General features: G+C 37.9%; 1 protein-coding gene and 3 long non-coding RNA genes across 14 annotated transcripts; 2 read left to right on the forward strand and 2 right to left on the reverse strand.

The window, feature by feature from the left end:
• The first annotated feature begins 176,330 nt into the window (after positions 1 to 176,330).
• On the forward strand, positions 176,331 to 197,926 carry LOC129136780 (uncharacterized). The gene is made up of 3 exons (XR_010150513.1): positions 176,331 to 176,389; positions 197,386 to 197,492; positions 197,727 to 197,926. It is a non-coding gene; the product is annotated as an uncharacterized LOC129136780 (long non-coding RNA).
• Positions 197,927 to 295,567: 97,641 nt separating this feature from the next.
• On the reverse strand, positions 295,568 to 915,613 carry KLF12 (KLF transcription factor 12). 11 transcript variants are annotated; one of them, XM_063792199.1, is made up of 9 exons: positions 743,808 to 744,239; positions 604,790 to 604,853; positions 553,636 to 553,725; positions 548,742 to 548,915; positions 455,470 to 456,016; positions 422,739 to 422,874; positions 374,579 to 374,641; positions 324,920 to 325,077; positions 303,849 to 305,234 (listed from the first exon to the last, which is right to left on the reverse strand). In XM_063792199.1, exons 5-9 carry the CDS (start codon positions 455,987 to 455,989, stop codon positions 305,053 to 305,055), a joined length of 1,059 nt encoding a protein of 352 aa, XP_063648269.1. In that variant the 5' UTR covers positions 455,990 to 456,016; positions 548,742 to 548,915; positions 553,636 to 553,725; positions 604,790 to 604,853; positions 743,808 to 744,239; the 3' UTR covers positions 303,849 to 305,052. The 11 variants fall into 11 exon arrangements, with proteins under 11 accessions (XP_054521343.1, XP_054521345.1, XP_016780860.1 ...); XM_054665368.2 differs by lacking the exons at positions 548,742 to 548,915; positions 743,808 to 744,239 and adding an exon at positions 915,564 to 915,613 and having other exon boundaries at positions 295,568 to 305,234; XM_054665370.2 differs by lacking the exons at positions 548,742 to 548,915; positions 743,808 to 744,239 and adding an exon at positions 777,972 to 777,992 and having other exon boundaries at positions 295,568 to 305,234.
• Positions 490,044 to 495,757, reverse strand: LOC134808140 (uncharacterized). The gene is made up of 3 exons (XR_010150514.1): positions 495,701 to 495,757; positions 491,835 to 493,188; positions 490,044 to 490,303 (listed from the first exon to the last, which is right to left on the reverse strand). It is a non-coding gene; the product is annotated as an uncharacterized LOC134808140 (long non-coding RNA).
• Positions 915,614 to 965,826: 50,213 nt separating the features above from the next.
• LOC104001865 (uncharacterized) lies at positions 965,827 to 1,018,462 on the forward strand. The gene is made up of 3 exons (XR_001708949.4): positions 965,827 to 965,995; positions 1,009,646 to 1,009,818; positions 1,015,972 to 1,018,462. It is a non-coding gene; the product is annotated as an uncharacterized LOC104001865 (long non-coding RNA).
• Positions 1,018,463 to 1,153,433: the final 134,971 nt, after the last annotated feature.

A 1,153,433-nucleotide genomic window follows, 5' to 3' on the forward strand; every position in this document is an offset into this window, starting at 1 on the left:
CATGCTGGTTAAATATGATAACTTTTAGGAGTCCTTACTAAAGGGGTAATATATTAGCAGTTATTCATATCTTAAGTTACAACTTAAGTTACAATGAAAATGTTGACTGAGATTAAAGCTGCTCAGATAATGAATCCCTTTAAAGAGCTTCTTGTTTTGGCTGAATTAACAAAACAGTTTATAAACAACTCATGTCAGTCATGTAACTGATGTGATAATAATTTCCATGTAATTGATTGATAATTTGACTAGCTTAATCACCCTTCCCCCACCCCCTTTTGTTACAGTTACTCTTCACCTGAATGACTTAAGAAGAAAAAGTGGGCAAAATAACTGGCACACATTAATGTAACTACATATTCACAAAATATAATGTGGGAAGAAGCAAGAAGGAATAAGAATAGTAAGTGACAGAAGAATAAGAAGATCATATACTGTGGATTTCCTCAGTCACCTGACTGCTAAAAAAATATCTAGTGATTGGCTAGGCGCAGTGACTCATACCTGTAATCCCGGCACTTTGGGAGGCCAAGGTGGGCGGATCATGAGGTCAGGAGATGGAGACCATCCTGGCCGACACGGTGAAACCCCGTCTCTGCTAAAAATACAAAAAATTAGCTGGGTGTGGTGGCGGGCGCCTGTAGTCCCAGCTACTCGGGAGGCTGAGGCAGGAGAATGGCATGAACCCAGGAGGCGGAGCTTGCAGTGAGCCGAGATCACACCATTGTACTCCAGCCTGGGCGACAGAGTGAGAGTGCATGCCAAAAAAAAAAAAAAAAAAAAATCTAGTGATTTTCAGGAAACTATAGAATAAGACATTCATTGCTTAGTTTCCACCATAATTACCAATAGTCATTCATTTGTATGTTCAACAAGTACTTACTATGTGCAATTACTGTCTTAGGAGGTAGGAATATATTTATTCATTCAATAAATATTTGTTGAGTACCTATCATGTGTTAGCTACTGTTCTAGGAGAGGGGATATAGTAGTAAACAAATAGCCAATAAAATAAATATAGACTATGTCAGGTGAGGGAAGGAGAAAGAAGAGACATAAAAGACCACAAAAGAACAGACAGTGATGAGGAAGTTGGATAGGTTTAAAGAAGACTTGTCTAGTAAGGTGATATTTGAGCAGACTGCTGAAAGAAAGGAAGCAGGAAGCCATGCAGGAATCTGGGGATAGAATGATCTAAACATAAGAAACAGCAAGTATAAAAGTCCAGAGGCAAAATACCATTGCTGAGAAAAAGGAAAGAGGTATATATACTTGCATTACAGTGAAGGGGAGAGAGTGCTAGAAAATCTAATAGGTACGAGGAGGTGGAGGTGGACTAGATTACATATGCCCTTGAAGGCAATACTAAGACCTCTGAATTCTCTTCCTCTTGAAACTGGGTTGAGCTTAGTAACTTCTTTGACTAATCAACTGCATTAGTCAGATGGCATGCAGGGACTCCTGATGCTAGATCCAAAGAAACTTTGCAGATTATGCTTGCTCTGGAGAAGGTGAGCTGCCAAGTAAGACATCTGGATACTGTGAGACTACCATGTTGGATAGGCCACAAGTGGGTACTCTGGTCAAAAGTCCCAGCTGAGTAAGATATGGAGAGCTAGGCCTATAAGTGTACAAACTGTGTGATTGCATAGGGCTGTGCTAGTGCCTTCTTGAAAATCTTTAAAGAATCATCACAGGAGCAGGCTAGTTGTTGCAAGAGTGGATTGTTATAAGGCAAGCCCAGCTCCTGGAGCTCCTCTCTTAGGCACACCCTCACTTAACCTTTTGCTCTCCCACCATGGAATAGCACAGCATGATGGTCCTCACAAGATGCTGGTGCCATGCTCTTGGACTTCCCAGTCTCCAGAACTGTAGGAAACACATTTCTTTTGTTTGTAAATTACTCACTCTATGGTATTCTGTGATGGCAACAGAAGATGGACAAAGATAGTCCCATAGACCTGTCTATTCACTAAAGTACCCTTAAATGTTCTTGTGGGGAACAGAAGAATCACCCAGCTGAACCAAATTTGTGACTTATAATAAAATAGTTGTTGTTTTAAGTCACTACTCTTTGAACAATTTTTTGTGCAGCAGAAGGTAAAAAGATCAGACATCTTATCAGTTGTTTCTGTGATATCCAAGTGGAAATATCCAGTAGATACTTTTCTGGGTTAAAAATAAATACTTGAGAACCATCAGCATGTACATGATATGGAGGCCATGGGACTGAATAATGTGACCTGGGGAGTGAGTGTAAATTGAGGAGAGGCCAGAAGATTGAGTCTTACTTTTTGCCCTCCAAGGTTGTAAGGACCTAACAAAGGAAATTGAGAGTAGCTTTGAGGTTATAGGAAAACCAAGAGATAATAAAATCTAAGCGGCCAAGGAAAGTAACATGTTATGGAGGATGCAGTGATTAATGCTGTCAAATGCTACTGATCAAAAGAAGATGAGGACTGAGAATTGTCTATTGGATTTGGCAATATGGGGTCATTACTGAAAGTGATAAGGGACATTTCATAGAATAATGGCCATGGGAGAAAAGGAGAGCAGGAAATAGATCTAGCAAGCACAGAAAACCTTTCAATGAATTTTGCAGTAAAGGGAAGCAACAACCAAAGAGAAATATAGATAAGGTCAGGAGTTCTTGTTTTGTTGCTCAATGGGAATAAGAATGATGCAGTAGAGTAGAAAAATGGATTATTCAGGAGCCAATTGGCAACAGAGACACGAAGAACTAAGCAAAGTAATTTTGGATTGTGATAAATGCCGTGAAGAAACTACATAGGATGCAGGACCTAGAGAAATGTTGGGATTGTATTTTGGATAAAGTGGTGAAAGAAGACCTTTCTGGGATGTTTGAGTTAAGACCTAAAGATTTTCTTCAATCACCCAGGGAGAAGGATGAAGGGAGAAGAGAGAGAGAGAAGGAATAGAAAGATAGAAAGTTCAGGTGACCCAGCTGAGCTTGGCTGGGCATTTGAGGTATGGGGAAGGGGGCCAGTGCTGTTAAAGAAAAGTGAGCATGGCTGGGCGTGGTGGCCTATGCCTGTAATCCCAGCATTTTGGGAGGCCAAGGCAGGCGGAGCACGAGGTCAAGAGATCGAGACCATCCTGGTCAACATGGTGAAACCCCGTCTCTACTAAAAATACAAAAAATTAGCTAGGCATGGTGGCACACGCCTGTAGTCCCAGCTGCTTGGGAGGCTGAGGCAGAAGGATCGCTTGAACCCCGGAGGCGGGGGTTGCAGTGAGCCAAGATCACACCACTGCACTCCAGCCTGGAGACAGAGAAAGACTCTGTCTAAAAAAAAAAAAAAAAAAAAAAAAAAAAAAAGAAGAAGAAGAAAAAGAAAAGTGAGCAGAGATAACTGAGCTGAAGAGTAGACAGGTTCCAGATCTTGTCATTGTTTGTCAATCACAATAAGTTTAGATTTTATTGTAAGTGCAAAAGGAAGTCTCTGGAGGATTGTAAATAGGAGAATAGTTTAATATGATCGTTAATAATATGATTAACAGCAATTTTATCATCTTGCATTTTGAAGTGCTTTATGATTTATAAGCGCTGAATCTCATAAACAGAGACTCAGAGTTTGAATCATTTGCCTAAGGTGTGAGCACAGATCTGGACACCCAGCTCTGTGGTAAGTGCAGAGAATGGACTCAAACCCAGTTCCGTCACTTGGCAATGCCAGTGATTTTTTTCCACCACTCCAGTCTGCTATTCTCATTGCTTGTTTACACTCTCCGCACACTGGAGTTCATACTGATCACTCTGTGCCTCAACAGAAACTCTCTACTGCTGTCCCTTATGTCTTGTCTTTGATTCTTAAACACATCAGAATCAGTCCACACCTTTCACATTTTATGCCTCCTGCCACCCACCAAAAAGGTCAAGTGACCTTCTTCCTGCTCTCCTGCTTCTCCATCCCTTCTCACACTGAGCTCTATAGTTATTGTTGTCTGTTGCTCTTCATTTTATGAAATTATAATGACTTCTTAGAGGTCAAAGACTTTATCTTAATACTTCCTTCAATTAATCTTACTATGCACAGAATAGGCAATAATATATGCCTCAGATAAATGAAGCAATGTGTTTCAAGGGCCAAAGCTTGTTTTCATTTAGAACTATAGAATTTCTCACCTACGTATTCTGAACAAGGTCAATGAAACAATCACAGAGGATGTTATTTCAAAATGTCTGATGCAAGTAGCCCTGGAACTATTGGATGGCATTGTGTGTCATAGGATCAATGTTCTATAAGACACAGGACATTTATGTTTACTGAAAAGATAAGCTTTTCAAATTTGATAGATTGAGAAAGCAGAAATGTTTCTACTATCTACAATTGAAAATACTGATTTTTCTTGGTATTTTTAAAATTGATATATCACCATACTTATTTGGTGGTACATGTGATACTGTGATGCAAGTATACAATGTGTAATGATCAAATCAGGGTAATTGGGTCCATCATCTTGAAAATACTAATTTACAATAAGAAACTTGCCTTTATTGGCAAATGAAAATGATTTGGTATTTCAAGCAGAAGAGATTAAGAATTATGCCAGCTATGTAAGAGTAGGTTACCAGAGAGCAATATATTTTTTTAAAATCAATGAGATTTGTGACTGGAACATATTGATTGTATTATAAAAGCCTGTAATATAGCTCTTCACTTGCGACTATTTAATCTTCATGTTACACTTTTCAGGCATTTTGATCTTTAGTTTTTGGCATAAGTCAATGAGCAAAAGGATCCTCTTAAATCTTTGCAACACAGGAAGGATTCCCAAATTAGAGACTGTATTTTAGTCAACACAGAATTTACCTTACAACTGGAGTCAGGGAGATAGTGACTGAAAATGTTCCATTGGCTCCAGTTGTCCCAACTCATGAAAAAACCCCAAAGAGGAGAACTGCTAAGTCCAGGTCTCTACCATCTTCACCATCTCCACATGGTGAAGGACATGGACATGGATCAAGCTAAATAAAATTTCTATAATATTTCATTTATTTCCAATCAGCTGCTGCCACATAGAAACAACAGTATGGTGGCCAAATTTATTGCAGAAAAGTTTAAATTATTGAAGGTTCGGTATAAGATAGGAACATCTATATTAAATCATTATTTATATGCAAAGATTATTAAAATTTATTTTAACGTGGAACATAAAATAACATAAAATAACGTGGAACACTGCAGCACAAGATTCATCTGCAGTGTAATTATTTCACTTTGTGTGGGAATGAAGTTATTCCTTTTGAGTTTAAGTCATCAAGAGGCAAAAGGAAAAAAACCTCACCCTAAAACTGAACTTGCTTTACTTGTTAAGATAGAAGCATAATAGAGCTACAACCTTAGCTACATACAGATTACAAAACTAAGGAACTACTTTTACAGTAAGTCAAATTATGAGATAATATTTTATACCATGAAATCCTAGTAATATAAAAAAATCTGTCAAGAAATCTACAAATGATTCAACAGCAAGTTGAGACTTGGAAACGAAAAGAATTGCATAGTATTCACCTGTATCAGCTTAGCTATAATTATGTAGATAAAACTATATGTAATTTTTTTTCATTCAGTATTCATTTATTCAATTCAATTCAATAGATAATAATGGAGAACCTGCCACATATGAAGCACTGTGTTAGGCACCACTAGAGAAGCACAGATAAGTAAGATATGGTCTCCATTCTGAAGTTTATTGTCTGGTAGGGGAGGTGGACAAAAACTAGATGTAATACAGGTCTGGCTGTGACCAGAGCTACATGATATAATAGCACAAAAGAAAGTGTCGTTGATTCTACCCAGAGGAGTCAGGAAGGCCTCACCATTCACTAAGGTGAATGGTGAGTAGAACTTCTATAGGCAGAGAGGAAATAAAGGCTTTCCAAGTAGAGGGGTAATATAATGGAAAGTGTTTAATTGTGGCTGGAACATAGAGCCCTGATAGGGAGTGACTAGAGACAAATCTACATGGGGGATGGGTTGGAGGTGGAAGATACTGGACCTGGTGGAAGATAGGGATATATATTCAAACTAGGGTATTGACAGTCGGAATGGGAATGAAACAGGGGCTTTGGGCCATTTGTGATTCTGCCTTGATTGGGCTCTCTGTGCCTGAAATGATCTCTGGGAGATTTTCTGCTTATTTTTTAAAAATCAGCTCCAATAGACTCTTACAGAGGAAGCCTTCCTCCATCTTGTCAGGCAGCAAATGTCCCTCTACCCTTGGGGTCCCATAGCATTTGGATCACATCATTCATAGAATTCTTATAGGCTACAGCCCATATGAGCAGCGGGCTTGGAGGAAGGCTTCATTTTGGATCCACTGTTTGCAAGGTGGTTTTTGGTGGAGGTGACCAGCAGGCAGCTATAATCTCATCTGTAGCTCAGAAAAAAAATAAAGTTTAAGGTACAGATTTGGGAAGAATTTGCATAGAAATGGTCATAGAATTGAATAAAATTTAGGAAAGAAACTCTGTTTAGTATATATTGAGTTTCAGATGTCTGTAAGATATGCATACTTGACCGAGCACGGTGGCTCACACCTGTAATCCCAGCACTTTGGGAGGCCAAGGTGGGTGGATCACCTGAGGTCGGGAGTTTGAGACCAGCCTGACTAACATGGAGAAACCCCAACTCTACTAAAAGTACAAAATTAGCCAGGTGTGGTGGCACATAACTGTAATCCCAGCTACTCAGGAGGCTGAGGCAGGAGAATTGCTTGAACCCGGGAGGCGGAGGTTGCGGTGATCCAAGATTGAGCCATTGCACTCCAGCCTGGGCAACAAGAGCGAAACTCTGTCTCAAAAAAAAAAGAAAAAAAAAAGATGTGCATACTTTATTTTTTTAAATTCAGGACTGGCTGTGGACTTATGTCTTTGGTGAATTTATGATCTAGAAATGTGTGACCAAAAATAAAGTATGCTGTTTCGTGGTAAGCTCAACATTTTTATTGGAGAAATTTAAAACATGATAATATAAATTATTATTAATATAAAGCAAAGAAAACATTCTCTAAAAAATTGTAGTTGTCAGTATTTTAATACAAAAATGGAATGCCTAACTGGGCATATACTACTTAAGAGACTATCGGTTATATTTATCAGCAGAAGGATGCTGCTTATGTGAAAATCAACAGTTAGCTTCCAAATGTAAGTCAATTCTTGACTGAATAGTGTTATAAAAATAAATCCAAATGTGTATTGAAAACAGTCATTGGTCCTCCACCCAATGCCAAATCGTTAAGTCATCCCAGAAAAAAAGGGCAGATCTGTAAAATGATGATCTGGAAGATGTAGTTGGTGAGCCTATAGGAAAAAGTTGTGAAGTCGCAGACCTTACATGAAGTTGCAATCACAAGAGAAACTACACAATTATTTTGTCGCCAACAATATTGGGGATGTTATTAGGAAATGATTTTTTTTCTAAAGGAAAAAGAAGGTAGTCATAGCTTTGCTTTTTTGTCATCTCTTATTCCAAGTGTTGATAGAGTTGGAGTTAGGATGACTTTTTCCATGTTGCATTCCATATATTAGGAGAGAAGAGGAATGTGTTGGGGTAAAGGAATACGTAAGGTAGATCCTACAGGTGGGGAAGGGAGGATGAGAAGGAGTGAAAAAAGGGATTTGGGAATGAAGAACTCTTGGGAATAGGATTAGGACGTGGGAGGGAAGTGCTCATGGAGGGAAGATACTGAAGGAATAATCAGAAGGCTATCTAGGAAAGAAACTGAGCAAGAGTCGTTGACAGGGAACCAAAAGCAGGGGCAAGGTAGGGAACAACGTCGAAAGTTCCTGGTAGACAGGGTCAATATGTATTTATGGAATGCATTAATTGCTTGGGATGATGATAAAGATTGCCCAAAAAGGCACAGAGACAGAAACTTTGAATATGACATGGTTAGAGATCTCTAGGTTGTTTTTAAGAGCGATGGCACAGGATGAAGATGGGAGGGAGTCAAAGAACAAAGAGAGAACCTGGGGTGAGCAAGAGAAGAAAGGGATTCATTGGAAATAGAGTGATGAAGTTGACTAGTGGGTGTGTCTGGCTTTCTTTTGTTTCAGAATGGAGAAGATCAGGGAAAGTCTGAATGAAGGCCAGCAGGCAGTATCAGCCGAACCAAGAAGGGCCATAAAGCTGCAGACCAGGAAATCTGCCCTCTGAGAGCACAGAATTTAGAATGGACAGCAAATTTAGAAAAAGTAGGTGAGCATAGTATGGCTCAGCAATGACTCTCACATTTTCCCACTGTGCACACATGATCGAGAATGTTCAAATGTTCTATGTTATCACGGGAGTATATATTTTCTGGCAAATTAACTGTAATTACATCTCATTCTCACCCACTCGCAAAAAGCCCGTAAAGGTGCAAATGAGAAAGAGTGGCATTGAATCCTCTCTCATTTATACAAATCACTGGCATGCATGCACCCCCAAACAAGAGAAAGGGAAGCTCCAAAGCTATGGATTAAGAGGATAATAAATCAGGAAAGCAGACAGAGAGGATTTTGTGTCTGAGCCATTTCAGGTTAAAAGGGAAGGGCCCTGTGGAACCTGTGGCCCATAGGACTGTACGATGAAGAAGCTGTCAAATAAATGTGTATTGAGAAGTAAAAAAATATGTGAAAGAGAAAAACCTGAAGTGAGGGGCAAAAACTAAAGAGGACTAAGAAGATGGAGAGGATACGAACAAAAAACCAGTCAGTGTCACAGGGAAGAAATGGTGGGGAGACTGAGAATTTGGGAAGGAGTTCTAGGAGCAGAGATGGGGCAGTTTGGGTCTGCAGTGTTTCGCGGCTGACCAGAGAGCAGGCATTGCCCCAAGATCGAGAGCCCAGGCAGGGTGGTGAGGCCGATGAGCAGGGCGGCTCATAAAAGCAGTCTTTTTGTTGTGGAGACAAGAGACTGGTGGGTCAGATAGACCAGTTTTTTTCCCCTTTGTCCCCTTTCTTTGACTTTTGAAAGCTTCATGGGCAATGCGTATTTTGAAGTCTTTAAGTACCACTCAGTCATAGGGGATTTTCCACAAGGACTTACAAAAGTGCAGATTACACTGTAAAAATGCTTTTCAGTCAATAAAAGTCCGTTTTTACTAGGTAAATTTCTTTATGATGTTTAACTTTGGTTCAGGTCCTGATTCCGAGAAGTGAAATTTGGTGCAGTGAGGGGGAGAAACAACGTGGAAAGAAGAAAACCCTGCAATAGCCATTCAAAACCCCACAATCAGACCTTGTTTATGTGATATGGACTCTGAGCTTTCTCTTAAAAATGCATGTGATTAAGAAAATACTTTGGGGCCGGGCGTGGTGGCTCACGCCTGTAATCCCAGCACTTTGGGAGGCCGAGGCGGGCGGATCACGAGGTCAGGAGATCGAGACCATCCTGGCTAACACGGTGAAACCCCGTCTCTACTAAAAATACAAAAAATTAGCCGGGCGTGGTAGCGGGCGCCTGTAGTCCCAGCTACTCGGGAGGCTGAGGCAGGAGAATGGCGTGAACCCGGGAGGCGGAGCTTGCAGTGAGCCGAGATCGCGCCACTGCACTCCAGCCTGGGCGACAGAGCGAGACTCCGTCTCAAAAAAAAAAAAAAAAAAAAAAAAAAAGAAAATACTTTGAGAACTTAATAATAGTTCCCTGAAACCTGTGATCCACCTCTTATCTTTCTAACTCTTGGAAATGCAGCTAATAAGAATGTATGTTTTTACATTCATTCTGATTCATAAGAATCAGTAATACACTGATTCTTAGCAACAAAGTAGTTCTTTAATTAGTACAAAACTCAATAATTCATTGCCTATTGTTGTGCATGGCACATAACATTCGGTGACTTGTATTGGCATATTCGTTTACATGTGTCACTGCTGTACCTGTAATTTAGTTTAATGCCAGATCAATGTGCCAAGTGTGTGTGTGTGTGCGCGCGTGTGTGTGTGTATGTGTGTGTAAAACTCTTCCCAACAGTAGTTTCATGGAAATTCTCAGTAGTAACTAAAACAGTGTCCATTTTAAGAAATCACAATCAAAGTGCCTGTTTTTTGCAGGTATCCATAATATTCTTTACCCACACTAGGGCACTGAGTGGCTCATCAACGGTTTTCCTCGTAGGAAATTATTTAATATTATCTTTTAAGAAGGGAAACACTTGGCTGAAGGAGCAATTCATTGTCCATAATTCATTGTCCATAATTTTGCCAAGAAAGGTGTTGAATTTTGAGTTAGTTAAATCAAAATAAAAGCACAGGGCATGAAATCAGCTTGTGAGACCCAGTCAGATGGTTAATTCAGAGGAAAGACCAGATGCAGATGATCTGATTGAACTTTTCCAGTTTGAATTTTTCTCATTTCTCATGTTGAGACATATAGTTTCCTGATCCAGGGAATCATTTCTTGGCAGAGAAACTGAGTTTTTCCCACGTGACCTACTTGCCCAAAAGGAAGATGTCCGAAAAACAGTGCATGCCAGGTCCTTTCTGTATCAATATCAATCTCCATCAAAATCATCTTGTCTCTACAGGTGTTCCAGCTAGAAGCTTTGGGTGAAAAGGGATTCCAAAAAAATGAGGCAATCTCATCCCGAAACTATTTAAAACTACTCTCCTCTCTCTTGATAAACCGTCAGTAGGAAGTGTGTCGTTTATTCCCTCACTCCACACTGGATTCATATGGGCTGATAGCAGCAGGATTAAAAAATGTTTTCATCATGAGTTAAATCCCTAAGATTTAGAGTATTTTGTTTGTCTGAATGTCTAACCGGTACAAACCTTAGCAATCCATATTAAAATGGAGAATTCCTTCTTTTGGTATTCACAAGCATAACATACATAATCCTTTATCTCTGGCAAAGCTATTCACTTTTTGGCCTTTGGCTGTTCGATGTATACAGTATCTATAGTTATTGCATGCAAGAGTTCTCAACTGACTTGCAAACTCTTTGATCAAACCAGCTAAACTTGATTTTCCAGATTATTCAAGAGACAAGGCACACAACTCTCAGCTTTACAAGTCCTGGCAAGCAATCAAGACCCCATGCTCCCCACTCCCTTTATCAGAATCAAAGGTAAACAGGGAGCCAGTTCTCATTTAAATATTTAGCATCAGGATCTTGCCTAGACTTTCAGGGTTGTAGGAGCAGAAGAAAAACAACAGTTGCAGTGAGAAAAAGGTTTCTTTGGCATGGATGCCAAACTAAATAATGACACCCAAAGCAAAAACATGCTTCATTGAAACTTGACTTTAGTCGATTCAGCCTACTTAAAACAAAGCTTTTTTTGTCATTTCAAAAGTGAACATTGTACTTTGCTCTGGCAGCCATTTATATGTTTTTGAATGATTCGCTTATACATAAATCCCTGGCCTCCAGGCCTTTCAGCACCTCAAACCCGAGTGATTTGAAAACACAACTGAAAATTTCTGTATACAGCGCCTGCCCTTTTCTTCCTCTTAACCTTTTAAACCATCCATTCTGAGTGACAATGTTTTGACATACATTGTCATGGCGCATTTCTCCCCACTCCCGCTTTTATTCCTTTGGAAGTATTTACAAGAGATCAAGGACTGTATTTCCTTTTCCTGAGGAGCACGGTTCTTCATCACCCCCTCATGAATTTCTTTCTCCGTGGATGCCACCATGCTATCGACTTCACTAAGGCAGAATTATTGGAAGACATCATTTGTGACCACCTTTGTAATTTGTGCAATCTGTAGTAGGAAGGCAACTAACGAAAATCAGATTTCATTTTTTTTTTAAACTAAAGTAGCAATGTCAAAGCCTTTATTCAAACACTGATAAGTCTGCTTGGTTAGTGAGCAGCTGATGGGACTAGCAGAGTATAAATGGTACTAGTTTGAGAACGTGTGGTGGTTTGGAAGGGGTTGAGGAAGCAGAGGAATATTTTCTTAGCCCCTCTTTTCTTTGGAGGAGTTCAAAACTAGCACTGCTGGCATAGTCTTTGGTGAAAGTGCCCTTCTAGAGGCAGGAGTTCTTGGTACATCCTGAATTAGGTCTCAGCACATTTTCCAGTTGACTTCTTTTTTTTCTTCTTCTTCTAAAATTGGAGGTGGATGACCCTATCATTTTGGCTAAATTTCTAAATGTGCCATTGCCTTCTGCATCTCAGAAGTTTTCACAGATGTTAACAGAATACTTTCCTTACCTCGCTATGGCATCATCTGTTAGCTCTTGTTTGGCACTGCAGTGCAAGTTAATTGGGGGTTGCCTCTTGCATTACAACCATACAGGTGTGACTGACAAGCATGGTGAAGTCAGAAGTGACACTTTCTACTAGGGTAGATCCCCCTAGGGGACTGCAGAGATGGAGTCAAATTCTCTACAAGCTGCTCCAATGCCCCAATGTAGACATAAATTGATCTCTTAAAGTCAATTCTGGGATAGGGTAAGTCCACCAACCATTATGGGACTTCCTTGAAAAGTCATTATTGCTAAGACCTACCTTTTAGAATAGATAAATATATTTAAAGATAGAAAATTCTTGTGGCTCTCAGAAGCTGTTGACCCTGTTTCTTACTTTATCTATATATATGTGTGTGTGTAAAACTGCACTCTTTTTTTTTTATCCCGCCCCTCTGACAACTTCTTCCTAGTCTCCTTTGCTCTTTCCACTTGTTCTGGAAGTGCCAGCCAGATAACATTATTTACTAGTAGAGTTTCAATTGCCGGCTCTATGGTAATCATTCTTTAATCTTGAGGCAACACTGTTCTTTAGGATTTTAGAGTCCTTTATTCAACTAATAACTAGGTATCTGCACTCAGATGTCCCCCAGATACCTCAAACTCAACCTGTCCAACACTGTCATTGGGTACACAACTGCTTCTGTTCTGTGGCCTGTGACCTGCATCTCCACGAATAGCACCATATTTACCATGTTTGTTTAGGCCATAAACCCAAGAGCCCTTCTGATTTTTTCTCTTTACTGACCTCATACATCTAATCAAACCAGGTCCTACTGACTCTGTGTGTCTAAAATTTCTTAGATCTGCCCATTTCACTCCATCCCCTTTGGCACTTGCAGGGCATAGCTCTGTACCACCTCCTGCCTGGGTTACTATTTGGACTTCTTGTTCTTGGCCTTGGAGATAGACCTTTCTGGACTATAAGACAAACCTGCCCTTCTCTTTAAAGCCATCAATAGCTCCCCCTTTCTCTTCAGATAAAATCTAAGCCTCTTTACATAGCCTGTATAATCTTATACTTTTTATACCTCTCCCACCCTATCTCTTTACTCTTCACTTCTTGAATGCTAGCCTTCAGATACTGACTTTCAGTTCTTTCAAATGCTCTTTAACTTCTGTATCTTCCCTCATGCTGTTTGTAGCCTTTTGCCTGGTTCTATTTGCTCTTCCTTATACTGGGATGATGCCACTCAACTTTTAAGTCTCCTTTAGACATGGCTATTTTTAGGAATCCTTCTTCAACGTCCCAACTCTGGGTTATAGTGCCTCCTATTGCCCCGCTACACTCCTGCACATAACACTTACCTGTGGATTTGATTGTCTCTTTTTTTTTTTTTTTTTTTTTACTTATTTATTTTTTTATTTTTATTTTTTATTATACTTTAAGTTTTAGGGTACATGTGCACATTGTGCAGGTTAGTTACATATGTATACATGTGCCATGCTGGTGCGCTGCACCCATTAACTCGTCATCTAGCATTAGGTATATCTCCCAATGCTATCCCTCCCCCCTCCCCCCTCCCCACCACAGTCCCCAGAGTATGGTATTCCCCTTCCTGTGTCCATGTGATCTCATTGTTCAATTCCCACCTATGAGTGAGAATATGCGGTGTTTGGTTTTTTGTTCTTGCGATAGTTTACTGAGAATGATGGTTTCCAATTTCATCCATGTCCCTACAAAGGATATGAACTCATCATTTTTTATGGCTGCATAGTATTCCATGGTGTATATGTGCCACATTTTCTTAATCCAGTCTATCATTGTTGGACATTTGGGTTGGTTCCAAGTCTTTGCTATTGTGAATAATGCCTCAATAAACATACGTGTGCATGTGTCTTTATAGCAGCATGATTTATAGTCATTTGGGTATATACCCAGTAATGGGATGGCTGGGTCAAATGGTATTTCTAGTTCTAGATCCCTGAGGAATCGCCACACTGACTTCCACAATGGTTGAACTAGAGAGTTTCTATTTTTCACTCTCCCTTAAGTTCTGTAAGGCCAGTGACTTGGAAAATGTCCAGTATGTAATAGGCAGTTAATAAATAGTGGCCAGGTGCAGTGGCTTATGCCTGTAATCCCAGCACTTTGGGAGGACAAGGCGGGTGGATCACAAGGTCAAGAGATTGAGACCATCCTGGCCAACATGGTGAAAACCCATCTCTACTAAAAATACAAAAATTAGCTGGGCGTGGTGGCACGCACCTGTAGTCCCAGCTACTCAGGAGACTGAGGCAGGAGAATCGCTTGAACCCAGGAGGCAGAGGTTGCAGCGAGCTGAGATCATGCCACTGCACTCCAGCCTGGCAACAGAGCAAGACTCAGTCTCAATAAATACATACATAAATAAATAAAATAAAAATAAATACAAAATAAATAGTTTGTGGAAAAAAAAGAACAAATGAATGCATCAAAACAGAGTTTGTCAATACTAGCAGGCCCTCCTTGCTTGATGAGGCAGATAATGTGCCTCCTTCATTTTATATTCCCAAATCTGTTGCTGTTAGAATCATATTTAATTGAGTAGGGAGAGAAGGTCAAGGCAACGTGAGGGTTTGCAGGGTCCTTAGGTATTATATTCATTTTATAGTTGAAATAGGTAAGGCCCGGGGAGATTAAATCACTCATTATCATCCCATAGGATTACTCCTGTGACTCCCAGCCCAGCATCCTCTTTCCTTAGCCTTTTAAATTTCTGCCACCTTGATATGTATGAAATAGCAGCTCGCCTTGGGGTTTCTTTGTTTTAATTTGAATTACCCTGATTACTACTGAGTTGAACATATTACACACACACACACACACACACACACACACACATATATATATATTTAGATGGAGTCTTGCTCTGTCACCCAGGCTAGAGTGCAGTGGTGCGATCTCAGCTCACTGCAAATTCCGCCTCCCAGGTTCAAGCAATTCTCCTGCCTCAGCCCCCGGAGTAGCTGGGATTACAGGTGCATGCTACCACACCAGCTAATTTTTGTATTTTTAATAGAGATGGGGTTTCACCATCTTGGCCAGGCTGGTCCCAAACTCCTGACCTCAGGTGATCCGCCTCGGCCTTGGCCTCCCAAAGTGCTGGGATTACAGGCGTAAGCCACTGTGGCTGGCCCCATATTTCTAATATTTAACAGCAAATTGGGGTTTCTCTTTTTTCTGGTTGCCTGTTTATATCCTTTGTCCATTTTTTATTGGATCATTTATTTTTCTTACACATTTTAAGGCATTGTTTATATATATTCTGTATACTAATTCTTTGTTGTTTACATGACTTGCAAATATCTAGCAAATGTGCAGATTTTATAACCTGTGATCCAGCATTCTATGCTTAGGCATATACCCTGGAGAAAAACTCTCTCACACATGCCCAAGGAGCTATTTAGGAGGGTGTTTCCTGTGGTGCTATTTGTAAAAGCACAAAAAGTGAACTAGCCTAAATGTACATTCAGTGAGTGAATGACTCATCAAATTATGGTATATTCACATAATGGAAATAAGAGGTTAAATGAATAAACTGGCTCTACATGTTATTAACAGAGATGATGCCAGAAAATATTATATTGGCCAAAAATGCAAATAAAAAATCAATACATATGGTATTGGATATATACAAGTTTTAAACGTCCCACAAAATAATTCTAAATAATGTTTATGGGTAAATACATATAAGGCAAAAGCAAAAACCACACAGTGCAGAATAGTGTTTGCTTCTAGGGAAGAAGATGGAGTAAAGGTAGAATATTCAACTGGATCTGCAGCACTTCTTTAAAAGAGATTAGTGAAAAACACCAAAATATTCAAAATATTAGCATGTGTGAAAAGAGTTGTGAGTAAATGCATGCCTGTTATATTAGTCTCTGTAGTGTTTGTGTGTGTTTGAAATATTTTCTAATTAAAGGGAAAAAAGGCAAAGAACGTATGCCAGAACTTTCTTCCAGGCAGACATGGCAGAATATGCACATCTTTGAGGCCTGGGAGAACATGATCCATCTGAGAAATTATAGAAGGAGTGAAGGGTTCCAGTGATGGAGGAAGGTTCTGGTGAAGTAGGTGGTTGGAGAAAGGCAGATCATGAAATACCCTGCTAGCTGACCCAGGGTTGGGAACAGTTGTCAGACTATGAACATTATAATTCCTGGAAGGAGAAATACATCAGTGGAAATAACAAGCTTCCATTAAACCTTTAAATTTATTCATGTTAACCAATTATAGGAGCTTTAAATAACTCAAAATGTTTGTAGTCTGACGCCTTCTCTTAGTCATAAGGAAAACGAGGCCCAGAAAAATGAAAACATAAGGAAAAGGGAGAGCATTTTGCATAAGAACATTGAGATACAACTAACCCAGTGATTCTGTATATTTACATTGGCTGACCTGTTCACTGATATGACAGCTAACAATACTGTAGACATAGTAGGTTTTTGAGACAATGGTACAGAGGATAGATACATTTTGATTAGGAGGTACGGACATTGTTTTGACTAATAGGACATAACAATGCAGACTTCTGGGCATCAAACAGCTAACACAAAGTGGGCTATTCCTGTTATATGGAGATAATGCAGAGGCTCCTAGGGAGAGATTGGAGTTAAACTGCTGCCACCTCACAGTTGTGCCAGGATGGGCTGATCAATATCTTGCTGGGATCTCCCAGGCTTTTATGGCTTCTATAAAGACTGTCTTATTAGGTAGCCCAAGGCCAAGAGATAACTGTAAGGATCTTCTATGAAGGTTTACAACAGTGATCTAAGGTCACCACCACTAAGGTAGGTCCCTGTGAGTTTTTTCAAGGACTTTCTTCGGTTGTGGGCAAGATGTAAGGCCTAGAAAGCCCCAGGGCATCTGCCTGAGGATCACTGTCAGGTCTCACTTTGGTAAAGATAAAGGAGGCGGCAGAATGCAGTGTGAACCACTCTGTCCAAATTAGCTCATCTATCAGCTCTCCCATCATAGCTGATCTCACATTTCCCCAGTTAGAAATACTGATTTATGAGGCTGGGCATGGTGGCTCACACCTATAATCCCAACGCTTTGGGAGGCTGGGATGGGAGGATCCATTGAGCCCAGGAGTTCAAGATCACCCTGAGCAACATAGGGAAACCTTGTTTCTACAAAAAATAAGTTAGCTGGGCATTGTCGCATGCACCTGTAGTCTCAGCTATGCAAGAGGCTGAGGTGGGAGGTTAGCTTGAGCACAGGAGGTCAAGGTTCCAGTGAACCTTGATCATGCCACTGCACTCCAGCCTGGGCAATAGAGTGAGAACCTGTCTCAAAAAAAAAATACCAAAATACTGATTTATGGACACCAGAGGGGCTTGATGCCTCCTTTGACATGAACAAATGGGGCTGTTCAGAGAAGAGGTTCTTCCGAAGATATCACTAGAAGCTTTTATTCCACAGGCATATCAATACTACAATGAATTTATTAGATTAGCTAATTGCATCTTTAAAAAGAATAGGGAGCTTTGTCATCAAGAGGTGAGATGGAAGACTGGCAGGTTTCAGCCTGTTGATGATAGGCTAGACTAAATAAAAACATCAGAGCCTTAAACATCTCTTGGCTAACTCCCACTCAGACATTTTCAGGTTTCCTCTATCTTACAGGTCCTCATAAGTGTAACACTTATGAATATTTTAATAAAAACTCATTTGTGTGATTTGTGTTTAATGTTTGTCTTTCTAGATAGCCTGCAAACTTCACAAGTAGAGGGACCGCATCTTTTATTGTTTACGACAGAGTGTCCAATCTTTTGTCTTCCTGGGCCACACTGGAAGAAGAATTGTCTTGGGCCACACATAAAATACACCAACACTAACCATAGCTGATGAGTTAAAAAAATTGCAAAAAAAAATCTCATAATGTTTTAAGAAAGTTTAGGAATTTGTGTTGGGCCACATTCAAAGCTGTCCTGGGCCACATGTGGCACATGGTCTGTGGGTCGGACAAGTTTGGACAATATCCCAGAGCCTAGCCTGGTGTCTAGTTTATAGTAGGGGCTCAGCATATACATGTTGAATATATATGTGAGTAAATGAGTGAATAAACATAAGAAAATGAGTGAATTAAAAATGAGCAAATCAATGGATGGTACTGGTAGAGCAGCAAGAATACTAATGAGAAGGGTAGCCCACATAGGCCACCATGAGTGAGGTCCTGCCCTTCAAGCAATCAACATGAGATAGGGCCAGGAGTAGCAAATGTTTTAGGGTCAGTAAGGAAAAGTTCCCAAGGAATGGGGGAATCCAGAAGCTGTTTCTGGGAATAAAGAACGTAAGTTATCCCTGGAGGTGTTCCAAAGTTAAATTTGACCTGTTTGTTAATTTTCCCTGTGTTGACCACATCAGAATACACTGAACGATTACTGCAATGTCATCCCACAACCTCAAAAGACAGTATGTAGAGAAGGGCCATGACAGCATCTCTTTAAATATGTATTTAGTCATTATAGAGTTTGTAAGTTCTGGACTCTGATAATCCTCAAACTCTTCACACAATTGTTTGTTGTAACTGACGTCATCTTTTATGCTTAATTGAACTACTTGTTCTTAAGATGACTCAGGACACAAAGACATTGGATACATATGAAATATTGCCATACCATAACCATTTGATTCTTGATGACTTACCTTAAAGAATAGTGTATTACTTCCACTTTCCCATGACATTTAAATCTTGGCTTATGAGATTCCTAGGAAAGGAAGTACAAAAAGATCCAGAACAAATCAGAATTCAGTTGTCTGTGTGATCTAGCTGCCCCTCCCATTACCTTTAAGCTATACGTAGATGGGCCAAAAATGTAGAAGTCTTACAGGATATAAAATATTTTATCTTTTGTTCTGGGCTAATAAATAGAGATATCAATTTCATGGTGATCGTCACTGATCTTTACTTTAAAAACTGATAATTCATTTTTTGGTTCAAGGTAGACTAATAACTCTGTGATATCATTGCTCTTTTTGAGCATGTCGCTCATACACATAGGCTCAAGGAAGAGTCATAATTAGGCTGGAATTTTATATACTGCTTCTGCAATAAGGGGATATCATTAGTATTTTCAAAAATATAATCTCTTTAGCTTTTGTTCAAATATGATTCAAATTTTAAAAAGTAAGACTTTATTTTTAAGAGCAGTTTTAGGTTTCTGGGAAAATTAAGCAGAAAGAGAGTTTCCAGTACTTCCTCTATCCCCAACACCACACTTTCCCCATTATTAAAATTTTGTTTTAGGGTGGTACATTTTTACAGCTGATGAACCAATATTGATATCTTATTAAAGTTCATAGTTGACACTAGTTTTTCTCTCTGTGTTGTCTAATTTTATGGGTTTTGACAGTTATGTAATGCCATGTATCCACCATTATACATAATAAAAACTGTCCTAAAATTTATTGTGCTCCACCTATTTATCTCTCCCTCCTCTCAACCGCTCAATAATTTAATTTATAAAAAATTATAGACATGTGTAAACTACCATGGAGGTCTCTACGTGGGATTCAAGTCATGTTCCTTTAGTTATTATCATGTTTCTGGCATTATTCTATTTTGCTGTAAAATTAGCCAGGGCTTCCACTGGACCACTAGGAGATTTGTCAACTTTATGTTAAAAACATTTTGCTTCTTGCCAACCTAAAAGACCTGCCTTAGAGAGAGAAATAAGGTGTTAGGGACTTGGTACCCATGGCCCAGGAAGAGTTCTGGGGCAACATAAGAGCAAGTCCCATAAAAGGCTCCCAGCATCTCTCCTTCCGCAAATGTGGTGCTGAAACCAAAGTTGACTATATTTAAGTTATGTTCTTCATGCAGTAGGATGTTCTGCGGCTTCAGGTCCCAGTTCACGATTTTCTTTCTGTAGCTGTACTGGAGGGTGGACGGTGTCTGCTTAAACATGGCCTGGGCCTTCTTGTCATCTTTGACGTGGCTGTGATGGTATATTTGGTGGAAAAGCACTCCTTCGAGGGCATATTCCATCACTAAATAGGGTGTCCACCTGCCAATCACCTGGTTGAGTTTAATGATGTTCAGGTGATTCGGGACCTTCATGATTTCTACCTCTTTCTGTAGAGAGAGGCTAGGGAAGCCACTCATTTTATAGATGATTTTTGTAACCACCTGTGTCCCAGTCAGTATGTGCCCTGTTAGCTTCACCTTGACGAACACGCCCCTGCCAATGGTCTTGAGGAGCATGTACTTTTTGATCTCCTCCCTAGGTGAGTTGGAGGCCAAGCTCTGCTACATGGTGCCTCCTAACTACAAATCCTACCTATGCAAGCTATGCTAACTCATGAACAATGCCAACTGTACTAACTAGGCTAACACTGCTAATAGACTCCACCAATTGTATTAACTTTGCTAATACTACTAAGTATTATTAGTATGCTAATAATAACTATGCTAACAATACAAACCAACAGTACTAACTATACTAACTGCACTAGAAATCCTAACTAAAAAAGTTAAATGGGAAAAAAGAAAAAAGTGAGAAAAATTGCAAAGAAAATAGATGAAATGGGAAAAAGAAAAAATAATAAAGTGAGAAAATAAAAATAAACATGAGAAAAACAAAAATAAAGAAAAGAAATGAAAGAAATAAGAGAAAGGAAACAGAAAAGAAAAAATAAATTGAAAAATGAAGAAAAAAGGGGGAAAAAAAGAAAAAATGTAGAGAAAAGAGGAAAAGATAGGAAAAAAAAAAAAAAACCAGCAACAACAAGGAGAAAACAAGCTAGATACAATCAGAGTCCACAGGTTACCAAAAACAGCTTCCTGGTCTACGCGAACCAAAAACCTAGGCCCAGTTGGGGCCTTATATAGATGTGTGTAATTCCATCACAGTGACTGTTTTTTTTTAATTTAATTTGATTTAATTTTTTTTGTGATGGAGTCTCATTCTGTCACCAGGCTGGAGTGCAGTGGCGCGATCTTGGCTCACAACAACCTCCACCTCCCGGGTTCAAGCGATTCTCCAGCCTCAGCCTCCCAAGTAGCTGGGACTTCAGGCGCCCGCCACCATACTGGGATAATTTTTTGTATTTTTAGTAGAGACGGGGTTTCACCGTGTTAGCCAGGATGGTCTTGATCTCCTGACCTCGTGATCCACCTGCCTTGGCCTTCCAAAGTGCTGGGATTACAGGCGTGAGCACCTTGCGTGGCCCACAGTGGCTCTTTGTGATGTCAGGGTAAAACATGGACTAATCATGACTGGATATATTTCACTATGGTTTTTTCACTTTTGGCCCCAAGAACATTTTCTTTTTTTAATAAAAAGTGCTTTTTATCTAGGTGGGTCATAGAGATTGATGGTTTCTTAGCTACTTAAACCTGTACGATGCCTCAATGGCATTTTCGTTTGTAGTTTGAAAATCTGCAATGAATTTTGGCTTTCAAAGACCTCCTAATGTCTACATTGAAAATATTCCATTCCTTTTTTAAAAAAACTCTGAATGATTCGTCTCAGTAATGGTGGGGATGAGGGGGATATTTTTCTTCTCTTGTAGGGTTTTTCCTTTCTCATATGGTTGAGATCATGTCACAGATGCAGAAGGAAACAGACAGACCCTACCCTTATGGAGCTTATCCTCGTACGGTGATGAGCATCAGGTGAAGTGGGGACCAGAGAATAGTCTTCTGGGCCACAGGTTGGTGCTGGGTGAGGTGGAAGGAGGTGCTTCCTGGAAGCCAGAGTGCTGAGCCCCGCAGTACGAATAGGAGTCACCTAAGTGAGCACGGGACTGCTTAGGAGAGTAGCCTCTGTGAAGGCCTAGGGATGACAGAGTGTGGCACGCTGGAGGGATGATGCTAGTCTAAAGGTGGGACTGGGGCTGGGTTGGGAGAGCTCAAGTCCCAGGACAGAATCAGAGCCTGTGTTCTGAGAGCAGAGGGCTCTATGGAATAGTTTAATGTAAAGGGGACACTGTCAGGTCTGTGTCTCAGGAAGGGACATCTGGTAGCTCTTGGAGGGTAAGGTGGACGGGGCTGGCAGTGAACAGGCTGACAAGTGAGTACTTGGCAACCACCACAGTGGGATCCTCTGCAGTGGGAGAGGAGCCCAGCCTGGGCAGGGAGTCAAGGGGCAGAGCTGTAGGACCCCTCAGAGTGAACTCCTGCTCTCTGCACCCCAGCTGTGTCACCAGAGGGAGGGGACCTCCTATGGAGCCCCACATTTCCTGCAGGTTGGGTGGGAATGACGCCTTGTTCAACAGACCTAAGCACCACCATTTTACATGTGGAGGGACTGTAGGGCCCTTGACACCATGGTTATCCTAGGCCATGAGAGGAAGTGAGAGCTTTGTGTGAAATATTTTAATTCTTCCTTTGTTTACTGGAATTCTTACTTTGTTTAAAGACTCCATAGTTTTACTCATTGACCCACTTTCATTAAACAAATAATTTTTTTGAATCTTTTGAAAATTTCAATAACTTTTGGGGTACAAGTGGTTTTTGGTTACATGGCTGAATTGTATTGTGGTGAAGTCTGAGATTTTTAGTGCATTCATTCCTCAAGTAATGTGCACTGAACTCAATATGTAGATTTTTACTCCTCACCTGCCTCCCACCCTCCTCTCTTCTGACTGAGTCTCTAAAGCTCATTATACCACTCTGTATGTGTTTGCATACCAATAGCTTAGCTCTCACTTATAAGTGAGAACACCGTGGTTTTCCATTCCTGGGTTACTTCACTTGGAATGATGGCCTCCATCCTTCCTCTTTTTTTATTGGCGACAACAGTCAACTGTGGCTCATTTGAGAGTAAAATTATCTCTTGTTCCCAAGTCATCAAAATAATCACATGCTCCCATAACTAACACCATCTTAGGCATCATCAACATCATCAACAATCTTTACTAAACACCTAGATGTGCATGATACTGTTAGGTTTGACCTATCAGAAGGAACTATTTCCGGATCCCTGAAACTTGCCCAGAGCTTTCTTTAACACTCAGAGAGCATGCTTGAAATAGAAAAATCGTTCACTTGGCTTTGTCAAGCAATCAGGCTTAGATCCCTGGAGTAGATACCCTTTTCCCTGATGTTGCTGCCATGTGTTGTAGGAGTAAAGCAAATACAAAATATGGTAGAGGAGGCATCTCTCTACTGTTGACCAAAGGACCAGGAATTTCCCAACTCTGCAGTAACTGAACTCTCTAAAGAAGAGCATGACTAATTCGTATGAATATTACCTTCTTTAGCTTTCATAGAAGCCTCTAAAGCATGACACTTAATTGTTTTTCTTATTAGTTCAAAAATATAACATGTTGAAGATATTACCATGGCTACTCCTTTAATTAATAAAAAGGCTGTGTTGAGTTTAAAAACAACTAACTCTTTTCATATCCAAGTTACTTTTAGTAGCTATTATAAATTATTACCTTCCTTTACATCAGAAGTTTCTTATGACTAAAGGCCGAGCCAGCCCCCATGATGCTCTTTAACAATGACTCTTATGTTTCTTTTGGTAAACTCATAATGTTAATTACACTGTGCAACAGATGGAGCGCCTTCCATCAAGGACCTCAATGCACCTTAGAAACATCATGAGTCATCAAAGCCCTTCTGTAATGGAGGTAAATATCCATGGCCACAATTTTACAGTTAAAGAAGCACGAAGAAGGTAAGTGTCTTTGTTTTTTAAAGCCGAATACATTTCGATAAAACAATTTATCATTTAAGAAGGCAGAGAAACTCGAAGAATATTTACTGAACAAAGAAATGAATGAAATGGTTCATCAGCAAGATTTGGTTCCCTCTCAATAAATACCTGAACGATATTAATTATTTTGATGAGTGATGGGTAAATAGGTCAGAAGCTATCTACTGCCAGCTAATCAGTCTTTATAATGATTGGTGTAGAAAATGGCTACTTGACTACCATAGTGATAGAGCAAATCTAGATAATAAAAATGGCCTCTTTTGTAACATGATACAGAAACACTGAAATTTTGAGCTAAAAGATTCTAAAGGTTGTCCAGTTAAGCACTTTAACATTTTAGATGAGAAAATTGAGATCCAGAAATGTTAATAGGTGGCCTGCATGAAATCATTTAGCTTTTGAAACCTTAATTTAATTTAATACTTCTTCCTGTTTCAGAAAGTATTTACTTGGCTCGGTCTCTCAGCTGGTTAGTGGCATTGATAACTAGAATCCAGGCTCCTGACCTTAAGTAATCCATCTTCCCGCCAAATTTCATTTAAAAAAAAACTTTTACAAATGATTGTCTTCCTACACCCTAAGTATCATAAAAAACGTATAAAGTGAAATTTGTTAGGAGGTTCCTTTTGTTACACTTTTCTTTAATTGATGGGGAATCTGATATTCAGGAAATTGAAGGGAATCACTCAGGGTCCCATGGCTGGTTACCAGCATACAGAGGCCTAGAATCCCTACTTCCCCTCTTTTCCACTACTTCACAATCTGGAACTTTCATCTGTTAATCAAGATACCAATAACCAAAACCACCTATATAATTTCATTCTGATTTTTCTGCAATCTTTGTTTGCTAAAAACAAATGAGAAATAAACAAGGTAATATTAGGGATTTTAAAAATGAAAAAAAAAGAAAATAGAGTCCAGGACATATCATTAGATCAGTAATAACTGAAATTCCCATCATTTATTTGCTATCTTTCAAACCTGTGAATCCAGATAATGATTATAATTTATTCTAAGAACATTGAAGCATTATAAGATACCAAAGTGCTTACTGACTTTTCAGAGATTAAACTATTTCCATGAAGGTTTCAAGGCTGTACATTTTTTTTTATTTATGATGAAAACTGGAAACCACAGGCAAAATGTATAGTAATCCTCACTGAGCAAGAACATCTAAATAAAATAGCACATTGATTCTTTTTTTTTTTTTTTTTTTTTAGCGCGAGACAGGATCTAACTATGTTGCCCAGGCTGGTATTGAACTCTTATGCTTACGCAATCCTCCCACCTTGCTCTCCCAAATTGTTGGGATTACAGGTGTGAGCCACTGCACCCAGCCTACACATTGATTCTGAATCATCATTGATGACTAAGCGTTTCTAGCATTTTTATATATTTTGAGTTTGCATCATCCCATTCTACAATCACAATTCTTTAATTAAATGGAGATCACCCAATGACACAGAAGAATGCTTGAATTAGTTTTCAAGATGATAGTTTTTCCTCTAATTTTTACATAGCCTTTCCTCCTGTGGAAGTTAGCATGCAAATATACACTTTGGACCATCTAGTCTATTTTTTTTTTTAATTCTAAAGTGAAAGAGCCATGTCATACAAATATTACAATAGGATAACACTTTGAACTTATATGGCATTTTTAATTGAAGTTGGTAAGGACTATGGGCAATTCTTTGGAGAGCCCTGTGAACGAGTGAAACAGACTCCTCCTATTTCCGAGATGGAGAAGGTGAGGACTAGGGGTGGAGGTGAGGAGGAGAATTGTTAAAGACTTTCCTTGAACGCACTTCTCAAGTTGTCAAGTGCTCCTTGTATGTCTTCAACTTCAATGGCAGATACAGTAGACCTAGGGAGGAAGTATTGGACTGTGATTCTGAAAATATCACCTCTAGACATATTTCCTATTGCTAATATTTATTCTGCTGCCTTTACATCTCGTTTCCTTGACACACATAATCTTACCATATGAAAATGATTCCCTCTTACTATATGTATTGGAAATCATTCGTAGAGCTTTGCATTACTCTGTTTATCTCTCTGAGTGTACTAGGGTCTTTGAAAGGTTGTACTGTGGAATTTGTACTGTGAGTTGAATATTAATAAGATAAGGAGAAGAAACAAGTTTTCCCCTTCCTTTATAACCCCACAGTGGCCCTGTGAGCAGGAAAACCAGCTCACATGGGTAGGCCTAGACATCCCAGCTCTGCCCTCCGTATCCCGTTAATACCTCATGACAAATGGAGGGGCTGCTTTATGACAGTTTTGGATTTTCTAAGTAAAACATTCAAGAAGTCAGCATCCTCTGCTTTAGTTGAGTGCTTTATTTATTAGGGGAACTATGAAATTTTAGCCTGTTGCTCTCCTTTTTACCTTTTTTTTTTTTTAAGTATAGTTAAGGATTAGCAAAGACTTTTACCACAAGGAACAAAGCATTTCAAACTCCTTAAAGAGATAACACTAATATTCTACTTTATTTCTGTATTTGTACATACAAAAACTAATTTTTGTAGATATTTTTCCTCTTGCAGGCTCTTATCTTCCTCTCCTTGTCTAGGCCCTTAACCTCAGTGTAAAAGAGGCAAATGATCTATAGAAAAATATTTTAGGTGTATATATAAATGAAGCTTAGAATGAGAAAGTTAAGATGGGAAAGTTGAGACTAAAGTTTCTTTTTATTTTTTCCTATAGCTGATTGATAGGTAAACTCAGAGGCCATTTTTTAATCAGTGGTTATTGTACTTTATATTCTTACATCTATTACACCATCTGAGAATACCCAAGTGTTTAATGGCAATTGGAATGGAATCTTCATAACATCTTTTCAAATTAAATAGATGGCTTGCATTGTTAGTCTCATTCGTTAGAGAAAGAAAGGATATTAATTGTGAATTACGTGAACCAAAGAACATTGGTAGCCTAACTAGTAACTGAAGTCTAAGTTCAAGTTCTTGCTCTAAAAATTTGAATTCAGGTCAGTTCAACAAACTGGAAGGAGTCTCTACCATGCCATGCACAAGGCTGTAGTATAAGTCGGAAGGGAGAGTAAGGGTTAAATTAAGGTTAGTTTTCAGGCCACTGACTCCAGATTTTAAAATTATGACTGAAATTATATACTTTTCTGTATATTGTGTTCTGTAGTTGGAAAAAAAGTATAGAGAGTGATGAGGTGCCCAATAAATGCTCAGATATGAGAATGGAGTCAATAATTGGTAACTAAGTTATTTCAAAGTAAGATGAGAGTCAAATTTATTTCTAAGCAATGGGAATTTTGATATTTATTTACCAAAGCTTCTGAAAATTATTACAACTTCTAAAAGCCATTCTATCAATGATATTAACTGAATCTTTATCATATGCAAAGCATCGTCCCAGGTGCTATGGGGATCCAGAAATAAGAATCCGAAGGGCAGCATTGAGCACTAGAAGCTAACATGGAATAAGTGCTTGCACAGAGTCATGACCTCTGGTTTACCAATTACGAAGCCTTAGCTCATTTTTCTGCATTACTCCCTCAATTGCTTTGGTTTATATAGCTTCCCACTTTCAGTAGACTTTATATTATAGAATGTTCCCATTTACTATTTTATTGTATCTCTTTAGCATTCTTGAGATTGAAGCAATGCATTTTTTATGATCTCCATTACATAGACCCAACTGAAGTTAGTAAGAAGTTAAATGAATTTTTCAAGGTCAAGCAAAGAGCAAGGGTGAGACCTCTGTCTCCTGTCTACCCCACTCATTTTCTTTTCACTAAACTGCCTTGCCTGAAGGACTATTTGAGCTTCCTAGTAAAAAGTTGAAAGGCACTTCATAATATTTTCTTCAGTAAGCTTTCTCTTAAGATATTTTATTACACTATCATTACAATGAAAATAAGGAAATAAAAATATATCTCATCCCACTCACCCAATTTATTTTCCTCAATGATCTTCTATGCTGATATAAAGTTTTAAAAATGAGATCATATCACATTAATTGCTGCATCCAATAAATGTTGAGTGATTATTGTACTAACTGTAGGAATGACTATAAAAGAATCTCACCCCTTTCTTATGGTATATATCATCTGCCTTCGATATTTATATATCACATTTCTTGTCTTCTGAATTAGATTTTAGTTGTTGGGGGATAGAATCCATATCTGACCTACTTTTGTTTTAAATCTCCTCAGCACTTTGCACCACAAACTGAATGGAGAACAGAGAACCGTGCTCAATAAACGTTTGCTTAATGAATGAGTGATTACTTCTGCTGAGGAAAACAAAACATGAACACGTTGGTGACAGTGGATTAATTCTCTGCTTGCCTTCTCTCCCTCTTCCTTTTGTTTGAGATCCCTGAAGGCTCTTGCTGGGTGTTTTCTCTCTCCAGTAGCATAGCTGGTCCTTGAAAGCCTAACTTTAAGTCCTGGTCTCACATTCCTAGTGTCTCTCTTGTGGCTTCCTGGTTCCACACAAGTACTCCAAAAATGTTTGTAGAATGGAGGCAGCAAGGAAGGAGGGCGGGGAGAAAGAGTAGCTAATGATATGCTTAACAATTCTTGCATGCTCTCTAAGAGCTGGGAACTGCTTTAAATGCCTTATTGGATCAAGTCATTCACTCCCTTCAACAATCCTACTAAGTAGATCCAATCAGTAGCCCCAATTAAAACCAAACCACAGAGAGAGTAAGTAATTTGTCCAAGCTCACATAGCTAAGTGGTAAAGGCAGAATTCAGACCCAGTGTTTTGGTTTTTTGTTTGTTTGTTTTTGTTGTTTGTTTGTTTTGTCACTGAGTTAATTTGTGTCTTGATATAGCCACCTGGATTTTCAGTACAGCACAGGATAAAAAAGGTAAGGAAGGAAACAACAGTCACTAACAGAGCATCGGTAACAACCAACATATTACAGTGGAAGAAGCCTAGAAAGAGCCGAAAATCCTATGTCCCAATAAGAATGTTTTCGTATTCAGTTAACTTCATCTAATGTCTCTGGACTTACTATTCTAATCTGCTAAATGGGTATAATTATCCTAGACCTGCCTTGCTCAGAGTTGTAAATTTATGCAAACACAATTTGAAATTAAGTGTATAATGTGCTATGACTATGTAAGCTAAGTATTTTAACAGCTGTTATATACATGTCACAGCATATTTTACCTGTTACTCTCAACAAATCTTCATATAACAAATATTAACTTTATTCAACTGAATAGAGGCACAAAATGAGCATTATTAGACTTTATAGATTCTGCGCAAATGCAGCTTGATAAAAAGTTTTAATATTATCAAAGGCTTTTTATATAAAGTTTTATGATGGCGCTGAATGGAGTCTCAGTTGAATATTAAACATAGCGAGCATTACCCAATGAACTCACGATACAAGGGTGGAGGAAATGTTGTCGTTGGTGGTATTGGGGTAAATATATAATGAGAGAAAAGAGCTCCACCTGCTGATCAGCAGTGCCACTTCCTACCACACCCTTGGAAGTCAGCCTCATACACAGTGGATCATAGCCTGTTCACTTTGGAAAATAACGTTAGGAACATAATTACCATCACCACATACACGCAAATGCACAAAGCCTACCACTTACTGAGTACTTATTTTTTCCCAGGCGATGGAAAGTGATTTCTATTAATCCTGATACCCCGCCTCCCCCCTCGCCCAGGGGTAGTGATAGAGCAGAGCCTGAATCCGGGCCACTCTGCTCAAAGCCTGAATCTTCCATTTTCTAGGTGTGGCCTTGGGCAATAAATTTCCCTTGGCCTTCATCTCCATCTGTAAACAGAGATTATAATAACTTCTACCTCATCGGGTTGTTACAACGATTCAATGAATCAATGTTTGTGAAGAATTTACAAAAATTGGCCGGGGGCGGTGGCTCACGCCTGTTATCCCAGCACTTCGGGAGGCCGAGGTGGGAGGATCACGAGGTCAGGAGATCGAGACCATCCTAGCTAACATGGTGAAACCTCGTCTCTACTAAAAATACGAAAAATTTGCCGGGCGTTGTGGCGGGCGCCTGTAGTCCCAGCTTACTCGGGAGGCTGAGGCAAGAGAATGGCGTGAACCCGGGAGGCAGAGCTTGCAGTGAGCCGAGATCGCAACACTGCACTCTAGCCTGGGCGACAGAGCGAGACTCCGTCTCAAAACAACAACAACAACAACAACAAAAAAGAATTTACAAAAATTCTTAGTGTATGATAAGCATTTGTGAGATAGATTTTTAAAAAGGAAAACAAGCTGTAATTTACACAACTTTATTAGAGAACTCTTAAAGAGATAAACTCAGGAGTTGAACACAGACTGTCTGACCCCAGTGCCTATGCTCTTAAGTACCAGGCTATGTAGCTTCTCAATATGTGACTATGATGAAATAAAACCTAAAGGAACTAAGGACATGTTGAGTTATTTACAGGAATGATGATTTGCTATTTGAATTACATCAAGTTTAGCTCTTTCCGTTATTTTATTTCTTATGTTGGATTCCTAATCATTGCCTCCCCAACCCCTTAGCTTCAGCCAATTGTTGCTACAGGAATTTTCACAAAACATAGCCATAATGATCCCACATGATGGCAATCATGAAACACTTCTCTTTTTATTTTTCTTATCATTTTGATGGCATTTCCTAAGCACCTCCTTGCCACTGCTTGCAAATTTCTCATTTTAAGGTTCTGTCTCAACTGGATTGTTAAAATCACAATCCAACTCCTGATATAAAGGCATGTAGTAGTCATGATAATCGGTTCACTATGTTGAGGCTGCTTATGGGAATGTTCGTGGTCCAGAGAAATCATAAAGAAACGACTTCATGTTTAACACAGTGTCAAACTGGCTCCAACTGCTGAGGCAATGACTTTAGACTCGTTGGAGAAATTTGGAATTTGGGTTGAAGGGTGGGACATCCTGCTTCGAGTTGGCTGATGATTCCTATTTGAGAAAAGCGGAGAGTCTAAAGGTAAGAGGAAATATTGGAGGAAAGTTCTGAGCATCAGTAACCCCAAACTGAAGTTGAAGAAGAGACAAAGCCATAGAGGGCCATCCACATACAGCTTCTTTTCCCACCTAATGCCAACATATTACAAGATGTAGTCACAATTTAATGATATGGGAAGTGGAATAAAATATTTATTTGGAGAAACGATTGGAAACTTATTACACCATTTTAAGTATAATTGGATCTGTCTGAATTTTACAAGGCCTTTAAAAAATTTGTTAAGCACCCAAAAAGAAACAAAGATAATTAAAATATTGGGAAATAGAATAGATGAAGAAAAGTTAAAGGGCTGTGGGAAATGTAATTTGAAAAGAAAGCAATTAGGGAAAACTTCAGTGTTTTCAAGTCTATGGAATGTTATTTATTAAAGAAACAAGTATTCTTGGTTCTCTATTTCCATAGAGATCAGAAATAGAAATGGGCTTAAGTTGCCGCAAGAAAGCTTATGTTTACACACAAGAAAAAACTTCTTGATTAAACTCTAGAACTTACTAGGGAGGGAAATTGTGGGTCTTTGCTCCAGGAAATCTTTAAGAATTGAAGAGGTAAGCCCTGGGTAATCTGATGTGGTGTTGGGTTAAAGCAGAAGGCTTAACTGGAATTTCTTTAGGTCTCATCCAGTACTTAAATGCCATGATTGCATAAATAAGAATTTGTCCACAAAGCAGGAAGGAAGCAGACAGAACAACCAGGCATGGCTCATTTAGCAATGCAGTTGCTATTTCTGAGGGAAGATTTCTGGAAATCTCTGTTCTGAAGTAGAGTTACAATGTCATAGCCAAAACCTTGTGAACAACTTAGAAGGTCCTGGTCAGACATTCACTTTTTTTTTTTAGCCTTACTGATAGAGTCAACTTAAGTAACAAAGGACGTAGTTATAATTTTCCTTTTGTGTAGGAATTTATGACCATTTTGAGAGTGCCTGTGTATCTACAAAATAATTCATGTTAGAATAAATAGAATATTTTAGATGAATTTGTCTGACATGGCTACAATCTAGGCAGTTGCTTTTTGGTAGTTTTCTGATGGTTGTTCTCAAATGGGAATTAAAAGCTGATGTCAGTGTATGAGGGTGATAGTAAGGTATCCCCCAGAATTTTGAAAATAAGGTGCTCTTTTTTAAAACATTAACTTTCCATGAAGTTAGAATTGCAAAATTCTTACACAATGGATATGATTAGCCATCTGTATATGGTGAATTGAGAATTTGGGAAATACTATCATTTCAACTTAGGTAAACGGAGGAATATGAGAAAGAAAGACTGGAATATGAGAAAGAAAGACAATGTGGTTGTAACTTTGTACTCAGTTTGTGGAAACTCAAACATTTGTTTCCTTTCCTGACTTGGAGGAAACATCTCTGATAGCAAGGCTCATCAACTACGGAGGCCTAGAAAATGTTGAGAGTCACAGAAGCCAAATCTCAGGGGAGACTTGGCAAGACCCTCCTCTACTGGCTGAGGATCTCATGCTGTTTAAGGTCAGCTCAGTCCTCCATTCTGATTCCCTCCATGCTCCTCACCATGCAACCTTCAGATGATTTGCCTTTCCACCTGGCTGGATGGTGGGATAAAGTGTACTGATCTTCCAACCTTCCTGACAGTTGAATTTCTTTATATATATATTTTTTATTTCAACCACTTGTACCCCAAATTTTTTATTTGGGGTACAAGTGGTTTTTGGTTGCATGGATGAAATATATGGATGAATTCTGAGATTTTAGTGCACCCATCACCTGAGTAGTGTACATTGTATCTAATGTGTAGTTTTTCATGCCTGGCCCCTTCCCCACTCTCCCACTTCTGAGTCTCTAAAGTCCATTATATCACTCTGTATGCCTTTGCGTACTCATAGCTTAGCTCCCATTTATAAGTGAGAACATACGGTTTTTGGTTTTCCACTCCTGTGTTACTTCACTTAGAATAATGGCCTCTAGCTCCATCCAAGATGCTGCAAAAGACATTATTGCATTCCTTTTAATGAATGAGTAGTATTCCACAGTGTGTGTGTGTACATATATATATTTCTTATATATACATACAAGAAATAATATATACAAGAAATAAATACATACATATACATATATATTTCTTGTGTGTGTGTGTGTGTGTGTATATATATATATATATATACAAGAAAATGTGAGATATATATATATCATTGACTCATTAGTCAATGGGCACGTAAGTTGGTTCCACATCTTTGCAGTTGTGAATTACACTGTTATAAATATATGTGTGCAAGTGTCTTTTTCATATAATGACATCTTTTTCATATAATGACATATAATGACATCTTTTCCTTTGGGTAGATACCCAGTAGTGGGATTGCTGGATCGAATTGTAGATTTACCTTTAGCTCTTCAAGGAATCTTCATAACTGACAGTTGCATTTCTCATAGCAAAGGATTTATAGATCAGTTGCTATGAGCTGAGTTCACGTAAATCTACTCATAAGAGATGACTTGCCCATTGGCAGGCTTGTAAGAGGGGTCTGAATCTATAGGTTTCATATCATGGTATTTTTTTTTACAATGAATGCAAACAAGGATTGTCTAAGCAGTCTCTCTCTCTTTCTCTCTGTCTCATTGCTTGCCCTCCTCAAGCTGAAACAAAAATATTATTTTAAAATATTTTCCATTCAAGTAATGATTCTTCTCCAGCTCACACAGATGAGATCTCCCTCCTTACCCCTAGAAGGTGGAGATGATGAGTTTGGGTTATGCCTTCATAGAAGGAGGCACTGAGAGGCTCTCAAGCTGTGCAGCAAGAATAGTTCTCATGTGAGAACAGTGGTGGGGTTGATGACTCACAGGAGCACCGGCCACATTTAATAGACACTTTGTACCTCAATCATTTTGAAATGTTAAGAACTCCAATATTCATTTTGACACGTATTGGTAGTTTCCTGCATTGCTTTCCAGTGCGTCAATAGTAAGGCTTTGTCTAGATGACTGGTAACAATACGGTTCCATATATCATAAAACTGTGTAGATAAATGTGTATTGGTTTTAGATAGTCATGGATTTCCCAACTCTTACACCAGCACTGTAGTGAATCTCACTACCACACTACCTCTGGTTGTGACCTTATCAGGTTTCATAAGCTGAACAGGCTTTGGCTGGGACAATTTGTGAGTGGCAACAACCCAAAGAAAACCAGGTGCTACAGGAAGTGGAATGGGTGATTCAGTCAGGTTCATTCTTTCTTATGATTCAGGCTGACCCACTAACTAATCATTGTGAGTGGGCACTCTGCTTTCAGGGATGCTTGTGAATAAGACGTATAGTAAATGTCTTAATCACTTTTGCTGACTGAAAAGCTTTCACAGAGATTGTTTTTCAGAATTTCGAAATGGAGAAATCAATTCTATTGTGGTAATAAAAGTTGTTGGTAATCCCATGGTGGATATGGTATATGCTCTATTTCCTATCTTTACTCAATATTGCAATGTGCAATATGTTATTAAGTACCCAAGGCATTTTGATTCATAACTATGTTTGCATTCGGCAATGAATGTATTTATTCTTTTTTTGAGTTTATTAAGTCTTTGAACTTTAAAGTAATATATAAGTAAAGTTACTTGTTTACTTCATTTATTTATGTTCTCTCTCCAGGATTTAATAAGAACTAACAAATAGAAGCAATAAGTTAATAAATGAGAATACTGAGGCAAGAAGAAAATACAACTAAGAAATTAAGGCAAACATAAATGTTAAGGTTAGCATATATTATAGCTCAAATATAAAAGACAGTTATAACAAAACCATCTTGCCTAATTCAGAGGAGAAAGTGTCATAATTAAGCTCTCACTGTTTGCCATGAGACAGATCTGATTGGCCTCTCAACTCTGCCATTTACTAACCGTGTCACCTTAGGGACATGTGAAATGACGATAGGAGTTATATCTACTCTCAAGAGTTATTAGTGAGTATTAAAGGAGATTGCTCTGTGAAATATATAGTGTGATGCCTGGTACATAGGAAGGTTTATCAAATGGCAATTATTTATATTATGATAATGATTATTACATTAATTTCCATAAATTTGTGATTGAAGAGTTCCCAGTTGCCTTTGGGGAAAAAAAAAAGCTTTAATGTGACCTAGTTGCCTTTTAAAATATATATGTGTCCTTCTGAAGATCAGAGGGGGCATGACTTCAGCAGGTCTTGGAGCATATGACATTGTTCATGTCCATTGTCTTCCTAAGCCACAGAGCAAGATCCCTCAGTGATGGCTCGATCTGCTTCGGGGTCCTGCTATAGTTTAAACCTCCCTTGAATTCATCGCTTCCAGCTTTTCAAGGGTGATATGTATGCCTCCTAAAGGTTTGGATGGCCAATGCAGGAATCGATTAACAATGTATTTGTTCATTTTATGAGCCATGTGAGTATGTAGGGAAATTTTCTTGTTCAGCTTCACTCAGAGGTGAGTAGGAGATACACTTGTCTTGGCTGCTCCTCACTGCTCATGGCCTGGAGAAAATGGAATGTTCCCAGGGCTTTGACAAAGACCTTGTACAACCTGCAGCGTTCTTCACCTAATCCCTCAGTCTATTCTTCCTTAGGAGGAGCTACTCCTGATTCACTGCCACAGGCACAGCCACCTACAATGCTTACTTAGAGTGAAACTTTGATCCTACAATGCAAGAATCATCTTAATGACGCTGCAGCTGCCCTAGGCAGGATGGCTGCTCACTATGTATCTATATATTTGGGAAAATAAAGATCTGCCAAGGAAGGTACATCCAAGGAGGCCAGGGGCTGGCTATAGGGAAGGAAGAAGGGGCTTCACTGTCCTTTGTTTTTTGTTTTGTTTTCTTTTTTGAGATGGAGGCTTGCTGTATCACCCAGGCTGGAGTGCAGTGCCATGTTCTCAGCTCACTGCAACCTCTGCCTCCCAGGTTCAAGCAATTCTCCTGCCTCAGCCTCTCAAGTAGCTGGAACTACAGATACGCACGACCATGCTGGGCTAATTTATGTATTTTTAGTAGAGACGGGGTTTCACCATGTTGGCCAGGATGGTCTAGAAATACTGGATTAAAGTGATCCACCCACCTCGGCCTCCCAAAGTGCTGGGATTACAGGCATGAGCCACCGCACCTGGCTTTCACTGTCCTTTCTAAAAATATTTCATTACATTAAGAAAAAAATGAATTATAAGTAGTATTTATTTATTGAGAACATCTACTATAAGAAAAAGCAATTATTCTTCAAAAGGATCTTTTTAAGGTACCCCATATTTTTCCTTCTAACATTTCTTCTTAAAATAATTTAAGTAAATTCAAAACTAGTAGAACTTTCCATCTGAAAATAGGTCAGATGTATTTGGGGTAAGAAACTTAGTTCACATTTCTGAAATGAGCTCATCAAGTGGTCCTTTACATTTCCCCAGCATCTTTTATGAACCTTTGCCCCGGATAGATATTCAATTAGGTAGAGTAGCTGAATTGCTCAAATAACATTTCTGAACTGGATTTGTTTGTCCCAGTAAAGTCTTACCTGGGTAAATTCAGATCTTACATTTCAAACTTTTCTATAGTTTCTAAACTTGTGTTCTTCTCAAATTACTGACTATGATTACTTTTGGTGGGCTCTGGAGTCAGGCTAAGTTCAAATCCTGGCTCAAACGCTGACTAGTTGTATAACATTACGCAGGTCATCCCATCTTTTTAATCCAAAATTTTCTCACCTGTAAACTGAGTATTAATATTAAATAATAAGGTTGTGAAGAGTAACACATGTCAATTGCTTAATGCACTGCTTAGCATATAATTCATGTTAGCCACTACTGTTATTACAGTCATTATTTCAACACTAAATGAAAACTTCAGAAGTGATCAATTCAAAGGAGAGCAAGGTATAATTTCCAAAAGAAAAAAGTCAAGAGGCACATACATTTATGAAGAAATGCTTAAATGAACTAAAAGTGAGATAATGCAAATTAAACATTGATAGGTATTTTACTTATAGAATTGGAAAAAACTTTTGAAAATGATCATCTTCTATTTTGGCAAAAGTATATGTAGTTAAACAGGTGGGTACTCTGAGACCTAGGAGTGAACTCTAGATTGGTATAGGCTTTTGGTAATGCAATTCGATATGTATCGTGTTTTAAAAGACTTCACACTCTTCGACCTTGTAACTGGATGAGTCCTTTAAGGAGACAGTGAGGCTGTCAAAGATTTTTATTAAACCATAATATATTAATAATAATAAACTGAAACTAATGTATAAAAGTAGATGAATGTTAAGATATAGCAAGGGATATTATAAAGTTTTAAAATAATGTTCTCAAAGAACATTTAAGATTAGGAAAAAATACTTCTAACATATTACAAAACTGAATAAAGTATAGTGTATGATTCTTCTTTGTTATTTACATATGTATATAATATATACCTATCACTGATATCTTTTAGACATCTCCACATGGATAGCCAATAATCATCTCAAACTTTACGTGTCTACATTCAGATTTTTAAATTTCTAGCCATAAATTGTTCAATCTGTTTCTCCTCTAGTCTTCGCCATCTTGATAAAGGGAAACTTCATCCTTCCAATTGCTCAAGTCAAACATCTGGGGGTCTGTTTTGATTTCTTTCTTTCCCTCACACCCACATTCAATCCATTCACCTCTCCTTTCAAAGTGTCCAGAATCTGATCCCTTTCCACGATCTCCAACTTCTTCTCTGGCTCCCGCCTGTATCACCTCCTGCCTAGGTGACTGCAGGGATCTCTTAACTGGGGTCTTTGCACCAGCCCTTCCTCCCTCCATTCCCTTTTCTCAGCACAACAGCCAGAGACAGATTGAGCCTTTAACATGCATCAAGTCATATCACTTCTCTGTTCGGAAGCCTCCAAAAGCAAAGCCAGTTCTGTGTATTGGCCTGAAAAGGCCTTCCTGATTGACGTTCTGCTCTCTCTCTGAACTCATTGCCCACCACTTTTCTCAAACTTTCGGTTTTGCCAGCCCCAGTGGCTCACACCTATAATCCCAGCACTTTGGGAGGCTAGTCGGGCAGAACACCTGAGGCCAGGAGTTTGAGGCCAGCCTGGCCAACATGGTGAAACCCCATCTCTATTAAAAGTAAAAAATTAGCCAGGTGTGGTGGTGCATGCCTGTAATCCCAGCTACTTGGGAGGTTGAGGCAGGAGAATCACTTGAACCCCGGAGGCAGAGGTTGCAGTGAGCCCAGATCATGACACTGCACTCCAGCCTGGGCGACAGAGCAAGATTCTGTCTCAAAAATAAATAAATAAATACAAATAAAATAAAATAAAAAAACAACAACCCAAAACACTCAGGTTCAGACCCACTAGCCCCTTGTGTCGCTAATTCTCACCGAACACCTTCTTGTTCTTTTCATCTACACTTACCTCCGCCTGGAATGCTCCACATGGCTGGTGCTGTCACCTCCTGGAAGTCTTTGCATAAGAGCCATCTCCTTGTGTGCATACCCATTTTTAAAGACATTCCAGTCTCACCCCAGTATTTCCTCTCTCCCTTAGAAAGCTCCCCCAACCTTCTTTTTAAATAGCCCTTAGGAGCAAGTGACTTGTTTTCCTTTTTTCATCCTTTCTCTCTCCAGTAGAATGTAAGCCCTTTGAGCTGGGAACTTTTTCTTGTTGCTCACTGTTGGATCTCCATTACTTAGAACAGTGCCTGGCTTATGTGTTGAATGAAAAAATACATATTTGTTGAATAAATAAACAAATGGGTAAGCACATGCTATATGTCTAGATAAATTTAATGCTTTTTATTTTCTTGTTTAAACTCTTCTCTACTTAAATTTTCTAAATTGACATTATTTTTCCATCTTTATTATCAGAAAAAAACCCACAATCAATGTTATTCTTTTTTATTTTTAACTTGGTAATTACTGGTATTTATGGGCTAACTGAATGTATGAATCTTCCAGCCTTTTTGTATTTTGGATAGTTCACTATGAGGGACAAATCATCTTGATAAAGGATGAAGTTCTTTGCTTTTCTGTAACTCTCATTTCCTCTTTTTCATAACATTATTGAAAATATCATATTTTCTGCATTTTCTAACTCTGAATCAGTATTAGGCTGGTGGGCTAGCTCCTTGCCCATTCTTTCAACATATTATTACTACTACTATTGCCACTACTTCAATTATTTGCTATCAGTGGCCTTTTTTCTATCTTCTCTCTCCATTTCTTCCCAGTACATCAAATGCTGTTCTGAGGTCAGTGCATCTATGTACATTGGAAGAGCATTAATATCTATAGGGCAGCCCAGGTTCTGGGAACCTGGCCACATCATCTTACGTATACTGTATCTATTTATCCTCAGAATAGACCTCCTTAGCAGCTATTATTACTCCATATGACAATGGGGAAACTGAGCCTGGGAGCTTGAGGAACTTGTCAGAAGACACACAGCTAGGAAGTGGCAGAGAGCAAGTGTCTGACTCCAAAGTCCACGCTGTTTCTACTTTTCATAATGGTTGCATCCCAGCTCTAAAATTTGTTTATTTCTTCTTTCATATACTCCGTCTTTTCAGAAAGGATTTGAGAGAGATGATACATTTGTTATTGTTCCTAAGCTCTGGCTTCTGCCTCCATACTGCTTAAGCCCAGGAGATTGAGGAGGATGGCGTGGGCTGGAGGTGGACTGTGGGAGAAAGCTCTTCCTGTCACCAGAACCCTTGCTTGTCACCAAGTGGCCCACTTGCAACAGACTCCAGGATGTCCCAGCCAGGGGAGTGTTGGAGTTGTTTGTGATCGGGTGATCCCAGGCTTAGCTTGGTGAGTGTAGTTTGTTTGGTAACTACTATAATAGTAGGCGGTCTTTGATCTAGAGCTTTCATTAGTCCTTTTGTGATTCTTTTCTTTGGCAAATTATTTTTTCTTTTGAACTCTTTTGAAAAATGTCATATATATCCTTATTCAATCTATTTTTGTGGTGAAAAACTCCATGACTTTTTAAGAAGAGAAGAGGATGTTAACTAACATCTGCAGAATGGCACTTTAAATGCTGTTTTTTAATATTCACAAATGCTAGTGAGATAGATCTCATTATCCTTTTTTGATAAAATAGATGAAGGAATCTTGGCAGAAGAAAATCATGTAATTTACCTAACAGGGGCTATAAGATTTATTTTTTTTCTACCTATGAACTCATTCTACTATTACATATGCAAATATTGAGATAGATCGGACTGCAATTCTGACACTCATGGCCTTTAAGCAAAAATAACTCATAGTATAGTTTTAGAATTTGAGGCTGCGGAGGAAAATGGCAATATTTCAGCCAAGTAGAGAAAGGCAGCCCAGCTTCCTGGGCTTTAGGGGGGTGCTCTGAGCATTGGTATGTTATTGATACATCTATCTGTGACTTATTTTTTGTAATTTGAAACCTGTTTGTAAAGGAATATCAAGACATTGGTATTCCTTGCCAATATTAACATTACCAAGTCACCTTACTGTATAAACATCTGTCTAAAATGTTTAAATATTGATTTGTCGAGGGGCAACATGGGGGTTAACAAAGGGCTTTGTTAGTTCCTTTTCTGATTTTGACTGATACAATTCTATTGCTAAATTTCCACTGAGATTGTACATTATCCACGCTATCTCACTTACCTAGAATGTGATTTTCCAAAAGTTGCTTGTACTTAGGAAGAATCAAGTCAGTCTCTGATGGTATTTAAGGGGCTGCAGAAGTAAACTAGTTCCTCCAGTGTCGGGAAACTGTGAGTCATCTCAACTCTCATGCTTTCTGACTCTGAATCAAGAAGGGCAATGTTCACAGAGAAACCGTATAATTTGTCACGTTAAGAACAGACTGATCTTGTTCTAATGCTCTTGCAGAGCTCCAGATCTCCTTACATAAGAAGAAATTTTCAGAAATTAATAAAATGAAGTTCAGCCTTAAGGAATGTGACTAATACATCTGAGATAAGTGACTCAAACACTAGAAGAGGGAGATACTTGCAGTTTTAGCACTAAACAATTTTAAGTTACTTGAGATTTTTTTAAATCATCAGAACTCATTGTTTTCATATTTGAAACATGAGAAAATGTCTTCACTTTGCAGATTTAAAAGAAATTCATTGGATAGAAATAGACCAAAAATTTAATCCTTAGAAGATAATATTTTAGTAGTATTATCTCATAAAGAGTAAATACTTGATGCAATTATTTGCATATTGACCTCAATGCATGATTTTAAACCCATGATAATTTCCCAAGATAATTTTCTAATGTCCACATTTCCCTGAGTGCTTAGTGCCACTCCCAGACATATCTGTGTGTCATTAGGTCTGCAGGCCTGTGGGGACAAGTGTGTGCACAAGTGCATGCATAGGTAATAGGAGCCCTTCAGGGTTGTCAGATGTGCTGAACATTGGAAATGGGAAATGTTCTGTTTGATGACCTTTGCCAAATTGCAAAGTGCAAACTGGCAAAGTGAGTTTCATCACTCAGAATTTCAGTTTTGGAGATGGCAGAGATACATAATTATCTAGTTAAATCCCTCATCAAATCAAGAAATAAAATGAGGTGTCCGGGCTGTGACTCATGCCTGTAATCCCACCAGTTTGGGAGACCAAGGCAGGCGGATCACCTGAGGTCAGGAGTTTGAGACCAGCCTGACCAACATGGTGAAACCCTGTCTCTACTAAAAATACAAAAATTAGCTGGGTGTGGTGGCCTGTGCCTGTAGCTGGGAGCTACTTGAGAGGCTGAGACAGGAGAATTGCTTGAACCCAGGAGGTGGAGGTTGCAGTGAGCCGAGATCGCGCTATTGCACTCCGGCCTGGGTGAAATGACAGAGCAAGACTCTGTCTCAAAAAAAAAAAAAAAAAAAAAAAAGAAGTGAAATTGAAATGAGGGTTTTCTTATGGAATACATCTATCTTTTCATAATTACACACTCAAGACATTTCTATCCCTCCACAGTGTGTTCATTACTCATTGCTCAGTACATGATTTCTAACTAAATATTTGTAAATGACTGAATAGATGAATGAATGAATGAATGGGTGAGTAAATGATAGAATGAGTCTCAGAGAGATCATGCAAGCATGTGCCAGGAAAAGAAACCCAGGTGTTTCTTATTTTTCTGTTTTCTAGTCCCTGTGAGTTCTCTTTAGGTGAGCTAATAAACTCATTATCTTTTAATCCTTAAACCCTGTTTCTGGACACACCACCTATTCTTAGCTGAACTAGGCCCCTTTCTTCCCCTATTTTCACCTCTTCCCCAAAGCTTTGCTGGGTAACTGGAAAAAAGGTGATTTCTTCCTCAACCACTCTTTGTCTGAACATGCAGCAATGCATGAGTCACTCTTCATTCCTAAGACACAATAGAGCTTTCCATGGCTTGTATTTGCTACAAATATTTACTGCCCTGATCTCTGATTTACTTAATATCAACACAATTGTCTGGGTAGCCTTAGACCTTTGGTATATATACTGGTCTTACTATTTGTCTGAGATCCCAAACTACATTACGGTTCTAAATTTGGTAAATATGGAATCCATTCCAATTGAAGTTACTGGCAAAATTGAAAACACTATGTCATTTTTTTTCTGGAATAATAGGTATTGTTCTAGAGAATGTCTCTCTGTCTGTCTACTTAAACTCAAATCCATCTAAAAATCTTATGGGATAGTAGATGTTATTCACATTTTTTTTACCAGATGAGGAAGCTGGGACTTCAAGAAATGAAATGACTTTTAGAAAGTACTAAAGCCAGTATTTAAATTGAGATTGGTCTGTCTCTTCAGGCCAGTTTGTGCCCACCACATTACACACTCCCCTCTTCCTATCCCATTAATCATGGAGGACATTTAAAGGCATCAGAACCATTAGGTACAGACTACCGTGTCTAACAGGGCAGAAAATTTCTGCTCCATTACGCCTTCCAGCCTTTAGGTTCTGAGAAGGCATAGTGAACATGGGAAGACAATGATAGAGAAAGCTGTTCTTTGGCTATGTCTATCAGACCAGTTTATGGTGTCACCAAACGAAGAATAAAGGGAAATGACTTCTTCATATTTCTCAGAATCAAGGTTTATTAATTTCCCCTCCACAGCTATGAGGATGCTTTTTTTTTTTTCTTAATTCAGCCCAGAATATCAGGTTGAGGTGGAAAGTTCAGGGCCATTGGTCAGTTGTATCTTAAAGGCATCCACCTATTTTTTTGACACCTCCATTCTTTTTCCAGTGGAAGCAAAAGACATGTAACTCCTGCAGGTAAAACTGTGACCAACACCATAAATTGGTTTATTTATTCATCAACAAACATTTATTAAACTATACTATGAGGAAAACATGAAATATTAGAATAAAAGGTAGACAGTGATAATTAGTTTAAAGGACATGCAGAGATGGAGGTTTAGAAGAGACAGGAATTACAGTTGGGGAAGAGAATATGAAAGGCTTCCTGGAGAGCATGATGTTTGCACTGGATCTTGGTAGTTTGGGAAAGGAAAGCAATCTAAGTGGAAGTTAGTATGAATGGAAGGAGTGGGGACCAGGTTACAGAAAGGAAATAGTAAGTGAGCTAGTTTGAATGGAAAACTTTTGAAGAAAAGAAGTGGAGAATAAGCAAGAGAGGGTTAAGCTCCTTCTGGAAGATAGGGACCACATGTCTGACAAGATTGCTTTATGAGGGCTCGGTATATTCTTGGGGGCAAGCTCAATCTCACAAACCACAAGAGCAGATCAATATGCCAGAAAAATACATGCAGGGCTTGGTGGTAATGGTAGTGGTAGTGGTGACAGTGGTGAAGGTGGTGGTGATATCACAGAAGTGATGCAGAGTGTGATGATCTGGTGACAGGGATGATAGAAGGGGAAGAGGATACTCAGCAGGAAAAGCAGGTTATTTGAAAGGAAATGGAAAACTCGCTTTTTTTTTTTTCGAGACAGAGTTTTGCTCTTGTTGCCCATGCTGGAGTGCAATGGCATGATCTCAGCTCACTGCAACCTCTGCCTCCCAGGTTCGAGTAATTCTCCTGCCTCAGCCTCCCAAGTAGCTGGGATTACAGGCATGTGCCACCATGCCTGGCTAATTTTGTATTTTAGTAGAGACGGGGTTTCTCCATGTTGGTCAGGCTGGTCTCAAACTCTGACCTCAGGTGATCTGCCCACCTCAGCCTCCCGAAGTGCTGTGATTACAGGTGTGAGCCACTGCACCTGGTCGGAAAACTCACTTTTTAAAAAATAATATTACATCATTGCTGAAAATCTATCCTAAGTCTACATAAGGAATGCAGCATCAACTATGGTATTAGGTATAAGGAGGGAAACCATGAAATTGCTAATTCAGTAGATTTCATAGTTAGCTAAGCTAATTAAAGAAGGCATTCATTTAATTATTTAAATGATTAAATTAAATCACTCAATTTAATGAGGGTGATTAGGTCTTTTTCAAACAAAAGAAAACCCAGTTAAAAATAACTGAAATTGGTAACAAGAAAATAACCTAACATACATAATTAACCTGTAGAACTTAGCATCATAGGATTGAATTAATGATAGTATTTATTAAAGTAGAACTGTAAGATTATAAAAATACTTGGCACTTACATGAATAATCAATGTTATTAGTATCTAATATCCCCAGAGATAAATATCATTATCATTTGTTAATTTCACTTAAGTGCTAAAATATACATTCTATGGCTTGCCCAATGAATATGAGACTTTTATATTTTATAGTCTTGAGTTAATTAGGAGTCACATAAATTCTGCAGTACAACATCATTGAAATAAATGGAATCAACATGACGACTAATCAGTGTTTTTGCTGCCAAGATGAGTGTTTTTTTTCCAAAAATCCTCATTAATATTATATTAAGCAGGATTTCAGTGATCTTATGATAGCTTCCATTACTTCCCTAGGGAAACTGTTCTGTAAAATAACACTTGTTACTGTCTAACAACTTTTTTCTTTCTTTTTTTTTTTTTTTTGAGATGGAGTCTCGCTCTGTCACCCAAGCTGGAGTGCAGTGGCGGGATCTCGGCTCACTGCAACCTCTCCCTCCTGGGCTTAAGCAATTCTCCTGCCTCAGCCTCCCAAGTACTGGGATTACAGGCACGTGACACCGTGCCCAGCTAATTTTTGTATTTTTAGTAGAGACAGGGTTTCACCATGTTGCCCAGGCTGGACTTGAACTCCTGACCTCAGGTGATCCACTTGCCTCGGCCTCTCAAAATGCTGGGATTACAGGCGTGAGTCACCGTGCCCTGCTCCTACTTTTTGTTGCTTGTAGTCTTCTTCTTTCTCTCTCTATGCATCAACCATATCTCACTACCAGATACACATTTTCAGAAAATGCAAAATTCTCATCCAAGTCTTAGATACATTTCCTCCTCCTAATAGTTGCGTCCCATATTTTGGAGTCCATTTCTCCTGCACCTTCTTACGTTTATGTATTAGTTTGACAAGTATTTTTGGAACAGCTACTTACCACACCGGCAGGTAGTTTGAAATGGCAGAGAGGACAATGGCTTTGGAATCTGATAAATTAAGGTTTGAACCCTGGCTATGGTATGTAACAGCTAGTGACCTTGAGCAAGTTGTTTCACCACCTTGAGCCTCAGCCATTATCTGTAAAAGGGATAGAAGGATGAAAATGCTTCCCTAGCAGGATCTTTATGAGGATGTGAGAGAATGTCTAGTATCTGGAACATGGCGGGCACTCACTCTGTGGCAAGTGCACTGGGCTACTTTAGTTTTGCACTACTGTGTCATAGGAAAGAACACAGAGCAAAATGTCTTTTAGCTCTTCCCCATTTTTGATGATTCTCCTTGTTTTCTATCTGTTTTACTTCTGGAATCTCATTTCATGCCTAACTAAACTCCAACTTTCCTTGGTTCCTCCCACCACTCCTGCCTATTTTCCAGAATGTTGTGTACTTGCATTGACCAACTAGGATACATGGAGGACCATCAGTGAGTCTTCGGTGAGTTCAACATGATGCAGACTGTATTTTCTTGTCTTTTTCCCTCCAGGCTTAAAGGATATCATGACAGGAAAACAAAAACCTTATTTTATGCAATACTTTTGCTTATCTGATTTATAGGAAAGGAACTGTTTCATAAGAAGGGGCTTGCTTATAAGGGTACTAAAAGGCATGAATAGTATTTCTGGAATAGTAGAGACAATTTTTATCTGTTTGCTTTGTTGCTGACCACAAAATAGATAAAATATGATGAAACTACAACATTACATAAAATTTACCTGCTTGTTTTTCTCATTGCTAGCTTATATTTTTAGTACTTGGCTGTTGCTTTAGTCTTGGAAATATGTCAAATAGGTACTGTACCCAGATTTGAAAATGGAAGAAAAGGAGAGAATCTCCTTCTCCAGAACAGAGCAGGAGGGGGAGGAGAAGAGGGAGGGAGAGAGAGAAAGTGAAAGAAAGAGAGAGAGGACTCAGGTCATCAGGGAGCTAAGAATCAGCGAATCCACACATTTTACTGAGAAGTCAGAGTTTGCAAAGCACAGGTCGTGGCACAGGAACTGAAATGAGCTTGATATCCAATGCCTGGTGTAGGACATTTACTCAATACATATCTGGTGACCGGCTAACAGCAGCTACTTGTTCTCTTCCGGGCCTCTGTATAGAAGAGACCCTTTCCTCCTGTTCCCTTTATTCTAAACTTATAGGGCAAGAACATCTACCTTGTTGGAACTATTGGGAAGAAAGCTTCTCATTCTTTCACACATCCCTTTCTCCTGACTCCACCCATTTGCCCTTAAAGTAACAGGAACAATTTGCTGAGATAAGGCAGAGATAATGCACATCTTACTTAGCATGTCCAGTTTATATATTCTGGGCTCTCTCTTTTTCAGCCAAGCCTACCTGGAGGGTTGGGCATATACTTGTCCCCTCTTGTTCCTCCCATGTAAGGCACATCTTGGTCAGGGCCCAGCACCTACTACCTAAAGACAGGTTGGGGCCCGTCTGAGCCTTGGGCCTTGATGGTCTCACTCCTGGCTGCAAACCTGGCCATGCTGCTAACAGATTCTCCATACAAGGCATTCTAGGTCTAGACTGGAAAAAAACTTGAAGGAAGCCCCTTTTTGATGAAGAGCCAAATCTTATTTTTCAGTCCAGGTTTACAACTAAAGTATAAGATATTTGGATTTCTATTCGGCTTTTGAAGTTTTTGTTCAATAGGTGTTACTCTTAGAGGGGGTTGGGGAATAAAGTGTAGGTAATGCCCTCTTTGCAAAATATATACCTTCAGAACTCTTGATCCCATAGTGAATTCACTAGGAAAGCTTGAAATCCAGGCACAAGGGCTAGCTTGCATAAAAACAACAACAGCAACAACAAAAGCACTTGGAGAGATCAACGTTCAGCAGAGGTAGGAAGTCTGGGTGCTTATTAAAACACACTGTTGGACTCTTAAATGTAAAATTTCAATTTTATGAGGTTGTTTATTGAACACGATTATATACATGCATGACATTCAAAGTACGCTCTAGTTATACGAGGCTTGTTTAGATATATGGCAGCTCAGTGCTCCTCTACTCTCCTCTTTCTCTCCAATGGAAGCCACTTTTCAACTCATATAACTGGTTCTTTTGTTTTTTTGCCTCCAAATGACCAAAGAACATACTTACTTCACTACTTCCTGGCTTTGAAGTTGTAGATATCACTTATTTCTTTAGCCCTTATTTATTGACTTCCCGTTTTTGAGAATGAGGATTTAGGTCTCTTTCACACCCCATCTTCCAGCATACAACCTCCCCACACCCCACTCTCCAAATATATCATAATGTTGGTAAATTCAATCTTCAGGATTTTATCACTGTGATAGTGAAAACATGATTGGTAGCTGAGTTCTACAGTATAATGTAATTGATGTAATTGTTTCTTTTCTGTATTACTTTTTTGTATGTGTGGAGTCAATAATTGTCATTAGCTCAACGCCAAACTTATGCCTTCAGCACATCAATTATCCTATCAGTTTCTCTTTTTGAGGATGTCTTTCCTGGAGGTGGTTGACCTCTCCAGTATGAAGGAAGCCCCCTCATTTCTGGTGTTCTACTGTCATTATAATCCTCATCCCTCTTCACTATAAGCCCAGTGATTCTTTTTGCTGCTATCATGTCGGATCTCCTCCTTCCTGGACATGGTGCCGTCCTTGTTCTTCACATGAGGCACATCCTCCGTGAGATTCCCGCTTAGAACACTCAGTCTGGAGGAAGCTCAATTGCTCAGAATCTCAAGAAGGAAAAAGACTGATTTTTAAAATATGCTTTGGTTTTGATGTCTGAACAGGAGTAGAAAGAGACCAAAAGCTAACGGCACTCCAACCAGGCTGGAGTAAGAAAAGGATTTCTTTAGAAAAAAATCTGTTGTCTTGGAGATTAGGCCGGGCTAAACCTACCACCCATGTAAGCCTAAAGGAGGTACACTGCTTTTAAAGAAGCTTCATTGTCTGTCACTACATCAGAGAGTTTGACTGGTATCCAAGGAAATCTCATACAGGAGGGGAGGTAAGTTCTCAGATGATAAACGGAAATGATTTCCCCTGAGAGGATCTTATCCAGAGAACTATTCAGAGCCACTCTTTTGTTATTATTTTTTATTTGCATAAATTTAGGGGTACAGGTGTAGTTTTGATACATGAATATAGTGCATAGTGGTGAAGTCTGGGCTTTTAGTACAACCATTACCTGAATAGTGTACATTGTACCTGTTAAGTAATTTCCCATCCCTCACCCCCTCCCTCTCTCCCACCTTTCCAAATCTTCAGTGTCTATTATTCCACACTCTATGTCCATGTGTACACTTTATTTAGCTCCCACTCATAAGTGAGAACATTCAGTATTTGACATTTTGTTTCCGAGTTGTTTCACTTAGGATAATGGGCCTCCAGTTCCATCCATGTTGCCGCAACAGACATAATTTCATTCCTTTTATGGCTGAGTCATAGTCCATCATATACATATACCACATTTTCTTATCAAATCACCTGTTAATAGACACTTAGGTTGATTCCATATCTTTGCTATTGTGAAGAGTACAGAGCCACTTTTTCAAAGCTTTGTTTGGAGTAATCACCCCTTCAACACTGGGATGCTTATACCAAGTGGTTACATTTGAGGGAAGACTGGGATGATCAGGGGAGAACACACTAAGTATTATTAACACAGGAAAGCTTATAGGTGACAATTATTTTAGCTGACCAAACGAGTATGTCATATATGCAGAGAAAGCAAGTATGTTGTATACCCATGCCCAGGAAATTCACTGAGTTACAGAACTCTCAGAAAGAACATAGGGCAGATGAGACACAGCTATGGGGAAGCAGGGAGGACAGCAATATTTTGTTGAAACTATCTCCTGGAATTTCTCACTTTTCCCATAAAGGTGGAACCATTAAACAAACACTAAGAGCACTGGAGAGAAGCCTGCACTTTTCCTTCCATGGTCACTCATGACTCCTTCCTAAGGGAGGGATGACTTGTCCTTGTAAGAATGCATAGGCAGCATGTCTCCAAACCCTTTGAGTTGTCTTACTAAATAAGTGCAGCTTTTTATATGTGAGTCGTACCTTAATAAATTGTTTTTTTAAACAAAAAAGTTTGCATATACAGCTCAGCTACTTCTGGAAGACCTGTTTTCTAGACAAGCCTCCCCAGAAGGCAAATGTGTCCTCCCCTAACACTTGCCCCTGACTTGATAAGGCTTCCTGGGGCAGGGTCTTGGGTCTGGAGACCTGTCTCCCTCTTTCCTTTTTTTTTTTTTTTTTTTTGTAAGAGACAGGGTCTCACTGTTGTGCAGGCTGGCCTTAAACTCCTGGGTTCAAGCAATCCTCCTGCCCCAGCCTCCTGAGTAGGTGGGATTACAGGTACATATCACTGTACCTGGCTGTCCTCTTTCTTGAGTCTTGACATAAGAGAGGCTAACCAGGATTTGCTGGGCTGCAGACTGAGCAACTGTCTGATTTACAGACTCTCTCCTTAGCCAAGTCCCAAGGTCTAGATTGGGAGAAAGTTGAAGAAGGTTTGTTTTTATTGCAGACCCAAATCATATTCTTCAACCCTACTTTGGAGAGAAGAAAGCTTATATTTTAATCACTATCTGACTTTTTTGTCCATTACTCAAAGGGTTCAAAATCTGTGGGCACAAGAGGTGAGTAAGACTCCCACATCATGGAACATAGTCTAGCAGAGTTTAAGGCATTAATGTTGTGGTGGAAGAAATGGAAAATAGAAACAAAAATCACTTTTATAATATGGGTAGGAAATTCTTAAGTAAGAATGAAGAAAAATGGCTCAATTTCTTTCTATTCAACTTTGTTGAATTTATTGGGGTTGCGGTAGATTTAAATCCAGTTTTTCTTTTCCTTTATAATTTTTGGAAACCTGGAGACATTCCTACCCAGTAGTAATGTCATGAGTTACATTTTTACTAAGAATTTTAGAATTTTTAGATAAAACAAGCTGGAAGCTATTTGTTGAGCAACAATATTTTCAAGACAGTGTTAGACCCTGTAAGGAAATAAACATGTATGTAATAAAGACATTGCAATTTTTTCCATTTTGGGGTGGGGAACAGTGTCTCACTATGGTTGCCCAGGCTGACCTTGAACTCCTGGGGTCAAACTATCCTCTTGCCTCCGCATCCAAAAGTGCTGGGATTACAGAGATGAGCCTCTGTATCCCACAAGACATTGCATTTTTATCTACATGGCGAGCCTATTATTTGTTGAAAATTAGACATATTCCTATAATACAAGGAAGATATTATTTCAAAAGAGGTACATGGAGAGTTGAACAGACCTAACTAAAACAATAATAGATACCAATTTATCGAATACTTACTGTGTGCTAGGCATTGTGTTATGCAGTGAATGAATTCACTCACTTAGTCCTCATAATCATCTGATGAGCTAGGTACTAGGGCTGTTAGTATTTTAAAGATGAGCAAAATAAGGCCAAGAGAGTTCATATAAGTCAACCACGTTCATATAGATTCTAAGTGGCAGAATCAAGAGGGACCCAGGCAGCTTACCCCAGAGCTACCACAGTTATGAAGGAGCTGACAACCAAAAGCCTTTATTTTCCCCAGAGATGAGTCTCTAGTTATAGAGCTCCCCTCCAAGTTAATATAAGAGTTACCTTTTTTTGAGATGAAGTCTTGCTCTGTCACCAAGCTGGAGTGTAGTGACATGATCTCAACTCACTGCAACCTCTGCCTCCCAGGTTCAAGCAATTCTCCTGCCTCAGCCTCCCAAGTAGCTGGGACTACAGGTGCGTGCCAACATGCCCAGCTAATTTTTGTATTTTTAGTAGAGACGGGGTTTCACCGTGTTGGCCAGGATGGTCTCGATCTCTTGACTTCATGATCCACCTGCCTCAGCCTTCCAAAGTGCTGGGATTACAGGTGTGAGCCACTGCACCTGGCCAAGAATTACCTTTTAAGAGTTGAGATTTTCCAAGCAATTTTATACTGCTATATCTGGGTTATTCTCACTAAAAATAGCTATTTATGGCCGGGCACAGTGGTTCATGCCTGTAATCCCAGCTACTCGGGAGGCTATGGCAGGAGAATCGCTTGAGCCTGGGAGACGGAGGTTGTAGTGAGCTGAGATCGTGCCACTGCACTCCAGCCTGGCAGACAGAGCAAGACTCCTCTGTCAAAAAAAAAGGTATTTATGAAATCTTTATCTGAATTTAGAGAGTTTAGCCTGCCATCATGATTAAAAACTCAGAATAGCATTGCAAATAAACACACATGAAATATATGTGTGTGTGTATATACGTATTATATTATATGTTATATGTATAGTTATACATATAATATATTACATTATACATATAATGTGTATGCACATCTTCACCTTTGAAAATCCCAAATGACTGAATTAATTATACCATATATTTTCTTCTTATTGCTGCTGTAACAAATTACCACAAACATAGTGGCTTAAAAAAACATCAATTTCTCTTACAGTTCTGAAGGTCACATTTTGAAATGGCTTTCATTGGGTTGAAATGAAGGTGTAGGCATGGCTGCATGACTTTCTAAAGGCCCTGTGGGAGAATCCATTTTCACACCTTTCCCAGCTTCTAGAAGCTGCTTGCATTCTTTGGCTCACGGGTCCCTTCCATCTTCGAAGCCAGCAATTGCTGACAAATCTTTTTCCTCATGCTGTCTCCCTGGATCTGACTCTTTTGCTTCTCTGTCTCCCATTTAAAGCTCACTCAAATAATCCAGGATAATCTCAAAATTTTAAAGTCAGCTGATAAGCAACCTGAACTCCACCTGAACTAACCATGTACTATTGCATATTTCTGGGTATTAGAACATGAACATTATTCTACCACCACAAACAGGAACTTTTCCTGCCCCTGAAATGTACTCGTTTTTGGAAAAAGCATGATGGTCTTTAACTTTACACAATGAAATGACCAATTTTACCATTTAGGACAGAAAGTCAAGGATCACTATATTGGTCCATTCTTGCAATGCTATAAAGAAATACCCGAGACTGGGTAATAAAGAAAAGAGGTTTAATTGGTTCACAAAAGAGGTTTAAGAGTTCTGCAAGCTGTATAGGAAGCATTGAGACAACCAGGTTAGGGGGGACTCTGGAGAAACTCCAACCAGCCTGCCCACTGAGGTAGAGCCTCAGGAAGTTCACTCTCTGCACGGGGGAGGAGCCTGGCCTCTCCTCTTCCTATGCAGAAACTGGGATTCAAATGGCAGGTGGGAAGCACTCTAACAGGGGACCCTGGCCTTGCAGAAGAAACCTGTTTCCCCCTTTGTTTCCTTTTACCCAATAAAACCCTGCTTTACTCACCCTTTAAACTGTCTGTGAGCCTAAATTTCTGTGGCCATGGGATGGACAAGAACCCTGTCCTTGACTGAACTAAGGAAAAGTCCTGCAACATTTTTGGCGCCCAACATGGGGCTCAAGAAGCTGTGAGTGAAACGGGCATTCAAAATCTCTCACCGTTGCTCCTAAGCATTTTCATCCTTGGACTTCTGACAGTTGGGGAGACATGCCCCCAAACCCCATCACTCCTGGGAGTTAGGGGAAACGTCCTTTCCTTCCTTTTTTGATAAGGACAGGCAAGTAGGGGTTCCTTGCCACCCCTCCCCTCCAAGCGAGGGGTGGAACACATGGCCCAAGGGTCCTGTACAGTCAGCTGGCTGGTTCCCAGCCACAAGCTGCCGCAGCCTTCTCCTTCCCTGGCCAAGGGGTTCAGCTTTATTGGACAGTAACTAAAGTTTTCTCCTGATGGAGGAACCATTTGCCTAAGAATAAGAGGTTCTTCCCCAGGCATTTTTAAACTGTTCTTTTTTCTTTTCCCTTCTCTACCCCATCAGCAGTTAATCTTTAAAGTTTTTTTCCCCTTTAAAAGACGTTCGATATCTGCCTGTTCTCCTAGCCCTGTCTCGTAAAGAACCCCACCTGGGGACTGGGTTTTCTTTTGCCTGTGTATGTTTGTACTGTATGTGATGTCTGTAAAAAGAGTTCTAATTAATTTGGCCTAAAGAAAGACAAGCACTTGGATCTAATATTTTTTAAAGGGAAGTTAAAAGTGGTGGAAGCTTTCAGTTCACATGACTTTAATCTTTAAGAAATAAAAATAGCCTTAAAGACTATTGGTAAAATCCAGGTCAGATGCAAGGTTTGCTAACTGTCTTGAGGTTACAAACTGTCCTTTGGGGGTTTTGAGAACTATTTAACTTGCCAGCTTCACAGTTGGTAAGGCCTGGGGACATATGAAATTGGAACCATGCCCTTAACTAAGAACGCAAAGCTTGGCTGCAGTTAGCACAAAATTAAAGCAACTTACCAAGTTTTACCTTAAAGTTAAAAATTGCTAGGAGTTAATTGAAACTACTAGAAATAGATTTACACAGAAGATGTGTAACAACAGTAAAATGTGATGTTTTTAGTAAAAGGTTATAAGAATGCATGGAAATGTAAACTTTTGTTTAGGGTCAAAGGATTGTTTTAAATTAGGAAAAAGCTGAAGGTTCAAAGAAGTAATAGAAGCATTGTTGAAATAATCTTGCAGAAGAGGTTCTCTGTGTGAACATGTTGACTAAATTAAAAAAGGATATTATATGGTTTTTCTGTAAATTGAGCATTGAAATAAATGCATAACAAAGTTTTCCTAGGGTGCTAATATGATCTTTGGCAAAATTTGTAAAGGGTTATAAAAGCTTTATGCTTCTTTAAGATTTTTGAGTCATCATTTTGGCAAAATAAATAATTTATGGCAACCTGGAATTCTATTTCATAACTTTAAGTGTTTTAAACCTTGAACATTTAATGGCCTTCCCCAAATCAAATTTCAGTTTCAAAATTGTCTTTCCTGACACCTGGCTTTTCAGATAGTCCAGAGGGTCCCTGGAATGTCCAGAAAAGAGGTAAACAGGATTATTTGACTTGTTTAGGTACATGGAATTGCCCAAATGATGTTCAATCTTCTTTAGGTTATATCTTGGTAAACAATGCTAATATATGTTCCAAAGTTGTATGAGATTTCTAAAATTCAAATGTCTGAGTATATACTACCTATTATAATTAAGGTTGTTACGTTAAGTTATTGTGAACTACAGAGATAACCAAACTTCTTTGTCAGTCATGTTTCTTAACTGTAACTACCCTGGACATTTTGCTATTCACACACAATTATTTTGTTTTAATCCTTTTCAAAGATGGTTTATAATGAGCTATGGAAGTTTAACAGGTGCTTTCAAATACAGGCTTCTGATAACTTTAGAGATTGTACATTGGAATAAAGGAAAATGTACAGGACTCATGAAGAGCTGAAATGCTCTTGAATATCAAGCAAAACCAGAGTTTACTAAATGGACTGAATTCAGAAAGTTGAAGGAACTTTTTGACTTTCACTTGTAATATTGATGATTCTTGTTTTGTTTTTCAGAGTCAAGGAAACTTATTTCAACTATTTATGGTCTTTAATAATTAACTAAGATATGGCCGGGCACGGTGGCTCATGCCTGTAATCCCAGCACTTTGGGAGGCCGAGGCGGGAGGATCACGAGGTCAGGAGATTGATACCATCCTGGCTAACACAGTGAAACCCCGTCTCTACTAAAAAATACAAAAAATTAGCCGGGCGTGGTGGCAGGTGCCTGTAGTTCCAGCTACTCAGGAGGCTGAGGCAGGAGAATGGTGTGAACCTGGGAGGCAGAGCTTGCAGTGAGCCAAGATTGAGCCACTGCATTCCAGCCTGGGCAACAGAGCAAGACTCCATCTCAAAAAAAAAGAAAATTAAGATTTGGAGCATGTTTGTTTCCCTCTGCCTGATTCCTTTAGAATTTGGAAACTATCTGTGAGTATTCTAACCTGTGGCAATATAGTTGTTTGCATCAGTGTAATAAGATTCCATTTTTCTTTGCAACAGGACACAATTAGATAAAATGGTTATTTTACCAAGGCTTTGACTGGAAGAGTATGCTTCCCTTTAAGGAGTCAAGCTGAACTTACAGAGCTGATAAAAGCCCCATGGGAGACTGACCTCATACCTTTGTCTATACAGTCCCTGTACAGGGTTCCTGACCTGTGGTCAGCAAAGAATGTCACTTTTGGCAGGGCGTGGTGGCTCACACCTGTAATCCCAGCACTTTGGGAGGCTGAGGTGGGTGGATCATGAGGTCAGGAAATCAAGACCATCCTGGCCAACATGGTGAAACCCCATCTCCACTAAAAAAACAAAAATTAGCTGGGCATGGTGGTGTGTGCCTGTAGTCCCAGCTACTTGGGAGGCTGAGGCAGGAGAATCACTTGAACCCGGGAAGCGGAGGTTGCAGCCACTGAACTCCAGCTTGGAGATGGAGTGAGACTCCATCTCAAAAAAAAAAAAATGTCATCACTTTCTAACAGGTTAGGAGCTCCAGGTTTATCTTGGGACCTTAAGAGGAGAGGATCACCCAACTCATAGGTTTTTAAGGATGCAAACCCATGTCTGGGTTTGGTTTTAAAAGGTCTTATCTGAGATTCCTTGTGGAACAAACTTCCATCAAAGCCAGTCCAAAAGGCCTTCATAGAAAAAACCATTCTTGCTGCCCTTTATGCAAATAATCAGGCCAAATATAAAACTACAGTCTATTTTGCAAACAACTCAGTGCTATCATAATTTGTTGTTGTTGTTGTTGTTAACAAAAATAAGGACTGGAAAGAGAAAAATTATGTTCCAAAACTTATCATACATTGGTCATTAAATTCTAAACTCGTTAGTTTTTAAGTTTTTGCCTGCATTTTAGACTAACCCTACTTGTTCCTGTGAACCCACTAGAAATTTCTGGCTACAGCTCAGAAAGAACAAAAGGGATGGGTAATGTAGACATCTGAATCACTATTCTAGTTCTGACCAATTATCCTGCAAATCCTGCCAAGTGATGGGGAAAAAATAGGATGCCCACCACTTGGAGGTTTCCTTTTGGGAAAGTAAAACCAAGAGAATTAACTAAAGCCAAGCACCATGCACCCAAATCTTAGCAAGCATAACTACAGACACCAGTTATCTGGTTGTGTCACAAGACATCCTTTTGTCTTTCTTGTTGGAGGAGGACCCAGTTCCACAGTTTCACCATAGCATTTGGCTTATAATAAGGAGTCCATGCAACACCCCCCAAACATATTTTTGTCCCAGACTCAATTCCAAGCTTTGGGTCAAAGCCCTAGGAAGGAAAACTGGATCTGAGGGATCCAGAAGCAGGTAATAATGAAAGTTAAAAGGTACAGCGCAGGTGAGCATGGCTGATTCCTGCTAAATTAGACAAGCCCAAGCTTCCTATTTCATGGATAAAGGCCTTGTTAGTATCCATGGCATAAATGAAGTCTAGGGAACTCCAAGGCTACTGACAGTAGGTGGGAAAGAGACATAGGGGAGAGTGGATAATTCCTACTCTCTAGCCCCCGCTGCTTCATGGGTATGAGCCGCTTTGATGTCCATGGTGGCACCTGCCAAGGTCACCGGAACTCAGAAATACGAGGATGGAAGAGGGAAAGAGGACACTCTTCCCTCTCTCCCTCAAGTACCCTGGGTATCTGCTAGGAAGAGAAGAGAAGCAGGGATGCCTGCTCCCCTCTTTCTAGATGGCTAGCCATTCACCTTCAGTCTGTACCCTTTTCAAATGCATCCTAAACCCCTGGGACTCCTTTGAAGAAACACCTTCTTTTTTTCCGTTCTTCTTCTCTATCCTGTCTTCACTCATAGTAATTGCGTCTCTCTAGTATGGAACACTCCCCGCAAATGCATCCTCCAAACTGGAAAGAGTTAATTTCTCAAATCTTAAACTGGTTGGCTTAGGACTGGGCTCAGGGGAAGGGAACCCAGAAGACTGACATGCCGGCAAAAGAGTGAAGTTTTTTTTTTAACCAGTTGGGCTCTTGGCCTCCCTCTCCCTGGGCAAACTGGTAAAAGGCCTCAGAATTTTTGAGCTGTCCTTATTCCTCTCCTTGTTTCGTTTTGATACATGTTTTCTAACAACTTAGTTTGTTCTTGCCTTTAGGCCATCACACTCGTCATGCAACCGGAGCCTTTGACGATGGCCCCTTTTGCTGGGAACCCTTAGATAGGACTGTGAGGGAGCTCTGACTGCTGTTTCCCAAAAATGGCGCCCCCTGTCAGCAGGAAGCTGTTAAGATGGGTCTTTGTCCTTATCTTCAATCTAACAACGGTTAGAAGTACTTCTTTATAGCTGGGAATGAGACAACCAGGTGGGATGTGGACCCTGGAGAAACTCCAACCAGCCTGCCCACTGAAGTGGAGCCTCAGGTAGTCAGTACCCTTTGCAGCGGGGAGAAGCTTGGCCCCTCCTCTTCCTGTGTGGAAGCTGGGATTCAAATGGCAGGAGGTGAGTGCTCTAACAGGGCACTCTGGCCTTGCAGAGGATCCCTGTTTCCCCTTTTTTCTCCCTCTTTCACCCAATAAAACCATGCTTTACCCACCCGTTAAACCATCTGCAAGCCTAAATTTTTGTGGCTGTGGGACAGACAGGAACTCTGTCTTTAGCTGAACTAAGGAAAAGTCCTGCAACAGCATGATGCTGGTGTGTCCAGAATTGGTTCCTGCCGGTGGGATCGTGGTCTCACTGACTTCAAGAACGAAGCCGCAGACCTTGGCGGTGAGTGTTATAGCTCTTAAAGATGGCATGGACCCAAAGAGTGAGCGGTAGCAAGGTTTATTGTGAAGTGCGAAAGGACAAAACTTCCACGGCATGGAAGGGGACCCGAGCAGGTTGCTGCTGCTGGCTGGGGTGGCCAACTTTTATTCCCTTATTGTCCCCTTCCATGTTCCATTTCTGTCCTATCACAGTGCCCTTTTTTCAATCCTCCCCGCAATTGGCTACTTTTATAATCCTGCTTATTGGTGCATTTTACAGAGTGCTGATTGGTGTGTTTTACAATCCTCGTGTAAGACAGGAAAGTTCCCCAAATCCCCACGCAACCCAAGAAGTCCAGCTGGCCTCACCTCTCACTGACATATTCTCAGGAGCCCTCAAGAAACTTTCAATCATGGTGGAAGGCAAAGGGGAAGCCAGCACGTCTTCCACGGCCAGAGCCGGAGCAAGAGAGAGACAGAGGAGATGCCCCACACTATTTAAATGAACAGATCTCATGAGAACCCACTCACTATCACAAGAACATCAGCAAGGGGAAAATCTGCCCCATGAGCCAATCACCTCCCACCAGGCCCCACTTCCAATATTGAGGATTATAATTCAACATGTGATTTGGGCAGGGACACACATCCAAGCCATATCAATAACTCAACTAATCCAAACTGGAGGGGCAAACAAGCAGCTGGGGCCCTGCACTGATCCTCAGTTGCCCAACTTCTTTGGGCTTTGATAAAAACAGATGCATTTCTGACATCATATTTTTTTTTAATTAAGATTTTCTACAGAGACAGGGTCTCATGATATTGTTTAGACTGGTCTCTAGCTCCTGGCCTCAAGCAATTCTTCCGTGTTGGCCTCCCAAAGTGCTGGGATTACATACGTGAGCCACTGTGCCTGGCCTGTCATCATAATTTAAATGGAGAAAACATTATTTTAAATCACTTGGTCCTGAAAAATCTTAATGGTTTGGTTGATTATATACAAATATATGCTTGTGCATTCTTTGTGCTATTTCTAGTAGTTTTGCTTACAGGTTTATTTCATACAGCTGTTAGTGTCATTTTTCCAGTACTGAAAAATATCTTAACAGCAGTAATACACCACACAATTAAAATGACCACACACACACACACACACACACACACACACACACAGACACGCACAGGCACATATCTCTCTATTGTTAATGGTCTAGTAGTCAGATTCAAAATGGAGAAATTTGTTGTAAAGATATTAACACACAATGGTCTTTATAGATCATTGCTTCCAAAGATGCACTAAAAGTTGAAATTGCATTCATTTTTCTGGGAAAATTAATATGTAACATTCTGAAAGTCTGCATCTTTCATTGGTCCTTCTAATAGGCTCATGGTTTCATTTCCTTTGTTTTGCTCAAGTCAGTAATGCAAATGTTAAGCTCCCTCTATTAGTGCCCCTTAAAAGTAAGTTGATACTTTGGAGCTCTTAAGTGGACCTAAATGGTTTTTCAGGCATTATCATTTCTGTTTTCCACTAGCCAGGGAGACCCTAAGGGTGGGGAGACATGGCTTCTTTGTAACCCTCACAATGCCCATACAGTCCATTATGGGCTTAGTAGGATTTTTTGTTATTAACTTGGGAATGCAGTAGTTGTCTGTAGAAGTGAACAGGAAATAAACATTGTCTACATGTGGAAATGATGCAAATTTTAAACTCTTATAGTACACTTTTCAAGCCAATTTTAAGTTGAGACTCAGAGTGTAGAAAAGTAAGCCTTCTATAATGTATCTCTGAGCAGGGCCATTTTACTTAAAATTAGTGAAGTTGTCTCCTTGACCTGTTGAAGACTCAATGAAAATAAATTAGAGCTGAGCTTTAAACCATTCATTCCTTCCCACTTCCCATGTCTCTAATTGTTTTGGGTCCTGATTTAGAGAAAGCCAATAAAATATTATGGCTTTCTAAGCTATCAATTAATGGACAATTTAGAAAATGCTTATGGGTTGTCTTCCATCTCCAAACTTCGTGGAGCAAATTGAAATGGATGACTCATTTCTAGGGGATCAAGCATGTTAAATCAATGAGCATGTTTGCTTGAATCTCATCTCCTAATGAGCTGAAACAGATAGAACATTTCTCATGCATCCAGATGGAATTATTTTGGAAAGTAAACTAATGCACATGCCCACACAAAATTCCTCTGCTGTCTCTAGCCAGATTCTGTTAGCTGTTCACCAAGATGATTTACCAACAATATGAGGTCGGGCTGCTTCTTTATATTATTGGCTCCATAGGAATTCTTCCAGAAGACAATATTTTTTCTATTTTGTTTTGTTCAACTTAATAATATCATGTACAATATTTTCTAGATGCTGTGAGTTTGTATGTGTATCTTGAATGTGGGGGAGGTTTAGGTTTTATGACAGTAAGTGGAATTCACTTATTAAGGTTATTTGACTCAGAATTGATTATTTATGCCAATACTTGCTAATATTTAAAATTATTTCACTGTTCATTGCCCTTACTATGTAAAACTCTCTTGAAAGTCACTAAGAAAAAGCATAAACAACTCAAAATAAAAAAGTAAATTGGAATAACTTCTGGAGGTCAGTTTTCCAATGTGTATCAAAAGCCCTAAAAAATATACTTCCCGTGCAGCCAGCAGCAATTATACGTCTAAGATTACATACTAAAAAATTAATTAATAATAGCCATGTGTCATATCTTACAAGAAATTTCATTGCAATCCAATTTAATAAAAACAAACAAACAAAATGCATGATAGCCTGTGTCCAACAATAGGGAATTGGTTCGTGTTAGCCTGGGTCTTCCAAAAAACAAAAACTGAGATAAGATTAATAATGCAACAGGGCAAACACCCAAGAGGGGAGACGGAGAGAGATAGCCATCAAAATACCATGCAGTTCTCACCGTGGTGAAAGAGAGAGGGGAGGAAGGAAGTTTGAGTGGAAGAGTCTTAGACAGCAGCGCAGTTTTAACAAAGTTTTGGCAATGTTGATAAAGAGTCCTCCAGCCAAAGGCACCTATCAAAGGGGTCCTGTGTCTCTCGGGAATACCCACTAGAAATGTCTCTTTTGCACAGGTTCAGAGGTGGATTCCAAGAGTAGCAGCTGAAGCCATCAGTCAATAATGTTTCATGCAGTAGGAGATTTGAGAGGAGCATTTTTATGGCCACCACACATTAAATAAGTTATAACATGACCACACATGGATGTAACCACTAAAGTCAAGTAGATGAATAATTGTTGACAAGGAAAAATGTTTTTATCTTTATTAATAATTAAAATGTTAATCTACTTAAAATTTAATTAACTTTATACTTTTTACCATATCCACAGAGTAATCACAAATCATTTTTATACCTTTTATAATTTGGGAGAGGAAGGCAATACAGATTTAAAAAAACACCAACAGAATTGTCACTGGAAATACAATTCGTTTACTTCACATTCACTCTCGTTTTTGCTTTTTTATCCTGGGATGCCTAAGTTATAATTACAAGAAAGAGAAAGAAACTTATAAAATTCAATATTGAACATGAGTCAGTCATCCATGAATATTAGATTAGGGAAACTATTCTAGTTATAGCACAGGGCTCTAACTGGGGCTATTGCTTTAAAATGTTCTAAAAATAAATTTGATTTTATTTCCTGGAAAATAGTGGTAGAGATGTGATGAATAAATGCTGAGTAGAAAAACAGACCTTTTGATTATTTAGACTTTCTGTTGCTCCATACGGAAGGCGAGAAGAATAATAGAGTGCAATGAGTAATACCAGTAATGAGTAATACCAGTTTACACTATGGTGAGTCTGGGGCCTTATCTCTCCAAACAAGGCCACATAGGAGATCAGCCCCTCAAGGGTTAAGAGAATAAGAGGAGAATAGAAAAACCCTCCCACTGAAGTAGGATTTTATATATTCTTGCTCTGTTCCATGTTGCCACACATTCACCTGTGAAGCACATCATTCAATGATGATTAATAATTGCTGTGATGATGACCTTTGTGTACATGCCAATTTGCAATTAGCTCCTTCAGACTGAAAAATGGAATTTCAGAGCTGGAAGAAACCTTGGAGTGTACTATTCCCATGATGCTCCTGTGGTCAAATAAATTTAGGTATTGCTTCATAGTATAACCCCTCTCCCCAATTTATAATGATAATTAGTATATTAAAAGACATGAGCAATCCACTGGTGAAACTCCATTTAAGTTTGTTTCATACAGCATTTCTGAAACAAAAAAAAGTTAAACTCTTTTTGCACATAATACCTATTAACCCAGTGTACTCATGAAATGCACTGTGGGAAACGAGAATGTTATCCTATCTTTTTGTTTTCATCTAAAAACTCTGAGGGGTTAAGTTACTTAAGGTCACACAGATGGGTACTGGAAAACTGAATAATAAGACTAAGGCACCTAGCTCACTAATGATATTGACTATACCTCTAGCTTGCTATTTATTATTAAAGTTGGTATGGCTATTTCACCATCTTCTTTAGATAAAGGTAGCTGAACTTAGTAGACCTTTGGAAATTTAACTAAAACTATTCAAAACAGCTACTTCACAAAGTATCCAAATTATTTTGAAGTATACCAAAAGGACAAATGGAAAATAAGATTTGTTATCTTTTTCATCCTCCTCGGCTACTGTTTTCCGGATGTGTTTTAGATTATTGGGCTGAAGAACAAGCTTCCTTGAGGAACTGCTTCTGAGTAGCGATTTATTAATTGCTTCTGAAATGATTTTGAGTTATGTTTCTTTTATTGGATTCCATAGTGGAATGCGACAGAGTATGTTGCTTTTTCTTTGATGCCTTCAGAGTTGTTATGGAGGCATCCCTTCGGCCAAGTGGAAAGCAGATTTAAAAGCAAGCATGGAAACGTGTGCTTTGGGGTGATTGTGGATTCTTCATCTCCTGAGGGGGATGAGCAGCTGTACCCTCAGGTTGCCCCTTCTCCTGCCTTGAAGGCTGAACTAATTTCCCAGAAGACTAGAAATAGATTGATGTAAGGGTGTGCAGCCTGGGGGTCAAACCATAGGCTAACTGGCTCTTCCAGTTGTTGATGTTTTTGTTAAAGTTTCCAGTGATCTTGATGCCTCATGTTGAGTAAGAGATCCAAGAATGTAGCCAGGTCGCTGGACTGAAACCAACTATACAAATTCTGAAGCTCTGTTGGGCTCAAACCAAGAAACACAGGTGGTCTTACCGAGCCACTTCAATCTTAGCCCAGCCTTAGAATAGCAGCAAGTACCTGGGTGTGTTTATTATTCTCCAACAAATATTTTTCCATTTATTTCATTTTTAAAACAACCAAAGACAAAGCTTATTCAGCTGTAAAAATGAATTTATGTCTTGATTCAGTTGACTTTTCTTTTGTATTTTTCTCAGTTAAAGGGAAAAGGGAAAGTGGTAGGGAGCAGCAATAATTTATGCAAGGGCATCAATTAGGGAGTCCTTCAGTGTAACCTGACATTTTTTAGGGGTAAGGATCTCCTGACTTGCTCAATTATTTCTGGACTTTTCTACAAAGACCCTCTGAATGTTTGTTTCCACAGAGATCTTGACAAACACTAGAGACCCATCAGCCAGAGTGAATTCCCTCAGTGAAATCACTATTCTCTGCCAAAAATCAAAGGTCATCCCAGTGGAGTGCCGTCTTCGTGTTCAGCCGCTACGGAGTGTCTGGAACAGAGTGAGAACAAAAATTATCCTCATTTGGTGCCCCCTGACTCTTTTGGGAAGAATCCCAACAAAACTGCCACTGGGAATTCAGAAAGCACATTTGGAGACTGGGAAAGGGCCAGGCTAAACAGAAGAGAATGGCAATTTAGAGTCAATAAGATAAAGGAAATAAATGACTCAAAGAAGAGTTTTAAGCCAATATTTACACCCATATTGCCATATTTACAGCTTAAACACTATGCACTGAACATGCAGGAAGTAAGTTTTTATGGGTCTCTTAATGAATGTTAAGTCAATAGTATCCCAAACAATGGGCCCCAGTGAACTTTCTTATGAAGGCCATACAGTGACTTATTCAAGTGGAGTCAGAGTCAGGTTCAGCTCGGCAATGTACAGTTTTAGAAAAAAAGCAGTTTTCCACCAGGTGCAGTGGCTCACGCCTGTAATCCCAGCACTTTGGGAGGCTGAGGCGGGTGGAACACTTGAAGCCGGGAGTTCGAGACCAGCCTGGCCAACATGATAAAATCCTGTCTCTACTAAAACACACACACACACACACACAAAATTAGCCAGGCGTGGTGGCAAGTGCCTGTAATCCCAGCTACTTGGGAGGCTGAGGCAGGGGAATTGCTTGAACCTGGGAGGCAGAGGTTGCAGTGAGCCAAAATCACTCCACTGCACTCCAGCCTGGGTGACAGAGCAAGACTCCCTCTCAGAAAAAAACAAAAAAAAAAGCAGTTTTCAAAGTAGGCATTTCTAATATGATAGATGGCCTCTTAAATGTGTCTATTATTTAAAGGAACCATGACATAGAATTAGAAGTCTGCTATATTATCTGACTCTTAACTATCTGTACAGCAGATTTTATTGTAACAGACCCAATGGTTAAAGATGCTACCATCACCACTATCATAAGGGAACAATCATGCAGACAAAGCTAACTAAAGGGCTAACTAGCAAATTAATATGTGCAATTGTGAGTCCATGACAGCCAGGCAACTGAACAGTAAAATGGATTTTATCAATTGGTTGGTGCCATGGAGTCAGCAACTGCCTTTTTAAAACCAGTTTTTTCTTTTCCTTCTTTTTATGGGGGAGGTAAGAGGATCTTAAAGACATCAGACCCATATAGGCTGATTGGCAGGTCCAGATGAATGATCAATAAGGCAGAAACACTCTGATATGTAAAACACAAGCCCGAGGGAAATACCACAGAGCTCTTTGATCTTAACGAGATGCTCAGACAACTTTTTGGAAACTTTTATTAATTTTTTGGGTGTGCCCCATTGTTCAGAGTCCTCTGGTTGCATTTACAAGTGTAATAGAAAATGACAGCCCTGTTATCCTTTCTTAAAATGTCAAAGACCACATAAAACAAACCTCATTCACAGACATCCCCCACTTTTAAACATCATGCCAGGTAACCAGCATGACAGAGCAGACCTCATATTTTGAGAGTATTCATTTTTGGAAATTCTGACTTTGTAAAAAAAAAACAATCATTCTGATTAAAAAAAGACAGAGATAGTATTCTAATTGATGGCTCATATACAAATTAATAGACAATTATTGCATGAACTGACAGTCCAATAGAGCAGACATCCAGTTTTCTTTTTTTTTATTATTATACTTTAACTTTTAGGGTACATGTGCACAATGTGCAGGTTGGTTACATATATATACATGTGCCATGTTGGTGTGCTGCACCCATTAACTCATCATTTAACATTAGGTATATCTCCTAATGCTATCCCTCCCTCCTCCCTCCACCCCACAACAGGCCCCAGTGTGTGATGTTCCCCTTCCTGTGTCCATGTGTTCTCATTGTTCAATTCCCACCTATGAGTGAGAATATGCGGTGTTTGGTTTTTTGTCCTTGCGATAGTTTGCTGAGAATGATGGTTTCCAGCTTCATCCATGTCCCCACAAAGGACATGAACTCATCATTTTTTATGGCTGCATAGTATTCCATGGTGTATATGTGCCACATTTTCTTAATACAGTCTATCACTGTTGGACATTTGGGTTGGTTCCAAGTCTTTGCTATTGTGAATAGTGCCACAATAAACATATGTGTGCATGTGTCCTTATAGCAGCATGATTTATAATCCTTTGGGTATATACCCACTAATGGGATGGCTGGGTCAAATGGTATTTCTAGTTCTAGATCCCTGAGGAATTGCCACACTGACTTCCACAATGGTTGAACTAGTTTACAGTCCCACCAACAATGTAAAAGTGTTCCTATTTCACCACATCCTCTCCAGCACCTGTTGTTTCCTGACTGTTTAATGATTGCCATTCTAACTGGTGTGAGATGGTATCTCATTGTGGTTTTGATTTGCATTTCTCTGATGGCCAGTGATGATGAGCATTTTTTCATGTGTTTTTTGGCTGCATAAATGTCTTCTTTTGAGAAGTATCTGTTCATATCATTTGCCCACTTTTTGATGGGGTTGTTTGTTTTTTCTTGTAAATTTGTTTGAGTTCATTGTAGATTCTAGATATTAGCCCTTTGTCAGATGAGTAGATTGCAAAAATTTTCTCCCATTCTGTAGGTTGCCTGTTCACTCTGATGGTAGTTTCTTTTGCTGTGCAGAAGTTCTTTAGTTTAATTAGATCCCATTTGTCAATTTTGGCTTTTGTTGCCATTGCTTTTGGTGTTTTAGACATGAAGTCCTTGCCCATGCCTATGTCCTGAATGGTATTGCCTAGGTTTTCTTCTAGGGTTTTTATGGTTTTAGGCCTAACATTTAAATCTTTAATCCATCTTGAATTAATTTTAGTATAAGGTGTGAGGAAGGGATCCAGTTTCAGCTTTCTACATACGGCTAGCCAGTTTTCCCAGCACCATTTATTAAAAGGGAATCCTTTCCCCATTTCTTGTTTTTCTCAGGTTCGTCAAAGATCAGATAGTTGTAGATATGTGGCATTATTTCTGAGGGCTCTGTTCTGTTCCATTGGTCTCTATCTCTGTTTTGGTAGCAGTACCATGCTGTTTTGGTAGCAGTACCATGCTGTTTTGGTTACTGTAGCCTTGTAGTGTAGTTTGAAGTCAGGTAGCGTGATGCCTCCAGCTTTGTTCTTTTGGCTTAGGATTGACTTGGCAATGCGGGCTCTTTTTTGGTTCCATATGAACTTTAAAGTAGTTTTTTCCAATTCTGTGAAGAAAGTCATTGATAGCTTGATGGGGATGGCATTGAATCTATAAATTGCCTTGGGCAGTATGGACATTTTCACGATATTGATTCTTCCTACCCATGAGCATGGAATGTTCTTCCATTTGTTTGTATCCTGTTTTATTTCATTGAGCAGTGGTTTGTAGTTCTCCTTGAAGAGGTTCTTCACATCCCTTGTAAGTTGGATTCCTAGGTATTTTATTCTCTTTGAAGCAATTGTGAATGGGAGTTCACTCATGATTTGGTTCTCTCTTTGTCTGTTATTGGTGTATAAGAATGCTTGTGATTTTTGTACATTGACTTTGTATCCTGAGACTTTGCTGAAGTTGCTTATCAGCTTAAGGAGATTTTGGGCTGAGACAATGGGGTTTTCTAGATATACAATCATGTCGTCTGCAAACAGGGACAATTTGACTTCCTCTTTTCCTAATTGAATACCTTTTATTTCCTTCTCCTGCCTAATTGCCCTGGCCAGAACTTCCAACACTATGTTGAATAGGAGTGGTGAGAGAGGGCATCCCTGTCTTGTGCCAGTTTTCAAAGGGAATGCTTCCAGTTTTTGCCCATTCAGTATGATATTAATTGTGGGTTTGTCATAGATAACTCTTATTATTTTGAGATACATCCAATCAATACCTAATTTATTGAGAGTTTTTAGCATGAAGGGCTGTTGAATTTTGTCAAAGGCCTTTTCTGCATCTATTGAGATAATCATGTGGTTTTTGTCATTGGTTCTGTTTATATGCTGGATTACATTTATTGATTTGTGTATGTTGAACCAGGCTTGCATCCCAGGGATGAAGCCCACTTGATCATGGTGGATAAGCTTTTTGACGTGCTGCTGGATTCGGTTTGCCAGTATTTTATTGAGGATTTTTGCATCGATGTTCATCAGGGATTGGTCTAAAATTCTCTTTTTTTGTTGTGTTTCTGCCAGGCTTTGGTATCAGGATGATGCTGGCCTCATAAAATGAGTTAGGGAGGATTCCCTCTTTTTCTATTGATTGGAATATTTTCAGAAGGAATGGTACCAGCAACTCCTTGTACCTCTGGTAGAATTCGGCTGTGAATCCGTCTGGTCCTGGACTTTTTTTGGTTGGTAAACTATTAATTATTGCTTCAATTTCAGAGCTTGTTATTGGTCTATTCAGAGATTCAACTTCTTCCTGGTTTAGTCTTGGGAGAGTGTATGTGTCAAGGAATTTATGCATTTCTTCTAGATTTTCTAATTTATTTGCATAGAGGTGTTTATAGTATTCTCTGATGGTAGTTTGTATTTCTGTGGGATCGGTGGTGATATCCCCTTTATCATTTTTTATTGTGTCTATTTGATTCTTCTCTCTTGTCATTATTAGTCTTGCTAGCGGTCTATCAATTTTGTTGATCTTTTCAGAAAACCAGCTCCTGGATTCATTGATTTTTTGAAGGGTTTTTTGTGTCTCTATTTCCTTCAGTTCTGCTCTGATTTTAGTTATTTCTTGCCTTCTGCTAGCTTTTGAATGTGTTTGCTCTTGCTTCTCTAGTTCTTTAATTGTGATGTTAGGGTGTCAATTTTAGATGTTTCCTGCTTTCTCTTGTGGGCATTTTGTGCTATAAATTTCCCTCTACACACAGCTTTGAATGTGTCCCAGAGATTCTGGTACGTTATGTCTTTGTTCTCGTTGGTTTCAAAGAACATCTTTATTTCTGCCTTCATTTTGTTATGTACCCAGTCGTCATTCAGGAGCAGGCTGTTCAGTTTCCATGTAGTTGAGCGGTTTTGAGTGAGTTTCTTAATCCTGAGTTCTAGTTTGATTGCACTGTGGTCTGAGAGACAGTTTGTTATAATTTCTGTTCTTTTACATTTGCTGAGGAGAGCTTTACTTCCAACTATGTGGTCAATTGTGGAATAGGTGTGGTGTGGTGCTAAAAAGAATGTATATTCTGTTGATTTGGGGTGGAGAGTTCTGTAGATGTCTACTAGGTCTGCTTGGTGCAGAGCTGAGTTCAATTCCTGGATATCCTTGTTAACTTTCTGTCTCGTTTATCTGTTTAATGTTGACAGTGGGGTGTTAAAATCTGCCATTATTATTGTGTGGGAGTCTAAGTCTTTTTGTAGGTCTCTAAGGACTTGCTTTATGAATCTGGGTGCTCCTGTATTGGGTGCATATATATTTAGGATAGTTAGCTCTTCTTGTTGAATTGATCCCTTTACCATTATGTAATGGCCTTCTTTGTCTCTTTTGATCTTTGTTGGTTTAAAGTCTGTTTTATCAGAGACTAGGATTGCAACCCCTGCCTTTTTTATTTTCCATTTGCTTGGTAGATCTTCCTCCATCCCTTTATTTTGAGCCTATGTGTGTCTTTGCATGTGAGATGGGTTTCCTGAATACAGCACACTGATGGGTCTTGACCCTTTATCCAATTTGCCAGGCAGACATCCAATCTTCTATCTGTAAAGACACAAAACTCATTATCACACAATTTAGATGGAAATATAAGTAAAGAGAAAACTTTTTTTTTTATAGCCGCTAGCACTTTCTTAAAAGGAAAATCACATAATTATTCAGACAGATGTTACTGTAAAGTTGTAGAGGTCAAACCATTGGAGATAAACTTGGGTTCCAATTCTGGCTATTGGGGCTATGCAGGCCACAGATGTAGAAATTAACTTCTTTGAACCTCAATGTACTCTAGCAAAATGGGCATAGTACTGGTCTCCCAAGGTTGTGGTAACAATGAAATACTTGTACATACGAACTTAGATAGCACCTTGCCTGGCCACTTACATGAACTACATCTGAATAACTGATCTCAGCTCACTGCAATCTCCACCTCCGGGGTTCAAGTGATTCTCCTGCCTCGGCCTCCCGAGTAGCTGCATCTTAGAGATTTCTATTGCTAGAAACCTGTGGTGGATTTCCAAACATGCCCACTTATCAGAGGACACAAGTGAAAAAAAATGATTAATAATAAATATCATAATACAATTATGAAACTAGTTTTGACCTCACAGGCTCCCTGAAAGAGTCTCAGCATCCCTGTTTCAGGGTTCCCCAGACCACCTTTTGAAAATTACTGGACTAGGGAAAGCATTTGAACCTGTTGGCCAAGGAGAAGCCCTGACAGAAGTAATATGATGAAAAAAGGAAGAGGAAGTTGAGTCCTCCTTCATTGAGTATTTTCCCCAAAATCTTCAGACAAAATGTGTCATGGTATGCAGATGCCAAATAAGACATGGTTGCTCAGGAAAGACAAAATAAAATGCATGTTGATGATTCCCAGGAAAATCAGACAAGTTGGCAGGCAAGAATAGGTATTTTTCGCCTTTAGGCTCTAGCTCCTTATTATTATTATTATCTTACTTTATATTCCAGGATACATGTGCAGAACATGCAGGTTTGTTACATAGGTATGCAAGTGACATGGTGGTTTGCTGCACCTATTGACCCATCCTCTAAGTTTCCTTTCCTTGCCCCCCACTCCCCAACAGGCCCAGGTGTGTGTTTTTCCCCTCCCTGTGTCCATGTGTTCTTATTGTTCAACTCCCACTTATGAGTGAGTATATGCAGTGTTTGGTTTTCTGTTCCTGTGTTAGTTTGCTGAGGATGATGGTGTCCAGCTTCATCCATGTCCCTGCAAAGGACATGATCTCATTCCTTTTTATGGCTGCATAGTATTCCATGGTGTATATGTGCCACATTTTCTTTATCCAGTATATCACTGATGGGCATTTGGGTTGGTTCCATGACATTGCAATTGTAAATAGTGCTGCAATAAACATACATGTGCATGTGTCTTCATAGTAGAATAATTTATATCCCATTGGGTATATACTCAGTTATGGGATTGCTGGGTCAAATGGTATTTCTGGTTCCAGATCCTTGAGGAATTACCATACTGTCTTCCACAATGGTTGAGCTAATTTATATCCCCACCAACAGTGTAAAAGCATTCCTATTTCTCCACAGCCTTGCCAGCATCTATTGCTTCTTGACTTTTTAATAATTGCCATTCTGACTGTCATGAGATGGTATCTCATTATGGCTTTGATTTGCATTTCTCTAATGATCAGTGACGTTGAGCTTCTTTTTCACATTTGTTGGCCACATAAATGTCTTCTTTTGAGAAGTGTCTGTTCATATCCTTTGCCCACTTTTTGATGGAGTTGTTTTTTTTCTTGTAAATTTGTTTAAGTTCCTTGTAAATTCTGGATATTAGACCTTTGTCAAATGGGTAGATTGCAAAAATTTTCTCCCATTCTATAGGTTGCCTGTTCACTCTGATGATAGTTTCTTTTGCTGTGCAGAAGCTCTTTAGTTTAATGAGATCCCATTTGTCAATTTTGGCTTTTGTTGCAATTGCTTTTGGTGTTTTCCTCATGAAGTCTTTGTAGCTCCTTTTTTTTTTTTTTTTTTTTTTTTTTTCTCTTTTTTGAGATGGAGTCTCACTCACTCTGTTGCCCAGGCTGGAGTGCAGTGGCGCAATCTCGGCTCACTGCAAGCTCCACTTCCCGGGTTCATGCCATTCTCCTGCCTCAGCCTCCCGAGTAGCTGGGACTACAGGTGCCCGCCACCAAGCCCAGCTAATTTCTTGTATTTTTCGTAGAGACGGGGTTTCACCATGTTATCCAGGATGGTCTCAATCTCCTGACCTTGTGATCTGCCTGCCTTAGCCTCCCATAGTGCTGGGATTACAGGCGTGAGCCACCACCCCTGGTCTGAGCCCCTTATTTTTTTATTTAAATTTTTATTTTTAGCTTTTTATATCACCTTTCAAAAATCAATGCTCTTTGCAAATTCACTCCTGTTAAAATTACTAATTGAATGATATACTTGTGATCCTAGCTGACCTGATTTAGGGAAAGCTATTTACTCCCCACACTGTAGGTGAAAGAAGTTGAATGAGAGGTGAGCTCTGACATGGAGATGATGAGCTGACCAGGGTGATCTGTAAAGGGCTTGTGTGAGCTGTGCTGAGAGTGGAGGCTGGAGCCAGGGGTGGGGGCCTCTGAGGGACAAAGGGGATGCAAGAAGAGTGCACGCCAGGGAAAGAAGCCCGGATTAGCACAGCAGCATGTAAAAGAAGCAGGAGTCTCTTCTATATGTGTAATAGACCAGAAATGATTAGAGGGGCTTATCCTGGGAAAGCAGAAGTGTCCATCACAAGGATAAAGTTAAACATGGATCCAACATTGTGTTGTAGGTGCACAGATCCTCAGTTCTCCATTAAGGGCTGCAAATTATTTATTCAAATGTGTTTATTCCAGATTAAGCAAGCATGTTGCTATGGTGGAGATACTATGACAATTTGAAACTCCAAAAATGTAAGGAAAAGTCTTAATTCTTTATTTGAATCCTTATTTCAATCATCCTTATTTCACTCCTGAGAACGTCTTTATTTCAATTATGAGAATTTAGGAATAAATGACTTTTAGAAATCTCAACTATTTTAACAGGTCACAGAATGAAAATCAATGGAAAAATTCTGGCTTGGCATATGCAGAAGATTGAAACTGGACCCCTTTCCTACATCATATAGAAAAATTAACTGAAGATAGCCAGGTGTGGTGGCTCACACCTGTTAATCCCAGCACTCTGGGAGGCCAAGGCAGGTGGATTGCTTGAGTCCAGGAGTTTGAGACCAGTCTGGGCAACATAGTGAAACCTTGTCTCTACTAAAAATACAAAAATTAGTCGGGCATGATGGTGTGCACCTATAGTCCCATCTCTTTTGGAGACTGAGGTGGGAGAATCACCTGATCCTGGGAGGCTGAGCCTGCAATGAGCTGAGATTGTGCCACTGCACTCCAGCCTGTGAAACCAGAGTAAGACTGTCTCAAAATAAAAAAAATTAACTGAAGATGGATTGAAGACTCAAATGTAAAATTCAAAACTATAAAAGCTCTGGAAGACAACCTAGGCAACACCATTCTGGACATATGTATTAGTCCGTTTTTGTGCTGCTGATAAAGACATACACAAGACTGGGAAGAAGAAGAGGTTTAATTGGACTTACAGTTCCACAGGGCTGGGGAGGCGAATCATGGCAGGAGATGAAAGGCACTTCTTACATCGCGGCAGCAAGAGAAAATGATGAAGAAGCAAAAGCAAAAACCCCAGATAAACTCATCAGATTTTGTGAGACTTATTCACTGTCACGAGAATAGCATAGGAAAGACCGACCCGCATGTTTCCATTATCTCCCCCTGGGTCCCTCCTACAACACGTGGGAATTCTGGGAGATATAATTCAAGTTGAGATTTGAGTGGGGACACAGCCAAACCACATCAACATAGGCACAGGCAAAGATTTCATGAGGAAAATGTCAAAAGCAAAAATTGACACATGAGATCTAATTAAACTAAAGAGCTTCTGCCTAGCAAAGGAAACTATCAACAGGGTGAATAGACAGCCTACAGCATGAAAGAAATTTTTTGCAAACTATGCATCTGACAAAGGTCTAATATCCAAAACCTATAAGGAATTCAAACAAATGCATAAGCAAAAAACAAACAACCCCGTTAAAAAGTGGGCAAAGGACATGAAAACTTTTCAAAAGAAGACATACACTTGGTCAATAAGCATATGAAAAAATATTCAACATCACTCATCATTAGAGGAATGCAAATCAAAACTACAATGAGATACCATCTCACACCAGTCAGAATCGCTATGATTAAAACGTCAAAAAAATAATAGATGCTGAAGAGATTGTGAAGAAAAGGAACACATACTCTGCTGGTGGGAATGTAACTTAGTTCAGCCATACTGGAAAGAAGTTTGGCAATTTCTCAAAGAACTTAAAACAGAATTACCATTTAACCCAGCAACACCATTGTTGGCTATATACCCAAAGGATATAAATCAATCTACCATAAAGACACATGCATGTGGATGTTCATCACAACACTATTCACAATAGCGAAGACGTGGAATCAACCTAAATGCCCATCAATGTAGACTGGATAAAGAAAATGTGGTACATATATACCATGGAATACTATGCAGCTATAAAAGGAATGAGATCATGTCTTTTGAGGACCATGAATGGAGCTGAAGGCCATTCTCCTTAGCAAACTAACACAGGAACAGAAAGCCAAATACAGCATATTCTTACTCATATGTAGTAACTAAATGATGAGAACACATGGACACATAGAGGGGAACAACACATACTGGGGCCTATTGGAGGGTGGAGGATGGGAGCAGGGAGAGGATCAGGAAAAATAACTAATGGGTACTAAGCTAAATACCTGGGTGATGAAATAATCTGTACAACAAACCCCCATGACACAAGTTTACCTATGTAACAAACCTGCACATATACCTTTGAACTTAAAATGAAAGTTAAAACAAATCTGGCTTGGTATATAATTCACAGCCTCATAAATTACATTCAACATTATAGTTTCTTAATTTTTAAGTACAATTCATACTCAATATGTTAAATCCAAATAGTGTTTCTTAAAAAAGGAAAACTATTACTATCATATTATCATTCTAAGAAGAATGTAAATGAGTAACCAATAAAAATAAAGTATATGAAGATATATAATCAATTTTCATGTAAGACTATAGCCATAATATTGCTTGATCTTCTACTCTTCTACTAACTTGCAAAGTTAGTTTTCAATACAAAGTATTGAAGTATTATTAAAATCTTGTACTTTTTGTTTGGATTTTTTTCCTCTTACATACAGATAATAGTTTTCCCACTCTTATTTTTATTTAAACAACAGAAGATTCCAAAAATATGTTTTGTCAATATAAGTTCTACAAGATGCTTGTAGATATTCCTCAAAAAGATTTCATTGTTAAAGAATTTTGGAAAACCATGAGTACAACAAAGAAGTTTCTTTATGATAATACTTTCACAAGCCTTTCATATGACACTGTTCATCAAGAAATTCCGAGAAGGTCATACAGAAGGAATTCCTTCCGAGATGACTTAGCTTGAAAAACTTAATGTCATAGGGGCTCGACCAACAGCTCTTAGAACTAATATTCTGAACGAAAGCACTGGAAAGAAATGCTTCTTTGAACTAATGAGCAAAATGTCTGGATTTGTATATAATATTTTTGCAAAGCTATTAGGTTCAAATTTCTGGAGGAGGCTCCTTTAGGATTAAAGAAAATCAAGATGAAACATAAATAAGGCAGATTTGTCACCTTCATATTTTATTGCTTATCAAAATGAAGCTCAACAAGGCTTAAGTTAGAATAACTGAAGTAGGAGTATGTCATAGGAGAAATTACATTCCTTCTGCTCTTCCATGCCCAGGGTGAAAAAGAATTGCTAAGAGAGAGCTTCTGCTTCTGTAAAAGAGAACGCTCTTGTTATGGTGTGTATGTGTAACTCTTATTATCCTATATATATGGATAAGTAATGTTTTGTTCGTGATTGCCTACACCATTTTCTCATTTGGTTTTGCTCAGGCTAATTTTTAAAATTATAAAAATATTTATTTAAGATTGACCTATAATAATTGTACGTATTTATGGGGAATAGCATGATGTTCTGATATATGTATATGCTGTGTAATAAGCAAATCAGGATAATTGCCATATCCATCACCTTAAATATTTATCATTTCTTCGTGATAAGAACATTTTAAAACCTCTCTTCTAGCTATTTTAAAATACATAACAACATTACTGTTAATTCTAGTCATCATCCTACTATACAATAGAACAGCAAAACTTATATCTGACCTGAGTTTTGCACCCAATCTTTCTCTATCCGGCTTTTCCACTTCCCTCCCCATCCTTTGGTAACCATTATTTTACTCTTACTTCTATAAGAACACCTTTTTAGATTCCACATATGAGTGAGATCATGTGGTATTTGTCTTTCTCTGCCTGGCTTATTTCACTTGGCATAATATGGCTCCAGGTTCATCTATGTTGCCATAAAAGACAGGATTCCATTCTTTTTATGGCTAAATAGTATTCCATTGTGTATATGTGCCATGTTTTCATTATCCATGCTGTGCAGTGTTGACTGTCAACACTGTCAGTTTTTTGCACAAAGTGAGGAGTGGGGAGGAGTTGTGCAGTTAATGGAATGGGGGAGATGGCTTGTCCTCCACCTTCTCCAGAATTAGGGCTTCATTAATTTGTTTAAAAGATTTCAAATCTCCAGGATTGAGGCATATCTACAGTAAAATGTAAATACAGAAACACTTTTCAGGAGAAATATTCAGGATTCATTGATTGTTTTTCTTTTCCATCAGTATGCTACCATTTTCCTTTATTGACACAGATACTCAAGAATTGGCTATACTGTCATCCCTTAGTGCCTGTAGGGAATTTGTTCCCGGGCACTCCCCACCCCACCATAGATACCAAAATCTGTGGATGCTCAAGTCACATATATAAAATGGAGTGCAGTATTTGCATATAAGCTATGCACATCCTCCCATATACTTTAAATCATCTCTAGATTACTTATGATACTTGATTACTTATGATTACTTATAATACAATGTAGATGCTAAGTAAATAGTTTTTATACTGTATGTTTTCATTTGCATTGTTTTTATTATTGTTATTTTTCTTTTTTTTTTTTTCTGAATATTCTTAATCCACAGCAAACTGAATCCATAGATGTGGAACCCATGGATACAGAGGGCCAAGTGCACTTTGTTTATTCAAATATTAAATGGGAAATCTATTAAAAATCAATCTTTCCTAAATTAAACAGTTCTTAATTTTTTTTTTTTTTGAGAAGGAGTTTCGCTCTTGTTGCCCAGGCTGGAGTGCAGTGGCGCGCAACTTTGTCTCACTGCAACCTCCGCCTCCCGGGTTCAAGCGATTCTCCTGCCTCAGCCTTCCTGAGAAGCTGGGATTATAGGCACGTGCCACCACTCCTGGCTATTTTCATATTTTTAGTAGAGACGGGGTTTCTCCATGTTGGTCAGGCTGGTCTTGAACTCCCAACCTCAGAAGATCCACCTGCCTTGGACTCCCAAAGTGCTGGGATTACAGGTGTGAGCCACCACGCCTGGCTATTTTCATATTTTTAGTAGAGACGGGGTTTCTCCATGTTGGTCAGGCTGGTCTTGAACTCCCAACCTCAGAAGATCCACCTGCCTTGGACTCCCAAAGTGCTGGGATTACAGGTGTGAGCCACCACGCCTGGCCTCTAATTTTTTTTAAGTGCCTCCCAATGCAAAAACACATTGCCACCCATAAACTTATTTCGGAAAAAAAAAGAATAAACCTAAATAGAATCAAGCCTCAGAAAATTAGAGACCAGGAAAAAAAAAGCTGGAATTACCTTAGAGGGATTACATCACCAAAATCCAGTCTACAGGAAACTTCACAGGCCAAATCACTCGATTTCTTCAAATTGCAAAAAGCAAAAAAGGGGGAGGGGGGAAGCTGTAATTTGAGAGCCCTCAAAGACATTTATTTTTAAATATTTTAAATAAATACTGAACTATTGTATATAAGGATGTACATTTAGGGCATAAACCATGAAGAAAAGGGAGGAAGTGATGACTGTCAACGTCTGGACTGTTTTTGCTTTTAGGGAGGAGGTAAGGGCTGTCATTGGCACAGCACACAGAGGCAGTACTACCAAAGCGTTTGGCAAATGTCTATTGTTCCTAATTTTAAATGGGCTTAGCTAGAAAGGAACATATATTAAACATAAAAAGCACTACAGGGAGTTTATAATTTCATTGTCATTGTATCTCCTGGTAGTTTCTGAACTATCACACAACCCCAGGTTCTCTGGAGTCCTTTATGCCTACTCTAGAAGGGCATAAATCCCTTATCACACTTCAACAGCTGTCTGTACACATTTGGCCAAAAGTATCAGAGAACACCAACTCCTCAAAAAGTAGGAGTGTGGGAGAGAGAGGAAGGTTTAAGTCTAAACCTAATTTCCCGGTTCAGACAGTTGCCCGCACTAAAGGCCTCCTATTTTCTTTCAACAGAGATAGCATTTGGTTTTCCATATTTATATCCTATATACTTGTGTGTACAATGCAAGCTTTGTTATGCTGTATCTGGCCAGTGTTTTCATCCCTTTACAACAGGCAGTAACTGTAGCTGTGCATAATGTACCTGACAGTGAAGGTGGCTGGCTATTGAAGTCTCTTGTTGGGCAACGTTTGTGCTGGCACAGCCATGGTATTTTTCTTTCTTCCTGTCCCTCCAAACTTTCTTGGTTTAATGACAGTCTTATGTTTCATTTGTTTTCTCTGATCCAACGTGTTTATGTGAGGGCAGTTCTAGGGTACATAAAAGTCAGTTTCAGGGTGGTAATTATTGACCATGGTTTTACACAGCACCTCATGTGGTAAGAAGATAAATGCATAATCACCCAGTAATAAGAAAAACTCTGACTGAAGGACCAAAGGACGTTGTCATTTTACTCCACCCTCTGTGAGTCAGCGAAATGGATTGAATTATAAACCAGAAACCAGCACTTCAATTTGATGAAACTCATCCTATAGAGGAAAGTGTCACTACATGTTGGCAGTTTGTAAAATGTGATGATCTGCCCTAATCCATTGGAACTGACATGTCCTTAATAATAGCAACATTCTTTGTAAATTAAATAGCTATTATTTTTTCAAACCTGTCAGGATATGCTTACGCAGTTGACGCACACGTGATCATAGGCATGTTCACTGTGTCTAAAAGTCAGAAAAATAGAATCCATTTTGGAATGTGTAAAATTAAGCCAGTATCTTGGTCTCTCAAGGCATGAACCAAAACTGAGCTAAAAACCCTGGACTGATTTTCCACATATAAATAAACTGAGTCTGGATGGTGGCATATGTCCCAAGGTCATTGTGCAATGGTAATTGATGATTTAATTAATCATGTAGTAAACATTCATTGAGCACCTATTCTGTCCTAGGCACAGTGCTAGGCAAGGATGCAGCAAAGAAATGACAAGAATCGTTCTTATCTGTTTCCATTTCTCCACTGCTTGTTTAACCCTTTCTAGTCAGCAACCTGGTACTCTTTTCTCTCCTGTGAGGAGAGAGACCTTCTGTGTTCCCTGTGCCTTCAAGGCTGCCCTTGCAAAGGACACTTCTTCCACAGAGAAACGAGTGACATATGGTTTATGTTGGTGGCTTAGCTAAAAGGGAACATATTTTCAGCATAGTGCTGCCACCCTTTTTAAAAAATTTCTTGTAACCTCGACGAACCTCAGGAGAAATTCTCTAGAATTGTGTTACAGTACATGAACAATTCTTTTGCAAAGTTATTTCATGACTTGAAGATTATAACAGGTAAGGATTGCAACATGAAGTCATGCAAGACAGGCTTAAAATAATTTGAAATTTTCTGACGTGTCTTACAAATAAACCACTATGAGAGTCATCTTAAAGTCAGGCTTTATCTTGGACACATCAGCTTATAACCTGGGTAATGATGTGTCTGAAGCAGACAGGATATGGCAAACTGGGAAGCCAAAGGTTTAATCAGGGGGCTTACTATCAGCAGATCTCACTTAATGGACTGTTATCAAGGTGTTGCTGAAGATTGCAAATATTAAGCCCCAAACACCCGATGGTTGCTGTTTTGTTTATAATATTTGAATGAGAACAGCAAATGAAGAGTATAAGTCAGAGCTATTGTACGTGTAGGCTGTGCCTCGCACAAGGGCACCCAGTGGAGAAGGTAGCAGGCTGGGGCTAAAATCCCGTGTGCACCATGCTCACTGGGCCATACACCCTGAGGTGAGGCTACACTGGCCCAGAGGGGTGCCTTTTGTGTGTTTGTATAAAGGTGCTATATGGGTAGCTGTGGCACTAGCACTATTGTCTTCCCAAGACAGATTTTTGGAAACAGCTGAGGTGGCTAAGATAGGGGAAGGGCTGTCTTACTGCTAGTGGAAGAACTAACTCCAGCTAGGATATATGTTCTTTCCCAGAACAAGCTGGGCACTCTCCAATGATTCCAAGTTACCAGGCATTTCTGGAGGCGGAAGAGCATTGTTGCTCCACCCACCTCCTTTTCCTGGAGAATTGTCAAGATCTAGGATTTCCCCAGAGCTAGAATAATTACTGAGTAGAGTCCAGCCCTGCTGAGAAATTACAGAGTAAATTTCCCCTGAAGGCCATGTCTCCTGCATCCTGCCACCTGCATCTTGGTTGTAATTTAAAAGTCTTGTCCAAGAGGATTGCTAAAATATAAATGCCCAGACTGACAGCTGCTCTCTGCACAGTGTGAAATATTAGCTTATAAGAAATCCTAGGTTTCCAGTGTTTACCATCACACACCACTTCCATGGAATTAAGTTGGGTCTCATTAATGTGTGGAATGCTCCATATCTTAATGAAATCCTCTTTTGCATGTGTGCATGATATGACAGTGTAACAGCTCAGAAATTACCACAATGCTCCACTCCACATTTCCTAGCCCAAGCACACACACACACACACACACACACACACACCCCAACCACTATTAGGAACAGTAACATTAAGTGGAGGAAGCTATCAAGGTATAAATAAGGAGGGCCAGGCACGGTGGCTCACGCCTGTAATCCCAGCACTTTGGGAGGCCAAGGTGGGTGGATCATGAGGTCAAGAGATCGAGACCGTTCTGGCCAACATGGTGGAACCCAGTCTCTACTAAAAATACAAAAATTAGCTGTGTGTGGTGGTGCACGCCTGTAGTCCCAGCTACTCAGGAGGCTTAGGCAGGACAATCACTTGAACCTGGGAGGCGGAGTTCCCAGTGGTTGCAGTGAGCTGAAATCACGCCACTGCACTCCAGCCTGGCAGCAGAGCAAGACTCCATCTCCAAAAAAAAAAAAAAAAAAAAAAAAAAGATATACATAAAGAAACATACAGTGAAGACTTTTTTTTTTTTTTTGGAGAGAAAAAGCCCAAGCAAATGGGTTTTAAAATTCTACTTCTATCACAGCACTCCATTTAAAAGCTGAAGGCATCAAGAGTTGACATTGCTCATGGCACATCAAGGGAAAATTCAGAAAAGGAAGTATCTATTCGCTCATTACCCAGATGTAAATTATATGTGCTCTTGAAGTATGCCCTTTATTTAATTTTAATGCATTTTAAATTTTAATATGAATTACTCTACATGAATCACCCTTTTTGTTTTCAATGCCATTAGCACACAAAAATTGAGGAAGGGATTCTATTTTCTGGTAATTCAAACTATTTTATGAGGTGTAGCACATGATATTGTGTCTTCCATAGAGAAGGAACTCAGTGTTTGTTGAAAGCAATTTCAATGTGATATGTTAGCTATGATCTAATGTGAGTAGGTAATGACTTCCCATATTCTTTTTTTTTTTTTTGCAGCTAAAAAGGATTCTTCTATTCCCATTCATATTTTAAAAAGTCTTTGGTTCTTAATAAAACCAAGGCATAGTTTTTTAAAGAGTATCTTGGCATCACTCTCAGATGTATGCAATCAAAGAGATTCAAAGGCAATATTGTGAAAATGACCATATTGCCAAAAGCAATCTACAGATTCAATGCAATTCCCATCAAAATATCATCACAATTCTTCACAGAACTAGAAAAAACAATCCTAAAATTCATATGGAATCAAAAAAGAGCCCTCACAGCCAAAGCAAAACTAAGCAAAAACAAATCTGGAGGCATCACATTACCCGACCTCAAACTATACGACAAGGCTGTAGTTACCAAACAGTGTGGTACTGGTATAAAAAATAGGCACATAGACCAATGGAATAGAACAGAGAACCCTTAAATAAAGCCAAATACTTACAGTCAACTGACCTTCGGCAAAGCAAACAAAAACATAAAGTGGAGAAAAGACATTTATTCAACAAATGCTGCTGAGATAATTGGCAAGCCACATGTCAAAGAATGAAACTGGTTCCTCATCTCTCACCTTATACAAAAATCAACTCAAGATGGATCAAAGACTTAAATGTAAGGCCTGAAACCATAACAATTCTAGAAGATAACATCAGAAAAATTCTTCTAGATATTGGCTTAGGCAAAAAGTCTATGACCAAGAACCCAAAAGCAAATACAACAAAACAGATACATAGATGGTACCTAGTTAAACTTAAAAGCTTTTGCACAGCAAAAGGAATAATCAGCAGAGTTCACAGATAACCCACAGAGTGGGAGAAAATATTTGCAAACTCTGCACCTGACAAAAGATTAATATCCAGAATCTACAAGGAGCTCAAACAAATTAGCAAGAAAAAAACAAATACTCCCATCAAAAGTGGGCTAAGGACATGAATAGACAATTCTCAAAAGAAGATATACAAATGGCCAGCAAACATGTGAAAAAAATGCTAAAAATCACTAGGTATCAGGGAAATACAAATTAAAACCACAATGAGCTACCACCTCCAAGAATGACCATAATTTAAAAATTAAAAAATAATAGATGTTGGCATGGTTGTGGTGAAAAGGGGACACTTTTACACTGCTGGTGGGAATGTAAACTAGTACAACCACTATGGAAAACAGTATAAAGATTCCTTAAAGAACTGAAAGTAGAACTACCATTTGATCCGGCAATCCCACTACTGGGTATCCACCCAGAGGAAAATAAGTCATTATATGAAAAATACACTTGCACACACATGTTTATAGCAGCACAATTAGCAATTGCAAAAATATGGAACCAGCCTAAATGCCTATCAACCAACAAGTGGATAAAGAGAACGTGGTATATATAGACCATGGAATGCACTCAGACATAAAAAAGAATGAAATAATGGCATTCACAGCAACATGGATGGAGTTGAAGACCATTATTCTAAGTGAAGTAACTCAGGAATGGAAAACCAAACATTATATGTCCTCACTTATAAGTGAGAGCTAAGCTATGAGGATGCAAAGGCATAAGAATGATATAATGAACTGTGGAGACTCAGTGGGAAGAGTGGGAGGGGGCAAGGGATAAAACACTACATATTGAGTACAGTGTACACTGCTTGGGTAATAAGTGCACCAAAATCTCAGAAATCACCACTAAAACACTTATCCATGTAACCAAAAACCACCTGTTCCCCAAAACTATTGAATTAAAAATAAAAAATTAAAAAAAACTAAATTATTTTCCTTTTTTTTTTTTTTTTTTTAAAGACAGAGTCTTGCTCTGTCCCCCAGGCTAGAGTGCAATGGTGCCATCTCAGCTCACTGTAACCTCTGCCTCCCAGGTTCAAGTGATTCTCCTGCCTCAGCCTCCTGAGTAGCTGGGATTACAGCCACACGCCACCACACCTGGCTAATTTTTTGTATTTTTAGTAGAGACAGGGTTTCACCATGTTGATCAGGCTGGTCTCGAACTCCTGACCTCATGATTTGCCCACTTCGGCCTCCCAAAGTGCTGAGAGTACAGGCATGAGCCAATGTACTGGGTCTAAATCATTTTCGTATCCTGTAAAGGCACTCTATCAGGTCGGACTTTTTTTCATTTGAATAAATTCAGTGATTCGAAAAACCTGTCTTTTGAAAAACCTGATGTGTGAACGCGTTAAGTTAGTGGCCTAGAGATAGTAGGAGACAAACATTATATTTTTAAAAAACTAGCCAGGCACTGGCGGCTCATGCTTATAATCCCAGGACATCGGGAGGCTGAGGTGGTAGGATGCCTTGAGGCCAGAAGTTTGAGACCGCCCTGAAAACATAGCAAGATTCCATCTCTACAAAAAAATTAAAAAATTAGCTAGGCATTGGTGGCATGTGCCTGTAGTCCCAGCTATTTGGGAGACTGAGATGGGAAGATTGCTTGAGCTCAGGAATTTGAGGTTGCAGTGAGCTATGAATGTGCTGCTGCACTTAAGCCTAGGTGATGGAGTGAGACTCTATCTCAATAAATAAATAAATAAATACATATTTTTAAAAAACCAGACAGACACAAATATTTGGGTCATGATTTGATGTACTTTTGACTTTGAGAAGGAGAAACAACAAACATACACCTAACTCTGATGCAAGTTGGAATGTAATAAACATCAGACAAGAAGTTCCAAAATTGAAACAGAAAGTCAGAAAGCAAGGCTGGGGCTAGAAGGAAGATATTATGGAGAAGACTGAAGAAGATGGCATGAACAAAGGCAGAGTGGTGGGATGGCTTATAGTCATTGAAATAGGTCCAGCATGCTTGATGGCTTATAGATATTGGAATAGGTACAGTGTGGCCGATGGCTTATAGTCATTGGGATAGGTACAGTGTGGTCTCCTTTGATTAGAGGAGAAGACACATGAAGGGAGAAGTTTGATGATCAAGCTTCAGGATCGGCTGGAACTAGGGTGTAAAAGGCCTTGAATACCAGTATGGGCAGTGGCATCATATAAAATGTTAAATTACCAGTTATTGGGGTGAGGGAGAAGGGGAGTTGGATTTGCAGAGTTCACTGATTTTCTTTCTTTTTTTCATTTTTTTATTTTTTTGAGACGGAGTTTCACTCTTGTTGCCCAGGCTAGAGTGCAGTGGCACGATCTCAGCTCACTGCAACCTCTGCCTCCTGGGTTCAAGCAATTCTCCTGCCTCAGCCTCCCAAGTAGCTGGGATTACAGGCACCCACCACCACGCCAGACTAATTTTTTGTATTTTTAGTAGAGATGGGGTTTCACCATGTCGGGCAGGCTGGTCTTGAACTCCTGACCTCTGGTGATCCACCCACCTCGGCCTCCCAATGTGTTGGGATTACAGGTGTGAACCACCGCACCCAGCTGAGTTCACCGATTTTCTACTCCCACATGAGCCCACTGAACGTGAAATTGGGAAGAGATGCTAACAAGCAGCACTTGGGAGCTGATACGAGTCAGCTCCAGCACACCAGCGCATAGGTGTGGAAGCTATGAGAAGGATGAGAGTACAGAGGGAGAGGACAGTACAAATAAAACAAACAAACAACAGACAATAAGACCAAGCCAGAGCCTGTGGATTGCCAGTATTTAAGGATAGTGAAGGCAACGTGGAGTCAGACAAGGGTAGAGGAGCTAGAAATTAGGAAAGCAATCAGTATAAGCAAGTGTCATGGAAGCTAAAGGAGAGATAACACCAAGATTGAAAACATATTGCTCGATTTGGAAGATAAAAGAAAGTTGGGGATTTTAGGAGAACAGCTTTAGGAAAATGGTAGGGATAGATGTTAGGACATAAAGGATTAAGAATTGGGTCAGTGGTCTATGAGTTGACATTTATTAACAACCACCATTGGGCCATATTCAAACAATTTCACTATCTAAAGGAAAAACTGTACAGGGAATTTAAATAAATATACAAATTAGTCCAAAAGAAAGTGAAATTAAAAAGTCCACAGCAAAGATTTTTGGCACACACTCTCTACGACTTAGCTGGTTTGGGATGCTGCAGTGTCTTTCACATTCTCTTCCATTTCTTGACTTTGTCCATTCAACGAAAGCTTCCTCAAAACTTATCTGTGAGCCATTAGGTGGGACATGTGATGCCAATTTTTGGTGTAATCTCACATTGAAAATAATTTTAAAATTATAAAATCCAGGAAGTTCATCTAACTCTCATAAGACCCTCATATTTAACCGCCCACCCCTCTCTTGCTACCATTCTGAGACTTTCGCAGCTGCTCTTCTCTCTAAAAGCAAGAGTGCAAGAAGTTCGCTTTCAAGAGTTCTCCAAGTACTTTGGGCCACAGATAATCCATATACATCCAGCTTCTTTTTAAGCCTTTTGTATAGAAACCATGAAGTTGATTGACAAACTAAGATACTTTGGAAAGCAGAATAGTGTGTATTAGTCATTACCCTGGGACCAGATGCTCTCCCTTTGAGAAGGCTGACCAGATCACATACAGAACAGCCAGTTATACTTGAATTTCAGATAAAGAATGGATGACATTTTGGCATACATATGGCCCATGCAGTATTGGGATATGATTATAAATATTCCCGTGGAGTATTTGATACCTATCCTGAAACTGGGTGTCCTGTATGTTTGTTTGCTAAATCTGTCAACCCTGCCCATTTACATGAGCAACACGCTGTCTATGCACAGGGCAAAAAACTGTTCTGACTCAAAACTTGCTACATAATTTGCAGGGTCCAGTGCAAAATTAAAATGTGGGATTTTCTTGTTCAAAAATTATTACAGATTTGAAGATGATGACAGCAGAGTGCTAAATCAAGAATGGGGCCTTTCTAGGTTGGGGGCACAGGTCACAAGCCCATAAGGCTGGCCCTTTTCTTACCATTGATATGCTATATTTTACTGAAGTAAAAATTTAAAATGTCTCATTTTCCATGTATTAAATAAATAGGTAGAAACCAGCATGCTTTAGACTTAAGATTTCACTGAAACATTTTGAGTGCTAACCTCATTTGGAGTGGAGTTTTTTTTGTTTTTTTTTTTTTTTTGAGACAGAGTCTCACTCTGTTGCCAAGCTGGAGTGCAGTGGCGTGATCTCCGCTCACTGCAACCTCTGCCTCCCGGGTTCAAGCGATTCTCCTGCCTCAGCCTCCCAAGTAGCTGGGATTACAGGTGCCCGCCACCAGGCCCAGCTAATTTTTGTATTTTCAGTAGAGATGGGGTTTCACCATGTTGGCCAGGAAGGTCTCGATCTCTTGACCTTGTGTTCCACCTGCCTTGGCCTCCGAAAGTGCTGGGATTACAGGTGTGAGCCACCGTGTCTGGCCTTAGAGTGGATCTTGGTTATAGGATACACAAGGTTAGGGATCACATCTGACTTACCCACTGCCTTGTATAGTGCCCGACACACTAAATCATTTAATAAATATGTTAAATGACTGTATTTCCGATATGCATATAGTATAACACATATAGTATCTATTTACCCTAAAGTGGCATTTAAAATTAAATGAAGGACATGCTTTAAGGGCAATTATAACTTTCATTTGAGTACTAACAGATCAGATGGCAAAATTGCACCTTAATATTCTGTATACTACATGACATGCATGTCTATATGCTATGTAACGTGTGTAAATATATTGTGTAATGTTATGTGTGCTCCTGGCTTCTCCAGTTGATGAATGTGTTCTTTTTTTTTTTAGATGAAATCTCACTCTGTCACTCAGGCTGGAGTGTAATGGCGTGATCTCAGCTCACTGCAACCTCTGCCTCCCGGGTTCCAGCAATACTCCTGCCTCGGCCTCCTGAGTAGCTGGGATTATAGGCCCGCACCACCATGCCCGGCTAATTTTTGTGTTTTTAGTAGAGACGGCGTTTCACCATGTTGGCCAGGCTGGTCTTGAACTCCTGACTTCATGATCTGCCCACCTCAGCCTCCCAAAGTGCTGGGATTACAGGCGTGAGCCACTGTGCCAGGCCAATATATTCTCTTTCTACTACATCTTGATGCTCTGAGCCTGCCTACTAGTCATAGATAGGTCCTGACTTCCTGCAGCTTCTCCTCACTCAATATCTCTGAGAAGACTTAGACGTGCTTACTCAGGAATCGAGTGTCCCCTAGGCCACCCTGTTTGTTGGTGTAAGTCAAGTCTACTTGCCCTAGGAGTCCCAGAAGGGAAGCTTATGATGGAAGCTCCAGTGCCAGAGGCCATGTGTGGCCATCACTCCACCACCATCCTGTGGTCACACTGCTGTTTCTGACTATGGTGTCACTGCTGCCATTCTCCTCTGGCCCAAAGGTTCTCACATTGTCTGTGACCAGGTCTTTCACAGCAGGCTCCCACACCACAGTTGTTTGGGTCCGAGTGGCACAAACTCATTGACATCTAGCAGAGCACTCAGGGGCTCCAGGGATGAGGGGTATTGGGTCAAAGATGACCACACACAGGGCTGGGACCCTCTGACATTAAGTATGAGAGTCAGGCAATGCTCTCTGTTTACTCCCAGTGTTCCATGTTTCCCTCCCTGGAAGGCAAGGGGCATTGTTTCACACACATCAGTCTAAACCTGAACCCTATGACAGTTCAAGACCTTTCCCAGGGGATCTTGGGCCCCAGGCAAATCAAAGATACATTGGGCTTCTGCTTCTGTGGCCCTGAGTAACCTGTGGTGGTTAGTTACTGAGGCTTAGTTGCCCAGTTCACATGAGGGACATCTAGATGTGGTGGTGTCCTTTTTTCTAATGCTGCAGGGACAGTGAAAGGAGTTCTCAGCTGGTGTTGTAGCTAAGATGAGCTAATATCTGCATTAAATATGTAACTTCCAGAAGCTTCTTTTTTTGGTACCATGCTAACTTGCCCTTGTTTATATTACATAAATTTCCTTAATTTTTTTTTACTAAATAACTTTTTCATTTTCAAATATTTTCACATGAAAATAATGATCTCAGGTGAAACTAGGTGGGCATGATCTCTTGTTCTCCAATCCAGCCAAATCAGGGAGTTACTCAGGCATGAACTCAAGTACTGGCATTTTGTCTTCTGAAATATGATTTATAAACCGTTCAAACACTATAAACCCATTGTAATGAATTGTTTCTTATATATACAATGCATTTAAAAATTTATCATTAACATTCCATGGAGTCAACACCATCTCAAGATGGCACCCAAATCACCCTTTTCTGGTATAAATACACCGTATGTTAAATTTTATATTGCACAGTTTTAGGTTTTCTTGAGTCTATATATTAATACTATATACAGTTTTCTTTTTTCTAAATATGGACTAAATGGAATGACAGCAATAATAAGTAACTGATTGCTCACCCATAATGTCAATGGTAAAGAGTGATTTTCATGGTACACTAGGGTGTATATTTTCTGGTGAGAAACTTGTATCTAAGAAATGACCTAGAGCTTAGTTGCTTATTTCCAAACTGGGTATACCTCAGCAGATGATACACAAGATGACATAGTGGGTCACTTTTCAAGACTGCATCATGAATTTCAAATCTACCACATGAGTTTAAGACCATACATTTATCTTAGCGAGATGCTTCATGTCATTTTGTAAAAGAAAAAAAGGGCTTTGGCATTCTCAAGCTTAAGGCAGCAGAACATGGTAGAAATAATACTGGTTTGGAAGTTGAGTATTCCTGAGAACTAATCCCCAGCAACTACTAACTGTGTGAACTCACTGATCTCCCTGAATCTCTGTTTACTCTTGTGTAAAGTCAAATGTTATTAGGATCAAAGGAGCTAATGCAGAACCCATGGCTCTGGGAACAAGAACATGTGTTAATGGCTGAATAATCAACTTTTCTTCAAACGTACTTAAAAGTGTTTTCTTCCTATAAGTGTTACTCCACCCTTCCTTATTGGCTGCTAATTATTTCTTCCTAGCCAAGCCATAAACTTCTGGGGCCAGCTCAAGAATACACATGGAGGACCATATACCATATGTCTAGATGTTTACAAGCTATAAATCAGACTAATACACTGCTAAATTAAATATATACTGTCTTCTAATTTGACAAATCTACATTTGCAATGGCCTGGAAGGCCTGTATGAATTTGGCATTCTCAGACACTTTGCATGATGTGGTGGGTGGGGAGAGCTGGCTGCAGCCTCTGGCCCTTGGTCTGTCAGTTTTCTTCTCCAATTCCCAGCTCCCACCCACGCCATGAAGATCCGCAGACATTTCTGTGAGGATACCCCAGTTCACTCTTCCTTGCTTCTTCCACATGTCCCATCAACAGCTACCTCTTGACCATGGATTGAGCCTACCAAGATGAAAACCAGAGAATGGGCACAGCCTCCCCTCAGGAGAACAGAGTAGGGAAAAGGCCACACAGGCGCTGGGTGCAGAGAGGGCCACGAAGACAGAAAATTACAGGATCCCAGATACCCAGAGTATGGTCTGGATGTGAGGCTGGGGTGGGCCAGGCTCCTAGTGGATGTGTTCTTCTGGTTCTATGGACTTTTCATTCTATGGGAAAAGGAAAAGTTAGAGAAAGGCCAAGGTCAGTTCCTTCGAAGCACAGAGCTCAGGGCTGGGATTGTCTTTTCCAGATTGAAAGGCAGTGCTTTCCAGATCTTATCTAAACACATACACGTCATATTTGTCAAAAATGAACTCCAAAGATGTTACTAGCCTTTAATATGGTAATACATATTGGGAATGTCCAAGACTTTTGACTGTGGGCCTGAACGTGTGTGTGTGTGTGTGCATGTATGCTTGTGTGTTGAACACCTCCAAAGGACAGGGTATAACAAAAGCTATTCTAATCTCTAACATCAAGTAATATTTATTCTTCTTCCTCCAGCTGCCTCTTAAATGCAGGGGAATTCTATCATCACCTGCTTTTATTATCTTGTTCTATATTCTCGCTGGATGATTTCATCTATATCCAAGGCTTTAATCATTATCCATACTCCAGTGATTCCAAACTCTCCACCTCTCACCTCTTTCCTGAGCTTTATACTTACTACTGGACACCTTCACCTGGATACACAAACGGCCCAGGAAACTACATGTTGAAAACTCAACTCGTCCTCTCCCTCCAGTCTTTCCTATCCCAATCTGCTCCTCCAATGCTTCCTTTCTCTCAGCCAGTGCTCCATCACCTAACCCTCCTTCACAAATTGCCCTGGCCATAACCCTAGAGTCATTTTTGATTATTTTCTTGACCGCATCTCCTCTCCGATTTATCCCCCAATTTTGTGGATTCTAGCTTCTTAGTATTCCTCCAGGGTCTCAGCTCTATTGTTTTTTTCAGGGGTCTTATCATTTTTTGCCTAGATTCCCACAGCTTTCCCTTTCCCCAATCTTTCTTTTACATTCCAATGAGAGTATTCATTTATAAATGCTAGGTAGTTATAAAAGATTGAGGAAGCTTTCTATGTACTGACAGGGAAAAATCTCCAAGATCTATTATTAAGTAGAGAAAAAAGCAAGGTGTAGAACTTGTAATAGAGTATGTTATGTTTTATGTAAGAAAAAAGGGAAATGAGAAATATATTTATATTTTTGCATTTTTAAGCAACTAATGAAAGTGACTATCTGTTCATTAGGGGCATTTGAGATGGATGTTTTGGGGCAGGAATGAATATGAGATAATTTATCATATGCCTTTTTGATTGTTTTGATTTTTGAAAATGTGAGTACTAAATTCAAAAACTGAAATTTCAAAAATTATTCAAAAATTTAAAACATATATAAAAACTACTATATATTAATCATTATTACAAAATTATTACACATTATAGTATATAATATATAACCATAAAACACTTAAGAGTGAAGATACATATCTAGTCACGCCATCGCTTTGCTTAAAATGTTTCTGGAGTCCACTATTACCTTCAGTACCAAGTGAACACTGTTTAGAATGACAGAAATCTTTCCAGGATATGGCCTTTCTCCACTTCTGCAGCCACATCTCCCCACATGTTAATATATTTCATGTTATTAGAATCAAAGGAGCCTATAGCCATATTGAATGATATGATTATTCACATCAGATATTATGGTCTGAAATGCCCAAGTGTTTCCACTATTTGGAATTCTCATTTTGCCCAACTCGGTCTGCCTGTTCACACCAACTCAGTCTTTAAGACTTGGTTCGAATCTTCTTTCCTCTAAGTTGAATTAAGCAATTCTCTTCTCTACTACTTTATCACTCTGTAGCTTTCTTTCTAATTGCACTCACCTCTCTGTACCATAATTATTGACTTACATAACTTGATCTAGACTGTGAATTCATTAAAGATGAAAACTGTCATATATTTCTCTCTGTGTCTGCAGTATACAATGTATAGTCTGCATACGACTGGATAAATGAATCTATAGACGGAAAAATATATGAAAGAATAAATGAGTGAGTGAGTGAGTGAATGAATGGGGAAGAATATTTACGATGCATTCATCTCCCTTACAGGTGCCTGCCATGGCCCAGATCAAGCACATGAGAGAGTGTTATTGTTTTGCACCTGGTTGTTCAGTGCACCTGACTCACAGAGTCTTGATTTTGCTGCAGCTTCTCCACCTAATCTATGTTGTTGCCAATTCCTCATATCTAAATCAGAATTATCCTTTGAAAGTGAGTTCCAAATGTTTTCTTCCCTGACCTGAATAGTTTAGCTTTATATTTTCATTCCACTTCAGCTTTCTGAGAAAGGGTCAATTTCTCAAATGATCTTTCCAAATATTATCTGGAGCAATTTCTGTTGAGAGAGATTACAAAACTCCAACCTTGGTGTTAAGGTTCAGCCTTGGAATGAGAAGACAGAAGAAAGAAAAAAAATACAGTGCGGGTTTTCTTCATAAATAAAGCTCATGTGTAATGATCAAACACAGTATCTCATTCTCTACCTAAAGCTGCCAAAAAGAAGAGGAGGGCAAATCATCATTTTGGGAATTGAGAGTTAGATTACTCCATAGTTCACAGAACAAGTATCCATCTAAAATTGAGAATTATTTTTTAAGTTTTAAGAATGTATGTTTAAAACTTACTTTTGGAACAAACTTTTTTGGAAACACATGATCTCTCCAAATAATACCAAAAGACTAATTTTGATTCACAAAATCTAAAGTAAAAGAGATCAATAACTAATCGTTTAGGCCAGGTTATAAGTATCCTAGATTCACAAGGAATAGGCAGGTTAATTTGGAACTTCAAGCAGAATCCAGCCGTCTCATTTGCTTCACAGACAGCAGATCCCTGATGTGGGGCTGCCCAGAGGACCCTGTGAAGATGGTTGCTGCTCTGGTCTTGGGGTGGAAAGAGCCCAAAACCCTGGGCCACTGGCTTCTTTCTCCAAGGATCTGGTTTTATGGGATGAAATTTTCTATGTTGATGTTTTTTCCCTTAAGTGGCCTCTGGGCCCTTTGATATCACAAGTTCATAAAGATTTTAATATTAAAAGGAATTCTGCTCATGGACTGCACTGAGAAAAATTATCCTCTTGGACCCAACTATTTGAACTCAACTGCTTATTTTTAGCATTTTAGGTGAAGTCTCATGCTTTGTCTATTATTGTTCTGTTGAGAAGTAAAGACATTTGATTAGGCCATATTTCCAGTACTGTTTAAAACTGAATTAGAGAAGGTGCACTCTGAAAGATGTGTTAGTTTTAGGATTTCCAACTTGTGGCTAAAGCACCCTAAAATTAAATAACTTGCCCAAGGCCAGTAAGTGTTATAACCTTAGAGTTTTGGACTGAGATTTCTGCACTTATTAATGTTGCATCACACACACACACACACACACACACACACACACACACACTCTCTCTCTCTCTATTGTACACAGTAGGGATGTAGTTTGTTACCTATTATAAGTTGAGCAAAAAATGCTAACTATGTTTTTAAATATCATAGTCCTCAGGAATGTGAAACCCATAGAGTGTTTAAGCTTCTATTTTTCTAAAGACTAAAGGATGATTTTAATAAAGATGTCGGTACCCATGAAAGGTATCAGATAAACAGATAAATAGATGCTCCATTTATTCCATTTATGCACAGAATAGCTACTCAGTTCCTGTTAGCACATGTCTTTCTGGTAAAGTCAGGGCACTTGAAGCATTTCAGTACTCTGTTGGGAGGATAATTTGTGTTTCAATAAAGGAGCTTCCTTTGGGGGGATTTGAACTAAGAAATTAATTCATTTTCAGTAGGATTACTAAGTAGATCTTCCTGGAGCACAGAAGTTGTAATGACAGTTATGACAATACCTTACATATGATAAGCCTGCTTGTTGCATAACCTTCATGCTTTGCCAACATGGCCTCACCCCTCTCATCTTACATCCTTGGACAGGCACTGGGGTATATCTGTCTGTGTGATTTTTTCTGTGTATACCTTCTTCTGTACTTCAATAAAGTTGGTCTAAGTATTAAACATGGATTTCAATCAGTGATTTATTGATAATTCATCCAGTAGTCCATTGTAAACCTCATCTGTAATACTATTTTGGGCCTTCTCTTGAGTGGATCCCATAAGAAAACATTTGTTAGCTTTTAACTCTCCAGCAACTTCTGTCAGGTTTGGGCTCCCTGTCCTTGGCTGTGAGGTTGCTGCTGCAGGCCAGGATAGCATGGATCAGAAGAGGTGTAAATCTGACAGCCAGAAGTCAAGAGAAAAGGGAAATATACAACCATAATAGGTTTGTTTTGAGGAAAAACAGGAATAGTCATAATGAGTCCCCAAAAGGACATTTACTTAGAAGCAGATTTGAAACCTGGCATGTAGGGTGAGTTCTAGAGTTAAATATAACTCCATCGCATGATCCAAATATGGATTTATGAGTCAGTTTTGAGAATTACATGAAAAGCTTTTCATAAAACACGTATTAAAATATAGAATTATTAGTGTTCTGTATGCATTCCATCGAATTATTTAGTTCACATACTGTGGTTCTGCAGCATTCTCATACATAAATACAAAATAAACATCCATCTACGCACATTAAAAAGGCATTATTGGTGCTTTATCATAGAAATTTTCTAGTCTTGTTAATATCCAAAACCTTTCTTTTCAAACTTGTGATTATGGTATGATCTTCCATTTAAACTAAAATTGCATCTATGAGGTTCAAGCTATTCTTAAAAATATAATACTGTTTGCATAATGTGAGAAGTCTTGATTTAGGGCTGAGGACAAAAAACAAGCGGATAATTTCTTGTAGCAAAAAAATCAAGCAATGTAGCAATCGAAGGTAACCTTTTCTCAGTGGTTATCACCATGAGCGTTGGTCAGCCCAAGTCCCGAACATTCTAAAATGAGGAGAAAGGTTGCCAGTTCTCCTAAATGGGAACCTTGCAGAGAAGAGAGTTGGACTAGGAATTGTGAAAACCAACCAGCTTTTTGGTGAGCAGCCAATAGCCTTCTTGTTGGAAATGCCCAAGTCTTTCCCAAATCATTTGGCTCACCTCCTGACGTAATTGCTTCTGTAAAAGAAATATTTAAATGGGCTGGAGTGATGGTAATGGATGGATTTCAATTACCAGGGCACATACTGGATTACTTTTAAGTGGCACAAATTGGCCGTGAGGCAAACTCACGAATCAGGCTCAGCATAGCTTTCCAGTGCAGTATGTCTCTCTGAAGGTAACACTATGTGCTCTTAGGTAATGTAAAACAAAGGTTAGGAGTCAGGATGTAATTGGAGCAGTTATTCTATTGGGAAACATACATTATAATTTCAAATGTGGAGTAACGCCAAAATGGTTGAGCATGCTGAAATAATGATCAAGGGGCTCTAGGTAAGTTAGAAATGATGTAAATAATTTTAAAAATTCATGGAAATATATATTGAGAAATATTTGGAGAAACCAATTAAAAGTGGTTGGAAAGTTTTAGAGCAAAATATAATATCTTGCATATCCAGCCAATAAAAAGAATTAGAAAGTTTGCATTTAAATACTTAAGCAAAATAGAATAGAGCTTAGCACTAAATGTAGTGATACATGTTTTACTGAATAGCTCTCACATCATTGGCTGTGTGTAAGCAAAGCCTCCTTATTTGAGTGCTAAGGGATTTAGCTGGATCTGTTTCCAGTCACAAGGCTAGCTGGCGCTGTGTAGGTTATACGACACACTTCTCTTTCCTGGGACTTTGCACACTGTCCTCTCCTTTGCATCTTGCCTCTTTGCTTTCTTCTTGCACAGATACTCTCCTATTGCATCTCCTAAACTCACCAGTCCTCCTCCTTCTCCTCCTCCTCCTTTCTAAAACCCTACCTCTGTCCCAAGACTGGCTTCCTCTATGAAAACACTGCTTTCATTTGGCTTACCAGCCAAGGCCTCCCCGACTGGACTGGCATCTTCCAGACTTCCTTATTTCCTTTTTCAAGTTGCCTTATATTCTACCTACTAAGCTCTTTTGCTACTTGGTCAAGTCAGCCAGGTAACACATACATATTTTATATATGATTTTTTTTAAAGTGTGAGTCAAGATGACTGTAACCACCTATACCAGGAAAATAACAATAATTAAAATAAAATATGATAATGGTACAAAAGTAGGCATATGTGTTGATAGTAAAAGAGACCAGAAAGGGAACCTAATGAATTTTGAACTATAGTATAGCTAAAATTTACAGATCACTTACTGTGTGCCTAACACTAAACTTATTCCTTCCATCCTCCCTGTGACCTGAAGGGAGCATCATTAGAGATGAAAGTGCTGAAAGTTGAAGTAATTTTCCCAAGCTAGCTTCATCATCTAGAGCTGGAACTAATATTAGATCCAAGCCACTGGGCTCTAGAGCTACATCTTAACCTTTGCACTCTACTGCATCTGAAAAATGAAGTTTAATAAAACAGTTGGGAAAGTCATTATTGACTAATAAGCATTTTAGGTATAATTAGCTTTTTGGTATTTTATACCCTAAACCTAAATGAACTAGGAAAAGTGTTACATACTTTTTAAGCCATGGAAAAACACTGGAAACCACAATATAGAATTCATTTCAACTCTGTTAGGAATGATAATTTTCTAACTATTGAACAATAGAAAATGCCATTATCCTCAGCAAACTAACCCAGGAACAGAAAACCAAATACAGCCTGTTCTCACTTATATGTAGTAGCTAAATGATAAGAACACATGGACACATAGAGGGGAACAACACACACTGGGGCCTATGGGAGGGTGGAGGGTGGGAAGAGGGAGAGGATCAGGAAAAATAACTAATGGGTACTAGGCTTAATACCTGGGTGATGAAATAATCTGTACAACAAACCCCCATGACACAAGCTTACCTATGTAACAAACCTGCACATGTACCCCTAAACTCTAAATAAAAGTTAAAACAAAGAAAAAAATGTTACAAAGTCACACATTTGTCTATAATTTATCCTTTATACTATTGACTTTTAAACTTTATTACTATTAAATACAATAAAACACAACTTTAAAAAGCCAACAGAACAGGAAAATATTTGTGATAAATGTGATTAATGAATTTATACTTCTACTATATAAAATGCTGGAATATTTATAAAAATACAAAGGTCTCGATCAGCCAAACTGGCAAAGAAGATTCACACCAGGGAAAAAACAAATAACAATAAATAAATTTGTATTGGTCAAGCCACATTCAGAGTGTTAAAATTATTTGAACTAATTTTATTATAAAAGCAATATAGAACAGTTAAATATGCTACAAAAACCAATTACAATGAAGAGACTTGAAAATTTTTCAGAGGAGGAATGAGTGGTGAGGTTACTGAGCAAAGAGGAGCTGGGGGTCTTGGAGAGAAGCAAGCAATGATGCTGAATGATGTGTCCAGGTGACCATGTCTGGCTCATGGGGCTGCCTGACCTGGAGCTTGGAAGAAGGCTCGGAAACTAGAATGAGGCTTATGGCAATGGACCTCAAACTTTGAGGTGTATCAAAATCGTCTGGGAGGTGCATCAAAATGACCTGAGAGCTTGTTAACACCTGGATTGCTAGGCCCCACTCCCACAGTTTCTTATTCAGTCAGTTCGCAGCAGGGGCGATTGCCCATATTTCCAAGAGGTTCTCCAATGATGCCAATGTTGCCAGTCTGGGGCTCGCACTTTGAAAACTGCTGGCTTATAGAATCACCTGCAGACATAACAACCAAAGTGTAATGAAATCAACAGTGGAGCAAAGGAAGGGTGGCGGGAGAGATGAGGCAGGGATAAGGAAAGATGAAAGGATTGAGAGACAGACAGGCAGAGAGAAATAGTAGGTACATAAGGAGCCTGCAAAAAAAAAAAAAAAAAAAAAAGTGGGGGGGGAATTTCTTCACAGCAGAGAATATCTAGCTAGGGAAGCTGAGAGGTGCTAGAGACAATTCCAAGATAGGGCGAGTGCTATTCCTCAAAATTTATCATCGCCATTACCACACCCCTGGCCCTGTCTTGTTCTCTTCCCTTCACTGGCAATCATTTTGAATGACTAGAAATCTGCTACAGCTTCTCTCTCCTCCACCTTCTCCTCTAACTAGTCCACATTCCTTATTTCCTGCCTTCACCTCTTCATTGCAATTACTCTTTGAAGTCACCAAATCTGCAGATCTGCTGTCAGCTCTGTATCCTTGACACAACAGCAGTGTTTGATAGTTCTGTCCACTTTCTTCTTCCTTAATTTTCATGACACACACTAACCTGGTTATGTTTCTGAATAGTGAGCACTGAACTGCATCTTTAGTTTTCTCTTTGTTTGCAAAAGGCAAAGTAGACTTTACTGTATCAAGTAGAGTGAATGATCCTCATTACCAACAGGAGAAAAGGTCCATTTCTATATCATAGGTGCAAAAAGGAATATGTTTGGAACTCAGGGTATTCTCAGAGGCAATAATTAGCACTTTTTATCACTCAGGGGTAAAAGTTAATAGAAGAGAACAGCCACCCAGCAGAGGCAGGAGCACCAATAGCTCAGACTCCAGGAAAGAAGGAAAGATCATCCTACCAAGTAAAGAACCAAAGAACCAAGAGGCGCTGAAGTGCTGGCCGATGACAATGGGAGCCTGAACTGGGTCACAAAAGATGCAACTGAATGGCTTCATGACCGGTTGCACAAACAAGGACTAGAGTTGCTATGCACAGGTTCTTCTGTGCTTTATGTACATATTTGCATATATTAGTTTATTTCCACCACTATGCCACACCCACTGTATTATATAAGATGTGTTTTGTGGAACTATTAAGTTTTGTCTTTGAGTTACAAGAAGTCAAAGGCAAGTGAGACTAGACCCAAGACAAGTGAATATCTCCCAGAAATGGAGAATGTGACTGGTGAGATTCTTTTTTTTTAGACAGAGTTGCCCAGGCTGGAGTGCAATGGCATGATCTCGGCTCACTGCAACCTCCATCTCCTAGGTTCAAGCAATTCTCCTGCCTCAGCCTCCCAAGTACTTGGGATTACAGGTGCCCACCACCACGCCTGGCTAATTTTTTGTATTTTTAGTAGAGATGGGGTTTCACCATGTTGGCCAGGCTGGGCTCGAACTCCTGACCTCATATGATCCACCCACCTCGGCCTCCCAAAGTACTGGGATTACAGGCATCAGCCACCAGGCCCAGCCCTCTTTTTCTTCATTTATTGGAACAAATTTTAGTTTCTTCTCAAAGAGCCCTTCCTTGACTACTCTATCTAAAGTAGATCCCTATGTATAATACCTATCTGAATTGCCCATTTGTTTTTGTCCATTCTAAGCCTCATCAAAACTTGTAATGATTTTCCTTCTTTAGCTGTTTATTATTCTTTATTTGCCTATCCCACCAATAGGGAAGCTTCAGAAATAGTGCCTGTGTCCAATGTACATATTCACATTTAGCACAGTGCCTGACACACAGTAGGTAATTAATACGGTGGATCGAATGAATACATTGGCACTAGTAGGAATGGTGGGCAAGAAGCTAGTTCAGTAGGGTTTCGGATCCCTCAGTTCTCTACACAGCAGCCTCTTAAATATGATTGGAAAATCAAATGCTTCAAAGTCACAATATGTTGCAGTTTGGAGTAAAGCTTTTAGAATAAATTCTTCTAAGATTCTCCAGAATCTATTTGTGTTGTACCAGAGGACATAGTATATTCTGCCCCATTTGATCAATGAAGATAGTAACATTCTGTATTTGTCATTTAATACATATTTATTGGGTATCTGTGGTTTGCTATGCACTGGGCACACTGCAGTGAGCAGGCTTGACAAAGCCTTTGTGCTGATGAAGCCAACATTCTAGTGGGGAGGACGCAGGCAAAATATTGATCAACAAAGAAATAAATGGGATAATTACAGCTAGTGAAATGTGTTCTTAAAAAATTAAAACAAATTGCTATAGTGGACAGTGCCCAAAGGGGACACTTCTTTGTGTTAGGGAAATCAGGAAGGTTTCTCTGAGGAGGTGATTTTTGAGCTGAGATCTGAATAATACAAAGAAACAAATCAGGTGAAAACAAGACTTCCAGCAACAAGGAGGCCACTGTGGCCAGTGAAGGGGACATGGAAAGTGATGGGGACAGAAAGATATACAGAACCATGTCACATGGGGCTTTGGAGGCTGATATAGTCTGGATGTTTTGTCTTCTCCAAATCCCATGTTGAAATTTGATCCCCAGTATTGGAGTTGGGGCCTAATGGGAGGTGTTTGGGTCATGGCGGCAGATCCCTCATGAATGGCTTGATGCTGTTCTTTCAGTAATGAGTTCTAACTCTATGTGTTCATGTAAGAGCTGGTTGTTTAAAAGAGCCTCATACCCCCTCCCTTTCTCTCTTGCTCCCTCTCTTGCCATGTGCCATACTGGCTCCCCTTCACCGTCTGCCATGACTGGAAGCTCCCTGAGGCCTCAGCAGATGCAGATTCCAGCACCACACTTCCTGTACAACCTGCAGAACTGTGAGCCAAAATAAAACTCTTTTTTTTTAATAAATTACCCAATCTCAGGTATTCCTTTTTAGCAATGCAAATGAACTAACACAGAGGCCATGGTAACATGTTTGGAATTTAGTCTTAATATGATTTTTAAACTGGAGAATTTTAAACAGTAAGTGATATGGTCTATTTTACATTTTAGAATAATTGTTCCATAAAGATGTTAAAGATGGTTGATTGCTCACATGTGTTTTTTTTTTTTCCTCTTGTTCCAAAGACTTTGCTGAAATAACAGCAAAGGAATAAAAAAAAGGCATAAACCTTTAAGAACAATGAGGAGAGGTGAGGAGACAGTAGGAACTATAACAGTAACATATATTTTTTGGAAAATGGAAATAGATGGACAGAGGAATGAAGAGTGAGCCAATTCTTACTGTCCAAGACTTGAAGGCACAAGGTATCATGCAGAGCAGGGTGGGTAAGCTTCTGAAAACAGGGATTGGATGAAAATTTGTACATGAAACTGTTAGTCTCCAGACGCCTGTGCCCATCAGGCATTGAGAAGATGCCCTCTATGGCAAGAAAATGAGCATGTATTCTATGGAGCATTTGGCTTTAAGTGGCTAAGGAACCAGGGCACATGGCTGAATGAAGGGTGGGTGTGTGCAGCTTGGGGATGAAAACAGAAGATTAATCAAGAGCCTTCACACGGATTAGGGGAATTCTGAGACCCCCTTTACCTGCCTGTTGTGTGAATGTTGGCCCATACTCCACAGGAAAGAGACTTGGGGAAATTCTGCTTAGATGAAACTGAAAAGTCCCAGAGAGCACATTTTAACATAATTCCCAGACTGCATGGCCTACAGTGAAGCCACCACTTGGCCAGTCTTGATTGTGGACTAGATCTGGTTTCCAAGCACCATTCAATGTAAACAAGGAGATAAGAATCATCAGACATTTGAGAGAAACCTCCAATATAAAAAAGAGAGCTCAAAGCAAATAGAAAAAATAATTCTAAGGGAAACAGAAATAAATCAAAGAACAGCATAACAATTTTTAAAAAGTGTTAATATCATTAGAAAGATAGGATATTGCATACCTAATACAAGATCAGGGAACTGTAAGAAAGGAACCAACATAGAAAGAAAGTATTGATGAAATAAGAAATACAAGAAAGGTGATAGAAAATAATGTTGAAGAAATCTTTCAAAAAGTTGAACAAAAACAAAATGATCAAAAAAAAAGAAGAAAAGACAAGACTTGGCGGACCAGAGTGTTTAACATTTAACTCAGAGTATTACAGAGAACTAAGAAAGGAGAGAAAAAGATAGTATGAAAAAAATTATACAAGACCATTTCCCCGTTAGAGGATGTGAATCTTTAGATAGAATAGTTTTACAGAATTTCCAAGAGAATGAATACAAAAGACCCACTGCAAGACACACCATAATGAAATATAAGAGCATCACGAGAGGCTTTTAGAAACTTTCAGATAGGAAAAGACAGGTTACAAAGGAATAAGATTTAACATACCTTTCAACTTGCCAATGCTAATGTCACTGAGAGAAGGAAATGAGGAATGCTTACAAAGTACCAAGGAAAATATTTTCAGCCTAGGATTTTATGCCCAGCCAAATTATCATCAAGTTTGAAGGTAAATTAAAATTATTTTCAGACATTTGAGTCATCGTATGAGGTCCCAAAAACTTACGTCCACAAACGAAACACAAAAATATGTACAAAAAGGAAACTACTTAGCTCTAGAGTGAAAAACTAACAATTTAAATGAATAAAATAAGTCACTGATAAATTATTTAGTAATAAAATAGTAACATTATTCTGAAATAAATAGAGAAGGGGGGAAGGGTGGTATAAGAGAGCTAAGTCTTCACCAACCATAAAAGGCGGCCAGTGAATAATACTGAAAATTCGTAAATCAAGAAATAGTAGATTATTCATGTTATTTAGCAAGGTGTAAATAAACACCAGAAGAAACATGAAGATAAAGGGTAGGGAGTTGTTTTTCAATACTTCACATAATGTACATTCATGTATCATAGTTTTTCAATACATTATATATTTTCAAATTTTGCATACATATTACTTTCACCAAAAAGAAACAAAATTTAAGACAAAAGTTTCTTGTGGCAGGGTCGACACTAGATTGCAGGGATACAAGAATAGAAATAGGTGGTGATTTTTGCGGTTCAGCTGAGAGATGACAGTGGCTTGGATCAAGTGGTAGTGGTAGAGAGAGAAAGAAGTGGACAGATTCACAGCATGGTATGGAGTTGACATAATTTACTGAAGTATTGGCTGTGAGTATGAGGGAAAGAGAATCTTCAAGAGTGACATATAGGAAATTAGATATGAACATAAATATGCCTAAATAAAATCTTAGTTGGGAAATTATCAATCAAGATTTCTATTTTGTACATGTTAAGTTTGACATTCCTGTCGAAGAGGGGTGCCAGGGAAGCAGTTTGATGGTGTTGTGGGTTGAACTGTACCCCTCTTGCCTGTCCCAAAAGATGTTGCAGACCTAATCTCCTGAAATAGGGTCTTTGCAGTTGATGAAGTTAAGACACGGTTTTTAGGGTGGTCCCTAATATATGAATATGTCCTTGTACAAAGGTAACATTTGGGCAGAGATAGACACACAAAGAAGGAATTGGAAGTGAAGACATAGGGAAAACACCATCTGCAAGCCACGGAACGCCCGAAGCTATGAGAAGACAGCAGAGAGGAATGGGCTAGATTCTGCCTCACAGCCCTCGGAAGGAACCAACCTTGCCAACACCTTAATTTCAGACTCCTGGCCTCCAGAATTGTGAAACAATAAATTTTACGTCGTTTAAGCTACTTGGTTTGTGGTACTTTGCCATGGCAGCCCCATGAAACCAGTACAGGATAGAGATACATGAGGAGATGTCGGAAGTGGAAACAGTGGAGATACACATTTTGGAATCCCGTGCATGTAAGTTGCATTTAGAGCCATGTGACTGGAGGAAATCACCTCGGTAGTGAGAAAAGAGGAAGAAGGGGATAAGATTCAGGAATCAGAACGGAGACTAGAAAACGCCTATATTTAGAGACTAAGTAGAGGGTGCAAACTCACCAAAGGAGAATGGGAGAATGATGGCCAGAGGGGGTGGAAAGAAACCAGGAGAGTATGGCATCATGGTGATCAACAAAGTAAAGCTTTTTTTTTTCTTTTTAAAGTGGATAGCTGCCAAGATGATGAGCAAGATGAAGTCAAGAGGGATGGCTGCTTTTGGAAACTTGAGACTCCTTATTAACTTGAGAACCCCACATTCTTTTGTTCTAAGGGGGCTCAAGATAGAATTGCAGGGGAAGGAAGTGAGGACCATAATATATAGAAAGCTCATAAGATTATTTGTTCTGAAGGAGATAAGAAAACCAAGTGAGAGCTAGAAGAAGATACAAGTCCAAGAGGCAGTTTTAAAAGATGGAGGACACTGATGTTGGATGTGTTACCAAAACACCAGGAGTTTGGTCTAGGTCTTGCTGCTCGCTGCATGGAAAACCAGTCACTGAGACGACCAAGGAAGAAGGCTTTAATCGGGTGCTGCCGCCAAAGAAATGGGAACTCAGTCTCAAGTCCATCTCCCTGACTGACTAAAACTATAGCAGGCAAGAAATATAGCAATGTGTAAGAAAACAGGAACTAGGAAGGGGCAAGGAGGCACCTGGTGCCCTGACCTGGTGAGTTTCAGTTCTTTAATACTTTTTTTGAGAGGCCTGAAGGTCCTTTCCTGAGAAAGAACTCAGATAAAACAAATGCAGTCCTAAGTGAGCTAAAATCCTCAGTAGAAGAAGGTAAGTGATCAGGGGAGGTTAGTAATAACATCAAAAACAAAAGGTGGGTGTGTGGTCTGGTGTCATGAAAGTCAGAAGGGTGAGGGCTTTTGAAGGAAGAAGGAAAATAAATGACTTAAAACCAGCACTCTGGTCCAATTTCAGGCTGTTGGGTACCGAGATGAATGAGAACAAACAGCCTCCTACTTAGAAGGCTGCAGAGATCACTGTGACCTGTGCACAGAACCCCTCAGTTGTACTGGCCCCTCCCAGGGTGGCTGTGGGCCTTCTACATTTCTCATTTTTACTGCCATTGCCCCAGGTATTTTGTAGTTTATTTATTTTCTTTTCATTAAGGGTGCTCTCCAAATTGTATGTTTCAGGACTCCAAAAACCCTGGATTCACCCTTGCTTGAAGGGATGGGTGGGGTGGGAGTGCTGATAGTTTCAGTAACTTACACTTACAGTCACGAGAGCTTTCAGAGAAAAGGTTGACAAGTAGGGAATTTGCCAATTGTGCATAGTGAGATTTAGAGTCTACTAAAAAGACAGAATCAACTTCCCAGGGGACATATATTCTGCAGAAAAAAATTGGAACCCAGATCTTTGAGACTCCCCTTTGGAAGTTCTATTTTGAAGCAAGGCATTCCACCTCTGTCACTTGCCCTTGAGAATGGCACTTCCGTGGCCCACTGGTTGAATGGCTTGATTCAAAAACATAAAAATAAAAATAAACCATTGATAGTTTCCTGTCTCGGTGTATGCAAAGATTTTTTTTTTACATAGGGCAAAGTGCTAATTTAAAGGGGAACAATAATAAATTGATCTACATTAAAATTAATAACTGCTCATCAAAAGGCACCATTTAGGAGAGTAAAAAAGCGTGCTACAGACTGGGAGAAGATACTCCTTGCAACATTATGCTGACAAAGGACTTGTATGAAGAACAGAAAAACTGCAATCAAAATATGATTTTTGTTGAGTTTCATTCCAGTCCTTGCCTGATACATATGTTTTCATTTTATTACTGTGTTTCTGCTTTGTTTCACAGAAATAGGATCACTCTGTACATGTTGGTTTGTACCCTTTCTCTCCCCCACCTCTGTTTAGTTGTGTATTACAAATAATTGAATCTTAGCACTGTAAGACACAGATGATATCCTTTAGTCTAAACATTTCTTGCAGGGTCCTGGAGCAGCAAAGTGACTTGTCCAGGCTTGTGTAATTGAATGATAACGGGGGAGCACTGTGTCCTGGCCCTCGTCCACTCCCTTCATCCAGGGAGAGAAAGTCTTATAGAGGGCCCCGAGTTCATCCTTTGCTCTCCCTGTGGGCTGTACCCAGTTGGGTGCCTACCTTTAGAAAAAAATATTTGTGAAGGTAGGTTTCATGATTTCCTTTACTAGCTCATTTTTTGGGGATGTCCAGATTCCTGCAGGGATGAAATTTTGATGAATTATTGTATTCCTGTGTCCCCAGGATAAAAAGGAAAAACTCTTCAGGAGCAAGAAGGAAAAGAAACATTCACTGGGAAGAAAGGCTCAGGTTGCAAACTTCTCTTGCTTATTTATTGAGGTTAAAAGTTAAACTGGATGAGGACAATCATATTTTTCTGACACATTGAATTGCTTCTTAAGAAAACATATTTAGCTTTTTTTTTTCCATGAATCATTTCAGCCGAAGAGCCAGGAGTTATGTTCTTATGCTGGGTAGAAACACTGAAGGCCCCTTTGTGAAGGACTTAGCTAGCTACATGTATTTATTTGGCTCATTTTGTTTTTCTCCCTGGGTTAAATTTTGACTTAAATATTTGTATGTGGGGCAGGAGGTAAGGCAGTCAGGCTCATTTTTGTGATTTTCCACAGATAAAATTAGCACTAAATTTATGGGCACAGTGGCATTGTTCTGCAAGCTGTGGCCTGGAAGGTTTTCTTGTGGTTGTCACCATTTCCTTCTCTCCCAGTTTCCTCCAACTATGCTTTCTCTGGGTTCCCAAGAACTGGCTCACTTTGTGCTGGTGAGTGAGATGAAAGAGGGCTGAAAAGCAAACTAAGAGGTGCCCACCTTCAGAATAGCAACATCATGATACTAAGAAATCTCCCCCTCAAGTAGACTGCCATTCTGCAAAGCCTCTTTATGCCATGACATATGTGAACCTTCATTCCAAGTGATCTTTCTGTCTGCAGAGGTCCACACAGCCACTGGATGTAGGGATTTCCCACTGACTTTGTCAATGTCTTGAAGTTTCAAGTACAGAGCACATTTTCCATTTAGATTTTCATTAGAATGTAAATAAGGCTGGTTTTTGAACTGTGGATTAAATTTCACATCCACCTACCGAAAATGGCCAGACATTACTTACCATGAGATCTTCTCCTTTATAATGGGAAAATGAAGGTGGGCAGGAAAATTCCTTTATTGTTTTCATCCTGATTATAATAATTTAGAAAATTAGACAAATATAAAGGAGAAAGTAAAAATTTTTGTAATCTCACCACTGAAAAATAATGTTGACATAATTTTGGTTTGTATTCTTTTAAAAAATGGGATCCTACCATAAATATTCTTTCTGTGACTAGCTTTTTCAGTTACATATATATTGGCCTTTTTGTATGTCAATAAAAATAAATTTGCATTCTTACCAAATGAAGAACATTCCATATATAAATGTACCATTTGTATTTAATTAACTCAGTATTGATTGACAGTTGGACTCTTCCCAGTTTTCACCAAGTGGTCAATCCCTGTGGTGAAAATCTTTATCATATCCTGTGCTCTTTTCCAATCCATTGCTAAGAAGTAATTCTTAGAAGGGGAATTTCCATGTCAAATGATTTGTACACCACTAAGGCTTTTAATACATGTTACTGTATTTCTTTATAGGAAATTTTTACTGACTTAGACTGTTACCAACAAATGCACAAAAGTGACTTGTTGCCATCATCTTCATCAGTTGTAGGCATGATCACTCTAAAAACCCTTTCTTAGTCTACTGGTGAAAGTGCTCTATCCCATTATTACATGTTAATTTGAATTTATTTGTCAGTGAGATAGAATATCTTATTTTCTATTTGACTGTGTTATGATGTAAATTCTCTTTTCAAGTCTTTGCCATTTTTTCTATGGGAGACGATTTTAAAAATTGATTTGTGAGAACTCATGTATTAATTGTAGTAATCTTTTGTCTATCAAGTATTTTACATATTCTGTTTCTAATTTTGTGTATAGTATAGTGGGTTTTGCTCTACAGAAAATTTCATTCTCATGTAGTTAAATCTAAAATGTTTTTCATAATGATTTCTGCCTTTGGGTGCCATGCTCAGAAATTCTTCTAAACTAGTTTTTTAAAGTAAATACACAAATAGGCACAAGCCTTCTTGTGCACATGAGTAGATTAGTAATAGAAGGGTCTTCAGATTACTAGAAGGCCTCAGGCTGAATATTTTTTAAATATAGAATTTACAGAAATTTTTACTCATGGAAATTTACTGATGGTAAGTCTATGAAAGACAAAAAAATCTGTGATTCACAATTATGGATTTGTAGCTGTGATTATAATTATAATTTGTAATTTGTGACTATAATTTCTTAGGAATTATCGGATTTAAAATAATCTTTGCTCTGGCATTTGGCATTGAAAGCCATCTATTCTATCAGTCTTTATTCCATGCCAAGATATCCATTTTGTTTTTCCTGTGAGTAATAAGTTCAATAGAAGTAAGGCCGAGTAAATAAATAATATTGAGAAGCACAATGCTTACAGTTCTACTTAAAGTGGTATAGTGTCATCATAACAAAAATCAGTACATTTACACTTCATAAACTAATGATGTTTAAATTATCTTAAGTATTATTTTCATAACTTACTTGGGTTACAAAAAGTAATAGATTTGAATTTCCTCACAAGCTTCAATTAATCCAGAAATCTCAGTTTTTAACCAACAGAAGGCATAATCACAGTTTCTCTCTTTCTTGAAAATATTATAAATGTTGTAGCTAATTGAGGAAAAGAAGGGAGAATAGAGGAAGGGAGAGACATAATAAAACAGACAGGAAGAACAGTATAGACATTGGTATTTTCCGTATGGCCTCATTCTTTAATTCTGTGCAATGAACTCATCTCCAGGGTACAGGACATCAGAATTCAAAATGTTCAAAAGGAGCTAGGTGTTAAAATCTGACAGCAATTCTGAAAAAAATTGCATAATATTTAGATTTTTAAAAAATCATTTTTGGCTGGGCGCGGTGACTCACGCCTGTAATCTCAGCACTTTGCGAGGCCGAGGCGGGCGGATCACCTGAGGTCAGGAGTTCGAGACCAGCCTGGCAAACATGGTGAAACCCCGTCTCTACTAAAAATACAAAAATTAGCCGGGTGCAGTGGCAGGTGCCTGTAATCCCAGCTACTCAGAAGGCTGAGGTAGGAGAATTATTTGAACCCGGGAGGCGGAGGTTGCAGTGAGCCGAGATTGCACCATTGCAGTCCAGCCTGGGCAACAGAGTGAGAGTCCATCTCAAAAAAAAAAAAAAAAAATCATTTTCTAGTCAATCAAAATAAGATCCTTTTATCTTCCTTATCAGATTTGGAAGGAGCTTCCAAACCATTGAGGGCACAGCATAAGCACACGTGATGTCAGAGTTATCCATCCTGCCCTGGCCATCCATGACTGCCCACCAGTGACCCTGCCCATCACTGACTGCCTGCCAGTGACCCCGCCCAGCAGTGACTGCCCAGCAGATACTGCCCAGCAGATACTGCCCACCAGTGACCCTGCCCACCAGTGGCCCAGCACAGGTTTCCATTTGCTTTGGTCATCTTTCGGTCTTGCAAATCTTTCTTCCTTTCTCTCTTTTGCTATATTATGATCCATTAATAAAATGCCACTAGAAAATTTCCTGTGAAAACATTTCATAGTTTAGATGCCAATCTGTGTAATTTATTCAGATTGCAGATAAAATATTCAGTATCTTCTGCTGCATTGCATATAACCTGGGTTCCAAGTCAAAGACATATTAAAATTGTCATTATAATTATAATTTGTAATTTGTGATTATAATTTCTTAGGAATTATTAGATTTAAAATAATCTTTGCTCTAGGAAAAATTAAGTGTAAAATACTATATGTAGGATGAATGTATTTATTATCCAAACCAGGAGATCTTTGAAAGTGAAGGGATGGAAAGGACTATCAATAAGTAAGCCAGAATAACAGAAATAAACTGGAAGTGTCCCAGGCAAGCTAGGGCGTAGGATCCCCTTGTTTGGAAAGAGATTTTAAAATACCATGTGTGGATATTGTCATCATTGAATACAAACTGCTCTTGAGATTTTCTGTTTAAATGGATCCCTTTTAAAGGCTCTGATATCTTAAGGAAGGAGGAGATAATAGATGCTATATGCAACTCTATTATCTGGCCATCTTTCATTGAATTGTAGGCTTCCTAAGACGTAATTTGTTTTACTTTTTTTTCAAAAGGTTAAGGAATAAACAGCTTAAAAAATGGCAGATTTATAGAAAGATACCACCACTGTAAAGGCTTTTAAAGCCTGTGTTTATGCTTTCTTCAATTGTGTGTTTGCTTATTTTTGATGATTCTGAAATATTTGTAGGTATTTGGTTATTGACTCACTGGATCAGAATGTAGTTTGTATATGGTAAATACAAAAAGCAGTTATAACTACGGGACACTATTAATAAGCAGAAATAATAATAGTTATTCCACACATATTATCTTTAATCTTTATAAAAACCTTGTAATGTACCATTAGCCCCATTGTATAGAGAAGAAAATGAGGTTCCCTAGCTTGATGAAGGCCACAAAGTTAAGACTAAACAGGCCGACTGTCTGAATCTAAAACCCACGATCTTCACTACACGTTGTCTTTTTCTTAAGAAATATCTTGAGATTGCCCTTGTCTAATGTCCATCTTCATCTCCAATTTTTTCTGGGATGATTAAAGACCCATAATTACAGTATAATATTATTCCTAGCTTTAGCTTCTACAACTGACGGTTGTATGCCAGAGACAGGAGTGACGTTATTTACTCAATCGCAGTAGTTTTGGAGGTTATAATGGACTAAAATGAATAATTTTTTCCTAAACACACTGCATCTCTGCTCATTCCATTTCCCATAATGGCTACCTGACTTGGTAGCCAGTGTCAACCACTTCTTACATATTCTGGTCTACTGTATCCCACAGCCACAGCATCTTCCCGAGCCCTATTTAGATAACAAGTAGTAACAGGCCCCTGATTACTGTGGAAATTGTTCATAGGAACACAGGTCTAACGAGTGGTAATGACACACGGGTGAGCATAAACATCGTGCCATTGATTTTACGTAACAACAATAACCTCACTCACGAAACCTGCCTCGGTGTGTTTGTATCCAGGAGGCAAGCCAAATCAGTCTCCTACAGGACCTGAGATCCAGGAATATTGGGAACAGTGGTGCTGAAAAATCCTAGCAACTGTTATCTGTATTCCCATAAAGACGGACCTATAATCCACCTGCTACTACATTCTAGAGCCACTCTGAAGTAAAAGGGTATGTTCTTGGCTTTAAGGCATTTGCAATCTACCTGAACACAAAATTGACCTTTTTCAAGTTGCTTTCTTTCCACATCCCATGAAATTTAGCATGCTGGATTGAAGCATTTCTTAGAATGCGTTCCAGTTGTATTTCTCTTTCTAACTTGATCTTCTCGTCTGTCTATCACATCAAACATATCAACATTCTCCTGATCCTAAAAAACAACAAAAATTACAATAAAAATTTCATATTCCTTTAACAATGCCTCCACTCAAATTCTTGCCTTGTATCCAGCTTTCTATTTTTATTTTTACAGACAGTGCTCTAACCTTGAATGCCTGGGCTCAAGCGATCCTCCCACCTTAGCCTCCGGAGTAGTTGGAACTATAGGCATGCGCCACCACACGTGGCCTTTAGCTTTTTATTGATGTTGTCATACATTTTTTATACTTCTTCTTTTATTTAAAAATAGTTTTAAGGAATTTTTATTTTATTTTTGAACAATCCCCGCCTTTTAGAAATTGTGCAAGTATGGTATAGAGTACTTTTTCTTCCAGAACTACTTGAGAGTAAATTACCAACATTACCCTTAAATATTTATTATTTGGGAAAGAGACCTCAATGATGTTTCATCTTCGTCTTTCCCAGAGCAAGAAACCACACTGCTATATTCATAGCTCTGCATTTGGAACTGCCGAGCCCTAGGTGTGTATATCTTAACTTTACTAGGCAATGCCCAAGTGTTCTCCAAAGTGACTCTCAGACTTTCTGAAATAGTCTTGTGGCCTCCACTTTTCTCATCAACAAATCTCTCTTAAACTCCAAATAGTGGGCTCTGTTCCTGCCCCTCTACAGGAAGGGTCCCTGTGAAAATCATATCAGACCCCTTACTGTCCACAATAAAATATTCTTATTGTCCATCGTCATCCTCTTTTTTTTTTGAAACTCTATTCTTATAATTAGTTTCATTCACTTGTGTTCAATTAATGAACACAAATGTTATTGGTTGAACAACTGTCATGATTCGAGCATTGTATATTCAATGGTGAATAAAACAGAGAAACTCTTTGCCTTTTGGAACTAACATCAAACTGAATTAATTTACCTAAACCACAGATCAGATCATGTTATCAAATACTTTTAATACCTTCTCCTAACTTCATGTTATCAAATACTTTTAATACCTTCTTCTAACTTAAGAAAAAACCTTTATAATCCTTCATTCTGCATCCTCCTAAAATGATAATATCCTACCAGCCTTGCCCTCTGTTACCATCATACCTGACATCAATGAATTCCAAACAGTGGGCCAAGACCTCTGCCTGGGAGAACCAAGTTAGTATGCCAATGGAGCCATGAATCAATGTATATTTCAGTAGTAGACTGAATAAGTAATATGCCTTGTACATCTAATCTTGATATTGTTCAAATTTATATAGATGTTGTTGTAAATTTATTCCAAAGTGAATTCAGAGTAACTTGGAAGTCATACATTGATTTCTATGAAATGCTGCTAAAAGTATGATATCATTTCGGGGGTGGGGTGGAATGCAAACCCTTTTGATATTTACAAGTGGACGTAAGTTATAAAGTCTTAATTCTAACAAATCTGGACTTCCTCCTTCTTTCTTTCTTTCTCTTTTTAACAGTGTTGCTCTGTCACCCACGCTGGAGTGCAGTGGTGCGATCTCGGCTCACTGCAAACTCTGCCTCACGGGTTCAAGCAATTCTCCTACCTCAGCCTCCCGGGTAGCTGGGATTACAAGCGCCTGCCACCACACCCAGCTAATTTTTGTATTTTTAGTAGAGACGGGGTTTCACCATGTTGGCCAAGCTGGTCTCGAATTCCTGACCTGAAGTGATCCCCCTGCCTTGGCCTCCCAAAGTGCTGGGATTACAGGCGTGAGCCACTGCACCTGGCCCAAATATGGACATGTTTTCCCCCTCACTACTCTGCCTCTAAGACTCTGTTAAAGCTGATTGTCCTGTGGTGTTAGCTTCACCTGCAAGAATCCTGTCCAAGGTTCAGTTTTGATTTCAGAAATCTCCTCCTCCAAAGTGTCCATTCATGTTGTAATCTATTCCTGTGCTATCCTTTCCCATGGTTGTCCCAGTCCTATGTATAAAAGACTGTGTTTTCCTTGTCTTTCTATCCCCTGAAACACCTAGCATAGTGCTGGCACATATGAGCAGAAAAATTATTGTACAATTGACATAAAGATTGTCCATGAATAATCATCATCAAATATATAACATAATTACAGTCACCTACATTAGAGCCAATAGAAGTTAAGTAATGTATTTCAAGTAATGTTTATTTTATTGGAAAAAATAATGCATAAATTCATTATTAGGCTACTTTAGGGCTTTTAGAACTCTAGAATTCACTGCTTTTAAATTCTTTTTAGCCCTTACACCTAATGCAAAAGAAGGTAAATTATGTCATGCTTATTTCAGATGCAAAATAAATTTCCCCTTCCAGATGATTAATATAATAATACTCTTCCCTCAAACAATGTTGCCTGATTAATGTATTTCTATGAAGGATTAATCTGTGAAAGTTGAGGCAGGAGCTCAGACTTGGCACTGTGCTGTAACAGAAATCTTATTGTTACTTACTGTACAACTTTGATGGATCTTTAAGTTATTATCAGGGACAAAGACCCTATCGTGTTCCTCTCTGTATTCTCTACTCCTAGAGAAGCCATACAGCTTTGCAGAGAATATGTGTTTAAAGCATCTATTAGGTGAATACACATATGAATCGGCGAGAGGAAAAGCTCTTCCTGACCTGGATGTTGGGCCTAGTTAAGTAAAACAGACCCCTGTGAGATAATGACTTAGAATCAAGGCCTAATAGGTAAGACAGGACTTCATTTCTATTTATCTAAGAGAGAAGCATTTGGCTTTTTTCTATCTTGTTAAAAGTATCTGATAAATCTTTTCTCTATTCACAGAGAATTGTAACAAATTTTTATCAAACAAAGATATATGCCTTCTTTGCGTAACCAGCATTCATTCAAATTATCCAGCACTTTCAGATCTGTTACATTTAGGAAGGTGTTCATCTGAGAATAGGAAACTGCAAAGCGATCCTTGGAAAGTGCTATGGTCTGAATGCTTGTGTACCCCCCAAAATTCATATGTTGAAACCTATTCACCAATGTGATGGCATTAGGAGGTGGGTAGAGCCTCATGAATGGGATGAGTACCCTGCTAAGGGGCTGAAAGCACTGGAGTTCTCCCTTTTCCACCTTGCGAGGACACAGTGAGAGGGCACCATCTATAAACTGGGAAACGGTGGCTCTCCAGACCCAAATCTGCTAGGGATTTGTCTTGGACTTCTCAGTTTTTAGAACTGTGAGACATACATTTCTGTTGTTTATAAACTACTCAGTCCATGGTATTTTGTGATAGCAACCCAAACGGACTAAGACAGAGACCTTCCAGAATTTCTGAATATTATTTTGGTCCGTATATATCGATCAAGGCAAACCAGTAAAGGGAAGTTCAGAAATTGATTTTTTTCTTGCTCTTTATGATTCATATGTTAGAAGACAGTTTCTTATCAGTTAACATTCAGCAGATCACTTCTCTGTCAATTTAGAGAATAGTAATTGTGACTTTAACTGGCAAATCATCTCAAAATTGTAAGCCATACTTCTTCAGAAAGAATAAGCTCTTCTTGTCGCAGTGCTAATAGCGTACTGAAGCAACATCATGAGGCCCAAATAAAAGACAGTTTTTATGGCAGGGTGTAGAAAGGCAAGGGCTGATGTTCCTGACGCAACTGTGATCCTGTTTCAAAGCAGCTTGGTGGACACATGGAAACTAGCCCCCCTCCCACAGCAGAGCTAGGAGCAGGATTTAGGAAACCTAGAAGAGAGAAATGGGCCTACTGTCAGAATGATGGCCATACAAATTTGGAAACGAACACCTCATGGCAGTAGGATTAGGAAATATTCCTTAAGGTCAATTGATTCTATCATCAGACAAGCTATTTTTAAAAGTGTTTTTTAAAACTTCCATATAGTCTTACTGGGGCGCGGTGCTTATTTCTTCCTTCCTTTATCTTGGCAGAACATCCCTATAATAGATTTCCCACAAGGAAATGCCAAATTCTAACATCAAACAGTTATACTCGGAGCAAATAAAATTATTCCACATTCTCCTTTGCAGACCAATCATTGTTACTATTACCCATTATATTTGTAAGAATGTACCCAATTTCTTGATACACTCCTAGGCATTTGAACACACACACACACACACACACACACACACACACACACATATATATTTTGAGACATGGTCTCATTTTGTTGCCCAGGCTGGAGTGCAGTGGCATGATCATGGCTCATTGTAGCCTCTGCCTCCCAGGCTCAGGTGATCCTCCCACCTCAACCCCCCAAGTAGCTGAAACTACAGGCATATGCCACCACACCTAACCATGTTTTTTATATTTTGTAGAGACGGGGTCACCCTGTGTTGCCCAGGCTGGTCTTGAACTCTTGGAGCTGAAACAGTCCTCCCTCCTCAGTCTCTCAAAGTGCTGAAATTACAGGCATGAGCCATCGCACCCGGCCTAAACATATATTTTGAAAGATCTTCACTTAGTAAAAATCCAACCAAAGCAGTGAGTAAAGCTTGATGGTAAATGAGACAACAAATTACACACACTTCGAAGGTCACTAGGCCTTAACAGAAATGAGAATATTTCAAGACAGAGCTCTCTTCCTGCAGCTCCTAAACCTAAGTGTGGGCTGGGAGGGGCAGGAGAGGCAGGAGGCCGCAAGGTCTCCCTGTCCTGGAGTAGAGAGGGTCCATTTTAGGGTTAATTACAATGGCTGAGAAGATGCCCTGAGAGGAAGGTGATCTTTTCAGTCATCAGAATTTAAAGTCCAGCTTAACACTTGCTCTTATACCAAGAAACAAACATGGAGCATGGGCCGTCCTCAGCCACAGGTGTGAGCTGTCAGCATCCTGAACTGGTCATTATCCATCTACCAGATCTTCAGATCTCTCTGAAATTGTTACCTATTACTGAACTCTAATTCTAGGAGGTTGCTTGATTTTTCTTTATTAGTTGGGGGGAAAAAAGCAAGGATGACCTATTCTTTAGTTTCACCCTAAAATTCACCTCACACTGAATAATCCAGAGAGTTAAATGGCATTTGCTGTCTTCAGTTTTCTAGTTTTTGTTCACAGCACAATTAACAAAGTAGAACATTCAGACTTGCATGTGATATCAATTCTCAATATCAATGCTTTCCAGCACCTTTGGAAGGACAAAAATACTGACTACAAGGATGCTGCTTTCTCTCTTCTCATCCTTTTTTAAAACAATACACTCAGAATGTCCATGGCATTTATTACTATTACTGCTATTTTGTGAGAAATGAACCATACTCACTAAAGATCCAATGATGTGCTGAAGTGGTAAGATAATTCTCTAGATTTTATCCTACGTCACCAAAGCCCCAAAACTCCAAAGCATGATAGTGACAATATTAGTGGTTTCAAAGAATTGGCAAGTTTTAACAGATTGGTGTAAGAATCATGGGTATTTTAATGACAAATCATCATTCATTTAAAAGTAAATATCATCTACTAAGCTGTATCAGAACAAGACATTAGCACTTTATTTGATTCTTTAGGCAAAATCACATTAAACTTAAGTAATCCCTCCCAGGGATTGTGCTGAAACACCTGTTTTCTTAAGCAGCATGTCCTCTGTGAGAAATAAATTCAAAGTAAATAAATAGGACACGAGGCCATTTTATAATTTCTGCCAAGGTAAAACCAAAAAATACCTCCAAAGTTAAGCCAAATGAAAACAGAAATATGTGACAGGTTTGTCAACTGATAACCCTATGTTGTTAATTCAGGTTATCTCTATTTATCTAAAGTTGTTTGATTTAGTCTCATCTTATAAAATGTATGTAACTGAGTTGATGCCAAAACTACTTCATAATGTACTCGACTTTCTTTTAATCTTGCTAGGAATTCAGACAGAAAATATACTTTAAACGTGTCAATATTATGTTTATTTTTAGCTTATTCATTTATAGAATGTCAGAGCAAATTAATATGGACCCAGAAAAGCCTAAATTTTAAGATGAGCATTTTTTAAGACCTAATATAACATTTTACTTTCAAAACAGTACCCCATGCGTGTGCCTTGAGTATCTTAATGTGTTTAGACTGTATTTCTTAACCATTTTTGAACAAAGATTTGATGAACTTCCCTACATATGTCAATACTCGATTCACAGCAAAGGCATTTTAGAATTCTTCTCGATCCTCCTATTTCCTTTTGCCCTAATCTTTAAGCCACAGCAGGTGTCATGCCAAATACATATTATTACTTGCAGATTCTCTAACTCCTCTCCAGATTGTCATATCTGGATGTCTATACTTTTGTGTATGTCCCTGTATTAGTCTGTTCTCACCCTGCTAATAAAGACATACCCAAGACTGGGTAATTTATAAAGGAAAGAGGTTTAATTGACTCACAGCTCTTCATGGCTGGGGAGGCCTCAGGAAACTTACAGTCATGGAGGAAGGGTATGCAAACACATCCTTCTTCACATGATGGCAGGAAGGAAAAGTGGCAAGCAAAAGGGGAAAAGCCCCTTATAAAACCATCAGATCTCATGAGAACTCACTTACTATCATGAGAACAGCATGGAGGTAACCGCCCCCGTGATTCATTCACCGGTCTCTCCCATGACACATGGGGATTATGGCAACTACAATTCAAGATGAGATTTGGGTGGGGACACAGCCAAATATCAGTCAGTCCCATAATGCCTTTCAGTGGACACATGAATAAACAAATTAATACCTTCATTAATATAGGGGCCTCATTATATAAGGGCCTAGAATTGAATCATTTAAAAATCACATGAATAGCAATCATTTTAAAATCACATGAATTTTAAATCATTTGATTTTAAATTGAATCATTTTAAAATCACATGAATAGCAAAACAAATATAAAATTTTTGTAACATCTACTAAAATTTGGTGACTATTAAATAGAGATATGCATTTTCATAGACAAGAAGCTTCCTTGCTGCTTACAACCCTTTCAAAAAGCCAAGAAAAGAAAGCAAAATAATAACAGAAATTTTATGGGGTCATCAGATTGATTGATTTGGCTTAAAATGTAAAAAAAACACACACGCAACAAAACTAGCCAGAACAAGAAAAATACTTTTGTCCTAACAATTTCAAATGCTTGATATCATTCACGTTCTGAGATGCACATCTTTGGTGATGGCTTGTTTTTGTTTTTGTTTTTGTTTTTCGGTAGAGAAAATGTGTTGCTGTAACAAAACCATAAAAAGCTGTGTGAGATGGAATCTGGAGTATCTAAAGGTATTTAAAATAAATATTTCCGCCCTTATTTCCACCCCTGAGTTTAGGAATTTTGAAAACAGATGTCTTCTATCAAAGATAGTAGCAGATTTTTTTTTTCTTCTTTAACTTGGCAGGGACATTTGCATTTTCTATACTCTCAATTCCCTAATAGGGAAGGAGTTTGTTTTTGTTTTTTTCTCTTGCATTTTTCCTGATTTAGAGCTGTACCCTGAGGGATAGAGATAGTATGGTGCACTGGTTAAGTTTGGTCATGGGTTTTATTATCCGACAGTTCTAAGTTCAAATCCCAGATCACATAATAATAAAAGCTAATTTCTGTGGAGAGCTTACGAGGTGTCCAGCTTTGGTATAATGTTTTTTGCATGAATTATTTCAATATCATTTGATTTTTCACAACTTAATCGATATTATTATGCATATTTTTAGACAAGAAAACTGATATTTAAAGTATTAAGAAAATTTATCGAAGACATTCAGCTAGTAAGTGGAAAGATGAGATTTGAATGCAGGTCTGTTTAATTCCAGAACCATGTTTTACCCACTAAACTCTAACCACCTACTAATTGTGACCTTGGACATGCTCCTGCACATCTTTGCATCTTGTTATATTATTGTAGGGATGAATTAATATTTGTAAAACATTTAGGACACAGTGCCTGATATAAAGTAAGCTTCAATAAATCATAACCTCAAAATGGTTGTGTTTGCCTTGTCTGTTAGACAATTAGAAAAAATTGTATTTTATATGTATCCACATATTTATATTTCATATATCCTTCATTCCATCCTGTAATTCTAAATTTCCATCTAGTGTTATTTCTCTTTAGCCTGAAATGCTCATTCCTTTACCCTTTCTTATAGGATGGATTTGCTCACAACAGATTATGTCCACTTTTGCTTATCTGAGATTTTCTTTATTTTCTCTTCACTTTTGAAGGTTATCTTTACTGAATATAGAATCTAAGTTCACAGGTTTCTTTTTTTTTTAATTTTAGAAGTTTGGCGATGCCATTCCATTACTTTCCACCCTCTTTTTTCTGATAACAGGTCAAATGTGTTATTGTTCCTCTATATGTAATGTTGTCTCTGGCTGTTTTTAAAACTACATTATTTGGCTGGGTACAGTGGCTCATACCTGTAATCCCAGCACTTTGGGAGGCCAAGGAAGGAGGATCACTAGAGCCCAGGAGTTTGAAGATTATCTTGGGAAGCACAGGGAGACGTCATGTCTACAAAAAATAAAAAATTAGCTGGGTGTGATCGCATATGCCTATAGTCCCAGCTGCTTGAAAGGGGGAGGTGGGAAGCTCACTTGAGCTCAGGAGGTGGAGGCTGCAGTAAGCTATGATCATGTCACCGCACTCCAGCCTGGGTGACTGAGTGAGACCTTATCTCAAAAAAAAAAAAAAAAAGAAAAAAGAAAAAAAAAGACTATCTTTGGTTTTCAGTAAATGTGTCTAGTTGTGTAATTTATCCTATTTAGGATTTGCTATGCTTTTTGGATCTATGTGTTGATATTATTCATCAAATTTGGCAAAATTTTGTCCAGTATTCCCTCATATTTTTTCTCTTCTCTTTTCTCTCCTGAGACTTCAAGTATATGTGTGTTTGACCACTTGATACTTTAGCTTAATTTATTAAAGTTCTGTTCAATTTTTCTCAATCGTTTTGCTTTCTGTGCTTCAGTTTTAATAATTCCTACTGACCCGTCTTCACCTTTACTGATCCTCTACTTTGCACTGTCCAACCTGCTACTGATCTTAACAATGCTTTTGAAACTTCAAATACTGTATTTTTAAATTCTAGGTTTATCATCTGTTTCTCTTTTGGAGTTTCCATCTGTCTCCTGAAATTGCCTGTCTCTTCATTCATTTTTCCTGAAGATCCTTTAACGTATTTATTATAGTCATTTTAAAGCCTGTGGCTACCAATTTCACCTGAGAGATCTGTAGGTCTGTTTCTATGGTTGAGCTTTTTCTTGGCTATAGGTCACATTTTTATATTTTGTTTTGGTTTTTTGGGGTTTTTGCATGTTTAATGATTTGTTTGTTTGTTTGTTTGTTTTGGAGACAGAGTCTCACTTTGTCATCCAGGCTAGAGTGCAGTGGCATGATCTCAGCTCACTGCAACCTCCGCCTTTCCAGTTCAAGTGATTCTTCTGCCTCAGTCTCCCTAGTAGCTGGGATTACAGGTGTGCATCACCACGCCCAGCTAATTTTTTGTATTTTTAGTAGAGACAGGGTTTCACCATGTTGACCAGGCTGGTCTCGAACTCCTGACCTCAAGTGATCTGCCCGCGTCAGCCTCCCAAACTGCTGGGATTACAGGTGTGAGCCATTGTGCCCAGCCCATGTTTAATGATATTTTTTAAAGAAATTTACACTGGGCATTGTGCATGATGATAAATTACAGGGATTCTGTGTTCTGCAGTTTCCTCAGAAGAGTAAGGAGGCTTTATTTTTAGCAGGCAGTTAAATCACTAGTGGATTACCTTGATTCTTTCACTGTTTGGTTTTAGTTTGGGGCTTTGTTCAGGTGAGTCTATTTCAGTTTCGATCTTTGTTTTGGGATGCGATTCTTATTCCTAAGGTGTTGCCATTCTGAGTTTAAATGGAAAGTCCAAGATGTTCACCAAGCCCTGTTAACTTAGTAAGACTTCAATGCCAAATTCTGTTAACCCAGACTAGGCAGATGTTGAAAGCTCTGCCCAGCTCCTTCAGCCTTTGAGCTTTTGATTCCCACTTAAGACATTCTTTTCAATTGTGTATTTCAGAATATAGCTAAAAATATGAAAGTCGTTTGGTGCAGATTTGAGGATCTGCTCCCTTTGGTGACTGCTTCATTTATAGAATTTCTTCCCTCAATTTTCAGGTACTCTGGCAGCCATGAACTCTGACTTCTGAGCTCCTCAGCGCAGAAGGATTTCTATTCTCTGACAGAGCTCTAGACCCCATATGCTGCGTGGACTGGAGATTCCCCTAAAAAGAAATGCCAGAACAAATATATATGTATTACTCACCTTGATTCAGTTATTTCAAGGATCGTATCACCTTCATTTTCTGCCTGCTTGTGGTTGCTCTTTGGTAACTCAAGCTGTTGCGTTTTATATTTTGTACAGAGTTGACCATTGCTAATGGCAGGACATTATTTTAGTATATGCTATTTGCTATAACCCAAAGCCAGGAACATGAGTTTTTAATAAGTTATGTTATAAATGTTAATTATCTTTTTATCAATGAGACACTATGAATGTTAAATTTTTGGCATGGGACCACATCTGGCATAGAAAGTGCTTTCAAATTATAAGCCCATCATCATTAGAGGAATGAGTTAGAGTTTGTCAGAAGGACAACTAAAGAAGAGACAACCACAGAAGAGAACATTGCAGTCCACACAAAGCCCTACAGCAGCCTGAACTCATGATAACCTGCTGTCACTTGCACAGCATCCACGGCAGCTATCTGTGAAGTCCTTATAGCCAGCTGTTGCCTCTGAAAAAGTCATTGTAAAGTTCACGAACTCAGAGCAAAGACTTCTAGTCTCTATTTGGGGTAGCTAACAGACTAAGGCTTAGCCAGATACAGAAATCAAAGAAATAGATAATGTTAGATAGATAATGTGAGTCTCGACCTGCTGTGGCTAACAGACTAATACCTCAGCAGATAGAGAAATCAAAGAAAAATATGAGACTTATGACATTTCAAAATGATTTTCTACATTGGAATAAACAAGTCTCATTGGCTACAGATCATGTTCATAAGCTTCTACTTCAGAAGTACGTAGAAAATTTTGTTGCATAATGTGCCCATGTAAAATGTGTGGTACAGCACCTACTCATGGCATCCTGTCCAGTGTTTTAGACACTGGATGCTTTTATTTTTATTTTATTTTATTTTATTTTATTTTATTTTATTTTATTTCATTTTATTTTATTGAGAAGGAATCTCACTCTGTTGCCCAGGCTGGAGTGCAATGGCTCGATCTCAGCTCACTACAACCTCTGCCTCCTGGGTTCAAGCAATTATCCTGTCTTAGCCTCCTGAGTATCTAGGATTGCAGGAGCACACGACCATGCCCAGCTAATTTTTCTATTTTTAGTAGAGACGGGGTTTCACCGTATTGGTCAGGCTGGTCTGAAACTCCTGACCTCAGGTGATCCACCCACCTCGGCCTCCCAAAGTGCTGGGATTACAGGCCTGAGCCACCGCGCCTGGCCTCTGGTAGCTTTTAAATACAATTATGGGCCGGGTGCAGTGGCTCACTTCTGTAATCCCAGCACTTTGGGAGACCAAGGTGAGCAGATCACTTGAGCCCAGGAGCTCGAAACCAGCCTGGGCAACATGGTGAAACCCCATTTCCACAAAAAATTTAAAAATTAGCCAGGTGTGGTGGCATGTGTCTGAGGTCGCAGCTACTTGGGGGGCTGAGGTGGGAGGATTGTTTGAGCCTGGGAGGTGAAGGCTGCAGTGAGCCTAGATCACACTACTGCTCTCCAGCCTGGGTGACAAAGTGAGACCGTGTCTCAAAAAAATAAACAAATTATAAATAAATAAATAAATAAATAAATAAATAAATAAATAAATAAAACTATGAAAATACATACAAAAGCACAGCTGGAAAAAAGTCAACAAATATTTATTGTTTAAATATTTGAAAGAAATATGAAATATTCAAGAAATATTTGAAATATCATGAAAGAACCTCTGTAGAGTACCTAAATATTGGCTTTGTTCCAAAAATGATAAATGCAATAGAAACTCTGTGAAGAATCCTGGACAGATAAACATTCTAAATATTCACAGCAAATTAAACTAGAACTTGAAAAGTGAAAGTAGAAACTATAGAAAAGGTGGATAGCATCCAAACACGGGGCAAACATAACCAAAAAAATCTAGGAAATAAAACATATGATGGAGATGAGAGCAGGTCAGTTTAATTATGGTGGTGAATACATGGTAGAATATGAGATTGAGTTAATAGGATTGGGTAAGGTAAGCATAGAGCAAGTCAAATGCTATGGGGGAGGAGTTTGATGCTGCCAACATGACATTTTCCAAGTCTAGAAAATAGTAAATGGAAAATGGAACACTTTAAGAAATATCTTTAATGGGAAGGCATATTTGCTATTATGATATCACACATTGAATTTTACTTGGTATTGCTTCTGAAATTTTTTTAATAAAAAAGAGAAAACACAAGACACACTCAAGCAGCAGAGGAAAATGTCCGAGACAGATTTTGCACTCAATGGAAGTTCAGTTACTGTGATAATTATGGAGATAATTATTATAACGAAATATGAAGGGAAAGCCCTTTTGCACAGCCCGGCTTCATGCATTCACCCCTTTAGAAGCATATTTCTACTCTAGTATAGTCAGATAGTTTTAAAAGCAATTTTATGCCATACATGCTGAAGTTGACATAAAAGAGACATTTATTTTGTGCTCTGAATCATACAAATTCTCCTTTCATTCATTCAGGTATTCAGTCAACCATTTATTATTAGTTGACCATCTACAATGCGCCAGACATCATTTTAGACACTGGGGCTACCATGGCAAACAATTTGATGATTTTCTTCCTCCACGGAGCCTACTTTTTGGGCTTGATCCTCACCTACTCTCTCTGCTTCTTTGGGGTCACAGCCTTCCTGCCCGCTCTCCTTCCTTCAGATTGATGCACAGTCTACCCTATTTTAGTTTGAAACCTCAGTTTCCCTGTCTTCTCTCTCCTTTCCTTCTTAGTTTCATGTGATCTTGGAGAACTTCTAGTGTAAAATCTAGCTCTGAGAATTGCTTCTTTTATATCCTAGCCTGCATACAGAACAATCCCAAGTCAGCCTCAGTCTCCTAATTGGGACCCAAGCCCAAGACCTTGGTAGGTGTTTGGGAGCATAGCTGGAAATTAACCTATTTCACTTTGAACAAACTAGTGAAGATGTTGCTGAATAGACTCAGTTTCAAGATGTAATAAGGGTTTTTTATTGGCATGCATGATATAAAGCCTCACATACTTTTCCTCAGTCTATTAATCAAGTGTCTCCTCTTTTGTGTTCTTTCTTTTGTTGAAATAAAGCAACAACCATAGCTCCATCATGTAATTTTTTTATTTTGTTACCCTTTCACAGGAGGACACATAATGTTAAATCCTAATGTTCTCTGTCACAAGAAGAATTAAATTATATCTTGTGGCTGAGTTATTTTTTATGTGGTATGAATGACACTAACTCAATATAGATCCCAAAGCAGTAGAATCCATCATCAGTGCTTTGGTCTCCTAGTATTGGGGTACATCAGTGACCTATATGCATGGAGTGGAGAGAAGCTATGAGTCAGTTGAGGCCAGTGCTGAAAGCAAAGCCAGTGACCCAGAGCTTATAAACCCTGTGCATTGATATTAATAGCTTGATTTCTAGAAATCAGTTTTATCTGAGGCTGGCTGTACTAATAGCCATAGCTCTAAACATCTTAGTACCTGTCCTATGGCCTTCCAGGCATATTTATAAAATGAATTCATGTGGTGTTCATTGACAGGTATTTAGCCTATTTAGCAGATTTTATATTACTAGTAGCGAAGTTCTCATGGCAAAAAGACACCTGCATATAACTATGCCAATTTGGTCCAGAAAATCTTAATAAGATCTATAAAAATATTCTCAGTAATAGTGGACATGCCAACAAAAAGATTTATGAGAATGAGCAATTACACTTTACTTTCATTCTCTCTCTCTTTTTTTTTTTTTTTCCAAAAAACGGATGGCTTCTACTATAAATCAAGAACAAATTCCAGAATAAGATGTCTATGAGTGGAACAATTAACACAATGGCTCTTTAATTTCTTTATTCTTTTTTTTTTTTTTTTTTTTTTTTCTTGAGACAGGGTCTTGCTCTGTCACCCAGGCTGGAGTGCAGTGGCACGATCTTGGCTCACTGCAATCTCAACCTCCCAGGCTCAAGCAATCCTTCCCACCTCAGCCTCCAAGGAGTTGGGACTACAGGCACATACACCATGCCAGGCTAATTTTTGTATTTTTTTTTAGAGATGGGGTTTTTCCATGTTGCCCAGTGATATGGTTTGGCTGTGTTCGCACCCAAATCTCACCTTGCATTGTAATAATCTCCACGTTTCAAGGTCAGCACCAAGCGGAGATGATTGAAGCATGGAGGCGGTTTCTTCCATGCTGTTCTTGTGATAGTGAGTGAGTTCTCACGAGATCTGATGGTTTTATAAGGGGCTTCCCCCTTCACTTGGCACCCATTCTCTCTCCTGCTGCCCTGTGAAGAGGTGCCTTCTGCCATGATTGTAAGTTTCCTGAGTCCTCCCCAGCCATGTGGAACTGTGACTCAATTAAACCTCTTTTCTTTATAAATTACCCAGTCTCAGGTGTTTCTTCATGGCAGCGTGAGAACAGAATAATACACCCAGGCTGGTTGATTTAAGTCCAGTTGGTGAAGTGGTAAATTTATTATTCAGAAAAGACAGTAGAAGATGACTGAAGAGCCCCCACTATGAAAAGTTACCAGAACTTTCAACCCCTTATTTTCCAATTCCAGAGCCCAAGCTACCTCAACTGTGCCTTACTGCCATGACTGAGGCCACAAGACGTGGCATCCTCAAACTGGGGACTATATTTCCAGGCTTCCGAAGAACTCACTAGAACAATCTAATTCATAAAATATTCCATAGCTGTGATAAGTGTGAATCTGGTGGAATTACAATGAGAATTTAGATATATAAGTATAGTAGACATACTGGGTTATCTGAGGTGTCCTTCTTTGGGATTCCCTTATCCCCACCACTAGTCACAGAAGCAGGTTCCTAACAGTCATCTTTAGACATTGTGACAATGCCTAATAGGCTCCAGTCTTATCTGTCCAGGGTTAATCAGCTAAGCTGAGCAGCGTCCCTTTCTTGGCAATTTTGAGGGTGGCCCAAGAAAGTCCAACCTCGGTCTGTGCTGGTGAAAGAAAATATAAACACTGAGGCCATATTTTCTGCCACATAGATCAGGGGGCTGAGGAAATAGCCTGGAAAGATGGAGAGGAGAAAGAAAGAGAAATACATGGAAAAGGAGAAGCAGAGGAATGGTAGAGAGTAGGGGGGTTGGAGGAGGTTTCCCCTGATGCCTGTTTCTGGTGAATGACTACTCTGTTAGACTGATGCTCGTATGTGTTTTTCTAATTCCCTCAGACCCCTTAGGGTGTCATGGGTTTCCTAGTATCCATATAATAAATCCTCTTTTTTAAACTTCAACTCTCTCAAGTTGACTTACATTATTTGAGCCCCAAATTCTACCTAATACAAAAAGAAAAATTAATCCTAAAACATAATTTCTAAGACATTTAAAGCAGACGTTCATTAGCTGTGTCCATTTTTCCTATTCATATCCTCCCCATGCATGGGGATTTCATGTCCTGGACTTGTTAATGCAAGGATTTCATGTCCTGGACTTGCATTAACAAGTCCTGGCTTCTGCCCTTTGTGTCTAACCATCAAAATCCAGGTCAAAACGCAGGTATTCCAGGAAACCATCACATCTTCACCCAGCCCATTATGGTTTCTTTTTAATTCTCTTCCTAGCATCTCTCCACAGCCCTGAGAACACACTACATTATTCTTCACGTGTTTAAGCATTGCCTTGCAATCATTCTTAAAATGCTTTGTTTGCTTATATTTTTTTCTCCAAAGAGATGATGAATTATTTGACAAAAGGAGTAAAATATTTTATTTAAAAAGAGTCAGAAAGGAAATATTTTACTGATTTACTTTAAATAGCCCCTGTACTAAGAATTGCATACCACAGGTGCCCCATAAATATGTTAATGGCCTCTAGCACATTGTGAATTTGTCATCAAAATCCCAATTTTCTGACACTCGAAGTGAACATTTGAAAACTGCTGACTTAAAGAAAATAAGATAGTGATGACATCTGGAAAGGGCAAAATGTTTACCATCCAAAGTTTACCTATGATGCATTACTTCGCTTATAGTTTTCCATTTTTCAAAGAGAAGCAGTGTCAGAGTTCTAATGCAAATTCTTTTACGTATAATGTATCTGGGTGACTAACCCCAGAGGTCCTTCCTTCTAAATGAGGCCAAGCAAAGGGCAGTTCTCCTGTAAGTCCAATGCCTTGGGTTAGATTTCCCAGGTCTAACTCATCAATAGATGCAGGAGATGATAAACATTTTAGAAAGAGCACATGCTTGCAGGGAAAACACCACACTATCAAGAAAATGACACATTAAAACCTTTGAAAAAGTGTTTGTAAAAAGTGCAGGGGGAAAATTTTTAGATTCTAATTTAAAATCTATAATGCGTCATTTTAAAAAATTCATCCTCTTCTAATGAGACTATTTTTTAATGGTAGAGGTGCCCCAAAACATTTTTAAATTCATTGGCAATTGGAGAATAATGCAAACTATATGTACAAGAAATTTTAATATTTTCAGAGGGCCAGGAGGAAGCTATTGTACAAAGCTGAAATACATAGAAATTTTCTTGAATGAGTCTCAAATTTTATACTGTCACATGCCCTGAAGCTGCTGGGATGGGAACATTTTTGTAAATCTAAAATAAATAACCGGAGTAGATTTGTTACTCACAGAAAAACACAGCATGTTTACATGAATACCTCTTCTACTTGATTCCTTTGACCTGAGAACTTGAGTAAAACTCTGAAAAAGCTGCCAAGTTCCAAAACTGGGAACAGGCCCAGCCAGGCATGATTTTTATTCTCTTCCTCTAGCTGGACACAGTATCTCAAGTAGACAGGGTTAAAAAATACACAATTCAATCTGTTTATTATTTTACTTTAAGTTCTGGGATACATGTGCAGAACGTGGAGGTTCGTTACATAGGTATACATGTGCCATGGTGGTTTGCTGCACTTACCAACCTATCATCCAGGTTTGAAGCCCCGCTTGCCTTAGGTATTTGTCCTAATGCTCTCTCTCCCCTTGCCTCCCACCCCCCAACAGGCCCCGGTGTGTGATGTACCCCTCCCTGTGTCCATGTGTTCTCATGTTCAACTCCCACTTATGAGTGAGAACATGTGTACACAATTCAATTTTTACCAATCAATGTTTGTGCTACTTTTGAGACTGCATATATACAAAGGATAACAAATAATTTTGTTTTAGTCATTGGCTAGATGTGAAAAGATTTTCACAACAGTTTTCTTGTTTTGTTTTGTTTTGTTTTGTTTTCCTATTTCCCTATCTCTGCCTTCTCAAATCTAGTACTCCTTGGATTTTTATCCTGTGGTGCTCTTTGCCCCAACGTATTTTGTTCTCAAATCAGCTTCTGCTTAAACCTGCAGACCAGCAGTCTTCTCCCAGCCATGGCCCTGATAGATGACATCTCTGGTTATCTCCCAGGTCAAAGGACCTTTGGGTGATTTGTCAAGTTGGGAAAAGCCAGTAGGAAGCAGGAAAGAGTATCACCAGAGAAAGGGCAGAAGGAAAACCAGCAGAGGAGCCGTGCTCTTGGGGCGTTTATCTCTCAGGGTAATAGCTATACCTACCCATTTACTGTTGCCGCCGTGACACCCTCCAGGCTTTTCTTCTCTTTTTTGGAGTCTGACCCAAGTACTGGTCATTTTATCCACTGATGTTTCATTGGCTCCTTCTTCTAGTCTTATCTCAAGGCATTTGGTTTCAGGACCACAGAAATTGGACATGGTTGCTGTCTGGCTCAGAGGGTATGTGACCATTTTTTAAAAATCTCAATTCATTACTCTTCTCAAATTCTAGACCTCTTGGCTAACTGGATATTCATCAGAAAGCTTGCTTGGTTCTTGCTAGACTGACCATAAACTGGGATTTCTCCAGTCAGAGTTTCATATAAGTAGCCATCAAACTTTAGGCAAAACCACTCTACTAGAGTCTACCCACTCTTAGCCAACTTGTGGAAAAATCTCTCAGAGACATTGATGGCCTTTCAAGAATAAAGCCCTAAAATAGTCATTACTCAACTCTCCTCTCCCTTTCTTTCTGACTTTCCTTATTTTAACCTGTCTTATCAGAAAGTTGTGAGAAATTACACATTTCTTGTAACATTCCTTTGGCTTAGGGTCACAGAAAGATACAGCAGTGAGCATATAAACATTAGAACTTAAAATAACCAAAAAAGGCAAATTATAATTTTAGCTAAACATCTATTTTCCTTTTTTATTTCTCCTTAGAGTGACCCACATCACAGCATTATCTTATTTGAAGTATTTTTTTCCTCATTGGTTTTATGGTTTCTACATTAGGTGAATGACCTGCCATTTTTTTGTGTGTGTTAAAAAATGAAAATTTTATCTAAAAATTTACTCTTTTAATACATTTTTGACCTTATCATGCCTTTAAGTATTTTTTTCCCACATGGCTCATTATACTTTTTGTAACAGGAAGAAATAACTTTCAGATGTAGGGAGCTCTTGGAATGAAAGTTTGAGTCTCTTAGAAATTCAAATAATCTTGACTTTTGGATGCAAACAAAACATAGGGACTTGCAAATGTTTGTCACTGCTAATAGACATGCGCCCTTTCATCTAAAGGATTTTACAGTATTTAAAAAAAGCTGGTGAGAATGCAAAATGGTACAGCCACTTTGGAAGAAAGTTTGGCAGTTTTTCAGAAAACTAAGCACACTCAAATCATCTGGCAATTTTGCTTTTTAATATTTACCCAAATGAATTGAAAACTTATGTCCCCACAAAAACCTGCACACAAATATTGATAGCAAGTTTATTCATTATTGCCAAAATGTGGAAACAGCTAAGATGTCCTTCAATAGGTGAATGAATAAAAAAATCTGTGGTACCTCCAGACAACGAAATATTATTCCTGAAATGAGAAATAAGAATCAAAATAAATGATCTATCAAGCCACAAAAAGACATGGAGGAAAAAAATACATAGTGCTAAGTGAAAGAAGGCCAGTCTAAAACCCTACATACTATGTGATTCCACCTATAGGATATTGTGGAAAAGGCAAAATTATAGAGACATAGATAAGCAGCTGCCAAGAATTCTGGGAGAAGAAAGGCGGGGTAAATAGGTGGAGCACAGGGGAGTTTCAGGGCAGTGAAACCATTCTGATTGACACTGTAATGGTGGATGTATGTCATATGTTAGTTGAAACACATAGAATTTACACTCAAAAGAGTGAACCTTAATGTAAACTACAGATTTAGTAAGAATGACATATCAACTTTGGCTCATCAATGCAACAAATGTACCACACTTATGCAAAAATATTAATACTAGTGTTGCAGGGCAAACCACCAAATTGGGGCTCAGCCCAGGAGACCAAGTGCGTTTTTGGCTTCATGTAGGAAAAAATTCAAGAGCGAGCAGATGGAGTTAAGTGAAAGCAAGTTTATTAGGAAAGTAAAGGAATTAAAGGGTGGCTACCCATAGGCAGAGTAGCCCTAAGAGCTGCTGGTTTGGTATTTTTATGGTTATTCTTTGATCATATGCTAAACAAGGAGTAGATTATTCACAAGTTTTCTGGGAAAGGAGTGGGGTATTTCCATTGCCGAGGATTCCTTTCCTTTTTAGACCATAGAGGGTAACTTCTGGGAGTTGCTGTGGCATTTGTAAACTGTCATGGTGCTGGTGGGAGTTTCTTTTAGCATTCTTATATATTATAATTAGCATATGACAGCAGCAAGGGTAACCAGAGGTTGCTTCTGTCACCATCTTGGTTTTGGCAGGTTTTGTTTGGCTTCTGTGTAGCGTTCTGGTTTATCAGTGAGATCTTGTGACATGTGTCTTGGGAAACTGGTCTTGCAATCTCCTATCTCATCAGGAGAAACTGTTGGGGGTGACGATGGATGGAAGGCAGGGGGTATGTGGGATCTCTTCATACTTTCTGCTCAATTTTTCTGTAAACCCTAAACTGCTCTTTAAAAAAGTCTATTAATTTAAAGCAAAAATGAACTTGCTTCTTCTTAATTATTACAGAGTAAGGAAGTCTCGAGGGCTTTCAAAGCCACTTTTGGTAACTTCATGGCCCTTTAGTAGGCTGGCAGGCAGAATGAACATGTAGCACTAGGTGCATTTCCTGTGCCAGCCTCTATGCCAGGTACTTTCCATGCATGATCTCAGTGGAGCACTGGAAGGTGGGTATTATACGAAGCATTGAGGCTTAGAAAGATTAAATCATTTGTCCAAGGCCACAGTGCCTGGAAATGGTGAACCAAGTCTCAAATCAGGTCTTTCCGGTTGAAGGAAGAAAGGAGGCAGGTCCCCTTTCACTCTTGAGACTGGGGCAGGGTGCAATGAAGTGGTAAAGAGAGGCTTTTCACTACCCTTCAAGGAGCCCACTCTAGTTGTTACAGGAAAGGGGTCCTAATGCAGACCCTAAGAGAGGGTTCTTGGATATCATGCAAAAAAGAATTCAGGGTGAGTCCATAACTGAAAGCAAGTTTATTAGGAGAGTAAAAGAATACAAGAATGCCTACTCCATAGACAGAGCAGCCTTGAGGGCTGCTGGTTGCCCATCTTTATGGTTATTTCTCGATGATATGCTAAACAAGGGGTGGATTATTCATGCCTCCCCTTTTTAGACTATGTAGGGTAACTTCCTGACGTTGCCATAGCATTTGTAAACTGTCATGGCACTGGTGCGAGCGTAGCAGTGAGGACGACCGGAGGTCACTCCCGTGGCCATCTTGGTTTTGGTGGGTTTTGGCTGGCTTCTTTATTGCAACCTGTTTTATCAGCAAGGCCTTTATGACCTGTATCCTGTGCCGACCTCCTATGACATCCTGTGACTTAGAATGCCTTAACCGTCTGGGAATACAGCCCAGTAGGTTTCAGCCTCATTTTACCCAGCCCCATTCAAGATGGAGTTGCTCTGGTTCACATGCCTCTGACATAGTTAGAACTCTGTGGGCTCCAGAAACCATGCCAAAGCAAAGCCCATGACTACCCTGTGTCCATCCCAAGATTTTCCTGCTGTTGGGGGCACAGCAGGGAGTCTCTCCCTGAGGCGGCCGGGAGTTCCTCAGTCAGAGGGAAAATACAACAGGAGAAGAATGGCTGTGCAGACGGCCTGCATAGATGATCTGGTACTAATATATCATTCAGAAAAGACTTGCAATGTCCTTTATGATCCTCTCAGGATATTTTTATTACAATTACGGGCAACAGCCCATGAAAGATACGCCACAGTTCTCAATTTACCCAAGCAACTACCATACTCTTTTCTTCACTTCTGCTCTTACATTTAAAAAAAAAGTTTCAGGGCTTACATATTACCTTTGCTAATTTTGAAAGAGAAGGAAAACCTGCAGAATCAAAAGCTCAAATAGCTCACTTTAAAAGCACTTGAGAACAAGAGAAAGTTTTATGTGATTACATTAATAGCAGTGACAAATGCATGTAAAACACTTAACTGTGGTCTGTGATGCAAAGAAAACCCATTTAGGTGTCATTCATCTTTTTCACATTAGTACAATGAGTACTCTCTGCTTTCTCTTCTCAGACAACACTTGAATTAGAATGCTGCATTTTCCAGAAGCAAGCCTTCTAACTTTTCTTTCTAGCACACCCTTCTATAGAAATGATTTAACCTCTAAAGCCCAAAAATATAAAACAAGATCTTTTTTTTTTTTCATCTAATTCCATCTTCCTAAAATTTTTTTTTGGAAACACTTTGTCTTTGAAGGGACATAATTTCTATTTACTGATTGGCTAGTTCTCATATTTTTCTCCTAAAGAAAATAAAGTATGCAAAAGACCAGGCATGGTGACTTACACTTGTAATCCCAGCACTTTGGGAGGCTGAGGTGGGAGGATCACTTAAGCCCAGGAGTTTGAGACCAGCCTGGGCAACATAGTGAGACCCCATCTCTACGAAAAAGTTGGGAGATGTGTGATGTGTGATGGCATGTGCCTGTAGTCCCAGCTACTTGGAAGGCTAAGATGGGAAGATCATTTGAGTCCAGGAGCTCAAGGCTGCAGAGATCCGTGATTGCAGCCACACATTCCACCACATTCCAGCCTGGGCAATAGAGTGAGACCTTCTCTTAAAAGAAAAGAAAAGAAAAGAAAAGAAAAAAAAGCAAAAAGCACAATAAACTATACCTGCTGGTAAGGTATTTCCTAACTCAGAATCATGAAGAATAGAAAAGAAACAGGGAGATGATAAAGAAGAAAACAGTGATGAGGTGTGGAGAAAAGGTGGAAGGGAGGGGGAAAGAGATGGGGAGGAGACAAGTGAGGAGGAAATGGAGGCATTAGAAGTGGCTGCTCTGAACATGCATCAACCTAGCTTCCCACAGCCGTGGATGCTGCACAGCATGAAAACTTCAAGAAACTTTCACAACTGTTCCCCTCCTCTCCTCCTAACTGCCATCTTCTCTCCACTCCCCAGTCAAGTTTTACATGTGAGAGAAACTGTATGATGTGGTGGAAAAAAAAGTTTTATGGAGAGTCAGATGACCTACCTCTAACTAACCGTGACCTTGCCAGGTCATTCGGCTCCTCCAATCTTCTATTTCCACACTAGAAATAGCGGGGAGTTGGGCCTGAAGATCCCATAGTCCCTTTCATCTCTGACTTACCTGAAAACTCAGACCTGGAGAAGTTACTTGTGCAAAGCCACATAGCTAGTTAGGGGCAGGGCCAGGCTGGATCTAGGGCCTCCTGGGGAATCATAAGGTTTTTATAGCTTCCTTTAGGTGGAGTGGATTGTGCAGAAATTTATTCCGTGGACTAATACAGGCAAACGTCTTATTGAACCACCCTGTGTTCCCCCAACCTCTCTACAATTTTGGTTTTTGTTTTTACATTTTTCCTGGAAGGTCAAGTCAGCCTGTACAAGAAACCCAGCAGTAGTGGCTGTCTCCTGTTCACTGTGAAAGTGGAAGCTTGGAGAAGAGCAGCCTGTTTACTAATGAGAGCAGTGAGGTCGTACCTCACTAGAGAGGAAAGAGGATGTCAGGCAGGTAAGGGCTTCAGAGGGTCTGGGTGGAGAATCAGTGCCAGTCTCCTCACTCCAACCTCATCCCTCCTCCCGCAGATGCACACAGGGACTGGGTGGACAGGAGGTCCAGTGTTGGCAGTCCCTCCTGTCTGCCCTTCAAATAAACATTTAAAGACTCCCAAAGGGATTTCTTGCAAACTTGAGTTTCTGATGTGGAAGGAAATGTTTCCAGATATTTTTTAAAAATCACAACAAGCTCCAGCATCACACAAAGGAAAAGAAAATACTTAGGTTTAAAGCTTTGAAGGAATATTAAATAAGAGACAGAATTTTGGTTATGCCAGATATGAATGCCAGCACTATAGGAAAGAACCTCATAAAACATATCAAGCCCAGGAAAAAATAAAACAAGCAAAAATAGACTATCATTTGAACTATAGCAGGCCCATAAATTCAGCTCCAAAATTACAGCCAACACACATACCATATTGTACAACTGAGCCCGCAAAAGGGGAAATTAACAATAAACCAAAAAGTTTTTTAAAATAACATGTTGAAGTAAAGAAAAAATGCAAAGCTACAAAAGTCATAATAAGTAACTTTCTGGGAAAAAAGAAACACCAATGAAGTATCTGATTTTCCTTTTTAAAGATTCTGGATTTCAGAGAGCATCTGAGATAGTGGATGAGTCAATATGGGTGGGTAGGTTCAGCGTGTTTGACAAATAAGTTTTGCTCCTCACCAGGACATTTGGATGATACATAAATAGAAACCTTCTTTTCATCTTGAGAAGCATAAGGAAGTGCTTTCTCAGAGTGAATATTTTCCTCAAATCACTTGGAAAAGAGAAAGAACATTTATTTCCATGTTTCTCGTATCTAGCAAACTCTATTGACCTGAGGTTGAACTTGAAAACATTGTTCTAGTACAGCCTCTCTGTCAATTCCCAACTTGTCTTTCTTTACCATCTCTCCATGCTCTTAGAAACACCATCTCCTGCAGTACCTCTCACTTTATTTATTTATTTGAGGCAGAGTTTCACAATTGTTGCCCAGGCTGGAGTGCAATGGTGCGATCTCAGCTCACTGCAACCTCCGCCTCCCAGGTTCAAATGATTCTCTTGCCTCAGCCTCCCAAGTAGCTGAGATTACAGGCATGCGCCACCACCCCTGGCTAATTTTATATTTTTAGTAGAGATGTAGTTTCACCATGTTGGTCAGGCTGGTCTGGAACTCCTGACCTCAGGTGATCCACCCGCCTTGGCCTCCCAAAGTGCTGGGATTACAGGTGTGAGCCACCGCGCCCGGGCCCTCCCATAAAGAATGCTTTTTTGTTTGCTGGAAGGTTGAGTAGAATCCCCTCCAGTGCTAATGCCAGTGTGTGAAGTTGAGCACAGGCCACCAGCATCTGCCCCAGCCTCCCAGCAAACCTCCCTCTCTGCAGGGGCTTTCCTGCAGGCCGATAGGCTATGGTGCCGCATGCTGGGACAACAAACTGAAGGTCACCGTTGGCATACCCTTGTGAAATCAAGGTGTTCTTTTTACTTGCTTGCACCTCTATCTCACACCTGCCAGGACCCAGGGAGAACAGAGAATCTTTCCTGCAACTTGCGCGAGAACCAGGCCCCACTCCAGCATTCACTGTGCCAGGCTGCTGTGTTTCTGGAATGCTGAGCTACATTCACATCCATTTCCATCCTCTCTAGAAAGCAGCAGCAGGGCAGCTCCCGGGCTGGGCTGCTATGCTGCCGCCTCCTGTTGCCAAGGCCCGAAGTTTGTGGCCTAAGAGGTGGGTTATGTTTTCGGAAGGTGATACTCTGCTCCCCTTTTGCTGCCTGCTTCTTACCTGTAGTGTTCGAAATTTAAAATTCAAATTTGCCGTTCACATCCGGTGTTATTAGACTTGTTTATTTCAATAGGGAGTGGGAGAGATGACTATACATAGGCCCTACAGAGTGAAAGGAATCGTCTGAAGGAAACAGATCAGGTGCTTGTGTTTTCGGTTTATTCGTTCCTTGGCTGCAGTTCTCTTTGAGTTTCTCTTATTTAGTCTCCGACCCACAGTCGGAGCTAGAATACAGATCGCTATCCTTAGAAGGAAACTGAATAATTAAAGGTCATCCAATATACCGTCATTCTTTTATATAACCTCCAAGGGAAAGCTACTTAGGGCTAACAATGCCGTATGGTTCAGTTTTGTAAAAGTAGAATTATCATCGTAATCCTAGAATGTCATGCTTTCTACTCAGCATAGGCCTGATGCTCATTCTTAAATAGTTGCCGTTAAGTTCATTTGCCAGGGTATGTACTAGGGTGAACATTCTAAGGCATTCTATTCCTTCAAAGAGCTGATGTTTAAAAATCCCAACTGTTTGTACTTATCTTAATTGCCAAATATTTAATTGCCAAATATGTATTTAATTGCTATATATGTATTTCCCCTTATAAAACATTCTGCCTTCAAAAAACTCAGATTTCTCTCTGTGTTTTCTTTTAGATCAAATCTCAAATATAAGAAGCAATAGCATTTCATTGTTACTCACTTATCAAATGTAATTCCATGAATATGGTATGGAACATAGGAATTCACAGGATTCTGTGTGGCAGTCCTTTCTTGCCTGCCTGTGGAAATACTGGGAAAAGGCAGAGATATGCAAATGCATATTTCTCCTATTGGGGAATGTCTGGTTGAATCGAGTGGTAGCATTTCTCCACTTTTGGGCAGGGAGCATGGGCTGAACAAGGGGAAAGCTGGGAATTTAAGCTGCCCTAACAAATATAGATACATTCACTCTGGCTTGGGCTATCCGAAGTAGAAATGCTTGATTTTAGATTATCTAATGCTTTGTGTCTAAAGAGTTTCCCAACATTTTTCACATGATGTCACTCAGAAAATAAAAATATTTATACCACAAACTGGGGTCAACTTAATAGCATTTGGAAGATAGTTGAGGATCTTCTGTGCTGCAAGTGGACTTGCTGAAGGGCTTGGCCCATCTCTGGTCTCACCTGGCTGCCCAAGGATGGGAAACATCCTTATCTTGCGGTGCACCAGTTGGAATCCAAACCCCAGTTTAGTAGCCCTGGAAAGTGGGATTGCAAAGCAGACAGGATTTGTCTTTTCTCCCCCATCTTGATCAATTTCATTCAATGCATAAGTATTTAATAAAACTCTAAAGCATGCTGTCACTGGGCTCTTAATTGTCCTACATGAAATGATCAGAGCTCTTCAAGATATGAAACACAAATCTGCCAGTTTCATATCTGAGACTGTTATTATTATTTTAAAAAACCTCAAAGAAAAAATGGATGATTCTTTATCTTTACCTTCAATTACTTTACCTGTATTCTGGCTATCTGCATATCTTGTCCAATCTTGCCACCATCTAGAAATCACTCCTTTCTTGGCCCCAGCTGAAACTTTTATTCTCTATCAATTAAAAATAGTTCAGGTTAGGAGGTGTTTAACTCCATCGATTTAAAAAAGTTTGTGATCATAAGTCAATCTTTAATTATTTGAACACACAGTAACATAGCAGGCATTTTTGATTTCCTCACAAAATCTCTGGGACTTTCTCTCCTTAATTATGTCATTTTTCAAGGAGCAGATATAGGGAAGCCATTTTTTTCTATGCCAAAGAATCCCATGAGCTACCCTCCTCTTCCTTCTTGGAATCCTTCCCTTTCTTCCCAAGTTCAGAGAGAAAAGAGCCACCAATTTGGAAGAGTGCATACTAGCAAAGGTAGCTGAATTTTGGAAACTTAAATCTGAATTCGATGAGAAGTGCTTCTTTTATCTTGTACTCAATTGTCTTGAGAGATTTACTTTTGGTCTGTAAACATCAAGCTCAGGCATGGTGGCTCACGCCTGTAATCCCAGAACTTTGGGAAGCTGGGGCAGGAGGAAGGCCTGAAGCCAGGAGTTCAAGACTAGCCTGGGCAACATAGTGAGATCCCGTCTCTACAATAATAAAAAAATTAAAAAAAAAGAAATAAAAACATTAAATTGCCTGAAACTTCAGCTCCATGTTCCAGAAGAGAAACAATGATCATAATATTCATGAAGACAAAACCAGTTTACCTCCTGCTTCAGCTTGATTGATTTCAGCTTGATGCTTGATTGCCCACTGATATCATAGTAGCCTAGAAGCAGTGTGGTGAGGGGAGCTGTACTACCTGACAGAAAAACCAGACTTAGAATCTGGAAGAAGAGTTTGAATCCCGATTTGGCCGCTTCCTAGATGGGTGATTTTGTTTTGATTACTGAAGCTTTGACTTATCTCTGCTTCTTCATTTGTAAAATAGGCACTTTTTTGGTGTGAATGTTTATAGCAACTTCATTCTTAAAACCAGCAACAACCCAAATGTCCTTCCATTGATAAAAAGAGAAGCTTGAGTACATCCATACAAAGAACTACTACTCAGCAACAAACATGAAAGAACTACTGATATAATAACATAGATGGATCTCAGTTGCATTATATGAAAGAAGCCAGACTCAAAACCTACATATTCTGCTGATTCCACTCAAACGATATCCTGGGATAAGCAAAAGCGTAGGGTATCAAGAACATACCAGTGAGTCCCATGGATTGGAAGCATGGGGAGGGTTTGATACCAAAGGGACAATATGATGGAATGTTTTGGGGTGATGGAATATTTATACATTCTGATTGTGATGGTTACACAACTGTGTGCAATTATAAAAGACCATAAAGCTACATGACAAAAGAAGTGAATTTTACTGTACGAAAATTTAAAAATATATTTGAAAGCAATAAATCAATTGGATTTTAAAATCATCTGTGTGTTGCTTCTTTTAAGGAAACTTTGTGTCAATTAGAATGTACAGTCATCCCTTGGTATCCATGGGGAGTTGGTTTCAGGACCCTCCATGCATACTAAAATCCACAAATGCTCAAGTTTCTTAAATAGTATTTGGTATATATGATAGTATATATACTAAAATACTATACTATTTAGAGTACTATATATATTTCATGTATATATATATATATATATAAAATGTTATAGTATTTGCACATAACCTAAACATATCACCCTATATATTTTACATCATCTCTAGATTACTTGTAACACCTAATATAATGCTTACACATCATTTCATTCATGTAACTTCACACAGTACTTGGCATGTGACAAATTCAAGTTTTGCTTCTTGGAACTTTGTGGGACTTTTAAAAAATCCCACTGCTTGATATTTACTCAAAGGAATGGAAATTGGTACGTTGAAGAGATAGTTGCACTCCCATGTTTATTGCAGTACTATTCACAATAGAATAGTTTATATGGAATCAATTTACATGTCCTACAGCAGGTGAATGGATAAATAAAATGTGTCACATATATACAATGGAACACTATTCAGCCATAAAAAAGAAAAAAATGTCATTTGAGGCAATGTAGGTGAGCTTGGAGGACACACGTTAAGTGGAATAAGTGAGGCACAGAAAGATAAGTACCACATGGTCTCACTTATATGTGGGAGCTAAAAAATTTGAGCTCATAGAAGGAGAGAGTAAAATTAAGGTTATTAGAAGCTGGGAAGAATAGGGGCATGGAGAGAATGGGGAAAAGTTGGTTAGCTGATACAAAATTACAGCTAGATAGGAGGAATAAGCCTTAGTGTTCTATAGCACTATAGGGTGACTATAGTTAATAATATATTGAATATTTTCAAATAGCTAGAAGAGACAATTTCAAATGTTTTTAACACAAAGAAATGATAAACTTATGAGGCAATAGATATGCTAATTACTCTGATTTGATCATCACACATTGTATATGTGTTTTGAAATATTATTCTGTACCTCTAAATTAAATGGGCTAAATTAACCCTAGCTCAAAGAGGTTGACATGCAAATGAAATGAGATATGAAAGTGTCTGAGCACACAGAATTCCATCTATAAGTGGTAGTCTGAAATTAAATGGATGATGCTATACTGTAGTTTATCTAAGGTATCTCTTAAGCCACCACTCTGCTATAGGGTTTTGGATTTTAATTAAGTGAATCAAGGGTAACTATTACTTTCCACCTCAGCCTTAGGGGTAGAAAAAGGATAAAGTAGGACTCACTTCTACATTTAGTCTTGCCCCAAATTTGTAATATCAAGCCAAGCTTCACGGGGGAGCCAGGAACTCAACCCCTACAGGGCTAATTCCACCACACTGGAGACCTGCTGTCTCAGAAGCAAAGCCTGGGTCAAGATGGATCTTGAGGATATCTTTGTTCCTCTGTATCAGGACCCAATCTCCATACCTGCTGCACATTAGAATTTCATATGAAACTTGAAAAATACTGATAGCAAGGCTGTAGCCCCAGAGATTTTGATTTAATGGTCTAGGTAAGGGCCTTGACAATAGCAATTTTTTTAACTGCCTCCAGATACAGCCAGAGCTGAAAACTACTGCTCTAGACATTGCAGATCTAGGTGACCTGGAGATGTTACAGGTCAAGGTTGTAGTTGGAGGCATCTGATGGCCTGATACTGAAGAACCCTCCCTTTCTCAGATGCTTCAAGCATTGAGTCAAGAGCAAGAGAAAAGGGATTGGAATGATAATCTCACTTCCAAAAAGAAGAAAATAAGCAAAGTAAGCTTCACCCAGAGCAAATCCTGGGCAATGCTAAAGAGCCCTTTTCTTGCCTGCCTGTGGGTTCCAATTTTCCAAGTAGCACTTGAATAACAGAACACTGCAGATTTTTTACAACGTAATTCCAGAAGCCTCATTTAAGCTGATACCATTATGGACTTTTAAATCTCCTGCCTGCATTTAGTTCCTTGGTTTCTAAATTAAGAAGTACTTAGAATGTAATGAGTTACTTAGATTGCTTGTTCTCTAATGGCGGTTATGGAGCTGTGCTCTTAAACCACTGCACGCAGAGGATATTTTGATCAAGTCACAGCCAATTGTCTTAAAAAGCCAGAGTCAGAAAGAGCAATGTGAAAGCATTCAAATGATGGGAATAGAACAAAGATTTCTTAATTTCCAGTCCTCTTTATCAATTGAATCACATAATAAAACTCAGACAAGGCTACTTCTCTCTTTGAAATAGTGATATGTACGTGTTTTTCCCCTTTCTCTTACAGATGAAGATCTCTGACCAGTTGTAAAGACCATATTCCTTTTCTGCCTCACCCAATTGCTTAACAAAATCCAATTTCTTTTTTTTTTTTTTTTTTTGAGATGGAGTCCCGCTCTGTCACCAGGCTGGAGTGCAGTGGCGCAATCTCAGCTCACTGCAAACTCCGACTCCCTGATTAAAGCGATTCTCCTGCCTCAGCCTCCTGAGTAGCTGGGATTACAGGCACGCTCCACCATGCCCAGCTTGTTTTTGTATTTTTAGTAGAGTCGGGGTTTCACCATGTTGGCCAGGATGGTCTCGATCTCCTGACCTCATGATCCCCCTGCCTTGGCCTCCCAAAGTGCTGGGATTACAGGTGTGAGCCACTGCGCCCAGCCAAATCCAATTTCTACTTTCTTGTCTGTTCGCACCTCCAAATAAACTGAGGATCCTTTTGCTAGATGTCATGAGAATGGTCCCCACATTCCTTTCTAATGAGCAGAGCCTCAAACTGAGTAAATGGTAATGTTAAGCATCTTAACAGAGCAGAAGCAATGTCTACCCTGTCATTGTTAAATAATTAGTAGCTACATTAAGAATTATATAAAAACTAAAATTTTATGGAAAAATAATTATTTCTGACAGACATCTGCACAAGCAGGGGATTCGTTTAACCACCTGATCCCAAATCAAAGTCAAAGGACTTCACTGTCCTCATACTACTTCCCCATCAAAAGATGTTAATATTTATCATCAGGGAGAAAATTGATAACTCATTGATATGGTTTGGCTCTGTGTTCCCACCCAAATCTCATCTGAAATTGTAATCCCCACATGTCAAGGCAGGGAGGTGACTGGATCATGGGGGAAGTTTCCCCCATGCTGTTCTTATGACAATGAGTGGGTTCTCACAAAGTCTGATGGTTTTATAAGTGACAGTTCCTCCTTCACACACTCTCTTTCCTGCCATCTTGCGAAGAAGGTGCCTGCTTCCCCTTCCGCCATGACTGTAAGTCTCCCGAGGCCTCCCCAGCCATGCAGAACTGTGAGTCAATTAAACCTTTTTCCTTTATAAATTACCCAGTCTTGGGTATTTCTTTATAGCAGTGTGAAAACAGACTAATACACCCATGGTGGTCCGATATAAGCAGGATGAATTTGATTACCTTCAATTAATTTGGACAGGAAAGCATAAGGATAGTCGTGAAAATAACCTCCTACTAAATCAGAATCTGTTTCTAATCCTACTGACAGGAGGGCTAAAGAAAAAATAAATTTTTAGCATCTAGCTTGCAGATGAAGCCTGTCATAGGAGCCGCAGGTGATAGTCCCATAGAGGAGACTGCTTCAGAAAGTGAGCTCCCAAGATTAACGACTGGTTCACTTTGCATAGTGGATTCCTTCATTCCACGAATATTTATTGAGTGCTAGGCACTTCTTAGACACAGAACAATGAGTTTATTGGAGGTGTAATATCTCGTTAGGCAAGTATGGTGACTCTGGTAAGCGGATCAGCCAGATCTGCTTGGCCTTAGTGTATCCTGAATTTCAAATGACCTCTGCATCCTTGGTCCCATGGCAATCTTAAAATTTATTTGAAAATTTATTGGAAAAATTATCCATTTATTACAAGTCTTTTAACTTTCTATCTGTAGTTACCAGTTACTTCAGGAATATTGTTTCTTCCTTTGATATTAACTCTCTTCTTAATTATATTTGCTACAGGCTTGTCAATATGTGTAGTGCCTATCAGTATAAAAACTAGCTGTTTATACAGATTATTGTTATGTATCGTAAAGCATCTATTATTCAGTGAAAAAGCAAGGTGTACAACAATATGTATATTGTATTATTATTTGGGTAAACAGTATATTTATGGGAATGTGGGTGAATTGAGGGACTAAAGAAGGAAGTTCACTTTTATTCCCACTTTCTTTGCCATTAACATTCTTTGTCACGATTAACTTTAGTAATAATTTTAAAATTCCTGTTTTTTAATTAATTAGAGTGACTCAAGACCAATATCCAGACAGGACTCAGCACACTGAGGGCCTGTTTTTACTTTTATTTACTTATTTATTTATTATATTTTATTATTATTTTTTTGAGACAGTCTCACTCTGTCGCCCAGGTTGGAGTGCAGTGGTGTGATCTTGGCTCACTGCAACCTCCGCCTCATGGGTTCAAGTGATTCTCCTGCCTCAGCCTCCCGAGTAGCTGGGATTACAGGCATGCGTCACCACATCCGGCTAATTTTTGTATTTTTTAGTAGACACGGGGTTTCACCATATTGGCCAGGCTGGTCTCAAACTCCTGACCTCGCGATCTACCTGCCTTGGCCTCCCACAGTGCTGGGATTATAGGGGTGAGCCACCACGCCTGGCCTTATTTTATTTATTTATTATTTTTTTTTTCTGAGATGTACTCTTGCTCTGTCGCCCAGGCTGGAGTGCAGTGGTGCGATCTCGTCTCACAACAACCTCCGCCTCCTGGGTTCAAGCGATTCCCCTGCCTCAGCCTCCCAAGTAGCTGGGACTACAGGCATGCGCCGCCACTCCCGGCTAATTTTTTGTATTTTAGTAAAGACGAGGCTTCACCATGTTGGAGGGCCTGTTTTTAAAGCGCAGCGGTCTCAACCCTGCAGGCTTAGGCTTCAGTTCTACTGAACTTGATTGTGCTTTTGATAACTGGCAGTGTGTCATCAGGGTGGATTGCCAGAACACTTAGGGGAATTCACTTGATCAACTTGTCCTTGGCATAATGGCCATTCTGAAAATAGACATACTGAAGTGAAATGAGTTATACTAAAAACTTTTTCCAAACGTTCAGTTAACTGGAGTGTTGTATGTTGTGTTTGAAAAACATTTTTTTAAATGTGGAATTGTTTTACCTTAAAGTGATAACTCCTGCCTGAATGAAAGTATTTAGTGTTGAGTCATGTATATGATCAGTGAAAAAGCAAGGAGTGCCCTTCTGGACTGAAATCCCTTTTCCCCTTCCATTTGGGGATTTCTATGTGCTCAGGGCGTAGGCCAAAGCAAGATAGATCCCTGTGTCTGGAAGAGAAAAGATGACCCGGGAACATGGAGACAAATTTGCTCACAAAAATATACCCCCCACGCAAAACTAGAAAAAACATTTTGTGGCAAATGTGACACAGATAGCATTATCCTTGTTCATTATACGATAAGCTTTTGCAGACTCACTCAGCACACACAAAGATAAATAGGCAAGGTCTATAAACCAACAATTCTCAAATGAGGAAATATGGTTCATTCATTCACTAATTTAATGCAATTTTTATTAAGTCCTTGATACAGGAGTATAGCACATTTGTCACAAGTTCCCTAACTGAGACTAATCAATGTTGGAAACCAGCAGGAGAGAGAGAAACCTCACCTACTACACATTAGGAGCCTCCACCATGACTCCTAGTCTTGTGACTCCAAAGAGCATTATTTGATAGAAGACAAATGGATTTGCTAGGAGCACTGGCAATACTTTCCCACCACACAGGAATAGCACGTGTTATGCTTGCTTGGTGTGTAGCCTTCAGACACCGCTAGACTCACCGTAACTACCAACAATATGCAACACCAAGTTATGCCTGGTACTATAGTTGAACCTCTGGGCCTCACTTCTGGTGTGCACCATTTCCATGAGCCTCACATTCCTGTTTATCCCCTTCTTACCTTCTGCCAGCTGGTTACTATTCAGTAATTTAGGACACAGTTTTATAATTTAGGACATAATTCAGGACTGGACCTGGCAAGTTATTGGATAGGGGCTAGGGGTGGGAAAAGGGGAATAGTGAATGACTCCTAGGTTTTCGGTGTGAGCACCTGGGGGATTGTAGTGCCCGTAACAAAAACAGGAAAACTAGAGGAGAAACAGTATGAGAAGGAGGGTTCAGTTCTGAACATGTTGAGTTTGAGTTATCTGTGAGATACCAAAGAAGGGATGTCCAGAAGGGTTTGGTTTCTACTCATCTGGTGTTTTTAGATGCAATCGACATAAAGATGGGAATCAAGCCATTCATGGGTGTGGATGAGACTGTTTAAGACTTGTTTGTAGTATGAGATGATTTAGTGGGTCCAGGCGAGAGTCCCGCGTAACCCCAATTTTTTAGGAATGGGTCAAGGAGGAAGAGCTAATAAAATGGCTACAAAGGCAGAAGGAAAACTGGGACAGTGCCTTTGTATGAAGCTGATCCCTTTCCCTGGAGTAACCTCCCTCTCTCCTTTGCACGGTGAAATACAGCTAATCCTTCAGCATATCTCAAATGTCTCTTTGGTGCAGCAAACATTTTTGATTCACTCTCTACTTCCCCAAGAGCCATAAAAACCCCATTGCTCTCTTTTCTCTGCTTCTATAGGACTTCAAAAAAGGCAAAAATGAAATTGTGAATGTGGCTGCTGAAGACATCTCCCACCCCCACCCCTATAATTTTCTGAGCTGCTATATAGCAAGGAAATGGCAGGTGATTCTAATTTATTTCCGTTTCCTAGCACCAAGAAGCACATACAAAACGGCCAGTAAGTGTTGAGTTAATATTGCTTGCCTGACTTTGAAAACTTTGTTCCTCATTCTGACAAAGATTTAGGCCTAGTAGGACACATTATTCAGAAAAGGCTTTAAAATGGAATCATTTCTTGTACAACATTGCAAGTTAATTAGTTTATTATTCATGCCACACCTACTTCCAAAAAGAATTTGAGATAGCTTGCAATGAGTCACAAGAATAATTACATCTTTAAAAACATAATGAAAGCATCGTGCCATGGAAAAAGGTGATAACATTATCTGATAAGGGAAGCCAAAGAAAGTTGCTGCAATTGAGATTACAATATAGTCTTATACTTCTTAGCAGAGAAGTTGATATGTTCTTTTTGAATAGCTCATGTACTTTTGAGGGACTTTGTGTAGGTGGAGAACAATGCATAGGCATATTACCTAGACTAGCTAAAATTCTGCTGGGCTTAATTACAATCCTCAAACTCTTTATTTGCCATGTTGTGTATAATTTACTTAAAAGTGGCCTGTGAATTAAAACAACAAAAAAACAGTTCTCTCACTTGCAAGACAAACTAAACAGATCTTCTTCTCTGCAGAATTGAGGATTCTTTTTTAAGGTAAAAATATTTCAAGCTATCTTATAATTGTACTTTTAGAATATGTTGCTTGAGAACATATGACCAAAAAAAAACCTACCATAAATTTAATAATCCTTAAATGTTTTCTATTTATTAAAATGTAAAACTAACTGAATATGTTTTTAGGAGATGGCACAGGTATTTGCATAAGATTACTTGTTTAGTACAGAGACATTGCTTGGTAAACACATGGATTTGAAATGTTTTTTGTATTGGCTCCAAGAATCTTCTGACCAGAGAATGAGAGCACCCGGTCTAGCGTAGTGCTTTTCAAAGTTATTATTGTAATTAGTTGGTTTGTTTAGTTGTAATTAGCTGTGTAGCTTTTTGTTCAAAGAACTCATGCTCTGACGATCGACAAATCACAGCTCTGATAAGGTTGGAACTGGAGTCTACATGAATGGGTGTCCAGAAAAGACCTTATTTAAAAACTTATTATCATCCAACCAAAATTATACTAAAGAGAAAATATCATTAAAAATCATCAGTTTTCCTGCACGATGATGAGTAGCTTGGCAATTAATGTTAGCTTCAGCATACTCATTTGAAGATCCATGACTTTAAAATATGCACTGTCTTTATTTTTATGTCTCCAAAATTGCAAATTTCCTCTAAGAAGTTTCCCAAAGTCCTAGAAGATTCTTTAGATTATAGCTTAGTCAAATATGCAGACTTTGAGGGGAAAATGATAGTCTGTAATTGCTTTATCAAATCAGATGGAGTTCAGATTTTTCAAACTCCTCCCAAAAGGAAGAGAACTTTGAGGTGAATTTGTTCTTTAAGTGTTTGAATTCCACCTGTTACTACTGCATCACAAAGCATACACTGTAATTTTACTCTACGATAGAATTTCCATCTTCTTAATGTTTCTGGAATTCAAAAAGATAATTTTGATTAATAATTTATTTAAATAACCTTCATTTCACAATATTCATAAAATGAATATAAAAATATCTCTCTTTTCTTAATTTTTAATTTTAGTTCTGGGGTACATGTGCAGGATGTGCAGGTTTGTTACATAGGTAGATAGGTGTGCCATGGTGGTTTGCTGCACCTACCAACCCATCACCTACATATTAAGCTCAGCATGCATTAGCTATTTTTCTTAATGCTCTCCTTCCCACAACCCCACTGCCCTGACAGGCCTCATTGTGTGTTGTTCTCCTCCCTGTGTCTATGTGTTCTCCTTGCTCAGCTCCTGCTTATATGTGAGAAGATGCAGTGTTTGGTTTTCTGTTAGTTTGCTGAGGATAATGGCTTCCAGCGTCATCCATGTCCCTTCAAAGGATGTGATCTCATTCCTTTTTATGGCTGCATAGTACTCCACGGTGTATATGTACCACATTTTCTTTATCCAGTCTATCATCGATGGGCATTTGGGTTGATTCCATGTCTTTGCTATTGTGAATAATGCTGCAATGAACATACGTGTGCATGTGTCTTTGTAATAGAATGATTTGAATTCCTTTGGGTATATATCCCAGTGAATTCTGTCTCATTATAGTGATAAATAATATTCACCTGTAGACTGATAAACTGATTGGGAAAAAAGCCATCTTTATCCATTTCAATAGGAGATATGTTTTCAACAAAATTTATGCTTCATATTAAAAAAAGAATATCTCTCAGTGTGTCTTAAACATATACATATACATACCCCCATATCACAGTTAAAATCACCTACGTGAAAGAACGAGATTACCCTCCCTTCACAAGCCAGCATTTCTGAATCAGCACTCGGTATCATTGTGGGATATCTCCCATCTCATGGATTATCTGTTCTGTGATTTGACATAGATCCTGGGACCTGGGAATTTGCTACTGACTCAAACTCCTTGAGGGCAAAGACAGCTTCCTGCTAATCCTGTTATGTCTGGCAGCATATAGCACAGTCCAAGTTTGCAGAATTTAATTCAATTAAATGTAGATCCCTACGTACGTATGAAAGAGGGTGGGTGACTTCTTGTTGTCCTCTCCACCCTTCTAAACCTATCCCGCCCATCTCCCCTCCACCCACCCAACTCTACCCTCAGTCACCATGAACTCAGATTAGTTCCCAGCATGCTTCTCCCTGAACTTGCCTTTAGCATTTTACAAATGCTGTTCCCTTTGATTGGAATGTCCTTCCTCACCTTTCACCTAGCTAGGTCATACTCATTTTTCAGGTCTATGCTTTTTTGCCTTTTCTTTGGGGATGCTTCATAACTCCCTACATTTGGATTAAATATCCTTCAAAATGTGCTCCCGTAGCAATGGTGGCATAGCTTTCATCAAACACTGTTGCAACTGAATTATCCCCACTAAATTGTAAATTTGAGGTGGCAGGCAGTGTGTTGTTTTATTCACCTGTATATCCTCAGGATCTTGGTACACTGAGTGAGACTTAGTAAATGCTTAATAAATACTTGAATAGGTAAAGAAATGAATAAATACATGCAATAGCCAGGAACCCTATCTCAGGAATCCTTTCTCCCAGCAACTCCTCAGCAATTAAGACTTCATTGACACAGAGGCACTGTTTCAGGTAAAGCCCTGTTCCTATGTTTATAAGACAAACAGCTGAAGTTGCTCATGAAGCTGGAAGTGCCACAGAATCAAATTTTGCATCTGTGTTCACATTACACTAGCCTGTGTAGACAAGGATGGCACTTAAGCTTCTTGCCTTCAGCTGAAGTAAGCCAACCTGGCTTTTCTCCTTTAGTTTCTACTTTGTCAACTGCTATCACTTTGGATAAGGGAATGTGATCTCTTTATTTTCATTCATCCAGCAAGTATTGATTAAGGGTCTCCTATAAAAAAAAAAATCTGTGGACTTGCCACTTAGCCACTCAGCCACTCAAGAACCAGGATTCTGCTGAAGCATGCCAACATCTCAGCAATTATGAACCAACAAATGCCAGGCAGAGAATGGGTAAAGGGAAAACCCTTACAAACCATTCTGAGAGTGCTCTTCAAGTTATAAATATGTATTGGCAAAACGCTTTGATCGAATCTCAACATGTGTCTTTCCTCATAGTAAGAAATCATCTTCGCCCTCTCTTAAAAAACAGATGAAGGCACACTTAGAGCCATCTGGAAGAAGATGCTGGTTGATTAGGGTTCAATCTCTCTCCTTAGAGAATAGCTTACACAAAATTACACTGAATAGAGTTTCAGAATCAAGCTGCTTTTCCCTTTTCCTTTTACAACATGTACTTTACCAAATGCATAGTGATCTCTCTTAAGACATTTTTCTCTTTTATTTCCTAGTCCCTTTCTGACAGAAATTCTTTTCTTTGCAGAGAAATAAGGCTTTTCTTTCATTGCCTCTATTCCCTTGATGACATGAAATATTCAATCACAACCAATTTACAGATAATGTGCTAGTTTCTTGTGTGTGTTTGTCAGTTTCATCACCTGTGCCAGATTGTCAAATGCATGCCCTAGATAACGTCGCTACCTTAGTCAACAAGTCTGATCGTGCTTCTAAATGGAAATGTTCTGGAAATTTTCCTCTCGGCTCCTTTTTTTTTATTCCCCTGCCTGTAACCTACTGGATGACTCTGAAGTGGATTTTCTTTGCCTGGCCAGTGCCTCCTGCTCTGTAGTCACTTTAGTTAGAGAGTTAACTCTGTTGTTAGCTATTCATTCAATAAGTTTGTGAACAAGTTGTCAAATTAACTTCCCAAGTCACTATAGGTCATCAGCCAGGAAATGCAGAAGGGATGAAACAAATCTTTCATCTGCAGGGCAGAAAAGAATGTGGAGGGTCTTCAACTCAGTGGCTTGCTTCTGATTTTCACAGTGGCAGGCCAATGAGCCAAAGCTCTTAAGATGGCTCCTGCTTCCCCCTATAAAGGCAAGAAAAAGTCCAAATCATATGAAATGCTGCAAAGAGTCTAGCCATCCAGTTTTGCAGTGCTGTTTGGGTAAAACAGCTTAATAAAATTTTACTTGGTTGGAATAATTTTGGTTTTGGTGAGAGGAGAGATTGGCAAAGAGAAAGAATTTAATCCTGGTTTTGTTGATCTCATCAATATTAGTGACCTAAATTACCTTGCTAATAATAAAGTGAAAGATAAGAGGCAAGGTAGCTGCAGATGAAAGATTTCTAATCTCCAGATCTCTACCCATACATGTACACAGCCAGACTCTCATTTTTTCTCTTAGTCAACAGCAGGAGCTATGTGGGTGTGCTTGTTGCCTTTCCCCTGATAGATTGACAACCACAACAAAACAGTTGGTATGTGCCTAGATTGTGGCACGAAGGTGGCTTGTAATTTCTATGATCAACTAATGATCAGTCAATGAGAAACAGATGCAGCTGTGACCAGAGTTAGAGGCAAAAGTTCTGGGTTCTGGGATCTCCATGAAGGGCTGACTTCATAAGCATGCAACCATGGGCAGTTGCACAGGGCATGCGATTAAAAGGCCCCTGTGCTTGGTTTGATCCTCTGCTATTGCCCTCTTGATATTTTTAATAATTTTTGAACAAGGGGCCTCACATTTTCATTTTGTGCTGGGTCTAGAAAATTATGTATTCAGTCCTGTCTCCAAGATGTATTGTTGAGCAGTAAAAAACAGTGCAGAAAAATGTGCATAGGATGTGTAAAAAAATAGAGTTCTATGCTTGAGTTACCACCCCCCCTGCACACACACACTCCACACACACACCTATGGATGCATGGAAAGGCAATTTTGTGTAGTAGTTAAGAATAGACTCTGGGCTGGGCACCATGGCTCATGCCATCCCAACACTTTGGGAGGTCAAGGTGGGAGGATCGCTTGAGCCCAGAAGTTCAGGACTAGCTTGGGCAATATAGCAAGACCCCATCTATTAAAAAATTAAAAATTAGCTGGGCATGGTGGTGTGTGCCTGTAGTCCTAGGTGCTCGGGGATTGCTTGAGCTCAGGAGCTTCAGGCTGCAGTGAGCTGTGATTGAGCAACTTGTACTCCAGTCTGGGCAACAGAGTAAGACCCTATGTCTAAAAAAAAAAATGATAGAGTCTGCAGCTGGATTGCCTGGGTTTGAAACTTACCTTAGGAAAATTACTATACCTTTTGATGCCTCAGTGTCCTCATCTGAAAACTGGGATGAAAATAATACCTATAAAAAACTTAAACAATAAAAAAAAAGTACCTCTTTCATAGGGTTGCTGTGAATTACCTACCATGTTATTATTAATTTTGGTTTTGTTAGTGTTATTTAATTAGATTATCTCTGGAAGGCTATATGACAAACTAGTAAAAGTGGTTCTCTGGAGAAAGGGACTAGGCTAGAGAACAGGAGTATAATAAACAAAAGTTGATTTTTATAAGATGCAAATTCACACGATTTTAAGGACCCCCTTTTAAAAAATACAAATTATATATAAAAATAAGGCAAACATTTATTTAGAAAGAAAACATTTTAGTGCTGACAAATACTACCAAATAGCCCAGAAAAAATGAAATGTTATTATTTATTAATGCACTAACTAACCTCTAAAACTCCTTTCCCTCACATTTTTGCGGCATAATCTTTGATGGCCCATCATGTGACATTAATTTTATAATATCCTTTTCTATTGTGAGAATAGAAAGTTAATGCAGTTTTTTGGCCAAGTGCAGTGGCTCACGCCTGTAATCCCAGCATTTTGGGGGGCTGAGGCTGGCAGATCACTTAGTCAGGAGTTCGAGACCAGCCTGGCCAACATGATGAAACTGTGTCTCTACTAAAAATGCAAAAATTAGCTGGGTAGGGTGGTGGGCACCTGTAATCCCCAGCTACTCAGAAGGCAGAGACAGGAGAATTGCTTGAACCTGGGAGGCAGAGGTTGCAGTGAGCCGAGATTGTGCCATTGCACTCCAGCCTCAGCAACAGAGTGAGACTCCACCTTAAAAATAAAAGAGAGAAAGAAAGAAAGACAACTGAGTTTTTCTCTGTCCATATACAGAGCTCTGTATGTTCAGGTATTCAGTATTCAGTATTATTGAGGTGTAATCAACATATTATAAAATTATCAAAGGGCATAGTTTGGTGATTGTCAGTAAGTTTACGTAGTTGTGCAACAAGCTTCAAAGCATTTCTATCAACCCAGAAAATTTGCTCACGGCCATTGGCACCTGTTTTGTTAAATTTATTCTTAAGTGTCTTACTATTTTTTATGTTATTTGGAATGAAATCATTTTCTTAAGTTATTTTCTATTGTTTGCTAATATTTAGACATACGACTGATTTTTTGTTTATCAATCTTGTATTCTGTAACCTCGCTGAACTTGCTTATTAGTTCTATTAGCTTTTTGCTCTGTTTTTGTGTATTTCTTATGATTTTCTACATTTGGGATCATGTTGCCTGCTAATAAAGACAGCTTTACTTTCTCCTTTCCAATTTGCATGCCTTTAATTTTTTATTTCTGCCTTGTTACCTCGGCTAGAGGCTCCTATACAGTGTTATGTAGAAGTTGTGCGAGTGGACATCCTTACTTGTTCTTTATCTTAAGAGGAAAGCAGTCAGTATTTCAGCATTGGGTATGATGTTAGCGCTGGTATTTGTTTGTTTGTTTGTTTGTTTATAAAATATTCAGAACAGGTGGAGGAAGTTCCCTTCTATTCCTTGTTTGTTCAGCGTTTGTATTGTGAATGGGTATTTGTCTTATCAAATGCTTTGGCTGAAGCTACTGAGACGATCATGTAGATTTTTCCTTTGTTCTACTAACATGATGTATTACATGGATTCATTTTCAGGTGGTATACCAACTTTGTCTTCTTTGGTAAAGCTAGATTTCCGCTAGCTGGATTTTAAGCTGGTAGAATTACTGCCATGGTTTATGGCATTTTTATATGTATTACTTTTTTATATGTTGCTGGATTTGGTTTGCTAATATTTTGTTAAAGATTTTTCTATCTATATTCACGAGGAACACCATTCTGTAGTTTTTGTTTCATGATGTCTTTGGATAACACTAACCTCATAGAATGAGTTGGGAAGTGTTCCCACGTCCTCTATTTTCTGAGTAAATTTGAAAAGGAACGTTATTATTTCTTCCCTAAATATTTGAGAAAATTCACCATTCTGGGTGATTTTGTTGTAGGGGTTCTTAGGTTAAGCACAGAGGATTAAGCACAGAGGGGCTGGCTCTTGGGGGCAGGAAGCTACAAGCCTACCTGGTATTTTTTTTTTTCTGTGTGTTTGTACCCCACCTCAAAAAGAGAGAGAATGAAAGAAAAATTTGTTTACTGCGCCTCCACCCCACACTTGCTGATGTCTCTAGGACTTTGACATATATTATTTGTATTTTACTGTGAGCGAATTTTAGATGTTGTCTTATAGGGGCAGGTTTTGATAGGAAGAAAGTATGAGCACATTAGGCCACTGCAACTGAGATGTTACCAGGAAAGAAGGGGCATAGGACTGCGAGGACAAATTACAATTTCTTCATTTTACTCATAAACAGTCACGTCAGACAGAGTCAGAAAGCAACCTGCTACCTTTTGTGAAACTATGGGCAACTCGTGGCAGTAATTTAGCCAGCTTAAAATCCAGCTAGTGGATCAGCAAGATCTGAAGTTTGGGACCAATTATTAAGACTGAACCTAAAAAACAGGTTGAAAGCCACCATTGGATAAGGACTCTTTTCAGATTTCACCAGGTCAGGGATATTAATATTTTCTGTCAAATCTGTCCACAGATATTACTATGAACAGAAATCGCTGAGGTCTACTGACCTTTGAGATGTAAATAAAATGCAACTTGACCATAATCCAGGTGAATTTAGTAAGTATGGAGCCTCCGAATTTTCTGTCTTTCTTTCTAGAGCAAGGGTAAACAAAGTTTTTCTGTAAAGGGCCAAATATTTTCAGCTTTGCAGCCCATACAGTCTCTGTCACAACCACTCCATTCTGCCATTGCAGTGCAAAGCAGCTAGAGGAAACATATAAAGAGATGAGTGTGTTTGTATTCTAGTAACACTTTCTTTCTAGAAGTAGATGGTGGGCCAGATTTGGCCCCTGGGTATAGTTTTCAGATACCTGTTTCAGAAGATGAAGATGGTTCACTACTACCTGCTGTCTTAGTCCATTCAGGCTGCTATAACAAAATACCACATACTGGGTATTTCTTTCAACAATAAATTTCTATAGGCAATATAAATTTATTTCTCACAGTTCTGGAGGCTGGGAAGCCCAATATCAAGGCACCTTTAGAATCAATGTCTGGTGAGGCCCTGTTTCTTGGTTCATAGATGGTATCTTCTTGCTGCATTCTTACCTAGAAGAAGGGATGAGGCAACCCTCTGGGACCTCTTTTTTTTTTTTTTTTTTTGACAGAGTCTTGCTCTGTTGCCCAGGCTAGAGTACAGTGGTGCAATCTCGGCTCACTGCAAACTCTGCCTCCTGGGTTCAAGTGATTCTTCTGCCTCAGCCTCCCGGGTGTCTGGGATTACAGGCGTGCACCACCACGCCTGGCTAATTTTTGTCTTTTTAATAGAGATGGGGTTTCACAATATTGGCCAGGCTGGTCTCGAACTCCTGACCTCATGATCCACCTGCCTTGGCCTCCCAAAGTGCTGGGATTACAGACATGAGCCACCACACCTGGCCAGGACCTCTTTTATAAGAGCACTAATCCCACTCAGTGAGAGCTCTGCTCTCATGATCTAATCACCTCCCAATGGCCCCATCACCTAATATCATCACACTGGTGATTAGATTTCAACATATGAAATTTGGGGGAATGCAAGCATTCAGACCATAGCACCTGCATGTCTCTGGTTCTTAGCCCTTTCTTCTGCTGAATTATTTCAGTTTATTGGACATTTTATCATCCCATGAATCTCTCTCTGTTCCATGGGTTTTAAGGCTAAAAATGGAGCCCAGGCAGCCTGCTTGGAAGTTTATTTACACTGAGATCCACTCAGGCACCTATGCCTAACCATGAGATGTATCCCTTTTTGGTAACTTGCTTGGCATACTCCAAACTGTTATATAATTCTCAGCTGACTCACCCTTTGCAGTGTGGAAAACAGGTTGTACCACCTTGTGCTAAAGGAAGCAGGAATGAAACTGATGTCTTCTCAGCAAATTCTTGGAGTAGGGGGTAGACAGATTGGGTTCCACATATTGCTCTATAAACTAACAGTTGTCAAGCTAGTACTTCAGATTAGGCCGGTCTGCTATCAAGTTGTCTTCTTTAACTGAAAAAGTATGGGTTACTCTAACACTTGGAATGCAAAAAATGTCACATTTCCCCATTTTGCTAAATTATATTAAATATAGATTGAGCTTTTTATTTTTCAAGATTGATGAGAACTTCAAACTTAGTGATTTTCAGAACCCTCATTATCTACCTTGGGCTAAGGACCTCAAGATTTGGGGGTACAGGATGATGGAGGACAACAGCATCATTCCTCAATCTCTGTTTACTTGTGGCTGCCACAGCCCATGTTTCAATGGCTTGTTCACAGATGGACCGCTCTCTGGCAGTTCCAATTTTTCCAGCCACACGTGACTTGGAGACCCTCATCAGAGCTTCCTAGGTCACAGGACACAGTTCTTAGTCCTCTCAGCAATAAGGGGCTGCATTTTAATGGCGCTGACCTATGTCACTTGTGCACCCTAAGCCTCTTTTTCTCCTCAGTTGAAGAGTCAAACCAATTTACCAGTAACCTAGTTGTTCCCTTACCAAATATTAAATCAGCAAGCCTCCAAAGCCTTTCTTTTTCAGGTGATCCAGTTTATTTCTTTATTTTTAATTTATTTTTAGAGATGGGGTCTTTCTCTGTCACCCAGGCTGGAGTGCAGTGGCAAGATCATAACTCGCTGTAACCTCCAACTCCTGGGCTCAAGCAATCCTCCCACCTTAGCCTCCTGAGTAGCTAGGACTATAGGTGTTCACCACCATGCCCAGCTGATTTTTAAATATTTTGTAGAGGCAGGGTCTTACTATGTTGCCCAGAATGGCCTCAAACTCCTGGCCTCAAACCATGCTCCTGCCTCAGCCTCCCAAAGTGTTCACACCACTGCACCTGGCCTCAGGCAATCCAGTCTAATATTCTTGTTGGGCCCAGAATTTTAAAGGCAGAAATTGTTTGTCTCACATAGTGATTTGTTTTGTTTTAATTAAACTTCAATACCTTTAGACTGGACACGTAATCTCCAGTTGACAATCTCCACCACTCTCTATTATCTTACTCCAACTAGTTTTCTTTCTTTATTGCCCTTACTCTCTAGTCTTGGAAGGGAGGTGGAAGAATTACTTGAGTTTCTTCCTTAAGAGTTTATAGTAAGAAATGATACAATTTGATTTCTCTATAGAGTATTTTACTACATAAATTTTTGAACAAACCACTGTGTTATAGAGTCTATTTATTCTAGCCCACTTGTTCTCAAGGTGTGGCCCATGAATAAGAAGTCTCAGTATCTCTTGGGAACTTGTTAGACATGCCAGCCCCCACCTCAAATCTACTGAAATAAAATCCTGGGTGTGGGCTCTGCAATCTGCACTTCAAAGAGCCCTCTAGGAGATTCTGATGCATGTGCAAGTTGAAGAACTCCTGTTCTAGAATGTCATATGCTTTGGGTACAATCATCCATAGAGAAAGATCTGTCATTTAGAACTATTGATAACTCCTCAGGTAAGTCCTTAGTTCTCTGTTTTTTTCCTTCCATACTCTCTTGGAGTGCATATTCTCTCAAAATTTTAATTGATGCCCTCTTGTGGCTATGAGAATTCCCACGTATATCACTATATCCCAGATCTATTATTTTCTTTCTTTCTTTTTTTTTTTTAAATCATTGTTTCATTCCAGGAAAACTCAAATTTAATATTCTGACATTATTGGAAACTACATTCGTCATTTGTCCCCCATAGCAATTTATCTTCCCTCTTTTCCTCTTTATCACCAGTGGGGAAAGGTAAGCTGAATGAGTCACTTATCTCAGGTGAAAAACTTAAGTGGGCAATAAAAAATGTCAATAATCAAGACAAGTAATATTTTAACGAAACTTTTTTAAAGTTAAGATTAATGCAAGAAAATCCGCGATGAGCAAAACTAATTTTTTTTTAAATAGAACTAGTAACCTTGCTATGCTCAGTCATATTGGAGCTTAAGGCAAAAGGAAAAAAAATCAGTAGTATTGATCCTGTCTTTATTTAAAACTTTGATATTTTTTATCATGAATATTTTTGCATATATTTTATCTTAAAAATATTGCATTATAATACTATCTATCCTGATTATTGTGTTATTTGGTGCTGACTTAAGTTTTATGCCCAAGACAAGTCCTCACCAAATCACTGAAGGTTAGAGCATCAGTTTTTCCTGTGCCTTGCATACAAACACAGCTCTTTCAGGAAGGTGCCCCTTACTCTTCTCTGTACAAGAAATCTCTGCTGATTACAGATGGAGCCAGCAGGCAGGAAAGAAAATTGATTGCATTCAATGATTTGAGAGACACTCAAAGATCACCTGACCCATTAAACTAATTTCCCTCTCCATTAGGTTATAATGGCAAAGTTGATAGTTTGGTTCAAGAAGAAACAAAACACATATTGGTTTCAAAGGGAATACAAGGGAAAATCTTGGGTGTCATAGGTCTCTCTTATATTTGTTCATAAAGTGATTGAGCTCCTGGAGAGCAAGTTCCCAAGGAAGAGGAATGTTGAAATATTAATAGAAGGTAGGAGTTCAGGAGAAGACAGGGACCACCGCTTGCCCAGAGCTGATGCTTATCTGCACATCGTCTGTTTAGCAACTGCACACTTAGTGTATACTAAACAATCTTAGACTTGCTCACAGGCTGCTTTGTAATTAGTCTCTGGATGAATCACGTGGGTACATTTATCTTCTCCAATTAGACAGTGATTTTAATTTCAGAAATCATGTGTCCTCTCTTTTTTTGGATCCTATTCTTTGAAGAGGATTTTATTAAGGAGCCATTCCAGAAACTTTGTCTAAGTTACATCTGACTTCATTCATTCAGTCTTTTGTTTATTCTGTTCACACACAATACACTTGAGACCAAATAGAATGGAGTAGATATTGAATTAAGTAACTAAGCATTAAAAAGAATTAAAAGCCCAGTTGCCTTCAGTGTTTATTAATTGCTGAGAGCTACATGGAGACAATTTCTAGTCTCCAGGAGCTTCTAAAGCAGTGAGTGGATGCCTCCAATACAGATATACATGAATAGCATATATAAAATAACTCAAAACTTTAAACCTACGTATCAAAGCAAATTGACAGTTAAATCACATTCTTAAGGCATAGCAATATTTATTTCATGTATTTCCAAACCTAATGTTGCATGCCCCTACAGCCAAGCTCATGGATCTTTGAAGATGCAAACAGTCTGAGTACAAATTCACTTTTCATGCAAAAATTCCAAAACACAGCCCGCAAATGTGCCCTTCATAAATCACCAAATAGTTTCTTCAGTTGTAATACTATATGAATTAAAATTGTCAAGACTGTTTTCCTTTTATAGCAGTTGATTCAGTATCTTTTAAAGTCCTCAAAGCTGTCAGATTTCTACAGCTTGAACTTCAATAAATAAACTTAGGCTTTTCTTGGTATTTAGAGGTTTACAAGAGACTTTCAAGCTCTGACATGTTTAGAAAGTTACCTTAGTAGGTTGAGATTTTATTACTATGATAACTTAACAAGACAGAGGTCTTAAGAGTAATTTCCTCTGTGACTTTCAGAAGAATTTACCATTTATGACTGGAGAGCACTGTTTTACATAAAAACTTATATTTTTGGAGATTATCTTTCAACAGAACATTTATCTCTCTCTATTTTTTATATTCTAGAATGCACTTACAAGTGTATTGGACAGAGAGAGTATCTTTTGGAACATTTTTGCACTGGCGAAAAGTTGTTCCGCTTTTGTAGGCCTTCGTGCCATGAAGTCAGTGAATATGCCAATCCATGCTGCCTGGTTTAGCAGCAGGTAAGCAGGAAACTCCAACTCCGTGAAGACTTGTTTGTATTGCGCTGATGAATGGCCGTGTGAGACGCCAACAATTGAGGGAAGAAAGTAATTCCCATGTCAACAGGAGTCCCAGGGACTTACCAAAAAAGTCACCTCTATAAACATCTTCCAGAGGATAATGCCCATTTCCTGAGTTCACCGGGACTTGGGGACTCACCACTCTGTGGTATAGAGACCTCACTGCAGTTGACCTCCAAACCTGTGGGGCACAGAAGAAGAGACAGGTGTAGGAAGAACAGGATATCTGTTTTTATGTCTCTCCTGGCTACAGAAGACTCAGCAAAAGTGTACCTGGATGTCCAACACAAGGGAGGGCTCATAATGGTATTATGCCTCCACCTTTTGTTACTGTGAAGGCCATGACCAGATGGGAGGAAGGTACCTTCCGATGACATTACTGTCCTAGAGAACATTTGAGTAGGTAAGAGGAAGATGCCATGGTCTTCAGAATTGTTTTGTACCATAGTATATATAACAAATCATGAAGCAAGTTAGAGTGGTATGAAGGTAACAGGAACTTTTTATTTTGAAAGTTTTAAAATGATCACCAAGAATTATCACAGTAGAAATGGGAGAGAAAAATTAATATATGTATATTAATTTTATAATCTACTATGTAATGTAATAATCTGTATGTGTGTGCATGTTTGTGGGTGTTTTGCTTTGTTCTCAGCTATTTCTTTGACTGTTGTCCTTTTGGGGTTTATCTGCTCCCACAATACCTGCTGAGGATGAGTCAATCCTCTTTCAGTTGGATATAATTTGTAGCCACATTATCCTGTCTAATAGGAGCAAAAAGCAACCAGAAAGATTTCCTGAGGAATTGCTGGCACATGCAAATGGGAAACTGCTCATTTTAATTTTGGTTGTCATGACGTTTCTTCAATTACCTCATTGACCTGAATCATCACACTTCTTTACACTGTTTTCAGCCTTATTGTCTGGAAAATACAGACTTGTTTTCTTATTTGGATAGCCTAAGGAAAAACCATGAGCAAGTCTGGGTGTTATGGTTCTCCCAAGTGTTACATATATGCAGAAAATGTCATTTGAAGTTTTAACCTAAAAGAGTATAACTGAATGCTAGTCAAACATTCACTGGGTTTATTTCTTTGCCAAAGAGTCAATCCTGGCTGATATCTTCATTTTGTAAATTGAGAAAGATATACCTATAAATGACAAATGTGGAGGGTACCAAGCACATAAGGCTAAGAGAAATAAAATATAAATATATTCATGTGAAACCTTCTGGAAGGCATGGAGACAAACACAGGTATGTTCTATAAAGTAATCTGTCCTCATTTCTCCAGGTAGAGGCTTAAAAATGCTATTCATCATCTTCACTATAGCTGAGATAATTTGATTAATAATAGCTATAATTATGTATCAAAACATAAAGAAGAAAAAGAATAGTCAAATATTTGCCATCACTATACAGTAATTTGTCCTTAGGAAGACATTCAGTATATATTCTAGCTCTTTTTTGATAAATAGAAAAGATTTTGGTAGACATTAGACTAATACATGAACCAATTACTGACACATAAATATATGAGAAACAAATTGAAAATATAAAACCTGTTCTCGCAGGAAGAGACAAGGCATGGTTTTTAGTAATGAAGAAAGAAATAATTAGTCCTGATTGATATCTACGAGCTCAATTCATTTCATAAAAATTATCCTGTGGGGTGGTACTAATAGGAAAATAAATGAAATCAATAATTACAGTAATAATTATCTGCTTACATTAAAATGCATATGAAAAAAATATTTAAATTTCTTTTCTCATCAGCTGGTCTCCAGCATGCATGGGTAATGAATGGCGTTTACCAAACTCGTTGCTGGTGAAAATGTGGACAAATACAAGCAGAACCTTGATTTCTTTTCATTATGTCCAACCTATAAAAAAATTCAAGGCTGGTCTTTCCCAGAAGTGATGAAGGTACATTGTGTGTTTGAGATCAGATGGTCAGGTGTGCAGCCTTTGTGAATAGGCCTATTCTGCTAACATTTACCAAGGATCACAAGTTCCTGTAGCTAGCTAGAAGATCTAGGAGCTAGTCTATTGTTTGAACAAACTGAAGCTTTCTTTGGAAAATCTTGGCAATGGGAAGTGCATTTGCGTATTTATGCATGACAACTGTCACACATTTTTCTCTCTGAAGGAAATAAGTCTTTAATTTCCTATTGAACTTGTTCAATTGACAGAATTTTTTTTTTTTTTTTTTTTGGTAGCAGCTTCGTGTATAAAACATGAGGCAGAAACAGACTACCAGTACTATGTGGAAATCTTCTGAAAGGAAGATCTTTTTGGTTAGAGTCATTTACACTGGAAACAAAAAAATGATCTTACCGAAAGCGGTGCTATATGAAGTGGATGGCTAAAATAATTTTCAAGTTTCCTCTCTTTATAGAGTCCAGATAATGTGGTAGTAAGTTGAAACTGGCACGTGCTGATAATTTTAGAAATAGGTTTGCAACCCAATTTTGACAACAGTTTTTTCATAGCATTTCCTTGAGTGATGTTTTCCAAATATTGGAGGATACTAGATAACTCATCATAGAGATATACAACCTACTTTATCTTATTTGCATGACTTTTAGTAGCTTATATATAGCTCCCAGGATATATAATTCCCTACCCTGTGTTGTTACTTCAACGATACCTTAAAGCATATCCTTGTTCATATGGCGATGCCATCTGAGGAAGGCACCTAGCTTATCAGAGCATTCTATCCTCAGTATGGAATCTGGAGAGCTATGAACCCCTTTTATTTTTACAAATTCCTCTCCATTTGAAATTACTGGCCACAGCCTGGTTTCTAGATTCCAAAATTACTCTCTTAAAGCTTTGAGACTGAGTCAAATCAGAAAGCCCACAGTAACATAGCGGGTGCTCTTAGCCTAATACATTTGTCAGAAATTCTGAATGCCACTTACTTCCCTTGCTCCTCATTCCCATAGTTGTTTTGAGCCTAGCCTGAAATCACATTTTGAGAGTGATCTGGAGATCTTCAAATAAACCTATATCTTCCAAACGGACCTAAGTTTTCTGAACAGGTCTTGGCTAACAACAGTACAAGAACTCTCTGGAAGCAAAACAAAACAAACAAAATAAATGCAATACTTTGCCAGCTAATTAGCTTTCTGATTGCCAATAGGGAATTATTCATTTCCATGCATTCGTTTTCTCTAACACACTACGCTAGTCTGGTGTTAGTTCAGTCATAGCATAGCAAGAGATATATGTGTGTTCTTAGCTTATCTGTGTATATATTTTCTTTCTGCCTGAGTCAATCAAGCATTTATTTTTAGTACCTTCTATTGCTAAGAACTCTGTAAGGTGCTATGGGTTACATAAAGAAGCAGAAGAGTCCATTCTTAGTTTCAGGTTTACAGTTCAGTTGGAAAGAACAAATTAATGGAAGCCAAAAAAGCAATGTATTGTTAAATTATCAAGTACGGAGCTTAGCATGATAGAAGTTCACAGAATAATCAAAAGATAAGATAGAGTTGAGTTGGGGAACATTCAATGAATAAAGTAATGCCAGAGCTGTTTATTGAAGGATGGTTGTGGGTTTTTTTGTTTTTTTTTTTGTTTTTTTGTTTTTTGTTTTTTGTTTTTTTTAGATGGAGTCTTACTCTGTTGCCCAGGCTGGAGTGCAGCAGCGCAATCTCGGCTCACTGCAAACTCTGCCTCCCGGGTTCAAGCGATTCTTCTGCCTCAGCCTCCTGAGTAGCTGGGACTATAGGTGCATGCCACCATGGCTGGCTAATTTTTCTATTTTTAGTAGAGATGGGGTTTCACTATATTGGGCAGGCTGGTCTCGATCTCCTGACCTCATGATCAGCCTGCCTTGGCCTCCCAAAGTGCTGGCAGTGCTGGGATTACAGGCATGAGCCACCGCGCCCAGCCAAAGGATGGTCTTGATAGAGAGGCATATTTATAAATATGAAAGACAAGTCATATTTTCCCCCAGACATAATTGTCTGTCTTAACCATGTAATTTCCTTCCAATGCAACACATTATTCCAGATATAAAATGGTCACTTGAAAGAGAATCAGTCTTTTCCTCAGTTTTTCTGGAATATAAGTGCAGTTCTTTTTCTTTAAGGCTAGAGACTTGGTATATTAAATGTACTAAACTTTCTTTTTAATGTTAAGTAGAGTGAGATTTTGAGGATGTAATCGTAACTAAACAGTAACCAATACCAAGTAACTTATTGAACCAAGCTTTAAATACCATGATAAAAAACTATATTTCTTATTAATTATGCCAAAATAAACTGCCTTTAAAAGTATATTAAGCTTCCCAGGAATCTAAAGATGCAGGAAGATAGTTACAATATGGTTCAAATTTAGTTTGCCCCACAGGGTCCATCATGTAGGCACACTATGCCTCCGTGTTAATGCATTCTAAGTTTGGTAAAACCATGGCCACCTTCCTATGGCCAGAAACCAATCTTTTGCAGAGGAATGGTCCCCAGACAAGCCCAAATACCTGGCTTCCCAAAGCTTTTTCATGACTATACAGTCCCATAAAATGTTGCTAAGGATATTATAGTGTCACAGAGTTTTAGAGTTTGGAGGAGCCATAGAGATCATCGTTCAACTCTCAAAATTACAGTGAAGAAAGCACAGCTGCGTAGAAGTGCCATCTGTTTTCACTTTGCTGTAGACTAATTATACTGGACTCTCTTCTGGACCTCCTTCTCGACTGTAGACATCCTAACACGTGGACTGCTTCTGAATCCTTCCACGGTATGGCAGGACTCCTGGAATCTTGGGAGCCTTTTTTGTGCCATGAAGACACTGAATAGAATGTACACCACAGGGTTTCCAGATGGTCAACCAGCAAGGGAGCTGTTTAAGCAAATGCATGAATGAAGGTGGCCATGGTTGGTGTGAGGCCAGGGGAAGACCCTGCTTTAGTCTCATTCTATGTGAAATTCAGTCCTTTGATGAAAATTTTAAAATCTTACTGAATATAGATGTGGGGAAAACTATTATTTAAGAGTTGCAAGCCGGGTTCTACCTCTAGCTCAAATTTATGTAGCAAACTGGGAGAAATCCCGTAATATGCATTTTTTTGTTATGTAAAAGGTAAGGCAGAAGTTTAACCATAGTTCTTAAGGGGAAACTTAAATATAGTGAGATAAATTAGATCCAAATGTTTTAAACTAAGAAGTAAAATTCTCTGTTTGTTCATGTAAATGTAGGTATGTTTAGCAGTTGCTACCTAGGGGCCAATGTTTCCTTTCTCTGCATGGAATTAGACTCTCCTGGCATGTTTATTATTCAGCGGCCTTGAAGAGTGATTTTTTGTTTGAGGTTCTCTTCCCCATCCCTGGGAAAGTTGGAGCCATTTCAGTGAGAACTTGATGTTTACCTTATCCTGGAAGAGAAAAAAAAATATTGTGGTATGCAACCTATACAGAAAGATTGCTGTCTATTTAAGGCTAAATAAGGCAGATTTGGGAAAGTATATTAAAGTTTTTAGTGCCATATATGGGTGAGGCCATAGGACCAGACCACATCTCTGAAGATGGAAGTTGTGGTTTCCTCTGAAAGTAGAGTAATCCACTGCCCATCACCCTGGGAAGAGGTGAATCTTGGGACTGCAAGTAAAAACTTGTGATTGTGGGGTTTTGACGGTTAGGTTTGGGGGAGAGTGTGGGGAGTCTTTTCTCCTCTCTCTGAAGCCTCATGGAAACCAAATAAAGCAGATGTGCTAGAGGGCACACCTGTTGAAGAGCGGTTGCCATCCTCTTCCAGACACCAGGCTGGGAGAAAGACAGAGAAGTATCATTTAGGGACTCTGAAGAATGTTGTCCTGAACTTGGGGCTGGGAGGACTCTCCAGAGTAACTTGAGAGAACATCCACTGTAGCTCCTAATGTATTCTGCATGTGGATAGTCCCTTTTGTTTTCTATTAACTTTCAGCAAAGCCTGATTAGAACTTACCACTTGGTCTCTTCTTTGCTTGAGGGAAAGAACAGTGTCCCCTCTTAGAGGCCACGGGGCTAGTGGCATTGGTGTTCATCAGGAGAGGATAGCTGTGTCTGGTCCAGAAGACACGTGACGGGGGTTCTCAGTATAAAGGCAGCAAAGTGCAGTGTGATGAGCAAATGCATGAGCAAGACTGAACAAATGTGTGAGCACCACTATTTCCTCCCAGAAAATAGCTCAAAGATGCTTGGAAGTTCCCTAATTCATGGAAAACCAGTAGGTGGGACTTGAGCTATTATTGTGGGAGCTTTACAAGGAAATATAACCTTATTTTATATTCATATATAGCTGGTGCTTGAACATTTAATTATATGCATTTGTGTAATAGGTACCAGAGACTGTTCCCTTCTGTTTTACTGAACATAGTAAATCATCATATAACAGATCATTTTCCAGAATCTCTTGAAGTTTTACATTAAATAAGGATACGGTGACTACTGGGCAGTCTTTACCAAGGGCAAGAGTATAATGGGAATCTTTTGTGACCTGACCAAAGCTAACTCCTCACCATACCTCTTAATCAGCATAGCTGGTCACCAGAGAGGAGTCTGATAAACTCTGGACTTTCTGACTAAAGTCTGAAATTATGGACTTCTGTTCACCTCTTCAGATGGCCTGGCACAGGTAGACCAAAGTGGGCAAAAAGGATATCAATAGCTTCAAAAAGAAACATAGAAAAAAGAATGGGCTATGTGGGGTGGTGGCCCTTGGTCTATGACAGAGGAAGGCTGTTTTGGAAAACAAAAATGTGGCTGAGATTGAAAATTGCCTTAGGATCCAGCTATCCTGGCATATTGTTGTGGTTCGGGAACAAAGCTGAGCATTTGAACATGGGACACTCTTTGGTTTAGGTATGAGGGTGTCCTTGCAGGATGGACATGCTTTCGTGGCATGGTGCAAAGCTAGTTTTAACAATGATTTCCAGTGAGTGCAAAAAACAGAGCTATAGTAAAGGATTAAACTCATTTCCCTAGGGTACTGAGTAAGCCTTGAGATTCTTAAACTGAAATTAAACTGTAACAAGGGTCTGTATGTGTGTGGGAGAGGAATGCTTTCTAGGGCAGGTTTCAAAAGTGAGATACTAGACTTCCCACTAATATGTCATGTGGGTGCTCACTGGAAATATAAAGGAATATGACTGCTCTGTACCCTTGCATTAATGAATCAGTATGTGCCTATTGCGTTTGTAAAATTATAGAGAAATTACAACGTTACATTGTTTAGGGTAATCCCAAATCATAATACATACTGTGATTTTTTTTCTTTATGTTTATTAATTTAAATGAGAGGTCCAGGGAACATATCCTAAAAACCACAAAGAAGATTTGGTCTCTTCTGGGAGGTCTATGACAGTAAGTCACAGCACACAAATTTTCTTGCATAGCTGACTGCAGGCTAATTCTGAAATATCCCTTTTAAGTGATGTCAGTGGAAGTCTGAAAGCATATAATATAAACGCTGGGTAGTCTATCAACCTGTGGCTTCTCATTATATATGTTATTCACTATGTTAACTTGGTGCATTATATAACTTCACAGTTTACAAAGCACTTTCACATATGTTATTTGTGCCTCACAATAACACCGATCCAGTATGTAGAGCTATGATTATTAACCACATTTAATACTTGAGGACACTGGGCCCAAAGGTAATAAATTATATAACTATAAATAAGTACAAGAGGGTTTAAATTTAAAGAATAGATACTAATTGAGAAAAGGAAAGGAGTAACTTTGCAGTGATCAAAGTTAACAGCACCAATAAGGACACATATCAACATCATGTACCTCCTGATCTTATGCTCTAAGAAGACAACAACATCACTTCCATATGATTCTTGCCAGAAATACATAACCTGAATCATAAGAAAACATTAAACAAACCCAAATTGTGAGGCATTCTATCAAATAATTGGCCAGTACTGTCTAGGTCCATTTTGTGCTGCTATAACAGAATTCTTGAGATTGGGTAATTTATAATGAACAGAAATTTATTTCTCATGATTCTGGAGGCTGGGAAGTCCAAGATTGAAGGGACAGCATCTGGTGAGGGCCTTCTTGCTACATTACCCTGTGGCAGAAGGCAGAAGGGAAAGAGAGCTCCTCAGTGAGAGAGCAAGAGGGGGCCAAATTTGCTTTTATAATTGATCCACTCCCAGAATAAAAACACTAATCCATTCATGAGGGCAGAGTCCTTGTGATCTAATCACCTCTTATTAGTCTCCCACCTCCCAACACTGTTGCATTAGGGATTAAGTTTCCACACAGGAACTTTGGAGGACACATTCAAATCATAGCAAGTACTATTAAAAAACATCAAAGCCATAAGAGACAAAGAAAGAATGAAGAACAGTTGCTGATTGTAGGAGACAAGGAACCATGATCACTAAATGCAATTTGGGAATTTGGATCCTGGACCTGAAAAAGAACATTAGTGGCACAACTGGTAAAATTTGAATAAGAATTATAAATTAGTTACTAATATTATTGTCAAGGTTAATTTCATGATTTTGTTAATTGTGCTATGGCTATGTAAGATGTTAAAACTTGAGAAAGTTATGAGAACGGTATACAGGAATTCTCTGTACTGTTTATACAACTTTTTTGTAAGTCTGAAATTATTTCAAAACAAAAGTTAAAATAAATTATAAATAAACAGGCTTTCTAGTATAGCCAGGCCAATTTTTATCTCCAATGACAATGTACATAAGCTTCAAAACTCAATGTTAATCAAAATAAATAGTCCATTAATCTAAAAACTGGACTCATGAATGTCCCTATGGGGCTCTTCTATGTTTTACCATGGAATACTATGGAATTCTGGGGAGGAATAGAACACAGTGGTAAAAACTTTAGGCCTCGGATTTGGATAGATCGGTTTTAAATACCAGTCCTGCCGTTTTGTACCTATGTGAACCTCAATTTCTCTATGTGAAAAATTGGAATGCATAGCAATATCATAAGATTGTTGAGGGATTAAAGGTGTCAATGTATGCTAAGGCCTGAACACAATGCTAGGTACAGGTCCCAGCTTTTGAACTATAATTGAATTTAAATAAAAGGGTGAGAAGAGAGTGGTAACCATGGGCCAGTTACCACTTTTTGTCAGAATGGCTACTTGGTTTGATATTTCACCAGCTTAAATGGGCACGTTTACTAAAAAGCTGCTTATGCATGCTTACTACTGATAATACAGAAGGGAAACAATGTCATTTAGACACATTTTCCAGGGATATTTTGAAAATAACTGAATTGCAGCTAAAAGCTTGCCATGGAAAAGATCTCAGCTGTCACCACTGCTGCATCTGGAGTCACTTGGGTACTGTCACCAGGAGAAAGTGGAAAAAAGGATCTCTGCTCAAAGCTTCAGTGCCCATGACAGAGAGCTAGGAAGAAACCATGATTGCTCCCAGAGTACAGCAAAGCCTGCTTTGAGTGGGTGGACAAGGCTTTATAAAACTTGGAAAGGCTCTTCAAAGAACAATTAAAAACAATCTCCTGTAGTGGGAGGTGAATCTGGCTGGGAAGCTCCTGCTTTCTTTCCCCAGGGTAGAATTCCCAGGCTTCTGGATCCTGGTGGAGTGCCCTTGGCAGTGGACAGCAAAGCATGTTCTCTTTTCACTTTCCTGGGGTTCAGAGTGGTGGTTTTGAGTACACGGAGTGAAGAACATCTGGCTCTCCTGAAGCTGAAAGAGATCTGAAGTCAGCAGGTGGGGGTTGGAGGTTTATGAAAATAGTAGGGTGAAGTTCATTTTGTGGACAACTCTTGGCCCCGGCTGTTATTTATTTCAAATTTTATACTGCTGAGCTCCTGTGGGCTTATTACAGATCAATTCATAAACAAGCACACACTAAGTTGTGTCCTGGGGATAAATGATGAGTTTATGTGACTTTGGGGTTGCGTGTTAGAGGTGAGAGGGGAGCCACAGCTGAGGACTCAGTGTAATAAACTGGAATTCCAGGCTACACCCCTATGTGGGCAAAAGACATGAAGAAGAAATGTCCATGAACTATGCACAAGTTTTAAGGCACTGAACTCATATCTTTCACATTTCTAAAAGGAATTACTGTGAATTAAAGGCAAAAACGCATCCCACGGAGCAGCCAGCTCTCTTTAAGAGTACATGAAGAGGTGTGATAAATATTTTTGGAGAACTGATCTGATCTATAAAATCACTTTAATATGTATTTAATATTTCTAGTAATAACAATCCAAAATCATTTATGCAATCATCTCACAAATACCTATGTGTCAGAATGACATATAAGCCAAGATTTTAAATAATTTATGCTAAATATATTTTGATGATTTTATAGTTTTTCCTTCATAAGAAAGATTCTTATGATGTAATGAGCACCAAGAGACGTCTCCCTTTCCCAACTCAAAACAGATCCCTTTATGGCAGTACTCTGTGCACATAGACTGTTAATCTTTGTGCATTTGAAGTGGTGGAAACTCAGTAAATGAAAGGATGAGTAATCACGACGGTTATGTGTGGCAGCCCTGTCTGAGCAGAGCAGTAACAAGGGAGGCTTCACAGTTCCAAATTACACATGAAACAAAAGGATGTTCATTTCTCACGATGAAGTCAATTTCCATGAGATCCTGGGAAGAAAAGTCCTCATCCAAGAGAAAGAATCTTAGCAATTCCAAGAGATCATTTAGCCTAGAAGTCCAGAGTCTTTTTGCAACACAAAATGTCACAGGTAGGCAAAGATAAAATTGAAAGAGAAGAATGAGGGGAAAATGAAGGAACAATTTTATCAGAGACGGAGAGACTCATACAGAAGAAAACAGAGATTAAAATTGAGAGAATTCCCACGGAAGGACACAGAGCTCCCCCCGCCTCAGCCTTTCTCTGAATGTGACTCAGTAGTGTTCACGGCATAAGCCGTCCTCCTTGCTTCATGCCACCCTCATCCTCAACACAGGTTCTTGCACAGGCAGAATGGCTGGAAGCTCTGGATAGAGCACAATTCCAAGATGTCCCTATCCTAAAGTCAGGGAAAGACCACTCTGTGAAACAGACTCTAAAAGAACAGCAATTGGATGCCTTTGTTGTTTGTAAAGTAACCCATGGGCAATGGATTATAACTGAGTTGCTGATGGGATCATCCTGTTTCTCAGTCCAGTCAATAGAACTCTTCATTGTATTGTGATCTACTCACTATAGGATAGTTGTGATTTTGGTAACTAATAAAAACAGTAATTGGATAGTTCAGAATGTGTTTGTGTAATTGGCTAGCATTTATTCAGCCTAGTCCATGTGAAAAGGGGCACTGTATCTGAAAAAAACACAGTATTTCAATCATTACAAGGGTGAATTTGGTACTTAGGACAAAGACTCTCTCACTCTCTCTCTCTCTCTCTATCTCTCCATCCATCCATCCATCCATCCATCCATCCATCCATCCATCCATGCATCCATCATCTTCACATCCTATATATTAATTGTGTTCAATTTCCTCTTGCCACTACAAATTTTGGGCTCCAACATAAACTCAGTGATGCCTGATAATCTTTTTCTTCCCCTTTCTTGTTCATCACAAATTATTACTCTCACCACCTTTGCTCTTATGCCAATCATGCTTTCTGTTTAAGAACACTTCTGGGTAGACATAGTGGCTCATGCCTGTAATCCCAGCACTTTGGGAGGCTGAGGTGGGAGGGTAGCTTGAGACTGGGAATTTAAGACCAGCCCATGCAACATAGTGAGACCTCATCTCTCAAAAAAAAAAAAAAAATTAGCAGGACATGGTTGGTTGCATGCACCTCTGGTCCCAGCTACTTGGGAGGCTGAGGGAGGGAGGACCCTAAGCCCAGGAGCCCAGGAGTTCAAGGCAGCAGTAAGCCGTGATGATGCCACTGCACTCCAGCCTGGATAACAGAGCAAGACCCTGTCTCAGAAAAAAAACAAAAACAAAAAAAACAAGACAAAACAAAAAACACTAACACTCCCTCTAATTCCTTAGCTCAGAATATGAGGCCTCAGTCTTTAGTATCCATTTTGCTTGACTTCTCTGGGGTGTTTAATACTACTGTTTTTGAAACTCTCTCATTATTTGGTTTCTAGAATACCACTCTCTTTTGCTCCCTTTACCTCTCTGACTTTCCAGCTTCCTGTAGTGGGCTTCATTTCCCTACCTTCCTCTTCAGTGCTATTGTGCTAGAGTTCTGTCCTGGCCCTCTTTCCTCAGCACACACCAAGAAATCTCATTTCTTCCCCCATTTCACCCACTTGCATGCTCAGCCCTCTCAAATGCATACCACCAGATCAGTTTCTTCTCCATCATTGCAGACCAAAGTAAGTGAAATTCAACATGCCTAAAAACAAATCCTTAGTTTTCCTCCCAGACATGCTTCTACCGCCTTTCTTAGCTTGGTTAATAACATGTCAATCCACAAAGTAACCCAGTGCCAAATTCATCTTTCTTACTCATCCCTTCTTTCATCTTCCATGTTCAAAGCTTTACCTCCTTAACATTTCCCAAACCTATCTTCTCAATTCTGTCCTCATTTCTGTGTTTTAGTTCAGAACTTATTCATCTTTTTATTTTGGAGAATCTTAGTAGTTTTCTCAATGGTTTTCCTGCCTCTATTCTTGCATACCACTAACTGATTATCCACACTTCAGCCAGAGTGATTGTTTTAAAATTCAAATCTAACTAAACTACTTCTCTTCTTAAAACTCATTAGTGACTTCTCATTGCTTCATGGCCCTTGGATGCTCTTGGTGTCTAAGGCCTGATGGAACCGGCCTCTGCCTGCCATGTTCTTCTGCCTACCACCGCAGTCTATGGTCAGCCATAGCTCAGCATAAGAGTAGTGAATGAAGAGCTTGAATAAAGATCCCCACAGGCTTTTCTCATGTCTAAAAAGATAGTCTCAAATGGTTTTAGCCTTGATATTTCCCTTGCTTCATCAGCATACACTCTGATTGTGTTGAATTTTGTGATTATTGGATGTTCCCTTGATAGCCTTCTATCTTGTGTCTACCGGCTGTTGAGGGCTCATGTGTTGATCTCACATCATATCTGATGTTTGCTCCCATTGAGTAAAGAAGCCTGCTTCATGTTCTAACAAAAAAATGGAAAGATTTAACATCACATTGCCAGAATCTGAGGATCTCTAGCAATAGCATATGTCATTAATTTCAGCGTTTGATAATTTAAAAAATATGGAAAATTCCCACTCCCTACTTTTTTGCAGGATTCACAACTCTGCCAAGTTTGTAGCTCATCAGGATGTTGACAAGCTAAATTTTGAGCTGTGAGGGAAAAAAAAAATCTTCACATCTTTAGTTAGAAGCTTTATAAAGAGCAGAGCATTCAAATAAGCCAGTGTGGCGAGACGGGCAAAACACCAGATTCCATTTCCAGCTTTTCCAGGAACAAGCGGTATGATCAGGGGCAAATTCCTCAACCTTTTTGGGACTCAGTTTCCTCATTTGTTAATCAAAAGCCTTGGCTGATGACTAAAATTATTCCCAGCACTAAAACGAAACACAACAAACAAAAACTTTCACAATTTTATTTCAAATTCCTACTCAAATTGGTGACTATAGAATATTTCCTTCATGGGGAGGGGAAATAAAAATAGGCATTTACATTTTTCAAAACTAAGTGATTTTTCTTTAGAGCCATTAGCCCTTCATTTCCTACAAATCAAGTTATGACCATTTTAAAGTAGTTACTGAAAAATTACAGGAACTTTTTTTCTTCTTACCAACTGACGCTACAGGTAACACAATTTCACTAATGCTGACCGTATGAAGTACAGCCTGGGAGAAAGTCTTCAGCTTGCTTAAAAAGGAAAAACATCTTTCCATTGGAGTAAGAAATATTCTAGAGCATTTACTACTCTGAAGTTAGTGTACAGAGATGAATGTTTTAAAAAGTGTAACCAGCTAGTGGCTGACTCTGATGAACAAGGAGTCAAGACCAGCATGAGAGAGGAAGGAGAGAGAGTTTGTGTCGAAGGTGATCTAAAGCAGTGATTTCTCTATGGAGGGCCTTATCATGTCACTTCCACATTCTAGATCCTCAACACCTCCCAGAAAAATGCAGGATTCTTCTGTTTCCTTCAGATATATAACAGATGTATAATGTTTAGACTATAACCAAACAGAAACCATAGTCAGCATGTCAGCTTCAACCAATTGGGAAATTATGACATGATCTGGGTGACTGTATTTTCTGATTAAAACACAAATAATAAGTTGATAATGGAAATATATCTGGGAAAAAACCCGTATTTGGAAATTGGCACATATATATATATATATATATATGTATACACACATACACACACACACATATGTGTGTGTCTATTATACATACATATAATTATAAATTAGAAAATACTCAGAACTGAAATATTTGAAAATATGATATCAAGTATATGATATAAAAAATATATCAAAACATAATACCACATATGAACATTTGTGGGTAGCAAAGCAGTAATGTAAGTTTTCACTTTAAATGTTATTTTAGAATAGAAATTAATGAATTACATGGACAACACAAGAAAGCAGAAAAAATACAGCTGAAAAAAAAGAAAAAAAGAGAAGAGACCAAAGGCCTAAAATTACAGAGAAGATATTTAATGCCTTAGAGAGAAACACAAAATCAATAGCTTATTCTTTGAAAAGCTAATAAAATAGACAAATCTTTGGTAAGATTTCTCAAGGGAAAGAAACAACAATATTAGAAATAAAATGGGAGGGCATATCTGCAGATGTAGCCTAAATAGAAAGCAATAAGAAAATACTATCAATAATTTTGTGCTAATAAATCTACATACTTGAGGGAATGTATAATTTTCTAGAAAAAAATAACTTATCAAAACTGACTCTTGAATATAATACACCTGAATAGTAACCTCTTAACACACATTTATATACATATAAATCCCAAGCACTGCTCAGACTATTTCACAAATTCTACCAAACATTCATGAATCAGATCATTCCTATCATCTCCAACTGCTCTGGGAACACTAAAAGAGAGAAAGCTCCCTAATCCTTTGTTATATATTCATGTAAAGCTTGATCCCTAAATCAGAAAAGTATAATATGAGACAGGAAAATTATACATCCATCTCCTTTGTCCTCATAAATGTAAACTTCCTTTTAGACAGAGTAAGCAAAACCTAACAATGCATTTATTTAAATACATTTACCACATTACGGATTAAAAGAAGAAAAATCATATGATTACTCGAATGGATTCAGAAAAAAACGGGTAAAATTCAGCAACTTCTGATTTGATAAATACTCTTAGCAAACTAGGAATAAGAGTGATTTCCTTATCTTCATAATGAGTGTCTTTCAAAAAACCTATAACGAGCTACACATTACAAGAGAAATTTAAAGCAATCCCTTAAAATATGAAAATACAAGGGAAGAAGATGTCCACTACCCTGACTTAAACTGGAGTCTCACTCAGTACAAGACAAAAATAAAATAGAAAAATAAAAAGAGGAAAATCTGTCATTATTATTGATGATGATTATAAACATAGAGAATGCAAGAGAATCTGCAGAAAACTAGAAAAAATAAGGGCCCTCAGAGAGGTTGTGTGATAACTGATAATTATTCAAAAAGCAATAATTTGCCTCTACACTATCCAAAAAGAGAAAATGTAATTTTAAAAATGTAATATTAACTACAGCAAAAAATATAACATACTTGAGAATAAATCTAACAGTGCACAAGAACTTTTTAGAAAGAAATATTAAAATATTGAAAGATATTAAAGAGGCTCTGACTACATGGAAAGACATTACTGTATCCAGAGGTAAGAAGAATCAATAATAAAATGATGTCAATTCTCTCATAATGCAGGCACAACATTATGCAAAGCATGACCCGTGATATGATTCATTACATTACAGTGCACCAAACACTTAGACATTGTTCTATTTTATATTTAAAATAATATAAATAATAGCCAAGTTAAGTTGTGTTTGTTTTTAGTTACCAAAAAATTGAGGGCCTTTTTTTTCTCACTAATTGATGCTGCTAGTGACATCATTTCACAAACATTGACAATATGATGTATAGCCTGAAGATAATATGCAATATTTTTAGGAAGTTTTCATTGGCGGATTTTTTTTTTTGAGGCAGGGAAGAGTATTATTGTTCAAATAGCATTATAAAGCATTCTTTCCTTTCACTCATTCTCCTACTCTAATCTGTTTGTTGAGTGCTCACTGTGCCTCTGCTCTCAGTGAGGCAGAAAAAACACGTTTTATTTTGCTATGTTGCATAGTCACTAAAGTTTATTCACTAAAATGAATAAAGTGAATAAAGCTTATTCACTAAAGTCACTAAAGATTATTCACTCTTCTACATGAGGCTGGATTTCTACCTGGTAAGGAGCAGAAGAGGTGCTAGCCAAGCATGGTCCATCTTAGCCTCAACTCCATTAGTCTAGAGAACTCTGTCCCATTCCCGAAGCTTCACAAAGAAAGCCATGGCTCAAGGCTAAGATGACAACAAGGCATAGGCAGGTTTCCTTGACTGCTGGAATCGAGCTTTTCTGCTTGGCACATAGACATAGCCGAGAAGCAGTACTCTTGCACAGAATTGGAACTTGTCTCCTTGTTAGATAGGCCCATAACTAGTGCTGTTAATTGGCTGTGGCAACAACAGACTTGGGATCTTAGAATCCAACACTAGTGAGTGTTGTGAGCATTTTACTCTGTCTCATTGAAGCCTCTGTCTTCCACTTCTAAACATTTTTTGTCCTTTTCTTCCTCCATTAACTTCCCTTTTCCCCTCATTCTCATCTGTGTAGTCTCTTTCCTGTCATTTTCACTCTATTTCATTATTTTCTTTTTTTCTCACTTCTCTCTCCTTCTTATCCTTATGTACTCTTTTTCTCTACTTCCTCGCCCACCCCATATACCCCAGTTTCTGGGTATATTCCCCTGCCTCCACCAATTTCCCTAGGTTCTCCCTCTCTCTGACTCTATTCCATAGTCTTCTAATATTCATTCTTCTAAAACTTTTCTATTGATCATCTCATGGAAACATGTAGGCCATCACTCTAACAAAAAGAAATAGCAACATTCCCAGTGCGGCAGATGCATGTTAATGGAACAGAAACATTATCCAGATGAAGAGTCTGTGCTCCATTTACCTCCAAGCCTCCTCTTCTCTTGGCAAATGTGTTTCTTTATTTTCTTTTTTTGTGTAGGCAGAAAACATTTTGGATAATACCCCAGAGATTATTTATCATGAATTAGCCCAATTCAGTTTTTACTGCTGTGTTTTTTATTGTCTTATAGTTAAATATTGGCTTAGCCATGAATCCAGAAACTCTCACTGGAGCTCTATATCCAAGTTACTTTATCAATAAGACTATTACACAAATAACTGAATATTCATATGTGCTTATGAAAATCAGAATTACTTATGTGAACCTCAAGAAATTTAAAAAATGATTAATCTATTGATTTCAGAGGGAAACAACGTCCAGGCTGATCAATTTGGAGAGTCATTATCATCTTTGTGTCCTTAGTACCTACCACGGTTCTTCGCACCTAATGGAATTTCAGTAAGTGCTTGTTAGAGTGAATATTGGTTTTCATCCAATGTATCCTCCTGGGATCCCTAAATACATAACCAAAGGGGTTTCATATGACTACATATTTTACACTTCTATAACAAGAAACAAAATTTGCATGTAAAAGATTAACATGACTGAATTATTTCTTGGTATTTGCAAGGCACTTGACAGTTTTTATGAACTGGCTATTCATCTTGAAAGCTCTACGGAAAAGGGATCTTTAGAAATTTACCGATGCAAAACCCAAGGAAGAAAAATGTGCATCGATCCTAACAAGGAACAGTTTTCCCCGGAGTTTAAAATAGATATGGGAGTTTAAAACGTAGGGAAAATCATCCATTGCGACATAGAATACAAACCTAGCTTTTCTAAGAAAGAGTATGAACAAATGGTATGAGGAGGAAAAAAAAAAAAAGTACTGAAGTAAACTCAAGTGACCTCAAGAGGTCTTTGGGCTTCACAGTTCACTTGGCCACCCAGCTTTCTCCCAGTTTTCCTCTAGAAACCCAAAGACTTAGCAACTTAATAGCGAAGCCCAGTGCCAGATTACCCGGTGGACACTGTTAACCCATGTTGGCAGCACCGGCAAATCAGAAACACAAAAATTATTTGTTAAAAAGTGATATTTCAAAAAGAATTTTAAAATAGGCACCCCAGAAATCAAAATCCTCTTAGTCACCTTTTTCTCTTACAGTTTAGAAATTTTTTTAAATTCTGAATTGTAGATAGCAGGGTTTGAGGAAGCCTCAGTAGGTGATGATATAGGGTCTCTAAAAGACCAACCCAGGCAGGATTTAGTTATAAAGTTTGGCAATTTGCTTGATTCTTGGCTAAAGTTTTTACACCTTTTGAGTAATCATACACGTAGGCAAAAATAATAACTCTATAAAGAGAGCAATCAAAACAGCCATAAGTATTCATCTAACCCATATTGAATACCACACATAATCATTACAGCACAGTTAAAAGTATTTCGTGCTCATAATGATGCTCAGGACTATTTCTGACCCTTAGCTCTCTCCTCCCCACCCTGCCACTATCAAGCTAAGACTGGAGGTTTGTTAGCTAATGCTTATCTGAGTTTCTCACTGGACCAAGATGGTAAGGAGGAAGGGAGCAGCACAGAGTCAGGAAGAACAATGGACTTAGGTGTGAGACAGATCTCACTTTAAGTCCTGGCTCTCTTATTAGCTGTGTAATCCTAGGGAAGTTTCTTAAAGCCCCTGATCTTAAAATAGAGACAGTAATACCAACCTCATAGAATTGGTGGGAAGATTAAAGAGATAAAATATGTGAAGACCTAGAAAATATGGGAAAGCTGCCTCAGTACAATAAGTAGGTATTCAATCAATGGTAGCTGCTGCCACACAGTCATTACAGCTCAGTTTCCTAGATCAGAAATTATTCATTTATTCATTTAATACCTATTGTGCACATATCATTAGCCAAGTACTCTGTTAGGTGCTGAAATGGGTTATAGATTTTTCCTGATGTGGGGGAAAAGGTGATATGGAAACTGGAATTGAGAAAAAGATATGTAATGTAATAGGAAGTTGCTCTGAGTTCCTTGACAGAGAAGGCTAGATATTCCTGCTTCTCTAGTCTTAGCTTGATAGTGGCAGGGTGAGGAGGAGAGAACTAAGGGTCAGAAATGGTCATGAGCATATGAAAAAGATCAAAGGGTCTGTAAAGTTGATGAACCTATGACAAGGCAGAGTTAAAAGAGGTATTTCTATTTCATGCACAGTTTCTCTATTTTGAACTTCTCTCACAAGGAGTTTGCTCTATTCATTTACATGCTAAAACCTGGCCTTTACTAAGGTTGTTTGGACCTCATCTCCAAACAAAATATGTTGGGGAGAGAAATCAAAGTAGTTCTCGCCTCTCCCTACAGCAGAGGAGAGTCTGCAAGTTTTATTTTTTCCCTCCTCTGTCCCCATTATGAGATAATTCTACTCAAAAGAGAACAGTCCAGTTGAAACCAAGAAGTATATGCCTACCTGTAATATAGCCAGAAATATGACCCATTGAAGTTTTTTTTAACATTTGTAATCAAATGCCACAAGAAACTATAGACTGTGCCAGCTATTACAACCTTACTGTGAATGTGTTTATTTCTCTACTTTCTCCATAATTCTTAGCCAATAGTTGAGGGAATGAAAGTTTTTCCAGAGATGATAGGCTTTAATTCTCCCATGAGAAACCTGAAAGCTCTAGTTATCTCAGTGTGGAAGGTGGAATAATGGCCCTCAAATATATCCACATCCTTATCCTTGGAAACTGTGAATATGTTAGCTTACATGATAAGAGTGATTGTGCAATGTGATTAAATTAAAGATCTTGAAATGATGAGATGATCCTGGATTATGCAGGAGGGCTCAGTCTAATCACTTGAGTCTTAAAAACTGAAGAACTTTTCTTAGCTGTGATAAAAGGAAGAGATTCGACTATGGAAGGAGGGTCAAGGAGATACTAGACTGCTGGCCTTGAACATGGAGGAAGGGAGCCATGAGCCAAGGAACAGGTGGAGCCTCTAAAAGCTGGAAAAGGTGAAGAAACAGATTCTCCCCTACAGCCTCCAGAATGTCTGCAGCTATGTCAACACCTTGATTCTACCCCAGTAAGACCTGCATTGGAATTCTGGAACTGTGAAGTAATACATTTGTGTTATTTTAAGCCAATAAATTTATGGTAAATTGTTAGAGTAGCAATAGAAAACTAAGTCACAGCAGGGCAAGAAAGTGAGAACTTTAGGTAAGGAGGGAGGAAAGAAATTCAAGGCAGACCAGTGGGAAGGTGAGAGGAGACAACCTCCGTCCCTCGTCCAGAGACTGTACAGTAAAACACCATGCTGCTGCTATGGACAAAATTAGAAGCCGGGTATTAAAATATAATAAGTCGTGTTCACATGCTTGCTTACTTTGAAAAAACTTGATATTGCATTCCAGGGCATTTCTTCGCTAAAGATCTCTCTTCTTAATGTATATCACTATTTCTGTTTTATTACTTTCCTAGAACTTCTCATGAGGTATCACCATTTTAATTCTCTTCTGGATTATTTTTGATACTTTCTTTTATATTAGAATATAAGCTCCCTTATTCTGCATTAGACTGTAAGGTCCAAGACTCAAAGGACTATGCGTGTCCCTTCATCACTGTATTTCTAATACGGCAGAAGGAATGGGGCAGAAGACAGACTTCACATCTGTCTTCTGAGCCTGCTGTCTGGACACTCCAGGCGGCTACTGTCCTCTTAGCCCACGCAGACTACCATGGTAGTCTAAGGAAGATGGGTGTGGACAAAAAAGGAAGTTTGTCCTTAAGTATTTCATGATCAAGAAATTGATTTAGTTATGGCAGCTAAATCATTTATTAAAGTTCATTTTGTTTTATTCTTTGGGCTAAACTTAGTTTTCAGATATGTGTACCACCAAGTGTTAACTTTTAATATGACTGTGGAACAATTTTGAGAATCAAAAAACCAAAATAGTCACCATACAAGGGTAAGACTATATCTGGTTTTATTCAGTGAATCAACTTGATATACAAAGTTCTTGAAAATTTTAAGGAAATTGATCCTAAGGGGAACATGAAGGCCAGTAGATTGGACTAGCCAAAGGTCATATATAAAAAGACTGGGTGGAGTTGGAAAACAATCTAGGACTCATGATTTTTAGTTTAGAAGTTTTTTTTTTTTTTTTTTTTTTTTTTTTTTTTTTGCCTTGTTTTCCTTAAGTATCTTCTTTCCCAGCAGGCCCATTTGAAAGTGGGCGTGACCCAGATAAATCCTATTTTTTCCAACCCTCTCCATCGACTCCTCCAAAAAATATGTCTATATTCATGAAATCAGGTGAAAATATTTGTGCGCCTCAGTTCTTATAATCACCACTTAGTCAAGTGGAGAGGTGGGAAGAGGTCCTTCCTCATTTGCTGCCCATCCCAGCAACCTGGAGCACGTGCCAGAAGGCGCCGCTCAGTGTTGCCCAAGAGGCCCATGTTTAGTCCTTTAAAAGATGTCCAAGAGTCAGACCCACCCACAGGAACTAGGTTTATTGCCCTTTCCTTCTTCATCTCTTCTCTCCATTTCCTCCCTGTCTTCTTACTGAAATCTCATGATAGCCCTTAGACTATGGTTGTGGTCTCACCCCTAATTCAGCTCTTGGCCTTGCTCTGTTCTAATATCCAGAAACTGATTCTGGCCTTCCTGCATTACTTCCCCTCTTGCATCCTAGACAAGGCTTGATATTCATCTCTGGCTTCCCAGCCAAGGACGAGTTTGCTCCAAGTTTTAGTCTTATTAACTCAGCATGTGACAGGCTCTGTGTGCTAGGGACATCTCTCTGTTTTCTTATTTTTCTTTGTTTTTTCACCTCCAGTGATAATTAATGGATGGGGTACTCATAATAGAATTCTCCTCTTTTTTTTTTTTCCTTTTAAAAATGTTTTCTTCTTAGAAACCTGAAATAGAATGGAGGTGACTGAGGGCTGCAGGGAGGGTGAAAAAGGGAGTTGTTGTTTAATGAGTATGGAGTCCAGATTTGTAAGATCTGGAGAACTACAGAACTATAGTTGACCCTTGAACAACATGGAGGTTAGGGATGCCAATTTCCCCTCCCCACTCCGTGCAGTCAAAAATCCACATATGACTCTCCCAAAACTTAACTACTCTCCAAAAACTTAACTACTAATCGCCTACTGTTGACTGGAAGCCATACTGATAAACTGTCAGTTAACACATATTTTGCATGCTATATGTATTAGATACTGTATTCTTACAATAGAAAGTAGAGACAGAAAATATTATTAAGAAAATCATAAGAAAGAGAAAATATTTTTACTATTCATTAATTGGAAGTGGATCATCCTAAAGGTGTCATCCTCATCATCTTCATGTTGAGTAGGTGAAGTAGGAGGAGGAAGAGGAAGAGGAAGGGTTGGTCTTGTTGTCTCAAGAATGGCAGAGGCGGAAGAGGTGGAGGAGGTGAAAGGAGAGACAGGAGAGGTAAGCACACTTGGTGTAAACTTTTTTTTTTTTTTTTTTTTGAGACAGAGTCTCACTCTGTCACCCGGGCTGGAGTGCAGTGGCATGATCTCGACTCACTGCAACCTCTGCCTCCTGGGTTCAAGTGATTCTCCTGCCTCAGCCTCCCAAGTAGCTGGGACTACAGGCACGTATCACCATGCCCAGCTAAGTTTTCTTGTATTTTTAGTAGAGACAGGTTTTCCCCGTGTTAGCCAGGATGGTCTCAATCTCCTGACCTTGTGATCTGCCTGCCTCAGCCTCCCAAAGTACTGGGATTACAGGGGTGAGCCACCGTGCTCAGCCCACTTGGTATAACTTTTATTGAAAAAAACTCATGTATAAGTGGACCCACACAGTTCAAATCTGTGTTGTTCAAGGGTAAATTATATATTCACAACAATGTGAATATACTTAACACTACTGAACTGTACAGTTAGAAATAGTTGAATTTTATGTTGTGTGTATTTTTATCACAATTTTCTTTAAAAAGACATTTTTAAAGACGTTTTCTTCTGGAGCGCTGCTCTTTATGCTTTTGAGTGTTGAATTGGGCACCAAATTTAATTAAAAGCACCTGGATTATTTCAGAAATAAAACCTACCAAATAGACCTATCTTTGGTATTTCTGAAATCATTATTTCTCACTTTACAAACTCTCCCCAAAATATGGAAGTATACATCCCATGAATAATAGTTAAGAATCAACTAAAGACTGCTAAACCCTGGCAGAAATTCAAAGATAAATTGCACACAAGCCTTACTTACAGAAGTTTATACTCTTAAAAAATAATAGCAACAATAGAGCTGCCATTTATTATGATTACTCTGTGCCAGGAACTAAACTATATGCTTTGTATACATTATTTTAAAAACTCTTCTAACAGCCAAATTAAGTAGGTAATTTTTCTCCAATTCTACAGTCTTTTAGTAGAGATGATATATACCTACTTGGAAAGCAAACACAGGACTAAGCACTATTGAAAATGAGACTAATGTATATTAATGTCTGTGTGCCAAGTAGAATGCTGAAAAATCTTACAGATGACATTTTATCTCCATTTTACAGATAAGAAAATTGAGGCTCAGCCAGGTTAAGAGAATTGCCAAAGGCCACTTAGCTAATAAGACACAGAGATGGAATATGAAACTGGCGTCTGGCTGATCCTCAAGGCTGCATGAATCTTTCTGCCCCACCATGCAGCCTTCCTGTACAGCGATAATACAAGTTAGAAAATGGTTAAGTGTGTTAGGAATTCTATATGAAATAAGGAGGAGATAAGAGAAGAAGCGATTTACCTCTAGCTGGAGTTGGTGAAGAAAGAAAAGTAATCTAAAAAAAGAAAAAATATAAGCAAAGAAGCAGAATGAGGAATGTAGAGTTTGTGTATGGTAAGCAAGCAGTCGAGCTGGTTGGAATCTTCCAGGCAAGAAGCAGAGCAATAGGAGATCAGACTGAAAAGCCACACAGGCTGGGCACGGTGGCTCACGCCTGTAATCCCAGCACATTGGGAGGCCGAGGAGGGCAGATCACGAGGTCAAGAGATCGAGACCATCCTGGCCAACATGATGAAACCCATTCTCTACTAAAAATACAAAAATCAGCTGGGTGTGGTGGTGGGCGCCTGCAATCTCAGTTACTCGGAAGGCTGATGCAGGAGAATCGCTTGAACCTGGGAGGCGGAGGTTGCAGTGAGCTGAGATCATGCCACTGCACTCCAGCCTGGGCGACAAAGGGAGACTCCATCTCAAAAAAAAAAAAAAAAAGCCACACAAAAGCCTGGGCCTGTGGGACCCTGATGTTAGTCTAAGGGGTCTGGACTTCAATACCTACATGGTGGAGAACCATTAAGATTTTGCATGCAGAGAAATTACAAGACTGACTAAACCCTGTGCTTTAGGTATATTCATCTACCAAAAGTGTCTAAAATGAACTGGGGAGGGTTTAAGAGAATGTGGAAAAAAAATAATGAACTGGAGAGGGGTTAAGAGAATGTGGAAAAAAGAATAGCTAAACTCATTCTCTCTCCTTAATTTTATCTTGTTTTAGGTTAACATTGGCCTTACATTGAAAACATGTCCTCAACAAAATCGAGGATTGAATAGCTCATTTGCCTGAAGCCATTTGTTTTTACATAAATAAATATAATTTTTTTAAACCTTTCCTCCCAAAAGTCTGTAGGTTTAAAACACAATTTGAAATTCCTTTTCCAGAGAGCAATCCAATTTGGCTTTTGTTGTTTCTAGTCACATATTATATGATTTTATTTTTTATTGAAAGCCTTTAGAATGGCTCACAGATGTTGCAGCTAAAATAGATCCTCCTGGAACTATTTGGTTTGAGAAAATCTCTGTTGCCATGGATTAAATTAACAGGAGATCTCTTGTTTAAAATTTAAGGATATTTTCATATGTAGGAAATAATATTCCCTTAAATTTATATAAGGCAGTCATGGGGGCAAGTTACATTGGGAAGGCTAATCAGGAGTCTACATCATTGCACTTAAAGTTGAGCTATGTCTGTGTTCATATTAGAGACCATCTCCCCCAAGAGAAAAGAGATCAACCAGGCTAATTTTTTTTTTTAATAGAGTCTTGCTCTGTCGCCCAGGCTGGAGTGCAGTGGCATGATCTCGGCTCACTGCACCCTCCACCTCCCGGGTTCAAGTAATTCTCCTGCCTCAGCCTCCCGAGTAGCTGGGATAACAGGCACCTGCCACCACGCCCAGCTAATTTTTGTATTTTTAGTAGAGACGGGGTTTTGTCGTGTTGGTCAGGCTGGTCTTGAACTCCTGACCTCAGGTTATCCACATGCCTCGGCCTCCCAAAGTGCTGGGATTACAGGTGTAAGCCACTGCACCTGGCCTAATATTTTAATAAATTAAGAAATTTGTGTTCCTACTTGGTCAATTATACTGGAGAAATACAGTTATTAAAAACATCTATGGCTTAAATTATACATGTGTATATGCTGAAACTTAACAGACAATTCACCATTAGAAATAACTGAACAAAATGTTATCAATTTTAAATATCAGTTAAACATCAGCCAAGCCCTGCCCAAACTGACTTTGGAAGTAGGCAACACCCAAAAAGAACTCCTTGGTCTTCCCTTTCTCTCTTCCCCTTAGTGAGCTTGCAACTAAGCTCGAGTCTTCATTGTCACCCACCTATGAGGGACTTACACATCTACCTCTCCAATTCTGGTGCATTCTTAAGACCCAAATCGACAATATTCTATTATGAATCTTCCCATGAGGCACTTGACACTCAAGATATCCAAACCAAATTTACTATTTTATCCACAGCACTGTTGCTCCATATCTTGTGCCCAAAGCAGGATCTCCACATCAACAGTTTCTGGATTGTATTCCAGAACACTATACCCCAAAAGATTAAATTATAAAAGAGATTTATGGTCAAATAAGTCTGGGAAATTCTACATATTATATAACACTTGTTTGGAGGTTTTCAATGAAAATTAAACTTCTAAAAGCTCTTAGATCTCCAGCAGTAGAAAGCATGTTTATTTTGTTTATCCCAGTATTTTATTTGATGTTTATCCCCTTTCTTGCATCACATCCATTAACATTCTGAAAAACTAGTGTTTGCAAAAGATACTTTTAGACAGCCACTGTAGATCATTTTCACTCCTTCTATCCCCTAGCCACTAATAAAATTCATCTCCTTGTGTAATTGGACATAAGAGCATGTCTCGAGTCAGGCTGCCCGAATTCATTTCCTAACTTCACCACTTACTATTCATGAGATGTGAGCAAGTTACACAATCTCTCCACTCAGTTTTTAGATCTTTGAAATGGTTCCTTCTTCTTAAAGCATAGTAAGGATTACATGAAATAATCCATGGAATGCACTTAAAACAGTGCCTGAAACATAGCACCCACTTAATAAATGTCCATTGTTATTACTATTATTGTTACCTCTAAAATGTCCCTCAAACATTTGCTATTTCCTAATGCCTTTGACACTTCCATAGTTTAGGTACTTATCACTTCTTTCCTGGACCATAAATAATAGAAATTTACACTTAGCTTTGTTCTTGATAAATTTATCAAATGTTTTCTTGTATATTATCCAATTAACCTGAAAAGTATTTAATTTATTCTAATCACAGACTCTCTACTTTGCAATTCATTCACCACACTGCCATTTAATGCTTTTAAAACACAAATCTAATGATGCCATTCCTATGCTCAAAAACCCTTAATGATCCTCCATTATGTATGCAATAAAGGAAAGTAACAACTCCACCTCATGGTAGATACACCCCTGACTTCACACTTCACCACAGAGTTTTATAATCTGGCCACACTGCACCAGTCTTCAAGTTTAGAATAAACAATGAACTTTCAGATCACCTGCCTTGACTGTTTTGTTTTGCCTTGAATACACTTCTTTCCTTCTTCTACTTGTTAGAAATCCTATTTGTTCTTTAAGTTTTGCTTAAAATTTCATCTACTCTATGATATGTTTCTCAATTCTATATTGCTCATTCTTTTCTTGATTCTACTGTATATGTATATATACTGCATATATACATATAGTCATATATTTATGCTACATCTCACAGAACTAATTATCCAGAGACTCTTATCTATGTTAAAATGTGAGCTCAATGAGAGGAAATGTCTTATTTGTTCTTTTATACTTTACAAACCAAACACAATATCCTTACAAATATTAGGTGCCCATATAAACATTTATTGACTAAATTTTCCTATGTAGAAGGCTTCTTACCATTCATTGGTGTATATCACATCTTAAGCAAATATTACACCTAAAGGAGTCATATGGTTGATAATTCTCCTGCCAAAAGTTTCCACTCTTTACAAAAGAAATAAAAATGGGATGCCTTTAACAGGGATGTGAGCCAGTATCTTTAAGCAAAAACAGTCACATGGAACTTTTGCAAAACACGCCTACAACACACACCTGTGTCCACCAACCTACCCAGGATTCTGACTTCTTGAGATATTACCATGTTTTCCTTGGGATTATCTTGGAATAAATATAAAGGCCAATTAATATACTGGTGCTATAAGCATATTATATCTTCATTTTTCCGATGAAGGCTACCTGGTTGGCTCTTGGAGAGGTGATCTAATCTATAGTCTCACTCCCTAATCTAAGTTCACTTTCAGGTCAGATGTCCCCAGTTTGTTTCTGATTCAATGATCTCATCTCCTTCAAGGGAGCTACTCATCCTTCAAAGGACTGCTATTAAAAAATCACGCTGGCGACTTACCTTACCTACTCCAGAGGAAATTTTCCAGCTCTGAAGTACAGTATTCCCTCTGTGTATTATTCTCCACAATTTCTTCCCTGGCTCTTGATTGGTCTTGGAAATACTGGCTAGGAGTAGCAGGAATAACTCTTTCCTAAACCTTCCATTTTCCTACAAGTGCATTTAATTAATCTGTTTCCCAAAGAAGTTTAAATGCTTATGCTTGAAAGCATATTTTCAATGTTTTTCTTACTTTATGACTGCCACGGGACTTACGTATCAGATTTAATTAGGAGACATCTATGGGGCATAAAAAGCTCGGGGCCAGTGTTGTCCATCACACTGTCTTTGTTTATCCTAACCTTTACCAAATCACATTTATTATGCACAATCTAATGCACTGGACTTCTTAGCCATTACTGCTTCCCATGACTTGGATAGTTGGATTCCATCTTGTCGGTTAATAATGAACGATTATCTATCCCTATTATACCTCTGCCAAGAGCTTTTCTCCAGAAATTACTTTATAGTTATTATCTAATCTTTATAAAACCATGGAGGAAGTTTTCCCATCTAACAGACGGTAAATGATTAAGGAGCAGACAGTTACAGAGCAAGGTGACATGGCAATTAAGTGATGGAATAATACTGAGTGTTCCCAGTGTTAATTTTCCATGGTTTAATCTGCAAACCTCATAATATTATCTGAGTTTAAGTTTGTGTAGAATGGCCTCACTTTCCATACAAATCATTAACTGGGATTAAAAAAAAATGAAAAGATGCATAGGAATGTATGGAAGAGAGTTAAAAAGTAGTCTTTAGAGGGCTATGTGCTGATTTCATTATTGTTGTTCACCAAGTCTGGCTAGGATTCACATATTTATTGAAACAATCACTTGATTACAAAAGCAGTTACAACCACAGGAATAATTACGTACATAAAGTTATTATGACATTATTTAGAAATTTTGTATATTACCAAAATAATTTTGAAGGACCTATTTTACCTTTTTTAAGTTAAGAAATGTTTTAACAATATTTTCCTACAATGTTTGTATTCATTTCAGTAGTATACTCTATCTTTTATTAATAATTTGTTATTGAGTAGCAATTAGATGGAAGAAGTGAGAAAAATGCTTGATCTCAGGATATTTTCAGATTTCTGATGGCTAGTAATCATATTAATACTTTTTGCATAAGTAATAAGTGCATAGATAGTAAGCACTCAAATTTTTTACGTTTTAAATAATTTTTTTCAGATTCAACATGTTGTTTTTTTCTAAAAGCTTAAAGAGCCTAAAATTACCTTGTATCTTAGAGTTTATAATAACTTATCCCTTCACATTCTACAAGTATTTTTAAACTTTGAATACTTCATTAGGTATTGGAGCATATGCCCACCAGAATGTAAGTCCCACAATAGAATGTAGCCCCTATGAACAAAGGGATTCGGTCATTGGTGATGGATACCCAGTATCTAAAAATGTGCCTAGACGATAGTAGGTGCTCAACAAATATTTGCTTTCTGGAGGGAGACAGGGTTATAAAGGTGAATATAATTATTTCTCTAGCTTCTAGGGTGCCTGAGGACTTTGGAGATGGATCTACTGTTGCTGTTCAAGAGCAAACCAATTTTCAAAATAAATATTTCAGTTCTTTCAAACCAACAAAATTTTGGTGTATGCAGTCATCTGATAATCATGCATATGATTTTATTATGTAAACATACATGATGAAGATAGGAAAAGGTTCTGTCTTCTCAGATGCATTTTCACCCCCTGTCAGTCTTGCGGCTCTGGAGCTTTCCACTCAGCGTGGCAAACAGCCACAGTACAATAAGGTCATTCATTGCTCATCTCTGACTGTCCAAATAGATTTTTTTTTTTAAGAAAACTCACTGTGAGGAAAATAGATTTGAAAGTCAGTCATTGCCAAGAAAGATAAACTTTTCTAAACTTTCTTAGTTCCTGCATATCATAACAACGGCTAGCCTGGCTGACCTGACTACAGAGTGTGCTGTGACCTCTGCTCACCAAGAACCCTGTTGTCTTCTTTTTTCTGGATCCACAGTGAAGCTCCATTCTCAGCCTCCCTTGAGGTCAGGTGTGACCCTGTAGCCGAGTTCTAGTCAATGGACTGTAAGTTGAAGTGCTATGTGCCCCTTTCAGGCCATGTTCAAAAATATGCCGCATATGTTCCCCCCTTCTTCCACATGTCTGGATGTCTGGGATGAAGGAAACCCCCGGGATGACCTTAGAAGTTACAGGTTGAGTCCCTGAATGACTACCTGGAGCTTAATAAAAAATATGGCAGCTTATTTTCCAAAACGGCTGCCATCAGTTCCTTTCTTACCTATGGGAACATGCCATTCCCCATCAGAATATGGAGTCTACTCCTCCCCTCCCTTTAAATTTAAGCTGACCTCATTGACCTGACTGTTCAATAAATAAAGTACCATCGTGATGCTACCTTAAAACTCCCATCTAGGCTTCCTGGAACCTAGGCACTCTACTGTTTGGATCTAAGGAGCCCTGTTAAGAGGCTCCCGAAAACCAGTATCAACTTGCTCACCCCCATGGGTAAATTGTCCTGGAAGGACATCCTCCAGTCCCAGTTGAGCTTCCTCATCTGAGATCATGCAGAGCAGAGAAGAACTGTGCAATAGAGCCTTTTCTGAATACTAAATCCACAAAATTCTGAAATATCATAAAACTAAGTATTATTTTGAGCTGCTAAGTTTGGGGTAACTTATTATGTATTGGTAGAAAACTGAAACACTACCTTACCTCCATCCTAAGACCACTCTGGAATGTATATGTGTTTAAGAAATTATCTATTATTTTGAGCCTAGATATTTAGGTGTAATTGCCATTACAGAAAGAGGAGAGGTATGCATTTCTTTTCTAGTACAAGTATTCTGAGAAGAGAAAAATGGACAGAGTGAGAAGAAACAGTGAGATGCAAACTATTCCGGCCTTTCCTCTCTGGATTGAAAGTTCAAGAAGTGATGAAAAGCATTTGAAATACACTGAGGAAAACAAGAGGGCAGGAGAGCTTCTGCCAAACTTCCCATTAGGATCTGAGAGGAAATCCCCTTGTAGACTATCTATTGCAATCTTGGGGTGCAGCGTAGTATTGCCTGTAAGAAGAGGGTTTGCACACACACACCACAGCATTGAGTCGTAAGTGGAATTTATAGAGCCCTGGAGTTCTCCTCTGTCCTTGGAGTAGGGTGGCACACAGTTGGCTGAGAGTTGGGATGAAGAACTTTGGCTGGAGTGGCCCTGATGGGGCAAAGAGTTGATAATGTCATGAGCTGGAGAGTTGACAAGGACAAATTTGGAGTGATAACCATATCCATAAAGCAAGTAAGAGGAGCCACATCTTGATAGAGTGTGGCTAGGCCCTGTCAAGCTGAGGAACCAGCCCACAAGTTACACAAGCATCAGACCCCAACAGCAGACACCAAGACTATGCAGCGACATGAGGCCAGGACTAGTTAGGCAACATTTGTCTCCACTCCAGACATAGCCCAAAGCAATCGGGGACCCAGGCTCCCCTCCACCACCACGAAGTTGCTGGAGCCACACTTCCCTCTGTGTCCCAACACTGTCCTTAAGAGGAGCAGAAGAGAGGTCAGAAAAAAAAGTCAATGCTCTCATCCAAATGAGATTGAGAATTTGTCTAAAGAGACTTTAAGTTATTTGATCTGAAAACACTGAATTGGGCTGTGCATTGTGGGGACTTAGGAAGGAAATCAGATCCGTTAAAGGAAAAAATAAAGAGAGCCCATTTTTCTTCCTACACATTGGAGTATAGTTCGAGTGTATTTGTGACCCCACTGAACTATTAGGTTGGTGCAAAAGGAATTGTGATTTTTGCCATTAAGAAATCGCAATTACTTTTGCACCAACCTAATATATAGTCATTTTTACTTTCTAAATAAGTAAATCAAACCGTGAACATCAGAATTATATCCATGACACAGCAGACATTAAACCTTTATTCAAGCTCAGGTCAGTGAGTTTTCTGTAGACTCTGCTGCCTCCTATCCCATATTCTATATTTATTATCATGCTTGTGACTTAGACCTCAGATGTAAACCTTGAACTTAGTTTTGAGATCTAGCTATAACTGTAATAGGGGAGGGAGACAAAGAGTAAATGGTGCTTTCAAAGGATTTACCACACACACACACACACACACACACACACACACACAGAGTCACATAAATCTGAACAGCAAATATTTTCTATGTATTTACACACACAGAGGCAAACCCTGCAGAGTACACGTGTGCGGGTGCATTAGATGTATCATTAGATGTAAAGAATTTATTTTGCATACCTGTCCTGTGGAATGATGGGTACCTGGAGATTTTTGTTAGGCCTAGGGTACTTGTTGTCCCTGTGCTTTATGGAGGAATGTCTGAAGAGGATTGTGATTTGTTTGCCAAATACTCACCTGGCGTCCACCACTTCTAGGAGGAAGTGAAGGGCTCTACACTGCTTTGCCCTTGCTGGGACACCTTTGGGGAATCTGAAAGCTCACGCTGAGCTAAAAGAGCATTTACAGGATCTATGATTTGCCTATGAGACTAACGAATGAGTGTTAAATAGCTGTTAAAAGTGTGATATCTTGCAGTATCATGTAGATTAGTTTCCCCGTCTAACTTTATAGGACTTGTTGACATTCTGTCTAAAACTTATATGGTGCTGGTGGGCTCAACAGAGTAAGAGTGATTCTGTTTATGTGGGGCTGAAACAAAGAGGGTTCCAGCAGTTCTTGGCTGTATATGAGAAAGTGATAACAGTAGCAACCCTCAGAAGATTTGGCTATAGGGAAGCACTATTGCCAACCATTAATTGAAGGAGCCCACACGGAGGGGAGCAGTGATCACAGGTGCTGTAAGGGGGCACCAGTGAAGTGACTAAAGAGAATCACAGAAAGGCAACCCCTACAGAGGATTCTTCCCTACAGTTCTCTTTCAGAGTGAGTTACTCTTAATAAAAAGAAAGTTGGGCCAGGCATGTTGGCTCACACCTGTAATCCCAACACTTTGGGAGGCTGAGGCGGGTGGATCGCCTGAGGTCCAGAGTTCGAGACAAGCCTGGACAACATGGTGAAACCCTGTCTCTACTAAAAATACAAACATTACCTGGGCGTGGTGGTGGATGCCTGTAATCCCAGCTACTCAGGAGGCTGAGGCAGGAGAATCACTTGAACCCGGGAGGTGGAGGTTGCAGTGAGCGAAGATAGTGCCACTGCACTCCAGCCTGGGCGACAGAGCAAGACTCTATCTAAAAAAATAAAAAAGAAAATCAATCCACTTTTTCTACTTAACATAAGTATGGGGGGAAAGGGGAAATTTCTTATCAAAAAAAATAGTGGACATAGATGCTTAGAAACTCCAAACTGAAGTTTCCGTCAACACAGAGACTGTGCCCACAGCTTCACAGACTTAGGAGTGAACTTAAGGAAAGAGTGTTACAGAAATATAAGGGGATGAGCAGTAAATGACTGCTCTCACAATCTTATATTAAAATCAGCAGAACTTCAGTTGATAGTCCTTTTCTTCTCCATTTGAGGTACAGACTGGAAAACTGTTGAGTTTGAAGGCCTTATTTTGAACAAATTGCTTGCATCTGTGAAAAGATTTTGTAACATTATCACTCCTGGGAGAAGCAGACACCCAATCTTTTAAGAAGCCCCAACAATCATGAAAAAAGAGACCAGGATATAAGGGAGGCATGTTTAGGTGATCGGTTGGGTCTTGCTGTATTTCTTAGGTTTAAAAAGGTATGAAATTCATCTGCTAGAAGTACTCTCTGTGTCTCTGATCTTTGTTCTTAGATATAACCATAACTCTTCAGTTACACTGAATTGCTGCTCTCTCATTTATTCATTTTGCTATTCTTTCCCATAAACATTTTAAATGTTAAGTCAGTCAGGCCCCCAAATTCGTCTTGTCAGATACATGTTTTTCCCATGCTAATTCACTTATAACTCTCTAAGAAGATGGCATCTCCATACTAAGCACAAATGTACTTTTGTTACTTGATATAGGCAGACAAACCACTTGGCAAATCTGTCTCAATTTTTCTTCGTATTTAATATTTTTTGATCCAGTAGATCAGTTTTAGAATGACAACTTGACTTAAGAAGGGATCTAGGAACAAAAGCAAAGTTACTTTTGGAGTGTTTTAATCTCACAGTAAGCAAAGAATCAAAATCAGATCTGAAAGATTTCTTTATTTCTATTTCAGCAGCTCTTTTATCAAACAAATCCCTATCCATATTTTTTACAAAGAATAAAGAAATTGGAAACAGCAGCTCTTTTGGAGTATGATGCTGGGATTTATTGAGTGGCTGGATTCTAGGATTATATTGGTTCTTAAGCTCCAGAGGACAGTGACCTTCAGAGTTCATTGCCGAAGGCAAATGTTCTCTAGAAGGGTCCTTTAAAAAAAGAGCAAGTAAGCAGATTCAATCATTTTTTATGCAACTTCCTTTTGACCTTTCCCTTGGCAAACACATCAGCAAATTACATGTAGAATGGAAATGTGCTTGATCTGGTCAAATGACTTCCATTGATATTTTACTCCTCAATGTTTAAGGGAGAAATTGAGAGCATTGCTTATTTATTCTGATTACATATGGTAACAAGACTGTATAATATGGTTGTACTATAGAGAAGGACAGGTTTGATAACTAACTAGAAAGGCAATTTTAGGATCCATTGAAAACAAAAAGGGGCTTTCTGGCCCAGACAGGGAAGTAGATGGAAAAATAGAGAGCAAAAATATGGAGAGTGATTGCAAAAAGACTTGTTTTCTTGCACTCTGGGAACTTTACAGACTTTGGTCTTTCATGGGACATAGACTGTGTAGGCAAGAGCAATCTATCCCTTCCTAAAAGATAAAAAATGAAGCTACCACTGGATTAAACTGACAAGACAGGAGAAAGGACCAGACCAGTGAAGAAAAGAAAGCTGACAAAACGGGAGCTTAAAGGAGATTCCCAGCCACTTCTAAGACTTAACGAATGCAGTTTGATCTTAGGAAACTAAGGTCATGTGCTTGTTTGAAAAAACAAAGTAAATATCTTCAAGAAGAGTGAATACATTTTACAGACAGATTTCTCAGGAATTCCCAGTGTCTGTATGTAAACCTGTCCGTGAGTGTGGATATATCAAAAAGAGATGGATGACTAATGAGAATACGTACATCAAAAAAGAGATTAATGACAGAAATAGTCAACAAAGCAAAATTTTAAATAAATTTATTTGCTGCAAAATTTATTGATTCCCTATTATTTGCTCATTAAAAACACTTGGGACTCAAAACAAATTTGCTCTTTCAGGTAGTTTACATTCTTATGGGGAAAGATAGACAATTGACCACAGTAAATAAAATATATAATATGTAAGTTGATGAGAAGTGCTATGGAGAAAAGCAAAGTAGTTAGAAAAGTTCTCACTGATAAAATTATATTTGAGCTCAGACTGGAAGGAGGTAAGGGAACAAAGCCTGGGGATAAAAGGAGGTAAAATATTCGAGGCAGACAAAAGAAGCAGCATAAAGGCCCTGAGGTAGGGAAAGGTTTGGCACATTCAAACATGTTCAGAGTAAAATAGATGAGATAAGATGTAGAAGAAGTGAGATTTTCAAAAGGTATCTAGGAATCATATTATGCAGGATCTTGCAGGTTATGTATGTCAGTTACCTATTTCTTCATCACAAACTACCCCCAAGCCTAGTGGCAATAACAACCGTTTATTTTGCTTACAAAATCTCTGCAATTTAAGCAGGGATTGGTGGAAAGAGCTTATCTTTGCTCTACATGGCATCACATGGAGCAGCTTGACTAGGGGCTGGAGCATCTGCTTAAATGATAGCTTAGTCACATCCTGGCAAGGTAGTGCTGGCTGTAATCTGTGATCTCGGCCAAAACTATGGGTTATAGACCTCATTCCTACTCTCTATTATCTCTTTCTGGGTATCTTGGGCTTCCTCACAGATTGGTGGCTAGTTTCCAAGTGTGAGCTTCCCAAGAGAGCAAGGAAGAAATGCATGGCACCTGTGACCTAGCCTTGGAAGTCACAGAGCATCACTTTTGATATACTCTACTGATCAAGTCTGCCTAAAGGTCTGTGCAGGCTCAATGGGAAGAGACATAGACCCCATTTCTTGAAGAGGAAATGACAAAGCTCTAGAAAATATATGAGGCAAAAGATATTATGTGTCTATCTTTGGAAAATACAATCTGTAAGACCACAATAACAGCTTTGAAATTTACTGAGTGAAATGGGTGCCCACTGTAGTGTTGTCAGCAGAGGAGTGACTTAAATTTTCAACAGGTTGTTCAATCTTTTTGTTGAAAATAGATTGTAGAGAGCAAGGGTTGAAACAGTTTCAACAGTAAAGAGGCTATTGTTATAATGAGGTGAGATGTGAAAGTGACTTGGACCAGAGTTGTAACAGTGGGGATGGTGAGAAGTGGGGAGACTTTGAATATATTTTGAAGGTAGAGTCAACAGGATTTGCTGAGAGATTAGGAGTGGGGTGTGTGAGAAAGAGAGGAGTCACGTATAACTCCTTGACTCCCCTTCAGAGAGGATATCCCCTCCCTGCTATAAATGACTAGTTTTTATTAGACGTTGTCACCATTAAAACAATTCAAAAATGAATAAAATACCAAAATAAAACCTGTTTGAATGCAGCAGAAAGTTCCCAATGCAGCCAGGATCTGGGGATCCAACATGTCAAAGGGAAGGGAAACATGTGAAAGCAAGCCCAACATCTCACGCTACTTTTTCCTTTGAGTCATTTGCCAGTTTATGAATAGGGCATGTCTGAGAGCTCAGAAGCTGAGCAGAAACATGAGCCTAACTGTCAGAGAAGCTGGTCAAAGTTGTCAGGAATCTCAAGGGGCTAAAGAGACAAAAACTGGAGTTCAAGGCTGTCAATGTAGTCACGAGAAGAGGGAACAAGATCCCAGACAGCAGAAAAGTGCAAAAAAAGGTACACCAAAAAAGTGAGCTAAACATTTGGTGATGCTTTTCCTTTTAGGAAGATAGTTTCCAAAAGGCCTAGAGGCTGAGAAGAAAAAAACAAAAGTGACTGAGAGGCTAAGAAGTTAAGGAGAGCTCTTAAAAGTCTCATAATATTCATGAAGTCCAGAGCTTGCTAAGGATGATAGACCTTGATAAACAACCTAGACTTGCAGTAAATACCTGGTAGGGCTACACCTAGGAGTAAGAGAAACAGACTAGGATTCCCAAAAATTACAACTCAGCATAGAATCACCTTGATACCAGACTAAATTAGGATGATCTGCTTCTATTCTAACTGCCTGCCAGAAGCAGAAATACATTCTCCACATATCATGCAGAGCCTCTACAATTTTTCATAAACAATATTTATAATGTAATCAATAGTTGTCAGGTCCAGGTATACTAAAGGACAGGAGTAAGAAAAAAACAGACAATATAAATAGATCTATAGGTGATCAAGATTAAATTGATCAAAATAGACTTAAAAACACCTGGGTTTAGTGCATTCAAGATAATTGATGATAAAGTAAAAATTTCAGCAGAGGACTGAAAGCCATTGAAAAAAAGTAGAAAATCTGGAATTAAAATACAACAGATTTAACAAAGAACTTCAAAGATACATTTAATCAAATACTAAAAAGAGCTAAACAAGAATTAGTGAACTACAAGACAAATCAGAGAAAAATGACCAGAGAGAGAGAGAGAGAAAGAGAGAGAGAGAAGATATAGCAAAGAATGTAAGAGACATAGTGTACATGGTCAAAGGGTCTAAACTGTATGTCATTAGATTCCTAATGAGAAGAATGAGAAAAAGAGAGATTATAGCAAAAATAATGGTGTTAAGTTTTCTAAAACTGATGAAAACCCTCAAGCCACTGATTCAAGAAATACTATGAATTCAAAAGGAATATAAAGAAAACTACAGAGTCACAACATAGTAAAACTACTGAAATAAAACCAAACAACAGTAAGAAAATGTTGAAAAAATAGCCAGAGATGGCCGGGAGTGGTGGCTCACGCCTGTAATCCTAGCACTTTGGGAGGCCAAGGCAGGCAGATCACCTGAGGCCAGGAGTTCCAGACCAGCCTGACCAACATGGTGAAACCCCATCACTACTAAAAATACAAAAAAAATTAGCTGGGCATGGTGGTGTGCACCTGTAGTCCCAGCTACTCAGGAGGCTGAGGCAGAAGAATCACTTGAACCTGGGAGACAGAGGTTGCAGTGAGCCAAGATTGTGCCACTGCACTCCAGTCTGGGCAACAGAGTGAGTCTCCATCTCAAAAAAAAGAAAAAAGCCAGAGATAAAGAAAACAATAGCTATAAATAAGTTACCTTAGACAATAAAACCATATCTGATTTTTCAATAGAAACAATGTAAGCCAGAAGACAACGGAATCACATCTTTGCTAAAACAAAATAACTGCCTACCTAGAATTCTATACTTAGGGAAACAATTCTTTACAAATAACAAAGGTGAAATAAAGATAGTTTCAGACAAACTAAAGTGATGTCATATTAGCTATTAAACCCATATTTCCCCAAATCAAAATTCCTCAGTGTTATAATAGTAATTGTAACCACTGTACAATATTTATGGGAGATTGAGAAGTAGATTATTTGTGTTGAGAATATGTCTATTTTCATTCTTTTGTTTCATAAGGTCCTGTGCCATGGAAGCCTTGAATTCCAGTCCCCGTTACTTCTTCTGCTGCCAGTGGCTCCCATTTGTGTTCTCTCCTGTGGCATCGGATTCGATGCAGAAATGGGGTAAATGGCCATGTCCAAATATTTGTTCTTTACTTTGTCACCTGAGCCTTTAAGTAGCAATGCTAGTGTCCAGACTTGGAAGAGGTTTTACAAAAATAGCTCCCTCAAAATCTAACTCTATTCTTCCTTCCAGTGGAGCTTAGGGATAGTCTAAAAGAGCCAGGATAGGGTCAGATGCCACTAATTCTACTCATTTTACTCTCTTGCTTACAGATTTTACTCTCTTGCCTACAGATACCTGTGTACTCATCAGCTCCTATTCCTCCAGCTCAACCAAAGTTCTTTCAACAGTAAAAACCAACATGCAAAGAAGAGGAGGGAGAGATGGAGCCATCAAGCCCTCCTGGGCTCAGAATATGTGTGTGTGTGCGCACATACACAGGTGCATGCAGCTTTGCAATATAAGATTAAACTGTACAATGTTCTATAATCTCCATTTTTCCATTCACTATGTTATGAACATCTTCCAAATCACCATATAGTTTTGTATAACACACATTTTGATGACTGAACAGTAATGTATTCTCCACAATTTGTATTACCAAATCTTTACTGATGGACACAAGTTATTTAGAGTTTTGATCATTAAAAACATAGCTTTAATAAACATTCATATATCTTTGCACCCTTTTCTAGTTATTCCTTAGGACAGGTTTCTAGAAGGCTATTTCTGTCACAAATATGTTCATTTTATAGATTTTAAAGTAAATTTCAGAAACACAAGGACATGAACAGACATTTCTCAAAAGAATAAAAACAAGTGGCCAAGAAATACATGAGAAAATGCTCAACATTACTAATCATCAGATAAGTGCAAATTTAAACCATAGTGAGACACCATGTTACACCAGTCAGAATAACTATTATTAAAAAGTGAAAAGACAACAGGTGTTGGTGAGGATGCAGAGAAAAGGGAACACTTATACACTGTTAGTAGGAATGTAAATTAGTTCAACCTCTATGGAAAACAGCACGGAGATTTCTCAAAGAAATAAAAATAGAACTGCCATTCAACCGAGCAATCCCATTACTGGTTATCTACCCAAAGAAAAAGAAATCAAATTTAAAAAGACACCTGCACTTGTATGCTCATTGCAGCACTATTCACAACAGCGGTCATGGAACCAACCTAAATGTCCATCATCAGTTGACTGGATAAAGATAATGTGGTGTATATACACCATAGAATACTACAAAGCTATAAAAAGAATGAAATCATGTCTTTTGCAGCAAGATGGATGTAGCTTGAGGCCATTAACCTAAGTGAATCAACACAGAAACAGAAAACCAAATACTGTACATTCTCACTTATAAGTGGGAGCTAAACAATGAGTACACAAAGCCATAAAGATGAAAATAATAAACACTAGGGACTCCAAAAGGGGGAAGGGTGGGAGGAGGGTGGGGATTGAAAATTTCCGTATTGGTACAATGTTCACTATTTGGGTGATGGGTACACTAGAAACCCAGTCCCCAGCAGTATGCAGTATACTCATGTAGCAAACATGCACATATACCCCCTGAATCTAAAATAAAATAAAACTTAAATATATATAGATGAAAAAAGAAATATCCACAAGTAAAATTATATTTATTTACATTTCTGTAAATGATATATGAGAGTGCTTTGTTTTGTTCTATTCGCCAGCACAGGTTATTATGATATTCTGATCTTTGCTAATTTAGATACAAAATACTATTTAATTGCCATCTCAATTTATATCTCTTTGATTACTAATATAGCCATTCTTTTCATACTATATTTGGCTACCTTACTCAAGTTTCCCTATAACTAGAAAATCTTAGATGATCCCAAAGTTTTGTGGATTACCCACTGATTATTACTGGCGCAAAAGGAAGCTCTTCGCCGGGCGCGGTGGCTCACGCCTGTAGTCCCAGCACTTCGGAAGTCCGAGGCGGGCGGATCACGAGGTCAGGAGATCCAGACCATCCTGACTAATATGGTGAAGCCCTATCTCTACTAAAAATACAAAAAATTAGCCGGGCATGGTGGCGGGCGCCTGTAGTCCCAGCTACTTGGGCGGCTGAGGCAGGGGAATCGCTTGAACCCGGGAGGTGGAGGTTGCAGTGAGCCGAGATCGCACCACTGCACTCCAGCCTGGGCGACAGAGTGAGACTCGTCTTAAAAAAAAAAAAAGGAAGTTCTTCATTGTGTCATTGTCTTTATTTTGTATCTGACCTCTTTTCTGAGCTCAGTTATTAGATCTAGTTATTGTCGGTTGACTCTCTTGGGTTTTCCAGGTAGTGAATTTTACCCTCTGCAAGTAATGATAGTTTAGTATCACTAAGAGATATACCTTTTATTTCTTTTGCTTACTTTTTTTCATTGGGTGTTCCTCCAGAAAAATATTGAAAAATGATAAGCAGGATTATATTGCAAGTTTCTGTATTTTTTAACATTCAAATAATAATGTTGGCTTTGATTTGTGATAAAAATGCTTTGTCAGATAATATAAACATCTTTCTATCTCTAGTTTACTGAAAGATTTATAATAAAGTGTTTAATTTTTATCAAAGGCACTTTTAACATTTATTATAATAAAATATGTTTTATTATTTTGTTTCTTTTGTTCTATCAATGTGGTAAATTACATACTAGATTTCCTAGTGTTAAGCTATCACTGCAATTCTAAACTAAATGGTGTTTTTCCAAAACCTAATATTCTTTTCAATGCTTTGGTGGACTTGCTAATTTTTCTTATGATTTTGTATCCTAGAATCTTATTTCTTCTTGTTACCTTTGTCACGTTCTAGTAACATGTTATGCTAGCCACAAGTAATAAATATACTTTAATGTCCAGAGTTTTATATGCTATATAATAGCTTCATTAGCATAAACATAGTTTATTATAAAAAGATTTTCTAAAAAATTATCATAAGACCTATGAGGGGATGCACAAAAAGGGAGTAATACTTTGACAACTTCGTTTATTTCTTTTGTGACTATTTGTTCCTTCATTGTTGTTCTAACTTCTTCCTTTTTCTCTATTTTTAAAATGTATATATTTCCTAGAAAAATTATATCTTTCATCAAGTTTTTCCAAGTAGATTGGCAAAGAATTATGAATAATATTCTCTGATAATTTTTAATTTCTTATTGGCCTATAGTTATAACATTTAAATTTTTACTATGTTTTTCTCGACTAAAACAGCCAGATTTTGTCTGTACTTTTCACTGAAACTGATCTTAGATTATTTATAAATCCTATTTATTTCTATTTTTTCATTTATTATTTTCTACTTTGACATTTATGAATTCTCCCTGCTTTCTTTGGTTTATTTTGTTGCTACTTTTCTAGCTTCTTGAGTTAAGATTTTAATTTACTTGATTTTATTCTTTCTTGTTTATCAAATAAGGTCTTTAAATTTCTGGATGTGTATGTCTTGGCTGTGCCCTCTAAGCATCCATCTTTTATACAGGAATTTATAGACACACAAGCACAAGTTCTAGTTTCAGTTTTTGGGAAATGTATCTAAAAGCCCATATTCAAAAGAGATAAATGTGCAAGTGTGAGAAATTTGAGAAGTATGGTGAAATGTCCATTAGCTATAACTAACTGGAATCATTTGGTTGGATTTGTGTGCATTTTTTTCCCTTTTAAAAGCAAATTGTATGGGAAAGAAACCCTCACATAGCTTATGCATTACAATTTTGGAATCTTCAAGGGGATTACTTGGGTCAATGCATACTGATTCTAAACTTCCATGCTTTTTTCAATTTTTTATAATGATCAGTCATGTTCAGAAGGATATTCTGAGGCACTGCAAGATGATCTTCAGAAGTTACATTACTACACTAGTGTTAGGAAATATTACACTATTTACTATACTAGTGTTAGGAAATATTATAAATATATTCATATAAGGATTGGATGAATATGTACAAGGATTTTGACAATGAGAAGTTTCTATTCAATTCTTGACAAAATACTTCATTCTCTGACATTTAAATTAAACCTAGTTATGTAGTGATTATTATATATCACTAATAATAATGCTTACATTTACTGCATACTTACAATGAGTCAGTTAGTATTCTACCACTTTTTGTGTATTTTCTTATTCTTTAAGGCAACCTCATGAAAAAGGCAGTGATGAAGAGATGAGGCACAGTGATTAGGTCACATGGCCACTCGGGGACTCAGACCCAAACTGCCCCAAGAGCCCATGTTCTTAATTGTTTTCTTTCTCTTTTTTTTTTTTTTTTAAGTTGGAGTCTCACCCTGTCGCCCAAGCTGGCACAGTGGCATGATCTCGGCTCACTGCAACCTCTGCCTCCTGGTTCAAGCAATTCTCCTGCCTCAGCCTCCTGAGTAGCTGGGACTACAGGCATGCGCCACCAGGCCCAGCTAATTTTTCTTTTTTTTTTTTTGCATTTTTAGTAGAGATGGGGTTTCACCATGTTGGTCAGGCTGGTCTCGAACTCCTGACCTCAAATGATCCGCCCGCCTTGGCCTCCCAAAGTACTGATATTATAGGCATGAGCCACTGTGCCTGGCCTCTTAATTCTTTATGACACTACCTAGTAATGGGTTGAAAAATGTGAGGCCACAAAACCACAAGAGAAATGCCCTGTGTGAATTTACCTTTGGCAGGGATGAGGCAGGATAATGTGACCCAGCAATGTGGCAACATAACTCTTTGTAAAGCTAACCCACCAATGTGGGTGACACAATGACTCCCCAGCTCAGAGACACAATCCCTTAAAGAAGATCTGTGACAGCCCCTGCCATCGCAGGAAGGGATGATGTCCGTTCTAGCATTCACATGAACACCTGGACTGTTTCTAGATTATCTTCCAAATCATGTATAAATTTTCCATCAATGGAATCTAATTTAAAGGAGGTACAATGCCCCAGTATGATGCCACACCCAAAAGGAGTATGTGGTTTTGTTTGTGACATCAGTGTTGGGAACCAGGTGCAACGTCCCTCGCAGATCACAAGACGTGCCCTCAAAATAGGCCACCCTGAAAGTATGTTTTCTTTTACTTCCATACATTCTTTCCGATTTGGCATGGGATGGGAACTTTGGGTTTGCTTCTGGGGCGTCCTTTGTTTTTAAAAAAGCTAATATTCATTTCCTCATTTTCCTTGGCAAAAAATAAAACAACAATAATAGTAATAACACTTGGCACTAACAATGAGAACCCCGGGAAAGATTAAAAGGGGCAACTACAGTAACGAAGCTACTCCACTGGGTAGCTTCATTCAAGGGAACACTCAGAAAATTCACTTAAAAACACCAATATGTCTATGTATCACATTTTCTTTATTCATTCATCTTGTGGGGGAGGTGGGCAGGTGGGAATGGCTAATAGTTAAAAAAATAGAAAGAATGAACAAGACCTCATATTTGATAACATAACAGGGTAACTATAGTCAGTATCTTAATTGCACATTTTAAAACAACTAGCAAAGGATAAATTCTTGAGGAGGTGGATACCCCATTCTCCATGATGTGATTATTAATACCTAGTATTTGATAACATAACAGGGTGACTACAGTCAAAATAATTTAATTATACATTTAAAAATAACTAAAAGAGTGTAATCAGATTGTAACACAAAGGATAAATACTTGAGGGGTTGGATACCCCCCATTTCCCATGCTGTGATTATTACGCATTGCATGCCTGCTTCAAAACATGCCATGTACCCCATAAATATACACACCTACTATATGCCCACAAAAATGTTTAAAAATTTAACCAAAACCAAAACCAAACACCAATATGTATATAACCTTAAATTTTCTATTGTCATACATTTATTAAGAGTTTGCCATACCTTGGTAAAAATTAGACAAAAGATGGTAACCTTATTTTGACTCTTATTCTGGATGAGCTGTTAGGTATTTCACAGCACAGGCCTTTCTTTGCAGGAACCAGTGTCTGTCACTTTTAGTGCACTTTGAACCTTCTCTGCCAAGTGCTTATGAGTTTCTCTTAGTTCTTGTACTTGCACAGTCACGCAATGTCTTCTTTAAAAAGGAAAAATAAAAGACCTTGAATAAAACAAACAGTTGATATTGATCTAAGCTAACTACAAAGGAAAGTAATTAAAGGACGGATCATTATTTCTCTGATGCAATTTTTAATCGCCCCCGCAATATATTCTCCACCCTGATTAAACCGCTACATTCAGAGATTTCAACTATTGTGTTCGAGGTTTCACGCAGTATAGTCCACTTGAATCACCTCATGAAAGTGAGCAAGGCAGGCTCATTGGGTTGTCATGAGCCTTTTTGTTTTTTTTAAGTCCCTGGCAAATAACTTCAATAACAAGAAAGAGTTTACAGACATGTAGTTGTATCAACAAGAAATGAGTTTCCATTGACTGTTGGTCCAATTGTGTCTTATATTTACTTCATTGAATTCAAATGAGAGGAAACAAAGTCTTCAAATTTAAACTGTATCTTTATAGAAGCTTTCCTACATTCTCTTTTCTTTTTCTTTTTCTTTCTTTCTTTTTTTTTTTTTTTTATTGAGACAGAGTCTTGCTCTGTCACCCAGGCTGGAGTGCAGTGGTACGATCTAGGCTCACTGCAAGCTCTGCTTCCCAGGTTCACACCATTCTCCTGCCTCAGCCTCCCAAGTAGCTGGGACTACAGGCACCCACCACCACGCCTGGCTAATTTTTTTGTATTTTTTAGTAGAGATGGGGTTTCACTGTGTTAGCCAGGATGGTCTCGATCTCCTGACCTCATGATCCACCCGCCTTGGCCTCCCAAAGTTCTGGGATTACAGGCATGAGCCACCATGCCCAGCCACATTCTCTCTCTGTCTATAAAACACCTGGTATATCGAACATGCTACATATGAACAAAACAGAATAATTTGAGTTCTTGTGGAAAGGAAGTTAATTTTGTTCCAGCATGGTCAGTCTTCGGAACATATTCCTCATTTAAGAAAAGCAGAATAAAATATATATAAATTACTGTTTTTGTTACATTAATTTGCTATTTATTGCTTTTTCCTCTAAATATTGAGCTACTCATAATTTTATAACAACACTAGATGTTGTAACAGAGCATCTTGTCTTTAGCATGATTTCACCTCTCTTTCATGTGAAATTCTTTTCTATTTTTATTACCAAATTATTTCATTCCGATTCTATTCTCTGTACTATTTATTGTTTTTTTGTATATGTTATGCCTCCCACTTAGATTGCAATCTCCTTGCAAAAAGGGGAATATATCTTTCCTTCTTTGTATTTTTACCATCTGACTCAGTCCTGTAAATGCAGTAGATAAAGAAGAAATGTTTCTTGATTACGATTTGGAGTTTGTTTAATGAAAGTTATTTTTTAAGTGAGAAAATATTAATGTGATACATGTAAAATAGTAGTAAAACCAAGAGGATCAATAATATTTATGAAGCATGTATGACATACCACCCACTATATATACTTTACATAATATAACCCTTGAGGTAGTTATTTATTATTTCCACTTTTCAAATATGGAAATGAAGACTCAGTGAGGTGAGGTTCAGGAACTTGACCAGTGCCAAACAGTTTAAGAGCTGCAGAGCCAGGTGTTAGGTCTGGCTGACTCTAAAGCATGACCTCCCTCCATTATGCTGTAATGCCTTTCATGAAAACATTAAAACACCACCTTTAATTAAAAACAGATCTTGGCTGGGCACAGTGGCTCACACCACTGTGGGAGGCCAAGGCACTTTGGGAGGCCAAGGCAGGAGGACAGTTTAAGCCCAGGAGTTTGAGGCCAGCCCTGGCAACATAGTGAGACCCTGTCTCTACAAAAAATAAAAAAAAGTAGCCAAGTGTGGTGGTGTGCACCTGTAGTCCCAACTACTTGGGAGGCTAAGGTGGAAGGGTCGCTTGAGCCTGGGAGGTCGAGGCTGCAGTGAGCCATGATTACACCACTGCATTCCAGCCTGGATGACTGAGCAAGACCCTGTCTCAAAAACAAACAACAACAACAAACAGATCTTACATTCGGTCTGTAAAATGTTGCTTGCTGCCAAAGGTGGTGATTTCTTCTCTTCTTCCATTGATGATCACAGGGGAAAGGAACCCATCATCATATTGTGCAAAGTTAAGTGTACAAAATGGACTGTTAAAGAATAGATTTTAAAACCCGAGAGAAAATAAATGTCTGAACCCAAATCAGAGAATGTAAATGAGTGACAACTCAATGAGGAGAGGAAATTCCCAGCAAAGAGATTGTGACAGCATGAGAAAAAAAAAGATGAGGTTAAGTAAAGGAACCGATAGGATGTCACTATGTGGGTAAAAAGGTAGGGAGAGGAGAAAAGATATATATGGATATGCATAAAATATTTCTGGAAGCATCCATAAGAAATATTGTTTGCTCCCAAATAGTGACATTGAGTTGAGGGAGATTGAGAAATAGGAAGGAGATTTTTCACTACATGCTCTTTTTTGTGTGTTGAATTTTATAAAATCTAAGTTAAAAATAAAATTAAAATGCTGGGCCAGCTATGGTTGCTCACACCTATAATCCCAGCACTTTGGAAGGCTGAGATGGGAGGATTGCATAAGGCCAGGAATTCAAGACCGGTCTGGTCAACCAAGTGAGACCCCATCTCAAAAAAAATAATAAAATGCAAATGAAGAGACTAACGTGGCTCTATAAGTATCCCCTGAACACAGAACTAAAAGATATAACAGTAATAGTAATAACGAAGTTTTGTATATGTCTGAAATACATAATTTATAAGGTGTTCTTGCATGTATTATGTAATTTAATCATAATTTCATAATGGTGTTCCTTATAAGATGGGATATGATTTAGCTTTATTTGACAAAGAAGCTTAGGTTAAGCAACTTGACCCAGGTCGTATGGGTAATAGATGGCACTCGAATGCTTTGACTCCAACCAAGTTCAATACTTCCATCATACAAAAGAGGGCAGGAGAGAAAAATCATCCAGAAACACATGAAGAGCACCCTCAACCTGTTAGAATAGGGTAGACAGAGTAAAGCCCAGATTAAGATAAAGCTAACAAAAATGCAAAACACTGCAAATTTAAATATAGTCAGAACAAGAACAAGAATTTCCTAAAGCCCACTTCCTGTGAAAGATGACAGAGAGAAGATGAACTTGGCCACATTCTAATTTGCTTTTATCATCTCTGTTGACATGATTGGCTGGAAAGAAGGAAGACACTTGAGAAAAACAACTGAAGTCTGAGATTAGTTAAGGGATAAAAAGAGAGTACATAATTACTCTAATGAGCTTGAATCTCATTACCCATTGAGATTACACTCTGGATACAAAATGAGCTTGTGTTAGTGATCTGTGGAGGACAAGAGAGGTGCTGAAAGGCTGAATATATGTACATCTCCAATTTTTAAAGGGATGAAGAAAACAGATCTTGCAAACCACATGCCATAAACTGGGTTTACTATTGACTCTAGAGACAATTCTAGATAGGATTAACAAAGAAATCACTTAGAAACCCTTTAAAATGCCCTAGTCACAGAATGGAATCAATGTTTTAATTAGATTATATATTAGTTTGCTTGGGCTGCCAAAATAAAATACCACACATTTGGTGATTTAAGCCACAAAAACTTATTTTGTTGTAATTCTGGAGTCTAGAAGTTTGAAACCAAGGTGTTAGCAGGGTTGGCTTTTTCTGAGGCCTCTCTCTTGGCCTACAGATGGCTGTCTTTTCCCCATGTCTTCACATGGCCTTCCCTTTGTACCTGTGTTTAAATTTCCTCTTGTTGTTAGGACACCCATTATATTGGATTAACCTACCTTGATGACCTCATTTTAACTTAATTACCTCTTTAAACACTATCTCCAAGGTCAGTTACATTCTGAGCCACTGGGGAGCTAGGACTCTAATATAGGAATTTTGGAAGGCTACAATTCAGCCCATAACAGATTTCTTTTTATTTTTAATGATGATATAGCTGAAAACAGAAAAACAAAATACATTTTTTTTTTAACTAAGATGGATGGTTGGTGTGTTAGAATCAAATGGAGTATTCTTCCAAATTATATTCCCTGCTCCTACGCCACACATAGAGATTCTGGTTATTCAGTATTCTCCTCCAAAATTCTTGATACAAACATATATGATCACCTTTGATCACATAGTAAAGGAGAGGTGAGGATATGATTTCTTGATCCTCAAACTTCAGGGCAGGGATAGTGGTGGCAGAGACCAAATGTCTGAGATGTACCTGCAGGCAAGAAAGGAAGGTCCCTGAACCATCTAGGGCTGGGAAGAGGCCACAGGACATAATAACAGAAAGTCCTGAAAGGGCCTCTAATGACTGGAGCTGTACAGTAAATGGACAGGAGTCTTCTTAAGATAATGAGTTCACTACAGAGGATGGATAGAGTTGTAGGTGGGATTTGTATTGAGGATAAAGTGTTGATTTAGATTCTACTACCAATCTATTGATTCTATCATTTATGATGCTCTTATCATTGAGATAATAAAATTAAATATAGAGAGATTAGTTATCTTAAAGGATAGGTCCAAGTTCAGAGGCTACACCTGAGATTGTACATTGATAGAAGCCTATTTTATACAGTCACATACTGAAGAAGGATGTTTTAGTTAAAAATGGACTGCACATATTAATACAATGGTGATCCCATAAGATTATAATAGAGCTGAAAAATTCCTATTGCCTAGTGGCATCATAGCAGTTAAATCATTGCACAATTATTTTTTGTAGATTTAGTGTAGCCTAAGTGTACAGTGTTTATAAAGTCTGCAGTAGTGGACAGTAATGTCCTAAGCCTTCACATTCACTCACCACTTACTCACTGACTCACCCAGAGCAACTCCCAGTCTCACAAGCTCCATTCATGGTAAGGGCCCTATATGGGTGTACCACTTTTTATCTTTAATACTATTTTTTTGCTATACCTTTTCTATGTTTAGAAACAAAAACACTCCACACTGCACCACAGTTTTCTACAGTATTCAGTATAGTTATATACTATGCAAGTTTGTAGCCTAGGGGCCATAGGCTATGTCACATAACCTAGGTATGTAGTATGCTATATCATCTAGGTTTTTGTAAGAACACTCTCCAATGTTTGCACAATGACAAAATCTCCTGACGACACATTTCTCAGAAGGTATCTCCATCATTGAGTGACTCATGGCTGTATTTGCATGACTCTTTACTGTATCCAAAGTGCTTCACAAACCGTATATCCACTATTAACATTATCTCCTTTAGTTATTCACTGGTCAGATCATTCCAATCTAGTTTCCCTTTCCACTACTCTACTGAACTGTTTTTTAAAAGTAACCCTCTATTTTTTACATAAAATAATGATTTTCATTTTTATCTCACCAGACTCAAACTCTTTCCATTCCTGTCTTCCACAACAGCACACATTTCTAGTGATATTCCCATTTCTCTGACCATTCCTTTTGATTTCCTGTTGCCATTGCAGGATTTTGAGCCTTAAAAAGTTGAGGCTTCTTGGGGTTTTGTCCTTTTTCCTGTTCAATTCTTAAGCTCCATATTCTCTTTGAACAATCACATCTAAATCCACAGCCTCAACCAACAACTGCTTACCAACATTTCCCAAATATCTCCAGCCAAGTCATTGCTTTTGACCTCCAAACCAGTTTTTCCAACTGTATGTGGAATGTCTTTCACTTGGACATCCCAGAGGATTTTTGCATCTGCATGGACAAAATGGAGTAAATCTAGCCTCCTAATTTCCCTTTTGCTCCTCTTGGTGTTCATAGTGTTGTTGGATTACAACGTTGTTTTCAAACTGCCAAGCCATTCACATGGAGATTATTCCAGATTTTCTCTATTTCACACTCATAGTCAGTCATCAAGTCCTGTCATTTCCTAATCATCTCTTGAACCTGTTCCCTTTTGCTACTTCCTCTGTTATTTCCCTATCTCCAGTATTTATCATCTTTTGCCGGACTAGCGCAATAACCCAATGCAGTCATAGATTTCATCAGTCCAACCTCCACATCACAGCCCAAGGTGTCTTTCAGAAACACAAACCTTATGGCGCCACTACCCTGGAACTATTGCTCATCATTTTCTTTGGGATTAACAAAGAAGCTTTACACTGGCATGGAGTATATTCTGGCACATTTCTACCTTGCTAGCTTTATCACTCACCCCTCCTACCTCGACACCACATTTTATCTAGCAAGTCAGCCTATGCTCTGGATAGCTCTGGTCTTACATCATACTCTACCACATCTCTGGGCACTTACTGCCCCTTCTCTTGACCATTTTTCTCATTTTCTCTTCTACTCAGCTCAGACAACACTTCTTTTCTGACATCTTTACTAGCTGTTTTTCCCACCTGAAAAATTAGGAATCTCTTCCATACTTCATGAAGCTCCCACAGATTTCTGTATTTGTCCTTTCATTCTGTATTTTAATAGTCCCTGTATTTATTCCTTTCAAAGGTATAGGCTCCTTAGGGAGGTACCACATACCAATCCTCTTTATAACTCAGAAACTTAAACAATGCCTGAGTTATGGTGGATTGCAAATATTTGTTGAATGATTAAAATATGTTCTGCATAGAAAAACATACTATCCACAATTTTTTTTTTTTTTTCGAGATGGAGTCTCGCTCTTGTTGCCCAGGCTGGAGTGCAACGGCGTAGTCTCGACTCACCACAACCTTGGCCTCCTGGGTTCAAGCAATTCTTCTGCCTCAGCCTCTCGAGTAGCTGGGATTACAGGCATGCACCACCATGACTGGCTAATTTTTTGTATTTTTAGTAGAGATGGGGTTTCTCCATGTTGGTCAGGCTGGTCTTGAACTCCCGACCTCAGGTGATCTGCCCTTCTTGGCCTCCCAGAACTGGCCCACAGTTTTGTTTTTTTTTTTTTTTTTAACTGTACTCTCGCTCTGTCGCACAGACTGGAGTGCAGTGGCTCAATTTCTGCTCACCGCAACCTTCGCCTTCCGAGTTAAAGCAATTTTCCTGCCTCAGCCTCCCAATTAGCTGGGATCATAGGCACATGCCACCACACTGACCTAATTTTTGTATTGTTAGTAGAGATGTGGTTTCACCATGTCAGCCAGGCTGGTCTCGAACTCCTGACCTCAAGTGATTCACCCATCTCAGCCTCCCAAAGTGCTGGGATGTATAAAAACTGATTGATTCCCATTCAAGAGTGTGAATGCAGCTCATATATCTTTGACAGGCATGCCTGGATTTCCTGAGATGAGTGGCCTCTTAACATTCTGGTATTGCTCTTGCCCGCTACTACCATGGCTTTAGTAGCAAAAAAAACAGGCAAGGCTTTGGGAGGCACCCTGATGTTTAATCATCACCTGGGTTATACTCAATGCCTGACTACATAGATACCCCAAACTCCACTCTCACTGACTTTCACAAGAGATAATGAAGAGGATTTTTTTTAAAGGGGGTATGGTGGGTGGGGAACAAATTTATAAAAGGAGGTAGAGAGATCTCTGTGGAGAGGTTCAAGATCAGCAAACAGGCAGCAGAAGTTCAGCTGTCTAGAGAAGAAGGGAAGCATCACACACCATGCCTCCCAGCTGCAAGGGGAGCTCAAAAAACATCTCACAAAACCCCTGTCACAAATCCAGAAATGTACCAGAAGGGAGACACTGCACCTCAACCTAGCTGGGCAAGAAATTCAGACAGACTGTGGCACATCTCACCCAAAAGTGGGTTATTTGTGACATTAAAGGATATTGCCAAACAGGTAACCCAAGGCAGGCTGAATGCCTGCAGGAAAGCAGCAGGAACAAGTTCATGCTGCAGCAGAGTCGGGTGCATGGGCACTCTGAACACCACGATGGTTGGCAGTCCAAAATCATGGCTGGCAAACTAAGGCCTGTGGGACAAATATAGCCCAAGGCCTATTGCTGAATAGCCTGGGAGTGAAAATGATTTTTGTCTTAAAAATATTATATGTATTTAAACGATGAGCATGGAATAGAGACCATATGACTGCAAAGCCACATTTGCTATCTGGCCTTTTACAGAAAATCTTTGCCAACCCCTGTACAGACTCTCTCTGTACAGCTAAGTCTTATATCATACCCAGATCCAGAATAGTTTACAGAAATGCACTCACTGGGATGAGATAGTTTTTTAAAATGTTGAAATTATTATGGCCAACTTGGAGTTCTCCATATGAAAGATTAAAGAGTAGACTTTATTATCTTGCTTCTAAGGATACTCTTGCTCTGAAGCGAGTTTCTAGTGTGGAGAAAGCATAGGACAAGAAATCAGGAGATCTGGCTTCCAGTGACAACATCAAGATTGGTTGAGGATCTTAGGCAGCTCACTTAACATCACTGTATTCTAATTTCCTAATCTACCAAACAGGGATAATGTCTACCTTACTCTCCTCACATGGTGGTTGTGAGGATACCATGAGATGACAGATACAGTATGCTTTGCAAAGTTGAAAGGGAAATACAAATAGACGTATTATGAATAATGACATCATCAACCCTTAATTATGGCTACTTTGGGGGAAGATGAAAGACATGGATAAATTAAGTCATTAGTTATTAGTAGAACTTTCTACTTATTTTTTATCTCTTTCCTCATTAAATCTTTAATAACACAAGTGTCAGGATGGATTGAGTTTAAAGTTTTCATCCTTTAATTTGATAAGTGTATGTTTTGTTGATTGTGTATTTTGTGCTCAGTACCTATTGGAGGAGTGAAAATTAACAATGAATGGCTCCAATACAGTAATTAAACTTAGAGGAGGGAGGAAGTGAGAAGCCTAGAAAATTTAAAAGAAAAAACTAAACAAAACCCCAAAAAGCCCACTTTATTATCAATCTCACTATCAAAACCTATTTCTTTAAAGTTGGTTAAAACAGTTTCTATTTAGAATTGAAATCAAAGTTAACCTCCTTGGCAGCACCACAAACTCAGATATACTTACTTTTTTCTATATCAGAGGCAACACTGTTTTTCTCTGTTTCTTTCCCTTTCCTTTTTCTGAGCATACAGAAAGACTGCATTTCCCAGTGTTCCTTACAGTTAGGTAGGGACATGTGACTAAGCCTGGATAATGAGCTTAAACCTGAGGGACCTGAGTCACTTCCGGGCCAGAGGATAAAAGAAAGATGTAAGTTTTTTTCTCTCACCCTGCTCTGCTTATCATAGAAGCTCCATATCAAGATGACAGAGCTCAGCCTGGTACTGGTACAAAAACAGACTCATAGACCAATGGAACAGAATAGAGAACCCAGAAATAAGGTTACGCACCTACAAGTATCTGATCTTCAATGAGTCTGACAAAAACAGGTGATGGGGAAAATACTCCCTTTTCAATAAATGGTGCTGGGAGAACGGGCTAGCCACATGCAGAAGATTGAAACTGGACCCCTTCCTTACACCATATATAAAAATTAACTCAAGATGGATTAAAGACAGTAAAATTCAAAATTATTAAAACCCTGGAAGACAATCTAGGCAATACTATTCAAGACATTTTCAAGGAGGCACATTTATCTAAACAAAAGATAAGAAAAGTGGAATGAAAGGACATATGTTTAAATATAATCAAAAGTTGCTATCAATAGACAGGGAAAATAATGGGAAGGGGATGAAGGGAGAAAATAATAATAAATAATAAAATGATAAAATAAAATAAAACTGCTGAGTTTTTATGCCCTTACAAAATGCACGTCCTTCCTGGAACCTCAGAATGTGACATCATCGCCATACCTCAGTATCCAGGGGGGATTGGTTCCAGGACTCCCTTGGATACCAAAATCCATGGATGCTCAAGTCCCTTATCTAAAATAATGCATCATTTGCATATAACCTGCACACATCCTCCCACATACTTTAAATCAACTCTAGATTACTTATAATACAAAATACCATGTAAATGCTATGTAAGTAGTTGTTATACTACATTTTTACTTGTAGTATTTTTTATTAAATTGTTATTTTTTGCTGATTTTGTTTTTTTCAAATACAGTATTTCAGCCTGCAGTTGGTTGAACTTGCAGATGCAGAACCCCCAGATATGGAGCCTGACTGTATTTGGACATAGTGTTATTACAGATGTAGTTAGTTAAGATGAGGCCATCCTGGAGTAGGGAGGGCCCTTAACCCAGTATGCCCAGTGTTCTTATAAGAAAAAGAGAGGGGATGTAGAGACAGCCACACACAGGGAGGATGATAAAGATGCAGGGAGAACAACACGTGACAACATGGAATGGTCTTGTAGAGTGACCACTCCATTTGTGTCAAGCAATGAGTTAGGTACTATGGATCAAATAACAACATCCTATTCATTCCCTCAAAGAGTTTATAATATGGTGGTGGAAAAGGACAAACAGCTAGGCAGTTACATTGTAGTGTGATATATAAAAGCTCTAGTTTAATAATCCTGGACAAGACAAGGAATGCCCAGGATTGCTAGCAACTGCCAGAAACTAGGAGAAGGCAGAGAAAAAACTTCACCTAGAGTCTTCAGAGAGAGTTTTGCCGTGCTGACACCTTACTATCCAGTTTCCAGCCTCTGGAATATATTCATTATATATTTTTTCATTATTTAAGCCACTCAATTTGTGGTATTTGTTATGGCAGCCCCGGAAGACTCATCCTAAACCAAAAAGATCTTGTTTAAATTCATGGTCATGAGCTGATGAATATGTGCCTTAGTTCCTAGAATAAATGAAGAAAGGGTAATGGAATTCTTTTTTATTTTGAAAACGGGAGATGTCTTAGTTCAGGCTGCTCTAACAATGTACCATTGACTAGGTGGCTTAAGCCACAACCATTTATTTTTCACAGTTCTGGAGGCTGGGAGTTGAAGATAAGGATACCAGCTGGGTACGATTCATGCCCAGTTTTCCATGCAGACTGTTGACTTTCTTATATATCCTCGCACTGTGAAAAGAAGGTGAGCTAGCTCATTGGCCTTTTCTTATGAGGGCACTAATCCCATTCGGGAGGGCTCCATCCTCATGACCTAATTACCCTCCAAAAACCCCTCCTTCAAAAACCGTCACACTGGGCATTAGATTTCAATATATGAATTTGGGGGGACTAACACAGTCAGTCCATAACAAGGGATGATCTTCACACCCATAGGAGAAGCCTTGTAAGACTTGTACTGTATAGCATTGTTCTTTGCAAATTACATTATGCAGGCTATGGCTTGATTTATGCTACCTCTGTGGTTGTGTTGGGGCAGCTGTCATAGAAGAGGACTCCTCCTGTATTTATGCTGAACTTGCTCAGATTATGAGTAGAAAAAATATTTAGACAAGCTTGTGTCAATCATTTCTACAAAAGGTTCTTAGGTCCTTATCAATAACATATAGCAAGAATGGATATTTTAAATTAGGATGTGGAACAAAAACACTGCAACTGGTCCCAAAACATCAGTTAACTGTTGGCACCTAAGGAAAGGTAAGTGAACATCTCAGATTATTCCCTTACATCTGATTTATTCCTAAAAAGAACGGGAACAAATGGCCCCAGGGCAGATGGTCTGAGCATCTTCTTTAAAGTGAGTATTAATTTGAATTAGGAAGCAGAGGGTGCCACTCCATGGCTGAGTTGCCTGTACCTGTTAATACCTGCAGCGGCCCTCTCTGACCTGCTTACAACCCCTCGCACAGCCTTTCAGATCCAAGGCCTTAGCCACATTAGAAAGAACCTTAAGACACTCTCTAGAATAGCTGTTCTCAACTTAGATGCTCCTAAGACTCACCTGGGTGACGGCTAAACTGCTGATTCCCCAGGCTCATCTCCTACCCTCACCCCCAGAGATTCTCATTCAGGAGCTAAGTTGGGGCCCAAAATATTTGTAATTTTTAAATTAAAATCAGGTGATTCTCATGTAGGTTCTCTAACAATACTTCAAGAAAGAGTTATCCAGACACTGCAACTCTACAGTACCTACAATTCATGCCCAGTGTCTTGTTAAAATGCAGGTTTTGATTCTCTGTAGGTCTAGGGTGGGACTTGAGTTCTAGCATGTCTAAGGGGTTCCCAGGTGATGCGGACGCCCGTGGTCCACTCACAACACTTCAGGTGGGAAGCTTTTAAAATCCAGGTGCCCCCATGGCACTGCAGACCAGTTGATTCAGAAACCATGGGAGTGGCACCCAGCATCAGTATTAGTGTAAACTTCCACAAGTGACTCTAATCCATACCTCGGCATGAGGCCTCCAGCGCCAGTGGCCACTTTCAGGTGGTGATGGTAACTTCTAACTCACGGACTCCCTCTAGGCACAGATAAGCAGTAACTAATATCTCAAAAGAAGAGATGACTGACTTCAAAGAAGTGAAATTTAAGGAAAATAAAGCCTTGGTATGACTATGATATTTTCAGTTTAACAAAATCATTGTTGCAATTGTTTACTTTTATCTGCCTCCAAGGACACTTAAATTACCCTTAAATGTATTATTTCCCACTAATTAAAAACTATTGTGGGTAGGCCTTATTATGTTTTTGTCATTGTGAATCAGAATTTATTCTGATATATTTTTCCTTTGAGTCTGGATTTACTCTTGGTTTCTACACTGCTGGGTAGTGGTTCAGTGACATAGCTGGACAGTCCTCTGTGTCCTGTAGGTTAATGATGATTAGAGTGTGAAGAACATTCACCTGGACACTCGCACACGCAGCACAATTACCCTCCAATTTCCTTCAAATTTCTCCAACCGAGTGCTGCTGTATGGTCAGGAATGACCTCACATATTCTGAGTATTTGCTCTGTCCCAACCTGAAATCCAGGTTCCAAATCTTTTTGGAATCCTTTTACCAAATGCTTGATTAACAAGGAAATAATTTATGTTATTAAATCCTGATTTCTATAGCCCTCACTTGCTTTTGTGGCAGCTTCAAAGAAGGATTCTTCTGAGACATTTGCTTACAGGAACCAAACTTCTTCTATTCCTGATTATTAAAGGGGATAAAATATATGAACAGTACTTTGGAAACTGTATTGTGCTTGGTTCTCTTACTGTTGACAGTAGTAGTATTTAGGAGAAGTCTTCTGAGATAATCAGGAGTAGCATTTGGTCAGATAAACAAAACACTTAACTGAAACAAGGAATCATTTTAAAATGATGAAAACTATCAAAATTTTATACTTTAATGTAAAATAGTTGTAGGCAGAGCTGACATTTGGCCAGCATGCACTGACATGGCTATATAATTACTTAAATTTGAGCATCTTTTCTGATGGGGCAGACATTTGTTCTGCTTGGTCAATGTCAAAACCTTACCAGTTAATAGAGTATTTGGATATAATCCCACTATATTCATCAATCTCTTGACATAGGATCAAGGTCCTTTTTTTTCAGAATGGATCTTCTGGTAGCAATTCTGAATCTTTCTTCTGTAAACCATAGCCGTAATATATTATCCTTAATTTCCAGTGTCAGTTTTTTTATTGCTCAGTGAGAATTAAAAATAACTTACTATACATAATGAAGACTTCCACACGTTTATGATTCCCCCATTATATATATATCTAAATTTTTTTTTTTCTTTTGAGACAAAGTCTCGCTCTGTCACCCAGACTGGAGTACACTGGAGCCATCTCAGCTCACTGCAACCTCTGCCTCCTTGGTTCAAGTAATTCTTGGGCCTCAGCCTCCTGAGCAGCTGAGATTACAGGCGCCCGCCACTACATCCGGCTAATTTTTTGTGTTTTTAGCAGAGACGGGGTTTCACCATGTTGGCCAGGCTGGTCTCGAACCCTGACCTCAGGTGATCCACTCACCTCAGCCTCCCAAAGTGCTAAGATTACAGGCATGAGCCACCGTGCCCATCCCCACTTAACCTTTTAGAGTATTTCACCTACACCTCATTTAATGGCAATTTTTAAATCTCACCGAAATGAGTCTTGATAAGCATTCAATCTAATTGTGATAGAATCAACAACAGCATACTCATATTTACATTCTATGGGCTTATGTAATATCTAATTAAATTATGTAATTATAAGAACTAGCACAACTGTCATGAAATATATGGAAACAAACACAACTGATCCTGATAAGCATAATTCAAGTGGTGGGAGCGGAAGTTTGCTGGCATTTATACTAGAATTTAACCTGCTAGCCCTAAGGGCTTAATCTACCTGGGACACTTTTTTATCAAGTAGAAATACATGAAAATGCCGGTTATTCTAGCATTTCTTGACCCACAAAACCAGCAATCTAATATGATTCAACCAGTATGTTTTACAGGGTGATGACAAGCTGGTCTGGTGAGTTAGTTCAGTGCAGGTCAGCTAAGGCTGCTCCTATTATAATATTCGAAGAACAGAGCTGTTTTTCAACATTGGGCTTCCTCTTTAAGTGTTTTGAACTGCACTTATTAATGGTGCTTATTCTTCTGCCAAGCATTTCACAAAAAATTTTCCTGTAACCTCAAAAAAAAAGTCCCCTCAACCCCACCAAAAATGCTATGGTTGAATAAGTTTGGGAAACACTAGATACCATAGCCATCTAGGAGATTCATAATGATCATTAGCATGTTAAAGGCTCTGAGAAGTCCTGTAGCAAAGGCCTTTGTTTAACTTTGTTTACCTTAGGGTTTCATAATTTATTTCACAAAAGTAGGCCGTTTCATGTAACATCTAATCCTGAAGAGCTAATGTTTAATGAAACAACCACACTTTGGTAAACACTACTCAACCAGCATTAAGGAAAGTATTATTCAGACTTTGTAGTAGATTAAACAAATATCATCTTAATATCTGTTAGAAACAGCACAATTTGTGCAGGTGTCCCAAAGCACTATACAAATTTCATTTAGTGGTAATGTTCCCCCCTTGTACAAATAGAAAAACAAAGGTATAAAGAGGCATTAGGTTGCTTGCCAGAATACACACAAGACTGAGACAAACTGGAACCAAGGCCCACATGTCCTAACAACGATTTCTAATCTGTGTTTACAAACAGAACCAAATTGCAAATTGTAGCCGCTGGCCACTTCTAACTATTGAAGAGCTAAGGTAAAAAGTATACTCCTTGAGCCAGAAATAGCGAATAAGATTGGGGAACTCTAGGAGAAGGTAACATTGACCTATCTATTTGATTGCTGGTGACTTTCATCAATTATTGAGAGCAGGGACTCTGTAAAATTTCCAACAGCTACAGGGATTCAAGGATCAACTGTCTTAGCTCAAAAGCTTCTTGCAAAAAAAAACACGACATGAATATATGGCTCTCTGTTGGAGAGATTCCGACCTTGAGAGAATGAATCTCAGTCATTTATAAGGTTAAACAGATTTATGTGTTCTGAAGCTTGTTAGAGTAATGGGTGTTTCCCAGCATTTTAGAATTGCATGCTACGTGACATGCTAATAACTTTTAGAGCATGCCTGCCCATTCTCTCTGCCGGGGTGGGGGGTGTGGAGCGGTGATGTGAGACTTAAGAATCAGATTTATAGACATCTTTGCTCCATAAGTGTTATCTTTGAATACGCTCCCACACCACAGGGCCTCATTGCCTGTGTCACAAACAGTATCTGTTATTTCAGAACACTGCAGTGCTTACCTCAAGGCCAAGCGAGAGTTGTCAAATAAAGATGAAGAGCCTTTTGGCAAAAAAAAAAAAAAAAAAAAAAAAAGTGCTCTTAAAATGTTTACCTTCTCATACCTAATGGTTTTAGATCATATCTTATTAGCCTAGGAGACCATTACATAAAGTACAATTAAGATCTCCTTGACATTTTCTAGGAGTTCCAATTCAGCTTTGCTAATAGCTATAACTTCATTACTTTCTTTTTTTAAAATTGTAATGCCACACATTGTTGGAAATACAGTTTACAATAATGTGGACTACCCAGGGTGTACTTGCAATAATTACACAGAATGTCAACAGCCTCTCAAGCTGGGTCCTGCGTTGATTGCTTTTGTGACATTCTCATTTGGGCAACTTGCTGGAATTACTCTTCTACCTGCAGACTCCTTCTTCTCCAAGGCTGTGCAGAAAGTGTTCTCAAAACTTTTGGTTTGATCCCTTCTATTGAGTTTTATAGTACCCAGATTATAGGAAGAAATTTGAGCTAGGCATAAGAATAGAATAATTGTTCCCATAGCTAGTATCCCACCCAGTCAGCAAGTTTTATTTTTTGTTTTGGTTTGTTTTTTTTTTTTGAGACAGAGGCTCACTCCATCACCCAGGCTGGAGTGCAGCTTCGTGATCCTGGTTTACTGCAACCTCCGCCTTCCCAGTTCAAACTATTCTCGTGCCTCAGTCTCCCAAGTAGCTGGAATTACAGGCACATGCCACCATGACTGGCTAATTTTTTGTATTTTTAGTAGAGATGGGGTTTCACCATGTTGACCAGGCTGGTCTCGAACTCCTGACCTCAAGTGATCCACCTGCCTTGGCCTCCCAAAGTGCTGGGATTACAGGCGGCAACTTTCGTTCAAGAAACATCCATTGAGCGTCTGTTATATTCAGACCTGTTCCAGGCACTAAAGACACCAAGCCGAATAAGGCTCTCTCTTGCTGTCGTTTGCATGTGTTGAAGTAGGAGGATTCAGAAACATCTTTCCACACGTGGAAGGATTTCTGCATAGAAAAGACGTCCCATAAGAGTTAAAACTTGAACCATAAAGTTCTATGCCACACCCTTTTTCCTTCACATCTTTTCCTCTGTGGCCTCATGCTATCCAGACCTCCCATTGTCAATAGGCTCAATGTGGTTCACTATTTGGCAAATAAGCAATAGCTAATATTTATGGAGTTTCCTCTCTCTACCAGCTCTGTTATAGCATTTTATATGCCAATTCATTTGATCCTCATGATAAATCTATATGGCAGATATTATTATTATCTCCATTTTTAGATGTGAGGAAACTGAGGCACAGAGAGATTAAATGTCATGCACCTAATGAGTAGAGAATCTGAAGTCTGAACCTTGATTATTTGCAGTCAAAGACCCTGCCACTGCTCTGCCATTAGGAGAGAAGTCCCGATAAGGAATCGTGATGGTAAATTAAACAACATAGTCCCCAGAATGCGATTAATGCATGTCATAAAACCAGGATAGCTGAAAATAAACAGGGTCTGGACAGAAATAGAATAAAGACTTTTCTCTAAGCTACGCCTGCTTGAGTACTTACGGCACCAGTTCCTCTGAATTGAGGAATAGGGGCTAAAACAAGAACAGCCCTGTTTGTGATCTGCAAATTGTTTTAAACATACTAACGCTTAGGTTAGCTGCTTAGTGTAGCTATGTTGATACCATAGGAATGGGGCATTCAGTTGAACTAACTGATTTTGTTCTATTTATAAAGTCCTGAAATAAAGGGATGTTTTTCCAGTATTACGAAAGTAGAAGCCTGAGCAGGTAAGGTGTGCCCCACCTAACATCTGCTGCCAGGGCTCTGCTGTGTGAAGTGGGCAGATGAGGAAAGTCACACGTCTTACAGAATCCAATTAAATGAGACTCCTCCATTTTATATGTATGACATATTATTTTGATAATAAATTAAAAGCAGGAAGCCAAAAGAGGGTTCAAATTACATTATGCTCCCAGCATACTAAGGGAGGATCCACCTTTGGGAATGCCTCAAGCAGTTATTTCTGAGACACTCATTATATTTCCGGCAATTTGGAATCTGGAAAGAAGGAGTCAATAAGCAAACAGGTTAACTGCTAGATCTAGGTTAGCACTATATCTCAAAAAGTGCTAAACCAGACATGGGGAAGTGTTATACCATTGATCACAGAGATGCCCTTCCTGTTACTCAAGAAGCACAGTCATTCTCAAAGCCAGGATTGCTGGGGTGAGGTTTTTCTCTTTACAGTATCGATCATATTTTTCACTTGCTTGACTGGTTAAAGAACAGGCTTGGTCCTGTCACTAGATGTCTTCAGGGTTAAATGGAAAAGAATTGTAAAACGGTTGTGCTTATTTGAACGGGTTTCTATTTCATTTGTATTGTCTGTGAATAAAATTTATCGTATGACATTTATGTTCCTTTCAAGCTACTTAATTATCTTTTTTTTTTTTTCTGACTGCAAGTCCATTTGAGACTGGCTGAAATAAGCTCTGACTTTTATTTCTGATTTTCTTGACCACTGAATTAGTTTTGGTCCTGCTTTCAATATTGTCATGCTGCAAGTTATTGGTTATAAAACTTTTGCATATTGCTATAATTGTGTTGACTAAACAGCTTAGGAATGCTCTATTAATACATTTGAAAGAGTATGGTATACAGAGAGCAGATGAAATACATTTGAGATGTTTATTTTTTGCCATATATTTATATAAGAGGCTTTTTTCTATGTTTCATTATACTACCTATAGCTGGCTCTACAATCTTAAAGCTATGCTGAACACTGAGCTTATAAAGTTTTAGTGCAACCTCCTAAACTTTCTGTAAATTAATAGTATGTGGATATATTTGTGGTATTAAAAAGAATGAAAATGTGGGGTCTTATGGATGAAAAAAAATACTGTCCTCAAGTATTCATTCAGATGAGAGGGATTAACTTAGACTAAGTTGTTACCTTTTACCCTTGAGTAAACTATAGAGTATGAAGGACAAATAAACAGACAAAATAATGATAAGAAAATATGTCACAGCATAAATAAGATGTGCTATAATAGTGTTCATGGTGAGAGTATGACAAAAAATAGGTACAAGTTTCTCAAAAGAAACAGATTGTATGTCAAAAGTTAGACATTTGTTGTTTGTCAAAACTTGTTGACCTGTACAATTAAGAGCTGTGCATTTTACTATATGCCAAGTATTTTTCAAAAAATGTATGCATGATTTAGAAACTTGTGAAGTGGTGGCTAGAAGCACATTGGTGAGCATTTTAGTGACACTTTAAAATTTTTATTTATTTAAAGTAATATCTAGTAAAATGGACTATTGGATGCACAGTTGTTTGACTCTTAACACATGGTCAGATGTATCACTCCCCTAAAACTTCCTCATGCTATCCATCCCTTGTCACACTTCCCCCATACCTTTAATCCTTGTAAATCATAAATCTCTTCTCTGTTTACATAGTTTTGTCTTTTGGAAAATATTATATAAATGAAATCACACCATACGTAACCTTTTGAGACTCATTTCTTTCACCCAGCGTAAGATTAATGCATGCTTCTCTGTGTTTCTATAATTTATTCCTTTTCTAAACTTTTAAGTTCAGGGGTACAAGTGTACTTTTGTTACATGGGTAAACTTGTGTCATGGGGGTTTGTTGTATAGATTATTTAATCACCCAGGTATTGAGTCTAGTACCTGTTAGTAGTTTTTCTTCCTCTCCCTTTTCCCACCCTCTACCCATCAAAAGGCCCCCCTCCCCCGGTGTGTTTTATTCCCCTCTATGTGCCCATGTGTTCTCATTGTTTAGCTCCCACTTATAAGTAAGAACATGCAATATTTGGTTTTCTCTTCCTGTGTTAGTTTGCTAAGGATAATGGCCTCCGGCTCCATCTATGTCCCTGCAAAGGACACGATCTCATTCTTTTTTATGGCTGCATAGTGTTCCATGGTGTATATGTACCACATTTTCTGTATCCAGTCTATCAGTGATGGGCATTTAGGTTGATTCCATGCCTCTGCTGTTGTGAATAGTGCATGTTCCTTTATATTGCCATGTAGTAGACCATTGTATAGATGTACAATTCATTTATCTATTCAGTCATTTAAGGACATTTCAATTTTTTATAGTTTGGGGCAAGTGTGAATAGAGAAACTACTCTCATTAGTTTACAGATATTTGTGTGACCATGAGATCTTTATTTCTTTAGGTTAAATACCTGGGAGTGAGATTGCTGTGTCATATGTAAGTGCATGTTTAACTTTATAAGAAACTTCAAACTGTTTTCCAGAGTGGCTGTGCCATTTTGCATTCCCACTAGTTCAGTTGCTCTTTATCCTTGCCAGCATTTGATATTATCAGGGTTTTTTAAAAAGTTATTTTAGTCATTCTAATAGATATGTAGAGGTAGCTCATGATGCTTCAATTAGTGTTTCTCTAATGATAATGATGTTGAACATTATAAAGAATTCTGAAGGTTAGCATTCTCACATGGTAATAAGTTAGCCTAGCACAGTTTCATAAATGCTGACAAAAGATATGAGACTCCTGGGTCAGAGATGAAGGAAGGTGATTATGCACAATAGTACCGGTAGCTAGAATCACCGCATTTGTCTCGGTTCTCTAAGCCTCATTTCTACAGGGTGCCATGAAGAGGGCCAGGTGACACCTGTGTATGCAGTTGATTGAATTATAAAAGAGGAACACTGAACTTAGAGAACTCAAATATTTATAATGAGCAATAAGCCTGCTTACCGCTATTCTGAAGGGGGACACCATATCTGTCTTCCAAGGCTGTTTGCTACACAAACATCCTGAGAAAATTGAAACAAAGGCTACCAGTGCCTCTGGTTCAATGCTGGGGGATAGCAGAGAACAAGATTTTTTTTTTTTTTTTTGAGACAGTCTCGCTCTGTCACCCAGGCTGGAGTTCATGGTGCCATCTCAGCTCACTGCAAGCTCCGCCTCCCGGGTTCACACCATTCTCCTGCCTCAGCCTCCCGAGTAGCTGGGGCTACAGGCACCCGCCACCACGCCTGGCTAATTTTTTTGTATTTTCAGTAGGGACAGGGTTTCACTGCATTAGCCAGGATGGTCTCGATCTCCTGACCTCGTGATCCGCCCTCCTTGGCCTCCCAAAGTGCTGGGATTACAGGCATGAGCCACTGCGCCTGGCCAAGATTCTTGTTCTCATGGGAAAAGATTATAATATAAAAGAAGAACTGGGGAGGAGAGGTCCTGGAGACAGTTTGCCAATAGGATGTTGTTAAAACAACCAAGTGTGAAGTGATGCAGAGTGGCCAGGGTTAGGGCAGTCAAGACGGCAAAGACCAGATGTGTGTGACATGGAGGCATTGAAACAGAGAAACAGGATTCACGACATTAACTAAAGAGGAGAGAAAAGAAAGCACCATTCCCAAGCTGCAAGTTTGTTTTAAATACAGTTTTATTTATAAAGTTATTTTAAATTTTATTTTTTAATTAAGTTTTTTTCATTTGATTTTTTTTTTTTTTTTTGAGACTGAGTTTTACTTTTGTCGCCCAGGCTGGAGTGGAGTGGCGTGATCTCCGCTCACTGCAAACTCTGCCTCCCAAGTTCAAGTGATTCTCGTGCCTCAGCCTCCCTAGCAGCTGGGATTACAGGCATGAGCCACTATATCCAACTAATTTTTGTATTTTAGTAGAGATGGGGTTTCACCATGTTAGCCAGGCTTGTCTCAAACTCCTGACTTTAGGTGATCCACTTGCCTGGGTCTTCCAAATTGCTGGGATTATAGGTGTGAGCCACCACACCTGGCCTAAGTTTTTATTTTTAAATAAAATAATTTTTACAAAATAAAGGTTTTCAGTCATGCTATGCATTCCAAATTGGTACTAAATAAAGTCATAAAAATTTGATATTAGCTGTGTATTCAAACCAAAGGTATTTTGCAGTTCTATCTCAAATGTTAAACTGTTCAATCTGTGACTTTGAAGAAATCACTTCTTTTTTTCAGTTGTATTTCCACATGCAAAATTGAGGCAAAAATATGTGTTTCTATTCCTTTCACAGGACGACTGTAGTTCATTCAGGTAAGGGCAGCGAACTTTTAGTGCTAAGTGAAAGTTTCTCTTTTGGCATTATGAGAATCTTTAAAATGAGAAGTATTTTCTTTTTGTAAAAATGTAAATGTTTCCAGCTGGAATTAATTCTCAAAAGTACAGCACATGGTGCTGGGGCATTGGCTCCAAAAATCTGGTGGAAAAAGGAGTGAGTTTATGAAGGATGGGAAGAAACCTTCTGCTCTTTAAAAACAGTGGTAATGACAATGCTTTTTCCCTTGAAAAATAAAAACATTGTTTTACATGATTCTCAAAGCAATATTCTGCTTAGCTACGGGTTTTTGTTCATCTCATTTTAGGAAATTGAGTCTCAAAAGGCTAAGGGCTGCCCAAGGTTACACAGACTGGCAACCTACGGAGCTAGATTTTTAACTAAGTTTTCCTTTCAAAAGGCTTTCTTTCTTTTATTTTTATTTTTATTTATTTATTATTTTTTTGAGACGGAGTCTCATTCTATCACCCAGGCTGGAGTGCAATGGCGCGATCTCGGCTCACTGCAGCCTCTGCAGCCCCTGCAGCCCGAGTTCAAGCAATTCTCCTGCCTCAGCCTCCCGAGTAGCTGGGACTACAGGCACACGCCGCCACGCCTGGCTAATTTTTTTGTATTTTAGTAGAGACGGGGTTTCACTGTGTTGCCCAGACCAGTCGTGAACTTCTGAACTCAGGCAATCCGCCCTCCTTGGCCTCCCAAAGTGCTGGGATTACAGGCATGAGCCACTGCGCCTGGTCCAAAAGCCTTTCTAGGCCACCATAAATGCCTCCCTTCACGCAAAAGGGGCCACGTTGTCCCTTGTAGAGCTTAAAGGAGAGCCGAGGTGTCTGCCTCCTGAAGTGTACACGTTACTGTTCCGTCGTATTTTGTAGTCTCTGTTCTGCTCTTTGGAACACCTCTTCGGTGTTCCTGTGGGATCTCTCTACTGCATTCTACTTTATGTAATAATCTGTTCAATAAATAATTTTTAAAAGGAGACAACAACGCCGCAGGTGATCTGGAGGCTCCTGGAGGACCTCAGCGACTCAGGTCCAGTCCAAGGAGGGCCGCAGATCAGGCTGAAGAAGGATGGATCCACATGCTTAGAGGAGATCAAGAAATGCAGGTTCGTTTGGGCCCATCTTACCCTTCTGTTCCAATGAGTTTAAAGAACCAGGATCCCTGAGAAATCTTGTCCGCTTGGCTAACCTCTATTTGAGAATAATTTTCCAGGGAAGGGATCATCACACTGCTTCTTTGCATAGAATGTCACGCTAGAAAACAATTCTTCTCATGACTGCAAGTCTGTTTAAATTCTTACTTTGGGCCAGGTACTTTGCATTGTTTGTTACCTTATTTCACCCTCCCAAACACTCAGCAAGACAGATATTATTTTTCTCCTTCTGTAGAGGAGAAAATGGAGACTCAGAGAGGTAAAGCATTCTTGCCAAGCTGCTAAGTGTTCTTGCCAAAATATGAGCATGGATCCACCTGGTTCCAGAGCCTACATTCCTTCCGCCATACCATATTGTCTCACTTCAGCTGTTACAGGATGGGCCTTCCGGGTTAGCAGCGTCAAGATAAAGGATAATTCTCTCTTTTGCTCATGACATTTCCAGCATGAGCTTCCTGGCTTCCCTGTTCTTAAGTGCCCAACTTATTCTCCTGGGCTCTAGAAGAACCTGATCCTGAAAGGCATGAACATCTTAGACAAGTCTCAGCAAGCCGGCACCCCAGGATGCTCTGCGGGTGAACAACCCTGCTCACTGGACAGGAATAGGACCCTGGGACTGTGCTAAAATGGAATCTGATTTTCACTGGTGGATGCTCGGGGTTTCAAAGGCTTGTCCAAACTCTGGTGAAATGCCTTTTCTAGAGTTCATTGTAGCAATAAGTACAGAAAATTCTGAATCCCCACAGTGGTTTCCCCTGTGCTCAGTCAGTTGTTCCTCTATTTTGCTACCTGATAACCATTATTTCCTTCTTTCATGCTTTGGGTCCCTGCAGAAACAGCCATTGACCACATCAGTTACGTTGCCAATGCCTCCAGAAGACTCCCTCACCGCTGCCTGATGATTATGCCCACACCGCAGCTGCTGCTGCCCAAAATGACTGTCCAAAAGCTACTAATGTACAGGGCACTAATTTGTCTGGAAGGCTGGCTCCATGTTGCAGAGCTCCCAGCAAAGTCTTTCACCCTTGCCAATGCTGCTAGAACAGAGCTGCCACTTTGCACTCTTAATATCCAGGCAAATTTTAGTGAATTTCCCCCACTTTCTTTTTTTTTTCTTCTGTTATTTATATTCCGACACCATGCCTTTTGGGCAAGGACTTCTTAGGAGCTAAGCCAAATATCCAAGTGGCAGACATGGTGTGGTTCTCACAATCCCTTCTCCCTCTCCAACCCTGGACCTGTGTCCTCAAGTCATACTCTGGCACTTAGGATGAGTCTTTTCATAGGATTCCCCTTGATCCTTCACTCAACCTTAAAGGACTCACCTCTGTTATCCTGCAGACATGTCCAGATCAGCTGATTCCTAAGTGCACACAACATCTCTGGATATATACATATATATGTATATCCTCACAAAGTTAATTACATTTCATATTTCTGTTAGACAGTCAATAACATTCTCAATAGGCTTGTTTCCAATATCTTTGAATAATAATAGTTAATATGTATTTATCTCCTCCTATATACCAGGCACCGTATTGTTTTACGACATCATCTCATTCAATACTGTCAATATTCCCAGGTGGGAGGTGCTTCTGTTGTCTTCATTTTACAGATGAAGAAACAGATGCCTCAAGACACTAAATACCTACCCAAGATCACACACCGAGCATTATAGAGCTGTTTCTAACTCCAGCTGTCTGTCTCCAAAGCCTATAGGGTGCAGCACGTTCCTCTTTCATGACACTGGAAAGATGCCTATTATTATGGCTATGCATCAAGTCTGCAAGAGGATCTTCTAGATTGTTTAATTTTTTTTAATATTGCTTTTAAATGGGCATCATTGTGTCTAATTACGTTTTTTTCTAGGTTCAACTTAGTCTGTCTTGACTTAATGTTCTTTTTCTGAACAACATTTTGTTAAAGAAAATATTTCATAAGGAAACTCACACAGTAACATTCTAAAAGATGTGGTCTTTCCAGGCTTTTCTATCCAACTTGCCCCCATTTTGATTAAATATGCTGGAAAAACTTCTTTGGACTAAAATTGCCCTTTTAAAAATCACAGACAAATCTGGGCAAATAGTAAAGCATTATTTCTCTTTCGATTGCAGTAGAAACCCCGAGACAACTAGAACTGATTTGCTCAGGAGCCCTGTGGGGGACATTCATTGTGGGATTCAAAGGGGACTGCTGCCCCTCTTTAACCTGAGCAGGGAACAGGAAGTGCCGCCACAGCTCCACTGCCCAGTTCTGCAAATCTTCTGGCTTGTTGTTTGGCGCTGGGTGTGTGTTAATCATTCACCTCAAGGATTTCTTAAAGAGTATTTATTCCCAAAATAGAGATGTGGAAGTCAGCCTATACCACTGGGCAATAATTCCATCTCCTGCAACTTTCCCATAGGAGTAAATCTAATCAATGTCACTGTTGTTGAAATTATAAAAGTGAACCAACTACAGAGTGGAATTTCCCCCCAACCGCTCCCTCCCTCTTGTTTTCGTGTACTTTGTAACCTGAGGAGAAGTTTCCATGAGGAAGCAGAGTTTATGTTGAAGTTACTGAGTGATGTATGGGAGATCTCAAACACAGAAACTGCCTTTAGACGTTAAAAAAGAATAAAACTCTGTTGTGCCCACGATGGACTTGTGCAAGTAGAATGCTCAATGTTTTCCTTTGCAGAAACATTGATCCCCTTACAGGAGGATCTTACAAGATACCCACTGTGCTCCATTCTCATGTAAATAACATTGCCCAGGAGAGATTTTTATCCCTTGGCAATGATGCTCATTCATGATTGTGTGGGCAGCACACTTAGCTTTACTTGGGAAAAGATTTCCTAATGTAGTGATGCCTGGCTAAATATAAGCTGTCTTTGCACACATGAAACTAAGTGGAGAATTGACTTAATGATCTAGTAACTCTGGTTAGTGCTTCAATTTAGAAAGAAAAGTGAGTGGGCTTTTCTTTAGTTTTTCAACAGTAATTTCTTAAAAGCCAAGAAACTTCACATTTGTAGTTATGCCTAGGATGAAAGTTGTTGAAGCTTCTATTCTTGATTCCACCTTTGTTCATGATTGCTTATTTTTAATCTTTTCCATCTAAACTGTATTCTGAAAATTAGTATAATCGTGTGAACATTTCTGAACCACAACATTTAATAGAATTGAATCAAGAACAAAAAAGTTTCACCTAGCAGTTTTTTGACACTTGACAGATGATGTTTACATTTATTTACTGTCTGACAAAATTATCTGAAACCTAACTCAAGGTTTAATTTTCACTGGGGGCTTCACAATGAAGGGGTTGACAGCAGTGTCCTCATTCAATCCTCAGGCTCAGCCCTTTCCTCTCAGTGGACCTCAGTGGCACTGAATCAGGTTAATCAGAATCCTTGAGGCAGAACATAGCGCCTCTTTGGTCATTCATTCATTTATGTAGGTATGTTTTTTTATTTTTATTTTTTTTGAGACAGAGTTTCGCTCTTGTTGCCCAGGCTGAAGTTCAGTGGCGGATCTTGGCTCACTGCAACCTCCGCCTCCCAGGATCAAGCGATTCTCCTGCCTCAGCCTCCCAAGTAACTGGGATTACAGGCATGTGCCACCACCCCAGGCTAATTTTGTATTTTTAGTAGAGACGGAGTTTCTCCATGTTAATCAGGCTGGTCTCGAACTCCTGACCTCAGGTGATCCACCCACCTCAGCCTTCCAAAGTGCTGGGATTACAGACATGAGCTACTGCACCTGGCCATAGGTATCTACTTTTCAAAATTCAGTAAGCACCTGTAAATTCACCATCCAACCTGAAGGCTAGGACTTTGACAATTTCCATCTAGCTACATGGCTGTTCCCCTTCTAATCTTTCTGTTTCCCCATCCAAAGCAGCCACTATCCTGATTCACAGGTCTCTGGTTCCCTTACTTCCTTTGAATATAGTTAGCTCATCTATATGTATTCCTCAAAGTAAATATTTTTAGTTTAGATGCTTTTACTTAGGAACACCTATTATTTTACCAAAAGAGTACCCATAATAAAAAGGGCCTGTGCTATATGAATATTCTGAGTCTTTTCTTCCTCCATTTAATAAAACTTTTAAAGATTAATCTTTTTTAAAAAAAGATTTAATTTTGAGGGTCTTGCTTCGGGTACTGGCTCTGAAACTTGCAGGGTGCATTGAATTCCACTTAATCTTTATCTTTGGAGCCAAATTGGTTACAAATTGAGAAGAAATTTTGATCATAAACACAGTCTACTTCTCTAGAGATCCCCACATCCATTACACCTGGGACATTTTCTTTCTCTTATGTACAATGTAGATTTGCGTAAAGGGGATTGGGGGCCTGCTAAGGTGGGATATTGAGTCCCTTGTTTGTCTTGAGTAGGCATCATATGCTGGGTTCAGTCTCTGACACAGGAAAATAAAGATTGCCTGAACAAATAGGTAAAGGCTAAAATCATCTAGAGCAATAATGACTAATTTGTTTAATTTGTTAGATTTTGCCTACTGGCATTTTTATTCTCAGGTGAATGGTTGTGTTATTAAGCGGTGGCTGTTGTTCCCTTTGGGAGCTATTAATTTTGTGGCAATGCTAGAAATACTGCTAGCTAACAGTTACGGGTGCTCCAATGTTTCTGGCCTGGTGCTATGTGCTGTATGTGTAATCGCTCATTGCATCCTTCCCACAACCATACAAAGCTGAAGTAAGTGCTATGGTTACCCTCATTTACAGATGAGGAGTTTGAGTCACAGAGAGGCACTGAAAGTTTTGAACGCATGCTGAATTTGGTCAATGGAGAGGGTGGAACAGAAGAAAACGGAAACTAACATGTATTCAGGTCCTAGAACATGCTTGGCACATTATATAGTGTTTAAACCAAAAGAATACCTAGAGGAAGGAACTCTAACTCTAGACAGGACCAATAGGGTCCTGAGAAATCAAATTATGTGCTAAATATACTGAGCTAAAAAATGAAAGTAACAGAGAGAAATCCAGGATTCCTCAGAATCCGTCCATCTGAAATCAATGAGGGACCCAATTAACAGCCCCCCAGTACCCTGTGTGTAATTTCACCTTAACCATAAAGAGAAGAATGAAGTATCTGGTGTAATGGATTTCATCTTCATCCAAAATTGCTCTTTTTTTATCTTTTCCATTTCCATTGTATTATGAAAATTAGTATAATCATGTGAACATTTCTGAACCACATCATTCAATAGAATTGAATCAAGAAAAATATTTCACCTAGCAGTTTTTGACATTTGACAGACGATGTTTACATTTATTAACTTTCTGAGAGAATTAACTGAAATAAATAAATCTAACTTAAGATGTAATTTTGAGGGTCTTGCTTTGGGTTTGCGGGGGTGGGCGTCCAGGAGTTGTTCTTGATTTTTACAGCAGACAATGCCTATAATTGTAAATTTCTCTTCTGTTTGAACCAAATTGTCTATAAAGTTTAACTGAGATTCATATTCGTTTCCTAGGCTGCTGTAATAAAGTACCACAAGCTAGATGGCTTGAACGACAGAAGTTTACAATCTCACAATTCTGGAGTCTGGAAGTCCAAAATCAAGGTGTCAAGAGTTAGTTTCCCTGTGAGGGAAAGATCTCTTAAAGGCCTTTCCCTTGGCTTGTAGATGGCCATCTTCTCCTTATTGTTTCTCCCGATGCATGTCTATTTCTGTGTCCGAGTTTCCCCTTTTTATAAGAACACCAGTTATATTGGACCAGAGCTCATCCTAATGGCCTCATTTTAACTTGATTCCATCTATAAAAACCCTATCTGTAAATAAAGTCACATTTCCAGGTACTGGGTGTTAAGACTCCAACATGTCTTTTTGGGGGCAGGGTCACAATTCAACCCATAACAGAATTTAATCTCAGACTCCTCAGAAATGAGATGTCGTGGGGCCCGTCGTGGGGCCATAAAGTATTTTGCTTGGCATTTAGTCTTGATCATCATGCTTGGTTGAGAACCAACCTTGGGTTGATGAATGAAAACAAGAAAAATCAGCACAGAATGAGGCTGACTCTAGATAGTGTAGCTTGTAATACTGACTGTTTCTTCTAGCTGAGAGATACGCTGTATCCCTCCTACACGTGAGACCCCAGGAAGGACAGCTTGCCAGGTGTCCCCCTCCCGAGTTTCTAGCCCCATTGACTGTGGGCGACATCCCTGCACACTCTGGAGCAGTGCTGAAGTGAGTTTGTATTGTAATCGAAGGACTTCTGCTGGTCTGCTGCTTAAGTAGGAAGGTCTGAATTGGTTTCTCTCCTTCTATTCCTCAGATCCCACACTGTAACTACTAGTTTCCAAACTGCTTATGTTTATCTTTTGAACAGGATATGCTGCACTTCCTCTTTTCTTAGAATGTTTTGCCTTCACATTTTACCTAGTTGGCATGTAAGAGAAAAGTAATTTTTAAATATTGTTTCTAATTTCTAAACAACTGCAAAAAAATTACAATGAATATTTTTACATATGTCTAGTGCATACATGTGAAACTTTAGAAGTGTGAGGTGTGTGCACGTGTGGGATCATTGGGTGGGAGATTATGTGCATATTCAGTAATACATGTGTCAAAAAGCTCTTCAAAGTAACTTGTGCCAATTTAAACTTCCCAAAGAACTATCTGAGAGTACCACTGTTCTACATCTTCAGTAATACTTAATAATTTTTAAATGTTACCAAATGTTAAATGTTTAAATTCACGTGAGTATTAATTATGTATCTTAATATGTATTTCCTTAAGTATTCATAAAGTTGAGAACGTTTTCATGCTATTAGCCTGTGGTTTTCATCTTTTGTAAAGTGTTTATTCATACTCTTCACTCATATACACATGGTATTGTTTGCTTTTTGGTGTTATTCTATAGATGTTATTTGTAAGTTCTGAATACTAATTCTATAGCTATTAAATATCTAACATATATATTTTTACAGTGTAGTTTGTACACTCTGTTGTGATTTCTATTATATTGTGTTAATAAAATAGAGAAAAATAATTTTGATATTCATCTGATCTGCTGATGTGGGACATGAAGACAGAGGCAGACTCTAGGAGACACCTTTAGTACAGAGATATTCAGGTGCAGATTTATCTGAAATTATTTTCAGTGTTCAAGGACATGTGTTTTGTGTAATAAGATTCTGAAAGCTCACAAGGAAAAAGATAAGTAAGAAAGATCTTTGACGCCAAGGTGGTGGTAAATGTTGCATTGTTATCTCAGCTGATAACACTCTTGATGCTTATTATGGGATGTAGGCTATAATGGCAACGGAGTGAGTGAGCAACTGAGTAAATCAGAAAATGCTAAAATGATTTGGAGATTATTTTTTGCACACATACGTATGCCCACTTGTGCTTTTAGCAAGGAGAGAGGAGGAGACCAGGACAGTGACAGTGATAACAGAAACCCTTTAAACGTATTTCCAGGAGATTCATGGCCTGCTGTTAGAATGCACAAAGGTATAATTAAGTCAAAAAAATCTGCTGAGAATCTGCAACCCGGGAGGATCTCTGTTTATTTTTCCTCCAGGACCCAAGGAGCCATAGTTTTTTGTTTGTAAAACCACAGGATTCAATTGATCAGGTGTTAGTGTCCCTATTACTCTCATTCTTTCATCTTCCAACCATCCATGGCTGTCAGTCGTTACCCGAAGATACAACCCAGTAAATCCCGACTGGCCAAGAACCAGCCCATGCTTCTTTTTTCTCTCCAGACCTTTCCACTTTTATTAAGGCGGCTCATTTTAGAGTCTAGCTTTTCAGAATTGTCTTACAGAAGGCAATGTGCAGGTTTTAGTCTTCCAGTTGTTTGTTTTAATGCAATTAGCTAAAATAAGTACTTCTTTTTCATATAAAATACATATCAACACATAGTCTCCTGTTCAAAAAATGGTTTCTGTATCTATATAGGTATAGTTATAATTATTATTGCTTTCTAATAATAATGTAACCATCCTATAAAATATTTGAAAACACTCTGTAGAGTGTGAACTGATTCAGAAAGAGGCATATTGTTCTACTTTCTTTATCAACAAGGTAAAAATGTTTTGCTATTTACCCAATTTTCCAGCTTTTGATAGCTTTTTCTATCTTCCTATCTATCGAATTTCCCCAGAATCTCTGATAAGGCATAAGAGTATATAAAAGAGCCATGAGGTATAGAAAAAAATGCAGCGATGAGAAATAGTGATGTGTAACTAGCAGTATGCTAAATCGTGAGGATTTTTGTGATGTATTTCTGTAACTGTAATATGTTTATCCATCTTGTTTCCTTACACACATTCTAAGGAAGTTAAGAACTGTAATTTATTATGCATTAAGAAAATTGCCCATTGTGGGTACAAAAAGAGTGTACATGCATTTTCTTGTGTACGTTTTTATCTAACCAATAGAAAAGAACCTAATTTTGAAGGGGATTATATAATTTACAAATAAACTGTATATTAGATTTCCCTAAGGGGTACTTTTGAAAGCAAACTCTGCTCCACTACAGATCCAGACACATAGCCCTGAAGATGCATTTAAAAAAATTCAGTCTTAGCATAATTTGTGATGAGCTGTAAATATTGAATAAAAGTAAAATTTCCAAATATACTAAACGTAGGAAAAGCGTCACTAAATTCATAGAAGGAAAATACGTAAGGAGTTAGGAAAAGAATTAATATGCTCTTTTGAATGTCTTTGAATCAGGGATTGAAGTGGATTATGAATAATCCAGAATATTTACCTAGTAAAGGCAAAAAAAGTTTTAGACCCACAGATTTCCTTGTATTTGGGATCAAATAATGCCCTGCTGATTATACAATGATACCCAGTGCATCTCGTTGCTCAAAGGATCAATGCAAGGTTCAAAGAAGTCATATCAAGTGTATGTTTTTAGAAATTGTGAAATCTAATAAAGCCTGAATTCATTACATAACAGCCTGAATTAGTTACATAATAAAAGTGAGAACAAATTTATAAAACAATTTATGTCTGTTTATATTCTAGATGTAATTCACACTTATATATTCACAACCAATACAGTGATAGGATCTTAAGGTTGTAGATGCATACTGTGAAGCCCGTCTCCCCTGACCCCTGCACATGATTCCTAAATCAGGTTACAATAAAATTGATTTGTAAACTATTTCCATAGTCCACTAACGGCAAATCTGGCATCGTTTGCTTTTTAGTGCTGTCTTTAAAGATACATAGGAGCAAGACACCTCTATGAAATGAGGTGCTACAAGAAGGAAATTTGGAGCTTGAAGAAAAGAAAGGTCTCCAGAAACTATAGCACGGACAAGACCGAAATTGTTTTAAAAATAGCTAATTCTTAAAAACTGAATCTAAACTCTGCTTGTGAAATGCTCCTTGGAGCAGTATAACAAGTAAAAGTCCAGTAAGACCACAAAGCTTCCAACGAACACCACCAGGAAACTCCAGTGATAACCCCAAGCTTGTTGAACCTTGGCAGCTCCTGTGAAGGAGATCCCAGTCTACAGGAAGCTCTGCACATAGAATGAGACGGGCTTCACTGCATCTCTTACTCTTCTTGGGGTCCACTGTGGCTTCTAAACTAAAGGTGCACCTGAAGTAAGTTCTATGTGTATTTTGATAGGGATTAATTTAAAATAAACTCCAGAAGCATTAAAACAACCAGCACAGACAGTTTGTCAATATCCCCGTTAATATCTGATTTTAAAGATTCAATTTCTTTTCTATGTTTACAGGCCAATTTTTAAATCTCTCTCTTTTTTTTTTTGAAAAGCAGGTTTCCTACCTTTGGCATGCAGCGTGTTTCTGATTGCCTTTTAGTGGGCATGTGCTTAGACCTCAAAACTCATTCTATGTGCAGAGCTTCCTGTAGATTGGCATCTCCTTCACAGAAATGCTGTGTCTCTCCGCGGATGCAGCACACAGGAAGAAGTCACCCACTCGCTACATACATCGCTAATCAGGACTTCAATAAAATACTGTGCTCACCTTGAGGTCCTAAATAAGATGTAGCTTCAAAGAATGTATAGTCAGCCATTTAAGAAAAAGAATCCCAGCGAATAAAACCTAACTTTGTAGCTATTATCTACTGTGGAAGCCTGAAGAAAAATTAAGGATATAAATTATTTTTTATGTTATTCTCTATTCACTGAGATAAATATGAGAGGATAATTAAGTCAGTGAAATTTAAATAGTAACGGGAGGAAGAACAAGTAAGACTTGGAAAGAATATATTTGGCTTAATAGTCATGAAACTCAGGGCTTTCAGTCAAAAAGCCATATTTTTGGAGACTATTTAAGAAATAGCTACGCCAGGCGCGGTGGCTCACGCCTGTAATCCCAGCACTTTGGGGGGCTAAGACGGGCGGATCACAAGGTCAGGAGATCGAGACCATCCTGGCTAACACAGTGAAACCCGTCTTTACTAAAAATACAAAAAAAAAAAAAAAAAAAAAAAATTAGCCGGGCGTGGTGGCGGGCACTTGTAGTCCCAGCTACTCGAGAGGCTGAGGCAGGAGAATGGCGTGAAGCCGGGAGGCGGAGCTTGCAGTGAGCCGAGATCGCGCCACTGCACTCCAGCCTGGGTGACAGAGCGAGACTCCATCTCAAAAAATAAAAATAAAAAATAAATAGCGGCTCAGCTGACTTTATGGATGTTTTTCATACACTTATGATCTAAGGAAGAGGATGGACGAGATGACTGGAAGTTATTTCCAACCCTGTATGACAAGTAAGGTTTAGGTAGAGGTAAAATTTATAAGAAAACATTGAGGAAAATATAAACATATGCAAATGTCCAGCTGGCCCTGGTAACACTCATTAGTATGTTAAATATAAAACAAAATCATGCCTTACTATTGCTGATTTATTTTAATGGGACCACTCATGGATGATACATTACCATAGAAGGTTACAATGGCTTGCTTTGCATGCAAAATTTAATACACTGTACATTGCCTAGGGAAAATCCAACCACAGTCAATCCCAACTGATTTTGATGTTGACATTATCATGTGAGTGGGTACACTGCACCTGCATATTTGAAATTAAGAGGGTTTGCCAAAAGAATCAGTGGATAACTGAACATGCTTTGAACTTTGAGATTGAAAAAGTTTTGAATTGTAGCGTTGCTTCTTTTTTTGAAGACTCACATATTCAAGCCAAATGTTAACATCATTATTCATTCAACAAGTATTTATTGATATATACTGTGTAGCAAACACATTTGTAGTGCTGGAGATTCAATGGTGAACAAACCAGGAAAAAAAAAAATCCTTATTTTAGACTTACAGCTTAATTGGGAACTTGAATAACTGTGTGAGAAAATACATCCAATAAATAAGTAAACTAATAATATTTAATAACATTTTAGAATGAAGGAAATGAACAAGGAGATTTGATAGAGAGCAGTTGGGTGGGATTGAGGTAGGTGGAGTCAGAGATTACCAGATACTATGGTTATGTCTGGCCTAGACCAGAAATCAGAAGGGCTAGATTTTCACCCAACTTCTGCCACCAATCCAGCTGACTGGCCTTCGAAAAGGGACATCTGTAGACCGAGCTGGTCATTTAGACTACATAATTCCAGGAGCTTTTTACAGCCCATGGTAGGCAGAATGGACCCTCTAAAGCAGCAGTCCCCAACCTTTTTGGCACCAAGCACTGGTTTCATGGAAGACAGTTTTTCCACAGACCAGGAGAGCAGGATGGTTTCAAGATGATTCAAGCACATCCCATTTATTGTGCACTTTATTTCTATTATTATTACACTGTAACACATAATGAAATAATTATACAACTTGTCACAATGTAGAATCAGTAGTAGCCCTGAGCTTATTTTCTTTTCTTTCTTTTTTCTTTATTATACTATAAGTTCTAGGGTATATGTGCACAACATGCAAGTTTGTTACATATGTATACGTGTGCCATGTTGGTGTGCTGCACCCATTAACTCATCATTTACATTAGATATATCTTCTAATGCTATCCCTCCCACCTCCCCCCACCCCAAAACAGGCCCCAGTGTGTGATGTTCCCCTTCCTGTGTCCAAGTGTTTTCATTGTTCAATTCCCACCTCTGAGGGAGAACATGCAGTGTTTGGTTTTCTGTCCTTGCGATAGTTTGCTGAGAATGATGGTTTCCAGCTTCATCCATGTCCCTACAAAGGACATGAACTCATCCTTTTTTATGGCTGCATAGTATTCCATGGTGTATATGTGACACGTTTTCTTAATCCAGTCTATCATTGATGGACATTTGGGTTGGTTCCAAGTCTTTGCTATTGTGAATAGTGCCGCAATAAACATACGTGTGCATGTGTCTTTATAGCAGCATGATTTATAATCCTTTGGGTATATACCCAGTAATGGGGTGGCTGGGTCAAATGGTATTTCTAGTTCTAGATCCTTGAGGAATCACCACACTGTCTTCCACAATGGTTGAACTAGTTTACAGTCCCACCAGCAGTATAAAAGTGTTCCTATTTCTCCACATCCTCTCCAGCACCTGTTGTTTCCTGACTTTTTAGTGATCGCCATTCTAACTGGTGTGAGATGGTATCTCATTGTGGTTTTGATTTGCATTTCTCTGATGGCCAGATGGTGAGCATTTTTTCATGTGTCTGTTGGTTGCATAAATGTCTTCTTTTAAGAAGTATCTGTTCATATCCTTTGCCCACTTTTTGATGGGGTTGTTTTTTTCTTGTAAATTTGTTTGAGTTCTTTGTAGATTTTGGATATTAGCCCTTTGTCAGATGAGTAGATTGCAAAAATTTTCTCCCATTCTGTAGGTTGCCTGTTCACTCTGATGGTAGTTTCTTTTGCTGTGCAGAAGCTCTTTAGTTTAATTAGATCCCATTTGTCAATTTTGGCTTTTGCTGCCATTGCTTTTGGTGTTTTAGACATGAAGTCCTTGCCCATGCCTATGTCCTGAATGGTAATGCCTAGGTTTTCTTCTAGGGTTTTTATGGTTTTAGGTCTAACATTTAAGTCTTTAATCCATCTTGAATTAATTTTTGTATAAGGTGTAAGGAATGGATCCAGTTTCAGCTTTCTACATATGGCTAGTCAGTTTTCCCAGCACCATTTATTAAATAGGGAATCCTTTCCCCATTTCTTGTTTTTGTCAGGTTTGTCAAAGAACAGATGGTTGTAGATGTGTAGTATTATTTCTGAGGGCTCTGTTCTGTTCCATTGGTCTATATCTCTGTTTTGGTAGCCGTACCATGCTGTTTTGGTTACTGCAGCCTTGTAGTATAGTTTGAAGTCAGGTAGTGTGATGTCTCCAGCTTTGTTCTTTTGGCTTAGGATTGACTTGGCGATGCAGGCTCTTTTTTGGTTCCATATGAACTTTAAAGTAGTTTTTTCCAATTCTGTGAAGAAAGTCATTGGTAGCTTGATGAGGATGGCATTGAATCTATAAATTACCTTGGGCAGTATGGACATTTTCACGATGTTGATTCTTCCTGTCTGTGAGCATGGAATGTTCTTCCATTTGTTTGTGTCCTGTTTTATTTCGTTGAGCAGTGGTTTGTAGTTCTCCTTGAGAGGTCCTTCACATCCCTTGTAAGTTGGATTCCTAGGTATTTTATTCTCTTTGAAGCAATTGTGAATGGGAGTTCACTCATGATTTGGTTCTCTGTTTGTCTGTTATTGGTGTATAAGAATGCTTGTGATGTTTGCACATTGATTTTGTATCCTGAGACTTTGCTGAAGTTGCTTATCAGCTTAAGATTTTGGGCTGAGACAATGGGGTTTTCTAGATATACAATCATGTCATCTGCAAGCAGGGACAATTTGACTTCCTCTTTTCCTAATTGAATACCCTTTATTTCTTTCTCCTGCCTGCTTGTCCTGGCCAGAACTTCCAACACTATGTTGAATAGGAGTGGTGAGAGAGGGCATCCCTGTCTTGTGCCAGTTTTCAAAGGGAATGCTTCCAGTTTTTGCCCATTCAGTGTGATATTAATTGTGGGTTTGTCATAAATCACTCTTATTATTTTGAGATACATCCCATCAATACCTAATTTACTGAGAGTTTTTAGCGTGAAGGGCTGTTGAATTTTGTCAAAGGCCTTTTCTGCATCTATTGAGATAATCATATGGTTTTTGTCTTTGGTTCTGTTTATATACTGGATTACGTTTATTGATTTGCGTATGTTGAACCAGGCTTGCATCCCAGGGATGAAGCCCACTTGATCATGGTGGATAAGCTTTTTGATGTGTTGCTGGATTCGGTTTGCCAGTATTTTATTGAGGATTTTTGCATGAATGTTCATCAGGGATATTGGTCTAAAATTCTCTTTTTTTGTTGTGTCTCTGCCAGGCTTTGGTATCAGGATGATGCTGGCCTCATAAAATGAGTTAGGGAGGATTCCTTCTTTTTCTATCAATTGGAATAGTTTCAGAAGGAATGGTACCAGCTCCTCCTTGTACCTCTGATAGAAATCGGCTGTGAATCCGTCTGGTCCTGGACTTTTTTTGGTTGGTAGGCTATTAATTATTGCTGAGCTTATTTTCCTGCAACTAGATGGTCGCCTCTGTGGGTGATGGGAGACAGTGACAGATCATCAGGCATTAGATTCTCATAAGGAGCATGCAACTTAGATGCCTCGCATGCATAGTTCACAATAGGGTTCACGCTCCTGTGAGAATCTAATGCCAGGGCAGATCTGACAGGAGGTGGAGCTCAGGCAGTAACACTCATTTACCTGCCACCTACTGTGTGGCTAAGTTCCTGTTTTTTTTTTTTTTTTTGGAGGCAGGGTCTTGCTCTGTCACCCAGGCTGCACAATCTCGGCTGGCTGCAACCTCTGATCCTCTGGGCTCAAGCGGTCCTCCCACCTCAGCCTCCTGAGTAGCTGAGACCACAGGGACGTGCCACCACCCAGCTGTAAATAAAGTGCACAATAAATGCAATGTGCTTTTTTGTATTTTTAGTAGAGACAAGGTTTGGCCATGTTGCCCAAGCTGATCTCAAACTGCTGAGCTTAAGCGATCTACCTGCCTTGGTCTCCCAAAGTGCTGGGATTACAGGCATGAGCCACTGTGCCTGGCTGCTGCCCGGTTTCTAGCTGCCTGGTACCAGTCTTTGGCCCAAGGGTTGGAGACCCTTCCTCTAAAGACTTCACATTCCAATCCTCAAAACCTGTGAATGTATTGTTAAATGGCAGAAAGAACTTTGCAGATCTGAGAATGGAGCGATTGTTCTGGATTAGCTAATTTAATCATGTGTCCTTAAAAGCAGAAAATGTTCTCTTCTGATTGCAGAAGAGAGATGCAGCAGAGAAATGCCACAGAAAGGGGAGCTGGAGAGAATCAAAGCATGAGAGGAATTCAACCTGCTGTCACTGGAAGGGGTCCAGATGGAACGCTTGAGAAGAAACGTGTGTAGCATCTAGGAGTAAAGACTCGCCCTGGCTGACAGCTAGTAAGGAAATGGGAACCTCAGTGCTGCAGCCTCAAAGAATTGACTTTAACCCACAGCCTGAGGGCACTTAGAAGCGGATGCATTCACAAATCTTCCAGAAGGGAATGGAGCCCCATTGACACCTTGATTTTAACCTTCTGAGATTCTAAGCAGGGAATCTAGATGAGACACGCTGTGAGATAATACATGGGTATTGTTTTAAGCTGCTAAATTTGTGGTAATTTCTTATGACAGCAATTTAAAAAACTGATACAAAGCCAGTAACCCAAATCCTGTAGTCTTCCATCCTTCACAATTTCCTACTGGCACCTCCACTCTGCAATTCCAATCCATTTTACCTCCAAAGCATGGATTGACCCCATCTTCTCATCTCCCCAGAATTCTACTTCATCTATCATCTGGACCATCCCAAACTGTACCCCTGTTTTGTTTTGACTTTTGACTCTCAATCTGTTCTCCAAACCGTAGCCAATTATTTACTTTAAAAAGTATGTAATCATGACATTTCTTTGCACACAGTCTTTCAGTGTTTCCACATAAGCAAAGGATTCCAGTTCAGCCCCACTTTAACGCAAAGACATCCATGACAGATCCTATCTCCCCCTCCAGCCTTTTATAGCACTCTCTCTGCCTTCCTCTTTATGTGCCTATATGGAGAATTGTAACTTCCCTTCAGTACCACTCCTAGACCCAGGCGGGCAGGGTATCTGTGCTGAGCTTAGATCTTCAGAGGCCTCAGCTCTGGTGCTGCCTGGTCTTCCCACAGGTGAGGAATCTAGGTAGCTGAGCAGAAATCACCTGTAGCCCAAGTTTCCTTCTTGTGGACCATGCCTCAGATGTTTAGTATCCCGACTTCCCTGGACAAAGGACCCAAAACCCTTTCCAAAGCTGGCATGGGTTAATTTTCTGAATTTATGCTCTGAAGGATAGCACATGCCTCTGGGCAAGTGTGAGGTAGGCTGGCCAAGAGGCAAATGTTAGCAGTGTTGACAAAAAGAAGGAGGTGGGCTGTGGAACCAGGGGTAAGAAAACAGGAAGATGGATGTCAGTCTGTTTAGGGGGTCCTATCACAAAATACCACAGACCGGGTGACTTAAATCACAGAAATTTATTTCTAACAGTTCTGGATGCTGCTAAGACAAAGATCAAGGTGCCAGCAGATCCGGTGTCTGGTGAGAACTTTCTTCCTGGTTTCCTCACATGGTGTTGTGGGTCGGGGAGGTGGGCAGAAAACTAAAATAAGGGTGTTAATCCCATCATGAGGGTTCCACCCTCATGACCCACTTACCTCCCAGAGACCCCATCCCAGATATCATTATACTGAGGATTAGAGTTTCTGCATGTGAATTTTGGAGGGACTCAAACTTTCAGCCCATAGCAGTAGACCATCGGTTAAGGGCTGTCTTTCCTTACCATCATATTTCTAGCCTGGAATTCCAATAAATTCTAAAATTCCAAATTAGAACCCAGCCTTCCAAGATGTTATGAAGATATATTTGTCAAGGTAGGAGCATAAAACTTGTTTTACATAGCAGGTGGTTAGCTTGATTTATAGCGTCTAACTATTTAGATGTAAGATATGCTACCTCCATTTGCACTTTTACCCCAGTCTCCACAGACGGTGGGGGTATGTTTCCTCCACATACCATGTCTTCATGTTGTTTCTTCCTGTGTTCCATGTTCTTCTCAATGCCTGGAAAGGTCTGCCTACCATTCTTCACCTGGCTAACTCTCACACATGGCTCAGGACTCAGGTTAGTGGTGGCCTCCCCCAGAAAGCCTTCAATGATTCTCCAGTGCCCCCTCCACTCAACATGCACGTATGTGAAATTATTAAAACACTCCCACACTGTAAGACAAAGAACAGAGACTACATTTTATCCATTTTGTTTCACTACCATGGTGTCTGGTGCATGGTGTGGGTTTAATTAAAGTTTATTGAACTGAATACTGAAAGCAAATGGTAAATGCTTCATTCAGAATATATTCAACAAGCATTTAAGGAATAATAGTACAAAGTGAAGAAGAAAATTACTGGGGGTGGGAGAGGACAGATGTGGCAGATCCCTTGTTCCAGGTCACACAATAGTAATAATCATTGCCATTTCTTGAACACTAACCATTTGCCAGAAACAGCACGAAGTATTTCACACGGGTTACATTTAATCCTCCCAACCCCAAGAGGTAGAAACTATTATATCTTCATTTTACAAATGAGAAAACTGAGGCTTACATAGGTTAAGTGATTTGCCTAAAGACTCAAAGGCAGAAAGGGCTCCAAAGCCTCTGCTTTAACTATGGGAGCATGCTGCTTCCTGACACCTCCCATGCACAGAAAAGGGAGCTAGACCCTTGTCCTTTTTTTTTTTTTTTTTTTAAAGAGAAGATACAAATGGTAATTCCCAAGGGCATGAGTAAATGTTAGTTGAAAGTTAATTGCATGTGCTTCAGAAATAAATGTGGGAACATCTGAAATGTGTAAATAACAATAAGATTGCAAAGTAAGAAGGACCATTTGGATTACAATAAGGAAATGATCATGTTCTCTGCAGACAGTGAGCTGGGGGTGTGTCCCAAAGGAAGTTGGGAGGTCTTGTCTGGAGGCCCTCGCTGCAGTTGACTGGAAAGTTCTTAACACAGGATGTGAGAAGGGAATGTATGGGGGCTGAATTGGTCTTCAAATCCAAAATGTAATACCAACACAAGTTTTACATTAAAATATTTAAAGATAGAAATTGTTCTTCCCAACAGTTTTTCATTTAAAAGAGGAGTTGCAGCATTTCCTCAAATGTTATTTAAGGCCATTTAAATGCCACCTAATTGGACTAAATTATTGTTTCTTAAGTTGAATTCAGGAAAGCAACTGTTTGCCATTTGTAAAAACTACATTCAAGCCAAATAAGCAGTAAGATTGTAGCAGGAAAAAAAGAAACAAACCTCACCCACAAACTCTTGTACCAGAAATTTCTCTATTTTCTTATGACTGAACTTAATATTTATTTTCATTTCCTATTTGGCCAAATGGTTGGAAATTTGATCTCAGTCAAGACAATGTGGTCTCCTGCCCCCACTTTCAGCTACTCCTTCCTTTCCTCGGGATTAGGTCTAAATATAGGGTGGCTTACATAGTGTAGAGGCATGGGCAGGGGCTGAAAGAAGGGCTGGCATCCACGCCTGCAGGACCTACAGTGATTGTTGTAGGTCTCAGCTACCTCCCTCCTCAGCCACAGCCTCAGCCTCCTTCTGGCTCCTCCGCTTTTGTGCCATGTCCATCCTTCTTGGGTGCATGTCATCATTCCATTGCTTCTGTGCCAAGGAGTAGAACTGAGAACCTGATGAAACTGTCTGAGGCTCATTCACCCAGCCCTGCTTCTGCTCCCTGCCATGAAGGCTGGGGATGCTGAAGGCTCCCTCTGTCTCCAAGGGATGGGGACTCAGATCCTCTTTGCTCCTGGACCTTCCAACTGCATCCAGAGTTCTATGGCAACCTCTCCCCCTGAGTGTTTGGCTAAGAAGAAGCAGGTCACTGGCTCCCTTCTCAGAAACCAACAGTGTCTAAATTCTGCGTCTGCCTTTTGAACTTCTCCTTCCTCATCCCAGATAATCTTTCTCCAGCTTGAGGCAGGAATGCTTGCTCTTATCTCATCATGCATTGTTTCAAATCTCTTGTTTCATTCCAAGATCTAGGCTTATGCAACACCAAAGCCAGGAATAGACTCCTTTGACTTTGCAATTTTTTCTCTCCCTTGACAGCAGGTATAAGAAATTCCTTACCTTGGCTGAAGGGGCACCCATGGGGTGGAAGAAAGGGGATACGATAAAACTTATAAAACACTGCCACTACCATAGCTCAGAGAAAAGCACCAGATGAGGAATCAGGAGATTGGGAGTTTGCCATGTGATCATGTTACAGTAGGCAACTAGTCAGACATGAGCAGGGCAGAAGAGCCTCCCCCAACCCCACCAGGAATGTCAGGCAACCATCAGGTGATGGCCAGGAGGTTTTTAAACTATCTCTCTAAAGTAATAATGGGTTGCAGCCAGCGCCATGAAAAGACAGTCTCCCAACAGATAGAAAACACCTGAAGCTGGTGATCAGCGGCTTCCCGATAAGATCTCAGGAGCTGGGCAAGTGGGCTCAAGCATGCACACTAAGAGGTGTCCACTCACCCAACTGAGGCAAAATGGCCTCAGAGTTTAACTGGTATATGACCTTCCTTTAGGAACACTGGACTGGTAAGGGAAAACGCCTCAGGTGAGCATGCACACAACTTCAGTAAACACACTGCACACGCAGGCCCTCCCAAGCACTAGCAGGCCACTGCACATGCAGACAGCCAAAGGGAAGAATCAGGAGAGAAGGGCTGCAACCTCCCAAGAAGCATGCCAATGTGTAAAACCCCAGGTCAAAGGTCAAACTGTGCCCTTGATCTCTCAAGTCTCCCACTTGGCCCTCTTCCAAGTATATTTTGTATTTTTTTCTCTCTTGTTCTAAAGCTTTTTAATAAACTTCTACTCCTGCCCTAAAGCTTGCCTCAGTCTCTCACTCTGCTTTATGCACTTTGGTCAAATTATTTCTTCTGAGGAGGCAAGAACTGAGGTTGGTCTAGACCCATACAGATTTGCCACCGATAGCAATCATGGCCAAGTCATTTCCTCTCAGGAACTTGGTTTCTTCATCCATACGATCGGAGGTAAGAGTAGGCATTTTCCATCTTTTTTTTTTTTTTTTTTTGACTCTAGAAATACTACTTTATCTGATTTTTAAAGAAGATTTCCATCTGGCTCTGGTGACTTTGAAACTCTGTGATCATATACGCGTGAGAAATAATGTGGGGCGCCATGATTTACTCTCCACTCCACACATTTACAGATCACAAAAATGAGATCCCTTGTAACCAGGTTCAGAATTATTTAATTGAGGTTAAGATCTAATTTTCATAGCTCAAAAAGTCATGTATGTAATGGATATGTCTCATGTCATTTAAAAGTTTTTCTCTAAAATTTGTGACTTGAAATATACAAGATTCTCATCACTCTCTTTTAATGTGTTCTAATTAGTAATAATATTTCTTATTTACTTTATGGATTTTTTAGTTTTGTTGTTATTAGAACCGAGAAAAAAATTGACAAGGTTAATGAGTACCTGATAGAGAGGTGTTTTACAAAATAATTAAAATTATATTTTTACAAAAATTTGTAAAGTAGCTTATTTTCAGAAATTGTGGACTGTTTTAAATAAGGTTTTCAATTTTAAAAATAAATGACTTATAGTAAAACTTCATCAGATAAGGTCAAGTGTTCTTTTGACAATTTATTCCAAAATTCAGAAAGAAAAACACTCACTAAATAACATAATAAAAAAATAATGTCTGACTTCCAGGCCACCAAGAGAAGTAGAAATGAAGTTATAAATATCACACAATGCTCTAAATCAGTGTGGCAGAAAGTCTATTTTTGTCACCTGCTGGCTCCCTTGTTATTATTTTTTTCTTGCTAACATAGTTGATATGTTATATATAGCATACATGCTATAAAACACCAAGCCCATGTTTTCAGTTTTCAGACAGTATGAAGAGAAAATTCAAATGAGAATCTAATTTCAGCTTTGATGCCAGTTACTCTTGTGACTTTGAGGAAGTTCTTTAACTCTGTTTGTATTGAGTTTAAGAGAGGTGACTTCTAAGATTTCTGCCAGCCTTAAAATTATTTGATTCTGTACATTTTTCCTTAGCTCTAAAATAGGGACAATAATATTTGTACTATCTCACAGTGTTGATAGGAGAATTAAGTTCTTTTACTCAATAGAATCTGTAATTTTGCATTTGTGTAATTATTTGCTTAATGCCTATCACCCCAGCAGGCTGTCAGCTCCGTGGGGATAGGGAGAGTGTCTGTCTGACGCACTGCTCTATTTCTAGTACCTAGCACAGTGCCAGGCACATCACAGAGGCTCAGTTTACATGTCTGGTGAATGAGAAGAATCAACCTAAGTATTCATTTATACGGCATTGAAAACCGGCGAGCCTCGACCCTGCTTCCTCAGAAAAAAGTTATAGAAACGTGGCCATGTTTTGTATCAACCATTGATAAAAACTCAAACTCTTTTTCTCAAAGAGAAATAGCATAACTTAGTACTGCTCCAAGCATGGCCCACAGACAAGCCCCAACAGCGTCAACTGAGTTCTGCCTAGAAATGCAGGTTGGGCGCCCTGGTTCATACCTGTCATCCTAGCACATTGGGAGGCTGAGGCAGGAGGATCTCTTGAGCTGAGGAGTTTAAGACCAGCCTAGCCAACATAGTGAGACCTCATCTCTACTAAAAATCAAAAGAAAATTAGCTGGATGCGGTGGCGCATGCTTGTATTCCCAGCTACTCAGAAGGCCGAGGAGGAAGGATCACTTGAGGCTGGGAGGTCAAGGCTGCAGTGAGCCATGATCACTCCATTGCACTCCAGTCTGGGCGACAGAGTAAGACCCTGTCTCAAAAAACAAAAACAAAAATAAATGCAAATTCTCTTTTCCTATCTCAGAAGTACTAAAAGAAACTCCAGGGGTGGGGCTAGCACTCTGTGTAAATGTTTACAAGCCCTCTCTGTGATTATGATGTACCCTCAAGTTTTTGAACCACTGTCTCGAACAATCTACTTATCTTCTTTACATACATATTATTTTACTTCTCTCAGTCCTAAATTAAGTTCTCTAGCTTCAGCTTGGAAAATAATAACAATTACATCATCAACAACAATAATAATAGCTAATACTTTTTGAGTACCTTCCTAGGCTCCAGACCTTGATTGTAATGCATAAGTCCCACACAAACTTATTGGGGTAACAAACATTATTCTATCTATTTTATATACTACAAAACCAAGATTTTATTAAATTTTCCCATGGTCAATAAACTAGTGCTTCACATCTCAGTAGCCTGGTACTAGAGCTGGGCTTTTAACTACTATATGATACAGATTCTATGCTCAGCTCCTGGCTGAAGTTCTACCCGCTCCCTTATATTTTGGATCCCAGCTATATAATGAGGAGCACATATGAGCAAGTCTGTAAAGCTGACTTGACTCCGCATTCATGTGAAGAGTGAAACACCTTCCCAGGAGATGAGCCATGGGATACCTGACATCAAAGTCAGATTTTTCCTTAAGAATTATCTTTGGATCTTTTCTCATGAAAAGATGAAATTGTTTAGTGTTGTCTGCATAAACTCCAGTGAGTGCCAAAAACTGATTATTTTCAATTTGGCAGACTTAATACTAATCAGTCATTTCTGGAAAAACTCAGACAATGGTATCCATTGTTTCTCGAGGTTTATTTTCTCCTTCATCAACCTCAAAAGAGAACTTAGAAAATGGAAGAAAGGAGTAAGTTGAGATGGGATGCAGGAGGAGAGGGGGAAGAGAAGAATGTGTGAGAGGAGAAGAAAAAAAGTCAGAGATTGATTTTTTATCCTGCCTTCCATCATTGGTGTAGGAAGTGTCACTGTGAGGAATCAGGAGTGGGGAGGTAGGCTGAGACCTACCTGGTCAGGGTGTCATGGCAATGAGTGAAGCAGAGATGTGAAGGTTGCCTGAAACTGTATGTGTGGACCTAGGGACAACTTAGGACTTACCTACTATACCTGGTGTAGGAAATCAGAGGCTAAATGTTGCATGTGCCTAGCATGACTGATATTGAAAAAGAATCAATGAAGGCAGCAGATAGATTGTGGTCAGAGGCAACCGCTAATAGAGCTCCCAAAGAGAAACTGTGCTAATGGAGTTGGCTCCCATGGACTTTCAAGGAAGACTGTCCTGGGGACTTGCCTTTTCAGCACCAGTCAAGCTGGTTTCTTTTAGGGGCCCAGTCAACAGCAGTGAGAAAGCAACTACTATTGACTGAGTGCCTACCATGCCAGGCAGTTTGCTACTCATTTTATGGACACTAATCCAGTTGAACTTCCCAAAACATCTGGAAAGTGGCATTATAGTCCCCATTTTACACCAGAGGACACCAACGTTCCACAATATTAATTAACTTGTCTAAGAGCATCAATTGGTAAGTAGTAGAGCCATTCAACTTTTTCTGGTTGTTGTTTTTTTTTTTCCTATCGGACTCTACCTCTTAGAATGGTGGGAGGGAGAGAGGAGAAGAGGGAATTTTAGGAAACAGTGCCAGCTACTAAGGCTAAATGGGAAACGCTCGAGTGAGACTGGACTCCTCCTCAGTTATTTGAGTTATTGCTCTTTCAAGTTATATTTTTGGGATCTTGATTAGGTCCCTGGTTGAAGTTATCAAAAAAGTAGCCCATGAATTCAAAACATTAGGCTTCATCAGTGTATATGAGGGAATCCTCTTTTGTTTATAAAACTGATCAGTGTTTCCCAAGATCATCAGTCTTGGGGTAAAAATGAGACTATACTGTTAGTATAAATAACTCTTGGCTGGGTGCAGTGGCTCACACCTGTAATCCCAGCACTTTGGGAGGCTGAGGCAGGCATATCACTTGAGGTCAGGAGTTCAAGACCAGCCTGGCCAAATTAGCAAAATCCCATCTCTACTAAAAATACAAAAATTAGCTGGGCATGGTGGCACGTACCTGTAATCCCAGCTACTCGGGAGGCTGAGGTAGGAGAATCACTTGAACCTGGGGGGCGGAGGTTGCAGTAGCACCACTGCACTCTAGCCTGGGTGACAGAGCAAGACTCTGTCTCAAAACAACAACAACAAAAAAACTTTTGACTGTCATACTATTCATGTACTGTTATAAGCCTTACTATAGTTTGAATGTTTGTCCTCCAAATCTCATGTTGAAATTTGATCCCCAAGAAAGGGGAGCCAAGATGGCCGAATAGGAACAGCTCTGGTCTACAGCTCCCAGCCTGAGCGACACAGAAGACGGTGATTTCTGCATTTCCATCTGAGGTACCGGGTTCATCTCACTAGGGAGTGCCAGACAGTGGGCGCAGGTCAGTGGGCGCGCGCACCGTGCACGAGCCGAAGCAGGGCGAGGCATTGCCTCACTTGGGAAGCTCAAGGGGTCAGGGAGTTCCCTTTCCGAGTCAAAGAAAGGGGTGACGGACGGCACCTGGAAAATCGGGTCACTCCCAGCTGAATACTGCGCTTTTCCGACGGGCTTAAAAAACGGCGCACCACGAGATTATATCCTACACCTGGCTGGGCGGGTCCTACGCCCACGGAGTCTCGCTGATTGCTAGCACAGCAGTCTGAGATCAAACTGCAAGGCGGCAGCGAGGCTGGGGGAGGGGCGCCCGCCATTGCCCAGGCTTGATTAGGTAAACAAAGCAGCCGGGAAGCTCCAACTGGGCGGAGCCCACCACAGCTCAAGGAGGCCTGGCTGCCTCTGTAGGCTCCACCTCTGGGGGCAGGGCACAGACAAACAAAAAGACAGCAGTAACCTCTGCAGACTTCAATGTCCCTGTCTGACAGCTTTGAAGAGAGCAGTGGTTCTCCCAGCACGCAGCTGGAGATCTGAGAACGGGCAGACTGCCTCCTCAAGTGGGTCCCTGACCCCTGACCCCTGAGCAGCCTAACTGGGAGGCACCCCCCAGCAGGGGCACACTGACACCTCACACGGCAGGGTATTCCAACAGACCTGCAGCTGAGGGTCCTGTTAGAAGGAAAACTAACAAACAGAAAGGACATCCACACCAAAAACCCATCTGTACATCACCATCATCAAAGACCAAAAGTAGATAAAACCACAAAGATGGGGAAAAAACAGAACAGAAAAACTGGAAACTCTAAAAAGCAGAGCGCCTCTCCTCCTCCAAAGGAACGCAGTTCCTCACCAGCAACGGAACAAAGCTGGATGGAGAATGACTTTGACGAGCTAAGAGAAGAAGGCTTCAGACGATCAAATTACTCTGAGCTACGGGAGGACATTCAAACCAAAGGCAAAGAAGTTGAAAACTTTGAAAAAAATGTAGAAGAATGTATAACTAGAATAACCAATACAGAGAAGTGCTTAAAGGAGCTGATGGAGCTGAAAACCAAGGCTCGAGAACTACGTGAAGAATGCAGAAGCCTCAGGAGCTGATGCGATCAACTGGAAGAAAGGGTATCAGCGATGGAAGATGAAATGAATGAAATGAAGCGAGAAGGGAAGTTTAGAGAAAAAAGAATACAAAGAAATGAGCAAAGCCTCCAAGAAATATGAGACTATGTGAAAAGACCAAATCTACGTCTGATTGGTGTACCTGAAAGTGATGGGGAGAATGGAACCAAGTTGGAAAACAATCTGCAGGATATTATCCAGGAGAACTTCCACAATCTAGCAAGGCAGACCAACGTTCAGATTCAGGAAATACAGAGAACGCCACAAAGATACTCCTCGAGAAGAGCAACTCCAAGACACATAATTGTCAGATTCACCAAAGTTGAAATGAAGGAAAAAATGTTAAGGGCAGCCAGAGAGAAAGGTCGGGTTACCCTCAAAGGGAAGCCCATCAGACTAACAGTGGATCTCTCGGCAGAAACCCTACAAGCCAGAAGAGAGTGGGGGCCAATATTCAACACTCTTAAAGAAAAGAATTTTCAGCCCACAATTTCATATCCAGCCAAACTAAGCTTCACAAGCGAAGGAGAAATAAAATACTTTACAGACAAGCAAATGCTGAGAGATTTTGTCACCACCAGGCCTGCCCTAAAAGAGCTCCTGAAGGAAGCGCTAAACATGGAAAGGAACAACCAGTACCAGCTGCTGCAAAATCATGCCAAAATGTAAAGACCATCAAGACTAGGAAGAAACTGCATCAACTAACGAGCAAAATCACCAGCTAACATCATAATGACAGGATCAAATTCACACATAACAATATTAACTTTAAATGTAAATGGACTAAATGCTCCAATTAAAAGACACAGACTGGCAAATTGGATAAAGAGTCAAGACCCATCAGTGTGCTGTATTCAGGAAACCCATCTCATGTGCAGAGACACACATAGGCTCAAAATAAAAGGATGGAGGAAGATCTACCAAGCAAATGGAAAACAAAAAAAGGCAGGGGTTGCAATCCTAGTCTCTGATAAAACAGACTTTAAACCAACAAAGATCAAAAGAGACAAAGAAGGCCATTACATAATGGTAAAGGGATCGATGCAACAAGAAGAGCTAACTATCCTAAATATATATGCACCCAATACAGGAGCACCAAGATTCATAAAGCAAGTCCTGAGTGACCTACAAAGAGACTTAGACTCCCACACATTAATAATGGAAGACTTTAACACCCCACTGTCAACATTAGACAGATCATCGAGACAGAAAGTCAACAAGGATACCCAGGAATTGAACTCAGCTCTGCACCAAGCGGACCTAATAGACATCTACAGAGCTCTCCACCCCAAATCAACAGAATATACATTTTTTTCAGCACCACACCACACCTATTCCAAAATTGACCACATACTGGGAAGTAAAGCTCTCCTCAGCAAATGTAAAAGAACAGAAATTATAACAAACTATCTCTCAGACCACAGTGCAATCAAACTAGAACTCAGAATTAAGAATCTCACTCAAAACCGCTCAACTACATGGAAACTGAACAACCTGCTCCTGAATGACTACTGGGTACATAACGAAATCAAGGCATAAATAAAGATGTTCTTTGAAACCAACGAGAACAAAGACACAACATACCTGAATCTCTGGGACACATTCAAAGCAGTGTGTAGAGGGAAATTTATAGCACTAAATGCCCACAAGAGAAAGCAGGAAAGATCCAAAATTGACACCCTAACATCACAATTAAAAGAACTAGAAAAGCAAGAGCAAACACATTCAAAAGCTAGCAGAAGGCAAGAAATAACTAAAATCAGAGCAGAACTGAAGGAAATAGAGACACAAAAAACCCTTCAAAAAATTAATGAATCCAGGAGCTGGTTTTTTGAAAGGATCAACAAAATTGATAGACCACTAGCAGGACTAATAAAGAAAAAAAGAGAGAAGAATCTAATAGACGCAATAAAAAATGATAAAGGGGATATCACCACCGATCCCACAGAAATACAAACTACCATCAGAGAATACTACAAACACCTCTACGCAAATAAACTAGAAAATCTAGAAGAAATGGATAAATTCCTGGACACATACACTCTCCCAAGACTAAACAAGGAAGCAGTTGAATATCTGAATAGACCAATAACAGGATCTGAAATCGTGGCAATAATCAATAGCTTACCAACCAAAAAGAGTCCAGGACCAGATGGATTCACAGCTGAATTCTACCATAGGTACAAGGAGGAACTGGTACCATTCCTTCTGAAACTATTCCAATCAATAGAAAAAGAGGGAATCCACCCTAACTCATTTTATGAGGCCAGCATCATTCTGATACCAAAGCCAGGCAGAGACACAACAAAAAAAGAGAATTTTAGACCAATATCCTTGATGAACATTGATGCAAAAATCCTCAATAAAATACTGGCAAACCGAATCCAGCAGCACATCAAAAAGCTTATCCACCATGATCAAGTGGGCTTCATCCTTGGGATGCAAGGCTGCTTCAATATACACAAATCAATAAATGTAATCCAGCATATAAACAGAGCCAAAGACAAAAACCACATGATTATCTCAATAGATGCAGAAAAAGCCTTTGACAAAATTCAACAGCCCTTCATGCTAAAAACTCTCAATAAATTAGGTATTGATGGGACGTATCTCAAAATAATAAGAGCTACCTATGACAAACCCACAGCCAATATCATACCGAATGGGCAAAAACTGGAAGCATTCCCTTTGAAAACTGGCACAAGACAGGGATGCCCTCTCTCACCACTCCTATTCAACATAGTGTTGGAAATTCTGGCCAGGGCAAGCAGGCAGGAGAAGGAAATAAAGGGTATTCAATTAGGAAAAGAGGAAGTCAAATTGTCCCTGTTTGCAGACGACATGATTGTATATCTAGAAAACCCCATTGTCTCAGCCCAAAATCTCCTTAAGCTGATAAGCAACTTCAGCAAAGTCTCAGGATACAAAATCAATGTGCAAAAATCACAAGCATTCTTATACACCAGCAACAGACAAACAGAGAACCAAATCATGAGTGAACTCCCATTCACAATGGCTTCAAAGAGAATAAAATACCTAGGAATCCACCTTACAACGGATGTGAAGGACCTCTTCAAGGAGAACTACAAACCACTGCTCAAGGAAATAAAAGAGGATATAAACAAATGGAAGAACATTCCATGCTCATGGGTAGGAAGAATCAATATCGTGAAAATGGCCATACTGCCCAAGGTAATTTACAGATTCAATGCCATCCCCATCAAGCTACCAATGCCTTTCTTCACAGAATTGGAAAAAACTACTTTAAAGTTCATATGGAACCAAAAAAGAGCTCGCATCGCCAAGTCAATCCTAAGCCAAAAGAACAAAGCTGGAGGCATCACACTACCTGATTTCAAACTATACTACAAGGCTACAGTAACCAAAACAGCATGGTACTGGTACCAAAACAGAGATATAGACCAATGGAACAGAATAGAGCCCTCAGAAATAACGCCACATATCTACAACTATCTGATCTTTGACAAACCTGAGAAAAACAAGCAATGGGGAAAGGATTCCCTATTTAATAAATGGTGCTGGGAAAACTGGCTAGCCATATGTAGAAAGCTGAAACTGGATCCCTTCCTTACACCTTATACAAAAATTAATTCAAGATGGGTTAAAGACTTAAACGTTAGACCTAAAACCATAAAAACCCTAGAAGAAAACCTAGGCATTACCATTCACGACATAGGCATGGGCAAGGACTTCATGTCTAAAACACCAAAAGCAATGGCAACAAAAGCCAAAATTGACAAATAGGATCTAATTAAACTAAACAGCTTCTGCACAGCAAAAGAAACTACCATCAGAGTGAACAGGCAACCTACAAAATGGGAGAAAATTTTCACAACCTACTCATCTGACAAAGGGCTACTATCCAGAATCTACAATGAACTCGAACAAATTTACAAGAAAAAAACAAACAACCCCATCAAAAAGTGGGCGAAGGACATGAACAGACACTTCTCAAAAGAAGACATTCATGCAGCCAAAAAACACATGAAAAAAATGCTCATCATCACTGGCCATCAGAGAAATGCAAATCAAAACCACAATGAGATACCATCTCACACCAGTTAGAATGGCAATCATTAAAAAGTCAGGAAACAACAGGTGCTGGAGAGGATGTGGAGAAATAGGAACACTTTGACACTGTTGGTGGGACTGTAAACTAGTTCAACCATTGTGGAAGTCAGTGTGGCAATTCCTCAGGGATCTAGAACTGGAAATACCATTTGACCCAGCCATCCCATTACTGGGTATATACCCAAAGGACTATAAATCATGCTGCTATAAAGACACATGCACACGTATGTTTATTGCGGCATTATTCACAATAGCAAAGACTTGGAACCAACCCAAATGTCCAACAATGATAGACTGGATTAAGAAAATGTGGCACATATACACCATGGAATACTATGCAGCCATAAAAAATGATGAGTTCATGTCCTTTGTAGGGACATGGATGAAATTGGAAAACATCATTCTCAGTAAACTATGGCAAGAACAAAAAACCAAACACCGCATGTTCTCACTCATAGGTGGGAATTGAACAATGAGATCACATGGACACAGGAAGGGGAATATCACACTCTGGGGACTGTTGTGGGGTGGGGGGAGTGGGGAGGGATAGCATTGGGAGATATACCTAATGCTAGATGACGAGTTAGTGGGTGCAGTGCACCAGCATGGCACATGTATACATATGTAACTAACCTGCACAATGTGCACATGTACCCTAAAACTTAAAGTATAATAAAAAAAAAAAAAAAAAAAGAAATTTGATCCCCAATATTGGAGGTGGGGCCTGGTGGGAGGTGTTTGGGTCATGAGGGTGGATCCCTCATGAATGTCTTGGTGACGTTCTCATGGCAATGAGTTCTCACTTTATTGGTTCTCATGAGCTGGTTGTTTAAAAGGGTCTGGCAACTTCCTCCTCTCTCTCTTCCTCTCTCATCATGTGACCTCTGTACACACCAGTTTCCCTTTGCCTTCTCCCATGAATGGAAGCAGCCTGAGGGCCTCACAAGAAGCCAAGCAGATGCCGGCACCATGCTTCTTATACAGCCTGTGGAACTGTGAGCCAAACAAACTTCTTTTTAAATAAATTGCCCAGCCACAGGTATTCTTTATAGCAACACAAACGGACTAAGACAAGCTCCCTCAAAGCCACCTCCAATAATTTTAAGGAGCCTACAAGGGTGTCTCATAGGGATTAACAAGTCTTCTCAACTAGGATACGGCATCTCCCATTTTCTCCCTTTCGTGCTTCTGACAATGTCAGCTGCTGGGTCCTCTCAGCGCTACTACTAGCAGAGTTGTTTGAATTTGATTCAAGACTGTCACTGGTATTTAGACCCACATGGAAACCACAGCTTACCAAATGGTCCTCTCACTGTTCCTGACTGTGGAGTGGGTTGACCCACTGCCAGGAAGCATGACCGTGCCTGAAGCTGGCCACTAGAAGTGTTCGTATTAGACCAAGTTTGCAATGGCCAATGAGTAAAGGAAAGGTACAGTACTGCATGTTGATATGCTGAGTCTTGGGCTCTGAACTCTAATGCTGACCTCTAATGAACTGGACAGGACAATGCAGAAGATTCCTTTTCCTTAAACTAGGAAGGCATAAACATTATGCTAAGTGAAAGAAGCCAGACATAAAAGGCCATATATTATAGGATTCCATTTATATGAAATGTCCAGAATAGGCAAATCCATAGAGGCATAAAGTAGATTAGTTGTTGCCAGGACCTGGGGATAGGGAGAATTGAGAGGTGACTGCTTGTGGGTAAGGGGCTTCTTTTTGGAGCGATGGAAATGTTCTAGAATTACATAGTGACAATGATTGCACAATACAGTGAATATACTAAAAACCACAACATTGTATACTTTTAAATGGTAAATTTTGTTACGTGAATTATATGTCAATAAAAAGAGTTTAAAATTAAATAAATAAAAAGCTTTGGTTTGGCGAGGCATAATAGCTCACACCTGTAATCTCAGCACTTTGGGAGGCCGGGGTGGGCAGATCACTTGAGGTCAGGAGTTTGAGACCAGCCTGGCCAACATGGCGAAACTCCGTCTCTACTAAAAATACAAACATTAGCCAGGCATGATGGCATGCACCTGTAGTCTTAGCTACTCAGGAGGCTGAGGTATGAGAATCGCTTGAACCCAGGAGGGAGAGGTTGCAGTGAGCCAAGATTGCGCCACTGCACTTCAACCTGGGTGACAGAGCGAGACCCTGTCTCAGAAAAAAAAAAAAAAACTTTGGTTCAGAGCAAGCCATCAAAGGTATTTTGTTGTTCTTCACTTTGCCCGCTACCCCTAAACTCAGCAAAGACTCAGCTTTACCCCAATAATAGAAGGAAAGGCTAGAATCACGTCCTTCTGTCAGAATCAGGGAACAATGAAATCAAAGAAAATAAACAGTAACAACTAACAGGAAGCAGAATTAAAAAGCACAGGTTTGCTTCCAGTGTCCAAGACCAAGCTGGTCCGGGCTGGGCAGGAGCAGAAGTCTTGACTTGACTTCCAAATGGGAGGAAGAGAAGACCCCAACAGAGAGGAAGCCAGAATGAAAGCCAGATCATAAGAGCCTGCACCCTCACACAAGTGAGCAGGCCTGGCCCTCACCTGGAAGGAATAGAGACAAGGATGTCTGGATGTGTTTGGCAATGCTTGTCCCTTAGAAGATATATTCTACTCAATGCCTTGTGATTAGGCAGATCCAAACCAAAATTTCTCCTCATGGAGGCAGAATATAGGAAGGAAGAAGGCAGAGATGACTTACATTTCTCAGAGTCAAAATACATGTTCTCAACTTCGAGTAAGATCAATGAAGAACACCTATGGAAAAACAAAAGGTAAAGTAATTGGGACAAACATAAAACTTACCTCTGGTATTTTCTATTATCCTCTAACCATTCTCTGTATTCAAAAAACTACTATGCCTGACTCCTGTATCAGGAAAAGTTGTTAGCTAAGAAAGCTCTGGTTCTGAGTAAAAATCTATGCCCTGAGGGAAACTGATGGGATTCAGGATATATACAATGTACAAGAAAAAATATATAACAAGTCTCCAGCTCACTCCACCCCATTACTCTTCCACTAAATACTGAGTTGGAGGGAAGGAGTACAAATGGAAAGGAAAGGAGAAAAATGTAGATGCTGGCTGGTCCCTGAAAAGGACCCTAAGTTCTATCCCATTCCACTTATGAGGCACACGAGGAATGACAGAGACTTCAGAAGGATTTTGGAAAACCTAGAAAAGAGAACTGAGCTCCATTTTATAGGTTTTCTCCAGAAGATGTCTCCGAACTCTAGAAATGGCTTCCTCCTGTGTCTGGGCAGTTAGGTTCTTAGCTTCACTGTATCCCACACCCCACCATGTCTTGGAAGAAGTTGCTTGGTTCCAGGAACAGCACACGTGTGCCTCTCAGGGCCAGTAGAAGAGAGGACCCTGCAGAAAGGGGCCTGTGTAGGCCAATGATAAGAGAACCAGAGGGGACAACTGATATCTAAGGGAATATAACCTTCAATAGACGATCAATACTCAGTCCTCATTTTACTCAAATTGCCAACATCATTGATTACAGCTTGGCATTCCTTTCCTCTTCTTCTTCTTTTTTTTTTTTTTTTTTTTTTTTTTTAGATGGAGTCTTGCTCTGTCGCCCAGGCTGGAGTGCAGTGGTGTGGTCTCAGCTCACTGCAACTTCCGCCTCCTGGGTTCAAGCAATTCTCCCACCTCAGCCTCCTGAATAGTTGGGAGTACAGGTGTGCACCACCATACCTGGCTAATTTTTTGTATTTTTGGTAGAGATGGAGTTTCACTATGTTGGCCAAGCTGGTCTCGAACTCCTGACCTCAGGTGATCTGCCCTCCTCGGCCTCTCAAAGTGCTGGGATTATAGGCGTGAGACACCACGCCTGGCCCCTTTCTTCTTTGAGGTACTTTCTTCACCGGGTTTCTAGTTCTCCACATGTTCTGGTTCTCCTCATACTTCCCTAATCTCATCTTCTCAGTCTGAAAAGGTTCTCAGTCATGAAAACTTCCTCTTCTATTCTATCTAGAAAGCCCCAGGACTCAGTCTTCCCCTTCCTTCTCTTGTCTAGCTGGATATCTACACTTATTCCTATGTACTAAGCTATTCGTATGGCTCAAATGTCACCATATCAGAGAGGCTTCTGTAAACTGACCTATCTGAAATAGTAGCCCCCACCTGAATTCCCCTGTCTCCATACACTCTGAGCTATTTTTCTTTTCATTCACACATACATATTTAATTTTGTGGGCACATGGTAGGTATATATATTTATGGGTTACATGAGATATTTTGATACATGCATGCAATGCATAATCATCACATTAGGGTAAACAGGGTATCCATCCTCTCAAGCGTTTATCCTTCGTTACATATAATCCAGTTATACTATTTTAGTTGTTTTAAAATGTACAATTATTTTTGACTGCAGTCACCCTGTTGTGCTAGCAAACACTAGGTCTTATTCTTTCTAACTACTTTTAGTACCCACTAACCATCGCCACATCCCCCACACTCCTACTATTTCTCCCAGCCTCTGATAATCATCCTTCTACTCTGTATCTCCATGAGTTCAATTGTTTTGATTCTTAGATTCCTCAAATAAGTAAGAATATGCAACGTTTGTCTTTCTGTGCCTGGCTTATTTCACTTAACATAATAACCTCCAGCTCCATCCATGTTGTTGCAGATGGCAGGATCTCATTCTTTTTTATGGCTGAATAGTACTCCATTGTGTATATAGTGAGTTATTTTTCTTCATAGCATTTATTACCATCTAATAGCATGTACATATATATTTACACATGTAAATATATATGTGTGTGTGTGTATATATATATATATATTTGTTTCTGTGAAAGCACAAATTTTGTGTTTATTGCTGTAGATCAGGACCTAAAGTGGTGCCTGTCACATTATAAGTGCTTAATGAATATTTCTTGAGTGAGTAAATGAAGGAATCATGTCAGAGGACCCAAACCCTTCTCCTCTGAATTCTGGAAAAAAAAAAAAAGGAATACAACTGATTTCCCACTATTCCTGGTAAAAAGGAACTTACATTAGAATTAAAACCAAGAAAGATCTCTGGCAAATGTGAGATTGTGGCTTTCTAATCACAAAGAAAATTAAAGCTTAGTTGAAAGACATTTCTATAATACCAAATACTTCCCAACTTTTTACTTTTAAAGTTCTAATATACCTATTCCCAAAAGCTTTCATCTGAATAGTGGCTAATTCTAAAATAAAATTGGGTAGTGGGAGGAGGGAGGAATCCCGTACAGACTTGGCAATTTTCTGATGAAGATGTGTAGTTTGAAAAACGCTTAATGATTTTTGAGACATCTTGCTACACTGCCTGAGGACAGTGGTTTCAGTGTTGTAAGATATCAAGTAAAAATAAAGGCACAATTAAAATATTTCAAAGTGTACAAGAAAAAAGAGAAAAAGAAATAGATGCTGGCTTAAAAAAAATAAAATTAGCCTGTAATCCCAGCACTTTGGGAGGCTGAGGCAGAAGGACTGCTTGAGCCCAGGAGTTCAAGACCAGCCTGAGCAACATAGAGGGATACCATCTCTCCAAAAATAAAATAAAAAAAAAGCCGGACATAGCGGCACACATTTGTAATCTAGGTACTTGGGAGGACAAGGCTGAGGCAGGAGAACCACTTGAGCCTGGGAGGCTGCAATGAGCTGTGATCTCACCAAAGCACTCCAGACTGGGCAATAGAGTGAGACCCTATTTCAGAAAAAAAAAGAAGAAAATTATTATGGCACTGAACAAGAAATTTCGTATAATGGAGAATTAATTCCTTTATGAAATGATTTTAAGAGGAAAAAAAGGAAAACAGCATTGGTATTAGTCTGTTATTGCACTACTATAAAGAAATACCTGAGACTGGGTAATTTATAAAGAGGTTTAATTGGCCTATGGTTCTGTAGGCTGTACAGGAAGCACAAATGCTGGCATCTGCTTGGCTTCTGGGGAAGCCTCAGGAAACTTACAATCATGGTGGAGGGCGAAGTGGGAGTTACCACTTCACATGGCCACAGCAGGAAGAAGAGAGGGAGGGGACAAGTGCTACACACTTTTAAACAAACCAGATATCATGAGAATTCACTCACCATCATGAGAACAGCACCAAGGGGATGGTGCTAAACCACTCATGAAGGATCCACCCCCTATGATTCAATCACCTCCCACTAAGACCCAACTCCAACATGCAGGATTGCAATTGAACATGAGATTTGGGTGAGGACACAGATCCAAACCATATCAGCATCAAAAGAAGGTGGAAGTAAGAATAAATAAAGTCCACATATGGGTAAAGTTTTAATTTTAGCATGATGATGAAAGAATAAAGAAGAAATGTACATATTCATTTAATAAGTGTTTATACATCGTCTACTCAGGCTCAACAGTGGGGCCAGTGCTGAGGAAACTGAGGTGCCCTCAGAGGGGTAACAATCTCACTGGGAAGGCAGACAGGTCCACAGATAATGACAATATAATATTGGGTATATATATATATATATATGTATTTGTGTGTGTGTGTGTGTGTGTGTGTGTATGCACACTGTCAGTAGTATCCATCCCAGCCTTGGGAAGAAATGGATCTTGAACTTACCAGCAGAAGCTTCCCTGAAGTTAGAATACCTAGGGACAAGGAGAAGTAGCCCAACAAAAAAGGGGTGGTTAACATAGGCTGTGGATGGAGAAAAGTGGTTCACAGTACTCAACTTGGCACAAAGACCCTTTGACAAGAGAAAGTAAATTATTTGGTAGCAGAAATTTCAGTAGAGGAGCAGGCTCCTGGCCAGTCTGACACCACGGCTGAATTTCTCCTGCTGGCTGCCTGACTGCCTCCCACACCCTCAGCTGCTCTGTTTGATGGCAAATGGGAAAAAGATGAATATGCCCAGTCTTCTGACTTGAGGAGTGTTGTTGGGGTTGGCGGGGTGAGGGGTTACAAAAAGACAGAAGGAAGTATTAGGAACAGATAGATATTGGCTGTACAATCTATTTGGGATTCCTGGGGACTGGATGTGACACGTGACTTCAAGGGATGGAGGTTTAGGGGAAATCACGGGGCCCACCTAAATAAGAAAGGTAGTGTGGATACTTATCATGGTTCAAGCCAGGAAATGCTTTTGTTAGGCAAACTGAGGTTTTCCATGTAGAGGGCCTAAAGCTACAGTAGTGTGGGGAATATTCGATACTCTCAGAGGGTGTGGCATCCCCCCTCTCAGAGTGGGAAATGTAGGAGTGGACACAGTTGCCCACTCAGCTCCCGACTCTGGGCTTCCTGGATCCTCCTCCAAGCCATTCTGAGAATAATGCCTGGGAAAGGTACAGAAAGGGACCCTTTCATGGACATCCCCCTCTTTGTTTCTTGGGCAGGTGATGTCACTACGCAATAATGTTTAAATACACATGGATGTGTATTTGAATGGCTGCGACTTACAAGATTAAGAATCAATTAAATCTAAGCAAGTTCATCAAAATGAGGGACAATAATATTGCAACTGGAATAATGGAGGAAGTGTATAGTTCCTGGGAGTCCACTTTAAAGGGGAGGAAGGCACAAAGAGAATCGAGAAAATAGAAATAAACCAATGGAAGCCTAATGGGGGGGACTTGGAAGTTACTATAGAAAATAGGGCATGTGTCTGGGCCCTATTACACATAATCACACTTGTAATGCCAGCACTTTAGGAGGCTGAAGGAGAGGGAATGCTTGAGTCCAGAAGTTCGAGACCACCCTAGGCAACATAGCAAGACCCCATCTCTACAAAAATTAGCCAGGCATGGTGGTGCACTCCTGTAGTCCTAACTACTCAGGAGGATTGCTTGAGCCCAGGAATTTGAGGCTGCAGTGAGCTATGATCATACCACTGCAATCCAGACTGGGTAACAGAGTGAGACCTTATCTATAAAAAAAGAAAGAAAAGAAAAGAAAGTAGGGCAAGTCCATCAAGCCTTTTCTGCCACCAGATGTCCACCAGGACATGTTTTATGGCCCTATAGAGTGAGAGGCAAACAGAAGCAGGTTTTTGTGCTTACAATAGAAGAACGAGGATTTGGAATGATGTATATAGGATTGTTTTATAGTTTAATGAGCCTCTCTTTCAGCTTTGAGGAAATAATGACAATTGTGTAGCGATAGTGGAGAAAAGATTTTTTCATGCATAAGAGCAAGATGTGAAAAAAGATACTAACTATGCTACTTCTCTGCCTTTGCTCTCTGAAACCCATCTCTCCAGGCAAAACCCCTCTCCTGAATCCATACCCACAGAACCAGCCATGACCAGAGACTTCCACCTGGAGGTCACACAGCGTGATAGAATCCATAATCATCTCACTATTTTCTTGCTCACCCTTATGGCTCTTTTCCTGTGTTTCCTCCCAGAAAATACCACGATTACCTAGTTGTGTAGGCTGGAAACATAAAAACCATTGCTGTCTGACCTGTTCAATCACCACAGCCAGTCAACACCCAAGTGCTTTTCAACAGTCACTTAATGCTTATATCAGACTTAGAGAGTTTATCATTTTATAACTATTTTAAACATGAAAAAATTGAGGTTGGGAAAGTTTCAAGGTTCAAGTTACGTATGTAAGGATGGCCAAGCTAGTTATGATAAATGAATCACGGCACATGCAAAAAAGCTTCCATCATACTAAGATTAAAAGCCAAAAAAAAAAAAAAAAAAAGTCCTGTAAATGACTTGCAAAGCCCTCTAAGAACCAGCCCTGGTTCTTAGAGGGCTTGTCTCCTCTTCTCATATGAGCTTCTCATAGCTCCTCTTCTCAAGCTATGAGGAGTCTTCTCACAGCTTGTCTCCTATGTCTTTCACCCTCCTCCTCCCTGTTCTAGAGTCTAACCATTTTGCTGGTCCAGTGAATTACTCTGAAGCTTATGGCTTGGCACCTGCCAGCTCCTCTTCCCAGAAATGTCTCCTTGCTATGTCCCCGAGGCTGCTCACTCACCATTTCTTGTTTGTGTCACCACATTAGAAATACACACTCTAAATGTCCTCCTAAGAGAGAGGCTCCTACCTGGTGCTCCTAAATGTATTACTCTCCAGAGCACTCATTACCACCTAACGTCGATGCTGAGCACAGAATCATGTCTACTTTGTATCTCTAGCACCTAGAACATTCATTGCTATGGAGTTGACATTTTATAAATATTTGATAAACGTGTATTCATGCTAGCAAATGCCTCCTAGCTCCAACCCGTCTTCTCCATTCCCACTGTTCTGCCTTGGCTCAGGTCATCTCAGTTTACCAGTCTCTGGTTACTCAAATTCAATATTCATTGTTATCTAATCTTTACACTATGCCAAAGTTACCTTCCTATTATACACATGTCATGCATTTGCCTCTTCAGAGACCTTCAAAAGCCTCCACTGCCTGTGGTAAAATCTGCATTTCATACTGTAGAATTCTTAGTCCTTTTTCACTTTACCCTTCATTGCCTTTACAAAAAATTCCCACCAGCATTATTTTGTGATAGACACATCAAGCAGCTCACCAGTCTGCAAATATCACCGATGTTCAGATTTTTCACATTCTCTACCTACTGAAATTCTTCAAAAACCAGGACAAATGTTACCACCAGAAGAAGGACTTACGGGATAGTACTTGAAGAAAAGGAAGGAAAGAAAAAGAGTAAGTGTCCTGATCTCAGGGCAACTAAAAACTAGCCTGATGATGTGAGGATTGGAAAAAAAATATGGAAGAGGAAATAGGAAGCAGCCTAGGAACACAGTGACCATGAGAGTAGTGATGTTGAAAGAAAGCAGTGTTTAGCCAGGCGCGGTGGCTCACGCCTGTAATCTCAGCACTTTGGGAGGCTGAGGAGGGCAGATCACCTGAGGTTGGGAGTTTGTGAGCATCCTGACCAACATGGAGAGAACCCATCTACTAAAAATACAAAATTAGCCAGGCGTGGTGGTGCATGCCTATAATCCCAGCTACTTGGGAGGCTGAGGCAGGAGAATTGCTTGAACCCGGGAGGCGGAGGTTGCGGTAAGCCAAGATTGCACCGTGGCATTCCAGCCTGGGATGAAGAGAGACTCTGTCTAAAAATAAAAATAAAAAAGAAAGAAAGCAGTGTTCATTGGCTGGAAACTTTGTAGTTGCATTTGGTATTAGAATAATTGCTTATTTTTTCCACCTTGTTTCAAAAGGTTTAACGTTTATAATAATAGCTGTAGTTTCTCGAGTGGAACATATTCTGGTCCACGTACTAAGCTAAAATGCTTTGCATGCATTAACTTATTTAATATTCACAACTCAATGGGGAAGGTCATACCATCTTTCAGTAGAGAAGAGTGAAGTTTCAATGACTCACTCAACAGTACAGCATGTAATGAAAAAATTAGTTTTTGGACCCAAGAAAATCTGAATTCATGTCTCGTGCTCTTTTCTTTCGTACCACGTGACACTCTTGAAATTTGGAGGAGTGTCCTGAATAGTTCCTTTTCCTTCCCTTTCTTTTCTGGCAAGGCCATCACATCTACGGCTACACACGCTTAAATTATTATACTATACTACTAGTGTACTAGTACTATAGTAACATAAACATACTAGTAGCATGTTTTAAATTACTATACTATACTATATTACAAAGGATAGAGCCTTAAAGCCAGGCAGGTACCAGTTTTTACAATGACTGCCTATGATTTTCTCCTTTTAAACACTCCTTTCTTCACTCAGAGTTGGTTTTAGTTCTCCTCTGTTAGCAAAAAAAAGAAATATCTGCTCTTCAGCACTGTATTCATAATACCTAACCTTTAAAGCAAAAACTCTGAAATATATACCTAGTAAAATGATTTACACGTAGGGGATGGAATATAATGAGGCCATTAGGTGAATGAGCTTTGGTGTCAGTATGCCTGTGTTCAAATCCCAGCTGTGCTATGTACTTGCTTTGAGATACAGACCAATTTTCTTCACCTTTCTAAGCCTCAGTTTCCCCATCTACAAATTAGGGACCATAATAGCACTTGTCTTACAGGGCTGTATGGATAAGTGGCAGCTGTTGGTACAGGTAGTAATAATAGTAATACTAGCAATACTACTTGTAAAACAAATGAAGTAGGGAGTTCATCTGGAAACTCCTTTCCTTCACTAAGATTCAGTCATTTCTGACTATGCTTGGTGAACTGATGATGTTATCTTAAGGAATTTATAGAGAGAAAAAGCTCACAATAAAGGAATGAGTCAGGTGGATGAGTGTATTCGTCCATTAATGTTGCTGTAAAGAAATATCTGAGGCTGGGTAATTTATAAAGAGAAGAGGTTTCTTTTGGCTCACATTTCTGCAGGCTGTATGAGAAGCATGGTGCCAGCATCTGCTTGTGTTGAGGGCCTCAGGAAGCTTACAATCATGATGGAAGGCAAAGGGGGAGCCGATGTGTCACATGGTGAGAGGGAACAAGGGAGAGAGGGAGGAGGTGGCAGGCTCTTTTAAACAACGAGACCATGTGTGAACTGGTAGAGTGAGAGCTCACTCATTATCATGAGGAGGGCACCACACCATTCATAAGGGATCCACCCCCATGACCCAAACACCTCCCAATAGGTCCCATCTCCAACTTTGGGGATCACATTGTGACAAACTATAAACCTCCAAACTATATCAACAGGCCTTAATCATTGGATGGGGCAACCTGAAGATGAGTTTCTTATAAACTTAGATTTATCTTGAGTCAGTATTCCTCACAACTTTCAATCTATAGCCAATGAACTTGTGATTGGTGGGAGTGGTAGGCTATATGAAAAATCTAAAAAGAGAGTGTGTTTTCAAAATACTATGAGACACTGAGGCATGAGCAGTACTAGTAGCCAAGAGTAATGGGAAAAGGGAAGAATGGTTTTCTCCCAGCAGTGCTATAACACCCTATGTAACTTTAGTGCCTCAAAGACTCCACTGCATCAGTGGTAAAGGAGCTAGTGTTAGCAAAAAAATCAAATACTCATGAGGAGAGCAGCATCTGGCAGATCTAGGGCACCCACTGAGCAGAGAGGAGGCTGGTGCAAAAAGAAAATATCTTTAAGTAGGAGGCAACTGAGAACAATGAGGTACTCTTTGGAGACTCTTAGAGATGGACTCTGAGGACTTTGCAGGAAGCTGGAGATCCTCAAATAGTGGGAGTATGAGTGGTGAAATGTTATTGGATAATAGCCAGGGAAACCTAGTCTAGCAAACTCCATGTGAAAGAACCTAAGCTAGCCCAGATGGTGGCGACTGTGAAAAAAAAAAAAAAAAAAAAAGCCACAAATTCCTTCTCATCCGTTTGTAACACGACTTGCAGCTCCTCCCATCTGAGATGGAGTTTATTTTTTTCACTGCTTAAGCCTGGACTTGGCCATGTTACCCGCTTTGGCCAGTGGCACATTAGCAAACGTAATGAAGGGACTTGAAAAGTGCTTACAATGGAAATAGCCCTCTTCTGTTAATCTTGGAAACCCTGCAACAACCACCATGTGAAACAGCCTAGACTAGCTCAGTTGCTAGCCCCTGCCAATAACCAACAGGGAACCAAATTGTGAGTGAGGATGCTGGCTGCCAGCTGGCTACAAAAGCATTACTGAGCCCAGCCGCCACTAACTGCAACAGAGATGAGCTGTCATAGCTGAACTCAGCCCAGCACAAATTGCAGACCCACCGAATTGTGAGCTAAATAAGGGTTGTTGTTTCAAATCACTAACTTTGGGGTAATATTGACATCTATCTACCCATCCATTTCTTCTTTACCTTTTTCTCCAAAAGAATATGGAGTGGTTTACAGCAAAGGACTGAACACTCAGTAAAGTTAATATCACAGAAATAGTAAAAGATAGAGAAAGCATATATGTCAGTCCCAAGGTCTATGTGATTTTGGTTGATTGGTATTATATTCAACTCTGAACTTCCTGGAACCTAAAAAAAAAAAAAGTGAACCATTTTTATATGAGTTACATAAAGATAAGTCAACCATAAAGTTCTAGTTACTATGCTGTGTTAGCTTAGTAGGCTGCTATAACCATGTACTATAGGCTGGTGCTTAAATAATTTATTTCTCACAGTTCTGGGGGCTGGAAGTCTGAGAAGGGGTGCCAGCATGGTCAGTTTCTGGTGAGGGCCCTCTTCCTGGTTGTAGAGCACCAAGTTCTCACATTCTCACATGGTGGAAAGCGAGATTAGCTTCCAAAGGCTCCACACCTCTTACTACCATCATATGGGGTGGTCTCACTCTGTCACCCAGGCTGAAGTGCAGTGGTGCCATCATGGCTCACTGCAGCCTGGACAACCTGGGCTCAAGTGATCCTCACACCTCAGCCTCCCAAGTAGTAGGGACTATAGATGTGCACACCACACCCAGCTAATTTTTGAAATATTTTGTAGAGATGAGGTCTCACTAAGTTGCCCAGGCTGTTCTTAAACTCCTAGCCTCAAGTAATTCTCTCACCTCAGCCTCCCAAAGTGCTGGGATTAAAGGGGTGAGCCACCATGCCCAGCCAACATATGATTTCTAAGAGACACAAATATTCAGTCCATAACATAGTGGTAAGCACTTTATACACATTGCTCATTATTAACAGCTCTGTGAGTTAGACATTATTATTCCTATTTTGTGGATAAGGAAACTGAAGACAAGATATTTCTCTACTCAGCTAATACTTGGGGAACTAAAATTTGATTTGAGGACTGTTTAAATTTCTGATTCTAAAATCCATGCCCTTTCCAACTCACGACAACGATTCTCTAAAATTTTATATAGCGGACAATAAGAATACCCTGAATATCTGAAATGTCTCTTCTCTTCATACAATTCCCTACTGCACTGTATGAAGCTCAGGATTTCAACATTTCCTACATAAACTGTTGGGCTCACCCTATAACCAGTTTATCTCAGTCCAGTGTTATCCCTTCCTACCTATCTTCTAAACTTCTTCAGAAATGACCTTTGTATAATTAAAATACATATAATTGTGCCTAGCTCCTGAATAAAATTTTTCAATGACTCCCTATTATCTCGAAGATCACATACCTCTATCCATGTTTGGAATCTCATTTCCCACTACTCACCACTCGGCTTTCTCTGTTCTCCAGCCACACTGATCTACTTAACCATCCTTGAGTAGTCAACATTAGTGTGCCTTCATGCTCTGCATTCCAAATTTCTTTTATCATTCCTCATTGTCTGCGCCCTCTCAAGTCTTCCCACTTAATACTGCTTCTTCAAGACAGTTCAAACATGCCTGAACTTCCCAGGCAGATTTAGGCCACCCATGGCACCCTTAATGGGCGTCTATTAAAACTCTTACTATATATCACAGCATACTTTCTTGCATAAGAGTGTGTTTTATTCATCAGTTTGTCCCTAGCACTTAACTCAGTGCCTGGCATAGAGTACTCAATAGATATTTGTTAAGAGAAAAAGTAACTGTCTTCAACAACAGTATTCCCACAAATGTGCAGTCTCCACACAGCTGATTCGAAGAACCTCAATCCCTCTGAAAAGTCTGGGCCTAATTACATTAAATATAGAAGTGATCCTATGATCTCAAATGTATAGCCTTTCAAGATCAAATACAAAAAGAATAGACTTTAGAACACCTGGGTGGATAGAAGGAAGGATTGATTTATTCCTCAAAAGCTTTCAAAAGAAGGAAAAGAGGGTAGGAGGGAGAAAGGGAGGGAAGATGGATTCCTTTCAGCTTTGAGCACTTCCTCTGAACTGGTAAAGCCACCTTCGCCCCTTCAAGATCATCATGCTCCTCCACCCTACCCCGCAACGCTGCAGACCTGCCTCTTCTGCTAGGGCCACTCTCCCAGGCAATTCTAATGCCACACTTTCCATTTAGAGTCACAACCCCTAGTGAGGTGCCACAGAGAATTGTGGAAGACATACAATTAAAGGGAAGAACAAAGAATTCAGGGAGAGATAGGGAATTGTGGGAAAGAATGGAGCCTTGTTGGAGAAAGCAGAGAATTCTGGGAAGAGCAAAGAGAACTGTGGGAGACCATAGAGGTTCACTGGATTATGGAGGATTGTGAGAGGGCACAGAAATTGTGGGAGGACATGGAGGACTGCAAGAGCAGGGAGGGTTGTCGAAGGGGAGAGAAGGCTGTGGGAGAGCACTGAGGATGGTGGGAGAAAACTGGATTATGGAAGAGAACGAGATTGTGGGAGAGCACAGGATTGTGGGAGAAAACAGAATTGTGGGTGAGAACAGAACACTGTGAGATAGTGAATTGTAGGAAAGAAAGTACGATGAGATAGAGAATTCACCCTGTGCTCTTCCACCCGCTTTTCTATTGGGTCCGCCCCTGTCAGGTCTGGCGGCGCCCTCACGGTCTGGCAGAGCCCTGCCCCTCTCTCCGAGGCCACACCATGTTTGCTCCTTCGTGACCACGTCCCCTCCTGCCCCACAACGCCTCTCCTGCTGGAGCCACATTTGCAGTTATTGACGGGCCTGCTGCTGTACTCCATCACAGTCACTAAGAACTGTGGGAGAGTCATGCAATTATGAGAGGGAACAGGGGCTTCTGGGAGACTGTGGAAGAAGCAGGGACTTTTTGGAGAGACAAAGGAATGTGGTAGACACATAAGTCAGTGGCCTTCTGTGTTTCGTGTGGTTCCTCCTGCGGAAGCCATATCTGGTTCGTTATGACTACGCCCCTGTGCTCCGTCTGGGTCACCATCCCTCAAAGCCACCCACCCCTCTGCAATCTGGCTTGGGCCATGACTTCACTAAGCCCCTGCGCTTCTTCATGGCAACGCCCTGAAACCAGGCCCTTTGGCTCCACAGAGCCACGCTTTTCCTGGCAGGGCCACAACTACCCACACCACCATGACCCTCTTTTCCAGGCTAAACCTCTGCGCTCTGCCTTGGCCCTACCATCACCACCAGGACAAAGCTGCTTTTGTTCTCCTTGTCACTCCTTACCTCCCATTGCATTCTAGTGGCCAGACTGGAGCCTCTGAGCTCAGCTGTGTGCAGCGTCCTGCTCCTAGGGCCGTACTCTCTGTGCTGTCGTAACAACGCCTTCTCTGATAGGCCACACCTCTGTGCTCCGCCTCCACCACTCCCCTACCCGCTGGGAGGGGGCAAATGTGCCTTGGCTTTAGCACATCCCCCTCAGGCACCCTCCATTTCTCTCCCTTCAAGGTCTCCTCCCTGACTGGCCCCTATGCTCTTTCCATGTCACGCCTGTCCCCACAGCTACGCCCTGTTCACTCTGATTACTTCTCTAAATCGGCCACGCCCCCTGCCTAATTTCTGCCTCGCTTTTCTTCACCTGGGCCATTCACTTCCCTTTGCCCAGACCCCGCCCAGGCACTTCACCTGCCACTTGCAATGGGCCATGACCACGCCCATCCTGTCCCAGCCAAGCTGGGGGCTGTATTTCTCTGCACCTCTGCTACATGTGGGCCACGCCCCATTTTCGGAAACCCAGGATGTGGGATTTGGGAGATTGGGTTTAAACCCACCCTGCCCCTAGAGTTTGGCTCCAGTGGCATTTGTAAAAAATGAGGCTTATGGAGCCATGATCCTCATCGAAAAAAAACTTTCTTTAGGGTTTCTCCCAGCTCCAAACGCCCCTACTTGAAGGATGACCCAGTGATTCAGTGAGGAAACAACTGGTGGATGAGTCGTTGAAACATATTCCTTCCAGCCAATTTTCATGTCTGATTTTCTTCCAGCCAGGTTTCCTGTCCTCGAACCCAACCTTTGGGCTGTGTTTCTTCTCAGCCGACCTTAAATCTATGCACCTGAATGGAGAAAGAACACTCCCCCACTTCCTAATGTCTCCTCCCAGTGACCTTTCCTAGGCACCCAGTTCCCTCTTGTTATCTAGGGACTGGCAAGACACCACCACACTTAGAGCAATTCTCTGGTTGGCAGCCCTCTGCTCTGAAAGTACTCTGCTATTCTTATTCCTTCCATTGACAACTCTTGAGTTCACAAGAAAAAGGTGAAGAGGTTATAACTAGCTCTCTTCCGTGTTCAGAAATCTCTGAACAGACCTTCCTGGGGAGAGGACACTTTCCATTAGCCAGTCAGTTATTCATTCAAAACCATATTTATCAAGTACTGTGCATGTTCTGGGGACTAATAAGAGAAGCTTCAAGAAGCTTATAGCCTAAAGTTGCTGACTTGCGTTTTTGGTTTTGTTTTGTTTTCTTTCTTTTCTTTTCTTTCTTTTTTTTTTTTTTTGACAGAGTCTCGCTCTGTTACCCAGGCTGGAATGCATGGCGCAATCTCAGCTCACTGCACCTCCACCTCCCGGGTTCAAGCGATTTTCGTGCCTCAGCCTCCCGAGTAGCTGGGATTACAGGTGCGAGCCACCACGCCCCGCTAATTTTTGTATTTTTAGTAGAGAGGGGGGTTTCACCATGTTGGTCAGGATGGTCTCAATCTCCTGAGCTCAAGTGATCTGCCCGCCTTGGCCTCCCTAACTGCTAGGATTATAGGCATGAGCCACCGCTCCTGGCTGCCCACTTGCATTTTGATAGAACAAGAAATGCCTAGAAAGTTAAGAAAGGTGTGGTAAGGGGTTTATAGGTGGGAAAGGACTTGGTAATCACAGGTTTTCTTGATCCAATTAGTAGGGCTTTTTGGATAACAAACATAGGAAGTCACTTTTGCAGTACTTACTATAGTCCTTTACACAAAAACTTCTCAATCTTCATTGAATGTAAAAAAGAAAAAGAGGTAGAAGCAGCTTTCAGCTTTGATGAAGAAATGATTAGTTGTGAAGTCTGTCACAAGCGTATTGGCAACAAAAGTTCCAAAAATTGAAAACAAATTACTTTAAAAATAAATCAAAGTGGATTCAAGATTATTACCACTATTATAATGATGCTTTCAATCATTTGATTTGTTAATCAGAGACAGGAAGGGGTATAATTTCAGGCTATGGGTGGAAATTGAACTGTATACTGTCATGGGAGAATATCAGGAAGGCGAATGAATCCCATCCATCACGTGCATTCAGGTCGGAAAAAACTTGAGAATTCTGTCTTAGACGATCTTCTCCATCATTTCTCTCATTCAGGTATTTAACAGGACTATATGGATGACCACTGGAAGTTACTGTCTCTGAAAAGAGTGTTTCATACTGAGGCTGGCTCCACATGCTGTGGGAACTGGAAGACCATGTAAAAAGTTAATATTCTACCTTCAAGCTAAGAAGGTAGATTTGCACTCACTTTGCATATTAGTTTTCTAGGGCTACATAACAAAATCTTGCAAACTTCGTGGCTTAGAATGACACAAATTTATTATTTCACAGTGTCTGTGGGTCTGCAGTCCGGATATGGTTTACCCAGGTCCTCTGCTCAGGGGCTCCCCAGGCTGAAATGAAGGTGTCAGCCAGGGCTGTGATATTATTAGAGGCTCAGGGTCCTCTTCCAAACTCACTGGCAGAATTCAGGACCTTATGGTTTTAGTACTGAGGCATTTAGCAACTAGAACCCCCATCCCACACTGTTCCCTGCCACGTGTCCTTCTCCACAACATGATAGTTTGCTTCGTTAAGGCCAGTAGAAAAATCTCTCTGGCTTATTTTAAGAGCTCACCTAGTAAGATCATGCCCTGCCAGGCTAATCTCTCTAATTTACAGTCAACTGATTGAATTATATCTGAAAAATTCCTTCACGGTAGTGCCTAGATTATTGTTTGACTGTATAACTGGGATAATGTGTATATACCAGTGGTAAGAAGTCCTTAGGGCCATTTTGAGAATTCTGCCTTCCACATTTGAGACGGAAAACGTTTTCCTGTTTTAATATTTGTCACTACTGTGTTGCTACTGAAATTCTTGAGAATCTAAGAACTGCCTTTCGCAATCTTTATTTTGGGGTAAAAATTATCTTTACAAAACTAGTACAGAGAATAGCTACCTCTTCTTGGCCACTTGGATATATTTAACATCAAAGGAACTTTTCTTTCTTTAATAGATGTTCTATCATAGTAAGACTGTGGAGAGTCGTGTGGGAAAATAAGACCAGTTAGATGCAAAAAATGTAGATCATGAAAGAGACTCCACAAGTAGAGGTCAAGGTACCACTAATTAAGAAAAGATTTTGTTGAATAGCCAGTCACCTGGATTAAATTAAGTCCATTTCCTTGGATACAGGCGCCTGGACTCTGACAACCAATTTGTTGTAGAATCCCTCTGTGCCTTTTCAGTAACCCACAGAAAATTTGGTATTCAATACTTTGAGTCCATAAATCCATTAAAAAAATAAGAACGCACATTACTCTCTGGGAGGTCTGTTTGTTCTAATGCGCAAAGAATAAAATAATTATCTCACACAATGCTGCAGGTGTAGCATGTAAGAGCAACTTCAATAACTGTGTGTGCAACTGATAATAGGTCTCCAGTGAAAGAACAGTTTTAGATCTCCCTTTGCTCACAGTTTCTTTTCTTATAAAGTAGCTGATGCCAAAATGAGCTCAACTGCTCATTTTGGGGGCCTTCAAACGCTGCAGTCATATTATTGGGCCTTTTGTTTAATATATTCTATCCATAAGCTCCTGGCTGGTCTATTCAGAGAGCTCAAACCTTTGTGTCTGCCCTCGGGAATAGATGCATAGCCTCAGTTTTGAGTCAGGAAGTGCAGTTTCTCATCTTGACTCTGCCTCTGACTTACACTCAATTGCTTTGGTTCCATTTCTAAATGCCAATAAAGCTGAAAATGTCAGTACTATTCCAAAAATAAATTTGTTTTTGTCCACGAGTAATTGTGAAGTCATTGTGTAAGGAACTATGAAGTCTAGTTCAGTAGTGTTATTCAAAGATGCATCTGTGTGTCTGATGTTGTGAGACATACAGAAATGGATTCCTTTGCAAACGATTATCTTGTCAATAGTTTACAAAATGCCAGCTGTTCAAGTAAAAAACAAAACAAAACAAACTTGGCTCTGGACTTGAAAAAAATTAAAAACAGAAGGTTAATTTTAAAAATGAAAACACTTTTATTGGGTTAACCAACACGTAAATTGAAAAACAATAAAATTAATTAAAAACACTTGAGTTCCAGAAACACTGTTGCTAACTGTCTTACTGCTTCTCCCCACCCCTCAGCAGATGACCTGCTGAGAAAATGGACTACCCCAGGCAGAATCTCTTCATTCTCACTTCCCAAACCTTTACTGCACACTTACCTCCAGGTGCCCCATGAATGGCTATTTGAATGAATGAATGCAGTTCCCTATTTTTTTGATTCTTTGACCCTTGTCAAGCAGAAGAAATGCTCTCCTCTTGCTGAACTAAATCTTCTGGAGACTAAATCTTCCACCTGTGCTTTGGCTGCGTTCTCCAAAGCAGTTCTTGTGTCCTCCCACATTAGGAACCTGGCTTCATCAGTCAGTCCTTCTCTTGTATAACTTCTATCTCTCTTGGATCTCTCCATTTTTCTATTAACATGTAACATGTTTCAGCTCTCTTTTCTCTGATTTATGTGTGTGTGTCTGTGTACACACATACACATACTTAGTACACATCCACACACGTCACAATTTATTTAGACATTTCCTTGTTATAAGCATTTTGTTTGCTTGCTCTTACAAACATGTCCTTGTCTTCTTGCACACATGCGTGACAGTTTCTTAGGACATCAGTCCTCAAGGATTCTAGCCCAGACCTATTAAAATAGAATTTCCAGAGCTGTTTCTTAAAGCCTCACAGGTAATTCTAATGAGCAGCTTCAGCTGAGAGCTACAGCTCTGGGGTAAATGAGAAGTAGAATATATGGGTAAGAGGCTGTATATATTTTGAACTTTGTTAGATGTCACACAATTACTCCCCAATAGTTATACCTATTTTCTTTTCCATAGTAAGAAGGATTTTTGTTTTTGGCTTACTTGATACCATGTGGTATTGTCAGACTTTTTTTTTTTACTCTTCCCAATCCAGGTGTAAACTTGTGTTTTATATTTTTATTCTGATTTACCCCCAATTACTGGTGAAGAACAATGTCTTTTAATGTATGTTTTTTCATTCTGTTTTTTCCTCTGTAAATTGCCTGTTCACACATCTTGTCTATTTTTCTGTTGGTGTGTTTGTCTTTTTCTTATTGATTTATAGGTGATGTTTAAAATATGTCTGTATAATAATTTCTGTCTATATGTAGAAAATATATTTTCCCAGTCTATTGTTAGTCTTTTAAATTTGTGGATTCTTCAGTGAAATTATTTGTATTCAGTTTCCATGTCTACTATTTGTGATAAATTTTTCATTTTTTTAGAACTGGAATTGACTATTATTCGGCTTTTTTTTTTTTCCTTCATGTGGATTTCAGTACAAATTTATGAAGTCTAGTGAGAATATTATGTTGGGACTCTGTAACTGCATTGAGTTGGTAGACTAATTGGCATCTTTAAGCTATTGAGTCTTCCCTTTTTTGAAAATGGGGTATCTTTCCATTTATGTAAGTCTTCTTTCATATCTTTCAGTAACGTTCTTAAACATCTTCATAATGATCCTTCACATCATTTTAATATCCTTTTAAAATTTATTCCTTGATATCTATTTAGAGCTTTTATTGCTATTGTAAATTGGATCTTTCCATTATGATTTTTACTTGGTTATTACTGATGTCAAACAAGAATATTGATTTTTACATGTTGGTACTTATCAAGTAATCTTATAAAGTTGTAGTGACTCTAGAATGTCTTGGCTTTTTATGTATACAATTTTATTGACTGCAAATGAGAATTTTGTTTCTTTACTTTTCTAATCCTTATATCTCATGTCTTTTTCTTGTTTGTTTGTTAACTGTTTAACTGTTTGGAATGTTGACTAGAACAGTGTGTAAGGACACTGTGATGTGTCACCCAGATCCCCCTTTAAGGACAGGCTTGTTTCCCCAGCTGCTGGGAGCACTGTCAGCAGACAGTCTTCAGCTTGTATCCCCCTTCAGGGATTGCCTTTGCTGCAGAGAGCCACTTTGTGCACGGTCACACCTTTCCTGGGCTGGCCCATATCAATGATGAAAGATCTTGGCCCAGCTTTGGGACAACTCCAAAGAGCCATTCTAGCTCCATATCTCCCCTGGGTTGGCTGAAGCTATTGTTGGACCTGCTTTACAGTTCAACTTTTCCCTTGCCCAATCCTGCTTCCTTCTTTATCTTCTGATTGGTGTTGATCCAAGGACACTTCTTAATAAATCCTCTGCAAGCTAAACTCCATTTCAGAGCCTGCTTCCTAAAGCACCAACTATGATGTAACAGCTCCGGGCATCTTTGAGCTTTGTAGAGAATGCCTTGCTAGCAATCAGAGTTTGAGATCCAAGCAAGAGAGAATTTCTCTGGGTTGTTTGAGCGGAATGTAACCCCCATGGATGTGAGGATGTTCATCTGTTTTATTTACTAATGTACTACATGTACGTATAAAGGAAAAAAAATACACTGAAGGGATATAGGATCACTTAGAAATGACAGGGAATGTCAGAGACATAGGCTTGGAAGAGGAGAAAAAAATCAAGGGAGACTTGAAAGTCATGACCATAGCCAAACTCAAATATCTGACACGGACTCTGCTGCTGCAATGAGTATCTCCTTGTACCACTGCCACTGAACACCACGTGGTGCTACCTCCCCTGCTGAAAGGAATCCTCTACTGTCCTTTTTGATTCATCTCATTTTCTTCAGAATCAAAATCCAGAAGGGAATGGCATGGCGGTCCTAATCCTGACAGCCAGGGCATGGATCGCTTCAACTTTGGAAGTGGAAGAGGGGCTCTGTCCCTCCCCAGGATTTTTGAAATCAAGAGCTTCTCAAATAGCAAGAAAAGTTGAAATGCTGGGCAGCAAAAAACATGAAAAATATCCGTTGCAGCTTCTAACATTGTACTTTTAGGCAGCTTTGTGCTGGTAAACACTTAACAATTGGCACTCCAGAAGAAAGAAGCATTGATGTGTAGCATTTGCCAATTTCTGGGGTGAAAATACTCCTACCGTGGCTAATTTCAAGCTACCAATGTGATGTTTCTTCACACAGAATTGGTAAGATATGGAATCTGTCCTCTCATAAGCCATCATGAACTGGCTCCTGGACACCACTGCAATAGTATAATGATTGTAAGAAATTCTAGTTCTTTTTTTGCTAAAAAAAATGAAAAAAATAAAAAAGAAATCCCACATTCCCCTTAAGTCACTGCCTGTCACAGCTGATGGACATGGAAAGATTCTCTATACCTGCAAGCTGCACGACCTCAAATCATTCATCTCTCACCTCTACTTTAAATCTATCCACTTCAATATGTATTATCCAATTAGGATATGGTGGCCAAATTTCCTGAACAATTTCCTGCACTTAAATTGTGTTCTGCAACATTCTCTATCATGAACTTCTGTTGTCCTTCATGAAACTCCTCCGTTAGCACCTGCCACACCACATTCTCCTGTGTTCTGATTCTCTACCTGGTCCTTCTTGGTCTCTTTTATGAATAGCCCATTTTCTGGACCTCCCCATGAATGCTGGGATTCTCCACAGATCTTTCTTGGCCTCTTTTCACACTCAACATCACTATCTATAAAGTAGACTCTTCATTCTAAATTTCCAGCCCTGTTCTTTACATTGAGGTTAGATTTATATAAGTAGTTCAAACTGCTTTTGGAAAATTTTGCCTGAAAGTCTCCCAGACATTTCAAACTTGACATGCTTAAAATGGAACCCATTGTCTTCCACCCAGCTTACTCCCTTGCTCCATCCCCACCTTTTCCTCTCACCCCAGCCAAAACCTTTCACTCCTTCTGTGTTTCTTATAAAAGCTAGAAACATATGAGCAATCTTCGAGTCCTATCTTTCTTTAACTCACATAAAATTATTACCTAGTCTTATAGATCCTTCCATTTGCAATGTCATGGCTTAAGATGAAACCACCATTCACTTAAAAAATGTAGTATCTTCCTCATTGGCTTTCTTGCCCCACTACAAGTTATTGACTCCAAGACCCAAGTGTTCTTTTCAAAGTCACTTCTGATATTACCACCTTTCAACTAAACATCTTTCAATGATACCCAACAGTTCTTAGGAAGAAAAAATGCTTTACCAAGACATTCATGGTCTACGTTGCTCTTTATGATTTACTCCTGAGCATTCATTGCCAATCCTAGCTTCCTACTGTATAGCAGTAAAGTGGTTTTAGGAATTGGCCCTTGTTTCAGAGGCAGCTCCTGCTTAGTCCAGAAAATCATGTTATGCCCCTTGTCAATGATTGGGAAACCTGGGCTGAGACAATTAATGCTGAGCATTTGACTGGTGACATTTACTGGTGGAGCTGTGGATGTGGTATCTAAGTTGAGCCAAACTAAGACTGAGGTGAGGAAGTTTATTCCATGAATAAGAGCGTTCTCTCTTTTCATGTTGAGGTAAACAACAGCAACAAAAATGTGGCCTTGAGTATTCCTGGCCACCACCTTAATAAGCTAAAATTGATGCTGTGGAAGGCAAAGCCGAATGACAAACCAACCAAGACTGAACATGTCATGACTTACCTTATTTTTTAAAACTGATTTGAAATTATTCTGAACATTATCAGGCTCTTCATGATACAGTTTCATCTTCCTCTCTCCTTATTTGGCCTCTTGCTCTCAAAGTGTTGTCTGCGGAGCAGCAGCATGGATCATCAAAGAATTGGTTAGAAACACAAACCTCAGGCCCACCCTAGACCTACTGAATCAGAATCTGCATATTAATAAGATCCCTAGGTGATCATATGCACATTAGAATTTGAGAAGCATTTGACTGGGGGGTTCTTAAAATTGTGGTTCCCAGACCAGCAGCATCAGCATCACCTGGAAATTTATTAGGAATACAAATGCTTAGGCCCCACCCCAGACCTGCTAAATCAGAACCTCTGGGAGTAGGGTCCAGCAATCTATGTTTTGATGGCTCTGTGATTTTTCCTCCAATACTGTGGATAGGATTTGCATTTTTAGTTGATGCTGATATTACCTGTTCCTAGGCTATTCTTTGGTATCTACTGCCCTACACTACTGGTTCCTAAAGTTGGCTGCATATTAAAGTCAGCCAGAGAGCTTTAGAAATGACTGATATCTGCATCACACCTCTAGATAATTCTGACTTGATATGGAGTACGACCTGGGCATTGGAGAGTTTTCAGAGCGCCTCAGTTTATTCTAATTTTCTCCAATTTAAGGCCATTGATCTATGCTCTAATCATTACTAGATTACTTTTGCTGTTTCTCTATAGCCATACAGCTTTCAGTCTTTTTCTAGACCAATCCATTTGTTTTTCCCCTCTCACCTTTCCCATCCCTTGACTGATCCGTATTTGCCTTTGAAGAGTCAGTGCAGGAGTCACCTATTGCCAATACTTTCCCCTGTTGGCCAAATTCAGATTAAGTACCCATCACCTCCATCATCTACTTATGTGATATACAAGGCTGTTCTCATGTTGTATTCTGCTTTATTTCTTAGGAACTGCCTTCCTCATAGGATTACAGTTTTTTTTTTTCTTTTTAGTGTGGTAAGTCAGTCATATACACTATTTCATTTCTTGTGTCTAAACAAGGCCTGCTTTAAAAAAATGGGTGCTCAATAAGTATTTGTTGAATAAATGCATTATGACAGAAATTATGTTTTTTACTTCTTGATTGTCCTTCTGTCTGATAAATATATTAGCTTCTAAAAAAAATACTTGCCTGGTGCCATGAAGTACATCTATAGTTCCAGGTAATCAGGAGGCTGAGGCAGGAGGATCCTTGAACCCAGGAGTTCAAGGCCCACTTGGGCAACATTGTGAGACCTATCTCTATTTTTAAAAAAATAAACATCTAACCTTTCATAATTGTTCTTAAAGGAATTCCTTTAATTTTAAACCCCCCAATAAAACTGGAAAATGCCATATATGTAGGAAATTAAAGCTAGGTAAACTTAGTTAATGCCACTGATTTACTACTGAGTAAGAACAGCACGTTGTATAAATTGAGCTATTTTTCAATGGGGCCAGAATGTGGATTTGACTAAGATTGGATTGCTAGGATGACTATATATAGCATCAATGTGATTAAGAGCCTGGTCTTCGGAGTAGACAATTCAGCTTTGCCACTTACTCATCGTGCGTCTCTAGGTAGCTGCTCGACTTCTTTGAACCTCAATATTGTTACCTCTAAGATCCATATTGTAATGTCTTCCTCACAGAGATATGTAAGGCTTAGATGAGACAATGCTTATCGGGCAAGTAGCACCATATGTGGGATGTGTAAGTGCCCCATGTCTGGGAACCAGGAGCTATTAGGGTATTTCCAAATTCCACTTAGACTTTACCTCCATCTTTGGTAAAGTTTAAGTAGGTACAGTTTACCGCCACCTTTGCTGATCTAATTCTTTTAAAAAATATAAGCATGGGAGCCTTTGCATTTTATATTTAACTCCTGATTATCCAGGGGCAAAAACAGGAAGAAACTGTCTCCAGACCTACTCCCTCCCTGCCACCCACACAAACCTCTGCTTTTACAGCTATTAGTTTCATTTCTTTCTCCAGAACAATAGCTACTTTCCAAAGTAATGAAAACCCCACAAAGATGGCCGAAAGGAACAGAAGGTTCAGAGGGCTAATCTGTGGATAACTGGCTCATAGGCAGCAAATTATTCATTCTAATCGAGAGTTTCGGGAATGCAGGCCTCCATAGCAGATGCCAAGCTGAGCAAGAGGAAAGAAATCACACAATTTCCCTGGAGGTTGAGTTGAGGCCCACAGCTATAAAATATAGCCCTTTGTGTGCTGAATGCTGAACCGGGACACATTAAGACAAGAGATGTTTATTTATGGGCATCAATAAAGTGAAAGCATAAGCCATATGAACAGAATTGGGCTGGTCAAGGACAGTTAATTCCTGCAAATACCTTGTTACTCATTGAATGTAAATGATCTACTTCTGCATTTTATCATGTTTACACAGTGATATTCTGTGGTGGCTGCTTCCAGGTTTATGTGTGTTTTTAATCTGGGAAAGTCCAGGGTTTATTCAACTCTTATGATGAATGAAAGGTCATTGGTAAAAATCAGGAACCAATCTAAACTGAAAAGATAGCAAGTTTGGCCAAAAGTGTATTAACTTATTTCAATAGTTTCTTTAGAAATCTATCATCTTGACATAAGAAATGGCTTCTCACATTGCAAATAAAAGATCAGAATTGTTTTGGCTATTCAAGGTCTCTCATGGTTTTATATGAATTTAGGATTGTTTTTTTCCATTTATGTGAAAAATTTGATTGGAATTTTGATAGGGATTGCACTGAATCTATAGATCACTTTGGGTAGTATGGACATTTTCACAATATTAATTCTTCCAATCCATGAACACAAAACATCTTTCCATTTGTGTTTTATTCAGTTTCTTTCATCAGTGTTTTAGAGTTTTCAGTATATCACTTCCTTGTTAAATTTGTCGATTAAAAATAGCAGATATTTTGATTAAATAAGCATCAACAACACCCCCAAATGGTGCCTTCTGCTTTCATTTGAGTCACAAAGGGTACTTTTGCACAGATGTGCCAGGTGAAAGGGAGTAAAGTGAGAGAGAAATAAGCAGAACTCCAAACTGTGGGTACCATATTTTATTTAAATGATCTATTGACCAATGAAGTAGTTACTGTGCATTAGCCACATTTTACAGATAAAGAACCAGAGAATCAACAAGCTTGACTTATTTACCTAAGATCAACAAAGTTAGTAAGCCACAGGTTGGGGCACCAAACCTTGGTGTATTAGCCTAGTTGAATCCTGAGCCTCCCTCTACAATAATATTTTTATGTTTCTTAGAAGAAAAAATGTTGTGTGTGTGAGAGTGTGTGTTTTCTTTCTTAATTATTATTTTTTTTTTGAGACAGACTTTTGCTCTTGTTGCCCAGGCTGGAGTGCAGTGGCAAGATCTCAGCTCACTGCAAACTCCGCCTCCCGGTTTTAAGCGATTCTCCTGCCTCAGCCTCTGGAGTAGCTGGGTTTACAGGCATGTGCCACCACACTCAGCTGATTTTGTATTTTTAATAGAGACAGGGTTTCTCCATGTTGGTCAGGCTGGTCTCGAACTCCCGACCTCAGGTGATCTGCCCGCCTCGGCCTCCCAAAATGCTGGGATTACAGGCGTGAGCCACCATGCCCAGCCATGTTTTCTTTATTTATTGTACAACTCAACAACTGTAATAGATGAGTTCTTTAGCATATAGTGGTTAAAACATGGGCGAAGTGCTGGGCCCACCTGCTCGTCATGTGACCTTTGACATATTTGTTTAACTTTGTGGACACCGGCTTCCTTATCTGTAAGCGGGAATAATATTGGTAGCAGGATTGTTGAGCAGATAAAAGTAATTATAATAAGGTAAAGCTCAAAGCATAGTGCTTGGTATATGATAAATGCCTCCAAAATGTTGGCTCTTGTTTGTAAGTGCGTTTGTCACTTAAGGCTTGGGGTAAGGTGCATATAAAGGATACAAAGATGAAAAAGACAAGATTATTATTCTTGAGGAAACTGGCAAGAAAAGAGAAGGGCATAGAGATTTTAGATATGGCATAGGGGTTTTATTTAATATAGGAAGAGATATTTGGGGGGGACTGAATTTTTGTATACCAAATAAATTTGTGCTTTACATACCTGAAAAGTAATCATTTGCTATGAATTTCTACACTGTGAAAATTCACCCTACTGAATTCCAGCTCAATAATATTATTACACCTAATATTATGTTCAACGACAGGGAGAAAAAGGTCTCTTCCAAAATGATAGAGTGGTTTAGGAAGTTGCAAAGGATACAGAGTGAATTTATTCAGATATATAATCTGTTTTTACATGCAACATATCTAATGTAAATATTCCTGGCAAGGCATTAGCAATTTTTAAAAGGTTTTATTTATTCTTCTGCTGCCTTGATCTGTTCTCAACCACACCCCAGAGGGACAATGAATCCTTCTAGAGGAAAGAACAGTTTGCAGAAAAAAACTAAAAACATAACAAAAAAAAAACCCAAGTATTTTACAATTCTCGTAACTTGTGCTTTTGCATTTCTAGTCTTTTCCCCATTGATTCTTTTTTTTTTTTCAATTGGCATTTGATAGTGGTTTCCTGATAGCAAACTGAGTAGTGAAAACTAAATAGGTTGATTTGCCCAGAACCCTGAAACAAGATACATACTTTTATTAATGCAATTTATAGCAAATTTCTTTAATAAACATTTTTTATCCAGCTATTTCATCTGGATATTAGATGGAATAGTCCATCTGAGTATTAGATTGTGTAGACTCTTGTGAAAACATGTGTGTTTTGAAAATTCTTCCTACTCTACTGGGAATTGCTTGTTGAACAACAAGCCCTTTACTTCTCAGGCAGAATATTCCAGGGCAAAACCATATATTAGGTAAAGATTAGTTTCCAAGACTCTTATCCCTCTTTTATATACCTTCACCAACTTCTCCCTCTACCTCTTGCCACTTCTATAATGCCCAATTTCCACAACTAACCACAAACAGGAGGTCAGTGTTTTTCACTGTCTTCGTTCTCTTAATCCAAACTTGCTCTTCCAAATACATCTACAGATACCTTCATACTAAGGTGTGATGTTTGCCCTTTGAGGCTTATTAATACATGATAAGAAGCCTTAGGCAAATGCATGAAGTCTAACATGTAATTTCAAACACCAACTGAACAAATAGGAATATATATTTACTGAGGAGATGGGCTACAGGGGCATTTTTAGCTGCCTCCCAAATAAACTAGCTGTTAATCTGTGTTGCTGAAGCCAGGTACTGCCTCATACTTAAGTAGGTCTGATCTTTGTCCTAGCATCGTAGAGACCATGCTAACAAGCACAAATATCACGTTCACTTTCCAGGAGATGGAAGAGGAGATGGCCCGAAATGCCTTGCATAGCAATGATATTTATACAAGGGTCTTTGCTTTAGGTCTGATGGAGAACTTAGGAGTCAAGGTCAGTTGTTCTGAGAGAGGTAGAGGGACTGAGTCACCATACACTTGCTCCTTCACTCCAGCGCATGAAACAAAGTTACTCCTGCAGTCTTGGGGAGGAAGCACAGAGGGGCAGAGAGTGGCAGGAATGAATCCTCCTGAATTTATCCTCCTGCGGAGTAAAGTTCTTTCTCTCTATGACCAAGAGGAGGCAGGAATGATAACAAGCCCTTCCTGAAGGCTGCCTTTGTGCCAGGCTCCACACTGAGCCCCTCTGTGAGCTTCATGCATGTTACACTGTGCACGTCTCACAACACCTGGGGAAGCAGTGTTTTTACCCCATGTGTTAAGATACATCTTCTCCAGCAAGGCATTTACAGGAATCACTCTGCTAGCCAACTGAATAACCAATATCTAAAACCACTTCCACCTGGTCTTAGAGTGAATGATCTTTCCACCGCACTAACACTTTAAATATCAGACTTCAACCTTCTGTCAACAAAGACGAAGGCTGTAGCTCTACCAACATATTTCAGCAGCAGTTTCTCTCTTAAACTCTCCATCCTAAAAATGCTCACAGTTACAACATTCTGCCTAGTTCATTTGGTACACCTGGAGAAGAATCCATTTTCAATTTTGGTGGAAAGTCTTATTTTTTTTTTCTCCCTCATGGAGTCAAAAATGCCATCATCACGTTATTTATCATTAGCTGACTGAGGCCACTCTCAATCTTCTATACATTTGCCTCAAACATGCATATCTGTGAACTGATGCCAATAGGCCAGTGACATTTTCTAAAATCTAAGGCAGAGAAAGCTTACATCCATTGCATTCTAGAGAAGGGGAACTATAAGAAATCTAATGGGGGAGCCCTTCTTTAGTTGATAAGGTAGTGAAGAGATGCCAAACACTAGGGCCTGTGTGGAGCTTTATGGAGCAGTTAACCTTGAGACTTACCTGTATGTAAAGATAAAACTGCAACTTCTAGTTAACAGATTTATTGAGCTTTACAAATACTTTGGTTTCACTCTTTGTGCTTTTATCTACTTCTGGACTTTATTACTGTTTTCTGTCCAGCTATAGTCTTTATATACACAGACTGCCAGAGATTAAACAGTGAAAAGAAGTCAAAAGATTTCCTTTGTCATCTTGCACGTCCTTAAGGTTTTAATAGACAGGCATACCTTCCACTGATTAGAAATTCACAGAAGATACCACCCCCTCCCCCACATGGATGACAAGCATTTTATGAATCACAATCCTCAGATAAGGGACAAGAAAACGTCACCAGAGTGGCTCCCCAAGGTTTTGGTGAAAAATAACTTGCCCACATTTAGCAGTTCATTACGCATACACAACATCTAAGTAAATACTTCATGTGACACAGCCAGTATATTTGTGGATAAATACGTCACAGTTAAACATCATATAAAAGAGACTATTGTTTTGGATGTATGTGAATAAAGACACAGCCACATCCGTGTAGAAGATGAAGCAAAAATAAAAATAAAAAAGGAAATGCCAACATTTTTTCAGGCCCCATCTGTGCTGAGTGATTCTAATATTACGGAATCCTTCACAAAAGACAGGAAATGACAATCTTAAAGTAAAAATACATGAATATTGGAAGCAGAAAGAAAACACCAATGAATGGTGTGAGGAGGTGGCCTGTTCACACTTGCCCTAGCTATGAGGAAGTATTGCATAAAGTCATTCCTTCTTGCTCCTCTAGTGCTGACTGTCACAGGGGCAAGCTACCAATCCACATGAATGCTATGACTTCAGAAAAAACATTTCTGACTAGAAAATTAAGTTTCTCATTTACAGTTCTACTTACTCAGCAAGAGCGATAGGCAACTTTTGTTTTTTGTTTTTTTTACTGGAAGAAAACAATTTATTTCCTGATTGCGGTGAATTCTGTATAGCAGAAGCCATTGCGAGTTTCAAAATTCTTTATCATGTTTCAAAAATCCAATCCATAATCAAATAATCAAATGAAAGCCATTTAAAATAGAGACTTATATGGGAGGTATGGTATCAATTCAGCACTTTCCTAATGTAAATTTTTCCTAAGGATTTTCCAGAATTTAGCCTTTAGATCTCTGTAATCCAATTAGAAAGTACACTTCCAACTTTATTGTTTCTATTCTCCTTATTAAATCTTATCTATTATTTGAATCATTTATGTAGCTATCAAATATTTTTTGAGTGCTTAATACATGCCAGGATCTGTGGATTCGAAGATGAACAAGGCACAATTTCTACTTTCTTTTTTTTTTTTTTTTTTTTGAGACGGAGTCTCGCTCTGTCGCCCAGGCTAGAGTGCAGTGGCGCGATCTCGGCTCACTGCAAGCTCCGCCTCCCGGGTTCACGCCATTCTCCTGCCTCAGCCTCCCGAGTAGCTGGGACTACAGGCGCCCGCTACCACGCCCGGCTAATTTTTTGTATTTTTAGTAGAGACGGGGTTTCACCGTGTTAGCCAGGATGGTCTCGATCTCCTGACCTCGTGATCCGCCCGCCTCGGCCTCCCAAAGTGCTGGGATTACAGGCGTGAGCCACCGCGCCCGGCCCAATTTCTACTTTCAAACAGCTCACAATCTAGCAAAGAAGATAACTACTTAGCGTCTTACAAGGGCAATATTTGTGGTGTGTTTAAGGTCCAAGAGGAAATGCTGATCACTTCTTGGCTAGATGGATGATGGATTCAGGCAGGATTTCACAGGGAAGGTAAAGATTAATTTAGAATTCACCAGGTAGACACATAGAAAAGGGTGTTCAAGGCAGGGGAACAGTATGGGCTGAGGCATAAGAGTTTGAGACAGGAATGTGGGTTTGTTCAAATACGGATGTTTGACTATTGCTGGAACACAGAGGACAGGGATTTGCCATCTTCCAAATGCTGTTCATCCATTCATTCCTTTTTCATGGCTTATTCTGCTGTTTCTCCAGATCAAAGTGGACAATGTTGGTTGCTTATGGGAACCTAATGTTTTTGACAGGACCTGGGACCTGATTTCTCAACCTTGGCACCACTGACACCCTGGGCAAAGGAATTCTTTGTTGTGGGGGACCGTCTTGAGCATTGCACGGTGTTTAGAAGCAGTATGGGATTCTGCTCACTTCATTATATTAGTATCTCAATTGAGAACTCTGATATTATACAACTTCAACCACCTGAGAAAGTAATCCCTATATGAAATTTCATAATTGTTTCCTTTAATCACAAGACTACCTCTAATTAAGTACAGAAATATTTGTGAATAAAAATCATAGGGTTAACATCTGTGTGTAAGGAATTTATGCAGATACTTTATACACTTGAAATAACTAAGAGAACTTGGCCTGTTAGAAGCCAATCTTGTGAATTTAATTTAAAATACGTAATTACGCAATGATTTATGTTTTCAAAATTTTAGGTTGAAATCTTACAAAATGTACATGGAAAATTGGAACACTTAGGAGAATTTAAGAATCACCATATTTAAAATTTAATAGATTTATACAATGATTTAATTACTGGGGCTGCTTGTTGTTAATTTGTTAAAGTTCTTAAAAGAGAAAGCAAATAGATAATATTTACAAATTCAGTTTTTAATGTTGATGGGAATCTAATTGTTATGAGCCCTTATAAACAAATATTAGATTTGCTAGATTTATAAATATAATAATATTTGTAAGTTGAAGTAAAAGGTTAAGGAAGAACTAGACTTTGTTTGTTTTACTTCAATAATTATATATTTTATATATAATTATATATATTATATATATATATAATATATAATATATATATATTATATATTTATCTTTTTTTCTTGAGACAGTCTTGCTCTGTCGCCCAGGCTGGAGTGCTGGGCATGAGTTTCCCAAAGTGCTGGGATTACAGGCATGAGCCACCACGCCTGGCCTTTTTTTTTTTTTTTCCACTTTTTAAACAGACAGAGTCTTGCTTTATCAACCATGCTGGAGTGCAGTGGCACCATCATAGCTCACTGAAGCTTCAAACCCTTGGGCTCAAGCGATCCTCCCACCTCAGTCTTCTGAGTAGCTGGGACTACAGTCACGTGCCACCACGCCCAGCTAATTTTAAAATTTGTACAGACAGGGTCTTGCTATATTCCCCAGGCTGGTCTTGAACTCTTGGCCTTAAGCAGTTCTCTTGCCTCAGCCTCCCAAAGTGCTGGGGTTACAGGCGTGAGCCACCAAGCCTGGCCTTATATTTATCTTAAAAAGAAAACAAAAAAACAAACAAAAAACAAAAAACACAACTTCCACAAAGTCTTCTTGGATGAAGGATGTAATAAAACCTTAAGGACAAAACAAAACCCACATAGAAGGACAAGGTACTTTTAATAGGAATCAAACTTGACATTACCAGTAATAGGACAAACTTGTATCATGTCTCTCCTGATGCAATCCACTAAGGAAAGCCCATCTTCTATGTCATGTTCCTGTTAAAAAATAAATGCTTAATCTGTATCTAAGCATGAGGATACAAACAAATCTAAATTGAAAAATACCTTCAAAGCAACTGGCCTGGATTATTTAAAATTGTCATTATTACGAAAGGCCACCATTGCACAAAAACTAAAAAATTAAAAGATAAACAGAGAGAATAGGAAGAAAGCGAGGGAGGCTAATGACTGTGATTCTTGTTTGGATCTAGATCCAAAAACAAAACGTCTATAAAGGACATTATTGAGACATTTTCACAACGTTGATGAGAAAAATGTCATTGTTTTTAGATGACAGATATCGAACTATTCAGGGGAGAAGTCTAAAGATGTCCACAATTTGCACATGAACAAAAATGTGTATATACATTGCACTGTGAATCTAGCTGGTGGCTATAGGGACGTTCACTGTCCTATGTTTGAACTTTTCTGTAGGTGTTTCATTTTTCAAAAGAAAAAATAGAAAACAAAAACCCCAACTCACATTGGACCCCACTTTTCTCCCTTATGAAGCTCATGAGTCTCAGAAGTTGACCCCGATTTTCAGCACAAGGGAACTGGCCTGGTCTAAGGGTTTTCTAGCCAAGGACTGGCTAAGGAATGTGCTTATTTCTGAATTTGGATCAACAAAATTAGAAGAGAGGTTAGCTACGGGTTTTCTTCCTGTCTCCACTCCTGGGAGAGTTTTTGGGAGCAAGTCTCTCTCTTCCTTTTTCATGCTTGTACCCAAGTGTGAGACCTGATAATTCAGGAAGCTGCCAGAGGAAAATGGTTGACAAAATTCAGGGATGCAGAGTGGGAACCACTGAACCCATTAGTCCTGAAGAGACTGTGCTACTGTTGGCCTTCCAGTTATGGGAACCAATCAATTCCCTTATTGTTTAAGCCAGTTGAAGTACTTGCAGCCAAACACATAATCTAATCTGAGCCCCAAACTGAAGCTGCCTTCACACTCAAGTGTTATATCCCTCATGAAGCCGACCTTAATATCTCCATTCCAAACTGTAGTTTTTATGAGGAGCTGCTTTTGTCTGGCAAAATATTTTGGTGGGACATGTAGAGAAGAAGACAAGACTATGAGGTCAGGAAGATGGACAGTAGCCTCAGTAACCATGGACAGATGGAGATATTAGCCAGGGTTCTCCAGAGAAATTAAACCAACAGAGTATATGTTTACACTTACATACCTAGAGATTACTGGCTCATGTGGCTGTGGAAGCTTGTCAAGTCCAAAATCGGATGGGGTAGGCTGACAGGCTGGAGACTCAGGGAAGAGTTGCAAGTTCAAGTCCAAGGGCAGTCTGCTGACAGAATTCCTTGTTGCCCAAGGGAGGTCAGTCTTTGTTCTGATAAGGCCTTCACCTGATTGGATGAGGCCCACCCACATTATGGGGGGTCATCTGCTTTATTCAAAGTTCACCTATTTAAATGTTAATCTCATTCAAAAAACACCTTTACAGAAACGTCCAGAATAATGTCCAACCAAATATCTTGGCACTGTGGCCCAGTCAATATGACACATAAAATTAACCATTTCAATAGAGGTTCTGCTCAATGTGAGATGGAGCACACCTGGACTTGCCTTGGGAGCAGGTGGGCAGGAGGAGAGGAGAGAGACCACCCCACCGGAGGCTTTCAAAGTTTATTTTTTACATTGCGCCCTGTCACATGCATGCTAACGGACAATGAACTGAAACAAAAGCTCTTCTTCATCTTCGCTTCCTTCCTGCTTCATTCCATTCTATTTCATCCCATCTTATAACATCTCATTCCTTTCTTTAATTTTTGAAAATGCTCACTTTCATCCACTACATGGATTTCATTGCCATGAATGGGTCACAAAACTGCAGTTTGCAAACTGAATATACAATTTACATGTGTGTTGGCACATGTGCAAATCAAAGAAGAGGCTGACAGGATGGACAACAGAGATAGCACACGTCACACCTTGAAATGATCCATAAACCAAGAGAACGAGGTGATTGTGATCAGGCAGACACCTCTGCCTCTCTTTCTCCAGTGTTGCACACACACTCAAAATTCACAGAAATCTTCCAGAGGGCATGTTATTAGGGATCTGAATATCTACATACAATGTGTATTTCAGGGGACACAGGGGCTGACTGATTACCTGTGTTACGGAGCTATTCTCTCTACCCTTAAAATTCCATCACGTTTTAGCCAGTTCTGGTGGTGCTTATCCATTTACAGTTCATACTAGAGAAATTGTGTATGTATCTATCTACGCTAATCGGATACAATAACTTACTTTAGGTGAGGGACTATGTCTTAAGTACAAAGCTTTATGCCACACATCAATTAGCATAATCTTTTTACAGAGTAATAACTCAAACATGTGCTTTTCCTTATTTTATGCACATAAAAATTGCTATCAGTAACCATAAGAACATAGATTTATGAGTGGTTGAATATAGACTTTATGTAATTTCTTAACCATTTCCTCCATGTTTTAGATACATCAAATATAATTTGAATGCTCACTTGGATAATGCATAATATTGATACATATAATACAAAAGGGTCAATATCAGTGCTCAAATGACTGGATTCATTTATGCTGAACAAATTACAAAGAAATGGCTCCAAATCAGCCAGGAAAGGTGAAGTAGTGTACACAGGCCCTAATTCAGCAACAGAATGCATTGGCCACACTGACATAAGCTTTCAGGACCCTGGGGATGATCAATAACGTTTAACCCTCCAGGGCGTCTACTTCATGACCTGGCCATGGCCAAGTTTAAGAGGGCATAGCAACCAGAGGCAGCGGCAAGGCCACCCTTGAGATGTTGGAACCAACTTGGGTCTTTGGAATAGACTGAAAGCTCTGAGGGACCAGGGTATAACAGTAGCTCATGGCACAGACCTTCTGTGCTTTGCAATCCTCTTCAAGATAATGGATTACAATCTGTGCAATACAATACTTACTGCAGCTACAATAAGAGAAAAGGGGGCTATTCTGATGACTATATGCCTATTTAAACAATTCTGGGGCTCTCCTGAGTAAATGTTTTTTAGCACATATTGCCGATGTCATCATGGCCTCATAAAACTGGGTTTCTCTTTCATACACATACACACACACAAGCACACTCTTAACATGGTGAAACTATAAAAGAAAAAAGATCATGTAAAAGTTGTTCCTGTACAAGGAAAATGTAATTTATTTCAGAAATAGACAATCACTCAAGTGTATGAGCCGTGTAGGCGTTCATTGGTGAATTTAGACTAAACAGGAAGTGATGTAAATTATAGTTATTACACTGCTGGGAGAGAAATATATTAAATCCAGACAGCACACGAACAAAGCACAAGGAGCTCATTGTGTTGAAGGAAACCACGCACTTTGGTGGGAAGACAATGCACTATATAGTATGAAAACCCTCCATGGCCATTGGGACTAAAATAATTTTTTAGGGAGCATGATTTTGATCTAGCACTGAAATATTTTTTTCTTTTCTGATAAAGCCCCAAGGCATTCTAAGCTGAAGTACATTGCTGCTCCTGTACTTTTAACTATTTCATGTGGTTTTTTTGTAGACTTTAAATCGGGGAGAATAAGAAACAATGAAACCATTAGGTTAGAAATCATGGCTATGGCAAAACAGCTAGAGTAAAGGTAAAACATGAGATAATGAATTATCTATCACCTGTGTAATTCCAGCTATCATTGAAGTATCCAAGAATCACCCTGGTAGAGGAAATATCAACAAATAAATTACCCTGAGGGAAAAATAACATCATGTGATCTAGTCCATGAAATCTGTCTCATTGGTCTATTTGTACGACAAAGCCTCCCGGGGTGAGCTGAAAAATAAATAAAAAACAAAGCTGGAGAGCTGGTTTGGCTGCTTGTATGGCCTACAAAGAACAGTCAGAAAATCAGGCCAAAGACATAATACCTAATGTCCAATTCATTTGCTTACAAAGTCATATCCAAAATGAAGTAAATGAATGGATTCATTTTAGCCTTGCAAGTATTATTACATTTCAAAAGAGAGTAGAACAAGATAGACTTTTTATTGGCCCTTGCCTTAACTGAATATTTCTAAAATGGCATAACTAAAATCTTTACAAGAAAATTAGTAAACATGTACTTAATGATTTATGGCCTCGATTTTCAAAGAATCTTATAATCTTCTAGAGAGTGATTTCTTCCGTAAGGCTGGTGTTGAGCTCACCCAGGAGGTGAAGCTCTCACCGAGAGGAAATGACTCCCACAAGATCCTTTCCTAGTGCTCAAAGCAGGGCCGGGTTGGGGAGCGTCAACACAGCGGTACGCTTAGCCTCCCAACTGATGGCAAAAGAGGAGGCTTCAGTGGGAATGGAGTGGGCCTGGCGGCCCCATGGCTCCCTCTAGTTCCCCTGAATACAGCAGAACAATTTCACAGAACTCAGCGTTCATTTGGAAATGGGTTCGAGTCAGTGATAAAGTGAACCAAAATCGATTTTCATCTCTGATTTGTATGAGTTATTAAACTACAGTTATTAAACTACACTCTGGTTTGCTGAGTATTAAATGAAGGATAGTATTCTGTTGGGTTTATTTATATTGGTACATTTATAATCAAAGGTATTTGTTGAATGTTTTATGATAGTCATTGCTATTCTCTCTTCCACCTTAATCTCTGCGCCCCCACCTCCCATCCTTTCTCCATCTCTATAATACACTCATATCCCTTTAGTGACTAAGGACACTGATCCTGGAACCAGACTGACTGGGAAAGTCACCAACACTCAGTGCCTCACCTTTTCATTGGTAATAGAACTCAGGATTTTTGCAATGAATAAAAGGGAACAAATAGAATGCTTAGAACATTGCCTTGCATCTGGGAAGTACTTAAATATTATTTTAAAATTACTATCTATCATCTATCACCATTCTATATAATTATTAGTACTATTTAATAACATTCCCTTTGTAGAATGGAGTTTTCTAGTTCTCTGATTAAAAGACACTAGAAAGATACTTAAAACAGATTTTCAAGTGATTATTTGAGCAATTACTTAAAGATAATCTACTCATTAATGGTCTTATTTTCAAAAGCCTTTATAACTCAGTTTTCTTAAAAATCTATAGAAATCAGCTAACTGTAGCAGGTGTTAGATGAATCATTCCATACTTAAAGGATACGTAAAGTGGGAAGAAATTATAATCCCCAAGGATTCAATTCTGGACTCTGAAAGATGCATTTTTCATATTACTTGACATCTCCGGACTACTTTTTAATTTTATATTCATTAAAATATTAAGCTAGCAATCCCTCCTTAGGTGCTGGCTGTTATGAAATAAAAACGTTGCTTTTTTAGAATAGACTCTATTTTGTTCCGTGTTTTAAATTACTATACACAAATGGTAAAACTTTTCATAACAAAGGTTTAATTAGAATGGTTAATAACTATGATTTCCAAAGTGTCTGAGTCAGTTAGGGAGTTTTGTTCCATACAAAATGCTTTATTTAACCTTCATGCCTTCATTCAGATAATTATACAAATGCATACAGTTAAAGGTTTAAACTCTATTTCAGTTCACAGCTCAATTCATAGGAAAGTTGAATACAGAAAAGCAATGCACCAACAGAATATGTCTGAGACACCATTAAAAACAATAACACTTGTTCATTTAAATCTCTGAGAATAGACTGGAATAATCATCCTCTGAGAGAATCTCATTAGGAGGGTCTCCCTTTACATTATCATAGGGCAAAAAAATCACCATTTTACAGTAAAAGGAAAAAAGCTCTGAGTATATTTACAATACATACACTATACATAAATACAAGAACAACACTTACATAATATTAATAAACTTATAACAGGGTTGCCTAAACACTACAGAGCATATAAATGCAGAGGAAACTATTGGGAAATTAGGTCTTTAGATAAACTGGAGAAATAAATTCATTTGCAATTAAAATCCTGAACAGAAAACCAAATGAAGATTTAAGAACTCAACACATTTGCTTGCCAGCATCATTGGGGGGCTTTATCCTTTAATGTGTAGGACTTCCTCTGGGCACTCTTAACTCCCTGGGGTCAGAGACCCAAGAGTGTTTTGTAAAATTACATCCATAAAGCAAATCAGATGCAGCCCATCTATTCAATTTGCTGTTCAGAGGCTTCAAGCCTAGAATAACTGTTTTGTAAACTAAAGGATGTTTCTGTATTTTTACACGGACAGATCTTGTGATCCAATCACCACGTATAATGAGCTAAACGTCAAGGAAAAGAAAAAAGATGCCTGCTTGATTTGGCCAAAGATGATATTTTTCTTTATTCCCATGTATTTTTTTTTCAAATATGACTGAGAGATTTATTCAAAAGAACATGACGTTAGAATTGACCCCCACACACCAAGAACAACGTCTAGACTACTACTAATTATAACTAAGTCATTTTAAGTGGCAGGTGGGTATCTTAAAGGTGGTCTGTTCTCATCGTTTCACAACACAAAGTTCTGAGTACATTCTTCTATGGACAAACATGAATTTGCTGGTTTCTCTTTTTTTAAATGAGCATGTTATGATACACATAATTGCATTATGATGCAGGATGACATAATACATAAGACGATGTTTTCAAGCTGGTTTTATAAGTACTTATCTCACATCCACAGAGAGTTGGTTTGCCATGTGATGCAATGTGTCCCACATAGACATGAACAAAACAATACAGTCACTACCCCACAGGGGGACAGTGATTTTTCAAAATGAAGCTTTAAACACAACAAATCGTGGACAGACACGTTGATAGGAAAGAGCCTTGAATATAGGCACCAGTGCCCCAGTTCAACAATATCCATCCAATGTAATAAAGTTTGAGGAACAAAATATACACTATATTCTGGATGTAATTACAAAATTCTGCCATGGGAAAACTAGAACACAAGTAGGGCAAAAGCATTTTCTATGATTTTTTTTTTGCCATATCTTTGGAGCATGAAATTAGCAGAAAGGGAAGATGTTGGTATGTCCCTAAAATATCTTACTTTTTGATTGCTTGGACACTTTTATCACTAGATTTGGATCCAAATTCCACCCTCCTATTAACCCTTACTTCTCAACAAAAATGAATCTCTGTGAAAGTCTTGATGAACCTGCTTTGGAAGAAGATGCAATAATTCACACAAGGAGTCCATTCATTGGTTCTCGCCTTGCACAAAGGGTGGACTCTGTCTCAAACACTTCAAATTTCTAGAGATGAAATCCAGAAAGAAAAAGTACTGAGGCGACTGTTTCCACTATTCATCTCTTTTCAACTCACTTCAAGTTGTGGTTTTTGTTGTGGAGAAATTATTGCTTGTGAAACCCAATTAACTGAGAAGGGCCCCAGTCTGCAGCAGGTTGTGCACATGGAACACTTGCTTTGAGCATGGAAGAGAATTTGTTTATACAGCTTTTATCTCTTTCCCCAGCCAAGTAACAGGGAGAAAGATCATAATTCAGGAGATTCATTTTCAGAAACAGAAACACTATGAGAAATGACATTCTCTTAATGTTTTCTAAGTCCATTAGTACTTCCATGAATCAATACTGTCAGAGACCTTGTTCTACACAGAAAAGTGGGAGGAATTTCATTTCTCTGATGTTGGAGAGCTTCTTACATAAAATTCAATTAAACTAACAACAATACTATAAACAAATTATTTATAAGACTATTTAAAACATTCCAACACAGAGCTGTTAAGTGAGAACTCTGAAAAAGAATTATCCATTATCTCTCCTTTATCATCATCTGAACGTTTGATTGCCACCCCATTACCAACTGCAAGAGTGGGCTCTGATATTAATCACTAGTTCCATGGGGGTGAAAATTTCAAATGCATCTGAAGCAGATTCTAGAATGTCTATATTGGTGGAAAGGCATACAAAGAGTTGAGGAACTGAGAAAGTCTACTCAGGCTAAAATGCTACTAAGTATTTGGATGATTTTGGAGCTCCAGGCCAGACATTTATGAGAAAAGTGACAAGTTCGGGGAGACAACTGGTTGCTATTGTTTGTTTATAATGATCCTTCATGCATGATTTTCCAGGAAAGGCCTGATTTCAAATATTCAGTACCATTGTTAAGTCATGTGTTACATCATGTCCCGATATTTCACTTGAAAAATATGATGACTACTCATGCATGTTGTCCATAATAAAATTACTGAGAGTCAGGAATCTGGGAAGGTGGTTTCGGGACACCCACGTGCAGTGTGGTGGAGTGGGAAAGATACAGGCAGACCTCCAGGTCAGAGATAGGCGGTTTCGCTTTCCTACTCTGCCGTTTACTATTTCTACATCCATGAACAACTCAGCCACACTTCCCATGCCTCCGTTTCCCATCCATAAAGTGTAGAAATGTTGTACAGGTTGCAGGTAATGTATCTAAAAATTGCCTAGTCTATTGCTTGGCACACAGTGTTTAATAAAGAATAGCTATTATCTTCATGGTTTGCTGAATGTGTAACCTTTCAAGGTACTTTAGTTTTTTCAGACAACACATGGAAAGAAGCCCAGTCAGAAGACTTGACTTCAGTGAGATTAAGGAACCCAGCAGCTTTCCTTTGACACTTAATTGGTTATTTTACCCCCTTATCCTGGTACATTTCCTTCTCCCTTTTCTTCTTTCTAACATTGGGAGGAGAAAACAGTGGATGTTTTTTTGAGGCCTGTGGTCTGAGTCCATCATGGAAGTCTAAAGCCTGAATGTTTAATCACAGTCCTACTTTTAAAATTGCCCTTACCCGATGTGTGACTCTCCATGAGTATAATTTTACTGATAGCCTCAGTAGCTTGTTTGGGTGAATTTGTGCTCTGAGATGGCAGGGTTGGAGAATTTCCAGGGTTCGTGTCTATTCATATAGTCTCATTGTATATTTCTATCCATGACTCCACTTTTAGCAGTACAGTAATTACAGGAAAAAACCTGTGAGCTTCTGAATGTGTATCTGGTAATTTTTAGGACTAACTGCAAAAATGGTTAAAGGCTAGGCTTACTAAGTGTCAGTGGTACTTCAACAGACTTTTTGGGGAGAAATGATTCTGTCAATATTCATTCCAAAATGATCTTAAGATGATAATAGGAAATATTAGGGGAAAGGGGAATGAAGAAATGTAAAGATGAATTTGTGCGTTTGATATGAGTGGATAAAATGAACAAGCAAACAAATATCCTTCAGTCTTTTGCGCGAAATAAATTGGTGTTTTTAACTGAGCAAAACTTTTTGAATCATACATACTGTTTCATAAGTTTGGGGCAAATGACAGTCAACTTTTTATCCGGAAATTATAATTACCATATGCAATAGTGTTCACTGAAGATAAACTTAATGTTCAGATTTGTGTTCTTAACGTTCTGCAAGTTAGAAAGATCAAATTAAGAAATGTTAATGTAAACAAGATTAGGTATATTTGAAAGCTATAAAAGCGTTTTTTGTGGGCATGTGAACAGATTTGATTTACTATGTGCATGTATTTACTCTCTTTGTGTGTATGTGTGTGTGTGTTCACATGTGCAGGAAAAAACCCAGTCTTATTAAGAATTATTGCTGTGTAAAAGTATAGGAATATCTCATTGGTCATAAGGTTTACTGACAGGCACTTTCAGCATTTAATTTATTTCTGAAAATGGGCATTAGCTTATTCCTATTGCGAGTATAGATTCCTTTAACACGTGGCCATATCCACAGCACTTAATCTTGTCAACATGTAGTTATACCTAAAAGCAGTCTCCCTGGAATAAAACAAGAATAAACACCTGTATGGTTGTTCACACTCTGTTGAGGAGGGAGATAACTGAGAAAAGAGAACAATTGTAAGATGCTCCTCTTTAGTACAAGCAAAATCCTGTGCAGCTGTTTTGCCCTTTTCAGGAAAAGACATTACTAGTTTGGAATCAGTTGTCTGCAACTTAAAATGACTTCATTATATTTTAAACCATCCTGGCTAAACCATGACAAGTGGCCACTCTATTTTGAACAGAACACGAAGAACATGCTCTGACAAAGTTGGACAGAGTTCCCATGGCAATTTCACTCATTGTGTGTAAGATATACAAGGCATATCTGAACAAGTTTTTTCTTTTTATTGTGATGAAAACTAGAAGCTCTCTTTCCCAACATACTTCATCAAACTATTTACAACCTCTGTAAAATTTGTGAGTTTGAAAATACTTTTTCCACTATCACATATGTTACGAATACAGTAAAATATCTTCACTCTATTTTTTAAAGATGCAGTATCCTTCTATTTCATTTTCTTATGAAAATCTGGATTTCTATTGCAATTGCTCAGTAATTAGCATATTTAAAGTATCAATGGACATGGGTTACTAAACAGACATTACTCTATAATGAAACTGTGAAAATATAGCAATTTTTATGTACATTTCTTAACTATAAAATGCAGGCAGAGTCATATATAGTATTATAAGCCGGTTTCCTAATAAGGTAAGTAACTCACATTTCTAGACAGCATGGATTATTACAAATTCTTTTTAAAAAAGTTCTTTGCTGATATTTGTTAGCCCACTGGCTGCTGCATATACAGTTGTGTACACACATGTGCATGTGTTGGGGCTGTCTGTACAGGTTAAGTGGAAGGCAGTGTGGGGATGAGTAGAAATGTCATATGGAAGACATGACTTACCAAACCCCTTTCTAAACTAAAGCCAAATCTAATTGAAGAGACTTTTTTAATGGGATGCACTACCTCAGAAAAACTAAAGGAAGAGATTTGGTCAATGATGTTTTATACTAGAATACATTTACCTGCTAAGTTTACAGGCAACACTGAAGAGCAAAATCTGAGACTGGATTATGAACTATGAATATTAAGGCTTTCTGGGCCTATTATGATTCATAAGAGTTACCTCACATTCAGTCCCTTATACGCAGACTGTAACATGGATGCTGGTATTCTTAACACTGCTTAATTTCTGTCAATCCTCACTATAAATGTTAAGACATCTTTAGAACAACATCATGGCTACATTTCTAAGCAGTCATAACAACATAACAAAGGCGTATTAATACATTTTGAAGGCCTCACCTCACCAGATTTATTCAGTTGCAGCTTTGGTAAGTATAATAAATCAAGTACAGAATAAGGAATACTGCATCTTTATCCATATAAATGTTATCATTCTAATGAACTGATTCCAAAGTGCAGAATTATGTTTAAAACACAAATGACAATTTAAAGTTAAAAAGAATTGTATAAAAATGAACACAATCTTTGCATAAGCTATTCCAAATTTGAACCATAATGAAAACGGCCTTTCTAATCACCTGGAACTGGCATTTGTAAACACTGTAGCATTTTGTAAGTTTTTCCCCTGACAATCATCTTTCTTTTTCCCACTTAAGCTTTCAAGGGAATGAAAAGTGCTCATTTTTTAAAAAAATGTGGTTTATGTTGCTGTTACTCAACTGCTTTTGAAAACAAATGTCCTATAGTGTTTTATAGAAACGACGCCAGGCAGAAGTATAATCTTTACGGTAAAGTCATTAGAAATCTCAGTCTAACTGCCTTAATAGAACTTAAGACAAGTTATCAAGCAGGCTTCTCAGAGTCCACACACAATTGACAGAATGAGGGCAGAGGTGGATGCAGAAGCGTGAATCTTTTTTCAAACAACTTAAGATCAGACCATGAAAAGGGATTCTTAAAACCTCAAAGGCTGAAAGTCATAACTTTTCAAATAATGTAACTCCCTTGAAATCAATCTCTATACTGCAAACAGAAAATCAGGTCTACTGCAGCTGCTTAAGTAGTTAATGGCTCTATGTGTATAAGTTCCCAACCATGCACATATCCCCAGCTGCAAACTGAACAGCTTCAAATTTAAAATCAAAGAATGCTTCTAGTTACGGAACAACTGTTATGTCCTTTAGGATTCTACTGCTTTTCTGTTGCTCATGATGCACTGTGCTTTTTGAAAGAGGCTAGAAATGGACATGAGATGAAATGGAGGCTCTTCCATGACTGAAGACATTCCATTTCTTTCTGTCCCAAACCACTTTTTCCTTTCCATGGGGAAATACTTTTAGAAAACTCACCAAGGAGAATTTGCCACGTCTCAAGACAAGCCCCAAAGAAGTTTCAGTTCCTGAGGCTAGACCAGGGACTCAATTCACTTAATTGTGCTTAGATCCCTTCTTAGAAGTACTGATACGTCAAAAGGGGAAAATGATGGAATGCTGACAGGTTTTATCAGTTAACTTACCATCTCAGTCTGGTTTCCACTTTCAGAGGATGAGGGAAAATGTTCCCTTCCCCAAATCCATCCTATGTTATTAGAAAAGTGCAACTCATTTAGTTCTGTGCTAAATTTAAACCAAGCTGTCACTCAGGAAGCTTCCCCTGCCTGTCAGTTTTATGAATTCTAAAAACCAAGTCTACCTGTAATACTCTCAAGACATCTTTCAGCAGAGAAAAGAACTGGCTCTTTTTATGAGAGCAAGCAGGACTAAATACAAATCTACACTTCACTTGAGGGATGCACCCACTACTTGCCAACTAGGTACTGGTACTAGTGCCAGGGGGTTCATGGCTGTGTTTGTCCCTCTCTGTGTTCTCTGTCACTGACTAGTAACCAACACTGGCATGCATCAACAGACCTTTTTCTATTCTGAATGGTCACAGGCAATGTGAAGTAGGAGTTGCATATAGTACAAAAAAACTTTCCAGGTGGTAAAAAAAACCCACTGGTTGATGAGTAGTAGACTGTGTAGCTAAAGATGCTATTTATCACTAGAACTGCAGCCCTTGTTGGAGGGAAATTGCTTGATGAATTTTTGAGACCTGGCAGACAATATAGAGCACATATTTGTGAAGCCATAATTTGTCCTGAAAATCATTACACTGTTGCTTAATGTTTCAAAAAACTCCTTTTGAATACCATCCAACACAAATTGTCCTTGTTTCAACGTTCATAGTTCTCGCTTCATCAGAACAAGATTATCTGAATTAGAAGATGATCCTAAAAAGGGTAATTCTGTAACCGGAAATTATTTCAGAATGTCCAGACATTTAAAAATGAGCTAGTAATATTGTGAGGTTAATATGTGCAATTCCCAAAATCAAGTGTTTGTAATTAAAATATATTGCAAAGGTCTTTGTTGGAGACCTTTTATATCTAAGCTATAAAAAATTCTAGCAACAACAACAATAACAACAACAAAAAATCTCACCAAGCCCCTCAGCCACAGAAAGCTGGAAAAAAACCCAGCTTGTAGTGGGGACAAAAATATGGTAATTTTTCTGAAAGAATGCTCGTTGGTGATGTATTGCTTGTTTACTGTATATTTTCCTAGTTGCAAAAAGGTTCATAATTTTAGGGGGCTGATGGAACTAACACCTTCCTCTCATCCTCTGCACAGGATGAGTGGGTTCAATATCCCTGCAGATGCCAATGCAGGACACCTGGGTCCTGATACAGTTTAGAAAATGAAATCGGTATAGAAGAACCTATTGGAGAGTCACTTATCCTTGGCTCTCCAAGAGAGGAAACTAGCACCATGTCGGGCTTTCTATGGGAAGCATTCTCTTTCCACTGATTCAGTTCCAAGGAGAACTGACCCATTAACCGAAGAGTTAATTCCCGGCTATGCCTCCCTTGCCTTTCTAGTCACCAAATAACTGTTTTCAAACAAGAAAAGGGGAGCATAATCTTTAATTGTGGTACTCAACCAAGCAGGACAACAAACAGCAGAAAGATTACCTCAGTGCTGTAAATGGAACCAAGACATCTAAAATGCTGGGGTGTTTTTTACAATCCCTTTAGTAAGTATGAAAATTGGTAACGTGAGTCCTCAGTGAAGTTATTGTAGGAAAGTCCTTTTATTCATTATTGCTTTTCTCCTCAAGAGGCGCATTATTTCCATCTCTGCTTTGTCTGATTTTTCATGTTCACTGACTTTGCCTGGGCAGCCCCACCTCTTACCTTGGTGCCAGTGTGTCTAAGAAAGTTTTTTTCCCCTGGTTCCTTGTAATCAAATACTAGGGGCAGGAAGAGATGATGCCTAGGTGACAGAACACTGCAATTTGAAGTGGGGCAGTAGTTTTTTAGACAGGCTCTTCCTATTCAACTACAGAACACCTCTGTGCCAGTCCATGCCAGGGCAGAGACCAGGACGAGACTTCAACTGCCCCTCTGCTCGAACAGATGAACAAAACAGAATCGAAACAAAACAAAAACAATCAACGACAAACAAATGAAAGATTCAATGTTGGTTTTCTTCAGGGCATGGCAGAATGACAAGTTGCGAGTGATATCTAGTGGCTGCCATCGCGATTGCAAAGGGCTGCCTGAGTGCCCTTTCTTTGCAGGTAATGGGACCTCTCCATCTGCTTCTTCGTTTCTACTTTCATGCTGCTTGCTGGTAACAGATTGGATGTGTGTTCTAGCTTACTCAGATTGTAACTAAAATTTCTGTAAAAAGGGGTTAAGGGATGGGGATGATGGGAGATTCATCCAAATTTAAAAGGTCTTGCTCTAGCCATCAATTTGTGGTAGGTGACCTTTAAGGTATCAATAACAAAATGTCTGACAGCTCAGAAAATGTACAAGCTACAAACATCTTTAAATGGCAGAGGACACAGCACGGAAAACAATGCCTGTCTCTTCAGCATTTATGTCACTGAGCTCCCAGGCCCGCGTAAAGACGGTTCTCGTCTAGTCATGATGGGGGTTACCTTCAGACCAAAAGAAGTGTGCCTTCTTTTTCCTGCTCTGGTTTCAGACATCGTGGGATGGTGATGCCCTTTTGTGTTAACACTGTGAAGGGGATTCAGCCCTGCTGAATTGGGTGCCGCTAAGAGATCCAGCTCTTACGCTCAGCTGGACAGGTAGCATTCCTCACACCAACATATGCCTCCGGCGGTGCAGGGCCAAATGATCTGACCGGGAAAAGCTGCGATCACAGTCCGCGCACTTGAATGGCTTCACTCCCGTATGTTTGCGGTAATGCCTCGTCAGTTCATCTGAACGAGCGAACTTCCAGGTGCAGCCTTCCCAGGTACACTTGTAAGGTTTCTCTCCTGGAAGAAACAAAGGAACACAAGCTTTGGTGCTCCATCCATCACTTTGCCATAACCAGGCCAGTACTCTATTTTGGGAAACTGGTGTTCTCAATGAATTTTCCCGTTGGTAAATCTTTGTCGGGAAACCTTACCATCCCACCAGCGGTCTGGGTCAGACAGGTGACGGTTTCAATCTCGTCTTGCCTGCTGTGACATCTGGCAAGCTAGTTAACACTGGTGTCCTCCATTATGACTTTGCCATCAACATATAAAGGCATGGATTGACTGCCACTGGATATATCACCACTAGTAGACTAAAAAGAAATTATTAAAGCTTTACCCAGTTTGATCTGATTTTAAGGCTGAAAGTCACAAAGAATTCTTACGGTCAAGCAGTTATGCTTTGTTTCAACACCTCCCCACCCTTCCCCCTACCAACTGTGCATCACTTAGATGGCTTAAGGCTATTTTAAAACATAATGTCCAAGAATATACACAAAATTTTACTGAACGATAATGTACTCTACTACCTCCAGATATCAGGTATTAAGTACATATTGTTCATAGATACCTACTTTTTGCTTGTTCTTTGGGGGAAAATCCTAGATGCCTTAATAGTGTAAAGTTTAAGTACATTTTTCAGGACTTAAGAATCAGGGTAAGCCCTGAGAAATCATCACGTTGGTCCTAGAGCTAAAATTCACAGAGAAAAGCTGTCTGAAGAAGTATGTAATTTGACCGGGTCTCTCAGTCAACTTGTAAGGACAGTAAAATATGCAAAGGCTGTGCTGGGAAAAGATACACTAGCCATTGTCCAAATGAGCTCCCAGGGGGAGTGGGACAATAGTTGACCCAGGTGTGCCGTTTTCCTGGATCTCATTCAGAATGGGAGGCTTGTCCCCATGCAACCCCACAAAAACTGATCTCTCTTCTGCCCCTTACACCCAACAATCTACAATGTGCTTCTTGGCCACATATGGCCTCTGGTGAAAAGAGCCTAAGATAGGGAAGGGACCTATCTGCTGTTCCTCATGCACGAAGCTACAAAGTGAGTATTGTTGACACCACTTCACAGATGAGAAAACTGAGGCTTCAGGTAGTAACATTACTCAAAGCCAGTAAAAAGATCTGCATGGCTCTCAATCCAGTGCTTTTCACTATTTTACAGTAGAATGGATAATTCTTACCCCATCTAAATTTTGTCACAACTTCAGACAGAGTTAGTGTCACTTTCTTAGGTATGCTCAAATTATTCACTTCCTATTTCTATGACATCACCTATCACAATATACCATAAAGATTTCGTTTAGACGCCCTTCTGTACCAGTTTCCGAATACTTGGAGATCTGGGACTATTCTGCCTCTACTATTTCAGTGTCACTGGAGCCTAGAATAGCTGCCAAGCAAGTACTTGACTGTATTAATATAACTGCAACACACACACACACACAAATACACACACATAGGAACATATATGGTAAACTACAGGACCCTATAAATGAGATGTGCAGGTAATGCCTACGTGGGAAAACTAGTCCAAACTGGACCCAACATTTTTCATTCAACTGTTAAATCAATGCTGTCTATGTGGATTCTTACAGGATCAAGCAGCCCTTTCAGAAGAGAGTGAATAGTTCAGGCCTGTTAAATCTAGAAATACTGATGCACTAATTGTGGCCCCAGGTTGCTCTAGGTTTTTCTGAAAGGGCTCCTTTTAAGAAAAAGCCTACTGCCTGGATTGACACCAAACCTCAACTTCTGATTCACTGTGGTTGTCCCATGGAGACAAAACTGTATTTGCATGTGTCTACTGACCAAAGTTTGACAGAAATGAAACAAAAATCAGCAAAACCCCTAACTTAGAAAGATTGGAGGTCTACTATATAGTATTATCTACATGCTTTTACGTGTTACATGTCATCTCTACATGTTTTTGAAATTTATACTATGAGCATGGGTTCTAGTAAGTTGAGCTTGATATAATTCAACTTTTCAAAAATGCATCCATCTTTGGTATATTGAGCTGAGCTAGTTGGATGTTGGTCACCGAGAGCCATTTCTTAGCTATTTCCTGTGTTGCTATGGAACCAGCTAGAGAGAGTGTAAGGCCTAAAAAGAAAACAATAAAATTTCATTTTCACTGGAGATGAGCATTGCTCAGTTGTGTAGTAGAAGGACGTGTCTTGGTGAGGGAGTAAACATGAGATTAGATAAACTGGCTGGGTGTGGTTGCTTACGGCAGTAATCCCAGCACTTTGGGAGGCCGAGGTGGGAGAATCACTTCAGGCCAGGAGTTCAAGATCAGCCTGGGCAACAAAGTGACATCCTGTCTCTCCAGAAAAATTTTTTTTTAATTAGCCAGGTGCAGTGGCATGCACCTGTAGTTCCAGCTACTGGGGAGGCTGAGGCAGAAGAATTGCTTGAGTCCAGGAGTTTAAGGCCGCAGTGAGCTATGATTGTGTTACTGCACTCCAGCCTGGGTGGCAGAGAGTATGACCCCGAAAGAAAGCAAGAAAAGAGAGAAAAGAGAGAGGAAAGGGGGAGGGGAAAGGGAAGGAGGAGGGGAGGGGGAAAGAAAAGAAAAGATAAGCTGCTGGATCCTGCCCCTTTACATTCCAGATAGTGAAGGAAGGGGTTCCATAACAGGAGTGCACCTGGGGAGGAGAGGTAGACAAGAACTTCCAGGCTCATCTTAACAAGGATGTGAGAGGCTGGTAGCAAGGTAGAGATGATTTATACCTCAGGTGCTGTCTAGCTTTTTTTGTACTTCCAATTGAGTCACTTAAAATTCTCTAATTTCTTCCTTAAAATGATACCAGTCATACTTTCATTTTTATGTTGGCTATTTAATAATGGTAGTTATGTCCTTTCCACTTGAAAATCTGGAGCAGGGGGTAGTAAACTGCAGTCCCCACTTTTACAATTTTAAAGGTTGAAAAAACAAGAGGAATATTTTATGCATAAACATTATATACAATTTAAATTTTAGTGTCCATAAATAAGTTTTTACTGGAGCACAGCCACACTTATTTATTTACACATCATTCTGGCTGTTTTCCAGAGATGGAAGAGTTGAATAGTTGCAACATATAATGTATGGCCTTCAATGCCTAAGACCTTTACTATCTAGTCTTCTATGGAGGGGGTTTGCCAAACCCCTGATTTTTATAAGAGATGGCCATCTCTGCTTTTTGTAAGCTTCGTGAATATGTTAGCTTATTGAATTGGGATTATATATTACACATTGGGTGTTTGAAATGGGTGGGTGAGGGAATGTTTTAGTTACAGTTCAATCACTTAGTCTCAAATTAGGATCCTCGATTCAAATTCTAACAGTCCTCTCAGTAATAAACACACATGATATTTCAAATACTTCAAATTGATTTCTGGGCAACAGGAAATGAGTCACTCTCTTAAAAGACTCACCCACTGAGGACAGTGGCTCAGGCTTATAATCCCAGCTACTTGGGAAGCTGAGGCAGGAAGATCCCACTTGAGGCCAGGAGTTTGAGATCATCCTGGGCAATACAGTGAGCCCCCCCACCCCCCCACTGCAATCTCTAAAAAAAAATAAAAATAAAAAAACGTAGCCAGGTGCAGTGGCTCACATCTGCAGCCCCAGCGATTCGGGAAGCTGAGGTGAAAGGATTGCTTGAGACCAAGACTTCTGGTCTACAGATGTGCTATGATCATGCAGCTGCATTCCAGCCTGTGTGACCAGGCAAGACCCCACCTCCAAAATATAAAAATAAATAATTTTTAAAAATGAAAATTAAAAAAAATTGAAAAAGGCTCACCCAACTCAATCAGACCTAAAAATATCCTCAGAATCTTCTGCTCATTAAAAAAGTACAATAACCTCACCTATGAGGGTGAACTTCATGGTATGAAGTTCAGGAGTGCCTCTCCATACTTCACCTGGTAACCAAAAGTAAGGATTCTACATTATGATGGTGCCCCGCCTCACCTCCAGCTCCTTTAAATACCGTTGTATTAAAATAGCCACTGTGAACACTGATGAGTTACCTTCCTATTGAGTCTGGGAGGTGGGGTTACAACATGAGAAGGATCAGAAAGTAGAAGCTGAGATGTTTGGAACTGTTTCTAAAATGGCTATTTTAAAGGCAGAAGCAGCAGGAAAAACAGCACCTGGTAGAGCAAGGGTTTGTCTGAGCCCATAAATGTAGAGTGGGGAAACAGTGCAAGTGAAGTGTGATCACGTGTACTAAACAATCATGAAAAACAAGGGAAGAGGCCTCAGAAATACAAGAGGCAGATACTTCCCTACTCCATGAATAAAATCAATAAAAATGATATATAAATTATAAGCTAGGCCAGATGCAGTGGTTCATGGCAGTAATCCCAGCACTTAGGGAGGCTGAGGTGAGAGGATCAATCACTTGAGGCCAGGAGTTCAAGACCAGCTTGGGCAATATAGCAAAACCTTATCTCTATCAAATAAATAAATCAGCTGGTGTGGTGGCGCGCATCTGTAGTCCCAGCTACTTGGGAGGCTGAGGCATGAGAATCACTTGAACCCAGGAGGTGGAGGTTGCAGTGAGCTGGGATGGTGCTACTGCACTCCAGCCTGGGTGACAGCACAAGACTCTGTCTCAAAAAAAAATAATAAATAAATAAATAAATTAATTAATTAAAAAGAAAAAAATAAAAAAAATTTATAAGCTATTTGGGGCTAAGTAACTAATGAAGGCATATAATAAGGAATGAAAACCTTTCCTATGTGGGGGAGGGGGAAGAAAGTATATCAGAAAACAGTAATTTAATTATCTAAGTGATAAAATGAATTTTCCTTGAAATTTTCCTTATAAAAACATACACTTTTACGATCCCCCCAAAAATCCTATGCATAATATTCTTCGCTCCCATTGCCCCATTAATAAAACTAGAATTTAAGCATTCTCTCACCATGCTTAAAAAAAAAAGAAAACAATATCTTCAATTCTCTCCTCAAAATTAGAGGCTGAGCTATGGGGGTAGGGGAAGAGAAGATGGCTACTGTGTCCAGCCAGAGAGCTCAAGAGAGACCTGTTTTCATTATACACGCCCAGTGCCTAGTATTTCATTAAAAAAAACAAAACAAAACAGGAAAGAAAGTCTATAAGTGCTCTCTTTAGACTAGTGAAATTTTAGAAATGGATACCAAAAATTTGAGTAGCTACTGCATTGTGTTTTAACAGGACACTGTATCTTATGTTTGTGCTTTGAAGCAATTTAAAGCACACAATCTTATAAACACATTAAGATAGCAGAAACTAACTTCATGATGAGAGTAAAAAAACTAATTAGAAAGATAATTAAGTTTGTAAGATATCCAGTAGTATGTGTAAATGAGCCCTGAAAGGCTATCATAAAGAACAGAATTGTCCTTTTTGTCTTCTTTCCTTTAAAAACTTGCTAGAAAATAGAAAGCTAAATATAATTTTTAAGAAGTCAGCAGCAGGGACAGAATGGTGAATTTTCCATGAAAATGTTCGTATGTAAAGAGTTGGCTGGGACAATAAATGGAGTCAGACCCCTCCCAGGGCCTGGGCTGCTGCTGCACCTGGGCAACTCTGCATCAGGTTGAACAATGGTGATCAGAAACTTGATTTCTATTAATTTCTTTAGAAATAATGCATTTCCCTTAAATTCATTTGAATTAGAATTCTTCAAATTACTTGAATTCTGTAACACACATAAGAGGAATGTGCAAATGTGTTATTCAAAACTATTTTCTCTGGAAATAAGCTAAAAATAAAGACAGCCTACCTACCTTCTTTGCTTCTTTTGTCTAACTCACAAGTACACAGTTAACCCCTTTTGACAATAGTCTTTAAAAATGTGTTTTATATTTTTCTGAATAATCTAAAGTTTTGACTTTACTTTGATTTGATAATCTTTGATTTTGGTTTCTTATATTAAATCTATGAAAGAGCAAACTTACAGAAAAAGGTATTGTGCATTTCTTTGCCAACAAATCTTAATAAGTTTTTTTTTTTTTTTAAGTTGAGACATTACATTTTTGATGTAAAGAGAAAAATCAAAGGACACTAGTTGGGTAACGGGTGGCTAGCTGGGTGATACCATGCCAGTGCTTGGTGTATAGTTTATTAACTTCTAGGTCTTCAATTCTGAAGGGATGGTCTCTATGTCCCATGATAAATCCTTAGGCCACTTCCAGGTTTTGTATTTAAAAAAAAAAGAATATGACCATTTTCACCACAACCTGTGCTTCTCCAGTTCTGTGAAAAACCTGGACTAAACTAGGAAAACTTCTGAAAAAGAAACGTGTTAACCAACACTAATAAGAAGAGCATCTGTTTTTTAAAGTGAAATAGTCCTCTAAATGTTAAAAAAGACAACATACCACACACACACACACACACAAAGGGTGGGGGAGGTGTGGTTGTTATTGTTCATCCTGAAAACTCTGTAACTCCATTTCGGAGTTCATGTTAAATACAACTTTCTATGTATATGCAGCATATAAAAATGTAGGTATTATTTAAATAGACTAAGTGTTCTGGGAAAACAAAAACTCACATCAGGGTTTTGTTTTGTTTTTTCTTGAAATAACCAACTGATGGATTATGAAAACGGCTGTCTCTTTCAATTTTGGTTAAAGAAAAGGATTAAGAGTCACTAAGTGCATTTCCATGACATTTACCCAGCAGAAGGCAGAATAAAGTCTAAAGAAAACACCAGGTATTGAATGGATTCCCAAAACCCACCAAACAAAAATAACTTTTTCACGTACCTCCCATTTCGCCATCTGAAATGCTGAAAGGTACATGTGCACTGAGACAAAAGACAGGTGCCCTTTCATATTAAAATGACGTGTGAGCAACGCACATAAGAGGAATGTGCAGTTTGAAAAAGCCTGTGTTAAACAAAACACCCAGGTTCTCATCAGCTTCTCTATTATTTTCTCAAGCAACTGAAAAGGAACACTTTTTGCAACAGGAAGCACACGCATTTTCTTAGGTTCAGAAGTGCATTTCTGAAACGTGTCCCTGTTTAACTTTTATAAAGTTACGGGGCCCCAGACACTGACAAATGAGCTTCATTACATTCAAGGCTCAACGTATTTGCTGTGACAATCTGTTTCACTTGAGGAATGGTATTTGCATATGAGGAAAAAAACGAGAATCAAGATTCCTATCTTGTCTTCTGGTTTCTGTTACATTAGTTCATGAAAGTTCACAGAATCTAGATCTGGAAGGAAATTAGGTACCTTCAAGATGAGGAAACTGAAACCTAGAGGCCAGGAAAGAGCTGAGATTACAAGGCCCCTGACTTGTCTACAGACAGACCAGGCGGCTATACCTCTTCATAGGTTACGGCAGCATACAATACCACAGGTTTTGAAATCTGAAAGAGCACACAGCCATATACAGGCTTAGTCACCTATATGAGATCGATCCAAGGCCAAAAAGTTAAGCTTTCTGAAAGCTTCCCAGTTTGAAAGCTTCCCAGTTTCCTCATCTGTAAAACAGGAATGCCATTTACTCCTGCAGCACTGTTGGGAAACTCAAAAATACACACACTACATACCTGGCAAATAATACCCACTCAATAAAGGATATTTTATATTTACAAAATTCAGGGTATTTCTGTTTTTATAAAGAAATAAAAATAATATAAAGTTAAAAATGGATCCTGTTTGCTATTTTTTCAGCAATTAATTATAGTTTTGGGGTAAGCGGATGCCAATCCTGATGCTGATTTTCTTAACATTTTAAAGTATAAAGCTACTTTATAGGCCAAGCAGACCAATCTATTCCATAATGTCCATTTGTTCCTGTCAATTCAATCAAATAAGTAATCAATATGCCAGTCTCCATCCTACTGAATTGCCTGGACTGAATTAATTGACTATCTTTTTCATTAGGTATTATGAAGACCAAGTGGGTTCCTTCTTTCCTACTCTAAATAATACTGCATATTCTCTAATAAGTATTGTTGATAAAAATTATATTTGCTAAAGCATATAGTACTTTCCATGTACCATACTTTGCTCTAAGAGCTTTATGGATATTACCTCATTTAATTTTGACAACTTCCCAAAGAAGTCATTGCAATAACTAACCCCACTTCACCCAGTGTCGTCACCCAGTTAGCATGTGTCTCAATTACCACTCACCCTGCCTCTCAACATTTTAAATTAGTGCTGTCATAAACCAGGATATCTGGTCAGAACTGGGCACGGAGACTGCAAATGTGAGCTACTACTCACAGGACAGACAATAGTGTTAACAAACACAGGCTAGCCCTTCTCACCCAGAAATCCAATATAAGTGAACTAAAATATCCCATAATAAAAGTGAACTTTAGTGTAAGTAAAAAGTTCAAGGTCAAAAGACAATATTTTATTTGGCTGTTCTGAGTTTTCATTTCTACGTAGTGACCTTTCTTTTCCTATGTGACTGGTTACTTTTTCCTTGGTTTCTTTTGCAGAGACCTCTTCCTTTACCTGTTGCATAAACGTTTCCAAAGATTTTGACTTAACTTCTCACGTGGCAGGTGTTCCTCTTGGCTCATGTCTTCCACTACAACCTATAAGGGAAAAGACTCCTAAGCAGCTATACCTCAGTCTCTCTCCTAAGCGCCAGAGAGGGAGACAGGACATTTCCAACTGGTGGTCTGAAAGCATCTTCAATACGACCAAAACTTGCTCAGCATTTACCACCTAAACATGTTCCTCTTCCGGTTTTTCTGGAAAAACAGTAATTCCATCTACTCAGGTACCAAATCATCAATGTCTCCAGTTGGAGAGATTTCTTGGACTCTTCCCTCTGTGTGACTCCCTGCCTGCCCCACTCTGATAATTACATCTGCCAGTTCTGCCTTCTAAAATCTATCCAGCAATCCTCCCAGTTTATCCCCACAGTGGTGGTCTACCTTGCTTTAGGTCCTTTCCACCTTTTACCAGGACCAGTTTCTAATGATTCTGTTTCTCCGTCTTGCCTCCTATGCACACCAATTTATTGTCCATGCTGTAGAGAAAGAAAACTTTTTGAAAGATAATCTGATCATGCCACTTGTTGGCCCCATAGTACCCTGAGACACTCTCTTCACACCACGCTGTGATTGAAGGTTTTCCTCTCTGTCCGACTCAGCAGTGCCGTACTGAGGATGACTTTGAGCCTTCTTACCACTGTATCCCCAGGGCCTAACACATTAGTGCTGTGTGCTAATAAAGACTTGTTGATCAAAGGAGTGAAACTACTTTAATTTAAATACTTTGTTCTTTTAAAAATAGAACATAGGAGGGTCAACATAAGAGTAATCTATTTTGTGAGACAAAGAGAGTACACTGTTTACATTCTATCTATTCTATAATGTTTTCTTGTCTAATGAATTAGAATACATACTTTTGAAAATAAAAATATATTTGTGAGGTATCATTTAATACTAGTGCCACTTACAGTTCTAGTCTGCAAACAAATATTTTGTTTTAAACCTCTGAAATTAGTAACGTGTGACTGAGCCTTGTATTTTGTTGCTCAAATGAGCATTATTTTAACATTTAAAATATATCTCTTACAATTCTATTATTCTTAGTTATGGAGATTTTTAATTGAATTATCATAAGCATTATGAATCAACATTTTATTTACTTATTTATTTTGAGATGGAGTCTTTCTCTGTCGCCCAGGCTGGAGTGCAGTGGCATGGTCTCAGCTCACTGCAACCTCTGCCTCCCAGGTTCAAGCGATGCTCTTGCCTCAGACTCCTGCGTAGCTGGTACTACAGGTGTACACCACCATGCCCAGCTAATTTTTGTAATTTTAGTAGAGATGGCTTTTGCCATGTTGGCCAGGCTGTTCTAGAAGTCCTGACCTCAGACAATCCTCCCACGTCAGCCTCCCAAAGAGCTAGGATTACAGGTGTAAGCCAATGCGCCCAATCCTATTTTTATATATTCTTTAATGATGAATCTATGTTCTATCAAAATACAATTCCTTATTGTCTTTAATAATTCCATTAAAACCACAAATTTTATATTAGTAGTTAATTTTACCATTTAGGATATGACCAACACTCAAATCTAGTTATTCTTAGGCAGAATGAGAGAAAGTAGAAAGACTGAAGATATTATTATTCCATACCTTTTATATAACCCAGCTTTGATGGATGTATGGATAAAATGAAGCCAGAAGCAAAGGAAGGAGAATGATGTCACAAAGACACTATAAAGATCCCATGGCGGACGGGTGCAGTGGCTCACGCCTGTAATCCCAGCACTTTGGGAAGCAGAGGTGGGTGGATCACGAGGTCATGAGATCGAGACCATCCTGTCCAACATGGTGAAACCCCGTCTCTATTAAAAATACAAAAATTAGCTGGGCGTGGTGGCACACACTTGTAGTCCCAGCCACTTGGGAGGCTGAGGCAGGAGAGTCACTTGAACCTGGGAGGCAGAGGTTGCAGTGAGCCGAGATCGTGCCACTGTACTCCTCTAGCCTGGCGACAGAGTGAGACTCCATCTCAAAACAAACAAACAAACAAAAAAACCTATGGCATCTTTAACTTTGCACTGTCATTGATAATTTATGTGCTAATGCAAACAGAATTATGAAACACAACTCATTTAGTTATTTATTTAAATGAGGTAATAATGGATAGGTTTAGAAGTCTTTTCTAAATATAGGAAAAAAGATCAACTTATTTTTAATTGATAGGTTTAGAAGTCTTTTCTAAATATAGGAAAAAAGATCAACTGGTTTTTAAATAAAAATAAGGTAAAACTTTTAAAACAAAATTTGATCAACTATGTACAGAATGGTTGCCTACATTCCAATCATTGTAAATCTTAAGCATGTGTGTCTAAACAGTAACTCTCCATGATAGGTTAAAATGACTCTCTTCCCCACTGATGAAAATAAGTGCTACACCTGCAAAACATTTTGTTACCAATCCAAATTTTTTGTTTTCCTTGTTGGAGGTGGCACTGAAACATGCTTGTCTGCATAGGCAGGTGATGCTCGCTGCATCCCCCCAGTCAGGACCAATGACCCCTTCAGTGCTGCTGTAGCAACCTGCATAGAGCTCGCTCAGGGCTTTCCTATTACGTATTATTTTATATGCTGGATATGTGTGAATGAGGCCGTCTCTCCCACCAGATTTAGGACTCCTTGCTGTCTTCATTTCTACACGGCACCCATTACAGTCAAAGAGCTGTGTGCCAAACAAGCACTCAAGAGCAGCCTATTTAATTTTATTTAATGATTAATGCTTTTGGTCCACATCTTCTCACTGGCTTCTAATAAAATTTTAGTAGACTACGGAGAAAGACCACTCTATGTTAATTAAAGCCTTAAAAACAGATTAAAGTCTCTTGCTCTCTCATTACTTTACCGTCCCTGAAGGGCTGATGCTGAACAGGTAGGTACTGCTGGGTAGACATGCATAGGAGCACGGTTCCAGTGAAGAGAGAAGACTCGTAGGTTATCAGCAAACTAGTCTGAAACCAGATATAAGGAAAAGCATAGGCTCGAGAGAAACCAGAGTTTCAATCCTGGCTCTACTGCTTTCCTCATACCTGCCCATGTCCACGTGCCCTAACCTTGCTCCTTTCCAGGGATTTACATGTGTGATGAGAATATGTAAAGCACTCGAAGAGGTATGTTTGTGTTCAAAGGTAAAAAAGAAAACCTGAGATTCACACAAGTAGTTTGTCTAAGTTCACCAACAAGTTAGGGGCCAAAGAGATTGAAACTTTTGTCTCTGGACTTCAAGTTTGGTGATATTTCTATTATATTTTCTAATGTCTCAGCAGTTACCAATATAGCTCATATTCATGAGCTATTTGATCAGGACTTACAAACAACTTACGGGGAGAGGATTTTTCCTTGAAAAATGTCAGTGTGCCCTTAAATGATTTATTATCTTGGCATCACTAAGCACTATGCTTCATCTAACAAGGAACCTAGATGGGGGGGTCTGAAATGGAGCTTTATGTGGAATGAGCTATTTAATTAATGAATACAGATGTGAAGTCATGAACAGCAGCACTCGCTCGTCTGAAGATCTAGCAACCACAAGCACCTGCGAACAAAAGGCCACCAGGATGCACAGCTGTCACAAAGCCCCTGATTTTCTTTGTAGGAATATCCTCAAACCACTTCAGAATCTCATCCAGTAAATGAAGATGAAGATTCAAATTAGAAGCAAGAAATACAGGAATAGCAGCAAGAAATGATGAGGCAAGTAAGAAAGTGAGAAAAGACAGAATCTGCAATCATTTAGGATCGCTATGTGTGGAGGGGCGTGTGTACATATGTGTGTGTGCATTCCAAATATGTAATCAAATATAATTAATGGAATAAACATGTAATAGTATTTGATATTAATTACAGAGACTTCATTCATCAAGAGAAAAAATTATTAAATAATGTGTGGTTTCATAAAGGTAGGGAAGATCATACTCTGGAAACCATTAAATCAGAATTGCTTAATATTTTTAAGTGTCTATATGAATAAACTTCCTTAATGTACAAAATTCAGATGTGAATAATTCCTAAGAAATGTGACTACCTTAAGTTTACTAATTTTTAAGGTTAGAGGTGTATGGCTTTCATATGAATTAAAATGAATATTATACAGGATTACCTACTGGGCCTCACAAATTTATCAGAGAACAGTATGTCAATTGGGGATAGAAAATATTTCCAGATTCATTTGAACAGACTATTTTTACATATTGCAATTCCTTTGCAAAAAAAATTTGATTTTATCTTTATTTTGCCTTTTTAAAAATTCATCATTAAATTGTAACATTCTGCAGAACACTGATAATGTCAGTGTCATTGTTCCATTTTAATGTCATGTCATACATACTGTTAGAGTTCTAGTTTCTTTTCAGACCCTCTTCTAGACTAGACCCAACATCTGGTTCTGGTGCACCATCTAGTGGCTGTAGGAATCACTGATGCCTGAATGTTACTTGCTTTTACTGCATTGTAGAAATTACTAGAGCATTTATTTTTTAGAAAATAGTGAGAATTCTAAAGAGCAAAACCAAATTCACAAAATTATTTTCTTCTAAAATTCAAATGCAAATCAGTTAATAAGCAATAGAATTCTTAACGTGAGGGAATCCATAGTGCATAATTGTTTTGTATAGCACATATTTAAATGACCATATTAATTTAAATGGCAATGTATACTCATTTAAGTACTAATATTTATTTGTGAATATGCATATTTATTTAAATACTCTGTAAACTGCTTCATGTACATAGACCCACAATTTAGACAGTGGATATAAATAATTAACCTGCTGACAATAATGTGTATGTGATGGCTGAGATATATTTTTTCCTTTTTTTGACATGCCTTAAATGATTAAGCACAAGCAGGCATTAATAAACTCATTCAAAAATACTTGGTCACATCTTCGTGTTATTATCTAAACTGTACACTCATGAAAATATACTTATTTTTAATTTAGAAAGGCACTCCTCAGCATTTCTTTTTCTATTCTAAATTCTTTGCTAATATCTAGAAAATGTACCTCTTTCAAATACCTACAAATATGTTTAAGTTACTAAGTTGTAAATAAAAAGATGACTGATCAGGTACTTATATGGTACAAAAAGATCAAGCATTAAAGGCAAAATTAACTTTCTCAAAGCAAGTTTCTCACTGATACTTACTCCCCTCCCATAGCGTGCATGGCTCTCGTAAGTCAACTGGTATAATCCCAAACTCCAAATTAATTGTTGGTCACACACACGTAACTTACTCAATACGCCTGAAGCAAAGGTAAGGCTAAGAAGATGTTTACTAAGAGCATGCAAACCAACCTGATTCCCTATAGAACTAGTTTTGATTTCATTTTGAACACTGTTACAAAATCTTATACATAATTATAAATCAGAAGTCAGGATGGGCTCATTTTGAACTAGTTACAGAAAATCAACCAAATTTCACTTTTTTTCTTTCTAAAAATAATGTTATTTGACTGATAATAGTTCAAGGAAGCCATGACTGCACATAGTAACTATCTCTCTGCTAAGTGGATGAATGGATTTGACATATCTTGGTTTTGGGCAGGTATTTCACAAGGACATTTAGATTTAACTGTGAGGCAGAGAAATGTGAGCTGGAAACAGGAGAGCTAGTGGATTCTGGCTACTGTTTAAAGAATTAAGACCTATCTGAATGGAGGCCTCTCGGATCATGTCTTAGGGTTTTTTCCTTGAACGCATCCCATTCAATACATTCATCAATTACCTGGCACAGATGAAGAAGCTGAAACAGACAGCAAAAATAATAAAAGCAAAGTGGGTAGGGAGAACTTTCAAGTCATTTCAATTTATTAGAATAATGGGCCCAAATCAAGAAAATGAATATAGAATAATTATTTCTTAGACTTGAAAAAGTATGTGCAACCTCAGAATAATGATTCTGTCCTGTATTTACAGCCTGTGCCTCAACACTTTCAGTGATAGGGAACACACTGCTTCCAAGCAAAGCCATCATTAAGGGACAGCTCCAACCACACATACAACATGGCATGTTTAGGTTTAAAAGAAATCTATTATAGGTACAAGGGATAGACAAGATACAGTTGTTAGCAGTTTTTGATTTAGATAACCTAATAAACTGCTAAAAAAAACTTAACACCATTTTTGCATATACAAGCATATCTTATTTTCCTGCACTTCACTTTATTGCATTTCGAAGATATTGTCTGTGTGTGTGTGTGTGTGTGTGTGTGTGTGTGTGTGTGTGTTTACAAATTCAAGTTTTGTGGCAATCCTATGTCAAGCAAGTTTACTGGTGCCATTTTCCCAAGAGCATGTGCTCACTTTGCATCTTTGTGTGATACTTGGGTAATTGTCACAATATTTCAAACTTTTAAATTATTATTATATTTTGTATGGTGATCTGTGATCAGTGACCTTTGATGTTTCTACTTTAATTGTTTTGGGTTCGATGAACTGTACCCAAGACGGCAAACTTAATGGATAAATGTTGTGTGTGTGGTGACTGCATCACTGACCAGCTGCTACCCCATCTTACTCCCTCTTCTTGAGCCCCCCTATTCCTTGAGACACAACAATATTGAAATTAGGCCAGTTAGTAACCCTAAGTGTTCAAGTGAAAGGAAAAGTCATACATCTTTCACTTTAAATCAAAAGCTATAAATGATTATGCTTAGCGAATCAGGCACTTCGAAAGCTGAGATGGGCTGGAAGCTAGGCCTCTTGAGCCAGTTAGCCAAGCTATGAAAGCAAAGGAAAAGTTCCAGAAGGAAATTAAAATGTTATTCCAGTTAACACACAAATGATAAGAAAGCAAAACAGCCTTATCGCTGATTTGGAGAAAGTTTGAGTGGTCTGGATAGAAGATCAAACCAGTTACAATATCCCCCAAAGCTAAAGCCTAATCCAGAGCAAGGGCCACTCTTCAATTCTTCACGGCTGAGAGAGGTAAGAAAGCTGCAGAAGGAAAGTTGGAAGCTAGCGGAGGTTGGTTCATGAGGTTTAAGGACAGAAGCTGTCTCCATAACATATAAGTGCAAGTTGTAGCAGCAAGTGCTGATGTAGAAGCTGCAGCAAGGTATCCAGAAGATCTAGCTAAGATCACTGATGAAGGCAGCCATACTAAACTACAGATTTTCAATGTAGATGATATACCCTCCTATTGAAAGATGTCATGTAGCACTTTCTGAGCTAGAGAGGAGAAGTCAATGCCTAGCTTTAAAGCTTCAAAGGACAGATGGACTCTTGTTAGGGACTAATGGAGACAGTAACCTTCAGCTGAAGCCAAGGCTCATATACTATTCTGAAAATCCTAGGGCCCTTAAAGAATTATGCTAAATCTAATGCTAAATCTGCTTGTGCTGTAAAAATGTAACAACAAAGCTTGGATTTTACAGCATGGTTTACTGAATGTTTTAAGCCCACTGTTGAGGCCTACTGCTCAGAAAAAAAGATTCCTTGAGAAATATTACTGCTCACTGACAATGCACCTGATCACCCTAGAGCTCTGATGAGATGTACAAGGAGATGGATGTTGTTTTTCTGCCTGCTAACACAGCATGCATTCTTCAGCCCACGGATCAAGGAGTCATTTTGACTTTTAAGTCTTATCATTTAAGAAATACATTTCGTAAGACTATAGCTCCATAGCTAGTGATTCCTCTTGTGAATCCAGGCAAATTAAATTTAAAAACCCCTGGAGAGGATTCACCATTCTAGATGCCATTAGGAACATTTGTGATTCATGATAAGTCAAAAATCAACATGAACAGGAATGTGGAAGTAGTTCATTCAATCCTCATCGATGACTTTGAGGGATTCAGGGCTTCCATGGAGAAAGGAATTGCAGATGTGGTGGAAACAGCAGGAAAATTACAATTAGAAGTGGAGCCAGGCGCGGTGGCTCACGCCTGTAATCCCAGCACTTTGGGAGGCTGAGGTGGGCAGATCACCTGAGGTCGGGAGTTCGAGACCAGCCTGACCAACATGAAGAAACCCTGTCTCTACTAAAAATACAAAACTAGCCAGGCGTGGTGGCACATGCCTGTAATCCCAGCTACTTGGGAGGCTGAGGCAGGAGACTCACTTGAAACTGGGAGGCGGAGGCTGAGGTAAGCCGAGATTGCGCCATTGCACTCCAGCCTGGGTAACAAGAGCGAAACTCCATGTCAAAAAAAAAAAAAAAAAAAAAAAAAAAGGAATTAGAAGTGGAGCCTGAAGATGTGACTGAATTCCTGCAATCTCATGATAAAACTTGAATGAATGAGGAACTGCTTCTTACGGATGCGCAAAAAAAGTGATTCTTGAAATGGAATGTATTCCCAGTGAAGATGCTGTCAACACTGTCCAAATTACAATGAAGGATTTAGAAGATTTTATAAACTTAGTTGATAAAGCAGCATCAGAAGATTGACTGCAATTTAGAAAGAAGTTCTATGGTGGGTAAAATGTTATGAAACAGCACCACAGGCTACAGGGAAATCTTCTATGAAATAAGAGTCCACTGATGTGGCAAACTTTATTGCTGTCTTAAGAAATTTCCACATCCACTCCAACCTTTAGCAACTATCACCCTGATCAGTCAGCAGCCATCAACACAGAGGCAAGACCCTCCACTAGTCAAAAGATTACGACTCTAAAGGCTCAGATGACTGTTAGTACTTGTGAGCAATGAAGTGCTTTTTAATTATGTACTTTTTTTAGACAATGCTATTGCACACTTGAGTATAGTGTAAACACAACTTTTAAATGTAATAGGGAAACAAAAAAATTGTGTGACTTGCTTTCTTGTGATATTTACTTTATTGGGATGGTGGGGAACTGAACCCACAGGATCTTTGAGGTACGCCTGTATTAAGAGAAGTCCATTCACAGGATGTGTTCCCTCAATTTGTGGTATGAAAACTTAAAAAGACACAGTGATCAGTTGGAGTGTATCTACAAAGACACGGCTGAGAAAACTGGAGGTGTTTGATTTGGAGAATTAAGATGTTAGTTGGTTCATGACAGTGTTGAGAGGAACACTGGGGCCAGTGAGTGAAAATTATAGCATTATCATTAGAGCCATTCTGTTCAACCAGAAGGTTCCAAGACCTAAACAGCACCATAAGAGGCTACTGGACATTGTAAGAGAGGAGAACTCTGTCTTCAGATTGTGTTGCAGAAGAATATGCGGCCACTCAGAGCATTTAAGGAGAGTTGGTTAAACTACTAATGTGGGAACAATAGTCAGCCAGAAGTGCCAAAGAGATAATAACAGCTACAACCATCTGGTTGTTAATAACAAATTTTTAAAAATACACATAAGTATGCAGAAAACTGCACAGCAGTGACTTCCTCTCTGCGAAATATGACACGCAAGGGGTTCCCCGAATTAGGAAACACTAGACTGTAACATATAAAGTCCATTCTGACCCTTAGAGTCTGTGATTTCATTGTATTAATAGCCAAGCTAATCAATTCTGCTTCAGCATAGCATTCAAGGTTCAGATTGTTTTGAATTACAATGCATAAATGATGTCTCCTCTGCTCTCATGGTGTATGTTAGAATCTGTAAGATGCAATCCTATACTGCCATGGAGTTAAATCCTTTAATAGTACCTGATTAAAAATTTTCCTCTCTTTCACTGTTCATCACTTGGGTAAGAGGAGTAGAGGTGTCTGTGTGAAAATGAGGCTAATATGTATTCCAGAAAACTCAAAGAGAATAGGAATAACTCAAAATATGTGATGATTCATTGTAGAAAGTCATTTTTTTAAAAACAGAAATGCTCCTATAAAGTCAGTAATATGGTCTAATCATACTTCCTGCCATGATCTGTGTTCACTATCTACTGGTAAGATGGAATATACTTACTCAATTTCCATGTCTTCACACTCATTCTTTGCCTTAATGATAAAGAAACTGACTTAAAAATAGAGCCTAAGAAACAGATAAAAACCTCTCATTGGGAAGCTCAGAATCGTAGAAAAGGAAGAATCTAGAATAAGTAGAAAAGAGAGGCTGGGTGCAGTGGCTCACACCTGTAATCCCAGAACTCTGAAAGGCCAAGGTGGAAGGACCACTTGAGCACAGGAGTTCAAGACCAGCCTGGTCAACATAGTGAGACCCTGTCTCTAATTAAGTAGGAAAGGGAAAAGAACAGGGAGCAGAGAGGGAACATGGGCTAAATGGAAAATGATGCTAATTTCAATTATTTTGATACCTAAGCTGGGAGGCAGTTTACAGAGTACAGTTCTTTTCACATGTCTGAGATGGGAATCTGTTACATGTGAAGCTTCCAGTCAGTGGCAGACGCTGTCAAGGAAAGACGCTGGACTGGACTTGCTTGCTGTGAGCCATGTTTTACCGGGAATGTGTGAATGAATTTCCCTGCTCTATCGGCTTCTTTGGGCTTCACGCAGTCCAGTCACCACTCTTCTTAGAAGAGGTGGTGGAACTGTGGGGCCCTCTTCCTATCTTCAGTCTCTTGCCAGGGCCTTGCACTGGAGGCATCCTGGAGGAACTGGAAGCTCAGGAAGCCAGAGGATGCCAGCTGAGGGACACAGAAGGCAGAGGATGGGGTGGGCAGGGGCTAAGTGCAGAGTCACCAGTTCATTTCCTAGATGGATGGGGGAACAGTGGCAAAGGCAGTGAGTCAATTGTGGTATCAATTTCCTTTTCTGTAAACTGTCAATACTAAAACTCCTCTCCCTATATTAAAAAAATACCAGTGTGAATCAAATGGAGTTATGCCTGAATGTTTGTAAAAACTTCCCACAATGCTACGTATCTGTCATTTTTTATTTTTCAGTTGTTTACCTATTTGCTATTTGGGAGAGAGTTTTGAGGAGAGCAAAAAGCATCATCTAAAGGAATGGATAAAATACTAACTTTAAGAGAGAGAATAATTTTGTTCAGCTTCTTCTTTGATGTGCCACGTGGACATTTTTTAAAACTGATAGACTATATAATGATTAAGTGGTGATGCTGACTGTGAGAAAGACTACTAGATCACTGTGTTCCCAACATTTTAAAAGCTCAAATACTTCACTGGTTTCTCAAGTTTCTCTCTTTCTCAAGAGAGAGAGAATACATTCCGCCTAGAAGGAGGGAACTGGACTTGAGAGGTACACAGGATGAATGAGTACGAAAGGCTCCCGAGGTAAGTGGCCGGCGCTTTATGGACTCTCACTGGCTCACAGGTGAGAAGCCCTGCAGAGCGGTACCTGTATGTGTCCTCCGGTGAGCCTTCAGGTGAGAACTTTTTGTGTACACTTTGTTGCATCCCTCAAAATCACATCTGTGGATACGCCGTTTTCTGGAGTCTGGGGATTCAGACCGTCTCTGGCGTCTTGTGCTCTCAATACTAAATGGTGAAATTGAACTGGAAAAAGAAAAAGTGGAGTTACATGGTGAGATGCACACCACCCCATTTTGGTTCTGGTGGCATGGGAACATTGTCTCAGACACTACAGCTTCACAGACTCAAGGCCACCATGACCACAGTTCTTGTACCACTTTCTTGGGCAGATCTCACTTTTCGAATCCTGAAAGGCAGGCAGCATGAGTTATTTCTGGCAAAACACTCCAAGGGAGAGAAAGACATGCTTCAAACAACAATAACAAAAACTGAAAGTAAATGAAAGCAGTGGTAGGTGAGTATTTCCTCATTATTAGAAGAAACAATCTGGTAGGGGTAAATTACCATCTCACAGTTTTCCATTTCTGAATATCCTGATAGAGAAGATTTTAAGAAGGCTTGCTATAGACAAATAACAAAATGATACATTTAGTAAGTAACAAGAGGGTCTGCACTGCATGTGACAACATAGAAACTCCTGTAAAATCACAAGGTACATTTCTAAACAAGTGAGGTCAGGCTGAAAGAAATGACATCAGTAACATGAATCATGACAAGCTATTTCTGTTTGGTGAAACGCACCTGACATTTAACTTTTCTAGTTGGAGTTTCTTTGTGGTGAGGAATAACGTGCATTGTCTTTAAAGATTAGCTGTACCACCATTATAAAAAAAAGTTTTAACTAAGAAATTTGGCCCTAACTTGCATATTGTTTAATCTGAATGCCCCAGTAGAAAAACAGGATTAGTTTATAATGTCAGGTAATTGACTAACATGTACTTAAAAAAATCTTAATCTCTTTTGATTGAGACAGAAATAATATGACTCATCTTTTTTAGTACCATGACATTCTTTAAAACTACAGTGAGATATGATAAAAAAGCAGTCACTCATATTTCTACTCTACAAAATGTACTACAGTTAATATTTTGACATATTTTCTTCCAGCTTGTTCACATTTTGATGCTTTTAAAAATTAGTTTTTATTGGTAAATCACCTCTTTTAAAAGTTGAACATTACTGATAAAGATCAATTCCCCCCTTGTTTTCCACCATTATCCTGGTCCTTTCTCCTCCTTCCAGGGAAGAGTCTCTATCCTGAGTTTTCTTTACCTCTTTCCAATTCTTTTAAATTATGTTTACCTATACAAATCTGCATTTACAGACATTGATTTTTTGTGGGTGTTTTTTAAGTCATATGAATAATATCATGCTGTTTATATCATTCTGCAAATTGTTTTATTCCTTTTTTTAATTCAACATTTAACATTTGAGATTCATCCATGTCGATATAAATGCCATAATTCATTTATTTGAAGTGCTATATACTTATAACTTACCAATTTTAAGATCTATTTTTAAAATATTTTAACCATCTCCAAAATCAGAATGCTTCTTAAAATTGATGGCTTATTACAGTTTTACTGGCATAACTTTTTTTATTAGTGGTACATAAAGTAACGGTGCATTTTACAATTGATGACATTTTAACTTAGATCGGGGGTCAGTGAACTTTTGCTGTAAAGGACTAGATAGTAAATATTTTATTTCAACACTGAGGGCCACACAGTCTTATGTTGTAGCTAATCAATTCTGCAACTGTATCATGAAAGCAGCTATAGATTATATATAAACAAAGGAATATGGTTATGTTCCAATGAAACTTTGTTTACAGAAACAGTGGGCTGGCCAGGCACAGTGGCTCAAGCCTGTAATCCCAGCACTTTGGGAAGCTGAGGCAGGAGAACTGCTTGAGCCCAAGAATCTGAGACCAACCTAGGCAAGAAGGAGAGACCCTATCTCTACAAAACAAATAAACAAACCAAAACACAGTGGGCTGTATTCTGTCCTTGAGCCGTAGCTTGCCGACTATGGAATTAGATGAAACATGGCAGGAGTCCAGTGAATATTCACTGCCATTTCCCAAGTGATGGACATATAGACTACTTGTAATTTGCACTTTCATATTGCTCCAGTGAATTTTTTCTGAAAGTCTCTTTCTGCACACGTGTCTTCAGATTTCAGTGTACCTTCTCCCTTTTACTAATAAATTAGGCAAACAAAGCTTTCTGTTAGGTAAGGTCAAATATAAACAACATTTATCTACCTGTGTCTCAAACAGTTTTATGCAAGATCTACCACAGTAGAATGAAAGAACATATGTTATGTATGGCCAAGCCACTTTTTTCAGCTTTCTTATCAATGTGGATTTGTGGTTTTCCACATAATTGACTCACAGTTGCAGGGATCGGAGTCTATCGTGAAAGGAGTCAAAATAGTGTGACTGGCCTGCCTCACGTAAGAACAGCTGTAGTTACTCCTGACAAGGTATATTTTTATCACTGGGTTTGATTCCCATGAACAAGTAAGACTGTGTGGTGATAACAGAGCAACAGTAATTCATTTCTGGAATATGTAGTTATGAAAATAAATATTGATCTTGGCGCTTCCTTTTTTTTCCTGAAAAAAAGGAAGTCATTCATAGTGTTGTACAATGTTTAACATCTTTTAAAAGTGAGAAAATGATAGAGTATTTGTTTTCTGCAAGTTATAACTTAAAGTCTGTAAGAACACTTTGTTTTGTGTAATATTTTCCACACATGAATATAAAGAAGTCTAAATGTAACTATGCATAAACACACACATACAGGTTTTTGCTGAGTTCCATTGATTTTAGCTATTTATCTTGCTATCTGCATATAAGGAGAAAAGTAAAAAAAAGAAAAGCCAACCAAAAAAACCCTGAAATCAGAATTCAGTCAATAATGAATGCTTCTTTAGGGACCAATGAAGTAATCCTGCAACACAGCCCATCCACCACTTAAATATAGGGCAGGCAGAGAAACAAAAACAAAGGCTACAGAAGGCCATGAAATTGCTTCACTGTGAGTTCTGAATTTACATCAAAATGAAGACAAGTGGATTGTCTATAGGACCTCAGCCCTGGTTTTCCTCATTCTACAGTGAAACGTGGGCCAGGTGTGGTGGCTCATGCCTGTAATCCCAGCACGTAGGGAAGCCGACACAGGTGGATCACTTAGCTCAGGAGCTCAAGACCAGCCTGGGCAACATGGTGAAACTCCGTCTCTACCAAAACATACAAAAATTAGCTGGACGTGGTGGCTCACGCCAGTAATCCCAGCACTTTGTGAAGCTGACGTAGGTAGATCCCTTGAGCTCAGGAGTTCAAGACCAGCCAGGGCAACATGGTGAAACCCTGTCTCTACAAAAACATACAAAAATTAGCTGGGCGTGGTGGCATGTGCCTGTAGTCCCAGCTACTTGGGAGGCTGAGGTGAGAGGATTGCTTAGGCCGGGGAGGTGGAGGTTGCAGTGAGCCAAGATCACACCACTGCACTCCAATCTGGGTGAAAGAGCGAGACCTGTCTCAAAAAAAGAGTTAACTGAAATGTTTTAGAACATTATAAAGAACAAATACCTAAAGGTATCTGTACAATAAAAACAATTTTTTAAAAGGATATACGCAATGAATAGTTGTACCCAGTAAAGCTGGCTTTGAAATGACATTCAATGGGTAGATTTTCTCCTTGGTTCCCCTTTCTAAATGGCAGAGATATCTTCAGATGTCAAAGAATCCTTGGCTAAGCTATGCCTTTCAGAACTGCTGATTTGATCTTTTTGTGGAAAGGTAGGAAGGTAAGTGAAGCTGAGGTAACAGGGAACCAGAAGTGCAGAAGAACCTGAAGAACACAGGAAGTTGATAGGACAGTCCAAGCTCCAAGAGCGCTGCGTTGTGTTGGGATCCCCAGCATATATCCACAGTCGGCGGGCACTGCAAGTGGACGACAACCGTGGACTGGGGGTTTGTCTGAACCAAGTCCATGGCTGGAAAGGTGACAGTCCAGTTACTGGTACCAAGTAATTTTGTATTTCCAGAACCTAGGACATTGTGGGCATTCAAAAAAAAAAAAAAGTTTGCTAAATAGAATAAATGAATGCATTAAGCCCGGTATTCCTAATTTTTAATTTTATAAGTAATTTATCAATTCTTAATTGGTTAATTAATTCTTACTAGGATACTTTGATTCCAAGTCTTCAGACAATGGGCACTCAATTCCACACTCCTACGCCCATTTCCCCGAGTTTCTTTTTTTTTTGAGATAGGGTCTTGCTCTGTCATCTAGACTGGTGGCCTAGGTGGCACGATCATAGCTCACTGTAATCTTGAACTCCTGGACTCTAGTGATCCTCCCCCTCAGCCTCCTGAGTAGCTAGGATTACAGGTACATGCCACCATGCCTGGCTAACGTTTTAATTTTTTGTGGAGACGGGGTTTTGTTATGTCGCCCAGGCTTATCTTGAACTCCTGGCTTCAAGTGATCCTGCCTCAGTCTCCCAAAGTGCTGGGATTACAGACATAAACCACCATGCCCAGCCAAGTTTCATATTTTCAATGCTACACAAAGTGGCTAGTGAATATCTGGGAATCTGGGTAACCATTAAAAACGCACAGATATAAATGTCTCAATTATTTCCTCTAAGTTCAAGAGCAGTGTGTTCTAAAGTATTGCTTACAATTAAATTTCTCAGTGGGAGGCCACTGATAAATGTGTAGGATGCTGGTGAATGAAATAACAAGTCTTTCTTTTGACCCTAATAGGCATTTAGATAAGTTGGAAAAAGTGAGAGAAAGACCCTTACTCCTGGCAATATTATCTTGCCCCATCTCACTCGAGGGCTGTCCATAAGAAGGGGTGTTAGGTAACAGAACAGCTGGGTGTTTTCACTCTGCCTTACCTACGCTTTCTGAGCAACATGCCCTTTGTTCAGAAGGCACTTGAAGAAACCTCACAGGCATATGCAACCTGACTTCTGTGCTTCAAAAACTGGCCTTTTTATAAAGAATGGGAATGTGCAAGTAACTACTGCATACACCAGTAGAGCATTCTTTGCATAATCATTAGTAATAAGCTTGGTATGATGAAAATGGTTGAGGTAAAACACTTGTAACTGTGTTCCCAAATTCCATACTAAATACATCTGTACAGCCCCAAAGAATAATAACTAAAGGCCCACTTCTTTCCCCAGAAGGTTAGACCATTTAGAGTAGTGAATGAACGCCTGAGGGGACCTCACAGGTACCACGTTGTAATAATTAGATCTAGAGAGAACAAATGAGTGAATCATGACTTTGGTTGCACAATAGTCCCACTTGGAATGGCAAGTTAAATTAGAATTAAACCCAGAGAGGCTCAAAAAGTCACATCCAAGAACAGCTCTATTTAAATGGAAGGCGCCGCATGGCTGCCATGAAAGAAATTAGGGATAACTGTAATCAGCCGGTAATAAAAGACCACTCGTCATGTGTGACCTTAGCATGATGAGATGTCCTTCACTGAAATTGGAGTTTTTACAGGAGTTAAAAAAAAATTAAAAAGGCCAGGACAATCTTTCAAGCCTGGAAAGAAGACATACACATCCCAGATTTAAAAACCAGGGCAGAAAACACTGGAATTGAAGGAGCTTTAGTAAATTCACACACGCAATCACAACAGAATTCCAAGGGCCACAGCTGAGGATAACAATGATATTTACAGAATGCTTACTGGGTGTCAGGCACTGACCTAAATGCCTTAAGCTTCAGAGCAACCCTCTGAGATTGACACTACTATCCCCGTACACTGTATCCCTCTTTTACAGATGAGGAAACTGAGGCACAGAGAGGTTAAGGCCAAGGCCAAGACAAAGTCTGCGGCTACACCACAACTCAGACCTGAGTGGCTGATTCCAGAACTCAATTTTAATTACAATGTTATGCTTATTCAGATGAAGATACAGGTATTACAAACCAACATATGATAGAAGGGGAAAAAGCAACAAAATATCTATAGCATTTAAATTTCCCCTTTAACCCAATTATATAAAACAACAGCACATATAAGTGTTATTGAATATAGCCTGCAATGATAAGACATAAACTTTTCTCTGGAGAATTTTAAAAAGGTAAACCGTTCTGTAAGTACTGTCAGATGGGCATTCAGTACACTTACTATTAATCTACCAAAGAAAGTATTTTCTTTTCTCTCTTTTCATCTTTTTTTTAAAAAGAGACAAGAACTCATTCTGTTGCCCAAGCTGCAGTGCAGTGGTAGAATCATAGCTCACCGGAGCCTCAAACTCCTGGACTCAAACAATCCTTCTGCCTCAGCCTCCTGGGAACTAGGACTACAGGTGCATGCCACCATGCCTAGTTAATTTTTTTTTTTTTTTTTGGTAGAGAAAGGGTCTTGCTGTGTTGTCCTAGCCTGTCTTGAACTCCTGGCCTCAAGTGATCCTCCCACTTCGGCGTCCCAGAGTGTTGGGATTACAGGTATGAGCCACTATGCCTACCCAGTACATATTTTCTTAAAGTTGTTATAAACCATGTATTTCCAAGGGAAATGTTTTTTAAAGGCTGTTTGGCAGTGGTATATGCTAATGTCTTCCTTGACCATTAATGCCACAAAATCAGTCCTTTCCCTGTCATTCCACTTTATTTACCATTGTACCAAAAAGAATTGAGTTGGTTGCACGATAGAATTACCTTAAGGGAAGTGGGAGCATTCAGTTTACAAAGTATATTTTGTACTGTTTCTAAGGTTTCATATTATTTAAAATAAGACATTGAACATCACCTACAGAATTCTGAATTAACTTCTGCCACAGAATACCTGTAGGTAGAATGACTTCTTTGTTAGTGAATCAAACACCACCCTGAGAATGAATCATCAAGACCACAAGCAGAGCAAGAGTGGATGAGACTTTCAGTTAACCAGGATTTACATAAATCTCAGTAAGACAGATTCTATTCACATGAACAAGCCAGATATCTGCATTTCTTTGTAGGCTTTCCCTTAACCAGCAGATGGCTCTCAGAGGCAGGAATCTTCACATTTATCTTCCATACTACAACAGACTCTAGTGCCTGTCAAACCATGTCAATGTCTCTCCTATGATATTCATTAGGGAAAAAGCGCTGTTTAGATACATTTACTACCAAATCCCCAGCAGCTACATTCGGAGATGGGGCAGATTCACAGGCATCAAGTTCCTCTCTCACTCCTGTCTGTAGCATTTCACAGAAAACTACTTTTGAACAGATTGAAATTGTAAGATTAGTAGTTGCCACCCTTTTCAGAAGCTGTGACTGAGACATTATATCATGTTCTAATTTGGATTCAATAAAAACATTTTCACAAAATGTATAAATCAAGAGAAATACGTTTGCTAAAATGCGTCAAAAAGCTCAATCTTAACATCTATTCAAACTAGCGTTCGGCAAGTTTTCCATATGAACAGAATGCGTCTAAAATGCATATTTAATTATTGTTTTACTTTAATAAACAAAGTTTCCTACTAAACTAATTAAAAGATAATGGTTTACAAATGAGCCTTTTGGGCACCCAAGGGGTGCCCTGGGGATGGATTCACAGTATTTCATGATTTTACTTAAATATAACAGCAGCCACTATTTTTCCACATCACTTTCTAGACCATTAAAAAACTTAAAAGTATGACAAGCTTTCTGTTCTTTTTGTTTCAACATATTTCAGCAAGCAAGATCATAAGCTGTATTAGGCAAAATGTTTAAAGAGAATCAAAATAGAAAAAAACGAATCATTAACAGTTTGTTCTGGTTGGCTATATTATCAAACTTTTATGATGAAATTAGACTACAAGTTGAAAGAGGATTGTTGGCTAACAAAAAAATGCCTATTTCAGATATAGACTATCTATTCAAAATAGCTACTCTGTGGGGAATGTCTTATGCATTGCGAAGACTTTACCCCATGAGATCAATTAATAATGTAGGATGAAACGAGGGTTCTGAAACAGGTATGGATTTCTGGATTATTCTAGACATACCCACTGAATGGAAGACACATAACATACTTAAATATTTAGAGGGATTTTCCCACAGAATTTCTTCAGAAAATACCGGGGTTTAAATTATGTTTTATGCCAGAAGTGATAGCTTGGTGGATTACATAAACCTTAAAAAAAAAACTTTCTAGGTCAGAATAGGATTAATTATTTTAATCGGAATGCCTTAAGGGTAAGCCCTGCCCTCCTCATTCTGGCATGGGCCCAACCCATGCCCTATTGCTTTATGAGAACAGCACTTTATCTTATCCATGTGGCTCTTGAACACATCTGATTTTGGGACTCTCTAGAATCATGCTAAATTTTAAAAATAAGTTATCCTTATTTGACTACAGTTAAACTTTAAGCTACTCAAGAGTGAAGAGTCTTATACATGTCTATTTATGTGACCGACAAACATGAAAAAAAGCTCATCATCACTGGTCATTAGAGAAATGCAAATCAAAACCACAATGAGATACCATCTCATGCCAGTTGGAATAGCGATCATTAAAAAGTCAGGAAACAGATGCTGGAGAGGATGCAGAGAAATAGGAACACTTTACACTGTTGGTGGGAGTGCAAATTAGTTCAACCATCGTGGAAGACAGTGTGGTGATTACTCAAGGATCTAGAACCAGAATTACCATTTGACCCAGCAATACCATTTTTGGGTATATACCCAAAGGATTATAAATCATTCTACTATAAAGACACATGCACACGTATGTTTACTGCAGCACTATTTACAATAGCAGAGACTTGGAACCAACCCAAATGCCCACCAATGATAGACTGGAAAAAGAAAATGTAGCACATATACACCATGGAATACCATGCAGCCATAAAAAAATGGGTTAATGTCCTTTGCAGGGACATGGGTGAAGCTATAAACCATCATTCTCAGCAAACTAACACAGGAACAGAAAACTGAACACTGCATGTTCTCAGTCATAAGTGGGAGTTGAACAATGAGAACACATGGACACAGGGAGGGGAACATCACACCTGGGGCCTGATGTAGTACTTAAGCTAACATGAATTATTGAAAGTTTTTATTGCTTGGGTAGGATTATATAAATCAGACCAAGTAGAACTCATTGGTAGTTTTCCACTTGAGTCTGTGTTACCAAAATGACTGTCTGAGGCCACATGTAGGGATTTTTCTCATCATAAGATGTCCAGGTATTTGAATTCTGGAGGAAAAGAAAAATCTTCCCACCTGAGACAGATAATATTTTACCCGCTTTTGATTTTGTTCCTGAAAATTTTCCTTACTCTTTGAATATTCTGTGAAATTAACACTGGAAAAGTAGAGAGGTATACCAATATGACTCAAATTCATATCTTAAAGACATTTAGAAGATGAGAAAACTAAGGCTCAGAAACATTAGACTAATTACTGCTCGAAGCTCACACAGCTAAACAGGGGCAGTTAGAGCTAAACAGTGGGTTTCTTGACCCCTAGAGCTGAGATTTTTCCGCTTTCCAATGATGTTGTAGAAAGATCTGTGTGGTACTTTTACTTAGTAGGAAGGAAAATCTGCTTGGCAACACTGATATTCTTTCTTTTTACATCAGATAGTTAGAACTACACACTTACCCTATTTCCTTTTTTTTGCTTTGGCTGCTAGAAAACTCAGATACAATAGCCTAGGATTTGTTGTGCTTATTTGCCACTCTAATTATAAGATTTGAAACACAAAACTACAAGGTTTTAATTTTATATAGTATTTTATATTTTTTTGAGACGGAGTCTTGCTCTGTTGCCAAGCTGGAGTACAGTGGTGCAATCTCAGCTCACTGCAACCTCCACCTCCTGGGTTCAAGCTATTCTCCTGACTCAGTCTCCTGAGTAGCTGGAACTACAGGCGCCCGCCACCACGCCCAGCTAATTTTTGTATGTTTAGTAGAGATGGGGTTTCACCATGTTCGCCAGGATGGTCTTGATCTCTTGACCTCGTGATCTGCCTGCCTTGGCCTCCCAAAGTGCTGGGATTACAGGCGTAAGCCATCACCATCACGCCGGGCCAGTAATTTTTTAAATGTAGGTATTATGAAATATTTTCTGAACTAAGGAAACTTTTAATGATAAACAAGAAAACAAAAACAAAAAAATAGAATATGCTTCTCTTTAAAATGGAGAAAACTATGTGATAGTCAAACCTGGGTTTTAATTTGAAGACTTCTAAAGTTCTGTGATCAATAAGCTCATAATATCTTTAAGGAAAAAAAAAAGACAAAATAAGGATTTTCATTTTTGTGGTGGAAGCTCCTTGTACTAATAGCCTCATTCTCTTGGTCAAATATCACTATTCCATTTATAGGACTTAACATGCTAATTAAAATAACATAGGACTTGTAGTCTGAAAATACAGACATGAATTACAGCTATTATAACTTGTTAGCTATGGTAACTTGGGCATTTAAACTCTTGGATTTTCAGATTCCCATATTTCAAAATTAATTAATTAATTAATTTATTTATTTATTTATCGAGATGGAGTTTCACTCTTGTTACCCAGGCTGGAGTGCAATGGTGCTATCTCGGCTCACTGCAACCTCCACCTCCCAGGTCCAAGCGATTCTCCTGCCTCAGCCTCCCAAGTAGCTGGGGTTACAGGCATGCGCCACCATGCCCAGCTAATTTTGTATTGTTTTTAGTAAAGACGGGGTTTCTCCATGACCTCCCAACCTCAGGTGATCCGCCCGCCTCGGCCTCCCAAAGTGCTGGGATTATAGGCGTGAAGTGCCCAGCTTCAAGTGGGTTTTTAATAGTAATTACTGAATGGAGTTTTCATGAAGATTAGTTTAGAGTAAGGTAAAGCTGACCCAATGTCCAATACATCCCCAGCACTTCTTAATATTATGTTCCTTCTTTCTTTTGTGGCTAATAACTTTACTCACACATCATGAAGTCATCCTTATAAAGTGTACAATTCAGTGGCATTCAGTACACTCATATTGTTATACAATCACTACTTCTATCTGACTCCAAAACATTTTCATCACCCCCCCAAAAGAAAACCCCATACTCATTAGCATCCATTCTGCCTTCCTCCTAGTCCTTGGCAAGGACTAATCTACTTTCTATGAATTTGTCTATTCTGGACATTTAATAGAAATGGCATCCTATAATGCATGGCCTTTTGTGTCTGCCTTCTTTCACTGAGCATAAAGTCATCAGGGCTCATCCACATTGTAGCATGCATCAATACTTCACTCATTTTATAGTCAAATAATATTCCATTTATGGATAGATCACATTTACTTTATGGACATCACATTTAGTTTATTTAGTTGATGGACATTTGGGTTGATTCCACTTTTTGGCTATTATGAATAACACTGCTATAAACATTGTGAACAGTTTTTGTGTAGACATATGTTTTCAGATCTCTTGGTTACATACCTAAGAGTAGAATTATTAGGTCATAGGATAATTCTATGCTTAGCATTTTGAGGAATTGCCAGACTGTTTTCTAAAGTGGTTGTACCATTTTATAATTTAACCAGTATTGTGAGAAAGATCCAATTTTTCCACATCCTCACCAACGCATAATGTCAGTCTTTTTAATTTCAGCAATCCTAGAGGTTGTAAAGTTGTACTTCATTGTAGTTGTGATGAGCATTTCCCTAATGACTAATGATGTTGAGAATTTTTTCCTGTGCTCATGGGCCATTTGTATACCTTCTCTGGAGAAATGTTTGACCATTTGTAAACTGTTTTGTTTTTTTATTGTTGAGTCGTAAGATTTCTTTATATATTCTGGATACAAGTCCCTTATCAGATATATACTTCTCAAATATTTTGAAGTTTGATTTAGTTCACTTTATTATTTTTTGTGATAAATATTTGGTGCTGTAAGATGGCTTGGACTAACATAAAGTCTCAAAGATTTACTCCTATGTTTTAAGACTTTTATAGCTTTGACTCTTACATTTAGATACATGATCAATTGTGAGTTCATTTTTGTGTATGGTATAAGAAAGGAAGGAGTCCAATTTCATTCTTTTGCATGGGGATATCCAGTTATCCCAGCAACATTTGTTGAAAAGATTATTCTTTCCTCAGTGAATTGTCTTGACACCACTGACAAAACCAATTTACCATAAATGTAAGGGTTGATTCCTGGACTCTTACTCCTATTCCATGGATTTGTCTATGTATAATTATCTCAGTACCACAATGTCTTAATTTTATAGCTTTAGGATCAGTTTTTAAATTGGAAAACATTATTCCTCCCAATTTATTCTCCCCCCTCAGATTGTTTTCACATAAAATTAAGAATCATCTCATCAATTTCTTTCTTTCTTTTTTTTTTTTTTTTGAGATGGAGTCTCACTCTGTGGCCCAGGCTGCAGTGCAGTGGCGTGATCTTGGCTCACTGCAACCTCCGTCTCCCAGGTTCAAGTGATTCTCCTGCCTCGGTCTCCTGAGTACCTGGGATTACAGACGTGCAACACCATGCCTGGCTAATTTTTGTATTTTAGTAGAGACAAGGTTTCACCATGTTGGCCAGGCTGGTTTCGTACTCCTGACCTCAGGTGATCCACCCGCCTCGGCCTCCCAAAGTGCTGGGATTACAGGTGTGTGCCACCGTGGCCAGCCATCATCAATTTCTGTAAAAGAAAATGCAGCTGAAATTTGGATGAAAACCAAATTGTAGACTGCTGCCATCTTACCAACATTATGTCTTTCAAACCATGAATATAGGACATCTTTCCGTTTAATTAAAAAAAATTTTTTTAACCATGTTTTGTAGTTTTCAACGTTCAAGTCTTACATATCTTTTGTTAAATATGTTCATAGGTATTTTCTTCTTTTTCATGCTATTGTAAATGAAATAGTTTTCTTTAATTTTTAGATTGTCCACTGTTAGTATATAGAAATACAATTAATGTTTGTTTATTCATCTTGTGTCCTGTAACCTTGTTAAACTCATTTATTAGTTCTAATACTTTTTGGGAGGTGCCCTTTAGATTTCCCATATACAAGATCATGTCAACTGCAAATAGAGATAGCTTTACGTCTTCCTTTCCAATCTACATTTCTTTTTCTTAATTGCCTCAGCTAGAATGTTGACTGAAAGTCTTGTATGGACAACCTTGTCTTATTACTGATCTTAGGGTCAGGTGCTCAGTCTTCTACCATTAAGTATGTTAGACATGAGTTTTTCATAGATGCACTTTATCTGAGGATACTGCCACCTATTCCTAGTGTACTGAGTGTTTTCATTACAAAAGGATGTTGGATTTTGTCAAATGCCTTTTCTGTGTCTATCAAGATAAACGTGGTTTTCTCTATTAATGTGGTGTATTACACTGATTTCCACATGTCAAATCAGCCTCGTTTCTGGGGTAAGTCCTCCTTCTCATGGTATGTAATCCTTTTTATATGTTGCTGGACTCAGTTTGCTTATAATTTGTTGAAGGCTTTTGAGTCTCCACCCATAAGGGATATTGGCATGTAGTTTTCTTGTGAGGTCTTTGTCTGGTTTTGGTATTAGGATAATGCTGGTATCAAAGAATAAGTTAGCAAGAGTTCTGGGCTTCTCATTAACCTTGGGCTTCATGGCACCATGTTTACACTAAGATCCATTCCTTACTATGTCAACTGTTCCCATTTGCTGATATTTGTAACCTCAGTTCTGCTTTTAGTCCACTTTGGCAGAGTTGCTCTTTATTATATTTTTATGCTATCAGCCCTGCTCTTACCTAGAACTTTTCATATCACTGAAGTTTCACGGCCATGATGTCCACTGAATACACAGACCTGGCCCATTCCTATTTACCTATGAAGAAAGATCAAACAAGAACTTTGCAAGTTTTAAAGTATCATGTGTTATTTACTTTCCCAGATTCACTCTTCTGCATTATTGGCAACACACTGTCTAAAGTTCTCAGGATCTGAGCATATTGCTAGGTATTTCTGTTCAAATCTCAAAGTGAACTGTACTGTTTACAATACTCTCAGTGTATACTGTAAAATACTGCATGGTATAATAATGGCTTCTATAGCACCAAACATAAGCTTAGAAGATTGTCAGAAAAAGTACTTGACAGCAGGCAGGGTAGATACTGTTACTGGCAATCTTACAGCTGAGAAATAGGTGAGGAAAGCATAGCCTGGAGTGGTTAATTGCTAAGGAATGATAAACCTGAGAGCTCTTGTCTCTACTCCTCTTCCTACATTTCATCTTTCCAAAATCTTAAACATGTCAAGATGATAATGTTAAATCTCCTGTACCATATTTATTGATGATTAAATATTATATGCACTGTTGGTTTTTTTTTTTTAACTTGGCTTTTTCCTGCTGAGAAAATCAGTAAGATGAGAGTAGTAGATTAGTAGCAGTCAGCTGTGTAGGTATTTTTCATCTTAACAGTAGTGACTCAATAAAATAAAATAACAATTATTTTCTGTAAGTTCACCATAGGGAAGCAAGTGAACACGCAAAGGCATCCTTAGCAACTTGATAATCTAGTAAAGTGTAGAACGTGGACAGCTCTCCACCTCAAATGCATGAAAAATGACTCAAATTTTTGCTCAAATCTACGACATGTGGAAGTGTAAAGCCTCCTTCCCAGCCCCCTCCAGGATGTATGGACATTTCTGGGACTTTAGTTCTCAGAACGACCTTGGCCTCTAGCATCAAGTTAGCACCTTCTTCAAGAGCACCTTCTTCAAAAACTACATAAACCCATCTGAGGGTCTAGTAAGCCCTCTCTCCAAAGACAGATGCCGAGGGACGCCTGGAGCTTCACTATCTTTGCCGGTGCTCCTTCTATCTGTAAAATGCTCTTGACTGCCTCTGTGCTGCTCACTGGTCTCACCCAGCCTCAGGCTCTTTGCATCTTGCTGGGGAGCTCTCAGCTCTCTTCTCTGATTTCTTACTCCACCCCCATCTCAACTGTACGCAAAAGAAAAACAACAGCTTCATTCCCTTGGCAAAAGTATAACAGCTTTGCCCTCCAAAAACCTTGGTGGCAGGTTATATCCAAGTCCCTGGCTAGGAAGTACGGGCAGGGCTCAGCTCATAGTTTACCTCCAAGCCTTTCAGAGGGCACGTTTTCCACACCAAGAATTTTGTTCTGGAGGAATCTGGTGCCAGCTACTAAGATGACAAAAACTCCCCCCAACTTATTATATATGTAAATCATAATTATACCAGGCAAAAAATGATATGTGATAAAGAGAGGTGTAATGAAGTGTTATGGGAGTCAAGGGAGGGGGTGTCTGATTCTGTTTGGAAAGTCAGGGCAAGCTTAATAGAGGACACCAACAAATAAGTCTTGAAGAATACTGGTATGTGGATGTGTCGGTGGTAAAGAGAAGGCGGAAGAGAGAATTTATAATTATGGAGATAAAATAGCTCACAGTTAATCTTAATACCAAATTGTCTAACAAACAGGGTTCCTAATGGGTGGGTGGGCAGAAGAGGATGATATAGGGCAGACAGGATGACCAGGGCCACGTATGACAGACTGAATGTTTCCTTACAAGAACTTCAATGTGTAGGTCCTGGAAGTGCCATGATTTTGTTTTGTTCTGTTTCGTTTTTTCAGTTTTAGAAGGAAAATTCCGGCTTATGACAGTAAGCTTCCACGGTGAGAAGGTGATTAAAGTCAAGGCCTTTATCAATCACTGAGCTATCTATTGCCATCACTCAAGTAAGTGGAGTCTACCTGAACCAAAGTAGTGTCTTTAAATATGAATCAGAGGGGACCAATTCCAAGGAATTTCAGAAGTAGAACAGTCAGTTCTTGGTAACTGATTGGATAACGGGGGATAAGGGAGAGAGAGGAGTGAATGGTGTCCCCAGCAGCTGAGCATGGATGGCCAGGATAACATCATTAGCCAACTTGGAGTCCACAGGAAAAGTGCCAAGATAAAAGCTAATGATTAAAATTAATCTAAATGTAAACAACACATTTATGTTTAAATGACAACAGAGTAGCACTTTCATTTGCTTGACAAGTAATAATTAAAAAAATAGTAGAAACTAGGTAATAAGGAAGTACTTCCAGAAATAACTTAAATGGATTTTATAAAAGAAAGCTCATAAAATAAACTTAATGGTAATGGAATTTCATTAAACATTGTCCAATGTGTAATTCTAAAGGCCGGGTCCATGGTAGAGGAAATTAGACCAAAAAAAAAAAAAAAAAAAAAAAAAAAGCATAGTTTTTGTTTATTCAGTCAATTAACATTCATTAAATTCTTTTAGGGATATTACTAAGTTTATAGTTGGCAGTTTACATACTTGATGACCTAGGTGATTGCTTTTTTGATTGTTTTTAATTATAGGAGTTTTTTTTCAGGACCTCAAAGAGATGCACTTAAGTGGAGGGAAGGACAAATGGATTAAAGAAACAAGTTCTAAAGCACAGACTGTGGCCTTAGGCAGCCTGCTGAGTGTTTTACATACTAGAATAGCTTGAAAGAGTGAAGGGACTGAAAGATGTGAGTTCAGGACTATCAGAGGAAGAATCTTACCAATGCATTTTTAGCTATGTCTTAGAGAAATTTAACACCTTTCCTAAGCTTTGGTTTCTTTTCCTATAAAACAATAGCATCTATACTTTGTGGGGTTATAAAAGGAATTAGGGTTATGAAAATAAAATACTTTGCGTAAGGAGGTAAATATTTGGGAAATGACTGCAGTAACTGCTGTTTCACTTTGTGTTAACTGTAATTATTAACCCTATTTTTTTTTTTTTTTTGAGGGAGTTTTGCTCTTGTTGCCCAGGTTGGAGTGCAGTGGCGTGATCTCGACTCACTGCAACCTCCACCTCCCGGGTTCAAGTGATTCTCCTGTCTTAGCCTCCTGAGTAGCAAGGATTACAGGCACCCACCACCACACCTGGCTAATTTTTTTTTTTTTTGTATTTTTAGTAGAGACGGGGTTTTACCACGTTGGCTATGCTGGTCGCAAACTCCTGACCTCAGGTGATCCATCCGCCTCGGCCCCCCAAAGTGCTGGGATTACAGGCATGAGCCACGGTGCCTGGCTGTTTAACCCCATTTTATAGACGAGAAATCTGGGGTTCAGTCAAGTTAAGTAACTCACCCAAGAACATACATAATAAGCAGTAAGAGCTGCCTTTTTGGTACTTGTTATTCCAAGCACTTGAAACAGTGGCTGGCAGAGGAGTTGCTCAATAGATAGTTGCCTAATATTAAGGAAAAACATCTCACATCACACATCTACATACCCACCTCCCTCTTGACCTCTCAATGTTGGAGGTTCCCTGAGCTCAGTCCTCCAGCCGTTTCTCCTTTCTGTTTCAACTCTTCCTTGAGTGATCTTGCTCGTTCCCATGTTTCGCATGGTGTGTTTCATATACCTTTTTGTATGTCACTCAAATCTATTTCAAACTCCCCCTTCCCTGAGCTCCAGACTCGTATATCTTTTAGGCCTTCCACTTGTGTGTCAAGCAGATAACTCTAACTTAACATGCCCAAAGCTGAACTAGTGATGCTTTTCCCCAAACCCACTCCTTTCCCAGTTTTCCCTGTCTCAGGAAATAACCACTTCTCTCCTGGCAGTCCAGAACAAAAACAGGGGTCCCTCATGATTATTCTCTTCTATAGCTTATAAAGGACCTACAGGCTCAACTTCTAAAACGTATGTCAAATTTGAATACTTCCATCTTCACTGCCATACTCATCTCTTATCTGGCTACCTGCTATAGGATCTAACTGGAATCCCTGCTCCCACATCCTTACTCCTTCCCCCCAGTCTTTTATTTGTTAATTGTAATGAAATATACATAGCATGAAATTTACCCCTTTAACTGTTTTTAAGTGTACAATTCAGTGGCACCAAGTACATTCACACTGTTGTGTAACCATCACCAATATTTATATGTAGAACTTCTTCATCATCCTAACAGAAACTCTGTTTCCACTATATATTAACTCCCTGTCCCCTCCCTTCCTTTAGCCCTGGTAACCTCTACTATATTTTTTGCCTCTATGAATTTGCCTACTTTAGGTGCCTCATATAAGTAGAATCATATAATATTCGTCTTTTTATGTCTGTCTGTCTTATTTCACTTAGCATAAAGTTTTCAAGATTCATCCACATTGTAGCATGTATCAGAATTTCATTGCTTTCTAATGCTGACACACACACACACAATCATATACACACATGCACACTCACACACACACTTTATCCTTATTCATGGATGACAGATGGGCATCTAGGTTGTTTCTACCTTTTGGCTGTTGTAAATAATGCTGTTATGACCAGTATCTGTTTGAGTCCCTGCTTCCAATTTTTTTATACCCAGAAATGGAATTGCTGGATTACTTGCAATTGTATGTTTAACTTTTTAAGGAATCACCAAACTGCTGTGCATGGCTGCTGCACCCTTTTACATTCCCACAAGCAAAGCACAAGGGTTCCAATTTTTCTATACCCTCACTAACACCTGTTAGTTTCCTCTTTATTAATAGCCATCCTAACAGCTGTGAAGTGGTCGCTCACAGTCTTCTCAATAAAACAAATAATGTCCTTTCAAAACCCCAGTGGTCTCCTATTTCACTTAGAACAAAGCTTAAAGTCTTTATCATCACCTATAAGGCGCTCTAGGAACCCTGAGACCTCTTCATTCTGTTGAGCGTCCTCTGCTCCAGCCACAGTGGCCTCCTAACTGTTCTGGAACATGTCAAATCCATTTCAACTCAGTGCCTTCACTCTTGCTATTCTTCTGCTTAGAATAGTTTCTCACCATTATCACATGGCTTTGGCCTAATTCATGTCTCTGATCAAATGTCACTTCTTCAGACATGTTCACATCTTTAGATGTCACATCTGAAGATGTTCTTCAGAGAGGACATTCCTAGCACCCAATCTAGATAGCCTCTCCTGACCCCTGCACCACAGCTTCTCACTGTCTATTGCTTGCTTTGCTTCATATACCTTATCATTCTTAACATTATATGGTATATTTATTTGTTCATAATCCATCTCCCTCAGCAGAATGTAAGTTTTATGTGGCTGGGGGACTTTTTATTCATTTTTGTGTCCCAAATACCTCAAACAGTGCCAAGCAAATTTAAGTACTAATTCTTAAAGGCAGGCAAGGTAATCTGTTGATAGAGGCTTAATAGTTTGAGATTTTTATGGTAAAGAATCTTAATCTATTTATTTTTATAACTTTCATAATAGATGGCAAAAGATTCTTTGATATCTGAAAATATTTTTAAAATGTCTTTTCTTCCTTTTTTGGGGGGGGTGGGGGAAACATGATTTTGCTATTATCTATTGGTCAGTTAAGGAAAGAAACATCCACTGATATTCTGAATAATAGCAATAATATCATTAAGCATTTACTTGTGCCCTGCACTGTGCTATGAAGTTAATATACATTATGTCTGATTTTCACAAAATTATATCGAGTGTTTTCATTTTGTAGATAAGAAGACTAAGGCTCACGAAAGGTACACTGCCCGAGATGACATAGCAAGTAAGTGGCAGGTCAGGAATTCCAGTCAGGCAGTGTCTGACTCCAAAGGTTATTGCTTATTCCACACACCATTCTGCAAGAGGTAATACTCAACAGTTTGGAGGCCACAGAGAATTATATCCCACAATCTCTCCCTTAAGGACCATGCTGGCTGGGCATAGTGACTTACACCTGTAATCTCAGCATTTTGGGAGGCCAAGGCGGGAGGATCACTTGAGCCTAGTAGTTCAAGACCAGCCTGGGCAACATAGCAAGTTCTCACCTCTACTATTAAAAAAAAAAAAAAAAAAAAAAAAAAGCCAGGTATTGTGACACATGCCTGTGGTCCCAGTAACTTGGGAGGCTGAGGCAGGAAGGTCATTTGAGCCCAGGGAGTTCGAGGCTGCAGTGAGCTATGATTGTGCCACTGCACTCCAGTCTGGGTGAAAGGGCAAAACCCTGTCTCAAAAGAAAGGGAACATGCTGTTTAGTTAGTAGTATGACAAAGCACTTATCTACATGTAATTTAAAAGATATCAATCAATACAATGGACAACAAAAGTTGGTGCCTCCATTATGTTCATGGTAATTAGAGGGATTTTGAGGAAGATGTCACCCCTAGGGGCTCTGGTGGCCAGGAAGTCATCCTGGAGGGAATGGGACTTGAGCCAGGTCGTGTCAAGTGGGAATGGGCTGAGCGAGGCACACAGGAAGTGAAGAGGGTCACTCCAGCTGTGGGAACCACCTGAGCATTGGCCTAAAAACAAAAAGGAGTGAGCAGCATTTGGTCAAAAAAGGGTAAAGTGATCTACTTGGAATTCACAGCTTACTTCTGGAGGAGTTGAGGAAAAGGAAGAATGGTAGCTCATCTTCATCAAGCACTTAGTAAATGATATCAAGCACTGTCTATGTGCTATGTAAGTATTATGTATCTAATCTGCAGAACAACTCTATGAGATTGATACTACTGAGTTACCCACGTCACATAAAAACTGAGTCTAAGGGAGAGTCAAGGGTGCACAGTGAGAGATAAGGATGCATAGGCCAACTGGGTCAAGATTTTGAATGCTGCGACCAAGTACTTGTCTTTGCCCTGTATGCACTGATTTTCTTTCTTTCTTTCTTTCTTTTTTTTTTTTTTTACCTGCTTGAAGTTTTACCATGTTTTAATAATAACCAGTTGTACTACCCAGGTATGACATTAAAATTCTACCAGCTCCTCTCTCACCTATGCTATCCTGAGTAACATGGATCTAAGTATGCTTGCATCAAGATGAATCTCCTAGTCTCCACTCATTCTAGACTGTCACTCCTAAACCCTAGTAACTGAAATTCCTTAGTTTATGCCTCTAACTCACCTCTTGGTTCCTCCATTCAAGGACTTATCTCCCAGCCATCAAAATCCACATAATGTAATTCATTTGTAGAGAAAATGACTGTGGAGTTTGAGAACTGTTTCATAGATGAATGACATTAATTAAGGATATCATCTCTAGAAAGCCTGGAGTTTCTGTAAATTATAAACTATTCATCTCAATTCAGAGAGTTAATTATCAACATAATAAATATTTGATTCTTCCAGCTACCTATATAAACTATAGTATTTTAAAACTGTCTGACTCCAAGAGTCAGTACAATAATTCCTATACTAGAAAAGTCACCATTTTATACTTTCTCCCCCATTACTTCTCATAATTTCCATACGATTACCTAGTATCAGGTGATATGTGTCTGCATATTAAAGATCATATTGTCAAGCAGGAACTTTATGTATCACCAAGCATTTGCTGTGCTTATGTAACAGGTAATGAGCAAATGCACTCATGATGCATATTTCGGCTTCCAAATAACAACCCAGAGTTTGGTTGTCAGATGGGTTGCTTCCATGCAGGGTTAATGGGGTATGCTGTGGTCAAGTGTTCAAACATGTTTAACATCATCAGTGCAAGTTCAGGTTTATTCAAAGGGCAAGTAAGGTAGAAAAATGGAGTATTGATGCGCACTCTGAAAGAGAATGACCAAAACAAAACCCAGGGGAAAATTACATACTAATAAATACACTCCAACATATATTATGGTTTCTAGTTTTTATTCAAAAAATTTAGAGCCATAAATGAAACATTTTCTTAATTTGCAGCTCTCTTCATTATATACCAACTTCAAAAATACATTGTGGTTCTGATGAAAAAGAGTACGTACCAGTGGATTTCTGAGATTTCTCTCCCTACTTTCCAATCTATGCAATTTATTTTTTTCTTCTTTCTTCTTACTAGATTACCTGAGGGCAACTTCTGAGGCCTTGATTCAAAAAGCTAATGTGCTCAGAAGCCTAACAAGTCACTATGGAGCTTAATGTATTAAATGTGTTATTGGCAATGCAGGGGAATTCTATTAATTTTATATTTTATATCCTGCCCTTTCTTCAGCTACAACTGTAGCCTTTCTTTGAGTCACAAATTAAAAAGAATTTTATCTGGAATCAGATTTATTTATTCTTCAAATTTACTTCACTAGTTACTAAGAGGCCTTTTCTCAACATTCTTCAAGGGTCCTTACAAATGAGTGTCAACAATGGGAAAGTGTTATTTTCGTGTAACCCTGGATAAGTCATTTAGCAGCCCCGGATTCCAGTCTCTTCATCTGTAAAATAAGACAGTGGAACTAAATACTCTTTCCTGCCCTTTCAGATCCTATGATGCTGTGATTCTAGTATACTAAAATGTTTTAGACAAACACTGAAGTTAGATTTATCATAAAATACCTGTGAATCAGATATGAGGTTCATATTAATTAGAATTTAATTTTCCTTGATTACTGGGCAATTAAAATATACTTTAATATAGAACAGCAAGGCTCTGACATTTTCTAATCCCATGCATGAATATTATGGATATGTGGAAATATATGAAACTGTCTCATTTAGGTATATCTAAAAGCTGATTTTCACAGCAAGAAGATTAGCTAAAGAGTATGTACACTATCAATAAGAACTAATTAAGCATTTTCTTTAGAAAAAAATTCTCTCAGAGCCTTTCTGAAGAAGACAAGATTGGCCAATTGCACTTTGGCACTAATACGTGACTGTAAACCAACAACATCAAAATATGTGAAGATTACATTCTGGCAGATGTGAGAAACAGCTTAATAATTAAAATCAACATTGTTTAACTTCCTTAAATACACTTCATTCAACACACACATACACACACACACGTATGTGTGTGTATATATATATATACATACACACATATATGTATGTATACATATATATATATATATATATATACACACACATTTTTTTGAGACAGAGTCTTGCTCTGTCACCCAGGCTGGAGTGCAGTGGCCTGATCTCAGCTCACTGCAACCTCCACCTCCAGGGTTCAAGCGATTCTCCTGCCTCAGCCTCCCAAGTAGCTGGGATTACAGGTGCCCACCACCACGCCTGGCTAATTTTTTTTTTTGTATTTTTAGTAGAGAGGGTTTCATAAAGTTGGTCAGGCTGGTCTCGAACTCCTGACCTCAGGTGATCCACCCGCCTCAGCCTCCCAAACTGTTTGGATTACAGGCATGAGCCACCATACCTGGCCCATCACATATTTTTAAGTTCTTATTCTACTGTTTTTCCATGTATTTTGTGAAAAATCGACAAGCAGTAAAAGACACTGTCTCTGATCTTTCGAATCTCAAATCTGGGTAAGTAAATATGTATTATGTTTGGGGAAAAACAACAATAACAAAAGTCAGGCAAAACCCAAATATGAGTGACTATGGAGAAATTCAGATAGAATCTATGGGTGCTGAGGGATGTAACATGAATGGTAAGACTACCCTAAAAAGGCAATGTAGGTGAAATGTTATAAAGAACAAAGACCATGATAAACATAGCCACAGTGATTTTCATACAACTTCCACTGATGACTGTTACTTCTGAAGTGTGGACTGCCGGCCATCTGTTGGGGTTTACAGTTAAATGCCTGGTATTGCAGTCAGATTACCAGGCCCCACCCATCTAACTGTGCCACTATGGACAAGTAACTTAGGGCCTCAATGCCTCAGTTTCCTTTCTATAAAACGGAATAAATAACGTACTTGGCTGGGCGTAGTGGCTCATGCCTGTATTTCCAACACTTTGGAAGGCCGAGGTGGGTGGATCACTTGAAGTCAGCAGTTTAAGACCAGCCTGGACAACACGATGAAACCCTGTCTCTACTAAAAATACAAAAATTAGCCAGATGTGTTGGTGCATGCCTGTAATCCCACTACTTGGGAGGCTGAGGCAGGAGAATTGCTTGAACCCACGAGGTGGAGGCTGCAGTGAGCCGAGACTGTGCCACTACACTCCAGACTGGGTGACAGAGTGAGACTCTGTCTCAAATTAATAATTATAATAATAATAATAATAAATGTACTTGTCTTAAAGGGTGTGGAAAGGATTAAATGAGTTAACATGCAAAGCATCTGAAGCAGTGCCTGGTAAATACCTTAGCAAATGTTTTCTTAATAAATGATTTCTCACTGTTCCCCAATTCTGGGCTGGGAATATATTAAGGTATTGTTGTTTACCTCAAGGGAAATTGCAAAAGGGCTCAATTCAGTTTTTAAAAAATGTATGTCATATAGCTCATGTAAGATGTAGAAGTGAAGGCATAAAATCAATAAAAAAATTAATGAGTATTATATCTCCATAAAGGTTGGGAGTCATTGCTCTGGGGCAGAGGCTGGAGAAATGAGCATGCCCATGTATGTCCTTTATTCCACTGCTGTTATCTGACATTCTCTAGAGACTCTATGCAGCACTAGAGTCTCCTTTTTTTTTCCTTCTAATTCTAGGGTAAGTTCACAACTGTTGGCCATTAATAGCTTCTGAATCGTTCTTGCATTTACATAGACATGATGATAAATAATCAGAGAAAACATTAAGCTAGCTTTGCCAATGATAAAAACATTTGTAAATTTATCTGGGTTTAGCACATTCTTGGATAATTTTATCTTTTAAACAAATTGTGTAATTTCCAATTCCAAATCACAATTTTTCCTTTTAGCACAAACATATTACCTTCTGAGGTGTGTTAATTAAAAGAAAAAATGAAAAACTAGTAACATGCACAGGAATACACAGTCAATTATTTTGTCCAGAGCTGATATGCTGGGCTATAAGGGCAGAGCTCTTGGAGAATTATTCAATTTTGTAGACTGTGTGACCAAAAACCTGTGACCTATTCACATGTTCTCAAAGTGTAACAAGAAGCCTTCCTAGAAAGCCATGAGAAGAAACTGGACCACTGTAGACAGTTGTGGGGTGCTATGGTCTGATGTTTATGTCCTCCCAAAATTTCATACATTGAAACTGTCTCATTTAGGTATGTCTGAAAGCTGGTTTTTAAAATTTTCACAGCAAGAACATAAGTTAAAAAATAAAGTGAAGGTATTAGGAGGTGAAGCCTCTGGGAGATGATTAGGTCATAGGGGTGGAGCCCTCATGAGTATTAGTGCCCTTATAAAAGAGGCTCCAGAGAGCTGCCTTGCTCCTTCTACCATGTGAAGACACAGTAGGAGGGTGAGGTCCATGAACCAGAAAAGCAGGCCCTTACCAGACACTGAATCTTTAGGTACCCTGATCTTGGACTTTGCAGCCTCCAGAACCACGACAAATAAATTTCTGTTATATGTAAGCCACTCAGTCTATGGCATTTTGTTATAGTAGTTGAAAAGGACTAAGACACAAGGTAAACCTGCTTAAGCATTATCACAGAAGATGATTTAGGAATAGGCATGTCATGGATCCTTTAGTTTATTTTTATTTTTATTTTTAAATAGAGATGGGGTCTCACTATGTTGACCAGGCTGGTCTTGAACCCCTAGCCTCAAATGATCCTTCCATCTTGGCCTCTCGAGGTGCTGGGGTTACAGTTGTGAGCCACTGCACCTGGCCTAGTTTTTAAAAGAGTTCAATTCTTGATTTATTTTTTCAAAGCAACTATTTAGACTTTCTTTGCCAAATGTTCTTTTATCTCAAGAAGCAGGAATCAGGGAAAGCATCCTTCCGACACCCTCTAGGAGTCCTGCGGGGAAAGCATTTTGTGCTCTAACATATGTCTCAGTTTTGGAGCCTCTGTAGCATGTCAGTGTGTGGGCAGACTTGGGAAAGTGCAGCAAGAACAGCAGAGCAGTCTGCTCTGGCAGACAGTATCACTTACAGATGCAAAGCCCGCCCAGTGCTAACGCAGTTTACACACCCTGAAGACAGTCCTAAAAATTCCAGGAGCAAAAGCAAAACAGAAGACACAAAATGGGACACAGTCTCAAAGTGCTAACGGCATTTTCACATAATACTTTAAGTTTATAATAATGACTTTCATTTCTATAACATCGTTCTGCTGAAGAGTTAAATATCCTCTAAAGACGTTTTATTCATTTTTAAAGTTCCAATTCATCCTGACAATGTTCCCATGGAACAGAAGGAAATTTGACTGCATCTTATAGGAGAGAAAACCCAAAACCCAATTAGATGAAACATGTCGATGTGATGAGGAAGCACGACTGGAAAGCTCACATAAGCTCTGCCGTGGCAACCCACGATGCCGCCCCCATACAAGGGAGCCTGCCAGGGTTGTTCCCTGACCCCGGGAGAGCTACACCAACAATGCTGTGAAGACCTACAAAAGCTTTAGGTTGGTAAGGTATTGCTGTGGTTTCAAAGGCTTAGATGCTGGTTTCCTTGCTAGGTAAGAAACCTTGCTTTCAGATTTACAAAGAATTATGGCAAAGATTTCTACTGCAATCTGCCAGATCCCAACTATTTTTACAGTTCTTAGGCCAATAACACATTCTCTCTGGATTCTATAACAGTGTTTTTGAAACCACATATCATGGAACCTTCAGAGCTTCAGGGTCACTCATTTGAATTATTTCAGTTTCAAGTATGTTAAGGCTAATCTAAGAGGATTACAACCCTCATCTCTGACTTCCCATCATGTTTATCAATAGCTCCTTTTGGAGCTATTGTTTTTGGAGGTTGACTTTACACTAACAAGTTACTGCTCTTATCTTTTTAAATATTCTATCTACAGTTAAGTTTAAAAAAATGTTGTTTTCAAAAAATCTCCAGAAAATTGTGAGACTGGTTGCTCATTTATCATTTCACAAATATTTATTGAGCACTTATGTGCAGAGTGTAGCACTAAGCTCGGGGGATGCAGTCATGAGTGAGGTGGGGACTATCTCTACTGTCATCTGCTATGCATACAACAAAGATCACCAACTGACAAGAGACTTCACATTCCTGCAGTCACTCACGTTGACCTTTTACAAGAGGCTGGAAAGCCTACGGATATGGTGAGTTTTAAGCCCAACCTGCTGAGGAGTCTCTTGTTTTATGGTTGTTGAGCAGAGTCAACAAAGTCAATTTAATAAAATGCAGAGTATTTAGAGATATAAGCAAAGGGAAAAAAAATAAAAGCAAAGGGCAGCGCTTATTTACATTTTAGATTCTTGTATTAGATTTGGAGAAGATTCTTGAATATTTAAGGTGTCCTGTAGAACATACACATTTTTTTTACTTAGGAAAGCAGAAAATTGTAAGAACTGAACCAAGTCTCTGAAATTACTTCCTAGTTTTACTTCAGTCAAACCTGAGCTCAAAATATAGAGTGTATATAAATTTCAGTCTATAGCTAGAGGATTACAAATAGTAATTTTCCTTTCATTGAACTTTTTGGTATTCAAATCTTAATAGTTAACAATAGTTAACAGTTATAGAGCAATTTAATGTTGGCTAGATACTACGCTAAATACTTTACATGCGTCATTTTATTTAATTCTTCCAACATCTAAGATGATGGCATTATCATTCCCATTTTACATTCCCCTTCCGCCCTGGCCCCTCCCAAATCTCATGTCCTTCTCACATTTCAAATGTATCATTTTATTTAATTCTTCTAACATCTAAGGTGGTGGCATTATCATCCCCATTTTACAGATGAGTAAAATAGAGTTTAGGCAGATTAAGTAGATTAAGTTTGACCTTCTCTTTAAGATAGAGGTCACACAGTAGAAATGTTACTACGTCAACCGCACAGTGCTGAGAAGATGAAATGGTGGGACATATACTTTTCAAATGAGAGCTCAGGATTACAACTTGCTCCTTCTTTTAAGAAAATATTACAGCCACAAGAGAAAATAATAAACTATCCCATGAAGGACTTGATATGGCTCAGCCTCCCACTGCTCAAAGGAAAGGCTGTTCCTCAGTTCTTTAATGTCACCCTCTCATTAAGTCAGGAAGAGCCATAGGTTTGTGTTCTCTTCGGGATTAAAAAAAAAAAAGGGAGCCTTTAGTCTCATCCCTTTCATAGTCTTTTCTCTTACATAAGAAAATCCTGTTTCTGTTAGTTCCTCCACTTAAAGCAAGAGTTGCTGCAAAGGCAGCTGAAAGCAGCATGTAACATATCAGATGGACTGAAGACATCATGTTTATTTAACGGTAGATCCTTTCTTCAGCTCTGGGCTGCGCTCTATTTCCAAACTTAGGCTTGGCATATAAGAAAATTGGGAGTGAGGAGTCAGGCATATTCATCTATGAATAACATAACCATTACATGTGCTAGGTGGTGGTGTTATTACTCACTTTTACAGAATATTGACAGAGGGGTTTAACATTACTTCTCTCAGGATCAACTCTTCTTGTATAGAGAGTCTAAAATTCTGCTGTCTGATCAGTGCTATCTTATATAAAATAACTACTGATCTGAGATCCTGAAAGCACCGTAGAATATGGCTTTGCCTTAAGACTCACTATACAATTACATAACAAGTTGAATGTACTAGAAATTAAGGCAGGGTTGGGGGAGTACTAGAAAAAAATGTTCTCCCATTCATTAAAGTTACAAGGAAACTTCTTTCAAAATGGCTCCTAGAAAACCTCCGAAAAGATATAGCATGCATATTACATTATATGTGTGGGTTTATGTGTATTTATGTAGAGTTGGAAAAAGCTGATCCAAGAAGTAGATTTTAACTCCGCTTTGGTATCAGCATGCTTCAGAACTATTTCAGAATAATCACCTTATTTTTAAAAGTTCTGCTCATCAGTGAGAAGAACCAAAGTTGTGGTTTCTAAGAAAGTTACGCTTCCAGGAAAGAGAGAAAAATAAAATGACTAGGAAGTACATGGAGGGCTCTTATGATTTACTAATTCCTTGAGGCAGGATTCTATTTCAAGCAGTCCAGGTAGAAGAAACTAATGTATACCTTTAAAAAAGTTTTGAAAAGTACTTGCAAGAACTTTAGTGACCTCTCCTATTTATTTGGAAACTCTTCTTATATAAGAAAAGTTCTACATCTACAAATATTTTTCCATACCTCAAACAGACCCAAAGGCCAAGACCTATGGCATCTTTGAACTAAAGTTAAATACCACTGTTAAGTCTGCTTTCAAATTCTCCATCTACAAATAAGAATTCAAGTCTGACTTTGGGTAGCATGGATTGGATTAGGAGATTCACTGCTAAATTTGGAATGTGAAGATCTAGATGTGCCAGGGCTGTTGCAAAGTGGCTTTGTTCCATAGGACAAATAACTGAATTTCTATTTTGGAACTTCAATTTCATCACTGACAAAATGGGGTCAATACTACCTATTGTGAATGTCCCAAGGGTTGGTTGTGAATTTCTCATGAGGGCATGGATGAAAGGGCGTTTTGAAAGGGTGAGTGTAGGTCTCCTGCAGGAGGGGTCTTTTCAAGATAGGCCTTTATAAACCCTTTTGGCACGCTGGTGGTAGGAGCAAAAAGCAGGTGACTGGGGCCTGTGTGATGGACATCCTGGAGCCTGGGTCAGCTACCCAGGGGGTGGTCTAGTAATGGGGGGTTCTGGGGGGTGGCAGCAACAGCAAATGAAGCCAGAAAAAGCAACACAGGAAGAACTGCTATGGAGCCCCAGGGCTTCAGGAGCAGGTAGGTAGACACTGAGGAGCAACGCAGGGAAGGAAAGCCTGCTGCCTAGGACGAGCATGACAAAACGATGCTGAGCACTTGCCAAACCTGCATCAGGACATGAAAAAATAAAACTGCAAGGTGACGTATGCATGTCTACGCATAGGTGAGCATATGCGTGTCTCTACATTATTAGGGTTCATTAATTTCTGAGGGTGGCTAGTTGAGTTTACCTTTGATGAAGGCTAGTGTGTCAGAAAAGAACTCAACATTCATGCATCCTGGTGTTAAATTCTGAGGCCATGGTTGCACTTTCTAGTTCTACAGAGCCCTCTAGTTTTAGCCAGCTGCACTCTTTAGACCAAGGCCTGCTAATGTAATCAGTCACTTTTTTGAGTACCTAAAATTATAGCTGCTAGGTACCCATTAAAATAACTTATTTATTCATTTATTGTTTATAAGAATTTGTGGTTAATGCATCCGTATTCATTGTTTAAGCCACGGTTCATTACCACACATAACTGCAGGATGGGGTTCTGTTTTGCACATGTGCTCTTTGACCACCTGGGGACATAAGAGAACACATATTACAAATGCACATACATTTAAAGCATATGTTTTAGGTAGGAAAGAGGGGATGCTACACTTATCCAATTGTAACTAAAATCATGACGTTGTGAAAGAGCTCACTATGAATGGAGTTGTGTCAGTAGCTCAGAAGTAGGCTCTGGTTTTCCTCCTCCAGTGTATTAAATCATTTGACATTTAGGTCACCTAGGATGAGGACTGAAGGGCATGCTCTAACCAGTACAATTGTAACCATACATATTTATAAATATTAAAGGTAATTATTATCCTTAAAATATATCTAACAAATGTCAACCCAGATTGTGACAAGGACTGAATTTATATTTTGTAAAAGTATCACATGTGATAATTACTGTTTTTCACATACTAGGTCAAAATACTAAGTGTAAAAAGAAAAAGAAAATGCTCCTTTGTTAACACTTGTCATTGTTCTGCACGTATGTAATTTCTAGAATCAAAGGCCTCCAAATCTATTAATAATCACAAATTTGCAAAAGCTATGCATTATTTCAGATAACACCAAGCAAAAATAGCACCAAGATGCTAATTTCACTTAATGATATTTTCAAGATACCCACCAGTTTGAAAGCATGCAAGTCAAGGGTATGCCACTAAATAACTGAATCAATAACTGTGGAAAAAGTTAAATGATGTATCATTTTTACATTTCAAGGATAGTAATGTCCTGCAAAATACGTAGTACACACCATCTGCATCAGGCAAAACGCTGTCAGATGCTTTCAAAATAGGTCTCTGGACCCAGAGAGAAATCAGCATTCTAATGACATTTCACAATGGTGTGGCACCTGGCTGGTAAAGATCTACAAATGAAACCATCAAAAAAAAAAAAAATTGTGCATTGCCACAATTAGAAGTGTGTATATGTACATGTGGGCAAACAACGCAGGGACTATATTAATTCAATTATATTTTGGTTGCTTCATGTGATAAAACACACTAAGAGAAGTATTAAAGAGGTAAAGCAATAGATATCGATGTATTTAAAACTTACAAATGAAATGAAACAAATATGAATTTTATTATCTCAAACAAGGCTAACTCCCAGGGCCAACATATGATGTAATATCTCAATATGTTAAATTGGTGAGGAATAGAAAGACCAACCTGTGACAAAGAGGCAATGCTGTCTTTATAAAAGTCTGTTAACACACAGCCGCAACATAACTTTACTAACTCATTCACCATAGCTTGAATTCTCTTCCAAAGACAGAGCTCCTTTAGATACCTTTATATTCTTTATATATTTATATTTATATATGCCATTATATTCTCCTTTAGATACCTTTATATTCTTTATATTCTTCCAAAGACAGAGCTCCTTTTAGATACCTTTATATTAATTCTGAGCATTACTATACTGCCTGACGCCTAGTAGGTGCTCAAAATATGTCAGACTTTCAATTAGCTCATTATTTTAATTAAGTGAAGTTTGATAAGAGTCTTAAAACATTCTATTTAAATTTTGTGTATCTTTCTAAAAAAATTAAGAGTGATTTAATTATGGAATTGAAAGTAGAAGAATTAGCATATTTCAGTTTAAAGCCATGCCCCTCCCTCCTTCCTTTTTTTTTTTTTTTTTTTTTTTGAGATGGAGTCTCTTGCTCTGTCGCCCAGGCTGGAGTGCAATGGCACAATCTTGGCTCACTGCAACCTCTGCCTCCCTGGTTCAGGTGATTCTCCTGCCTCAGCCTCCCAATTAGCTGAGATTACAGGTGTGTACCACCACACCTGGCTAATTTTTTTGTATTTTTAGTAGAGATGGGGTTTCACCATGTTGGTCAGGCTGGTCTCGAACTCCTGACCTCAAGTGATCCACCCGCCTCAGCCTCCTAAAGTATTGGGATTACAGGTATGAGCCACTACTCCTGGCCTTTTCTTTCTTTCTTCAAATATTTACTGAGTGTCTACTATGGGCCAGACCTTACGGTAGGTGCTGGAGACTTACAGTCTAAGAGAGGCACACATACTTCCTTACATGCACACAATTGAGGGCCATGACAAAAAGACATGGCAGGGATCCAGAGGAGGAATGAAGAACCCAGGCTGCCATCAGCAAAGAGGTGAGTGTTTTAGCTATGGAGAAGGCTGTTATTAAGGGAGAGTATGCAAAAGGAAATGAAACTTTGAAGCACATGAACATTTAAAAGGTAGGTAAAGGAAAAGGACTGAATGAGAAGGATGCAGTAGATATGTCAAGGTTAGCTTAGTTATATCATATTGGGGAATTGAGTTAACCTAGCTCTCAAATTGTATTATCTATTAAAGGGTCAAAATACATTTTAGCTAGTAGATTACATAATTAATGTTAGCTATGTATTAGTCATGGCCCTACAGAAATGAGTCTTGCATCCCCTTGTAATAATAGTCAACACTTATTTATTGAGTTTGGTAAATACTGTCCTTTGAGCTTTATATGTAATATAGTGCATTTAATCCTCATGATAACCATGAAAGAGGTATTATTAGCAAGCCCCATTTTACAGATTAGGAACCAGAGACTCAGAGATATAAAATAACTTGCTTGAAGTTACAGAGTTAATATATAGTAACTGAAATATGGAAATAGGCAGTCTGATTTATTGATCCCTACTCTATTCTTTCTCTTTTCATTTTAAAGATTAAAATAAAACTGTTTTTCAAGACATGTCACAGAATGGGTCTAAGAAATAAATAAAATGGTATCTATGAACTGTGTGAAAACTGTGAAAAGCTTAAGAATGTAAAATATCATTGAAAGGTGGTTCTAACAAAGTACAATGTCCATTTCTGGCAAAAACTGACTTCATTGTTTCCCCTGGAGGGAAGTGTTGAAAACGATGAATTTGTGGAGAATCACTTTGGAGACTCGCCTCTATCACCAGAGGATGAATTATTTACCACCAATATAACCAGGCACGCCTGGGAGCAAATTACTGATTCCAGGGCCCATTTGTAATCCCATATGAGATTCCTTTGTCACACAGAAGACAAAGTCGGACTGAAGTGATGTTTAAGTTTTAAGGGAGCTGATATCAGAAGTTGGTATTTTAATAAAAATAATATTATATATGATCCTTGTCTGTCCAGACCTTTAATCTGAATTAACAGTTATGGACTTAATGTCTGTGTCCCCCAAAATTCACACGTTGAAGCCATAATCCTCAATGCAATGGTATCAGGAGATGGAGCCTTTGGGGATTATTTAGATCAGGTCATGAGGGTGGTGGGGCCCTTAGGATAGGATTAGTATACTTTTATAAGAAGAGGAAGAAAGATCAAAGTTCTCTTCTCTCTCCACTTTTTGAGGACATAGAGAAAAGGTGCACTCTGCTAGCTAGCAAGAAAGCCTTCCCCGGGAACTGAATCACCAGATGGCTTGCTGTTGGACTTCCCAGCCTCCAGAACTGTGAGAAATAGTCCTGTGGTTTTAGCCACACAATCTATGGTATTTTTTTAATGGCAGGCCAAGTTAATGCCAAATACATTTAAATTTTAATATGTGGAGCTCTGGGAGATATATTTTTGTTGTATATTACCCCAGAGGAAATGATAGTGAAGAGTTTGATGATTTGCTTAATGCCAAAAGCCAACAGCAGGTAGAATTTGAATCTGCATCCTTTGATTCCAAAGCTGTGCTCTTTCCATTGAGTTGTTTGGACTCCTGTTCTTTATATTTATTCACCCCATGTCAGTTTTAAAGGCCTTAGAAAAGTTACTAGAGAATAAAAGCCTATACATTCAGTACTTCAGAGGCCACATCTCCCTCTGTGGCCAATTAACACTAAATTTACTTTGATGGTCATTTCCTATAGAGTACCTATGTTCAGTTTTTTATCATTAGAAGGCCCTTTTCAGTGTGTGTTCTAAGACCACGGGCCCTCAGCTTGCTACAATCCTAGGGGAGGCCCAGCTTCTCAGCCCTCAGGAAGATAAATGGTTTACCTCTTTATACCAACATGGATTGACACTTTGCACAGTGCCACTTAAAATTCAGTACCTGCTGATTCAGCTAAGAGATTAAAAAGAAAAAAAGATATTTATTCTTTGTTCATATGAAAATGTTGTATGCATTAATCCCATTAAACAACAGAGCCTGCATTTAAATCTCATTCTAAATCCTATTTCCAGAGTTTTAATGTTTGAAGGTGTTTGTGTCTTCAAAGTGTGACAATAAAAACTAAAAGACTGATCTTCAAATTCATTAATATACACAAGAGACAAAAAGCCAACAAATTAGCACAGCCAAAGGAAAAAGATTTTTAAAAAAATAGCCACACAAAGCCCATCCAGGGGGTGATGCTTTTTTATTGGACTAATTGCAAGGAAATATAAAAGGGTAAGCTTTTACTAATCAAGCTCTTTTCACTCAGCCATGAAGAACTGCTAGGCAGAGCAAGCAAAGAGACAGGGTGTTAATGTAAGCCTGATAATTAAATTCAGGATCAAGTGGATCAGAGGGAAGGCCAAAAACGTAAAAATCAGGTGGAGGTAAGAATTAGAATCCCAGTCTTTTATAATACTATATGGATTGTCGAAAGAAGAAGAGAAAGGAAACTTACGAAAGTTTGTTTTTTCTTTCTAAAGCATCAATAAAAGTGGTTGTATTTAAAAGAAAAGTGAACAGTGACAATACTGCAGAGGTATTTTGTAGCATCCTGCCTTCTGTGACATAAAGCTCTTTCCTACATACTCATCTCCATTTATTTTCACATAATCCCTGTGGAAAGAAATAGGCAAGATCAGGCATAAGGGACTCAATCTTGCCCCAGATCACATAATTAGAGAGTGACAGAACAGGTCTAAAATCTTAGCTTCTGAAATTCAGGTCAGTAGTCACCATTATTCTTCAAACATTTTGTCAGGCATAACAACGATAAACAGAGAAAGGGCAGAAATGATGTAACCAATGTTTAAAGATGTCTCTAATGTGAAAATATGTCTTGCTATCCTCTGAATTTGAGTATTTCTACTTTTCTGAAAATATTGACTAAGGAATGGGAAACAGCCATCAAAATGTGGAAAGGGAACCACCAAAGTCAGGCGGCAGAAGTTCTAAGTTCTAATCCTAGCTCCTGTGCAAATTTGGACAAAATCATTCAAACTCCGGGCTTCAGTTTTCCTACCAATAGATGAGGATAGTGGAAGAGATGTCTTCATTTCACTGATCAATATGCCTTGAGCCTGCTGCCACACGTGCTGTGCTTGGAGCCGGGCAAGGACAGCCTTCATACTGGAGGGCCTCAGGCTTGAGGAGAAGGTGGAAAGAACATTACACACGGGCCAACAAATACAGTAAATCATGATAAAAGTGATGCTATGCTCCATATGGTGGCATCGGATCAGAGAGGAAGAAGAGGCTGATGGGTGGGGGGACTGCAGGGAAGTCTTCACAGAAAAGCATTTTTCAATTTAATTTTAAGTTCTGGGGTACATGTGCAGGACATGCAGGTTTGTTACATAGGTAAATGTGTACCATGGTGATTAGCTGCACCTATCAACCCATCACCTAGGTATTACGCCCAGAATGCATTAGCTATTTTTTTCCTGATGCAGAAGAACATTTTTAAACTGAGTTTTTGAGAATTAGTTTCCTTGGTGATCAAGGTGTTCTGGGAAATGTAACAAGTTCAGTGTGGCTGAAATTTAGGGTCCACGGGAAGATGGAAACAATTTGTGAGAAGTGAGATGGAAAGAGTTATGTGATGCAAAGGGCCTCATACGTAGTGTTAAGGGCTTTGGACTTCTAAATCATGGCACACTACCACAGAGTTGTAAAGACAGGAGCAATCCCATTTGCATTTTATAATAATCACTGTAGGCATGGCGATGATTGGATTCAGAGGAGGAGTAGAAAGAAGTGAATCTAGAATTCCATGGTGTATATGTGATACATTTTCTTTATCCAGTCATCCACTGATAGACACTTAGGTCGATTCCAGGACTTTACTATTGTGAATAGTGCTGTGATAAACAAATGAGTGCAAGTATCTTTTTGATATAATGATTTCTTTTCCTTTGGGTAGATACCCATTAATGAGACCGCCGGATCAAATGGTAGTTATATTTTTAGCTCTTTGAGAAATGTTCGTACTGTTTTCCATAGAGGCTGTATTAATTTACATTCCCACCAACAGTGTATAGGTGTTCCTTTTTCTCTGCATCCCTGCCAACATCTGTTGACTTTTTAATAATAGCCATTCTGACTGGTGTAAGATGGAATCTAAACAGACCTGTTCGGAGCTTAGGGTAATGTTTCAGGCAAGAGATGATGAGGGCATGTGGGGTGAGGAAGAGCCAACACTGCCAAGAAATATTTAGGAGGAGGAATGCTGGACTCATTTGATCAAATAAATGTGGGTTATGACAGAGTTGGAGTTACCATGAGGTTTCTAGCTTGGGTGATTTTGTAGACGAGGAATGAGAAGACTGAGGTTAGGGAATATGAACAGATAGAATAAATGGCTCTTCCAATGCTAAAGTCTTCTTGTGGAAGAAAGACATCAGGGTACTTGGTGTTTTGGGAAAATGGGCCCTCATATATTAAGATCTATTTATTCAGTTGAAGTCAGATATCTCACAGAGCAGTCCAGGGCTGGACATCTACTGGGGGTAAGTGGCATCATTTTACAATGGGCTGCTGACAGCATGTGCACATGGGGTGAAGAAATTGGCTGAAACTTACAGGGTCCTTTGTACCCTGAGGACACACACAGGCAGCCTTAGATACATTCATACAGCTTCTGTCCAGTTTACCTATGGATTTATTTTATTTTTTATTTTTTACTTTTTGAGACAGAGTGTCACTCTGTTGCCCAGGCTGGAGTGCTCACTGCAAACTCTGCCTCCTGGGTTCAAGTGATTCTCCTGCCTCGGCCTCCTAAGTAGCTGGGAGTGCAGGCAAATGCCACTGCACTCAGCTAATTTTTGTATTTTTTGTAGCGATGGGGTTTTGTCATGCTGGCCAGGCTGGTCTTGAACTCCTGAGCTCAAGAGATCCATCTGCATTGGCCTCCCAAAGTGCTGGGATTACAGGCATGAGCCATCATGCCCAGCCACCTATTAATATTTGTGGCTCATCCACTGTACATTTTTACAGCCTCTAGTTAATGGTTTGCAGGCATTTTTACCTTCAGATTTTCTTCATCTCAAGAACTGTTCTGTCCGTTAACATCAAATAGACACACCCACACCACACACATGCACCCTGTGGTAACTATCATTTATATGCCAATGGCACCTACATTTACATCTACAGACTTGCCTTCTGCTCTAAATTCCCAACCACAACCACCAGTTGCTCACACTAAAACTAGGTGTCATCCTTGATTCTTCTCTTCATTTCCTTCCATAAGCAACTGCTGTTTACAGTTTTCAGAACGTATCCTAGTTGCACCCACTTCTCTCCTTCCGTGGATACCATTCTAGTCGTGGCTAGCATGTCTTTCTCCTCAGCCACAGCCTTGGCCTCCTCACTTATTCCCCTGCTCCCTTCCACATATTTTTTTTTTGTTTTTGAGACAGAGTCTTGCTCTGTCACCCAGGTGTGGCACGATCTCAGCTCACTGTAACCTCTGCCTCCCGGGTTCAAGCAATTCTCCTGCCTCAGCCTCCTAAGTAGCTGGGATTACAGGTGCCCGCCACCATCATTATGTATTTTTTTGTAAAAAATACAAAAATTAGTACTGGCTAATTTTTGTATTTTTTAGTAGAGATGGGGTTTCACTGTATTGACCAGGTTGGTCTCTTACTCCTGACCTTGTGATCGACCCGCCTTGGCCTCCCAAAGTGCTGGGATTACAGGTGTGAGCCACCATGCCCAGCCTCCTTCCACACTCTTACAGCCCTTTCTCCAACAAGCTGCCAGACTAAGGCTGAAACATACAACTCCACCACTTCACTCTCCTGCTCAAAGTCATCCGCGGTCCCCGTCCCACCCAGACTGCGGACTACATGTTTCTGCTCCCACCGACCTCTCTGAGCTGAGGTTGTTTCACGCTTCCCCTCATTCACTTGTCGTTCCTTGAATGTCCATGTTTGTTCCCATCTGAAGGCCTTTGTGTGAGCTGTTTCTAGCACCTGGAATAATGTGCCCAGACCCTCACCCAGATGGTTCCTTCCTGTCATTCAGCTCCCAGATGCCAAGTCACCTCCTTTCAAGAGGCATTTTCTGGCCAAACCCCTTGGATTGCTTTCTAGTCATCTCCAATCATATCCTCATTACATTTTCATCAAGGCACTTATCACTACCAGATGCTAGCCAGTTGTCACTCTTGCTCCACTACATGGTATGAAGTGGGGGCCGCGTTTGTCTTATTAAATACTGTGCCCCTAGAGCACAGAAAGTGGCTGGATCATTGCAGGCACAATAATTTTACTGAAGAGGGAACAGATGAATGAACACAAATATTCTGGAAAAGTGATAATGCTACCAAGTGTAAAAAAAAAAAAAAGTCAATCTCTGGCAATTTCAAAAGATAATCAGGTTTGTAAGTGACATAGAACTTAAATACTTAAATTGAGGATTAAAATTAAATACAGGCTAGGAGAAAATAAAAAAGACAAGCAAGTAAAGGCCCACATGGAAGCTAGGCAGAGAAGGGGCTCGACTAATGCATTCTAAGGAAGCAGAAGGGTGTAAGCTAGACAAGGAACACTCTGCGATCCTCCCTTTCTAAAAGGTGTTGCTTGGATCTTCTTGTATTTTTTTGGAGCCCTTTTCTCCTTGAAAGCCATCATCAATAGCATTCAATCAAGCCTCCCACTCAGGAGAGGAGAGAGAGGCAGACATGGAAACTCACACACATATTCTCTTCATATTTTCTCACCTTTCTATGCCAATATGTTTTCCTTTAATGCTCCTGGAGGTACCCTTCACATAGAATACGATGTGAATAGTGCCCCCTGGGGTTGTGCAATATGGGTGTCCTGAAAAGAGAGAATAGCAAGCCAAATGTGGCAGCACCAAATTTCTGGCTACCCAGGCTTCTTTCCATTTAAAAAAATGCTCTGACAATTTTTTAAAATGTTAGGGCTACGTCTAATCAATTCCTAACACTCAAAATGAAAACAGGCTCAATTGCATATTGTTCTGGAGACTGGTGCTGCTACGTTTGTTTTTAGGTCTTGGCATAACTTAGGAGAGTCCCAGGGTCCTTTCCTCTGACTGGTGTGCCCGGGACCCTTGCCTCTCATCACGCAGGCCTCTCCTGCTGCTGGCCCTCTCCTGGGAGAAAGGAAAAGAGCATCAGCCACACAATTTGATGAGATCTGTAGTTTAGTGGTGCTTCTGAGAGTATATCTGAAAAAAGATAGCCAAGACTGTGGAAAACACATTCTCTATTAGCCATGGTAATGATGACTTCCAAATAACTGAGATTATATTGTACAGGATGAAGACTTTCAATAACTTAAGTTATTATGACCAGTAACAAGGCTACTGCTGGCAAAAAATGCAAAAACCCACCCAGGTCACCAAAATCTCATGAGGAATATGGAGACACTACTAATGGGGAGTGAAGGGAGATGGAATAAATCTCGTCTCACCTAGAGGCAGAAACTAAGTCACTTGGCTGCATTTCAGTTTAGGATTACATTACATCAATGTCTACTCAATAATTTTTGAGTATTCACAGCACATTCTCAAAATTTACCAACTTTTACCTCTAGGTGGCAGCAACTTTCCTCTGTTCTTCACATGGTTGCCTTTAGCCTTTGTCTCCTACCTTTAATACAATTCCATACTTCCTTGTCTTTCACAAATAAATGCCTTAAGGACTGTGCAGTTTGGGGAAGATTACTGTAAGTCACTTTCACTGTAAGAAATCAGTCCATTCTTCAGTTAAGCTACAAGGTTCTTCAAAGAGTACAATATAATTCAGATCTTCTTTCTCCATACCTATAAACTGCAAACTCTCAGAAAAGCAGCGTTTCTTTTCCCTTTCAGACCTCTGAGGAAAAAAGGCAATGAGTACAGGAATGGAAAAAGAGAGGGAATTGGAGAGATTTCTATTTTACAAAAATATCAATTTAATCCTATGATATATCCATTTATGAGGGTGTTCCAAATACATTATAGGATGGAAGAGAAGATTTAAAGAATCACAAAAACATGGTAACATACAAGTACATATTTATGTAATGTATTGAACTGTAGTCCTACCTAAATATACCCTCTAGCTCAGAATTCTCAACTGTTAGGTTTAGGAAAGGCTCGAGAGACCTGAAGGAAATTATAGCCTTGTTTACCCAATGCTGGGTATGTCAATGAATGTCCTAGGTGGTAGTAAGAGATTCCTTTTACATAAAGTTGAAATTTGATTGTGGGCTAATACTTAGGGTTGATAAAGCCCTTTCTCTTTTTTTTTTTTTTTATTTCAATGGGTTTTTGGAGAACAGGGTAGTGTTTGGCTACATAAATAAGTTATTTGGTGGTGATTTCTGAGATTTTGGTGCACCCATCACCTGAGCAGTGTACACTGTACCCTCACCACCCCCCTGACCCTTTCCCCCAAGTCCCCAAAGTCCATTCTATGATTCTTATGCTTTTGCGTCCTCATAGCTTAGCTGCCACTTATGAGTGAGAACATACGATGTTTGGTTTTCCATTCCTGAGTTACTTCACTTAGAATAATGGTCTCCTTTTACATTCAGATTGCTGCAAATGCTATTGTTTCATTCCTTTTTATGGCTGAGTAGCCTTCCATACTGTATATATACACCACATTTTCTTTATCCACTTGTTGACTGATGGGCATTTGGGCTGGTTGCATATTTTTGCAATTGCAAACTGTGAAGCACTTTCTTTCAAGGTGATGCTATGAAGAGTCTTACCTCTTGGGGATTCTTTCAAAACCTAATTTGAATAGTTTGGGTCAGATATCATTTATTTATTGATTTAAGATAAATATAAATATTATTTATCTTAAAGAGCCATAAAGACTAATTTAGCATAAGTGAGAAATTTATACCAGAACCCAGCTTGTAGATCAAAGCTTTATGCATTTCATAGGCAGTTCCTCTGTTTTCTGCCTATCGTATATGTGATATCACAATAACTACATATGTTTGGTTTTAAAGGCTGCATTTTTAAATATGTGATGCCAAGTAGGGTTTTAGAGAAATGAAGGTTCAAAGTGATTAAGATCAACACTCTTAGGTTTCAAGGAGAATGGTGTCTATTTTGACTGAACATCCTTCACACATTTTGGCTATTCGATAACTAAGAGTAAGACCAAAGAGAAAGGATCTAGTAACTAATGATAGAGTGCTCTCACTTTCTAAAACATAAGGCATTATGGCCTTATGGAAAGCGTTAAAGCTTGTCATGGAAAAGCTACTACGCTTACGAGAGCTTTCAGGTAATTTAAAGGTAGGGCAAATTGATGGTTCTAATTTATAAAGAGTAGCCTTTCCCATCATTTTTTGGTACTAACACTTTTCCTTTGGGAAACTACTCCCACCTCATCTCATCTTTGTAGGATTGTAACCAAGGGCTGGGCACCTAACCCATGACCAATCATACTCTAGCTTCCTTTACTGTGATTATTGAGGAGGTGACACAGAGGAGCTAGAGCTGACCCCTCCCAGGCCTGTACCTGCTGATTAAATGTTGCTCCCTGGACCCTGGGTGCTGTCCTGCTGGCTCCTGTGTTTCCTGAGGCCCAGATCCTCTTCTTTACTTTTGTCTCCATATAACCTACCTTATGTCCTGAAAAATCACCTTTTGCTTAAGGCAGCCATATTCAGTTAGTTTCCATTACTTCCAACAAAAGAACCCCATCTATACAGCATACATTATTTGGGTGATGGATACTCTAAAAGCCCTGACTTCACCTACACAATCCTATGCATGTAACAAAATTACACTTGCATCTCATAAATTTACACAAAAAAAGAACTTCATCTGATAAAAGGGACTAAACTAAATGAATATTTAGACAGATAACGGCCACAAGTAGACAGTGGATTTCAGCAGGGTCCTCGGCCCCTTAGCTATTAGTTAGCTGAGGGCTTATGTAAAATAGCTGTGACAAAACCTGTGTGATTCTGAGTTGGTTTAAATCTTTTTTATAAATACGCTGCACGCTATCTATTGCTCTCTTAAAACTAATTTAAAGAAATATATTATTAGGATACTGGTCTTACCTTAGGCAAATCTTGTACTATGCCAAGAAATGTAATAAATAGCTAGTTTCAGGGAAATCACTAAGAAACTTTATGAAAATCTGATGGTCAACTGAGAAAAATTATATTGAGGTAAGAATATGTTTGATTTTAAAATTGCTAGTTCACTGTCCATGTGTATATGGAGAAATCTCTGTAGCTAGAAAGATGACATTGCAAATGTGACCAGCAGATGAAAACCAGAACAAAACTGCTGGCACATGGAGCATTCCTGCAGGGAACCCCTTAAGATTTATTATCCTGAGCAGTATTTCCAGCATATGCATGAACACATTCAGATTTTTGATTGGGTTCCAATTTTAGTCATTATTCTTTCAAATGCATATTTAGAAGACAGCCATGGATTATAATTGATAGCCAATTTTTTCAGCCCAAATATATCCACTGAAAAATACTATGAAAGATGCAGAAAGGATGTGGCTTCTTTCTATATATATGAAATAAAATCCTTCTTCATTTTAAGTTGATATGTTAATTAAACATGGTTGGTACTGGTCCTATCACAGATACATATATTTTTTCATATTGAGACACAGTCTTTTTTTCTGTATCAGTCATTTATGACTCCCCACATTCCCTTCTTCATGTTTCATTATGACATGACCATTGTTTTGAGTTTTAATTTTTCTTTTTTTTAGAGACAGGGGTTGGTCTTGCTATGTTGCCTGGGCTGGTCTTGAACTCCTGGGCTCAAGGGATCCTCCTGCCTCAGTCTCTCAAGTCTCTGGGATTACAGGAACCGGTCTACTGCACCCAGCTATTTTAAAGTTCTACATCTGAACAACTTTAAAAGGAAGAGGTTTGGGATGGAGAATAACCCACATCATACAATTTAAACCCCTATAAGAAGCAGTAGTTTAAGCAGCTTTGCTAGAGTAAATCATGATTTCAGACTGTGTGAATTTTAAATTTCCTCTGCTGTATAAAACCACCGTAAAAACAAAAATAGACAACAATAGACTACAAACCCCAGAATTACAAAGTTGTTTGGAATTGTTAACAATATTGCCTGTTCATGCTGTAATTAGTTAGTATGATGGAGATGTTTTATTACATGATAGCACCACACCTGGGTACAGTGTTGGGAAGATACCAGGAATCAACAAAGAGTACAATGACATGTCTTATGGGTTCACATGTTAGGTTTCCAATACAATATTAATATGGTTCTGAGCCGCAGGTTGATAAACTATTCCTGGGTTTTTAATATGAAAATGTCTCAGAAGTGGTTACCTTTATGGCCTCAGCATGATCTTACAGCCTTAATTCTCCTATAATTAGGGAAATAATTACAGAAAATTATCTACTTTAATTTTTTTCCCTTATATCATCTTTACTGTTACTAAATAAATACTAGAGACAAAATCAGCTGATACCAGCAGGAATATAGAAACTACTTTTATCATGAATCTCTCTTGCTGAAATTCTGGGTGATAGAGAAGTTAAGAAAATTAGGCCAAAGTTCTTTCATACGGTCACTTTGGAAGACAGAACATAAGTCTGAAGTGTAAGTAACTGTCCCCAAGCTAAATTTGAGGAGGTAAAGTCATTAAAGAAATTAATAGGTGATACTGCATTATAGCAAAGAAAAGATGTGAATTTGGAGGGATTTAAAATGTAACACCACCCTGCAGGCACTTCTTTTTATTGTAATTCAGCACATATACAGAGAACTTGCAAGCAGGTTAACGATGACATCAACTATGGCCCATATTCCAAACCTCCTATCAAACTTTGGAGACAGCATGCTTCCAAACCAAACCTAAAGGTAACCTTCTGCGACTTATTTGCCAACACGCATGGCTTAAAAAGACCATGAAGGCTTTGCATTCTTGGAACTGGAATTTCCACATATTAAAGTCCATGCATAATATAATTTTTTCTCTGTAAGTCAAGAAGCAAGGCAGTGAAATACTCTAGTAATTAAAATAAAAAAATCAATATTATCTATAAATAATGAGCATGCAAGGATCTGTAAGATGATGAGTAAACATTTTGGCAGGGAGTAAGTGCCACATACTGGTGTGAGGAGCAATGTCTTCATTAAGCTTCTCCTATTTCTCCTTGCTCTCCCATCCCATCAATCTAATGGGAATTTCCTAGGCAAAAGCCTTCTGCTTAGCTTGTAATGAATTAAACATTCACATTTCTCTTACTCTCTGCACAGGTGGACAACCGCCACGTCATGGAAAGACTACTGGATACGCATGCAGAGGCCTGGATGAACAGGCACAGAGAGGCTTGGATTTATGCCTAGGTTTGGCATGTAACGTTTTTGTCTGGGGGCCTCCATTTGTAAGGTAAGGAGGTTGAACTGCGCTTGATGATGCTTGCATTTCCTTTATAGCCTTGAAGTTGGTAATTTGGAAATGCTCTGTCCCTCCTCAAAAGACTGTTCTACATTAGATTTCTGAGAGATTTCCAATATCTACAACTTCAGTGCCTTCCTCTGTTAAGGAAAAAGGTTTAAGCAAGAAAGAATGTTCTCATTTTTATGACAAAACTCTCCAAGTTATATCCCTCAAAAAGATTCCATGAAGTCATGTCTAACATTTGCAACTGTATGAATATAAATATTTAAGTTCACTGTAGCACCATACATCCACACTAAAACATTAAAGTGTGAAAAGGCTCTTCCTGCCCTCCACAAAAATTTGTGACACAGAACTTTTTCACACCCAAATGTGAAAAATGATTCACACCCAGAATGCATCATAATTTGCATAGAGACCTCATTAACACTGGAGACTTTTTGTGTATATAGCTACATAAAATCTTAGGCACATTAGTAATAAATAAATAATAATAGAGACTGGTAGTGGCAGCATCCAATTGGTTAGAGAAAACTACAAAATTACTTCTATTTTACTAATGACAATTCCTACATATATAGTTTTTTCAGAGAGTCTTGCTCTGTTGCCCAGGCTGGAATGAGGTGGCACAATCATACCTCACACTGTAGCCTTGAATTCCTGGGCTCAAGGCTCCTGCTTCAGCCTCCTGAGTAGCTAGGACTACAGGTGCATACCATCACGCCTGGCTAATTTTAAAAGGAAATAAAAAATAGTGAGCTGGAGTCTCACTATGTTGCCCAGCTGGTCTTAAACTCCTGGGCTCAGGCAATTCTTTAGCTTCAGCCTCCCAAAGTGCTGGGATCACAGGTATGAGCCACCACATTTGGCCAATGATTACTATTAATAACGCTGTATTTCCTATGTTATCATATAAATAGCCCATAAAGTTTGTATTATGTGACTCCCACTACCACTGTTACACAACAGCCCTTGATACTGGTTTTAGGTACAAAGCACAATCACTACCACCACCATTATCAAGCAACGACACATGCCCAAGTCCTTTAAAACCTTAAAAATGGAGCAGGATAGAGCAAGAAGTGGAGAGGAAAAAAGAAAGTGAAAATCTAAAGATGGAGCATATATAAATGTGCACGTCTTTAGAATACGAACATGGATTCTGGAAATTTCTGGAGCCTTAAGTCAAGTGCAATAATTGGTTCACAGATATTTCCCACTAAACACCACCCTGTCCTATGCCAGCCTACACAGACACACCAAAATGTAGCTTAAAGATTTCTCTTATATCTTTAGGACTAAAACAGCTGAATATGACCTGGAAACAGCTGCTCTCCTGTGGGTCTGATATTAGGATATAATCATTTCAATTAAAAAGATCTGCCAAGAATAAAAGTCTATCTTCACATTCAACTCTCTAATAAGAATTTTCCACATTTGGCTCAAATGCAGAAAAATAGATTTTTTCTGGCATTACTGTATGCAAGAAAGAGTGGCAAATATTCTAAAAATGGTTTATAACGTGAAGGGTAGTAGAATATGTCACTTCAAAATTTGCCACTTCAGCATAAGAATTATTATGAGCTACAGGCAATGAAAAAGGAGGAGACACAAGAAAAAGTCTCTGCTCTCCTTCTTTCTACCAGGAAGGGCAAGGCAATTCTTAATCACTGGAGACAACTCTCCTATATCAACCCAGAGATGGCATCAGAGGAATCTGCACAACACATCTCATTATCCCTTATTTCCCATTAGTTTCTCCCGTTTATTTACCTTCCTACAATTGCACGCCCTCGAGGCTCAAAATCCTTTTCCTTTGTCTTTTTCACTTCTCTAAAAAACTGTGTTTTTGTTGTTGTTGTTGCTAAGATGCTCTAAAGGTCCAAGCTCTAACCACCCCTCTGGGTTACTCATGCCCATGTGTGTATGTAAATACACATGTTAATAAACTTCTGCTCATTTTTCTTTGTTAATCTGTCTTTTGTCAGTTTAATTTACAGGGCCCCAGCCAATAAACCTAAGATGGGTAGAAGGAAAAGAGGTTTTTACTTCCCTACCACAGTCACTGGAGAAAGGAAGGCATGCTCACTTCCATTTAGGGACAAGGGTGAAGGTAAAGAGGAGCGGTCTGATGAAATAGAGAATGAAATTCACACGACCAAACCCCAAAGGCTTCATCAATCTTCAAATCAGTAAATGTTCCTAGTGCATGGTGGTACTGAGGGGACAAACTTTCTGATGAACAGAGTTTATGTCTGGCCTGGCTTGCTACCTTTAATTAATTCAATACTAAATGAGTTGTACAATGATCTGGTATTTGTTATTGGGGTGCTAATATACCCGCAAGAAGTTCTTATTGCCATTCTTTAATCCCTTGGAGTTAGCAGACAGTTATAGCAAGCCTGAATCCACTCCAACATATGTCGTTGGGCCTCTTAGGCCCTGGCACTCTCGTTTCCTCCCTGGGTATGTACAATATTACCACACTTTCAATTCCAGTGGATTTTGTTTGCCTTATACAGATATTCTTTTTCTTCAGCTCCAGAGGAAATGTTCCCAGATGAATAAGGCCAGCAGATGCTGCCTCTCGTAACAATATTATGCAAAGAAAAATGCTAGTTAAAAGTTTAAACTATCTTAACTCAATAATAAACACTGGTTTGGGAACTCAACAACAGCCATAGGCTTTCCCAACCTACTGATTTTCATACCTTACCTATACATACCTTAATAGTGTTAAGTTGGAGGCTTTTCTTCTTTTCCTGAACTTTAATTACTTATTTGATGAACACAATTTTTTAATTGATTGGGGTATTTGCTAAGCTACCTCCACAAAAATCACTGTTCCTAATTCTCAAATACAGTGTTTGCAGGTTGAACCCAAGCCAGAGCCAAGCTAGTGTTGAACTTGACATGTAATCCTACAAATTACCCAGTTGATAGATGGGGGACAGCAACTATCACTTTCCCTTCCTCTTCATTGCCAGCGTGAGTCTTTAAACTTTCTGAATTTTCAGGGCCAATATTTCACTAAGAAATAATAAGTGTTTATCACTTTACTAGAAGTACAGGCTGGGTGATTCATGGGGCTTCTTCCTAGCCAGGTGATTTATTTCCATATACTAGACTCACAGTATTTACCTAAGGAAGATTCAAGGTAGTATATATCATAGAAATCTTAGCTAGCTTATGACCAAATAACGTACACGTATTAAGTCCATGTATGCTCCTACTAGAGTCAATTTGGAAATATCTCCAGGTCTTTCTATGCGTGCATCAATCTATAAAGGAAACACTAGCTCAACTCTGCTTTTCTTACTAATTCTAGGTCTTTGCTCAAAAGCTTTCTTCTTTGGGATGGATTTTCTGACAGCCTTGTTCCTTCCTTTATATTTCACCCCCTCCCAAGTATGAACTCTCAAATTAGTCTTAAATAAAGCTGCTAACTTCTCCTTCTAAACATTGTATTATAAATATATCTCCTTAGAGCTTTACCCACATTGTATATTATGTGCTTGTGTGATGTCGTGTATGTGCCTGTGTATGTGACATTACACACACATACACACACACGTCTGCCCTGCAAGACAGGTAGGCCCTTGAGGATAGAAACCATGTTTTATTTATCTTTCTAATCTAGTGCTTCTTACAGTGCCTGGGACTGTAAATAAATGTTGCTGAATAAATAAAAGTTGAATTTTCTCAAGGCTAGTAGTAAACATCACTTTTGTTTTCCATGGATTACTTCTCTGGAGATACAAGTGGTTTACAATTACTAAACAAATAACATGCTATGAATTATGCAGGAACATCATTACTTCAATACTTCAGAGAGGAAAAGTCAAGAAAAGAAACTCTGTTATTTACTCCATGTTTTACATTTAGCCATTGAGAACCAAGTTATGGAAACTGGATCTCATACGTGACAACTCTGTACTCTACCCATTAGCTTGTGGCGTGTGATAAGTCAAGAACAGATCTGATTTGTCCCTTTCCTTTCACATAATGATCATCATATTATTACTCCCTTAGCTTTTCAGGCCAGACAGGGGATAACATGCTTTAGCAATGGTAAGAGATGAGGAAGGATGCCCCGGCTCTGAGGCAAGGTGTAAGCAAATGCCTCTGTGCCCCATTTCCCCCTCTGTGAAAAAGAAAAGCACAATATTTAACAACATCGCCAAGCTATTGTGAGAATTAATTAGATTTAGTGGGGGAAGGGAGGTGAGATGATTAGGCATGATTCAAATTCAAAGTGTCATTATTTTGTGTCTAAAAATAATCTTGATTTAGGAATAAAATTAATTTGGAAGCTCAATCTTTGGTAATCATCTTCCCATACTTAAAAAAAGGCATAGTTTTAATCAAAATCTCATTCTAACTATAATTCAATGAAGTAAAAATGGAATTTCCATTCATCTTTGAAGTAATACAGCCACAGTTCATTTTTTTCTTTTTAGTTTTTCTTTTTTTTCCTTAATAACACATTATGTGTTAAAAGGTTAACTTTGTGGAATGGAGTAATATAAACAAATACAGATATTGAGCCTACTTTTTTTGTTGTTTCGCATGAAATATTTGTGAAACACTTTAAATCGCTTCTCTAAAGAATCGATAAGCTATGTTTTCTGGTTGAAATAACTTTTCAGGTTGTTTCTGCAAAATTCCATCTATATTTTTGTTCAAGAACTCATCAGTTAAAGAAGATCTTAGTACTCCCCAAATTAAAAAAAAAAAAATCCTGGATATTTAAGGCTATGGCAAGGAAAAAAAAAATCACTGAGTTCGTTGTAATCCCCAAAACTAATGTAACAGATTCATTAACTGTGGAAATCTTCATGAGAAGTTGAAGTTGGTATCTGAGAAATATCTGGGTCTATGTACCTTCGAAAAAAAGGAAAACATTCTTTAAAATAGGTAAGAGTTTATAATCTTGGGAACTTAGATCATATCTGTTAAAAAAAAAAAAAGTTACACTCAGGGTTTTTGGTGAATGAAGAGTTTGGGCTGGAAAGGAACTCTATCAATATTTATTTCGAACTGTCCAGAGGAAAGGAAGACCGCATAGTCCAGTTAGCAGGTATGTACTTTGTATAGAGAAGTAGGACTAATTCTCTTAATTTTAACATAAGCCCTATTAAAGTTTCCCGTAAGACCTACAAATACTCATATTAGACTGTATACTCACCAAGGAAACTTTTGATTATTCATTCGATTTCCCCGGACCCTTGATACTGGGGACGGATGTACCCTGTAGACAGATAAGAATAATCCAGTCATTGAAAAAGCATATTCCCAATTGCAAATTTTAAAAAATGGCATGTTTTATAAATAATTTCTTTTAGAATTGCTTAATACAAAATCCCCAGAACTTGAACCCCTCTTAGTAAATGATGCAATTAAATGCCTACGCCTGCAAATCTGTGGTCCTTTTTTCCTTCTTAACCACTCTCAAGACAACAGGTCTGTCATAATGTTCACTCTGAAGACTCCCGGAGGCAGGACTGATGCATTCATTCAGTCCAACAAAAGTGACTGAATACCTAACCCTTGCCAGGTACAAGGGTGGGTAAAAGTTATCTAAGGTATGGTGCCTGAGTTCAGTGAGCCCTCTTTGTACCTGTTCCCATGAGGGTGGGCACAAAGAGGTGTCTAAGTGCCCTCTCCTTCATTCTACCACATTTAAAACTCTAGGAAGCAAACACCGTTATTCAAATGTGCTGTGACAGAATCTGCGGGCACAGGGAAGGAAGGAAGGGTGAACAGGTACTCCTAGGAGGAGTACATTCTGGAAGTGATGTGCTACACTGGACTTTGAAGAAAGTAAAGTCAATTCAAAATTTTAGCCAAATAAAGGAGAAGTGAAGAATATATTGCTTTCCAAGCTTCCAGGATTGGACTTATCCACTGGAAACAGCTTAAAGTTTCCGGGAACTGCTGTTATCTTCTAATCAAAGCCTAGCTAGTAAACCTCCGCCTCTTTGTGGGTCACTAACCGGCAAAACAATACGCCCTACTTCCGGCTGCCAGCTTCCTGTTACGGTCTGTCTTTAGCCAGGATTTGTGAGATCCAAGCAGTCTTAGCTTGTATTACCTTCACCCTTTATGCTTCATACATTGCTCTTATTTACAAGAAAAAAAATGGGGATATAAAACTGGTCTTAAAGTCCAGTTAGAACCAAGGTTTGTAAGAAACCCAGTTCTCTGTAGTTGTTTAATAAGTGAAAATCATTCCAAAACAGATAATGCAGTTCCAGCCCCGCCTAAGGGCCAACTGCAGTCTTTCCCTAAACCCAGAGCCAGACTGCACTTTGCACTCGGAAGGCTTATTTCTTCCAACATCCCTTATTAACATTCTTTTCCTCACAGCGCTTCTCAATGGCTGCTGCAGCTGAGCTGCTCAGCACAGATTTTCTGCCCGGCATGGGGGAGGGGGTGTTAATTGTGCAGAAAGATGGAGAGAGGCCAGACAGCCCCTCTGGTGAACTGTCTCATTCAAGCACGGCCCACTTCCTGCTGTTTTGCAGCTACAAGGATCACCTGTTGGTCTCGGCGTCCAGCCAAACTGGGGCCTAGTGGAAATGACAGACTCAGCTAGAAATGAAAGCCAGTTCATAATCCAGTATCCTAAATTGGACAAAGAGGGGGAAAATGCAATAAAAGTAGTACATAAAAATTATACGAAAGGTAGCAAGCGTAATTTTTTCCTCTTTTATTCTTTTACTTTTTTACTTTCTGTCTGCTTGAAATACAATCCTTAAAATGGATATTTGAGCCAAAAAAGTTCTCCCCAGTTAAAGCCCCCTGACCTAAGAGGAAGTGCAGAAAATTCTCCTGAACTTTCCCTATACCCTCACTGGGGTATCAGAATCCTAACTATTTAAATAAAGTTTAATCAGCCCCAAATACTCACAGTTCTTTAATTTGTCCTCTATGTTTTACACATTTACTTTTTATATTGTCCCCTCCTTAACCCTAGGAGTACAAAGAAACTATTTCATCATGAAAATTCCACTGGGTGAAGTTTAATGACAGAAGTATTCTCTTATTGATGCTGTTTATTGCATATATTAGTGAAGAAAAAGAGGGTCTGTTTAATCCATAATTACAACATTCTCTAGGTATTTGTATCTTTTAGGAAAATTTCACTGATCCATAGATCAAATACTACAAATGGAGAATTTCTATAATGGTTTAGCAGTCTCAGGAAAAGAATTCCTTAGGAAAGTCTTTGGAAAAGAAGTCCTGATTGTGTATATGAACAAATAATTACAAGGTTTCCTAAATTAAAAAGGTAAATCAACAAAGCTTTATTTCTGTCCTCAAAGGGAATAAGTACACTGATAACTTGGCACATACTTCATCTGATAAAGTAGACCATAAGCCTTGCACTTCACCAACCCCCTATATTTTATTTCTTCAAAAGGATATGGCATGTTTTTTTGAGCTCAGTCTTTAACCTGTGACACTTTTTGCCATCTTCTGCCTTCTTTCCACATATAGAAGCCAGGCAGGTAGCAACGTCAAAACCTCTGTAGGAGAAACCACCACCTAATCTGCATGTCATGCATTATTCATGACCTCCTGATTCTTGCACCTGCATCTAGGCAGGAAGCTTGCAGGGAATGTTCATTATTCTTCCCTTAGCCTCACACAGGCTCGATTACTGCTAAGCCACTTTGTTCTGTAACTAAGGGGTTCAGGCCTTAGTACTAACTGCTGGATGTGGAAAGAAAAAACACCACGCTGAACAAAAGGGCAATCTTGGTTGTTGTGTAACATGTATTGAATGTACTCTTCTGAGACTGACAAGTTTGTCAGGTAGAAATGCTCACATTTGGTGATTTACATTACATAGAAAACAGGGAAGCTATACCATTAGGGCCATGTGTACCAATTGTTCTATTTATATACACTTACTCATCTGGAGCAGAGAGCATGTTTATAATTTTACCCAGTGCAGAGCTTAATTTAGCTTTCTTGCTAAGCATATGAGAACTTTTTAGATGACTTAATACAAAAATGGCTCTTTCTTCTTTGGGTATAAGCACCAAAGAACCTCTCAAAACCTTGCATCTTAATGACTGCCATTTATAGTTAATCAAGAGAATACCATCACTCTGGTTTTCAATGTTTTCATAAACCTACCTGAATGGCACCCCCTGGTGACTGGAGGTGGGATGCAACATCTTGATCCCCAACACAAATCATCAGCACTCATGAATTGCTGGGGGAAGGATACTGGTCCCACTTTACTATCTGCACCACAGAAAAGCTGTGATAACTTAATGCAATCTTATCATCCCAAATGGAATTAGGATGAAGTGGTTAAGAGTGAAAATTGTGTGACCAGCCTGCCTGACTGAATCCCAGCTTCACCGTTTACCAACGGTGTCATCTTTGGGCAAGTTATTTAACCTCTCTGTGCCTCAGTTTCCTCATCAGGGCAAATGGAGGTAATAATGGTGCCTATTACCTAGGGCTGCGAGGTTTAAATCAGTTAACAGCTATAAAATCTTTAGAATCGTGCTCAGTACTTAGGAAGCAGTCAATACATGTTAGCTATTATCACTAGCAGTGCTGATTAGACATGAAAGGATGGGAAGTCAGAGGATAGAGATGGACTATCCAGGTAATTCCAGGGGATTAAGATTACAAATCTGCTCTACAGAGCCTGCAGTCTTACCTACTGTGCTTATACAACTTTACTAAAGGCGAGAAAACAAACCAAGAAATAAACATGGGCAGAATAATACAAACCAAAAACTATGGCTTATAAGGTATGGCTTACTCTCAGGCAGCTCATTTTTCTGCTCTTTATTAGAAGACCTATCTTCTGTGTACTAAACTGCACAGTATTTAAGTTATGACCCATTCAAGAACAAGACAGTAATCACGGCAATGCAAATTTGCACCCATTTACAGAGCCCTTACTATTTGCTTGGTATCATGCTAAATAATTAAGACATATTATCTTAATTTATCCTCATGTCATTACTGTCCACATTTTATCTTTGAGAAAACAGGCTTAGAAGATTAGGTAACTTGCTGGGGTCACGTAGGTAGTAAAGAGAAAAGTCAGGATTTAAACACAGGTACGTCTGACCTGTCTGACCTGTCTTACATCATGGATGATATAAGATTATCATCTGATACTTATATATATTCCCTCCACCCAGCCCAGAGGATGTAATAAGATGAATTAGCACCAGGGTCTTAAATAGGAAATTTTCCATGTATTTAAGCCCAATTGAACATTTTATAATATAAGTAGATATAAAGTGGAAGTAATGGTTTTTTCGGACTAAATATGAAGCATGTGGGTACTTATAAGAAGTACAGTCATAATAATATACTTTATCTCTTTAATTGTTTATGAATGTTCCTTGTTATATTAGCATTGCTATTTAAATACATAATGTACAACACATGTAAATTTTAGAGGGCAGAAATTAATTCTAGCTATAGCCAGGCTTCCTCACATTCCATTTTCTCTAGAATCCAATGTAGTTGGTATCCGCACCGCTCTGATGAAACCGCCCTCATCACAGCCATCAATAGTCTCCATATTTTCAAATCTAATGGTGAATTCTCAGTCCTCAACTTCTCAGCAGCAACTGACATAAATTATCACTCCATCCTTGAACAGCTTCTTTACTCAGCAGCCAAGACATTCTTCTGGCTTTCCTCCTTTCTTTCTCCTTTGCTTGAACCTCCTCCTCTCATTCTTTCAAACTCTAAATGTTGGCATGGGCTAGTTGTCACTGTCCTATAACCTTTCCTCTCCACTATTTAAACTCACTCTGTAGCTAAAAGAGGCTCCAACTGAGCTACCATCATGACCTTCCCATCCACATCATCACGACTCCCAAATGTCTACCTCCAGCCTTAGATCTTCTCTGAAAACCAGACCCAGGTTTCTTAATATCAACTTTTCTCTGAAAGAAACAAACAAAAAAAAGATGTTCCTTCCGGTATCTTCTCAATTTCAAAAATGGCGGAATTATTCACTCAGTTGCTCAGGCCAAAAACCCTTAGAATAACATGTGAGTCCACTTGTGCTCACACCCCATAAGTTAGAGAGGCTGTTTCATACTGAGAAGAATGAGAATAAATGATTATTCCACAGACCAATGAAATCTTTCTTGTAGGACATTACTCATCTAGCAAGATGAGGTATTTTATACCAAGATTATAAGAAATTATTATGTACAAATACGTTCTTTTTCTAAAACCATTTAGGTTATATAATCATTAACCTATATTTTAATTAGGTTAATGATTAAATGATTATCTATACATTGTGCAAAGCATTAAACATAATACATACTTTAACAACTCAGTTTACTACATTTGCTGAAGAAACGATTAACCTAAAAATAATTCCACAATTACTAAATATCAGAATTTTCCTATGCAGAATTATATAAAAGATAATTTAAAAATAATTCTTGGTATTGCTTTCTTCTTACACTCGGTTGTACTGAATACAAGTTCTTCTGATTATTTAGGTTACTCTAGATGTTATTTTAATATAAACACACTACCCATGACCAAATAAAAATATGAGTGTGACCAGTATTTAAATTCAGTGGGCCTATTTTATTCTCAGGTTTTCCTCAGGCCAGTGATTAAATGACTATTAGAAATGCCATATATTTTTAAAAGGTTCTCCATCTGCCTTTATACTAAAATTTCTCTCATGAAAAGCCATTTATGTTACTTTTAGAAAAGTGGGCTGAACTTAAATATTATATACAATTAATATGTGAACTTTTTTGTTTTTTTTGAGATGGAGTCTTCCTCTGTCACCCAGGCTGGAGTGCAGTGGTGCCATCTTGGCTCACTGAAACCTCTGCCTCTCTGGCTCAAGCAATTCTCCTGCCTCAGCCTCCTGAGTAGCTGGGATTACAGGCATGCGCCACCTGTAATGGCTAATTTTTGTATTTTTAGTAGAGATGGCGTTTCACCATGTTGGCCAGGATGGTCTCCAACTCCTGAACTCAAATGATCCTCCTGCCTCAGCCTCCCAAAGTGCTGGGATTACAGGCGTGAACCACCATGCCCAGCCAATATGTGAAATTTTTTTTAACTGCTTACTATAACTCTTATTCTAATGTCATAGACACTGAAAGAGAGAAGTTAAACTGTGCTAAAAATATTACATTTTGAAGGAAACATTAATTTCTGATATACACCAACAGAATGAGGAATTCTAAAAAGAGCATTTGGTGTGCAATTATAATGTATTAATTAATCCTGGCCCTATCTCCCACCATCCCCACTTGCTCTCTCTGGGGCAGTGACACTAGATGTTCTCCTCTCTCCCTGCTAAGCTGATTGGCTGATGCTCAACTGTAAGAGGCCCTCCCTAACCTCCAGGTCTTGGTGAACTTGCTCTTAGTTCTCATGGCAGGGGGTACTTAGCATGGGTTAACTCAAGATTATATTTGTTAGTGTGTTTAGTTTATTTAACCTGTCTCTCCAACTAGACAGCATATTCCAGGGGACAAGGGAACTTTTCTCTTTTTGCTTACTGTCATATCTCCAGTACCTGGTACTAAAGTAGGCACTCAATAAATAGCTGTTGTATTATTGGCCTGATTTTCCTACTAAACTACAACTTCCAGGATGGATGCAATGACCATGTCTGTCTAATAAACTATTGCATCCTCAGAGCTTATCATAACACATTGTTCACATATAATAAACATGTAGCATAGATGCATAAACATTTGCTAAACAATGAGTATAGAAAAATATAAAAATGTTTTATGTTTAGAAATCTGAGCAATCTCAGTGAATTACTTACTGAAAACCTCCAGAGCACCTAAAGCATCAGTAATTGAACATTATTAATTCAATCCAACAAACTTCACTCAACAGTTACTATATGCGAGGTCTTGCATTGTAAGCAAAATAGGATCCCTGCCCTCAGGCAGCTTACAGTCCAGTTGAGATAAACAGGTAGTAACTATTACAAAATAAGATAGGAAAATTAGAAGAGATTTCAAATTTCATAAAAGTTAAAACAGGGTTAGAATGAATTCAAACTGTGAAATACCAGAGAAGGTTTCCAGGAGGAAGAGACTTTTAGGCTAGGATAAAAAGAATAGGTACAATTTTCATAGGCAAAATTGAACAACGGTAGGAAAGCACTCCAAGAAGAGGAGCTAAGTTACTCACCTAAGTATGAAAGTGAATTCAAGGTATGAAGTGAATAATATGGCATGGCCAGAGGGGAGAGATTCTTGCAAGTATTTGCGGGAGACAAGCTTGATGTTAAGATGGGATTAAGATGCACATATCAATACATAAATGTCTAAGGAGTCAGGAACTGGGTCACAGAGCTGTGCAGCCACGTCAGCCTTTCTTCTATTGCTCAGAGCCATATATACAACCTATCTTTTACTTAACCAACATTTATTGTGCACCTATTACTTACTCATTAATTCAAATATTAGTTGAATCTCTACTGTGCCAGGCACTGTTCTAAGTTCTTAAGTGTGTTCCAGGCTCCTATGTGCTATGAAGTGTGTGAGGGGAGGGGATGCTACAAGGATTCAAACACAGTTCCTGACTTGAAGAAGCCAGCACTGCAAGGTGAGCTTAGACAAATAATTGACCATGATGGTGCCATGTGATAAATAGCTGCAGGGGCAGATAAACGGCCATGGGGCATCTGAATTAAGCTTTGGAGTGAACATGGGAGTTTCCGTAGGTCAATGAAGGAGGTACAATTTAAAGGATACATTTCTCAGATGTGGAAAAGGAAAGGGGAATTCTGGAGATATGAAAAAGCACCAAAGGGTAGGAACATGTCCAATAGCAAAACCACAAATTGGTGTAGACAACCAGAGGGAAAGGTTTAGCGAGCCTGGAGGGGCAGGAGATTACAGGTGTTGTGTGTTGTGGTAAATGGTTAACTCAAACAGAATTAAAGGACAGCCACCAAAGGATTTTAAGATTGGAACTGGCACAGTCGGATTCGTATACCAGAAAAATCACCTTGGCAGCAGTACAGAGGGTGGTCTGAGGGGAATGCAAGGCACAGGAGGCCATGGGAGGACACCTGCAATAATGTCACAAAGCGGGATTCAGATGGACACAGCAGGAATGACGGTGGGTCAAGGGAGGAGTGAGAAGAAGATGGACACAGATCAGGCGTATCTGCAGGATCTGGTCTAAGTACATGTGAGGTGTGGGTAAGTGAGGCAGAAGTGAGGTAACAATTTTTGGATGACATCCAGGGTTCTGATGTGGGTAATCAAAGAAGCCAGTATAGGGAATAAAGGAGGAGGATCATGTTTCTGGATTAAAAAAGAATACAAGTTTTTAACTGTCAGATGCACATACACATCTGGGGTTCAGCAGACAATTCTGAGAAGAGCTAGAGACCTGAGTATCCTTAGCATATAAATCATAGGTGAGCCCTGAGCTTCATGGAGGCAGAATTTAAGTGAGAAGACCACCAGACCAGGGCCAGGACCCCAGAGAACAGGACATCTTCTCGATTGACTTTAAACCTCTCTTCCCACTCATTCAGAGAATACCAGGGATCTCACTGGATGGAAGGCTGGAGTTTCATGACTCATTTCAGGCTCATATGATCTCATGACCAACGTCAGGACAGAAAAGAGAGTGTCTCCACCCTTTCTTCGATGTCAGAAAGGCAAAAAACAATCTGCTTTTCCTTCAGTGTTGCTTTGAGCAGTCATTAACACCAATATCAATTCTGTTAAACAACCCAGAAACCCAGGAGTTACCCTGGTTTGAACTCTTTCCATATCCACAAACAGGGATGGCTATGACACTATGTCCATTCTATCTGTGTTCCATTTCCACAGTTACCCACCTATTTTAACCCATTCCTCTTTTTTAAGACCTCCCCTAATCCCTTGGCTGCACTATAGCATAGTGATATTTTTCAGCTCCACTGTCCCTTTAATGGCTTTCCATTGCTTTTGAAGTTGACCCAAATCTCAACACGGCCCGAATGCCTATCAGCCAGCCACTCACCTCTCCAAGCTTCATCATGCTACAACATCCCCTTCTGTTTTCTGTTTCTTGCTCTCAGCTCAGTGTCTGTGCACATGCTGGTCCTTTTATTCACAGCCCCCCTTACCAGCCCCACCTAGTTTACTCCTACCCCTTCCTCAGCTCCGCAGTTCAAATGTCACTTCTCTCCCTCCAACTCACCCAACTGGATCATGTCTCCACCTTACAGATTCTCATCATTCCCTGCATTGCCCTTCATAGCACTTAGAAGGCTTATAATCATATGGAGAGTGATTATTTGATAAAAAGTAAGAACTATTTCTCCCTAGCTCACCACTTTATGCCTAGTACCAGGCCGTATGTCCAATACAAAGTAGGCACACATTACATACTGCTCTATAAATAAAAAGAGATGATGAGAACTCACAATAGTAGTCTTATTTTTCCTAAAGATGTGTTGCTGCAATAATCTGGAACAATAAGTAAGTCAATATATGTGTGTGTATACATATACAAACTATATACACACACACACACACACACATACATACATATATATATATATAGATTATACATTAAAAAGATACAGTACAAAATGTAAGAGAAGGTGACTGAAAAATGATGTACCTTAAAGAAAAGCTTTGGCCCTACAGGAGATGTGGGTTGTTTGGACCTGCATCGGCCCACACCTGGAACCATCCCAAGCCAGAATGTCAGGGCAGATCCATCCGTCACTTCCTCACCACCAGATAAATTAGTGGACACAGTGGGAAAACTGGTGAAATCCAAATGAGGTCAGTAGTTTTGTTAATTGTTCGAGCAACGATAATTTATTGGTTTGAATAATTACACTATGAGGATGTAAGATATTAACATTAGAAAAATTGGGTGAAAGGTATATGTGAACTCTCTATAATAATTTTGCAACTTTTACATTCTCAAGTTATTTCAAAATAAAATAATTTTCAAGTGCCAGGGCTTTGCTGGGATAATAATATAAGCAATACAGATCTATTAGAAATTATTTTTTCTGTATTTTATTTTGTGATAGAGTTTTTCATTCAACAGTTATTATCAATAACAATCTATACATGTTTACAAATATAAAGTATATGTGTGTGTGTCTGTGTGTGCATATATATGTACCTTCTCTCGCATTCTTTTTTTTTTTTTTTTTTTAAGATGGAGTCTTGCTCTGTAGCCCAGGCTGGATTACAATGGCACGATCTCAGCTCACTGCAACCTCTGCCTCCTGGGTTCAGGTGATTCTCCTGCCTGGGCCTCCTGAGTAGCTGGGATTACAGGTATGTGCCACCATGCCTGGCTAATTTTTGTATTTTTAGTAGAGACAGGCTTTTGCCATATTGGCCAGGCTGGGCTCGAACTCCTGACCTCAGGTGATCCACCCACCTCGGCCTCCCAAAGTGTTAGGATTACAGGCATGAGCCACTGTGCCCGGCCTATCACTCTTTTTTCAAAGTAAAAACTGATTAATTCCACCTTTATTTTCATGGTTTTCTGCATGAACTGAGTACAGAATTACTAATAAATGGAATGCTGAAGAGTGGTAGAAAGAAAAGAGTAAAAGAAAAAGAGATGAAGGCATTTTCAAAGGTTGATAAAATAATGCTATGGTAAGTTTTGGGGAAATTTAGATTATGTGTACAGAGAAATACAACCTATATCATGGAACTGACATTTATCTAGGTTATACAGATCCCAAATTTTGCTTTGACCTGAGATATCCTGATAATTGCTTCAATTTTCCACTTTCCTTTTCATGGATATAAATATATTATTTTTCAGTGTTCAGAAAATGGTACATTAAGGTTCTAGTTCTTTATTACATGAACTGAACTACTTTATTTAGTTGTTAGAGTGGATTGAGTTGGAGACACTTCATGAACTGGCAGACATTCTGATTGGCAGTTATGCTATTAGTCCCACTGGTAACACCATTTATTTGGTGAGCTCTGTTGAGAAAAAGTAATAAGTAGTTGAGGAATTACTTCAAATGCCTTTGCTATCTCTGGCTGCATTAATTTTGAGATGCCTCATTTAGGCTATAAAAAGAGGCAAAGTTAAAGTATATAATACAGACATTCTGTCACCTCAAATTGGACCTATTACAATTTAGCATTCTCTCAAGAAGGTGTTATAGCTCACTAAGCTGTACCATTTTTCCTTTGAACAGAACAAAATTTTACGTCGTTTGGTTCACAGGCATAATGAAAATGGCATAAACTAGATTCTAAAGATGATAAGCCATCTCTAAGGAAAAAATGTAGCTTACATTTCACTTCCAATAAAATTTCAAATGCTAGAAAACTTTCAATCTATAAATTAAATGTGACTATTATTATTATTTAAAATAATGTGTTAAAAAGAAATGGATTTATGTAGGTGTGTGTGTATTTAAGTCTCAGTTTGTTTTTCTTTAAGTGGACACCAAATAAATCAAAAGGAATGGTATCCAAGAGATGGATTCAGCACTGAATCACAGAGCGGTCTGATCCGTAAACAGCTGTAGTAGCAGTTTCCTCACTGCCAATACTGACAGCCAAGAAGCTTGGAGAACTTCAAGGCAAAGAAGCCAGGACCTGACCTACCAGCTTATACAGAGACACTTTATTTCAGGCCTTGGCATCTGAGTGTAAGAGCTGCCAAACACATAAATCAGTACCCACAAGGCTAAAGGTACTTGTGGAGATTGGCAAGAAGCTTATGAAGTATCACATGCCAGCCCACCAATAGGATTGGACAAATAGCAATGCACCCACCATACAAGCACTTTCAAAATGCACCGGGACTCTCACATTTGACCAACATCATTTATAGTAGTCACATTCAAATTCACTGTTCTCCCCTCTGCCCCACTTCCAGCCACTGGTGTTTGGTTTCCACTGCTTCATGTAGGACAAGCCAAAGAGGGTACAGAGTTTACCCTGCAGAAACACATATTGGTTATTATTAACAAAATAGCCAAATTAAAGCACATCTGGTTGTTATTTTGGTTATTTTTGGTATGAATCACTACATCATTGTTCTGGTTGCTTATGAAGCACTCTACCATTGTGATTTTAAAAAAATACATGAACAGGAAGGAACTGATTAAAATGCACCTGCCAATCAATTTAGGTAATACTAAAGAAAAACTAAGACATAGCCTCTGATCTTAAAAAAAGACAACAGTCCAATTGGGGAAGTATACAATAGTCTCAGAAAGGCTGAACAACAACAACATAAGATTAAGAACACCCAATTCTGCAAATAGAAGAAGAGTTGGAAGGCAGCAGACAACTAAACAGTAAAGAAATCATGGAAATATGATTACTTCGAGAGGTCAGAAGAGAGAAAAATTCCTTCCAGTGAATGGTGTGAGATTTGGGCTGGGTGTCCTAAGATACAGCTTTTGTGCAGGCATGGAGAGGCAGCCAGGTATATGAGTGAAGAAAGACGTATGTGCAAAAAGGAAGAGGGGATGATTGGTTGAGTGCATGACTACCTTAATGGGAAGAAGGAGTTCATGCTAAGGGGGTACATCCCAGAAGGTACAATGTCCTTGATGATGCAATCGATGTTTTGAGATTTTTCTCTCTTGAAAGTGGAAGATTTTGCTTCAGATGAATAACATACAAGATAGTGTCATATAAGAATTCAGTGGCGGCTGGGCATGGTGGCTCACGCCTGTAATCCCAGAACTTTGGGAGGCGGAAGCAGGCAGATCACCTGAGGTTGGGAGTTCAAGACCAGCCTGACCAACATGGAGAAACCCTGTCTCTACTAAAAATACAAAATTAGCCGGGCGCGGTGGCACATGCCAGTAATCCCAGCTACACAGGAGGATGAGGCAGGAGAATCGCTTGAACCCAGTAGGCAGAGGTTGCGGTGAGCCAAGATTGCGCCATTGCACTCCAGCCTGGGCAACAAGAATGAAACTCCATTTCAAAAAAAAAGAAAAAAAAAAGAATTCAATGGCAAACGGGTGTGCAAATGGACTAGAAATGAAAAAGACTAATATCTAGGTAATCTTTCCCTTCCTCCTCTTTCCCTCCCTTACTCTGTCTTTTTTTAAAAGAAAACAGAAGCCTGGGCACGGTGGCTCATGCATGTAATCCCAGCACCTTGGGAGGCCGAGGCGGGCAGATCACCTGAGATCAGGAGTTCGAGACCAGCCTGGCCAACATGGTGAAATGCCATCTCTACCAAAAATACAAAACAATCAGCTGGGCATGGTGGCGCATGCCTGTAGTCCCAGCTACTTGGGAGGCTGAGGCAGGAGAATCGCTTGAACTCGGGAGGCAGAGGTTTCAGTGAGCTGAGATCATGCCACTGCACTCCAGCCTGGGTGACAAGACGGAAACTCTGTCCAAAAAAAAAAAAAAAAAAAAAAAGAAAACAAAACAAAAGCCATAATTTTGTATGTTAAGTCAAAGGAGCCAATGGAAAAGGAGCTCCTGAAAATGCTTGAGGGAAAAATTGAGTGACATAGAAAAGGCATGACAGTGTTCCATGACACTTGGCAGTTACACAAACACAAGTGTTTTCCTAAAGCAAGAGCTTCCATGAACTTTGTACTGTGCTAAGAGTTTCTTTTTTGTTATTCTTGAGACAGGGTCTCCCTCTGTATGACTCCGGTCATAGAGGCTGGAGTGCAGTGGTGCAATCACGGCTCTGCAGCCTTGACCTCTTAGGCTCAAGCGATCCCTCTGCCTCAGCCTCCCAAGTAGCTGGGACTACAAGCGCCTGCCACCACGCCCTGCTAGTTATTTTATTTTTTGTAGAGATGAGGTGAGGACTCCCTGTGTTGCCTAGGCTAGTCTCGAACACCTGGGCTCAAGTGGTCTGCCTGTCTCGGCCTCCCAAAGTGCTGGGATTACAAGCGTGAGCCACTGCGCCTGGCCTGTGCTAAGAGTTTCACTAGAGAGCCTCACCAAACAACAGCCTGTCATGCAGGTATTATTCTCACTTTGCAAACGAGAAACGCAAGCTTAGAGAGGTTATGTACCTAATCCAAGGTCACATACCATGGTTGAAACTCAAGTCCAGGCCTGAGGGACTCCCATGCCACACTCTTAAACAACACCTTACTTTGTTTATTTTAAGAGCAAAGAAGCAGCTCTTTTAAAAAATGTTAAGTAGACATAAGCTAGAATGATAGAATGTGTGGCAAATATTATAGTTTCATATTTACCAAACAGTGATGCTGTTTGCAGTTGAGGATTATGTTTAGAAGTCATAAACTAGTCTGGGCTATTTAAATGACCATCTAATTTATCAATACACAGCATATAATATACATATTAGTCTGCCTATGTGTTGTTTAATAAAAAATTAATTATCTGGTCTTTGCCCTGCTTCCTGACACAGAGCTCCTAAAACCTTTGGTATTTTTTAAGTGACTGGAGTATCTTTTTTTATTCATAATAAACCTCCTTTGACCATGCCTTGGTTTATGTTAATGAGATGACATATGGCAGAACCCCCTAGAGAGTTTCAGGTTTTTAGCTCCTCACCAGAAACAGGGTTAGAAATTTCAGTCCCAACCTCCAACTTCTAGAAAGGGGAGAGAGGCCTGGAGAGTGAGCACAATCACCAGTGGCCAATGATTTGATCCCTCATGCCTATGGAATGAAACCTCAATAAAACTCCCTACAGGGCAGGGTTTGGAGAGCTGTCAGGTTGGTGAATACATCCATGTGCTGGGAGGATGGAGCGCCTGGAGAGGACATGGAAACTCAGGGTTCCCCCCGATACCTTACCCTATCCATTTCTTCCATCTGGCTGCCCGAGTTGCATCCTTTATCAAAAACTGGTAATCATAAGTGAAACGCCTTCCTAAGTTCTGCAAGGCGTTCTCACCAATTACTGAACTAGAGACAGGATCATGGGAATTTCCCAAGTTCTAGTTAGACAGACAAAAGTGTGGGTAGCTTGGGGATCCCATTTGGAGCTGGCATCTGAAGTGCTAGCAGTCTTGAGGGACAGAGCCCTTGAGCTGTGGCATCTGTGCTAACTGCATAGCTAGCATTAGAATTTAATTGAATTGTTGGACACCTTCTTGGCATCAGGGAATTGGAGAATACATTTCATAAGGCTATGGCTGCCATAGATAAATTCTGATGGATCTGAGCAAAATTAATTGAAAACCTTCTGAGAAGGATTCACCATTCTAGATGCCATTAAGAACATACATAATTCATGAGAAAAGATCAAAATATCAACATTAACTGGAGTTTGGAAGTTGGTTCCAACCCTCATGGGTGACTCAAGAGTTCAGTGGAGGAAGTAACTGTAGATGTGGTAGAAATAGCAAGAGAACTAGAGTTAAAAGTGGGGCCTGAAGATGTGACCGAATGGCTACAATTTCAGACTCCCACACCACACTCTTAAACAATATCCTACTTTGTTTATTTTATGAGCAAAGAAGCAACTCTTTTAAAAAATGTTAACTTGGACAGATGAAGTCATTTCTTTTTTCTTTTTTAAAAATTTCAGCAGTTTTTGGGAAACAGGTGGTGTTTGGTTGCACGGAAAAGTTCCTTAATGGCGATTTCTGAGATTTTGGTGCACCTGTCACCTGAGCAGCGTACACTGTACCCAGTGTGTAGTCTTTTATCCCTTGTCACCCATCAACCTTCCCCCGAGTCCCCAAGTCTGTTATATCATTCTTATGCCTTTGCGTCCTCATAGCTTAGCACCCAAGGAATGGTGTTTTTTTTTTTTTTTTCTTTGAGACGGAGTTTCGCTCTTGTTGCCCAGGCTGGAGTGCAATGGTGCGATCTTGGCTCACCGCAACCTCCGCCTCCCAAGTTCAAGCGATTCTCCTGCCTCAGCCTCTGGCATGTGCCACCACGCCTGGCTAATTTTTGTATTTTCAGTAGAGACAGTGTTTCTCCATGTTGGTCAGGCTGGTCTCGACCTCCCGACCTCTGGTGATCTGCCTGCCTCGGTCTCCCAAAGTGCTGGGATTACAGGCGTGAGCCACCGCGCCCAGCCAGAATGGCTTCTTATGGATGAATTAAAGAAGCAGTTTGAGATGGAATGCACTCCTAGTGAAGCTGCTGTTTACATTGCTGAAATGACAACAAAGGATTTAGAAGATTACATAAACTTAGTGGATAAAGCTGTATCAGAGGATTGACTCCAATTTCAAAAGAAGTTCTATAGTGGGTAAAATGCTATCAAACAGCACTGCATGCTACAGAGAAATCTTTCATGAAAGGCAGTCTCCATGGACGCAGCAACCCTCACTGTTGTCTTATTTTGAGAAATTGCCACAGCCACTCCAACCTTCAGCAACCACCACACTGATCAGTCAGTCTTCAGAGGGTCATAATGTTTTTGCCAGTGGAGGGTCTTGCCTCCAGCAAAAAGAAATACGACTTGCTGAAACCTCAGATGATCATTAGCATTTTTTGACAATAATGTATTTTTATTAAAGTACATACACTGTTTAAGATACAATGTTATTGCACACTTCCTGTAGTATAGTTTAAACAACTTTTATATGCACTGGGAAACCAAAAATTTGTGTGGCTTGCCTTGTGATATTCACTTTATTGCAACGTTTACTTCATTGCAGTGGTCTGGAACTGAACCCACAATATCTCTGAGGTACACCACTATTTATTTTTTTGTAACTTTTCTGTTAGAGCTAATCTTTCTCCATCATTGTTATTACAAAATGTAGATCGATGAATGGCTATAAAATAGATTTAACCTATATTTAAATCTACCAATCTTGATACCCTCTTTTAAATAATCAAGACAAACTCAATTTACAAAATATGATTAGAGCAGTTTGCTTAAATTTGTAGTCCCTGATTGAATACAGATGTTATGCAAAATAGGCTGGGTCTGTAAATTACCCACAATTGCATCCTTATTATTTAGCTTTATTTTTGCTTTGACAAAAGAGAAAGCAAGTGTCTTGACAGAGTTCCTGAGATAGTTGCAGAAATAAGAATAAACCTAGAGCCAAATAAAATAATTTCATACATGTAATCAACAACACACAAAGCACAGGCCTAAAAAACTGCCTATTACCAAGCAGTAAAATAGAAATGCCACAATTAAAAAAAAGAAATAAAATTAATATATTAATAGAATAAATTGATGTTTTCACTCTTTCATTCTTGCCCTGGGAATTTAAGAAACAAGGCAATACAATTTAATCATACAAAGGATTAACATTTCAATGTTTAAAAATAATAATTAATGAATCAGAACATGTTCTTAGTTTCTACTGTTTTCTAAGCCAGGTAACAGACAGTAGTGTGGTATAAATGTATAAATCAGCATAGAAACTTCATGGAAGGGCTATGTAGTAACATGGTTAAGAGTCTAGACTCTAGACCAGACTGCCGGGGTTCAAATCCAGGTTCTGCACTTATTGATTGTGTGGTTTACAGATGAGAAGTCTAATCTTCTATGCCTCAGGTGTCCTATCTTCATAATGGGGATAGTTCAAAACAATGCCTGGAGCACAGTGTGTTCTATCCAAGTCTCAGCTTGATGATCTTGTCCTTACTTACTGGAGTCTCATGCTGCAGTGTTGACATGTGTCCCTGGCTGTTCCATGTCTTGTGCCTAACTTTCTCTTAAAGTAAGAACAATAGCTACTAGACTGTTTCTCTGGGTGCTGGCATTGACAGGCTAAATGCTAAGTGACCACGATGAAGACTTGAAATATTCTTCATTTGAAATAAACAGCTAACTCCCAAATTGTACATAACTAGGGGAGTTTATCATGAAGAAATGTTTAAATGCTTAATTTTAAAATAAGAAGTAACCAGAGTGTTGCAACATGCTGTTAAATAACCCGACAAACTTCAATCACTATAGCTGTAGTAGAGTGCATTCTGCAAGGATCCCAGAGTAACCAGTATTTTGGAAATGCAATGTTGAACCGACCATACTAATTATCTGCTGATTAGGAAGTATGACCCAGTGGTTGCCAAGTGACTTTAGTTTCTTTTTAGTTTTGAGTCTGTGCATTTCAAAATTTGGTGTTGATTGTGTGTCAGATGAGTGGCTGCTTTAGAAGTCAAAAGAGTTCTCTACTGTGTCTGGGGCTCTAATTTGTCAAGCTGTGTCCTAATTGTGGCTTGTGTTTACAAAGTGTCATCAATCTGAATGGGGCAAAACAGGACAGGCAGTTGGATTGATTTAGCGTATTCTGTACGCAGAGCAGTGTTAAAGAGCAGAGACCTTGAAATTCCCATCCTCTTACATATGTATCATCAGGCTACACACAGGCCTGCTCCCCTGCTGGAATCATTCCACACCACACAAAACAAATCATGGATGGATTACATTATGGCTTTTTCAGGTAATGACCAATATAAGGGTTGAAGGGCTTAAATACAGGCTTAAAAAAAGTATAAAATCCTGTCATTTGCAGCAACATGCATGGAACTGAGGTCATTATGTTAAGTGAAATAAGCTAAGCAGAGAAAGACAAATATCACATGTTCTCACTCATATGTGGGAGTTAAAAAGGTTGATCTCATGGAGGTCCACAGTACAATGATGGTTACCAGAGGCTGGGAAGGGTGTGGGTAGAGGGCAGGATGAAGAGATGTTCATTAATGGATACAAACAAACATAAATTAAATAGAATAAGTTCTAGTGTTTGATATAGCACAGTAGGGTGACTAGAATAAAGAATAATTGTATATTTCAGAATAACTAAAAGAAAAGATTTAGAATGTTCCTGACACCAAGAAATGATAAATGTTTGAGATGATGGATATCCTAAATACCCTGATTTGATCATTATGCCCTGTATGAATGTATCAAAATATCCCATGTACCCTATAAATATGTACAAGTATTATGCATGAATTAAAAAATTTTTAAAGCAATTTTCTATTTTACTAATGTGAATTGCTGTGAAATGCCAGTGTAGTCTCATGATGGCCTGTATAACCCCTTTCTACCTTGACCATGAATGACCCCCAGAGTATGCAATTTGGAAATATCTTTGCACAATATTAAATTCAAATTATGCCTTCCTGTTCTTCCTAGTACCTTTTATAAATCGTACCATCTTTGTGAACTTTAACATGACTGTAATGACTGGCAAACCGGACACAGTTCTAACACAAACGCATCCTTAGAATGGGCTATCATGTTATATTTCCACAGGTACACATATGCTCATGTCAAAACACCTCCAATGTCACAAGTCCACAGAACGCTGCTGAATGTACTTAAGACTCCCAAGAGCATTTTATAAACACAAATTGTGTTTATTTCTGATAAGAAATGCCTGACTTCTATCACCTCTGTTTATTAAGTCTCTTTCCCTGGCCCTCAGCTATGTACAGAACAGACTCCCTTTAAATTAAAAGAAGGAAAAGAAGTCACAATCTCTGTTGCTTCTTTCAGAGCTTACCATCTGCAGTGGGTGGCCTATATCTTACTGTAATTCTTATGCATCGCTTTCTTTTCATTCTATCAACCATTGTATCAACTGTTTCTCTCATTATATCAACCCTAGTTCAAAAACCATCAAAGGGGTTCTCAATATCTATAAAATTAACCCTTAACTCCTTAACATGACATTAAAGACTCTCATGTTCTGTCCCTAACCCACTATTTCACATCACTTCTCTATAAACCTTTCTCTCCAGACTTGTATTTTTGTCGTCGTTTTCTCTCTGTGATCTGGCTTCTACTTCCATAACTCTAATACTGATTTTAATTCAGTGCAAACTTACTTCAGTAACGAGCCCTGCTGACCCCCACTCTGCACACACCAGACCTGAAACCTGCACTTCTCTTGGCCTCCATGTCACTGTACTATCCCATCTCCTCCTCCACTCCAGCATCTCTGACATACTTCCTCATCTCCTTTTTTTTTTTTTTTTTTTTTTTTTTTTTTTTTTGAGAAGGAGTCTCGCTCTGTTGCCCAGGCTGGAGTGCAGTGGCACGATCTAGGCTCACTGCAAGCTCCGCCTCCTGAGTTCACGCCATTCTCCTGCCTCATCCTCCCGAGTAGCTGGAACTACAGACACCCCCCACCATGCCCGGCTAATTTTCTGTTTTTGCATTTTTTGTAGAGACGGGGTTTCACCGTGTTAGCCAGGATGGTCTCAATCTCCTGACCTCGTGACCCGCCCGCCTTGGCCTCCCAAAGTGCTGAGATTACAGGTGTGAGCCACTGCGCCCGGCCTCATCTCCTTCTTTAGCTCTTTCTTTACCTCCTCTACCCTGTCTGCACAGGCATTCATGAAGGTACATCATGCTGGTGTCTCCCAAAGACATTTTCATAGTAGGGCTACTCCAGAGAAATTAGTCTTTTTTCCTCCCTTGGTTATCTTTATTTTCGTTCAATAAATGATGTAATTATCTAATTTTTTTTTTTTTAAGACAGGATCTTGCTTTGTCACCCAGGCTGGAGTACAGTGGCACAATCACAGCTCACTGAAGCCTCAGCCTCCCAGGCTCAAGTGATCCTCCCGCCTCAGACACCAAGTAGCTGGAACTACAGGTGGTGCCATCACACCATGCTAATTTTTGTATTTTTTGTAGAGACAGGGTCTCCCTATGTTATCCAGGCTGGTCTTGAACTTCTGGACTCAAGTGATCTGCTCACCTCAGTCTCCTGAAGTGCTGGGATTACAGAAATGGGCCACAAAGCCTGGCCCATTTTATTTTCTAATGAAATGTCTTTTTATCTCACTGCAGGTAGCCTTCTACCCAAAGTTACATCTTCAGCTTTAATCTTGCCCAATTTTAATTGTGCATTTCCAACTCCTTATTGGCTATGTTCACTTGGATATCCACTATTAATACAAACTCAACATATCTAAAACCAAACTTATATACCAAATCTCTGCCCATGTTTTTTTTTTTTTTTTTTAGTAAAGTAAGTATTTTGCAAGATAGATTTCAGAGCCATGTAATCATTGTTGACTTCTCTCTCATTCTTTATAGTCAATAACACTTAGAGAGTCATGCTCTGAGGTCTCTTCACTATCCCTTATTTTTGACTGCTATCGCAATCCCTCTAAAGGAGGTGGTTGGCATCTCGTGTATAGCACACTATTATCTGCTGGATGCCATGCATCCATCTCTGTTCCTGCCTATCCATTTGACACACTACTAACAGATGAGCCTTCTGGGCAGATAGTGGAAGCCAGCTCAGCATTCCTTCCAGCCCCTTGTCTTTTGACATCTTAAAGAAAAGAGCCTAGGAAGCTAAAACCTACATTTCCCAGAGGCCTTTGCAACTAAGCTTCTGTGTGCAAGCTAGCTTCCACCAAGCCAAAGCAAGACAGAGGTGAGCAGTGTTAGGGAGCTGCCCTGTGCAAAGAGGCTGGGTCTTCGGGCAAGCATGACAGCTGAGACGTAAGTCATTCTGGGGCAGCTGGGGAGAGATTCTGGCATCCAGCTCCAATTAGAGGTGCAACTGGTGAGCAGTGAGTGGCAGAGGTGTTTTGCTAGAAGCGTCCTCTGGCTGCTCTGCTGTGATAATGACATTTAACTCCCTTTCATCATAAATTGTTAACGTGGTGGATTCTATTATCAGCAACCAAGAACCCTAAAAACACTTCTCTAAACTCCTGCTTTCATTATCTCAACCCTAGTTCAATAACCATCAAGGGGGTTCTCAGTGTCTGCAGAATTAACCCTTAACTCCTTAACATGACATTAAAAACTCTCATGTTCTACCCCTAACCCACTGGTACTATTTCACATCACTTCTCTATAAACCTTTTCCCCTAGGCTTGTATTTGTTGTTGTTATAGGGCTTCAGCTTACACTATCCCACTCATCAGAAATGCCTTTCTCTGACACTGACATATAAATCCTGCCTATCTTTCAAAGCACAGAACAAGGCCAGGTGTGGTGGCTCATGCCTGTAATTCCAACACTTTGGGAGGCCGAGGTGGGAGGATTGCTTGAGCCCAGGAGTTCAAGACCAGCCTGGGCAACATGGAAAAACCCCACCTCTACTATGCAAAAAATACGAAAAAAATAAAAATTACAAATACCAAAAAAAAAAAAAAAAAATTAGCTGGGCATGGTGGCGTGCACCTATAGTCCCAGTGACTTGGGAGGCTGAGGTGCGAGGAATGCTTGAGCCCAGGAGGTCAAGGCTGCAGTGAGCTCTGATCACACCGCTGCACTCTAGCTTGGGCGACGGAGTGAGGCCCTGTCTCAAAACAAACACAAACAAAAAAACAAAACAAAGCAAGAACAAGCCCCATCTCTGCCATGAAGCCCTCCTGGACCACCTCAGGCAGAAGTGATTTTTCTCTCTCACCTCCTCTAAACAGACTGGATACATGGTATTGTTAGAGTACATGTTTTTCATTTATAGCTTTGTTTTCTTGATCATTTCTTCTTTATATGATGGTAAGTTTTCTCTCTCTACTTTTCATTCTTGAAGAACCTAAATTGTAACATCTGTAACAACTATATATAGTTAATTTATGGAGCACCTGCTTTTTTGCCAGGGACTGTTCCAGATACTCTGCAAGTCTCTCCCTGAAACAACCATGTGACAACATTAAAAACAACCCATCTTATGAATGATGGAACAAGTTCTAAGATGTTATATAGCTTGTCCCAGGTCATGTAATTAGTCAGAGAGGCAAATTTGTACTCAAACCTAGCCAAGCTGTATTCTCTCTGGGGTAAAATATAGTCCCTTTCACAAAACAGGTCCTCAATAGATACTTTATCCAATTATTGATTGAATAATCAGTAAATTAATTTTTCAAATGACAATTTCTTGAGTTCTTGCTCTGTGCCATGTTCTCTGCTAAGCACATTACAAACGTTTCATTTAATCTTTACATGATGTAGATAGGTACGTTGCTTGTGGAAACCAAGCAAATAAACTGCAATTTAGAGAACCTAAGTAACTTGAAAGATCACAAAGCTGGTACATGGAAGTTTGGGGATGGGAACGCAAGCATTTGGCTCCACAGTATATGTAGTGGGCAGTGGAGCATCCACTTCTGTTCTCGAAGATACAATGATTTGACTTGGAGACTATTTAACAAAATGATTCATAGAAAATATTTTATTTTTAAACAAAAAAAGTACATAGTACTTTTTTTGTATTACAAGAGCCATCATGACTACTGTGACAACTTTAAAATTTCTAGTTTGCAGGAGGTAGAAATAACCAAATCTAAAAGGAAGTCAGGGAAAAGAGAGGGACAGGAAGGGTAAGAGGAACCTTGGGGACAATAATCGTAATAGACTGTATTTAATAAAAGTATTTTAGGCAATAAAAACACACTTTATTTAATAAAAATAACTACTGATGAAATCTCTCAGGGTTCTCTTATAATATAAAGTCTCATTGCTCAATAAGACACTTTTCTTTGATGACTTCTTTCCCTATTTGACTTACTTTTCATATGCAAAATTGTAGTTTGTTCATTATGTATTGGGTTTTGTTATATATTTTCCCTGGTAAAATTATCATTATGGAAAATTTGGCAAATGCAGACAATTATATTTCTTTTTGGAATTCACATAAGTTTATTTTAAATCCGTTTCAAAGCAACTGATCTGGAAGTTACAGTAGGGAATCTGAGGAGTTTGCTCTAGCTCAAGCCAAATGCATCATTCCTTTATAAGGATCTTTTTGTTCCTTTCTTGATAATATTTTTGTCATTCAGAAAATCAATGAAGATACAAAATGATGGCCTATAGAAAACAATAAATATACCTACATCTCAAATGCATGTAGGCAGCTATATTTTAAGACCAAACATTCAGTTCAACAATACAGGGTGGTTCATGGTGACTGCCAAGGGCTGTTCTGTAAAGGATGGGTCAGCCCTGGGCATGTGGAACACCTTTGTGCTCGTATATCAAGCACACATCATGTTCCCTTTATCTAAATGCCTGCTAATTTTTTTTTATTTTTAAAGATTTTTGTTCCCTCCATTAAACTGCTTTTATCTCAGTTTTCATTTTTGTTTCAGAACATTTCAATTTTGTACATTAAATTTCAAATTAAGTAAGTAGCTAGACAAATGGGACTCCTCTGCAATTAATTTTCTTATAAAGTATGAAACTTGCACCTACCCATTCTGCTAATTATGATACAAATAAAAATCATACTCTAGTGAAAAGTGATGAGTTTTAATGCCTTTCTGGTCCACAGTATGGTAAGTCTCAGCAAATTCTGCTGAGTTCATTCTAAAGAAAATTTCACACTTTGTGTACATTTCAAAATAGTTTGTTGCTATTTCTGAAAGCTATTCAGACTGCATTTTCTGCAAGTTGTAACAGTTTGAGTCATTAATAAAACTACTGAGAATGACTTTTTTTTCATTTTCCTTTGATGAGTTAAGGGCACAAATGCTCTTGATAACATAGAACAGTTTCATAAATCATATTGCATAAATGGAAGGTTGGCAGACCTTTGTTTTTCTACAAATACTTTCGATTGTTGGTCCTGAAGTGAGGGTATGACTGCTGGACCATGGTGATACTCTACATCTCTGAAGTACTTTAGAGTCACAAAATACCTTCTCCATGTTATCTGGACTTCACAAAAGTCCTGCAGCAGGAACAGAGGCATTAATTACTACATCTTCTTTCTGTAAATGAGCACCCTAAGGATTTTTGGGACTTGTTGGGTGTCACAGTAGTGCTAGTCAGAGAGAAATAAGCACCAATTCTACATATACTTCTTTTTTCACCACCCTGAGAGAACTGGGAGCCAGAAAACGTTTTGGACATCATCTAGTCTGTTCCCACCTAAGCCCTAACCTGACCCAGGTAAGACTACACAAAATTTACTCCAGCTCACAGAGTGAGATTCTTGCCACACAGGGACTAATATCTTCTGTGTTCTTCCCAAGTGTAATGGAAATAAAAGTTTCCCAGTTAGGGCTAGGTTTGGACTCTAGTCCCAAATACACTATCTCTAATCTCTTTTTTTTTTTTTTTTTCTTTGAGACAGAGTCTGGCTCTGTCGCCCAGGCTGGAGTGCAGTGGTGCATCTCGGCTCACTGCAAGCTCCACCTCCCGGGTTCATGCCATTCTCCTGCCTCAGCCTCCCGAGTAGCTGGGACTACAGGCGCCTGCCACCACGCCCGGCTTATTTTTTGTATTTTTAGTAGAGACGGGGTTTCACCGTGTTAGCCAGGATGGTCTCGATCTCCTGACCTTGTGATCCGCCTGCCTCGGCCTCCCAAAGTGCTGGGATTACAGGTGTGAGCCACCATGCCTGGCCTCTAATTTTGTACAATTCTAGGTTCCTCATCTCTGAGGTGGAACTATTAATACCTACTTTGTGCAGTTGTAGGGATGAAAAACAGGTAAGGAATGTGGTGTGCCTGGTGCATAATCACCACTGAGTACACAATATTTTATTCCCTTTTCCAATTCGCTGTTCACATAACAGTACTTAGCTTTCAAATTTCAGGCCATAAATGAAAAACAATTCAGCAATTCATAGTAGCTTCCAAAAACAGGTTGCAAATGTCTGTGTCTGACTTTTATAGCTAATCCTTAACTTACAAATGATGTTTGAATGGTCAAACTTTTCATTTTTTATTTTTATTAAAATATTAAACCAAATAGCAAAACTTATTATTCTTATAATAATTCAAGGTTTTAAAATATAAGTCCAAATCTACATCAGTCTGCTTTGGCCAATATATTTGTTATAATTTTATTTTTGTGCTTCCTTTAAAAAAATTGTACTGTTTGGTGATTAGAATGCAAGTGATCCTTCTATTATCAAGTATTTTGTGAAGTGACTCCTGGTAACATGATTTTACAGCAATGAAAACCCAATACTTTCTAGGGTGATATTCAAAATAAAGTTATGCATATAATTTTATGTTGCATTCTATCTGCTGCATGCAGTGTTGCGCATGGTCCTGGGGGCTGACACTGCATAGAAAGCATTATCTTAGAAAGCCACAGTGCATCATTTAGTACCAATTTCGCTAAGAAACCAAATAAGTCTCCAGCTAATACTAATGTTTCCCTCCTTACAGTCTAATGGGCAAGGAAGGAGCAGATATCCTTAGCTCCATGTTGCAGATGTCGGTACTGAGCCTGGTTGACTTGCACACAGGGCCAGCCCAGCAGAAAGGTGGGATTCAAATTCAGGAGTAAGGGCTCTCAGCCTGGGCTTTCACTAAACCATGCTCTCTCTTCCATGAAAGTCTCCCCTGTTCCTTCAGACAATAAAAATAACACATTGCCTTGGATGAAAATTTTTCTAGTCTGATCTTGACATTTTTGAGAAAAAGGGGGAGCTGTCTCTTGAAAGACATGTTCTGCATTTCGAATTCACCAGAAATAAATTTTAAAAGAATTCATTTTTATTATTTCCCAGATCCTAAACAGCTCTCTTCACTTCGTGTTTAAGCTATGTGAAAATTAAATGGATATAAACAAAATATGATAGAAATTAAAGTATATGTAATTCATAATTTGTATAGGCAGAGTAAAAATCTTTACTAGAGTTTACTAATACAAGTGTATATTCATGTGCCTATTCATATGTAGTGAAAGCTACAATTTATTGCTACATTATTATCTAATGATGTATTTGAAATTAGAGCATTTTTATAAAAATAAGTGATTCTGCAGCAGAATTTCAATGCAATTTGTCACATTTCCTCTTTAAACTGTCATTCTTTTTTTTTCCTGCCACATGAGCTGTTTGTCATTTGAAATAAGCTGTCAGGTTAAAAAATATATATTGTCTTCTTTAGGGGGACATTTTGTGGCTGTTCTCCTAGGGTAAAACCTTAGAAATGTGACTTTTAGGCATGTGTGAATGGCAGTAGGATCCGGTCTCTTTTTATTATACAGAACCTTATGCTCTGCATATCTAGGTAGTAACATTTCCTTAGCTTTATCCAACTGTTCTTGCATTATTTTTTCCTGTAGTATGATTTGTTTGATTTGTTTGCTTGGTTGTTACTTTTTCAATTACATTACAGCAAATACCATTTATATAAATTACCCCCAAATTTCTTCTGAAATGGAAAAGGAATAAGGAAAGAAATACAATATTCAGTCCTATTGTCAGATCAAATGTCATGGCTATTGGTCTGGAATTATGAGCCTTGTGGACCAGAGAATACAATCATCAAAACAGGAATCTAGTTCATCGGCATCATGCTGTAGTACTCTCAAAAATGATTTCTCACAACATGCTATTTGGTTGGCAGAATGTACTAAACATGGCAAAACCACTGACCTAAATCAGCTATTTTCAACTGCTTTTACCTCCATGTTTATAGACATGTAGTTCCTATGTTTATATACATAGTCATATAGACACAGGCCAAGAGACACAAACCCAGATTAATGAAGGTCACTCACCATGGCTATGGCACAGACAGTAGGTTGACATCTTCAGTAAATTAACTGCAACTCTACTCTCCTCTCATCCAACCCAACATACCAGTGAGTCCTAACCCACCAATGTATACTCACGTCTTACAGGAAAGCTGCTAGTTCTAGAAGGAGATTTTTTACAATGAAATTGTGCACAGAATCTCAAAGTATAAAAAGGTTAATATTGATCTCTAGTTATAATAAATGTATTTTATAAATTAAAATCTTTTTTATGAAGCCAACATAAAAAAAGTTTGATAAATCCTAAAATCTTATTTTTTGTGGTATCGATGGCAGCATCCAATTTATCTTGCATTTTGTTTCAGTTAGAGAGTGTAAAAGCATCAAGATTTACTGAAATTCACAGTTAAAAAGTAAGAGTCTTTAGCAGGCCATTTTGCAATCTCAGAATCCTCTTCACTAGAATAATCTAGATTATCACAGGGTAGAAAAGTACTAAAATAATATAAATTATTACTAGTTAGAAGGGAATAAGGGAAGCTTCTGACTGCTCAAAACAGTCTATATCATGATCTGTATGAAGGTCGCATGGGTGTATACAAATGTAAAAATTCACTGAGCTGTACACCTAAGATCTGTAAACTGAACAATGTACGTGTCATGCCTTAATAATAACACAATTACCTAGAAGCATGAAAAAAGTAATAAAAGTTTTTGCTTCAAAGTTAATAAAAATTTCTAATGAAAGTTTATATTTTTTATCATTATGAACACTAAAAATTAGAACCAAAATGATTTGCTCTACATTACTGCGGCTGTACATGCAAAACATTCACTTATTATACAAGTGATTGCCAGGCTGTGGAGAGGGCACATGCTGAACACGGGTCTCACTCTGCCTGACGTTTAATTGAGTCTGGCACATGTGTGCTCTAGTAACGTACTCAACTGTGCAATTTTATGTGAGTGGACATCTGCAGACATGAATTTGAAAACAACTAGTACAAAGTGACAACCTTTCTACCCAATGGTATATAATAAAAAGAGTGATAACAGGAAGCTGCAGCAACTACCATCTCTTGAGGTTTTATTATATTACAGGCACTGTGCTAAGTTCTTGCATTCACCATCTCAAGGATCTCATTTATAGGAATTTTAAACACATCAGCAGAGATGGTAAGATGTGTGTGCGGTCTGCCCCCAAATAAGATAATCTGATAGAACAAATTGACACAGTTATAGGCTCCAAGTTTGTAAAAATATTAGTAGGAAACTCTTTTATATGTGATTTTGATATAACTGCAATTTAAAAAAAATTAAAATTCATTAAAATGATCCCCAAACACTTCTATAAGACCTAGACATCTATAGGTACCATTTTAAAAAGCACATTGAGGCTAATTTTCCGACACCAACTCTAATTCTCATTCTGAGAGTTTATAGTTGACAAAGTCCTTTGTTAGGCCACAATAAGAGTTAATAAGCTTGGAGCTATGAATGAATTTCCTGGATTAAGACTCCCTTCCAGTACAACTATTGTCTTCATGACTAGTATTTCTCACATGTAAATTTCTTGATACTTTTTATTGTGCCTCTTATAAATCCTATTATATTAAATCTTCTTTAATAGTTTGATTACTGAAACTCTAAATTCCAAACTCTTATTTAAATTGAAATAACTGATTATTAAAGAACCAACAGATACATGTGAATCTAACTGTGCTAAATCACAACATCCATACTCTCCTACTTAAGGTGAATCTGTCATTTCAGACACAGCCACGGTGCATCATGATAGTGAAAACACAAACCACATGACCAAATGACAAAGGACAACTGGTGGTCCCAAGAAGTTATATTTACACAGGAGGGCTCAGGTTTTTCAAGTATGTTGATAAATCGCTAACTCATTCCATCACAGATTGAATAAGACCTAAGACATAATTTAGTCCAAACTCCTTGTTTTCTGGTTGCAGGAAAAAAAAATCCACAAAGGTGAGGCAACACTTCCAGGTCCACTACTTGGCAGCGAGGGGGTTATCAGCTCCTCAAGCCACCTTTGAAAATCTGCTTCTTCAACACATATTGGGATAGCCTTTTTAAAAAGGTGACAGGCCGGGTGTGATGGCTCACGCCTGTAATCCCGGCACTTTGGGAGGCCGAGGCAGGCGGATCATCTGAGGTCGGGAGTTCGAGACCAGCCTGGCCAACATGGCAAAACCCTGTCTCTATTAAAAACACAAAAATTAGCCAGGCGTGATGGTATGTGCTTGTAGTCTTAGCTACTCAGGAGGCTGAGGTATGAGAATCGCTTGAACCCAGGAGGCAGAGGTTGCAGTGAGCAAGATTGCGCCACTGCACTCCAGCCTGGGCGACAGAGCAAGACCCTGTCTCAAAAGATACAAATAAAATAATAAGGTTACGAATACATAATTATACATACCTGTGGGTATAGTTTAGTACAGAAAACATTTAACTTTTCTATGTGGAATCCTGACTTTATATATATTACAGTTGAAACACAGTTCAACCCTGCCTGTTATCTGACAATATTCAATATATTTAAAGGATGACTTTGAAAGTAGCCTTAAGTTCCCCTTCTCCTGATGAAGTAATTTCAAAAACTTAACGCTTCCCAGCTGTCAGTGTGTCATTCTGATCTTTTCACCATCTTCAATTCCCCCATATTCTTTCTTTAAAGAATATTTTCCAGAGTGCAAAGATCATGAAGGGATGTTTAAATTAACCTGTCCCTATGCAAGGTTCAACTTCTTTGTAAATAGCCCACAAAATAAAGAAGCCATTACATTAACAAATGGATCAGATTGCTTATGTTCTCTGTGCTCTGCACCACATGGGATATCTGACCCTAGCCTTAAAATGAAACAAGGAGTACAGATGCGTCTTTGTGCTCCTGTCTCCTAGATAAAGCCGGGTTATTACTGTTCCACTCTATCTCTTACGACTGGTTTCAAAATCAACAAAGTCTGGATTTTACAAGCATGAGATTTGCTAAAAAGAAAGTTTTCATGATTTTTTCTGCACAGAATTGGGACGACATATGAGACAATCTTGAATCTTATTTTTCCCCATGATAAAGATGGCTCTGCCTGATCCATGCAGACCTTCCACACTGACTGTTGATTTTTGGCATGTATTGAATGCTCAATAAATGTAAGCTTCTCCCGTGAAAGAGAGCAGAAATTACTGTAATGCACAAAAAAAATTTAAATTCACTGGAAATTCTCTTTGAATACAAACACCCTAGGTATAATGGACACCAAAGGAAATGCCTCTTGTCATGTTAAGGATGATATTCTCTACCTGTCTCCTCCACAAACCTAGCTTGGTATCTTACATATGGCAAATGTTCAATACACACTGAATACATGAAATATGAGAATGAAGTATGAGAATTTCCTTCTGGTGTCAGTGATGCCATTTTATAGAAAATGCAAATGCATTCACTGGAAGTTATATGGTAGGAATCTGGATAAATCAGTAATGTTTATCTGCAATTTTGATTTTACGATCCTAGTTTTATGCAATATAAACAATTAAATAATACCTGGGCACTTTACAAGTACAGAAATTTGAAAAGCACTTAAGAAACTCTTGTTTTTCCAAATGATAAGAGACGGAAGGTTAGAAAGCTATAAAATATGGAGGCAGGACTGTTACAAAAGAAAAGCTCCTTGTTTTCTACTCGGGACAAACCAAGACTCAACATAAACTTTGGATTTACAATTTACAAGTATTTATTCATAAATATTTTTAGAAGCTAACAGATCAGATGAAGGAAGGAGAATTTTTTAAAGTTCATATGGATAAGAAGATAAAGATGATGTACCTAGAATAAACAGTAAACAGAGAGGAGGAGATAAAAATAACTCTGGCATATACTGGGCTTTTAATAAGTATATTTTGAATGGGTCAAACTTCATAAATTGATGCCTACATCAATCTATCCAGATAATTATCAGATAAGCAAGCTTATTTTACAGACATACACAAAAACATGTTGTAATTAGGGAGTCTTCTCAAACGCAATTATTGGAGGAACTGTCTAAAATTTTCTCTTCATTCCAATCGATCTCTAGTGTACAGAAATGACCTTCACTCCTCTGTCATTCTTATTTTTCTCATCTCCCTTACACGTTTCTACATTTGCCTCCCCATGAATCTTAGGTTCCTACTCCGTTAGCACTGACAATTCCTTCCTATTAACCTGCTATATATCTTGGCTTGTATGTCCTTTTCATAACTAAACTAGATCTGTACTATCTCTAGTTCACTTTTTTTCCCTCAACTAAACGGGCTTCTCACATTTTATTCTTCTGGAACCTCAGAAGGATGGAACCCATTTTCTTGGTGCTTCTCTAAGCTTTCTCCCTCTCTCCCTGTCTGTCTCTCTCTCCCTGCCCCTGTGCTCTGTGTGTGTGTGTGTGTGTGTGTGTGTGTGTGTGTGTGCGCGCGCGCGCGCGCGCGTTATTAAATCTTCTTCCTTCATCTGTCTCCTTACTGCAGGCCTTCCTCCCAAACTGGGTCCTTGATATCTGTTCCTGTGAATTGAACAAATCTTATAGAAAACTCTTTGGTAGTTTATTCTAAAGATAAACACGCATCTACCTTTGAGCTAGCAATCCCCCTCTTCAGTATTTACCTAAGAGAAATAAAAACATATGTCCACAGAAAAGTTGCACACACAGATCTTCATTTCGCCTTATAATAGTCTCAAACTAAAAACAATCCAAATGTCCATCAAGAAGTGAATAGGTAAATTATGTTATATCCACACAATGGAATACTATTTAGCAATGCAACAACATGCAAGAATCTCAAAAACATTATGCAATGAAAGAAGGCTGAAACAAAAGAACACGATTCCATACATGAAGATCTAGAACTAACTGGTGGTAACAGGCATCAGAAAGTGGCTGTCTAGGGGTTTGGAGGAAGCAGTGCATTTATTGGACAGGGACACAAGGTCTTTCTGGGTGATGGAAATGTTCAGATCTTACATGAGAGTACACAATTGTTAAATTCTTTGAACTGCACCTTTAAAATAAGTGTTTTATTGTATGTAAAAAATACCTCAAAAAATAAAAATAAAATAACCTCAGTCCTTCTGCCACTGACTTCCTGTCTATATTTCCCATCCTTCCTGATCAGTTCCAGTTCTAGATCTCCAAATACCAACAGAAGAGCTCCACTTGGATGTTTCATTATTGTATCAAACTCCCTCACTCACCTCTCTTAGCTACATTATTCAGTTCAAAGGCATAGCCATTCCTTCTTTCTTCATCTTATTCTTTAGAGTTTAGTTATCACCAAAACTATCAATTCTTCCTTTAAATACAAATCATAAATCTTTTCCCTTCAAGACAGAATGCAGTAAGGAGCAATCTTAACATGTAGGGGAGGCCGGGTGCAGTGGCTCACGCCTATAATCCCAGCATTTTGGGAGGCTGAGACAGGAGAATCACTTGAGGCCACGATTTCGAGACCAGCCTGGACAACACAGCAAAACCCCATTTCTACAAAAATTTAAAAAATTGCCTGGGCATGGTGACATGCACCTGTAATTCTAGCTACTAGTGAGGCTCAGGCAGGATGATCCCTTGAGCCCAGGAGTTTGAGGCTTTAATGAGCTATGATCATGCCACTGCACTCCAGCCTGGGCAAGAGAGCAAGATCCTGTCTCAAAAAAAAAAAAAAAAAAAAGCATTACATTTTTTAATCCTAACCTTAGAGTTAATGTTATCGTTACTTGCTCAAAACCCGCCACTAGAGGCCTGGTCCAGGCCCAGAGTCAATCACATCTGAACTACTTCAATAACTTCTGATACATTCTTCTTCCTGATTGTTTTTTGGCATTTAACCAATTTATTACTCATTTTCATGACTAATAATTTACCATATAATCCCTTTAAACCATTAATATTGATTTCTAATATGCAGCAAGATTTATGAAACCCCAAATTTGTTTCAAAGCAGAAGCCAACCAGAAAGCTTGGGTAAAAATGTGGGGCTAAAACAACCAATGCTACATCTCTTACCAAAGAAATTATTTTCGAGCTGACAGAAACGAGCAATGGGGAAAAGACACCCTATTCAATGAATGGTGCTGGGAAAACTGGCTAGCCATATGTAGAAGAGTGAAGCTTGACCCCTTCCTTACACCATATACAAAAATTAACTGAAGATGGATTAAAGACTTAAATGTAAAGCCCCAAACTATAAAAACCTTGAAAGACAACCTAGGCAATACCATCCTGGACATAGGAATAAGCAAAGATTTAATGACAAAGACACCAAAAGCAATTGCAACAAAAGCAAAAATTGACAAGTGGGATTTAATTAAACCTAAGACCTTCTGCACAGCAAAAGACTATCGATGGAGTAAAAAAACAACCTACAGAATGGGAGAAAATATTTGCAAACTATGCATCTGATGAAAGTCTAATGTCCAACATCTATAAGGAACTTAAATTTACAAGAGAAAACCAAAAAATCCCATTAAAATGTGGGCAAAGGACATGAACAGACACTTCTCAAAAGAATAGATAATGTCACCAGCAAACATATTGAAAAAAAGTTCAATATCACTGATCATTAGAGAAATGGAAATCAAAACCACAATGAGGAGCATCTCCCACCAGTCAGAATGGCAATCATTAAAAAGTCAAAAAACAGATGCTGGTGAGTTTGCAGAGAAAAGGAACGTTTTTTACACTGTTGGCAGGAGTGTAAAATGGCTCAACCATTGTGGAAAGCAGTGTGGCCATTCCTCAAAGAGTTAAAAGCAGAACTACCATTGGATCCAGTAATCCCATTACTGGGTGTATACCGAGAGGAATATAAATCATTCTACCATAAAGACACCTGCATGTGAATGTTCACTGTAGCACTATTCACAATAGCAAAGACATGGACTCAACCTAAATGTCCATCAGTGACAGACTGGATAAAGAAAACGTGGCACATATACCCCATGGAATACTATGCAGCCATAAAAAGAGCAAGATCCCGTCTTTTGCAGCACATGGATGGAGTTGGAGGTCATTATTCCCAGAAAACTAATATGGGAACAGAATACCAAATAATGCATGTTCTCACTTATATGTGGGAGCAAAATGAAGAGAACTTATGAACACAAAGAAGGAAACAATAGACACTGGGGTCTACCTGAAGGTGATGAAAGGGAGGAGGGAGAAGAGCAAAAAAGATAACTATTGGGTACTGGGCTTAATTCCTGGGTGATGAAATAATCTGCACAACGAACCACCATGGCATGAGTTTACCTATGTAACAAACCTTCACATGTACCCTGGAACCTAAAATAAAAAGAAATGAAAAAATATATATATATTTTTAAAAATCAGACTAATTTTTGTATGTAAAAGGATTACATATAATATTTTAATCCAATAACTATGTAGGCTTTCACAAACAATTTCCAATTTTACTGGCTACTCTCTCATTATAAAATCTTCACTGGTTTGCTGACTTAACTTGGATAATAAGTCTCATAAAACATTTAGTGAAAAATTAGTATTTTCACCCTACAATGTAATGTACCCAATAAAAGATGACAGAAGGATATTTTAACCTTTTGATTAAAGAAGAAGTCATTTGTTTTTCCCAATCAATTTTCTGATTTGCATTTTCCTATTATATATTAGAAAAAGTGTCTCTTACTGTGCAATTTAAAATTAGTTTTATATTTGCCTCAGAAAATGGGTACTTCAACTACAAGATCAATTTCATCTTCTGTGTCACTTGTAATAGTGCTTACATATACAAAACACAATAGAGAACGGATGCAGAATTGAAGACCGCAACACTTTCTGCTGAAAGGTCATGAAATTTTAGCTCAAAGATTTTATTTTCAATTATTTAGATAATAGTTTCAATTTTATATTTTATTTGTGTTTTGTCACTATCGTAGCCCATAGCTATGTAATTCCAGAAATCAGGGGGAAAGACACAATAGCTGATTATATTTTTTGTCATTTTCTACAACATGAGAGGTTAATCAATGTTAATTTGAGTTTATAGACTGAACATAACTATGTTTCACAGATTTTGTTTATTCTCCTAGAATAAGCCTTTTGTCAAGCTCTGTATTTCAGAAACACTACTCTATTATACTTGGAAAACAAAACAGCATTCCTGAGAGTGAAACCCTAGTAATAAGGATTTACATTATGAAATTAAGACAAAACAAATGTAGCTGTTACGGATTTTAAAATTTAGGTCACTACATGAGTCTAGTGGGAAGAAGTTATGAGAACCACCCGAATCATCTAGAAATTTTTATAAGAGAACATGACTAAAATTAGCTAAAACTTAGGAATTAGATTAGAAAAACAGATACATCCATTCATTTGAATTGCTTCTATAAGCAACAGTGTTTCTTTTCTAAAATATTAATAGAGTAATCATCACTCTCCTAAAGCTCTCCTTCTGCTAGGAGGAAAATATTTCCTCACCCTACTGATGTTGGGCTTAGTCATGTGATTTCATTCACATTAATGAAGATGCAGAATTTTATCTAGAAATATTACATGACTTAGTCTAACATTAAAAAATAGGTTGACAAAATAATCATTTTAGCTAAGAATATCTAGTTACTTTTAAATTAGAGTTAAAGCATTAAAATAATGCATCCAGTTTTCTGTATTAGATTTGTTTTTCCATAAGTACAGATAAAATAATATTAATGATATATCAGATAGTTTTAAAACTAAACACTGGCAGGATTCTATTTTATTATATAAGTAAAAGTTTAGAATTCCTTTCTCCACACCAGTAATTTTGCAGAAAACTAATCAGGAATATTCTGAAAATACGTTGGCACTCTTATTTCTATTAACTGCATATGGTTTGGGATTCAACTTTTAGAATAAGCCACGATGCATGATGCATTAGATTTTAACCAGCTGATGACCCTTGGCTATGTGATTGTAAAGGAGATGGCAAAATATCATTGAAGATGGCCATGTAAAACATCAATGAGATAAGATTCACTCTTACCCAAGCTTTTTCTATCTATATCAGATTTTTCTATACAGCAGCAGGCTATTCCTGAGAATGTGTCCTTCACTTTTGTACTTTCATTTGATGCGGGTAAGTAAATGTATTCAATGAGTTTCAAGTGTGTTAAGAAAGTGATATAAAGTAAGGGAAAATTATGGCACAATGGCTGTAACTCCTGGAAAGTAATGAAAAGACAGAATGTCTCAAGCATTTGACTGGAAATAGAAGAGACTGTATCCTGGTGAATTGAGTGAATTTCAAATATATTACTCTATGGTTTTCTATCATGTGTACTCTCACTGGCTATATTAATAAATGAAATAGTGATGAATGGTTCTGGGAACTTGTAGTGAAACTTATTAATATTTCAATATTATCACTGAGTATCTATGTCAACACACATCAAAAATGCATGAGAAATGACTACCTACACTCACTAGTTACACCCATTAGAAAAATATCTATGAGAAGTATAAATGACACACATAAATTTGCAATGTGATTATAGGTAGAACATACAGCAAGAAAAAAGCTACAGGAAGATATCACGTGGTGAAGTATGTGAAACAAATGAAAGCAAATTAATTCTTGCAATTGGTTTGGAATCACTGTATGACCACATTAAATACCATTAGATTTTAAATTATGAGTTCTTAGAAATTACTAACACTAAAAAAATTTCAACATAATTTAAAAGTAGGAAAAATAAATAGCCACTATCAAACTGTAAGTGGCTCATCAGTTCTATCCATGGTGTAATTTTGGAATCCCCTACTTAAAAAACAAAAGTAAAAACAAAACCTTTAGTTTTCAAAAGTTTGTTCTATTTTTTAAATTGATGACCAAGAGGTAATAAATTCACATTAGAATGAGGCATGGCCATTTAAACAATAAATCAACACTTAACCCAATAGTTTCCAAGTTGTTAGGTAGGCTTAAAAAAAAGTCTGTTTATACCTATATCAGAAGACATTCGATTTAGTTGGGGGGTGTCTAAACAATGCTAAATTGATTGTTTAGCATTATGCGTAGAGTATAAAATGTCAACCACAGAAATGGAGACATAAATCACTTTCAAAATAGCAACATCTGTGTAGTAGCTTTCATACACATCTTTTAATGATCAAGAAGATTCATGCACAAAAAATTATCAGGATCAATTGTCACTTGGAACTAAAGTTGCATCAATTTTTAGGGAAAAAAGTACTTAATGGCTGCTAGAAGATATTAGTCATATATTAAAACTTTCCAGTGTAATAGTTATTTTTGACTCATCAGGAGATATTTAATACATTACTGAAGAGAAAAATAAGACGTTCTTCAAAAAATCACCTTTTAATTTTAATTTTTATTATCTTATTTTTATAATTTCCATCTTTATTTCAGATTTAGGGGCAACAATGTGCAGATTTGTTACCTGGGTATACTGTGTGATGCTGAGGTTTGGGGTACAATTGATCCCATCGTCACCCAAGTACTAAGCATAGTACCCAAGAGTTAATTTTCCAACCCTTGCCCTCCCTCCCCCTCTAGTAGTTCCCAGTGTCTATTGTTGCCATCTTTATGTCCATGAGTACCCACTATGTAGCACCCACTTATAAGTGAGAACATGTGGTATTTGGTTTTCTGTTCCTGGGTTAATTGGCTTAGGATAATGGCCTCCAGCTGCATCCATGTTGCTGCAGCAGACACAATTTCATTCTTTTTTATGGCTCCATAATATTCCATGGGATATACAGGTATGTACCAGGATAAAAATCACTTTGAAAGAATAAACTGATTCAAACACAAATTGGTATGATAACCAATAGTAACGTGTACACTAATATGGACATTTTATCATTTTTGGTAAACAATTAAACAGAACAAATACCTATATATGTACATAACTAGATTTCAAGAACCTATGCCTAAAAGAAGTACAAAGCAGACAAAGGTTTTGAAAGAAAAATTTGCTCTGCATGGTTTTTTGTTTGTTTGTTTTTGGTTAGACAAGTATTTACAGATTCCCTTAGAAAAACAGAATTTTTATAACAGCAAGAGGAAAAAGCATGAGTAGATAAAGAGATTCAGTTCTGACTTCTCCCTAGGGATTTGATGCTAGACTATTCAGTTGGCCTCTATGAAGTTCAGTTTCTTCTGTAAGTTTAAGGAATTATAATGAACCTTCTTCAGTTGGTCAGTGAAATTGTTCATTTACTCTTTGCGAGAAGCCCCTGCCTCAGGGCCTCTGCACTTGTTATTCCTTCTGCCTGGAATGCTCTTCCTTTAGCTGTCCATGTGGTTTGACCTCCTACCCTTTCAAGTCTCCTAAAATGTAATCTTATCAGAGTTCTTCCCCAAACACCTCACATGAAATAGTAAACCCTGCCTACCACCTTCCACACTGCCCAGTCCCCACATCCTTCTTGCTTCACCACCACAGCACTTACCTTCTCCAGGGACAGAAGAATCATATGCTTACTATAGAATCATATGCTTATTGTCTCTCTCCTCCCACCCCCTCCACTAGAATATTAAGCACCACGAGATCAGTGATTTTTGTCTATTTTATCCAATGCTTTTCTAGTGTTTAAAACAGTGTCTGATGGATACAGTGCTAGCTCTGGAGACACAAAGAAGGCTAGGACACGTTATCTGCCCTCTGAGCAGCACAACATACTGCAGAGTCACACACACACACACACACACACACACACACACACACTTTGTACCATAAATTCCTGTGCCCAATTGTGGAGGTTGTGGACACCTAAGTAACACTAGTCATATCCATGATGATGTAAATGGCACACTTTGGGGTGTACAGTCCTCAATCTGTATAACCATACCCAGTTTCCTTAAGACGAATATCTGTAGGACACGAAGTTGATCATGCCATTTCCACTTAAAACCCACCGGTGGGTTGGGTTCATATTGTCTAAAGAATAAACTCATCCTTCCTGATCCAATCCTGACCTACCTCTCCAAGTAGCTGCATCTCCCATCTCACCTCCTCACTCACTTGTGCACCAGTCATTATGACCTTATACACTCCTCCACATGCCAATGCTCTTACCTGTTCCACTCGGAGTTACATGTCATCCTCTCTGTTCTCATGGTAGCACTTAATGTTTTTATCCCATTAGACTTTAGTTCATCCCATAAAGTTTGACTCTGAGCTCCTCAGGGTCAGAACTATGAGTCATTCATTCTGTATCTCCAGCATGTAACAAGGAGTTGAATAAATGAATTAATCACTCTTTGAAAGAATATATGACTTAATGTTGGCAATTCATGAAACAATTCAAGTATTAAATAATCAGCCAAACTTCATTATGCTTTTTTTTTTAATTGAAGAGGGACCATCACTGTCCCACCACAGCAGATAAAAAGGAATATGTATGGGCATATGGTCTCCATCTGGCTCCTAAATACCCACGGACTGAGTTACTAAGGGATCACTATTTTTAATTTTTTGAAGCTTAGAAGGCTGGTGGGCTGATAATGGCAAAGCATATACTTTAGGTTTTATCTACAGTCATTCACAGTCAATCAAAGCTTTTTCTGACCTCCTTCAAAAAAGAGCAATCTAACAGCATTTATCTCCCCTGGCAAGAATGAATGGCTCCCTGATTTGCCCATCAGCAGCACCACAACAGGCATGATATTTAGTCACTAACAGAGAGCTGACTTCTACCTAAATATCTGAGTCAAAGAATATTTCTTTGGTAGTCTCTGAAGTGAGGATTTAAAGGTGTCCCAAACCTACTAGTCTTGTTAAATAAAAACGAAGCATCTTTTAATGTGCCAGGATTATGGGAAGCATCTAAGAGCAAAATTGAAATAATTTAACACTGAAATTAGAAACCAATACATGAGCTTTCTTGGGCTTTTTCTCAGAACACAATCAATGCAGCTGACTTAATTCTTGTCAGCAGAGAAGAGACATGGCCCAAACATTCTCAAGTTTTTCCATCAAAGGGTGCAAAATAAGTTGACTCAGTGCCCTTTTAACTCTCAGACAACTTTTTCCCAAGATTTTCTTTGAATATTAGTAATAGTAAAGTTTATCCAAAAACACTCTACTATTTTACATCTTATTTATTTACATTTCAACGTAATGTTGAGATTAATAGCTGAATTTTTTTTTATGTAACAGAGAATGTATTTAATATAATTATTTCTCCCTAAACCAAATTATATTAAAATAACAATGGATTTGAAGATTAGAAGTTTTAAAATTAATGCTGGATGTGGTGGCTCATGCCTACAATCCCAACATTTTGGGACACCGAGGCAGGGGGGTCACTTGAGCCCAGGAGTTCAACATCAGCCTGAGCAATATGGCAAAATTCTGTCTCTACTAAATATACAAAAATTAGCTGGCCTCACAGCACACACTTGTAGTCTCAGCTACTTGAAGTCTAAGGTGGGAGAAATGCTTGAGCCCAAGAGGTTGCAGTGATCTGAGATCATGCCACTGCACTCTAACCTGGGCAACAGAGGCACTGTCGGAAGGGAGGGAGGAAGGGAGGGAGGGAGGGAGGGAGGGAGGGAGGAAGGAAGGAAGGAAGGAAGGAAGGAAGGAAGGGGAAAGGATTGCAATTGTTTCACACAAGTTTTATGCGTATTGGAGTCCAAAGCTAAAAAATTCTGCTAATTTAATATAGCTGAGGCATAAAGTTTTTTTTCTTCTTTTTGAGATGGAGTTTTGCTCTGTTGTTCAGGCTGGAGTGCAGGGGCACGATCTTGGCTCACTGCAACCTCCACCTCCTGGGTTCAAGTGATTCTTGTGCCTTGGCCTCCCAGGCAGCCGGGATTACAGGTGCCCACCACCAAGCCCAACTAATTTTCATATTTTTGTAGAGATGAGGTTTCACCAGAGGAAGGCCGGTCTTCAACTACTGATCTCAAGTGATACACCGCCTTGGCCTCTCAAAATGTTGGGATTACAGGTGTCACCCACTGTGCCCTGCCAGTTTTTTTTTTCTTTCTTTTTTTTTTGAGATAGAGTCTCGCTCTTATTGCCCAGGCTGGAGTGCATGATGTTGGCTCACTGAAACCTCCGCCTCCCGGGTCCAAGCAATTCTGCCTCAGCCCCCTGAGTTGCTGGGATTACAGGCACCTGCCACCATGCTCGGCTAATTTTTCTATATTTAGTAGAGATGGGATTTCACCACGTTGGCCAGGCTGGTTTCAAACTCCTGACCTCAGATCCACCCGCCTCGGCCTCCCAAAGTGCTGGGATTACAGGCGTGAGCCACCGTGCCCAACCTTTCTTCTTTTTTTGAAGAGAGGTCCCACTATGTTGCATAGGCTGGTCTTGAACTCCTGGGCTCAATTGATTCTCCTGTCTCAGCCTCGAGTAGCTGGAAATACAGGTGTGCACCACAGCACCCAGCTGCTTTAGAGATTTTAAAGCCACAACATGAAAACATTCCTTCATAAAGGAATGTAGGTTTGCAGTCAGACAACCTTGGGATTGAATATGAACTTGCAAAAAAACAAACAAAAAAGAAAAAAAAGAAAACCTCTGAGACCTCTGGGGAGAGAATAAACGTCTCCAGGCCTCCATTTCTTTATCTGTAGGATACAGACAGTATCATGGGGCAAATTAAATGAAAATTACATGAGTTTTCATAGAATCTGCCAAAAAGTTGCCTCTTAGTAACAGTTCTTGTTTTCCCTTTATTACTCATCTCTTCTACTATTCTCTAGTGTGATTTAAAAGACCTTAACACCATCATACATGAGGAGATTAACAAAAACAGGAGGGTTGCAAGGAGTTTAAAACAAGAAAAATAAATAACAAAAAAACCCCTTAGATTCTAACTTTCTTTGATTGTTAAATACAGTTTTCTAAATTAAGAATTATGGCCGGGCACGGTGGCTCACACCTGTAAATCCCAACGCTTTGGAAGGCCGAGGTGGGTGGATCACCTGAGGCCAGGAGTTCGAGACTAGCCTGGCCAACATGGTAAAACCCCGTCTCTACTAAAAATACAAAAATTAGCTGGGCGTGGTGGCTCATGCTTGTTAATCCCAGCTACTCAGGATGCTGAGGCAGGAGAATCGCTTGAACCCAGGAGGCGGAGGTTGCAGTGAGCCGAGATCGTGCCATTGCACTACAGCCTGGGTGACAAGAGTGAAATTCCATCTCAAAAAAAAAAAAAAAATCATAACATTCAAACTAGCAATAAGAGAAGTCTGAGGAAGCAATAGGGTATCTAACTTGCTACCATATCTGTTCTTTCAAAGAGCATTTATGTAAAAAAGTACCAAAGATAAGACTACACATTTCCAGAAATTCACTAGTTGTTTTTCTTTAAGATGATGAGCACTTCATATAAGCCATATAATAATAAAAACAGGGAGAGAACGACAGTGAAGTGCTTTAATTAGCTTAAATGTAATTGACAATGAACCATTTAAAAAGAATATCCTTTTCATAGGTGCAGTTATCAGGGATGCTAACATCCCTGATTACTAACACTATCAATTGAGCATCATAATCAAAATCAGAGAGAGTAGACTACTACTAAGCTATGGAGTAAGTTAAACAGTAACATGTAATTCATTAGTTCTGAAAGGACTAATTCTGGAAAACAAGCATATCTCCTTAGCATCTTGTATCTTTTCCTCCACCTTTCACCCCACTCTTCCCCTCTTCAGTCTTACTGAATTATATCCACATCCTTTAGCTTGTTCCTAGTAAAACAGAAATTCCTCCAGGGAGTGCTCTCTTTCAGATGTTATTAGGTCGAGTTTGGTGGAACTTGATTCTTCTACTTGCATTAATAAATGAGCATTATGAATGTTTGGAATGAGAAAGAAGAAAAAGGGTTGCAAAAATTAGAGGCTTTAGATAACAAAGCTAAACTTCACCTATTGAAAAGACATCATTATTTTGTCTAGGATTAGAGTTAATTATAATCATTTGCTCTTATCATGTGCCTTTACCTCTCTTTCTCCAAACACTTATTTCATAACTATGTTTGTCAAGTTGTTAAGGGTAATGACCCTATTTTATCATCAAGGGGGTGGGGGATCAAGACCAAAACAAAACAGATGTTCTAAAAACTGCAGGAAATTGTCTTTGTCAGAATCACTGAATACATGATTTTTGACTTGGACAGTACCTATTACAATTGAAATAGAAAAAACGCAGAGCCCGACTGTGGGTCTCTTGGTGGCTGCTTCTTCCAATTTATCTAAATTTACTGATCCTGAGTGGATAAATGAGAGTCAAGTTAATTAATGAAAATGGTTGAAACGATCAGTTCAAGCACACAGTTTAGGAGACTCATTACATAAATCTATGTAAACAGAGGTCGATTCAGATTGCTGTTGTAGCCACTAAGCAGCGGTCTTTTTAATTTGAATGCAGGCATATTTGAATATTTGCAGTGGTGGGTGGGGTGGGTAGATGTATCTTGGTTAACAATTTCTGCATATGAAATCAAAAGGAACATTTTTTAAAGTTCATTTTTAAAACCAGCAAAATACCTAGCACCAGACATTTAGGAAAAATAATTTACTAGCTCAGGAATGTTCATGCTATATAAATATACTAATGTCAACAAAGTAAGGCACCAAATTAAAAATCCAAACTTGAACAGTTATTGCATGAGGCAAGACTACGAGCAAGAATGGGGAAGGAGACAAGAAGAGCTTCAGTTAGAGATACTTACCTGTGGTTTAGCATCTTGTCAGAGGCCTACAGCAGAAAGGCTGGCCCAGGGCAAGGCAATTTCACCCCCTCTGGTGTCAGTCTTCCTTCATGTCCCTTTCCTTTCTCATTTTCCCCCTTCCCTTCCCTGACACTCTACTGGTGGCCAAGGAAATAAGAGGCAAATGTCTGAATCCTTTTTAGACCATGGCTCCTTTGATCTTTAATTGTAAAGACAAATGTGAATTAGTTGCCCAGGGTTCCTAAAACGTGTTGCCTGTAATATATAGAAAACTTCTGATTTTATCACCTCCCTACCTGCAGCCATCCTTCTCAACCTAACTCTCTTAGAAAAGTTCTTCAAGTACAGGAAACAGAGAGATCCACAGAGGTCCTTTGAAACGTTTTCATTTTTTTACATGCTAATCTGATATTTTATCCTTTTGTTATTTAATACATTAAGTTTATTGATCATATTACAATGAAATGTTTGGGGGTTTTTTTGTTGTTGACAGCCTTTAAGTTTACAGAAGTCATCAAGATACGAAAGACAAACAGACAAAGAAGAAAGAGAAATTAATGGTGAAATAGTCATATCCATTAATTAATAAAGGATAAACTAACAGAAAAGCAGAAAGTTCGCAATTGTGCACACTGAAAGTTAACTTTGAGTAAACCTATGTACAGAATTTTAAAAATTTTTATATTTAATAAAATGTTAAGATTTATTGACTTCTCTCACCACTTCTGTCATTTGATCTATGTATAGAATTTTTTAAAATTCTATAACAATTATATACTTATTTCAGAATAAAATTTTAATATAGTACTATTAGTTTTCAAAGATCTATATATCTACATTTAAGAGGTCTCTGCAGAACATTCTTTTTGTTTCATCGCACACTTCCCAGTGTTTACACATGCACATTCAGTCTTGAATGATGACTCATTAACTATTGATGGGTCCTGGCATTCTAGGGCTTCCCAGTTGTTAGCTCAGTGTATTCTTAACTAAATCGTTTAATGAAAACACTGACATGTATAATGAATCTGGCATCTCCCATGATACACATGCAACTTTTGTAATAATAATAAAGACAGGCATTTGCACTATTACATAAAATCCTGTGACTTGAAAAGGTATAGGCTGGGCGCGGTGGCTCACACCTGTACTCTCAGCACTTTGGGAGGCCAAGGCAGGCGGATCACTTAAGGTGAGGAGTTCGAGACCAACTGGCCAACATGGCGAAACTCTGTCTCTACAAAAAATACAAAAACTAGCTGGGCATGGTGGCAGGCACCTTTAATCCTAGCTACTAGGGAGGCTGAGGCAGGAGAATCACTTGAACCTGGGAAGGAGAGGTTGTAGTGATCTGAGATGGTGTCACTGCACTCCAGCATGGGTGACAGAGCGAGACGCCATCTCAAAAAAAAAAAAAAAAAAAGCAAATCAGAAAGGTTATGTTGAAAATTAAGCTCCAGTTCCTGAGGTTTCTATTAAACAGTTACACATTAAAATATACTAATACATAATATGCACATATTAAAAGCACAAAAATAGTTATGTTTAAGAAGTCAATATAATTATTTGTTATATAAGCCCCAAATGGAGTAAGCATACTTTTTTATTTTATTTTATTTTATTTATTTGTTTATTTAGGCCAGGATGCTCTTGATCTCCCGACCTTTTGATCCACCCACCTCAGGCCTCCCAAAGTGCTGGGATTACAGGTGTGAGCCACCACGCCCGGCTGTAAGCATACTTTAGATTTTAGTCACTACAGTTCCAAACTTTAAAGTTTAATTTAAAAGAAATGCATATATTTATAAAGACACACACACACACACACACACACACACACAAATTAAATACACATTAGAATGATGCAGGAAAACAATGTGATTAAAATGTCTATGAAATGTATTCATCTCAGAATTGAAACTTATCATCATTTAGTCTAAACATACAGATGAGAACACAGACTCCTCAATTTTAGGATTTAGCTCACACAAAATCAGAATCACTGTGCTGACCGTGGTGAGTCAGGGATTAGGAAGATCTCAGCAATCTCTTGGATTCAGTGTCTATGCTGGCTCAAGTTAACATTTGCTTTGGAGAAACTAAGTTATTTGAATAAAACAAGTAAGAGATAAACAATTTTTTTTTTAATTTTTCTTTCTTTTCTTTTTTCTTTTTTTTAGGAGTCTCACTCTGTTGCCCAGGCTGGAGTACAGTGATGTGATCTCAGCTCACTGCAACCTCTACCTCCTGGGTTCAAGCAATTCTCCTGCCTCAGCCTCCCGAGTAACTGGGATTACAGGTGCCCACCACCACGCCCAGCTAATTTTTGTATTTTTAGTAGAGATGGGGTTTCACTATGTTGGCCAGGCTGGCCTTGAACTCCTGACATCATGATCTGCCCACCTTGGTCTCCCAAAGTGCTAGGATTACAGGCATGCAAACAATGTTTTTATAAGTGCTCAAGCAGAATAATACTACTGATAACAGATTTATAGGCTAGAAAAAGATGTTTTTGGAGCTCAAAGTTCTAAACTTTGTCTTGTTACCATTTATTATGTGACTGGAAAAGTCATCAACCTCTGATCCTCAGTATCTTCATTTATAAAATCAGAATAATGACACTTGCTGTATTTATATTTCCTCGTGGTTATAAACTTAAACTACTGCACTAGTACTATTACTATTAGTACTATTATTACTAATTACTACTATAATACTAATTCCACCAATAATTGAAGTTTTCTATATGCCAAAACTTTGTGAGCTACTTTTCACACCTCGTAGCTATATCAAAACCTTCTCAATAGTCCTGTCAGATAACTATTCTGATTTTCTTCTCATCTCAGAGTGATTAAATAACTTGCCAGAAGTCACACAGCTATTAAGAGCTTGCATGGAAATTTGTATCCAGATCTGACTCCACATTTCATTTTAGATCAATTATATCTTGTTTTCTCTGATGTATTATATGTATATTCATATACAATATCAACATATAATACAAATTATCTCTATAACATAGACATATCATTCATTTTATATACACACAGACATACACTTATGCTGTGAATTCTGAAATGCAATACCAAGGCTCTCTTCTCTTTGTTTTTTAATTTCAAAGCCTAATGAATAAAACAAAGTAGGTATTTAATCAACATTTGGGGAAAATAAATGGATATAACAGAGGTAAAGGTAACTAAGATAATTTTGAGTGAACTGTTCATTAACAAGTATGTCAGCAATAACAGTGGCTATTTAAACCCTCCTCATCTTCAAGATTATGTTACTAAAAATTACTCTAGAAGACACATATTGTATGACACTACTTATATGTGGAAGATTTTTTAAAAAGTTGACTTCATAGGAACAGAGAGGAATGGTGGCTGCCAGAGGCTGGGGTGTCAGAGAAAAGAGGAGACACTGGTCAAAGGGCACAAATTTGCAGATAGAAGAAGAAGAAATTCTTAGGACCTAATATACAGCATGGTGACTAAAGTTAATAATACTGTACTGTATACTTGAAATTTTCTAAGAGTGTAGAACTTATGCATTCTCACAAAAAAAAGACAACTATGTAAGGTGATGAATGTATTAATTAACTTAATTGTGGTAAACATTTCACTACGTACATGTATGTTAAATCAGCACATATACTTTAAGTATATAAAGTTTAATGAGTCAATTAGACCTCAATAAAGCTGAAAAAATTATTCTACAAAAAAAAATACATGGATTTTTTTTTCAATCATTTAGGTTCAATTCTAGGTACAAGGTTGACTGACAGAAAAGCAGCTATTTTCAATAAACGAGGGCTGAAATCTAACCCTGCGGTCCAGGTAAAAGGAGAGAGAAAAGATTCATTTAAAAATCACATATGAGTCCTACTTTTCAAAGGATGAACATATTATTTTCCAAATTTAAATCTTCCAAAAAGCTATTCTGTAATTTCCTATCAAAACAAGATAACAATACTTTGCCATATTTCCCTTGACTTTGTGTAATAATAATGATGATGATAATCAAATAGTGACATTCAAAAATAACAATTTTTTTTTTTTTTGCACAGTTCAGGAGAAGGGTGCAGGAGGTATTAGAAAAGATGCACAGAGGTCGTATATCTCATCAAAGCGTGAATTTCCAACTCATTAAAACACTCCATTCTCTGCCCTAATCTCCCAAAGAGCATTCAGCTGAATGAAAAGCTGCTGACATTCGTGCCAGTTCACAGCTAGAATGACATGGCTAGGGGACAGGAGATGCTGCAGTTTCCATTATCCATTGAACACCTTGGCAATTCTTATTTCATCCTGTGAATGTGATACTTACTCTTGTACTGCTCTGGCTATGGAAAGGGCCGTAGATCCAGTTTCATTAACGCTATCTAAGGTCACATTTGGCAGGTCATCATCATCACTGTCACTTTTACTTTGTCTGGGAGATAGGCCTCGGGGGTCCATTTGTGCTGGGGAGAAAAGGCATATATAATGAATTAAAATCAGTGCGCAGAAAGTTAACCTTGTCCTGGACCAACATCAAGTATGGAACTTCTGTGCATATCATGCAAATGGAATTCTCTAGACATCACAGGAATCAGTGAAAGCTCCACATTTTATGTTCTGAGTACTTACTGATTCTTTTTCCCTTCACTGGATTTACAAAACCTAAACCAGCTCTCAAGAATTTCAGGGTATGATTATAGAATAGAAACTACGAAATCCACAATATTACCAACTCCTGAGTGGTCAAAAGCTGATAACGTAGCTCCTGAGCTACTGTTCAACCCTCTCGTTTCTCCTCCTCCTTGCTTCTGCTGCCAGAGCTCTGGCCATTTCACTGCTCATTAGCACTCTCCCTGGAAGGTAGAGAGCATGCGGAAAGGAGATATTAGTTGCTTATAGCTCTCATAATAAGTTAAAAGAAGAACAGGGTTTGCGTGACTAAAAGAAAGTATACGTATTTTTCTTACTTCAGTGAATCACTGTTTCCAAGTTCATTACTACTATAAGGTGGGATTTAAAGGCATAAAAATGGCAGAAGTGGTAGCATTTTAGAAATCTTGTTTATATGTGCTAACAGTGCTCTTGAACTCTATCCTGATTCTATTTTTCCAGATATGATTCTTCTCCAACCGTGAATTTGCCAAAGCAGGGAACGGCACAATGTTCTGACCCCTGTTGACCAAGACTATCAGATCCTTTCAAATGAGAGGGTTACTGTCAACATATGTTAACACATGTTTTTAAAAATTACATTTCATTTCCATCTCCTTCTCCCTGTGAAGAGATTTAGCAACCACTGCCCAGAATTTCTATCAGCCCTCGCTTCACGCACAAACTAGGCATAGCTTTTCAATGAAAAGTACCACGTGAGCTACACACCCACACTGTTAAATTGTATGGCTGCCTAAGATTTCTAAAACCACCACTGCTTGCGGGGGAAGGCAAAATGCAGGTGAAATCATGGTCATAATGACATTTGGGTACATTTCATAATTTCATTTTTTTTGTCTCAAATCACTTTTTTTGGTTACTGTGTATCATACATTACATTGAACCACGTGGAATTGCTGAGAATGCACCATTTTTACCCACGAAATGGCAACTTCGGATGATTGTGTCTAATATTTACAGTCTGGCTAGAAAAACTATACCTAGACGGTTTCAACATATTTCATCACATTTCTAACTACACTTGGTTAGGAAAGAATTTACATCTAGTGAACCTCGTGTGCACCCGTGTATTTGATACACATCCTGACTTTAAATATAAATATACCAAAACGTGCTTTGCACAATGGAAGTGTTTGGTAAATACTAAATTTAAAAGAAGATAATTCAAATAATATAAAGTAATGGTCCTCAACCAAGGGCAAATTTGCCTCCCAAGAGACATCTGGCAACATCCAGAGACATTACTGATTGTCACAACTTGGGGCGGGGGATAGGGAGGGTGCTACTGGCATCTAGTGGGCAGACGCTAAGGATATTGTAGACATTCCACCATGCACAGGACAGTCAGCCTCTCACAGCAAAGACTGAACCAGTCCAAAATGGCAGAAGTACCCAGGTTGAGGAACTGATCTAGGGATTTAAGAGTCTGGACATAAAAAGGTGTCACAGTTTATGACTTTCAGTTCCTATGCAACTATGCTCTCATTTCAACATGGCTAACAAGGAAATTGTCACACACCAGATTATCCATATTTTCTGGCCTTGTCTTAAAAAAAAAAAACAATTCACTGTCACGTGACTCTGTACCTCCTCAAATGTTAGGAATTAGGCAATAATATTCATTAAGAGCTTTTGAATATTTTCTTTGTACCACCAGCTATGAGACAACAAGACTGTTTGTTTTCCATCTGATCTCTGGAGGAGATCCACTAGAAGAGGGATGTTGGAGAAACTGTAGGGCAAAGCAACCAGTTCCATCACTATCTGGTAACAGAGAGCTTAACTACTCAGTCACTCGAAGGGCACTTGAAGGAACCATTATCATTTAAGATTTATTTTCGCTGTAGGCAACAGAAATTGGCTCAGGCTAACTTATATTAAAAGGAATGTACTGGAAAGATAATGAGCAGCTCACAGAATGGAAGGTCAAGATGAACAACCAACACTAAAGGAACGTAGGATCCAGGAATGACTTTGTGTAATAATATGAGTTCAGCTAGGAACTCACAGATAGCTTCTTTTGGGGCAATCCTGTTCTAGAATGATTCATTTAACAGCCATTCACAACTATTCAAAGCCAGCCAAGAAAATGAATATCAGATCTATCTAAGCTTCCAAATCACATATTGTGTGGTGTTGCATACACCTGTAAATGTCAAAAATTTAACATTTAAAGTAGTTGAAACATCATGCACTACGATGCCTTTGCCAAGATACCAAATTTGCAAACAGCCAAGAAAAAAGAAAATATTCTGATAGTACCATTTTGTCCAAGACAACTAGAGCTCTTATAGTAAGTAATACAACTCAAGGAAGACAGAGGCAGTTAACCATGAGCAATCTGGCTCTGAAAGTTGAAGTCTAATTGTATGAAAGATTCCAAAACCTTGTGTGAGAGTTGTTACATGATCATCTAATTATGTTATGTTTGTATCTTAATGAAAGTTTAAAATATGTTAAATATGATATCTTTTTGATGTACTTTTCAGGAGCATAATTGAGGATTTCTTTCCAATATTTTCAATAAATATTATGAAATACATCTGCTACCATCATGCTGGGAAAATCTTTTTACCCATACCTTCAGCCAAGCTGAGGAAGTAATTAGAAAGGCTTTTCAAAATCTGCATTGCTGATTAGGTCAGATGATTAGCTTATCTACATACTTGCATAATTCCACTCTATTTTTATTAAATGTAGAATAGGGACATCAACCCTAGTTAACCTCCATCAGTCTTTGAGCATCTCAGCCCATTTAGGAAGGACTGATTCTCTGGCATGCCCATTTAAAGACCAAAGAAAGTTATCTGGACACCAGAAACAAAAAAATATCAACCTCTGTAAGTAAGAGAACAGGAGATGACCTATAAACACCTGAAAAAAATTTACACTTAAGATTTTATTGCTCTTTAATGAAAAAGGGATCAGACAGTTTTGGGTAACCCAGCTCACTGCTGGTAGAGGTGTCATTCCTCGGAGTTGGAGGTGTTCTGGAATCCTACGTGAGTTTCATTCCATGTGTCAAAATCCTGGGGAGAAAATTTCAGAACCCAACACCTGAAGTTGAACTGATTTACTCTGATTTTCAAATAGTCTCCTATGGTAGATTGTTACTATAACGATCCCTCCAATAAATCATGTCTGTCTGTATCCATGCCCTGATGTGGCCACTTCTCAACAATGACTCTGGGCTTGGCTCTAAGACTTGAAGTGACCAATGGGACATTAGCAAATGTGACACAAGTAGAGGCTTGAAAAGCACTTGCACCTTGGGTTTCCCCTTTTCTCTTGCTCTTTTTAGAACCTAGTCAACTTGTGAAGAAGCCCAGGAGAGCCTATAGGAGACATGCTGCTCAGCAGGCGGCCAATCCCACTGTGAGCCATGTCAGTGAGCCATTTTAGACTCACCAGCTACATTACAGTCACCAGATGACTACACCATGAGTGACCCCAGGTGAGACCTGCTTGAAAACCTCTTGGCTAAACCCATGCCACATTTCTGACTCACAGAATTTGAGCAAATAAAATACCTGCTGTTTTAGGCTGGGTGCAGTGGCTCACACCACTGTAATCCCAGCACCTTAGGAGGCTGAGGCAGGAGGACTGCTTGAGCCCAGGAGTTTGAGACCAGCCCAGACAACGTAGTGAGACCCAACCTCTACAAGAAATTTAAAAAATCAGCAGAGTGTGGTGGCATATGCCTGTAGTCCCAGCTACTTGGGAGGCTGAGGTGGGAGGATCACTTGAGCCCAGGAGGTTGAGGCTGCAGTGAGCTACGATTGCACCACTGCACTCCAGGCCTGAGCAACAGAGTGAGATCCTGTTTCAAAAAAAAAAAAAAAAAAAAAAAGAAAAGAAAATAAAGCAAAACAAAAAACAAAAAAAAAAGAAAGAAAAAGACAAGACTTGCTATTTTATTCCACTAAATTTTAGGGTTAGTTGTAGGGCAGCAATAAAAAGTTAGTGCACCAGGTTATTCTCCCAGCTCCTTCTAGAGATTTCCTAGCAATGATGGAGACGAACTAAAACTACAATTACAGTCAGCCTACAACAATATTAAATTGAATTAAGTTTGGCCTAAAGCTGCCTCTATACATGTTTTAAGTTTGGCCTAAAGTTTCTTCTGTACATAGTGAACTGTAACCTAACTTGATGTGGAAACAGACCGTAACCTCCTCTTGCAACAAGTAGCTGAGTTTCGGTCAATCAAAGACGGCCAACTGTTGAAACCAGATTCAATTAAGGCATATGCTGCATTTTAACCAACTGAGCTGTCTCTGTACCTCACTTCCATTTTCTGCATGTCACCTCCTTTTCTTTGGCTATAAATATAATCTGCATATGCCGCAGGGTGAAGCATTCTGAACATTTTTGGTCTAGACTGTTGTCTGATTCTGGAATCAAATTAAAGCCAATTAAGATGTGCAAAATTAGATTTGTTTACTTTTAACAACATTCTTCTTTATCCTCCTCCCAAGAACCAACCTTGTTTTAGTGACATAAAAGCTACCTACTGCATTCTACATCATTTACTTTTCAATTCAAAATATTCAAATGTATTTACAGGTGTTTTGGCTTTTGAAGTATCTTCTTTGATCCTTCAGTATTGTGCAGCTAAGGTTCTTCTTGGGCCCTAAGGGGCCATTTAGTTATGATGAACAACACTTATTTATTTATTTATTTATTTATTTTCAGATGGAGTCTTACTCTGTCACCTAGGCTGGAGTGCAATGGCGCGATCTCGGCTCACTGCAACCTCCGCCTCCCAGATTTAAGTAATTCTCCTGCCTTGGCCTCCCAAGTAGCTGGGATTACAGGCGACAGCCACTGCGCCGGCCCAACACTTTTTCAGCTCTTCTCCTTAGCTGAGACTTGATAGGATGCTCATATGGGTGGGTTCTCACTGGTGTATGGTCACCCAAAGGTATATTTCATGTTTTTTCTCTTCAGCTCACATGAGACATTTAAACTTTGCTTGTTTCCTCCCCTCATGTAACAGTAGACTGACACAGATGCAGGGGACACTAATTCATTCTCACCTCCCCTCACCCCAGCCTGCCTGCTGTCTAAAGACCAAACACTCTTCTAACTTCTGTTGAAGTAAACTTGCCTATGCACCCACTCTTAAGGAAAAGGACATTCTATTTCTATAGGTTGCAATATTAAATGTGTACAACACAACAATCTAAGAACATATACGAAAACTTACAGACTAACATTTCCTAACAGGAATGAATCCCAGAAGCAGATACTGAATCCCTTCACCTCCACACGCCAGGGCTGGAGAGGAGAGGGCCATACACAGATGGAAGGTGTGAGGTGGCTGCCCAGGTAGGGGCCACAGGGCTGATGGACCTCTTTTCTCCCTCTTTTAGCTACGGACAGGCTCCCTGCTACCTGCAGGTGCCCTAATTGTTCGCCCTGCCAAGGCTGAAACATGTCCCAGTTAGAGAAACCCCGGCTTCCAGGAGAGCTGCTGCTTTATTCTAGAAAGGAGGGCAGAGGGGGAGTGCAGGAACAAAGGGAAAAATGAATGTTTGGGGAGGAATGTTTGGGAAAATTCATAGTATCAGTGGGTAGAAGAATCCTCCTCCAACACATTCTATGCAGAAATTGTTCCAAAAAAGGAGGGTCAGGAAGGTTCTTTAGGATAAAAACATGGCTCTGGCTTCAGGGAACATGGGATGACTTCTGGCCCTGTCATTTGCAACATCTGACCTTGGGCAATGATTTTGCACCGGGAATCTTCAGTTTCTTCTCCTGCTACTGCTGCTCTAAGGAGTAAAGAAGATAATACATGCAAAGCACTTAGTCCCTGCCTGGCTCTTAGTAGTCAATCATCATTCCATTTTACCCTGACAGTATATTTACTGCTTCTTCACTCACTCCCTTCTATAACACTCCTTCTAAATCTCTCACCATCTCCTGGACTATTCAAATTAGGCAGTTTTCTTTTCACATGTACCTAAACTGAAAATACCATTACAGAGGCAGAACACATATTGGATAATATATAAAACTACTACTTATTTACATCATTTATGTATTTAGTCAACAGATATTTATTGAACACCTACGAGGTAGCAAGCAGTCCTCTGGCTGCTGGAGAAAGAAGAGTGAACAAGAGTGAACAGATTAAAATTCCTGCTCTCATGCTGCAGAGATACAGATCATTAACAAAAAAGAAAAATATATACTATGTCAGATAGTAAGTGCCATATAGAAAAATGAAGCAGGGAAAGCAGATGGGGTTGCATAGTGGCAGTGGACAATTTTTGAGATGGTGGCCAGGAAAGGCCACATGGAGAAGAAGATACTTGAGCAAGGATTTGAAGGAATTGAGTAAGAGAAGCTTGCAGGTGAGGGTTTTTGGGTTTTGTTTGTGGGGTGAGGGGCATTCCAGGCAGAGAAGATAACAGGTGCACAGGTGATAAAGTAGGAATGTGTTTCATGTGCCTGAGGACCTGCAAGGAAGCTGTGGCTGGAACCAATACAGGGAACTGGATGAGGACAGAGAGAGGAGGCAGAGGAGGGCATGCAGAGTACAGAGGGCCTTGGAGGGTGACATAGGCTTTTGAATTTTGCTCTGGGTGAGAAGGGAAGCCACTGGAGGGTACTGAGCAGAAGGATGACATGATACAAAATTTTATCATTTGATAAGGATCCCTCTGGCTATCTCTGCCTGGAGCATAGTGGGGGATTCAGCTGGAGCCACACACATAGGAATCATCTATGACATTAACATTCTCTAAAAACAACACTAGCTTTTTTTCTCCTTGGTCACCTCCTGCTGGCTGCACACAGAGTCAGTTAAAACTCAGGACTTGGTTACATCAAGGTCTATGTGGCACGTCCTTCCTAATATATTTGTACAAGTGATATTCTGACTTCATTTGGTTTCAGAATATCAGTTGTTCAAACAGACTATTTTCCTAGCACATCAAGACAGATAGTGAGAGAAACATTCATGAGTAAATAAAGCTTGACTCAAAGGACGGTGAACTCCAAGATTAGAAATAGCTCTCCAGGGTCCTGTTTTGTTTACTAATGTTTCGACAATGCCTTGTTTCTTGTTTCCTTTACTTTTGCTAATGCTAATGCCTCTACAGAGCAGCAACTGTGATGGCCATAACCCCAGATGACTATTTAAAAGTTCAATCAGTTATGTAAATCTTGGGATGTTGGTACTGTGTAGATATAATATGCAATTTACTCATTTTTCCCCCAATTTTTGTCTGTTCACTTGACAGTGTAATGGCTTCTGCTACCATTATATTAAAAAATAACCTCATAATGTTCTTATAATTCCCTAGTGCAAGGTCCACTTCTCAGTTGTAACGCTGTTGGACCTCTCTACAGTTTTCAAGATTGTTGGTTATTCCTTTTCACTTTCATTTCTGGCTTCTTCTTAAAACTTTCTTCTCCCTTGGCCTCGGGGATAGGCAAACTAAGCCCTGTGGGCCCTGCCACCTGTCTCTGTAATTAAAGTTTTATTCAGCCATGGTCATTTACTTCATATCTGGCATCTTTAGTGCTACAAAACAGGATTGAGTCGTTGTCACAGAAACTGTAGGTCTGGTTATAAAATACTATCTGGCTTTAGAAAAAGTATTCGCTGACTGAAATACATTATTCTCTTGGGCCTTTGTCTCTCTCTGGTTATCTATCCTTCTAACTTCTTCATCTCCTTTCTGTATACCCCTAAGTGTTAGTTGCTGCCCTAGGTTTCGCTACCTATTCTTTTCTGTCTGCCTCTTTATTGGTGAGCTTCTCAGCAATTCCAAAGAATTCCATAATTTCCCCAATTTCAATTGCTATCTCAGAAGGGATGAATACCAAATCAACATTCTCAGCTCTGACCTCTCCCCTAAACACCAGTCTCATTTCTAGCATCCTACTGACTAGTATTCCTCAAAAATCATTTCAAACACAAGTCCTATTCTTTCTCCTGGTTTCTGAGTTTCAGCTGAGAGATCCTTTTCCCAGTGACCCACGTTCCAAACTTTGATTCATTTCATTTGTGCCCCTCATTAAATCGGATGCTAAGTGCTCTTGCTTTTACCCAATGATTATTTTCTTTTCCCACTGCTTTTCGTCGACTTCCTTGAAGTCCTATTGTACAAATTGTCCCATGGAGCATTTCTCTGGTAACTGAATGTATGCAGGGCTTTCCTTAAGACATTCCTTACTTAGAAATCCTTGACTTTTTCCCACCGTCTACCGAATATGGTTCAGCAGCCCTCCGCATCCTACAACTCATTTTCCATTGGGAGCAATGATGAGTCTTATCCCCGAAGCCCCTGAATCCAGCTTTATCTGGCCATTTCCTTCCATTTCACAATTCTGCCACCACAATCTACCCTTCCTACAGAATAATACCTTCATGACCCTTCTTTTCATTCTCTAACTACATGCATCTCTCCTTTTTAAAGAATACCTATACTTTGTATTTATATATTTTCATGGCATTTTTGCATTTTCCATTTTGAATTATAGTTAGGCATATACTTATTTTGTTTCTCCAATTATCCTGTTTACTCCTTGAGAGGGGAGACCACGTCAATTATACTCCCTTGTACACAGTAAAATGTAAAGTTTAATGCAGATCTCTACTGAAAATGATCACAGTAATTCCCAGCTGGTGAGAGATTCTGCAATATAATGATGCAAGTGTCTAGCTCACATTTCATTTAAAAAATTACATTCTGACTTACATTCTAATATTAACATTTGTGAGAGAAAAGTCACAATCATTAAATTTCTATTATTCTCTGAAGTCTTAGATTATATTTTTGGTTTGGGATGACATGGGAATGAAAACGTTCATAATTTTTATTCACTTTTCAGCTAAATTCCATTTAATGGGCTTTCCTTTCAGGAAATCATTTTAAACACTACCAAATACCTCTCATTTCTATCACATGAATTACCGCTTGGAAACTAAAATGAAGGAATTTCATCCTTCATCCTAGTTTAGGCTGGGTGTGGTGGCTCATGCCTGTAATTCCACCACTTTGGGAGGCCCAGGCTAGAGGATCATTTGAGCCTAGGAATTCAAGACCAGACTGGATTACAAAGTGAGACTCCATCTCTATTAAAAAATAATAATAAAATATAACTTAAAAATTCATGTTTTTTTGAAATCACAACAGCTACTAGAGTTTCATTTTTCTAAAGAATCATGACTAAGACTACTTTTCTTGTTTATAAAAAGAAAACGAATAGAGATTTACAATTGTCTTGTTTCCTGAAAGTACGTCTTAGAGCATAAAAGACTTTTGTGATTTCTAAAAGTTCATAAAATTTTCCATTAATAAGTAGGTTTTTCCACTGTGTGTGCTTCCACTAACTCTAGAGCTGGCCAAGAGCCCTGAACTCTAGGAGCCCTTTGAGATATCACCACACCACTATTCCCCATAACCTTTGCCTTTTGTTCATTCATTATAACTGCTCCAAACCAAGCCAATCAGCTCAAACCGATTTATTCAAAACTGAAACTACTATAGGCAGAGATGTAAAATAATAATAAAGTGATTTTGTGGTACACACATATGGAGAACAATGAGATCACCAAACTCATTTTCATCTGCAATGTACAGAGAAGGTTTTAGGCATTAATCCATGGCCATTTTATTCACTTTTATTTCCCTTAGTTGGTCTGTTGCCCCTATCTGTGTTTTCTAGTTTGTGTACTGAGTAAAATGGAATCTTTTAAGGCAGATTAAAATCTGTTATAATAATTTTAAGTATCACCAAATCACAGCCCTAGTCTTAGGTACTTTAAATGTAAGAAATACTTAAAAAAAAAAAGAGAAAAAAATCCACCTCGAACTTAAGTCTGCTTTTATATCAACTATGCTATATACAGCTAGATGGTATGTAAATGATTTACCACAGAAGGGTTCTCTGCTAGTTTCAAAGTTGAAAAGTTAAAAAAGCAAGGGGTGGGCGGAGGCATGAAGAACTATCGTGCCACATAGAGAATCAGTGTTGCTGTCTTCCTCCAATTTGTATGCTCTCCGTGCCTCATTTTAGAATATATTTAAACCTGCAAGGTTAAAGATAAGTCTTGATACATAATCATGATTGAATTCCTTTTAGAAGCAGAGTAGACGTTCTTGAAGATATGGTCTAAGACTATCAAAAATCCTCAAAATTGAGAATTATTTATATGCATACTGTTGGACCTTTCTATAGTTTTCAAGATTTGGTTATCTCTCTTCATTTGTAGTTCTGGCCTCTTCTTCTTTTTTTTGAGACAGAGTTTCGCTCTTGTTGCCCAGGCTGGAGTGCAATGGTGTGATCTTGGCTCACTGCAACCTCTGCCTCCTGGGTTCAAGCTATTCTCCTGTCTCAGCCTCCCGAGTAGCTGGGATTGCAGGTGCATGCCACCATGCCCGGATTTTTTAGTATTTTTAGTAGAGACAGGGTTTCATCTTACTGGAAAGGCTGATCTCAAACTCCTGACCTCAGGTGATCCACCCGCCTTGGACTCCCAAAGTGCTGGGGTTACAGGCATGAGCCACCGCACTTGGCCTGGCCTCTTCTTAAAAACTCTCCTCCTCTGGCTTCAGGGATGGACACATTTGTCCCTACACCCTGAACACGTTTCCATCAAGAATTACATATTTCTCATGTACATCTTCACATCACATTAAAAAAAAAACCCTATGAAAGTTTTCTTTCTCATTTGATCGGTTGATAAACACGTATACACAGAGGAACATTTCCACCCACACTTCACAAGAGTTACTGTGCGGGCCACAGGCAGAGAACACAAAGTGCCATTGAGATGAGCCCCGTAGTTGTGCAGTCTCACTCATAAACTGACCCCCGGTGCATAGGATTCTAACTTGGAACTTAAATATAAGCGCTATATAACAGACTTCTGGGACACTGGAAAGCAGATATCTTAGATGTTATATCTGTGAATGTCAGGGTCTCCTCTGCTAAAATCATGAAATATAATTTTTCTTTTTGAGAACAAAATTAAGTGCTGACTCTTCACTTCCCCAGTGCATTCCTCAGGATTGTCCCATCCTATGGTGAATGCTGTCACTATTCAAAAATGACTGGGAATATCTTCGAGCCAAAAGAACAGTATTACTGTATTTTTTTTCCTGTGTTTCAATCTCGGTTGAAGGACGTATTTGTTCATGTCCTCATCTTATACAAACTCCAAAGAGAAAAATTTACTCTGTAAAATTGGATGAAAGGTCTTTTCCACATTAATTCTGTTTGGTATGCTTTTATAAGAAAGAACAATTCCATTAGTTCACATCAATCTATTAGAAATATAGATTTCTAATTTCAGGTTGGGCGCGGTGGCTCACACCTGTAATCCCAGCACTTTGAGAGGCTGAGGCAGGTAGATCATCTGAGGTCAGGAGCTCGAGACCAGCCTGGCCAACATGGTGAAAACCCATCTCTACTAAAAATACAAAAAATTAGCCAGGCGTGGTGGCGTGCACTTGTAATCCCCGCTATTTGGGAGGCTGAAGTAGGAGAATCGCTTGAACCCAGGAGGCAGAGGTTGCAGTGCGCTGAGATTGCACCATTGCATTCCAGTCTGGGCAACAAGAGCAAAACTCCGCCTCAAAAAAAAAAAAAAAAGAAATATGCATTCTCTGCGTTTTGGAGTTTGTTAAAGAGATGTTATTTCCATATTTTGTAACAGTGCCCCCCTTCTCCTGCCCCTGTTATGATAAATTGGCTAGTCTCTGTGAAGGCTGGTGAGGTTTCCACGAACTAGAATGGTATGACTTCCTTGGGCTTCAGGTATGGCCACTGCATTGGAGTTTGTTTGGTCAGACCACTTCCTGAGCCCAGGAACTCAAGGCTCTGGCTTGTTTAGGGAGGTGGCAGTGGCAGTATCTCCGGAAATGTCTCTTGAAGAACAAGATCAAAGTTAAAATTCTGTCTCGAGACAGTCCAGGTGCAGCAAGTGAGAACCCTGCTATAGTATATACTATAACACCAAGAGAGCATAGGAGGTACACACTAGTCTTTTCTGCTTTCCCAACTTTAAACTGGGCTTACACTAACTTCTTTAGAAAGCCCATTTTGGTTTTGTGAAAAGAGACATTTTCTAAAGACGATAAGAGCTATGACAGAGGATGAGGTCTCGGCCTTTGCCAGGCAAATTTCTGATAAATTGCATGGTGCTTGAGGTTGCTGTGTGCAGTTGTTTAATAAATAGAAAGGTTGGATACGTCTTTTGTAATATAAGGAAAACAGATTTTCTACTGAAAAAAAGAGAAATTCATACCGCTCTAATAATATGTATTCTAAACATCATCTGGCCTTGATTTCCTTGACCAAAGATGCCAGGTTACCTCCACTCTAAGCACCTGCTGTCCCTGAGGCTAGCTGAGATCTGAGAGCCAGGGTGTCTCATTACACCCCAACCAAACCCATCCGCTAATAAGAGAGTAGCTAAGCTTTCTACATGCCTGCCACATTTAAGCTATCAAATAAGATGTCAGGGGCAAATCAATCATTCAACATTTTTTTTTTTTTTTGAGATGGAGTCTCGCTCTGTTGCCCAGGCTGGAGTGCATTGGGACGATCTCGGCTCACTGCAAGCTCCGCCTCCTGGGTTCATGCTATTCTCCTGCCTCATCCTCCCGAGTAGCTGGGACTACAGGCGCCCGTCACCACGCCTGGCTAATTTTTTTGTATCTTTAGTAGAGACGGGGTTTCACCGTGTTAGTCAGGATTGTCTCTATCTCCTGACCTTGTGATCTGCCCGCCTCGGCCTCCCAAAGTGCTGGGATTACAGGCATGAGCCACCACGCCTGGCCCTTCAGCATTTTTATTTATCTCATTTCTGAAAGGAGAACTCCCTAAATCTTGAAAATCATTTCTTCCCACTGTTTCTCACATCCAACTATTCTTCATATAAAAGAAAATATAAACAACCATTTAACATAGGGTCTAGTACTTGCTCCCTCATTAACTCGCTTATAAACTTGTTACTTACAGATTTTCTTTCATGTCAAGTCATTTCTTAGTTAAGAAATTCCAGGCTTGCATAAAATGGCTATTTATTTTCCCAAAAGATTCAAAATATCTAAACATTTCATGGTATTTCCTTTAGATCATTAAGTTAAATATCACAGAAAGAGCTGAAAGCTCCTTTGTATTTTTTTAATTCCTATTTTGTTTCCTTCTTCCACAGTATTCTGGTGTATATCCTTCCTATTCATATTTTTGGCCCTTAACTACATATATGTCCATGAACAATACCTACAGTTTTGCTCTTTTTAAAATGGCATATAACAATATCATATCTACACACACACACACACACACATATATATTTTTGAGACAGGGTCTCACTCTGTCACCCAAGCTGCAGTGCAGTGGCACGATCTCGGCTCACTGTAGACTTGACCTCCCAGGCTCAAGTGATCCTCCCATCTCAGCCTCCAGAATAGCTGGGACTACAGGTGTGGGCCATCATGCCTGGTTAACTTTTGTATTTTTTGTACAGATGGGTTTCACCACATTGCCCAGACTGATCTTGAACTCCTGGGCTTAAGTGATCCGCCCACCTTGGCCCCCCAAAGCACAAGGATTACAGGCATGAGCCTCCGCAACTGGCCAACAATATGATATTTCTATTTGATTTTTTCATTTAACATTGTATTTTTGAGATTTATTCATACTCTTTCATTTAATAGTAAAAGATACCATTTTCTAAATGGAGCAGTATTAGTTATCTATTCTTTTTGTGATGAAAAATTAATTTGTTAAAAATATTCACTATTACAAATGCTGCTGTAACTTTCTTCATAGTATACATCTGAGAATTATGGGGTGCCCATATCAATTTTACCAAATATTGCCAAATTGATCTCCAAAGTTGTTGAATCAATTTACACTCCCATTAGTATGTGAATACCCATGTTTCCCCATACTGTTGTAAGACTTAATATTTCCAGATATTAAAATTTTTCTGAAGTCTAAAATTATTCCATGTTGTCAATTTTCCTCCCAAATACAAGACTGAGCATGCTGTAACTATCCAAAGAACACTCCCACCTTCCCCATTTATCATTTGGTCCAGAATTTTTTATTTCTATTTTTATTTTTTATTTTGAGACAGAGTCTCTGTCACCCAGGCTGTATGTAGTGCAATGGCGCAATCTTGGCTCACTGCCACCCCTGCCTCCCAGGTTCAAGTGATTCTCCTGCCTCAGCCTCCCAAGGAGCTGGGATTACAGGCGCCCATCACCATGCTCAGCTAATTTTTGTATTTTCATTAGAGACAGGGTTCCACCATGCTGGCCAGGCTGGTCTCAAACTCCTGACCTAAAGTGATCCGCCTGCCTCAGCACCCCAAAGTGCTGGGATTACAAGTGTGAGCCACTGTGTCCGGCCCATCCAGAATTTTGGTGCATGTTTTACTATCAAGAGTTAATTAAAAGTTATCTTCATGTATATATTTACCTATATTTTTCAAACCAGTTCTAAGCTCTCCTTTCCTTTTGGGTTTTTCTGTTTGTAAAGGTATATTCTTTATGAATCTTATCAGCATAAGACTCATGTGTGGGCACTAAGCTCTCTAGTCAATGTATGTCTGAATTTTGTTTTTTTTTAATTTCACTCTTAATGGAATTTTATTTCAGCCCAGTACAGAATTTCAGGATCTTTCAGCCCTTTGAGGAGCCTATTGCATTGCTTTCTGGCATCTGTTGTTGCCCAAAGTCTTTTCATTCTTAAATTCCTTTGCAGACAAGCTTTTAAGATTTTGTTTAGGGAACTCATGCTTGACAATTTCACTGTACTATATCTAGATGTGAGTTGATTTTTACTGAGTTTGTCTAAAATCTAAGATTCATAATCTCCCTTAATTTCTCCAAATTTCAAGACATCTCTCTGAAAGTTGCGTTCTATCTATTCTGATAAATGTCATTTTAGATATACGTCTTTTAGATATAATGTCTCTTAACTTTTCTTTCATGTTTTTGTCAGCTTTTCTACTTGTGCCAGAACAAGAACCTGGGCATTATCCTAGATTTATCTTTTCCTTTATCCTTGACATGCAACTGGCCAACAAATTCTGTCACATTTCCATTCACACCGCCCTGCTCAGGCTCTCAGGAATTCTCACCTGGCTTCCTGAAATAGTCTCCCTCCCTCTATTTTCAATACATTCAACCCTTCATGCCCCAAATTTTAATGTTACCATGTTAAATCCCATCTACTTCCAAGTTTCCTATGCTTCCCTGTAGAGTTCAGTAAATAAATCGTTAGCTTGGCACAGAAGGTCTGTGATAACTACATACATGAATACTGCCCTTAAGCTTCATTTCCGCTTCTTTTAAGTACTTTTCATTTGAACCAACTTATCTACTTGTCGAATCTATCTACCAGGATACAGTATGCCCTTTTGTATTTCCAAGACTGTGCATTTTTTAAAAACTGCCCTTCCTTTCCTCCATTGTTACACAGAGAATGTAACTAATACTTTCTTCTGAGAAACAGCCTTCTCCTGAAGTGATAGCCACACCTCACCGCCACCCAACACCACCACCGAGTATACTGCCCCTCTTCCTTTGCAATCCACCTTTGTGAGCCTGGGTTCACTGGATTACAGAGCTTGTCTCACTGTGGCTTTTTTGTCTGCTTTATCCATTTGACTGTGAGTGTATTGTGGGTACTGTACGTTGTGCATGTGGTTAAATCATGAATGTGTATTAATCACATAAATAAGTGAATAGAAAGAAATACACTGCACAATTCCCGGGTAAAGCAAAAGGCTGAAAAATTGGAGATTAAAATTTAAAAAAGAAATCTTAATTTTTGAATGTGGCAGGCCAAATTTCATTTAGTTTTGACAGATGAGTCAGAGAGCAACAAACAAAATAAATCAGTACTGTAATCAACGTATCTGTTTAAATAATAAGGATATTTTTCTCAGATGTTACAAGATAGAGGATAAAATTCAAGAGTTTTATAACAAGTCAACTAGTTTCATTTGGTTTATAAAGTTCTAGGTGGTATCATTTTTTAATAAAAATATATACATGTCTACATATATCTGTCTCTGTATATGTGCATTTACATTTATACATAGATGCATAAATAAGGTCTAGTACCAAGTTCTTCTCTGAGCATATTCTAACATGCCCGGGTATCAGATGGACACTGCATTCTGAAACTTACAAATATGCAAGGCCTCTGCAAATTCTGACTGCCTGAACAATAACAACTGGCTGAATTACTGACTGAATCGTAATAATATGGCTGAGCTCCGCAGTATCTTTTCTGGAATAAGGTATGGAATGAATAAATAATGCTAAAAAAGTCTGTGGTGGCTTACTCTTGCTATTAAGGATGATTGCATTCTCAACGTTCATCATAATTATAAATATAGAACACAATACTGAAAAATAGTTATAAACCATTCAGTGGCTTATTTAGACTTGTAAATGGACAAAACTGTAATCCTCTGTTTACATCAGATCACACAAAATTATATAGTTAAAACTAGTGTAAATTATGATTGAAAGGAGGTTTATTTTAAGTATGAAGGACTTATCATGGTGACTATTAAAGTAATCACAATTGGCCAAGACAGGCAAGAAATGTGCTTGTTAATAGTTGCATTAGTTGCAAGGTGGATAATGAGATAATAAAACACATAATTGGAGGTTATACTATCTTGATTACTGTAGATTATACCAATGGGCACAATAATGCCACTAAGTAGTGCATCACCAGTGAGCACTCATTTGTTAGATGATAAATGGGTAATGATCTACTATAACCATGACTTCCAGAACGTGATAGAAAATACTTCCTATGACATATCATGATACCAACACATTTTGGACAGCAGGCAAGATCTTTCACTCTTTGATAAACTTAATAAATAATAGAGAACTACAAAAACAGAAAAGATACTATATGGCTCTGAAAAGACACTGAAACAAAAACTGGAAAATGCCAGATTTTACTATGAAGCTATTCTCCATAACCAAACACACACTTTATTGAATTCATTTTCCAATTTTGAAGAAGGCATTTCTGAACATCTGCTATATAAGCTTGGATAATTCTAAAACTGTAATGTTATAATGATTATTAGCTATTGGCTAGTGCTCAGAATTTTATTGAACTCATTAATCTAAGAAAAATAAATATAATTATAACAGTAATAATAAATGTTGGCCGTGTCTTTATTTTTGTAGTTTCCCCTTGTGTTTTCCAGAAAATTACTACTACCACAACGAGGCAAGATAGAACAGGCGTGTCTGTGTTGTATATGTCTTTCTAACCAATTCCCTGCTCAAAAGAGCTCTAGGCAGGGGCCAGATATGTCTAAAAATGACATGGATGTCGATCTCTGAAACGCAGTGAACCACACTTTGACAAAATTTCCCTGCACCTAGAAATGTTAACCTACAGCTTAAGGCTGTTGTTTTTCAGGCTGCAGGATGCTAAAGAAATGAAAATACATGATACAGTACTATAATATCAATATTTAGCAACATGGAATTACCTCACGCAATTCATACACACACACACACACACACACACACGTACTTATTTTACATACAGAATAGATTTCATATATAATAAATTTTAATCCTTGTCAAAAAACTGAATGATTTAAAAACATAATGCCACCTAATTTGAGGAATTATGGAATTGGATATTTAAAACTGACACATTCTCTAGATAATTAAGGCATACTTTTTAAAGCATCAAGCCTAAGTACAGCAAAATGGCTATGGAGTATTTAGAAATTCTGACTTAATTCAAGGCTCTACCACTCTTAAGCTGTGCCCTTATAAGTGGTACAGAAAGTGATGTGAGTCTTAGTTTTCTCACTGCAAAACACTGACAATAATATCTACATGTTGGTTATTGTCAGGCTTAAAGATAACATATGTAAAGCAGAAAGAACATATAAGCACTCTATAAAGGTTATTTAATATTATTTAAATGATTTTTAATAAATATATTTACAAGATTTATTACATACTTTGCTACCTTTTTCAAATGGACTGATGATAATTTAACCTTTCTTTCATTACTAATGGACATTATTTCAAAAGCAATTATTACGCTGTAATAAAGTATTCTCTCCAAGGACTAAAGCGCCGTGTTAGCCTGTTTGCTCCCATCCAGAAAGACCTTGCTGCAATTATTCAAGTTCTTGTTTTAATAATAATTTTGACGTCTTCTTTGCTGGCTGCCACTTTTTTACCCTCAGTGCCCCTACAGATAAAGGGAGTTTCCTAATTTGGGAAGGGAATTGGCAGATGAGAATCTCAGGAGGTATTCAGCATCTATAAACTGGTAAAGCAAAATCAGTAGATCTATTTTCTTTCAGTAACAAAATCTACAGAAAGAGAAGTGCTACAAAATTTTGTGACTATTGGGCATCCATAAAAATCTACTGAGAAGACATTTTGGGGAACCCAAGTTATAAAAATAACGATTGAGAAATATTCCTATCACTTATTTTTCTTTGCATTTTTATTTGCTATTCTGTACTTACGTGGTTAGAAAATTATATTCACAAAGAACATAACAAATATATCCAAGCCAAGAGTTAAAATGCTTTGAAAGACGGAGGATCTTGAGTCCTTTCCTATAAGTAACATAGAGTACATGTAATGTAGACAACATATTTTGTATCATATGCAGTGTCTGTGTGGGAGGCGACCTCATGGGCTACTTTCCAGTACAAGCACAGTATTCCTCATTCTTTGTGTGGCCCTCCATTCTCTACTCGCATTATTTACTCTTTTCCTGGTCTGAAACACTCCTACCTACTTTGAGTACCAAAGCTTTACGCTTCTCCAACTTTCGCCTCAAATGCCACCTACTCTCCCCTTCTTATAATGTAAGACTTCCTCCAGAGTCTAGTTCATGTTCTCTGGAGATTTACAACCTAGGCCTCTATAAGGTTTCCTCTGTTTAAAAGGTCTCTGTGTTTATAGAGGACTGATTTACAGCATTCACGTCTGACAAAGGCCACACCGGAGATGATTAGGGGGAGCCCTTGGATTTAGCACAGAAGAGACAAAAAAGCAATCAAGAAATTGAAAATGCCTTCTAAACACAGAATACTGGAAACAATTCAGACAAAGCTATTTTAGATTCGTGCTGCGGTTTACTTAATACATTTTTAAGACCAGAGAACTGAGGAGGAAAACCAAATCTTTGTTTTATGGATGCAACAAATGGGCCCACCATGCTAAATACATCATTTATTCTTTCTCACAGAGAGATATTTAACTCTGTGGTACAAATAAAAGTAGCAAAGTAGCATTTCCCTTCTACTTAAGGTTTGTTAAAGGAAATTTATGCTTTTAAAATGCTCTACAAACACCAAAAACTGATTGTACCATTATCAGCTTTTAAATCAAAACAGCTTGCTATCTGCTAAGGACAGGAAAAATGGTCGATTTATTTCATAAAACTTTATGTACAAAGAGACACTGTCTATGAACTTAATGGAGAGAATATAGAGTCCGGAGAGGTAATTTTTATTACAATTTATAGTGGGATTACCCATACTCCACAGTTTTCAGATTTTATGGCATCATGATGCTGATGCAGTTAACTGCAGTGTGGTAGGAGGCATAATTTGTTTCGCCCTGAGTGGGAAATGAAATTGGCGTTACTATTACATAAGAAACTTAGCAGATTCTATTAATTGCCTGGATCCAATCAAAGCTATTAGTTATCCTAGTTTCACAGGTAAAATATTTTACCTGAGAGTAAAAGAATAAATAAGAACTGACTACAATTTTCATACAGCAATATCTACGTATTAAGACTGTTTGGAAGCCCAAAGAATATTTCTTACCCACAGGAGTTCATCTCCAGAAACTACTAAAACCTAAATCACATCAAGTATCTATAAGGTACCACCAAACATTATTCTTTAATATTAAGTGCTACAAAATAAAACAACTAGGGAAACAGCAGAAACAATGTATTCAAGAACACCAGGCAACTACAGATTGACATACCACAGCAACAGCTTTGGGGATGGTATTCACTCATTCTGCACTTAAGAGTGTTTATTGTGTGCCAGATGTTGGATAAGGCAGTAAGGCAATGAGAAAAGATGACGCGTGTGTGTTTGTGGGGGTGGTGGTGGTATATGAATTGCCTTACAATTTGGTATGTACTGTTTCAGAAAAGAAGGCATTTGAACCAGATCTTTTGTCAGAGAAAGAAAAGGCTTCCCTTTGCTTTCTACACGGATAAAGGTAGAATGTCACCTGAAGGGCCATGCAACATGGCTGGGACGTGAGATGTATTTGGTGGAATGGCAACAGACTGAGAGGGAGGGGTAGTATGTGAGGTAGATGTGAGGATGTGCGGAGGCTTGCTGGTTACATGTTATGTTTTGGCAGCCTTCTATTTCACCATGGGAAGGTTTATTCTACTGTCAGGGTTCAGACTGCACGTCTACACTGGCCACACAGCATTCCTAAGCATCTCACACAAAACACTGTTCCTGCAGTGTTTCCCACATTAATGCATTCATTTCTTCATCCATCTCTTCAGTAAATATTTATTGAGCATTTATTAGTGTCAAACACGATGTTGGGGAAATATTAGCTAATGAGGCTTAAATGGTACTTTCATGGAGCTTAAATTGTAGTGTAGAATTCGGGGAGAACACCTCCTCCCCCAACCACAACCTCTTTATTTTAGAAATGAGGATTTATAACAATATAAACCACATTATATAAGCACCACAGTTCTCAGCAGAGGAGCTTATTCTTACTATACGTTACCCAAGTCCTGCTATATCTTTCTCTCCCCAAAGAACTGAGAAACCCATATACCTAGCAAAGAATTACCCTTCTTCTAATTCTACCATGCTCCTACTGAACTCCTAAGACCCTAGTATTTGAAAAGGCAGTTTATCTGATGAATTCTCCAAGGGCTATTCCTAGTTCTCTCAGTTTTACTAAGTTTTCCTACATTCTGTTTTCCTGAACTCTTTCTGTCCCAAGACATAACTGTCCATTGCATTTATTTTCATTTTATCTTATTTTATTTTACTTTTATGAGACACAGTCTCATTCTGTTTCCTACGCTAGGGTGCAGTGGTATGATCTCGGCTCACTGCAACCTTTGCCTTTCAGGTTCAAGCAATTCCTGTGCCTCAGCCTCCCAAGTAGCTGGGATTACAAGGCGTATGCCACCATGCCCGGCTAATTTTTGTATTCTTCGTAGAGACGAGGTTGCGCCATGGTGGCTAGGCTGGTCTCGAACTTCTGACCTCAAGTGATCCACCCGCCACAGCCTCCCAAAGTGCTGAAATTACAGGCGTGAGCCACTGTGCCTGGTCCGTTTTAATTTTATTTTCTCTCTCTGACATTCTAGGGCACTGGTATCCTTGGCTCAGTGGGTTCACCTCTCAGCAAAACTTCCTAGTAGCACACAAGTTGCCATATATACACTTCCATTTAGCCAACAAACCTAATCCATAGTTTTAAAAAACACTAAGCACAGATACACAGAATGCAGCATTTTTATTTCCACTGAATAGAGTCACATGCAAATGTATAGGATGGGAAGTGGGATAAGCGGGTAGAAGTTAAACCTTTTTTTTTTTTTTTTGGCCCAAATCAAATATAGTCCTAAAAAATTTTCATACGCTCGAAGTCTAAAAACAAAGTAGATAACTTAGGTCTCGAATTCAGGTTTGAGTTTTACTTAAAAGGGTCATATTCACCACGCTGTCTTGCAACACTAAACTAGCTGGGAAAATCCAGGGGCATGGAAGAAAAAATAATTAGGGGCATGGAAGAAAAAATAATTAGGGGCATGGTAGAAAAAATAATTAGATTACCTAGAGTTCTTTCAGTTCATGTCATTCTAAAATTCTGCCACTAGATGGCAATAAAAAGACTGTCCTTTTCATTACAGGTCTCATGGTTCCATATTACATGACTTCTGGAAAAGGTGATTTGGTTGATACGAAAGAGAAAAATCAAGACTCAGAAAAAGGTAGAATGGTGAGGAGTGGAGGGAGACAGAGAAAAACAACTGAGAAAAGGAAGAAGACAGAAAAATGGAGGGAAGGTGAGAGAAAAAAGGTGTTAGAACTGAGGGGGTTACTTTGAAAGGGAGGTGCAGAAAGGGCAAGGAAAAGGGAAGGGGCTGAGTGAAAGCAAGGACAGATGCAGTGGGGTCTCTCTGAAACTTTTTGGACAGGAACCACTGTAAGAAATACGTATTTCAGCATGACCAGTATATATACATACCCCCTGCCCGCAGTACCACATTTGCATATATGTAAACAAGTTAATGCACAAAAGTTTCAAGGAATAATATTTATTTGGGTGACACTCTCAGATACTTTTCAACCTACTCCATTCTATTTCATTTCTTTAAAATCACTCATTGTGAGCTACTAAACTGATATCCAACCAGAAATGACCCCCAGTGTGATAATCATTTTAGTCTACTGTGAACCAGAGCTTGCTTTTAAAAAGAATTTCTCTTTTAAGTGCCACAGCTAGGACTGGGAGATATTCCTGGCTTTGTAAATTGCCCATAAAACATTTGTTGAATAAATGAACTAATTATTAAAAGAAAAAAAAAAAGGTGAAGTTGCTTGGTCTTGAAAAACACATACAATTGGCCAATGATCAAAGTAGCATTTCCCCTACATAAAGGTGGCTGGAGAAAGAATTGAGTATGTGATTATCACCCAGTAAATTGGTAGCTCTTTTTTATTTATTGGATAGAAAGACAAATATCAATTAGTTGTTTTCTAAAGAATACAAAGCAGAATACCCAGTTAATCAAATTCCCCATTAGCAAAGGAAAACAGGCAGAGTGAAAGAGCTGAGAAAATAGTAACATAGTCTGGAACAGAAAAAGAATTATTAAGGGAGTAAGAAAAAAACAGGAAACAGAAACCACAGCCACAGAGTTGTAAATTATTAAAAAGCCAATTTAAAACAGTGCTGGTAATGATTCTAAGACTAAGTTTCCCTCTTGAATCTTATAGTCTTCCTTCTTTCATTTGTTCCTACTAATGAAAAGGTGTCTATTTACTAAATATGTTTTCACATATGTATGTATTTCTTACAGTGAGTATAGATGCCAAAATAATTCTACAAATACTTGCAATCTACTATGTAGAATAAGAATTCCCTTGTAGCATAACAGCACTTGTACTATATGAAATCAGAAGCATATTTAATAAGAACATAATTCCAGGATAGAAAAAATTAGTTTTTTTTAAATAGAACTATTCACAAGGGAAATAAAAGATATTACACATCAAAATCCAATATGTAACATTCAATGTACTAAATATTATCAGAGAAAACTTTTCAGGTTTGGTGAAAAAGTAAATATGTAGATTACATTAGAATACTTTACCAGTAAAATGTAATTTAATCATAGAAGTATTTCTTTAAACATAAACTAGGTCTTTTTATTATAGGAGAAACTTGACCTAATAAATAAAATAGTGTGCCAGGTTACCTTATTCCGTAGTACCTAATATCACTTTACAATGAAATGAAAACTAAGCCCATTTTTTAAACATCTTCTTGCTTTAGCTGCTTTACCTAACAAATGGATTTGACTGTCCTGTTTATCTTCACTTCCTTAAGTAACATCTACCTTTTAAAATGATCCGTCCTGGGTATCCATACCTTCTCCTCTTCCTCCTCTTTTCTCCTTTAAACTTTTATTTACTATTTAATGCAGGGAGGTGGGAGGAGCTAATTAAACTCATTTCTGGGCATTTTACAGTCTATGAGGAGCTTAGAGTTTTCTCCTTTCTGCTAGCTCTCTTAGAACAATACAGACAGTTTCTGTCTCCTCCCTGCGCCAGTTATTATCATCGAATCTTAGAACTATCCCAGTCTATGCCAGATGAAGCAGCGAAATTGACAGATTGTAGGCATTTCAGATAAACAAGAGCGTTAAGAAGCCAATTTTTTTGATGGAATCTATTCAACCTCTTGTGCATGCCCAGAAGTGAAAAAATGCAGATAAGTTTCTACCATGTTGAAAATCAGGTAAAAATAAACCACAAATCACCAATGTATCTGTAGGAAAAAAAAGGGTTCTGAACTCACAGTGAAAATTCAATATTTCATAAACATGGGCTGCCTGCCTTTCTCTCACTATTTAACAAGCTCCTATCTTTGTTTTGCCATAAGAGTGAAACACTCAAGTCTTATCAAAGCCTATATTTAATAACCATAAACCAAATAACAGCAATATTCCAGTCCCATTTCCCAATAAACAACATGAAAAAAGTAAAGACCATAAGTAACTTGCTAGTTTGTCGATAAAAATCAAATTCTAAATTGAAGAATTAACCTATGGCTAGTAGTCACCATACTTAAGAGTAAACAGAATCAATTCATCAAGGGAAGCAAAGATAACTTCACACATAATCACAGATCAGCTATCTAGGACTATTCTGTCATATGGATGGGTGACGCCAGGATTCCACCAAATGGTGAACAAAAGAGGACAGTCACATGTAAGGTAGACAGAAGTGAGTCTGTAACATGAACGAAATCTCTAGCAACTGAGTACAGGAAGGATTCATGACCTGAAACAAAGACACCAACAAGTGAGAAAGCTGGCGACAAAAGAAAATTAGTGAAACAAAGAGATCTGAAATGGGAAGTTCCATGGGAATAAACTCCAGTTGCATCAACGGGACAGAACCTAAGGTCACAATGCACAATGAGTTTTGCAGCAATCTCTGTGATGACTATATTTTCTTTCACAAATATAACCAGCATGAGACTAAAAATACACTTGTGGCTTCTTTCTATAGGCTGCTGAGAAAAGCAACAGCCTGTAGGAAGAAAATGGGGTGTATTTCAAATTAGTCTACAGCCACATCCCTTTGAAACTCCTGAATGGATGCTATGAAAATAACATATTTTTGGAGGATTCTTCACCGTGTGTCTGTGTCTAAATATAGTAAGAAAGCAACATTCTTTAAAAGGAGAAGACCAAAGAAATTGCACACCCAAATTGGATTAGTTTCTTAACAGCAGTATCAACATGTTCTACTCAGGTATTTTGGGAAAAGTACTTCATACTCAAGGATCTAAACACATGATTATTTTAATAAGAAATAATGCATTTGGACCTATAATAAGTTATTTTTTCAATTATGACACTATTTCAATAAAAGTCTTAATGTAATAAATATGTTTTGCTAAATGCTGGTAGACTCTGCTGCTGCTGGTGTTAAATTTGCATGAAAGAAAATGTGGGATGGTAGGAAACCAGAGCTGGGCTCTTTTTCTTCAAGCAATCTATTTTATTACCGTCATCTGGACATTTGATTGCTTTTGCGTGGCTAAGGAAAAGACAGAAATGTAGCAAAATGGGAGAAATAGCAGAGCATCTACATAAGTTAATAAAGAACAAAAGGATAGTGGTTAGGAAAGAAAATTGGGCAAAGTAAAATACCCACCTGGCTGCACCAGGCTTCTGCAGGCCCTGATGGTTTGAAAGCCACTGATCAATCACATCCTTGCTCAAGACTCACTCCCAGGCATCAAGGTTACCATCAAGGTTACTGGCTCAGGTATAGAAGAGAGGAGATGCGTCCTTTTGTTTTTTACTCCCCAGATCTTTATTTGGCTATGACATTAACTTTTTTTTTTTTTTTTTTTTTTTTTTTAAGATGGGATTTGGCTCTGTCACCCAGGCTGGAGTGCAGTGGTGTGATCTCAGCTCACTGCAACCTCTATCTCCTGGGCTCAAGTGATCCTCCCATCTCAGGCTCCTAAGTACCTGGGACCACAGGTGCTTACCACCATACCTGGTTATTATTATTTTTTTTTGTATTTTTGGTAGAGACAAGGTTTCACCATGTTTCCCAGGCTCATCTCGAGCTCCTGAGCTCAAGCAATCTGCCTTCATTGGCCTCCCAAAGTGCTGGGAATACGGGCATGAGCCACCACACCTGTCTGACATTACCTTCTATGTATCTTGAATTTCTAAAATGTAATACCTATTAATGTTTAAATGTAAAAAAATGCCTTTAAAGGACAAAGTAATAATTTTGGACTCATGGTTTATTTTCAGTTATCCTGCACATTCCACTAAACAATGAAGAAAAAATGTTGATCTTATATTTATATAATTTCTGGTATCATTTTTATAATTATCAATGGAACTCAAATTTTACTTTTATTTTTATTTGTTTGCTAATAATCCAGTAAAGAGTTGAAAATGGACAATCCTAAACAGGAAGAATTATAGAAGCAAAGTCCTTAATTGCACGTTATTGCTTATATTGTACTGTGAACACACCTGCATCTTGCAGTAATTAATCTGAATTCTAAAGTCTATTTATTATGTTGACAAAATTGTTAGGAAAAAGATACATAATGGAAAATGAAAGGAAATACAAAAAACAGAAGATAATGATGTAGGATTATTCCTGATGGCATATAAACTTGCTATACTATCTCCTTCTTTTAAAACCCCTCCCTTGAGAACCTAATGCCTCTCCAGCTCTCATTCCATTTCTCTACAACTCTTTAAAGCAAAACTACTCCAAAGAACTATCTAGACTTTCAGTCTCCTCTTCCTCACCTCTCATCTGAACACCAACTTACTTCAGGCAGTCTTTTGTCCCCACCATTCCACTGACACACTGCAGGTCAGTGTCAACGATGAACACTCCCTCGCCAAATGCACAATTCTCGGTCCTCATTTTATTTGGTCCCTGAGCAGCATTTGATACCATTGACAAGCTGCTCTTGAAAACACGCTCCACCTGCATTCTCTTTAACATTACTCCACTTTCCTCATGAACAGATGGGTTTCCATGCTGACTCTTGCATCCCTCTTCACTTTCTAACCTCACAATGCTCAGGTGTCCAGTCTTCCATGCTTCTCCTTCTCCATTTGGCTCTCCTGAGATGATCCCTAGTGGTTCCCAAATTTTATTTCTCCAAATCTGTCTCCTCTTTCCTCTGAGCTCCAGGCTCACCCACCCAACTCCCATCTCAAGCTCTATTAAAATGTGGAACAGGCATATCAAATTTAACACGTCCCAAAGGGAATTCCTCTCTCAACCCCACTGTGCTCATCTTAGTAGAGAACAATAGGTCACCCAAAAACCTAGAAGTCACCCTTACTTCCTCTCCTTCCCTCATATCCCACCATCCGACCCATACTGCAATAGTCCCCCTTACTAGTTCTTCCTAGTTCTGCTCCTTCCCCGTATTCTTTACAGCATGCAGTGGTTCAACGATTTTTGTAAAAGGTAAAACAGATCATGTCACCCTCCTGTTCATTCTCAACCCAGTGGCTTCCCAACATATTTAAAACAAAACCAAAGACTGTACAGCATTGCCTTGAGAACCTACCAGATCCTTCATTTACCCTCCCCTTCCCTCCCCCTACTTAAGCCTCTCTAGTTCCACCAGCCTTCTAGCAGCTCCTCTTCACAAAGGCCATACTCACTCATGCCTCAGAGTCTTTGAACCTGCAGTTCTCTTTTTGCAAAGGTCTTCCACAGCTATTACTGACACAGCTTACTTCTCAGAGAGGCCTTCCTTGATTATACCTAAAGCTGTGCCCCTCTCCTATTAACTTTCCAACTCCCTTATCATGCCTTATTTGTCTTCATAGCACTTGTAGCATCTGATACACATGAACTGTCACTGCTACTAGAATGTAAGGTCCCTGACAGTAGGGAATTGCTCATTTTGGGACACCAATTCCTAGAAATGTGGTTGGTATAAGGTAAATGCACACTGCATATCGGAAGGAAGGAGAATCCTAAACGTGCCTGCTCTTCCATCAAGGCAATAATGAACCAAGAATAACTTTGCCTGAGATCTGTCTTGACCCTGTATGCCAGGGGTGTCCAGTCTTTTGGCTTCCCTGGGCCACAACGGAAGAAGAAAAATTAACTTGAGCCACACATAAAATACACTAACACTAATGATAGCTGATGAGTTTTTTAAAATTGCAAAAAAAGTCTCATAATGTTTTAAGAAAGTTTACAAATTTGTGTTGGGCCTTATTCAAAGCAGTCCTGGGTTGCATACAGCCCACAGCTGCGGGTTGGGCAAGCTTGCTCAATGCTTTCCTTCTATTAAATATTGGTGAAAGCTAATGAGTGTCTCCCAGGAAATGTGCCACAAACTTACCCAAAAAGGACTTAAATTCCTTTGTGAGGTCAAATAATTCCTTTAGGGTTCGGTTTATAAATATCATGTCTTAGATTCCACAGTATAGGCTGGTGCAAGAGTAAATGCAGTTTATGCCATTCCGTTGACAAAAACCGCAATTACTTTTGCACCAACGTAATAACAAAACTCTTCTCTCTATGTGGGAACCCCGCACCTCCCAGTACCACCGCTGTGGGGGGCTAACTGCTACTTGTCCTTATGTATCAAGTGGAAAAATGTCTTCCTTTGGAGACATTTCCTGACATCCTCCCTCTCATAGCTCAATTCTAAATTATGTTCGTTTACTGTACCTTCTAGGACATCATTCCGTTTTTCTTCATATCACATATTATATCCAAGGCCCAATAGAGATGTCGGGGTGTTCTGTGCTAGCTGACAACCTGCCACTGCTTTAGATCACTATTCTTTACACACTTGGAAAGGCTGAGGTTCTAGCCTCACTTGAAGGCATTTTCATACTTCTCAGGAAGGAGTTTTAAAAAAATCTTTTCATGCCATTCTGTCCTTAGTCAAGCATCCCTTGCAGAAGTTTCACCCCACCCCTTCCCAAACCCTCACCACTCCCTGAGCATCACAGTAAATACATGTCTTCCTAGAACATGACATCCTACATGAAAATACTTTGGTCAAATACAGCTTTCTCTATTTGCGATTATAATTAAACTCATTCCACTGGGCAACTCCCTGGCTGGTCTATTTTAGTCCAACTCTGTCCACAATTATCAGTTATTTGTTTCTATGATTATTTCGTGGAAAGTCAGTAGCTCTCATTAGACTGTAAGCACTATGAGACAGAAACAACATCTGCTTTGCCCAACACTGTATCTTTGGTGTCAATAAAATGCCCGATAATGATAGATGCACAATAGACAGCTGAAAGGACAAATGGTTCAACTGACAGGACACGTGAGCTTAGACGGATGTGCGCATTCACAGTCCTTCACGTAATGTGACATGTAGGGTAACCTATTTCTCTATCAGAGACCAGATACGTTATACCAACTTTAAAAGTAGCCAGTACAATCATCTACATTTATGCATTACACTTTGTATTTTTATCATTAGCATTTTGAAAATCCAACTTCCCTATCGTATTTTCCTTTGCTCATGCATACCAGAAATACACATCTGAAGTAGGAAGGGAAATGGGGGCTCCCTTTATTCTCTCAGCCTTCACTGCTGGCTCACCGCCCAGCTGCATATATGCTAAACAAAGAACTGAGGAATTACTGAAATGCCCTTTCCTTTATTCATTCTGTGAGGTAGGGAGGCTTCTTCCACTAGACGGTTTTACTATTACCTAATTAATCAGTTAAGCAATAAAAAAGTATAAAATGCTATAGCAACATTTGTAGAATATGGTTATTATAAAAACTTAGTATGAACTAATAAAAATAGAAAATATGGGATGTCCTCAAATAATTTCTCATACTAAACTCTCATCCCTTAAAATTTGTTATTGTAAAAACTTTGAGAAGCAGTTCCATACCAATGTCTTGAGGTAGTTTTTCTGTTTAAAATTCAACAAGTTTTTGTTCCTCCATACTTGTTTTTATAAAAAAGAGAAAAGGTTTTTGAATATTATTGATTTTGGTATTTTTTGGGAGAGATAATAAGTAATTTCAATCATTTATTGATAATTGATGGATGCTAGACATTTATACATTATGTTCTTTTTTTTTTTTTAGATAAGAGTCTCACCCTGTTGCCCAGGCTGAAGTGCAATGGCTCAATCTTGGCTCACTGCAACCTCCACCTCCCGGGTTTAAGTGATGATTCTCCTGCCTCAGCCTCCTCAGTAGCTGGGATTACAGGCGTGCGCCACCACCCCTGGCTAATTTTTTGTATCTTTAGTAGAGATCGGGTTTCAAAATGTTGGCCAGGCTGGTCTCGAACTCCTGACCTCGTGATCTGCCCACATCGGCCTCCCAAAGGGCTGGGATTACAGGCGTGAGTCATCACACCTGGCCTATACATTATGTTCCTAATCTTCCCAATAATCTTCTTATTATGTTATTATCCCTATTTTATCACTAATAAAAATGAAGATTAGTGAGATTAAATAACTTTCCCATTTACATAGGTATAAGTGACAGAGCTAGGGTTCTAATTCATACATCCTTGATCCCAAATCTCATATTCCTAATGATCATAGCACAATCTGCAGGGTTTATACTTAAATTTTTATTCTTGATACGAGAAAACTACTGAGTAAAAAATAATGCATGAAACAAATATATTCATGTAGAGAGCAAATTATAGCATGAGTCTTAAAAGTTCTACTACAATAATTCATTTTCCAGAAAATTAAATTTTAGCAATATTACTTTATATATTATACTTTCAAAATAAAAATCTCTCTCACAAAATGATCATGGCAAACAAAAAAAATCACTTTTGTTTCTTTCATTAGTGAATCAAAATGGTATGAAAGGCCATGAGCAACATTAATATCTTTATTAATTAACTTTATAATAAAATAATTTTTATCTTATTTTACAAAGATTAGGTTCTATCATGTACACATGTATACATATATAAGATAATATGCAACTTTGCATGTTTTGCTACTTGTTAATTTTGAATTCTTAAAACATTTGCAATATCATTTCTAAATTGTAAAAGAAAATAAATATCTGATTTGGCCTGCAGTTATGTTGTTATTATTCAAATCTGATTTGTTCAGTTCAATCAGAAGTGTCAGCAATATCAAAGAGGGTTTGGCTCAGGTAAAATCCATGAAAAGTTTCCCTAATTCCTCTTTTTCCTCTACGTTTTCACTAGAGAATAGTGGGACTAGCTCCTGGCCCATTAGAGAACAAAAGAAAGAGATTATCAAGTAAGCAACGAGTGTCTGCATCTCAAGTTTGCAGTCTAAAAAGCCTGTATGCTCTGAATCATCAGATTTTAGTTTGGTTAAACTAGGAAGGTGAAACTTATTTCACGTGTGATAAAGAAACTCACTCCAAATAAAACAATACCTTGCTAATGGTGAATGCACAATTCTGTAATTCATATCTGCAAAAATTTCTGTAAGTTCACAATCAATCAAATGTATTTATTCCCACCTCATACAAGAACCAAAACAACCATATTTACTAGCATTTTATGAGAAGGCAGTGTTTTATGTACTCATCGATCATATTTTAATTACAGGCCTCAGTAGTAACATAGTGTCAAAGCAAAAAGTAATACAACATAAATCTTAATCCATCATTATTTCTAGGCTCTGAAGACAAAGTACATACATATGTATTTACTTTAAAAGGGAATAAGTCAATGATTATGGGCATTCTGCATTTCTGTTGAAGGGTGGCTTGGTTTTTAGATTCATGGGTAGTGAAGAAAGAGAAAAGGCAGCATGATGCCATCACAATTTCCTCTAGTAAAATTCAGGGAAAAAAAAGAACTTAAAAGTACAAAATAACTTCATGACCAGCTGCATAACTATCAAATTTAATTAAATAACTAGTGATGATTACACATAGTCATGTAGCAAAGTTATCTTCCTGCCTTCTACCCTAAAAGGGAATATTAATATTGCATCTTGAAATATTTCCAGTATATTGAGTCATCCTGTTCCTTAAAATAATAACTTAGCCTTATAAGAAGTTAGTAACACAAGCTACATGATACTACTATAGTCAAACACCTAATTCTAGAATTATTTTAATGGCAACTTAATTTATAGGTTACTCAAAAGTGAATGATTAGATTCCAGGCATTGCAACTTCACAACATTTTATATTATTATCACCTAAATAAATTCCAACTGAACAACTCAACAAAGAAACATCCGGATTTACTTAAAAAAATTTACAATTCATAATCAGTAATTTATACTTCATAAGCAATTATGTTCACCATAGATTGCCCTTTCCAACTGAGGACTTAAGAGCATTTCAAAGCAAGTATTATTTTGCAAACTTAGATATCTGAATTCTAACATTACGTGACCTATGGTAAGTAAAAATACACTAAGCAAAACTGGAGCATATACCTACATAAACATAGGGTGAGTTCCCTCTAAACTGTGTTCTACTTAAGGCTGAACAGCTGGTGTCTCCATGTTGCTCTACATAGAACTTCTTTAGATGTAGTGTTTGTATACAATTTAGGTTTTGTTCACTGCAAAAATGAAGTCACCTCTAGTGCTGAAATAAATCAAGGCTTGTTTATGTCTCTTACCTTTGCCATGGCCTCTCCCATCCTCCAAAAGCGGCACGACAATAGTGTTGTTCACATTTCCAGGTGACCTTACAGCTGTGTAGACAACAGGCACCGACTGTACCACCACGGGGATGCGGTGAACATGACTCAGTTTGTTAGACTGTAAATTCATGGGACTTGAAGGCGGTACAGGATGGATAATGTGCAAAAACTGCTGGCCTCCAACACCAGATGCAGAGGCAACAAGGGGCCCTGGAGTTAATACTGTTGACGAAGATGACGCTGAAGATACTGATGTGATAACAGTTGGGGATGAGGCTAGACGACTAGAAGACGATGAAGAGGTTGAAGTTGAAGAAGGTGAGGAGGCAGACGCTGTCATGGAAACTGGGGAGGATGAAACGGCAGTAGGGGACGTCCTGGCTTTGTTTATTGACAAGTCCACTGGCTCAGTTTGTGTTTGGAAGTGATCTACAGATAACGAGTCCTCCGGGGGCTCCCCTTTCACATTATTTAGCAACAGGGGAACGGCTTCCATATCGGGATAGTTGTGGACGTTTGGAGACTGTGGGGAGAAAAATGGAACATATATTTATCTTTGTTTATCACACATTTTATCGATGCATGGCTTACCACTTGAATGTTTATTAATTTTTCTCTTATTGCTATGGGACATTTATTCGTTCTCCAAATATCTGAAGGATTGCTCAGAGACAGTCACTGTGATTAAAACTGAGGGCATAAGAGTACAAAACAGAATAAGGCCTCTACCATATTTTCATTCCATTGGGACAGATAGACAATTATTAAAATACTATGAAATCAGTGCTCTATGAAGGAGAAAAGAGGCCATATGAATCTCTAGGATTCTAACCCTTACTCAACACTATCACAATACGGAAACATATTACCTGGCAACGATAGTGGGAAAACTCACTATGACACTTCTACTTTCATACTTGTTGCAAGAGTTACCATACCATACTCAGTATATTCTGAGCATTAAAAAAGGGCATAAAGTTCTTCAACCTCCCACACCTGATCACTAATTTATTAAATGGAAGTCATTTCTAATAATTAGCTAACTCTTCTCAAAATAATGTGCACAACTACAAGTGACATTTTAGGAAATAATAATTTAAGAAAAACTTATCCTGAAAATTATAATTTGTCTATGAATTTTCATTTAATCTGAAATAATGATGATAATGTTGTTCAAGTTCACCTGCACTCTTTTAAGTTTTAATGAGCAAAATTTGATAATAATAGACTCCAAGATTTTACCCAGACTAATGTGATCAGCATGCTATTATTTGCATGAATATAATTTTACTCATATATCTATTCATTCATAAATTCAACAAACATTTATGAAATGTCTGCTTGCAAGTCCCCAAATGGCATAAGAGTACTATTAGTGGTGTCAGTCTAGACTAAAAAGAGAGAATTAGACTATACTGATTATTTTGGTTACATCTGTTTGGCCAGGTTAACATAGACATTATTTTTCCATTTATGAGGAACAAAAACTTTTTTTCACTTTTTATGGATCAGAACAATACCTTAAATTATATTAAATTAGTTCATTTTGTTCCTCATTTAATAAAAGATTTTGGTGTGCTATTCCCCCTAAAACTTCAGCATACATTTAAAGGAATGAAACATGTTTCCTAAAGCCTTTTTAAAATAGAATATAAATTACAGCTCCATTCAAAACATACAATAGGCAGTAGCGCAAGGGCATTTTACTCAGCAACTGAGAAAAGAAAGAAAATAAATCAGTAATGGTACCAGATCAACTAAAATAGGAAATGGGTTGATGTTTTAATGCTGTTTTTCCTTTTTCTTAGCTAACATGGTTACTTACCTATAAAAACAAATGACTTAGAAACAATTAAACTGAGTCATCTAAAATATGTACTGTATGAAATTCTAAATGACAAGATTTTCAGTTTATGTGCTGAAATTGAGAAATAATTTTTAATCTTTTCAAAGACATTTAAAAAACAAAGAAAAAACAAACACCATAAATTGAACTGCTTTGATAAAAGCTATTAGCATTATCTACTCTTGTAACTAGAACAGTATTTCAATTTCATCATTATCATTTCATTTCTTTGTAGAATAATGCAAAATGTTTCTTATTACTATATTATACCCACATAGAAATTCTTTGTTTAGGCTGCTTTCATAAAAGACATCAACTAGTTTGTCATTAAAAGATAAAACATATCAGTAAGCACATATTATTAAACACCACTAGTTTGACTTTAAATATAGTCTAGGTAAGTTTTTCTCCTTTTACCGTATCAACATATCAAAAATTCTTATTTTAGAAAGAGTGATTACTTCCACCACAAATTTTTCTCCTCCTGTCTACTTAGACACAAGATTCCTCCATACATTTACAAATCAAGGAGTAAAGAGTACATCACTGCAGAAATGTTCTATAATGTAAACGAAAGGTGACTGGGTAGACAGACAATACAGGAGGGGGAGCTGATAAATGCGGACCTTATCTGTAAGGAGATTGCTTGTGAGGCACCAAGTTTTACTGAGCTTTGCAGACTGCTTAGACTTCTCTAAATTATCTTTATTTATCACACAAGTCTACCTCTTGTGGGTATCTTCTTAATCTCTTACTGAGGAAAATATTTACCTCTTAAGAAGTTTCATAACAACATCTTGTTGCTATGAACAACAGGGTTATACCTAATAAATAATATTAGCTATATATTATATATAATATATATAACATATATATCATATTATACATAATACATATAGCATATATAATATATAGCTATATATTTTAGCTAATGCATATTAGCTTTCATTAGAAACTTGTGAAGCCAAATATTAAGAGCCCCTAGGTACTTTGAGACACCTAAGAATTACATGGCTTTTGCATGAGCTCAAACCAGAATATAGAAAAGGCTCACAAAAATAAGGAAGAATAAACCAAACTTTGGGACCAAAGAATCTTATTCAGAACCTTCTACAAATTATGCATGAATTTGTAAAATCACAGAGACAGACGCTGGTCCTTTTTCATATGTGGCAGCTGAAATGCAGCTACCACTCAAAAATAATGCTTCATCAGTATAAACAGGACAAAATCCTTCTTGTACCATTCATCTGTTTACAGCGTTGACACAGCAGCATATCCTGACAGCCGACACTAATCTCTCATGCAATGATTATGGTGCAGGTAAAGTCATCCATAATTGCAGCTTCAGATTACACAGACATATCTGTAAAGCCAGAAGTACTGCAAAAATATGGTCTCAAAACAGCTATGGCACATACTTGTGTTCCTCCTTTTAGGGAAGAAAAACGACCCAAAAGTCTTAGTCCTGAAATCATCATTAGAAATTCATTTCTTTACTTTTAGGAAATGGAAAATCAAAAGCATTGGTTTTGTGGTGCACACCTGTAATCCAAGCTACTCAGGAAGGTGAGGCAGAAGAATCGCTTGAACCCAGGAGGCGGAGGTTGCAGTGAGCCAAGATCGCGCCACTGCTCTCCAGCTTGGGCAACAGAGGGAGACTCCATATTAAAAAAAAAAAAAAAAGGCATTGGTTCTGAGATTTGCATCTGTAAATGTGTGGTTGTGCTGACAGGAAGGGAGCACTACAAATGGCCACAAGGGGGAACAAAGGCTGAGGAGATACAAAGGAAAAAATCCCAAGTGAGAAATACTTAGAATAGTGAAAATTAATTGAAAAGATTACAAGTATTAGAGAAAGTGAGAGGAGATACGGGGTATGCCACTCAGGAACCGGCCTCAACGGGGATAAGAACACTGAAAAGAGGAGAAACAACAAAGAAAGGTCATAAGTTTTAAGCACAAGGAAGAGACACTTCTGCAAAAAGGACAAATAATTCCATACTAACATTTTGCCCTTGTTTAGTAACTCCTCAATTCTGGATTCATTAATGAATTCTCATGGCAGTGTCAACTAAGTGGGGTTTTTTTGTTTGTTTTTAAATAAAAGCCCATCATGATCTTTGCCTGGGAGTGGTGACTATAGCTGAATTTTTGCTGTTGATGTCCCTGATATGAAAGATAGAAGACTTACTGTATTCATATTCATGCTAAAACCCTCCTTCTAACAACATGAAGATTGTATAAGAACACTGGATTTTTGTCAAAGAGGAGAGTAATTTCATTTTCCAAAAGATTATATAATATTCCTTGAAAAGGTCCACTGTAAAACTTAAATTTTTATAATACATATTAAATAACTGCACAAATACACACAAAAGGCCAGAAAAGTAAATGGAACAATATACTTCATTAAAAACAATGTGTGTGAAAACCTAAAGATAAACATAAGAAGGATTATACTGCCACATTGTCTTTTCTCCAAAACTCTCAAAGCCAGTTTTACTCACATTAACCCACTTGATAAAATATTACATATAACATTCCAGTGAACATGGTTTTTTTGAGTGATCTGGAAATTACATTTGAGGTTTTCTAATCAGATAATTTTTTTTCCTGAATAAACATCTTAAAATGTAATTTCAGCTTTAGGCATTTTGTTGAATGAATGTCAAATGAATCTGAAACCTCCTACTTGTTAGTTCCCAGAGTACTAGATGTGTTTCCTACAGTTATCTATTGCTATCAACTGAATTTTATTACAGTCTGTCTGTGAACAAAAAACATTTTAAATGATGGTCGTATATTTTAATCACCTGGAATTTAAAAAGAAAGAAAAATACGTCTGGATACTACTCTATCTTTGGAAACCCCTCCAGGGATTTTTCTGTGTAGTCAGAGCTGAGGAGCAATGCATAATATTCTACTAAATGTCATTCAAGATTCACATGCTCTTTCCTCTTTAGTAACACCGGCGATGTTTAGAGATGGGGCTGACATACATGGGCATTCACACGTACACACAAGATGGTCCCAGCTATCTATCTATCCTTTCAGTCATCTGTCATTTAAATAAATTATGTTCCATTTTACTTTTACAAATGTGTTGAGAAATAATTTCATGGCAATTTTTAGAAAAGATTATAAAGTAACTTGCCTAACATTACATAGCTCACGGCTTAACTGTCACAAGAATCTTTGTTTTGTAGCCTGTTGTGTGATATTATACAAAGAAAATCTGATTTGGACACAAAAGACTTAGATTCATCACCAATCCTTGTTGCTTATTAGCTGTGCGATCTTGGTATCATCACGAAAATTCTCTAGGTCTTAGCTTATCCATCTATAAAAGTGTGATGTTAATTCCAAACTCATACAACTGTTGTGAAGATTGGGTTAATGGCATTAAGTGCTTTTTAAGTAATACTGAGAAATGAGAGAGACAAGCAAATGAGCAGAACCTCCTCCGGTTAGAACTAAAAATTCCAAACAGAACTTACTCTATTACTAAAACTATCTCAGGAGGAACTTGACTCACTGAATGTAGCATAAGATACATTCTGACACAGAATCTCATAAACACAGTCATTGCGGAGGCATAGTGTTTACTGAACCAAATAAATACATGTTACAAAAAAGCTGAACAAGTCATCTTTAGGGATCTCTTATGATTATTTAGAAACAATTTTCTCTTAAAATATAGACAACTGTCATTTGATACTTTTTTTTCCTCTACTTTCTAGCTGAGTTAGATTGGCCCACAGGAAGATCATGTAACAGTTGATGGAATACATTTTAACTGACTGGCCTGATTTCTTAATTCCACAGTATAAATAACTTAAATCAATCCACACTTCAGTGTGCATCCATTATGACAATAATATAACAAATAGATTCAAATAATTGCTTTGGGATGTTGGTCATTCTTTAGCAGTCTTATTATGAGACAATACAGGAGCATATTTGTTTCTTGTGTCTTGGTAGAAAATTAGTTTACATAAATTTCACTGTGTGACTTAGTGATTAATTGAACATGTACGTTTCATAGGAGGTGCTTAAAGAAATTTACTCTGTACTTCACATTAAAAAGGAATTAAACTAAATCTATGACTCCACATCCTTAGAGCTTTTAGGTTACACTGCATTATTTTAAAGACTAGTGTATTTTAGGTGAAGAGCCAAATTCCTTTTGAACATGAAGTGCACAGTAGGTACATGGCTTAGTTTTGGTGCCTGGGTTTCCCTTAGTAAATACAATTTTTTATTAGTAGTAAATGAAATGGCTTTAAGAGATGAGCACCATTCTTAAAAGAAGCATCCCGCAACTCTGGCTATTTCTGCTACAAGTATAAAAGTCACCACACATCCATTTGTGAATGGAGTATGCATTTCACTTTCCTCTATTCTTTTGTATTACTAAAAAGGGAAGCCTATTTTTCAATATTTGTCTTGCATGAGCCCCCATGGTCATAATTTACCTTGCTTTCAGCTCAGTGATTCTTCTTTACATGTTCAAGGGCAAACTCTTAAACATAAATGCCGTAAAAGTGTGAATTTATAAAACTGACAAAAACGTAAAGCAAAGTATACTAAAGAAAGATAAATTGTACTTCCTCTAAAAGTACAGATGACAGAGTAAAAGGAAACAAGTAGAAATATCCTACACTGATAACCTGGAATTTGGTTTGAATGAGTTATCTACTGCATGTAAGGGGAAGATATTTGAATAAATATTTAATTCAACTGCCTTATATCAATGTCAATTGTCAGTTTAAGAAATGATTGATTCCGGCCAGGCACGGTGACTCACGCCTGTAATCCCAACATTTTGGGAGGCTGAGGCGGCGGATCACTTGAGGTTAGGAGTTCAAGACCAGCCCAACATAGTGAAACCCGGTCTCTACTAAAAATACAAAAATTAGCCAGGCGTGGTGGCGCGTGCCTGTAATCTCAGCTACTGGGGAAGCTGAGGCAGGAGAATCACTTGAACCCAGGAGGCAGAGGTTGTGGTGAGCCGAGATCGCGCCACTGCACTCCAGCCTGGGTGACAGAGCGAGACTCCATCTCAAAGCAAAACAAAACAAAACAGAAATGATTGATTCCTTAAGAAAATTTGAAGTCTATACATCAAATAATGTACTCTCTGTGCTTTTACATTTATGTTTTTTTTTTTTTTTTGAGACGGAGTCTTGGTCTGTCGCTCAGGCTGGAGTGCAGTGGCGCGATCTCGGCTCATTGCAAGCTCCGCCTGCCGGGTTCACGCCATTCTCCTGCCTCAGCCTCCCAAGTAGCTGGGACTACAGGCGCCCGCCACCATGCGTCTAATTTTTTGTATTATTAGTAGAGATAGGGTTTCACCGTGTTAGCCAGGATGGTCTCGATCTCCTGACCTCGTGATCCGCCTGCCTCAACCTCCCAAAGTGCTGGGATTACAGGCGTGAGCCTACATTTTTAATGCTTTTTTACATATGAATTGAATTGAAAATGCTAACCTTTAAAATGTGTTCAATACACACATTTAAATTTATCCTAAAGTTCTCTTACTTCCTAATAGTTATATTTTTTCATGACCTATTTACCAGGACTTTCATAAATCATATTATTTACCTGAAGCAAATCAGAATCTATGTTTACGGCTGACTGCTACTCTGAAACTCTGGTTTGGCCCATGTGTGTGATGACTTTAGGTTGGTGTGAGTGAGTGAGTGAGGAGGAGACAGGGAATTTTGTTCATGCATTCTAAAATTGGTAAGCAGGACAGGCGTGGTGGTTTACACCTGTAATCCTAGCCAAGGCTGAGGCCAGCAGATCATCTGAGGTCAGGAGTTCAAGACCAGCCTGACCAACATGGTGAAACCCTGTCTCTACTAAAAAAATACAAAAATTAGCAGAGTGTGGTGGTGGGCGCCTGTAATCCCAGCTACTAGGGAAGCTGAGGCAGGAGAATCGCTTGAACCTGGGAGGTGAAGGTTGCAGTGAGCTGAGATTGTGCCACTGCACTCCAGCCTGGTCGACAGAGTGAGACCCTGTCTAAAAAAAAAAAAATGGTAAGCAGACATTCCCAAGGACTGAAAAAATGGACAAACATTTTTAAACAGGAACATAAATGTGTTCCAGATAAATACACGAACCTTTAGCAAATAGAAGATATTTTCTTTTACCATATAACTAGGGAATATACATCACACTTGTTAGCTTGGAATATGGTGCTCAAGATGTTTTGAATTTTAAATCCTACTTATATGGCCAGAAGAAGTAGTAGTATCACTATAACAGGTCAAAAACGGAAGCTGGATTAAGTCCTATTATCTTGCAATTGTTTTTAAACAACATTTCACAAAGCACACAAAAATGTCTTAAAAATAAAGACGTAACTATTATAGGGTTATCTTTTCCTCATGATTAGAATTTTGTCCTTTTGGTTTTAAATTAATGTTATTATTCATTGCATGACTTAAAATATTAATTAAAATTTCACTATACTGCCAGAAAAACCTGTTGTATAGACTTTTAGGGGATAAATCTTTATCCTAAACCACAATCTCACTCCAGTGCCTGAGGCAAATGTTCTGTGCTAGATACATATTTTAAAATATGCAATAATGTTTACCATCCTCGAACAGATTAATCTCTGCTACCAGATGGGCCCTGCTTTTGATTCTATAAAATGTTCACCATAAACAGTTATTTCTTACAACAGTATCTCATAGTATTGAAGTATATCAAATTTCAGAGGAAGAAAACTTGACCTCAGAGTGGCTGTAACAGTCAAATGACACATTTAAAAACTCCTACACAGGATAAACATGTAAAGCAAAACTGTAACCTTGTTATGTAAACAAAGGTATATTAGCAAAACAATGGCTTTGCTTTTTGGATAACCCAGTGGTTCCTTTGGTAGTATCCATGGGGGATTGGTTCCAGGACCCCCCTCCACCAAGGATACCAAAACTACAGATGCTCAAGTCCGTGATATAAAATGGCACAGTATTTGCATACGGCCTACACAAATCTCCCCATATACTTTAAATTATCTCCACATTACTTATAACATCTAACACAATGTAAATACAATGTGAACAGTTGTCATTTCCTATGTTTTCATTATGTCTCCAATCCTAAAACTTTCAATCTGCAGTTGGTTGAATCCGCAGATGTGGAATCCAGGGATATCGAGGGACAACTGTATATACTTGTCTTCTAATAGAAAACACTTTTAAAGAGAGATACACCACCAGGCCAAGGCAAGACTAATGGCGAAGTTGAGAGAAATCTCTCTTTTCCTACCTCTCCTGGAAACAGAGGCAGCTGCAATGGGAAAGTGTCACAAATAGAAAAGCCAGAGTTTTGAAAGGCCCCAGAACTTTTCCATGAGCAGTGGGTTTATTTATTTTTCAAATTTTATTTTAGAATCACAGAGTATATGTGCTGGTTTGTTATATGGGTATATTATGTGACACTGAGATTTGCGTTACGATTCATCCCATCATCAGGTAGTGAGCACAGTACCCAACAGGCAGTTTTCCAATCCTTGCCTCCCACCCCCAATAGTACCCAGAGTCTATAGTTGCCATCTTTGTGTCCATGTGTACTCAGTGTTTAGCTCCCATGTATAAGTGAGTACACGTGGTATTTGGTTTTCTGTTTCTGTGTTAGTTCGCTTAGGATAATGACCTCCAGCTTCATCCATGTTGCTACAAAGGCCATGATTTCATTTTTGTGTGTGTGTGTGGCTGCACAGTATTCCACCGTGTATATGTACCACATTTCCTTTATCCAGTCCACTGCTGGTGGGCATCTTGGTTGATTCCATGTCTTTGTTATTGTGACTAGTGCTGCAATGAATATATGGATGCATGTGTCTTTTTGATGGAATGACTTATATTCCTTTGGGTATATACCAGTAATGGGATTGCTGGGCCGAATGGTAGTCCAGCTCTTACTTGAGAAATCTCCTAACTGCTCTCCCCGGTGCTTGGACTAATTTACATTTCCAACCAAGAGCATATAAGCATCTCATTTTCTCTGGGGGTCCCTCCAAAATATGTTACTTTTGTTTACTTAACAAAAGCCATTCTGACTGGTATGACATGGCATCTCATTGTGACATGGCATCTCATTGTGATTTGATTGAGCAGTGAATTTAATTGCATCTCAACTCGCTATGAAATTAATAAAATACATTCACATAAACCAACACTTTAGCCTTGGCTTTTGTCTTCCAGGTAAAGGAGTATACAGTCATACAGGTGTTTCTGAGGATCCCAGAGGGTGACACTATCTAAGGCTGTTGTAATGGGCCCTTTTTGGACTACAACTGCCACCAGGCACACACAGGTATATGTAATTAATGCACTTAAGTAGGAGAATAAATTGTACAAATCAAGCCCCCATTGCCTATACTGGTCAAGACAGCAGCATAAGCAAAATGGGAAAAGAGCCAGGCTGGGGACTTAGAGATGACGGCAGGCACAGGGAGGCAGAAAGCAGGACAACTGATGTTCCTGAAAAGGGGGCCATGCCCGCCAGCCACAGCTTCTGCTAATCAGGTGTGAGTTACAGTGACACGAAGACCCTCAGCTCAATGTTCCTCTTGGCTGGGATGCTTATCCATCAGAAACAAGAATTTTAAAATATGATCACAGTAATGCTGACAAGGATGTAGGAAAACTGACACCAATATTATGCTACAAGACAGGAAGGTACGCGTTTTAAGGAATCCTGTTGAACTGTCTCAAAAGTCTTAAAATACCTTAGAACTAATAACTACACATTTAAGAATCTAGGAACTGCCATCCTCCTCTCTTCCTCCCACCCTCCCTCCTCCATACACGCACCCAGCCACCCACCTACTTGCACAGTCACCTCTTAAGCAGGGGAGTGACCCTATATTCACAATCCATTCAACATCTATCCCTAACTACTCAACTTTAAAAAATAAGGTAATGTTTGGAAGTGGCACCCTCAAGCAAATACTATTTAAACCAAACAAAAAAAGGGCCTGGAGCAGTGGCTCATGCTTGTAATCCCAACAATTTGGGAGGCGGAGGTGGGCAGATTGCTTGAGCTCAGGAGTTTGAGACCAGCCTGGTCAACATGGTGAAACCGTCTCTACTAAAAACACAAAAATTAGCTGGGTGTGGTGGCGTTTGCCTGTAGTCCCAGCTACTCCAGAGGCTAAGGCATGAGAATCACTTGAACCCAGGAGGAGGAGGTTGCAGTGAGCCGAGATCACGCCATCACACTCCCAACATGGGTGAGAGAGTGAAACCCTGTCTCAAAAAATAAAATAAAATAAAATATAATAAGCTAAAATTAAAATTAAATAAATTTTAAAACAAAACAAAATAAAAAAGGCGTCAAGGAAAGTTAAGGCAGATTTAGTCATGATTCCCATGGAATGATCTCACAATTTCAAGTGTTGGAACACCAGAAGCAGCTTTCTAAAGACAGTCTTTATGTTTGAAAGATTACATATATAGCAACCATTTCAATTTCATGCAAATAAGCACTTCAGATTGTTTTGAGAGAACATCCCAGGGGCAACATCACTGATTTAAATAGCACTGTATCTAGAGCAAACTGGACAAGAATCAAGATGACGTGTTCTAGAAAACTTTGTTAGATGACTTAAAAAGGGGCCTGGTGAGGACACAGAAAATGATGTTGAAATTGCTTGTAAAGATACTGAATGAAATAATGACATAAAATTTGAGAGTCTAGGGAAACTTCATATGCTAAAATTTATATATTTTTGTATAAAATGTGACGGAATTTGTTTTTTAACTAATTTAATACATTCAAATATTAACACTCTTAAGGTGAAATTATCTACACATTTATACATTCTAGTTGGTTACAAAATTTCCTTCCTGGGGAAATAGGGCTAACTTACTGCAGGGACTTACATTTAGACACAGATGGCAATTTTGAATTTTGAGAAAGATGTCTATATGGATGCGTAACTTTGTCTTATTTTGGGGAGTAAAAATTAGAAACCAAAACATGGACATAAAAGCAATCAAGTTTGAAACCAAGATTTTAACCTTAACTATTCACTGCAACCATTTATGAAACATTTTACAGGTGCAAAGAACAGAGACCTATGGCAGTAGGTATGGTGTAGACATCAACAGTTTACAAAGCATTATATGTAATTCTAATAATCAGACAAGTTTGAGAAACAATATTCAATGGCAGGGAAACCTTTTGTGTAACGTTAAGTGAAAAAATGTTAGTATACAAAACTACACAAAAAGTATGAGCTTAATTTTGTCCCCCCAAAGCATTCTCATTTATACATGAAAATAATACATGGAAAAAAATGTTCTGGAATGTTAACAATAGTTTTTCCATTAAGTGAATTTGTGGGTGAACTACATTTTCTTATTTATCTTTTTTCCTATATTTTCTACAGCAAATCTTTGCTACTTTTAAAATTTTAAAAGTCATATTTTTAGAAAGAAAAGTATTTTGAGAAAGAAATCTAAAAGGGGAGCAGAGGCTTTTAAAATCTGGTTTTCATATTTCTAGATCCTAGTGAACAATAATGTCATTAGAAGAAAATATTCTATACTGTTAAAAGCTCAATTTGCTAAGTGTGTCACTAGTATAAGTTTTATACTGGTGGCATGATTTTTCTATAAAAATTAACACATCCACTTATAATTTGAAATTAACTAAGGAAAACAGCTAAATATAACTGATAACTGAAGGTATGTGATTCTAGTTTCCCCAGTGGATTAAAACAATGGTGTTCCCTGGGAATCCCAAACTGCTGCATTACCGGGTGATTTACTGGGCGAAGAATTTCATGTTCTAGAAACTACCATAAACAATTACCTATCAGCATCTGGGTATTACAAGGCCTTTTCTGTTTTTGATGAAAAGCTTTCCATCAGTAACTATTTAGTGATCATTACTATATAATCAACACAACATTGTGATAAATCTGAGGATGCTACAAAAGGATTTTTAACCCTTGCTCTGGTAACAGCATTTTCCCCCCTAGAGATTGAATGATATTTCCACCACTTTAAAAGTGAACTGCATTTGGAAAACATGAAAAGCAAAAGTAATGGGGAAAGTTTCAACCCTATATTCTATAAAAATGGAGAGCATTAAGAACTAATTTGAGGAAAACAGAATTGTGCTCTTTAAATCAGTGTCTTCAGAATGCATAAACTGAAAAAGCGAATGTTCAAATAAGTGTTATAAAGACTGTGAAATCAATTTTAACTGATGATTTCAAAATGCAGGAAAAAAAGCAACATTTACCATTAATATTTACTACAACATTATCTGGCAGATGGTGTACGGGACAAACATTTTTGCTCTCATTAGCTGGTGGGGTAAAACCCAGAAAACTGGGTTCACTTTGCTGGAGTATGGGAGGAGCCTCTCTGTCATTAGGTCTTTTTTGGGGCAAATGACAGCAACTCCCTCATCTACAGAAACTGGTGCCAATGCACTTCAGTATTCAGCAGCTTTCCAGGTGCACAAAAGTCTGTGGGGTAGGGAGGCCTTCTAAGGACCACATGCAAAGCAGGGAGCAGGGGCAGGCAAGAGCTTTCTCTTCTGGTAAAGTTTTCCTCTCTAGTTTTACAAGTGAAGAAATTCGGTCTCACGGAGGTTGAAGACATTGCCCACAGCCCCAGTGGAACATAGACCTGTAATCTAAACCTACGGGTAATTCCTAAGACTGAATCCACCTCCCCATGCTGCCTGCATCAGCCCTGGAGAGGAAGAGAAAGACCTCCCGTCCTTATTGGTGAAATTTCCTCATGGAATTCATGTGCAATTAGTACGTGGAAATACCAACTGAAGAGAATATAAAATAATGGGCACTGCTAGGATAGTTGTAAGCTGCAACTCACTTCCCCAATATACCTTGCATATAATAAATTTAATGGCATGATGGAGATGTCAGTTACCAACATCATAATGTCTATTTCTTTAGTTCCCGTTTGTTCTCAAGTCAGCCTTTAGAAAAATAAGGACAACAAAAATCCTTCCTCATTTAGGAATAGAATCCTGCATTTTGTGCAGTGGTCATGCTGTATGGGATATGTGTTTGAAAGAAATGAGAAAAGACGGTAGGATAAAATGGAAAAAAAAAAATCCAAAACCAAAAACCTCATTAGATTTGAAAGCGAGTACAATTAGCATTGTAAGCAGAAAAATCAGCTCACCATAAATGTAATTTCTTTTCTTCCTTTCCTTTCAAGCTAAAGACTCATAACTTTTTTTAAAAAAAGTTTTATTTTTGACCAATGATGAGTGCTCTTTGATAAAACCAATGTAATAAAGCGGAACTTTTGCAAATAGGACAATAAGTGAGAAGAAATGCAGTGTGGTTTTGTGAAAAGGATACATGCCTGAGTTCCGGTCTGGGTTGTGTTTTATATGATCAGTTCACTCATTGTCTCTCTTCAATTTCTGATTGAAGATGATGTTGATCATGCTTTTGCACAGTTCAGGTGTCTGTTATCTCCTCCAGCTGTACCAGATTCCACCTGTTCTAAATTAGATGCCACTCTTCTGTGCTTCCAAAGCACTCTGAACTTTGTGCTTCTTTCTCTTACGAGGCGGCCATGGGCCCACCAAAGATATCATTTTTATCTTGTTCTTTTGTAGACAAGCACCTATCACAGTCCCCAGTACAAAGTAAGCACTTAATTAAAGCTCATTAGTAAAGCTCCAGTTGCTCCCCAAAGGCCTTCCTGGGTTTCAGATTGAATATATCTACGGGCCACATGCAGTGGCTCACGCTTGTAATCACAGCACTTTAGGAGGCCAAGACCGAAGCTTGCTCGAGCTCAGGAGTTTGAGACCAGCCTGGGCAACACAGAGAGACCTTGTCTCTACTAAAAATAAAAAATAAAAATAAATAAGCTGGGTGTGGTGGTGCACACCTGTAGTCTTAGCCATGCCAAAGACTGAGGAAGAAGGATCACTTGAGCCCAGAAAATCGAGGCTGCACTGAGCTATGATTGCATCACTGCATTCCAGCCTGGGTGACAGAGTGAAAAAAAATCTATGAACTAATTACCCCGTGACTAAAACTTAAACGGTAAATATATTAACTTATTATAACATATAAAAATGAAAGTTGAAAGTTTCCAGTGCCTCATTCTTTTGTTAAAGAATTTAAATTTATCAATTGATATTTAATTCCTCCCACTACAGAACTTTAAGTGACTAGTTTCCATGTATTACAAGATGATTTTTACAAGAAGAGATGAAAGACACACTTCCAAGGGGCTAAAAATCAAATGTATGAGTCATATTTTGTATTTTTGCTAATTTGAAATACATTTTTTATAACTAGAAAATTTATATTTAGCATCTCTCAATATGTCACAGTAATAGGAAGTTAAAAAATAACACTCTTTCTGGTTCCAAAACTTCGTCTTCATGTCTATCAAATTTTTCAAAGTTAGTTAGGATTCTGCATTTTTTTCTGTCAATCGGGGTGTAATACATGGCATGAAGGTTATAAATCCTGTAACTAGATACAATGATAAATGCATGTACCCCATTCTTGTTAATTTTCCATTCCACAATAAAAAACCCCTGCTAACTCTGATCCTTTCAGTGTGGGGATTACCTGTACCAGCAACCCACAAACTCTGCTGCTGCTTCCTGCGCAGTGAACTCTACAACTGCCTTTCTCCTCCCTTTGGCTTATCTTGCTCTGCTCCTTCATGTTAATTCCATTCTTCTAGAACTTCTGCATTGGCATTCTTATTTGGCATTCTTATTTACACTAAAGGAGTAGTTATTAATGGCAGGTAATGTGTCCCCCAGAAGACACTGAGCAACATCTGAAGACATTTTTGATTGAAGCAGTGACAAGACAGTTCCCATGACAAAGACAAAAGACCAAGAGTGTCGAAGTTTAAAGAAACCCTGGATTAAGCTATCATCTTTTTCCTACTTTTTCCCCTAACATCTTATATATTACTTTTTTTTAATTTGTGGAATTATTCCGTTTTCCTCATTTTTCCTTCTCTAACTCTTCCATATGTGTTAATCATGTAAATATATCTACAGAGTCCAAACATATATACATGTACCTCCGTGGGTATGTGAATACGGCTTAGGTACTGGTATGAATGCTGATGGGCATGTGTGTATTCTTGTGACATCTTAGCATGTAGTGCACTTAAAAGTCATGGAAGGAGTGTGTGTGACAGAATATGTAGAAAAATTAACTTGAAGTGTTTATTACCTATATATACAAATGTGTGTGTCTACGTGTTCCTAGCCCTTCATATTATAAGTATTAATTGAATAGTTTTCATAGATTTGCTTAAGTGTACAAACAGAAGAGTGCAGATATAGTTGGGTTTTTTTTTTTTTGAAAAATCAAAGGGTATTGAGGTTAAGTTAAAAACCTTAACACATAAATGCAGTTGTGATCTCTAAATTCACTAAGCATCTGTCTTTCCAGTAAGGATTCCAGACATCAGCCCATGTGATGCTACTGTTAGCTAAATCTAGGCCCCAAACTTGAATTAGTTTTACAACATGTAAAGGGGAAAAGACATGTCTAAAAATTATAAACCTGCTGCACATACATTACAGTGTATTGTTTATTCCTCACAACATCTCAATATAAAAAACTATTATGAATCACATTTTACAGATAGGAAACAGACGTGGAGAGGTTAAGAAATGTGCCAATGGTTCTAAGGCATTAAGTGACAATGTCAAGATACAATCTTTAGTGATCTCTGGCAATAAAATCCATGGCCTCAACTATTAATGCAATACTAACTCCCACATCTGAATCTTTAATGTATGCCCACAGCAGATCAGGAAAGACTGAAATCACTGTAATCAATTCTATAAAACATTTGTCTCTTATTTTGTGCAATTTTAAGACGACTATGTTTCGTAAAGAAAAAAGAGTCAAAAGGTTAAGTAAAAACTTTCACAGATTTCAACAACATATCTTAGCAGAATTATTTTTTCCTTTATTGGTTTTCCTTATAAAATCTCTAAGAAAACAACAACTGTACGTTATTCAATTATTTATTACTGAATAAATAAGAAAAAGAAAAGAGTCAGGCACATTAATCACTTCTTTGATCCAAATAGAATTCTGGTTCCCATGAGATAAAGTTACTCTGTGTTTTTGGTTTTAAATAATTCCTGTGATAAAATCCCAAATTAATTATTAAGTAAATTAGCAAACTCACATTATATGATTCATTTTCTTCTTAGCATCAGAACTTTCAGTCACAGTTAAGATAGCCAACATTCAGTTATCTACTCATAGACAGGATCACAGTACAAGTAATCCCAAGTGACAGATAATCCAAAAAGGCATTTATGTTGGGTTTAAAATTCATTATATGATTCCAGCAGATTTACCACCATAATTATATTTATTAGACTCATATTAAAATTCATTTGTATTTCTTAAACACATGCCAACTGAGGGAGGATCTCAGAAACATGCTGGATCAAGAAAGGAAGCTGATTTGCTATTAGCAATTTTCCTGTGAATAACTGACAAGAAGTCATGGGGATAGTAAAACTAAATTTCATATTTATTAAGAGTCTTATGTGATAAATTAGAGATTATATTATAGCAGTATTGTAGAGGTGTTACGGCATGGGCTGTGGATTCCAACAGACAGGTTTGTGTACTGGTTCTGCTCTTGTTCCGTGACCATAAGCAAATTTCTTATCCTTCTAAACTTCAGTTATTTACTTACAACAGTGCTAATATTAGCACTCCCTACATATTAAGGGAGTTCTAAAAATCCAATTATTAAATGCACACTGCTTGACACAAAATAGTTAAAATTAGTTGTGGTTGTTATTTTTTGTTTCAGTTATTATTTTATCTATTTTACTGTAGTGCTAAAACTAGAATATCCGATAGTTTGTATTATTCCTGCCTCCCATAAAATGATGCCATCTTTGATTATTCAATAAATTACATAGTATACTGTAGGGTCAAATACTAGAATATGTTCATCTGGTGCAGACAGGCAAATACTAGAGATGCACAGTTTTCTAGTTTTAAACTTCTGGGGCCATACGTATTCAGCAATTCAAACTTTGGTAGGTTTTTTAGAAGGTAATAGCACCCCGCCAGGAGGGCTTGGGGTGGATCTGGATACTCCAACACATTAATATCTCTGCAGTAAAACACATGAACATTTACACTGAGTGTTATAAAGACTATAAATACTTGTATGTCAGTTTAGTACAGTTTTTAATTCTAAATAAGTATTTTTTCAGAATTTTTAAGGATTTTAGATTATAGATAAGAAGTTGTGGAAATGGATTAAATAGAATGATACAACTAACCTTGATTCTACAGTTTTCCATTAATAATATACTACATATCATAGCATTATAGGGTAAGATAACTGGGGAATTAAAAATTCCTCTTGTTTTACATAAAATATCCCTGAATAATTTGTAGTAAATGGAATTCTAAATAGCAATTCAAGTTTAAGTAATTACTCCCTAATTTTTAAAAGGGTATGGCAGATATCCTGATTTGTATAAAGTGACATACAGATAGCATTACCCATTTTATACTTGGTTTCAATTAGGAATTAATTTCTCTCATAGTTGTACTTTACCAGTGAGTGGGATTAAATTATCAGATTTAAGGATTTAACAAACTATTAAATTCCTCAGTGCTGATCAGTAGATGAAGCAGAACATAAGCAATATGATTGGAAATGGAGCTGAGTTCTCTAGGGAAAAAACACTGGTCTATAACTATAATCTTCCCACAGATACACAACAATTATATCGGATTGTAAATAGTCCCCAGTATGAGGTAGAAAAAAATCTGATGCATATTTATAAAAGACTGAAGGAAATCGTTTATATCATTCACTGATCAGAGTAAGGAAAATATTATTGACTATAAATCCAAAATATTCAATCCAAAAGATTTTAAATTACAAAGGAGTTCAAAAGTTAGTCTAACTGCCTGGGTAAAATGTGCTGAAAGTTCTGTTCAACAGAAACATCAATCAACACAAAATTCATCATTCAGGAAGTGCTAAATTTTCAGTAATCACTGACATGAGACGATCACAGTAGAATGAAGGAATATATATGCGTTAAAAGTGGTACATAAAAGACCATAAAAATAAGAATTTTGAAGAGGACTTAATGTTGTCAAGTCTGAATAAGGTTAGAGTAATAGTTTTCAATCCAATATAAAATTAAGGAGTAAATAACAAGTAAACAGGTTTAAAAGCTTCAATTGTCCAAGTACAGGTATAAGGAAGTCTGACAGAAAATATATGATGAAAGACATATATAGTTATATAATAAAAACAACAAATAAAAAATCAAGGCCCCTTCCACTAAACAAAAAAGGAGTCTATAATAAGTCAAATGTTAAGGTCAATTTGATTGCCTGAATTCCAAACATAACTTTGTGCTTTCTGTTAGGATAAAAAGAAATAACATGAGTAGCTCTATAATCACATTATCTCAGTAGTGAGCTGTATACATTTCTTACCATTGTTTCAAAAACCACATTAAACTGCAAATCTTTTTCATGAGGAGCTTTATGAAAGGGACCCAAAGTGATGACATGCAAAATAATCTGGACAATTTATAGCAAGTAAAATGTGGAAAAAGAAAAGCCCAAATTTCATTTCAGCCAAGGCAGAGTAGTTTGTATTAAATCAACTCTTGTATTAGAAACAGTAACAAAACTAGATTAAATTTGTAAAAGTGCGTTTTAAGACACTGGAGAGCAACTAAAACAATCAGAACTTTAAGGTCCAAGATCCAAGAAGGAAAGAAACACAAGAAAAGGAACTATCAATGTATATCATTTTTTCCTTGAGGCATAATCACAACGTCTGCTATTCACTTAAATTACAAAATATTTCAGAATACTATCCCAAATTACTTAAAACTAAAAGTGGAGGAATAGATAAGAACAAACTAAAAGGAGATAAATAGATAAGAAAAATAAGAACAAATTAAAAATTTTTAGAGTTATCCAACATGTACTTTAAAATAACAATCATAAAATGCTTAATAGATAAGAAAATTGTACTCCAAAACTGCAGTCTACAAAACCAAACAAAAACCTAGTCAAATATAGATTCCAAAAGCGAAAAATACAGTATTTGAATTGAAAACCTGACACTTGTGTTTGACAGCAGAAGGACATAGAAATGATTAATGAACTGAAAAACGAACGAGCAAAAATGAGAATGTAGTTCGAGTGGAAGTAGTAAGATACTTTAAAAAGCATAAAACAGGCCCGACACAGTGGCTCACGCCTATAATCCCAAAACTTTGGGAGGCGGAGGTGGGTGGATCCCTTGAGGCCAGGAGTTTGAGACCAGCCTGGCCAACAGGGTGAAACTCCATCACTACTAAAAATACAAAAATTATCCGGGAGTGGTGGTGGGCGCCTGTAATCCAGCTACTCGGGAGGCTGAGGTGCGAGAATCTCTTGAACCCGGAAGGCAGAGGTTGCGGTGAGCTGAGATCACGCCACTGCACTCCAGCCTGGGTGACAGAGCAAGACTGCCTCAAAAAACAAAAGAAAACAAAACAAAAACACACAAGACACACAGGAAAGGTATTACATGTATGTAATTGGAGGCCCAGAGGAGTGGAGAGAAAGAATAGGGAAACAGGGCACAGCAACATTGAAAATACTGGCCAGATATTTTCTGAAAGACATTTTGCTGTACAATTCAAGAATCTGTAAATCCCAAGCAATATAAATTCAAAAGAAACTACTCAAAAGTAGTCAGTGAAAAGATGACCTCCCAAAGAGTAACTATTTGAAGAGTTACTTCTCAACAAAATGACAGAACCAGAAGACAACAGGATAGGTTTACATTCTGAAATAAAAAAAATAAAACAATTGACAACTTTGATACTTTTCTATCAAAAATGAAGACAAAATACAAACATTTTAAATAAAAACAGAGCATTCATGGCTAACAGACCATGTAAAAAGAAGTACTAAAAAATTTCTTCAGGCCCAAGGAAAATCATCCCTAATATAGAAATATGGAAATACAAGAAAGAAAAAAGAGCAAAGGAAAAGGTAAATATGCACATAAATCTAACTGAGTAATGAAGACATCTTGCTAGGCTAATAATATACTGTCTTAACAATAATTATATTTTGGGGTTTAAAATGTGGGGCAAAAAGGGGGGGGGGGAATTTATAGAGTTAAAATGTCCCAAGATCTCTGCATTGTCTAGAAATTAAGTAAAAGGATTAAACTATGGTGAGCATGAAAAAGCCACAGGGGCAATGCAATTTATAGGATAAACCACTGAAAATAATATTTACACTAAAGAGAAGGTAGGGAAAGGAAATTTTAAAATATCAGGAAAAAGGGAATAAAAAGCATACAGTGTGATGGTATAATGTACAGTACTACATTCTGCAATTAAGTAGTCTAGTTTTTATGGTTTTAAAATTATAGCTTCGATTTTTAAGAAAAACTTAAATGTAGTAACTCTTAAATATAAGAAAATAAAAGTCGAAAGTAAATGAATGAAAAAAACACTAGGCAAATACAAAGCAAAAGAAGGTTGGTACAGTTATAGTCATACTAGGGAAAAAAGATGGTAAGCTAGAATAATTACTAGAAACTAAAAAGGACAGTTTACTGACAAAAGAACCACTCCAACAGGAATATATACATACATACATACATACATATATGTGTGTGTATATATATATACACATACATATGACATATATATGTCAATTTATAAAAATAGTCTTAAAAAGCAAAGGCATAAAGAACTAAAATGAGTAATAGACAAGCCTACAAATATAGTGTGAGATTTTAGCATAACTCACTCAGTAACAGATAGACAAAAAGTTAGCAGGGCTATAGAAGACAGGGAAAAAAAAAAACAAATTAACAAACTTATCTTACTTATTTAGAACAACGTACCTGATATCTATCCAATACACAGTGTTTTTCAAGTACTTATGAACTATTTACCACAATGCGACCCCACAGTGGGCTACAAAGCAAGTCTTAACAAATCTAAAGGGATACAATCATTCAGCACGCCCTCTAGTAACATGGAATTTCACCATGTTGGTCAGGCTGGTCTTGAATTCCTGACCTCAGGCGATCCAACCCTGTCTCTACTAAAAATACAAAAATTAGTCGGGCATGGTGGCGGGTGCCCGTAATCCCAGCTACTTGAGAGGTTGAGGCAGGAGAATTGCTTGAACCTGGGAGGCAGAGGTTGCAGTGAGCCAAGATTGCGCCATTGCACTCCAGCCTGGGCAACAAACAAGAGCAAAACTCCTTCTCAAAAAAAAAAAAGAAAAAAAAATGCTGGGTGTAGTGGCTCATGCCTATAATCCCAGCACTTTGGGAGGCCTGAGGTCGGGAGTTCAAGACCAGCCTGACCAACATGGATAAACCCCGTCTCTACTAAAAATATAAAATCAGCCGGGCATGGTGGCATGTGCCTGTAATCCTAGCTACTCGGGAGATTGAGGCAAGAGAATCACTTGAACCCAGGAGGTGCAGGTTGTGGTGAGCCGAGATGGTACTCCAGCCTGGGCAACAAGAGCAAAACTCCATCTCAAAAGAAAAAAGGCGGGGGCGGGGGGGGGGGATGATTTCAGTACAAAGCCTACAGACATTATAAAAATATTAAGATTTTTGTTCGTTTGTTTTTTGTTTTTGAGACAGAGTCTCACTGTGTCACCCAGGCTGGAGTCCAGTGGCACAATCTCAGCTCACCACAACCTCTGCCTCCCGGGTTCAAGTGATTCTTCTGCCTCAGCCTCCCGAGTAGCTGGGACTACAGGTGCGCACCAACATGCCCAGCTAATTTTTGTATTTTTAGTAGAGATGGGGTTTCACCATATTGGCCAGGCTGGTCTCTCGAACTCCTGACCTCATGATTTGCCCACCTTGGCCTCCCAAAGTGCTGGGATTACAGGCGTGAGCTACTACGCCTTGCCTAAAAACAATAAGATTGTTATAAAAAGGTTTATTCTGATAAATTTTTAAATTCTAAAAAACAGAACTGTTTAATAAGTTTGCTTCAAGAATTGTTTCAAACACTTATCAAATAAATCACCCAAATCTGACACAAACTCTTCCACGGAACAAAAAAAGAAGAAACACATAGTGAATGGTTTTATGAAGCTGGCATACTTGTTATCAAAACCTGCCTAAATTTACAAACTGGCAAAACAAATCCATATTTTTTAAAGTCATATTTTTTAAAGGATAATCATTACTCTTGAAAATGGGTAGTGACTAGGATGAGACATCAGCGGGCATATAAATTATTATTTCTTTATCTGATTGTTAGTTACATATATCTGTGTTTACTTTGTGAAAAATTTGCAAACTGTACTTATAATTTGTACATCTCTCCATGTGTTATACAATTTTAAAAAAACTTACAGAAACAAAAAAGTCCTTAATTTAGACCTTTCTGCAGGTAAACTTTAATTCATTAAACATTATGTATGTATTTTGTGAAGAATAAAGCTATTATATAGATGCACCATTATTCAGAGTAAGTTTTCTCTTTTGTTCATCAAAAACAACTATAAGAAAAAGAGAAATATCTTGCTAAAATCATGCCAAATTATACTGATGGTACTTTTTCAATGTCCACAAACTAAAAAATACATTTGTTGTGATTTCTTCTCAGGAAACACATGTAAGTTTATATGATTGTTAGTTTTTCCTACCTACCTAAACTATTGTATTTAATAATACATTGTAAATTCCAACAAGTATAGCAATATATATTTTTCAGGGTTTAATTTTACATTTTCAAAATTGTAGACATATCTGGCTCAGTCCCCTTATCTTTGATTTCTCCTAGATTTTCTATAATTATTCTGCAAGTACATAGATAAATTATATCTATATCCATATCTATAACAGTTATATGCTGAGTATATATAATATACTCAGCATATAACATAGTTCCTGGTAACTTGTAATTACTCTTTAATAGTTGTTAAATGAAGAAATGGACTCAATGACAAAGTGATAAATCAGATGGTCTCTGATCAATTTCTCTTTTATTGAAGGCTTTAATTTCCTCTTAAGTAAATTTGTCTCCCTTTCTAAATGTTAGGAGGTTGCTTTCTCCTTTGACAAAACAAGTACTGAACAGTTCCGTGGCCCTGGCTAACTTGTCCTTGTAGTTCAAAATCAGAAGGCTCCGAGTAGAGCCACACTGATTCCTTCTCGACATGGTTTTCATGTCTAGCTTGTTTATACAATGTACGATTACCCAGTTAGAACATTCTTTGAATCTCTCATTTATGTTGAACTAAAAGAACTTTTCTGCCATTTAAGGCATTGTAAGTCAGCTTTCCTGAGGTTCACCTCTCCATTCTATATCTAACATTGCTTTTCTTACTTTTACAAACTCCCAATATAAATTCTCATTTTCCCCAGGTTGCCATCACTGTGACGTCATCAAGCAGTTCTTCCTTCTTATTCAGAACATAATCAGAGCACAGCGTCAGTTTTCCCTGATTGCTTCATTTCTCATTTGGCAAACGCAACAAAACCAAACCTGTCAGCAAGTTGAAGATTTACCAGATGCCCATATACTATGCTGCAATAACATTTTACTTATATGATTTGGGCAATGTACACAGTATCTAACTGATTTTAACAGTAACATTTAAAAATACATGCCAACACAACTTTGGTTGGTTTCTACGGTTAGCACTTTTCAAACATTTCCTTCTTTGAAGTCCATGCCTTGGTATTTATTCTGACATAGAGATAAAAAAATCTTAAAAGTACTTAAAGGTAACTGCCAGACGGATGTGCATGTGTGTGTGTTTACATGGCTGTTTTAAATACATTCTTAAAGCAATACTTGTGTCCTCACGCCTAGACAGTCATTCAGCTTTATGATATCCATAATGCTAGAACATTTGCCTTCAGAGACCTGATGAGGCTGAAGTCAAGAAAAACGGAAGGTTAAAGTGGAAATTGGGGTGGAGGGATAATCACTGAGAACAAACTCAAATTAGCTACAATAAAGATTTCCCTCTAAGCCTTGTCATCTCTTTTGTCTTTCAAATATATTTCTTTCTTCTCTGGACCAGCCAGGGGCCTTCTACTCTCCAGATTTCTTTTTAATCCCTTGTTGACTTCCTTGGACTTTTTTTCTGGTCACCAGATAGTTTCTTTGGGGAAACTGGGATCAGTGGGGGGCAGGAATCAAATTTAACATTTTTACTTATGCAACATACAAATAATTACAAAGTATGAGATATGACTGATTAGTTTTTGCCTGTCATCCATTGCCACTGCTTTCTAATCATCTCCCTGAAGCATCGAGCTCCTCAACATTAAGGTTCTGTATTCTGCCAGTGAGATGTTCTCATTTAAGAGTCAGAAGGAGGAAATGAGAGGGAGGTCATCTTGCTGGTTTGGTTGCCAGCAACAACATTCAACGTTGCAGAGTCGAGTTACTAGTCTGTTGGGGAGGCAGTTGTGTCAGCTGTAGTACTCGCAACAGCAGCAGCAGCTTCTCTGTCTCTGCTTCACAGCTATGGTGGCGTGTCCTGAAATCAATGGTGGGGAGGCAGACCTGACTTCCATCCCTCCTTCTCTTCAATGAATAAGCGAGCATTCGCTATACTAAATTCCTGTTCTCCTGAAATACCTAGAGTGGTTCATGTTTCCTGTACCATACACTAACTGACAATTGTTAAGAGACTGGAAAAGAGAATATGAAAGAGAAAAAGGAATGTAAACTGAGCGGGGAGAAAATGCAGGATAAGTCATCACCAGGAATGCACATTCTAAGTTCCTGAACACAGTACAAACGGAGTCCAGTCCCACTCCACTTGCCTCCAAAGTATACATAGTTTCCCCATGTTCCTGACACCTCTGGGCCCTTCACACATTTGCTATCTCTGAACACAATTTTCTCCCGACCGCTTTTCCTTCACACCCAACTATTTCCTAATTCCTAACACATCTTTAGGATACAGTTCAGACATTCCCTGTCTTCCATGACACATCCTGATGCTCACTCTAGGCTGGTTAGCTTTCCTCCAGAATCCCATAATACATTTTATCCATCCAAATTTTTCCACTTCCCATGCTGTATTAAAGTTATCTGCCTGCAGATATCCCTCTTATAAGACGGCGAGCTCCTTGTAGTTTCGAATGACATTCAATAAATCTTGCCAAATGAATAAGAAAATAATTCTATATTTTTTATTGGTCCACTTGCCTGAAAAGATTAGAATGTTGTTTTTGTGGAGTTCGTGGAAGTGATCATATTAAGGCTTGAATCAAAGCGGGATTTCCTAGAGAAACTTCTAATTCTCCTTGTAAGCTATTTCCTGGAGGATGGAAGACGGCCACGTGCTTGGGTCCTGTACCTCATATAAAAGGGAAGGGATTCTGACACATCCTGTTCATGGTCAATGATTTGATTTTTAGTTTGGATTTTTCTGTGTGTCTGGCCATTTGCACTGCAAATATATTTCAGAATTTAATCTACACACCTACATGTCAGCACCACCCACTTTCACCCTGGGTAAGCCGATTTAGGGGCCAAAATTCTTCCTTTAGTTTTTCAAATCCCTTTCAATATGAATATATATTTTTAAAAGGAATGAAAAAACAATCAAAACTATTAGTTTCATTCAGTATTTTGAATGCTCAGGATTTTAAAGATGGTTAGACAGTATACGGATTACTAAAACTCCTCAGTGCCGTATCTGAGGGCAGAATGTAAGGTGGGTGACCCCTCACATGAGAACTGGCAATGGGAAGACAGTAAGATAGAAACCCAGCAGGAAACTGTGACCACTGCTCAACACAGAACAGGGAACTTGGGTAAGACTCCACTAATGAGAAGGAAGGAGAGTAAATCTGGGAGCACCTAGGAAGCCACTGGCCATCATGAATCACAAGCTCTTGATGAGTGCAGAATCCAGTTCTTTGGTGCCAGAATCTATTCTAACTGATCGGTCCTTGCTCCATCTGCTCTTAAAATTTTTTAATACCTCACTTAGCTAAGACAGGCTCATACGTGTTGTATGTTAGTGGTAAGCAATGGAAGGCTAAAGTACTCTCTGACATATTTTAAGAATATTCTCAAAAAGAGCCAAGCTTTTAGGAGTGGAAGTCTTTAGGCTCAGCTATGCAAACCAGAAGTATCAGACACAGAAGACATGAGTGAACCTTTGTGAGAGCAGAGACCTTATTTTGACCACTGCTACCTTCCAAACACCTGGAATATTTGTGGTATAAATGAGTGAAATGAGGCTGGTGCTGTTAGGTGCCTCTCTTTCTCCTATTTGCTCATCTTTCTCGGTTACATCATTTGGTTAGTGCATTGACCATTTCACCTTCCACATTTTTATGGGTTTAAAGCCTAAAGAAAGAATCTTTATTTTATATATATATAAAAACAACATAATCGATGATCTATTTGACCAGTTTTGCTCTCACCTCTGCTCCCATTAAATGAGGACTTCAATAAGAATTCAGAGAAATCACTTATAGTAAACTCAACCTTTATTTTTAATAAACAAAAGGGTGAATAACCATAAACATGAAATGAACCATGAATATCATCTGCCAGACAACTGAAAAGAGACAAAGCTTTCTTAAATATGGCTTGAGATTTCAATCATTTCATCACTAGACTGATTTTAAAGAGACAGTAATTCTCAAAATCTGGTTCATCAATTTTTTGTTTAGTTTTGGTATGGTTGTTGTGTCTTTATTGTTTAGAAACCACAGCTTAAAAGCAACTTAGATAGTAATGCTCTAAATGACCAAAACTACATTTTATAATCAAAGCACTCAGAAATGAGTTATTAAAACCCAATTTTATTATTCTTTCTCTGTGTTTATATTGGTTTTTGTGGATTTTTTTCTGAAAACTATATAAACCTTTGCTCAGCCTTAACTCTTTAGTGAACTATTTTATTTAAAAAATAACAACACATGAACTTGACTGTGTTTAACTTCTGTTCCAGGTAAAAAAGACATGCTATAAAAAGATTTAATACTGTTCTCAGGGAAAAGAAAACGTCAAGCTACAAAATATCTGTAATATGTATTAATATGTTTTAAAATATCTAAAAATAATTAATGCTGATAATGTATTCAAAAGCCCTATAATAGTGTTTAAATTAAGAAGGCACTCAGAATTTACAATTTAAATAGTAAACATATGGCACTACTCAAAAAAAAGCATTGAAGCGAATAACTCATTAAAAATGCAAATGAATACAAGTGAACTTGCTTAAAAAAAGCAAGTAAGGGAACCAAAGGCTATAATGGCAATGGAAAAGGCAAGGTCGAGGACTGTTCACGGGGGAGAATTCTGATGAGGTCAAACGCAGCCTTCCGAGCTGTGGACTACTTATTAAGGAAGTAGCAGTTCTGAATTTTTATTACAGAGCTTTGCTCATACTGTGATGATTTCAGATAAGGTATTTATAGATTGTCTGAATATTTGACCTTGGAACTATTTTATGGACACTAGATATATTGCTTTTTATGGAGAAAATAGACAGTTCTACATAGGTAAATCATTTGCATTATCAGAAGAGAAAGCTGGGCTGAGGTAGGGAAGGTGGTGGTGACACTTCCCCTGTGAAACATTTCATGCCTGTTCAATACGTTTAAGCAATTACGCACTACCATAAATTAGAAAAGATTATAAATCAATTAGTGAATCTTACTAGCAGCCATAGACCCATGTAAAATAAATCACATGATGCCCTTTTTACAATAAATTCAGTCTTGATAAACTCAGTTATTCAGGAAAATGTCACTGCAGTGATGTCTGTCTATTCTAAATTGGAATCAATCCAATAATTGACTTCTGTTTTCTTCAGCAAAGGGCACTTAACACTAATGTGTGGTACATAGTCATATAGGCCTGAAGATCACACAAGTACGCCCTATTATACCACCCTCCACCTTGGCAGATGGCTTACCTTGAGTGAAACCATTAACTACTCCCAATTCAAGTGACTGAAACTAAGAAACATGGGCCAACTGATCATCACCTTGAAAATAATATTTTCTTCAGAACTGACACTTTCCTTGATACTGAAATTTTCACTTACAGGTTTTAAGTAAATCTCACTAATATGTTTTTTGGATTAGATATTAACCAAAGAGAAATTTTAAGAATTATAGCTCTTTGCCCTTACAAAGTTTCAAAGATCTACAGTCATTACTAAATACCATATTTTAAATAGGTATTTTAATTATGAGATATAAAAATATAATCAGGAATAATTTGAGTATGGTTTACAATTATGTTTCAACACCGGTCATCTTAGGTTTTCATATATCATGTGCAAAAGAATACTTAAGTGAAAAGAACGTAGTAGTTATTGCCAAATTAGGAAGATCACTCGCCAATAAATACTAAAAAAAAAAGAACTTGAACAGATTTACTTTTGTAATATTTGAAATATACAAAAGAATACAATTAATATAAGTTAGGAAGCATAATAACATGAACTCCCATGGTGAGCTTTTTGTCTTTTCTAATATATACATTTATTCTCTTTTAAGGTTACAAAGACCAGTTTGACAGCTTCCTGCAAATTTATTTTCATTACGATATAGTTCTAATATTTTTGAAAATTTCCACCATGATTTTTTGACTGACTCATGGGTAACTTAGAAAAATGTCAAATCTCAAAATGTATTTTTAAATTTTACTGTCTTCTAATTAAGTGTAGTGGTTAGAAAACATGGTTTTTGTGACAGAAATTTTCAGAAATTTGATGAAGCTTGCTTTGTTGTACATTGTGTGATACATTTTTGCAATTACTACATGTCCTTGAAAGAATGCCTATTTTCTAAACTGTTAGATACAGGAATCTATATATGTTTATTCCATTTACCCTATTAAATGTGTTGTATAAATCATTAATCTTTACTAGCTTTTCCTGCTTGACAAAAGTAATTGATAAAGGTGTATTAAAATCTACCTCTGTAGTAGATGACTTTTTAACGTTTTACATTTGATGAATTGTGCTTTATATATTTTCATGCTATTTTTAAAAAATGCTTACAGGTTTAGTATTTTTATACTGTCCTGATAAACTAGTAAAACTATCTTCACCCAATTGTTTTCTGTGCTAAAATCTGAATGATCTGAAATAAAATGGCTGTATTTCCAGGGCAAATTTGTCATTATTCCTTTATTTTCAACCTTTGTTTTCATGTTTAGGTGTGTAAACCACATATGACTATACTTTTAAATTCAAACTCAGAGTCTCTGTCTTTTGGCTTTTGGAATTAGATTCTTGTATTAATTTTCTATTGCTACATGATAAATTACTGCAAACATACTGACTTAAAACAAGACAATGTATTATTCTCAGTTTTTGTGAGTCAGGAATCCAGCACATTTTAGCTGGGTGCTATACTCAGCTAAAATTAAAAAAAAAAAAAAAAAAAAGGTTTTAGCTTGCTGAGTCCTAATCTGGAGGTTCAACTAGCAAAGACTCACCTTCACACTACCACAGATTATTGGCTGAATTCAGTTCCTTGTGGCTGTAGGACAGATGCCTTTCGGCTTTTAGCTGGGACTGTTTTCAGCTTTTAGTGGCTACTCTCAGGTCCTTGCAATGTGGCAATCTCTCAGACCTCCCTTTCTAGAACCAGCTTGAGAAAACTCTCTTCCCTTAAAAGACTCCTGTGATAAGATCAGGTCCATTGGGACAATCTCCCTTTCTTAAAGACAATTGTGCCACAGGATACAACCTAATCACAGAAGTAAAATCCATCAAATTCACAATTCCAGGGATTATGCAAAACATGTACTCTAGGCTGAAGCAGACAGGAACTCTTGGGGGCCAGCCAGAATTGTGCATTCCACATTCATTTACGTGGCTTATAATTAGTGATACTTGGCTTTATTTTTACCTTATTCCTTTTCTTATTTTTTATGTTTCTATTTGTCCTTTTTGTTTAATTTTTTCAATTCTGATTTCTAAAAAATGACACAGAAATACTTTTCTGTGGCTGGGCGCGGTGGCTTATGCCTGTAATCCCAGCACTTTGGGAGGCAGAGGTGGGCAGATCATCTGGGGTCAGGAGTTTGAGACCAGCCTGGCCAACATGGGGAAACCCTGTCTCCACTAAAAATACAAAAATTAGCCAGGCATGGTGGCACACGCCTGTAATCCCAGCTACTCGGGAGGCTGAGGCAGGAGAATCACTTGAATCCAGGAGGCAAACATTGCAGTGAGCAGAGATCGTGCCACTGCACTCTAGCCTGGGTGACAGTGAGACTCCGTCTCAAAAAAAAAAAAAAGAAAAGAAAAGAAATACTTTTTTGTTTGCTTGCTGTCTTACACATTCTATTCCCATTCAATTTCTTTGGGAAATTATACATTGAACCTCTGTTCTTTCAGCAGTTATTCTCAATTTTTTTTAAACAAGTATAATTAACAAACTATATAAGGACATTAGAAACTAACTCCCAATGTCCTCTCCAAATTTAAACGTTATTACAGTCTAATACTTCAGCTCTATCATTGTATAAAAATCCTATCAATCAGACCGTATTAATAGTATTTTAAGAAGAAAATGTGTGCACGCTTTTATAAAATGCCTTTTTTTAGTCATTATTCCATGTTACAGCTCAGATCATCATTTTGGGTTCTATTTTTAACTCAGCAATAATAAGTTGGAATCTTTTAGCTGAATGCTTTAGAATTTCCTTTTAGTCTCTCAGTTTTTGTTCAAAACTGTCCTTATTTTTGTCAATATTTTGAAGGTATTTCACAGAATTATAGTGAGTGACCACACAGCTTTATGTGGACATTGTCTGTCAGCATTTTGAAAATATTATCCCATTGTCTTCTAGCTGCCACTGTTGATATTGACAGGTTGGCTGTCAGTCTACTGGTGTTTTCTTTGTAAACTGATGTCACCTTCTTGCTAGTACCTACTCCTCCATACTGCTGGAAGTAGCATTTCTATGAAAAATAAGTGATCAAATGATTGTCATTAACTATTGGCTTTGTAAAAGTTGTTTTCTTCATTTCTATGAAGATCTTATTATTATTGATATGGACAGGAGGCAAGGAAATACTGGGTAGAACAGGGTGGTTCCCCAGCAAAGGCCTCAGCCTCAAGCCTGGAAACTGGCAGCTCTAAAGAGAACAGGTATTCCCTGTTTTCACGCCCAAATGTTGCCTTTTCCAAGACTACTCTGGCCTGCCACGACTCTATCCTGTGCTCATATAAACCCCTGACCCCCACAGCCACCCCCTCACCAAACAGATGTTTATATAGTTAATACATCCTTATCATATATAATCTAGTTGCTACTTTTCTTAGTATTTTAGCTGTCATAAAGGACTTCATGATAAAATAGCAGTAACTCCATTGGCATCTTCCCTTGACCTTCAAATCTGAAACGGCATTAATGGATGTCTCTCATGAATCTTAGACTCTTAATGGGTCATAAGAGTTACACAGACTTTATACCTAGTTTTGGAAAAGCATGAACTCAAAGTAAATTTAATTAAATTATCGATTCCACAACCTCTCTTCACAACAGAAAACTATATTCTCTATGGATAATCACATAAAATTATACAAAGGCTAATAAAAAGGGAAAAACCTTTTTCCCCTTCTTACATGGGCCAAAAAGACATAAAATCTAACCTTAAAAATTCAATGTTTCTTACATAAAACTAGACTTTCTCATTTGAATGTGGCATGGAGTGGTTCCAGGTAGGCAAAACTAAAAGGAAATAAGATAAAAATGCAAAGAAGGTACAAACTTTCTATTACTTATTTTAAACTATTTTTGACGTGGGAATTTGTTCTGCGTTGTGCACTGCTCAGCATGCCTCTGCCTTGGCTCCGGTTATCTTCTCATGGTCCTCATCTATTTTGCAGTCTAACTTCTCTAGTGACATAAGATATAATTTCCTAAAAAAGAGATTTTTCTAACAAGAAAAGGCAGGGTAAAGGGCAAGAGAGTGCCATGGGAGGAGGTGCTACTGAGATTGGGTGTTCATAGAAGGCCTGCCTGATAAAGTGAGATGTGATCTGAAACCTGAATAAAGTAAGGATGGTGTCCTTGTGGACAGTGCTCCAGAGACAGGAGCTGAGAGAGCTGTGAGTAGGCCGGGGCACCCAAGGAATCCCTGGGAGGCCAGGGGAGGTGTGGCAGGAAACATGGGAGGAGCTAAGATCAGAAATGGGGGTGAGGAGCAAGGCTATGGAGGCCCTGTGAGGAGATGACAGGATTTTGAATTTTATTTTGAGAAGGAAAATTTTTGAATAGAGGGCTGATATGATCTGATTTATGTTTTAAAAGGATCATTTTGGCTGTGATGGGGATAACAGACTGGAGAAAAACAAGAACTTTCCACAGCCCACAAGAAAAATTCAAACTACTGAGACTATCAATGAAGACACTTTAAAATAAAGGACAGACCTAGAGACTCTTCAAGTTTACTGATGTTCAGAATAATCTGCTGTTCAGTGAGTATTACACTGTCTTTCACATGGTTTTATTTCTGCTTATGCTATTTCTGAAGCCCAAAGTGCCGGTTCTTCTTTTCACAGACTGGCAAAATCCTACTCATTCCAAATGGGCCAGCTCAAATGTCACTGTTTGGTGAAGCCTTCCTTTATGACCCTGGGATAGTTGAATTTTTTTCTGCTTCTCTTCCACCCCAACATTAGGAATGTGACATAAAATTTGAGTCACAAAAAGAAAACATAACAAAAGGTAAGTAGGTAATTATACACTGTAGACAACTGCTTTATATAACTCTAAGAAAAGTTAGACTCTCCATAATAGGAAACATAGATAAGATATCAAAACACACAGTAAAACCACAATAATTAAAACACAGAACAAAAATGTCCTGAAGACAAGGGGAGGTATATAAACACACATAATTCTATCTACATCATGCCTTGCAGATCTATCCTATGAAGATATCAACAAAAACAATGACTTAATTACTCAAAGCAGTAGAGGGCCTTGGTGCCAACACAATCTCTACAACAGAAGTTCACAAACTGGGGACTGCAGGCCAAATCCCACCAGATGGTGTTTATAAATAGTGGACATGGAACACCACGCCCACTCATTTGCATATCCCCCTCCAGCTGCTTTTGCACTACCTACTCAGCAGAGCAAGAGTCTTTGTGATGAGCCATATGGTTCACAGAGCCTAAATAAAATACTTACTCTTTATAAAACAAGTTTGCTGACCCTTGCTCTGCCCCACTCCTCCACAAGCTCCTTAACTACTTGAGGTTCTCAAATAAGTCCTGATCCTTCAGTTGTCTCAGTGACTGCTCATGCTAGCCGTTCTGCCTGGAGCATGGTTCTCTACCTCCTCTGCCTGGATAATCCCACTGCTCCTTTGAGACTCAGCTCAAGCCACCTCTAATAAGATGCTCCTCACTCTCCACTGTGCACAAAGACCCCTCCTCTCTGGTCCACACCTGCTCATGAATACTTGGAATGGTCCACACCTGCTCATGAATACTTGGAAACTGACACTCAGCCCACCTGATTTTAACTATTTATATACTTGCCACCCCACTTAAATATCACTGAAACAGGAAATGTTTTCTGGACTTCACTTTTCCTTTCCAAATGAACAAACACCAAACTGTTCAGCTTCTTTGTTTAGCATCAGACCCAGACTAACAAAGAGTTAAATGAATGAGAAGGGAGTTCAATTAGTTTATTGCCTCATACTACACATCAGCATGGTAAAGTGATCACAGGCCATTAAGCGTAGGGGTGAAAATTGTATAAGGAATTATTCCTCTTAAACGTCTATGTAGAGTCTTGGGTCCTGATGAGGAATTGCCTCCAACCTGTGACGGAGGTTCCTCTGCTACTTCCTGCTGCTTCCAGATGCCTCTAGCCATGACTCAACCATTCGCTTCCTAATTTGTTGCTTCCAAACCACTTTAGGAGCTGGAAAGCAAAACAAACATGTGGTAAAACTGGTACCTAAAATTAGAATAAATAGGCTTTTAAGGACCTATGGGATTTTTCTTTCACAGGTGCATGAACAGGGCTGGTCTCCCAAAGATAATTTTTCTAAATCCCAGATTCTTGGCTATGTTCTAAATAGATTTGTTTTTTAAATAAATAACCTAGCAGCATAACTAACCAAACTGTTATTAAATGGAAAGTTATACTTTGACCTGCTTAAAGAAAAAAACTATCAAAACTTTTGCTTTTAAAAAGACTAGACAATGTTATTAGCAAACAGAAGTTATTATTGCATTAGAAAATAAAACATACACCTACTTTTAAGTAAGTCTGATATCTGAAAGTGTTAACGTCTAAACAAATTAGAATTTTTAAATGCACCTATTCACAATCATTAATGCCCAAACATGCTCTCTAGAGATAACAAAAGTCAAATTTCAGGAGTCTTTGCCAAGTGAAAATTAAAAAGAAATTAAGCTTGTTATGGAAATGAAAGGTAAATTAGGGGAAACTTACTCCATTTTTATAAGTCATATATATATAAACCATTATTTATAAAAACATAGATTTCACTTTTATTTCTGTATTTTTGCATTCTGCTAGAATCATTAAAGCCTATTTTCTGTAAAAGATAAAAATATTTGAAGTAACATTTTTTCTTTTAAATTTCTGAGAAGCTTAAAGCAATAAAATAATTGCTTTCATTTCTTTAGCAAGGTATGTTTTTTCTTGTAATTAATATAAAGGAGCTAAAAATTTTCAACTTATTTGCTCAAAAGCAATTAAAACCTAGTCAAAGATCTCCTAACTTATAAATATTAAGAAAACCATTCATTTTTTTTTTCAAATGGCATGATTTAGTTATAGATTTGCCAGAGTCAGGAGAATTTCATTTTCTAATCTTTTATGTCCCATATGAAAAGTTTCTCAAATAATATTTCTTCTGCCTGTGTTTTTTCAAAATGCTTTCACTCTCATTTTGCATCTCCTCTGTACAGACAGGCAATTTTTGCACAACATGATTTTTTTTTTCCTAAATAAACTCAGTTGTTTATCAGATAGAGCTAAAAAGTACCCGCTGTATGCAAAGCCTAATTTACACTGACAAACTTAAAACAATTCTCCACTTTGGCCTTCCCATTCCAATGTACTGATAACTTTACACATCTAATCCTGGTCCTAGCACAAGATCATGAAAGCTCTTCCTCAATTTTTTACTTAGAGTGTTAATGGAGGAAGAAAGTGGCATTATGTTCTCTATATAACGTTAACAAAACTTATTATAAAATTAAATAAACAGGTAACTGGGTCTTTTTCATCCATACAACCCAAAATAAACAGCCTGATTTGTGGCTTTGTCTACGAAATGAACAGAAATTAAAAACTAAGGGCTTGTAAAACGGAATGTTCTATTAGCTCGCTTAATATTGCCTTCCCCACATTTGAAAATACAAAGTGAGGAGGGGTGGCTATGCTTGATTAGAACAGCTTAGCTACTCTTATCTTTTACCTGGTGGGCTTCTCTGATTTAAGCTGGTTTACATCCATGACTGGCACTTGAAATACTAACTTCTGCATACAAACAAATCCTGAAGTTTAAAAACTCCTCTTCTGTAACATTTGAAGAAGATACTCTTTTTGGAATTTTCAGAACTGCATCTTCCTAAATCATTCTCATTCTGATCATTTTTGACTTTCATACAAATGATAGTCACAGCATATACTGAAAGAGACAGACGTGGAATATACAAAAACAGAGGAACATATTTGTACTTAGATTTTAATTTATTACACAAAGTGTATACAGATTTAAGGAAGTAGATAATTCTGAATTTAAAAGCAAGTCAATGTATTTAGTGAATAAACATGTAAAGAGTTTTAAAATCACTGATATGTAACACTTCCGTTTCAAAAACAGGCTGCATGAGAAATGTCAACTACAGAATTTGATTTTTATAGACTTTGGATTTTTGTATTACCAACAAAAGAACACATAAGTAATCATATGCCATGATTAAATGGTGATTTAAATAAAAATTATAATATTTGATCCATAAGAGCCAATGATAAAATCCAAAATGAATGCTTCTAATGTTTTGATATCATCTTAAAAACATTACAAAAGAATTAGGAATATTTCAAACCAGAAGCAATACAATGTATTGTACACTAACAGAATTTATCATTAACATATTGTAAAGCAAATCATGGAAGGAAATAAACAGCAGCCTCATGTATAGGGCGATTTAGGGAACCATCTCATGTTCAGGCAAAAGGGTCTTACTCAGGAGTCATACTCTTTCTTCATTTTCCTGTTCATTGTATTGTTATAGTACTGTCTTTGTAAATTGTCTTCTGTTAAATTTAAATAATCATCCCCAAATGCAAAATGTACTAATCTAATCATTGTGAGGAGGACTGCTAAATTCAGAATTTCTTCTCCAAATAATTACTATCATTAAAATCAATATTATATTGTCCCCCTCTTTTTAAAATACATTCTGAAGTTTGTTGGTGGCTATTAAATAAAAGATCATGCATTACTGTACATCCTTTTATTAAAAAGCAACTTCAATGAGAATAGCAATAAACTCTTTAAAAACAAAAACAGTTATTTGCATGAGAAAAAAATGAGTGATTGAATCAGCCTCACAAGTTTCTCTTTGTTGAAGTACCAGTTATCATACAAGCCTTAGGAATGCGTGGCACAGTACTGCAGAAGTCAGACGATAAATTTAAATGTCCTTGCCAAATTGGTAACCTGCCTTACATAAACGACACAACATCCAATCAAGGTAGCACGTGGTTAGGGATTTTTCTTTTTCTCTTTGGTAAACTGAAGAGATGTGACAGGGAAGAACACCCTAAGATCAAGCACAAAAGGAAAATAGATGGGGGATACTGCTGACCTGAAACAGATTTCAGCAGCAGTTAACATGGTAGTTAATTCAATCCAAGCTATTTCTATTACATGTCTAATTATTTGCAAAGCTTTGGGCAGAGCACTCCACGGTAAAGCAAAGATACATCCATCTTTGCTTCAAGGAGCTTATAACCCAGTGTGACAAACAGGCATGTACATAGTTTAACTGTAAAGAACAACATGACAAAAGGTAGGGCATTTGCCTCTAGTAGATAGTTGATAAAATAATTAACTCATATTTTAAAAAAGCATTAACTTTTGTTGGAAGTTAAATTTAGGGTGATATGACATTGTGTGAGATAAACCATATTTCTGTTCCACACTGAGTAGCTATTCTGCCATGAACTCTGATAAAATGGAGTGGCAGTCAACTTAATTATAGATAGAAGTTATCTGGAGAAAGCATCAGCCTGCCTTTCTGAGGTACCTTCTCCGAATTTAACGCAGTTGGGAAAAACAGAAACATTTTTTTTGACCACTATGTGAAAACTTTAACTCCCCTACTTAGTTTCCAAAAAGCTAACAGAATAAAACCTCAGTTTACCTATCAATATTATAGGTCTCGAAATAAGATGGAACTCTTTCTCATCTGGAAGAGGAAGATATTAACAGTACCTGCCCTCCTAAAGTTGTTCTGAGGATTGAATGTGTTGTTTGTCTAAAATGCAACTGTACCTATATTCTTCTCTTTTCTCAGCTGAAGGACATATCAATACCCTGTTGTGGATCTGAATCTTATTCATCTTTAGGCTAGCGCAAATACGGCCTACAAAATACCATTTTCCCAGACAACCCAAGCCCTCACAATCACATTCTCCAGTGTCCTGAATCTCCCATAGGTGTCACTACAGAAAAAAAACACTTACATTCAATAAAAGAAAAGACTTTTGATAATCATCCTCTTTAAATCAGGAACACTGGACCCAATGCCATCGAGGGCCCTGCTCTGGTCTGCCTCTGGCCATACCCCTCTCCACAGAATGAGGAGTCTGTCAGGACAGAGGAGGATGTGCCCATTCAGGGCCTGTACTTCCCATCCACAGTACTCCCCAACAGAACTTTCTGCATGATGGAAATGCCCTCTTTCTGTGCTGTCCCATATGGCAGCCACTACGCCCATGTGGCTACTGAGCATTTGAAATATGCCTAATATGACTGAAGAGTTTTTAATTTTATTTAATCTGAATTAATGTAAATTTAAACTTAAAGAGCCACAGGAGATTAGTGTTCACAATACTGGCCACAGAGAATTATATGGTCGAGGCCATCTTGATTGCCAATCCATTATTCACTTCTTTGTTTTCATCTTCCCTGATGTTCATCACAGCTGGGCAACCACTTCTTCATGAAGTACTTGCTTCTTCTGACCTCTCGGGCACCATACTTCCCTGTTTTTCTGCCTGTATCTCTCCGGCAGTCTTCATAATCTTCTTTGTTGGCTCTACCCATTGTGCTCAAACTCTCAGTACTGAGATGCTTTAGGACTCAGTCCTGTACTCTCTACTCTAATTACTTTCCTAGGTAATCTCACATGTCAATATGTCATTCACTATGAAATCTCTATGTCCAAAGACAGATTCCCATAGCCAACAGTGTATTTGAAATCTTCACTTAGCATTTAAATGTAACAAATCCAGAGCAGCAGTCTTAATTTCTCACCTCTGCAAAAAGCCATCTCCTCTTACAATCTTCCCCCTGTCATTTTTGCATCAACACCTACCTAGTAATTCAAGACAAAACTAAGGGGCTAATCTTTGATTCATTTCTCTTTCCTCACTCCAAATCCAATTCGTAAGTGAGAACTTTTAATTAAACTTCCAAATACACCCCATATTGGTTTACATTACTTCATCCCTAATATCACAAACCTAGTCCCAGTCACCATGATCTCTAGTCTTGATTTTTGCAGTGGCCTCCAGACCCATCTTCTGCATTCACACTTGCCCTCATCACCACCCAGTCTCTGCAACTGCTGATCAATGATGCAGATGTACTTTAAAACAGGTGGTCACACAAAAGTTTAGTGACAAGTGGTCATCTGAATCAAGATTTGAAATAAGAGAGGAAGGATCAAGCTTTGCTGATATCTAGGAAAAGAGAATTCTAGGAACAGAGAAAAGCAAGGACCACAAGCTATAAATGAAGAATAGCGCTAATTCAAAGGGAAATGGAAAGGTGCTGAAAGGTTTTTAAGCTTGGGAGAAAAACCTGGTACACAGAGAATACGTTGAAGGGAGCGACAGCAGAAGTTAGAGAAACCGTTTAGGAGACAATTTGTGAAGTCTGAGCGAACAGTTAGGGAGATGGAGACTAATCCAGATAAAAGGCATTTTTAGAAGTTATGAACTGGATGTGGAATGTGAAGGAATGAGGAAGATCAAGGATAACTCCTATGATTTTGGCTTACAAAACTCGAGGAAGGTTGGTGTTACTTATTGAGTTATTTCACGTACATTAAGGGATAGTTTTGATGGATGGTGGTGTTGGTGGTGGTGGTAGAGGTCAGAATCAAGGGACATGACAAGGGCAGGTACATCACAAAGGCAGTTTTCAAGAAGGGACAAAGGTCACCAGGTACCAGTCTATGGAAGTGTCACAAAGATGAAGGTCTGAAATTCTAGCCTTCACATGCCATGTATCCTGAATGGGAAATGGGAGGTTTGCCATTCTGACTATATAGTTAAATAGAAGAGCCAAACGGTTTCGTACATGAGCATGGAGTACAGATAATTTCTCTTAATTCTCTCCACTTACCTTTCAGGATATCCATTAATTCTGCATGAATCTGTGCTCAGTGATAGAAAATCTGTGCTCAGTAGAAACCAAATGACAAAATTAACTAGCAGCAATATGGCACACAGCTACAGCAGCTATTTTTGTGTAAGGTGAACAGCCATATCAGAAGATGGAAAAACAGGGGGGTAGGGTGAGGGAGAGCATCAGGAAGAGTAGCTAGTGGATGTTGGGCCTAATACCTAGGTGATGGGCTGATCCGTGCAGCAAACCACCATGGTACACGTTAACCTATGTCACAAACCTGCACATCCTGCACATGCACCCCAGAACTTAAAAGTTGATGAAAAGAAAAAAGACAGGAAAACAAATCCATTGGATACTTCAAAATGCCAAAATGTAAAGAAAATAAAAGTATAGGCCAGGCACGGTGGCTCACGCCTGTAATCCCAGCACTTTCGGAGGCCGAGGCGAGCGGATCACCTGAGGTCCGGAGTTCAAGACCAGCCTGACCAACATGGAGAAACCCAGTCTCTACTAAAAATACAAACATTAGCTGGGCATGGTGGCGCATGCCTGTAATCCCAGCTACTCCAGAGGCTGAGGCAGGAGAATGGCTTGGACCCGGGAGGCGGAGGTTGCTGTGAGCTGAGATCCCGCCATTGTACTCCAGCCTGGGCAACAAGAGCGAAAATCCGTCTCAAAAAAAAAAAAAAGAAAGAAAAGAGAAGTATAACTTTTTTAGCATATCCAGCCAGAGCAAAACCACTCACTCACTAATTCAGATCTTGCACACTCATATGGTTCATCATCATCAGGGGCACCAAAAATCTTCAAAAATAGAAATTGGTGATACATGTGCTACTGAACAAATATAACTGCCTAATTTTAATCTAGATAGTCTAATCTAAATAAATTGTCTAAAGTCATTCATAATAATAAAATTAATGTAGTAAAGATGGCAAAGAGAATTAAAAGATGATATGGTTTAGATATTTGTCCTGCCCAAATCTCATATTGAAATGCGATCCTCAATGTTAGAGGTAGGGCCTGGTGGGAGCTAACTGGATCATGGGGACAGATCCCTCATGGATGGCTTACTACCATGGTAACGAGTGTGTTCTTGCCATGAGTTCACAGGAGATCTGGTTACATAAAAGAGCTTGGCCCTTCCTCGTCTCTCTTGCTCCTGCTCACCCCATGTTAAACGGCTACTTCCCTTTGCCTTCCGCCATTACTGTAAGGTTCCCAAGGCCCTCACCAGAAGCTGAGCAGATGTTGGTGCCATGCTTCTACCATGAGCCAATTAAACCTCTTTTCTTTATATTAATAGATTGCCCAGTCTCAGGTATTTCTTAATAGCAATGCAAAAAAAGCCTAATATAAAAGGTATCTTCATTTTTAAAAAGGTTTATTTTGTTCACATGGTTTTACAAAAAAACACACAAATTATTCCTGTTCATCTGAAAGTACTTTAAAATCTTTGTAATTCCAGAATAAGCATTTGTCTGATATTGGTCAAGTATTACCTCCATGAATTTAAAAAATGATTTCTGAAAACAGCTCTCTTAGGAAAACCAGTATAAAGGATTACATGACAGGAAGTGATTGAATACATAATAATATGATGCTCTTTTGTAAATCTGTTTTATTTATACAAAAGAAACACTGAATATTGATCATTGTATTTATGCGTCTGATTAAAAATTTCAGAATTTTTTTTTTTTTTTGAAATGGAGTCTCACTCTGTTGCCCAGGCTGGAATGCAGTGGTACGATCTTGGCTTACTGCAACTTTTGCACCCTAGACTCAAGCGATCCTCCCACCTCAGCCTCCCAAGTAGCTGGGACCACAGACGTGAGTCACCAAGGCTAGCTAATCTTCTGTATTTTTTGCAGAGACAGGGTTTCGCCATGTTGTCCAGGCTGGTCATGAACTCCTGAGCTCAAGTGATCTGCCTGCCCTAGCCTCCCAAATTGTTGCAATTACAGTCCTGAGCCACCGTGCCCGGCCACAAAAACTTTCTAATTTCTAAACAAAAATACTTCAGACTGAAATAACTTTAGGTTACTTCTAATATTTTTATTACAATAGTCCAGCTAAGTCATTAAGACTGTGTTTTGATTATGAATGCTTTTGGTGAAGAAATTAGATATTGCTGCTATTTAGAGCACTAAAGACAACTTGTAGCATGTATAATTCTGCCATTCATTGTTTCATAAAAACTTTTATCAGCAAAACAATATATTTTCTTCATCTTTCATCTGTGTTAGTTAAAAAGAGAAGGTTATTGTGCTTCAGTTTCTTACAAACAATATGGTAAGTAATCATCCAAAAAAATAAGAAAAAGATATATGCACATATCTTATTGGGACTGTCACAAAAGAAACAACAATTTTACAGAAAATAAATGTTTTTATGCTTTATAAACCTTTCTTACAAGAATGTCATTTGAAAAGGAAGAAATCTCATCAGATTTTAAGGGAGCTGTGAAGACTCAAAACTTGATTCTTTGCTCTATCTGCCGTGCTTCATGCTCTTCCTTTATTGTCAAAAAGCTTACCTATGGAGGCTCCACTGCATTTGGGAAAGTCACTTAAGTCACTCCACTGCATTTGGGAAAGTATGGTCAACAACTGAAATAGCAATAAAAATGCTAGAACTGTGTTCCTATAAATCTCCTACAGGATAGTAACCACACTGATTTTGTAAGCTAATGGGATTTTACAGATTATTTTAGATCCAGACTGATTTATGTAGACTTGCCAACATCTCTTGACATCTTTAGTCTTCTTCTGTTATAATTTCTAGTAGAATCCACGGGAGTGTATGTGCCCCTCTCCTTTTAGAAGGGGATTGGAGAGTTGGGTAGAGACACAGAAAGCCAGAAAACATAGGCAGAAGATATATGTACATATAAGATATTTAACATTTATATACAAAATGTCTATATAAAATATGCATGCATGTATGTATATGTGTATGTGCATACATAGCACCAATCTCCATTTTATCTATGTATATATTCCCTTTGCAGTGACTTATAGCACTAGGGTCTAAGTTCAAATTACACTAAGTAGTATTCATCATACTGTCTTTGAACACCTGGAGTAGGCACTTGCAGTAGTGTGTAATGTCTACAATGTGGGAATTATTACGTTCACTTTGCACATCAAGAAATGGGAAATCTAAGAGGTTAACTTTCTTTTAAAATATCTCACATAAATTTAGAATCTAGCCAATTATTCTTTTTCTCAATTACCAAGTACTGTGACTTTAATACCTGACTGCTAAGAAAACTCAATGATAAATGTGTGATGTAAACTAAAAAACTCATATTTTGAAGGACTACTTTTTACCCAAAAGGACCCAAGAGTATCATTACATTTTTGGCACATTTTATATATTTTTAAAGTAAAAGCAAAGATAATGCAAAATAAAGGGCTAACAGAGTAAAAAATTTAGAAAAGTTGAACAAGCACAAAATAAAATTTTAAAATATTTAAGCAAAATGCCATTTGTTTAGAATATTACAAAATAAAAGGAACTAAATATAACCATGCTTTTCCAAACAGTAGGTTGTGAAGGTGTCTTTCTAATACAAAGTAGTTCTGCATTTTTAAATAAAAAAAGAACCTTAAAGCTGAATTTTGAAGCCTACTCTTCACAAAATGTCCTCTAAGTAATTATATGACTAAATTACAAATATTATAAAGCTACGATAATTTGATTTATGAGGCATATATTGACCTTAATCATATGTGAAAATAGAGAACACACAAGAACACCGTCTTTAAACATGCCCATAGTAGGAGCATATCTGGTCTTATTTGTAGTTTATTATTATCAGAGCAATAATTACTGATTTCCTCTGATTTTCTCCCACCCAACACTGTATTCCTTATTTTCTGCCTGACATAAATATCAAGGAGCATGGACTTTACAAGCTTTATTTTGGGCTATATTTCAAAAAATTATTACCAAAAATACCTCTTTCTTTCAAGTAATGAAAGTCAGCCTTAAAAAGTTTCTGTGTGTTTGTTTAAACTTTCTGACTAGAAACCCCACTCTTCCCATAAAAACAGCCAAAAAAACAGACATTGATATCAGGATTATCCCACGAAAGAAATAATCCTTTTTATCTCACTGTTATTTTAAAAAATCACCTTACATACTTGTAAGTGGAGTTATTTTCATATAATTTTAAACGATAATGATTGGGGGAAATCATTTTAATTTTCTAGTGAAAGCTTTAAAAAATTAACAGACACTTAATTTAATTGATTTTACTATGTTGTTAAAGTTTATGCAAGGCCATTGGTTTAGACCAGCCTCCTGCACTAGGCCCCAGCAGACTAGACCAAATCAGAATGCAGTCACCTACGCTAAGTAACATAATCAAACCTATCTTGAAAGAGATCAGTTTAAAAAAATAAAATAAAAGATTCCAGTCAATCTGAGTCTGGGTAATAAGTCTCCTCTCTTTTAACCCTATAAGGAAAGTAAATTTGAAACGACCAACCCACTCTTGGTTCTGTTTCTGCTTTCCTTAGTCCTTTTCTGCCTAGAAAGCCAACTACCTCTCTTAGTTCATTGGAGCCCTTGTGGTATTTTAAAGAATAAGGTATTGGCATTCTAAAATTGCAAATAAAAGACAAATTGATCTTCAAATTTTGCCTTTTGAAAATGGTTTCTCCTTAAAGAACAAATGTAGAAGAAACCAGTCATTTTACACCTTTAAATACTATGTAATGTTGAAGATTAAAAAAAATACAACTTCTTTTCACCTTAATAAGACTAAAGACACAAAGGATAAAAATAAATATTTTCAAAAGGAAGCAGAAAGCAGAAAATATTGTTCTGGAAGACTCTAACATTAGAAGTAATGCACATATACATATTTTTTCATGAGTATGGGTAAGTCAGCAAAGATTTTAAAAATAAACTTCAGCCAGAAAACATTTTTATATTAAAGGTCTAATGTTATTTAAAATATATTTTCACATATTTTAGAAAATGTAGATTTCTACTCATACCATTGCTATGCAGATAAAAATTCCACTTGTTTAGAATGACCCAGATTAAGAACCATCTCCTCTCCTCTCAACAAGTTGAATACATTAACATTGGGACAAATGAAGGTCACTATTCAGTGTTTTAATATTGATATATTTAGTAACTCAAACACCTCTGCCTTAAAAAGAATGTTAAAAATGAAATGAAGGTCCAGAAATACAGTTTTCAAGAATCATGGAAAACAACAAGTTCTGGACAAGCACACTTTCAAAATAATTGTAAATCAAAACTGGTTTGGGAAGAAAACATTGCTAAGCTAATTGTGCATTTTCTTGCCTTCTTAACAAAAATGGAGATACTATCATCTCTTTCCGGGTAGGTATACTGTTTATATACCTCAATTTTTGTCTTCTTCTAAAGATATAGTTGGTGCTGCATATGCAGATGACAAGAACAGAAATTGGTAAACTACAGTTTTCCTATAACTTTTATTTCTAAAGAAGTTTCTGTTGACAGTTTGCATCTTTGGATGACTTATCTTTATGAGTAAAGCAGAAAAATGTACAAACTTGTAAATAATATAATTATCTCCGAACAAAAAGTAACATTGTATCAAAAGCCAAAGTAATAATTTCCCAAGAGGTCACCAACCTTCCAGAAAACTGCTTCATCACTACTGCTGTAAATGATTGACTTGTCTATAGCATTCATTGACAATATTTTTTTTTTCTGTGTTACTACAAGTAGCTCCTTCACAGCAAGTATTTATCCTGGGGCCCAGTTTGTTGTTTTAATGGTATTAACTTATGAATTTCAAGACTCTAGATTTGGGCATTTTAAGAAGGCCTTTTTAAAAATCTACAAATTCTTCTTCAACATCAGAAATCTCTCCTGAACTATTGTATAATCTGAATGGTACTCTGGAATAACAAATGAAAATAATGGGACAACAATGGAAGGCAAAGAGAGTAAAACTAATAAGAAATAGTGATCTCACTTTTTTAGGATGAATTCTAAACTCCTAGAGCAGTAGAACAGCATTCCTGTTCTCAAGAAATAAAACTGACGTTGAAAAGAACTTTTAGTAAAGATTTTTAAAAACGCTAGAATCAAATGTCCACATATATATTCATTTGTATTTGAAAGGTATAGACATTTTACCACCACTAAGACTTTATCTACTCTAGCAGGTATTTAAGTAAAATAGGAACGTATAAAAACCATGGCCAAAACAAACAAACAAGAAACAGTTAAACTCTTATTTTGCTTAAGGTTGACATCTGCTAGTATAGAAATCTAATGGCCATCAATAAGGAATCTGACAAACTAGTATCCATACAACAGAGTACTATACAGCTATTAAAAAGAATGGCGTAGAGTTATGGATTGCTAGAGAAAGACATCTAAGTTATTCTTTTTAGTAAATAAAGAAACTGAAAGACAGTTTTTGCACAGCAACATGCAATTTGTGTATTCGTAGTATATGCACAGACCACTGTCTCAGTTACAATAAACCATTTACTTTGCTTATATTTGTGGGAACAGAGGTGGGTAGGGTGAAGCTACTACTCTTTAACCATAACTTACTTAAAATTTTTCTTACCACAATAATACATTGCTTTTGTTATAATAAAAAGAAATAACATAAATCAGCACTCTTATGGAAATGTAAATGTGTTCAGATAATACACTATGTTCAGACGCAAGAGCTTTGAAAGAGAGAAAAAAAAAAAACCCTTCTCTTATTTCCTATTCTGCTGACTGCTTATCAGCCCCCAAAGCAGGCTTTCTAACATCTTATTTTGAAAAGGCACTCTTTCAAAAAAATCCTTGCCCCACACCTCCGCAATGCTTTTCCAATTAGCACTGGGTCAGAGAGAGGGGCACCTTCAAATCTCTTTTCTAATGACTAAATAAACACAATCCATGTGATCTAATTTAATTATGTGTATGGTGTGGCTCTTCTCATTAGGTTTAGTTGACTCAATTTCTGCCAGTAATTTGATCAGTTCATTTTTTTTTTCAGTCTCATTGTTTTAGAATGCACTCAATCAACAATATTGACTTTTTTTTTTTTTTTTTTTTTTTTGAGACAGAGCCTCAGCCTCACTCTTTCGCCCAGGCTAGAGTGCAGTGGCGCGATCTCCACTTACCACAACCTCCGCCTCCCAGGTTCAAGTGATTCTCCTGCCTCAGCCTCCCAAGTAGCTAGGACTATAGGAGTGCGCTGCTACACCTGGCTAATTTTTGTATTTTTGGTAGAGAAGGGGTTTCACCATGTTGGCCAGGCTGGTCTTAAACTCCTGACCTCAGGTGATCTGCCCGAGTTGGCCTCCCAAAGTGCTGGGATTACAGGCGTGAGCCACCATGCCCAGCCCAATATTGATTGTTTACTGTGTGCCAGATATTGTTCTATATAGATTTTTTAAATAAATAAAAACATAAATGTGCTTGTATAATTCACCATCCAGTCAAGAAACAGGTGCTGTGCTGGGTAGGTAAGTAGAGGAAATTTAATGCAGACAGCAATAGAGCACAGCAGTCAAAACAGAAACAGGGAAGAAGCCAAGATTAGCAAGAGCAAATCCAAAAAGCCACTTTCATCCCTAGAACTAGAAAGACCAAAGGAAGAGACAATGTTATCAGAATTCAGGGCTGGCTCCATCAGAAGGGAACTAGAACAACAAGGGCTCTTAGGAGCTGGCTAACAAGCAAGTAACTACTGCCAAAAAAGGCTGCCCGAGTTAGTGAGAGACAGGGGAAGATGGGTCCTGGATGCCTCACTCCTCTAGCCTTTATAGTTGTCTGTCAATGCCTTCCATTGGCTGAACCTACTTGGAGGCAAGTGAGCAAGCAGACGGGACACAGTTTGCAGAGGGGAAGGAAACAGATAAAGCAAGGAGATGTTTAGACTTCAGTAATGATTAGCATTTAAGCTACTCAAAATCTATAAAACTTTTCGCTCTCAAGATGTCTACAAACCATGCACACCAATGTATATGGGTACATATACTTAGGACACCACATTCACAATGAAATGATGCCCTGTAAGTAAGATACAGAGTGTCATCTTTTGAGCCTGCAGGGATCAAGAGAGTCTCCTAATCTCCCACCAATATCATCTACTTTTTTATTCTTTTAAAAATTTCTCTCCAGATAATTCATAATAGGTTGTCACCATGAATGCCATTATATTTTTAATTTAGTTACTGATGGAGCATAGATAATATTATTTACTTTAGCACGCCCACTCTACTAAACTCGTCATTTAACTTAATCACTTTTTTCTCTCATTTGAGTTATTCAATCAATTTCTCTTAAGCTAATAAAATGTTCATCTCATTTTATTTAGTACTTTTTGTATCGCATATACACACTGAATAGGTTTTTCTAAAACAAAACAATAATAATGATTGTGCTAGGAGGTTGTTGGCTTATCTTCTGATTTTAATGAAAATTCTTCTGACTTTTTCCATTAAATATACTGTTGACTATGGGAAAAAATACTGAATCCGCTTTTAAATAAGTTCTATTTTTTAGTATTTTTATAAGGAATAGCTGTTGAATTTTATCAAATGTCAAAATTTAGTGAGAGGATTATAGAGTAATAGTTCTTATTTATCAACGGATTTCCTTTTGATTCCTTCTTCTATCTCTGTTTTCTCTTAATCCTCCTATATTTCTTGGCTTATGTGGAAAATGTCTTGGCATTATATAATAAAGCCAGCCAACAAACGTATTTCTTTCTTTCTTGCTGGGTATCTCCATTTATGAACCACATAATTACAATCTGACTTGAATCTGTGGTTTCCCCAACACACCCCCTGTAGATTCATCATTGCTGGATAAATAAGTTGCTTTTTTGCTGCCAAATCTATGTTTTTAATTCAGTTTCTAGATTCAGAGCTGTTCTAGGTGGCTGAGGTTATTGTCTAACTTCTGAGTGACAGAAGATTTGTACAGATACATGAGATCCTAGAACGGCTCCCTTGGAACACTTTTGCTCTCACATGGTGAAACCACAGTTAAGTAGTTTTTCCAATGGTGTGCTTTAGTCTCTAGTCGTCTTAAGGATAAGATCTCACCCTGACAACCAGGCAACACTGTTCACATCACATAATTCTCTTGTGTACTTGGTTTGGGTGATGGAATTTTTCATATATGAAATTATATTTAAGACCTGAAACATTAGAAAAGTAAAATAGGTGCTCTGATCTATGCCAGTCCTCGTATCTTTATAGTGGGTGGTTAGTAATGTTGACATTGAAGACAAGGGTTACAGGGTGAATTATGAACCATATATAAAATAAAGAGTGGGCGGCACTACACAGGGCACAGGAGGAAGGTCAAGGATACATCAGGGAGAAATGAGTGACAGGGAGCAATAAAAGGCTGACCTGACTGAGATGGAGGGAATGGACAATAGGTAGTTTGATATTAGATTAACAAGTTTTGCAGACCTAAATCAGAATTTTGATTATAACCAATATTGCAATGAGAAATCACCATGGAATTCTTTTTCTTTTTTTTTTTTTTTTTTGAGACAGAATCTCGCTCTGTCACACAGGCTGGAGTGCAGTGGAGTGATCTGGGCTCACCGCAACCTTCGCCTTCTGGATTCAAGTGATTCTCCTACCTCAGCCTCCCTTGTAGCTGGGACTACAGCCGCGTGCCACCACGCCCGACTAATTTTTGTATTTTTTAGTAGGGAGAGGGTTTCACCATGTTGGCCAGGCTGGTCTTGAACTCTGACCTCAGGAGATCCACCCACCTTGGCCTCCTAAAGTTCTGGGATAGAAATCACCACAGAATTCTATAAATGGGAAGAATACAAAGTGATGTAACAGAAGATGGGGTTTTGAGAAATCAGGTCCCAAGTATACTTCACATTCGAAAGAAGATACTAAAATCAAAAATAGTTGCTATAAGGCAAAACATGCTGGCTCTTTCATGTTCATGATGACTCAGATAGTAGATGATATTGAACAATTAGTTGCCAATTAACTAGCTTTAAAATTTTGGATGAGAAACAGTTTCTAATGAAATTAAACTGTCACACTGAGAATGAGATTTTTTCCAAAAGCAATGGAAATGTAGGGGACTTTCTGAATGTCTATGTGCCAAGCAATACGCATTCTGAGGATGATGGATGAACCCTGCTACAGTGTCAGGGAGCCTCCAAGTCTCTGACTGAGACATTACAAAAAGCTGACAGTAAAAATGTGGTATATTCAGCTTTATCTATGAAGGAATTGTTAATAGAGAAATCATTAGAGCGGCATAGCGAGGTGTGATAAGAGTTTACATCCCCATCTAATTCATTTCTTCTTTGAAGCATTTTTAATATGTAATAAAATTTCTCTGAATCTAGGCTCTCTTCAGAATTAGCAATTCTCTTCACATTTTGTTATTTAACCTAAAACCTAAAAACTCTTTTTGCCCATGGAGATTCATTAAATCCATACATTTGGGCCCTAAATGATAGACTCACTTTTTTCTTTTCTATACTACAAAGCCATATAATACAATGGCTTTCTTGGTTCTCTCCAAGAAAATGATAGAGATGAGTATTTGGAACGTTGAAGACTTTACTTTTATTAGTTCTGTGTTTTATTATCCTAAAATTCTAAACTCATAAAAGGTTCCTTTCCTGGGCAAAGTCTTTGTCATATTTTATATCTGGTTTCAAGAGGCAACAGGCCGGCAAAACTAATGGTGACTTTCAGATCTAGCAAGTCTATCTTTGGTTTGGTGGTCACATTTACATACACCCATACTTAAGCTCTAAATTTGTTTCCCATGGCAAAAATGACCTTATCATTTCTGAGTTATAGTGGAAGGAGGGAATATCAAATTTACAGCATATTGAAAACAGTTAATAAATCCCTCTGTTGAAAAATTAAAAAAAAAAACCTGCCTCAAATGAAAACAGTTCACTTTGCTAACCAAAACACACTACAGCTCAGTATGAGTGGTGTCTCCTTATTTTTATTTTGAATGAACTAACAGCTTTGGTAATAAATTCAGCTTCCCAAGCGCAACATGCATCTACAGGCCAGACATCTTCTGATTTGTCAAATCTCTATTTGACGTATCCATGTTTACGACCCTTGGGCCCTTTGGATCCCACTCAGGTGGAACTAAATCCATCAGCTCCCCCATCCAAATCAGGTATTCCTCCAGGGCTCTCTATTCCAGTATAAACCAATACCAAACGACCTGGCATTCCAGAACAGAAACTCCTGCCTCATTCATGTCTCCTCCTTTTTCAACCCCCAAATTCTGTCAGTCTTTAAATGTTGGCTATTTCATACCCCAAATTGCTCTCTAATTTATCTATTTCTCTTCACACCTGTTACACATCCCTATTCTAAGCCACCATCATATATCACACCTGGATTAATGCAATAGCTTCTTAACTGATCTTCCAGGATTCCTCCTGCTTCTTCAATCTATTATCTCCCAATAACTATCTACTTATCAGCAATCTTTCTAAAATACAAATCTCATGATGCAATGCCTCTAGTAAAAAATGTTTTGGTTGTTCTCCAATTATTTTAGCATCACTTTCAAACTTGTCTCATAATCTGGTTTCTGTTTATTCCTCTAAAATCAATAAGCCCACTCCTATGAGCCCCTACTTGCCCTATTAGTTTCAGATATTCTGAACTTTAAGTTCTTCAAGATTCTACATTCTCTGTTCATGCAGGGGTCCTTGTAAAGATAGTTCCTGCCAGGGTATGCTCTTCTCCCTCACTACACTCACCTGCCTAACTCCTGCTTCTCCTTCAGGCATCTACATAGATTTCACTTCCTCTAGGAGAGATTACTTACCTCCAAAACCTGAAGTATTCAGCCCTTCTTAATATATATTTCCTATGACAGCATTTCTTTTCATCTTACCAAAAATCTTTCTCCCTTTTGTATGATCTGTGCCTGTGACAAAGTAAACTCCTAACAAAAAATTCAAGGGTAATTAACCGATGTTAAACAATGATTATCAGGTCAATAATCTTCAGATACAAAGGACAACATTCTCTCTCTCATTTTCTTAAAGAAAACCTTATTACAGGATACTTGTAGAATGTTTCCTATTAAATTTGCCCACTAATCCAAAGCTGAAGACAGAGATAAACCACTTCCTATTTAATGACAGTCATAAATATCTAGGGCCAGACAATTCCCTCAGGGCTTTTTAAGATGTGGCTGAAAAAGCTCTCCTACTTACAACCTTCATCCAAGCCTGGCCCACTTATTAAGTCCATAATGAAAAAACTGGAGAGAAAAAAGAGTGAATCATGGAGTCATGTGTCCTCTGTCTGGGATGACAGGGTGGGGAAAGGAGGTGGACAAGGAGGGGCTTACCCTAACCAAAGGTAAATGGATAGGTCCCAATAGAATCTCTCATAAAAATGACAGTACGCCCAAGAAAGGGTAACTTACTATCTCAGTCCTTGACTGGACACACATTTACACAATACTCCTTATTGATTATCCTTCCATTTATCCAAAAATGAGAAAAAAGAAATTACAGACCAACAGGTAATGAAGGATGGACGGGTGAGGACACAGCCCACACTCCCTCCTTACGGCATTACAATGGTGTGAGAGTCCCATGGATTAAGGGACACTGCAGAGGAAGCTGGCTTGTACCCTACAAAAGTTATCCAGCCATGCCAGGCAACTGCAGCAGAAAGAGGCAATGAAGTGTGATTCTGGTGGCAACAGTGGAGGAAGATGGGGTAAAAAAAAGTCATGCCATCACCAGATGTCTGACATTAGGGAATGGATGCTGCCCAGGAGGCCCCCCAGTTGGGGCCACCCCCCAGGAAGGGGGCTGGAGTCATGGCCACTGGGAGACTGAACACAAACACAGCTGCCCTACTTTAATAAGAGGTCCTCTAAGAAGGTGGAATAAAAGCAAGCATGATCTATATGGGAAACACCACATCACTAAGGCCACCAGCAGCAAGAACGAGACCAAGCCGGACCAGACTATGAAGTGTATCTCATTGCTGCCTTCTCTCCCCATATCCCTCTGTTTCCACCTAATGGAAGGAGGGGAAGTAAGTGACCTGGAGGACAATAATCTCTCAACCCCAAAAAGCACACCCCAAGATGAGAAACAGAAAGCTGAATCTGAAAAAACAGAATATATATTCCCTCCCCTGAGCTATGTGGAAAAGCTTAAAGTTGGATATGAGGCTTGTGATGGTTAAATTTAGGTGTCAACTTGACTGGCTTAAGGAATATGCAGACAGCTGGTAAAAACATTTTTCTGGGTATAGCTATAGGGGTGTTTCCATGAAAGACTGACATTTGAATCAGTGGACTGAGAAGGAAGATCCGCACTTATCCAATGTAGGCAGGCACCATCCAATCAGCTGAGGGCCCAGACAGAACCAAAAGAGAGAGGAAAGGTAAATTTGCTCTGTCTTCTGAAACTGGGGCACCCTTCTTCTCCTGCTCCCAGATATCAGCACTCCAGGTTCTCTGGCCTTTGGAACTTGTACCCCAAACCCCCAAATTCCTTGGTTCTTGGGCTTTGGGACTTGGACTGACAGTTATACCATTAACTTACCTGGTTCTCCAGCTTGCAGACAGCCTACTATGAGACTTCACAGCCTCCATCATCACATGAGCCAATTCCCCTAATAAAGTCTCCTCTCATATATGTTGTATCCTATCGGTTTTGATTCTTTAGAGAGCCCTAATGCAAACCTGAAGAGTGAAACTAAACTGAAAGTTTTTCGTTAAATAGACAAAAGTCACTAGTAAGTTATAGGAAATACTTGAGATGTCAATAAAGAAAAGGAAGATAGCCCTATCAGACTCATGAAAAGTATAAAATCATTTCACGTTTATATTAATACTTTAGCAAGTTCAGGTTATTCAATAATCTGACTGGAGATCCGGTCACCATAAGTGATTTAGCATACATGAAAATTAAATTATCCAAGGAAGACAATGATTTGCTAGAGTAGATGAGAGTTGGTATCTAATTAGACCTCCACATGTTAAAGAGAAAATTCATTTAAGCCATTTCATAATACTCAATATACAAAATCATTTTGTTGCAAACTACTTCCTTTAAAATAAATTTATTAATTGCTAGTCACAATAACTAGCAGTCACAAAACAGGTGTCCATAAAACATGAGAATACATCCTGAATCTTTTAATACATTTTTTCAGTACATTATAGCATAATTTTAAACATCAGTGAAATTAATTTATTCAGGACTCTACATATTATGGAATGATTACATGGTTTCCAAATATGCAATTTCATTATTTCTCATGAAAAATCCCATTAAGTACATAGAATAACTGTGAAACTCCTGTATTTTCTCATTAAAAAAAAAAAAACTAATCATGCATAGTAAAAAAATTGTTTCTCCAACACCACAATTGAAATTGCATTCTTGAAAGAAAGTGAACTCATTCTGCTGCCAAAATTAGTCAAATGTCTACATGTTTTTCCTTTAACAATAACACTGTATTGGCTCACTAGATGTATTCCTCATGACTATAAATGGAGGAAAACAATATACTCCTCCACACACATTCTCGTCAGGGTTACATTTTTGTGGGCCCATCTGCTTTAAATTTTAGACCAAGAAAAATCTTGAAAGTTCTGAGTTCTAGTTTTAAAACCAGAAGATAAATTCTGAATCATAGACTGTTAGCCTTTGGAAACCACTTCCAGGGTAACTTAATTTCAAGACGATTTGATAGGAGTGTCTTTTTCTTTAAGAGAAATAGACCTCTGTAAACAGTCAGTGCATATACACTAAACTCATTTAACATACATGGGTCACTCTTAATTGTGTTTTTGTGTTGCTGTTTATGTTGTTTGTTCAAAAACTTCATCCACATTCAGCAAACATCCTACAATTAGCTACGACTTCACCTACAGAGACAAGTAGCACAATGTCAGGTTCCTAATATTCCTTTGAAATTTACTTCAAAGCTGGGCTAAACAAATCAGTCAGAAAGCTTCAGCCAAGTAGTCCACCCACATTCAACAACCTTTTTCTACCTAATGATAATTACAGTCTGTAGAACAGGCAGTCTCTAATAAACAGCATCAACTTTAGAACACAGATGTCTGGAGGGGCCTTTTTGTTGCCATAGAAATATCTTCAGTCCACCTTGTCCTCAGCACTAAACATTATCTTTACATTAGCCTCCTATTAAGGGTGTGTGTGTATGTGTGTTGGGCTAGATTGGAGGTATATATTAGCCCAAATTATAGGATTGCTCACTCTGTCCTGATGGTTATAAATGATTGTGGTCCTTCATTCTAAGAAAAAAAATCCCCAAAATGGAGCACACAAATCTTCCTGGTGACAGCAGCCCCTGACTAATAGGTTCTTGCTCCCTTGGCTCAACTGAAAACTTCCCTAATGCAGCAAAGCAATAAAGATCAGCAAAGAATTCTCTATGTTCCTTCTCTCCATTCTAAGCTCCGGGGGTCAGTGGCTTTCTAAAGTAAAGGTATCATCCACAGTTGTAAAACAGGAAAATAAATCTCATTATATCAACCCAAACATGAATGTAATTTGAGAGTCATTAATTGAGGGTAGGGATCTAAGGGACTGTAATCCTGTTTTATGATTATCTTAAAGGTTGTTTTTAAAAGAATCAGATGAACTTCCCTGAAGCATACAAATGGCTTAAAACTACAAATTCATTTTACATAGCCATAAATACTTTTAGTGGAAATATTATACAGTTTGAGACTATAGGTACAAAATAGAACTGATTCACCTATAATGCTTATAGTTTAATGTGCTGATTTTAAAGGCCATTTAAACAGAAAATCTTAACATGCATAAAGATAATTTAAAAAGGAAAAGAACAAAAGTGTAATTACTTGGACTTTTATTATCCCAAAATACATACGGTGTGTCAGAGATTAAGTAAGGACAGAAAGACTGAAGAACAGTTTTAGAAGGGTAAGAGATTCAGAAACTGTACAGGAGAGTATAAAAAATGTGTTAATGCTCAACTATTTTGAGGCAGGCATTATATTTCTCAGTCATTTTACACACCTAATTTGTTTAATTCAAAATTGCCAGACATTGCAATTGGCCTTTTGACATAGGTTATCTCAACTATTTTTTAAAAACCATCATGGGAGGAAGTGGCATTAGAATATCATTTCCATTTTTATAGAAGCGGATACCAAGCTTAGGAAGATTAAGTGACTTACCCAAGTTCACAGACGTGCTTACTGGGCTGCCAGGAAGTGAAAATGATTCTAATTCAATAGCTCTTTCCAGAACTGCATTACAGCATGACTTTAGGTGTTACTTTATTTAGGAGAATGGTCGCACTTACACAAAACATTCTAAAGTGTTCTTTAGACAAACTTTCTCAGCACACAGTAATAATTCACTGTTAAATCACAAATCTTTAATGTTCCCTCTATTCTTTTAATTTTCAAAGATAATCCCTAATTGTGTAAGTACTAAATATCCCACTTCACTTTCAATGAGGTAACTCACCTGAGGTGACTTTCAATGCAATGATTTAAAGTTCCGTGTTACTTTCAATAAGATGATTGTAACTAGGATTGCTGAAAGTTTAACACAAGGAGAAACCTAAAAAAAATTCTGTCCAGCAACACGACCCTGAGTTATTTGGTTAATGCCATTTCTTTTGGAGAACTGCTGAGACATCTATCTGTATATTCTCCATTAGTTTATCTAATAGGACACAGCTGGTTTATTCAGATCAGTTCTCCTGTATGTGGCACTGACAAATTATCTTTATAATTATTTTGACAAAAATGTTGGCCCACAAATCAAGACATTATATTTTTTCATCTGGGTTACCCCAAGTTTTCATGTAATATGATCTAACAAAAGATATCTTCTCACTTGGCTGATGTCTAACTGATACATTAATTTTTTAAGCAATGCTGGTTTTTTTTAAAGGTCTGTTGTCTGTGTGGCATTTGTGTGTGCCAGAACATGCTGTGATAGTGATGAAGTGATCTTCATATCAAGAGATGGGCAATAAACACTAAAATTAACCACTGAGTCTAAAGTCTTATTAATTATGGCATTCCACAAACACATAAGGCTGTAAGTAAAACAGTACAAGGGAAATAAAAGGGAATGACAAATTTGATATAATATTTGGAAATATATTAAAAAGACAAAAACCTGGCTATCTTTTCAGGATATTCATTTTACTATGAAATTTAGTAGGATTTGTACCTAAAGCTGAATTCAAGAATAGAATTGTATACTTACTGGTAAATGTTTATTCACAAATCAAGTCATACAATTCTCAAAAGGTAGATCGCCTAAATTATAACAATTGGGTGTGTGGGAAGGTTCATGCCCTAGAAGTATCACAATCTTCGACTGCTCTTCAACTCAATCTACAACAGAATCAAGCTAAAGATACACTACTGCAGGGGTCCCCAATGGCCCATGGCCTGTTAGGAACCTCGTCGCACAGCAGGAGGCGAGTAGTGGGCCAGTGAGCCTTTCTGCCTGAGCTCCACCACCTGCCAGCTCAGCTGTGGCACTGGATTCTCATAGGAGCGGGAGCCCTACTGTAACTGTGCATGTGAGGGATCTAGGTTGCATGGTCCTTCCGATGATGTGAGGTGGAATAGTTTCATCCTGAAACCATCTTCCATTCCCACACCTTTGGTTCCATTCATGGAAAAATTTCTTCCATAAAACTGGGCCCTGGTGCCAAAAAAGGTGGTGACTGCTGCACTAGTGAACATGAGGCAGCAGTTGGCATCAAGGATGACCATAATCAGACATTTTTAAAGACAAATACAACATGGGCAATCAACAACCTTTGGGCAAACCTCTGGAAGGCAAGGCTAGCAATGGAGATATAACAGCTCAGAAATAGGCAATCGTGACTTTCAGATTTTAAAAAGTCACATTTAAAGGATTTACCTGTTAATCATAGCTATTAAGGATCCCCTAATAAAATCCACTACCCGACATGTCCTAGCACAAGTGCAACAAATCTGTTTTCTGGGATGTATAGGTTGATTCATGTAACAATCATTGCCCAAAAATCTTTTAAGTTCTGTTCCTTGGATGGTTTAATCTATCGTAAATGCAATTTTCACTGGAGAAGAGAAAATAATGTGCTATTTCTTATTTACCTACTTCACTAAGAGATGGAAAGACAGTTTCTCATGTTTTCTTTCTTTCCTTTTTTTTTTTTTTTTACTAATTCAGTTCATTTAACTTTGCCTCCAGCAGCTCACCATAAAATTTGGGTCCAAAAAGGCCAAGGAATGTATTATCAGAAATGTTAGCTATCTCTAGGAAAATCTGTCATTCATTTAAGTGATAATCTTTAAAATTAGCATAACTATATTCTGGATCATTTTATTACGAGACTATCATGTGATTTCAATGTCTGAGTTTATTACCATTGTACGAGCAACATGCTAAGTTACAACTGTAACTCCCAGGGTTGGTTTAGCAGGAAAGTGATGGAGGCAGACTTAACAGTGATGCGTGTAGTACAGCAAAGGCCAAATGACAGCACTGGGAGCCATAATGGTGGTTTCCTAGTAATTCAAACAGAGGAAAGTAGCAAGAATACACTGATCTCAGAATACCAGGCTTGTCAGACTAAAAAATCCTGTGCTTTAACAGTCAGTGGTTGACAGCAACTTATACTAAGCAAAAAAAAAAAAAAACATCTAAAACAGATGTCATGGTAATTTCAATTTTATAGCTTTCTGAAGTGTTGATTCTATTTAATTTGCATGTTTGTTTTGTTTTCATGGCTGTATAAAGACCTATTACACAAGAGTTCAAAGCCTGTTTTTAACATATACTTAATCTCATGCAATATTATAAGCCAAAAAATTAAATATAATTTTAGAGGTATTCTATTCAAGACTATTTTTCCCCTTTAGAAGGACCTATTCATTACTTAAATTTAACCTGCAGTTTACCATTGCTTCTCTGTTATTCAGTCACCTCTGACTTTCAAATTATTGTTTTACTTGTAAAAGGCTTTTAATCTTTCCTGCCGAGCTAAAATCTGAGACAGCGCTAACCTTTTTTATGTTCATGGGGCTCTGTTGAAATATGATATCATCATGGATAATCACTGCTAAATTAATAACCTAGGCAAGTAATAGTACAATAACTTTACAAACACAATTCAGAGTGAAACCAACATATCTTAACCTAAGCCCAAGAATCTCCATGAACATTATTTCTTGTTCTCTTGCCATTGTTAATTTACGTTTAAAAAAAATCAATTCCAGAATTTAATTCCCAATTACTTTAGTAACTTGAATTAATTTAGTAACTTCAGTAATCTGGATTTGTACTGTATTGTTCCCCTTATATCATTGCAGTACACACATAAAAGCAGATAACATGGTGAAATACTGCACTGAAAATAATCCTTTAACTCTGGATATATAATAAAATTTTGTTAATGTGCAATACATTTTTTTTTCACATGAAATATCCATCAGAAGTTTTTAAATGTTCATGAGGATGGCTTCTCTACTTGAAAGTTTCATTTCAAAATGCTATTATTCCTCCAAACTTAATTAACCTATCTAAAACCAAACAGATATCTTTTCCTCAAATTACTTCATTTCACCTTCCCAACTCTTCTCCATGCCTGTGTTGTAATCATAAAAACCTAGAATGCAAATGGCTGTTCGATTTCTTTTCCTTAATATCACATCATTCATTTGATTACACGGGAGTTTGGTTTAATATGTGTATTGATTGCCTTTTCATCATTACTCCTGTATCATTCATCCAAGTCATCAACTCTCACCACAACAATTGTGACCAACTCTTAGCTGATGTCACCAACTCCAATTTTTTTAGTCCCCCAAATGCTCTAAAAGGAAAAAAATACTAAAATAGATTTTTTTGACAGATACTCTAATATTCATATTTTTGTTTATCCTACTTGGAATACTTTGTACAACCTGAATCTTGGAATTTGCATGTTTTATTAGTTCATAAAATACTTAGACAATATGCTTTCAAATATTGACTCTCCTTTTTCTCCTGTGGGAAGTCTGTTAAGACAATCTATCGTTTTACATTTCCATTTTCCTTTGTGTGCTGCCTTCTGGGTAATTCTTACATATATTTCCCAGTTTACTAATTCTCTTTAGCTGTGACTCACCTGCCTCTTAATCTATTCCATTTTTTTATTTCTACAATATTTCCCACTTTTAGAGGTTCCATGTGGTTCATGTTCAGATCTTCCTGATTACTGTCAACAGTTTTTCATTACTTGCTCACTTTTGTGGTTCATCTTTTATTTCTTTAAATAAGTACATACAGCCACTCTATCTTCTATGTTTAATAACTCCAATATCTGTAACTCCTTAAGTGTTTAAATTCTCAGTTTCATTGCTTTGCCTAATTCTCACATATAATGTCCTACCTCCTCATCAAGTTGGTGAAAAATGATTGTGACCTGCCTGATCTTAGTCTGTTAAAATCCTGGAAACCTACAATGTGGATTCTAGCGAGGGGATTTCTGTCTGCTTCTTCTGAAAGTCAGGGTGCTACTGACTTGAAAACTGTTTAGCCCATCTCAAAAGGTCCTACTTTAATCTGGGTATCTCAGGTTCAAAACTTTCCTCCTTATTACTTGCCCAAATCTAGGTATTCAAATAGTGATGTTTATATACATTGGTCCTCAGAGCAATCACCATTACAGTTACCAGCTCTGATTAGGGCTCATCTGTTCTATTTTGGTAAGGGGGACAGTAGAAGCACATTTCTTCTAAGAGATTTTCCACTACTTAATCCCTGCCAGTATAACCCAAATTGTGTTTATCAAAGATATGGTTGTGAAAAGATACATCATTGAATGCAAAGTCCATATTATTTTCTCAGCCAACATCAACCTGTTAGTCTCCATTATAAAATATATGATGGCTCTTTATTCATTGGAGCATATTAACCTCCCCTGCCTGTTGGTCAATAATCTGTTAATGTCTTATGTCTACCTATGGTGCCTCCAGAAGCCCCCTCCTACCCTCACTGAGCCGGCCTCTTGACGGTTCCTCATGTTCAATACATATTCTGCCTCCATTCATACAGCATTCTCCACATTTAGACTATCCTATCCTCTTTGCTCTACTGATCTAAATTCTGCCTACTTTCAAAACCCAGCTCAGACCCACTTTCCTTCATGTAACTTTCCTAATTCCAACATTTATTTGTCCACTCTCCTCAGCTCTCAGTCTTCTAAGCTTAACACAAAATGATACTTAATTAAGAAATTCAAAAAACATGAAAGATCCTTATAGGCCATCTATTAATATTTCAGTCCCCAAATTCAAAATTAATCAAGACCCAGAGTAGTTAAGTAACTTGAAGAAGGTCATCCAGGTGTTAGAGGGCACAGTTCATCCTGGCATCTGGTTCCACAATGTCAGTGCAGGGCTCATTTTAATTGATACTTCACTGGTCTTTCGACACTTCTGTTATCCCCTCTGAACATGATCTCTGCATTCAAGGCTTCCCCTCACAGTGAAAGCCTAAGTCATTACAACGACCCACATGATCGACCCTCTCCCTTCCTTCTAGCAAACACCAACCTCTCTGGCCACATCATCTCCCACATCTCCCCTGGCTTTTCTGCCTCAGACACAATGCCTCTTTATTATTCCTCAAACACAGAAACACACTCCTCCTTCAGGTCTTTGTACTGGCTGCCCACTTGCCTGGAATGAGAATAGTCTAGATTAACTGCCTGACTTAGTCTACTGCATCTTTCAGGTCTTGGTTCAATGTCTACCTATTAGAAATAGGCCTGAGCATCTAATTAAAATATTAATGCTTCCGGCCAGGCGCAGTGACTCAGGCCTGTAATCCCAGCACTCTGGGAGGCCGAGGTGGGCGGATCACGAGTTCAGGAGATCGAGACCATCCTGGCTAACACGGTGAAACCCCGTTTCTACTAAAAATACAAAAATTAGCTGGGCATGGTAGTGCATGCCTGTAGTCCAAGCTACTCGGGAGGCTGAGGCGGGAGAATCGCTTGAACCCAGGAGGTGGAGGTTGCAGTGAGCCGAGACTGAACCACTGCACTCCAGCCTGGGTGACAGAGCGAGACTCTGTCTCAAAACAAACAAACAAACAAACAAAAAAATTAACCTTTCTGATTAATCTTTAACCCTCCTAAAGGTTTTCATTTTCTTTTTTTCTTTTGTTTTTTTTGAGATGGAGTTTCGCTCCGTTGCCCAGGCTGGAGTGTGATGGCATGATCTCGGCTCACTGCAACCTCCACCTCCTGGGTTCAAGCGATTCTCCCACCTCAGCCTTCAGAGTAGCTGGGATTACAGGCACCCACCATCATGCCCGGTTAATATTTGTATTTTCGTAGAGACAGGGCTTCACCATATTGGCCAGGCTCGTATTGAACTCCTGACCTCAGGTGATCTGCCCGCCTAGGCCTCCCAAAGTGCTGGGATTACAGGCGTGAGCTACCGCGCCTGGCCGGTTTTCATTTTTCTTTACAGCACTCACCACTGATATTTAGTTGTTGATCTCTATGCTATCTGCCCCACTCCTCAAAGAAATAAGTTCATGATTGTCTATTTTATCCCTACTCCCTAAAACAGTGCCCAGTACATGGTAGAAGCACAATAAAATATTTGATGAATGAACAAATCAATGAATGACAACACGAGGTACAGTTACGTAATGCACAGTTGGCATTGTGGCAATGGCCAGAGTATAAAGACCATACAGAGATGGCCCTTCTCCAGTAGTGCTCACGGTACAGGAGAAAATGGACAACAATACGTACTTGCTGATCAACAGATGCAAGATTTATACATAAGATCTTTCAGATAATTACAAAACCTTTTGAAGGTGCACCTAAAAGATCACCTTCTAACCCTCCCAGCCCAAGGTATCCAAAGTAAAATTTGCAAAGTCTTCAACTAGGTTCCGTTTCCATACTACCAGTGGCCGAGCATAAAGCACTTGTCAGAAAGAGGACCTCATTTTTCAAACAATTTGATTAGTTAATAAGTTTTTGCTTCCTCATATATTCCAGTTTTGCCTCCGTATAACTTCCAAAGTTTGTACTAACTCTGCCTCCTGAAGTACACATGATGAAGCATACAACATCAACAATAATCTTTCAAAAATCTGAAAATCTGTTGTCTTTTCACATATAGGCCTGTTCCTCTGTGGACTAAATGCTTTTTGTTACTTCAATGATGCTTAATATGGGATGATTTTCAAATCCCTCACCATCCTGGCCACATATACCTAAACAGATTGCTCATTTTCAGAGTAAAGTATGTTGCCCTCACAGGACAGACATAGCATTTCCAGCACAAAGTCAAGGGAATTTTAATAACTGTGACATCCAGACAGCCATTCATCAATCTACATATACCAGGCATCCACTAGGTCCCAACAAACTTACGTTTGTTTAAAAACAAAATTTTTATAGGCGCATTTAAATATCTATTAATCTTCTTGGTGTTAACTTCATTCAGTCCACACTTTTCCATTTTGTCCAAATAGCTTAAGGGAAACATCTTTAAATTCTTTGGTTTTTCTTGATCTACTATTCCAAGAATCCTCTCAATTTGGTTATTTTGTATATAATCACCCTGTACTTGTACATTTCTATATAATTTATAAATTTTCTAATTTTATACTTTCAAACATTATTTTCTTTGGACACATTTAATGGCTCAGCAATGTGAGCAGAACAGAATTATTAGCCTCATTGATAAATTGATAAGCAGGAGCTCATAGAGATTACAGCAAGTTAAATGTAGAGCTGGAAATAAATTCCAAGCCTTTTGATTCTTCATTTGTACTAAGTCTCCTCCCCTGGCCCACCTTCTGAACAGGCTTTATTTTTTCAGAAATATTCATATTTGCTCCAAATTAACACAATCTATTTAATATTATTTTCCCCAGAAAAAGTCTGGAAATTTTAAAATTCTGTAGTGTTTGAAAGTCACATCTTTGCCCTATTTTGAAGGTATAATATTTGATAGAACTAAAAGCAGGCTTAATCCTGCTTTTAGAACTCACGTGTTCTAGTACTCAAATGCCTAAATATATTTGGCAAAATTTTGTAATCAAGTCATAAATGTAACACTATATAATAATCTTAAACTACAGATTGTTCTGCAATTTGTCTTTATTAAAGCAACTTGAATCTTAGCCACAACATTTTTAGGTAGTGGAAATTGTGAACTATATAGCAATGAATTCAAACTCTTGACCCTTAAATAAAAAACTTTATAAGATAAATAGTTAAGAGGGGTAGGAGAGAGAGAATGGTTGTTATCATAGGATACAAAGTTTTAGATAACAGGAATAGGTTTTGAGATCTATGGCACAACAGGCTGACAATCATTAATAATAATGCACTGTATATTACCAAATAACCAGGGGTGCTATGGTTTGAATATTTGTCCCCTCCAAAACTCATGTTGAAATTTAATGCCCAATGTGGCTGTATTGAGAGGTAAGGGCTTTAAGAAGTGGAATGGGTTAATCCATTCATAGATTAATTGAATAATTAATGAGTTATTAATGGGTTATCATGGAAGTGAAACTGGTAGCTTCATTAGAAGAGGAAGAGACAAATGAGCTAGCAAACTCAGCCCCTTCACCATGTAACACTCTATGTCACCTGGGAACTCTGCAGAAAGTCCCCACCAGCAAGAAAGCCCTCAACAGATGTGGCCCCTTGACCTTGGACTTCTCAGCCTCCAAAACTGTAATAAATAAATTCCTTTTCTTTATAAATTAAGCAACAAAAAACAGACTAAGAGATTTATTATCAAATTTTTACCATGAAAAAAGATAAGCTAGGTGATTGATATATTAGTTTGACTTAGTCATTCTATACTGTGTGCACATCAGGACATCTCACTGGGCCCCATAAATGTATACAATTATTTGTCAAAAATATTAATAAAATTTTTAAAATAAATGAATAAAAATAAATAGTTAATAAGAGGCAAGAGCATAAGGTATGGTGTCAGATGAATGAAAATATTTATTCAAATTTCATGGCTATTAAAATTAAAAAGTTTCATTAGGAAGCTATTTCAACTTTGGTTCAGAAAATCAATATAAAATGACAAAGAAAGACCCAAGTCTAACAATATAAATTTAGTGGATATGCAGGATAATCTTTGAAGATGCTATTTAGCAAAATTCATGGCTTCAGTACTGCCCATGTACTCTGTAGATTAACAGATTAACAGCCAGACACATTCCTACAGTCAGGGACAGAGAAACAGAACAGTGGTTTAGAAGTTCACAGAAATGTTCTTGAATAAATGCATATGCAGTGAATTTCTATGAACTTGAGAGTATTTATTTCCCTATTCTAATTGAAGAATTACAGATTTTTGAAGAGTACCTAGAATGTAATAAACACTATGTCAGAAGTTATAGAAATAAGCAAAATGTTCAGATAATAAGACAGTACAAACTAAAAGTTGCATTCTTTATGTCCTGAATTATGGAAATGGATTTTGTCTTTGTGCCTTCATTCTACGTCTTTATTCCAAAGCAAATACCATATAACCTTTTCAATAAAACTCTGTCATGTAGGCCAGAGACTCTGCCATCAGCTCGTGTTTCTGTTCCTTTTATGTTTCTGTAGGATACAATGATTTAGAATAGGATGTGTCCAGGGCTTGCTTTTTTTGTTTTGTTGCAATAAGGACATTGCTGATGGTTTAACTACTGACTTCTCCTTCACAATAACTCCCAAAAGGTAGTTTCTAAAATAGTTTCCAGCTTCTCAGGAAAATGCTGCCCATTGTTTACTTAATGAGGGCTACTAGAGCTATAAATATTTAGTGTTCTTTTTCTCAGTTCATTATGTTCAAGTTTGCCTTTTCTTCTTCAATAGGCCATTAAAAAAATCACCACAGTTTATCAGCCCACAAGTGTGGGTTCCCACTGCGTGGCCTTCCTTTAAGCAACTCCCAGGGAAAAACATAAACTTAAACACTCTTTTGTGGATACTGTTTTGGGTTGAATTGTGTTCTCCAAAATGATATGTTGAAGTCCTAACCCTCAGTACCTCTGAATGTGATCTTATTTGGAATAAGGTCATTGCAAAGGTAATTGGTTAAGAAGAGGTCATACTGGAAGACGGTGGGCCCTGAATCCAATAAGACAGGTGTCCATATAAGAACAGGAGAAGAAACACAGAGATACACAAGGAGAAGCAGAGACAGAGATTGGAGTGACACATCTACAAACTAAGGGACACCAAAAATTGCTGGCGAACACCAGAAGCTAGAAGAGGCATGGAAGCTTCTCTCCTACAGGTTTCAGAGAGCCCATGGCCCTGTTGACATGATAACTGTGGACTTCCAGCCTTCAGAACTGTGAAAGAATAAATTTCTGTTCCTTTAAGACACCACGTTTGTGGTCATTTGTTAAGGCAGCTCTTAGGAAGCTTATACCTAGGCTAACTCACACACCAGAGTTCTTTGTTAACTCTTTAAGCAACAACTTGGCTTTTTATCTCTCTTCAGGTTTTACATTCCTTCTACAATGTTAAGCTCCTTCTTTTCCCCTCACTCACAGCATGAAGCTTTAGGCTTCATCCTCTGGCTTCTCCCTCCCTCTCTCTCTCATATCCTTCCCCTACTTCTCCATGTTATTATCTTTCATAACTTATCTCATGCGTTACCTTCTCCAAGAAACCTTCCCTTATTTCTGGCCAAGCTGAGCGCTGTGCTGAGCTGTTTTCCCCAAGCAGGGCACACATTTCTCCGACACGTATCTGTCTTCCCCACTAGAACACTAGCTCCTGAGGCACAGTGTTTCTGTTTCTCATCACTGTACCCTCAGGACTGAGCTCAGTATCAGGCACACAGTGTTTGTTGCATAGACTACTTTTGTTTTGCATTTTCACACACTTTCTTCTTCCCATAGTCTAGTCTCGCCTCTCCTTACACGTCACTTAGTCATCAGTTTGGTAGTCAGCAAGTCATTTTAGGGTTTCCTTCCTTGGAGAAAATCCTTCCACATGTAAATCTAGCAAAAACCAGCTGATGCAGCACTTGGGAGCCACAGTCCAGCTACAGGAACGAGGGCTAGGCCTCGGGTTTGCCATAATTTTAACCATCAACTGTAAATCACAGTGCACATTTCATTCAGCTTGATGGTGTGTGACAAGGCCAGAAGGAGAAGCATTTAGTGGATCTAAGCATGAATAAGAAAACTCTTTCCTTCCTACCAATACAATGACCAAGAGACTCCTTAGTCCTCTGTTACTCACAGAGTATACTGCTCCTCTCACATAGTGAGAAAGGGAGAACTGGACTGGATGGGCTAATAAATAAAATAAAGCTTTCAGGTTGGCAATGACCAAAATAACAAATTTAAACTTGGCAAAAAGACAGAAACCTTTTAATACCTTTAAAATAAAAAGATTTTTATTTTTAGAAAGCACTTTTTAAATATAAATTAATATCACCTTCATTATATTTTTATTTCAGCTTTTATTATTTGAAGTATAACACTTTTAAAACTGTACAAGTAGCATGTGCCAAATTTCTAAACATGGTGATACAAACATATTATAATTGCATCTGGAACAGCTTTATAAACATTTTTCTATTAAAAGAAAAGTTTTTTTTAAAAAGGAGGAGCAGAGTCAACTGTTTTATAAGAAATCATTTATACTGCATATCCATGAATTAAACAAATTTATTTTTAATCTTTGCTGGTCGCTGGCCAGCCCAGCTCTGAGTCTTTAAGCTGACTGGCTTATTCCTGCCAACATCAATAAACGTTCCCTGGCACCTTTGCCTTTCCATCCTATACCCCAAACCACTTTGCTCTGACCTACCTTAAACCCTATTTTCTGACTTATTTCTGATATCTGCTCCTGATCCCTTGAATTTCCTTTCCCAGGTCCTTCTCTGGCACCCGGGTTTACCACCTCTGAGAGACCCACTCTCCCTATGTGGCTCACTCTGCTGTGAGTCTGAGCAGACATAAGAAGACCAACCCACTCATCCCCTGGGACCCTAGGCTTGCTGCAGGCGTTCATCAGCAGGGGGTGGTTGTGCTTATTAAAGCCCCAAGAATTTCACCAAAGTGAAGCATTTTCACTAACTCCTACCTTGACTGTTCTGAGAATAGTACACATAGCAGGCACTCAAATAGATGTGGAGAGAGCCAAATAACTTTTTTTTCATTAAGAAACAAACATCTATAAAGTTACAGAAAAAAACAAATTCTCTGGCTGGCTTTTGATAATCAGTATGAGTTGCACGGGTGAAGCAAATTTAAACAAGGTTGGAGAACGCCTCTGTGAAGGACCTTCTTCCCCACAATCATTCTTCAACAGGAAAAAATGCAAGAGACAGCACACAGGGCTATTCTAGCACAGTCTCTTCCTTCAAGAGAGCTCTCATCTGTTACGTTAGCAAAAATATAGTTTCTTTAGTAAATGGTCTGGGTGGGGTTGATGGGCAGGGGAACTATGTGTTTTCCATTTATGTTTTCATCTTTTTTTTTCCTTCTGGGATCCTACATTTCCCCTCTTGCTCGTTTTTGCTTTCATTGAAGAATTCCCAAAAGTAAGTTTTCCATTTTACATTCTGTATTAGTTTCCTAATGCTTATATAACAAATTACCACAAATGGAATGGCTTAAAACAACAGAAACTTATCCTATTTTAATTCTGGAAGTCTGAAGTCCAAAATAAGTCTTCTGGGGCTAGCAGGGAGGCATCTGCAGGGCTGGCTCTCTCTGTAGGCTCCAGGTGAAAATCCATTCTTAGCCTCTCCCAGCTTCCAGTGGCTGCTGGTATTCCTTGGCTCCTGTCTGCGTCACTCCAATTTCTGTTCCATCCTCACACTGTCTTCTCTTCTGTAGCCAAATCTTTTCCTGCTTCCCTCTTACAAAGGCCCTTGGGATTTCACTTAGGGCCCGCCCAGATAATTCAGGATAATTTCTCTATCTCAAAATCCTCAACATAATTGCATCTGAAAAATTTCTTTTGCGGATGATAAGGTGACATGCACAGGTTCCAGAGATTAGGACATGGATATCTTTAGAGGTCACTATTCAGCCTCCCACAGCCTCATTTCCATAGAAGTGTTGCCTTTCCAAGATTGCCTGCCTGCCTGCCTGAGCCCCACACACAAGACGTTACACCCTTTCCCTGCAGTCGCTGCTCTGATATACCCAGGCCTCTTTTTCAGTTTTGTTTCTTTTTTTTTTTTTTTTTTTCTGAGATGGAGTCTCGCTCTGTCGCCCAGGCTGGAGTGCAGTGGCACGATCTTGGCTCACTGCAAGCTCCACCTCCCAGGTTCATGCCATTCTCCTGCCTCAGCCTCCCAAGTAGCTGGGACTACAGGCACCTGCCACCACGCCCAGCTAATTTTTTTTTTTTTTTTTAGTAGAGACTAGGTTTCACCGTGTTAGCCAGGATGGTCTTGATCTCCTGACCTCGTGATCCACCCGTCTTGGCCTCCTAAAGTGCTGGGATTACAGGCGTGAGCCACGGCGCCTGGCCTTTTTCAGTATTTTTGAATTTAGGATTGACTTTCTCTCTTGATGGTGGATTTCAGCTCAATTACATCTTCTCTTTCCCATGCAATTTTTCTAAAAACTCAGCTCTCCACAAAGACTTGAGAAGGAAACTTGAGAAATCTCTTTTCCAGAAGTTAGTGTTTACCTTTCTACTTATGGAGAGTTTAAAATTTGTAGTGTTCTCTGTCTTCCTCTCATGCCAAAAACATGGAGTTTTATGATTTTATCTGTTCTGTTCTTATTGATCTTGCATAGATTTTTAGAGGATTGGAATAATTTGGCTTTCATAATTAAAAAGCATAAATCCTGTATGAAACAGGCAAATAAACAGTACTCCAACTTGGGGAAGAGCTAATACTTACACACACACACACACACACACACACACACACGCACACACACACACAGCTTTAAAGTGTTAATAATTTTACATAATCGCTGACACTTTGAATAGTTATTCATAGAAATAACAATTAATTAAAAGATACAGCTTTATTGAATTCCAGAACTGGGATAGAGCACAAGAACCAGAGCTATCAAACATCTAGTAAATATCTCTGCCTCACTATAGCAGAGGAGCCACGAGGTTATTTCTTCTGCAAGTATCTACCCCACAACACCCCAGAATCCTCAAAAGTAAAAAACTGAATGAAATTAATGTCATTATGTTGAATGTAGCACTTTTGGTACAATGCTTTATATAGCCAATATAAATAAACACTGTCAATGTCTTTGCCTCCTATTCTCTGCCTGTAAAACAGCAATCATAATATTTAAGTAAGAACCATCTGAGAAATGTTATGATGAATTAGCCAGAGTCTGTAAGTTACTTTGCAGTGAGGGCTTAAGTATGATCATTTAGGTTTGATGTATGGAGTGAGAAGGTAGAAGCTTTAGTGACAGACTGTAGTCACATAAATTAATATATTAATATTTAACAAAGAAATGGGAGATGAGGAATTGGGATGTCTGCATCTTCTACACTGTAAGTGCAAGGACTGACTTTGAGCTCCTGTAGTTATATAATTGTCCTTATTTGTTAACTTCATCTGTCCCCAATTAACAGGTAAAAAACATATTCAAAGCAGTAAATGGTGTCAGCGGTTATTTTGAAGGTAGGGACATGCACACTAATATTCCGTAGGCCACTCTTGTGCTCAACTAGGTCACAGAATGGCCATCTCTTTAAATCAAACTTTGCAGCTACTGTCCAAATTTGGACGAGCATCACCAAAAATTCACTATCCAAGGTTCAGCATGGATTATATACCAAGTGTCTGATTGGCCCTGCCTTAAAAGGAAACATTCCATTTTCTTAGTGTCCATTTTATCTGCTACAAAAATGATTACTTTATAAATGCTATAAAAAACTAAATACATAGCATTTGTACTAGGAGACAGGCACTTATTATACTAATAAATCTCAACACCTTTCCTGGTACTACCCCCTCTGCCTAGAATGATTCCTCTCATATTTACACTAACCTTTCCAATGCCTAGATCAGTGGTCACCATCTTGGAGCCCTTCTACACCTTGTAAATCAGATATAATCACCCTATGCTTAGAAATCTATTACTTTTAACTACCTATGTTTTTGTACCTGCCCATACTGCTTATGACATACATATAGGATGGCAACATAGAAGTATATTTAAGAGCCCAGCTTTTAGTTTATACTATGTACCAAGTTGGACTCTACCATTTATTTGTAGTTATCACCCTGACTGACAGATCATTCTTAAGACTCAGTTTCTTCAAGGAAGAGAAAGATAGTAATAGTTAACCTCATAAGTTTGTCAGAAGAATTAAATACATGAAGTACTAAATCTGGCAAACAGGCAATAAACAAACACTAGCTAATCTTTTTATTCCTGCTACAAGTATCCTGCTTTGTATTGGAGATTACAGATTATGTATTTGGTGACCCCACAGCATCTAGGCCAATGTCTTGTACATAATAGGTACTCAGAAGGCATTTTAAAAATCAAACTAAGTAAAAAATACTAAACAATATTTGTTGGGCTTTTCTACTGTGAAGACACAGTGAGAAATGAAAAAAAAAAATAATTCCTGACCTTTAGGTCATTAAATGTTTAATCTAGTTAAAAAGCTTAGTCTAGCTAAGGGGTAGTCTTTAAATGCTTAGTCTGGTTATATACACACGTACACATATATACAAACAAATATATACACCAACATCTACACACACACACACCATATACACACACACATATCTATGTATACAGAGAAAGAGAGAGAGAGATGTATTTTCCTGCCCACACTCACAAAACTAAGTGAAAAGAACCAAGGAACCAGCTCAAAAGGGAATGCAGACTTGGCAAACACAATTATAAGTAAAACTTAAAACATACTTTTTCTTTTTTTCCCCAAATATTCCTCCTTTTGTAACTCCTCTTCTTACTCCTACTCAAATCTTTGTTTCCATGGCAATATTTCTACCTTGAAGTTCCACCACTGAAATGTCTACAACTATGTCTACTGCTCTCTCTTTTAAATTGCTACTAGAAAATTCAATCCTCCAGTCCATGATGTAGATGGACTACATAAATGCCTACTAACTTAAGGCACATTTCTCACCTCATCCCCCAGTACTATACAAGATGTTTTTTTACACAGAACTATTTTAGGCCCATTTTTATACTTGATAAAAAATAAACTCCAAGAATTTCAGACTCTGTGATGTGAGCTAGATATAACCCAAACTCATTGAGACTCAAGCTCTTTACCCAATACAAAGACAACATTTAGAGAGCTACTTAACAATCAAAACTAGAAAATAAGAAAGGATGCCAGTAAAAGAATTATCCAACAAGGACTTATTTCTTACCACCTGATCTTGAGTTTGGCTAGACACTGGATTTCTCCTGCCAGAACTCCAGAAGTGTTAAGAGAACCCTAACTGCTATTGTGAGGTTTGAACTGATGAACTCTAAACCGTGCTGCTATTAGACTCTTTAATGTTGCTCGGTTTACTCTTAATTCCTGTTTTGAGTTGTGCTGCCAAAGTTCTGAAGACCTGAAACATGTCATTACCTCTGAATTGAGTTAGTTTGACTACTCTAAAAACCAGTCTGATTCTGGAGAATCCCTGCCAAATGCCACAAGCTAAACGGGTACCCTGGAATCAAACTGTTGGTACTAACTCAAACAGCACATCTGCTCCTGAGCTTCTGCGAACAAATGGGAGAACTTGTAACTACCCAGGAGCACTGTCCACATCCACAGAGGTCCCTAGATATGTAAAGATTATTTTTAGGAAATCTTGAAGTTCACAGAAAATTAATTGATTTAGTTCAGCTGTTCCTTCAAGAATTCTAACAAGGCAGCTTCTAAAGTGTCACCCAGGATTTACCATGAAAATTCCTAGAATGGTTATCCATAAGTTGAATCAATGCCCTAGAAAATTTGCTAACCCCATGACAGAGGAGTTCTGACTCCTATAACAAAACCTAACAGTAACTAATCCAAAACAACTGCCTTTTATGATGCTGCTAGACTGCACAGAGACAACCTGGATTTTCTCCATTAATCCTGCTGCTGATCTTGATACAGTAAAGAACACTGTCTTTCTCTAAATCCTAAATCTAGAATAGATAGAAAACAAAATGAATCCACAGTAATTTTTTTAAAAAAGGTCTAAATTCTCTCAACAATTAAGTCCAAATTAAAATTGGCTACATCACTGTACAGTCTGCCCTAACGGGTAAATAATGCTGTTTATTGTTGCATTTCACTCGTCTCCAATTCCCAACTATATCATTAACATTGCACGCCATACTGTTGTGAATCAATCCTCTAATTTCATTTGAATGCATCCAGAAATCTGGATATTGTAATCAATATATTACAAAAAGCAACATAACTTCATAAGGATTTGCAACATGTTCATTCCTCATGTAAGGTGTTCTAGTACATCAGGGTTGCCCTGCAACCCACTTGGAGATTATATCCTTAGATTCTGAACCCTTAACTGAGAAATATCAAAGCTTATTGCTACTATTATTTCTTTATTATAAATTTTTCTCCCCTGAATTTTCTCAACTTATAGAAAGGAAGTCCGGCCAGCAGCATTAGTTACCCCGCATTCCACTGAGAGAATTTGCTGTCGGGACATCCACTCCCTCTCCTTTCGGGTGCTCTATTGTTAGCATCTTTTCTCCTTCAAATTCAGAAAGATGCAAAGCAGCTTGAAAAGCCTGTTCTAAACAATACTGCACAGCAGTGCCAATACTATGAGAGGTAACTGGTGCTTGTGCATACAAATTAATTTAAGTATAAACATACTTCATGTATAAATTACATGAATATGCACAAATATTACACATAAATATTTGTATTGTTGTGTGTATATAAGTTTATATCTGCATAAACATACACATATGTATAACTATGTACATATATGCCTATGTGTGTGAAGCTTGGGTGTGTCTTCATACATTTTTTTTTAATGTATGTAAGCTAAGTGGAGATAAGTCATCTTATGGGCCAGGTACAAGGTCTTGTTCAAGAAAATACCAGCCCAGTATTTAAAAAATGATTTAACTGCTTAGTCAAGTCTTTATCCAAAATTTAAAAACTAAAATGTGATTGTAACATACAAACTTTCAAAATCCCCTTTCTCTATTTTCCAAATCTGAAACACTTAGCAAATCCAAACCTCCTGTCCACAGAATTCTCTATCCAAACTTGCCAAACTTTTTGAGGCTCTTAGTTCCCCCATTCCCATCCCTAGGCACCCTTTCAAAGTTAATTTTTCTCCCATTTGGCAACAGTTCTCTGTCCTTTCCTAAAAGTTAAGTCAAACACAATGGATTTCCTGCTTTTCACTTCTACCCCCTCCCTCAAGAGTCATCTCTCTCTCCTGTTGGGGTTCAGAAAATAATACCCCGAAGTATGGCTCTTTGACTTGCTGAGTATTTTGAACTAAAGCAGCAAGCCTCAGAACCAAGAGGTCTTTCTGCCCTGCTCCCACTACCAGGCTCTTACCCCTCTGCCTTCTCCAGAAGCACAGCGAGGGGCTTTCTTTGAGGTTCCCTTATCTGAGGAAAAGCAGTTCCTCCAGAATTAATGCAACATCTTGGGTCTCCTTCTAAAATCTCATCAAACAGAGATTAACTGATAGGAAAGGAGAGAGAGCAGACACCACACCCATAACTCAGACTTTGTCCCAAGCTACTTACTGTCTGTTTTTCAGGCCCACTCGTCTCCCCTAAAAATCATTCACTCTTCCTCTAAAATTGCCTACATCCCCCCACTTCCCTCCCTTCTATGAAGAGGGTATTTAAACTTCAACCACCTGGCCCCTCTTGATGTTTCACACTTGTTGTGATTCCTGTGTACTGACCCATAATCAACTTGTACACTTTTTCTCCTGTTAATCTGTTTACTGTCAGATTCTTTCATGTACTCAAGTTGCTGAACTTTCAGAAGGTGGAAGTAGAGTTCCTTTCACCCTTACACTCCCATTATCCAGATTCTATATAACAAGGGCCTCCAACACAAAAGCTGGCAGAAAGAAGAGGCTATAAATACTTATGTATTAATATTTTTTCTTGTCTTGTGCCTAACTCAATATTTTTTCATTATCTGTGTATACTGGAAAGTATACTCCTAAGCTTTGAGTTCAGATAGGCACTTACATATTCCACAACTTAATCTCCCCAGCTGAAAATTCAGTTGTAAGAATCAAACGTAATGGTAAAATATGCAATAATACATATTAATGCAAAAATGTAATAATACATGTGTATATATGAGATATATATAAGATATATAATACATGTTAAATCTAATAATACATGTTGATAGTAATTCAAGTATGTTAAGAAGTGCCTCCCCTGGGGAATAAATAACACACATATTAAAACCCATGCTTAACCCATATCTTTCTGGATACGTGTCTTTTGCAGTTATTTGCAGCTAACCCCTATACAGTGCCCTGAGGATGGAGGAAGTGTCCTCTTGGTTTGTTAAAGTTTAAAAGAAATACTAAACCACTATTATCACACCTAGAGATTACAAAGGAAAGAGGAGCTTTAGAATCTGTGGTCTTTCTATTATGTGGTTGCAGAATCAATAAATAGCATTATGTTTTTTAATTGTACACAATCTTTTAATTAAAAAAAGTCATGCTTTTCACAGTATGAAGAATCAGGATTTTCTACTATTGCATACAATTGTTTTGGTATCTAGTTTGCATTTAACTGAATTAATTTATTGTCTAGTTTCAATGAAACTATCTTCTATTTACACTGATATTACCTTCAAGGAGTAAAACCTTCATATTTTCTTTACACTGAAAATTACTTTATTCTTGCCCTTTGCCTTAAACATTTTACATATGAAGTGCAGACCAAAGTTGCGTTTGCTTTTTCCCCCTTCAGTTGTCTATGTTAGACATTCTACAGATACTCCTGGTCATAAACAGATCATTCCTGTATTTCAGGTACAGCACAGGACTGAAGATGAGCTTAACATCTCAGCACCCATGGAAAAGACTGGCAAAATCAAGAAGCTGCACTGCCAAAGAGAAATTAGGAATTTGACTTTGGACTGGAGGAACAGCTGAGGGAGAACAGTGTGACATGAATCTTATGTGTAAGATTTTATACAATTTGTTTATTAATTTTGTTTTGTTGGGGGTGGGGAGGTATAATCTGTCTCTTCTTACAACCAGGAGAGAGGCAGATTCCTCTGATCATCCATGTCAGAGATAATGGAATGAGAATTCCCTGTACACTGTATCCCAGAAACACAGCATCTCTGACTTCTTGTCAGGCTCAATAAATTAAAAGACAGTCAACACTGACTGGGAGCATACTTTCTGCACTGTCCTAGGTATTGTGCAAGTCTTCAGCTAATCCAAAACCCTACATTCAAACTTGTAAAAACGAGACATTTCTTTTCAGATAATCAGAAAAATATATGCCAGAAAAATCATGCACTAGGGCTCCTGATTGGCCAGGTTAGCACAGACTGAATATTAACCCCCAGGCCTCCTCTGTGGGGTGGCTTTATGTGGTACTCAGCCAGGCACAGCAGCCCTGCCATCAGGCCTTCCGACACAAATTCGAAATCCAACATCTCAGGTTCACTCCAATAGTGACTCTTATTCTGTACAAAAGATGTGGAATCTTTGGAGATGTCATTTAAATGCCAATTTTCATGCTTCCTCTTCAAAGTTATGGCACTTATAACATCAATATTTTAAACAGTTCAAGTATTTTTTTATCTTCTAAATGAGTCATTCACTCTCTTAGCAGAGAAGAGGTAAAATAAAATGTCAATGACTAAAATGTGAACTACTGCTTCAAAGATAGAGTGAGTACATTTCTCATGATTCAATGGTAATTGGCTTGGAACTTGGAAATACAATGCCGCCTATGACAATGGAAATTCACTGGACTCTGCAGGAATTCAAAGGCTGCTGGAGAAAGTGTCCCAGTATTACCCATATCTCACTTACTATACTTCTTATAACTCAATTTCCTCCCAACTCTCACGGAGTTTTAAAGGAATCATTTGTGCCACTCAGAATGTATATGTATCTACTAAGCAATTTCAGCTACTAAAAATTTCTCAGATGTCTCCAGGCTGCAGCACCCACTGGCTCCTCTAACAGGCTGTGCCCATCAGACAGGGCAGACATTCTGAGGGTCAGGGCAGTCACTTTTTAATTGTTCCATCACAGAAGGGTGGGTCCTGTGATTTAGAAAGCAGCACCTTAGAAATCACAGTCCCCAGAAGCCCAATGAACCAGGGACCTTATTACCCTCATCTGTGTCAGCTGTTCTCAGATTGCTGTTAAGAATGAGAACCACCTGGGGAATCTGGTGAACACCCAGGGTGTTTTTCTTCTTCCCACAGATCCTGATTTGGTAGGTCTGGCGTGGGAACCCAGGATATTTTACAGTCATAGTCTGCAGACTACACTTTGAAGATAGTTGTATTCCATACACCAGGCTTCCGAGTTGTGAGGCAGACATATCTCAGACACTGATCATCAATACCATGCAGGTACACCTGCATTTTCTGGCTATCCACTGGAAATAATTACCAAATGATACTACATGTGGGTAAAACATGAATTTTTCACTTTTCTCATGGGAAAAATGATGATCACAATACTTTTATTCCATCTTCTCAATGAACTGACACAAACATCATATGAAAAGGCAAAAGAAAGCACTCTGAAGCATGCAAAGCATATACACAGGTGTAAAGTAGGACTCAGGTAGAGCACGGCCAACTCTTTAAATTACAAAGTACATAACAAAGTATATTATCCTAAAATATGAATTATACAAGGCATTTTAAGTACAGGTAGATTTCATTTTATTGTGCTTTGCTTTATTGTGCTTCACATATACTGCCTTTTTAAAAAATTTTAGGTTTAGGGCAACCCTGCATTTAGAAATCTATTGGTGCCACTTTTCCAACAGCATGTGCTCACTTTGTGTCTCTGTGTTACATTTTGGTTTAGTATTTCTCCCAATATTTCAAATGTTTTCATTATTATGTTTGTTATGGCGAGTTGTGATCAGTGATCTTTGATGTAACTACAGGGATTTTTTGGGGTGCCATGAACCCTGCCCATAGAAGACTATGAACTTAATAAATGTGTGTGTTTTGACTGCCCCACCCACCAGCCATTCCCCTATCTCTTTCCATCTCCTCCAGCCCCCTATTCCCTGAGACATTAAGTATTGAAATTAGGCCAAGTAACAACCCTACAATGGCTATAAGTGTTCAACTGAGAGGAAGGGTTCCATGTCTCTCACTTTAAATAGAAAGCTAGAAATGACTAAGTTTGGTGAGAAAGGCATGTTGAAAGCCAAAACAGGCTGAAACCTAGGCCTCTTAAACCAAATAGCCACACTGTGAATGAAAAGGTAAAGTTCCTGAAAGAAATTAAAAGTGCTACTCCAGTGAATATACAAATAAGAAAGTGAAACAACTTTATTGCTGATATGGAGACAGTTTGAGTGGTCTCGACAGGTGATCAAACCAGCCACAACATTCCCTTAAGCCAAGGCCTAATCCAGAGCAAGTCAACTTTCTTCCATTCTATGAGGCTGAGAGAGATGATAAGGCTACTGAAGAAAAGTCTGAAGCTAGCTCTAGAGTTTGGTTCATGAGGTTTAAGGACAGAAACTGTCTCTGTAACATAATAATACAAGATAAAGCAACAGCTGATGTAAAAGCTGTGGCAAGTTATCTGGAAGATTTAGTTAAGATCATTGATGAAGTTGAGAATATACATTAAACAACAGACTTTCAGTGTATACAGAACAACCTTGTATTGGAAAAAGATGGCATCTAGGACTTGCATAGCAAGAGAGGAGTCAATGCCTGGCTTCAAAGCACAGGCTGACTCTCTTGTTACAGGCTAATGTAGCTGGTGACTCTAAATTGAAGCCAGTGCACATTTACAACTCTGAAAATCCTAGGGTCCTTAAGAATGATGCTAAATCTACTGTCTGCTCTAGAAATGGAACAACAAAGCCTGGATGACAGTACATCTGTTAACAGCATGGTTTACGGAGTATTTTAAGCTCACTATTAAGACCTACTATTCAGAACACAAGATTCCTTGCAAAATATTACTTTGACAATGTACCTGGTCACCCAAAAGCACTAACAGAGGTGTACAAGTAGATTAATATTATTTTCATATTTGCTAACACATCCATTCTGCAGCCCTTGGATAAGTAGTCATTTTGACTTTCAATTATTATTATTAAAGAAATATATTTCATAAAGTTATAGCTGCCATAGATAATGATTACTTTGATGGACCTACACAAAGTAAATTGATAACTTTCTGGCAAGGATTCACTATTCTAGATACCCTAAGAACATCCTGTGATTCATGGGAGGAGGTCAAAGTATCAACATTAACACGAGTTTGGAATAAGTTGATTTCACCCACATGGATGACTTGGAGGTGTTTAAGACTTCAGTGGAGGAAGGAACTGCAGATGTGGTGGAAATAGCAAGAGAACTAGAACTAGAAGTAAAGCTTGAAGACATGATGGAATTGCTTCAATCTCAGATAAAATTTTCACGGATGAGGAGTCGCTTTTTCCAGATAAGCAAATGGTTTCTTTAGATGGAATCTACTCCAGGTAAAGATGCTGTCGACATTGTTGAAACAACAACAAAAGATTTAGAATACTTTATGAACGTAGTTGAGCATGCAGAGGCAGGGTTTGAGAGGACTGACTCCAATCATGAAAGCAGTTCCACCGTGGGTAAAACACTATCGAATAGCATTGCATGCTACAGAGAAATCTTTTATGAAAGAAGAGTCAACTGATGCAGTAAACTTCATTGTTTTATTTTAGGAAATTGCCACAGCCACCCCAACCTCAGCAACCACCACCTTGATCAGTCAGTGGCCATCAACACACAAGGCAGACACTCCAGCAGCAAAAAGATGAAGATTTGCTGAAAGTCCAGATGATCGTTAGCATTTTTTAGCAATAAAGTCCTGTAAAATTAAGGTATATACATTGTTTTTAGATGTAATGGTCTTGCACACTTAATAGAATACAGTAGAGCATAAACATAACTTTAATATGTACTAGGAAACAAAAAAAAATTGTGTGACTTGCTTAATTGCAATATTTGCTTTATTGTGGTGCTCTGGAACCAACTCTGCAATATCTCTGAGGTGTGTCTGTATCTTCAGGATATTTCTTCAATGCTCCTTTTCTCTCTCTCTCTCTCTCTTTTTTTTTTTTTTAACATAAATAAAGGAGAACCAAAGGTAGAACTTACTTTTCAGAACTAATCAAACTATATCACTCTAACACATGGTTTTTAGACACAGAATAAATGGTTCGGTTTTAAGCACACGTAGTTTCTCTGTGTGAATTACTCAAGTAATTGTGTCTCTGCAGATCAGGGCACATTCAGTGCATATCTGTAGAACTGTATCATTTCAGTAAAATGGAGAGTCTGCATAATCACATTCACCCCATTTTAGAAGACAACTGAGAACATGACAGAACAGCACTCAACTCCGTGTCTCCTTTGAAAAAAAAAAAAAAAAGTGCCAAGTTATCCCATGAATTCTTCCCAAAGTGTTAACATGGAATTGAAATAAAGTCATACGAAATAGCATAAAAAATGTGAAAGGGTGTAATGTATGAAACTCAAATGTCTAACCACTTAAAATGTAACACAGCTTTTATGTGAACAAATACCAATAATTTCCATTTTATCTAAATGAACTCCAGAACAGTTGAACAGGCTTGAAAATCCAGTACCACAGAAAGAAGTAAGGAGTTGCACCAGTGAGAAGGTGAGAAAGGGAAGAAGACTAAGCAGCCAGCTAAAAGTGGGAGAGCCCAGAGGCTTCTCCCCTTGATCACTCCTCTCCTCCCCAAATCAATACTAACTCAGGATTCTTATTTTATATTACAAGTAACAGTTTTCTTGTACAAAGCAATGAGGAACGTACCCTCTCTTACTGGAAAATATCAGCTGTGGGACAGTACCTTGGTACAGGATAAGCCCCATTCCCATCCGTGTTTTCCACACTATCTCCATCCAGCCCATAACACCCTTTCATCTTTTACCTCTTCTCCAAACCTTTACTAACAAGAGTCAGCTCTGTTTCCACCTCTAACATTAGGCCAGAACTTCCTTATACTAATATTAACATCTACCTCTTTATTTTATTTTTTATTTTTTGAGATCGAGTCTTGCTCTGTTGCCCAGGCTGGAGTGCAGTGGCGCGATCTCGGCTCACTGCAACCTCCACCTCCTGGGGTTCAAGCAATTCTCCTGCCTCAGCTTCCTGAGTAGCTGGGACTACAGGTGCGTGCCACCACACCTGACTAAATTTTTTTTTTTTGTATTTTTTTTAGTAAAGACAGGATTTCACCGTTTTAGCCAGGATGGTCTTGATCTCCTGACCTCGTGATCCGCCTGCCTCGGCCTCCCGAAGTGCTGGGATCTCTTTTTTTTTCAGACAGAGTCTCACTCTGTCACCAGGCTGGAGTGCAGTGGCATGATCTCGGCTCACTGCAACCTCCGCCTCCCGGGTTCAAGTGATTCTCCTGCCTCAGCCTCTTCAGTAGCTGAGATTACAGGCACACACCACCACACCCAACTAATTTTTGTATTTTTAGTAGAGACGGGGTTCCCCCATGTTGGCCAGGATGGTCTTGATCTCTTGACCTCATGATCTGCTCGCCTCAGCCTCCCAAAATGCTGGGATTACAGGCGTGAGCCACCGCACCTGGCCAACATCTACCCCTTAAGTCCACGATGATTTCTGGGGATCTTGTCCATCCACAGTTTTTACTGAAAACCGTAAACTATATACAGGCACTTGAAATATGCAGGCAGTTAAACCCTTTAGCTAAAGGTTAAGTGTTAGAAGTTCTGGGCGATAATCTCACAATGGTTACAATTATCTCTGAGATTTAAGCAAGTGATCATTATGTTTTCATGTGATATATGGTGACCACAATACTCTATTCCATCTTCTCAATGAATTGAGAAAATACCAAATGATAACACACAAGTAAGTGCTCTCAATTATGCAAGGGGTATATACAAATGGAAAGCAGTACTTGTTGCTATTTTTCTTTATACCACAAACACTGAATAAGTCAGAGGAAGTACATTTCCAACACTAAGGAAATGCAAGCCTAAATTAACCAAATCAGTTTCTATCTACTAATCAATAGATGGCATTATTTCAATATGCATTTTTCATGAAACATGATAAAATAATGAGAATAATTCTTCAAGACCTGCAAAAATCAATGATTTCCCATGACTGTCTTACCTAACATGCTTTTGGCAATTAAGGTGCCACTTTGTATCATAAAAAAAGCAACGTTAAACGTAGCTGATTCTGACACTGAGAAGCTGGGTGACCCTCAAGTTCCTTAACCATTATTAATTACAGCTGTCCTCATTGGTAAAGTTGCAATGATCACCACAAGATTACTAGGGTGTCAGATAATATAAGCGCCCAAGCACATAAAAGCATTCATAAATAGTACCCCCGATAGACATTCTTATTGAAAATTCAATATTAGGATCACTCTCCAAGTAAACTGTGGGGCTCCTTCAAGTCAGATTCTTGTCTACCTTCATCCCTCATAACTCACACCATTTTGTGACTAAAAATGAATGTGTTTGAAATCAAACTGAGAAGAGAATTAATCCACATGATAAAATTTAAGCTCAATTAAGTGCTAAATTGGGTGGGTAGTGATTGTAAGTAGATTCAATAAAAGTGCAAATACAAGAGTGATCAATGGAAATGCTTTCTGGAAGAGGGATTTTGTGCTGGGACTTGCAAGACAACTATGACTGAAATAAACTAAAGGAACAGAGGAGGGTGCTTCAGGTTGAAGTCACTGCTATTAGCTAAGAAATATTACATATATTAACTTCTTTACTTTCCCAGAAACTCCATGAGGCAGATATTATAATCCCCATTTTACAGATAAAGAAACTGAGACAGATTAAGTAGCTTGCCCAGGTTACACAAAGTGTCAGAGTAGGACATAAATATAGAAAATTTGGCTTCAAAATCCACACATCGTAACGAATGGTCATCAAAATAAGATCTACTGATCAGAAAAGAGACTACATCTCACCGTATCAGCTGCAAACAACAGAATCCCCTCCGTATAGTTTAAGTGGATAGAGACACTTTTTCAAATATCAGCTCAGAAATCTCAGTACATCAGAGAATCAGCCAGGAACAACATGGGTGGGGCAAAGCGCAAGCACACTAGGTCTGCTCCAGTAAAAATACCACTGCTGCCACCTCCAAGTGTGTGGTGCCAGAAATGTCACAGCCTCTGCCACAACGCCGTTAAGTCCTAACCATTGCACTTGCCCAAACAGCTGTTCTGTGTGCAGGCAGCCTTACATTGCTCCCTTCTGCATCCCTTTTATGCATGGTACAGCAGATGGGCAACATGTCCATATCCTAGCAGCAAGAGAGTCTAGGAGATGCAGATGAAAAAATAAAGATTCTATCTTGGGAGGACTGGAATCACAACACAAGAAAGTAACGAAATGTCAAGATGATAAATAAAAGATGTCAGGCAATCACAAAAGGCCACTACACACCCTGATCACAAGCAGGCTGACAGGTTCTGAGAAATAAAGTCAGCTATATAAAGTAGGGTCAGATTATATAGGTGCAACTGCATTTGAAAACAATTTACTCTGTCCAATAAAGGCCATAGGTCTCTTACAATAGCAAGACATTGTTTAGGGAATAATGTAAAGATGATTGGTTCAAAAATTGCAAGTGCCAGAAACTTGAATTTTTTCCCCACCATTTAGAAATGTTATATCATAAAAGCATAGTCATATGCATCATTTTTTTAAAAAATGCAAATATCTATTAAATAAACTCTATTAAATAAACTGGCCACATCATATGTCATACATTATTTTTGCCTCTTACAGTTTTCTTGTATTTCTTCAAGGATCATTTTTTAAGACAATGGAGACACTGAATGCTAATAATGTTTTATGTTTTTGGAAACAATTTGAATTAAAATACTACATATTAACTAGAAAAGTTTTTTATTCAATTTGGGAAATAGAAAGTTTTTAAAAAACCATCATTCATTTAACTGTCACAACCATATATGTTTCTGAATAACGTTTGAAATGCTTTCTACAGTAACAATTGTTTTTAGTAGTTCATGTTTAAGGAAAGACACATATGATAAGACATAGTATTTCTGAGTAAAATCCAGAATACAGAATTAAACTCATCTATTTTAAAATGGCAATTATTGGTAAAAGGCAAGTATATAACGGCACCATATCAATGTTTTGATTTTACAGTATAAACAAACAGACTGATAGTACCAATTTTTTCCTGATAAAGTAATAAAGCACAGCATTACTTTGGAGCATCATTAATGTTAAATCTTTTTTCAACATCTATGTGAATAACTGGAAACATTTTTTTTTTTTTTTTTTTTTTTTGAGACGGAGTTTCGCTCATTGCCCAGGCTGGAGTGCAATGGCGCGATCTCGGCTCACAACATCCTTCAGGTTAAAGCAATTCTCCTACCTCAGACTCCTGAGTAGCTAGGATTACAGGCATGTGCCACCATGTCTCGCTAACTTTTTGTATTTTTAGTAGAGATGGTGTTTCTCCATGTTGGTCAGGCTGGTCTCAAACTCCCAACCTCAGGTGATCCACCCGCCTCGGCCTCCCAAAGTGCTCGCATTACAGGCATGAGCCACTGCCCTAGCCCCATATTTTAATTTTCAAATCTGAAATATTTTACATCACAAAACTCAGGAGAAATGCAGATTAACAACAAATGCAATGGCAGTTACTTTTTGATTACTTGACGTATTGTGTACTATGCTAAGTATTATGTATACAATTTCACTTATTCTTGCTGAATTCATACATTTTATTATACCTGAATTTAAACAGAAAAATGTTTTACATAGCTCTCAGACACATTTCTACAGCTCAAAAACACTGCATAGAAATGTGAATATACCCAAGGGCAATAATCCAAAGAAGATTAAGGCAAAATCTCTATTTATATATATTTATGTTAGTATAGAAGTCAGAAGCTACTATGGCAAATAAAATTTGAGGAGAAGAGCAAATTTAGCATAGACATGCAATGTCAATGGAAAGACATAACTGTCTCTATATCTATCTTCTAACTTGATAAAACGACATCCATTAAGGGTTTTGATGATGATGTCTATGAAAATAATGTTACTTTGCAAAATTGCTGATGGTGAAAGAATGTTAAATTTTCAACACTATGTAAGTTTTCATGAGTATAATGCTGATTGGGGAAAAATATAATCTTGAAAATATATCTATGATCAGAACCAGCAGCCCCTGCACTGTTTATAGAAAATGCTTCACCTCAAATACTTTGCTTTTTTTTTTTTTTTTACCATTTACAATACATTGACTATTTTTAAGTAGTCTGAATACTCATCTTTTATATGAAATTTATAACAAAACTTCAAGCAACCCAGAAGGCTCATTCTACTACCTTGTTAGAGCTGACTTAGCTAAGGGAGGCTCAAGGTTTTAAATGCACAGTTGCATTAATTTATTTCAAGTTAAAAATAAAGTGTATAACCACAGTTAAAAAAAAAAGAAATTCCTTCTTTATCTGAATTTTAAAGAAACAAGACTGCCTTATTTAGCAGATAAAGGCTTTAAAGAGTGAATAATCTCAATTATTATCTTCATGAATTTACTGAAAAAGATATAATTAGTTATGACAAGAATATGGCAATGAAATTGGAGTTTGAGAGTTAAAATCAGTCATAGAGACTATGAGTCACCTTGAACATTACAGTTCATTTAAGATAGATGAGAAGAAGTTCATATTTCCTTATGACACTTTCTTGGCATTTTCTTAAGACAACAGAAAGGACTGACCAATGACACTGAACACAGTTTCCTTCTTCTGTAGCCACAGATATGATCACCTAGTAAGACATGAAACAGATCAAAATTGTCACCAGGTCGAATGCCTTCAGAGCACAGCATTTTCCTCAGTGATGATTCTCTGACATAATTTGTAAAGAAAACAAAACAAAACAAAAACCTGTTGACATCTTTATTGTTACATTGGTTTCTCAAAACACTAGGGGAGTTTTCTAGAAGGTGAATCTAATATGTGGTGTCAGTTCTGCTCAATCTATTGATTTCAAAAATTGATAGACACACAGTGAAATAGAATTTTGCCCATGTGGTGACCAGGGATTACGTTTGCCCATTAAGTAAATACAAACATTATTTTATATAAAACAAACATATCTTATGTAGTAAAATATTTTTTAATCCTATGAAATTAAGGTGAAAGAGTGATTCAAAAGAGTTCACATTTACTGTAGGATACTGCATAAAAGGCTCTGTGACTCTAGGCAAATTTGCATTTACTGGGGTACTGAACAAAAACTTTTCACAAGATCTATATTAGATTCTTCTTACACATCAGTATTTTAGTAGGAATTATGTCTGATATCAGATCATGTCCAATGTGATAACTAGTTACAATGATCAAAACCAAGTTACAAAGACAAATACCCTGCAATAATGAAAAGACTGATTCACAAGACAACTACAGTTCAGTGCCTGTTACTTACTTGTTGTGTGATCTTACATGCATATCATCTCTGCAACTTTATTTACTAATAAAAACAATATTACATCTACTCAAAGGATTACTAAGGCAGACAAGCACATGAAACTATTATGTTCTCTTAATGAATTGACATCCTTATTATGAGATGCTCAATTTTATCTCTGGTTATATTATTGTTCTGAGGCCTACTTTGATATGAATACAGGGCACCAACATTTTGGTTTTGCTGTTATTTAGTGTTTGCATAACGTATCTTTTTCTATCCTTTTACTTTTTATCTTAAAACAATGTTCACCACAGAATTATTATGTTCCAGGAAGAAAGTTTTCTAAACTATTAATAGCTTTTATTTCAAGATGTGATCATGTCTTCTAATTTCTCTTGATAGGTTTTTTTATAGATATTTAAACTTTTCTAAAATAAAATGTTATCAGACATAAGAATTCCAGTTTCTGATCTGAGGACAGGCCTTGTACACAGGCAATCAACAGGACTGGCATGGCTAAACACGAATAGTCTCACCTTTCATATGAAACTTCTTCCTCTAGAGTTACAAGAAGGATGCTGTCAAAGCCAAAATTCATCTAAGTTTTCATTCTAAGTATAAGGAAGGCCATATACTCACACATGGTTGCTGCTATAACAAACAGATTTCTTAAAAATCACTGCCCCTTTGAACTATACAAAGCAATCTGCTCAAGTCTCCCCTTAGCCAGTTTAGTAATCCATATTTGCTCTCCTATACAGTTATAAATCCGAAGCCCTCTGGTTCAAAAAATGTTTTTTTTTTAATTCTTAATTGTGGTAAAGAACATATAACATAAAATTTACCCTCTTAACCATTTTTAAGTGTACAACTCAGTAGTGTTAACTATATTCACAACGCTGTATAACAGATGTCTAGAGCTTTTTTCATCTTACAAAACTGAAACTCTATACTCACAGGACAACTCCCTATTTCCCTCTCCCCCAACACCTGGCAACTTCATTCTACTGTCGAAGATTTTGACTACTCTAGATTCTATCCTTTGATTACTCTAGAATGTACCATCTTGCTATCTGTACTCTGTTCCTTTTGCCTTTTCTTCTTTTAGATAAATTGAGGGGTTTTTTTGCAGTGTTTCTGGTTCATCTCCACTATTGGTCCTGACAACTGTATCTGGTTGTTTTGTGTGGGTGGTTGCTCTAGAATTTACAACATAAGGCTTTATCACAAGTTATCACTTACGACTTACTGACCTACCTTCAAATAATACCATACCACTTCACAAGTGGTGGGAGAACTCTACCTATACTTCCTTCCATAACCCTGCCCTGTGCTGTCGTTACTACTCATTTTCATTCAATATGTCACGAACTCCACCATGCATTGTTATATTTGCTTTCAGCAGTCAACTGTCTTTTAAAAAGATTTTTAAATTCTTTTACATTGACCCATATGTTTACCATTACTCATTTCCTGTATAAATCTAAATTCCTACCTATTATCCGTTTCTTTCTGCCTGCAATTTCTTTCTTCTTTCCTGACTGATTTCAGATAAGAAGACTGATTTATCTTCCTTCATGTGTAAGGTGTATTTTTTGCCCCCGGCTGCTTTTAAGACTATGTCCTTCATTACTTGTTTCCAGCAATTTGATTATTATGTGTTTTAGTGCCATTTATTCTGCTTGGGGCTCATTAAACTTCCTGGGATTTGTGAGTTTATAGTTTCCATCCCATCTGAACAATGTTTAGCTTTTTTTCTTCAAATATTTTTTTCTGATCTCCCTCTTCTTAAAAGTCCAATTGTATGTATAAGCAACTTGCTATTGTTCCACAGCTGCTTACTGAAGCTCTGTTTTTATCTTAAGCCTCTATTTCTTTTCTCTCTCTGCTTTGTGCTTTATTTTGGATAGGTTTTTATTATTTATTTATTTATTTATTTATCTATTTATTTTGAGACAGATGCAGTCTTGCTTTGTCGTCCAGGCTGTAGAGCAGTGGCACGATCTCAGCTTATTGCACCCTCCACCTCCCGGGCTCGAGTGAGTCTCCTGCCTCAGCCTCTTGAGTAGCTGGGATTATAGGCATGAGCCACAACGCCTGGCTAATTTTTGTATTTTTTTATTTTTTAGTAGAGACAGGGTTTTGCCATGTTGGCCAAGCTGGTCTCGAACTCCTGACCTCAAGTGACCCACATACCTCGGCCTCCCAAAGTGCTGGGATTACAGGCATGAGCCATCGTGCCCGGCCTACTTTGGATAGTTTTTATTGCTACGTATTCAGACATTGATCTTTTCTTCTGCAGTATCTATTAATGTCATCCACTGTATTTTAAAAATTTTAAATACAGTATGATATGGTTTGGAAGTTTTTTTCCCCTTCAAATCTCATGTTGAAATGCGACCTCCAATGTTAGAGGTGGGCCTAGGGAGAGGTGTTTGGGTCATGGGGGCGGATCCCTCATTAATAGCTTGGTGTTGTCTTCATGGTAATGAATGCGTTCTCACTCTGAGTTCACAAGTTGTTATCCTGGCACCAGCTCCCTCTCACCACATGATGCACAAGCTCCCACTTTGCTTTCTGCCATGATTTATTTATTTATTTATTTTTGAGACAGAGTCTCGTGTTGCTCAGGCTGGTGTGCAGTGATGGGATCTTGGCTTACTGCAACCTCCACCTCCCGAGCTCAAGCAATCCTCCCACCTCAACCTCCGGAGTAGCTGGGACTACAGGCAAGTGTCACCATGCCTGGCTAATTTTTGTATTTTTTGTAGAAATGGGGTTTCACCACATTGTCCAGGTTAGTCTTGAACTCCTGCGCTCAAGTGATCCACCTCCCTTGGGATCACAGGCGTGAGCACTTGGCCTCAGGTATTTCTTTACAGCAATGCAAAAACAGACATACGTGGTGTATGTTTCATCTGTTTAATTTTTTATCTTTTTGTACCTTCCATTTCTCTTCTCATCATTTTCATGTTTTCCTTCACATTTGTGAGCATATAAGATACAAAATAGATGTTTTAAGATCTTTGCCAATTATTTGTCATTTCTGGATGTGTTTCTATTGATTCATTTTTAAAACTTGGTTATAAGTTCTATTTTCCTGCTTCTTTGTACATCTAGTAATTTTGATCGGATGCCAGACATTGTGATTTTTACATCATTCAGCACTAGATCGTGTATTCTTTGGAGTGCATTTTTGTTCTGGTATACAGCTGAGTGACTTGCAGATCAGTTCGGTCCTTTCAATGCTTGTTTCTAAGGCTTGTTAGGGTAGGTCCAGAGCAGTCTATTCCAGGACTAAGGGCCACTAAGCTGTGACCCTTCCAAGCCCTCTTCCCAATGCCTCACATATGAAGAGGTCTCTCCACCCTGATTTCTGTCAGCTTTATGTGAGCTCCAAGAATTGTTCAACCTACTGCTGTATGGCCGACCTTTCCTTGCCTTCCTCAATACACAGGAAGATAAGTACTCACCAAACCCTTTAGTGGGCCCCTCTGGAGATCTCCAGAGCTCTCTCTTTGTGCAATTCCCTCCTCTACAGTATTCTTCTCACAAACTAGTTGTCCTAACTTCTCCAAATACCAAACCCTGTCTGCTTAGCTCAGTGAGACAGCGAGGCCCTGTTTGGGTTCTTCCTCCCTGCTTTGCCACCTGGAAGTTACCTCCAAGCAGTAAGCTGAGGCCACTGTAGAGTTCATCACGTTTTCTGCTCTCCTCTCAAGGACCATCGCTTGTTGTCCAATATGTGAAAAAACATCTCTTATTTCGTCTAAGTTTCTAGTTGTTCATGGCGGGAGTCAATTCCCACAAGAGTTAATCCTTCGTGGTCAGAAGCAAAACTCCTCTAAAGGTTAAACAGGATATTTTGGCCGGGTGCAGTGGCTCAGGCCTATAATCCCAACCCTTTGGGAGGCAAAGGCAGGCGGATCACGAGGTCAGAAGATCGAGACCATCCTGGTCAACATGGTGAAACCCCATCTCTACTAAAAATACAAAAATTAGCCAGGCATGGTGGCGTGTACTTATAATCCCAGTTACTTGGGAGGCTGAGGCAGGAGAATCGCTTGAACCCGGGAGGTGGAGCTTGCAGTGAGCTGAGATCGTGCCACTGTACTCCAGCCTGGCGACAGAGCGAGACTCCATCTCAAAAAAAAAATAAAAAATAAAAAAGGATATTTTTTGTGATGCACTTTATAAACTCTGAACCGGTATGCAAACATTAGCTCAAGAAAACACATCTACAGAGAAAACACGCTTGATGGTCCAGATTTTTTTAAAAAAATTCTTCCACAAAGACAAGGAGACAATGCAGACCATGATCTTGTAGAAGCTGAAATATTCTGGAAAGGTTAATTTGCCTGAAATCAAAATGCTCAAATTACTCAGAGCATTTAATTTCCTTAAGAAATATTCCTTTTTACAAAGCACTGACCCTATAAAAATGCAAATAACTCTTGGAAAGGACACTTTACATTCTCTTCAACTAATGAGACTGTGGTTAGAACTGGTCATCTGTTGGTACCTTGAACCATTACAGCACCATCAGAGCGCAGGGACATCTGGATTGTGGGTGGCAGGAGAATGAAGTTGAAAGAGAAAGTACATGGCTAAAGGGAAGAAGGGCAGAATTCTCAACTTCATAGCTTTGCCCAGGGCAGGCCCTGAGGGAAAGGATTTGTCTGCCTGCTACATTTCCCTTGGGTGCTATCTGTAATTACTATCACAGCTCATTGATTTTCAATTCCTTGTATTAATATATTTATTGGCCATTCTGACATATTAAAATCAGTCTAACTCTGCATCTTTAGTGGAGGATACCTCTTCTTAAAATAGGAGTTTTGCAAGAGCAGATATTTCTTTCTGCTTAAAAAAAAAAATGGTCTTCTCACATTAGCCATAACACAGCAACTGCAAATGTTTTTCTTTGAAGCCAGGTAGTGACATGCAAAGATTTCACTACAGATCAAAAGATCTCAAGCAGCAGGTCATCAGAGAATATTAAATGATAAGCAAACTCGTATTTCCAAGATAATTCTACCAATTTAGTCAAACGCTGGCCCCTGTTCCACAGCAGGAGAGGGAATAATGAGCCCCTGGTTAAAGGGTAATGCAAGTGGCATTTTTAATAATGCCCTTTTTTCACTTCTGATAAAGTCATTAAAGTAACACTGTCTTACTACGCCTTTACGCACAGATGTACACTAGATCATTAGTGTAAAATTAAATAGGTTTACTGAGGAAAAAAGTTAGGCTAATTGTTGGGTTTTTTCCCTCTAATGCTACTGAATTTTAATGTAATTTATTTCCTGCGTTAAGTAAACATTCCATAGCACATTTCCAGGTTCAGCTACAATACCTGCACCCGTCTATATTTCTTTATTAAGCCTAACGACTGGAGTCTTTTTCAAAAAAGCACCCATCTCCAAATCCTCTCAATTCCAGTGTGGCAAACAGCCTCTCACTTACAACAAATAGCACATGAATGAATCACCATTTATTGAGCCCTGCCGATTCATAAGCTCCTGTGCTGAGATGATGAGGAATAACAAGAAACATAAAGCATAAGCTCTGCTCTTAAGGAAGTTACATTACAGCTGACTTCATGATGCTAGTCAGCTCTTTGCGATATAGGAATAGCTTCAACACCTTGTTATTAATGTCCTGCAGAATGGTTTCTAAGAGTTACCGCAAGCTGCCTCTAGGGAAAAGACCGAGTCTCCCTTATCCTCTTTTGTTCTGCCTCTAAAATGAGGGAGTGCATAGGAATCTCTGGTCTGGCCAAGGTGGATATTTCCTGGTAGTTAAGGCATGGAGTATTGACGTGATTCTACACTTGTCTGCGGCAATGCCTGCACCCTTTCTAGCTACATGGCTATGGCAAAGAGGCATTAGGCTCGCTTCCCCAAGGGTAACAGAAAGGAATCTGTCTTCCACTCAATTACTGACTGCTTAGAGGACTTAAAATGAGCAAAACACCCAATCTCTTTCCCTGTTTCTGCCACACTATTGCCGCTCTTCTCTGCCGGCCCACGGATCAGAACTGTACCTGGTTCTACAGGAGAGAAGAGAGGCAGGATAACCAATGGCTTCAACACCCTTGCAGTTAGTGTAGACACTCAGGTCAGCTCCTTCCCCGCGGCAGATTCCTCAGACTTAGGAAATAAACAGTGAGGGTGACTAAGAAATGTTGCTTTCAGGTCTCCCTCTGAGTCCTCTGCACCTATGTAGTTTTCAAAAATATTTTTATTTAGAGAGCTCATCTTTTCTTTTTAAAACATTTTAATTTAAAGAATTTCAAATACACAAAATTGGGCAGAATAAACTATTTTCATTTTTTTGGTTCCATGATTCTGTTTTTATTCTGTTATTGACATTATTTTTTGTGTTCCATTATTTCACATAATAAACTCTAATCAGAATTTGAAACATTCTTCCAGATATGCTTAAATAAAAATTCAAATTAAAAAAAGGGTTCTAATTTCAGATCTACCTACCCTATGCCTACTTGGAGAATTATGAATTAACATAGATGTTGAAATCTCTACTAGATACTTCATGAGGATTGCAGCAACATAAACGAAAGTAATAGGGCCTTTTTCTCCTGTTTTTCTTCAAAAGGAGAACACTGACTCAGCACCCACCAAAGGCAGGCAGGCTCCTGTGAAGATGGGTGGTTAATTCCATCTTCCAGGTGAGTAGGATTAGAGGAGAGAGACTAAGCATGACCCACACAGCTGGTACCAGGCTGAATACCATCTGAACTCAGGTCTTTCTCACTTTGAAGTCTGTGAATTTACACTTCCATACACAGGAAGCTTCACTGCAGTAAGACTCTTAAATGCATAAATAGAAAGGCTCTGTCTCACCCCTTGTTCCTCACCAGGATCATAGAATGGCAGACTTCACCCGGGAGAGAAGCCCTCATCTCCAGCACCCCCACTGTATGGTTGAGGGCATAGAGGCCTGGAGATAGAAAATAACTTCCCAATGTCATTCCAGCTGGTGAACTGCAGGGCCAGGAATAAAATCACATAGTATATCTCTGGGGCAGTATCCTCTATATACTACCTTATCTCTGGGTGTGATAGTTCTAATACTCTTCTTGTTTCAGTCCTTTGCTTAGTAACATGTTAGAACATCCAAAGGCTAACAGCATTTGGGAAGCTCTTGTAACAGCAGGACGCACGCACCAAAGTCACAGACAAAGTCATTCAAGCACTCCTTGCTGTGCCCCTGAAGCGTATCACAAGAGCACATGCCCTTCCTAGAGGCTGCCAGCAGCATGTGCTGTGTTACCGACAAGCAAGAAAACCGAAGTCACATTTCAGGTGACTGCAATAATTATCTACCTAGCTTTCACTTAACTAAAAATGCAAGAGTCAGAGAACTCCAAACAGAAGGCACACAGAGGTGGTGCCCATATGCTACCACACCTATCCAGTTCACATAGCTACGAGATGAGGACTCCTGTCACCAATGAGAATGCGTATTTCCAATATTTACAATTTTGATTTTTATGTTCACAATAACCCTATGACATAGAGCAGGTTGACAATTATCTATTGACTGGTTTTATATTTTTCACCATGCTAATTATAATGCCCAGACAAGCTGAATAAATAATGTATTCACCACGTGCCAGAAACTATAAGAGATACAAACCAGAAATATAAGAAATAGTCCTTGTCCTCTAGGAGTTTACACTCTGATTGAAGACACATGACCACATACACACAGCATAAATCTCATTAAGAGAATGAGGCAAGGCAGCCAGAACTTTTCACAGAAGAGATGCAGGCCTGTTCCCAGTCTGTCTTTAACCTCTGAAATGTGCTCCTCAGGTCCTGAATTCCTTGGAGGGGTGGGGAGACATGCAGAGCCCACCTGACAGCAGAAGACCTAAAGGACTCTTTATAACACGCAGCAGAGAACAACTACATGCCTTTCTGGTGCACTGAAACACAAGGGCATGTAGAGTAGCATATCTTTAAAATGCTGTGTGCAGCCTGAGATAAATACCAACTTTTCTTCACCAAAAGATTGAGATTAGTATCTATTTCTTAAAGACAGAGTACCAAAACTAGGTTTTTCAGAGTGATTATACATTCCAACCAATGTACCACCTTCAGGCTTTCTTCAAGCTTTCTCATTCATTGTTGTGACACAGACAAGTTTCTATCACTTTTTGTTCATTGTTAACTAACATGTCTCATCTTTTTCAAAAGTCCATAATCAGCTGGGCATGGTGGCACATGTCTATAACCCCAGCTACTTGAGAGGCTTATGCAGGAGGATCACTTGAACCCAAGACTTTGAGTCCAGCCCGGGCAACATAGCAAGCAAAACTCTATGTCGTAAAAAATAGATAAATAAATGCCCATAATTATACATGTGACTGTAATTATTTATTGAAATTTCACTAATGTGTTTTTCTTACAAAGAATTAAACTTCAACCAGCCTTTAAGTCATAAATGAGGAAGTCATGAAATATTCAAAATTCTGGCTCTCCTTATCTAAAAATAGTTCTAAGATTCTGAACATTATATGGTATATAACACCCAACGCATCTTCTCAATGAAAAACCCAGCAAAGTGGCCAAAAATGGAAGTCACCAAAATTCTAGACTTTGTTTCAAACAAGAGTTGATTTAAAGCATTACAAAATTGTTAAAATTATCGTATTCTAATAGAGTTAAATCATTATACATTTCATTAAACACTACAGGCTGATTCTCTTGAAGCTTTGCTACAAAAGAGAATGAAATTGTATCTGTCATATATTTAAGAGGTACACATAAACCCAAAGGAAAAAAAAAAGTTCTATTTCCCTCCAACATGCACAATCTAAATAAGAGTTAAAATACCAACATCAGCTCCATTCACAAGGAGGAAAATCGATTTTCATGAACAGGCATTAGGCAATACCTATGAACCCACAACTTTTCATGTCCCTATCTAAGGACAAAAAAAATGCTTTCTATAAATAATGTGACATGGGGTTCTTATTTACACTGCAAAACTGCTGGGAACAGTGGCTTTTGTTTTTTGTGCACCTAAATATTTCAGGTAGACCTTACCTTGAAACCAAAAAATAAAGGGGAAAGAACTATATGGATATTGTTAAAGATTACCAAGACTGGTGACAGCAACCCACTATCCTGGCTTTGACCATTGGTCTGGGGCTAGGTTTCTGACTGGTTTGCTGTAGTTTTTGCCTTCCTCCAACATGCACAGTTTGAACAGATTGTTATTTCAAGTTGAAGAAATTATTGTGAAATACAGACTGCTTTTTCACTTTTTTTTCCCATGAGCAGTGGGAAAAGGCTATCCTTTCTGAATGAGACGCCAGGCTCTATATGAGTTGAGCAGAAGTTTATTTTACTAAACTCATGATAATGCAACTAGATTAAGAAATGAATTAAGAAAACAGAACTCTAAAGAACTAAGACAAATCCTCCCCATGGTTAGGTTAATCAATAAAGGTTAAAACTATCTATAAGGTTTGGAAGATATATACAATTTAACTTAGCGAATCCAGCTAGAAAATCCAGTTGAACACATGACTTTTTCTGAAAGGTTGTCTATACTGAACCAATGTTAGTAATTGCCATGGTCTTCTCCTTCATGATCCTCTACTGCCTGTGTCTTGGGCTGAATCTATTATGAATTGGTCATTATATCACGTATAGGACTGTGGAGTCATGTTATTGGTTGACATACTCCACAAAGTTCATTTCAGAGCTACAAAACTCAACCCAGAACACAGAGGTGAAATGACATCCTCTACCACGATGAGGCTCTGTTCAAACACAGGCTTACACTGAAAAACAGAAATTATATTGAGATGCCACACAGCCCGCTATGTGATGCTCAGGTACACAGAAGTTATTGAAGAGACCCTTTAAATACTACCATCTGGATCCATAACCTTGAATGTTCTCATTATGAAATCCTTTTGGGACATCAATATCCTAACCCTTTGAGTGGGATCCCGGATGTACTCATCCACATTGATTTTTATACTCTAACAGTGAGATTTTATTCACATTTAAAATTTCTTTTGAATGTTCAAGTACAAAACATTGCTAATTTTTAGTTATGATTTTTTAATAAGAGAGACACTGATAAGGTAAAGATTATATATGTATTTATGTCCTTCTATCAGTCACCTGTGCTGCCTCAGTGGTGGTGGTTTAATAAAATAAGTAGCCAACGGGCACTCAGCCACATGAGCAGCACTTTATCTCTTAAAGTTGCCAATGCTGCAACCAATTATCCTGCACTTATGCTCTTAACTAAACCAGTGAAGCCATAAATGTTCATTATAAAATCTATGTCATTAAAAAAATATGCACTCGTAGTCCTTGTATTTTCAGTACCCATAAATGAATTCATTGGTTTGGCTATGTACTGTTAAATAATCTTTCTTTTGCTTTTAGAAATTTTTCAAATTCAGTGACCTCATCAACTATCCCCTAGTACTGCTACAGTAAGAAAGGGCAAGTACAAATGTCAAAAGAGAAACCCATCCAACAAACAGTAATATTCTCATAGCTGTACTTTGTCATTTCCTGATTAGAATCAACCAAACTATGATGACACTGAGGTTATATTCCCACCTTATTTTTTAATACTTCCTCTTTGCTTTGGATTTTTATTAGCTTTTCAAATCATTTACCAATTTAGATATAGCCATATGGTTCTTATAATGTCACTATGCCTTCCAAATTTTAGGACACTATCCCTTCCAAGGAAATAATAGTTGAAGTTGCAAATGGGTACAGATCAACCACAATCTCAGATTTTTGTTTGTTTTAACCTGAGAGAGAAAAGCTTAAGCAAGGGAAACCGTAGAAGTGCTCTGCAAACCTCAGGATGCTCTGCAGAAGAATGCCACTCTCATCAAAAGGAGTGGGGCATTGCTGGAAACTTGTGCTTACCCCTTGTTCAGATTCCAAAAGCTCTGTTTTGACTCTGACTGCCGGCATCCCATCAAGCATTAACATTCTGTTCTCAAAGGTGTTGATATTCTGAGAATAGAAGGGAGAGAGAAAGATTCAGCTCTAAAGCATTCAAAAGAGGACCTCTGGGAGAGTCTTCCCACACTGTAGTACATTTAGTACTGCTAACCTAATTTTTTAAACAATAAAGAATAATTAAATGAGAATATCAGCATAACAAATTATCCCCCTACTCTGAACTTTCATTTGAAATAATGACCAAGCAGTTGAATTAAGCAGTCTGATTCTCTGACCTCTGGGTTGGAGGTCAGACTGTAATAAACTGGAGTATGGAAACCTTACGTTAATTTATATGGGGCTGCAACAATTCATCACACTTTCACAATAGTGGAAGGAAACAGAAGGCAAGTTTTTCTCTTCCCTTAGTTCTGGAAATTGCATTGTGCAAAGATATCCATAAAGGAGAAAATCACATAAAAATTTATAAACTCTCATATTAGTCAAAGCCTAAATCATTTAAAATCAATATAATTCCATACATTTAATTTTTATGTCATGGCAATTCTGGTCAAATGAAAATTTCTACCTATCAACCTCCAAATATCTACTTTAAAAACAACCAACATAAATCTTAGATTAAGAGTGAATTTTTAGGCTGAACTAAATAACAAACAATTATTTGGTCTTTATTCTGGTATATGTTTTGCTCAATTTACCACCTCTTGAAAAGAAAATCTTATTTATATTGTAGCTCAATAACATTTCAAAACACCATTTATAAAAGATTAAATCAAGGTTATTTTCTATGTAATTGTCACCGCCTTGGGGATTTTCTACAGTCAGCAACCCAGGAAGGGAGTCAGAATCACACTTCAGTGCTCGCGTAAGGCCCAAATCAGGCTCATATTTTTAAACATGTTTAGAATGCTAATTTCTCTGTTACATATTGACTCAACTACAAATCTGATAGAACTAAATTTGATTGAGATTTTAGAATGGTTATTTTTACTTAATTACAGAATGTAACCACAGGACACTAAAGTAGTCTTATTAAGAGAAAAAAAAAATCAGTTTCTAAATATTTTGCCTACCTGGTGAAAAAGATAAGTATAATTTCTAAACCTTCAGGTGTTCACCTTTAATATGGTTGCTTTCCTACAAAATAGCAGGTTAAATAAAAACAACTGGGCCAGGCACAGTGGCTCACACCTGTAACCCCAGCACTTTGGGAGGCTGAGGCGGGTGGATCACCTGAGGTCAGGAGTTCGAGACCAGCCTGGCCAACACGGTGAAACCCCGTCTCTACTAAAAATACAAAAATTAGCTGGGCGTGGTGGCAGGCACCTGTAATCCAAGCTACTCGGGAGGCTGAGGCAAGAGAATTACTTGAACCTGGGAGGTGGAGGTTGCAGTGAGCCGAGATCACGCCATTGCACTCCAGCCTGGGGAACAAGAGTGAAACTCCATCTCAAAAATAAATAAATAAAAACGACTCTCCTTTCAACAAATCATAAATTACATGTTCTTATTACCAAATAATACCAACAGAGTGCAGTATAGTGAAACTCTATTTCTCATATTTCTTGACTCTTCTTTTTGTTAAGAAAAATGTTCCAAGAAATAAAACATACAGAGCCTCTTATAAATATTTGCTCCAAGGAATCAACAAAAAAAAAGCAAATTTACTCTGGAGTTAATGAGCATTTAAAAAGTCTACACCACCTAGTCTATTAGGCGATAAAAAGAAGAAAACAAATTACTGTCAATATTATTTCCCTATAAATGTTCAATATTTTCAAAACTGGCAGGATACTTTTTAAAAATGTTTGCTTTTGACTTGTCCCTTTTTTTCAGAATTTTATATCTTAATAGATAATTTAGAGCAGAAGGAACTGTGGTATATTACTGGTGAGCTTGGGTGAGTTGTTCTAAACTTGAAACCCTTTCATGGAGGCCTGTGGGTTGTTTTCACATGGGGCAGGGATCTCAAATCCTAATGTGTCACTGGCTTCCGAGGTTGGCAGCAGCCAGCTTGGCTTACCACCATCCAGTCTCAGGAAAGCCTTCCTGCAGCCGGCCAGCCCTCGACTCTCCGGAGTCTGGCAGCAGCTCTAGGAATCCACCTTAACAAAGCACCCTGTAGGCTGTTTGGCTGGTAGACAATGAAGGATGAGCTGATATTGCTTCCTACCCTGGAGGAGTTCTTGCCCAGATGAGAAGGCAAGAAGATGCCTTATAAGGAAGGCCCAAGCAAAAGAGGAGAAAAGACAAAGAGCGATTCTGGAAAAGCAGATTTAATGAACTGTTAGAATCTGATTAGAGGCTAATGTCCCTTTTAGTGCTTTGTACCAATTTACAGCTGATATACTTTAACTATTTTCCCCACTGGCTGTGATAAACTCATTAGTTTAAAAAATGCAAGCTAACCAGAGTCTTTGAAGTTAAAAACTGATAAATCATAAAAACCTGACTGGGTCTGTGTTCCACTTAACACATTTAAGTATCACTATATATTCATGATGGTTTTTCTTTAAATTTATATTGTTCTTGAATAATTCTACATGCAATAAAGTCAAGATGTACAGTTCAGTTTCACGTACAAGTGAAAAAAATAAAACATTCTCGATTTTTTTAAGAAATCAAGATTTCCTGGAAATCTTTCTATGATTTTCTAGAATCATTCACAGCCACAACTATAATAAACACCATAAATAACAATGTTCACAGCTGGGGAACTAAGCTTCAACTGTTAAACTCTTTCAACTAGTGCAGATTCAATCTGTATATATGCCTGTTGCAAACACATGTGAAGCATATTCAACTCTGCATTCATGGATCTAACCTCAATCCTCATAAACAAAAGCGTTCAGTATCACAGCATGCTCCAAACTATCTAGGAAGGTGTGTGATTTTTATACAACACATGGTAATTACACAGCATTGACAATACAGTCCTTGAAGCAAAATATTGATAGATGTATCTCACTGAGCTAAGATCAGATACATATAATCTCAGATGAATGTAGACTTTAAATATGTACTAGATTCTAATAATCTGGAACTGCTGTCAAACATATCTTGCCATGATCTTAATCAAAACACATTTGCTGTGGAATCAATAGCTCAACTGATTCCTAAGAGATGAATAAAATTACAGTTATCAATTTTAGTAATGTAGTATTCTTTGTATATTTATAACAAACATTTTGATGTTACACAACCCTCAAGAAATACTTTATGTATGCTTATACACTTGTTTCATGAGTGAATTGTTTGAATTAATGAAAAATCATCCATAGAATTTGTTAGTTGGCTGTTAACCAATTCCATGTGCATGGGATGAGAAGGATAATCTTGATATCCCATTTACCAAATATGAATTGGCAACGGCCGGGCGTGGTGGCTCACTCTTGTAATCACAACACTTTGGGAGGCTGAGGTGGGCAGGTAACTTGAGCTCAGGAGTTTGAGACCAGCCTGGCCAACATAGTCAAACTCTGTCTCTACAAAAAATACAAAAATTAGCCAGGCATTGTGGTGGGCGCCTGTAGTATCAGCTACTGAGGAGGCTGAGGCAGAAGAATCGCTTGAACCCGGGAGGCAGAGGTTGCTGTGAGCCAAGATGGTGCCACTGCACTCCAGCCTGAGCGACAGAGGGAGACGGTCTCAAAAAAAAAAAAAAAAAAAAGAGTTGGCAACACAGTCGTCGAGCTGACATTCGCTCTCCCTGTCAAAAACCATATAACCACAACAGTCATTGATCCCAACATCTCAAAATATTCTGAATGTAATGTGCAGCAAGGAAACGGACTGATCTTCAATGACCAGAACTCATAAAAACATACAATGGGGTGACTTTCCAGGTCAACTCCTACAATGTGCCCTCCTAACCTCCCAAGGCAGGTCTTTTCCTTTCTCTCCTCCTGACCTTGACTCATTTTGCACAAATGGAGTAATAAGGAGCTAGCTAGTCAATACTCAACAGTTCTAAGCTTTTAAACAAGGGTTCCTGCCATAAGTCAAAAATAACTGCTGGTATTTGTTTTGCTCTTTGTAAATACAGGAAATATGATATTTTATTGAAATACACATCCACTTTAAATCTTCATGTTCAGCTACAGGTGATGAGAAATAAGAATATGTCGCCCCTGCCCCACATCTACATTATGCTAGACAGTGATGTAAGGGACATAGGAACAGTCAAGATTCACTGCACCAAGTTGGTTGGGACGCTTTCATAGCAGATTCTTTTTTTTTTTTGAGACAGAGTCTCACTCTATCACCCAGGCTGGAGTGCAGTGACACGATCTCAGCTTACTGCAATCTCTGCCTCCCAGGTTCAAGCAATTCTTGTGCCTCAGCATCCCAAGCAGTTGGGATTACAGGCATGCGCCACCACACCTAATTTTTTCTATTTTTTGTAGAGACGGGGTTTCACCTTGTTGGCTAGGCTGGTCTCGAACTCCTGGCCTCAAGTGATCCATCTGCCTTGGCCTCCCAAAGTGCTGGGAATACAGGCATGAGCCACCAGGATGGCATTGCAGATTCTTAAAGGTTTGCAATGCAAGAGTGCCAACTGGTTAAAAGTAACATCCTGTGGGTACCTCTTCCTATAGAAAAAGTATCAGAATCAGATTACAGGTCAATTAGGGGTTTGCATAAAAAAGATTTCTTAGAGAATTCAACTTCTCTCACTTCTACCCTAACAACAACAAACACCAATAACAGCAATTTTTTTCAAGTCCTATTGCAGATGTGCCAGTTCCACTAACAGGTTAACAACTAATTGCAAAACCTTTGCTTATATACAAGCACATCAGTGAATTCCTCCCTCTCTCTGGGTAAGGGTTAACAAACCTAATAGATTGAAATCATGTTTAGGTAATTATTTCAGTTGTCTACTGCCATGCAACAAATCACACAGTGGCATGAAGCAACAGTCATTTTGTCATTATCTTGGTAAAAAAATAATACAGATATTTGCATATTTACTGTGAGCCAGATCATGTGCTAAGAGTTGCGCATATAGCTGCTCATCTAATCCTCACTGCAACCCAAGAGGTTGATGCTGTATTATCTGATGTTGAGGCATCCGAGACATAAGGAGGTTAAATTGCCCAAGCCCACACAATTAGTAAGCAATACAGCTGTACTGAAAACCAGTGAGTGTGACCCCAAGCCAGCACTCTTAATCACCATACTCTATGTACCTACCTGTCCACTCACTCACCTTTCTCTATATCAATATGCACTCCTAATACAATAGAAAAAAAATATGAACACCTTATTGAAGGTCCCAACAGAGACATTGTGGAATCTCAGTAACAGCTCCTCCCTGAGCTGGGCTAATTTAGCTATGGAACTAAATGTGAAACTTGTGGTCACTGGTGAGTAGCAACGATTTGGAGAATCAGTCTCTGGTTTCAAAGCTATTTCAAAGCTATTAATATTTTTTTCCCTTTAAGTCAAGTTTTCCACATATTTTCTTAACTTGATGAGATTATATGTTTCTATCCTAGGAAGATCTCATAATTAATTTAGCAAGTAACTTCATTTGCAGGTTACCCAGCTTTTAAAAAATATTCTTGTCTTTGGTGGCTCACTCAGTATTTTCAAAATGGTTTCATGGCCTTCAATGAAACGCTAACTTCACCTTCTACATTTTATACTCAGGACAGATGCCTCTCAGCATTACATTTAATTTATAATGGCTAAGTGTAAAAACATCCTTTTCTCTACTCACGTATCCTCATGCTGATAACTCAGTTTCATAGAGGGCATATAACTAATCAAAGTACCAGAAGTGGGACAAAATAAACATCCCTTCAAACACAGACTTTGCCATTCTAGCCCAGCCTTTCATCTTACATTCTTTTGCATCTTAGGAGAATGGATATCAATGTCAATAACTGTATTTTATTAACAGAAATAAGAGCCAAAACCATAGGCCTACTGGGACTCTCAACTAAAATCCCCCATATGTTTCAATGATCCAAATTACATTATTCTGAAATATTTGTCTTCAGTTTCAAAAACAGAATCCTTCCATTAAAATCCTCACATTGAAGCACATGGAACAGTATCTCTCCTAAAGACTAGTAAAACTGTCTATGTAATGCAGCAATTTTTAATTTCCTGATAGCAATTATCAGTCTGTTTCCTATGTTGGTAAAGTGCCAAGCTATCACAACAATGTGCAGTTTATACTAATATTTTAAAAAATATTTCCTATTAGTGATAGTTGCTGAACTAGCCATGAAAAGCAGATGTTCTTATTCAAGTTGCAAATGGATGCTTTTCAAAAGGGCAACCAATCCAATCCAAACTGGGAGCCAAAATTTACTACTGGCATTTCCAAAGGCCTCAATACATTTTTAAGGATTACAACAGATGCATGCCTACTTTCCTTTGTTCATTGGGCAGAGGATGGTTAAAATGACATCTGAGCTTCCGAATAACACTTTTCACCCCAGCATTTACACAAATTGTACTAGAAAAGTATTTCTGTCATTCATACTCTGAAAAACTGCACACACTTGGGGGTTGTGAGTTGGCTAAACCTTTCCTTAAATATGCAGTGAAGGCCTCTACTTGCCCGTCATTCCATTCCATCTGCACCACAGTCATGAACCACGGATAAGAGGAGTGTTCAGAAAGCAAGAAAACATCATGGCAAGAGAAGTATTAACCTACCACCAACCAATCCCTAGAGAAGGAGGACAAAACTTCAGTTCAGCTGAACAGGTATTAACATTATGAGGAGAGATCTGACATGTGGAGGCAGGTATTAGGGTAGAGATGGACTTACAAGTGGGTTTGATGTCAGGTAAAGAAAAGAATTGACTTCAGTCCTGGAAAAGGAAGCCAGAAACAAGATCCTTTCTGGGAGATGAGGCTAGCAGAAACTAATGCTCAGGACCTACCCACAACAGTCCAGAGCTAGGAAACAGGAGTAGAGAGAAACCAGAAAGCTGGCTGGGTGCTCCAGTCCATGATGCCAGGCCTCCTTCCCTGGGCACACGCTTGGACACAGAAGCCAGGCACCATGAGCCTGGGCAGAAGTGCCAATGCAGCAGGCAGGCCTCATAGACGATCAAGAAGTACATTTGCAATACAACCACAATATCCTCACAAGTTTCCCTAATTTTACAAATTATGTTAACAGTTATAATAACAATAACATTTATTCAACACATTTACCAGGGGTTGTTTCATGTGCTTTACATTCATTGCATCATTCATACATTGATTCATTCCCAATATACTTATTGAGGGCCAGTCACTGTTCCAGTTATTTATGATAAATCAGTGGGCAAAAAAGAGAAAGTTCTGTGGAGTTTCATTCCAGTCATTTAATCGCACATCAACTTTTTTTAACTACGGCTATTTTAGATGAGAAAATTATTAAAGTTTGGAGAGATTATATAATCTGTCCAAGATTATGAAAATGATAATGAGTCTAAATTCAGGATGACAATCTATTGTTCATTGCTTCCAGAGATAGAGATCCTCAAAGCACAGGGTACTCTGGCACTGCTACAAAGCTGTGTAAGCCTAGAACTGTGCAAGCAACTCTGGCTAGTGGGTTTCAGGCTCCTGATATATCAAGAGACCAAGTACCACGGCTGAGGTGGAAGCAGCAAGGCAAAGGCAAACTGATCCCATATACAATGGAGAGGAGAGCTCTAAGCTCATTCTAAAGTTCTTGCCCTGACCTACAGCAGGTGCCTCTAACCACTTCCCCGACCCCATTGTCCACCATTCTGCTCAGGCTACATCTTGACCATATCAAAAATGCTCCTCCCTCCAGGACTATGTGCATTCTATTCCATCACAGTATTCACCACTACCTGACAGACTCTTTATATGCCATTACACTAGAACATAAGTTCCAGGAGGACAGAGAGTTCTCTTTTTGTTCGTAACAGTAATCCTATCCTAGCCTTGAAACTTACGCCATTAAGTAAATAAATATCTGTTGGACTAATAAAAAAATATAAGATCCAATCATTCTCCAGGATCTAGGAGATAAGCTTGTTGTTGACAGATGGGATGAGCATAGGCAAAATCTTAAAGAGATATGAAATTCCCCATATTGGTGAACAATAAAACAGAATTTGGCATGGCTAAAACATAATGTTCATTGGAGAAGTAACTAGAGAAAAGACCAGAAAAGTAACTTGGAGTCAGGTCATGAAGGGTTGTATCAGTCCCTTCTTGCATTGCTCTAAAGAACTACCGGATACCAGGTAATTTATAAAGAAATGAGGTTTAACTGACTCACAGTTCCACAGGCTTGTACACGAAGCATGGCTGAGGAGGCCTCAGGAAACTTACAATCATGGCAGAAGGCGAAGAGGAAGGAGGCACATCTTACATGGCTGGAGCAGAGGAAGAGAGCGAAGGGGGAGTTGCTACACACTTTCAAACAACCAGATCTCCTGAGAACTCACTCACAAGACAGCAGTAGGGCAGTGGTGCTAAATCATTAGAAACTGCCCCCATGATCCAATCACCTCCCATCAGGCCCCACCTTCAACAATAAGGTTAAAATTTGACATGAGATTTGAGTGGAGACACAGAGCCGAGCCATATCAAGCTTCTTATATGTTATGGTAATTCATTTCTTCAAAAATGTTTCTGTAATGCCTGTTGGGTGCTACTTGCTAGGGGTGCAAGTGAACAAGACGGAAAGGCTCCCTGCCTTAAGACAGCTTGACGTAAAAGGGCAAGAAAAGTGTACGGGCATCACATAACAGGTGGTGACGAGTCATGAAGGCTTATTAAGCAAAAGCTAAGTTTAAGCCTTGTTTACAGAAAGACAGGACTAGAAGCAATTTGGAAGCTGACTTACAAAGATGTCTGATGTGATACAAGAGAAACTGCAGCCAGCTCACAGCCCACCACAACAGGACATGGGAAGAGGTGGTGAGGTCGCAGTGGCAGTGGGAAGAAAGAGGAGGAAAAATATTTGAGAGACAGTTCATAGCTGTACAGCCTTTGATGACTGAGATGAAGGAAGTGCTGGTGGTAAGAAAGAGCTGGGAGAAGAGTGTCAAGAATGACAAAGATTTTTCTAGATTTTCCACTAAGGTTAAGACAGGAAACCAAATAGGAAAAGAAAACCATGTCACAATCCTCCTATATCCCTCAAAGGACCTACTACATTCTGGGATACATGAATATCTGGGTATAGTATTTAATTTCAATATATTTTGCTTACCTAAAATCTGTTACACAGAGGGAAAGATTTCTCTTAAGCTGCGCAGGTTCAAATCATATAAAAAAGACTAATAAAGTCAAATTTATCCAAACATGGAAATACAAGTTTGGTTAAAATTAAAAAAAAAAATGCTATCAACCAATCCTCTGATTAGCCACATTTTCAAAAAAAATTTACTACCATTTTATTCTACAGACTCATGGTTATCAAAACCAAAAAACAAAATACAAATTGCTATTTGCCAAAGTAGAAGTTTGAGTACTGTACATTAACATATTCATTGGTCATTTCCCTTTATGAAAAGTTGTTTGAATAGTAATGAAAAAAACATTCACAACACTGAAGGGAGTATGTAATGAAATAACATCACTGGTCTTTTGTGTCAAGAGAAAATGAAGATTACTATTAAGTATTAAGTCATATATTTTCTGTGGGAAACAAAGGAAATAATTATTGACCTAAATTTCCACCTTTTCTTGTGTACAATGATTTCAAGTTGCTCCTTATCAAACCCAAAATGGATTAACTTTCTACAACATGGATCAGTGAGTGTTTAGCTCCTGCATAGCCTGGAAAAAAATAGTGCTGAAGAGTTGGGAAAAATAAAAGAATGTATAGGAATAATAAAAATCCAAGTTAAGTTTTTAAAGTGTGACCATTCCAATGAAAACAAGAAAGAGCAAGCAACCTTAATTTTTTCTTTGGCAGCCAGAAAAATGTGCACACTGCTAAACAAGTAAACTAAGTAACCAGGTTTTGTTTTTTCTTTCTTTCTTTTTTTTTTTTTTTTTTTTTTTTGAGACGGAGTCTCACTCTGTTGCCCAGGCTAGAGTGCAGTGGCGTGATCTCGGCTCACTGCAAGCTCCACCTCCCGTGTTCACACCATTCTCCTGCTTCAGCCTCCGGAGCAGCTGGGACTACAGGCACCCACCACCACGCCTGGCTAATTTTTTGTATTTTTAGTAGAGGCGGGGTTTCACCATGTTAGCCAGGATGGTCTCGGTCTCCTGACTTTGTGATCCGCCCACCTGGGCCTCCCAAAGTGCTGGGATTACAGACGAAACCCACCGCACCCAGCCCGGTTTTGTCTTTTTCTAAGAATCTACATTCATTCTCTTCATATATTTGTAATTTAAATATTTAGTTAAAACTTTGTGCTTTTATGTAATTTTATCTTCCTCTGAAAACCTTGAGCATGGTATTGGTTTCTAGTGGAATGTATGTTTCCAAAAAAAAGTGAGGCAGAAAAAATGATCTTTAGATTTTTACTTCATCCAAGAAAGGTTATCAAAGCACATAAAAGCATGACGTAGTGTTTGCCTTGTTATTAAAAGGTATAACAAAAGTAGTTAGGACTAAAAGATTATTTCAATACTAACTAAGTTGTAGCAGTTTGCATTGTCTGGACAGTCATGTCAGACACCTAACAAGAATGGCTATGCCTTTCCTCTTTTTCCCACCAACACTCTGGATGCTCACAATGCAAAGAAAGATATCTTGCATTTGTATGGCCAAATGCATACACTTGACCCAATATATAATCTATCAATTTTTCAAGAATATCCACTTCCAAGTTAAGATTTTTCCAGATTTCCCAAATGATGTCTTTAGTTATATTAAATTTTACGTATAATCCAATTACTGTACTAATTTGACATTCTTATTGGCAATGCTGTTAAATATCTAATTCATTTCACCCAAATATCCCCAAGAATTCTGTACACTTTCATTATTGCATAGAGTACAAGTTAGAATAGGACATTGCCTTGGAGCATGGGCCTGATGATCAGACTTCCTGGTTTAGTCTCTATCATGTATATAAGTCCAGGTGTATGAGACTTTCTTCTGGTTTCAGTTTTCTTATCTGTAAAGTGCTGATAAATTTCTGCTTCATATAATTTTTTTAAGACTTCAAAGAGGCAATGTATATAAACTGCTTAGCACATAATGTCTTTTACAAATGTTAATAGGTAATATTTAAATAATTATAATTAGTAATAGCAGTAATAGTGGTATTTCACTTATTCTTCTGCTGATAAATTTCTGCTTCATATAATTTTTTTAAGACTTCAAAGAGGCAATGTATATAAACTGCTTAGCACATAATAAGTCTTTTACAAATGTTAATAGGTAATATTTAAATAATTATGATTAGTAATAGCAGTAATAGTGGTATTTCACTTATTCTTCCCAAACTGATTTTTAGAATGGGTGTACTAACCTGATTTTCTTTGACTCTTTGCAGAAACCACTAAGTTTTGTGTGTTATATTCTTTATAAAACTATTACATAACTAAAACAGAAATGTTAAGAGTTGTTTTTTATAAATGATGACAGGAATTGACAGAAAACTAACCCACACAATTAATACATAATTGTGGAATACATTAATATATAATTATGGTAAATGGCAGCAATGAATTATTTTATCTGTTTAAAACTGTGACGATGTACACACCGATTACACAGAAATACAAGTCACTTCATCCTAATGAGGACATCTAATGTTTTCTGACTACTAAAGACAACCATGAAGTGTCTGATAGTGCTTCCTAGCAAGCAAATTCTATATTTGACATAGTGCTAAATAAAAAGCTTTACTGTTTCTCCTTTATGTGATTATCCAGAAATATGTTTAAGAGAAAGACATTTATTACTGAACGTATTTAACAAACAGATTACTGGAGAAGTTATCCACAAAGTGGCCTGTAATTTGAGCCCTGGAAAACTTTCAAAATTACTTGAGGAAATCAAAAGAACTACACAGGAAATCAGTTGTTAAATTTCAAAATTAGCCTGCATTTAGGGCAATATGAAGTCAGCAATACCAACACCTCTGTGCCATTACACATGTTCCTGTCATCACCCTGACGATGTTCTTTCCCCACCTCCGCTTTTCCACATTTTACCAACCATGCTTGTCTCTTCTTGGAATTTCTGTAGCATGTACATGCATGTACATAAATAAATTAAATCCAGCATTCTTTTTTCCTTTCTGGAGTATTTCTCCAATTCTAAAACGTACCACAATAAAGTCATAAAGGAAACAAAATTCATTCAACAGAAATTTGGAATACATTTTTAAATTAAGGAATTATATAACTGCACAGCATTTACTCAGGCCTTGTTACTTCCTGCCAGCCTCTTAATAAGCATGACCCATAAAAATAGAAACAGTATAATTTTGAATAACTGAATAACTTATCATACCCAGAAAGTTTCTATTACCCTCTTTTGCTATTTGATGCTGAATATGGCTAAAATAAATGTTGCCAATAGAGAGAGTATATTTGAGGAAGTCCATTGTTGTAACTCACATATTCTTTGAGACCAGGGTTTCTTGACATCTGCACTACGGACATTTACACCAGATAAGTCTTTCTTGTCCGGGCTGTCCTGTACATTGTAGGATGCTTAGCAGCATCCTTGGCTTCTGCCACTATATCCCAGTAACATCCCCTCAGTTGTAACCATCAAAAATGCCTTCAGAAATAGCCAAATGTTGCAGAGGAGAGGTAGTAAAGCAGCCCATTTCAGAACCACTGTTTTATAATTGCTGATTCTATGAACTCATTAGAAAAGAACCTTAATTTTGTCCAGGCATGCTGGGTCACACCTGTAATCCCAGCACCTTGGGAGGCCAAGGCAGGAGGACTGCTTGAGCCTAGGAGTTTGAGACCAGCCCTGGCAACATAGCAAGACCCCATGTCTACAAAAAATAACAATAAAAAAAACTAGACGGTCATGGTGGTGTGCACCTATAGTCCCAGCTAATCAGGCTTAAGTGAAATGATCACTTGAGCCTGGGAGGTCGAGGCTATGACCCGTAATTGTTCCACTGCACTCCAGTCTGGGCAACAGAGTAAGGCCCTGTGAAAGAAAGGAAGGAAAGAAAGGGAGGGAAGGGAAAGAAAAAAGGGAAAGGAAAGGAGGGAAAGGAAAGGAGGGAAAGGAAAGGAGGGAAAGGAAAGGAGGGAAAGGAAAGGAGGGAAAGGAAAGGAAAGGAAAGGAAAAGACAGGAAAGGAAAGGAAAGGAAAGAAAGGAAAAGAAAGAAAAGGAAAGGAGGAAGGAAGGAACCTTAATTTTATGTTGAATTATACTTCCCAATAAAATAATACCTCAATATTGAAAGAAAATAACACCTGATATAAAATCATACTTATAATTTGCTTCAGAATATATCTGCTGGGAAATTAGCAATACTTTAAAAGATAATTTTATTATTTTCCTTAAATTCCTTCTATCCTTTCTGCATATCCAAGTTTCTCCAACAAACAAGTGCAAAGATCCCAGAAAAGGGCTGCAAATTTGCTTATTAGTTCAAGCAATGGAAACTGAAAGAAACCTGAAGATTTCAATATTAATATAGCAACTAAGGAAATCTCTCTGGCCCCATTCTTAGACATGGCCAATGAGGATCTACTAAATTAGCCTCAGAAGTCTCCAAAGTAAGAAACTACAATTACTCAAATTAATATGATGACTTAACTTTCAACAGGGAACTAGAAGACAGAGTTTTATCCTTGGCTCTACATCAGATTGGCTGGATGAGATCTTTAGATTTTGCATTCCTTCACAAAAACAAAGAATGACCCCTGTATCAAGAACAAAATATTTCACAATATGAACTGAAATATAAACCTGTTTATATTTTATTAATTTTGTTAGAAAAAAGTAACATAAAATTTAATATATCCTTGTGGTTGTTCCATCTAGTTTCTGTGAAGAACAATAAAAATGATCACAAGTTATGTAAATAAATTGCTAAAGAAACGAGGGAAGGGTGCTCTTTTTAAAAAATTAAAAGATACGCTGGGCAGTAGGGCAAGAAACACAGGTTTAAACGTTGGATCCTTTCTAGAAGATCGTACTGTTGATTCATAGGAATAAAAGAGGGAATTGGTTTTAGAAGACAGGAGATATGCAGAAAAGCAAACCACAAATTTACTTCTTTTCGCACATGCAGTTTTGTTGCACCGTCTATATCTGTGCTGTCTGGGTAGCCACTTGTTGCAACTACTGAGCAGCTGAGACATGACTAGTCCAAATTTAGATGCATGCAAAAAGCATATTGGATTTTGAAGACTTAGTATAAAAAATAGAATTTAGCATGTCTCATAATTTTTGAATTAATTACATGTTGAATGGTATTTTGATTACACTGGGTTAATTTTTTTTAACTTTTTTTTTTTCTTTTGAGACACTGTCTCACTCTGTCGCCCAGGCTGGAGTGCAGTGGTGCGATCTCGGCTCACTGCAGCCTCCGCCTCCTGGGTTCAAGTGATTCTACTGCCTCAACCTCCCGAGTAGCTGGGATACAGGCACACACCACCATGCCTGGCTAATTTTTGTATATTTAGTAGAGACAGGGTTTCACCATGTTGACCAGGCTGGACTTGAACTCCTGACCTAAGGTGATCTGCCCGCCTCAGCCTCCCAAAGTGCTGGAATTACAGGCGTGAGCCACTGTGCCCAGCCAATTTTTTTTTTAACTTGTAAAATGTCTACTAGAAAACAAAAATCATAACTTCTTTTAGTGTCTACTAGAATACTGAAGATTACATATGTGGATTATATTCTATATCTCTTGGACAAAGCTGTTCTACACTATCATGTCAGTGGCTCTCACACTGAATTGGTACCATGATCTTCCCTGTAGTTTCCACCCAATCTTTCTGGAAATTGAAAGGTGGCGGGGAGTGGGAAGTCTTGAATGTCATAAAATTGGAAGAATGCCACTTTCCTTTATCACCCAGAAGCTAGAGATGTTAAAAGTCCTTAGCGTATGAGTCAGTCCCAAACAACGAACTGCTCTATCCACAATCTCAGGTGTGCCCCAGCTGGAAAACACAAAGGTGATCTCATCTGCTAGGCAGACTTCAGCAACTAATTGCTGAAACCTAACTTTGTATCTTTAGCACTGGCCTCTTTATCCCCGAAGATCCAGAACTATATTCCAACTGACCCCTTAACATCTCCAACTGGACATTCCATGGGGATGGCACAATTAACAAATCCAAACCAAGTTCAGTATCTCTGACCTCCACACCCCCCTTCCAAAAAAAAAAAAAAAAAAAAAAAACGCAGGCAACAAAGACACATCTTGCTCTGCATCATGAATTTTCCATCAAGGAATGACATCATCATTGACACAACCCTATTTCTCAGGCTAGCAACTGTTCCCTTGCTACCCCACATAAAACTTGTTATCACAATTCTTGGCCAGTCACAGCCGGCCTTTTCTCTCTATTCCAATTGTCATTGTCCCATATATGATGGTATTTTCTTCCATCCGACCACCAAAGACATTTTGGGACAGAGGGAAATTGTTCCTCTATGTCTACAGCTTAACTAATTTAACCAGCATCAGAGGAAAATCTTGGCAATTGTTGATGCTAGATAAAATGTAAGGTCATAAGGAAGCCTTAGAAAATATGTCTGCATTTTATATAAAATATATATTATTTATATTAGATATATTAAAGGAGAAATCGTGAAGTCTACTAGTAGATAAGTATAAGTGACTTACATAGCAGTTAAAAGTATTATATATAATTAGATGTGTTTAAATATAGTACATGTATATGGTAATGTACTACATATGTATAATTATATATCTCATGTAATATATTTACATATGAAGTGATTCCCATTATGGTTATTTCAGGCAAATATAAAGAGACATTTTAGGAACCTTATTTCTCAACACATTATCAGGTAAATGCTGTATAAAAACAAAGATATTGCTTCTAGATTTTAAACGGGCAATGCATAATAAAACTTTATTTTGCTCCTAATAGTTTAGTCTGAAAGATCAGACGATGGCAAACCACCACCACCTTTTGAAAGTTAAAATTGCGGGATCAACAGCCTCAAATACCACAAAATGCAAGCTTTTTTTTGTTTTACCATTAACTTGAAACCCTATTAAACTCCCTGAAAAAAACTGGAGATATATAAATGGATGAGAAACATCAGGCCTACTGGCATCCTGGAAAAATAACAATATTCACAGCCAATGTGAGTCTCAAAAAGTGACTGAACAATCGACCTGCTTCCAGTATTAAAAATAATAATTGAAATCAATCTAATGTCAAACAATTGAGAACTAGATGAATAGATTATGAGACATTCAAACCACCGAATATTTATATATTAAATATGTAGCTCTTTGTCTTGATATAAATGACGAATCACAAAGAAGTGAAAAAAACAGTATGTTCCTATGACTTTAAAAATAATGCATATGAGACAGAAAAAGCATGCTAAAATGATAAACACTCAAAATTGGAGCTGATAGAACATGGAGTGAGATTTTTCACTTGCTTTGACATGTTTTCTCACTTTTTAAAATAATTTTAAATGTTATCTATACAATTAAAATAAATGCTTGACAGTTCAAAATGTGAGGCAAAAAAAGAGTCAAGTGGGCTAAAAAAAAAGAAGAGCCAATGGTTGGGATAAAAAAAACAAAGTTCCTATACAGGTTAGCAATCATAAAGTGTAAAAGAGTCATTTTGGTTCTCTAACCAGCAATGTGCACATACATACAAACACATACACACTGTCCCATATATACTCATGTTACAGTTACAATTTAACTAATACAAAACTTAAAAATATGCAGCTGAAACTGAAACAATGTATTGTCTAAGTTATATTTGTAATTGATATGCTGAATCTGTTATACAGCTTGAACTGCACTATCAAAACGTTTGCAAATATTTTCATTATGCAGAGATCTATGTTATACTGTTAACTCATCTGAGAATGATATGTTTTTTATGTTCTAGGGAGTTCCTTGACAATAGACAAATGGACACATTATACTATTATCTTGTGCTAAGTATTTAGCATCCTTAAAAAAGAAATTATTGGCCAAATACTTTAATTTTATTTATTTATTTATTTATTTATTTATTTTTTAACTACAGGGAGTAGCCAGTGAGTGTACTTTTAAAGATCTTACTCATAGGGGAAATAAATCTTTCCTGGTTCTGTCTGGGGAAAGTACACAAGAACAAAAAGATTTACACTTGTCAGATTTTTGAATAAAACATACTATCTTATAATTACAACAATTAGATTCTGCCCTCCTTTGAGCCTTTAATCATGATAGCCACATTCTCAGATTATATAACAATATTGGAAATGTTTTTTGAGAAAATTCCTAGAGAGTTATTATGAAGAGGACTGTGTTCTCACTAACAATGCATTTTTGGAAGAACTAAAAATATCCTCTGGGTATTTTCTTAAAAAAATCTTTCCGGTTTCCTGCCTAGCATGTAAGAAGCTTAGAAGTAGCCACTCCATCCTAACAAGTGAGAAGCTGAACAAACCGAAAAAATCAACAACTCTTCTCAGATCTGTTAGAGAAGTCACAGGCAAATACAGTCCCGAAATTGGAGACAAAGATGGAAGACACAGAGAAACAGAACTTACCAGGGAAGAAAACTCTGTGAGAACCAGTATTCAGGCAGGAAACCCCAAACTGTAATTGATGGATTGCTAGGGACTCAGAGTGGACAACTCTAGGAGTTAAAAACTCCAGGGGGACCAAGTCACAGGGGGCTCCTGACATGTGTACAGTAAAATCTGCAATCTTACCTAAATTTAATAAAACTTAAGGAGTGTGTGTTATAATGAGACTTTAGGGCAACAGACACCTTACCAAACAAGACAAAGATGGCAAGTTAGCCTATGAAAAGATGTTCAACACCATACATCATTAGGGAATTGCAAATTAAAACAACAAGATGCCATTACACAACTATTAGAATGGCCAAAATCCAAAACACTAACATCAGCAAATGTTGGGGAGGATGTGGAGCAACAGGAACTCTCATTTCTGGTAGAAATGCAAAATGGGCAGCCATTTTGGATGACAGTTTATTAGCTTCTTACAAAACTAAATATATTCTTACCATAAGATCACACTGTCACTATCTTTGGAATTTACTCAAATGAACTGAAATTATGTCCATGCAACCTTTATAGCAGCATTATTCATAATCCCCAACGCTTGGAAGCAATCAAAATGTCCTTCATTAGGTGAATGGATAAACTGTGGTACATCCAGACAATGGAATATTAATCAGCACTAGAAAGAAATTAGTTATCAAGCCATGAAAAGACATGCAGGAACCTTACATGCATATTACTGAGTGAAAAATAAATTTAAAAAGCCAGTCTGAAAAGGTAATATCCTATATGATTTCAACTCTATGACATTTTGGAAAAGGCAAAACTACTGACACAGTAAAATGATCAAGAGATGCCAGGTCTTAAGGGGAAGGAAAAGATAAACAGGAAGGGCATAGAGGATTTCTAGAACAATAAAACTATTTTTATGAGACTATGATAGTGAATACACATCAATATGCACTTGTCAAAACCCACAGAATGTACACAAAGAGTAAGCCCTATTGCAGACTATGGACTTTGAATCACAATGATGTGTCAACGTAGGTTCATCCATTGTAACAAATGTACCACTGTCGTGCAGGATGCTGAAATTTTTAAGGAGATTGCGTATGTGTAGGGATGAGGGGTAGATGGGAACTCTCTGTACTTTCTGCTCAATTTTGCTGTGCATTCAAAATTCTAAAAATAAAGTGTATTTTAAAAATCTCTTCGCAAGTTTAATCACAAATTCTACTTTTTAAAATTCAAAAACAAAAAGAATATACTCTGTACCATGGTCTCCAAAAAAAGCAGTTAAAAATAAATGGACAATTCGATAATACATTTCCTAATTCACTTCGGGGGTACTATAATTAATATTTAGACATATGTAAAAACACTAGTGCCTAAAAGTAACCACGATTGCCAAGTCTATAAAATTATAAAAAGTAGCAAGGTGCTATCTCAAGAGTTTTGAAGAAACAGACCATTCTCTCACACAATTTTATATTACTTAAGCATACTTGTAACAGAGATTCAAACATAATTCTATCACCCCACATTACTTTTTAGCATTTTGTCAACACCAAATAGAAGAGATTGGTTAATAATTTGAAATACCAGGCAACATGGGCAAATATATCATTCTGCATTTAATCATTTTTCCCCTAGCAGTAAAGAAAATTGCTATCTGGTGTACTTATTAAATAAAAGATTAAAATACAATTAAATAAAGCATAGTCATTTTGTGCCAGAAGATGTAAGAATATGTGTGTTCTATTGGGATAGAAAAATCAAAGTTTCTATACAGGTTAACAATCATAAAGTATAAGAGAGTCATTTATATATATATACACACACACACACACACACACACGTATATATACTGAAGTATAGTACTTCAGTATGCACACACATGCACGCGCACACACACACACACACACACTCGGAATTATTTGTATGTCCCTGAAAAACATCCAGTGGGAAAAACCATCGCAGGCATTGAGACACAGCACTCTGCCTCAACTAACCTTAACTTTTCTATTTATTTTCAATTTTAGAATGGATTATATAAACGTTAAAAAATGGTTTTAGGTTTTACTACTTCCAACAATTAGGACAAGTCATTCAACAACGTTTTTGGAACATCTGTTTATATCAACTACCTTTTAAGTTAAAAAGTTTTTGGAAAAATAATTCCAATTTTCTATATGGAAAAGTTTCGTATATAATTTAGTACTCGTATGACGCTAATAATGCCAATGGATAAATCTTTCATTTTCAATACTAACTTCAGAACATCTTAATATTTTGACATAGAAAATAAGTTGTCAAGGAGAAGCAGAAATATTTATCTAAATGTAATTACTTGAAAAAACATTGTTTATATTTATGCAAGCTACTAATTTTAAATAAGAAATCATGTACAGCTTGGATGCTAAAGTCTGATTGATTGGTTCAGAAATGCAAACACCCAAAAGAACTGGCAAAAAGATTGTGCCCCTCAATAATAGATGGGAAGAAAACCTAGCACTGTGGGATTATGAAGTGGAACTTAAGCAAGAACAGTCTCTGAGGTTCAACTCATGCGTTTGTTTCTACAATTTATTACCAGTGAAATCAACAAATGGGGAAGCTAGCTTGAAAGTACTGACAGATTCCTTCTGAAGTATTGTGACAAATGTCTAATTTTATACCATTCATGATCTTCCATCCAAATAGTGGGCAATGGAAAAGTAATATGTGTGACAATATAACTAGTAAGAGAAAACCCAGGTACCCTGTACTTTCACACACCCACACCAACTACAGCCATGGATGCAGAGACATAAAGAGTCCACAAGAAAACACAAATATTAATAATTAGGTCCATGCAACAGTGAGCATCTTACTGGCTCCTACCCACAATTCATTGATCTTTGCATCTCCCATTGTTTACAGAATAGCTCACAGAACACAGAAGCTCAAAACAGCCTGCCCAGGTCTTTTTTCCAGGTTATTGGACATTGACAATGGCAAAACCACCGCTCAATTTCAGAAACACTCTATAAGAATCTTAGGTCAGCCGAGCACGGTGGTTCATGCCTGTAATCCCAGCACTTTGGGAGGCCAAGGCGGGTGGATCACGAGGTCAGGAGATCAAGACCATCCTGGCTAACATGGTGAAACTCCGTCTCTACTTAAAAAAAAAAAAAAAAAAAATCTGAGGTCACTCTAGTTTTAGTGTATACCCAAAAGCTTTTTGGACCCCCCAATTCTCTCAAAAAGGTATCAGAGGCTGGACATGGTGGCTCATGCCTATAAATCCCAGCACTTTGGGAGGTTGAGGTGGGAGGATCACTTGAGCCCAAGTGTTCGAGACTGGCGTGGGTAACATAGTGAGACCTCATCTTTACTTCAAAAACAAAAAACATGATCAGAATAAATGGCAGGAGGCACATTAAAGAGAATCTGACACATTAAGGTTGATATGAACCTAGCCTATGACATTCCAAGGAAGCCAAAGACGAAACAGCACTGTAAGCAGTGCTTCCCAATTATTTTCACACTATGGAACATGCAAAAAAGGTAGCAGCTCTATTGCATACCGGGGTAAGCAGTTTAGCTTGGCCTTGGCAGGCAGTCCCAAGGGGTAGGGATGCACATCTCAGGTATACTTGTAACCCATCTGTGAGGGATCAGTGTGACTCCAGATACCAAAGTCAAAAGCCTTTACCTTAGGATCCAATGCCCTCAACATGGCTACTTCACAAACAAAGCTACCATCAACAGCAAAAAAAAATAGTGCTGAGAACTTTATACTTTAATAGGTCAATGCTGCCACCATTAAAAATACATTATCCCATGACAATAATACATATTTCAGACGAATAATACATATTTCAGACTAAAGACTTTGGGGCAAAATATTTTAATGTCAAGTCTCCATAAGAAATATTTTATTCTAAAAGCACTTTATTTTGATGGCTCATTTCTTCATTCTTCCATCGGACCTAACTAATATATACAAGGATTCCAGCCTCTAATTACCTCTGTACAGTCCTCTACAGTGATAGGATGTGTAGGCCAAGCAGATACGATGGGTGGGGAATCTGGCTGTCACCAAGCCAAAGATCTTGCGCTTGTATCTACATGGCTGTTTACGATCCATCCCCTTCTGCGTGGTCCATGCAGTGATAACGTGGAGGCTGACTTAGCATCCCAAGGGCAGATGCAGACAACATTCACGCACATAACTGCACACTGCTCCAAAACTTCTGCTCCCCTTTCCACCTTTCATCTTTCCCTTTCCAGAAGTAAATAAATATATTAAAATTTCCCACTCTCACCAAAAGGCATAAGATGACTGGAACCTCTGTAGAGGTTAAGCCCCTATTATAACATGCTCTTCAAGCTACGAAATGACAATTTTATACCAATGAGCTTTCTTTTCCAAGTTCTTCTGATGTAGCTGCTATGTAAATTAAATTAAGAGCAGGCCACTCTAATACTCTAGTAGGCGGGGCTGTAAACTGCAGGGCAATTTGGCAGAAAATATCAAAAGCCATAAAAATGCATGTACCTTTCAATCTAGCAATTGTTAACTCTTGGAATTTATCCTAAGGTAATAATTAAGGATGTGCAAAAGAGTATTAATTTCCCTGCTGTTTGTAATTACTAAATCTTGGAAGCAAGCTAACTGCCCCCAAATTGGATAGTGGTTAAATAAGTTATCACAGAAACATAAAAATCACAAATGATAATTCTGAAAGATGTAGAAATGTGCCCAATATATAATACAAGCTTGTGCATGTCATTCTTACGTATCAAAATCAAAATACAGATAAATTATATGAAGCTACCTCATTATTCCAAGAGCAGTTAAAATTATGGTAGCTTTACTTTTCTCTCCTCTGTTTTCTGATGTTTCTCTAATGAGTCTATAATGAACATGAATAGTTTTGATAAAGAGAACTAAAAGAAAAAAAAGTAAAAGTTTAGAGAAAAAAAATGCCAAATAAAAAGTATCTGAAAGAGGAAGGATGAGGAACAAGTGTGATTGTGAGGCCCTGAAATGTGCAGCCAACATTGGTCATGAAATCTCTGTTCCTTGGGGATTTGTAAGAAAAGGGTAGCCAAGTCTCATTTGAGGACAGCTTGAATGCAGTCCTGACCTCTGTGGCCTCTTGTAGCTCCATGTGCAAAAAGACTCAGCCAAAATTCAATTTTCACTCACTGACACACAAAGTAGTCAATTCCTTACATTTGCCCCTAATCTTCCACAATCCTTTCTCCTGTTCAAGAGACAGCAACCTTAAAGTCTTCTACCCAGCAATGAAACCCAATGACACTGAATTTATATGCCCAGTAATGTGCCGGCACTTTACTCAGGAAACACTGTCAAATGTTAGTTAATATTCCAAAACATGCAGCTGACTTCTAGCTAACTGACTTGTCCATGTTAAAGAAAAATTACAACTAATTTCAGCCACTTAAATATCCCAGACTGAGAAAAAGAAAATGTAAAATGACATGCATTGCATATTGACCTGTAAGTTTTATAACTAAAAATCTTATAAATAGTAACCAAAATAACTTCCAGGATATGCGTAAGGACAATTAAAAATACTCACTTCTGACAAGTTCCTTTGCTTTAAAAAGGCCTCTAATTTTGTTTTCTAATACCTTCCTATGAATGCAAATGTAACACTTTCCAAATCCATAATTAAATGCATCTTTGACTTGGGAATCTGTTTTCCTGGCCCATGAGAAAGAGTTCACAGAAGATGGAGAGTCTGAGCATCAGAGGGGTTTAACCAAGAATGATCCGTTAAAATAGGTTTGCACCAGTTACCAAAACTGAGAAAAATGAGTTTGAATCTGTGCAGAGAGGCACAGAAATGCCAAGGTGAAGGAGCCTGCCCAGGCTGGAATACATGGTCACTAAACAAATAACGCATGGTGTATTCAACGCCAGAATAATACAGTGGATGATGTGTAAATGAGAGTCTAAGGGACCCAGCTCCAAGACAAAGTCAAGATTTTAAAAAATACCACTCCTGCTGAGACTCTCATCCTTCTGCCAAGGAGGAGTCCATGCCATCACCTTTGTAAGCAAGGCATCTGATATAGATAACCCCATACAACCCTTAAGGTGTATTATTCTTGGTACCAAACATCTGTCATTTTTACAAAACAGTCATCCGGTCATAAGGCAGGTCTGACTCTTCATCAATAAGCCTCACTTATACAGCATTCTTAGGAATATTGTGTTCTGATGAGTTTCGTTTTCTGGATGGGTGAGGGGTTCCCTCTTTTAATTGCAAATTTAAAAGAGAAAATACTAAGTACTTGGGATGGAAATAATCCTAATATCTTCTACATAGAAGGCAAGGGACATAAGTTAACTTTTTCCTGATGACTCAGACTAATAATTATGAGCATCAGTGATGATGAAATGCTGCATACTGAGATAACTTCAGGGCCCACTGAAGTGTATCGAGGCTCAGTGACCTGAAACTGCTGTGCTTCTTGAGTTCTTGTATCTGCATATTAGAGTCTGTCAGGCTACTACTACTCAATATGGTCATGTTCTTTTTATAGATGCTCCTTCTGCCCTATGGTGAAACAGAAAGAACACTGAACTTAGAGTGAAGTCAATTTAGGTTATTATTTCTAGCTGAATGATCCTGGATAAGTCACTTAACATCTTTGGGCCCAAGTCAAATGAGGAACTTCAACTATCTCTCAAGGTCCTTTTCTTTGCTCAGATGCTTAATTTACATTTGCTGCTTCTCATCTGTTGTAGACTTTGAAATGAGAAAAATAAGTCAGCTAAATTTGCATAGGAAGTAACATAAAATAGAAATATAAGCACACAACATGCTCTCTTGTAAGTGAAGCAGAAATACCTTATGACATCTATTTGTCTTCTCAGAGGCCTTACTTGTGTAATTTGTAGTCACTGGTGGGGTCTCAGACAGCTATGATTTCTGGATAATTATGATTCTATGCATGATATTTCACTATATTTCCATATGCTTCTATTTTACGTAATATTCTCAAGGCAAATCATTATTTGATAATAGCTTTATTTCAAGCCACCGAAGAAGAGAATCTGTGTATCTTTCATCGTCATCTATGCTTGTCAGCAAACTGCAAAATGAATACTCTCATCTTGGGACTTTAACTTATTCAATGGTTTCAATGACACTGACCACTTAAGAAAGTTTTCTAAAAGATGATGCTTTTGAAAACATAAGACACAGTAGAAATGTAAAGAATATTTTTGCAAACTCCACAAGGAAAGATAATTTATTTGTCTTTTATTTTCTAGAGTCCCTAACACATGATTTGTCTATTACTATCATCATCAGGAACTTTAAAAACCACATCCAAGTCCACATCTCTTCTCCCTCGACACGTTGATCCCTGAAGTCCAAGTCATGCTCACAGCTGTACTTCCAGCTCTGCACAGATCATCCATCTCCAGCTCCCACCTCTCCCCTGAGTTCTGGATCTCTATTCTCTATCATAACCTCTGTTTGGATTTCCCATAAAGTGTCTAAGAAAGTTTATATTGCCTCCTCATCTCACATCTCTCTCCCTTACCCCATACTTTAAAAAAAAAAAAAAAACTACAGCAATTATTCGAAAATTCTTCTACTATATTGGAGTGGGAGGAATACTAATCCAAGAGCATGCTGGGTGGGTGCTGCATCAGGAGGGAAGAATATCCAAGAAATATGAATCCATAATTACTGACGGGCCAGAATACAAAAGCTACCTTTTTGGAGGTTCTAAAGCAGCCAATCCTAGGCAATGACTGGATAATCAAAGTTTATACTGCCTGAAGTGAAGTGAACATGTGACTATATAAAAGTAGAGAAAGGGGTTATAAAGCCCATGGGGCTGGGTGTTATCTACAATCCCCTACCATTTATCCCACATCCAAAAGGACTGCTGGCAAACAGGCCCCAGGTAAGCTTCTAAGTTATCCTCTACTGCCTTCAACAGTGTATACCACTGGGATTTTTTACACTTCTTTCCTTCTTCACTTTAGGACATGCCTACAATGAGCTTACCTTGGAAAGGATAAACTCCTTCTTTAGTGACAGAACTCCTTAACATCCTTCAAGCCCTCATTCAAGTGTGGGTCTGCAAAGATTCCTCTACTTCTGCCATGGTAAAAGAGTCATTTCCTCTTACCATGTTCAGATTTCCCACTAGATTAAGAACTCCTCAGGGATGAGCCCTATATAACACTTACCTCTGTCTCCCCAGTCCCTGGGATACTGCTTGGCACCATGCACAACTACAATAAGTATTCAAGACATACATGGAAGAAGTAGTACTTTCACAGCTCTCACTTAACAATAGGCCAAGGCCATTCTCAAAATCTTCTTCATAGGGCTACCATCAAACCTTCCTCTTAATGCAGTACAGAGAGAGAGAAAATGTTTTATGTTTACCTGTTAGATATATACAAACAAGCCTCTTGACCTACCCATCTTTTGTTCTTAACATAGAGACCTCCTTATAATTTTAGACTTCATCTAACCAAAACCTGACAAATCCCACAGTGCTTAGCTAGGTTCAACAAATGCTTGTTGTTTGACCTCCTCATGCCAGTGGTACAAGCAGAGTTATAGGTCCTTAATTTGATATATAGCTGGTGCAATTTTGTATCAAACTAGGTCAATCCATCTTACACAGTTCATGCTTTATTTCCAGTGTGGCAGAGTGAGAAAACACAGAGGGTAGAATCTGATAAGATGGAGGATTTAAACCATAGCACCAACACTTCCTCCTTGTGTGACCAATTTCTTATCTCTAAAAATGGAGATACTATAATCTACTTAAGTTTTTTATTTATTATTAACCTAATGACAAGACACACAGCAATGCACTTTATAAATCATAAAGCATTGTACAAGAACTGGTGCTGGTTTTTTTTTTTTTTTAATCACAATATGTCTTAGTGCAATGATGGCATACTCAAGTTCAGATGTACTGTCTTCATTACCTCAGATCCGACATAGCTGAGAAAACTGCTCTAAGAGTTCTGACTTCCTGGGATCAGTGTCACAGAGGATCTGAGTGAGCTTCCTCGTGCCATTTTGGGCAGGCTGAAGAAGCTTGTTAGTATCTATATGCTTCCAGGTTGGCGGGGCCAGCTTCTGCCAGTTCTACCATATGCCAACTGGCGACATACAGGAGCATGCTAGTGCTACCAGCTCCACATATACACACCCACTTCCACCCCCAAGAGGTACCAGACTGTCGGACAACTTGGCCGCTAGCCTATGAAAATGTGGAAATGCTGAAGAAACATTAGCCAGCAAAGCACATACTGGCAGCTGAATCAAATGTTTAGGTTCTTCAATGTACCCAAATAAATCGTTTGTGTGTTCTAACAAATGTTTTCTTTGGAAAGCATTTTTCAGTGCAGATGCTTCAAAAGTACCCATTTTTAATGGGTTAAATCAAGGGCTCAAAGCAGCAGAAGGGTGGGGAATGTTTTTAAACAAAATTGCATCAGCTGCAAAGAAAAAAAAATCTTAACATTGACTGAGAGAAGGCATCTTTGAAAAACAGAAAAGTTGTCAGTAGTTTTCAAAGTTAAATTTTTATGGATTTTTAAGTGTTAAAATATTGTAAGCACCCAAAAATGAGAAAGTTACTCGAACCTGGCAAGGGACAAAAAACTGTGCTAATTTTAAAAATACATATTGATAAACATGGTTCCGCCAAAAAAATGCAATCAAACAAGGAGTCAAGAAGTTAGGAATTATAAATTAAACTCTTCTTGCCAGAGACTTTTAATAAGCAATTGCAAACACATTTAAGGATTTTTATAATGAGGATAATGGTTTGGGCGACAATCATAATGCAATCCAAAAACATTAACTTCCTTCACAAAATAGACTACATAACCAAACCCCAGACAGAGCTCCTGACATACTGCCAGCCTCTAATGCAGGCACAGTAATACACTATAAGAGACAGAACAAATGATCCCTGTTCTTAGGCAACAATGAAATGTATATATAATTTATTTCGGCTATATCACTCTTTTCCAGTTTAAGTCCACCTCCATGACAGTATCTTTTAAGACAGGAAAAGGTACTAAACCATAAACTATAAAGTTGATACTATGGAGGCCCCTGATTTTAAAAAAGCATGGTGGGTATTTCTCCTGAGGCTCCAAACAAGGAAACTCCATCTTAATAGTGACTAGTTTCATCACCATCAAGAGACCTTATGTAAAACTACTGACGTCAATGAAAATACTACATTCACAATGGTGATATGAACTATGAATAAACAGAGCTAACAGGCCCGGCACAATGGCTCCTGACTATAATACTACCACTTTGGGAGGCTAAGGCAGAAGGATCATTTGTGACCAGAAGTTCAAGACCACCCTGGGCAACACAGCAAGACCCCATTTCATTTATCAAGAAAGCTAATAGATTTTTTTAAGTGAATTGATCAGATGACTCATAAGGTAAGGGCTTTAAATAGTATTGTTTTCTACTCACAAATTAACCAGTTGTACAATTACACTGATCAAATCAGACTTTGGGTGCTACCGAATCATTAAGTGTTCATTAAATCAAACCAAATGATATGAAATGATGCTCAGGAAAAGAAATGCCAACCTGTAACAAATGCCAAAGAAAACCTTAAAATTCTGAAATGCTTTGAGTAAAGGGAGGAAAAAACATAATATACATGAGTATGTAAAATCACAGCAACCTGTTTAAAGATTTAAACCACAGACGAAGAATTTAAAGACTAACATTATGAGTTTTGATTCATCAGAATAAAGAAACACTGACAATAACAAACATCAACAACTGAAACTTCCCCATTATCCTAATACATTTTCACTGTAAGTGTTCCATTAAAGAACGTCTTTAAAACAATCTTCAAAGTTCGACTCCCTATAATTAATTCAATTAATAAAATTATCAATACAATTGAATAATAGTTTATAACAGCGTGGTGGTTCCTCAGGCACATATAGCCCATCTTTAATACATATTATGAATAATTTCCTTATGAGACATCTCAGTAATATTGAGTATAACACCAATTGCATTTAAACATAAATGTCATAAGCTAGATGTGAAGGTTGATTCTGGGTTTCTTATAAACCACAAATTTCAGTTTATTTTTATCATCTAGTATGCCTCAGATGGAATTCACAGTAATCACAGCTACAGTGGAGCAACTTCAAACATAAATGAAACAAATAACCGGCAGATCGATACGAGGTGACAGACTCCTGGCTGAAATCTTGCCCCAGCGTGACCCACTACTGCCCTTCTGCACTCTAAAGACTTAATGAATCACCAGAAGCACACTCAAGATTGTGTGTGTTTTGCCCGTGTGAGAGCTGGATTTATATCAGTACCAAAAAAGGATCATCCCCTGCCATGAGACAAATACAATAAAGAACACGTTTCTACAAGGTACTGGGCATGATGGTTTCATGCAGCATATGTATCTATCGTATAAACACTTCATCATTTTAAACTGAAACACCAAGAATGACAGAAATCAGAAAGCCTAATGAGGGGATAATTTTAAATGATAAGCAATTTGTAGTAAGTTGTTTCTATATTGGCAAAAGGAAATGGTGCAACAGCAATATACAAAAAGCAGAAATGTAAAACCCATTTAGCTTTCTGAATATGTTTTGCCCCAGGAAATGCATAAAATAACTTTGTTATTTAACACTGCAGATGCACCTGTGGGCACCAAAGTACTCTTAGTTACTTAAAATAATTACCTTGTGGAGAAATCTTAAGTTCTTTAATAAATAAAAATCTGTGCAATAGGGCTCTTACCAATAAAAAGGAAAGCCACAGTGTGAAACAAAATGCCACCAATCTCCCTTAGCGGTAGCTTCCTGCCATTTAGCTCAAAGGTACAGAAATAGTCTGCATGCCTTTATACTAAGTTCAGTATCTGAGTGGCTCTTTGAAAAGGCATCATTGTCCATACATCACCAAAAGAGACAGAGAGGGCAAGGACATTTTGACATACTTGCACAGAATCCAGCCCAGCCCTTTTCCAGAATAAGTCCCATTCCACTCTTCCCCTTGAATTACAGCAAAACGGAAGATATAATAACCAATTCTCAAAGTGTAGCTCCCTAGAGAAAATGGATAGGTCTCAACTATAGTATGAAAAGGCAGAAAGAAAGATTAACCAACACAATATCACAGGACATAGAACATCTGCCCAGCAAGACAAGGTAAAACAAAGTAATAGGGAAAATAGGTAAACATAGCACAGGACAAAAAGGAAGTAAAGAAAGAAAAAATGAAAGAGAAGGAAGAAAACAAGCATGCAAAGGAGGAAAAAGCACTCACTCCTAACATTTACACAGCTTAAAAGCAGAAGGCTTCATGTTACAGGACTTCCAAAAAGTGATTATCAACGAATGGGAGCTCAAAGATGAAATGATAAGACAACAGAAAGATGTCACCAAGCCAATAAAACATACCGGAGACCAAAAATTTATCAACTCGGTACTCATAAACACAATAAAAACAGCATGGAAAGGAAGAGACATGACTAAAAATAAAGGAATATGACTAAAAATTGAATCAATAATGTAGAAGAAAGGCTTAATTCCAAAGAATACAGAGGAGGAAGACAAATATTCTTTTTTAATGGAGAAAAGATAAGAGGCACAAAGAACAAAGAGAGCCTGAAAATTGCTGATCCTGAAGAACCCAAAAATTGGATAGAAAAATATTTCAAGTAAAAATAGTATAAACTTTCCCTAACACGAAGAACAGATTGAAATAACAGACAGTGTTCCAGGAAAAATTGTTACAGAATGATCCAAAAAAAGTTATATCCTTAAGTCACTGAACTTCAAGACAAAAAAAAAAAAAAAGAATTCTGCAGGTGTTCAGGCAGAAAAGAGCAATTCACTTATGTGGGGGAACAAAAAAGTCAAACTGGTCTCACCCTTCCATTAGGAACACTCAATGCCAGAAGACAAAGGAGCATCGTCTACAGATTTCTAAGTGCAACCCAAGAATTTCACAAGGCCAAATACCTTTTGACTATGAAAGAAAATATATTTAAAGATGCAAGAAGTCAGGAAATGCAGCATCCACAAGACCTTCGTAAAATAAACTCTTTAATAATAAAATCCAGTCAAATGAGTCATTAACAGAGACGCTATGGCAAAAGGATTACTTTGACACTAAAATTCTGAGAAAAAGTGTGATCCGATTACTTTATTAAGTCAATTGGAACATAGAGTAGAAAAGTAGCTGTTTAACATACTCAAATATAAAATTTCTCAGGGAAAGAAGAATTTGTGATATTTTCTTAAAATTATTTGACAATGAAACCTAGTTGACAAATAACTGAAAATGAAAAGTGATGATAAAGAACCAGGGATTAACATCAAACAGATTTAAATGCAACACTATTATTTGCTGTTTGTTTAGTAGATAAACTCTTTTTAAGAGCACAGTACAGGTTTCTTAATTTTCCAGAGGATCAGGTAGAAAGTTCTACATGAGCAGTTAGCTTGTAAATTTATTAATCCTCAATAAATCAGTAAAAGGAAATCTTGAAACTCAAGAGCAACTTTTATTGTAGCTTTATCACTGTACGTTCCTATTTTTAAAAACTATTATTCCATTAGTAAAAGATGTATGTTCATCTAAAAATCTAACTAAATATTGAGTATGTAATTCAAAAGTAACTTTTTTTGTTGTGCTTCTGCTTTTTTCAGCTCTTTTCTGCCTATAAGGCCAATCTCTGCTCAGCTCGAGAACACTCGTTCTACTGTATAGAATGAGGTATTGTCCAATTCTATAATTACAAATAAAATCCAGTTAGATCTTTAAACTATATTTGTTGTAATTTTGTTTTGTTACAGGCTTAAAAAGATCTCATTTTCCACACCTGATTTTCTTGGTATAATTTCTAACTTCCTTCTTATGTTCAACCCCGCATACACTCAATAATGAAATCTTCATTTTATCTGCCTCCTAAACATGCTCCAAATCTACTCATTTTTTTCCATGTCTACAGCCAAGCTTAGGCACAGCTAAAGACACCATCACCATCAGCCCCTTAATTCTCTTGTCCTACTTTATTTCTCGATCCAGTGCTTTTTATATGCACTCAGAGTTCCTTAAAATGCAAATCTCATCATCTCCATTTCTTTCCGAAAGCTCCTCACAAACACACCTTCTTAGGTTATAAGTCTCATTATACTTTGGGCTCCTCCTCCCTTCAACAGATATATTTCTCTGAGCACTTTACACTCAAATCCAATCAGTCTTTCCTCAGTTCTTCAACTGTGCCATACCTCCTCCTGGCCTATGTTCTTTCTCCACCACTCCTAACCCTCCTTTGGTTTACCTCTAATCATCTGTAGGTCTGTCTCTTTTAGCTTAAGTTTCCTTTGCACTGAAAAATCTTCACAATAGAACCCCAACCCCAACCAAATTTAGGTTGGGCGATCCCGCTATGTGCAGTCACAGAACCACATACTTCCAATCAAAGCTTTCCCACACTGTATGGAGAAGTGCCTTTCTGCCGGTCTGCATTTACTAGTAAACCCCATGCAGGCACACATTACACCCACCATATTCATGGTTGGAAGCTCAGAAACTGGCATGTGCCTGGCACATAATAAGTCATTAAAAAAAAAATGTTGAGGAATTAATGAATGGGCCATGACAGAAAGTGTTTTTGTTTTGGGGTTTGTTTTATTTTTTCCCCCACAGCTGGCCCAAACATTATAAACCTTATTTTAATCCTCTCTAAAGCAACAAGTATGAAAGTTGTTCTTCACAGCAACTCTCAATACACTCTGGAAAAATAAATAAGTGAAACAGATACAAAAATGGATTTAGGAGCACGCCCCTCTGGAGCACCTCGAAGTTGACAAATGGTCATTCCAAGGAACCGGTTGCTCAAGATAGAAATTGAAGTTTCATCATCCTCACACTCTCTCTTTCAGATCACCCTCAACAACAATCATCAGTATCTCTCAGTTCTACCTCAGAAACATGATGAACTTCCCTTTATCTCTATGTCAGGTGTTAACACTCCAAGCCAAGCCAACACCATCTCATGCTGCCCCACAACAGCCTCCCTACTCCAGTTGTTTGCAATTTTCTAATCCATTTTCTATATAGAAGCCCATGTCATCTTTGCAGAACTCTTGATCATGTAACTCTCCTGCTTATAATTTTTTAATGACTACATTTAGAGTGAAGTGAAATAATATCCTCATCATGCTGAAAGAAACTAAGTAGCTGGAGGATGTATGTTAAAGTCAGACTAACAGGCATTTAGGTAAGATGCATTACAAGGAGGATCACTAAGCAATGAGACAGAGTCAATTTTCTAGGAGTAATTTTAAAAATTCTAAATGAGTACACCTACTTAGCATAGTTCAAAACGTTATGAAGTCAAAATTTTTAGAAACACAAGGAGAAAGTGACAGAACCATCATTAGAATCAGAGATTTCAAACAAATCTCTGATGGGAGACTGGCCAAGTAAAAATCAGTAAGGTCGCAGAAATTTTAAGAAAAGTAAGTGAAAGCTTTATCTATTAGGCAAATATACAAGGATGTATACAATAAGAAGACAACATACTTTTTTTTTTTTTTGAGACAGGATCTTACTCTGTCACCCAGATTGGAGTCCGGTGGCATGATCTCGACTCACTGCAATCTCCGCTTCCCAGGCTGAAGCACCTCAGCCTCCTGAATAGCTGGGACTACAGGCATGAGCCACCAACACCCGGCTAGCTTTTGTATTTTTTTTGTAGAGATGGGGTTTCACCATGTTGACCAAGCTGGTCTCGAACTCCTGAGCTCAAAGTGGTCTGCTCACCTCAGCCTCCCAGAGCTGGGTTTACAGGAATGAGCCACCGTGCCCAGCTAGATAACATACATTCTTTTCAAACACATACAAAGCATTTACAAAAATTACCCTTGAACTACCCCATATAGCAAAGCCACAAAAAATTAGTATCAAACAGACTACACGCTATAAATATAACACAATGAAATTAGAACTGGTAATTTAGTATAGTGGTTTAACACAGAACTCTCAGAAAAAGTTATAATGAAATATATAAAAATGAATAGGATTGAATGAAAATACTTCACAACTCATGGGATTCTAGCAAGTTATTTTGTAATATTGACAAATTAATTCTAATGTTTATGTGGAGAGAGGCTAAAGACCTAGAATAGTTAATATAATATTGAAGAAGAACAATGTTGAAGAAATGACATTACCTGACTCCAGGAATTACTATAAAGCTACAGTAATAATCAGGACAGTCTGGTCTTGGCAAAAGAACAAACAAATAGATTAGTGGAACAGAATGGAGTTCAGAAATAGACCCACATAAATATAGTCAACTAATCTTTAACAAAGGTGCGAAGGCAATAAAATGGAGCAAAGATAGTCTTTCCAACAAATGGTGCTGGAACAACTTGACATCCATGTGCAAAAAACTAAATCTAGCCACAGAGCTTATACCCTTTTATACAAATTAACTCCAAACAGATCACAGACCTAAAAGTAAAATGTAAAACTCTAAAACCCTAGAAAACAACTTAAGAGAAAATCTAGATGATCCTCAGTTCAAAGATGATTTTTTTTAGACACAAAACCAAAGACACAATCCATGAAAGACATAACTGATAAGCTGAACTTCATTAAAATGAAAAATTTTTGCTATGTGAAAGACACTGTCAAGAGAATGAAAAGATAAGTAACAGACTGGGAAAAAATATTTGCAAAAGACATATCTGTAAAGACCGTTATCCAAAATATGCAAAGAACGCAAAGTTCAGAAAAAAAAGAGTGTAAAAAAATGTCCCAAAGACCTTAACAGAGACCTCACTGAAAAAGATATAAAGATGGCAAATAAGCATATGAAAAAAATATTCCACATTATATGATATCAGGGAAATGCAAATTAAAGCAACAACGATACAACACCACGCTCAGAATAACCAAAATCCAGAACACTGACAACTCCAAATGTTGGCGAGCATGTGGAGCAACAAGGACTCTCACTCATTGCTGGTGGGAAAGCAAAATGAAACAGCCACTTTGGAAGACAGTTTGTTAGACTCCTAGTTAGTAAACTAACTCTTACCTTAGGATCCACCAATCATTTCTTTTTTTATTTTTTAACCTCCCAAAGTCCAGGTTCCAGGCTTAAGGATCTAGTAATCTTACTCTTTGGTATTTAGCCAAATGAGTTGAAAACTTGTATCTACACAAAAATACGCATACCGATGTTAATAGCAGTGTTATTTACAGTTGCCAAAAGTAGGGACCAACCAAGGTATCCTTCAGTAGGTGAACAGATAAACTGAGACATCCAGACCATGAAATATTCATTACTAAAAGGAAATGTGTGCTATCAGTCATGAAAAGACATGAAGGAAACTTACATACATATTGCTAAGTGAAAGAAGCAAATCTGAAAAGGCTACACACTATTATAATTCCAACTATGCAATATCCTTGAAAAGTAAAACTATGAAGACAATAAAACAATCAGTGGTTGCCAAGGGTTGGGGAGACAGAGGGATGAACAGGAAGAGCACTGAGGATTTTCATGGCAGTGAAACTGCTTTGTATGAAACTATAACAGAGGATATGTACCATCGTACATTTGTTAAAACCCGTAGAATATACAACACTCAGAGGAAACACTAATATAAACTAGGAACTTTGGGTGATAATGATACCTCAAGGTAGGTTACTCAACTGTAATAAACGTATCATCCTGGTGGGGTATGTTGATAATGGGAGAGGCTACATGTGTGTCGGAGCAGAGGCAATTATGGGAAATTTCTACTTACTCTGCTCAAGTTTGCTATGAACCTAAAATTTCTTTTAAAAACAGTCTGCTTTTAAACACACACACACACACACACACACACACACACACACACACACAAATCATGGAATACAGCTAATGCTGTCTGGAGAGAAATTTTTTAATTAAAGATTAATTTTCTCAGCAACTAAATTTAGAAGACAAAGAATATGAGAATAAACTCAGAAATTTTAAGAAAAAGACAAAGCTAACAAAATAGAGAAGAAAGATACAATGGAAATAAACAAAAGGAAATGCTTTGGAAAGACTATGAAATTGTCAAATCCTTGGTAATATTTACCAAATGAAAAAATAATGTAAAAGCAATCAATCATTATGAAATAAACTAAATAAAGCACAAGGGGAGACATAAGTACAGATACAGCGAGGTTAAACATATAATAGACTACTGTGAACATTTTTGTTATGGGCTGAATTTTGTCCCTTCAGAAATTCATATGTTGAAGTCCTAACCTGTAGAGCCTCAGAATATTGAGGCTCTATTTAGAGATAGGGACTTCAGAAGAGGTAATTATGATAAAATAAGGTCATATGGGTAGATCCTACTTCAATGGCTGGTGTTCTTATAAGAAGAGGAGATTAGGACACAAAGACACACAGAAAAAAAAGACCATGTGAAGGCACAGGGTGAAGACAGCCATTTCCAAGCCAGAGAGGGGGCCTCAGAAAAAAATCCACCCTGCTGAGACCTTATCTTGGACTTCTAGCCCTCAGAAATGTGAGAAAATAAATTTCGGTTGTTTAAGTCATGAAATCTGTGGTACTGTGTTATGCAGCCCTAGCAAACTAGTACAATCTTACCCTAATGCATTTGAAAGCTTACAATAAACCAAATACAATTTATCAAATCTGACTCAAGAAGAAACTGAAAACCTGGTCTTATTACCATTAAAAATTGAATTTTAAGTTCAAATTTTACCCACAAAAAGCCACTCATCCCAGATAAATGGGTTCTACCAAATCCTTAAAGAGTAGATAATTGTTTATGCACATTCTTCCAAAAGATAGAAAAAGATTCTAACATAGCTACCAAAACCCAGTCAGAATATTTTTTTTAAAAGTTACAGCCAATCTCACTTATGAAAATAGATGCAAATATCCTATATAAAATATTACTAAACATATCCCAGTGGGATATAAAATTATCATGATGAAGTTGAATAGAAAAAGCATTAAACATATTTATAAATTCAACAAAACTAAATATTAAATCAAAATAAAAAGTAAAAATCTACCATCTCAGAGAAAATAATTTCTATACATTTAATCAATCCTGAATATCTACCCCATCATCCCTACCAAAAAAGATGACCATTCAATAGAAAAATGGTCAAAAGACAAAAATAATTCCAAAGAAGCTGAAGTCCAAATAATCAATAAACATATGAACCATTAATAAAAAAAATGCAATTAAAACTACAGTGAGACACTATTTAACGCACACCAGATTGACAAATCTTCAAATGTCAGCAGACACCCACAGTTAGTATGGACGTGGTAAAATGGGACTATTAAACAGTACTATTTAGGAACTGTTGCAGGCTGGGCACAGTGGCTCACACCTGTAATTCCAGCACTCTGAGAGGCCAAGACAGGAGGATCACTTGAGGCCAGAAGTTCGAAACCAGCCTGGGCAACGTGGCAAAACCTTGTCTCTATAAAAAATACAAAAATTAGCCGGGCGTGGTGATGCCTGCCTGAAGTCCCAGCTACTTGGGATATGGAGGCAGGAGGATTGCTTGAGCCGGGGCAGTTGAGGCTACAGTGAGCTGTGTTTGTGTCACTGCACTCCAGCCTGGGAGACAAAGACCCTGTCTCAGAAACAAACAAACAAACAAACAAAAAACTGTTGCAACTACATGGGAAAACAATTGGACATTATCCAGGAGAGTTGAAAATTTCTCTACAATCCAGCAATTCTATTTCTGGGTATATATTCCAGAGAAAATCTTCTATATTTGTACCAGGACACATTTAAACGACTCTTCATAGCAGGTTTAATATAGCAAAAAGCTTAAAAGAATAGGAATGTCCATTGCTGAAAAATGGATAAATTATGGTGTAGTCATAAAATAGAATTCTATTCATTTGTGGAAATAAATAATCTTACCTATACGCATCAATGTGAATGAATATCAAAAACAACAATGTCAAGTAAAAAAAGCAGATCATAAAAATATAAACAGTATGGTACTATTCATATGTCTCAAAACAAACAAAAGTAAATGATACATAGTTTGAACATGTACTTATATATGATGAAAAGAAAGGAAATTATAATACAAAATTCAGGATAAATGGTTATGTGTGAGACTGCTACTGTCTGAATGTGTCCCTCCAAAATTCGTGTTGAATCCTAATCTCCACTGCAGTGGTAATAAGAGGCGGTGCCTTTTAGGAGGTGATTTACGAAGCTGCCTTGTCCCTTCTGCCAAGAGAAAATGCAGCTAAGAGTAACCCCTGGCCAGACACTGAATCTGCTGGAGAGTTCATCTCGGACTTCCCAGCTTCTGAACTCTAAGCAATACATTTCTAGTATTTATAAATTACTCAGTCTAAGGTATTTTGTTACAGCAGCCCAGACAGGCTAAGAAAGGGACTAAAAGGGGTCTTGAAAAAAAATACTGGAAACAATCTATTTTTTTAAGTTAGGTTTCTCTGTTATCATGGCTTACAACTTACACAGTCAATACATATATATTCTTTTTTATCTTTCAAATACTTAATAACTTAAATTATCTCCCCTGTGCTTTGTCAACTGGAGTGATTAATTCTTTTAATTGGTTAAACAAGAACTTTCAAAGTCTGATTTTGAAAAATATTAACTTCATTGACTAGGATTTGCTTTATTAAGGTGATATGCTCATCACACAACAGAAGCAGTTATTTTATTTTTAACGCATGAATAGAAACTTAATTTGCAATACAAAAAGCACATGGAAAAGTGGTTAAGAAAATCCTCAGAACACTCAACAAACTAAAAGAAATGGAGGAGGAGGAGGTTCCATTTTGGGGGTTTTCTTGGTCCCATATGCATTGAAAGGTAAATGTACACTTAGGCAAAGACAACTGTCAGAAAGGATATCTTCCATCATTGAAAGGTAAAGGTACACTTAGGCAAAGACAACTGTCAGAAAGGGTATCTTCCATTAAAAAATAAAAAAGAAATCTTGTTGCTAGATGCCTCATTATAAAATTGTTGGGTTATCACAAATGTGTAGATTTATAATCATAAATACACTTGGTATAGGAAAAAAACACTCTTCATATTTGTTACTATATTTAACAATAGCCTAAGCAGTACATTCAGAGCATTTTTACCAAGATATCAGCCTAGCCATGGAGAGTAACTGCTTAGGAAAATCCCTCTCTTGCCATTTTTCTCATAGTTAACTCCTGTAAACCAGACCCTTTCCCTCATCTACCACATACTGGAAAACTCTATCTTAATAAAAGAAATGTTCAGTATTTCAGGTTTTCTGTCACCCACTTTTCATTTATTTCAGGATTTCATTTTTCTTTCTTCTGTCACATATAATCATACTCTTTAACATTTTTTTCCAAAAAAAAAAGAAAAAAAAGTAAAATTCATTCTCATTTTTCTCTCATTCTCCTTCTTTTGCTCATACTCACATTTCATTCATTCTCTTGTTCAAATATTCATTGAAAAGATCTCTATAAGGCAGCTTAATACTTATCCAGTATGAGGCTCACACCCTGTCCCTGTCTACCATCACTCCTCTCACCAAGGAATCCCTTTATCTTTGTTCCTGGAAGTTCAAGTGTACAGGGTTTCCTAGTCCTGTACTATGGCTCAACCAGAACGCCAGGCAACCAACCCTGGCACAGTCTAAGACTTAACATGCAATTAAAAAGCCACTTGCTTTCCAGCCCTGCTGTACAGAAGCTGCTCTATGCCACCACCTTTCTTGGTGCCAGCATGATTCAACTTAGTGATGTCAGCATGGACCTTTCACTACCCATCCCATTCTTCTCTCCAGTATCAGTGCCTTCTGGTTCATGAACCTCTGTCTGAATTAACTACATTCCTGCTTATCAGGCGTTCTACAGCACCGTGTCCTCCCAGTTACTGCCTGCCAATCTTGCCTCTAACTTACTCCCAGCCTTTATATTATTCATTCATATTCTGAATATAAACTATTGCTATCATTCTTGCTCATAACTTTGCTCTAAACTTTACTATCTGGACAAGTCCCTGGTGTCCCAATTATTCACATATTTCCATCATGTACAAAATCAGAATCCTCATTTTCCTCATATTATGTTTTCTCTTTCCTAAACTCTCAATCACGAATCCCTGAGGCCACAAAGCCCTGGCCCCAGCCTGACTGGTCTATGGCATTACAGACAGGAAGTCAAGATCCAAAATCCAGGGAGCAGAGTGGCCTCAACCACAACAGACAGCAGTAACTGAGTCAAGTACCATATGAAAAAGCAAGAAGAGGCCACAAATAATCTTGCAGGTTCTCAGAGTCGTGCAGAATTCATAAGCAGTGAATCCAGGCAGGTGGTATTCTAGGGCAGATGAGCCTTCCTCATGTGGAGACGTCCATTCATGTGACAGCACTGTCCTCTCCACTACAAGGGTGGGTCCCAGGAGCAGTGCTTCAGACAGAAATGGGAAAATCAAGGAAAGAACAGGAACCAACAGAGGTCTATAATCTAAGATCCTCGGGTGGGGAGGACAGCAAGCAGGTAGAGCTGCAAGTGAAATGGCAGAGAAGAGGCAAGGAAAGACTTGGTGGTGGATTTGAACTATCTCAACTACATGTCTACATTTTCAACTACATGTCTACATTTTCAGAACTGTCTTCCCTGCAGCGTGCCGTCATTTTTGGGTTATAAGAGCCATCCTGGCGGGACTTGGGGCAGAAGTGAAGCACCTGCCGCATGCATCTCACACTGGGAAGGTGCAGCTCACACACACTGTCGCCTATGTGCCTGCTCTCCTCGCTGGCACAGGGAAGCGGCTGGTCCACGGGATTGCCTTCATCTGCTTATTTTATTCATAGGCCATGATGCGTCTTGCTCAGGGAAGGGTGCCAGCTTCTCCCACAGTTCCCTGGCCTCTCTGAAGTTAGAGGCTTATGATCAGTGAGGGTCTATGTGGACTGGCATGTGCCCTTGTACATCCAGTGTGGCCTTCCTCTCCTGCGCTCCACTCTCATCCTTCCTTCCCGACTGCTAGCCCTGCTAGCCCTGGTGATTTCAGCTCTGGCACCAAATATATAGAAGCAACAGCCATACATAATGTGCTTAACTAGTTCCTACCATCATAGGAGGTCAAGTCCTTTTAAGTCCCATATTCGGCACCTTTCCCCTCATTCTGTTTCTCTTTTCACACCCCAACTGATACAGAATTTGGCACCAGAACTAGTTCCAGAAAAACAAAACGTTATGGATTCCTCCAGTCTGAAGATGAACTGTAGCTGATGCTGTTTTCCAGAAATGTTCACTACAGTATCTCCAGTCACATGTGCTCTTCCAGAATGTTTCCACTCTCCCATCAAGGGGTGGGGGATATGTCCCCTCCTTTTGAATTAATGAGCCTGTCTTTATAATCACCTGGATGAACAGAATATGGGGGAAATCACATGGCATCACTTCCAAGGGTGACACAGCTTCTGCCTGGTGTTCTCCCCACCCACCTTCCCTAGTGCGCAGCTTTACTGTTAAGGAAGCCTTGGCCACATGAAGGCGTTGCAGCCAACAGACTGGCTGAGAGCCAGCACTAACTGGAAAACATGTCGACGAGAGTCTTCATGATTGCAGTCATCAGGCTTTGAACCTCAGCAGCCACTGAGTAGAGCAAGGAGAAGCCGACTCCACCAAGTCCTACCCAAGTAGCCACTTCAAGAGCAAAATACATACTGCTTTTGCTTTAAGCCACTAACCTGGGATGCTCTGTTTTGCAGCAATGGATGATGAAATCGTGGATGTCACAAGGTGCCCAGATTCCAACTCTCAGTTAAAAAGGAACACCTACCCTTCAATTTGAGTGCACATGATTGAAAACAGGGAAAGGGATTACTCACGGCAGAAGGGTGCAAGGCCGACAACCAGTGATTATCACAGTGTGCAACATTAGAAGGAGGCTTTAAACCAGGCTCAGGGTCCCAAACCCCAGACTCTGTGTAACTACCATCCCCTTTTTACTTACAGTCCTGGCTCTAACGACTCTCCATGTGTTTGCTCTCAATCTTCCAGCTTCTCATTGTCAAGTGGCCTTTCATTTTCCCCTAGATGCCAGCTATTAGCACTCTAAATTAAAGGAGTCATCCCTGAGATGTGAAGCTATTAAAACTGCAAAAGGCCCCTCTCACAGATTTTGCTCCCCTTAGACTCTCTGCTGTGTGAAGACGGATGAAAAGAAAAAGCTATACAGAACTTTTCCTCACTTTGATAACAAAAACAATCAAAAAAATTCCCCCAGAAAAAGTTCTTTGAAATCTAAAGGATCTCACTACCCTGAAAGAGGCAACAGCCTTAGCCTATCTGTTAGTTTCAATAGATAGCTGCTGGCTAGGTATTAACTAAACTTTAAATACAGCTCCGGAGCCACAGCTGCAAGAGATACAGGATGTCTTAGTAAGTGTATGGGTTGTAAGTAAGTGCATGCTATCACCTCAAGAGCTTTTAACGAGATAACCAAACATGTTTCCTGAAACTAGATTTCAGTTTTATCAGATACGCTACAAATAACAACATACAAAAATAAAGGAAAATTTGTTAGGCCAAAAGGTCTGATGAATTCTAAAAGTAGTTCATCTAGCTTTGAAGGCACATAAAACCATAGTATCACCATGTGAAACTGTGGTAAACAATCTACTGTTTGCAAAAAATTAGATATTTATTAGATTTTTTATAATGGGAAATTTTAATATTATCACTTGCTTCATTTAGCTGCAAAAGTGATTTGAATGGACTTTTTTCTTCCAATCACAAGAAGGAAGAAAATTATATTTTGATTGACATAAATCATAATTTGCTTGACTATTAATGGAATTAGCAAAATGAGAATTCTTTCAAAATTCCCAACCACGTGTTTATGACAAAGGTAACATGTACCTGCAATCACAGTCACTTACATTTTTGAAAACCTGTGGCTGGCAGAGTAATGGCCCCCTAAAGATGTCCATGTCCTAATCCCTGAAATCTGTTAGGTTACATGGCAAAGGGGAATGAAAGTCACAGATGGAATTAAAGTTGCTAATCACCTGACCTTAAAATAAGGAGATCATCCTGGATTATCTAGGATAGGCCAAAGTAATCACAATAGTCCTTAAATGTGAAGGAGGGAGGTAGAAGGGGAGAACCAGAGAGATGGCAGTACCAGAAGGACTTGGCCCAAAGCTGCTGGAGTTGAATGGACCAAGGAACCTGAGTAGGCTCTAGAGGCCGGTAGGGAAATGGAATCAGTCCTAGGACTTCCAGAAGGGAATATAATCCTCCCAATACTTTGAGTTTAGCCCAGTGAGACCACTGGACTTCTGACCACCAGAACTGTAAGATAAATTTGTGTTTTTTTTCAAAACCACTAAGTTTGTGGTAATTTGTTACAGTGGCCATATAAAACAAATTAAAAGCCTTTAATAAAAATAAATTCACTTTCATATTAAGTGTCTTGCTCTAAAAGCACAAATAGTTGAAGCAGCATGTTAAATATGAATAATCAATTGATTCTTAAATTGGAATTTTGAGAAACTTACACTCCATTAGACTATAAGATACACTGAAAAACTGATTACGTGTAAGACACAAAAAATCACATTTCTTGAGTCAATAATTATTAATATTATTAAATAAAATTCTTTAGAAAAAGTAAGAAATTCTCACCTAACATCAGCTTGAGAAAAGGGAAGAAGCTGCCTTATTAAAATAATATACAACTGTTGATACATAAAACTATGTAGATATTATACTTCAATAAATGATTTTAATAATCAATTACTATGCTGCTTTAACACTATAATGTTCTCAGTAAGTAAAAAAATTTTAACTAAAATGATATTTGAAAGACACTTGTATCATTTTTATGATCACTCTTGAAAATTTCTGGTAAAATATAATAATTACTTTGGTAAGGTACTCTAAATAGCTTAGCTGAAGAACCACTATAATCAAGTGGCCAGAGAATGAAAATGTATAAACAGGGAAGAGAAAAAGAAGAAGGGAGGGAGGGAGCAGACGTGGCAGAGGGGAGAGGGGAGAGGGAGAGGCAGAGAGAAAGTGGGGGGAGAGGAAGTGAGGGGAAGAGAGGAAATTGGAGAGAGGAGAGAAGAAGTGGGAGAGGAGAGAGAAAGTTGGGGGGTAGAGGAAGTGGGAGGAAAGAGGAAGTGAGGGGAAGAGAGGAAATTGGAGAGGGGAGAGAAGAAGTGGGAGAGGAGAGAGAAAGTGGGGGGGTAGATGAAGTGGGAGGAAAGAGGAAGTGGGGGAAGAGGAAAGAGGAACTGCAGGGAGAGGGAGGGTAGAGAGGGAAAGAGTGAGAGTGAGACAAGGAAGGAGAGGAAGGGAGAAAAAGAAATAAGCCTCAACAGATCCTGGCTAAAATGTAAATCTTTGACTTGTGTTTGTCATTTCAAATACAGTCTAAATAAAGATGTCATTTCCAGAGTCTCCCCTCTGCTTCCATGGCACAGCAGTGCCCCTTAGGAGAAGGGCTCCTGTCTTCCTTCATTCTGCCACTTCCAGTAGATCCCCTGGAATCATTGATTATCACACATTTATCTTTAAGAAGAAATTTTTCAAGGCACTTTTGTGCCCAAAGAAAAAATATACCCTTTTGCATTTGCTAAGAATTTTTTCTAAACTAACTTTTCTTGGTTGCTCCCATTTCTTCCAGTCAGTGTCATACGGGCAACTCAAGGTCTAGCTCAAATGTCACTTTAAATGTGAAGTCTTCCAGAACCCACATCCCAATTCCCTGGCTCTAATAAATATATTATGGCACCAATCACATACAACTGTAGAAACTTATCTGCCCATCTCTGAGATAATGAAGTCTTCAAGGCAGAGTCTAAATACAATTTGTCTTTCTAGCCCAGTGTCTAACAAATAATAAATGCTAAATATATGTTTGAATTGTAGTGTTTGCAACACTACAGGACAGAAGTTGCCAACATTCTGTAAGTGAACCAATAACATATGCCCCAACTACCACAGCATATCCAATGTTATTTCCTCCAAGAGAATTGGCGATGATTCTATTCTTTATCAACACAGAGTAGAACAATTTGGAAGTCCCCAGTCAGACCCCAACACCAGAAGCTGCCATATAAGAAGAACACCTGGTACCCATCCCAGCATGCTCTTCAGTCAAAGGAAATAAAATATACAAATGCTGGTCTAAGTAGCCAATTTTCCTAAAGCTAAACTGACTATACTGTAAACATGACTAACACAGCTTAAAATGATAAAAACAGCTATTTTAATGAGCACTAGTAACTACCAGGCAATATGCAAATGCTTTAGAATTTTTTTCTCATTTAACCTTCACAATAATTTTATGGAGTAGGAACTATTACTGTTATTGCCATATCACAGACATGGCAACTGAAATATACAAGCAAAGCTGAACACTGGCAGAACCAGGATGGAAACCAGACAATCTGAGTACAAAGTCATTTTTTTAAACACCACAGCAAGTTCAATATTCTCCATGTGCCCCTTAAATCCATTTAAAAGGTTAGTTATTCAAAATGGCAATGTAAAGGCATTTTTACAGCCTTCTTTTAAAACCCACTGTAAAAGGGCAAAGCAAATAAAAAAATAAAAAATAAACCCTCCACCTTTAGTGAAAGTTAAAAGTCACAAACTCAAATTCCCAATCAAAGCACATCTGTCAAATACTGTGAAATGTGAGAGGCAACTGGGAGCTGACAAACAGCTCCTCAAACCTCACACAAAACACAGAATTTCCTAAAAGTAAAAATCACAGTTACACAAGACCTATTCAATGACCCTTTGATTAGAATAGACATCAGACTAAGTGAATACAGATCAATTTCTCAGAAAGCAGAGAAAGTGTTGTTGAAAGAACAAACACACAGGCACTGCCTTTTGTGGAGCCTAGCTCCCTCATGAAGGGGTTCATGCGCTCCCTCATGACGTGGCAGAAGGAAGGAAGACAGGAGCCCTTCACTTAAGGGGCACTGCTGTCCAATGGAAGCAGAGCAGACTCTGGAAATGACACCCTTATTTACACAGTATTTGAAATAACAAAATCAAGTCAAAGATTTGCACTCACTAGCTCATACCCAAATCACCAGTGCTCCTGCTGATACTGTGCTCTGGCAAACACTAGCCCCATATAAAGATAGGCGATACTCAGGGAGAGTCCATGAGAACTGCAGGTAAAAGCAGCAAATACCAAAAGCCAGAGAGAGAAATGTAAGCAAGAGGCCAATGAAGAACAATCACAGGAGAAATAACCCAAGCAAACAGATGAGGAATTTAGACAAATATCTCTTCATAGACTCCAAAAAATTAAAATAATTACACATAAAAGTTTCTTTAAAAAAAAGTTCAAGGCAGAGGTACAAGTGTAAGTTCAGGAAGTACAAGGGTTCACGTGATACAATAACAGAAAACTAAAAGAAACGAAAATAAGTCGACATAGCTATGAAATATAGCCACCTTGGGAACAAAAAAGTAAATAATTTAACTGAAAATATAGTTTTTTAAAAAGTTCAACTTGAAAGCACACTGAGTGAAATTAAAAAGTTAAAGATGAAGGCCACAGATATGGAAAATCAAGGAGAAACATCACACATATTATCAGGGTTACTAAAGAGAAGAACAAAATAGTGTACTTTAAATAAAATTTTAAAACCTCCTGTCATAAAAACAGACTCTACTTCTCAGAGATTAAGAGCAAGATCCAAGAAAAAATGGAGCAGAATGACAAAAAGTAAAACAATTGATGAAGTTCCTGAACTTTCAGGTTTAAAATAAATTGTTCATTAGCATCCTGGACAAAAAAAACAAAACAAGAACAAGTGAAAAGATCAGTTTGCTTCAAACTTCACAGTGACACCAAACGCCAGATGACAGGGAAGCCATGTCTCCATATTTCTGAGGGAAGTAATAATACTACATAGCTTTGATAATTACCATTAAGAATCATAAAATAAATGTGAATAACCTTAATTTTAAAAGAATAGTAAAACAAAAAGAGGAAAAAGGGAGTCAGGAAGAAACTTTGTTAATTTTCCCATCTTTCTAATAAAAAGTCAAAAGATTCTGTTTCAAGTTAAATTCAGTCATTTCAAAAAACAGAATTCAAAGTTTGGGTTTTTTTAATTAACTGTTAAGTAATAATATCATTTTGGTAAAAGGATATTAATATGAAATTAATCTATTAGGCTTAAAGTCAATTATTATTTTTTTCATTCCATTGGAAGCAAACTAAAAAAATATTCTTTGTAAGAGATGCAACGTATAAATATGATCTTATTTTTAAAAAACCGTTTCCAATTATTTGTATGTATGTACACAGAGAAGCTATAAATAATGTTCACCGAATATGAACAGAAGATATGAGGCACGGAGATGATGGGGCTTTGCATGCTTTAATGGTTTTAAAATGAGCAACGCATCATCTTTTCAAATAATGAAGCTATTTCTCTCCTTCAATAATTCCATAATCTTTCCCAAATCTCTGCATATCATTTTGTTCCCATTTCCCAGATAAATAAGATACCCAAAACTGAAGTGACTTGACAGTAAAAGGAGTGACCCAATTCAAGACAGTATTTTAATAAATACTATGATACACACACTAGTTGGTATCATTATCAAGTCTATTGATGTGGCTCAATAAAAAAAAACTTTTAGTACGATTATATATGCCTGGAAATAGGATGAATGTAACACGAACTAAGAAATTCCAAGGCGTGCTCAACATAACACTAATGCAGCCAACCAAGTCTTACGGATAGTAGCCATGCACCAAGTGCATGTTAGAATTAATGACCTTTGAGGGCACTTCGATTTCTGAAAATGTCTGACTTTGTGAAGTGAAATCATACAATGTCATGAAGCTCTCTTACACTAAAAAACAAATAATATCAATACCATGCACACTTTTAGAACTTGACAGTTTTAAATCTTTTTCACAAGAATGTCCTTTTTTCACACCCATAGCAACTCTTGAAATAGGCAGGACAGGTGTTATTAGTTCCTCTTTGCAGATGAGAAAGTTAAAATTCCCAAAGGAGAGGGCACTGGGGTTCCAGATCAAACAGACAGATAATTGCAGAGCTAAGGCCTGCCTCTTTTTGATTCCACTTTTATTGTCCAGGCAACTACCCTACATACACTTACAGCAGCCAATGCTAACAATCCATTTCATTTACATTAATTGCAGCTTTTGGAGCAGCTATGGCTACTTAGTTCAAAATGGAAGAAAAGCTGGATTGCTGCTATTACAATCCTTCTATCCTGTGCGAAGAAAGAGCCTTGGAACTTGGAAAAGAAATTTAAAGCAACCACAAGCTACACAACCATCACTATGAAATAAACCCTTTTTGTGTGGCATGAAATCGCTCACAGAAAGGCTTGCTCTTGTTCTCTTGATTTCCAAATGCATAAAGTAAAAGTCACCCCACTGCTAATGCTAGGTGGTTAGGCAGCTGTTCATCAGAGGTAGTCACAAAGCAAAGTTTTAATGTGAACTCTGATAAGCTGGACTAATGTATATGTGGGATGGGTATGTTCTGAACACCTGCTCTAAGCCAGCTGCTGAGAAGCACTGGGTAAACATATTGAAATGGCTGGGGGAAAGAAAAATGAAGCAAAGCCAGGAGCCAGGTCCACAACAAGCCACCATATTCACAGAGAGGACAACTGCTGAAATACGCTGAAGTGTGTATCCACCAGATTTTATGCTGGTATTTGTGAGCAGGAAATAATGGACAACAGGAATCTTTTTAGAATTTATTTGTCGTTTTCTAAAGGCAGATGGTAAAGGGACAAATCCAAGTGCAATGAAGCTGAGTAAAGGAAGTAACTTAATGAAGTAAAGAAAAACTTAATGCAAAAGTTGTGTTGTTTGTTTTTGTTTTTATTTTTAAGGAAAGGGTGGATGAAGACTGCTTCTGAAAGTAAAACTCTCAGTATGGACACAACAGAAATTTTATAAATCCCAAGTAGGCTATTTAAATTTTAGAACCTAAGCAGAAAGGCACAGCGTGATATTCTGTGGCTCTTGGCAGGATTTTGTCACCACTGGCAAACTGGAAACGTACAAAACAGTTGTAAAAGCCATATTCAAATCCCTTTTCAACTATGGCAATGCAGCTTCCACCGCTGACATTTTAAAAACTTCATCTTAATATTGACTTTGTCAATGTATTTGAAATGTAAAAAAAGATAAATTTTCAAACTCTGCAATTTTCTCCCTGAATCAGACTTTGTTAAAACTAACAGCATCTGATTCAAGCAGACTTAAAAACAAGCATCAATGTATTCTCTGTTCAAACGCATCTACAATGGATAAAATGTATGAAAAATCATTTTTTAAACACACAGCAGTGAGGCTGGGCACAGTCACTCACGCCTGTAATCCCAACACATTGGGAGGCCAAGGTGGGAGGATCACTTGAGGTCAGATGTTCAAGACCAGCCTGGCCAACGCGGTGAAATCCTGTCTCTACTAAAAATACAAAAAATTAGCTAGGCAACATGGCACGCACCTGTAATCCCAGCTACTTGGGAAGCTGAGGCAGGAGAATGTTTGAACCCAGAAGGCAGAGGTTGCAGTAAGCCGAGATCACGCCACTGCATTCCAACTTGGGTGACACAGCGAGACTCCATCTCAATGGGACAAACACATTAAATTAAATACTCACTGCTCCTTTCTCCTTAAAGACTTTTGAATTCATGAATTATGAGCTATAAGGCACAATTGTTCAGAATGAATCACATAAATTACAGTCAATCATAATATTTTCAGGGTCTATCCTCAGGGTAACTAGTAACACAATGATTCTTTTTGCCATCATCTTCATTTGTCATAATAAAAATTAGTTACAGAACAATGACACTGCCAAAATTTATGAACTTACAAAGCTAACATTGATCTTTTCAAATATAAAAATTTAATGACAACTGAACAAAAACATAAAGAAATACTATCTCAACATCATTTCTAAAGGAAAGGGATAAATACATTTTGCATGATAGGTAAAGAACATTTCCATGTTTACATAGAGAAAAGTAAATTTACTACCTTTGCCACTCTAGTCTTAAGGAATACATAACATTTTTAACTTTACTGTATAAATGGGATTATCAATGGTATGCTGGTGCTAGCTCATCCCCTGCTCATGAGAGCCAATTGTTGAATTTTAAGGAATCTTGCAAGCCAGGTGGTAAAGCCTTGAAACCATCCATAATGGGAATAATTACACCACAGGAATTGACAAACACTACAATCAGGCCTCTCCTCTCCCCTCCTTCTCCCAGAGAACCACTTTACTAACACACCACTGATCCACATGCAAATAAGTCCACAGTACAGTTAATCCTCACAAAGTGAATGCACCCACACAGGCAACACTGAGGTCATGAAAAAGAACATTACTGATACCTGCAGAAGTCTCCCTTGAACAATATCTGAATCAATATCCCTCCACAGGTCTAAACACTTTACAAATACTAGAAAGGAGCAATTTTAGCAATGAGGATGGAAGAAGGCAATTTAAGTGAAAGATACAACCTTGAAAATCACTTGTAAGTAGCTGTGAAGGTAGGCTGGCAGAAAAAGACATAGCAAGTTGTGCATTGATTTGGAAGCAGCAAGAGTAATATGGGAAGGAAAATATGAAATTGTATTGCTGAGCAGCTACATGAGGAATTATGAGGCACATGCTTCTGTATGAGACCTGTTCAGTGTAAAACCCTACTTATGAAATAGAGATGGTTTAACATATTGTAATTCTCTTAGTGTCACCTATGATTTTTACATTGTAACCAGTAGAAACTACAAGAAAATCTCAACTACCACAAATAAGGTAATACCCATCATTTGAGGACTGTTGAAATTCACAGTGCCCCCCCCCACCACACTTTAATTCATACTGTATTTGTAAGAAACCAAATATTAAAGTTTTCCATGATGATCCTACTTCTAGGAGAAAAGCAGAGACTTCAGGGGCATAGGACTGCATTTGACAGCAATCATGCACCATATGGCACTGGTATTAGAATTATGTTTGTAGAAAACTGATGTATATTAAACAAAATCTGGCTTCTTTTTTTGTACCAGTGATCAGTTGCATCAAGCAGTTTTCCATTTTTTAATATTCATCTGAAAGTTGATTCTTAAAATACCAGCTTAAGTTCTGGAAAAGAATTACAGCTAGACTTGCAGGAAAAAAATTAGGAGTTGCTTCCATATAATTTTTTAAGGGGCTAAAAGGAAAAATTACATTTTACAGATAGATATGCACATGTAAGTACTGACCTCTGTCTCGTATTCACACAAGAAAGTACTCTAATGAGAATAAACTGCCCAAAAGTAATGCTCAAAGTAGCAATATTTTCAATGCAATTTTAACATCTGACTAACCAACCTTTATTGTTTTTCTCTTCATATGGATATTCATTCATCCATTTGTTCTTAGAGTCACATTGATCCTGCAAGAAAAACACAAAGACAAATGATGAGAGAAAGTTCTACAACTTGATGTTATTGCTCCTTTGGGGAAAAAAATACATCTTAATTCTACAGTTCCTTAAGCTCGTGATCATAGAGCTGAGGAATATCTTTTCTTCAGCTATGTGTTGTTGGCTTGCTCTTCAGCAGCCATCAAAGGGCAAAATGCAGTAGAGGGAAAAACACCAGTTATGACACTAGGACAAGATCCTGGGCACTAAATAATTAAGACCTAGACAAAAATGAGGGAGGAAGGGAGGAGGAGAATAAAAAGAAAGGGATGCAACAGAGAGAGACAGCTGAGGAGAAAATGGCCAAGAAAAAAAAAGGTTTATAAGTAAATTTCCTGTATAAAAGAGAAGTCCCAAATACTCAAACTGGAACCCTTGGCTTCATTATTCTTAGCAACTGAGAGAATTTAAAGTAATGTCGTTTCATTGGGGGAAATGATTATTTCTTTACAGTTGATACAAATGTGCAAAATAATGAATACAAATAAATTCGGTGGTTCCATGTCAGCCATACCCAAGTAACTTTAAAAAAAAGATCTAAATTAATATATGTCCCTTCTTTTAAAAATTAAATATAAATTAAATATTTATGTGGTTTCTAAAAGGTCCAAAATCTCCAGGACCATTAGGATCTCACCAAATCATTAAATATTATTGGGCTGGGGAGTTCTGATTATAATAGACCATTTGCCCTATTTGGATATATCTTACAAGTCTTCCTATGTATTCTCTCTCAGCATTATGTTACTTGCTTCAGAATTTCCATTTCATGAGGCAAATTTTCTTTGGCATTCAGTTGAGCCAGCTTATTAGGCACAGTCGACTTTATTTTTCGTTTGGAATTACACTCCAGAGGGGACACACCCTGGAGTTCTCAGCAGCGCCCATTCTGTGCCAATGTCTATGGGCTGTAGCACTGGGCCTGGTTTCCTGTGTATGTTTCCATACATTTGAAAAGAACTCACTCACTCATAAAGGCCTTAAATGAAATGCAGCAGAGTTCACAAGCTCCATAGGCTTGACCAGTGAAGGAAACTGGCCTTTAATTTTATTCCAGTTTTAAATATATATGTCTCTCTTGCTATAACAATGTCTCAAAACATGTCCCCTAATATGCACTACAGCTTTTACCAGGCATGCTACTAAAAAGGGAATCCAACATTTTAATATTATAGTGGCAGACTAAAAACATTCTCTTGAAATTCAGAGTATAATTCCTCTATTTAACATGATTAAACCATAACATGGTATCCTTTGAAATACTTAAAAAGTCACCTAACACACAGTGTTCTCAAAGATGTTTTGTCCTTTCTAGTCTTCAAAATATATCTAATCCAATCGGTTCCAACTTCTTAGCCGAATGTTCAATCAAGGTACATCAAAACCTGGCTCATTATTTTTCACAGGGTAGTTCTATAATTTTTTTCATTTAATGTGCCATAGGCATGTTCTCATATAAACTTAATAATGCTTAATCCAAAAATTCATAATACTCCACTGAGGGAATATATCATTATTTACTTCTTAACTTTTGCCTTATAATTTGTGACTTTTATTACGAATCACACATAAACACCCTTCCGTGTAAATCTGGTGTGCACCAGAGTCTCTGCTGGTCTGAATGATGCCTTTAAGCAAATGGAAAGGATGCCTTCTCTGGACAGACACAAAGAGCCTCCAATCAGGAAGAAGGCAAGGCCTGCAAGCAGAGCCCACCGCAAACTACAACCACCACTCCCCCAGGTAACCTCATCCTACGCTACCGCACTTAGCTGTACCAATTTATATTCCCACTAGGAGAAGACATAAGGATGAAACTGATCAGAGGTAAATTTTATAACCAAGGAAAAAGTTAGATAATGTCAAGGTTCTTACGAACCCCTGTCTTAGTCCCAAATCTTATGGCATGGCTCTTCGTGGTTTGTCATACCATCTACATTTGCAACCTTCTACAATTTAAATTTATATTTCTGTAGTTTTTAAAGCACTGGACGGCCTGATACAAAACTAGTTTTTGCTTTCCATCCAATTCAGGCTCCCAAGAGAGTGTTCAAGATTCATCTCTTGCCTTTCAGCCCCTCATACTTTAAGTAGCACAAATGAAGGTAACAGATGAGGACACAGATTAGAGTTGAGAAGACCTGTCTGTCCCTAGTCTCACCTCTATTATCTTCCGGCTGTGTGAACTTAAGCAACTCGTTCAACCTCTTTGATGCCCAGTTTTCTTCTCCAAGAAGCAAGGATAATAATAATAATAATACCTGCTTTATATACTTGCCTACTCTAATTGCAGTAATGTTTATACAGCAATCTGTAAAATGTTAAATGTCATACGTGTAAGAATTACCACTTTTTAATCAACAGCCTAGATATCGAATAGGAAATAAAAAAGATTTCTCTAAATGGAGGCCACATGATAGAACAGATACATCTCTAATTTTATTCATGCTAAGGGGCCTTTAGTTTTTTCCCCCCAATCCCTATCAAAAGCAAGCCATGATATAAAATAGGAAAATGGCACATTTCCAATAACAGTTAATAGCTCATCAATTTCCGAATTAAATTTACTTAGCTCTGCCAAATAGGTTTCTGAAATTATCCAGTAAATCTTCCCAAAGCACAGAAGTTTTAAAGGCCAGTGGCCTCATCAAAATGCTCATGACGCATGGTTTTGGTCCTCATTTTCCTGGCTTCAAAAATGTTTCTCAATTGTCATTAGGTGAAGAAAAGCAAAGGATTGGTCGCTTATTTCAATATGAAAAACATGAAAAGTAGCAAGGCATAAAATATTACACTTTTGAAAGTATTTTAAGATTACTTTTAAACCAAAATATTGCTGCCTGGAACCATGGGTAAATACTCATGGTTTTAGAGGAGAGACTGGAGAAATTCCAGTTACACCTGTTTCTCTTTAGTAGCTGCAAGCAATAGAGAATGATTTTTAAATTCTTTCCTTTCTCTTTTTCTGTCTTGAAATTTCCACATATGATCACTCAAGTTCCTTTATAACTCAAAGACAGTACACCCTGGACAACAGAAGTGACCCTGGCCATAGTGAAAGTGAATGCTATCCACTTTAACAAATAAGCAGCTACTCTGTCACAATTACCTCAGAGTACAGGCATTATAATATACTACAGTACAAGATTGCTTGCTCTTCATCACATCTTAAATGATCTATTATGTTCTCAGTCTTTAAAGGTTAGTGTTTAATACATTTTAAATGTATTAAAATGGACCCATAAGTATACTTGTTGCTAGATCCTCTGAGAATCCCTTTATGTATCTTTAAATAGAGACAGAGAAACACTCTAGACATCTAACTAGCCAGGGATTTCACTCTCTGCTCAAAGGTAATTTAGTTGCTCTGTTTCGAGTGAATTGAATGGTGGTGCTGATATAGTAATCTTATTTGGAATTCTGTCTTCTAGATTCAAGTTTACAAATCACTGCTTCATTAGTTATGATCTTGTGTTTTCCAGCACCGATTTTAAAAATCAACTAATAAAGGTTTACATACATATTCAATTCAGTTACTGTAATTTTTAAAGCCAACTAGGGATGTTGACAGGCAGGCTTTGTGCATGTCAGTCTGTGATGTTATGTAACAGGTCCAAGTTTGCCTTGCTCTGCGCATCAAGGTTTCTACCACATAAGTTGCTTTTCTTCTACTTAAAGCTATTTCTGTTTCATCTGTCACAGTGAGTTATCTTGGGAACTAAAAATATTTGAAGGTTAATCTAAATATTTCTGGAGATAAATGCAAATCTAAGTGCTACGTTTTCATAGCTATTTTGACTAAAAATGAAAAGTAGCTAAAGACACAAAGAAGAATGCTTGTTGCTAGGTGACAGGTGACACCTACTGTATCTCTTCTGAACTTGTACAGCATGACACATCTTACTACCAAGAAGAGGCACTTGGATTTCCACTGGACACACATAATTCTCTACAGAGAAGCAAACTAGAGTTTTTTAACACAGGACACAGTTAGCAAATCATGGCTATAGGAAAAGAGATGCCTCTCACAATAGGAGAGAATAGTACTTCACTTTCCATTTCAGGTACACATTTTCAAGTAAAGTCCACACATGAAACACATTTAACTTTCATAATTCATGACTAAGCATTAAAAAGTGATAACAGACATCACTTCAATTAGGGTAGGTGGAGTCCATAAAGAAAGCATTATTCTCCTATAAGTATCCAATGCTCACTAAATTTAGTAACACAAGGCCATCATAGTAAAGATCTCATAAGTTAAAAAAAGAAAGCACAAAAAGCTTCTAAGATTTCCTGGACATATTTTATAATTACACACCTACTTTCTAGCATATATCCCTTCCTTCAGACAAAAACCCAGGCATAGGCCGGGCACAGTGGCTCACGCCTGTAATCCTAGTACTTTGGGAGACCCAGGTGGGCAGATCACAAGGTCAGGAGATCAAGACCATCCTGGCTAACATGGTGAAACCCCATCTCTACTAAAAATACAAAAAAAAAAAAATTAGCCAGGCGTGGTGGCGGGCGCCTGTAGTCCCAGCTACTCTGGAGGCTGAGGCAGGAGAATGGTGTGAACCCGTGAGGCAGAGCTTGCAGTGAGCCGAGATCACTCCGCTGCACTCCAGCCTGGGCAACAGAGGGAGACTCCATCTCAAAAAAACAAAAACAAAAACAAAAACCCCAGGCACAAAGTTCCACCCTCTCTCCTTTGACTCATCAGGCAATCCAGGTGACAATACGGAAGTTTCAGGAACTCCATCATATCCAGCATGTCAGGATCTCACATGAACGAATGGCATATTCCACTCCATGTGAGAAAGGCTGTGATGCCATCATGGAAAAGATCTAGCTTTGAAAGCCAGAAAGAAGGAACATCAGCCTTAACACTTGGGAGTAATGTGACCTGGGGTAAGTTGTTTCCATTTTATATGCTCCTTTTGCCCCCTTGTTAAACTGGTATCATAAGCCCTCCTCCCCACTTTTTTTAAAGCTAAGAATATTAAAAAAGAGAATGTGTATACCAGAATGTCTGGTATATAACGGGTATTCAAGAAATGTCACTCCTATTTCTACCCCCCCTACATTTATAATCAAGTGCCCAAACTCCTTTTCCACTTCAGCTTTCTTGAAAACTAGGAAAAGCTATGTCCGAAACCTGATATAAAGTTATACTTCCTCAATATCACCTTCAACCATACTTGCTTATACGAAGGTCCTGGGATCCACAGAAAATGGAATCTCCACTCTAGGATCTCAGAGTATAGTGTTCATAATTCCTCCATTAAGAAAATTCAAAGATGCAACAGCCAATGGCAATAGGAGAAAGAGATTTCAGAGGTCAATAATAACCCATATTCAATAAAGATCCCCTTGGAATTCTGTTCGTTGCATAAGTCAACTTAAAATACTTCATTTATAAAACTGTCCCCCATTTCCAGTTTTATGTTTCCTTGAAATTACGCTTCCACCCAAGGATTCTTCACTACTTAAAATAGCAGATACTACTACAGAAAGTAAAATTTAATAATTAAAGTCCCACTTGGAGTAAGGTGTGCCCCAAAGCTTGAGCAGTCACTTAAGAACAGAGCTCACTGAATAAACAGCCCATTTTCAGAAGGAGAAGGTAAAGCAAAAGCACACTGACATGGAAATTACTCTTTTAATCTGTTTTCAGCTTCCGTTTCATTACACCCCATCATTCTGTGCACCCAGAGAACAAATAAGTCTTTAAAAGAAAGTAACCATAGCAAATGAATTAAGCATTTCTTTTACATATATTGTACTCAATATAATGGTTTGAAAAGTAATTTATGCTATGCTCAGATTCAAATGTAATTGCCATTTTATCAGGACTGCATGGTCAAAAATCTGATTTGTACTGCAAAGGATTGACAAGATGATTAAATTTTGTCTTTGTATGTCTAATTTATGTGATTTAAATTGTAACAAAATATAAACATGTGCCATTTGGACGTGCACGTAAGTACCATAAGTACTACCACATGTAGTACTGCATTCTGCCAAAAGTAACTTGGCCACACACACATTTGCATTGCCAGATGAAGAACACTCACATCTTTCTCTTAATCCCATCTATCAGGAGGCATTTTTAACTATCATGCTGAAGATGTTAAAATCTTTGGGGTTTTGAGAGGCTGGTGGAAGAAAGGGAAGAATAGGGTGCCCATTTACCCAGTAATCTCCAGCACTACTTGTAAAATGTAGCTGTGTGATGTATACATAGAAAGCCAAATTAAAAATATTGAAAGCAACTGAAAATAAAATCAAACACATATTTGGTACCAATTACAAATGCATAGTTCACACAGCCTAAGAATTTCTCTACTACTTCACTTCAACAGGTGTTGTTGGAACACAGCTAGGTACAGGACATTATGGGGTAAATAGTTAAAAGTTTTAGATACTAGAGATCTATGACACAATCAAGAAAAAATAAGTTGCTTTGCTCAGTATGCAGTATACATATTTGGCTTTCCTATTAATTGTTGCCTGTATGCTTAGGCTGCCAATGCTAAGCAAGATAAATCCTATTCAAATGCATAGTAAACAGTTTGCTTAGTGAATAAATTTATTTTCTAGCCCATCACAACAATAGTTGATTAAAATATGTTGCTCTTATCCACACTTTTGAATTAATTCATGTGAAATAAAACAAATATTTATTAAATTGTGGGGAAAACATTCCATCAAACTGTGAAACTTGAGTAGAAAAACAAATGGTACATGCTTAATTATGGTTGACATTTAAATGAAATTTGCATTCTCAAAATATTTTGCGATAATTAGAAAATATTAGAAGACAAAGTATTTTAGGAAACTTTACGTTCAATCTCTTTGCACATCTGAGCCAAAGGAACTTTTAACAAAGGTAGATTTTATAATATAATTTGAAAGATTAATCAAAGGACTTAATAGATTTGTTTTACTGACATGTTGACATAGTGGTCCAGAAATGAGACACTTTATTTGATATTTTTAATGATTATCTTACAGGTTGCCTAGTGCCTTACTGAACAATAGCTCTGACTGGCTGAATTCATCAACCCAAGTTTGTGTATTTAGATATCAGAATCTGCTCCTCAACACACAGCTAGCTGTCATAATACATAATCAATTAGTATTTCTCAACAAGCAAATTAGTAGACTGTCAAAGGGATTGCTTAACCATATGCTTCTCTCATTACTACATAATCCCAGAAAATAAAAGTAACATTTGTTTAGAATGACAAATTATTTTCTTATTTATTTACTTTTTTATCTTTATTTATGTTTTCGAGACAGGGTCTCACTCTGTCATCCAGACTACAGTGCAGTAGCACCATCATGGCTCACTGCAGCCTCGACCACCCCAGACTCAGGTGATCCTCCTGCCTCAGCCTCTTGAGTAGCTGGGACTACAGGCTAGCGCCACCACATTCGGCTAATGTTTTGTAGAGACGGAGTTCTGCCATGTTGCTTAGGCTGGTCTTAAATTCCCAGGCTCAAGCAACATTCTTGTCTCAGGCTCCCAAAGTGCTGGGATTACAGGCATGAGCCACTGTACCTGGTCTGACTCTTACTATAAGAATCAAAAACGACTCCTTTAAAAATGGAAAAATACTAAAATTGAAGAAGGTCAACTCAACCATATTCTAGCAACTGCTGGCAGGTAATAAAAGTCACTGATTTATAATAGTGATGCACATTACATGGCAAACACATTCTGTTTTCAATTCACACATGAACTGCCTATATGCAAAGAACTGAGAACATCAACAATAATACTCCATGGAACCTGACACACAGAAGCTCAGAGTCAACAAAGGTGGGCTGAATATGGATAAATGACATAATTATAACACTAATATCTACCATCTCTTGAATGTTTTACCATATGGTTAACAATGACTAGGTACTTTTACATATATTATTTAATTGAATTCATGGAAGAACCATAGTTATTCCAGGCAAGTTGAACTGATGTCCACATTTTATAATGAAAGTAAGTGATTAAAGTTAACATTCTGTAATTCAGATCAAGATGCCATCCTTAGTAACATCATAGGGAGCTCTGGTGAAAGAACAGAGTATAGTGGGAAGTGGAAGGAAATCAGTTTAGTTTCACAGAAGTGCTTACACAAAGCTGAGTCTTGAAAAATGGGGAAGACAAGACATTTCAGGGAAAAGAGATGGACTGGGTAGTAGATTTAAGTCTGAATTTGAGAATAATCATACATGTATGTGAAAATATGCATAACTTACAAAGAATATATGTGTCTATTAGAGTGAGTACCCCATGAGTTAACATATTAGTCAGCCTATCCAACTGAAAGAGGGACTCTAATGTGGAAAAGAAGCCTGTGATATGAAAGGGGGATTCATTTCAAGGAAATAATAAAAGCAATTCTGAAAGTCTCACTTCTGTGTCTCAGGCGTGTATCTGTCTTACAATGCAAAGGGATTTATTAGGCATGCTAAATCAGGACCACTAAAATATAATTTCAAGAATTTTATGAAAAAATGACTAAGAATTATGTCATGTTCCACACGATTCTTGATATTTCTGACACTGCTGGCCAAAGATCAAATATTGCACAGTATTTACTATTCAAATATGAATCAATGAAAATATGCTTACAGATGGTGTTTCTGCACATGTACACATACACAGCTAAGCTTTACTGAAAATACAGACAGAAGATAAAATCCTGAAGAATAAGTTATGTAAGTTTCACAAATACTCCAAAAAATTAAATAATTTTGAAAAATATTGTAGCAGCCAAGGAATGTCAATGGCATTTTCAAAAGTAATCCCAAAACAAAAACTGCCCCACTGCAGGCTTAAAAACCTATTTGGAGACACACACAAAACTAATACGTTCACAAGTGAAATGACATGATCAAATAATTATTGAGAGTAAGCAGGTTAAGGGCTCACACGTATCCCCCAATAAGAATAGGGAATGTATTTTTATATTTTAATTTAAATATAGTATCATTCAAAAAACACCAGGTTTTTTAAAGAATCCTTTCAGTTCTCTAACTTTATTCCCAAAGGTGGCTAAACACATCTTGTGAGATACAGGAAAGGAAAGCCACTAGCCAACAAACTGAATTAAAATTGTTCAGGGTGGAATGGTATCAAATTCCAGTAGTAAAAGTAGTAGTGGTGACAGCAGTCCTGGCATCAGCAAATATTTAATATGAATTTACTATGCGCTAGCAACTGTTCTAACTACTCTATTGTCTATTAACTTGCATTAATCCTCACAACCTTGTGAAGCGGGTGGAATTATCAGTCTCATTTTACAGATGTGGAAACACAGAGAAGTAACTTGCCTAACAAGCGGCAAAGGCAGAATTTTGAAACCTGTAGTTTGGCTCCAGTCTTCATGATTTTAAGTACTGTAACTTAAATGATTCTTATAAATAATCTTGGTATAACTTCATCATGCAATGCACAACAGTGTGGTATCTTTTTTTGTAGAAAATATGCAGAAAGCCAACAGCAACAAGAGAGTTTTGGTGTTTTCCCCTCAAGCAGTTTAAAATAAGATATTTCTAAACTAATGACATAAACTCAGATGCTTTTCCAATGAAGGAAAAGAAAAACATATTCCAAATCTGAGATTATCTGAAATCGTGCCCAATATTACAATAAAGCCAGTATTTTAAGTTTCTCCACTAATTAGAAATTAATCCTTTCCTTAAATCATTTAAGGTTTGGGGGATTTTTCAAAGATTTTAAAATTTGTTTGTAAAGTCTCCTACATGAAACTTAGGATTAATGAATGAAAATTCTCTTTCTCCTTTCCTCACCAATGATATCCAAACCTGTGCACAGACAAAAAAAAAAGGGAATTTAACTTTCACTTCACAAATCAACTGCATTCTTTGATAACGTCTTTAAAATAAAAGCCAATTCTGAAAATACATTTCAAAAAAGTATTTCTAACCTGTGCTTGAGGCTGTTACCCTAAACAACTATAAATTACATAATTTGAAAAAGTAATTTATGCATAGTTTTGGCAAAATATTTCCCTCAACTCTTAGATTCTTTGCTGATTCTGAAGGTACTGCTATGAACATAATATTAAACAATCTCAATAAGGTAACCAAATAATAAAGAGCCTACATCTCATTTTAAAAGCTAAGCAAATAAACTTCAATGCTGTCAAATAGTTAACTTCCTAAAATGATTGAAATATAGAAAAATAAAAAGGAACTATAAAATCTCTATAATCATATGTAGTAATTCTCCTTTACAAAATTATACATAAATAAATATCCCTGCCTATCAGTGAGGATTCAAAGGTGAAAAAAGACATCGTATAACATATATTTCAAAATTTAAAAAGGCTGGCAGCGGTATGCTGCACTTTGGGGAAGCACCAATAAATCAAATCTGTGAACAGTAGGCACCAGTGTGGTTTGACACAGTTCATCTCTCCATGAAGCCAGGATGGAGGATTAAAATAACTGCATTTCAGTTAAGGAAAACCAAGTAGATGACAACTTACTAGAAATCGGGAATACAGCTATGAAGTATACACATGACTCTGTTCAACTTTAACATGAAAAGCGCAGCCATACAGCATCTAAATGAATACAAGAGCCACACAAAGGGCATGGCACATACTATTTGGAGATCTTTATAAATGGCAATCTTTGTCCAAAACATACAAATTTCCTTCATCACGGACGGTTGCTGGTTGCTAACCTCTATAATGGTGTTTTTGTATTTACCCATAAGCTTCAAATTACAACACGCTTCAGTCTTATAAGATGCTTTATACTACATACTACTACTTCAAGTATTCTTTTTAAATGCTTTTGATCTGGCTCAGGGTGCTTCCCTTCCTGTCACCACATCTGGGTTCTCATTCTATACTCTCCTCCAGCATAGAAGTCATCTCTCCTGCCTTAAAAATATTCAGATGTTTACTATACAACACTTTAGTTTTGGCTAGTTCTACTGCTTCATGTAGTTGCAGAACAATTTCTGTCATTGCTCAGACATGTAATCACAACCTATTAACTATTTTATCCACTCCCTCTCCGCCATGGTCTCTTTGATCACTGATGTCTATTTGGCATTATAGATAACCTGCACCTGGAAAATTCTCCTCCATATTTCAGTGATTTCTCTGATTCTTACCTCTGTTCTCTCTAACCATTACCATCAGATGTCTTTTGAAGATTCTCTCTCCCTACAGAGGTATCTTCCAAGAGCCTCCCTAACTTTAACACATGCTTTCTCTCTGTGTTTGATCTCCTAAAAGTTCAACTCTTAAGAGTGTCAATTACCACCACCCCAGGTAACTCCCAAAGGAACATCTTTGGGCAAAATTTCCCACTTAAATCTCTACTTTTTGTCCACATATATGTATCAGTGAACAAATCAAAATACATTTATCATCTTATTGTATGTCTGGAATTACGACAGCCATGGAGATTTACAGCCAAGACTGCTCCCCTATACATGATGGCTTACCATCTAGGGAAGGAGACAGCAGTACTTCCAAGAACTCAAAACTGAAGTCACTATTTTTCCCTCAATGAACTGCTTTCCCCTTTCAGTCAGAAGTCATCAGCAACCAGTTGCTTCAACCTTATCTTTGAGTCAATGTTAACACCCTTTTCTACCATTGTATAACAAAAATCCATCCTTCTCTCCAAAGACTCTTTAGATTGACTTTTGCAATTTTCCTTTGCCACCTCATCTCCTTTAGGCCCTCATTTAACAAGTCTGAACGATTGCTCATCTCTAGTCTCTGCTCTTTCCAATGCACATGACAAACATACCTGGCTAATGTTTAAGATATTTCATCACGATAATCCCAGTCTCAAGAATTTACATTATTTTTTTCCAGTACCTCTCAATTTACATTTACTTTCACAGCCCTTCTGAAGAGGAAGGGGTTTCCTCCTCTTCCTCTGGGAGGGGTTCCATCTCTGCCTGCAGCCAAATCTCTCCTGCATTATCATCTCCTCACGTAGACACAAGTACTGAATAAAATCAACACAGCCAACTATTTTTTAATTAACCTTAGAATTTGTAAATAGGACTGCCTTTAAAAATCTACTGTAGGCATCATATTTTGTGGTGAAATACTGAAAGCTTTACCCACTGAAATCAGAAAAAGACAGAAATCAGAAAAAGACAAGGATATTTTTCTTTCTTTTTTTTTTTTTTGAGACAGAGTCTCGCTGCCTCCCAGGTTGGAGTGCAGTGGCGCGATCTGGGCTCACTGCAAGCTCCATCCCCCCCGGGTTCACGTCATTCTCCTGCCTCAGTCTCAGCTGGGACCACAGGCGCCCGCCACCACGCCCGGTAATTTTTTTTTTGTATTTTTAGTAGAGACAGGGTTTCACCGTGTTTGCCAGGATGGTCCCGATCTCCTGACCTCATGATCCGCCCGCCTTGGCCTCCCAGTGTGCTGGGATTACAGGCGTGAGCCACCGCGGCCGGCCAAGACAAGGGTATTTTTCATTACCCCAATACAGCTAATGTCGGAGGTTCTAGCAAGTACCATAAAGCCTAGATATAAAGATATAAAATAAACATTAGTTTAAAACAAAATTGTTATTATTCATGGAAAACATAATTCTGTAGCAGAAAATATGAAGAATAGTCACAATATTAGAATTAACATGAATTTAGTATCATCACTGATTTTCGTATGCAGACATACACAAATCAATATACCAAAACAAAAAACATTTATACCTGGAAATTTAAAAAACAATGAAATGCTATACAACAATGAGAACAAACAACTGGTACATGGAAAAAAAAAAAAACGCAATGTGAAATAAAATTAAACCAGTTACAAAAGTGCACACAATTTGAGTCCATTCAAAAGACTCAAAAACAGTTAACATCAATTGATATGAAATCAAAGTAATAGTTACATTGAGAGAGTGACAATGACCAGCTGGAAAGGGATACAAGGGGCTGACTTTGGGGATGGTAATGTTTTAATATTTTATCTGGGTGGTAGTTACACGGATGTGTTCAATTCTGAACATTTACTGAGGCATATACTTATGATTTATATAATTTTTGCACTTTTTATTTCACTAAAACAAAAACTTTCCTGTAAGATAAATTTTGATCAGACCAATTCCTAATTTTGAGTCATAATGCCCAAATTATAGAGCAATGTCCAGTATATGCATGAGTCACTCCAAAATCAGCTACCACCAAGGACCAATCAATTAATAAGAGAGGGTACATGAGCCACTCTTGTTTGGAGGAGGCCAAGCAACTGGAAACACATCTGGTATTCCATCCATCTCATAAAGTCCTTTACATCAGCAACAGCTTTTAATGCAAACAAGTTATACAATGCATTTTGTTTGGGGTTTCTGTTGTTCTTTGCAATATGATGAATTCTTATGGCTGACGACTAAATATTATTTGATTCGCTAATGAAGATTCACACCAAATTAGATGGAGAAAACAATTTGGTCATTTTTCCTTAATTAAACTGCAATACTACCATTAACTACTGTATGTGCCAATTGGCAAGTCAGTTAAACTTTCTGGTCTCAGCATCCTCATTTATGAAATTAAGGGGTTGAAGATCTTTGAGTCTCCTTTCATTAATAAAGTTGTGGATCCTATAAATCCTATATTTTGTACATGCACAAGTCTGCAAGACATCTGTAATGAGCTGGAATAAATTAATATTGTTAACAGAATTTGCGTTCTGACTCTGCATTGATGAATTCATAAAATTTAACCAATCTTCTCATTCCCAGTAGCTCCCAACCTGCTTCAGGCAGGAATAAAATCGATAACTTATGTCCATTGTAACCAGCACTCCTCTTCTATTTACTAGATACCACTCTGAAAGGAGATTCTTATGAGATACAAATGAGGACCATGGAGTGAAATATTTTCACTATTTCCCAGCTGAGCCTGTGAATGCAACAGTAGCTGAAGGATTCTCCAAAGCTGGCGGAGGATGGATTTGTGGCCTTGAGGAATTCTGAAGGTGAGTAGAGAGGATTTCTTTTCTAAGCACAGTTCAATAAAGCACTGCATTGTAACAGTTTATCTGCGACTGTAAATAATCTGTTTCCCTACTGTTTTACCACAGCCACTTGGAATGCTCAGGAATCTATCTGTCACTATCTTGAAAATTTTAAAGGAGTATATTACTTACAATAGTATTTCAGCAGTACAAATGCAATTCATAAATCAGGTTATGTGTCAGGCAGTGTGGTAAGTACTTTATACACATTATGTTAAGTAATCTTCACGGTAACCTTGAGAAGAAAGGATAGTAACCTCCACTTACAAGTGAAGACAGTTCAACAGCTATTCAACCAAACAGCTGGAATTTGAACCCATTTTGTCAGATCCCAAAGTCCACACTCTTTTCCTCATGCCATTTTGCCTCTCCCTGAAGCTTCTGGTCTGTGAGCTAGATGGAAGTGCTATGCCGGATTGTTCTGTAGGCAGCAGTCGGAATAGGTTTTAGGGGAACAAGAGAGAAGGAGAGAAACGTGGTAATTTTTGAAGAACTCCAGAAACAGCATACTTCTAAATGACTTGATTTGCTGGCATGTATGGTCCTTTAAGTAGTCAATAAATGTATATAGTTAAATATGGCCAGATCTCAGAAGTGCTACATGAATTGTCACTGCAGCATTTACTTTGTGGATCCAAGCAAACACAGGAGAATCTCGTGCTCTCATTCTCAAGTTTTAACCAGGAGCCACTGGCAGACTGACTCTAGCTACCATTTGGGAAGCATTTCTCCACAAGTAGTCTGTGACTGAAGGAGTTTAAATTAAACAAACTATAACGAAGATCTTGTTTGCCAGTGTATTTTACTTTTATTTGCTTTTACTTTTATTTTGAGACAGGGTCTCACTCTATCACCCAGGCTGGAGTACACTGGTGAGATCTCGGCTCACTGCAACCTCCACCTCCTGGGCTCAAGCAAGCCTCCCACTTGAGCCTCCCGAGTAGCTAGGACTACAGGCATGCACCACCACACCTGGCTGATTTTTTGGTAGAGACTGGGTTTTGTCACATGGCCCAGGCTGGTCTCAAACTCCTGACCTCAGGTGATCCACCCTCTTCAACCACCCAAAGCACCAGGATTACAGGCAAGCACCACCACGCCCAGATGTTTTAATGTAGGTTTTCTCAAAGACATTATGCAAGAACACCACCCTACACACATACCCCAAAAGTCCCAGGGGCCTCAGAAGTTACTGGAAAGGAACTCCCCCACCTATTTTGGTAAGACCACGAACAATAATTGCAGAGTTCAGAGGCAATAATGTTTCCTTAAATGACTATTCCCCTCCTGATGCTGGATGAGATGTGGCATGCTACGCCCTACATTCAACACCCAGCTTTTCTGTTTCCAAGTTATGGCCTAGCCATAATTTCTCTAAAATCCAGTTTTTTCACATCCACAAATGGCTTAATGCCTACTTTGCATCATTTTGTCATATTTGGAGAATCTAAAACATGTAATTTGTAGAAGGCGTTTGTAGTTATTATTTTTTCTTATTTATAAGTACTATTTTGGTTTTTAAAACACAGACCTAATCAATACTACTAGATCTTAGAAGCTGCTCGTGTCTAACAAAATCAAAAAAAGCTGCGTGAACCTCTCTGGGTAGTCTATAATCTTAAATTATGCTAATTTAAGAAAGCAGAAATTTAGTTAATAAATACAACCAGATTTCTAGAAACATGCATTAATGTCACAGTCTCCTTTTACAGAGAGGCAATAGAAGACTGGTTCATGGTTTTTCAAAGTAATATCATCCAAGTAAACTAAAACATACAAAGGAACAGATCATTCTGAAAATCCATCATCCAGCATTCCTACTTATGTAGATTTTTTGGCTTTAGGTTTAAAAATTTAATCTATTCCAGAATTAGACTTTGATTTTCAGTAACTTCTACTCTCTCCTTTTTATTGCCTCTTTAATATCAGTGATCTTATTCCCTTAATTATTGGGAAATCTATACCTTGATCCTTCACTATGAACTTTAATCATTCATCCACTGAATCAACAAATACTTAAACTCCTTCCTCCCCTTTCCAACTAAATCTCTAGTGTAGTTAAAAATAAAGGAGGACTCTAGATTTCAGAAAGCACAAGTCAGAGCAAAAAAAAAAAAAAAAAAGCCATGGAATTATGAATTGGAACAGTATAAAATTTCTGTTCACAGTACTGCAGAGGCAAAACGCTAGAACTGCTAGTGGTGACTTCACTGACCACCAGGCCCATGTGTCCACAGAGCATCTACATGTAGCTAGTGCAATTTAAGTTGTTCTACAAGTGTGCAATACAAAAATAACTTTAAAAAGTTCACTAATCATTTACTAATCATTTTCTATTGATACACATTGAAATGATAATATTTTGGATATACAGTCGGCCCTCTTTCTCTGTGGGTTCTGCATCCATGGATTCAATTAACTGCAGATCAAAAATATTCAAGAAAAAAAGAATTCCACAAAGATCCAAAAAGCAAAACTCAAATTTGCCGCAGACTAAGTACTACATTAAATCCATGTGAATGAAACGATGTGTGGGCATTGTGTTGTGAATTTTAAGTAATCTAGAGAATGTAAAGTGTATGGGAGGATACACATAGGTTATATACAAACAGTATGCCATTTTATATCAGGGATTTGAGCATCTGTGGATTCTGGCATCAGAAGAGTGTCTTTTCTCCCATGAATACCAAGGGACAAACAGTACTGGGTTAAATAAGTATTAATATATTATTTTAAATTTCAACTATGTCTTTTCACTATGGTGATTAGGAACTCTAAAATTCCTGAAACTGATTCAGTTATGTTTCTATTGAACAGTACTGGTCAAGGTTCCACATTTCAAACCCTTGTACGACACACTGGGAATTTTCCTGGCCTTTAACTGTATTTTATATAGACCTTAAAACATCCACTAAACTCCCCAAAGACATGTTTTCTTGTTTAATCTAGCATTTAATGCAACTGGATGTAAATGTATCACATGTACTGTTAATTTAGCACAATCTTCAGCCCCTTGGAGAGCTATAATTGTGCAGAATGTATTTGATGCTTCTTGGTACCTAATTTTTATCTCACCAGATTATCAACCTTTAGTTATTAGAAAATTCTACAAAGTGATCCCAAAAGTGTTGGATGTGTCTTCCAAAGCACAGTCATTCGTGCACAGCCATGTCTGAATGGAAGTGTCAAGAGCTTTCCATAATCCTCATAGACTATTAAAACGAAAAGAGTCCCAGAGGACCAGAAATATAACCCAATATCTATTCCTGAGTACACTGTTTCATGTCCTGAAGCAGGGCTGCTTTTTTAAATTGATAAAATAAAATGTCACCTATTTTATATCACATACCTGCTACACTGCTGATGGGAAATCCATCTGACAATATACATGATTAAAATGAGTACAACTAAGTATATTATGTTACAGTATCATCTGGAAACTCAGGCCAAGCCATCCTCCAAAATTCTTAAATGTCAAACCTCTGACAACATTTTCATTCATTCTGTTGTTATCTTACTGTTGCTTCTAGTTATGTTTTTCCTTAAGCATTCTTCTGAGTAAACAAACTTGCTTAGCAGTTCATAATTTTCATAACAGGTAAAAGTGTTGAAAGAAATCACTGTACACTTAAGCTATTTTGCAGTACTTCAGTTCCTTTACAACTAGCAGTACTTAAAAAACAATCACATATTATATCTAACCACTCATCATTTTTTTCATGTAGTTATACATAAAGACAGTGTTTTCAAATATATGATCTCTACTAACTATCCCTGCCTTACTTCGATAGAGCCCGTTATGGGTGAGCAAATTGCCAAACTGGACCATTTTTATGAGGAAACATAAGCAGCTAATTCAAATCTGTGACATAGAAAGAATACCCGCCTAGTAAAGAACATGTAGATTTCTTTCTTCTATGTCTGTGGAAGGCCTTTATGGCAGTCTTCAACAGCTGGGTACGAACACAAGAAAGGCCCCTCATGGGAACGGATTCCCTGAACCCCTAACCTTGGGACATCCTGGGGAATGCCAGGCTGTGCCTGAAGTTACCAAAAGGCTAACTGGGCATCTCCCAACTTTATTCCCATCATTCTCCAAGTGTCAGAGAAAATCACTATCTCAGCATACCTATAACAACCCACAGCACTTGAATTTACTTAGGCAGCTACAAGTCTAAATGCTAAAAAGAGCCAGGGTTGAGACCGAGGTGGCTAGCCAGACAGAATAAGGCTGAAAGTGGCACGGACAAGAAATGCACTCTCTGGAGAGAACCACTGCTACTCCACTCCTGACAAGTTTGCCCTACAGTTATATTCAAGTGACATGCATAATCTCTGTTTCTAAAATTTGCTAATTTTAAAATATTTCTGTATTAAACTCCTATAGTAACAACAACAACACAAAAACACCATCTACATATCAGCCAGTTCATGATATGTGTTGTACCATTCTTACCTTCAGATTCAAAATATCTAGGGGGGCAAAGAAATTCTAAACTATAAAGATCCTAGATTTATCTGGGCTCTTGCCAGGAGGAATATGAACTCACATAAAAAACATGCAGCTTCTACTGAAGCATCTATTTTACTTGTAGGGTTTTCTGATAATTTATATTAAAATGAACAGTATATTATGACTATAGTTCAAAAGTCACATAAAATAAAGCAAAAAGACTCAAATTCACTGCTTGCATTAGGCTACTTTCTTCTTTTTTTCTTTTCTTTTTTTTTTTTTTTTAAGAGATGAGGTCTCACTATGTTGCCCAGGCTAGTCTTGAACTCCTGGGCTCAAGGTATCCTCCCATTTCAGCCTTCAGAGTAGTTGGGACTACAAGCATGTGTCCCCACAGCTGGCCAACAGCAGGCTACTTTCAAACACTCACCTGGAATTATTTTCTATTTCTGAGGAAGAGTTTGAGAAATAGGCTATTGAGCATACCTTGCAGGGGGCAGGAACCTTTTAAACTAACTCTGAAAAAATAACATTTTAAAAGATTCTTCCACAATTTGGAGTTCTTGTCAGCACAAGGCCATTTGGATTGATGATTCAAATATAACTTGTACTGTGAAAACGTTCTAGAAGGGCCCTGGAACACTGTATTTCAGCAGTTCAGGCACACCAGCCCAGTGGATAGAGGACACCCCACTACCAGAATGATAGATTTGCTTATTCCATGCTAATGAAGTTTTCTTCTTCCTATGTCCTGCGTTTGTTTACTGGTAATGAATAAAACATTAAAACTGCCATTTAGAATATAAAGCACAGTAGTTCCTGCAAATGGTAAAGTTATGCTGGCTGTAGTTTAGGGTACTAAGGCTGTTATTTATAGAATAAAACCCATTATCACTACTCAAATATTGAACATGCGTAGTTTGTATTCAAAGATAAAGTTGCCACAGGGGACTATTGATATAGGAAATATGGCTGCAGAGATATGGAATGCATATTAAAATTTATATACTGAAAAGAAAGAATGTATTTAACAGGTATATTTAATATTCCAGTAGCATCGACCGCAATTGTTAAAGTTATATATGCTGACATTTCAATTATAACCTTCTATTTTCAGTGCCTTCGCAGTTCAATCCAAAAATTTTCTGCAGGCCCAAAAGTATGTACTTTCCAAGGTCTCCGTCTGTAAATGGCTTTTTTTGTTAATGTTCAGCAGATTGAAACTTTGAAAACCAAAGGCAAATTTGAATGTGTTTTTCCTCACAGGACCACCAAATTTTGAAATTAATAAGTAAGGATTTAACACAATGTTTTCCTAAGTAAAGCTGTGAGGTTAAGAGTTTGCCATGGTTAATTCAATAGCAAATGGTGAAGTCAGGAATCAAATCCAAGGATTGTGAATCCAAAGTCTGTGCTCATAACTACTACAGTTTATTACCTTTTCATGATCATAGCTGGATAGAGGCACATTTATATATAATAAATTATATACTATTAGTATACAGTAGTATATAATATAAACAGTAGATTATATACATCTAATTGTAAAACAATGCTAGAAAATGTTTACTCTTCTAATCTTTCTAGTATCCTGCAACTCTTACTATTACCATAGACTGACCCATGTCTAATTTATTGCTATCGTAATCCCTAGTAAACTTAAAAGGTGTATGTGTAATTCTTTGTGCAATTTCTGAAGTCTCCACTAGGTTATAAATTTGGTGAGCATAGGGCACCATAAGGCTCACTGAACTTTCTAAGACCTATTTTCTTCTAATATAAATGAGGAGTAATAACAGTGCCTGTATCATAAACTGGCTAAAGGAATTAAACGAAATAATGCGAGTGCTTATCACAGTGCCCAGCACATAGGAAACACTCAGTAAATGATGATTGTTATCATTGTTACTATTACTTTTATCCACCCTAGTGCGCCCATGAGTTTCACAGGGTTGGGTGCATGAGAGAATCTCAGTAAATAATAAAAAGTCTTAAAATATTCATTAATTTAAGCAACACCCCCTAGATATACTTACATACACCCTCTCTTTCCACAGGCATAGCAATCTCTCCAACATGAGTATTTGTACACTGTTCCCTCTATCTTTATAAAACACTATTACCCAACCTAATTTTAATCTGGCTAACTCCTACTCTGCCTCTAGGTTCTGACTCCCTTTCTTCCCAAGGTAGGTCTTAAACTCTGAGACTATTACGGGACTCACTTATGCTGTCATCGGACTCTCTTCTTGCCCCTAATCATCAAAGCATTTAACAACAAGCATTCTTAATATCATTGTATTTGCCTTAATACACCACCAGACTGCAAAATTCCTTAGCCAGATACTATCCTTTTATCATGGTAAAGACATTAGAGATATGGACATAAAAGATGGACATAACAGATGTTTAATAAACATTGGTTTAAAAAAAAAGAGCAAATAAATATGTCTATTGGAATAACTTTTCCATTATTCTCATCCTCCCTAGCAAATGTCTCACTGGATTTAGGCTTTGGTTCAATTTCTAAAATGAACCAAAAGGAAAATGACAGATAAGCCCATTAAAAAAGAAAAATGGACCAAAAACAAACAAAAAATTTGGATAAGTTCCTCCCAAGAGATAGCCAAATGGCCATTTACATGCGAAAGAGATTCATTAATATGAATCATTAGGAAAATGCACATTAAAACCACCAAGAGACACCAATACACAGCCATTAGAATGGCAAAAAGACAATGTGAAGAATAAAAAGAATATGGAGTATCTGGAATTCCAGATTTGGTTTGTTTGTTTTTTAAGAGACAAGGTCTTGCTCTGTCACCCAGGCTGGAGTGCAATGGCATGTGATCATAGCTCAGTGAAGCCTCAAACTCCTGGGCTCAAGCCATCCTCCCACCTCAGCCTCCTAAGTAGCTAGGACTACAGGCATGTGCCACCATGCCCAGCTAATTTTTTAAATTTTTGGTAGAGACGAGGTCTTACTCTGTTGCCCAGACTGGTCTTGACCTCCTGACCTCAAGTGTTCCTCCTGCCCTAGCCTCCCACAGTGCTGGGATTACAGGTGTAAGCCACCATGCCCTGCCTCTCATGTAGCATTGACAAATGTCTAAATGACACAGTTACTTATGCAAACTGTTCGGCAGTGTCTACTAAGATGAAAATATACTCCTTAAGACTCAGCAATTCTACTTTTAGAAACATGCCCTACACTTTTTTGTGTACATGGTGCACCAAAAGGCACTTCTAGAAAATTCACAGTGCAGATTCCCAACTGCTGTAAACTGGAAACAATCCAAATGTCTATCATCAGTAAAATGGATGAATAAATCTGTGGAAGCTTTTTGATAAACTCATAATGGAATATTATACATCAATTTTAAAATTCATATGGACCCCCAAAATAATGTTGAGCAGAAAAGGCCGGACTCAAAACAGCACATGTACTCGTGGCATTCAGGGACAGTCGTCTATAGTGATAGGAGACAGCACAGTAGTTGACACTTGTGCAAGAGGCTGCTGGTAATGTTTTATGACTATCTGGATAAATACTGTGTGTATATCTTCATTTTGTGGGAACTCATCCATTTGTACATTTGTAATATATGCACTTCCTTGAGTGAACTACACTTTGATCAAAAAGTGAACTAAAAATGAGTGAATAAATAAGTGCCCTCAACCTAAAAAAACAAAAAAAAGTCAACACATAAGGTAGTTATGTGAATATGTTATGTGAACTTATAAGTTATGTGAATTATCTCACAAAAACTTTATGAAGTCTGAAATCCTCAGAACCAGACAAGTCATTTGATTCTATTTGAGATCTTATCTTAATCATATATCTAACTCTTCTGTTCATTGGGAAATTCTATTTTCATCTAGTTGCTGAATACAGACTACATATATACAGGATTAACATTGCCATAAAAAGCTATAGTATGTTGGTACCAACTTTATCAAAAGAGGCCCTCCTTCCCGTCCCCCCACCCCCGCAAAAAAAAACCTTTTTAAGTGATGGTACACAGCAATAACAGGATCATTATCTTTTTCGTTACAAATAGAAGAATACGAAGGAAAGATTTTCCTGAGATAAGTTGGCGACTGTCAAAAAAGACAGAAATGATACACACACATCTATACATGTATATGTATAATAATATTTATACATATATCTAAAGCAAACGGTCTGAGTTGAAAGAAATTGGCCAAGCTGCAGTGAAAGGCACAGAGAAGCAGGGGCCCTGGCATATCAATGATTGTCTACCCTCCAGGGATGAACTAAAGAAAGGGGAAGAAAGCATTAGAGCAGACAGTTCCAGAGCTGTCACCAAGGAGCACTGTCATCTCTGCTAGGCTGGGAGGGTACACAGGGCATGAGATTATTCAGTGGTGCACGCCAGCTCCACTCTACCTTCCTCAATAATATCACGGAAGAATGTGATAAATTAGGATTGGAACAACCAAGGCCAGGAGAAAACTTTTGAAAATTCTTATAATTACTGCTTTTTTTTTTTTTTACTTAAAAAAATATACACACGATTCAGCCATAATAAAGAGGGAAATCCTGCCATTTGTGACAACACAGATGAATCTGTGTGACATTATTCTAAGTGAAATAAGCCAGGCACAGAAAGGCAAATACTGCATGATCTCACTCATATGTGGAATCTTAAAAAGTCGATTTCATTAGAAGTAGAGAGGAGAATGGTGGTTACCAGAAGCTGGAGTAGTTGGGGAGATGTTGGTCAAAGAATACATATTTGCAGTTAGACAGGAGAAATACATTCAAGACATCTATTGCACAGCATACTGACTTTAATTATTGATATACTGTATTCTTGAAAAATACTAAGTGACATTAAAGTGTTCTCTCCAAAAAACAGTTAACTATGTGAGGTAACGCATTTGTTAATTAGCTAGATTTAACCATTCTATGGTGTATATGTACTTCAAAACATCATGTTGTAAATAATACATACAATTTTATATCAGTTAAAAAAATAAACTTGAAAAATATATACATATATAGGTAACATCTTCAATAAATGAAACTTCAATGGTATTTTACCAATTTAAATTAGTAATAATGTTTCTGCACAATGAATTATTCACTAAGGGGGTGCTCACTACTGTTGAAAAAGTATACAAAATAAATCTATATATATATAATTTCCACAAGGCAAATTAACCTTTGGAAATGGGCCACTGTTCAGATCATTCGCAAATGTAGTTTTTACCGAACATTTCTGTCTCAATGGAAATGGTGTTTCACTCCATAACGTTCAAATATTTAGGTATCATCCTAGCCTTATCATAGATGATTCAGCAAGGCCTATTACACTGAAAAGAATCCATGTTTTATCTTTTACTGATGAAAACAATCGATATCAGGCATGCTTTATTCAGCTAACAGGAATTACAAAAAACTGTGTAAGTATTTTTTTAAAGCTTGGAGGGGAAAAAATTTGTTTTAATTTATAATAACATATTAGAGGTCTACATTTCTGGATCAAGGGTCTTCAAATGGGGACTCACAATTGAGGCAAACTAAGTCTTATTTTAGGAACATTTACTTACATATACATATGTAAATAAATCAAAATGTTAACTTATTATGTTTTAAATACAAATATGCAGAAATTAGGATTGGTCTTGTCTACTGAAGTTCAAGTTTTTAAGTGGTTTTACCAAAGAGGATTAACACTCAAACTTTCATTACAAAACTATATCTCTACTCCCATACTATCAACTATCCATATGAAAACTTCAAACTGAAAAGAGTTTAAGTAATTGAATGTAATTCCATTTCACTGTAACTCTCTTTGGATAAGCATATTCATTATAAATCAATACAAAATTATAGAATTATCACAGAGAAAGCAGTTTCCATTTATGCTGTTCATGCTGAAAATCAGATTTCTCTGTCAAGAAGCTTACTCATAATAGGTCTTTTTAACTTACAAGTCCCTTGCAACAAAAACTCTAACATCGTATGTTTAAATAAAAGTAGGTAGCAGATCAATATAATGTTACATCTCTTCTAATTAGATTAAAATACAGTTTCTCCTTTTCCTGGAAACATCTTTTTCTTGTGGAAAATGCTCCCAATTTTAACGTTTTTAAGATAATAAAAATGTACTCCTTTATTTCCTCAGCAAAAGCAAAATAAATTGTGCAGACCCCAAACTGCATTGAAGCCCCCTGGTCTTTTCTTTCAGGAACCTCTGTAACAGTAACATAAACTCAAGTCCATGGTCCCCGTGATCACATGCTCTCATCGCTCAGGGTCATGGCCTGGACATTAAATATAAGTGTCAGGCAGTCATAAAATCTTAACAATTTCAAAATCTTTAGGGATCAAATATAAAATGACATTATGTTGTGAGGGGACTGAAATCCCATGGCCTGTGGCCATGTCTTAAAGGTGCTTGACAAGCTGGGAAAGAAAAGAAGAAAAACCCAGTCTGCCTTAAAACGAGATCATTCCTACATGGAATTTGGTTATAAAAAAGACTTTACATGTCTCATATTTATATTCACTAACGTATCTTTTCATGCAATATATACTTCAAAAAGCAATTTCAGAAATTGTTTAATAACATTTGGGTTTTTTTCCAATTACACAATGCTCGTAAATGAAAGCAACTCCCATATAACCAAAGCATCTTAGAAAAAGCACGCAGTCCATGCCAAGGATAGAATCAAGCTCTCTCAACTCTACTCAGCCTATCACAGCTGTGCTGAAGAAAGAAAACGGTACCCTAATCACTACAGGGCAAACCCTACAAAGATGGCAGCAACACATTAATGATGCCTAACACATCTCACTCAAGGTCTTAGCACGAATAGGAAGCTTGACAAAAGGCAATGATTTAGAATGCACTCTAATTTTTAAGGAAGTCAGTGTTATAGCCAGGATCAGGAAAAATGAACCCAAGACACATGTTTTCTGAGATTTACAATCAGGCAGAAATAGAGAAGGGCAAGGAAATAATTGTTTAGACTTTTCCATAAAAATATGGAATGGAAGGCTGGGCGCAGTGGCTCACGTCTGCAATCCCAGCATTTTGGGAGGCCGAGGCGGGCGGATCACGAGGTCAGGAGATCGAGACCGTTCTGGCTAACACAGTGAAACCCCGTCTCTACTAAAAATACAAAAAAATTAGCCGGGCATGATGGCGTGCCCCTGTAGTCCCAGCTACTCGGGAGGCTGAGGCAGGAGAATGGCGTGAACCCGGGAGGCGGAGCTTGCAGTGAGCGATGATCGAGCCACTGCACTCCAGCCTGGGCGACAGAGCCAGACTCCGTCTCAAAAAAAAAAAGAAAAAGATGGAATGGGAAGGAGACACTACTGCTGACCACTTCATTCACAATTCTGAAAAAAGGACTGACAAGTCTCATGGTTTTCCATTACCATCAAGATCCAGACCCCTCGACGTCTGCTACTACACAGCTGTGCCAAAAGCAAATTCTATCTTGGAGAAAAGGTGGTTTCATGTAAAGACGGTGAAAAGGTGGTTTCACCTAAAGACCATGCCAAGAAAAAGGAGATGTCGAAAGAAAAGAAAAAAGCATTTTGAATTAAACCAAAAAGAATGATTGGTGTCATGAGAAAAATCAGTTTGATGTGTTATTAATAAGTTCATAAAACTGCTACTCACATCAGGAATGATCAGGCATTTGACTCAATAGCATTACTCACACTTTTCTCATCAAGAAAAAAAAAAAAGATGCCTTACTATAATAAATCCTATTTCATTAATTCTATGTTAGTCTAGGGCAGTAAGGGTCCTGGAAGTTGACAGTTGATTGTAATTCCATGTTTTTGAGAAACTTTCAGTAGAAGAGGCTACAAATAGGACATGATGTTCGTTTGTGATGCAGGGGATTCTGTAAAATAACTGCTGTGGAAGGGGGAACAGGGAAAAGTTTGGCAGCATAGCATAATAGATCCAGAGGAGGGTTGCATCTGGCTAGTACAGGCATGGGAGAGCTGACTGCACACATCTCTTTACAACCCCATGACTACACTTCAGTAGCTTGAAATCCATCATAGTCTGTGTATTTACATCAAGGAAGTCAGCAAATGCTACAAATAAGGGCCTTTTATTCAGTAAGTCGCTTGCCAGTATGCCACTGGTTAGTTCCAAAGGACAAATCTCACTGATAGTCTCCTATCAAGAAAATAGAAGTGCTATAATCTACCTCAAAGGATTGATATGCAAATTAAATAAAGCAAGAGTGCTTATCAGTAGATACACAAGAACTTCGGATAGCAATGACTATGAGCACTTTTAAGAACTGCCATCAAGCATAGATCTCAGAACCAATCTTAAAGAATTTCACCAATGATGAGGTCTCCCTAATGTGGTCTCAAAACATAGTGATGGTCATCAGGAGGGTAGTAAAGCATGTGGACAAAGCAAGGAAATGAGTGCAGGATGAAGGTGGCTTTCATTCCAAGTCATCTACATGCAAAAGACCTGCTTTAAATCTGATCTTTTTGTGTCTTAGATATTCTAAATATACTGTCATTATGAAGGAAATGGCAACAATACTAGATATTAGTCACTAGTACAGCATCAGAGGTATTAACAACATATCTCTTAGTCAATAACACCATAGGCACAACCCAAATGACAAGTCTACAAAGTACAAGGCAGACTGCAAGATAGAGAAATAGGAGCTTCTTGGAAATAATCAAATACGGGGGCAACATTCACTGCAAACAGAATTTCAGAAAAAAACATAATTATACAGACATTTTTATGTCCTGCACAAAAATTATCTGTACTTACGTCTATATACACACATTAAGTCCCCTCTGTACAGGCACAATGGATTATACACAACTGAAACAGCCACCAGTGGCCACAGTCTCCCACTTCTGCCACATGGCATTTTTCAAATTTTTTCCTCTCACTGGGTATCCCCTCACATCTATACTTTTGCAACCCTACACTTTCATTCTCATTTCCTTCATGTGGGCCCAAGACAGGTTTTCCCACAGAACATGCAATGGTGCAGAAAATAGGAGGGAAAAGGGTAAATCCAAAAAAAAAAAAATTGACCCCCTCTCACCCCACCTGCAGCCACCTGCACCCACCTGCAGTGACCACTCCAATCCCCCCAACATATAACTCATTGGCCGCCCCCTTTGAAGATGTCTGGGAAGGCCTTGAATTATGAAAAAGAAAGAACACAGTACAGAAGAAGATATTTTGTCATGCTGAGATCTCATCCATCCATCCACTGTGGAAAAAAAAAAAAAATCACCGGGAGCTTCAAAACTCTCTTTGACCTAACTCTCTGCATCCCTAACCAAATGGCAGGCTGCATCCCTAACCTCTGGTGTTGGGGCTCACGCATCAGTAAGTTTCAGAAGCCAACAAGCTGATTCTAATGTGCACCTGGCTAGTTCTTACTCTTCTCTCTGCACTAGTGATTCTCTGCTCTAGCTGCATATACCAAGATTCCCTTGGGAAGGTTTAAAACATACAGATGCCCAGGCCCTACCCTTAACCCACCAGATTAGAACCTCTGGGGATGGGATCCTAGTATGGAATAGCTTTCCCATAAAATGCCAAACTGAAGTGATGGTTGAAAATGAATGTTCTTCACCTACAGATGTTTGGTTTTGTTTTTGAGAATTTTAGAGAACGTTAAAAATTACTTACATGTTTGCTAAAAAACAGACTTACAGGGGAGAAACTCAGAGACTGTGTTCTTCTCTACTTATTGGCAGGTGTATTAGTTTCCTAGGGCTGCAGTAAAGAAGTAGCACATGCCAGGTGGCTTTTAAGAACAGAAATCTACTCTCTCACAGTTATGGAGGCTGAAATTCCAAAATCAAGTTGTTGGTAGGGCCACGTTCTCTCTGAAGCCTGTAGAGCAGAATCTGTTCCATGCCTTTCTCTGAGTTTCTGGTGTTTCCAATAATCGCTGGTATTCCTTGGCCTGTAAATATATCACTCCAATCTCTGCCTCTGTGACATGGTGCTCTCCCTATGTGTGTGTCTTCTTAGAAGGACACAGCCATATTGGATTAAAGGCCACTCTACTCTAGGATGACCTCATCTTAATTCATTACATTGGCAACAACTCTAATTCCAAATGAGATCACATTCTGAGGTCCCAAAAAGGACATGAATTTTGTGGGGACACTAACCCAGGAACTAACTAGCAGGAAAGGGGGCTGATAGCTACTATGGCCAGAGCATCAGCTGTTCATTGTGGAGAGGTAGCAGATTAAGCAAGTTTCTGGTGATCTTGAAGAAAAGGGGCATGTGAAATACAGCTAGGGTTAAGACAGTTCCTAAGAGATCAAAGTGCAAAGAGATTCCAACCCCTAACAGTTTTATCACCACCAGTGCACTGGAGCCCCACTGCAACTCCTAGCCTCTGAAATATCAAGTTGTGTATGGCCTATAACTTTCAAATCCATATTTATACTGTCAGAGCTACAGCAATGCCCCTAAAAATTCATACGAAAACTCAAAACATTTTCCAATAGATACACTGTCATATGCAGGGTTATCACATAATGGCAGTACCATATTCTAATTTGGGGGATACTGTAGAAGAAATAAGCTTTGTGGAATTAACCACACCTCACAGACAGATACATAATCATCAACTATATTTCAGGAGAAAATACATTCTCAATTCCAACTTCATGTTCTAACAGATATCCAACAAAATACTAAATTATCCATGGCTTACCAGCTTAGTTGCCCATCTAATGGTTTATGTATTTGATTGTACTCACTATATAGTTAGTACAGAACATTTGTTTCCAATTTAAAAAATGAGTATATGCATCACTCTGTCATGCTCAAGAACTTATATTTGATACACTAAGAGCCCTTAACAGTAACAGCAGCAATCAGCTGGACCACTGCCGAGAGAGGGCAGGCATGCACACACAATGAACACATGGAGTGAAAATATTTTTCACCAAAATAGTAATTCCATAGGTACAAATTAGTTAGGCCCCTGATATTTGTGTCTTCTTCAGCTTCAAGTATCCTATAAAATAATTGACAATATTAACGAGTCTGTATTATTCATTTAAATATTACTTTAAGAGAGATAGGCAACATCATTTGTGGAAGCCACATTTTGTTTCTATATATGCAAATGCACTTGAGGGGGAAAAAGTCTCTCTAAAACATAGGAAATTAGGAGAAACTCCAAGTAATCTAACAGATTTTCACTTATTTCAGCTTTAATATACTTCAAATATTTGATACTCTACAGAAACCACCCACCTCTTCCCTGACACTTTTCAAACTTTAACAACCCACTGTTTTCCTAACTATGTTAAGTTCTCAACATAAATAAGCCAATGGAATCTCCCTTTATAACCAGCTCAGAGAGAAAAAAAATCTCTTCTATTTACTAAGCTGACAGGTACTTTGATCTCTTACAGACTCATTCAGGTAACAATGTACATATGACAGAGTTTAAAGAAAGCAAACTCCTTTGGAAATTTAAAGTGTCTTAGAAGTCATGAACAAATGCAAATAAACTGAAAATGCAAAGGGGCTGTATCTCTATCACTTGCCTTTGCTTACTTTGTTTGACAGCTATGTTTCAAAGTGCAAGCAAGGAAATAAATCCTTCAATTTGGCTGTGATACTTGGAAAGAAGCTTAAAGCAGTTTGATAACAGCAGTAAGATTAAACCATAATTCTACAAAAAAAAAAAAATCCAAAAGGTGGCAAAAGGAAGTGCCTTTATGCAAATGTCATTGCTTCCCAACTACTTCTATTTTCTAAGGGAAGAAGTCTCTGTTGCTAATCGACTCATGAAGTGTCTGAATATATCTGATGCTCACTACTGCTATAGCTTCAAGGTCATTTTAAGGTTCTTAGTTTCGCTACAAGTGGGTTGTGAACATTAGTGAGTTACACATGTTGGACACTTTGGTTTGTTCAGAGTTAAAAAAAAAAAAAAAGAAAATCAGTGAGTAGTCTAAACAGATGCAAGAGTTCTGGCACTCCACTGCATAGGACATAATCATCATTTACTAACATATACTGAGGTAAGAAAGGTACCCAAGGGAATTTAGAACTGTCCAGGTTTATATACTGCCTTTTTATAAACAGCCACTGTCGTAAATATAATGTAGATTATATTGATGAATAAAGTAAATGAAACACATTTGACTGACTGGATGACATTACCAAATGACTGCAGATATAGCTAAATGATGAGCCCAGGTAGATACGAAGGCATCTTAACTTCCTCCGACTTGACAACTGTCAGATAACCACCTCTCTAGAGTCCCCATAACAGGCTGAAAACATTATTTGGTAAAATGCAAACAATTAAATAATTTGGATTTGCTAAGATTTCTCTAGTGAAACAGTTGAGTTTTGGGTACCCTAACTCACAAACTTGACATTATTAATCATCATAATTTATGCCAATTATGGATACAATGTGAAATGTCAATTTCATATTTTTATTATAAAGATCGATTGCACATGGATTGCAAATTCATTACATGAAAAAATTAACTCAAGATTTTGGGAAAAAAAAAAAAAAACCTTTACCTTGGAGGAAAACTGGGTTCAAAAACTTAGCAATACTTCAAGTACCAAAATACATGTGTAGAAAAATAAAGAGGGATGGAAGAGGAAAAAAATCAGTTATTTCATTTCCAAAAAAGTGAAATATCTGCAAATCAACCTCTTTTTAGTTGCATGCTTCTCTAATAGAACTGTATGTAATTCCTTTATGTAAAGCCAAACTTATATAGTGAAAAAACATCACCTTGTATTATACATTTAAAAATGGTTAAAATAAAATTTTAAGTTGTATTTCACAATTTAAAAAGAAAATTAAAATAGTGATATTTAAGGTTCTTCTATTACAAAATAAGGAAGGAACAGTTTTCATCTTTGTAAGTTACATATGCATGCACATATTTCCATGTTAGATACAGTTACATGACAATATATAATGTTTTAAAAAGGGTTAAAATAGTACATTTCTGTTACATGTATTTTACTATAATTAAAAACAACAAATACCTGATTTGGATTCAAATATCAGTATCATTCACCTTGATTTCTATCCAGGGTAATCTGAAAAACATCGATTCTAACCTTCTGTAATTTGTGTTCTAGAATCTACTTACATCAATCTTTAAATTTTTTGACCACTCTACCTCAGACCCACAGGAGACCAAAAGGTAGGAAAAAGATTCCAGGGCCCCATTTGTGCTTCAAGTCGATCAGCTAGTCCCACGGTGAAGTCAGGTGCCCTGATACAGCTTTTCAGGTCTTTTCCTGTGTGAATCACCACCTAGAAAAGTCAGGGGCCTGCCTTTGGTTTCTAACAGGAAATGGTGCCACTGAAGTGCAAATTCACACGGTGGGGAAGCTGCAGGGCTGGAGCAACAGCAGAGCAGAAAGAGCCAGCAAGTTACACAGTGTTTCTCTTAAAAATAGAGTAGAATAAAGAAGCAGAATAGAAAAGAACAATGGGAAAGAGATGCAGAATTAGTTTGACCTAAAATACGAATCAACTGCTTATCAATAAGCCTTAAAAAACAACCTACCTTACAGCTTGCCTGAGAATTTGTGAAGAAATACGAAGGCAATGAGAACTCAAAGTGTAAAGCTACTTCTTTCATATCTCCATGTCTTCTTCTCTAATGGTCTTCTTTTCTCTGTAGTTCTCACACTTCCCCCTCTCCCTTTTTTCATCATCTAATTCTACAGCTCAAAGAAATCCCCCCACTTCGCAATGTCTGTTCATTCAACATGCATACATTTTGTCTTGGGAGCGGGGGGAGAGGGGTAGGTATGAGTGGCATATATAATTGTTTTTAAAATACTAGGGTCTGTTCTATAAATGAAGCAAAAGCAAGCTAAGGAGGAAGACAGAGTATAGTCAGCTTTAATAGTAAAACTCAATTAGGCTTTAACAGTAAAACTGAAGATAAAGATTCCACTAAGGCTATTTATAAATACCCATACCCTTAAAACCAAAAACAGTGGTTTCTAATTCTACATGTAGTGACTTGGGCTTCAGATACTTAAGAGTTTAAAGTAGATGGCATATTAAGAAATCAGCAATTGAATCTACAAGATGGAAATACATTTTAAAGTTTTTTGGCCTCTTTTTTCTTTTTTACTTCAAAAACTTTAAAATTTTCCCATAAGAGTTTCAATTGTGACCATACACATTCTTCACATAAAAAGTCAACAAGGTGCATTAAAGAGTCTTTTTAATTTAGTTTCAACAACGTGTGCTTTATTATAACTGTACTACCAATTCCAAATTATTTCATCACATGATTACCCACTTTAATCCAAAACAGTATGTCAACAATTATTTCTGTCCCTTGTAAAGAAAGAAGAAGAAAAAAATGAGATATCACTTAACATTGATTGAATTTCAGGCCAATTTAATAGCCATTATATCCATTGCTAGAAAGTGGCAGGAAGGACCTTATTTATAGGTTGCCTCTGGCAATACCAACTATCAGAACTCCTTTGAAAGGCACTTTCCTTTCAAGAGTCAAAAGCACGTTGATAGTCTTTGACCCAGTGATAACATTCCTAGATTAATCCTACAACAACAAAAAAAGGAAAAACTGTAAGTATAAAAAGTGCATGGAAACACGATTTATAATCTAAAAACTGGAAATAATTTATTACGAGGAAATAGCTGATTTAATTATGGTTGAAAACTGTGATGGACTAGCATGCTGCTATTATAAACTACATTTAAGAAAAATGGAAAAAAGAGCTTATTTTGCAATATTAAGTTAAAATGACCTGCGTATGCAGAATAATTAGTAAAGTATACAAAAACTTCTATCAAGTAAATGTGGTGGTTTCACTAGAAATATTTATCTTAATTTGTATTACCGTCATAATTTCATAACGTTTTTCTAAGTACTTATAGCTACAATATATATACATATTTTATAGTCCCTAATATTTTTAAACATTAAAATAGATTCCAAATGGCAATATTTATTGAAAGACTATAAGGATTAGTAAGGTCATATCTAGAAGTTCTTTTACTATGATAAATATAAGAAACATGGCTCTTATGTGGAAAATGCTTCAAGTTTTAAAATATTTACATGAGTAAGATTTTACAATGCATCTAGGTGCAGCAGAGAGTTACAATGTGTAAGAGAAGGAAGACAAGGGAATCACATCATTTTATAAGTTTAAATTAATATAAGAAAAAGAGAAAGAATTTTCAATTTTTTATAAAGGGGCATACCTTATATGATCAATTAAAAAGATCTAGAGAAATAGCAGTAAAAACATATGATATTAAAAAAGGTTTGCAGTTATCACTATTAATAGTTAATATTTACCATTGAGTACTAACTTCCAGATGCCCTGCCAGATAGTTTACATAGTTCCCTTTTACATAATTCTCAGTACCACATTACCAAGTAGGTAATTTTGGTAACCGTATTTTATAAATGAGGAAAGTGAATCTCAAGTCAAAAACATAACTTGCCCAAAAGATTACATGGAGGATATCTAATCAATAATAAACAGTGGGACTAAGACCAACCAAGTACTGATCCTCTATTGCCTACCATTCCCAAATACCAGTCTTTAAAAAGAAAGGGATTTATAAATCATATAAAACCAGCACTTTTATTTCTATTTCTTCATATAAATGTTCTAGATCTGCTTTTCCTCAGTTGTTTTTTTATCTGTTGTTGAAATGCAGGATTTGTTAAAGTATATGTCAAGAAAATTTCACCATGATTGGTCAACTACTTAGTTTTCAACGTTTCCCATTAAATGTTTCCAAGTAAATTAAAATTTTAACTTTAAGATCATAAAATTGGTACAGGCATGTTATCTGGTCATATTTCTATTTAAGTCAGACTTAACTACACCAGGAATAATTTGGTAGAATATACTGGATCACATAAATCTTTACGGTTCTCTGTAGTGTTTAAGTAACCAGTGATTTCTAAGGTAAGTATTTAGGAACCCTATTAACGGGTTTAGGCATCCAGAGTACCTAGTATCACTCTTACAGTTTGTTTCCAGGCATTTCTCAACAAGTCTCATTCTATACATCAGGATAAGTCTGGCCCCTAGAAAGGACCTTGCTTTCTAGCATAAATAACACCTAAGGACCTCCTAGGCAGTTAGCTCCCTTCCTAAATCAAATGTTTGGTTCCCTATGAGTTAAGTTTCATAACTTAATCTCCTAAGAACACTGCTTATCAAATCTTACCTCTGACCTATAGTTAAGTGCATATCCAGAGCCAGGCACAAGGAAGCTGAAGTGAAAAAGTATGGAAAGGAAGGAGAGTTGAGGCCACAGGAAGAGCCTGATTCACTCCACAGATGCCTCTAAATTACTTAAAGTTCTGTATTTTCTTATAAGTATATATGAATTTCCTCCATAAAACTCCACAGTAGATCATTTTATAGCACATTAAAAAATTTTTAAGTGACTATTTGTCTTGAATTATCTGAGAACACTGATAGCCAAATATAAAAGTCAAAATGTCCTTAGAGATTTGAACCTCCAGGCTAAAATAAAAGTCATGGATAGGAATGGAGTGGGAGCATATTTTGTTTTAGCCAGTATGGTAGCCAGGACTCACTAGAAGAAAACAAATGAGAAGATTACCAAAAATAGAGCCCACTGACAATAGAGAGACTACCTCTTTCGGACAAAGCAAAGAACAGTCAGGAAAGAAGCTGTTAGAGAAGAGCAGAGCGGGAGCACACACTCTGCCCAATGTTACACGTTATTGCCTCTCTTTTCCTATTCCTGATTCAGACTCTGTGTCTATTACTGCCAATATATGGTCATTAGACATCAACTTCTTTCATTAGAAAAGAGGATATTTCACCCTACCTTAAGATGGGCCTTAATTAAATTTCTAAATACCTAGATGAAGATGTCTGAACACCTCTACTGTTTCAGAAAAAAACCTTCCTGTCCTTTCCTCGCACACTCTCTCTCATTTTGGCCCCCATCCAAGAGAAAATAATTATATGGTACAGATAATATTTAAGCCAATTAGTATCACTTCTTAGAAGCCTATAGCAAACAATAAAGGATGCATTTATATGTTAATACAAGCCACAAAAGTAGCATTCTGCCATGTTCCTATTTCATTTCAGGGTGACATTTAAGATAGCATCTTACTTCACAAGATTTAGCTCATTACAATCACAAATTTTGACTCTTGATGTACCACCTTGACATGAGGAAACTGTCAAGGTAAAGATCTTGACTAATATCAGAGGTAGAAACAAGTGGTTAAACTAAGACTCAAGCTATAATTTCTCTAATCCTAAACTTCATTTTGAACGGCTGCACTATACTGAAGATTATTAAAGTCTACTTCCTACTCTTTATAATATCTACAAGGCACTATATATTTTTAAAATACAAATATGCACAAGGCACTGTGCTATATCTCGAACTACAAAGATTATATAAACAGTCCAAGACTCAGTGGATTCACAGACTCAGCCATTTGCTATTTCTTCTAGATGGAAACCTTCCTTGGACCATCAAAGCCCATCTTTTTGCTCTTTGGAAATTTGGAAATTCTCCATAATGTCTTCCTTGACTAAGTCTCCTCTAGCAATACTATTGACTTTATATGTGATTTAAAATTCATTCATGCAATTTCTTGTGATTGGATGGCTTCATAAATTAGATTTACACTCAACAAACAGACTGTGTCTTCTGCTTTGTTCTGAATTACCAGTTCTACCAACAATATGCTATATGTTGAGTGAAGCAGATAAAATCAGTTTGATAAGGGGGCAATCTCAGGTACATAGAACTAGATAAATCTTAACTCTAGGTTTATGAGAAATTATCATCATGTCTCTTTTATTTTATTTAGAGGAGGTGTATGTTACTGGTAATAACTTAACTCTTTGGTAGGGCACTACTTCAAATTTTAAAAAGATGTGATTTAAATCATTACTATTAAAGAGATGTAATCTTGTACCAAACCAGACTTTTTTTATATGTACCGTTAACATACCGCCTTCTTCCATCTACAAGGAGTACATTATAAAACAACTCAAATAACTAAAATAGTTAATATCATGATAGATATTCCATGTTGCATAGATTAAAAGATAAAGTTACTTGAAAGATTAAATTAACTTATGATTTAGTGTTCCACGTGATTCTTTTCCAACAAATACAAATCTGAAAAAAAAGTGTGCTTCTCAATTTTCATTCAGTTATAAATATGTATTTCAAAGATGCAATAGGCTACTCTAAATGTCCGGCTAAGCAACTAATTAGGTCTTCATCTTCCTCTCTCTATTAATTATTTTAGGTAAATAGGAATAATCTCATTTGGGAATTATTATAAGAGAAATTCCTTCACTGAGGTGGGAAGCTAGGCTACACCATGTCCAAAGCACCACCCAAGGCAGAGTTTCTTAATTAAGGACTCTGTTCACAAGCGTACAGAGGCCTCCTCACACTAATCAAGTTCATCATTTTTCACGTAAAAATCCATGGAATGTTGTTGGTGCACTATAAAAATACAGTTTGGAAAGTGAAAATAAAACCTACGATATGTAGTAGGAGCTTCCAAATCTGTTAGGCACAGACTTGATCATAGGACTCTCCTTAACATTTCTAACAGAAACTGAAGAAGAACTTGTAGTAAACCAATATAATAACTAAGCCTTGTGGAAGGCCTTCAAATACTTTCTTATATGTATCTAGATAATTGCATCTAGATACATTTATGTACCCGCATAAATGCTTCACAGTGGAAGCTCTCCATAGTCTGGTCTCACTTTACTTTAATTCCTATGTCTTCAGGAAAACCAGCCAAAACCTTACTGAACTGTACATTTCCAAGCTGCTCATTCTTGTATCTGCTACTTGCTCAGGCTATTTTGCCTACAGAACGTGTTCTACTTTCAGTCACTACCTACCCAGCGTTCAGTGTCAACTCAACGCTTGCTTTCTCCATGTATCTTCTCTATGACACATGAGTATTATTCAACCTTACCCATCTTATATACAACCCCATTCTCATGACCCAGGCCTCTCTCTATATTTTCATCTGAACTTTGTAATTTACCACCTGATCATATAACTATCTTAAATACAGATTACCTCTTCCTGAAGTTTTGTATCTACAACTACAGCATTAATTCTACATCTTATACTTCTTCTTTGCTGCTGGCAATGCTTGGTATTCAGTAAATACTTGATGGCTGACCAATAAAAAGAAAATCACCTCTATACTAATATTTTAATTTTCCAAAAAGTATTTAAAATTTTAAACAGAAATATGTGTTTAATGTTCAATTGCTTTTATTCTTTAAAACTCCATTTCTCTGTATCTACCCTAACAGCTACCTCCACAAACGTCACTTACTAATTTCCTAATAATGCCCCATGGGTGTTATAAAAAATGCCAATTAAATATGCTATTTCTTTTTCTCCATCTTTTCCTCTTGAAATAAAACGTGACATGTACTGTATACAAATTAAAACCAGTGCTGCCTGCCCTTCTTATATAATAAAAACATTAAGAAATAAAAACACCATTGCTTTTATTTCCTCTTAAGAAAAGTACAGGCTAAAACTCTCAGACTCTGCAAAAAGTATAAATAAGAAAGTTGAGATCCCTTGAAGTTCTACAACTAACAGGATACATTGTTACTCTATTTGGTGTATGCCCTTTTATTATATATGCACATACACAAATGTACAAATTCTGAAGCTGATCCTTAAAACCTGGCTCCACACTTCCAACTGGTGTGACCTGGAGTTATTTAGCCCCGTTATTTCTGTTAACTAATCTATAAGATAGGGCTAATAATATTTACTCAAAGGAATGTTATAATTAAATGAGATAATCAACATAAAGCACTTAGCCTAGTATCTAACACACAAGTGTTCAACATGTTACTATAGATCCTTGACACAAATGCTATTTTGTAATCTACTTCCTAGATTACTTAATATTTCATGGACAAACTTCCATAGCAAAGAATTCAAAAAGACTTTTGTTTTGAATGGCAGCTTAGTGTTCCTTCTATCAATGTGCCACATTTATGTAACTATCTCCCTATTACACATTTTGATTGCTTCGCAACTTTTAATTATAATAATCTGATGAGCATAATTGTAGCTAAATCTTTACACATACTCATAATTATATTTTTGGAATATATTCCTAGAAGTAAAATTTCTGGGTCATAGGGTAATCAGATTATAAATGGTTAGGCATACAGAAAGTATACATTCACACGTTTCATCAGTGCATATATATGTGTCGTTATTACAGTTTCTTCCATATGGCCATCTTTTTAATCTTACCCAAGCTGAAAGCCAAAAAAAAAAAAAAAAAAGGCACTGTTTTAATTTATATTTCTTGGACTACCAGTGACATTAAACATCAACTCATCTGTTTACTGGTCATTTACGCCTTCTCTTTTTTTGTTTTGTTTTGTTTTGTTTTTGTTTTTTGAGACAGAGTCTCGCTCTGTCACCCAGGCTTTAGTGCAATGACAGGATCTCAGCTCACTGCAACCTCTGCCTCCCAGGTTCAAGCAATTCTCCTGCCTCAGCCTCCCAAGTAGCTGGGATTAGAGGCACCCACCACCATGCCTGGCGAATTTTTTGTATTTTTTTTTAGTAGAGATGGGTTTTCGCCATGTTGGCCAGGCTGGTCTTGAACTCCTTACCTCAGGTGATTCACCTGCCTTGGCCTCCCAAAGTGCTGGGATTACAGGCATGAGCCACCACACCCGGACCATTTATGCATTCTCTTGTGAAATCCCAGTTCAAATATTTTCCCATCTTTATATTGGGCAGCTGCTGCCTTACTTTATTTAAGAGGTTTCTTCATGAAAAATATTTTCACTGTCATATATATTGTAAATGGTTTTTACCACTTTATAGTTCGCCATTTAAACTGACAAAACTTTTATTATAAAGGTGTTTGAAGTAGTCAAATTCCAACTTACAATTTCTAGATTTGGAGTCACCATTCAGAAAGTCCTTCTCTATTCCAGATTTACAAAGATATTCACTTAAATCCTATTTTAGTACCTTTTGTGTATTACTCTGATTCGGGTTTTATGAAGCAAAGTATTAGGGAGATACATCTGAAATCTTAGAGCATTATTTCTGAAAATATCTCAGGTTGGACAAAGCATAATGCCTAGGCAAACTGCTGTATTAAGATGCTATAGAAGAGGATTTGTCTAAGCTTCCAAGGTAGAATACTATAAAAATGCCCATCATATACACTGGCTTAATAGCTGTCACTATTTTTAGCAATTAATTTTTATCCCAACCCATATACCTCTGTTCTGATTTCCAGGCCTTTTTATCCCATAGCTTACCTCACATCTGTAGTCAAATATTACTTCCTCAAGGGAACACAGCCTCACCAGTTTCCTGTTATATGCTAGCCTAGAATTTTTCCCTTTATTCAACAGCAGCTCTCGGGTGGAAGTGATACATATATACAGTAATCCCTCAGTATTTGCAGTTATTGGTTCTAGGACTCCCGCCACAAATCAAAATCCAAAGATGCTTGAGCCCATTATGTAAAACAGTAGCATGTAGTATTTGCATATAACCTATGCATATCCTCCCATATACTTTAAATCATCTCTAGATTACATATAATGCCTAATACAATGCAGATGCTACATACATAGTTGTGCTGTATTTTTAAATTTATGTTGTCTTTCTTTTAATATTTCCAATTTCGGTTGGTGGAATTTGTGGATGAGAAACCCTTGGAAACAGAGGGTTGACTCGATTTATATTAATGTGGTTATCTGCACCACTGCAAGAATGATGATTATTTTTGATCCCCATTGCAGGAGCTGGCATCCAAATAGGTGCTCGATAAATATGTCTCAAAAGAAAGGAGGAAGAAAAATTCATAGTACATTTTTTTGTTTTGTTCTCATTTGTTTGTTTTTAAATGTGATGTCTGAATGAAGCCAAACAAAAAGCTGGTACTACCCAGTTCTTTAGAAGTAATCTTTCTCACAAAGTTTTAGAAAAGCTGAAGAGAATCATAATCATTCTAAAAATTCATTTCTGAGGGGTTGAAAGGGGAATGAATTTTTCATCCTAAAATGATCTGCTGTCATTTCATATCCTTAAAAATGGGTAAGTATCAGCATCTTTTCAGACGCTCTTCAGTTTTAAATTGTACACAAATTTTTAAAATTTTGATTTCTAAGACTGGTAATTTGAGAGTAACAATTCAAATCTCTATAGGATTTTGCAATTTAGAAAGCTTTTTTACTTTTTTATAAACATTTTATTTACTATTCATAACTTTAATGTGACATGGGAGTTAATAGGGAAGAACCTCACCTTAAATTAACAGGTCTAGTGGTAGAAGGACTTGAACCCAGGATGTCTGACCGGTCCAGTGCACTCATTAACCAGCCAGCCACGGCCACATCCCCAGCTCCTGCCTCAGAATGCTCCTATACACTCCTATCCGCAAGGCCTAGCATTCATCACCTCCTTGTGAACCATCTGACACCATCCACTCTCTAAGTCTTCACAGATTTTCCTCAGACCATTTCCATACTTTTAACAATGTATCCTCTCCATACTTAAATATTCCATGGCCTATTTTGCATTGCTGATAAATCTCCTTTTCTCCCACTTGCAGATAAATCCTCTGAAGAGACTCTTAGTTCTTCAAAGAAAGAACTTAACTTCCCACGGTACCTAATATAAGAGTTAAAAATTGATTGTTAATAAACTGGAACAGGGAGGCTATGTACCAAAAAAATGAAAAACAAGCTATTTTTAAAGGCCTTGCCTGACACTCACCCAGACTCATTGTCCCCACGCCCACCCACAGGCTCCCAGATCCCCACACAGTGCACGCACAAACACATGAACGCCACCAGCAGGAACACAGCGTTCCCAAGAAGGTTTTTCAACCTGAGGATGTGGCAAGATTTTTCTATCCAGATGACAGAGGAGTTGGCCTGGAGGCTTTTCTTTGCAAAACAGGTTTTTCTTGCTGGCTTCTGCCCTAACAGACATTCACTTTGCATATCCCTGTGGTGGGACAGGAGGCAGGGTAGAAAAAGAAGTCAGCAGAAGATGGTGATGAAATTCCCAAGGAAGTTCCATTAACCTGATCTTCCAGCACAATGAAATGTGAAAGAATAAGACAGGGAAGAGGATGTAGAAAAAGTGCCTTCTGTTTTATGCCAACAAGACAGCTCTCATTTTGATAAATTTATAAACCAAGTGTAAACTTGACCATGTTGTCTGTTTTTATCTTGGTGACATAAGCGTAAAAGATTTTCTTTTGGGCCAGGAGCCGTGGCTCACGCCTGTAATCCCAGCACTTTGGGAGGCCGAGGCAGGTGGATCACGAGGTCAGGAGTTCAAGACCAGCCTGGCCAAGATGGTGAAACCCCGTCTCTACTAAAAATAAAAAAATTAGCCAGGCATGGTGGTGGGCGCCTGTAATCTCAGCTACTCGGGAGGCTGAGGCAGAGAATTGCTTGAACCTGGGAGGCGGAGGTTGCAGTGAGCCGAGATCACGCCATTGCACTCCAGCCTAGGCAACAGAGCAAAACTCCGTCTCCAAAAAAAAAAAAAAAAAAAAAAAAAAAACTTTTCTTTCTGGAAAATGTGAACTATTTCCTGAAAGAAAAACATACAAAAGCACCTGTTTTTTCCCTTCTAGATCAGAAGTTTCCACCTTGCTTACATAAACATGGATCACTGTATCTGCAACCCAGCCTGCAGTATGTTGGAAGGGACGGATTCCCTTACAATACACACTCACCCATTTAGACCCCCCATGCCTACCACATGCATCCATCTTTACAACCTCAATTTTGCACAAGACATCCACAGCCGCCAATTAAACCGTGTTGAACACTCCAATTCACTGCATATGAGCCTGCAAATTTTTTTTGCTCACAGAAGCATTTTCTAAGATGCACTTGTCAATTTTTAGCTCATTAATACTGTGGATCCCAATTTTTAGCATTCTACTTAAGTTTTGCAACTTGATACATTTTCTGGATAATGAACACAACATGTGGTCTCTAAGTTCTGATTAATAGGAGTGGACTCCCATTATGATAATGTTGACAATTCATTACTCTAGGAAAGCCAACTTTAAGATAATTTTTTTAAACAGAAAATGTGTAAATTGATCATGGATGAGGGATGATCTGTGGACTGGGGAATGAATACAGATAAAATCACTGCTGCTGTCTCTTAATAAACAGAAACATCTTATAGTTCTTCATGCCATAGTTAATGCAGAAGCTAATGTAAAGCACAAGGTCAGGATGATTAAAATCCTGTTATGAGGGGTCAGGGTTAGCTACAAAACAGTAGCACAGGAAGCCTTGTGGGCATGGAACCCCATATACACAAGATCTGTTATCTTGATTCTGGTGGTAGCCATGCAAATCAATACATGTGATAAAACTGCCTAGAACTGATACAAAGGACACACAAATGAGTGCATGTAAAGTCAGTGATCCTGAAGATCTGTGGATTATACCAATGTCAATTTCTTAGTTTTGGCACTGTATTACGTCATGTAAGATGCTACCAGTGGGGAAAACTGGTAGGGAGGAGACAAGGAATCTCCTGTGTCTGAGGGATGGGAGGGGGAATTCCTGTGAACTTATAACTATTCAAAATAATTTTTTCAAAAAGGCTGTCAGCTGCAAACACTGTTAGACATACATGCATTCAGTCAATCATGTATTCATTCAACCAACATTTATTAACCACATACTGCTGCCTAGCATTGCTCTACATGCTGGGGCTACAGACACAACATGATATGATCTTTGATCTGGAAGAATTCACAGCCTCGTCATCCACGACAAAAAGCAGTGCAGGAGGGAAGAGAAGGTACAATCGTACTCCACATGGAGAAAAGACAGACATGAACACCTGAAGTTGATCCATATATATTATAGTCCAGCTCCACATTAAAGCAAATGTATTTGTCAATCACCATTCCATTCACAAATGATTATAAATGACTAGTATAAAATGAACATATTAACCTAAGGTTCCCATCATTAAAATATCAACCCTGTGGAGAAATTTTTGCTGAAGTTATTTCTAACTTCAGAACAAAGAAATGTTCAGTTAAAGTAAGTTGACTGCTTTTGTAAGAAAGGGGGTTGTGTTTCACTTCAAAAGCTCAGTATTTCTTTTAAATTCCTTTTTAAGATACATCTTTGGAAATGTTATTAAAATTGTTCAAGCTAAATTTACAGCTTAGTTTAAAACATGTAAAACTTAGGGACGATAACATCCCAGGGGAAAAAAAAATGCTTTATGCTATTAGAATTTGAATATCTATAACTAGCAAAAAAAAATTAACCTCGAATAGCCATTACTATTTTTTAATACAGCTATGGATTCACTTTGCACAATATGTGTGTTCCTGGAAAGGTTTTGTAAAAGCAGAAGATTTCATTTTAAATTAATATTTTATTTACGCATTTTTTTCCTTTGCTTCTAATTAATTTCAATTAACAGTATCCTGGTATTTTAATTTATTAGTCTCTCTGCCAAGTTGGTCTAATCAGATCTTTGGGTTCCCTATCCTAACATTATATCTGAAAAATGCTACATTAAGACAACATAATTCTCAGCTGGGCACAGTGGCTCTTACCTGTAATCTTAGTACTTTGAGAGGCTGAAGCAGGAGGAGTGCTTGAGTTCAGTTTGAGACCAGCCTGGGCAACACAGCAAGACCCCATCTCTACCAAAAGCAAAAATAGCCAGGCATGTTGGCATATGCCTGTAGTCCCAGCTACTTGGGAAGCTGAGATGGAAGGACTGCTTGAGCCAGGTGAAGCCAGTGAGCTTTTCAGTCTCACACCACCATACTCCAGCCTAAGCAACACAACGAGACCCCATCTCAAAAGAAATAAAAAATAAAAATACATAAAAAGTTTAAAAACTAAAAAGAAAAACATAATTCTGTAAAAAAATTATAAAATATTTTTTATTTAATGATATTGTGCTTTGGCCTTAAAGATTTATTACAAAATGGACAGTACTTCTGGAAATAGGGGGAAATAAAAAATGAAATATCAATGTTAGATTTCAAAAGCGTAATACAATTAGGATAAAGATAGAAATTCTTCACACATCTTTAGCCTCAGCTTGGATGAGTGCTGCATTCAAGATGATAGACACAAAGATGGTAACGCTGACTCCACTAAACTGTTGTCTGACACATAACACTGTCCTGTCATGCCTCAATTTTCACACATGAGCTATTGCTCAAAATTCAGTATAAAATAGTGACTTACGGCTGTCAATGTAAAAAGTATGGCTTGCTCGAACACCAACTCATGGATGTCAAAGACCAAGTGTGGTGTTAGTAGACAATCTAGATGAAAGTATTCAACTGTGGGTTTAATGCATTAAAATACATAAATGGTAAATCACATATATAGGACCCTTTCTTCAAATTTTCCCTAATAAATGGCCACCACATTATCTTTCAAAACTTATCTGTTAATTCAAAATCTGTATATCACAGGGTTATTAATAAACAGGACAGATGTGATAGCCACAGACTAAGGGAAGAACACATTATCAACTCATTTATATTTTTTTAGTCTAACATGTATCAGGCATAATGCCAGGTGCTAGGGATTCAACAGTCACAGACAGACAGGATTCATGCCATCAAGGAGGGCATCTATGAGGAAGAGAAAAAGTGTGCTCGTGCTGCTGGTCTATGGAATACGGTACTGTGCTATGCAGACCAGGCACCACTCCTGAAGACTGACACCCCTAGTGGATGCACTGGCCATCTGCAACCCTGGCCTGGGACATTGGGATTCCAGAAGACCTGGGGAGCCTCCATTGTACCAAGAACAGTTTCAGGAATGAAAAAGACTTCCAGTATAAAAAACTCAGTGCCAACATCAGAATGCCTACAAATTCTCACCTTTTCCATTTTCAAACAACTTGAGACTGACTAAAAGGTTCTTGGAAAAACTCACTTAGACACAATGAATGCATTACACAGGAAAGCTGTTAACAGGCATTTTCTCCATGATTCCTTTAGGGAGTCATCCCCTCTGCTTAAATACACACCCTACATATAATATAGTCATACAAAACAGTATTCCCGAAGCTGAGGAAGTCAAAAATGTTCATAACAACTCTCACAATAATCCTTGCCTCTGCAAAGCAGGCCAGAATGAAAACCAGCTTTTCTGATTTCCATCTGCCCTCTCCAAAGCTCAACTTAAAAGCTTGACATCATCTTTGACCCCTCCTTCACCCAGACCTTTCCCATTCTATTAGTTGCCAAGTCCTACAAGTTCTATCTGAGAAAACCTCTCAAACTGATCCCTTCTTGTCCATTTGCATTGCCGCAACAGTTGTCTAGGGTGACAATAAATAAACCCACAATACAACCCCAAATAACATCTCCAAAATTCTTTCTCCCCACAAAGATACCTTAGCTGACAACCACACTAGACTACTTATACACACCTTTCCTCCTTAGCACTCCACTCACATCACTCCTTCCACCTCAAATACCTCACAGAAATCCCACCTCCTTCACATCCTAGCTTTAAAGCAACTTCTTCAGAAAAAGCATGCCCATATTATCTACCATCTCTGAATCCCCACAATATTTTGCACCATTCATGTGCCCTGTAGTATAGTTTCTCATGTAGGTATTTATTATGGAAGTATTTATATATCAAAAGACTGGCCTTGTCCCACACAGTTCAGGGATGAGTTTTATTTCTCTTTTTGTGATTACTGTCCTTCAGATAAGACATGGCTCACAGGATGTGATTAATAAATATTTATCAAATGAAACTGGCTTCCAACATTCATGTTAAGATGCTGACTTACTCTCAAATTCAAGCATTGTGTAAGTAGAGCTAAAATTTTGATGAGTGGGAGGATGGGGGGCTTTTAAGAGTTCAATTTGCTGCAGCAACTCTTCCTTCTTAAAACTCATCAAAATCACCAGCATCCACGGCTCAACGTAATGAAAGAGAAATTAAAAATCAAAGATATAGCTATGAAATTCCCCAGATCACTGATTTACACACACACACACACACACACCCCTTCAAAACAGAAAAGAAAACACTCAGGGCAGAATAGCAAAGTTTTCAGAGCAATCTCCTGAGTCAGAATGCTTTGGTCTAATATTTCCTCTACTACATTATTGTGTGAAGGTATTCAAGCTATATAAATACCCTGCTCCTTAATTTCATCTACAAAATGAAGATCATAATTCATATAAACATCTAAAAAATACAAGTGCTAAATAAGTGCTATACAAGTGTTTGCTATTAACATTTTCTGTAATGTATAGTTTAGTCATAACTTCAGTATGAAGAAGGGGTTATTGGCTGGGTGTAGTGGCTCACGCCTGTAATCCCAGCACTTTGGGAGGCTGAGGTGGGTGGATCACTTTAGGTGAGGAGTTCAAGACCAGCCTGCCCAACATGGTAAAACCCCATCTCTACTAAAAATACAAAAGTTAGCTGGGCATAGTGGCAGGCACCTGTAATCCCAGCTACTCAGGAGGCTGAGGCAAGAGAATCACTTGGACCCAGGAGGTGGATGTTGCAGTGAGCTGAGATAGCACCACTGCACTCCAGCCTGGGTGACAAAGCGAGACTCCATCTCAAAAAAAAAAAAAAAAAAAATGAGGTTATCTACTGGCCACTGGCTACTGGCCAATACTGAATAGATAAGGTCACACGTGCATTCAGCGTTAAGGACCCAATCTTGAAAATGTATCTGACCTGGTAGCATTTCACCCTGCCAGGTAACACTCCATGTTTTTACTGTAACAAAGACATTAAAAGGTCAGAGTGTCCCAAAGATTGCTTTTTAGCTTCTTTTTAGAAGCAAAACCAGAAGAGTATCTGCCTTGATTGAGCTGTGTTGAAAATCACTGGAGTTAGGACTATAAGAATCCTAGGTACAGTCTGAATGTGAATTGACTCAACGACTTAATGGATTGCCGAGTCTTAACATCAATTAAGACAGATCCGATAAGTATGTCCAAAAGGGTAATAAAATAATTCAGCAGGTCTTCATAAATATGAAATATTAAATATTTGCAATGTGTCATTCAATCAGACAGATAAGATCTATGCTTCAGAGAACAGGAACTCATAAAGCTTTTAAATGAATATGAAAAAAGCATTAACTGAGGCACAAATTAAAACAGCACAGTGAATCTCTATGGGCAAGAAGCCTTTCTAGTACCTCAATATCCCAGGAGACACAGCAAAGTAGGAAGAAACCTAGGAAAATAGGAATAAGGATTCAAGAAAGTAGCAAAGTTTAGTGGGGATCTTTCACAAGATTATTCCAATATTAATACAAAAAAGAAAGGGCAAAAAGATTCCACACATGATAAATAAGATCGGACAGACTGAAAAATCTCTCCATGAAGTTAAACGTAGATTCCCTTCATGAGATACTATGTTTTCATTAATTCTGTAAATTTGAAAGGCTGAATGAAATAAGGGTCTAGCACTGCTGAAGCTTGCGTAAGTATCCCACTCATGGTCAGAGGAAAATAAAGACAGTAATCCTTTGACAGATTAAATGTTTCAAACCTCAAAAATTAATGCATTCAAATGCTTCAAAGGAATATGTTTATTGATGAGTAAATATGGTTATGGGGATAGAGGACAAAGATAATTCATAATAGCTTGATCTAAGGCCATTCTGTGCTAAAACAGGAGTAACGAAACTAAGACAAGTATAAAACTCATTCCAACTTCCCTACAAACATGTAACAGGCCCCAGTGGGAAAATGGAATTTAACATGTGTGCGTGCATGTTTCTGTGTGTGTGTGTACACTCTGCTTTTGTAATGGTTTGACTGATTTTTGATATTTCGCTAAAATGTAATGAATCAGGATTATACAAATATCTTGGTCCTTGACTACGACAACCCATAAAAGCTACCAAGCTCCCATTTCTTAAAAGCACAAATTGATTAATTAATACAAAGGGATAACAGCAGTATGTGACTGAATTTAAGTTTTTCCCTTAGAATTCCTTGAGGAAAGCATACATTTCTCTACTCAACATAATATTTATGTGTTCAATCAAGACTAAAATTGTAAAAATTGGGCAATGGATCTAGTTTTGGCAAATTAGGCAGGTCCTCACAGCAATTGCTGTGTGGGTTGAAAGAAGAGTGGGAGAGCATTCAATTCATTAAACACTCCTACAGCGTTCTATCTTTACTAACAATCTTGCAGAGAATTCTGCATCTATTCTTATTGCTACCAACAATATACAATATTCTTTAACACATAATGTTTCATTTCTATGCCTGCTGGCAAAGCTGCAAAAAACAAAAAGAATGATATGGTCAATCAATAAATAATTTCTCCAGTCAGAATATTAATAAAAACTTTCTTATACCTTGCCCTTAGATGAATGACTCAATGCCCAGGAACATAAACTACCTTGTAAAAGTATCAGTGAGAGAGAAAAACTCTGCACACTGAAGAGGAATGAAAAGGAAGCTACCCAGAAACAAGACCCCTACTCCACACACTGACCACAACCGCCCCACCCTCTTCCTTCACTAGCACTGTCATTTGAGATGTCCCATTCCTCATCTGTAAAATGGGATAATAAAAATGCCTGCCTTGCAACACCCCAGTGGCAACAAACACACCCCACACCCAGATCTTGGTTTCTAATACCATTTGTCAGTAAGAGGAACGAGGGCTCTGTGATGAAATGAATGATTCCAGGACTGAGGCAGGAGATATATAAGATGGTGTATGGGTATGAGTATGGCACATCTTGAAAGTACCAGAAAGTAGAGAAGTACAATTAAAAAAAAATGTTTGACATACAATAAGGGAGATATGTCAGAGAAATACAAAAGTCAACTAAAAGAGTTACCAATGGCAAGCTGGGCATGGTGGCTCACGTCTGTAATCCCAGCACTTTGGGAGGCCAAGGCAGGTGAATCACGAGGTCAGGAGATCGAGACCATCCTGACCAACATGGTGAAACCCCGTCTCTACTAAAATACAAAAAATCTGCCAGATGTAGTGGCGGGCGCCTGTAGTCCCAGCTGCTCGGGAGGCTGAAGCAAGGGATTCGCTTGAACCCGGGAGGCAGAGGTTGCGGTAAGCCAAGATCACGCCACTGCACTCCAGCCTGGGTGACAAAGTGAAACTCCATCTCAAAAACAGAAAGTCTCAAAAACAAAAAAAAAGTTACCAATGGCCAAAGCTAAAACAAATTGGGCAACAAAATAAAGTTGTACTGGATTATAATCCACAATATAAAATAAATATCCATGAATCCACACTAATATAAAAATGATGTGATAGGTAGGTAGATAGATAAGGGGGATGAGACAAATCTCATAAGCAGAATAATTCCAAATAATTTATGTGTATACTTCACACCCAAGGAGGTGGAGTATAATTCCTTACTTCTGAAGTGTGGGGTCCACACAGTGGCTTCCTTCCAAGAGAACAGTAATAAAGACCATAATCCTTTATTATGGAAAAGAACAGCTTTACAGTGGAGAAAGCTGACAACCCCTATTTCAGCCAGGTAATCAATGTCAGTATGGAGATGATAAGTCATTTTGACAGTATGTACCCTTGATGTGATGTAATGAGAACGGCACTTTACCTATGTGGTCCTCCTCCCAAAACTCATCACCCTAGACTTAACATGAGAGGGCATCAGACGAATCTCGACTGAGAGACACTCTACAAAATACCCAATGAGCACACCTCAAACTGCCAAGGTCATTGAACACAAGGAAAGTCTGAACAATTGTCACAGCCAAGAGGAGTCAGATGTGATCACAAAACCTAATGTGGTATGCTAGACAGGATCCTGGAACTCAAAAGGGACTGCAGATGAAAACTGAGGAGATCTGAATAAAGTACAGTAGGTTCTCAGATAACATCATTTTGTTCAGCATCATTTGATTACAGCATTGACGAGAATGAAAAAAAAAAAAAATAGATCCCCAGCCCAAGCCACTGTCTGTGTGGAGTTTGCATGTTCTCCCACGTATTTGCATGGGTTTCTCCAGGTAGTCCAGCGAGCTCCCACACTCCAAAGCTGTGCCCATTAGGGAAGCTGGCATGTCTGCATGGTCCCAGGTTGAGTGTGTGTGTGTGTCACCTGCAATGGGAGGGCATCCTGTCCAGGGCTGTTCCTGCCCTGCGCTCCAAGCTGCCAGGATGGGCTCTGGCCACCGCCCTGAACTGGAATAACTGAGTAATTATCTTATTGATTTTTATTAATCTTTCTGAAATGTATGTATAGCTCCTATTTATTTCAGTGGTTAATATTAGAAGTGTTTTGTTCTTTATTTAGAAGCTGGGTGATATTTCTGTAACCAGAAATTTGCCATAGGAACTTAACTCTTGTTCCTATCAATCAGTCTATAGTAAATTTGGCATGTTTAGACGTTGTTTCACTTAAACTCTGGGTTTCTAAGAACTATCTGTGACTTAAATGAGGATTACTATATGAACTTTTATTTAATGTATCAATATTGGTACACTAATAGAAACAAAGAGCCCATACCAACCTACGATATTAGCAACACGGGAAACTGGGCATCAGGTATACAGGAACTTTCTTTGCCATCTTCTCAATTTTCCTGCAAATCCACAGCTCCAAAAAATAAAGTTTATTTTTAAAAATTCCTGCCTTGCCTTCCATACAAGGTTAAATTTTTCAGAAGTTTATGGAAACACATAGTTTGTTAAAAGGCTACACAACTTAAAAAGTTAAAATAAATTTAAAAATATTATAGGCTTTCATTTTTTTCACTTTTTTGAAAAAGGAAAGCATTCCATTTCACTTCAGAGGGCTCTTTCCAAAGAATTTTTCCATCCAGGAAAAAAGAAGAAAGGAAAAGAAAAAAGACTGAACAACTATGTCACTGGGTGGGACCCTTGGAGAGGATACTAGAAAAAAGAGAGTTACTGTAAGAGATTACAATCAGAAGTGAATCATATAAGATTATTAGTTTCTTAACTGTAGTTGTGACAGTTTGCATAAATACACTGCAACCACTCTAATTAGGAATGTTTCATAACTAACATAAATGATCATTACTTAGACAAATGTTATGATTTTTTTAACCACAGATACTTTCATTTGATATTACTACTGTGTCCTATAAAGGCAAAGAATATTTTGCATTTTCCTTACTATACCATATAAGACTTAAAATACCAAATTATATGTCTTAAATTTTATTTTTTATCTCTTCACTATCATTGATTCTCCTATAAATTATTGACTTTAATATTCATTGTTTTCTTAGGAAAGAACTACTGAAAAACAGCAAAAAAAATCAAGAAATTAACATATATATTGGTTTTTAAACCACAGCATTATGAAATCTAAATGGTATATAATGCAACTGGATGTATATTTATCTTCCGAGAATCCTCTCCAACCAGTCCTCCTCTATGCCAGAGAAATGCCACTTAGTCTACATGCTTGGGTAAGGATGTCCCCTCCCCTCCACATCAGCAGTGGCCATATGACCCAAGCCTAACAGCTGTGAGGATTTGCCCCTTAGTCACCTTGATTGATTTAGGAAATAGGTGACCAGGCCAAGTGTTAAATTATCAGAAAAGTGCTTGCTTTAAAAAGCCAGGCCAGGCGCGGTGGCTCACCCCTATAATCCCAGCACTTTGGGAGGCCAAGGCAGGCGGATCACGAGGTCAGGAGATGGAGAGCATCCTGGCTAACACGGTGAAACCCCGTCTCTACTAAAAATACAAAAAAAAAAAAAATTAGCCAGGCGTGGTGGCGGGGGCTTGTAGTCCCAGCTACTCGGGAGGCTGAGGTAGGAGAATGGAGTGAACGCAGGAGGCAGAGCTTGCAGTGAGCCGAGATCCAGCCACTGCATTCCAGCCTGGGCGACATAATGAGACTCCAACTCAAATAAAAAAAAAAAAAAAAAAAAAACTTTATGATGGAAATTTGAGGCAACCAGCAGCTGTATTGCTGCCACATTTTGATAGCCTAAGATAAAGCAAACAGAGGCAAAAATAAAGTAACCAAGAAGTGAATAGAGAGAGTACTAAGGATACTAGTCAAATTGCCACATGCAGCAGTTCTTAAACACGGCTTCACCTCTTAGGTGCCCCATTCCATAAACGCTTTTTTGATTAAACAAGTTTCAGTTAGTGTATCATTTAAGATTAGGTTTGGCTGCAAGTGTCAGCAAACTTAAAAGGACAGTGGCTTAGACATTACTGAAGTTTCTATTTCTCGCATTCCAAGTGCAAAGTCAGGCAGTCAAGGGTATGGAAGCTGTGCTTCCCCAAGCCTCACAGAACTCATGTACATTCCAGCTCATAGCTCCACCATGCCCAGGGTGGGACACACCCAAATGGTTCAATATAGCACTGAGACAGACGTCCAGCTGTCACACCCACATTCCAGGCAACAGAACTGAAGAAAGAAGGACAATGTGGAGTAAAAGGAATGTACTGGGGGACTTTACAGGTGGAGCAGCTTTACAAACTGCTCACTATACATCAGCTTACATCTCACTGGCTAGAACTTGCTGGCCACATGTAGAGGCTGGAATACGTCATCTTTATTCTAAGCAGCCACACACACAATGAAAATTCTATTGTCACAGAAGAAGAAAGGAAGGAATAGACTGGGCGACACTCAGCCTCTCTCACAGCTGGGTTTCTGTAACTTCCAATAAGACAACTATCACAAATCATATGCTACATAATTGCTGTTCTCTCAAGGACTGTTTTTTTTTTTTTTCCCAAAATGAGAACTTTTAGGCATTAAATCACTGTAGTATTTATGTTTTGGGAATCCCATACAGCAATGACACATACTTAGAGAACAGAATATTAACACCTAATTTCACATTTTAGACCATTGAGAGTAGAGCTTTATCATGTGGCCCAAAGTTGCTAACATAAGAATGTGAATTTAATAAGGAATTAAATTCTGGAATAGATAAGGAAATTCAGAAACACAATTTTTAAAAGTCAAGAAACCCAACAAAAACCCTGGTAAAACATAAATAACTGACAGAAAGGGAAACTTGAATGGCCAACTAGAATATGACTTCTGAGTAAAGAAAACAGACTGATTATGAACCTTGACTTTCACTCTCTCCCCAATTCAAATAAAGTAAGATGGAATATATTTTTCTTTAGATATAGAATGTGAGATAAGTCAATAAGAACAAGATTTCTGAAAAGGTTAAAAAGTAAGTGGAAGAAAGCTAAATGATTTAGCAGACCCTAGAAAGCTGAATGAGGGAGGCTAGCCAATTGTGAAGAAAAATAAAAAGCAACCTGACACAGCCAACAAAACCTCCCAGAATCTGGGACACTCTCAGCTCCCTATGACCAGAAATGGCGGTAAAAGTTTAGCTAAAATGAGGAAGACTGATTGACAGTCCACTTGAGAATTAGTTAGATTTCCACATATCCTCGTGAACACAGCTAGAGGACTGTCCTTCTCAGCCCCAGAAGTCTAGCAGTTTATTGCTAGTGCAGAGTCAAACAAAGGGCCTCCACTGAGAGACTCCATAGCCATCTTGTACAAGAGAAAATCATACCAAGAACAGAGTGAGGGAACAAAGAGTGATAAGATGTCCAGTTTCTTCTCATTCAAATTGCAAACTGCTGGCAGCCTGGTCTACAATGGTAGGCAGAAGCTTGAAAGGTTTTTCTATGGAAGACCTAATTAGCCCTAGACTCAAGCCTAAAGACAGTTCCTGCCATCAAGGGTGCAACACATAATAGCCCAGCCAGGTGACTCTGCTGAGAAGAGCACAGACTAGCTCAGAGCTTTCAGGAAGCTGCTTAGTGCCCCACACAGAGATTACAGACATTATTAATGCACTCACCAAATAAGAGGACGTCATTAAAAAAGCGTTATTCTCAGAACAACAAGAAAATGTTCTTAGAAACTAAAAATATGATAGTAAAAATTAAAGAATAAATAAGAAGACAAAAAGACGATGATGTGGTCTTTCAGAAAGCAGAACAAGACTGAAAACAGGAGCAAAATAATAATAAAATTGGAATTCCAGCGTGGGATAATCCAACATTTGAGAATGAGAGCTAAAGAGAGAAGAGAGAAAATGGAGATAAGAACAGCATCAACCAAATAGGGGATCCCTTGCTCTTCAAATTCTCATTCTCTGAACTCAGGAACCAAAATGAAGAGGAAAGTAATTTCTGCAATAGTATCTTTGGAAGAAACAGTACCCCAATCCTCTGACATGTCCTAACACTGTTGCTTGCCATCTGAACTCAGTAAATGAATCAATTTGGATACCATGAGATTTCTGGTGATGGTGGTTTTGTTGTTGTTGTTGTTGTTGTTTTTAATTCCCTAAAGGAAGGACTTACGTTTACAGAATGATAGGGCCCACTGAGTATCCTGCAAAACTTGACAAAAACAGGCCACATAAAGGCATGTCATTGAGAAATTCAGAACATCTGGAACAAGACACTTCTACAAGATTTCAGAGAGAAAGAAAAAAAAAGAGTGGGGCGAGAAAAGTAACTGACAAATGTATTGGGAATCTTAATGGCATCCCAATGGAATCTAGAGTGGAAGGATGCTTTGAAATCCCAAAGGAAAATTATTTCCAATCTTCAGTTATAGACCATACTACATTATCAGTCTTGTATAAATGTTAAGATATTTTACACATGCTGGATTTGAAAAAATTCACCTCTCCTGCAATCTCCCTCCTCAGAAAGGATGATATGCTTAGCAAAGAAGAGAGTACACAAAGAAGGAAAAAATCTTGATATAAGGAGACAAAGGACACACAGGGAGGGAAGGATGGTTACGGGTAAGCCTGAGGATGAGGGCTGTGTACAAGGCAAAGCACACCTGATGGCCCCAAGAAGATGTACTTGACAGACACCTCTGGAATCTGAACGCATTGAGAGGACAATCAGACAATTCTGGGTTTGAAGCAGCGATAACAACATCAGAAACTGAAAACACAGAAAAAATTACTGTTATTGGTCTGGTCAATGATTTCTTCAATATGACCCCAAAAGCACAGGCAACAAAAGCAAACATCAACAAATGAGATTCTATCAACCTAAAAAGCTACACCACAAAGGAAACTGTCAACAGAGTGAAAAGACAACCTACAGAATGAGAGATAATATCTGCTAAACATTCATTTGATAAGGAGTTAATATCCAAAATATAAAAGGAACTCAATAGCAAGAAAACAGGCAAAAAAAATCTAAACAGACATTTCTCAAAAGATGTAGAAATGGCTCATAGTTACATGAAAAGGTGCTCAACACAACTAATGATCAGGGAAGTGCAAACTAAAACAACAAGACATCATCTCACAGCTGTTAGAATGGCCATTATCAAAAACACAAATAACAAGTGTTGGTGAGACTGCGGAGAAAAGGGAACCGTTTTACACTGCTGGTGGGAACAGAAATTACAACAGCCATTACGGAAAAGTGTGTAAGTTCTTCAAAAGTTAAAAACAGGACTACCATATGATCTACCAATCCCACTACCGAGTATGTAACCAAAGTAAATGAAATCAGATCAGTATGTTAACTAGATTATCTGCACTCCCATGTTTATTGCAGCAGTAATCACAATATTTGTAACCAAGCTAATTGTCCATCAATGGATGAATGGATAAAGAAAATGTGGTGTGTGTATACATACACACACAAACACACACACACACACACACACACACACAGTGGAATTCCGCTACCAACTCTGTAAGAACTCTGCACATTTAGGGACATATTTCAGGCAAACTGGAAAGTATGCTTGGGTGGTGGTGCGAGGAGGGGCATGAAACAGGAAGAAGAGTAGAACTGGGGAATGAAGATAAAGAAAGTAAAATGAGTGAAACAGCAGAGGTGTCTTGTCTTCCTGGTACTAGTAAGAGTGGTGGGGCATGAACTGAGGAATAGAACAGACTCAACCATGTACATCAGATGATCAAACATACCATCACCACTCGCCATCACACCCCGCCCCTAAAAAAAGAGAAAGGGGGAGAAAGAATTGGGATCAAGTTAGAAAGAAACAGAAGTAGGATCAAGTAAAAAGGAAAGGGAACTTGGAATTGTAAGATAAAAATCCCATAAAGTTAGAGTTATACAGGAAGAATAAGTTCTAACATTCCTTTGCACAGTAGGGTGACTATAGTTAACAATAATATAGTGTGTATTTCAAAACAGCTAGAGGAATGCATTTTGAATGTTCTCCACAAAGAAATTATACATGTTTGAAGTGATGGACTTGCCAACTACCCTAATTTGATCATTACACATTGTATAAAACTATCAAAACATCATAGTATACCCCACAAATATGTACAATTATTATGTATCAATAAACATAAAATGAAACTTAAAGAAAAAAAAAGAAGATAAAGATTCCAAAGTCTGGCTCCAAAACCTTCAAGGTGTATGACTTAAATTTTACCTTTCTATGCCTCAGTTTCCTTATATATAAAAAAGAAAGACAGAACTAACTTCTTAGAGTGATTCTGAGAATTAAACCATAGTCTACAAATACCAGGGTTTTAAAGCTCAGAAAACAGAAAACAGCTCCATGTGCCCATCATTTGGCATCAGAAACATTGTGCACATTGTGTAGGTCTCTCCAAAAAAACTGGGCCACAGACAGGAATTGTCACGCTGTCTGGGTTTACCTGCTACTCATTAGATAATTCTGAGAATTACATTTTAAAATAATTGTTGGAAGCGTCTACTCTTTTTTTTAAGTTTTCTATTACTCCCATTCTTGAAATGACTATTTTCTACTGAAAATAAGTTTTCGGACACTACAGAAAGGAAATAACAATGAGCCAACTTATTAAAGCTGAGAATCAAGTTACTAGGCAGGGAGGCACATTATTTACCCAGCCCAGCGCCACACTCCACCATCATGTGGTGGCCAGATCACATGACACACGATTCAAAGGGAGAATTCTTAAGCAAGTTTCCACTCTAGCTTCCTAAGTTTTAAAGTCAATGTGCCAGAGTCAACATTTGCACATCACGGCCATAAGTAAAGAATCAAGTGAAATCAAACGTCATTGCCTCTACAAAAGGACATCCTTACTGGTGTCTGTCCTTCCCTCCCATTACTACAGCTGAGATGAAAAGTTGAAGGGCAACTGGCTCTCTCTCCCCTGTGTATCGTCTCCTCATTTCTGCCTCATAAACTTCTAAAATACTCCACTCCCTGGCTAGTAGGGTTTTTCCTCATCATCTCTGCCAATGAAATATCTTGTTTTCCCTCTAAAACATCAGTCTTCCCTGGCTACCACATGCTCTATCCACCACCGTCATACAAGAAGTCATTAAGAATGCACATGTGTACTTATTCCGCACCAGGAGGGCCCTTGTGTCAATCAGGAAACTATATTATCTAGATTTTATTTTCAATCTGGTTGTATGTTGATAATGAACATCTTCCAATACTTGCTGTAATAAATGAAAATACCTAAAATAATTAAGAATAAATTATGTTCAAAGTATACTTAATACTGCACATAAGCAATTCTACTGAATACAGCATTGATAGTGAAAAATTCCATTTGCCATTTATGGTGAAAAACTGACTATATCCTACACATACTTTATTTATACTAAATATACATTCCTTGTAAGAGAGAGATCTCTCACCTTTCATTAAACTATAAAAATCATGCTAACAAGAAATACCATATATTTTCTTTGTCTTTCCTTCCATTACCACTAACAACAAGGATGATCATGTGTCAGGCACTGTCCTAAGTCCTTCCCATGTATTAATTAATTTAATGCTCTTAACAACCTAATGAGCTAGGGTTAACATCGCTGTTTCATAGATGAGGAAACTAAAGTATAGAGAAGTTAAAAGCCCGCTCAAAGACACACATTAAGCAAGCACTGGAACAGGAAACAAACCCAAGCAGTCAGACCCTGAAACAGTTAACCACTGGCTTCCATAATAGCCAGAATAATGCTTTGCAAAGGTGGAAGTTACATGCCTGGAAAATTGGACTCAGCACAAGCAGATGTGTAATAAGTATAGAATGAATGGTTGCAAGCTTGAATTATTGCATGAATATTCTTGGACTAGAAATGTTTTTAAAATATTGCCTAAAATTATATCAGTACATTGTTAAGAGGGAGAATGAGGTGGAGGGAAAGCAGAAAACTTTGTGGCATGTCTGCATTTTAGTCACAATGAATGGTAAAATGGGACCTAGAGACACATAGTCATTAAAAGAACTAAGGATAAATTCATTCTGTGGGATTAATGGGTACAGAATATTACTATGAACATTTAGAGACATATTTCTTAGTCGTAATTAAGAAAGTATTTGTGTCATATCTTAATGAAATCCCACTCTCAAGAAACATTTGCATGTATTTCATCACATAAAAATAATCTTAGGGCACTTTAAATTTTAAATTGCTCCAGAATATCTTCAATAGGTATTTCATACTACTCACAGTATGAAAATTCTTAGACCAAAGAAAGAAAACAACAAAACATATAAGGTCTGCTCCTAACTCCAAAGACTGACAACTGACAGGCTTGTGAAGGCCACTGGAACAATTCATAAAGAGAAATCAAAGCAACTGACTTCAGAATGATCATTTAAATTTTCAGATGCTTTGGCCAAAAATTTGGTATCATTTATACATGATACAGAATATAAAAAAGCCATTAGGGTAGCTGTAGTCAGAAGCTGGAGTTTTTCCATCAGCATAAAAATCCCAAGGAGAGTCAGCTCACCATGACCTGTATCAATTCCCTTGTAGAGGACCAAGCCCGAGACCTGATGGGAGAGGCTGGCAAGGAAGAGCAAGGAAGTGAATACTTGGTTTTAGAAAGACAGAACAAAAGAGAACTTCAAGATTATCAAGTTCAAATGATTCATTTTACAAATGAAAAAACAACTCAAGGCTTAATGCAGGAGCACATAAGCTTCTAAGATCAGAATCCAGGGCCATTCTCACAACTGTGCTGCCTCCTTTGTTAATGCAATTTTTTGGTGTTCCTAATATATCAAGGTTCCTATACATTTTGCTAACTACATTAACACCATTGGCTTTTATTCACTGGACCGTGTACTTTCCATTCTTGATAGAATTGCTTGTACCTCATTTTCCAAAATAAAAACAATGTCTACGATCTTAAGAAAAATTACTCATAAGCTTAAACATCTTCAGTGCACATATACACTAATTTGAAATTAGCAAAGACTTAATACTAAAGAAAATAAAAGTTCATTGTGTTATACTTTGTATGGACACATGACATTTATTCCAAAACATGATAATACAGCATCACACACATCAGAACATCGCGATGAAGAAGGTAAGAAATTATAATAACAGGGCAAAGAAATTAAGACAAAGAGACGTCAAATATCTTGCTCAAGAGCACCTAGCAGAATATGCAATTGTACAGCAGCCACTGACATTACCAAATATTTTTAAAGCATCAGAAAAATCATGTTAAGAAAAACTGCCATAAGAAAGCTAACAAAGTTGTAACAAGTCAAATTCTGCCCTTTACTCTCTCACCAAAATATCGTGTAGTGTTGGCATCAAGTAGTTGGAAGTTTAGACTTCTATTTCTCAAATCCATTCCATTTACTTACATGTCTTTAAAAGGCAAAACCCTAGCTGTAAAGCAATTTATTAGAAGAAAAAAAATGTTTGTGCTGATGGAACACAACAACAAATCAATACAAAGCATTTATTTACTTTGCCATCAGATTATCTGAGGATGTCTGGAAACTGTATTTTCTTGGTTCTTTACAAGATGCAACAGAAAGCTGCAAAGCGTGCTCCAGTAGGTCTGATCTCGTATCACCAGCCACGCAAGAATATGGAAACAAACTATAGGCACAGTCAACCTTCCACAGTGTTTTTACAAAGCTCTTCTGTTTTCACCTGGGCTTAGCTTCTCTGCAGCCAGAGCTCACCATGGCTCTTACCACGGACAGTCAAGATACGTCCAAAGGAAATTTTCCCTGTAACACTGGAAGGTAGGATAAGCAACGGTGGCAGAGGGAAAAAAAACAACCAACAACAATTTACCCTAAACACTGAGTTGTTCTAGCAGCAGGTGGACAATAAGCAGTGTATATAAAACCTCAAGTCTGGGGCCAGGATAAATGGAGGCATGTAAGGCCCAGGAAGGACAAACAGCAGGCTTGGATAATGATATCAAAACAACCCCAAGAACAGTGGTGGATGTGCACAGGTGGGTAACAGAGGCAGAAGAAACAGAAAGAAGCATTGAGCATGAGCTGTGCCAACACCTTCTGAGGCTATCCTCAACCCAGTTCAGGAAAACATGGGTGTACCTGAGAACTCAGATGCAGACACCTGCAGATACTTGCCAGAAGAGGAAAGCAGAAGGAGGTAAGAGTCCAGCAGCTCCCAACCACAAATGTTTTTAAAATAGGATATAGGAATGGAGGAGGTCTGAGGGAGGAAGAAAGGGAGAGCAAGAGGGAGGGAAAGAGGGAGAGAAGCAGGCAATAATGGAGCCCACACTGTGATTTAAAGAGAAAGAAAACCAAGAACCATATTGGGTGTACACAGCAGCCCATCAGTTATGCAACATACATGTAACCCAAATTTCACTGACTGTCACTTCTTTCTAAAGCATCTGTTAGGGGATTTGTTCCTGTATGTTCGTTGGTAGTTTTTTAAGGCCTGGCTTTTATTGCTCACTTGTCATTCTACTTACAGTAAAGATTAATAACACTTCATATGGTGTGTGATGAATAAGAAATTCAACTTACACGGCACTAGGTGTAAAATTATGCAGTACATCCATCGCTTTGAGTGCATTAGAATTCGATTTAACATGAAGAGCTCCCTGCACAGAGGGGAGAAGTGAAACTTATCTAAGTATTTGCCATGCTTATTCTACAAATAGGCTCAGAAAAGTAATCTGTGAAAATAAAAATTGTGTTACCCATCTATATTGTTGAACTAAAAAATGTTATTTCGAAGTTACAGTAAACCCCAACTCATCTAAAATCTACTAGACCAAAAAAGCCGAGATTACCATAATTATTTTTGGCTTTAATTCTATGTGTAAAAGAGGAATGGAAAAATATTTAAGAGCCATGTCTGCCTTTTTTGGGAGGGGAGAGAAGGATGAAATTCATCTCAGTGGAAAAATAAATCTGCATACCTACACACCTCCCTTGTGGGGCCTGGTAAAGGAGTGAAAAGACCTGGAGAAAGTATTAATGGGTCTCTAGATGAGCAAAAGGAGGCCCAGAAGTGGGTGTGGGCACAGGAGCCAGAGAAAGTTGCAGTGCTCTGTGTAACTCAGACTCAACATTATTTTTGTACTCTGCAGTGAGAGACAGAGAGACCAGCCATGATGAGCTGCCAGATACAAGCTGCTGAATCCTGAAGAGGCACTTTTAAAAAACATGGTCTAATATTCGATTTCAGGCTTTTTTGTTTCTGAACTTCTGAACTTTTGTTGCCCTTATCTTCATTATCTTCATAAAGTTTACCCAACATGATCTTAATTTTAAAAAAACAGAAAGGCAAGGGAAAAGGGCTGTGTTCCTGTGTGGGTGGAGACAAAGTACAACAGGGACAGCCAGTTCATAATGGCGAGACAGACACAAAGCTGGAAATCCAGCTGCCTGAAACCTCCACCCCATCCCCAGGGACCGAGAGGGAACTGTGACCTCCTCCCATCCCTAATCTCACTGGGCTCCCAAAGAACAGGTTACAGCATGTACTACACTCTGAGAAGACAAAAGCAATCGAAACGATGGCTACAATGGTAACTGTTAAGACTAAAGCACTCAGCTAGTATAAGACAAAATATCTATAAATAAAAAAGACAATTTTGACCATATCAATCAGTCACTTCCACCTCCTAAACTGGAATAACAAGTTGCTTTTCTTATCCCTAGTCATTGATATACAGAAGAGACAAGTCAATTCAATGGCCAGAAATTGCCAATGATGAAATTATTCAACTATTTTAAAAGAGAATATATTATCAGCTCTTAAAATTGAGCACAAAAATTCAAAAATGAGAGACAGTAACATCCTGAAAGTTATTTTTGTTATACATAAGGGAAATGAGGAAAAATAAGGGAATGGTAACATTCAAAGGGAGAAGAGAAAGATGAAGAGTAAGAAGGAAGGAGGTCAAGCATGTACAGTGAAGGGAAGAATCAGATGAAAACAGAGATAGAGACTTGCAAACAGGGAAAAACAAAAACTGAAAGAGTTCATGCAGCCACTTTATAGCTATGTAATTTTTTTTTTTTTTTTTTTTGAGATGGAGTCTCACTCTGTCACCCAGGCTGCAGTGCAGTGGCATGATCTCGGCTCACTGCAACCTCCATCTCCCAGGTTCAAGCAATTCTCCTACCGCAGCCTCCCGGGTAGCTGGGAGTACAGGCATGCACCATCACGCCCAGCTGATTTTTGTATTTTTAGTAGAGATGGGTTTTTGCCATGTTGGCCAGGCTGGTCTCAAACTCCTGACCTCAACTGATCCACCCGCCTCGGACTCCCAAAGTGCTGGGATTACAGGCATGAGCCACGGTGCCCGGCCAGCTATATAATCTTTGATAAGTTTCTCAGAACCTTAGTTTCCTCATCTGCAAAATGGGTGTGAAGGAATTTATCTCATAATTTTATCTTTTTTTTTTTTTTTTTTTTTGAGACAGAGTCTCACTCTGTCACCCAGGCTGGAGTGCAGCGGCATCATCTCGGCTCACTGCAAGCTCCACCTCCGGGTTCACGCCATTCTCCTGCCTCAGCCTCCCGAGTAGCTGGGACTACAGGCGCCCGCCACCATGCCCGGCTAATTTTTTTGTATTTTTAGTAGAGACGGGGTTTCACTGTGTTAGCCAGGATGGTCTTGATCTCCTGACCTCATGATCCGCCCACCTCGGCCTCCCAAAGTGCTGGGATTACAGGCTCATAATTTTATCATTTAAATAATATATGCAAAAGTAACACACATATAAAAATGCATAGCCATACACAGCAGAGTGTAGAAGAAGGAAAGACATTTTAAAGTATAAGATGATCATGAATGAGACCTGCTACTATGAACTTGGATTGTTGTTCTTATTTTCTACTTATTTGATTTGATTTTAGATTCAGGGTACACATGTGCAGGACTGTTACACGGATATATTGCATAATGCTGGGGTTTGGGCTTCTAATGAGCCCATCACCCATAAATGATCATTGTACCCAAAAGGTAATTTTTCAGCCCTATTCCCCTCCCAATCTCCTGCCTTTTGGAGTCCCCCAGTGTCTATTGTTTATGACTATGTGGACCCACTGTTTAGTTCCCACTTATAAGAACATGCAGTATTTTATTTTCTGTTTCTGACTTATTTCACTTAGGATAGTGGCCTTCAGGTTTCATCCATGTTGCTGCAAAGGACAACAGTTTCATATTTTTATGGCTGCATAGTATTTCAGTGTGTATGCACCACATTCTCTTTATCCAGACAACTGCTGACAGACATTTAGGTTGAATCCATGACTTTGCTATTGTGAATAGTGCTGCGATAAACATACAAGAGCAAGCATTTTCATAGAATTATTTATCTTCCTTTGGGTAGACACCCAGCAGTGGGATTGCTGGGTTGAATGGCAGTTCTATTTTTAGTTTCTTGAGAAATCTCCAAACTGCTTTCCACAGGGGTTGAACTAGTTGTTCCCACGAGCAGTATACATGCATTCTCTTTTTTCTGCATCCACACCAACAACTGTTGTTTCTTGACTTTTTAATAATTGCTATTCTGACAATTATTATCATGTGTAAGATGATATCTCATTGTGGTTTTGATTTGCATTTCTCTGATTAATGATGTTGAGCATTTCTTCATGTTTGTTGGCCACTTACATGTCTTCTTTTCAGAAGTGTCTGTTCATGACCTTGGTCCACTTTTTAATGGAGTTGTTTTTTCTTGTTGAATTCTGTGTGGATTCTGGATATTAGCCCTTTATTATCAGAGGCATAATTTGCAAATGTTTTCTCCCATTCTGTAGATTGCCTGTTTATTTTGTTGATTATTTCTTTTGCTGTGCAGAGGCTTTTTAACTTAAGTTCCATTTGTCTATTTTTGATTTTGTTGCATTTGCTTTTGGGGAATTAGCCATAAACTCTTTGTCTAGGCCAATATCCAAAAGAGTTTTACCTTCCAGGGCTTTCATAGTTTCAGGTCTTATATTTAAGTCTTTAATCCATCTTAATTTTTGTATATGTTGAGAGACAGGGGTCCAACGTCATTCTTCTGCACAAAGCCAGCCATTTTCCTAGCACCATTTGTTGAATAGAGTGCCACTTCCCCATTGTTTATTTTTGTCCACTTTGTCAAAGATCAGTTGGTTGCAGTATGTGGCTTGATTTCTGGGTTCTCTATTTTTCTCTATTGATCTATGCATCTATTTTTGTACCAGTACCATGATGTTTTAGTTACTATAGCTTTGTAGTATAATTTGAATTCAAGTAACGTGATGCCTCTAGCTTTGCTCTTTTTGGTTAGGATTGTTTTGGTTGCTCGTGGTCTTTTTTGTTTTCATATAAACTTAAGGATTTTTTTTAATTCTGTGAGGAATAACTTTGGTATTTTCATAGAAATTGTGTCGAATCTGTAGATTACTTTGGACAGTTTGGTCATACTAACAATATTGATGCTTCCAATCCATTTGTTTGTATCAATTAAAATTTCTTTCATTAGTGTTTTGTAGAACTTGTTCTTAAGAAGACATCTTTCGCCTCCGTGGTTAAATGTATACCTAGGTTTTTTGTGTGTGTGTGTGTGTGTGTGTGTGTGTGTGTGTGTGTGTGTGTGTGTGTGTTGTAAATGGGGTTGAGTTCCTGATTTGGTTCTCAGCTTGAACATTACTGGTGTACAGAAATGCAACTGAATTTTGTACACTGGTTTTGTATCCTACAACTTTACTGAAGTTGTTTATCAAGTCTAGGAGCCTTTCCAAAAAGTCTTTTGGGTTTTCTAGGTATAAGATCATGTCATCAGTGAACAGAGATAATTTTACTTCCTCTTTTCCAATTTGGATGTCTTTTATTTCTCTCTTACCTGATTGCTCTGGCTAGGCCTTCCAGTACTCTGTTGAATAGGAGTGGTCGTTTTCTATTTTCTAAAATGTTCACTGATCTCTATTCACAGGTTTTAACTTCTTGAACTTTACTCCTGAAAAAGCACTTCACTCTTGATAGAGCACTTATTTCCTACCAGAAGAGAAATTATTTTCTAGTAGACAAGGGTGAGGGGAATAGTACCATCTCATGGGCTAAGTCTAGACCTTGGTCCCTGGGTTACCATGTGTGGTCCAATACTTTCAACACAAACAAAAATGCAGCTATCGAATCAAGGCCTTGAGGCATTGTACAATAAAGTAACATTCATCATAGTAAGAGTTCACATTTACTTTGGTCTTTTTATGTAGGAGGTACCAAATGAGGCATTTCAGATATATTCTCTCAAAACATCACAACAATCCTTTAAGGTTAAGTTCTATCAATAAGGTCATCTTATAAATGAGGAAACTGAGGCCCTGATATGTTAGGTAACTTAGCCTAGGTCATATAACACTGAGGGAGGAACTAGGTTTCAAACACAGATAGGTGGGTTCTGGAGCCTAGCTTTTAATCACTAAGACAAATTTCATGATCCTTAAGAAACTTCTAAGTTCCAAAGACAGATGAAATCAAGGTCCAGAAAAATTTAATATAAGCATACTACAGTTTTTCCTAATTTCCCTCTAAAGTGGCACGCCAGTTATTGCACACAGTGACTTTCAATTAGACTCATCCATCTAATTTCCATGATACTTCCTAGACTGTGAGACCACAGATAAAAAAAACACTCTGGGGTCTCAGTTTCTTCACCTGTGATTAAAAACAATCCCAATGATGCCCCAAGTTCTATCAAATAATGAAAAATTACTCTGCAACCTCTGCCATAACTTCCAAGTATCCCGAGGCTAATCTGATCCTTTTCCCACTGAAACATGGTGGCACTCTCTGAGCAAAAGTCTTTAATTTGAAGGAAGCATCCCCCTAAATAAAGGTTCAATTACTTTGAATACGTAAAGTATTGTAGAAATCAAGGTCACACATGATTTTTATACCTTGACGTTATATGATAGCTTTCTGAAACTTTTAACTGGAAAAAATATAAAAGTTGTGCCTTTCTAACCATAAATTTTAAGAAGTAAACAAAAGAATATATGAATATATAAGCCTTAGTCACATATAAACACCTATACTACATACTTTGGTGGGGTTTTTTTGCACTAGTGCTTGCTTTCAGAAGAAAAGTGCCAGCAGAGTCTTCCTCAGTTGTCTTGAGACTGTGGTTACCCTATTTCTAATAAACAAGGCAGCTTCCTGTCTCTGGCTTCTCATTGCTAAATCAGGGTTGAATTCTGGCAGCTTTCATAGCCCTGACCCCTGAGTGCACCCATGTTAAAGAGTGTCTGCTTTGCTTCATTCCTTATTGTAAAAAACAACTCATCATGGAGCACCTCTTGTTTTAAAATCTTGCTTTTCATCAGTGAAGCTCAAAATGAGTTAATTTCTTACACTCAAAACTTAGTCTCTCATTTTCTCTATATTTGTCTCTATTTGGTTGATGTATCTGGACTTTTTCTAAGTCTCTAAAGGGATGAAGCTGTGTACACTTTTAGATCGTTTCGGAAGTGGTTAAAACAGCATCCTGTAGATGATTTTATGATCAATCAAGTATTCATTTATGCTTTTCTCTTAAGCGTCTTTAGTGACTGAGCCCATAAGGCAAGAGTTCATAGTCAGACAATTAAAATGCACTTCATGTTACAAAACAATTTTTTTAAACAAGTGATAGAACTTGTTCTTAAGGGTTTAAAAATGCAATTTACAAGTATTTTCTTCCACTTTTGGGTTGTTCTGAAGTAATTTACTGTGCAGCATGATATTCAATTTGTCTTCAATATGCTGATAAATTATCTATAAATCTGTCTTTGTTTTGCTTGTAATCTCTTACAGAGCTGTGTCAGCAAAGGGCATCCTTTGCATTTCTGACCCTTTTGTGTTAAAAAAGAAAAATGAAAAAATCCATCTAGCTCTAGAAACAAAAGATTTCATCTCCAGCTTTTCACCATCACCATTTTCCTAACCCACAGGAACCTATTTTGTTGGATGGTTGGTCCCTTGACAATGAGACCCCACTTGAAATAACCTGAAAAGGCTAGAGATCCTCTTCACCCACTTTCTGTGTGGGCCATTACACAAGCCCTCATGCTTCCCAGAGATGTCAGAGCCCCAGCCGGTGTGAAATGGTGATGCTGTCAGTCAGCAGGAAAATTTTTTGCTTCGGAAAACCTCTCTCTCCGAGCTTCCTCTGTGCCGCACCTCCAGCTGCCTCGGTGCACCATGTCAGGGTGCTAAAATAGCTCAGGCTGGATGACTTCACTAGTTCTCACAAACAGGCCAGTTGGCAGAACTCTAATGCAGTCTGCTCCTGAGTGGAAGACATTTTTTTTTCTCCCCACCATCCTCTAATATGAATACTTAGTTTCATTTTGACTCTGGAAGAAGTCTCCTTTCTGGGAGTCAATTCAGCACAAACTTAATGCAAACATTTCAAAATGCTTTAAGGAGGCTTGAACTAAAGAGCTACCCTAAAGCCAATACCACGCATTCAGACTGCACTATTATTTCCTATGCTAACCTTCAAGGACATCAAAACTGCTAGGTAAATTAACCTTATTTAACAACCTTCATATTTCATTTATCTTAGGGCCAAATATCTTCCTCAAGAATAGTATTAATAACTGATAATCAGCCAAGATTTTAAAGTCTTATTTCTCAGGTTTACTCCTTTCCCACAAGTAAGGAGGTCAACAGAAAATATCAAAGTAAAAATTAACTACCACTACATGTACTCAGCATAAAATGACAGGGGGCCTTTAAAGGCAATGTCCTGTAATCACAGCAAACTTTAGTGATTAATACTCAAATAGATTTGAAATTTTTTATAGTATAAGGTATTCATGCACTAAAAAAGGTGTTCTGTATTAGACTACCAAATTTTATTTTAGTATTTATAATTTTCCCTTATAGTTTTTCACTTCCTTTTGTAATTACCACATGCTAGCAAAAAAATACTACAAGAAAACTAGAACCTTCTGATGTTCCAGTATCCTAATTCAGTGCTGTGCCCAAGCTGCCCTTTGATTCCAAAAGACAGCATTTAGATTAACTGCTTCAGTGCCCTGTGGACACAAAATTTACGCCCAAAGAGAAAGCTTCCATATGATTCTATAGACATGAGCTAATAAAATAATTTGGTTCACTGGTTTAAGATGGTTCCTCTAAAAGGGGTGCAATCCCTGTCCCCAAAAGAGGAAAAAAATCACAAACATTCTATTCCCAGCACCCCTCAGTTCCTCTCACTATCTGTCCATTACAAACAGCATCTAAATACCACTGCCATCTTGCAACGGTGATGGTGGAAAACCACCCCTCTCCATCACCAAGAAAAACATCACAGGGATTCTCAGAGAACACATAGGCTCATATATAACTGTATATTTTTAAAATGCATTTTACCATACAATGATTTGTTCATTCCATAAACATTTGCCTAGTACCTTGCAGGTAGCAGGTATTACATATGATTTTCTACAGGCATGAACAGTGCCTTCGTGGATTTCACTCACTCAATATTTAGTTAAGTATTATAAAGTCACATAACTTTAGCAAAATGAGACATGGGTGGCTGCAATCATTTTGTTTATGTTAATCCAGTGACTTACAAAATTTGGTGTTGATGATACATCCAAAGAAGCACTGGAGTCCACAATTATAATAACCAGGGACATTTTGGACATAGTCCAGAGACATGACCCTGAAATTAAGAGTTATCATGTCTCTCTGCTGTAGAGGCTAATAAACAAAGACACAATGGAGATTCTGAATGCTGAAAGGTCAATTATAAATGTCATTACAGACACAATAATTCACAGAGGAATGAAATAGGCTGAGTAGTTTGTGATGCTGACTGTACTAACCATCAAATTTTAGACCATAAAGGACCTTAGATCTAAAAATCTCACACTGTACTAATGATGTCTAGAAAGTTTGCGTGATTTGTACAAAGTCACAAAGTCACACAGGTACTAAGTTATCTCAGAATCAATGTTAGTTTTATTCATCCTGCATTCTTCCCATCATACTACTCTAAGTCTGATTCACACACACTCATGTATACATTATTCTACTGTTTTTGACTCATACACAAATATACATGTACACACATACACATACTTGTCTGCCCAATTCAAACAAAAACACACACTTCAGTACTCTGCTTCTGATTCATATATACATAGACACAAACATTATACTCCCATATCCTGATTCATATACACATACATTCCACTATCCTCCATCTGCTTCATACACACATTTTACTGATTCATACATACAATCTGCATACATGTATCATATTACTCTGTATCTGATTCTTCCACACACACACACACACACACATGTATATATATATATACACACTGTATACTACTCTGTATCTAATTCATATGCACATACATATTGGCATGTATATACACACTGAAATTTAAAACAGCAAATCATGGTCATATTCAAAACACATATATTTTAAAGTGGGAAATTCAGGTGTGAGCCAGACACTTGTGTAACTATGTCAAAGTTACTATAACTTATACAATGAAGTAATTTATCTGGATCTTCATTTACCTCTATAAGAGTCCCCAAAGAATTGAAAGAAATAAGACCTATCATGATGCAGAAATTCAGTGAACCCATAGGCATCCATCTGCATGAAAATTTTTGTCAGGTCAAGGATGAGAATATGAGTGTTTGTGTGTTGTACTGTTTTCTGTAATATGGGATAGAGAAGTGGATATACACAGAATCCAGGGACAGATGATCATATTCTGTGTCCTTGTTCCAGGATAAATTCCCAGTTTCTGAGCCCATGAAGCAGTGTAGGAGTGATGTGAGGGAAGTGCATGAGCAACGTGGCTTGGGACCGCAACTACAAAGTGTGACCTGAGGAACATCCTCCCCTCTCCTCAAGGGCTGGCAACGTAGAGGGCTCTGAACGATCTCTCTAGACATGTGACATGAGGATTCTAACTGGAGTTAGAATCTCAATGATAAGCCCCTCACAGAGGTTTTATGAAGAAGGGGAGCAAGCAGTAGACAGAGATGGAGAAGACTCTTCAGGATAACTAGCTGATGCAGTAATTCACATGTACATAGAAGACATTCCTGGGGACGTGGACACAAAAAGATTAGGGAGACTTTATGGAGGCTAGAGGTCCTGCAGGAGCAGGGAGGTGCATAAACAGAAAATGTGGATTGTTGTGGATTATATGCTCCATCCACATCCACAGGTCAGTAAGGCCCGTGGACCTGCAGGCAACACTGAGAAGACAAGACTATGAAGAGGAAATATGGAACCCAACATCTGTGGGTTTCAGACTGTAGGATGTTATTCTCAAAAAGTCGACTGAAGCAGATGGTGAATATTATGAACACTTGTTTTCTTAAGCTACTTGCTCTAAAAGTCCAGCACACTTTTCTTTATCCATAGTTTTTCTTCATTATTAAATATATCCATTACCAACTCGTAAATACATTATATTGAAAGAGCCTCTGTAGGCTGGGCCTGGTGACTCAGGCCTATAATCCCAACACTTTGGGAGGCTGAGGTGGGAGGATCGCTTGAGCTCAGGAGTTCAAGACTAGCCTGGGCAACATAGCGAGACCTTGTTTCTACCAGAAATCAAAAAAATTAGCCAGCATGCACCTGTAGTCCCAGTTACTCAGGAGGCTAAGGTGGGAGAACCACTTGGGCCTGCCTAGAAGGTTGATGCTGCAGCAAGCCATGATCCAAACAATGAGGAACTGCTTTTATGAGCCCTTTAGATAAATTATAGTTTTAATTAAAATATAAAAATAAAACACCAAGAATAATCATGGTGATGTTGTATGTGAATACATATCTCTTCCTGGATTTTGCTTAACATTTAAATATCAAAGATAGCTGTCTTTGATAGTCCTCCCAAACTGGGCAGCACCATCACTCTGGCCTTCGAAGGGAGCTATAAAGCTCGCTAGTAGTCAACTCTTAAAAATGGGGCATTATTCCTAAAAAGGAAATATACAGCTTTAAGCAAATAAACAATAGGTACTTTGAAGACCATTTTAAAGAACTTATCCATAGCCCAAGATAAACATCTGCTAAGGATCAAAAAGATCAGGCCCTGGGCAGGGGCTTGGGGACAGTGTGGACAGGGACACACATAGCTAACTGCTTTTCAAAAATTGGAAAATTAAAGCCCTCCTACCAAGGATTACAAGAAAACCCTCAAAGTTTAGCAGGTCAAGTACAAACTAATAATCAGGCCTGCCAAGAAAGAATTTGAACAACCTTGCAAAGTATTCCAAAGAAAATAAAAAATGTTGCTTAACAAGATAAAACCCTTGAAAATGAAGTGAGATTTTCTGCAAAGCATGTACATCAGATGAAAAAGAGTCTGTATATGAAATTGAATACCTTTGTCCTTGGTCTCTATGAAGTATTAAAAATATTGTAAATACTAAGTTATCTTTGGAAACAGGTTGCAGGAACTAAATCAAACAATTACCAACTTAAGGAAGAGTCTAAACCTAATTATTACATTAGATATAACAAAAGCAAAGACCTGTTTGGCATTATCACAGTGTTAAAAACTCAAGAGGAAATGTGTAAATTGTTGGCACAGATGTAAAACCTGAATTACAACTAATCACTATATAGAAGGATGCAGTTGCTAATCGGGTACCTATCCACAAAATGTTCAAAATAAAGGCCTTTCAAGTATTGAAGAAACTACATATTGAAGAAAAAAACCACAGGAATTAATGATGTGATATGATTGAGCACTCACTCTACTTGATAGCAATCAACAGACAGTAACCAACCAAAGAATAGTTTTAAAAATTACATTTTGCCAGTGAAAGCAGTGGATAAATGACAGAGAAACAGATATATAAGCATGCACACTTCCAGGAGACAGGTGCTCAAAATGGTCTTATTTAACATTTTTATAAATGATGTCAGGGAAAGGGTATACAGGAAAGTAGGCAAGTTTGTATTAAGCTCTTCTAGTTACCAAAATGCCATGTAACAGAGATAAAACATCCTTTTAGCAGCAATCTGATAAATATGGTAGAATCCTTTTAACCAACTTCCGCTTAACCAACTGTCCAGATTAACCAATGAGCTCCATTCCCCTTGTAAATCATACTGACTGATGCACCTGGAATGTGACCAGACAGCTGGCTCCTCTCTGAGCAGACCGAGTACCTCAGCTCCCATCAGCCAAGGCACATTTTTAATAAGAGGTTTTTATCCTAAACATGTTTATGCAGTAATGCCTTATTTTTAAAATGTGATTTAATTAAATGATACATTACTTAAGGAAGTGAAATAAGAAGATGAAATGCAGCACAGTGTCTATTTCTATGAAAAATAAGTTGTATGTTTTGAAAAATTTTAAAGATTCAGCTACTATAACAATTTTTTAAAACAATTTTTAATACTGAATAAGGAAGCTATCCTAATTGTACTACAATGGAAAAAATAAGAAATATCTTCAAAAGTGTTTACTTCTCTTTAAAGAAATATCAGAAATAATGGACAATCCATCATGGCTGTAATCCTGGTAAGAAGGATTAACACTAAACTCCATCTAGGGATTCATGCTGGAAGAAAGTGTGGATCCTACATCCAAAGTTTGATAGAAGATGTATTTTTTACGTGTTATGTTCAAATAAAATTTTTTTCTTTTTTTTTTTTTTTTTTTTTTGAGACTGAGCTCTGCTCTCTTGCCCAGGCTGGGGTGCAGTGGTGCAATCTCAGCACACTGCAGCCTACACCTCCCAGGTTCAAACGATTCTCCTGCTTCAGCCACGTCAGTAGCTGGGACCACAGGCATGCGTCATAACACTCGGCTAATTTTCGTATTTTTAGTAGAGACTGGGTTTCACCATGTTGGCTAGACTGGTGTCGAACTCCTGGCCTCAAGTGATCTGCCCACTTTGACCTCCCAAAGTGCTGGGATTACAGGCATGAGCCACTGCACACGGCCTATTTGAATAAAATAATGAAGGTATGTATACATCATCTTTATACTCCTCTACCTTTTAACTAACTTTTTGACAAACTGACCAACTATTGATTCTTACTTCTGTCAAGGCTCCTGTGTATTTATTGTCATGTCTTCTATGTGCCAGGGACTATGACAGCTGCTGTGAATACAAAAGAGACTAAGGTTTTAGCCCTCCAAGTGGTCAAATGTAATGGGATAGACAGACATGCTAACAAACAGTAGCTATTCATCATACTAAGCATTGTAAGCAAAGGTGACCCCTGAATAACACAGGTTTGAACTGCCTGAGTCAACTTACATGTGGCTCTTTTTCTCCAACCAAACACAAATGAAAAATATAGTACTAGAGGGAAGTGAAGCTCTATATATGGAGGGCTGACTTTTCCTATAGGTGGTTCCACAGGGCAGGACTTGACTATGCACGGATCCTGGAACAAATCCCCCGCGAATATGAATGGACACTGGAAAAGCATTCTGTTAAGCATGGAAAAGAAAATAAGTCTGGAGAGAGTAGAGTTGATGGTGGTGAGGCCTGCAGAGTGAGTTATGGTGACACAGATGAGGTACGAAGGCACATTCTGACAGATCATACGTGCAAAAGCATGGAGCAACACCACAGGTCCAGGTACTAAACATCCCAAATAGTGGAGAGGTTGGAAAGGCTGGGTAGAAACAAGACCAGGAGGACAAAGTTATTTGAGTTTTAGACCATAAATTATGGGGAATCATATATTTTAAACAAAAGAGTGACACAATCAGACATATTTTAGCATAGTATCTTTTCCAACAGTTTAGAAAATGAACACAGGTAACAGAGGCAGAAAATAGGAGATTACAAAAATAGTCCAATAAAAAAATAGAAGAAGAATATTAAGAAAGGTGTATCAGCATGACTTGGTGACTGATGAGATGTGAAAAGAGTGAAGGATAATACTGACTTAAAAATGGTTCCTAGGTTTAGGAATGTCACATCTGGTGGTCAAAGATTCATTAATAAAAATAGGAAATGAAGGCATTTTAAAGCAACAGATAAAGAACAAAGTTGTGAACATGATGAGTTTGAAATGCTATATATCCAAGAAAGAGATGACAAATATGAAGCTGGCCCTCACCAGCTAGTGCTCAAGAGAGGTGAAGAGATCTATTTAAGGACTCATTACTCTATGGGTAGAATTTGAAGCCGCAGAAATAAATGGGCACATGATTTAAGGGCAAATAGAGAAACGAGGAAGACAGATGAAACTCTTTCAAATGCCAAATTTAGAGACAAGAAGGAGAGGAGACCCATCCACAAGACTACAAAGTGACAGGAAGCAGCAGCAGCATAGGAATGACATGAGAGCCAAGAGAAGAAAATTAAAGCAGGAAGTAATCAACCACATCAAATGCAAAAGCAAAGTCAAAGAAGATAACTCATGAAACCACTGTGCTTAGCAGGTAAACGACCACTAGCCAAGACAGAGCTTCGCAGCAGGTGTGTACACTCAGGCACCTTGAGTTGGAGACAGAATGGACTATGAAGTGGGGACAAGCTCTTAAGAAGCTCTCCTTCAGCCAAGGGCCAAAGAGGGCAAGAGTCTTTTCTAGAGGATGAAAACAGAGGAATATGGGGTTTTGTTTGTTTGTTTGTTTTTTCAAGATACAACTTTAGAGACTGGACCCTGCCAGCAACAGCCACCATCCAAAACAACTCACCTTCCGCAGAGTGAGGGGAAGGATGGAAGAGGACTAGGCAGGGATAGGCCCACTAATTGGTCATGAAGAAGCTGACGGAGTTCTTGACTTACAGAGATCTACTGTCTTGGTGAAGCAGATACTAATCTATGAGAGTGAGAATGGCATCGTTAAGGCAGCAGGAATGAGAAGGGCAATGAAGTTTTAAAGCTCCCTGGGTGGGCAATGCAGCAGACCTGAGACTCTGGGGTTGGGTCTGTAACATTTCCCTTATAGATAAGTAAAAGATATTTCATGAGGGAAAAAAAATAATTGATTGAAGTTTGTGGGAACATGGATGGCAGTTGTGAATAAACAGGAAGTGGGTCCAACAGTCACTATGAACAACTTATAGAAGACAGCTCTCTAATACTGTTAACACAACACAAATATCAACAAAATATAAGCATTACCAAATAGAACTCAAAACAAAAATTACCTTTACAGAACTGTGATGCTCTTCATGTTAACCACCACACCCTAATAAGTAATGCATGTTAAAGATGACAACTACTTACACTTTATTCATCATGAGAATGGAGAGTACTATATAAAAATAATATGGAGTTTCAGTCTAGAAACATAAACTAAATAATCTATGGAATCCTAGTTGCCAAGAATTTTATAACACCGTTTGTCCATCTCATCCTGGCAACAGTACACCCAGGAGTATTTTATTAAATCCTGAGACAAATACAAATAATATAAAGAAAATGAATCAATTGCTATTTCATATGGCAGGTGTTAAACCTATAATCCGCAAGACTAAAATTTTTTAAAACTTCATAAAGTTTTAAGAAATGACTGGGGCCGGGCGCAGTGGCTTCCACCTGTCATCCCAGCACTTTGGGAGGGTGAGGTGGGCGGATCACAAGGTCAGGAGATCGAGACCATCCTGGCTAACACAGTGAAACCCCGTCTCTACTAAAAAAAAAAATACAAAAAAATTAGCCGGGCGTGGTGGCGGGCGCCTGTAGTCCCAGCTACTCGGGAGGCTGAGGCAGGAGAATGGCGTGAACTCGGGAGGTGGAGCTTGCAGTGAGCCAAGATCGCACCACTGCACTCCAGCCTGGGCGACAGAGCGAGACGCCGTCTCAAAAAAGAAAAAAAAGAAATGACTGAATGGCAAACCGAAATGGATTCAAAGAAACAAGTAGTAGCTTAAAGAAATTAAGATACGAGTGAACTATGTTAAAGGGGCAACCCCATCATGAAGCTACAGGGGAGAAAACTGATTGGTCATGGGTCTGATTGTGTATGGTGATTTCTTATTTTAAATCAATACCAATGGGAAAGAATGAACAATTCTCCATGTATTAACAGAAGAGTGTTAGTGTAATGTAATGAATAGCATCTTCTAAATCTTCCTCCCCGACCCCCGCACCTGAACAACTGGACAATCTACCGCAGAAACTTACATCATACAATATAGAATACTGGGGTAGTATCCAAACCTCCTTATGAACCTCCAAGTTCTCTCTACAAAAGAAATTTTAACTAGAAATGCAAATTTACCTGGAAATAGATGAAGGCAGATCAATGCCATTTGGCTTCACTTCAAATTATATTCTACCTTTATTACAACTCAAGTGATTATATATTATCATACATTTCTTTTGTACCTATTAGCACTTAATGGAGTGTCTGGAATATGGTACATGCTCATTAAAAAGAAATATGAAAATATGATAATGAAAAATGCATGAATTCTTATCAACTCCTAAATGTCTACTATTTCCAAGATCTTTTTAAGAATTAAGAAATACAAAAAAATATATATATATATATATAAGATTATCTACAAGAAACTAAACAACATTAAAAATAGCATACAATCTGCCAGGTACAGTGGCTCACGCCTATAATCCCAGTACTTTGGGAGACCAAGGCAGGAGGATTGCTTGAGGCCAGGAGTTCAAGACCAGCCAAAGCAACATAGCAAGATCCTCTACAAAAGATTTAAAAAGTTAGCCAGGTGTGGTGGCACATGCCTATGGTCCCAGCTACCTGGGAGGCTGAGGCAGAAGGATCCTGAGCTGCAAGCTGTGATGGCTCCACTGCACGCCACCCGGGTGACAGAGCAAGACCCCATTTCTGTGTGTATAAATACATACATACATACAAAAAATAGCACACAATGACTACAATGTAAGCTACAATTTTTGAAACTCTCCTTTCTTAAATAACCCAGCATCTGTGTTGTCACACTCCTCAGACACTGCTGAAGGTTGTCAAGAAGTAGCTAATATGACCATTGATATGGTTTTGCTGTGTCCCCACCCAAATCTCATCTTGCACTATAGTTCCCATGATCCCCACATGTCATGGGAGGAACCCGGTGGGATGTAATTGAATCATGGGGGTGGGTTCTTCCCATGCTGTTCTCATGATTGTGAGTGTCTCATGAGATTTAATGGTTTTATAAGGGCAGTTCCCCTGCAGATGCTCTCCTGCCTGCTGCCACGTTAAGACGTGTCTTTGCTCCTCCTTTGCCTTCTGCCATGATCGTGAGGCCGCCCGAGCCATGTAGAACTGTGAGTCCACTAAACCTCTTTTTCTTTACAGATTACCAAGTCCTGGGTACTTCTTCATAGCAGTATTAAAATGGACTAATACAGCCATCTATTTGACTAATTTTTTTTTCTTTTTTGCTCAGGAATTCTGATCACATGATTTTAAAATACAAGATTTTTTTAAAAATCAGTTATTTGCCATAGATTGAGGGTAGGACAGTGGAATCACATGCAGTAATGTTGACCTTTGTACTTCCGTAAATCTCTCTAAGACTTTTTTGAGGCATAGGAAGTTCTAAATCCTGCTCAATGCTGCTTAAGGAAATGCTTTGTTCAGGCTGTTTTTAAAGAAAACAGTCAATAACTATGCTTGTTTCTTTGAGTTCAGCTGCACCAGCTGCTGACTTTAATGACACTGAAATTAGGAAGTTTCGTTCTAATGGTGGCCACACAGAAGCTCCATTGGTATACCCAAAGGGTTACCAAACAAAATATTTTGTAAACAGGCACACACCAACACACACGTCCACAAAATACACTATTTGCAAAATGGAATAAGGAGTCAAATGGCCCAAATACAAAGTATAAGGATTGAGGGGGGAATGCAGTGTGAGGGAAGAACCCCAAAGACTAAACTCCAATCACTTCATTTACAAAACAAAAGCTGAATTTACTTTTGAAAATATTTTCCTAAGAGCATGGGGCATGCTATGTCTCTAGTTATCATTATGCATGGTCGCATACATAAATTTAATAATGCCAGTAGTAACAGCAAAGACTCAAACAGAAGGAATGCCTTGTTAATAAGCTTTGCAATCTTTCTTGCCCCATTTTATATTTTCAATAGAAGCACTGCAGAAATATACATAACCCAGCAATCTATACCTGTTTACTCTTATTTAGAAGACATTTTCTATAGGCTGAGAGGCTGGAAAGCTAGAAATAACCAAGTAAAAGAATCACTGATTAAAAAGCAATGTAAAACACTGTCCCTTCTGCTACTGTTTTCTCACTCGAGAGAGAGAGTGTGTGTGTGTGTGTGTACGCATGCACAGATGCATGTGCACATTTTGCTACTTTGAAGCACTCTTTTTCGGTATGTCAAGTCAACTCTAAAACATCCAAGCAACTCCAGGGAAGTACAGGAGAGATGAACAAACCCAGTGAGCTCTGATAAACTGGTACAGGAAGACAGCATGTGTCCTCTTGCTCCCAGAGAAGGAAATCTGCCAAGAGGCCAAACAGGGTTCTAAGACCTGCAGAAGGTCTCCTGGGACAGCCTTCTCTAACTTAAAACCCACCAAAATATCCATTTTCCCTATCATCTAACTGGACTCTGATCTTACCCAAAACTCCATAATTCAGTGGATCCCAGGTACCAGGTACCATTCCAATGCTTGGAATGTTCCTGGATATCAATGATTAGGCCCTCATGGCCTAATCACCTCTTAAAGGCCCCACCTCTTAATACCATCACATTGGCCATGAATTTCCTTTTTATTTTTTAACTTTTATCTTAGGTTTGGGGGTACATGTGAAAGTTTGTTATATAGGTAAACTCATGTCATGGGGGTTTGTTGTACAGATTATGTACAGATTATGGAGGATTCATGGAGAAGGGATACCAAAGTTACCTGTCTTAACCAACTACATCCTGATGGCTTAAGCCTGGCTAAAGCTGGCATGTTCCTGACTAGAAAGGGGAAAAAGACAGACAAATGAGGAAGTGACAGATAATGCTTGGAATGTTCCTGGATATCAAAAAGGCATAATTTCTACAAAGGAACTGAAGCACACAGCACAGCAGTATGCCAAGAGGGCTCAGCTGTGATTCTATTCAATTCAACAAATATTTATTAGGCATCTTCTGCCAACTCAAATGTAAGAAGGATTCCAAATTGTATTTATATCCTCAGGATATAAAACAGTGCTGGAACAGACAGTAGGCACTTAATGTTGAAGGAAGGAATAAAAGGAAAGGAAGAAAAGGACAAGAAGGAAGGGAAGGAAGGAACGTCTACAGAGCAGGAATTTACTAAGCACTGAGGATGTGAAGATAAAAAATATGGCAAATTAGCTTCAAAGGTTCTGGCCAGTGATTTAGTCAGGGTCTTTTTCTCCATTTTCTAATCTAGCTTTGGTTTAATCAGTCCTTCTTCTTAAAGGATCAGACAGATAAAAGGTAAGCTAGGTTAAAAAAAATAATAATAAGCTGCAGGTTTCTGTTACTAAAATTTGATAGCAAGAATGTAAAGCAATGGCTCTCAATCCTGCCACACATCAGAATCATACAGGAAACTTAAATTGGCCAACTATTGACATGTAGGTCCCATGCCAGATTAAATTACCAATTAAATTACAATCTCTGGGGAGTAGGTAAAGGTACTAGTATTTTTAAATACTCATGTGATTCTAATCTGCATCAAACATTGAGAACCACTGATCATTAAACAATGCTACGTAAAGTCTTCTGCCTATATTCCACTGTGAACTTAATAAGCAAAAACATAAATCTACATTTAATAACCACATGTATGTTTATAGCTCCTCCCACAATATAGGAAACTCATACGTTTAAACAAACATCAATGTACTTTGTTTCTCTGACTACACACAAAAAAGTGGAAAAACAGTAAGACACTGATATAACAACAACAAAAAGCCATACACACAAGACAGGCATTTTAAACATCTAGTAAAATTTTCCCAGCCCAGCACACCAGCAGAAAGTGTCTCTAAATGGCTGAGAAATAATTACAGTATAATTAAAGGTTTTCAAACACAATTCTGACATTAACTTGAAGATTAATTATTTTGTTATAATTACCTATACTTTCTTAAAAGCAGCTCTGCTCTTTACAGCCAAAAACTGAAAACAAGCCGGATATCTCTGAATACCACTGCTTTAAAAGTAGGTTTTCTTATGTTCTAAAATTAATTGTGGTGATGGTTGCACAACTCTGAATATATTAAGAACTAAAGAACTGTACATTTTAAATAGGGGAATGGTATGGTACATAAATTATATCTTGATAAAGCTATTATATTTTTTAAAAGAAAATTTTAAAAGGTAGATTTACTTTCTTCACTATATTTAAAATATGACTGTTTTCATAATTGCACATCCTAGTGCATTTGTGCTGCTATGATAAAATAACCTAGATTATAAAAACAAAATAACCTAGGTAATTTATAAAGTAGAGAAATTTTTTTCCTCACAATTCTGGAGGCTGGAAAGTCCAAGATCAAGGGGCTGGAAGGTTCGTCAGACAGGTGAGGGGTATTCTCTGCCTCCAAGACGGTGCCTTGACCCTGCATTCTTTGGAGGAAAGGAACACTGAGGTGTTCCCCACACAGTGGAAGGTGGAAGGGCAAAGGAGCTGAAGGCTATGTGAAGCCTCTTTTATAAGGGCCTTAATCCCATTCATGAGAGGAGAAGCCCTCATGGCCTAATTACCTCTTAGAGATCCCACCTCTTAATACCATCACATTGGCCATGAATTTCCTTTTTATTTTTTAACTTTTATCTTAGGTTTGGGGGTACATGTGAAAGTTTGTTATATACGTAAACTCATGTCATGGGGGTTTGTTGTACAGATTATTTCATCACCCAGGTATTAAGCCCAGTACCCAATAGTTATTCTTTCTGCCCCTCTCCCACCTCCCACCCTCCACCCTCAAGTCGACCCCAGTGTCTGTTGTTCCCTTCTTTGTGTTCATGTGTTTTCATCATTTAGCTCCCACTTATAATTGAGAACCTGTGGTATTTGGTTTTCTGTTCCTGTTAGTTTGCTGAGGATCACAGCCTCCAGCTTCATCCATGTTCCCACAAAAGACATGATCTCATTCTTTATTATGGCTGCATGATATTCTGTGGTGTATATGTACCACATTTTCCTTATCCAGTCTGTCATTGATGGACATTTAGGTTGATTCCATGTCTTTGCTATTGTGAACAGTGCTGCAATGAACATAAGTATGCATGTGTCTTTATGGCAGAATAATTTGTATTCCTCTGGGTATATATAACCAGTAATCAGATTGCTGGATCGAATGGTAGTTCTGCTTTAGCTCTCTGAAAAATTGCCACACTGCTTTCCCCAATGGTTGAACTAATTTACACTTCCACCAACAAGGGGACACATTCAAACTACAGCACTGCATTTGGACTATGAGTACCCCACAAAATATTAAATCATGTTTTAATATCAAATCTCGCTTCTTTTTCATGTTCTTCTATACTCAAGGGTATATTCTATACTAAAAGAATTATGGCTTCAACCTGTAGCAAAATTTTGAAACTATAAAAGTTAACATTAAAAACTTATAATTAACAGTATAATAATTAAGGGGCGGGGGATGAAATGTGATTAAGTTAGTGAATCACTCAGCGTGATGCACCGAAAATGAAGCAGGCCTAAGAGCAAGAAGTCCCAAATCCTAGTTCTGACCCCCATCATTTGTGAGATGAGTATCCTTGGACAATTGACTCAAAATGGTGATAAAAATTGTAAATCACAAATTCATTCTGAGAATAAACTGAAGCAGTGTTTAAGAAATCATTTGAAAATTGTTTGGTGGCTTTAAAAAGTGTTGAAATTATTTTGGCTTTGTTGCAAAAAGAGAAAGAACAAGGTCTCAGACATGGTTACTTTGTCCAGGAATCTCCAAAATTTTGTTCTCTGCCCAATTTTCCTTGTAGCATCAGTTAAACTGCCTTAATTTTTCTTGTCTATGTATTTTCTCATCTATAAGAGGGAGACGTGTTTGTCTTTTAAGAAGTTATTAAACTTCTAAATTAGGTCCTCCGCTTCACTCTGGAGAATAAATGCAGCTGATGTAACAAACTGGTGGCCTGGCTTCCTTCATCTGCCTTTTAGACCAAGGAAGATACAGTGTGTTTTTGTAATATTGCAGCGACTGCATGTGAAGTTTGTTTGTTTAGTGGCTTTCTGACAAGAGTCCCAGCCAGCCAAAGTGAAGGAAAGCAGTTACTGAGGGGCATGGGAGTTCTGGAACCTACAAGAGCAGATTTACACAGTGGATCTTAATCAGGAGGAGTGCGCATTTACAGTCAAGGAGAAAAGCCAAAATTCCATGCATAGAAGTATAACTTGTTACAATTAGTCTCCTCTTTCATAAACTGTCACAGTGAAGCTCTGCAAATTACTTGATCCCATTTTTAAAAATTGTACTTTTCTCCAAAGCACATAACTGTTACCCCAAAAGACAAAAACCATATTACTAAAAATGTTTTCATCTAGAAACAGAAGACACGTGCTTGTGGAAATGTTTCACCAACCTTTTTCAAGCATTAGTTAAAACTGTTACAAGGCATAATTATAAATGGCCATACATTTAACACTGTTATTTAATTAAATATTTGACTGTTTTGTAAAGATTACTTGTTATATTAAATTTCAAATTTCCATAATTGTGTGATGATATAGAAATATATGTATATACCCACATATGTGTGAGCTGCTCAACTGTAATTAATGATGCACTTTTATTCTCTATTATTGTGTGGAAAACATTCTGACACAAAATAAATGAAGCATAATCATTCAGAGTAATGATTCGAATGTACTGATTAATGATACCAAATAACTTCTCTGTTCCTGAGTTAAATTAAAACATTTATAGCCTGGGAATTATAGGGGTGTCCCTAAATGAGCGTTTTCTAGACAATCATTTTCCCTCACAGGAACCACCTACCCCCGTCACTGGAAATGAGTTCCTAGAGATTATAAAATGTACCATATTATTTTAAGTGCAAATAAGAAACAAAAACTCTGTCCATTAAACTATCAGACAATGCCAAATCGCCTTCAGAGACGTTTAAAAGCAGGTCAGGAGAGAGTGGGAGAGAATATGCCTGCATCCCAGACTTGATATATGGTATTCTGTTCCCACAGTAGGCACTCAGTAAATGTCTATCAAAGAGACATTTTTCAAATGTTGCACAAGGTATTTTCAAACTTCTTTAAAATTTGAAATAAGCCAGTCACCAGAAGAAATCACTTATATGAGGTACCTAAAGCAGTCAAATTCGTAGAGACACAAAATAGAACGGTGGGTACCAGGGGCTGAAGGGAATGAGAAGTTATTGTCAAATGGGTAAAGAGATTCCATTTTGTAAGACGAAAAAAGCTCTGGACATGTATGGTGCTGATGGTTGCAAAACAATGTGAATATACTTGATGATAGTGAATTGTACACTGGAAAATGGTTGTGCTGGTAAATTTATGTTATGCATATTTTATGACAATTAAAAATAACAAAAAGATTTCCATAGGAAAAGAACAGTATGTAAGATGGACTCGCAAAACTATAAAACTCTCAATCTAGAAAGGACCTAAATTCAACCCAACTTATCGAGATAACTTGATAAGGTAACTTTCCATTGAAAACTACTTTTGCAGAAATACTGAGTCCTTTTTCAACGGACTGGTGAGAAACTTGCAGTTTCCAAACAAAAAGTCTTGCTGAGACAGCGCTTCACACAACTAGCTTACCATCAGACTCACCATGTGCTTTTAAAAGACTTCCAGACAACTCACACCTATTAGGATGGCTACTATCAAAAGAAAGAAATAAGTGTTAGCAAGAAAGTGAAAAATCGAAACTCTTGTGTACTGTTGGTAGGATTATAAAATGGTACAACTGCTAAGAAAAACAGTATGGCGGTTCCTCAAAAAGTTAAAAACAGAATTACCATATGATCCAACAACTCCACTTCTGGATATATATCTGAAAGGATTAAAAGCAGGGTCCCTTGCTACCCACATTCACATCAGCATTATTCCCATTAGCCAAGAGGTGGAAGCAAACCCAAAAGTCCATCAAAAGATGAATGGATACACAAAACGTGGTATACACATACTATGTACTATTATTCAGCCTTATAAAGGAAGGAAATTGTCACATGCTACAACATGGAGGAACCTTGAAGACATTATGCTAAGTGAAATAAGCCACTCATAAAAAGTCAAATACTGACTGATTCCACTTAAAGTTCCAAGCCAGGTGTGGTGGCTCATGCCTGTTATCCCAATTCTTTGGGAGGCCAAGGCTGGAGGATCACTTGGGCCTAGGAGTTCAAGACCAGCCTGGGCAACATAGTGGGACTCCATTTCTACAAAAAAAAAAGTTGTTTTTTTTTTAAATTAGCGGGACATGGTGGTGCACACCTGTAGTTACAGCTACAATAGAGGCTGAGGTGGGAGGATCTCCTGAGCCTGAAAGTTCGAGGCTGCAGTGAGCTGTCATCACACCACCACACTCAAGTCTGGGTGACAAACTGAGTTCTGGATGCCTATTGCACAACACTGTGAATATATAATACTTAACACAATTTAACTGTACGTTTAAAAATGGTTAAGATGGTCCAAAAGAAAAAAAAAAGCAATGTATATGTTAGATAAGTAAATAAAAGATTTCCTGACTCCCATCCCAAGCCTACTGGCTTAGAATTTCCAGAGATTAGGGTAAAATAACTGGTATTTCTAAAAAGCTTCCCAGGAAATGGCTCCACAATCAACAAAGATCTATCAATTCCATTAGTTTCCAACTTGTAAGTAACTAAAACACAATGGCAGCCATGTTTAACATTTCATTTTGTTTTTAAGACTGTTTATAGGTACACATAAAGTATTTCTATAAGCAATGGAAATTGATCAGTTTGACAACATCACTAAAAAAGGTAAGGTGTGGATTTTAATACTGATACTGATGAGGAAAGAGACAAAGGAAGCCCTTTAAGTCTCTATCTCTACAACATGCCATCTTCCTATCACTGAACTGATAACAGTGGGAGGAGCCCTAGTCCACTGACAGCAGCTCTACCTGCATCATGCCTGTGGTTTACACAGAGCCCCAAGTCTTCCTCCATTGGGTGTGCAAACATTCAGAAAGCCTCTGGTACGAAATGACCAACCAGTACCAACCCTGGTCCAGAGAGTTCTAGAAAACTAGTCAAACAATTAAACAGCAGTGTAGTAAAAGAGGCAAATAAAATAGGTCTCATAATCTAGCTCTGCCACATAACTGCCAGGTGATCTTAAGCAAGATACTGACTTTGATTACATTACAGAAAAATAACAGGGATGGTACTCGCAGATTTGTCGTGAAACTTCCACTGAGATAATACACATGTAAAACATTTAGCACAATAAATGGTGTAAAATAGGTATTCAGTAATCAAAAGATGACATTTTCACTGCTGATGCTTCTTCATCTCCTCTTTTATAAAAATTACCTTAAGTACTATAGATTTCAGGACTAATCATTCCCTAAACATGTACTGATTTTTGTTTCTACTCCTAATTTACCTCAAGGACCATGCTTAATAGTATTACATTTTTTTCTACGTCCTTTGAAGCTCATCACATGGTACTAAGCAACCAGTAGACATGTTATTTATCAACTTAACCATTCACTCAACAGACAATGGATCTGCCATGAGCAAGGCATCATCCTAGGCACTAGAATACACTGATCCCTACCCCTGAGTTTATGATCCATGCTCAATAAAATCTATTGTTTTATTGAATTATTTATTGCAACAGCAGAAACACATATATATCTTTGCATACAGGCATGGAACGCCTCCTTCCATAGATTTACAATAACGTATTCTCCTATATTACTCGTGCCAGAGAATGTCAGAAAATAAGTCACCTTATTTAATTATTAAAACTATCAATTTCAACTACGTAGACAACTATAGTGTCTCATGTTCCAGCCCCCTCAAACAATGGGTTGGTCTAAAAATGAAAAATGTCTGTACATGCCCATTAGCTTGTAAAAGAGCCAATGTAAAACCAAAGAATTGTTACCTAATTAAAAGTAATTTGCTGAAAAATTATTGATTCAAGAACAAAAGAAATTCACATAAAGAAAAATATTTTCAGCCAGGCAAGCTGGCTCACACCTGTAATCCCAGCACTTTGGGAGGCCGAGGCAGGAGGACTGCTCGAGCCCAGGAATTCAAGACAAACCTGGGCAACATAGCAAGACCCTGTCTCTTAAAAAAACAAAAAAAACAAAAAAAAAAAACAAAGCCAGGTGTGGTGGTGCGTACCTGTAATCCCAGCTACTTGGGAGGCTGAGGCAAGAGGATCACCTGAGCCCAGGAGTTCCAACTGCCATCCAGCCTTCACAATTTCTCTCCAATCCACACATGTCCTTTTCACATGTAAAATTTCTTCCAGTTAGGAAAAAATAAGAGTGAGCTAAAAAACATAGCTTGAGCTTTCATAGCTACTCCACTATACTATACTACTTATACTATAGGTAGCTAAGAGATTATGCGATATTAAACTAAAGATTCTATCAACAGTCTATCAATTTTCTCCATTCATTTAGCACCACACTTCGTTCTCCCCAACCCTTTTTTTTCCCAACCCCTCTGACACCCTCACCTCCACTGTTCCCCAGATTTTACACTGTGTGCTGACTTAAACATCTGCTCTGCTAAGAAAGACCAAATACAAGTTGTTTTTAGTGAAGATGAACATGTACATATTTTTGTATAAAATGAGTATCTAGTTTGCTATTTCTGGCAAAAGGGCAGGGAACATCCAAGGTTGTCAGTATAACTTTTATCTCTTGTGATTTAACTGGACCTTTAGCAAGCACAGAATATAACTTCAAAAGAAAGAAAGGATTTTTTCCATGATTAAACAAAGCCAGGGAGCATTTTCCCGGGGCAGGGAAGGGGAGGCACACTGACAGACCTTCCGGCAAGAGTTAGGTTAGTTAAAAATTCTGAGGGAGGAAAAGAAGAAAATACAAGAATTACTGTTTTTACTTTAAGCAAAGCAAAACAAGTACAGGCAAAATAAAGAAAAATGTTTCAACAAAGGTGACAATATGAAATTTAAAAATAAGGAAGAGTGACTTGACAAAGTTTACCTTGGGTTATATCTGACAACATTGAAATGGGTTGGACAAAGTACACAGTAAGCTCAAACATCCTGGCTTTAAAAGCGTGGGGCCCACAGTCAGGCATCATCTCTAGATCATCCATTATTATCTGTCTTATAAGGAGTAATGGTAATTTAGACAAATCCAATCCAATTTATTTCATCAAACATGTATTGAGGCCGGGCGCAGTGGCTCACGCCTGCAATCCCAACACTTTAGGATGCCAAGGCAGGCGGATCACTTGAGCCCAGAGACCAGACTGGGTAACATGGCAAAACACCGTCTCTAAAAAGTACAGAAAAATTAGCCCAGGTATGGTGACGCATGCCTGTAGTCCCCGCTACTCAACAGGCTGAGGTGGGAGGATCACCTGAGCCCCGGAAGTCAAGGCTGCATTGAACCGTGATTGTGCCATTGCACTCCAGCCTGGGCGATAGGAGTGAGACACACACACACACACACACACACACACACATAAAAAAACAAACATTTAACACATTCTCATGTACAAAAACTCTAAGTACTCTAGGAGAGATACATAAATCCAAGTCTAAGATGTGTTTAAGTAACTCATACCACAGCTAATTTTCAAAAGTTTGTCCAGTTAATATTGAATTGAGAATTTGGCTCAACAATATGAACTTGACATGTTTTATAGCTCAAACATAATTGAGTAATGGCAATTTCATAGGTTCAACGGTTTGTATAATACTGATATTAAAATGTAATGAAGTAACTGTGAAATAGAAGTCTAGGCAAAAAGTCTCTTAGGGTACAGAAATTAAAATGCAAAATAAAAAGTAATTCATTTTGTCTTTGGAAAGCAGGTTGGCTTCTTGGAGCAGGTGGCATATGAACTAGGCAGAAGTTTTTGAGATTTGGAATTATTAGAAGAGAGAATACAGTGAGATAGGGAATGGCAGATGGGGATTTTAGACTGGAAAAGCAAGATTTCTTATAGCATAGAATCATAAAGTGTAACAGAATAATTTAAATAATAAAATCATCTATTTTAATGTTATAGAACAAGTACGTGAGGTTCACTATTAAAAATAATTTAGACCAAATTCACTTGGAGACTTGGATATTATGTCTCATAACCGAATAAATAGGGTGATGTAACAAATATAAAGGTTTTCTGATCAATGATAAAAGAAAAATTAAATAAGAGCATTGAATCAAACATTCCCTATGAAAGGGCTACCAACTTTCTCCATTTCAAAGAAGTGTCAACATAAAACACTAAAAGCTCCTCACTCTATTACAAATGCAGCATAATCCCACAGATCATCCTATTCTGTTCCGTGATGGGCAACAGACTTCCCCTTGACCATTGTTCTCATGGTTGTCTCTGCCCCAAACACCAGGGTTTTTATAAAGTCCCCATTAGATTTTAAAGGTCAAGTTCTTCCTACCACTCTGCTTACAGATCACTAGAAGTCACCACGAAACATTTACCATGATAGCGGCAAATTTTAATAATCACTAGAATGTATTGAGTAGTTTGTGGGAACACTGGCTTCTGCATGACTTTGAGGATGGTAATGAAGTCTAATCTACTGCTCCATTACACATATTATTCTTAGCCACAATAACAGTGTTCCGTTTGAGCTTTAGGGCTGTATTTAAATAGATGGTTTAGGAAACAATAAAGCCTAAAAGAATACTGTAGGTGTATTCCAAATTTAGTGTGAGTAGGAAACATCAGGGGAATTTTATCTACTCCATCAAACAATAAAACACTCTGAGCCAGCAACACAAAGGAGCCAAAAAAAAAAAGGGATGGGAACATTTTTTCCGCTTATTTGAAAGCCAGTGTGCTAATAAAAATATCCATTAAAAAGCATATCAAGTCTTTTCATTATAGTTTGCAGGAGGTTTTGTTGGTTTTTTTAAAAGAGAAATGCTATATATTATGCTAGTTATATTACATAAACAGTAGAGCTTATTAATACCCTACAGGTCTATATCATGATCCATTAAACAAGCAAGCCAAGGGAAAGAATGGAGTTAGATGTCCACGTGAAAGAAGAATGAGACAGTCCTGCAGAGAAAGACACAAACATCCAAGAACACATGAAAAGTACCAGCAATCAAACCCACGTGACAAAAAAAAGCATTCTAGTTGCTCAATCTTTCAAAACATCTTTACTGAAGACCTTTAGATATTGGCTGTGTTTTCATGAACATATGCAAAAACGGGGATACCTCATCACCTGCCCCAAGGGTCATATAAAATAATGTTAATGGCTGAATATAAAATCCACAGTTCGGAGGTTCTTTCCCAGGTAAAGTCCATGACAATGTCAAAGCCTAACACAAGAAAGACATAGCTCATATTACAACAAGCACCACCATAAATGCCCTGCTACCAATCATATGCCTTGAGCACTTGTTATGTATGAGACACTACACTAATGAGCTTACACATAATTCACTGAATTCTCACACTTCCTTGAGGTAGCTGCTGTTATTGTCCTCATTTCCAGATACAAATGTCAAAGTTTAGAGAGACCTAAAAATTTTTCTAAAGTTTAGCAGCCTTAAATAATGGAGCAGGGACTCAACCAGACATTTGTAATACTGGTCCTGAACTGTGATCCACTAGCCAGCGGGTTTCTAACTTTAAAGCTCGCCACAATCAACGGACAACTTGATTGTGCACCAATTCCTGGGCACCACCTTCAAAGGTTCTGATTTAGCCATCTGGGGTTAAGCCCAGGACTCTGCATTTCAACAAACACTTGTGGTAATTCTGGTACAACTGTCTGTGGAGCAAATACCAACTTCTGAGCATAATGGCTATTATCTGCACTGGAATAGAGATTGCTGGTACCTGCTAAAATGCTAATTAAAGCAAAGGATTACCTGCAATGATGAAAAACTGCAGTAAATTTTAAAATAAATTTTACTTTTAACCTGCTTTATATTTTTGATATATATTATATATAAAATTATGAAAGATATATTGAGTTTTTAATATTTCATATATTTTAAAAGTGGTTTAAACTTTAAAAATCAATTTTTGTTTTAACAATTAACTAAAGGAATCACTAATTTTTATTATTATTATTATTATACTTTAAGTTTTAGGGTACACGTGCACAATGTGCAGGTTAGTTACATATGTATACATGTGCCATGCTGGTGTGCTGCACCCATTAACTCGTCATTTAGCATTAGGTATATCTCCTAATGCTATCCCTCCCCCTCCCCCCACCCCACAACAGTCCCCAGAGTGTGATGTTCCCCTTCCTGTGTCCATGTGTTCTCATTGTTCAGTTCCCATCTATGAGTGAGAACATGCGGTGTTTGGTTTTTTGTCCTTGCGATAGTTTGCTGAGAATGATGATTTCCAATTTCATCCATGTCCCTACAAAGGACATGAACTCATCATTTTTATGGCTGCATAGTATTCCACGGTGTATATGTGCCACATTTTCTTAATCCAGTCTATCATTGTTGGACATTTGGGTTGGAGGAATCACTAATATTTTAAGCATGGGTAGGAGTTGATGATCACTTGCTAGCATTTTTGTTTAAAGGCTTAAAACTATTATATTGCTCTTTGTATATTCCAAAATACATACTGTTGACCCTTGAACATCATGGAGGTTAGGGGTACTGACCCCTAGCTCGGGCACAGTGAAAAATCTTTGTGTAATGTTTGACTCCCCAAAAACTTAACTACTAATAGCATGCTGTTGGCCAGAAGCCTCACAGATAACACAAACAGTAGATTAAAACATATTTTATATATGTAGTATGTCCTCTGTTCTTACATTAAAGTAAGCTAGAGAAAAGAAAATGTTATTAAGAAAATCATAAGGAAAAGAAAATATATGTACTCTTCAAGTGGAAGCACATCATCATAAAGACCTCCATCCTTGTCGTCTTCAAGCTGAGTAGGGTGAGGAACAGGAGGAGTTGGTCTTGCTGTCTTGGGGTGGCAGAGGTGGAAATATATCCACATATAAGTGGACCCATGCAGTTCACACCTGTGTTGTTCAAGGGTCAACTGTGCTGTCTGGAACATTTTGTTTATGTGCCCTTGAGGATGATGACAAACTGTGACATTATTTAGCAGTAATGTGATTTGGGGTTAATTCTGACAATAATGTGAACAGGAAATAGAAAGCATGGCCCAAGAAATGAGTCTCAGATAGAAAGCAGCAGCTAAATGAATTCTGCCAGCAGAAGCACAAGGGACAAGAAGCTCAGGCACCAGCAAAAGTATGTGACCGAACGTCGACACAGGTCCTCTGTCAGAAGTTATATAGGTCAGAGACAAGACAGGAGAAGGGTTTAAAAAAAAATTTTTTTTTTTTTTTAGAGAATTTTCTCACCCATTAAAGTAGCTGATGCCCCTGGGCTCTAAGAGGAGAGGCTCAGTTTCACTGCAAGAGTCCAGAATCTTCTGCCGAAGCAATCTCACAATAGCTCAGAGTCAAGGACAGCTGCACGATATGGAGGAGGGGCTCAACGTCTGCTGAATACCTCTCTGGGCTTCAACTATGTGCCAAGATGTGTGTCAGTCAAGTGCTTGGCTAAATCAGTGATGAAGATGCACTCCCTGCTCTCGAAGAGTTAATAATCTGATTGAGATCAGGTTTCTAGCCCCAGCTTGTGTCAGCTTCTAGCCATATGATTCCAAGCATGTCACTTAAAAGTTCCTGAGCCCCAGGTTTTGTTATTTGGAAACCAGAGATAACATTTCTTCAGTGTGTTGGCATCAAATGAGAATATCTGTTAAGTATAATATACTATTATCTGTAATGTATAATATACTATTAATTGGTGTTTCTCGGTGTATTGTGTAAAAGAAGCCAGAACTGGGCTATCAAAGAAGCCCAACTGATGTACACACAGTTAATAAGCAGAAAAGAAGGAACTGCCCATTTCCTGCACTCAAGTGCATTCTTAACAAAGAGAACACTGATGAGGGGCATGACCCAGGTTAGTTCTACCAATATACTCTTATTCCTAGAAACTTCACAGGGACAAGTGATTGGAGGAGGGAGTGGTATCCTACAGACTGGAAAACAAAAGCATGGTCTTGCTCTCTTTCAGCATCATGGGGCACAAAGAGATACAAACTCCACAAACCATGGTGAGCTTGGCCCAAAGACACAGCAATTCTTACTATTTAGCAAACTTGCTCAGAAATTCCAGCAAGCATAAATACTCTATTTCAGAGGAATTTAACCCACCATAGAAACTATTACACTGATAAAAAGTGTGGCTATAGCTTTTTTTTTTTTTTTTTTTTGAGACAGTCTTGCGCTGTTGCCCAGGCTGGAATCTCCCGAGTTCACGCAATTCTCCCACCACAGCCTCCCAAGTCTCTGAGATTACAGACATATGCCACTATGCCTGGCTAGTTTTTGTATTTTTAGTAAAGACGGCATTTCACCATGTTGGCCAGGCTAGTCTCAAACTACTGATCTTAAGCGATCCGCCCACCACAGCTTCCCAAAGTGCTGGGATTTCAGGCATAAGCCACCGTGCCGAGCCCTAGATCTTTCAACTCTAGCATAGCAAAGGACAAAAAGAGAAAGATGAGGGCTATTCAGAAATCAATATATGGTCATCACATGGTACTCTGATGTGCATAATCTGACCTACAAGAAAGAGCACAGTGCTGGGGTTCTGAACATCTGGGTTACTATCTGCCCTCTGCCATTACACAGATCTGCAGCCTTAAGGTCATTCAATGCCTAAACTTGTACTTCTGAAAAGTGAGAATGGTCATATTAACTCTACACCTTTTTTACAGGGCTTTCATGATGACCAGATAGGGTCTTGAATGTGAAAGCACTTTGAACTGTTAAAAATCACTCACAAAGAATCATGACTAAAGATATAAACTTCACTTGTATGCATAACAGGATGTTTCTTCAAGACAATAAGATTTAATTTTCTGGATTGTACTGTAAACCACTTTATATCCAAGCTCTTAAAAAATAAAATGCCTGTGTAGTAAATTAGTACCTCTAGACAATTCTGCTATCTCTGTGACAATTATTTCTAGAATTCTGATGCGTAATTATCAAAAAAAGTAGTAAAACCCTAAATACAAATCCAAGCTTAACCTCCATAAAGTTTATTTTACTTTATTAACACTATATGATATTCATTGCTTTTCAAGTAAATGATAGGGTAAATGAGTCCTATAAACACATGCACACAGAGTCAAGGAAAACTTCCACCCGCCCCCTACAAAAAAAGGTGGAGAATCAAAGACACACAGGCTCAGGTTCATGAATATAGTAGATTCATTCCATTTTTAAAACAGGTATTACTGTGTTCTCTTTTTAACCCTAAAAGGACCAAAAATCTTCAAAATAATGATGGTGGTGACTCTTCATTCCTAGGCCATTTTATCAAATGTAAGTGTATATTTAGATAGGCCCATGAAAAAATAACAAGTTGAAAATTCCACAGATAACCTAATTATCTAGGTATTTAAAAATTGTGACAAAGATATTACTATAAAACCACAAACAGATATTTCTTATTATATGGATGCAAAAATCCTCAAAATAGCAAACCAAACCTAGCAACATGAAAAAATAATTATATACCATGGCCAACTGGGATTCATCCCAGGTACGCAAGGTTGGTTTAACATATGAAAATCAATTAATGTAATGCACCATAGCAAAACCACAGGATCATATGAAAAGATGCAATAAAAGCAATTGACAAAACATCATTTATTGAAAAAAAAAACACAAATCAAACTAGGAATAGAAAGGAATTTCCTTGACACGACATAACATGCAGGAGAAAAAAAAAAACAACAACAACCATGGCTAGTATCATACTTAAAGATGAAAGATGCTTTACACCTAAGATGAGGAAGAAAATACTCATGTCTGCTCTCACCACTCCAATTTAACATTGTGCTAGAAGTTCTAGCCAGGATAGTAAGGCAAGAAAAAGAAATAAAAGGCATCCAGATTGGAAAGGAAGAATAAAACTCTATTTGTAGATGTCTTGATCTTGTATATAGAAAATTCTAAGGAATACACTGAAAATACATTACAACTAATAAATGAGTTCAGCAAAGTTGCAGAATACTAACTCAATATACAAAAATCAATACACCTTTTATATACTTGTATTGAACGATCCAAAAACAAAATTAAAACAATTCTATTTATAATAGTATAAAAAGTAGAGATACTTAATAATAAATTTAACAAAGAAGTATAAAACCTATACTCTGGAAACTACAAAAAAATTATTCAAAGAAATTAAAGATCTGAATGAAAGAAAAAACATCCTGTATTCCCAGATTGGAAGACTCAAGATTGTTAAAATGTCACACATATCCTCTGCCTCCACACATGCATAACCTCTTTCATTATCAACATCCCATATCAGAGTGGTACATATGTTACAACTGAGGAATCTACTCCCAAATTAATCTACAGATTCAATGTAATCCCTACCAGAATCATAACTGACTTCTCTATAAAAATCCACAAGCTGATTCTAAAATGCATGTAGAGTCTAATAAATGTATACTGGTAGGTCACTGTGGTTTTAATTTGCATTTCCCTGATGACTAATGATGATGAACAATTTTCCATGTGCTTAGTTGCCATCCATGTATCCTCTTTGATAAAGTATCTCTTGAGGTCTGTCGCCTGTTTTTTGATTGGGCTTTTCTGCTACTGTTGAGTTTTGAGAGTTCTTCGTATATTCTGGATAGAGCCCTTTGTTAGATACCTCATTTGCGTATTCTTCTCATTCTGTAGGTTCTCCTTTATTCTCTTAACAATGTCATTCACAGAACAAAACTTTTAATTTTGATATAGCCCAATTCATTAAAAAACATAAAAATAAAAATAAAATTTGTATAGAAATTGCAAGAGATCCAGAATAGCCAAAACTACCTTGAAAAAAAAAAAAAAGAAAGTAAGAAAGCTCATACTCTTCCATTTCGAAACTTACTACAAAGCATCAAGAAACAAGACCAGTGTGGTTTTAGCATAAGGATGTAGGTCAATGGAACAGAATTCAGAGTTCAAAAATGAGCTCATGTGTCTATGGCCAATAGATTTTTGACGGGAGTACCAAGATCACTGTATGAAAAATCAAGAGTCTTTTTAACAAATGGAGCTCAGATAACTGGAAATCCACATGCAAAAGAATGACTCTGGACCCTTGCCTCATACCATATTCAAAAATTAAAAATGGATCAAAGAACAAACATTCGAACTAAAACAATAAATTTCTTAGAAGAAAATACAAGGGTAAATTTTAAAGACCTATGACTTGGCAATGATTTTTAGATATGACACCAAAACCACAAGTAACAAAAAGTTAAACTGATCTTTTTATAATACCTCCGTAGTTTTGACTCTCCTAGAATGTTATACAGTTGGAATCATAGAGTATGAAGACATTTCAGATGGGCTTCTTTCACTCAGTGATATGCATGTAAGTTTCCTCTACGTCTTGTCATGGCTTAATATTTCATTTCTTTTTAGTGGTAATAACATTCCATTGTCTCAAGACACCACAGTTTATTCATCCATTTACCTACTGAAGAACATCTTGGTTACTTCTAAACTTTTAGCAATTACGACTATAAATGTAAAAGGAGTAGTGGTTGCCAGGATTAGGGAGAGGGAGAGATCAATAGGAAGAGCAGAGGGGATTTTAAGGCAGTAAAAAAAACCTCTGTATGATAGTGTATTAGTGGTTATGTATCATTGTGAATTCGTCAAAAAGCTATGAAAAGCCAACACCAAGAGTGAATCCTAATGTACACTATTTATTTTGGGTGATAATACATCAATGTAGATTACTTAATTGTAACATATGTACCACTCTAATAGGGGATGTTGATAATGAAAGAGGTTATGCATGTGTGGAGGCAGAGGGTACGTGTGACACTTTTTTGCCTTCCTCTTAATTTTGCTGTGGGCATAAAACTGCTCTAAAACAAAGCAACCTTTAAAAAAAAAAAAAAAAAAGCCAGACGTGGTGGCTCACACCTGTAATCCCAGCACTTTGGGAGGCTGAGGCGGGCGGATCACAAGGTCAGGAGATCGAGACCATCCTGGCTAACACGGTGAAACCCCGTCTCTACTAAAAATACCAAAAAAGAAAAAATTAGCTGGGTGTGGTGGCGGGTGCCTGTAGTCCCAGCTACCCGGGAGGCTGAGGCAGGAGAATCACTTGAACCCGGGAGGTGGAGCTTGCAGTGAGCCGAGATCACACCACTGCACTCTAGCCTGGGATACAGAGTGAGACTCCATCTCAAAAAAAAAAAAAGAAGAGTTGGACTTCATCAAAATCAAAAACTTCTGTGCAAAGGATACTATCAAGGAAAATGAAAGTCACATTTTGGGAGGCCGAGGCGGGCAGATCACTTGGGGTCAGGAGTTTATAACCAGCCGGGCCAACATGGTGAAACCCCGTCTCTACTAAAAAAAAAAAAAAAAAAATTAGCCAGGTGTGGTGGCACTTGCCTGCAATCCCAACTACTTGGGAGGCTGAGGCAGGAGAAATGCTTGAATCCTGGAGGCAGAGGTTGCAGTGAGCTGAGATTGCGCCACTGCACCCCAGCCTCGGCAACAGAGACTCCAACTCAAAAAAAAAAAACAAAAAACAAAAAACAAAAAACAAAAAAAAGAAAAAAGAAAAAGACAGCCTATAAAATCGGAAAGAATATTTGCAAATTATACAAGATCCTAGTATTCAGAATATGAAAAGAACTAAAACTCATCAAGAAGACAAACCCAATGAAAAAATGGGCAAATAACTTAGACATTTTTCCTAAGGAGATATGCAAATAGCCAACAAGGACATAAAAGATGCTCAACATCGTTAGTTATCAGGGAAATGCAAATTGTCAAAAGTGGCACCTGAGAAAGAAGCTTCCTCGCACACTCTCCTGAAAGAGGTTTCAGAAGCCCACTTCCTTTTCACTGTACAAACAAAAAATCCAGACAACTTCCTTCTCACAACTATGCACTTGAGGGGAACCAGGTGGAATTTAAAGTGGATCAGAGAGACAGAAAGAAACTGGATCCATCCTTGATGGCACTGCTGAGAAGTTAAACCAAACTAATCCTGGAGACCTACCTACATCTGAACTTTCTATCATTAGACAACCAAAGTCCCTTTTATTACTTAAGCCTGCCTGAGTTCATTTTCTTTACTCAAAATCAAAAATCTTAACTGACTAAATCACATAGTTAAGAAATCCTACAGCGGGCGGATAACTGGAGCAGAAATATAATCTTGGAGGCAACAGTGTTGAAATGGCTATTTTTGAAGAAAGGCAAATTATGTTTTCCTCTACTGTACTGAATCATGTTTCAAAGCTTCACCCAGAACTTTATGTTAGACAGATCTTTTTCCAGTCAAATGTCTTACCTGATCTCCGTTCCATATTTCCAACACTGTGAGCACATCCACTCAAAATAATATGGCATAAAGAATAAGAAAATTAAAATACAGAGCTCATAGAATTGGGCAAAGCTGGAATTCCTTTTAATGAAAAAGAACATTGTAAACTATAAATAACCATAAGATGGTCATTATCATTTGCCTGTGAATAACTTGAAGGAATCAGACTAAAAGAATTTTTAAGGAACATTCCAGCTCTAAATGTCTGATTCTGAAGTTTTCCAAAATATATAATCACATTTAAAAAGAAAATAGTTAAGAATTGACTCCAAAAAGAAAAAAAAAAAAATATATATATATATATAATATGTATATAGTGAGAGAGCCTGTATTCAACACATTAAACCTCAGATCATTTCTCTAGGTAAGTAAAATAAACAAAAATATAAACTAATGTAAATGAGCATTACTTTGGTTTAAATAGCAATCAACTACTCTGACTTCAACATGTTACTCACCACAAACATTTGAAAGTCATTCCTTCTTAGGAAAGGGCTATTTTTCCCAACTATTTCAGAGTTCATTAGGAGTATCAGTAAAATGCAAAAAAAAAAAAAAAATACAATAGCTAGTTCATATTTACACGACACAAACATGTATTCAACACTTTAAATTAGTATATTTGATACATGCTAAGTATATCATTTTAAAGCCATTTCAGATGGGCAAAAGTAGCTAGGACTACAGGTGCCCACCTCTATCTTATATATAGACTAAGCTCATAAATATCTGTCATATACATGCACAAATATATACAGACACAGTAGAAAAGGCTTAAAATCTCATTTATCTATTTGAATTAGCTATACTTTCGTCCCTTGGTGACCGAGAAAGCAAAGAACGATGGTTTTTATTAATAATAACTATAACATTTACATTCTGCAGGAATTTAGAAAATAGTTCTTGGCTTTAAAAAGTATATGAATATGCATTTGTGGAGGGGAAGAAATGATCCATGGTATAATGGACTTCCATAGCACTGTGCATTTTCCTTTACATATCATGATTTTCTTGATATGTAACCTGCCATGGATTACTACTTGGCTTATCAACTCTCACTAGATCATGAGTTTCAAATGCAAAAGGACTGGGCCAGGAATCTCTAGGATCAATCACAATGCCTGGCACATAGGAGGCAGTAAATGCCTTTCCACCCCACAACCAGAAAAGCTTTTCTATCTTTTTTTTTTTTTTTTTTTTTTTTTGAGATGGAGTATCACTCTGTTGCCCAGACTGGAGGGCAGCGGCGCCACCTCGGCTCACTGCAACCTCCGCCTTCCAGGTCCAAGTGATTCTCCTGCCTCAACCCCCCAGGTAGCTAGAACTACAGGTGCCCACCACCACGCCCGGCTAATTTTTGTATTTTTAGTAGAAACAGGGTTTCGCCATGTTGGCCAGGCTGGTTATGAACTCCTGACCTCAAGTGATCCACCCACCTCAGCCTCCCAAAGTGCTGAGATTACAGGCGTGAGCCACCACGCCTGGCCTCTTTTATATCCATCTTTCATTTGTAAAGCATTTTTGAAACTACATATTTCCAGTATAAAATGCCTCGTGTAAGTAATATATTTTACAGTTATCCTACACATTGTATGTAGTATTATTTCCTTTCACTTGTTTTATAGTTAATGTATTTCAATTTTCATGGGAAAACTCAGTTCTAATAAAGATTTCTGAGTTTTGATATAATAAAGTCTGCATTTTATGGACTCTGATCATATATCCTCCAGACTGAAAAGTTTACATTTTTCAAGTCTCCAGACAAAACAAAGATCAGTCATCTTTTTTTCAGATCATGTCTTTTTCAAGATATGATTAAAACCCCCACATGGGATTTTGGATATAAAATTTCAAAAGTTTATAGCAATATAATTATATTCAGTGAAACCTCATCTTTTTTAGAATCCTCGAGGAATAAAACCTCTGAGACAGTACAGTTTTTGTTACAGTGAATACTTGTAGTGCCTTTTTTATCGTATTTTTTTTTCCTTTGGAGACAGGATCTCACTCTGTCATCCAGGCTGGAGTGCAGTGGTGTGATAATAGCTCACTGCAGCCTCAAACTCCTGGGCTCAAGCGATCCTCCCACCTCAGCCTCCCGAATAGTTGGGACTACAGGCATGCACCACCATGCCCAGCTTATTTTGTGTGTGTACATAGAGATAAGGTCTTGCTGCATAGCTGAGGCTGGTCTCAAACTCCTGGACTCAAGTGATCCTCCCACCTCAGCCTCCCAAATTGTTGGAATTATAGGCATGAGCTACTGTGCTCCACCTTTCATTGTAACTTTTAAGAGAAATGTTTATGTGTGGCATTACATATTTCAATTCCTTACAAAGACTAGACTGAATTAAAACAATTTAAACCCTTCTTAGTGATTTGGGTTACTATTTTGAATACTGAGGAGCTACCTCTCCCTAGCCCCAAATTTGTTGAGCCCAGAATTGTTGGGGTGTGTAGGGTTGTCTTCACTGAGGTATTTCAATAACATCAAGGACCCAACAGTTCCACATAGAAACACACATCCTATATCTCTCACCCCTTTGTAGAATCGTCTGACAGAAGCAGTGGTCTCTCCACCTAGATCCCCACCATTTTCCATCATTTCATAAGTTAGCTGGTTTGGTCTGAAAAGCCTCAACTTAAGTACACCTAGAACAGTTGTTCTCCATCACATTATTTGCTGGTGAGTGCACATAGGCTCTTTCTGAAGATTCTCCTCTTTCCCTTTTAGTTAGAAAGCTCAGAAAACTTCCATTTGAATTGCTGATACTGAAAAGTACCAAGTTCAAGCAATTCCAAAAGCTTTCCACAAAATGGACTACAAGAGTTCATCATTCTAACTAAACTCTAAGCTTCATCGTAAATTATCTTTACCTTCTTTTGTACCCACTGCCCCTTTCACTGATATTCAGCATGGTGCCCAGAAAATCTAAAAGTGAACTAGACCACATATAACTACAGGAAGAAATCCCCTCTCTCTCCAGCACAGAAAACAAAGACAGGGACCAAAGATTACAATCACAATGAACTTCAATTCAAACCTCACAGAATCATCTACTATGCAAGATGTACACTAAATAAAATGTGGTCGAGATTCAATTACATAAGTTGATCTCTTCAGAGAAACTATTTTAATGGCAGAAACAATAACCTAGGGTTTCTTTTAAGCTTTTGAAAATCAATATTCATAAATCATGTTTCTGTTTCCTAGGAAACTAGGTAATACCTATGACGAGAAAACTCTACCAGTGTCATTTTCCTTTTATCCTTGGTTCACAACGTGGTTACTGCTTACTAGAAGAAAAAAATTACCTTCTAGTATCATTGAATATCACAATGAAATGAGAAGGGAGATACATAGACTGCCAATTTCTCAGACTGCATCTCCTTCTCAGGTGTGACAGAGAATTAACAGAATAAATGCCTGCACAGAGAGCTCCAAAAAGCTGGAAAACAGTTTATAATCTAGTTTATTATGTGCTCAACACAGAGCATGACATTTTGAAACAAAGGAGTTAAAAGCCTGGATTTGTTAGAAACATCAGGTCAGACACTTCCAAGTTCAAATTCCAAATTTTTTTCCCCTTGGGTAAATTAAAATTACTTCACCTCTCTGAACTACAGTTTCCAAGTCTTAATAAGGAGAAAAGACCTAGCTCACGTTGCAGTATATGAATACAATTTAAAAAGAAATACAAAATACCAAGTTCAGGATTAATTTTGTCTCTAAAGAATCTCCAAGAACTACATTTAAAGATAACAAAACAGGTAGTTTCTCAAGGACTTTATGACCAGTGTATAAGGTTTCTTTTTTGAGTTCCCATCTTAGAGGGGTTACAAAGGGACATAGCATCCTTAGAAAGTTTAATGAGTGTCATTTCTACAAACATCTGTGCATGACCTTTCAACTCTGAAAATGTGATCATTTTATACTGTACATCTGTGCTGGGACCACATTACCTAAGCTTGCTCTGACTTTCATATCAACAATCAAATACAGAAAGAAAACTGATGCACAAATCACAACATGGTTGAATTACACACTTGACTACAGAGTTTATTAAAACAGTCTTGAATTTCTAAAATCCATTATTAAATCACAGTAAATTGTAGGGTATACAACCCTGGCCCAAAGATCCAAAGACTTCATATGCTGCTGAGATTCACTGTTTTACCAAATTCAGACACTGGAGACCATCATCTCAACATTTTAAACACACGTTTAGGTATCCTCCCAAACATTTAACTGCACAGAATACTTGAAAATACAATTTTATATACATATATATATATATGTATTTGTATTTGTGTGTGTGTGTGTGTGTGTGTGTGTGTATGTTCATGTGCTTTTATTAGTTAAATGTCTGCAATGGCATAGCAACTTTTTCCTAAAGCAGCAACACATAATTTCCCCACACTTCAGACCCCAACTCCACAAACTGCTCCTCCAAATATATATATTTTTAAATATTCCTTTTGACTTATAGGTACATCTGCTGACCCACCATGCAGATATTCAGAATTCAATTTTCTACTCTGTGAAAGAATATTTATGTATCAAACAAGAGAGATTAAAAAATGGCAACAACCAACTGGCTAATCTTATTTTTACAGGCTACTACTAGCCTCGACTATCAAATAGATATTTAGAAACTGCAGCTTTAATTTCCATATGCTGACCCTTCTGTATCATTAACCTCCTCACAAAATCCCAGAAATCCTGACCCCAGGAATGTAACCATTTCGGCCATAATACTAAAGGCAATTCAGATTTTCTGTTTATCATACACAGCTGATGCTGAGCTCACTGCTTAGAATCTTGAATTACACATTGAGGTGAGAACATTGCATGCACTTTTATTAAGTGCTAAAAATGGTCCAGGTAATTATTAACTATCAATACTGCTTACCTCCTGACAAAAGCCTGGTACTGCAAAATGTTAGGCTAGGCTAATCAAATACAATAATGAAGATAATTTTAACCACCACCACCACATTCAGAAGCACTAAGACTTTTGGTACAGATTTTGACTTAGAGCCTTGTGGAGAGCTAAATTCTCATTCAGGTTCCTACCTCTACAGAATTCAAGCTCTATGATCTAATGAAGGTCACTTTACCTTTATCTGTAGAAGATGATTTCTAAAGTTCTTTCAATTCTCTATGACTCTGTAGGCCTAATACCCTAGAGCCCTAGAGATATGTATATTGAATATTGAATGGCTATATCAAACCTCATAGATGGGTTTTGCAACAAAGCAGGAATGCATACTTCCCAAATATTTAGCCAATACGACAAGAAAGAACCATTATACAAATCAGACTTTGGTAAGCTTTGTTTTCAAATTTTTGTACAAAGAGTTCATAATAGGCTTAACATTTTTTAGAAAATATTTTGCTAACTAGTTTATGTAGCATTTAACCATTATTAAGCAATTACATTCAAAATATAAACAGGTTTATATTTTGGCAAACAAATTCACATGGAACACAGTATTTTCAAATGCTTCCCATGCTAGTATGTTACATGTCATGGGTCTTATTTTATAACACAAACTCCGCTTACTTTTGTAAGGTTAGAAGGAGCTATTTTATGACTCATTTTTGCTACTGGACATATATACATCATTATCATTGTATAAATGGGGTTAGAAAAATCACTTTGGACCAGGTGGGGTGGCTCACATCTGCAACTTCAACACTTCGGGAGGCCAAGGCAGGAGGATCGCTTGAGGCCAGTAGTTCAAGACCAGTCTGGGCAACATAGTGAGACCTCAAAGAATAAAAAATTTAAAAATTATCTGGGCATGGTAGTGCACTCCTGTGATCCCATCTACTAGGGAGGCTGAGGTGGGAAGATCACCTGAGCCCAGCAATTGAGGCTGCAGTGAGCTACGATCAAGGCCACTGCACTCTAGCCTGGGCAACAGAGTGAGACCCTGTCTCTAAAAAGAAGAAAAGAAAAATCACTTTGCACTTTGCCCTACATCAACCTTCACAAGCATATGAACCCTTTACCATATAAATCTCATTTTGCTCAGAAACATGAGCTATCACCCTCCAACCACGAGAAGAACACTATGTAAAATCATCAAATCAAAGTGCTTCTCTTAGATTCTGCAACTCTCAGGGCCATTCCTTTAGCTAGGCTTGTCCCTAGACACATACATATAATCAAACTGAAATACCAATTAATTCATGCAGTAAATCCTAAGAGCAAAGATGCTCCTAGGCATGGGAAGAAAACCTACATGCAGGGTACCAAGGAAGCACTTCCACAGCACCCTGCTATTTCCATTTCATAAAATTCCTCACACATAATTCAGCTATTTCACCCACTAGTCATGGCTCTGTAGAGGTGAAGACCATGTCTATCTCCACTTCTGTAGTATACCTAGCATGATGCTTCAACACAGGATAAACATTCTTTTTATTTTAAAAAAAGTGTTGATTTAAACTGAAAATAGAAATACATACTAAACAGTACTGAAGTATAAAATGGTGTAAGTTTTTCAAATTGAACCACAAAACATTCCTGTATTTTGTGCCCAGCAGCACCCAGAGCCATGGAGTGCTGATGGGAAAGAAGGGCACACACACAGGGAAGCAGGTCCACTGACACCAAGTACACAGAGTGTGGAGGGGAGAGAGAGCACGCAGCATGGAGGCACACTGGCAGCTGGCAGCTGGAGACCACGGACAGAGGGGTTGTGGGGGTGAAGGAAGAGGAGATGACAACAGGCAGATGAGACACAGTGGATAGGGAAAACAAGTAAAATGATTAAGCAAATAAATATGTTGAGGATAACAAGAGCCAGGCTTCTTACTACAGTAGCAGGTATTTACCAACAGAATAGGTGGAGGCTACAGAGAACCCTGAACTGCTACACTGGAATTGGAAAAATAAGTATGAACTTGCAGTTTTAAAAAATATAATCACAGAAGCTGGGTGCGGTGTTTCATGCCTGTAATCCTAGCACACTGGGAGGCCAAGGTGGGTGGATCACTTGAGGTCAAGCATTCAAGGCAAGCCTGGCCAACATGGCAAAACCCCATTTCCACTAAAAATACAAAAATCAGCTAGGTGTGGTGGCAGGCTCCTGTAATCCCAGCTACTTGGGAGGCTGAGACAAGAGAATCAGTTGAACCCAGGAGACAGAGTTGCAGTGAGCCAAGATCATGCCACTGCACTCCAGCCAGGGTGACAGAGCAAGAGTCCATCTCAAATATATATATATATATGTATAAACATAGATATAAACATCTCAAATATATGTATATAAACATAGACATAAACACTGCTATAAGTGTATGTATTTATGGAGTGTGTACATAAAAATGTATGTGTACATGCCATTGAATCATTAAATGATACTCCAAAGTATAGCACTTGCACATGCTAAGCACTGTGAATTAAGGGAAATTGGGAGACCTTAGAAACTGCCTCAGAATCAAGGTCCGACCTTCCCTTGCTTTTCAACCTAGCCCATGGAGGGGATCTCTCTGAAGTTTCCTCATCTGAGAAAAGTTCTTTCAAAAGAAAAAAATTGCCTTCAGCTCCCTGTCAGAAATCTCATCAACCAGGGAAAATTAATCACCAAAGAAGAATCGAAGGTCATCACCACGCCCACCCAGAGAGAATTTTCATCTATTCTGAGTGCTATTACTGACAGGCTTCATCTGCATATAAGACAACCTTTGTTCCCAGAATATGTCTTCCCCTTACCTTCCTATAGTCTGTTGCCACCTCCCTGCAAGCCACAAGGAGCTCTGTACCAGACTACTGTCCATTTTCTGGACCTATTCACCTCCCCTAAAGATGATTTACTCTTCCTCCAAAATTGCCTACATCCCTCACTTTCTCCTCTCCCCTGTGAAGAGGGTATTCAAGCCCTTCTTTGAGTTTCCTACTTTGTGTAATTCCCATGCGCTTGCACATGAATAACTTGTATGCCTTTTCTCCTGTTAATCTGTCTTCTGTCATCTTATTCCAGCAGACTCAATGATCAACTCTTCAGAGGGAAAGTTTAAACTTCCCCACATAGACATACACATATTTCCCTGCTGTCCACCAAGAGGACTCAGGATCAATGAGCACTCAGAAAGCTAAGATTATAGTTTCCAAATACCACTCTCCACTGAAGGAACCAGGGTTAACTGGAGAAATGGCTTATCAGGAGGACGGGGCAGAGAAAATACAAGATGAGCCTGGAACTGCTTATTGTGCCATAAAATAAGGAAGTGCTGAAAGACTAATCAGGATGTGTCTAAGAGACACAAGAGCCACCGTGGCTTGCATTCACCAAATATAGGACAATATGAGCATCAAAATAGAGACAGTAATGGGTTAAAACCCACCAAGTAAACTAGGAATCTGTGACATAATATATGAAAAACATCAGTAAATGGGGAAAAAGGGAGAACTCTTCCATAAAGCAGATTACCAGTAGAAAGAATAGCAGAAAATGAAAATCACTATTTGGCAACCATCACTGTGGTGGCTGGTTTAGGCAGGGTAACTCAATAAAGAATATGCCTGATGGAGGCCAGGCACAGTGGCTCACACCTGTAATCCCAGCACTTTGGGAGGCCGAGACGGGCGGATCACAAGGTCAGGAGTTCGGGACCAGCCTGGCCAAGATGGTGAAACCCTGTCTCTACTAAAAATACAAACAGTAGCCAGGCATGGTGGCAGATGCCTGTAATTCCAGCTACTCGGGAAGCTGAGGCAGGAGAATCACTTGAACCCAGGAGGCAGAGGTAGCAGTGAGCCGAGATTGCACCACTGCACTCTAACCTGGGTGACAGAGCAAGACTCCATCTCAAAAAAAAGAAAAAAAAAAATATGCCTGATGGATGGAGCTTTCATGAGGGAAAGATGGATATTGGTGTAATCTTAACACTAAGTGCTTAACTCCTGATAGCACTAAACAATTACAAAGGGGAAAATGGTGCCTTTGTGGAAGGGAAAGCTATCAGACACTAACAGAAACAGATGATCAAAAATTAACATCATTGGCCGGGCGCAGTGGCTCATACCTGTAATCCCAGCACTTTGGGAGGCTGAGGCGAGCGGATCACCTGAGGGTAGGAGTTTGTGACCAGCCTGGCCAACCTGGAGAAACCCTGTCTCTACTAAAAATACAAAATTAGCCAGGCATTTTGGCAGGTGCCTGTAATCCCAGCTACTCAGGAGGCTGAGGCAGGAGAATCGCTTGCACCTGGGAGGTGGGGGTTGCAGTGAGCTGAGATCGCACCACTGCACTCCAGCCTGGGCAACATAGTGAAACTCTGTCTCAAAAAAAAAAAACTCTAACATCATCACTGGCTGAGGGTCATCCTACAGCAGGATCTCAGACCTGCACACTTAAAAACTGTGGAGGACATGACAGGGAATGACTGAGGAAATGTTCCAGATTGGTGAGTATGAAAAGACGTCACCACTGACTGTGATATAATTATTGCATGAGTTCACCACCATAAGGGCAAAGAGACAGCTTTAGGACAGTTGTTGAAATCTAAGTAAGTTTTATGGATTGGATGGTTGTGTCATATCAACATGGACTTCCTCCCTTGGAACTCTATTCACCTGTTTTTTTGAGGGGGGCAGTAACATACACTAAAGTATTTATGGATGACAGGCATCATGGCTAAAGCCTGTTCTCAAATGTTTCATTAAAAGACCAATGATAATGGGAGAGAGGGGTATGTGATGGAGCACACATGATGAAATGCGAAACGTGTGCTGCTCACACAACTTGCTATACATTTAAAATTATTTATAAGTAATTTTAAACATTATTTCTAAAATTTGTATCCCGAAACTAACTGTAGGACACTTTACAATTTCATCCCAGCTGTTGAAAAATTTCCATAATTAAAACATTTCTTAAAATAGGAGTATCCTTGTAGCTGATCATTTGAAGCTGTCTCATGGTGGCAAATTAAAACAATGATTTGATCTTCAAAAATGTGTGTGTTCAAAGATGTTAGTCCAGCTGCCAAGAAATATCATCAGCAGTGCAGCACGGAAAATGCCCTCAAAGGTACTCTAAATCTAACACAGCAGAGCGGGTCACGGGAGCAGGGATATGTTGCCCACTGGCAGTCACTAATATTCTTCTAAAAGTAGCCTAAGCACACCCCCCCCCCCCCAGCGAATTCTGAAGCGCAAACTCCACATCTTCGGTTGGAGCTGTTTGGCTATACAACAATGTGCTATTTGTATTTAACTATATTGATCTTTTTGAGGGAAAAACATAAACAACCAAAATTAAGGAAATGTTTCATTTTCTTTGAGATGATCCCAAACTAAAAAGACAACTTCCAGGTCACTATGAATATGTACTGATGAGACGTAATTCAACTATGCCTAATTTCAAATGGCTTGATCTATTACAATACTATCAAATGAAGTACAAAGATTATATATAAAAACTTGTCATGACAACATGGGACCTACTTTATTATAGCATCAGTTTACAAAGTAATTGAGAAACAAATGATAAGTTTTGTTAGCAGTCTATGGGGTTAAGTAAAGCCTGATATTGTAATAGATCCTGAAAAGCAAATGTAATACTAGAAAGATAAGAATAATTTTTCCCATGGAAATAATTACCCTTAATTTTTCCACTGGGAATAATGGGTTATAAAATTTTATCCTGTATTAAAATACACACACAAACACACATCCCATGCAACAATAGAGAAGCATGTACAGATTAGGAAGTATCCCAGATAAGTGTTTTGGGGACTTGTGAGTCATCACATTTGAACATATTTTTAGTATATTGTTTCAATGATTTGTATATTTTATTTCTAGACAGTTTTGAGTAGTGCACCATTATTCCTCTGTGGAAACAGACAGATTTAGTGAATGATTAAACTCATGCACTGTGTTATCTGACATTTATTCAACCGTAACTGTACAGCTCGACATTTCTGCACATTCACATAAACTGAGATTCATAAAGATGCATAAGGCAGTAAAACTTAACTTGCATGTTCTATGAATCATTAAAGATTGTCCTTCAAAACACAGAGTTTCAGTCAAAAACCAAAGTTTTGAATAACCTGGACCCACTTTCTTGATCAATTCAGATGTGACTATTCACTGTATTTTTCTCCTGCTCCCTCACATTTCTCTCAGCTTTCTTATTTTCTGTTAATGGTACTCCCATTGCCCAATGTAACAGACTGAAAATATAATATCGCTTGAGATAGTATACAATTTTCTGAGTCAATAATGTTCTATCAAGAAAACTTTTTCCTAGTTTAGTATATGACTTCATAAATATACATATAGTGCTCCAAATTAAATCTGACAACTTCTAAATTCATTAAGAAGCAACAGAACAGCAGGGGAAAAGAGAATCACAATAGCAAACCAATAAAGAGTGGTGACCAGGAGATAAAATATGGAGGGCATAGGCTCTCATACTTGAAACTTACACTAGTAATCATTACCAAAATTGGGTTAGGTTCCCCCCCGCCCCGCGATGTATAAGTGGGCCTGTACACTTCTCCTCTACAGCTTTTTACCCACCTATATTAACTTCAAAAATTATTTGTTGGCATCTCTTTTTTTAAGATCATAAGCTGCAGAGTCCACAGGGAGTTGGGTCACCATTACATTCAGTACATCCCCAGGGCCAAGTACAGCAGAAGTCAATGACTGTTTCACAGCTGGTAAGAAAGATCTGTTCTTTTAGTAAATAAAACAAGGTTTATTGGATGACTATTTATAAACCTCTTAAGTTGGAAACAATTATGCAGACATGACGGTCTATAAGAAAGATCTGGAGACACACTGTCAAAGGAAATATTGACTTAGCAATTTCAGAATTCTTAAAATAGCAATATTTTCTAGCAATACAAATATATGAGTTTTATATCTTCAAAACAGACTGGGTTTTGTCCCTAAATATCCCTAACTTGATTGTAGACTATTTCTTTAAATAAATTTTTAAAAAATATTAATCTGTATAGTGAAGGAAAATGGAAAATCAAAGAAAAATAACTATTATCATATTTTAAATAGTATAATTAAAAGCATCATACACAGAATAATTTGACATTATTGTAGGTTTTTCCAAAAAGCAAACAACAACAATAATAATAATAATCCTGAAAAGGTAAGCAAGGGCATAGACGGGTAGAGAAGAGGGGAAAAGATCTTTGTTAAAAGTGTAAATTCATAGGTAATGGGATGCACAGGCTGAATTCTTGGATTCACTGAACATGTAGGAGAAATGGCATTATTTGGCTTCCAACCTGGATGTGTTAACCTAAGCAGAACATCTGATGGAGGACCTTTCCCATGAAAGGATAAAGTGCTTGTTCAAATAATTCAACATTCAAGCACTTAAAATAAAAGAAAAAATTAATATGTACTATGCCTAATTATCTCCAAAGGAGAAGAAGAAAATGGCTTTTGTAAAGTGAGTGGAAAAAGATGCCTTTCACACCATGATAGTATCGGGAGGAGACTTCAGCATGGCCACTGATATTCTTAGTGTCACCTCTTATTGTAATGAAATTAAGGTAGCAATGAGATGGCAATTTCTTGTCAGCTTTAAAAAGAAATGGTGTAATTGAATTTCACCAACTTAATTGAGCCCTTCCCCTATATAGCTTATACCACAGTAAGTGGGAATTCAAGGCTATTTATAAAGCACTGTGACTGTCCTCAAGACACTCACAGTCAATTATATTTCATAATCACATTTGATGCCTACTATCTATTAAAGGCTCCATGTATATTTTACCTGTAAATAGGAAATGCTTGGAGAGCCTTAAACAGGTACCCATCCAAATTGGTATTTGAGATCATTTTGATAACACAGGTAATTCAACAGCTGTCTGTACCAATTTTTTAACTGGATATCTTAGACACTAAAAGTGGTGTCAAATATTTAAAATTTAATTATCTAAAAACATCATTTATTACTTTAAATATTGGTGAAATTGTGATTAATATACTTCACTACAAGAGGAAATTAATAGTTTCTACCATAATAAAATTCAGACCAATCTGGGGAACTTTATAACTGAATTCCCACTTCTTTTACTCAACACTATACTTCAAGGTATAAATTTTCTTGGAATGTTTTCAAAATATTCATCTTATTGCTAAGCAATAATGCTATTTTCTGGAGATAAAAATCAGTGCATACTTAAAACAACTGTGTTCACAGGAATTCTGCATTTTCACTGGATTATCAAGACCATGAATTAATAATATTCAACAAAACGTAACTGCCTAGAAAACAGATGACTGCACTGGGCTAAACAGATGATCATTGGACACCTGCTCCAACACAACTATTGTTAGGTATTTTACTCTATTTGCAAAGACAGTAAGGTGTGTAGTAACTCAAATCTATCTTCCCACAGCCAAGCCAAACAATTCATTAAAGACTTTCTTATGCTTCCTCTATATTATGATGGTAAAATCTTGGCAAGAAAGTCAGGTCCAATTCAAAAGAGCTCAAAGGAAAAAAAAAAAAAACTAAAGATGCTGTCTTACATTTTTTGGGCTGCTATGACAAAACACCTTAGACTGGTTAATTTATAAACAACAGAAGTTTATTTATCACAGTTCTGGAAGCTCAGAAGTCCAAGATCAAGGCACCAGCAGATCTGGTGTCTGAGGAAGGCCCATTCCCCACTGATGGCGCTTGTCTTCACATGGTGGAAGGGATGTGGGGGGCTAGGGTGCTCCTTTGAATTATTTTATAAGGGCCCTAATCCCATTCACAAGGGTGGAGCACCCATAACCCAATAAGCTCCCAAATGCCCCACTTTTTAATACTATTGCATTGGAGATTAAGTTTCAACATAATGAATTTTGGTGGGACATCAACAGACCATAGCAGATGCCTTTAGGAGGCACACATGTATTCCCAGTTTGGTTTCTACCTATTCTAGGGTAGGGTCCCTATGCAATCAATTCTTCTCCAAACTCTCCAACCAAAATTTGAAACAGCAATGTCACTAAGTTAAAATAAAGAAATAGGTTGAATTTCAAGGTAACAATATCTCTACAGAAATAAAAGTAAAAAGGAAAGTTAACTCTTCACTTTCTTAGATCATTGTATGTTGGACTTACTTAAATGTGAGGTCTCTCTCACCGTGTGTGTATTTGTGCACATGCGCACACAAGTGAACCAATATAAAGACTAAAAGGCAGAGAAATAAACTACATATTAGAAACTAGAAATCAGGGAAAGCCAAGACAAACCATTAAGGGTGGCTCTATCCTTGAAATAAAAGGCAGAGAAATAAACCACATAGCAGAAAGTAAAAATCAGGGAAAGCCAAGACAAATCATTAAGGGTTGCCCTATCCTGGAAAAAATGTGCACCTCAACTGGGTCAGAGCAGGAATCGATGAAGAGCAAAGAGAAGAAACACAAAGTGGAAAATGACCTTTAGATTCCAGTGCCAACAACTGATCGAGACAATTGATCTTTACAAAGTTTTAAGCAACTGTGAAAGCAAAAATATTTAGTCTTGAGGTACGACATTAGACAATTTGTCTTGGTAACAAAGATTAGGCTTATATACTGTACATATGGTCCTTTAATTTCCATTCCATGCAAATGCTGGCTAAGTTTTCAATGTACTATTAAGTCACATTATTTTTACTACTTTACTTCTTCACTGTGGCATTATTCATCTTCCACACAAGGAAGTGAATGTATTATAACTCACAATAGAGATCATTAAAAGGCTCTTTCAAATTTATTTTAACATATGTCCCTCATCTCTTTGAGTATATGACTATGTTCTCTGCAATAGCAATAATAATAATAATAATTTGTCTAAATAAACCATATATCATTCTTGTTTACTTAGAGTCTCTTTGGATAAACTTTTTCAATACTATTAGCAATTCAGATGACCACTTCATTCTCACTCCAATTTCTGTATAACTCTTTCAAAAACTCTAAATATGTTCATTTACATATTATTTTTCTTCAAGAATCTAAATGGAACTCTTTAAGAGCAAGAAATAAAAGTTAACATATTTATATCAAATTTTATATGAAGAGCAAATACCCTGTATTTTCAAACATACAGTTGACCTTTGAATGTGGGGGGTGAGGGTCATAGGAGTTGGGGTGCTGACCTCCCATGGAGTCAAAAATCCATGTATAACTTTTGACTCACCAAAACCTTAAATACTAGTAGCTGGCTATTGACCTAAGCCTTACTGATGACATAAACACTTGATTAACACCACTGCTATATGTATGTTACGTGTATTAAACACTATATTCTTATAATAAAGTAAACTAGAGAAAAGTTATTTAAAAAATCATAAGAAAAACATATTTACTATTGATTAAGTGGAAGCGAATCATCACAAAGATCTTCATCTTCATTGCCTTCAAACTCAGTAGGCTAAGGAGGAGGGGGAGGAGGAAGAAGAGGAAAAGGAAGAATTTGTCTTGTCTCAAGGTAGCATAGGTGGAAGAAAATCCATGTATAAGTGGACCTCTACAGTTCAAATCCATATTGTTCAAGGGTCAAGTATATGTGGAAATTTATGTAAATTAATCATTCATTTTATGAGAAAGAATTTTCAATAAAATCCAAAACACAGAAATGGCATGTTAGATTTTCTAACTAGAAATTAATGTGTAAAATCCAATCACTTCAAAAAAAGAAACAGAAAATGCAATCGAAAACAAAAATGTAATAAACACAAATATTTGAAAAAAAGTTGATAAAACAGATAAATCATAAAATAGTTTTTGAAGATATAAAAATACAAATATGAAATTAAGAATCACTTTTAACTACCACATGGAAATTTTTAACATATATTATCTTTAAATTTCTGCTACTAAATTTAAAAGTAGCTAGAAAATTATTGAAGGTAAATGTTAATGTCAATTTTTTTTTTTTTTAAATAAGAGACCTAACTGGATCAATCACTGCAAAACAGCTTTGCTGGAGTGCAGGGAGCACTGGGGGGAGTAAGTAATTGATTATTTTTAAAAGCTAACAGATATATAAGGTTTCCCAACATTTGAAGAATAGATAATATATTTTGTAATAATTTTTAAAAGAACAGATTATTTGAATGCTGTAAGAAGTACTCTAGAACACAGGAAAAGATGGGAAACTTCCTAATGTATTAGTTAAAAGCAACATACCATGATGTCAAATCATCAATATTTCAAAGAAGAAAATTGTAAGATGTCCAAAAGCATTTGATAAAATTGTAAATCTATACTTGATTGTAATTCTTAGTAAAATAAAAATAAAAAGACAGTTCTTTAACATGATAAAATGTTAGTTCAAGCCAATGGAAATTTCCTACAAGAACACACCAACAATGACCACTTAAGAAATATAGAGAGCAAGGGGAACATTCGCAACAGCAACTACTATCAAGTATCTATAGAACTGAAATTATGAAAACCGATCCGTTTTTACTAAAAAGCAACATAGAAGCTTTTAATAAACTGGCAGTATATATCACATTTCTAGAAAAACAAAATAATTAGGAAAGTCAAATGGAAGAATAAAGTGAGAATCATAGCTAAGACTTTTGGGGAAAAAAAACAGGAAAAAGTATAATATTGAAATGATGTGGGACTAAGAGAGGATAGTAAACTTTAGCCAATGCTTACAAGATTTTCAAATTTTTCAAGAAAATTTGGAAATCTAGATTTTTCTTAAGTGAAATGTCACACGTTTCTCTGTAGGCTTAAGTCTTTGAAAGCACTATTTCCAAAGAAAGCATTTCTGTATGCTAAATTGGCCAGAGTGGACCTCTGCCCTATACACACCCAACACTTCCTGCCTCGCCCAGAGCTCAAGTTGCTTCCTATGTTGGACAGCCCCTTCCTCTTTCTCCACCCAGTCAAATGCAACCCACCCATCAAGGTGTGGCTTACAGGCCAGTCCTCAACAGATCATTCTTAGAACCTCTGGTATGGCTTTATCATTACTCTCCCTCTGCTACAAGAATTACAGTTCTAACAATAGATTGTAATAACAAATAGTAACCCAATGTATTCTGTCTCTTCCTCTAGAATTGAGAGTAGGAACAGTGTCTAATAACAATACCATCTACTATCTTACTGGCCTTTCTTTATACCCAACACTGAAATGATGCTTTCTACAGAGTTGTTCTGTAACCCTCCCAACAAATGCAAAACAGGTATTTTTCCTACTTTACAGGTAATACAGTGCTCAGAGGGGTAAGCAACTAAACAGGTCCTGGAAATAAATAGATTCTAAATTCTTTTTTGCCAACTTCACCAATCATATCACAGCTGGTTGGTCTCGGTTGAGTTAAATTTACTTGGGACCCTGTTCTCAAATGAGGGCACTGAGGTGAGAGATACAGCAAAGATAAGAACAACGCTAAACATAAGAACTCAAGGGTTTGTAATCTGCAAATAGGATATGAGTACTACATGAAGCCCAAGAAGACGTGATGTATTCTAGTTGTGTATTTGAAATTGACTTCAATAATATAAGTTACATTGGAAGGCTGAGGTGGGCAGATCACCTGAGGTCAGGAGTACGAGACCAGCCTGACTAACATGGTGAAACCCCGTCTCCACTAAAAATACAAAAATTAGCCAGGCATGGTGGTGGGCGCCTGTAATCCTAACTACTCAGGAGGCTGAGGCAGGAGAACTGCTTGAACCCAGGAGGCAGGGGTTGCAGTGAGCCAAGATCCCACCACTGCACTCCAGCCTGGGCGACAGAGCAAGACTATGTCTCAAAAAAAAAAAAAAAGTAAGAATAATATAAGTTATATCAAAAATTAACCTTTTGCATTAGCAAATTTTATTGATTCACTTGAACTTGATGTACTCAGTGAAGGAAAAACAGAACAGATGGTATTGTACTGTAGCCTGAAAGAAAATTTGAATCATAAGACAACTTTTGAAATATTCTTAATATTCTTGTCATTTAAGGTACCAATAAAGTTCTTATAATACCTAATTTGTATGTTTTGTTGACATCAAAAATAAATCACCTTATAAGAGGCTTCTTTTAAAAAATTAAATAAATCTTTAAAATATCTATAATCAATTTACCTTCAGAGAATTTAAAGTAATTCTAATGTAACCTGCTGAAAAATTCTAAAGCTACAAGCATTTGGGGATGTTTCATGAGCTGTGACTGAAAAAAGAGAACACAACCTAGTAACAAAACTCTTTCACAAGATAATCTGAAAAGTCCAATTAATCATTCACCCTAAAGAACACATTTTTGTTTAAGTGTCTTTAAAAATTCAATAGAACATCTCACATTGAAAAACATTTGTGCCAATGGGGAAAAAAGGTCTTTTAAAGTACTATGAGTTACTAAACCAGAAATGTATTATTTTAAAGAAGTTACAGAAATCCTCAAGATGATGTTTTCCTCTTTATTTTTAGACCTGTGAAAGATATGTTTTTAAAAGTTCCACTTATAAAAAAGGCAAATATATTACAGAAAACTAGATCATTTTTTGGCTATTTCTAAATTTGTTCAGTATTTGTTTAAGGCTAGAAAGTCATAAGCTTCAACCAATCATATTTTGGCTCAGATTTTAAGTTATTCATATTTAATATCTGTTCTTTATAGCAAAAATACATGACTCTTCTGCAAAAAGAAAAAAGGAACACCCAACTTATTACCATAGAACAGGGGTCAGTGGACTACGACCTATGGACCAAACAGAGCCATGGCCTGTTTTTGAAAGGCATGCTCCCAAAGAATAGTTTTTACATTTTTAAAGGGCTGTTAAATAAATGTTTATGTGTGTGTGCGCGTCTGTGTGTGTGTGTGTATGATATGTATGCATGACAGTGACCTTATGTGGCTAGAAAAGCCTAAAATATTACTGTCTGGCCCTTACGCAAAAGTTTACTGACCCTGTCAGAATATAAAAAGTTCTTTATACAGGCATGCCTTATTTTGTTACACTCCATTTTACTGCACTTTGCAGATATTGTGTGTGTTTTGTTTTGATTTGTTTTTTTTACAAATTAAAAGTTTTTGGCAATGTTGAGTCAAGCATGTCTGTTAGTGCCATTTTTCCAACAGCATGTGTCACATTTTGGTAATTCTTGCAATGTTTCAGACTTTTCTATTATTGCATCTGTATTGGTGACCTGTGATCTTTGATGTTACTATTGGGACCGGCTTCGGGGCAACACAAACCCTGACCTTCTAAGACAGTGAACTTGATAAATAGATGTTGTGTGTGTTCTTACTGCTCCACCAACTGGCAATTCCTTCATCTCTCTCCCGGAGACTTAACAACACTAAAATTGGGCCAATTAATAAACCTCAAAGGCCTCTAAGTGTTCAAGTAAAAGAAAGCATCACCTGTCTCTTACTTTAAATCAACACTAGAAATGAGTAAGTTTAATGAGGGAGGCAGGATGAAAGCAGACAGACCGAAAGCCAGGCCTCTTGTGCCAAAGAGCCAAGTTGTGAATGCCAAGCAAAAGTTCCAGAAGAAAATTGAAAGTGTTACTCCATCAAAAACATGAATAAGAAAACGAAACAGCTTTAATGCTGATGACGGAGAAAGTCTGAGTGGTCTGGATAGAAGCTCAAACCAGCCACAACATTCCCTTAAGCCAAAGCCTAATCCAGGTCAAGCTCCTAACTCTCTTTAATTTTGCAAAGACCAAGGGAGGTGAGAAAGTTGCATTGGAAGCCAGAAGAGTTTGGTTCATGAGGTTTAAGAAAAGAAGCCATCTCCATAACATAAAGGTAGAAGGTGAGGCAGCAAATGCTGATGGGGAAGCTGCAACAAGTTATCCAGAAGATCTAGCTAAAATCACTGATGAAGGTGAATATACTAAAAAACAAAAACAAACAAACAGATTTTCAATGTAGACAAAACAGCAACCTATCGCAAGAAGACGCCATGGAGGACTTTCATATAGTTAGAGAGGAGAAGTCAATGACTGGCTTTACAATCTCAAAGCACGGGCTGACTGTTAGGGAATAATGTATCTGGTGACTTTAAATTGAAGCCAATGCTCACTCACTATTCTGAAAAATTATGCTAAATCTACCCTGCCTGTGCTTTATAAATGGAACAACAAAGCCTGGATAATGGCACATCTACTTACAGCATGGTTTATTAAATACTTCAAACTTACTATTGAGATGTACTGCTCAGAAAAGATTCCTTTCAAAATATTACTGCTCATTGACAATGCACCTAGTCACCCAAGAGCTCTGACACAGACGTATGTAGAACTAGATTAAAGCTGTTTTCATGCCTAACACGACATCCTTTCTGCAGCCCAAGGATCAAGGAGTTACCTCAACTATCCTTATTATTTAAGACACATTATGTAAAGATATACTTGCCATAGATAGTGGCTCCTCTGATGGATCTGGGCAAAGTAAATTGAAAACCTTCTGGAACTGATTCATCATTCTAGATGTCCTAAGAATATTTGTGATTTATGCAAGGAGGTCAAAATATCAACATTAGAAGGAGTTTTAGAAGAAGCTGATTCCAACCCTCACGGATGACTTGGAGAAGTTCAAGAGTTCAGTGGAGTAAGTAACTGAAGATGTGGTGGAAACAGCAAGAGAAATAGAATTAGAAGTAGAGCCTGAAAATGTGACTTAATTGCTGCAACCTCACGATAAAACTTTCATGGATGAGGAGTTGCTTCTTACAAACAAAGTAAGTGGTTTCTTGAGTTGGAATCTACTCCTGGTGAAGATGCTGTGAACATTGATGAACTGCCATGGCCACCCCAACCTTCAGAACCACCACCCCGATCAGTCAGCAGCCATCAACATCCAAGCAAGACCCTCCACCAGCAAAAAGATTATGACTCATTTAAAGTTCAAAAGAATGTTAGCATTTTTTAGCAATGAAGTATTATTAATTTAAGGCATGTAGGTTTTTTTTTCATCACAATGCTATTTTGTGCTTAATAGGTCATTATAATGTAAACATAACTATTATGCTTTGGGGAAATAAACAAAATTCTAGTGACTTGCTTTATTGAGATATTTGCTTTATTGTAGTGGTCTAGAACCAAACCTACAGTATCTCTGAGGTATGCCTATAATTAAGGTCTTACATGTGGGTCACTGACATCATACTATACTCTAAGCTGCCAAAGAGATTGAGTCAGAAGATTAAGGGATGAAGTATGAATGAAAGGCAATTTTTAAAATATCTTTAATAATATTTACAGCAGAGACACACTATTAAAATCTGAGATATGGCAGCATCAAGTTGTCAACGTGGGTTCAAGAAATTGATCTACCCTCAATACTTGAAAATACTGAAGTTTTAGATGGGTGTTCATCTCACAGATGGGGTTTAAAGGAGCATAACGTGCTATTTCATACACATGCCCCCCTCCCTCTAATCCTCCACTCCCTTTTTGCCAGGAATAGTCTTACGTGTCATTCAAACACAGAAGAAATGCTTCTTTCTCAATGAATACTCTAAATCATGGGGCCCCAACCCCCGGGGCCATGGACCAGTACCTGTGAACTGTGCATGAGAAGGATCTAGGTTGCATGTTCCTTATAAGAATCTAATGCCTGACGATCTAAGGTAGAAACCATTCCCACTCTTTCCCAGTCTGTGGGAAAATTGCCTTCCATGAAACCAGCCCTGGTGCCAAAAGGGTTTGGGGACCACTGTTCTAAATCCTCCAAATTAACAAAGTTAGTTATCCCTTTCAAAGCTTTCAGAACTTTCTGTACAATTATTTTTTATAGAACTTGTAATACTGTATTATATTTTTGTTTACTTTTCAAAGATTTTTGAATTCCTGGTAGCAAAGACCTTATAACCACTAACATTTCACATAATACATTGCCCATAGTGAGCTGATTAATTTCCCGTGGCTGCCCTAACAATTTTCCACAAACCTGATGACTAACAACAGAAATTATTCTCTCACAGTTGTAGAGAAGGGGAAAAGCAAGGCCATAACTCCTTCAAAGGCTCTAGAAAAGAATCTTTTCCACCGAGCATGGTGGTTCACTCCTGTAATCCCAGCCCTTTGGGAGGCTGAAGCAGGTGGATCACCTGAAGTCAGGAGTTCGAGACCAGCCTGGTCAACAGGGTGAAACCCTGTCTCTACTAAAAATACAAAAATTAGCCAGGCGTGATGGCAGGTACCTATAATCCCAGCTATTCGGGAGGCTGAGGAAGGAGAATCACTTGAACCTGGGGGACAGAGGTTGCAGTGAGTCAAGATCATGCCACTGTACTCCAGCCTGGGCAACAGAGTAAAACTCTGACCAAAAAAAAAAAAAAATCTTTTCCTTGCCTCTTACAACCTCTGGTGGCTGCTGGCACTAGTTGGTATTCCTTGGCTTGTAGCCACATCCTTACAACTCCTGCCTCTGTATTCTTATTGCCTTCTCCTCCTCTGACGCTTGTAAGGACACCTGTCATTGAATTTAGAGCTTACCTGAGAAATCCAGGATGTTCTCATCTCACATCTTTAACATAATTACACGTGCAAAAACCACCTTCCAAACAAGGCAATATTCACATATTCCCAGGATTCACACGTGGGTATATCTTACTGAGATTTACCATTCCACACACTATCGCTGCCATACAGTAAACATGTGCTCAGTTTTCTTACCTTACACCCACATGAAATAAACTTATAGATAAACCCAAAAATGAGGAAAAGTGGAAACAGGAAAACTTAATTTCTTCCCTTCTCTGCTAATGTCCTCTTTGAAAAGGAACCACTGAGGCATAGCCAGAAAGCTTCACCAGCATTTTTTTAACTAAGAAATTACTAAGGATTACTTAACACAATGCCCAATGACAGATCACTGGAGACCATTTCTTTGCTCCTAGGGAAAAAAGGCCAGAGATATATTTTCTTCCTCACAAAGCAACACTCTTATTCACATCGAGTGGGAACCTGCTTTAAGTGAAGTTTCAATTTCTTTAAATTCTTTATACATGGCCATGAACGTTTTACAGCACGTGTAGTTTTACATGAAGGGTAGAAAGCCAAACTACTAAGAATTTATCCTTACAGGAAATTTAAGTGTTTAAAGCCTTACCTCTCAAGATTTTAGGCTTTCATTTGAAACACAATCCCTTGCACATCATGAACATTCACTGAGAATAAGTTGATTCCCATGGCTATGATTGTTTCCTAGACACAGTTTAAGATGTCATAGCAGAACTTTTCAGAAAGTATTTTAATCTTACAAAGATCAAAGACTGCTATGATCTTCAAATTAAGGTTGGAAACTAGGATAGAAATTTCAAAACTTCTATAAACTATAATTAGGCCTGAAATAATTGTTCTATTCAAGGTTTACATTATTAACTGAAGGGACCAATTAACTAACTATTAATATAGTACTATCTAGCAGATTATAAAAAAATGCTGGCAATATAATGTATCCATAGACTCAAACTCTTCAAATAAAACAACCTTAATATCCCACCTTACCAGGGAACCAAGATAATGAAAAGTTAGCCAAGAGCAAACGTAAGAAAAATGTCAATCAACTTGCTGCAAGATTTGGTAAAAAATCTATTTTCTCTACTCTTATCGCAACATAAGTTATGAAAATTCCAGTCAATTAGCCAAAATAATGTAATCATTTCAAACAGAATTATTGGTATTTCCTCTATTTATCAGTTTATTAAAAAAATAAGGTTTAAAGAAAGACTGATTCTGATCAACTTGATTCACAATTAGAACAGCATCTACCCTGGTAGCAAAAAGAACACTCAGCACCCAGTCCATGGTTTCTAGATATCATTCTACAATGAAATGAGAGACCCTTGGAGGATTGGCTGATTTGGTAGCTGTGGCAGGGAAAATATGAGATGAGCCTGGAGTATCCTGTAATACCAGAAAGTTAACAAAGTATTCAAAAACAAAAGGACAAGGGGATGTCACTGGGCCACAAGAGCAAATCTGAAAGTGGTCTTTGGTCAAAACCAGAAAAATCTAATTAAGAGACTAACACAGTATTAGCTTATGACTCCACATGTAAGATATATACGCATGTACCCATGCCAATATAAATTTAAAAATAAATGGGGGAGAACAAAATAATCTATAGAATTCTAAACATGATATGTAGTTATTTCTTAAGAGTAGGCAAGACTTAGTAACTCACTTCCACAGAACAGAGTAAGGAAATGGAAAAAAATTACAGTAGAGAAGCTTGGCAAATACCACTTTAACCAAGTAATTAAGGTTAAGATCATCAGTGGTATCTTGTGGATATCATGATATGATACAATGATACCCCGATGTGATACACTGAGAAGGGTACGTCACCTATGTGATATTGTTTTCCAATACCGCCTAAGCCAGTCTAACCATGAGAAAAGCATCAGATGAACCAAAACTGAAGGACGTCCTATAAAATACCTGACCAGTACTCCTTAAAACTCTTAAGGTCATGAAATAAAAAGAGAGACTAAGAAACTGCCACAAAACAGAAAACTTAACAGGTATAACAACTCAAAGCAATATGGTACTTGTTTGTATCCTAAAAGAGAAAGTAGACATTAATGGAAAAGCCAGTGAGATCCAAACAACAATAACCTACCAATGTTGGTTTCCTGGCCTTGATAAAACAACGCCATGGTAATTCTACTAAGTGTCATTACACATTGTTAGTTTTTGTATGTGTGTGTATGTGCTTTTTGAAGTCCTTATCTGCTAGACAAATATATTAAAGTATTTATGGGTAAAATTATATGTCTGAAATTAGTTGTTCAGGGTGAGTGAGGCCAGAGATTTATGAAACAAGATGGCAAAATGTTGAGAATTGTTAAGGTTAAGTCTGGGTGCATGAGGGTTTCTTATACTATTCTCACTACTTTTGTATATGTTTAAAATTTCTCATAATAAAAGAGATATTTCAAAATCTTTTAAATGTCTATGATTTAGTCAACCTTCTTTAAATAAAAGTTTTTAAAACAAGCCACACGTCGCACAATGCTTAATGAACTTTGCAAAGTTTGTTACATTGTTAAATAAAATTCTTAAGCATCAAAAAAACAAAAAACTTTTTAAGTGCTTTATTAGTTATGTTGTAAAGGAAATCTGGTTTCCTCTGAATGGTGTGACTTTCCATACATTATGTTAATCTATTTCCTGGTAGATAAGAGAATGAAGGACAAAGTGGCTGACTCAGTTGCAAAGGCTGGTAGGTGGAGGCAATGAAAGAGAAATGCACTCTCACATTACATTTATTAAATTATGGTCAAAAAGTTTCAAAACTGATATGAAAATGGAATTAAACCAGTCCCTGTGATATATTATCACCCCCCCAAAACCCAATTTACAAATCAACCTTTCCAACCTCTTAATTGTAAGAGGGTGCAAGTCTGTTAAGATAGGAAGCTGCACATGCTCATGTGCACACACAAACACACACCTCTTCCCAAGAACAAAGACTACAAAGAGAAAAAATAATGAAAGAAAAGATGTAGTACTTGAAAGATCCAGGAGACCAAACACGTGAAGAGAAAACTAAAGGAGAAAAAGAAACAAATAAAAGAAAGACAATAATAATACATCAACTTCTTACCATAATAATTATTTATCTCAGTATCTAGTGTTCTCTTATATATAATGGCAGGAAGTCAATCAAAAATTATAAGGGCAGGGTACAATGGCTCATGTCTGTAAACCCAGTAACTTGGGAGGCCAAGGCAGGCAGATCACCTGAGGCCAAGTGTTCAAGACCCACCTGGCCAACATGGCAAAACCCCATTTTTACTAAAAATACAAAAATTATCCAGGTGTGGTGGCACGTGCCTGTAATCCCAGATACTTGGGAGGCTGAGGCAGAGAATCACTTGAACTTGGGAGGCGGAGGCTGCAGTGAGCCGAGATCACACCACTGCACTCCAGCCTGGGTGACACAGCGAGACTCTTATCGCAAAAAAAAAAAAAGACAAGACAGAAAAACAAAGCAAGAAACTACCCACTGTCAACAGATAAACCTGTCAACACAAGCAGACCCTGAGATAGCAGAGATACTGAAACTAACAAATTGAGAGTTGCAAAATAAATATAATTAAAATGTAAAAGAATCTAGAGGAAAGGGTAGAACATGCATGAACAGAGAAATTAAGCAAAGGGGTCATAAAAAATGCTAGGCAAATAACTTCTATGAAAAATTAAGAATTCTTTCACTGAGCTAACAACAGACCTGACACAGCAGGAAGAATTAGGAAACTTGAGGACAGATCAATACAAATTATTCAGACTAAAACTTGAATAGATGGGGGAGAGGTGCAGAAGATTCAAGACTTGTGGGGCAATACCAAGTAGTCTAATGCGCTTGTCACCATAGTCCAAAGGGAAAAGAGAAGAGAAGGGAGGGAGAGCAATAGAAACACTGAAAAGGTAATGGGTAGAAATTTCTGAAAAACTAAGAAAAACAATAAAGCAGCTTAGAGAATCCAACACATGATAATTATAAATGATAACACACCTATATGCATCATAGTAAAACTGCTGAAAACCAAAGTTAAAGAGAAAACTCCTGAAGGCAGCCAATGAAAAGAAAAAAAAAGAAACATTACATATAGACAAAAAAAAAAAAAGAATTTCAAAAGATGTCTTTTCAGAAGTATATAAATTAGAGGATACTGGAGCAATATCTTTAACGTAATGGTGGAAAACTGTCAACCCAGAATTGAATACCCACCTAAAACACTTCAGAAACCAAAGCATATAGATACCTTTACACAAGCAAGAGCTGAGAAATGTCATTCCCAGCAGATTGCACTGCAAGAAATTATTTAAGTAGGCCAGGCACAGTGGCTCATGCCTGTAATCCCAGCACTTTGGGAGGCCAAGGTGGGCGGATCACCTGAGGTCCGGAGTTCAAGACCAGCCAGGCCAACATGGCAAAACCCTGTCTCTACTAAAAATACAAAAATTAGCTAGGCGTGGTGGCAGGCGCCTATCAGGAGCTACTCAGGAGCATGAGCCATGAGAATTGTTTGAACTCAGGAGACAGAGGTTGCAGTGAGCTGAGGCCGCACCACTGCACTCCAGCCTGGGTGGCAGAGCGAGACTCTGTCTCAAAAAAATAAAAAATAAAAAATTATTATTTAGGTAAAGAAAGAATTTATTTAGGTAAAATTAATATGATACTATATAAAAACATATCTACATAAAGAAATAAAAAAAACCCTGGAACTAGCAAAAATATGAGCAAGAATTTTAAAACACATTTTTGTCTGATATTGAATCTGTATTAAAGGTAACTTATTATTTAAAGCAAACACAGTAGCCAGGATGGATAGGCTATAACATGTATAAGTAAAATATATGAAGAAAATAGCACAAACAATGAAAGAGAAAAAAATGGCAATTTACTAAGATTCTGCTATCATACAGTAAGGTAAAGTATTACCTGAAGGTAGGCTGTGAGAAGTTAATGATGTATATTAGAGTCACCACTAAAAATACAAAACAAACAGATTAACTAATAAGCCAATGAAGAAGATTATATAAAATACTAAAAAATAATCAAGCCCAAATAAAGCAAGATACAGGGGACTATGAGGGAACAAAATGAGAAAAATAGAAAACAAATAGCAAGTTCCAGAAACCCAATTATACAAAAAGTATTTTACATTAAATTGCCAAAACACTCCAAATAAAAGTTAGAGATGGTAAGAACAGAGGTCAATTCACTAAGAAAACACAACAATCCTGATGTGCACACACCTAATAACAGAGTTTCAAAATACATAAAGCAAAAACTGACAGCACTGAAAAGAGAATTACAGAAATTCACAACTGTACTTCAGTACTTTCCCAATAACTGACAGAATAAGGAGTCAAAAAATCAGTAACAATATAGAACAATATAGAATTCTCCAGTAAATTCTCCCATACTTTTATGGAAGAAATAGTACCAATTCTACACAAAGTATTCCAAAAAACAGAAGAGAATGAAAAACTTCCCAACTCATTATACGACGTTATGAATACCCTGAAACCAGTATCAGATGAATACATTAAAAGAAAAGAAAAAAGCTAATGACCATTATCCCATTAAACAAAACAAAACAAACAAGCAAACAAAAACACTCTTAAAAATCAAATCCAGCTATGCATAAGATCAAAGCTTATGTAAGCAATGCATATTTTTGAAATATAAAAAATAAAACACGAGCAAATGAAAAACATCTACATTCTTGAATTGAGATAATATAATGCATTGCAAATAACATTAAAATGTTAATTATCCCAAGAATATATATAATTTAATGCAATCCCAATTAAAATCACAACAGGGTTTTTGAATATTTTTTTCCCAGGAGAGGTGTGATGATGGATAAAATATTCCTCACATATGAATGCTAGTTGCAAGTATTAGAATACCTAAGAAAATTTATAAAGAAATCCAGGTACTACCAGATATATGAAAACATTACATGACAAATGTGAAATTTATATTCTCTGGAAAAAGAAAAAGATTACCTCAAAATTGCTGCTGATACAATGGTATGTCTATGCTCTGAAATTAAAAAGTTGACTCCCTCTCTTATACCATATACAACAATAAATTCCAAATAAAGACAAAAATGGGGGGGGGGGAAATTAAATCTAGTGAGGAGATTACATGCCTACTTTATCAATGGAGAAAACCTTAAAACAGGACACCAGGGAGAAAGAGAAGGAATTGCTTATATATTTTAAAGGTTGTATTCAAAAGATACTTCTTGAACAGGCAAGAGATAAAAGATCAGCTTATGAAAAAAATTACTTGCAATGGAGATGTCAGGCAGATGGTTAGTGGCTTTAATATAAAATGAATTTCCACAAAAGGACAATAACCAATTTTTTTAAATGGGCAAAGAATATGAAAGGACAATTCTTAGAATAATTCTAATTTTCCTACAAACATCACAAAAGATGTTCAAAGTCACTAACAATCAGAAAATACTAATTCCAGTAACAGTAAGATATTACCACACAATTATCAGACTGGGAAACATGAACTATTACTGATGGTGATTGGGGAGAGCGTATTTGCCTGCATTGCTGGTAATAATATGAATTACTATATCCTTGTCAAAGCAATGTGGCAACATTTATGAAAATTGATACATCTTGAATGGATGGTCCTATCCCTGGGAATCTATTCTTTAGGTCTCTCAGAAGATGCCCATAAAGTTATTTATTACATCATTAGTTTAAAAGCGACAAAAACTGGAAACACAGTATTTCCCTCTAATAAATGAGTGAGTAGACTATGAAATAACCACTCCTTGGAATACAATATAACAAATTTTTAATTGATTAGAACAGTAGCAGCTGAGAAGGATTTCTCTTAGGCAGCACTGAACGAAAAAAGATAAAAGAGTTTCAAAAAAACTCCTTCCATTTTTGTAAGCAGTGACTAAAAACTGTGTATGTGTTCCTAACGCTTAAGAACATGGATAAAAATATAAAAGGACACATAATCGTGCTAAAAACATAAGTTATGGACTAATGGAATGCTATTTTTGGCTAGAAGAAAAAGAACTAAGTAAAAGACAAAACAGGTCACTAAAAAAAAAAAAAAAAAAAAAAAAAAGAATGAATTTAAAAGTTTCCATACAAGTATACCCACTTTTATCAGAATAATATATTTGTAAACAATGCCCATTAAAGCGAGCTTTTGCAAAACAATGCTTATTTTCTAACGATCTTCAGTTGTGTTTCTTTGAAAACTTAAAGAGTCACAGAAGTAAAAAGATAAAAATAAATCACATGTAAATATCATAAATACCTATCTGTGTGTTGGTTGGAAACATAAAATGAAATGCGTTTAAAGTGTATTATACACATTTAAGATTAAAAAAATGTGCAAAAAGTTTTTGAAAGAAAAAACTTACGAAACTACATACCTAAATAGGAAAAGTTTTTCTAGTAAGATTAAAAGTACTCCAAAGAGACTACGGCATAAATCTAAAAATATCCAGGGTACATTTTAGGCACATTAAAGATCTAAAAGAAATAAACTAATCCAGAATCTATCAGCTTGGGCTTGCCTTTCGGCTTAGCTATCCTGCTTCTTTCTTGATCTGCCTACATTGTAGGACAAAGCCCATGTTTTATCTATGTATGTATTTACAGCACCTAGCACAAGCCTTGGCACATGGTAAATGCCCTAACTTTCTTCAAAGAGTATGGATGTCTCTAACTGCACACTCTCTATTCCAGGGTCAACGGGTTGATCTCTCTGGGCTGTTACATATGGATTCTTTCTACCTTTTTAAAGTGCATTTTGGAAGAAGGTAAAAATTCATCTGATATTCACTGGGCATTTCATATGAGCTAGACACTAGTGACACTTCTTTTATGTAACGTGGACTTGCAAAGTTTTTACTTATCGAGACTAAATGAAAGTCAGAAAGACAGTAGTAATTATGCAATGGGAAAAAACTATTTTACTGGTGTTGGCAATTAGGGTTCTAGTTCTGCCAATTTCTAGACTTTTACCTTCTCCTGATTTTAGTGTTCTCATCAATTACATGGGTAACATGTGTTCAATCCACCATACAGAACTATCAAGATGAAACTAAATCCACTCTAAACCACCAGGCACAAAGCAATTTTTGTTGTTGTTGTTGTTAGCCCATACTTATCAAGTATTCTAAACTGTCTTAATTACTGTTATTTATAAACAAAACACAAGGTAACTGCCTCAGCCTAAAGCCTTGGTATAATTCCACCACACTCAATATAGTGCTAAAAAAAAATTCCATTAATGCTTTTAATCGACTCATTGAGTTCATTTCTTTCTTCAATGAAATATTTTGTGTTTGCTAAAGTTACTTGTATTCATATCTAAAGCAGAAGAGCTAATGCATATTCCAAAGTCTGTTAGCCTTGAAATATCCACCTACTTCAAGCTTCTAAATATCCCTTCAAGCAACACTTCTGATAAACTGCAACTATGATCTTCTGCAAAATTTATGTTTTCAAGTTTTTCCTTCCATTGTTCTCACGTTTTACAAAATTGTATTCCTCTTAATATTTAAATAATATTTTAATACAAACTAAATATTCCCATTATTTAAAAGATTTTTTTGTCAAAGTTAAAATTCCGATCATTTAAAAGTAAAATACTACACATCACATTTTTTCAAAAATATGGAAGACCTTCATTAGACAGCATCACATAAAGTGCATTTAAAGTTGTATTCATCAGTCAATTTTCTTTGCTTTTGTAGCCCAAATAAACCATCTCTAAACTCATTATAACACCGTATACCCTATTGGCCAAGCATATCCTAGAATCTATTTTTGGAAAAGAAAACTTCCTGGTGATACAGCAAATGATAAAAATTTGCCAAAACACCATAAAACCATCAGCTCTAAAAGATAACAGAAAAAAATAAGAGGGAAATCACCACAGCTGCCAAAATATGTTTTTAATTTGCATTCATCCATTAGCAGGTTTGCTTTTTCTATTAAAAAATATAAACTGGGCCGCATATGTTGGCTCACACCTGTAACCCCAGCAGCAAGGCGGGTGGATCACTTGAGGTCAGGAGTTGGAGACCAGCCTGGCCAACATGGTGAAACCCGTCTCTACTAAAAGCACAAAAAATCAGCTGGTCATGATGGCACACACCTGAGTCCCACCTACTCGGAAGGCTGAAGCAGGAGAATTGCTTGAACCCCAAGAGGCAGAGGTTGCAGTGAGCTGAGATGGTGTCACTGCACTCCGGCCTGAGCAACAGAGCAAGACTCCGTTTCAAAAAAAAAATATATATATATATATATACATATATATATATACATACACACACACACACACACACAGTTTATATTTTAAAAACACACTGTTTATATAAAAAGATACACATATACACTGTTTATATAACGAATCTTTTCCATATATCTACTAAAACCCTGAAACCTCAATTTCCCAGATAGAAACAATTTTTCCCCAGGTACTTTAAACAACTTACAGCACTTGGTCCATTTATCACAAATTACCTTACATTATAACATGCCACATAATTCTTACCCCACCCTCCTTGATTTTCAGCTCACTAACGATACTGGATATTGTCCTACCCATTTTCATATAAGGGTCTATAGATGTAGTAGGAGCTAAATAAGTGTAAGTCAAACGGATAACTGAGGCATGTTCTAATAAAAATAACATTATTATTACTTGTATTATGTCCCTAACTTTGATAGCTTTATCCAATAGCAGAATGCATATTAGCCAGAATTTATTGGTCTACTATTACCACTGCTGCAGAACATCCTATAGCAGTTTACTTCTAAAATAATTTTTTGGATAAGGTATCATAATTTGTTTTACTACATATATCAGCAAACAATTGACTTCTTTATTGAAGTATATCTTGTAGTAAACGTATTCTAGTAAACACAGTATGTCAATATGATCTACAACAAATATAATAATACAGCCTCTAAACCATATTTATTTGTATAATCCTTCCACTTTTGCTTTATTCTACAGTAAGGCTAACTCTGGAATATTACATTTAATGCTAGAGGGAGGTAAGAGTAACACAAGGGGAAAGTCCAGGGGGCTTTCTAGCGTTCAGCTCTCTAAAGCTAACTGGCTATTCACTATAATTTCATTACTTTACTTTGCTGAAAATCAATTTCCACATCTATGAAATAAAAATCATAATACAGTTCATAATAGAGTCCAACAATAAAACAGAAAGCATAATATAGTGCATATAGCACATATGTGCTGTATTACATGTCATATAACATATACTATACATGACATATAAGTTGTACGATTCAAATATATATTAAATGATACAAATACATATGATACATAGGCTATGAGGATTACTATACCTATATTATACAAATATCATTGAATATTTATTTAATAAAGGATGGAATCTAATAATTGTATGAGATTTTGTACGTTTTCTCCTGAAAGCATACAAAACTCAAATATGCAGAAGTGAAGGGACCAGACATGTTTTAAAGGAGACTCATTCTCACAGACAAAAGGAAAATCACAAAATCTGCCATTATATACAATCTATTAGTCATTAAAAGTATTTGTATTTTTTGTGTTCTATTTCATTTTTTCACAATTTTTTCACAATTCATCAGCTTAACTCCATGCAGCACTTCCAATAAAGATTCATCACTTTCAGCACATCTAATGATTAGTCTCAATTTTATATCAAGATAATAAACTTTCTCATAACTAGATGCTTTCATTTCCCCTTTTTCCACTTGTTTTGTTAAAATAAGGTAAAAAGCAATAAAATTTTCCAAATAATTTTTGAAATTTTTGCCAAAAGTGGCAAAGTCACAGTTCTGTAGCAGGTGGGGGTTACTTGGCAAGACAGCAACACAAACAGCCCAAAAAAGGCATTCATCAAATGATGTTCGTAAGTCAAAATCCAGTATATAAATGGCATTTCAGAGGTGACACGTATAGTATTCCATGTGCCAGTTATTTGAAAAGTCAATGATATAAAAGCCAAGGGCTACCAGTACCTGTTTACTAAAGAGTACATATTAAACACATTAACATATGAAAAACCAAGTTCTTAACTTCTGCATTATACTAGGTATACAATAAGGAGTATTTTATTTTGTACCTACTATTTACTCTGAATGGCTGTTGTTACTGTTGTTTTAGAGACAGGGTTTTCAAGGCTGGAGTGCATTGGCTCAATTGATCATAGCTCATTGTAGCCCTGAACTCTGGGATCAAGGGATCCTCCTGCCTCAGCCTCCCAAGTAACTGGGAATACAGGCACACGCCACCACACCTGGCCTGAATGGCAGCTTTTAAGAGAGCCATCAATACACTAGAGCAAATATTTATAAATGCAGCATGGTTTAATTCTACTATACTACAAGATTTCTTTTTGCAAGAAGACATAAAAAATTTTTTCAGGGAAATAAAGCGAATTGAGGAATGGTTGACAGCGTTGAATATATCTAGCTACTTAGGGTGGAAAAGACCATGATAGGGGCATTTAGAACCAGGCAAATCAACAAGCAATTAACACCAGAAGGAATACTGTGAGTTTTGGGGCCCAAGAATACCAACCAGAACACAGTGTATTCTTAAAGCAGGGGATGATAAATAAGAGAGTCCCACAAAAAGTGATGTTGGTGTTTGCAGTGATAATTGTAACATGAATTGGAGTCAGGCAAGATACCTGTAACATGGAAAGAGTCTAAATCAGTTATATTGAAGAGCTAGTTTGAGTTTGTTTCTTTGCTCTCGCAAGGGTTTAAAAAATTTTTTTTTGTTTCTTTTTTAACTGGAGAAAATGCAGTTGAGGAGAAATCATGTGTGATTATAAATAGGTATTCAATAAATGTACAAATAACGTGTAAGATCCTCATTATCTACCTTTATTGTGCATTTTGTATAATGTTAGTTAAGAATAACATATAGCATGTTGCAACAATGTTTGAGTCTAACCAAGTGACTTTTAAGCCATAAATCAGACATAGCTTAATCAACACAATCTTGATTTAACTGGGGATTTGCAGTTCAATGTACTGCTCGAAATTATAGTATATCACAAATTTAATAATTCTATTTTTAAAATTAAGGGCATTTTTTTAATGACCAGTTGATAGAAGCTTCAGGTGACTCATTAAAGAAGTAGCCTGCAGATTTTCAATCTCTAATCATTGTTCATCTTTATTTTCAATTTTCTGTAAATGATCATGTGAACTGTAATTTCATGTGTTTTTCTTTTGACAAGCTTGGATACTTCACCTGTATTATATAAATGTTAATAATCAGTAACTTTTATACCAGCTACGTTGAAACTTTTTAAGAGTGACTTTCTCAAGGTCACAGAGCAAATCTCTGGTGAGACAGGAATGGAATTCATGACCTTTGACTGCCAGAGTTTTCTACCCACACTCGGAAATTCCTTCCCCATAAGTGTAATTTATATGCTCACTTTGAGAAACAGGAAAGTTTATCCCTTTCAGGGGAGGGCAGTGTGGGGGCGGTGGAGGTATGGCTGGAGTGCTTTTCCTATCAAATCAGTTGCCACACAAGAACTTTGTAGTTTTACAAAGTGACTTTTGGCCACATTACCCCATTTAACCCTCACCACAGCCCTGTAAACTACATATTATTTTTTCCATTTTATAAACTCAGAGAGGTTAAGAAATTTGACCAAGGTCATCCATAGTTAGGAAGCAAGAGAGCAAGAATCGAACTGAGATATTTCTGCCACTGAAATTAGTTGTGATTCAAGGATGTATCATCTTAGAGGTTACCATTCATTGTGAAATGAAGGAAGGTTTTCTTCACATTGTTTTCGAATAATTTAACTTGGTTGCCATTTAGGTTTGTTTTCTTTAAGGCAGGGTTGTTTTTCTTTTGTTACAAGTTAGCTCGATAATTTCAAAGTGAGCACAGTATTACTAAAGATAGAATTTTTTTTAAAGACTGTTTTTCCCCCTTTTTTATACACACGTGTGGCTTTTTACTGTATTTCTCGGTCATGAAATTTTACTGTAATTCTTGCTCTTGTGTATGGTGTGTGTCGGTGGGTTATGTACTAATATAGATATAGACTACAAAAACACATGTAAAAACATATAAAGATAAATACTAAATATACACATACACATATAGATATATAAGATGATGAATATATATGTATATACAGTATGTAGTCATTCTTCAGTACCCTTGGAGGGTTGACTCCAGGATCCCATCCCACAGCAGATACCAAAATCCATGGATGCTCAAGTCCGTTATAAAAAATAATGCAGTATTTGCATATAACCTGTGCACATCCTCCTACATACTTTAAATCATCTCTAGATTACTTACAATCACTTATACAATGTAAATGCTATATAAAGTTATGATTTTATTTGTATCATTTTTATTGTTGTATTTTTTTCTTGAATGTTTTCAATCTACAATTGATTGACTCCCTTAATGCAGAACTCACGAATAAAGAGGGCCAACTGTATACATATACATCATGCCAGGAATTACTGTGAAAGGCCATATATACTGAGAAGCATGGCAAATGTCACATTTGGGACACAATTCATGGCTGTCAAAGCCAGCAGGTAGTTATCGTGGTAGCTTCTACAGTCACTGATAAGGGTGGGGAAACTATCCCAAAGGTCTCCTAATTTATTACACTCTCACCTTCCATGCAGCAGTACAGCAGTAAGGGCTTCCTGCTACTTCTGCACCAGACAGCAAATGTGTTTGGAGCAGTCTAATTATTACACTAATAAATATTCAAAAATGTAGACCATGAGAGTAGCAACAAAAGAAACACATGACTTTAAGTTGAAAAAAAAAAAAAAAGACAGGAAGAAAGACCACACCAGAGCAGAATTCTTTGGGTGAATATCCTGTAATCTACTGCCAACCAAAACAAATTTTTACGGAGCAATAAGACTACTCAAGTAGCCACTTTATGACAATAAACACCCAAAACGGAAAAATCCTTTTGTAACATAATTACTGACAATATAGAGAGAAAGTAACCATTTAATCCACAGCATGTGTTCTCTACCACAAGAACTCAATAGCTGACATCAGATGGGGTGTGGCCGACCTAGGCCCTAAAAATGAATTCTGGCGGGTGGAAGTCAGGCAGCTCTCTGGGCTGGGCTTGGGATCCAGAAACTTAGCAGGTCTAACAGAGCCTAAGACTGTTGACCTTCTGGGCATAGGGCAAGGCCCATCTGTTTACTTGCTTGCTTTTGGGAGGAGTGGTTGTGGTAGATGAGTTAAGGCTGTGGTTATAGGGCGTTGCCAGTGATTTAATTTTAATATTTTTACCCTTACATTCTGTACACAGCTAAAAGTTCAAAGCTGTGCATAAATTGCAGGCCGAAAAACAAATAAGTGTGAGTTTGAAAGGAAAAATAAACACTGGGCAAAAATATAAGCCATTTCCAGTCTATGATCATACAGTACTTTCAAATAGAAAATGACAGATAAGCAACTACAACCTATTTCAGACTTATTTTAAAAATTAAAGTTGTAGCCAGCGCAGTCGCTGATGCCTATAATCCCAGCACTTTGGCAGGAGGTTTGCTTGAGGCCAGGAATTCAGGATCTAGCCTGGACAACACAGTTAAGACCCCGTGTCTACAAAAAAATTTTTAGCTGGGTGTGGCAGTGTGCACCTGTAGTCCTGCCTACTTGGGAGGCTAAGGTGGGAGGATCCCTTGAGCCCGGGAATTTGAGCTATGATGATGCCACTGCAGTCCCGCCTGGGTGACAGAGTGAGAACTCAACTCAAAAAAAAAAAAAAAAAAAGCTGTTTTCTAAGCAGAAAAGGTAATAATGGTGTTGATTTTGAATAAAACTGTCTTGGGATTTTAGCTCATGTTCATTAATCAGCATGCAAGTGGCAAGCAGAAAAACTTATAAACAAAAACTTTTCAAATGAGTTTGTGCCATTACTAGTTGTATAGTTTAATACACAATCTACAGCTAGATTTATGAACTTGACTGTTTCTCTCACAATATAAAGAAAACAAACCATTTGACACTCCAATTTAATGTGATCATTGTAATATTATTAATTTGCAAAAACATAAAGTCCCATGCTTTCCATGTTGTACAATGGAAAAAATGTCCAGGACCTTTATATGTTCATCTACTTAACAATATCCCTTCACTGGGTAAGGTCACTCCAAACTCTAGATTAACCAACACTGGCTTGAATTCAAAATGCTCTCGGCATAGGCCTAGAGGCCTAAGCACTTACGTTGTCTCTGCAAAGATAAAACACACCTATATTTAAGGCCAAATTATTTCAGTAAGTTGATAACAGCCTGTTTCATGATATACTGTAACACCTAAAACTCACTGGAGCCTGTTAAAGTGCATAATTTCCCTGAACAGGAGTCAGGGAAAATATCCCTGAGCAACATGTATATTTTCACATGACCAGAACACGATGGATATTACAGGCCAGATGCATGTTCTTCAGAATGAACGTCAAGCATCCCGATTTGTTCTCCCTTTGGCCTGGGGAGAGTGAGTACACTAGTGTTTGCAGACCTTCCCTTTCAGCATACACATAGGCTGCAGCTGTAGTAAACAACCACCAGCCAAGAGTTGCTAAGGTCAAGGTCTCAAATGCTATACCAGGACCATTTACTCCCAAATGATAGTCATTGCTGAAAAAAGAACTTCTGGGGAGTGGGGGGTGGAGAACATTAAGGACTCATTAGCACAACAATTTTTTTCAATAAATAGTAATAAAAAGCATTCCACAATACAGTACAGCTGACTGCATTGCTAAGTAGTAGATAAATAACTGAAGGTTTTCAAAAATAAACAGAAACCCTCAAGAATGTTTTGTTTAACCTGACATAGCTATGTTGGTTACATGGTCTTAGTTCAAAATTATGAAAATTTTATGTGAAAACATTTCAAATTTCAAATTTTCCCAGTACATTTCATAATAGTTAATTGGCAGAATAATAAACCCGTTTCCTAATTTTTATATGCTCAAATTGCTCTTTCCCCAACTCAAAGGAGCTTAATATATTCAATCTAGTATCAAGACCCGTCTGCAACAATAAAGATATAACTTACCCAACTGAAACGTTTGTCCTTCAACATCCTATTCCCACTATGCTTCTACAGTTTAAAATTTTCTAACCTAAAAGTATACTCCTTTATCGGAACCAATTTCTATGTGGTCTTAAAAAATGCACACAACATGTGAATGAGGTCTGAGAATAGCACAAGCAAGCTTTTTTCCTTGAGGGAGGGGGGGTCCACTGTTTTAATTAAATGTCAGTTCTAAAAGCGTTTCTTAGAAGACGGTATACACCCACTCCTCAAAGTGACCACTCCTATTCCCATAACAAGCTGCTTCTTGCTAAAAGCCACCAAATTTATTTCAAAGCATTTACTTATCTAAACAACTCTATCGTCCAGTAAGAAAAGGGCATGGAGGCGTCTAGGTGGTTTTGCAGAATGACGTGTATTTGATTGGCAGATGTCTACCGAAGTCACTAGATGCACACGCACTAAATGTAAATAGAGTTGCTCGTCTCTCCGATGTTACAGGGAAACAGAGAATCTTAACGCTGGTGTAAAATAAAATATCAAGAGTGCTCGGCCGAGAATTCCATTAGCCAGTGGAATTATCTAAAACAATCCATACAGAACGACACTTTAGCCATCTATACAGTTAAATTAGAGTGCTGACAATACTAACTACGCAAACTGTTTATCCAGATTACACATTCCGTTGTATTAATACTCTTTAACTCAACACAGTCAGCTTTTATCAGCTGAAATAAGACTATTACTATTAAAGTATGCAAAACTCGAAGCGCAGGGTGAAGGGGGTTGGGAAGCTGCAGGGCATATAACAAAGGAATTGGTACTTTTTCCAAGCATTTGCCTCAAACGCACTGCGAAACAAAACTGTTGAGTGCACCCCACCCTTTTCCCCAAAGATAAAAGTTTTCAAAGTTCTTGCAGACAGCTCGCTACCCAACAAAAGCAGGATTGATTCTCCCCGTAGGGGAGCATCTAACGTGAACACCAACTAATGTCGCGGAGGTCAAGTCTGAACCCTCAGAGTGAGCTTCTGAGGCAAGAAGTGGCTCCCAGGCCGGCTCTGCGGGTTCCCGGCCCGGGTGGATGTACAAAGTTGCCCCTTGTCAACTCCGGCCAGGTCCCCCGTAATTGAAAATAACAGCCACCGGCCAGCCCCTGGCTACTTGCATGGACCAGGCACTGTAGCAAGTGACAGTTACACATCATTACGACCAGAGACAATAATGAATGTAGCACCAGGAGCACTATTCATGCCAGCAGTGTCATCTCCGCCTTAACCCCTTCCCCTCCATTCTCTCCAGCGCGCACACACAGCCCACACGGCCCCGGTGCGGAGCTATTCATCCACCCCGCTCGAGGCCGGGGGGCCAACTACTTCCACGAGCCCCCCCTCCGCCCCAAGTTCAGCCCTGGGGTTTTATTTCTCATCCTTGGCAACTGTCAGGCAAACACTGCAACCAACAATTCCACTAGGGGTAGAAAAACACTTGCTTAATTCACGTTACTTGATAACTTCTTCTGGAAAAAAAAAATTAGGGGAGGTGGGGAAGAAACCTCCTTCTTTCTTCTCCACGAATCCGACCGACGCTACTTGCTTTGCAACAGCATCGCCCTTCCCCGGCCCCCTCCCGCTTCCCAGCACTTTCCCCCTTTAAGAACACAGACCAACCAAAATGATTTAACTTGAGCAGATGACAGAAGGAAAATAAAACACGTTAAGAGAATACGGTCTGATTTGGGATGGCAAAAAAAAAAAAAAGAGGAGGGGGTTGTTTATTTTGATAAGAAACGGAATCGGCACAGACCTGAACAGAAGCTGCAGAGCAGGAGAAATTGTTTTCTTTCCCTCACACAGAGTCCCCCTCTCTCTCTCTCCCTTTCTCTCTCACACGCGCGCGCGCACACACACACACACTCGCACACACACGGCGTCACCCGCGCACACGCACACGCAGAGCCTCTCAGCGGCTCTCTGCAGTTCTCAGGAAATGAATGGGGGGCAACCCGGGGAACTGTTGTACTTGCAAATGACTTACCCGGATCACATGATGCGCTAAATGTAGGGTGGGCCGGTGGGTGGAGGCTGCCGAGATGCGAGCCCCGGTCTAGTGTGGGGAGCCTCGCCAGGCCCGCATCGAATTACCCCGGGGCCCAGCCGAGGGGGTTGCAGGACGCCGCTTCTCCTCCCTCGCAGCCCGCAGCTCAGGAAACCAGAGAGGCGCTTGGGGTGGGGTGGGGTGGGGTGAGGTGAGGGGGGGGCCGAAAACAAGAAACCCCCAAACAAAAGAGCTCCGGGTCCTCCTCCCCAGAAACAAAGCCCCGCCGCTGCCGGCGAGCCCCGGGGTGGGGCCGAGGGCGGGGGCGGCGGCGGGGAGGGGCTCGCTCAGCAGGCGCTAAGTCGCTTTATTGCCATAAAATGGGGCCCCCGAGCCGCTCCGCCCGAGGATTAGGAGGCGGGCTCTGAGTGTGATGGTTGAAATCCCCTGTGGGAAACTAACCCCTCCCCGCTCGCAGAGGTAGAAGGCAACACCCACTGCCCGGCCCTCGCCTCCCCGCCCGGACCGCCGGGCTGGGTCCGCGGCGCCTCCACCCCGCCCCACCCCGCCCCACCCCTGCCCCCGCCCTCCGGCCCCGGGCCTCGGCAGCGCTTCCCTTTCACCTGCACCACTTTGCTGCGGCACCCCAAATAACCCACACATGGCCCTGGGAGCTCGGGGAGTCGTCGGCCGAGGGGGCCCGCGGGGTCTTGCGGCGGGAGGGACCCCTGGAGAGCAACTCGCTGGGCAAGGACTCGCGCCGAGCCGCGAGAAAGTCCCCTCTTTTGTGTCAGAGCGCGCCAGGCAGGCTTAGGAGAATTCGGGGACCCAAAAAGCGTGCAGCCAGCTTGGGCCCCCACCCCTCGCCGCACCCGCCCGGGTGGGGGCGCGCAGTGGAGGGAGGGGGCTGTCGGCCGGGTCGTCCCCGCGGCTCGCCCGCCAGCGAACTTGGAAAGGTGTGGGCGGAGCCGGCCGGGACTGTGGGGCAGCTCGCGGGGACCGCCCCTGGGCGCCGGGCATCGCCCGCGCCGGGCAACAATGGGGTCAGGCAGGGGCAGCCCCGCGGGCGGTGCCCTCCGCGCGCCGGTGGGGCGGGCGGAGGGCCTGGCGCGGCAGGCAGGGGAGTCATTGTTTGGGTTCCGGAGCGACGCACGTTGCGGGCGAAGCGGGGGCGCCCCTTCTCCCTGCGCTTCACCTTGGCGGGATGAATGGGGGCGAGGCGGAGATGCGCGCCTGGTCTCGCCACCCCAGCGAAGGGGCCCCTGCCTGCGCCAGTTCTGTGGGAAAGCAGGCAAACTTGGAGGACTGGGGCAGAGGAAGCGGGATCTGCAGACCCCCGCGGGGCCCGGGGGCGGCGGGGAAGGGAGTCCAGCTCCACTGCCCCGCGCCCAGAGCGGAGCCCCAAGAAGCGGACGGCCCGGAGCCGAGTCCTTGACGCTCTCCCCGGCAGCCCCTCCCTCCCCGCCTCCGCGCCCCGGGGAGCGGATCCGCGGGATTGTGGGGCGGGAGAGGGAGGAGGCGGCCGAGCGGCCCTGCAGTTCCCGCGGCGGCTCGGAGGGCGCGGGGTCGGCGCCGAGCCGGAGGGTCGGCGGGGGCGGGGAGCAGACGGGGCGGAAGCGGCCGGGCGGGCGGGGCGCGCGGCGGCCGGAGGCGGGAGGCTGTGGGCCCGCCTCCTCACCATCCTAGGTGAGCGCGGCGCTCCGGGCACGACGGTATGCCCCTGCCCCGCGCCCCCGGCCCGGCCCGCCCCGCGTGGGAAATCGCCAGGGCTGTGGGAAGGCCGGGAAGGGGAAGTTTGTGTGCAGAGAGAAAGCTTTGCTGTACTGTGGCGTGGAGTGGGGTGGGAAGAGAAACAAGGGAGAGGCCGAGAAACAGGAAATGAGAACGAAGGCACGAATGTGAGCCAGGGCCAGCTGGGCTCCCCATCGGTGTGGCGGTTTCCAGCCACTTCAGGCGCGGTGTGCTTTCCTAATGACAACAAAGGCGGCGTCTGCCTGGTGCGTTCTCTGCCTCTTGCCACTCCTAGGTTCTGGGGAAAATGAGATGGGTGGTCCAACCTAGAGGAGGGGTCCCACAGCCTAAGATGCGTCTTAGGAAGACAGCAGGATTCAGAGGAGGGGTCTGTCCTGGTCTTGAGGTTTCGAAGAGGAAGAAATGTCTGAAATTTGTGGAGCACTGCTCGAGTGAAGTAGCCTCAGCGGCGGGAGCGGGAAGGCGCGGGCGCAGCGAGGGCGTCGGGAACCCAGTGGGACTCGGGGGTGAGGGGTTGGTTGCCGCGGTGCGGTCTCTGTTCCGGGGAATGCAGCCGCAACTCCCACTCCCTGATCCGATCCTGGGCCTAGGGTAAACAGCCCCTTACACTCCACTACACCCGGATGGAAACAACGTGAAAACACAAGTTTGAAAAGCAGCAGAATATCAACAACTGCGCAGGATTTCAACGAGAAACTTGCCTCTACTAGAATCACTGTGAAGTTTCCCTCTAGGTGGGGCAGGGAGTGAAGGAATGGAGTTTCACTGTAAGGGTGGAAGGATGCTGTAAGAAATTATGTCATCGTGGCAGTTCTTGTACTAACAGCTCTTTCTCGAGTGAGCTGAGTGGCGGATAGACCATAAATATATTCTATAGCGAGTGCTTCTGCACGTGGAAAAGCAAACTGCACTCCCTTCCTATGGCAACAGCCACGGGCTTGTTAGGAGAGTGATGAAAGATAGAAAACAAACTACAAGAATCCATTCCAGAGGGATAAGGAAACTAGGGGTAGGTCAAGGTTAGTATCTAGAGTCTGGATACCCTGTGTGGTTAAAAAAAAAAAAAAAAGTACATCAAGCATTGGGGGGAAAAGATGCAGATTTTAAAAATTGTTGACAGATATGGAGTAGAAATCTTAAGGCAACTTCCTAGCTATGAAAAGGAGAAAAGAGAAAAACAGGTTTAGAAGAGAGAATCACTTCATTGTGTGGACTTGGGGTGCGTGTAAAAGAGCAAAAACATTTGAAATAATACAAAGCATGGATGATAACGGAGGTCACTAGAGGAGTGTGTGTGTGTACACACGCATGCGTTTCCAAACTAGTTCATGTAATTCTATCTCCATATAGAATTTAGATTTAAAGAAAAGTAAGGTGTGGACGGAAGGGAAGAAGATAGGGAAAAGTACACTACCTTGGCAAAGGTGCGGATTTTTAATGTTTAGACCTTTTTCCTCTCTACCTCTGTGTTTGCAGAGATGTGAAAAGTCAGAAAATGTAAAGATGGCAAATTTATTTCAATCCTTAATTCAAGAGGACCATGTAAAAGAATGTGTAGCGAGAAAGTACGGTCATAGAATTTGGGGGTTGAAAGTATCTGTCGAATCCAATACTATGTGGCTTCAATCCTGTTTAAAACCAAGATGATTTTGATAAAGAATGATAACCCATTTCCCTAACTATATATAAAAACTTCATTTACTTAGTCTTAGATAACCAAAAGAAGGATGAATTATGAACAAAGAAGATAAAGTTGGGTATTCTTAATTTCTTACACATAACGCATGCATTGAGTTTCTTTTACCTAACACATTGTCCAGAAAAGAAAACCACACCCAAACACCCTCAAAGCAGATAAAATATCTAATTCAAACAACAGGAAAATTTACAGTTAGAAATAATGTTAATGTAAAAGTAAGTGTTACCTGCCCACAAACTTTTTGCCAGCTCTTCTTATACTCAACCAGTGGTGATGCTGTCTTTGTAAAATTAGTGGTTAGAAAAATCTTTTATTATTTTTTATTTTATTTATTTATTTATTTATTTTGAGACGAAGTTTCGCTCTTGTTGCCCAGGCTGGAGTGCAATGGCGCGATTTCGGCTCACTGCAACCTCCGCCTCCCGCGTTCAAGCGATTCTCCTGCCTCAGACTCACAAGTAGCTAGGATTACGGGCATGCGCCACCACGCCTGGCTAATTTTTGTATTTTTAGTAGAGATGGGGTTTCTCCATGTTGGTCAGGCTGGTCTTGAACTCCCGACCTCAGGTGACCGCCTGGGCCTCCCAAAGTGCCAGGATTACAGGCGTGAGCCACCGCGCCGGGCCAGAAAAATCTTTTACAGTATTAAGAGCATTACTTATACCTCACCCAGATTTATCTAAGGTAAAAACTCTGTTCAATATCTGTGTACATTTAGAGATTGTAAGGCTTTGGATTAGTGAAACCATAGATGATTTAGCACTAATACAATTTCAAGGAATAGGGTAGGAATGAAGTCCCTTTTAGAGGTAAAAGCTATGTTGAAAGATTAGAATTAACTAGAAAGGAAAATAAAGCTGATTTCCAGAACTCTGAACAAATTTTAAAATACAATCTTGATTTTTTTCCTAAGGCCGAAAGTGAACATGTACTGTTAGGTTTTCAAGCCTCTATTTTTCATATGTCATATCTAGGCAATAATGTGCAGCAAAGGGGAATTTTCCTGTTCAAGTATGAGAAAGTGAGAAAGACATGTAAAAGCCTTCCTATAACTGCAAACAGCTGGTGATATTATGTGATTACTTGGTAAACAACATGTTTTGATTTGGGGGATGAGCTGTCTGCAAATTAGGGGGAAAATGCCATTTCATAACTTTGTTTTATTGCAATCAATACAGTTTTCGGTCCTTCTAGTTTAAATATCTTCATCACATCTTCAGATGTGTCTTCTTTTCCACCTTCCTCCAGTCACTTTCATGCAGGCCTTTTCCAGACTCACCTCCACTATCATGTCTGCTTCCCAGCTCTGAGCTCTGCATCTAGCCCCCTTTCCCTCACATGCACTAATTATAACGTATCTGTCTTTACAAAGCCAAGTTGGCACAAATTAGTTACAACAAAATACTGTGACACATAAAGGCCCCACTTCCATATTCATACCTCATACTTTCCCCTCCAGCCGGTGCACACACCTTGCGATGATCTTCCTCTGTCTTCTCTGGAATCCTCTAAAAACGATTCCTGGATACCCCACATACATGTATACATATCCATCCTCTCACCAAAAAGTTGTCTTTCCCTTCTTGGAGCTTCTTGTGGTATAATGGAAAGAGTGCTTCAGCTGCTGACTAGCTGGGCTTTCATCTTCTTTCTGATTCTCTATTTTTCCACCTACTTAAATAACATTTTCCCCACATTGAAAGATTAAGATTTATTAGATGCTTACCTGCGCCAATGGGAGATATACTGGCCCAAGTAAGCATCCAATAAATGTTGATTCCCTCATTTATTCTTCAGGTTCTCACACCTTTCTACTTCCATGAAGTATTGTTGGCTCACCTATTACATGTAACTCCTTTCAGAACAAGAGCTATACTTTAATCACCTATTTAGCCTTTCTTTTACCCTCCCACTGTTTTGCACATAGTAGGTGATTAATGAATGCTTCTTGAATCAATGAAACAGCTATAATATATAAACATAGAATGACATACGTTAAAACACAATTTAGCAGAAAACTTGAGTTTCCATTTGGGTGCACATATTGAAAATAACAAAATTCTGCAGTGTGTCGGTAAATACCTTTTGAACATTAATTCTGGCAGTGTTCCTCAAGCAACTTTCTTCTAAGTAGAAGTTTTTATATAAATATAATACATTTGGAGCATTCCATTTTCTCTTTAATATGGAATTGTTTAAAAATTATTCAATTATATTCCTCTTCGTTTTTTATTAAAATTAGATAGCATTCTACTGTGTTAGATTAAAAACATTCAATTTTTTAATACCAGAAGGAAAATTCACAGCAAATTTGTTTTAAAAAAAATGACATTTGCAAATTTTGAGGTTATAAACATTAGAGCTGTAAAGTAATAAATAATCTGCATTTTAAAATATAATAAATTGAGGCATATGAGATCTGAACTATAGGTATCCTTGCTTTTTTAACTTTACAAATGAAAATAGTACTCTCCATGGAAATAATTTAATTCCACTAAAGTTTATCTAGTTTGCAAAATACCACTTTAATTTCATGCTATATACAATACATTAACCTAGGTATTATATTAAGATGAGCTTAGATAAAACTGATAAATAACTATATAGCATGTAACATTAGAATTTTCCCAAATTTTTGCAATTGTATTTACATAATAGTGAATATCTTAGCTTCTTCTTGTAAAAAAATACATTTTTATTTTAGATAGTTTCCTCTAAGTTGTGTTACTGAAACAGAGAATATGAGTTTATTTTTACTGTTATAGAAACCTACTGCCAAATTATTTTTCAAAAGTATTTTATCAGTTTATGGCCAGCTGCAATGGCTCACACTTACAGGCTCAATACTTTGGGAAGCGGAAGTGACAGGATTGCTTGAGGCCAGAAGTTCGAAACCAGCCTGAGAAATGTAGAGAGACTCTGTCTCTACCAAAAATTTTAAAAAAATAAGCTGGAAGTGGTGGCATGTGCCTGTAATCCCAGATACTCAGGAGGCTGAGGTGGGAGGATTGCCTGGTGAGCTAAGATCAGCTTAGGCAATTAGGACCCTGTCTCTAAGGGAAAAAAAGCATTTTACCAGTTTACAATTACACTATCATATTTGAGAGTGCCATTTTCCCTGTGTTCTTGCTAGTATTGGGTGGTGCTTTGAAGTAAAACATCTTAAATTGGTAAACAAGAATGGCTTGAGTTTTAATTCCTTGATGAGTAAAGATTGAACTCTAGGAATATAAATGGGACATTGGTGGATGGGATGGGCTGAATACAACTCCTGTTGCATAGCCTGGCTAAGAAATCATGAGAAACTGATATCAAATTGCTGTGATAAGAAATGAAGGTTGGAGCAGGGTGCGGTGGCTCACGCCTGTAATCCCAGCACTTTGGGAGGCCAAGGCGGGTGGATCATGAGATCAGGAGATTGAGACCATCCTGGCTAACACGGTGAAACCCCATCTCTACTAAAAATACAAAACAAAATTAGCCAGGCGTGGTGGCAGGCGCCTGTAATCCCAGCTACTCGGGGGTGGGGGGGCTGAGGCAGGAGAATGGCATGAACCTGGGAGGCGGAGCTTGCAGTGAGCCGAGATTGTGCCACCGCACTCCAGCCTGGGTGACAGAGCGAGACTGTCTCAAACAAAAAAAAAAGAAACGAGGATTGGAAGAGGGAGTATAGCTCAGGGGTATAGAATTGGACTGCAGATCAAGAAATGAAGGTTGGAACAGCTATGAAAGACATTACAAATTCAGACTCTTAGAATTCAGCAACTTGCTATTTTGAGGAAGGGGTACAAAGAAAAGAGAATGGGAAACGATCTTATATTTCATTCCTTAATTCAGGAGGATTCATTTTTAGTTTTGATAGATTTGAGAGTCATCAAATAGGTAATTGGTTCTACCATAGTTGAAGCTAAAATGAATTAGATAGCTGATAGAGAAGAATAGGGAGAAAGAAATGAAACCTGGTCAGAAACATGGAAATAAAATAAAATGAAAATAAGAGGAAACAAGGGAGGGAGGGAGATTATGATACTGATTTCCATAGCTTTCATCTACAAACAATGGAAAAACCTAACTAATGCCAGTTAAAGATACATATTTTTGTCCATCCCTTGCAGTGAAACAAGAAATCGAAAAATAAGCAGCCACAGTTCAAGACTGTGCAGCTCCCTGGCACACCAAAGCCCCAATCTCATTTTATTTTCCTGCTCCCTTTCTTAAATATAGCTGCCCCTCCCTCTCCATAGTAGGAAGAAAAAAAAGGCTAAGAGCAAAACCAAGTCTGTTCCATTTAGAAAGCTTTCCAGAAGCCTCAACTGTATCTCTGCTTATATTTCAATGGCTCGAAATGGGTCACATGAGTTCCTGGAGACCAAACACAGGAAAGCAGACAGGAAGAAGAGTCTCTTGGATGGAATTTGGGACAACCAACTGGCGGTTGCCTTTTTACTATGTAATGTTTCATAATGTTTTAGTCCTAATCAGTCCTAAATTGCAAACCACTCTATTAGTGAGGCTCTCTATTGAATTCTTGCTGGCAAACAGGAAAAAAAAGAAAAATATACCATTGGCTTACAAGTTATTGGCCATCATCATTTTAAGGACATTAACTCATAAACTACAAAACAGATTGATGTTTCTTAACTATATTTTCTGCACAATATGGTCAATATGTTATTAAAGTACACAAACCATAATGTAGTCCATTTTAAATGAATCCATGTGTGATTTACCTAAGGCAAAATGTGAATCACAGTTTAGCTTCACTGAGTTACACAGTCTGCTTATGGCTTATCCTTCCACTCCATGAATTTACGTGTCTTTGAGAAATGAACATTAATTTTTAAAAGTTGGATAAGCAAGTCACAATTAAAAAGGCAAATCTGTGTCTCCCAAAATATAAGCTGCGTTTGCATTTCATATTCAAATGAGAGTGAAGCAGCAGCACATGAGCTGATGCCTGAGAGCCAGAAAGACAAACTGATTGCTGGTTTTGCCACTTGATTCTGTGACCTTTGACAGGTTGCTTAATTTTTGTTGGGGTCAGTTTTCCTCCCAGTACAACTGGGTTGGCACCTTCTTTACAAGGATGTGAACAACTAATGAGGTCTTCCATACCCTCCCTTACAAGACTGTAAGCTCTACAAGGCTTGACAAGAATTGTGTCTGACCACTTCTCAGTTATCACCAGTCCTAACTTGGCACTCAGCACATAGCAAGTCCTCAAAGCTTTTCGATGAAAGAATGAAAGTAACTTCCAAAAGGCCTAGGATATTCTGGGTACCCTATGATACCTGTAAATATAGTTGCCTACCAGAATAATAGAGTTATTTGTCAAGAAAAGTAATCTAAAGGAATATATACAGTTTCTGTACTTTAGTTCAATAAAACGTATGTACTCAGTTAATTTAATTTGTAAAGATTAGTATTTAGCTAGATTTGGTATGCATCTCTCTTAACTGAAGCAGCTTCCAAGTTAGAATACATATGAAGTTAAAATGAATCATCTCTGTGTCCTAATACAACTTTAAACTTAAAATCAATTCTTAATAAAGACCTTCCTTCCCTCCCTCCCTCCTTCCTTCCCTCCTTCCCTCCTTCTTTCCTTCCTTCCTTCCTCTCTTTCCTCCTTCTCCTCCTCTTCTTCTTGTTCTCCTCCTCCTCCTCTTGCTCCTCCTCCTCGTCTTATTCCTTCTTCTTCTTCCTCTTCTTCTTCTTCTTTCTTCTTTCTTCTCTCTTTCTCCCTCTCTCTTACTCTCTCTCTCTCTCCATTAAGACAGAGACAAATTGTGGATAATTTATCCATGAAGCATGAAGACTTTGGTTTCCTGGTTTTTACATTTTATCCAGTTCACAAATTAGTTTTTTGATCTTTTTATACAGAATTCAAATACAATTTCATTCTCAATTCCAAATAAAAATGGCCATAGCAAATAAAGAAATGTTACTGTAGAGCAAATGAAAACTTTTCTTAAAATCTCCTTAAATGACACTCCTATTTTTTAAACCAACATCTATTAAGCATTTACTATGTGCCACACACCATTGGAAGCATTTTTCATATAATAATTAATTTAATCTTCGTGGAATCCTATGAAGCTATACTATTGCTTTCATATCCTCAAGGTGAGCCTTGCTAATTTATTGCAAGTTGCAAAACTCACAAGCACTCCTGGTCCTCCTTCCCTTTTATCTTTCTCTATGTAGTGCTTATCATCATCGAATACAGGTGATGCCCAATTTACAATGTTCCAACCTACAATTTTTTTACTTTAAGAAGCTGTGAAAGGGATATGCATTCAGTAGAAGCCATACCTTGAGTGCCCATACAACCATTCTGTTTTTCACATTCAATAAACTACATGAGATATTCAACACTGTATTTTAAAACAGGCTTTGTGTTAGATGATTTTTGCCAACTGTAGGCTAATGTTAAGTGTTCTGAGCAACTTTAAGGTAGGGTAGGTGCATGTTTTACGTACAGTATTTTCAATTTACAGTTGGTTTACTGAGACATAATCCCATTGTGAGTTGAGAAGTATCTGTATACTACATTGTTGTTGTTACATACAGTCTGTCTGTGTCTGCAGCCCACTTCCACTAAAGTAGGAGTTCCACAAGGCCAGATAATTTTTCCATCCTGTTGGCTGCTACAGCCCGTTGTGTAGAAAATTGCCTAGCATGTAGTAGGCACTCAACAAATATTTGTAAATGAGTGAATTCCCATTGCATACAATGAGGAACGTGAGGCATCTGATGCTTTCAAATCACTTTGTCTTCAAAACTACAATTACAAGGATTTTGCACAGTGCATCAATAATTGTTATTATGGAAACCATTTTCATATTTCACTTGACAGACCCAACAGATGACTGTGGGTCTCAGGACTTCCACTAGTTATCAAAGATTATGACAAAAACAAGTTTCTTCAAAAATGAGAATGAAAGTAAGACACAAAGCATGGCCATTAACTACCACTACTATATAACTGCATATTTGTATTTAAACTACTGAGTCATTTTAAAATTAAAGTGCAGTGTCACATTTTTGTATTTCTTTCACATCAATCACTATGTATTTGTAGTCTACATGGCATTTTTTAGTCTCAAGAACTAAGCACAGTAACAAGGGAAAATATATGTATGGCTGAACACTGTATTTTAACTCACTGAGATAAAAAAATTCGGTGGGATCATAATATTTTCATCCTCACATCATGCCTGGTACTTTTATGTCTAAGTATTAAGATGATAGGTGCTATAGAAAGGGCAAATAAATACAACGGAGAATGTCTGTTTAGTTATTTTAGAGCTGTTATATTGAAATATCGTCTTGTTTACAATTTTCAACTCAACAAATCCTCATCAATTATTAAATATTTTTCTCATTGAATTAAACAGGGCGACTGTATTTTCTCAAAAGAAAACATCAGGTGAAATGTAAGGCTTACTTTTAACATATACAAATTTTCCTGTATGAATAAAATTCTATAGCTTTATTACACTACCCACCCCACCCCGAACTAAGCAGAAAGTGTACATCGTATTTATTACATAAAGAGAAACAGAATTTAAGTCCCATTCTTTATTCCTTTGAATCTAGAAGCAGTTTTTTTCACTATTGCAATGAAAAAAATAAAACAGTTCATGGAATTTAACTGCTAACAGGTAACATTTTCTTGGTACTGTCCTGCTGACCACATAAAGATTATAATGAAGGTAACTAGACAAAAGTCAGGGAGCAGATGTGACCGTCGTTATCTTATGGAACAAAGTGCTATGCAGTCCATCACTATCAAACTTGTGATTATTTTTTCAATGGGATTATTATGTTAATATATGATGTATTCATTTATCAAAATTACTCATTAAAAAAGTTTGGTTGAGTAGGGTTTGTTGTCATGATACAATTTGCTATTAGCATGCCTCTTTGTTTCATTATGAGTTATCCTCATTGTTTATATGGCTTCTTGCCTGCTAGAACTGTTATCCACATGCATGAGTTCACTGGGCAGCCGCTGAGATAAGAAACATATGGCTGTGTCTGCTGTGAAAATCTAGACACACACCATGCGTAACTCTATCTCTTTTTGTGCATGTGTATTGACTTGTGTCTGTTCATGCACATCTACTTTTGGGATCCCTATCTCTTACAATCATGAGCTAATAAAAATATTTATATAATTTAACCCCAGCAGTACTTACAAATATCACTTTTATTTAGTAACATGTAATCAAGCAGCAAATAAATATTTTGCCTTTTTATCTAGAAACATCAAAGTTAGAAAGGAGACATGTAATTCTCTGTAGGTTTGGCAATAAAATCTAGGCTTCAGATTTTTAGCTCCTATCTCTGAGCCTGGTCTTGGATCAGGTTCCAAGGTTAATAGCAGACATCCTCAAATACATTTTAAACCTATATGCAAAATGTAGTGTATTTCTTATTCTTAGTATCACAGAGTCTAAGAATTATCTTCTTACAACAAGCAAGGAAATTTAATTCTTTGAAATTTCAAATCTAAAAGAAGGTTTTATTTTTAACTTGAACATGTTTTTAAAAAACAATTGCTATAATTACCTTGGAATTTTGTCAAAGCAGAACTCTTTGAAAATTGGTAGGTCCAGATCTTAATGTGAGCATACAGAAAGTACTTAAAAGGCATTAATAGCCAGCAAAGCACATCTAAGTTAAAAGGCAAGAGGTTTAAATGGTCAGAGACCTTTAAATAAAAAAGAACATTAAGCAAACATCTTAGCCATAGAGTTATAAATATGTCAGGAATACAGACTTTCCTGCCGCTCTATGAGCAGAATGATTGTTCCATGTTGTTGACCTTCACTAAGTCAGTTAACCCTTCAATAACCTTTATTTTTCCATCAGGAGCAATACCTGCTTGTAAAGAACATGCTGGACCACAGATCTAAAACAATATGATTTTATTACTATTATTATCCCCAACAGAAAAGCTGTTTCTTTCTGCAGTAAGACAGTACAAAGCTTGAAAAAACTCTACGTAGACTGTTGCCGAAACACTGGGGAGAAAAACAGATTAGGGATATTGGTTTTTAAAAGGATAAGGAGCAATGGTTTAGAACCAAATCTATCTGTGTAATATGTTTTCTTTTAAAAAACAGTCTTAATTTAGCTTCCTTTGCTACACTATTAGTAAAAAACTAATGCTGCTTTACAATTTCATAGAGTTTTTAATTTAGAAAACTATTTTCTATCAGTTGTTGCATTTTCTTGTTACAATATATGTATAAAAATTAATGTGATAAGTGTTTGATGTGTATTTTCTCATTTAACCCTCATGATAGCCAATGGGGTAGGTGAAATCATTTCCATTTTAGAAAAGAGAAAACTAAGTCCAATGGAAGTTAACTTGTTTCCAAGATAACACAGCTGGTAAGAGATGGAGCTGAGATTTGCACCTACGTTGACTGACTTCACACAAGTCCTCTTAATCACTGTGTATCCTATACCCGATACTGGTGGAGATAACTTATTAGTGAACCTTTAGATACTTAAGTGTTGAAGACTTGCCAAGATTGTGTAGCCCGTGCATGTCAGGTTTGGATTCATGGATCCCAGCACATTGTTCTTCTCATTAGACTGAATTGCCATTGAAGGCTTTTTATACGCTCACTGTGGTTCATGGCTAAGGAGCTTCAGGAAAAGATGAGTGAGCTTTTCCCCAGTTCTTTATCTAGAGACTCTGAAGTTTTGCATTTTTCACATAGTTCAGACATTGTTCCTTGTGGATGGAATAGTACTGACTGCAAGAGCCTCCCTTGGAGAACAAGTGCACCCCTTCCTGGTTGGAGAAGTCATTTTCCAAATTGGAGTTTGGGGAACACTGTTCTGTAGAATGCTAATAGGTGCTGCTACACAAAGAGTCCTGTGCTCTCAAATATTTGGAAAAATTTTGGTTACACGATGTTAAACATCTTTCTTCAACCCTCCAAAGAGGGTGCTGCAGTGGCTGTTAATTTGTTAATTGGCATTGTGAATCTGGGAGACTGGGCGACATAGTGTACAGTGGTTTCCATAAATATGTAGTCACTGAGTTTTTTCAAACTCACTTTCTAACACTCTGGGAATATTTTCCAAGGAACATGAGTTTCGAAATGCTCCTTTGGGACTTACGTACCGCCCAGAACTCCTGCAACATTCCCTAGTCAATTGACTGTTTTATACCTCCAGTCTGACCTCAAGCTTCCAATACCTTGTCTCCTGTCCTTGCTTCTTTTTTCCCTAAGAAAACAGACGCCCCTAGGAGTGATTTTGCACACATACTTTCACAGCTCAGCTACCCATCTTCTGATAGCTCTGCCTTTCCTCCTCCTACCATGGGTAAACCATCACTGGTCCTATCTAAAGCCAACTCCTCCATTTTGAGCTTCTTTATCTTCTCACCCATTCATGTATATTGCTCCAATAATTGTTTTCTCACTTCTTTTTTTTCTTTTTTTTTGAGACAGAGTCTCACTCTGTCACCCAGGCTGGAGTGCTGTGGGATGATCTTGGCTCACTGCAACCTCGGCCTCTCAGGTTCAAATGATTCTCATGTCTCAACCTCCCAAGTAGCTGGGATTACAGGCATGTACCACCACACCCAGCTAATTTATTTTTTGGATTTTTAGTAGGGACGGGGTTTCACTGTGTTGGCCAGGCTGGTCTCGAACTCCTAACCTCAGATGATCCACCCGCCTCGGCCTCCCAAGGTGCTGAGATTACAGGCATGAGCCACCACCCCTGGCTTGTTTTCTCACTTTTGCATCACTAGTTTTTCCTTCTCCACTGAATTCCTCCCTTCAGCATACAACATGCTATAATTTATCCAGTCTTAGAAAATAAATTTAAAAACCATTCTCCTGACCTCACAGTTTCCTCCAGCTCCCATCCCATTTCTCTGTTCTTTGTCACAATGAAAGTCTGCCAAAACTGCTCTTTTTTTTTTTTTTTTTTTTTTTCTATACTCAATTTCTCTCCTCCCATCTTCTCTGGAAACAAATTCAGTAAGACTTTCACTTTCCCCCCACCCCACCCCGCACTCTGCTTACTAAATCTGCATTGGCTAAGGTCAACAACAATTAACTCTAGTATTTAAACTAGTGGTAAACACTAAACTTCATCATGTTGACCTATAAGCAGCACCTGGCACTGATTGATAGGTCAAGAAGGTGGAGTTTAACACAACCCTGATAGTCAAAGAGATAGTTTAGCACCTTGTCCTCCTTGAAACATTTTCCTTCTCTTGCCTTCCAGAGAACCCACATTCTCCAGTTTTTTTGTTTTGTTTTGTTTTGTTTTGTTTTTTGTTGCTCTGATCTTGTCAGTGTTGGAGTGTTCATGTTTATTCTTGGATGTCTTTTGTTTTTGTTTTGAAATGGAGTCTCACTCTGTCACCCAGGCTGGAGTGCAGGGGCATGACCTCGGCTCACTGCAGCCTCCGCCTCCCAGGTTCAGGCAATTCTCCTGCCTCAGCCTCTCTAGTAGCTGGAATTACAGGCACCTGCCACCAGGCCCAGCTAATTTTTGTATTTTTAGTAGAGACGGGATTTCAGTATGTTGGCCAGGCTTGTCTTGAACCCCTGACCTCAGCTGGTCTGCCAGCCTCTGCCTCCCAAAGTAGTGGGATTACGGGCACGAGCCACCTTGCCTGGCTTGTTGTTGGATCTCTTAACAATCTCAGCCCACTCCCTTAGTGATCTCAACCAGTCTTGATAGACTTAGAGGTCATCTATATGCTGACAACTCTCAAATGTGTATCTTAAAGGTGCACTTAACTGTAGATTTATATATTCTACTGCCTATTCTATAGCTATACTCATGTGTATAATGGGCACCTAAAATTACCTTTTCTAAAACTGAACTCCAGATTTTACCTGACTCTATTCTGACCCTAAATCTATTCCTTGTAATCTTCTTCATCTCAATAAATAAAAATTCCTTCTTTTCCTCCACTGTTAGCTTAAAAAGCTTAGTATTATCTTTGATTCATTCTCTCATAGCTCACGTATGTCAGCAAGCCCTATTGACTTCTTACCTTCAAATTATATCCAGAATCTGATATTCCATGAGCACTTCCATTGTTACTACCCTTCACCTTTCACCTAGATTATTGCAGACACCTCACAAATGGACTCCGTGCTTCCATCTTTCCTCTTTATAGACTCTTCTCAGGGTACTATCCAGAGGGACCTCTTACAACATAGGTTAGATCTTACAACCTCTCTGCTCAACACCCTCACAATGTCCCCTCTCACTTGTAATGGGCAAAGTCCTTGTAAGACTTCTAAGATAGTCATGGCATGGCTACCTGTGACCTCTCCGATCCCATCTCCCAGGTTTCTCTCTCATTATTTTCCACCTCCTCTGGCCTCCTTGTTGTTCTGAACACACCAGATCATCCCGTCCAGCTGTGCACTTGCTATTCCATCTGCCTCGGGGACTCTGCCCCTAGATACGTGCTGGTTGCATTTCCTCACCTTCTGGTTTCTGCTCACCCAGTCAGTGAGGGCTTCCCAGACAACCTTTTCAAAAATAGCAATCTCTTTCTTACCTCATCCATGTCCCTTCTCTACTTTCTCTCTGTACATTAACATGAGCAATAAACATAGTTTGCTTGCTTTTTATTTTCTCTCTCCCTCTGCTGGATTGTAATTTCAGTAAGGACTGATTTTTTTTTCTATTTCACTGATGTATTCATGTTGCCTAGAATAATATAGAAATACAGTTGATGCTCAATATATATCTACTGAATTATTGCTGAATGAATTAGTGAATATCTCTCTAATACATGTTGAAGCAATTCTTCCCACCCAACTGTCATTATTTACTCATCAATGGGGCATTAGTACAGTAGTCTCCCTTATCCGAGGGGAAAATGTTCCAAGACCCCCAGTGGGTCCCTAAATTGTGGACAGTGGCGAACCTAACTGCTGTCAACTGGAACACATTTCGTTCATGCCTTTCATTCACAAATGTGATGTCTTTTCCATCTCAACTATTCATGACCTGTGGCCGTAATTTTGCAGTTTGAGGTTCAACAGGAAAACTAACATGAATTTATTTTCCTTCTTCACAATTTCATGGATAGAAGCTTCATTCTTACTATAGAACTTAGCAACATCAACAAACTATTTTTCTTTCCTTTTTATTGATAACTTTTACCTTTCACTTAAAGGAAACACTTGATGGCATATCTGAATTGCCAGCGTCAGTATTCCTGTGCTTTGGGGCCATTAGTAAGTAAAATAAGGGTGACTTGAACACAAGTACTGTGACAGCATGACCATCAACCTGATCACCAAGATGGCTACTTTGAAGGGACACAAGTGGGGGCGAGGAGCACAAACAGTGTGGATACACTAGATAAAGGAAAGACTCATGTCCTGGGTTGGACAGGCCAGAAGGTGCAAGATTTTATCACAGTACTCCGAACTAACTTTGAGTTTATTTCTGGGATTTTCCATTTAAATATTTTCAGACTGCAGTTGAGCTTGGGTATCTGAAACTACTGTATTTTCAGTGACTTTGATTCCATGAATTAAAAAGATAAAACTCTTATTAGTAACTAGTTATATTGTAATAAAATAGTGATGCTCTGTCCCTGATTATTAATTTTAGGACTTAACATAGGCAATAAGTTTTTTAGCAGTTGGTTGCATGACTGTTAACTTATTTAGGTAATTGCAAGTGTGGATAGAGAATTTGCCTTAGAGCACTAAACGAGGCCTGAAGAGTAATAGTTTTGAATGCTAGGTCTTGAGATAGGATGAAGAAATGTCATTTGGGGAATATTTTTGTATTACATTTTTATTTAAAACTATAATTACAACTAGATTAAAACAAAATATGATTAAACGTTTTGTCAATGGATAAAAGCTGTACAAGCCTCAAATTAAGAAGAATCTCCAGGCCGGGCACGGTAGCTCACACCTGTGATCCGAGCACTTAGGGAGCCCGAGGTGGGTGGATTGCTTGACCCCAGGAGTTTGAGACCAGCCTGGGCAACAATGCGAAAACCTGTGTCTACAAAAAAAACACAAAAATTAGCTGGGTGTGGTGGTGCACACTTGTAGTTCCAGTAACTCTGGAGGCCGAGGCAGGAGAATTGCTTGAGCCTGGGTGGAAGAGGTTGCAGTGAGCTGAGATCGCACCACTGCACTCCAGCCTGGGTGATGGAGCGAGACCCCATCTCAATAAATAAATAAATAAATAAGAAGATTCTCCAAACCTAGGAAGAAGTCAAAAGAAACTAAGATATTCTGGCTAGGAAATGATTGAAGCTTATAAATATACAAATCAGGGAACAGACTTGACAGAAGTAACCTATCTGCAATGTGATTTGAAGACATTACGGTAATGACATTAAGAATAAAGATCACTCTTTATGTGCTGGTGAAAGTAACCAACCAAAAATAATAGGAATAAGAAATAATCTAATTATTTGGCAACATGTTAAAAAATGCACGTTGAAAAGAAGAGAGATGAGGTGAACAAATGCAAACTAAAGAGTAGCAGCACTCCTGGAGAATAAAAAGGGCAACTAATACTGTGAGGATGGTTCATTTCTGGCAGTATTTTCCAAGCACGAGGGTGGCCTGACTTTGGAATATAAATAGATGCTCTGGATGGTACAGTCCTTTAATTAAGAAAAACAGTCCTCTGGGCTCCTACAGTGATGAAAATAACCTGAGAGACCACCCAACACATTTGCTCTGATTCCAGATTTACTAAGCCATTTTTAAAAATTTGATTTCTCAATACAGGCTGGTTGGCAGCAATATTATACTAAGTTTCTCATTATTAATTATTTGTCATTCTGGTACACATAATTCTTATATAACTTAGGGTCCACATGAACTTATTTTCCTTTCCAGGCAAAATATGAACTCAGTAAGTTGTTCTAGAGTACTCCCCTCTCAAACATTAGCTTTTACCTTCAGGTTCGTACCCCACCATATTTGCATAATTGTATTACTTCCCTAAGAACCAATTTTTTTTTTTTTTTTTTTTTTGCTAGTACTTTTGTGCCACCTGACAAACTTACAAGCTATTTTTAAATGCTTGCTTTCAAATAGAGGACTCTTAGGCTGGGCAACACAGGGTTTCTACATAAACAATAATTTAAAAAATCAGCTGTGTGCTGTGGCTCACACCTGTAATTGCAGCATTTTAGGAGGCTGAGGTGGGAGGATCACTTGAGCCCAGGAGTTCAAGACCAGCCTGGGCAATATGGTGAAACCCTGTCTCTAAAAAAATACAAAAACTAGCTGAGGATAGTCGTGTGCACGTCAGTAGTCCCAGCTACTTAGGAGGCTGAGGTGGGAGGATTGCTTGAGCCCGGGGAGTCGAGGCTGCAGTAAGCCATGACTGCACCACTGCACTCCAGCCTGGGTGACAGAGTGAGACCCCGTTACAGATAATAATAATAATAATAATAATAATAATAATAATAATAATAACAACAATAAAAATGGAGGGCTCTTGAAACCTTAAAGTTGATAAAAACCAAAGCATAAATGTCAGATAAATGTGGAAAGGTATAATAATTTCATACTAATTAAGAGCTATTGTTTATTAAATGTTTGCCATGTGCCTGTTACTGTTAACATATATGTTGGGTTTAATTTTCACATAGTTAGAAAATTTGGGTGTTAAAGACAAAATGCTTTTTTTCTCCTCCATTATAATTCAAATGATATAAATGTAAGAGCTCCCAGTCTTCTTGACAGTGGCAGTTTTTGTATTCCCCATTCAAGTTTACTCAGGAATTTCTTGAATTCAATAAAGTCAATTTAAGGTTTCAAATCCGTCAGCTCATGATTCTTTCTCAATTTTTTCTTTGAAATCACGAGTTGAACTAGGACCTGGGTGAGAAAGGATGTCAAGGAGAGACTGGCGAAAATATTGTCCTGGCCTAGGGATGAGTCATCTGGTCCAGAGGTTACCCTCTGTGCTTGTTCAGTCCATCAAGTTATAGCTGGTCCAGCCTGGACTTGAACATGTGCTATATCTATGCTAAGTTCATACCCTTTCTATATCCTCCAGCTGTCATGCTTTTTTCATCTTCCTTGTTCCAAATATGGGGTTTCTTTTGGTCCAGCTGTTGCCTCATTGCAAACCCTCATTGGCTTTTACCACACTACACTCATATTAAGAATCTCAAAGATCCAAGAACCAGAGACCTTACTCAGCCACTGTTAGTTAACAGCATTTGGTTTGTTAGAGTCAAAGCTTCTCTAGAACACTTGCAGTGTGGTGGGATTTACCCGTGAAAGTCAAGCTATTGATTGCCCTTCTGGTCTAGGATCTGCTGAATCTATTGCCCACTGTCCTGGGTTTCTAGGCATGATCCCTGTGAATTTATCTTCCTACCTGCCTGCCTGAATTTTTAACCCTTTACTTTCAAGTTTAAGTGAAATGGTGATGTTTTTGTTCTAGATTGGATATGAACCCCCCACCAAAGCAATAAATACTATTTATTCGGACGGGTGTGGTGGCTTATGCCTGTAATCCCAGCACTTTTGGAGGCCAAGGCAGGCAGATCATGAGGTCAGGAGATCAAGACCATCCTGGACAACATGGTGAAACCCCGTCTCTAGTAAAATACCAAAAAAAAAAAAAAAAAAAAATTAGCTGGGCATGGTAGCACGCACCTGTAGTCCCAGCTACCAGGGAGGCTGAGGCAGGGGAATTGCTTGAACCTGGGAGGCGGAGGTTGCAGTGAGCCGAGATCACACCACTGTACTCCAGCCTGGCAACAGAGCAAGACTCCATCTCAAAAAAAAAAAATACTATTTATTCAATAAGTAGGGCCTTGAAAAAGGTAAAAACTTATAAACATAAATTGTATTGGTTGAATTTTCAAAAATATTATCCTCCTTTTATCCCATAATAAGTATTTACATCCCTAGACAAAAAAATTATTTTTACAAAATTATAGTAGCTAGATCTTTGTTCGATTTTTGTTTATATACAATTTACCTCCCAGAATCTCTGAGATTGTGGAGTTACACATACACCATGTGTTAAGTTGTTACATGTTCCAATATTAGATCACCAGGGTTTTCCCAGGAATTTCTCTTTCCTCCTTTTCCTCTGCCAGGGAGTTTAGCCTGTCCTAGAGAAGAGGCTTCCCTGAAGTCAGGAAAGCAAAGGGTGGGCAAGTGTCTTTGCTTAGGGTTGTGGAAAATGATGTACAGGACCCCAATCCAAATCCCCTGGATTATCCACTAGCTGCGAGATAATAGTGACGGTCCCATCACTGGGCCATGACAGAGTCTGGATCAAGAGATGATGGGTACCGGCCAGTCTTTGGCTCTTCCGTCATCATGGGATCTCTGCTCTCCAGGGTCCCAAGGTTCCCCTAGCCTATTTAGCTTCTATATCACTATGGGTTCTCCATATAGCTTGAACAGGACATCTTGTTTCTTCTTCCAAAGTCAAACTCTTCAAATATATTGCCAGCCACCAAATTTATCGCCTAAGCTGGTATCCCCTAGAATTAGCTTTCCCTTTATGAGAAGGGGATTTATTTCTTTGAATATTTCACAGTCAGAGCTAATGGTCTTAAATATACTATTCTTTATCTCCTTCTTTCCCCGCTGACTATCAATATTTGCTCAGTGTACTTCATATCACAGTTGACTTTCTGCATACAGTTCTCTCACAGGATCCTGGTTCTGACTTGCTCCAAGTCTTGTCTAAGGTTTGAATTAGTTCATGGTGCAAGTATTCTTTGCATGAATGTTCCTTAGAATTTCAAGCATGCCCCCACATGCAGCGGGTTTAAAATTTTACAGTCACTAACCTAGGTGTGCAAAATTTTAACACTGTTTATTTCTCTACAAGTTAAATTAAGTCAGTTATATATAGCTCCTATTTTTCTTTCTTTTCTTTCCTTTTGTTTTTGTTTTTGTTTGTTTTTTTTTAGACAGGGTTTTGTTCTTGTTGCCCAGGCCACTGTGCAATTGCATGTCCTTAGCTTGCTGCATCCTCCACCTCCCGGGTTCAAGCAATTCTCCTGCCTCAGCATCCCAAGTAGCTAGGATTACAAGCACCTGCCACCATGCCTGGCTAGTTTTTTGTATTTTTAGTAGAGATGGGTTTCACCATGTTGGCCAGGCTGGTCTGCAACTCCTGACCTAAGGTGATCCACCCATCTCGGCCTCCCAAAGTGCTGGGATTACAGGCGGGAACCACCACACCCAGCCTGTAGCTCCTATTTTTAAGATGGCAGAAAAACAATCTGAGCAACTGAAGATAACTTAGTTCCTTATAGCTTATACACGGCCAATTCCAATTAAATCTTCAGCTGGTGATATATTCCCTTCCTTTCCTTTCTTTTCTTCGGGATAATCTGTGTTGAGAGGAGTGCTGTTGTTTTTGTGTCATCCTGGTATTGGGAGGGGTTTCAACCCAAGTGATTTCTTCTGACCTTGCCAGCCTCCAGTGAGGTACAGCTCACCTGATGGATCCCTGTTGCAGTGTCCTAGAATCTGCTACTGATACCAGTGTTTCCGCATGGCCTGTCATCTCAGCATGTACATAGTCTTGGTCCACTGTTGGTTGTGCCACTTCTATGTTCATGGAAACCTTTTCATACACAACTTTCTCAGCACTTCTTGTCCATCCTTCAGATGCTGTGTTGGAGACTTCCTCCACAATGCACCCTCCAAAGTTACATCTTGGGAAGCTAAGCCACAGTCCTTTCTGCTTTGAAAATCTCCCCTGAATATAGGATTTATACTGCGATCTCTCTTCATAATTTTTATTCCAAATTGGTACAGAGTTCTGGGCACTTTTCAGAGGCCTCTGTATGGTCTAGTTATGTTTCTTTCTAACCAATTCATTCCAGCCATTGGATTCCTCTCTTATCTCCTTTGGGATGAAGGAACCTGCTCTGTGATCATCATGTATGTTTTTCTATACTACAGTTTATGGTATAAAATGTAGGCTCTGAGTCAACCAATAAGCACATGATGGAGAATGAGGTATCCATCCCCTCAAGCATTTATCCTTTGAGTTACAAACAATCCAATTACATTATTTAAGTTATTTTAAAATACACACATTATTGACTATAGCCACCTTATTGTGCTATCAAATAGTAGATCTTATTCATTCTTTCTATTTCTTTTTTGAGACCCATTAGCCATCCCCACGCTCACCCCCAAACCCCCCACTTTCCTTCCCAATGTCTGGTAACAATCCTTCTACTATGTTCACCAATTCAATTGATTTTTAGATCCCACAAATAAGTGAGAACATGTGATATTTGTCTTTCTGTACCTGGCTTATTTCACTTAACATAATGATCTCCAGTTCCACCCATGTTGTTGCAAATGACTGTATCTCACTCTTTTTTCAATATGACTGAATAGTATTCCATCATGTATATGTACCATGTTTTCTTTATCTGTTCATCAGTTGATGGACAGGTTGCTTTCAAGTCTTAGCTATTGTAAACAGTGCTGCAATGAACATAGGAGTGCAGGTATCTCTTCACTTTGGAAATTTGACAGAGACACTTTGGTTAACATTTTATTCTGTATGTGTGTGTGAGGGTATGACAGTATAAACTTAACATAAATGAGATCATATATGTTGTTTTACCGCTTTCTTTTTGCATTTAACAATGAATCACAGGGGACTTTCTATATCAATGAATAAAGATATAAACATTTAGTGGCTGCCTAGTTTTCTATTATATAGAGGTACAGTAATTTATCCATCAAGAGATATTTGCTTTATTTAGCAAAGTTTACAAATATATAAATTGCTGTAATAAATACTCTTGTACATGTATTTTTATTTTTTCCAAGTATCTCTTTATGACAGATTTCTAAAATGAAACTTACAGGGCTTAAATGGTCAAACACTGGTTTACCTGATCCTATAGCCAAAGGTCCCATAGCAGGGCTACAGTTACCTGTGAAATCAATTTATGTAACTGATCAAGAGCTGATTACACAGGAAAATCATTGCTGTATTTTAAAAAGCATGTTACCCTAGACTTAACGGTTTAACTTTTGTAGGGTAAGGGAGGGAGGTTGGCTATGCTCACCCACCCTAAGAGCAGCAGCTCTTAACATAGTAGACACAAATACTAGAGTGAAAGAAGGGGAGCTCAAAGTGATCACTGGAGGTGGTCACCTTACGGCCATATTTTTCCTGATCCCTTAGGCTTCCTGGGGATCCATTACAAAATCCTGGGATGTACCCCAGACCAGTCATTAAGCTTCCTTCTGTCCTTAAATGCTGAAGAGAGAATGTTAACAGCCTAAGATTGGCCAATTTTTTGGGTCAGAGAAAACTGTTAAGCACAAGGAATTTACTGTTGGGCTTTTGCTTTTCTTGGGTATTGATTAATTGGGACCAGATACCTGCTGAGTCCTTAGACATCCTGCTGCTCCCATGGCATTCATCAGGTGCCCTCACAACCAGCCCTCTTCTCTGCAACTCCCATTTACCTCGCAGAGGATCTCTCCTCCTCAGTCTTGTATTCAGTGTGTGTGAGTTGTTGCTGCTTCTGCTGCACTTCATTAGCTTATTCTCACGCAAATTTAAAATATTATGGCTTAAAACCATGTTTCTCTTTAAAGTTTCCTTCATAGTGACATTGGTGGAAATAAGTGGGGTGTAGACTGGGCATGTTTGGGCTTGACTGAGAGAAGAGAGAGCAAGGGAGGCATGTTCAGGGCTTCAGGGGAAGGCCCTGTGGGTGGTCCGCATAGGTCCGCGTGAGGGCAGCGACCTGTGAAGGCTGCGTGGGCTGGACTGTGAGTGAAGACACATGTGCGGCTGCAGGATGTTTGGCTGGATTCCTGCCTGGCCACCCTGTGGGGGACTTAAAGGGGGGTGTAAGATGGAGGAGAGCTGGGAGTTGCTCAAATTCTTGGAGCAATCTGCCGCCAGGATTGGGGAAGCCAGAGTGACCTGCCAGTGTTAGAGAAGTGGGCAATTCACGGCCTGGGATTAGGTGAACAGAAGGCCACGGGGATCCCTCACTCACACTCTTGCTTTCTTGTTAGAATCTGCTTTTTGCTTTTCCTGAACTTCTGAACTTGGATTAGGAAGCAGTTGGCCGGCTTCTTGAGAAAGAAAGGGATCAAAACAAGTGAGTCCCAGAGAGAAAGAAATCTTGGGGTAATCATGGGAAAGGAAAACATGGACAGAGGAAGTTGGTCGTGAAAGAGACTATTAGATTATTAGAATAAAAAGGCCACATGTAGATATAGAGTGTTGGGTAATGTGGGGTGGGGATAAAATATATAAATACATAAGAATATGAAGAAGAAAATGCTTAACATTAATAGGGTGGGGTAAACTTTCAGGTCAGAGACCTTGCCTGACACATAGGTCGTTTGCAATGAGTGTTCACTGAATGACTAAATGGAAAACTACTGTTAGAGAAAAAATGAACTAGTAAAAAGTCACCCATCAATCAGGATTTTAATTCACAAAGATTTTGTAAATGTTTTTAAAGTTAAAAGAGCTCCTACATTGATTCATTGGTTCAATGAGCATGTGCGCCTACTATGTGCTAGTCAGAGGGACTGGAAAATCATCTACCCCAGTTCTCTGTATGTAAATATGAGAAAACAGGCATGATCTTCCTACACCTCAGGAACCTTGAGGCAGAGCTAAGATCAGAACCCAGATATCCTGAATCATAGACTTTTGCATGTCCCACTAGGTCATGTTCCTTCTAGGGGTTAAGTTCACTGGAGATCCCTGTGCCCACATGTGCCCGTATAACCCTGTGTGGCAAACACACAGGGGACACCCTTCAGAAAAGGGTGCACCCTTCAGAAATAACAACTTCACATGAATGAGTGCCATCTTTTGGAAAGGGTGTTTTTTCAAAAAATATAATTTCGTACCAAGACAAGTCATACAAGTGTATCACAGGTAAGAGAATCATATCTTCCCAAATTCCTATCAGGATGACCTGATCTAAAAATGTAAGAAAAATAAATAAAGGAAGTGTATAATAATGCTGAAAATTCTAACAGTACAATTTTAGTCACAGAAAATGTTGTCCCATGCTAAAGAAGTTTGAAAATTGACAACTGGATAATGCACATATTTCATTATTACTTTAGCCTGCTCTGGAGTAACTGAGAAATATTTTTGTCTGTTTAGCACATGTAACCCCAAAGGAGACAAGTTGCTGTATACCTTAAGGTCATTCAATTTCTTTCACTCTTATTCAGTAATTGCAAGATAGTCTCTGCTCTAAAATTTTTTTTTCAGGTAGACATTTCTATCAAAAAGTTATTTTTCAGCCGGGCATGGTTGCTTATTCCTGTAATCCCAGTATTTTGGGAAACTGAGGTGGGCAGATTGCCTGAGCTCAGGAGCTCGAGACCAGCCTGGGCAACATGGCGAAACCCTGTCTCTACCAAAAATACAAAAACTGCATGTCTGTGTCCCAGCTACTTAGGAGGCTGAGGTGGGATAATCACTTGGGCCCAAGAGGTCAATGATGCAGTGAGCCAAGATCACATCACTACACTCCAGCCTGTGTGACAGAGGGAGACCTTGTCTCAAAAAAAAAAAAAAAAAAAAAAAAAGGTACTTTTCCAACTAGTCCAAGTGAGTATCATGGTCTACGTGGTGGTTATCTTTTTTCTAGGTAAATTAATAAATTGGCAATTTGGCTTATGAATACCTTGCAGTTTGGTTAGTGTGAATAAGCTCCTCAGAGAGAACTGAACATCCTATTTCAGAATTTATAAAAGTAAGTCATATAATTTCTTCTTTAGTGTACTACTGTGGTGTAATGGTATATGTGTTCCCATGTTCTGTGTACTGAAATTCCGAACCCATGGAGACCTCATTGATACACTAACGTTGAATGGCACTCCTTCTAAAATATCCATCTACCAGGTCTGTTTTATTCATCTTATTTGTATCATCTTGTAACTAGATATTAATTGAAAATAAACAAATGGATATATCCTTTGTATATTTTTTGTTGCAGAGAGAAGAGAATAAGAAAACTCATCTACGGTGAAGTTTCTGTGTTTTCAGGGAACGTCTCAGCCTAATACAGATCCAGGCACTTCCAGAGGACAGACAGCATAGAACAAATAAAGTGTCTTTATGTAAGTATCAAATGAGCCACAGGGGGAGAAAAGATGGCACCCCTGGGGTTTTGGCTTCTTTCTTGTAGCCTCACCTTCAGAAATCCAGAAAAAGAGTTCAACTCCTTAAGAAACTTAGAAGCACGTAATCCAGAAAGGGAAGAAACCTGTGGAGGTTAAGGGAGACAGAGAATGGGACATACTGCATGAGGTTAGCAGGGAGGAAGAATTCTGGGTAGCTGACCCAGAGTACTTCAATTTGAGCCGGGTTTGGCCTGCTCTAGTTAGGTTCAAGTACAAGTACACAAGGCTTGTTGTTTTGTGGGAATTAAAAAAGTTCTGATAGGCAAGAGATGGGAATAGGTCCTCTTCACCCTCTTCAGCAAGGGAGCCATCAGAGCAGAGCAGAGGAGTAGCCAAGGTGGGAACACTGAAGACCTCATAACCAGGAGGCCAAGCTGTTCATGCAGGAGGTGTCCATAGGATGGAGATTGAGAACACAGAGATTGGTTTTGGACATTCAGGAGAGTCTTTTTTTTTTTTTTTTTTTTTTTTAATTGACAAGGGAGTGTTTGAATCCGTTCTGGGAAGGCTTCCCACACTGGACTAGGGGGATTTGAGAAAGGTGGTTTAGTTAGAGTTTTAGAAAACTTGTTGATCTGTGCTGAGTCATATTTTAAAAAACTGTTATCACCTGTAATGGGTTTTATAGTGTCCTCCCAAAATTTACATCCACCTGGAACCCCAGAATGTGACCTTATTTGAAAATAGGGTCTTTGCAGATGTAATTAGTTAAGGTTCTAAGATAAAATAATCCTGAATTTAGGGTGGGCCCTAAATTGAAAGCCTGGTGCCTTTGCAGGGAAAAAGAGAGGGAGATTTGGACACATACAGAGGCACAGGGGAAGAAGGCCATGTGGAGATGAAGACAGAAGTTAGAGTGATGCAGCTCCAAGCCAAGGTATGCCACGGGGTGCCAGAAGCCACCGGAAACTGGAGGAAGACATGGAACAGATTCTCCCTCAGAACCTCCAGAAAGAATAACCCTGTTAACCCTCTGATTTCATACTTCTGGCCTCCAGATGCAGAGAATCAACAGTTGTTTTAAGCCACCGAGTTTGTGGTGATTTGTTACAGCAGCCCTAGGAAGCTAATATATAACCCATAGTCCTCAATTTCAGACCCAGCCTCAGGTGGCCTGTGGAAATATGGGCTGCATGTTTAATTATTTAGCAATTGAGTAGAGATTAATTTTCATTCCACCTCAATTCTTTTCTTCTTGAGTGCTCCATATAGGTAAGCAAATCCACATGGATAAGTGCTCATGATAGACTCAGGGGTCAGGGGGAATCATATGAAATGCTCAAATCAGTTTTTTCATTCTCTGATTAATCTAGAGATGATGTACTTAAATTGCTCCATTTTAAATCAATATATTTTAAAATCTCCATCATTTTTGCAATTTCTCTTATAAGAAAATATTTAGACTATCAGATAGAGTTGATTTTAATAAGTTATATAAATTCCATGGTGGAATGGAACACTGGAAAAGTGGCAGCCACATATATTACTTTTATTTCCAAAAGAGATAGGTTTTAACTACAGAATTGCAAGTCCACAAAACCTGGAGTTGCAGCAAAGTTAGGACCATGGGACCTTTTTTGTAAAAGACGTGAATGATGGGTTCAAGGCAGCTATTCAGCTCAGAAAACTTGTGTTCTCATTCTCCCTGTTCTTTGCCTACTGTCCTCCTCCTCATCAAACATACGGATGAATGACACTACAAAGGAAGCCTCTTGTTGAACAACACAGATTGGTCAACACTGAAGAGACTTTGACCAATGTCTCTTTTATCTCAACCTTTAACTCAGTTTCTGCTCTACCACTGACTTCTTTCAATTTGATTCTTAAATTAGGCCAGATGCTTAAAATTTGGGGGTTCCCTGTGCCTTCCTCCAGGAGTGAATCCCAACAACCTGAAAACTTGCCCATTTTCTTTTGTCTGTGTGTGTGTAAAATAATATGGCTCTAAAATAGTAGGATTTAATGCTACTTATTTTCTCTTCTCTTGTATTTCTCTCCTTCGTTGCTCTCTTACCTCTTGGGATTCTGCCTGTTTATTCTCTTCCACCTCCTCAGCATGTACATAGTTTTTATTTTCCACCCCTGGCAGAGGTTTGTGGGTCAACTGTGGAATGCAGAGGCATTGGTTAAAGTGCCCAGCCCAGGTTCTTATGATTATTACTGCTCTGCTAACTTTGGAAAACAGCTGGAGATATGGAATAAAACAATAAATGAGAAGGTAGCATGTGCACTTTTAAAAGTGTATGCAAGAAAAGGGATTAAAAATGAAAATAAATTACATCAAAGAAAAAACAAGCAAAAACAACAATATAAAGAACAAATGATTGGTACTCAAGTCCAGTGAGTTTATGTTAAGAAGAGAAAGTGGATTATTTGGTAGAAGAATGGAGATAAGAGTGAAAGGAATTAGTAAAATAAAAACAGGGAGTCTGAAGGAGAGAAAAGGGAAGGTAGAGGCTATAGAAAGAGAGAAAACAAATGAAATAGTGAGAAAAGGTTACCCCTGTACGCTGTTGGTGGGAATGCAAATTAGTACAAGTACTATGGAGAGCAGTTTGGAGGTTCCTCAAAAACCTAAAAATTGAGCTACCATATGATTCAGAAATCCCACCGCTGGGTATACACCCAAAAGAAAGAAAATCAGTATATCAAAGAGATATCTGCACTCCTATATTTGTTGCAGTAATGTTTACAATGGCTAAGATATGGAATCATATCTGTTTATCAAGAGATGAATGGATAAAGAAAATGTGATATATATACACAATGAAGTACTATTCAGCCATAAGAAAAGAATGAAATCCAATCATTTGCAGCAACATGGATGGAACTGGAGATCATTACCTTAAGTGAAATAAGCCAGGCACAGAAAGACAAACATCTCATGTTTTCACTTATTTGTGGGATCTGAAAATCAAATCAATTGAACTAGAGAGTAGAAAGATAGTTAACAGAGACTGGGAAGGGTTGTGGGGGTTGGAGGAAAGGTGGGGATGGTTAATGGGTACAAAAAATGAAAAGAAGAAGTAAGACCTACTATTTGACAGCACAATAGGGTGACTATAGTCAATAATAACTTAATTGCATATTTCAAAATAACTTAAAGAATGTAATTGGATTGTTTGTAACTCAAAGGATAAATACTTGAGGGGATGTGGATACCTCATTCTCCAGATGTGCTTATTTCACATTGCATGTCTGTATCAAAACATCTTGTGCACCCCGTATGTATATATACACCTACTATGTACCCACAAAAATTTAAAAAATAATTTAAAAATTAAAAAAAAGAAATAGTGACAGAATAAGAAAGAAAAAGTAAAGAAAGAAGAAATATCAGTACAATGCATAAGAATAAGGACAGAAAATAATAAGAGAATAATTGAAGATGACGCAGGTAAATTTCAGGAAAGGTACATCTGGCCATTGCTTTCTAGTGAAAAGATTCTAATAATTATGACAGTTTCTATGTTTCCATTTGGCAGTCAGTATAATAGAGTGGAAAAACCTTTGGTTTGAAAGAACTGTATTCTCGTCATGTTTGTCACTGTCTAGTCAAATGATCACGGACAGATCATTTAACCCTTCTGTTTTCTTCCCAAGATAAAATAAAAACATATTTATGGCTTTTTTTGCTTTTTAAGAAACTATGACTTTACATATTTCTGAATACATTTTAGTTAAAATGATTAATCTGAAGTCAATATGGAAATTTTATTTTTAAATCCTTATATTTATTCTAATATTTGTGTATTTACTGCAAATTAGTCATATTTTAATTTTCTTGTTTATTCTTTTTTATATTACCCCAGTAGAAAGTGTTAACACATGAAAGTAGGTAGAACAACTGGTCATGCTTTAATGTAACTGGATTTGTGACAAAAAAAGAATGCACTAAATTATTTTTAAAATGTTAGTTCAAGATGTTTCATTTAAATAGTTTCTTGAATTCCTGAGATACATGTTCTTTTGAAGTGTAAAAGACTCAGTGAAGATCATAGGTTCAAGGCCTGGCCCTGATGTGATTGAAAGACTATATGCTTTTGGGTTCAAATAAGAGAAAATCCAACTAAATAGTGCCTTATACCTGTAATATGCCTGGAAGCTGGCAGTTGCTTATATAGCCTCAGCAATAAAATGGGATCATCCAGTGGAACTGGAGGATATTATGTTAAGGGAAATAAGCCAGGCACCAAAAGACAAACTTCACATGTTCTCATTCATTTGTGGGAGCTAAAAATGAAAACAATTGAACTGATGGAGATAGAGAGTAGAATGATGGTTACCAGAGGCTGGGGAGGGTAGTGGAGAGTAGGGGTGGTTAATGGGTACAGAAATATAGTTAGATAGAATGAATAAAATCTAGTATTTGATAGCACAACAGGGTGACTACAGTCAACAATAATTTACTGTACATTTGAAAATAACTGAGTATAATTAGAATGTTTGTAACACAAAGAAATGATAAATGCCTGAGGTAATGGATACCCCATTTACCCTGATGTGATTCCTACACATTGTATGCGTGTATCAAAATATCTCATGTACCCCATAAATATATACACCTTCAGTGTACCCATAAAAATTAAAAATGAAAAAGTTTTAAAAAATGGGATCATCAAGGAACCTGACTCTTTTCATCCTTCAACTTTGTCATCCTCAGTGGGCTTTTCATATTTTCTCTTCTTTTTTTTTTTTTTTTGAGATGGAGTCTTGCTCTGTCACCAAGGCTAGAGTGCAGTGGCGCAATCTTGGCTCACTGCAGCCTCACCTCCTAGTTCAAGTGATCCTCCCACCTCAGCCTCCTGAGTAGCTGGGATTACAGGTGCCTGCCACCATGCCCAGCTAATTTTTGTACTTTTAGTAGAGATGGCATTTCACCATGTTGGCCAGGCTGGTCTTGAACTCCCACCCTCAACTGATCTACTCACCTCAGCCTCCCAGAGTGCTGGAATTACAGGAGTGAGCCACCACTTCCGGGCTCATATTTTCATAGTTGCACTTGTTCCGTGGTTGCAAGATAACTGCCACATCACCAGGTTTAAATCTTCACATCAACATCACAAACAGGAGGGGATAAACTACTACTGTATTCTTTTGGAGCAGGAAGGGAAATGCCAGGTTTCCCTGATGTCTCATTAGCTACAACTCCTTCACATGCCACCTCTGGACCAACCATTCACAGAAGAGAATGAGATTATTATGAATGGCCTAGATCAATCATATCTCATTCCTTGGGGCTATGTTAGGATCCCACATTGCCTGAGGTTAGAGGACCTCTGCCCATTGGAAAATCTAGTTTCTGTTTGCAGGGAGGAAAGATATAATGACTACTGAATGGTCAACTCACAGAAAGACTTGTTACATCTATGAGATCTATTATGTATAAAATCTGGAGAAAGTGTTTAATTGCTGGTTGTTGGTTCAGGATGGATCGATTGCACAGGATTTTGAACTAATGCATAAACACCTTTTTTTGTTGTTGTTTTTTGAGATAGGGCCTCACTCCCATGGCCCAAGGTGGAGAGCAGTGGCGCGATCCCAGCTTACTGCAGCCTTGACTTCCCAGGCTCAGGTGATCCTGCCACCTCAGCCCCCGAGTAGCTGGGACTGCAAATGCTTGCCACAATGCTCAGCTAATTTTTGCATTTTTTGCAGAGACAGTGTTTTGCCATGTTGCCTAGGGAGGTCTCAAACTCCTGGGCTCAAGGTGATTTGCTGCCTTGGCGTCCCAAATTGCTGGGATTACCGGCACGATCCACTGTGCCTGGCCAAGACCTGCTTTTTAAGACCTAAAAGACACCCTAAAAGATAACAAATGGAATGCTCTATCTAAGGATGATTCAGAGACTGAAAGCTTCCAGTAAAATCATGTGTAAGACTGCAACTAACAAATGATTGCCAGAAGTAGATACTGAAGAGTGGAATGATTACTCCTACTTAAGTAGCTCACTCCCATTAGAAAACCGACATATAAGTTCTCCCTATGTCATTTTTTATATTTTCCCCTATCTACATGTATTTTTATTACTTATTTTCTCTTTAATCCTATTTCTGCATGGATTTCCCCCCTACTTTTCTTTGTCTACTAGACTATGACTCAACCTCTACTTGTTCTAATATTAAATACACAGCGCCACACATTTGATGCTTACAGTAGTTCATTGGTATTCTTCTGCACCTTCTTTAACCTCTTTCAAATATATGCTCAAATAATTAGCTCTTCTCCCACTGAAGCTGGGTTATCTCACTGATTTATATCACCCAGGCTTCTATCATCTTCCTTCACCCAAGACGCACACTTTGATTTTCTCTGTTCTCTCGCTGTCTTCAGAAATATTTGTGACTGATATTGTGCCTTTGTAATCATGCAGAAGCAAGTGTAGACAAACAAAACCATATTTTCTTCCTACACAAAACTAGTGCTATGTATTGATCCTTCTCTCTGCTCACCTTGAACTCTTTCATTCTAATAAATTCTAGTCTCTACTTTTACATTCACACACTTTGACTCTGTATCTTGTTTATTTTCATTTTATTCTTTGCCTCTTTATCTGTCCAGCTAAGGCATATAGAGATGCTCAAGCAAAGAATGCATTAAAGCATAATTTAACTAGCTTCCATGTGTCTAGCAGGTTCTATGGGGAGAGGAAAGCGTTGAAACATCTGGTATAACTCACTTTTTTGCTTTTAGAGGTCAAAGGGGATAGGACAGAAGACTAGCTGTTTAGTATTAGGTGTAAGGGAACCAATATAAGGTCAAGTGGAAATAGCTCCTTTTCCTAGACGCTGTTTCTAACTGGATTTAGGGAGAAAATAAAATAAACTGGAACAGTTTGGTTCTAAAGAGAAATATTTTTAAAAATCTACTTTCCCACCTCCTCTCCATATCATAAAAATTTTGATGGGATTCAAAGTGAAATGAAAAGTTAGCAAAGATCTGGTGAGTCTGAGGTATTTCAAATATTAAGCCCGTCAATTTGGTACTGAAATGAATCTCTCATTTCTCTAAAAGGAGCTAATATCAACCAAGTAGCTAACATATGCCAGGTACTGTGGTTTTATACTTAATCTCGTGTTTAATTTAATCCTCTGCTGAATTTAATCCTCCATTGCATTTCATTGTTCCTGATGTCTACATCGTAAAATCATAACAGGTCTTTTCTTTCTTATTATCAAAACAGCAATGCCTCATTAAATGGGAGCAAACAGGGTACTTGTTAATTTACTTAATACATGCATATAGTTTATAAAAGTATACATTAAAGAATGCAAGACACTAAAGTTATCATGAGCATGTTTTAAAAATATGAAATTAAAGTGGAAGAATGTTTAGACAAATTGGCTAAAATCCTTATATTGTTCCCAACTAGTACATTTTTACAAGAACTCTATTAGAATTCAAAATTTTCCAAAATTAGTTGGAGGGATTATAACAAAAACAGGGTGCATCTTTCATTTCCTATACAAATTGAGGTAACTATCATTACATGAACTGGCTTTAAGCCAATGAATTGTAGCAGTATTTACCTGATCACACATCAAGGCTTTGAAACGGTGGCTGTTCGAATTCTTTGCATCTCTGGCTGTGTTAAATGGTATCTGTGAGCCATTCTTTGCCCGTCTTCTCACAGGGGACCCAATATGCACAGCTTTAGCAAGGGGACACCCCCTTCAGCTGCTCTGCAGCCTGCTCCTGTCCTCTGACCCCTAACTGGACTCTGGCTCCATGTCTTATCTCCCTCTCCATATTACAACTTTCTTTTGGCACAGGAGTGCTTGGCTGTCAATGTTTATTGCGTGTGCCTAACACTGACTCCGAGTTTTGACTTCTGCCCAGTCCTCATGCCAACCTGGGTGCAACAACTTGTGAAATAGTCCACTGGTGATATTTGACACAGAGACCATGTGCCTCTTGGTGAAAAGATCAAATCGTTCCCCAAGTCTGACCTAGTGCTGGCTGAAAAGGCTGGGTTATATTCAGCAAACACAGTGACTGCAGTGTGTGAGCCTTCTCAAGGCTATCGCTGGCAATTTAAAATGAGGCATGCTATTAGAAATGGAAATAACGGGTGGCAAAGAGTGAGTGAGTTAGGAGGCTGCTGAAGAATGTTTGTGGCTTTTGTTCAGATAAATCACCTATAAACAGTTTACCAGCTTCAAGAAGGTGGGTTATTTTGGCAATTCTAATCCAGAAGATACTTAGAGGATAATCGGATGCCTTTGGGAAGAATCAAAGAAGAAAAGGTTTTGTGCACTAATGTTACAAGTTCCTATAATGTGAAAGTATTAGGGATTGAAATTCATATTTGTGGAGTATTGTTGCTGCCTTGCGTTTCCTGGCTGTGCAGAGAGTACAAACCAGCCGTGGCTGGAGACAGCAATGCTTTTAATGATTTAGTTACCTTTTGGTAGCTTCAAAGCAAGAGTCTTAGATTGTATAGTTTATTCTCAGGAAATGGGTTAGTGTTTGGGAACTTTAAAAAAAAAATCCATGTTATTGACTAATTATGGATGAAAGTATTATTAAGAAAATAATATTACCCAAGAAAGTATTTTAATAGAATATGGCTATGACTTTCAATGATATTATAATATTTAGAATATGCAATTTATGATGTTATTTGTGGCTGCAAGAGTTCTGTTCAGATAATAAAATAATAATCACTATTATTATGTATCTACTTTTCACCATCTAACACTAACATTGTGAAAAGTACGTCACAAATGTGATCTCATTTTTGTAGTTATTTTATTCCTGTTTTATAGATGAAGACATTGATCCATAAAAAATATTAAACAATTGCAGAGCTAGAATTAAAATCCAGGTATATCTTATTCTATTTGTAAAATGGAGAGAATAATAACTAATACAGAGAGCAATTGTGATGATTAAATAAATCTATGTATAAAGAAGCATTCGGTAAGCTTTTAAAATGATATGCAACTGGTAGATGTTATTAATATTGCTGATAGGCTTGGAAATAAGCTACCACTCTTTGCCCTTGGATAACTTTTTGAAATATTGAAGCATATCCCTTTTACATATCCCATCCTCATACTGTGTAAATTAAGTAAAAGAGGAACTATAAGCTGAGAAGAAAATGCCTCTGGATCATTGAGTTACGATGCAGAAACAAAAGATAATGCTTTGAATGGCGTTGAGGAGGAAGAGACACCATGAACATGAAGATTGTCTGGAGGGTGAGAAAGCCACTTGGGAGAAGGCTGCTTGCTTCAACTTCAGGCTTGCTAATTAGTTTTACAGAAAAGCAGCTGTGTTACACTGCCCAAGGGGTCAACAGCTGCACATTTTTCACTCCACCTTTATGAGAGTCAAATTGTTTAAAAGCAAACAAATATTGGCATTTTTTTTTCTAGAAAGCAAGTGGCAGATCCACTGCTATAGTCCTTTGCATTCATCCTTACACAGCATATAATTTTTTAACATCCACATTTACACCTATAGACACTGCAAACCACAACCATTGATATTTATGATGATGAACTCTCAAATCCCTTCTAAAAGCGTAATTACGCCCTATATGATCTGCGCAAGAAGAAGAAAGTACATTATAGAAAGCATAGAGTATATTATAAAAATGCTTTTCATGGAAAATAATTAAAATGTTAACATTCTGCTCTCTGCTTTCAATGTCAGTGTCCGGAAATATATTTAATTAATATTTACATATCACTATTATTAGCTGTTAAAATAATAGCTTACAATTTATAAAGGCTTTTATATATTTAACACACTTAACAATCTTGGGAATTGGGCATTATTATCGTTATAAATTTTCAACTTCTTTAAGAATACAATACCAGAAATATACTATCCTTCCTCAAAGGAACTGATATTCATTCTCCTTAATGTAAACCATGTATATGTACCCTTGTTTTGCCCTGCATTCCCTGGCTTCTAGGAACCTCAGATTCTAATACAATGAGTATGTTTGGCCATTATATCAATCTTTGTAGTTAGCATGCTTTCTCTCTTTCTTTGCTCTGGTTTTCTATTTCTGTTTCATCAGCCTCAGATGATTATTGCATATATAAATTTTCCTAATCTGCTTCACATGTTTGAAAAAGAGTGGTATGAGAGAGCCAATAAATAAATGAATGAATAATTTGGTTCCTAGTATCTTATTTTATTTTATTTTTGAGATGGAGTCTCACTCTGTGACTCAGGCTGGAGTGCAGTGGGGCAATCTCGGCTCACTGCTGCCTCTGCCTCCTGGGTTCAAGTGGTTCTCCTGCCTCAGCCTCCCAAATAGCTGGGATTGCAGGCGTGAGCCACCATGCCTGGCTAATTTTTGCATTTTTAGTAGAGATGTGCTTTCACCATGTTGGCCAGGCTGGTCTCGAACTCCTGACCTCAGGTGATCTTCCTGCCTCTGCCTCCCAAAGTTTTGGGATTACAGGTGTGACCCACCATGCCCAGCCAGTACCTTGTTTTAGAGATAGGTGAAGTTACATGAGCAAATTATAAAGCTCGTAATTGACAAAGCTGGGCCTTCAAACCAGGTCTCCTGATGCCAAATCCCATGTTGTTTCCAGAAGGATCCATCCCCTGAGAATAAGGGAGTTAAGATTTTACTGAATTAATGCCTTGCTCAAAGAGTGAAACTATCACATTTTCTGCCCAAGTCTGGTGCACTGTTACCTCCACTATCTTCTTGAGGGTCTTTAAGCTCCTAAAAAGGAAACACAAAGGAAGGCTGCTCTTGGCATTCTCAGACGTTCCACACATCCAGTTAGGAGACTGGGCATGTTTAAAAAAGTAGGCAGTGAGTGGAGGAACTCTGGAACTTCAATTTAGCTGCTAAACACATTCCCTCCCATCTCATTCTAAATAGGAGGGAAAACCGCTTCCTCCCAAACAGTCTATACATCTTTGCCTGTGGAGGCATTGCAGCAGCTGCCACCCGGTTCTCCCTGCAGCTCAGCATGAATTTTTCTCTTTGTTGGAAAGATGATATAAAAAGTCAATGCATTATTTATAGTAGTTATTTTCATCATTACATATTCACAATAATTGAAAGGTGGAAGTAGAGTATAATGAAATGGAATGGAAAGAAAATTGTCTCCAGTAACTTCAGAAACATTTGTAGGAAATGTTCAGCTGCTAAAAAGACTCCCACAAAATACAAAAAAACAAACACTGGATCTTAAAATACCATGTAAGCCACCCACATCTGCAAAGAATTATTTCTGCTGCTATTTATTTGTCCAAAGCAATATAGTTAGTGTATAATAGAACCTGAGGGAGAATTCTCAATTCCCTCCATGTTGAAGGGCTTGTAATGAAGTTGTTTACTCTCAGAGTGAGCATAACTTCTGATAATTGGCCCACCATTCTAATGAGGCTAAGACAGTAGGTTTTATTCTGACATTACTTCAGTCCATAATCAAGCACTATACCATTGACCCCAGCCAAATGGCTATCAAATATATGTTTCAGCTACAAGGAGAACTGGTTGAGACAATGTAGATGGATCAATCCAAATTTATTTTCCTCACGACACACACACACACACACACACACACACACACACACACACACTCTACTGACATGTGTTCCCAGTGCTGTCTTCATCTACAAAAGATAGTGTACATTTATCAGATATCAACAAGGTATTTTCTGTAAAAAGGCACTAAACTGTAGGTTCTCCATGTGTGATATGGAATATATGGATTGAATAGCACAAAAAAACCTTTATTGGGAAAGAGGCTTTCAGATAAAAGTAACAGAAAGATCTTAAGCACTAATAAAAATATATTATTCTACATAATAAGAAGTTTGGAGACTCTTATCAGAGTGGCTTCAATGCCAATTGATGTCATGGCTTAATGATATAATTGTAGCTGAAGTTTGCCCCATCTTTTGGCTGTTAACGCCCCTGTAGACTTCACCACAGTCCATCTGCCTTCATGGTCATACAGTTTTGGCACAGTTCCAGATATCTTATGCTTTCACAATAAGATCAAATGGAAAAAAGATCTCTTTCTCTCCACGAGTCTTTTTGATGAGTAGTGAAACCTTTATCTGAAGCCATCCCACAGATTTCCCTTTGTGTTTCATTGGCCAGAATGCATCACGTGCCTTTCCCCATACCACAGGCAATTGGAATGAGATGGCCCGGGTTGACTAAATAAAGTCAAGAAGAGAATGGGCAACCTGAATAAAATTTTAATTCTGCCCAAATGGAGGAAGCAGAGGAATCGATGTTGGGGTGGCAATAAAAAATACCTGCCTCAGGTCCACCCTTTTTCTGATCAACATCTAAATATATACCCTTCGTCCTATTTGTACTTGGAAAAAGTGCTCACATCTACATGAAATACGCCCGTACCTCTCTGAAGGAACCCACAGTCTCATCAGACAATACCCATTCTGAGATTCTGGGGCTTTTAATTTTGACTTCTTCCATCATGGTGTGTGAACACATAGCTTAGAAACAAGTTTTTATTACTAGCATATCCAATAAAAATAGAATAAATGCTTCCCCTAAGCTTCCCTCACTCCCAAATCAACTCCAATTCTGAGAAGGAGACAACTGGAAATGATTGACAATCATCACTGGTCCATAGCACTTAAGTTCTTGAGAGCAGCAAGGACTTCCTACCATGCCAGTGGAGAAAGGAACATTTTCACTCATTTGTACAGCTCCAGTTCTAGTCTCAGGAATAGTTTTTCTTTTCTTGGTTGTTGTAGAAATGGCTAACTTCTCTCCGAAGCTTCTTTCTTCCTTCTTTTGGGCACACAGCTGGGCCACCTTTTCCAGCCCTTCTCGCATTTAGTTGTAGCCATCTAGACTGAATTCTATCTCATAGAATATTAGTGGAAGTGCCATGCATCACTTGTAGGCTGGTCTCCTAAAACCACCAGCCTGTGTGCTTATGTGCTGTTGTTTTTCCCGTTTCCATCTCAAGGCAGTGGAGATAGCTGATAAACTTAAAATATGTGTGTTGAATGTAGTACAACAACTTCTTTCAGCCTGGATCCCTGCATTACCAGATGGATGAAGCCTGCACCACCCACCTTTTCACTTGCTCAGTTCTGTTACATGAATAAGAAATAAATTCCTGTTGGGGTTTGAGACATTTAAAGATTTGGTCTTTTTGTTATGGCAGTTACCTTATCCAGACCAATATAATTCTCCTTTATGGCAATACTGAAGATGAGTATTGGGGAAAATGCCCTTTCTGGGGTTATATAGCTTTAGTATTTTATATCCAGTTGGTGGGAGTTTAGGAGCTCAGGGAATTGCCTTACTGTCTGAGAGATCATAGGCCATTGTTTATTAACCTTGGCCTTTCCTTGGTAATACAATTCCTGTACGAACTCAATAGGCTTCAGGTGCTTCCAGTCAATTCCATGGGCTAATAACACAGCCAACGATCTTTTCTAGAAATAGACTGTGAGTCTGAGAATTCCTGACTCCATTCCAGGGACTTCTACATGATGCCGGTCCTCCTAGACCTCAGATTAATGACCTCTGCCCTGAGTCAATTTAAAACAATAACCTCGGGTGGGAAGGCAATACCCATAATCCAATCTTTGCCATCTTTGTCAGGCAGAAATGACTTTATAAAAATTGTTTAGGACATGTCTGGAAGATTAGGCTTGTCTATTGGCTCAAATTTATCTGCTGCTGCTAAATTTCTTGCTTCCCTCTTTAAGATGGTACAGTCTTAGTCCTTTTTTTTTCTTTCTTTCTTTCTTTTTTTTTTTTTGAGATGGAGTCTCGCTCTGTTGCCCAGGCTGGAGAGCAGTGGCGCGAACTCGGGCTAATTTTTGTATTTTTAGTAGAGACGGGGTTTCACCGTGTTAGCCAGGATGGTCTCCATCTCCGACCTCATGATCTGCCCACCTTGGCCTCCCAAAGTGCTGGGATTACAGGCGTGAGCCACCGTGCCAGGCTGGTACAGCCTTAGTCTTAACTTACTTTCCCGATGGAACCCACTGAAAGGCATCCACTGATGTGCCTGCCATTTCCCCTAAGCCCGATGTCTCCCTAGGCCCATGGTCTGTGTTCAAGAGCAACAGATGGTTTAACTGGTTGCTTTATAACCTCAAAAAAGTCACAACTTTCCAGCCACGTCTCTCAGTGCTTTCTACAGCACCTCCTCCATTTACCCATTTGCTCATTTTAGTTTGTTACTTTCAGCATCCCACTTCTGGTTCAAACATCTGCATCAGCAGGGTTTTTAGTTGCTAGAATAAGGAACCAAATCTATTTGATTTAAGGAGAAATTGAATTTACTAAAGGGATATTGGATATAAATCATATGAGATGAAAAACCACGATCAGAGGATGTGTGGTCAGTAACAATGGCACAAATCACTTGCAGAACTGGCTGGGTGAGAACACAGCTTCCACTGCCACTAACCACAGCACCCTACAACTCACACTGCAGATGCCACCAGCATGGAGCCCTGGGTGCTGCTACTGTCACTGCCACCAGTACTGCTTTGGGAAATTAATCTTGCTTCCATAGCCCCTGCCACAAAAATAATTTTTTTTTTACCATTCCACATTCAGATCCCAATATAAATTCTGCGAAGTTACATCCTGTTGGCTGAGCCTAGGTCTTGAACATACTACTGACCCCCAAGGGAGGCTGCAAAAATGAGGATATGGCATTTGTTTCTAACTCTAACTTATAAAATGGGAACTCTCTCAATTAGAAAGTGGCTCAGATGTAGGGAAGCCAGAAAGAATGACATGTATGTCCTACTGTCCTTTTCAGCAATTTGGAAATGTACTATCCAAACTTCTATTTTCTAATAGAGAGGTAAAACTTACAATCCATACCAGTTCATTCAACAATATCTTGTGCTTCCTGTGGGTCAGACTCAACAATAAGTTGATATTCTGAGCTTTTCATGCCTTTGAAAAGGAGAGTCTCTTTTTCCTGAATCTCACCTCTGATGCTTCCAGGGGCATCCCTGAGATGAGACCCAATCCAGGGCCCAATATATTTCTTCAAAAGCTTGAGTCATCATTGAGAGTTTTCCACTGGGAGGTGCATGTCTGGAGACTATGTAATTTTAATTCCAATCTACCTGGGTTGGAATTTTATGAGAGACACCAAGACAACTTCTTAACAAAGTTTACATATGAATGTGGAGCAAAGGCACCAGAGGGCTAACACTAGCTGTCCTGACACTTGTGGCTCAGCCTGAGCCAGGCTTCAAAGCACTTGTCCCAGTGGTTCCTTAAAACCTTGATGCCAGCTAATTCCAGGGTGCCTCATAACACATCATCCTTGCCAAAAAGGAACTCCTTGGGCTATCTATTCTTTCCATACTTTTATGCCAAGGATTTTCTGTGTTTCCTCTCCCCTGGGCAGCCTCTTACTATTCACTTCTCTTGCAATATTTTATATTTCCAAGAAATTCCACTTCATGATGAAGAAAAATTCCATCATCTTAATCATCTTCACAGAGGACTCATTACAACTTCTTGAAATTGATTTAAACCTGGTTTTCTCCCAAGCATACAATTTCCCTTGGCTATTTCAACTTAACTTATTATTCCTCCTTATCAGCATTGTGTTAGTGCATGTGTGTGAATGATATGGAGGGGGAGAGAATCCCCAGTGCTAGTTCCAAAACATTGTTCCTCCATCATTGTATAAATACTCCTTGCCCTGTGAGAGTTGAACTCTACAACTCTACTACCCTCTGTGCTTCCCAACAGACAATTTTCTACAAATACATAAAATTTTTCATTTGACTGACATTCTTTCTCTTTACCCCAGGTCTAGACATTATCCCGGAAGACTTCTCTGTCTAACGTTGGCAAATGCGCAACATTCTAGCCTCATGGTGCCCTGTCTTCCTCACCTCCAATAACTTATAACCCTCACTCCACTCCATGCCCATGATCGTTCAGTGGGTGTTTTCTTCCCCGGGGATTGCTTTGGCACTGAAACCTTCAGCTCAGACTTCCCATTTCCTCATCATGAGCTCCTGTTCTAGTATTTTCCCTCATTATATCCACTGCACTGATTTTTTGTCTGCATTGAGACATTCAGGTGCTGAATCTCGATTTTCTCTCAATTTTGTTAGCCTCTTTGGATTTTCATTTCCTTCCTTGTCCAATCTGAACTCAAGGGCCTGCTAACTCATATTCTTATTTATACTGTCAACTTTCTTGCCTCATTTCACTTACACTTTTTTCTCTCTCCCAACTGCCCCAGAAAACCCCTGCTTTATATCAATCTGTCTGCTTTGTGAGCAACTCTACCTAGGTCCATATGTTAGGTGCTTAATAAATATTGAATTAATTAAATTAATTACACTTGCTGCATTGGATATTACCCTTGCCTCTCACCATTGTAGAAATGAATATTTTAACTTTCTTTGAGTTACTGGGAATCTGCCACAGTTGTTTCCCACTATGGCCAGTTCTAAAGAATCTTCCTTGATCTTCTCTAACAGTGCATTATTATTAATGGTCAGCTACCAGAAACCTAATTTATCTGAAGTAAATTAAGTGTAATTATGAATAATTCTTTTCAACATTTTTAGTATCTTTTCTGTTCTACGATAGGGAAGGAAGGTACAAAACATGGAAATTGACTTTACATCATCAGAGACACATAGAGCCCAGAGCATTGAAGCTGAGTCTTGAACTCTGAATAGAAGGTCTTCCGAGAGGGAAGGTGAACAAGAAATTTTAGGCAAAATTATATGCAAATTCAGAAGGTGTGAAAGTGTATGGTATGTTTGGAGAAGGGCTGAGGAAGGCAAGCCACATTTTATAAGTGCCTATTTTTGCCAGCCCTGCGTAAAGCACTTTATATATATTACCTAGCAAGCAGTTCAGTGAACTTGAAAATAGGGAGCCTGGAGGACGACGGGGATGGAAGGTGGTAAAATGAGGCCAGAAAGTTACCATATTGCAAGGTTCTGAAAAACCTTACATGACATTTAGGGCTTTTAGTTTTACTTATAAGTTATGGGAAGTCACTTTATTATTTTAATAAGAAATGACATGATCATATTTATATTTTGGGAAGATCACTGGTGACAGTAAATTAATGAAGAAGCCTGAAAGTAAAAAGAATAATCAGAAGCCTTTGTACGAGTTCAGGTGAGGGAAGGCCACAGTGGTGCAGATGGAGAAGAGAGGCCAGACAGACTTGCAGGAGGGAAGCAGTGGATTTGTGGTTTAAGTGGGAGAGAAAAATTCCAACTATGAAAAACTTTTGGTGCTAGGTAATTCATTTTGGTCTTTTAATAAGAATTCCTACTCCAGAGGATTTTACATCACCAAATGTTAAGGAGCTAATATATATAATACATTACAGTAATAAATGCAATACACTTGAGCATTGTGTTTGACTGTGAGCAACAGAAACCGCTCAGGTCTAGTCTTAAATGCATTAGGGGTTGCATTTTCTCACATACAAAAATCTGGAGTCAGGTGGTCCATGTCTGGTATAGCATTCTACAGTGTCACCAAGGAGTCAGTTCCTTCTAGTTTTCAGTTCTGCCAGTTTTTAAATGTATGGTTTTGCCTTATGGTCATCAGCCAGTGTGGGGTGCATATTCCACAAAGGACAAGGGGGAGGCCTGAAGGGCAAAGGATGTACGCTGACTGATTCCATCCGCCTTGTGTGGTGTTGACAAGCTCCCAAGACCTCCACTCACTAGGCTACTGCTTCATCATGTTGTCCCCTGACGCAAAAATGACTAGAAAACAAGGTTTTTGTTTGTTTGTTTTGTTTTGTTTTTTACACACATTGCCTTAAAAGAAATGGGTTCTTTTAAAAATGGTTCTCTTCAAGGGAAAAAGGTCAGAACAAATATAAGCAGGCAATTAGTAGTGTCTGCCATAGTATTATAGAAAAGAGAGGTGACTCTGTAATACTGTATCAATACTGTATCCTAGTGCTTTTGACAATCTCTGTCTTAGAAACACCAGAGGAGTTCCATGTGCTTCTTTGTGGTGCTTTCAAAAACAGAGGGTTTAAGTCGACATTAAATTTCAGGAAATTGAATGAGGATGTCATGAAAGAAAGATAATCTCCCTAAAACATGTTTCTTTTCATTTATGAATAGGGACTAGTTCATCTCCTTAGTTCTTGGAGACACAATTTGCCTGCTTCTCTATGGACCCCAATCTATAGGCTGACACTGAGCATAGGACATCCCTTTGTCAGGGGGAGTTTTTCCATTTGACCCTCCCCAGCCTCAGAGTCTTCTCGCAATACCTCCTTTCACTAGTAACCCTCTGGAAATACTGGAATTCCATTTTTGCCTCACCCCCAGTTTTACTAACAATTTATAATCTGTTACAGTTAGTTATCCAGTTTCTTTTTACCTTTTAAAAATATAACCTCTACCTTATCTTAAAAGAAAAGAGTTATAGACACTATATGCAGTCAGCTGGTGGTCAATAAGTATTTATTGTGTCTACTATGTCCATGTGCTGTGAACATCGCTAGGCCTTTGGTCTTTCCTTCCTTTGTGCATGGTCCAAATATAGGCTGCCTGCCTGGACCATCAGACCTACTGCTCAGGCTCCTCCTGCCAAAGGGTTTGGACTTCATGACCACAGGCCTTTGGTTATAAAAGAGAGAGAAGCAAGAAAGCTTCTGTGTGTAGTGAAAGCCCATTTGGACAGGAGCCATTACAGCTGTGGAGGTTGAGAGATATGCCTATTAGCAGGGATGAATAAAACCATGAGGTGACTAATGTGTATGTTCAATATGAATGGTTGTGTCTCTCCTGCAGGAGAGATGATTGCTTCTTGGACAATAGTATTGCATCAAGGAAGATGCTCTTACTTATATATTACTGCCTTTTTGAATGTCGGTGTTACGTCTTGCCATCCACCTTTTAGTATTAAGCAAAATGCAGAAATAAAATGATTTAAATGAAGGGAGCTGTATAATTTTGCCTGGAGATGTACTGAAAAATTAGGCTATACGTTAGGGAAAAGATTTTTACCCATTTGCTCCGTAATTTAACTTCTCCCTGACCTCCATTTTAAGACATATTGATGCCACAGTTCTGCCAGCTTGTTAAATTCTAGTTTTTCAGTGGCTTATGAAACTAAGGTTGCTTTATCAAAATCAACACTGCAGAATAGTGTACTCCAGGTGGCTAGAAAACCGACAGCTTTATCCCTCTTGTTTCTATGAATGGATGGAGATTTTAACTCTAAATTGCTTTAATATGTCCTAAGAAAGGAGATTGCAGATGTACAACAACCCGTACTTTCCAAAGAGTCCCCCAATCGACATCTGGTAATTTTGAATGATTACATAATTAACTTGTACTTAAAAGGAGGAAAAAGTTTCTTACCCATTTTGGGAAGAAATAGCTTACAGGAGAGCTACTCTATCTAAAGTTCAGAGCATGAAGAAGTATCATATTTGTAACAAATCTGGGAGATAATGATAAAGACGTCTTCACTTATCATTTGTGTGCCTATTTAAGGCCTTCTGGCACATTCCTTGGCTGTTTTAAGAGTTTTGATTAATTGGGTTGTGGAGCTATCGTGCAATGCATAGGTTTCTCTATGGAAAATAATTCTAACTTGCAAATGAAACCTGAACTAATAGTAGGTGTTTAGTGTTCTTGATTAGACAAAAAGCCTTAACAAATTGAAAAAAGGATTTCAAAAGACAGATTGAGTTGGTTTGCTGAATTTAGGGAAATGCTTGGTCTGACAGTTAATCAATTGAAATACTTGCCATTGAAAGATTGTGTTACTAATTCTCCTCACAATTTATCTTTCTTTTCTCATTTCTTCTAAATAAAGGCTCAGAAATTACTGTCTTTGCCAATGAAGTGACCTATTTAGCATTTGGCTTTCCTGAAATGGGGTTGGCTAACCAGCAAAACTCTTAAGAAAGCCAAATCCTGCTTCTGAAAATCATCAGATTATGTTTTATAAGGTTCTTCACAATCATGGCATATGTAAGATGAAACACAGATGGGTGATGTCTTCTAAACTCTAATGACTTGACAGCAATTCAGAAATCTTGATGGATAGAGGCAAATCTTTAAGAAGAATGTACCAACTCAGCACACTTAGGTTTTGACTCACTTATTTTATTGAGAATGGGTATTGCTGTGCCTGGGAATCAGTAGATCAGGTTTGGACTCCTGCCTCAGCTATAGGAATAATAAATTATAAATATAAAAATTTAAAATGTAAATATTAATCAGAAATTATGCTTCCTGAGCTAATCAGTTGCTTTTTTCCCCATTAAAATATAGCTGAGGATAAATGACATTCACAACCTAAAGGATGAAATATTAAGTACATTTAATTTTGTATGTAGTCTGCTCAAATTTTAAAAGGCGATTTACCAATCTGATTGTTTCAGGTCCTTTGATTATATTAGAATTATTCCTGGAAAATATCTTTTTCTTTTGTTTTTTTTGACGGAGTCTTGCTTTGTTGCCCAGGCTGGGGTGCAATGGCGCAATCTTTGCTCACTGCAACCTCCCTCTCCCAGGTTCAAGCAATTCTCCTGCCTCAGCCTCCCGAGTAGCTGGGATTACAGGCATGCGCCACCATGCCCGGCTAATTTTTTGTATTTTTAGTAGAGACGGGGTCTGACCATGCTGGCCAGGCTGGACTCGAACTCCTGACCTCGTGATCCACCCGCCTCGGCCTCCCAAAGTGTTGGGATTACAGGCGTGAGCCACTGCACCCTGCTGAAAAATACCTTAAAAATACATTTAGCATAAAAGAAAAAAGAATAGAAAACATTGACAAAAGTGAAAAAAAAAAAGAAAAATTGCCAGAAAATTGAGAATGAGGCTGGGTGTGGTGGCTCACACCTGTAATCCCAACACTTTGGGAGGCGGAGGCAGGCGGATCACTTGAGGTCAGGAGGAGACCAGCCTGGCCAATAGGGTGAAACCCTGTCTCTACTAAAACAAACAAACAAACAAAAAAAAAAACAAAAAAATTAGCCAGGCATGGTGGAGCATGCCTGTAGTCTCAGCTACTTGGGAGGCTGAGGCAGGAAAATCACTTGAACCCAGGAGGCAGAGGTTGCAGTGAGCCAAGATCGCACCACTGCACTCTAGCCTGGGTGACAGCAGAGCGAGATTCTGTCTGAAAAAAAAAACAAAAAAAAAAAAACCGGAAAATGAGACATAAGAGATAACAACCCAATGTATGAGGGCCTTGTTTGGATCTTGATTTTATTTGACTGTATACACTGTATATGTATCTTTGAAATAATCTTGGAATTTTGAACATGAATTTGGTATTAGATGATATTAAGGAATTATTCTGTTAGGTTTGATAGTGGCATAGAATATTTGTGGTATGGTATGTGTGTGAGTTTGTGTATGTGCACATATATATATATGCCTAACACACATACATAGTACGCTATAGATACGTCTTTTCAGTTAGAGATACATAGCAAAAAATTCACAGTTGAAATGGCATACTGTTTGGAGTTTGTTTTAAAATAGTTTAGAAAACAAACAAAAAGTGTGGGAGGGTATAAATGAAAATAAATTGATAAGTGTTAAAATTGTTCAAGCTGGGTGATGAGTGCAAATTTTTTAATACTATTCTTCCTGCTTTTATCTATATTTGAAAAGTATAATCTCAATTCACTGCATTAGGAAGGAGCAAATAAACAAATTGGGAACAACTTCATTTTCTTTTATTAGTTTCTACTTTAGGCATCCTTGACAAAGAGCCTGTTTTAGAGATTTACACGTGTAAGGCTAGAGTCACTTTTGTCCAAGGGTGATTTTATTTTCTCTGTCTATGGTTATCAGAGAATTAGAGGACAAACTGATTGCAGCATTGGAAGACTAGGTTTAAATCAGTTCAAACAGCCTAGAAACACCACATATATGATGGTCTGCCTCAGGCCATTGTATACTAGGGGAGGTCCCAGGATTTACTTCCCTTTCTGTCACCTCTGCAGAGGTGGAGGGAGAAATGGCTGGGATTAGTAGCCCTTCTGTCTTCACCAGCTGCAGAGGGAACCCAGGAATCCCCTCCAACTGCTGCACACAGTGTGCAGAAGAAAGAAGAGCAATCCTATTTTTGCTGGTTAAGAAATCCATAGGGAGAGAAATGTTCTTGGCATTCTCGTATTGGAATAATTGATACATTTCCTTATAGAAACCAGAGCATTGCTTCCACAAAACATTAACAACATTACATGCAGGAGTATGAAGAATGTGAAAATGTCAGACGAGTTTGGGAAATGCTTGGTTAAATACTTTAGCCTTTTTTTTTCTTATGAAGCAATAGGTATATAACACTTTAGTACATGTGACACACTTCCTTAGGGGCGTGTATGGGGGACCCTGAATGCAGTATTTCTCAAACTGCTGTGACCATTAACTCTTTTTCCAGGAACATCATGTGAGACTAGTATTTCTTGGAAATCACTTTGGAAAATGCTGCCCCTGACCAAACCATTTTTAACTCAAGCCTCAAGTGTACAATGGACTTTTAACTTCAGTTTCTCTATCCTTTTGTGCCTACCATAGCCATATTTCCTTGACATGAATTTATTGAATAGTATTGATTAATTGAGTGTCTACTATGTACCTACTCTTTGCTTGGTGCTGGGGATACAAAGATGAATATGACATATGGTTCATGTCTTCAGAAAGTTTGTACTCTACAAGAGGAACCAGACACAATGCAAATGACCAGGTCAAGTGCTCAAAAGCCACATGAATGCGGGACTCGGCTATGACTTGTCAGGGATTTGCATCTATCTAAGCCCCTCTCTCTGGACCTCTTAATCTTCAGTGGTGCCCTCATATCACTGACAGAGCTGAGAAAAATATTTCTCCTTTCCAAATGCTACCATCTTCATCAGCCATATGACTCGTCATCAATCTCCTTTGACCAACACTCAGAAAACACTTTAATGTTCTTGCCAAAATCACAAGGAATTTTTTTTTCTGGTTATGAAAACATAATCATGACTACCAAATTATACACCAATTCCCTGCTTCAGGATAATTTTGTAAAAATAAAAAAAAATCCACCAACAGCATATTTAGAAAAACTCTCAAAGATTCTCAGAAGCTGGGTGCAGGTGGCTCACTCCTGTAATCCCAGCACTTTGGGAGGCCAAGGTGGGTGAATCGCTTGAGTCCAGGAGTTAGAGACCAGCCTGGCCAATATAGGGAAACCCCGTCTCTACAAAAAAATGCAAATATTAGCTGGGCATGGTGGCACATGCCTGTAATCCAAGCTACTCAGGTGGCTGTAGTGGGAGGATTGCTTGAGCCTGGGGGACGGAGGTTACCAGTCAGCCAAGATCACACCACTGCACTTCAACCTGGGTGATAGAGAGAGACCCTGTCTCAAAAAATATATACATTTTAAGAGCATTTATATTGTATTCTAATAAAGTTATGGTGGCAGATATAAATACCGTCCTTGCTGTTCAAGGTGTGATCCACTGACCATCAGCCTCAGCATCACCAGGGAACTTGATAAAAATACAGAATCTCAGGCCCAGCCTTAGACCTCCTGAATCAGAATCTACAGTTCACATGATCCCTGAGTGACTCAGATGTACAAAGATCTTGGAAAGTCACTAAATTATAAGCATAAAAGGTTTTTAAACACCAAAATAGTTGTAGTGGTAATGCTGACAGATTATATTCTTATATCATGCTTTAGGAGCTTTCTGCCAAAACACTAATAAATATCATTTCAGAAGATAATTAAAATATAGTTATAATCTCAGTCTGCCTAGAGCTCACAAACTTGTAGGGATGACAAACTTCTGTGAGAGTCAGAAATGTGTGTCACCAACTCAATGTAGTAAACCAGGAAAGGCTTTAGTTTTTCCAAACTGAAAAAAAAAATTGAATATAATGTTTCCACTTGACCAACTCCCAAGGATGCAGCAATCTTTAACATGTATTTATGGAACACAGTATTATGCATTGAGAAAGAACTGTGTAACCAACATTCTTACAAATCATGTTTTGATGAGAATTTTCTCCAGCAAATATTTTCTCCATTATAAAATCTTCAAAAGTATGCTTGGATAAACCGTAATTATGGAAAACTTTATAATTATGTATGCAAGCTCAGTGCAATCTACAGTAGGCTATATGGGTTGCATTCACAGAAGGTTGCAGCAATTTGCTGGAGCTGAGACACACAACACTCAGTAATACAATAACCAACAGAATTCTGTTAGCCAGTAGGCCAAACTATATATAGAAATATTTTTATTGATTTTATTTAAAAAATATTTAACTGCAATCAGAAAAGTTTTATGTAGAAAAGTTGCAGCATTTGTCTAAAAGTATAATTTGTTACTTCAGTAAATGTTCTGCAAATTGGACATTTTACTATTGAAGTACAAGGTTGGCACTGACTTTTACACAGTGATTTGAGGCAAACACTTTACCTCATAAAAATTATGCATTAAGTGCCTCTTTAAATCAGGTACTGGTGGTATAGACGAATATGACCCTACTCACTGGGAACTTATCTACTCTGTAATGTTTATCTTTAACTATTCTAGTCTTGGTCTAGCAAGATGGAGTTGAGGTACCCAATTGTTAATATGTATGCCAATATTTTCTTTAAGCTATGTTGAGAAATAAACTATAACACAATAAATATTTTTTCCTGTTCAATTAATAATATTTTTAAAAATTCCTTATTTAGGTCCTTCTCTCCTATCCCCAAATGGTCTTACACAGTCTTGGAATTTTTAGCAATAAACTTTAGAAATCATAGAGGCCTCTGAAACAACAGAGGAGGCTAAGGATGGAGTGAGGCTGCCACATACAGTAACTCGTTCATCAGCAACTATTTCAGTCGGTCATCAATATTTTTTTCCAACTCCATCAATAATTTGGAGTGCAGTTTCAACTTCATTGACAGGTTATTATGCATTGTGAGTCTACAGGCTTAGTGTAGTTTAGGGCCAAAGAAATCCAGGCTGTTGCACAGAACAGAATTCTGTTACTTGACCAGAGTCAAGTAACACTCCTGGAACTTTCAGCACAGAATGGTGTCAACATTGGCCAGATTAATGACTTTGGTAAGACTTCTATTTTTTATTTTCTTGAGACGGAGTCTCACTTCTTCACCCAGGCTGGAGTGCAATGGTGTGATCTCGGCTCACTGCAACCTCCACCTCCCAGGTTCAAGCAATTCTCCTGCCTCAGCCTCCCAAGTAGCTGGGATTACAGCCACGTGCCAGCACACCTGTGCTTTTGTATTTTTAATAGAGACGGGGTTTCACCATGTTGGCCAGGCTGGTCGTGAACTCCTGACCTCAAGTGATCTGCCTGCCTTGGCCTTGCAAAGTGCGGGGATTACAGGTGTCAGCCACTGCGACCGGCCAAGACTTCTTAACTTTGTGGTAGGTCACTTGGAAGTCTTTAATCAGAACAGTGATGAGCTGGAATTGTTATGTTATTAGCTATGACTAATGATTAATTGAATACTTTAGAGTACTGAGGGTTTTATATACACCAGATGATAATGTATTCTTTAAATGCATGATCATATACCAATTGCCAGGCTCTTCCAGAAAAAAACACAACAAATAACTCAGAAATACAATCCTAAGGATCATCTTGTCTAAGAGATTTTTTTTTCTTAGGAGATATGTAAGAAACTGTAATACTTAGATATTAGCAACAGCTTCTCTTCCTGGTGTATTCTCATTTTAGCTTACAATTGTAATGTATTTCACTTAAAATTTAGTAGGCTCAATTCTTCTTACTTAACCACCTTGCCCTTCCTGGGTGTTTATATGAGGCCGTGAAGACCTCACCAAAGTCCAGTGTTCAGGTGATAGATTGCATGAGAACGGCCTGAGTCAGAGTCCTCCCCAAAAGACCAAGCAGTAGCCCAGGAACTTTGGACAGGTTGGGTACAAATGGCTGGAAATTCTCAAAGGGGTGATGCTGGAGGGTGTATTTGATAGAGACCAAAAGTATCCTAAGGTTTAGAGACACATCATCTCAGTGATATTGGAAGCTGAGGATAGCAGCTGTGTAACATCCCAAGGTATTGCGTGAGACTTTAGCTTTCCTCCAACCCTTCCATTTTCCTCCATGATAGAAAAAAAATTCCTTTTGTTGTGTTTTTAAACTACATTTTACCTACATTTAAAAAAATAGTTAAGCCATGTAGTGCTTGCTATGTGCCAGTTATGACTAGGTATGTTGTTTATACAATTAACTGATTGACACTATATTGCATATACTTTCCCCTTTTACAGATGAGGAAACTGAGGCATGGGAGGTGAAAAAACATTTTCTCAAGGACATAGACAGTATGTGCAAGAGGTGGGATTTAACTCTGGAGTTTAGCTAACAAGTCTCGTGCTCTTAATTCCCGTTGTCTACTGTTTCATCTTATAATTCTATTAAATGAGCTATCATACAAAAATATAAAACACAGGGTCTGCACATAGAAGGTGCAACAAATTTTAGCTCCCTTTGTGTAAAAATGCTGATTCATACGCTTCCTTCTAGGAATGACAGGGTCCATTATTGCTCAGTGGTTAAGATTGCAGACAACAGCCTGGGCAACACAGCGAAACCCCATCTCTACAAAAAATACCAGAATTAGCTGGGTATGGTGGCATGTGCTGGTAGTCCCAATTACTTGGGAGGCAGAGGTGAGAAGATCACTCGAACCCAGATGATCGGGGCTGCAGTGAGCAGTGATCATGCCACTGCACTCCAGCCTGGGTGACAGAGGGAGACTCTGTCTCAAAAGAAAAAAGAAAAAACAATTGCAGGCTCAGTGGTTAACTTACCTTGCCCTTCCTTGCTAGCTGTGTGGCCACGGGCAAGTGTCCTCGTTTGTAACCGGGGATAACCAGAGTAGCTATCCCAGAAGGTTTCTGTGAGGTCGAATGAGATATCATGTAAAGTTCTTGTACAATTCTCGGTATATAGTAATCACTCACTAAATTTTTTTGTTGTTATTAGGAAGCTTATATGGAGTGATTTAATACCCAGCATTCCATTGGGAACATAGTAGACAGTAAGTAAATATTTGATGAATGACTGAATGAACGTATGACTTAATTAATTTGCCCAAGTTTGATTTGCCCTAGGGATGACTGGGGGCCAGAGAGGTTGTATAACATTTTCCTGCTCCCTGAAGGATACCAGGATGACTCAGCAAGCCTTCATTCTGGCATTTGACAGTGATGTGCTAAGCTGTTTGGGCACTGTCTGACTTTGACATGATCCAAACTCTGACACATTTCATGGTTTTAGACACTGACAAACCCAAGCCAGGCCAGCCCCAAGGTGCTGAGAGTTGCTGCAGATAGGGGCATAGCCGGAAGAAAATAGAGTTATTTAACATTGTTCACTAAATGTAATGCATGTGACCTTTAATGACCAGGCCTTACTCAATTACAATGATTTCTTTTAAAAAATGTCTATATGATAATGACATTTTTTCTTATTATGTAGAAAATGCTTATTATAAAGGACATGCTCTTCCTTTGAGGTATTACAAGGCCTGGGAGTCTATCTAGAGTAATAAAAATAAAAGAAAAAAAAGTAGGTTTAGTATAGTTGTGGTGTTTTGTGTACCTGATTCTTAGATAAGTTTTGTTCTATTAAGTATCCGAATTAGTGTATTCTATCCATGCCATAATTTAGTAATCTAATAAATATTTATCGACTACCTACTATACCCAGACACTATTCTAGGTGTTGAGGATGTACCAGTGAATAAAACAGACCCAAATTATGTCAACTAGGCTGTACAATAGAAAATTTAAATTAGAATTATACTCCTTTGATGTCATAATACTTTTCTGAAAATATGCGAATTCGGTCATCAAATTTGATGATGGAAAGTTCGACGGCTCTAAGTCCCTTATCTTTACTAAGTTGAAAATATAATTGAAATACGTTATTGCTTCTTTTAAGAAATATATTTATTAGATTGTGGCTCAATTATTGTACCTGGCAAAACATGATGGTAAGACCTGGTAAAGTTAACATACCAGGTTTGAATCCTGGCTCTACCATTTATTTATGGTAAAGTTAACACGGCTACTTCCTCTAAACTAACATTTTAAATATTATTTTTCATGGGTTGTTAATAGGTATTCAGCTTAAAAACAAAGAGTGGGCCAGGCGTGGTGGCTCACACCTGTAATCTCAGCACTTTGGAAGGCCGAGGCAGGTGGATCACTTGAGGCCAGGAGTTCAAGACCAGCCTGGCCAACATGGCGAAACCCCGTCTTTACTAAAAATACAAAAAATTAGCTGGGTGTGGTGGTGTGCGCCTGTAAGCCTAGCTACTTGGGAGGTGGAGACACGAGAATTGCTTGAACCTGGGAGATGGAGGTTGCAGTGAGCTGACATTGAGCCACTGCACTCCTGCCTGGGAGTTCTTGAGACAGCAAGAACCTGTCTCAAAAACAAAAAATGAAAAACAAAAACCCAAAAAGTGATTTTCCTGCTTAAATAAGTTTAGAAGTGCTCCTGTGCCTCATGAATATGCAAATATGCAAAACGACACTCAGAGTTTCATAAACCTATTTGATCACAGAATTATCTTTCCAGTGGAACTTTTTGTGGAACAATTGTTTCAGTGAACACATTTTGGAAAAAATGTTTGCTAACTTTCTTCCGTAATCTATTTGCAGTACATAAAGGAATTATAGACAATGGTAGACTCATAAGAAAAACTGAAAAACCAGTTTTTCTTCGGTTTTGTAAGACAACAGAACAAGAAAAACACATTGTAGATCAATAGCTTTCCTTCCCAAAGAACGTCTATATCTGGCACACGTTCTTCCTCATTTGCAGCGAGGCCACGGGGATGCTTCCCTTTCCGTAGATGGCACCGAGCTTAACTCGTGTATTGGACTTTGTATGAGGGACTGCCCCCATTCAACAGCCCCCATGATCAGTCTTCCATTTCTAGGCCTTGTTCCCTCTGCTAACTGTGGGAAGAGGAAGATTGTTTTGCTTTCGGAATAGGTAATATAGTCACATGGTTCAAAATTCAAGAGGTATGAAAGCGTGAAAGATCTGCCTTTCACCTCACTCTCCAACCCCTCAGTTCAACCAGTGTTGCTAATTTCTGGTGTATCTTTCCAGAGATATTTCACTCATATATAAGTAACATATACATATTTATTTTATCCATTCATCCGCATATGTTATACACTCTTTTCACATCTTTTTTTCATCTTAACAAGTTATCAGAAATTGTTTTCGACTAGTTGAAACATTTAAAAAGTCATTAAAAATTTTTTTAATGACTTAAATGTTTAAAATGACTTTAAACATTAAAAAACATTTAATGTTTCGACTAGTCGAAACATTAAAGAATGTCCACTTTTTTTCCTTAACATGTGCAAGGTATTCCATTGAATGCAAAACGTTATTTAACTACCACAATATTGAGTAATATTATTTTTCTAATATTTTGCTATTGCAAAGATTACTGCAAAGAGTAACCTTGTCACATCAATTCACATGCTTGAGAGTATATTTTTAGTGTGCAATACTGAAGTACACTTACTGAGTCAAAAGTATGTACATTAGTAATTTCACAGATATTATCAAATTACCAAGATGCACTCCCACCGACAATATATTAAAATGTCTCTTTCAGCTTCCGTGACAACAACGCACCAAACTTTTTGACCTTTGCAAATCTAATAGGTGAAAAACACTATCTTAGTAGAGTTTAAATTTGGAGTTTATATCTTGAAGAAGCAAGCGGTTTTATTTAATTGAAAAATATTTATAAAATTTATTGAAGAAAATACTGCATATTTCCCTTGCCTTCTTCTACAGCTTACACTAAGGCTGATCTTCCTTTGATGTTTAACTGTTATCATTAATTCTGTGCTATAATTTAAGAGGTGGTGATGAACGAAGGCTTTGCCAAGAATGGGACTGGTTTCTGAGCATTATGCCCTGATTGTTCTTCTGGCTACTTAATTTCTTTCAGCTATTAATTTTTATGTAGTGAATATCCTCTTGGTTTCTAATCTGTTTCCTCAATTAATACTTTATCATTTGAAGGAAGGAATGAAAGATGTTCTTACAGTCTTCAAAATAATAATTATAATAGCTACCATTTAAGTGTCTCTTATGTTTCAGGTAGATGTTTATATGCATCATTGATTAAACTTTCATAGAGACTTTATAAAGTAGATATTATTATTTACATTTTCCTGATGGAAGTAACCCCGGCTACTGACAATTTATCACTAAGAGAGCTAGGATTCAATGTTTCAATGGCCATATCAACTCTTTCTTCTCTTTCAGAAGACAGTGTCTGAGCTTTGTGACAACTGTTTTCCACTCTGTTCAAAGACCTTTTTTTCCACTTATGTTTGGATTCCCAGATGTGTTCTTGGGACCTGCAGTTACTCTGCCAGTGACCTCTGGAAGCATAGGGCACTGCCACACATTGCTTTACACTCAATATGCTTTTGAAGCCAGAAGCTAGGAGTATCTTAATGTGAACCAAAATAACTAAAAAGCCAGGTCAGCAATCATTTTAGCAATAAATGTCTGCTTCATTATATTGTGAACTCTCTCTCTAATGAATCCCCCTTTCAAAGGATTTTATGTGAAGCATGTGACAAGCAGTATATTCTGTTTCTGAATTAGCAGGAAAATTCAAAGAGCTTGGCATCTGTGGCACGCAGGTGGCTGATTTATCATTTCCTATCTGGGTAAGCCACATCTGAGGTTTCTTTATTGTTGCCTTATCACAAGATAGGATTTTCCTTCTTGACCACTCTTAGCATCATAAGAATATAAATGCCCAAAGCCCTGAAAAATCTTTTTATTTTGTTGAGTTATATTTATTTTCTTTCACTTATATTTAACCAACTAGCATCAATGCATTCTGATGTAATCCTAGAAGGAGCTCATTTTCCCTCTTGCATCTCAGTGTTCAATGTCTGCCTCCTAGGTTAATGAGAGCCGCGTGCTTCTGCACCAGGGTTTCAGGTCTCTTGTGACAAGGAAGTAAATGGTCTCGGATTTTTCCTGACATCTCCCTGAAGAAATCATTGTTGCATGGCTGCACAGCTCTAGCATACGGGCCTACTTAGAAGACAAGTTAGAAAGTACAGAGCCTTAGACTCACACAAATGAGTCATTCCTTAGCACCCTTGAAAACAAAATTTCTTAGAACATCAGAAAGGCCAATTCAGGGGGAGGTATTTGGTATATATAAGCTATAAAATTTACCTTTTATTTCTCTCTCTCTCTATATATATATAAAATGTAAATATATGTATATATTTACCTTCACTAGCTCTGTCTTAAAAACAGAATGATTTAAATTCCCTTTTTAAAAATTCCAGTCATTCCCATTTTTGAGAGAAATTGTGAATGACTGAGATTTTCTCCTTTCACTTCAAATTACCTATGTTGACCAGGTATCAGTGGCTTTTAGGTTTATGGCTCATACCTCAACAGTCACATTCAAACTTATTGTAACTAGGCCTTGTAAACAAAAGGCAGCAAACTGATGAGCTCTTTGAGAAATGTGTGCTTTCCCAGAGAGCAGAAGAACCAATCAAGAGGAGTGCCTTGACTATTAACTTAAAAAAAAATGGAAAATAGTAACAACTTACTAATACTAGATCTAAAATATAAGCAACCCAAGCAGTCTGTTAGTTTATGTTAAAAATACTATCTCTAACTGGTTATTCCAGTTCAATTCCTTTTGCAAACTATATTGAGTATAAAAAGCCACAGTTTGTTAAAGTCTTAAAGTAGAACTAGCAATTTGAACTAGTCTAGGATACCTGATCTTCCCTTTCAGATACGACTACCGTCCTTGGTTTTACATTTAAAAATTACTTTCCTGAGATTTACAAATACCCATTAGATCTGTTAGAAAGATATCATGAATGTGTAAGGTGTAGAGGCTCTGTAATATGATTTATGCATATTTATTATGCTTTGGTTTCACATAGTGTGAGATGTGATTACAAGGTAATGAAACGGGTTTTTGCATGTGGCATGAGAAATCAGTTTTGTTAGTTTATATTTCAATAGTTTGACACACATATTTTGTAAAATGAGTAAAGGTTGCCAATTCAATGGCAGAGCTATGATCTACACTTGGATGTCTTACATTAAAGAGGAGGCACAAGTAGAAATTATTTTCATGCTATGGACACTTTGGACAGTCTAGTAAAATCTGTGGACTTCTCTAAATAATTTTTTAAATTCTTAGAATGCACAGATTTTCCAAGAAAATGAATTATGCTGGCATAGTGTTTATTCACCTTTCCCCACTATCACACTATTTGCTGCTACCTCTCAAATTATTACTAGAGACCCAGAAACAGCATACACAGGTATCCTTAGAATCAGATTGAAAGCTCTTTCTTTTAAGGAACTTTTTCTGTTTTTTTTTTTTGAGACAGAGTTTCACTCTGTCACCCAGGCTGGAGTGCAGTGGTGTGATCTCGGCTCACTGCAACCTGCGGTTCCCGGGTTCAAGAAATTCTCTTGCCTCAGCCTCCCGAGTAGTTGGGATTACAGGTGCCTGCTACCACGCCCAGCTAATTTTTGTGTTTTTAGTAGAGACAGGGTTTTTGCCATATTGGCCAGGCAGGTCTCGAACTCCTGACCTCAAGTGATCCACCTTCCTGGGCCTCCCAAAGTGCTGGGATTACAGGTGTGAGCCACAGTGCCCAGCCAAGGAAATTTTCTTTTTAAAGATGTGGAAGAAAACCACTGGGCTAAGTGGTCTCTATATGTCACCTACTTTAATCAACAGACATACCTATGAGGTAGAAACTATTATTACCCTTTCTTTACAAATGAGAACCAATGAGTTCCAGGCACTAGCCGACAATCATACCATAAATAAATGGTACAGCCAGGATTCAAATCCAGGTTTATTTGACTCTACAGCCCACACTTCCATTCTGATGCTATGCAAACTGGTTACTGCCAAAGTTACTCATAGCCTGAGATTCTGTGTGTTTAAGTCAACAAGGATCATTTCCCACCTTTTGTTCCAATTTCCTCCAAGCCTTCATCTACTTTCCATATGCAGGAAGAACACTATGCACAGTTTAAATAATACAATCAAAGACTTCCTGCTTAGACTAAATAAAATTCAATCTAAAAAGTCAAAAAATATGGAAGAAACCAACATTATAAGCCTAACTCTCAGCAACTTCCTCTCTGCCCCACATACCTTCACGATGTCTGATCTCTTCCTTTCTTCTGGCACTTTCTGTTAGGAAGAAAGTTCTGATGATTGCTAACGTGTCCCTATGCTACTAGTATTTGTAACAGAAATGTGTATTTATGTTCTTTAGCTTGGTTCCTCTGCCTTTGTTAAAGCCTTCTGAAGACAATAGTTTTCTAAGTGGATGGTGATCTTTTGTTTTGCTGAACATTTTGATGGGCTTGGATATATATTTGTTGTAAGGGAAAGATTTCATTTTCTTTTTTCCTAAAGGGAACATAATTGGGAGAACTGCAGGCACCCTTGGAAGGAAGAATGGGAGAAGGGAGAACAAGGAAAGAAAAGACAAGATGTGAGACAGGTGCATGATATATAACACTTCTCTGTGCCCACAAATCTCCAATCAAGTTGTTTTCTGGGGTGGTGGTGGTGAAAAGGGTGCAGCAGAGCATGCATGAGTTCTGGAACCAGAATATAGCACACAGAGCAGAAATGTTATTGAAGAATTTCTCAACTGCTTCTCTAGGAATTAATGGACACTGTCTTAGTCTGTTTGCGCTGCTGTAACAAAATACCTGAGACTGGGTAATTTATAAAAAAGAGATATTTATTTTCTCACAGTCGTGAAGGCTTGGAAGTCCAAGATCAATGTGCCAGCAGGTTTGGTTATCTGGTAAGGGTTGCATCCTTAGAAGGGGAGGAACACTGAGTCCTCATAGGGCAGGAGGGAGGACAAGCTAGAAGAACTCCCTTCTTCAAACCCTTTCATAAAGACACCTAATCCCACTCACAAGGGGGAAGAGCCCTCATGACCTAATTGCCTCTTAAAGGTTCCATCTCCTAATACTATCACTTTGGCAGATACCTAAACTATAGAAGAAACCAAATATGTGTTGTGTTTTAAGGGCCAAGAGGGGGCCTAGATGACATAGGAATTTCATGTTTAAAGATGCTTAGTGATAGGAAAAAAACAAAAGAAATGCATTCTGATGTGTTTGGTTTGAGATAGATGTCACTCCCATATTTCAAAGATTGAATCATAGCACTTTTTCTGCTTATGCTGAAAACAAACCAGATTTTAAAAATTCCTTTTATGTAGATGCAGTTGTATCTATAAATCTGTTCAACTCATAATTATCTTTTTGCCTCAGCTTTCTCTAGAGCAACTCTTTCAGGACTCACTTCCTTTGAAGAGTTTGTTTTGACTTCTTAGGTGAATTAGCTTAGCAGATGGGGTGAAAAGGCATTGCGGAAAGCAGACTGAACATGAGCTTTGGCACCAGAAAGCTCTCTGTGGTTGGTCCTTTGGCCAGCTACAAGGTGTGTAATCTTCACTTTTCCAAGCTACAGTTTTTTTATTGGCAGGAATATCTCATAAGATTAAATTAAAATGTCATTTAAAATGTGTGTCACCATTCACTAAAAGAAACTTACAAACAGCAGAATTTAATTTAACTACTTTTAGTGGAAAAGAAAGTTATTAAAGATGGTTTATACAATCTTTGAGAGGGCCAAAAAATCAGACACAGAGGCCTCACAGCCAGGAAAATATTGAAATCACATTCTTGCTGGGCGTGCGAACTGCAAGTCCACACTGAAGGGCTGAGCAAGGGACACCTACTGCTATGAATCCTAGAATGACAGGGTCCTGTGCCATGTTTCACAAGCCTGCCAGGGAAAGGGGTCCTCATGCTGTGAAGTCTCTCCGTTAAGGTTGGGAGGTAGGCTTCATGTCTGAGATTGGGAAGCAGTCTTGGTTCCTACCTTGAGAGGCAAGACTCACAAACAGGGAAATTCCATACATTTAATTAAGGTTTTTTTGTTTGTTTGTTTGTTTTGAGATGGGTTCTCACTCTGTTGCCCAGGCTGGAGTGCAGTGGTGTGATCTCGGCTCACTGCAACCTCCACCTCCTGGGTTCAAGTGATTCTCCTGCCTCAGCCTCCCGAATAGCTGGGATTATAGGCACACACCACTATGCCTAGCTAATTTTTGTGTTTTTTAGGAGAGATGGCCAGGCTGGTCTCGATCTCCTGACCTCAAATAATCAGCTCGCCTTGGCCTCCCAAACTGCTGGGATTACAGGTGTGAGCTACCGCACCTGGCAGTTGAATTTTTTTATGGCTGATGGCCACACACGTGACATTCATTACAATCCAAGAATGCATGATAATGGCACAAAAGAAAAACTCAAAAAATGTATTTACTGTGGTTACAAGGTATTATGAAAAGAAAATAAGACAAATTATGTTACTCTTGATATGCATGCATATAGCCTTTCATTAGCTCTTTTATGTTTTTAAAGCACTTACCAAGTGCAAAATGTTTCATTTTATTTATTTATTTAGAGAGCACACATACAACAACCATGTGTCCTCTTAGAGCATGCATTGCAAGACAGCATATTTGGTATGTTGGATATCTTGTGTTTTTTCTCTAACTTCACTTACCACTCTCACCACCCTGCTCTGGAAATTAGGACTCTGATCTACCCAAGCAGGCTTCCTCTGACTTCTGGTTGAGTTGGTCAATGGGGAGCACCAGCAGGAGATCAGAAGGAGGAGGGAGAGAGAAGACAGATTATTTATTGCCCAGGCCCTTTTCTTGCAGGGAGGGGAGAACATTTTGGGTGTGCTGCAACCCTTGACCCAAAGTCACAGATACTGTCAAGAAAGAGATAAGAGCAAGTAGTGGGAAAGAAGATGGATTCAACTCTATGTCATTTAAAATGCTGCGTGCATTTTTAATGGAAATGTACATTTGTGTTCTACCATCTTTTGGTAGAGTCATCTGAGGATGGTAGGTTTCATTAAATATTCTCCATCTAAGCTTTCTGCATTGTGAGTTTCTGCGCCACTGGCTTCGTTAGCCTGAGCATGGTCACAGTGCCCTCTTTAACCAGCCCAGTGGTACCTTTTCTAGTTTTCCTACATTCTGTTGACACCCTCAGAAGTAATCCCTTTAAAAAATTCTCTTCAAGTTATACAATGTGAATGTGCCCTCTCTTTTCTTTCTGGACTCTGATGCCCTGAGAATGGATTTTTAAAAGATACTGTAGGATATATAGTAATATTTGTTTAGAATTTTAAAAAAATTTATGTTTCTACATCTTTTTTATTAAGTTAGTTTAATTTAAAATGTGCATGCATGGAGGGACAGTGAACCCAATAGAAGTTTGGGAAAGGTAAGATTTTACTCCCAATAATTAATTTGGGGAGCATTTATTTGATTTCTTCAATATTACAGGCTCTGAGCAAAAATTTCAGATACTGAGATGAATTTGACCTGTGTTCAGGTATAAGCCTTAAAGAGATAAGGTCTCAGACAACTCAGAATTTATTTTTTACAGCAACTTTCCAGTACATAATATTTATTGAAATAAAAATAATAACTAGAATTATTCATATGGTTATAATAAATAATTGATAAGAAAACATACAAACACTGTCTTGATTTTCTAGTTTCTTTTGATGGTTATTTTGAATTCTGTAAAGTAATTTTGCAGGCAATTTTACAAAATTGCAAGTTTTAAAATTCAAGAATATTTATTAAAAACAAACCAATATTATTTGGGCAACTCAATTTTCATGAGAGTAAAGCTGAGGTTAACTGGTATGTAAAGTTAAAATTTCAAGAGTGTGTAAGGATCATTCTCCCTCCAATTGTTTACAAGCATACACACTCACACACACACCCCACACACTCACACAGACACACTCACACACTTAGATACACTCACTCATACTCAGTGAATAACTCTGATAATTCTAACTTTATACTAGTGATACTTATGGTTCTATATGTATGTAAATATACAAAACATGGGAACTCTTCCTGTCTTCTGGTAAGATGAGGGTAATAGTAAGGGAAATATATAAATGTTTCCATCCAGAGCATCATGTTATGCATGCATCAAGCAAATATAATGTAATAGTGATAGTTTTAAAACCTTTCATAGTCACTGCTATTTTTATCACCCAGATGTGCACGCAATAAGCATTTTATGAAATATTTTCATATTCTGTAAATTTTTCTTGCCTCTGAGGCTCCCCACCCATTTTGTCAATGGCAGTCATCCCTCCAGGAGGAGGGTGGATACCATCTGGAACAAAGAGGGCATTGATCAGGCTTGCGTTTCAAAGCCAACTTAAAAAAAAATTTTCTAGCAACAGAGTTGAGCCTTTTAGGGAGTGAAAGAGTTGTTTTTCCTAAAATGCTGAAAAGAAACAAAAGGAGAGAAGAGAAAAAAAAGAAAGAAGAAAGGAAGGAAAGAAAGAAAACAAGGAAAGAGACAAAGAAAAAAAAATCTCTCTTGTTCAAATATCAAAAGCAAAGATGAGGAATTTTGTCCATAAACCTCAAGTAGAGAGAAAGCAAGAGGAGAGAGTGGAGAGTCCCTGGTCAGAAAGGCAGACACTGCTAGAGACCCAGGCGGGGAAAGAAGTGTCTCCTGGCTTTACTCCTGAGGCTAAAACCCTGGGGTATGGTGAAAGCAAGCATAGGTGGGTGTGGCTTTCAAAGGCTGTTAGAAAAAATATAAAAGAGAAACTGCAGAATCCCAGAATGGTAGGATTTTTCTTCCCTTCCTGGGCACTACCTGGGAAGGTCAGATATCACCCCAGAGAAGTGCTCCGTTCAATGTGGCACCTTGTAGACCGGCGCTGCTCAAAGCGTGGTCCTGAGAAGGTGCTGGCCTGTAATCCTCTTTTAGACCTTCCATCTACACTGAGATAAGTTCTGAAGGGGAAAAATAAGAATCTGGAAACTTTTAAAGCAATTTCATAGACTAGTCTTATGCCTGTTGAATCAAATAGTAATTCATAAAAACTGGGGCCTGTATTGTGTACCTCTTTGTTATTTTGTTTCTAGTATTTTTTATTGTATTTTACAAAAATGTTGATCTGTAATGAGTTGAAAAGAAAAAAACCCAGTATAGATAGTTTGAGAAGTGTTATCCTAGACGATGTGTTACAAGTGGCTGAGAGAGGGCTCATCCAGGGGGCTGGAAGTCCTGCTCCCAATTTCTCTTCTAACTCTGCACACACCTGAGTCTCATGTGCCATGGAAGGAAGCCAAGACTGTATGTATTTGACTGTTAGGGGACATAGGAGGTATCTGGATGGAGACTCCATGAGTCAGCTGTGGAACTACAGCAGAGTGATCCCACTGCTAAAGGGCAGGTGGCCTAAACCAGAGCTGGAGGAAGGATTTAGCTGATACTCAGACAAGCTCACAGTGCCAGTGAGAGCCGAGGTGGGATGGAACCAGCATGAGAACAGCCCATGAGTCCACTAGACCCAGACTTCATTCTTACAGGACAGCCAGAGACTGGCAGTTAGGGTATTCCTGCAGAAGTCAGTGCGGATCAAAAGGTCATTCATTCCTGAGATCCCTGGGCATAGCCCTGAGATGCCTTCTAACCCAAAAACTCCATGGTCTTGAAAATTCCTGACATATCCGAAACCATCTTGGGAATGCAGGTGGAGAAGAGTGAAAGGACTAACGATTTACTTCAAAGTGACTGCCCCAAAGAAATGATATACTTCAATTCAACAGTCACATTGTTCTCATTACCCAGAAGTGTGGTAGCTTGAGAGCAAAATTAGATAAAATGTAGGAAATAAAGAAATTACATTTTTTTAAACCTGACTGGTAGTGCATGAATTATTAACCCTGCTGTACACTCAATAAGTGGTGACAATAAAAACCGTGCCTGGCATGTAGTGCACTATTAATAAAGGCTTGCTGAAATATTAGGAGGAACTCACAAGAATATTACATCTCAAATATTGGCACACAAACAGATTTAGGATGTACAGGACCTGTAGAGGCTCTCTCTACTTGCAGGATGGCAGAATCACAACTTTATTGCCCAATATTTTAAGTGAAACAAAAGAATTGTGTAAGAGTCATAGCCATGTTGATTGTCAATAACGTCCTGAATACATGATCAGATAGAAAGTTCTCCAAGTCATGGGAATGGGCCTTAGGAGAGAGGATTTGAAATTTATTCACTTTTAGATTTGCTGGGCTTCCCAAAAAAATGGGATACAACAGGTCGTGGTGATCTGTCCCTGAACTCTACACAGAGACTTCATCTTAGCAATCCCAAGCCCTCTCTCAGGTATTACCTGTGACTGTTGATGACATCTAGTAAGTAATGATCACTAGTCATTTTTTTTCAATAAACACTTATAGCATCCTAGTTAACTTCTGGGTGCTGAGGCCTTAAAGATAATTAAAGTTGATTTTTAAATTTAAAGAGCATTCTTCCCACTCAAGGAGATCACACGGCAGTGGGAGAAACACAAGGGTAAACTGAGAGACCAAGCTGTGATCATTGGCATAATGGCAGAGAAGGGAGCTAGAGAGGAATGGATGTGGGGACATGGCTAACCTTTTCTAAGCTTGCTCAGGAGGGGTTTCCTGAGAAGGCCTAATTGGATTCGTTTAGCCTGAGTCCTGCATAATTCAGAGTTCACCAAGGGTGGATGGTAGATTCAGGCAGACCAGAGGAAGGAAGCAATGAGGAGAGAAAAAGCTATATGTTTATTGGCAGTAGAACTGACCGGCTGGGGGAACTTGATGTTTCTGTGATTGGAGCATGAAGCATGAGTGTGTTAAGCAAAGGAACTGAAAAAGTCTGCAGGATCATATTATATGTCATGGAAGGGTTTAAAGATGGAATCATCTGCCTGGATTTCGTCTTGGAAATTTTGTTCTAGGAATTAGATGGCCGGTAGAGTGGAGGGAAAAGACTGAAGATTGAAGAATGTAAAACCAGCTTGCAAAAGCCCTGGTGAGAGATGATAGTCAAGATCTTCTGATTGCCCAAGTCAGACTCACTCAGATCTTTCTGAGAAAAAGGGGATCTCTTCACGTGCAAACTGGACATAGAGATCATCAGGACTGGTTAATCTCAGGTCTGCCACATGAATTCAATGTCATAGAGAGTTTCTGCTTCTCTCTGTGGTTATACACCTCTCCTCCGGAAAAACTGAAAAACTGAGCGAATGGCCCTTTCTCTCAGTTTTTTCATTGCAAACCCTATAAGATATTTTGCGTATTAGTATTGTCCTTACCAAGATGAACTTTATGGGAATGTCTATTAATTTGGTTCCCTTTTGGTTCTGGAGCCCAACACACAGATGATTTTAGGTTTTATTCTATGGCACTAGAAATGTCACACTCATTTGGGTGCTACTATTTTATTAAATGAAGGTATACTTGCATAATCTTTTTGTTTTTTGATATCTGATTCTTTTCACTATCTGCACATCCTAATCAAAGATGCAGTTTTCGTTCTCAAAATGCCTTCTCTTATTAAATTATTTTTAAACATTAAAAGAAATGTGTGTGTTCCAGATCAAATAGAGAGCCTATTAGAAGAGTTGAGTAGGATACAAGGAGAGATGTATGTTCTAACATTTCTATCTTCTGCATCATTTGTAAATCTTTTTTTCCACATTGGCCATGCCCAGTCTAAACCTTTGGCAGCATAGAATGATGTCTACAACAGCAGTCTGTGTTGGTCACATCCTCTTGTTGTAATGTAAGGTACCGTAAAGCTCAGAATGTGCCTACGTAGGTAAAATCCTTTTCCTTTTCTTCCCCTTCTTTCCCTTCCTTTCTCATCCTGATCTTAGAATAAGTTTGGCTAGATCTTTTCAAATTATGTTTTGTTCTCCTTGGTTAAGCAAATGTAAAATTCATGTCTACTTATTCCCAAGAAGCTCTTCCCCAGGACTCCTGAGACACCTCCTATAAGTTCTTTTTGATATAATCCTTCTTTCACCATACTCTGATTTTGCATATCACTGGATCTAAAGTTACTTTTGAATCCTCATGATGAACCTGCCTCTCATTCTACTCTTGGCGGAAGCAGATAAATGCAGAGATGTAATTCAGAGGGACCCAGGAGTCGGAAAATCCAGGCTTCTCTGGCTCCTCTCAGATGGTTCCAATTGCTAGTTTGACAGTCTTTGCCAAGCAGGGCATTAATTTTAACCATAGAAACCTGGCAAGTCGGACAATTCAGCCTGACATTGCAATTCAGCAGTGGGAACTATTAGTTTTGGATCTGATTTTAAGTGGTCTCAGAATACCGGTTATAAACAGAAAGGGTTTCCTGAAGCCAAGTCATATGGTGGCCCTGTGTTTCCTTATCTGCCTTCAGCCAGGTTACCTGGGACCAGAGCATGTGCTTCTCTACTGCAAACCATCTAATCCTATGAGAGGCTGTTGTCCAGCTCTGGTGTTAGTGAGTTTTATTTCCCATTTTGCTTTCTTATTTCTTTATCTCCAAACTAATGCATGTACATTTTTGGAGGAAAGAAAAGAAAATACAAATAATTTGAAAGATCTTAAAGGTCTTTTGTATTTCCACCAAGCAAAAGCAACCCCTTTAATAACTTGGTGCCTATCCTTCCAGAAGAGGCAGTGAGGGGAGAAAGACACAGAGGGAGGGAGAATTTTACTTGCATTTTCTATTTCCTTGGAATTGCTCCAAAGCAAAAGCACCAAAGCCCTGTTTTGGCCAGGACAGTATCCACTTTACCTTGGCTGCACATGGGTAGCTTATGCTCCACTATTCAAGGGGTTGTTCAACCTTCCATAACCCTGCAAACAAACTCACACCCCCTCTGAGGAACTAGGACTGCAGGGCTGCTCTTGACACTGCCTCCACCCTACCTGTGTTAGCTACATCTTTCTGGTTGCAAGGCATAGAGACTAATTTTCTTAGTAAAAAATGTGTGTTTATTTATGTATACTTGTGTGCCAGATTAACAATAAGCAATCTGTCTATGCTTCAGCACCTCCAAGGGCCAACTTCTCCCTCTGTTTTTCTCACACCAAATCCTTGGCTTCACTCAGCATGTCTGCTCCACTCTCCTTTTTCTAAGGATAGATCAGCTCCCTAACCCCCATTCCATATCCAAATTATGGAAGGAACTAATCTGCTAGATGCTGCTGTCTCTGTTTTACAGAATTTTATGAGTTAGGCAACCTCAGTAATCACTGGACAGACCCTTGGGTCAGGCATTTGCTCTGAACCATTTAGTGGTAGCCCTTGTTCAAAAAATGGATTAATGCTTCTTTCCTAAAGGAGCACAGTAGGAAAGGCTTGGGTGGGTGCAGTAGGCAGCAAGACCAGCATGTTAATAATGAGGCTGCCAATAAAATAACTGGTAAAGAACAGGAGGAAGGTATTTGACTTAAAGTTATTTAAACGTTGAAAATGACAAGACAGAACTAGTGATTTATTATTAAACTCTTAGTTTTCTGGCTTGGATGAATGGGTTAGATGGGGTTCCATTAAGAAAGTCAAGAGATATAAAAGAGGTAACTAGTTTTGGAATTTATATCTGGGCATATTTAGTTTGAAGAATGTGTGGGGCATCTAAGAGATGATATCTCTTTGCAAATACTGCTACAAATCTGGAGCTGAGGGTAGTGATCTGGCTGGATATTAGACTTGGGTGTCATTACACATAGATTGCAGATCTCAATCTGTTGCTTGAACTGCTTTCTCTAACCTGGAATAAGGCTAGATGCAAGAGATGATGGCAAATTGAGCTTTGGAGGGAACACTATTCCTTTGTAGAGTTATTTCATCTCATCAGATTTGTAAATTAATTACACGAAGAGTAAAAAATCAAGCATCAATACCTTCATAAATTTTTAAAATAAGACTGTTATGGTCCACTATGATTCTTAATGGAATCTAAGACAATCTGGCTACTAGGATAAGGCAAAAAAAGGTAATGCTTATGAATTACAGCTGCCATTGAGATGTATCATGGTGAAAAAGCAGGATACATTATGATGCTATGCAATGTGAAAATCTGTACTGAACTTGGTGGAGATTGGCAGGAAGTGACTCTTCTTGGCAAAGAGGGTTTAAAATGTCCTTCCCCTAGCCACAGGGCACAAGAAATTAATTATGTCAGGGAAACACAGCTGCCAAGGAAAAGGCAGATCCAGTGCTCAGGTTACAGAGACAGAGAGCTACAGTACCACCCAGCCATTCCCATTGACCAATATAGGAGGCAGTTTGCCAATTTGTAAGACAGCTTTGTAAATATGTGGTCCCCCAAGACTCTGTTTTGAACACTATGTAAGCGGAGACTCAGAAGCAAAGCCTGAATGATTGGATGAAGAAAGACCTTTAAAAAAAATACAAATACTACACAGACATCTGTGTTTTTTGAAAACTTAAGCTAGAAACTCCACAAAAGCACAAAGATGTTGTCAGAAGTAAGTCGAGATTTTGCAGTGACTTACTCTCTTCCATCACCACCACCATCATCACCAATGTAGAATGGGCTTTGAAATGATACAACTCTGGTTTTTAAATTCCAGTTTTTTATTTACTATGTGTCTGACTTTGGACAAGTTGTTAAACTTCATCTGTAGCATGAGGATGTTGCTTAGCATTGTTGCACAATGAAAATAATGTGTGCAAAGTACCTGGCCCAGGGAAGGTTTCGAAATGTTTGCAATTTTTTCTTTTGTCAAATTTGTATAAATGTAAGGTTTACAAGTGCAGTTTTGTTACAGGGATATATTTTGTAATGGGAAAGTTTGGGCTTTTGATGTAACCATCACCCCAATAATATACATTAGACTCATTGTTTACAATTATTAATCCCAAAAACCTTTGTTAGTAAATGCAAAAATACCTGTAAGAAATCCTCTAGGTTCCCTTATAAAATTATTCTTCTCAATTTATTTTTCCTTAAGTTTGGAAATCTGTCAACTCTAAAATCTTTTCTATGAAGATCATTTAGGTTTTTAGGAGTCTTGCCCAATTATTTGAGGAGGATTTACTGCAGTTTTGAGAGATACATAGAATGGCTTGCCTTCTTCTCTAAATTGTAAGCAATTTTCAGATCTAAAAACATGTTGAAGATTCTATTTTATGTATGAATCCAGCTATTACTTGAATGATTCAGAGACCTCAGTTTCTGCATGGCATCTGAAGGGACTTCAGGAATTCGAGGTTGGTGGATGATTGTACCGTCATCACTGCATATTTGGGATTTTTGTGCTATTATACCGAGGGTTGTATAGCATCTTCCTAGCAACTTCTTTCTAGTTTATTGCCACTATTGCAAATGTCAGATCTCAAGACTTTTGAGTGTTGGGCTTTTTATGAAGCCAGTAGCCAGTCTAAAATAAATTACTAGACATATGCTGATAGCAGAAAATGACCATAGAGTTATTTTCCCATTTACTCTTCATTGTTATATTTAAAAAGTGAACTTCTGTGAACACTGACATGGTTGCCATGTATTTTTTTTGGTTCTTGCTTGTGGCTTGCTCTGTGAATAGCCTAAAAACTATTTCACTAGTGGTCATCTACGTTAGCTAGAGGGTAAATTCCCTAAGGACATAGACTGATAGCAAATTTGCTCAGCATGGGGAGAAGAGAAATCACTAAATACATTTTGTTGAATTAACCCAACTTAGTGAATTTATAATAAAACAAATGGCAACATTTTATAGCACCAGGAAATATTGTCGGATGAAGTTCTTTCTGACAAAATCTGGGGTGATATGAAAAGTAACTTATTCTCCCAAGACAACTGGCATCTTTTCTCTGAGACTCACTAGGCTTTGAGGATATGCTAAGATGGAGTTTGAGGTTTGGGAGAGGCTCCTCTCGGCACATAGAAACTGAAGTGCATGTGTGACTTTCTTCCTACTCAAGTGTATTGAGTAAAGAAAAATATTATCTAAAAATTGATGTTGGCTCACTCTGGCTTAGCAAACACAATCTTGGATTTGTATGGACACGTAAAGCTTTGGTAGCCACATATAGTTGATGACTGACTTCCTTTGGCCTGCCACCTGACTTTCTTGACCCTGACGTAGACACAGAGGAAGGACTAGGCTGTCTTTATATTATTTAAAAGAAAACTGAAGAGTCAATCGAAACAAAGCAGCTGGAGCAGAAACTCATTACTGGGTAGAGAGGTTGAGGACACACTTAGCTGAGTTTGAAACCTACAACAAAGTTGAAGGCTCAGGGTGGGCTGCAAAAAGATAACTCTCTCCTCCAGGTTGTAGAGATTTTTATAGTAGGGAGAGAAAATTGCTGAATATAAACTCTGTCACCAGTAATTAACAGCTCCCAAATGTGGTAAACTGGGCTTCCAGTTGCCTTGGAGGTAATGTCTGACACAGAGATGACAAGAGATGCAAGTTTATAAGTATCAAATCTAAATTAAGTAGACATACTGAGAAGATAATTCTCCCTCTGTTTTTGCTCTGTGTTTTTGGTTATGATCCATTTCATTAACCTGAACTTCAAGTTTACACCATGGTACCCAACCATGATAAAATCTAGGGATATAATTGTCAAGAAAGAATGTGTCATCTGTTTTCATTACCCATTCATTATAGGGCCCTTCTTATTTTAGAATCCATTAAAAAATTACAGTAGCTAGTTTATAGAACGTATTTTATAATACTAACTATAATCATTGAATTTCTAGTGTTTTTAGAAGGAGTGATGGCTGTGTACTACTCTGGTTGAATTTGTTATAAAAACATTGACTTTACTTAGAGGTTATGGACTTTTCAAATATTTTAAAATAGTTTTCAACAACAGACTCATTCAGTTCCAAACAATTACCTCAGGCTTCAATTCCCTGCATTCCAGGCAACCACTTTTGAGTAGCCCATTTGTCTCCCGGAGACTCTGGTATTTTCCTTCTTCTCTTTTCTTCCATTCTCTTTGTGTTCCCATCCACCCCCAGGAAATTGGGTAATTATTACAAATTTTCCCTTTCCTTCATCCACTGATCCAGGGATTTGCGCTGCATTGCAGATTTTATAACAGGGAAAATAAAAAGTGTTGGTTCTAGAATAAGAATGAATGATTCTATAATGAGAAGAGGTGGTTTAGGCTACACTTTGTCTTTCTCGCCGCGACAGCATGCTCACTATGCACAGGATCATGGAAAACAAAATGAAATATAACATGACACTTTGGCAATTTATTTAATTTTGTGTATTAGAACAAAACCGAGAACAATGTGAACTGAAAGCCAGTCTTCAAGAGTTTCTAAACATTTGGCATCTGCCTCCTTGTCAATAATATCCTAATGAGCACTTTTGTTCTGCTTTACAGACCTTGTCTAAGTCATTGTCTAAGTCTGTTTTGTGCTGCTATAAATTACTAAGATGGGGCAACTTATAATGAACAGAAATTTATTGGCTCACAGTTCTAGAGGCCGTGAAGTCCAAGACTGAGGGGCTGGCATTTGTTAAGGTCTACTGTTATGTCATCTCATAGTGGAAAGGCAAAGAGAGGTTGAGAGAGTACAAGAAGAGGCTGAACCTGTCCTTTCATGAGGAACCAACTCCTGCAATAACGAACCCACTCATATGATCAAAGCATTAGTCCATTCGTGAGGACAGAGCCCTCATGGCCTAATGTCCTCTTAACAGTTCCACCTCTTAATAATGTTACAGTGGTAAGTTTTCAATACATGCTTTGTGCGGGACACATTCAAACCATAACAGTCATACACAATACAAAGTATGGGATGGGAAAGTACAATTGTCCTCATTGCTTAGGATAGGAATAAAAAGTTTCAGGTCAGGTGGGCGAGGTGGCTCATGCCTGTAATCCCAGCACTTTGGGAGGCCAAGGCGGGTGGATCACAAGGTTAGGAGTTCAAGATCAGCCTGGTCAAGATGGTGAAACCCCGTCTCTACTAAAAATACAAAAAAAGTAGCTGGGTATGATGGCAGATGCCTGTAATCCCAGCTACTTGGGAGGCTAAGGCAGAGAATTGCTTGAACTCGGGAGGTGGAGGTTGCAGTGAGCCGAGATCTCCCCTGCACTCCAGCCTGGGTGACAGAGTGAGACTCCATCTCAAAAACAAAAACAAAACAAAACAAAAAAAGTTTCAGGTCATGCAGCAAATGGTAGAAAGAGGATTCCATTCATCCCCAAATCAAGTGACAGGCTGTTCAGCTTTCAAATCACTAGGGCATATGCTTATTTGACTGTTGCGTTTTTATCTTATCATGATCTCTTAATTCAGGACAAATTACTTTACCACCTGAGCCTACGGTGAAAAATCGAAAGTATAATTCCTGCTATGCTACTCTGCTGCTCTACAAGTAATTAAGTGAATTGCAAGTATTTTCTAAGATGTATTTTACAGATTTTGACTCATCATTGAATTAGACATTTTTAAAGCTTAAATCCAGTGCACCAAAAACACAGGATGAAGAATTTACAGAATGAAGGAAAAAAATGCAGTAATAAGTTTAAGTTCAAAGAAGTTAATTCTATTTTTGACATTAGGAATGCTCACATTCAAGACCCTTTTTGGTTAGGTCAAAAGGTATGAAACATTGAGAACATATCTTTACATTAATAATGTGAACCTGCAAAGTTCAGCTATTAGAATCAAACACATTGAAGAGGTGATCTATTCTCTGTGAAATCTGTCTAACCTATATCTTTGCAATCTCAATAAGGAACTGACTTTCAAACCTTGTAACATGATCTTATAAACACAGGCATTCAGAATGCTGCAATATGGTACTTCAAGGATTTGAGCTTTTTGTGGCCAATCTATCACTAATTATGTGTAATTAAGGAAAGAAAAATATAGTGCTACAAAACTGAATGCATATTTTAAAAAACAGATGCATATTTTGTCTGGGAATTTTGCTGGCATTAATATTTTTGGAAATGATATTATAATAGTAAGTAAATTATAGATCATTTTATTGAAAGACAGAGTGAGTGTCCTTAGATTCCAAAGACTCTTTCAAACTTCTATTTTCCTATCAAAATCAGTCATCGGAAAAATTTTTGGATAAATACTTTCAATGTAATGAGAGCATTAGAATCCAGGAAAAGAATGGTGTTTAAAAACATATGACCCAGGCATGGTGGCTTTTGCCTGTAGTCCCAGATGCTTGGGAGGCTAAGATGGGAGGACTGTTTGAGGCCAGGAGTTTGAGGCAGCTTGGGCAGCACAGTGAGACACTGTGTCTAAAAAATTTTTCTTTAAAAAAGAAACACTTCTTTAAGAAAGAGTGAAGGGGCAGAGCTTTATTTTGCGTTGGGAATGGGAATTGTGGACAAACTGTTGTTTGGTTATCTTTGCAGCAGCTTAAGTGCTGTGGAAGAAAGATGAGAAATTTCCCAAGTATTTCATACGGGAGCACTAAATACAGATAAAAGATCTTATCTCAATTCAATTAAATCCGATCTTGAGTGACGTAACAGTATACTAGATTTTGTGGCATTACAGAAATATTAAAAAAAAGTCTCGACACTTGAAGAACTTACAATCTTATCACATAGACAAGCATATTAAAAACGTGTTCCATAGCCAAGGATAATGACACAAACTCCATTTGTATTCAATAGATATTGGATTCCATTCTTCACAATGTTTAAGTTACTCTCGGTGAAGTGCAGTGAGAGCCACTTAATTTCCTTCCTGCAACATCTAAGTGTCCGAGGCTAACTTTGAGGGCCAAACACCCAGTTCTCTTCATTTTTTTCCCATTTAAAAAGTTGTCATTTTAATTGGAAAATATTTACCATCTACGATAAGCTTCTGAGCACTGGGATTGATTTTTAGCCATTTCTGATTCCTACTAAATACTCTGTACACTGAGCAATGCACTAAATGTTCAATAAATTTCCTAAGAAGAAAATAAAATTTTTGTATAAAAGAATGAAGGAGATAACATCTTAGTCACACACACACACACACACACACACACACAGACAGACAATGAAATGTATAGTTAAAAAATTTGAGAACTTGGCTAAAAACCCCAGGTCCACCTCTTACTAGCTGTGTGATCTTAGACAATCTTAGGACTATGATTGTAAAAGGATTGTAGGTTGTTCATTCACAAAATAACAAATGTAAGGATAGATCCTTGAGATAATCTTGTGTGGGTTAGATTACATCATATATGTGAAGTGCCTACAATAAGTTCTTGCACATAAGTGCCCAATAATTATTAACTATATTGTTAGTTGTACTTCTCTATATCTTAAAAGATTTTACACAACTAATACTAAAAACAGATATAATGAAACCAGAAGAAAAGAGATAAGAATCAGGCTATAAAGTTGACACCTAATTTATTCCAATTCTTTGACCAAATGTGTGAAACTGGTTTGTAGCTCTTAAAAGACGCCCAAAGTCAGGTAGTATTTCATGGAAGAAGATACTGCATATGTATGAATTTTGTTAATATTTATTTTTTATATCATTACTTTGGGGATGTGACAGTATTATAAAACAGATACCTGACAAAACTCAAAACACCATTGCAAAGAGATTAGAAAGAGTTGATCCAGGTGCTTCGTTAATAGCAAATGAATCTGAATAGCAGTTGACTTAGATTTTTATCAAGTCATAGTAAATGGCATTCTCTAGGAATCCAGAAATATGGTCCTAAAACATGGTGACTTGGTAACTAACAGATTTTAAAAAATTATTATGGTGAATGAAGAAGCTTCTCTTCTTTTAAATTTTAAAATTTTTTCATCACCTCAAGTCTGAAGAAGCTTCACTTGAGTTGTTTAGCTCAGTAAAATTATGCTTTTTGCCCTGCAACTGCTTACCATCAAAATTGTCCAAAGATTCTAAAGCCTGCTGTATTTAAAAATCTACATTAAGTCACTGGTTTATTACTCTCTTAGTTAGCTATGCTATGAAATGTTAGCCCAATTTCTCAGTCAAACTGTTTTTAATCTGTGAGACGATGTCATTTCCCCCATCTATGCCTCTTCTAAGGTCATAAAATTTGGTTGAATTCATACCCTTTGCTAAAGTTATGATCCAGCCAGTTACTGAGCATTTTCTAAATTCGGAATTATCTATAGCTTTAGTGCTTCCCTTTCATGAAAATCCCCCATTTTTCATGGTTTAAAATTAAGTCAGTACTTCAGACATGGTACCTGGTCACCCAGCTGGTTTCTTGGACTCCTGTAATAAATTATTTCTATTGTTCTCCAGGCCTCAGATCCAGTGTTCTCTTGGGATCTTGCTAAGTACCCATGTTATCTCCAAATCCTGGCTGGTTGCCAACTCACAGGCATTCGTAGCCTATTTCAATCTGGCTTTCGCATTTGCTCTTTACACACCCAAGTTGGCCTTGTAACACTGCCCAACCGAGGTAAGGAGGAGAGAATCACACCAGTTGCACAGTCCTGTAGCCCAGAGAGTCTCTGAGATCTTACTGGAGTCTGTAAGTTCACAGCACAACTCAAGGATGATGGCAGTCTTCCACCCACATTATTATTGCCTTTCCTGTGCTCTGGGCTTGGAAGTCTTGGGCTGACTCTTGTCTGAATCATTACTCAACTTGTAACCATGCCCAGTGCTGTGTCTCAGCTGCTCAATGGCATCTCTGAATTTCTACATTTAGCTCTGAGTAAGACCAGTTCCCTTGGGTCCTTGCTGGTTTGTTGTTTGGGTTTTCAGCCAGTCCCAGGATTTTCCAGAGTGAGCTGGCTTATCATGACTTGTGCTTCGATACCAGAAAGGAAAATAGCCAACCATCAGGTCGGGGTAAGGAGTTAGGGAAAGCATTTTAGACCTCCCTGAATGGCTGTGTGAATTAGGGTTATGGTTGGATAGGATGTTGAAATGAGTGACAGAGCATTCTAAGTGGACGAACCACATGAGGAAAGGCAGATAAATAGTTTTGATCTTTTGCTAAAGGAAATCAAGCAGAACAATTTGCCCGCGGGCTTCAATTTGGATTTATGAAGTTTAATAAAAATTCACAGGAAATTTTGAATGTAAAAATCAAGAATTTGACATTATGTTATTCTTCCATGGGGAGCCATTGAATGTTTTTAGGAGGCAAACATTTATTAAGGGTATTTAGTTGGTTCTAGAGAACAAAGAGTAAGACCTGTATGTAGTGATTGTACTCCTTTTCCAGTAGGAGAGGCAGATATGTAAATGAATAATTTTTATGTTCAGTTGAAGATTTTTTAACTAATGCAGTTTGGTCCAGAAGTTGGTTTATTAACCCAATTATAAAATTTGGTTATAGGAGGGAATTTAAAAATACCTTTTAATACTTACATTTAAAACATAAAATTGTGCACTCATTCACTGATCTTTTGATGTAAGTCAAGGCCTTTTCTTTGGGTAAAGATCTTCTGCTTATAATTATGCATTGCTTTTTTTTACATATACCACATAATGCATGACATATGGTTTAATGTTTTTATTTTTCAAAGTGGAGTGAAAAATCAAAGAAACTTGCAAAGTAATGAGTGAAGACTGTACTGGGTTGGTATTAGTTTTATAAACTAGTGTTTTAGTTATCTTGCCAACATTTAATTTAACAGTGTTATTTTTAGCAACTCACCTTTATTCAGTTTTTAAAAATATTCACGTGCATTTTCATAGAAACAACCCTTGTCACACTTTTCAAAATCACATTTAGAATATAATTTAATTATATAATTAAAACAGTAAGGACAACTGGTTTGGGAAGAAATGTTACCAACTTTTTGGTGCCAACTTTTCGGTGCACATACAAGTCAACTGGCAGAAAGAGAAGCTCTTGATTATGCTGGACAGCTAAAAGGTGAGAGAGTCTAGCATGCTTTGGGCATCAGCCATTGCATTTTACAAAAGGAATGGATAATATAATTGTAGTTTAGGTACATTAATTGGAGTTTCATTAAGAAGAGTTCTTTGTTACCAAAACTGAGGCACGCACAGATGTCATGGGAGGAAAGTCTAACAGCAATTAAGTATTTATGAAATCAAGTAGGGCCCAGATCAGAACCTTGGGAAGCACCAACTATGGGATGAAAGATTTAAAATTTGAATATCTTGATGAGTGTAAACAACCGCAAACTTACACTCAAAAATCAATTCATAATTGATTTCAGGAAAACTGAAATAGAAGTGGAAGAGACAAAAAAGGGAGTCAGGGAGCTATTAAAGAAATATCTCTTCAATTTCACCATTTTACTCAGGATCAATTCTTCTCTGAAGCGCAGAAAAATACATGGAGGTAATTTAAACATAAATTATGTGTTTAAATTCTTTTTTTTTCAGTTACAGTTTCAAGTTTATTAACAAAGATAGAAGGAATGGAGAAGAAGATGGCTGATAAGGACATGTTTTTCAGAAAGGTAAAAAAATAAGAAAGTTTCTTAGAATGAATGTGGCACTAATAAAAAGTATAATATATAATAATCGTGTAGAACATTGTAGAAATTTTCAAAAATTCTGCAACAGTAGAAAACTGCACACATATATCAGCAAATAAAAGCTAAAAGTCATCCATAATTCTACCCAGAGATGATCTGTGTTAAATTTTATCTTATATTACTTTTTAGTAGTATGTATACAAACACACATAAATGGGAACGTACTAAAACGTCCTTTTTTTTCACTTAACAATATACTGTGGTCATTGTTCATGACATTGACTTTTTTTATTTTTCTAGTCGGTGGTATTGGCTGTGATTGTAAGTAATTACTAAATTTTAGTGTTGAGAGTAACTATTCTTGTTCTCAGCTGGTTTGTCATTTTAATAGCACAGTGGTTGCTGTAGACTTCAGGAAGCTCTTTTTTTAACAGATAAAGAGAAATTCTTGTTTATTTTTGCTTTGGGCTTTTTTCCTTTATTTCATTTATATCAGCAATGGGTATAGAGTTGTATCAATTTTTTTTGGCATCTATAGAATTGACCACACAGATTATTTCCTTTAACTGGTAGTTGGAATGAAATACATGGATGAAAAGTTCCTCTTTCCCTCCTTTCCTCCCTCCCTCCTTCCCTCCCCCTTCCCTCTCTTCCTCCCTCCCTCCCTCCCTTCTTTCCTCCCTTCCTTCTTTCCTTCCTTCCTTCCAGTTTAATTAATTTTCATTCTATTTGAAATATTATTTTTCACTTTCCCAAGTAATATATTAACATAGTTTGAACTCTAAAAAAAATCTTTACAAGGTTGGTATTGAAAAAATCTCCTTGAAGCCCAAATATCCTAGTCCTGTGTTCCCTTTCACAAGCTCTCTTGGCTATTTCTTTGGGCATTTACTTTCTTGTATTTTCTAATGCTGTTTTTTAACTGTCGATTTTAATTACTATGTATTTCTCTCATATCAAATGAAGATTTAGCATTTTTACCTCATCTCATACTTCTTCTTTACCTATTGTTTTAATATAATGTTTTTACATTAGTTTTGTTGAATTCATGGTCATTATTTATATTGCTATGACTATGTTATTGTTGCTCAGAGCTGAGTCAAGTAGCATAGTTAAATTTTCTATATTGCGCAATTTTTGTTTTTCAAAAGTTACTTATGATTTTTATTTTTTATTTGCCTAGGTTTACATATCACAAATATTATATCAAACTTTCCAACAGATCAATAAGACACTTTTGAATCTTAGTTTCCCCATGATCAAACAAAACTGATGTTTTATCAATTCTGCCCCTCCCCAGCCCACCCCTAGCCCTTGGAAACATGCGTTCTGGAGCCTTCTATCCTCCTGGCTCCAATGTGTACTAGTTTCACTCTAGAGCTGTTGCACAGTGATCCTGAACTTCTCCTCTCCTCTGTTCTGGCTTCCTTATTTTGAAGATTCAGTGTCTTCCTGTATTTTAGTTAACATCCTCGTTGTTCAGTAACTTCTTGAGATGATGTTCATGGGAGATCTGAGAATGCTTTTAATATGTTGCTGTACTTGATTGATAGTTTGACAATGATTGATTGATCATTTGGTTGGGAACAGAATTTTAGCGTGAATAAAAATGTCCTTCACAAATGTGAAGGCGTTGCATTATCATCGTCTATCTTCAGATGTGGTATAGAGTGTCTGGTGATACTCTGATTTCAGATTATTTTTTTTTCTAAAAATCTATCTGACAGCATTTACAATATTCTGTTTATCCCTAGTGCTCTGAAATTTCAGAGATGAGATGTGCATTAAAATAGGCAATGTTTTCTTTTTGCAAATTCATATTCTTCAATTTGAGGAAAATTCCTTTAACCATTTTTTTTTTGAGATGGAGTCTCACTCTGCCACCCAAGTTGGAGTGCAGTGGCAGGATCTCGTCTCACTGCAACCTCTGCCCCCCGGGTTCAAGCGATTCTCCTGCTTCAACCTCTTGAGTAGCTGGGATTACAGGCGCACACCACCACACCTGGCTAATTTTGTATTTTTAGTAGAGACGGGGTTTCACCATGTTGGCCAGGCTGGTCTCGAACTCCTGACTTCAGGAGATCCACCTGCCTCATCCTCCCAAAGTGCTGGCATTACAGGGTGAGCCATTGCTCCTGGCCTTGTACTAATTTTTGATAATGTCTTCCTATCTTTTTTCTCCACTGTATTCTCCTTGAACTTGGATTTGCCGCATATTTTATCATTCGAACCCACCTTTTAATTATTTTATTTTTATTTTTATGCTACAAATTTTGTATATTTTTATCTTTTTATGTTTTCTGATAGAATTTCTCCACTTTATCTTCCTACACTTCTATTAACTTTTTAATTTTAGCAACGTTATTTTTATTTCCTGTTAAAAGTTGTTATCTGATTATTCTTCCTCTGTATTCCATATTTAGGATTTTTTTAACCTTTAAAACAACCCTACCATATTCTCATTTCCTCTGGGTTCTTTTTTTTTTTTTTTCCAGGAACTGAAAGCTGAGCCAAGTAGTTTGTTTGCTTGGGTCTCTGCCTTTTATAAAATTGGATGCTTTCCTCAAATTTCTGATGATGTTTAAAACTGAATGCTTAAGAGAAAGGTCCTGAACATCCTGATTGGAACCTCTGTGTGTGCTGTTAGAGCTTGCCACCTGATGGCCTTTCTTTGGGAATCTGGTCATTTTGTTGCAGAACTCGTACCCTCTTCATGTCAGTACCTATTTGTCATTTTGCTGCACCAGAGATTTTCCAGAAAACAAACAAAAGTATTCCTCCTCCAGTCCTCCTCCCAGAAGGCTATATGCCTGGTGGCTAGTGTTCTTGGAATTGAGGAACACAGAAAGGTTGTGGGGAGGTGTCCCACTGTCCTGAGTGTAGACTTTTGATTATCCCTCTATTTTCACTTCAGCATCTCTTTTCTTCTTTCCACGTTTCTGGTGTCCATGAATCTGGAGCATTTTCTGCTTCTGCTAGAACAGGCTAGGGAAGGCACCATGGTGTTCCAGAATGTAGAGAGAATATGGAGTGCAACATACATGCTTTCAGGAATCAACACAAGAGCCCCTTCCACTCTCCTTTGTAGTAAGGGGCACATTCAGGTAATGAGCCCATCTGGGATTGCCAGGCAGGCTCTCTTTTGGCACTTGGCATTCAACTTTATAAACTCCACTAACTCTTTCAAATTCTTTTTATCTCTCCCATATTTGAAATCACGTTTCCACTTTTAAGTCCTTGCCACTCTCTTTTTGTTAAAAAAAACTTTTGAAAAGTCTTTTTAAAGTTTAAATACACACACACACAAACAAAAGAGAACCTAATTTCAGTGTGGTTAGATCTAAAATTTTAAACTAATTTCAGTGGGGTTAGGTTTAAATATTCAAGTGTTTCATTGGCTACAGGGTAATGTACAAAAAAATTTGCCACAGGTTAATGTACAACAGCGTAAGTACAATAAAAGGAAGGAGAGCACCGCCCATAGAGATTCTGATGAGGATGGCATCCCTGAAAATTGGGCAGCATGGTAGCCTTGAGTGAGCCTTAGCAGGTGTCCTGGGTGAAGGACCAGGGTACATAAGGATAGTGCTTCTGCGTTTTCAATTCTTCATTTATTCTCGATTTCTAAGAGAAGTTTACATCAGGAGACATAATGAAGATAAATATATGAAAAGGAGTGACTGAACTATTAAAATTAGAAGTTTCAAACTGCTAAAAGTAAAAAGGAGTGCAATTAATAGATGCACAGGGCCAAGAGGCTTAAATCAACCAGGACTGTTTCAGAAACTGGAATCTATGTTCACCCTAATTAACATCCTCTGTAGCAAGAAGTCTTAACCCACCTTGACGGGAAGGAGAGTTTCAAAATTAAATGTGATTGATTGACAATGAATTTCTTTTCAGCACTTCTACCTCTGAAGTAGTTTTCTATGGAAATTTGTGACTTTATATTAATTATCAATTTAAGAGTCGGCCTATATATAAAAAATCTTGAGAATTATTTTATTTAACACATATTTCTTCCATATCCCCCAGGAGAAAACATCTAGCAATTTCTTTTTTGTGTTTTTATTTTTAAAAATAGACTCCCTTTCATATACACACATATCTAGGGATTTCTAAAAGAAAAACTCAAATCATAAATTTCTGGGACCTTATCTATTCTTTCCTTGGTTATCAGAACATTAAATGTTAGATGATTCTTTTTTTTGAAGTAAAGAAAAGGGTGGACTTTAATGTTTATTTACAGGACACTGTGTGACATGAAATTCCACATAGAAATAAGAAACCCATTCAGAGGACAATTGAAGAGATTGTGTACCTCATTCATTGTGGCATAATGGATGACTTTTTTTTTTTTTTATAAAGAAATACTTCTCTACAGACACTACTGGTAGTACAACTATTTTAAAAGTATAAAATGTCCTCCACAATATAAAGAGAACTAAAACATTATTAATTGCTAACACAAAGGCCCACTACAGGCTGGGCGCGGTGGCTCATGACTGTAATCCTAGCACTTTGGGAGGCAAAGGCAGGCGGATCACGAGGTCAGAAGTTCAAGACCAGCCTGGCCAACATGGTGAAAGCCCGTCTCTACTAAAAATACAAAAATTAGCCGGGCGTGGTGGTGTGCACCTGTTATCCCAGCTACTCAGGAGGCTGAGGCAGGAGAATTGCTTGAACCTGGGAGGCGGAGGTTGCAGTGAGCCGAGATTGCGCCACCGCACTCCAGCCTGGGCGACAGAGTGAGACTCCGTCTCAAAAAAACAAAACAAACAAACAAAAACAAAGCCCATGAACATGTTGCAAAAGAAACATGGAGAATGCTACAAGATCTGTTTCTCCTTACAATGTATTCATATGCTAGATATTCTTTCAAGAATTGTGAGATGACTTGTTTAGAATTTTACATAGTACATCACTTACAATGATGTGCTGGAATGTATAACCCCAACTCTTCCATATATTCAATATAAACAATCCAACAAGCTGCTCAAATTCCTTCCATGGCTCTGGTTGTAAATGGACAGTGATATATTCAGATTGGAATGAAGCTGTGGGCTTATATGGCAGGCTGTATATGAGACAAGCGGCCAAAAAATGTTACCAGGTTTTATTATACTTGCTGCAAAGTTGAGAAGCAAAACTGCAAGCCTTAAAAAAATTGTGAGATTCAAATCTCCAAATTGCTGATGCTCCTCACCAGAACTGAAAAAATTAGAATGCCTTCTTGAGGCAATAGATAGTGGTTTGGTCAGTCCCCATTTCTTGAGGTTTTATTATTAGAATGAAAATAGGAAAAAGGGGGACATACTCTGAATCAGAGAAGGTGGGGAACAATAAGGCAAATGAAAAGGGAGTGCCGAGAAATGAGAGTTTCTTGATTAGTGCAGTTTTGTTTTGATTTAACTAACGAAATCTGGGAAATGCGGTTGTCTGGGAAAAACAAAGGTAGATTCTTCAAAGAGAGTAAGATATGAGTCATTCTTTGCAGGTGAAAGACATACTAACTGCCCCCGCTCCGCACCCTCCAGCACCTCCCAGGTTCACATGGTTTGAGTTGATTTTTCCATTTTCTATGCTGTGCAACATCCACGCAATGTCTCTTGCCATCGAACTCAGGTAAACTTGAAAGCCTGGCTCCTTGGGGGAATAGATAATGCACAAACGAGTCATTTTGTTTTCTGTGCAGAGCTAATTGACCTACACAGGAAACAAAACTTCAGGGTAGGCTTCATTAACACCATGGCCTAACCAAATGAGATAACGAGTCTAACGTAATGATGTTAGCTGGATAAATATAATTTTATGGTAAAGTCTTAATAAATATGAGATTCTTCTTAAAAGCTTTTGTTTTTCCAATCAAAAATTATGATAGTAAAAAATACAAATAAAACAGAGAATATGAAAATATCGCCTTATACCACACCCCAGGAATCATGACTACATGCATACGCTTCTTGACTTTTCTGGATGTAAACTTATAAAAATAAGAGTTTTTTTTTTTTTTTTTTGAGATGGAGCCTCGCTTTGTCACTCAGGCTGGAGGGCAGTGGGGTGACCTCAGCTCACTGCTCCATCTCTGGGTTCAAGTGATTCTCCTGCCTCGGCCTCCCAAGTAGCTGGGACTACAGGTGCACACCACCTTGCCTAACTAATTTGTGTATTTTTGTAGAGACAAGGTTTCACCACATTGGCCAGGCTGGTCCTGAACTCCCGACCTTAAGTGATCATCGTGCCTTGACCTCCCAAAGTGCTGGGATTACAGGCATGAGCCACCATGCCCGGCTGAGATTTGTAAATTTTAACCCATATTGGACCACATGAAACATAATGACCCATGAGATGCTTTTTACTTTTTCTTTTTTCTACTTATTGTAATTCTGAGACTATATTTCCATGTGAGTATAAAAGACCTGTATAATCCTCTTAATACAAACTATGAATGCATCATATTTCATTTCAATAATCTCCTATTGATGTACATTTTGCTTGCTTTCAAATTTTTGAAAAAATAAGCAATTCATATACCTTGTATGTACATCTTTTTATGCTTGTCCTATTTGAGATAAATTCCTAGGACTGGAGTTACAGGAACTGTGGGTGAGTATATTCTATTTAAAACACTAAAAAATTTTTTTAGAAAAAAGTTTAAAAAATTGTTTGAGAAATAATTTCTTTAATGTGGGTCTTATTACTTTCTTTCTAAAAATGTCTTTAGCTCAAACTTATTCTCGAATGGTATTTCTGCTGTGCATAGAATTCACATTAGCCCATTGAAGGAAACATTCCATGGTCTTCTAAGATTGCTGGTGTTGAGGAGTCAGCTGTCAGTGTAATTGTTGTTGTTTGAAGGTAATCTATTTTTCTTAGCTGCTTCGAAAACTTCTTTGCCTTTGGTTTTCTGCAGTTGTGCTCAAATGTGTCCAGGTGTAAGTTTCTTTTCTTTTAAAACTTCTTTTCTTTAAAAACAATAATTTTAGGATTTTTTTAACCTTTAAAAGTCTAATGTGTTTAATTAGTTTTGGAAATGTCTTAGTCATTATCTCTTAAAATACTGCATCTGCTTCGACTTTTTCCTCTTCTGGAAACTTCTTGCATAACTTCCATGATTTTTTCTTCTGTATTTTCCTACTTTTTGCCTTTTTGTGCATTGTTTTGGTAATCTCTTTTAGTGAAACTTATATGCTAGCAATGGTTTCTTTAATTATGTCCCAGTTGCTGTTAAATTCATGTTTTAAGTTATTAATTTTGATTATAGTATAGAATAATGGCTTTAAATGCTTTCCTTACTTCATCGGATTTTCACATTGTAGATTTTTGTCTTGAAAATAAGGCACTATCCTATTATCTTCCCAAAGCTGTTAAGAAGATGCTTTAAAATTTTTGAGTCTTTGTCTTAATTAATTAATTTCTAAAGCAGTGATTTTATTTATTGTTTTAATTGACAAGTAAAAATTGTATATATTTATGTACATGATGTTTTGATATATGTATACAATGTGGAATGGTGAAATCAAGTTACTTGACATAGGCATTAGCTCACATACCTATCATTTTTTGTGGCAAACACTTGAAATCTACTCTTTTTAGTTATTTTCAAATGTACAGTATAATGTTGTAAACCATCATCAGCATGATGTACAACAGATCTCTTGAACTCATTCCTCCTAAATGAAATTTTGCGTCTTTCGATCAACATCTCCCTGGTCTACCCAACACTAGCCCTTGGCAACCACCATTCTCCTCTCTGCTTCTATGAAATCGATTTTTTGCACTCCACATATAAGATCATGAAGTATTTGTGTTTCTGTGCCTGGCTTATTTCACTTAACAGATTGTCCTCCAGATTTATTCACATTGACTCAAATGACAGGATTTTCTTCTTTTTAAACGCCGAAGAGCATTCCATTGTGTATATATAATGTCTTCATCAGATGATTTAAAATATTTCATCTCAATTTTTCAGTTGTTCTGATTTGTCTAACCTGCCATTTATGAAAACGTATATACCACTTAGCCTTTTTTGTTTGCTTGTTTGTTTTTTTTTTGAGACAGAGTCTGGCTCTGTCGCCCCAGGCTGGAGTGCAGTGGTGCTATCTCGGCTCACTGCAAGCTCCGCCTCCCGGGTTCACGCCATTCTCCTGCCTCAGCCTGCGGAGTAGCTGGGACTACAAGCACCGCCGCCACCACGCCCGGCTAATTTTTTGTATTTTTCGTAGAGACGGGGTTTCACTGTGTTAGCCAGGATGGTCTCGATCTCCTGACCTCGTCATCCGCCCGCCTTGGCCTCCCAAAGTGCTGAGATTACAGGCGTGAGCCACCGCGCCCAGCCATCACTTAGTCTTTTTTAAAAATAAGGTTATACTTTATGTTTTTAATGCTTCCTATGTTTTCTATTTTTTGTTATCTGGTCTATGTATTTTTTTTTCTTTTGAGTCCCTTTCTCACCTCTTTTTGGGTCACTTGGAATTTCTGTAGCCCATATTCTTACCTTTAGTTTTACTTCTATGACACCAAATAATTAATGTAGATCTAATTTCCTTAATATTAACTTTAGAGGGCATCATTAATTCTCTAACATAAAAATGAAGAAATTAGCACAATTATGCCTCCTTACATATTTCTATTACTCTATTTTTTCTTTGTTATTTTTACATTCTCTTGCTCTGTAACACTGACATGCTATTTTATAATTGGTTATTAGACCCAATTTATATGACTTCCTTTTATATTTAAGTGGAGTTAATATGCAATTTGAAGAGAGGCAGTTTTATCTGCTACCATCACCTGAGGGGTGCATGATCTTAGGAAACTGAAGCTTTAGTTTGGGTTTGTTGTTTTAGGGCAATTTCCTACCAAAGTCTACTCTGTGTGAGGACCTTAGAAGCTCACATTTTGGGATGGGCAGATCATACAGGCAAGAAGACAGCACAGTCCATGGTGCAGCCCTCTAGTTCATAGGTCATTTATGTGGCAATTTATCTCTGCTCAATGAACTCTGCTGGCTGGTTTCCTTCCCTTTACCCTACCACACCTGAAAGCCATTTCTCCAATACTGAATAGTTGAGTGAGAGGAGCTAGATGGTAAAGATGAATGTCTACGTAGGTATTTCAATTATCCTCCCACCACTTGTCAGTGTTGAATTTGACCCTCACATTCTCCCTTCCACAGCCATGATCCCAATTCTTGTAGTTTGAGTAAATAAAATAGAAATGTGGTTAGCCTCTTGGGGCACTCTAATTTTCTTTCAGAGGAATCTATACTTCAACCAAGTTCTGGATGGCAGTGAATTAACATTTGGCATTCTCCTCAGGGTGAAAGCAAATGTCTGTATTTTCAGTTTGAAAAATAGTTTATGGTTTTGATTTTCAGATGTTTTGGTAAGTTCCATGGGACGGAGCAGAGTAAACATGTGAATTCCACAGACTTTTACAAAAAGCACATGAGTGTGTTTCTGGGATATTTATTTCTATTTATTGATCTAGTCATCAGGGCCTATATCACTACTATACTCCTTTAATTACTAAAAGTTTGTGTTGTCTTTTGTTATCTACAGACCAACTTTATTCCCCTTATTTTACCTTTTTAAAATAGTTTAATTAGGTGCCAGCTCTTATTCTTCCAAAAAAGCTTTAGAATCAGTGGACAATGCTGAAACAGTCATAATAGAATTTTAATTATAAGTGCATTACGTTTTCAGATAACCTGGGAGATATTTGGTGTTCACTCAAATAGTTAATTTAATAGCCTAAATAAAATAATAATGTATAAATTTTTCACTTTTTCCAAAGTGGTCAAATTTATTTGTAACTAACTAAAAGGGAACAATAATGTTATTTCATGAGAAGTGATCAAGTTGGTATTGTTCCTTAAAATAGTTTCAGAACCTAGTACAGTGCCTGGCACCAAATACAAACTTAAACAATAGTGGAATGAATCAACAACTGAATTTAATAAAAACAAATCCACTTTTTAGAAATAACATTCTTAGTAAGACTTAGAAAAGAAATTGCTAACCCTTGTTGATTTAAAAAACAAAGTACTTTGAATCAAATGAGCCAAAAAAAGAAGAAAATAAGCACATAATACCCTCACCCTTTTCCCTTCTGTAAACATCTGGATCCTTTTTGTGGCGCTTTCAAATTTCAAAATGGCTTAATTTAGTTGGCTAGGATGTTCTGGATGGAAAACGGGGAGGAAGGGTAACTTATTTTATGAGTAAACAATAGTATTGTAAATAGCTTAATTTTCTTCCTTTGTGGTTTTAACAATACACAATCGGACTCTTCCATTGCAGAGCGTGACTTTGTATGTAGATGGTGAAACCATACATGCTGCAAATAATATCTGGGAGTTTATGAGTAGAACTTTTGTGAAAATCTACTGAGAACCCCCATCTATTGTTTTTAGACTTCTAGTACAGTTTATGTGTCCCAGCATAGTTCAAACGCTTTTGTCTTCTTTTACTCTGGATTTCCCAGATCTTCTCCATTACCACAAGACAGCTCCCAGATGATGGGACAAGTATGGTAAAGGATACTCTGCTACATTCAGGGCTAAAGAGCTTGCCATTGAACTGTCTCTGGGACCCAGGGGAGTCTTCCCAGGGATATGACCTGAATGGAATAGAGATGGAAAGTGGACTTCCCTGTGGTCCAAAAAGCTCAGGGCAGTCAGTTCCCACGACTTATGTGTTGGGAAATCAAGGCTGAACTGCATCAATATTAACATATTTCTATTGGATCAATATCAGTAATTTTCCCCCTTTTCTTTCAACTTTGGAGTTTTGCCTTTATGCTGCTGGCTCTGCTGTAATGGTCCTAGTTGTGTGTGACTATCTGGGTGGCTTCCATAGCCCCATGGGTTTGATCATCAGTCATCATGTCTGTATTATTCACAAGCACATATTTCACTTGCTTTAACTTTCCTATATTTTGCCATTTGTGAAGTGGAGAAAGTCAGTATCTTGTTTCTTAGGCCAATCCATTCATTTGCTAGAAGGGAGAATATATGTAATGGAGAAATGAAACATTAGCTGGCCCTCCTATCTGCTTCTCCTATTGTGTATTTCCCCTAAAAAACAAAATCTTCCCTAGTGACTCTGCCCTTTTGTTCAAGTTAGAGAATCCTTCATAAGGATGATATCATGTTTCCACAGATGCTGTCATCCTACCTCATGTGATTTCCAATATATGCACTAATGTGTTGATGGCTCAATGGGATCAACATTTCTATTGATCATCTGCAGAAATATAAAGAGGTTTGACCATTTATTCATTATTTTATTTGTTCAAAGAGGAAATGACTGCAGGCCCTGGGCTACCTTCTGGGATTAATACAAACATGTTTCCTACATCCTCAGATCCTCGATTCTAGGATTTCTTACACCCAGGCTAGTGAGATCTATGACATCCAGGATCTTCTAACTTTCTATATGGAAAAAATTTAACCATTAAGCCAGCCCATCAACCAACCAACCCACCAACCAATCTATTATACTCTACGATGTGATTAATTGATGCTAAATAATGGAGATTTTATAAAAGAGGAAATGTTCTTTCTTCCATTTCCCTAGCATTTGAGCTCTTCCTCAGTTTTATTACATACGTTGTAGCATATAATTGCTTGGAATTGAATGTTTTAAATCTCCATTAGGTAATTTGGAACATAACATATGAAAAAGCTCTCTAACAGTGGAAATGCTTTGTTGTTTTGAGTTTCTAGCATTTTCTTCCTCTCAAACTGTCTTATAACCAGTTCTTAATAAGTAGTATAATGAATAAAAATTATAAAGAACATATTAAATATAAGATGGATATTGTTGTAATTTTACCAAGCATGCCAAAATGTCAATTTAACTTCATCAGGAAAACCATTTCAAGAATTGGCAGGTAATTTAAATCTGCATTATTACTTGCTCAAGTGAAAGGGAAAAGAAGGGAAGTGCATAAAACAGAAAAGGTAGTGCATTTTGATGTTGTCTTCAAATTTGCCCTTTATTTGAACAGGATGCCCAGAAAAATTGGAACTTTTAATCAGCTGAAAGCATTCTTACTACTAAATGGCTTTCTCCTTGATTGCATACAAATTAGAGATTATCAATGACATAACATAACAGAATTAAGCAAAAGCTAAAACATAACACTACCCATACTCAGACACAGGAATGTTTTAACTGCAGCATCTTCAGGAAGAATTTGAGAGTCAACATGGATTATGTATGTAGCCTTCTCTCCCTACACCTGATCCCTCGATATCATCATCCTATTCCAAAGCTTCAATTACCACGTCTACGAAGAAGATACTTAAGACTAGAATGCCAATTTCCCTAATTTCTCTTTTACAAGCAGAGTTTTGATTTCACACTACCTTAAGGACGTTAGCTGTTTGCTATCAAAGCTATGCTGTTAATGAGGACAGTTATGTTTTCTTTCAAAATATTCCTTGCAGATAAATCTCTAAATCTCCATGAGATTTATTTCCTACCTCTTCTCCAAGAAGTATTGTGTGTAGTCTTGGCCTACATTGTGATTATTCCTAAAGGGTAATTACTTATTTGTATAGTATCCAATAGTGATAATCAGTCATTCATTTATTGAACACATGCCATTTACCAGGCTAATTAGAGACATGGGAGATAAAAAGGTCAATGAGATCCAGCCTTTACGCTTGGTAATTTTGTTGCCAGTTGAAAGAGCTCTGACATACAAACAGATAAAGTTACAATAAAATGGGAGTAAATGCAAAAATAAAGGTAGAAACAACGTGCTCTATGGATATAGGGAGAAAGTAATTTTGTCAGGTCCAGTTAGGGAAAGAAAAAGTGATTTTTTCATATGTGTCTTGAAGGATGAAAAGATGTCCAGTCTAAGAAGAGGAAAGAGGGCATTTGAGACATAGTGAATAGCATGTGCAATGGTCAGGGAAGGATACTTTTCTACAGTGACAAACCATAGCAGTGATAAAGTCAATGCGACTGAAGATGGGGAAATGTGGAATTGCTGCTGGAAAGGTGTATTGTGGGCACATTTAAAATGCCCTTTCATGCTCTACCAAGGAGTTTGAGTTTTGTTTTCCAGGTGAGATGTAGATATCTAAAATTTTAAGCAGATAAATGGTGGAAATAGCTTTTTTTAAAGGAAGTTAATTTGGGAGCTGTGTAGAGGATGGCCTCGAGGAGACAAATACAATAAGATTAGATAGAAAACAAATGTAATAATCCAGGTGAGAGTTGATGGAAATCTGAAATAAGAAAAGACAGTGACTTGGGAAGGAGAGGAGGCGACAATTCCAAGAGAAGTTTCTGAGCAAGAATGGGCAGGACTTGCTAATGGTTTGGCTAGACAGTTCCAGGATGAAAAAGAAATAGAAGGTGTCTTTGGAATTTCTGGCTTGGGAGACTGAATGAATCTTGAAAGACAGTAAGGGAATAGGTTAGCAGAGAGGGGAAGATGTGCTTGATCTTGGATGTGTTCATTTAACAAGTTTGTGGGACAGCCATGTGGGCATGCCCATTAGGCAGTACAAAATATGAATCTCTGCTGGGCAGAAAGACAAGGGATGGAGTTTTGGTAATCATTAACAAATAGATCATTATAGAAGCTATGGGCTTCAGTTAAAAAAATCAACCCAACCCATATCCTAGTTTATCTTCTATCTGCCTTCAATATGCTTTAAAGAAAATTGTGAATTTTTTTCTCATACACTCTTTCCATAGTGTATCGAAATGACTCTGCACATACTTTTGCAATTAAGCCAGAAGATTGCTCTATGGTAATTATTAACGCTATGTTTCTCCAGCTAAACTGGGAAAGGTACCCTAACTTTCATTCCTCAACATTCTGCCCTGATACCATACGTTACATATAGCAGACTCCCTCTCCTTCTAGACTAGTAGGGATTGGGAAACCACAGTAGTCATTTGTTTGTTTCCCAGTGTACCCACAGTCCCAGTGAAAGAGTCTCCTAACAGATTTCTTTGCCTCCAGTCTTCCCCACTCCAAGGCTTTCTGCATACTGCTCAGACTCTTTGTCTTAATTAAGCACTGGTTTCGTCATGTTTCTTCACTGTTTTGTTAAAAAATCCTTTAAGCCACTTCCCATTAATATTATTTTTCTTTGACTCTTTTATTTCCAATACACCCTACATGGGTAGCATCACTTGCCTTTCCTCAAACATGGCTCTCTTCATCGCCTGTGACAGTGCTTTTGTTTCTTCTACCCAGAATATTCTTCCTATCTGTCTATTCTTGTCACAATCCTCTTAATCTCAAGGATGGCTCAAATATCAGCAATCTGGACTCCTGCAGAGTGTTGTACCCCTGTCACAGGATTAAACCACATTTTGCCTTCAATGAGTGTGTTTGTGGTTAATATCACATAAACTCTTGGAGAAAAGGCCTGTCTTGTTCATTTTTGTATCACCCCAAATTGAATCATGCAGCCTCTTACAGAGTGGTTGTGCAATAATAGCAGATAAATTTTCTATGTCTCTTCATATTTTTTTTGCCTCTTTAACGTTGTAAAGTCACATATAATAACTTATTTTCAGTGGTGTATTCATTTTGATTCCTTGGCCAAAGTTTTTTCTATTTTTAGTCAAAATGGCTCCTTGCTTAACGGTTTAACTCTTTTACCTCCATACATAGGCTTAGCAAACAATACATAAGAATCTCCATGGTTATAGAATCAGCTCCGCACAAACCTAGGCTTCTCATTCTAAAGTGGAAAATATTAGGAGAAAGTGGGCAATTCATGGAAACATAGAGTTTATTGTGATAACAAAAACCTAGTTTTATATTTAAGAAAATAATTCCTTTAGAAGTTCCCAATTTCTCTGGCAAAAAGAACAAATAAAAACATAGTCCAACCAAATGAGGTTCTGGGTTGATATATCAGGATAACAGATAATATAATTTTTTAAAAAATGTTTTCAATTTTCTAGTTTTTCTCTTTGGTAGAAGAATGTTTAGTCAACTTTCATGGACCTTAGACGAGCCAAAGATCAGTATGTTTAAGTTAATCAGTAACTTGAAATGCCTTTTTCTCTTGTGTTTGGGAGAAAGAAAAGGAGACAGATTGCTGTGGAAATATAAGATGTTATTTCTGCAAAAATACTTGTATCTTTACCAATTTTAAATGTCGGTTTTCTTCTCCCAAAGTTTATTTTACCTGTCTACTTGGATGAGCTTCAGAACTATCTATGTCTGAGGAATATTATCTTCCTCTTCTACATTTTGCTGTAGAGCAAACTTTCTGCACCGTATGTTAAAAAATCTGAAACTATATTATATAGTAGAAACAATTCAAGACTTAACTTGTAAAAAAGTCATGAATTAAACTGGAATGAAAATAATATATTTTGAAAAAGCAAACCAGTGAGAGCTGGACATGTTATGTTTTAAAATAATAGGTTATACATCTTTAATCATTGAAATAATATTTATACACTATTTTCCTAGAAAATATTACATATTCATAAGATTTTAGAATAGAATGGAATTTTGAGGTCACCTAGACCAGTTGTATCACTTTGTGAGTAAGGAAATATTAAGCTTAGAAATGTTAAGTCCCCTTTTCAAGGTCCCACAGAAATCAGTAGCAGAGCTTAAATGAGAATTTAACTTGTCTGATTCCAAATCAGTGGCTCTTTTTACCCATACTGTGATATCTATATTGTCTGAATTCAAAACTAGGATGTATATTATGACAATCTGATGTGACTTAAATGGAAACAATGGGACAGAATACTTGAAATTGAAACTGTACCCCCAAGTCAGGACACTTGATAAAAAGAAGTTTATTTGTGTCATAGTTTATTTATGTCCCCTAATGTATTTTTCTTAAAAAAAAAATGTAAAGATTAAACGCTAGTGTTTTATCAATTTGCATGGTCTTCATTAAATTGAAAAAAAAAACACACACACCAGAAAAATGAAGGAAATCAAACACTGCTGCTCCAAGCTTAGGGAATAATGTTAATACCATTTGAATCTACATCACCAAATACTAAGAACCCTCAGTACATGAAGCCAATCGAAGTTAAATACAGTGGATCTTTGTGTTCTATTAATTTATATGCTGAAACTTGTAATAGTGCTGACTACCTTAAACAGTAAGACAAACAAGGAAACATGCCCTTTTAGAGTTGTGAGTTGGGATAGTACTGGATATTGAGCAAATATAATTATGTTGCCATTTCTCTGGCTTTTTGATTCCTGGAGCACATCATCAAAGTTATGTATATGTCACTTTTGTGTGAAATTATAGGGGGGATAGTCGTTAGGAATGAAAGCTTTGAACCAAGATAAAAATATATAATAAGCAATGTGTCCCTAAATATTTTGAAGAATACATTCCTAAAGAGTTAAATCCTGGCCAAAAACAAGTCCTTTGACTCCTGTATTTATTATTCGTGGTTTTGAACATGCCAGGTTCACAAGTTCTACCTGCACTTGGCAACAATTCTGTGCTTTCCTCAGCCCCATGGTGTGCTCAGCTGCTTGTAAAAAGTTAAGGAAGCTCTGGTGATGGTGATGCATGGTAACAACAGTTTTTATTCCTGTCAGACTTGAAAGGGTGAGAATTTGGAAAAGGTAAGAGTTTATGAGATAGTCTTAATTAAAGAACACTATTCACTTATACCAACACTTGGAAAGTTATCTAAAATACTAACTACTTCTTTTAGGTTGGAAAAATTAGAAGGTAACTGTTCCTTTCCATTTTTTCATAGGTACCGTGGGGCAGCCCAGGAGCCACTAACAACCAAGGCCTGCACCGGAATAAGCTACAAGGATTGGTTTGGAGGGCCAAAAACCTCAGCTGACCCTAAGTCGGTTCTGCTTCTTATACAGACTATTTCAGTCCCGTCTCCCCAGTGTTACCAATGTTGTGTTTCCAACTAATCCCAACTCCTTATCTTCTAAAATGTGACATGTTTCCTTGGCTCTTCAAAGCATGATGGAAAGAGAGAGAGATTCAAATCCTAATGCTGTCACTTAACTGTGTGAAGATGGGTAGATGAGGTACATTACTTAATTTCTCTGAGCTGTACTTTTCTCATTTTTAGAATGAGATGATAACACATGATATGATTTGGCTGTGTCCCCACCCAAATCTCATCTTAAATTGTAGTTCCCATAATCCCCATGTGTGTTGGGAGGGACCTGGTCGGAGGTAATTGAATCATGGGGGCAGTTCCCCTGATGCTATTCTTGTGATAGTAAGTTCTCACGAGATCATATGGTTTCATAAGGAGCTTCCCCCTTCACTTGACTTTCATTCTTCTCCTTCCTGCTGCCACGTGAAGAAGGACATGATTGTAAGTTTCCTGAGGCCTCCCCAGCCCTGCAGAACTGTGAGTCAGTTAAACCTCTTTCCTTTACAAACTACCCAGTCTTGGGCAGTTCTTTATAGCAGCGTGAGAATGGACTAATACACGTATCTTTAAGTTTTCTGTGGTGAAGATTAAGTATGGCAGACACAGAGTATGTACACAATAAATAATAGGTATAATTGTGCTCATCCACACTCTCATCAATTACCTGGCAAAAATTCTATTCAAGGGCTAGGACTCTGCTACTCCACTCCAATCCTCTTCAGTTCCACTATGTTTATCTCAGTTCCCCAACCAAATGGGTCACAGCTGGTTTTGCATGAAAGTGAGCAACTATGGAGGCAGAGGATTGTCTCCTCACATACTCGGGATGAATTCTACCCTGAGGCACCACACCCTTGTTGGGCCAACCGCACAGAATTCTGTGCATGCACGACTATCAAGTGTTTATCTATTGCCCCAGAAGCAAGCTTCTCTAAACCTGGTGCTTGTTTCTCTCCTATTCTTCCATCTCCTGTTGACCTCCCTTCCAATTCTTTCCAATGTGCCTCATGGAATTTTCATTCTGTTATGAGTAACCCTCTGTTGATCTCCTAGTTTTCATTAAACGTTGTCTCTGCTTCAAGAACACCGAATATCTTTTTGCTATGTTAAATCCAAAACTTAGTCATCAGTCCTCATCTTAGTTGAATCCTCAGTACTTTCGCTACTACCACCCTTGTACAAGCTGCTATCATTTTTTTTTGCCTGAAATGATACAGTAGTGTATAAACCAAGTATCTCTGCTTGCATCTTCATCTGCCTGTCATGTATGCTCAATGTAGTAACCACAGTGATCCTTATAAAAGTAAAGTCAGGTAAATGTCACTCCTTGGCTACTTCAGGTCAGGGACCATGTCATTTTTTTTTTCCCTCTGTATCTCCAGGGCTTATCGCTGAAACTTAGCAGGCACTCAGTAAATATTTTGCTGAGCAGTTAAAACTAAGAGAAGAAAGAGGAGGGAGAAATATGGTAATCACTTACCACATCCTCTTTTAACCTCTTGAATATCTTACCAATGTCTTCTTTTGTTCTTACCTTCACATCATTTGATTTGATAAAACAAAACTATTATCTAGAGAGGTAAGGCAGACTTGTGAACTGGACCCGTAGAAGTTAAGTGATGTCCCTGTTTGCAGTGTCAATGAGATTGAGGGCTTGGGCTTGAACCCAACCTTCTCCCTCCAAATAGCCTGCTCTTTCTGTTATGTCATGTTTCATATACAAGTTTGGGAGCCTCCAGCCCTGACTATCCCAACATATACAACATAATGTATATGTTGTCTTTGGAAATATCTTCTGTGAAGGCCAAGCATTTAATATTACAGGAAACCTTGAAGTGGATATGGAAGCTTGGCAGCCAGCTTGGATCTTCCTAAGAGCCTCTTTCCTTCATACCATCTTCAGAGTACGTATCATTCAATAGAGACTCTCTTGCACAGGAATTATTATTATATGCTTGCAAATAGTCTCAACCAAAATCTTTAACCTGGAAATGAAGATGGGCTACTGTCTAGGAAGCCTCTGATTTTGTTATTGGTTTTTATTATCATGTTAGGTTTGTATATTAAGGAGAAAAATTGGCAGAGAGCATCTAACCTATTAAAATTAGATATTCAAAGAAATTTTGTTTTGGGGGGTCTGAATTGATAATATAACATATGGAAGTTAAAATTCTAGAAGCTATGTTTACTATATGATTTCATGGTGTAACAAGATCTGGGAGTAACATAAACTAATCTACCTTCCCTTGTAAACAATCATCTTCCTTCCAAGTCTTGCTGGCAGAGGAAGAGGTTGTGGGACAGTGTGGGAAGAAGGAGGGAGTCAGAGTTAATTTCATTATGTGCTTCCTAAAGAATGGGTTATTCAACAAAAACACTAATAACAACAGCAACAATGAAACTCCACCTCTCTGAAGTGTATAGAAGATTAATATGATATTTAAGTACATTTTAAGTAGATTTTCTATTTCCAAATTGATAACTGTGGTCATGTAAACTTTCGTGATCCTTTGCGGCTGACTCTCTTGTATGTCCATTTGGCAGTCTCAGTTTCTGCTACATTAATTTGACCTTGATAATTTATTCATTCATATATGTTTGTACTATTTCTTGAACTAGATTATTATAAGAAACTGTCTTGTTCTTGTCATATCTTTTTCCATGCTCTCACACCTCTAAATAATTATCTAAATCTAAAAAAGGATAACTACTTTTTAGAAATTTACTTTACATTCAAAGTAGAGTGTCTTATCTAGGCTTGACAGTTTTTACACTCTGAAAATTGAAACTATATCAACAAAAGTAATTTTATACACTGTCCCAAGCTTTTAAGAAAGTGATAAATATACACTGTATATGACATTGAAGTACATTTTGAATAGCTTTTCTATTTCTACCTTGATAATTGTGTGGTCCCACGTAGGTCAACAACAACAAAAAAGTGTTGGGCCATCCCATGTAGGTTGACAACAACAAAAAAGTGATAGGTATACAGTGATCTTTATACCTATCAAATTTTGTTGATCTTATTTATTTATTATTATTATTATTTTCTGAGACAGAGTCTTGCTCTGTCGCCCAGGCTGGAGTGCAGTGGCGTGATCTCAGCTCACTTCAACCTCCGCCTCCTGGGTTCAAGTGATTCTCTTGCCTCAGCCTCCCGAGTAGCTGGGACTACAGGCGCGTTCCACCATGCCTGGCTAATTTTTTGTATTTTGTAGAGACAGGATTTCACCATGTTAGCCAGGATGGTCTTGATCTCCTGAACTTGTGATCTGCCTATCTTGGCCTCCCAAAGTGTTGGGATTACAAGCATGAGCCACCGCGCCTGGCCTGATCTTATTTTATAAAGATACACTGTATACCTATAACTTTTTTGTTGTTGTCGACCTACATGGGATGACACCAGAACTTTTTACTTTTTCGCGACTTCTTCAGGGCCCTTCTGATCATACTGATCCCATGGTCCAGCAGCCCTGACCTGCTCCATCCACTATGTGCCCTGAAATGCATTCCTGTGGTGGGAAACTCCCAGCAGGAGCTTATGTCACATATACGTGGCCAGAAAAACACGAGAGTGCCTCGGGACAAGTATTTCACGAGCAATGGAAAAAAGTCATTTTGTTACCAGTTCTTCCAGAAGCGTATTCACCCATGCAGATTCATAATCTGTAACACTTAAATACAATTTCTTTGTTTCTAATTACACATTGTAGTTTGGAGAAGCATGATAATATTCAATTAAAAGTAACTCATGAATTGTTTGTAGAAATCTCCGAGATGACTAAATATTCTATATGAAGACAGATGAATGAAATAATTTTAATCTCAAATCTAGAATATACTTTTTAGAATTAAAGAGCAGAGGGTCTTTTATAATAAGGCAACTTGTCACCTTATGGACATCTTCAGATCATCATATGATAAGAATGTTTAATAATATTAAAAAGTGGCATTCCAATAAATAACATGATAATATTGTGGGATACAAGCTTAATATACAAAAATCATTTGCTTTCTATATACCAGAAATGAACAATTGGAATTTGAAATAAAAAACACAATGCCATTTACATTAGCAACAACAACAAAATGACATACTTTGATATAAATCTACCAAAATATCTAAAAGTTCTATATGAAGAAAACCACAACACTGATGAAAGTATCAGTATTGGCTCATTAATTGTAACCAATAATCCACAGTATTGCAAGATGTTGATAATAGGAGGATAACAGGTAGGGAGGGGATAGATGGGAACTCTCAGTACTTCCTGTTCAACTTTTTGGTAAACATAAAACAGCTTAAAAAATAAAGTCTATTAAAAATAAGTGCCATCCATGGAATACATATAGAAAAATGCTGCTACATTAAATATTACCTATAGATAAAAATGCATCCCAAGACACAGTACAGCATGTTCAGATGATTCTCTGTGAAGCAGCATAACACAGTGGGTAGAATTCAAATTTTAGAATCAAAAAGACCTGGATTCAAATCTGAACTCTAACTTGCAGAAACTGTGTGAATCTAAGCAAGTGGCTTAATTTTTTTCTGAACCATATTTTCATCATCTGTAAAGCCTGGATAAGAAGGACTACCTTACTTACATGAGATTATGTTTGCAAATCACATGAAACACTGTATGACACACTGTACCTGTCCAATAACTGATAATATCCAATCTTTAATGTATAAAGCTACACTTCAAAGCTGTCCATATTTTAAAAACCAACAGAATGAAGTCAGAAATAAGAAAGGTATTGGAGCAAAGGAAAAGTCATTATGCGAGGAAGGACAAGTTATTCATTCGTTTGGCTATACATACATTTGGAGACCATTCAGTAGATTCACTTACCTACATTTTGTAGGTTTTGCCACTCTTACCTCTAATTCGGAAAAAAAAAGCTTCAGAGATCTCTTTCCAAATCTCTTTTGCCTGCTGAAGACCATTATATGTATCGATACCTCATATTTTGGAACTTATGGAAAGATCTTTTTCTTTTATTTAAAATTTATAAAAAGGTATACATTTACTGTATGTAATGATAGAATCTTAGAGATAGTTCTGAAGTCCTCTTCTGAGTACTCACTCTCTATCTATCTACATATCTATCTATCTAACTATCTGTCCTCTATGTATATATCTTTTTATCTTAAAATGTGACATAACACAGTCTGGATACAAGAAACCAAAATGGACTCAATGGTCACTTGCTTTCTGGTTTTTGATGAGACAGTTTCTGGGAGTGTTTGTCAACTCATGAAGGCAGATGTATCTAGAGGTTTGAGGGTCATAGATGATGTTTGTAACCTCGTTGATGTAAGCAAAAATTGGGCTTTGACTGCCCTGGTTTTGATACTTGATATAAATTACCAAGGCATTAAATTCACATTAACAAGTACATGCAGGTGCTATTTGTAGTAGGTGCCAGTAAGAAAACCAGAAAATATGGTTTATATTAAATGAGATAACATGTGTCAAGAGTTTATCTCAGTTATTCTGTATAGCAAGTATTCAATAAGGGCTATAATTTATTTTCTGCACTTCCCTATGTTTATTTTAAAAGTTTACTTTTTATCACACAGCTTTATGCCATGAAGTGATTGAATATCTCAATTTCCTCATTATAATAGGCAGGGGAGAAATCAAAGAAGAAGATAGTTACAAAATATCTTTGACTAAAATATGTACATCTGCTGTTGTGGATGGCCTCCCCCTCACTCTAACTATAAAAATAAAATACTACAGAAAAATGAGATAAGATCTTTATATGTTAATAGCAATTTATTTCTATTTACACTTGCTTTTTATAATTATCAAAAGCTATACTTTCATGAGGAGTATTTCTCTCCTTTGAAGTATGTAAGGCATACCCAGAAAGTAGATTTAAAAAGCCACGCAAACTTATTTTCATTTCCTTAAATATTATTACCCTGGCATTTTGTTTTAAATTAAAATTCATAATAACATATATGACAGCATCTTAATGGAGGATCAGCAGTGGAATTTGGATATCCACACATTTACTTTCATTCTCAGGTACCGAATTTTTATTTTTTATTTTTTTTATTTTATTATTTTATTATTTTATTATTTTATTTTTTTATTATACTTTAAGTTTTAGGGTATATGTGCACATTGTGCAGGTTAGTTACATATGTATACATGTGCCATGCTGGTGCGCTGCACCCACTAACTCGTCATCTAGCATTAGGTATATCTCCCGATGCTATCCCTCCCCCCTCCCCTCACCCCACAACAGTCCGCAGAGTGTTATATTCCCCTTCCTGTGTCCATGTGATCTCATTGTTCAATTCCCACCTATGAGTGAGAATATGCGGTGTTTGGTTTTTTGTTCTTGCGATAGTTTACTGAGAATGATGATTTCCAATTTCATCCATGTCCCTACAAAGGACATGAACTCATCATTTTTTATGGCTGCATAGTATTCCATGGTGTATATGTGCCACATTTTCTTAATCCAGTCTATCATTGTTGGACATTTGGGTTGGTTCCAAGTCTTTGCTATTGTGAATAATGCCGCAATAAACATACGTGTGCATGTGTCTTTATAGCAGCATGATTTATAGTCCTTTGGGTATATACCCAGTAATGGGGTGGCTGGGTCAAATGGTATTTCCAGTTCTAGATCCCTGAGGAATCGCCACACTGACTTCCACAATGGTTGAACTAGTTTACAGTCCCACCAACAGTGTAAAAGTGTTCCTATTTCTCCACATCCTCTCCAGCACCTGTTGTTTCCTGACTTTTTAATGATCACCATTCTAACTGGTGTGAGATGGTATCTCATTGTGGTTTTGATTTGCATTTCTCTGATGGCCAGTGATGGTGAGCATTTTTTCATGTGTTTTTTGGCTGCATAAATGTCTTCTTTTGAGAAGTGTCTGTTCATGTCCTTCGCCCACTTTTTGATGGGGTCGTTTGTTTTTTTCTTGTAAATTTGTTTGAGTTCATTGTAGATTCTGGATATTAGCCCTTTGTCAGATGAGTAGGTTGCAAAAATTTTCTCCCATTTTGTAGGTTGCCTGTTCACTCTGATGGTAGTTTCTTTTGCTATGCAGAAGCTCTTTAGTTTAATTAGATCCCATTTGTCAATTTTGTCTTTTGTTGCCATTGCTTTTGGTGTTTTAGACATGAAGTCCTTGCCCATGCCTATGTCCTGAATGGTAATGCCTAGGTTTTCTTCTAGGGTTTTTATGGTTTTAGGTCTAACGTTTAAGTCTTTAATCCATCTTGAATTGATTTTTGTATAAGGTGTAAGGAAGGGATCCAGTTTCAGCTTTCTACATATGGCTAGCCAGTTTTCCCAGCACCATTTATTAAGTAGGGAATCCTTTCCCCATTGCTTGTTTTTGTGAGGTTTGTCAAAGGTCAGATGGTTGTAGATGTGTGGTATTATTTCTGAGGGCTCTGTTCTGTTCCATTGATCTATATCTCTGTTTTGTTACAAGTACCATGCTGTTTTGGTTACTGTAGCCTTGTAGTATAGTTTGAAGTCAGGTAGTGTGATGCCTCCAGCTTTGTTCTTTTGGCTTAGGATTGACTTGGCGATGCGGGCTCTTTTTTGGTTCCATATGAACTTTAAAGTAGTTTTTTCCAATTCTGTGAAGAAAGTCATTGGTAGCTTGATGGGGATGGCATTGAATCTGTAAATTACCTTGAGCAGTATGGACATTTTCACGATATTGATTCTTCCTACCCATGAGCATGGAATGTTCTTCCATTTGTTTGTATCCTCTTTTATTTCCTTGAGCAGTGGTTTGTAGTTCTCCTTGAAGAGGTCCTTCACATCCCCTGTAAGTTGGATTCCTAGGTATTTTATTCTCTTTGAAGCCATTGTGAATGGGAGTTCACTCATGATTCGGCTCTCTGTTTGTCTGTTGTTGGTGTATAAGAATGCTTGTGATTTTTGTACATTGATTTTGTATCCTGAGACTTTGCTGAAGTTGCTTATCAGCTTAAGGAGATTTTGGGCTGAGACAATGGGGTTTCTAGATAGACAATCATATCATCTGCAAACAGGGACAATTTGACTTCCTCTTTTCCTAATTGAATACCCTTTATTTCCTTCTCCTGCCTAATTGCCCTGGCCAGAACTTCCAACACTATGTTGAATAGGAGTGGTGAGAGAGGGCATCCCTGTCTTGTGCCAGTTTTCAAAGGGAATGCTTCCAGTTTTTGCCCATTCAGTAGGATATTGGCTGTGGGTTTGTCATAGATAGCTCTTATTATTTTGAAATATGTCCCATCAATACCTAATTTATTGAGAGTTTTTAGCATGAAGGGTTGTTGAATTTTGTCAAAGGCTTTTTCTGCATCTATTGAGATAATCATGTGGTTTTTGTCTTTGGCTCTGTTTATATGCTGGATTACATTTATTGATTTGCGTATATTGAACCAGCCTTGCATCCCAGGGATGAAGCCCACTTGATCATGGTGGATAAGCTTTTTGATGTGCTGCTGGATTTGTTTTGCCAGTATTTTATTGAGGATTTTTGCATCAATGTTCATCAAGGATATTAGTCTAAAATTCTCTTTTTTGGTTGTGTCTCTGCCTGGCTTTGGTATCAGAATGATGCTGGCCTCATAAAATGAGTTAGGGAGGACTCCCTCTTTTTCTATTGATTGGAATAGTTTCAGAAGGAATGGTACCAGTTCCTCCTTGTACCTCTGGTAGAATTCGGCTGTGAATCCATCTGGTCCTGGACTCTTTTTGGTTGGTAAGCTATTGATTATTGCCACAATTTCAGAGCCTGTTATTGGTCTATTCAGAGATTCAACTTCTTCCTGGTTTAGTCTTGGAAGAGTGTATGTGTCGAGGAATTCATCCATTTCTTCTAGATTTTCTAGTTTATTTGCGTAGAGGTGTTTGTAGTATTCTCTGATGGTAGTTTGTATTTCTGTGGGATCGGTGGTGATATCCCCTTTATCATTTTTTATTGCGCCTACTTGATTCTTCTCTCTTTTTTTCTTTATTAGTCCTTCTAGCAGTCTATCAATTTTGTTGATCCTTTCAAAAAACCAGCTCCTGGATTCATTAATTTTTTGAAGGGTTTTTTGTGTCTCTATTTCCTTCAGTTCTGCTCTGATTTTAGTTATTTCTTGCCTTCGGCTAGCTTTTGAATGTGTTTGCTCTTGCTTTTCTAGTTCTTTTAATTGTGATGTTAGGGTGTCAATTTTGGATCTTTCCTGCTTTCTCTTGTGGGCATTTAGTGCTATAAATTTCCCTCTACACACTGCTTTGAATGCGTCCCAGAGATTCTGGTATGTTGTGTCATTGTTCTCGCTGGTTTCAAATAACATCTTTATTTCTGCCTTGATTTTGTTATGTACCCAGTAGTCATTCAGGAGCAGGTTGTTCAGTTTCCATGTAGTTGAGCAGTTTTGAGTGAGATTCTTAATCCTGAGTTCTAGTTTGATTGCACTGTGGTCTGAGAGATAGTTTGTTATAATTTCTGTTCTTTTACATTTGCTGAGGAGAGCTTTACTTCCCAGTATGTGGTCAATTTTGGAATAGGTGTGGTGTGGTGCTGAAAAAAATGGATATTCTGTTGATTTGGAGTGGAGAGTTCTGTAGATGTCTATTAGGTCCACTTGGTGCAGAGCTGAGTTCAATTCCTGGGTATCCTTGTTGACTTTCTGTCTCGTTGATCTGTCTAATGTTGACAGTGGGGTGTTAAAGTTTCCCATTATTAATGTGTGGGAGTCTAAGTCTCTTTGTAGGTCACTCAGGACTTGCTTTATGAATCTGGGTGCTCCTGTATTGGGTGCATATATATTTAGGATAGTTAGCTCTTCTTGTTGAATTGATCCCTTTACCATTATGTAATGGCCTTCTTTGTCTCTTTTGATCTTTGTTGGTTTAAAGTCTGTTTTATCAGAGACTAGGATTGCAACCCCTGCCTTTTTTTGTTTTCCATTGGCTTGGTAGATCTTCCTCCATGCTTTTATTTTGAGCCTATGTGTGTCTCTGCACATGAGATGGGTTTCCTGAATACAGCACACTGATGGGTCTTGACTCTTTATCCAATTTGCCAGTCTGTGTCTTTTAATTGGAGAATTTAGTCCATTTACATTTAAAGTTAATATTGTTATGTGTGAATTTGATCCTGTCATTATGATGTTAGCTGGTTATTTTGCTCATTAGTTGATGCAGTTTCTTCCTAGTCTCGATAGTCTTTACATTTTGGCATGATTTTGCAGCGGCTGGTACCGGTTGTTCCTTTCCATGTTTAGTGCTTCCGTCAGGAGCTCTTGTAAGGCAGGCCTGGTGGTGACAAAATCTCTCAGCATTTGCTTGTCTGTAGAGTATTTTATTTCTCCTTCACTTATGAAGCTTAGTTTGGCTGGATATGAAATTCTGGGTTGAAAATTCTTTTCTTTAAGAATGTTGAATATTGGCTCCCACTCTCTTCTGGCTTGTAGGGTTTCTGCCAAGAGATCCGCTGTTAGTCTGATGGGCTTCCCTTTGAGGGTAACCCGACCTTTCTCTCTGGCTGCCCTTAACATTTTTTCCTTCATTTCAACTTTGGTGAATCTGACAATTATGTGTCTTGGAGTTGCTCTTCTCAAGGAGTATCTTTGTGGCATTCTCTGTATTTCCTGAATCTGAACGTTGGCCTGCCTTGCTAGATTGTGGAAGTTCTCCTGGATAATATCCTGCAGAGTGTTTTCCAACTTGGTTCCATTCTCCCCATCACTTTCAGGTACATCAATCAGATGTAGATTTGGTCTTTTCACATAGTCCCATGTTTCTTGGAGGCTTCGCTCGTTTCTTTTTATTCTTTTTTCTCTAAACTTTCCTTCTCACTTCATTTCATTCATTTCATCTTCCATTGCTGATACCCTTTCTTCCAGTTGATCGCATCGGCTCCTGAGTCTTCTGCATTCTTCACGTAGTTCTCGAGCCTTGGTTTTCAGCTCCATCAGCTCCTTTAAGCACTTCTCTGTATTGGTTATTCTAGTTATACATTCTTCTAAATTTTTTTCAAAGTTTTCAACTTCTTTGCCTTTGGTTTGAATGTCCTCCCGTAGCTCAGAGTAATTTGATCGTCTGAAGCCTTCTTCTCTCAGCTCGTCAAAGTCATTCTCCATCCAGCTTTGTTCCATTGCTGGTGAGGAACTGCGTTCCTTTGGAGGAGGAGAGGCACTCTGCTTTTTAGAGTTTCCGGTGTTTCTGCTCTGTTTTTTCCCCATCTTTGTGGTTTTATCTACTTTTGGTGTTTGATGATGGTGATGTACAGATGGGTTTTTGGTGTGGATATCCTTTCTGTTTGTTAGTTTACCTTCTAACAGAGAGGACCCTCAGCTGCAGGTCTGTTGGAATACCCTGCCGTGTGAGGTGTCAGTGTGCCCCTGCTGGGGGGTGCCTCCCAGTTAGGCTGCCCGGGGGTCAGGGGTCAGGGACCCACTTGAGGAGGCAGTCTGCCCATTCTCAGATCTCCAGCTGCGTGCTGGGAGAACCACTGCTCTCTTCAAAGCTGTCAGACAGGGACATTTAAGTCTGCAGAGGTTACTGCTGTCTTTTTGTTTGTCTGTGCCCTGCCCCCAGAGGTGGAGCCTACAGAGGCAGGCAGGCCTCCTTGAGCTGTGGTGGGCTCCACCCAGTTCGAGCTTCTGGGCTGCTTTGTTTACCTAATCAAACCTGGGCAATGGCGGGTGCCCCTCCCCCAGCCTCGCTGCCGCCTTGCAGTTTGATCTCAGACTGCTGTGCTAGCAATCAGCGAGACTCCGTGGGCGTAGGACCCTCCGAGCCAGGTGCCGGATATAATCTCGTGGTGCGCCGTTTTTTAAGCCCGTCGGAAAAGCGCAGTATTCGGGTGGGAGTGACCCGATTTTCCAGGTGCCGTCCGTCACCCCTTTCTTTGACTCAGAAAGGGAACTCCCTGACCCCTTCCCAAGTGAGGCAATGCCTCGCCCTGCTTCGGCTCACGCACGGTGTGCTCACCCACTGACCTGCGCCCCACTGTCTGGCACTCCCTAGTGAGATGAACCCGGTACCTCAGATGGAAATGCAGAAATCACCCGTCTTCTGCGTCGCTCACGCTTGGAGCTGTAGACCGGAGCTGTTCCTATTTGGCCATCTTGGCTCCTCCCCCCAGGTACCGAATTTTTAAAGTAGGAATATTAAAAGCTCTTCTGCCCACTCTATGGAGTGTTATTGGAGAGTTAAATTTTAAAAGTTCTGTATTTGCATGATCATTACTTAATTCCCCCTCAAACATAAAATGTTTGTTAATGATGTTACTACTTACAGGAAGTATAGATCAGTTGAATAGTCAAATTTTATAGAAGGTAGATTTAATCTTGTAAGATGGACTTTTATTTCTGAAATGAGTTTACATGTCCCTGAATTTTCTTTGACATGTGTATTAGTCTGTCTTCATGCTGCTGATAAAGACATATCTGTGACCGATTAATTCATAAAGAAAAAGAGGTTTAATGGACTCACAGTTCCATGGGCTGGGGAGGCCTCACAATCGTGGTGGAACACAAAAGCCATGTCTTACATGGTGGCAGGAGAGAGAGAATGAGAACCAAGTGAAAGAGGAAACCCCTTATAAAACCATCAGATCTCATTAGACTTATTCACTACCACAAGAATAGTATGTGGGAAACTGTTCCCATGATTCAATTATCTCCCACTGGGTCCCTCCCACAACACATGGGAATTACGGGAGCTACAATTCAAGATGAGATTTGGGTGAGGACATAGCCAAATGATATCAACACACATGTGTTTATATGAGATGTAACAAAGTCATGAGGCTAGTTTCTTTGTGAGTTTTAATTCTTTAATATGCTCATCCAATAAACTCTCAATTGTTTAGTAGGTGTAGGGCTTGAGCATCCTGCCCAAGGATACTGGGGATACAAGGGGAAAGAAGGCGTGGCCCTATTTTTAAGAAGCTCACAGTCTAAAGTGAGCTGAACATGCAGAGACATATTACAGCAAGGTGAGGCTATCAGAGCCACGTGTACATAGAACTTCTGGGCACTCGGGGAAGTTGCCTCTCACTGCCACCCACTGCAGAGCCCTGATGAATCTTCATTTGGTGGCAGTGAGAGCACTTTTCTTTTCTTTTACTTTAAGTTCTAGGATACATATGCAGAACGTGCAGGATTGTTACATAGGTATACATGTGCCATGGTGGGTTGCTGCACTATCAACCTATCATCTAGGTTTTAAGCCCCGCAGGCATTAGATATTTGTCCTAATGCTCTCCGTCCCCTTGTCCCCCACCCCTGACAGGCCCTGGTGTGTGATATTCCCCTCCCCGTGTCCATGTGTTCTCATTGTTCAACTCCCACTTATGAGTGAGAACATGCGGTGTTTGGTTTTCTGTTCCTGTGTTAGTTTGCTGAGAGTGATGGTTTCCAGCTTTATCCATGTCCCTGCAAAGGACATGAATTCATTTTTTTTATGGCTGCATAGTATTCCGTGGTGTATATGTGCCACATTTTCTTTATTCAGTCTATCCTTGATGGGCATTTGGGTTGGTTCTAAGTCTTTGCTATTGTGAATAGTGCTACAATAAACATATGTGTGCATGTGTCTTTATAGTAGGATGATTTATAATCCTTTGGGTATATGCCCAGTAGTGGAATTGCTGGTTCAAATGGTATTCCTGGTTCTAGATCCTTGAGGAATTGCCACACTGTTTTCCACAATGGTTGAGCTAATTTACACTCTCCCCAACAGTGTAAAAGCGTTGCTACTTCTCCACATCCTCTCCAGCATCTGTTGTTTCCTGACTTTTTAATGGTCGCCATTCTAACTGGCATGAGATGGTATCTCATTGTGGTTTTGATTTGCATTTCTCTAATGACTAATGATGATGAACATTTTATTCATATGTTTGTTGGCCACGAGAGGACATTCTTTAAGGAGGTATCATTTGTCCTGGGTTTTGAAATGCAGTTAAGGGTTCCACAATTGGAATAGGGTCCATACTAAGAAGGGCATTCTAAGCAATGGGAACAGAGTGTATAGGCAATGTGGAGGAGGCCCGACACTAGCACACAATTTTGAAATTGTGGACTCAATATGTGCAAAAGACAATTGTGATCTGTCTCACTGGTTTTAATGAACATATGTTGGGGTTCGAAAAACTGAATTTGCTTGCTTTTACTAATATGAGTATCAGAAACATCTACTACAGGATGTTTACCAAATGAATCATTATCACAGTTCCTGCTGTGGTTGAATTTTTTGTTTTTAACCTCAAACCTTTAGAGTGAAAAGTGTCACTTATATTCCCACAGTTGACTCTTCAGTAATTGTTAAGAATATCATCTTTGGTAATTGTTAAGAATTTCATCTTTCACCTGGACTTCCCTCCAGTCTTTGATCCATATGTCACTTTGTTACTAGAGGTATCATGATGTAGCTTAGTCTTTTATTTATAAAATACAGATGATCCTGATGTTCCACTACCTAAAACATTCAGGGGCTCCCCATAGTCTACTGAAGTAAGTCTTATTGTGGCATGAAGAACATGAGCTGGCTCCAATAATTCTTTTCAACTTCCCTCCAAACTTACCACTTTCTACTTTCAAGCAGGTCCACCAAGCTTACACCATCACAAGTTGCAGACAGGGGCAGAGGGAAGAGGATGAGACCGTTGAGGTAATTAGGTAGGAATCAGATGATGGAGAATTGCAAGTGTTGTACTAAGAAGTCTTGGTTTTATTCTGCATTCATGATACTTCTCAAACATTTCATCTAAAGTGTTCCAAAGGGGTAAGAAGAATATCTGCCCTCCACTGTGGGTTTTGGGGGCATAGCCTGAAGTGGGCCATCACAAATGAAAAATGTATTTATAGTATCCCTTCATATTTTTTGGATTCTAATGTGTATTCTCCTACTCCTTTTAATGCTAGGACAATTTTTCAACTTATTGCTACCAAGTAGAATTGAATTTCAAAAACAAGATGTTATCCTGAGTTTTGAATTCCCCCAGCACATTACCAGGCCTCCTGAGCAATGTGTATTCCAAATTGAGAAGCACTTTTTGGTGATAGGGAACCACTGGTGGATTTTAAGATGGTGACAGCAGCAACAAACATATGACTAAATGATTCAAACTTACAAAAAGATAGATTAACATATTTAGGATTTGGAAAAGTCACTCTGATGACTCTGATGGTAGCCCTGGAAGAGGGATTAGAGGCATGAGAATAGAAGAGGAAGAATCAGCAGGTCAGAGTACCAGTTGGATGGCTAGAGAAGCTATCAAGGAAAATTTCCAGTTCTTTGTTTTGGTATTTGGGTAGCCAGTATTATTATTTATTGAGACAGATACAAGAAAAGAAGAAGGTTTTCAATTTTGAACATGAACGTTTGTGATGAATTTGGGACATACAGGTGAGACATTTGGTAGGAAGCTGTATATCAGGTTTGAAGAATGGGAGATAAGTTTATCTATCTATCTATCTATCATCTACAACATTTTGGTATTAAAAGTCTGAAAGTGGAAATTAAAGCTATGGGAGTAGATGAAATTGCTAGGAAAGTAATATAGGATCAGAGAGAGAAATTGTTGCATGGAAAAATAAGACAGGTTTTAAAACAAAGCAGATCTAGTAGGAGGAAAATAAAGACCTGTGAAGGAATGTTAACATTGTAAATGAATTCAGAAACCTCCTAACAGATTTTCTCATTTGATAGATTAAAAAGTTGAGGCTTAAAAACAGGAAATGATTGCTCTGAGAACCTTGTTTTATTTTCTCATTTCTGGCTGAGAGTTCTTACCATATTTTATTGATCTTATTTTATACATAAAATTTGTTGTTTTATGAACCTTTTATCCACTGTGGCACATAGCAAAGTGTTTCACTAAGGATAGTCACCTAATACAGTTTTTCAAAGAAAGACCTGAATTACTTAACCACTTACCTCTTGTAAATAAGAGGAGACAACAACTTAGTTTTGAACAGACAAAGTTAACATGGAAGACTAATACTAGAATTTTAAAAAATCATAGTAACTGTATGTTAAAGTATCAATGAAAAACTAAATTGATCGCATGGCAAAGCTGAGTTTCAGTAACTTTTCCCCAGACACTAGTAGAAGGGTTATTGTTGGTAATCAAAACTTCTTTCCTTGCACCTAAAGGTCTTTTCCTCAAGCCCTCTTCAATGTCAGTGTGCCAATTCTCTGGCTTTGACACGACACCCAAGTGTGCCTTCCCCAAATGCCTATGCTTCAGCATCATTCCTAGAACTCTAGTTATATATATCAGAATAGACAGTCAACAATTTCAGATCGGCTTCTGTTATAAGTGGATACGTGCTGTTTTAAATGGATGACGTACTTGTGACAGGGCTACCTGGTACTAGGGTTTGATCAAATTCTGTTTGGGAGTTGCAGGATGAACTAGGAATAGCACATTCTTGTACTCAGAGTGTCAGAAGGTGGGTGGCTCCCATTGAAGACAGCCCATTTTCTACCCTACTTTTCTGTCTTTTAGGAAGGAAAAGCTAAAGTATTTAGAATGTTGCCTCGGCTTATTCCTCAGGCATAAAATGCAGTGGACTCAGTTATTTGCTCTTGTTTTTTGAGGAATTATTAGGTTGAATAAGGCAGCATTTGCCTTTTTAAAATACAGGGGAACCACTCTGTGCTTCTGAGAAAATAGAAAGTGGCCCCCTGCCAGCTTACTGGCTTGGTGGGTGGAAAAAATAACACAGACCAATGTGAGGAACACATCAACTCTCTCTCCTCCGACATGCACCCGTGATGCCTCTCCAGAAACACTGGACAGATGGCAAAGATCACCTCAGTGGCATTTCCATCAGAAATCCAAGTCTTTGTGCAGGAAGCCTCCAAGGAGAGAGGATCTCTGCACACTTATGCACGTGTGCATTTAGAAGTCAGAGGGCTGTGGCTGTGACTTGCCTCTGTGTGCGGCACGGATGAGAAAGCACATCTGACTCGATGCTAATGACAGTGGCTCATGGTGTTAAAAAAGATGAGGGAGGGTCAGAGGAGTTAATTACTTATGGTGCAAAATCTGAATGCTCAGAGGAATTAACTGGTATGCTGTAATTAATTTAAAAAGAGACTTTTAGTTGAAAAATATGATCATAATATAGACATCAGTAGTTTGAATTCCATCCATAGTTACTACATTCTGTGAAAACTATCTTATTGTACTAACAATGAATTTTGAAGCAGTAAGCTTCTTTTTTTTTGACCAGATTTCAAAGAAAATAAATTGAGGGTGCAGAAAAGACAAAGCAGAGAAAACAATATCTTTGATATCTTGTTTCTTACATTGCAGTCAAATGAATACCTGTATCACAAACGCTCTTGATGATGAAGATGGGTTCAGATTGTTTTGAACCAAAAAGACAATACAAGATGAAATAGTTTCCTTGTTTTTACAGATTTGATGGTGTGCAGGGGTGACATGGACTAAATAGCAGCATTTTGCTGTAATAATAACTCTTTGAAAAAAATACCAGCCACACATGGGCAATTTGGGGGGATCTTTGCTACTGCTAATTGAATTTTCCTCTAGAATCAGTTTCCTGGCACATATCCAGATGTACCAGCCCTGTGCATAGGTGAAGAAAGATGAAGGGCCCTAAGTATCCTACCTGATTTTCTTATCTCCGACAGGATACCTCATAGCACTTTCTCTTGTAATTCAACTCTGATAATTTACCTATGAAACCAAGGTGTAAGAAATTAGAGTTAGATCAAGTTATCTTTTTTTTAGTTATTTATTATTATTATTTTTTTGTAGAGGCTGGGGTATCACTATTTTGCGCGGACTGGTCTTGAACTCCTACCTTCAAGCGATCCTCCCACCAAGCGATCCTCCCACCTTGACCTCCCAAAGTGCTGGAATTACAGGCATGAGCCACTGCCTCCAGCCAGTCAAATTAGCATAAACAGATAGAATGGTTTTCATGTCTGTGAGATCTAACAGTGACCAAATTGAATGAATTAATGTTAAAGGAAGATATTTTGAATATTATCGTGGGAAGGGGAGAGGATCACGGAAGCTGATAAGTGATCTCCCAAGCACTGTGCCAAGGAATGGGGGCCAAAGGACTACAAGAATTCCAGTCCCAATGTGGCACTGGATGCCCTAAGCTATCTTAGACTAATGCTTTTATGAACTTAATTGAGGTAACTTCTTTTCCTCTCATGCGAAGCTCCTCAATCAACCTGCTTCTGATGTGGCTTTTTATATCAGGGAGGAGAGCTGGTTATGCTGCTTCAAATATTGGGGACTTTGCGACAGGCCTACATGAAGTTGTATTCTGGTTTTGTACATCCGTTTGTCAGTTTGATTCTTGTGAGTTTACACTGAGAGCTTGTGTTCACTCTCAGTACTCTGGAAGCATTCAGATTTTGAGCCTGAAATGGTGAGGGAGAAGATGCTATTGCTATAAGGAAACATGCAGGCGGCCAGCCAGTCTTTCTCTGCTGATGCTTGGATGCATTGTTGTTGGCCAAGATAAAGACTATTTGCACTTTTATTATAGCCACTTAGATTTCTCTGTTGTTTGGCAAAGGTGGAGACGTTGGTTCTAAAAGTAAGCTTCATATGTTTCCAGGAAGAATAAGGAGAGCTTAAAGAAACTAGGAGAAATAGCCTTCATCAACTAATACAATTTCAGCCAATGCTTAATCATATGTGTATATACTAGATTTCACCTTGGGACATATTTGGGGAGTTATAGAACTTATCTCATCCAGTTTTCTTATAGTCAGCTGTTTAAACATGTGGTACAACAATCATAAAAGTGCCCACCATTAAGGGCTAACCTGATGTTTGTGGCTCACCCGAGACCAGTCCTATTGGCTGTGTGTTTCTCTCCAGCTCTGAGCCACGGGGAGGAAGCAGACACAAAGGAAGTGGAGCATCGGGTTTAACTGGGTTTGGAGTTTACCAAATGAGCATGCAAAGAGAGCAAACCACCGCAGAACCAAAGGTGTGAGCCAAGGAGCGCTTCTGATGATCAACCACGGATTTGAAGTGGGGAACAAGGGAAGGAGGGACGTGAGAAGGGTGGGGTACAGTGAAAACGTGTGGGAACAATGGACAGTCAGTCTTGGGAGGCTAAAGGATCGATAGAGGTGTGGTTCTAGAGGAGTGAATTGGAAAGATGGGAAGTAAGGGTGGGAAAGTAGGTTGGTTGAAATTGAGAAAATTTGTGGACCCTGGAGCCAGACAAACGTGAGTCCAAAACCAGTCTCTGACACTTGCTGTGTGATGATGCTAGTTGCTGCTTCTTTCTCTGCCTCAAGATTTTTTTTTTAATTTCTAAAATGGCAATAGTAATATCCACTTTATAAAAAAAAGCTACAAAGATCCAGTGTTGTAATGGATGTAAAGAACCTAGCACAGTGAATGGCAAATATTTGATACTTTTAGTAAATGTCAACTCTTGCATTTCTACTGCACAGTAAAGCGTTGAAAGCAGGAGCAACACACACACACACGCACACACGCACGCACACCCTCAATGCCATAAATGTCTGCTGAAAAAGAATTCAGAGGTGGGCCCCGGTGCCTTGGGGGTATGCGAGTCCAGATCATGAGTTTGGATCACAAGCTTCTCAGGGATTCTCACAAACATCTTGGGTTCAGGATGGATTGAGATAGGGGTGGGTGGGTAGGAGGAGCATCAACACAGTATGTGAGAGCTGGGGAAAAATGACAAGGTTTCTTACTTTTAAAATTTGGTTTTCATTAATCATAATTCTGTTTGAGGGAAACCTATGGAACCTGAAAGTTCTGATAATGGTGTTTTTTTAAAAATATGTAAGAAACACTTTTGAAACAATGTGTTCTCTGCTGTTGTTTTGAGGAGTCCTTAATTGAGAAATGCTCTGTGGGGTCCTTGAAGAATTTTTTAATATATGAATATCATGAGGAGGCGTTTCTTCAGTTAGTCCCTGATGAGGTAAACAGAGTCAGTGGACACTTTCTGGAAGTTCCTGAGGCTGGGGGACAGGGCAGCAGGTGGGAACTCTGCCCTTGTGCTTTGATTTCAAGTTCTCTCTTTAGTAATCAGGTCGCTCAACAGTCTCCCAACTTTGTAACCAAAATAGTCTTGCTGGAGATGCTCAATTTTAGGCTCAGTAATGAGACACATTGAGACATAATTATGACATACATCTGAGGTCCTCATTTTGGGAAGAGGAGTGAGGAGTCATTATGACAAGACAAAACAAAAGGGCCAAATGAATAGAAAACCAATCAATAAATGGATGGATACGTGGAAGGAGTCATACTTTGAGAGGGAAGATTGAGGAATTCAGGGTGGGAGTAGTTGTCAGGTAATGAAGACCAGGAGGACAAGAGTTATACACACAGAGAGCTATGTGCTTGAAGAAAAGGAGTAGATCCATTTCCTTCATGCTTTAGTTGGTAAAAAATGTTGATGGCAGGACTGTGAAATTATTCCACAGATATCTTGAAATCATGCAAAAGGTCTTTGAGGTCATCAGCAGGTAGGATGAGGACAAGAATTAACACCAGGTGAAAGGAGAAATGTGTGGAGAAAGGAACCCTGGAGAACTTAGGAGGAAAGGATGCTGAAGAAGAAGGGTATCAAAAAGGAAAAGGTTAGAACCATGAGACTATTGGAGGGAATGCTGGAGGCAGCCTTAGGGAAGGGTAGGGGCAGAGAAGGCCAGAGCTAGGCTTCTTGGTGAGGAAGCTTAACCCCGTTCCTGGTAAGAGATTCCAGCAATTCTGTGCTACATCTGTCAGGCACTCATTATATCGAACATGCCAATGACTGATGGTCTTATTAAATCAAACTTCAAAAAAAGATCAAGTCTGTTTAGGAAGATACCTAAGGAAAAAAAGGATCAAGGCTGCTATAAAAATGAACTCAGCATTGCATAGTTTTATATTTTTTTCTAACCATTACATGCATCAGTCATCACCTCAAAAAAGCAGCAAAAAGATAGATGTGCCAAAAGTGGTAGAGGAAACGTGCCAACATTCAAAGAATAATTAATGAAAAGTGTTGCAGTTTTAACACAACAAATTAAAGTCAGTCCCAGTCTTCCCTAGTTCTTCTCAAGGGAGCCCAGGATCTCCATCCCCTGGATACAGCCATGCCTGCTGCCTGTCCTGACATTGCCCCAGGCTACAAGTTTAATGAAAGCTTCATTACCATAGTTCTGAGTCTGGTGTCTGTCATATCTGAGTAAATCACCCAGCTATAAATCTCGTGAACTCATTGTACTGAGTAATCTTCTTGGTAATCTTTTTCTTTTTTTTTTGAGAGGGAGTCTAATTCTGTCACCCAGGCTGGAGTGCAGTGGTGCTATCTGAGCTCACTGCAACCTTCACCTCCTGGGTTCAAGCGATTCTCCTGCCCCAGCCTCTCAAGTAGCTGGGATTACAGGCATGCATCACTGCTAATTTTTTTATTTTTATTTTTGGTAGATACAAGATTTTACCATGTTGGGCAGGCTGGTCTTGAACTCCTGACCTCAAGTGATCTGCCCGCCTTGGCCTCCCAAAGTGCTGGGATTACAGGCATGAGCCACCACACCCAGCCAGTCTTCTGTGATTTTCTAATTTTCACTTTTATACTGAATGGGTTTTTACTTTTCAAAACTTCATTGTGGCTGGACCCCTGCATTCCACTGAGGTCTGATGTGCTAAGTTCCTGATGCACTTCCTGCTCCTTGCCACCTTACTCTCCTCCAGTATTAACATTCTCCCATCCTCCCTCATCTTCCTACCCTCCCCCACCAGGTGAGAAAGATGTGGCTCCCCAGTTGGCTGACTGGCGTTCAGAGATAGGTTCCTGATTCCCTACCATGGAGAAGTTGCTTGCAAGAGAAACCCAGCATTATAAACGAACTTTCAAAAGGGTCAGTTAGACAAGTTGGCTGTGACATGAGGGTTAATTAGGGAACTTGAAATGTAATATTCTTTCTGGCACAGAGGATTCTGTTGACCTCCAGGCTGTATGACTTAAGGCAGCAATGGACAGTTTCCAGACCCCACTTGCAAGTGGGCAGGGTCAGAGCTTCTAATTCTGCTAGGCTGAGTCAGTTATTGGTGCCTAGATGGGTGTGGCCAAGAACGCAGATGGCAGGTAATCATTAGGGGATGTTGGGATGGGTCTGGGACAGGCTGAACTTGACAGCTGTGGTTCTGATTCACAAGGGCAGGCACCACTTCCTCAAAGTCCCATGCAAGCCTCACCATCTTATACCATGTTGTTTGGTCGTGTGTGTTTATTTTTCTTTAGTTATCCCTTAGTTGTTAAGAAACTAGACATATAGATTATTGACCTAACGCTTGTTTACCCTAGAAAGGTTCTGGTTGCTGCACTTCACCTTGCCAAGGACCCTTAGGTGGGGCTGCCAGCCAAGTCAGCTGACTTTACCTGCTCCTCACACATTATGACTTAGGCTGTTGTCACTGCTGCAGGGCCTGCCACAGAAATGTGGTTAACTCTTGACCCCAGGCTTTGTTACAGGTATACCTCTTTCCTGCTGTTCTCAGATGCAGCCTTATGTGCAGCTTTTGGCTAGGACCCAACAGTCATCATAAAAGACTGACCCTATCACTGTCACTAACTGCCTCTACAACCTTCAGCATATCACAGCACCCAGATTCCATGTTCCTCATTGGGAAGAGCAGGTGGAGAGGGGTTGGCCACTAAAGATAATGAAACTAAAGCTGCCATAATTCTAAGAGATTTAACCATTACTGTCTATAGGCATTGAACTCAGTGGCTCTAAATCAAATTATTTATTATCCTTAATCGTGATTATATAAGGCAAATTCTGCCCTTTAAACTCTCTTAATGAAATAGAAATATTTAAAGACAACTACCAGCTCTGTTCTCTTCCTCCTTCCCATCTTCCCTTCTCTTCCCCATTCTTCCTTTTCTTCCTTCCCTTCTTCCTTTCTTTATTTCTCAATTTGAAACAAATAAGTTAGAAGTTCAAGTCACCTCTTTGCAGAGACAAATTATTCCAGCAAAAAACTAGAAATATCCGGTCTAGATTATCCCTATGTATAACTTATGTATTTAAAAGCCTTGGAATCCATCTATTATCTATCTGTCATCTATCTATCTATCTATCTATCTATCTACCTACCGATCTATCATCTATCTATCATCTTTAAACCCTTGGAATCCATCTATTAACTGTCATCTATCCACCCATTCATCATCTTATTTCTAGAGAAATATCTATGCTTTTAGAGTTTAATAAGATAAAGTTTTGATTAGCTATTATTTTAAAATAACGTTAATCTAAAGCAACATTTTTAAAAAGTATAGTCTTAACATTACCTACATAGAGGAACCTGAGATGTTTGCTAAAAGTACAGGAATCTGACTGCAGGCTGAGAATCACTATTACCAACAAGACTGCGCACCCCTCCCCCCAACATTCTTAAGCACATCATATTCTGAGAAACCTGCATGTGAAGACTTTGAAACCACAATATATCATGCAATGTAAAGGACTATTTTGAAGTGGTAGCTAAGTGGTTGTGAGGGGTAAATATACCTCTGGGAGCCACCTCAAATCCCTTGTGGATATTAAAAGTATGAGTGAAATAAAAAGGGAATGTTATAAATAAATGAATATGTAAAAATATCTTTAAGTAGCTATGTATCAATTTATTAATTCTGATGTTGAATGCTCTGTCCTACTCATTCTTCAAAGAGATTAAAACCTCTTTCCCATTAAAACTTGCCAGCCTGTTAGAGCACATAGAGCTATCTATCTGCTAGAATAATAATACTTTTTCGAATTTACCAGTATTTTTCAAAATGTATTCCAAAGAACTCTAGTTCATGAACTATCTGTACTACCACCAAACAAACAAGCAAAGAGTGAGACACATTTGCAAAAGCCCAGCCTATATAAATTATGAAAACACTACAAATTATGTACCCAGTATGTGAGCTCCGTAGTGCACATTAGCTTATTACAGATTATGAGAAGCCTTACAATATGAAACTTTTAATGTTTTTAAACCAGAATTTCTAAAACTTATTTGACCAGGGAGTCTTTTAAAAAATCATGTTTATCAATTTCTCTCTTTTCCTCTCTTTCTCTCCCTCAAAGCTGGTTGTGTATTTGTTTTCTATTTAATTATGTAAAGCCTTGAATTATCTTTTAATTATTGTTTAACCCTTCATGCATAATTATATGCATTCCATATATGTATATGTCATGTAGGATTGTGTGTTTTTATTTATTGAGTGGATTATTCTGTTTTTGCCTTTTAGTAGGGCTGTTGCTAAATGTCCACATAGTCTTTACTGATTGGAGTGGACTTTCTTGGTACCAATTAACTAGGATAAAACAGGCCCTGAGACAGAAAATGAAAGTATGGATGGTAGGCTCTAGGTAAGCAAGAGATAACTCCATTCACCTTGGGTTTTGATATCTCTTATGCTTTTACATGATCATTGTTATAAGGATGATAACATTAATACTACTTATTGTGCAGTTATGGTCTGTGATGTGGCAAGTACTTGTTATTTCTTTTAATTCTGAAAACAACCCAATAAGGCAGGCATTATTAATGCAATTTTCAGAGGATTATAGATACTTACAGCTGAAATCTACACAGAAATATAGCAAAGCTGGGTTTTGAACTCATTTTTAACTGACCTCAAAGCCCATGATCACAACCATTCTGTCCATTGCCTGCTGAATCTAGAAATTCTCAACTGTGCTTCTAAGGTGGTAAAGTTTATAGGTAGCCTCTTCCGTGTGATGTGAGGCTCAGAGCTAGACAGGGAAGTGACTCCCCAAACAGAATAAATACATATATGGTCTAAATCACACCATCACATGCCATGATTTGCGTATATGTGTGTGTGTGTTTGTGTGCGTGTGTGTGTGTTTATTTCTCTTTTGTTGTTTGTCCCTTAGTTATTAATAAACCTCGCTGAAATATGCAGGCTTTGCCTCAGCTGTGCTATGAATAAGTAAAGAAAAGGTGAGGTGGCCATAAATGGACCATAGAGCTCAAGAGGGAACAGTTCTTCTCACTTTGAATGGCTGCTGCTGTGATCATCAGCCAAGATTGACAGGAATTAGAAGAATGTTGGAGAAAAGATTGGTGCCTGCAAAGGTTGGCTGCCTGAGCTTTGATCAATACTCCTGTCTAATGTCTAGGATTTAGTTTTAGAAACTTAGCATTAAAAAATAATATATCTTCTGTAACAGATATTTAGTAAACTAATACTTTAAGGAAGGGACCATTTTTATTATTCATTTTAAGACCCCATAATGGTTAGCATGGTAACTTGTCCCAAGTAAGTGCTCCATAAATACTGGTTAATAAGAGAGACTGAGCCTGTCTTCAAGTTAAAGAAGGAGGGTGTTGGGTACAAAGACAAACTTCACTCAGCACATTGCATGTGCCAGAGTGCATTTTTAGGATTAATGAAGAAATATAACATCATTGTTTTTGATGTATACTCACTTGCTGAGGGTATATAGCCTAGTTAAGTTTTTAGTTGCTTATCAATTAAATGACATTTTGCCTTTTATGTGGTATCATTTAACAGCAGGCTACTAATCAGAATTTCATTGAGCTTTCAATTGCATGATGTAATGAGACCTAAAATGGATATAATTTCAGGAAGTTGTTTTACCAAATTATTTTTGACCTGAGAAGGATATCCACAAAACAGTTATTTGTAGCTTCTATTATATTGAATGGTTTCTACTTAATTAAAATTGTGTCTCTAGCCTAGAAATTATTTTCTAAGAAATGCTTTCTTGCTAAATAAGATTGTTATATATAGGAGAACTAACTCTATCTACTGACTGCTGCTGCTTGCTGAGGAGACAAATATATTTCCATAAAATTCAAATAAAATGTTTTTAGATCCCAATCGAATGCCATCATCTACTGAGATGACTGAGATGACATCTACTACCTTAAAGAAGTCAGGAATGAGGCCAGGCACGGTGGCTCACGCCTGTAATCCCAGCACTTTGGGAGGCTGAGGTGGGTGGATCACGAGGTCAAGAGATTGAGACCATCCTGGCTAACATGATGAAACCCCGTCTCTGCTAAAAATACAAAAAATTAGCCAGGCGTGGTGGCGGGTGCCTGTAGTCCCAGCTACTTGGGAGGCTGAGGCAGGAGAATGGCGTGAACCCAGGAGGCGGAGCTTGCAGTGAGGGGAGATCGCACCACTGCACTCCAGCCTGGGTGACAGAGTGAGACTCGGTCTCAAAAAAAAAAAAAAAAAAGAAGTCAGGAATGAACTGCTTCAAGGCTAAGACATACTTGGCTCACATCTCTGATATCGGCTAACACTGGAATCAGCATGGCCCAGAGGATAAAAACAATAAACAACACAGACAGAAAAAAATAGAACAAAACACATAACTGAAAATAAAGACAACTGAATTCCAGTCCCAGCTCAGCCACTGTTGTGCTTTGTGGGTCTTGTTCTTGTACATTTCAAATCAAGAAGATGGAACTTGTTCATCTCATTGTTGTGAAGATGAAAAGTTGAGTAACTTGTGGATCTGGGTGGGACTGTATTAGGGACTGGTACAGTAAAACAATTAAAATGAAATGATCCACAGGAGACACTTCCATCAATAGGTAAGTTACAGTGGGTGGGATAATGAGCCCTTCAACCCACCAGCGAATCAGTAGGGTAAAGCTAGCACTTCAACACATTGGTGGTGGTGGTAGTGATGGGGGTGAGTTTATACAGCATTAAGCTTTTCTTTTATTAGTGGAAAACTCTGAGTAGAGCTTGTGTGTGTGTGTGTGTGTGTGTGTGTGTGTGTCTAAGATTTTCCTATCTGTTGCCACGCTGTTTTGGAAACGGCCTACTATTTGCAGACTCACTGTCATTCACTAGTCCCGATTTTAATCACTGTTTGATCTTATATTACACATGAAATGGTAGAAGAATAATTAAATTTTGTGTCACTGTCCCTGAAGACATATTTTCATATATTAATTGCTGATTAATCTTCTACTTTTTTTTTGTTGTTGCAGTTGTTATTCCGTGACATCTTCTCTACTTAAGCAGCTAACCCATGAGGCATCCAAAACAGAGAGAAAAAACAGAGTGAACATTTTGCCTTATGGAATTGTCAAAAGTTGCAGTCGAAACACAGGCAAGATTTGGAAGAATCTGTAATGAGCCAGGGCCAGTTTTCCTAGTTATAGAGCCTAGGCTGGAGGAGGTACATGGGCTGGGGAAGGAGAGGGAATTAGAGATTGGCTGTTCCTGGAAACTCTCTGCCTGTACTCCATGGCCTGAGTCCCAGGACCTGGAAGCGGCTGAAAATCTGAGATACAGAAGAGACTGGTGCTGCCTTTCTGGGGAGGGCTTGGGAAAACAGCAAGTTCCCTGAATTTTTCCATGGCACAGGAGCAGATGAAATGTCATGATTGGTGTCCAGGCTAGTGGACTGAGTTAACTCCCGAGAGTCCCTGTACTCTCCAGCATGGCACGAGGAGAAGCAAACCATTTTCCTATGCAGCCATAGGAAAACGGTACAAACACGACACTGAAATTCAGCTGACCGCAAGAGCTTGATGGTCAGTGTGAGCCAGATGGAGCAGGAACATGTATGGATGGAAAACCCAGATCCAAAGTTCATCCCCCTCTCCTGCGGATGCTCCAGCACATTGCAAGGTTTCCCAGAAACTTAGAGGCAACCTTGGCACAAGGACATGATTTGTTGGAAATTAAGTTTTGTCACCTGGGGGACTGCGAGCTTGATACGGAAATTAATTCAGTTATATAATTATAAAAATGATGCGCTTTCTACACATCTGATTTTGTGAACCCAAATTAGTTTCCACAACGCAACTGTGTTAACATTTGCCAACCTCTGGGGCAACATTGGTTGTCTTTGTTGCTTTTTTCTAGAAGTTTTCAGCTCGAACTCATCTTTCCCTTTTTTATTTTCATTTCTAAATTCTGGTGAGTGGTGTTTTGATAAGTAGATATCAGCTATTTTCTGTCTTACTTGAAAAGTCTTCTCTGTATTAAATAACAAAGGTCACTTAGATAAATATCTTATCATTACCAGAGGGTAGGGAACTGCTTCTCCTATACATAACTTCTATTATCTTTCAATCCAGAAAAAAAAACGTGGCAGGAGGACAAGTTTTTGAATGTTATGAATCGTGATTTCTGTGTCTAAAATCTGCTCTTTTGTTAACACTAAGGGCAACTTCCTTCAAAGTGGTTCATCTTGGTCTATTACTCTGTGTGTGTGTGTGTGTGTGTGTGTGTGTGTGTGTGTGTAGTAAAACCAAAGTTTCCTATTATTTTTGAAGGTATTTGGCCCTGCTGGAAGACAGCTATGTATAAGTTGAACTTGGCAGAGAGAAAGGGAAACCGGATCTTACTCCCAGGCCTCCTGTCACCAGCTGTGTGACTTTGCTGAAGTCATTTCTTTCGCCTAAGTCTCAGTTCCAATACCTATAAAGTGAGTGTTCTGCCCGTGTGTGTTTTAGGTCTTTATTAATGTTGAAATGTCCTGACTTTATGGTTCTCATTCACTGTGATGTGGTAACCAAAACAAGCAGAGATTAATAACCAGGACTCAATAATGTAAAACACTAAAAATTATATTTTTGCAAATTTTTGTAAACGTGGGATCATATCTCTCTCAGTGACAGTATTGGTGTGATCCATTACTGTACATTTAGTGGATAAACAGAATGTAACTAAGAAGTGTTATCTTTGTTATCAGGGGAACGTGGAGTTGGATGTGTATGATGGGGACGGGCAGTTAATTCATAGGTTGAACACTCAACGAGGGAATATCTCTTTATCACTATCTCCAAAGACTCCCCACTCTTCCTCAATTTTCTTAGTAACTCACTGCTCAGACTGGGTTTCCCCAGAAGCAGACTATGAGACCAGGATTTGATGCAAGCAGTTTTTTTGGAGTTGATCCCAGAAAGGCTAAGAGAGTAGAGAAGTAATACAGAGAAGTGAAGAAAGCTAATAGAAGGTCCTGGTGCTCTCTCCTGAAAGAGAGCGCTGGAAGACTGAGTAGAACATGCCCCAGAGTTGTCCCCCTCTGATGGGGCAAGAGAACTAGGGTACTGATCAGCTAATTTCCGTGCTTCACTGGTTAAGGGCATTAACCTCCCCAAACTTCTGGCCTGTGCCCCAGATAGACCAGGCATGCTTCTGTGGCCAGAGAAAGCCCGAGGATGGAGAGTCACAGATGCTTGTGGTAGGTAGCAGGTGGTGTGTATGGAAATGGGAATGGGATGCCAAGGGGATTTGGGCAGGGCACCAAGCATCTGCCGCATTACCCTAATCCAGGCAATAACACTCACAGTATCCCAGGGATTCCCCTTCTAGCCTCGAATTCCTCTTATTCTCATTTATTTTGTATTTACCTTCTAGACCATAGTTTCTCAGATAGTAAAGGTTCTACTGACTTTCCTCATCTCTCTGCAACCTCCTTTCCTGCTTAGCTTCTCTTCCATGGTCAAGCCAATACACACAGAATTTTGCCTTCCATTCTTCACTCAGGTGTTTCTTCCATTTGGAATCTGTTCCTCAGTCATTTTCACTAATCCATGTCCCTCCCAGTACACAGAATTTTTCACAGAAAACATAGTTAATCCTTTAAAAATATATTTAGATTGACTTGCATGCCCCTCTTAAGGTTTTTTCTTTCCAAATGCCTTTTTTAAAACCCCAATTTAAGAATTTCTTTAGCCAATACTACAACAATGCAGTCCTTGTTCTCCACTTCTTTCCTTTTATCTACTCAATGTTATTAATCTTTTTAGTGTAAACATCAGTAACTCAAGCGAGCCTTTTCTGATCCCCATGATTAGGATGAGTTTTTGTGTTGCCTACTCCAAAAGGTCTGTCCTTTTTAATGCTCACCACACTTGAGATTTCTGTTCACACTTCAAAGGCTGTGAGGCCCGATACCATGATTTTGCTGCACTCCTAGACCTGGCCTACTGGTACATAGTAGGCATTGATAAAAATTTGCTGGAGCATTGCATAAATAAACTATGCCATTTGGGGCTGATTAACATTTTAACGAATAATTGATTTTACTTCTTCTAAGCATTTTTCTAGTGAATTTATAAATATATTAAAGGTGGAGGCTGTTTCTTTTGTGTCCCCTCTGGAGTGCTATATACAATGTACTTCATACAGTAGGAGCTTCACAATGTTAGTAAACTAAATACACACACACACACACACACATGCACACACGGAGGTAACTGCAAAGTCTCAGAGTATGTGCTTTGGTAAGAGGTTACTTGGACCATTGGAGCATGCTGTTCTCTCTCATGTGACACATAGCAACAATTCAAATAGAGTAAATCGGGCAGGATACAATGGCTTATACCTCGAATCCCAGTACTTTGGGAGGCTGAGGCAGAAGAATCGTTTGAGGCCAGGAGTTAGAGACCACCCTGGACAACCTAGCAAGACACTATTTCTCCAAAAAGCAGAAACATTAGCTGGGTGTGGTGGTGCACCTGTAGTCCTAGCTACTTGGGAGACTGAGGTGGGAGGATCGCCTGAGTCCAGGAGTTCGAGGTTATAGTGAGCTATGATTGCCCCACTGCACTCCAGCCTGGGTGACAGAGTGAAACACTGTTTCTAAAATAAAATAAAATAAATAAAATAAAATAAAATAAAATAAAATGAGTGAATTAATTGCTGGAGAGGTACTAAGTAATAAAATTGGGCTTCAAATGGAAAAGCAATTAAAAAAAATAGGTCCTGTGATTTGGAAGAGTAATGAAGGTGCTGAAAATAGACACTAATTGTAAATGTGTAGGAATGCTAGGAAAAATAAAAATATGGGGGTATGTGTGCTAATTGGTGTTAATAACAAACATACAAAGAAAAACAAATTGGGTTAAAGAATAAAAACAAGCACAAGATTTGCAGTCATTAATTTTGAAGAAAAATGTAGGTGAGAAAAAATGAAAAAAGCAAACTAAATATTTTGAAAACAAAGAAGTTCATCAGCTTAAGGATACACTGGACTTTGGGAACTTGGAGGCAAGAGTGTGAGGGGGGGTGAGGTAAAAAAGATTACACATTGGGTACGGTGCTCAGGTGATGGGTGCACCAAAATCTCAGAAATCACCACTAAAGAACTTATCCGTGTAACCAAACACCAGCTGTTCTCCGAAAACTATTGAAATTTTTAAAAAATTTAAAAAGAGATCAATATGTATTAAAATAGCAGTGACACTTTTGAGAAGACCTAGTGGTTAACAGAATAATATCAATAATCACCCAAAGAAAACTATTCCGAAATGTGTTGTGTTTCCCTGGTATAAATAGAGAATAAGCGGAATAGAAGAAAATTATCTTCACATCTATATATTTTACCTGTTTATGGATGCAATTTCCATAATATATACGCAGAATTTTTTCTAAACAGAAGCATGAAAATAAAAAAATATTTCAAAATGAAAGTGCTTCGGTGGAAGCATTAGATAGAGTATGATAGGAAATTTCATTTTCCCATTCTATTCAAACCAAATTGGATAAAAGCCTGCTAGCTTTTCTTGAATGTTATCTCAAAAAAAGAAAAGATAAAAAAAGTTTGTGATAAAGTAACATGCTACATAGGCCATCTTTGAACAACATATAAACACTGTATATAAACACATACACAACAGATATATATGATTTAGATTTTAGTGTCTTTTAACATTTTCTACAGACATTTCAAATATTATATATGTATACACAAATATTAATAAGGATACAGAAATCTAGGTGTGCCTGATTTTACATTTCTTTGGGCAGCATGGATTTGCTATGAAGCCATTTGTCTCTAAACTGTCTTTCTGAAAAAATATGCACATGCAGACACAAACGTGTGTGTGGTAGTACACTGGTAAACTCTGTACTTGCCAAATGTTCTTGTATGCTGTTAGCCAGTCAGAGCTTCATGACCAAATGAACATGCTCATCCATTGAGCAAGAACCCACCATGCTGCAAATTCTCACCTTCAGAGAGTGCTGTGCTGTGCTGTCCCGAGCTGAGTGTGCTCCTCAGTGTGTGTGGCTCACTGCACTGGGGCCTCTCTTTTTGCCATGTGTTTTGTGGTCTGGTCTACAATTTTGAAAGACTGTGGCTTCCAGAAGTGGTGTAAATAATCAACTTGCAATAAAACACAGGTAGAGTATCATGGCTGATGGTAAAATGCATGTTTAATATTGACTTGAGGTATTTTCAGAGAAATGATCAAGTAGAATTGAACAAATGAGAGGCAATTAGAAGTGTTGTTGATCTTCAACACTGTGAAAGGCACCACTCATAATTGTAGCTGTAGGAGGTTGGATCAATATTTTGTGAATGATGGCTGAAAGAACCTGTAGCCTGAGACATTATAGCTTCATGAGATTTGAAGAAAGCACAAGAGTGATTGTAAATTTTAAATGCTAAGAAAGAATAGCTGTCCCTCAGTATCCATGAGCAATTGGTTCAAGGACCTTCTCTGGATACCAAAATCTGAGGATGCTCAGGTCCCTGATATAAAATGGAGTGGTACTTGCATATAGTCTATGCCCATCCTGTTGTATACTTTAAATCATCTATAGATTACCTGTAATACCTAATGAAATGTAAATGCTATGTAAACATAGAACTGTTATGCTGTATTGTTTAGGGAGTAAGGACAAGAAAAAAAAGACTGTACATGTCCACTACAAACACAATTTTTTTGATCCACAGTTGGTTCAATCCCTGAATGTGGAACCCACAGATGTAGAGGATCAACTGTATTTCCAGAGAAGACTTGCATGATCCCGACTCAGTTAGGACCTCAGGAAGGCAATGTCTCAGAATAATAGTATATATATATATATGTGTATATATGTACGTATATATATGTACACATATATATATATGTATATATCTCACAGAGTCCCAAATGTTATTGACAAATATGCATTCGTAATTTTTTACCTGGTTCTTAGTCAGTGTGCTTAATTCTCAATATTTTTAAAAGGTTGAAAATACAGCTGAAAGTAAAATCAAATTCAGTAAAAATACCAAATGTCAGCCTCAGAGCTAAATACTTTCTAATAGCTCCAAGACATAAAAAGAAAGGAATATTCAAATTGATGAACATTATTAAAGACAAGGACATTTTCATTTATAAAAGAGAGAAAGTATTTAAAGTAAGTAAGTTCTTTATACTTCTAACTAAAATGCTTCTCATGTCTAACTCTTATAGCTATGTAAAAAATAATGTAATGCTCCTTGTACACATCTTTTTACTTATAGTAGCCTTGAGAAAAATTACACATAGGTAGTTTAACTTGCTCAAACCCATCAGAAATTAAGGGAAATTGAAGAAAACATTATTAAGGATTTTATTCACATTTAAGTTGCTATTGTATGCAGCAAGAGATTAAAGGAACCATAAGATAAAGACTCTGACTCTATGAGTATATGCCCCAGTAGAAGAGCATATAGAATTGGGTTTGAGATCATTGCTTTTTAAAGTATTTGTCAGCTCACGTTTGACACTCAACCTGTTACTCTCATCCAGTAATATGGTACTAATATTTATCTGTTTATAGCCTCCTCCACACTTCTAGTGAGTTACTGGGTTTAATTTTCTCTTCTCATTCAGAGCAAGCTAATGGGAGTAAAGGATGAATAGAAGTTCCCTCTGTCACTGAGGCAGGAGAATCGCTTGAACCCAGGAGGTGGAGGTTGCAGTGAGCTGAAATCACGCCACTGCCCTCCAGCCTGGCGACAGAGCGAGACTCCATCTCAAAAAGGAAAAAATAAATTCTCTCTGTCTATCCCATCACCTCAGGTCTGGTCATATGACCCTATACTCAGCTAACACGATACTCCATGGATTCTTGACCATTTAAAAATCTTGTCCTTCAGGGCTTTTACTGATTTTGGAGTATACAATAAATATCCTTCAATTATTTTGGGTGCTTTATAGCCAGGTTTGTTTTTTTTCTAGGCAGCCACAATCTTGACTAATATGAAAGTTGGTTCCAGGAGCAGATTATATACCAGATCTCAGGGAAAAGGAGGAAGTCTGGGATTGTACCTGGCATAATTGGGGTTAAAAGCAGTGAAAATGCAGTTGTGTCAGTAATCGAAGGATGACAGAGTGTGGTAAGCAATGACAAAACGGTTAACTTTCCATTACTTGGAATCCAGTGCAAATTGAAGATCAGGCTTTGGGTATCAATTTGCTGATGTTGAATAACAGCTGAAAAAAATTAACTGGGTGTGTGAGGGGCTGCTGTTAGACACACTAAGTGGCTTGGATAAAAAAAGAATGACAAGCTCAAATATTAAATTCTTGGGTCACAAACTTAAGCTTAGGGAACTTTACCTGATGATGCTAGCAGAATATTTGGACTCTTACAGCTGTAGAGATGAGGTATCCAAAAAATAAATAAAAAGGGTAGTCTTGAGTTGCCAAGTTAACACATTACTTATCCCCTCTTCAGCTTCTTTGGTGAGAGTTAAAATATTAAATGGGACAGAGTGACATTCTGAATATTAAAATGGAGATATATGGGAGGATTTGAAGGACTTGAAATAGCCACAGAATCCAAATTCTTTAAGCTTCCTTAGCCAGTTGGTGCATTCAAAATAGCTCAGGTAAAAACCCTTTTCTTTGTTGGAAGAGGCAGTCCTTCCCACTCTTAAGTCAGTTCTCTTCAGATCCTAACCGTCTTTCCCCCATTTTCATTTCAAACTGGTAACTGAATTTGGATTTCAGCATACTAATTTATGTTGTCAAACTTTGTGTAATAGTTTTATACAACAAAATAAATATACAAAATAAATATACTTAACAATTTGTATAATAAAATACCTAGGGGAGAATATGTCTTATTAAATTCCAAACATGCTCAACCAAAAAGTGAATAAATGTAGTCTTAGGTTAGTCTATTTTTTTTCATATAGTGCAATTATCCGAATTCATAGAGAGGGCAAGCTACTTTTAATACAGGAAGCTGTATAGATTATTGATCATGCTAAAGAAAATTAAGATGCCATAAATTATTTACGATAGTACCTAGAAAGAAATAAAATGACCGAATTTATAACATGAATCTCATCTACTTCCTAACTATGTTGCCTAAGTAGACATAGATGACCATCTTTTTACTAAGGCCTTGAGAAATACTTATGAGGGAACTACTAGTATCTACAAAAATGTGATTGTGGCTTCTCTTGTCAGTTGGGGATATTGATGGGAGGGACTAATATTGAAATAGTCTACCTGATTACAGTGGAGATTGGAAAGATCCTATGATTGAGAAGGGCAGGTGCAGAAGTCAGGCACTTAACCTCCAGAACACTGATTTATTGATCATTGAGTCTATAGATCTGAGATATATGGGCAATCACAAAGTTCCTAATAAATTTGCGTAAAATCCCCATGTCTCAGGATAAAGCTTACCAAAGGAAAGACAGAGTCATTACTCTATTTCTAGACCTGTGGTCCTTTTCTGGTGTAAATATATTCTGAAGAAAAGAATATAAGTAGACCTTTCAGTTGTTTTAAGATAATGGCTCCCAAATTACACATGTCTGTTATAGAAGAATGGCACTGTGGTTCAATGGTCAGAGTAGAAATGTATGATGTTCAGGTGATAGAGTATTGACCCAAGCCCATCTCACTGTAGGCATAGTGGGACCTACAGACACATCCTCTTCTTTTTCCCTTCATTTCCTGTGTGTTCTTGGAAAAGATACTCTAGGCAACTGGCTAAATACTCACATTTACTTCTTAACTCAGGAATAAGAGTTATTATGAAAGGAAAGAACAAGGATGGAAGTCCTGGATCTCACCTTCCTTACTAAAAGAAAAACCAAGAGCGGTAGGATATTCCCATAGAATCTGAGAGATTAGTGCTACCATCAATGACTGAAATGGTAGGTTGTGGTCATTTCTATCGCAGCTCCATTCAACTCTCCAATTAGGTTGATGGGGAAGACAGATGGGTCTTGGAGAATGAGTGTGGATTATCGTAAGCTTAATTAGGCGGTGCCTCCAAGTGCAGCTGCTGTTCCAGATGTTGTCTCCTCACTAACTCATATCAACAGAGCTCCTGGCAATCAGTCCAGGCTGCAGTGCAATCAACTCTACCTGGCAGCCCATATGATCCAGCGGATCCAATGAAGCTTGAAGAGTTTGTAGCAGATTGGGATGCTTTATGGAGCTCCAGTAGTAAATTCACAGCCAAGACCTCTAATATCATTTCAAAAATCAAAGTTATGACCTCTCCAGTAAGTAACTAGTCCTATTTTGAGAAACAACTCTTGAAATGCTACTGGACCTTGGTAGGACTAAATACCTGGCATTATGATCTGAATTTCCCATTATGAATGAGTCACAAGCTCATTCACCAAAAAATAAAGTGAGGAATCCACAGCAGTACTCCCTCAAGTGAAATGCACACATACCCATGCATCCACGTGCACATATACACACACACATATGCACAGGAATGGTTCCAAGCCAATCTTAAATGCACATGTTAAATTGCACAAGGAGGATTCTCATCTTCCTGGTATCATCCTGCTACGCTGCTGTTCTCTCTCAACCCCAATGGCCTCATGGAAGGATTCCTGTGACTAGTTAGTAGCCTGAGATGCCAAATAAATCAGTAAATGGATAGATACGTAGATAGATAGATAGCTCTTGGTTTACAGTTGCTTCTTCCTGATTTCCTGGGGCCAGTACTGGTGGACTTATGGTAAATGATTGTACTTCTTAATTCAATGCTGGTCCTAAAGAGAAGTAATCCTGTTGTCTAATTTGCCTGGAAGAAGTCATAGATTGAGTTAAGTAATAACAAAAACCAGTGGACAAGTGGGTAATGATTAATAATTTGAGCAGGTAGTCAGAAGCTTAGAAGTAACAAGAATATTTTGGTAGAGGGTAGTGGATATCTTTTTCCATCTGAATGCTCTCAGAGTGGAAAAATATTAGTGTACCATTTGAATGCTTATCAAGAGTCTCTTAAGGTTCAGGATAGATGATAACTCACTCTCTAGATGTCAGTCAGCCTCCTTGCCCATTCTCCTCATACTTGCATAATGATCTCATGAATTATGTAGCAATGGTGATAGTGAAACCTACTGTGTTGGATTGAATGATGGTCCCCAAAAGATATGCCCACATCCTAATCCCCAGAATCTGTGAATATGACCTTATTTGAGAAAGAGTCTTTACAGGTCTAATAAAGTTAAGGAATTTGAGACAAGATCACCTGGATTTCCTGAGTAGCTTCTAAATCCATCAAAAAGTATCCTTATAAGAGACAGAACAATAGCCAAGATGTGGAAGCAAACTAAGTGTCCATCAACTGATGAATAGTGGTATATATACAGGATGGAATATTATTCAGCCACAAAAAAGAAAAGCCTGTCATTCATGGCAACATGGATGAGCCTGGAGCTCATTATGTGAAGTGCAAAAAGCTAGGTACAGAAAGACAAATATTGCATGTTCTCACTCATACGTGGGAGCTTTAAAAGTTGATCTCATGGAGGTAGAGAGTAGAATGATGGCTACCACAGGCTGGAAAGTGTAGGGGGAAGGAGGGATGAAGAGAGGTTGGTTAATGGGTACAAAATTATGGTTATAGAGAAGAAATAGGCTCTAGTGTTAGCACAGTCAGGTGACTATGGTTAGCAATAATTTATTGTATAGTTAAAAATATCTAGAAGAGAAGATTTGGGATGTGCTCAATATGAAGAAATGATAAATATTTTAGGTGATGGATACCCCAATTGCCCTGATTTGATTGCTACATAGTATATGCATGTATCAAAATATCACATGTACGTCCAAATGTGTACAATTATTATGATTAATTTTTTAAAAAAGAGGCAGTGGAGGAGAAGAGAGACACAGAGAAGGCCATGTGAAGATGGAGGCAGAGATTGGAGTTATGTAGTCAAAAGCCAAAGGATACCTGGGGTCACTAGAAGCTGAAAGAAGCAAGGAAGGAGATTCCCCTAGAGTCTTCAGGAGGAACAAGGTCCTACTGATGTCTTGATTCTGACTTCTGGACCCCGGAACTGTGAGAGAATGAATTTTTGTTGTTTTAAGCTACTGAGTTTGTGGCAATTTGTTACAACAGCCAAAGGGACAAATATACTAAGGAGAGACTTCTCTATATTATTTTGCTATCACTGTTGCTGAGGGCTCAATTTTTCCAGTAGAATTATTAGTCCATTTTTAGCTAAGGAGCTAGAACCTGGGTGGGACTTTTGGCAGGGTGATTACTTTTTTTAGTGGGACATCAAGTATTTGTGCCAACTGAAAAACACCTTAAGGATATGGACTGGATTTGTTTTTTCTGCCTATTATATTTCTAGAAGCACCGTTAATTATGGACTTAACAGATGCCTTTTGGCTCATCAGAATATGTCGTCCAACATTTCTCTGGCCATGAAATTGTTATTTTGTGAGTGAAATCAGGTAATATGCTGCTGGTCATGGGATAATTGGTTTTATCATGTACCCTATCATCCCAAAGCAGCTCACTTACAGTATAATTCGGAGGCTCATTGGAGGATCTCTTACAGTTTCATTTAGGAGTTCTCCTTATGAGATTGGAACGCCTGTTCAGGAGAGCAGTATTTGGAATGATTTCTCTCAGAGATAGATAATATGTGAGTCTGGAGAAGAAGGGTGATAGAAAATTTTATGCTTTTCAGGTTACAGCTCATAATGTGCCCTAGAAATTGTGCTAACTCCAAACACTTCTGGCTTAGAGGATTTAGTAAGCAAGAGATGAATGCATCCACCAGGCATTGTAACAAGTGTTCTTTTGAGTTGGAAGCTGAGACAGCTATTTGGTCTTTTTAGGTTCTTCACCGTGAGTTGAGTATACTAAAAAGAGGGATTATAGTGCTGTCTGGGATGATTAATCCTGACACTGAAGAAAAATAGAGTTGCTAGTTCACAGTGGAGGCAGAAAGGAGAATGGACAGAATCAACTGAGACAAAAGTGGGGCTGGGGAAGACCTTTGCATTGCCAAGTATAGCAATAAATTGAAAATGGCTTAAAGGTGACTTTAGTCATATACAGCAGGATCATCTAAGACTTCTCAGGAATAAAGGTTTGGATTACCCCAGAGATAATGTTATTCAACCAGCTTTTGTGCCGGCTGATGGCAAAGGGGACATGAAATGAAGGAGTGGGGAAGGCATATTCGTCTTCATGATTTTCCATAAACAAGAAGTGTAGTCACTTCTGTATTATTTTACTTGCTCTGTCTCTCTCTCTCTTTGTATATAGTTACATATTTAACTAATCTACCTTTTATTTCCTGCTCATTTCATATAGAGCATACTGAGTTCACAGTATGCTCATATAGAGCACACCACTATTTCATATAGAGCATACTGAGTTCACAGGCTGAACAATATTTATGTGTGATGGAGGCAAAATTAGAGAAGAATAGATTGTGACTAAAGAGCCAAGACATGTATTTAGATTTGTATATAATGGGACTCTGGATGGTCTCCTTGTTGCAAGAGTAAAAAAAATGTGTTTTAATTATACACGATGATATCATTATATTTGGCAGAAACATATTTTTGAGAGAAGGATATATACAGATTTTAATTAGCGAAGGAGTTATAGTTTAGGGGTATTTGTTATATTTTTGCTGCCCAGGAGCTCAAGTTCCTATGTGATAGGAATTCTATTATTTCAAGCAAGATCCTTACTTTCACCTTAGAAGTCCACGTGGTATAAATTTTCGTCTTTCTCATGAGCTAGTGTGTATGTGCGTGGTCTAAATTTGGATAATGAGCCGCTCATGCCAGGGATTTTGAATATGGGAGAAGGGACACAAAGAATCTAGACAATATCTAGTCATTTTGAGGTGACATTAGTGTTGTTGGTATTCAGTGTACACAGTGCTATCTGCTGTTTGTGGTAATCTCAGTGGAGAGTTTCAGGGAAGTCTATGGAGGTGGCAGTTATGTCCTGAGACAACCATTCCAGTGGAGAGGTCTTAACTGTAATCCTGGTTCCTACTAATTTCCTGAGCCTGGTTCTTCAGTGTTGTATAACATAAAACTTGGTTGGCCTTTGTCCTGCTTACTAGGGGGAGCCTCTAAACCCTTGGAATTCTCTGAGTAATAGGAGTGTCTTTTTTTTCATGATGAGCCGTTCAGATCACACCTGATAGTGTATGCTAACAAGGTGATTCATGGCAGACTCCTAGGTCATTTATATTAATGAGATGACTCAGGATTGGGCTGGCCATGTCAAAAAGACCAGTCAGATGAACAGAGGGTTAGGGTTTCGCACGATATGGTATCAGGCCAACCTCCTAACCTCCAGTGAGGTAAAAGGAGCTGGAGATTTAGTTCTGTCATATGGCTGATGATTTAACCAATGATGCTACATAGAGAAACCTCAATAAAAGTTGTGGACATTGAAAGCCTGAGTGAACTTCCCTGATTGGTAATCACACATCAGTGTGCTACAGGCATGAAGCATACTGAGGACACGGAAGCTTTGTGTTTGGAAAACTTTGTGTTGGGACCTCGCAAACCTTGCCCATCAATATACATCTCTTCATTTAGCTGTATGGCTTTGTAACCTTTATGATAAAAAATTGATCATAACACTTTGCTGAGTTCTGTGAGTTGTTCTGTAAGCAAATTATTGAGTGTGTAGTGGGAATCTCCAAAATTGTAGCTGGTTGGGTAGATGTGCGGGTAGCCTGCGAACCCTGGAGCTTGGGGCTGGTATCTGAAGTCAGGGGAGTGTCATGGACTATGCACTTAATCTGTGAGATTTGACCTCACTCTGGGTAGTTAGGGTTAGACTTGCATTGGGTCTGGCTTTCCCATCAATTCTGTGAGCCACTTGATATTCCAGTAAATTCCCTTTTTGCTTAGGTTAGTTAGAACAGCAGTCCTCAACCCCCAGGCTGGTACCGGTTCATGGCCTGTTAGGAACTGGGCAGCACAGAAGGAGGTGAGCGGTGGGTGAGTGTGCATTACTGCCTGAGCTCCACCTCCTGTCAGATCAGCAGTGGCATTAGATTCTCATAAGAGCACAAACCCTATTGCGAGCTGCACATGTGAAAAATCTAGGTTGAGCATTCCTTATGAGAATCTAACTAATGCCTGATGGTCTGAGGTGGAACAGTTTCATCCCGAAACCATCCCTCCCACCCCATCTGTGGAAAAATTGTCTTCCACAAAACCAGTCCCTGATGCCAAAAAGGTTTGGGACTGCTAAATTAGAGTAAGTTTCTGTTGTCTGCAATCAACATAAAGCTTAAGGAGAAAAAGGGCAACTATTCTTAAGCATTAGTAGAAACTAAGAATAAGCCTTGGACATTAATATGAGGTCTCTAATCTCTTAATTTTCTCTCCTTCCTTAAGAAAACTTATGACCAATAGACAGTAAAAAAGTGAAAAATGGTAGGACCATTTATATCATAGCAGAAGACATTTGTAAGGCAGAAGAGCCTCTTAAAAAAAGAATGACTGTGTTGCATTTATAATACTTTAGTTTTTACTCCAAAGGAAAGTCACTTTCTCAATGATAAACACATCTTCCTAAAATATATTTGTTTATTAAACATTTCATATCCAGCTTTTTGACAACTATATCTATCAGTTAAAGATATATTGGACTACTAGCCACAGGAAACACTAAATACAGTGGCATAAAAAGGGATCAATTTTTCTCTCACATGACAAAAGTGTGAAGGTAGGCAAGTCAGGTATGGTATACACAATGTCATCAGAGATCCAGGCTTCTCTTTCCCTTCAAATGTTTGTCATCTTCCTCATGATTTCAAGATGGCTCTTTGCCCCATGGGTATGGTGACCAGACTCTAGCTAGCAAGAAGGGTGAAGGGCAAGGGGCAAAGAACTCATGCCAGTGGAGTCAGCTCTTTATAAAAAACTTTCTGAAAACTCCTTCAGTGACTTGTATTTGCAATCTTATTGGCAAGAATTGCATTTCTTGACCAGCCCTAGCTGCAAGGGAGTCTGATAACATAGTTTATTATTTATTTATTTTTTGCTGTACATATTGCCATCATAAATAAAAATCAGGGTTGTAAAGAAAACTGGCACATTGTTTTCTTTAACTTCTAATGTGCTACTTATAATTACTCTTGTCAAATAAATTGCTCTCTAGTCTTGGACTTATACTTCTACCAATTTAACAGCTGATTTCAAGATTAATAGTCAATTTAGTAAGTATTTATATGTATAAAGGCTAAACATACATGTGGAATAAAGTTAAGACTCCCCTGATGTTCCTTTCTTGGAAATTCCTGTGATAGTCACTTTCTTGGATTGTCATTGAAGATCAAAGTTAAAATATCTGAGAGGATGGTATAGCAAAACTTAAAAATAATTGTATAGATTGAGAACCCGCAGTGCTACTGAGTCAAACTTAAATGTTACAAGTTGTATGATAGTTGTCATATTAAAGTCTTTGAGAAGAGAATATGGCTACACAAGAGGGCCTGAGATAAGACTTCAGACATTAGGTTTGAAGTTATGGAAAGGAGGATCAGTGTCAGGTGGTAACCCTTACCTAGGAGGGGACTAGGCTGAATGCCATGGAACATTAATAGAATACGATAACAAAGAGCTGAAGGAAACAAGAATAAATTCTTCATCCACTAGGGAGGCTGGGATAAAGGAAATTTTGAAAAGTAAAATCTTAAATACTTAGAAGAAGGCTATATGTCTAGAAGGGAAAGTGAGTGATCTAAAGAATATTTTCAGGTTGGAGTTTAGGAAACTCAAGAAGTATCATTTTCCTGAAGCCAAGGAGGGGTCTGATTTGTAGACAGGAAAGACCTTGGTATGCTAGGTATCTGGTATTCTGAGTGAGATAAACCAGGTTGTGTCCAAGGAATAAAAGTAAAAGCTTAAAAAGAATAGACCAACTGTAAAGGCAAGGACTTAAGGAGAAACTACATTGCTTTAAAATAAATTAAGCGAACTGGGTCAAATGGGCTGTGGAAACCACAAATGCTGTCTTCTTTTCCTTTTGGTAGGGGTGTGCTCTACTAGTATCCTTTCAAATAGTGCTCATTTTAGTTTTTCCTTTCCTGCTCAGAAAAATCTAAACATAGAAATAATCGTGAAGAAGTCATTACAGAATTCCTTATATTGTGGCATATAGTTATGATGCAACTACAGAAACAATGCCAGATTTTGTTTGTTTGAAATATGAGGATATTTGAAGTTTATTGAATATGAAAATGTGATTCTTTAAGCTGTAAATAATAGAGTAATATCCCTTCTAATTTCCATATAAGCAATTTATATTCTTTTCTCCTTGGGCTCATTTTTTTCCTTTGGTAAGTGTATCTGTGCTGCCTTGAAAAATGATTAGAATTGACTTAATGTTAATCTATTCCTGTAATAGTTTTTATAGCCAGCTTTTTTTTTTTCTGGAGCATGTACAAATCTTTTTTCCATATTTGTGAAGTTTTCCCTTTATATTAGAACTTTGCAATGGTTGTGTGCAATTCTGTTATACTCTAATAGAATTGTGCTTAATATTTGCTGTAATCTTAGTCTGCAATACTCAGTAAAAATACCATAATAAAATTAATAATCATAATAAACCTGAATGAGTTATGCAAACTAGAAAGCTTGTTTCTACTGTAACTGAGAAGTGGACTTGGAATATTTTTGGCTTTTTAGAGAGTTGATAAATTGGTTTCAGACTCACAGCTTTCTGGGAAAAGCCAAGATCACCCAAAGGAGTTCAAATAGTACAAGGATTACATAATGCATGGCAGCTGGTGGGTTGAAGACAGTCTTCCACCCTAATTCTTACTGAGAAACCTATTTCATTTGGGTAATAAAGAATAATTCGAAGTATTATTTTAATGAGATGAAGTGACAGTTACTCTACTATGAACCCATGCCACACAGTGCACAAATGCAGTGATCAAACATCATAGTGTAATTAAAAATAGAAGACTGGCACATGAACTTAAGACACCAAACTCTGCCTCTTGAGACATGCACCGAAAATCATCTTAATTTGATAAAAATCTATTCTGCAGGAAAATCTTCCAGGGAATGTGATTATACCACTTCCCTCTTCACTCAATACCAATGTTTACAAATCTTCTGGTAAGGAAATACTTTTCTTATATTTAACCTAAATCCCTATGTTGAAGCTTAAGCCCACTACTTCCTCTCCTAGCCTTAGTGAAGATGCAATACAGCTGCCACTTCCAGATGGCACTTAAAAAAAAGACCTAAGGCTTATTTACATATAATCAGCTCATATGTCTCCTCTCTCTGTCCTCATCAACAAGAGAAAAATATTGCAGTGCTTCTTCTTACATTACTTATTACCTCTAAGATCGCACGTTACCATTTTATTATATTTTGTAGTTAAATCTTTCCACCTGTTCCTAATTATTTCCTTACGACCAATTTTCAGAAGTGAAATTCCTGGGTCAAAAGGTAAGCATATTTTAAATATTTTTACTCATATTGCCAACTTACTCTTGACCAAGATTTTACTTATTTATGTATCTGGTGGCTGTGTGGGGAAAAAGAAAGAAGACTCTTTCTTCTCACTCATGCCAATGTTGTATATTACCATTCGTTTTTCTTTGCTAGTTTGGCGGCTCATTCCTTTATTTTTCACTTCTTTTTTTTTTAATAATTGAAGTTGAATATTTTTCATGCATGTTGGTGATCTGTCTTTATGTATGTGTAAGCATTTTCTTTTCCATTCCTTTACCCATTGTTACATTGTTATTCCTCTTACATGTCACAGTTTTTCATAGGAAATAAATTATACTTTGGCACATGTTACCAATATATTTCTCCCACTTCATCAATTTTTTAAATTCCATTTGTCATATTTGGATGTTTTAAATTTTTATGTGGTAAAATTTATTAATCAGCAATTTGTGAGTCTTGGTTAAGGAGCCTGTTTACACCCCAAGATTACAGACTCACTTATATTTTCTTTCTTAGTACTTTCATATTTTTAGTGAAGCAAGGAACTGAGAAGGTAACATTTGAGCAAAGATCTGAAGGAGACATGGAGAGAGCCATGTGAAGATTTTGGGGGAAATTGTTCAAAGCAAAGGGAACCACAAATATGAAAGCCTTGTAATTTGAACTTTTATATGTTGTTTGCAGACCAGTAAGGAGGTCAGTGTGTGTGAGGCGGAGTGATTGGTGGGGCAAAGCAGTACAAAATGAAGTCAGGGAGAAAATATGTGTCACGTTATTTAGGCTTTTCAACGTCACTATGAATCCTTTACTCTGAGAGATACGGGGAACCATTGAAGGGTTTTAAGCAAATAAGTCATGTGACCTGACTTTCATCTTAACAGAACAATTCTATATTCTGTTATAGTCTAACTAGTTGCTTTCAAATTACATGTCGAATAATCAAATTTTTCCTAGAGATAGAAGCTTCCTTTTAAAAATGCAACTTGCATAAATTATTAAATTCTTATGTAGAGTTAATATATGTGTTGAATTTTCACTTTGCTTGCTTTAGTCTCCAGAATTTTTCTTGCATAAATACAGTATGGTTTAATTATTGTATCTTAAAATATATTTAAAATGTAGTTGGACAGATTCCTTGTTACTACTTTTTTATCGAAACTTTCCTGCCTCTTTTTGGGTATTTTTGTTTGTATATAACCTTTTCTTTTCTAGACACAGGGTCTCACTCTGTTGCCTGCAATCAGACTATAGGTGCACACCATTATGTCTGTCTCTTTCTTTCTTTCTTTCTTTCTTTCTTTCTTTCTTTCTTTCTTTCTTTCTTTCTTTCTTTCTTTTTCATTTGCTCTATTACTTTTATTTATTTCTTATTTTTACTTTACTTTAAGTCCTGGGATATATATATATGTGCAGAACGTGCAGGTTTCTTACATAGGCATACATATGCCGTGGTGGTTTGCTGCACCCATCAACCCGTCATCTAGGTTTTAAGCCCCGCATGGATTAAGTATTTGTCCTAATGCTCTCCCTCCCCTTGCTCCCTACTCCCCAACAGGCCCCAGTGTGTGATGTTCCCCTCCCTGTGTCCATGTGTTCTCATTGTTCAACTCCCACTTATGAGTAAGAACATGTGGTGTTTGGTTTTCTGTTCCTGTGTTAGTTTGCTGAGAATGATATGCCTGGCTAATTTCTAAATTTTTTGTAGAGATGGGTTCTCACTATGTTGTACAGGCTGATCTTCAACTCCTGGCCTCAAGCAATCCTTCTACCTTGGCCTCCCAAAGTCATATAAATTGTAATATGATCAAATTTTAAAAATTCCATTCACTTTGGGGGTTTGGATAAATTATGCACATTATTTTGAACAGGAATTGAAATATATACTATACCATCTTCCAGTAATGAAGCCTTATTTATTTAGTAAAGTTTCACAGTTTACCACATCTAAATTTTGCACATTTCTTCTTATAAGTTTATTCTGTGGTTTGAATATACCTTAATATTTATCTTAACCTGATTTCAGCATTATAAAAAGTAAGTTGTCTTCGTAATAAGCCTTCCTACAAATGACTTGTGTTTTTCTATACAGGATACAGGACAGGCAACTCTTCATCTTATTTAACCCAGTTTGTTTGACTCAGCCAAACCCATCTGTCAGTCTACCCCGTTTTCATTATCTTCCAGTTCTCTTCTCCATACTTGAACCTAGTCTTTTGTTCTCATGGTTTCACCTTTAACTCGTGCTTTCAGAGTGAGCTGATTATCTTTTGCTTGCAATAGATGATTGGAGAAGCAAAGTTCTTTCAGGTCTAGAAAATAAAGTGACTCTATAAACTTCAGGTACCCACTGCTGCCCATTGATTTAGCAGGATCCTCTGGACAATGCCCACGGCAGTGCCCTTGATGGGCCTCTGGTATGTTTCTTGGTCTACTCTCCTCAAATCAGCTTCATCTGTTTCTGTCTTGGGATCTGCCAATAGCCTGATGGCCTTGGCCTTTCAAATCTCATTCAATCTCATTCTGGTTCTCCTCTTGCTCTCTATTCTCTTTTACTATCAAATGATTGTATTATACATGTCTTCACATTGCCATCTGCAGTGTAGCTATTGCTTTCGTTTCTGGAGGCTACTGGATCACCTCATCTCTGCACTTTCTCTTCTGCTACTATATCTTTCTTGAATTTGTTGGTCTAAATAGGTACCTGGTGGAATGCACATGGCCCATATCATGTTTGACCATGTTTGTGAAGTCTTCTTGACCTGCCCAACAGGATGTGGTTCCTCCCTCATTCAGATACTTGTAAATCTCTTTACGTCTTCCCTGGTAGTCACGGTATTCCCTTCTGTATTATTCAGTAAGTGTTTAATGCCATGTGCCAGTTAATAGACTAGATACTGAGAATACAAAAATGAATAAGACAGAGTAGCTGCCATCAGGGATACCAGAGTGGGCAGAGAGGCATGTGAAAATAACTGTTAGTATTATATGGAAATAAACATGGCTCAGGGGCGGTAATCATAAAGCAATTATAGATTATTTCCCAGAGCCTCTTACAGTGAATTCTATAGGGCTATTCCTTCCCCTTTCCCTGGATGAAAACTTAGGCAGGAGCTGTGACTTTAAAAATTTGTTCTTAGGGCACAACACTCTCTCTCTCAATTTAATAATTAGAATGTCCTGTCCCATGGGATGTCACAAGGTCAGTCTTGCTGTCCAGTTGAGGCATCTCCCATAGGTGCTCAGACACATTTCAGGTTGGAAGCCTGAGCCCAAAGGATGGAGAGTAGTTGGCTTCTTCCACTCTGCCAAGCACATCTACCCTTCCACATGCTCCTATTAGTGAAATTTTCTTTTCCCTTCAGGGTTAGAGCTGATGGAGACAAGGGTAGGAGGAGAGATAGGTTGGGGCAAGCTGTATCTTACATGCCTGGTAGTATTGTGGGTTGGGTGGTGCTGTTCTCTGGTCCTGATGTGTGTTTAATCTGGACGTGTTCTCTTACAGGTGCTCTCACGAGTTCTTTGAGACGTCCACCACCTCTGGCTTCCCAACTTTCCCGCATCCCCTCCCTTGCCCCAACCAATTTCTGATGATTTCTATTTCTATTTGGGCTGATTATTTCCTGCTACCTCAGCCCTAGGAATCTGGTGACAGCTGCCAGTTTATCTCTGGTGAGGTCTATTCCTACTTCAGGTAGCTTTCTGGATCAGGATGTAAGATGACCAGAAACAACAGCTTTTTCACTTATTAGGCCATATCTGGCCCAGTGGAAACTGTCATGTGTTCATCACCGACATGGCCCTCTCCTTATCTCCATCTAAATTCTTTGTCTACATACTGATCCCAATTCAGCAACAACTCTCTTTCCTTCTTCCACAAGGGAATCTGTCAGCCTAGGTTTTGCATTTTAGGTTTTCCAAGCTAGAATCAAGGCACCAGTCCACAGTGTCCTCCAAACAGCCAAGGACACATATTAAATCCTTGTGGTTGTTCCTTAAAAACCCCCTCTTTTGACTTGAGGCAGAGAGTGAGGACCACATTGCGCTCCAATAGCTGTCTCCAAAAATCCTCCTCAATCTCCACCCGCTGCTTTTTCTCACCTTTTCCTAACTTTTTAAAGGAGGGCTATTATCTCAGAAGCTGCAAAATTAATTTTCTGCCATGGGATATTTTTCAAATCTCATTTTGAAATGTAGCATCTATTAGTTTCAGGCCTCAGCCAAAACAGAGAAAAGATCTCATTTTAATATCCAGTTATAGTGTCACTGTTAAGAACACTAATTAAGGAACTGTTAAGGAATGTTGATTCTCTGGCTCCTCTTATTCAATAAGAAGATACCCCACCACTTTCCATGGTGGGGAGATGACTTTGGCTACTTTTGCCAGGAAGAGGTAATACATCTTTTCCCATGGTTACCCAAGAAGCTCTGGCAGTATCAACTCTAGTGAAACTGGAGACAGCCCGTATCCTTTGACTACATCCATGTACTAGTGGGTCATATTACTCTGCCCAAACAGGTTCTAGACTCATTCTTTTCCTCTTGGACATACCTGTGCTTAAAATCCCCTGGGGGAGAGTCTCTTCCATCACAGCACTGGGATATTAAACCATAATGGGACGTAGGAAGCCCCACTGTGCACTTTAATTTAGTTGATGCTAGACAGCTCTTTCTAAAAGTAATGCATTTGGCTCTGATCTTTGTACTTAGACTCTTGGCCTTCTATCCTGAATGTAAAGTATTTTACATTCTGACTTCTATGACTTCCACCCTAAATGGAAGAAATGTTATGTAACTCCCCAAAACTAACCATGCATATTGGTAAAGTGTGGTTTAACTTTTGGTGGGTAAGAAAATTTTTTTTTTCTGCACAACAATTTAGTATCTCTCACAATGGTTTGAAAGAAACAGAAATTTTTGTTGATTTTTTTTTAGTCATAAGTGCTCTTTGAGGAATATATTAAGGGCTAAACTTAATTCAGCACAGTAAAGTGTTGAACTGAATCAGCACGTTAAGCACAGTAATGGGAACATCAGTTCTGTAACCAATGAACAAAATGGTAAAACACATGTCAGTTTTGGAGTTTAGCTTGAACAAAAAACATGTGGTACAGGAAAACACATCAGGTGGTTGTCTCATAGTGGACTCAATAGAAAAAGAGCACGGAGTACATAATGGACATTGTCAAGTGTTGTTAAACTAGTTTGATTTGAGATTTTAAGGACCCTCAAGTTCCATGTTAAAAAGTTTTGACTTACTCTCATGGTTAAAGGGGATCTAAGTCTTGGGCAAATATATGAGAGAAGGTGAAAGTCTCTAAGAGCAGAGGGATGCACAAGAATGTTATCTTAAGCACAGAGGACCAGAAGTGTTGAATAACTTTGGTCTGGACAATGGGACAAGGAAGAGATTTTAGTAATATTTCTTGTTAGCAGCCTCTGTAGCATATCCTTAGGGTTGCAAATGGGCTTACAAACCTTCCTTTTAAAATTTATCCTGAGTGGTTGGTGAGTATATTAATAATTGTTATCATCTGTTAAATTCTATTGTCACATAAATAATTACCAATCCTCACAACAATGCTGCAAGCCAGTCTCATATCTCCTTTACACATTAGGACACAGTTGCTCAGAGAAGTTAAGAAACATTTCCAAGTTTCCAAAAGCATGACTGCAACCTGATATGGTCTAATGATCTTTTTGGGTAGAGTGTAATGACCAGTTTTGTCCCTGCTACACCCAATACAGAAGTCCCTGAAACCACTGGAAACAGGTTAAACAGTCTGTTCCTTAGACTTCTGATTAAAGGTGTGGTCAGGGAAGTGAGCTTGCCTTATTACCTGATTTACCCTTAAGCCATATAAAAATACACACTGGAAATTTACACATCTATACACAGATTGTTTCTCATGGTGGTGAAAACTGTGCAACTTTGTCAGTAGTCAGGGAGGCTAATGAAAGAGACCCAATGGGGAAACGCATCTTGGGATCGAAACATGATCTCTGGTCACATTCTCTAGTTTTCTGCAAGTTGGTGGTAGAAAGTACCCTCGTGGTGTACCCTTGTGGATGGAGTCAGAACAGTGAAAGAACCTTTGGTTTTCCACCACCCTGTGAAAATCATAGCAAATACTGTTTTGTGAATTTTTCTATCTACCCTTTTCCCTAACAGATGACGAACTGTATGTAGAAACTACACCATATTCATCTTTTTTTCTTTTTTCTTTCTTTTTTTTTTTTTTTGCCAAGGACTGTGCCATAAAAACTGGCACAGAAAAAGGGAGGAAAACGAACTCAAGAACATACTAACCTTATCTGGAACCACAATCAGATAGCCACTACTTTTGATATGTCTGATATTCTCTCCCACAACTACTTTACAGTGGGGTGAAAACTATTTGTAATCCATTACTAATGGGTTCTTATGCTTCTCCTAGACTTATAACTCCCATGGTCTTGTATATAATATCTATACTTTGTTGTATTTTATTTTTCTGCACATTTTTCTTTCATCTTCCCCCTTTTAGATCTCATTTTAAAAAGAATGATTTTTAAAACTCTCTTCTCTATTTTTTTTTAAAAGTATTATCTTAAGACACCCACACACTATTTCTTACCACATTTCATGAGTTGTTCTGGTAGAAATTATACTTGCTGGGAATGTATTAGCCTTCCCTGCTGGGATGATGAAGTAGTTTTGCACTGACTGTCATCAGAGACAAAGGTGAAAGGTTATTCCTGTCCCTCTTTCCCGCAAAACCTTGACGAGATAAGAATTAAGACTTAAAGAATGTTAAAGTATTTTGGTGTGATAAGTGTGGATGCAAGGCATTTAAAAATTAGATATGGCATGGAGTTATTAATCAAAGAAAATCAGTTCTTAGAGAAATAGGGATAAAGTAAGTACTAGGGTATATATTTTATTGTAAGGTACATTAATTGCTTTTAACTATGTCAAAGCTATAAATACATTTTAAAAATCAGTTAGAATCTAAGTTTAGAAACAGATACACATTTTCTTCTGTCAAGGCAATGGAATAAGGCTATAGAATGAATAACATCAAAATATGTACAAATTCAGTGGCTCACATAAATCATTTTTTGATCTATGTGCTTGGTTACAAGACATTCTCCATTTTGGAAGATTGTTGCAACCTTCTCTGTGGGTATGGGGTGGATATTTTTCTTGCACAATAATTCAATATCTCTCACAATAGTTTGAAATAAATGGAAACTTTGTTGACATTTTCTTCAGGTAGATGTAAAACTGTTTCTACTCAGCATTGCTAGCATCTGTAAGGGAGATTTCCTTGGAAATTCTTATCGGAGAGGGCTCCCTTCTGCATTCACAAATAATATCCTGTTCCTCAGGAGCACCTTCAGAAGCACAGCTTAGCCCCCAGACACCAGGGATCATCTGAAAGTTCAGCTCAGTCAACCTTAGTAAGGTCAGTCAATTACAGGAGGAGTTTAGGGGAAGGTGGGAGTGGGACTTGCAATTTGACCATAGCCCTAGAAAGTATGACTCAGTTTCTAGTGGCAACAAGCTCCAGGCTCCTCTGTGGGGCAGCTTCATTATTAAATGTTAAAATAAAAGTGCTTTTCTGTGAAGGAGGGCATATTTTCCTTCCCAAATTCTAATTTAATATTCATCTTCAGAGCTCACAGCTTAGCAGAAAATTCAGTCTGAAGATTCTGCACACTTAAGCAGGTAGTATGTGATTAAGATGATGCCTTGCTTGCAAGACTTTTAAATCCAGGCCTCTTCCTTGCCACATACATGGTTTATGAATCTTGGTGATTGGATCTGTGTATTTCCTCTATGTTAGTACCACCCACTATTTTCAGTGTTTTCTGTGGATTCACCCTGCAGGGGTGGGAACTGAGAGGGTGAAGCATGTTAATGGTCTGAAGTTCCCTAGGGCTATAGGGTGATGATGTCAAGATCTTTTCACACCAGCATGGTCTCAGTGTGATGGGGACGCACCTCCTGAGAGGCTGTGTGATGGAAATTCAGATCTATGGGTGACTGCACAACAGCATGTGCAGAAAAGGAAGTATGGAAATAATAACTTCAGGGAAGAAGAAAGAACAAACCAAGGAATAGAAATTTGAACCAAAGAACCAAAACTGAATAGAAAGGGTAATGAAATAGGGATGGGTCTCAGAGGTTGGGGACCTCTATTACGGTTTCAGTTCTATTAATGAATGCCATGTGACTTAGGGCAAGGCACTTAACTTCCGTGAGTCTCAGTTTCCCCCCCCCCCCCGGTTATATACTGGCTATATGATTCATGAAGTATTTTATGATTCTAACCTCCTAGTGTTCTATTTTCTCTATGCTCATATTTTGATTTTCAATGCGTTGATAGATTTTATTGTAGCAAAACACAAATGTGTCTCAATTCTTTATGACATACTGTAATGATGTAGCAAGAATGTTAAAAAGTGTCCAAAAAAGACATAAAATTCACAATATTTCTCTACCTAAAAACGAACAATATGCACATGAGTTTCCAACCTACCAAACTGGAGAAACCAGAGGAAATGTAGACTGCAAACTGCACCGAAGAGTCTTTTCTGAGCAAATCATCTAAGCCAGTTTGAAAATGTCTTCCAAAAATTCAGACTATAATGTTTTAATACTTGCTATATATTTTCAACGTTTACTTCATGAATATTCTAATGCAAGTAAGATGCTTTCCTTTGATTACTAAAAATACTAGGAAGACATTAATAGCATAATCCAAAACTTCTGCAAAAATCCCATTTCTATTACATGCTGAGCCATAATTTGGAAAATAGTAAAACACATAAAAATGTGAATAAGTCCAATGGAATAACCCAAGAGTTTCATGTTAATAAAACAGAAAAATCAATTCATCTAGACAGGGTATAAACTAAAGATACCTACTACATTCCATGCAGATACTCCTTTACAGGGATTTTGAGCTTTTCCTAATTAATGAAAGAGTAGGCACTAGTGGACAGACCAAGCATTAGATTGGAAGTCAGGGGAATTGGGGCTGTATTTAGAATTTTTCATTCCTTACTCCATAACTTTCAGTACTCTCAGCCCTTGTGTCTCAGTTTCTACCTCTGTTAAAATGAGGATAATGATACTCACCTGACCGATGTGAGATTAAATTATGAACTCTTAAAGAATTAAACCCTATGCATTTCTAGAAAAAAGACATGATTATTACTATTTCACTGAGACTGAGGCTTTTGGCAAAAGTATCATCCATAAGTATGTATAAATCTTTTTTTTTTTCCCCAAGATAGAGTCTTGCTCTGTCACCCAGGCTGGAGTGCAGTGACAGGATCTTGGCTCACTGCAAGCTCCGCCTCTTGGGTTCATGCCATTCTCCTACCTCAGCCTCCCGTAGCTGGGATTACAGGCACCCACCTCCACGCCCGGCTAATTTTTTGTATTTTTAGTAGAGATGGGGTTTCACCATGTTAGCCAGGATGGTCTGGATCTCCTGACCTTGTGATCCACCTGCCTCGGCCTCCCAAAGTGCTGGGATTACAGGCATGAGCCACCATGCCCGGCCTAGTGTGTATAAGTCTTGTAAGTTCCTTGGAGTCCTTGAAAATTTCCAGGTATATCTATGATCTTATAGTGAGTGGACCCATCCTTAATGCCCTCAGCTCATCCAGCTGACCCAGGCCTTTTAATCTTAGAGAGAGACTGAATGCCAGGTGAAAAATCAGGGGTTCTCAATTCCTTAAGACAAACTCAGAAACAAAAAGTCTTGAAGGGGGACGTGAGAGTGTTATTCAGAATGTGATCCTCAGCTACTGTGGTATAAGCTTCCTTCTCAAAGAACGAATGTAAAACAGTGTGATGATTTTTGTGCAACACAGGACTCCTCAGGATGGTGAGTCCATTGGCCCACTCTGCTAAGGTGATCCCTCTGTTACAGTGCAGAACCACATCTTTACCTTGAAGGCAGTCCAGTCTTCCTTTATGGAGTAGTAGAGTCAGAAGCTAAGGCCCAGTTCCTTCTGGCTGTGCTCAACTTGCTTCTAATTCATGGCTCCCTGACAAAATGACAGACAGATCCAATGGCTCTAAGCCTGGTGGGCAATGGTGGCTTTGGAGGTGAGAGGAGGGCCTTTCAATGGGAATGTCAGTGAAGGGAGGACATGCGAGAGGGATTTCTGTGCATGTTCTCAGCTTTCATATATACTATGAAGTCCATGAGAATTATGGGCATTGTAGTATATTTACACTATGGTATAGAATTACGACAACATTCTCACTTATGCAACATCCCATATCCTATTTGAAAGTGTAAATGTGTTTTTTTTCCCGCCCATTATAAGTAGGGCCTTTTGGGTAAGTATGAGCTCCTTTAACTGTGAGCTAATAATTTCCACTGTCATGGCCTTGAGATTGGAGGTTTATGAAAGTTTCTTTTAACTCATCAAATTTCTCTTGTATGGAGGAGGACAAGTAACTGCATGAATTGATCTTCATAGGGCACATGGTTTTTCTTGTGGGCATGTGAAATTCACTTACAACCCCTTAGAACACTTAAATAAGATCAAATGCCTATAGCCAGCCCTACCTGATTTTTTTTTTTTTTACACCATGGAGAATTTGGCTTCTTGTTAATTGCATCTGCAGTCTCAAAGCTCTTTATGGAATCTTTCATAAGTGATATTAATAGTAATGGTGGTCTTTTATTAATAATGCATAATAACAATAGCTGGCGTTAAAACAATATTAGTTAAGCGATTAGAGAAATGGCTAGAGTTGCGGTTAGAAAATAGGCCTGTAGACATCAATACTGCTAAAGTCATTTATCATTTCTCTCATAAAACAGAAAGAAGTATAATGGCCGACTAAGCTCTTAATAAAATTCTGCCACAATTGCATAACTGCCAACTGACGTTTTCATTTGTGGGAGCATCCTTGGTGGTATTGTGTGATGGGGCATCCCCAGGAGAAAGAATAGAAAACAGAGGATTATTTGCATAATTTCCCTATACTCCCTGTGATTTTCTTTCATTCTTCCCCATCTGTAGTTACCATCCATAGCAGAAATGCAAGCAGAGTGCCTGGTTTCTAGTCCTGGTTCTGTTACACAATGGCAGGTGATTACATGACAACATCCCTGAGGCTCAGTTTCTTTCATCTGTGAAATGGGAAGGATTATATCTATTTGATAAATATTTTATTGAGATTGCAAGGTAAAAGTGCACCTAATCATGCTTTGTAACATGCTCTAAAAGAGCTATAAGCATTTTTCTAATAATTCTCAGCCAAGCCCTGAAGCCAATGCACTTCTTTTCCAGGCTCATACCTCTGTTTCCAGCTTCTACTCTCCTATCTCTTCCTACAGTATTTCACAGGCCCTGAGTGCTTAAGTTGTCTTTTTAGGCACAAGAAATCCTCCCATGCACACACAAAATTAGGACTACCCTCTCCCCAACCACTACTCTTAGCTCACTCTTTCTATCTTCCAAAGGATAACTGAAGATAAACATGATGAACAAATTCATCATAAAATGCTGAATGTTGATAGCAGGGTCATTTTACCTCTTCTTTTTTTCTCTCTCTTTCTCTTCTGTCTCTCCTTTCCTTTCTTCTCTTCTTTCTAAGAGGGTGTGCCACACTGAAATGGTTGTGAGGTAATGTATACAACGAAAAGTACAGATAAAAGTACAAATGTGTTAAAACTGTAATATTAAAACAAGGTAGGATGTCACTATTCAAATAACACAGGATGGATGGAGAAATTATAGAAGAAAATCTAAGCTAGGGAAGCAACTGAAATTCATGACATTTCAAAATATTGAGCTTCCAGGAAGACAAGATGAAAAGGGAAACAGTAAAAAGCGTATTCAGGATAGACAAATTTTCTCTAATGTAATTCTTAGAAAAAATTTTCATATGCACATTCTTGGTGCATAAATTAGAAGGCAGGTAATACCATCCATGCAGTCTTTTTTTAAAAGTAGGGATAGCCTTCATATGGGTTTGTTAAAAAATTGTTAGCAGTGATAAAATACAAGCTGACATCACGTTTACAGGGACTCCTAGGTAATTTGCATTTTTAAAGTGAGCTCTGATCTTAATCCTGAGATGACTTACAAAATCAGCATCTGTGGTGTTAGGACATGGAGGCCGATTTTGTAAGCAGAGATCTTCATCATCATAATAATTTTATGCACTTGCTTTGGCTTTGCACGTGTATTTTCTCATCGTGAATGGATTCAGTGTGCCTTCCATGAGTTTTATGTCTCTGTCTGGTTTTTGGAATGGGGACTCAGTAAATGGAGGTAGAGCCTTGGAAAGAATAGTCCAGAAATCATTTAAACCAAGCTGTAGCTATCATTTTCATGTCCCTTTGAAGGAGAAAGCCTCAGAATTATTTCACATACAGCCTCTCAAAAATATTTTAAAGTAAGCTTTATAAATCATTACATGGCTCTTTCCTAGCCCTGGTCCCAAAGGTCTGGTAAGCTTTAAATCCCTAGTGACACCTGCTGGGCAGACCTCGGCTCACTACTGCAGGCTTTCCATCAGCCTACCTCTTCTTTAGCATGCAAAGCTGCAGGCCACTAGGTAAGGGGCTGGCTGCCGCTTCCACAGCTTGCAGCCCGTCTGCTCATTGCTCATGCAGGTGACCTCTGTCGGCAGAATCGTGTGCCAGAGTCTCCCCAGTGCTCCCTCGGGGAAATGATTTCCAACCTGTCCAGGCCCCAAGAAACAAACAGGGATCTATCAAAGTTGAGAGAGACAGAGAGAGAGAGAGAGAGAGAATCCACCTCTATCCACCCCCAACCCCAGCCCCAATTTACTAAGCTGCTTCTTTGTCTGAAAACTCGGAGGTGAAAGATGCTACTTGAGCCGTATGTTTTGTTCAAGCACAAACCAAATTATGCTATACTTGCTTATATCTGAACATATTGGTTTATCTTACATAGAGTTTAATTGATGCAAACTTGAACTTCAGTATGTTAGATTTTCAGGGAAAACACCATCCCTGTGATTTAGATTGCTATGTTTTTCTTTGAACAAAGCAAAGAGAAGCAAGGCAATTACACCCCTGCTTCGGTTTATTTCCTCCATATTCACCAACCATTACAAAAATAGTGTTTAACCTCTTGTAGTATGACCTCTTGTGTCCTCTACTGTCCAATTGCACAATTTCTTTCTGAGCCAACATCTGCATCCTTGGACAGAGCAACTTGTGTGCAAAGTCCATGTTAGCTGATCAAGCATGGCTTTGTTTGCATTTATTCACTGCTCATCCAGCACTGCGTAAGTGGTTTTGCATATTAACTAAGTGCACAGTAACCTTCCTTTACCTCCTTAGAGCTCCACCCCCCTCCCACCCGGCCCAGGGAAATCAACACTGTTACTCGCTGAGGAAGCTGCCAAGGGGTTGCCATGGCAACTGTTCTGCTTTCAGCAGCTACTTTTCTGGTTTGAAGGGGGGAAGGAAAAAAAAAACTGGGGAGAACTAGGCGGCTTTCTGATCAGAGTTCAGATAAAAAGGGTCACAGTAATTTGTGGGCACTGACTAAAATAACCCAATGGATTTGAGAGTTACCGCAAAAGAAGCAAACAGACAAACTAAAGAGGTAAGTCTAGTGGAAGGCAAATAATTAAATTATTCGGTAGTGGTCTTAAGCTGAAGCATTTCAAGTTTGTATCAGTCCAGCTCATCTAAGATGCTATTTTATGAGTCTTTTCATTTTTGTCCAGAGCCAAACACAGACGATGAGTTTTATGGGATTATAAACGGCAGACAAGCGAGGTAACGTGGTAAAACAGCAGCAGAGTGGGACTCTCTAACATCTGAAAGTCATTTTCCAAAACTTCATTCAGCACAGGAACAATGCGGCATTCAGGCAGAATGAGCTGAAAATGTGGGGTGCTCCAGGTCAAATCAGCAACTTCTGCACTCCTCTCAACAGGGTGGGGAGTGGTTTGCCAAGGTAGGGCAGGAAACAGTCTGATTTCAAAGGAAGGGCTAGGATTAGGCAGAAAACCGTGCAGAGTCAAGAAATGGAAGCCTCCGCAGCCTAGACTGGTGGGTTTCAGCGGCATACAGAGAGCTGTGCTAAAAGCCGCTCTAGACACCTTGTTGGTGGGATTTTGGCAGCTACCCAGAAAAGAGCTGAACAGTGATCCTTGGCTGAAAACTGGCAGGGTGGCGGCAGGGCCGGTCATGCAGCACTAGGGGAGTAGAGCCTCACCCTTCCTGCCTCTGTTCTGTCAGTCTCCCTAGTCAGCACCTGCTCCCCACTGGTCAACAAGCTTCCTGGCACTCCTCTGCATTCAAGCTTCTCTTGCATTATTTATTCACTTTAAGGAATAGCAGTGATGAAAACGTAGTAGCCGAACCATCCTCATCTAAGCTACTATTTTCTGAATATTTATAGCTTTATTTAGAACCTAACAACAGCTACAACACCCAGATAAACTTAAAGGAATTTTTATATATTTTTTCTATTTTTTTTTTTAAGACTAGTCAAGTGCAGTAGTGAGGAAGGGGGAAAGGGTAGAACAAAGAGTTCGATCTGTAATTGACTGCGAACAATCAATTTTGAGATAACTCACTACCTTTGGTCCAGCCAGTTAAAAGGAATTTTAAGTTAGAGAAGTCATACAAGTACAGACATGGGATGGTAACTAAATGAGAATGTCATGTCGTTCTGGTGACATCGTCATTAATGTGTGGTGACACGGTTATTAATACTCTCAGTGGAGTAGTAAGGGAAGCTCTAAGCTCTCAGAGGTTAACACCTCTTTAAGGACATGCAATAGTGGAACAAGGAATCTTGAGTTTGGAGCAGAGAGAGCTTAGCTACATGCAGGCAGCAACTTGTTTCTTACCTGAAATACAGCCATTTCGGCCCAACTCCATATTATGGCAGAGTTGACAGATTTATAGTCAACATTCTGTATTCTTTTGTCATTTCCATCATTTTATTTGTCTTTGACAAGTAGAGAAATTTTGAGGTAGAAAGTAATAGATAATAAGGGAAGGGAAAAAATGTAAATAAATTCCCCAAACAGGAAATGACCAAGGCAAATATACTCTACAGCAGGATTCAAAATTTTACATTCTATATAGAATGATTTTGACAGATGACAATAGACAGTGAAACAGAAGTTTAAAGAGAGAAAATAAAATAAGGCCAAAGACCCAAAGCATTTTATTTAGGCAAAGTTGTGTGAAGTCCCAGAAACTAAACTGGGAAAGGAAGAGATATATCATTAAAGGACAGCCACCTTATATCAGAGCCCTCATAAGTTAAAACAAAATCCTAAGAGTTAAAAACTTGAGTGGGCTCTCTCGTGTATCCTTGATGTAGCTGGAGGCCCTATATTATATAACAGTAACAGGATACAGGATGACAGTTGCTCACAGACTACAGTAAATGTGATTAAATTATCTCATCAGCTTCATACTCCTGAGTATTTGTACAATGCCAGAAAACCATCCATTAATCTGACCTGTCTGCTAGACCCCCAGACAGCATGGGCTAGAGGTGTTAATATTCAAAGAAATTTCCCTCTCAAATGGCCGATTGGAGGGATACCAAGTTTAGTCTCTGCAGCCGTTGACACCACGAATGAGACATGGAGAAATAATAAGGGGGAAAGAATAAAAGCAAGAATAAAATTCAGAAATTTGCTTGAACTCAGCCACAGATTCTTTTTCATTCCTTTCCACTGACCTGATCTAATTCCAGCAGCTATTATCCCTGTGAAACACTGCCACAGCTGAATTTATTTTTATTTTGTCTGCTCAAAGGCAATGCAAAGCGAATTTGAGAGCACATCACCTTCAGGGAAAAGACTGCCGCATATTACTCACTACCTCCCTCCACCCCTCTGCGTGAAAAGGTTAATTTGAATAAGGCTGCTGCTTCCACAAATAGAGCAGTAACCAGCACACAGAAGAACTGCCAATGAGACTGTATTTCAATGATGTCATACTTATACCTGCCTCTTATTATTTGCTGAGTAGTGACAATGTGTTCCGTGAATCTCACGTATTATTGGTTAAGAGCCCTGTCATTCTGAGTACTTCTGGAGAGTTTTAGGCATTGCAGTTTCTTTACAAGCCCAGAATTTTTTCAGCTTCTGCACTTCAACAAACTGTTGGAGAAGGCAGAGTATTTTAAACGTTGTTGTCCTGAAGACAAATATAAAAACCTTTATAAGTTATACCTGATTTACATGCCATTGGATGCTAGCTCCGTTTGCACAGCAAACGCAACATAGGAAAAGTCTGTTTTTTGTTAAAATAAATGAACAAACAAACACTTGGACAGAACTTTCACTGGAGTGTTTCTAGAAAGAGTATGCTTAGCTGAATATTGTCCCACTGGCCTAACTGAAAACAAACTTATTCCACTTATTCTACAACAACAATTTTTTGCCCCAGTGAGCACAGCTTTCTTAAAAAGAACTAGGTCTAAAATTTACCAGTTTGTAGGATACAGGGCATTGGAGGAAGGAAAACCTACCTGGTTTATTTTTGTCCTAAGTGGGTTTTATTTTTAAATCAGTTAGGTTCTTGTGCCATTAAATGTGTGCTTCAGGTCACTCAGATTTCTGGGCTTTTCTGAGGAAATGCCTATAAATAGGTTTGAAAACTACACTACCTTATAATGAAGCTGACAGTTAGATAAATCAGTTGTGCATGAGTTAGGAATTATTCAGCTAACTGAAACATTCAAATAAATGTTCTGGTCAGCATGAGATGCAAGTGTGATTGGGAGGCCAGGAAGAAGTGTTGGTAGTGATCTTAAGCTGAAGCTCAAAAGTCTCATCATCTGTGGTGACAAGTGAGGCCCCAAGCATGGCTCTCTGGGCAAAGTCACATCCTCAGAGATATAGACGACAAGGTCAGTCTGTTCATTGTCAGTTGGCGAAGCAGAACATATATGGCGAAGGTTAATCCAGTCCACAGGCAGGGCTGTATATTAAATGCTCCAGTGAGAAGGGCAGGGCATTAAAGGAGCAACTGGATTTTAACCGGCAGAAAAAGACTAGAAAGTGTTCATGTGTAGGAGAATGAGATGAGAAAGGATGACTATATATGGAATAGACCTCCCTGACTGGATATACATATATGTATCTACACCTTAGTGAGAGAAATCTGGAAAAGCAGGCACACAAATCAGCAAAGATTATGTAAATTAGAAAGAGGTAGAAAGCACCAGATATTTTGGGCACCCATACCTCAAATTCAGTAGCTAATATCAACTATTTTTGAAATCAAAATGTCTTCTCAGCTGCGTATCAGAACTTATTGTTTGCAGAGTCTGATCACAGGTTAGCTAGATGTTGTAAAATTTGATTATTTTATAGTTTAAATAAATGCTTTACAATATTATTGTAGACATTGGACATTCAATGAGATGCTCACTGTGTTAAGAGCATGGGAAATGAGACCAAAGTTAAGTTTAATTGCAGTAAAAAGTAGAGAATAGACTACCATTCTATTAAAATTAGAAGGACCTAGAGCTGTATCCACTGTACTTGAACTTCCTGGTACTTCTACCAACAAAGTGCATGTGAATTTTGATTCAAGAGCTCTCTCTCTAGTAACAGCATGGTGTTGAGTACAAGGGCCTTTGGTGTCAGACAGACCTGAGTTCAAATCCCAACTCCAACAATTAGTAGCTTTGCAACCTTGATCATTATAATTCATCTATCTAAACTTCAGTTCTCTTGAAGGATAATGATGATACCCAGGTATGGGGTGGGAAGATTGTGAGAATGAGACTGAATAAAGTATATATGTTTTATTAGCATAGTGCCTATCTCAGTAAATGAAAGAGTTTCTTTTTCTTTTTCTTTTTGTTGTATGTTTGTGGTTTTAACTTTGTTATGTCCATAAGGTCCTTCCAGAATCTACATGACCTGTCTCCTTACTGATCATTTCTTGTCACTCCTTTTCTCCTATACTCTATCCAGGCCATACTGACCTTCTTGCAACTTCCCAAATAAGCCTAGTGTGTTTTGGCTGGAGGACTTTACTTTGCAGCTCCCCTTGCCTGGAATGCTTCCCCTCCCAAGTGTACCTTCGTCACTTTCTTCAGGTCTTAGTTCAAATATTAACAAGAGAAATCTGACTTAACACCCTGGCTGAAATGGCTTCCCTATGACTCTCTTTCCCATAACACCATGTTATGCTTTTCCATTGCCACTAGACATGATTTTATGTTGTATTTTTAATTTGTTTATTATCTGTTTTGCTCTCTTGAATGTCAGGTCCACATGAGTAGCATCTTTGTTTGCTTCTGAGCCCAGAGCCTAGAAAAGTGCTTGGACATAGCAGATTCCTAAAAATCATTGTTAATGAGCATTGATGAAGACAGCAATAGGAACTCTTAAGTTCTTTAGGACAGGGGTACAACAGGCACATAGGTGCAATGGCCAGAAAGGGGCTCTGAACACCCCTGCCTCATACCAAAGCTGAGAATGTATATGAGCTTTTCTTATTGAGCCAAGCAGAAATATTTCAATTTACCCATCACATTATACGAATGAGATGTTAAGACAATGAGAATACACAGTTTTAGTATTCTTTACCCAAAGGGTACCAGTGCTCTTTAGGGTAGATGAGGTGTGGGAAGCTGGGCCAGAAGAGATTCCAGGGAAAATCCTGGGTGAAGATTTTTAGCTGGTGTACCCTTTCTGAGGTCTACTATTTTTTCCCCCTTCAAACTTCCTCAAAACCTGTTCATATTGGCTGTGATTCTCATGAATTTTTCGGTACAAACGAGGGACTGAAAAAATGAGAATTGGAGATCAGATTAGTAAATGCAGGAAATAATAGTAAATTCAAGAATCCCAGACATTCTCAACATTACACACACCTACACACATTAATATGCATATGTATGAAATGAACTGACGGAAGTGTCACAGAATATTTTAAGATCTTTCTGTTCTCTTTCTCAGTCCATCATAATGATAAAATAGATTCTCTTCTGGATTTCTATTTCCCAGTAACTGAAGGACTATATAAGACAGCATCCAGCTTACGTAAGCATTATCCCTGCTGACATTCCAAACGAGCAGTTCAAATGCCACCTAATCATCCAGTTATAGCTTGGATTTTGGCAGTCTTTTATAAAACACTGCATTTGAAGGAGCATCTGCCTTTTGTATATTGGCCATGTCAGCACCTGTGGCTGCTTCTTTTTCTAGAAACTTCTGAACATGGTAAACGTAATATGAAATAAAATTAGTGCTAACCACCAGAACGCTCTTAAAAGTGTATAGAGGCATGATTGAAATTCTGAATGTACAGCCCATTTTTAAAGAAAATTGGCTATCTCCTCTCACCTCTTACTCCTCCACTACCCTCAATGTTAGTTGTCTTAGATTAGTGCTTCTTAAACTTTAAAGTATCTATGATCACTAAACCATCAAAGGGACCTTATTAAAATAATACATATTTTTCCAGAATGCCGGGAGTAGGGCATGAGATTTGGCATTGCCAAAAACTTCTAGGTGAAGCCGTGTGCTGGTCTGTGAACCACACTTTGAGTAAGTAGCAGGAGTTTATTTTTAATTTTTATTTGTATGACTTTATTGGGTACAAGTGCAATTTTGTTACATGCACCGATGGTGGAGTAGGGAAGTCAGGGCTTTTAGGCACCCATCATCCAAATCATGTACATCGGACCCATTAAGTGAAGCACTGGTTTAGATGACATAATGTCACATGTTTGGTTTTCTAATCCCCCAAATTAATAAGAGAATTTTTAAGGAGGTCATTTACTATTCTTTTTTTTTAGACCAGGCTGGAGTGCAGTGGTGCGATCTCGGCTCACTGCAACCTCTGCCCCCTGGGTTCAAGTGATACTCCTGTCTCAGTCTCCTGAGTAGCTGGGATTACAGGCACGTGCCACCATGCCTGGCTAATTTTTGTATTTTTAGTAGAGACGGGATTTCACCATGTTGGCCACCATGGTCTTGATCTGCTGACCTTGTGATCCACCCGCCTCGGCCTCCCAAAGTGATGAGATTACAGGCGTGAACCACTGTGCCTGGCCTCTTCCACATGCATTCTCTTGTAACTGTGTTAAGAGATTTTGTTCTGAGGTATATTCACATCCAATTGGTAACCAAGCCATTTTGAGTCTAAGAAATATTTCTCTCTTCTCCATCCCCACAGGTGCTGCCTCAGCTGAGGACTTCCTCATTTTTCCCCTGCAAAGCAGTAATAACCTCCGATTTATCTCCCAAGCCCCAGCTGCACCTCCCTCCAATCCATCATCTCATATTTTATCTCCTTATTTTTCTTTCAAAAATTGTTTCGATGAGCTCCTTTCCTGATTAAAGGCCCCTGCTGGCTCCCCTTGCTTAAAATAGAGGTTCGCATAGGCTCTGTCCCCTGACAAAATTGGGCTGGAATACAAACTCCTTCAATTTCCTTTTATGTAACATTGGGCAAATTGCTTAACTTCAGAGAGGCACACTTTTCTCATCTGCAAAATGGAGATACTACTGCTTATCTGGTAGTGTTGTCATGATTTAGATGGAGGACTGTAGGTAAAAGCATCTAGTGTATGATGGCCATAGTAGATGTTCGATAACTTAATTACTCCTCCCTCCTCCTTTCCTTTCCAGCCTGACCAAGTTTTGCTTTTCTAACCTCTTTCTTTTGAACCTCTTTCTTCTTGTCCTGCCTCCACTCCCTATAAACCACACATACGCATTCTCCAGCCCCACTGAACATCTCCTTTCCCAATATATCTGTGGAAATACTCTTCCTTCTCTCCTCCAACCCAGAAAATCCCCTTGGATTTGCTCTCTTCCCTAAGGAGCCTGAGCCTTTGTACTTGGGCAGAATTTGCCACTGCTTTTTGTCCTCCCAAACCACTGTGATTATGCCTCTTTCAAAATATACTTGCTGTGATGTGCTGTTGTGGTGTGTTGTTATGATTTGTGCTCATGGCAGTTGCCCCAACGTGATTGTGACCCCTCAGTGGAATGGACTTTCCCTTATTTTTCGATCCTTAATGATTCAAGCATTTGTTTAATAAAATAATAGAATCAATATATGTAATTTAAAGAAATGGATGCTCAAGTATTATATTCTAGAAATGATATATAGAGAAAAATAATTCTGAAAGCTTTCCTGGACTAAAAATAGTGGTTTAGAGTACTGATCTCCATTTTCTTTTCTTTTTAAAATTTATTTACTTATTTATTTTGAGACAGGGTCTCACTCTGTTGCCCAGGCTGGAGTACAGTGGCGTGATCTCAGTTCACTGCAACCTCCACCTCCCAGGCTCAAACGATCCTCCCACCTCAGCCTCCTGAGTAGCAGGGACGATAGACATGCGCCTCCCTGACCAACCAAATTTTTTTTTTTATATTTTTTAGCAGAGATGGGGTTTCATCATTTTGTCCAGGTCTGGAACTCCTGAGCTCGGGTGATCCACCCACCTCAGCCTCCCAAAGTGCTGGGATTACAGGCATAAACCACTGTGCCTGACCTAATCCCCATTTTTTATAGCACTTTTTTTTTTTTAATTTTCAGGGCTGGTTTTAAATGCTTTGTGTCCACAATCTTTCCTGATTCCTTGATTATTCTTTGTTGTAGGTGCTATAATACTTATTTCACAGATTCAGAAACCGACATTCAGAAAAGTTAAGTAGCCTTGCATAGTTACATAATTTTAACTGTTAGAGTGGGGATTTGAACCTATGTTTTCTGACTCCAAAGTTTATCTTCTATGTGGTACTATCTCATCCAATCTGCTGCCATAGCCTGGTTTCATCTTAAACATAAATGAAAAGTGTGGGTTAGTGTCTTTATTAGAGAAAAATTTGTGGAGCAGGCAAGAGAACTGTCTGCAATAGTTACATCTTTGAGTGGTTGGAGATAGTTATTAGGTAGATAAAACATAACTAATGAACTGTGAAATTCTAAAATCTGGACACCTCATAAATCCTTTCATTTTCACTCATTATTTGTTTTGAAAAAGTCACGAAGCAATCTTATTCCTGAAAGAAAACTATTTTAATGATGCCTTTTTGACTTTCAAAGGTACTTTTCATTTTCACCATACAATACTTGCACAGGAGATCCTTACACAGATAATTTTCTTGACCAAATCACATAAGAGAGCTTATTCCTCTAGTCTCAAAGAAATCAAGCTAAACCCCAAGCAAATCATGCAAATTGCTGTGTGTTATCCTGTCCTGGGAACTGCTATTTGTAACAGACTGTCCAGGTATTTTCAGTAGGGAACTCTTGTCTACAAGAGCCTACGGATCTGGAGAGTAATTGTATAGCTAATTGCATCTGCAATTAATGACAAATTTGTAGCTTGATGAGCAGTTGTGATCCCAAATATGTTTGAAACCTCTTGGTAACATAGCAACTATAAACTGCCAGAAAAGTTCTCATGGGGCGACTCTTGGAATACACAGTGAAAGTCATTCATTCATTCATTCATCTTATCAACCTCTTGGAAACCTCTCAAACTTAGACATAGACATTCAGTTGGGCCTATAGGGTTTCTGTATTTATTGAACCTATTGAGATCTGGAATATGCCAGACTATTCAGAAACAGGAAATTGATCCCTGGAGTAGCTTAATGCCTAGACAGGATTTCTCAGTGTATTCCCTGGAGCACTAGTTGCAGGGCCTATTAAGAGACGTCAGGTGAGAAAATAGTGTTTTAAGGCCAAATATATAAAGAAACACTGGGTTTAAAAAATTCCAGCAGATTTCTTTTCTACTGGACTTCTCCGAACCTTTAATATGTCACTGTGTATTCTGACTCTTCTGGAATAGTAGTTACTGTTTGTTCAATTTGCTTTGTTCAGGAAGTATCTCAAAAACAGTAATCTGCAAAATAGGAAGCACAAGCTTGAAGTGTCTCTATAGGTACTGTGGAACTGTGGGCAGCTGTATTTTGCGCCCTGGGCTTTTGATAGATTTTGTCTAGCTGGGAGCTAATATCTTACTCACTGATGTAGCACCATTGTACTTTGTGCAGATACAATGTCAAGAGAGTAACAAACAAAATCCTACCTAGAAATAAAGAGGCAAAGATAAATAAAACATTGGTATGGCCCATGTTATACAGAGATTTCTATAATTATAAAGAAAGAAAAATTTTAAATCGAATACATTCTGTATAGCATCTTAAACATATGTTGAGTGAATTCCTTTGGACAAACTTGAAATCTTGTATTTTCTCCACAGTATTTCTAAGAACACTGTTAATTTTTATGTAATGTCAAATTATCACAGGTAATAAGAATTCATTGAGGAAAATGGGAGAATTTATATTTTATGTAATCAAACATTTGTGATGTTTCAGAAATCACATTATGAATGTCTCTATTTCATTGACTCTTTCTCTTCTGAATCGTTCCGACTGGAAATCAAGGTCTACAATCGCCTGTACAGTGTGGTCAAGAGAAATGAAATGAAATATATTCTGCTATTCTGGTAGCAGAGTCAATGTAGGAGATTCTAAACCCAAAGTTAATGTGAAGCCCTGGTTTTATTATATTGTTGATAAACATACATACTCTGTCACTACAGATGCCTGAGAGTTGGCTGTCAAAGTAGTTTTATGGCATTTAAATACTTTTCAGAGGAATTTGCCTGAAAGACATTGGGTAAGTAATAGATTGTGTGTCAGGGAGAAGAAAGGAACATGGGATTGCAGATGGATATAGAAGTAGACTGTGAAATTGGGCAGGTGTCATCTGCTGTTCCCATGTTTGGTAGGTGAACTTTAGCTTCATTAAAGATGCCCTTCTAGAAATTAAAAAGTTGTTCTGCGTTTCAAATGCTCCACAGCCACATGTGGCTAGCGGTTTCTGTATTGAACAGGGCAGATACAGAATGCCTCCATTGTTGCAGAAAGTTCTATTGAGCAGTAGTGTTTATATTAATATACAGATTTCAGACCCATATGGGAGTTAGGAGTAGGAAAAAAGAAGAGAGGCTAAAATGGCAGGGTTTTATCAGCAAGTGGTAGATTTTGAAGTTATAGAGGCTGGAGAAGTATAATGTCTTAAATTCTTTAGAAATTTAGAGCACTATAAAAAGAGTTTTATGCCTAAGAATAAAGAAGCATTAAAAATACGGAAACATGGGAAAAATAGATTAACATTTAGCTCTGTATTTAGCATATTCCTGCTTCTTAATATATTACTCTTAAGGAAGGGAAGAAGTTGGCTTGTTTTGAAGCACACATTTTACATGACTAATTGAAACCAGGGACTCCTGTGCTCAAACAGCGTTGTGAGAATTCAATTCCGTGAGGGCCCTCAGTCTACTATATTTGTCCAAAGATTACAGTTAGAGCAACCTCAAAGAGCAGAATTCTCAGCAAGGAAAGAAAAACCAATGCAATGGGTAAGTAGGACCATGGCAGACAGAAATTCAAGATCTGAAGGAAATGCGGGTGCCCACATAGGCCCATCTGCAGGAACACTGTTCCAGGTATGGGAATTGGTTTATGCAAAGGCCCTGAGGCTGACACATGTTTTGGGCGGTTCAATAAATAGCAGCATGTTTAGTATGTCTGGAATTGAGTGAATGAGAAAGAGCAGGGAGAAGTGGAGGTCTGACAGGAAGGTGGAGTAGAGTACAGAAAGAAATGCAGACCTTTGCAAGAGCACTGGACATTCTCTGAGAGACAGGAAGCCACTGGGAAATTCTGAGTGGAAGAGCAATGTGACCTGGCTCAGGCTTTGCTGGTGACTTTCTGTCCTTTCACCCTATATATGCTTTCACAATATCTTTTTATTTGCTTACTTCATAAATTGGAGTGGATATACACAATTTTGTCAGTTTTGTGGCAATATTTTCTATCAAATTTGGGGCAGATTTCATTAATTGTAGATTTTCCACTGTTTTTCAAATAATATCAACCTGACTTAGGTTACACAGCAATGATCAACAGAAGCAAATGGAATTCAGGTTTCTTTACGTCTCTTAATACTTTCCCCCCTTTTTATAAACTTTCCTAGCATTAAGGGCTAATAAGACATATTTTTTGAAGAACTGCCATAGAGAGTTTTGATGAAAAACTTGCAGCATGGGCATGCCAGGGAGTGAATTTAAAGCAGAGGAAGCAGAACTAAAAAATTTTCAAGTAGTGTTCCTATTTTCTATTTCTTCTTCTCCTTTTTTAAGGCTCAAGTATTATTTGGGCCAATGGAGGGCCCAAGCAGCCACTGCATCCCCAAGCCTCTAGCTCTGTTTCTTCAGCGCCAGCAGTTCAGGAAAGGAGAAAGAAAGACAAAATAAGAAAGAGGAAGAGGAGAGGCTTCTAGAAGTTCAGAAAGAAGTAGAGAAATGCTGAAAAGTTTTCACTTCTCTTTTTCCCAGCCTGGGACGTAGAAAGCAGACTCCCTGTATGTAAAAAGTATCCCTAATGGAAAAAAAAACCATTGTAAAAAGGGGAAATCACCTTTTATCCCATGAGAGGAGCTAATTGGGCATCTTTAAAAAATTTCAGATAATTGAATAGAGGAACTTATGCAGAAAAAATATTTTAAAATTTTCTTTTAGAATGAGAGGGGAATTTCAAGAAGAGGGCAATAAAAAATGCTATCATCCTTGATAATAAAAAAAGTGTTTATTTAATCAAATAGTCTATTGGCTTCCTGACTCATACATCTATCTCTATTTGTTTTAGAGATTGTTCTTGATTGCTGGCATATTTCTTTCTTTGGTTCTACACAGTAGCCATTGTTTAATTCATAATAACATGAACAAGAATGGGGTTGTTAAAGATGACCTCTAAGGTTTGAAGGTCAAAGAGATTATATAGAAGCAAGAATCAAGGACAAAGCTGGAAAATTCATGTTCAAAGAAGGTGTGGTAGGGGTGGGTGGATGGACTTGTTTCTTCATTTCTCTTTAAATCTGTCTCCGGGCTGGTTTCATTTCAATGAGAGAGACAACCATCACCTTGCCCCTGCTTCCTAAATAGATCACTGCAAGTTTGAGGAGTAAAAGATGTCATGCCCAGGGCTTAGTCTAGAAGTCATCGCGTATAGCTTTTTATATAAAATTCATCCTTGCAGTTTGAGATTAATTTTCTATTTGCCATCTGTAGTAATATTGAGGAAATTTGAATTGTAAAGATTTTAATAATCATTTGCAATAAAGATAAGTAGTTTTCAGAATTATCTCTGGAAGCTGATTTAAGGGAAGTCAACAGTTAGGCCTGGGTTCCTGGGATGAGATTGAGAAAACAAGGTAGGCTTTGAGTCTTGGAGGACTCTCACAGTACTTATTCAAGCAGTTGCTCTTACAGACTGACATTGACAAATAGAGAACTTCCTGGGACATCCTTTGGCTTAGGACAATGATTAAGCAAATATTATCTTCATGAGAAAATTTCCATCAGGTTTTGGTATGTTGAAGATTCACTATTATATTTCTAAGTGCCTTAGCTTCTTAAGCCATGTTCTGAAAATCAGCTAACTCGCTGTTCTAAAAAACTTTCTGACTCACCTACCTTTTATTTTATTTTATTTTTGTAGACATCTGCAATGAGGAACAGTACATCTAGAACAGTATTTCAATATGGCCCTTAGCTGACCGTCTTAAATGTACCAGATCCCTGATTACTTTTGCAGTTAACAATGTGAACCCAGAAAAATCCCTAAATGGAAATCCTAGTTCTCCTAATCACCAGCACTGAACACTGTACAATAAAGTCCACCCAAAATAAGTCAGGGCCATAATTTCCATCATGACAGTCCCCAATACAGCGTTTTGTTATTGTTTCTTTCAAATCACTAGAATTCTTCCCATGTGCTGTCATATCTTCAGATAAGAGCCACATGGAGATTAAATGTGATTTTAAATGAACTTTTACAGGCCTCTATATTTTCTTCGTGAGTTTTATTATTTTTAGAGGCAAGTGATGAAAGGTTATTCCCTGCAAGATCTAGCCAGTTAAACATGCAGCATAAAATCCTGAAGCCCTGCAGTCAGACACAGAAGAGCAAAGGGGAAAACGAGAAAATGTTCCATTGGGGCTGCAGCTTTTCAGAGTATGCAGGAATGATGTCATTTGTTTTCACAAAACCCAGTTTAAATTTGTTCCTGCCTTTCAAGAACTGCAGCAGGGAGCATCTGTGGAGACTCCTGCATCCCATATTTCAGGGCGTTAGAGTGTACGCTGCATTGGAATCCAACCAATCGCAGTATTCTTGCCCGCCCCAATTTTCATTTGTTCCCCCTACCTGAGCTGCCCGTGTTGAATGACCGCCCAGCACCCTCTCCCGTGTTACAACTGCAGAGGCATAGCTCCATGCCTTGAAGGGTTTAAAGGAGAATAATACCACAATAAAAACTTACTTCTGATCACCCAGGGACATTCATTTCAATGACAAACAACCTCCAGGAAAACATCTATCTGTGAAGGATGTTTTTGGTTTGGTTTGGTTTGGTTTAAATGAAATCTTAGCCTTTGGTTTTTGCAGCCCCTGGGTAGCACTGGGGCCATCGTAAGAAGCAAGAAAACAGAAATCCTAGGCTATTGAACTTTCAGGGGCAGAAGCAGGACCTCCAAGTTCTATACCAACAATTATCTTTTCACAAAGCAAACCCCATTTCTATGTATATAGTCATATGTGATGATTGGAAAATAAGTAATGCAGCAGAAACAGCATTTTAAAAACTATATTAAAGTGATAGAGGGAGATGATGGTGTGAACTTCACTTACAAAAAATAATGGATAAGATACAGAGTGAAAAAGACAGTGTTGGTTAGCATGTCACCTCACTTGTTCTTAGTTTGTCTCCTCCATATGTAGATACTGCATATTGGCAATTACAGTTATCAGTGTAGGTTCTCTGGTTGTGAGCAGCTGTAACCAAACTAAACTAAAGGAATATTTATTGGAGGGCCATGAGGAAACTTACGGAATAAAAGGAAGACTGAAGAAACTGACTTGGAGATGACAGGGGCTGTGGTGTTATGGCATTTTCCGTTGGAGAAACTGCTTGTTGGGATTGTCAGTCCCCACTGCTAGACTGAATCATCGCCAAGTTTCCCTCCCACTTTTCTCATCATTCCGCTCAAGGGACAAAATTCCAGGAGAGAGTGTCCCATTGCTCACATGTCCAATGTGACTGCTTGGCTTGGAGAAAGCAGGGAGCCCTCAGCCTTCTGATTCACAGGGACACCTTCTAAAAGGAGAGGGGAAATTCTGCCAAAGGAGGTGGGGGTGCTGCTTCCAAAAGAAAAGGGGAAATGAGTGCTGTGTGCTCTTCTCTGTCACCATGATCCATGCCTTGGGTCAGGGCCTCCTAGTTTTCTTGCCTGAATTAACAGTCTTCCTCCTTTAACTCATTTTTTTAAACTCATTTTTAAACCTTTCAATCGTTCCCTATTTGTAAAGGCCAAGCCAGGACACTTTTGAAAATGAAGCCAAGTCGTATTGATTGTTATACCAGGACAAGAGGCATAAACTGGGACCATCTTTGGCAAACTGGATGTATGGTCATTCTTCCTTTAACCATACTTTCTTCCTACACTCGACCAATATCTAGCCTATTCTTCAAGACTTGATTTAAGGAGAACTGAAAGCTCTTTGAGTATAGAAATGGTGCCTTTTTCTTCTTGTGTCGTCTGCATCTTATCTCATGCTTGGCACATGGCAGTTGCCCCAAGAACCTTCACTGTGGAGTTATAATCGAGTGTGACTATTGAATTCCTGTCTTTCCTATTCCCATATGCTTTCACATCCACATTTTCTATGTATCTTGGGAGTACACTATTCCCAGTATTCACCTTGGAGGGCATAGCTAACTTCTGTTTTCTTTGGATACTTGTCATTCTTTCTTTCTAATAGTGACCCCAGTGGGCCTTCCTCTCCATCATATAAATGGGTAGGGTAAAGAACTAAATGAGCTCAGACCATTTCTGTTTATAAAAGATGCTATTGATGAAAATATACTTTTTTGATGAAATGGAAAGTGAAATATTTAAAAAGAGATTGTCCTTAAAATGGAATGACTTTTACTGAACACCTCTTTTGTGGTATACAGTAGAGTACTATAATAGATTTTCACCAACCAGTAACTTATTCTCTGCATTACCAGACTTTGTCAACGCACAAATCCTCTAGGTATTCTTTCAGATATATCCTCCTGGTTTCAGAAATGCTGGAATTGGAGCTCTACCTTGAATTGTCTTTTCCGAGGCCCACTCTGTCATCAGGATTTATCAGAAGGGTGCATTATTTGTCCATGTCAGTGCTCAGATCATGCCCTAAGGACTTTTCTTAAGCAATATGTTCCCTTTAAAACATTGTTTTAAAAAATCCTGTCTTGTGCGGCACAGTTGCATCTCAGAGTGAGAATCAAAGAGGTTTCCTAGGTCAAGCAGAACCCCAAGCAGATTCCTCCTAGGCCTTTCCGAGGGCCCACTCTGCAGACTAATGAGGGTGCATAACTCCATGCTGATCCCTTTCCGTCTCTAGCTGGATGCTGTGGTTTTTCGGAACCCAAGCCTAGTGAGTACACTGCCTGCAGCTCTGTGATAAAGGCACAGGCTTTCAGCCTTGACCAAGGGCCCACATCCAAAAATTCTGTATCAGAAACCAGATAATTTCACATCGTTTGCACTGTACTCCACCTTATCCATACTGTTTTTCTTTTTGTGGAAATTTTTTTTCTCTTCATCAGTCACTCTGAAGCGTTGCTCACTCATTCACTCAATTCTAGAGCAGTACTTTGCGGCCCTTCTTGTAACCGTGTTGCCTCCCTGTTCAGAACTTATGATGTAGAAAGCAAAGCATAGGATGCTATTGAAATGTGGAGTTTTATCTCTTAAATCTCATGTCAGTATCAATTACAGCACCAAAGCCATGACATGAAAATTTGTGGGTAAAAATGGAAAATGAGTTATGTTTATATTACGCTGACTAATATATTTTTAACTTAAAATTTAAAAAATATAAGCTATTTGGCATTGCAGTTATTAATTTGAGAGAAAAATGAATTAACTGTGGAACAAAGAAAGGACGATAATTTCATGTAAGGGGTGAAGTACGTATTTATTACTTAGATGGTATGGTAGGGAGACGGCCCAGTTCATTGGAGGGTAAAATGAAAGAAGATGTAGGAGAAAGTGAAGTGTAATTGATAAACTCAGCTGAGGGTAGAGAAAAGGAGCTTGCAAGTTAGAGAGTTGTGAAGTTTTTGATAAAAGAATACATGCATTAGGACCTATCAGACATCAAGTTCTACAAGACAAGAAAAAATATTTTTCTTATTAGAAACTCTACAAGACATTTTCTGTCATTCTGCATTGCCGAGGATAATTCTTCCACACTCTTATTTAAGATGGCTTTCTCAGAATCTGTGTCTATACAGTCAGAGTTAAGGTGAAAGACGGTAACCATCTGGGTAGTTCAATCAGTGTAGCTGGTAATGCATAATTAACCTCCTCCCTTCTCCCCACTCATTCTCTTTTCCCCAGTAACAATTTTGAGGGTATTTTCCCCCATAAATCTTGAATTATCTGGATAATTGTTTTCTATACTTCATGTTGCTAGAAATCCACAGCTTGACTGATATCAATAACAGTTCTTTAAAACCTCCACATCTGCAGAGGGTACCATAGAGAAAAAGTAAAGTGCTACATTTCCGTTGCTTTTGCTGGTTACCTAATCCAAAATTTTTAAATGCTCTACATTTTAAAAAGTTGTTTAGGAAAACATCTGTACAGCCAGGTACTGAAACTGGCTTATTTACTGATATCTAATTTTTCTTCATTTAACTTCATATAACTGTCAGGCCACAGAGGGTCACTACATATTTAGTTGTTTTTTCCCTTTTAAAATTGTTTTTAACTTAAATAAAAATTGGAAAAAATATTAGTGTGCTGTCTTAGTCTCTCTTTTTTTTAGGTTTAAAATCTGTGAGGGCAGGAATTACATATTCTCTATTTATAAAAAACATTGAAACTTATTCCACTGCTTACAGTTCAGTGGGGGTCACTTAATGATATCAGTAAAATTCAGTGTCAATCTTTAAAAAGAAATATTTTTCGTCTCCCCGAAAATATCTCTCTAGTAAAACTTGTTTGTCAAATGACTAGAGCTCCCTTAACAAATAAAACATAACACTATTTGCTGCTCTTTTCCTCTGAAGTGATGATAAATTGCTGGGGAGTAAAAGCCTTCACACTAATAACAGAGGAAAATTGACTCTAAGATCCCATCATTTTGTTTACCAGCTGTCTCTACAATTCTATAATAACCCAGCCCACATTAAAAAATTGTTCAGAGATAGTAAAATAGACTAGAAACAAATGATCTCTCTGCTGAAATTAGTTTAAGCAGGGGAACAGGCTGGAAAGAAAGATTTGATCCAAAAACTTACCTAGCTCTCAGGCATGATACCCGGTGACCACATAGTCGGTGCTGAAACACAACTCAGGAGCATTACATCATCGTGACAAACTTTCATTGGCTGCAGAAACCCCAAGGATAAGACAGGCTTTTAAGGTGCTGTGTGAAAACCCCTGTTGGTTCTTTATCAGGCTATGGCCAAAATATTGAAAGAAAGACTTTTCCTACATTCATGTTGTCATGGCTGAGCTGACAAAACATTGTTAACCATTTCTTATGCATATTTATCTCCACTTTAGTCACTAGTTTTGTATGTAACTCTAACCTGTTGGGAAATTATTGTCTTAAAACTATTGGTTTTAAAAGCCTTGTTTTTCGTTTGGCTCGTTTTCCTTGAGGGTGCAGAGTATCACTCTGTGAATGGCTATTTCCCTTCTTACTCTTCAGACCATCTTTCTTATTTTTAAAACTATATTTGAATCAATACATCCGTTTTTCTATTATTTATTTTGTCTTTATTCTCTCTAGTCAAAGAGGACTAGCACCCACAGATTTGAGAAAGCACAAGTGTGTTTATTTATTTTGAGCAATTTAATTGGAACTAGTGCACAAAGTCCTTACTTCCTAATTATTCATTGTCATTGTTAGTTTTATTTTCTATTGAACTCTATGAGTTATTGATGTCGTGCTTATTACCATGGTGATTTACAAACCAAAACCATGTGTGTAATTTGAGAGTGTGAGGAGCTTTAAGTGACTGAGTGAAAGTGATAGGACAATGGCTAGATCCTGCACCACTGCTGCACCAGTCTCTCCTGCCTGAGGGGGAAGCATTTGATGTAGGGAAAATGCTCTTGTTATAAAAGTAGAACATTTGGACAATTAGATTCATCATTCAAGAAATGACAACAGTGTCACATTATTATCGAATGTTGATTTCTCTCTTGCTCACTCTCTGTGTGACTTTCTTTATCTCTGGTTCTGTCTCCCTCAAATTTAGGAGTACAGAGGAGCAGAATGATGACAAGAGTGACTGAATTAGTGGCTTTTTAAAGTATCTCATGCCCTCTCTCTCCTAAGAACTTGACTGTCTAGTCTCTAAAAGATAAGCAAATACATACACAAATACCCTAAAAAATCCTCAAGGCTAGGAACTGAGAACTGTGTTTCTAGTGCATGTCTGGGCTACTCAGCTGTGCTGTAAATACTCTCTTATTCCTCTCAGACCCTTCTCAGCATGGGTTCTCAGCCACGTGCCTTGGAGGAGGCTAATCTACCTATTGCAAGAGAAGGAGTGGCTGCTGAGCCTGTTACCTTTCTTCTATTGTTAGGAACATCTTTCTACTATTGTTCCTTAGACCTCTGGTGTCCAAGCATAGCTAGTCATCCTTTTTTTTTACTGTGTAGAGTAATACTGAGGATTCAAGGGCCTAGATTATGGTCTTGAGATATTTAGGAACATTTCTAAAAGTGACGAGGAGAAAGGGAGAGAAAAAGAAGAGAGAACTCTTTCTTATTTTTTCTCCACTGAGAGGAAGGAAGGGATAAACCAGTCACAATCTCTCTGTTTTGTAGCTAGGATTTACAGAGTAAAAGAAGATCTATCCCTTGCCCTCAAGATGTTTCATATGAGGAGGGAGAAAAATAATATTCCGCAATGACTATTAAAGTCTGATAAAAATATGATAGGTATATATACATTGATGGGCCTCTAACTGAGACTGGAAGAGCCAAGAAGTGGGGCATTTGAGCTGAATTTTGAAGACATAGGGTTAACTAGCTGAAGAGAGGGAGTAAAGAATTCTGTAAAAGGAAAACAGAATGTAAAGGCAAGGAGGAATGAAGGCATGGTTTGTTTGAGAAAGAGAAAATAGTGTTCTGTTTATGGAAAGAAAGAGTGGTATGGAAGATAAAGCTAGATCAATAGATATGAACACATCATGGAGGCCATTGTGAGCTAAGCTAAAGGATATGGACTTTAACTTGAAACTATTTTAGGTCATTGAGGAACTATAATCAGATTTGTAGCTAAGCTGTATTAGTCTAGCAGTAGCCTGGAATGCATAGGAATGGACTGGAACCAGAGATCCCAGTTAGCTTATATGTATTTCAGTTGAACCTTGGCAGGAAACAGATGGCACTTTCAAAAAGCGTAATGGTAGAGAGTTTACCGAAAAAACCATTTTCACAGGTGTGGATGGGGTTAAGGGAATCAACAATGGAAGGTGAAGCACCCAAGGAGCCACATCAGTAGGAAGTTGTTATTGGGCAAGGTCTGTTATCAGACACTGAATCCAATGGGTAGCCACTGAGAAGAAAATCTGGATGTTGCAGTAAATAGAAGTTAGCCTCTTGGGGCATGGAGAAGAGTAGTGATATTTAGAGAAAGTAACTGGAGATGGAATGAAGCAGACTATAGACTCTACAGTACGTGTGTGTGTATGTGTGTGTGTGTGTAAGAGAGAGAAAGAGAAAGAAAACAAGAGAGGGAAATAAACTGGAAGTATCTAGGTAGGATAATTTGTAAGTTGTTTTTTAGTCCTAACAAACAGATGGAAGGTTGTTCATTCATTGAAGAAAAAAGCTTCATGGATGCATGCTAATTGGTAAAGTTCCATTTTTATGCTATTGGAGTATCTAGATAAAAATGTCAATTATATTAGCGTCTAGAGCTCAGAAAAGAAATCAAGAATCAGAGATGGGGCAGTACATTTGGTAGACATTAGCAGATGCATTGTTTTTGGGGCCATGAATGTGGATGAGATCACCCAATGAGAGAGTATATAATGTGAAGAGAATGAGGTTGAGGTGCAAGCCTGGAAACACTAACATTGAAGGAGCAGCTGGAGCAGAGGGGCCTCTAAAAGAAAACAGAGAAAATATGTTATTAACGAGTAGGGTGTTGGGAGTTAAAAGTGGTGAGCTGGAAGGACAAGCTGTCAAGGTAAAAGAAGAGTTTGAACTCATGATATTAAAGATCATATCCAGCGTATTAGTCAGCCAGGGCTGTCATAACAAAACACCACAGACTGGTGGCTTCCAGAACAGAAATTTATTTTCTCACAGCTCTGGAGGCTGCAAGTCCAAGATCCAGAGGCTAGCAGAGTTGATTTCTCCCAAAGCCTCCTTCCTTGGCTTGCAAATGGCTGCCCTCTCACTGTGCTCTCACATGGCCTTTCTTCTGTGTGTGCACATCCTTGACATCTCTTCATCCCCAAACAAGGACATCAGTCATATTGGATAAGGGCCCCAGTCTTATAATCTCATTTAACTTTAAGTACCTCTTTAAAGGCCCTATCTCCAAATACAGTCACATTGGGTAAACCAGTGGCTACCCATTGACTTCAACGTAGATATTTTGAGAGGACACAATTCAGTACATAACACCTAGGCAGAGTGTGGATAGGGGAGTGAGTTACTGAAATAAAGAGCAGATGAAGCTCACTGGAGCTGAGGCTAACAACAGCTACTCTCACAATAATTGACCCCACACTTAAAATTGAATTTTTTAAATCATGTTCTGGTGAGGTTTGTACTATTTTTGCCAAATGAGCCCAGTAGAATAATGATGACCACTACTAGTAGTATAGTTACCATATGTACCTATAAAACATGCAAAATATTTGTCTATATAACTTGGAGATCAACTAAAACATTTTACATGGAAAATATTGTCATATTTATAGATCAAGTTGAAGAGTCTTCCTGTATGTGTAATGCATGTGTATATGTATCCATATTATATATAATATATCCATATATATATATATATCATGATCACTTTTTTTTGTCACTGGAGAAGCTTGTTTGAAAGTAAATATAATTGGCATAGAAATTTACATGAAATAGTCTAAAATAAAAATTGTACAGAAATTCACACAAGATAGTCTATTTTTTCACATAGTATCTTCCAACTTTCTATATGGGATGATCAAATTCTGAAAATGGTTACCAGATACTCAGCTTTTGTTTTTATGTATTTATATTGCCATTACATTCTTAGTGGGTAAATGCCAGAAAAAACTAATCAGGTATTACTTATCAGTTTTGATTTCTCTAAAGAGGAAACTGAGGCTCAAGAATAATACATAATTATCAAAAGATTAGCAAAACACTGGCAGGAAAGAGTTTAGCTACCATTTTCCTACTTTTCACACTGGCATATATTCAATTATTTTTATTTTCTAGGTAAGTGAAATTGTTTTAAAGTTGACTCATTAGACACATCTTCCCTAAGAGGTACAAAACTGTCATTTTAAAGTAAAAAGGCTGTAGTACCACCTAATTAACTAACTTGCCAGTCTTCAACTCAGAAACAGAGCAAGGAAGGCTATCCAAATCACTGGCTCCTGGTTTTATGAACCTATACCTCGGCCATGTTTCTTTACTTCTCAGGTGTATTAGTCCATTCTCACATTGCCTGAGACTGGGTAATTTGTAAAGGAAAGAGGTTTAATTGACTCACAGTTCTGCATGGCTGGGGAGGCCTCAGGAAACTTACAATCGTGGTGGAAAGCGAAGGGGAAGCACGGACCTCCTTCATGTGGTGTCAGGAGGGAGAAGGAGCAAGCAAACATGCAAGAGAGGAACTACCAAACACTTATAAAACCATCAGATCTCGTGAGAATGGACTCACTATCATGAGAACAGCATAAGGGGAACCACCCCTCATGATCTAAACAGCTTCTACCAGGTCTCTCCCTCAGCACCTGGGGATTACAATTGAAGATGAGATTTGGGTGAGGACACAGTCAAACCATATCATCAGGGTTCAGTCTGCTCATTTGAAGATGAGAGATTTGGTATGGATAATATCTTCTCACTTTAAACTTATATATGCCTATAACCTTTGCTTTCTAAAAATTCTAGGGATTTCCAGGGAGCCAACTCTTATACAGTTGTAATTCTTGAATACAGAGGATATTACCAAGGCTACAGCATGGCTAGCACTCAACACAGTAAATTCTGAGGACTGCTTTGGTATATGAGTGTGTCTGGGTATATTCGGTTGCTGTAAAAGTAATTGCAGTTTTTGCCATTAATTTTAATTGCAAAAACCATGATTACTTTTGCACCAACCTAATAAAAGTTATTGTGAAAGCTCTCAAAACAAGATTAATTATACTGGACTTAATTCATACATATCATAGATGAAAAAACAATGGAATGCATTTGTTAATCACATGTAATTATTGTCAAAATTCAAAGATGATTAGAAACCGTTGGAATAAGAGTTATTACAAATAGACCAAAATAATCTGTTTTATTAAGTGAGAAAAAATTGAGGTTTTAGAAGCATCACCTGTATAAAAATGAAATAATACAATGTACTTGTATAAAAATAAAAAGAAGTTTGAAATTTAGCAAATGCTAAAGGATCCTTAAAGAAATAAACAAAAAACCTGAAGACTGCACACCATTTCAGAGATGCCTCAGAGATAGAGGATGTGATGTAAAAATAAGAGTCTCCAAAAATTCTTTTACTAGATTCTAGGCAACTTGGTTAAGAAAATTCTAAAACACTCACAAGACATTAAAAACTAGTGTTTCTTGGTGCCAACTGTAACTGAAATTGCACAGTTCAAAGATGATTTCTGAGGCATGCCATTTATGGCAATTTCTAAGCACAAACTTTTCCTCTAGGCCAATAATGTTAATGATTTTAAGAGCTTTGAAAGAAAGAGGTTGGAAAGCAGAATAAAATAAAAAGTGTAATATCACTTCCAGCAGGTATCTGGATTACCAAATGTGATGGTCAATTTTATGTATCCATTTCGGTAGTCAACGGCGGTACCCGGACATTTGGTCAAATATTATTCTAGATGTTTCTGTGAATGTATGTTTTAGTGAGATTAACATTTAAATTACTAGTCTTTGAGGGAAGCAGATTACCCTCCAGAATATAGAGAGTAGAATCAGTTCCTTTCCTGGAAGAAGGGGGAACTCTTCCAGCAGACGGCCTGTGAACTTGAATGGCTACATTGCCTCCTTCTCAGTCTCCAGCCTGCTGGTCCAGCCTGTAGATCTTAGACTTGCCAGCCTCTGTAATTATGTGAGCCAATTTCTTGAAATAAATCATTTTCTATATACTATATACAAATTCTATTCTGTTTCTCTAGAGAACCCTGACTAATACACCAAGGTTCTGTTAAATGGAAAAATGAAACAAGACAGATTTTAAATCAATGACAGAGAATTAGGAGTTCTCTACAATTTCAGTTAACATTCTGAATCTGGAGTATAAGTAAGGAAACAACCCCAGGACTGATGAATTAGTTTTTTAAAAAACCCAGCTTAAATATTTAACCCATTGCTGCAAAATTTATTTTTATTGAAAAGTAAAACCATTTTCTAAACATCATTAATTTCATTCTTCTTTCTAGATATTGATATGCCAACCTCACTTTCCATTTTATTATCCAAATGAGAATCGTAGGTAGCAAACAATAATGGTAACAGTTGATAATCACTTCCATTTCTTTTATACATGTGTCTGCATGTGTGCATGTGTGAATGTTTATCTGCCTCTTCTAGTCCTCTTTATTACTGCCTGTCCTACAAAAAACATGGTTTTTTGAAAGTTTAAAAAATATTATTATTACTTTTACTAAATTAGCTATAACTTAATTTTTCGAAGGCTTTTGGTATTTGGAATGAATTGGGAAAGTATTTGGGGGCGGGGGGAAAGAAGCTTTCTTATTAAACTTAAGGAAGGTTGGATTTTGAGACCCTTCACAGTTATTTTTTCAAATGGCTTCTCATCTTCTGCAATTTCTCCAGCAACCTCCTCTCACCTTGTAATCAGATTCATAATTGTTGAATCTTTCCAGAATCATGTAATATATAATGTTATTCATTTCACACCTGACATTATGCAAAATTACGCAAGAGGTTTCAGACTCTAAAACATTGCAATTTAAATTTTCTCTTTGAGAATACAGACAAATCAGAAAGAAAAAAATAATCCCATCAAAAAGTGGGCAAATGACATCAATAGACACTTCTCAAAAAAAGCCATACAAATGTGAAGAAACATGAAAAATGCTCAACATCACTAATCATCAGGGAAATGCAAGTTAAAACAATGAGATACTACCTCACCCCAGCTAGAATGGCTACTATTTATTTTTTATTTTTTAAAACTTTTATTTTAGGTTCAGGGCAATATGTGAAGGTTTGTTATATAGATAAACTTGTGTCTAGGGGTTTGTTGTACAGATTATTTTGTCACCCCGCTACTAAGGCTAGTAGCCAATAGTTATTTTTTCTGCTCCTCTCCCTCCTCCTACCCTCCACACTCAGGTAGGCCCACAGTGTCTGTTGTTCCCCTCTTTGTGTCTATGTGTTCTCATCATTTAGCTCCCACTTATAAGTGAGAACATAGGGTATTCAGTTTTCTGTTTCTGTATTAGTTTGCTAAGAATAATGACCCCCAGCTTCATCCATGTTCCTGCAAAAGACATGATCTAATTCTTTTTAATGGCTGCATAGTATTCCATGGTGTATATGGCCATGTTTTCTTTATCTGGTCTATTGTTTATGGGTATTTAAGTTGATTTCATGTTTTTGCTCTTGTGAACAGTGCTGCAGTGAACATACATGTGCATGTGTCTTTATGATAGAATAATTTATCTTGCTTTGCATATACCCAGTAATGTCGAATGGTATTTCTATTTTTAGCTCTTTGAGAAATCACCACACTGCTTTCCACAACGGCTGAACCAATTTGCACTCCTGCCAACAGTGCATAAGTGTTCCCTTTACTCTGCAACCTCATTGGCATTTGTTATTTTTTGACTTTTTAGTAATAGCCATTCTGACTGGTGTGAAATGGTATTTCATTGTGATTTTGATTTGAATTTCTCAAATGATCAGTGATATTGAGCTTTTTGTTACATGCTTGTTGGCTGCATATGTGTTTTCTTTTGAAAGGTGTCTGTTTATGTCCTTTGCCCACTTTTTAATGGGGTTGTTTTCTTCTTGTAAATTATTTTATAGATGTGGATATTAGACCTTTGTCAGATACATAGTTTGCAAATATTTTCTCCCATTCCGTAGATTGTCTGTGTACTCTATTGAGAGTTTATTTTGCTGTACAGAAGCTCTTTAGTTTAATTAGATCCCATTTGTCAATTTTTGGTTTTGTTCCAGTTGCTTTTGGTATCTTCTTTATGAAATCTTTGCCAGTTCCCACGTCCAGAATGGTATTGTTTAGATTCTCTTCCAGGGTTTTTATAATTTTAGGTTTTATGTTTAAATTTTTAATCTATCTAGAGTTGATTTTTGCATATGGTATAAAGAAGGGGTCCAGTTTTAATCTTCTGCATATGGCTAGCCAGTTGTCCCAGCGCCACTTATTGAATAGGGAGTCCTTTCCCTATTGCTTGTTTTTGTGAACTTTGTCAAAGATCAGATGGTTGTAGGTGTGCAGTCTTATTTCTGGGCTCTCAGTCCTGTTCCATTAGTCTATGTGTCTGTGTTTGTGCCAATATCCTGCTGTTTTGGTTACCATAGCCTTGTAGTACAGTTTGAAGTCGGGTAGTGTGATGCTGCCTGCTTTGTTCTTTCTGCTTAGGATTGCCTTAGCTATTTGGGCTCTTTTTTGGTTCCATGTGAATTTTAAGATAGTTTCTTCTGGTTTTGTGAAGAATGTCATTAGTAGTTTGATAGGAATAGCATTTAATCTATAAATTCCTTTAGGCCATTTTAATGATATTGATACATGTATAGCAATCCATATCTGAAAGGCACAACTGAAATATTGTGTGGTACAGTTGGAGAGGCAGGCAAAACTTCTGGGAAAAACAGTCTGGCCATTTTATTGATATTGATTCTTCCTATTCATGTGCATGGAGTGTTTTTCCATTTGTTTGTGTCATCTCTGATTTCATTGAGCAGAGTTTTGTAATTATCATTGTAGAGATCTTTCACCTCCCTGCTTAGCTGTATTCCTAGGTATTTTATTCTTTTCTGTGGCAATTGTGAATGGAATTGCATTCCTGACTTGGCTACTGGCTTGGCTGTTGTTGGTGTGTAGGAATGCTAATAATTTTTGTACATTGATTTTGTATCCTGAAACTTTGCTGAAGTCGTTTAAGGGGCTCTTGGGATGAGACTATGAAGGTTTTTAGATGTAGAATCATGTCACCTGCAAACAGGGATACTTTGACTCCCTCTCTTCCTATTTGGATGCCTTTATTTCTTTCTCTTGCTTGATTGATCGGTCCAGGACTTCCAATACTATGTTGAATAGAAGTGAGAGACAGCATCTTTTCTTGTGCCAGTTTTCAAGGGAAATGCTTCCAGCTTTTGTCCATTTAGTATACTGCTGGCTGTGGAGAATGGCCATTATTAAAAAGTCAAAAAACAATAAATGTTGGTGTGGATGTGGGAAAAAGGGAATGCTTATACTCTGTTGATGGGAATGTAAATTAGTACAACCTCTATGGAAAACCATATGGAGATTTCTCAAAGAACTAAAAGTAAGTCTACCATTCGATCTAGCCATCCCACTACTGGGTATCTACCGAAGGAAAATAAGTGATTATATAAAAAAGACACCTTGCATGCATAACTTTATCACGGCACAATTCAAAATTGCAAAGAAGTTGAACTAACCTAAGTCCCTATCAACCAATGAGCAGATAAAGAAAATGTGGTATGTACACAACATGGAATACTACCCAGCCATAAAAAAGAACAAAATAATGCCTTTTCCAGCAACTTGGATGGAGCTAGAGGCCATTATTCTAAGTGAGGTAACTCAGGAATGGAAAACCAAATATATGTTCTCACTTGTTAGTGGGAACTAAACTATGGGTAAACAAAGGCATACGGAGGGGTATAATGGACATTGGAGACTCACAAGGGGGGTTGTTGAGAGGAGAGGTGAGTGATAAAAAACTACATATTGGGTACAATGTACACTTCTCAGGTGACAGGTGCATGAAAATCTCAGACCACTATACAATTCATCTAGGTACCAACCAAAATCACTTGTACCCCAAAAGCTATTGAAATAAAAAAATACTAAAAACCACTGACTTGTATACTTTAAATGGGTAAATTGTATAACATGTGAATTATGTCTTAATAAAGCTGTCATTAAAAACTTGCTCTGAGTTTGACTTGGTGTTCATATTTTCTAGAGGCAGATTTATTTTTTTTGTTTGATTTTGTCTTGCTGTGTCACCTAGGCTGGAGTGCAATGGTATGCTCGTGGCTCATTGCAGCCTCAAACTCTTGAGCTCAAGGAATCCTCGCACTTCAGCCTCCCAAGTAGCCAGAACTACAGGTACACACCACCACTCCTGGCTAATTTTTTAAATATTTTGTAGAGGCGGGGGTCTCACTATGCTGCCCAGGATTCTTTAAGTACCAAATCCACAGTTTTCCTTAGGAAGGTTTGCCTGCCTCTCCAACTGTGCCACACAATATTTCAGTTGTGTGTTTCACATATAAGTAGCTATACATGTATTTTATTTTTCACTTGCAGACCCAACATACATGAGCAAAGTGAGCAAAGTGAACATCTTCAGAGGTTTGACTTTCAGTGGCAGCAGGGAAGCACATAAAATTGAGACTGGTTCTTACCTAGGGATTATCTCTCATTGGTGACGAATGGACACTTTTCATCATAGAGAAATCAAGGTACTTTTTTACAAGGTTGTGGTCTGTTTATCTACTGCAAGTACGTTCGGAGAGTTCATTTCTAATGTTCACTTCTTTTGTCAGGAAGGAATTTCTGTCATTTATTTGAGAAGGCAGTACTTTCTTTACTAACCACACATCAACCAAACAACACATCCTCCCTCACACAGCATCTATCAAACAACAGCAGTCAAGGAAGGAGAGAGAGGAAGGGAAAAAAGAAACCTCCCACATAACTGACAGTCTGCTTAGACAAAGCTCATGCTGCATTATACAGTTGTGTTAGAATGGGCTATTATAAACACAAGCAGGAAGGGGAGTGCTTACACTGTTCCACTAATAACTATGAATAAGCTATAATTTAAAGTTTGATGTTTTAATAGATTATGGCTCAGCTTGTTTATTGAACATAATAAGTGGAGCTCTTGCTATACATATTATGAGTAATTACATTAAAAATGCTTGACCTGGAAGAAAACATAGCATATAAACGATCTCAGAATTTACCAGGAGGTATGTTAGCTCATTTCCTAATCACTATTTATTTATTTATTTATTTATTTATTTATTTATACTAAAACATCAATGGAAAAAGTAGTCCATAATATAATGGCTAATTAGATGAGATACAAATTAGGCTTATGATATTTAGAAACCTGCACAATTATGGCTTTGTAATTACTGACTATGGGTAGCACACTGAATCCTATAAAAGCCAAAACACCAAGCTGGAGAGTTTGTTTTCCTGCTAGAAATATATCCCATGGTTCCCCTTTTGGTAATTGCCATACTCAATTTTATGATATCAAGACTAATTTGATATTTGATTTACTATTCTATCTATGTATCCATGTGTGGTAATACAGACACTTGACTTTCATCAGAAATTTTTTATTATATCCTACATAACATTAAATATGATGCCAAGCTGTAGTTTCTCCTTCCTAATGTAATTCTATAAAGTGACTAAAGTTCTGTGGTAGTTGCTTCAGTTGCTTTGATATTGGTGATGTGGAATTACGGGTTTGACTCCCCCAAAAGAGTACATCTATTTGGAATATGTGCGATTCTAAAAAGTTCAAGATGAGAGAAAGACTGTATGTCAAGTTATGGAAGACAGTTTTCATCATAATAATTTAATTATCAAAGGTAACTTAATCTTATTATGCACAAGAATATTTGCTTAGAAGGGTCACAGAGTGATGTGAAGGCAAAATATCTATTTAGAAAATACAAATCTTTACATGGTCCGTGATATGTTAACTTATTTTTTACCTGATTTAGTATAAATGGAAAAAAATGGACATTTACTGAATACCTACTATGAGCTAGATATTATACTGAGTGCTGTATATGCATTAGTTAATGCCCTCTTCAACATTGGTAGGCTAAAAGTCAATGCAACTCGATGCTGGTCAAGGAGACAGGATTTACTCAGGTCTGTTTTGTGAAAGTTACATGGTAATGCCACTCAATTTAAATACACCAGAAGCCACTTTAAAGATCATTAAGTTAGTTAAAAGCTATAAGAAAAATGAATGCTTCCTTTTTTATTGCGTATCTTAGAATATTTTCAGTGGTAATGATTAGAGGCTGAATACAGCTAACTGGTTGAACGTATATAATTTGCAGCTTCTTACGGAGCATGTTTCATCTCATGACTTCCCAAACTAATTGCAATACTAGATTTATCTATTAATTTAGAACAAAAGTAATTACAATTATGGTGAGCGTCTGTAAATTTCAACTTCCTTAGCCCCAAAGGAGCTGGTCCCAAATATATAAAGCATTTCATATCCACTACCATCTCAGGCACTGGAAATTCTTCAATCTCTTATTCTCTTGATTTTCTTTAAGCTCTCTATTAGATCACACAGACAACTCAGGATCTTTTTTTTTTCCCCATGGTCACTAGGAATCTGTTTTGCTTTTTAAAAATCTTTCATTTCCAGTTATCTCTTTTCAGTTTCATAATTTCACAATTAACTTATTACAGCTAATACAACATATGATTCTAGATATGGTTTTCTGAATTATGAATATGAATTCATTGATGTGTAAGACTCTTTCTGTTGCCTCAAGCCTAAATTTATTGTATTTCATTGTATGTTCATCAATAAGTATCTCTTTTTTAGCTGTCTTTATTGATATTGATTGATTCATTTATTTAGCACACAACTATTGAGTGGTAGTTGTGTGTAAGGCTCTAATCTGGATGTTCTAGAAGAAATAAATATGACTGTTAACTGATGCTTTCCTTCAAAAAGACTAGTTACTATGCAATGGGCAACATAAGCATAGGAAGAACAAATCAGAATTAGATTAAGCTATGTGTTATGGGAGAAATGAGTGATTCACTTTTCATCAAATGAAGAAATCATATCATTTCTTGGTTCAAAACATTCAGTGATTCCCATTCTCCTTAGTCTTACACAATCTGTATCCAACACTCACTTATTCAATTAGAATTTCATTTTAAACATTTCAGTCATACCTAAACATTAGCCTTTGGTGCTTAATGTCTCCCAAACATATTCTTTATAATATTGCTTAAATTACTTCCTTCAGAAAGTGTTCCTTGACCAGACCCCATGTACAATGCTTTCTTCTTCTTTGCAATCTGTACTATTAGTTTAGTGTCCATTTAATACACTGGATTGATAATATATATTTTTTTGAGTACATGAGTGCAGTTTGTTTTTCCAGTTTTGAATTCAAATTCCCTAGGAGATATCATGTCTTGTGCTTTTCTGAATTTTGTATAGTACCCCATGTTATATATAAAAAGGGTCCAATAAATGTTTGTTGGCTGATTTATATAGTCTTATAGATCAAAGAACATTTTTGTCAACTTAAAAAAAACACTTGCTTTGAGGCTCCTTGCAGATGTAGTTTCTGAGGATTATTGCATTGCTAAAGTTAAAATGCAGTCATATCTACTATAAAAAGTTAACATATGCATTTTTTTCTAATTTGGCCATAACACTTTTCTTGTAAGATCAAATATTCATTGTTGAGATGTTGTCACTGAAAATAAGAAATAAAATTAGACTTACATCAATTTACCATTAAATACCTAATCAACATGTGAAAATAACATGGCTAGTAAAAAAAAACTAAATAAATATGTATTCATTTAAAAATGGCATACATATTGATACTTGCACAAATCACAAGGATACAGCTTGATGAGCAACCACCCTACAGATCAAGAAATAGAATATTATGAACACATTAAAAGTTCCCTCCTAGTATTTGCTATTGCTACACAGTTTTCCTAAAGGTTTTTTCCAATTTGCAATCTTACCAGTAGTATGCAAGATTTCCAGTTCTTCCATATCTTCACGATCACTAGTTTTGTCCATCTTCTTAATTTTAGCTATTCTAAATTGGCATAATTTAGAATGTATAGTATTGTTTTATTTTGCATATCCTTCATGACAAATGAGAATAACATGTTTTTCTATATTAATTGGCAATTAGTTTATGCTCTTTTATGAAATGGCTTAGACTTTTACCCACTTTTCACTTGAGGATGTCTTTCTATGTTTGGCATAGGTGATACTTATTGTATAAGCATTTCAGATGATATCTCCTCCCAGTGTATCTAACTTCTTAAATCTCTTAAAGATTTCTTTTGATAAACAGAATGTATTAATTTTAATTTATGATTAATATTTTTTATGTTTTCTTTGGGAAATCATTGTCAGTTGAAAAGTCTTGAAGATAGTCTCTTATGTTACTTTCTTGAAACCTTATTGTTTCACCATTCACATTTAAATCAACACTGTATCTGGAATTAACTTTTGTTTATGTTGTTTGCTAGTAAGGAGTCAGCATTCATTTGACTCCATATGATTATCAGATTACTCAGCATTATTATTGAAAAACCTGCCCTTTTCCCACTATTTTGAAGTATCACTTTTGTTGTAAGTCAAGTGTCCTTGTATGTGACTTCTCTTTCATTCTGTTTCTGAACTTTCTCTTCTGGACGTTTTGCATTCTTATACCAATGCTTATACCAAAGCTTAATTACTATAGCTTTGCTAGAAACCTTGTAAGTCTTCCACCTTTGTTCTTCTTTAAGGTTGTCTTAGTTATTCTTTGTCATTTAGAAAAAGTTTGTATATTTTTATAAAATGTAATTTGGCACTTTTGGGGAGGAAGGTTTACATTGGCTCTTTAGAGCAATCTGGAGAAATTGATATTGAATCTTCCAGATAATGAACATGATATATCCCTCTATGTGTTTAGATGTTCTTTTTTTCTTCTCAAAAATGTTATGTAGTATTTGTGTAGAGAGTGTATTAATTTTTAAAATTAGATTTATTAGGTGTTTTGTATTTTATACTGCTATTGTAAATGTGTCATTTCTTAAATTTATTTTCTTCATATTTGTTGATGGTATGTTGCTGTTAGGGTTCTTCAGAAAACAGAACCAATTATATATATATATAGATATAGATAGATAGATATAGATATATGCCCACACATATGTATATATACACTCACACATATATACTCAAATATACATATGAATATATATTATATATGTGTAAACTTATAATACATATATTCATACTCATATACATAAGAACATATGTATTATAAATGTACACATATATAATAGATATATTCATACTCATATATATATGAATATATATTATATATGTATATTTAAATATATATGTGTGGGTATGTATATGGGCAAGTTAGCTACACTCTCTGTGCCTTAGTTTTTTCCTATATAAAATAAAGATGACTACAGCACCTAACTTTTAAGGTTGCTGTATATGCATATAAGTAAGCATATGTAAAGTGTTCACACAAGGTATATACATATACACATACATGTACACATATGTATACACACAACACACACGTATACACACATATACACACATGTCTACACATATGTATACATACATATACACACATGTCTACACATATGTATACATACATATACACACATATACACATGTATACATATATACACATATATATATACACATGGATATACACACACATATATACCCAGATATAGGTGTGTATATGAATATATACATAGGTGTATATATATGCATGTATATGTGTGTATATAGATTCTATTGTTTCTGTCCTCTCTATTATTCATACACACACAGATGAGGGAGAGAGAGAGAAATCTGTTATGAGGAATTGGCTTATGTGCTTGTGGAGGCTGAGAAGTCATGATCTGCCACATCATGCATGCTGGTGAAAGCCAAGGGTGTAACTCAGTCTGAGTCTGAAGGCTGGAGAAGCAGCAGAGCTAATGGTGTAAGTCCCAGGCCATGCGCAGGGGAAGATGAGGGGAGATGTCCCACTTCAAGCAGTGAGACAGGGGGAAAAAAAGGAGAGGAGGAGGATTCCTCTGTCCTCTGCCTTTTGTCCTCTTCAGGCTCTCCATGGATTGGGTGATGCCCACTCACACTGGGGAGGGGATTCTACTTTACTGAGTTCTCTGATTCAAAGGCTAATCTCATCCCAAAACACCCCCCGCACACATTCAGAAATAATGTTGAAACAGATATCTGGGCATCCTATGACTTACTCAAGTTGACACATGAAATTAGCCACCTCATATTAAACATAAAATTGATTTGAAACATAATATTGACCTTGTATCTAGTGACCTTGCTAAATGCCATTATTAATTCCAATAGAATGCTAGTGGTTAGAAGCCAGGACAATGAGAAAGGCAAAATACATGTGAGGATGGAGTTGCCTGAGGATTCTAGGGGTAGAAAACTTGGCTACCCAATGTAAAACATGAAAGGAGAGATCAGAAGTAAGAAACGAATCAGAAATCTAAAAAAGAAAGTTTAGATGGGTTGGAACAAAGTCTTAAAGTGGGCACGTTTTGGAGTTGGATGAATTTTGTTTCATAAATTAAGACCCGATCAATTTATGTAAAAAATATTGTAGTTGAAAAGCTTTGACAGAGCTAGAACTTAAAAAGTACTTTCTTGGAAGTCAGACAGAATAATAGCCAAGCAGAAAGGGTTATTACAACTATCTTGAATCACATTACATCTCATATGGTATAACCTGATCTCCATATAACCTATGTCTCTGACAACATGTACGTCAGATTACTTAGATTACAGTAATAGAATTAATGGAGGCCAGTTTTATTATGTTTTCTCTTGTATCAGATATTTTGAATCAATCTTCATAAATGTGTCTATTCCTTTAACACACTCAAAAAACCTTCAAGATAGATGCAATTATTTTAATCTTGTAAACGCAATGTATTTGTAGGAGATCCTTGGTCCTAAGAAAGAGAAATCTTCTTTGAAAGAGTTTAAACAAAAAGATTATTTTTTTGGAAGCACTTGTTTACTGAGTTATCTCAGAATAACCCAGGTGTGAAACTGCAGTTGACCCCTGCAGACAACTAGTTAGAATTAAGTATCACATGTCTACACAAAAACATGTACAGAAATGATCATAGCAAATGTATTCATGGTGTCTACAAACTGGAGTTAATCCAAATGTTTATCAATAAGTATATGGATAAATAAATAATGTTATAGCCACAAAATGAAATCCTACTCAGCAATGAAAAGGAATAAATCACTAAAAAATAAAAAAAGAATTAGGTCTCAAAAGTCACCAAGATATTGTCCCTCAGCTCTGCTCTGCTTGTGAGGTTAATTTCTTTGTCCCTTTTCTCTACCCCCACCCTCTCTCCTTCTTTTTAGTGTTTTCCCACTGGCTCTCTCTACATCAGGGGTCACCAACCCTCAGGCCATGGACCGGTACTGGTCTCTGGCAGGTTAGGAATTGGGCCGCACAGCAGGAGGTGAGCAGCAGTCCAGCAAGTATCACCACCTGAGCTCCGCCTCCTGTCAGATCAGTGGAGGCGTTAGATTCTCATAGGAGTGCAAGCAAACCCTATTGTGAATTGCAAATAGTCTAGGTTTCGTGCTCCTTATGAGAATCTAATGCCTTGTGATCTGAGGTGGAATAGTTTCATCCTGAAACCATCCCCACCCCCACACTGTCTGTGGGAAAATCACCTTCCACGAAACCGGTCCCTGGTGCCAAAAAGGTTGTGGACTGCTGCTCTACATGATGGGAAATATTGTTGCTAATGACTGGAATTTTACCTCTTTCATTATCAACTACCATTCTTTTGGTCCTAACTTGAAAAATCCCCAGGAAGAGATTCATCAGCTCCAGTTTGGCCAGGTGCCTGCTGACAACCTATGGAATGGTCATATAATATTATGTTGAACTATATGAAATTGCCATTACATATTCTATTGCTAAAAAGTGTCAATTTCTTAATTTAATCATAATAGCCAAAATGAATAACAATAGTTGAGTGTTTACTATGTGCCAAGCATTGTTTTAAGCGCTTTACATATGTTTACTCATACGCATTTACAACAACCTTAAAAGTTAGGTGCTGTAGTCATCTTCATTTTATATTGGAGAAAACTAAGGTGCAGAGCGTGTAGCTAACTTGTCCATCATCACATAGTAGTAAGTGTGAGAGCCAGAATTCTAACCCAGGCAGTCTGGTTTCAGAGTCTACTACATTACAAGATAGTATCTGAAGAAATTGTGTAGAATTGGGGGAGAATATTCACTAATAGGCATGACATTTACTTTGGTGGGGACTCTTTGCTGATTTTATTCTGTGGATTGTTGCATTGCCAAGGGTGTATAGGTCCTTAGAGTTGGTCATGGTGTTAATTTAATATACTCTAAGAATTATGACAAGATGGGGCTGCAGAGGTGAAGGCTTTCTTTCAATAACCGTCCAAGGTGCCATGGCCAGAGGACTATGGTGAAAGCTGATCTGGACATTAAAGTTCAGGGTTTATTAGTTAGATAAGGCAAGATTTTTATGGGCCAAGTGCTGTTTAACTTCTCTGTTGATGTAGTGGCTCTCTCAGCGTGGGGTCTGTAATTGAGTCTTTTATGGTGAACAATTTGGGGATTCTCAGTATAAACTTACCACTATAATGATCTTTCCTTGCACTGGATTGTATTAGATGTAGATGCTCTGCAATAAAGTGCTACTTTTTCTAAGAGTAACCACGAAAAACACATAATAGAGGTTCTTATGTTCCAGACTCTGTCCTAAAATCTTTATATCTGTTAAATAATTTTATCTTTACAGGAACACATGAAGATATTAGGAAAGATGCTTGGTAAAATGCACAACCATAGCAAGCATAGAGTAGGGGAGAATAAGGGATCCCAGACAATCTTGGTCTACAGTTCAAGCTCCTATCTGTTCTATGATAATAGTACAATAATTATAATAATAAACACTATTCAAACATTTAGAAACATAATCTCATGCATTAGAGAAATGAAGATTATTCCTTTCCACTAAACTAGTGTTAAAGGTAAAAGATGAAAGCAAAGGAAGGAGGAATTTGAAAGAAAAAGAAGAAAAAAACAAACATCCTGGAAGTGAGTTGTCAGATAAGCAATGAGATGATTTTTCCAAAGGCATAAAAACGAGTGTCACAGCTGTGTTTTAAGTTGGCATTTTCACTGGAGTTTGGTCATATGTCTATATAAGAACAATGTCAAATAAAAGCTATAGAGTCACTCATTTTTACAAGGTGACTACTATGTGTAAGCACTTCTGCTGAATCTATGATTTACACATTTCTCCATCACAGATAAATACAGAGCAGCTCTCGGTGTAGCCAAGAACCGTCTCCTAACATGGCTCCCTGCCAAAACACACTCAGCTTCCATACTCTGTCTGCTGTCCACATTGCTGCCCGCCCAGAGAGAAAAGGAGCTCTTTGTGGTCTTTCGGTTCTTCTAGTGGAAAATTTCTATAGACTAAGCAGAGAGATAGCACAAAGCAGACCATTTGCAAGTGGACACCATCCCCTGCCAAAGGCCATGGGGACTATAAAAAGAAACAGAGTCCTACGGTGTGAATCTGCCAGTTTCATACTATAAATGGAAATTGTTTTTAAAATCTAAAGGGATTGTAATGACTAAACATCAATACTGCTTGTCTTTACCCTTGATGAAAAAAATGGTTAAAGGACATGCTTTCACACCGGCCAAGGAATGATGAAAAAAAGCTCTAGGCAGTATCAAAGGATGCAACAAAAATGAACACCATAATCTAATTGCTGGGAATGGAAAATCCATCTAAATGTTTGTAAGAATGTGTGTGTGCATGTGTGTGTGTGTGTGTGTGTGCATGTCTGTTTTAATGTAATTAAGGAAGAATTCATTTGTAACATGAAAGACAGAATTTTTCCCTTATTCAATGTGAATGATTGTGGCTGTGTCTATCTGCTTAACAGATCACCTAAAAATGGTCCCTATCATGTTTTTTTAGCTGGATTCAGGGAAACTTTGTATTGTAGTATTCTGAATCTGTTCCAATTTAGAGTTGAAAGATCCAAAATTACCCCAATGTGATTGATTCAGTGACTGCTTATAAACACGGCATGAAACTCCACTTGTCTTTTTAGGCAGAAGAGGCCTTCAAGTGATCCTGGGGTTTACAAAGGAGCTAGCAATATACCTGTTTTGTGGTGTTTTTACTGCTCTCACTTGAAACTATATAATTTTAGATGAATATTACTTTTTTTGCCTAAAACTTTCAGTTGTATGCAAGTTACAATCAATTTAGTTAATGAAATACAACATACATAAAACATAACGTAGCTTCAGGACATAACATTTGTATGTAATTTTGTAGCTTATTACAATTGGTAGGATGAATATAGTGTTAATCTTATTTTAGGTAATTTACTAAGATAACTCGAATGCAGATTGGCTCCTCAGATTTTCTTCCATGTCTACATATTATTAAAAACACAAATAAACTCTATGCATTCTTCTGTCAGTCAAGTTGGAATAAGTTATGCTGTGATAACAAGCAATCCTTAAATCTTACTGACTTTCAACCACAAAGATTTATTTGTTATTCATATGACTTGCCCATCGTGAGTTGACCAGAGACCCTCATTCATGTGCCCTTACTCCAGGATGCAGGCTGATGGAGCAGACCTCATCTTGAAGGTTCTTGTTTGCCCACACAGGTGGAAAGAGACCATAGTGAATTTTGCTCTAGTTCATAAAGCTTCCACCTGGAGGTGACATACATCACTCCTACAGGAGGTTACATGGGGAGAAAGCAAGCTCAATCCTACCATGTATTCTGATGGAGAAGCAGAAACATTTGGTGAGCATTACTAATTAATACCCTTCAGTCCCCCTAAGTAGTAAAAACTGGTAAAGCAAATCCAGTATATAAAGCACCATGGCACAGTGTAAAGCTGTCCAGTGGGCAAAGGGAACATCAGAAACATTTTCTCAGTTTGCATCAAACCTTCTTATGAGTTAGTTATACTTCCTTCAATTGGTCCCTGCTCATTCTCTTGGTAACCCACTTTAATCCTGTTATTTTTCTTTCACTCTTCTGGAGCCACAAAGACTCTCTTATTTTCCTCCATGAACATGTTGGGCACAGTTCTGCCTTAGGACTCTTCCCTACCTACCCTATACCTGACATATCCACTGATTTACATGAAGGCTGAGGATCCATCTGGAAACAACCACACTCCACTGTTGAACTCTGATGTTTGGACATATGAAATCTTGGCTGCTAGATGGAGGTGAACCTGGAGGAAGTGCAAGTGTAGGGAGAAAAGAAATGGAGGAAGCCCCAAGAATAAAGTGAAGAAGGCATGAAATGAAGTGAGCTAGACTGAACAACAAAGCTGGAGAGCTGGAGAGGACGGATGGCTTGGTATCGCAATGCAACTGATTGTAAAGTTCATTCCAATCCAGCCACCATGATTTACGCGTGCATCGTGAGAGAAAGAGATGTGTGTGTGTGTTTATGTTAATAAAAGCCTTTAACATGTGCTGACAGAAGTGACTGATGTTATGAAAGTTTTGCAATGGCACAGAGGTAATGATGTTCCAGTTCACTAGCATTGAATCTCATTCGCACCTAGGTTGACAGTACTGGAAATGAGAGAGGAGTTTGTCCTTGGAGTACCACCTCCATGAGCTCTCAAACCTGAGATTGCAGAGCCTGGCTTATCTGGCAATGGAGGGGAAGGAAAAAGGGATATCACTAATCACTGTGACATTTTGGAAAAAGGTGTCATGACTAATGGAGAGTAAATGAGACATAGACCCCTGAGGTGGAGTTGTGGCACTGCCTTTGGGCACAGCAGAGTTGCAGCTCCTCTGGTAGCAGTAGCCAATTAGGATTCAACATGGTTGCTGCTTCCTCAAGCACTTGGGAGTTTTTTTTTTTTTTTTTTGTCATCCTTCCCAAGGCCCCAGCTTCTTGTGATCAGCCCATCAGAACACAGGGGCCATACTCTTGCCTCAGAGACTCTTATCTTTTTGGTGAGTTTTTGCCATTTATGGAACCACAGCTACTCTCTTGCCCTCCCCATGCCCTGGTCATAGGAAAGCGAACTCCCTTTTCCTTTGGAACTGTTCTCTGAGTAACACTTTGTACTTGAAACATAAGCTTTACTTTCATTTAGTATAACCTTTTAGTACCTATCAGGAGAATCCTCAATGACTTAAATAATTCTATTTTGCTCATTTGCCATTGGGCACTTTGGGTACTAAAGATGGAAAGTGCCCCTCAATGGAGCCAGTATTATTACAGACAATTTGATAAGGGGTGATATTTATAGAGAGTGGCAGCTGCCAAAAGATTACAAAAAATGGGAGTCAGACCTGAGGAATAATGTGAATAAAGACCATGGTTGGGAGGGAGGCCCACCTAACATGCAATTCTTGTTTTACTACTTAGTGGAGAGAAATTGGATCTATGTACTCTTGGTGAGCCCCAGTTTCTTTCACTGTAAAATGGGGATAATAATACCCATTGCACAGCACAGGACTGTCATTAGGAATTGAATGAAATTGCATGTGCAAAACTCATAGTGCATACGCATAGAGTAAGTGCTCAAGAAATATCATTTCTCTTCACTTAGTGAGGTGTATCTTTTTATGAAATTTGGATGCATAGCTCCAAGGTCAAACCATAGGGGTGTTTCCAGTTGGGATCATTTAGAGGCCTAAGAAAAATTGTCCTGATTCTCACTTACGTTTTATCACATTTCCTGAAACGTCAAAACTAAAAATATATTATTTTGGCTTATGTTACTCACTTTCCAAGTGTCCTCATTAAATATATAGCTGCTATCAAGAAGGATAAAACATGAAGCTGTTATAAGTAATTGCCCCTGTAATGTGGATTTGTTTGTCAGAGGCAGGTTGATTGAGTAAAAGGCAGGGGTCATTGTTTTGTTTGTTTGTTTTGAGTGAAATGGAGAGGAGAAAATAAGTGTCTGTTGTAGTACAACTCCCAAAAAATGTCAGACCTGAGTGAGGTGCTAAATGTGGCAGTGTTTGGACTTTTCTTTTCTGGAGAGGGAACATAACAGAGGAAGAAAGTGATAAAGGGGGAATACCAGAGGGATTTGCACTCACATTTCCCCACTGCTCGTAGGTATCTAAGGATGACCCTGCTGGCTTGATTCATTCGAGGTCATCTGTTTGGGGAATGCTGGAGGGTGCTGAAAGATAACTTTAATTGTATTACAGTTGGACACAAACCCTTACTTTCATTCAAGAATAATACTTCTGTTGTAGGAATACCAAATTTGAAGGTGTCATCCATATTGGATTTGGAGCCAGATTTCTGAAAGCTTATTTATTTCTTGGGGGAGAAAGAAACCATGCCAGACTCAGGGAGGGGTTTTCCTGTCTATGAGCATGGAAGCTGAGTGAACAGAGGATCAGAACCAACTTGGCTGGGTCCTGGGCCCTGCAGCACCAGGAATTAGGTAATACCAAAAGTATCTATGAGGGGAGCTATGCATGGGGGAACAGGCAGTTTGCTTACATCCTGACAAGGAACAAAGTTAAATTCAGACATTAGACTTCCATTTCAGATAGGGAAGAGAAGACGGAGCTAAAGTTCTAGGACAAGCTTGTCATACCCGCAGCCTGTGGGCAGCGTGTAGCTCAGGATGGCTTTGAACGCAGCTCAACACAAATTTGTAAACTTTCTTAAAATACTATAATATTTTTTGCAATTTTTAGTTTTTGTTTTAGCTCATCAGCTATCGTTAGTGTTAGTGTATTTTATGTGTGGCCCAGGACGATTCTTCTTCATCCAACGTGGCCCAGGGAAGCCAAAAGATTGGACACTCTTGTTCTAGGACTAAGACCCATGTTTGATAGTAATACCTATATTATCAGAAGATAAAAAATTTCACCTAGAAAGATAATTTGGAAGGGTAACACAGAAGGCTACCATTGCATTAAGATTGTCTGCAAAGGAATGGTCTTACTTTAACTAGTTAGAGGAGCAGTTTTTGGAAACTTGGTCACTGGAGATTGGCATATCGGCCATGACACATGTTGGAGAATAAGTGCTAAGACAAAGTCTTAAGGAGAGAAATTATTTTGTGGAGAGAGGCTTAAAATAACAGAGAGGCAGTGTGAAGGAAAGCTAAGTGTGAAGGCTCTGGGTGAATGCCCCGAGGCTGTCAACTCCTCCCCAGCAATGTGGACATAAAATGATATCCATCTCAAAGTTTTGTGATGAAGTGAAAATGAGGTAATTACTATGAAACGCTTAGGGCAGTGATTGGCGTGTAGTAAGCACTCAGTCCACTTTAAGTGTTACTGTTTCTTTTAATGATTCTGAGCCACAGAGCTATTTCTCTACTTCCTCTAGAGGCTGAGATGTGGGTTTGTTCAGTGTCGGTATCCAGGCCCTCTAGAATCTGAGAAGAGTGCAATGGGAGCTTACAATCTCCTCTTTACCCTACTTATTTTCTTTTACTGGGTATTAAAATTTAAGTTGGCAGGTGATCAGCTCATTTGAATAGTATTTTCCTCCATGTATTATTATAAAGGGGTATCTTCTTTTCTGCCCCTTCATGAAATTAGCATCAATTAGCATCATAACTCCAATAATTTATCCCATCAAGCACTTAAGAAGCACATACATATTAGGTAGTATTAATATCCAGATATCCCCTTTTATCAGGGGATAAAAGGCTAAACAAAAGTTGAAATGCCCAAAAAGGAATTTGCAATGTAGAAGTATCTAGTCTAGGAAATGATCATCACTAACTGTTGTCAAAACCGACTCCAGATATTTTAATAAATAGTCAAGATAGAGAGTTTATTTTCTTCCTAATATTATCATGGAGTAAATTTTGATACCAAAATTTCATAGCAGCCTATTGTTTCTGTCAAGAATAATAATGACATATATTTCAAATCACTTTTATTCATGTTTGTCATTATGTATCATCACTATTAAAATCACAGTCTTGAATGGAAAAAGAAAAAATATGAATGGCAAATCATATAGAGAAATCAAATTGGTTCAGTACATAAAAATATTCCATCTTCAAATGCCTTGCAAGATAAATGAAATAGATTGACTAGTGCTATTTTAGGGGCTGTCCCCAGCTCAGCATTTGTGATGAACTCTCTTGAAACAAGAGAGAACATTCAGTTTTCCATTCAAGTGCTCCTGGTACTTCTTAAAAAGATGACTTTCAGAGACTTCACAAAAAATAAATAGCAAAGAAATCTAAGTCAGGAGTATTATCATGATTAGGTAAATCTCACATCTTGAAGAGTTTAGAGTCTTGATTTTTAAAAATGTGTGAGCAAACTCTAGGTTATTAGTAAATTTATCTTTAGGAGAAGTTTAGCAATTAGAACATTTAAATGAATATATTACATGCTAAGACACTCACTCAACCCAACATTTCCTGTCCCAGGTAGATACCTGGATCCACTAAATCCATTAATAAATTAATACATATTTATCAAACACTTGCTACATAACTAGTTCTGTGGCAGATGGTATGACATTTAAACTATAAATCAGCTATAAATTATAATTCTTGGTATATAGGAGCTCCTTATCAAGTTGGAAAAGCAAACACAGGAGATTATATATAGTAAAGTCTTGAATAGTGAAGTTTAAACTATAACAGCAATAGGATTTAAGAAATGGAGAGGTTGAACTACTCCAGGAAGACTTCTTGAAGGATGTTGTACCTGAGCTGAAACTTAAGAGAGGTGTTGGTTTTGAATGAAGGGCAGTGGTATTCTAGACCTGAGAGAGACAAAAAGGAGTTTGAATGTGGTATTAATGAAAGAGAATGAGAAGAGAGAACTGGCCAGAACAGGGGGACACAATAGGAAAGAACTGAATATAGAACCAGAATATGGGGTAGCCTAGAATTAAAAATCAAAATGCAGTTAAAAACATGCATGTTCCAAGATTGAATTTGTTCAGTCATGTGGTCATTTAACATAGATACTATTATTCATATAGAACTTGAACTTGGGTACTGCAAAATGAAGATGATGAACTTATGTTTTTTACCTTCTTACCGTGTAAGTAAGCCATGTGACTTATGTTTAAATCTCCTCACACCAACACATACACAGATGATGTAATATGATGTCTGTTATTTACTTCAAAATAATCTGACAGTGAGAGAGGGAGGTAGGTGAGGATAGAAACAAAATTAGTCATGAACCAGTAACTGTTGCTGCACATGGAATTTGTTATACAATTCTGTCTACATATTTTTTATGTTTGAAATCTTTTATAATAAAAAACATTCTTCTACTTTATCTCTGTGATATATATCATCATAAAATTGGATCTCCCTTGCCACATTTTCTAAGTATTACAAGTATGTAAAACCAGGAAAACAATCTAATCTACAGGAAAGTAAATACACACACACACACACACACACACACACACGAAGAATGAAAACATAGAAAAGCACCTAAACAACTATCTAATTATAATACTCTAATTTGTAATTCCTCTTAGTTTGAAAGAGAGTAGGTCCTAAGCCTGACTGACTCTTAATCTTATGGGTAGAATCTACTTTAATGTTTTGCATGGACGATGCATGAATATCTTGTAATCTGATTAGTTTGTTGAGCTAGTATTTGTGTAGGCCACTTATTCTTTGTTGAATTGTGTGCCTTACCAAGTGTTGGAACCAATGTCCATGTCTTCATGTAGTCATTCATTTAATGGCTTTCTAGTTAACCATAGTTTTTTCTGAAATAATGATCAGTTATGTATCAACCATTAAACAGTTGTTTATCATGCAGTGGAGCTGACATTGATTATCACAATTGCCAAGAACAATTTGATAAATTGGAGAGCTTTTGGGAAAATAGATTTGGCTTGAATTAGAATCCTGGCTCTGCCTCTTGCAAATTATTTAACATGTTCAAGCTTCAATTTCATCAATAAATGAACTCCAACTACTTACCTCACAGAGTTGTTGAGAAGATTAAACTAGACTTGCCTTTGCCAAATTCTCTCCTCCCATTCTCTCTTGAACCCACTTCAGATTTTCACTTCTATCTCTCTACTGAAAAATCATGATGACCTCCATGTTGATAAATCTAAAATAACTTTCTCAGTTCTTCCTTTACCTGCCCTATCTTTTGTTTTCCTTCGGATAGATGCACAGCCATCACCTTCACTTAATTTAGGTCTTTACTCAAATTCATTTTCTCAGTGAGGCGCTTCATGCCTCTGCAATCTAAAATTTCATCCCTTATGACATTTCATATTCATGTTTCCTGGTATACTTCTTAGCACTATTTCATATATTTTACTTATATTTCTTGTTTACTTTCTGTCTTATTCTCTCCCTGCCTACTTCTTCCTGTCTCACATATAAGCTCCATGAATGCAGGGTTTATCGTTTTTTCCAACTGTTTACTATGCATCTCTAAAATAGATACATAGTATCTCTAAAATAGACACATAGTATCTAGAACATAGTAGGCACTCTGCTAGAACATAGTAGGCACTCTGAATATTTGTTGAATGAATGAATGGATGAGAAAATGTATTTGTGCCAGCAAAGTGCCTGTACATAACAGATGCTTAATCAAATTAACTTACTCTCTAAATTTTTTTCTTTTTACTGTACTTCAATGGATGCAAACAAATTAATTTACTCTTTCCCCTCTTATGCAGATCATTGAAGTAATTATTTTGATGAATGTTGAAAATAATTTTGGATAAGTTAGACCCCTAATCTAGCACCCCTACTATTTCATAATGTAGCATTATATTCCGTCATAGATATTATAATATTCTTTAATTCATTGATTTATTTTTCAACACACATTTATTCAATGTGCATTATGTATCAAGCATCTATATACAAAGAAGAACAAAATGCATGGCTGTCTTCAAGGAGTTTCCAGCCTAGTGGGGAGACAGATACAAAAAGGGATCAACACGTCAGAGTAAATGTAATCAGAGACCTATGGGGTGAGGAGACCCAACCCATACTGTGAGGCCCAGAAAGACCTCCAAAGGAGATAACAGCTGAACTGAGTGTTAAAAATGAGTATGAGCTGGTTTGAAGAAGAGGGGATACAAAAGAAAGCCAGACAGGAAAGCTTGTCTGAGCAAAGAACCAGGTGAGAAACAGCTTGGTACGTTTTTGTGTGTATGATGAGTGGAGAGGCATCAGGATCAGATTAAACATCAATGGATTAAAGTGTCATGTGGCTGGATGTCTATTTTCATCATCTCCCCCCGACCTTTTTTGTTTTTTGACAGAGTTTCACTCTTGTTGCCCAGTCTGGAGTACAATGGCGTGATCTTGGCTCTTCGCAACCTCTGCCTCCCGGGTTCAAGCGATTCTCCTGACTCAGCCTCCCGAGTAGCTGGGATTGCAGGCATGCACCATCACACTCGGCTAATTTTGTATTTTTAATAGAGACGGAGCTTCTCCATGTTGGTCAGGCTGGTCTCGAACTCCCGACCTCAGGTGATCCGCCAGCCTTGGCCTCCCAAAGTACTGGGATTACAGGTGTAAGCCACGGTGCCTGGCCTCATCTCCCCCTTCTTACACTTGTGCTTTCTATGTAGCTAATGTATAGGTATAGTAACCCATGTTTCATCTACAATCATAAACTTGTGCCTTTGCTCTTTTACATATCTTAAAATACTCTTTTAATGGGGCCAGGACTCTTTGGAGTATATAATCACTACATGAGAAAACAATATTTTACTATTATAATTATCACTTAAGACATGTAGAGATGATTTGGGGAGGTTAAATATTTAGATTGAAAATAATAATCATAATAATATTTTGCTATGTCTAGGGGGAAGAGCTCTTGCTTAGTTCTTCTGGAAACTTGTATTATAAGGGAGACAACTTGTTCAACACAACATTTTGCACACAGAGAAAGAATTTTGCTCATACTGCCTATAACAAGCCAAATAAGACTTGTAAAAACAAGAGCATAATACTTTGGTAAATCACAATTAGGTACAATTTGGGAAATTAAGAATTTGAAAATTAAAAGCCATGAATATTCAGAAAGAGAATTCCTTACAGTTTTATAGAAAAAGAAGAATGTTGACATTTTTATTTCATTTTCTAGAGAAAAATAATCTTGTATTTGTCAAAAGAGAAAATTGTGTTACTCATATAATGGTTTTGTGCAACTATCATACTAGACGCAGCCTATTAACCTCAAGAGAGCAATATTGAAGAAATATCATCTTCTGATTATTCATCACAACAACATTGTAAGGCAAATACAGGAAAACCTATACTAATTTTATTTTGTAAGTGAGCAAATGCATGCCTTTCGAAGGAGGCCTACATTTGTATTCTAGATGTGATACAATGGTTGTACATTCCAGGTGTGATGCAATGATCCAAGTCATCAGGGAACGCCTGTAATTTGATTTGTTCATGTTAATCAGGAACTCTGATAAGCTGTTTTACTATTACTGCAGGCTACTAGTTATTTTTTATAATCCATTTCTCCCTTTGTCCTGGGTTCAAAACTATACAGCCAGTGATTATTGCTGCTTCCTTGCAGCTACGTGCAACCTGCGACTACTTTTGAGTCAATGGGATGTGAACAGATCTTACTGCCCTGGTCTTTGGCTCTTTCTTCCTTCCTGTTTTCTGGAAAATGGACAATGCCTTTGTTTTGGCCAAGCAGGCAAAGAAAATATGACATGGTTAGAAGATAGGAAAAAACCTAGGTCACTGAATGACTTTATACAAGTGAGCTGCCCTGCCAATTCATACTGGCCAGTCTGTTGTGTGAGAAAAAACTTCTGCGTTATTTCAGTCAATGTATTACTGGCTTCTTTGTTATATCTATTCAGGTTATGTCATAATTAATATGATTACTAAATATATTTAGTTGGGAGTGATTATTAGAAAGTCAAGACAACTGACAAAGTCAGACAACTAAGAGTAAGTTATTGAAGTCACTATTAAAAAATACACAAAATTATAAAATTCAAAAATCATGAATGGACTCTTTTGTGTGTAGTTTACGTGTTTGTATTTAATTCATCTGTAACTTTATAAACAAATATTTGATTAGTTTCTCTGCTTAGATTTTATTAATAAAAAATAGTTTTTTAAAAAAGAACAATTTTAACAGAATTTTCCTGGTCTCATAAGAAATATATTACAGGGCACAGAGAAGATAATAAATATGTAAATTTTTAAATGTTCAGTAAAATTTCTGATTTTGGGAGACACACCTTGAGGTGACCCCTCTTGAGTCATGCTGTTATATAAACTCCTCCCCTTGAGTGGGAACAGATTCATGTTAAGCCATTGAATATGGCAAAGATGATGGAATGCCACTTTCATGATTATGTTACATTATATTAGACTCTGTCTCAGAAGACTGTATAGAGTTTCTCTTGTTGGCTTTGAAGAAGCAAATAATGATGTTGTAAGATGTCCATGGAAAAGAGCATGTGACATGGAGCTTCAGAATGACTTCTAGGATTTAAGTGTGGTCACCAGCCAGCAGCTATTAAGAAGTGAGGCTCTCAGGCATACAGCTGAAAGAAAGTATTAATAAATTCTGCCAAGAACAAGGATGAATGTGAAAGTTAATTCTTCCCCAGTCAAGCATCCAAATGAGAACACATCCAGGCCAATGTCTTGACTGCAGTCTTGTTAGAATCTGAACTAAGCTAAGCCTGGCCTCCTGATCCACTGAAACTGTGAGACTGTGTGTTGAAAACTGAAAACTGTGTGTTGTTTTAAGCCACTAAGATTGTGGCAGAATTTTATGCAGCAGTAGAAAACTCATCCTTTGGCAGCAATGCATTTTTAAACAGATGAAACAAAAACACATTGACACCAATCCAAAATATTGCCTAACTCGACTTGGATCTCTATGGATGAAATTCTTACTCCTCTTAAGTTATTTTCCTAAAGCTTCAGGATATAAGACAATAGAATCACTCACTAAAATAATTGGATTATACAGCAACAGTAATAACAAAACAGCTCATCTCATGTTACATCTCCATCAGGATAGCTACTTCTAATAGATGATTTTTTTTCTAACATGCTCTTTTTCTTTCTTTCTTTCTTTCTTTTTTTTTCTTAGAAAATAGTCATCTTTACAACAAAATTATTTGACCTTTTTTTTTGCTTGGTTTTAAAAATTAGCTGTTGGCACTTGATGCAGCATATTATAATGGAGACAGAGAGAAAAACATTTGTAGTATAAGAAAATTCTGTTCTAATAATTTTTGGACATTGCTCATGTTCCTTATGCTTAGAAATCATGCAAAAAAGACATTCTTCTTAAGAAACTGTAGACACAAAATATTTATAATTAGATACAATTAGAATTACTTTGAAAACATCCCATTAAATTAACAACCTGTGGTTTGGAGGCTTAGAACATTATTAATTTATTAGCATTAAGAAAATTTTTGCATCCCTTGGTAAATATCAAAACTCATTATTCTCTAAGGGCATGTCTGCATAACATTTTTTTCTGCAAGCAAAATTTTGTTTTAGTAAAAGTGCAAATGGAAATATACATAGGTATGCATTTCCTAAGAAGAAAGCTATTAATTTACATGGAGAGTTTTATTCTTTAGTTCCTCAAATTCAATTTCTATCACCAGAATTTTGATTTAGCAAGTCCCCACGGTTTCAGAAATGGGGACAAAAGGAAGTGAAATGCCTGTGCATCTGAATGTTTATTGTCTCCCCACTGAATCGGATATACTCTCTAGTTTGAGGTCTGCTGGTTTATTTAATCTCAGCTTAGCAGGTCTGCTGTGAAAACCTAAGATTTCTGGTAATGCTGTAATCACAAGAACTAGTTACTTGTCATCATCTTTTAAGTAAAATTTGCTGCTTTAAGTTCCAAGAATTCTCAATAATTGATACAAATTAGTTTCCTGACTAGATCGTTTCCTCCGCCAATAACTTTAAATCTCTGGAAAATAGGAGAAGTATTAGAATGTGAAGGAAGGATTGTGTGTGTGTGTTTGTGCATATGTATACAAGCATTGATGGTTGGGTGCATGACAGTAAGAGAAATAACAGTTACATGCTGTAACCAAAATATCCTTGTGTAGTTGTGTAATTTGTACTCAATCTTCAAGGCTCAGTTTTGTTGTCACCTCCCCTATGAAGTACCTGTCCTTTCTCAAGCAAAACCAGGCTCCACTTGATTTTCTGCTCTCATAGCACTCTGTAAAACCTCTTCAACATGTGTCATGACATTTTAAAGTTGTCTTTCACTACTGGGTAGCCTAAGCCTCTTGAGGGTATGGATTTACCTTGTCTACCTGTGGTATCTTGAGTCCCTAGCACAGTATGTGGTATGGAACTGGTTCTTCTGATATGGAGGAAATTGCAATTGGAAAGTGCAGGAAAGGGACGAAAGTAAAAAAAAATGTGAGTAAGAAAGAAGAAAGGGTGTATGGGGTAATATTATAAATCTTGATAATGTCTTTGGACATCTTATTCATTTAGAATTTGTTGCCATGGCTCTTTTTTATCCCATTCATTTTTTTCCCATTACTCTCATTTACTTCTCGTCTTACCATACTGAAATTAAGGTTTTAAAATTGATGACATAGCATTCATGTCTTGCTTCCCTTATGATGATATGGTTATTAGTATTCTTCTTAATGTGGATAGAATTGTTTAAAGTATAAGTACAATAATAATTCTCTGCTTTAGTCCTCTATTCAATAGTAAAAGTAGATGTGCACTATCCTAATATGGACATAGATATAAGAAAGAATAATTCCTCTTAAGAGGGCAGTGAAAACTGACATTTGCTGTGCATCTATTATATCCCAGGCACTGTGTTAGAAACATGTACTTAGATTATTTTGTGTGATCCATTTAGCAACTGCTGAGGTAGTTATATTCCACCAGGAGAAAGCAATATTAGAGAGGTTTTAGAGATGGCCTAATGCCCTGCAGTTGCTGGAAAAAAGGAGTAAAAATTTAAATACAGAACTGTCTTACCAAATTCTTGTGTCTTGCACCCTCAGTAGCCTGAACAGAATTTATTTTAAGCGGTAGAGTGGCCTTTATGGAGACACCCTTATATTTGAACATATCAGAAAGGCTAAACCTGCTGTGGGGAGGATCTTGTCTGACTCATGTATTTTGTTTTGTGATACTTTGAATATTTTAACACCTTATCATTTTCATACCAGCTATCACTCTACACCCAAGGATAATCCTCAAGTCCTTGGCCAATGAATGTCTTCCATATCTAAAATTACCCCATTTCTACTCTCAGAATATTATTGTCTTAAATTTTGATACGGAAAAATTTATGGGGTCACACGTGGAATTTTGTTACATGCATAGATTGTGTAGTGGTCAAGTCAGGGCTTTTAGGGGATCCATTACCCAAAAAACTTACGTTACATTCATTAATTTCTCATCATCCACTCCCATCCTTCCCCCTCACACTTTCAAGTATCCACGTCTATCATTCCATACTCTATGTCCATGTATACACATTTTTTGGCACCCACTTATGAGTGTGAACATACAATATTTGCCTTTCTGTGCCTGGCTTGTTTCACTTAAGATAATGACCTCCAGTTCCATTCATGTCATGTTGCTGCATAAGATGTGATTTCATTCCTTCTTATGGCAAAATATTTCATTGAGTATATGTACTACATTTTCTATATCCAGTCCTCACTGATGGACACTTAGGTTGATTTTGCATCTTTGCTATTGTAAATAGTGCTGTGATAAACATATGAGTGCATGTATCTTTTTGATATATTGATGTTTTTTCCCTTACGTAGATAATCAGTAGTGGATATTAAATATACTCACTAATATATTAAATAGTAGCTGGATTAAATGGTAGTTCTATTTTTAGCTCTACTAATTTCTATAGAGGTTGTACTAATTTACATTCCCCCCAACAGTGTGTAAGAATTTCCTTTTCTCCATATCCTTGCCAACATCTGTTGTGTTTTGACTTTTTATTATTAGGCATTCTAACAAAAATGGTGTCTCAATATGATTTTAATTTACATTTCTCTGATGATTCGTAATTTTGAGCATCTTTTCATATGTTTATTGGCCACTCATATGTCTTCTTTGAAGAAAAATGTATGTTCATATCCTTCGTCCACTTTTTACAGGGGTGTTTTTTTCCTTGTTGACTTGTTTGAGTTCCTTATAGATTCTGGATATTAGTCTTCTGTTGAATGAGTAGTTTGCAGATGGTTTCCCCATTCTACAGGTTGTTCATTCACTTTGTTGATTATTTCTGTTGCTGTGCATGAGCTTTTAATTTTAATTAATTTAAATCTGTCAATTTTTGTTTTTGTTCTCTATGCTTTTGAGGTCTTAGTCATAAATTCTTTGTCTGAACCAATGTTTAGAAGAATTTTCCCCAGGTTTTCTTCTAGTATTTTTATAGCTTCAGGTATTACATTTAAGTTTTTAATTTATCTTGTGTTGATTTTTGTATATGGTAAGAGATAAAGGTCCAGTTTCATTCTTCTGCATATGACAATCCCATTTTCCCAGCACCATTTATTAAAAAAGGTTTCCTTTCCCCAAAGTATGTTACTATTGGTTTTGTCAAAGATCAGGTGGTTGTAGGGATGTGGTTTTATTTCTGGGTTCTCCATTCTGTTCATTGATTGATGCGTCTTCTATTATACCAGTACCATGCTGTTTTGGCTTCTATAGTCTTGTAATATAATTGGAAGTTAGATAATGTGACACCTCCAGCTTTGCTTTCTTTGCTCAGGATTGCTTTGTCTCTTTGGTCTCTTTTTTGGTTACATACAAATTTTAGGATTTTTGTTTCTAATTCTGTGAAAAATGATGGCGGTATTTTGATAGGGATTGCATTAAGTCATTGCTTTGGGCAGTATGGTCATTTTAATGATATTCATCCTTTCTATTCACGAGCATAGAATGTTTTTCTATTTGCTTTTTTAATCTACAATTTCTTCCATTGTTGTATTATGGTTTTCCTTGTACAGATCTTTCACCTGTTTGGTTAAATGTATTCCTAAGTATTTTTTTTAAGCTATTGTAAATGAAATTACCTTCTTGGTGTCATTCTCAGCTAGATCATCATTGGTGTACAGAAACACTATTGATTTTTGTCCATTGATTTTGTATCCTTAAACTTGACTAAAATCAATTATCGAATCTAAAATTTTTTTGGTAAAAGCTTAAAGTTTTTCTATATGTAATATTATATCATCAGAAAACACGGATTATTTAACTTGCTGTTTTCCTGTTTGAATGCCTTTTATTTTTTTCTCTTATCTGAGGCTCTGGCTAGAACCTCCACTACTATGTTGAGTAGGAGGGGTGAAAGTGGGCATCCTTGGCTTGTTCCAGTTCTTGGGGGAAATGCTTTCAAGTCTTCCCTGTTCAATAAGATGTTAGCTGTGGGTTTCATATATGGCTTTTATTATTTTGAGGTGTGCTCCTTCTATGATTAGTTTGTTGAGGGGTTTTATCATGAAGAAATGCTCAATTTTATCCAATACTTTTTCTGCATCTAGTGAGATGATCATGTATTTTTGTCCTTGATTTTATTTATATGATATATGACATTTATTGATTTGTGTATTTTGAGCCATCCTTGTGTCCCTAGTATAAAACCCATTTGGTTATGGTGTATTGACTTTTCAATGTGCTGTTGGATTCAGTTTGTTAGTATTTTGTTGAGGATTTTTGCATCTATGTTCATAAGGGATATTGGTCTGTATTTTTACTTGTGTGTGTCATCTATCAGGGTGATACTGGCCTTATAGAATGAATTAGGGAGAAATCCCTCCTCCTTGATTTTTTGGAAAGTTTCAGAAGAATTGGTATTAGTTCTTCTTTGTATGTTTGGTAGAATTCAGCTGTGAATCCATCTGGTCCTGGACTTTTCTTCATTGTAGGATTTTTAAAAATTGTTGATTCAATTTCACTACTTGTTATTGGTCTGGTCAAGTTTTCTATTTCTTCCTGGTTCAATCTTGGGAAGTTGAATGTTTCCAGGAATTTATCCATTTCCTGTAGGTTTTCTAGTTTGTGAGCATATAATTATTCACAGTATTCTTTGGTAATCTTTTGTATTTCTGTAGTATAAATTGTAATGTTTCTTTTCTCATTGCCAATTTTGTTTATTTGGATCTTCTCTCTTCTTTTCTTGGTTAGTCTAGCTAGTGGTTCATCAATTTTGTTTATCTCTTAAAAATCAGCGTTTCATTTCATTATCCTTCATATTGTTTTGTTAGTTTCTATTTTGTTTGGTTCTGCACTTATCTTTGTTATTTCTTTTCTTCTGCTAAATTTGGTTTCATTTGTTTTTGCTTTCCTAGTTCCTTGAGGTACATTATTAGCTTGTTAATTTGTAATCTTTCTACTATTTTGACGTAGACATTTAATGCTATAAACTTCTCTCTTAGCACTGCTTTTGTCGCATTCCAGTGGTTTTTGTATGCTGTGTTTCCATTTTCATTTGTTTAAAAAAGTTAAATTTCTGTGTTAATTTCTTCCTTGACTTGAACATAGTCATTCGGGGATATGTTGTTTAATTTCCATGTGTTTGTATACTTTCTGAAGTTCCTCTTGGTATTGATTTTAGGTTTATTCTGCTATGGTCTAAGAAGATGCTTGATATAATTTTAATTTTTAAAAATTTGTTGAGGCTTGTTTTGTGTCCTAATATATGATCTATACTGGAGAATATTCTATGTGTTGGTGAAAAAAAGGTATATTCTACAACTGTTGGGTAGAATGTTCTGTCAATGTCTTTTAGGTCCACCTGGTCTAAAGTCTAATTTAAGGCCTGGGGGAGGTGGCTCACACCTGTAATCCCAGCACTTTGGGAGGCTAAGGCAGGTGGATCACGAGGTCAGGAGATCGAGACCATCCTGGCTAACATGGTGAAACCCCGTCTCTACTAAAAATACAAAAAATTAGCCAGGCGTGGTGGTGGGCGCCTGTAGTCCCAGCTACTCGGGAGGCTGAGGCAGGAGAATGGTGTGAACCCGGGAGGCAGAGCTTGCAGTGAGCCGAGATCACGCCACTGCACTCCAGCCTGGGTGACAGAGCGAGACTCCGTCTCAAAAAAAAAAAAAAACAAAAAAGGATAATTTAAGTATTTTTTTTTGTTGACTTTTTTTTTTGTCTGAATGATCTGTCTAATGCTGTGAGTGGAATGTTAAAGTCCTCAACTATTATTGTTTTGCTATCTATCTCTCTCCTTAGGTCTAGTAATATTTGTTTTATGAATCTTGGTGCTCCAGTGTTAGGTGGATATATATTTAGAATTGTTATATCCTCTTGCTGAATTAATCTCTCTATCATTACATAATAACCTCTGTGTCTTACTTTATTGTTTTTTATTTAAAGTCTGTTTTATCTGTATAAGTAGACCTATTCTGTCTCACTTTTGGTTTCCATTTGCATGGAGCATCTTTTTCCATCCTTTACTTTCATCTACATGTATCTTTACAGGTAAGGTCAGTTTCTAAAAGCAGCATATAGTTGGATCATGTTTTTAAAAATCCATTCAGCCAATCTATATTTCTAAGTGGAATATTTAATTCATTTATGTACAAGGTTAACATTGATTCATGAAGTTTTGTTCCTGTCATGTTGTTAATTGTTTTCTAGTTCTTTATGCATTCTTTGTTTCTTTCTTTTTCTCTGTTTGTCATTGTGGTTTGTTGGAATTCTGTACGTTTGCCACTTGATTTCTTTCTCTTCCTTCTTTGTGTAATTGCGTTACCAGTGAATTTTATACTTTCAAGTGTTTTCATGATGGTGAATGTCATCTTTTTGTTTCTAAGTTTAGGACTCTCTTGAGTACTTTTCATAATTTCAGTCTAGTGGTAATGAATTCCATCAGCATTTGTTTGTCTGGAAAAGACTTCATTTCTCCTTCATTTATTGAGGTTAATAGTGTTGTACATAGAATTCTTGACTAACAGTTTTATTTCTTTGACATTTTGAATATGTCATCCCATTTTCTTCTGACCTGTAAGGTTTCTGCTGAGAAGTCTGCTGCTGGTCTGATGGTGTTTCTTTTATAGATGACTGGAAGTTTTCTCTTGCTGTTTTTAGAATTAGCACTTTCACTTTGACTTTTAGACAGTCTGATTAAAATGTACTGTGATGAAGTCTTTTGCATTGTATTTTCTGTAGGATTGCTGAATCTCTCGTATCTGAGTATCTAATTCTCTTGCTATACTTGGGAAGTTTTCATCTATTACTTCATTAAATAGGTTTTCTAAACCTTCTGATCTCTCTTTACCCTTTGGAATACTGGTAACTCATGAATTTGGTCACTTTATGGTGTCCCAATGTCACCATTTGGCAGCTTTGTACATTCCGTTTAATTAATTTTTTTTTGTCTGATTGGATTATTTCAAAAGACCTGTCTTCAAGTTCTGAAATCTTTCTTCTGCTTGTACTAGTCTATTGTTGAATTTATTTTTTTTTAAGATATCTTTTTTTTAATAAATTTTTTATTCTTATCCTGAATTGGTTTTCTGAGTTGTGCTGACTTTCAGATTTCTCTTGCATCTCATCAAACTTTTTAAAAATCAGTACTTTGAATTCTTTATCAGGGATTTCAAGAATTTCTCTGAGTATTATTGTATTCTTTTGAGGGTGTCATATAACCTCGTTCTTTTCATGTTTCCCATGTCTTTCCATTGACTTCTGTTCATATGATGTAAAAGTCACATCTTATTTTTGAATTTACTTACATTAGAAGAGAAACTTTTTCCTGAAGTTGTGACCTTGATATTGGTTGGCTAGGGCCCTTTGCTTTTGCTTCTGGGTATGTGCTATAGTGAAATCTAAGTATGATTTTCTTGACTAGAGTTGTGTCTGTGGTTTCCCTGGTGTGTTAGACTAGGGTTATTGGTGGAGGCTGTGGTATAGTTGTGCTGGGGATTGGAATGCCAGATGGGCCTATCTTCAGGTTTCAGTGGTAGTGGTGGTGGACTAAGCTCATCTATCCTTCTTCCCTGGGGTGGCATATGCTGACACTTGGCAGTTCCAGTGGTAGTGGTGGTGGACTAAGCTCATCTATCCTTCTTCCCTGGGGTGGCATATGCTGACACTTGGCAGTTCCAGTCAAGCTAGTTCTTGGGCCTCTGGGTGGCATTCTCAGGTGGCAATTATAGCAGTGGTGTACGGGGGAAGTGAGCAGGCTCTCAAGCCTATGGAAAGTCGGTGTGGTATGACTGATGGCAGTAGCAGTCATGGTGAGATTCTCTTCTAGGTCCCATGCATTGTGTACCCTTTTGTTGGTAGTGGTTGGAATGGGCTGTGTTGGCCAACCTCCAGGCCAGTTGGTGATGGTTGCAGGTAGGAGCCAGCTGAGGTGGTAGTGGTAAGGAGTTTTTGTCCAACCTCAGTTACCTAGGTGGAGTGCTCAGATGTCCCAGGTGGTAGATTGGGTTGTGGAACCTCCACAATTCTGGATCCAATACTCTGTTTTGAGGTGGATGAAACTGGGCAGAGTTGAACTGGGCAAGCTTGCATTTAGGCCCCCCAAAAGTAAGTGCATGCACCAGCCATCATAGGTCAGGTTAGGGTGATCTTCAGGCCTCTCTGGCAGAATGCTTGGATGAGAGGCAGCTGCTGCTACACTGAAACCCTGCCATGGGGAGGGTGAGTCCAGTCCCAATAGTCACAGGTTTGGCTAGAGGGTGGGGAACTTGCATCCCTCTCATGGGGCAAGTGGCAAGTTTGGGGGCTTGTTTCCCTGTCCATATTGTTGCCTTATTTAATAAACTGTATTAATATGCTTATGTTTGAACATTCCATCTTGAAAGTAATTTGTATTAATGTGCATGATTTTCCTACATATAAGGATTTAGCTTATGTGTAGTCATCTATTTTCATATGTTATTGATCATTTCAGTCTAACCTTTGAAATTAAACTTAACGCTCTAAACAGGAATACTTTCTGTTTCCTGCAGGAATTAATTTGCATTTTTGTCTCTGTATTTTTGCTTACTCTTTTTTCTCTAATATCTTTAAATCCTGATCTATCTGTCCATTTTCATAATACTCTCCATCTTTCAAGGACCCGCCTGCATGTACCCATTCCTCTGCATTGAATAAACATTGGAAAAGAAGATGCTGAGGCTTGGTAGGGATCTCAATTTTTAAGTTATAGGAGAGAAAGACATATTTACATGGCAAACAGCAGTGATGGTTTGAAGCTTGGTGTCCAAAGAACATGTGAAGATCAAGTATGTTTTAGATGGTGTAAGAAGTCCCACTCAGACTTTTGGTTAACTTTCATCCTTGAAGTCTAGTGGTATTGCAACGGATTTGAGAAATTTTTGAATAGGGCAAGCCCACTTGCCAAAGGGATGGAAATAAAAAGATACGCCTTAGCCCTCTGTAAGAATGGTTGCTAAGAATTAGCTGGCTTGGCGGGAGGGGCCAAGATGGCCTAATAGAAACAGCTTTGGTTGGCAGCTCCCAGTGAGACGAACGCAGAAGGCAGGTGATTTCTGCATTTCCAGTTCTTCTCATTGGGACTGGTTAGGCAGTGGGCGCAACCCACAGAGAGTGAACAGAGGCAGGGTAGGGCGTCACTTCACGTGGAAAGTGCATAGACCCAGGGGACCTCCCTCCCCAGCCAAGGGAAGCTGTGAGGGACAGTGCTACCTGCCAGGGGTACTATGCTTTTCCCACGGATTTTTTCAATCCGCAGATCAGGAGATTCCCTCTTGAGCCTACAACACCAGGGCCCCGGGTTTCAAGCATAAAACTGGGCGGTTGTTGGGGCAGGCACGGGGCTGCCCGAGTTTTTTCATACTCCAGTGGTGCCTGGAACTCCAGTGGTGCCTGGAACTCCAGTGAGACAGGAGAACTGTACACTCCCCTGGAAAGACAGCTGAAGCCAGGGAGCCAAGTGATCTCACTCAGCGATTCCCACTCCCCCGGAGCCCAGTAAGCTAAGAACCATTGGCTTGAAATTCCCACTGCCAGCACAGCAGTCTGGAGTCCACCTGGGACCACGGAGTTTGGTTGGGAGAGGGGCAACCGCCATTACTGAGGCTTGAGTAGGCGTTTTTCTCCTGACAGTGCTAAGGAGACTGGGAGATTCGGACTGGGTGGATTTCACCACAGCACAGCAAAGTGGCTGTGGTCAGACTGCTTCTCTAGATTTCTCCTCACTGGGCAAGGCATCTGCAGGAAATCCAGCAGCTCTAGTCAGGGGCTTACAGACAGAACTGTCACCTCCCTGGGATAGAGCACCTGGGGTGGGGGGAGGGGCAGCTGTGGTCTCAGGTTCAGGGTACTTAATCTTTCCTGCCTGCCAGCTCTGAAGAGAGTGGCTGATCCTGACAAGGGAGATATTTTCCCAAGGCAGCGCACCAGCTCTCCTAAGGGACAGACTGCCTCCTCAAGTGGGTCCCTGACCCTGTGCCTCCTGACTGGGAGAGGCTTCCCAACAGGGGTCGACAGACAGCTCATACAGGAGACCTGCGGGCATCAGGCCAGTGCCCCTCTGGGATGAAGCTTCCAGAGGAAGGAGCAGGCAGCAATCTTTGCTGTTCTGCAGCCTCCACTGGTGATACCCAGGCAAACAGAGTCTGGGGTGAAACTTCAGCAAACTGCAGCAGACTTGGAGAAAAGGGGCCTGACTGTTAGAAGAAAAACTAACAAACAGAAAGCAAAAACAACAACAACAACAAAGATCCCTTCCCCCCGTAAAAAAAAAAAAACCCATCCAAAGTTCATCAGCCCCAAAGATCAAGGGTAGATAAATCCAGGAAGATGAGGAAAAAACAATGCAAAAATGTTGAAAATTCCAAAAGCCAGAATGCCTCCTTTCCTCCAAATGATCTCAACACCTCTCCAGCAAGGGCGCAGAACTGGTTGGAGGATGAGATGGATGAATTGACAGGAGTAGGCTTCAGAAGGTGGGTAATAAAAAACTCCACTAAGCTAAAGGAGCATGTTCTAACCCAATGCAAAGAAACTAAGAACCTTGATAAAAGGTTACAGGAGTTGCTAACTAGAATCACCAGTTTAGAGAGGAACATAAGTGACTTGATGGAGCTGAAAAACATAGCACAAGAACTTCGTGAACCATAAACAAGTATCAACAGCCAAATCGATCAAATAGAAGAAAGGATATCAGAGATTGAAGATCAACTTACTGAAATAAGGCATTAGACAAGATTAGAGAAAAAAGAGTGAAAAGGAATGAACAAAACCTCTGAGAAATATGGGACTATGTACAAAGACTGAACTTGGAGATGGTAGAAGGGAACCAAGGTGGAAAACACACTTCAGGATATTATCCAGGAGAACTTCCCCAATATAGTGAGACAGGCCAACTTTCGAATTCAGGAAATACAGAGAACATCACAAAGATATTCCATGAGAAGATCAACCCCAAGACACATAATCATCAGATTCTCCAAGGACGAAATGAAAGAAACAATGTTAAGGGCAGCCAGAGAGAAAGGCCAGGTCACCTACGGGAAACCCATCAGACTAACAGTGGATCTCTCTGCAGAAGCCCTAACAAGCCAGAAGAGAGTGGGGGCCAATATTCAATATTCTTAAAGAGAAGAATTTTCAACCCAGAATTTCATATCCAGCCAAATTAAGCTTCATAAGTGAAGGAGAAATAAAATCATTCCCAGACAAGCAAATGCTGAGGGATTTTTGTCACCACCAGCCCTGCCTTGCAAAAGCTCCTGAAGGAAGCAGTAAATATGGAAAGGAAAAACTGGCACCAGCCATTGCAAAAACACAATGACACTATGAAGAAACTGCATCAACTAGTGTGCAAAATAACCAGCTAGCATTATGATGACAGGATCAAATTGATACATAACAATATTAACCTTAAATGTAAATGGGCTAAATGCCCCAATGAAAAGACACAAACTAGCAAACTGGGTAAAGAATCAAGACCCATTGGTGTGTTGTATTCAGGAGACCCGTCTCGCATGCAAAGACACACATAGGCTCAAAATAAAGAAATGGAGGAAAATTTACCAAGCAAATTGAGGGGGAATAAAAAAGCAGAGATTGCAATCCTAGTCTCTGACAAAACAGACTTTAAACCAACAAAGATCAAAAAAGACAAAGAAGGCCATTACATAATGGTGCAGAGATCAATTCAACAAGAAGGGCTAACTATCTTAAATATATATGCACCCAATACAGGAGCACCCAGATTCATAAAACAAGTTCTTAGAGACCTACAAAGAGACTTAGACTCCCACACAATAGTAATGGGAGACTTTAACACCTCACTGTCAATATTAGACCAACGAGACAGAAAATTAACAAGGATATTCAGGACTTGGACTCAGCTCTGGATCAAGTGGACCTAATAGACATCTACAGAACTCTTCACACAAAATCAAGAGAATATACATTCTTTTCAGCTCCACATCACACTTATTCTAAAATCAACCACACAATTGGAAGTAAAACACTCCTCAGTAAATGCAAAAGAACTGAAATCCTAACAGTCTCTCAGACCACAGTGCACTCAAATTAGAACTCAGGATTAAGAAACTCACTCAAAACTGCACAACTACATGGAAATTGAACAACCTGCTCCTGAATGACTCCTGAGTAAACAGTGAAATTAAGACAGAAATCAAGAAGTTCTCTGAAACCAATGAGAACAAAGAGACAACATACTAGAATCTCTGGGACACAGTTAAAGGAGTGTTAAGAGGGAAATTTATAGCACTAAATGTCCACATCAGAAAGCTACAAAGATTTCAATTTGACACCCTAACATCAGAATTAAAATAACTAGAGAAGCAAGAGCAAACAAATCCAAAAACTAGCAGAAGACAAGAAATAACTAAGATCAGAGCAGAACTGAAGAAGGCAGAGGCATGAAGAACCGTCCAAAAATGCAATGAATCCAGGAGCTGATTTTTTGAAAAAATTAACAAATAGATAGACCACAAGCTAGACTAATAAAGAAAAAAGAGAAAAGAATCAACTAGACACAATAAAAAATGATAAAGGGGATATCACCACGGACCCCACAGAAGTACAAACTACCATCAGAAAATACTATAAATACCTCTCCACAAATAAACTAGAAAGTCTAGAAGAAATGGATAAATTCCTGGACACATATATACTACCAAGACTAAACCAGGAAGAAGTTGAATCCCTGAATAGATCAATAATTTCTGAAATTGAGGCAGTAATTAATAGTGTACCAACCAAATAAAGTCCAGGACCAGATGGATTCATAGCCAAATTCTATCAGAGGTACAAAGAGGAGCTGGTACCATTCCTTCTGAAACTCTTCCAAACAATTGAAAAGGAGGGATTCCTCCCTTACTCATTTTATGAAGCCAGCAGCATCCTGATACCAAAACCTGGCAGAAACACAACAAAAAAAAGAAAACTTCAGGCCAATATCCTTGATGAACATTGAAGCGAATATCCTCAATAAAATACTGGCAAACTGCATCCAGCAGCACATCAAAAAACTTATCCACCACAATGAAGTCAGCTTCAGCCCTAGCATGCAAGGCTGGTTCAACATATGCAAATAAATTAACATAACCGATCACATAAACAGAACCAAAGACAAAAACCACATGATTATCTCAATAGATGCAGAAAAGGCCTCTGATAAAATTCAACATCCCTTCATGTTAAAAACTCTCAATAAATTAGGTATTGATGGAACATATCTCAAAATAATAAGAGCTATATTATGACAAACCCATAGCCAATATCATATTGAATAGGCAAAAGCTGAACACATTCCCTTTGAAAACCAGCACAAGACAAGGATGCCTTCTCTCACCACTCCTATTCAACATAGTATTGGAAGTTCTGGCTAGGGCAATCAGGCAAGAGAAAGAAATAAAGCATATTCAAATAGGAAGTGAGGAAGTCAAATTGTCTCTGTTTGCAGACTACGTGATTCTATATTTAGAAAATCCCATCCTCTCAGCCCCAAAGCTACTTAAGGTGACAAGCAATTTCAGCAAAGTCTCAGGATACAAAATCAATGTGCAAAAATCACAAGCATTCCTTTACACCAACAATAGACAAACAGAGAGCCAAATTATGAATGAACTCTCATTCACAATCGCTACAAAAAGGATAAAATACCTAGGAATACAGCTAACAAGGGATGTGAAGGACCTCTTCAAGGAGAACTACAAATAACTGCTCAAGGAAATAAGAGAGGATACAAACAAATGGAAAAACATTCCATGCTCATGAATAGGGAGAATCAATATTGTGAAAATGGCCGTACTGCCCAAAGTAATTTATAGATTCAATACTATTCCTATCAAATTACCATTGACATTCTTCACAGAATTAGAAAAAACTACTTTAAATCTCATATGGAGTCAAGTAAGACCCTGTATAGCCAAGACAATCCTAAGTAAAAAGAACAAAGCTGGAGGCATCACGCTACCTGCCTTCAAACTATACTGCAAGGCTACAGTCACCAAACAGCATGGCACTGGTACCAAAACAGACACATAGACCAATGGAACAGAACAGAGGCCTCAGAAATAATGCCACATATCTACAACCATCTGATCCTTGACAAACCTGACAAAAACGAGCAATGGGGAAATGATCTCCTATTGAATAAATGGTGCTGGGAAAACCAGCTAGCCATATGCAGAAAACTGAAATTGGACCCCTTCCTTACACCTTATACAAAAATTAACTCAAGATGAATTAAAGCCTTAAATGTAAAGAAGAAAACCTAGGCAATACCATTCAGGACATAGGCATGGGCAAAGACTTCATGACAAAAACACCAAAAGCAATTGCAGCAAAAGTCAAAATTGAAAAATGGGATCTAATTAAACTAAAGAGCTTCCATACAGCAAAAGAAAGTATCATCAGAGTGAACAGGCAACCTACGGAATGGGAGAAAATTTCTGCAATCTACCCATCTGGCAAAGGGCTAATATCTAGAATTTACAACGAACTTTAACAAATTTACAAGAAAAAACAAGCAACCCCATCAAAAAGTGGGCAAATAATATGAACAGACACTTCTAAAAAGAAGATTTATGTGGCCAACAAATATATTTACACAGCCAACAAACATATGAAAAAAAGCTCAACATCACTGATTATTAGAAAAATGCAAGTCAAAACCACAGTGAGATACCATTTCACACGAGTCAGAATGGCGATTATGAAAAAGTCAAGAAACAACCATTGCTCGTGAGGCTGTGGAGAAATTGGAATGCTTTTACACAGTTGCTGGGAATGTAAATTAGTTCAACCATTGTGGATGACAGTATGGCTATTCCTCAATGATCCAGAACCAGAAATACTATTTGACCCAACAATCCCATTACTGGGTATATACCCAAAGGATTATAAATTATTCTACTATAAAGACACATGCACACATATGTTTATTGCAGCAGTATTTACAATAGCAAAGTCATGGAACCAACCCAAATGCCCATCAGTGACAGACTGGATAAAGAAAATGTGGTACATATACACCATGGACTTCTATGCAGTGATAAAAAGAAATGAGATCATTTCATTTGCAGGGCATGGATAAACCTGGAAGCCATCATCCTCAGCAAACTAACACAGGAACAGAAAACCAACCACCGCATGTTCTCACTCATAAGTGGGAGTTGAACAGTGAGAACAGATGGACACAGGGAGGGGAACATCACACACGGAGGCCTGTCAAGGGGTGGGGGAAAAAGGGAGGGAGAGCATTAGGACAAACACCTAATGCATGTGGGGCTTAAAACCTAGATGAAGGGTTGATGGGTGCCGCAAACCACCATGGCACCTGTATACCTATGTAACAAACCTGCATGTTCTGCACATGTATCCCAGAACTTAAAGTAAAATAAATAAACACATAAGTATAAAAAAAATTCACTGGCTTTCAGTTCATAATTAACAGCTGGGTTTTAAGGTGCAATTCCAGGCCTGTAAAGGAACTGAACTGCAAGCTAAAGTAACTACACAAATGACAGAGGAAGAAACAAGGTAGAAGTCTAGTCCCAGGTACAGGGATGACAAAAATATCAATAGAGAGTGCTGTAATTGTGAGATCACTTCAGCTCTGCACCTCACAGCCTACCTCTGATTTGTGTCTTAATTGGTTAATTAAGTCAGGAATCCAATAAGCATTCATTGAGTACCTTTCATATATCAGGAACTAACCCAGAGTAAAATGAATAAAACACAGTGGTTTAGGGTAGAGAAGAAAGGTAAATATTAGGGATTTATATTGAATAATATTAGATTATAGTTCAGGAAAAAAGAAATAAAAGATAAGCAGGATATTTGAACCCCATTTAAGCTATGCAGACTTGAAGGATGGATCCCTGATTTTAAATAAACAGTACTGGATTGATTACTTATTTCTTCCTTCCTCCCTTCATTGCTTGCCTTTAAAACGTTATCTATCTCGCTTCCATACCCAATTTACTGTTTTGAGATTAGATTCTGAGTGGGGAAATTGAGTGGACCACAGAATTAAAATTAAGGGAAAACTAAACTGTGGGGTGTTATTTGGGAACCTCTCTGCACACTGGCACTTATTATTGGCATATGTCCATGCCCCCTTTGGTTTTAGATGGCCTTTGGAGTCAACATGAGCTGACTATGCACAATCATGCTCCTGCTTAACTCCAGCCTCAGTTCCAAACACTTGCCCTCCTGCTTTGACTCCAGCTTAAAAACAGGCCAAACATGTTCCCATTAAGGCCTTTGAACTTACTATTTATCTTGTGTGCATATGTGAATATGTCCACACAATTTATTCTCTTATTTTGTTCAAGATGCTGCTTCATGAGGGCAGGGGCTTTGTTTTCTTTACTGCTGTGTTCTCAGGGCCTATAACTGTGCTCATAGTAGGTGCTCAATACATAGCGAATGAATATATTGCATGACTCAACATTTATATCTAGGATGCAACTATTTACCAAGACCTACCCAGTGGCGAGCCCAGCTGTCTGTTGTTTTATCTGTTTATCTTAGGAAACATAATAGGCTGGAGTGTACTTGGTGGAGCTATTAATGGACACATCTGAGTAGCGGAGGGAGGCAGAGGCATGAGAAACAAGTAGGGAGTGGCATATTGCATCATCTGGGATGGTATACACACATGTTGGATCTTTACATTGCTAGATGATAAGCCCCTTTAAGGTGCTTGGGGTCACACTTAAGGAAGCTTAATAGCAACTTGCCTAAAGTTGTCCATATATTGATATTCAATGACTTTTATTAAATTAATGAATAACTTGATATTGACCTTATAAAGCTACATAGTTGAGAATTACTTAAAATAAGAATATCTATAATGACTTCATTAAAATTACTATTTAGGTTCAGATTTATAAGAAAGTGAACTATTATTATACCATTTCAAAAATTAGGAAATCTTAGTGTTAACTTGAAACATAAGCCAACATAATATTCAATCAGATAAATGATTGATTTATCTAACTATCATAAGACTGTGAGAATTAAATGAGTTTACACATGATATGCATTTAAAACATCTGGGCACGGGGCTGGGTGCGGTGGCTCAAGCTTGTAATCCCAGCACTTTGGGAAACTGAGGCAGGCAGATCACGAGGTCAGGAGTTCAAGACCAGCCTGGCCAAGATGGTGAAACACTGTCTCTACTAAAAATACAAAAATTAGCTGGGCATGGTGGTGGGTGCCTGTAATCCCAGCTACTTAGGAGGCTGAGGCAGAGAATTGCTTGAACCTGGGAGGCAGAGGTTTCAGTGAGCTGAGATTGCCTCACTGCAGTCCAGCCTGGGTGACAGAGTGAGACTCCGTCTCAAAAAAACAAAACAGAACAACAAAACAACAGAAAAACAAAAAAACACAACAACATAATAAGATTCCACTGTTGAGTAACAATTATTATTACTAGTGGTACAAATAGTAGTAGTAGTAGTTCTATACTACGATCTCTATCTCCCTCTTTCTCTTTCCTTGTGTCATCCTCTCAAATAGAGAGCAAATCTTTTACAGCAGGAACCATGTAATATATTTCTATGCACATGGAAGAGACACAATACAAATATATTGAATAAATAACTAAATAATTCAATTTGAAGATTTCTATCTACAGAAAACAAAAAATAATTATGTTGTTTTTGGAATGATACTGTTACTACTATTTGCAGAGAGGGATGGAGAGGGGAGGAAAAGTGTAGTTTTATGGTGAGGACCCTGGACTTTATCATATGATAGTGCTGGACTTCACTGCTAGTTACTAGCTATGTTTGCACGGAAAAGTTAATTTAATCTAAGATTTAGCTTCTTTTTCTGTAAAGTAGGAATAACAACAGCTACCTCTCAGGATTGTCTTGAGGACTAAGTGAGAAATGTACAACATGTTACTTGCACATTATTTTGCCAATTCTAGAAATTATTGTAATCACTCAGGAATCCATAGTGGTGTCTTATAAGAGGTACAGAAATTTAACAACCTTAACATATGACATATCTCTTTCTTTCTATTATATTTTATAAAGTTAAGGACATTGACAATAAAATAGGGTAAGTCAGTAAGCATTTCTTCTTCATTCATTTGGAAATGCATTATGCTCTGTTTTGGGACCACTTCTGAATTCTTGTCTTGTATTATTCTGAAGAATTTCACTTGTTTGGCTTGTAACAAATTAGGTTAGGAGTCTGTAAGAGACTGTTTGTCTGATTGTGTTATAGTCCCAGCTGTGTCAGGGACTATTCCTTATGTTGAGCATCATGGTATTGTAAAAGTATGTCTGATTCAACTATGGGCTTCAAGTTCTAAATTTGTGTCCCAGTTTCCCCATTGCCATTAGCAATAGACCCACAGACTGGTTTCGAATCCTCTGAAAAGCCATTTTCCTAGGTGTGAAATGAACATAATCATCTGAGTGTGCTCAACAGCTTATTGTGAGCTGAAAATGGGTTAATGCATGAATAAGAGCTTTGGAAGCTGTCAAGTGCAGCACAATATATGACTAATAAATCAACAATGATTTATTGATACAAAATGAGTGGCTAATTTCATCAATGCCTAAGGCATTTAGAAAGTTACATTTGTGTTGTGTATTCACAATTGCAAGTACCTGAATTAGAATAGATTAAAAAACATGATTGATTTGGGAAAACTACCTTGGAGATACCTTATGTTCTCTTATGTTAAATTTCACACTTAGATTTCATTTTGTGGTTATTCATCACTTTTGGAATTGCTGCTTATTTCATGTTAACATTAAGGAAAAATAACTTTTGTGGTTTAGGTATAACTCCTACTTGAAGAGTGTGAGAGAATATTTACTACTCGGATGTTTGAGACATACCAAAAAATGCTTTTTGATCCTTTATCAAGAAGATGTAATGACCAAGATCGATAAAGAAAAATGCAATGGTTACTTTACCTGCAACCATCTCAAAGATGCTCTAATGTCATTTCAGAGTGAGTACTTCAAGTGGTAGGGGTAGAGGAATAAGATGTAATTAAATACTTTTTTTTTACTCAGAGATTTTAAAGATTATTACATATGCAGTAAAATTGGTAATTTTTCTCTAGCATCTAAATCCATTACTAAAGACCAAATCCTTTGCTTTAACAAAATGAGAATGAAGACATTGTTGATTGAAAAAAATATAGGAGTAACTGTTAATGGATTTTTAAGGCCTGCATTCTTTTGTATCCTGTGTGTTACTTTAGTTATTAAATTCCTACTCTAGTTCTGTTTTCAGTGAGAGTTCGTATATACTGAATGACTTGTCTAACAGTAAAATACAATTTCTTAAAATATTATTTCAATGGGTTTGCTTTTTGTTTGTTGAATTGTTTAAGTTCCTTATAGATTCTGGATATCAGACCTTTGTTGAATGCAAAGTTTGTGAAAATTTTCTCCCATTCTGTATGTTGTCTGTTTACTCTGTTGATAGTTTCTTTTGCTGTGCAGAAGCGCCTTAGTTTAATTAGGTCCTAATTGTCAAATTTTGTTTTTATTGTAATTGCATTTGGGAACTGTGTCATAAATTCTTCACCAAGGCTGATGTCCAGAATGGTATATCCTAGGTTTTCTTCTAAGGATTTTATTGCTTAAGGGCTTACATGTAAGTCTTTAATCCATCTTGTGTTAATTTTTGTATATACTGAAAGGAAGCGGTCCTGTTTCAATCTTCTGCATATGGCTAGCCAATTATCCCTGAACCATTTCTTGAACAGGGAGTCCTTTTCCCGCTGTTTGTTACTGTTGACTTTGTTGAAGATCAGGTGGTTGTAGGCGAGTGGTTTTATTTCTGGGTTCTCTTTTCTGTTCTTTTGGTCTATGTGTCTGTTTTTGTGCCAGTAACATGCTGTTTGCTTACTGTAGCCTTGTAGTATAGTTTGAAGTTGGATAATGTGATGTCTCCAGTTTTGTTCTATAACCCTATTAAAAAATGGGCAAAGGGCATGAATAGACACTTCCGAAAAGAAGACATATATGTGGCCCACAAATATATGAGAAAATGCTCATTATCACTAATCATTAGAGAAATGCAAATCAAAACCACAGTGAGATACCATCTCATGCCAGGCAGCATGGCAATTATTAAAAAGTCAAAAAAGAACAGATGCTGGTGAGGCTGTGGGGAAAAAAGAACAATTATACGCTACTGGTAAGAATGTAAATTAGTTCAGCCACTGTGAAAAGCAGCGTGGATATTTCTCAAAGGACTTAAAACAGAACTACTATTTGACCCAGCAATCCTACTACTGGGTATACACCCAAAGGAAAATAAATCATTCTACCAAAATGTACATGCACTCATATGTTCACTGAAGCCATATTCACAATAGCAAAGCCATGGAATTAACCAAGATGCCCATCAACAGTGGACTGGATAAAGAAAATGTGGTTCATATACACCATGGAATATGATGCAGCCATAGAAAAGAATGAAATCATGTCCTTTGCAGCAACATGGATACAGCTGGAGGCCATTATCTTAAATGAACTAATGTGGGAACAGAAAACCAAATAATGCATGTTCTCACTTATAAGTGGGAGCTAAACATTGACAGCACATGGACACAAGGATGGGAACAATAGACACCGGGGATTGCTTGAAGAAAGAGATTAGAGGGGGGCATGGATTGGAAGGCTAGTTATTGGGTACTATGTTCACTACCTGAATGACAGGCTCATACATACGCTAAGCCCCAGTGAAACACAACTTACCCATGTAACAAACCTGGACATGTAACACCTAAATCTAAAATAAAAGTGGAGGAAAAAAAATTTATTTCAGTGCAGAGTGTCATATACTACTGAGACAGGGAAAAATCCTGAAAAATATCAGCATCTGCATTTCTGGATATGAGGCTTAAAGCATTAATTTCTATGGCAAAAAATATTTTTAATAGACAATTTCAAGCATACACAAAAGACAAAAGTACAATATGAACTTCATTGTAGCCACAACCCAGATTCCCGAATTAGCAAGGTTTTGCCATTTGGGCTTCCTCTGTCATTCTTTTCTTCTCTGCCCTCCTCCTTCCTGACCTTTCTTCCTTCCTTTGCTTTACTGAGGAATTTCAAAGCAAATCTCAGATCTCATTCCATTTCACTCCTACGTACTTCAGTATGCATCTATACAACAAGCAAACTTTTTTCTATATAACCTTAATGCCATTATCACATATAATAAATGCAAACGTAATATTTTTGTTATGATTTAGTAATAAGTTCATACTAAAATTCCCAGACTTTCTAAAAATATCTTTTTACGTTTGATATGTTTGAATCAGAATTCAATGTTCACAAACCACATTTGATTGTTTTAGCTCTTTACCTACCTTGATCCTTTTCTCTTCTTTTTTTTTCATGCAATCGACTTACCACTGACACTGGATTAGTTGTTTTCTTGTAGAATTTCCCACAGCTTGGATTTGTTTGATTGCTTCCTTGTGTGTCATTTAATTTGCTCTTTTATCTCCCATAATTTCTATAAATAGAAACCAGCTCTAGACTTTTGAGGAGTCTAGGTGTATATATATTTTTTCAGCTGGAGTACTTAGTAGAAGATTCTGTGGGACTCATATTATACCAGATAAGGAGGAACTAGGTTTTTGATTTTCTACTTTTAACAGAACAGCCAGAATTGTTTATTGGAATGTTTCAATCTACTTTTATATAGTGATTGTATCCACTGATGATTATTGCTGGAATCCATTATCTCATTGAGGCTTGCACGATGGTGGTTTCTAATTGTATTTTTCCTACTACATGTGTTAGCCACAATTTATCTAAAAATATTACTTCCTTACATCATTTAGGACTATTTGGTTGCCCTGAAATACAATTTATAAAGACAAGCAAGATAAATGACTATTTCTTTTTCTTCAAATTGTCAGTGTTCATAGTAACTAATGCCCTAGTTATCTCTAATAGTGATGAGTGGGGCTAATATGGTTTGGGTCTGTGATCTCCCATCCAAATCTCATGTTCAATTGTAATCTCCAATGTTGGAGGTGGGGCCCGGTGGTAAGTAATTGGATCATGTGGGCAGATTTTTCATAAATGGTTTAGTATTGTTCTGTTGGTACTGTCCTCATGATAGTGAGTAAGTGAGTGCTTGTGAGATCTGGTCATTTATAAGTGCATAATACCTTCCCCCTTGCTCTCTTGCTCCTCCTGCTCTGGCCATGTGAGGTGCCTGCTCCCCCTTTACCTATCACCATGATTGTAAGTTTCTGGGGCCTCCTCTGAAGCTAAGCAGATGGCAGCATCATGCTTCCTATAGCCTGCAGAACTGTGAGCCAATTAAACCTCTTTTCCTTATAAATTACCCAGTCTCAGGTATTTTTTCATTCTCTCTTGTCATTATTAAGTCAAAGATTTTGATATATTCACATATGTAAATGAAATGTAGCCATAACTTTAGGTTTACACAAAAAAATTGCAGAGAATTCCCATATACTCCATACACAATTCTCCCTATTATTAACATCTTACATTAATGTGGATCATTTACCACGATTAATGAAACACTATTGATTCATTATTATTAATTAAAATGCATATTTTATTCATATTTCCTTAGTTTTTACCTGATATCCTTTTTCTGTTCTAGGATCCCATCCAGGATACCATAACATTTGGTTGTGATGTCTCTCCTTAAGCTCCCCTGGGCTGTAAGAGTTTTTTAGACTTGTTTTTGATAATCTTAACAGAGTGCTGGTCAGACATTTTGTAAATGTTCCCCAGTGGAATTTGTCTAATATCCTTTTCATGATTATACTGAGATTATGGATTTCTGAGAGGAAGACCAAAGTGGAAAATTCCATTTCATCGCATCATATCAAGGATACATGCAATCAACATAACTGATCACTGTTGATGTCCTTGATCACCTGGTGGATGCAGTGTTTTTTAGATTTCTGCAGTGTAAAGTCACTCTTTTTTTCTGCCTTTCCATATTGTATTCTGTGGAAGGAATTCACCATATGCCATCCACATTTAATGGTAGAGTATTACAAAATTATCTAGAATTCTTTCACATGGGAGATTTGTCTCTATTTTTTGATCATTTATTTCAGTAAAGACTAATGTATTTATTTCATATTTTAGGTTATAATCAATCACGACTTTATCTTATTGCTTAAATAGTTCCAACTTTGACTTTTGGGAGCTCTTTCAGTGAGTTCCTGTGTCTATTTGACATACTCCTATTGCTGTGAATTTTTTTTTGTTTGTTTGTGAACATTGCCTTACCTTCTGGCACTACTAGATGCTCCAGGCTCATCTTATAAAGTTCCTTCCTTAGTTCTGAATAAGCTCTTTCTCTAAGGAGCTCTGGTTCCTTTTTTTTTAGAAAATGGTATTAGAAACCAAGATCTAGGTGCTAGATATGTTCATTGCTGCTGGAATTATTGCTTTTAAGCTCTTAATTCATTTTGATTCTCCAATTTTTCTATCTCTGTCCAAAGAAAGCCTCTTTAAGTTGGCTTTAGTGTTATTCTTAAATAATTCCACAGGACTTTCATTGCTTCCTTCTTTTCCTGCCCCAAAAAAAGGCTCCCAGGCTCAGTTGGTATATTTTTTCAGATCTAGAATTAGCTATTGGTCCTATTGTGGGAAATGATATTTAGGCACCAAAATCTAGGGGCCAGTAAAAGAAATTGGGCCAGAATTTATTTTACTGGGTTCTTATTGCTTCTTATAGTGAACATATTTAAGAAATACATATTTTTGAAAAAAAAACACATGTTCTTGCTGATTTTTCTAATTTCTTTAATTTTATACTTTTATTTCTTTTCTAACAATGAAATTCTTAGTTTTCAGTGTAAGAGAAATATATGTGTATTGGGTATAGTTAGTATATATAAAAAATTATATATATATAGTATGTCTATACATATGTGTGTATGTATTTTTATATATAATCTTAGGGTATTAGTACCAAAATTACTATTGGTACTATTACAAAGAAACTGAAATTACTTTTGCACCAACCTAATGCTAACAATAAAATTACTAAACAAAGTTTCACATATTTTTACAGCTCTATTTGTCTTCAGAAAATATTCCAATGTGGAGATGTAATCAAATATTGTATTTTAATGTCACGTGATTGTTTTCTTTGTTATATTGTTTTATTAATTTTGTATACAACTACATTTATTTATTTTTACTTATTTTTAGAGAAAGCTCTTTTAAATTTTAAAAATATGTACATTATTTACATGATTCCCAAGCTGAAACTGTGTAGCAAGGTATATCCAAAGAAATCTTTGTATTCCTGTACCCTTCACGTTGTTTCTTCTCTCACGGTATAGGTAACCATTGGTATTTGTTTGTTTTTGGTTTTCCTTCCAACGTTTTCTTTATCAAATTTTCTGCACCTTGCTTTATTTTAACTTAAAAATATATCTCAGCAATTACTCCGTGTAATAAGAAACCTCCTTATTCCTTTTATACATTGTATAATATTTCCTTGTGTGTTGTGTCTATGCCATAATTTATTCAACCAATCCTCTATCGATAGGTGTTTGGATTTTCTCCAATCTTTTACCATCACAAATAATGTCTTGATGAATAATCTCGTGCATTTGTCACTCTATATCATTGCTAGTGTGGTTTTTTTCTCTTTTGTAAAGCAGGGATAACAAAAGTACTTTGTAGATTTGTTTAGAGCATAAAATGTGATGTGGTGTATGGTATGTTTGGTGTAATGTCTGGCACATGGTTATTGCAGCTGCAAATATAATTATTATCAAGTGTAAAGTGCTACAATTCCTGTTTTAGGGTATTGTGGAAACACATTAGAGAGATGTTTAATCCCAACTCTGTGTGTGTGTGTGTGTGTGTGTGTGTGTGTGTGTGTGTTGGACACAATGAGTGTGAGTAGGAGTGGGGAAGGTTAGATAGAAACAAATGACACCTCAGCTGAGGCTTGAAGGCGAACAGATTTTTTGGATCAGGGGAGGAGGTTCCATGCAAAAGAAGCATATTGGAAGGTCAGATCAGGAGAAAGAACAGATATTTTTGAGAACTTCAAGAAAAACTTAGGTTATAAAGGAGAGGAATGGTGACTGATGACGTAAAGGTAAGCAAGTGGTTGGTACCGGAGGGATATTTTTTGCTCCTCAAATACTTAATTCTGAAGGTGATGGAGAATTAGTAAAGGATTTTATGCCAAGAAAGGACATGAGAAAATTTTCATTTTACAAAACTCATGCCAGCATTTCCTCTGTCATGCAGGAAATTCAGGCAAGAAATACGAGGAACTAAACTATGGCAGTGACTGTGGACATGGAAAAATTATCCCCAGCTCACTCTTGGGACTCTTTCATCTCTGACTTTAGGACTCCAGCCTCTCCCAGTTCTCCATTTTTCAAAATTTCTTTGCTTATTCTTCCAGCAACTGTCCTTTAAGGAAGTCACTTCCTAAGACTTGATTTGAAGTCTCTTTCTAGCTCTATACTCTTTTGGGGTGCTCTCATTTACTCTCATGGTTTCAAATGTTACCTCTATGCAGTTCACTTGCATATCTGCATCTCTATTTCTAACCTAACTCTTTCTAGAATTCCAGATTCATATATCCAACTGTTAGCTAAACATTTCCAGTTGTATTTCCTCTAAACATTTTGAACTTAGCATTTTTCAAACCAACATCATCTCCTCTCCTCCCCTCTCCTCCGGCCACTCCCCCAAACACAAACCTTGTCTTTTTGGTTTCCTTCATCATTACCTGCTTTACATTGTCATTGAAACAAAAGCATTCCTTATATCTTATCCATACACCTCACAGACATCTGTGCCTCAGGTGCTGTCTCATCTGTGGTCTGAGTCTAACTTTTCTATCTATTTCCTCTAACACAGCCTTGGCTCTGGCCTTCATCACTCCTCAGTTGTACTACTAATTTTCATAACTTCAGTGGTTTCTCCTCCTTAATCTTTTCCCTCCCTCTACTTATCTTTTACTACCAGAATGGTGCTTCCAAAATCTGCAATGGATTCTGATTGTCTTCAGAATACAGGCCATGGTCCTGTGGTGAGACATTCGGAACTCTGTGGCTGCCCATCAATCTACCTTCAAACTCTGAGCTGCCACCATACTCCATGAACATCAGGAGGCTCAACAAACATTCCTTGTGTTTTCCTTCAAGCCTCTCCTTGCATGATTCCTTGGGTGACAGTACCATTCTTCCTATTATTTCCTCTCCAAGTCCTCTTTACCTTTCAAGTCCCAGCTCTTACGTCCCCTCCCCAGTGAAGCCCTCTTTGAACCAGTCTCTTACCAGCATTTAGCATAAATTGACCCCTTTCTCCTCTGAACTGCAAATCATTTATAAGAACCTTGACTTTGCCAACTATGGCTATAATTGTCCTCCCTGTACTTGATTGTATATGTGGGTATCCCTTACAAAACTATACATTCATAAAAACCTATCATCATCCCTTATATATGGTGGTGCTCAGAGTATCATCTGGAATTATTTAAATACAATCTCTTGTAATTCATTATCTTTAGGTCAAGAAGGTACAATCAGCATAAGGAAATTGGTTAAATTCTGACAATTATGACCAAACATTTTAACACATTGTACTGAGTACTTAGTAGGAATCAAGCAACATGCCCAATGCTTTATAGATTTCATTTTCTTATTCATCCTGACTACCCTATGAGATAGTTTCTGCTATCATGTCCACTTTATCAAAGGGGAAATTAAGATTTAGGGACACTAATTAAATTGCCAACATCATAAATCAGTAAAAGGAAGAAGTAGCATTCAAACCCAGCTGAAAAAGACCTGTGCCTTAGACACATCAGATGCTTTCCTGCTCCAACATTGTCGAATGGAAGAACTGGTGCATAGTGTGAGTTCAGAAAGTCATTAAATGTCAGTAACCTCGTATGAGTTTGATGGGATTCAGAACATAGTACACCAAAATATGGCACCTCAGCATTTGAGAAAACAGTAGAAGCAGGAATATTATTCTCATCTTCCCTGTCCCTTCTCCCCTGAAACAGGTCATAAGACCCTTATTCTAGAGGTGCCCTTCCTATACCTGGAAGACAAAGGGACACAAATAACACACAAGAACACAGGGACACAGATAATAATGTGAACAAATAGGCCTTGCTAAGTACCCCCAGTTTATTACCGTTGGATCATACCCCCTTTGTTCAATCACACTTCTCCATGACTATCCATTTCTTCATCAAAACTGGCATTAAGCGGCTAGGCACGGTGGCTCATACCTGTAATCCCAGCACTTTGGGATGCTGAGGCAGGCAGATCACTTGAGGCCAAGAGCTTGAGACCAGCCTTGCCAACCTGATCAAACCCCATCTCAACTAAAAATACAAAAATTAGCCGGGATCGGTGGGGCATGCCTGTAGTCCTAGCTACTTGAGAGGCTCACACAGGAGAATCGTTTGGCCCCAGGAGGCGGAGGTTGCAGTGAGCCGAGATCGCACCACTGCACTCCAGCCTGGGTGACAGAGTGAGACTCTGTCTCAAAAAACAAAACAAAACACCAAAACTGGCATTAAAAATACACAGTTTTTCCTATTTGTGTATTCAATTCTTATGGTTCCCATGTCACATAGAACTTATATTAAATAATTTTGTATAATTTTTCTCTCATTAAGCTGTCTTTTGTTATAGGGATTTCAACCATGAACTTGGTAATGAGCCAGAGAAGGTAACTTTTCATCCCCTACAAGACCTGTAAGTCCAAAACAAAATTTTGTGCATTTTCTGGCTAAGGACAATAATTCCTGTGTGGGAATATTAAAGACAAGTCTAGGAATACCATAAAATGATAAAAAAGTCAAACTTGGAAGAAAAGTTAGACAATTTGTTTATAAAGAAATATTCTGAATTTCCGAGGGATTTCCTGTTACTTTTAAAATTTACATTTTCTGAGATACTGTTCATATAATACTTAAAGAAGATGGAGTAGTAGCCCCAAGAGAGAAACTCCACAGACTTTAAATGTTGGTGCATTTATTCAGCAAACATATTAATAAATATCCATTCTGTACTAGGTGCTGTAAGAAGATACAAAGTGGGATCAAATGTCTACATATTGCTTATAATCTAACAGCGGGGATAAGAAATATACTCAGCAGGTTACAAGAGCTAGTGATAACTCATTACTGCCTTAGAAGGGTTTCAGTTCCAGCTGCAATTTCCATAGGAATTCTATGGAGAGAGAGAAAAGTCTCTATGTTACAGGGTATAAATAGATTTTTACTGAAGACAGCAACTGGTGGCAAAGTTATAGAAATACAGTTTTGCCAGGATCAGACTTACATCTCAAATAATTACTTTAAATCTCTTGAAAAAAAAAATCATTTTGTAAACTTCAGTGTCAGTCAGTCAAATAATCAATATGTCCAGTTTGGTTAGAATTGTATAAGAAAGTCATACATTTTTAAAACATTTCCTCTCTTCCGATAAATTACAAATGATGAGGTCTGCCAATAAGAAGCATCTAATTATGTTCAAAACAAAAACCTTAACTTGATCTGGTTTGCAAGTACTTTCTGAGGTAGTATGGATACTGCCTGGTGTTCAATAAAAGGAACATACTGTCTTGTTGAACTGAGAGCAATTTTGTGTTCCGCCTTCTACCCTGCCAAGAACTAGCTGTTCTTGAGACTTAGCACAAGTCCTTCAATCTCTTTTTTTAAGCCTAGTAGCTAGGTGATCTTTAAAATCTCCTCTGTCAGTCAAATTATTTCATTTAATATCACCTTATTTAAGCCCATGCTAACAAAAAAATAGTGAAGAGTTCTCTAATTTGTGCAAGTCTATATAAAAGCTAATCATTGTGTGACAAAAAGAAATAAAATGCTTCCATTCTTAAAGTCAGACCATACCTTCCTGTGGCTAATTTGGGCTTTGGGCAGCCATAAGAATAGGCCTGCTTATGCCTTCAATCCCAGCACTTTGGGTGGTCAAGGCGGGAGGATTACTTGAGGCCAGGAGTTTGAGACCAGCCTGGGCTACATAGCAAGCATAGTGAGACCTTGTCTCTACAAAAAAAATAACAAAAAAAAGAGCCCATCATAATGTAGTCCCAGCCACTTGGGAGGCTGAGGTGGGAGGATCACTTGAGCTCAGGAGTTTGAGGCTGCAGTGAGCTATGATCATGCTAATGTGTTCCAACTTGGGCAATAAAGCAAGAATCTGTCTCTAAAAAAAAAAGAAAAGAAAAGAAAAAGAAAAGAGCTTTAATTCAGAAATGAATAAATAGAACAGAATTTATTCATCTAACAAATATTTATTGAGCACTTACTATGTACCAGACACCATGTCAGGTGCTGAGGAACACGGTAGTGCACAAAGTCTCTGCCCTTGGCGAGCTTCTAGTCTAGAGGAGGGAAGTTAAGTAAATGAATGTATTAGGATGCTGCAGTGGGGCTTTTATGTCCTTGTGTCTTGTCTCAAAGGTGATAAGGACATAAGAACTGCCAAGTAACTCTATATCCCTAAGGAAGGACACGTAGCAGATGCCAAGGGTAAACACTTCCAGCCTATAAAACGGTGGAAATTTGAGACAGAGCAAGAGCAAGAGCCAGAATGACAGTGTGTACATGAAGAGAAAGGGAGAATGAGAATCCCTAGGAAAAAGTTTTCAGGAGCTTTAAGAGAGCCAACTGGAAGGCTTGACAAACGTGTTCTGGAAGTGGAGGACTACTGTTGCCTCCTGCCAACAGACTAGTGGTAGGGGTACCCCCGCCTGGTATCAAAGAAAAATGGCGGTCCTGGAAGAAGATTTGCAACCAAGGTGCTGGATAAGAGAGAGAGAGTTTCCTTGTGGGCCCAGTGGCGACAGAGCCCAAGCACACTGCCTGGAAGAACAGAAGGACCTCCAAGAGGCATGAGTGAGGTGGGTTGCTGGATGCCCACAGGCTGAGGGAGGAAAGCCTAAAGACAGCGCGAGGAGTGGCACAATCTACCTTAGAAAGGCACAGAGAGAGTTCCGCTTCTTCCTCCCCGCTAACAAACAAACCCCAAACCCACAAGAAAGCATCCGGAAAGCAAGGGATGATTGTACCGTGCTCTCTGTTTAGAAGGACTCAAGAGCATATCATGACTGCATCTGCACCCTAAGCATGTGCTCTTTGCCCACAAACTATCTTCCGCTTCTTTCATGCTGGCTGGTGAGGGTCCAGGAACTTGAGTTAGAACATGCTGGAGCAAGCTGGACACGCTGAGCTCTGCACTCAAGGCTTCCTTGCCTGCATCAGACCTGAGCTGCAGACAGCTTTAACTTGAAGGATCTTACAAATTGTACTTATTTCATTGGTCTAGCTATTTTCAAATCTGAAATGAGACTTTTCTAGTGAGGGGGCCAGAAAAGCTATGGGACTTGCCCATGATCCAAGAGGAAAAATACACAGAGAGAAGGCTTAGAACGACTATCTGTGAAACAATACATTTGCTTCATGAGCATAAATCTTGTTCATTTAACAAAGATTGTCTCACATTAGTCACACAGACACACACTTCCATTATAAAAGATCAAAAGGCATTATAGTGAAAATGTAATAATACATAAAAATGGGGGCTTAGGCCAGACATGCAGACCACTGCTTTAAGAAACTGAATGTAATGAAGAAACTGAACATGGCTTTTCTTTCTCTTTCCCCTACCCCATCACTTCCTGTTCTCTATTGCCTCATTTATTTCTATCATTTCCAGCACTTGGGGACATTTTTAGTTTAGTTTGATTACATTCAGTCCCACGGTGAGGCTGTGTAGAGATAAATATATCTGTAAGTCAGAAATATCGCAAACCCGAAGACGAATAATCGCATTGCCTTGTCATGTTTCTTTTAGTCAGAAAGTAGTGTCTGAAAACTAAAGAATTACTCTTAATATACAGTTCTCTTCTAGGGACAGTATTTGATGTTAGATCTTTGGTAACGTTGTTTTGTGGGAAGGGATCTTTATCTTATGTATCACCTTCAAAGGAGAATAAATAAGAATGAGCAAGTTGAAGAAAACTCAAGGTGAGAGGTTTCTTTTTCAATAACATTAAGTAGAAAATGACAGCATATAGATACCAGTGTGTCTTCTTGTGGGTTTTGAAAAATTTAGAGTATTACAACAGGCATTTAATTGCCAAAATATATACAACTTTGATGCTCAACAATGATTATGTTTATAATATTTACTAGAACCTTCAAGTGCCCTCTCAGATTGATCTTCTGCATTTATTCATCTTTTCTCACTTCCTCCAACCTCTGACAGTCATTGGAAGAGGTGTCTATCCTTGTGATCAAGGTCATTACCTCCCATGGCCTTAGGACTCCTCGATGACCTTTGCTCTATGGATAATTTCCTCTCTGTTCTACAGACTCATTCTCTCTCTCATGGCTTGTGCTCAGCCTGTTAAAAAAAAGATTAAATCTCCGTGGGTCCTAATATTAGAACAAAAAACTTCCTTGACTTTGCATCTCTGTGTACCTACTATCTAACCATCCCTGTGTTAGCAATCATTTCCTAGCAGTCAAATTCAACAGACAATTTTCAGTTCATATTTTACTTATGACAATAGTAGTTATAATAACAACCCCCCAAAATTTTAGAACCTTGGCAGAATAATTTATTTCTTGCTCACATCATAGTCTGACATGGGTGTTTTTTAGGTGAGGATGGCTTTCCTCTGTGTGATGACTCAGGGACCCTCTCTCTTTCCTTATTGTTGCTCTGTCATGAGTTAGATCTTGTAGTCCTCTGCTTCCAGCTCTTAGAAATGGAATAAGAGGACAGAGGTGGCATACCTCTCTTTCAATTGCCTTGGTACTCACATTCTATTGATTGAAACTAGTAAAATGGCACCACCAAAATACACATGAGGCTGGGAATGTATTTCTTGCTGGGTCAGTGGCAACTTTTTACTAAAGAAGGAGAAGCATAAATTTTCAATGAAGAAGTGGCTGTTGGCCGCTATCTATTCTTGAAACTGTCTACCCTTTTACATCATTTTACAGAACTCTTTCCTGTCTCTCCTTTTACCTTTCTGACAATGCAGCATCTTCTTTCTATTCCTTCCTCTCACACTTCACTGCGTGTCAGAACTCTCTATGATTTCCACCCTATTCTGCCCTCTCCGCACAAGCTTTTATAGATTCAACTAAAATCTGCATACTGATTGCTCACAAATTTCTATCTCCAGCCAACTTCTCCCTGGAACTTCAAACTATGTATTAAATATTTTTTTTGGACACATCTGCTGGAAAACCAATAGTCTCCTTGAATTTGCTGTGTCTGAAACTAAACTCTTTATCTTATCTCACTCTCATCTTCAAACGGAATCCTGCTTCTGCATTAACTAGTTAATAACGTTACCATATATTTAGTCAACCAATATAGAAATCTGGGAGTCATCCTAAAATACTGTTTGTTTTTCACAATTCTCTCCCTTCCTATGCCCCACTTCCCATTAAAAATCAACCTCTAAATAGCATTCTTTTGAAGTATTTTACAAACTATTTCATCCACTGTTTCAAGAACCTTATTTTATGTTAATAAAATGGTTATTATATTCCTCTTTATGATACAAAAGCAGATGCATATACTGTGATGGTAAATTTTAGGGGTCAACTTGACTGGATCATGGGATTCCCAGATAGCTGGTAAAGCACTATTTCTGGGTGTGTCTGTAAGGGTATTTCTGGAAGAGATCAGCACTGATTCAGTAGACTGAGTAAGGAAGATCTGCCCTCACCCAGTGAGGGTAGGCACCATCCCATTGGCTAAGGCCCAGATAGGACTAAAGGAGGAAAGGCAAATTCTTTCTCTTTGTTCTCTCTCTCTCAACCTCTCTCTCTCCTGGAGCTGGGACACCCCTCTTCTCCTGCCCTTTGACACCAGAACTCCAGGTTCTTTGGCTTTTGAACTTTACTTGCACCAGCACCCCACCCAGCCCCTCGGCCCTTCAGCCTCAGACCGAGAATTACACCATTGGCTTCCCTAATTCTGAGACTTTCGGACATGGACTGAGCCACGCTAATGTCTTCCCTGGTTCTTCAGCTTGCAGATAGCTTGTCATGAGTCTCTCATAATTCTCCTAATAAACCCCTTTCATAGATGTATGTGTACATGTATATCTATATCTCGATTTATATCTGTAATTGTATCTCTATATTGTATCTCTATATATCTCCTATTGGTTCTATCTTTCGGGAGAACCCTAATACATAGACAATATTGTTTAAAAGCATTTTAAAAGACAACAAATTGGCTAGTGTTTGAAAATTTGAAAAATAAAGATTAGTTAAATGAGAAATTAACTAATTAACTAATGTTAAATAAGAAATTGGCTCATAAGATTATCGAGGCTGAGAAATCCCATCATCTGCAGCCAGTGAGCTGGAGACCCAGGAGACTCAATGATACAGTTCCAGTCCCACTCTAAAGGCCTGAGAACCAGGGCAGCTGATGGTATAAATTTCAGTCCAACTCTGAGTCTGAAAGGTAGGAGAACAATATGCCAGCTTAAAGACAATAATGCAGAGATAAGTGAAATCTCCCTTACCCAAATTTTTGTTTGATTTAGGCCTCCAGTGGATTGGCTGAGGCCTGCCATCCAATTTTCCCCATGGGAAAGGTAATCTGCTTCTTTTAGTCTGTTGGTTCAGATGTTAATCATATTTAGAAACACCCTCACAGACACATCCGGAATAATGTTCAATCAAATATCTAGGCACCCCATGGCCCAGTCAATTTGACACATAAAATTATTACACTAATATATTGTGAACCTTTTCCATATTATTAAGTATTTATCAAAGCTATGATTTTGTTCCTTGTATAATCTTAAATTTTATAGATATATTATTAATCATTTAAAAATCCCCCATTGCTTGATATAAAATTGTTATAAATTTTTACCAACAGAAAAATGTAGCAAACATCTTTGTATTCATATCTTATATCTTTGCTTCCATATCTATCTATAGTGGTATGTTGTGGAATTGTCTGTCTGCTCCTCTTTGCTTCCTTTCAGAAACTCCCCCTCCCCAACTTAGTGTGTCTCTGATGGGGCAATTTAGCCTAATGCACCACCCCCACCCAACCAACACCACCACCGGAGTGGTAACCAGATCAAGTTAGACAGTCAGAATAACCCATTCTCATCTCTCAGGGATGGTTCAATGATGGACATGGGTACCACACCCGGTGACATGGAGTGCTCCCTGAGACTTTGTCGATGGAACCGTCATGGAAGACGGATTTATTACGTTGGGATTGCTGAACTGTGAGGATGTGATGCACATCCTTAGCCTTGGAGATAAAATGTTTCCATGGAATGAGGTGAACGTACAGAGAAAGGAAAAGTTAAGAGATGCAGAGAAATACAGACTTCCCTGTAACGTTATTGATCCCTTATTCATTGTTGCCTATAGAAAATTTATTCTTGGAATTCTCAATTACTTAGACTAATAAGTCCCATTTGTGTGTAGATTATTGTGAATTGTAGATCTCTCATTTTCAATTGAAGGGGACAGGTTTTTAGAAATTAGATTACTTAGACATAGGTAATGAACACTGATTAAATAATTTTATCGGATTACTTTTTAAAAACATTGTATTAATTTATATTTTTAATCAGCAGTTTATTAAAAGTAATAATAAAACAAAAATAGAAAAATAATAGAAATGATAACATAGCATTAGGAACAAATATTTAATTAAGTACTATTATATACCAGGCACTAAACCCAGGGTTATCTTTGCCAGGGAGTAAATCATACATATGTTTGCTTTCCATTCATATATATACTCATTGTTTACTAAGGGCACATTGAAATAGACATTAATAAAATGGGCCAAGAGTCTTAAATATAGAGAATAAATCATATACGCTGCAATTTATTGTGTATGCCTTTGTTTTTCTTTTAAACCTTTAAAATAAAAATAGCTGGCTTAGCCATTGTATGCTAAAGAAAATAAATGTACAACAAATAAAACCCAATGTTTTTGGAAAGGTAATGCTATTTGTCATAACATGTAAATCTCTGTGACCTATTACTACAGAGACTACACTTATTATTCAAGCTGGAGCAATTGTAAGAATGAAAGGGAGAGCTCTTAATAAATACACTGGGATAAGCAGTATAAACTGAAACTGTTCTGTGCATAGTGGGACATATAGTCACTTGATTTCATACAATGTCTATTTTTTACTTAAATAAAGAGATGCTGTTGCATTGGCAGACATTTTGAACTCTGACCCACACAATTATTTGTGGGTCCAGAGACTTTCATCTCTGACATGTGGCTTCTAAGGGTACACTGGGTTTTGCCTTTGGGGAGGATTTATGGATCATGCCTGGAAATGAGGCAATCATATTCACCCACATTCTGTTGGCAAGAAATCAGTCATTTGGCCACATCTAAATACAATGGTGGCTTCAAATTGTAGTCCATTTAAATAGCCAGGAGGAAAGGGAAAATGGTTCAGTAATAGCCAGCCAGTATTTTTCCATAGCTTAAAAATAGAACATTTTAAATAATCTTTGTATGTTTACAGAAACATGCAAAAAATTGGATCCAGAAGAAATACAACTGTAGGTTGATATTATATTTTATCTCTCGAACATTGCTATTCTGATATTTCTAAACTAGCCCTGAAAGAGATTCAGTTAAAATATGTAAGACAGAATTTATCTCCTATTAGATTACACTGTTCAAAAATTCTGTCACATCTAATTTTTATCAGAACCCATGTGCCTAATCCCATTTTATTTCAACAACTCTATATAATATAAAGAGCACAAGATTCCTAGTCAGAAAGACCTGAGTCACAATCCTGATTGCTGTTTATTTGATGAAGGATCTTGAAGAAGCTACTTAACCTTTTTAAGCCTCAGTTTCCTGTCCTGTAAAATGGAAGCAAATGCCTATCTCCGAAGGTTGTGAGAATTAATTAAGATGAGTACTTAACATGCCAAGTTTAATGCTTTCCCCATAACAGATGGTCAATAAGACTGATCCCTTTCTCCTAGAGTAGTTAACTTCTGTGGGATTAAATAATTGCTACTCCAAACAACTGTCCCCTCTCTCTAATTAATAAAGCATGTCAACTGGAAAGACTTCATTTTAATCTGAAGTGCAGACATTTTGTAGTTGCTAAAATGTTTACAAAAGTTACTCTTCTTCAAAGACAATTTAAAAATAATTTAGTGTAACAAATCCTATTCTCCCCACCTCTCTAATTTTGTATGATGACTTCACACATTGAGTTCATTGTTCAAAAGATTTCTGAGGTGTTATGAGTGCAGAAAGGCACAAACTAATTTTCATGCCATAATAAATTTAATTTTTTATCAAAGGAATGGAGAGATTTTTTTTTTTTTCAGAAATAACGGTGCCTTAAAAGATAGTTGAGACTAGGGAAGAATGATGTGGAAATAGAAGGTGAGCTCTCAGAACCTGACAGTACACCAGCGCAAGTTCATGCTCTAACAATTGGTGTGTGTCACAAACTAGGTGATTCTTCAGGAGACTAAAGGTTGAACATAATCCTAGCAATCTTCGTGTCTAAGTAGGCTCTTCAGCAATATCTTTGTTTTGGGGCTTTGGTAACACATACAGTCTACTTGAGTTTTAAGGCTGCTTTTTACCAATGTCTCAAAAGAATTTGAAAGCCTAACAGAATTTAATACTAGCTACTAAAATCAGAGCAGGCTGTCACAGAGAGTTTAAAATTTTTTTTCTGAAAAGTAAGAACATTTTGGTTTTCTGAGACCTTGAGTGGAATGACCTGAGTGCATATCTAAGTGACTTTCAAAAATGTAGTTATTACCAAGTCTTGCCTATAAAAATCCACTTAAAAAGAAAGAGAGAGAGAGAGACAGGGTGCTCTGTCGTCCAGGCTGGAGTGCAGTGGCACAATCCTAGCTCACTGCAACCTCGACCTCCTAGGTTCAAGCAATCCTTCCACCTCAGCCTCCTAGTAGCTAGGACTACAGGTGGAGCCCACCATGCCCCTCTAATTTTTATTTATTTTTTTTAATAGAGATTGGGGTTTTGCTGTGTCACCCAGGCTGGTCTCGAACTGCTGACCTCAAAGCAATCCTCCTACCTCAGCCTCTTAAAGTTCTGGGATTACAGGTGTAAGCTACCACGCCTGGCCAAGAGCCCACTGTTTTAAGTCTACAAGTGGTGTTAAATTATTTCTCTGCATAAAGGATTTATAACAAAATTAAAGGACTAACTTCATTCCAGGTTATGTTTGGTTGCTTAATAACATTTGGGAAGGGAAGAATCCACTTGTAGCTAAGAAAATATAGGTAAACCCATGAAGAATTCTGCCTCTATTTTCATATTTAACCACCTGCCTTATCATCCCAGATATTCCCTGTTTGGCTACGACCCTCATTGTGTCCCTTTTCTTGATGGCTTTAATTCCCATGAGTCTCTAACTGCCACATACTAGTCTTTATTGCACCTCATTTATTCAGGGTTCCAGATGCAGACTATATTTTCTGATAGATGAATCTTGGCCAAGTGTTAATGAGCAAGGACTAGAAAGATGATTTTTGGTAATACATTCATTTTAGCTGAGACGTTTAGACAAATTTACTCTGCGCTTGTTTTCTAAAACATAAATGGCTGGCATTTTAGGCTTGCATAGAGCTGATTTTAATGACACTTAAATATAGGGTGGACCATCGTTATCAGCAACCCTGTGTTCCTTTGTGGCAAGAAAAAAGGTTGGACCAAATTGATTAGTCTGGTGGCTCTTTATTAATATTTTGAAGTAATGTCTGTAAAATAAATTGTGGTGCGGTGCCATGTGCCTCCAGGGACCTCTAACACATTTTTAGTGCTTGTTAAATTCAAAGTGATGCTGAAATTATAGCAAAGTAATAACAAACTGACCAAAGTTTAATAGCAAACTTTCATTTTCTGCATCAAGCATTTGCTGAATACAGACCTAGAAATTTAAATCTGGCCTTCTCCGGAGATGAGCAGTTCTCATGAACAGACCAAGAAATTCGCCTGTAGGCCTTCAAAGAGTTCACTTCAAGGTCTCCTTTCACTAGGGCAGATGATTTAGCAGGAAGGATGGGCTGCAGAAATGTTGTCTTTTCCAATTTCACACTTTTCTTTCCTCAGTCTTAGCTTATAAAGATCTAATTTTCCCTCCTTTTTGCATCATTTTTCATATCTTGACACAGGGCACCTCTCATATTTCTGCTCAGATCAAGGGCAGAGCTAGGCAGATCAAGGTATAATAAGTTTTAGCTAAATGTTTATGCCAGTTTTGAAAATTTACAGCTTGCATGGAACACTTGCAGAGGTCATAGAAAAAAATTATTTTTTTCTTACTTAAATTACTTTAATTTAGTCTAACAAATCAAAAGTCAAATGCAATGCAACCTATTCTATGGTTCATAGATTTCTAAAATAAAATTGAAATTGATCCCAGAGGACCAGAAGGTATTGCAGTGTTTTGAAGATGAGCGATAAAAATAATTGTTCATTCTTACCAAGCAAAATATTATTTATGGGAAGAACAATGAGAAACCGGGAGATTCCACAGCCAGATGGGTGGCCTTGTGTAGACAAAACACATCTGATTAAATTTGGTACTTTGGTGTCAGGTAGACACAGCAAATATTGATAACTCATTCCATAATGGATTCCTTGTCTTTTTAGGATTCATATGGTCAGCCTTCTTATGAAAATTTAAAAACAAAGTTTGTTTTTTCAATAGTTATAGTCTGTTAAATTTTCATAAGAAAATTTATAATATATCATATGATATATTCAAATGGTAGAATCATAAAAGCTTTAAAGTTCATGTTTTCAGATATCTCCACAGGTTTGTGCCATTAGTATATCAGACTCACAAGTATATCATTACATCAGACTCACAATTATCAAAGCCTCAACAGTATTCAAATGTGATATTTACAAAATTTGATCACTGCAATTATATTGATATAATCTATACAGATGATATACACTAAGTTAACTGTTTAAGAGTGGTTTACTCTAGGTCCCCCAGGTAGTCCAAAATCTAGAAGGTTTTTGACACTATAGATTTGAATGATAATATTATTGTCATCCCCCTAAAATCAACACTAGTTTTTTGGTTGATTCTGGTACTCACGTGTGTGTGTGTGTGTGTGTGTGTGTTTAAAGCATTGGCCAAAGGTAGCAGGTGGCATAGATAGCTGACAAGATCTTTTGCTTTGCCAAAGTAGACCAGAGATTTTTAAAACAACTGATTTCAGATATTCTATAATTTCTACTGTCCGGGGGAGGCACTGAAGGTTTTTTATCATCTGTTGAGATGAGTTGATTACAAAACAGTTTTCCTGGTGTTCCTCTTTAACCAAAATCTTCTCCTTCTCTTTGGCCCTTGTTTTCTGAGATAAATCACTCTCTTTCTTCCCAAAGCAACATGAAAGGGGCAATTATACCCTTGGTGATTCTTAATTGTCCCAATTAACGAAGTCAGTTTCTGGAGTCTGAGCTGAAAATGAAGCTTACAATTCACCCTCAATACATGAAATTTGGTAAGTCAATTTGAATCTTTTTTTGTTTGGTCAAGAAAATTCAACTATTTGAATATTGAACTGCAGTCACTATACTGGTACTCTCAATTTAGCTTAGAATAAAAATGCGTTCTCTCCCTATATCCTCAGTTAAATTAAAGGGAAGAAAAACAAAACAAACAAAAAACAATATTATCACTCAAATAGACTTTATTTATTTTTTACAGCCCAGAGGCCTTTGTTCTTCTTACAGCGATTCTGCTGTGAATTCGTACGGAATGGGCTCCAGCAGCTCAGGCTACTTTCCACTGGGTCTCACAAAGTGTGCTTCTCGAAGCAGGCTGGGGCTTCCCTTGAACCCAGGTAGTTTTCTCTTTGTCTTCCTTCTTTTTTTTTTTTTTTTTTTTTTGAGACGGAGTCTTGCTTTGTCATCCAGGCTGGAGTGCAGTGGCATGACCTAGGCTCACTGCAACCTCCGCCTCCTGGGTTTAAGTGATTCTCCTGTCTCAGCCTCCCAAGTAGCTGGGAATACAGGTGCCCACCACCGCACCCAACTAATTTTTGTATTTTTAGTAGAGATGGGGTTTCACCAAGTTGGCCAGGCTGGTCTCAAACTCCTGAGCTCAAGTGATTCGTCTGCTTTGGTCTCTCAAAGTGCTGGGATTACAGGCATGAGCCACCATGCCTGGCCTGGCTTCCTTCTTTTTCTGATTATTTTCTTTCACATGTTTCAGGATGCTATCTTGGCTCTTCAAGTGCTTAAAATGCTGAACATGTATATTAATTCGCTTGGCAAGAACCTTGCCCTTACCTTGTTTGCTGACAACATTGCCAGCAGCATGCTGGGGAACATTGTAGACTCTTCCAGTTTTGGATGGCAACCCTTGCAGGGCATTCCGTTTTGAACAATATCTATTCCCTTGATGTCTACAATATCACCTTTCTTGTAGATTCCCACTTATGTACCTAAAGGAGCAACTCCATGTTTTCCAAAAGGCCTGAAAAACATATAGCAGGTACCTTGTGTTTTTCTCTTTATGTTTGTCATTTTGGTGAATTACTGGAAAATGGAGGTTCAGGCCAAAAGGCTTAACCAGATATTGTTTTAAGCAGTAAGTTTTTACTTTTTCCGAATATGTTCCCCTTACATCAAATAAGCATTTTCTCCCTGTGTTAATGCTAATTAATTTGCCAGTGACCATCAATATATCAAATAACTTTACCAAATACTGTTGTAAAAAGCACTGTACTGGCCCAATAGACAAATTAAAACCTAGGTTATGTAATCTAGATGTGCCCCTTGCTTACATGTGGGAGAATTGGAAAGATTCATTTATTAGTGACTGTAATATACAGAGGAATTTAAGTTAAAAGATGTTTTGGAAAAATTCAAATATTGTTACTAAGGGGAAGTAAAAATAAATATATATGTTTCACATCCCTCGGTCAGAAGAAAGCAAATGCAGTATCTATCAATCCAAATCAAAAAAATAAACAGCAAGAAAATACAAATACTTTATACTCTTTATACTCTATTAAAAGGCAAAGACTCGGCCGGGTGTGTTGGCTCATGCCTGTAATCCCAGCACTTTGGGAGGCCGAGGTCAGGAGATTGAGACCATCCTGGCTAACACGGTGACACCCCGTCTCTACTAAAAATACAAAAAAATTAGCCGGGCTTGGTGGTGGGCGCCTGTAGTCCCAGCTACTTGGAAGGCTGAGGCAGGAGAATGGCGTGAACCCGGGCTACAGAGCTTGCAGTGAGCCGAGATCATGCCACTGCACTCCAGCCTGGGTGACAGAGCGAGACTCCATCTCAAAAAAAAAAAAAAAAAAAAAAAAGGCAAAGACTCTCAGAAAGATTTGAAATCTGACTATATACTGTTTTACAAGAGACACACCTAGAACCAAATGATACAGAAAAGTTTAATATAAAAGGGCAAGCAAGCATTTTTTTAACATATTGGCAAATAGAAAAGACAAGCATACAATCTTTGTTTCAGACATTAAATAAGACAAAAGGTGCTTTCTTTACATTTTAAAGGGAACAATTCTCATTGCATTTCCAGCAGTCGTGATCCTTTATGAAAAATAATATGGCATTAAAATACTTGAAACAAAAAACTTTAGAAATACAAGGGAAAAGAGAAATTGAGTTGTTGTGGGTAAATTAAGGAAACTTTCCAGGCTTATTTAGAAAGAGGTATATGTACTATTTTCTTAGGCATTTTGGCTGGGCCTAGAATGAGCAGGCTCAGATATTTTTCTTAGTTTAGGTTATATCCTGCCCTAATAACAATGTTTATTAACAACTGTTGTAGAGATATCAACATCTGTAGAATGAAATTCATTATTTTTCCCTCCGAAATCAGTTCTGTCTTGGATGCTAAAACCCATTAAATTGCAACACAATTCACTCAAGCTGCTAAACTAAACATGTCATCCTTGGCTCTCTTTATCTCTAAAATGTATCTATTGAATCTGGCTTCTCCTCTCCCCCTCACTATCACGGTCTTATTTTAGGCTTTCTTTGATCTAACCAATGTTGTCCCTGGCACTGGACTCATACAAACCTGATCACACCATTTTCTTTAGAAACCTCTGTTCGTTTCCTTTGCCCAGACTATAGGATCAAAATCTAACTCCTTACATAGTTAAAATGCCCTTAACAATCTGCCCTTCTCCCCACATCTTTCCAGATTTATCTTTCTCCATTCTTCCCCTAATCTTCCATTCACTTACAATGTATTGCTATGCTAAGTTTTAAATAATTAACCAAAACACCAGACCCATTTATGACTGTTCTTTCACCTACATTCTCTCCTCTTAGAATAACTTTCTCTGATTCCATTTTTTACTCATTTTTTAAATCCTTAAGTTGCATATAATTTACTCAGCATATATGTATGTGTGTGTATATATATGAGATATAGTCATGTTCACTTACTTATGGGGTGATGTTCTGAGAAATGTGTCATTAAACAATTTTGTCATTGTGCAAACATCATAGTTTACTTACACAAACCTAGATGGTATAGCCTACTACACAACTAGGCTATATGGTATAGCCTATTGCTTCTAGGCTGCAAACTGGTACAGCATGTTACTGTAGTAAATTCTGTAGGTGATTGTAGCACAATAGTAGTTGTATATTTATTTATGTTTTGTTGTTTATAAGGTTTTTGTTAAAATTAGCTTTAGCATTAATAATACACCATACAAAGGTAAAATATGGTTTTCTCTTCTGAACAAAATGTGTAATATTAAAAGACAAAAGATTTTGTTTACTTGAGTGAACTGCAGGGAGAAAATGGAACAGGAGAGACAGATTTAGTTGGCCTCATGCTGTCTTTATTCGGTCTTACTGTTTGGGAAGCAGAATCTCCTCTCTATTAAATGGTAAATGTTTTTATCACTGTAGCTAAATGAAGGACTATTCTATAGTGACTCATGATCCTGTTTTGTGATATCAAGTGTCTTAAAACTTTGATATTTGACTGACTTTCCAATATTAAAATTAATAGTTCTAGCTTCAAACTTTTTGACCTTAAACTAACTTTTTTAGAGATTAGGTTCCCTAAAGTCCAAGAGAGATATAGTAGGCTTATTAGACTTATTTGTTATGTTAGTACACAGTAAGCCTTGTCAAATGTAAGGTGGTATTTAGCTTTCTTTGGGTTATATTTATATAGACATGTTGTTCATATATGTTCTAGTATTGTACGACATTCCTGAAAATCTGATATGTCTTGAGATATGTTTTCAGTAATAATTATGATTATGTTAAATTGTTGTATGCCACAGAAATAAGCAAATTTCCTTGTCAATGGTGTCTTTGACTATGGCTGTCCTAAAACTTTTGTCATCCACAATTGTTGTTTTGCTTTGATCCTTCTCAAAAAGTGACTTATAATCGGCTACAGTCCAGGGCTTGCTTTGGAGGAATTTATGAAAATAAAGTCTCTTCTTTTCTTCTTTTTTGTAAAAACAGTAAAAGAAAGAAAGAAAGGAAAGAAAGAAAGAAAGAAAGAAAGAAAGAAAGAAAGAAAAAAAATCATTTTCTTTTGTGTGTGTGTTCATTTGTATATCTTTCTTTTTTAATTTATTTTTTATTTCAATAGGTTTTGTGGGAACAGGTGGTGTTTGGCTACATGAATAAGTTCTTTAGTGGTGATTTCTGAGATTTTGGTGCATCATCACTCAAGCAGTGTACACTGTACCCAATGTGTAGTCTTTTATCCCTCATCCCCTCCCACCCTTTTTCCCAAGTCCCCAAAGTCCACTGTATCATTCTTATGCCTTTGAGTCCTCATAGCTTAGCTCTCAATTATGAGAGCATACAATGTTTGGTTTTCCATTCCTGAGTTACTTCACTTAAAATAATAGTCTCCAATTCCATGCAGATTGCTGCAAATGCCATTATTTTGTTCCTTTTTATGGCTGAGTAGTGTTCCATGTTGTATATATACCACATTTTCTTTATCCACTCATTGATTGATGGGCATTTGGGCTGATTCTATATTTTTGCAAATTGTGCTGCTATAAACATGCGTGTGCAAGTATCTTTTTCATATAATGACCTCTTTTCCTCTGGGTAGATACCAGGAGTGGGATTGCTGGATCAAATGGCAGTTCTACTTTTAGTTCTTTAAGGAATCTCCACACTGATTTCCACAGTGGTTTTACTAGTTTACATTCCCACCAACAGTGTAAAAGTGTTCTCCTTCACCACAGCCAGGCCAACATCTATTATTTTATTTTTTGATTATGGCCATTCTTGCAGGAGTGAGGTGGTATCACATTGTGGTTTTGATTTGCATTTCCCTGATAATTAGTGATGCTGAGCATTTTTTCATATGCTTGTTGACCATTTGTATATCTTCTTTTGATAATGGCCTATTCATGTCCTTAGTCCTCTTTTTGATGGGAGTATTATTATTATTATTATTTTGCAGATTTATTTGAGTTCTTTGTAGATACCGGACATTAGTCCTTTGTCAGGTGTGTGGAATGTGAAGATTTTCTCCCACTGTGTGGGTTGTCTGTTAACTCTGCTGATTATTTCTTTTGCTGTGCAGAAACTTTTTAGTTTAATTAAATTCCATCTATTTATCTTTGTTTTTGTTGCATTTGCTTTTGGGTTCTTGGTCATGAAATCTTTGCCAAAGCAGATGTATAGGAGGGTTTTTTTCTGATGTTATCTTCTAGAATTTTTATGGTTTCATGTCTTAGATTTAAGTCTTTGATCCATCTTGGGTTAATTTTTGTATAAGGTGAGAGATGAGGATCCAATTTACTCTTTTACACGTGGTTTGCCAATTATCCCAGCACCATTTGTTGAATAGGGTGTCCTTTCCCCACTTTATGTTTTGTTTGCTTTGTTGAAGATCAGTTGTCTGTATTTGACTTATTTCTGGGTTCTCTATTCTGTTCTATTGGTCTTTGTGCCTATTTTTATACCAGTACCATGCTGTTTCGGTGACTATGGCCTTATAATATAGTTTGAAGTTGGGTAATGTGATGCCTCCAGATTTGTTCTTTATGTTTAGTCTTATTTTGGATATGTGGGCTCTTTTTTCGTTCCATATGAATTTTAGAAGTTTTTTTTCAAGTTCTGTGAAGAATGATGGTGGTATTTTGATGGGAATTGCATTGAATTTGTAGATTGCTTTTGGCAGTATGGTCATTTTCACAATATTCATTCTACCCATCCGTAAGAATGAGATGTGTTTCCATTTGTTTGTGTCGTCTATAATTTCTTTCAGTAGTGTTTTGTAGCTTTCCTTGTAGAGGTCTTTAATGTCCTTGGTGAGGTATATTCCTAAGTATTTTGTTTTATTTTTCAGCTGTTGTGAAAGGGGTTGAGTTTTTGATTTGATCTCTCAACTTGGTCACTGTCAGTGTATAGCAGAGCTACTGATTTGTGTACATTAATTTTGTATCCTGAAACTTTGCTGAATTCATTTATCAGTTCTAGGAGATTTTTGTAGGAGTCTCTAGAGTTTTATAAATATATAATTGTATCATCAGCAAACAGTGACAGTTTGGCTTCCTCTTTACCAATTTGGATGCCCTTTATTTCTTTCTCTTGTCTAATTGCTCTGGCTCGGACTTCCAGTGTTAGGTTGAATAAAAGTGGTGAATGTGGCCATCCTTGTCTTGTTCCAGTTCTCAGGGGGAATGCTCTCAACTTTTCTGTGTTCAGTATAATGTTGGCTGTAGGTCTGTCCTAGATGGCTTTTATTACATTGAGGTATATCCCTTGTATGCCCATTTTACTGAGGGTTTTAATCATAAAACAATGCTGAATTTTGTCAAATGCATTTTCTGCATCTATTGAGATGATCATGTGATTTTTGTTTTTAATTCTGTTTATGTGGTGTATCACATTTATTGACTTGTGAATATTAAACCATCTCTGCATCCCTGGTATGAAACACACTTGATCTTGGTGGATTATCTTTTTGATATGCTGTTGGATTCAGTTACCTAGTATTTTGTTGAGGATTTTTGCATCTATGTTTATTAGGGATATTGGTCTATAATTTTCTTCTTTTGTTATGTCCTTCCCTGGTTGTGGTATTAGGGTGATACTGGCTTCATAGAATGATTTAGGGAGCACTCTCTCTTTCTCTGTCTTGTGAAATAGTGTCAATAGGATTAGTACCAATTTTTCTTTGAATGTCTAATAGAATTCACCTGTGAATCTGTCTGGTCTTGGACTTTTTTTTTGGTTGGCAATTTTTTATTATCACTTCAGTCTCACTGCTTGTTATTGGTTGATTCAGAGTTTCTATTTCTTCCTGGTTTAATTTAGAAGGGTTGTATATTTCCAGGAATGTATACATCTCTTCTAGGCTTTCTAGTTTATGTGCATAAAACTGTTCATAGTAGCCTTGAATGATCTTTTGTATTTCTGTGGTATCAGTTGTAATGTCTCCTGTATTAGTCTGTTTTCATGCTGCTGATAAAAACATACCTGAGACTGGGTAATTTATAAAAGAAAGAGGTTTATTGGACTTACAGTTCCACATGGCTGGGAGGCCTCACAATCATGGCAGAAGGCAAGGAGGATCAAGTCATATCTTACATGGATGGCAGGAGGCCAAAAGAGAGCTTGTGCTGGGCAACTTCCTCTTTAAAACCATCAGATCTTGGGAGACGCATTCACTATCATGAGAATAACACGGGAAAGACCCAACCCCATAATTCACTCATCTCCCACCAGGTCCCTCCCACAACATGTGGGAATTATGGGAGCTACAAGATGAGATTTCAGTGGGGACACAGAGCCAAGCCATATCATTCTGCCCCTGGACGCTTTCAAATCTCATATCTTCACATTTCAAAACCAATCATGCCTTACAACAGTCCGCCAAAGTCTCAACTCATTTCAGCATTAACTCAAAAGTCCACAGTCCAAAGTCTCATCCAAGATAAGGCAAGTTCCTTCTGTCTATGAGCCTGGAAAATCAAAAGCAAATTAGTTACTTGCTAGATACAATGGGTGTACAGGGATTGGGTAGATACAGCCATTACAAATGGGAGAAATTGGCCAAAACAAAGAGGCTACAGGCTCCATGCAAGTTCGAAATCCAGCAGGGGCAGTCAAATCTTAAAGTTCCAAAATGACCTCCTTTGACTCCGTGTCTCACATCCACGTCACGCTGATACAAGACGTAGCTGGCTTTGCAGGGTACAGCCTCCTTCCTGGCTGCCTTCAAGGGCTGGTGTTGAGTGTCTGCAGCTTTTCCAGGTGCACAGTACAAACTGTCAGAGGATCTACCATTCTGGGATCTGGAGGACAGTGGCCCTCTTCTCACAATTCCACTAGGCAGTATCCCAATAGGGAATCTGTGTGGGGGCTCTGACCCCACATTTTCTTTCTGCACTGCCCTAGCAAATGTTCTGCATGGGGACCCTGCCCCTGCAGCAAACTTCTGCCTGGGCATCTGGGCATTTCCATATATCCTCTGAAATCTAGGCAGAGGTTTCCAAACCTCAATTCTTGACCTCTGTGCACTCACGGGCTCAACATCACGTGGAAGCTGCCAAGGCTTGAGGCTTGCACTCTCTGAAGCCACAGCCTGAGCTCTACGTTGGTGCCTTTCAGCCACGGCTGGTGCAGTAACTAGGCTGCACACAGCACGGGGACCCTGGGCTCGGCACACAGAACCACTTTTTCCTCCTGGGATTCCAGGCTTGCAATGGGAGGAACTTCCACAAAAGTCTCTGACATGCCCTGGAGACATTTTCTTCATTGTCTTGGTGATTAACATTTGGCTCCTTGTTACTTATGGAAATTTCTGCAGTGGGCTTGAATTTCTCCTCAGAAAATGGGATTTTCTTTTCTATTGCATTGTCAGGCTGCAAATTTTCCAAACTTTTTTGCTGTTTTCCTTTTGAAACTGAATGCCTTTAACAGCACCCAAGTCACCTCTTGAATGCTTTGCTGTTAGAAATTTCTTCCACCAGGTACTCTAAATCATCTCTTTTAAGTTCAAAATTCCATAAATCTCTAGGGCAGGGGCAAAATGCCTCCAGTCTTTTTGCTAAGACATAACAAAAGTCACCTTTGCTCCAGTTCTCAACAAGTTCCTCATCTCTGTCTGATAATACCTCAGCCTGGACCTTACTGTCCATACTGCTATCAGCATTTTGGGCAAAGCGATTCAACAAGTCTCTAGGAAGTTCCATACATTCCTACATTTTCCTGTCTTCTTCTGAGCCCTCCAAACTGTTCCAACCTCTGCCTGTTACCCAGTTCCAAAGGCACTTCCACATTTTCAGGTAAATTTTCTGCAGCGCCCCACTCTGCTGGTACCAATTTACTGTATTAGTCTGTTTTCACACTGCTGATAAAGACATACCGGAGGCTGGGAAGAAAAAGAGGTTTAATTGGATTTACAGTTCCACATGGCTGGGGAGATCTCACAATCATGACAGAAGGTAAGGAGGAGCAAGTCACATCTTACATGGATGGCAGGAGGCAAAAAGAGAGCTTCCATTTTTAAAACCATCGGATCTTGTGAGACTCATTCACTGTCATGAGAATAGCACAGGAAAGACCCACCCCCATAATTCACTTATCTCCCACTGGGTCCCTCCCACAACACATGGGAATTATGAGAGCTCCAAGATGAGGTTTGGTTGGGGACACAGAGCCAAACCATATCATCTCTTGTTTCATTTCTAATGGAGCTTATTTGGATCTTCTCTTTTCTTGGTTAATCTCACTAATGGTATCAATTTTATTTATCTTTTCAGAGAACCAGCTTTTTGTTTCATTTATCTTCTATATATTTTTGTTTCGATTTCATTTAATTCTGCTCTGATCTTTGTTATTTCTTTTCTTCTGCTGGGTTTGGGTTTGGATTATAATTTCTCCTGTTCCATGAGGTGTGACCTAAGATTGTCTATTTGTGCTCCTTCAGACTTTCTGATATAGGCATTTAATGTTATGAACTTTCCCCTTAGCACCACTTTTGCTATATCTCACAGGTTTTGATAGGTTGTGTCACTATTTTTGTTCAGTTCAAAGAATTTTTAAGTTTCCATCTTGATTTCATTGTTAACTCAACAATCATTCAGGAGCAGGTTATTTAATTTCCATGTATTTGCATGGTTTGGGAGGTTCCTTTTGGAGTTGATTTCCACTTGTATTCCACTGTGGTCTGAGAGAGTACTTGATATAAGTTCAATTTTCTTAAATTTACTAAGACTTATTTTGTGGCCTATCGTATGGTCTATCTTGGAGAATGTTCCATGTGCTGATGAGTGGAATGTATATTCTGAAGTTGTTGGGTAGAATTTTCTGTAAATATCTGTTGAGTCCATTTGTTGTAGGGTATAGTTTAAATCCATTGTTTGTTGACTTTCTGTCTTGATGATCTGTCTAGTGCTGTCAGTGGAGTACTAAATCCCCCACTATTATTGTGTTGCCATCTATCTCATTTTTTAGGTCTACTAGTAATTGTTTTATAAATTTGGGAGCTCCAGTGTTAGGTGCATATATATTTAGGACTGTGGTATTTTCCTGTTGGACTAATTTTTTTATCATTATATAATGTCCCTCATTGTGTTTTTTAACTGCCGTTGCTTTAAAGTTTGTTTTGCCTGATATAAGAATAGCTACTCCTGCTCACTTTTGATGTCCATTTTCATGGAATATATTTTTCCACTCCTTTATCTTAAGTTTATGTGAGTCCTTTTGTGTTAGGTGAGTCTTCTGAAGACAGCAGAAAATTGGTTGGTGAATTCTTATTCATACTGCCTTCCTGTATCTTTTAACTGGAGCATTTAAGCCATGTACATTCAAAGCTAGTATTGAGAAGGGAGGTACTATTCTATTCATTGTGCTATTTGTTGCCTGAATACCTTGTGTTTTTTTTTTCATTGTCTTATTGTTATTTATGTCTTATGAGACTTATGCTTTAAATAAGTTATATTTTGGCATATTTCAAGGATTTGTTTTAAGACTTATAGCTCCTTTTAGGAGTTCTTGTAGTGACAGCTTGGTAGTCGCAAATTATCTCAGCATTTGTTTGTCTGGAAAAGACTGTGTCTTTCCTTCATTTATGAAGCTTAGTTTCACTGGATACAAAATTCTTGGCTGACAGTTGTTTTGTTTAAGTAGGCTAAAAATAAGACCTCAATCCCTTCTAGCTTGTAGGGTTTCTGCTGAGAAATCTGCCGTTATTTTGATAGATTTTAATTTATAGGTTACCTGATGCTTTTGCCTCACAGCTATTAAGATTCTTTCCTTTGTCTTGACTTTAAATAACCTGATTACTATATGCTTAGGTGATGACTTTTTGTGATGAATTTCCCAGGTGTTCTTTGAGCTTCTTGTATTTGGATGACTAGATTTCTAGCAAGGCCAGGGAATTTTCCCCTGATTATTCCCTCAAATATCTTTTCCAGACTTTTAGATTTCTCTTCTTCCTTGGGAACACCAATTATTCTTAGGTTTGGATGCTTAACATATTCTCAAACTTCTTGGAGGCTTTGTCCATTTTTTCTTATTCTTTGTTCTTTGTCTTTGACAGATTGGGTTAATTCAAAAGCCTTGTCTTCGAGCTCTGAAATTCTTTCTTCTGCTTGTTTGAGTGCATTGCTGAGACTTTCCAATGCATTTTGCATTTCTCTAAGTGTGTCCTTGATTCCAGAAGTTGTAATTGGTTTTTATTTATACTATCTGTTTCACTGAAGATTTTTCCTTTCACATCCTGTATTATGTTTTTGATTTCTTCAAGTTGGAGTTCATCTTTCTCTGGTGCCTCCTTAATTAGCTTAATAATTGACCTTTGGACTCCTTTTTCTGGCAATTCAGATTTCATCTTGGTTTGGATCCATTGCTGGTGAGCTGGTGTGACCTTTTGGGGGTGTTAAAGAACCTTGTTTTGACATATTACCAGAATTGTTTTTCTGGCTCCTCATTTTGGTAGACTATGTCAGAGGGAATATCTGGGACTCAAGAGCTGCTGTTCAGATTCTCTTGTCCCATGGTGTGCTCCTTTGATGTGTTGCTCTTCTCCTTCTCCTAGAGATGGGGCTTCATGAGAGCTGAACTGCAGTGATTGTTTTTGCTCTTCTGGGTCTAGCCACCCAGCAGAGCTACTGGGCTCCAGGCTGGTACTGGGAAGTGTCTGCAGAGTCCTGTGATGTGATCTTTCTTCAGGTCTTTCAGTCATGGATACCAGCACCTGCTCCAGGGGAGGTAGCAGAGGCACGAAGAGGACTCTGAGGTTTCTTGGTTGTATTTTTGTTTAGTGCACTGGTTTTTCATTGGTTGGCCTCCAACCAGGGGGTGGTACTTTCAAGAGTGCATCATCTGTAGTTGCACAGGGAGGATCAGGTGGTAGGTGGGGCTATAGAGCACCCAAGAGATTATGTCCTTTGTTTTTGCAACCAGATGGGTGGAGAAAGACCATCAGATGAGGGTGTGTCTGAGCTCAGACTCTTCTCCCGCAGGGCGTGCTGTGGCTGCTGTGGGGGATGGGGGTGTGCTTCTCAGGCCAATGGAGTTATGTTTCCAGGGGGATTATGGCTGCCTCTGCTGAGTCACACAGGTCGCCAGGGAAAGGGTGGAAATCCGGCAGCCAAGGACTCACCCCACTCCACACGGCCTGCAGTCCTAAAGGCCAGTTCTCACTCTGACCACCATGCACCCCCAACAGCACTGAGTTTATTTCCATGCAGCCGGTGACCAGGGCTGAGAACTTGCCCCAGACCACCAGCCTCCCTGCTGAGAAAACCAGCCGACTCACAGCTTTTCAGAGTCTCAGGGAGCCTGTAGCAGTGATGCAGTCCCTTCAAAGGGTCTGTGGATTCTCTCAGCATTCCTGGTATGTTGCTGTGGTAGTTGGTGGAGCAGAAGTTCACAATGTGAGTCTCCACATGCTACTGTGTCTGTGCGAGTGGGAGCTGCAAGCTAGTCCTGCCTCCTATCCACCATCTTCTCTTCTGTGTATTTAAACATAGGAAAGGTAATATGCTGCACTATGACATTATGATGACTACAATGTCACTAGGTGGTAGAAAATTTTCAGTTTCACTAATGATCTTAAGGGTATATACTGTCCATTGTTGACCCAATTGTATATCATAGTGGTCCTATGAAATTATAATATTGTATTTTTACTGTACCTTTTTATTTTTTACTTTTCTTTTTTACTATACCTCTTTTTTGGCAAAATGTTCAAATCTTTTGTGTGATTTTTATTAGATTGTTATGTATATTTGTGGAAAAGATATGTTTTATAGATACAGTTGTTGCTTAAAAAAACTTTTTGCAATGTTTATCTTTGAAATGTTCAGACAACTTTAAAAATAATTATGGAAATGTTTGCATTTAGAGCTAGCATTCTCTATTTGTTTTCTATTTGCCTCATCCATTCTGTGTTACTTTATTTCCTGTTTACCCATTTTGTTTCAGTAGCATACTTTTTAGTATCTATTTTATTTCTGCTATTGACTTAATCATAATTATTTGTATTATTATTTGTGTAGTTGCTTAAGTATTAACAAAACATATCCTTAGCTTATCACAGCCTATCTTTAAATAATAATATATTGCTGTACGTGTAATATAAGAACTTCTTAAGAATACCTTTTCATTTCTTCCCTACCATACCCTTTGGACTATTATTTTCATACACTTTATTTCTACACATATTACAAACTACACACTAACTTACTATTTTTAAAACAATAAATTACCTCTTGAATTTTTTCTTTCTTTTCTTTTTAAAAAAAAATTTAACAGTTTCCTCCTTGTGTTCAGCCTCTCAGTTTTTTTTTTTAATTTTTATACATGTGGGATACATGTGCAGGATGTGCAGGTTTGCTGCATAGGAAAACGTGTGTCATGGTGGTTTGCTGCACCTATCAACCCATCACCTAAGTATTAAGCCCTGCATGCATTTTTCCTCTTCTCTCCCTCCCATGCCTCGCCCTCCACCTAGACAGGTTCCAGTGTGTGTTGTTCCCTTCCCTGTGTCCATGTGTTCTCATCATTCAACTCCCACTTGTAAGTCAGAACATGTGGTGTTTGGTTTTCTGTTCCTGTGTTAATTTACTGAGTATAATGGCTTCTAGCTCCATCCATGTCCCTGAAATGGACATGACCTTGTTCCTTCTAATGGCTGCATAGTATTCCATGGTGTATATGTACCACATTTTCTTTATCCAGTCTATCATTGATGGGCATTTGGGTTGATTTCATGTCTTTACTATTGTGAATAGTGCTGCAATGAACATATGTGTGCAAGAATTTTTTTCATTTGAAATAATTTTTTATATAGAAAAGTTGCAAAAATAATACAAAGAATTCATGTATTCTTTCATCCAGCTTCCCTTAATACTAACATCTTATATTAGCAAGGATAATTATCAAAACAAAGAAATTGACTTTGGCATAATACTTTTAAGCAAACAATAGATGCTCCTTGAATTCCATCAGTTTTCCAGTAGTTCATTGCTTCTATCTCAGGATCCAATCCAGTATTCCACATTGCAGTTACTTTTTATGTCTCTTTAGTCTCCTCTAATCAATGATAATTCTTGAATTTGACACTTTTAATGAATAATGGTCAGTTATGCTGTAGAGTGTCTCTCAGTTTGGTTTTGACTGTTTTATTCTTGTGATTAAATTGATACATCTTTGGCAAGTACACTGTAGAAGTGATGTTGTGTCCTTCCCAGTGCATCATATCAGGGTGTACATGATGTCAATATGTCTCAATACAGATGATATTAACTTTAATCATTTTCACTAAAATATTGTCTGCCAGGTTGCTCCACCATAAAATTATCACTTTCCTTTTTGCAATTAATAAATATCTTGGGCAAAACACTGTGAAACCACTCAAATATCATTTTTACTGAAAACCATGCTCACTGATTTTAGCCGTCATCAGTGAGTTTTGCCTGCAGCAATTATTACTATGATACTTGTTTGAGGTTGATTTTGTATTTCCCTAATTTATATTTGTTAATTGAAATTTTTCTATAATGAAGAACTATTTATTCTCCCATGTTTATTTATGTATTCAATTATTTAAAATAAATTGTGAAGTCATAAATGTTTACTCCTTTGAATATTATTTAATATTATCATTTTTAATTTTGTGACTCATGCTATTCTAGCATTTTCTAACACCATGATATATTTCAGGTTCATTTTATTTTATTTTAATTTTTGCATCAGCCTTAGAATCAACCACTTCTCTGACTAGCCATGGTTCTTTTGATTGGCGAATGGTATTTAGAAACAAAGATCCAGGCACAGAGTACTTGTTACGGAAGTGTTATTGTTTTTAGGATCTCTCAAATGACAGGGTTTGGAAATATATGCAAGTATACTACTCACACATACATACAATTCTGCATTTATATTTCTATATATAACTTAACATATATTAATGCTCATGAATTCATAGTTATGCCTCCAATTGTAATCTGACACTATAGGGTTAGTTCTGTTCTCCTTTTTCTTATTCGTAACTTCTTCCTTTGACAATGGAAACAGAGTCTCTTTATCTACAATATATGTACTTATTTGTTAGATCGTTGTATACACATGCTCCTATCAGAAACAGATTTACTAAGTACATTTGTGAATAGTTACTTACATGTTTAGCTTTATAATGTCCACACCAAATTCTAAGTTACTTAGATTAGTTCTTTTCTACCTCATTCCGTTCAGTGTGGTTATCCTATTCACTTGTAACATATTTAGGTTCATCTCTTACTGTCTTGTATTCAATTTTCGGATCCCCCAACAATTTGAGTGATTTTAATAACTATTTAGTTTTATGGGTATTTGAGACTTTATTATGGTTCTAAAAATCAAAGCTATGCTGAGAGTATACCCAGAGAAATATCGTGAAGGAAAGGAAGATATTTTCATGTTTGTGCATAATTGGGGCTTCCTGAGTAATGAAAATTAGGACCTGGATTAAAAGATAAGTCTTGGAAATTAAAGGGTATTAGACCACAAGACATTTGCTCCTACTGTCAGTAGTAAAACTTATCTTTCTAGAGCCAACTGTTTGCATTGCAGGGTAGGAACTTTCTCCTTTATCTTCCTGAGAGACTTTGTTTTATTTCAAATGGGGATGAGACCTAGAGCCCTAAAGCCTGTCATTTACATTGCATGTTATTGTAGACAACTAGGGAGTGGATATTGCCTTTCCTCTGGCAGAAAAGAATAGAGGGCAGCTTTTCTTCTCCTATACAAACTGTCAGGCTCATAATTTTGGAGGTATTCTCCTTCAGGACCCACTATATATATATATATATATATATATATATATATATATATATACACACACACACAAACATATGGTAACATTTGGTTTTCGTGCTTAGGATATTAGGGCAAGAGGAACTGATGTGGTTATTACTATAAGTAATAATAATTTGCCTTGATCCAGAAACCTCATGTTTGTATCCTGTATTAGTCTGTTCTCATGCTACTAGGAAGAAATATCCAAGACTGGGTAATTTATAAAGGAAAGAGGTTTAATTGACTCACAGCTCCGTGTGGCTGGGGAAGCCTCAGGAAAGTTAAAATCATGGCAGAAGGGAAAGCAAACACGTCCTTCTTCACATGGTGGCTGGAGAAGTGCAGAACAAAGGGAGGAAAAGACCTTTATAAAGCCATCAGATCTCATGAGAACTCACTCAGTATGAGAACAGCATGGGGAATCATGATCAAATCACCTCCCACGAGGTCCCTCCTCCAGCACATGGGGATTACAATTGGGATTACGATTCAAGATGAAATTTGGCTGGGGGCACAGAGCCAGACCATATCATTATAAATAAGATAAATATATACATTAAAAACTTATTAAGAAATATTTCTTCCTCTTAATCTCTACTACTGTAGTCCATTTCCCCCTTCTTTTTGTCATTTCCTACCCACTCTCTGTTGGAATGAATCTTTTAAGTTTACAACTTATCTGTCTTGTATTTCTTTTGCATAAATGATGTATATTTTCTATCTTCTTTCCTTCTTGTTTTAATATAATAGCTCTACTGAGATATAATTCACATACTGTAACATTAACCCATTTCAAGTGTACATGCTTTTAGGGTATTCACAGGGTTGTGTGATCATCACCATAATCAATTTTGGAATAGTTTCATCATCCCTAAAAGAAACTCTGTAGACATAATTTGTTATTCTCCATAATCCTCCTCCCAGCTCGAGATAACAACTAATTTATATGGTCTTTAGTGGCTGGTTTCCTGCATGCAACATATTTTCAAGATTAATCCATGTCATAGCATCAATCAGTACTTTATTCCTTTTTATTGCTGAATAATTTTTCACTGTATGTATATACCACGTTATTTATCCATTTATCAGTTGATGGGCATTTTGGTTGTTTCCATTTTGAGGCTACTATAAATAAGGCTGCTACGAACATTTGTGTACAGCTTTTATGCAAACATGTTTTGATTTCTATTCATACATGAGTAGGAATAGAATTGCTGGGTCATTAATAACTCTATGTTTAACTTTTGATGAACTGCCGGACTGTTTTTCCAAAGCAGCTGCACCATTTTACATTCCTACTATTAATAGCAATATGTGGGGGGTTCCAATTTCTCCATATTCTCACCAACTTGTTATTATCTCTTTTTAATTATAGTTATTCTAGTATTCCTTTCTTTCTCACATGACGTATAGAATCTTATGTCATAAGATTATGACATAATGCTTCGTAATTTGCTTTTTTCCACTTACCGATATAGCCTGTGAAAAACAAGTCATCTTAGAGGAATATTCCTCGTTCTTTTTATAGCTGCATAGTATTCCATTGTGTAAATGTATCATAATTTATTCAATCCCTCTCGAACACATGGATATTTGGTTTATTACCACTACTTTGCAAATATGAACAATGCAGCAATAAATAACCCTATGCATATTATTTAAGCCTATGCATAATATTCATATTATTAGAAGAGTATTTTCAGGATATATATGTGGTTGTGCTAAATATTGTCAAATTTTCATCCAGAAGGCATAGACCAATTTTCATTCACATAAGCAGTGTATGAGAAAATGTGTTTGCTATAGCCTTGTCAACAGAATTTGCTGTCTTGCTTTTAGACGTTTGCCAGTCTGATAGGTGAGAAATGGTGTCTTTGTGTTGTTTAATTTCTCTAATTTTAGTGAGACTAAAGGCTTTTTATGTTTTTTATGTCATTTTCGAATATTTTTAGTGAATTTTCTGTTCTCTTAATTATTTTTTAAAGAGGTTAATAAATAACAAAACAATCTTTTATATTTATTCACATTTATTATTTCTAGCATTCTGTTTTCTGTGGATTCTAATTTCCATCTGGTGTCATTTTCTTTTAGCTTGAAGAACTTCCTTTAACATTTCTCTTAGTGTAGGTGTGTTAGGAACACATTTTCTCAGCTTTAGTTTTTCTAAAAATGTGTTTACTTTGCCTTCATTTTTTTGACTATATTTTGCTAGATAGAGAATCTAGCCTGCTGGTTATTTTCTTACAGTACTCTATGTTGTTCCATTGTCTTTTGGCTTATGCCTTTTCTGATAAGAAGTTTGCAGGCATTCTTATTTGTTTTCCTGCTGATGTCAGGCTTTGGTATACACCCCTGGGCTCTCAGTAAGGACCTCTGGCTAAGAGTTTTCAGGTTGGCATAGTCCTGTATTCTCTCTGTACCTCCTTCAAGTTTTTAATGTCACAGTTACCCACACTTTGCAATTAAATGCTTATAAATGATTTGGCTGGCACCTCATCATCCTACTATTTTTCTAGAGATAAGAGCAGCCCCGGATCTTTTCTCCCGTATGAAAAGTATGTTACTTTCTGGAATTTTGTTCCTTCAGATTTCTTTGTGTACTCAACTTTGCAATGAATTAAAAGTAAGACTATGGTTTTGTAACTGCTCCAGCTTGGTTCAGTTGTTAGGATGATAACAATAGTTTCTTATGATATGGCTCTAATGGAACCTAAGTTCATGGCTTTAATGAGAATGTTTGTAGTAACTGTGTTTAGATCATTTGTACACACAGCCAATGTGTGCTTATTCGACAACACTCACTCATTGAGCTCCCCTCTTAAGATATGATCACCCTTTGTTTTGCTGTAGGAAATGTGAGTTTTTGCAAGGAGAGGTAAAGTTTAATTGTCAAACCTGGAAATAATTGAATCTATAGTCCCCTATGATAACAAAAGGGTGATTGACTTGAGTTTTAAAAGCTTAGCATTGTTAAAGAGATTCCAACAATATCGTGTTTAAAACAATGACATTAAATAGTAATGAAACACTTTAGCCATAAAATAAAGCAGATTTTAATGCTTTATCACCTCCAATAAATTGCAGTTTTGTTTTTCTTTTGAATCTCTGTTGAGGTGACACTTCATGCAATGACATCTAGCAGTGCTCAAATGCAAGACCATGAAAAAATAAAATTTGGCCGGATGAATGCAGATTTCTAGTTTGTATTACTTTCTCTTCTCTTGTGGTATATGTTAAAGAAGAGATTTAATCAGTTTCACCAGTAAGATCATGTCACTACCGCGAAAGATTTTAATGGTCAACAAAAGTTTAGGCCATAGTTTTCATTTGTATTAGAAGGTATATTGATTTACATTATTTTATTGCATGGAATTTAAGATGCAATCATTTGCATAAATGAGAAAAATATTTCATTTCAAAGAGTAACATTTCTAACATTTCTTTTGTTTTCTAAAAGAGTAGGAATTCAAGACGGATTATGTTACTTTTCATTTGAATAATGTCAGATATCAGGAAGAGAAATAAATTGCCTTTGCATTTAATTGCATCACAACTGATTTTGGAATAATGAGATATTTTAGTTTTTCAAAAAATATTAGTGTGCTGCAAAATCAATGTTCTTTCCATTATTTTTTCCAAGGTGAATAATCTAAATGTATTAGTTTTTATTTAGCAATTGATGAGTTAATAATATAAGGTTATTCATAGCTCGTTTAGAAAAGTCTGTGAATGTTTCATTCTCTTGGTGTTTAAAAACCTTTTCAATTATTTTTATGTTTGGGCAGAATTTGTATAAGCTGAGTGCCCTTTGCCCACGGCATACTTTCTCCATGTTTATTTTTCTGCCCATTGCTTCAAATGAAATGGGATGAAGTATATGCAGAGACAGCTGCTTTTTATTTTCCACATTCTCATCTTGTCCATAGAAAAATTGAGAGTAGCCATCAGCCAAAAATATGTTGGCCTTTAGGGAAAGTCCTACGTGTGTGTAGCAGGGGTAAGAGGAGATATGCAGAGTGAGAAACTGTCTTTTCTCTCTCCCTTTTCACTAAATACCCTCCTCACATGGAGGGTTATATGTGAGTTCTTTATCATCACTTCTGCTACAACATGGCAGGCCAAGAGGATGAGAGCAGCACAGGGAGAAGAGGGACCGAGAAAGACAGGAAAAAAATGCTTCATGCCTTGAGTTTGTTGAAGTTTTATCCTACCCAGGCCAGGTGGGAGGAGAGATGTAGTCTGTGTGATTTCATCTTACATCACCTGCCAGGCACTCTAGGAGTGAACTAAACTTTCCCCACTGACAATGTGGTGGAGTGGAAGATAAAAAGACTCTCAGTTTGTTGAAGGCTTTATAACTTATCTTATTATCTTAATCTCTGCAATTTGCTCTTCATAAAATTCTAGGGTAAGCATAACCCAGACTGTTATTTGACTTTACCTGTGAGGTGACTGAACTGAGAGGATAATTAATCTAGTTTATACAGTCTGCAAATGGCAGAGCCAGACTCAAACCCAGGATGCAGACTTCAATTTCTTCTGTGACTCAATAGTGCTACCCTGTCCCCACTTTTCTACCTGAAATTCACCTACGTGGGTGATTGCAGGTTTGAATTTCTGGGAGGGCTCAGTACTTGAATGTATACAAATACATCTATGTGTGTTGTTCTAATTTTTTTTTTTTTACTAAATCCATTAGCAAAATTGCTTTAGGTAAAGGAGAAAAGTTGTACCAGATAGATCGAAAGAAATGCAAAAGAGAATCACAAGAAATATGAATTCCCAAGTACCCTGAATTTTCCTACTAGGACTTTGTTCTCTTTTTAGATCTCCATCCTGTTGTGCAGTTTAATAATCAATTCCCTTGTTTCCTATCCTGAAGTCAAATAATGTTTAATAACTACAGGCATTTTAGCTTGTTGTTTGTCCAGTCATTTTTATTTATTTATTTAGACAGGGTATCACTCTGTTACCCAGGCTGCTGCAGCCTCAATCTCTTGGGCAAAAGTGATCCTCCTGCCTCAGCCTCCAGAGTAGCTAGGACTACAAGCATGCACCACCACACCTGACTAATGTTTTTCTTTTAATTTTTGTTTTTTTAGAAACAGTCTCACTATGTTGCCCAGGCTAGTCTTTAACACCAGATCTCAAGCAATCCTCCCACCTTGGCCTCCCAAATCCCTGCTGGGATTATAGGTGTGAGCCACTGCACCCAGCCTGTCTATTCATTTGTTCAGCACTTATTGAATCCTGTCTAGATACTAATCATTGTATTTGGCCTAGGGATTAAAAAATAAAAAGCAATTCCTGTTTTCAGGGAGCATGTCACATTGTGAACAACACGGAGAATTTAGCAGAGACCATGGTCTTTCTATTGGTTAAAAGTAAAGATTATATACATTAGTTTGTCTTTCCCTGTGCCACTCTCCTTTCCTATCGCTGCATGACTCAAGAAAATGGAACTCTACTTTTCCATACGCCCACTGATTCTGAATGGCTCTGCAAAAGCCCAGGGTTCTATCTATCTATTATGTAAACTCAGGAAGGATGTGTCTTTTCACTCACAGAGCTTCTCAAAACTGTTTCTTTTCTCTAGAAAATATTCCACATCTATCTCTGTGCAACCATTGCCCAGTATTATTTTGTAGAAGAATACATTTTGCTATTGTGATGAGATTTCATTTTCTGTTAGAATGGAGGCTCTCAAAGTGTGGTTTGTGGAAGCTTGGGGGGTACCTAGGAGTCTGTGAAGCCAAAACTATTCATAACAGTAAGAATATATTTGCCCTTTGCACTGTTTTGCCATTTGCACCCTGGTGGTGCAAAGCCATAGTGGGTTAAACTGTGGTGCCTTAGCACAGATATAGGCAGTGGGCCCAACTGTTGTCAGAAGTCATTGCGGTCTTCATCACTACAGAACGAAAAAAATGAAGCCAGTTTGCCCTGAGCATGCCCTTGAAAAGGCAGTATAAATAATCACTTTTATTACATTTTGGCTTCAAGTACACATGTTTTCAAATATATTCTGCATAAACCACTCTACTACACAATGCAGTATGAGAGTTGCCTCAAAGAAAGCACTTGCGCAATTGTTTGGGTTGTGAGCTGAACTAGTTGGGATTTACACAGAACACTATTTTCACTTGAAAGAATAACTGACTATCTATGGTTTTTCAGTCTTGTTATTTGGTAGGCATTTCCTCAAAAATGAACGAAGTGAGCTTGTTGGGAAGACACTGACAGTGTATGTTGTCCATAATGAAACCCAACCGCTCAAGTGAAAAATCAGAATTTTGTAAGACTTGTATTTGCTACCATAAACTTGAAAGATTATCAACACTTAAAGATGGTTCTGATGAGATTAGTAATGATATTAAGAATTGTGGGCTTTTATCTATATCTTATAATTAGATATTTAACATTTAGAAACTCTGCATAAGAAATATTTTTCAAATGACTGATTCGTGATAGTACAAAATCACATGTGGGTAAAAGCTTAAAGTGCAAAATAGTCCAATAGATTTTAATGTAACAGAGTGAAAAAGAAGTTTTATTATGGTTTCAGATTCCATGTTGCAGCTAACCTTAAAGAAATCATCACTTGGTGAGTTTTGGTTTAGTATCAAAGGAGAATATCCACAGTTATCAGAAAAATTCTAAAAGATATCCTTCTTCCCTTTTCAACTATATACCTCTGTGAGGTTATTTTATTTTTTATTTACTTCAATCAAAAAACCCCAACACCACTCTATATTGTATATTAGAATAAACTGAATGTTGAAACAGATACAAGAGACCAAGTGTTTTCTTTTAAGCCAGACATTAAAGAGATTTGCAAAAATGTAAAATAATGCTACTCTTCTAATTAAATATTTTTATTTTAAAATATATAATTATTTTTCATAAAATTGCTATTTATGTTAACATCTAACTGGATAGTTATTACATTAAAAATGACTTAATAAGTATATACCTTAACATTTCTCAGTTTAAAATTTTGAATATTGATATTGTTGATATTGATACCTCTATAAACAAAAGCTTTTTGCTGTTCTTAATAATTTACAAAATCTTTTTATTATGAGTTTCTTTAGATGTGCAAAAAAGTTGTAAAAATAGTACAGAGAGTTTTCAAATATCCTTCTTGCTGCCTCTCACAATGAGAACGTCTTACATAACCATGATATACTTATCCGATCAGTAAATTAACATTACTACAATGCCATTAACAAATAAAAACCCCATTTAAGCTTTACTAGCTTTTCCATTAATGTCTTTTTTTTTTGGCTCCAGGAACTGATTCAGAATCCCATATCACATTTTGTTATTACTTTTGCCTGGTCTCCTGCTGTCTGGAACAGTTTTTCAGTCTTCCTTCATTTTCAAGAGTGTGAAAGGATCCCAAGACCAAAAGTCTGGGAACTGCTGGTTTAGAGTCACAATACTGACTGCTCAAAATGACTTTTGTAAGTAAAAGCACTTTTAGTCTGTAGATATACATGAAATTGTACACATCATTTAAAGTATTTTTATTTAAGCAAATTTAAAAATTCTTCCTGTGCTGATACCTTGGCTAATTATTATTAGATGTAGTTCAAAACAAGCTAACGGTTAACCCGGGTAATTCTTGTCTATTTTAAGAATAGACATGTCTAACAATTGTATTTAAAATAATTCCCACCAAAAGACTCATAGCAACTTGGTGATCTAAAGTATGATCTAGCCAGCTGTAAAAATATTACTGACATATCTCTACACGGAATTAACTTACCAGTGAGCTTATCATATTTGTGCTTGATCTATTAAGACTGAAGTTTGGCTTTGTCTAAATAAATCTTATTTTAATAAAAAATAAAAAACAAAAAAATAAATTAATAAAAGATTTAATTAATACATCTTATTATTTTTTATGCTTCAAAATATACTGAATCAACAAGTCAGAAAAAAACTGAACATTGACTGGAAACAATTACACATTCGTTTTCCTGGAGACTCTCTCAATGGCTTACACAGGAGTGCATTCTATTTCCAGGTCTGTTTGACACAGCAGCAGAGATGACCTTAGTTTGTACAAACTCATTCCTTATGAAAATATGACAGCTCAGAATTAAGAGAAGGCATATTATATTTTTTAAATTATTCAATAAATTACTTACTTTCAATTATAATGGAACTTTGGTAATGCTAACATTTGACAACTGGCCTAAGAAACTGCCAGATTTTCTATATAAGTTCTTCTTACCTTCAATTCTATAAAACACTATATCAGCCCAGGGAACTGGACTTTGGTGACACATCTAAATCCTTATAATGACAAGCCTTTAGTATATTATTCCTTTCTTATCGATGCACATACTTTGCTTGTCTTAATGGGTTTCAGCAATAGTTTATTTAATCATTAGAGAAACACAAGTAGAAATTAATATATTTAGTAAAGAAAATATTCTTTTGTAATTATTTTATGGAAGGTTTGATAGTTGGTGTTTAGTATTGTAAAGTTTTGTCTCAGAAAAGGTTTATGGTCTTTTCTCAAAATTTATGAGAGATTTAAGTTAAATAAGTACTACATTGAATATTCTACAACTTCAAAAAATTATTTATGTAAAAATGAATTTGGGATTGTAATGAGAACAGAAGAAGAAAGCTACTTCAGAGTTGATATTACCTTGACAGCAGCTGAATTCCTTAGCAAAAACCTGCAATCAGCAAAGGGTACCAATCACATATACCTAAATTGGGTAGAAGAAATTCAACTTCTGAGATTTTCCTTTTTCTTTTGTTTGCCTGATGTATTAGTCCGTTTTTATGCTGCTGATAAAGACATACTCGAGATTGGGAAGAAAAAGAGGTTTAATTGGTCTTACAGTTCCACATGGCTGGGGAGGCCTCAGAATCATGATGGGAGACTAAAGGCACTTCTTACATAACAGTGGCAAGAGAAAATAAGAAGGATGCAAAAGTGGAAACCCCTGATAAACCCATCAGATCTCGTGAGACTTATTCACTACCACAAGAACAGTATGGGGGAAAGTGCCCCCATGATTCAAATTAACTCCCTCTAGGTCCCTCCCACAATACATGGGAATTATGGGAGTACAATTCAAGATGAGATTTGGGTAGGGGCACAGAGCCAAACCACATTGTTCTGCCCCTGGCCCCTCCAAATCTCATGTCCTCACATTTCAAAACCAATCGTGCCTTCCCAACAGTCCCCTAAAGTCTTAACTCATTTCAGCATTAACCCAAAAGTCCACAGTCCAAAGTCTCATCTGAGACAAGGCAAGTCCCTTCAACATATGAGCCTGAAAAATCAAAAGCAAGCTTGTTACTTCCTAGATACAACAGGGGTACAGGTATTGGGTAAACACAGCCATTCCAAAGGGGAGAAACTGGCTAAAACAAAAGGGTTACAGGTACCATGCAAGTCCAAAATCCAGCAGGACAGTCAAATTTTAAAGCTCCAAAATGATCTCCTTTGACTCCGGGTCTCACATTCGGGTCATGCTGATGCAAGAGGTGGGTTCCCATAGTCTTGGGCAGCTCTGCCCCTGTGGCTCTGCAGGGTATAGCCCCCTCCCAGTTGCTTTCATGGGCTGGCATTGAGTGTCTGTGGCTTTTCCAGGCACATGGTGCAAGCTGTTGGTGGATCTACCATTCTGGGGTCTGGAGGATGGTGGCCCTCTTCTCACAACTAGGCAGTGCCCCAGTAGGAACTATGCGTGGGGGCTCTGACCCCACATTTCCCTTCTGCTCTTCCCTAGCAGATGTTCTCCATGAGTGCCCCACCCCTGAAACAAACTTTTGCCTGGGCATCCATGCATTTCCATACATCCTCTGAAATCTAGGCGGAGGTTCCCAAACCCGAATTCTTAACTTCTGTGCACCTACAGGCTCAAGACCACATGGAAGCTGCCAAGGCTTGAGGCTTTCACCCCTTGAAGCAACAGCCTGAGCTGTACCTTGGCCCCTTTTAGTCATGGCTGGAGTGGGTGGGACACAGGGCACCAAGTCCCTAGACTTCACACAGCAAGGGGACCCCAGGCCCAGCCCACGAAACCAGAAACCATTTTCTCCTAGGCCTCCAGGCCTGTGAAGGCTGCAGTGAAGACCTCCGACATGCCGTGGAGACATTTTCCCCATTGTCTTGGGGATTAACATTTGGCTCCTCATTACTTAGGCAAATTTCTATATAGGCAGCTGGAATTTCTCCTCAGAAAATGGGATTTTCTTTTCTATCACATTGTCAGGCTGCAAATTTTCCAAACTTTTATGCTCTGCTTCTCTTATAAAACTGAATGCCCTTAACAACACCCAAGTAACCTCTTGAATGCTTTGGGGCTTAGAAATTTCTTCCACCAGGTACCCATCTTTCTCAAGTTCAAGATTCCACAAATCTCCAGAGCAGGGGCAAAAGGCTGCCAGTCTCTTTGCTAAAACATAACAAGAGTCACCCTTGCTCCAGTTCCCAACAAGTTCTTCATCTCTGTCTGATAAAACCTCAGCCTGGACCTTATTGTCCATATCGCTATCAGCATTTTTGTCAAAGCTTTTCAACAAGTCTCTAGGAAGTTCCAAAGATTCCCACATTTTCCTGTCTTCTTCTGAGCCCTCCAAACTGTTCCAACCTCCACCTGTTACCCAGTTCCAAAGGCACTTCCACATTTTCAGGTAACTTTTCTGCAGCGCCCCACTCTGCTGGTACCAGTTTACTGTATTAGTCTGTTTTCACGCTGCTGATAAAGACATACCCGAGACTGGGAAGAAAAAGAGGTTTAATTGGACTTAACAATTCCACATGGCTGGGGAGGCCTCAGAATCATAGTGGGAGGCTAAAGGCACTTCTTACATGACAGCGGCAGAGAAAATGAGAAAAATGCAAAAGCAGAAACCCCTGATAAACCCGTCAGATCTCGAGAGACTTATTCACTACCATGAGAACAGTATGGGGGAAAACTGTCCCCATGATTCAAATTATCTCCCATTGGGTTCCTCCCACAACACATGAGAATTATGGGAATACAATTCAAGATGAGAACTGGGTGGGGACACAGCGCCAAACCATGTCACCTGATGATTGATAAAGAAGGAAAATAGGAAAGTTGAGAGAGAATTATTCTTAATATTTATGTATACAAACTTCAGGAAAACCTTTACTAAACTCACATCCAGCTGGTTTGAAACAAAAAAGAATGTGCCTCAGATGACATCAACTGATCACCTATTCCTTTGACCTAATAGTGCCAAGCACTCTTCTAGTTTCTGAATGATATATATTCTGTCCATTCATACTAGAAAACATTTCTTCAGTGACTGTTACGTGTTAGACAACATACCGGGCAATATGGTTACAAAGATGAAAGAAACTCAGCCTCTGCCCACAAGGAGCTCACAGGTTAATTACAGACATAATCGTACAAACATAACATGGAACTAGCAGTAAAAGACTGAGTTTATACTTAAAGAACTAAGTGCTACAGTCCATTGTAAACTGAGTGATCATGGAAGTCACCAAGGAAGTGCAGCTTCATTTGGACTTTGCAGCAAGGGGTGGTTTTGCATAGTTGGAGGTGGGAAGGCAGAGGTCATTCTAGGTGGGAAGATTAAAGACATGGAAGAAAATATACAAGAAGTGACACAAAGCTAGCTTAGCGAGGGGAGGGTGCTGTACTATATTTTCTCTTCACTGGCTTCCAATTCAAAGACAGTAGTCTTGGTATTGCTAAGATAATTTTGATGGCACTCTACAAAATTAATGTTTCATGCAACTTACAACTCTTACATATTTCTCCCTGTTATTTCCCTTCTCTTTGAATCTCACTTTCATCTTTTTTTTTTCTCTTGAACTTTTTAGCTTCCATCTATAGTTCCAATAGACATTGTTCAGGGGTATTAATGGCTTTGCTTTTGTAGAAGTTCTTAAGCTCATTATATCTTCAGGACAGGTGAGAATTGGGAGGGAGGGTGCTGGTAGGTGACTGTGATAAAAAAGTTTCTTCCAAATAAAATTCTTAACCTTTAGCACCTGATATATTCCTCAAAAGAAAAATTTAATCTTTTCTTAAGGCTTATATTGTAAAAAATATGGTCTTTGTAGTATATGAAAAAATTGACATCTCTTTTTAAGAGACCACTTAAACAAGCCAAATATCATGGTGAATAGTCAAAGAAAAACAAGATTTGATTGTGATGTCAATTTTAGAAAATGAAACTGTATATTATGCAATGTATTATAATTCCATCTATATGTTAACTCTTAACATGACTCAGAATGAATCAAAGATTAATTTTGATTGGTGTAAATTTTCAGAAAAATTAATATGTTAAGATATTATCATTTTCATTTCATCTTTGACTGTGTAGTGTAATTAAAATGTCATTTGTCCTGAACATCAATCTCTAATCCCTTGTTAGTCATCATTCTTGTTTCTTTATCATTCTGTCCATTTTCTCTAGACTGTTCACTAGTCTAACTTTCCTAAGCATTGATTTGTGAAAGTTTCTGTGTATGTTTCATGCAATCTTCCAATTTTAATTTCTCTATGCAAGTGATTTGCATGGCATTATCAGATATCCCAAATCAATAAGAGGCAGATGCCCAAAGGTATCACTAAACACTAGAGTCATCTAGGAAGTAGTGTGAATTTATTAGTGAATGTTTTCAGATTAGGATTTCTTTTGCTTATGTGTGCAACACCAGAACAGAAGGCACACACAGAATGAATAGTTGCATAACAAGGTGACCTTTCTGCCTATGTATGGAAGCTCCCAAGTAAGTGTACTTAGTTCCATTTTGGGGATTCATTTTAGGCATCTTCAGAGCTCTGTTTGCTTGGGCAGATAGACACACCATTGATGCAGGGAGAGATTTGAACTGATGGATCCTCTCCTAACCTGTCAGAACACCATGCTTCTCTGCTTAGTTGTGGCTGAGGGATGCCACTTAAAAAAAAAACAACATGCATCTTTTTATTTATTTATTTGACAAATAAAAATTGTGCATGTTTATTGTGTACAACATGATGTTTTGAAATATGCATACATTTAGGAATGACTAAATCAAGTTAATAACATATGTTTACATATGCATTACAAGATATCATTGCATTACAATATGCAATTTGTACATACCCAAAATTGTATATCTATGTTTTTTAAAATCAGAAACTTTTTTTCATAAAAAGTGAACTGATTTTATGATATTGTTTTAGATTAAGATTTTTTAAAAAAGTATTCTTCCTCTTTTTTGTTGTTGTTTGTGTAAGTTCCAATTTGTATTTTAATGGAAATACTGACAAAAGCTGTTTTTCATATAATATGGTCATATTTTGTAGTCATCTGTTTGGTTTTAATATTTAAAAGCATCACTTGTATCAACTTCCCCCAAATATATAATTTTAAAAAAATCTTTTATTTTAAGATAACGATACTATTTTGTTATGAAAATAGGACAGATTCATTAATAGAAAATGTAAAAAATACGGGAAAGTGGGGGAAACATCACCAGAACAACTACTGACATTTCTAATGTTTTCTTTCAGTTTCTCCCTATGCTAAATAGATTTTATATATTTCAAATCAAACTGCAGATGATATTATACTTTCCTTTTTTCTCCTTATAGTAAAGAAGAAAGCCTTAAAAACCCTTGAGTGAATGGTTGGTATTTACAGACAAGCAAATGTATGGAAGAAAAACAAGAGACCCAGCCTGAATCTGTTGAATGAACGAAAGGGGAAATGCCCTAAGGAGTCAGATGGAAGAAGTTTTTCTGGGAAGAGCAGAACACAGGAGCTGGGGTGCAGACCTCCTGGATCACCAGCAGAAGGAAAAGAGCAGCGAGACGTTAAAGTGATTGAGACAAAAATGGAAGTAAAACAGCTTAAGGCTTTCTGAGATCGAGTTCCTGGCAGTGTCATCAGCAGATGGTTTCTTCGGAAGTTCAGGGGAAGAGAAGATGCTCGAAGAACTCTCCAGGGACTGAGTGGGTGGTACAGAGCTAGTGCTGTAGATGCCACGTATACAGGCAAATTCCCCAATGAGTGTTTTCCAATATCAAGTTTAACTGGCATTTAAGATATATGCCAAAGGTAGGTAAATTATTTTGGCCTGTGCTTATAGGTTTATTTCCCTGGATGAAGCTTTCTGTCTCTGTCCTAGTGCACTGTAGCAGATGCAGGGTCTTTCCATACAATACATTAAAAGCTGCATCTCATTTTAAATATATTATAGAAACCCTGATCATACAATACATACAAGATTTTTAAGATCAGCCTTCAGTCGATTTTTTTGCTTTATTTTTGTTCTGGAGGTCAAAATGAGTGGTTAACTGTCTAAGTTGATTGCAGAGAAAGTTACTACTCATTCTAAACGTAGGTTTTTAGAAAAGCGTTCTTGGCAGTTGCTTCCATTGGCTTTTTCCAACTTACATGGGAATCAAGATTCAGAACTGGTACACCAATGGGAAGAGCCTGGAAAATAGACTATTGATCAAGATGAATCTGGTCCAGATACTTTAAGACCTTTTCAGTGTGTTTGAAAGATTATAAGTTTGAACTAACAGAAACTTCAATGCTGTTTTTTCACAAGTCAATGTGTAGTGTACTGTGTTATTCTTTTTTTTCCTGTAATATCTTAATAATATTCCTGGCTGTAAGAAAAAGTTAACACTATACCTATGTTTTGACTTACTTTATAGAAGACCCAAACAATATTTAACAAAAGGATTTTCCTCAAATACTATTTTGAAATCACTATATTAGACATTATCTTAAATTTATTTCTCAATATGCTTCTTTTTGAAACTTCCACATTTTGGTGTTCTTTTCAGCATCACTCATTTTCTTTCATAATAAAGATACCCAATAACAATATCATAATAAAGATTTGATAACAAATCTCCAGTTTTGGAGTGTTACATTTCATATCTACATGCTTACAGAGAATTTAGTATGAATATTCCCTGGCCTTAGTTCCTCTAAGCCTAGGATACTTGTAGTCATTTGGCAAATAATTTAATCCATGGCAAACATGAGTCTTAATACAAAAATTATTGAGTAGGCAAAAAATAATTGAACATATTTTGGACTGATTACCAGTGTATTAAAAAAGTAGAGGTTTAAGGATGGGAATAATAAGTTTTTTTGTTTTTACTTAAATTTATATAAAAGGAGTGAAAATACAGTAGCCTATAGTACTTAAGAGTGTGGGTATATTTTCAGCACTTAATAATTACTAGTTGAATTGCATAATATGGGACTATAACTGATATGGTTTGGCTCTGTGTCCCCACCCAAATCTCATGTTGAATTATAATTTCCAATATTGGAGGAGGTACCTAGTGGGAGGTGACTGGATCATTGGGGGAAATTTCCCCCTTGCTGTCCTCATGATAGTGAGTGAGCTCTCACAAGATCTGATGGTTTAAAAGTGTGTGGCATTTCCCCCTTTACTCTTTCTCTCTCCTGCTGGCCATGAGAATAAGTGCTTGCTTCCCGTTCACCTTCTGCCGTGCTTGTATTTCCTGAGGCTTCCCAGCCATGCTTCTTGTTCAAGCTGCAGAACTGTGAGTCAATTAAACCTCATTTCTTCATAAATTACCCAGTCTCAGCTCTTTATGGGATTGTGAGAATGGACTAATAAAATATCTCTAGAATTATGTTTTTGGAGATAATTTAAAGATAAACAAATATTGGAAACCTCATTTGATCACATAGAGAACAGTAAATGGAAGTTCTACTTTTTCTCCAGGGCCTTTCTCATGCTTATGCAGGGATTATTCACCCAGATATCCTGAAATAAGACATCCAATTAAGGTACCTGCTATCTCATGTAACACAGAAGAAAGTTGAGCATAGAGGTTAAACATTACCTAATATTGTTGGAAAAGCTTCGAAGCATTCATTTTCAAAGCAGCTAATGTAAACCATGATAATCACTAGTAGCACTATGCCATTTTAAATACTTCAATATTTTGTAGTTATTAGATTCTAAGTAAGTATAAAATGTAGTGAATAAAATTTTTTTTTGCCTAAACAGTGTTAGACAATATAAATGAATGAGTTATTTTTTATTCTGTTTAATATTTTCAAGCCAATAAACACTTTACTAAAGTATAAAGTAGCTATTCATTATTACTCTGTGTCTTATGTTTATGATGTCAGAAATGAGTAGAGATGGTTAGCTGCCTGGGTATCTGTTGAAAATTCTGCTTAAACTATGTATTATAAAGTTCTGTACATTTCAATGATTTCTTGGAGATTCACTGTCTAGTTCAGTTATAAGTAATTTATAATTCTAACATTAGTCAAAACATTTGTGGGAAATGCTCCTTGACAGTTATAGCTTGACCATGAAAACTGCTTTTAAGGCCTTAATTAGAAAGGTCAGCCTGCATTATTTAAACCCTTCCTATGTATTCTTTTATGCAATTCTATTTTCCAGAGACTGCAGGGGATTAAAAGAAAATTCTCACAAAAGCAAACAATAATTTTGGAAAATATTTATAACTGGACACAAATCTGTAGAACTCTCCTTGCTTTGTCTCATTTGTAATAAGTTTCTAGCTCAGCATTTGATGGCTAATTCAGGAGTTGTTGGTGTTGGGCAGGGTGACCTGTTGAGTCTGATGGTTGTGATTTCTATTGTTATGGTTTCCTTTTAATTTAATTTGGTCTTGAAGTCTGTCATGAGACTGGCCATAAGCCAGGATAGCCACTCTCCAGGAGAGCCCTGACCAGTGGAAAGTTAAATTTGGGTGTGTGTGTCAGGTGAGACACAATGAGGAAATAAAACCAAAATGTATGAAACAGAAGAAATTTATTACTAATAGGACCAGAGAGGCAAGGGATGCTGATGGGAGGACTGCAAGAAGCCCAGAGGCAACAGGGAGCTCAACACGTGGATGCTGAGGAAGAGAGAGAGAGAAAGAGAGGAACCGGTGGGACTATGTGTTTATTAAGGTCCACGGGCATTATTCCTTAGGCTTTTGCGTGGCGGTTGTGGATTAGCTAGTTTAAAGAAAACACAGCAAAGGGAGAACTTATTTACATAACTCTGGTGTTAATCATGTGTTTTATTGTAGTTAGCAGATGTGGTGTATGTTGGATTTTGGGCCAATGAGAGGAGGAACAAGCAGGCTGTGTTGTAAACAACCACTATGGGGAGCGGAAGTTTTAATTTAACCAAAGTGATGGGGTTGGACTAGGTTTCAGACAACTTACGTCAGGTCTAAAACTGAATGCTGAGGCAGCAACTATATTAAACAAATTTATGACAGTGATGCTGGCATCACTTACTGCTTTCAGTTCAACTCTGCAACAGGCTTTCAAACATGACCATTTTGCTATCTTATACTTGCAAAATTAGAAACATCATTAAATAGGCTACATAAAAAATAAGATTTTTAAGAAATATTTTCTAAGCAGAATGGCCAATGTCATTGATAGACACGAAATAATGACCATGCTTATTCTCTTTCATTATTTGATCAGCATATTCAGGTATATTATTCAACACACTTAGTCATAAAGTTCTTGAAGCATCTTTTTGTTCCTCATAGTTCATATTTTCTTGCACTTCTTAATCTATGGTTAACGAACAAAAGCATGCACACACAATTCTTTTAAAATAAATGTAGTCTGTGGGAAGTTTTAGATAATCCAGGGATTTTTAAGTAATTGAGAGCTTTGAAAAGAATACTTTAGAAGTCAAACCTTGGCCTCAGTTTGTAGCAAGGGAACAAACAACAAAATGTAAGCTGTATATGAAAGAGACACAAATAGAAAACAAGGGAATCCTTAATATAAAGAGGACTCAAGTCAGTTAAAAAAAAGTCATATTTCTTTCTTAAGTTCAATAATTCAGTATTCATAAGAGGTATATCTCCCTCCACCCCCATGACCCTCACACATACATGCTGCTTTTTAGCATTAACTATGAACTTTATTATATTAACTTATTCTATGTATGTGTAAAATTAGTGCCAGGTTGAAATGAACTCTAAGTCTCTGCATCCTCGCCTCTGTTCTTTGGAATTACTGAGGGACTATGAGCTATTGCACCATGAGGGGAAAATATAAAGGTCAATTTATTAACATGTGTCTGCATATATCTTATTGTTATTTGCAAGTCTTAATGCTAAGCAGTCACTTCAGGTTTTATAGGATGTAATCTGGTACATGTAAATAAAACTCAGAGTTCTCGAAAGAAAATCATAAAAGTAGCATATCGCAATCAAAGAGCAGATGTCTTGTGATGTCAAGCTGAATATTTATGGTCTTGCTCTAAGCCAGTCTCTGAAACTGACAACAAATTATAAATTATTTGAATATCTAAAAGAGAATAATTTCATTAGAAAGGTGTTAAAAACTTTGCTTTGCAAACAAACAAACAAAAAACAAATAGATTTTTAGTTCTAAGAAAAAGGAAAAAAACCCACACAATACTGAAGTAGAAAAATTCAACAGTGTATTCAAGAGTTTCTGATTACTAGTAATGAGTGACCCAGAAAAACTAGATTAGACTTCTTTTAATTAGATTGTGGTAAGTACTCCAACATACCTGAAAGATGAAAAAATTCTTCTTAATTTGATTCTTGCTAATTTAAATTCTCAACTAAATTAACTTTAGTGATTAAATTTCACACATAAAAATGTTTAACATCTTATTTCTTAGTTGGCCTTGGAAGTGTTTCTAGTTTATTCTGGCTCTTCTGCAGAAGGTCTCAAAAAGAAATGTGGTAATTTATCTTCTGTAGTCAAACATGTCACTTTTGCTTTTTATAATGAGGCAGAAGGGATACTGTTATTCACCATATTTCTGCTATGTTAAGATTAGGAAGTTAATTGGGGAGAACCATAAATAAGGTCATCAAAATCCAAATGCTTCAGTGAAACTTGAGCCCCCTCGACAACATTCCTAAAGTGTTGTTATTTTGTCTTTGCTGGATATTCCAGTGACATGTTAATCTGATCCATCTTCAGAGGGTTGTATCATTCAAAGTTTACTCTCTGATATGGTTTGGCTTTGTCCCCACTCAAATCTCATCTTGAATTGTAGCCGCCATAATCCCCATGGGTCATGAGAAGGACTCTATGGGAGGTAATTGAATCATGGGGCCAGGTTTTTCCCATGCTGTTCTCATGATAGTGAATAAGTCTCATGAGATTTGATGGTTTTATAAAAGACGTTCCCCTACACATGCTCCCTTGCCTGCTGCCATGTAAGATATGTCTTTGCTCTTCCTTCACCTTCCACCTTGATTGTGAGGCCTCCCCAGCCATGTGGAACTGAGTCCATTAAACCTCTTTTTCTTAATAAATTATCCAGTCTTGGGTACATCCTTACAGCAGTGTGAGAACGAACTAATCCACTCACTTAAAAGAACTTTGATTGAGGGCTTACTGTATGACACAGTCCTAAGAAACTGAGATACCACACTGAACCAAATTCCTGGCAATGTGGAATTTATAGGCTATTTTTTCATATTATGCTGAATTCTAACTCTCCCTAACTTCTACCTTTTGTTAACAGTTGTTCATATATCAGCCTTATACTACTATTATCTGCCAGCCTAATGAGGCCTTATTTTGTTAACTGATCTCTAAACTGATGTTTTCATCAAATCTGAAAAGAAATATTTTAAAGGTGAAAAATTTGAACTATCAGTGGTATAGGTTACATGTAAAACATTTCAACTAAATATGCATGATTCTGAGGCAGAAACAGATGCACTGAAAGTTTACGATTTTTATTCCTCTGGTCCATGTTCCTGGGCTTGCTTCATTAAAGCTGAGTGAGTAAAACTGATTGACAAGTAAGGCAATGTAAATGCAAATGCCTGAATCCACAATAGGACAGCCCCTTTAGAAAGGAATTGATGGCTCTGTAAATACAGTACTAACTAAACACTAATGTATTGAGGACAATCTACAAAAAATAGTATTTTGTCCTTAGAAATGTTTTGTTGTTACCTTGTAGATAGGCCCCAAATTATTTTTTAATAATATATAATAGACATGAATTATCTGCAGGTTATATATGAAAAAAAGATTCAGCATATAGTCTCATGCACGAGCAGACCAATTATTCTTTGAATCAAACCTCCCAACACCAATAATGGAATGCCAACCATATTTTCTTAATTGGCTCATGAATATGTTAAGGGGACTGGAGTTATTCTTTGCATATTTATTAATTCTATGTTTTCCTATTTATCTTGAAATATTAACTTTGACAAAGAAAGAACTTATGTTGATTTGACTTTTTTTTAATTCACAAAAAATATTTTATGTCTCAATTTACTAGCTTCACAGTATATACAGAATAGTAATGATTTTTTCATTCAGTAAAATGGTAGATGGGTTATTTCCAGCCCCATTCTTTATTTTATATTAATTCAAAGCATCCTTTTCAATAGTTTGAAATGTTACATCCACCTTGTCAAGTAGATCCAGTTGTTATAGCTGCCATTATACAGACTCTTCTCTGTAATAATTATTTTCATCATAAATGAAAGCATCCATCTTATTGGCATATTCCTTTATCAACACTGTGGTGTGAAATATGTTCTAGTTGATGAATATTGGCAAAACAGGTCATCTTGTTGGCAGTGGCAGCCCATTGGGAGTGGCTGCTGTGAAGACATGGGCTGAAGTTGGGGAGGTGCAGCTAGGGCTGGGAACAGGGGGAGCCCTGCCCCCTTCTGAATTGGCAGGGTGGGAGCCCTGCCCTCCGAGGCACTGCTGCAGCCACCCAGCCACAGCTGTGGACCTGGGCACCCTGTGCTCCTGGGGACCTCTGAGCCCCCTCAGCCTCGCAGGCTCAGAAGTGCCTGCTCCCGCTGCCTGGCTTCTCCCTGCGCCTGGTGCCCACTCTGATTTCAGAGCAAAGTTGAGGGCAAGCCCGGGTGCTCTTCTGACCTGCCTGTGGGTGCGCATGTTTGGGGTGATGCTGACATGCCAAACCCTGGCCCTTGGCCCCCTTGGACTTTAAGCACTGATCAGCATGGGAGGGAGGCTGAGGCAGGGTTGACGGCAGCTTGTCGGGCCTGCAGGCACTCCTCAGCATGAGCAGCGTGGGCACTATGGACAATATGATAGCAGCAGGAGGAAGACAGACTTCTGCATAGAAAAGGGTGGGTGCACAGTGAAGCCCCACCTTCAAGCCAGGGATGACCTAAAGTATGGGGTCCGGGCTGTCAGTTCTGGGTGGAGTCCATGGCTTGGAGTAAGAACTTATGGTGCTTTTTCCAGGCCTGCCTATGGCTGCCCACGGACTAATCAGCATGCACAATGCACTTCCTCCCTTCTGAAGCCCATAAAGGACTCTCTCTCCATTACGCCCCATCTACCACTCAGCCATACTCACAGAGATGTTGGGACAACTTGCCTGCAGATGGCAGCTACCCATGCTTGGTCTCTCCGCTGAGGGCTGCAACCGGCCTGCGGAAAGGAGCTGCCCACTTTGGGTCTATTGAAAGCTGTCCTGTCACTCAATGAAGCTCCTCTCCACCTTGTTTACCCTCCAGTTGTCCATGTACCTCATTCTTCCTGGATGTGGGACAAGAACTCAGGACCTGCTGAATGGCAGGACTGAAAAGGCTATAACACAAACAGGGCTGAAACATGCCCTGCCACTCACCATGTTGTGAGCGACGGGAAGGAGAAAAGAGTTGCCGCCCTTAGGGGAGCCCAGACCTAGGGGCTCCCCAAGTTAGGGCTATGATGATACTCTCTTTAAGGCTCTGTGGTTCCTGGCATCTCCAAGTTTCCAGGCACCACTGCATTCCCCTTGTCCAGGCATGGGTGCCCACAACAGAAGCTGCATGTAGTACATCTGGTTCAGCTGCAGTGCCTGAAGCTGCCCACCCTGCCGCAGCAGCCAGTGTGCCTGCCTGTGCACTGTGGCTGAACCCCATGCTCACTTGCCCACACACCCCTCACTGATCCGAGCCTGGCCTGCCCTTGGCAGGTATGGAATCCAGGCTGATAGCATGAGCCAAGTGCAGCCTTCCAGGATGAGTGGGCAAAGCGAGCCCACCAGGCATGAGCAATACTCAGGCAGAAGGTACCACCAGCCACAGAGGTTTCCAGCTGGTGAAGCAACACCCCAAGGATCCCGTGACAATCTGAGTAGCAGGAAGAGAATGTCTGAAAGCTGTGTATTTTTGTTGCAATGACTATCTTCTTGGTTTCTGACCAGGAAGACTCAGAATAAGTATGGTAGCATTTGCTGTCCTGGAATAGAAAGACAGGCACCAGTCATGAGGACAATTTGGTTAATAATGGCAGGAAAGCGAAAAGGAGAGGAAAGTTTCAATGCAAGTCCAGATCTAAGCATGGAATTGAGTCAACCAAAAAATTCTTTGCTCTGTGATTACTGTTCTATCCCAGCACCATTGTCATGTCCAGCTGTCAGAATTAAAAGACAGTTTCCTGAGATACAGCCCTGCCCAGTTTGAATCAATAGGAAACTGGCCTGTTCACGTAGTAGGATCACATTTTCCCTGACTAGTAAGTGAGATTTGGAAATCATCTCTTGCCATTGTGTACCAGGACAATGCTTCTCAATCTTTATTCCAATCATGAGCATTCTTCAAAATTGGATAGAAGACATAAATCTTAGAAAGGTACACATGCACTTACATGTACATACACATTTTTGTAAACTATCGAAAGGGGTTTGCACGTGTCTTCCCACCCAATTGTGATTCTCCCTGGCGCCATGGACTCCAAGATAAGGACCTCCTACACTAGAGGAGAAGAAACTAGCTTTAATCATGTAGTCCATGTGTTAGGTATTATACTAAGCACTTTATAGATACTCTCTCATTTACTTCTTACGACAACCCTGTGAGGTCGTTTTATTGACCCCATTTTTCAAATGAGCTGGTCAGCATTAGGACTTGAGCATGGTTAAACAACCCACAGGTGAAGACCTCAGAATACTAAATAGTCTGTTCATAGGCACTTAGTGCCATATTCTCCCAGTTTCCTTTTCTGGTTTGCCACCCTGTCTTTCTACTAATCCAAACTGTTCAACAGAGCTTATCTAGTTTCCCTTCATCCTCACTTAGACAATTACTTCTCCTCATCTTCCCATTGGGAGCTCCTGTTCTGCTTCATAGCCACCCTTCTGTGCTATAGTATCACTACTTTCGCCAGCTGCAAGGAGCTGAATCTTCTGATGTACGACCTCCATACCCTCATCTAGCCTCCTGCCACCAATTACCCCTACAGGTTTAGTCTCACATCTGTTCCTAAGCCAATACTAATTGAGGCAGGAACTAGACCTTGGTGTAGTGAGTCTGGGAATTAAATTACTTTAACAAGATCCACTGATCTGGCATCCAACAGCTGGGCTTTCAAATCTCCATTCCATTAACCAGATGAGGAATCCAATGTGTCTACGTGTATGCCTTTGTGTGCTTCTGTACTTTCTATTTTATACATTTCCTATTGGCAGCATGTAAGGACTTTTACTATCTTGGAAATTAAATAGAATATTCCTTGAGAGTTAAACTTTGGGTAAAAAACCAGAGCAGAGATAAGCAAAGTATTGGGAAAGGTAAAGAATGGTTCCCATGTTGAAAGGATTTGATTGCAACTCAATTGTCCATATTAATTCACTTGAATAAAGACTGTTATCTATGTAAATAAGGGTTAGCCAGTAATGGAAATATAGAAAATGGAGAGTTTCAGGGAAATAAATGTTGGCAATGCCAACTCAGGAATAGCCAAGGGAATGAATACTGCTAAATATTCCTTTGAAACTCAAATGCTTCCCTTACCAAGAAAGGTGTCCCTTTTGTGATGAGAAATGCAATTAATTGTAGGCAATGAAAACAGCATGTTCTGGATCCATTCACAACAGTAATATTTCTATGGACAAGTGGGTATGTTTCATGTTATCTTAGCACAATGCCCTTGAACAGTTTATACACCAAATCATCTTTCTACTAATTCCACACTTACCTAGTTACCATCTATTTATGATTTGATTTTCCATTTATTTCTTTCTACAGGCAAATATTTACTACTCATGTAGATGATAAATATCATTGGTCATTGGTGCTATGACAGTAATTTTTCAAGATGACTTAATAAAGTGGTATGGAATACTATTTGATTTCTTTTAAAGTCCAACCACATTTTAATATTTGCTGATGCAACTGTTCTGCTCAGCTTGGCACTTATACTCATTGAATTTTTCAAGTCAGGAGTTACAAGTATACTCTAGTCTTGGGCACATTTTAGTTAGGGTCATTCAGCCTCTCACCACTTGTTTCTCTGAGCACTATCAAGAAGGGGGCATTGCATATTGATTATAGAGTACAGAGCCTCTGAAATGACTTACCTAATTGAGGCATTTTCTGGGGAGGCTGTTCTGAGCAGTAGGAAACCTTCCCTTTATGGCACAATGACCAATTTCATTACCTTGAATAGATTTTTACATTGTCTGCTCTACGATAGAACTGCGATTCTTTTTGCTCCCAGCTCCCCAGTTGGTATAGTTCCTTGGCTTATTATGCACATACCCCGTCCCTTACTCTGCCATCCCTCTAGCTACTTGGATGATATCTGGATGTCCAGAAACAAAGCTTTGGTTTGACCGAATCTGGTAATAGACCTGCCAAGTGCCTGGCTCATGGACTGTGCAATAGCCTGTCCCATCCCCTTATACTCTTGGCTGAGGGCCTTTAACAGAAACAAACTGTGAATAATGTCGCCTGGCCAGCTAGTGTTTCCCAGCCCTCTGGATCTGCCCGTCTGGTGTCTGGTATTAGTAGAAATGTGAGTGGGCACTGATACTGCTCCGTTTTATGCCCAAAGTGTCTGTATCTTTTGAAAATGTTCCTCAGACTGTTTGCTTGTCCTCACCAGAGCCAGAATGCATGGTTAGATTAGATTTCTCGACACTTCCTTCTGTTTGGTCCCAGCTTCCTTTCCCTCTCTAATAGTCACATGGTAGAGAATCTTAAATGCCAGATTGAGAAATAGGTTTTTAGTTAATTTGTGTCATGTCAGCAGGGGAGGCTGTGCCCCTTAAAGATTATTAAGAAGATAATATGGAATGAATTGAAAAGGGAGGACATATTAAGGTGGGGACCAGATAGTCTAAAACAATTCACAGCAAACTGTGAATTGTAAGTCAAATTTGGCCCACATTTTTTTGTAAATAAAGTTTAATTGGGACATAGTCACATTCGTTCATTAATGTATTTTCTATGGCAACTTTTGTGATACCAAGAAGAGTTGACTAGTTGTGACAGAGATCGTATAGTATGCAAAGCCCCCCAAAAATTATTATCTGGCTCTGCACAGAAAAAGTTTGCAGAACCCAGTCAGTCTGCCTGATGATTATCGAGGAAGAGGTTAGCAATAAGATTGAAAAAAGTATTAATGAGGGGCGCTGAAGAATTTTATTGTAATTTTTTGACAAATGCCTAAGAGGTTTTATGTCCAAATACACTTCAGATATTACATTTGACGTTTGGAATAATTTTGTCAGTGTGAGCTACAGGCACTCCCAAACTAGTGGCAAGAACAAAGAACCTATTCTGATGTTCAAATCTGTTAGGAAACAATAAATTTTTGCCTTTGAAACATCGTACACCTTCCATATGATTTGGAAACTCTACGATTTGATTTTGGAAATAAACAAAGTACCCAGTCAACTGGTAAATGGAATAATTCTAATAGTGAGGGTAGAAGACATGTTCCAAATGTTTACTGAAGTAGAGCTTCAAAAAAAGTGGGGAAAATTATAGAATTCTAAGAAATAAAAGAAACGGATATACTTGAACTTCCTAGAGCAAAAAAAAAAAGCTAACTGGAAAGATAGATAAGTAGGTAGGTAGATAGGTAGCTAGCTAGATGGATTAGATAGATACATAGATAAGATAGATGGATAGATAGATAGGTTACATACATAGAAATCTATAATTTAACTGAAATTCTTCTCTCCACAATCCAATCTATTTCTTTCTTTGCTGTGACCTTTCCCCTATTAATTCATTAATATGCACTGTCTCAGGGAAGAGATTATATCGAATGTAGAGGATAAATACCTTGGCTTCTGAGTTAAAAAATAGGCTCTTGAGACTCATAGCAGAGACAGATTCTTGAAATCCAGGGCTTTTGACCTGTAAGGGTTGGAATACTCTATTTTTAAAAGGCTAATCCCAAAAGACATCTAGTTTCTGCTGTAATTAATAGTTTGGAAATATGATAGGAGTCTATCCCTGGAGATTAGGTAGGGATTGTCCAAGTTAGGGGAGGAAAACTTGAGAGAATATGACTTTGTTTTAGAAAATTACTGTCTCCTAAGAGAGTAATGTCATATCAACACAATATCACAAGAGAGTAACACTATATCAATGCAATTTTCTAAAACAAAGAAAGTTCAAAGCTCAGTTCCTTAACCTGGAACTGAGATATAAGTGAATAGAGTTCTAGAACCTCCAACTACACTTGAGGGAGGAAAGTGCAGGACACTGAGGGGACCTGTGTCTTGTGTTTCAGATGGTGAGTGGAGATTTTGGAAGCCTTGTAGAGAAGTCCTGTATTCTGTTTCCTTTCCTTCCTTCCTTCCTTCTTTTTTCCCTCCCTCCCTCCCTCCCTCCCTCCCTTCCTTCCTTCCTTCCTTCCTTCCCTCCTTCCTTCCCATGGTTTCCCTCTGTCACCCAGGCTGGAGTACAGTGGCACGATCTCGGCTCACTGAAGCCTCTACCTACTGGGCTCAAGCGATCCTCCCACCTCAGCCTCGCACATAGCTGGGACTACAGGCACGTGCCACCACACCTGGCTGTTTTTGTATTTTTTGTAGAGATGGGGTTTCATCATGTTGCTCAGGCTGGTCTCAAACTCCTGGGCTAGGAATCTGCCTGCCTTGGCCTCCCAAAGTGCTGGGATTACAGGCATGAGTCATGGCACCCAGCCTGTGTTCTGTATAATTTCTACGATATTGAGTAGCAATGACCACACAAGTTACCTGGGCAGGTGGATTTCAAGGCAGCTCTACAATTTCAGGAGAGTAGCCATTTGTCTTTCCTGTTCTTCAATTACAGGGTATGGATGTAGCTAAAAGAGATCTAGAGAATCAAAAATCTTGTTGTTGGAAAGAGGTGGGTGTAGAAGCCATGATCTAAGGGAGACCAGATGGCATATGGAATGTCTCATTAAAGACTAACAAGAATAAATGCAAACAAAGTGCAGTGTGAACAGATGATCTGGGAAAGGACCCATATCCTCCCCAATGTGGTGCCACTTGAGCTGAACCAAAACCTGGGTACAATTCTAGAGGGGGAGAACCTAATTGACTGCAAAATTTTAATTTATCTAGAAAATACTGCAGGGACTCCATAAATTGTGATTAGAATGAGTTTACATTGAATTGAATAAGATTAAGTTCTTGTATACAGATGAAATGATTATTTTGACATAAGAAATAATATTTTAAAAATATATAACATATATTTTGTACTGTGAATATTTGTACTCACCATTTATAGATCAAGAAAATTTTCAGTTTTTTCCTTTTGGTTGTAAGATCACGCTATTTACTTTTTTGTATATATTGTGTTATACATAACACATTTTAACAATGGATATGTCTTATTTTAATAAATATGATCCCTGATAGGTTCCAGAAGTATTGAATTGGCTTTAAAGCCAAAAAAAGTGTGTGCTGATTGTACTAGGAGAATTTTAGTCATATCTTTATACTCAGAACATGACTCTCAATTGTGACTGTATTCTGGAAAAGGGACAGTGTCTCTCTTTCTTTCACTGCACACACACGAAGGTGTCTCTTTCAGTCAAGCAGGATAGTGGGAAAGGGGGAGAAAAGGCGGTATAACAAAGGGGTGTTTGGTATTACTGTTGTTAGGTCATCCAAGCTGATTAATGAGAGAGAAAGAGAGAGAGAGAGAGTGTGTGTGTGTGTGAGACAGAGAGAGAGAATGGTGGCTGGGAACACAATGGTTTCAATAGGTAAACACACAAGTTTCCCCCCTGCCCTGAGCCCCATTGCTGTCATAGAGGACATTCTCATACACGAAGTAAATTGCCCTGATGAATCATCCTACTGCTTGGCTTCTTAGTGTCAGAAACAACTATGAACAAAACTGAAATCTCATTTTAACATTTTGCAGAAGATTTATACCTTTAATACTCTTATTAAAGAATGAACAAAACCTTGAAACTGACCTAGAATTTCATTTTATGGCCCAATGGAGAACTGTTTTCCCAATAAGCATAAAATGCCTTTATCTATATTAATTTTCTAGGTTATTGATGATGATGTGAAAAATTTATTATTACAATGAGTAAAAATATTGTGAGGACATAGGACATTTTTTGACATAGGTGCTGAAGTGAAATTGCTTTTATAGAATACTTTGCAGCACATTTAGGGTGCTGTTTACTAAAATTTAATCTGGTTATTTGTAAGTTGATTTAATAATCCATTTATTATGGTAATATAATGACAAATAATGATATGTAACATGTACTTTATACTAATTTATTAAAAATAAAAATTATGGGTGTGTGGAGTGGGAACTAGATAATTCATAGGCATATATTTGCAAATATCCTGGGAGGCAGAGAGGTTTATTCCTGTTGAATAGAAGACCCAAGAAATACATAAATCAGTTATCATAAAACTAAATGAAAAGAAGCTGGAATTGAGATGTTTGCCTTTCTTTTACTCAGGTACATACTTCAGGTATAATTATTACCCAAAGGGGCTACATTACATGGTTGATTTAGATTAGCTAAGCATAAAGAATGTTGTACTTCAAAGTAAATAGGAATAGGCAATGGCAATTTATGTCTTTACTGCCAAAGAAACAAGGAGCTTTAGGAAGAAGATTAAATGTAACGATAGTTTAAAATGTGTTCAGTATTACTTATTGCTTGTCAAAGTAAAATTGTCAAAATTGAAAACTAAGGCTATATATAAGGGAACTTGCATAAACTTTAGAAATAATATACATAAAACTGGAGTTGGTAATTTATTTCTACCTTAACAAATTCATTGTTTCTATTTTATTAATCTAACTTAGTTTGTGGGGTTGTTTTGCACTTTTCTTTCTTCTTTTCTTCCTAGACTTCCTATCATATTGGCCACAGGTTGACACTTACTGACAGGTGTATGTATGCAAATATAAACACTAGTGACAATTACATAAACTCTTGGGAAATATACCATTGCCTACGCATATTAGCAGTTGTAAATGTTTATTGAACAGTTCTGTACTTAACATTTTGCTGTGTTATAAGAGAGTTTTTTTTAACATACTTTCAATAACTGATCACTTGATTCTCAAAACAGCTCTCAGTTAGGGAGTGGGGTATTATCCACATTTCACAGATGAGGAAACTGGAGGCCAGAGTCAAAGTACCTAGTTGGCATCAGAGCCAGGCCAAGGGATTATGCTTTCTTTCAGGGAAAAAAGAAATGGAAAAAAGAGAGACTGGTGCTTATTTAAAGCTGAAGAATGAACTACCAAATCATGCCCAAGCAAGGTCTAGAAGTGGAAGAAACAATTATTCTGGACATCTTTCAGTTAGGTGTATCATTATCATAGATTCCCAGGCATTCTTATCAAAATTGTGGCTGTGTTAAGAAGTTTTGCCAGGTTAGCTTCTGAGAAGGTGAAAAAATTTAGGCTGAAAAATCTGCTATATTCGCCATCTTTAACCAGGTAGACAGATTTTACTCCTGCTGAAAAAAAAAAAAAAAAAAAACCTTTGCATTGAAAAAAGAATTATCTTTGAATGTTTTCTTTAAGACACAATTCAAGCACTATTTTAAGGGCATCTACCTTCTCTTTCATCAAGTATTGAGCACCTACAAGATACTAGAAATTCTGTTACATCTGGGGATAGAATACAGCCTAACAGAAAACAATCTAAATGCTATTATTCTTAAAAATGGGGGATCAGCATTATATAAATAAATGATCACATTAATATATAATTAGAAAGTATACATGTAATTGAAGAAATTAAAGAGCGTGATGATTAAGGCAACTGATTTAGATTCAGGATCAGTGAATAAGTGACACTAAATTTCAGACCTGAAGGAAAATTAGGAATTAGGCCAGGTGGGGAAAGAATTCCCCTGACAGAGCGACAGACGAAGCTGAAGATAGAGGCTGCACCAAGTTGTTGAGTCTTACAGGCCAGGCTGACAAATCTGATTCTTTTTCCTGGGGAAAATATTGAAGAATTTTAAGTGAGCGATTATAAGGTTAAATTAGCATTTTCAGTTAATTTACTGCTAGATGGAAAATGGATTGAAGGAGAATAAAGGAAGATTCAGAGAGTCTATATCAAAGATTAGGGTGACTTTTACTAGAGCTGTGGCTGGGGAGATAGAGACATGAACCTATTCAAGTCATAGCTATTTCACCAGAAAAAATGAGCACTGCCTGGACAAATACTAATTATCATTTTGGCCAACCTTATATTTTTTGTTAATAAGAAACAGTATTTTAGAATAAACCCACAATCCAAAATATTAGAGAAATACTATTGTTTCTGTAACTTTGCAGATCTGATACCAAATCTGTGGAAAGAAGTTGATATGCTGAAACAATGAGCTTTTCAAAAATCTAGGCATTTGCCACAGTGTTCAAAAGAAGGGAGTCCTAGACTTGCTCAGTTTTGAAGCTGCACATCACGTACCTAAAAAACAATGTGTAAGTGCCATCCTGCCAGCAGTCAGAAAGTCCAGCTTTTTTTTTTTTTAACAATTTTATTCCCCAGTAGTTTTCTGAGTAACCCAAGAGAAAGCTGATGTGCTTCCCAAATCCGTCCTTGTTGCCACCTGCCACTTTAGTCAACCAAGGGTCTCTAGACCACAGCATGGCTTTTGTGTGTGTCACCCTGTGCTGTCTTGAGACTGGAATCTCTGAACAGTCTGGAACTTCTTTCTCATTTCCCCAGTGCAGATTACATTGTCTGGCCTCAGATTCCCCATGGTGTTAAGTGAATCTATAATTCTTAAGAAGATTTTTTCTGAAGGCTTGGGGATAACAGAAGAGATTTGAAACTCAGAGAGAATAAAACTGGAAACTATAGTCATTCTCAGTTCATAATGCAAGCCCCAACAACAAATATCACCTTTTGTCCCCAGCCTGTGGTCTGCAGCCTGGGTACCTGAAGATACAGACTTCTCGTTCCCAAAGTTACTCTCCTCTAATTGTTTCTCCCCTATCAGGAGCCCACCCCAGCCACCAAAGAAAAAAAATGCAAGCCTCTTTGTGAAAAAGATCCACAGTGTACAATTTGATCCCTAGTGAAGACCATCTTACTGTTATTTTGCAGAGGGCTTTAGCCTCTTGATCCTGGGTCTCTTCATCATAGAGTGGGATTTGTGCTTTACATTTGTCAAGGCATAAAGGACTTAAAGTGATTACCCCTGCACAAAACAGTAATTGCCCTCCCATGTGGTTTCAGCCTTTAGAGAAACAGGGTCTTGATCAAAGTGTCAAAAATTCTTGGGTTTTATTAGTTTCCTAGGACTGCCATAACAAAGTACCACAAAATGGGTAACTTCAAGAACGGAAATGTATTGTCTCACAGTTCTGGAGATGATACACACAATTCTAGAAGTCTGAGATCAAGGTGTCAGCAGCATTGGTTCTTTCTGAAGGCTGTGAGGTTAATTTGACTGCTAGAAGGAAAATGGCTCCATGCCTCTTCCCTGGGTTTTGCTGGCTTGTGGCAATCTTCTGCATTCCTTGACTTCTAGAGGCATCATCTTAATCTCTGCCTTCATCTTCACGTGGTGTTTTCCCTGTAGGGCTTCACATTGTCTTCACTCTGTGCATGTCTCTGTGTCCAAATTTTCCCTTTTATAAGGACATCAATCAAAATGGATTATGGGCCTACCCTACCCCAGAATGACCTCATCTTAACTAATTACATCTGGAACTATCCTGTTTCCAAATAAGGTCGCATTCTTAGGTACTGGGGATTAGGACTTCAACACATGAATTTTGCAGGGACACGCTTAACCCGTAACAAGGTCTTATCTCATTGGAGCACCTAGTTGATGAGATAGTGTAAATCATGTCATCTTACATCATGACTTGACTAACAAATCACTAGGAACAAAACTTTGAGTGTACTTGGCCTGGGAGGGAAGGAGACCATAGGGAAAACTGCCTCCTGTCCCTTCTGTAAAGATTTCAATAAAGAAGTAGTTGTCTGTAAGAAGGAGGGAGAAGTGGGGGCCATAGGCAATTTAATTATCCCAAGTTTCATTTTATTTTATTTTTTAAGACAGGGTCTGGCTCTGTTGCTCAGGCTGGAGTGCAGTGGCACCCAGCATTGCTCACTGCCCCCTCAAACTCCCGGGCTCAAGCAATCCTCTCACCTCAGCCTCCCAAGTAGCTGGGTCTATAGGTGTGTGCCATAATGCCTAACTAATAGTTTTTCCTTCTAATTACCTGGTTGTTTTATTTTGGTTTATGAAAATACTACACAATTGTTGTAGAGCATGAACAAAATATAAGTAATTGCAGAGGAGGAAAAAAGGCATAATCCTAATACCTAAAATGGCCAGTATTTAAAAAGGAATCATGTAGTTTATTAAAAATTCAAATAATCTTGGATAAACTTTTGTATCCTGCCTTATCCACTTACTACTATTATAAACATTTTAAAATATAATAATATGCTTCAATACTGTGTTTTTTGCTTCTTTTCCTAATGACTCTATGGTATTTTATTACCAAATAGAGTGTAATCTATTTAATCATTCTTCTTTCAAGATTTTTTTCTTGAAATTATTACTTCTATGTTTATTTTATTATTTTTATATTTATATTAAAAATAACAGAGCAATGAAGATTTTTGTACATAAATCTTGTATACATATCTAATTATTTTGATATGTACATTCCTAGAAGTGAAGTCGCAAGTTTTATATCTAAAGCTTTTAAATTGTACTGCAATTATAACTTCCCAAAAGAGTGATTTGTGTGTTGTGCTCTGTCAAATAATACATATTTTCCCAATCCCTTGTCAACATTAGATAGATAGAACATAAATTCCAAATTTTGTTGTTGTTCTAATTACTTGTTTTCCTTTTTATAATAATGTTGAACTTTTTTTTGAAAATTCACATTTCTGTTTTTGCGAATCGCCTTTCATGTTCTTTGTTTGTTTTTCATTCAGTATTTTTATTATTATGTTTTTCTTACTGACTTTTGAAAGCTCTTTATCACCCATATATAACCCAATGTATGTTTTTTTCCAGGATGTCATTTACTTTTTAATTCCATTTATGATTTGTTTTAAAGTATAGAATCTTAATCTTAATGCTCTTGGACTTGTCAGCTCTTTCTTTTATAGTTTCTTTGATTTTATGCCTTGAAATTGTTATCTCAACCTAAAAGCTGATAAAAATTTATTTATATATTCTTCTTATTTTTTGTGTGTGTGTGTTTTAATTCTTACACACTTAACTTTTTAGGCTGTCTAGAATTTATTTTTGTGTGTGGAATAAAAATGTGATCACATTTATTTCTTTTACATTAAGATTTCAGACAGAATATATCTAAAGTGCACATTGTATAACCCTTCTCTCAGTGATCTGAAATGCCATTTTTATCATATACCAAATTCTCAGTCTACTACAGTTGGATTTTGGGTTCTGCATTCTCTTTCATGAAGTGATCTTCAAGGACTCTCATCTTTGTGGTCTTCATTTTTACATCTTAATGTAGCTGTAGTATCCTTTTTAAATTTTGTTGAAAGCAAGATCTTTGGGAAAAAATCATTTCCTGTTTCCTACAACAAACTTGATTAAAAAGATTTACTTTTTACACTGAGTTCTCCAGTATTTTCCTTCCTTGTCTTGGAGAGCTGGTGTTTGCTTATCCCTAGAGAAGCCCTGATGCTGGGCTGCCTTTGAGCTTGTGGGAGTAGCTACAAAGGTTGAAACCGTGTGTGACTTCCAGACCACACATGGCGTGGTGGTCATTCTGGTCGGCCTGGGTGCAAGCAGTACGAGTATGCATTGACTGTAGAAAATTTACAAACAGCAACAGAAAAACCTGGTAAACATTGATTTGCTTTTCATTATCATCATGTACCAAGAAGTTTAAACAATGTTAATGATACAATACTCTCTTAAAAAATCTTTTATTGGTCTAATTCTAAACAATTGCCATAGCTATTGAGTTCTAATAACAGATGCATGGCTTTAAATTCGTACATTTAAAAATTGCTTATCACTGGATAAACGTTATGTTCTCTATGAGAGGTAATTCAAAGAACTCCAAATTATACAGTCAGTTTCTAACCCACGAAGATTAACTATATTTGAGCTTGCTTGGGGAGTGGTTTTCCAACTCCAGAGGAACTAGGTATTCCTGCATTCAAATGGTATATGTAACATGAACGAGAGAGCACAGTGCTTGTAAACTGGAAGAAACAGAACGTGATGAATTTTCTGGTGAAGCTCTTTTCGAGGAAATGTTTTGGCTGCAAGAGAGATTTGAGATTTACCAGAATTGATCCTGAGGAAACAAAGACATGGGTGGTATTGCAAGCTCTGGAATGCATTGTAAAATGGTATTTTTATAAATATCTGCAACACTTACCTGTATGTTTAAGAGCTGTGTGTCTGTTGCTTCATTTGAAATACCTTTTTGAACTTAAAATGAATATAAGATTTAATATTGGCCAACTATGAACAATGACAGATTAACAAGGCTGCACTGCCTATGAATGTCAATATGTGAAGAAAAACAGTTTTGAAGATGTTATTTACTAATTTGCAGAAGTTAAGGCCTAAAAACAAAAACTTTGTTTTCATTCGTTACTGTAATAGACTAATATGTAGGTCTGTGTTTTATTTCCATTTATATGTAGTACTTCATTACTTATTTTTTCTTTCGGCATTGCAGTATTTATTTGTTGTTAATTAATACATTTATTTTTTTACTGGCATAATTATATGACAAAGTTTAATAAAAATGAATTTTCAACATTTTCCGGCCATTATTGTAATTTATTTTATTTCATGATTATTACTGCAAATAATTTTGTTGCATAGAAAAGAGGGTGTTAAGAAGTGCTTTGCTCCAAGTTTTAAATACGCTAGGTGTGCTTCTATCTCTGGGTAGCACTCCTTTCTGGAGGGAACCTTCCATACTATCAGCATGTCTGGCCATCATCTCAAAAAGAAGCCTCTACTGCTTCTATATCTTCTGTACCTGCCCATGACCTGACCTCACCCTGCTGATTTAGATGATGTGAAGACACATCTGGTCTGCTAACTTCCCAGGCATATTAGACAGCTAACACTGTTTCCTTTAAGTCAGTCCCATACATATCAAAGTTTCTAGTACACAGATGGCATTCTTTCTAGTTTCCAATGATGTTTTATTTTTCTACCACTTTCCTCCTAATTTTATATTTTGTAGGTTTTTCCCATGATGTTCCCTTTCCAATGTCTTTCTGGAAGTCACACATTGACCACTAACAACAGGAGAGAGGACAAAGAAAGGCAGCAAGAGACTATTTCCAATGCAAAATATGATCAGGTAACTCAACACTCTTTTCTTGGGCATGTGGGGTGGGCAAAGGTGGGATGCCCTTCTGAAGGGTGCAAAGAAGCTAGCTCATCCTTTGGAATGACACTTAAGCCTCCCACATTATTTCTATCTTGGATAATAAGAATTCTGGTTTTGAAATGAATGGTTGGAATGCATTTTCTTTGATAAAATATGCACAGAATTTTAGAGCTAGAGTTTAACAAACAAAGCCCTTTATTTTATAGATGAAAAAAAAAAATAAACCCGAGAGGAGTCAAGTCACTTGAGTTAATTCCTCAAGGTAGTTAGTGGCAGAACTGGAACCAGAGCTCGGATCTACCTGTTCCTAATTAAGCATATTTTCTAATAGAGATATTGCTGTGCTTGCTTTGACGTCATGCTTAACCTTTCTCCCCAGTTCCTGCTTCCTGATTGTTGTGAGGATTCAATCTAATAACATATATTAGAATGTTCCTGAACCTCTAAAAGACTTAAAAAATCTTGACAGGCTTACTGTTATTCTAATAAATGTTCCAAATAATAGAAGTTTCAAAAGGATGTAAATTGTGGCTTTTTGTGGAGTTCTGTATGAAATGCAGCCTTTTCTCTTTTACAGTGATATTGACATAATTCTGCTCCAATAAACTAATGTTCCTATCTCAAATGACTTCTTTGGCAGGAACAAAAATTAATATGTTAATGCAAAAAAAGACACAGAAAGATTTCAAAACGGGGAATGGCAGAATGTCTTAAAAGTTACCAAGAGACAAATGCCGATGCTTAATTTTTATTTTAAAATAAAGTATTCAGTATCTATATAATAACCTTAAATGCACAAGCATTGTTTGTAATCATAACCCCTCCCCTTCTTCTATCTAATAGAAAATTTGCTAGTCTTTTATGTTTCTGCTTTATTCATTTATTTCTTTCCTTAAGCAAGTATTTATTGGAACATTATTATGTGCCATTTCTGTGGTTACAACAATGAATACAAGAAGCTTCTATAGAGAGAAACAGAGGCAATTATAATAAGTCATGGAAAGAACTAGGGTAGCAGAAGTAGTGTTAGAGAAGCAAGGAAAATAGAGTTTAGTAAAACTTGAAACATTCAGATTTTCCATTAATAAGAAATTCTGTTAAGAGTATTATTGAGGGATTTGAGTGAAACCAAAAGTTTAAAAATCATTTGAATTTTTAAAACTCAATGGTTTTAGTCTGTCGTGACCAAATATATTGAAAAATGGCTACTATTCAAATTCATTTAAAATTTATCCTCTGTTTAATTTTTACTTTGTGAATGCGATTCTAGTTTCTTTAATTTGGGAAATAATGAATAAAGAGTTAGATTCTAAATTTCCTAGGTTTTGAGGACTGATGAAACATTTCCCATTACTAAAATGTTTTCTATTAAAACTGAAAAACTTGGGTTGAAATCTTTGGATGCATCAGCAATATGATCAATAGTCATGATTAAAGAAAGATAAAGAGTGACATGATGAGACAAAAAGTGTTGATAGATATGGTTTGGAAATAAGAAAACTATGAATGCATTGCAGATAGGCAGATTAAATAGAGAATGTAGAAAGCATTTTTATAACAAGTCATTTAATTAAAATCTATGATTCTGACTGAGACACTAAATGGCTCTTTCTTTAAGGGTACACAAAATATATTTCCAGCTTGTTAAGAAATAAGGAAAAGTAAATAATTAGTGCCATGATCCTTAATTGTAAGAATAAGAACCACAGGGGAATTACTGTGCAATACTCAATTATGAACTAATAAAAAAAGAGCATCATGAGAAAAGATCATGAGATCATTCTTTTCTGTGGGTAATTCCAGTAATAAATTCTAAGGACATACCATCTCTACATAGATGAATAAAGAATACCAAAAAGTAATCAAGAATCAAAGTTAATGGAAAAGAATTAGAAATGTGACGTAATAAATGTGGGAGAGGGAGGGATGGTGAGGCTAAGGGAAGAAAAACAAAGCCCTCAAAAGCTGTCATATATTCCTACTCTGTATGATCTATGTGAATAAGGTCAGCAACCAAGGTAACATGAACACTGAGAGATACTGGAGAATTTTTTTATTATTCAAAAATATAATGAATACACGAATCATTTTTTGAAGATACAAGTGATAGAACTACAGACTACTGGAAATGAATAAGACTTTCTCTAAAAGAAAATGAAAATGTTGAAACAAATCGAATAATGTGAATATATCTTTAAGAATTTAGATGACAGATTTAAATCTCGAGTGTGTAATAAACCAAAGCAAAATGGCAGAAGATAAGTGAGATTGCACTTGCTGTAGGACCTCAAATTCTATTGTTTTGAGATCTGTACGCAACAAAAAAAAAAAAGAGAGAGAGAGAGATAAAATTTAGGAGCATCTTCAGGAGGCCTACTTCTTACGATACTTGAACAGCTTTATCATACTTTGTGGCACTGTTGGTGATAGATGAGGGAGATGTTCGGAGAGAAAGTGAGAAAAGTGTTTTTCTATGATCTTGACAGTCTGATTACCTCTGAATTTCACACTCCCACTTTCAATGTACAAAACACCCTATTTTTATCTTTTTGCTAAAGTATAGAGTCACATTGTTAGATACAAAACAAAGATGATCACTCCACGAAATTTTATAGAAACACTCAAAAGTATAGAAGATACATGAACAACAATAATTATAGGTGACAATATATGCCAGTCACTGTCTATGGCCATGTATCTGTATTAAATCATGTAATCTTCACGACAGCCTGTGAAGAAGGCTGTTTTCATAGGAAGAAATGGAAACATCGAGAGGGGAAGAAAATTGTCCCATACCACACAGCTGAGAAAAGGTGGGACAGGCTTCAGTTCAAGTCACTTTAGTGCCTCTTTCATGTGGGTAAAAATGAAAGGAAGCATTGAAAAGACAATTTTTTATACATATTTAGCCATTGCTTCCCAATAGTACAGAACAATGCAGAATCCCTTTTAATTTTGTTGTTTGAAAACAACCTAATCCTGTTTGCTAATTCAGTGCCTAGATTTTTTTTTCTTCTATCTCTCACACCATTTCTTTTCCTTTTTTAAAACCTGAAAATTTCCAATTCACTTGATACATTTGTCAAAAAGAGTTTGTGAAAAATATTGAATTGGAGGGCAGCCTGTCTGTATCAGTGAGAATTAGGGTACTCATCTAGGAACTATTGAAGTAACTTGGACACTCAGGGTTTATTTCTTCATGTAAACAACAACAGCAAAGTTCAGAGGAGAGAGCCTGGAGAAAAGCATAAAATTATTAGAGACCCAGGGGCTTTCTCTCTCTGCTCATATTAGTTGTCTTCCATCTGCAAGATAATTGCACTATGTAAGGTCCTGGCAGGAGTTCCATCTGCATCACTGGGGTAAAAGAAAGGAAAGAAAGAGAGAGGAGTGGGGCATGAAGCACTTGCCTTTTAAAGGAACATCCCAGAGAATCCACAGAGCACTTCCTTTTCCCATTGATCAGAAATTAGTCAGATGGCCACATCTAACAGCAAAGAATAACTGGGAAATCTAGTCTTTTAACTGGACACAGTGCTATCCTGAATAAAAATGGAGTTTTGTTACTAAGGTGGTTGGTGGAAATGGATGTTGGTGGAAAGAACGAATAGCTTTTGCCACTGTGTCATCAAGAAAATTATGGACATCCAGAGTGACATGAGAAAGAAGACTGGGGTGAAAGCCCAGTTTGGAAAGCCAGCATAAAATTACAAGAGTCAATGGGAGGCAACTGTGTGCTATAGAACTGGATTAGGTTTACTTGTGATTAACTATAATGGATTAACTTTTCAAATTGGTTGGTGTTAACTTCTATCTAAAGGGGCTTCTTATAGGCTGGATTTACATAGGAATCATTACCTTAAAATTCTTTTAGAAAGGAAAGAGAGCCCCAGCTTGATTATTCTAAGACTGAAATCCTTAAAATCAATCAGACATGGTCCCAGCCCTCCCCTTTCTGCTCCTCAGAATATAACACACTGGCTTAGGGGTAAGGGGAGAACCTCTCTTCCTTTCTTCTTTTTTTTTTTTTTTTTTTTGTCTTAAGCCACCATCTCTGAGTACCAAGGTACAGTAGAGATACACACCAAAGAAATCTTTAGAGGATTGCACTCCACTCTTTTTATCTCACTTCAAATTATAGAAATGGAACTGCCACCAGATAAGGACATTTTCATAAACACTTTACTTCTATGTTCCAATGGATGCTGATGAGAGAACATATGTACACAGCCATATTCACAAACATTTATAACCTCCAGCAACTATAAAGTCTCATCTGTTGTATAAAGAAAGCTTCTATTTCCAGTGCAATTTGCCAGCGGACGCTGATCATTTGACAGTTATATTTAAAGGCAGCAGGATCCTGACTCGAAATCCTATGCACTAAACACCTGTTCCCTGTCAGAAAATGCAGCTGACATTTTTCTAAAAGACCTAGTTATTTTGTTGGAATATTTCTTTGCCCCATGGACCTCATAAAGACAAGTCAGTGGATTGTGTGAGATTTTAACAGGCTCTATGTTGAAAGTAGAGCCCTACAAGGCTCTTGACATGTGAAGCAAACACAGGAAGACCAGTTTGCCAACAGACAAAATGCCATTAGCTGCTTCATTCTCAGCCATTCTGCCAAGAGAAACTAGCATCCTCTGATACTATTGTTGGCATAGTATTGTGACATTGCATCTGAGTTTCAGATTCTTTAAATAAATCATTAAGCATCTGGTTATAAAGATTATTCATGTTTACTATAGTTAATTATAAATGTATAAAAATCACAAATAAAAGAATACATATTGTCAAGATTAGCAAGCTGAAAAGTTAACCTGCTGCAGTTTTATAGACACTGGTAGAAGACATGAGACTCCTAGAGCAGAGATAAAAGTTTATTACAGCAGTAGAGCATCAGCAGGTTTTGAACCATTTCCTGAGCCCCAGTTCCCAGGGGATGATACAAAAGGGGCATGATGGCCCCTATACACACAGTGGGTTATGTTACAGGAAAGGAATACTGAGCTTAGGGAACCTGAATCTCTTTCTATGGGCAATAGCCTGGCTGAACTTTGTCTTGAAGGGAGACATTCTCTTTATTAAACTGGACAGTGAACAAACCTACCCATTGTTCTAGAGGGAAACACTATTTTCCAACCCTGTTCACAATACAAATATTCCTGGAAAGATAATCTGTAAAATGAGCAGTCAGTACCTCTACTTGCAAAATAAGCAGAAATTTAAGAGATCCATGGAAAATTGTCTCCCAATATACATAAACCAAATCTCCAGGGTGTGGGGTGGTGGTGATATTGGTATCTTGATGTATATGTTTGGATAAACATATATTTATTTTAAAAAATTAAACCTTTAATAATACTACCTTAAGTATATATAGTGCATTTCACTCCATAATTTTATAGAATACAGTGTTCCAAACTACAGATTTACTATTTTTAAAAAATTAACAATTTTTTTGTTGTTGGACATTGCAAATGTTTCTAAATTGCTACTATTATAATCAATACTCACTAAAAAATTTTTATACATGAATTTTTGTGTATAGATGTGATGACTTAGGGTAAATTCTGAAAGTGGTGTTTCTGGGGGAAAAAGTTAATGGTTATTTTTGAAGCTTTTGATAAATCTTGCCAAATTATTCCAAGAAAAGATTGTACCAATTTGCACTCCCATCAACAATTTATAGAGGAATTTCCATGTTTATGACAATAATTTAATTTGAAAATAAGGCTAATATTAAAATACTGAAGTAATATCTGTGATTTTAATCATCAAATAATAATGATGTTTATAAACAAACACAATTGAATACTGGTTTTCTTCTTTTCCTAAGTGCTATGTCATGATTCCCTTTCCATTAGTAGTTAGAGTTCAGAATAATCAGTGTTCTGTGTCTAGCAAGCACTCAACCAAGAGAGGGCTAGGATGCTCTTCCACACCATCTGTTTGTTTATTTTAGCAAATAAAAGTAAATGCTAAGCCACATCTTAGACACAAGCAAACCACAAGGAACAGGTTTCTTACTTTATTGGAGTTTGCAATCTAGGATTTGCGATGCATGAAAGAAACTCCAAATAAACCTTGATGTCCTCTTATACACTGTAATCTGAAAATGTTCTTTGTGTGTGGAATTTACTTAGATAAAATACATTTACACACAGACACGTGCCTGCAAAACAATAAAACAGTAAATAGATTGCTTCATTTTTAAAAAAGTTTTTAAAAAATTGTACTGTGTATAAGGTGTACAACATCATGTTATGAGATACATGTAGATAGTAAAAAGGTTACAATGGTGACTCAAATTAACACGTCCATCATCTCACATGGTTATCCTTTTTTTGTTTTTGTGGTAAGAGCAGCTAGAATCTACCCCTTGAGCAGAGATTCTATATACAGTACAATTTTATTATATCTATAGTCCTCATGTTGTATATTAGATCTCTAGACCTGTTCATCCTACATATCTGCTACTTTATATCCTCCTACCTACATGTCTTCATTCACTCCCCTTACCCTGCTCCTTGTAATCCCTGTATTATTTTCTATCTCTATATATTTAATTTTTTTTAGATTTCACGTATAAGTGAGATCATGCAATATTTTCATTTTTTTTTTGGCTTATTTCACTTGGCACTGTGTCCTCCAGGCTCATCCATATTGTGGTAAATGACAAGATCTCATTCCTCCTTTAGGATGGAATCATATTCTATTATATATATGTACCACAGTTTTTTATCCATTTGTCCAATGATGGACACAGGATTTTTCCTTATCTTGGCTATTGTTAGTAATGCTACAATGAACATGAGTGCAGTTATCTTTATGATGTAGTGACTTCATTCCCTTTGGGTATAAATGCAGAAGATGGAATTACTGGGTCACATGTTAATTCTGTTTTTATTTTATTTTATTTTATTTTTTTAGAAATCACCATACTGTTTTCTATAATGGTGGCACCAATATATATTCCCACCAACAGTGCACAAGCATTCCCTTTCTCCACGTCCTTGTCAATATTTATCTTTTAACTTTTTGATAATAGTCATCCTAACAGTTGTGCAGTGGCATCATGAGTGGTTTTGATGTGTATTTCCCTGATGACTAATGATGTTGAGCACCATTTTATATATCTGTCAGCCATTTTTATGTCTTCTTTGGAGGAATGTTTATTCAGGTCTTTTGCCTATATTTTATTTGAAATATTTGTCCACTATTTTTAATATTTTTCACTATTAAGTTGTATGAGTTTTTTAAATTGGATATTAATCCCTTACCTCCCTTGGTTTCCAAATATTTTTCCCAATTTATAGACTGATGTTTCAATTTGTTAATTATTTCCTTTATTGTGTAGAAGCTTTTGTTGTTTGACATGGGACCATTTATTTACTTTTGTATTTGTGGCCTGAGTGTAATATCAAAAGAAAAATTATTGCCAAGGCCAATGTTCAGAAGCTATTTCTCTATGTTCTCTTCTAGGAGTTATATAGTTTCTGGTCTACCATGCAGGTCTTTAATCCATTTTGAATTGATTTTTGAGTATGGTGTAAGGGTCCAATCTCATTGTTTGTATGTAGAAATCTAGTTTTCCCAGAACCATTTGTTGAAGAAACTCTCCTTTCTATGTTGTGTCCTTTTGGTGACCTTGTTAAAAATCCATTGACTGTATATGCTTGGATTTATTTCTAGGCTTTCTATCTTCTATGCATCTGTTTTCATGCCAGCATCATACTGTTTTGCTTATTATAGCTTTATAATATAATTTTAAATGAAGTGTGATGCCTCCTACTTTGTTTTTCTTAGATTGCTTCATTTAAATCAGTGCTATGTAAAATTGTTCTGCTATGAAATAACACACAAAATTTGTTTGTTCATCAGTTTATTCACTGATTCAACAAATATACATAAATTTTTCTCCAATCCATCCGTCCTTCTTTCCTTCCTTCCTTCCTTCCTTCCATCTTTCCTTCCTTTCCCAATTCTAGTTGTTCTCATCAAACCCTTGCTCCTCTAATTAGGATATTTTAGTGGGCCTAATATATAATAGTTATTTCCTATCCCTTCAGGTTTAGAACCAATGGAGAGAGAATCACAGGAGTTGGGCAAATGAGCATCAAATTACCCACTTTATAAAATTCTCTGAAGAATATAACTTGCGATATGCTCATGCTTTACTCCAGAATTAAATTTACTTACCCAGTCATAGTCTGAACTAGAAAACCATCAGTTTTTCCAGCAGAAAACGTAAGGCACAGAGGAATAGAGTAAGTGTGCTTCTGGGGATCAAGCTCATGTCCAAACAGGAATGAGCTTGTAGAACAAGCTTATCCAACCCTCAGCTTGTGGGCTGCATGTGGCTCAGGTTTTGAATGCAGCCCAACTCAAATTTGTAAACTTTCTTAAAACATTATGGGATATTTTTCGATTTTTTTTTTTTGCTCAAGAGCTATTACTAATGTTAGTGTATTTTATGTGTGGCCTAAGATGATTCTTCTTCCAGTGTGCCCCAAGGAAGCCAAAAGATTGGACACCCCTGGAAACTCATCAGTCAGAGGAGATGTGAGGGAGAGGCCTGAAGTGACCCTTTCTGGAAATTCTTCCATATGAAAACATGGGAGGAGGGAGGTGAGTGTTCTATCCTGATGCCTATGAGTTATGAAGAAAGAGAAGGATTTTAACAATCTCTTTAACAAATCTTCTCATTTAATGGAATAGGAAAAGAGGGCGAATAAATTGCTCAAACTCTCACAATGAGATAGGGGTAAAACCAGGACTAGATGCCAATTTTTATGGATGTCAGCCCAACGATATTCCATAAAGTATTTGGCAATCTGGCAACACTCAATCTGCATTTTAAAAATATAGCCAAAATTTGGGATTAGCAAAAATTTGGTGTTTTTCTTGGTCAGGACACTGTTTTTTAAAATTAACAATGATTATTTTTCATACTCATGGTTTACATTTAAAGTGTTTACATTTAAAGGGTGAATAATTTTTTTGTCCTGTTTTGCAGAGAAGAAATCTATTTTATAAGGAACTTCCATTTGTATTATTTCAGATTACAATGCATTAGGATTAATATAGTTGAAACTTGGCCTGAGAAGAAAGAGGGGAGGCTAAATGCCAAGAGCTAAATTCCACAGCTATGACCATTTTCGTGAGCTGATTCACTCCTGTTTGTACTTTGGAGGAAGAAGCTTGGAATACAGAGAAGCATGCAGGCAGCAACCCAGGTTAACTGCTTTGAAGAACTCACAGTATAGTGAAGAAATTGGCTAAACTACCCTATAATTTTTATGTAATGATTTTGCATTACACTAGGAAGAGAAAGGCAGTTTTGCAAAATTTCTTTGTTAGGAGAGGAGGAGGGTGTGGTGCAGTAAAAAGAAGGACAGAGGCAATGCCTATTGTTTATGGTTGCTTGTCATTTCATAGGTTTCCTATGTAGGAACCACATGTGCAAAAATGGCAAAAGAAAGAGAGGAGCAAGAGATCCGCTTATGATAATCCAACAAAACAATAACTGGAACAGAAAAGAAAACGACTGCCAATCAAACCCCTGAGTGACTCCACATTGTCTTTAATTCTCCTCTAATCAAAGAGCAGCACACAGTTGTGAGAGGTGGTCCGAGCCGGGGAGATTATGCAGAGAGTGACTCCATTCAGAGAAATTTTGGCATGATTCCTAACCTCTTAGCCTGAGGGAGAATTTCTTAAATTTTATTTGTGGTTCTCACCTGAGAGAATTGATGCCTTCAAGAGAGCACCAGACAGAGGCTAAACAGACATGCAGTAAAATTATGCTCCTTGGATGGGTCAGGAGCTGGCTGATAACTTACTCTATGCCTACATCAATCAGGGAGCAGCAGGGGCGTCCACAGTCAAGGAGAGCTGAAGGTGGCAGGGCTTACAGCCGCAGATCATCTTAAATAAAGATACAGAAGGCAGACTCTCATAAAAGAAACCATAAATGAAACAATGAGTAACGACTTCTGTTTATCATTCTCTATTGTTTGCAACTTTCACAATAAGCGTGTATTGTTTTCTTAAATAAATAGCAAACAATAAACTCATATTGATATGGCATCAATTTTCACTGAATACCCTAAGAGGAAGCCATGTTTTTCCTGCACTTTTGTAAAGCTTACAGGTGGATTTCTTTTTTCTTTTTTTAAAAAGAGTACTTTCGGACTGATCAGTGAGTTCATGCATCTGGGTAAATGGATAAGCAAATATTAAATTTGACATCACTGTTTTCATTATTACTCATTTCAGAAATTCAGGTTTATAAAATGCATTCTAGCTGAGTTTTAAAAAGATCAGACTATCTTGTGGTCATTGAAATTTATGGAACTCTGTCTAATACCCTCAACTGGATTAGATTTTAGCTCTACAAACAGCCTTATCTCTTAAGAGCTAGGACCTGAAATTAAATTATAAATTGATACTATCAATAGCAGAAATGTTATCTTGAGCCTGGAAGGCCAGAAGGCTGATTGAATCTCATTCATCACAGATGCACTTTGCTAGTGATGGCTGTGTTTGGGCACAAGGGTGTGTTTATGTGTTATAACCAGTGGGTTGGTTAGCTGAGCTGGTTAGCACACAGTGCAAATGGGTGCAGCAGGAAATGCTCTATGACTCCTTAAGCCAGTTTCCTTTGCTTTGCTTAGTGATGATTAATGGTGATCCAGATCCTACATGGTGGTTTCATATCCCACTGATGAGCCCAATAATAGAACCAACTTTACGCATGAAAAACTTAAAGCTATTTTTTAATAGATTCAAGGAGGTACAAAATCTAATAAAAGTCAAATAGATCAACGCTTCAATGTGCTTATAGGCCTTTTTTAAGTTCCCACAGAGAACTTTCCATGCTCACTGTCTCATTTTTACAAAACTCTATGCCTTGTTCCATTTGAATCACAAATAGTGACATCCTTGAACTAGACCTAAAATGACTGTCAACTAAAACCCAACCATTTACAGAATAGTCCATGGCCCTAATGAGGGAGCCTACTGTGAGAGCTGGGCTCAAAAATTAAGTAGCAAATCTGATAAGATCTTCTCTTTTAGGGGATTTTAAGTATAAAATACACGGAGAGGGACACAATCACATGGGTGATGCACAAGAGAAGGTAGCAAGAAGAAGGAATAATCCAGTAGAAATTATGAGGTAGCAGATGTTACGAACAAGGAAGAATTGTGTGGCAGATTGCAGAGTAGAGAATATTTCATCAGGAGCAGCCAGAACAACAGCAGGAAGGTGCAACAGAGAGTAGCTGGATAACCATGCTGAGTAATGCATAAAGGAAGTCTTTACGGCCATGTTATAAAGTGAATGGCATTTCTCTTCTCCACTATGCCCAACTTTGTTAATGTGGAAGGATGCTGAAACTTATTCTATACTCTTGGAAGCCTGGCTATGCAGCTGTTTCCAATCTCTTTTACTTCTTTGTGCATCCCTTATAATAAAACTCTATCAGTTGAGGTTTTCTGAGGGCAAATTTGTACTTGCTACCTGAAGGGTCTTAATATGCAAACTTTACTGTATTTGCAGGAAAGAAAGTATTTTATTGCCCTAGACGTTAGTTTTATATTTTTATAGATTTAGGGTTACAAATGCTGTTGTGTTACATGGTGTATTGCATAGTGCTGAAATCTGAACTTTTAGTGTACCCACCACCTGAATAGTGTGCATTGTATCCATAAGAAGTCTTTCAACCCTTACCCCTGTACCCCTGCAACTCTACTATATTTTGGAGTCTCCAATGTCTCTCTCTCTATCTCTCTCTTTTCTTGGAGACAGATTCTTGCTCTGTTGCCCACGCTGGAGTGCAGCAGTGTGATCTTGGCTCACTGCATCCTCTGCCTCCCAGGTTCAAATGATTCTCCTGCCTCAGTCTCCCAAGTAGCTGGGACTACAGGCATGCACCACCACGCCAGGCTAATTTTGTATTTTTAGTAGAGACAGGATTTTACCATGTTGGCCAGGCTGGTCTCAAATTCCTGACCTCAGGTGATGTGCCTGCCTTGGCCTCCCCAAGTGCTGGGATTACAGGTGTGAGCCACTGTGCCTGGCCCCTCCAATGTCTTTTATTCCACTATGTATGTCTATGTGTACACATTGTTTAGCTCCCACTTATAAGTGGGAGCATGTGGCTTTTTACTTTCTCTTTCTGGGTCACTTCACTTAGGAAAATGTCTGGAATTAGTTATCCTAAGTGGATAATTGGAATATTACATAACTGATAATATTTGACAGTGGCTTTATAGGTGGTATTTAGGAGAAATTTAATAAAGAAATAAGTACACATTCAAATAGTGCTGGGACAATCAATGTGTAGAAGTGCTTGAGATACAGATACTACCTAGTTTATTGATTATGTCTCTATATTTTCTTATTGGAAAGATATTAGAAATCAAAGCAAGTTATTATGTCAATCCGAGGTGTGGAGGTTGATAAAAGCCTTCCACATGTTTGTCACTTGAAGGCTACATTTAGGTATAATGGAACTCAATTAAAACAAACCTGGCTTTATACTCAAAAATCAGTTTTGCATATCATGTTTTATATATTTGATTCTGTATCTATAGGAAGGTTAGAATTTGACATTAATTCATAAACTAGAAGGGCACATAAAAGAATAATGTGGTGAGAAGCCCTTACCACTCATAACTGTGAGATGAAGGGAGGATAAAAAATAACATCCTAACTTAAAAAATTAAACAAGTTTCTTTTTACAGGATAAATGAAACATTAATAAATGCTATGATTGTGTTAATTTGAAAATAACATTTTTGTGACAGGGTTTTGTTCTGTTGCCCAGGCTAGAGTGCAGCAATCATAGCTCACTTGAACTCCTGGCCTCAAGCAATCCTTTTGCCTCAGTCTCCCAAAACGCTGGAATCATAGGGGTGAACTACTGTGCCTAGCCTGAAAATAACACTTCTTTGGTTAATTGCTGTTTCAACTAAAAACTGAGACATAGGATGAATGGTTCTTTGTCTTAGCTGGGTTGGCTGTGGATGGAGTTTTGCAGAGTCAGTTAAAATATCCAGACAGGGACAGCAATGGCATTGGCAGAATCAGTTAAAGCAGTAGCAGTGAAGGACAGAGAGGCACATGTGGTGGCCATTGCCATTTGCATTGGGAATAGACCCTGATGTAAGATTAGCGGCAGCATCAATAGCCTCAGAAAAAAAGCTGTCAACTATAGAAGGAGCATCAGGATCTACTCTGAAGGCAGAGAGGGATTACTTCACCTGACAGTACATCTGCACTTAAAAAGTCAAAAACAACCTCTGTTGTTGAGAGTACTAGTGGTTCTAGGGGGAATGAAGTCTCAGTAACACACACTGTGGGGTGTGTGTGGATGGGTGGAGGGGGCCTTAGGGACGATGAGGAGAGAGGAAGGGAGTAAGGAGGAACAATGCAAATATCTGTGCTGATAACCCAAGACCTTGACTTATCCCCGCTCAATTTAACTGGAGAACGGGAAGAGGTTATAGAAGCAAACATAACATGGAAAGAAAACATAACTAGATTTTCTTTCTCTTCTCCCTTTTCCCTCCTTCCTTCCTTTACTCCATCTCTTTGTCTTTCTATTCTAAACATTTTTAAACTTTTTATTTTGAAGCAATTTTACACTTACAAAAATGTTATAAAAATAATACTTGTAATGTTCCTATACCTCTCCTTTACTGTTAACATCGTATAATTAAAGTATAGTTACCCAAACCAGGAAGTTAATGTTGATGCAATATCACTAAGTAGTCTACAGTTTGTATTTGAATTATGCCAATTGCCCCACTAGTGTATTTTTCATGGTTCTAGGTTCAACCTAGGATCTCACATTGCATTTAGGTGGCATGTCTCCTTAGCCCCAAATCTGGTGACTTTTGTGACTCTTCTTATTTGTGTCTTTTGAACCTTTCAGTTCTGAAGACTACTGGTTAGTTATTTCATTTGATTTGATTAGAATTGAAGTTATGCATTTTTGACAACAATGTAACAGTAGTGATGTTGGACCCTTCCCAGTGTGTCATATTTAAAGGTACAAGGTTTTGGTGTGTCTTATTACTGGTGATGTTAACTTTAATCATTTGGTTTAGGTGGCATCTGCCAGGTTTCTCCACTGTGAAGTTACAATTTTCTCCTTTAAATTAATAAGCACCTTTTGGGAAGATAATTTGAGACTCTACAAATATCCTGTTCATCATGATACATTTACCATCTAATTTTAGCATCCAAGGATGATTCTTACCTATAACAATGATTACTGTGGTATTTGACAAATGATGATTTTTCTATTTTCATTGTCCTGTTTTTATTAATTGAAATATTCCTGTAAAGAAACTTATCCTTTCTCTCCCATTTATTTATTTATATGGATTTGCTTTTATCTCCAACCAAACTCTCCCCTCAATTCAAATTATTACCTCCCCTAGGCCGTGTCACCTTTTCTTTCCTGGGGGCCTGTATTAGTCCTTTCTCACACTGCTATGAAGAAATACCAAAGACTGGGTAATTTATAAAGAAAAGAGATTTAGTTGACTCACACTTCTGCATAGCTGGGAAGGCCTCAGGAGACTTACAATCATGGCAGAAGGCACCTCTTCACAGGGTGGCAGGAGAGAGAATGAGTGAGTGCCAGAAGGGGAAATGCCAGATGCTTATAAAACAATCAGATCTCATGAGAACTTACTCACTATCATGAGAACAGAATGGGGGAAACTGCCCCCATGATTAAATTACCTCCCACCAGGGCCCTCCCACAATACATGGGGATTATGGGAATTACAATTCAAGAAGAGATTTGGGTGGGGACACAGCCAAATCATATCAGGGCCCCAGAGTTGATCATGAACATGAAGTTACTGGCCTTCCACGTGTTTGTTTATTCTCCCATCTTCTTTTGTCTCGGGTAGTGTCTTCACTGATTGACCCATTACTTTGGGTTTCCAGGCTAATTCATTTAACCTGATGTTTAATTTTTATCTTTCATTAACTCTACTTATTCTGGTTTTCAGTACTTCATTCATGACTGTCCATAGCCCTTACATAAGCTGACTACCAGTAAATTCCTCCTACTTTTAAGTTCTATGTAAGTCAACGAAGTCAAGAGAGTGGTGCTATTACTCTCAATGGTGAGCATTTTGTCTGCCAGCTTCTATTTCTTCCTGTTTTAGTAATGATTTCTATTAGGGGGTGACCTCTTGGTATTGTGTGTGGTCTTGGTTGGGTTATATGTAAAGGTCACTTGCCTTTCCCAGGCAGGAATGAGCATCACCATTCAACTGAGGCTGCCCACACTCTGTCCTGGTATTCTGAACTCTGAGTGGGTTGAGGCAAAGAGAGAGAAACTAAATAGAACAAAAGCAGTGGGGGCATGGGAAGCATATTCATGCCCGTAATAGAGCCCTAAAGTTGCTGTTGCCTAATTCATGCTAACAAGCTATCTGAAGTTTTTTTGGCTTGTTAATTTCACAGCCTAATTCTCCATCCTTCCTTTTGAACTGTTGAGTTTTCTGAAATTTTCCCAATAAATATATTTTGTATACTTCAGCCAGAGTTATTTTTCTGCAGCTTGGGGAAAAACAACAACAACACACTGATATACTCTTGTAAGAGAAGTATAGGAGATATTACTATTTTCTTGAAGCGAAAGAATTCAAGAAAGAATTGCCACACCTTCTGTTGATGAGAACTGGATTAGCAGCAAGTCAGAAGGAGGCTGACCTTCCTCACAGGCATTAGCTGATTGCTGGGGGCCATGGGCATTTACACTGTTATATATAGCTGACTTAGAAAGACAATCAGTGTACATGCCTCAGTTACACAAAAATCCATGTGTCCCTCTCCTGGATTTGCTTCTATACCTTTGCGTTCTAGTTTCCCTCATTCTGCTGCCTCATGCCTGCTGATTGTGGCTTGTCTTTGCCCCTCCTATCCTTCAGAGTCTGGGCAAAGGCAGGTTTCAGCTGCCTTTCTCTCCCCAGTTACTCACCTGGGAATGCCAAAGCGCTTTCAACTTACCTCTACCCCTCAAGTTGTAACCCTAAGCTCTCTACTCAGAGTGGAATAGAAAATACAAGCTGCTGTCCTCGTATTCTCTCCTGTCTTTACCTTGGAGAATGAATGAGAAAATTCTTAACAAATTTTGCAGTGACAGAAGAAAACTGTGATCCCTTTGCTAAACTTGCCTCTGCCCCGTGAGAAGGAGCCCCTAGGTTGCAAATTGGGCCTCCCTTCTCTCTTTGTATACCATGTCCCTTACTCTCAGGGCAAATGTACAGTTCCTTATAACAAACTACTTCTTCTTCACACTTGAAAAGGGAGTGGTAGCATCAGCTTGTGATAAAGACAGTGTGTAAAACGTTTTAATATCTCAAGATTATGAGATTTGAGAGTAAAAGACAGACTTTACACAAGCCTATGTGGTTGGAACTATGCAAATCTCTGTAGTTTGCATAAACCACAAGCAAAGATGTTAAAATGCATGAAATAGTTTTATGACTCAATATTGAAAAAACATGTTATGCTCACATCATTTCCAAAATATTGTCTGAAGGCCAAGGGAGCAAATCATGTCAAGACTGGGTCAAAGTAAAGAAATAATTACTGTAATATTCATGTTCTCAAATGTCATAATGTTTTATTTTGGAAAACTCTGATAGCTGACCTCGAGGAAGGGACACAAAGGGGCCATGCTCGTTTGTACATTTCCTTTTAGAAGTGAGGTGCTTCCTCTCCCTCTCAAAAGGATGTGTCTGGTCAGTCACCCAGGCATTTCTGGAGTGGACATGGCCAGGATCGTTCAGAAGTGGGGCAGAGAAGATGGTGAATATCCTACTAAATATCTTACTCAACGCATGTCTGACTTTGATTTGAAGAGTTGTATCACCAATTTTCTCCTTAAACAGGAAGTGCTCTGGAGCCCCAAGGAGTCCTCTTAAAGTGATGAGGTCCAAAAAGACTCTCAAAAGTGACTGAAGTCCTGCTGTGTGTGCCATGGCAGATTCATGTGGAGACAATTGCTCTCCAGATGGGGACAAGAACTTTGCCCCTTGAGATGTTTTCCTCTCTATGTCCACAGGCTGAGTGCCTCCTCCTCCCATGTGTTGTCCTGGAGGCTTGCTTCTCTGCTATTAGCCCCCTTCATACTGTGTTATAATTGGTTGCTTATGCATTTTTCTTCCCTGCTAGACTTAAACAGAGTCTGTGGCATTTTCAAGGTTCATCCTAAGTACCTAGCAAAGACTGGCCCCATACAAGATGATTAAGCAATATTTTAACAACTCTTTCTGATCTCTGACCTTATGATTTCCTTGCTTTTTTGTACTATCTCTTATTGTTATTTTTCTTTTCCTGTGTACAGATTCTTAGAAAATCTGTGTCCACTGTAAAAATGTAAACTTTAAAGTTTCAGTTAGAATGGATAACTTTAAAAGAAATTTTAAAACAGAACTCTTCCTGTGGTGTTTTTGTTTTAGACTATGTAAAAAAAAATGAAAAATGACTGCTCTTGAGTTAAAGTTCATATCCACTGTGAGAAGAAAATTCAATGCTTATTTCTAGAAATGTTACAGATTATTCATCTCATATGAATATGAAGGACAAATCGGCACAGATAAAAACTAACAGCACAGGAAGAAACTTGCCCTGTCTGCGCTCTCTGGGTACTTATAGCACATTCGCCCCTCCTTGCCCCGGAAATTTTCCATAGGGTATTACCACAGCACTTAGTGAATTGCAAGTTGCTAATCACCCAACTGGAATGGAGAAATATCTTTTCTGCATATTCAGGAGAGATAAGACCAACATTCTTCATAATAATAAACTTTCATTAGAAACTAAGAGTAAATAAACAAAACAGAAATGAGCAAATTTACAGAGTAGCTCCTAGAAGGTGTCCTCTTTATGGTTAAACAATATTGGACCACTAGGTGCCTACACTTCATTCCACAGGCTTCTGGGGTTTCTCTCTTATATTCCCCAGGGACATATTCTATTACTGCATACACTTATGGGACATTAGAAGTGCTGTTATTTGACTATAAGAATCAGTGGTAGCAAAAGGACTTTCAGAATGGTGGAGGAAGGACCTCTGAAAAACTACTCATTCATAAAAACCCTGAAGACACTGGCAAAAATACCCAAATCAACTTTTTCAGAACTCTGGAAATTAACCAAAGGTTTGCAGCAATGTGTGAAGCATTAATTCCATACAAATAACTGAGTTTCATAAGGCCAGTGAACTTTATGGTATTATAATGTTCCCCATTCTCATTCCCCTCTCCAGAGATCTGCAGTAATCTTGAAAACTGTATTAGTCCATTTTCATACTGTTGTAAAGATACTACCTGAGACTGGGTAATTTATAAACAAAGGAGGTTTAATTGACTCACAGTTTCATATGACTGGGGAACTGGAGAAACAGTCATGGCAGAAGGGGAAGCAGGCAGCTTCTTCACACCTCAGCAGGAGAAACAGAAGCCAAGGGGGAAGAGCCCCTTATAAAACCATCAGATCTCGTGAGAACTCACTATTATGAAAACAGCATGGGGAAAACCGCCCCCATGATCTAACCACCTCCCACTTCCCACCTCAACACCTGGGTACAATTCAAGATGGGATTTGGGTGGGAACACAAAGCCAAACCATATAAAAAATCAATATCCTTGCAATGAATGTATCTGCAAAACACAGCAGAACAGAATCAGAATAAAGGTGGCAGAAAAGTTTGCAGCTTCCCTCTCAAGCCACCCAAACTTCATTTCCAGATAATCTTTATTTGACCTGAGTCAGAATTAACTCATTCTGAACAGCTTTTTCCCTGGGAAAAACTGATTGAAAACAATCAATGGTGATTTTTTAATATCACAGCTATCTGTGGCAGGGACAACATTTGAGGCAAACAAGAGGCAGACTAAAAAAACTGTACAAACAAAAGCCGGACATAAGATGCCCATGAGGGCTTTGAAATACTCTGATACAATCCTGGGAAACCACAATGTGATGCACATGCCTACTCTAAAAAGTCACTCTCTCTCACCTCTGGCTGACCTTGAAGCAGAAATTAAAGGCTTAGGCAGTGTTGCAAACGGCCCAAGTATTGAATATGTGCTCTAACACACTTACACAAAGCCCACAGCAAGGTTGACAGACTTACTGGATCAAGGCATTTAAGAAAATCTCTATTTCAGCAGCCACACGTATCAAAAAACTGAAATTTTACAGAATTAGTTTGGGAAAGTCACTAAACAAAAAAGCAGCAATAACAATAACAACAAACAACAATAATAACAAACCCTGGGGAAGAGATGAAATCTGATTTCTAGAGTTTCCATATCATATTAATTAAATGTCCAGTTTTCAACAGAAAATTATGAGACTTGCAAAGAAACAGGAAGTAGGGCCCATACACAGGTTAAAAAAGCAATCACTAGAAGCAATCACTGAAGAAGTCTAGATGTTTCATCTACTAAACAAATATTTTAAATCAGCTATTATTAATATGTTCAAAGAATAAAACCAAATGATATCTATGGAAATAGGGGAAAATATGAGCATAATGTCTCACCAAATAGAGAATACCAATAGATACAAGCTATAAAAAAGAAACAAAGAATTCTGGTGTTGAAAATTATAAGTTACTGAAGAAGTTTAATAGCAAGATTGAGCTGGTGGTAAAAGGAATCAGTGAATTTGAAGATAGGTCAATTGAAATTATCCAGTGTAAAGAATAGAAATAAGGCCAGGTGTGGTGGCTCATGCCTGTAATCTCAGCACTTTGGGAGGCTGAGGCGGACAGATCATGAAGTCAAGAGATCAAGACCGTCCTGGTCAGCATGGTGTAGCACTGTCTCTACTAAAAATACAAAAATTAGCTGGGCTTGGTGGCGCACGCCTGTAGTCCCAGCTACTCGGGAGGCTGAGGCAGGACAATCACTTGAACCCCAGAGGCAGAGGTTGCAGTGAGCAGAGATCGTGCCACTGCACTACAGCCTGGCAACAGAGTGAGACTCTATCTCAAAAAAAAAAAAGAATAGAAATAAAAAAGAATAAAGAATAATAAACAGAGCTTGATAAAGAGCAGCTACAAAAAAAAATACTTCTACACCTAACCCCATACTTAATGATGACAAACTAGATGATTTCTTGCTAAAATTAGGAAAAGGCAAAGATGCTTCTTCCATTACTCATTCAGTATTGTACTGGAAACTTTATCTAGTGCAATAGGACAAGAAAAGGAAATAAAAATATACAGATCAGGAATAGAGAAATAAAAATCTCTTTGTTTGCAGATGAGATAATTGCCTAAGTAGAAAATGCCAGAGAATCCCCTCTCCCCCGAAAAAAAACTACCAAAACTAATAAGCAGTTATAGCAAGGTTGCAAGATACAAGGATAATATACAAAAGTCAATTGTTTTTTCATACATCATAAGTGAATAATTGGAATTGGAAAGCAAAAACCTAATGCCCTTACATTAGCAAGAAAAAGAGAGAAATAAGGTACAAATCTAACGAAAGATGTTAGGTCCCTAAACTATATTTAAAAACTACAAAACTCTGATAAAAGAAATCAAAGAAGATCTAAATAAATGGAAAGATATTCTATGCATATGAAGAGAAAGATTCAATTTTGTTAAGATGTCAGTTCTTCACAAGTTGATCTGAAGATTCAATGTAATCCTGATCAAAACCCCAATAAGTTATTTTGTGGATATTTACAAACTGACTAAAGTTTATGAGGAGAGGCAAAAGACCCCAAATAACTAACATGATATTGAAGGAGAAGAACAAAATCACGGGACTGACTCTATCCAACTTCAAGGTATACTATCAAGCTATAGTAACCAAGACAGTGTAGTGCTGGCAAAATAATAGACAAATAGATCAAAGAAACAAAATAGATAGCCTAGAAATAGATGCACACATACGAAGTCAACTGCTCTTTGATAAGGAGACAGAGGCAATTCAATGGACAAAGCATGATCTTTTAAGCAAATGGAACTGGAATGATCCACATGCCAAAAAAACCCCCAAAAGATCCTAGACACAGATCATCCTACATCTTTCACAAGCATTCACTAAAATGAACTCAAAATGAATAATAGACTTTACTATAAACAGTGAAAGTATAAAACTATAAGAAAACATAGGAGAAAATCTAGGTGGCCTTGGGTTTGATGATGGTGTTTTAGATACAGCACTAATCATGATTCATAAAAAAAAGATAAGTTGGTCTTCATTAAAATTAAAAACTTCTGCACTGTTAAAGACACTTAAGAAAATGAAAAGATGAAACACAGATTGCAAGAAAGTCTTTGTGAAGTACATATCTGATAAAGCGTTGGTATCCAAAATATACAAGGATACCCATTAAAAAAATAAGCCAGTTAAGCTGGAAACCATCACTCTCAGCAAAGTAACACAGGAACAGAAAACCAAACATCGCATGTTCTCACTCATAAGTGGGAGTTGAACATTGAGAACACATGGACATAGGGAGGGGAACAACATACACCAGGACCTGTTGGGGGGTGGGAAGCGAGGGGAGGGAACGTAGAGGATGGATCAAGAGGTGCAGCAAACCACCATGGCACCCGTATACCTATGTAACAAACCTGCACATTCTGCACATGTATCCTGGACCTTAAAGTAAAATAAAATAAAATTTTAAAATAAGCAAAATATTTGAACAGATATCTCAGCAACGATGATATACAGATGACAAGTAAGCAGACGAAAAGATGCTCAACATCATATGTCATTGGAGAATTGAAAATTAACACAACAATGGGATACCATTATACACCAATTAGAATAGCTACAACCTAAAACATTGACATCCCTAAATGCTGGTGAGGATGTAGAGTAACGGGGACTCTCATTTATTGCTTGTGGTGTGCAAAATAGCCACTTTGGAAGACCATTTGCCAGTTTCATAGAAAAATAAACACACTCTCACCATATGATTCAGTGATTGTTCTCTTTGGTGTTTATTCAAATGAGTTGAAAATTTATGTCCACATAAAAATTTGCCCACAAATATTTATAGCATCTTTATTCATAAGTGTCAAGACTTGAAAGCAACCAAGCTGTGCTTCCATAGGTTAATAGGTAAACAAGCTGTGGTACATTCATACAATGAAATATTATTTACCAATAAACAAATGAGGTATCAAGCCACAAAAAGACATGAAGAACAAGAAATGCATACTGCTAAGTGAAAGAAGCCAATTTCAAAAGGCTACATACTATATGAATCCAACTATAGTATTCTAGCAAAGCCAAAACTAAAAACAAAACAATCAGTGGTCATGAGGGCTTTGGGAGAGAGAAGGAGGAATGAATAGGTAGATCACAGGGTATTTTTAGAGCAGTGAAACAATTTTGTATGATACTGTGGTGGTGAATACATGTCCTTAAACATTTTTAAAATCCGTAGAATGTTGAATACAAGAATGAATCCTAATGCAAACTATGGGCTTTAATTAATAATCCCGTATCAGTATTAGCTCACCAATTTTAACAAATGCACTACACTAACGCAAGATATTCACAGTAGAAGAAACTTCATGTGAAAGGGGGATTAAGGGGAAAATGGAAGCTCTGTACACTTTCCACTCAATTTTTCTGCACATCTAAAACATAAATCTATTAATCTGAAAAAATGAACAAAACCTCAGAGACCTGTGAAAATCATCAAACCAAAATGCACATAATGTGAGCCCCAGAAGAGAAGAGAGAGAAAGCAGCAGAAAGAATATTTGGGAAAATAATGTCCAAATATTTACCAAAGTTTATGAAAAACAATCTACACAGGCAAAAAAAAAGCTAAATTATTCCATTCCTGATTCTTCTGCAAAAGAGACATAGAAGTGGCCAATAAGCACATGCAAAAATGTTCAACATCATTATTCTTTAGGGAAATGCAAATCAAAACCACAATGAGAAACTACTTCATACCCACTGGGATGGCTAAACTAAAAGGCAGTAATACGTTGGGAAAGACAAGGAAAAATTGAAGCCCTCATACACTGCTGGTAGGATTGTAAAATGGTACAGGTATTTTGGCAAACTTAAACATTTTGGCAGTTTCTAAAAATAGTAAGCATTGAGTTAGCAAACGATTCAGTATTCTTCTCCTAGGTATTTTAAAAGATATATCCACATAAAAACTTGCACAATCATGTTCATAGCAGCATTACTTCTAATAGCCAAAAAGTAGAAACAATCCATTTATGCAACAACTGACATATGGATTAATAAAATGTGACATATTCATATAATCAGATACTATTATATGATAGTATATAAAGAAAATACTAATACCTGATACAACATGTATGAACCTTGAAAGTAGTATGCTAAGTGAAAGAAGCCAGTCATAAAGGACCATATATTGCACGGTTTCATTCATATAAAATGCCTAGTTTAGGCAAACCTATTGACATAGAAAGTAGATTCGTTTTGCTGAGGGATGGGGGTTGAAGCAAAATGGGGAGTGTCTGCTAATTGTTACGGGGATTCTTCTGGGGATAATAAAAATGTTCTAAAATTGATTTTGGTGACAGTTGCACAACTCTGTGAGTGTGCTTAAAACCATTGACATACACTCTAAATGAGTCCATTTTATAGTATATGAATTATATCTCATTAAAGCTGTTTCTAAAAGAAAGGATTGGCTGTGGACTGGGGTTCTTATATAGGGGAAAAGAAGAGTAAATAAAGAAACTTCTGTGTCAAGGTCTATTTGTATCTGTCTAGTTCTTTTCTCCTTCCCTTTCTCCTTGTTTGCCTCTTCCCTTTTCCTTTCTCCTCTTCTTCCTCCTCCTCTTCCTGTTCTTTCTTCCTCTCCTCCTCCCTCTCCTCTTCTCTTCCTACATATTTCAAACCCAAAATAATACAGTAAATGAACTTGTATAGAACTCCATCTAAAACTTTCTCTAGTTAACCAAACTAATTCCTAATTCTTTTAATATTAATTTATGAGCTCCCACTTCTTATGTGTTCTATAAGCAGCCGGTAAATAAATCATTCTTAGCACTTATATATAATATTGTCATATATTATTGAAATAATTTATTTAGTATTTTATCATTCTTGATAGAGTTTAACCCCCACCCCTCTCCAAGGGCTGGAATATATGATCATATTCCTGACATTTAGTAGGTATTGAACAAATGTCCATTGATTGGCACCAGAATCTTAGAACCTTAGTTACTCACTTAGTGGATTTCCATTTTACCTCCAGTTATGGTCTAGATTATAAAAGTTTAACATTAAAAATTTACTAGCCAGGCGCAGTGGCTCATGCCTGTAACCCCAGCACTTGGCGGGGGGCTGAGGTGGGGCATATCATGAGGCCAGGAGTTAGAGACCAGCCTGACTAACATGGTGAAACCCCGTCTCTGCTAAAAATACCAAAATCAGCTGGGTGTGGTGGTGCACACCTAAAATCCCAGCTACTCAGGAGCCAAGGCAGGAGAATTTCTTGAACCCGGGAGGCAGAGGTTGCAGTGAGCCAAGATCGCACCACTGCACTCCAACCTGGGCGACAGAGTGAGACTACGTCTCAAAACAAAACAACAACAACAAAAAGTAGCAGAACTAAGGACTTCATAAAATCTCTATTAGATAGACTCTGACTGCTTGGAGAAGGAACTGTGCCCTATTTCCTTGTTTTCTCCACAGGCTCTGTAACATGTGCTCCTTCAACATTCGTTTGTTAATTTTTCCAAAGCTAATAAGAAGCATATCAAAGACTCTGGAATAATGGTAAACCCACTGGCAAGATCTTAGTTTTGTTTGAATGTGGATGATTCACTTATAATAGAATTTCTTTTTATAGGAAGACAAATTTACATCATGTTGATCAAGTTTTTGTAATCATGTCTGTAGAGATCATATCTTTTGAACTTTCTGTGTTCAAATACCAGCTCTAGCAGTGGGACCTTCGGCAAAGCAATCGCTTCATTCCTCAGTTTCTCCATGTGTATAGAGGGGGATGATATTATTATCAACCTCATCAGATTATTGAAAGGCCTAATGAACTAATACACATTGATGTGTCTGGCACATAGTAGGTGGCCAATAGTTGTTTGCTATCATCATTGCAGTCAAGCAGTACTCTGTGTAAATACTGAGACTAGAACTTCCTATGGAGAAATGTTAAATAATGTGGATGAGGAGATTGTACCACATTGTGATCACAGAGCTCTACACACTTTATCTCATTTGATTGTTCCAGTAACTCTTAGGAGGTAGAATAGGCAGGAATTATTTATCAGTATACTCACTTTATAGATGTGGAAACCGACCTTAGTTAACTGACCCCATAGCTCTTCAGGAACTAGGCAATTGGTTTATTTGAACTACATCCTGAAGAAAAACGAGTGCTGATAAAAATCACCTGTTTTGTTTTTATTTGGCCGAAGTTCTTACACTGAGTTTGAAGCACTCTTGCCATGGCTTCAGGGGTGTGATATTTCAGTTTTCTATATCTTCTTTCAGTTACTTATGCTCTTATATACTCAGTCTTTTCCCCCTTCTTTTGCCAGTTATAGAAAAATGAATAAATGAATAAAACAAAACTGTATGCTTTTCAGGTTCAGGAATCACTGGCTTCCAGGTATCTCTAGCCACGGTACCTTTGTTAATAAGTATCATGCAGCCCCTCTGTGCCTCAATTTCCCATCTGTAACATGGGAATAACAATACTCACCTCTGCGGGTTTCCTAAGTGCTGAATTAATACAAAGTACCTAGAAGAGCGCCGAGCAGAGTGAACGTTCAGACAGCATTGCTGGAATCTTGAGGCCAGCACCCTCCAGAGAGGCACTTGGCTTCAGGGACTCCCCCAGGCCACCCCTCCTTTGCTCTCAGTCTCCTACTGGTGCTCTTCATGTATGTCATTGAAAATTGCAAACGACTCCTGGCTTGAAGCAAAGGGTAAAAGAAGAAAGCGATCAAAGAGAAAACAAAGCAAGGAAAAGAAACGGTGAGGTAGACATGCCTTGGTGAAGGACAGAAGGTGAGAGGAGGCGTTGAAGGGATATAGGAAAGTCTTAGGAAGAAACCAACTAGAATCACTATTGAATTTAAAACACATTTCCCTCCCTTATCCTTTTTCTTTAACATTTTAGCGGGCAACATAAGGACTTTTGGTAACACTTCTCATTTTTGCTATAAAATTGTGAGTATGCATTGTGTGTACGTGAGGTCAAAATTATTCCATTTTTTAAAGGTCAATTATCTTTAGGCATAAGGAGACAAACACTAAACACATCCAGGTATATGCACTGCAACAAAGACTTGAATTCACAAGAGTAAGAAAATTAAGCCTCTGGGGAAAATTAGCATACTGAGCCACTGTTGTATCTCACTTTGCTGCATGAAACTATTTCTCATTTCTGTTATGTACCATGCCACTGTGTAGACTCTTAAATATTTTGAATGGTTACTGGTTAATATTTAGACATCAGTGCTTCCAATCCTTTCTCTTTCTTCACAGTATCCTTTCTTTTTCTTCACAGTATCTAAAACAAGCTTCTCTTTCATAGAAATCCTTTCTCTTTCTTCATAGTATCTAAAACAAGTTTCTCTTTCATAGAAATATGTTATGCCTATTAGTTTAGTAAAACTTTTGTGTTTCGAGGGAATGAGTAGAACAAGCTTTTTGAGCCACCACAAGATGATTTATATGTTTTATTCTAAAAAACATTCCTGGCTGGGCGCCGTGGCTCATGCCTGTAATCCCAGCACTTTGAGAGGCTGAGGCAGGTGGATCACCTGAGGTCAGGAGTTCGAGACCAGCCTGGCCAACATGGTGAAACCCTGTCTCTACTAAATATACTAAAATTAGCTGGGCGTGGTGGTGGGCACCTGTAATCCCAGCTGCTCAGGAGGCTGAGGCAGGAGAATTGCTTGAACCCAGGAGGAGGAGGTTGCTGAGCCAAGATCACACCACTGCACTCCAGCCTGGGCGACAGAGGGAAACTCCATCTCAAAAAATAAATAAATAAATAAATAAATAAATAAATAAAAATACATAAAAAACATTCCTATGTGCTTGAACATTATTTAAATAGCGTAAAATTTCTGAACTCTAAACTAGGCTGCCATCATTGACTCTTCAGGGTCACCATCCTGTCTTTGATGTCTTCCTCAAACTAAGTAGACCTGGTGTGTTCTTACCCCTAATGAGAGGGGTAAGAATTACTGCATGAAGTAATTGGTAGGGAGACAAAGGTAATGTACAGAGATGAAATCATAATACAACATTTATCATGTAAAGTCTAGAGCCGGGACTCATTCAACCTGCCCCAGATAAGCAAATGTCTTTAGAGAAGAGAGTGAAGAATTTAAAATGTATCCATACCTTGGAACCAACGACAGGATCTGGAGTGCTTCCAGATCACTTAATTTAAAAATATGACTGACCCCAAATGACACTGCTTTAAACGACCTGGGTCCACTTTTAGGCAAATCTTCTTCCACCTCTGCCACTCTTGATATAGCAGGACCAACTCCTGTTCTTCCTCTTCCTCCTTGGCCTACTCAACATGAAGATGACAAGGATGAGGAGCTTTATGATGGTCCACTTCCACTTAGTGAAGAGTAAATATATTTCCTCTTCCTTACAATTTTCTTAATAACAGTTTCTTTTCTCTGGCTTACTTTATTGTAGGAATACAGTATAAAATACATATAGCATACAAAATATGTGTTAATTGACTATGTTATTGGTAAGGCTTCAGTCAACAGTAGGCTATTAGTTAAATTTTGGTGGAGTCAAACATTATATGAGGATTTTTGTGCAGGGTTTGGCAATATTAACCCTTGTTTTGTTCAAGTGTCAACTCTACACATAGTCTAAAATTTCTGGCTTTAAACAGATTGCATCTTAGCCTAATATTTTCCTTTAACTACATTCGATACATGGCAAGTCACAGAAATAATTCTTTATTCTCTTTATAATTGTAAAAATTGCGCCGTGTCTTAATGAAAAATTAAATTCATACAACTTGATACAAGTTTGTTGTATTCATGTGTGTGATGTATTTATAATTAAACATCACAGATAACTGTGAGCTCTGTATTTTGCTTAACAAAATGTTAAAATTCCTAAATTAACCCTAGATTGATAGCAGCCGTAATTCAGTACTTGCTGTTTTCTAGTTGCTTGGACATACCTACACTGTGCACGTGCTCCCAAAAAAGGTGGAAGCTTTTTTGTACCTATGGTATGATTCCCAGTGGAAGCAATGCAAGAACATGTGATTTGGTAGCACATTGAATGGAAATCTTCAAAGTTTTACAGTAAGGGCCTGATGAGAGAACTCGATGCTGTTTTGTTTATTAATCTGAAGAAGCGAAAGAAGTGCCATCCCAAAATATACAAGATTGGTATATTGACTATTTCGAGTTGAATACATTGAAGAAATTGTAGTTTCAGTAAGGGCTAGCTGGCCTTCTCTTCCTACATGTAGCAAGCCATAAGGATTCCCCTGGCAGGGGTACCTCCTCCTCTCCATACAAGGGTGAGGAAATAGCCTGATCACAAGAGACAGGGAATTAAGGGCTGCAATGGACCTGAATAAATGCACTTAATGAAGTAATCCTTATTTTCCACTAGTTTTACATACAACCCCATCCCCACCTATATCTTCTATTTCCCTAGAAATTTACTGCCCCAGCCCGATTTTCTTTGTCCTGTAATTTTTTTCTCAAATTCATCATTCTTTGTCTAAAAAGTATAAAACAAATTGTTTTGGCCACTTCTTCAGCCTCAATTCTCATGTTAAGATCTCCACATTCATGGAAAACTAATAAAATGTGTTTGCTTTTTTCTTGTTAATCTGCCTCATGTCAATTTGGTTTCTAGATCCAGTTGAAGAGCCCACTGAGAGCTAAAGGGGGTTGGAGGTAATCTCTAGTTCCCTTACAGATCAGTTACAAGTTCTAACTCTAACAGGAGAAAGTGTTTTCCCATTAAAAGAACTGGGTATACATTTAGGAATGACTTACATAAGCAAAAACTGGTTAAAGTACCATTTTCACATAAAGCATGCACTTTAATACCAATCCAATGATTATAAATTCAAGGTTTTAGTATCTGCAGTAAAATATTCAGTGTATCTGAATGGAAGGAGTGGGCAAGAATCGGGGAAGGAATATGTCACAGAATAGAATGCAGGTGGGACGTGCTTTCTATTTCTTCCTCTCGATTGCATCTCTTCATGCTGGTAGTTAAGGTTTTCCTACTTTGGCTCTAGTATCTACAGAGGTTCCAGCTGATGGGTTCCTGCTCTGGTAAGTTGTGATCCTCTGTATTCGCCTGACAGTTTCTCCTGTTTTAGGGGTAGCAGTTTTCACTGTGACTTCACTTCTTTTATGGATCTAAGAAGACCTGTTGCTTTTTCAGTTTATTCAGCATTTTCTTTGTTGATAGGACAGTGGTGACTTCCAAGCTTCTTACCTGCTAGATTGAATACCACTCTTCAGGCTTATAGGAAGAGTGATTTTGAGCCTACCTGTGAGCTACGAGTTCATTGCTCCATGTTAGCAAGAGAAAGTGTAGTTTGACTGGTAGTCACATTTGTGAAGAATCTGGAAGATCTGTGCCTGGGTGCAAGGTGCCTCGCATGGAAGTCTCCTTCCGCCCTCCAGGGATGAAGAGTGCCCTACACCCTCCCAAGCTGTGGCTAGAACTTGTCGGTATTGCAGAGAGGTAGAAAAGAGAAGTGGGACTGAGACAGAAAAGATGTTTCTAGATGTTTGGGGCATGTACTCGAAGAGGCCCAGAGCAAAAATTGAGAAAGGTGTGTTTGAAAAGGACTATTAGTAAATGTTTTCTCCCTAGAAACAGATTATACTTCTACATACTTCAAAAAATTACAGGATACAATAGAGGGGTACAAAATAAAGTCTGAAGTGGTTTTCAAATGTGAATATACTTGAGATTTATTTTCTCCTAAAGTTTTCCTTGTAAAATCCAATCTCAAAAGAAGAAAATCCACCTAAAGATCCTGTATCCCACTGAACTAAACTGTAAAAAACAAAAAATTATTTTAGGTGCATGTCTCCAATTTAGTCCCAGTTTATAGGAAATCTTGTTAAAATTTCCAGCAGAGGAGAATATTGTGAACTTGGCCCAAATCCTGCTACTTGGGGTGTAGCCCGGAAACAGCTGCTCGGGTAGTTGTTCCCCTCCCTGCTGCTTTTCCCTCATTCACAGTCCTGGGGTTTTGCTAAATGCCGCCCATAGAACAAAATTATCTCAGTGCTGGTTGCCAACCAAAGAAAGGCAGTTAGCTGATTAAACAAAGCAGAAGATGCCTGCCTTCCTTCCTAAAGGTGTCAAATCAATAGCTTTTTTTTTTTTTAAAGGAATAACAAATAGTAGAGGGCATACAGCAGTTGGTGAGTAGAAACCACAGATTCCATCTTGAAATCTTTGTTGTTTTTGCAGGGATGCCGAGGACAGTGGGGGCACCTTGGGACCTGGCCTGGGCTCCAGCTGCTCATCGCTTTCCAGGTTCTGATTCCCATCTAGCTGAACCTACCTGGCCCCCTTGATCACTCTCTGCCACCCCCATTGTAAATATATTTCCCTCTCCCTCTCAGTTAAATATGGTCCAAATTGAACTTGTCATTTTTACCCTTCAAGTCCTACTTTATAACAAACAAAAATTTCTACTGGCAATCCGGCCTTCCCTGGGGCTGCCCAGCTGCCATTGGGGTGATTAGGGTGTTTCCTGCAGCTGAAGTCTCTTCTAATTAGCAAGCCCCTCAGGCAGTCTGGACTCTGAATTTAGCTGCCATCTGGTATCATCTGTAAATGACAATAGCACTGTATCTTCTTTGCCTCAGCCCTTCCTGCACTACACATTCCCACTCCAAGCAACCCTGGAAAAGATTTCACTGCCTAGCTTCCTTGTGAGTTCCTAAGTATCAAGGCACCTTGGGCTCTGGTTAATTTGGGAAGTTCTAAACAAGGTCGAGGCAAATGACAGCCAGGAGTTTCCAGAACCATCAAGAGGATACAGCCAAAGACCACAGTGGGCCGAGTAGCATCTCCCGGCCCTCTGTACCAACGTTTCTCAAAGTACAGCTTCCAGAATAGTGGTATTGGAATTATCTAGGAACTTGATAGAAACACAAATTCTCAGGCCCCAGCGCAGACCAACAGGCAGAAACTCTGGGGAGGGGCCCAGCAATCTGCATTTTATCAAGCCCTCCAGATCCTTCTGATAGAAGCTACAGTTTACCCGGCCGCTGTCCTTGGCTTCTCACTGGTGCACTGTTGACATTTTGGGAAGGTAATTCTTTGTTGTGTGAGCTGTCCTCTGCATTGCAGGATGTTTAACAGCATCCCTGGACTCTACCCACTAGATTCTAGACGTATCCCCTCAGTTCTGACCATCCAAAATGTCTCCAGACAATGCCAAATGTTCCCTGGCAAAGCCACCCCTACTTGAGAAACAGCCATTCGCTACAGGTTCTATTCTAATTGCTTAGTGCTATTTGACCAATGATTGCTGAAGTGAAAAAGTCTGCATACAATGGAATGCTGTGTATGCAGTGCTTTTCAAGCTTTAATGTGCATACAAGTCACCTGGGGATCTTGTTAAAACCTGTTCTGATTCAGGAAATCTGAATTGGATTTTAAGACCATGCATTTTTAACAAGCTGAAAGTGATGCCCATGTTGCTGCTCTGCAGACTACACTTTGATTAACAAGGTCCTACAGGATCCCGAAAGATTTATTGAATGAAGGATGAATGAATAATTAAAAGCTAAGGATTCCTTTTGTGGAATGGGTAGGAATTTTTCCCTTTGTCACTGAACTCCCCATCTCCAATTTTTTTTTCCTTATTCGTATGTTTTCATATTGAGAAAGATCAACTTTATTATAGTAAAGATAGCTTTATATACAAAAAGTACCAAGGATCTTTGCATATGAATCGTACCATATTTAGAGATACACAAAAATAAACACCCAAAATTCATTGACTAGCCAGTGAAAGATAGGCCATGCGACTGTTAAGTCCTAATTCACTCAACTAATATCTTTTCAATACTTTCTCTGTGCAGAGCATGCTACTCAATTGCTCATTAAAAAAACATATGTATGCAACTTGCATTAAATGAATACCTATAGCTGTATGCTTTCACCATATATATTTTCAAAATGATGTAAAAATCAAGTTTGCTGGGAGAGGCAAATGCCTTTTGGCCAAAAATACACATAAAAGAGAGAATTAGCCAGCAGGGCTAAGTTGTTTTCATTGTCATCTCAGTTACTGAGAAACTGGTTTCAAATGATCTTCTATCACCAAAGGAGAATGATAGCATTTGCAACTGCTGAAGTGGCAGGGTAATTTCCTTCTAGAGCTAATGAATACCTGGTGCTTTCTTTGTTTCTCAGTTAATCCATTGGCAGATGTGGCTCTGAGGTACAAAGATGTCTTAAAACCTTGGGGATTGAAAGCTGGCCTTTTTTTTTTAGAAGTTTAAGAGCTATTTTTTTTTCTCTGAAATTGGGAAAACAGACTGGCACACTATGAAATATTTCTGTATACAAAATGACATTGTGTGATAGATAATAGGGAAAATATTAAATTTGACATGCTGTTTTGCTTAAGACAGAACAATGTGGGATGCCTCAATTTCAAAAACACACGAATGAGCTCAATGGGCTCATTTTCATTGCAGTATCCCATCATGCCACTGCCCTTCAATTTAAATTGTGCTTGTGTTGCCAATAAATCACTGGTCATAGATGAATATATTATAGTTAAAGTGCACTCTTTTTAGAAGCACATGCATTCTCATTTCACAATGTGTGTTGGAGACTTACTAAGTGTTCAGCAAGCCTGTTTCCTCTCCCTCCTGGGCACAAAGATGATATTTCCCAGTCTTCTTGCAGTTAGGTATGACCATGTAACTGATTTCTGCTCATTGTTGGTAAAACAGACGGGTTCCAGCTTCATAGGTGGCCCATGAATTCTCCCCATGCATAATCCTGCGTGCTGTTATGGCTCCTACTGGCTCAATGCAGATGAGCACAGTGACCTTGGAAGCCATGGTTTGAAGATGGAGAAGCCAGCATATGAAAAATTGAATTGAAATTCTTGGTCCCTGTTTGAAGGGAGCTGTCTACTCACTAATCAGGAACATTTGCTTTGGTCTTTACAAAAGTGAGAAACAAAATTTTCTCCTGCATGAACCAATATACATTTTTTTAAAAATTCATTTGTTTTAACCGTTAGCATTACCCAAATTAATATACGATGTATTTCTCATGTATAATTGGTTACCCCCAGCTGAGATTCCCTCTTTCTATCCTAGATTCTGCTGCCACATGTTGAATTTGGTTCTTCCTCCTCCTTTGCTGCAGATCCTAAATCATCATCACCTTCCTGTAGGTCCTTATCATTGTTCTATACTTACCGGCCCTACCTACTTGTAGGCACCTCTTTAATTATCATCTTATTTTAGAGCTCACTGGTGGTCAGGTGTGTAATGAGGTCAGAAGGAGGGAAAAGGCAATATAAAACATTACTTCACTACTCCTATTCCTAATCTGTTTGTTAATCTTTCCTCCTTCCCTTCCTCTATCTCCCTAACTTTTATCCTCCTTTGATTCTTTTCCTATTTGTCATTATTTCCTAGAATTTCTATTCTTATTTCTCGCTATGTCAGAGCCTCATTCTCTGCTTTCTATTGTATAGTCTTAACTCCCTCTGCTCCGCTAGCCTCTGGTTGTAGCATGGCCCCTCCGTCATGGGACATCTCCTCATATGGATGTATAATTTTAGATGTAACAGAGGGTACAAATGTGGGGAGATGGCATAGAGCATAGAATGAGGAGAAAAAATCCCGAGGCACTTCACTGAGGGCAATTTTGGGACATGGAAGCCAATAAATTGTTTAAAGAAGAGGGGAACAATCATGTTGAATGTAGCTGAGATGTCAACCATGATAGGAAAACGTCCTTTATGCTTGGCAATTCTGAGAGGTATTCAGATGAGACAATCAGGAAGGAAGTTAGACTGGCAAAGAGTGAGAGTATTAGTGGGATAACTGGATACAAATATGTGCATATAGACAACTCTAGAAAATTCTGTGAAGTGTAAACACTTAGAAAATGAAGAAAATGGAACAGAGAATAAAGACCCAGGGTGGGGTGATGAGTAGCAACAGGGTATGAAGATGATCCTTAGCAAATGGGTAAGGGGAGGAGACACATGGGAAGAGAAAGCTGAAAGGAAAAATACAGAACAATTATGACTGTGGATGAGTCTGATGGCATTTTGTTCTCCTCTAAGGAAGTCATATTCTCATAAACAAAAATTATTATGCATAAGAAATAGAGGAAAATAAGAATTGTAACCAACACTTATATTTATGTGTACACATTTACATATATTTATTTGTGCAGCAGACAGAAGTACTGATAAAAGCATATCAAAATGGAGCTGAAATACTGAAAACATGGCATGGTCTCCCAACTTTACCAGAATTCATGTTGAGAGGAAAAAATATTATTCATTTGTTCATTGCATAACTTAGCATTCCATTTCTAGTACCACAACCGTATACTGTTTTCTGGTTTTACTTGTTTAAAAATTATTGCACTTCGATAATAATCAGCACTTTAAATCCAGGGATGCTATATAACTTTAGCTCACCTGCACAAAAATGGAGATCAAAAAATGTCCAAGAAGATTATTGACCTTCATTCTAATGAGCAGGCTGTGTAATATGCATCACTTTGATTTCATTTCCTAACATAAAGCATCACCAGAAAGTACAATTATAAATTTATCTCCATACACTGGGATTCTAATAGAGAACAGTGAGAAAGTAACGGGGCAGCAATGAATGATTATTTAATAGTAACAGTGCACATATGATAAAAATAGAATATTTCTTTAAGTTACACTTTTTATTCTACTTTACAGCAAACTCTCACTAAATAAGTGAAGCATAGTTCCCTAATTCAATTTGCTTTGATTTGATTCAATTCAATCCAATTCAGCTCTATTCAACTCAACTCAAGAAACATATTTATTTAGGAAACCAAAAGACATACCGGATCTTAGGCTTTGAAAAGAACTGTTTCTTTTTCTCCCCAGTATAAAATATATAGATGACTGTGTCAATATAGCATGAAAACATATTAAATTGAAATTGGAAAATTCGGCAAGAGGTTTTACTGCAGGATTGACACCATTAAAAAAAAGAATGAGCCAAATTTATGCTTGGAGATGCTTTAGAGAAATTAAACATTCTCTTAATCACAGCTATCATAAAATTGATGCTTTCTATTGTTAAGCAACTTCATAAGAATGAAACTCCAGAATTTTTTTCTTGAAATTATACAAACTGAAATGGCATTCTGGAATCTGTAATTTTTTTTTCAGTCGTTATATAAAAACACCGGGGAGTTGAGGACAGAGGATGTTTCTGAGACAGACATAGTGGTATCTTGGAGAGAGGCTGGGGGATGTTAGGAAGGAACTAGTTGGTCAGTGAGAAACTTCTTGTGGCAGGTGTTCTAGCTTGCAAGGGCTGCCATAGCAAAGATCTCAAACTGGATGGCTTGAAAAATAGAACTGTATTGTCTCGCAGTTCTAGAGGCTCGAGGTCTAAAATTGAAATGTCCGTAGTGCTGTGCACTTTCTCTGAAAACTGTAGGGGAGAATCCTCCCTTGCTTCTTTCTAGCTTCTGGTGGTGGCCATCAATCTTTGGCATTCCTTGGCTTGCAGCAGTGTCTCACCAATCTCTGTCTCTGTTGTCACATGGCATGCTCCCTACATATCTATATCTTCTCATGGTGTTTTCTTCTTCTTATGAGGAAGTGCTAGCCATATTGGAGTAGGGCTCACCCTCATGACCTTACCCGAACTTGATTCCATCTACAAAGACCCTATTTTCAAATAAGGTCACATACAGGTACCAGGGGTTAGGATTTCAACATATATTTTGTGGGGACACAATTTAACCAATCACAGGAGGTACGACTTGAATACTTTTTTATGGAGAGTGACTTCTAATATTCTGTATTAGGCTCTCTCTGCAGAGCTGTTCTGTGTCTAATGTTACTATAACTTTAGTGCTATTCCCAAATTTCAATAAACTTCTGCCACTTCCTGATGTGAGCAGCATTTTTACAAAATCAAGGTAAAGAAACTTTGTTCCATGCCTTAACCAGTGTGAGGCAGAGAGAAAAAGAACAGATTTGAGTACTGAATAATATAGAATGATACAGAATATAAGCTAAATTTCTGTAACAAAGAAAACCTAAATACAGTGGGTTTAATAAAAAAAGTTCAATTTTCTCTGATCTTACATTCTATAGTTTGGTTGCCAGTTCAAGTAAGGCAGGCAATTCTGCACAAGGTCACAGGGGACCCAAGTTAGCAAGCATTTCTGGGTCCAAGTAAACTATTTCCTTGTCACCATTTTTTAGCAAGCAAGAAGTAAGAAAAAGAGCATAAAGGCAAACTGCTTCCTTTTTGAAGGACATGATTTAGAAGTTCCAAGTATCATTCGCTCTCAACTATCACTGGCCAGAAATCGATCAGATTGGTCAGACCTGGCTGCAAAAGAGTCTGGGAAACGTAATCTCAGTCTGACCAATGGTGTATCTTGCTGAAGTGATAGAAGGGGGATCCTGGTTCAAATAATAAGATAGGAAATGGATACCAGGGAACAATGAGCAATCTCTGTCATAGGTAACAATAACGTTAGACCGAGAGTTCACTGATAATAAAAAATGGTCATTAGAATTAACTAGGTTAAACCCCCAGGAATTCTCAGGCACCTCAGGACTTCCAAAACACAGCATGGCAGTTGAAAACTGTCTTGGAGTTGGAAGTGTGGTGTTTACCAAAACAAGGGACCTAACTAATAGTATTAATAGTTTTTATTTTCAAAGTACAAGGTGACCACAGTTGATAACTAGACTTTATGTAACAGAAGAGAGAAGCTTATGTTGGAATCTCAGCATTTAAAAATTAAAAGGAGGGAACTATAGAAAGCTGTATTAAAGTAGTGTTGCAACTGTGGGTTTAAACATGGGGAAGAAGAGGATTGAGAGTTGATTTGTAATTAATTGTCACTTATTTATTGTAAGACCTGCAACTGAAGAGTTTTAGAGAGAAATTATGGAAAGCACAAGGGGCAAAAAACCAACAATAACAAATGTAGTTACATTCATTTTGAGATTTAAACAAGGCCTTCATATGAAAGTTCTAAAGTTACATATAATAAAGTTGACAAAGCCCCAATACATTTGGTTGTATACAAATAATCTAATATTTGCTTTAAAATATTTAAAAACTACTACTAGCATGATAATTAATGGCAAAACATCCAAAGCTTTTCCCTCAGCTTGAGAACAGCCAAAGATAATCACTATTATATTGTATTGAAGGTTCTACCCAGCTCTACCCACTATTATATTGTATTGAAGGTTCTACCCAGTTCTACCCACTATTATATTGTATTGAAGGTGCTACCCAATAAGGCAAGCAAACAAATGAACCCCTTGCCCTGCCTAAATTATTTTTCAAAATAATTGAGAAATAGGACTGTAAGGCTGTCTTTTTTTTCCTGATAGACAACATAATTGTACATGTAGAAAATCCAAAAGAATTTACAAGTAAACTATTAGAACTTAGCAACATTACTGAATTAAAAGTCAATATAAGAAATAAATTTAATTTTTCTATTACAGCAACAAATAATAAATTAAAAATTAAAAAATACCATCCACAGTAGCATCAGAGAAATCAAATATCTAGCAATGAATCTAAGAAAGATATTTAAGACTTCTACACTGAAAATAATGTTATTAGAGTTATTAAGGAGAAATAAAATAAGTAGATATATCTTGTTAATGGATTGGAAGACTCAAAATTATTTAGATGTCAATCCTTTACAAATTGTTGTATAGATTCATCACAATCTCTATTAAATCCTCAGCAAGTTGTTTGCGGAAAATGACAATACTTAAACATTTATATGGAAATGCAAAGGCAAAAGTTAGCTAAATCAGTTTGAATTCAAAAAACTAAGAGGACTTACACTCCCAGCTATTAAGACCCATCAAAAGCTCTTCTAGATAGTTGTTATTGGCTCAATGATAGGCAACTAAACCTATCCTCTCCCCTCTAAAATATTCCATGCATACACCATCACCAGATTTATATCAAAGATGACACTGTAGTATAGTGGAAAGCCTTTTTAATAAATGATTCCAGGTCAATTGATATCCACTTGGAAAAAATTAATTTTGACCTCACACCATACACAAAAATCAATTCCAAAAATCAATTAGACATCTAACTTTAAAAGGTAAAAATAATAAGACTTTTAAAAGAAATTGTAGGTGCATTTCTTTGTAACCTTGAAGTAGGTAAAAATTTATTAAATAGAATACAAAATGCACTAGTTTTGAAAGCAAAATGGATAAATTTAATGATATTAACATTATGAAATTCATTTTATTAAAAAACACCCTTAAGAGAATGAGAAGGCAGGCTTACCATGGGATATGACATTTCTAATTCATATGTCTGAAAAAGACTAAATCTAGACTACACAAATACCTATTAATCAATAAGAGGTAAACATCTGAACAGAAAAATAGGCAAAAGTTTTTAAGGTACATCACAAAAGAAAATATCAAAATGGCCAATAAACATATGATATAATAATAAGTATATAAAATACCAATGAATATATGAAAAGGTGCTGAACTTTGGGAAAAACTCATGAGGGAAATGCAAATTAAAAGCACAATGCTACACCACTAGACATACACACACATTCACATTCACATTCACACTCACACTCACAGAGAATGGTTACAAAGCAAATGACAGATAAATCCAAGTGTTTACAAGGATGTGGAGCAACCTGAACTTTCATGTACTGCTGTCAGGATGTAGAGTGATACAACCACTTTGGAAAGCCTTTGGCAGAATCTATTAAGCTGAAAATATGCATGTCCCATGACTCTGAAGTGTCATTACCTAGGTATATATATATACCATTAAAATGAGTACCTATTTTCACCAAAATATATGTACAAAGATGTTCATGTTGGCGATATTTAAAATGGCCAAAAGTGGAACTTGTCAAATGTCTACCAACAGTGGAAGAGATAAATAAATTGTTTATTATTAATTATTAATGTATTTATTATTAATTAATTCCCTCAACAGGATGCTCTATGGAGATGAGAATTAATAAACAGAAACTGTATGCCACTACATGGATAACTCTCACAAATATGATGAGAGACAAATAAACAAATTAAAAAAGCCAGACACAGAGTCCATAGTGTATACTATTATTTATTTCAGGTTCAAAATCAGGCAAAACTAATCTGTAATGTAGGAAGTCAAGATGGTGTTTACTCCTGGTTGAGGTGGAGAAGTTACTGGAAGGATGAGGAAAAAAACTTCTGGGTGTTCTGTTTCTTGATCTGATCGGTGGTTACCTGGATGTATTTAATTTGTTAGAATTCAGAACACTGTGCAAATACAATTTGCGTACATTTATACATAGAGATTATACTTTAATGCAATTAAAAACATCAATTCTACTACCTTATGGTTACATGCCAGACAAAATAATTAGAAGGCACAGTTTAAACTCTTAAGGAATTTCATAAATCCAAGTAAGAAAAATGACATTCGTGACATGATATTATTTGAATGTCAAAGAAGCAATAATTATAATGAGAATAATATACCAGAACTGAAATGAGGAAGCAAATTTAAGGAAAAGCAAATGAGATTAAAATAATTTCTAGGATAAGCCCTTTCTTTACTTTTGTTTTGGATGCAGTGTTTGGAAAAGACATGCAATGTTATATTTTAAAGTAACATATATCTTTTAATTTCAAAAAAGTGGTAATTTTTGCAAAATAAAATTTGTGTGAGAATTCTAAGGAGGTAAAACAAGTTACAGAAAATCTTGAAGCAGACTTAATTAACAAACAATAAAAAAGTGTTAAAAGGATATCTGCCTAGCAAGTGAAGGATTCATGAAGGTGAAAAAAGTCAATGACTCCATGACATTCTATTAATCTCCTATGAGTGAGTGAAATTTGTCCTTCCTTAATGACCTTTTCCAATCTACTATAGTTGGCCCTCTGTATCTGTGGGTTCTGCATCCATGGATTCAACCAACTGCAGATAAAAATATATGGAAAAAACTCACAACAATAAATAATACAAATAAAAAGCAATATAGTATAACAACTATTTACATAATATTAGGTATTATAAGTAATCTAGAGATGATTTAAAGAATATGAAAGGAGGTACACAGGTTATATACAAATACGATACCATTTTATATAAGGGACTTGAGCATCCTTGGATTTTGGTATCCTGCAGGGTGGGGGTAAGGGGTCCTGGAATCAATCTCCCATGGATATCAAGGAAAAACTGCACTTTTCTACCTGCTTTTTTTTTTTCTTAGTCCAAGTAAACCTATCTAGTGGAGTTGAAATGAGGATTTTGTAACCCAAATACTGATTAATTATTATAATTGCCATGGGTTCAACAGAAATGATCTCAAAATGCAAAAATCATCATCTCTTTCAGCAGCAAATTATAGCACTTCTGAGTGACCTGACGTTTTTAACTGCATGGTAAAATTAGGGATACAAAATGTAGACACCAACCATAGCTTGTGTGATATACTCTGATTTCAAGGCAGTTATTTGCAACTCATGGTCTCTTTTATGGAAAATTAAAAGAAAAAACTGTTTTTCTACTCACTGCACTTCTGACACAAGACATGTGGGTTTTCCAAACTAAGCAATTCTCCGGTTCTCTGTGGACATGAAGAGGGTGTCCTATAGTTTAATTCAATTCTAATACCAATTGCCTGAAATTAGTGCAGACCCCTGAGATGAAGGAATCAGGCCCATAAGACTGTCCCCCCAGTTCAGATATCAATCTCAGTTAGTGGATCCCCGTGTTATCCACACTTCTATCTTACTTGTCTACAAATCAGGGGTTCCTACAAGCCCCTCTTCTTATTCAATAATTTGCTATAAAGGGTCACAGAATTCAGGGAAACACTTTACTTATGTTTACTAGTTTATTTTAAAGAATATCATAAAGGATACAAATGAACAGACAAAGAGGTAAATAGTGCAAAGTATAAGGAAGGGGTGTGGAACTTCCATATCCAATCTGGGTAGTCCCCCCTCTCAGCGTCCCAATGTGCTCGTCAACCTAGAAGCTTTCTGAGTTCCACTGTCTAAAGTTTTTAATAAGGTTTCATTATGTGGGCATGACTGATTACATCATTGGCCATTGAATCTCTAGCCCCTTTTCATTGGTTGGGTTAAGCTGAAATATCTAACCCTGCAATCATGCTTTGTTTTTTCTAGTGACTGGCTGCCATTCTGAAGCTATCTAGGGATGTTATCTAGTCATTTCATTAGCGTACAAAGGACATTCATCACTTTGGAGATTCCTAAGGTTTTAAAAGCTCCTGTGTCTGGAATCAGGGTCAAAGACCAAATATTAGAACAAAAGATGCTCTTAGCACCCCATCACTCAGGAAATTACAAGGATTTTAGGATCTCTGTATCCGGAACTGAAGGAAGAGACCAAATATATATTTCCTATTATGTCATAAATATCTATTTCTCAAAACAGAGGTTGAGTCTCTTCTGTGGAGCATCTAAAGGTTAGAAAATCTCTTCTTATCCTATCCTTGTAAAAAATCGCCTTTGTGGGGTCTGAGGCAATAATGATCCTCTTAGCAGGCCTCATTCAGGCCACTTGAGAGATTCTAATGCATTGAGAGGATTCATAAAATAGTTTCTCAGAAGTAAGATTACATGTTTATTTTGTGCATACACCCAGAAGTTTTGCAATAAGTGCATTTTTATAATTCTAATAGATTTCCAGGGTACTGCCTATTCTTTTTTCTATGCTAATAGCAAGAGGCTGTTGAGATGGGAGCAATTTTTTAAAAATTCTGACTATAAGCAATGTAAATATCACTGCCAATTTGTGAATCTGCCAAACCTTCCAATTGCCTTATTTCAAAATTTTATTATTTATTAAAATCTGTTAAATAAAAACAACAATGACCTCTAGTTTATCTTTCCCTATTGTGTGCAGCCAATTTTTAACTGGCAAAATCAGAGAAATTCAGATGCCACTATTACTTAGATCATAGGGAAAAAAAGATAGTGGCATTAGGGTAATTCATTTTAAAAATGCAGTGGAACATTATTTGGAGGTGTGGTTCTTTTACTTCTGCTGTCTGAGGCACTCAATCTTATTTTCAAGGACTCTACCTTTCCAGTGAAGAACAGAAGAGCAGTATTTAGACTTAAGCTTAAAAGAAATACCATAAAAGGAAATGAGCAAACTTTAAGTTCTATCTTTAATGGTGTATTATAGAGAAATTCCTCAAATCAAGTGTTGCTCTTGAAGAGAGAAGTCTCTCTAGTTCTATGACTATTATTACCCCACTATGTGGGATTACTAAACCCATCCAACTCAAGTTGCTTGTTTCAAACACCTCTTTCCCTGGTATTTTCAAGGTGCATTATATATGTATGCAGATATAATCAAGGATATTGCCCTGTGTGTTCTGTTTGTAGGGTTCCAATCTTGGTACCTAACATAAAGACCTACAAAGAGTGCAAAGCAGACGGGTAGCTTTTGAGTGCCTATCTCATTCACACATCACTACTTCCGCTTTTAATTTCCCTATCTCTTGCAAATTCTTCAAGTGAACTTTATTTTTGTTCCGCATTTTTCCCATACTTACTTGACTTTCTCCTCTCATTTTCTTCTGAAAACTTCAAGCCTTATTTTTTATCTTAAATCATGACTGTTTCTTTTTCTCTGTCCTTTAGCTGAGACTATATATATTTTAGTACATGAATGTTGTATTTACATCACAGTTAAACCATTTAACACCAAGTGCAATAAAATTTTAGGGGACCAAATACTAAGTTCTCTTCTGTGGAAATATCATAATTCCTTTATCTGAATCAGAGTTTGTAGTGGGAAGCTGCTATTGTATCATATTGCTACGGAATTACTAAAGGTTACCACCAATCAAGAACTCATGGATAACTTTACTACTATATATATCACTAGACTTAGCTACTTGGTAGTTGTTGGGAAAAGGAAAACTACTTCAAGATTGTTTTGGAGAAACAGTCATTATTCCTGAAACTGGATGTCACATGAGCTTTCTTCAATTCTCATGAGCAGGTATACCATTTGGCATTTTAAACTTTCTTTTTCACCTATGTTGCATCCCTATAAATGAAGCATACTTTTTGATAAAACATATGAAAAACAGAGGTAGTCATTTAGCCTTTAGAGAAGTAAGAGATCTAAGAGATATGAGTTCTTTTTAGCAATGGGACCAAGAGAAGTGAAAGGAGTTTCTCAAGGCAAGTTATTGATAGAATAAGAACTGAAACACAACTTGACTGAATCCACTGGGCTTTTTACTGTTCTACTATATGTCCAGAGTCAGATGTAGATGACCGCATTTACTGCCAGGGTCTGTGATTTTCATTACATTATGTGGGGGAAGAAACAATGAAGTTTCAATAACCAAAGTGTTGGCGCAGCTCAGAGTTGGCTCCTGCAGCCATTTCTAGCTGTCTGCAAAGAGGAAGCTGCATGCAAGCTGGCACTGAGGAATGAATGTTAGCCAGCATTCTAGGATTCAACAGGAAGACCAGATTAAAACAATGGAAGATAAAGGTGACTTATTACATTAGTCAAGGTTCTCTGGAGAGACAGATCTGTATGTGTGTGTGTGTGTGTGTTTGTGTGTGTGTATTATGTATGAAGAGATTTATCATGAGGTATTGGATTACATGCATATGGAGGCTTAGAAGTTCCACAGTCTGCTCTCTGCAAGCTGGTGACCCAGGAAAGCTAGTGATGGAGCTTGAAACTCTCAAGCCAGAGAACCAATGGTATAGATTCCAGTCTGTGTCTGAAGGCCTGACAACTAGGAGCACCAAGGGCAGAAGAGGATTGATGTTCTAGCTTAAGCAGACAGGCAGGGAGTAAATTCAACCTTCTTCCATCTTTTTCTTCTATTCAGATCTTCATCAGATTGGGTGGTGGCTATCTACATTAGAGAGGACAATCTGCTTTAGTCTACCAATGAAAATGTGAATCTCTTCCAGAAACACTCTTACAGACACTTACAGAAATTATGTTTAAGAAGCTATCTGGGCATCCTATGGCTCAGTCAAGTTGACATGTGAAATTAACCATCATACACAGGGACAGCAGTTTTAATACCTGGGTAACTATTAGTCCATTTTCACGCTGCTGATAAAGACATACCCAAGACTGGGCAATTTACAAAAGAAAGGGGTTTAATGGACTTACAGTTCCACATGGCTGGGGAGTCCTCACAATCATGGCAGAAGGCAAGGAGGGACAAGTCACATCTTATGTGGATGGTGGCAGGAAAAGAGACAGAGGGCTTGTTCAGGGAAACTCCACCTTATAATACTGTCAAATCTCATGAGACTTATTATCATGAGAACAGCATAAGAAAGACCTGTCCCTGTGATTCAATTACCTCCCACTGGGTGCCTGTCACAACGTGTGGGAATTCAAGATAAGATTTGGGTGGGGACACAACCGAACCATATCAGTAACCTTTGGTGAGAATGGGGAAAGAACTAGATAAGATATGGATAAAGTAAGAGTAATTTCTTTCTAGGCAGGGCAGCAATGGTTACATGGTAATTTTATTCTAAAGAACATTCACAATCTTGTCTGAAACTATTTCTCAAGCCTTATCTCTACATTTTCTGCATGACCCCATTTTCCTCCTGCAGCATTGGTTTCAGCTAGGCTAACTGGCCATCCCTCATTGTGCCATACATCTACTTATTCATTTTTTAATATTTTCATTTCTTTATATACAGGGAGTCCTTGACTTTCAACATTTCACTATGTGTGAATTCAGTTACTATGGTTTGGTTACATGACACCAGTCATCCAGCAACTCAATTCAAAATTTAGTTACAAGGGTATATTAACTATAATAATCATATAAAGCACAAACTTTGCTGCTAGCTCTTCAGTGCAAAAATCACTACTGAAATAATATATGCACATCATGACTGGCGACCAATCGTATTGCTTCCTTCAAAATATGTTGGTAATTGGTCCTTACGCATCTGTTACTCAGTTCATGCACAGACAGCAAGTTGTGTTGCTTCCTTGATCCCAATGATAGCCCCATGTGATATTTTAGAAATAGAGATAATTGAAAGAGAAAACTGGTCAACAATGATGAAAGTGTAGCAAAAAAAGAAAACTCACAATGCTAAAAGTGAAATTTGAATTGGACATAAATGGAGTTATAGGAGAAATAGTTGCCTGTAGGAATGTTGATATTGCCACTGTTTGAAAGACTCCAGATGTGCAGCCAGAGAAACTTAGTGAAGGTGAATTTATTGACATAAATGAGGAAAGTGGTTGTGATGAAAGGGTGAAGATGTCCCAGTAGAAGTATGACATTGGCAAAAAAACTTCACGTTAAAAAATTCTTGGGATATTTCTTGACTCTGAAAGCATAAAAGGTTAAGTGTTGGAAGCTGATTTCCATTAGAAGGGAATGTGATGAGAAGAAGGAAATGAGAAGACGGAAAACAGTGTTCAAACTACTCTTAAGTTTTTTTTTTTACAATAATATGAGACACTTTAATTCTCAAAGTTTCCAATATTTAAAATTTCAGTGGACTAAAGAAATATTGATTTTACCGTTTTTCATTCTCTGTTTGTTTAGAACTAACAGTAAGACAGTTTTAATGTTTTGAGAAAAAATGTAAAGCTCATAGAAAAATTGTAGTTTTTGTTTTGTTTTGTTTTGATTATTAAGATTGTTTTTCATAATTTCAGCATGCAGTCATTTTCATGGCCCTACACTATTGTGCAAAGCAAGGACTGCTTATAGATAGCATTTTGTGTGCACTTCCATCATAGTGTCATGTTTGATTGTCATTATTTATATGTGTCTGTCTCCCACATGAGACCATTGAGCTTTTGTGGAATAGGAACAACGTCATTTCTACATTTCCCCCAAATGCCTTTTATAGCAACTGGTATATAGCATGCCTGCAACAGTTTTGATGATTGAAAGAAAATATAACTTCTATTTAATCTCAGGAATTTTACATAGGAAGCATATTGAACAACATATACTTTCTACATTTGTGTGTATTTGTGTTCAAAATCATTAAAGAACAGGAGGACTAAGTGATAACTTTGAGAATGTTTACCTTTATAGACAAAAGATATTTATGTCAATCTGTTTAGTGTTGCTATAACAAAATACCCATGGCAGGTTAATTCATAAAGAAAAAAAGGTATATTTGGCTCATGATTCTGGTGCCTGGAAAGTTCAAGACCAGGAAGCGCATCTGATGAGGGTCTTGTGCTGTTTCAACTCATGATGTATGCAAAGAGACCAAAGGCAAGAAGAAACAACCTGCTTTTTTGGTAACTAATCCAGTCCACAAGAGTAAGGACTCACTCCTGAGAGATGGCATTAATCTATTCATGAGAGATTTTTCCCCCATGACTCAAACACTTCCCACTAGGCCCCATGTCCTAACACTGCCACATAGGGGATCAAAATTTAACATAAGTTTTGATGGGGACAAATCTCATCCAAACCATAGCTATATATAAACCCCATCCCTCAGAAAAAGAAGACTGACAAATACCCACTATTAGTAGTTAATTCTTGTGATTATTGAACAAAGAATGCCCTAATAACAATTTATAGATGAAACTTTTGACTTCAAACTATGAGGAGGAGAAAAAATTTCCTTATTAGGATTTGTTTGATGAGTAAACATCAAAATAAGCACATTCATAGACATAGAGTATATCTAAAACACACTGGATCCAAAGTAGATTTCTATTCTTGGTTATTACTATGTAGTCACTTTTTCTAGTAAGTGGGTTTATAGTAGATCTAGAATGCTATGGTATCTCACCTGAAATTAATTGTTGGTAAAATGGCAAAAATGGTTGGTGTCTTGCCTTTTATGTAGTCTATTCTGTTTCTCTGCATCTCGAACATCAGATCAATTGTTGAAAGTCATTAGGGAACGTGGATTAGTTGAAAGCAAAAGAGATTTTGCAGCCTGAGGGTTGTTTTGTATTGCTTGTAAGCCAGTGATTCTTAAACTTTCTTCTGAAGTATCACTGAAGTATCATTGACGTGCTGTCTTACCATGCGTGACTGGCACATAGCTCATATCACAGGCAGCTAACCATGTGAATTCAACCACACCAAAGTGATCCATATCCTATTTAACAAGATGAGTCCATTGGTCACACACACTTGGATATTGGAGCATGTCCAAGTGCTATAAAAGTTTCTAGGAGCTTACTTTCAAATTCTGTATTGATCTTGCATTGCACCAATATGTGGTCCATATTTTGAATGGTGCTGCTTTATTCTTTATTTATTCTATAAATTCAGCATTTTGAGCTTCTTGATTATCGAAGACTTTCACCTTCTCCCTTCATCAGCTATTCATTCTCATGATCATGTCCTGTATCATGCTGAGCACAAAGCAGGTGTTTAAAAAATGTCGATTAGCTGAATAAATAATAAATTTATAAATTTATAAATAAATAACAAATTAATAAATAATGAAGAAATTACAGAATAAAAGAAGAGTAGCTATGAAGAGAATAGGAATTCAAAAAGTGAGAAGTGAGAGGCAATGAGGGGAGCCTATGCTTAGGTCAAGGCTCTACCTAAGTGTTGCTGGAGGTGGCATTTTACTTTGGGGTTGGATGCTCAGCTACAACCCTATTTGAAATGGGTCAAGTAACATATGTAATTTTGATTCAGCTAGAATAAAGGTGAGCTTAATATTTCTATAAATCTGTCTTTCAAGATTAATTTCACAGTCTTTAAATATCTGTCAACCAGGACTCTTCTGACTCCATGTCATGGAGACTCTTAGAGACTCTGAGAGTTTTTTATTGTGATTTCTGAGTAGTGTGATAAAATCTTATGCTGTCCCACTTTGTGGGATACACTGAACGGAAGGACGATTTATGTCCTGGGCAGACATACAGGATGTAAATCATCCTTTTGTCCCATGTGTCAACACTGTCTGTCCTATCCACTACCCAACACTGTCTGTCCTACCCATCCCTTAGTTATGTAGCAGTCATGTTGGTTATTATATCAACAGATCACAAGAAGAAAGGTAAGTACAGCACAGTAAGATATTTTGGAAGGACCAGAGAGAGAGAGAGAGAGAGAGAGAGAGAGAGAAACTACAGTCACATAACCTTTATTACAGTGTACTATGATGATTGTTCTATTTTGTTATTATTGTTGCTAATCTCTTATTGTACCTAATTTATAAATTAAAGTTAATCATAGATACGTATGTACAGATAAAAACAGTATATGTAGGTTTCTAAAAACAGTATATGTAGGTATTAGCTGTTATTTCAAGCATCTACTGGAGATCTTAAAATATATCTCCACAGATAAGGGGAAAATACTATATATAATCTATATCTTATGTATATCTGTATCCACATTAAAGTTAGAGGAGAATTAAATTAGCAATGAATAAAGAAGTAAATATTTTAACCAGTATCAGTAATTTGCACATACAACTAGGATAATGAATTATAGGATAATGAGCAAAGGAAACATAAAATGCTTAATGGCCCTGGTACTCACGGCTGTAAAATTCTACTCTGAGTCATGTTTAATTGAAACATATGCTTTCCAACAGTTTTCACGTTGCTTTAAAAAGTTAACCTGACAATTTTTTACCTAAAGAAAAGATGGATCAACACATAACAATACATATGTAGAGAGCCTTTTAAATGTAAAATACTGCAGTAGATGAATGTAAAGTAAATAGTCCAAGTTTGGGTTTTTTGAAGAATTTTTGTAATGATCTTGCATTAAAAGAACACTTTGTTGGTAATATCTCTGTGCAAACTCTATTTTTAGTATTCAAGTCATATTTATTTTACTCCTGTTAGTCTTCCATTCTCTCCAAAAGAAGCTAAAAAGTAGATTAGGCCTCCATTGATAGGCAGCTGGTTTACACAACGGTGACATCCTTCTCAGAGTGTTCAAATGAATATGAATCAAGTTATAACTGGTGATGAAAGAGGTAAGGAAAGATAGCTTTCTCTTTTCACAGGAGTAAATTCTGATAATGTAGGCCATCTAGTTGATTCAGCTTTGGCAGCAAGTTTGAAATTAAGATATTACAATATGGAGTCAATTTTGACAAAAACAAAAGATTCAGTGTAGAAATAGAAATAGGAAAGAAACTCCATTAGATAATTACAACAACTTAAGCACCAAAGCTGCTAATATCTTTAGTCTTATATGATAGTCCTGGAAAAGTTGGATATAAATGGAAAGTAGCTGGAATCCTACTATAAGGGAAATACGATCAAAAATCCTTTGATCTTTAAAGGATTCTTGCTTTAAAGGCATTATTTTGGAAACTGAAAGACCTAATTGTACACTGTAATTTAGGCCACTTTCCAGTAATTTATATAATAGCATTTCTTAGATATAATTGAAATAATTTTGATTATATGACAGCAAATATATATTAGGTGCTGACAAATCAAAATAACAAAATATAACAAAGATAAAAAAGTCTACAAACAATGTGCCTATATTATATTCATGCTATAAGTATGAATCTTTCATTAAAAGGGGAGAAATTCTTTTCCTTTTTGTTCCTTCATTCAACTGAAGCAAAAATATTAATCTGATAGGTAGTTGCAGCTCCTTGGTAAGTTTTAAAATCTTCATTCCTTTGAAGTAATTAAGGATTTATAGTACAATTTTGTACTTATAGTTAATACATTTTTAAAACTTAATACAGTTTAAAATACTCCTTTAGAACCTATTAGTTAAATGTTTCTTTTCATGTTTCATCTGATTATATGCAACAATTGTGATTTAAATCTGATTTGCACAACTAAAGTATTTGGTGGCCATATATAATGGGGAGCTATTAATTATTTTAAATCCATAAATACTATTTTAGAATGGTGAAGTAATGTCTCTCTGAAACACAAAGATAATTGAATCCAGTTATAATACATCAGTAAATGTGTAGAGCACGGACAACCTCTGAATAGTATCCCAGTATTTTGAGAATTACAAAAGAGGGGACTTACGTTAAAGATTCCTGTACCTAATTAATCACTCAGTTTAGTAGAGATATTAGTCTCAGACTAGATAGGACCGCTGATTATAATGAGAAAACAGATTGAGAAGATTCTAAAGAGACAAAATATTTTATAAGAAATGTAGAATTATTTCTAAATCCCAAAGTGCAATTAGTTTTAGGGCTATTTTTTCCAACATTTGTGCCTTAAGTTTCCTTTACAACATTCCTGTCAACCGATCCAGCACCTGCTCACCTTCCTCCATGAAAGGGAACTCACTATCCCTTAAGGCAGCCCAATTTTGAGGCAGTCAAGTGGTTCATTTTTCTCATTGATTTGACATCTACCCTTCTAAACTTCTCCCCAGTGAGACAGCACATCCAAGTAATTGAATAGGACTCATTTTCCAAACTCCTCCACCCGCCCTAACTTCTATCTATCCTGCCTCTGTTTGCACTAGCCTTGCCTTTCAAATTTTCATTCTCAAGTCTTGAAGTTTGAAAAAGGGAATATAAATTATCCTGGAAGATTTTTTTTGGGTCCAATGGAACAAATACTAATAAAAGAAAAGACACCTACTTACTTCTCCCTGGAGAAGTGTATCCACTAAATATACTTTTTGTGAATAAAAGAACCCATTGATAAGATTAACTTTCACTAGGCAGCATTGCAAATGCTTGCGTGCAGACATTCTGAGCAGAGGACTTGATTTTAAATTCTGGTTTTGTAATTTGCTAGTTGTGCGACCTTGGGCAAGTGACTTAAGTTCCCTGAACTTAGTGTCCTTATCTGCGAATGGTAATACTTAATGATAGTACTCTTTTTCCTAGGGTTACTGTCATATGAGGTTTAAAGTATTTAATACAAAGCATTTAAAATGGTGTCAGGTATATAGTAAGCATCCAATAAGTGAATGATTGGTGTTATAGAACACATGGAGATGAGAAGAGAGAAGAATTGGGGGAGGAGAGAAGAGTGAGAAAGGAGAGATGGCATGGCAAGGAAAGCAGTGATAGTCTGCAGACCGTGAAGCTCACACTCTCACCTAGTTTCATTCCTGAAATTGCTCATCCAGAGAAGGTCTCAGCCAGGAGGTTTGGCAAGTGTGAAATGATCTAAAAAGTCCAGAGGCTTATACCTGATGCTGTGCATCAGGCTTATACCTAATGCCCTGCTGAATAACATCAGATAAGATTTGGTTGGCTTTTATTTTATTTAAAAAAATTTGTATGTTAATTTTTGTTTAGATAATATATTTACATAGTTCAAAACTCTAAAGATACAAGGAGATAGGGAAAAATTATCCACCCACTCTGTTCCCTATCCACTTAATTCCCCACTCATGTAGCTACCAATTTTATCAAGTTTTCGAATGAGAAGCAGTTATTAGGTGATAGGTAGAGAGAGAGTTCTTTAATCCCAACTCTCTGATTTTGGAACACAAGGACAGCAAAAAGGCAGTTTGGAGAAATGTTTTCCAAATATGTCTTTGTTACTTGTTTTTTCCATTTTTAACAGTGGGATAGCTATTCTCTATGAGTGCATTTTGGAAACTGGATAAATTTTTCAAGGATGCTGCTTTGTTAACTTGTCAAGATTTTATGCATTTCACACTGACTGTATACATTATCTATACCATAACAGAAAATCTTTTATAAAGAAAAACCAGATACATTATATTTCATGTAGGCTTTGATCTATGAATTTGTCTTAGGCTTGTGTTTCAAAAAAGAAAAAAACAGCCAGATGCAGCTTTATCTATCAAACCTAGCTTCCTTAACAAAGTCTGGGGAAATCAAATCATATCATATTGGGTTGATTTCACTTTTTTAGACAGTACATAGAAGGGTAAAAGGTCTCTGATCCTATCAAATATGCCCTGAAAAATAAATCTTGTGATTTGTTCATCTTCTCTCCATCTATCAAAATGAAACTAATAAACAGCCCCAGATGCAGCAGTAGAAAGATGAACAGTTTTTTTTTTTTTTTTCCCACATCAACCCAGTAGAAACTAATATCTTCCAGAAAGGGGGCTGATTGTCAGTTTCCCCTCATGGCCAACTCCCCTGACTTGAGAAAGACACAAGTGAAAGAGTGGAAGTACTAAACTCTTCTATTAGCAGGGCTTCACTGGTAAATATTGGATTTCACCTAAAAGTTAAAATGTGGACATATACTGAACTGGTGAATAGTGGCATGCACCATGAATTTTCTCTTCCTGTTATTTTGTGAATAAAAAAAAAAGTACTTGTAAGCTTTAGCTTTACAAGCAAGTGATGACATAGCAATCACTGCGCTGTACAACTCTGAAATCCTATTGGGCAGGCACTGCGGGGTGGCAGGATTGGGGGTGGTGGTGAGGCAATGTTGGTTTTTGCTGTAATAATAATGCATTTAAAAGAAATTCTCAAAATCTCTGTTAACCAAAATAACAAACAGTCATTCTCAGTCTAGGGTGTATCCAGGAATGGGAATATTTCATGATTTGGCACAGATTCTAATCTCTGGGAAGAGCTCCTTTATTTATCAAACTTTATGGTCCCCAGCTTTGCATTCTTGGTAGTTTATTTGCTCTTATTCTTCCTGGCCACTTCAGAAGTTTTAGAAGTTGGCATTGGGTAATATGCACACCTTGGGGGCGTAGAACTTTTTGTCTACTTCCTGCTCAAGGAAGTTTTGAGAACCTAAGGGTTATTTTAAATATTCAACAGGTCATAGGATCTTTTTGTTGGTAGGGATGTCTAAGCTTTAACTTCTCTGGCACTACAAATCTCACAAGTTTTATTACATAATCTATTTTTATTCTAGTCGTTTCCAAATTCCAGAAATTACAACCACAGTTCTTTTTGAGACTATTTCACGGATTTGTTACATATTTTTGCTTTCTCTCTTTTAATAATAGATAGTTCCCTTCTGGAGGAAAGCTATGCCCTTAATCTTATCTTTTCCAAGAGCCTCTTTACCCACTGTCAGGTTTTACTGGTGGCTATATGCACAGTCAGATTATTTTTTAACTGTGGCTTATTTATGCATCAAGAGGTTTGTTTTAATGGATCTTTCTCAATTTTGTCTCTTTCTGTTTGGGCTTTCAAAGCAATTGGCCTTCCAGTATTGAAAAATCTTGATTGCTGGAATCTTTCTCTTTGGTCATTTTTTTTCGTCTTTTAAAAATTATTATTATAATTTAAGTTCTAGGATACACGTGCAGAACATGCAGGTTACAGAGGTATACACGTGCCATGGTGGTTTGGTGTACCCATCAACTTGTCATCTACATTAGGTATTTCTCGTAATGCTATCCCTCCCCTAGCCCCTCACCACCCCTCAACAGGCCCCAGTGTGTGGTATTACCTTCTCTGTGTCCATGTGTTCTCATTGTTCAACTCCCACTTATAAGTGAGAACATGAAGTGTTTGGTTTTCTGTTCCTGTGTTAGTTTGCTGAGAATGATGGTTTCCAGCTTCATCCATGTCCGTGCAAATGACATGAACTCATCCCTTTTTATGGCTGCATAGTATTCCATGGTGTATATGTGCCACATTTTCTTTATCCAGTCTATCACTGATGGTCACTTGGGTTGGTTCCAAGTCTTTGCTATTGTGAACACTGCTGCAATAAACATACGTGGGCATGTGTCTTTATAGTAAAATGATTTATAATCCTTTGGGTATATACCCACTAATGGGATTGCTGGGTCAAATGGTATTTCTAGTTCTAGCTCCTTGAGGAATCGCCACACTGTCTTCCACAATGGTTGAACTAATTTACACTTCCACCAACAGTGTAAAAGTGCTCCTATTTCTCCACATCCTCTCCAGCATCTGTTGTTTCCTGACTTTTTACGATCACCATTCTAACTGGTGTGAGAAGGTATCTCATTGTGGTTTTCATTTGCATTTCTCTAATGACCAGTGATGATGAGATTTTTTTTCATATGTTTATTGGCTGCATAAATGTCTTCTTTTGACAAGTGTCTGTTCATATCCTTTACCCACTTTTTGATGGGGTTGTTTTTTTTTTTTTTTTTTCTTGTAAATTTGTTTAAGTTCCTTGTAGATTCTGGATATTCTCTTGCCTGATTGCCCTTTGTCAGATGGATAGACTTGCAAAAATTTTCTCCCATTCTGTAGGTTGCCTGTTCACTCTGATGGTAGTTTCTTTTGCTGTGCAGAAGCTCTTTAGTTTAATTAGATTGCATCTGTCGATTTTGGCTTTTGTTGCCATTGCTTTTAGTGTTTTAGTCATGAAGTTTTTGCCCATGCCTATGTCCTGAATGGTGTTGCCTAGGTTTTCTTCTAGGGTTTTTATGGTTTTAGGTCTAACATTTAAGTCTTTAATCCATCTTGAATTAATTTTTGTATAAGGTGTAAGGAAGGGTCCAGTTTCAGTTTTCTGCCTATGGCTAGCCAGTTTTTGTAACACCATTTATTCAATAGGGAATCCTTTCCCCATTGCTTGTTTTTGTCACGTTTGTCAAAGATCAGATGGTTGTAGATGTGTGGCATTATTTCTGAGGCCTCTGTTCTGTTCCATTGGTCTATATATCTGTTTTGGTACCAGAGCCATGTTGTTTGGGTTACTGTAGCCTTGTAGTATAGTTTGAAGTAAGGTAGTGTGATGCCTCCAGCTTTGTTCTTTTTGCTTAGGATTGTCTTGGCTATACAGGCTGTTTTTTGGTTCCATATGAAATTTAAGGTAGTTTTTTTCTAATTCTGTGAAGAAAGTCAGTGGCAGCTTGATGGGGATAGCATTGAATCTACAAATTATTTTGGGCACTATGGCCATTTTCACAATATTAATTCTTCCTATCCATGAGCATGGATTTTTTCCCATTTGTTTGTGTCCTCTCTGATTTCCTTGAGCAGTGGTTTGTAGTTCTCCTTGAAGAGGTTCTTCACATCTTGTAAGTTGTATTCCCAGGTATTTTATTCTCTTTGAAGCAATTGTGAATGGAAGTTAACTCATGATTTTGCTCTCTGTTTGTCTATTTTTGGTGTAAAGAATGCTTGTGATTTTTGCATATTGATTTTGTATCCTGAGACTTTGCTGAAGTTGCTTATCAGCTTAAGGAGATTTGGGGCTAAGATGATAGGGTTTTCTAAATATACAATCATGTCATCTGCAAACAGAGACAATTTGCCTCTCTTCCTATTTGAATACTCTTTATTTCTTTCTTTTACCTGACTGCCCTGGCCAGAACTTCCAACACTATGTTGAACAGGAGTGGTGAGAGAGGGCATCCTTGTCCTGTGCTGGTTTTCAAAGGGAATGCTTCCAGGTTTTGCCCATTCAGTATGATATTGGCTGTGAGTTTGTCATAAATAGCTCTCATTATTTTGAGATATGTTCCATCAATACCTAGTTTATTGAGAGTTTTTAGCATGAAGGGGTGTTGAATTTTACCAAAGGCCTTTTCTGCGTCTATTGAAATAATCATGTAGTTTTTGTCACTCGTTCTGTTTCTGTGATGGATTATGTTTATTGATTTGTGTATCTTGAACCAGCCTTGCATCCCAGGAATGAAGCCAACTTGATCATTGTGGATAAGCTTTTTGATGTGCTGCTGGATTTGACAGTATTTTATCAAGGATTTTTGCATCCATGTTCATCAGGCATATTGGCCTGAAATTTTCTTTTTTTGTTGTGTCTCTGCCATGTTTTGTTATTAGGATGATACTGGCCTCATAAAATGAGTTAGGGAGGAGTCCCTCTTTTTCTATTGTTTGGAATAGTTTTGGAAGGAATGGTACCAGTTCCTCTTTGTACCTCTAGTAGAATTCGGCTGTGAATCTCCTTAGTTGAGTTTTTTCTCTTTATATTTTGCAACATCTTGACAAATATAGACAGTAGCAATGTCTTTTTCCAATGTCTTCTTTAAGACCAGAGTCTCTCAACCACATTGACATCTGGGCAGGAGCATTCTTTATTGTCAGGGGTTATCCCGGGCATTGTAGGAAATTTAGCAGCATCTCAAACCTCTATCCACTAGCACCCTCCCAATTGTGTCAATCAAAAATGTCTCCAGACATTACCAATGTCCCCTTTGTAGCAAAAATTGCCCGTTTGAGAATCACTGTTCTAGAGCCACAAGCATATTGGGTATGTTGTCTGTTTTATGAGTTATATACATTAGGCATCATTTTAATTTAATGTTTTGTCACTGGAGCCTCTGATGTCTTTTTTCTTTTTCCTGCTGACACAGGACTGCCAAGCCAATGTGACATGTTTTAGGTGTTTGTAACAGAAGCAGTCAACTTGCATGAATAATTTCTATATTAAGCAGGGCAATTCATTGGCTTTACATCTAACAAATGTTCTTTCTACTCTCATTTTAAATGTATAATGGATTGGCAGGGTGGAGGGGAGATGTCTCTGATCTACAGTCACTCAGGTACCCTGGCTGATGGAGGCTCCATGATGTTCAAATGGCATCATCTGGAACATGCAACCTTTCTCAGTGTAAGTAGCAAACATCTGGAGCTCTCTCCCACCTCTTTTATGTTTTTGCTTGTAGATAACACATGTCACTTCCACTCCCAGCCCATTGGCCACATAGAATGATCTAACAGAAGTCTTATCTTCATGTCCAAAGGGGAAGAGATTAAGATATTACTAAATACCAGTAATATGTACCACAAATTGTTAGCAATGGAATTATATTTATTTCAATAGTTAACATAGAGTTAAATTGCCTTATTTATTGATGCATCTGGGGGTGTAGAGTTTTATCACATGTATGGATTACCATACCTACCCCCACAATCAGAACACAGAACAGTTCCGTCACTCCCATATGGCCTCTTTGTAGTTTTAGCCTCCCCTAATCCCTGGCAAGTACTGATCTGTTTCCTGTTACTATGCTTTTGACCTTTTCAGCATTTATATGCTTTTTACATAAAAGTGGAATCATATATTAATAGTATGTAACATATGGAAACTGGCTTCTTTTAGAGAACTTAATGTTTTGATTCATCCGTGATGTTGGGTGTATACATGGCATGTTCCTTTTTATTGCTGAGTAGTATTCCATTGTACAGATGTACCAGTTTGTTCATCCATTCATTGTTTGAAGGATATTTGGGTTATTTCCAACTTTGAACCAGTATGAATGGAGCTGTTATAATCATTCATACACGGGTATTTTATATGGCATAACTTTTCATTTCTCTAGGATGTAAACACCTAAGAGTAGAATCATTGGGTCACATGGTAAGAGTACATTTTACTTTGTAAGATACAGCCAAAACTGTTTCCCGAAGTGGCTGCACCATTTTATATCATGACCATGTATTAGTCAGCTCAGGCTCCCATAACACAGTATACCACAGACTGGTGTCTTAAATAGCAGAAGTTTATTTTTTCACAGTTCTGAAGTCTGGGAGTCCAAGTTCAAGGTTCTGCCCAATTTGGTTTCTGACAAGGGCTCTCTTCCTGGCTTGCAGACAGCTACCTTCTAGGTATATCCTCACAAGTGGAGAAAGAAAGAGAGAGCTGCCTGGTGTCTCTTCTTAAGAGATAATAGTCCCGTTGGATCAGGCAACACCCTTATGAATTCATTCAACCTTAATTTCTTCCTTGGAGGCCCCAACCATCTCCAAATACAGCCATATTGGCATTAGGGCTTCATCATATGAATTTGGATTGGGTAATACAAACATTCAGTTCATAACCAGCAATGTGCAAAGTTCCAAAAGCACTTCATCCTCCCCAGCACATGTTTTTGTGAGATTTTTTAAAATTTGGTCATTCTACTCTGATCTCAGTTATTTCTTGCCTTCTGCTAGCTTTTGAATGTGTTTGCTCTTGCTTCTCTAGTTCTTTTAATTGTGATGTTAGGGTGTCAATTTTAGATCTTTCCTGCTTTCTCTTGTGGGCATTTAGTGCTATAAATTTCCCTCTACACACTGCTTTAAATCCTGGTTTTTTGAAAAGATCAACAAAATTGATAGACTGCTAGCAAGACTAACAAAGAAGAAAAGAGAGAAGAATAAAATAGATGCAATAAAAATGATAAAGGGGATATCACCACTGATCCCACAGAATTACAAACTACCATCAGAGAATACTATAAACACCTCTATGCAAATAAATTAGAAAATCTAGAAGAAATGGATAAATTCCTGGACACATATACCCTCTCAAGACTAAACCAGGAAGAAGTTGAATCCCTGAATAGACCAATAACAGGTTCTGAAATTGAGGCAATAATTAATAGCCTACCAACCAAAAAAAATCCAGGACCAGATGGATTCACAGCCAAATTCTACCAGAGGTACAAGGAGGAGCTGGTACCATTCCTTCTGAAACTATTCCAATCAATAGAAAAAGAGGGAATCCTCCCTAACTCATTTTATGAGGCCAGCATCATCCTGATACCAAAGCCTGGCAGAGACACAACAAAAAAAGAGAATTTTAGACTAATATCCCTGATGAAGATCGATGCAAAAATCCTCAATAAAATACTGGCAAGCCAAATCCAGCAGCACATCAAAAAGCTTATCCACCATGATCAAGTGGACTTCATCCCTGGGATGCAAGGCTGGTTCAATATACGCAAATCAATAAATGTAATGCAGCATATAAAGAGAACCAATGACAAAAACCACATGATTATCTCAATAGATGCAGAAAAGGCCTTTGACAAAATTCAGAAGCCCTTCATGCTAAAAACTCTCAATAAATTAGGTATTGATGGGACATATCTAAAAATAATAGGAGCTATTTATGAGAAACCCACAGCCAATATCATACTGAATGGGCAAAAACTGGAAGCATTCCCTTTGAAAACTGGCACAAGACAGGGATGCCCTCTCTCATCACTCCTATTCAACATAGTATTGGAAGTTCTGGCCAAGGCAATCAGGCAGGAGAAAGAAATAAAGGGTATTCAATTAGGAAAAGAGGAAGTCAAATTGTCCCTGTTTGCAGATGACATGACTGTATATTTAGAAAACCCCATCGTCTCAGCCCCAAATCTCCTTAAGCTGATAAGCAACTTCAGCAAAGTCTCAGGATACAAAATCAATGTGCAAAAATCAAAAACATTCTTATACACCAATAACAGACAAACAGAGAGCCAAATCATGAGTGAACTCCCATTCACAACTGCTTCAAAGAGAATAAAATACCTAGGAATCCAACTTACAAGGGATGTGAAGAACCTCTTCAAGGAGAACTACAAACCACTGCTCAATGAAATAAAAGAGGACACAAACAAATGGAAGAACATTCCATGCTCATCGATAGGAAGAATCAATATCGTGAAAATGGCCATACTGCCCAAGGTAATTTATAGATTCAATGCCACCCCCATGGAGCTACCAGTGACTTTCTTCACAGACTTGGAAAAAACTACTTTGAAGTCCATATGGAATGAAAAAAGGGCCCACATTGCCAAGACAATCGTAAGCCAAAAGAACAAAGCTGGAGGAATCATGCTACCTGACTTCAAACTATACTACAAGGCTATAGTAAACAAAACAGCATGGTACTGGTACCAGAACAGAGATATAGACCAATGGAACAGAACAGAGGCCTCCGAAATAATACCACAGATCTACAACCATCTGATCTTTGACAAAACTCACAAAAACAAGAAATGGGGAAAGGATTCCCTATTTAATAAATGGTGCTGGGAAAACTGGCTAGCCATATGTAGAAAGCTGAAACTGGATCCCTTCCTTAAACCTTATACAAAAATTAATTCAAGATGGATTAAAGACTTAAATGTTAGACCTAAAACCATAAAAACCCTGGAAGAAAACCTAGGCAATACCATTCAGGACATAGGCATGGGCAAGGACTTCATGTCTAAAACACCAAAAGCAATGGCAACAAAAGACAAAATTGACAAATGGGATCTAATTAAACTAAAGAGCTTCTGCACAGCAAAAGAAACTACTATCAGAGTGAACAGGCAACCTACAGAATGGGAGAAAATTTTTGCAATCTACTCATCTGACAAAGGGCTGATATCCAGAATCTACAAAGAACTCAAACAAATTTACAAGAAAAAAACAAATAACCCCATCAAAAAGTGGGCGAAAGACATGAACAGGCATTTCTCAAAGGAAGACATTTATGCAGCCAACAGACACATGAAAAAATGCTCATCATCACTGGCCATCAGAGAAATACAAATGAAAACCACAATGACATACCATCTCACACCAGTTAGAATGGTGATGATTAAAAAGTCAGGAAACAACAGGTGCTGGAGAGGATGTGGAGAAATAGGAACACTTTTACACTGTTGGTGGGACTGTAAACTAGTTCAACCATTGTGGAAGACAGTGTGGTGATTCCTCAGGGATCTAGAACTAGAAATACCATTTGACCCAGCCATCCCATTACAGAGTATATACACAAAGGATTATAAATCATGCTGCTATAAAGACACATGCACATGTATGTTTATTGTGGCACTATTCACAATAGCAAAGACTTGGAACCAACCCAAATGTTCATCAATGATAGACTGGATTAAGAAAATGTGGCACATATACACCATGGAATACTATGCAGCCATAAAAAGGATGAGTTCATGTCCTTTGTAGGGACACGGATGAAGCTGGAAACCATCATTCTCAGCAAACTATGGCAAGGACAAAAAACCAAACACCACATATTCTCACTCATAGGTGGGAATTGAACAATGAAAACACTTGGACACAGGAAGGGGAACATCACACACCAGGGCCTGCTATGGGGTTGGGCGAAGGGGGAGGGATAGCATTAGGAGATATACCTAATATAAATGACGAGTTAATGGTGCAGCACACCAACATGGCACATGTATACATATGTAACAAACCGGCACGTTGTGCACATGTACCCTAGAACTTAAAGTATAATTTAAAAAAAAGAAAATATAATTGGATAGGGAAAGAAGAGGGGCTTCTAAGGTTCTGGAACATCCTAATTTTAACCTGGGTGCGGGGGTGGACAGGGTAGCGTATTTTCTTATTTTTCCTTGAACGGTATACAAATGCTTTTTACACTCTTTTGTATGTATAATATATCTCACAAAAAGAAAAAAAATTCAATGCAAGACAGAAAAAAATTTGGTCATTCTAATAGATCTGTAGTGGTATTCAAAATAGTTTTAATTTGTATTTTTCTAATGGCTAAGGATGTTCAGCATCTTTTCATCTACTTACTGCCATCATAATACCTTCTTTGATAAAGTACTTTTTCAAGTCTTTTACTCTTTTTTTTTTTTACCACTTGAGTTGTTGATTTCTTAATATTGACCTTTGAGAGTATAAAAAATATATTCTAGATACAAGCCTATTCCCAGGTCATAAAATTTTTTCTCATGTGTTTTATATTAGATTTATGTTTTTAAGTTTTACATTTAAATCTGTGACATATTTTATGTTAATCCTTTTATGAGTGTTTAGTTTAGGTATCAAGGTTCTTTTTTTGAGGGGGATATGGATTGTTATAGACTGAATATTTGATCCCTCAATGTGATGGTATTTGAAGGTGGGGCCTTTGAGAGGTGATTAGGTTTAGGTGAGATAATGAGCATGGGGCCCCGCCATGATGCGAGTAGTGTTTTGTTTGAGATGGGATCTCCCTCTGTCACCTAGGCTGGAGTGTGGTGGAGCGATTTCAGCTCACTGCAACGTCCACCTCCTGGATTCAAGTGATTCTCATGTCTCAGCCTTCCTAGTAGCTGGGATTACAGGCATGCACCTCTGGCTAATTTTTGTAGTTTTTTTAGTACAGATTAGGTTTCACCATGTTGGCCAGGCTTGTCTTGAATTCCTGACCTCAGGTGATCTGCCTGCCTTGGCCTCCCAAAGTGCTGGGATTACAGGTGTGAACCACCATGCCTGGCTGAGTGTTCTTAAAAAAAGAGGAAGAGAGACCAGAGTTTGCTCCCTCTTCTCACCATGTGATGACATAGCAAGAAGGCAGCCTTCTGCAAGCCAAGAAGACGGCTCTCTCTAGGAATCAAATCTTCTAGCACACTTTGATGTTGGACTTCCCAGCCTCCAGAATTGAGAGAAACAAATGTCTTCTGTTGAAAACACCTGGTCTGTAGAATGTTGTCAGCAGACGGAACTGACTAAGACATGAATATACATTTCTTCCATCGCTTTTGAAAAGAGTATTTTTTCTCCATTGAATTGGCTGTGGACCTTTGACAAAAAGTGTGGGTCTATTTCTAGATAATTTGTTCTGCTTGAATGATTTATGTGCTTATACTTTAGCCAGTTCCACACTGCCTTGATGACTGAAGCTTTATAGAAAGTCTTAAAATCAGATGGTGTGAGTACTCCAAATATATTATTTCAAAACTGTTTGGCTTTCCCTTTGCCTTTCCGTGTAAGATTTAAAATAAGTTTCTCTACGTAAAAAACTAAACTCTTGCTGATATTTTGACTTTCCAAAATTAATGCAAAATTGCAATAAATCTGTAGATCAATTTGGAAAGAATTGACATCTTAACTATATTGAATCTCCCATTGAGTCCTCCTGTTTATGGAGTCTTCCATTCCATAAAGAGGATGTGTCTCTTCATTTACTTCAGTCTTCTTTGATTTATTTTATCAGTGTTTTGAAGTCATCTGCATATAAATCTTGCCATGTTTTGTTAGATTTATACTTCAATATTTCCAAAAACACCTTAGAGTATTGTAAATGTTACATATTTTTCAAACTTGATTTGTGTTGACTTTAATTTTTTTTATTTTTGATCCATCCCTAAATAACATGTTATATTGACTTTATATTTTCAAAACTTATTAAACTCACTTATTGGTTCTGGAAATTTCTTAATAGACCCCCCTTAAGGTTTTCTTAGGATTTTCTCCATAGACAATTATCTCATCTAAAAATAGGGACATTTTAATGTTTTCCATTAAAGTCTATATGTCTTTTTTTTTCTTACCTTATTGCACTTGCTTGATCTCTAACTACTATGTTGATAGCAGTTACATTGGTTTCCTACTGCTGCCGTAACAAATTGTCACAATCTTAGTGGCTTAAAACAACATTATTTAGTATCTTACAGTTTTGGAGGTCAGACAACGGAAACCGGTCTAATGTAGCTAAAATCAAGATATTGGCAGGGCTGCCTTCCTTTCTGGAGGCTGTAGGAGTGAGTCACTTTTCTGCCCACACAATCCTTGGTTCATAGACCCCTTTCATCTTTGAAGCTAACAGTGTAGCATCTTCAGATTTTTCTCTAACTGACTTATTTGCTTCCCTCTCCCACTTAAAAGGAGCCTCATGATTATATTGAGCCTGCTGGGATAACACAGGATAATCTTCCTATCCCATAATTAGCTGATTAGCAATATTAATTCCATCTGCAACCTTAATTTTCCTTTGTCATATAACCTAACATAAGCATAATTTGGGGGGATTGGGGCCATGAACATCTTGGGGGGACCTTTATTTTGCATATCACAGTAGTATTGAGAATGCACATGCTTTCTTTGTTATTTCTGATTTTAGGGGAAAAACATTCAGCCTTTCACCAAATGTGTGATGTTAGCTGTGGGTTTTTCTGAATGCTCTTTATCAGATCAAGATTCCCTTGTACTCTTAGTTTACTGAAAGTTTTTAATCAAGAATGGGGGTTAGATTTTGTCAAATGATTTTCCTGCATCAATTGACATATTTTTTTTTGTTTTTGTCTGTTAGTTTGTTGTATTATATTAATTGATTTCAGACATTCAATCAGCCTTATATTCCTGGAATAACTCCCCTTCTCATTATGTATTGTTTATATATATTTCTGAATTTAATTCTTTTCTTTCAATTCAAGATTTTCTTTCATCTGCTCACATCAAATATTTTTTGCTTTCTTTTCTGGTTTCTCAAGGCAAAACTTCAATTACTGATTTGTGATATTTCTCCTTTTTATTATAAGCATACAGTCCTATAAGTTTCCCTTGAAGTGCTCATTTAGTTGTGTCTCGCATGTTGTGACATGTTGTGTTTTCAATTTTGTTAATTTTAAAATATTTTCTTATTTTTCTTGAGACTTCCTTTTTGACCCATGGATTATTGATAAATGTGCTGTTTAATTCCCAAGTGTTTGGAGATTTATCAGCTATATTTCTATTAATAATTTTTAGTTTAATCTCATTATGTTCAGACTATATTTATAAGATATAAATTATTTAAAAATTGTTCAGGTTTGTTTCATGACTTTGCTATGGTCTATCTTGGTGAATGTATCATGGGCACTGGAAAATAATATGTATATTTAGTGTTGGATAAAGTGTTCTATAAATGTCAATTAGATACAGTTGGTTGATAGTGTTGTTCCATTTTTGTATGTTCTTGCTGATTTTCTCTTTATTTGCTTTGTCTATTATGGAGAGAGAAATGTCGAATTATAATTGTGAATCAGTCTATTCTGCTTTCTTTTCAAATAGTTTTTTTCCCATGTGTTTTAAGGCTCTGTTTTAGATGCAGACATGTTTAGGATTTATTTATTTTTGTCTTCCAGTTGAATGAACTCTTTTGTCATTATGCAATATTTCTCTTTATCACTAGAAATTTTCCTTGTTTGCACATCTACTTTGTTTGACATTAATGTAGCTACTCTAGCTTTCTTTTGATTAGTGTTAGCATGGTATATCCTTTTTCATCCTTTTACTTTTAACCTATTTGTATCCTTATATTTCAGGTGAGTTTCTTATGGGCAGTAAATTCTGTCATGATTTTTAAGCTAATGATCTATTATTTTTATTGGGAGTTTAGTTCATCTACAGTTAAATGCGATTACTAATGTAAGATTCAGATTTGTCAGTTTGCTTTATTTATTTATTTGGGACAGAGTCTTGCTCTGTGACCAAGCTGGAGTGTAGTGGCATGATCATGGCTCGTTGCAGCCTATGTCCCAGACTCAAGTGATTCTCACACCTCAACCTTCCACGTAGCTGGGACTACAGGCACATATCACCATGCTAGGCTACTTTTATTTTTATTTTTTGTAGAGATGAGGTCTCCCTATGTTGCCCAGGCTGGTCTTGAATTCCTAGGCTCAAGCAATCCTCCCACCTCTGCCTCCCAACCAGTTTGCTATTTGTTTTCTAATTGCCCCATATATTCTTTGTTTACTTTTTCCCATTTTTCTGCCTTTTTATTACTAATCAGTACTCTTTTATATCTCTATCTCTTTTGTTGGATTACTTGCTATAACTCTGTTTTCTTATTCTAGGGGTTGCTTTCTGTGTTCTGTGGTTTCAATATGAGGTCAGTTTCCAGCCTTTGCACTGCTATTTGACATGTGTGCCTCCATTTCTGGGTCCTTGGATGCATTCTAGCCCATATTTCTACTCTTAAAGCCTTTGCCATTTTATGTAGGGTCTAATCTATGCAGAGATGAGTCCAGAAACGTATACACCACTTTATGGGATACCTCTTTTGAGATCCCTCCTCACCGGGATCTCCTTGACACTTTATGGTTCCCTGGGATCCCCATTTTACCTCTTATGGCCAAAAGTATGAAGCTTTAGTTTCTCCACCCTATCATTTACTTCCTGCAACTATATCTGCAGATCTGGGGTCAGGTGGTGAGAGGACAGAGAGAGAAAAAACCAGCAGACATTCTCCCCCTGATCTGGGAACCACAGGTGCTCTGGTGGGAAAGGATTCTCCTCTCTCAGAGTTTTCCACACATACCTAGCCCCTGTGGCTGCCCTGCTGCAACTTGATTTTCTGGGTACTGAGACACAAGAGAATAAATGAAAAGAAAACAAGGGATTTTCTTCACGCTCGCTCACTCCTTTCTTGCTCCTCAGATCAGAACATGAGGATACCGCCTAAAGCTTTTTCTGTCCACACCTGGCTGGCTTTGATTTCAACCAAGGTGATAACAGGCAGGGAATGGGGAATGAAAACTCATTGCTGATTTGAAGGTACTTTGAATTCTGAACTCCTTTTCCAATTTGCCTGCTACCATCTACTTTTCAGAGTCCTCAGATAGCAGCTCCAAGAATTCTGTCATGTTTATATTTGCATTCAGCGAGAGAAGCAGGATAGAGTTTTACTCAAGCTTGCCTGAAACCAGAATTGCACTAAAGTATTTTGAATAATGGACATTTAAGCATAGCATCTAGAGTGGAGCGTGGGAAAGAAAAGTCAGGGGAAAGGATTTGGACCCTTTTTTGGTTGAATCCCTGATGAGAAAGACTAAGCACATTCCTACACATCAGCAAAGCAAAAAGAATTATTTTTTTCAAAAGAATTTGGTATTTAACATTGCCCTTTAAAAAGCATCAAAGTAGTCAGTATACAGAAAAAATACCATCAGATGTCATACATTTATTTTGCAGGTTACTGCATTTTTATTTTGATTTAAATATGGGGTATTGCTATACCCTGTGTTTAGAGTTTCTAAAGCCAGATGACTGGTGATATTGGCAGACATTCCCAGCTAACCCCGTCTCTAACTGTAGCCTCAAGATCACCATAGAGCTCTTAAAACCTGAATTCTGAAAAATAATTTTTAAGTTTGGATCAAACATAAGTTTATCCTCTCTTCTCCTATCTCTTTCTTGCCACTTACACTCATAACATATGGCTAAAAAGTTTTCACATAACAATGTGCTTGGTACTTCAGGAACTAAAGAATTATTTTTAAAAAGGTCAAAAGCTATCATTAAATAATCAGGTACAATGTGAGAGGCACATTCATCATCTCCTCTACTCTCCACTCCGAGGTAGGTATTTTGCAGCAGGTTCACTGCATACTGGTTACCAACTTATCTGAGTTTTGTGAGACAGAACACACTCACACACAAGTTATCAGAAGTGAATTTATTATTTACAGATAGGCAGCAGGGACAAAAGAAGCCTAGGATCCATTGTGAGCTAGGCCCCCAAGGCTCAAGGAAGCTGTCTGGGGAAGATGAAGTCTTGGCTGTACTTGCTCCAGTTACACCACAGCTGAGGGACCCCATAGGCCAGCTCACCTTGCGTTCTACTCAGGAGCAATGTGACTCACTGGGGAAAGCTTTGATGGATATCCCACTTCCACAGGAGACAGGAGCAAAGCTTGGGCCATCCAGGGCAGTTTCTCCCTAACTCAAGATGATACATTCCCTAGGAGAGACAGGGACAGAAATAAGGCCTGGGCTGTTTCAGGCAGTTCTTCCCTATCTCAGGTTATTGCATTCCCAGAAATCTCTACTGTTACTCTTGAGAAATATAAGGAAGAACAGGGAGAGAACTGGGTCATTCTAAAGCTGCTGGAGAACTGTCCTGTAGGTTTATCGGTTCAGTATTCCTGTCATTATTGTACAGGTGAGGAAACTGAGACTCACATTCAGTTACTTGTCCAAGGATCGCAGGACTAACTCCATAATTGATGTTCTCTCAGGATGTCACACATTTCTGTCCATCTGTGTCCTCCATCTTTGAGAAGATGAAATCAAACAGACAACTTAGCGATGGAGATAATTAAAGAGATTAGGAACTCATGGGAGTGGAATGCAGTAGAAAGAACTTTTTCACGTAAGAGACTGCAATTCTTCACATCTCTGTCTGTTCTGTTTTCCCCTTGAATGCTTCAGCTAGAGTGAAATAAATCTATTTTCTAATTACAAAAAATATCTTTATTGAGACTACGGTATTGGGGCAGGGATGCTATACCTCCATCTCTCAGACCCATTGACAATTCATTTTTAATTTCTCTCTTCGTGTTCTGGGACTTCTTCAAATCTACACACAAATTTTACTTCTGTTGCTTTTTCTCTACTTTCTAGGCCAAAAATGAAAAATAAAGAATGAAGATTTCAGCTCATGGTTAAAAACATATGTGTGATTTTTCATACCTGGCCATAGGCAATTCCAAAGCTGTATCTGGCAGGCCATTCAGGAGGAAGCTGCCTCCTCAAACTATGGCGCAAAGCCAGTGCATTACTTTCTGAGAGGAGTTGCAGTAAGGACTCGCGTCCCTCTGGCAGGTCATGCTGTTTCACATATTTACAGTCCTAGCCCAGGTGCTTTCATTCCTAGGTCTCTTTATTTGAGGCCTACAGTAGAGGTCTTCAGTTGCCTCTACCAAGGACCCCTTACAGGAGGCAGAAGCGAAAACCTTGAAGACAGTGAAGACAGTTTCCCCAACTCTGACTCAGGACTCAGTACTTTTCCACTCATAACCCTCAGCCCTTGCCCTCTCTCCCAACTGCAGAATCTATAAAACTGCCTAAGCCTTTTGTTAGGGGCTCCCTTAACAGTGAGATGACCCCCACGTCTATGCAGATCCACCTGACCCGCAATTTGTGCATTGTCTCATGGGTGAAAACGGAACAGGGAGAGTCGGTACTTCCTGTGGTTTTAGACTATTGCTTATACCATCACAGTAAGTGATCAAAGCTTTGGCTTTTTCACTTTTTTGACTTGTTGCCTTAATTGGCTACTCAGACACCTGACAGCTCAGCTAGCTCACTCTCTCCCAGCTTGGCTGAGCTCCTGACAAAGGAAGCCCACTGGAAGATGAAATGGATCTGGAAGCTGTGGACCTACTGAATTTTCTTGAAGCAAACTTTGCAGACCAGCTTTCAGAGGAAGAAGAAAAACAACTGATCCCAGCAAGTAATAGCTTCACTTTTTTATTTCTCACACTACACTGAATTTCTCTTAAGTTCCAGCTTTCATTGTTGCCATCTTTGGCAAGCTTCCCATGACAGGAAATGGTTTTATAGTGATGTCTGCTATATGCCCACAACATTGTAAAACAGTTGAGCTTATTTCATAAAATTATACAAATTACACGAATATTAATATAATAAGAACACCGCATACATGTTCATATGTTTGATTAACCACTGATTGACTGAATATATGAATGAATGGCCAGACAATCATATAAGGAATGCAGTATTGAATCCCAGAATAAGAAAAGAGAGGAGCAGTAAGCAGATGGCACGTGGGGATTGTGGAATCTATAGGGGAATGATGGAAGGAACAGAACAGCAGGTAGTAGGTGGGGAGGAAAAAACATAGGAAGTAAAAAAGGCAATACTATACCTTTTGTTCTTACCTCAAAAGCTGAAAAATCAATTTTCTGTCTCCTGATTGATGTTTCCAAAAGCTTAATATGCTGCTGTAGAACAAGACCAGGAAATTGGAGAATGTCCCTGGCACCACCCTGCTGAGTTCTACCAAGTCTGGTTTGAATGAAATGAAAAATCAAAGTACAGATATGTTCCATTTTCGTTGGAAGCGAAAAGGTTTTTTTCCTTCAGTTGTTTTTTTTTCCCTCCAGAAAAATCTTATCCTTTAAAAAAATAAAAAGCTAATACTATACCGGGGTCCACATTAGTCCTCTCCTTTCAGTAAATATAATTTTGACCAATATTATCCTGGCTATTTCATTGTCTTGTCAACAACAACATGGTAATTGGTATTAATGTCTGAAAATCAAAGCCTTTCGGAAATGATAGGCTTGATTTAGTACCACTGGCATGGCTCTCATTAAATCAGCAAAGACTGTGTAGTACAAATGTGCAGATTCCTTTATTCATCACTGTAAGAACCTCAGGGAGCCTCATTGAAAATGCACATGACAGATCAGGTGGGTACGGCTGCAGCCCAAATAAAGACAAAATGGAAAATGCGAGCAACATCATATAAAATTTACCTTACAGAAGTCAGTAAGTAATCATTACTTAAGTAAATTATGCTTTTTACATAATCGGAAATGTTCTGTATTTAAGAGTCTTGGAGGGACAAATACACATTGCACTAAATATTTGAAGATTCTGAGTTAGAGCTGAAAGGAATTTCTCTTCATTCTTAGCTGTGAACGTAGGTTCCTTTGATTCTTTTAGGCAAGGATACTCAAATCCTCTCACTTAGGAAACTTTGAGGTAGACTTCTGCCTCAATGACTGTATCTGTTTCCATCTCTTCCCACTGTGCTCATTCCTGACACATTCTCACACTTGCATCCACATGCCTGCACACAGACACACATAGACTGACACACAGAAAGAGGAAATACTCTACAAAAATCTCTACAGAGAGGAAATCGTAATGAGTAGATGGAGATGAGGGTAGGAAACAAGACGGAAAGCAGGAAGAAAAGAAAAACAAGACATGATGGGGGAAGAGGCAAAGACTGTGTGGGAAAAAGAGAATGATGTACGTAGGAGAGAGGGCAGAGCAGAATCTAGAGATGGAGTTCAGGGGAACATGGACATAGGGCCCCAAGGGTGTCTTATATTGCTACAACATAAGGAGTGCATTTTAAATCTCATCCAAAGTAATGTAATTACTGAAGAAGCAAAGGCATTTTAATCTATAAAACCATCTTATAGATTAATGACTGAGAAAAGTGAGTAAGGCATCAGTTTGGCCCTTAGAGGTACAACAGGATTCCAGGCAGGAGAAGCAAATCTACACGATAATATTGACAAGTAAGGAAGAGCTATCCTCAGGCATAAGAATCCCATTAGCCTGGAGATCCAGTGGATCTCTTAGAATCAATGATTCTGAGGAGTTTGAAAGATTTGGTGGTATGGTATACAGGAAGAATTAAGACTGAAGGGGGCTATTTAAACAAATAAACAAACAAAAAACAAACAAAAAAACAGAGCAAAGCTAGCTTGCTTGGGAGTCACCCAAGTAAATTAAAATACTCTTGGGAAGAATGTGTAGCACATCTGCCTTCCCATAGAAATGGCATGGATGGTGAAGGTAAAGTCACAGTGAAGGTAAAGTCAAATCTCTTCTGTCCATGGCAGGCCAGGTGCAGGTGCAGCAGTTTAAGACCGCAAGTGCTAAGGTGGAGGGAGTTCAGCTCCTGTGACTAAAGCAAGAACATTTGGCTTGTTTTGATAACTTTCCTGATGGGTATACAAACCTGAGGCAAGTTTCCCTTTTATTGTCATTACGGCCAGTCCCTCTTGATTGACCTCTTGTGCTTCGAAGCAGCCCAGGTATGCCTGGACCGGGCAATAGTTGCAACAGCAAAACAGGAGTCAAATCAACGCATGTAACAGAGGAAGGTTGGGTCATGCTCAGAGTAAAGTGCTTCAAATTTAAAATAAATCAACACAAAAGGGAAAGTCATCACTGTTTTAGAGACTATAAATAATGCAGCAGTCTTCCAGAAAGAAGCAGTTTTTTTACTTAAGATCATGTTTGTTAGTTGAGCTTCAGGGAACAACATCACACCCAAAAAGCTGGTAATCTTATTGTTTAAATTTTCCCTGAAGTGTACATGTCACTGCATCCTTGAGGAGACAGAACAGTTGATTTTGGTCCAGAACTTAATGCTTTATAGTTTTTCACCTGTGTGATGTGAATATGTCCACTTTTATTTATGTGACCAGAACATTTATAAATGCCTCATTTAGTTGTTTGGGTAAATTCTATTCTTGCTTCTCATAAATTGCTCCTCATAACATTTGGTTGGCAAAGCTTTCAGCAAGCAGGTTCTCAAATATTGGAAATTCACCCTTGCTGGGCGCAGACCTGTTAAGGTTATGAGTGATAAAGGAATAAAGTACACTGAAAAGTAGCTTAGATGAAACCACAGGACATTGGTTGAGCATGAGTGCCCCAGGATGCATTTGAAGAATTCACTGAATCATAACGCGAAGCAATGTAACATCACAGCAGAGAGCGGAGGAACAACTGTAGCCTACAGAATGTGCTAGTGTGTGGTAGTCAAGGACAGGTGACCTAGTTTGAGCAAAATTGCTGTCTACAGCACAAGAGTACCATTCTTCAAATAGCAACAAGACCCATAGCACAGTCACAAGCAGCAGATGTTAGGGAAATGCTTTAAGTCTTATCAATGTGACATAGCTTTGAAGACAGATATTATATATTTACCTATTTCTGTATCCAAGTAGAAAAATCATTCATACATTTTGTCTATTTTTGAAAGAAATGAGTCGTAGGTATATAGAAGGACATACACAAATATTATGAACTCAGAATAACATTATTCGATAGAAAGCTGAATTAGAATTGAGAAAATGAGACGTATCCATGCCAAATGAAATGGATTAAATAAACCAGGTGTTAAATTATGAGTTTGCCTTACAATTTGTGCCATGAGTTCTAAGGAAAGTTGATATTTAGAAATTTTGGTAGATTGTTGGCCTGGCGTGGTGGCTCATGTCTGTAATCCCAGCACTTTGGGAGGCCTAGGCGGTGGATCACCTGAGGTCAGGAGTTTGAGACCACCCTGACCAATATGGTGAAACCCCGCCTCTACTAAAAATACAAAAATTAGCTGGGCATGGTGGCAGATGCCTGTAATCCCAGCTACTTGGGAGGCTGAGGCAGGACAATCACTTGAACCTGGGAGGCAGAGGTTGCAGTAAGCTCATTGCGCCATTGCACTCCAGCCTGGGGTGACAAGAGTGAAACTCCATCTCAGAAAAAAAAAAAAAAAGAAAGAAAGAAATTTTGGTAGATTGTAAAAATATCTACCAGTTATTTTATACCCTCTATCCATGTCTTTGTTTAGCATCTTCCCACACTGACTAATGACCCTTGTGATCTGCCTCTTGATTTGCTCTGGCTAATGACATATTAGCAAACGAGAAGTGAGCAGAGTCTTGGAAAGTGTTTCTGTATTGAGGCTTGCTCTTTTGCTCCCATTTTGAACCTGAAGACATTCATGTGAAGAAGCTTATACTATCCTGCCACAGCATGAGACATTATATGCAGCAGAAAGAAGCCATCCAAGTTGAGGACCCCCTAGACCAATAAGGTGCCAACTGCCAAACACATGAGTGAGGCTATTTTGAACAAACTAGCTCCAGCTGAGCTGGCCCTGAGCAATTGCCAGGCCAATCCACATAATCATTTAAAAAAAAATTTTTGGCATGAGGTGATGGATATACTAACTACCCTGTTTTGATTTTTATACAGTACATACATGTATTGAAACATCAAATTGTACTCCCATAAACAGGTACAATTATAATGTGTCAATTTTAAAAAGTTTAAGAAATGAAGTTTGGAGATGTTTTGTTATGTAACAACTTACCATTAAACTCTTAATGTAATAATAACAACAATAACAAAGTCTCCTAATGTTTGAGGATCTATCAAGTGATATGTTAGGCACTATAATAGGTGATTTGTATATATTACTCCTAACCTTTAAATAAAGTATATGTTCTTAACACCGTTGTGATTTGTATATATTACTTCTAGACTTTAAATAAGGTGGGTGTCTGTAACACCATTTTACAAATGACATATGTTGCAAAGTAAAAATCTAGTCATGCAAATAGTAAATAACAATGCCAAGATTCATCTACAGTTCTGACAGTCTATCAGTTTCACGCTCCTTCCATTGGATGAGGATGTTGATGGAGGCTCTCCCTCGATAGGGAAATGAGGCAAGGACATAGATTGGCTTCTCAGATTTGTTCAAATTGGTATAACACAACTGTAAACTTCTCACTAATTTCTTTGTTTGCCTAGTGCCTAGTTTAGCAAAATATTTTCAATAAATATTTCTTGAACAAATGTGCCAAGAACTGAAACGCATTTCAGAACAAGCTAGTCTGTTCCACTCATCTGAAAATAAGATAGAAAAGTGGTGAAGGAAGAGAATTTCGTGTCAAAAAGTATACATTTAAATCCTAGGTTGAGCTACTTATTAGAATATGTGACCTTGTGCAAGTTGCTTACAGTCTTAATGATCTCAGTTGAAAATGGAGGTGATAATCCTTTCCTTACAAAATTGTAACATAAGTTAATGGAGTAATTTTTTTAAAAAAAGAATTACTCATATGATCTATAAAAGTATTATATAAATAGTAGATACTGTTAACTTATTGCCTGAAAATAAAAGGTTTTCTGAATGTAAAATATGCAATTCATTATTAACTGTATTAGCACATTTATATTACATATGTCATTGTTTGCAATCAGGATATAATTGTCATATAAAACAAAACATGTTCACAAATTGTTTTTTTCTGTTAGTGTATCAGATATAACTTTTTCCAATATCTGATCGTAATATAAATATTAAAATGTGTATATATGAAGCTTTTATGAATTCCCATTTCTGAATTTATTGGTCATCACAGGAAATACTTTAAAATATTGCATTTTCTAGTTTAGCACTTTGAAATAATTTTTTGAAAAAAATTAAAAAATAGTTTAAAAGGAATAAAAATATCTTACATAGTATTACAAATTTGGGATTTTTCACTCAAATAGAAATTTTGTTTCACCACTCAGCAGTGGCTGGGATCCACTAGGAAAATCCGTATTTGCTCCATCTGCTTCCAATTTGGATGGGGGCAAGGGCTTCCCCTCATACCTCCACTCTCCATACCGTGTGTCTTGCTACTCTGTCCCCTATTCAATCAAGCTCACCATATCCAGGGCTACCATTGTCCAAAAGTGATGAGCCAAGCACTTCATGGCCCAGTCACATCTCCCTTGTTGGAAAACTCACAAGGTTTTAACAAAATATTTGAGAGTCTTCTGATATCTGTCATAGACCAGCTATAAATGAACATTTGATGTAATCCAAAGAAATAAGAACAACGCAAAAGATTGTTTTTCCATTTAAGAGCAAAAACTTCTTGCCTTTTCCCCGTAATTTTCCTCACTGCCAACATAGAGGAGGTAGGACCATAAGAGACATCTCTACTCCTCTCTCCAAGGAAGGTTTCTTTTAGCATGGGCAAAGTTTGAGCTGTGGAGATAAAAGGAGATGAGACTGGGATTTTTCACCAAATTAGTTCTTTTTTAGTGATGGAGTCTCGCTTTTGTCTCCCAGGCTGGAGTGCAGTGGTGCAATCTCGGCTCACTGCAACCTCTGCCTCCGGGGTTCAAGCGATTTTCCTGCCCCAGCCTCCTAAGGAGCTGGGATTACTGGCACCCTCCACCACGCCTGGCTACTTTTTGTACTTTTCGTAAAGATGGAGTTTCGCTATGTTGGCCAGGCTGGTCTCGAACTCCTGACCTCAGGTGATCTGCCCACCTTGGCCTCTCGAAGTGCTGGGATTACAGGCTTGAGCCATCCCGCCTGGCCCAAATTAGTTCTTAATACTAGACCTGATATGAAAGCTATTTTTGCTGCCTGGTGGGGGAAGCAGGGCGGTCTTTACAGAAAAATAAAACTATTTCATGTCTATCATGAATTCAGACCTATTATTCAACTGGTAATATTTGATTAATTAGAAATTAGAGTCCTATTAAATGACAAGATCATATGTCTCTTCTTTTATAAAATGGGTTCGCACAATTTTCTGGCTTATGAACTTCATACAATAGTGAGGACTAAGTAAGTCTCTACTTGGAGCAAGGTCTTTATAAACTCTAAAATAACTTTTTTTTTTCTTTTTAACAAAAGGTCCAGGGCTTTGGATTATGTAGAAAGTGAGATAATATGGAGGAATAAAAATGATTATTTACTGTATTTGAACAAGAAATAATTTTATAGAACTTTGAAAAAGGGAATTATCACTTCAGCAAACAAGTTCATTTCTCTGCTTTCAACATTACAGTTTATGACTCTTTTAGAAAGTTGGACTTCCATTTTTTGTCAAAGTTTCTTCAGGCAAGCCTGTAAGAAAGCTGTCTTTACTCAGTTGGTTATGATGAAATGAAAAGTCCATTTTAAGGTGATTATTTGCTCTTATTTTAGGCGTGATTGATTTCCTTTTTCATTTATTATATTGTATCAACAATGTATGTTGAACTGCATCTTTCTATACTCAGTAGTGATTTGAAATGATGGCTCTGAAAAGAAAATGATTACAATGTTTTATAAAGTCGTCCCGATTCACACAAGCACTAAATAAACATAAAATAGTGTCACAGAATTACACAGCATAAGCAACCTAGAATTTGTAAACCTTTTGCCCTAATTTACACATGAACACAGACACACACTCCTCAAATAAAAAAATTTATTAGTTATATTAATTATGATAAGCCTTACTGCTGTTACAGAAAATCCTCAGTGGCTTAACAAAATAGAATTGTATTTCTCACTCGCATAAATTCCAGCCTGCTGCTCTAATTTTTCAAGGTCTTAAATTTCTGGGCTCTCCTGTTCTCTTTCATTTTTGCTTGCAAATGGGTCAACTTGCTCCTGAGCTTGTACTTTTCTTGCGATACTTTGCTAAAAGATTAAAGCAAGAGTAGGTATAGATTAATCTCATTCATTCCTACCACTTATCCTATGTCTTGGGCTCAGTATGGATGTAGTTTGCCTTCCATTTCATCATAAGTGATGGTTTTGCTAGATGTTTTTTCTTAGTTTACTTTTATATGAAAATGTCCTTATTTTGCCTTCATTATTGAAGGATTAACTGAATTCTAAGTTGACAGCTTCTCCCCTGTGTTCTCCCTGCTCCTATCCTCTCCACTGCCACCTCTCCTCCCCACAGCCCTCACTCCCAGCACTTCTTCAGTATGTTAAAGATGTTGTTTCCCTGTCTTCTGGCTTCCATTGATGGTAATAGCAAGTCAGGTCGTTTGAATTACTCTTCCCCTGTAGGTAATTGCGTCATCTATTGCTGACTGTTTTCAAGGTTTTCTCTGTATCTTTGGTCAGCAATTTGATTAGGAGAAGCCTAAATGTCATTATACATGCATTTACCTTTCTTGGGCTTCACCAAGCTTCTTCAATCTGTAAATTTATGTCTTTTACAAAACTTAGGACAATTCTGTCCATTATTTCTTCAAATATTTTATTCTGCCCTATTATTCATCTCCTGCTGAGACTGTAATGACATATATGTTCTACCTTTTGATGTTATTCTATAGGTTTCTGAGACTATTTTATTTTCCTTCAATCTTATTCTTCCTGTTTTTTAGATCGGATATTTTTTATTCATCTATTTTCAATGCTGACTACTCTGTAATCTCCCATTTCCTTTAAGACCATCCAGTGAATTTGTAAAATTTCAGATATCCTTTTTTGTTTCAGAATTTCCATAAATCCTTTCTATAGTATCTCTTTCTTCACTGAGCTTTTCTATACTTTCACTCATTCCAAGCATATTATTCTTCCCATCTTTGAGCTTCGCTAATGTAGCTGCTTTAAATTTCTTGTCTGCAGCTGAGTCAACTCATAGTCTCTATTAAGAATGAGTTATCATTTGCTTGTTTCTTTATATTTTGGGTACTTTTGAATTGTATCCCAAATATTTTGAATGTTTTGTATGGAGACTCTGCATACTATCATATTGCTTTTCCAAATCTTGATTTTTATTTTTATTTTTATTTTCTTGGTCTATGTGTTGTAGTCTTAATAGCAGTTTAATTGGACTCAAACTGAAAACTCCATCTCTTGGGAAGTAGTTAAAATAACATTTCAGTTCTGTAATCATTAGTTATGGGGCTCAGAGTCTTCCCTATGTATGTATGGTTCAGGGATTAGCCAGAGATTTGAGCAGAGCTAATATACAGATTTGAGGTTCCATCTCTAGGACCTCTTCTTTCCAGGATTCCTCCTCACTTTGCAGCAACGTGGTTTCCTGTTACCCACTGCTCTTTCTGCTGGAAAGACTGAGTTTTCTGTCAGAATTTTAGTCACAGTGCACATTACCCACTGAGGCCTCTTCTTGGGCTAACAACCACAAAAATGTTCCTGGGACCATTCTTTTCTTTTGAGAGTTGATTCCTTTCCAGAATCTACCTGCTTTTGTTACTCTCCAGTGCATTCAGGTAATTGTTTTTTGCTTTTTCATTGTTATCTGATTAAGCAGTTGGTCAGTTTGGCCATTCCAGAAGCAGAAATATCTTTACTAAGTGCTTTGTCCCTGCATAACATGGGTCTCCGTTTTCCAAGCTTGGATATTAGTTTCTGTCAACATCCTAGCACCAAGCCAATGTCCCTTAATTAAAATTTTTGCAATGGAAGAAAAATTGCAAGGTGTGTTCAGGGTACAAATTTCTGTATTAATTAAGCTAACATGAGCCTCTGATAGATAACCCCTTTATTTTGGCAGCTTAACGTAATGCAAAAGCTTTTTTTTTCTTTCCATTTGCAACAGTCCAATGTTGGATAGCTATTGGATGGCTTTCCTTGAAGTGATAAATCAGGAGTCTAGGCTCCTTTCTTCATATGGATCTATCATATTTGACATGTGCCCTGGAAGCTCATCTCCATTGCAGCCATCCAATGGGGCAAAGCCATGGGAGAATTGCATTGGAGATACCTGAAAGTGGTAAACACGATTTCTGACCACCTTCCTGTGGTTAACTCTCAATCTTACGGTAAAATTAAGGAAGGGTGGGAAATGCATTCTACATGGGCTATCAAGAAAAGGAATAAATTTGGTAAGCAGATATCCAGTGATATGGATTGGCTCTGTGTCACCACTCAAATCTCATCTTGAATTGTAATAATTTCCATGTGCCAAGGGCCAAGTGGAGATAACTGAATCGTGGGGGCGGTTTCTCCCATACTGTTCTTGTGATAGCAAGTGAGTTCTCACAAGGTCTGATGGTTTTATAAGTGTCTGGCATTTTCCCTGCTGGTACTTCTTTTCTCGCCTGCTGCCATGTAAGCTGTGCCTTTCACCTTCTGCCATGATTGTAAGGCCTCCCCAGCCATGTGGAATTGTGAGTCTATTAAACCTCTTTTTCTTTATAAATTACCCAGCCTTTGGAATGTCTTTATTAGCAGCATGAGAACAGAGAAATACATCCAGTCTTTTCTAAGACAGATTCTTTATTGCTTACTATATCTCAGTTTAATTCACCTTTATTCCAACTACCCTTCACCAGCAGAAGTCATTGTGTCCAGCGGAAGGTGAGCCAGAATAATCATCTGTGAAAAAAAGGCTGGAGTGAGGGGGCTGTTTCTGAGCACACTTCTTTGAGTTCTGTGTAGTTGAACAGACATTTAATGACGCCATAGCTACCCATTGTGGTTTACATTGCTCGAGGAAAGAGAAGATAGAGAGAGGAAAGTGTAGACCAAAATATGTAGTTTGGGTGAAATGACTAGATTTGAGTGGATGAATCAGTGGGTTCTTTTTAAATGACCTGTAGGGAGGAAAATTGGCATTCTGAGAAGGTGTGTCCAGGCTATGCACTTTTTATGAATTTTTTGGTAGCCAGTTTTGTTCTTGACAAATGAACAAATCATCAGTTTAAGTTTAGATGTAGTTCATAATGTTAGCATTTCATATCCTTTCAACAATTTCAAGTGATTTTCTTTCAGAACTGGCAAAATATGTCTCAGCTTTTGGCAATTTGACTTTGCCTTGCAGCTAAGTGAAAAAATTACAAAATGAGAAAACAGACTCAGCTCCCCTGAACAAAAGGAAAAAATATTAACTCCATGTAGTATTTATTATAACATCTGGAAAATCATCTCAAATTTTCTGAGTATCTTTTATGACATCAAAATCGTGACAATAAAAAGGGAAATTCAGATGCTGAGAAATTTATCTTCTTTTGTAATTTATAAAGTGACAAATCTTCTGTTCCACAAGTTAGATATTATGTTCACATAGTAAACATGCTAAATGTTTAAAGAAAAATAGATCCTATGATTACATTTATGTTTTCCCTCTTGTTTTTACGAGATTTGGAAAAATCTTGATGTATCTAACGTCTTGTTAATCTGAATGCTATATGCATTCGAAATAAAACTTATAATCTTACTCTGTGATTTGTTCCACTGGCATTATCAATATTGATTGAGACATTCAGTAAGGGAAAATACATCTTTTAGAAATTATGGGAAGTTGAAGAAACAGTAGCTCTTGCTGTTTGAAAAGTTCACAATTAGAAAGAGAAATGAGAGAGGTAAATATGACATAAAAATATTATGAAATCAATGAATTATCAACTAATGATTGTACTTGAAAAGAATTATAGAAAATTGTGTGACTGAATGCAGAGTGGGTGCTATGGTTTGAATGTTTGTGTTTCTTCACCCCAAAATTCATATAGTAAAAACTTTAACCCCAAAGTGATGGTATTAGGGGGTGGGGCCCTTTGGGAGGTAATTAGGTCAGGGCAGAGTCCTTAGGAAAGAGGCCTCTTTCACCACATCAGGATGCAGCAAGAAGGTGCCGCCTATGAGGAATAGGCTCTCACCAGACACTGAATCTGCTGGCACCTTGATCTTGGACAACCCAGCCTCCAGAATAGTGAGAAACCAATGTCTGTTATTTATAAGCTAACCAGTTCTGATATTTTGTTAGAGTAGCCCAAATGAACTAAGACAGAAGGAGTGACAAGATTCAAGAATGAACAATTTACAAAGAAGGAGAAATGTCAAAGTCTGTGTAGACCAGGGCAAGCCTAATTAACAGAAAAATAGGAGATTTTATGGAGAGGAATGGGGAATATTGTCATAGGTAGAAAGAGTCCATTAGGGTGAGTGAGCCTCTAATGAAAGCTCTGCACATGATTCCCAGTAGATTTAGGACCGAGAGGCAGGAAGAGTGGAGGGATAATATGGGAGGAATCCTCACACAAAGTGAATTGTGAGGAAATACGGAGTTGAACAGATTATGCTAGGGGGAGTGCTACAGCTAAAATGAAGCCTGAGCGAGGAAAGGGGGAAAACTGGAAACTACTACACACATTCGTAGACTACATAGAGAATTAGACCAAATGGCCCTCTGTTCAGAATTAAGAGGATTATAATATTGCTTTATGCTCATAAGCACATCAGGGTTTAAGTTTAGTGAATAATCCCACAACAAGCTAACAAATTAACAAACTCTCCTACTGTGATGTCATGGTTTTGGTGTCCTCCAGAATTAAATTTAAATCTTGCCCCTGTTTATTACCAGGTGCATGATTTGGTGCAAATCACCTGAGTTTCACTAAGCCTCAGTTCTTCATCTATATAATGGGGATAATAATATTTCCTTTGCAGAATTATTGGACTTTTATCTGAGACAATTATGTAAATAACTTATTACAGTGTTTGACATATAAAAAAGCCTCAATCAGTGGTAGCACATTCTTTTTTTCAAATCCATAGTGATTCTTCATCCAAGGCTATAGTAACTGAATTAGTTCGGTGCAGAAGTTGGTCCCTGTGTAGTGGCGATTTTCTGAGCTCTCTCTGATGCATATAATTTGAGTCATGAAAAATGCATGTACAGATAACCTCTTAGGGAACCTAAATTCTTTATGGAAAAAAATTAAATGTAAAAAAATAAACACATAGCCTAACTACTTTAGATTTTGGAGCTGGAGAATATGCTAGAGGTTGAGCCTAATTAAAGTCACTGGAGCCTTAACAATTAATCAGTTACTGACACAGAAGGAAGCAGGGGAAGAAAAAGAGATATGAGAAAAAAGGGAAAGGGAGCATGCAGCTTCCAAGAGTGATGCACGAACTTCAAGGTCATGGTTCAGTGGGCTGTAGAGCAGCTTGTAATTTCTACCTTTATTTCTTACAAGAGCAATAGTTTCCTGGTACCTCACCTCTATCCCTAAAACTGAGAATTAACACTGTAATGGATGATTTCAACCAAGTTATGATAATTAAAATAACTTACCTTTTAATTATGTGCTATAGCTTAAAAAATACCTGCAGAATCATTATCTCATTTGATTCTTACAGCAACCACATAAAGTATATAGAATTGGTATTCTCATAATTATGAAATTAGCCTTCACGGAGAAAAAGCAAATGAAAATATTTAGAAACAGCAGTGCTGTAATATCCTCACATCCAGTTTACAATTCTTGAAAGAAGTAGTACTGATGTTGAGATTTCTATTTTTAAAAATACTTCAGAGCATATTTCTCCTTTGCCCTCACCTCACTTAGTTAAAAAGGATAAGAGCTAAGTGCAATTTTCTGAAGCCATCAACAGCAGAGCTAAAATTCACTCCAAATTCGTGACTGTCATCTTACAGTCATGTGTTGCTTAATGACATGACTACATTTCGAGAAATGCATCGTTTGGTGATTTTGTCTTTGTGCAAACATCCTAGGCTGTATGGTGTAGCCTATTACTCCTAGTCTACAGACCTGTACAGCATGTTACTATACTGAATATTGTGGGCAACTGTAACACAGTGGTAAGTATTTGGGTATCTAAACATATTTAAGCATAGAAATGTACAGTAAAAATATGGTATTGTAATCTCCTGGGACCACCATTGTATATGTGTTGTTGACCAAAACATTATTATGTGGCACATGACTGTATTCAGGAAAGCATCCTTCTCCTTACGTTTCTTTAAAAGTAAGATCTGATGTGGGTGACATGGTGAAATTCTATCTCTACCAAAAAAAAAAATACAAAAATGAGTCTGGTGTGGTGGCATGTGCCTGCAGTCCCAGCCACTCTGGAGGCTGAGGTGGGAGGATCACTTGAGCCCAGGAGGTTGAGGATGCAGTGAACTGTGATGGCACCACTGCACTCCAGCCTGGGCAACAGAGTGAGACCCTATCCTAAAACAAAACAAAATTAAATTAAATTAAAAAAATAAAAGTGAGATATTTAACATGACTTGATTCCAGGACCTGGCAGAGATCTATAAATGATGGCGAAACGATGTAAAGTAAGTGAAAAAGAATGAAGGTATGGTTTACATTTGGGGTGGGGGAAAAAAGAGATACGCTTCCCATTGCTCTGTTGTTTTATCTAAATCCACTTCCTCATATAGCTTTTTCCGAATATGAAGATAGACTACATTGTTAGGATGAGAAATGTAGGAACTATAATAAGAAAACCCCAAAAATTACCATAATTTTGGAAAATTTGCTTAATCTTTTAGGCTTCATTTTCCTAATCTTTAAAATAATGATAAGTATAGTACTTATTAGAATCAATAATTACAGTGTTTATTTCAGAAGGCTATAATGAAGATTAATAAAGATTAGATGACATCAAGGATACTAGCATAAAATAACAGCTCAATAAATGATCCCCCCATCCCGCCCTCTTCTTCCTCTCCCCGTCCACTTCCTCCTCCTCCTCCTTCTTTCTTCATCACCATCATCATTTTTTAATTAAAGCTACAATTACACACATGATCAGCATGACGATTTGCTGCCTAATAACCTAACTGTCGGGATGCTCCACTGAATTTGTCATTTCCTGTCAGCCATTCCTTCTCTCAGCATTGGTTTCTTTGAAAAGAACAAAGCATTCAGTAACGATTTCTTAGTCTTCTTTATCAAAAGAAACCAAGATTTCTATATGCTGTTTTGTTATCCTGTGAAATTTCTAGGAATCTCATTTTAAGACTCTTACTGTAAATTGACATGTGCGTAGTCATTTCAATTTAATAATCACTGGAGACAGGATGGTAATTAATTCTACAGCCTACTTATTATTTTAACTAATAGCATAACCATGTTTATGTTTAACTTCTTCAGGTTCATGTAAGAACTAAAGTAACCAGTGCCTTTTTATCTGATGCTACAGGCACAGGTTTATTTTGCAAGCATTTATTTTGTTGGGTTGTCTTCTACCATTGACCTGTTTGTTTGTTTTTTTAAAACAGGTAAAGGAATACTTTTTGAAATTTTAACTGGAGATTCTGAATTCAAATTCATAATGCTAGCATGCAAGTAATTTCCAAACATTATATGAAGACAGCTTTAAGTACTATGTAAACAGCATAGTGACTGATTACAGTAATTGTAAATTTAGAGGTCATTTGGTGAAATGGAGAGAGAAATCCATTTAGTGGTTGCAGGTCACTAATTGATACCTTTGTGGAAAACTTATTGCCAGGGAGGAACTTCCAGCACAGGAAATGTCCCATTGCAAATACTATTTGCTGTCCATTAATTAAGCACTTGCAAAGCTTTGTTAACTAGAACAGGCCTCAGGACCATAATGTTGGTCAGTAGAGCAGCACTTACTTGAAAGTGTTAATTTAATTTCCTAACATGTTCATAAGCAGCTGAATGACTCAACATGCATTATATTTTATCCCTCAGACAGAACCACAGGGCAAAGCTGATTTAGATAAAGAGTTTTTTAAGGTACTGGTATAATATTATCAGTAAAAGAAGGACAACTCAGACAGCATCTGGCAGTGTTGGGTTTAAAGAATATCAAATAATATCACAAGTGACTTAATAGCAGCCATGTGCTGTGACCTTTTCTAGTCCTTCTCTTCTTCATCTTTTCTGCAACATTTGGGCCAGTTGACCACCTCGGCTTACTCAACACCGCTTTTTCCTTTGACATTTTCCATACCTCCCTTTTGCACTCCTGCAGAAGTTCATTGCCCCCTCCCTGACTGATGCTTCTCAGCCCTTCTCAGCTTCTCACCCTCTCTCTCCTCCCAACACCTACATCCTAAAGTTTTGTTTCTATGGAGATTTTCTCATCCTTCTTGTCTCTTCCCCGTGTGCTTTTTTCAGGGAAAGTACATTTTATTCACTTCCAGCTTCAGTTATCAGTCTGATGGGTGGGATGGCTGCCCGGTAGAGACCGCCACCCAGACTCCCAGTTGCAGCTGCCTGCTGGGCCACATGGATGTTAGGTTAGTGTTTTAGAGTCAACAAACCCTAAATAGACTATCATTTCCATTTCTCTAATTAGTTCCCTAATTTTATTACTGGTATCATTATACTTCCTCTTACTCTGGTTCAAAAGTCTGGCTGCTGCAGCAACTTTTATCCTTCTGGCTCATAACCTTTCCTCCCACCTCATCTGATCAGTTAGCGTATTAGTCCGTTCTCACACTGCTATGAAGAAACACCTGAGACTCAGTAATTAATAAAGAAAAGAGGTTTAATTGGCTCACGGTTCTGTAGGCTGTATAGGAAGCATGATGCTGGCCATCTGCTCAGCTTCCAGGGAGGCCTCAGGAAGCTTACAATCATGGTGGAAGGCAAAGTAGAAGCTGGCTCCTCTTACACGGCCAGAGCAAGAGCAAGACAGGGAGGAGTGAGGTGCTACACACTTTTCAACAACCAGATCTCCTGAGAACTCACTCAGCATCACAAGAACAGCACCAAGGGGACTGTGCTAAACCATTCATGCAGGATCCACTCCCACAATCCAATCACTTCCCACCAGGCCCTAGCTCCAACACTGAGGATTACAATTGAACATGAGATTTGGGTGGGAACACAGATCCAAATGATAGCAGTTAGCAAATGCTGTTGATGTGGAGGGTATTGAGAATGCATAATGAACATGGCACTTTATTTGCTATATAGTTGTAAGAACACTCTGGAACTCACAGCTTACTGATTCTGGGGATGGTGCTGGGTAAGAGCAAGGTGCTGGTAGTACTTAAATTTGCTGATTCAACATATTTATTCTTTTCCTGATTAAGCAGTTCCTTCAAGTTCACAACAGTCTCTTGCAGAAGTGATCAGCTTTCCCAGGTTTCATTCCCTTTGTCTTTCATAGAAAATAGTCCTGGTGTCACATGACCAATTTTAAAATTTGAGTAGGGCATGCTGGCTCTTACCTGTAGTCTCAGCTACTCAAGAGGCTGAGAGAGGAGGATGGCTTGAGGCCAGGATTGTAAGGCCGCAGTGTGCTATGATTGCACCTGTGAATAGCCACTGCACTCCCAGGCTGGGCAACAGTGTGAGACCTTGTCTCTTAAATTTTTTTTTCTTTTTTTTTTTTGAAATGGAGTTTTGCTCTTGATGTCCAAACTGGAGTGCAATAGTGTGATCTTGGCTCACTGCAACCTCCGCCTCCTGGGTTCAAGCGATTCTCCTGCCTCAGCCTCCCGAGTAGCTGGGATTATAGGCACATGCCACCACGCCCAGCTAATATTGTTTGTATTTTTAGTAGAAACAGGGTTTCACCATGTTAGCCAGGCTGGTCTTGAATCCTGACATCAGGTGATCCACGCACCTTGGCCTCCCAAAGTGCTGGGATTACAGGTATGAGCCACCATGCCTGGCCAAAAATATTTTTTAATGAAAAAAATTGTCAAATTAATATTTTAGGTCAGGTGCAGTGGCTCGTGCCTGTAATCCCAGAGTTTTGGGAGGCCAACATGGGAGGATCACTTGAGGCCAAAGTTTGAGACCAGGCTGGGCAACATAGTGAGGCCCTGAACCTACAAAAAATTTTTTTAAAAAATTAGCTGGGCATAGTGGCACGTGCCTGTAGTCCCAGCTACTTAGGAGGCTGAGGTGAGAAGATTACTTGAGTCCAGGAGGTCGAGGCTGCAGTGCACCATGATCATGCCACTGCACTCCAGCCTGGGCGACAGCGAGACCCTCTCTCTAAAAAAAATTATCTCCTATTATTACAAAAACCTAATTACTCTGAAGTCAAATGTCTGCTTCTGGTTGAGTTGGAGAAAAAAATCATGTAGAAGCAAACTTAAGAGAAGGCATATTAATCCAGCTCATAACATATTCCTGTTAAAATGATGTATCTTTGATGGCTCTTGAAGGTGACTCTTCTTTTCCATTTCTCCTACTCTTCTCTTGAACTTCTGTGACGTTTCTAACTGGTTACTGTAGATGTATTCTCGTCCTCAAAATCCAGACTTCATGCTCTTACCCAAGTAATAGTCACATCTGTCACTGCCTTGCTCAAGTAGGTTAAGAAGCCTGAGCATATTCCACAGAGCAAACCCATGCTTCCTTACATCAAAGCCAAGCTTTCCACAAGCCAGCTTCATACTATCATGGCCTGAGATATCCATGTGCTCCATACTTTCAATAGAAGAGCCTTCACTATTCCACAACTGTGCAATCTATATCCCTTACCTTGGACATGACTGGTATTTCTGCCCAAAATGGCTTTGCACTTCCATATCAGCCTACCAAAACCCTATATGTCCTTTAGTGCCCTGCTAAGATGTCATTTTCAGATTCCAGGGAGTACTTCCAGATTCCTTGTCAGAAACAAATTCCTTCCTCTTCGATTCCGCTCATGTTACTCTGTCTAGATTTCTATTGTTATTTTTCACATTATACATTACAATTAGCAGTGTATATACATCTTCTTTAAGTTTTGATATTTAAGTTCCTAGAGGGTAGGAGTCAAGGCATATTTTTATTTTGCATCACACAGAGACCCAGAAATTAGGCTCACAATGACTATGAGCTGAATTAAACTATAAAAATATTGGAGATTTAAAAAGTCAAATAGTTGCATTTTATTATCCCTAGTATATTGAATCTGTGCCCTGGAGACTAGATTGCTGGCATATTTTGTATTCCTTAAGTTTGCTTTCGATTCCCAGGAGGTTCTTAGATAAATAGAAAAATATTCATTATTTTCTAATGGAATGAATATAATGCCTTTATCAGTAAGATTAATAATGTCATTTCAGATTTCCAAAGAAATAACTTTAGAAACCTCACTAAAATCTACTGTGCTTTCTTTTTCCAACTGAACTTAAAAATTGGGTTCTTGTTATAAAAGTTAAAAGCAAATAACTTTTTCCCCAGACAGATTTTTAGGAATAAAACAAAAATCAGATAGGCAGCCAAAACAAACTAACCAAAAGCAGTTGAAGAAGTCCCAGACAGAGGTTATTTCCTTTTGGTGGTCAAGTGGCAACGTGGTTATTGCATTATGTGAATCCTAAATTGGCATTTTGGGAGGAAACAAGAATCGTTTGCTGGAAATTAAATTCTTCATTTCTCTAAATGCCAGTCACCTCTGGGATTCAGACTAAAGTCCCTACTTTTATCTGTCCATGGACAGGCCCCATCCCCTAGCTTTTTCTAGGGCATAATAATGACATTACATTTCATTCATTACGCCTTACGGAAACTCAGACTAGTCACAGGCTATTGTTAGCTCTCTCCATTTCAGGAATGTTCCCAATAAAGTCTTTATTCACCTGAGTTGCCATTGAGCCAGGTAAGATAGAAAAAAATGGCTATTATAAAGCTGAAAATTATGTTGCTCTTTGAAGAGACACATAAAGAACCCACCTCTTTTATCAACTTATTTTTCAAAGCCTCTCTTTAGATGTTCAGCGACTATCTTAAAAGAGTGATTTGATCTCACCAGAAAAAAAAATAAAGTTTCCAACCCTTCTGGTTGCAAAGATAGGCCGTTTTACTGTAAATCAATGTGTTGCTGTCTTGTTTGCTCTGTTGCAAGAAAGATGGACACAGCACAGAACCAATGGTACTGCTTCCTCAACTCATTTATCTTGTAGATCGGTTCATAGTGCAGCCCAGACTTAACCATTTCACCTCCCCTTTCCTGCTGTTGTTACTGGGGCTCTGAATGCCACTGTTGATTGAATGAAATTACTGGGGCTGTTGATTGAATGAAATTACTGGGGCTCTGAATGCCACTGTTGATTGAATGAAATTATCTTTATTTTGCTTATTTTTCTGGACATTAAGTACCAAAAGTGGGATCAGTTATAGTTCTGACTTTATGGCACTCTACTTTATTTGTCCATGCCATGTTCCTCTCTTGTTATTGCAGTCATGCATTGCTTAATGACTAAAATACATTCAGAAACATATATCATTAGGCGATTTTGTTGTGTGACCATCATAGAGTGGATTTACACAAACCTAGATGGGATAGCCAACTACACACCTAGGCTATGTGCTACAGCCTATTGCTCTTAGGCTACAAACTTGTACAGCATATTATTGTGCTGAATACCAGGCAATTGTGACATATTTGTGATATTTGTGCATCCAAACACAGAAAAGGTACAGTAAAAATATCGTATTACAATCTTATTGGATCATCTTTGCATAAGAAGTTTGTGATTGACTAAAGCATCATTATGTGGTGTATGACTATATTTTATTTACATTTTATTTATTTCCTTTGACCCCATTCCTCATATTCACACCTTCCCCACACCTAGGCACATCAATAGATAACCATTCTAGTATGTTGGTTACTTAGCTTTCTGTTTTTATGTTCTTGTAAAACATGTATTGTTGTTTTGTGTGCATGAAATTTAAATTTACACAGTGATATTGTAGTAAAGATCTCACTCTGTTTCTTATTTTCTCACCCAGCATTGTGCTTTTAAGATCTTTCCATATTGCCGTGTGTATATTTACTAGTTGTTTTTGATGGTGCTTTGAATTTTACTGGTGGCATCAAATCCACATTGAAGGGTGCTTTAATTGACTGCAACTTCTAGTCAATATAAGATATGCTACAATAAACATGTGATAAGAGCTTGTTATTATTAAGGATGTAGTTAGGATGAATTCCTTAGTGATGGCATTGTTGGATCATACTGTCTACATACATAATTTATCACTAATTGAATGTGTCAAAGATTTTGTGCATATTTGTTGAGTTAATTATTTGATGTTTTATAGTTTCTATCACTATTGTAAATGAGGCATTTTAACATGTATTTTCTAGTTTATTGTTTCTGGTATAGAGAAAGGCTATTATTTTTATTAGTTGGTCTTGTTTTCAGTTGCTTTGCTAAGCTCTTCTTCTAAGCTTGTTGATTATGTATATATGTTATCTAAAAATGACATTCTTACCAATTTATGCCATTCTTTGCATATAATTTATTCTCTTTTGATGCTGGTGAGAGCATCCCAGTTCTGTGTTAAACAGCACTGCTGATAGAAATATTCTTGTATTTCTCAAGCCTAATGTTTATTAAACATAATTTATTCAAAATAACATTTGTAATAGGTTTTAGTTATATAACCTTTACTCAGATAGGGAGGTTCCATTTATTTCAAACTTTCTGTGGTTTAAAAAAATTATAAATTGGTGTTAAACTTTCTCATATCCATTTTCTGTATCCATTGTAAAAATACATATTCTTTTCCTTTGATTGTTATTATGGCAAGTTAAATTAATAAAATTCCTGCTATTGAACTATCTTTGCATTTTTGGAATAATTAATCTTGATCATAGTGTATTTTGAATTTTTCTTGTAAAATTGCTGTTTTATTTAACAAATTTGCATTTATGTTTAAAAGTAAACTAGGGCTATAAGTTTTTTTTTGATGATCCTTATCTGATTTTGGAACTGAGATTTCACTAGACAAGATTAGCAAGGCAACTCTAATTGTTTATTTTATTTTATTTTTTTAAGGGAAGATTTTGTACTCTTAAAAAGAGTTGAATATTTCTTAAAATGTTGACAGAAATTACTTTTAATACAATAAGGATTTGGGGCTTTTGATGGGTAGAATATCTTTGACTATTATTTGATTTAATGCTTACTATTTTATTCAATTTTGCTACTTCTTGCTTTAATTTTGACTTTTTAGTTTTCATAGTATTTTATTCACTTGATCTGTATTTTAAAGTATAATTGTTTATGTTATTCTCTCACAAATTGTCTACCTCTGTTAGTAGTTATTTCACAATTTTCATTCTCTGCTTTTATTTGTACGTTCTTTCATTTTTTTCATCACTTTCCCCAGAAGTTTATGATATTAAACTTTTTAAGGACCAATTACCAATTTTGTTAATTTTATTTTGCTGTTTATTCTCTATGTTGTTAATTTTGCTCTTGTTTTTATTATTTTCTTTCTTCTTGGATTTTTGAATTTGCTTTTCTGTAGAATTTCTATTTTTTTTCTGTTTACTGATACATTTATTTGGAGTTGAAGTTTCTTTCAATTACTCCTTTAGCACAGTTTTTTGTCTTTTAGAGTTTACATTGATATTCAGTTCTAAGCATTTTTAATATTCTTTATAATTTTCTTTTCAACCCAATGATAATTAAGGTGTTACCTAGTTTTAATTATGTGGTTTTTATAATGTCCTTTTGTTATTCATTTTTATATCATGATACTAATCCCTTAGAATAAATTGAAGCTATTTCTGTGGCTTCATATTTGGACTTTTTATTTTTCTATGTGTGTGCATTAGTTTATTCTCTTTATTGCTTGCACAGTTTTGTGTTATTCAATAGACTGGCTTATTAATTGATTTTTTCAGGTCTTTGATATTGCTGCTTATTTTTTGTGTGCTTGATCTATGGATTTTGAAGCAGGGCATATTAAAATCTAAATTTATAATTAATAAGATTTATCAATTTTTCCCTATAATTCTATCTGTAATTTCTTCAGTTGAAAATTATATTGTTATGAACATGTATGCTCTTAAGGATTATATCCTTCTGCTCCGTTTTTCCTTTTCTATAAAAAGAGAATTTATAATTCTCTTTTTGACTTTTGTACTCTTCTTTTTCAACAATTAAGATCTCTTTGGTTCATATGTACTTCCAAATTTGCATTTTCAACCTTTCTTTGCCTTTTGTTTCATTTTAAGCGTGTCTCTTGCAGAAAACATACTATAATGTTTTACAGAAACTTTTTAAAAAAAAAACCGTAGTTTCATCTTTAAATTGATGAGTATTAATCTTTTACTGAAAAATGTCTTGAGACATTTTTGCAATTTTTTTCCATATTTTCTACTTTTGTACAATTTTTTTCTTTCTTTTTTCCTGTTTTGCATGGGGCTAGTCAAGTTTTCTTTAATTGGTCTAAAAGTTATTCAACTTTTGTTTTTATGGTGGTTGCTCTTAATTTAAACCTCATCTTCATGTTTATTGATTTATGAAAACTCTTTAAACATATAAATGCTTACTTATCCTGCTTCATAAAACATGCATTTTAGCATATTCTTATATCCATCTGGTTTCTCTCCACCCATTTTGATGTATTCTAGAATTTTAATTCGAGTTTTAAGAATTTCTATTATCTTTTTCTTTTTTTCTTCTCAGTTTTCTTTGACAACAGTAATGTTGACATGTAATTTGATGGTATTTTATTATCCTTATTTCCTATATCTCTTATAACAAAATCCAGCATGTATTACATTTTTTTTATTTTATTATTTCCTCTAAGGGTACTTTCAAATTAGGTCATTGTGTAGCAAATCTTTTGAAGACATTTTCCAGTATAGATTTATATTATATCCTCTATTTACATGACAATTTGGTTGCATATCAAAGTCTAGTTTCAACATTATTTTACTCTAAAATCATATTCTATTGTCTTTTTAATCTACTATTCGTGTTAAAGTGTGTAATGTCAGTATGATTTTTGTTCTTTTAAGATAATCTATCCTTTGTCTAGCTTCTTAAGTTTTCTTTGACATTCTTCGATATCCTTACATTGTATCTGAGGGAGGGGTTTTCCTTTGAGCACTCTGTGAGCACCTTCAATCCAAGTGAGGCCTTTCATCTTTCTTGAATCTGGGAGTTTCTTGAAATATTTTATTCACTCTATTCTTTTACTCTCCCCTGGGACTACTATTTTCCAGATTTGGTAATTCTGTTTTTCCTGTTTTTTTATCTTCCATGTCTCTTTTTTATTTTCTATCTCTCAGTAATTTATTCTACCTGTGGATTCATCCTAGTTTTTATGTTTTTGTTCTTCCCATTGAGGTGTTTTTTTGTTTGTTTGTTTTTTGTTTTTTTCCAGAGGGAATCTTGCTTTGTCTCCCAGGCTGGAGTGCAGTAGTGCAATCTTGGCTCATTGCATCCTCCACCTACCAGGTTCAAGCTACTTTCCTGTCTCAGCCTCCTGAGTAGCTGGAATTATAGGCGCGTACCACTTCACCTGGCTAATTTTTGTATTTTTAGTAGAGACAAGGTTTCTCCATGTTGGTCAGGCTTGTCTCATACTCCTGACCTCAAGTGATCTTCCTGCATCGGGCTCCCGAAGTGCTGGGATTATAGGCGTGAGCCACCGTGCCTGGCTCCCACTGAGTTTTGTAATTTTCCTACTTTATTTTTTATACTTAATATTATCACTTGGCTTCTTCTAAAAATAACTTATTGTTCCTGCTTTATATCTTATATATAGCATTTCCTTATATTTTAAGTATATTTATTATACTTCAGTGCATTTTTCCTTGTCTGTTTGAGGAGGGAGAGGGTATGAGCTCCAGCACAGAGAGCCCCAAGCACCACAGACCCGCTATGGACAAATCTGTTCTTGAATTTTCAGCCAGATAAAATTTTCAGCCAGATAAATTTTCACCTCTTAAAAATAAGCAGCATATAGAAGAGGCAGTGCCCTTAGGTTGTGTTCCACCAAACCTGGATTTTTGGGGGTGAGGAGGGTCAGCTCGGCGGTGGGTAGTGACTGTCTCTGGGCAGCTGGTCAGGCTGCACCAATTTTAATCAACTTCACATCCCAGTGGGGTTTCTCAGCTGCACAGATATCATACCTCCAGTGACAGTCCTCGGGCCAGCAAGATAAACAAGAGCAGAAAAAGAAATAAAAGATGTAATTTCATACAATGACATAAGCCTCAGAGAAAGTAAACTATTAAAGGACTTTAGAAATGATGCCCAGAAAAAGGCATTCTGAGAAGTTGACATTTGAACTGAGACCAGAATAGGAAGGAAGAACAAGTGTAAAGTGCGCAAGGTAAGAAGAAACTTCTCATATTCAAGGTAGTTGGAGTGAAGTTAGTGAATGAAAACTACGTCAATGAGCAGGAGCAAGGCTGGGTAGGGTTGTAAAGTCAGAGCTTAAAGTTTAGATTTTATTCAAAGTACAAATGGAAACCACTGAAGCATTTTAGGGGGTCCTGATATGCCATGATTACGTCTGAAGCAGTGTGGTTACAGAGAAGATTAAAAAATTAAAAGGTCGGGCATTTAAAATACAATTAACAAATATAGCTCCATCGTAAAACATTCATTTGCATCATCTGTCATGATTTCTTTTTTCTTCAACTTCATTTTGTTCTGGAAAATTAAATCAATGTCGTCAGCATTTCAGAATGCTGATGTTTAATCTAGATGTGCTTTCGTTATTGTCTGTCAATCTCTCTCTTTCTAAAATCTTTATATATCAAATCTGCTTGGTGATAAATTATTTACCTTGAATTCTCAATTTTTCTCAACTTAATGTACATATTCAGGAGTAGAACATAAATGTTTTAAGCAGGCAAAAACTGAATTTCTTCAAGTTTAGGAGGCTTTCCCTTTCCTCATTATGGAGCTCCGTACAGTTCTCTACATCACATGGTTCTCAGCATTGTTCTTAATTCTATGCCACTTTCCTCCAGTCTACCACCTTTCTTTAAAATATTGACAGCCTCTGTTTAGAGTCCAAGATTTAAGACAGGTTTGATATCATAAAAGAATTATGATGCCAATGAGGATAATTAAATGGGCATCAGACATCACTCCTCCTAAAGTCAGTAACTACTGTCTATAACAGAAAATACCCTAAGGGAAACTTCTCAAGATCTGTGGACTAATCAATGATGAGGGTCATCTTCCATAATGAGTAAAATTAAATGGTCATCCTGGTTTCATTTTCAAAACAGAATCATGTTCCATCGTGGTGGTGTGCTATTTCTTTTATCAAGAACTAGCAACTTTTAAATGCAGTTATTTTGCTAAAATAATTTGAAGTTCTTTGCTGGGCACTATGGTACATAAAATTTTTACAAAAATGAGACCACATTGTACATGCTCTTTTATCTCCTACTTTTTGAAACATAACTTATATTGTGATCCTTTTAAAAATTTCAATAAATACATTCTTAAAGCATAATTTTAAGTAATAACAACAATATTAGTTTTGGCCACATTTTTCCTAAGTGCTTTACATTTATTTATTCATTTATGTCTCACAATTTAAGATGTAGGTATTAGTATTATGTCAACACTACATGGTTCCAAGTTTATAATTTCTAATGATAATAACTAACACCAGTTGCTTACAATGTGCTAGTTATGGTGATGATTTCTTAATATAAATTATTTCATTTATCTTTTTGATGAATGTGTCCATTTGTTAACTCAGAAAACTGTTTACAGAAGTAAAGTAACTTGACCATGATAATAAATCATGGAGCCATAACTGAAACCTCGGCCCCCCCAAAAAATGAGTCTTTAAAAAACATGGCATATGTTAGTGGATTCCTTCAGCATTGCAGTGCCCAACCTCCAGGACATCTCATCCTAGCCAGAAGCAAAGATATAATTTATTATCTGGTATTTAGAGATTTCTGGAGTATCAAAAACCCAATGCTTTCAATGTAAAATATATAGAGTGATTGCTTGGTTATTCTGAATTTGCTGGCTTTCCAACAGAGCCATTCTCCCCCATTCTCAGCTCTATGCCTTGAGGTTGCCTGGCTGTTTTTTCCTTGGAGTTGACCAATGGAAAGAACCAATAGAAGAAGGAGGAGGAAAGAGAAGAAAGTGAAGGCACTTCTTCCCCTTCCTCCTTCCATTCTTTGTGCCATGACTTTGTCAATAGCTGTGTCCTTCCACACTTAACAGTTTCTGCCCTAGGAGGGCCTCCAAGTTGCATTTCTCACTGATCATCTCTTCTTTCCCTTGTCCTTTCAGTCTTACGGATAGCAATGTCTTCCCACCTTTGCTACTTTCTAGAAGCCTCATCGTCTCTTATTCTTCCTTTAATCTTGTTCACCCCTTCTGTATGTAGTCCCTTTATTAATGTCTCTTTATTGGAAACTTCAAAGATGAGTTCCTCTTTTTGGGAAGGCCCTAATATTAAAAAATATAAAAAGGTCAACTAGATTCATTGACCAACAGACTACATTTTCTAGTAACAGAGATCATGAAGGCATTTTGACATAGTAAGCGGAAGTTATAATGGCAGCCAAAATAAGAAATATCTGGTTGTGCAGAAAGAACAAAAGGGATACACTTAGTTAGCTATTTCAAGGATTCACCTACCAGCAATGACATCCATATTGCACAGAAGTTCCCATAAAAATTTTGCTGGGAACTGTCAATCAGGATCAGACACTGAAACAATCTGGGACCAAGAAAATGGCAATGTTAAGTAATAAAGATGCTGTGAGATACTCCATAGAGACACTCTTGCCCTTTAAGACAGAAGAAGTGATGGATTTAGCAATATAGCTAGAAGAGATGAACTATGGAATTGCAGACTCTACCCCTTAGGCTAGCAGCATGGAAATCTCCTATTACATGCTAATGCAGTACTATTGCATTGCTGTGGTTGGGGGTATAAGGTTGCCATTTTAATTTAATTGCTCAGACCTCAATCTAAGATTTATTGGGGCTTTCACAGTAAGCAACAAGTTCAGGAATGAATATTCTTTTGTTTTGGAAAAAGTTTCTTTTGATGATTGACTATATTACACAAGTGTTTTCCTTTCCACTTAAGAGTTTCATTTTTTATATTCTCTCATAACTTTGTGCAATGAAAGAAAATTGGTTGAGTCCTGTAGAACTATGAATACACTAGGGTTTTTTGATTCCTATGTGATTTTTCCAGAACTAGTGTAAATTTACTCTGTATAACCCCAGGCAATCTATCTAGCAGAGGCACACTTCTTTTCAAGATATTGCTCAATAACTAACTCAGGCATGACGTCATTCCTGACACTCCCCCTTTTTAATCTCCCCAGGTATAATTCATCATTTTTTCTGTTGTTGCTTCTGGCCACTGTACATATAGCCCCTTTCACCTTTTTCTTTTTTCAAAGTGGCTCTCACTTACCAGACTGTGTGCTCCTTAGGGGTGGGTTGGGGTCGCTTTTTGTCCTTAACATCGAATATAGTATCGGGTCAGAATTTGCATATAATAATGCTTCTTGAGTGAATAAATAAATAACTTTTTAGTCCAACATATAATGTGAAGAGCAAGTGGGTTTTAGGTTCAGCTTTTCCAGAATTTACAGTTATGCCCATTTTAATATTACAGAGAATTTAAGGATAATAGAGGCAAATACTCCTAATTGCCTAATCAATATTCACTTTCCCCTCACTTCTTATTAACAGAACTCTAACTTTTGGAGGGAGGCATTGTATTACATTTAAAGTAATTAAAGCTAAAGGAAGTCATGTTTTCTAGATCTGGCCAATGCCATATTAATGGAGGTCTTCAAGAAAAATGGGGCTTCTGGTAACTTAGTTTATAAGTATGGTTGTACATGACACACACACAATAAACTGGTATAAATGTTTACCACTCCATCTTCCTCCTTCTTCATTAAACATAGATGTGATACCTAGAAGTCTAACAGCCTTTCTATCTTCAATGCAGAAGTAGCCTGGCTCCTTGTGCATCAGCCCTAAATTGCTTTCAATTGTATTCCTTGTTATGTGAGTATTTAAAAAAAAAAAAATCCTTACTTGTCTAAGCCATTGTTTGTCAGATTTCTATAATATGCAGCTGAATACAATCTTGAACAGTTCAACAATGTGTCTTTTGGTAGCTTTCATTAACTTTTCACTTCTCATTGATTCTGTGGACAGGAAAATGGCTATGGGCCAAGATACATGAGGTTAACACAGAATCTCAGTCATTCTAAAATAATTTGAAGTGTTGATTCAGTTGCTCCCCCTTCTTTTTAAAATTATACCTTAAAGATCAGATTCCTTTTTTAGATAAACTTTATGTATAGGCCTCTCTACTAAGTGATGACAGCTTTAACAGCATGAAACAAGCATGGCCTTAAGAGACAAATGATTCTAGTATCCAACTGCTGTCAGGAAAGTAGTGCTCAGGATAAGAAAACTAAAAGCATATTATGTGGCAAACATTTTCTAATGTTGCATGGGTCACTTTTAATAACTCCACATATTTAGAAAACTTATTTGGCTACCTAGATGGTAGATACGTTGAGCCAATAAGCTATCCTGGCCTTTACTTTGGTGGTTATGATGTTTAGCTTCAATTCTCCACAAAGATGTTATTGAGATTACCTTATGTCTGTGGCGCTCATGTGGTAACACATGCTCTGAAAATGATCCAGGAAAAGACATACTGTCTTGTTCCCTACTGTAGAAGTGTATGGTCTTTGGTAAGCATTTTGCCTATTTAAGACATTCTTAAAAACTGGTTTTCCTTGTAAGAACCACAATAGCCTATTTCTATAATGAGGTTAGATGGTCTTCTCCTTGGTGAGAAAACTTAATAATTGATTGACAGCCCTACCTGTTTTTGACTGTTTTTTATACTAATGGCTCTACCCTAACAGAAAACTAGCAACCACATTCGTTATCGTAAAGGTAACCTAAAACAATTTGCTATCTAGTACCTAGAGCAAGTGTTTATCAATGCAGTTAGTAAGTGCTACTCAGGCAGGATTGTTTACAACAGTGCGTAAAAGCCTGTCCTCTTTTTCGTTTTCTTTTTTGATGGATATTTCAGTGCAGTGGCTCCCTCTGCCTTTCCCGTATTTTGCTTCCTAACTTCCTGAATCTATCTTATAGAATTCCTACAGTTTACTCGTCTGCCATTTAATTTGGGTTAGAAAACTTTAGTCAAAGGGAAGTGCTTTCAATATTCATGTAGGCATTCTCAGTTCAATCTCACTTGGATAAAGGCTACATATTTGTAAACTTGGCTGAGATGTCTTTCTTAAGAGGCCTGATTTCTAACAAAGATGAGTGAGAAATGGTTGCATAAAATCCACTTGGTAACTGTAGTAAAGTTGATGATAAAGACACTTCCCATTAACTCATAGTAATGGTCATTGGAGTTTGCCATCCCTCTGTCCTCTTTTTTAAAATTAATTAATTTTTTTTTTTTTTGAGACAGAGTTTCTCTCTTGTTACCCAGGCTGGAGTGCAGTGGTGTAATCTCGGCTCACTGCAACCACTGCCTCCCGGGTTCAAGTGATTCTCATGCCTCAGCCTCCTGAGTAGCTAGGATTACAGAAGTGCGTGACCCTGCCTGGCTAATTTTGTATTTTTAGTAGAGATGGGAGTTTCACCTTGTTGGCCAAGGTAGTCTCGAACTCTTGTCTTCAGGTGATCCCCCTGCCTCGGCCTTCCAAAGTGCTGGGATTACAGGCCTGAGCCACCATGCCCGGCCAATTTATTTTTTATTTTTTTAACAGAAGTCAATTTTGTTACCGTATTCATCTCTACTCCATGGAGTACACAAATATTGGGGTAGCTGACTCCACCTCCTTTTCTAGAGACTTATTGATCTAAGTATTCCAAGTTGGGTGAAGACATGAAAAGAGGTTTTCTAAGCTTCTGGAAATGGTCTTCCTCTTTTTTCAAGGTTAGCCTTATTGTTTAAGCTGGTTTGAATAGATTTTCCATGACTTGCAAGTGAAGGAATTCTAACTGATAAAGTCACCTCTTTTCTACATAATTTTCTGATAATTTTTTTCTGAATATTGGACCAGAAATTACTTTGTATCCCTTGCTGAATTATTTGTGTTCTGTCTGAAAATAAGAGATATGAAACTTGTTTTATTTTGACTTCTAGAAAGATTAGAGCCAATTTTATGTCCAGCAACAACTATGTTGACATTTGATATAAACATATATTATTTTATTCTTCATCTTAAAATTCTTCAATTTTTCCTTTTTAAAAATTTGAGTTATATGTGTGTTTTGTTGTAATCAACATGTAAGTAATAATGAAAATATGTAATCTTGTGTAGATTTAGTATATGAGAGATAATTCTCTTTTCTAATTCAATAGTTGTCAGACTGTTTTACGGGCTTCAGATTCTGTTCTATAAAGGAACAGCCATACTATTCAAGTTACCACCTAAAGAGAATTGATCAACCAGAATGTTGTAGTTCGAAGGATGTAAAGAGTCTCTGCTCCCAAGGCATTAAAGCAACAACTCTAAATAGATTTAAATTGAGTATACATATGAGTAGTCTAGCAAAGATTATAAACGAAACATATTCCCAGAAATCTAGCTCTTCTATCTTCATCCTGTGTCATCACTTCACCATAAATATAACAAGTGTTTTCTGAATTTTATTGTTTATTTTTTAATTCTTTGCTTTTATTAAATATAACTATAAGCATGCACACACACATACAGTGATACGTGAAAGTGTGTGTGTATATATAAATATACACACACTATGTATATGTGTATATATATCTTCTTTCCTTCATATATATATATATACACACACACACACACATCTTCCTTCCTAACAAAGGAAGATACATATATATCTTCCTTACCTAACAAAGAAATATACATATCTTCCTTATCTAAACACACATATATCTTCCTTTGTTAGATAAGTGCTTATGTACTACCTTCTTTTTCACTTAACAATATATTGTAGACATTACTTCATAAAAGTATATAAATATTCCTAATTCTTTTTCACAGCTACATGATTCTCCACTGTGTGATTGTACATGAGTTTAGTCAATCATTCTCTGTTGATGGACATTTAATGTGTTTCAAGTTTTTAGCTTTTACAAATAGTCTCATGATAACTATATGTCTATATGGTGCATATTTTTCATACAGATCTCTTTTTGAAAATTACCAGTGTATTTTTGAGATAAATTCCCAGAAGGAAAATTTCTGGGTCAAAGTGCTCATGCAATTTTCATAGCAATTGCCAAATTTTCCTCCATGTGTTATGTATCTTTTTGCATTCCCATCAGCAATATATGAGAGTGCCAGTTTCTTTACAGCCTTTCCAAGAGAATGTGTTGTCAAAGCTGTGGATATTTGCCAGTATAATATATGAAAAATGGTATCAGTGTAGTTTTAATTGACATTTTTTTTCTTTTTTGAGCAAGCTTGAGAATATTTTTATATGATTTAGAGCCAGTTGTATTTCTTTCAGTATGAACTGTTTGTTCATTTCCCTAACTCATTTTTCTGTAGGACGGTTGGTGCTTTTCTTTACATGTTTAGAAGCTTGTTATGTAGTATGATACTGAGACTTTGTATGTGATATAAGTTGCAAATATTTTCCTAAATACATTATTGTTGTTTCCTTATTTTTCCTTTGTCATATATAGTTTTACAAATTTTATGTAAGCAAATGTACTTTTCCTCATTATTTCTGGATTTGGTCTAACTATGGAATATTTGTTCAGACTAGGCATAGAGAAAAATTCAACCAAGTTTCCTTCTATTATTTGTACGCCTTCATTTCTTTAATAGAATCTCTTGTTCACTTGAAATTCACCCAAGTATATATTTTTCCACCACGTTTTTAAAAATATATATTTTTCTAGTAATTTGAGATGTTGCCTTTATTGTATACTAAATCCATATATAAATGGGCCTAATTCTAAATTTTCTCTTCTGTTCCTCTGGCTATCTTCGCTAATACCATACTTTTAAAACTACAGACTTAGTAGTATGTTTTACTATACTGTAGGATTTAGTACCACCCCTCACACTTCTTTTTTGCTGTATTTCTATTTTTCCTTGCATCTTCTATAATTTCTGCTTTATTAAAGCTTGTTGTGGCACTGGATGTATAGGTATTAAAAAAATTATTTGAATTGTAGTCTTTGACATCCAATAGTAACCTTTGTTTCTTTCAGTGCATTTGTTTTGTTCTAAATTCTATTTTCTCAGATATCAAGATTGTAACCCTGCTGTCTTTTATCCTCATTTGTCCAGTAAGTTTTCATCAATCCTTAAAATAAAAATAAAAACATTATTCTGAATCACTTTCTTTAAGTTGTGTGATATTTTTTGTCAGCTAATCTACAAATTTGCTTTTACTTAAACTATATATAAAAAAATATATAATAAATATATATAAGATATGTATATATATCTTATAAATAAAAGGAAAATTTCAGATTGTGTACATGTGTGCTTATATAGTTCGATTTAATCATTTTTTAATGTTACTTTAATATTTATACAAATTTTTATGTGAATAGTTTGTCAATAAATGGTCTTTTTTCTCATTCTCTCTTTTAAATAGATATTTTAGTATTTAAGAAAGTCTATATTTTTATTCTAATGAGTAATTTTATATCAGTGTTATTATATTAGAGCCCTATTTCTCTTTTCAATGCCCTTTTGCTTCTTTGGTTATTGCATATTGGCTTCCTATGATAAGCAATATTGACATTAGCTATAAATTTTATCTTTTCCTTTCCTTGTCTTAAGACATATGATTTAAAGTAATACCCACTTATGTCTAGTAATCTTTTTATACTTTTTATTTGCTTTCTCCCATCATTTTTGATAATTGTCTTATACCTACATTGTCAGACATACAGCTACTATATATTATACTATCTCCTTTGAGACCATTATTAATCTAAGTTTTACATGTAAACATTTTTAATGCTTATCAAAAGTCCTTAAGTTGATGGTTCTCTTGCAGTTTTGGTTGTTGGAAGATAATTTCCTAGTAGCTTTCTCCGTAGAGGTTTATGGGAACATGAATGATATTTACAACCATATTTCTGTGGCCTCTATATCTAACAGTTAGTTTGGCTGGATGTAAAATATACCCCCAATTTTAATTTCTTTTCCAATGTAGCTAAATGTATTTTATACTATGGTGATTTGGCATAAAGTATTACTATTGAGAAATATGCTCAAAATCTGTTTTTGTTTCCTTCATAAGTGGCTTGATATGTTTTGGAAATCTCCCTTTTTTATTTTTCTTCCTTTATTTTATTTTATTTTATTCTGTAGGATCAGTAATTTTCTTAGAATATGCCTAGAATTTGTCATTTTTGAGTTGATTTTTCCTAGCTAAGTAGTGTCATTTTTAGCATATAGTTTCAACTGTATTTTATTTCAAGGAAGATTTTGAATTTTCACTTTTAATCTTGTTTTCATTTCATTGTTTTGATTTTCCTCCTTGGGGACTCCTATTGTGCACATATTTTAACATTTTTTTTTCTGGACTCCTTTAATCTTTCTCTTTCTTTTTTATTTTTAAATATTTCTTCTTTTTTCTTTCTATTTCTCTATCGTATCCATTGTGTTTCTTTGTTCTATGTTCCTTCTAGTTTAGACTTCATTTCTTAATATTTGTTTTCTAATATTTTGCTGAGTTCTATGATCTCATTTCTGACTTTTTTTTTTTTTTTTTTTGAGACAGAGTCTCGCTGTGTCGTCCAGGCTGGAGTGCAGTGGCGCAATCTCGGCTCATTGCAAGCTCCACCTTCCGGGTTCACGCCATTCTCCTGCCTCAGCCTCCCGAGTAGCAGGGACTACAGGCGCCTGCCACCACGCCACCATGCCCAGCTAATTTTTTTTTTTTTTTTTTTGTATATTTAGTAGAGACAGAGTTTCACCTTATTAGCCAAGATGGTCTTGATCTCCTGACCTTGTGATCTGCCCGCCTTGGCCTCCGAAAGTGCTAGGATTACAGGCGTGAGCCACCACACCCTTCCCATTTCTGACTTTTTCTAATTCAAAGTTATTTTGTTCTTTGTGACATTTTATCTTTTATCCATGACCTCAAAATGCAAGTGTGTTTTATTAACAGTAATCAGAGTTTGAATAAATCTGCAAGACCTAACTGATTGAATATATTGGTAAGGAAACTCCTATAGTCTGTAGGAATATAATTTATCTTTTCATTGTCTTATTTTTTATAGTAACTTTATATGGGATTTGATTATAATTCTTTCACTAAATTTCCAGGAAATTGCTTTTCTAATACTTTTAGAGGTAAGAGACATGTCAGCATTGCTTAAAAAAAAAAGTTTTATAGGAGGGAGGAGCCAAGATGGCTGAATAGGAACAGCTCTGGTCTACAGCTCCCAGCGTGAGCGACGCAGAAGACAGGTGATTTCTGCATTTCCATCTGAGGTACCGGGTTCATCTCACTAGGGAGTGCCAGACAGTGGGCACAGGTCAGTGGACGTGCACACCCTGCGCGAGCCGAAGCAGGGCGAGGCATTGCCTCACTCGGGAAGTGCAGGGGGTCAGGGAGTTCCCTTTCCTAGGCAAAGAAAGGGGTGACAGACGGCACCTGAAAGAAAGGGTCACTCCCACCCGAATACTGCACTTTTCCGAAGGGCTTAAAAAACGGCGCACCAGGAGATTGTGTCCCACACCTGGCTCCGAGGGTCTTACGCCCACGGAGTCTCGCTGATTGCTAGCACAGCAGTCTGACATCAAACTGCAAGGCAGCAGCGAGGCTGGGGGAGGGGCGCCCGCCATTGCCCAGGTTTGCTTAGGTAAACAAAGCAGCCGGGAAGCTGGAACTGGGTGGAGCCCACCACAGCTCAAGGAGGCCTGCCTGCCTCTGTAGGCTCCACCTCTAGGGGGGCAGGGCACAGACAAACAAAAAGACAGCAGTAACCTCTGCAGACATAAATGTCCCTGTCTGACAGCTTTGAAGAGAGCAGTGGTTCTCCCAGCACGCAGCTGGAGATCTGAGAACAGGCAGACTGCCTCCTCAAGGGGGTCCCTCACCCCTGACCCCCGAGCAGCCTAACTGGGAGGCACCCCCTAGCAGGGGCAGACTGACACCTCACACGGCCGGCCGGGTACTCCAACAGACATGCAGCTGAGGGTCCTGTCTGTTAGAAGGAAAACTAACAAACAGAAAGGTCATCCACACCAAAAACCCATCTGTACATCACCATCATCAAAGACCAAAAGTAGATAAAACCACAAAGATGGGGAAAAAAAAGAGCAGAAACACTGGAAACTCTAAAAAGCAGAGTGCCTCTCCTCCTCCAAAGGAACGCAGTTCCTCACCAGCAACGGAACAAAGCTGGATGGAGAATGACTTTGTCGAGCTGAGAGAAGAAGGCTTCAGATGATCAAATTACTCCGAGCTACAGGAGGACATTCAAACCAAAGGCAAAGAAGTTGAAAACTTTGAAAAAAATTTAGAAGAATGTATAACTAGAATAACCAATACAGAGAAGTGCTTAAAGGAGCTGATGGAGCTGAAAACCAAGGCTCGAGAACTACGTGAAGAATGCAGAAGCCTCAGGAGCCGATGCAATCAACTGGAAGAAAGGGTGTCAGCAATGGAAGATGAAATGAATGAAATGAAGCAAGAAGGGAAGTTTCAAGAAAAAAGAATAAAAAGAAACGAGCAAAGCCTCCAAGAAATATGGGACTATGTGAAAAGACCAAATCTACGTCTGATTGGTGTACCTGAAAGTGACGGGGAGAATGGAACCAAGTTGGAAAACACTCTGCAGGATATTATCCAGGAGAACTTCCCCAATCTAGCAAGGCAGGCCAACGTTCAGATTCAGGAAATACAGAGAACGCCACAAAGATACTCCTCGAGAAGAGCAACTCCAAGACACATAATTGTCAGATTCACCAAAGTTGAAATGAAGGAAAAAATGTTAAGGGCAGCCAGAGAGAAAGGTCGGGTTACCCACGAAGGGAAGCCCATCAGACTAATAGCGGATCTCTCAGCAGAAACTCTACAAGCCAGAAGACAGTGGGGGCCAATATTCAACATTCTTAAAGAAAAGAATTTTCAACCCAGAATTTCATATCCAGCCAAACTAAGCTTCATAAGTGAAGGAGAAATAAAATACTTTACAGACAAGCAAATGCTGAGAGATTTTGTCACCACCAGGCCTGCCCTAAAAGAGCTCCTGAAGGAAGCGCTAAACATGGAAAGGAACAACTGGTACCAGCCGCTGCAAAATCATGCCAAAATGTAAAGACCATCGAGACTAGGTAGAAACTGCATCAACTAACGAGAAAAATAACCAGCTAACATCATAATGACAGGATCAAATTCACACATAACAATATTAACTTTAAATGTAAATGGACTAAATGCTCCAATTAAAAGACATAGACTGGCAAATTGGATAAAGAGTCAAGACCCATCAGTGTGCTGTATTCAGGAAACCCATCTCACGTGCAGAGACACACACAGGCTCAAAATAAAGGGATGGAGGAAGATCTACCAAGCAAATGGAAAACAAAAAAAGGCAGGGGTTGCAATCCTAGTCTCTGATAAAACAGACTTTAAACCAACAAAGATCAAAAGAGACAAAGAAGGCCATTACATAATGGTAAAGGGATCAATGCAACAAGAAGAGCTAACTATCCTAAATATATATGCCCCCAATACAGGAGCACCCAGATTCATAAAGCAAGTCCTGAGTGACCTACAAAGAGACTTAGACTCCCACACATTAATAATGGGAGACTTTAACACCCCACTGTCAACATTAGACAGATCAACGAGACAGAAAGTCAACAAGGATACCCAGGTATTGAACTGAGCTCCGCACCAAGCAGACCTAATAGACATCTACAGAACTCTCCACCCCAAATCAACAAAATATACATTTTTTTCAGCACCACACCACACCTATTCCAAAATTGACCACATACTTGGAAGTAAAGCTCTCCTCAGCAAATGTAAAAGAACAGAAATTATAACAAACTATCTCTCTGACCACAGTGCAATCAAACTAGAACTCAGGATTAAGAATCTCACTCAAAACTGCTCAACTACATGGAAACTGAACAACCTGCTCCTGAATGACTACTGGGTACATAACAAAATGAAGGCAGAAATAAAGATGTTCTTTGAAACCAACGAGAACAAAGACACAACATACCAGAATCTCTGGGACACATTCAAAGCAGTGTGTAGAGGGAAATTTATAGCATTACATGCCCACAAGAGAAAGCAGGAAAGATCCAAAATTGACACCCTAACATCACAATTAAAAGAACTAGAAAAGCAAGAGCAAGCACATTGAAAAGCTAACAGAAGGCAAGAAATAACTAAAATCGGAGCAGAACTGAAGGAAATAGAGACACAAAAAACCCTTCAAAAAATTAATGAATCCAGGAGCTGGTTTTTTGAAAGGATCAACAAAAGTAACAGACCGCTAGCAAGACTAATAAAGAAAAAAAGAGAGAAGAATCAAATAGATGCAATAAAAAATGATAAAGGGGATATCACCACCGATCCCACAGAAATACAAACTACCATCAGAGAATACTACAAACACCTCTACGCAAATAAACTAGAAAATCTAGAAGAAATGGATGAATTCCTCGACACATACACTCTTCCAAGACTAAACCAGGAAGAAGTTGAATCACTGAATAGACCAATAACAGGATCTGAAATTGTGGCAATAATCAATAGCTTACCAACCAAAAGGAGTCCAGGACCAGATGGATTCATAGCCAAATTCTACCAGAGGTACAAGGAGGAACTGGTACCATTCCTTCTGAAACTATTCCAATCAATAGAAAAAGACGGAATCCTCCCTAACTCATTTTAGGAGGCCAGCATCATCCTGATACCAAAGCCGGGCAGAGACACAACCAAAAAAGAGAATTTTAGACCAATATCCTTGATGAACATTGATGCAAAAATCCTCAATAAAATACTGGCAAACCAAATCCAGCAGCACATCAAAAAGCTTATCCACCATGATCAAGTGGGCTTCATCCCTGGGATGCAAGGCTGGTTCAATATACGCAAATCAATAAATGTAATGCAGCATATAAACAGAGCCAAAGACAAAAACCACATGATTATCCCAATAGATGCAGAAAAGGCCTTTGACAAAATTCAACAACCCTTCATGCTAAAAACTCTCAATAAATTAGGTATTGATGGGACGTATTTCAAAATAATAAGAGCTATCTATGACAAACCCACAGCCAATATCATACTGAATGGGCAAAAACTGGAAGCATTCCCTTTGAAAACTGGCACAAGACAGGGATGCCCTCTCTCACCACTCCTATTCAACATAGTGTTGGAAGTTCTGGCCAGGGCAATTAGGCAGGAGAAGGAAAGAAAGGGTATTCAATTAGGAAAAGAGGAAGTCAAATTGTCCCTGTTTGCAGACGACATGATTGTATATCTAGAAAACCCCATTGTCTCAGCCCAAAATCTCCTTGAGCTGATAGGCAACTTCAGCAAAGTCTCAGCATACAAAATCAATGTACAAAAATCACAAGCATTCTTACACACCAACAACAGACAAACAGAGAGCCAAATCATGAGTGAACTCCCATTCACAATTGCTTCAAAGAGAATAAAATACCTAGGAATCCAACTTACAAGGGATGTGAAGGGCCTCTTCAAGGAGAACTACAAACCACTGCTCAAGGAAATAAAAGAGGATACAAACAAATGGAAGAACATTCCATGCTCATGGGTAGGAAGAATCAATATCGTGAAAATGGCCATACTGCCCAAGGTAATTTACAGATTCAATGCCATCCCCATCAAGCTACCAATGACTTTCTTCACAGAATTGGAAAAAACTACTTTAAAGTTCATATGGCACCAAAAAAGAGCCCGCATCGCCAAATCAATCCTGAGCCAAAAGAACAAAGCTGGAGGTATCACGCTACCTGACTTCAAGCTATACTACAAGGCTACAGTAACCAAAACAGCATGGTACTTGTACCAAAACAGAGATATAGATCAATGGAACAGAACAGAGCCCTCAGAAATAACGCCGCATATCTGCAACTATCTGATCTTTGACAAATCTGAGAAAAACAAGCAATGGGGAAAGGATTCCCTATTTAATAAATGGTGCTGGGAAAACTGGCTAGCCATATGTAGAAAGCTGAAACTGGATCCCTTCCTTACACCTTATACAAAAATCAATTCAAGATGGATTAAAGACTTAAACGTTAGACCTAAAACCATAAAAATCCTAGAAGAAAACCTAGGCATTACCATTCAGGACATAGGCATGGGCAAGGACTTCATGTCTAAAACACCAAAAGCAATGGCAACAAAAGACAAAATTGACAAATGAGATCTAATTAAACTAAAGAGCTTCTGCACAGCAAAAGAAACTACCATCAGAGTGAACAGGCAACCTACAAAATGGGAGAAAATTTTCGCAACCTACTCATCTGACAAAGGGCTAATATCCAGAATCTACAATGAACTCACACAAATTTACAAGAAAAAAAACAAACAACCTCATCAAAAAGTGGGCGAAGGACATGAACAGACACTTCTCAAAAGAAGACATTTATGCAGCCAAAAAACACATGAAAAAATGCTCACCATCACTGGCCATCAGAGAAATGCAAATCAAAACCACAATGAGATACCATCTCACACCAGTTAGAATGGCAATCATTAAATAGTCAGGAAACAACAGGTGCTGGAGAGGATGTGGAGAAATAGGAACACTTTTACACTGTTGGTGGGACTGTAAACTAGTTCAACCACTGTGGAAGTCAGTGTGCCGATTCCTCAGGGATCTAGAACTAGAAATACCATTTGACCCAGCCATCGCATTACTTTGTATATACACAAAGGATTATAAATCATGCTGCTATAAAGACACATGCACATGTATGTTTATTGTGGCACTATTCACAATAGCAAAGACTTGGAACCAACCCAAATGTCCAACAATGATAGACTGGATTAAGAAAATGTGGCACATATACACCATGGAATACTATGCAGCCATAAAAAATGATGAGTTCATGTCCTTTGTAGGGACATGGATGAAACCGGAAACCATCATTCTCAGTAAACTATCGCAAGAACAAAAAACCAAACACCGCATATTCTCACTCATAGGTGGGAATTGAACAATGAGAACACATGGACACAGGAAGGGGAACGTCACACTCTGGGGAATGTTGTGGGTTAGGGGGAGGGGGGAGGGATAGCATTGGGAGATATACCTAATGCTAGATGACGAGTTAATGGGTGCAGCGCACCAGCATGGCACATGTATACATATGTAACTAACCTGCACTTTGTGCACATGTACCCTAAAACTTAAAGTATAATAATAATAATAATAATAATAATAAATTTTAAAAAATTGAATTTCCTAAACATTATAGTGAATGTTTCTAATAATTTGCAAACAACAGGTCAATAGAAATAAAAATGAATTTTTAAAGTAATATATTATTTTTTACTTAAATCATTTATCTTTTGCAGTTGTCCTGACTTTATTAGATGTGAGATTTATAAACAAACCTTGAGAACCTAAGGCTAGGTTTTTTTGGAACTGCCAATATGATCAGTTTTATGATTAGTTTTGTGATTATGATTAGTCTTCTCATAATAGTTTTATGATCAGTTTTATGATTAGTTTTATATCCTAACGTACAAAGATTAGTATATACAGTGGTCTTTGCTGAGTAATAATATTGAAATAACTTTGATATTATTAAATTTTTGATATATACTTAATTTTTGACAAGGGAAGATATTTACGTTTTTTAATACTTTTAGAACTCTCTTATACAATAATTAAAATAACATTCCAACAAACTTAGTAAGTGTTTCTTTGGCAATATCTTTGAAGTATAATATTGGTCTTACCGTTGAATGAATATTTGAGCTACTATTATGTAGTATAGTTTTTCTGTGATTCTAGGTTATACATTCCCTGAGGATTGATACTGTGTCTGATCCAGATTTGTTTGTATCATGCACAATGTCTTACCCCTAAGAGACACTCAAGATGTATTTGTTGAATGAATAAATGAAGGGCCTGAATCAACTTTACTCCAAATAAATACATTGCTCCTTTAAAAAAAAAAAGTTTTATAATACTCTGTAGTGAATTTCATGAAGTGTTCAAAAGCATGGCCTCTTACTTTTTGAGATTTCCTGACTATGTTCCTTTCCCATATGTTTATTCTGACCATTTCAATTTATTTGCCCCTATGATCCCTGTTTTGATCAATTTGGATTCTACTCCCAAAAGAATCATCTGATTGGGGAATTTTCCTGGAAGGAGATTTGGCTGATTATTTTGAGAGTTCATAGAGCAGAATACTCCAAATTTCAGAAAGTCTGGTAAACACTGTACTCAATCACAAATTGGATCCTTCAAAACCTCCTACAAGTTTCTGCTGCTATTCTTAAATTAGCTCGTCACACTTTGCAGAGTTGCTGTTGGCAATTTTGAGTTTCCTGTCAGGGTCTATCAGAGGTTCTGTTGCTTCTCTTCACTTCTTCCTGCATATATGCATATACAAGACAGGTCTTTTAGCTGATTTGTCACCATGCACTTTTATTTGGGGGAGTCATAGTCATGTTATATTACCTAGTTTTGATGTAGTTGGTGAGTGTGAGGTTCTTTTATTAAAATTATTTTTTAAAATTCTGTCTTTTTATAAGGGGTAGGGAGTTGCAGAGATTAAAAACCATGATATCACTGTATTCTCAGAATTCCCCAAGTAAATTTTTCAGCCCCATGTCTTGTCAAATTTTCAGAATTCCAGTCAACATAAATTTCTTGTCTCAAGCAGAAAGAACTTCCTTAATCAGAGCAAACCTGATGGATGAAACCCACATACATCTCTCTCATGTGAGCCAATTATATTAACATTTTTAAATGTCCTACCCATTTTCCTTAATGCTACATCCTTGATTAGTATGTAATCTGTTTACAATAACTCACTAGAAACATGTTTACAAATATTTGTCCATGTAATGACTCTAGTCCACCAGCTCTCCAGCCTGTAATATCTGTGTCCTTTCTGCCTGTTACCAGGTTACTGGCCTGAAGTCCCATACTGTGACTCCTCCTAGATGCAATCCCATTCTTGGTATTAAGTCAGTTTTTGTTAAAAGGAAGTTTCAATGTTGCAGCATTAGGGAAAGTGTGTAGGAAATTTTGAGATCCATCCATATATGAGAGGAAGATCAACTATATTTGAAAACTAGTTGCAACATTAACAAGCCCTGTGATTAACAATAAAGATAATATAACAACTCATAGTTGTTATATTATACAACTATGACAAGTATATTATCTAATATGACAAGCATATTATCTAACATATATAAAGTCATTAGTACGAAGTCTTACATTATTCCATGAAACACACAATTAATACAAATGATAATAATTACTATGTGACATATGACATCTGAAGATTCAGACTGTGTTGTTAGGAGTATTTTATGAGGGCTATTCAATAGTTAATTAATTTTAAGTATGCTATCTCTGATGATCTGTTTATTCACTAACTTACAAACTTCATCCATATTTTGTAATCTCACAAAGATTACTTAAACGCTCTCATATTATTTGCTCTTCAGATTCGGGCTATGTTCTTTGCCAAAAGAACTATTGTCATATATTGACCTTTTCTGCTAACCGACATGTTTACATAGTAATATTATTAACAGGAATATCTCTGCAAACAAATGGCAATGATCTTATGTTAATGGCCAGGTGAATGCTTTCTGAATACAGAAAAATTTAGGGGTTTTCGAAGGCAAATGAAACATAAGTATTTTGGCAAAATGATATTTAGTTATGTGGGGTTATGAAAAAATAAAGAAAATGATGACTGTACTTTTTCTAAAACTCATAGAGAAGCTTTTCTGTTTCTTCTTCAAACTGAAATTAAAAAATCAAGAATTAATGCTAAGTAATTAATATGTACTCAGATTTGGGCTAAAATATACATTTTCCAAACAACCAATTAAAATATTCCACAATCATTTAGTTGTTTTTGAAATATGTTGTTATTTATTGACCAGCAAGTCATATTTCTATATCATAGCTCAAAATGTAAGTTAATCAGAAGCTTTAGCAATAATTCAATGTTTTGTGTACATTTTTAACGTGAAAAATTGCTAGAACAAACAAATCATCTCTATAGTAAGCTACAAGCATAATAGATTAGATATATATACACTGAGGAGACCTGTTATGCTCTTGACAGAATTTGTGAAATGGCCAAACAGTAAAATTCTCTGGTTGTTCTCCCCATACTTTTGCTCAGGAAAAGTCAAAGAATCCATGTTTTAGGGAATTGGGAGATATAATTTCAGCTTATAACTGCTATAAGAACAGCAGTTATTCTTTCTGTCAAAAGCTGGGAAGATATAAAAGCCCCTCACTGCTAATGCTCAAGACAGACTGTAGAGATGACTAACTATACTGAGAGCCAAGAGAACAGAATGAAAAAGTGTACTCAAGACAGAGTGAGCAAGGAATCAGCAGAGTCTCAAAAATAATTAAAAGAACCTCTTCCCAGAAGTAATGAAATTAGGAAGAACCAATGGTTTATAGTGTCGATTATTGGCAGACACTGCACTTGACATTCATTAATTCATTTAATTCTCACACAAGACACCTCAAAGTTGGTATTATTCTTGTCATTTGCTGACAAGAAAACTAAGAAGTCAGAATTTAGTGACTTGTTTTCTTAATTTGTTTATTTTGCTATAACAGAATACCTGTACCTGGTTTGTAATGAACAGAAATTTATTTGGCTCACGGTCTGGAGGCTGGCAAGTCTAAAATTGAGGGGTTGCATCTGGTGAGGGGTGTCTTGCTGTGTCATCCCATGGTGGAAGAGCAAAGAGAGGGTGAGAAAGCACTAAGAGATTGAATTTGCAGACCCAGGCTCTTTTAAAATTGGCATTAATCCATTCACGAAGGTAGAGCCCTCATGACCTAAACACCTTCTGTTAAGCTCCACCTCCCAACACTGATACATCGGGGATTAAGTCTCCAACACATGCTTTTTGGAGGACACCTTCAAACGACAGCACTTGTAGCAGAGCTGGTATTTGAACCCAGGTCTTTCTATATTGGGTACAAATATAAAAAGTGATGTGACACCAATTCAATTACTATTGAACGTTCTTGGAAAGAAGTACATTTTGTCTGAACCATGCCAGGATGCCAAATGATCATTTTCACTTGCAAATTGAGTTTTTGTTTAATCTGGCGACCTTTTGATAAATATTATAATTTTTAATAAAACAATATTTCAACAAAGTTTCAAGACCATTAACTAGGCCACAAAAATTCATTTGCCCCAAAACACAAATTAAACAGATCGTATTCAATAATTATAGTAAATTATTAATAAGAAATTGACAAAAGAAAAAATATAGAGAAATTTAAGCGCTCCTAAATAATACTGTATCAAAGAAAAATCTAAAATAATGTTAGATTTTATAGAATATAAAGAAGATAATACCACTATCCATTAACTGTCCATTTTATTCCTTAATGCTCCTTAAACAAGTATCAGGAGAAAGACATATTAATTGAGCCAAAAGTTAGGGAAGTTTAAAAAAATAGAAATTAGTAAAGATAATAGTATGAGTCAATAAATCAAAATACAGAGTAGTAGAAAAAATAATAAATTAAATTCCAGTAGCATGAAAGAACTGCAGACAGAATTCTGAAAACTATAATTCAGGAGTACTAGAACTCACCCAGATACACAAAATAAGGAATAATAGGGTAAAATAACAAGACAAAATTTGTAAAAAAGCTTTGTCAGTATTTTAAAATATCAGTGAAATGTTTATTTTCTTTATTGAAAAGTAAAAATTCTAATAAAAAAACTTGAAAGACAATTTAAAATTTACTAAGTAAATACTCAGACACTTTAATGGATAGTTATTTCAAACTCTCAAGGAATAGTTTTCTTCCATGTATTCTGTTCTCAAGTTAATGGATGTAGAATAAGTAAATGTACACATTAAAATTAAATAAATATTAAAAATCAATAAAGGATAATTAGCTAATTTATTTTATGTAGTAAATACAATTCTGACATGAAAGTATGATATGTCTGATCACCCCCCACCCCACAAAATTATACACCAATTCTTAATATAAATATAGAATTAATATCAGGCACAGTAGCTCATGCCTGTAATCCCAGAGCTTTGGGAGGCCAAGGCAGGAGGATGACTTGAAGCCAGAAGTTCGAGACTAGCCTGGGCCACATAGTGGGACACCCTCACATCTCTACAAAAAACGTTTTTGAAGAAAAGAACTAACCAGTCACAGCAGCATGTGCCTACAGTCTCTGCTACATTGGAGGCTGAGATAGGAGGATAACTTGAGCCCAAGTGTCCAAGGCTGCAGTGAGCTATGACTGGGCAAAGACGCTCCAGCCTGGGCAACAGAATGAGACCCTGTCACAAAAATTTAAAAAAAAAAAAAAAAAAATATATATATATATATAGATGTAGGTTTTCTATTAAAAATGATTACTTCATTATATATTTATAGGTTTTCTATTCAAAAGTATTACTTCATTTTATATATAATATATAATAGAAGATATTATATAGTATATATCTAAAATAAATGTAGATAAAATATATATAATGTAATAGTTAATAGTTATGACTATAATATAAATAAATATAATATAAACATATGTATTTATATTTATTTAATATATAGTTATATTTATAGTTTATATATAGTTATGTTTAATATATCAGTATATTTATAGTTTGTATATAGTTATATTATAACTATAATATAAATATAATATAAATATAATGTAAGTTTTCTGCAGAAAACCTACAAACTAAATTCTACACAGTGTGTATACAAAAGAATTCTCCAAATAGGGAGTGGAAAGGCGCTTACCCTTATCAGATACTAGAATATTGCCATGGTTTAAATATTTGTCCCCTCTAAAATTTAATCACCAATGGGGCAGTATTGAGAGGTAGGGACTTTAAGAGGTGTTTGGCTTATGAGGGCTCTGTTCTCATAAGTGAATTAATCTATTCATAGGAGTGTAAGGATGGCTTATTTTGGAAAATCTATTATGTTACAAGGGGTGATAGGCAATGTCTTACCAGAGACAGGATAGTGGGAGCCATCAGCCCTGGCTATAATTACAAAAGGATACACTGTTGTAGAGCATTTTAAAACCACAATAAAATTAATAAAAGTCCTTCTGCTTTTTATTATAATCATGTACTTTCAATTCTATATAATGTCAGAGATAAAACAC

This window comes from Pan troglodytes, chromosome 14 (genome assembly GCF_028858775.2).
Source record: "Pan troglodytes isolate AG18354 chromosome 14, NHGRI_mPanTro3-v2.0_pri, whole genome shotgun sequence".
NCBI lineage: Eukaryota > Metazoa > Chordata > Mammalia > Primates > Hominidae > Pan > Pan troglodytes.

Coding starts and splice junctions, on each gene's coding strand:
- KLF12 (XM_054665368.2), bottom strand. CDS start 604,822: ATGAATATCCATATGAAGAGAAAAACAATAAAG. Junction 553,726..604,789: donor TGAAGAGAAAAACAATAAAG/GTTGGTTAGTCA, acceptor TTCTATTCTCAG/AATATCAACACCTTTGAGAA. Junction 456,017..553,635: donor TTTTGGAATCTGAACAAGGG/GTAAGCACAAGT, acceptor TTCTCCCCACAG/TCTCCAAACGTCCACAACTA.